The 1153433-nt window shown below is 39.4% G+C and overlaps 11 protein-coding genes and 1 pseudogene across 22 annotated transcripts; 6 read left to right on the forward strand and 6 right to left on the reverse strand.

Annotated features, from left to right (window-relative positions):
* Nucleotides 1-36419: 36419 nt before the first annotated feature.
* On the reverse strand, nt 36420-58131 carry ANAPC4 (anaphase promoting complex subunit 4). Its single transcript, XM_069856207.1, has 28 exons — nt 58013-58131; nt 56582-56687; nt 55368-55500; nt 54036-54110; nt 53884-53910; nt 53735-53779; nt 51924-52008; nt 51408-51518; nt 50753-50836; nt 50438-50524; nt 49667-49731; nt 49532-49574; nt 49350-49426; nt 48815-48915; nt 48687-48738; nt 48506-48561; nt 47319-47365; nt 46452-46508; nt 46237-46293; nt 45596-45689; nt 43827-43924; nt 43253-43314; nt 43129-43167; nt 42936-43037; nt 41614-41691; nt 40679-40849; nt 39009-39132; nt 36420-38627 (listed from the first exon to the last, which is right to left on the reverse strand). The coding sequence occupies exons 1-28, from the start codon at nt 58118-58120 to the stop codon at nt 38412-38414; spliced, it is 2400 nt and encodes a 799-aa protein (XP_069712308.1). The 5' UTR covers nt 58121-58131; the 3' UTR covers nt 36420-38411.
* Nucleotides 58132-60366: 2235 nt separating this feature from the next.
* ZCCHC4 (zinc finger CCHC-type containing 4) lies at nt 60367-74022 on the reverse strand. The gene is made up of 13 exons (XM_069856221.1): nt 73927-74022; nt 73415-73533; nt 71928-72010; nt 70948-71223; nt 70389-70469; nt 70014-70086; nt 68258-68408; nt 66890-66990; nt 65523-65644; nt 64562-64637; nt 64017-64068; nt 63171-63312; nt 60367-60621 (listed from the first exon to the last, which is right to left on the reverse strand). Exons 1-13 carry the CDS (start codon nt 73997-73999, stop codon nt 60498-60500), a joined length of 1473 nt encoding a protein of 490 aa, XP_069712322.1. The 5' UTR covers nt 74000-74022; the 3' UTR covers nt 60367-60497.
* A 356-nt stretch (nt 74023-74378) lies between these two features.
* PI4K2B (phosphatidylinositol 4-kinase type 2 beta) lies at nt 74379-93077 on the reverse strand. Its single transcript, XM_069856574.1, has 10 exons — nt 92882-93077; nt 88791-88948; nt 84053-84253; nt 83411-83542; nt 81906-82059; nt 81082-81149; nt 80485-80584; nt 79498-79631; nt 78372-78431; nt 74379-75783 (listed from the first exon to the last, which is right to left on the reverse strand). The coding sequence occupies exons 1-10, from the start codon at nt 93075-93077 to the stop codon at nt 75610-75612; spliced, it is 1377 nt and encodes a 458-aa protein (XP_069712675.1). The 3' UTR covers nt 74379-75609.
* A 7051-nt stretch (nt 93078-100128) lies between these two features.
* Nucleotides 100129-130296, forward strand: SEPSECS (Sep (O-phosphoserine) tRNA:Sec (selenocysteine) tRNA synthase). 4 transcript variants are annotated; one of them, XM_069856223.1, is made up of 13 exons: nt 100129-100251; nt 102156-102310; nt 104596-104714; nt 104800-104958; nt 106616-106769; nt 110654-110756; nt 112659-112788; nt 112914-113005; nt 120585-120678; nt 121322-121412; nt 123334-124311; nt 126341-128387; nt 129597-130296. In XM_069856223.1, the coding sequence occupies exons 1-11, from the start codon at nt 100138-100140 to the stop codon at nt 123581-123583; spliced, it is 1461 nt and encodes a 486-aa protein (XP_069712324.1). In that variant the 5' UTR covers nt 100129-100137; the 3' UTR covers nt 123584-124311; nt 126341-128387; nt 129597-130296. The 4 variants fall into 4 exon arrangements, with proteins under 4 accessions (XP_069712324.1, XP_069712325.1, XP_069712323.1 ...); XM_069856224.1 differs by having other exon boundaries at nt 123334-123636; XM_069856222.1 differs by having other exon boundaries at nt 123334-128387.
* A 20615-nt stretch (nt 130297-150911) lies between these two features.
* Nucleotides 150912-169451, forward strand: LGI2 (leucine rich repeat LGI family member 2). Its single transcript, XM_069856575.1, has 8 exons — nt 150912-151096; nt 151184-151255; nt 153733-153804; nt 157011-157082; nt 157590-157661; nt 158775-158944; nt 164065-164229; nt 165671-169451. The coding sequence occupies exons 1-8, from the start codon at nt 150912-150914 to the stop codon at nt 166486-166488; spliced, it is 1626 nt and encodes a 541-aa protein (XP_069712676.1). The 3' UTR covers nt 166489-169451.
* A 27569-nt stretch (nt 169452-197020) lies between these two features.
* CCDC149 (coiled-coil domain containing 149) lies at nt 197021-654745 on the forward strand. 5 transcript variants are annotated; one of them, XR_011337381.1, is made up of 15 exons: nt 197021-197101; nt 206713-206874; nt 207415-207453; nt 219565-219672; nt 225095-225211; nt 226661-226833; nt 228293-228365; nt 229676-229760; nt 231076-231220; nt 237515-237591; nt 238854-238886; nt 242567-242674; nt 246997-247590; nt 248169-248512; nt 654735-654745. XR_011337381.1 is itself a non-coding variant. In XM_069856213.1 (14 exons), exons 1-13 carry the CDS (start codon nt 197054-197056, stop codon nt 247587-247589), a joined length of 1758 nt encoding a protein of 585 aa, XP_069712314.1. In that variant the 5' UTR covers nt 197021-197053; the 3' UTR covers nt 247590; nt 248169-251529. The 5 variants fall into 5 exon arrangements, 4 of the variants coding, with proteins under 4 accessions (XP_069712314.1, XP_069712313.1, XP_069712315.1 ...); XM_069856213.1 differs by lacking the exon at nt 654735-654745 and having other exon boundaries at nt 247000-247590; nt 248169-251529; XM_069856212.1 differs by lacking the exon at nt 654735-654745 and having other exon boundaries at nt 248169-251528.
* Nucleotides 251921-253436, reverse strand: SOD3 (superoxide dismutase 3). 2 transcript variants are annotated; one of them, XM_069856226.1, is made up of 2 exons: nt 253292-253436; nt 251921-252838 (listed from the first exon to the last, which is right to left on the reverse strand). In XM_069856226.1, exon 2 carries the CDS (start codon nt 252820-252822, stop codon nt 252109-252111), a length of 714 nt encoding a protein of 237 aa, XP_069712327.1. In that variant the 5' UTR covers nt 252823-252838; nt 253292-253436; the 3' UTR covers nt 251921-252108. The 2 variants fall into 2 exon arrangements, with proteins under 2 accessions (XP_069712327.1, XP_069712328.1); XM_069856227.1 differs by having other exon boundaries at nt 251921-252857; nt 253292-253434.
* On the forward strand, nt 295296-340669 carry DHX15 (DEAH-box helicase 15). The gene is made up of 14 exons (XM_069856208.1): nt 295296-295411; nt 301148-301493; nt 305847-306040; nt 307156-307315; nt 307736-307954; nt 318559-318726; nt 323817-323903; nt 325421-325570; nt 325731-325839; nt 326848-327039; nt 330007-330129; nt 332308-332498; nt 339046-339215; nt 340104-340669. The coding sequence occupies exons 1-14, from the start codon at nt 295344-295346 to the stop codon at nt 340219-340221; spliced, it is 2295 nt and encodes a 764-aa protein (XP_069712309.1). The 5' UTR covers nt 295296-295343; the 3' UTR covers nt 340222-340669.
* On the forward strand, nt 355460-720704 carry PPARGC1A (PPARG coactivator 1 alpha). Of its 4 annotated transcripts, none has more exons than XM_069856202.1 (13): nt 355460-355579; nt 656540-656719; nt 688007-688201; nt 689152-689274; nt 690185-690389; nt 694414-694459; nt 694568-694641; nt 704097-705009; nt 705565-705669; nt 705806-705926; nt 714058-714179; nt 714522-714673; nt 718133-720704. In XM_069856202.1, exons 1-13 carry the CDS (start codon nt 355493-355495, stop codon nt 718234-718236), a joined length of 2427 nt encoding a protein of 808 aa, XP_069712303.1. In that variant the 5' UTR covers nt 355460-355492; the 3' UTR covers nt 718237-720704. The 4 variants fall into 4 exon arrangements, with proteins under 4 accessions (XP_069712303.1, XP_069712304.1, XP_069712305.1 ...); XM_069856203.1 differs by lacking the exon at nt 355460-355579 and adding an exon at nt 548693-548717; XM_069856204.1 differs by lacking the exon at nt 355460-355579 and adding an exon at nt 651325-651551.
* A 286076-nt stretch (nt 720705-1006780) lies between these two features.
* LOC138720394 (cytosolic beta-glucosidase-like) lies at nt 1006781-1008120 on the reverse strand (annotated as a pseudogene).
* Nucleotides 1008121-1008142: 22 nt separating this feature from the next.
* Nucleotides 1008143-1019937, reverse strand: LOC138720395 (cytosolic beta-glucosidase-like). The gene is given in 5 exon segments (XM_069856576.1): nt 1008143-1008263; nt 1008265-1008313; nt 1013267-1013494; nt 1017637-1017709; nt 1019848-1019937. Coding segments are annotated over 5 exon segments (561 nt in total).
* A 37812-nt stretch (nt 1019938-1057749) lies between these two features.
* Nucleotides 1057750-1109819, forward strand: ADGRA3 (adhesion G protein-coupled receptor A3). Its single transcript, XM_069856200.1, has 19 exons — nt 1057750-1057959; nt 1071441-1071512; nt 1076338-1076409; nt 1077737-1077808; nt 1078676-1078747; nt 1080322-1080482; nt 1081981-1082194; nt 1083119-1083283; nt 1089653-1089854; nt 1092615-1092764; nt 1095796-1095957; nt 1096241-1096444; nt 1097267-1097480; nt 1097656-1097864; nt 1102663-1102787; nt 1103318-1103441; nt 1104921-1105066; nt 1107818-1107913; nt 1108078-1109819. The coding sequence occupies exons 1-19, from the start codon at nt 1057760-1057762 to the stop codon at nt 1109318-1109320; spliced, it is 3903 nt and encodes a 1300-aa protein (XP_069712301.1). The 5' UTR covers nt 1057750-1057759; the 3' UTR covers nt 1109321-1109819.
* Nucleotides 1109820-1153433: the final 43614 nt, after the last annotated feature.

The following is a 1153433-nucleotide window of genomic DNA, read 5'->3' on the forward strand; positions in this document are numbered from 1 at the left end:
AAGGGGTAATTAGGTAAGTAATGAGACCAATATTTGCTTTTCCAAAGTAAGACTGTAATAGGCACAATGTAAATCTAAAGAGGAATCCAAGACAGAAAGAATTTCCTCACAAACCTCAGCCATAGCCAATACGCAGGCTTTTCCATGTCTGATACAATTGTTTTTATCACAGTCGTGTCTTTTTACAAGGAAAACGTGTAACAGCCTTTAGTGTTGGGGCACACAAGGCAGAACTCAAAGGTATTGTATAAATCTCTGAACTTTTGGGCTCAATACCTGCAGAAAGGGGCTTCAAGGGGGGGCTGAGGGATTTAAAAGTCAAATCACAGCAAAATATTCTCTGTCCCATTCATAAGCTGAATTCATGAAACAGGAATTTAAACATTTCTTGGAAATATAGAGCGTTTCTTCAAGGATACCTAACGCCATCCTTAGCTTTTTTTTTTCCTAAAGCAAACAGATCCCTACTTTGGCTGATACGTTAAGTCCAAAGATGTGACACCAATGCAAATACCATCTTTGTGCTGCAAAAGGTGGATGTTGTTAACCATTTCAATTATTATGAACAATTCCTCTGCACAGGAAAATATAATTTTACCTCTCTAAAGAAGATTGATTGGTAAACTTCTGGATGTACTGTTTGGCTGCTATCTAAAGCCTCTTCAAACTTATGCTTATGTATTATGATAATTGATGAACATTAATTTCCTGGCATAAAATGACCTAATTAAGCTGTTGCTTTTGAGTCTGACTAAATTTCTCTATCACTCTGTGGGAACATAGTCTTAATAGTCCGTTAATGCACTTTTATTAAAATTGCTGCAGAATCGATAAAAATTAGAATATCACAAATGAAAGACTTCAATTACTTAAACAGTGTTTATTTGTTTAAGCAGCAAGCATAAATTAGTGCAGCAAGAAAACAAGAATTGCTTCTTATTTGTACTGGAAGGACTTTTTAAAAAAACTTGAAGGTAACAAGTGTCATTTTTGCATACATTAAGATTTAAAGAGGTGTCTCGCTTACAGCTGGTGTGTAACTCAAGACTTACAGAGTTGTAAAACTGTAACTTTATGCTAATTTCAATAAATTATGTATAGCCCACTTACAAATACGTTACGTGCTGTCCTTGATCTCCACATCGTGATCGGATTGGTCTGCTCTTTATTCCTCAGCTTGAGCTCCACAGGCCACATAAACTGTTACTGGTTACAGGAAATAAGATTTGGCTTATTGGCCTTCTCCCCTGTTACTCACAGCAAGGGTTTGCACGTGCCATGTACCACTGGAGCCCTTTGTTGTGTTACTATGTGAGTTTGAAAAAAGTCCATAGATCTGCTTTATTTGAAAAATATAAATGAATAAAATAAAAGAGGATGACATATAGAGCTTGGGATATTCAGAGATATTAAAAATTGATATTTCAGAACACTAACTGTATACAAAGTCCTTGACTGGATTTAATTGCTCCATGCCTGCAGTTATTCTGCACTGAACCTTAACATCACGAATAATCATAGAATCATAGAATAACCAGGTTGGAAGAGACCCACTGGATCATCGAGTCCAACCATTCCTATCAAACACTAAACCATGCCCCTTAGCACCTCCTCTACCTGTGCCTTAAACACCTCCAGGGAAGGTGACTCAACCACCTCCCTGGGCAGCCTCTGCCAGTGCCCAATGACCCTTTCTGTGAAAATTTTTTTCCTAATGTCCAGCCTGAACTTCCCCTTGTGGAGCTTGAGGCCATTCCCTCTCAGCCCGGGTGCATTAAGGACCACAAGTGCGCCTAGGATGAGAGCCTGTCACTGCGAACTGCAGCCTGGAGAGACGAACGATGGAGGGGATGCATGGAAGGAGGAACCAGCATATGCTTGCTGCTTCTGCTCCTGCAAGGATGCTTAACTCACGCTCCAATGGCTACACCAAGGCTTGGGGCTGATGGAGCATCAGTTTCTAAATGAGGTGCCTTGGGAAACTCATGGCTATTTCTCGTGAGCGAATAAGCAGTGTGACAAAGTGCAAGCTCTAGAAAATACCAAAATGAGACTAGTGAACTGTCAAGGTTTCCAGTGCGGGTTACAGTGTGACTGCACACACCAAACAAGTGCACAAGACTCATTACAACTCTCTCCCCTTTTACTCATAGAAGCAGTCCACGTAAATGTTGTTAACAATTGCAGTTTGTCTTTCATGTCTGTGATACATCATGCACTGGCCTGCAAAGATGAAGCACTCTTACGTAGCAGGATATTACGGAGATGAAGACCACAAACCACCAGAGGAAAGGGTAGCATGAGAGGGGAAAAATAGCTTCTACAACCCTTTTATTTGTAATCAAACACATTCTTGTGTCTCTTTTACTGACTGACTGATATTTCCTCTGTAAAGTCACTGCTTCTTGGTATATTAGTCCCCCCACTTTCTGATAGGTGTAGTATTTATGATGTGGGCAGATTAAGCTACTGGTTTTGCACTCTGAAGATTAAAGGAAACCATAAGTAGTACTCATGCAAAGCCACTACAATTTGTTCAGGAGACATATAGGACAATTTCCAGCACCTTTTCTGTATTCTGTAAACAATACACGTAAGGCTAATTATGTCTGACAATAGTATAATAATATCATCTCATGTTTGTTTAGCCCATTTCACATTAAAGGGGTTTAATCTCTTACAGCGTGCTGAAGATGTAAGATTAACATAGATACAAATGGTTAAGAGCAACTCCTGGTGAAGGACAAGTTAATGGTACCTGGGGTAGATACCATACCATACAAGAAGCACCAATCTGTCTCTATTTTGCGAGCATTATTTTATACTTTCCAGATTTCAGGTGCTCCTCAGTTCAAAATTCTTTGGTGAAGGAAAGGACAATGAGAAGCCCACTCTAAACAACCATTTCTGAGAACTTTTTCTGCTTGAAAGTGGTTTCTTAAACAAAGTGATTTAGTGGCAGCTTTATTTGTGCCAGTAAGCACAGCACATTGAGGTGGCCAGTTTGAGAAAGCCGAAGAACGTTCAGCTGAGTTGTTCAAACATGCCACCTCGCAGGCAGGTGACCGCATCCTGTCACTCCTGCCCATAGCGCATTTCCCTCTATCTCCCTGTGGTCCGGGGTCACCCACTCAGGCTGCCTGCAGCACTCCAGCTTGTGCTGCTGGGGTGAACATGTAGGTTTACACAAGTTGCAAGGAGACAGTGGAAACTGTCCTAGCCACAGCCCCTGCTGGGACACTGCTTTGAGTTGGACACCCCAGACCATCATAAGAGCAGAGCACGTCCCAGGGCAGCCTGCCTGCAGCAGCCCACAGCTCTCTGATGCTGGCAGAGGAGGTGAATTCATTGCAGGCCGGAGCAGTCACAGGGCTCACACCACTTCAGCTGCAGTGGTTGCTCCAGGAGATGCAGGAGTGATTCAGCACATTGGGGATGCTCGTCCTGTGCAGCCTTCCTGGTGTAACAAGCCAGTGCCAGCAAAGGTGGATCGGCCTCTGGGAATAAACTGGGAGTTCACAGCCAGGTGACAAGGAGGAGCTGGCAGAGCTGGGGAATGGCACAGAAGTGTTACCAAGCCCTAGGAACCATGCATCTATCGGCTTGATTAGCAGTTTTCAAGGACAGGCATGGAGGGAGGGAGGGAAGGGAGATGAGTGAAGTGATCTCTGCATAGTCATTCTTGTTAATGTGTGAGCTGGTCCTTGGTCTTGGCCACCAGCAAATCCAGCGGCACAGTAATTTGTTGCCATGAGGAAACATTCAGAAGCTCTGACAAGCAGGGTGAGAAGTGCAGATCTCATTCTCCTCAAAGAGTTTACAACCAGCCAGAAGGAAAGAAAGTTTTCAGACCTGGAGGTTCAAGGCATAACATGCTGATGCTTTGCCTAGTCTGCAGATCCCAGTGATACAGTAGAACTATTCACAGATAAGAAAAAGCAGAGGTTTCTTTGTGGGCTTCAAATTGCAGGGATTGCAGGAAATATTTACAGGATACAGGTCCACCTTTATTTTTCTGCTGTGAATTAGGGCGTTCTGGATGCTAAAGCCATTTCTGCTGCAGTATTAACTCTGGCAGGCGGAACAAGCCTCAGTAAAGGAATTTTATCCTTGGCTTGCGATTCAAGAAGTTAAAATGTGGCATTAAAGGTACCTGGAGTTTATAGTGTTGGAAGGGAGTTACCCCAGTTCTACAGAACAGTAAGCCAGAACTGGCTGCATAAGCTACACTCCCTAGACTTACTTCTCCAGCTAATGCAAACAACAGCTGAGTGCTAGTATTCTTGCCATCCACCTATTTTGTATTTTATATATATTTAGACTGATCCTTGGTGTTGCAGTCCCCAGGGGGTTTTGATATGATACTTGGAACTTCTTCAATATCAATTGATTTATATGCCTCTGTTACACAGCTCTTCACCAACAATACACTTCTCATACTAATATTTCTCTTCCAGATATAGAAAGATACAGAAAGAGTATTTTTCTTTTTGCCCTATAAGATGCATTGTTGACTTCATGATCAACAGGAGACACAAATACCCACATAAACATATTTCTTTCAGTTGGAAAGAAAGGAAGAAGTGATTTGAGTAACATTTAACAAATCCATTTACCTAAAGCCGATCATGAAGCGGATCCTCCTTGTGCCAGGTGTATCAGTAAAAACAAATTATCTGCTATTTAAATACAAAACACACCGATCATTTCTACAGCCAGAAGAAGAGTTGTGCGGACGATTTTTGTTTTATACTCATGAGCCTTTTGAAAGCAATATCACTTTTCAAAATTGTCTTTATTTCAGTATGTCTTGAAGTTGTGAACTGACTTATATAGCATGTCATCACCTCAGCCGCTGTTACATCAAATAATAACGTATAAGAGCACAGTGTGTCTAGGATTGCACATGTAGCATAGGAGCTCGCTGGAAACCCTTATTCACCAAACATAATTGCATATGAAATAGTGTGTCAAAAAATGCCTGAGAAAAAAAAATGGGGATGCTTTCTGTCATTACAGTAAATACTTTCCTGTGTGACGGAAAAGAAATTTTATTCAGTGTGTCATGCAGAGCAGCTGGCATAGCCCTGGTGCAGCCTTCATCTGGTGCCAAGTCACACAGCTTGTGCCTGTGGAAGCTATCATCTGCTGAGTTCAGGACTACTGCTCACAGCCAAAGACACAAGCAAACGGAGTCAGCTCAGCGTGGCTGCTAAACTTGCAGCGTTAGGTCTCCTATGCCCGTCCTGAGATTAAAAGCCCAGGACAGAGGAAGCCTCTGAGCAGCAGGAAACCACACCATATCCCTTGACTACACAACCAGAAGCTGCAAAAGCTCACTGGAAAGTCCTCCCACCTTTCCTAGGAACCTAGTCAGGCTGCCTGGCACAAGATGAGCCTTGCCCGATACGTAAACCACCGAGTATGAGAGATCTCAGCATGACAGATCTCAGAGACCCTGGAGAAAGGAGGCTGTTCTACCACCCTTCACCTTTAAGCCCTTTCAATTACCTTTGGTTTTCTTACACTTGATTCAATACTGTTAGCATAATTTATCACTTATATTTTGTAGAAAGTCACAGTAAACACAGGCTTGTATTGAAACATAGCATACGTAAAGTTAATCAGGAACTTAGAAACAGAAATTAGATCTTTCAAGCCATTCATCACACCTTGATGGAACAACATACAACTTCAGTGTCTCACTGGCAATATATTCAGGATTTTGTCATTTGAGCACCTCAGAGAAACGGGAGCAGATCACTCAAGCTGCCTTTCTGAAGCATTGCCTAAAACCCCAAGGAGTCAGGAAAGGAGGTTAGAGTTGGAGGTATTTGGGACCTTCCACTTCTAGGGAATACAGGTTTGTCAAAACTCTTTGTGATTCATGTATTTTTTTTTTAATGCTAAAATGGCTGATGGAAAGGTTTCTTGGACTGAGAATTGGACTGTTGTTCAAACAAGAGTAAGGTTTGTGGGATGTGGACCCAGAAAGTTTAGTTCCTGAGCAACTCTGAGTAAGGCTTGACTGTGCATCCCCTTCCAACCACAGCTATGAAAATGCCTGTGGACAGGGTCATTTGAATAGCAATTGCTCATTTGCACTTGAAAAGATCAGGAATTGATAACCTAAGCAACTCAGCAGCAGAGCTAGCTTTGGAGCATATGCAGCCATCTACAGGGGTTTGAAGATACACCCCAGAAAGGGATAACTTTCCTCAGCGAAAAACCCTTCACAGGACAACTCTCTGCAAGGACAATGCTTCATGGAGAGGGTTAGGGTTTGGAGCTCCTCAGGGAAAATTTTCCCTGCAGAGAGCTGGCCATGGAGAGATGTCTCCTGGAGAGCTGGCTTTGGGGAGCTGGCTGCAGAGAGTTGTCCCACAGAAAGTTGTCTTAGACCCATAGACCTCACTTAGCTAACATGGTTGCCCATCAGACAATGAGAAGTGACTGAAAATTTCAGTTTCAGTTATATGGTAACATGACTTACTGATTGTCTGGTGAGTAAAGCTATAAAGGACACATGATGAGATCACGAATGTATATCTTACGTTCACCTAGTGGTAAAACAGAGAAAACAACAACCTTTTTGTTGTTGCCCATGTCAGATACGTATCACTCTTGAATGCAAAAAGAATTCACAGCCCATGTGTGAAATTAATTATTGCAATAACAAGTCACAGTAAAGCTCAGGAAATTTTAAAATGTCATTATAGGCAAACAAAAAATAAAAGTTATAATAAATTGAAGTCTAAAAGTTAGAAGTTCAAAGAAAGGAAGGAGGAAAGAAAAAAGATAATGGATATAGACAATAATTAAAGTATCATGTGAAGAATGTAATTAAATTAAAAGCTGCACCAAAATTGTAATATAATATGCCTTAAAAACAAAACAAACAGATGTACAAAACAGAGTTTCCAATTTTGATAATTTCCTTAAACACGTCTCATCTAATGACTCATAAGAGTAATTTGAGGACAACGCTTTTAAGAGATGCTTCCATAGAAACACCTCTCTCAAGCTGTTGCTTGACCTGTACTCCGGATAGGTAGGCAAACTATAACTCCACCTTTCTTTGAGCATCATTAATTCACATTTAAATTCCCTTTTCTCAGGGCTACTGTTTTTACATTCATTTCATTCAGGTGTTTAAATCTGATTAGATCTAACAGTGATTGGTTTTATAAGATTCCCAAGGAATATCCAAGAAGATGTAAAAAGTACTTTTGGATGTGATTAGTATCATAAAAGACCTCAGAAATATGTACAGTTTGATAGCATTTCTAGTGATACAGACTAACAAGAAAGTTCATAATCTTTGTAGTGCTGATCTTAACTTCCTCTGTTTAGGAAAATGCAACTTCTCTGTAATTCCCCTATTCCCACTGGAGCAGAAGATAAAGAAGATCTTTCTAAATCCAGTATTTACCCAAATGCTAGGCAACAAGACAAAGTAAAAACAGCTCTTGAAAATTTAAAAAATGCTAAGCTGAAGAGAGATAAAGGGCAAGCTTCCAGGCAGTCCTTTCAATACTGGAAATTGCCCTCCAGTAGCTCTTACTTCATAGAAAGGAAATAAAGAACAATGTTGGTATTACACAGAAACACATCTTGAATATCTGCTTTAAATCTAGGATTTTATTGCAAAATACAGCTACTGATCTGTAACTACTTTCCATAATTTCAGCTTGCAGTCATTATATGAAGAGGACTTAACCGCAGGGGTGGTAAGTTACATTCTTGTATTTCTTTTGAGAACTTTCCTTATAATCATAGAATTACTAGGTTGGAAACAACCTTTGAAATCATCAAGCCCTGTTTTTCCCTGGTGCAGCTTGAGGCCATTCCCTCTCATCCTATCACTTGAGTGAGGAGACCAACATCTGCCTCTCTACAACCTCCTTTCTGAGAGTTGTAGAAAGTGGTAAGGTCTCCCCTGAGCCTCCTTTTCTCTAGGCTAAACAATCCCAGCTCCCCCAGCTGTTCCTTGTAAGACTTTCTCCAGCCCTTTCAGCAGCTTCGTTGCCCTTCTTTGGACACACTCCAGGACCTCAATGTCTTTCTTATAGTGAGGGGCCCAAAACTGAACACAGTATTGAGGTGCCGCCTTACCAACGCTGAGTATGGGGCACAAACGCTTCCCTGGTCCTGCTGACCATGCTTTTTCTGATACAAGCCAAGATGCAATTGGCCTTCTTGGCCACCTGGACACACTGCTGGCTCATGTTCAGTCAGCTGTCAATCAACACTCCCAGGTCCTTCTCTGCCAGGCAGCTTTCCGGCCACTGTTTCCCAAGCCTGTAGCGCTGCACGGGGTTGTTGTGTTCCAAGTGCAGGACTTAGCACTCGGCCTTGTTAGACCTCATCCCGTTGGTTTCAGCCCATCAATCCAGCCTGTTCAGATCCCTTTGTAAAACCTCCCTAACCTCAAGCATTTCAACACTTCCTCCCAGTTTTCTGTCATCCATGAACATACTAAGGTACATTCAATCCCTTCATCCAGATCATTGACAAAGATATTGAACAGAACTGGACCCAACATCAAGCACTGGGGAACACCACTTGTGACTGGCCAGAGGGTGCAATCTGTCCAGGCCAGTGGCAGCCAGTTTCTCAAGCCGAAAACTGTGAGAAAGTGTCCAGGTACACTATACCCACAGCCTTCCCCTTGTCTATTAAGCGGATCACCTGCTCCATGACCTTCCCTGGCACCAAGGTCAGACAGACAGGCTTGTAGTTCCCTGGACCCTCCTTCTGACCCTTCTTGCAAATGGGCATAACGTTGGCCAACTTCCAGTCAACTGGAACTTCCCCAGTCAATCAGGACTGGTGGTAGATGATGGAAAGGGGTTTGGTGAGCATCCCCACCATCTCCCTTAATATCCTCGGATGGATCCCATCCAGCCCTGTATACTGTGAATGTCTAATTGGTCGGAAAGTTCTCTAACCATTTCCTCTTGGATCATGGGGGCTTTGTTCTGCTCCCCCTCCCCGTCTTCTGGCTAATGAGGCTGAGTACCCAGAGAACATGTCGCCTTACTATTAAAGACCGAGGCAAAGAAGACATTAAGTATCTCAGCCTTATCCTCATACTTTGTCACTATTGTTCCCCCTGCATCCAGTAAAGGATGGAGATTCTCCTTGGCCCTCCTTTGTTGAAGCATTTTGTATTATCTTTCACAGAATGGGCCAATCTAAGTTCTAGTTGAGCTTTAGCCCTTCTGATTTTATCTCTACATGATCTCACTTCATCCCTATAGTCTTCCCAAGGTGCCTGTGCCTTTTTCCAAAGCTTAACTTTCCTCTTTTTTCTGACATCTAATCAGATCTCTCTGCTCAGCCAAGCTGTTTTTTCTCCTCCATCAGCTCATTTTCTGGCACATGGGGGTGGCCTGTTCTCGTGCCACTGGGATTTCCTTCTTAAGGAGCATCCAGCCCTCCTGGGCTCCTTTGCCCTTTAGGACTGCCTCCCTTGGAACTTTATCAACCAGCCTCCTGAACAGTCCAAAGTCTGCCCTCTGGAAGTCCAAGGTGGCTATTCTGCTGACCACCCTCCTTACTTATCCTAGAACTAAGAATTCTATCATCTCATGATCACTGAGCCCCAGCCATCCTCCAGCAGTCACATCTCCCACAAGGCCTTCTTTGTTCACAAACAGTAGGTCCAGCAGGGCACCTTCCCTAGTCATCTCACTCACCAGCTGTGTCAGGAAGTTGTCTTCCACACACTCCAGCAACCACCTGCACTGCTGCCTCTCTACTGTATTATACTTCCAGCAGACACCTGGCAAGTTAGGGTCCCCCACAAAGACAAGGGATAGCAATCGTGAGACTTTTCCCAGTTGCTTGTAGAATATCTCATCAGCCTCTTCTTCCTGGCTGGGTGGTCTATAGCAGACTTCCACCATGATATCTGCCTTACTGTGCACTCCACTGATTTTTACCCATAGACACTCAATCCTACCATCACCATCATTAGGCTCAAGGCTATCAAAACACTCTCTAACATAGAGAGCTACCCCACTGCCTCTCCTTCCTCACCTATCCTGCCTGAAGAATTCCTAGCCAACCATAGCAGCACTCCAGCTATGCGAGTTGTCCCACCATGTTGCCATGATGGCAGTTATAGTTCTCTTGCCTTACTGTAACTTCTGTTTCCTCCTGTTTGCTTCCCATGCGACTGAGCATTGCTGCTGGCTTTGCCACATTTAAATCTCCCACTCAAGCGTTCTCTCACTTCCCCTCTTCCTTACAAGTGTAAAGGCCATCTGGCCACTGGAGCAACAGAAACACTGACATTCCTTTCCAGTCATAGGAAAAACATGGATGCCTCCTAGACTTGCTTAATTCTGCTACATAAAATATTATCTAAAATAGATTGATCTGCTTTCCATTAATTGTAAGCTGCCTGGGCCACCACTGTTCTCTTCAGAGGCTAAGCTCTATGAATACTAGCATTATAGTCGCTGTCTTGTCATAGTCTAAAAGTATAAAATAAAACCTTACAAAGTCCTGACATCTGTAATTCACTCGCCTCCACACAAGGATTCTTCTTTTCAACTTATGGATTCAAAAGATACCTCATGAGGTTCAACAAGGCCAAGTGCAAGATCCTACATCTTGGTCAGGGTTACACGTGGTTTCAATACAGGATGGGGGATGATGTGATTGAGAGCAGCCCTGCGGAGAAGGACTTGGGGGTGCTGGTCAACAAGAAGCTTGACACGAACCAGCAGTGTGCGTTCTCAGCCCAGAAGGCCAACCATATCCTGGGCTGCATCAAAAGAATTGTGGCCAGCAGGCCGAGGGAGGGGGTTCTGCCCCTCTATTCCTCTCTTGTGAGACCTCCTCTGGGGTATTGTGTCCAGTTCTGGAATCTTCAACACTAGAAGGATATAGAGCTGTTGGAACGGGTCCAGAGGAGGGACACAAAGATGATTAGAGGGCTGGAACACCTTTCATACAAGGACAGGCTGAAAGAGTTGGGGTTGTCCAGCCTGAAGAAGAGAAACCTCCGAGGAGACCTTATAGAGACCTTCCAGTACCTGAAGGGCCTACCAGAAAGCTGAGGAGCAACTGTTTACAAAGGTTTGTAGTGATAAGATGAGAGGGAATGGCTATAAACTGGAGAGAGGCAGATTTAGGCTAGACATAAGGTGGAATTTCTTCACTGTGAGGGTGGTGAGGTGCTGGCACAGGTTGCCCAGGGAAGTTGTGGCTGCCCCATCCCTGAAGGTGTCCAAGGCCAGGTTGGATGGGGCCTTGGGCAGCCTGATCTAGTGGGAGGTGTCCCTGCCCATGGCCAGGGGCTTGGAACTGTATGATCTTTAAGGTCCCTTCCAACTCAAAATATTCTATGATTCTATATAAAAGCACTAAGCAATACACAAAGGTGCAAGAAGCAATCTGTCTGCATCAGCCTTGCATCACCCTGGGTCAGTCTACCTTCAGATACTGGTATTAGGCCAGTTCTTTATATAGCTATATACATTGTATGTGCTCAAGCCAGAAGAATTACTAGTTTCGTATCGCATAGAGTTTGTGCTGACAACATATACTTTCATTGCAGAAAGTCTTGGGGATAATTTTTCAAGATGAAGCAGATAGAAAGTCACAGCAAGAAGATTTGTCATCCAGAAAGAAGAGAGAAACAATTGGGAATTGCAGAAGGGCGCATGACTGCATGTTCATGTTAAAATTATTATTAGACAAATGATGTAAAAAACCTGAGAACCAGTAACCAAGAGAGGCACTGAGACAGCTAGCTTTAACCTTGCAAGCTTACTCTTGCAACTTACCAGTCATTCACAATCAGTGCCGAGAAATCTGCTCTTTAGAAGATGTTCAGAAGGAAGCATCATAACACAGAACCCCTGCAAAACCAGCTTTTTTTCTCTGTTTGTTGAAGAGGCAGACTACAAACATTTTCTCATTTGAATTCTTTCCCTAAACTAATTTCTGAATTCAGTACACTGTGACCCCTGCTGGCTGATGGGTTATGTCAGGGGAATAACCTTGGTTAACTGTTAACTGGTTAACTCCAAGGAATAACCTTGGTTATTCCTAGGAGGCAAAGATAAGCATCTTTCCTGCCCACTAGACTAGGCTGAAGGACTTGAAAGCATTAGGCATGGCAGCATTGAGTCTTCTTGGGAAGATTTAGCTTCCTTAGCAAAGGCAGTGGGGAAAGAACACAGAAGCAGCAAAGCCCTGTGAATATTAAGGCATGGTCCCCCAAGAAGAAGAAAATAGGGGAACCCCTCCAACCACATTTCTAATTGTAATTTAGATTGGACTGCAGTCCTAGCCTACTGTTTATCAATGACCTCTGCAGAGGTATCACCAGGGTGAAGAAAGGTTGGGTGTTGACTTGAATGATACCGTTCTGGAAAGAAACGCCATGGGCTATTTAAACATACTAAATACACATGAACTCTAACTTACAACGAACTCACTAGAATTAAGTGAGTAGCAGTTTGCAAACCTAATGGTATGCAAAGCCTAACAAAAGAAAGATTCCTTGTTGCTCAACTGTTTATTGTACATACCACAAAAACCTCAACTTTGGCTCTGGTGACAAACAACATGCACAGTATGAGGAGATTAACAGCCAATTCTCTATGACTACAAGCCAAAAAAGAAGAAAGGAGAAATCTATCCTATCAATGGAAAGATACCATTCTCAGAAAAATGGTGAACTCCATAAAACATATGGTGCAGCAGCAGCAGTTAAACAATTGTTCCCCTTTTATGTAATCACAGGATTAAATCTCTGTTCGGTTAGGTACCGAAACCAAGCCAAACCTAAACAACATTGCTTGACTTCAAATAAATGAGAGCAAGACTAGTTTTAAAATAAAGACATCTTAAAATCTCTATGTCTGCCTAGCTCCATTGTTTTCACCTTCCCACAACAGTGTATATTTTTTAGGTTAAAATAGAAAATACAACAGACTAATAGCAGAACAGGCTCCTGTTCAATAGAAAGAGAAGCCCAGCTGCACCGTTCCCATTAGCTGAAGTTTCTAGATTATATTTTCTGTACTGTATGTCTGGTGTGTCTAATAGAACCTGAAAGAGGTTGCATCAGCTTTGTGCTCTAAGGAGCTCTAAGGAGCTACACCTTTTGCTCTGGATCTATGCGTATGTTACAAACTTCTTTTATGCTTATTTTAACTACTGTTAAAATTCAACACATGTTCTAAAGCAGTGCTGGTTATTCCAGAAGTAACATTAAGACTTTAAATAGACGCTTTTACCAACTTTCTACAACACAGAGCTAATTAAGAAATACTAATATACGTAGGCCTAGATGTGAGAATTTCTTGCTGTGGTACAATGGGTTTATTAAGCCCTGTGAATGGCAAAATAAGCTTGTTTTTTGCAAAAGAGAGCGGCTGGCAGAGGGAGTGGCCAGAAAACGGACAGTGCATCTAGTAATGCAGATCGATTGGGCAGTGGTCTCACACTTCTATCAGCTCAGTTGCACCTGGGGTGAGACGGAGGCCCCTCAGCCTGTTGCTGCTTCAGTTCAGAGCAGAAACACCCCCAAAAGCGCAGGAGGAGCTCCCCACCTTGAAGGTGCAGGGAACAGCCAAGTCCTCACTTCCGATGACACAAGTAACCTTACCAAGGGCCAGTCAACACACACTAACTGACTCAGTCCCACCTTGGCAAGAGGCACCAGGAAGTTTTCAGAAGTTATAGGTTTGATACCTGAAACACCTTTCTGTGGGAAAGAGAAAGAATGACCACCTTGCCTGAAGGAAGGGTTGATGGGCCTGGACCTCTTTTCCTCCACCAAGAAGAAATTTCTTGGCAGGAATCTCATCCCCAGACTCTGTCAGATGTTTGCCTGGAAAAATAACAGTTTTAACTGTTCCTTCTTTTATATCTTATTGTTAACCAGTTATAATTGTCTAAGCGCTAACACAGCAGTGAATTTATCAAGGCAGTCCTGAGTTTGTTTCAATCCGTCACTTGAATCAAACCACTCACAGACTCCAGGACTGTGAGATTGTGTCTCTGACACTCTGCTGCCGCCCCTTCCATCCCGTTTGGGCCACAAACCACATGTATGATCACTAACGGTCTTTATGTCCCCGAGTATAATTAAAAATATATAATCAAACAGTATATTTATGATATACAGCATAATAAAAGTAGTTCAATTTTTTAGTTGCTCCTCGGTTTGCTCTTGTATTTTATCATCTGTGCTAATAGCCTTGTAGCAAGCAAAGCAGATGGAGCTGAAATACCGTTCCAATAAACAAGTAGAAAAGCGATGTTAATGGATTCCCCCATTTCACAAAAAGGGAGAACATGAAAAATGTCCACTATAACATTTTTTTTTTACATGAGTTCTATTTTTCTTCTATATTGCAGTATCCGAATGACCAAATGCTACGATTTTGGGTGGCAACAACCCAGAGATGAAGACAACGAAGCTGAGAAACCTAGATTTTTTTCTGGCTCTGAAAATGTCAAATTCTGTGGGATAAACCTCTCTTGAACATTTAACATTGCTTCATTCCTGCCAATTACCATCAAAGACAGCTTTACAATACAATAAAAAAAAAAAGAAAAAGAAAAACGTTTTCTTTGAAAAGCTTGTTGGCCTTTTGGATGAAGTCAGCTTAGCTGCAAAGCTATCTATCAAAGTTCCATTTGATTACAAATAAAAAAAAAAATCTAAATAGAAAGACAGAACAAACACCAGCGAAACCTAAAGATTTATGTACTCACGTTCTCACAGTCTCTCTTCATTTTTTTTTTTTTGGCTTTATAATCATGATTATTCGTTACTATTTTTAGTCCCTACAATGTCCCTCTCTGAATATTAACAAAACAAGCAGAGTTGCATTCCTACCATGAAAAGAAAGTCAAACAGAGAGCAGAGCACCTCAGCCTACGGAAAGAGTGAGTCCAAGCAAATTGATGACACCCCCTGCGAAGTCTGCAGGTACTCTGCCATGACCAGACAAGTTCAGGCACAAGCTGGCATATAGTAAGACCCAACTATCTTGGTTCCTGGGCCAGCGATCAAAAGGCGTGTTTCTCTGTCAGCATTGCAGGTTCACCATCCACTGACTTCTCAGGGAAGAGCAAAGCTTCTATCTTTGCAACCAAACAGAAAACATCCAGTGAGATGGCTCTGGCTAAAACAAGCCTTTGCAAGAATTTACTCAGGGAACAATAACAAATGAATGTCAAGTTTTAAAGCTGCATAACCCCCAGGTATCTGCAATGCTGAGCAATTTAGCCCTGCATGGTTGGGATGCCTAGAGAATAGGTCTTATTTTGGAAAAGTGGGAAAGTTGAGAGAGCACAAACCAGTGAGCACCGGTTTGCATAACACACACCCCGCAGGTAAGAGAGGCAAGGAAAGGGCTGCATTGTCATACCTGCACTCACAGTAAGCAGCACATTCCTCACTACAGTGGGCCTATTTAAATGACCTGGCCTACAGAAAAGCTTTCTCAGCATAAGAATGAGAATCTCATGGATGTTTTTCACCTTTACAGACCTGGACCTGCTCCAGAAAGAGAAGAGGAAGGGCTCCCCTAATAATTCAGAAAGAGAGAGCAAGCAAATCAATTTAGGCGATTTGTCCCTGGTAGAGAATGCACCAGTGGAATTAGTTTATTAACAGATTGGAGCCTGCTATCTGCTCTGCTTTCTCTTCCAAGTCAGAGATTGCAGCTGCCACACTTTGTTGTTTAATTATGATGATCATTTTAATTGTTTCAGTACCTGAGAACGTGCTCTTTATCCTTGAAATACATTCTAGAAAGTGCAGAGCTCTACAAAAGCAACAACTGAGGAAAAACACTGTGTAGGTACAAGAGGGAATGTTTATTTATTCTTCTGATTTGTGCAACTGGAGTTTCTAAATTTAACCAAATGACTTTGCATCAAACGCATCATTTCAGATTAAATTGAAGCACCTAGATTACAGAAAATATGTAGTCCTGGTTTAAAGATACCAGACGATGAAAAAGCCAATATGTCCCTGAATTAACTGTTTCCAAGGTAAATGATCCCCTCAGTTAAAAACGTGAACTATATTCCAAGTCTCTCTCTGTCCATTCCTAAGATCTTGATTATTTTTCTTGATGCAAAGAAATTAAATATCTGGTACTACTCAAGTTCTAGCTTGAGCATACTTCAAATTGTATCTGCTGAACTTAGAAAAAAAAATTAATTTTAAAGGCAGAACAAGTAATTTTTTCAAGGTAATTTTTTACTTCAGAACCCAATGCTATAGTCAAATCAATGCACAAATCCATTTTTTCATTTTCTGTATTCATACTGGCATGTTTATAATTAGAAGATAAATTTAAATGGGTTTAAGACTGCAAATAGACATTGACAGATAAGAAATACAAACTACGCTATAATGTGGAAGAAAAGCCATTACAAAAATTAAAGAATAATTTCTATCTCTGTTTGTTTTGTTCCATGGTTTCTCCTACGTTATTTACCTTACATATTCCTACTCCCAGACCTTTCCCACATCAAGTAAAATTTTAATTGATCTTGGTTCTGTATTTACACTGAAAACTACGACAGTGGTGGCTGAAAATCAGTACGTGTACTAACATACTTTTTCCATAGTTGTTATGCTGCCTGTTGGTCAACGGACTCCTCTCCCAATGAGCAAACAGCAAGTCCCACATCTCTGCTCACCATCCCTCGGTTACAATGGCACCAGAGATCCACCAAAGAGTACGTTATTCCTGCCAGAGACAACAGATCACTGTGGTGGCCATGGAGATAATGCAGTTCTTCTACCTAAAAGTAGACATCTGTAAATCCACAGATGACAACTAAGCATCTATTTTTGTTCCTATATTTGCTTTTTCTATTCTTTATTCTTTGTTCTTTACAGAAAGTATTTAGAGAAAGAAAAACAAAAGGGGGTTTCATGCCAGGTTTTGTATGTGTACCCCAGAAGAGACATGTGAACGGTCCCTCAACTGCCCTCACACAGACCCATGAGTGCAGCAGCCCTGCACCTCCTGGCACAGCCCAAGGCAGGCACCCAGGCTCACCTGCACAGCACGTGCCAAGGACCATCCACCAGCAGATATTGCAGTGGGAGAGACCAAAAAATCCCACCACACACCATAGAGCAGCCGTCCACTTCTAACCCCTGCGATGGGTGAGCAGGCACAGGGTTTTGTAAGGAGGGTCCCACACCACAAGCCCAGGTTTGTGACAGGCTGGCTGCTCCAGAAGCAGGGTTTCTCAAGCTTGTTGGTGTTATGTCTATACTTACTAAACAACAGGCATTGGGTCACACCCTATCTCGTGCTAGGTGACATTCAGATATAATGCAATATTTAATTTCACAAAACCTGTCTTGCCAAATTTTGTGATGACCTCAGCCCAGGTGCTGCATTCTTATCTTCCTCTGACACAGACACTCGCACTCTTGTGCTTAGTATGTTGCCTTCCCTTTGCTTCATTGACAGCGTTTTGCAGTTTCTTTTCATTCTCTTACAGTTCTGATGAGAGGCATTTGCCTTTCTGAGTCTGCTGCCACTTTCTATTACTGTCCTATAGATTTATGACTTGGGTTTCTTTCTCTTCACCTTCAAAAATTCATCCTAGAATCACAAGTGCAAACTAGCTGTAGCTACCATTTCCGCAGCACCGAAGTGCTAAGGGTAAAGAAGGTCTTGCAATTTTTTTTTTCTTAAAAAGAAGTTAGACTAGTTAGCAAAACAGAAATAGCATCTTGAGTTAGAGCTTCTCAAATGTTTTGATGGCTGAATTTGTAACTTTGCTAAAACTTCATATACAGTATAAGAAACTAATCAAGCCAGGGCTACTACAGACCTGAATTCATTCATATTCAGTTTTACAAGATGCACTTCAATTTAGGGGAAAAAAAAGACCTGATAGCATATTATTTAAGAAATGGTAATTATGTAACAGAGACTAACAAGTAAACAAGAAGCATCACAGATTTTACACACGCGGGCTTATCTGGTCTTTGTTTTGACTTCTGAGTACTTGCTGCAGGCTTTTTCTGTTTTGAGTTAATTTATCGAGATGCGCACCCGCAAGTTACCTACAGAAACAACTGCAGCACATTACACTTTGAGTGTTAGGAGCACGAAAATAAAAAACTCTGATGGTTGTGAGACAAATCACGGCCCTACTGAAACAAGCATCGAAATGTGTACTGACAACTCTAGTGAGCCTTTTGTCGTATGTTTAAAACCAATGTAGCCTATTTTTGAAGGCAAGAAGGAAGCTTGATAGAATATGCACAGCCTGCATCAAAGCGTTACTATGCTTCCAGTAAACATAAGCACTCCCAAAAGGAGCAGAACAACACAGAAGCTTTTAAAAATACCAATAATAAAAAGAAGTAATGAATTTCATGCAGGCGGAACCAGCACAGGAGCCAGGATGGGGGAAGCCTGGTCTCCTGCGCCTGTGGTGACCTCTGTGACACTGCCCACCACCAGGGCAGGGAGTGCCGCTTCACCTGAACAAAGGTGCATAGAAAACAGATTGGGAGAGGAAACAAAGTCTGACAAGAATTTATTATCTAACATTGAGGAGTTGCAGTCATAGCTGTTCATCAGGGTTGGCTAGATAAGGAGATTAAGGTTTAGAAATTAATGAATTGTCAAGGATGAGCAAGAAGGGAGACAGAACCAAGGAGAAGTACTGGTAAGGCTGGTAAAGACTGTGAGACAGAGCCAGGAAAGAGGGAAGCTTCGAATGGAGGAGGAGATCAGGGAAAGAAATTACACTTGAAAGATGAGGGAAAAGGGCAGTTAGATGCAATATCATAGAATCATAGAATCACCAGGTTGGAAGAGACCCACCGGATCATCGAGTCCAACCATTCCTATCAAACACTAAACCATGCCCCTCAGCACCTCGTCCACCCATCCCTTAAACACCTCCAGGGAAGGTGACTCAACCACCTCCCTGGGCAGCCTCTGCCAGTGCCCAATGACCCTTTCTGTGAAAAATATTTTCCTAATGTCCAGCCTGAACCTCCCTTTGTGGAGCTTGAGGCCGTTCCCTCTTGTCCTGTCCCCCATCACTTGGGAGAAGAGGCCAGCACCCTCCTCTCTACAACCTCCTTTCAGGTAGTTGTAGAGAGCAACGAGGTCTCCCCTCAGCCTCCTCTTCTCAAGGCTAAACAACCCCAGGTCTCTCAGCCGTTCCTCATAAGGCCTGTTCTCCAGCCCCTTCACCAGCTTTGTTGCTCTTCTCTGGACTCGCTCCAGAGCCTCAACATCCTTCTTGTGGTGAGGGGCCCAGAACTGAACTCAGTATTCGAGAAGTGGTCTCACCAGTGCCGAGTACAGAGGGAGAATAACCTCCCTGGAACCAGCTAAACAGGCAAAATGGTAAAAAAGAGGTATTGGAGCACTGGCGAGAGGCAGGACAAGGACACCCCAGAAAGGAGAGTGATGTCTAGGGAGGGGGACAAGTTTAATGGTAGGGAGATCAAAGAGCTTGGGTAGTTATTTCCATAGTGAGCTCAGTGGGACATGCAAGACTGGCTGGAGCAGAGACTGGTAGAAGACAGATAAAGAGAGCACAGGAAATGGCAAAGGGACAGGGCTAGGTCAGGCTCAGGCTGGAGAGGCAAAGAGTTGTAACCAGCTGAGGAGAGGGAAGAGATGAAAAAGCAGTTGAGACTGTGCTACCAAGCACACATTTTTCTTCATCCCCTGGTATGCAATCCAGCACTTAGGAGACTTTCCAGACTTTCCCTGTGTCCAAGTTACAGGGCTACTTTCTATTTCAAACAGCAGCACACTTGCTTTGAATGGGAGTGCCTGCAGGAATTAAGAGTTCATAAGGCATTAATAACCCCCACCTGGCCCAGAAGAAGTTACTGATCAGCTACAAGAAACTTGAGGGGATTTGTACATCACTTTGATTTTAACCCAAGTATAATGCTTTTATTATACCAATGGTTATTATAGTAAGCAAGAGCACAGAACCTGAAAAAATGTAAACAAGAACCATCAATATTATTTAAGGATTCATCTAGCCTTGTTAAGGAAGCTGTATAACTCATTAAGTTTATTTTGGGAGTAGGTTTGTCATGACAGAGAATGCCTGACAGCTGGCTTCTACATAGAAGATTTTATCATCGTTATTTTAATCTTAGAAAAACATTAGAATTACAGAAAACTATTATTAATCAAATCTGTTTATAAATTTCATTAGTGTGGTGATGAATTAAATACAGTTGTTAAGGTAGGAAAGCATCTCTTCATCAACAAAGATTAAAGTTGAGCTCAGAAAAGATCACCTGAAACCAGACAATTAGATATTAGCTTGATTAATTTGTTGATTGCCTTTCTAGTCTGGCTACCAGCAACTATCAACATCTAGCTACAGGGTAAGAATACACAGCCAGTGCAGGGAGAAGAAGACAAGGCTGCAACTTAGTGAGGACCTGTTCTCAGACCCTTTTGAAAATATCAACCAACTATAGACCTGTATTGCAATAGCTCTTCCACATGAGAGTGGTTGTTACACAAAACTGTTTCATTTACAGAAGAAACCATTTACTTTGCATTTAGGAAAAATATAGTCTCTCTTAAGACGACACAATGACAATTTGAGGACCCAGCTTTCCTGCCGTTCTTGGGATATATAACATATCTGGCAGGCAAACAGGAACAGTGTTGACAGTGATTTTTATTTTTTTTTTTGGACATGAATCAAATTTTTTGCTATGTGTATGCTTATAAATACACGTGCAAGCATTATTTGTGACAAACAGATTGACAGTTGCACACCCAGATTCTTATCTTTCAGGAAGGACAAAAACCAAACTGAACCTAGAGCAACCATAAAGTATTAACTCACTAACCTGCACTGATAAGTTTATGCAGAGAAACAGATGAGGATCGAGGATCACACACTGCCCTCAAAGGTGGCATTCATTGTTTCTGGGTGCCCTATAAAATTGCAAGTTGTATTTCTTCCCTTATCTTCACGTACTTTCCCGTCCTTCCACTGCTTACCCCAGTGTTTACAATACCTTTCCTTATGCAAAGCCTATCAGGTGGTGGTTTAAGTTTTCTTCAGAACAGTGGGGAGTCGCTCTCCTGTCTGTCCCTTGCAGGAGAGGCATGGATTTTCAGTCTACCCCCATGCTGTCCATTGTGCTATGATCACTTCAGGTCTTACGTTCCCCACTCTCACCTGACCACTGCCCCTCTTACAGAGGTGCCTGAATATATCCCTTTTTTTTCCCCAAATTTGCAGCCTCAAAAGTTTGTTGGTATCACTCAGAGTCCTTGTCCCCTGCAGTGCCAAATGATGACAAAACGTTTATTTAGGAAGACTTTGGGTAAGGCTAGGAGACTGAAAACTACAGTATCACAAGTTCAGAACACAACCCAGCTGATATTTAGCTGGATACCTTCCAAGATGCTTTTGCTGCCCCTGCTTGAGAGTCACCAGACATATCCCATTAGCTGGAGCTGGGAGCACAAGTTTTACAGCACCAACGCATCAGCCAGGTGTGGGCCAAGTTCTGAAACTTTCGAAGGCAAGCTGGAGAAGGAAGGTTGGGTCCCGTCTTCCCCTCCCTCCATCCATATCACAGTTAGTATTACAAGACTGCATTTTCAGTTAGTACCTTCTCATTATAAGTGGCCTTAGTATAGCTAAAGCTTCTTGATAATTAATTCTATGTCAGCTTTCTGTGTTCCCTGTTCTGGGGGTTAGCATCTTAAAAGTAAGATAAACAAGTTGCTAGCTTTGCCTCGTGAGCAAGAAGAAACTCTCTAGCTGACAACTTATCTGTACTTTATGACTGTTAACTAATGCCTATACTTTATCTTCACACTGAATTATCTGAAGACTGAACCCTGACCTCATATAGGAGATACTGTTGGACTTAGCTTCTGTTCTGGGGCCTGATCTTCTCATTTAATGGCAGAAAATTTGGACATCCTAGGCACATGGCTTCATCATACACAGTTTGCTTATCTGACAGCAGCTACAGTTTCAAAACATCAGGAAAATTACTTGGGAATTTTTCAATGTTTAACTTAATCTCCTTCCAGTGATAAAGTTTTCAAGCCTGCATTATTTATCTATTAGACCATGATAACATTGTAAAAGCTTTCATAATAAACCATTAAAAGTAATTTTCCTTCAAGGGAAACACCTGGGTTAGGATGTGTACTTCTAGTAGCAGATTTTTTGCAAAAGCAATTAAAACAAATAGAATTTAGTAGTATGAATTCCTAATTCAGTTTCCTTCCTCCAATATCTCTCACTCCAGTTAAGTTCCTTCAGACTGAGACCTCAAAGTATGGGATAACACATAGTGGCTTCCCGCCCCCCAAAAATGCCAGCAAACGGAAGAAAAATTACTATCATTTGTTCATTCTCATGCTATTTGCAGCACTGTCTTTTTCAGAAACAAAGCTGTTCTGCCTTTTAGGGACTCAGCTCTCATCCTTCCCACACACTCGAAGGCCCTACTCTTTCTTTCGTACCTGAGCTGCTGAAATCAAATCAGGTGTAAGGAGAAGACCATGGAGCACTGGCCCAGACACAGGAATATGAACAAAGTTTTGTGCTTGGGCTGTCCAGTTAACAGGTATCAAAGGTTGTTAAAACATCCAAAGAAAGCATCCACTTCTGGATGCTATTACAGAATCTAGGGAACCAAGGACAAGACTTTGTGCTTTGAGTCCACTTTATAATTAGTAGCAACTTCTTTTCAGGATGCACCTGCACCCAAATGTGGGTGAAGCACAATCCAAAAATCAAAGCTAAAGAACAGTGTTAGCTTCGATCATGAATTCAACACTGAATGAACACTGCTTAGCAAGTCTGGAAAACCACCCCTGGAACAAATAACTCAAAGCCTGTAGTGTTTGGGGCTCCGTGTGTTGAAATATGCACAGTAAGCTACACAAAACAGGCAGAAGGGATGCAAATGCTGTGCTAACCTGTATGCTGGATATTTCAGTTTTGCCTCTACAAAACGAATTTATTTTTATCTACTTCCCCAACACAGCTAAATCACTTCCATGCACATGCTGAGTTTTGGCTCACTCTCCAGCCTTTTACTGTAGCAGCATTTGCCTCCTTCATGTCTGCACTTCAAGGGTGTTGCAGTGCTCAATAACTTAAATATTAAGAGTTACATATTTTGTGTAAATATCAAAAAATTGAGGATACTCACTCAAGAAACATTACACACCTTATTGTCTGCAGGCCCCTCTGGAGAGCAGCTGTCTTCCACCTCTTCCTCTGGGACCACTTAAGGCAGATGAATCAACTTATAACTTGACACATCTAATTATTACATACTGCTAACATTCAAGGATGCTGTCAGATAAAGAAGAGGGTGTAGCCTCCCTGTGAACGTTCTTTCCCACTCTCAAAAGAAAGGCCTTCCTTTAATTAGAGTCAACAAGTTAATTTAGGTCTAAATGAAGCTTTACAGGCAAGGACAAATACAGATGAGGCATCATAAATAAGCAATACAAATCACTTGTTCATCCTATAATTATTAGATGTTTTCAAAACAAGACTTACAAAAAGGCTGAAGTCCCCTATTGCTTCTTTCAGAAAAGAAAAAGCTTCTTTAACCAGTTTATTTCAAAATACATGGAAATGACAAAATGAATAAATACAGTAATGTAAAAAGTTTAGAAAGCAATTAAGAGAGATTTTAAAATAATTTAAAACAGCTAAAGCTATTAAAACGATGGGCAATCAGATCCTTCCCCTTGAATCAGTTCTAGCAATTAGTCTGTAATTCCTGATTAGGGAGAGGCTGCTTATATTTTTAATTTATGAATTTCTAACAGAGGGAATTATTCATTAATCCACCCCAAGCATCACATTTCACATCAGAGATTTGTACTGGATAAGTTTACATATTAAATCCAAAATTCAGTAATATTCTGGTACCGAGTGGTGTGTCAGCTATCTAAGCAATATTTAGCTACCAGTTTCCCATTTGCTTTGGTCCAAACAATATTTTGGTACAGGCTATCCACTAATCTTGCCAGGAAAGGATGATAGAATGACTTCAGTATTATTTTTCCAATCTTTCTTTTTTGAGGCAGCAAAGAGATGGAGCTGAAGGGTAATATATTCTTCCAGGTACAACAGCAACATAATGCAAACAAAATGCACAGAAAGAGCTGCATCATAGTGGGATCTTTGCAACAGGAAAATTGTCTTGTCCATCTTTCTTTGCACCCAACCAGTGCTTATTTCCAAAGCATCACTGTTCACATAGACTATGGAAACATAGCAACCGCTCTGGAAATAAAAAAGTCCTTATGCCATTGCTTAGAAGGCAAAGCCCTGTGCAAGAAAAGAAACGAGGAGTAAGGTCTCTGTTCCCATCTCTGGACTGCCACAGCCCACCAGCTCTAGTTTACCTGTGCTAGCACATAGTTCACTACTTTTCTTCAAGTTCTTTTGGGCATCTTCTGAAAAGCATCCTGAGACAGCAGCCAAACAACTGAATCGGATACAAATTCAGGAAACATAAGGCTGATGAAACATTCACAGCAACTCTATCATTTCATCTGAACACATACAGGAGTAGATGATAACGAACACAGAAGATGGTCATGAAATTTCTTCGAAAAGCAGACCAAGCAAGTTTTTAGAAAGAAGTAATATTTTGAGGTTTTTGAATCAATCATTAGCTGTAACAGACAAAATCTCAGAGACCAAAGCAGCACTTCTCTTCCTTAAGAAGAAGGAAGCTTTGTTCTTTTCCAGCTACACCTGTTGGTTTGACAAAATGTATTAATTTCTGCCTATAAATATTGGCTTTCAGAACACCACAGATGTATCAAAGCTACCTCTATAACCACTGATTGTGATAGGTTTGATACTAAAGAATCATTTTCGGACAAACTGTGAAAGCAAACGCGTATTTCTGAAGTGCCAGTAACACAGCCACAGCATCTCAGACTGTGCAAATGAAGACAGTCAGATTTAAATAGCCAAGTGAAGTTATTAGTAAACAAAGTACGTTACCTCAAAGCACGTTTAGGATGAACTCTACATGGTCAAAGCATGGGACAAGATTATTGACTCTGGCAGACCTACACACCTTTGTATGAGGAGATTCCCCAACAAAATGATCAAGACAGAGAAAGCCTAACAAGGCCTCCAGCAGGTCACTAAACAAAAGACACTGGCATGTGAAGTGCACACCTGATATCAAGAAAAACATTTCTTGAAGGGTCCCAGAAGTACATGTTTAATTAAGATGAAGACAAAGAGGAATTCAATAGTGGCTTTTACAGTCAGAGAGCAACAAATCCTGTCAATACTTTCCATTCAGTTATTGAAAACCAAATCCACCAAATCTGTGTTCTCAATTTTCTGCATTTGCTCTCTGTTGTTATTATTGAAAACAATTTGACTAGGTGGAATATTTTTAGAAACTGACTTTTAAGCAATTATTACAAGGAGATCACTTTGAACTTACAGCACTAAATATAGTCACTGAAGGGAGGCTGGACAAGCGTAGACTAAACAAGTAGGTGGGGGAAAAAAAGGCAATTTCTGTGTAGTCAAAACAGGTAAGTGATAAAAGTAATGAGTAGAGCTGGCTTCTTAAGGCCCATATTCACTCCAGCTATGTGCACCCAGGGGTAGGACCTTGCACTTGGCCTTGTAGAAGCTCGTGAGGTCCTCACAGGGCCACTTCTCCAGCTTGTTCAGGTCCCTCTAGATGACATCCTTCCCTCTGGTGTGGCAACTGCACCACTCGGCTTAGTGTTATCTGTAAACTTGCTGAGGGTGCATTCAGGCTCACAGTCTAGATCATTGAAGAAGATATTAGACAGCACTGGTCCCAGTATGGACCTCTGAGGGACACCACTTGTCATGGTTTGGCATCTTAACATCGAGCTGTTGACCACTACTCTCAGAATATGACCATCCAACCAATTTGTTATCCACCGAACATTCCACCCACCACATCCATATCTCTCCAATTTAGAGAGAAGGATGTTGTGGGGGACCACACCAAATGCTTTACAGAAGTCCAGATAGATCACATCCATTGTTTTTCCTGTGTCCACTGCTGTGGTTACCCCATCATAGAAAGCCACTAGGTTGGTCAGGCAGGACTTGCCTTTGGTGAAGCCATGCTGGCTGCCTCTAATCACCTCCCTGTCCTTCACGTGCTTTAGCACAGCTTCTAGGAGGATCTGTTCCATGATCTTCCCAGGCACAGAGGTGAGGCTAACAGGTTGGTAGTTCCCATAGTCATCTTTTCTACCCTTTATAAGAAAGTGGACAATGTTCTTCTTCCAGTCACCAGGGACTTCAGAATGCCACGCTTTTCAAATATCTTGGAGAATGATTTGGCAACCACAGCAGACAATTCCCTCAGGACCCTGGGATGCATCTCATCAGGTCCCATAGACTTATATATGTTCAGGTTGGTCAGGTGGTCATGAACCTGATCTTCCCCTACAATAGGTGAGGCTTTACACCCTGGTCTCCTTCCTGTTGTCCACTGACCCAGGAGAGGTGAGGAGAGTGGTTGTCAGTGAAGACTGAGGCAAAACCACTACTCATCTAGTGTGCAGAAACTCTCAGAGACACACAAAACATCCAGTTAATCCTGGTGAACCCAGGAACAACTAGAACCAATGTAGATTTACATCACTCAAGAAAACTCAAGCATTTGTTTTTGCACATACTCTCCATTTGCTCACTAGAACTATATTAAAAAGAAGGTTGGGGTTATCTTTTAATCAAGAACAATTCTACAGGATATAAACATGTTGAGACACGACTATCTAAACAGGTTGCTGTGAGCTAAGGAAGGTTGTGCATTTATGGCACAAAAACTGCCCTTGAGCATATGCCCTTATGACACGGTGCCAGTGAGTTGACTCCACTAGAACCACATAGTAGCCATCACACTCGTGCTATCAAATGAAAGCTGTGCATGTAGGCACTCACCAGCCAGTAGCTTCTTTTTATAAATCCTAACCCTTCCACCACTATACCATATGTTGTTTGTGGATCCATATGCAGTGGTGCAGGTATTTAAAGGAGCTTAGGCATTTAACTTGGTCATTAGGCATTTAATGTAATGGCACAACACAAGACTATGTTAAGTCACTGCAACACGGAGAACTGCCCAGATTGTATTCTTTAATTAAGAGATGCAGCACGAGGCTTTTTAAGGCACACTCCCACCTGCCTATGAGAACCTTTTGTTACCTAGAGCCAAGCTAGTAACAGCATTATTAGCGTGCAGAAACAGTACCAGCAGGTATTGGGAGACACCAAAAAGATGTCCTCTCTTTTAATGCACATTTTTCCAGATGGGTATCAAGCTTTAGTTAGATTTTTAAAAAGAGGCATTACACATTTGGTATTGAATTAGTACTTGCATTTGCCTACTCCACTTGAAAAATATACCTTTCCTTACATCCAGGCACAATCATGATTTACACATACACATCTTCAAAATTAAATACTATGTTAATTTTAAGACAAACCTGTTCTTACGTTCAGATCTGATTTACAGTTAATTTCCTTCAAATAAAAATGTATGATGCAGATTAACATTTGCTTTCTGCCAGCAACTTCTATTTTTAGATGCAGGGCAACTTTATACTCCTCTAATGCACCTACTGCTCCTATAAGGAAAATGGTGCACCTTAGTTAGGGCTGGCACATTCCACTAGATAAATAAATTCTGCAGAACTGCTGATCTAATCACATCAACATTGATAAGAACAGCAATGTGTTTGGACCTCCTACATGGAAGTCTTCTAAAGAAAATCACTTAACCTTTTTCAATTTCCTTTCCTCACAACACCTCTTTTTTATATCTGGAAAAAAAAACAGAACAAGCAGCTGCTCTCTGGATATTCTCCATAGTGGAACCAAATTGCACTGACACGAAATTTCCTCCATCTGTCAAACCAGGACTGCTCTAGAAGTCTTCACTCCCTCCCATTTCCAAGTTACACGGTCTCGTGTCATAAGTTTTGCCCAATATTGTCTCCACCTATGTCTCTCCCATTTCCTCCCACACTCACCTCCCACTCTCCATGCTCTGCCCAAATTAGTGATGACTGACCCTTCTGGATTCTTCATCCACTCCCATCTATGGATCTTCTCATATGCCACCCATGCTAGCAGAAACAACCAACTGGTAGATACTCAGCCAGTATCTACCAAACAGCTTCTCTTCACCAAGAGCACCTAGAAAATTCTTTGTTCTGAAAAACACCCCAAATGTTAAACATTATGGGGATATGCAGAAAACGTGAAATGATGCGTATCATACCTTGTGCCAGACCCATGTCTGTCAACACGCAGACAATATAGATAAAAATGTTGTTAGCTAAAGGAAAGTATTGGAATAGTTTTCTTGGTTTGCTTTTCTTTTTTACCCGAGTGACAAAGCTGGCTTTAGTTTTTCAACAAAGGTGAAAATGTGACACACATTTGATACACACTTACAGGAATCTTCTTTTCCTTTCCTTATCTCAATACAAGGTCAAAGAGAATTTTCCTGACTAGAAAAATAGTTTTTCTGTCTTTGTGGTGGCCTGTGTTTTATATTTTATGAAATGATGACAACTTCATAAATGTATATTTGAATACATAATGTGAGAGGAACAAACACTTAACTGCTCTTCCCGAAGCTAAACAGCTAACTATCCAAATGGTGGAAACACAAACATGTAGGATTTGGTTTAGTAATTTCATTCTCCAGAAGGCCTCTGCAACACAAGTAATAGTAGAGAGCAGTGAAGATTGTGCAACTCAAATACTGTGTTTCAGTGATCTGTAACTCTCTTTACTGCAAGCTTCTTGGAAAGAATCAACTATCTATGGTAAGACATTTTTCTTCTAGTAGCTAAATGATTTTGAGTTATTTGAATCTATGAATATTTGTCCAAATGTTTACACTACTGAGTAAATGTTAGTTAAATTCCATCCAAACAATGAAGCAACTTCCAGCAATGAGTAACAGAAATAGCACCTCCCTTACATATTTACTTCAGTAAATGTCTAAAAGCAATCCCATAATCAGATATTGCGATGAGAAATGAAAGATACTGGAAGATCACAACATTTGGAACAGAAACTCTTTCACCATGATGTAGATAATGCCTGCGTAGGAAGAGAGACCTTGTACTCACTTTCTTTTCTCATGTATATTCTCACTTATCTATTCTTCTCAACGCTTCCAAATTATTTCCTGCTTTGACAAAACAAAGCTATTTATAGAGAATTTCTCAACTGGGGAAAAATATTTTAAAACACCACTTGGAAAATCTGCTAGAATAAAAAGACCCCCCTACACACCCTTAGTCTAACTGGCACTATCAAATATTTCCCAATTCAAAAGACTTCCACAGAAGTCTTCATCTTTCTGATGAAGAGCAAGTCCTTTGAAAATACAAATGCAGCCTCCTTCACATTAATGACTAGCTCCTTCAAAATCATCTATTATAGAACTGCAAGTATTTAAAATTAATCATTCAGAGTTTTGTCAAGGATACAGTTCTATAAGCACGTCCTTACTATTGCATGGGTTAAAATTGAAGAACGTGAGTATGGAGGATGCAGGGAAAAAAATCAGAACAGAATTTTACCCAAACCCAAAAGTTAAACCAAGGAATGCGTTAGATTACAAAAATACTGGTTTACTTATTTTTGCCATACGATGATTTCTCCATTTTCTACAGAACTAGTGAACAAAGTTGAAATAAGAGTGTCAGCTATGCACCTTGCACAGCCACCTGCAACACTCTGAATATTTTCACTTGGCCAGTGTCTGAAATTCCTCCTGGCTGCCTATGACATTCCCTGACATCTCAAACCAGACCAGCTATCATGGAGCTACATCACCCTGCATCAGCCTCACATTTTCAGAGAGCTTCCACATATGTAGGAGGAGCACAAAGATTCTAAATGAAAGATCTTCCTTCTCTGAAACAAATAAACAAAAAAAACCACAGGCCATGATCTGAGGCATTAACAATGATTATGTGTGGTATTCACAAACATTACTGTAAGCAACTATGAAGTTTGCGTTAGGATTAGATAAGGTTATGATAGACACAGTGGAAGCAGTCTCCAAAAATTAGACCAGAGAACGGCTACCCAGTGTTTTGATTGCAGAAACTGGCACAGGAGTTCCACCACTGCTGTTTCACTATGGACGAATCCTCACCTCCTATTAAGATTTGGTTTGAAAAGACTTCCACTGTAGAAGACTGCTGTATCAAAGCAGCAGTTGGAAGAATAAAAGACAAGGATGTAATGCCTGGCATGATCCATATCCTGCCACTGTTGTTTCTCATCCTGCAGAACAGGTAATAGTACTTCCCGATCTCAACGTGTTGCAGGGTGATGGTACTTCTAGATACTGCTGGAGCACCGACACGCTAGTAACTCAAACTGAATTTGGCAAAGAGATTGAATTCAAAACAAAACTCTGTTGGGAAATGGACCTTCAGGAAACAATCCCAACTGACTTAACTTCCCACTGCTGACACCTTAATGATAAAATGCCATGATAAAGCTTTATTTTACTGTCAAGTCTGGTACCCTCTTCTCAATCTAAATTAAGCAAAGAGGTTGTCTTCTCTGCATGCTTAATATTACTCATTAAGCACAGGCAGCAGCAAAGTTCTCATGAGTAAAGACACTTGGATCCAATAATGCCAGATAGAAAATGGTACAAGCAGCACTGACTTTGCAATAGATCAGCTAAGGAACAGTCACAAAATCCATCCCAGAAGTGATGGTGACAAAAAAGAGCACAATAATGAAGAGCTTGGAAAGATAACATAGTCACCAAGGCAAACACATATCCAACCCTTAGTGAGGACTCAGGGGAAAATGCTATCTCCTAAAAACACCAGGGGTGTTCTGTGTAGCACGTAGAAGTCTCTTGTAAGACTCCTGCCCCAGTTCAGTCATACTTAATTTCTGCTGTAGTCACAGCAGTTTGCCATAAAATCCACACCAAGCCTCTTATAGGGATCAACAGAGCTTGAACTTATTCATTTCCTTTATATTAGGCTTGAAAATGAAATCAGGATGTTATGAAATCACATAAAATGACACAGAAGCTATAAATCCATAAACCTAGATTGCAAATGAAATTACAACGGCTAGCAAAAAGTGATTTGTGTTTTAAAAATCCAAAACACACACCAAAAAATCCCTTAACAAGAACCCCACACCCACATAACATTCACAGAACAGCACCATAAAGTAAAGTCACTCTCATTCTGTACTGCAAGCATCCTAAGATATTCAAAACTATATGACATCCAAAGGTAAGAAAAAATATTGCCATAATTGGCAATATTAAAATCAGGGTGTGAGTCCAGACCTTGCAGAACAGCCATCAAGTGCTAGTTTTGCAAAAGTCAAGCTGATTTGGTCTGACTCTGCACGCTCTCCTTGAAGCCCTGTGGAAGAGAAGCAAGTAGAGTTTCCAGGTTTAAACCCTTCTCTGATCCCAAAACAACGGCTTGTTTTAAAATATCATCACTTTAATATAAACTTTGGCTACCTCCCCAAGGCACAAAATGTGTAGAAAGAGAAGGATGTGTTCAGTCTTAAGTTGTGGAAGGATCCCAGCCTGAGAGAGAATTAAGAACAGTGAAGACAGGCTTCAATTAAAAGAATTTGTAGATGTGTGCAAGTGGGCTACTTCATTCACGACGAGTAACGTGCAGCTTCTCAGATGATAAATCCAATGCAGCAATAATTGAGACACATGCAGTTGTCATGAGTACATGCACATTAGCATGTCTGAGCAATGCTACGGAATAGGAAGCATATACAAACTCTAACACAAGCAGAAAAAACTAAAAGGGAAGTTTGGGTCTGTTACAGAGTCTTAAATCTCAACGTCTACTTGTAATACAGAAAAGAGAAAAAAAGTCAATCAACACTGGGGGAAAAAGGAAGGCGTGTTACCTACATTGTCACTCCTCAAATTGTAGCTGTCAGGGATGCACTTGTTTTGAAATTCTGCCTTGGTTCACTTTGAGACAGCTCAATTCCAACATGCCTATAGGGACTTCAGCACAGCTTCCCTTCACTAAGAGACAGCTTTTGCAATCAGAGTTCCTGGTGGATCTTATCCTACAATAAAGGTACTTGGTGCTTTTGTTAATGCAATTTATTTCAACAAAAATTGTAAACATTTTTCTAGTATTTGTTTTCTATTATAGTCAATAAGAGTCACAGAGGAAAGACTTGCAGACTTCTGCTTACATTAATGTTAAGTGAATCAGATGAGGATGTTCAATGAAATCTTCTAAGCTTTTCCTTCATAGCTGCTCTGCATAAAGCTAGGAAGGGGGGAGAGGAGGGAAGCATTCTCCCCTTAATGGGAGATCTCCTTCAACCAAGGACTTTAGAATCAAAGGCTGGCCCTGCATCAGCTTTGCTGTGTTAGGGACAGGGTAGCACAGGACTTTTGCAAAAGCCGAGATCATGCCAGTAAAATGTCAACATACTTGACCATGAGGGATAGGGTTGTTCATTCACTCAGTATTCAGCAATCAAGCTTTGGGTCAACGAATTACCAGTAATCTCCAAAGAGAAAATATACTGGGGAGACAAGAGGGGACATTGTCTCTTCAACCCTCCTTCAGCTGCAATTTGTTTAAAATCCCATTCACTTTGGTCATCTTGATCTATCACCTCCCTGAAGACCAACTCAAACCGACTCCAAATGTCTCATTCTGCCCGAGTGAGCCATCAAACTCCTTGATTTAAATCAGATCCTACTTTCTCTCATCCTTTAGTAACTTCAAACTTCTCCAAAATACAGGCTGCATCTTTATAAGCGACCTGATCTTCTAAAATGAACTCATTAATACATCACTGAAAATCTTTGCATTCAGTTCTTGCTCTCCCCTTCCCTTTCATGATCTCTTTGGGCTGGGTCCACGCTTTCAGTCTTTAAGAAATACCTGGTTACATCCATCTCTCCTCTCTGCCCTCTCTGCCACCTTTTCTTCTGCAACAGCAACACCGCAAACCATAAAGCCAGGCAGTACAAGAAGGGGAGCTGATTTCATATTAAAACTAAACTGATTTAATTCACTCGCACCCTCATATCCACACGTTCACAAGCACCTGGAGGTGTGCATTCAAGTAATCTGTGCAAAACTCAGATATCAAGACTGCTGACTCCAGGTCTGTCTAGAACACCACGTGACAAAGCAGAGTAAAAGGGAAACCAGCTATTGATTTCTTACCACTTTGGGCTCTGTGTGCTTGTTTTGGATAGGCCTTTTTGTACCCTTGAAGAACTATCAATAATCAGTCTGTCCATCTTGTCCTGCTTCCAGAAGGATTTGCTCATTTGCTCAAGTCCTTCCTCTCCTGACCACCAGCACATAGACACGTGCTAGGATTTTGATGACTTGCTAATCTAAGTGATTATAACACATGCCATTCTTACAGCCCTTCTGTTGCTGTTACTCCTTCTGGTACCTCTTCTCCAAGACAGTCTCATTTGTACCAATCTTAATGCGTCTATTACAATTCTCCAAAATTCCAGCAATCGCTAACCATGGAAGAGAAGTACAGAAATTGTAGCCCTCTGCAGAACAAAGCAGAGAAACTGTTTCAGTGCAGAGCAGAACTGCACAGTATTTTAAGGCAAGAAGTGAACTATGGCCTATTTGGCCACAGGTTATAAACAAGTTGTCTTTTGATATTAGTTTCTTTAACAGTCTTCTAGTCAGATGATACACAATCCCATGTTATCTCTCTCAAGGGAACATTATACACAGAAAACCTTTCAAGAAAATAAACTAAGACAAGGCTTATTTCTAGGTACAGCAAAAATACAATCTAGAACTCTCACCTGCTTTACTCACTAGTTCATCTTTCTGCCTTAATAACACCTTTTAAAAAAAGAATAGCTAGAAATTAGGGCAAATAGTATGTTGTTTTTCATGCAGCTGATAAAAATAAGATCCCCTCAAAACTAATCCACACTACCTGGAAACCACAGTGCCCTTTATGCTTTTCATCCTCCTGTATTTCAGTATTCTGAACATTAGCTAAGTAGCTGGAGCATTAAGCCTAGTATAGATTGGCTGCAAATGAGGGGACAAATAGCACACATTTCTCAAAGACCAAGCAAAATAAGAATTGCTCATTTGCTTCTAGTCTAGCAGGATTCCATTATAGAGGGAATACAGTCAGTTCAACATATGGCAAGATAAAGTTTTTGTTCTTCATATTATTGCAATGTTTGAAAGCCCCAGTCTTTGTGCTATACCCTCAGGAAACCACAGGTTACCTCAGCAGTGTAAAATAAATACGTGACCAGACGAACAAATTCCTTAACCTTTGCCCTTGTGCGTCGCACCTGTCATGGCTGTTTAAGACAATTTTCAGTGCACCTGAGAGGAAGTCTTCATCTTCATTATAGAATTTCTCTTGAGAATTACAAGGAGCAAAATCAATCTCTGAAAACTCTATTTTAGTAACTAATTTAGGAAAAAAATGTATAGGGAAAAATTATTGCACCTCTAAATCTGTAGAAGAATCACTAGGGTGAGAAAAAATAGCATGGTTTAGTGATTGATAGGAATGGTTGGACTTGATCCTGTGGATCTTTTCCAACCTAGTGATTCTGTGATTTTTACCAATCCTATTTTCTGGTCACTTTGGAAGAGTGCCCTGAACCTCACCTTCTCCAGTGGGTAGCACAGACCTTCATCTTCAGACTGTAAATGCAAATGTTTTTCAGTCAAGCAAATGAATTGGTTTGGTTAAAGCAGAACAGGTTCAACAATATACTAAGAGAACCCCAACACCAGATCCAACATGCAACAGCTCTACTGACATGGCATCCAATTCCTTTTGTATGACAGTAAGAGTATGGATTCGAAAATAGTCTTTTATTTCCTATACTAGGCCCTAAGTGGTTCTTTTATTTTTCTCTTAGTAACAGTAGGCTCACTTCATGATGCAGGGCTCCTAGTGCGAACTCTAAGAGCTAAATTTGATAGGATTTTTTACTTTATTTTCTAGGTTAGGTATGAGAACCGCATAAAGCCACCCAAGGTCTTCTGATTCACCGGGGCTGGCATGATTACACAATTTGCACAGAGGTGTAGAATTTCCACCTAGAAGTAGCCATACAATACCCCCTAGGGGAAGAATGCTGGAACATCCACACTGCCTTTATATCCCATTATAACTTAATTCAACCCTGGGCTTTGCTGGCACCAATGCTCTCCAGACTCATTTGCTAGCAGCTCTATTACTTAGCCTAGAGATATAGTTAAATGCATTTTATTCACCAATTAGCGGTGTTTCCTCTCTTCTACTTCCGCAGGCAGTGTGTTTTTTCTTAGAATTCCTCCACAGTGGCATTCTTCTTAAGAGATTAGCATGCTATTTTGTATCTCCCTCCTTGAAACTCACCCTGTAACAATTCCTTTCACCCATCTCCTCATTCTTATGCATTCTCCTCCTTACTGCTTAATACAAAATGATCCATGATGAAGTCTTCCTCCCCCTCTCCAAAATGTCCTTCTTATACTCCTACCATCGCTCCATGGCACCATGTAACTCAGCTCTTCCCCTAAAGCAGCTTGTGAAGCAAGAAATTAGAGTCACAACTCCAAGAGAAGCAGCTAGTTTAAGGCAGCAAGAGAGATCTTCTCTGATACTACCGCAGTACGCAACAAGACACACGAGCCAACCCTGACTACAAGATATTAACACAGGCCATAGAAAAGTACTAAAGAGCTTAAGTACATATGTAGATGGCTTTCCCATTCTGTCAAGGTTTACATATAGGCTTAAACCTTTTTTAAGCAGATTTTTCAAAGTCAAGCAGCATTAATACCAACTGTAGTTATTGTTACAAAAATACACATCCCTTCGCCCCTCTCCAAAACAGAAACAGTTACCTAAAGTAAGCTTTTGTTCATCATTTCTCTCTATCCACCATACGTCTTTTTGAGCAGCTGAAGTGGTAGTTTAGGAAGGCAGGTGCGAGCATGCAATGAAATCCACCTAAGTGGAAGGCAATAATATCACTGGCTGCCCAGGCAGAGAAGCAAAACGGCACCAACTGGTGAGAGACTGAAGCAGCAACTCACTAATGTGGCAAGTTTTCAAGTCCTGGTGATCAGGCAGAAAAGAGATTACACAAGGTGAACAGCAGAAAATAAAAGAAAAGCTGCCTGAGATCTTTAAAAAGCTAGAAATGCCACATACAAAACAGGCAGATATTTAAAAAGAGACAGCAATAAGTTATTCTCAGAGACCTAAAGATTAGTATTACAAGGAGTGCATCACGCGCATACATGCTGAAAATAAGAATTCTTTTGACTACAGAATATCAAGAAAGAATGAGAACTCACGGGAGAAAAAAGGCTGAACAAGTCTTCATTTAGCCAAAAAAAATATATAAAAAGATGAAAAAGATCAAAGCCACAAGCAAGATCACTTTGTCCAGACTCCTCCAAAATCCTGAAAAATGAAGTATTTCCTACCATGCTTCTGAAAACAGATGCATAAGCCCATAACTGATACATTTAATATTACACAAATTTGATAGCAAAATACAAGTTTGACAGAAGGAATGAGCAATGCATGCAGAAGCACTGACCTAAACTGGTGTGTTCACATCACATCACTGTGAAATGCAGAAAGTGCACATGTACTTATCCAAGCCAGAAACAAAACTCCCATGGACTCAAATATATCCAATACTGGACTAGAAAGATGCACAGAACAACCCCAGGGAGATTTCTGAAGGGCACGCCCCAGGGACATACAACACACCTGCTATTAACACAAATTTAGAAACAATTATGAGCAGGGCAGATCAGATTTCCATATGCCCATGGACTAAAACTACTCGGCATAAAGCACAGCAAAACAATTGTTTCCAAGCACTCTAGTGTGACAACTCTTAAAGTTAGATCAGACGCAGAAGTTTTCTGGAAGAACACAAAGCCAGGCTTAAGCTGAGAGAATTCTATTGTATCAGCAATTTCTCAGCAAGAGTAACTGCTCCACACAGAAAATCCGCAGCACTGTTTAAAGGGCATTTCTGCCCCTCCTGCCCTACAGCTTCATTGTGTCTTCAGCCATTAGCATCTGTAGATGAGAATGTTGAACAGCAAGCAGCTTTCAAGGAGGTTGGTAAGGAAAGGAATAAATAAGAAGTCTCTCTCAAAACTCAACAGCTTTGTTACAACAGTGTCTCTCCAACAGTCCAAAAACTTACAAAGTCCACTTTTAAAAATAGTTACTTCAAAACAGCATCTTTCAAAACAAGAGAAAGAGGATAAGTCTACTATTTGATTTTTGCAATGCCAAATAGCGATTTCAGAAGATTTATTTATTTTTTAAGTACAGAATGGAGCACGTGCATAAGACGTGGTCCTCTTCACAAGTACAAGGTACACTCGCTGGTGTGAGGGAAGATCATGCATTTAGCAGCATTGTTCATTGAAAAAGCTGAGTTTTAAATCAGTTAAGGCTCTGACAGCTAGTAGGGAAGAAAAAAACCCAAAGATTTCAGATTTCTAAACACTGTTTCTAGCTTCTACTGCTTAGCACTATGCCATTCCTACAGCACTATATGAATTAGCAAGAAAGGTAATTATGCTGAAGCTTTTGTACAACAGACAATGCCACATCAGAATAAAAAAAATACTCTCTGTTGTAACTTTTCATTATAAAAATATCAGATGGAAAGGACAGACTTTCAGGAACAACCTCACAGAAACTAGGCAGGCTGAGACATGCAAACATTTGACAAAACATACACACACACAAAAGTTACACCATGGACTGAATAACTGCACAGATTGAAATACTGTGTTACTGAGGTCAAATTTTATCAAAAGAGTTTTTAAGTATCTATTTAAGCAAAAATTGCTAAATTTTGTTGTCTAACAAATCTTATACTGATCCACAAGCTTGTTGTTGACCATAAACATTTTCAAATTTTGGTTCCAGAGGAAGCTTCTCTACACATTAGTAGAACACAAAGTCTGAGAAGAAAAGAAGTTTTGTTGTTTCCACATACAAGTTCATTTTATCTTCATAGAACTATTCATGACCGAACAGGTTAACTATGAAACCATCAGATGGTATTTCTTTTCCTCCTCACCTATAAAAAATTATAAATGGAAAAGCTTTCAAGGAAATTTGGTTGATACTAAACCAGGTGCCAGACAAAAAATGGTCAAATAAACCCACTCTAAATCACAGTCAAGTCTCAGCTGAGAAGCAATACAGAATTTGGACATGAAACATACTACTACAGCTGCTTGAGTAGGTACAGAATACATCATCTCAGCAGCCTGAAGTTAGAGTACAGTCCGGACCCTTTACCACTATGAAAACCTATATCAAGGCTCCAGACTCAATTCAGGTTCTTCTGTTTCATCAGGTAGTTCTTCAGCGGATGCGCCACACACGTTGTCCTCATTTTCTGCAGGCTGATTTAGCTCATTGGGTTCCTCAGCTGCAATCTGAGTTGTTTCTTCTTCCTCCTCTTCCTCAACTTCACCATCGTCCTCTACATCCATCTCAAACACCCTCACATGACGTAGATTTGAACTTAGCTATGGAGACATTAAGAAGTTTCCCTTAATAAATAAATCAAATCACCAATACCATTTTAAATGTCAGCCAATATGTCTGAAAATAGCCTTTATCTTTGAAATTGAGATATCAAGGAAATTAAGAACTTTTTTTATTGCTCTGCAGACTGAAAAGCAAAGCAAGAAGATCTATTAACTTCTGTTAAGGATCATCCATGCTTTGCTATGAAAGCTATGATTGCGTCCTGACACACTTACAACACACGAGACAATTATCTTTTCATTTAAAAAAATTCGTTTGGCTAAACCTCACTAAATTAGCAGGAACCGGTTATCACTCTCTCCAGTCACAGCATGTCTTCTTTAACAGTTTACAGGTTTGTTCACAGATACTGCGCTTACCACACAGGAAACTCTTCTGATGCCATTTACAGCAACATACTGAGCTTTCATATTCTCCAGCACTCTCCACTGATTCTCCAAGAAGACAGTATGTGTGGGTATCTCATCACTTTGCTCATCCAATCTGCACATAGCCAAGAAGAAACACACAATACTAGTACATAAGAAACACTTCCAGTACTAAGAAAAAGCTCAGTCAGTCTGATTTATGTCCAAGTTTTGTCATATCATACGCAACAAGCAGATAAACATTGGAAATCATCACAACTCTGCTACAGACACTCTAGAGCAGGGAATGCCACTGTGGACACACATCATGTAGATTACAGCAAGTGAGAAAGGAGTTGTAAAGCCTGATCTTCTCACAAGCAACAGCTACAGCAGAAGGATGAGGATGGCCTTCCATCAAACATCTGTGCAAGAAGAGGAGTGTCTGAACAAACCGCTCTCTATAACTACCTCATTGCTCTCTATAACTACCTGAAAGGAGGTTGTAGAGAGGAGGGTGCTGGCCTCTTCTCCCAAGTGACAGGGGACAGGACAAGAGGGAATGGCCTCAAGCTCCACAAGGGGAGGTTCAGGCTGGACATTAGGAAAATATTTTTCACGGGAAGGGTCACTGGGCACTGGCAGAGGCTGCCCAGGGCGGTGGTTGAGTCACCTTCCCTGGAGGTGTTTAAGGCACGGGTGGATGAGGTGCTGAGGGATATGGTTTAGTGTTTGATAGGAACGGTTGGACTCGATGATCCAGTGGGTCTCTTCCAACCTGGTTATTCTACGATTCTATGATTCTAAATGTCGTGGAGGGGATGATCGCCTCCACTCACACAGAAGTTTGGCCTCCATAACCTTCCAAAGGTCTATCACTCCAGTTCACTCCAACTCATAGGGACTGTCTGAAGAAACTCCCCACCTATTACAGTAGCCAGGATTAGTTTGAACTTGTTTTTAATATTTTCTGTTCTTTCTTCAATATACAATTTCTTTGTGGCATTAAAAAAAATATTTACAGTTCACCATGGCTCTTTACCTCTTTTTGAGGTAAAAATATATCTTAGGCACTCCACCAGAGAGGCTTAGAGAGTAAAAGAAAAAGCAAGTGAGGCATAACAACTAAAAGGCTAGATTCACAGCTTGCACCACATTAGCCTTTAGTGTGCGTTCATGTTCCCTAGATGCTCTGCTCTCCTCTCCCTCTGCCAACACAGAGAGGCACCAATTCAAGGATGAGTTCTACATACGACTACGAAGGAAAAGATGAAGAAATATCTGTGTATTTTAATTAGAAGGCAGAGGTATATCATTAAAGATGAAGAAAAATCCTTAATTCAAGTATTCTGATCGGCAAAGTTAGCATCCTGTAAAGGAAGGAAGATTTCTGGATTTGACAGGACGTTTTGAATTGGTCCTCCCATTTAGTGAGAGCCATGTACACAAGTGGTATTCAGTCTCAAAAAAAGCCAAACCAACTCAACCCCCAGGAAAACACAAACTAAACTGTTTAGGAAGCTTCTATCCCCCCATTCCACTCCCCCCAAAACAAAAAGATGTTTTGTCTTTAGAACATTCACACACACACACAAAGCATGAGTAACTGTAGACAATTAGAATATTGATTAATCTGCTACTCAGTTCTGCTATTTCAGACTTGCTAAAGGTTTTTTCAGTACCTTTTAGTAGAATCCCAGATGAATTCCCTATCTTGGTCCTTATTTGTGTATACTGAAGATAAAGGCAGCTGAGCCAAGACTCTCTCCTTCCCCTCTTGTTCCACACTCTCCTTCAGAACTACAGTTACAGTTTCGTCATCATAGAAGTGGGCATCTAAACAACTGTAGCATCTACAGGAAAAAAATTTAGAAAGCATCAAGGAATAAAAATATTTTAGTTCTTTATTTGCTTTTAAATTGCATTCATGTTAAAAAAACATTCAGTAGTTAACAGTGAGCTTTACTGTAAATGATAAAACAGGCCAGTCACGCAGCTTAGACACTAAAAGACAACCATAATCATGGCAGACTCCTGTATTATGCAAGAATAAATATTCTGAAGGAAAAACCCCACTTACTAGCAAACTTGTTTTTCTCTCATTTCAGGTAAAAATGAAAGAAGCAGTAAACACAAGCATCAAAGAAAATTTAGAAACAGCTGACGGTTCTGAAGGCAATCACATTTGGTCTTTCTACATGAAAAAGGATGAGCTTAGCCTGCATGCCTTCTAATTTGCCTTCATTCAGGCATACTGATTTCCCTGTATCTTACTAAAAAGAATATCACAGGTATAAGCAAAAGCTCTTTCCAGCTAGCTTTGTTTCTTGCAAGTGGGCTAAAGCTCTAGTTTTCAACTAGAAAACTAAAATTTACATGACCTCAAGATGAAGTGCAAAAAAAAACAGTCTACGAACCCTGCAGCTTAAGGCACTTGTGCCATTTCTTACAGATCGACTCACTCAGGGACTACAAGCTGGTCCAGCGTCTGAAGCAGTAGCTTGCAGCATAAAAGCCAAACTATAAAGCCTGAGAAATTCATGTAAAATAAGCACTAGAAAACATCATCTTCAATTTAATTATTGAAAATTCTGGAAGAAAAATCAAATACGCTGACCTTGAATCAGAGCTCTCGTTTATACTGTTGTTCAAGAAGTTTCCAAACTCTACTGCAAGAATTCCATTACTGACAGACCTAGAACAACAGAGATCATTATCTCAGTGACTAATTTCTTTTCTATTCATAGAGAATCCAAAAATCTCTAAGGCAATTGTGGTGTAAACCTGTCTATGCTTAGCACAATACACAGTTATATCCCAAAATGACGTAACTGGTGATTAGGAACCTCCTGATTTCTTCCTCCCCTCAGCAGAACATGACTAATGAAGTTGAATAGGAAACAGCGCCTGGGTTGTGGGATACAGTTGTTCTTTGCTGAACTCAATTGTCCTAGTCTCAGGTTTGTTAGGTTACTTGTTACTCAAATCTACAGAAAATGAGTTTATACTGTTTTAGATACATATGAGGGAAGGAAACAGGATAACATTCTCATCAACAGCTTTCAATAGTAAACACAAAAGACAGTTTCACTATGTGTTTTCTCCAGCAGTAAAACTATCTCAAAAAATTCCCACTCCTATCACAATTCACTACCTCCTCAAACTGAATTACATGGATTATAAAAAACCAGTATTTTACAGAGAGGAGTTTTTCTTGTTTTCTAAACCCAGGTCATTTCAACGATCCCATTGACATAACGCATCTTAAACAGTTGTCCCAGAACAACTGGGCAGTATCTTGGACACAAATTCCTGAATGGACACAAATCTACACCCTGAAGAGATGTTGTCTATTTGTTGTACTTATGAGTCCACCTTCCATTTTCCCTTAGAGTATTAAAAATTACAGACCCCAAGGGGTCAATCAAGAACATTTACAGTAAGATAAAGCAACACTGAAAGCAAGATTCCCTGTAATTTTTCACAAGTTTGCACAAGCAGTTCTGTGAGGAGCAAAACTAAAGGAGCCTGATTTTTTTCTCTCCTAAGCCTAAAACTATCTTGGGTCTTTTGGTTAGATCTTCTGAGTCTAATACAACACAGACTCATAGACTCATAGAATCATAGAATAACCAGGTTGGAAGAGACCCACCGGATCATCAAGTCCAACCATTCCTATCAAACACTAAACCATGCCCCTTAGCACCTCGTCCACCCCTGCCTTAAACACCTCCAGGGAAGGTGAATCAACCACCTCCCTGGGGAGCCTGTATGCTGCAGTTTCCTACCACGCCTCATAATGCCCTGCTCATTTTCTCTAGTATCCAAGATAAGATTTATGCTGCTCATTCCTTCTTTTACAAAGAAGATTCAAATTGTAATTGTCTCTGTATAAATGCTCCAAAGCTCACAAACCACTTTTCCCCCTCCTTGTCTTACCTGGAAGTATCAGTATTTCTCCTTAAAATGTATATTTTAGAAATAGAATTTTCTAATATGGTGAAGAGAACATAATGTATATTTGATGTTTTGTCATTCCACCTATAATGTGACAGAAGGAAATTAAAATTTAGGTCAAGTTCTAATAACCAGTAAATAACCTAGAACAAGGAATAGTAAGCAGCCTACTTACAGAAACGGTAATTTAAATAATCGAGGAGTGGAATCTTCACTGAAAACGAAAAACAACAAAACAGTTTAGAAAATGCTACTGTAGTTCTATGCAACTGAGCTTTAGAAATAATGTAAAGAAATACCTTTGAGAAATTTTGTAGAGAGACATGCAGACTGCTTGATGCACGGATTTTCCAATCACATCCTAACAAATAGAACAAAAATAGGCCAAAAAAAGCAGCAGTTATTCATAATTATATATTTTAAGACAAAAAAATCCCCAACTAACTAAAAAACAGTTGAGTACCTCTGAAAGAAAAAAATCCAACATTTATGCTGGAATAAACACCCCTAACACAAACACTACTGTCGTATGATACACATTTCATTTTTCTTCATAATATATAGACTAACATATTGCCAACTAACACAGTTACCTAGTACACAGCACATACACCACACCAATTAACATTAAAAATAGATCCCAGTAACCTGCAACCAGAAGACAGGAAACAAAAAACGCCCCGTTCCACTGTCCCCAGCCAAAGGCTTGAGAAATCCCAGCGCTGGTAAAGCTGGGCAAATGCTACCACCCAAAAGTTGGAGGGACTTGAAAGCAAAGAAAGCAAAGTCAGGCTTTACTATGCATGACAACTACTATCTTCAGCCAACGGCTACCCCTTTGAGAAAGTTATCATTTACATAAATTGAACTTACCGCTGGCTTTTGTAAACACTGATCAATGACCCCTTCCATTTGCCTTTTGACAAAATGCAGTGACTTCTCAGGATAGTAGGGAAACAGAAGTGGACTTTCTGTAAACAGATAGAGCTCGTTTTAAAAACGCCAGTGTCTCTATAAAAACATGCTACACTTATTAAAGTGACAAATGGGAATAAGCCCAGTGGAGGGTCAGTAAGATGGTTGCAGGGCTACATCATATGCTTTATGAGAAGAAATTGAGGGGGCTGGGTTTGTTCAGCCTAGTGAAATAAGGTCTAACAAAGAAGAACCTATTGGTCTCTTCAGCTGCCTAAAGAAGCAGTTACAAAAGACAGGATTTTCAAAGCTGCATACATGGACAGCAGAAGATGCAACAGAAACTCCAGCAAAGGTAATTCTAATCAGATATAAGTAAAAAGGTTTTCACAAGGACAGGTTAGTCACTGGAGCAAGGTGCCTGAAGAGGCTGCAGGCATAGCCTTGCACAAAGCCTTGAGCAACTGGGCCTGGCTTCAAGATTAGCCTTGCTTTGGTTGGATTAGGTGACTGCCTAAATTATCCCTTGATTATAAATTATAACTCAAAAAACTAATGGACTACAATATGAAATGAGATAAACGAATAAGAAATGGAGGCCTGCCTGCACCTTCAATTTTTCTTCATAGCCCACTCAGAATTTCGGAATTGTATTTACCAAGGTGCTAGAAACACAGTTGTCATAAAATATCTCATTTAAGCAAAATTATTTTCTTATTTCTTATAGTAGCTATGATTTGGCTCCAATAGGACTGAATCAGTCTTATGAGAAAAACTACTTTGTAAGAAGACATTTAGCGTTTGGGATAAGTCTTACTACACATTTTAAGTACAGAACTTATTCCTTTTCCAATGTTCAGCTGGAAAAATGATAAAAATTACACCAACTAACAAAGCAATTTGAAACCCAAAAGAAGGGTAGAAAGTGTCAATCACAGAAGCATTACTTGTCCTATAAACCTTACAGTTCTGAGAATGAATTAGACTTTTCAGTACTTGCCAAATTAATACCAACAAAAACACTTAAACATTTCTACAGTCACAAACCTTGGGTAGTTATAGAAATGAAAGGACAAGTAGCCTACACTTTTAATGTACCAAACATATTTTCAAAGTATGTCTAAAAATACATTTTCTAAATACTGCTTTTCCAAATAAAAACGCTACCACTTCCCCCTCTTTTTATTGAATTAAATAGGCAGAAAAGGGCAGCTATAGCAAATTCTATTACAAGAGAGCTTAAAGTTTTACAGTCCATGGTTTCTAAAGTTAAGCAAGAATCATTTTCACCATCAACTTGCTAGTCTCTCACTTCCTTTTCACCACTAATTAACAAATTAGCCTTGGACTCGAGTCAAAGAGAACAAGTTGGGACACTTCTCCCCTCCCAAGAACAATCTAAACATAATTATTAGTACCTTGAACTGGAATTAAGATGTCCTAAGATAGACATCTCCTGGAATTCCTTCCAGGACAACATTTCTGAGGTCAGTACATAAAAGGTGGGAAACTTCAAGTGCCTAGAAAATGGTAATTGACTGGGTAAGTAGCTACATAAAAACTGTATGAATAGCAAGGCCCGCCTATTTCATTCTGCTTAGATGTAGACCCATGACTAACACTACAGAAATAATCCATAAGCATGAAAAAACAGATTAACTCTTCTACATTTGTTACATTATACCTATGTCTGATTCACTTCCACTTTTTACTAAAGCACACGCTACCTTTAAGGTGAGTACTATTTTTAAGGAAGTTAAACCATTGATTTCCCTCTGTATTAGGTGGTGATACAAGGTCATCATCTTCATCTTTCAAGTACTAGAAAAGAAAGTGACATTTGTAATATTGCATTTTAAGAGCACAGGACGTTAGGATTCATCTCCAACATTGCCCCTCACTAGCCTGTTATGTATTTTTTCTCAATCTAACATGCCCTAGCCTTAAACCAAATATTCCACCCCTTTTAGAAACAAAAAGAAAAATCAACTATTGTCTAAGATCATATTGTCATATTTCCATAAGAAACAGATTTTTAAATCAAGTTTGAACACAAATGTTTTGAAATCAGTGAGTAATGGCATAAAGACAACAAATACATTTCAGTTTCACATTACTAAGGTTTGCTGCGAAGAAGTTTCACTTTTTTTCCTAAAAATAGAGCATGGGTAAGGTAAATCTGTAAGATGGTGTTTTTAAACACTCCTTTTCCTAATAATAGTGGAAAATTATTAAAATACTCTACCATTACCAAAATGTGCAACAGAGCAAAAGGGACAGAGAAGAAAAACAGGCATAGCTTTAAAAGCTTCTCCATTTAAGGATTTTCTCATTTATTCTTTATTCCATTTATTCCCCAGTTCTTTACCTGGCCAACTCTCTCCACATTGAAGTATTTTCCTTTACGATTGTAAAGTTCTGGTGCCTGAAAAATAATGCAAACAGAACCATTATTTAAGCCCAAATTTAATGAGTAGTGATGTACAAAAAGATGACTGAATTATTTTATCATAAGATTTTTCAGATGCAATTCTTGGAAGCAGAAATACCATCAAATGCTGTACTCAAACCAATATAACCTACCTCATTGAAGTGTTCAGTAAGAAAATCAGCCACAAATGTGATATCTTTTTGAGTCATCTAAAAGGAAAAAAAATGGTGGGAAAAGCAAAGGATAAGAAACAAGTTTCAATGACCACAGAATACATGTTCTGTAGGCTGAACAAGCACAGCTCCCTCAGCCTGCCCTCACTCAGGGCAAATGTTCCAGCCTCCGACCTGCTTGGGAGCCCTCTGCTCAACTCACTCCAGTTTATTGTGTCTTGCATATGAGGGCTCCAAACTGCAGCAAGTATTCTAGACGTGATCTGACCTCCTGGACAAGCTCCTGTTAATACAGCCCTAGTTGCTCTTGCCTTTGCTGACATCCTCAAGTCCATCTCAGCAGAGCTGCACCTCAGCCAGCTGGGGCCCCACTGCGCAATTGCAGGGGGACACTCCTCCCCAGGACAGAACCCTAGATTTGTTCTTATTGAACTTCACAAGGTCCCTATCAATCTCCCTGCAGAAGGCACCTCTGCACTAGAATGTGTTAACTGGTTCACCCAGTGTAGTGGTGCCTGCAAATCCAATGCAGGGATCCCCCGCATCTCCTCTACCAGGGCACTGGATCTTAAAATCTCATTCTAATTAACTGAGTACTTAAGGAGTGTGCTATACACAAGTCTCGCATTCACATACAGGGTACTAATAAGAGTACTATTAACAAAGAAAACAGAAAAAGTAATTCATGTAAGACAGCATATTAGTGCTGAAGGCATCAACTTTCTTAAGAAAAATGACACAGGCACTATCTTTTAAGTTTGGAACAAAAATAAATAGTTAATCTTGCCCTCTAATTCAACAAGAACACAGAGTATACCACTATTTATTAGAAGATGTTGCTACTACCTTGTTCAGCTCTGGAAGCACGTGATCTTCTGACATCCTCAACATGGCTGAGGGAAAAATTACACTCTTACTGTATTAATATTAATGTATTTTCCTAAAATTCTTAATTTCCCATGGCTATATAAGACACAGATGATAAAATAGGAAGGAATTATTTATGAGACACAAAATAGTCTGTAATGAAGAATTATGACTTGAGACTGAAATTAAGACTCTTTTGCTTCACCACCTTACATTACAAATCTTCATCAATTTTAATCTTTAATCTTTTCCAACTGCATCATAACCTGTACAAGACTGGAATAAGGTTATTATAAAAAGGGTTCATAAGAATTTATTCATGTGCATACTAAGTGTAGTAAAATAGATATATACTAAAAAAGCACATGAATATTGTCATGCTCGGAATATTGCATTTTAAGAGAATTGCATATAAGTAATTGTAAATGAGCGTGGATTAGATAAACAGTTCCCTGCTTACTTCCAACACAAGCAAACACAGTAAACATTTAAATATGAATTTTCTAACATAATGGCAGAGAACCCTGGTAGCTCTTTTCTTTCTTTTAATTTTAAAATTAAAAGTTATTGCATTCCTGCCAATAAGTGCTAACACTGCATTTCTGATGCTTTTACAGGACCTGGTAGGACTGCTTATTTTTCTGTATAGTAGTTCTAAAAAGACCAGTTAAAATTACAAACCTATTTATAATCACTTTATAAAAACAAGCAGGCTAAAACACAGCATTCTGTCCTTCCTTTTAACATTTCACCTGTGCTACCCAGCTACAATTGGCAGTGCCCATTAAGCACATCCAAACACTGAGAGACTGTTTACATCTGTGCACCACCCTATAGCTAGTGACAGAGTAATGGAGAGTTAAGACTACATTTAGTTTACAACAAATTTGAAGAAAAATCGTTGAATCTAACCCAAGTCAAGACCAGCAAATTGCTCAAGAAGCAGACAACAGTTTGAAGTAATGTTACAGGATAAGTTTATATAAGATCCACTGTAAGTACACAAAGTTTAAATCAGAACTATGCAATCTATGATCTACATGTTTAATATTATAATTATTCTTGCCTCATAAACTGTAACCCTTTAGATGTCCAGAAATCTACTGACAATTCAATGCTTACAACACAAAACAGGTACTAGATGCTTACTATGTCATCAAGCTTACCAACATACAGCCATCGAAAAAACGCTTTGAAGTTTTTCATACTACTGTCGATAACTCTGAGCAAGAAACAGGAAAAGAAATTACTAGATCTCCCAACTTCCTCCACTCCCAACCACACGCTTCCCCTTACATACAAGGCTCAACAGGAACTTTTTTTAAATTCTCTAGACTCTATACTTACTGAAGCAGCTCATTTGCTTTCAGGATGAATGAACCAACAGCAGTAATAGCCTCTGCAAAAACAACAAACTATTATTATCGATTTCACTTTGAAAGCTTAGAGTGGGTAAGTAGCAGACACTACTGTACCTTCAATTCCAGATGCATCTAATCCCAGAGACTCATATTTTTGTTTCCATAAAGCCATTCCTTTCAATTCACTCAAGTGGTACAACAGGGCCTCAGAGCCACTAGAAAGACAGAGCACAGTATAACCTTTCAGTCCCCTGTTGGAAGTCCACTGCTTCACTGAATGCCATGTTTTTTATCATATAATGTGTGAAAAGCTTTATAAAGTGGTCTGTCCTATAAAAATTAAAGCATCATTTCACAGAAAAGGAAATGCTGTCCTAACGATTTTAATCACCACACATAGTTGGTCTGAGTATTTTGCATATATCCTATAAATACTCCACGCAGTGATATACAAGCGTGTCATGGAGATCATTCAAAATACTTCAACAGTTCTCCATTACCCAAAAGTAAAATAGTACATTTTGCCATGATCGCTTCCAACACGCCAGTGTACCTACATACAAAGAACCACCAATACAGCATACTGTTTTTTAGAAAAGCATATAATATGCCATTTTACCTATAATTCATTGGACATTCTGTGACTTACCTCTGCAAATGACTTACAACCAACTTTTGTATACTGGAATAGGAAGACTCTATGGACTGACCAAGCTTTTTTAAACCCTGATGAAACAGAAATGCAAACATAAAATAATGTTCTGTTAACTTAATAGTGATTAAAAGATACTGAAATAGATTATTTTAATATGTTAAAAAATATAAACATACCTTCACTGTCAGTTGATTCATTAATAATGCCTGAAGTTCCAGACTAAAAGGGGTGGGGAGAGAACCAAATACAAGATTCATTTTGTATTTCAATACCGTATGAAAAGCATACTCACATAAAACAACAGTAATTACCTTGCTTTGCCCCATAATAACAGCTGCATAAACTCATCCTGAACAGAAGTCGTTGTATTCTTTTCCTGTCAGACAAAATGATTGAAACAGATTGGCAAAGAGATTAAATCCAGGCTACCAAATAATCTCACAAAAGCTTCAGTTAAAAGTATTTTGGAAAACACGCTCATATCCTTGAATGCTGAAATCAAACTACTGACCACTAGAAGTTTTCTAGTATTTTAAGTTATTTTCAATTGCATCACCCAGTAAAATTTCTAAGCAGTTTACCATCACCAAGAATCTACTCTAAATAAGTAAATTATTTGATTCAACTAACTCTAGCCACGGTCCATGAACACAAAACTTAAGCAAATCCAAGAGCATCTTAACCATGGCTATTCTACATGCTGTAGAACTGTATGGCTGTAAGTGCTGCTGGGCTGTTATTCAGCATTTACAGTAGTCAATCAACCACTGAAGTATTAAGAGCACAACCTTAAACAGGAAAGAAATGATCAATAGTTGTGCAAGCTGAAAACTATCACTTTTTAATAACTTAGAATAAAGAAAATAAAGTAGCATCACAATAGAGTCATGATTGATTGTATTCAGATATCTGCAGCATCAGAGGACTTCACATGCAGTAGCTTCCAGGTTACCTCTAAATTTAGAGCTTTGTTATCCAGAAGCATTATGCTTAATCAATATTAAGATATGCAGTATATTAACGTGAACAACAGAAATACTGCAAAAAATGCTTTTCCAAAAGAATGGTTTATACCACAGTACCTGTACAAACTTAGTCAGCCGTGAGTCCATCTGCATCAATATTTCTTCCCAAGCTTCACACATGCATGTCAGCGACAACTTTATATACTGTAATACAGATGCAGACATTAGTGTTACTCCTCCTCCCCTTGAAAACACATGCAAGAACCAGATGTTACAATACAAAGGGAAAATACACTATAGATATTATAAAAAATTTATCATCAAATTCCAAGTTAGAGCTGTACATTTACTGAAAACCAACTTAAGCTTCCCACTAGAAAATATTTATTTTACTTGCTGTGATATTAAAAAGACGTAGAAACACAACTGTACCTGTAATAGAGTTGAAATGTGAGTAAACTTCCGGGCCATTCGAGTTACCTCAGGTAAGTAACTTGATAACAGACTAGTGTCCAGCTATAACAAACGAAACAAGCAATAGTTAACAGATGATTTGTCTTTTTAGGAAATTTTAGATTATAGAAATGAAAATACAGATAGGGAGGACTCACAGAAAAACTGTCACTTCTCGTTTCCCTAAAGTTGATTTTAAGAAGGGATATACACTTAATTCAAAGAGGCAATAAATGTTTTTAATACATCTATAAAAACTCCTGATAAACTTCTTCATTTTGGGTTTCTAACAGTTTTAAGGATTACTGCTCCAGACAGACTCAATGAACAGCATTGTTTCTATGCTGCTGTGTGCAGAATGAAGTCAGTCTGAATAACTGTAACTTCAACTGAATAAAAGAATGTTGTCTTTAAAGTAACATTTTAAAAGAATGCCTCAGATCACCATCATCATCAACCTCAATGGTGAAATTGCATCTTAACATGATAAATCCAAATGTGAAATTGCAGTGAATTTCAGAAAGGCTGGAAATAATAGTTCGTGTTTCTTTTGCAAATAAAGGGAAAGCAATAAAGCTATCAGAAAGTAATTAAAATGTTCTTTAAAACTGCTTTTTAGAAGTATTTTACTTGCCTGAAAATATGTTACTTCTGCTTCGCTGTCTGAAGAGTCTTGTATGTCCGTAATAACTGACAGCGATTTCAAATCGCTAGACAAACACAGTCCACGGCAAGAACCTGCCACCTGAAGTATTCCGGTTTAGAAGTTAGAAGAAACGCAATATTTCATTAAGATGTATTAATTGCTCAAACACATTGGCATATAAAGAAGGCTGCATTCAACAGTATACAAAAATGAAGTGAAATTTTCAGCTACCGCTCAGGAACAAAGGCCCTCGTTTTACTGTGGATTAGTGCTGAACCTTGTTTCATTTCAAATAAAATGTTAACGGCCAGAGTTAGAATGTCTTTCCAACAACAGCCACACAACCCAATTGAGAGGAACAACTATTCCTTTCTTTAAACTTCAACAACCCAGTTTAATTTATGTGTAAGTATGCATATGTGGGTTTGGTTGTTTTTTTTACATTCAATTCAACTGTAGTTTGGTATACTATTAAGCAAAAACATGGAAAGGAACAGAACCTACCCCAGTTACTGTAGCGATCTTGAACATGCCATAAGCATAAATCTCAATAAATCCTGAGTTGCCACCAAGAACAAGAGCATTAAGCCTATAAAAATAGAAGACAATGTGTTGATGAGCATACTGAAACAAATTGTAATGCATACAAATAGAATTCTTAATATTTAAATCCCATCCCTTTGCTAAAGATCATCCAAAGAATCACCAAACAAAACCAAACGCTGTACTATTGTCTACAATGCAAGAAATTTAGAACCAAAAAAATTATTTGCTTGAGTTTCAATGATAAGACCTGCCTCTAGCACTTACAGAAAAAGCTTCGATTACTATAGTAACTGAGAGAACAGGGAAAAACATAACCCCATTAGGCACAGAACTCCTTCTTCATTAACTTTATAACTTATAGAAGGGCAAAAAGTAACAGTTTCCAGCAACAGCCTATCTACCAATACAGACTGCAAAGCATTCCTAAAAAGCTGCTTTCATAATCCCCTGAGCTTATTCTAACTACATGCAGAGTAAGCTTGTCACAGTCACTCAGTGGCACTCCTCAGCAAAGCCTCTAGGGCAACAAATGTTTGAAAGGGATGGAGCAGCAAAGAACAGCCACAAATAACAACCGCACCAGAAACAGAAACCCAGGGTCTGGGACAGGCAGGTCTGTGTTTTGTTCACTTATTAAAACCAACCTGATACAGTGACTTGGGAAGAAACTTCTGAGTGACTTCTCCCATTTTGTTGATGTTTAAAACATCAAACTTTGGACAGAGATGTTGTCTACTGCTGTCATCCACCCAAACATCTTCAAATATCCATATCTGCTCAAGTTACAGTGAGCAGTAATGCTCTCCAACAAAAAAAAATGAGAAAAAAAAAAGCTGCAACTTCTGTTTGTCATACACCTAAATGTAAGCTAAAGGAGATTTCTTCCATTAAAATCAAGACAGAACTTAACAAAACAGAATTTGAAAAACTTTTGGTTTGATTAATTGAATGGATGAAGGAGCACAGAATCCAGAAAGCCTCTACAGCACAGCCAGCCACCACCTCCCTCTTCCTAGCAAGGAAGTCCTGCTGTAAGCAGAGATATAATGTCTTTAAAAGGCATAACTGCTGATAGAGAGGCAAATTTTGAACCAAAGAGGATGATTCTCAGTGGTGAGAGTGTAAGGAACAGCAAAATAAAGCAAATGGAAAAACAAGGCAACGCAGTTAAGCACCATCTCAAACATGTACCACAAAGCCAGTCTCAGTCTGCTGAACTACGCCTCCTCCAGCTGCTCCTCATGTGTTTCCTAGTAAGTGATGTTTACTTCAACACTAACTGCAGCTGAATTCAGAGCTAATTTTAAGTTTAGCTTCATCCCTCACATACAAACCCACAGAAATTCCCCATCTATAACAAGCATTAACAAATATTTCCAACACCAATTTAAATAACACATACAACAGCCTTCAGCCACACCCAAAAATCTTCATCACAGGAAAAGAAGATATGGTACTACCAGCAGTAATAACATAAATTAATGTAATAGTTGTTAAGATAACGTAACCATTATTGAGTATAACAGCCTGATAATCCCTCTAAATTGGGAGGAAAAGGTGTAAACTGAAGGAGACTTTAAAACATATTCTTGAACTTTGTACATGGATAAAGACATATTCCATATCCTTTCCCCAGGAGCCTTAGAATTAGATTATGAATAACTTAAAGTAAATCCACTTAATGCATTATTTTATAGCTTTAAAAAAAACCAAAAAAACACAACTAAAAACCCCAACCCATAAAAAAACAACCCATTTACAGAATTTACCTTACATCACCCAGAAGCTTCATAATCTCATCTGACTTTTCTTCACTGAAAATACAAAATACATGATTTAGGTTTATGTAGCTTGTCTCAACACCAGAGAAGGAAATAAAATGGAAAAAAGAAATGGTTATAAGACGATAGTTGCTTACCTGAAAATTTTTGCAGTGGTGCTGTAACTGAAAACAAAATAATCATTCTCAGCGACAATGAGCAGCAAAGGTGTTTTGTATTAATGAATAGCCAAAACAATGACAACAAATGACAAGTAGAATGTTCCCAAGCTTACAGGTATAAGGCTTACTTTTTTGGTAACGCAGGTAATTTAGGCAAAAGGAGATTTGATTCATCCTCAGCATTGTAAAAGGACGTGAGAACACTGAAAAAGAAATAAGACCACCCTTACCATCCAAGCTATAGAAAAGCAGGGGAAGAGAATTCCTTTCTAACTTCAAAGTTACAGCACATAGTCAATGCACCATGTATATTAAGGAGTTAGAAGTATCAGAGTCTAATCCCTTATGAGGCCTTTTATAATTTATAAAAAAATCAAATTTAAAAAAAAAAAAGATTATCAAACAACTTCTATTATTTCCACCAAATGAAAACAAAGTTTGTAGCTGCTGGCCCGGTAGCTTGCCACCAAATCCCTTATCACCTGTAATGCAGTTAACTGACCGAGGCTTTCTGTTCAAAGCCTGTATCACCCTGCAGTGCTGCCTACCTACACCTCAAAAAAGCTTCACTCTAAATACATGCTACTGCGAGAATACTGAAGCGCAAGACTTTATACCATACTTCCAACACGCCAGGAGGACGAGATTCCCCATAAGGAAATAAGCCCGTCCCCATCGAGAGAAGAATGCTAACGTGATTTAAGATGCAGTTATTTTATTGCGATTTTAAGACCAGCATTTTTTGGAAGGGACTGTGGGGGGGGGGATACCCGGATACCCGAGTCTAGCTTACATCATCTCCCTTTTTTAGACAAATATTTTATCTGCTTTTTGTCTTGCACTGCAATAAGGTGCATGTTGTAGGGTTTTGTAACACCAGATAAACATGGACCTTGATGGCCTCCAGCTCGCAAGTGCTGCTGAGAATTGTCTAATGCCCCAGGGCTCATGGTCACTAGGGGCGATCTGACTTCCTGAAGCAGGTACACCCAGAACAAAATTCCCAGTAGGGTAGGATGTTAGATGCACATTATGAGAGATATAAACATCAAACAAAAGATCCTGAAAACACAAGTGAGTAAAGATGTAAATATAATGTTCACTCTGATTAACAAATTAGTTGAACATAATAACACTATTATAATTAGAATAATAAATGAATTTGTAAACTGGATAAGAAGACAGGCTAACACTCCATTAAGCAGCTCTTAAGAGTGGATGATCAAGATCATGCTGAAATGTTTGAGTATAACCTGAAGATTAAAATATCAGCACTTCAAATAAGCATGTGAAAAATGTCCATTCTAACAAAAAGGAAAATTTTAGCCAAATGGTAAAAAAAACAAAACCCAAAGCCATGTAATACTAAATTATTTGAGTGCCTGTAACAAACTAAGTACAAATTATTAGTAAGGTGGCCCTACATAGCCTGTCGTTTACTCCTAGAGTTTCAGTTTCACCTGCTTTCCTCAGTTACTTCCATCCAATGCATGTAAGTAACAGATGAATCCACGGAGAAGGAGTGCAAGCTTTCGGGTTTTTCTACATCACACAGAATAATCCGCTTGGTGTCAGTAAGGCCAAAAGCCAAAACTACAGAAAGATGAGTAAAATGTATAATTACCCAATGTGCAAAACTTTATACTTTACACTGAACTAGAAAATAATGCATCTTCAAAGCCAACCACTTAACAGAATTTTCTCTTTGTCTGCTTATGGTCCTTCCAAGTTCTCATTTGAAACCTACTCACTAAAATGAAGGTTAATACTCCTATCATATATTAGGGGATAAATTTAAGTCAAAGGCACAATGCTGTAATTATTCATCTACATGTTGAATTGAACACATTTCTAACACATCTAGTAACAGGTTTTATAAAGCAGGGGCTACCGTTCTTGCAAATTTGAGGCCAAAATTATATATAAGACAGTCCACCAGGAAGATGTGAGTTTTATTAAAATAAAATTTGACTTAAAGACTTGCTAAGGAACTTCTGCATCACATTGTTCTTTATTAATCCAGAAAAACATATGGCAAGCCAAAGTTTCTATGCTTAGTTTTATGTAACCACAGGCAACCAGCTTAAAAAGAAATTTCTTAAACTCCTCTGATTCCACCATAAAACTACACAAGTATTTTTTGCCCATATGTCAAGAAAGAAGACTTCTTGCGTTGTACAGCCTTTAATGAGTCAAAAAAATTAACTCATTTCCTGCTTATGTTTATTAAGCTACTAATTTCAACATTATTTCTGTTGATAAGAAAAACCTTTTTCTTCCTGCTCTGGTGAACCAATAGAGCAATTTCAGCCACTTAAGTTTAGCCTATGCTAACTAAGCTAAGCTCTTCAGTCAACCTTGATCAGAGAGCCTCTTCTACTCGCACATTAAATTTTGTCATTCATGTAAAATATTCTACTTAGTTAGGAACTGGAAGATTTGCTATACCATGAAAAGCAGTATTTTGGACATAGATCCGCCTGGCAAACCTGCTTGCAATGGTTTTCAGCAGAGCAAATCTATTATCTTGAATAAACGTACATAAAATTAAGCCACCCTTCCCTCCAAACACAGTTTACTTGAAAATTTCCTTTACAGGTACCATCACCACAACTCTCGCTCATTTCCAATGGGATTTTTACTGTACCATATCACCTCCTATACTCAACATTACTTTTGCCATCTGGTCTCCAAGCAAGAGCAGTCACTTCTTTTCCCGTGTTTTCATTCGGAGGCAAACTCCACACTCGTTGAAAGTTTGCAAGCCGGTGAAGTAAAACCTACAAGGATATTGAAGGCAAAAATTAAACCACATTCTCCCACCGATATCAGTTTCTCAATCAATGCAAGACACACTTTTTTTTTTTTTTACCATTATGACTCCTGCATCTTAAATACACCTTGCCCCTCTATCAGATAATTCATTTTAGGGCACAGGACACTGTTTACTATCAGGCACCACAGAGATAAGCCATGCCCTGCGTGAGCCTGGGAGTCTGCATCCCACAGGGGACGCATACTCTCCAACACAGGCGGCTGAAAGCGCAACCTCCCCATTCAGGCACGAACACACAGCAGCTCCAGGCAAACAATACCTGAAAATACATTTTATTTATAAAGAAAATTTCAGAGGATCATGGAATAGTTTGTGTTGGAAAAGGCCTTAAAGATCATCCAATTCCAGCACCCTGCCATGGACAGGGACATCCCACTAGACCAGGCAGCCCAAGCCCCATCCAACCTGGCCTTGAACATCTCCCGGGATGGGGCAGCCACAGCTTCCCTGGGCAACCTGTGCCAGTGTCTCACTGCCCTCATTGTGAAGAAATCCCTCCTTATGTCTAGTCTAAATCTGCCCCTCTCCAGTTTATACCCAGTGCCCCCCATCCTATCACTACAAGCCTTTGTAAACAGTCCCTCCCCAGCTTTCTTGTAGCCCCTTCAGGTGCTGGAAGGTTGCTGTAAGATCTCCTCAGAGCCTTCTCCTCTCCAGTTGAATCATAGAATCATAGAATCATAAGGTTGGAAAAGACCCACTGAATCATCAAGTTCAACCGTTCCTATCAAACACTAAACCGTGCCCCTCAGCATCTCGTCCACCCGCGCCTTAAACACCTCCAGGGAAGGTGAATCAACCACCTCCCTGGGCAGCCTCTGCCAGTGCCCAATGACCCTTTCTGTGAAGAATCTTTTCCTAACGTTCAGCCTAAATCCCCCCTGGCGGAGCTTGAGGCCATTCCCTCTTGTCCTGTCCCCTGTCACTTGGGAGAAGAGGCCAGCACCCTCCTCTCTACAACCTCCTTTCAGGTAGCTGTAGAGAGCAATGAGGTCACCCCTCAGCCTCCCCTTCTCCAGGCTGAACAACCCCAGCTCTCTCATCCTGTTCCCGTATGGGAGATGCTCCAGCCCTCTGACCACCTCTGTGTCCCTCCCCTGGACCCGTTCCCACAGCTCCGTCTCCCGCTTATGCTGAGGATTCCAGAGCCGGACCCAGCGCTCCCGGTGGGGTCTCCACTCCCAGACCCCAGACCCGCAGACACTGCGCCCTCCGCGAGTCCAGCCGGAGATTCGAAAGGACCAAGCGGAGGGGCCGCCGCCCGCTCACCTCCCCCGCCCTGTTGGCCAGAGCGATCAGGTCCCTCTTGGGGGACCAGGCCATGAGCAGGATCTCCTGCGGCAGCTGCTTCTCCCCGACCTGCCGGAAGGCCGGCATGGCGCCGCGGGCCTGAGGGCGGCGGGACCGCCCCCGAGGCGGGGACAGGGGAGGGACCCGAAACATCATCCAGTTCCACCCCCTGCCGTGGGCAGGGTCACCGCCCACCAGACCGCGCTGCTCAAGGACTCATCGAGGCTGGCCTTGAACGCCTCCAGGGATGGGGCAGCCACAGCTTCCCCGGGAAACCTGTGCCAGCGCCTCACCGCCCTCATCGTGAAGAAATTCTTCCTTGTATCAAGCCTAAATCTGCCCCTCTCCAGTTTATACCCGTTCCCCCTTGTCCTATTACTACAAGCCTTTATGAGAAGTCCCTCCCCTGCTTTCCTGTAGCCCCTTTCAGGTACTGGAAGGTCATTATAAAATCTCCTGAGAGCCTTCTCCTCTCCAGTTGAACAACCCCAACTCTCTCAGCCTGTCCTCATACGGAAGGTGCTCCAGCCCTCTGATCATCTTTGTAGCCTCCTCTGGACCTGTTCCAACAGCTCCATATCATTCTTATGTTGAAGATTCCAGAACTGGACACAATACTCCAGATGAGGTCTCCCAAGAGAGGAATAGAAGGGCAGAATCCCCTCCCTCGACCTGCTGGCCACAATTCTTTTGATACAGCCCAGGATACGATTGGCCTTTTGGGCTGCAAGCACACCTTGCCAGCTCATCTCAAGCTTCTCATCAGTCGGCATCCCTGAGTCCTTCTCCACAGGGCAGCTCTCAGTCACACCATCCCCCATCCCATATTGAAACCACGTGTGTGCCAGCACCTCCCTATCCTCACCGGAAATCTTTCTCATATATAATGTACATCTCCCCTCTTTCAGCTAAAACCATAAATCCTCCTCTATAACTGCACTCCCAGCTTTCCTGCAGCCCCTCCCAGTGCTGCATGGCTGCCCTAAGGTCCCCCCGGAGAGCAGCAATGAAGGAGACGCACACCTCACAAATTTCTTTAAGCGTATTCTTTTTAATCAGCATGGCATACAAGAGTCCAATTAAGAAAATACTACTACTGTTTCTCTTAGCACTTAGTAGTTAGTACTCAGTACAGGCTTCTCTCATTCAGGCGGATCTTTATGCAGTTCCTTGGTTTTCCAACCTTCAGACAAACAGGATGTTTTGGGTCTTGGTTTTTTTTTGTTTATTCCACACACTCTTGACTGTTTTCAGCCATATCTCCAATTCACTTATTCCCAGAAAGTTTTTCCCACCATGGCCTTATCATCTGTGTGTTAAGCTCAGAACATCTAGTGTTTTTAACATTTATTGTAATATGCTTGGTACCAGCTTCATGCTTTACCTTAGTCTCAATTAAACTTCCACATGCTTGGCATTGCTACACTGTAGCCTTCTCTTTTCCAGGCTGAGCAACCCCATCCTCAGGCTCTCTTCATAGAGGTGTTCCAGGCCTTTGATCATCTTCCAGGCCTCCTCTGGACTCATTCCAACAGATCCATGTTCTTCCTGCGCTGAGGACTCCAGAACTGAACACAGTGCTCCAGGTGGGGTCTCACCAGAGTAGAGGGATGGAATCACCTCTCTCGACTTGCTGGTCACACTTGTTTTGATGGAGCCGAGGACACGGTTGGCTTTCCACGCTGTGAGCTCCCATTGCCAGCTCATGCTGAGCTTCTCATCCACCAACACCCTTCACATCCTTCTCTTCGGGGTGACTCTACATCCATTCTTCACTCAGCCTGTATTTGTGCTTGGGGTTCCCTAAACCCAGGTACAGGACCTCGCACTTGGCCTTGCTGAACTTCACAAGGTTAAGCCCACGTCTGTCAGCAGTGCCACTCCACAATATTAAGGCCGTTGATTTTTTTAATATAACTCATGGAAGTAGTTTAAAAACAAATTTAAGCATACTTACAAGGTCCGTTTTTTCCACTTACTAAGCTTCTGAAGTACGTTCTTTTTTTTTTTAGTTCTTGGGCTTTTTTCCATTTAGAGAGAAAATTCAGTAAAACTTGAAAACACTCAGTGAGAGTGTTCAGAGAGAATCTAGATTTCTGAGAATCCGTGCCTTCCTGTCACCTAAGCTTCCTGCCTCCTTTGCCTCAAGTGCCCCAGTTCCTACCACAAAGCACAGTATCCTCCAGGACCTCATTCACCACGCAGCAGACTCCTCTCTTTCCTCCAGACTACTGCTAACTCAGACAAACATCTAATCCTAAACACAAAAAATGGTTACATTATTTAAACAGATAGTGTGTTTACTTAGCATTTTTTTTGTGCGAGTAACGACGTATAACAAAAGAATTGGCACTTTTAATTCAAACAGGTTTTATTTCGGACATTAATATTTACATTTTCAGAAAATGGAATCCAAGGCTAGCCATAAGAGAAAGTATTAAGGACTAAGTATCAGTAAGCAAAGTCACATCTTTTTTTTCTTATGCTTTACTTTCTTCCTGGAGAATACAGCATGTTTCATGGCTGATCTTCTACAGATCCCCATCGTTAGCCTCTTCAGAGTTTTCTGCCTTTGCTTTTTGCCAGCTCTGAAAAGCAAAAAAAGAAACCACAGGTTAGAATAAAATGGAGAATGTACTTCTACATTTGCTGGTATTTTAAATAATCTGTCCATGTAAGTGGATGAACTCAGAAGTACTGTCACAAAAAGCACAAGGAACATCTCATCTTACAATGTTATGACATTTAATTCTCCTAGATCTGTTTGTCCACTTCACTACCATTAATTATTCTTCATGTGTGTACTTATTCAGCACTTCTCTTTAAAATGGGTATAGAAAACTTAAGAAATGCCACTCCCCAAGTACAAAATGTCAGAGACAGACTCTCATGCTCAATATATAATGCATGAATATATCATACAAAGGCTTAGAAGAAAGCACATTAAGTTTGGCAACATTGCGAAGACTCCTGTAAATAATACACGGCCTAAATAAAACTAGCAAGTGGCCCATTTTCTATCTGGATGTATTTCATTGAATAATTTTAACAAACGAATATACAGATGCTTTTATTAAAAAAACACACCAAAGTTCTCTTCTGCAATAAATCAGCAAAAGAAATAACTGGTGGTGTGAAAGGACTAAACCATTCTCGTACAATGGACAGAATAATATCTTACTTGACAGAAGAAACAGATGAGTTTTCATGATTATTTTTTTAGTATCCATTTTATATTTTTTAAGGAAATAAAGAAAACATTAAAGGAGGGAATTTTTAGAAGAGATATATAAACCAAAATATTGCTACCTTTTAGCTCTAATACTCCATAACCAACACTCAGATTAATATCACAGCAGGAGACCTCTGGCATCTTGTGAATCTCTCGACACTCACCCAAGAGGTTAACAACCTACATCTCACTATGCAACAAAGTTTGTCTTTTGGAAGGGAAGATTTGCATTTCCACTGCTACAGCCATTCAAGCTGAGAATCACGAACCCCCCCAAACACTCTGGAGAGGAAGTTACAGAAGAATGGGCCAACTATCCCAAACTGAAAAGACTGAGCCAACTGCTAGATCACCTTTTAGCAAATTCCCTTTCCTCTTTTTAATTAGTTCCATCTGAAGACTATCACACAACTTCTTCCGTCTTCTGATATTTACAAGTATGTACTTGTATATGTTACAGAAGCACAATCATGGCAAAATAGAAGTACATAATGTGGTCCTCATTAACGCAGATCTGACATGATGGAAATGTAGATGGTACTACAGAGAGCAGCAGAAACACCAGAAGAAAAAATAAAGATGCCACAACAAAGCAAAAGAGACAGGAAGCAATAAAAACAGCGCAGTGACTTTTTTCTCTGCCCCTTCATAAGGAATTTGAAGGGGATAAGTGTTTCTTTACTGTAATTTTGAACTTTCTTGACAGAGCTATCCCACGCACCATTTACCACATTTGGAATCCATATATATGAGTTTTGAAAGAAAAGCCACATTTAAGGAATCGGGAGACAGAGTAAGTGACCTGCCTGGTTTTATCGTGTCCTCCTCCAGTTTATATTCCCCAGCAATACAGCAAGTGGACAACAGTGAAAGCTGACGACAGTACCCAAAGCCAAAATCAATCTCTTTCTAAATCATAGAATCACAAATGGTTTGGGTAGGAAGGGACCTTCAAAGGTCATTTATTCCAATGCGCTGGCAGTCAGCAGGGACCTCTTCCACTAGATCATGTTGCTCAGAGCCTTGTCCAACCTCACCCTGAATGTTTCCAGTGACAGGGCTTCTACCACCTCTCTGGGTAACCTGTTTCAGTGTTTCACCGCACTCATTGTAAAAAATTCCTTCCCTCTATCTAGTCTGACTCTACCTTCTTTTAGTTTAAAACCATTAGCCTTTGTCCTATTGTAACAGGCCCTTCTAAAACGTTTGCCCTCATCTTTCTTGTAGGCCCCCTCTGAGTATTAAAAAGCTGCAATAAGGTCTCACCGGAGCCTTCTTTGCTCTAGACTGAGCAAGCCCAACTCTCTCAGCCTCCTTCATCAGAGGGGTGTTCTGTCGATCCCTCTGATCATTTTCACGAACCTTGTCTGGACCTGCTCCGACAGGTGCATGTCTTTCACAGAATCACACAGAATCACAGAATAACCAGGTTGGAAGAGACCCACCGGATCATCGAGTCCAACCGTTCCTATCAAACACTAAACCATATCCCTCAGCACCTCGTCCACCCGTGCCTTAAACACCTCCAGGGAAGGTGACTCAACCACCTCCCTGGGCAGCCTGTTCCAATGCCCAATGACCCTTTCTGTAAAGAATTTTTTCCTAACGTCCAGCCTGAACCTCCCTTTGTGGAGCTTGAGGCCATTCCCTCTTGTCCTGTCCCCCATCACTTGGGAGAAGAGGCCAGCACCCTCCTCTCCACAACCACCTTTCAGGTAGTTGTAGAGAGCAATGAGGTCACCCCTCAGCCTCCTCTTCTCCAGGCTAAACAACCCCAGCTCTCCCAGCCGCTCCTCATAAGGCCTGTTCTCCAGCCCCTTCACCAGCTTCATTGCTCTTTCCACAAAAAAAGCTCTAATCTCATCTGAACACCCTCTTTTATTACACGAATGCAATCACACTTACTGGCAAATTCTGGTGTGAGAGAGACTGGGACAGGTACTGCGTTTGTGACCTGCCTTGCCACACACAAAACAGCCAGGATCAGTCTTCTCACAAGTGTGGTTCTGAAGAGCGCAGCAGTTGCAATTGTTACAGTGAAACCAAGCTACAAAACAAGTAACATGTTTTACAATCTTAAAAAGGTTTAGAATAATCATTCCATTCTGCTTTAAATATAGGCTACATTACCAAGTTTTTAATTTTGTTTTAGTTTTACAGAGATGGGTGTAGTCGGTTTCTGGTCCCTTATGACGTTTCAGAAGCCAGCCACGTGCTCCTATATTAGATAAACTGTGTAACTATTTCAATATAACTGCATTATTCTGTCATTAGAACTATAATCCTGTATGTGATCTTAACATAAAAAATAGTCCAGATGTTAAAATGGACTTACAATTTGCAATTTCTGTCTTAGTAACAAACATGACTGCTTCAGGTGTTTAAACACAGCTAGAAATACAACTGCATTCTGTACACAACATAGTTTGATCGTGCCCACACATCCTAGTACCTGCCTATTTGATAAAAAATTCTACTGAAAACATATACAAAATCAGGAAACGCTTAGATGACAATTAAAAATATTTAAGTTTTCCCTTAACAAATACAACGGGGGATTAGTTCACCACACAGTGCAAATATACCTAAGTTATCAAATGGCAAGATTTCTCCTTTATTCTCTGTATTCCAAAGGACTACATTTTATTTCTTTTACAGAACATTTTCTTTTCGGGTTTGTCATGTCAGTTTCTTCAGACTACAGCACAAATAGTAAGTGTACTTTTTATTAAGAATTTTTTTTGTACTTACAGGGTTTTACACATTTTTTGCAAAGAACACAATGTTTCCATCGTCTACCATCCTACAAAAGATAAATAAGTACATTGGTTTTTTGTTTTAAAAAACACTGATTCTATCTTGAGACTAAACTACTGATGTATGGCCCCCATTTTTTACTGAAACAGGTCCTCTGTAGCTAGGACTGGAACTTGAAAACTGCAGTACAGAAAATCTTGTGACAATTGCAGCTAAATGGCCGCATTTTGAAGCTGGCAAGTTCTACTGTTTCCGAAACGTAAGAAGAAAGGTGTCAACAGACTGCTGATGAACACAGTAGGGCAAGTAGCAAACTTTTCCTGTCTTCTTTCCAACACAAAGGAATCGCAGAAACAGAAACTAATTCTCAGAGGCTTATGAATTATGCTCTGTGTAGTCAATAATAAGGCTACCAAACTGAACTGCCTGGGGTTCCTCAAGGAAATCAATATCAGAATAGGTTTTTACCAGAGCAAAAATTACAGGAGTTATTTGACTACTGCTAAAACTTCTATCCAGAAAGAAGTAAAAATACTTACTTTTGATGTACATGAATTGCATATCTCACAGTGCTGGTTACCAGAACTCACATACCGCTGACATATAGCGCAAAACCTGGAAAAAAAAATTATAAATGCACTGGTCCACTATTTGCTCAAGAAGAAATAGAAATTAATTTTATACAAGCTCAACAATAAGTATAAGGACTGCAAAACCACTTTGCTAAATTAAAGATGTTTTTGACGCATAAAATCACTACATAGGCCCAGAGCCTCACATATAGTGATAGGACGAGTGAGAACGGCTTTAAATTAGAGGGGGAAAGATTTAGATTAGACGTTAGGAAGAAATTCTTCATGATGAGGGTGGTGAGGCACTGGAATGGGTAAGGAAATTATGGATGCCTCCTCCCTAGAGGTGTTCAAAGCCAGGTTGGATGGGGCCCTGAGCAGCCTGGCTTGGTTGAAGGTGTCCCTGCCCATGCCAGGGGGTTTGGAACTGGATAATCTTTAAGGTCCCTTCCAACCCAAACCAGTCTATGACTGTATGATAATCATTAAGACACAGTATGTCCAAACAGTAAAATTCAGATTATTGAATTGAAATTAGCAACACTATCAGCAGTAAATCAAACCAAATCCATTCCCTTGTCCTTGATGCTTCTCTTAGCGTTTTATTAACTACTGTCTCAACCAAGCTGATGATCAGGGATAGCTGTAAATCTCTGTCTCTCATAGAGGTACACAGTACTTCCCAAGAACTAGCTAGGGAATCTCATCATTCCACACCGGAATTCCTTTTTAGGTGCCCAGCTCTCCCACACATTGTTTATAGAACATTCAGCCTTAGAATGAGATGAGAAATGTGCTCCTGAGCCTAGCATCCAGAAGTTAGGCATGACAGTACTGAACAGCACCATCCCCAATTCCTTCAGAAACTTTATGCACTAATGAAGAACAAGCACACTCTTTCAGTCACTTGAGCATTAACGCATCTTACCTGTAGCCCTCTTCTACTGGAAGTACAATCTTGCTTGGAGCGAGGTTTGTGAAGATACGGACAGGGGACTGTCTACGACCTGTTTTGCCATGTTTATAAAGTGCATGATTATCATAATCTACCTAGAAAAATAAAACCACAGGATACAAATCTTAAACTGAATGCTAAGCAGAACTATTTCCCAATTATTATCTTTATAGGTGCCTTATGAAATTTTCCTTTTTATGTAAAAAACTCTGATTAAAAGTTCTACAGTGAGTATTTTGTCTCATTCATTTTTAAATTTGAGTAACCACAATATCAGGCTAGACTCAGGAAACAGCATTCCCAACACCATAATAATCCTATTTTGCTTATCTCTTTTTGCTATTTTGCTGTCTGAGATAACATCACATTTGTTTGTTCTACAAAAGTGAAACCCATTAAAAAAAGTAGAACTATACTGTTCAATCTGTCTGGGGTAGGAGAGTTGATGCGCATCTTAACCTATCTCAGATCTAATTACGAAGTTGCAAATCTAGTCAACTCTGCTTTTTCCAGCACAGCTTGCAGAGACCTGTCAAGAAAATTCTCATCTCTGAACATCAGTAGCAATGCAGAGTCCAGCCTAGAACAAGTTCCAAATTTTCTTCCAAGAATTTTCATTCTACAAGATACAAATACATTGTCTGCAACACCCACTTCAAACACTATGCAGATTTGTTATATGAGGGAAAAAAACCTTGAACATCTTGAATATCCATGACTGCTCTCTCAAAATTCACTGATGTATGCATTCTTAAACAGCTTACAAACCGAACACAATATTGGAGAAGCTGAGATTATTGTTTTATAACTGACAAATTCATTCATTACACAGTTCTGAAAAGTTCTATTACTGTAAGTCTATTCTGGTCCCAGCAATTTTGGAGATGAAAGACCTTGATTTCTGATTTTTTTTTTTGACCAGGGCTGGGCATGACCCATCAAGCTACAGACATTTCAAAATCCAGGGAAACTGAAACACTCATCTTCAAGTTACCTCTCACCTCTGCAGTACACAGCTATCAAAATTAGTGCAAATTTCGTCACACTGAAAAGTTGGCAGAAGAAATGAGTTAATGGACTTATGACTGGTGAGTTAAAGGTACGCAATAAATCGTAGGAGAGTGACAAAGTTATCAAAGTTATGACTAATACAAATACAGAAACTGAGCTTCACATGGTGAGCACCATAGAATTTCCAGTGCCTCCAATGCATTCAAAATTAAAGCTCAAGAAGGCAGCCCACCTACAGACAAGCGCTACCATTACATCTGCTTGTATTCATACTCCTGTTCACACTGCACAGGACTGAAATTTAGCAGATTGACTGGGTTCAGTTATACCTGGTAATCCATCATATTGAAGCTTGGGAAAAATTCCAGAATACGAGACTCAAAGAAGTATGGAAATATCCAGAATATGGACATCTCCTGGTTGTTGTGACCTAGCAATGAAAAGACATTGAAGAAAAACAAGGCATATTAAGCATGAAAAATTTACAGCAAATAGAGGGATCTGGACAGGCTGGATAGGTGGGCAAAGACCAACGGCATGTGATTCAAAAGGTCCAAATGCCAGGTTCTGCACTACAGTCACAACAACCCCATGCAGGGCTACAGGCTTGGGGAACAGTGGCTGGAAAGCTGCCTGGTGGAAAAGGACCTAGGGGTATTCGTTGACACGCAGCTGCAGATAAGGCAGCAGCGGGCCCAGGTGGCCAACAGCACCTGGTTTGTACCAGAAACAGCGTGACCAGCAGCAGTAAGGAAGTGATCATGCCCCTATATTCAGTGCTAGTGAGACTGAACCTCGAATACAATGTTCAGTTTTGGGCCCCTCACTACAAGACACTGAGGTGCTGGATCATGTCCAGAGAAGGGCAATGAAGCTGAGGAAGGCACAAGCCTTATGAGGAGTGGCTGAGGGAATTGTTTAGCTTGGAGGAGGCTGAGGAGAGAATTTATCACTCTCCACAACTACCTGAAAAGAGCTTGTAGTGAGGTGGGTGGTGATGTCTTCTCCCAAGCGATAGAACGAGAGGAAATGGCCTCAAGTTGTGTCAGGGGAGGCTCAGACTGGATATTAGGAAAAACTGCATTGGAACAGGCTGCCCAGGGAAGTGGTGGTGTCACCATCCCTGGAGGTGTTCAGAAAGTGTGTAGATGTGGCATTTCAGGATATGGTTTAGTAGGCATGGTGGCGTTGGGCTGACTTTATGATCTTAGAGGTATTTTTCAACTTTAATGATTCTATGATTCTATATAATACATAAATGTGTGTGGGTGCGTGTGTGTGGGTGTGTTATGTTTGGCATACCAAATAGTTCCTTTTGTTGTCAGAAAGTTCTGGTATATTTTATATATGCAAAGCAGAAAGCTCCATTTAACTAACACCTCTTGTTTCCTGCCAATGTTGGTAAGAATTGGTACTGGCTTGATAGCATATTCTTCTCTACCTTTAAAGTCCATTTTAATTGCAAAGCATATATTTAAATAATTTGCAAAAATTTTGAAGAGAGACTTGGAGAATTGGGTGTTATTAAACTAATAGTATCAGGAGACATTATTAGATATACAGTAGTTCATCTTCAGAAATTATAACATGACTGTGTTTACATTCAGCTGAGTACCCAGAATCAGGGACTTTTACATAGGTGCTTTTTCTTACAGCAATGTTACAGCTCAACTCACACATCCAGTTGTAATACACACCTTCTTTTTCTGTCTCCTTGCACATTGCCATCAGTTTTTTAAAACTAGACGCCAGTGCTTCCACTAAACCTCCAAATGGGGGATCGGTTACCATAATGACTCCTTCACCACTGTCTTGACACAAGAATTTCCTACAAGTTTCATATGCAGCCTGTAAGAAATAGAGGTTAATTTCCAGTTATACAGATTGAGGAACTGCAAAATTATTTATTTGGCAAGAAAATGATTATTTTAGAAGTTTCAACTTTAAACACATAAGTTATCACCTCTTGTGGATGTGAATTTCCTGTTGTGTATCATTTAAAAAAAACCCCACATCTAGATTTGAAGCACTGAGAACAAATGCCCTGTTCAGCTAGAGATAATGGATCAAGGGCAGATGCAGTTCAAGCTTCCTAACACAGCCTTCTTCCTAAAGGTAATAAATTAACTTGGAAAAAAGATGTTATTCATAGCAAGAATGCAAAGTTCAAGCTCAGAAATCATTTTATTCATGCCCTTTAACTTTAGTTTTAACCTGTAAAGCACTGCCAAAGTAATAGGAAAAAATTCAGTCCACTGAAAACTGATTCAATCCATATCTGTTATAAAAATCCATGGTGTTCAAATTCTAGCAGTCCCACCTGGACTTTACTATTGAAGCAAATGTAAGAAGTTATGTCTTCACTACCATCTTGCAGCATCCTCTCATTATTTACACAGATTTTATTGCATTCCAAAACCACATTTTTAAGACTAATACGCATTCAAAAGTGCTGTGATTCAGTCCTTCCATACACTGCAATACAGTGCCATTATGGGTGTCACCTTTTCACACCTTGGAAAGAACACTACAGTGTTTATAACGCAGATGAACAATCTTTTCTTTTAATCAAAAAGTGCAGTGCTCGAATAGATAATGAAAAATCAATTCAAAGGTAAGGCTTTCAGACCAGACTCTCATTCTATTCTAGAGAATTCTTTTGTATTTTCAAGATCCCCTTCAAAATTAGGCTTTGAAGTGGAAAACAATCTGAAAGCTGTATAGTGCGAAAGGTATCACAATAAACACGTTTATATGAATCAGTGGTGACTTACTAACAACGGCAAGGGATGAGCAGAGAGTGAGTGAGTACACAATTGGGATGTTTGAAGTTAATGTTTGAAATTGAATTACACTGTGATTCCCTGTATAAAGCTACAACAAATGCTCCATTGCAGCTGTGGGTTTCCTAATGAACTCAAAATTAAGCACTTAATGTGACGTTTAAAAATAAACAAGCAATTCAGCAAATTTTAAACAACGACAGTAATTCAACTTTATTCTATGACAACAAGGTTAACCTTTTGACCTTGCTTGCCTGGAATAAAGTAGGAAAACCACTTCTTCCCTCCCATCTCAAGTACCAGTGAATAAGGACCAAGGCATCCATTTGGCTTGTAAAGAACAGGAATAAAACAATTAATTCTGTTGTAGACACAAGAACAGGGCTAAAGAATATTTACGTAAGGCGACAACTCACACCAAATTGTCATTTCAATAAAAGCAGTAGTTAAGGTGTGTAAGTAACATTAGTCAGCATAAACTTAATAGGCAACTTCATCTTTGAATTAAGTGGGAGAGAATTATTCAAGAGGCACTGTTATTCTTTGGTTTCTACAACCATTTTTATCTCATGGTAGTTGTTTTCTACTAGACTGCCAACATTTTCTTACAAAATGCTGCATCAAAAACATGAACTTCTTCACAAAACACTCAAGAAATGCTTGGCCTTACCTCTCCACCAAAAAAATGATGATTAAACATGTTGTAGTGGCAGAATTCATCTTCTGTGTAAAATTGTGAATACCTGTAAAATAAGTTTCAATTAGTACAAAAGTATAAACAACTTCTTGTCTGCCCTAAGGGGCATTTACAGTGAAAACAAGGCCTTAGGAAAAACAACATCTTGGGGTTCTGACTACTGACAACACATATCAACACCGAGTATTATCAAGTATAATTATTTTTCTCATAATTTGTATGTCAGTTGTGTGTGGGTGCAGGAACAGAGACGCAGAGACAGGAAAGTGAAAACAACACAAATTAATCTTTTAAAGCACTAATAACACAAATCTTTATACATACAGATAAATGTTTCTCAAAACGTACCTGAAATCAATATCTAACAGAAGGCTTCTAACTCTGAAAACTTCTTCTTGTGAGTCTTTTGACTGGATCATTTCATGAAGCCTGAAGTATAATTGAGGCAAAGAAATATAATACATAGTCATTGGCTTCAGATATTATCTTGCAAGACAAGAATGCCTGGTACTTTACTAAACCTAAAACCAAACAGACAAAGAAAATGGAGTAATCTGAATTTGGATGATTCCATCTAGCTAATACTCAAAGTTAGCAAAATAAAAGGGGAAGAATCAGTAGAGCCTACTGGATCACCATAAGCAAAAAAAATACCCAAACACAAGCAAAGAACTCACTGTCACTTCTGTAACAAACAAAGCAAGACATTTAAAGTGTGTCTGCATGTTACAGTTTTCTGTATCTTATGAGCTCAAAGCAAGCCTCACTAGATGCCTGGATAATCCCAACCAATGAAAGCACAGTGAACCTGTTATTTTGGGAGAATCCTTCATTATTTAGATATTAGTAAGCTGCAGTTTTGAGACAGAGATATTATTTGAAAGCATAACAATTCTCACTGACGTACCTGGGTGTTCCAACGCAGAGCACTCGTCTGAATCCTAAATCAATAATAAGATCCAGTAGGAACTGGCAACTTCTGTCTGCAAATAAATACTGTGCATTTGTTTTTTTATTCTCCAGTGGATACAGAAGTCGACTGGGACTTCTTAACTGGGCAGTGGAGATATCACACAGAAACTGGTGATCTGAGTGTTTTTCCCATTCAGCTGGCAATAGCAATTGCTGGCACTCCTGGCAAAACCTCCTCTTTGATAATGGCAACAGAACAAAATCCTTGTACCTTTAAATACAAAAGACAATACAGAACAAACTTTGAAAAAACCTCTATAGAAAATGAAGGGTAGCTATGAAGGGGATTTCATATTTTGTAGGAGTTTCAATTTAAACAGGCATTGTTGTCAAAGCTGCTCTTGCAGAACTCCACTATCTAATGTGAATGAAGCAATACTTATCAAAAAGTATTTAAAGAACACTTTGAAAAAGCCTCCCTTGAAAGCCAGCACATAATATGTTCAACAAATACATTGAGAGTCCTGATAAGTAACTGGGTTACAGCACCAACATTCCATAGCAACTACCAGCAAGCAGTCCTGTGTGTTTACACAAAAAGCTCGGGCTTTATTTGTTATTCTATTATCTTTGCTTTTTTTCACAATGTTAAGCCCGTTACATTTGAACACTAATGCCAGGATCGTTTTTTTTAACCAAAACTGCTAACCTATTGTTAGTACAGTATGAGCCCCGATGTAAGAATTATACATACACACAAAAAACCCAAAACAGGATAAAGGCTCTGGACTGAAAATATCATGCTCTAATTAGATGTTTCGTGCTCTTTTCCGATGGCAGTCAAACATTTCTTATTTTTTTAAATCCCTCTGGCATGTTTTATATTATAAAGAATCCTGAAACATGATCTCTACGTTCAGAGTACGTAAACCTGCACTGCTTGATTTTTACTGAAAAAAATGCACAGAGCAATACCTTTCCACATTCTGTCCATGTGTAAAAGAAGGTTGATGATTTCTATTATATTCTTCACGTGCTGCAAGCCTGGTATCTGACACCTGCAAAATTTATGCATATTAAAATTTTAAAACTGAACAGTATGCGCCTGCGTAGTACATTAAATCACAGTATTATACAATAAGGGTGCAGTTGCCACATCAGAAGGATGGGATGTGATCCAGAGGAACCTGGACAAGCTAGAGAAGTCGGCCTGAGCGAACTTCATGAGGTTCAACAAGGCCAAGTGCAAGGTCCTACACCTGGGTCAGGGCAATCCATGTTTGCAATACAAGATGGGAGATGATGTGACTGCGAGCTGTCCTGCAGAGGACTTGGGGTGCAGATTAATGAGAAGCTCGATGTGACCTGGCAAGGTGTGCTCGCAGCCCAGAAGGCCAACAATATCCTGGGCTGCATCAAAAGAAGCGTGGCCAGCAGGTCGAGGGAGGGGATTCTGCCCCTCTATTCTTCTCTTGTGAGACCTCATCTGGGGTACTGTGTCCAGTTCTGGAATCCTCAACACCAGAAGGATATGGAACTGTTGCAACAGGTCCAGAGCAGGGACACAAAGATGATCAGAGGGCTGGAGCTCCTCCCATATGAGGACAGGCTGAGAGAGTTGGGGTTGTTCAGCCTGGAAAAGGCTCCAAAGAGACCTTATAGCGACCTCCCTCCCAGTACCTGAAAAGGCTGCAAGAAACCTGGGGAGGGGCTATTCATAAAGGCTTGTGGTGACAGGACTAGGGGCAATGGCTATAAACTGAAGAGGGGCAGATTTAGGCTTGACACAAGGAAGAATTTCTTCACAATGAGGGCAGTGAGGCACTGGCAGAGGTTTCCCAGGAAAACCGTTGCTGCCCCATCCCTGGAGGTGTTCAAGGCAAGGCTAGATGAGGCCTTGGGCAGCCTGATCTAGTGGGAGGTGTCCCTACCCATGGCAGTGGGGCTGGAACTGTATGATCTTTAAGGTCCCTTCCAAACAAAACCATTTTATGATTCTATGACTCTCTCTGACAGAAGTTTTTTACAGGAAGAGAAAATGCTGCAGATGTTACGAGCATCACACTGATACCCAGCACCTCACTACACTGTATATCCCGTTGTTTGCCTGCATCTACCAGGTTTATCTGTCTTAATCATGGAAGGTGAGGACACCTTAGGAATCAGAACTAGCCTATTTTGTTCAACATTGCTTAGTATTAGCAAACTTCATTACTTGAATATTTCAGCATTTTGGCAATACAGTAACAAACATCAGCTTTGCTCAGAACACACGCAGCCTGCCTCGAAAAGTGCTGTTCTGACAGAAATAAGTCCTCTGCTATATACAAGCTGTTACACAATGTTTATAAAACAGTAACTGCAACAAACTTCCAGACTCAAATATGCTCTTTCTCCCGCCCCATTTCCTATTAAATGGAGAGAAACCCGCAATGTTTGTCAGTCTCCAACAACACTCTTACCTTCTCATCTTCCCACTGGAAAAAATTACAATCTTTTCTGTCCCTACAAGCTGAACAAGCATAAAATCTTCTTCCCTCTGTTTTTTCTTGGCCAGTTTTTACAAACAGAAGAGCAGGACCTAAAGGACAAACGCAGTTGCACGGTGCTCTTTATAATAAGATGATTTCCTGAGTCTCTTGCGCTTTAGAAAAGAGAGAAGGTCGAGCCTTCCTCCTGCTTTGCATCAGGGTCGGCTCTGGTCAAGCTGCGGCCCTTGTGCAGGTAAAACAGGGCTGGCGCTCCCACGCCTGGACACAGGAATTTACAAAGAGATCGCAAATACCGGGGTGACGCTTTTAGCCACGCGGTTTGGTTTTAGGGAGGAGCAGGGAGCTGCGGCCCCCGCGGGTCCCTCCCGACCCGGCCGCTCGGAGGGCCCCGACGCGCGGCTCCCGAAGCCGGGAACATGGGAAACAGGTGGGGATGTCAGCCCCCTCACTGGGGGCCCTCAGCCGGGCCCCTCGTGGCTCACCGTGCGGGCACCGCGGGGCGCCGGGCGCCGCGCCGACCAGGGCCACCCCACCACGCTCCGCGCCGCCCGCCATCGCACCGCCTGCTTCCCGACAGCCCCCGCGCCGCCACCCAGGCACCGCCCACTTCCGGCATCCCCTCCCCGCCCCGCCCCTCCCCGCCCGCTTCCCGGCAGCCCCCGCGCGGCTCCGTTACCGCCGGGTGCGCCTGGGACCGTGCTCCGCGCGTGTCGAGCCGCGCCGTTTATTACCCGCTGCGACACACAAACACCGTCTCTGTCCCATTTCTTTAACAAACGGTTTGAATAAAAACAACCGCAGGAAGTCGGTAAAGGCGGGCGGCGCAGCCTGGCCGGGGAGCTCAGGCTGCAGCCAGCGCCACGGTTACGGCTCCGGCGTTTCGGTCGATGGCGAGTTCCTGACGTGCTACAGTAATAGTTACATCCAGTCCGAATTATATAAAATACAAGCATTTTATTATTTTTCGAGTTCAACACTATTGCTTAGAATTACAAAATGCAGCCGTGTCGGAAACACTGGAGTTTTCACAGAAGCAGCAATTTTTATCCCATCCCTAGCCTTAACTGTCCAGAAAATGACTAAATAAACTATGACATAAGACAGACCTAGGAATGTGACTGTCAAGTCTTAATCCATCTAACTCCAAACATAAATGCAAATGGCAAATCATGATCATGACATCATTACAGGTACATCCACATCCATAAATTTCTGTGCTCTAGATGTTACAGTATTAACCCCCCACCACCATTAAAACAACCGTGTGGTTAGAGGAAACTGAGAAGGCAGATAGAGCCGCGCTTCCATCATTAAGTCACCAAAGTGGTCCTGCACTCTAATTTATGCACCTATTGCAAAACAAACCTGCAGCAACATGGCACAAATCTTCCCATTGTGATGGATCTATAAAGAAATACCACATTATTTTTCATACATGAGCTTAAATACACAAATTCTAAAAGCTACAGGTGAAATTTTAACCTCCAAAATGCACCCACAGTCTGTACTGTCACAGGAGGAGTTGTATGTACTTCCTTGGGTTGAATTCTGCTGTAATTCAACTATTTAACTGGTCCCCATGTGCAAAAAAATACATACCAGGAGTATTTCTTCCCTTCCCCCTTTCTTTCACTTGTATGTCCAAGACACATTAATTTTATTTTTTCATTTTTTTTAGTGCATGACTTTTCAAGTAACAAGCCTATGAAAACCTATAAGCAGCTTAAAATATCAGGAAGAAATTCCAAGGAACAACATTTTCACAATCAAAGACAACATTCTGGACTTTTGGTTTTTAAAGATCATATAAAAAGAAATTGGTAGCATATAGATTCACATCTATATTAAACAAAAAATTTCCTGTTCTATTCAAAAGTATTTTCTCAGCATATGCAAACTGTGTATCGTCCCTTATTCAGAATACATCAATTTAGCCTATAAAAATACAATATGGACAAGTTCTTATTCCCTGACATAAGAATTCACAACTGAGATAAAAATTGTAAACTTTTATTACATTCAGAATACATTTAAGTCTTTAGAATTTAAGTTCTGAGGTGTCAGCAGTCAGAGCTCTTGGTACACAGCAGGAGTATGAAGAGCCTCTGCGCACAAGTAGCCTTCTGAAGTTTAGAGAAACTTACTCTTCCCACATATTTTTGTTGCTACCAGGAGGAAAAGAAAGGCTTCCTGCTATGAAAGGTCTGTGTGAATGCGTTACTCAGATGAACAATTCGGCCCTGACTTCCAGTGCTACTTCGTTCCACAATCACACGTGGCATCTGAACAAGCTGAATGGGACTTTTTTCATCCTTTAATGCCTGAGTGAGATTTAGTATCTAAAACAGCAAAAAGCAGATAAGTTGAGGGCACACTAATAAAACCATGGCTTATAAATATAGATGCAATTCTTATATCAGTTCTGTAGAGGAGTGCTCTGTCAAATGATGTTTTAAAGATACTCTACTGCAAGCAGGAATATTTTATTTATTTGGTAATGTTATGATACCCTACTGCTATCAGGCCACCCTTCTATTCTCAAGTATTTCATTAAATCCTCTCCACGTTTTTGGAAAATGTTAGAGACAAAAATTTAAGAACATTTTACATTTGGCACATCTCTTAAGAGCACTGGAGCTTTAATGAAAAAAAACCAAACCAAAAAACCTAAATAAAAACAACAAAAGAAATCAACCCCCAAAAACCTGCAAGAAAGCAATCAACATGTATTTAACACAGGAGCTCCCAGTTCAGCTACAAGTTCTTTCCATATCAGAAGATATGAAGCCATATTAACTCACACCAAAGCCAATGCCATCATCCAACTGCCAGGAGTTCCTCCTTCCGAAACTTCAGTGCTCATTAACTGCCCTGATAATTTACTCCATGTTCAATGTTATCCCACTGAAAACTGAGGCAAGTATGCAATTTCATTCCAGTGACACAACTGCATTATCCTTAACATAAAGCCTCTTCTTCCTCCTGCACAATGTCCCTTCCTTCCTTGCACAACTTACTGATCCCCTGCTCATTCCACACTTTCATGGCTGAAGAACCCTGTCAGATAGTCTTTTGCATGGTTTACTGCAATTTTGCTCTTCCAACGACTCCACCTGACATTTTCATTTTCTAAGCTCTAAGGCAATTCCTTGTAGATACGGATTACTTGGTTGCTTAGTCTCTAGATTCTTCCGAAAACAGTTTATCTTGGGTTCAAAACTCTTCCCAATATCTTCTTCCCACCCCACCCCCCACTTCACAAAACTATGCTTGTAACCACTTTTGGTACCTTAGATTTAAAGATTTCGCCTCTTACGTGCAAAATATATTTCTCTTCAGCCTCCTTGTCTTTATTACCCCGATTCTTTACTTTCTAATTCCTAAAGCTATCATTTTTAAGGATATATTTACAGACATTTTCGCTATCCTGCAAATAAATCTTAACTGAAGTAATCCTTTAGCATCTGATCTAGGTATCTAGATATCCAACTCTTCTATAATGCCCTTGTAACATACTTTGGTTTTACACCAAAAGCAAGTCTAAAATTAATGCTAAAAGTCATCATTTGTTTGTTTTCCAAATCACATCCAAGAATAACTCAGTCTGCATTTCTTCCCTAAATCCATGCCTGAAAACCTGACATCTCCCCACAGCAAAACACATTCTTGTACAGCTAGAGAGAGATCCAAAAAAAAAATAAATTAATGGGTGCGAAGAAAGGATCCAGACACAGCATTTATGGTGGAAAATTAAGACAATCTTAGCTAGATCGTCTCAATCATGTAGATCAAGTTTTTTTCCTTAAGATTTTTTTAAATGACAGATTCCCTGTAGTCAATTGTGTCATCACAAAAAAGCTAATTAACTCTGCTTAAGACAGATGAATACTTCAGAAATGACCTTCCAGTGACTCCATAAACTTATCAGAGAAGTTATTTCAGACTACCTCCTTTAGTTCAACTTAATAAATAAGGCTTGCTGGCTTTTAGCCACCATCCGTAACTAATGTTAACTGGGATTATGTTTGAGCTGCAGTCCTGTGCAAGGTACTTCTTGATATAAGAAACTCTACAGACAAAGGTCAGACAAAGCCAGTGACTGCCTGGTTTTAAACTATCCATGTTGAATTTATGAACACAAAGTCAGTTTGGATAAATTCAGGGCAAATGGGATTATTAATTTACCTTGTCCAATTCCCTTGCATGTTCACATATCACTATTCTATGTCTACAGTGAACTAAATAATTTGTTCTTAGGTAAGCCTTGTTTTCCAGTGTATCACATCAGTCTCAGACTTTAAAACAGTGAGATGGAGAAATCTTTCTCCTCTCATTTCAGTATTGAACCTCCACCCACCCCCCGCCCCCCAGCACTTAATTATCATCAAATTTCTAATCTGAAAATGTCTGGACTGATTCCAAGAATGGTTCCAACATAAACCAGGATGAAGAAAATTTTATTACCTAATATTGCTTTCTTGCGAGAGTTACCTCAATGATCAAGGTAACATTCCAAAACAAAGTCACATTTATTGCAATAACAAAATTACCCACCAAATTTTCTATCCAAGTTTATGATGCTTCTGCAGTGTTTAATTTTTAAAATACTTTATACAAATATATACACATATTAAATCCTCCCCACTCCCTGCAAAAAAAAAAAAACAAAAACGAAAACAAAACCCCCCAATTATATTATTTTAAAATATATTCTATAAAAAATAAACCGGTAAACATTTTCTACCATCTCATCTACATGCAAATAAGAAACTCCAGAAAGAAATTTAGCCTCCTCGGGTGAAAAATACCTTCAAATATCTTTCAATTCAATATGAGTCAGTTTTTGTTGCTCTAAAAAAAACCACACCCGACCGAGAAGTGATGTCAAATGGAATACATAAATAAAAATGTAAAAAAGCACTCTTACCTGCCCCCTCATAACGGACATTTGGTTTTCAAACGTAGCCTTGTCAAATCCTTTATCAGTCTTTAATAAAGAAAACAAACAGTTATTATAGGAAACGATCCATTTATTTTTAGCTATATTTGTCAATTTCAGAACACCCACAGTCATATTTACCAACATTATAACAACTTTTGGAAGCTTCAAATAGTCATAGTATGGTCCACAAAAAAGGTCTATTTAATGCAGCAAGTTCACATACGTGAAAATGAAGGATGTTCCACATCATAAAAGTAAAGTGTAGCAATGGATACCACACTGTATGGTGGTATTAAACCTACCTATACCAGCACCCTGATGTTACACCACACTCTCATCTTTACTCTCGCAAAAGAATCCTTCCTTCTTCAAATCTGTTAAATACTTCAACTTCCACTGAGTTTAACACACAACCCAGAATCATTTTGAACATAACTGAGCTGAAGATGCAAACACTGCAAATTGTGCCTCAGGATCTAGTTTTGACATTGCAGCTGCACTTTCATTAAAAGTTTAAAATTTCCATTTCTTTCCATCCTGATCATCTGGATTATTTCACTTGAACATATGACAAAATTGTTTGCAGATTGTTTCAGAGAAGGAAGCACTTCTTCACATGTCAATATTGTAACAGTTTCAGCATCTTTAAAATAAGTTTGACTTTCTTTACACACGGTCAAGATTTCAGCATTAACTTCACACCATATATGTATGGAAAATTACATATACAAAAGGTGTGCAGGTGTTTTAAGTTACATTAAATACATGGATTCTTCAGGTTGCTACAGTTTATCTCAGGGGTATATATATCACACAGATATGTTAAATTGAGTTTTTACATATATTTGTGCTATAAATGTAAACTATCTTTAACTGATTACGTGAAACATACATAAAAGGTAATTATGTTTTCAGCTAGGCCATTATCAATTAGTCACATTAGTGACCCAGCTCCCTCTTAACTAGAAAACCCTTTCCACCATGCCAGTGTAAAAGCTAAAATAGCACAGCATCATTCATGCCATACAGAAGTCAAATTCATAAAGAGAAAAACCATCTAACTGTTACAAGTATTAAATATTTCAGTAACCAATTGAAAGAATCAAATCACCTTAAATAGTTCATAAAGATCTTCACAAAGATCCTGTACAAAGTTCATATCAGAAATGCGAGGAAGTACTAAGTCTCTGGTCTCCTGAGAGAAAGGAACTTTTGCTTGAGGCAGCCAAGCCCAATGAAAGGGATCTAATGCAGAAAAACAGTACATTTACTGATTAACAGCAGGTAAATATTAAATTCTTAAGTGCTTACAGTACTGTGTTGCCTGCTAGCAGGTCTCAGTAACATACCATTTTTCACAACAGTTTTGCCCCATATACCTCTTTCAGCTACAGCTTTACAGCTAATCAGCCTTTTTTTCCAAACAGTGAAAGTACATTTTAAGTAATAAATATTTAGTGGAAGCAAGAAGTAAAAAAGGTACATAAATGTTGGAAGCAACAGGAGAGACATGCTTCTAGTTTAGTAATGCAGTTTCCTTTGGAGTAAAATAATAGTCACAATCAAAGAGATAATTTTCAGGAAAACACTCTTAACTTTTTGTTTAATTCCTATTAAACAGCTTTTTCAAGAGATACTGTAAGAGTAAATAGTATCACCAGATGTTAAACAAGACACCAAATGGTCTCAGCTGCAGGATCTAAGGAACACCACTACCAGCAGGCCACCCACTGAACTTGAATGCTGCTCCTGCTCAGTCACAGCCCTTGGAGTCTGACACAGTCTATCCAGTTTTCCATCCATCTCATAGTCTGGCCAGTTCGTAGCTCATATTTGACTACAAGAATACTATGACAGAGCACGCAAGGCCTCACAAACAAATCAAGGGTAAAAAATAAGAACAACAACTAAAATCACACACGCCTTTGCAAAAATGGCATTTGTTGCTATCTTCCTTAAGAAGAGTGCTTTATTTAAAAATTCAATACATAATTAGTGACGATTTCTTAGTTTGCTACTACAACAACACAAATAAAAAAAATACTCATTCAGAAACTCCTCTCCCAAGAGGAAGATGACTGAAGAATGTGATACTTACATGCCCTCCACTCATCAGGATGCTTAAAGGGAAATGCTAAACCATTGTCAATTGCAGCAATTTTAATAGCAGGTTCTTTAGTTGTAGCCCATTCAATATCCTACAGAAGGAACATTTTAGAAGTTAGCAATACCTATGTGCTTACGAAAATAGTGAAATACATTAAAAATACTAAATAAAATACTTCAGTTTCACTGCTTAAAGTTACCTTAACCAATATAAAGGAGTATCCACAAAAAACTTCAGCACATATAATTCGTAATCTGCCACCACTAAAAAGAAGCCTTTCCACCAAATACAAGATAAGCAGACCACATAAATAGCTGAAGAAACATGGCAGTTTTGTTATTATAGCCCAAGCTAGTAAAGAAAAAAAAATACAGAGCAAAAAAAGAAAAATAGCTTCTAGCACTGTTCTATCCAGATTAGTCTAATTCAAATAGCTTTTCCATTCATTTTGCCTGGAATGATTAGGAGTTAGGATACTTCTTGAGACCACACACCAGGGTTAGAGCCATGCACTTAAGCTGTTTCAAGACCAAGTTATAAAAACTAAACAATTTATAGAACATAAGTTTCAGGGTACAATTTTCTTACCTTATCTGATAGATCAAGTCCACCGTCTTGTTTTTCATACCTGACTAACCAGTTATCATTTCCTCTGTCTTTAAATAGGAAAATGCATGTCACGTCATTTATAAAGAATCATAATCTAAAATGTTATACAATGACTAATATTGTACATTGGGAATTTACCAAAGGAGTTGGGCAAAATGGTTCAAAACATTTTTTCCATCACAATGTGTGTTTTACCTTTACTGAAATGTTTGAGACAACCAATTTTCTGGTAAGTATTTTAAATATAAAACTGCATTTGGGTTCTGGAAGAAATAAATCACTTAAATAGCCAACAGAAGAATCCTAGCTTCTGAGTGAAATAAATAAGAATGCAGGAGAACTGAAAGATATACATCACTGTTCTCCTTCACTGCCAAATCACAATGAATATGAACTATTTTGTATTTGACGCAAAACTGTGCTGTTATCAGCTCCAGTTTAGCATAAAAGGAATGGTAGTCATGGCTTTTCTTATGATTCCTGAAACCGCACCATCCATTATCCTAATCAGGGGACATAGACAATAGCCTACTGACAGAATTAAAGCATACTGAAAGTACTCATTCCTGAATTGTTATGTTGTTTAAAAGTATCAAGTAACATCCAAAAAGGATTGTTTAGATTTGGTCATATAGCAATATTTAACGTTAGGAACCAAAGTAAATTTTTTAAAGTTTAAAATGTAACATTCAATTGTCAGAGAAGTATCCAAAACACATTAAAAGCCTTCAGCAGCAGCTTTCAGCCAGCACTGCTTACCATTTCTGTTTCACAAAAGTAGATCGATACCAAAAGACAAATACCTGTATTTCTGATGACATAATCCAAGATAACCAATCTTTCAAACTGTGCCTGAAATTCTTTCCTTGTGTTCTCAGGTAAAGGATCAGTTTCAAACTTCCTGAGCCAGTAGTCAGCTTCCTTATAACCTTCAACAAACAGCTGGAAGGAGCCAACCTGAAATATTAAGTAACTGCATTTGGAAAATGCACTTAGCTAAGTCACAAAACTGATCTTAATGTTAACATAAAAACTGATTATATAGTCTCCAAGTTTAGATAACAGGGAATATGACACTAAAAAAATAATAAATTAATAAGTATCTTCTCTTTCAATTCCTAAATTCTAAAAAAGAAAATCATGAGGACTTTTTCTATGGTTCTGGGTAGTTTGTTGGGTTGGATTTAAAAATGTTTAAGTACTCACTAAGATTAGCATGAATAAAATATAGTCAGACAGCTCAACATAAATGAACAGTTGGTATTATAAGCCATATTTGAAACGGAGAAGTAACATCTCTTCTTTTTCATTGTAAGCACTTCGTTAGATTGTTCATAGGAACCTCACTAAAAGTTACAGGAGAAATATCTTTCTCTGAAAATCTTGTACATTTCATTGATAAGAACAGCAGCATTAACTATTTTTTCGAGACACACTGTTTGCACACAAGTGCCCAAAATACATTTCCCAGAAAAGCCCAACCAAAAAAACCCCAAACCCTCAGATGGCTTTGGTTCCACGTGTAGCCAACAGGAAAGGTGCTCAAGATTAAAATTCAAAGAGAACATATATTCCAGAAGAGCAAACAGACACACGTGCAGAGACGTGGATAAGCAGATAGCATGTGGAATAACTATGCTGATACAAGCTTGCGTAACATATGTCACATGGATCAAAATTGCTGGGAGTTGACAAGTGGATTACCCAAACGGTACCTAACCTGTGTTTTAAAAGTTTAGAAGAACATTGTAGTGGTAGTTTTGGGGATACAATAAGGCTCATTAGTCAAGAAAGATGTGAGGTTTTAGCCAGTCAAGACTTCGCACAAGACAAAAAGACTGTAGGATAAACACAACAGTAGGAAACCTAAAAGAATAAAACAAACAACAGAAAGGTAAAAAAGTAAAGAATTAGGAAAAAATTAAAAACTAGATGAGTTGCAGGAGAGAAGCAATTAGCTAATATAAAAACACGACACTGAAGGAAAATGTACTAAATAGTCAAGAAAAAGAAAACAAAACCTGAGATGTAGATGCTGCCTCTCCAGCAGAAAGCTGGACTGCAGACTAATAACCTTGCCACTTTTTATATAACAGTAGTTCGAATGCAGGAATGATGTAACAGAGTGGTCAGATTTTGCGTAGAGGCTGTCATATTTATCAAGCTTCAGTCATTCAGACATAGCTTCCAACAAAAAGTAAGGTTTTTCTTCTACAGGTGAAGTTACCTACAAATATTCTTTTTTTTGTCAATTCCAAATACTGTATAAGAAGCAGAAAATGCACAAGTCACTTATTTTTCATCTTACCTTAGGAGGTAGTCCAATTCGATTAAATTTTTTAGCAACATTTGGCACTTTCTCTAAAGCATATTTTTTTCCTCTTGACTTTGCACGATCTATTGCACTGTAATTAAAGGTCTCACTGACAAGCCAGACAACCTTAAAATATGAAAGTTAAAAACAGCTCAGAATTTTTTATTATTTGAATTAAAGACTTACAGTAAATATTAATCTTAGTTGTCAAAAAAGCAAAAAGGGAGCATGAGGCATTTCCAACAAAGTTTATACAAAATGGTGACTATTTGCTGTTCTACATATCTCAGAAACGTGGCAAGAGTCCTATGTGGAAATCTTTATATGCTGCTTTTCGCAATTCTGATTCACCAAAAATCTGAGGCACAAAATTTCTAGCACTTCAGAAAGTGCTAGAAACTGAAGTGGTTCCAAAGAAGAGATTCATTTCAGATTACAAACTTTTCCTTTAAAACAAAAATCACAGCCACTATTTCTACACCAAGCCCATTGTGCCTTTGGACTTGGAATAGATTATAAATTACTTAGGGATAATACATGATATAAAAGCATGTCTCTACAACTACAGTCCAGAGACTGACACATCTGTCACTATTTAACTTTTACAGTCATTAACATATGTATTTTAGCTTTCACCTTAGTTTTAGGTACAACTCCTAGCCCCAGCTTGTCGTCCACAAGATAGGCACCGGCTTCAGAGAGGTATCCCTGATTGGGAACAAGGCAGCCTCTGCCAAAGCAGCAAGGACAACAAACTTTGTGAAAATATTTGGTCCATTTGGGATTCAGATGTCCATAAGGCTCTTCAGATTTTGGTTTGAACACTCCAATAATTCTCTAGAAAAAAAAATATAAAGTATGAATGCTTTGGGTTGCAAAAGATGAAAATTAGTTATTTGCAAGTATTGGTTAGATACGACACATTGCATTTTACAACTGTTCTTTTAAGATGATGAAATAATAAAACTAACAAAATGGTATTCCAAGTAAATTTATCACCGAATGCTTGGCTAGAAGTAGTACAGACAGAAAAACAAAAATCAGCTAACAATTACTAGTTTTCCAAAAATTAGAGGACTGCATCTTAGAATATATATTTTTTTATAAGCTAAGTTTTTTTAAAATGAGGTTTCAAAAGCATTTCTAAAAATTCATTTTCAGCCCACTAATTAAATCGTTGAGAAGATAATTCAGACAGAGACATAATGGTTTCAAGAAAGCGACAAATACACGGAATGCTAATAATCAAATGCTACCTTTTCTCTTTTACATCTATTTTATTACTTTAGGTTAGAGTGGATCAAAAAGTTCTCCACTTTAAAATTCCAAAGAGTGGTGGTGTTTACCACTGCCGTAGATTCCTCAGCTCAAAGCTGACAATGGCTCACACTATGAGCCACCATTTACATTGGAGACATGCAGTAAAGCTTAAAAGTACTTGAGTAGTGTCCAATTTTGGACACTTCAAGAAATCTGTTAAACTAGAGAAAGTTGAAAAAAACTGAGAATAAGCACAAAAAATGTGAATAATGAAAGACTGTATGAACAGAGATCATTTAGCCTAAGAGAAAACGGGGCACGATGAACTGCATAAGAAGTTGCTATTGAGAAAAAAGGAACAACACATTTACTGTTAAAAAGCCAAGAAATGTTGGGCTTAAATCCCAGCAGACAAGTTACAAAAAAAACCCCTCCCTTTTGCACCTTAAGAGCAGCTCAAGACCGGGGCAGAGTGCCAGGCTGCAGAATCTCCAAAACACAATGTTACTAACAGGTGACTTAAGTCATTCATCAGGATTTGTGTTAAGACAATCCTGCTCCACAACCTAGGCATTAAATAAGCAATCTCTCAAGTTGCCTCTGACGTGTGATTCTGTATTTGTTAACCTCAAACCACAAGATTATTACCACACTAAAATACATAACCTTCCAATTACCTGTGATAAACTTTAGCCTAGTGTATAAAGTTAACGTAATGACTCTCCTATAGCTCAGGTGGAATGCTGCAGAAAAGCTGCATCATCATTCCTTCTCACAGGACCATGGTAAGTAAATAAAATTCTTATCTAATATTTAGGAGAAGCTGTTTAAGAAGCATTTGCACATATTAATACTTTCCTGAATCTCCATCAAAACAAGGCAGCATCTCAATAAGCTAAACACTGCCTGTTGTTGCACCAACACTCAGAGCCGATGTACACTCAAGTCAGAAAAAAGTTTGCTGGCAGTCAGAAACTAGTGTCTGCTTCAGTAACTGCTGATACAGCTGGATCAGGGACAGGACCTGACTGGTTGTTCTAGTTCCTAGAAAACTTTCACCTAATTTATCCAAGACAATTTAACTAGTCAAAGATCATCCAAGACAAACTAACTACAGAGAACTTATTTCATTCAGTTCGTAAACAAACACCCAGGCTTTAGTAGCATCTATTTTGATTCACTCCCATCTGCTACCACGAGAAACAAGTTATGAGATATCATTACATGCACTCATCCTATAAAATGAAATTTCCTATCAACAGGAGCACTAAACAAATTGACGAAAATTCTGGCTTTCTATATGCCGTTATCTGTGATTCAAAGGTTACATTCAAAATCATAAGCAAGTTCTATTCAGCTGCACAGGCTTATTCAATGCAGACTTACAAATAAATTTATGTTTAGAATAAATGTTCTATGCAACGTGAGAGGCCTGGATGTTCCCTGAACACTCCATTATTTTTTTTTTAGAATGACAATACATGCTAAGCCATTAAATATCTATTTTCTGAATTACTGTTCAGAGACTATCTCCTACAAACTGTCCATTCTAAAAAGGAGTTTAGCTTATTCCGTTACTTGCCTGGACCACACTGTGTTATACTATCCAATCTAGACATGGCTTTTCAAGTTAGAACCTTGCTAAATTTTGCAAAGCCACTGCTGTTAAGGGCCAGAATGGAACAAAGGTCTATATGCAGGCAACCTACCAAGGCCAGTCTTAATTTTACGAGTAAAATATTTTTCTAGACTGACTCTGTTGGCATTACCAATTAACCAATAGCTAAGCTGTCAAAAACATGTTGCAGAACACTTCACAACAGACACAGTGTCTTTTACTGTATTCGTTACACAATGAATGACAAACGCAGAAACATTCAATGCTTCAGCAGCAGTCCAAGTACTAAACTGCTTCATATCAGTATTCAACTATGCCAACAAATGCAAAAAGTCAATTATTTTACATAGGCAATTTTAGTCGTTTCCTTCTGATGGTTCCAACTCACTGAATAAGATAACCTAATGCAAACAGGTCATTTTACCTGTAACTCTCTCTTAGTGTGGGTAAACACCTCAGAAGCTGACCAGTAAGGAGGCTTAGCACATCTTTAATTAGCTCTTTCGCAGCACAAGAAAGAGGAGATGACTCAAGAATAGGAGAAAGCAAGTCACAAAACTGGTCTGAAGCAAAATGATGCAATAGCTATTAAAGAGGATATGAAATCAATTTCACAAATGGGAGTTGCACCATTGGCAAACTGCAGCTTTATAAGACCTTTAATACGGATAACGAATTCAGATAAGCTCTAAATTTAGCGCACAGACTAAAAGCAGAATGGAAAGTCAGCTAGGAGCACAGTATCATTATTTCCTCAGTCTCACACTAGCAAATACTTCAATCTTTTACAATGAAATTTTTCTGGCCCACATAAAAAATATTGGTGGTGGTTTAGTCTCCGTTCCTCCTAAGTAATTATATTCAAATCCATGAACTGTCTGAAGCTGGAGGGCAAGTCACTACTAGGAACTTAACTAGAAACAAACCCAACACTTTTCTGCGAAACAGAAGTGAAAATAACAAGAAAAATCAACAGGTGCTGTAACCAAGACACTATGGCTACAAAAAGGACATGTAAGAACATTATCATTAGACCCAGGGCACGGTGAATCTCTCAGTCATTTGCTAGTCACCAAAAAACCTGCAAAATCAGTCTGGAGAGCCTTCAGACAAAACAGATTTGCACATACAGAAATCCAGAGGAAGCATGATTTCTTTTCTAGTAATTTGTCTACTAACTTCTTAACAATAGAAGATCTTGATTGCACAGCATTAAGAAAAACTCCTAAAAAAAATTAACCAGTTTTAAAACACTTTTAGCAGAACACTGTAGAATACTCTTTAGATACATCTCACATTAAATTTTTGATTTAAACCAGTATTTAGTTAGTTACTCTTTTTTTTCCTATTACACATTAAATAAGATACAATCCTAATCTAAAGTACCTCTTTAATAAAGAGCATAAAGTTTGACTATGTATATACAAGTATATAACCTGAAAACCTACAGAGAACTGAACTACTGAAGCAGGGAAAGGACCTCATGTTTTAAAAGTCTGCGGAAACTTTGAACAGGTTTTCATATTAACAGCATTGAACATAACAGCAAGAAACCCACAGAGTGATTAGAGAACAAATAATAGGTTTTGAAAGCCTAAGCACTTAAAGCGTTACAACTTCCATATCCAACACAACTGGGATCTTCAGGACACCTACATCCACCTAAGACCAGAAGACTGTTGACTGAGCTTAAAATAAAATCAGATATGACAATTCAACAATGATGTGAGGGGTTGGGAGTCATCTTTTTCACTAAGCAAAATATTTCTGATTTAAAGAAAACAATGCAAAAGTCCACCAGAAACACCATTTATCTTACTAAATAATGCTCCTTGAGTGTTATTTCTCAAGAAAGATATTCACATAACTGTTACTTTCTGTCTGAAAGTAACTTTAGGACACCTCTTTGATGATTACTATTCAAGGTACCATGTACTACTAACAGAGGGGAAGCCAAATCTTCATGTTAAGATTCAGCAGGTAAGTAAAAAGGTAGGCTTCTTGATAACACTTTTCTTGCCATCTACCAACCATACAGGAGGAGACATGACCTAAAAGACTATCTTAAAACAAAAGAAAACAATATAACAGGCTTGGCTAAAGAAGCCTAAACAGAATCCAAATCAGAAGCTCAGTTGTGTCAAAAATCAACTAAAACAAAGAACAAAATGTTAGATTCTGCACATGGGAATTCCTGAACTGTTTGAAGATATTTAAAGAGATCTTTTAATTTTCTCCATAATCCTTTTTTGCAGATCATTCAAAACAAACTAAAACTGCAACAGAGAAATAATAGCTATTTTGGATTAGTTTATGCTGCAAGACATAATTAGAAACCTGAGTTCTACTTGTGCTGATTTTTCCAAAGTACGTTTTTGGCATACCATAAATTATTAAATTACTTATTTAAATGAATTTTCATTTTAATAGAATTTTAAAATTTCCATTTTAAACTCACTGCTGATAGCGTCTCTGACTTTGCAGTAAAATGCTCACCCCTTTTGGATCCTTGGCAAAGTAACTCCCACTGGATCCTTGAGAGATTCTTTCTGGAAAAACTCCACACTCTATAGCTTGTTCAGCTCTCAAAATAATTTCTGCAAATTCTGGATCATCTAAAAATATATTCATATCAGCAGTGTGTCCTGTAAGCCCTGAAAAATAAGAAAACAAGCAATCTTAAGCGTAATTTGTACTACGAATTACAACATCAGTAAACACACTGAAAAGCTAACACCCTTCCCTGCTAATGCCCATACAGCTGCAGGCTGAAAAATCCAGTCCATTAAAGCAGTGCAAATTTTCTCACCGATTTACCCATGTCTAATCAACCCTTTTTTTTAAAGGAAACCAGCCGAATCTACAATTAAATTGAAACTACCACTTTCCAAGGCTTTTTTATTTACATGAGGATGCCTATAAGGAAAAATACCTTAAAAATCATATCTGTAAAAAATGCTGAAGATTTTACATGTCGCTTTAATTAAGATTTTTGTGTCCTTTTGTAGAGAAAGCTACCTGAAAATCAACTGTCCATTACCCTCTATCAGAATGGGATCCTACCATTCATTTAACAGCTTGGCTAACATGTTCACTGTCTGCTAAGATAAGATTACAATCCATTACATGTAGCACTGAGAAGTGGCATCAATATCCCGGTGGTACTGCGTGCCATCATTGTTCCAGCATTAAAACACTGTCAAATACTTGTAGAAATCATTTGCACATTGACAAAAGATCAGCTCTATGCAGGCATTTATGAAAACTCTACGCAAACGTTTAGAAAGATCGCTAGAAAAGAAGTTGACAGGATAACGCTTTGTTGCTCTTTAAACTTTTCCAAATTATTTCTCTGCAAGTCTGGAAACTCTAGATTTTTGTAACTTACTTTCAAGTCTAGGATTATGCCATACTCTTACTGACTGCATTTTAATGGGTCTGTGTGTTAGGGCTCATTTCTGCATTAAGAATCAGCTACGTTATTCTAAATTAAATATTCACAGATAAAGTTGCATTGTTCCCATTTCAGCACTTGAAGAAATACAAGATAAAACATATATATTCTTCTGGAAAGACAACTGACAGAATCCATTCAGAAAAGATACTTCTAAATAGCCTGTGGATAGCCAAATAAATAAATAATAAAAAATCACTCTTGAGACTTTGGAACACATTTTTGTAGCACAGGACACTCCTTGCAGTTTCCTAGAACCTTACCACTTGCTTGCATGAACCACTCGCAGACAATAACATGGGTTCCAAACAAAAAAGAACTAAAAAGCATAAAACACAGGAAAACCTTAGTATAAGTCGGCAACAGGAAGAGTAGCCTTAAAACTAATACCAGCTCATTCTTAAGGATCAACAATTACAACCCAGGATTACAGATCAGGATCTGTAAGACTACTTGCCCAAACTTTCTCCAATACACAGTTTCATTTTAAGACTTTTACTGGGACTGTCAGGGACAATGAATAAATTGCATTTCCTAAGATTCAGTCACCAAGAGAAAGGTAAAAGGTTCTACGATCCTACAATTTCCTTATCACACAGAACTTAAGGTAGTTAGGGAAATAAACAACAAAAAAAAGCCCCATAAAATACACTTACTATTATGGGAAAAGTCACTTCGAGTCAGTGATTCTTATTCCATATACAAGCCTCAACAATCTCTGTGTGAGAAACATCACATCACACAGCTGAGCTGTGACTCCTCTGTATTTTAGTGAAAGCAAAGTCAGGTTTGTGCACTATACTGCTCCCAAACAAAATGCAACATACATATCAAGGGGCTCTGCACAATTATCTTCCAGACGAAGAGGACCCACAGATCAACTTTCTATCACAGGGACTGAAGTTGTCTAAGCAGAAGACAACTTTCTCAGAGCTCAGTTTTTAATTTCTGTGCATTCATTCCAGAATCTAAAACCGTTAAGAAGACTGTCTCGAGGAAGTTTGTCAGCCACCTAGTTTGTAACATGAAAGGTAAGTACAGGAAAAAAATAAATTCAATTAAAAATCAAATTAAAAATAAACAAACCATATTATGCTGTAAGCTTAAGGAAGAAGAGAAAAATAATTTTTTAAACATATGATTTGTTCATTATTGCTACTCCGCTACTAGAAATCCTGCTGCTGCCACAGCAACGCAGTCATACAAAAATATATAGGTAGAAAACAAGCTAACTGGCAATTTTAAGGGTTTTTTTGGTTTATCAACACTCTCTGTATGAAAATAAGCCATTTTAGTTGAAGCTAGTGTTTGATGAATGTAAGGTTTTTGCAGTTGGTTTCCTCTTCAAAAATTACTTTAATTAAGTTTCCCAATGTGAAAGCATTTTATGGTCACAACGTACTCCCAGTATAGTCTCTACACTTACAATTATAACCAAAGTTGTTTCTTGCAACCGCTCTTGTAAATTACTCTTCTAATTAAACTCCCATTCTGGAGACCAGCGCTCACACACACACAGAGTCTAACTACCAACCTCAATAACTTTTCCAAACTGATTTGGACAAGGCCTAAGGCTGGGAAGCTGCTACACCTCAATGATGAGGACCACCAAAGAAGATAAGAACATTACCATTCACATATACTTCAACCTGTTCTTCCATCGACTTAACATGACGTAAGCTAAACTAATCCACTTTGCAACAGTAATGGGTATGAACTCCTTCATACTAAAATACTATTTTTAACACTAGCATAATTAAACAGTCACTTCAATCAGCTCCATCTTTTTCTGTAGACTCATATTCTGACCGTAACTCCATTATGACAACACTCCATGTTGAAATAACATGTATGAGTAACATCTGCTGCACTTTTGTTCCACCTGACACAAGAAATAATCCTACACTTTCAAGCATTAGCCACAGAGAAAAGGTAAAAGACAACGAAACAAGGGCAAGAGATTAGATGCTTTGATTAATCACAGTTCTGAGATTTTCCTACATACTTTTGGGGCAGATCTCAAGAAGTATTCTGCGTTCACCAACCTAATTGTCCTACTAGTGCAAGATCCAGACTCCAGCCTCCACTATGAAGCATTCACTGCCACTGCTATTTTGCTGTCTTATTAACGCACTCTCTCATTAACGCATTTTAAGCCTTGTGGAAATAAGAGAGGAGAACTCTAACACTGTAACGGCTGGTTAGAAGTACAGGTGTGGTCTATGCTTGGGACCTCTGGTTAAAAGATAATGTTTTTCTGTTTCTTATAGTTGAACAGTGCACTAGCTAAAGTTCTCTGTGGCTACTAAAATAAGGTTACTAGCATAACTTATTTTGCTCAAATTGATGAGAGTTCTATTTGGATTCTTTTCACAAGCTATTGTTACAGAAGGAATAATTTTTACCAGTCTTTGGTAAGAAACTTGATGTTACAATTACAATAGCAAACACCACTAAGTGATAGAAGTCCACAGACTTCATCAGCAAACCTCTCCTAGACCTACAAGTATTTACAAAGTTGCACAGAATCAGAAAGCTTAAAGAATCCTAGAATCATAGAATCATCAGGTTGGAAAAGACCCACCGGACCATCGAGTCCAACCATTCCCATCAATCACTTAAACGTCTAAAAGAAAAAGTAAACCATAAATATCGTGTAATTTATTATCTTGGCCCTATATTTAGCGTTTATGCTTATTTTCAAATTCATAACTAAGTTGGCACGCTTCTGAATTTGCAAGTCACGTTTCTTTCTCTCCAGATTTCAAAACTTCAAAGCACGGAAAGGCGATAAATTTTTATGGAAACCAAAACTAAGGCAGAAGAGCAGCCATCTGAAACTCTGAACCCAGGGACGGCACAAGGGAGCGAACCCGCCAGGGGAGCAAAGCACCGGAGCCGAGGGCGATCCCTCCGCAGGATGAGGAGGCGGCACGAGCAACGATTCCCGGAACAGGCGGGACAAGCGCAGAGCGCGACAGTTTGCCAAGCGCTCGGTCCAGCCAGGAAAACGCGCAGAGCCCCAAGTTCAACAAACCGCGACGCGAACGAGCGAAGCGAAGCCGGACGAGCCGGCGAGCGCGGGGCAGCGGCGGGACGGCCCCTCGCGAAGAGCGGCCCCGGCGGCCCGTACCCGCGGCTCCCGCCCGGCGCCCGCGGCCCGGCGCCCGCAGCAGCGGCTCGTCCTCCCCGTCGCCCTCGGGCGCCGAGTCCGAGTCCGAGTCGCGCTCCTCCAGCCGCACCGCCGCGCCGGGGGAGCCTCGGGCCGAGCGCGGCCCCCAGCGCGGCCCCGGAGCCGGCTCCGCGGCGGCGAGCGGCGCCTCCGCCATGGGCGCCCGCGGGCTCCGCGCGCGCGGTCACGCCCCCTCCGCCTTAAACGGGCCGAGGCCACGTCCCTCATACCTTAAAAAATATGATGGCCACGCCCCTACCACCATTTAACAGTCATGGCCCCGCCCCGACTACCTTTTAAAGGATTAGGCCACGCCCCACGCGCCTTAATAGGTAACACGACCACGCCCCTTCGCCTTTAAAGGGTCACAGTCACGCCCCCGCCCTCCCCTGTCTTAAAGGGGCCGCGTCCCCGCTGCCCACCTAGACTCACAGAAGGGTTCGGGGGGGAAGGGACCTTAGGTCGTCCAGTTCCATTGATACGGGGCGAGGTGAATTAGCAGTGGATGAACGGGATAACAATTGTTTAGCTTTTTAGCAATTAGTCAGCTCGAGATAAGCACAAAGAAAGGACTAACACTTAAGGGTAAACAGAATAGTAATAATTTAGCTGAAGCAACTGACACCTAAAGAATAGCGGAATAGAAGCTGCTCACACTGAAAGAATACACAGGATGACAGTTGTTTAGCTAAAGCAACATATTTCTATAAGCCTTTATGTAGGAAGGGGGTCTGCTGCTAGATGATTTCTGACAAGCAAGACAAGTAATCCGGAGCTGTGATAAGAGCGGAAAACAACACTGATAAGAATGGCAAGGATGCAGAGAACATGTGCACAGATTGAAGTTAAAGGAACTTAAGACAATGGGCTTTATTCCTGAGAGGACACTGCACAGGAAGAAGACTCTTCTCAAACTCATTATAATAAGAAGCGGGGAAAGGTTATGAATATGAATAGGTGTTTTTTTTTAATTTTATGAATATGTAACACTTAACTGTATAAAGCCAAGACAAGTTGCCATGATAGGCACGCACATTTTTTTTGAGAAATTATTCTCCTGTGTATCTCAAACATACCTACTTTATAAGTTCATAAGTTATGGAGTCATGATTCCGTGTGTCATCATCCCCCCAGCCCCAGGCAGGGACATGTCCCACTGGATCAGGCTGCTCAAGGCCCCATCCAACCTGGCCTTGGACACTCCCAGTGTCCACAGCTTCCCCAGGCAACCTGTGCCAGTGCCTCATTGCCCTCCGCATCCCAGGAGGGAGCAGGAAGGGCTCCAAAGCCTCCCCCAGGCCAGTACAGCGAGGAGATAGGCCGGGGGGAGTCACTGAGTTTGTACTGAAGGAAGGAAAAAAAACATTAGGAATAATAAGAATCAAATCTTGGCTAGCTTCCGGTAAGAAAGAATGTGATTTTAACAGGAGTTTAGCTTGTTTACTAGTTGAAACAAGGACAGTCCCCTAGCAGGAACAAAGGACAGACCTGAGCTCACCAAGAGGACACAATAAGGAAGGAGATAAGATAAAGAGCATCAGAGGATTCTGAAGACACAGCGGAACTGTGATGTACATTCGAGAGAGGGTGATAAGATATGATAGTGAATTCTGTGTATGTTTAACCAATATTTCCCAAATATGTTACCAGTGTTTCTTCGAATCTATATGAATACATATGTTTGACCAGTATAAAAGTCCTGTAACCAGCCTCAATGGACACACGCATTAGGTGAAATGATTCCCTGTGTGTTCAGCGTCGTATTATGTACTAAAGCAATACCTGCTTAATAATAAAATTGGCATTGATTATTAAGTTTGGCCATTTTCACTGCATCAGTACCACGACTGCCCTGCTTGTTTGCCAGCCCCTAGCTGCTCTTCCTCCCCATACTTGACATTGTTCTGCACCATCGCGGTCATTTCCAAAAGGAAACCTTAAAACAACGTGAGTATATTGTCATTAGGTCCATGTTCCCACAACCATCCTGTTAAGTGGCAGAAAAAACCACAACTGTAATGCCAACGCGCTGCATCTGACCCTGACATGGAGGTCCCCCACCTCCCTACAGAGGAAGGGGTTTCCTCTGCACCTTTCACAAAGGCTTCAGTGAAACACGGGGAAAAGACACGCGCATGAAGTACTTGTATGGAACTGGGATTCTGGATTAAACTGGGAGCAAATCAGTTCTCAGCTTAAGTAATAACCAAACATATTTATTATTCTCATAACTACTCACAACATTAGAGTGCATTCTGTACATTACCTGGATCACAGAAAGAAAATTACTTTGACTGGCTACTGACAAAAGGCAACTGTACTGAAATGTTTGTCTCGTGCTTGTTTTGTCTCGGGTTACCTGTCAGCCAGTGGACTTTGGAACTATACTGAGAGTCATTTACTTATGTAACTTTTAATATCTGGATGAAATCTGTTCACGCTTGTATTTCCCATTCCTGTCTATTAAAACTGCACATAGTCAACTGTGACTCCAGAGAAAAACCACGTTGTGCCTAGTAAACAAGTGTATGAAAGTTACAGCAACTGGGTGTAATCTTCTGTACAGAAGATTATACTGATATTAATACCCGTGTGAAGCAAAAAAAAAGAAAAAGATCAGACTACAATGGGAGAAGTCTGACATTTTGCCCAACAGCCCTTTAAGGCAAACAGCATCTCCCTTGAGCTACGTCAGTTACGAGTCAGTCGTGGCTGTTACAATACCATTCTGTCAAACAGTTTGTCCATGGTTTTCTAAAAGATTTGAAAGTTCTTTCTTTTGATTAAAGTAAACAAGATGCAACTAATTACTTACTTCTCGTGGCTTAAGGATTAATCTACACATGCTAGCATATATCTAAACACAGTAAACTTAGTTTTCATCTACTGCAATGAGAAACATGCTCACAGGTCTTTTGATACCAAAAATACCAGCAAATAAACTCTCTAAGAGTTGTTTTGGAGTTTTAGAAAGGAAGCATTCTTTATCAGGCCTGGGCGTCAGGAGGATGGATGATCTCCATCAATCATGTGCAGCAACATAAAAGGTGGTGACAGAATATATTTCCCACTTATATGTGCATATGTATAGATTTTCCCAGAAATCTTATGCCCGTTCTATTACTTTCCAAAGAATAATTTTAATGTTATTATGAACTTCACACCAGCCAAAATCTCTTGCTAATTTGGAGCTGTCTCCAGCTCCCTGCCTTACCCTGCATTTGAGACAGGCAAAGCCTGCAAACAGAGGGGATCACAGAAGAAGAGACCTCTGTTCAGCATGGATCATGCTTCACACTAGACATTATCACCTTCAAAGCATGAATAGCGTCTGGAAAACATGTTGTCAAAGGGACATTCTGTCTAACTTTCAAAAAACTACAATTACTTAGATGAAACTTAACTCTACTTTAGCTTAAATCAAAAATATTCCACTTTTTGTAACAGTAACTATTTCCTGTATCATAACAAAGTCTTTACATTGCTTCAGTCTTCAGTGCAGAGTTCAAATACTGACAGCTTATAATCAAACAAAATACAAATCACCATCATAGTTATTAACAAACTATTAATTTTAATTGTGAGTAGCTAATACTCCCAATTAGCCACCCGGATTAAAATTACTAACAATTAAATCATGCAAATAGGTTGGATCGTTTTCCTCATGCTAACACTTTTGCCTCTATTCTTCTAATCCACAGAGCACACTCTGTCATCTGTTTATAATGGATAGCTGAGCACTACATCCAAACACTGGCGTGGGAAAAAGGAGAAAAAAAAGGGAATACACGCCGAACCGTGGCCTTTTATCTTTCGATGAGCGCCCTCTTGTGACACTTTAAGATAAAGAACAAGATTAACAGCTGCTCGGTATTCCTAAAGCGACAGCAGCCCGACGCATCCTAACAATCCAGCCTCAGCAAGACTACAAGGACAGAGGGGGACGATTCAACTGATACAATATATGGAATATTTCAAAGTGAAATATTTTTATTTAAGCTAAAGTACAGTTAAGTTTTGTCTAAGCAGTTGTGGTTTTGAAAAGTTGGACAGAATGTCCTTCTGACAGTGCATTTTCTTTCTTTGATAGCATGTTTTCCTTAAAACCATATTTTTTCAGACACTGCCCTTTCTTTGAAAATGATAACGTGTTGTGTGAGGGACGATTTGGGCTGAACTGATGTGTCTTCTTCTGTAATCACCTCTGTTTGCAGCCTTTCCCTTTCTCAAATGCAAGGTCAAGCAGAGAGCTAGAGCCAGCTCCAAATTAACAAGAGTTTTGACTGTTGCAAAGTTTCATAACGTTAAAATTAGACCTTGGAAAGTAATAGAATGTGCATAAGATTTCTGAGAAAATACATATATATGCATGTAAGTGGGAAATATGTTCTGTTAAGCAGCCTTTGTCTTGCTGCACGTGATTGATGGAGATCATTCCCCATGTTGCCAAGCCTGATAAAGGATGCTTGCTTTCTAAAACTCCAAAACGAGTCTTAGAGAGTTTTATTTGCTGACATTTTCAGTATCACAACTTGCAAAGCCATTTGATGCTCAAAAGGACTAAGAAACTGCATTAACTATAGCCTGAGCCAATGACTCAAACAGGTGTGCAAGACCCCTCTGTGGGAACACCTGGAGCATCTTAATTGAACCGACAGAAACAGAATGGTCACTACGTGCTTTTCACATGTTAACTGGCTGCCTGACCTTAAAACTGTAAGGCAGAAGATTCAGATAGGGCTTAAAGGAAGGAATAAATCATTATGTTAATGGAATGAATTAGCTTAAGCAATAATAACAATAATAAGAATGAAATCTTGGCCAGCCTGCAGTTAGAAAGACTGTGATTGTAACGGTTTAGCTTCTTTACTAGTTGAAACCAGGAACAAATCAAGTATCGAAAGGACAGAGAGGAGGGTGCTGGCCTCTTTTCACAAGTGACGGGGACAGGACAAGAGGGAATGGCCTCAAGCTCCGCCAGGGGAGATTTAGGCTGGACATTAGGAAAAATTTCTTCACGGAAAGGGTCATTGGGCACTGGAACAGGCTGCCCAGGGAGGTGGTTGATTCACTTTCCCTGGAGGTGTTTAAGGCACGGGTGGGTGAGGTGCTAAGGGGCATGGTTTAGTGTTTGATAGGAACAGTTGGACTCAATGATCCGGTGGGTCTCTTCCAACCTGGTTATTCTGTGATCCTATGTTTCTATGACAGTCCCAGCAGGAACAAAGGACAGACCTGAGCTCACCAAGAGGAAGGAGATAAGATACTTAAAACCATCAGAGGCTTCTGAAGACACAAAGAAACAGGGATGTGCATACAGGAGTGGGTGAAAAACAACGGACATGTAACATGCTTCCAGGAATCTCTATAGATACCCACGTTTAACCAGTATTCCCCAGAATCTATACGAACATGTACGTTTAACCGGTATAAAAGTCCTATAACCAGTCTCGGTAGTGGACATATTGGGTGAGTGACCCCAGGTGGTCCCCACGCGCTGTTTGTTAACAGAACTCCTGCTTACTAATCAAATTGGCATTGATAATTTGGCGTTGAGTTTGGTGTTTGACGGCATCGGGCTGCATCAAGCCCATTGTGGGCTGGCTGGGAGCAAGCCGCGGGACAAACACGGTGCACTTAACCCTCCTCGTCCATGTCGCCGCTTCGCCGGCCGAAGGGGGCAACGACCACCTCAGGTTTTCCTACCGACAGGACGGGGCCTCGGGGAGAGCGGGGAGAGCAGGGAGAGAGACCGAGCCCCGCTGGGAGCGGAGCAGAGCGTGGCCCTCGCACGAGGCACTGCCAGCAGGGCCGTGCACAGGCACGTACCCTAACGCTGAGCACCTCCCCCCCTTTTCTGTCCCTTGTTGGGGGTCTCCTCCTTTTTGGGTCTCCTTTGGGTTCAAAGAAGCGGGTTGGGGCAAAAAAGCGGCTTTTTGGGTCCACCCCCCACATTTTTGTGTTCCCTTTTGGGTCCCATTTTTGGGCTTCACCCCTTTTTGGGTCCATTTTTCAGGTACCCCCCACTTTTGGGGGTTCCCTTGGGCTTCAACAGAGCAATTTTTTTGGGGAAAAAAAGGAAGTTTTAGGTCCACCCCCTTTTGGGGGGTCCCTTTTGGGCCTCCTTTTTGGGGGGTCCCTTTTGGGCCTCCTTTTTGGGCTCCTCCCTTTTTCCATCCTTTTTATGGTTCCCCCCCTTTTATGGTCCCATTTTTGAGTTCCCCTCCTTTTTTGGGTTCCCTTTCGGGTCCCATTTTTGGGGTCCCCTCGTTTTTTGGGTCCCCTTTGGGTTCAAAGAAGCCGTTTTGAGGCTGCCTTCTTTTCCCCCCTTTTGAGGTCCCTTTTCGGAAGCCTTTTTGGGGCGCCGTCTCCGTGATCTTGGGAAGGGGCACTGGGAGGGACTGGGAGGGATTCAGAAGTGATCACAGGGGACTGGAAGGTACTTGAAGGCACTGGGATGGGATTGGGGCGCTGGGAGGGGATTGCGAGGCGCTGGGAGGGGATTGGAGAGCACTGGGAGGGACCGAGAAGGGATTGGAGGGAACTGGGAGGCACTGGGATGGGATTGGAGGGGGTTGGACGCGCTGGGAGGGGATTGGGGAGGATTGGAGAGCACTGGGAGGGGATTGAGGAGGATTGGAGAGCACTGGGAGGGGATTGAGGAGGATTGGAGAGCACTGGGAGGGGATTGGAGGGGACTGTGAGGCCCTGGGGGGGGATTGGAGAGCACGGGTTGGGGGGACACTGGGAGGTGACTGGCGGGGAGGCACCGGGAGGGGATTGGGGAGCACCGGGAGGGGACTGGGGGGCACTGGAGGGCGCTCTGAGGGGATTGGGGGACTGGGAGGGGATGGGAGAGCACTGGGAGGGGACTGGGGGGCACTGGAGAGCTCTGGGACGGGACTGGGAGGGGACTGGGGGAACACTGGGAGGGACTGGGAGGGGACTAGGAGAGCACTGGGACGGGACTGGGAAAGCACTGGGAGGGGACTGGGGAGGGACTGGAGAGCACTCGGAGGGGACTGGGGGGCACTGAAGGGCACTGGGTGGCACTGGGAGAGGAACTTGGGGGGGATTGGAGAGCACGGGGAGGGTCACTGGGGGGGGTCACTGGGAGTCGCGGTGAGGGCGGGGGCGGGGCCTGGCGGCGCACGCGCGCGGCGGGGCGGGCGGTTGGAGCGGGGGGCGCCGCGCGAGGCGCCGCCGCCGCCGCCGCCATGAACGCGGAGAACGTGTCCCGCAGCGAGCGGCTCGTGCCCGCCGCCTACGCGCGGCAGGGGGTGCAGGGCCGGCGCGCGCACGAGCTGCGCGTGCGGGCGCTGCTGGAGCAGGTAACGCGGCCCCGGGGAGCGCGGGGGGCGGGACGCGGCGGGGAGGGGGAAGGGGCAGGGGGTGCTTGTGCTGGGCAGGCGCGCTCCCTCGTCTCCGAAGTGCGGGAACCGCTCTCGGATGCTTCGGTCCTCGGGCATTCTCCCCCCGCCCCGCTCCCGGCCCGAGTAGCGGAAAGGACCTTTCAACAGCATCAGTTGAAATGTCATAGAATCACCAGGCTGGACAAGACCTCTTGGGTCGTCCAGTCCCACCATTCCTGTCTGCCCCTAAACCGTGACCCTGAGCACCTCGTCTACTGGGCTGTTAAACACCCCCAGGGAAGTTCCCTCAATCCCCTCCCTGGGCAGCCTGTTCCAGCGTCCAGTGACCCTTCCCGTGATTTGTTTTCCTCCTGATGGCCAGTCTGCCCCGCCCCTGGCGGAGCTTGAGGCCATTGCCCTTTGCCCTGCCCCCTGTCACTTGGGAGAAGAGGCCAGCACCCTCCTCTCCCCAACCTCCTTTCAGGTAGTTGTAGAGAGCAATGAGGTCTCCCCTCAGCCTCCTCTTCTCCAGGCTAAACAACCCCAGCTCCTCGTAAGGCTTGTTCTCCACCCCCCTCACCAGCTTCGTTGCTGTGTTCTGGCAGTACTTCCAGGTGCAAATCACAGAAGAATTTAAAATGTTTTCACCTTAGCCAGGTGGTTTCCCCGGAGGCATTTGAGTGGGACGGCGGCGAAGACAACGCGGTACTGCTGCAGAAAGGGGAATAGTTTGATTGCAGCTAAACTTCAGTTTCATCTAAGCAATTGTATTGTTTGACGTGTTAGACAGAATGTCCCTCTGACAGTGTGTTTCCTTTTGAGCGATGTTTTTCCAGACGCTGCTCGTGCTTTGAAGATTATTATAGTGTCTTGTGTGAGAGGTCTCTTCTTCTGTGATCACCTGTCTGCAACCTTTCCCTGTCTCAAGTGCAGGGTCAGGCAGAGCTGGAGCCAGCTCCAAATTAGCAAGAGATTCAACTGTTGTGAAGTTCACAATAACATTAAAATTGATCCTTGAGAAGTAATAGAACATATATAAGATTTCTGGGAAAATGTATACATACACATGTAAGTGGGAAATCTATTCTGTCACCAGCTTTTGTCTCGCTGCGCAGGATTGATGGGGATCACTCCCTTGTGTTGCCCAGGTCTGATAAAGGATCCTTGCTTTCTAAAAGTCCAAAATGAATCTTAGAGAGTTTATTTGCTGGCATTTTTGGTGTCAATGCTGTAGTGATGCTTCATGGGTTGGTGGGTACCTATCTTCTGAGGATCTTTTCCACAGTTTGTAAGGATGAGTGCAGTTCTTGATTCAGGAAAGAGCACAGGAATGTGCAACTAGAGAACTGCTGCTTTTGACAGGTTGCATTCTGTAAGTGGCTTTGTAATAACTGGATAGGAAAATGTGCAGTTAAGAAGATGTGTTACAAGTGAAACTATATTTCCCTTCTGCTCATGATTGATATTTTTGGTTCTATAATATCCATTTTTCTCCCTTTCATCCTGTTTTACCTGTTGAATTGTATCTTTTAGAAGTAGATTCTTGTCTAGAGAATACATCAAATCTAGTCTTCTAGGGAGTAACTAACGTGTATGTGCTACAGTGGTTTTGTGTGGGCCTTAAGGAGCACTTGAAAGTGAAAAATATCCTGACTATTTTAATACCAGAATATGTTAACATATTTACACTTAATATATGGAAAAAGCTTAATTTAACTTTCCTCTGAATGCAGGCCCATAACATTAGATAATATAAAACAGCGTAAAGAAAATACGAGCTGCTGTTCAGCCTGGGAAGGAAGGGCAGCATTAATCAAACAAGTTGCATAAAGTTTTGTTTAATTTCCACATTTCGTAGTTACCTTTATATTATCATTATTAAGGGAAAATGTCCTGAAGATGGATGGGATGAAAGCACCATTGAACTGTTTCTCCATGAACTTGCTATAATGGATAGCAATAATTTTCTGGACAACTGTGGTGTGGGTGAGAGGGAAGGAAGAGTAGCATCAGGACTCGTAGCCCGAAGGCATTACAGGTACAAATTATTGGCAATTTGAATTATTTGGATTTATTATTAGTGCTTTCAGGTGTGTCATGTTGTCTGGGACCTTGGTAGCATTTGAGAAAAACAATGTAATGTGATGTTGAATTCATGCAACTTTCTGTGTTGACTTTCATTAATAACTTATTGGAAAGTCTAGAATGAAAAACAAATCTTTTGTCAGATCTGTGTCTTGTATGCTAAACTGGTAGAAGCTTAAGATGTTGAGTTGACTGTGTGCAAGGGAAGCAGACATAATTCCATATGTCTTTATTAATAGTTTGCCGCTTTTCACCTGCATATAATTAAAATCTACTGCATATTGTAATTTTGAAGTATCAAACATTCCTCATGAAAGCTATTTATATTTTGTTATATTCATTAATGTCTTTGCAACATGATTACTGGATATGCACATGAATATCCAGTCCATCTGTAATAGACTTCATGTGAAGTAAGGAGATCTATAAAGACAGGGAGAGCTTTTAATACCTTGTAGCCCTTTTCACACTTGGATGCTATAATTCTAGAGGCTCTGCTTTAATTTCTTTATGAATGTAATTTTTTTTAATTTTTTTTTTTTTCTGGAGTTGTGTGCTGAGTACCTTGCTGTGATGTTTTGTCCAACAGGAATGAAACAAAGTGAAATTTCCTGGAATGTTTCTCCTTGAAAGATTAACACAAAAGTGTATTAGAGACCAGAAATTTAGTAAGCTTTACCATATGGAAGTTGAATTACTTAGTCTTAATAGCTTTCATAAGCCCTACAGTACCATCATGAAAAACTAATGAAGAAAGCCAGTAATAGGTCAGTTTGGCTTTTGGTGGTTTGGTTTTTTTTTTCTCTTCTGTGCTGCTTTGTAGTCTGGGATGTGTGTGGTGAAGGGGAGGCAGAGGGTCTCAGTAGGGAGAACGTCCAAGGCAGCGTTGCTTTCTGACTATGGTGGATAAAGCGTGCCCAGCTTCTGGCCAGTGAGCCTCTACTGGCATTTGGCTGCTGTTGGTCTGATGCAGCTCTGTCATCTGGCATCTTGCTTTTGCCTATGAGTGTTGGCAATAGCAAGGAAAGGCGCAGAGATGTCCTCCGCTCCATTTATTTCTGCAATAAGTTTAACAGGTAGCTTTGGGAGTGGTGGAGGCAGCAAGAGATGTCAAGCTGTCTTTCCTTTCAGCTTAATAAATTCTAGGAGCCAGTCTTGGGGAGGATTACCCCTTAGGAAGGAGTGCATATCTGCAGAAAAGAAAAGGTAGTAGTACGATAAAGCTATTAAGAATATAGCAGCAGGAATGTGGGGAGAAAATATTTTTGATAGAATGAGGATTCAATGATGTGCAAGTTTCAAATAATTATCAAGCTAATGTTGATTTCAGTGTATAGCTTGAAAGGGTTAAAAATTTAAGCTGTAAAAGTATGCTCCAAGAAGTTCTGAATTCCTTACGCACATCAGACTGCATTTTACTTTGTTCCCAAGACAAAAACAGAATTAAAGCTGTAAATAGATGTGTATTGTTACTTGATTACTTGAGCAGCTGCTGCATTTCAGTCATGGGTAAAGTAGTTCTGTAATCTTATATTTTATAAATTATTTCAGGATCCTCCACTCCTGAAAGGTGCTAAATTATATCCAATATTTATAAACATAGTTAATATAAATATAATTTATAAATATAATTTATAAATATAATTTATAAACTGAATGCAGAGAGAGATGGTATTGCTTGATACATAATATTGAATAGTAGAACAGTTAGAAGAAGTGAAGATACAGAAAACGTGGGCAAAGTGATACATTAACCTAAGGGCATTTCAGGGCATTTTGTTACAGTATATGTTATTTCTTTGCCCCAGGGATGAAGTATTTTTCAGGGGAGTATCTGTATAATACCACTGTGCCTGCGGTGTGTGCCTACACTATAGGCAACTGAGTTTTGTTTTTCCTGGACTTGTGCATCTGAACATGTCAGCATTTATAATATTAGTTCAATGGACATCAAGAAATTCTGAGGTGCACTTAAAAGGAAGCCTGCCAGGTGCTAAAGGTGTTGCTACCATGGGTCTTCTCAAAGTTTTTACTTGCTTACTGTAACATTAATAATCTACTGTTAATAATCTATGAATATATGTAGTTAGTTATAGTGGAACTTATTATGGCATATATTGATGTTGCATTGGATATAGCATTTTCCACGTTTTTTTTATCAGATTATATTTTCTTCAGTCAGCAAGAATTATTGATGTGAAAAAAAAATGATGCGTGTTTTCAACTTCTTTTGTTTAGGTTGATACATGGAATTGGAAGGTCAGGTGATATTGCTGCTGTCCAGCCTAAAGCTGCAGGGTCTAGCATTTTGAACAAACTTACAAATTCAATAGTTCTGGATATTATAAAAATGGCTGGTAGGTGCAAATCTGAAAACCTCTCATTTGTGGGTTCATATCACAGGCTCCTCATGTGAATTTCTGACTTGCTTTTTGTGTGCAGGTGTCCGGACAGTAACGAATTGCTTTGTGGTTCCTATGGCAACTGGCATGAGTCTAACTCTGTGTTTTTTAACGTTGCGACACAAGAGACCGAAGGCAAAATACATAATTTGGCCACGTATAGACCAGAAATCTTGCTTTAAATCAATGATAACTGCAGGTAAGGAGGAGTGGACTGACTACACAGAGTATTCTTCTAACTTCACCTAGCAGAGTAATCAATTAATGTGGTTGCAGTAGGATCCGGAAAAGGCTTAATGCATAGTAGTTCTCAGTGCTTTATTTGTAAACTCCTGATTTATAATGTGTAATCACATATATAAGTTGTCTTCTCCGTGCCTTGTAAAATGTAGGCATATGCTGCGGTACAGACGTGTAAAGTACTCGCTAGAGAACACGGTACTGAGGAAGTTACAGGTCAGTCTCACAGTTAGATGCCTACTTTACTGTCCTGATAATTATGTAAAGCCAAGGCTCTGGTTCAAACCTCTCTTAGATTTATGCAAAGAGCAAATGTGTCCTAGGAATTGTGATCAGACAGTGACAAATTGACTGGCACATTCTTTCCTTTCAGAACATGGGAAGTGCCCTATTTGTTTTTAGTCTTGCAGTGTCACTCAGCTCACTGAGCAAATGAGTTTGGTGCATATCTTAGTTCAAACTTTAATTTCTCTCAAATAGAAATCCTTGCTTACCAGACTATAAGTAAGCTAAGGGTAGAAGTCTGTCCCTGTGTTGAAGCTGTCCCCTCCAGCAAACAGATGCGTGGGATCAAGGAAAGGGCAGGTACGGGAGACCATAGTTAGCCAACTCAGTGCACAGGCCTGCAGGTGGCAGCATAGGTTCTGGTCCTAGTTCAAAGGAGACTTTTTTTGCATGAAAGACTCGTTAGATAAAAATGACTAAACAGTTGGAAGGAGAGACTGGTTTCTGTCCGGATAGGGTGCTGAACTGTTTAAAAGGAATCAGATCAGAACAAATAGAATGTGTAAATAAGAAAAGTGGGAGTGTTTTCAGAATATTCTGCCCTATTTAGAACATCAGGCTAAGAAAGATAACATTTATAATGGAGAACATTGTAATTGGGTCTGTTAGTTTGTTGGGTTTTTTTAATAGTGTAAGATAGCTATCACATTATTAATTAAAAGAATTATCCACTAAAAATAAGAGAGAAGCAGGTATCAGATAGCTAACAACTATCTAGTAAATGTGATCTCTGTCTTCTAGATTGCTGGTTGAAAAGCAGCCAAGGGCTAGCAATGTCAATAAATCATTCTAGTCCAGGTTGTTCTCTAGAGTTTGAGCGTTACATGTCAGTGTTAAGGCATGTTGTTGAGCCATGAAGGAGAAATTCACATTGCTGCTGCTGTGTTACACTGCTTTGGACTCTTTTTGTTTCCCACAACCTCTCTGGATATCACCAGTACTGTGCTATCCTCTGAATGAAAAAAATACTTTTCTTGCTGTTTATTCAGAACCTCTCAAGCTAAAATTTGAGGTGTTGCCTCTTATTTTAATTGGGAGAGAAGAGATTAATCTGTTCTTAAAACCTGTTGCTGTTGCATGCGAAGAATCTAAGGTAAGCCTTTGTCTTGAGTCCAATATTTAATAAGAATATTACTGTAGTTTTTAGTTATATGGGCATTGTGCGATAAAACAGTTTTATGTATCCTTGTTCTTAGCCCAAGTCTGAAAGAACCTCTTAAAATAAGAGAAGCAAGAAGATTTTTGAGATTCGTACTGGAACTAAAACCCCACGATTGGTCAGAGATTTGATGATACACATTTTGATCTGGCTTTTTTTTTTTTTTGCTAAGGTTTTGAGCCTGTGGTGATAGAAAATGTGTTGGAAGGAGATGAGTTACGGACAGACGTAGAAGCAGTGGAGGCTAAAATCAAGGCTCTCGGTGCTGAAAATATTCTTTGTGTGCATTCTACGACATCTTGCTTTGCTCCAAGGGTACCTGATAGGTAAGTACTCTTTGTAAGAAGAGTGTTACTTGTTACTTTAAAAACAAAACCAAAACCCAAAACAACCATCCAAGTAAAACTTTCATGTTTTGAATGTCTTTCTTCCAAAAATTGCTTAATTACTGCCAGCAGTTAGTAAAGATACTTCAACCTCCTTGCTTAAGGAAAATGGGAGGTTGAAACAATGTTCCACTTTCAGAAAAGTGTATTAAAAATTTGGAATAATGAAAGTTTTCCTTCCGTCATATAGTTGATGTAAATGATGATCTCTTGTGGTGAAATGAATGTAATTTTGGTAGTGGTTTTCTTATATTTTCATGAAAGTAGTAAAAATAGACTTTCATAGAAATGTGGTCCAGGAAATGTAGTTCCATAGTTAATGACCCATTTTAATGTTACTGTTGCCTTTTCTACTCTTCTACTCTAGCCAATGATGAATTTTCCTAGGCTGTTAATACAGTTTAAAAAAAAAGCCACAGCTAAATTTAAAATCTTTGAGTTACTCTTTCCTGTATTATACTGATGTTTATAGGGCTAATTAAGATATACTGATAATAAGGAAACTCTTGGGAGCATCTGGGGCAGATGTGCTGAACAAATGTAATGTATGATTTGCCCTGCTGTAACTTATCTTAGTTTGAACGTTTGCTGCCTTGATTGTATGATGCTACTTCTTATTTCCAGCTGTTAAATCATCATTAAAATACATTGCATTCTTTCCGCATGTTATGTGTCCATGTACATAACTTCCGTAGTTGCTACAAAGATGTAATTCAAGCACTAGCTGAAGCAGAGATGAACATTATGGTTATGGATGGGAAATGGAGTATCTGAGACATTATTTCTATGCTTGGTTATGAAATATCTGAAAAACTTCTCAATCTGGAAATGTCATGTTGGAGTTGAGGTGGCTTAAGTGCTTGGTATGTTAAATCCTTTGTCCGAAATGAGCACCATTGATACTTGCAAGGCCTGTGCACTTTCTTTGCTTACAAAAATAAGTATCAAGAAGCAAATTCATTAGGAGTTACAATTGAACGGGTATATTTTTATGGGCTTGTATGTAGTACATCAAAGAAGTATGAGCAAGATACTGCATTTAACATGGTTTTAAATGCAGTATCTCAGTTGGTCCACTTTATTCGCTTTTAATTTATCACGGAATTGAAGCCTTATGTTTAGACTTTCTCTGCAGTGTACGCTTTTTGTTCATTATTTTGTTACCTGGAAAATTTTGTTGAAAATTTGCAAGTGTAGGAAAGAGACATTATTGGCCCTGAAACATGACGAGTAAAGATATGTTTCACTCTGTTTTCCTGCATTTAAAAAGGCCCAGTATTTATCACAGGTTAACCCAGTTGCTAGATGGAAGTTAAAACCATATCATTCTCTCAGAATACTATGAACATTGCTTGAAGTTGACTTGCAGATTTATTTGCTATCTTAAATCACAGCTATCAAAATTGAATGGTCTATTTTATAGCCTGGGTAAATGAATCTTTCCCTTATCTGCCTCCTCTTTTTGACATGCGATTGTTTTGTCCTCTGCAACTAAGAGATGAATTATTAGGTAGTGGCACTGTGTTACGATATACCACAGATATAGGAGGATTTGAACGCGCTTTCTATTTAAAGGATACTGTCAACTATTGAAAGCCATAACATTCATCTTCCTACGGGAAGGAAAATCCCATACAGCGTTTCTGGGTACTACTTTAAATGTCTGTCTTTAAATATCTTGCATTTGTAAAGCTTTATTTAGTTGTGGTTGTGGTGTTTTAAAATTCTAAGTGGCTTAGGATTATTAAAAGGTCAGGGTAAGAGTTTTATGCCTGTGTATCCATGTTTAACTTTATGGGAATAATTCACTAGTGTATAAACACCCTTCCACAGAGGAACATCAGTTCTCAGTCTTTTACCTGTTGTTGCTGGGAGTTCTCTCAAACTGACGGATTTAAAAGAGAAAAGAATTCAAAAGAAAAAGGTGTCTTTTTTAGTTAGCTTATGTACTTAGCAGAACTTTGCATCTTGTTCCTTTCATTAATATTAGAATAAAAAGCAAAGCTTTATTTTTATTAACTTTCACAAGCAAAATAATAAATTGAAAAAAATTTCCCTCAGTCCTATTTGTGACTTTTAAGAGCTTGAGTAGTAGCAAAACTTAGATTAATGCTTTATTTTTCTGATATGACTAGCAGCACTTTTAATGGTTTGTTTTAAGCCCTGGAAGCAGACAAGTGCTGGGCATAACTGTTTGCTTCCGTTGCATAATCATATTCTTTTTGAACTGTAGCTTTCTCATCCTGTATTGTAATATCGATCTAATGGTTCAATATAATATTTTTAGGAAAAATAAAGAGACTTTTCTGATTTCAGTACTTGTAGAAGCTGGCTTATTGCTCCTTTTAAGTCTCAAGAGGTGAGAAGGAGGTGACGCGCATACATAGCAGTACACCCTCTGTGTTTCCAGTTTAGTGAAATTCTCTACCTACATGTGAATAGAAGCTTGCAAGAGGGGAACTGCCTTCCTGTGAGTCTTTGTGGAACGTGAGGGATGAGTCTGACTAAGATAAGGAGATCTGAAGGCAAAAACTTTGCCCTGTGTAGTGTTATGTTTCTTGAAGTATTCTGTTAATGTTCCATAGTTCAGGATTCAGGATGTTGATAAATGTGAAAAATTATGGGACATGCGGCTCCTGTCAAATATCTTGATTGTAGAATATCAATACATACATTATACTTCTAGTGTTTCCTAATCATTAAATTCCTGTGATTTTGTTTTCTGGAGGATTGAGGTTCAAAAGATTTAATCTGAAGTTTGTGGCTGAATTTTGCGTTACAAAATGACACTAGGCAGTGTAATAGAAATAGAATGCAAAAGAATATCACCTCTTCGAAAATGTTCTCATACTCTGTCACATTTTATATGAATGTCAGTAAATTACAGTGAGAGGCTGTACAAGAGGAGATAGAATAAAAATGCATTGGAGGTTTAGAGTTTTCTGATTTTTTTAAGAATAGTATTACCTTTATCATCACTTAAAATTGTTATATATTACTGTATTTTTTCAGATATATTTATTTCTAAAATATATTCACAAGTTTGGGGAAAACAACAGTTGTTTGTTTTTTTTAAAAAGTGTGACTTAAGTCCTTAAAAAAAGGATACTGACTACATGTATGTTTAAAATGCTGAAGGCGCTTACCCAAAATAACCTGTGCACCCACATAAATATTAGTTTGACTGAGAAATCAATCCAGCCTGAGCTCATTGTGATTTCAGGGATTTCTAGAGGCAATTGAAGAGATGTATTTATTTCCAAGTAAACAGTTGAACGGAGTTTTAATTTGCTGATCTCCGCACTTGGGCATTTTAGGGCTCTCCGTTCCTTTGAAGAATATCTTTTCTCTTAATCAGTTTATCTGAAATATGCAAGTGAGATTTTAGCCAAGGGGCTCAAATATTAGTTCTTTGAAATAAACAGAAGCATGTAAAAACTTCCTGTAATATGATTGCTTTTGATTCCCAAGAAACATTGTGAAGCTTCCATTAGGCCATTTTAAGGTTGAATATTAGAAGAGAAGGAAAGAAAGTATGAATAGCTAAAGCTCTGATAAATATCATTACCAGTTTCCAGACAAAACTTTCAGTGAAGCATGAACAGTTTCAGCCCAGATCAACAATCTGTAGTATTTGTAACAGCTAACAGAATTTTCTTCTTGACCTTTATAGCTTAAGGTGATAAGTGCTGCCTTGAGGTACTAATAAAACTTTCTTTTCTCACTCTGATCTCCTTGTAGACCTTTCAGTATTTTAATTCTCTGATTTGTAACATGAGTTACTGTTATCAATGATTCTCTAACTTAAAATTTTATGCTCTTAGACTGGAGGAACTGGCTGTGATCTGTGCTAATTATGACATTCCCCATATTGTCAACAATGCATATGGAGTTCAGTCCTCGAAATGTATGCATCTTATCCAGCAGGTAGGAGCTGTGTGTTTCCAGAAATAATTATTTTTCACAAGAATAAGTAAATCTCTTGTTGTAGAGAACACTAAACAAACTTTATCAGATGTTTCACAGCTGATTAATCCTGTGTATGTCTGATATTTGAACTGTTTTCTGAGAAAGTGAGGCAGAGGGAAAAAGAGCTTAAAAATAGTATTTGTATTACGTGCTTTTAATGTAATAAACAAAACCTAAATAAATTTAGGGTTATGTTGAAGTGTCTTTCATAACAGAAAAATGTATTTAGCTTTCGTAAAATATTTCCTAAAGTTGTTGACTAGGAAATAAAATAGTGGATCATACTTGAACAGGGATTAAGCCTTCAACAGAATTAGTTACAGATTTTCAGTTGAAGGTACAAGATTCTACAGCAACGCTTTATAGATGTTGTCACTGTTAAAATATTTTTGGCACATAGAACAGCTGAGGAAACTGGGTTATGTTCAATGTTATGTTTGAAAAAGCTTAATTTCTGTTGCTGTTTAGTTTGAAGAGGAGGTTGCTTAATAGCTAAGGTCAGCAATGAATCTTAGAATTTTTGCAGTTTTGCTCCTTGCAATGTATGTGTACTATTTCTTCAATATTTCTCTTTTCACTTTGTTGCCCATATTAAAAGGACAGGAGAATATTTTTTCAACAGGATCCAAGGGATCTTGAAATATTATGAATTTAAAATATGTCCATCATTTTTGTTTAATTAAGAAGTCATTATTTTATTAACTGGGCACACAGCACATTGGTATGTAATTATGATGGGAGCATCACATTGGCATTTCTAAGTCTTCAGAGACTTGAAAGAACTTGAAGTGATATGTGAGATAGAAAATGGCATCTTCTTTATTTGTAATGTGGTTGGTGTACATTTATTGTATTTAACTTGTATGAGTTTAGTGAAATTTTGTCATGAAGGAGGCCGTGGAATTGCCAGGTTTTACTGCATGAAATGTATCTAATGATAATATTTTCACACAATAAATCTACAAATAGAGCTGTTGCTGTGGGGGTTTCTGTGTTTTTTCTTGGCTTCTTGCTAGGCTATTTCCAGATATTTTTTGTTGTTGTTGTTCTTTGGTTATATGAATGTATATATTTGAAATCTGAAATTTGAAATCAAGTTTGCATTTATTTACAAAAATGTATTTCCTGTGGTAGAAAATACACTGTTTATGAGGAAGTAGTTATTAGCAAATACTTAGGAACACGTACATGCTGAGCACAGTGTGAACAGAACTTTTGCAAGTGTATCACAGAAAAAAGCTTCTGATACCATTTGCTTTGTCACTCTTTTTTTCCTATGGTGGTCTCCTGTCAATTAAATCAAATGATAGCTGCTGGCATTCATCTTCCCATCAAAAAGCAGACAAACTCAGGAGTGCTGCTTCTTTTCTCACAGGCACTAAGCTATATAAACATAAATAATAACTATGGTTTATTTGGATTTGGTTTATACGTATATCAAGAAAAATCATCATCTTTACTAACGAAGCATTAACCTATAGTCATTTACCATCTGAATCTGTGAAATGTTTTGGTTTGTACAGTTTTAATTGTCTAATACCCATTAAAATATGAGGGTTTTCTTTTTAGTTGTTAAAAATAAGCTACGCTTAGATTTGCAGGAACTAAAATAAATATTCTAAATCACAACGAAATAGGAATTTGTAAGGTACTCTGTAAGCAGACAGTGATAATAATAGTGAGCAATGCTAAGAAAAGGTAACACTGTAACTTGTATTTTTTAATCACCAATACAACATCTGACAGAGTTTCAGGAATTATATTTATTTTGGTTACTTTGCTGTGTCATTATGATGCTATCATGTGTTTCCTTTTTCCTAATGTGTACTCCGGATTATTTTTTGTTCCTTTTTGGTGAAGGGTGCTCGAGTAGGCAGAATAGATGCTTTTGTTCAGAGCTTGGACAAAAATTTTATGGTTCCAGTAGGTGGTGCTATCATTGCTGGCTTCAATGAGTCCTTCATTCAGGAGATCAGCAAAATGTATCCAGGTAAGTAGTTCACATACTGATTTCATCTATGTGAAATAACTGTAGAAAACTTGATTATCAGCTTTCTTTCACATAAAATTTATTTTTGGCAACTTAATCTGTGTATTGGTTTGGGTTTTTTTCAGGAAGAGCATCTGCCTCTCCTTCTTTAGATGTCCTCATTACGCTTCTGTCTCTAGGTGCCAGTGGCTACAAACAGTTACTGAAAGAGAGAAAGGTAAGATTTTTGGCAAGCGTCACTTTCTTGAAGTCAGCTATTAACAAAGTCTCCTGGCAGAACTGCTTTGTGTAGTAAATACAGTTTCTGTCTAGAAAGCCATTCAATTTCTTCTGAGTTCAGAGTTCTGAATCTGGAAAGGCAATATGATATAATTACTTCTTGACCAAATGGTGTTCATTAGTAAGTGTGATTTCCATGTTGTTTTCCAAACCAGCAAGCTGAACTGAGATCCTGTACTATCTTGTACAGTATTCGTATTTGTTCTCAAGTGTGATTAATACAGTAGAAGTTTGCCCCAAAAAGCTTAATCTACTGTGCTGTGTTATCATGATCACACTGCTTCCAATTCTAAAACATGGGATCAGACACTCAGAGGTAATCCAGGGGTCTCTGCTCATCTTCATTGGGCCCTGTTGTGCCTTTGTGCTGTGATAACATTTAATTAAATGTTTATGTACTGTATTCTCTAGAGAATCACAGCTTTTGCCTGGGTTGTAAATACTGTTCATGGCCAGAAAAAGAGAAAAAATACTGTCAGTTCATGTTTTAATCTAGATACAGAGCTAGGTTTCTTTTCTGTGTCTCCATGACTATCTGTTTTGTGTCTGTTAGAACTGCATTGCACAAGCATTCAAGTTGTCTAAGGTTGAAACCTGTACATCCTGAGTTGTCCCTAATTCTGGACATAATAAAGGCCTGGCTTTGCTATCTACATATATTAACAGAGAATTCTTTTTGTAGAGTGTTTTAGTTAAGGAAATGCTGTGGGTTAAGTACTGTTAAGGTTATAGTTAATATGTTCTGTTATTTGATTTAGAAATTATGTTCCAGTTGTTTCTGGCTGACAGCTTGCTGATGCCTGTGATTACCTGGCAGGGCAATAGTGCTGGATGCTGCAATTTGTTTCTAACTGCTTGTAGAGGCATCCAGAAGTTCTGTAGTGGAACAGAGATCCCAGAGGGATAGCGAGTCCGTAGAAAACCAAACTGGCTTAATGGTCTCACAAGGAGTAAGAAGTGATCTGTGCAACTAAAGTGAAAACGTGGCTTGTGAGACACTGAAAGCAGCTGCCACTTTTGCTGCTATTGCAGTATTGTTTCTAACACTTCATTCTGGTCTTTGGCACATGTTGCCACGTGTGGTTTGTGTCTTTGTTAACAGCAAATTGTGGTTTTTTGATCCCCTTCACTCTTGTTTCCAAAAAGCTCTCAGCTGAATTTGTCATGTCTTCTGCAAAGCTGATTTCGATGTTAGATTTATACTGGTAGCAGGTACATAATGGGAGGTATAAATGTTCTCCAAGTCATAAATAATTCTTTCATAAATAAAATGTCTTAATGAATAGCTGTGTATTTTAAGTCATGATATTTTCTTGGAAGTAGAGTTCTAAAGTGAACAAAGCATTATATTTTTACAACTTAAGGTCTTTTTGTTTAAAATGTGAGTATAGTCTATAAACACAACCTTATATATGGCATAAATATGTTTCTTTTATTGGATTTGCTGTAGAAATAGAAACCTTTTTTTGCTTAAATCTGTTTGTTCCTGAATTGTAAAAATGTAATAGTGATAGTTTATTGCCTGTGCTCTGTGAAAGCAGAGGCAGAGCTATTAGGCTTCCTGCAGGAGCTATTTATAGCTTGACATTGAGTACTCCTTTCTATATCGATGCAGCTACACCTACTCACACAGAAAGTGAGCTATAAAAAACTCGAAGTTTGGTTTGTTTTTTTTTTCCCCTTTCTCTTTTTACCTTATCCTTATTCACATGGGTGTTGCTTCAGGTTATTTGAGCTCAAGTCAGAGAGACTAGAATATTACTGAGAAGAGATTAATCTGACACAACCAAGGAAAGAGTCTGCCCCATTTTTCTTTTACACAGATGAACTGTTTAAAACAGGAAAAGAAGAGATTATGAGAGAGCAAAGCACGTACATGGAGTGGGATTTTCTAACAAGCAGACAGTGGTGAAATGTGCAGTTGTCCAAGAGCGTGGGACTGTGTGATATGAGAGAGCAAAATGTTGCAATGGCCTGAAGGGCAGAAGAACAAGGGAGTGATGCACCTGTGCTGTCCAAGTGTCTGAATAAAGATGGCCATATATGTGAAAGCTTAGTAAGGAGTGGTTTTGGCCTTGGTCGTATCTGGCCTTGATGGTTCCAGAAAAAAGGGTGAAGGTGACCACCCCCTTGTTCTAAATTTCCAGTATTCCTTTTTATATGTTTATGTATGGTTTACAGCAGTGGTTTTCTGATCTCAGTAGGATATTCTAGATCCTTTTGTAATGCAGGTAATGGCAGATGGTCCATAGTCAAATTTGTTAATTTGAGTTTTTAAAGAACTCTTAATATTACTTAAAGGTTATGCTGCTGTAGTGACTTCTTTTACTTCCTCAGTACAGATTATGTTGTATCCTATATTCTGCATTGCGAACTCTTAAAGCTCTCTTATTTTCATGTACGTATTTGTCTGATCCAGGCCATGTGTAGCAAATGCAGTCGTTACACTATGTGGTGCCATAAACAACAGACCTCAAATGTCATCTCAGAACTGATGGGAGAGCAAGGACTCCACAATTCAGGACCCTATGTGTCAGTGAACTGTTTTCCAATGTGGTCCATCTAATCCATTTTACTAACTACTATACTGGTATTATTGAAGAGGAGATGGCGTCGTTTTCAGCAGTTATGGATCTCCTCATTAGACTCGCCTTAACAATCTAACCATCAAAATAATTCTGATTTTCTTAAATATACTTCTGTGTTACTTAGGTCACGATGGAGCTTTTTATATCTGTATCCGTCCATCTGTATACTTTCTGAGAGTGATTAACTGTAGTAATTTTATGTCCTTATGGATTATGTATCTAAAATATTTAAAATCACACTGAGGAGGAGGAAATTGGTTTTATAATTCAGTAAAATACTGGGTTTATGTTTCATGGTTTATCATTGATGTAATTATTCGGATATGAATAAATTATTTGTACAGTTTAGTATGAGTTTATATTGCTGCTGTGCTTATGATTGAATTTAAGAATAAGAGAAGCCATTTAATGCTGGATATTAAAAATGTAATAATCTAATAGTCTTACAACAAGACAGATGTGTTACTGTTTCGGTTTTTTTCTCCCAGTCACTTTGATGCACTGTAGTTTGGCAGAAATGTGGGGAATATTGCAGGATTTTTCTTCATGTGAAATATGTAGAACCATATTCAAATTGGAATTTGGAATTCCAGTTGGACTGGCTGGAGGCAAGATAGTTTAACTGAAGGTAATTATTATCTTAAATAGTGTTGTGTAGTTAGATGAGTGCCAAGTAGGAAGGGAAGCTTCTAAGAAGTCTACATACTCAGAGTATTTATTGGAGAGGTGTGGCCCCCAAGGAGCCTGATCTCAAGGTTTTGTGCATGCTGAAGGGAAAATGTGTTGATCGGTGTTGTTCAGAAAGACTTTTTAAAAAAATGAGTTTGGCGATTGTCAGGTTGGCAAGACTCACTGGGCAGTTTCTGTTAGATTACTTTTATATGCTATGAAGATTTAAAGGTTCTTTAATTAATATTTTTAAATCTTTCCAGTATACTATATAATCAGAACAAAGTTCTTCATCTTGGAACTCAGGAGCATTTGTATGTGAGGGTATATGGTATATGTAGGTATCACACACACAGGTACAGTTTGTCATGCACTTGGCTCCATTTCAAGAAAATGAGCCTTCTCCTGGGCCTCTCTGGAGTGTGCGCTAACAGGCCTGCATGCTCAGCACTGCAGCCTCTCTGTCTGCATGATGCACCAAGCGATCTGGTCAGATCACAGGTCAGACGCTGCTGGTCAGTCTGATATGCAGCCATCATAGCCTTTCTTCTGCTTTGCAGTATAAACAGCTGCTGTGATGTAGTTTAAGATGGGATCAGATCAGTCTCAGGTACAGCATATGAGAGTTGGCAGTCTGTATCTAGTGCAAAGAGGTTGTAAAGTTACTCTTCTGCAACATGTTCTTCAGTGCCACAACCAGCTATGTGGCGTTCTCTGAGAACAACTCATCTTTTTGTATGAGGGTGAGACAGAGAGGAGGGCAGTGTTGTGACTTGGAACATAAGCAAGCAGGGTGATGAGAACAAGCTAGGGTAGTTTAAACCGTACACGTAAAGTTTTCTGACCTCAGAATCATATAAGGTTGGAAAAGACCTCTAAGATCAAGTCCAACCATCAGCCCAATGCCATCATGCCTACTAAACCATGTCCCAGAGTACCATGTCTCCATAATTTTTGAACACTTGAGGAACAGTGACACCACTGCTTCATTGGGCAGCCTGTTCCAATGCTTCACTGCTCTTTCAGTAAAGAAATTTTTCCTAATATCAAATCTAAACCTCACCTGGTGCAACTTGGGGCCATTTCCTATCATGCTATCTCTTCTTACTTGGGAGAAGAGACCAGCACACACCTTGCTACAACCTCCTTTCAGGTAGTTGTAGAGAGCAATAGGTCACCCCTCAGCCTCCTCTTCTCCAGGCTAAACAACCCCAGCTCTCTCAGCCGCTGGACACACTCCAACATGTCTTTCATCATTTGTGCCTCAGTCACCTGATATGGGACTAACGATATATTTAGTACCCCCTTCTTCTGCTTTTCCTCTGGAGATGCTGGCTTTTTTCTTGTTCCCTTCTAGTTATTTTAGTTTGGAAGAACAGTACCTATCACCCATATCAGTGTAGATTCTATTAAAAAATAGTTATATAATGCAAATACAGTATGACTCAAATATTTTTAACAGCAGTTATAAAAATTCTTGAAAATATTTTTGTGTACATGTGTGGAAGTAGGCCATTTTCCTCAAATAATTGAGTCGTGGTACTTTTCACACACCATTGTTGATTTGGTTTTTGTATTTTTTGAGTATTTTGCTGGTTTAGGTGCTGGAAGGACCAGAAGTACAAGACATTTTCACATAGTTTAGCATTCATTTCACTTGCCTGGTGAGGTTGAGTTTAAGTTTCTAAGGGTAAAGAGGAAATTAAATAATGAAACTTACCTGGCATTTAGTGCTTTGGTTGTTTAATGCAACTTTAGCATAATAGTTAGCTTCATTGGAGAACACCTGAGTGCCTGCCTCAGAAAATCAATTATGTAAGAGCTTATTTTTATAGATTTTCTACATAAAGGAACTATTTTATAGTGGAGGTTCTTTACAGATTTGACCTCACAAAAATATTGCTTTTTTTCCTTTTTATTTATTTTTTTTTTTGAAAGGCTGTTAACCTATTTTGCAACAAATTGCTTAATTTCTGAAACTATAAAATATCTGGAAGGCTTCCAATGGAAAGATGTAAAATAGTATTGCTCATAAAAATAAGTTGTTCTGAATTTGTGTTCAGGTAGTTTCAGTCAAACTGATGAAAATACGTAGTTGAATTTTTTTGTGATTTTGCCATCTTTTCATTCTCCCTTCTTTTAACAAAATGCTATGCATGTAAGGGCTCATCTAGGAACCTAGGTATTTAATCTTAATTTAATTTAATGTATGGTGTGTAAGTGATTGACTATACCAGCTTGTAATCCTTTCAGTAATACATGCTGTAAGAGATGCAATAGAGAATTCCCTAGTTACAGCACACAAAAATTAATTACTTGGGAATTTCTTTTAGTTCCAGTACAGGTTTTTCTCAATACTAATTTCGTCAATAATATCTCCATAATAGAAAAAAATTTACCTATGCTTCTGTAGTACTTTGCTTTAGTTGTAGAAGTTAATTGCCAGCAGAGGGAGCACAAATTAATTTATTATTTGGATTCGAAAAAACCCTAATAAAATGGCTAACACATTGGTGATGCTCATTGGAGAAAGCAAATAGCATATGAGTAATATGTTTGTATTCAGTGAGGGACCAAAATAAAGGCAAAAGTGTCTGAACATTTGAAACATAAACATCTTTGAACTTCTGTTAAGTGAACTGTAAATAAACTAATGAATTGAAACCATAAAATCACTTGATTGACAAATGCCTCTGAAAAATAAGAATGATTATTCACAAATTTCAAATTCTGATAATTAGCCATAGGTGCCTCCTAAAATTTTTGTGGTTATTGCAGCATTCCAGAAGCTTTATGCTCTTGTCAATAGTTGAATCAATAGCCTAATTAATTTCAACAGTAACATGGTGCGTTTTCTTCCCCGACTGAATTCATTCTATAGTATTAGGAAGAACAGGTCAGAAGCTCTGTTCGTTTGATCACTCATGAAGTGGGATTGGGTTCGCTACAGGGGCTTGAGAAAAGCAGCTGTAACTTAGCTACCACAAAGCTCATTTGGTTTTATAATGGGAGTTTCTATTCAAAAAACATAATTTTGATCATGAGCTATAATTTGTATCTGTCAGAGTGCACAGGTCAGAACAGGATACTGCTCTACAAACAGAAGAGGCAGCTCTATTTAAAGAATGAAAAATCACTTGTCAGGTCCTGAAATTGATGAGGATGCTTAAACAGACCGTCACATTAAAGCAGATGAGCAGCACAATCTTTATGGCCAGGAGGAGGAAAAAAATGGTGTTTAGTATCTTCTAAAAAGACTACCCAGTGTCTGTCCTTTTTACTAGTTCTTTATGAGAGAATAAGAATTAAAAGGGATGGAAAAGAAGCCAAAGGATGTAATAAGTGTGTTGTTTATTCTCACTCTGTCCATAAGTGTTTTGAGGTGATATGTGAAGAGGAAGATATTAAACCGAGGAAGAGCATGAGCAATTGTCATAGATTACTACTGGGGAAGAGGGAGAAAATAAAAAATTGATGAAGTAAGAGAAGTAGCCTTTTATGTGCAGTGTGACTTGTATCTAAACCAAAGCATTTATGAATCTCGAATTTATGACACTTGCATGGTAAAGGTGCAGTCTGATTAAGCGATAGCAGAAATTCAGATATCTCCTATTTTTTAGAAGGCTTGAACAGGAGGGGTTGATCCCAGGAAGAGGGCTGGCTGCACACTAGAGCCAAGTATTCAGGAGAGCTTATATAGCGTGAAACAAAATACATTCAAATATGTGCCTGTAGCCTTCTAAATTACTGTATTGCCATTCTTATCCAGAAAAAGAAGTCTGTGCAATAGTGGTAATTGTGATTGCATGATATATGGTAACAAAATGTACTACTTTCAGTCTGGAATGTATTAGTAGAGAGAAAATAAAGTAAGGGACAGTTCACTGTGTTATGGCCATCTGTGACACAGTTCAGGAGGCTTGGGTGGGGTAACACCAGCTCTGCAGTGGGAATCTCTTCAAGATTTTACCTTCCTAGATTTCAGGGCTGCAGAAAGAATGACTGACACCCCAGGCACATATATTAGATCAGATTGAGGGTTTTGTACCAGCTTGAGGGGGAAGAATAGAGTTCAGGCAATAGAGCTGTTCCTTTATAGAATGATTGCAGGGAATTGTCTGGTCCTCTTACTTGATGCACATGAAAAGAGGATCAGCTGGGCACCTGTAGGATATAATGGATACTTAACAGTTTCATGAAATAGGTACTATTTTCTCTGTTTGATAGCTAATAACAAAAATATTACATCTTTTTGTCCAGGAGATGTTTTCCTATCTTTCAAGTGAGCTGAAGAAGCTGGCAGATAACCACAATGAAAGACTGTTAGACACACCACATAATCCCATTTCCTTAGGTAACTGTTGTTTTTATCTTTAAAAAAAAATAATTCTAATATACTGTGCATTCATAATACATTTCTACATACAGTTCCTATATTATTAGACGTTGTTCATTGCATTGCATTAAATTGTTCTTAGGCTGAGATGAAACCATTGAACGTAGCAACATAACCTGCTATAAAAGTAGAGTAGTGACCTGAGCCCGTTATTTTTTTACGAAATTGCTCCTGTCCAACACACTTATTTATTGTAATCGGGGCAGACAGAAAGCATTAGCATGTAGTAATACATTGTAAATACCTAGATTTAAAGTTAATTATGGTATAATTGTTTTACTTATCATCTTATAGTGCTGTAAAAAGAGATTATGGAGCTCCTACTCAAGGTATTTGTTCTAACCAAGAATTCTGCTGAATACCAAAGTAATATTGTCTGCCTGTACAGAATGTCTGCCTCACATGTACGGCCTAATCAAAGAAGTAATCTGTGACAGCTCGTGGGAAAATTAAAAATTGAAAATAATGAAATGTAGTATTCTTATCTCTTTGTACCCAAACACAAATATTTGGCTGTATTTTATTGTTGGAAAACAGCTTGTTCTCTGTGGTAGTTCTTTGGAGAAAATAAGCTTTGTAACCTGACGTTTTGTTACTCTAGCCATGTCACTGAAGAATCTAGATGAAAATAATGATTTTGCTGTTACCCAGCTTGGATCTATGCTTTTCACAAGACAAGTTTCTGGAGCAAGGTGAGAATGCTATGAATTTGAAAATTTTGGAGGGTTGTATTAGCATGTGCTTTATGAAATCCTGCAGTACTTGTTTTGTACTAACTGTCTCATGAATACAGTTACAGTCTGACAATAATGAGTCAGAGAGTAGTACTCCCTTCTTCATCATTATTGTCTACTAATAATGTCTACCTGCCTGAGTTAGCTACGAGGCTGTCTTTGTTGGTTTGGTAGGTAAGTAGATAATCTATGCCGATTTGATTTAGTGTCATTACTTCATAGTACCCCTCGGTTTCATTTAGTTTACAGCTGTTGTCTGATCTTATAGTTAAGTTGTAAGCTACTTGGGGAAGGTCTTAATTTTGTTTATTGCAGCACAAATGTGTTTGTGCTGGATGTCAGGGGAATAAGCTTTTAATACCCTACACAGCTTTTTATTGTATGGAAGAAAAGGCTGCTTTCCTAAACTAATTATGGTTGGAAAAAAAAAACAAATTTGAAAATTGTAAAACATCTACAATCTGAGCCAATCTGAATTGAATTTATTCTTAAACACTTTGGCACATGGAAATGCAGGCAAATAATTTTTTATTATTTTGGTTTAAACCTTCTGGGAGAAGAGAGTGATTTAAAACTTATTTTGGCAGGATTCCTTAATCTGAATATTACTGTTGCCATGCTAACTTCTGCCATAGGCTTAATACCACTTTTTTGTAGCAGAGCTAAATGTTTTCACATCTGAAGGTATGCTGCATTAGTTTGCACTTCCTGCACAGGTGACTGACAGTAAATCTATATGTATTGTAGGTTTTAATTTGCCTGTCCTAACCTTGGCTTGTCCTGCAATTTCAGCCATATTTGGCTGGAATGATTCAAAAGGTTCAGTTTTTGAAAAGTTAAAACTCTCCATTTCTTTGCCTGTAGAAAGGTTTCAGTTTTTCCCCCTTTTTGTATGTAAGTCAGTAATTCTTTTGCAGTATAAACACTGTATGACTCAGGATTTCAACAGATTTTAAGTGTTATGCTTGAGCCAAGCATCAGTGGTAAGAATAGCAAATCCCTACTTCACCAGCATACAGATTTTATGTAACCTGTGGTCTGAGCACTTGGACAGTGGAAGGAATTTTTAATCCTAGTAATGTTTGTTTGAATGCAGTTTCTTTTATGAGCTGCAGGGAATGTCTCTAATAGAGGTAGTAAATTATTATCAATCGATTGGTGTTAACTGCTTGGATAGGCTTTAACTGTAGCCACCAGGTGAGAGTTGTTCCTTCAACAGGTAAAGATCTCAATTAGGGTCTTGATTTTTTCAGGGAATGGGTGTGTCCTGAAAGTGCTGAGAAATACAATATAATAGGTAGAGGCCCTTAGTATGAGGAAGAGGTGAAAGTGGTGTCAAAAAGAATCCACTGCAGGGAGGGAATGAGTATGAGGTCACTGTCATAGGATGGGGGAAAAGGGAGATGTTGTAGAGAGGAGCGAATGGGAGGGAGGTGGGGTGCTGAGCCCTCTGAATGAATTTTGAAGCCAGGCATTTTGGACTGCAGTACACTGTGCCAAGCAGATGTCTGCACTAAGGCTGCTGCCAGTATGGTGATCCTGGAGAGGTCAGGGTCACCAGGTTGCTTAAGGAGGGGTGAGTTGACTCAGGTCAGATTGTTAGGGCTTGTTATAGAATAGGAAAATTTGCTGCTGTTGTCTTCCTCTCCTCTGCCCCCAGCACTGGGGAGTTCATGAATAGCTGTAGTAAAATCTTAATGATTTAACTGAAGAGGGGAAGGACAAATGCATGTGCCTATGTGCCCGCTTGCATTAATTTGTTTAGAGTTAGCAGATATTACATTCTATAGGAACTTGTGTAAATGTGTTCATCATAGGGTATCCCATAAAATATCCAATGCATCTTTAACTGAATTACGGTTTTGTTTGTTTGTTTCAGGGTTGTTCCCTGTGGATCTGTACAAACAGTGAATAACTACACTTTTAAAGGCTTTATGTCACATGCAAATGACTATCCCTGTGCTTACCTCAATGCTGCCTCAGCAATTGGAATTAAAAAGCAAGATGTAGATGTATTCCTGAAAAGACTTGACAAGTGTTTGAAGACTTCTAGAAAAGAAGTGAAGAAAGAAAAAAATGTAAATGAAATAAGTAATGCTAATACAGGCACAGAGCAACTTGAAGACTGAAAGATACAGGTTTAGTAGTATGGGAAGATACACTTTTTTTTGAAGTATGTCAGGTTTGTATTGGGGGGTAGCATTGTGAATCTGCAGTGCAGAAAATTTATTCCTGATCTGTAAACAATAACAAAAAATTGGATGAAATTCAGCTTTCAGGGAAGTAGGTGATACTCTCTCCAAGACAGAAGGCTGGACACAAGTGTTCTGCAGCATATAAATGTACTTAATATCTGCCGAAGTAAAGCTTTACATTCATAAAGACATTGAGCTGGCCCTTCAGTCCATGGGGGGCTATTTGGACCAGTGTTCAGCAAATCTCAGAATGCTTATTGAAATGTTTTTGATTAACAAAATTTTCTGTGGCAGTGATTGAATTCCTTTTTGGGTATAGTATAGACTGTCCAGCAAGAAATGTTTTGCTGCTCAAGATATCTCTTTTCCCATCAGTATGCTGGCCACTTCTAATTTTTTTTTTTTAAGATTTGCATAAGCATTGGGATAGCTTTTACTAAATACGGTGTTAAAACTGCTTGAGGAAATGATAGTGTTGGAGTAGCAGTGGTCTTCAGATGTTCTTACCTCTTATGAGCTGCTTGGAACAAAGTATCTCTCAGTGGCAAAGGAAAACCCAGAATAGCTCACATCTTGTCAGTACTCGGCTCTTGAAAATGTTTGCGTAGTTCAGCAACCCAAAGAATTTTAAGAATGAAAGCAAGAGGTTGTGGAGTGGAGAGGTACAGTTTTCTTTTCTTCTTCTTTTGGTTTTTTTTTTCCCCCTTAGTCCATTTCATCTTTTCTGTGATAGGGCAGTCAGGCCAAAGACCCACTGAAAAGGAGGAAAGCCTTGTGGGATTAGTGCAGCAGTTTCAAGAGCCAGTGAGACCTGAGGGTTTTTTGCATTTTCAGTTCGTTGTTGTTAAAATTTATAAGGCTTCTGTTTCTGAAGTGTCTCTTGCTGTTCGCGTTATTGCTTCTGTGACTGCGTGCAGTTGCTGATTTGAATTCATTAAGCAAACAATAGATACAGAATCTATTCTTGAAACAAAGGTTCCATGTCACCTGAGTGACAGCGCTGCACATTGCGTAACTTTGTTATTCTTAAATGCAGTTACTACATTACACTGCATTTATGTCCTTTACTGTATAAAGTGAGCTTATGTTCAAGTCATTTCCTTTGCCTGTAATGTCATAATACTTGGGACGCCACAGTTAACAAGTTCTAAATGTCAGGAATTATTCTAGTTACTTTGTTTTGTAGGATCTGAGACATGTATCTGAGTCCTCTGTAAATTACTTAATCAAAATAGCAGCGCTTCTAAAGGATCCAGCGTGTTCAAATGGATTGATACAAGAGGTGATGTTAGTATGTGGAAGTGAATGCTAATTATCACGAAGGTCCTCTCACTAAGTGAGGTCCATTGTATCTTGAGCTTCCATTGAACTGCTGCTTCTATGTTGTTATTGCTTCAGTTACAGGTTAGATTGATTAAAGCTTGTGACGATATGGCTCCCCGAACTGCAGTCACTGTTATTTGCTGTACAAACGCTTCCTAGGAGAAATGTATTACAACTTGAGCACTGTGTCCTTGTAGCTATAAGGAGATGTAAATTTATTTTCTTTCTCTTTTTTTCTTATTGAAAGTGTGCTGTACTTCAGATTTTGCAGGCAGTAAAACTCTTCCACAACCTTGGGAGCCAAAGCTCTGCAGCTCCCTGCCTCAGTACTCTCTGTATTGAAGCAGACAAGGCCTCAGTGATACCTTTTTTCCTGTATTTTTATTTTGCTGTGTCGTGCCTGAACCAGTACAAATTATTGATTTAGATGGCTTGTCACAGAATGTGAACAGTGGAACTGTTGTTACAAAGGTTTAAGAAGGTGCATGGTAGCAGCTAAATAAGCTTTTGATGAATAATATCCTGAAACTGATTAAAGGAAACAGTTGCCTTCTCTGGGAGGAAGAAACCTCTGCTTTTTATGGTCTCCTAATAAATTGTCTGCTGCAATTGTCACTTCTACTATAGATTGAGCTGCTTTCTGAGATAGTGCTTTTCCCATCTTTGAAATGTTTTCCTTTCAAAATTAAAGCTGAAATTTTCAACAAATCTCTATAAGTAAGTATCCAGGGAAAGAATTAAGTGGTTTGTTCTGCTTTTGACCCTTTAAACCCTTTTTATTTACAAAGACATATTAAGATGATAACTTTAATTGAGAAAAACCCCAAAACTTTTGTGTCAGTGAAGTTCTTCACAAATCTTAGTGATGCCACTTGAAGTCAGGAAATATAAAATATTTTTTTAAGGATAGAGCATTTTATTATGTCACTGTAAATATAATCCAAATTGAAGTAGTACAAAAGGCAATATGCTTTCAAGTAAATGGAGGAGACTTTGTTATTTATGGTGCATTTGGAAAAGGACTTTCAGAAAATGATAAAAAGTATTCTTCAAGGAAGAGTATAAATCACTTATTCTCTGTTTACTAGTATCTGTAATAGAGGAGTGAAATAATACTGAAACATGCACCCATAAGCAGAGTTTTTGTTTCCTTTGTATAACAGATCTGGGGAGATTTCATGGCTATGTCAGGTTTCACCCCCTAAAAGTAATACTGTGAGAGATGTGATACAGGTTTGTCGCACTATGCAGAGTAAAACAAATACATTAACAATTGCCTTCTATGAAGATCTTTCTAAGATTGTACAGCGAAGTAAGAAGCTTCTTAACTTAATTAACTGTGCGGCCCTTTTCCTAATCTCCACACAGGCACATTGCACTAACAACTTCCACATACCTCAAAAATCCGCAGGGTTCAGCTGGCTGTTTCCAGCATCCACATTACTAGTGACACGTCTAGGAAGACTGTGTGGGCTTCAGAACATACCTGAGGATCACACAGCCAGAACTCTTTGTAGAATCACTAAGAACAGATGCCCATTTAGTAAGGCTATCTCTCAGCTTCTATTTATATAGCTACCTATCTCTATCACCTTCTAGGTCACAGCATGTGATTACCAGTCATGAAATAGGAATGAGCAAGCGCTTGTAATATTCCAGAAGAGATGAGGTTTCAGAAAGAAGTTTAGGAGGTTACAATTCTTGCTGCCTAGTCTGCTGCTCTGCCAAAAGTGACTGCCTTGTAGTAGAGGTAGCAAAGTGATCTGTCTGCTTGCCAGCTATGACAATTCTTACAGTGTATGAACAAATACTGAAACTGAGCATTGCAAGTATGAGAAGCAGTGGCTGTAGAGCTAGCGCATTTCTCGCTTGGCTTCACCCATATTCTGTGGGTTCATGCTTACTGAAGACAACTGAGACAGAAGTGCATTGCTGCAGTATGAATCCCCAAAGTGACTTTCCTCCCTTATGGTGCCTGTAGCTGTTCAATGAGATGCTTTTCTTTCCCTCTGATATTACATCTTATGCTGTCTGGATCTATATAGGTGAAAGAAATTAAGGAGCAGATGGACGTGCCTCATTAAGATAGCACTGGGATAATATAGTGCAAGCAAACTGGTGCTGAATGACCCATCTCACAGGCCCACTCCTAGTTTACTTGTTTGGTAGTATCTGTGGTAATGAACAAAACTAAAGACTGTTTGAGTAATAATATGGCCTATTCACACTTTGTTCATAACGATTGCCTAAGATGCAAAGCAAATAAAATCTACCAGCTGCAGCAAATTCTCTTGAGCCTAAGAAAGCAAAATTGTAATGTTGCAAATGTAAATGCTGGCATTGCAGCTTAATACACATATAAACCAAGCAATCTATATTGTGCGATCATCATTTTTTAAGAAAGGCTGGAGCCCAGAGACTAGCAAATGTTCTCATCTGCAGTGTATCAGCAATTCTCAGTCTTCAGCTGCTGTCTAGATAATAATTCTAATTGAAGAATCATTACATGAATCCGTATGTGAATGATAGATGGGCTCCAGCCTTTTGTTCATGATGCTTTAAAAACTGAGTTGCTATTTTCACTTTTATGAGAGGTGATTAGATTGCTGTTTCCCCCCCTTTTTTTTTCAAATGCAACATTTTAATCAACCTGGTCTGACAGGATTTGGAATCTGAAGGAAAAACAATTTCTGGAGCTGACAGTTTTTTTAAACAATAGCTACTTTAAAGGCTTGAATTGGTTACAAAGTGACTCTCCATAGAAAGAACCTTTGTTCAAATGTTTTTAATTCAGAAACCAGTGCTTGAAAAATTGTGCTCTGTAATAACTGTTTTTCATGTATTATACTTTTTTCCCTCAATGATAACAGCATACACTTTAGTATAGTTTAATAATTCTTTTTAAAAATCATAGTTAAAAAGGCATTTGCTGTGTCACTCATCAAGCATCTGTCATATCAAAGAACTAATAATATATTTATCTTGATGGATAAGCTTCAATGTTCTGGACTGAGTTCAGTGTAACTGGACCAAGCTTTCAGTACTTCTTTGGGGATTCTAAAGTCAAGTTCACGATATAATTAAGATTGGTTTGATAATTATATCTGCTGCTGAACAAGGGTCTTTCATCATACCATATTTCAACTAAATTTTTTAATGTAGCATCAAAGCTGGTCTAGTTCAGAAGCTGAATTGCATTCTTAACATGGATGGTGAAATTTAATTTGCCTTTAGATCCTAGATTCAAATCCAGGCTGTGTCAGCTACAGCAAAATTATAACTGCCTTACTTTAACCTAATGCGAATAGAAAGAATATAGTGGTTTCAGCTGGGTGCTACCTTTCCTATTACTTGTTCTCGAAGAGCCACGGACATTAGGCTGCCATCCTAAACTTAGTGCTGGTTGGGAGCAGGGGTGGAATCATAGAATCATAGAATAACCAGGTTGGAAGAGACCCACCGGATCATCGAGTCCAACCATTCCTATCAAACACTAAACCATGACCCTTAGCACCCCGTCCACCCGTGCCTTAAACACCTCCAGGGAAGGTGACTCAACCACCTCCATGGGCAGCCTGTTCCAGTGCCCAATGACCCTTTCTGTGAAGAATTTTTTCCTAACGTCCAGCCTAAATCTCCCCTGGTGGAGCTTGAGGCCATTCCCTCTTGTCCTGTCCCCTGTCACTTGGGAGAAGAGGCCAGCACCCTCCTCTCTACAACGTCCTTTCAGGTAGTTGTAGAGAGCAATGAGGTCTCCCCTCAGCCTCCTCTTCTCCAGGCTAAACAACCCCAGCTCTCTCAGCCATTCCTCATAAGGCCTGTTCTCCAGCCCCTTCACCAGCTTTGTTGCTCTTCTCTGGACTCGCTCCAGAGTCTCAACATCCTTCTTGTGGTGAGGGGCCCAGAACTGAACACAGGATTCGAGGAGCGGTCTCACCAGTGCCGAGTACAGAGGGAGAATAACCTCCCTGGACCTGCTGGTCACACCGTTTCTGATACAAGCCAAGATGCCATTGGCCTTCTTGGCCACCTGGGCACACTGCTGGCTCATGTTCAGTCAGCTGTCAACCAACACCCCCAGGTCCCTCTCCTCCAGGCAGCTTTCTAGACAGACTTCTCCTAGTCTGTAGCACTGCACAGGGTTGTTGTGCCCCAAGTGCAGGACCCGGCACTTGGTCTTGTTAAACCTCATGCCATTGGTCTCAGCCCAGCGGTCCAGCCTGTTCAGATCCCTTTGCAGAGCCTCCTGACCCTCCAGCAGATCAACACTTCCACCCAGCTTAGTGTCGTCCGCAAACTTGCTAAGGGTGCACTCGATGCCTTCATCCAAGTTATGGATAAAGACATTGAACAGGGCTGGACCCAGCACTGAGCCCTGGGGAACCCCACTTGTCACTGGCCTCCAGCTGGATTTCACACCATTTCCCACCACTCTCTGGGCCCGGCCAGCCAACCAGTTTTCCACCCAGGAGAGTGTGCGCCTGTCCAGGCCAGAGGCTGACAGTTTCCGAAGCAGAATGCTGTGAGAAACTGTGTCAAAGGCTTTACTGAAGTCCAGGAAGACCCCATCCACAGCCTTTCCCTCATCCAGCAGCTGAGTCACTTTGTCATAGAAGGCGATCAGGTGGAAGTGGTTCGGCACAAGTAACATGACAGCAACAGTGATGTGTGCGTTATTAATCTTTCTTTAGGCACCCCAAGCAGGAACACAGCCCTTCATTGGAGATTTTAAGACAAATGTGGTGTTTCTACTGATCACTTCTCTCCAAAAGCTCCTGTTTCTCAGGTGCATTTTTTTGTATTCAAAGGGTACCAGAAGAGCACATGGTCACATTACTGAGAAAAGGAACAAGGTCTCCAACATTTTTGAAGGTTTCTAGATTGGTTATGTGTGTTTGGCTTTTGCTATGCATAAAGTTCATATTGATGTGTAAACTCTTTTAAAGAAGTGTTTGCAGCCCTGCCTTCAGTTTCACGGTGGAAACTGAAGTCAGTGCAGTGACTCCTCTGTAGGCGCTGGCGGGGTGTATGGCTCCAGCACTGCAGCTGACCCATCCCTCTAACACAGCAGCAAGGTCCCACTACAGGGGAAAGCATTCCTGCTTTGGTTTTATGCTGGACTTCCAAGCAGATCGGACAAGTAGAATGGGTTTGCCGACACCAGTACTGTTGAGCAGTTAGTTAATCCCATAACTAGTCTTTCTGGAGCCAGAGGAACTGCTGATGGAGGAGTGCTTAGTTTGACCTGTAGCATGTAAAACAAGGAATGTAGCTGCTGAGGGAAGAAAAATTTATCAAGTGTAACAAAAGAGAAAAAAACCTGCAACCCATTGTATAAACTTAATAAATACAAGTTGTCTTACTATCATTATTTTCTTCTGGTTCTCTCTGTAATGAAGCAGGTCTTGGCTTCTGATTTTATACAGTATCTATTTCAGTAGTGGTAGAGGAATAGCAAATAGCTTGGTAGGCGGAGGGGCCTGGGATACGGTTAGAAGATACATTTCTACATGGAAGATGAGGAAAGTGTCTAGGAAGTTTATAAAAATAGAAATAGTTTCCAATGCTTGCTGTGGAGCTGAGTGGGCAGTGAGTCTCCAGCAAGATCTCAGTACGCATAATAAAGTCTTGAGTTTCTGCACAGTACAAAGCATCAGAGAACACTGTCTAGTAACCTGCCCACTAATAGAATTAATTACTAGTACTCTGTTCTCTCTTCATTCTACTGAGTAATTTTGGGTGGGTTTTTTAGCAGATTCCGCTGTACTAGTACGTCAGAAAAAGGGTGGGGAGGAGGGACGGATGCCTGCCAGTGTACAGCCATCCCCACTGATGCGGAACTTCATATGCAAGAAGTTGACTGGAGCACACAAAAGCAGCAGATGCAAGTGCACATGCCACTGGCTTTTTTTCAGTGACGGATTTATAATTGGTAAATGGATTTGAATATAAAAGTGTCTTTTAATAATGGCAAACGGATGCTATTAAAACTCAAGCTCATATTCCATGCAGATGGCACAAACTGTCGCGCTCTGTTTTTCTCTTTGGTTTTGTTTCTAAACATTTCAGCTGAATGTTAAATCTATGTCTGGGCAACACTTCAGATTTAAGAAATGCTGTGCGCCATGTCTGTCTTTTAGAAATGGGTGGTCAGGTCAGGCCCCACACGGTTCCTGTCCCCTCTCTGAAGGTGTGCATAGGAATTTCAACCTCATTGTCTCCAAGGTCTTTGGAAGTCAGATATTACTCGATAACTCTGAGTTATTGAGAGTGTTCAGAGAGAATGTGCTGCGGCTGATGGAGGTCTTTGTAGGCAGCACGTACTCTTCACAGTGCCTTGTGGTGTCTTCATGCAGTGACTGTATTGGTGTGCTCTTTTACAGGTAAATAATTTTTTATTTCTTTTTACACCAAGATGATCAGAACAAATGCTTCTTTATTGCTTGTATGCTCTTATCAGCATTAAAGTTGTGGCAAGGGAAACACCACTGCTGCCTTCAGCAAGGCACATACGGATTTGCCGATGGAGAGGGAGAGTGTTCCCACTCCAGTATTAGCAGTGGGGTTTGCTTTGCCTTCCAACTAATGAAATGCCATCACATTGCCAAATGAGGCAGGGGCTGCAGTGGCCCTTCTGTGTGTGTAAGCTAGACAAAAGTGGACTGTGCAGCTGGCCTGGGGTTATTTTCTTTGCTGACCCAGAAGGGAGTAGTGTTTTCTCTTTTCTAGATGCAATGGCTCTGCAGCCACCTCAGGAAGAAGAGGCAATAACAATGTATTTTTGTCATGGAAGCAAGTAGCTGTGACTCAGGAGCCTCCTGGGGCACCATTTAGCAGAGTTAAAAGATTCTATTTTCATTTAGTTGCTATATAACTGCATTTCTGAGCCTCCCAGTTCACTTCTTTCTTGCATAAGCTCCTCTTCCTGTATTTACAGGTCTTAATTTTTTCCTGCCTTGCACTATCTGTAGGTTTTTACATCTGTGCAAGTGGTGGTAAAACTCAGCTCCTTTGATGTGATAGCATTTAGCATATATGCTGCATGTACTTGGCACAAGCATAGAAGGCCATAGCAGGGGCAAGGCAGCCGGGAATCGAGCCAGTTGTTTACATATTCCTCCAAAGGACTGGTAGGTCAAACATCCTTCTTGTCCACAATACTCTTCCATTAACAGCTGTTAGTGAATGTTAGCGCATCATATTTTTTTCCCCTCGAGGCTGAGCACATTATCTCTACAACACTCCAGCACCTTGCTGGGAACATGCCACAATTCTGTTTTCAGAGTGTTTTGTTAATGCTGGTGACCTTGGTGGTGTGACCACAACACCTGCTTTACCTGATAAGATCATTAATTTTTTTCACTGCAGCCTTTGTGTTCAGCATAAGCAAATCTTCATTTGTACCTGGAAAACATTGCCCAAACATCCGCTTACCGGAGCACTGACCTGTATCTCCCAGTATATTTTTAAAGTGTTAAGTAGGTAATTAAAAGAAATCACTTCAATAAAAGCAGAATGAACATAAGCCTCTCGTTAGCTGCAATGGAGCAAGACGGTATTGGAATCAATCGTGCAGCTTTTCAGCTGTCACTCTGCTGCAGCAGCAGCTGTCTGTCAAGGGAGGTGACAGTGGAGAGCTGATCTATACTCTTCTCTGAGCTACAGAGATAAGCTGCACATGCACAATGAACGTGTTCCCAAAATAAACACATAGGGAAGAACAGGATATTTTTTTAACAATAAATCTTCTCACTCTGCTAACAGTTCCTCCTTCCTCTTTTGTTATTTTACCAGGTTGCTGTCACCTCCTGCTTTTTTATTTGCAGTGGCTGTGTGTTCTCCTTCTGCCTCCTACCTTACAGGTGTGTTTTTCTGCGTGCCGCTGCTTTGTGTTTTTACATTTGCACCCAAGTGCTGCATCCCACCTTCTGCCGTATCCCACCTTCAGTTGAGGTGTGGGGCCCATGCATGGATGAGCCAGCGGGACTGCCGCTGCTGTTGGTGAAGTGCTCATCGAGATCCTTAGGAAAGGTTTAAATGGGTCTGGAATCAGGTGTTGAGTAGAGGAGCTGCAACTCCAGAGCTCTCTAATGGGGCTGTCCCTAATTCAAGCCTTATCCCCGTGCTTTGTGCGGGCAGGACTCCAGGGGCATTATATTTGCTTTTGCATCTGTATTAATCAGGCATGATTTTATTAAATGATAAAATGGTTTCAGCTTCCCCCTCACCCTGTTTTCTCTAGTTGTGTGCATTTACAGAGCAGTCCTGAAGCTCTTCTCTCTTCCTTACCCTTGTGTTGGATGTAGAAAAGCAGATTTCCTTGGCAGAAATCCTGTGCTGTGGGTCTTGCTATGTGGTCCCACTCACAAGTATATCCTGGTCCTATGTCTTGTGGAAAGCGCAGCTGAGGTTACTCCTGTTTCTCTGCGCTACTTTACAGTAACAGACATTTGTATTTAGCAGTCTGGGAGCCTTGGGTGACCTCATTTCCTCAGTAAAATATTGCAACATAAGCATCGTGTCAAGAAAGTGCAAGGGATGACAGTGGCTCAGAAGATTGATTGTGTCACTGGTCCGGACTAAGAGCACGGACGTCCTGAGGGACTTGCTTCAAGGCCTTCCAAAAACATCCAGTAGAAACTAGCAGCTGGCATAAAAGGGGGAAAAGCTGATCTCGGAGAAACCTTTACATGTACAAAATAACCCTAAATCTTTTCACTTAAAGAATCGATTTCATTCTTTATTTCGTGATCTTGGTTGTACAACACTTGTGTGTATTTTTTATTTAGTTTTGCCTGAGGTCTACACAGCCTGAAATGAAAAGCATGGATTTCTCCATCGTTCTGTGAGATGGAGCTAAGCGAGTTTCCTTCACATTTTGTAGGTAAGAAAGTAAAGTCAGAAGGATTGCCTCGGAGCGTGAATTGCCTTTTGTGTAGCTGTGCTGATTGATGCTGGTTATGCCCTTTGGTTTCATCTCAGAGAGCCCAAAGTAGCAGGTCAAAGTCTGATGCCCGAGACAGGTAGCTCAGGACACGTGCTGTCCCTGTCCTTGTGTCTTTCTCTTTGAGGTGCAGATTAGTTCAACTCTTCATTTTCAACTCTTTTCTACTTAAACAAGAATAAATACATTTTTGCCAGAATAAGGGTTGCGATAGGATTCACAAGACCAAATACCACATTATGGCATATATGTGGGTAAAATTGGCAGCTCCCATTTTCTAGGCTAGTGGCTTTGATTAGCTGACTCCTTTGATAATTTCAAAGAGCCTAAGATAAAAGGAGCTTAGAAAATACAAAGACCTCTGATTTCCTTCCAGAGGTACAGCAGAGGAGCAGGGAAGTGACACTGAGCCATCACTGTTTCTATAGCACTGAGTTCACTGAATATGCATGGCCAGAAAATGCCAGTTTTCAGGCCTGTCAAAAGATATTTTTCTTAAGTTTTTGAAGTACCTCAGGAATGATAGTTACACAGCATCTTGCACACTGCCAATCCTACCTTTGAAGTCTATGGTTTTAGGAAAGTTCAATACAGCTTGCTTAAATTTAAGCTAAGAACATATCCACATGCAGTGGAAGTCCGGTCGTTCTATAAAACTTTTGTTCTTTTTTGTTAAGCTATTACTTGCAGCTTTGCAGAAAACAATGTGTCAAAACTAAGATTTTGACAGCAAAAATTTCAGCACTATCATTTAGTTGGAAATGTTGATTTTTTTTTCTGGTTCTGTCTAAGAGAAGATCTCTGCTTACACAGAGTTTTGGGTTGTTTTTCCAATGAAGTTATAATTTCTGTCCAAACTTAGGGCATTGCTCAGCTGCAGTGTCAATTTTACTGTGGAGTCTAAACAATAAAATAAATAGAAGGCATACACATACACCTAAGTTTAAAGGAAAAAATAACAAAACCAGTAATTTCTGATATTTTAAATAATTATTCTTAATAATAATATTACTGTAAATCCTGATCACCTCAGTCATACTTAGTCTATACCTACACAAAACTTCCCTTATGATTTCACATCTTATATAGAATCATAGAATAACCAGGTTGGAAGAGACCCACTGGATCATCGAGTCCAACCATATGAGGGCTTTCAGAATCCAAATAACTTTCCAAAAACCTGATAAAAACCTGATATTTCTAATAGTTAATGGAAAGAACAACTCCATTCAGAAATGTTAAACTTTAAAGAATGAAGTAATGTGCACGTGTGGTAGACAGAGACTGGAAGTGTGCTCTTCGTGTTTCAGTCCAACTTATGTTTGTATGTGGCTGGATCGCTGGGCTGAGGCCAATGGGATGAGGTTTAACAAGTCCAAGTGCAGAGTCCTGCGTTTGGGACACAACGTGCAGCGCTACAGGCTTGGGGAAGAGTGGCTGGAAAGATGCCTGGCAGAGAAGGACCTGGGGGTGTTGGTTGTCAGCCAACTGAACATGAGCCTCCAGTGTGTCCCGTTGTAGAGAGGTGGGTGTTGGTCTGTGCCCAAGGGATGTGACAAGAGGGAATCAATTCCAGCTGCGCCAGGGGAGGTTCAGATTGGACATAAGGAAAATTTCTTCACTGAAGGGGTTATTGAGCACTGGAACAGACTGCCCAGGGATGTGGTTGAGTCACCATCCCTGGAGGTGTTTAAAAGGTGGGCAAATGAGGTGCTTGGGGACATGGTTTAGTGGCAGACAGGAATGGTTGGACTCAGTGATCCAAGAGATCTTTTCCAACCTTATGATTCTATGAGTTTTGGAACAGCAGTAGCTTATTGATCACTAGCTACCACACGGCTGGGCCAAGCACAGGCAGATGCCAGCAGAATCATTCACTCTTGCCTGTGCCCTTTATTTAACCAGTTGTTAAATATAAGATAGATAACCAAGGCATGAGATAAAACAATGCTATTTGAGAATGGCTTTGAACAAGTCCACTTCTGTATTAACAGAGCTTGGAGGAGCAGGGCCCGATCCTATTGGCTGTTCACAACCAGTAAATGAACTTCAGGAAAAGCTGAGGTTCTCACTGGTATTTAGCATCAGCCTGGGCAAAGACTGCCAGCTTCTGATGGACCTTAATCAAGTATCTGCATAGGCTTTTCCCACTGATGTTTAACCTGTCGAATTGCAGACCAGCCTGATTCCTCTGAGTGGAGGTTTCTAACTTACAGGCTGGTAATGAAAGAAAACCCAAAGAAGCAAACCAACAAACCCAAATGAAAGAAAAGGGCAAATAGAAGATGGGCACAGGGAGTAGACAAATTAATGCATTTAAATTGCAGGGCAGCAACTGTATTGCTCCACGTCCAAGTCATTTGCCATTATAGAAACCCTTTCATTGTTGGTAACTGCTCAGTATCTGTTCCTACAACCATGACAAGTGCTAACTAAAAGCCCCCAGAACAACCTAGGAAGTTCTAGCTTATTTCTGAACAGCTCCTAAGAGCACCTACGCTGTGATGGATGGCACTTTACTTCTAATCTCCTTTATGAAAAGCACAAGACTGCCAATATTTGTAAGCTTTACTCACACAAGTCAGCAAATATAATAGGCAAACATGCAGAGCAAAATACATTTTGATTGATTGGACAGCCTTTGGAGAGAAGACATCGAGTTCTTTATTACAGATATTTATCTTGTCTTTTCCACTCTGCCTCTTATTAGTGCAGATGGTGGAGTTTTCATGTATTTTTAAATACTAATAAGTGTGAGAGATGTGGGAAAGGCTTTTCAGTGGCTTTTCTCTTATTTTAATTGAAATGAGGTCAGATATAATGCTGGCCTAATCATATCTTGTTAAGCTCAAATATGTGTATTTTCCAAGTACTGAGGGCACTGTGGATGATCAATACAAACTCTGCCACAAGAAATGCAACTAACAATCCCATCCTTATAAATACTTTAAGTGTCTGTTATAAAAGCAAACATCATCATAGCATTGGCTTTTCTCTTTTATCTGCATAAGTGCACTTGGGAACACGCCAGCATTTTGCTATGTAGAGTGGTCACCAGTAGACGGTGCTAACTATTTCCAAATCCAATACCAGATCCTTCTCAGTTCTTCAAGCAAGTCCTCCTGTCTGCCTCATCTTCCTGGCCGATCTTTCTCAAAGCCTATTTTTGATAAATTTGCCATTCGCAACAGATTAGCCTCATCTTTTCATTTTCCTTCTTTGCAGATATGACCTTTAGTTGCTCTTGCGTGCTGGTTTTGTTGGGTTTTCCCTGTGCTCCAATTGGCTGCAGCCAACTGTCAAACAGGAACTTCTGGGAATGTAATCCCCACACCCAGAGATTTGGCTGCGCTTCCAAAGAGCTTACCTTTGTCTTTATTCACAGTTCTTTGATCTTGACTGCATTTTTCTATTCTTTCTGGAAATGAGCCTTAACATTGCTCAAAAACAAATAAATCATTTTCACTCAAACTCATCTTTAATACAACTTCTTTTAAATTCTGCTTTTGAAAGCAAAAGGGAAAATATAAAGAAAGGAGAAGGTCATATAAACATAAATCAAAGTCAGTCAAATGGTATAGAATAACTCCAGTGACTTCCGTCTTTTGCCTTAAGCAAGGAAATTCTTTAAGCTCATTGATTTAGAATTCAAACTGATAGGTGTTTCTGTTTTCAGTGGCTGTTGGGTTCAGAGCAATATCCCATTACTCCAGCTAACAGATATTGTAGTGCTAATTCTCCTGATGAAAGTCATAGTGTCAGACTTGCATTGATGGGGAGAACCAGGCTCATCACTATTCAAGTGTCAGCATTGCAGATTACATTCTCCTGAGCCCCGTGCAGGAGCTGAGAAGTGCCAGTGACTGCTAGGCCGGAGAGGGACTAAATGAGCCAAGCATCCACACCGGCGGTCGACATACCTCCTTTTGTAGCCGTGGTACTTGGGGTACATATTTGAGTTTTAACTGCTTTGCTAAGCCTCTTTTTTTTTTTTTTTTCCCTGTGCTGTCTATAAAAAGCAATAGACTCAATACTGAGGATGTGCTAACTGGGGTACTCCGGGGTTGTGTCTACAAGCCTAGGTCTGGAGTAGGACATAACCTGTAAGAGGAGGAAAGCTGCCATCTCCAGTGCCTCTGAGCTATGGTACAGCTGGTCCACATCTCTCAGCTCCCTCCTGATTCTTGCTAGAGGGTATGTCTAGGCCAGAACACTTTTGGTAAGAAACTGCCCCCTTAGAGGCTTATTTCCTAATAGTCAGAAACAAAAAAAAAGACATGGGCATATGAGGAGTTTGCTCTTTGAAGGGATCTGAACAGGCTGGACCACTGGGCTGAGTTTGTGCCTTGTTTCTGTGTTTCTTTTAATTTAAGTGTGCCTGATGTGTAGCCCTAAATCTTGGGTAGCTTTGGGCATGAACAGCTTTTGAACATAGGAGCCACCAGAGCGAGGCAACAACCAAGCTGTTCGAGAGGTGGCCACCTCATTACTGAAAACCGTGTTCTGTAGGTGACGTTCAGATTCCCAAGCTATGCAGCCTGCTTGACTTCAGATGTAATGATTCTTCTCTAAAAGGTCAAGCGATGCCTCAGTCATTTGATCTAGCACTTTTGCATCAGGTCTTCCCTTTTTTTTTTTTCTCTCCAAGCTACCCTGAGTCAGCTTTTGTTACTGATCCATCCTCCTGCCTGAAGGAAAATGCCTTGTGCTTTCCCTTATGTGGCCTTCAAGGTCCGCCTAGCATTCTGCTGAGGTTTCAGTGTTCTGCACCTAGACCTTGTACAGACAGCTATTAGCTTATTTTCCTAAGTTAACTGAAAAGTACAACTTCTAAACTGCAGCTTCTAACATGCGTGCATTCATAGAATCATAGAATAACCAGGTTGGAAGAGACCCACCGGATCATCGAGTCCAACCGTTCTTATCAAACATTAAACCATGCCCCTTAGCACCTCGTCCACCCGTGCCTTAAACACCTCCAGGGAAGGTGACTCAACCACCTCCCTGGGCAGCCTGTGCCAGTGCCCAATGACCCTTTCTGTGAAAAATTTTTTCCTAATGTCCAGCCTAAATCTCCCCTCGCGGAGCTTAAGACCATTCCCTCTTGTCCTGTCCCCTGTCACTTGGGAGAAGAGGCCAGCACCCTCCTCTCTACAACCTCCTTTCAGGTAGTTGTAGAGAGCAATGAGGTCTCCCCTCAGCCTCCTCTTCTCCAGGCTAAACAACCCCAGCTCTCTCAGCCACTCCTCATAAGGCCATTGCTCTCGATAAGATCTTGCTGACTCTGTAAAAGACTTCACAATAAAAGGAATTATTTTGTTGCATCAGAATGATTTATGAGTATTGAAATGTTGACAAGGATCCTAGTGAGGAAAATAGAAATCTGATATGAGGAAGAGGGTTTTGGTACGCGAATTGGAAATATTGATGCCCTTTTTAGAGCTTTGGAGAAACCAGATTGGGTTAACCATATAATCCAAAACATAATGGAGTGCCTGCATTAATTTTAAAGACCACAGTAAATCAGCAAGTGTCTTGAAGGGTGAAACAGATGTCCTGAGCTTGAATATTCATCTTTGTCTCCAATAGGTTTTATAATAATCTAGCTGTGTTATAGAAGTTGCTGAAGCAACCACCTTTCATTTAGTATCAGCACCAGACACAGTATCAGACACAAGTAAATTCACTGAAGAAACTGAATCATCTGCCAAAAGGAACTATTCTGATAGATGCAAGGGAAGAGAAAAACACAGAACTGAGTGGAAAATCAGACCTACCTTAAACAAGCATGACCCTGATTAAAAACCCCGAGGGGCAGGATTGAAACAGGCTGTCTGGAAGCGCTTGGTAGAAGCACAGAAACAGCCTTTGTTTTCTTAATCCCTCCAATACCCAAAGGAACAAGACTCAGAAATTTTGTAAGAAACAGCATCGTAACAATTTCTCCTAAGCAGAGTAACTTGCAAGGCCTCCACATTTTTGGGCAGGAAGCTTTGGATTTGCTGGTTTTGCAGCTGCTTTAGGGTCAGGTTTTTAAACATTTTATAACTGCATCCTTTTTCTCCCCTCCCAGTTTATTCCATTTTATCAGGCTTGTCTAGAGCTGGTACATATTGTAACTCCTCTGCCAGGTAGGAACAGGTTTGAAGCTTTGCAGGTTGCTGTCCTGTTAGACCTGTGCTGCAGGAATATATATATATTTTAATTTTTTATCTTCACCTGCACATGCTGTGTGTTTAGATATAGGCAGAAAACGGATTCAAGAAAATACCTGTTGAAGTGCGTGCAACCAGGAGCCCCACGTGGCTCCTGCCACACAGCCTCCACTGGGGACCAAGGCTACCTTCTGCTCTTTGTAAATGACTGCTGTGTACTGACCACTACATGTTCAATCTCTTATTTAACTTTGACAGAGACTGAAAAAAACAAGGATTAGAATAGAGATGTGCAAAAGATTGCTTAGTACCATTAAATTTTATGTCTCTTCTACTAATAGATAAGACAATTTCTGTCTAATATATTTTGACTCCATTGTAGGCTATGGCAGCCAAGCCCCACATTTTTATGTCTTTCTGCTGTTTCCTAGTTCTGATGTTTTCTTTTGTTCACTGTTTTATTTCTTTGCTTTGTATAAGAAGGTTTCCACATTTTGTCTTGTTTTCCTTGTTTCTCAATGTTCCTGATAAAAAAAACAGCAATAAAAGAGCAATGAAAGATAAATTCACACTTCAGCTGGGACTCTCTCATGTATTTTTCAGGCATTCTTAAATCCCCACCCCCAAAATCCACAAATAGGAAATAATGATTTAAATTTAGGCATCATAGCAGAAGGTACAGCTGATGTTATCTCCCAGCCTTTCCTCGCATCATTAGCTAAATGGGAATAATACTTGGAATTGGCTGCATAGGTGCATATTTTGCATGCTTCCTGCAAAAATTATATCTTCTGTTACTTTACTGTGGAATGACTAAATAATGTGGTTTTGCTCCAGTCCGTAATTGTTATTGCGTAGGCTTAGGGCACCCTCTTTAGAGCAGGGAGCTTGTCCCCAGGGGGCCAGGTGGGCATCGCACCTGAACCAAGCAAGGCTTTGCCATCACACGTAGCTGCGGCTAACACACACAAACACGAAGGAAGATCTGATCGGCTGCTTTTCTGATCATGAAGCCTCCACCTTGCACTTAATAGACTCCAGTTAATCAAGCTAAAGAACCCAAGGAGTTAAATGCAGATATAATTCTTTCTCTTATAGCAGGCTGGGGATCTGCGGGCAGGGTTCAGCCATGATGCTAAAATCCCATTCAAGCAGAAATGTCACGTTATTTACTTACTAAAACAATGCTCTTATTACAAAGACATGTTAGGAGTGAAAATATGACAGCATCTATTTTAGGTTGTCATTGATCTTTAATTTGCTGTGACCTGAAGGTTTTCTATGTAGTCAGTGGTTTTTGGCCAAAATATGTGACTGCAGGGAAATGACTAAATGAGTGCCAGAGATGTTCTTTTTTTCTCATGAAAAGACTGAAATTGCTTTGTGTAAATGGGTGGAAAATGCTGATATTTTGTTTCTATAAATACTTCGCCTCCTGCGTGCTGTATTTCATTTGTGCTGTTTCCTAGGAGTATTTGGCTTCTTATCACTTTTATGCAGGGTGCTGAATACAAATGAGCTGCCGTTTACCCAGCAACCAAGCTGTGGAGCATTTGAGACTGTTGTGCGTTTCCTGAGCAAGAGTAACTACTGAATGAAGTAGATTACCCTGTAGCCTTGCAAAACACTGAGTATTATAAAACATGCATTTAGTGGATAAAGTCACAGAGGAAAATGCACAGACGCTCTCTGTTTCTATATATAAGGACATGCATGTATATAAATATATCTGGGTGATATAAAAAAAAACCCTGAAATAATCCATAATTTTTAATGAGAATTTATATACAGAAAAGGCAAAAGAAAATCCAAGTAGTGGGTTTTATTCTCAGTGACACTGCCTACAACCAGGCTCCTTGTTTATGAAGTCTATAAACAAGGCTCCATTACCATAGGCTTGTGTGTTCACAGGGTTGGAAGGAACCCCAGGAGGTCACTAGTCTAATCTCTGCGCAGAGCAGGGCCAGCTTTGAGGTCAGACCAGGTTGCTCAGGGCTTGATACAATTGTTCCTTGGAACCACTAGGGATAGAAGCTGCTCAGCCTCTCAAAGCAGCCGTCCTACTGGCTGATTGTCCTCCTGGGCAAAATCTTTTTCCATATATTCAGTCTGAAACTCTCTAATTTCATCATCTGTTGTCTCTCATTCTCCTACCTCGCATCTCTGTGAGTCAAAGCCTGACCCTGCCTTCTTGACAACCTCACTATAGATGCTGGCGAGCTGCTGTTAGGTGACCCCAAAGCTGTCTCTCCTCCAGGCTGGACAAGCCCAGCTCCTTCAGTGTCTCCTCATATGGATGTGCTCCAGCCGCTGGCCAGCCTGAGGGCCCTCTACTGAACTCACCTCACCTAATCATCCTCTTTCTTTTGTTTGAGAGAGAAAAACTAGATATGGGACTGCATATCTGGCCTCACTACTGCTGAGTAAAGGATTTCAGTGGCTCCCTTGGACCTCCTGCCTGTGCTGCTGTTAGTACAGCCCTGGTTGCTCCTGGCTGCTTTGCTGCTAGGGTGCACAGCTGACTCAAGCCCAGCTCAGCCCCAGTTGCATCTGCAGGGAAACCTTTCCCAAGTGCAGGATGTGGCATTATCTTTGTTGAATTTCAAAGGATGCCTGCTGGCCTATTCCTCCCATTGGCACAGCCACAACACCACACCAGCAGGAGGTTCTTTCTTGCTCATCTGGCAGGCACAGCGATGGGGCATGGGGCTGTTAGAAAGGAGGGCGACTATTGCACGAGGTAGCTGAAACTGGGGTAGTGGGAAAGCACAGATCCTGGGTGGGTGAGGATGCAGCAGTGAAGGGGAAGTGTGGAGGGGTGCAGACGTACAGCCTTTGGAGATCACACTCCATCACTTTGCTGTTCAGTTCCTTTGCAGTTTGCTTGCAGTTCCTTTGGTGTCTTAAGCATTCACAAGAAAGACAAAGGCATGTGGATATTTATTTCTATTAAGTTTTTGTTCCATGAATGTTGCTAATATACTACTAATACCTTTCTCAAGAAAGACTTAATGTGGGGTAGGACTGTAGGTGAAGCTACATGTAAAAAACTCCAGGACATCCCAATTTATTGTGTCCATTCCTCTTTCCCATAGTAAGTCCTTCCCAGATCTGGGGGTTTGGAGCCACAATAGTTCCTTGTTTATGGAAAATAGGGAAAGGAAGGATGGTACTTATGATAAACTCCTCTTCCTCTGACATTGCATGAGTAATGACCTCCACTACACGTGCCTGCAGTGCATCTCTGGTGTAGGATACCGGGGGCCAGTGAGCAGGGTGCCACTGCAGTGGACTTCCCAGCTCTCCTGAAGAAGGATTTCATATAATTATAGAATGGTTCAGATTGGAAGGGACTGTGAAGGTCATCTAAACCAAGCCCCCTGCAGTGAGCAGGGACATCTTCAACTAGATCAGGTTGCTCAGAGCCCCATCCAACCTGAACTTGAATGTACCCAGAAATGGGGCATCTACCAACTCTCTGGGGAACCTTTCACAGTGTTTCACCACCTTCAGTGAGAAAAAAGTCTAAACTTCTCCTCTTTCAGCTTAAAACCATTAGCCCTTGTCCTATTGCTACAGGCCTAGCAAAAAAGTTTCCCCCATCTTTCTTATAAGCCTCCTTTAAGTATTGAAAGGCTGCAATAAGGTTTCCTCAGAGTCTTCTCTTCTCCAAGCTGAACAACCTCAACTCTTGCAGTCACTTTTCGTAGGAAAGGTATTCCAGGCCTTTGAACATTTTTGCGGCCCTCCTCTGGACCTGCTCCAGCAAGTCCTGTGCTGAGGTCTCCAGAGCTGGACACAGTATTCCAGGCGTGGTCCCACCAGAGCAGAGGAGAGGGGAAGAATCATGAATTCCTCATCTCTACACAACTGGACAGTGTCCCCTGCTCTTGCCAGGATACCTGACCCTGCTTCTGCTGCCTGTGCATTTTCTTTTTCCCCTTTAGTTTGAGCCACAGATCATGACTCAGACTTCTCGTAGTTGAGGATGGAGAGCTTTTGCACTCTTTGGAAAGCATCCTTAAAGATCTTCAAGCTCTGCTCTGCTCCCTCATCCCCGAGGACAGTTTCCCAGGGAGTCCTGTCAACTAACTTCTTGAAGAGCTGGAATTTTGCTTTCCTGAAATTCAGGGTCCAGACTTTACTCTTCACTTGACCCATATCCCTTAGGACCGTGAACTCCACCAGCACGTGATCGCTACATCCCAGGCAGCCTCCAGCCTTGTTTTTGATTAGCTCGGTTACTCTAGTAATCGCCAGGTCAAGTATTGCATCTCCCCAGGAAGGGGTGTCTGTTATCTGGCTTAAAAAGTTGTCTTCAGTGCATTCCAGGAGTCTCCTGGATTGGCTACAGCTCACCATGCTACTCCTCCAGCAGATGTCCAGGTGGTTGAAATTCCCCAACAGGATCAGAGGCTCCAAGAGCAATGCCTCCAGTAGCTGGATTAAGAAGACTTCATCATTTGCTTCCTCTTGACCTGGAGGGCTGCAGTAGGCTCCAGCCACTAGGGTCCCTTTGTTGCCTCAGTCTCTGACTTCTAGCCACAGGCTTTCATCTTGCTCGTGGCTACTCTTCAAAGACAGCTCTTCACTCTCTATCCATTTCTTGATGTAGAGGGCAACTCCTCCACCTCTCCTTCCTCGACTGTCTCTTCTGAACAGCCTGTAGCTATCGATAGCTGCAATCCAGTCATGGGATTCAGCCCACCAAGTTTCAGTAATGGCAGCCAGGTCATGGGATTTGACAAGCTGTACCCTTTGTCTGATTTCTGAGAATATTTTTTTTAAATAGTTTTCATAAGAGCCTATCTTACAGTGCTGCAATTCAGCAAAGAAAGCTACTTTTGTGCTTCTTTAAAGGAAAACTGCAGGAACATACCAGGTGCACTATCTGGAGCAGAAATCTTCAGAAGTCAAAAGCAAAGGACATTTAGTCCTGACCAAGCAGACTAAACATTTGGCATGAAAGCTGGAGAATGTTCAAGATAATAATAATGTACTCTGCATGTTGCAGTACCTCTCCTCTAGCAGTTGGAGTCCAAAAAGGTCACATTAACCATGACTGAAGAAAGAAAGGAAAACACTCAGCAAGATGAATATTGCTCAGAGCATTAATATTCCCATACCTTCTTCCACAGCAGGATCACAAGCAATTAACAGTCCTCATAGTGGGAACACTTCTACTGACATACTTTCCTCTCACCCACAATTTTTTTCAAATACCTTACTTTGGGCAGGTGTTCAGTTGTGACCCAACAAAACTCATTTTTATTTGCAAATTAACCTAGAAATTAAATTTTCCCAGACAAAAGGTGGAAGTGTTCTTCCTTCCTACACTTCTGATTTTGTATGGGGTGAGCTGATCGGCAGCTTTCCATCCACCACTGTTCATTTCCTTCAAGATACCTGAAAAATACCTTAGATTACATGGCATTTACATTAACATTGTACTCAATAAAGCAGAGGTTTTATAACAAAATATTTGAGAAGAAAAAAAGAGATTGTGTGAAAAATACCTCACACAATAGGGTACTTAACTTATTTTAACATACATGTGCTCCTAAATGTTCACTTGATTCCATTTCTCTTTCTGATTCAAGATAAATATTTGAGATTTTGGAAAAGAGAAAGAGTCATCATGTTAACAGGAAAGACAGTGTTAATGTAATACACCAAAGTGACAAGATGTCTGGCTGTACTCACCTGGAAATCGGAATATTTTCTATTGGACGTCCCCTTGGAGGATTACGTGCACCGCTGTATGTGTCTGTATGGGGGTTCATGCCGTGTCCCAGGGGATCCACATGCTCCCCTGCACATTTGGTTTTGGTGGCTGAAGATGTGGCATAACCTTGCACCTCCACGTTTCCTATTCAGATTTATATATGATGCCCATTCACGTCCTGTCTGAGTGCTTCTTTAATTGTGTTACCCATCTGAAATGCCAGTTTGTCTATGGGTGTCTGATAGCACAATCATTCACATGCCCTTGACTGTATTTTGGGGCATGACTGAAATGGATGCACCTGCAAATTTGCATAAAAAATTCACCTGAGCCTATGAACTAGAATTTGAGGGAAAGCAACAGAATACACATTCTTTGGTACGCTATTTCAACACTTTTTTCCCTTCTCAAAGAAGAGAGAGCATTTCCTTTTTACACAGGGCTGCTGTATGGACACAACAGGCACCGCTTTTTAAAACAAGCAGTTTCTGAAAGTTCTTTTAAGGAAATGTGTATATGTGTGTGTGTGCACATGCACACATATTCCTGCGTACATGAATATGTGTATTTCTAACACTCTCCCTTCCCCTTTTTCTGTCATTTGAATGTTCTGAAACAATCATTCATTTTTAGTTTTGGCAAGACGGGGCCGTCTGCTGCATCCTGCTGCTGCTCCAGGCTCTTAACTCAGGCTCCGACAAAGCTCTTGCTCTCTGCACCGGCTCCCTCCTGCACCTCCCTGCCCCTCCTGCGCCTGCCTCCCCTTCCAACTCCTCCTCCTCTGGCTCATGAGGAAGGCTCCTCGAGAAGAACAGGCTGTCTCAGCCTGACAGCCCCTCACTGAGTGGGGCAGGGCTGCTGCAGGTGAAGCTGCAGGAAATGCCCCAGGTGGGAAGAGTGAGAGAAAATCCTCCTTCCTCTTCCCTGAGGAGGGAGAGATGATTGCCAAATAAATTGCTGTTAAATCAGAAAACACCCTGTCTGCAAAATTAATTGTAGGCAGTGATAGCAGGCAAGTAGGCTTCCCTTCTGAAAAATGCCCCGAGATTTTTAGAGGTCTACATGAAACAGCTCAGCATGAGTAAATGTTGCAGAATCGGGATCCTAATTGGGCTTTGGCATGTATTCTTTAAAGAATCATAGAATCACCAGATTGGAAAAGACCCACCAGATCATCGAGTCCAACCATTCCTATCAAATAGTAAACCAAGAAGGTGCTTTACATAACAATATGGCATTTGCAGACATTTAAAATCTTATAGGAATACCAAACCCTCAGACCACATTTCCTGACAGTGTGTTGAGTGCCACTTGGAAATGGTGGACACACCAAAGGCGTCCTGAAGGGACACCCCTGGATGGCCACAGCAGCTGTGCTTCACGGACATGTCTTGTCTGGCTCATGGAAATATCACAACTTTGCCACTGTTTTGAGAAATTATTTCTGTGGGGTTTTTTTATTTTATAGAATCATAGAATATCTCAAGTTGGAAGGGACCCATAAGGATCACAGAGTCCAATTCTGTGCTTCTCGCAGACCTACCTAAAACCATTTAGACTGAGACAAGTACCTCCCTCAGACAGCTAGCAATGCTGTGCTTGATGCACTCCAGGACATGCCTGGCCCTTTTGGCTGCCAGGGCACACCGTTGGCTTATATTGAACTTGCCGTTGACCCAAACCCCCAGATCTCTTCCTGCAGGGCCGCTCTCCAGTCTTCTTGTCCCTCCATTTGTATGTATAAGCAGAACTGCCTCATCTCAGGTGGAGAATCCAGCACTTGCTCTTGTCAAATTTCATGCAGGTGGTGATTGCCCAGCTCTCTAGTCTATCCAGATCTCCCTGAAAGGCCTCCAGACCCTCAGGGGAACCCACAGCTCCTCTTAGTTTAGTATCATTAGCCAACTCAGTTAATGTACATTTGATTCCTGTGTCCAGATCATTTATAAAAGTATTAAAGAGCAGTGACCCTGAAATCAAGCCTGGGGGAACCCCACCGATGACTGCCTGCCAGCTTGATGTAACACTATTTATTAGAACTCTTCGAGCACGACCTGTCAGACAATTGCTTACCCAACGTATTATGGACTTATCTAGCTGTGTGCTGGGCTTTTTGTCCAGAGACGGTATCAAAAGCTTTTCATTTCTGTTATTGTTTTCATATTTATTTTGGAGAATGACAGAAAAACCCAACAGGGCTCATAATTCGCAACAATTTCTATCTGCTTGCCAACGAAATAAACATCCTGAGATTATTGTGCTTGTTGCATTAAGTTGCAGATGTGGAGTGTAATAGCTCCTGCAAAGAGGTGTATTACATGAATCATTAAAATCACTGAAAAGATAAAACCGAGCAAAGCAAACTGGGAATAACACTGACCTCAAATAATTTCTGTCTTGTTTCTACCTTATCAGATGATAAAGGAATTAACCCGATAACTCAAGTGTTGCTTTCTGAATTTTTGCCTCCCACAGGGATTATGTATGGCTGGAGATGATGAGACCTGAGTCTGCTCAGCATGAAGAAGACGGGCCTCACTCCTGTCTTCAGCTACCGCACGGGAGGTTCTGCTGAAGCCGTGCAGTGAACGGTGAGAGGCAGCTGCAGCAGACACAGGCTGCAGCAGCAGGAACTGGCCCTGCCAACTGAGGAGAGAGGCTGGCATGCAATGGATGGATTTCACAGAATCACCAGGCTGGAAAAGACCCACTGGATCATCAAATCCAACCATCCCTATCAATTACCAAACCATGCCCCTGAGCACTTCATCCATCCATCTTTTAAACAGCTCCAGGGAAGGTGACTCAACCACCTCCCTGGGCAGCCTGTTCCAGTACCCAATGGCCCTTTCCGTGAAAATTTTTTTCCTGATGCCAAGCCTGAACCTCCCCTGGCAGAGCCTGAGGCCATTCCCTCTTGTCCTATCAAATTTACAAGAGTAATGCTTTTATTCATGTGTATAAGGTGTCCTATTCAAACTGGGGCACCCTGACAGGTAGATGAAGTGCTCAGAGATATGGTTTAGTAGTGGACAGGTAGAGTTCGACTCGATGATCTCAAAGGTCTTTTCCAATCAAGCGTTTCTATGAATGTGGTTTTACATAGGATTCTTACATCTTTCAGGCATTCAGATACCTCACAATTTGATCAATCACTACTTACTATAGACACATATTACTGTCTTGCAAAGCAACTATAATTCTATGGTGACATCATTCATCTGTTTTCATCTTGATCTAGACATCCCTGGAGTTGGTCTTGCTATGGTGACTCTGATGCCAGGTGATGGGAGGCTTTCACGGAGGTGTTAGAGGGGCAGGGATGGTGGTCTTATCTCGGTAGTCTGAGTGGTATCTTTCTTATTTTTCTTCAGAGTTGAGGGCTGTCATTCTCTTCTGTGCAGTGAGCTCTGGTCGTTCAGTAAGCATGACTGTGCAGTATACAACATACACTCTACATCTTAAGAAAGTTCATGCAATTTCACACTATAAAGGCTAATAGTGATACTAAAAATGTCAGCAAATGAAACTCTTAAGACTCCTTTTGGAATTTTAGAATGCAAGCATCCTTTATCAATCAGGCCTGGACAATATGTGGGAGTGATCTCCATCAATCGCAGGTACCGAGAAAAAGGCTGGTTACAAGATGTGTTTCCCACTTCCATGCATATGTATAAATTTACCCAGAGATCTTACACACATTCTATTACTTCCCAAGGTCTACTTTGAATATTACAGAACTTTGAAACAGTCAAAACTCTTGCTAATTTGGAGCTGGCTCCAGCTCTCTCCTTGACCTTGCATTTGAGAAAGGGAAAGGCTGCAAACAGAGGTGATTACAGAAGAAGACACATCAATTCAGCACAGATCACACTGAACACAAGCCATAGGATCATGGAATCATAGAGCCATAGAATCACAGACCCATAGAATCATGGAATCATAGAGCCATAGAACCAGAGAATCATGGAATCATAGAGCCATAGGATCATGGAGTCAGAGCCATGTGATCATGGAACCATAAAGCCATAGAACCACAGAATCATAGAGCCACAGAATCATAGAATCATGGAACCATAGTGCCATGGAACCATGGAATCATAGAGCCATAAAACCATAGAATCCTGGAATCATAGAGCCATAAAACCATAGAATCCTGGAATCATAGAGCCATAGGATCATGGAGTCAGAGCCATGCGATCATGGAACCACAGAACCATAGAATCATGGAACCATGGAATCATAGAGCCATAAAACCATAGAATCCTGGAATCATAGAGCCATAGGATCATGGAGTCAGAGCCATGCGATCATGGAACCACAGAACCATAGAATCATGGAACCATGGAATCATAGAGCCATAAAACCATAGAATCCTGGAATCATAGAGCCATAGGATCATGGAATCACGTAACCATATAATCACGGAACCATAGAGCCATAGAACCATAGAATCATAGAGCCACAGAACCATAGAATCATGGAACCATAGTGCCATGGAACCATGGAATCATAGAGCCATGGAACCATGGAATCCTGGAATCATAGAGCCATAGGATCATGGAATCACATAACCATATAATCACGGAACCATAGAGCCATAGAACCACAGACCCATAGAATCATGGAACCATAATGCCACGGAACCATGGAATCATAGAGCCATACAACCATAGAATCCTGGAATCATAGAGCCATAGGATCATGGAGTCAGAGCCATGTGATCATGGAACCATAAAGCCATAGAACCATAGAATCATAGAGCCATAGAACCACAGAACCATAGAATCATGGAACCATAGTGCCATGGAACCATGGAATCATAGAGCCATAAAACCATAGAATCCTGGAATCATAGAGCCATAGGATCATGGAATCACATAACCAGATAATCATGGAACCATAGAGCCATATAACCATAGCACCATGGAGCCATGGAACCAGAGCATCACGGAAACATAGAGCCGTAAGACCACAGAATCACAGAGCCATGGAGCCGCAGCCCCGCAGCGCCACGGCCGCCCCGCCGCAGGGCTGGTCCTTCCCCGCGCAGCCCCGCGGTTCCGCCGCCCGTGAGGCGGGGCGGGGCGGTCCGGGGGGGGCGGGGCGGCGGGGATGGCGGCGCGGCGGCGGCTGCCGTGGCCGTGGCTGTGCCTGGGGCTGGGGCCCTGGCCCCCCGCGGCGGCGCGGGCGCGGCGGCCGGCCCGGTGCTCGCCGCCCTGCAGCTGCTGGCGGGGCTCGGCGCTCTGCGTGGGGGCAGCGGGGGCGCCGCGCGCGCTGCCCGCGGGGCTGGGCTCGCTGTGAGTGGGGGCACCGGGATGGCGGGGGGGGGGGGGGGGGGGGGGCGCTCACCGCCCGGCCCCCTCACCGCCGCTTCTCTCCCCCAGGAGCCTGGTGAACGGCACCTTCGCCGAGGTCAAGGACGGGATGTTCGCGCACCTGCCCTCCCTGCAGCTGCTGTGAGTACGGACGGCGGCGGGCGCTTTATCCCCCTGATTAAATCGCTCCCTAATTAGCGACCGGTGCCCTGGCGGAGCGGCAGGTCGTTGGGCTCTGGAACGGGCTGCCCAGGGACGTGGTGGAGTCACCTGCCCTGGAGGTGTTTAAGGGACGGGTGGATGAGGTGCTGAGGGCCGGGGTTTAGCGATTGGTGGGAATGGTTGGACTCGATGATCCTGTGGGTCCTTCCCAGCCTAGTGATTCTGTGATTCCCCGGTGCCCATGGAGCGGCTCTTCCCCGAGAGGGACGCGTTTTCCCTTTGCCGCTTCGTGAAGGGTGTATTTAGTTGCTGAAGGAGGACGGGGCGTTTTCCGATGCCTCCAGCACTTTTATTTGTTAACCTTTCAGCTTCTATGAGTTTAGGGCAGGTTTTTCTCCCCCGGCATCGTGCAGGTGGTGTGAGTGAAGGGGATTCAGGGCACCAAGCAGACCCAGCACGCCTCCCCCAGGAGCAGCTAACCCCCTCCAACAAAGCCACAAAAACATTTCAGAAAAAATCCGCGAGGTGTGCCAGAGACCTAGGCTAAGCGCTTGCCGTAGAGCTAGGTGTTAAAACTGGTCTTGGCAAGAGGTAGTCGTGGGAGGCATGTGGTAGGGTGAAGGCCACCCCTCTCTCCTCGGGCGCTCCCACCTCCGAGGCCTGTCTCGCTCTGTGGGGGAGCGACACCCCACGGGAAATTCCAGCGAGAAGTGAGGAAAGCAATGGGTGGAGGCTTTCACCTTCTTTAGTGTGCTGCCGGCCCCAAACCCAGGTTTTTGTGGGATGTGGAGGCCAGTAGAAGGTCGAAGAACTTTGCCTACCCATGAATGGAAGCAAAGAGCAGATCTGTGGCAGCTGGCAAGGAAAGAGGTTAATCCAAGAATGGGATGACGGAAACTGTGGGTGCAAATTTAGAGGTGAGGGGAATCTGGCTTGATGTGGGTAGTGGTACTGGGAAGAGGGAGGACAAGAAGATGAAGGTTATCCGTTTTCCTCAGCTGTAGCAGATTTCCAGGAGATGTTAGGCTGTGTGGGGTGGTGGGTGGAGGTCAGTTGTTGAGAAAGTCAGAAGTTCCCCATGTCACTTTTTGCAGTAGATCAGATGTGGGAGTGAGAGGGGTTTGTCATCACCATCACCACCTTGGGCCCTGACACATGGTGTTGGTTAGTGTAATTTGTGACTTTTCTCTTCAGACATAGGAGAAAAGAATGACTAAATGATAAAGGAGATACATGCATAATTGAGCACTTGGGTACTTCAGGACTGTGTCTTCTGTGGCAGTAGCCATGGTCAAATAGTAACACAAGGATTTCTTTTTGATAGCGGTCTGCATCTTTGTCAGATTTCTTTGGTATAGTTTAGGGAGCATTTTTCTGGTATTACCATAATAACTGAGGATCTCAGGGAAGGTTTCCATTCTATGTTCATTAGTCTTCTAAATTAATTTTAGTAAAATGCCTAAAACCATACAGAAAGAGGAGTAATAAGTTGCCCTAATAAAGCAATTAGTGCAGACGTTCACTTGTAGCAGAAAATTTTCCAAAAGTTGCTTATTTTTAATAGGGTTCAATTTTTGGACTGAATTAGAAGTTCTTAAAAGGAGACGTCTTAAAAGGAGATCACTTTGAATGTCAACTCTGGAGATCATTGTATCTTGGTACAGCAAAGCAGGAACTTGGCTGGCAAAGCCTTTCTGTAGCATCTTTCTCCCTGACCACTTTGTCCTAGCTCAGATGACAACATCTCCGGCACAGCTCTAACACTTTTAGTCCCTGAAGTTCAGACAGGAAAGTAGTGCCTAGAGCGGGCGGCACTGCCACTGTTCCTCACTGCCTGCAGACACAGGGCTTTGCTTTGCAAGCATGGCAGGATTCTGTGTCTTTGGCAGTTTGGGCAGGTCTGCATTTCCAGCTGATAAACCAGCCATGCGAACCTTGTGCTGTCCTCCCATGCCATGGGCTGCAGCTGGTCTTGCAGGTCACGCTTGGACCACCCCCCTGGAGCGCAGAATGAGTCAGTGCTGACCCACTGAGACTGTATAAATGAAAGCTGGTATTTGTATAAAAAGGTTCCCCCCTTTCTGGGAGCTTAGGAGTGGTGCTGAGATGGTATCTTGAAAATTTTCTGTGTGGCTGGAGGAGTGGTGGGTGACTGGGGTCCACTCAGCCGGCCAATCCTCTAAGGACGGCTTGTCCTACTGAGGAGAACAGAGAGTTGAGGGTCAGGTTGTATTTAACAAAGGTGAATGGCACAGTAGACATTAACTAGCTTCACATTAAGCCTTTGATTTTTTTTTTTATAGACCATTTCGCAGTGTTTTATGGGTGCCTCTCTGGTGGGGCAGTATGGGCTCGAGACAGTAAGATTAGTTTGGTCATGGGCAATAAACACAACGGGCATAATCCAATGTGTCAGGTTTTAATGTACTTTCCTAATGCCTATTCCCCATTTCCAGCTTGCTGAACTCCAACTCCTTCACCGTTATCCGAGATGATGCCTTTGCTGGTCTATTCCATCTAGAATACCTGTAAGTTTGATATTTTATGTCTTCCCCTGTCCTTTATAAATCAGGATGTTTTGATAAGTTGCCCAGACTCCTGCTGTGGAGTCTGCATCTTTACTGTGATTCCCAGGAGCAGGGAAGATGAAGGATTTATGTTCCACTCCTGTGCAAATGTCCTTTATTACAGCTCACCATTTTTCAGAGGTTGCAGAGATTTTTAAAATACGCTGTGAATGCGAAGTGGCTCCGTGCAATCACAATACACTGAAAAGGCTTTGCTGAGCAAGAACTTGTCCTGGCTTTCCACAACAGTGCCATCACTGTCAGGGGGTTTTGGACCTCAGGAAGGAGGTGGGGAAGTCTCTCCTGGCCTTCTGGCAGCCTGAAGAGGAGGTGTAGAGTATCCGTGTAATGCCCAGAACGACCAGATTACCAGACTGTTGCTTTTCCCCTAAACTTTCCTCTCTGACTCAATGTTTGCTCTGATATCCTATTGAATGCTTGTGGTATATATAGTTATATTATAAATAATTATAAATATATGAAAATATAAATGTATATATTTCATATAATATAAAACATTGTAATTATTTATATTATTTAGATTTCTTTAACTTTCCTTTTCTTTACTTAGTTCATTTCTTTGTTGATTTTTACATTACCTTTATTTCCCAATCTTTTTTTTTTTTTTAGGTCACATTTTTCTTTTTATAAAAATATTAGCCCTGGTACCAGGTTGTCCTCACTTCATACTCCAAAGGACTGCCATTTCTCTGTATGGACATGAGCTGGTATGTTGGGGACTCTGAATATGATCTGCAAAAAAAAAAAATTTCTTTTTCCACCCTCCTTCCTATGCTGAAAGGTGGCTGTGGAAAACACTTCTATCTTTTTCCAAGACCAGTGCTCATAAAACCGACTCTTGCTGAAGTCTTTCAGGCTCACAGGTATTAAGGCTGGATGTATTCAAGATTGATGCTCTGATACTTGCAGAGAAGCCAGTAATGGAATTTGCAGACCAAGAAATAGAGGGTAATGGTAAATGACATATTCTGAAATCCACCATTCGGCTACAATTGGATAGCAGGTTATCTAACATTCTCTTTTCCATGTGTCTACAGGAAAAAGTTATTTGCAGTATGTTTGTAAAAAGGAAGCAAAACATTTATATGTTTCATTAACGACTTGCTTGCAAGTGCTGATGAGGGCAACATGGAGCATGTCCCAGCAGCATATGCAGTCGTAGCTGTTGTATTTGTAACTGCAGCCAGACCCTTGTCTGAAAGAAAAACATCCTGCCCTTCCTCAGCTGCTCAGAGGGGAAATCTCTGTCCATAGTTGCCACCTGCAAACCAGGGACCACAGTGAAGACTGGTAAAGCCTTACAGTTTCAATTTGCTTTAGCAGCAGCTGAACAAGTGGTCTTGGTTAATGGTCGTCGTTGCCTTCCCTGCCAAGTCCACAGAGCTCTTTTTCTTCCCAGCAAATCACACCTCTGCCATATGGGAACTGGGTGCGAGTAGCCTTTCGTTAGGGTTTTTTTTTTGGCCATGCTGCCAGTAACCCCAAAACAACATCAGTGACCAGCAACTGGACCTTATGGAGAATAAGAAAATCTCATTTTCAAGCAAGAAGGACAAGTTTTTTTTGTGTACAAAGCCAAGTCCCTGGATGAAGAGCAGCTGGGGAGCACCAACAACAGATACATACATACGTACATCTCCCTCTCTCTCTCTTCTCCCTCTCTCTGTGTCCTGCTGTGCGTGCAGCACTGACAGTGGCATTCAGTGCACCCTTTAACTAATTGGCTCCATGTACAGAGCCTGCATAAGACAGGTCTGATAAATATGGGAGTGTTCCCAGGGGAGCATCCCTTCAAGGCCTGGTTTGGTGACTGAAGAATCCAGCTGATTATTGAGTGTCAGCATAAATGTCCATCATCTCACTGCAGTGTGCTCAGTGAAGCTGTGTTTATTTTCATGGACCAGTGAGCTGGCAGCGTGCAGGGCTGCCAGGTACTGGTGAGGGTGTCAGGAGGCAATTTTGCAGATTGAATTTATGTCCCCAGGCAGCCCTGTAACGGAGTACGGCTGACCCTCCTCTGACATCTTCCACACAGATGCAATGGTTTCTCAGCCACTCTCTTTGCCTGCAGTCAGGGTCGTGGTCACTTCATGAAGAGTTTTGGCTGTGCCTAAACTGCAGAACCAAGAGCACTTGACATCTCCTGCATCTCCATCTTGACTCTCTCTTGAAATGACCTTGGGTCATAGCATTTTTCCTCTTATTTCCCTGGAAGGCAAGCAAGGATGCATAGGAGCAAGGGAGAAACTTCTATCTCAGAAACCTTTTATAAAGTCAGCATGCAGTTGTCTTCATCCAGGTACAGCTGCACTGTGCGATATCTTGATGGCCACCTGGCTGCAATTGCTTTGCAGGGCTGACGGTGTATTTAGGGATGCATCTGTAAGCGCTCAGGGGTCAGTGTGCTCAAGTATCAGCACTTTCTTTAAATGCTGACACGCAGTCAGGAGGAGCAGCCTCCTGGAATTGATACGTGCCTGTCGTTTCCTTGGTGCATGGGGCCATGACTTGTGTGCAGCCGGGCTCCCTTCAGAGGTGGCATCCAGTCTGGAGAGAGCTGAACTGCAGCTGCAAGCAGAGAAATAAGGCAGTGGTTTTGCCATTTATGGAGGCTTTGGATGTCCACCAGAATGTAGCTGCTGTTCGCATCACGGCGGTGACGGTGGGCGAGAGCCTGCAGGCTCTGTGGGTGTGGAGGTGGCACCGTGCGTGCAGCCATGGGAGGTCGCTGTCAGAGCATTCCTGGGCAGCCCTGGTACGGGGCTGTGCTGCCCCGTGGCTTTAAAATGCAGGCAATTTGTGAGAGGAAGGTAGGGCTCTAACTTGTACGGTCCATCTTGGAAGCCTCTCCTGTGCAGGTCTCTTGCCTCACACAACACATCCCAGGAGGCTTAACCAAGAGAGCAATAATGTTTTTTGCTTTGTTAATTTTGTTCCAATTCCATGGGGTATTTGTGCTACCCAGTACCTGCATCGTTCCTTGCAGCCCATCCAAGAAAAGGGAATGTGAGCAGCTCCAGCAAGAATTCCCCACCTTTAAGTCTGAATGGGCAACCCAGGAACCTGCTGAATGTGGAGACCGTAGGTTAAAGTACCGGTGATGTTAATATTACTGCTAATTACAATATTTTAATTTTTTTTCTTAGATTCATTGAAGGAAACAAAATTGAAACCATTTCAAGAAATGCATTTCGTGGCCTTCGAGACCTGACTCACCTGTAAGTTATTTAACACTTGCTTATTTGTACTTGAACAAAACTCATCTGGGGGCTTGCTGGTTTTGCTGTCACATGGAAAGCCTCCCCTTCCCTCCTTGCATCAGTTTCCTCTCATTGTCAACAAGTGCCTTCTACAAATGAAAAAATAGTCTTTAAATAATTCCTGCCTGGGCAGCGCTGCAGCATGTTTGGCTGCCCACAGACACTCGCAGCTCATGCTGGGGTGCGGCTGTGTCCTGTGGGCGCTGCCACTGGTGCCACCATCACACGAGCTACTCATGATTAACAATCCTGTGAAACAAAAAAGTTTTATATATTTTACATCAGCGTCATCAAGCAACCACCATTCTTGAATGAGAATAATTAATATGTGCCTGTTCCTAGCAGTTATTAATAATGCGGGCAGCTGGACAGTGTCAGATAATTAACAATGAATTAGAGATCTCAGGCTCAGAGTCAGCCAGACAAGACACAGCACTGATACCAAGCTCTAACTTTATTTTCTAGTTCTTTGGCCAATAACCATCTCAAAGCTCTGCCGAGGGATGTCTTCAGTGATCTAGATTCTTTAATTGAACTGTAAGTAATGAGTATCTTGCTGTTGACTGCCCACTTCTGTCACTTGGTTACTCTTGAGTTTTAAGTTCTGGGTTTGTGTTGTGCTGTATTTGGTATCTGCACAGAAAATAAATGTGCATTCCGTTGTTCTAGCTTTTCTCATTTTAAAATTGCTTGTTTGGTAGGCTTCTCTAAATAACTGCTATTTCTCAAATTACTGTTGCTTTTCATGATGCTGCACGTAGCTTGCATTATTGTACTTCTTTCTGATGTTTCATATAATTTGTGTTTTTAGGAAAAGGGGAACAATGAATTTTAAAACTACAATTTCTCTGATAATTTTTTTCCATTGTTGTTGCATGCATTCTCTGAGATTATTCTAGTAAAAGGCATTAATTAATTAAAAAAACAACTTTTTTTTTCTTGTTTTGGTGCAGTTGTAGCACTTTGCTGACTTACTGTCAATGTTTTGTTATATAACCGAGCTGCTAGTCAACTTCCCCTATTTTTAGCCTGGCTCTCCCAAAGAGCAAAGTATAATTGCAAGCCAAAAAAGTTGCCAAGGGATTGAAGAATAACAGTGTTGAAATTGCATGTACGTTAATAGAGGGAGGTTAAATTGACTCCATATCAGCAGTGACTTTAAAATACAAGCCTTGCCTCTGTTTATTAATGTAACAGAGCAATGGTACCAGCAAGGCCTCTCTGTCAACCAGCTGTACGGGAGCAGTGAAGGAATGGGATTCATCTGTGTCAGTGGTAGGTGGCGGGAAGCAGGCTTACAGCAAACGACCAGGCTCTCGGCATTTATTACATTACAGTCCTAATCCTATGAAAACTTCTAAACATGAGTGACTTCGCACATTACAGTGAATCACAGTGCTCTATTAGTACAATTATATGTGAGCATATTTCCTAGATTGAAACAGTTTTTCTAAGGCCAGCTCTCAGTGAAGGAGAGTCCATAGCATTAGAGTCCAAATAAACCTTAAGTAACTCCTCTGTTCTCAGCTCAAAAACAGTTCAAGGCTGCTCAGGTATTTTTACATTCAGCATGTCAAGGTGATAACAGTTCTTTAGTATTCGTATTGCTATCAACTTTTTCAAATATGTTTATTTCTGTGTGTTTTTTAGAGATTTAAGGGGAAATAAGTTTGAGTGTGACTGCAAAGCCAAGTGGTTGTTTTTGTGGTTAAAGATGACAAATTCCACTGTTTCTGATGTCCTGTGTATTGGTCCAGCAGAATATCAGGATAAGAAGTTAAATGATGTGACAAGTTTTGATTATGAATGCACCACTACAGGTATTCAGAATGTATATTTCTAAGCACACTACAAATGGTTAAATATCAGAAGTTTAGACTATACCCATTCGGTTCTGTGAGCATGACCTGGGGGAGGAAGGGGTTACATGCAAAGCACTTCCGAGCACTGGAACAAGCATAAAATGGGAAGCTACAGTAAGTATTGAGTCTTTTATTTGGATTAAATGGTAATAAGAGAAGAGTTCTGACAATTCATATTCCAAAAGACTTGATTATGATTCACTTTATTACTTAATTTTCATTGTAGAATGCTTTCTGTTATCTGGAATAAGGCCATATAGTTATGGCAGATGAGCTTCCCAAAATCTTTGTGTTTCACAGAGCGATGAAAATAAGTTCAAATAATGTGGCTGTATCTGTTATCTCCATTCAATAGGCCGCGATTTAATAGCATCAAATGTGGCGGCAATACCACCAGCAGATCTTTATGGAACTCTATTAAGTTGGAGATAAATGTCCAATAGTACTCTGACTACTGCCTTGTTTAGGATCTTGATTTTTATTTTAGGTAATGCAAAGCATGCTGAAGGAAGTGAAGAGAAACTTGCATGTGGTTATGCTTATATTTTATGACTGAACAGCCGCAGTTACCTATCTCTAAATGCAGTCACATCATATAACTGAGAATATCAGCTGCTGAGCATTGTTTTTCATCTTTCATGTATATGATGTCGGCACTCTGGCTTTTTTTCTAGACAGTAATATCAGAGGCATTTGATTTCTCATCTGTCATCAAGTCAGCCATCATCATTAAGAGACAATAGAAAAGTTGATTACTAGTGAGGTAAATTAAAGTTTCAGGACAGAGTATGAAAGGTAATCCAAAGGCAATCTGTAAAGGGAAAGAGAGTGAACTCGGTATTCAAAAATATGTCAGAAGAGCAGCAGAGGTAAAGCACCATTATCTGCTACGTGAAAGGACATCAAAAGCAGGAGAGAAATGTAACTTAGAACAGCACCAAAGTTACGTTCCTGTGTCTGCAAATCCACTGAGATGCAAAAGCACAAAGTAAAAGTGGGCTTTGCTTCATTTCAGTCTGGTTTAAGCAGTTGCGCAGCACCAGCAGTCTGCAAAAACAAGCCTTATGTATCTCATCCTCAGACCCATACTGACCTACCTGCTCTCAGTCATGTCTTTGCACCAAGACGCTTAACTAAAGTTGCTGGAGGGAAAATTCACCCTTAATGTTAGTTCCTTTGTCTACGGTGAGTGAAATGACACCTAGCATAAACCTGATTTCACATGCTGTAGAGTTTGCTGGGGAGCTAAGGCGTTACGTGGTGCAATAATTGCCTAGCTTCATATTTGTTCAAATGCCATCAAAGAAGTGCTCTCGCAGCACAGCGTATAGCTGTAATATACTCTTCAGAGAGTAGAGGATGTTTTCATGCCAGTGACTCGCTGGATGCTGCGAGGGAAGCCTGTGTGCCTCACCCCTCTGGCCTGGGGACAGGCAGCGACAGGCTTCCTGGAGCTCCCGTGTGCAGTGGAGGTGAAGGGCACAGAAGATGTGGAGTTCTGGCATCCTTACAAAGTGTCTGAGTGGGACAGACTGTATGCTCAAATGACCTGTAAGAGGCAAAACGGAGAGGAGTAGAAATGCAGATCTTCAGGAATGTGTCGCCCCTGAGACAGCATCATGTCCCCTGCACTGAACGTTGCTCGAGCTGGAACCCTCTAGTGCCTTTGGCTGTCTGCAATGTCAGGCCACAGTTACTTTTTCCTTCTCTGCCATTGCCTCTCCCAGATCCAAAGGGACTGTAAATATGCCTGTATTCATTTCTCGAGGATTGATTAGTCACAGGCTCAGGCTCATGACATATTTTGAAGTAAAGCAAGACATCCTGTAGCTGTATTCTCCTTTCCCATTCAGAGATAGGCAGTGCTCTTCAAATTTCTTTTTTCACATTAGTCTTTAGTACCATATTTTCCTCCTTTACCGGGCGTGATCAGACTCTCCGTCATTTCTGGTCTCTGGTACTCTATGTGGAACATGACTGGATGCAGGATGTGGTAACAGAGCAGGGGCTTGGTAAAACCTACATCTCTGTGGCTCCATCAGTTCACTGCATCCTCTGAACAACTGCAGTGATGGTAGGAGGAGAGATGTAAAGCGGTGCTGCCATCTTAATAAAAAAAAAAAGGCCAAATAACAAAATGTTTCTAATGGTTACTCACAGAGAAAGTGATTCACAGTGTCAGTGATCAGATTTTCACTCTTTTTGTGATAGCATCTCTCTTTTCCATTCCTCACTCCTTGCAGCATGGAAGCAGGTTAAGCAGTTTCACTTCATTTCTCATCTTTCTCCCACAACAATGTGTGAGTGGCTGTGCTGTGACTGTACAGACAGCAAGGGAACATGTACTTACTTTCAGGAGACTGGGGAATGGGCCTCACACTCCCACAGTCACTGGAAGCAAGCGGTGTGTGCGCCTGGGATCTGCTTTGGTCAGACTTGCCGGCAGGGATCATCTTGCCAAGCTTTGGAAGCTCGGTTTCCTCTTTCTTTACCTGGCTGGGACTGTCTTCTGGAGGCGGTCGTCTCTTTCCCTGCTGCCTGGAAGGAGGGTAGTTTGCAAATTAAGAGTTACCTACTCTGTGCTGCCGTGGAGGGAGACAAGAAGGGACAGCTAATGCTCCCAGACAGCACCTCCAGGTGCCGAGTAGCCTCACCTGGAGTAGGAGCCTCCACCCCAGTGAAGGAGGGTCATGAACAAAGGAGGGTGCATCATAGGGTGCAGTTCAGGAGCTTCTGCCCAAGGAGGACATTGCTCCTCTTTTTCTTTAGTGTCTTCTAGTGTTCCCCACATGCTTTTCCTCTGGATCCGTGCTCCTGTGTGCTGGGATCAGCCAGAGCAGAGGCTGTCAGGAGGGAAATGAGCCCAACCACAAAGCCATTGGATCCCTCATCTGTGACAGCTTGTGCTGGTTCAACAGACAAAGGAGCAGAGGTGGAGGACGGGGAACCTCAGCCCTCAGCTGGCAGAATGCAGTGTTAAAACCACATGTCTTGAGACAGGGAAAGTGAATCTGTGAATCGGAACAAGGGGCAGAGAGTGACAGCCCATGCAGTCGGCAGCGCAGGGGAAGCCACACAGGCTGCGTCCTCTTGCCTCTGCTGTGCAAACAGATCAACTTAAGAGAGGAAAATGTTGGAAACTCCCCCTTCCAACCCTGTATTTACTGTATGAGCTCTTTCTAGCATTAAAGCAAGGCACATGGATCTACCTGAAACTAAATTAAGCTCACAAGGCCTAAACTTTTGGCAAGCCTGATGTGGCAGCATCCTCTTACTGTGTAACTCTGTTCCACATTAGCATCTGGTATTTCCATCTGGTGCTAAAAACAATGTTTATTGCTTTTCACTTATTATGACTGATTTTGTTACCCATTTTTACTCACCCAGTAACGTAAAGAGCCCAGTAACAGGTACGAGTAAAAATAGCTGTGTTAACACTGAATCTTTTCTGAATGAGCAGTGGGCTTAACACAGACTACTTTGTTTAAAGCCACAGATTCCCTCCAAGTGTTTCACAACTGTTCAGATTTCAAGATGTGTCTTTTTCAGCATTATTTTTGGGGGTTTTTTTCTGAATTTTTAAAAATTTTTGGTTTTCTATGACTGCATCCGTTATTGTTCCATCCTTACTTACTCTTCGTGATTTATCATTTAATTTTACTTCCTGCATATTTTGGTGTCAGTTTTCCCCGGTCCTTTTATTTTCCCAGTGAGAATGAAGATAACTTTTGTTTTCCTAACAGCACTTATGAACTCTATTTATAGTAGTCCCTCAAAGAATGGAGACTGTTATTTCTTTTGCAGCTGTAGAATCTGCTCTGTTTGTTTAATGGTAGTCATCTATCTTTATTCTCCAAAAGTGTAACTCCTCAAGGGCAAGGCTTTCAAGCATGCAGAGACAGAGAGTTCTTCATTTGGAAACAATTATTTCATAATGCACCAAAATGAGGGACTCGGATGAGAACTTAATTACCATTTCACCAAAATCCCTGGATGCTCAGGCCCTTGGAGCGTAGGAGTGCATGGTGAAAGCATGTAACAAATGGAGCTTGAAACAGAGTAATGTGTGGTTCTGCAGAGAAACTCCATTGTAGCAGAAGATGCATTTCCTTTTCTATGTGTCTTTATCCATAGCTATCTATAGCTTCAGCACAGACCTTCTGCTACATTCTAGACCTGACTTTTCTTTGTCAGCTCTCTATGCTGGTATCTTTTTCTAACAATAATGACCTTGCCCAACTATCAGGCCAAAACCAGAATTCAGACTGAAGTCTCCTCTTTTTGCCCCAGATTTACTCTATGTTGACTGCTGACTTAGTCCAGGGTGAATTTGAGGATAAAATCTACAAAGGCACTTAAATTTTGAGAATAAATCTTGAATTTTTGAGTTACACTCCTAGTCCTTACGGGTTGCTCCAGCTCCTCAGTCTTAGTATCTAGAATAAGTTTTCCGCTGTGTAGTAATTTGCAGGTTGGTTGTATTTTATGTCTAAACTACTTTACAATGTCCCATAAAATGTTATGTTAAGTGAGTTTTTGATTACACCGTTTTGTCTATTGTGTAGCTGAACTGGGGTTACCCCCAGGCAAACTTCAGATTATCATTTCACTTTCTGCCTGGTTTAGCATAACACAAATTGCTAGTGATTAAACTTGCATGACTTAAGAAGTTATTGGACTTCAGCTGGAAGTTGCGGTCTCTCAGCTTGAAAGTGATTCTAGCAAGGCCATTTCACTTCACAGGAAAGCAACTTCCAGCTGTGGGGAAAAAGACTTCTCTCTCAACATCCTGATTTCATTGATACCAGCCAGCCTAGCTGGAAAATCTAATTTCTGCAACTATTTGCATATTTGATCTCCTCAGCAACTGTATTTCCAGGGGACGGTTTATGAAGCCTAAAGCAGGAGGTTTACCCTGTTGCTGTATGCCTAATGTGAGCCCTGACACTTCCCTGTTATAAAAAAATCCAGAGTATTTTACTCATTTTCTGTGTATATCATTGTAATCAGCAATCAGTTACTCTTGTGTTTCCAATATGGATGTGTCCTAACTAACCGTTGTAAATGTCTGTTTCTAGATTTTATTGTTCACCAGATTTTGCCCTACCAGTCAGTTTCAGTGGATACATTCAACTCAAAGAATGATGTGTTCGTAGCCATTGCACAGCCCAGCATGGAGAACTGCATGGTGCTGGAGTGGGATCACATTGAAATGAATTTCAGGAGTTATGACAATATCACAGGTATATAACACTGGGATTCCAGTCATTGATGAACAGTTGGTGTTTCACAAGGAAGAGATCTGTAGATGGAACCAGTTGATGCTTTTTGGAGTCTGTTGAATTTGGCAGATGGAAGTTTAGACATGATTAACTTCACAGAGTAGTGCATCTTATTAATATGTGCACATTTCACCTCATCATAGCAAACAAACTAGGCTTTTTGTTTTTTTCTGATCTTGTAAATTGTTCTGAAGGCAGTAACACTTGATGTAAATGCTACGTTGTGACGCAGCTTAGACACTCACTGCCTGAATCACACTGCGAGTTAAAGTACAGGTTAAAGGAGCCCTCACTCTTGCCAAAGTGCCTGCGAAAGAGAATATAGAAATACTCTGCTGCATGTAGAAGGAAATAGGTCTGAAGAATGTGTCTAGGGTGGCTTGCCTGAAAATTATGTTTCACAGGTGAAGATGACATAGAAACATTTGAACTGTGTTTGTTACCTGAAGAGAGGTGCTGTAATGCTTTCATGTTTACTTTCCATTTACAGACATGCTAAATTAGCATCCTGGACAGATGACTCATCAAACACAAAGCCCATGTGGGCGGCAGGTGATTTCCTAATGCTAACAACCATTCTGTCCCTGACTGACACTCATGCTGCTTAGAGAGCTCAGTCACACCATGACAGCAGGGACAGAGTCCTTAGAGCTGTAATACACTGCCTGATTTCCCAGCTGCCTCAAGCTACTAGTTCTGAAGGCTCAGGAGCTAAATTTATCCACTGAGCGTCCTTTCCTCCTGCTTCTTGTTGTATGTGACAGATTATATTTTTACATTGCATTTGGGGAAACGAAGAGTATAATATGTATAGTGATTTGACGTTCTCAAAACAGACCGTGACCCGACCTGATCCAATCTGGCAACTGCAATATTCCTAAATGTTTCTAGTGTAATGTTATCTCAAGAATACTTAACAAAAGAACAGAGTTAGATTTATCTTTTTCATCCTGCTGTCAGGTGATATATCCACAAGGTGCATCAATATTTCTGTTTACAGTAGCAAAGAGGTGACTCTGGCCCCCTTGGAGAAAGAAAAATTGACTGTATTTCATTCTTCTGTTTAAGCTGGAAAGACAGATGTTCCAAGAACAAGAGATTCAGATTCCTGCTGAGTCATAGCAACTCCTTTATTTTTGAATAATAAAATTAGTCTTAAGTAATCGTTTTGGATATTAAGGGGCATGTGTTTGAACAGAGAAAGAAAAAATATTCTTGATAAAAAGGAATGAGTGTTTTCAGGTCCCTCATACTTGCACACTTGAGTATTTGAAGTCATGCTTTCAGTTACTGGGGAGAAAAAAGCATTAAAAAACCTCAGGTGCTTTGCACCTTTAAAGGTTGCTCTGAACTGTGCTAATATATGTGCTCTCTTTGTTTTATTATTTTCATTGGGTAATAGGTCAGTCCATAGTGGGATGTAAAGCCATTCTTGTCGGTGACCAAGTCTTTGTGGTGGTGGCACAGCTCTTCGGTGGTTCGCACATTTACAAGTATGATGAAAGCTGGACGAAGTTTGTCAAATTCCAGGATATTGAAGTATCTCGCATTTCCAAGCCAAATGATATAGAGCTTTTTGAGATAGACAGTGAAATGTTTTTTGTCATAGCAGATAGCTCCAAAGCAGGTTTGTCAACAGTTTACAAGTGGAATAACAAAGGATTTTACTCATACCAGTCCCTTCATGAGTGGTTCAGGGACACTGATGCCGAGTTTCTTGATATAGATGGCAAATCCCATTTAATCCTCTCTAGCCGCTCACAGGTTCCCATTATACTCCAATGGAACAAAGCTTCCAAAAAGTTCGTCCCGCACAGTGAAATCCCCAACATGGAAGATGTCTTGGCTGTGAAGAGTTTCAGGATGCAAGATAACCTGTACATCACGCTGACAAGATTCATTGGTGACTCCAGAGTTATGAAATGGAACAGCAAACAGTTTGTGGAGATACAGGCTCTTCCATCGCGAGGAGCCATGACACTACAGCCTTTCTCCTTCAAGAACAATTACTACCTGGCCTTGGGAAGTGACTATACCTTCTCCCAGATATATCAATGGGATGGTGAAAAGAAGCTTTTCATGTTGTTTAAAGAAATCTATGTGCAAGCGCCACGGTCTTTCACAGCTGTGTCAACGGATCGAAGAGATTTTTTCTTTGCCTCTAGCTTTAAAGGAAACACTCAGATATTTGAACACATCACCATTGACTTGAGTTTATGAAAATCTGCTAGAGTGAAATTCATGTGGAATGACATTTGTACACAAGGAAAACAAAGAAAGACTTTTCAAAAATCAGGGTGCACCTAAGGAGTATGATGACATTTTCTGAACTTTTCAAACTTGCATATTAATCAGGGATTGCATTTACTTGGTTACTGCATGACATGTCCATTTTATCCTTTTCCAAAGACACTTCGCAATCTGCAGTCGTTCAAGGGAGAGTGCAGTGCATTAGGATTAATCTTGACATCTAAGAGAATGATCTGAATTTTATGCAGAAAACCACCTTGAATTGACCATCTCATAAAAAATGCAAAGAATGAGCCATACAAAACGTAGAAACAACCGTGACTCTTAAACTACCGTGTTAGTAATGATTTCAAGATCAGAGCCAGGTCTTCATGGTTGCTGATGAATTCTAAAAGTGAACAGTAATGTTCCATAATACACTTTATTTTGGTATTTTGAGGTCTGTCTTCAAAATCTGTCTTTGCGGTTTATAGTAAGACTGAGGCATCATTTTAATTTATTGTAGATTAAAGAGAAAGTCAAAATCTATTGCCATTTTTCTTCTGTCGGTCAGTATTTCAGCAACAAATTTTGTGTAACAAATAGCCCAGCCCACAGTAACTGTTTAGCCAGGAAAAGAAAGGTATGTCACTTCTAGATTGTGAGATCTTAACAAGTTAACACGAGCAGATAATAACTTAGGTCTGCTTGGTGCCGTGAATGAATTGATTACAAATTCTGTCTACTTTCTGTTTTGATAGGTATTGCAGACATCCACCCCATTTTTCCTTAACTCACACTCATGTCGATGATCCCAGAAAGTTCTGGGGTGTTTCAACAAGCCAATCTGTAGTGATCTCTTATTTAAGAAGGCACAGCTTAAGTTTAGCCTGAAACACACATCTACATTAAGGTACTCTGTGCTGTAGCAATGAGATGATTTATTCTCCAGTGTTCTCCCCTCAGCACAGCTCACGAGCAATAAATTCAGGTTTTGGTCATCACAAACTGTATTTGGGGAATCCTCATTCTCGCCGAGGTCTAAATATGATTTTGATATCACTCAGTCTTGAAATCAAGGCAGCTGGTGCAGTCTCAGGCTAGAGCTAACCCTGGGTCCAAGAAGAAGGGTTTCCTCTTGCTAGTTCCAGGCTTTTGCTAGGTTGCCAAGCCATTGCAGATTGAATGTGAGGATGCAAACAGACCATTGGTGTATCCCTTATTCCTTCGTACTTGGGCCTCTCTCACCATCTCTGTGCCTAGTGAGCTTCATGATTTTGCCCTGGACATGAAAGGTGGTCTTTGTCACAAATAGAGATGTTCTCACTGGCTTTCAAGCATCCAAGATGTGAACAGTGCTGCAGAAGAGGAGTATGCACATGGACTCCTGTGAGCACTCATAACCTGCCAGTGACCTGGAATACTGCAGCCTTCCCCAACTTCTGCCTTGCTGCTATGAAATAAAATTATTAGTCAAGATACACAACTGAATTTATTCTAGTTTTAAATGACATGTTGATTTTTTCGCTATAGAGGTGCTCATTCTGGTTTTATTTTTAATTACACCTGCAACTTCATTCATCCAGCCATCTGAAGTTTGCACTGTGCCCTCCAAATCCCAGTGTGGTGTCCGTCCCATTGGTTCCATCAGGGCAGTAGATGCAAATCAACCCTCTGCAGCAGGTTTAGCAATAACTTTCCTAAGATTAAGCTGACAAATCTGACAAAATGAGATGTTTCGTATGTCTGCCAGTGAATGCAATTTCTTACATATTCCCACTTCTTACAGTGGGTATGGCCGGCAAGCAATATTCCCATAGACTGTGTTGTGGGAAGGTGTTTTTTTAGTGTTCTTCTGTCCAGCGTGCATGTTTTAAGAGAGTCAGATGTTCTGCCAAGGAGTGGCATTTCCTCAGTGCACCAGCACTTTCTTTTAGGGCTCACTGTGAGTACCATCCACTCAGTAAAGGATGTAAGTCAGAGCTAAAAGCTAGTTTAGAGAAATTGGATCTTGGCATTTTTTACTTGAAGGGAAGCAAAAGGATAGAGGAAAAGGGCTTGTGTATCCAACACCAGGAGATTGTACTGTTTTGAGAGCCAAGGGGATTTTGAGACTTGGCTATCAAGTTGAATTAAATTAAAATGGTCTCTGCAGGGACAGGCTTCATAAAGAGGATAAAGTGATCCGCAGGAGTCTAGCTCATTCACACAGGACCAGAAGAAAGTGAGGGAAATGAATCCTGCGGGCAGGCTGCCGCTTCTGCTGAGTAGCTCTGTGTGTGTGTCAGAAAGCCGAGCTCAGCACCCCTCCCGGCTTGTGGAGAAGCCTGGAGTCAGAGCTCAAAGGGGCTGACTCGCCTGTTCTGCTGAGTTAGTGCGCTGGAGGTCAAAGCAGCTAAGGGGGAGGGCAAAAAAGCACCAGTTGATAAAGAAAAGGGGTTATGGCACATTTCTCAGGATTAAACAGGGCCTGTCTCAAAGAGAACCTTGTTCTGCTCTTCCTGCTCCCAAGGAAAAGCTGCGGGATGCAGCCATAATAACAGAAATCATTAAGCATTGAAAATACTTTCTGCCTTTCCAAACGCAACAGCAGTTTTGTCTCCATAGCCTATATTCTGTAATAGAAACTGTTTGGAGTAATAAATAAACTATGCATATCCGTAATTTACTGCAACTGTTAGACCATGAGGACGATGAGGAAGGATAACAGAACGTCCCACCTGGTTATTTTTAATGTGTTCTAAAATACACAGAGCTATGTAAAGAACAGTAGTTTATATAAGCATAGATTTAATACCGTGTGCTAGCTACAGTGGGAGAATTTTAAGGCTGTATATATATATTGAGCTTTTTTTAGTAAAGAGGAGCTGATGCAATCTGTGTCACTGACATATCTATGTATTCTTTCAGTGTGCAAATAAATGCAGTTAATGAGACTAATGGGGGGGGTGTGTGTGTGTTAAAATATCCACACTGTGAAGATCCACACTGGCAGAGAGATGGGCAAGGGGGGCAAACGTGTGACTTGTCCGGTTTTGATCAGTTTTGGCTTTTGAAAATGTGGAGGAAGCCGTGCTCAGCCTAGTTAAACCCAGCTCCAGTGCTGCAGTAGCTCGGACCTCTAAGGTTTTGCTGGTCCCTGGCTTTCCCCTTCACTCTTTCCTTACACCCCATCTAGTGTTAGCAAGTATGCAATGCAGCTATTACTACGATTTTCGATTCATGTTAAACTAACCTCCCTCCCTCCCCTCCTTCCCTCCCCTCCTTCCTTCCTTCCTTCCTTCCTTCCTTCCTTCCTTCCTTCCTTCCTTCCTCCCTTCCTTCCTTCCTCCCTTCCTCCCTTCCTCCCTTCCCAATCAAGAGATCTTAATTCTCAAAGTAATTTTCAAAAGACTCTTAAGTGGGTTTCTTACATGCAGGAATGAAGGAACATAGGAATGAAGCCCTAAAATTAATCCTTAGACTTTCAGATCTTTGCTATGGTGTCTCTTAATATTTTTTAAATTTTACTTAATCACTGGCATTTACTCTGAAATTGGAAAAATAAATATAGATCTATCAACAGTAAATAGATTTTATTTAAAGCAGTCCACTGATCCTGCTAGTCACTAACACAGGGGATAATTCTTTTTGTTTCCTCTTCTTTCTTCAGAAACAAGCAATTCTTTGTAACTAATTAGCTTGTGCAATGAAAGACATGTCTGACATATCATAATGGATGCAATTGCTCTGGAATCATTGCTTTCCTTTTGGGTTTTCCACATTTTTATGAGTCAGCAGCCCTTGCGATGTGGTTCATTGAAACTCCATCAGAGCTCAAACATCAGCTTCAAATCAGCACTGGTTCTTCGCCTGCACTCCCCTGGTCTGCTTGCCCTTCCTAGGTGGACACTTTTTTCCCATCCTCAAATCTTCCTTGGAAAGCTTCTGTTCAGAGAGTCATAGAATGGTTTGGGTTGGAAGGGACCTTAAAAACCATCCAGTTCCAACTCCCCTGCCTTCCACCCGATCAGGTTGCTCATAGGCTCATCCAGCCTGGCCTTGAACACTTCCAGGGATGGGGCAGCCACTTCTTCTCTGGGCAACCTCTTCCAGTGCCTCAACACTCTCACAGCAAAAAATGTCTCCCTAATGTCTGATTAAAACTCCTCTCTTTCAGTTTAAAACCATTCCTCATCACTGCACTCCTTGCATTCCTTCTGAAAAGTTACAGCAAGATGCCAAAAGAAAAGCAAGAACAATGTGGAAATGGTCACTCCTCTGCAGATTTCAAGGGGAAGACAAAGGCTGCTTTGGGGAGTCAAAGCTGAAGGCAGATGAGTTAGAAACAGCTGTAAGAGTCCCAGTCACCCCCTCTACATCCCATTCCCTCTCATCCTAAAGACCTGAGCTACTACCACAGCTCCCTCTTGGCAGTGATGCTTGCAGCCAGGAATTACCCCATACAGTCCAGCCTCCTTTTTGAGAAACTGCAAGCTAGATGATCCTAATGGGCTTCAAAAACCGACCTTCAAAGTCTGATGAAACCAGCTGGCCACATGATGTTAGAGCCTCCACAAAATAACAGACTGATACTGTTAAAGCATTTCAAATGATAGCTATGTAAACTTAATCCACTCCCCAATTACACTTTCCTCATAAACCATTGCTGTTCTTGCCACAGATCTGCATGATGGTTTACAGAGGTGTTGTGCAAAATCTGGAATGTGAGGGAAGTTGCTAGAAGCTGACACCCATGTCATGAAGCAATAAGAAAATTTTGTTATTTTTAGGTCTGAGAAAATGTTTTGGAGCTATTCATGTACTTGGTGGAGAGCTGCATACGTTGCAGGTTGGATGTGATTCCCTGTAAGGCATGCACAGCAAAATTAAAGGCACCCTGAAGCCAAGGTCGTGACCTCAGGTGAAGAAAATGTTGAAAGGAAGCTTTTGGAATTGCACAGAGCCACCCTGGTATGATCCACAGAGGCAGGTGATGCACTTTGACAAGCGTCCCAGGTAGATTTCTTGAGAAGACTGGATGAGCAATTTCTATGAGGCATCTCCTTATTCCTTATTTTGCCATGTGAGTGAAGTACCCTGGACGGAGTTTGGTGGAAAGCAAGGAAAGCAGATGGCAGAAGTTTAATGTAAGTAACACTGAAATAGAGATTAGAAAACTAGAGGTGATGAGGCTTTAGGAAATTGTTTAGTTACCTTGAGGGAAGCAAATCACATTTTCTAAGCACAGAAGTAAATCAGTGTGAGATGAGGGAGTCAGAAGAACAAAAAATGTTTCTAAATAAAGAAAAGAAATAGGAGTGACAGCGTATGAAGTGTAAGTTTGCTTAATTGCTGTGTAGAGAAAGTATCTAAGTGCCTTTCCAAGGTCACTCAGAGAATGCAATCCACATCATTTTCCCTTCCAGAGTCACCCTAGTTTATGCTTAATTAAACTATGCAAGCTCTGCACACTCTAGAAAATGCCCTTTTTATTACATTGTAGGCAATTTGCATTTCTGAAGGGCATTTGGGAACCATGACTTCACCGGAATGAAGGGTTTCTGGTAGCGCTGCTCCCATTTTTATTCATTCACAATTGTTGACTTTTATTCCAAAGTTCATTTCTATTTCCTGCTTGGACATTAACACTGGATTGTACAAGAACGCTCATTTTCTGACTCCAGGGGCTGTTTCAGTTCTTCTGACTCAGCAGCCCCTTGGGGCTGACTCATCCTACAGCTGCACGTGTGCCCTGACAATCAATTCACCATTTTAGTCCTGTGAATGGAAGGCCAGGGGGTCAACAAAGAACTCACCACTGATGGCTGGGGGGTCAGTGTGGGCTGGCACACAGGAGGGAGCAGCACTGCTCTTTGCACGTTGGTTACTCACTGTCTTTCATTTGTACTCGGCACTGGTGAGACCGCACCTTGAATCCTGTGTTCAGTTCTGGGCCCCTCACCACAAGAAGGATGTTGAGGCTCTGGAACGAGTCCAGAGAAGAGCAACAAAGCTGGTGAAGGGGCTGGAGAACAGGCCTTATGAGGAGCGGCTGAGAGAGCTGGGGTTGTTTAGCCTGGAGAAGAGGAGGCTGAGGGGTGACCTCATTGCTCTCTACAACTACCTGAAAGGAGGTTGTAGAGAGGAGGGTGCTGGCCTCTTCTCCCAAGTGACAGGGGACAGGACAAGAGGGAATGGCCTCAAGCTCCACCAGAGAAGATTTAGGCTGGACATTAGGAAAAAAATTTTCATGGAAAGGGTCATTGGGCACTGGCAGAGGCTGCCCAGGGAGGTGGTTGATTCACTTTCCCTGGAGGTGTTTAAGGCACGGGTGGACGAGATGCTGAGGGGCATGGTTTAGTGTTTGATAGGAATGGTTGGACTCGATGATCCGGTGGGTCTTTTCCAACCTAGTGATTCTATGATTCTATGATTTCTGTATCTTTGGGTCTTACCGGTACAGTAAATGGTTTTGCCAGAGTTTTACAGAAAGCAAAGTACCAATGAGGTCAGGATGGTGTGGATTTACTTGGGAAGTTTCTGAGAGAAAGCTAGAAATAGAAAAAAAAAAGACATACAAGTTAAATCAGCAACTCTAGTTAATGCACTTGCCTCCTATTTGTTTGTAAACTCTGCAGCCATTGGGTCTCCGTGGATCCCAGCTTCTCCTGGCTCCTGCTGGTGGCATTTTCTTTGTACCATTAGTGTCTGGGGAGAAAACTGCAGGCCTTTCATTTTGGAGTAAGGCTCATTACAATTATCTGTGCCTCTGTCACCTCGGGATCTGATTATGGTGCTAGGGTTGCACCTTGAAATCGTTACAATTAAGACTTAATGAAGTGAGTAACTACAGAGTCCTGCCGTTACTCCCCACCAACTCATCACATCTGCTTCTATCGTAGGAACAGCTACCACCTGATTAGTATGATTTTTAAAAAGTGAAACCTCATATTTGGAGTCTGTCCTATAAAATCCCTCTTGATTGAGTCTCTGAGAGCCTGGGCAGCTTTCCTTCCCTTTCCACAATACAGGCTGGATGAGCTTGGAGCACGCTGCTGGCTGAAAACGGGTGCAGGTAGGAAAAAAAAACAAACCAAAACCCAAATATTTGCTTCATTTTGAGGCTGGAAAATTCAGATCCATGCTATATCCCACTCCTACACTGTGCAGCAGTGCAGGTACAGAGGTGCAGGCAGGTGATGTGCTTGAATCAGCCCCGTCTAGGGCTGTGGGAGCCCCAAGGGCTACCAAAAGAGCCTGGAAGACTGAGTCCAGCAATGCTGACTATGTCAGCATTGCTGGACTCAGTCTTCCAGGCTCTTTTGGCAGCAGAGAGCTGTGAAGAGAAATAATGGCATGGGAAGTCCCTAAGTTTTACAGGGATAAGTGGCCAGATGAGGTTTGATGGAGGCTGCCAGTGCCCGTCTGGTTTGCCCTGATGTGGCTCAAGGATGTATCTTGAGCCAAGATGATAAAGTGAAATAGGAATCTAACTGGCACTTTAATGCCTTCTTGCCACTTTGGGCTTGAAATGGAGCATGCGTGTGTGCAAACACACTTCCCAGTCCCGTGCTGCCCTATTAGTAACAGTGATTTGTCTCTTTGCTTTTCTCAGATATGAATGAAGACAGATTTGGGGGTAGAGTTTATCTCCCTTCAATTTTCTTTACTTTTACTTTGCCCTCAATTTATTTGCTTCTGTCTTCCTAATCGCTGGGAGATTATTATGTCTCAATCATAAGACTCGAAGAACTGTTAGCAATTTTCCCTTAAATGACAGCTGATACATTTATCTTTATTGTTGTAGGGAGACTCACATCGACATCTGCAGGTTAGATGAGGATATTTGCTTTTTCACTAGTTTTGAGGGACTGTCAGTGAGGGCCAACTGGTGCAAATCCTGTGGTGAGCAGAGGAGGAAAAGAAAGGTTCTTGTATTTGGGCATCAGGCAGCTCTGGGACACTTGTTCTCAGTAAACAGAGAGGATTCCCCATGGAAGATGGGGAAGATGCAGAGGGAAATGCTAGACTACATAACCATGACAGTAACGAACTAAACCCCTCTTGTAAAAACACACTGACTTCAGTGTCCTGCTCCACTCTGAAATAGTTCAGCAAATGTGACCAGGAGTTTGAACATGGTGCTGGTAGCCTCTATGCTGCTTGGTACAGGGATTGCAGGAGGTATTTCTGAAATGCCTGGAGATTTAGGATAGGCAGAGATTTAGTAGCAAGCAGCAGGAGGGGTAGGTTACTTGCTGATGTGCTAAGAGCTGTAGGGGTAGGAGACAAGAATTATCCTTTGAGTTTGGGAGCTCATGAAGATGCTGGATGCTCTAGGCTGCCAGTTGGAGCTGTACACGTCTTTGTCACCTGATGGTAGGCACTGAGCTTCTGGGGAGATCCTAGTCAGTAAGGACAGGGAGGGAAGAATCCATTTGTGGACTGTAAGGAGAGACGTGTAAGTCAAGGAGAGCTCTCTGCAGTGAGAAGGGCTGCACATTTGCTGCAGTCATCAGTAGAGGCACGATTCCTTAGGAAATACTGTAGAATTGTTCACTTTTCAGTTGTTACTCAATTTGTTATTGGTGTTGCACTTAGTATTTGCTGTCCTGAGGCTCCTTCTCCAGATTTTTTTAGGGAACTGAATATTATTTGTATTTTCTGGCTTTGTTTCTGTCCTGTCCATGTTCGTCAGGCCTGTGATAGAAAAGATCAGCAGACACAAGGCATTCAGATATCAGAAAGGCTGGTCAGTTCATGACCTGAGCCAAAACAGAAAAAGTCACAGAATCACAGAATGGTTGAGGTAGAAAGGAACCTCCAGAAGTCATCTGGTCCAACACTCAATGTTCCAGCAGGGTCACCCAGAGCCAGTTGTTCATGAACATGTTCGGGTGTTATTTTAGTACCTCCGAGGAGGCTCCTCAGGCTCTCTGGGTAACTTGTGCAAGTGCTTGGTCACCTTCATAGTGAAAATTTTTCCTTTTGTTAATTTTTTTTTCTTTATGTTAAAGTCCTCCCTGTGGAAGTGAAGCAAAAAATATGCTGCTTATAAACACTTACACAGAAAATCCAACCACTTTAAGAATATTTAATCCTCTGTTCCTCTTATCCTCATCAAAATATGTATAGATGAAATCACTTACATGTCATCTGCAGCATCAAAGTGTTCCTAAGTACAGACTTGGCTTAGTGACCTTGTAGTGAATGTCAGCAGTCAGTTAACTTGCCACTTAGCACTGACACTGAAGCTATTTAGGAAGTAATGAGTTGGCACAGCATACTAACTTCTGGAATAACTGGGAGCTTGCTAATGTTTGATGCATGTCCCACACAGTGGAATAATTTAGGGAAGAGAGCAAGTCACTCCTACTGCTCCCAACGGCAGCCCAAGGCATTAAGTTTGTCTTCACTAAAAACATCTCAGGCTCATCCATGGGTTTCTTCCCTGCTATTCTTCACCTTCATTTGGCAACACTGACAACTGGCTCAGGATCTCACCTTTTTAAGCAAGACCGGCCATCTGTAGTTATTCATTAATACTGTGACATTGAAGTAAATACAGTAAAAACTATCTGGAGTCATAAGAACAATGACAAAATAGACTCGCACGATACCTTTGACCTGAAGTAGATCATGAGTTGCTCTCAGGGTCTTCCCGTGGGTGGACTAAGGAGAATGCTTATTGGGCCATCTATTACTTGTAGGAGTTTGAGTGGCAGGGAAACTCAACCCACCCCTACCCAGTCTTCCAACGAGTTCCTCTATGAAGATACAATATACACTTGTGAGAAACACACAGATTTAGTACAAGACAGCTTCTGCGCAAGACGGACTACTTCTTTCACTGAGTTTGGTCTCTAGTGTCAACAAATCAAATCTGAATTTGCTCAGTTTAAATATATTTTTAAAAATGCACTGTTGGATACATCTTATTACACAAATGTACGAAAACCAAATTAAAAAATGAACAGTAAATGTTTCTATCTTCTTTTTTTTCACTGTTTCTTCTCTCTGAAATCTTTCATATGCAGCTGTTGATGGTTTGTCCAGCATACAAAGCACAGCTCGGTTTCTGCAGATGCAAGGTAATAGAATATCCAAGGAAATTGCAATGAGCAGAAGCAAATGAAAGATCTTTTTCAATAACATGCAAGGTTACGGAAAACAAGGATATTCATGAACCTTCTAAAACTGAATGCAAAGCGATGAGGATGTATTTACTTTAACAAGAGAGCTTTCTTTTGTCTCTCTGTATTTAACTCCAAATTATTTGCATTACCTCCCATGGCAACAAATTCAGTCCTTGGAAAATGTATTTACCTTTTGCTAGTAATATCTATTACAACAAAACATGACAGGAGATACAGATGGAAATTCAAGAAAGGCAAAAAGGAGTTATTATACCATGTGTTCAGCACACCAAGCTACTTAACCTCTTGTCTCTACTCTCTCACTCTTCAGGTCAGTAGGCATTTGAAGTGTTGCCAAGATAACATACTCCTTTTGCATGGACTAGAGATTGCTCGGTAGTGACCTCTCTGCCCAGTTAAAGGCTGGGCTGAATAAAAGACTGGGTGTCTCCAGGGATTTCTGCCTCATCCTGCTTGGCTGCATACTGAGAAAGACTGTGCAGATAGTGATTACCAGCGGATCGTTAGATGCCTTTCAAGAAACAGCATGAAAGAATGATGTCAGTTGGTGCAAGTTGTGTTTCTTTTACTTCTCAGCAGATGGCTAGGTAGGCAAGAGAAACACCAAGACCTCTGTGTTTGATCTGTGTGATCACAGCACTGCTGGGGACCAGGAGGAATGGGAGAGCAGGGATGTTTGCCCGTCCAACAGGAGGGGATGGCTAAGGCGAAGTATTGCACCAATGCAGCACTTCTGTGCTGGCAGATCCTCAGGTCTCTGCAGTACACGTGGGTTTATTGCTCCAGGCATTGTTCTGTGCACTACTGGAGGGGTGCCACTGGGCTTCAGTGGCTGTAAATTCGGTGTCCTTGCCAGGAGCTTCAAAAGAGGGGTCTCTTTTTTTGCTTCTGACTCCTTATTAGAAAGGGAAAAGGTTATTGCAAAAATCCTTCCTTGTGTAGTCCACCTATCCTGAATTCCTTTAATGACACCGGAGATTTATCATAATTGACAAGAAGTTTTGAGCAGCTCGTAGAGCAGAAAAAGGCCTGGAGAGAAAAAGTTCTGGAGAGATAGGTGGTTTCCAACCAGGATTACCACATATTGAACTGAGCACTCTCAGCTCCTCTCCTTGATGCAATCTATGGCCAGAAATTGGATGGAGAAATGACACAGACCTGTGCCTCTGCAGTGAGAGATGGTGCTGGCTGGGGAGGGCAGCAGAATGGATTGGACTTCAATGACTGCTCTTCTGTTTAACTACCTAATAAACTGCATCATTACAAGGCCAAGCAGTGACTTGGTGCCCTTGAAATGGGAAACAGACCTGCAAATACCAAAGCACTAGTGCTGCAAATTGCACATACGCAAGAGTGGATGGAAAGGCAGGGTGGCCGAAGAGCTATTATCTACCTGGGTGGGAAGGAACTTAAACCAGCTATCAAAGAGGGGGAAAGGATGTTTTGGTCTTTATTTGTACATGTTTCCTGCTGTGTTCTGAGCTTCTGACTGCGTTCGCTTCCCTCAGGCAAGACATTCTTTGTACGCAGCTTCCAGGGAAGCAGTCAGATGTACTGGACACCCATAGTGGGTGCATTCAGTCTTCTGGCCTTTCAGGATGCAGATTTAGTTAATTCTGTTGCTTATTAGATGGCTCTAAGTACTCTGAAATGTAACCATCTGATAGCATGGCAACGTATTGAAACATTCCAAAGATAGTAGTGGAATACACAATGAATTCAGTGAAAACCTCTGTGGAGTCGAGGCACCTAATATTTTCATCTGGAATTTACATCTTATCCTATTGTGTGGCAGAGGATAATGGAAATGTCAGACAATGTTTTCAGGTACTTCCCATTCTCATACTGACGTTCTGTCCTGAAAGGGTTTTTTATTTTGAACCCTGCATAATCTATGCCTCTCAGAACTGCAAGGAAAATATACTTAAGAAAACCACAAAACTTAATAAACATTGGAGATTTTTACACATGATTTTCCTGACTATCGATCTAGCCTATGCTTCCAAAGAGCACCCCTTGATCTCCTCCTGGCTGTTAAAGCTCCTTTTCTCTCCTTTCGTTTTCTTACTGCAATTTGACCCTGTGCTTGGTGTTGGTAGCAGCTAAGCTGAAAGAAAGAACAAATGAGTGGAAGATAAAAAGGTTAAAGACTTCCACCAGGAATCTCTGGCTGGTGGAAATTTGAGGTATCCCTGTGGTAAGAGGGTAGGAAGGTGTTTCTAGAGTCTTCTTGGTTTTGTCTTTATTATCTGTCATGGGTATTACTTGCAGGTCAGAGAAGCAGAACTTAAGTGTTGGTCTGAAGAATATCCTGGGACTAAATCCTTCAAACCATCATGGGGCGGTAGAATTCTAATGACTTCAACCAGCCCCTGCTCACCCCACATGCAGTCCCACTCCCAGCACCACTCTGAGCCACATTAGCATTTTTCAGCAAAGTAAACCCCACAGGCACTTCTTGGCCCTTCTCTGTTAATTTGATTAATAGGCTGGATTGAGCAGCATTTTCTCAGAGCAACCTCACGTCACTTGGAGGGTGTAATGGCTAGTTTCCAAACCACGCAGCGTGGAGCACTAGGGCTTAAGAGATGGCTTACAGAATTGTCTGGATAGGCAATGACAAAGGAAGCAGGGACATTAGTCAGGAGGAGACCAGGGCTTTGACAGTGACAGCTGATGATGTACAGCATCTGCTTTTTGTTGGTAATTAGTTCAGGCTACACTTCAGATGTTCAGGTGTCTTTTTGTTTCTTTGTGTTTGGGGGGTTTTTTTAGCATATTCAGAGAATTATGCACATTGCTTCAGTTGCTGTGTACGTGCCAGGCTGAAAAAGTGTTCTTTTTCAAATCCCTGCTGGCCTGCTAAAGCCCCAAAACAAGCAGCAAGGATTAATTCCTCCCCAGATAAGATTTTCCTAAATCCTAACAGATAATTTGTTTGAAGTTTAATTTTAGTCTGTTATTACACACACGGGCCTTATCTTCATTCAGAGTTGTTAGCAAAATTAAACAAGCCTCTTCAAACAAGAAAGGGAAGCATAGCAGGAGCCCAAGCAAATGAGTGAAATGCTGTGCTAGTGGCACTGCTGGTAGGCTTATGCAGTGCTGGCAAGCCCGAGCCCTCAAGGAACCCCCGATTTGTTATGTTCTCCTATGTTAGACCCATGTGGTAGGGGTACACCCTGCTCTCTGGGAGGGTAATCCCATGATGTTCCAGCCACCTGTGCTGTGATCCATATTAAGGTACCTATATCCTCCCTCTCCTTGTAGTTAATGGGATGCCTCGTTCCATAGTTTCCCACCTTGTAGGGTCTCTCTACATAGCAGCAGCTCTGGTTGTGTTTCCTCAGACACCAGAAGTTACAGCAGCAGCGCACAGTGGGACAAAGAAGAGAAGAACTACAAGGCCACACAGCATCTCACATCTTGTATAATCCTTTAAAATATGCACTGTACCAGTAGTACCACTGTTTGAGGTCTATGCCAATCACTTTGCGTGGTGAATCCATACCCCCACTGATGGGCTGAAGTCTTCCCCTCTAGCCAGCATGACATCAGAGCCGGGGGAGAAGGTCCTCTTCGCATCGCACCGCTCTGTAAACGGGCTTTGGGGCCTCAGTCTCAAGATGCAGAAGAATGCCTGAACATGTTCGCGTTGCAGTGTGCTCCTGGTGAGGGTGATAGTTAAAGGAACATCTAGCCAGCTGTTATTTTTATGCTATTTGACCTCAGACAACAATGTTTGGAACAGAGCTCTGCTGACCACGTTAGTATTTGATGTATAGTCTTGTCTTTATAAAATAGAAGATTCTGTTCAAACAGTGCTTCTAAAGTCTCCTTCCCCAACTGCAGTTTCTACAAAAATCCCAGATCCAGACAAGAGAAAAGAGATCAAGTTTATCAGTGATGCAAACCCTGTTGGGAAAAGAGCAACGCTGCTATTATCTGCCTTTAAATGAGCTTCTCTTCCTTAGCTCTGCTAGGACCCCATGGGCTCCCTCTAGTGAGACTAGGACAAAGTCTTCTGCATTAAAGCTGTGAAGGTTACCTGGCAATCGACTTTGGTGTACAAAACTATGTGTGACACGGTAGATAGGACATGGATTAGGCCTTTAGACTAGGACACAGAAGATCTAGGCTGCATTTTCTGTTCTTCTTCATCTGTACCTCTACAACCAAGTTATTTTCCTATGGGTATAAAAGTAATTACAATTAATACAATTCTTAATTTTAAAATCAAAGATCGTAAGTCAAACTCTCTTTTTAACTGAATTAAATAAAAAGTAAGCAAGCTAGTCTAGATTAAGGATGTAATCTCCTTTCCTCACAATCTACCTACATAGTCACTAATATAAATACATCTATAACTATTAACTAGCTGCTTCAGTGGTTACAGGTCTAGCCATGTAGGTTTTAAGGGCAAAGTAGAGGAGTGAGTGAATATCACCTCAGATTTCCCATAAACATGAAAAATCTACTGTACTTCACCATAGAAATGAAGACTTGTTAATCCTTGAGGGAGCCTTGAGGCACGGGAAATCCCAGATCTGAACATTAATGTGATGCATCAGTAAAAAACATCGAATTCAGCCATTACTTTCTGATAATGGAGAATTGACTGTATAATTTAATTTAAGTCAGCTTAAAAAAAGAAATAACCAGAAAATATCTTTATTCTGCCTGCATTGTAATATGGGTAGGTCTGTGTACAGTTAGATGGAACAGAGAACAATTTTTCTTCTTAAGTTCAAATATTGTACAGCAAAAGGAAGACAGGCAACAGACACAAGTTGCTGTAATGGACATTCTGGTTAGACAGAAGAAAAGAAATTAATCTCAATGAATGTGATCAAACACTGCACCACGTTGCCCTGGGAGGTTGTGGGATCTCCATCTTTGGACATACTCAGAACTTGACGGCACAAAGCCTTGATAACCTGATCCAACTTTCACATTTGCCCTGTTTTGAGCAAGGTGTTGGACCAAATGACCTCCAGAGGTTCCTTAAGCCTCAATTGTTCTATGATTTTTATGGCAGATACCAGAGTCCTTTTGGCACATTCATTGACAAGGGTTTTTTTAATATCACCAAGAGGGGTTAACATTTTAATTCACATACACATATACATACATTGGCTGAAAATAGGCAAGGTGAATTCTAAAGGCAGGACAAAACCCACCATATAGGCTTGAAATATCTATATATAATTCCACAACTTCAGAGAGCAGTCTCCTGTTTTGTGCTTCAAAGATGAATCTTGAGGTCTACAAGTCCGGCTGTTCCTTAGAGGTCAGACCAGATCTTTGTAAAATTGGCTCACAGACTGAGTTGTATAGGTGCAAGTGAAGTTGGAAGTAATTTGTCCTGAATGCCATTTCCAGGCTCTCTGCTTGCACTAACATGGAGCTTTTTTTTACTTTTTTTTCCTGGAAAGAATATAATACCTCGGAACAGATTAGGTAGTATTGTGTTCCTCTAAGAGGTCACTAAAGAAAGGACAGTTTTTAAGAAGTTCACAGAGCAAATTTTTAAATTTTTAAGAAACTTGAACAGCTGGTCAAATTTCAAGTTATTTCCTTCATTATATTTTCCACAAATTAATTTTGAGATTTTTTTCTTATCCTTTACAAAATTGCCCATGTTGATACAAGAACTAAAAATTGTACATATTTAAGTTTCTGTGAAAATACACCAGCAAATATACCAGCACATGTATGTTCCTCCTTATCTTGCACAGTCATGGTAGCCTATTTGCTGTAAAAAGTAAAAGTGTGTTGTTCCTTCACACCGGGAAGAGGAAAAATGTGTTTTCAACAGCAGTTTAAGTAAGATCATAAATAACGTAACATAAGCTGCAGAACAACTAAAGTAATGCTCTCTTGCTGAATAAAGCCCTCTAAAGACATATAAGCAAGGGAAGGTACCTTGCTACCAGTATGGCTAGTGCAGATAGGGGCTGAATCTGCGTTCCTCTGCTGTGGAACTATGCATCCCCTCTGAAATGCAAAGCATGCCTTTCATAGACTGAAAGCCATTCTGATTCAGACTGAACATTGTAGCTCATTCTCATTACCTAGGGAAATTACATCTCCAAAGCCAAGGTTCAAGTGACCAAACAAACATCTTCCTTCTTTTCATCACCTCCCTTTCATATCGCCTCCAAACAGTTCAGAAGAGTGAGATAGTGGCAACTCAGTGTTCAGCGACAGAGACTAAAAAGCCCTCCAATATTGTGACTCTGATGAGCAGATGACAAGGCAGCAGGTAAATTCCACATATTTGGATTGCCAATGGCATTGTGATTGCTTTTTTATAGCATTGTTTTTATTTCATTTTTTTTTTACTTCTGCACTAGTCTAAAAGCTGGCACTTTTCCCTGTATTTGGCAACTCATGCATTTTCAGAATGGAATTATGGGAAGCGTTCCCTCTTAGAGTTCAACTCTACATGTTGTTTAGGGTCTTAACTCAGCAGAGAAGTGCTATTAGTTGTTGCGGGGAATGACGGTAGCCCTTATGGTGGTAGTATTGAACAATTAACTTTGTCTTCCTGAAAATGCACTTTGTTAAGCTGCTATCCCAAAAGCTCTGAGATCAATCAAACCTTCACATTCTCTCCAAATAAAATGTATTTGCAGACCTTTCAGCTCTATGCAGTGACGGGCATAATCCAAAAGAAAAAATGTTTTCCAAACACCTCAGACATTTCCAGAGGTAAGTTCAAAACTCTCATCCTCAGATGAGAATCACCTTTAACAACTTTATTTACAGAAGTAAAATTCTCTCTGTTTGAGACCACAGTCCTGAAATCTATAATGGGATCTGATCTGTGCAGTTTGATTTCATCTGGGGTTTTAAGACTGTTGGTTCTTATTTTTTCATGTGCTATTAATCTGTGTTCTCTGACAGAATAAGCACAAGATTCATTTACATGAATAACCCCTGGGGGCTGAAATGCCCCAATACTGTAACAGAATACCTCGTTTCTATTTATTTTTTGTGACAGGTTTGGTTTGGGTTTTTTTTCCTCTACTTCTTATAACTGCTTTCATGCTAGCATTATACTAGTGTAAAACTTGGGAGCTGATTTAAATCCTTTCCTTAACAAAAAAGAAAAATGGTAGCTGTAGCAGCAAGCACGAGCCCAACAGGCAATGAAACAGGGGACTTGACTCCCACATTGCCTTTTGCTGGCACGGTACACGTGCTCCAGGTCACAGAAGCAGGTCCACAGCCCTGCTGGAAACAATATAGCTGTGGGGAAATGTCATAGGACAGCTTTTTGCCTCTTCAGTAGATAAGCCCATAGGGTAAACATTATCCTATGGACTGCTCAAATTCATGAAGGTTTTCCCTCATTTTACCATGAATCACTTTTTTTCTAGTATCATTTGCTTAATATGCTTAGTCATGGTAAAACTCAGGAAAAGGATGGTGTATGTGGAACAGACCGTTCAGCAGAGGAATGTTTTACAGAACTGCCCAGACTACTGCTGCTCACCTGAAGCCCAAAAATCATGAGTCAGACTGCAGAAAAGTCACAAAATCCTGCCAGTTTATACTTACACGTAGGATCACATAGCACTACTGATTTTCTGTGTAGTTTGCAGAGTGTGCAGCTTACTCTTCCATGCCAGGATCCCTCTGCTTGGGCTGGGAGCTGAGCAGCTTTATCACTCTCCTGAGAATCTGCCTCTCCTCAGCTTTCATGTACCACTTTCTCCTATTGCCTGGGGAGATGTTTAGTGCCTGTGCTCAGACTTGCTTTCTGGCAGGCAATGGCCTAGTGCTTTGACTCTGCTGCAGGAACACATTTTCAGACCAGCTTGGTGTTGTCCACGTTGCCCCTGTGCCCTTTGTTAGTTATTCAGGTGCTGGTTCTTCTTGTCAGTCTCTGCTTGGCAGCCTTTTAGACTTGAAAGGACAGCAGTGACAATCCACCATCACTAGCCCTCTCCCTGTGTCCTGTGCCTGTCCTCCACCCCTTGTGCTGCCTGGCGAGGAGGAATTCCCCACTGAGCTGTTCTGCATTCTGCAGCTGTTCCCCATCCCTGCCAACTGCCCTGTTCCATGCGCTCAGACATAACATGCTTCGCACCACATGCCTGGACACACCTCTTGCCGCTGTGAACAGAGGGCGGCCCAGCTCCCAGAACAAAACACCACCAGTACGCATCCTGTTGTATGAAGGCAAGAATCATATTCTGACTTTTTCCCAAGTAATAGCCACCTTTTCTTTTTTTCTCCCGTTTTCTTTCTTCTGGCTCTTGGTCCAAGTGTGCTGCTTGGTTTGCTGCTGGTACTTCCTCTAGTGGACAGACTTTATTGTTGGCTTATGCTGCTGGAGGCTCAGATAGGATGTGCTGCAGTGCTTTCTTCATGACGTTGTGCGTTTTGCAATGATTTCTGACCAAACTACTCAGTCACCTCATGCCCAAAAGTAACTGCCAGAGTTACAGCAGAGAGCAGTCCTTGCTCTGACCTTGTCTGAGAATGAGATGAGAGCCAAGGATGGACCAGTGACAGATCTGGGGATTCAGAGGTGGAACACGTCTCTGTTGTGGACTTGTAGTTATGAACCAGTCCTTCGGTCAGGCCCTGGGGTGGAGAGCATGTGGAGTTGCTTAAGGACAGATTTACAAAATAAAATCAGAGAAAAAAAGAGCCTGTCTAGAGCCAAAGCACAGAAAGAGGTAAAAAATAAAATACAAAGAGGAGGAAAAAAGAACCAATGCAACAAAACTAGGGAAACTTAGAGTAGATTTATTGTAAAGAGGGGGGAAAGGGAAAGAGAAGCTGAAAACTATAAAATTACCCAGTAGACTAATAAAGGGCAGGTAGATGCACATTCTCAGGTTCTAATTGTCCCTTCAGTAAAACTTCTATGCTTTTATTTAGAGTTAAGAGGAAGATGGTGGACCTGTTGGCAAATCATGAGCTACTATTTTAGGTCACAGTTACTATCTTAGACCTTGCAGCCCTAGGGATAATATTTTCTGTATTACTTGTGGGCTATCTCTACAGCACTCAATCCTGATGTAAGCATGGCGGAGCATGCAAAAACTTTTATAACTCCCACCTCAAAAGGAAGGATTGAAACCTTGGCCTTTCTAATGTCAATGGAAAAACTCTATTTCACTTCAGTGTGAATTCAGGATTTCATCTCAAACATAGAGTTTGTTCAATACTGAGAGCTCTGTGAACTTTAGGTCATCACCAAAGCCAAATCTTGGGACTTCAGATGTCTTTTCCCTAGAAACTAATGCAAGTTGGCAGGAGTTTCTCCCATTCCTCATAAGTGGAGAGGCTGTCCCAGGGTTAGTATAAAATAAGCTGCAATTCTTCCTACTTTGAAGAAGAATTTGTCTGTGTGATGTAGCAGGGGCAGGTTTCGCAAGTGTGATTAGAAAACAAGCATTTGCACGCAGGACTTTGAATGAGGCCAGTATCTCCTCTAATCCAAGAATTCTCTCTCTTTTTTACTGGCTTAGGGTGCACAGCGCTTTACAGGCAAACACAAAGGCAAAACCTCCATGTGCTCTGAATAACTTACATTCAAATTAGATTGACAACATAATGAAAGCTGAATAATGCTATATTTGGAAGTCATTGATAGAAATCATCCCCAGCTCATATCTTGAGAGGATAGTAGGATGAGTGGTTATCTATGTCTCTGCTGCTCTGCTTCTTCTTTCACAGTCATTTTCTTTTCTCATCTTGCTGGGCACTCTTCAAAAATAGCTTCTTTAAGATATGAAATTTATCTTTATTCTTCTAAGAAATATCCTCCTAACTTTCTGGATGGACTCTTATAACGCTCCGATTATGTTTTAGAGTCGGTGTACTCAAATCCTCACTGATTTCCAGGACGGATCTTAAATCACACATTATATACCCTTATCCTCCAATACTGTGCTTTGGATTTACAGTTCCAGTCAAAGTTACATCTGTGAAGGAAGATGACATCTTGCTGCTCCCTATCCTTTTAAAATACCAAATCGATTTAAGGGCTTAACTTATTGTTATAGTTTATCCTGAAGCTTCTGAATCAGTTCATTGAATTTTAGCTGCAGCTATATAAAATTCTATACAGTGAAATTGTTTGCCCATACTGAGAACGGCCATGCCATGATCCATCAATGCCACTAACTGCCAGCAGTAAAGAAGTCTTCCTTTATCCTCTATTAATTTCAGCGAATTTCTAAGAGTACTATTGCACACCAGGAGTATATTTTACTAGGTTTTAATTTTTTCTTCTTCTTTTAAGGAGCACATCAATGATATTTACCTGAAATGCACTTCACCGTTGAGTGGCTTCAGTAGCTGTCAAAAAGAGACGCTGGGAAGACCCATGGAAATACAGACTTGTAAGACTGACTGTAGTAGTGAGCAAGATAATGGAAACATTTATAAGGAAGAAGATTACAATTCAGTTAGAGATGTGATTTAGTACAGGGAAAGTTGAATGGTTCTGTTAAAAGAAGATCATGTATGACAAATGTATTACGGTCATTTCAATTCATTGCTGAATTGATAAAGATGAAATTGTTGACGTAATTCATCCAGATTTCAGGAAAGTATTTGTTACAGACTATACAGGAGATCAATTTACAAGGTCAGAAAGCTGAGCATAGGGGACAACTCTTGAAATGGAATACAAATTGGTTTAGGCATGAGAAACAGATGGTGTCAGTAAAATGAAACAATTCAGGGTGCGATGAAGTACGGATATGCCTGAACGCAAATACTGAATACCACATGATTCAGGTCCCAAATCCTTTGTTGCGCTAGGAATGTGGACATGGGCAGGTATTCATCGCTTTGGAATAAAAAGATTTGCAAACCTCTCTGGGGTGATTGATTGAAAACAACCATGAAAATGCAAATCATCATGGAGAAACCCATGCAGTAAATGCACTTCTAAAGTACTTTATGGACAGCAGAAAAATGCCTAAAATTCACAGGTGATTAACCACTTCTACCTGCTTTTTAACACCATCTGTGCACCTTGTTAAATACCAAATTGAAACAGATATATTTTCCTGGTGTGTCAGAATCTGCCCAATCACTAAAGCTGAGAAAAATGACATTGTGCTGTTACTGAAAACCATGAACAGGGCAGAACTAGAGGGCTGGAGAGCACAGAGTGCACTCTCCATTAGCAAAATGTCCAAGGAAGTGCCTTAAGCAGGTTTTGACTTCTTTGTTCTTACCACGTGGATTTTTTCTCTTTATTTTAAGAACAGACTGAGAAACATTCCACAAGTGAGCACAACTGTGACTAAGCACAACGAGCTCATAAGAGGGTCCTAAAAACTAGCAATACGTTCCACCAAAGTCTCATTCTTTATGTACACAAATTGGCTGCCATCCTACTTAAACATGGAAAAAACAGAGGGCCACTTTACTCAGTACACTCTGTCGGACAATAATGTTATTGCTTCTTTTAAAGCAGAAAGGCCAGGCACACTGAAGTCTGGATGGGAATTACGTTCCTTGTAGCATTTACAGTTTCATCATGGGTTTCTCCATATCTTCTAGCCCTAAAGTTGCTTAAACAATGTGATCCTCTTGGACCCTGCCTCCAGTGGTGAAAGAACTAGTCAATTTTATTTATTCCAGCCTTTAAATGTACTTATTTCTGTAAAGCAAAGATGCTTCTGCTAATTCTGTGGCAGAACAAACCCTTCATTTCTGGTAAAACCACATAGAGTTTGACATACTAGCTGAGATCTAAGCGTCTTTGACTCCTTACCTCCGGTTACAGCTAACCACACCAAAGCGCTAGTACACAGTCTCAAAACTACTTCTTGGGCTCTTGTTTGCCAGGCTTCAGGAATCTCACTTGCAAAAGAAGGCATATGTAAAACAGATGGCTAAAGAAAGTACCATAAATACACATTATATATATGAATTAATTGAAATCTATTTTCATTCATTTCAGTATGCTTGGCTTAAAATTGTGATTCAGAAGCTGTTTTATAATTTTTTATATTTTTTATTTGTGCCTACAAGCCTCTGGAGGACAAGGCAAGGGCCATGGAGAGTATCCACTTCAGCCTATGATTTCTGCCCACTGCTGAATACAAGTCAGAGCCCTCAATCTCTATCTTATCTATTTTAATAGGGTTCTGCTCGGTACTGACTGTTTGGTGCCTCTACTGCTTGTCAAGTGAATAAATAAACATACCATCCATATATGACTTCTCACCAGGACCAGGAAATTATATTTTGAATTGATTCAGTGACTAACAAGCATGAAGAAGAAGTCTTTCTTGGTGAAATGAGTTTATTTTTAAAATAAACCGTTAGGAAGCAAGAAAAAAATGAAAAAGGCAAAAATTCAAAAGCAAACCAAGCAGCAATAAATAAATTGAAGGTATAGCTCTACTTCCACTGGAATAATTATTTAAGAGGATCATAATCTCATCAGTTAAATGTATAAACCAACTTAAATTCTGGAATAACCTTACAACTTTTACATGATACCTACATCTTGTCCAGGGTAGTTTAAGGTGATCTGTATACTCAAAAAGAGCTCCTAAGCACCCTGGTAGTACTGGGTATAAGATGAAGTTTTATGACATTGGGCAATTAGAAGTAACACAGAAAATGAAGCAGGCATGAAACAGCAGGGGCAAAGAAAAGAGATGGTCACTCTAGAACAGCATCTACTCCAATGACTTCTGAGGTAACAACAGATTTCAATTTCTTTTCATCTGATTACATCCTGGAGCATAGAAACAGATCTCTCAATTTCTTCTGTTAAACCTGTTGCACTTTAATAAGTAAGTACTCTATGAAAAGAAGGAGGTTGTATATTTCCAGTTATGGTGTTATCTGGTATGTAGAAACTCAAGCTGCGGCTCCTTGATCCAACTGCTTTGACTAATGGGAGAAACTTCTAGGGAGATAGAGAATTCACTAAACTTCACTCAGAAAAGACTGAGGTTGAAGCCCCAAGTCTGCATAATTTGAGCATAAAACAGGCACACCTCAGCTCAGTGTCTCTGTACGGTGTCCTTGCCCATTTGAAGGCATGCAGTTGAGGTTTGATGAGAAAGTTCCTCACAAACACAGAAAAACTGCATACCAAAGCTGATACATTTTCTTTTTTTCAGACAGACATTTTTGAAAGGAAAATTATTTTTCTGTGATATTCTCAACGAGTTCTCTTTCTATTTAATTTTTGTGCTTTTCGTCAGTGGGTTTTCTCTCTTTATTCCTTCTAAATTAGCTAGAAAGCACAGCATCAGGCTGTCTGTCCTTTGTATTTCCCACCTTGTTCTTTCCTTACATTCTGCCAAGTATTGACGACATACGTAAAACTATGGTCTTTGTGCCTAACAGTCTGGTGTGATCACGGCAGTAAATGTCTCTGCAATGGTCAGACAGCTTTCAGGGATTTGATATACCTCACCAGCTGAAAAATGAACTTAAAAGTCTGAAAAGGCACTCATATGTCATATCTCATGACAGTATTAGGTCACTCCTCAATTTCATAGTAGCAGAAAGCAGTCCGAATTCCCCACCTAGATTTCTTAGTAAAATGATCTACTTCTTATATTTTTATAGTGCACTCAGAGGAACATAAAATGCAGTGCACGTTTCCTTACTACCCATCAGATGCGCCTGTCTGAGTTACTTGACAAAATATTTTCTCTGATCTTACATTGCATTTTTAGATACATCTATAGCACAAAATTTTAAGCAAAATAATAATAATGCAGAAGGATGGCAGTGAGAGACTTTCCAGTCTCTCTTGAGAGACTGTCTTGACAGGAGGAGTTTGATGCCTGTGGGAAAACAGAATTCATTTACACTAACTCTATATCCAATTCTAATGACAAGGCCTTAAAACAGCCTCTGAGATTTTGTACTTTTTTTCTTTACTGCTATCTTCTCGTTTCTACTGAGTCACTCGTATTTTTAGAGTGAGGGGAAGAAGAGCAATGAGTTCTGCTGGTATTCATAATTCCTGCACAGCTATCTACTACCACCAGCAGAGACAACAGTGCCAAACTTTTGCAATACCTACATCAAGCCAATTAATTTTACGGATGCTTTTAAAGAACTTGGAGCTTTCTCATCCAAGTTGGATATGAACTGCACCCAGCATCTTCCAGAGACTTGTTCATAGCCTGGTGTTCCTGGAGGACTCCACTGAAGCTCATGCTCGGTGTCGGGCTAAGTATGTCCACAAAAGGGTAGTTGAATTGAACGGTTCTGTGTAATGGGTGTTTGCTAGCAGTATCTAATGGCTGGTGACCTGCACAAACATCGCTGCCCACCATCCTACACAGTTCTTGAACATTTCAGTGACAGCAAGCTAGGAAGCATCCAACCAGCTGTTTTCCAATGAAACCTTTGCCTGAGGCTGAAGATTTCTCTAGACAGAAGCGTGCCTCAGATTTAGATGCTGCAACATCAAAGAACTTTGATGAAATCAGCCTTTAAAACAAAATGATTCAAAGCACTTGTGTATGAAGTTACACATATTCATTCTAGAAAATCTATACAAAGGAAAAGTCTTGACTTTGGATTTTCAATTGCTCAGAAAACCTCAGAGTTAGGCTAGTTCTCCTGCTTATATGTGTTCATTCATTTTCAAAATGAGTTTGTTTACAAACTTGCAGTCTCTCTACTGCCCCGCCACCTTACATCTTTCCCTTTGATTCTTTCCATGAGCATCTCACCCAGTACCTGCACTCCTTCCTCTTGGCTGCTGCTTTGCATTGTTTTCCCCTTCCCTTCTTTGGTGAGGCATCACTGCCTAGCTCCTTCCCAGAGCTGGTTTGTGCAGATGACAGTCTGTTTCTGCCTCTTCCTCTAAATTCTCTTTTTTCCACACTCTCTCTAGAGAAGAGAGCTCTGAACTCCAGTATCCAGCTGCACTAGCTAACAGTCATACAATAACTTAAAAAAAAGAAAATAAAGACTGCCTCCAAGTTTAATGTTACTTGCAGCATCTAATACACAAAGGAATAAAATATATTGAAGGTCCAAAACTGTTGAAGAGGAAAAAAGAAACACCACCATATTAAAGATCTTTGTTGTTTGCCTAAGATGTGTCCTTCACGGACTTGACTGGGCACAAAAGGATTCAACGTAAATGAATAACGGCTAAACTGCTTCTGATCTGCAGATCATATTGTCCTGCTGACAGATCATGCATGTGAAGTAGAAGAACTGATACAGGATAGTGAAACCAGCAATGAACCTGAGAAAATTGAGAAGGCGCAGCTGGAATATAAATGGACAGAAAGCAGCCTTTAGAAAGGAAAGGCAAAAGCAAAGGAAGGAAAACAAATAGGAGAATAGATAAATGGTAAAAGTAATAGTACTGCCCACAAACATAGGATACTTCCTCCAAAGTGTGTGCATGAGGGTTTGTGCATGCATTTATCTATCACCAGATTGGCAAGAACATGAAATAGAATAGAATCAGTATAAATTACCAAAAATACTGAATGGATGTTTTATCTATAATAGGTTATATCCTCCTTCACAGGTATTTAAACCCTAATTAAACAGGTCCCTGAAACATCTGTGAAGAGTCATACTGAATCATCTTTCAGGGGGCAAGCACTACAGTTTTCATTAAATTTCAATTACATAGCCTGTCCAGATCTTAAGGATTCATACTGTTTTTTTAATCATACATTTCTTTAGAGTTGGACATGGATGTAATGATCACGTTAGTGCAGTAGACAAATGTTAACAAAAATAAGCAGTGAAATCTGAAGCGATCCATTTATTGGCTTACCTATGGATCAAAACGAGTTGTTTTCTTTGTTAATGTCTGACAAAGACACTGATTTCTGAAAGCTATGGTTTAAAACTAATAATTACATCTCCTACAAGTGAAAACAGTTGGTTAAATCTCCTACATTTGTTTACCTGAGTGGTGGCATCAAAGAGCCACAGTAGCTCACGCCTGATTCTGAATGTGTGATTTACCCAGACAAAAAAAGGGTATTTTTTAAAAGTCTGGAATCTTCTTAGTGAAACATAGAAAATGCTTAAAGAAGTGGAAGGTAATCTGGTGAAAAGATAGATGAACTCAAGATACCGAGGAAAAGATTGATCACAAAGCAGAACTGCAGAGAAGGGAGATGAAATATCAGAAGCAGCTAAGTTTATCTAGTGAATGTATAGACGAAGAAAGCGGATAACAGATCTACAGACAAAGACAACGGGATGGTAGCTGAAGTGGAAGGCTGGGAGATGATTTTTTTTTTTCCTCAGACATTCAACGACAATACTGTGTTCCTCTGATGTTGGCAAGCTGACGGTGCAAAAGCAGTTACTGCAGGAAGTAGGAGAAGAACCAAGACACCTTTTTAGTTTTGCAGTTAAAACAGAAGATCTGTACTCCCGAAACCTGCTATTTTGCTTCCTGGTTGTTTCTGAAAATTTATTTTCATGGGTAAGGCAATTACTTCTCTCTTCAGTTTCCTATTTATAAACTAGCGGTGAGAGTACTTCTTTTCTATCATCTTCTTCTTGACTTGTTTGTCTGAGTTAAGGCAGGAGCTATAGCTCGATGCAGGTCTGCACAGAGGTGAGCAGAGTAACCTGGTCCTAACTGAGACAGTTAGACAGGAGTGTCACAGTAACCACTGGTAAGTAAGACAGAGAGGTTCAGGAAAGATGAAGAAGATGCCAAAAGGCTTGATATCAGACACTAAAGCTGACTGCTTGAAAATATGTATTTGGGTTCTTTTATTTCCTTTCTGATCCTATCAAGCATACTCGAGGCACATTTCAGCTTATTTTTTATTTATTCCCTTGAATCTTTATTTTACTTCAAAAGACAGTGGTTATTCTCATGAAGAGCTTGGGCTTTCTGCATAACACCAGCTCTCATCACACTTCTGATAAAATCAAAAGAGCTGGAAACACTGAGAGTTCCTTTTGTTTTAATAACTTCTCTTTAACGCATATTTACTTCTCATTTGAATAATTATCTCCAATAAAAATTAAAACCTTATGTTGTGGGGACTGCAAGCAGCTTTGGGATTAAAATGAGTGACATCCCTCAAAAATGTGGGCTATTAGAGGGTTATCTTTCTTACAAGCAGAGCTCTTCCTGCAAGAGCATTCTGAGTCTGGAGTACTACAAGACCAAGAAAAGGGAAGAGAGAAATTCTGCAAATGAGAAGCAGAACTGGAAAAAAGATGCCGTTTGGATCACCTACTCTAGCAGTCTCACAGCTTTATTAACAATACTATGAAAATTATGGAGTTTCTAACATCTTTAACGATTCTTTTAATCAGTGGTTGTAAATTATAGTTCTTGTTAATTTAATTTTCATCATTTGATATTTACCTGTGCAAACAAGATGCTGTTTTCAGCAATGGTTTGCTGAGAAGCCTGTGTGGACATGCAGGATTGTGATATATCATGCACAGCACAACATAAACCACAGAAAAATATGAACAAAGAGGAAAGACAAATGTACCCTCTAGAGCACTAAAGTTACAGAATGCCTAGAGATGAGGGACAGCTAATTTAGGAGAAAATGGGCTATGACTTGGAGATAATGTCTGTGTTTGATTTATAATTTGCAGGTGAAATGTATGCACTCTGTATTTATCAAACTGAAGTTCCATGCTAGCTGTTCTCCTGGACTTCTTTCTACATGGAGTTAAACCACAGGCATTTATTAAACTTGGTAATCTTACGCCCAAAGAGAGTTCCTGCTAGCTCTACGTTTGGCCTGTGTTCCTTCCCATCTAAGCCACTAATTAAGCACCTGAAACAGCGTCAAGGCCAAGTCATCATCTGCTTGAAGGGATGTGAAGTTGTCAAAGGAGGATCTCTTGGGCATTTTAGAGAACAGAAGGACACTGTGCCTAGATGCCAAACCACAAACAAATCTTAACAGTGGGGAAATCATGGTGAGGAAGGAGTCATGCATATTTTATTGTGTTGTCTTGCACTGTTTGTTGTGTTATTTAAAACAAAGAGTAATTGTGGGTTAAACTGCTTGAATGCTTCATGCAATTACACTGGGATTCTGTCTCAAAAACCTCAGTTCTGGAAGCACTCACCGTGTTAGGGGTGCAATATCAAAGACTGCATGTGATGCGCCTCAAGGTAGACCTGGTCTGTTTCATACAAATAGTATCTATGGTGGATGAAAAATTGAACATGCACTGTCAATGTGCGCTCACAGCCCGGAAGGCCAATTGTATCCTGGGCTGCGTCAAAAGAAGTGCGGACAGCAGGTCAAGTAAGGTGATTGGCCTTGGGAAGGCTAGTGAGGGAGTCTGGAGCCCAAGTGATTTTTTTCTTCCCCCTTTCCAGTTACGGGTGGTGACACTGTAAGGCTCAGACAGGTCCAGGCTATTAACACATGGCTCTGTGGCTGGTGTCACCGCAATAAGTTTGGCTTTCTCAACAATGGGATGGCCTACATGGCACCAGGATTACAAGTATCAGACAGGAGCCACCTTTCTCAAAGAGGGAGGAAGGTCTTTGCCCAGGAGCTTGCAGGGCACGTAGATAGGGCTTTAAACTAGATGTGAAGGAAGAGGGGGTAATATCAGGCTAACCTATGACAAGCAGTGTGAGGACAGACAAAGGTTGGAGGGATGGGGTGCTGGTATGGGCCCTCCACCTGCTGTCCAGGGGCCTGCTGGGGATGCCATGGTGTGGCTGAAGTCCTGTGGAGATGAGTGGGAGGCTCCTGAGGTAGTAGGTGTCAGGGAGGAAACTTCTCCAAAACACTTTATAGGCAATAAAGGGTCCACTAAGAAGGTGATGAGATTGGAAGCCCAGCTAAAATTCCTCTGTACAAATGCACAAAGCTTGGGTAACAAGCAACAGGAGCTGAAAGCTACTGTGCCACTAGAAAGCTATGATCTAGTTGCCATCATGGAAACTTAGTGGTATGAATCTCATAACTGGAGTGTGGCTATTGATGGCCACAGGCTGTTCTGAAGGGACAGACCGGGAAAGAGGGTGGAGGCTTTGTCCTCTTATCTCAGGAAAGGGATAGAATGTGAAGAGCTGTTGTTGAAGAGTAGTCACGAACAGGTTGAGAGCCTGTGGGTCAGAATAAAAGACAGAGGAACCAACAGGAACCTTGTGTTTGGTCTATACTACAGACCACCTGATCAAGGAGAGCCAGCTGATGAAGCCTTCTTCTTCCAGCTACAGGAGACTTCACGCTTGCAATCTCTTATCCTACTTGAGGACTTCAACCACCCTGACATATGCTGGAAAGGCAGGTCTTGCCAAACTAACCTGATCGCCTTCTATGACTGTGTTCAGTTCTGGGCCCCTCACCACAAGAAGGATGTTGAGGCTCTGGAGCGAGTCCAGAGAAGAGCAACAAAGCTGGTGAAGGGGCTGGAGAACAGGCCTTATGAGGAGCGGCTAAGAGAGCTGGGGTTATTTAGCCTGGAGAAGAGGAGGCTGAGGGGAGACCTCATTGCTCTCTACAACTACCTGAAAGGAGGTTGTGGAGGGGAGGGTGCTGGCCTCTTCTCCCAAGTGACAGGGGACAGGACAAGAGGGAATGGCCTCAAGCTCCACCAGGGGAGGTTTAGGCTGAACATTAGGAAAAAATTTTTCACAGAAAGGGTCATTGGGCACTGGAACAGGCTACCCAGGGAGGTGGTTGATTCACCTTCCCTGCAGGTGTTTATGGGATGGGTGGACGAGGTGCTGAGGGTCATGGTTTAGTGTTTGATAGGAATGGTTGGACTCGATGATCTGGTGGGTCTCTTCCAACCTGGTGATTCTGTGATTCTACGAAGTTGACCCGCCTACTGGATGAGGGAAAGGCTGTGGATGTGGTCTTCTTGGACTTCGGTAAAGCCTTTGACACAGTTTCTCACAGCATTCTGCTTGAGAAACTGTCAGCCTCAGGCTTGGACAGGTGAATGTTCTCCTGGGTGGAAAACTGGTTGGCTGGCCGGGCCCAGAGAGTGGTGGGAAATGGTGTGAAATCCAGCTGGAGGCCAGTGACAAGTGGGGTTCCCCAGGGCTCAGTGCTGGGTCCAGCCCTGTTCAATGTCTTTATCAATGACCTGGATGAAGGCATCGAGTGCACCCTGAGCAAGTTTGCGGACGACACTAAGCTGGGTGGAAGTGTGGATCTGCTGGAGGGTCGGGAGGCTCTGCAAAGGGATCTGAACAGGCTGGACCGCTGGGCTGAGACCAATGGCATGAGGTTTAACAAGGCCAAGTGCCGGGTCCTCCTTTTCTATGCGACCCCCCCCCCGCACCGGCCCCCACCGGCGGGCGCGCGCGCGGCCACCCGCGCTGTGACCCCGGCCGGGGTCACAGCGCGGGTGGCCGCGCGCGCGCCCGCCGGTGGGGGCGTCCTCGTGCGGGCGCAGGCCCCGCCCCTCCCCCGCAGGCCCCGCCCCTCCGCGCCGGGCCGCGCGCCGCCGCCGCCGCCATGGGCACCCGGCGCAGCGAGAGCGACTGGCAGGGGCTGGTGAGCGAGGTGAGGGGCGACGCTGCGCGGCGGGGCTCGGCCTGGCAGCGCCCCGCCGTGCTGAGGGTGGGTGGGTGTGCGTGGCGTGGCTGGGAGTCGTAGAATCGTAGAGTCGTAGAATGGTTTGGGTTGGAAGGGGCCTTAAAGACCATCCAGTTCCAACCCCCCTGCCGTGGCCAGGGACACCTCCCACTAGATCAGGCTGCCCAAGGCCCCATCCAACCTGGCCTTGGACTTTCAGGGTTGGGGCAGCCACAACTTCCCTGGGCAACCTGTGCCAGTGCCTCACCACTCTCATAGTGAAGAAATTCCTCCTTATGTCTACTCTAAATCTGCCCCTCTCCAGTTTAGACCCATTGCCCCTCGTCCTGTCACTACAAGCATGTATTGGAATGGACAGGAGTGGCCCCAGGGCTTTGCCCCGCTGGCCGTGCCTGGATTTATTGTGGCTCTTGGATCTCAGATTAAAGGGTTTTTAGACCTCTGCGTTCCCCGTGCTTGAGGGTGTTCAAGGCCAGGGTGGATAGGGCCTTCAACAGCCTGATCTGGTAAGAGGTGTCCCTGCTTATAGCAGGGGGATTGGAACTAAATGATCTTTAAGGTCCCCTCTGACCCAGACCATTCTGTGATTCTATTTCCTGAAGAAGAGAAGGCTCTGAGGAGACCTTATAGCAGCCTTCCAGTACCTGAAAGGGGCTTACGAGAGGGCTGAGGAGGGATTGTTCACAAAGGCTTGTAGTGATAGGACAAGAGGGAATGGGTATAAACTGGAGAGGGGCAGATTTGGACTAAACATAAAGAGGAATTTCTTCACTATGAGGGTGGTGAGGCACAGGAACAGGTTGCCCAGGGAAGCTGTGGCTGCCCTATCCCTGGAGGTGTCCAGGGTCAGGTTGGATGGGGCCTTGGGCAGCCTGATCTAGTGGGACATGTCCCTACCCATGGCATAGTGGTCAGAACTAAATGATGTTTAAGGTTCCTTCCAACCCAAACCATTCTGTGATTCTGTGGAAAGCCAAATCTGTTTGAAATGCAAACCTGTGAAGTTCGAAGCAGGTTGGTACACTGGTTTTTGCACTACATTTTGCATCACATTTAGTTTTGCAGAACTATAAAAATAGTGGGTTTATGTTTACAGCTAGCAAACAAAACTTCAGCGCAGATGGCATGGGCCCAGGTCAGCCTGACTGTGTCTGTTGACCCAGAGTACAGCTTGCACAGGTGAATTCCTCTGGTCTGAGGAGGGCTTTGCTTCTGTGTTATGGCTTAAGGCCCTCACCTGTCAGAAAGATGCATGAGTTCAGAGTCTTGAACCTGTCACTTCTGATGACTTGTAGGCTTGTAGTGACAGGACTAGGGGCAATGGGTCTAAACTGGAGAGGGGCAGATTTAGAGTAGACATAAGGAGGAATTTCTTCACTATGACAGTGGTGAGGCACTGGCACAGGTTGCCCAGGGAAGTTGTGGCTGCCCCAACCCTGAAAGTTCAAGGCCAGGTTGGATGGGGCCTTGAGCAGCTTGGTCTAGTGGGAGGTGTCCCTGCCCACTGCTGGGGGATTGGAACTGGATGATGTTTAAGGTCCCTTCCAACCCAAACCATTCTATGATTCTATGATGACTTCAGTGGGAGTTTGTGTGGGCCCAGATCTTTGCTAGTACAGTATGGCCAGAATTGGAGCCTACCTATGCACACAGTGTTTGCAAACACACAAAATGATCCAGAATAAAGTAAAAAGCATACTTTTAGTACTTTCCATATGGTGCGTCGTTGTATCTGACATCTCATTTCCCAAACGGAGTTTTATTTGGGGGCAGAGGTGGTGTCACATAGCAGGAAAGGTAAGAGATTCACAAGGTGTGTTCAAACGAGATGTCCCTATTCTTGGCTTTAAAAAGTCATTTATAATTACTTCAGAAGCTTTTTACTTTTGATAGGATTTAACCTAAAAACTCGGTCCTAAAATTGAACACTTATTTCTGGTTTAGGGGCTTCTTGATTGTATTGAAGTTCAACGACAGTGCCAAGCTACATTCTTGCAAACACTTAAGCATATGTTTAATTTCTTTTTTGTCGGGAGCAACTAGAGGCCTAGTGATTTATATTTCATTTTTCCTTCCTTCCTTGTTCTCTGTTCCCACAGCCGGCTTACAGCCTGTTTTTTTGTGTGAAGTCTGTAGCACATGCTCTCACAGTTTTGGCTTTCCTCTTTTGCCTTCCTCTTCCTTGCTATTGTGGTTAACTTTGTGTGATTTAACCATTAACTCCAGCATCCTAATGGGTCTGTGAGAAAGTGGCTTGAACTTCTCAAGTAACTAGTAATAAGTTTGTCCAGTTTACTGTATCCCTCAATGGTACAGAGTTTCTCCAGGCCTCCTAGCTTCAATGCTAGGTAATTTAAGTTTTGTTCCCTACGCATTTTGTTAACATTTTGAAGCGCTTTCAAAATGTAGGAGAACACATGCAGGTAAAGACATGGTAGCTCCAAACGAACACTCTGACATTGCTGATGCTAAACAGTTAAAATACAGAATAATGTCCAAAATTTTGGTGTAAAAGACCAGAGGCTGGTGGCTTCAGATCTGTGGTCACGTTCTTTTTCATTTCCACAAGCTCAGTTCTTCTAATTTAAAACATAGAAGCAATTGAGATACTCATCAAAGCAACTGTAATTTAATGTCTGGTATTGCAGGTGTTGAGAAAAGTGGTAGGACATATTTTTTGTCATTTAATATACATACACAAACACTTGTACACACAGCTGTATGTTTTTGTAATTTGGCAGTTTCATTTTCTTTAGCTAAAAAGAATGCTTGGGTTTTTTTTGGTGTGTTCCATTCTTTTCCTGTATTTATTCTTTTTTTTTCCCTTTTGACTTTTGTTCTTTTTCAGTGCCTTTTGCTCTGTACCCTTTCACGTATCTTTCTTTGCTTTTATTATGCTCCTCACTAACTTCTTGGTTGCTCTTTTGCTTCCATGTTTGTGTAATTTTCCACTTATTCTACAGCCATATAAATATCAGGCCTAGTGTGCAGCTGGTGCTCTGAACAATCTTTGTTCCACATGTACCTTGAACATTCTTTACACTAACTCTGAATAGAATGACGTAGGAAAGCATACTGGGACAAAGCCAACTTAGCAAATACTGAAGGAGCAGAAAGAGTCATTATTTCCATTGATTATCTCACAAACTGAGTGCCAAAAATATAACCTTCAGGAGTGGGAATCCATATAAGTTTTACTCATTCTTTAGCTGAGTTCATATATTTATGGTGGATGAATATATATAAAAGATCAAGTGCTCTGTTGAGTTACCACATAATTTTTGCTTACAGTCTGAGTTTTTGTCTAACTTATACCTCACTGAATAACCTGTGTTCAGGATATTTAAAAGCCCGTGTAAAGCTGTAGGATGAAGACATGGTCAGTAACTGCTTGTTTGACAAAAATGAAACTGAACCATAGCAAGATCTTTCTTTCTGGCTGAACTGAGATGGAAGCCTAAGTGAATTTTGTAAATCTCAAAATACTATCTCAAGAGTAGGGCCCATTCCTTAGAACACACCTTTGAATGTCTCCTTTAAAAAAAAAAAAATCCTTGATGCAAACAAAATACCTCTGCCACATGGAAGAGGATGTAAAGAGGAAAGCGTGACAGTTTTTAGCTGCTTTGCAGTGCACTGCTAGAAGGCACTCGCACAAAGATGTTTATACTGTGCTCCTTGCTGAAGAGAACAGAATTCTTGAAAATAATTTCAGTCACCAAAATCTTGGTTGCAGAGTTTTGTTTCTTTGCTTTGAAGTGTTTTTAAATGTCTGTGCTTACTTCTCAGCCTGACAGCCAGATTTACGGATATGCTGTTGATCTACACAAACTCATGTGAATCAACTCCTTAGTGGCTCAGTCTTTGTAACAGGGATGAAACATAACTAATCCCATAAATATGAATGAAAACCAAGATATATGAACTTTGGTCAGGGGTAATTGGGGGCTTCTTTTTGAATGATTGTATCAATTTCCAGATCTGTAAGTTCTGCTGTGGAGAAGGGTGCAATTTCAGTTTTTGCCTGGATCCCATGTAATCTGTCTTGCAATCATTTGGTCTAAGGATGTTGACAGAATCGGTGATGGAGAAGGGAGCAGGTAGTAGCATGCTCTTGGGGCTGTGCGATGAGTTGAACAGTACTGGGAGTTCATGTGTGGTAGGGAAAAAGCACTTTTACATCATCTGCAAGGCCACTTCTGTCCCAGTTTGGTCTCCTTTCTACTGGAGTCAGTGAGTGTGCTTCCATTCACTTTATTGAGAGCTGGATCTAGTCCTAATCTAATACTACTTGGAGAATGTGTACTTATGGTGGTGTTTTCCACTGGAAGCAAGAAAGGTTTCCTAGGAAACTTGTAAGACTAGAGTGGTTGTCTTCTGTCCTGTCTGCTAGCATCTCCCTTAGATTTGCCAGCTTCTAGAATTAAATCCAATGTCAAAATGCTTCTGTTTTCCTTGTCACCTCCCACACATTAGAGCATTTACTGTATGCTATTTACAGCTACTCATATGTGACTATGCCTTCTAAAATAAGTTTGAAGAATATGAGTCTCCATTTAATTTGTCATTCTCAAGAGGATACTTCTTGATTATTAACTGTGTATGGTCTTCAGCATCACAGAGGGAAGTGATGTGCTTGTGGTTTGAGCTCCCCTGCTTAGTAATTGCCAACTTAAAGCTTGCAGAAAGAGTTTTGGAGAATTATTTCTCAAACACACAACTACTGAGCAGTATTGAAATAGCTGAATGTTTCAGACATTAATTCTGAATACGAGTGAGAAACCTTACCTGTTTGTAATTGGCAGAGCATACCTTTCCCATTGGTTGCACAGTTATTTTATGTGGACAAGAGAGAAGGAGAAGGCAAATTAGTGAGATTTTCACATTTATAATACCTCTGCCACACTGACTTTTCAAACGGAGCAAGGAATGTAATTCAGCAAACCTATACAAGGGGACCTGACAGGCTTTAGAGCCGCTAATTTCAGAGCTTTTCTAAATGCAGGCAACTGCAAGTGGCTGTGGAAAAAAACAAAGCGGAGCGGATGGTCTGAGGTCCCTAGGTGACTGGGTTGGCATCTTAATGGCTTTGTTATTTGGAAAAGAAAGTGAGGAAGTGGAAACACTAAAAGCTGGCACAGTGACTTACTGTTCTCCTAAGTGCTGTGGGAGAGGTGTTGTGGAGGTCTGCGTGCTGGGCTTTCAGGCAACAAAACAAGTGTTGGCTTCTCATGTTTCCATGTTCTGTGTCGGACTAAGATACCCACAGGGATGCTGAGGAACAAATATGGAGAAATTAATCGTGTGATCCAATAGAAAGCAACGAAGCTTTTAACTGCAGGGCCACATCACAAAATAGTGTTATTTTGACTAATCAAATCAAATGATGGTAATTCCTAAATGACCAGTGAAGATGATGTGGTGTAACATCAAGGCAAGATGCGGTGTTACAGGGAGCTGTTTATATCATATATACCATCAGTAAATGGTATCAGCCTGCCTTGTGTTTCAGCAGTGTGTTCCAGAGTGCTGGGCAACAGGAAAAGCAGAATTGATATTGTGGGATAAAACCAAGGACAATGCATTGTTTCAGGCTTTATCAGAGATGAGAAGGGCAGGCAAATGGCCAGTAATTGTGTATTTCTCTGGGTTTGAGTGCATGACTTTTTCAGGTTAAGTCGAGCAGTTTAATCTGAAGTCAAGGGGAGCAGCATTACTGAAACACAGTCAACAAACACCCTGAGCAGTGATGCTTCAGTGCATTTTGGGACTATTTAGTTTGTCTCTTCCACAATAAAATTGTTCCAAGCATACAATGAGGAGAAGTTTGATAAAAATTCAGGCAGTTTAAGAGAGCTGGATCTCTTGTCCAAAAGATGGTGAATAGAATTCATGGTTTCTCTGAGAGCATGGCCTGTCAGCATTGGGGAGGACATGAGGTCCTGGAGTGTTGAGGGAACACAAAATATGATCCACAGTGATTCCAAAACACAGTTTGGAACTGCTGTGTCTACTTTTGCCCTCAGAAAATTAGATATTTTCCTTCTTGGCACTAATTGCCATTAGATACTCAAGTATAGGTGAGTAATTTTTACACATTTAGAAGGATTTATTTTGTGATAGACATTTGGTGTGTTTGTTTGTTTAAAAAAAGAAAGTCTAAAACCTTGACAGTGTCCCAGCTTCATCAGATTATTAGACCATGTCTGCGGTGTCGTTAATGAGATCTATCCAGATTTGTCACTAAAAATAGCAATGGACAAATAGTAAGTGTTCGATGTAGGGGGTCACCTTGGAGCAGTTACGCTGTCTTGTAATGTCAGTCTCTTTTTATACAATTTCAGTAAAGTAGTTATCTGGCTGTAAAGCAGTTCAGGCAGTAATGTAGGATGTCATATATATTCCTTTAATTATTATGATCTTCCTTGTAGCAATTATAATTTGCTTTATTACAGATAAGAGCGAATTGGTAGATAAAAAGTAGATAGATATGAAAAGTTGTACATTGTAGCTTTTAGATTGAAACTATAGCAGCTGATTCTTGCTTAACTTTGTTTTTTAAACTCAAAGATTATTTTGGAACATCAATTAAAAGAAACAAAAGACAGCAGGAATATTCTGTAGTAGCTGTTGTGCATAACAGAATTCACTTGTCTCATGGATAGACAGGATGTGAGATGTAGACTTGCCTCCAATTGCAGAGGAAGAAGTCTCCATGTGAATGCCAGAAACATCTATTGAATGCTTTTCCTCAGACTACATGAGAAAATTTTCCATATTGCTTGCATTGCTCCAAAAAAACTGTTTTGTTCCTTCTGACAGCATACCGATTTTACGGTACTGATGTGTCCATGTACGGGAAGTTGTTGTTGGGGCTCAGTTGTTTCTGAATCAAATGTATTTCTAGTTGGTTGTTTGGTTTATGGCCATTATTAGTACTCATTTTTGGGTTTTGGTTGGTTTTTTTTTTAGCATTCAGAAGCATATACATTTAATAAGCTCCTTGACATCTGTCTTTGTATAATTTGTTTTTTCTTCAAAAAACTCATAGCTCTGTCGAATAATCAGATTCCCCAGAAATGCTGTGGCTTTATTATTTCTTGTACCATAAACCCAGGAAAAAAAAATTACTGTGTATTATTACTATTATTATCCCATTTACTTGGGAAAGTCAATATATGCAAAAGGCAAAAATGGCTTAAAGTCTTCTAGGTGGTCATTTTTAGAGTAAAATCCAAACAGTACATTGATGTCAACCCCCTTCCTTCTGCATGGCACATCATCAGTATATAATTCATCAAACTGAAATATACTTTAAACAAGGAGGAGATCATTAATAGTTTTCACAACTGTCTCCACAATCTGTTTGTGGTTCATTATCCTCTACCCAATAGATAATGGAGAAATCTCTTACCCCTGCCAGGGCTGCTGTGAAAGTGGAGCCTTCTTTTATGCTTTGAGTGTGTCCTTTGTGGAGAGCTGTGACTCACTGCAGAAACAAGATTTGTTTAGCACTAGGTCTGCATTTGCTGCCTGATAACTATTATGTTTTATAGTCTTATCCACATGCTTAGCTTGTGTCTTTCTCATACACTGTTTTACATACCAGCAGCTGTGGCAAGGCTTGGAGGGACCTGCTGGTGGTGTGAGTGTCCTAAAGCGAGATTTTTAGCTTTGTTGCCCTTCACTGTGTACTTTGGGTAGGTGTAGGCACTGGCTGGATCAGCCAGCTTGATCCTTCCTCGCAGTTAAAAAAAACAGGACAGGCTGCACGGTTCAGGGGTTTGGGCTGTTGCGATTTTTAAACGGATCATGAGGTTTGCTTTTAGTCATTTTTATTTGTAATTACTGTATCAGATTGTTACTATTTAAGAACAATTTAGTGGAGGCATATTTTAGAATTGACTAAGACTTGAGATGAAACTGGGAAAAAAAGAAAAGAGATTGTCAGAGGCAAATATTTCACTGTAAGGGAAGGAATTATTTTATCAAGTTTGAAGCTGTTTACCATGTCACTGTAATCACTTGCTGACAGTATTAAAGTTTAGCTTCTGATGCCTTTCAGTGCTTTATCAGGGGACTTGACGTTTGTGTAAGGTATCAGTAAGGACATAAGTACATAGGTACAGTTGCCTTTGTTGATGCCAATGCATCATAATCCAGAAAATTTATGGCTGGATTTCAACTTCAGTATTGCCAGAAATAAAATTAATCCAAGGTGGAAGTGTCCTTTTAGAAAGTTCAGATCCCTCTTGGAATTGCTTTTCTTATTCCTTTCCTGCTTTCTTGCAAGTAAGTGTTTACCATTTTTGGAAAACGTTGACTGTAGTAATATACCAAACTCACTTTTTCCCTTCTCATTGACTTGAAATTGAGGGTAACAAAGTCAATTCCAAGCAAGTAGTACATACGAGTAATGATTTTTGTCCCAAAGAACAGCCCTGACTCTAACAGTATGGAAGTGCTGATGCTCTTACTTTGTACAAGAGCCCATAATGACAAAGTATTCTTGTCAGAGTATATAATGAAACTATAAATTGTTTTCATGACTGCTGTGATATTTGATCTCTTGCAGAGCACATTCAGAAAGTATTTAGTGCCACGTCCATGTGAGTAACACCAGAAATAGAAATATATGCTTTAGCATGAGCAGTGTCAAGTGATGGGTAAGAAGAATCTGTTCATTGAACGTCACATTAAGTGAAAAAAGTTGCCTGAAATTTCTGATAGGTAACATTCACCCACTGCAGGAAAGGATGACGTACACGTTACTCTCTCTTCCTCCCAGAGGAAAAAGGCAATGAAGCAGATCAGACTAATGCAGAAGAGCCAAGATTTTCAAGTTCTGCTTTGCTTTGTGCATGCACCTTATGCATAAGAGGTGGTGGCTGGAGGAGAGGGCTCTCCTCTGCCCTCTCTCCTCATTCAGGTGTTTGCAGTGTTCTTGCATTGTTTCCCATTCTTTTGACTCAACAAGCATGTGCGTATAGTATCACAACTGAATTATTTGTTTTTCCCTGTGCATTGTAATTGTTTCAGACTCAAGGTAAATTTTAGTTAGCACTAACGCTACCCCTTCTGCTGTAACATGGTCCAGTTTCAATGTCCAGGTGGAAGGCTGAGCCCAGAGAATGTAGCTGGTAGTGGGGAGGAGGAGGAGGGAAGGGGGAATGAGGTGGGACATGCTGGTTGCTGAGAACTGGGTGTTATGAACACAAGTAGAAAAGGGAGTTTGCAAAGGCTTCTTCCTTCTAGCAGCTTCCCCAGGGCTATGGGTCAAATTGTAAAGTTCCTGGTACTGTTGCAATAAGGAAAAAGAGGAGAAACTTGAAATGCTGATTTTTTATAACTCACCCTGGTCAGGTAAGCGTGTGGATTTACAAATTGATTTCAGGCTTCTGATATAACGTGTCTTTGCTCATGATTGTTGTTAATAAGCTGAGATGACTTGCGGCAGACTTTTATCTCATGCAGAGTCTTCCTCCATCTTTTCAGAGGAAAACATGAGCCTCTTGAATCCAGTACTGGCTGGAATAGAAATGGCTTGTTACAATTATGTTTTTTTCTCTCTTCTGCAGTATCTGGTGTGCAAAAGGAAGCTCGAAAGTAAAAAGGAGGCATTGCTAATCCTTTCCAAAGAGCTGGATACCTGTCAACAAGAAAGAGACCAGTATAAGCTTATGGCCAACCAGCTGCGGGAACGACACCAGTCTCTGAAAAAGAAGTATCGGGAGCTGATTGTAGGTTGTTCTTTATTAATTCTGTATAATTGGGGGACAAGGATGAACCTCAGAACAGTAAAGGAAAGAAGTCCTTAGTGACTGCTATCAAAATGTTTAGGTCCTTGTTTACAACAGACCTGCAATTGTACAGCCTTGATCATATTATTCCTCATTTGTTCCGCATTGATGAGGTAGTGCCTGTTATATAAGACACAGAAAGACAGTGCGTGCTCTGAGGAAATTAGTTTCAGTCATAATTCCATTTAAAAACTGACTGCAGTATTATTATTCCACAGCAACTTAATGTACCGTTATGAAAAATAATGCAACATAAATTTGTAATGACCTGCTATTCTAGAAATACAAACAAATCTTCAGCCTTAGATGATTTTTTGAGTTGAAATTAATATTACTGGTATTAATCAAGATGCAGTATTTTAGAAACAATTTTGATAACATTTTATTTAAAATACGTGGTTTAAAATTTGATCCACAAAGTTAATATAGTTGCTGGCTTCAGAAATAAGTTGCCGATAAAATATATCCATTTATTTGTAGGATGGGGATCCATCCCTTCCACCTGAAAAGAGGAAACAGGTAGGATTTATTTTTCAGTTGACATTATTTATCTGCTACAGAAGTATTTTGCAAAAGTGTGAAAATATTAACTAAGAAGTCTGGTAAAAAATAAGCACTTCTGTTTGTTGAAAAGCTCAGCCTTTAAAATGTGGCTTCTTGTGCTTTTGTCTAAACATGTTGCACTCTGAAGTATCTGAACTATCATTAATTAGAATATATGGTTATTCCTTTCACGTACACCTGAGACTGAAATTGGTCAATGAACGGAGACTTGAGATTGTTCTCCTTGTTGTTTATCCTTCTTGTACTGAGTCCTAAAATGGGTTCATGACAGTACTTCTCATACTTACTAGCAATCTGGGAACGCATTGCCTGTATTCCATAGTTGTTAATTTATTGTTGTGAGTGCTGTTTTCCATTAGGTACTCTCTCCAGTCACTTGGGCTCTATGAGTTATAAATGGGAAGTACAATGGTAATTGCCTTTTATGGTTCCCCTGAAAAACTTTTTACCTGCTCAGGTTTTTTTGTTGTTGTTGTTCTGGAGATCCACGTAGTTTGTCCCTGTTGTGGAGTGCTGACTGTCATATCTTAAAATTATGTCAATCTTTAGAGAAAAATGGCACCCAAAACACAATAAGTGAGCAGACAGAGGAGGAGAACCCAGAAGAACAAAAATTTTTACTGTAATTGCTGGTCCTGAAAGCCTTTTAACCATGTTTAAAACATGGTTATTGCATTCCCTTAATGGATCGACGTTTTACTCATTATCCTTTCCCTGGGAGTCTGCATGTAGTTCTTGCTATTTCCTTACAATTTTAGGGTCTTGGGGTTTTTTTGTTGTTTTAAACTAAACTTTCAGAGGCAATATAATTACTCCTTCGGGCACTTAAACAAATAGCTGCCAAGTCATCAGTGGCTCAGTGCAGAATCATTTAACTTCCTCATTATTTAGCATAATTTATTTGAAATTCTGTTACTTCAACAGAGTTCTAGTAACAGTTTATGACCAGATACAGATTTCTGCATTTTGACTGCTAATATTGGAGCTAAAAAAATTACAATTAAAGGGGAAAAAACCCCAATGCAGTATATGGGTTATTACAAAGATAATCGGGAAGGGAGATTTGCCATTCCATGGGTGTTGTTCTAGTTCCTCTTCCATCTTTCAAAACAAATTTGAGTCTGACACTTGTTTATAAAATACTAGCAAAATTTAGTCTAAATTCAGAAGTTGTGATTGTATTACATTTTTGGCAAATCTTATCATGATAAATGCCTGAAAAGCCATTTCATAGTCTAGGCAGGAGCCCTTTTTTTCTGAGAAAGTTATGTATTCATGCGAGGTAACAGTGAAAGAAATAAAATCTTGTTCTCAAATGAGGTCATTTATAGGTCTTCCCCAAGGAAAATGTAGACTTTAGGCTGTACTGGAGTAGGTTGTTAGTGCACTTCTTAAGGTTTCATTTTCCCGAGAATTGTATCTGTAGCATACTAGGTGGGTAATCTGGAATAGTTAGGACAGCCTTTTGAAAGAAGAATGTGGTTTTCCTTTGAGAAATGCTTCAGAGAATAATAAAATTAAGTTATGAATATTTTTCCATTACTACTGTACATACGTTTCTTAGCATTTTCTCATTTAAGAAAGAGGCAAGTTCTCTCTGCCCTTTTGCACTTTTTCTATCCCTTTTTTCTCCCAGAAACCTATTTGCCTGCTGGGAGAAGTTTGTGACCTCAGTCACCTTATAAAAACAGAGATCCTGATCCTATAATGAATTTTGTGTGGCACAGAAGTGCAAGCTGTTCTCATGCTCAGAAATGAGATGAAAACATGATATGCTGAACAATTTGCTATCTGTTATGTTTCTATACTTCAACTGATAAATTATTGTTGAAATAGCAATCTAGAACCTTAAATGTAATAGGTGGGTTAGAATTGCTACTTTCTTCTTCCTATCTTCAGTTTTCACCTTTATTCTTGATTATGTTTTGTAATCTTAAAATACCTTGTTTTCTACACTGTACCTTCTCTTCCTGATTTGCAGCACAGAATTTTCATGTTTTTATGGACATGTCATGTAACCAGACAGTCTCTATCAGCAAGCTGTTAATTCAGAATATGATTTTTGTAAAATTGGTATTACTTAAACGTATCTTAACATGCAGCACTTTGCAGCGTTTTCCCTCTCCAAGCTGTCTGTACAGTGCTGTACATCTCTGACATAATCCAAAGATTGTTCCATGTGTATCTCCTTCTGCCAACCAACAAAGGCAGAAGATGAGAAACTGTGTTACTGAAATCTCTTTTCCTGCAGTAGTTTTTTTACCGTTAGAGTCGTTATCACAGCTTGTGAGCTGTCAGTGCTTTCCTGGCCTCTCTTACCAAACATTCAAAACTAAATGCTGCAGTTGAAGCTAGTTTTATAATGTCTTGCTGTGTCAGCTATAGGGTAGTTTTTTGATAATTAATGGAGAGGTGAAATGTTTCAGGAAGATAGGAATAATGAAGAGTTGATTTTGATGTTAAAATTCATCAGAGATGGTAAACAATAGATGCTCTCCATTTTGAAGGGAGTGTGAAACATGTTGCTCTATCTACAGAGCCTCTGTTGTGCATCCTATATAAATAGAAATTCTACCATCCTGCAGTGGCATACATTATATAAATGTATACAGCATATGCTGTGATTCTGAACATTTTTATTACATTGGCAAACAAATACTGGATATTTGTTGAAAAGTGTTGCTGTGCTGAAAACCTTAACGAAAAAAACACAGATGGGACTTTTAGCTTGATTTATATTGCCTATTATTTTCATCTACATTGCTTAAGTTTTCAGTATAACTTCAGCTTGGGAGAAGCTTTGCTATTGAGATAACAGATCAGTGAATCCCATCACCTCCTATATGAAATAGAAGTTCCTTCAGTACAAATGAGATCTTTTGAATAAAGAAAGGTGAAGTAAAATGAATAGTTAGGAAGATGACTGCTGGACCACCGTCCTAAATATGCTTTGCTTAATTTGATCTCAGTGAGACCACTCAATTGGAGTTAATGGGTTTGTGTGGGGCTGTGTGTCAAGAATAAAGCTGCAATGAGTATGTTTGCTGGTGAGGGCTTATATTTGTATTTTAAATGTATGAGGAATCAAATAAATGGAGCTAAACATCGCAAGGCTACAGAATGTTTGAGATGGGAAGGCAGTGTTTCCTCTAGCAGTCATAACATGGGGCACTGGTATGCAGAAAGGCCATTGCTTATGCTTATTCCTGTAGAAACCAAGGCCGTCTTCGAGCTGGTGGAGTGTCGTGAGTCAAAGAGGCAAAAAGAGGCAGATGACCCCAAACTGACCAACAAGAGTATTCCTTCCCATATACATGATGCTGAGTATAAAAATGATAGATCATGAGGGTCTCACTCTCTTCCGTGATGGCTGATGTCCAGTGAGGACCTTGTCTATCTGTTTGCTCTTAATCCTGGATCCATGCATTCTTGAATCCACTTCCTGTGTCCAGCTCTCTCCTTCTGCTGACCCCCTCCCTGACCTGCTCTGCAGCATTTATGGTGACATATAGTCATTGAGGGGTGGAGGCATGATTTCGTATATTTGTATATATTTATTATTGTTGTTGTTATTTTATTAAAGCTGTTTTAGTTTAGTTTCCAACGTGCAAGCCTTTTTCCTGTCATTTCCTTAACCCCTTTCTGTGGTGTGGCAGGGGAAGGAAATTAGAAGCATTGATTTTAGCTGCTGAAATTAGCCGGGCTGGGGCTAAGCCGTGACACCTAGTATAGTAGTCTTTGTATAAATACAAAGTAATCTCTTTCTGCATTTCTTCACTACATTTCTTTTCTAGCATTTCTTTATTACATTCATCTGGACCTGGGGGTGTTGGTTGACAGCCAACTGAACATGAGCCAGCAGTGTGCCCAGGTGGCCAAGAAGGCCAATGGCATCTTGGCTTGGATCAGAAACGGCATGACCAGCAGGTCCAGGGAGGTTATCCTCCCTCTGTACTCGGCACTGGTGAGACCGCTCCTCGAATCCTGTGTTCAGTTCTGGGCCCCTCACCACAAGAAGGATGTTGAGGCTCTGGAGTGAGTCCAGAGAAGAGCAATGAAGCTGGTGAAGGGGCTGGAGAACAAATCTTAGGAGAAGCAGCTGAGTGAGCTGGGGTTGTTTAACCTGGAGAAGAGGAGGCTGAGGGGAGACCTTATTGCTCTCTACAGCTGCCTGAAAGGAGGTTGTAGAGAGGAGGGTGCTGGCCTCTTCTCCCAGGTGTCAGGGGACAGGACAAGAGGGAATGGCCTCGAGCTCTGCCAGGGGAGGTTCAGGCTTGGCATCAGGAAAATATTTTTCACAGAAAGGGTCATTGGGCACTGGACCAGGCTGCCCAGGGAGGTGGTTGAGTCACCTTCCCTGGAGGTGTTTAAAGGACGGGTGCATAAGGTCCTGAGGGGTATGTTTTAGTGTTTGATAGGAATGGTTGGACTCAATGATCCAGTGGGTCTTTTCCAACCTAGTGATTCTGTGATCTGCTGTCAGCAAAAACTTGATGTTTATATGAAGTATGGGAGGACTGAAGTACGTTATTGAACCTTCACAGTGAAGGAATTTCTGCCAAGTAACTTCTTTTGTTACTGGTAGTTCATATTGACACCCTCAATTGCTGCTTATGATGTATGCTAACAAGTTGCTTTGCAAAATCTGGCCTCATAAAGGAATCTGCAGTCAACGTTGACCTCATTTGGTTTGTCAGACTTTGTCAAATACTCTAGGTCTGCCTGAGTGGTGTTTGGTCACGTGCAGCACTATGTTAATTTAACACACAGAAGACTGGTTGAAAAGGAGGGGAAAAGTACTCATTTTATATGTCTGCTGCTAAAATAGCTTTCTGGTTCTATTAATCAGCTCTATAAAAAAGTTCTGATTGCTGAGTGTCTTAAAGGTATGTGAATGGAAGTGAGTCTTCAGGTTTTGACTGGTGTGCGTCTGTGGTGGTATTCCTGCATGGTTCTCAGAGCAGCAGATACTCAGGAGGGGAGGAGTTTCTTCTCTTGTTTTATGTCCAGTGACTGCTTGGCAAGGTTTTGATTTTTGCTGTTGTTTTTCTGTAGGGAAATTTGACCCATATTAAGTGTATTTTGTTTAGTATCCCCAGGACCTGTAATTTCCAAAGTCTCCTCTACGTGTTTTTTCAACTTAAAGGGAAAAATACGATATTTTTTTATTTGTATGGGAAGAAAGCTGGTGCTAGAGGAGGTTGTTAGTTCTTTTACCTTAGAGTAAACAGTGGTAGTTGTAAGCAAAGTAGGTTTTTCTGTATTAATTCAGTCATTGCAGTTATATGAGTGCACTGGAGGAGAAACTGGAATGAAATTTGCTATCAGTCACACCCATCAAGTGTGCTTCATGTTTCACCAACCTTTTTTTCCTGTTAGCGCTATAATTCAGTGTTCTTTATTTGAAGGTGTGGCTGAAAGAAACATAAAAGACTGTAAACTGCAGTATAGAAGTCCTTGTTTGTATTTAAAAATATTATTAAACTGTAGAGATATGTTGGAAGTTACTCCCTCTTTCCCCTTACCAAATTACTTTTTCAGGCAGTATCTAAAGGCAGAAAGCCTTTTTTTAATTCTTTTTTTTAATGTCGGATAAGATTTATGTGCAAGAGAATTGAGAACTATATTAAAGACTGTGTTACTATCCATCATTTTTAAAGTGGTCTGAAGAAAAATAACACTCTGTGTGCAGCTAGATTTGCAAAATTATTAAAGGAGCCAAATTGAAGTGTGATGCGTAAAATGCCAGGGATGACTATTTGGGGTTACTTACCCCCTCACCTTCCCTTCTTCTTGGGTCGTCGGTCAGTAACAATCTGTTGCTGTCTTAGAGGTATTCACTGGCTTATGTTAATAAATATTTATAGTTATTTTTGTCAGTAGTTTCAGGTGTTCACCTGTAGCTAAAAATAAGGCTCTCTTCCACCTTCTATCTCACAAATGTTGCAAATTTTAACTAAGTCTGAGTGGAATAGGGTGAGGCCTGTGATTGCACTCCATTTAATCTTTCACACTCTGGTCTGTTTTGATTTATGGTGCTTTTATTTCCCTATGTAATAAAAGTAAGCCTTTCTCACTGGGCACTCTTATATCAATCTTTTTCTTCTGCCTTCTGGTGGGATTGTTGGCTATGGTCGCTCTTTCTTTTTTTCAGAAATAAAAGGCAAGTGGGGACAATTTCTTGTGTCTAGTAGTGCAGTGAGGATTCAGGCTGTGCTCAAATCATACTTCACCGAGAGGGTGGTTGGTCACTGGAACAGGCTCTTCAGGAAAGTGGTCTCTGCACCAAGTCTGTCAGAGTTCAAGGAGCATCTGAACAATGCTTTTAGTTGTATGGTTTAGTTTTAGGTAGTCCTGCGAGGAGCAGGGAGTTGGACTCGATGGTCCTTATGGGTCCTTTCCAGCTTGACATATCCTATGATGCTTGCAAGTTTCCAGTGACAGGCAAATGTAAAACAAATAGCTTGTTGTGCTGTAGAAGCTCAAGAATACCTGCTGGTAACTGAAAGGTGAACAGACCTCTGGGAAGATTGTGTGATACTTGGCATTTAATCAGAGACTTGAATGAAGCACTATTTGTTATTTAGAATTACAAACAGTGGCATTGAGAGAGGGTAGAATACAAAATTTCCACTGCTGCAGGTTGTTGGAGAGGCAAGACAAGATGAGGCATCAGAAAGGTACAGACCTCTGCGGCTTTCCCTCCCATTACCCACGGCTCAGAAGTCTTTGTTCATCAGTGCTTTGGAGTTAGTTTTGAATAGTTTGAATGAAAGAAGTAAAATCTCTGACAGTTACACGAGTCTTTTTAAGGTTTTAGTAGAAGCAAAAGAAACTGTTGAAGAAATTGAGTCTAGGGAAGCTGATTTTGGCTAATTTTCAGAGTGTTCTGTGTTGCACAAGTAAATGATATGAGTTTTATTGTCTGCTGAAGTGACTTGTCTTGAATTTCTAAATGAATTCTGTGTTTGTTCTATGAATATAGAAAAGAAGTTGCCAGGTGGAAAAATGAATTGCCTTTTTCTTTGCATAGATTTCTCCCCTTTCCTCAAAGACTACATGCTTACAGGCTCATGAAGCCAGTCCTCCATTGTTAGTTTTATCATCTTTCAACCATATGGTGTATTTTCTTATGTATGCCAAAGAAATAATATCAAGTCCAGGTGTTGTTCAACGTATCCTCTTGGCTGGCTCTCTTTAAGCCCAGTAGACCACTTCTGAAAATCAAATATTTGAAAAATCACAGCAGTCAGGAGAAGTCCCTGGTGACTGGAAGGACAACATTGTGTTGTTTTTAAAACGGATAGAAAAGATGACCCTGGAAACTACCCACCTGTCAGCGTCACCTCTGTGCCTGGGAAGGTCATGGCAAAGATCTTCCTAGAAGCTGTGCTAAAACACAGGGAGGACATGGAGGTGATTAGAGGCAGCCAGCATGGCTTCACCAAGGGCAAGTCCTGCCTGACCAACCTAGTGGCTTTCTATGATGGGATAACCACAGCAGTGGACACGGGAAAACTGATGGATGTCATCTATCTGGACTTCTGTAAAGCCTTGACACGGTTCCCCACAACATCCTTCTCTCTAAATTGGAGAGATACGGATTTGATAGGTGGACTGTTTGGTGGATAAGAAACTGGTTGGATGGTGACATTCAGAGAGTAGTGATCAACAGTTCGATGTCCAGATGGAGATCTGTGACAAGTGGTGTCCCTCAGGGGTCCATAGTGGGACCAATGCTGTTTAATATCTTCATCAATGATCTAGACAGCAAGGTCACGTGCACCCTCACGAAGTTTGCAGATGACACCAAGCTGAGTGGTGCAGTTGTCACACCAGAGGGACAGGTGTCATCCAGAGGAACCTGAAAAAGGTGGAGAAGTGGACTTGTGTGAATTTCATGAGGTTCAACAAGGCCAAGTGCAAGGTCCTACAGCTGGGTCAGGGCAATCTGTGGTTTCAATACAGGATGGGGGATGACCTGATTGAGAGCAGCCCTGCGGAGAAGGACTTGGGGATGCTGATTGATGAGAAGCACGATGTAAGCTAGCAATGTGCACTTGCGGCTTAGGAGGCCAACCATATCCTGGGCTGCATCAAAAGATGCGTGGCCAGCAGGTCGAGGGGGGTGATTCTGCCCCCCTACTCCGCTCTTGTGAGACCTCATCTGGAGTATTGTGTCCAGCTATGGAATCCTTAACATTAGAAGGATATGTAACGGTAGGAACAGGTCCAGAGGAGGGACACAAAGATGATCAGAGGGCTGGAGCACTTCTGCTCTGAAGACAGGCTGAGAATGTTGGGGTTGTTCAGCCTGGAGAAGAGAAGGCTCTGAGGAGACCTTATAGCAGCCTTCTAGTACCTGAATGGGGCCTACAAGAAAGTTGGGGAAGGACTTTTTACAGGGGCATGTAATGATAGGACTAGGGCTATAAATTGGAAGAGGAAAGATTTAGACTGGACATTAGGAAGAAATTTTTTACAATGAGGGTGGTAAGACACTGGCACAGGTTGCCCAGGGAAGCTGTGGCTGCCCCATCCCTGGAGGTGTTCAAGGCTGGGTTGGATGGAGCCTTGAGCAGCCGGGTCTAGGGAGAGATGTCCCTGCCTACGCCAGGGGGGTTGAAGCTGGACGATCTTTAAGGTCCCTTCCAAACCAAATCATTCTGTGATTCTATTATTTCTCCTTCTATTCGCATTTAATTGAGAGCTTTACTGAGGTCTTGCCAAAACCTTTAAAACTGGGAAAAATGTAAATTATATGTTGTATGGAACTTCTAAGCCAGGGAAATGAACTGCTAGAGACTACTTCTGTGGCATAGTGTGGATGCTTTAGTTCAACACAAGTATAATAGAAGCCTTGCATTAAAGGAGCAAGTCTATACTGAGCTCATTGTAATGCTCCTAGTGTGCTTGAACGAGGCTCTTTTATTTTGGTGTCTAAAATTCTTCATTTAAAGTTTCTTCCAAAATCCCTGTCTCATGTATAAAGGTTTTTGTCACGTTAAGTCATTTATAAGACTGACAAATAAAATTCAGCATAGAATGCAATCCCAGAGAAATGGTTTTAAAGGAAATAAATCTGAGCAGGAAGATTTAGTATAGTCATGGTAATGCTTTTCCTGCATTTACTGGGAGCCAGGTTTTGACTACAGACTGCTAGAATCTTGGTGTCATGGCTGTAAACACTGATTAGTGAGATTGAGTTCTTCCCAGGTGTTGAAATTACATGTGCTATTGCAGTGTTATGAGTTGTTCAAATTCCTCATAAAGGGACTTTATAAATGGAAGTGTTTCAGAGAGGTTTGTACAAATCATGTTCCTTTTAACTAACTCAGCCTGCTGGTTGGATGGCCTTTATTGAAAATCAGCTTTCTTCAAAAAAAATAAATTGCATCTGAGCAGTAGCAGTAGATACTTCAGTTTAGATACAATTTCCTGCAGCGTTCTTTTTTTTCTTTCTTTTAAACAGCCGTTAAGAAGTACTTCTCAAAACCATTGACTGGATGTGTTCTGAAGCTCCGTGATTCATTCAGTATATGAACGACTGTTACACATTTATTTGAAGTGTAGAAAAAAAAAAATGGTTCTGCCAAGGAACTTTTTGCATTCCTTGGGTAGTTGCTGTCTTGAAAATAAAATTAGAGGCGGCTTAATTGTTGCCCTACAATTGGCTGTTTATGGGGTTGGTTTTTTTATGGGTTTTTTTGCTTTTCTGAAATTATTTACAGTCTTCAGACTTATCATTAGTTTAAAAAATGCCTTAATCTCTTCTGAACCTGTGGAAAACCTACCTTACTTTTTTTCTGAATGTATGATCTCAGAGCACCAGAAGTACAGAAGCTGTAGCAGTGAATCAGGCTTGTTGTATCAGTTTCAGAAGTTATTTTTCCTGTTCAAAAGTTTGAAGCTATTGCTATTTTAGACCAATTGGAGTTTGAGGCCAGCTTCTTCATATAGTAACATACGGAAGTTCCAGCTGATTATAGTTTAATAATCTAATGCTGCAAATGGTCAGGTGCATGCATAGCTATATTCATTTTAATAGTTCTATTAAATATACAATAGGACATGTGGAAATAGCAGTTGTTAGTAAACAAGGGGAAAGATCACAGGAATGGCTATCATACTGATAGTGCGTGAGTTTTAAAGATAAAACTTAAACAAACACCCTATGAGACAAGGGAGTAGAGCAGGACTGAAAAAGAGAAAGATCAAAATAGAGAAATTGAGGAGTTGAAAGAGGAGCACAAGAAGTAGGGAAAACCTAAAACCTCAAATACCACGACAGAATTAATAATGGTCAGTTGACATATTGGCCTCAGGCCCAAGGAGTACGTATAATTGTGCTTAGAAATATTTATTCATGCAGCTTTACCAGGTCACGCTTAGAAGAGCTTAAAATTTTTTAAAAAATTCTTTTTATACCATTCAATTTTTTGGCAATAGATGACACACCTGGCTGTCTGTAGGCCGTGTCTTTAAAGGCTGCATGCTAGCCACTATGATTGGGGCTACTGGTTGACAGCCAGCTGAACATAAACCAGCGGTGAGCCCAGGTGGCCAAGAAGGCCAGTGGCATCCTGGCTTGTATTGGAAATGGTGTGGCCAGCAGGACCGGGAAGTGGTCCTTCCCCTGTACTTGGCATTGGTGAGGCTGCATCTTGAATACTGTGTTCAATTCTGAGCCCCTCACCACAAGAAAAACGTTGAGGCTCTGGAGCGTGTCTAGACAAGGGCAGTGAAGCTGGTGAAGGGGCTGGAGAACAAGTCTTATGAGTGGCTGAGGGAACTACAATTGTTTAACTTGCAGAAGAGGAGCCTGAAGGGGAGACCTTATCACTCTCTACTACCTGAAAGGAGGTTGTAGAGAGGTGGGTGTTGGTCTCTTCTCCCAGGTAACAAGTGATAGGATGAGCGATAATAGCTTCCCGTTGTGCCAGGGGAGTTTTAGATTGGATATCAAGAAAAATTTCTTTACTGAAAGAGTTGTCAAGCACTGGAACAGGCTGTACAGGAAAGTGGTTGAGTTACCATCCCTGTAGTTATTTAAGACATGCAGATGTGGTGCTCAGGGGCATGGTTTACTGGTGACTTGGCACTGCTAGGTTAAGGGTTGGACTCGATGATCTTAAAGGTCTTTTCCAGCCTGAATGATTCTGTGATAATAACTCTCTTAGAAGAAATGGGAAATGGTATTGGTAGGCTTTTCCTGTACTGAGTCAATGTTTATGTATTCATGAGATACTGTTAGGGGAAAAATATAATAAATTTATCTGTAGCATTTGCACATTTTTCAGGTATCCTAGATAGGAAAGGAGGAGATTGCATTACTTTTTGATTAGTGATCAAGTTGATGGAATCCAATTACAGATTTATAGACCAGACAACTCACCCTGCTCAATTACTAGGATAATGTGATTTATAACTTTTGACCAGGAATATTTGGGTGGGGTGGAGCATTTTCTTTTAATCTCTAGCTTTCACCTCAGTTTACGTAGAAGTCTTTGTACTAACTAATGACACAAGCTGGTCATGTTTGAAATTTTGTGCTACTAGATATCCATGGTGAAGCTCTGTGTAAAGGCATGGAGTCTGTCTGACAACCTCTTTGCTGCCTAGGAACCTGCTTTAAACACTATTAGGGAATATAATTATGTTGTAATTGTTTCACAGCTGTACCTTTTGTCTAATTATATGCAAACTTAAAACTATTATTTTCACAACTTTGTGTAAATATTATCAGAGGACTGTGCATTTTGCTTTTCCCACCAGCCAAGATATCAGAACTAGCGTAGGTGTTTCACTTTGTCTTGTTTGGTGTTTGTGTGCTGTTCTGGGAGTTTGTATGCACACAAGCTGTATGTATTTCCTACTAATAAAGGTAAACAAACCCTGGTGACTTTTGTTGTTATCTCTCTAGTGAAGAATAAAGTCTGGGTACTGACAATAATACAAGTAAAGATTATTGTCAGATAAGGATTAAGTCTAAGATTTCATTTCAATCACAACTTACCCTTCTCTCCATAGGCACTAGTTTTTGACTGTTATTTGCTCCCTTCCTAGGCAAATCTAGCTCAACTACTGAGTGAGGCTCAAGATCGAAATAAACATCTTGGAGAAGAGATTACAGAGCTTCAGCAGAGACTGGGAGAAGTACAAGGGGACAATAAGGTATTATAAACTTCTGTTGAAAGTAAATAGCATAGAATGTGTAAACTGGACTGAAGTTTTGCATTTGCTTCTTAGGAAAACAAATAAAACAATGGGTTACGGAACCTCTAGAATATTTGAATTACAATAAATGCTCAAAACAGTAGAACAAAAGAAGCTTATAAAGGATACTTATAAATGCAGCTTATTATGTATTTTGTATGCTGCTTTTGATCTGTTATCCTTAACTGTGTATTTTGCACCTAGCTTTGCTTTAATGATCTCAGACTTCTTCTTTCTGTGTTTGTGGATTTTTTTATATATATATTATATTAGTGGTACTTCCTTTTACAAATGTGTATGGAAAAGCATTTCTTCTTAATGATGCGGTAATTTTCAATTTTTTTTCACTGAAGATGCAAAATTTAGTAGATGGTAAAACCAGGGAAGGCATAGTTTTTCCCTGCAAAAATATGGAGCAATTGATCACAAATATATATAGTGAGCTTTGTATTAAGCTCTTATCCTACTACCCTTACATAACCAATTTATTTTATTGCTAAATTTAACAAGTTGCATGGAACATTGCTCAAAATCTGCCATTTGGTATTAATCAAACTCCTGTTGTCTCTGTTAATTGAAATATTTAAACTCGAGCCAAAAGTTTGTAACATTCACAGCTGGAGCTGTATGCAAAAGGATGTTCAGAGATCAAACTAGTGAGAGGTTGAATTTGAGAGTCGAGGTGGTTAACGAAGTAAAAAATGAAACAAGTAATGAATGCTAACTTCCCTCCCTCAACTACAGTTTTAAAGTTACAGGATTTAAAACATGCAGATAAAATTGAGGCGGCTTTTAGTTATTAAGGTGGTTTTTTTCTTTCCATTTAATTTACTTTATTTTATTTTAAACGTAAGTATATTGTGATAATGTAGTTTTATTCATTGTTTATCACAAAGGATTTCCTTGAAGGTGTGCGGGGAACTGGGAAAGGGTCAAGTGTATTTTTAGTATGGGTAGCATTTGGTGTTACCTGCTCAAGTCTTCAAACACCAGTTTCCCTGGTATTTCTTTTGATTTACATGTTATTATATGAACTATACTGCAATGTGGAAGGCAGTGCCTTGCAGTTTTTGAGTCCCAGTTTAATTCCATACAGCCTTCCCAAGCCAGTCCTGAACAGATAACAAGGGTTTGTTAGTACAAACAGAACACAAAAGTAGTACAACTACAACATATTTAACTACCAAGGTTATGTTCCTGTTCTAATTCCTTATAACAATATGACCTTGGTAACACAGAACCTATTCCTTTGTGTCTTAACTGGCTTTATTTAGATTTGCCCTTGTGGGTTAACTTGGTACTAGCTGGTTATCTTTATAATATCTCAGCATGAGTTTTAATTCATAATCCTCATAAAAAATAGAAAAATACAGAGAGAGTTATTATGCTCACTGTGCCCCTCTCCAAAAGGTACAAAATAGTGCAATCACTAAATAAAGAGTGGGAGGAAAGAGCTGCATCAGATGGGGATTAATTTAGACTAGGATTTTCATTTTTGGAACACATTCTTCACTTTCCTAGTAAATGAGAAATAGAGCTTATTTTAGAGTCAGGTTGCTGTTTTTTGAAGTGCCTAAAAACGGAATTGTCATCTCTCTGAGGGATTTAACACTCCTCCTGTGTCAGTTTTTGCTCCCATCCAGCTTTGTTGGTAGAATTTTAGACTCGTTCCTGAAGCCATTCTGTTCTGCTCATCGCTTCTCCTGTACTGGCAGCTGGGTTACGTCAGGCTCCAGAGTCCAGATAATGCATGGGATACACAAAAACTAAGAACTGTAATAATTTGCTTGTTCTTATATTTTATTCCGTGCATTCTTCTCTTTGCTTTTTCCAAAGTGAGGGAGGGCATCCTGCGCAGCTGGTCTATGTCAGCCTTACTTCTGGCAAAAGATGAACAAACAGCTGCTTTTGCAGCAAGTGAAGCTGCTTATGGATAAACAATTCTGCCTGTGTCTGAGCAGGGGTGACTCATGCAGGCTTTGTCACTGAGTGGCAAGAGCTTTGTTGGACTAAAAAAGAAAAAAACTCTTTAAATATCACACATTAGCTCTATTGATACAGAATTGTTTTGATAGCTTGACTTGGTTTTGCCTGCTTTAATGTTTGTTACTAGCGGGATACAGTCACTCGGATTAGCAAGACCTTAAACTGGTGTCATTTTATTTGTTCAAATCATGTTAAGTACGTCATCAGTTAGGCAGTAACAAATTACTTGCATTTGATTTAACTGAACTATTTTTTCCTTTAATTTCAGCTAGAATTCTGTTCGCATAAATAATAAAACTTCTTCAGGCAGTCTATAGAAGGATTTATTGCTGCAGTTTCAGAAATACAGCAATAGCTAGACTGCAGCACTCCACCAACAGATATCTAAGACTATTTATTTTTATGATTGATCACAATCTCTTATCAGCTCTGGCACATGAAAACTATTCTATGTTTATGATAGTTATTTGTAAATCTTTTTCCTTCCTAACATTCTGGCAGCAATGCTTGGAGAACAATTACTGAACCTTAGAGGAGGATGGTTAAGAAATATAATTCTCTCTTGTAAATGGGTGAAAATGGAAAGAATAAAAGAAACTGGAGGCTTCTGGAAGACTAGATGACTCAGTTGCCTTCACTTGAATTCCTACCCACGCAAAGAAATGGTTTTGTATGCTGTCCTTAGGACTGTGCTAAGTGAGAGGAAGATGCATGGAAAACAATGGCTGCAGTATTACTGACAGTTTGTTATTATAAGGCAAACAATCATTCATCCAGCAGCAGTGTGAAACGTTAAATGTGGTGCATATGTTTTGGCAGAGCTGAGACGTAAAGAAGCAAATTTGCATAGTTTTGGTTTGCTTTTTAAGATTTTGTAGGCAACATGGTGAAGACAGTTGCTGTCAGTGACTGTGGCTAAACATGATGGTTTCTGCCTTCCATGAAGAATTTACAGGTTGTGCTAGTTTCCCTTTTCCTTCTGCATGTTTTTATCGATAATCAGGAATGTGAAACTTCACAGGCATTGTCTGTGGATTCCTAGCTTGCACACCAGCTATTGCTACAGAGTTACCACTTCATAAATAATTATTTTAGCTGACAATTATTAAGAAAAAGCTGTGATATTAAAAATAAAGACTGATTGCAGCAGTGGATTGTTTTGGTTAATGGTCTATGGGTTCTTGTCAAACGGGAGCTTTCTCTGGTAAGGTGCCTTCAATTTAAATCCACTCTGCTGTGGATGCTGTTCACAGAATCCTGAGGGGGAACATTAACCTAGCTGACAAATAAAGTTGATCCTCAGTGATTTCTAAATGACAGAAATAAAAGTACAGCAGCCAGAGGGCAGGTGTATAAAGTTTATAACAAAGCACTAATATACGAAATAAACCCTTAACCCTCTGGCATAACACTTAGTGTCTCTTAGGGTCACGGCGTTCTCAAGGAAGGATTTTATAGCAGGTGGTGCTGCCTCATGAGACATTCGCAATGCAGAATTAAAGGACTTGGCCTGTTCTGCCTTGTCAACTCTCTGATTGGCCAACTGTCTGGAAGAAGCACTTTGTCGTTTTATGGGTTGTTATTTTACTTTGTTTTATGTATGTTTATAATCCTGCTTTTACTGGTCAAATTAGATTTCTGAAGCATCCTTTTTGTAAGACTTCATACTTTTTTTTACACCTCAATATTAGTAGTAAATAAAGAGTTCTCCTTTTATTGGCAGACTGTTTGACCTTGCAAGTCATAATTGCTTGCATTTATAATTGCATCTTATGCCTCACCCCCTCCCGGGCTGGAGGAGAGTTGGTCATAGTGCGCGTGAGTCACTGCTCTGATCCAGTTCCCAGCCTGAAGCCAAGTGTTACACAGAAATTTTGCTCTGCTGCAGGCATTGGAGACATTGGTAAAGTGTGATTCCCCTTGCTATTTCCATTTTTTCTGAAGAAGCCTCAATATGTTCTTACTTTTGTTCCTTGCTCCCTTTCTTGCTAGTGAGAGATTCTAGAAATTAAATTCATCTCACTGAATTAAATCACTTTAGCATACCTTTTGTCCATCAGCCTTTTAACATTTAAAAAACCCAGTGTCATAGCTGTGAAGCCATTCCAGGATTTGCTAGTTGCCTTTTTGACTTAGTCTTTTGATAAAGAGATTAACAGGAATTATATCTCCTAGGATCTGTTCAGCCTTACTAACTGTGCAGTGGCTTGTACTTTTGAAGACAGGGAAATGTAGTTTGCCAAAACCAGTTTCTTTTAGGGGCACAGTGTCCCCTGAACAAATGAACCACTTATCAGAACAAGTTGTAACTCCAGTGAATTGCACTGAACAGAAGCTGAAATAAGTAGTGAAGACGATTTTGGTAGTCTGTCTTGCATCAGCAGGATTTTAATTGGCACATTGCAGCTATGGTGACTGGCATCCCATAAATAACAAAGATAGATTTTAATGTAGAATCTTCTACTTCAGAAGATTGATTTTTTTTGTAACTCTGCAATATAATGATGTATATTAATTCCTTGGTGCAGTCAAAGATACAAGGAAGGTCAGGCTGGTTATTGGGGTAGGTTTCTTTAGTTTCCGTGGAGCACCTACAAATTAAGCCATGGGGAGGTAACACTATTGCCTGGTTGTACTTAATATAAACCATTGTAAATGCTGAATACCTTATAGACTGTTACTTTATCCTACGTCATTCTTGAAAGGTAGTTGCTTTTTGCTTTGGATATTGAATATCACTTATTTCAAGTCAGACAGCTTCCAGCAGTCACAAAGATCATGAGTTCATTTGTTGTTTGAGCATTTTGGCTAAATCTTTTTCTTGTCCCGTTTTTTTTATTCATCATGACTTAACTTTTGTGAGTAGATGAACAAAGTAATGCAAGCACATGTTACGAGCTGTTAATGCAAATTCTGCACTGATGTAGCACAGTGGGATTTTAAGTGGTATCAGTAAAATGAAGCTGGGCAAGCCACTTAGTGCCTTTTTATTCTTAACTAGGAAGAATTCTTCGCTGCAGAGAATTTTAAGATTTACATATGAAAGTGGCTTTCTGAGAATTCTCTAGTTTTTGTCTGATTGGAATCGGTTCCTGTCACTGCTAAAAGCCACTGACCATGTCTTTGTTTACTTGGTCTTCTGTAGTTTATTCTGGTGGCTGCCGTTGCATGGTGTAATTCAGCTCAGGTTGATGCTTTGGGTGTTCGACTGGGACTTTTCACTGAGAAAAGATTTGAGCCCTCAGCTCAGAAAGTTCCCTCTGGTTTAAATAAAACCAGCTGTTTGGCCTGGAAGAGATGAAATCTATGACAACTTTACTCTTTCTAATGCAGATGTACTCTGATGCTATAGCCTGTGTTCTCTTGCTTACCGAATCTGGTTTTGCAATCACAGCTCCTTCGAATGACAATTGCAAAGCAAAGACTAGGAGATGATGAGGTTGGGGCTCGACACTTTGCAGCGCATGAACGGGAGGACCTTGTTCAACAATTGGAGAAGGCTCGAGAACAGGTAATAACTAAATGGGCATATACTGCCGTGTTTTACAGAGCTGGTGTACTAGCAAGTAAAGGACTGCATCTGTTGTGTTTGGAGGGCTGGTAGCTGATTAACATTGCAAATAGTCGTGAAGGTGTTGGAATTTTTACTGAAATAGTTCTTGCTGAGCACTAACTTAAACCTACATATGTGGTTAAAGTAAGTTTCTGATCTCAGGAATTCCTCCTCTAGAATTATTGATTTTCCTCTTTTTATAATGTGCAGCAACAACTTGTGACAGTAAAATATTGTCAGTGAATGTCAATGACTCCTTAGCGAAAGCTGTTACAAGTATTCCACACAATATGTGGTGGCTGATGTGTCTCCTGAGGATGTTCTTTGTATCAAATTTTCTCTGCAAGTGGTGTTAGTCTCTTCTCCTTCCCACCTCTTAGCTATTTCTTCCTTTCTTGTGAAACATTCTTGCACTACACCTCTTTTCCTTACCTCAAATCTGTACTAGCAGTATGTAGCATGCAGCATCCAGTTAATCAGACTCTTCCCCTAATACTGATGCATAGCTTTCTGGACCGTTTGAGGGGTTTGTGTTCTCTTTTGTTCCCACACTCCTTCCTACCAATGTCAGTTCCACCCCAAAAGAGTCATTCTGTGATCCAGGAGATTGTTTCTTGTTTTCCAGTCTTCCCTCAAGTGCAGTGCTACTTTAGCTTACCAGGAGAATTCTTGACTGCACTTGGCCTTCTTCCAATGTGATGCTCTCTGGTATTTCTGTTCCCAAGCTTAGGCTCTCTCTGTTCATCACCTGGTCTTCTGTTGTCCTTTCTGGCTTAACAGTGTTTTTTGAGGTGCCAGTGGAGACTTCTCAACTTGTTGCAGATTTTTCTCAAATTCTTCCTTTGCTGTTTTTGGAAGGTTGAAGCTCCTTGTCTATCTTTCATACTGGACTCCACCACACTTTTGCTTGCAGCAAACCTCATCCTCTCAGCTTCATGCTGCCTTATTTTGTGCTTCTCTCAGTTCTTCCTATTCAGTGGAATTTGATTGCTGGAAGTCCCATAGTTAGTATAAATTCTCTTTTAGGGACTTTTTCTTCATCCAGATTAGCCAGATTCTTCTTCAGTTGAGGTAGTTCCTGGAGTCCTAGATATAATATGCTAAAACCAACTTATTATGCTTGTAGCAAAATTATAATATGGATTACGGTTTTTGTTGCTGTAACATTTTAGTTGTTTTCTAGAAATGTTCTAAACCAAGTCTAACTGCTAAAGTTACTTAACTTCAAATTAAGGAAATAATTTCAAAATACAGCAAATGAGGAGGTTATGAGCTTTGGAAAGACTTTTGACTGTCCAAAATCAATCCTGTTCAGACATGCAGTGCTTGTTGCTGTTTTCAGATTGGGTGTTAAATATTTTTTTGTTTAAACTTAAAAATAGTCATACAGCTCTCGTTTTTTCTCAGATTGAGACTCTGAGATATGAGCTCCAGGCTGCACTGGATGAGTTACAGGATGTGAAAGAGGAGCGCTCTTTTTACCAAGATAAGTCAGACAGACTAAACCAAGAACTTATTCATGTCTTAGGAGGGCATGAAAACCGTATCATCGACGTTGATGCTCTGTGTATGGAGAACAGGTGAGTGCATTGCAGACCTTACTGTTTCCTTAGAATGAGCATTGTATTGCTTTAATGGGAGCCTCAGGAAGTCCATCACAACAAAACTTTAAATTTAAAGTACATCCAAAAATAAAAGTTAAGAGATTTTGGTAATTTATTTTGTCTGTTTTGTTTGTATTGAAGCTAACCATCAAATAACATTGCAAAAGTTAGGCTGCAGGAGATTACCAATGTTGTATTTGGTTACAGAGATGACAGTGATATTCCCAAACAGGGCTAAACAAGGAAGAGGAAGAGAACTATAGACCTTTTTTATTCCCATCACTGTATGGCACCAAAAGCAAGAATATTAAAAATCAGTGTTTTCAGAAACTCATAGTGAACTGTAGTGGGCTAATCTTGGATTGGGAACAGGGACTTGGAGTACCACTGAGCTAACAGTTTCGGACATAATTCTCACCACAGGGAGAGGCTGTCAACATGAAGTTATTTGCCAACAGAAGTTGCTGGTGAAATCACCTGTGTAGATATTCTTGCTACTTCCTTGGGAAAAAAAAAAAATGTTTTATAGTCTCTGCTAAGGATAACAGAGATGAATCACTGACAGAGCCATAGCAGGTACCTCCCTTAATGTCAACAATTACCTCAAAGTGAAATAGATGTTGTAAGACGCTTTCCATTTACAGAGACTTACACTTCAGGTTGGAAAGTTTAATACCAAAGGCATTACTTCCTGCCAGCAACTCTAGGGTTTTATTCTGTTTTGCATGGCCTGCAGGGTTTTGTATCAATTTAAGCCCCCTGCTCCCCTGACAGTGATACAATTTTTTTCTCTAAAATTGTTAAATTGTCACAAAACGTAATACAGCTGAAGTTCCACTACATGAAAGAGGATATTTTATAAACTCTTTATACATGAAAAATATATTTTTCGGTGTGGAAATCACTGTCTAATCCAAGTGGATAAACTTTATTAGGAAGAACTGTACTGTTTCAGTGAACTGTATACCATTTTTCAACTGTACTGTTAAATTTTTGACTTTGTGATTGCTAATGAGAAGTGCCATACGAGTGTCGAATATTACAATGCAAAAGTTCTGCATAGTTGAGTCTTTTGTTTGCATCTATACAAATCTTCTTGTGTCCATCTCACAAACCTGTAAGTACAAAGGATACGAACAAATGCTTCCCGACTATTTCCTCTAGACAGAAATATATCCTTTGAGCTTCACTCCCCGAAAACCTGAGGACTGATATAAAATGTCTGTGCAGCTTCCTTTTCTGATGCAATTTGTTTCCCTACTTAAAGTTTTATGGGGTCAAGAGCAGTAAGATGTTGTTATTTTATCCCTCACAAAACCACAGAAGGAAAAGAAAGCTCAGTAGTTCAAAGAGAGGACTTCGCAAGTAGTAAAGAGGAATGCTTGAGGCAGTACTTGAAGGTAACATGGAGTAAAGCATTACATTTCTTTTTCAGGTATCTTCAGGAGAGATTAAAACAACTTCAAGAGGAAGTCAACCTCCTGAAGTCCAATATTACTAAATATAAGGTAAGATCCTCTCAGTGTGTCATCCAAACTGTGCTTTGTTGTTCCAGGAGGTTATTGTTCATTCTCATGTTCATATGCATTTAAAGAACAAAATTGTGTCTTCAAAGAAAAATTCACTATTAACATTCTAACAGTGTTACCGTGTATATGTACTACATGCTTAGTCTTCCTTGTAGGCTTCTTAGCTGATGTAGTACAAAGGGATACCCATTAAGAGTATTTTGAAAAATGAATTAAATGCCTTTTTCTAAGTTCTGTGGAGGAACCCTCCTCTGGCTGAGAGTAATGACCAGCCTTCCAGCCCACTGGTAGGTGACAAGCAGTGGATCATGCAGCATGTGCTGCACGACTGGGACTGTGTTGCTATCACAAACAGATCTTGTCTTCTTGTTCCCTAATGGCTGCACTATTTCTTCATGTGACTTAATGACTTCGTTGTTCTACCATTCCTGGGTTAAGATATATGCTGTTTTGCACAAAACTTTTGGGACTGAATCCTGAGGGCAATATATTCCTGCTCGTCCCTGAATTCAAGCACTCTTATTTTCTTCTGCAAGTGATTTTAGGGTGTGGGAGGGAAGGGCTGCTTGTCAGGGAAGAAGGGTTGTCTTAGGACAGTCAATAGGACTTCTTAACCATTTAGGTCACTATGAAACAGTTGCAGCACTAACTGCTTCTTGTGCAAAGCTCCTTAGATTGCCAATTTCATTTTTGCATCTCTTCACACTTGTGACTTGGGTCTCTCGAAGCATGAGTCAGTTTATCAGTGAGTATCTTGGTGGGCTGGTGGGTTTCACAGAACTCTAATTGTTTTGGAAGAGCTGGGCTTGTGTAGCAGCACCGTTCTGCTGCTGATTCTGGAAAGCCAGTATTTGCTCCAAAAAGGGCTTCTAGAAACTCTGATAGAGGAGTTTTAGCTTTCTCTTTGAAGCCTATCCAAAGAAATGCTGGGGAAGATCTGATTTTGTTCCCAGCTGATATTCTCTACAGGATACTGAAGTATCGTCACCGGCACTCAGCAGATTATTAAAAAATAGGCAAGTTTTAAAAATGCATTGGGGGAAGTGGGTAGGAAGGACTACAATAAAATGGTTGCAGTGAGATAGAATGAGTCTTCATAACATTGCAAGACTCTTGGCTGGAGAATAATACTCTTGGAGAGTCACACCCCTATAGGTTACTCTGGGTATAACTTCCAGGCCCCACAGAGTTGTTCTGAGACCAAAATCCAAAGTTCCAGATTCTTTGCTCCTAATGAAAGGATTTGTTGGCTGCTGTTTTTCTAAATAAGATATTTGTTGTTTCCTTAGAATGCACTAGAGAGACGAAAAAATTTAAAGACTCATAGTAGATCCAGTAGCAGTGCTCTGACTGGAGTCCTGTCTGCAAAGCAAGGTATTACATAAATGCGGCATGGTGTTGCATATATCACTGAATTCCTTCCATCTTACCTTGTAATTTCAGTTACCCTTTCCTCACCAACCAAAATTTTTCTTCTCTTTCCTGTTTATTACGATGTACTAATTTTTGTCCTTTTCTCAGTTGTCTTGACAGTATAAAATTTAACTCTTCACTGCTTCTCCTTTTGTTACTTTTGCCATTCATTCTCTCCCCTGTCAGTTTTATCTTTTTTTTTTTTAACATCTCTAAACCCCTCTGCAGCTTTGACCCTGACAAATCACTTCTTTATTCATCTCTTTGCTCTGCTAACAATGGCAATCACACTTCATATTCCAATGAAAAATAGGATAGTTGGTAGAAGAGAGGCCCTAAGTCAGATGTTTTGCAAGAAATCATATTGTTCCATGTTTCTCCGTGGGATTGCAAATAATCTCTTTTTTTCCCCTTGAAACAAAAAATCAGGACTAGAAAAGAGAGAGAAAATTCTTTGAACCAAACAGTATTCCTTGGACTGTACTGTTTAGGCATTGAAGTATTCAAACACATGCAGGAGATCAGTATTATTTGTCATGATAAGTTGAAACTCACTTTTTCTGTTTTTGATTTCCCTTCTGTCCTCTTCTCCATGTACTTGCATACATATATGTATGTGTGTGCATAAATATATGTTTACATATTTTATGTATGTAAAATATAAATGTGGAATATGTGTAAATATATAAAAATATAAATACTATATGTATGTATAAATATATGTAAAAGAGGCAGAGCCAGATTCTAGTTACAGAAGTTAATGATATTAGTGAACTTCCTGATGTGGTTGAGAGGTATGGGCTCTAAGCTGCAGAGGAAGAGTTCATGGGTGACTGTATTTTCACATTAGTCTTGAATTACCCAAAGGATATAATAATTCTGAAAAGTAATATAAAAGCTTTCTTGTAGACTTATGTTTTAATATAAGTGGGAAAGAAATGACCAATTTTTACCTATCTGTAGGTCTGTAGAAGTATTAGTTTGTTTCCTTGTGAACATAAAGAATTTTCCAAGAGCAGAATTAAGTTAACATAAGATAGGTCTTCAGGTACTTGTTCTGGCCATTGCTTTGGGATAAGGATCAGCTTAGAAAGCTACCATCTTTATGTTGGCTAGAGATTATACTTCTGGTCTTTGTGGCTTTGCTTGTTCATTGAAGGAAAAAGTGTATGTGTTCATTTAAGTAACAAGAGTAGTTCTTTAATGCTAAGTAAATGTTTGTGTCACATCTCTGAGCATAAGAAGCCAAAATTCATTTGTGTTTTTAACATTGTAGTCCAAGAGTTGTTGTCGGAGGATCATGGATGTAGCCTACCAGCCACACCACAGTCCATTTCAGACCTCAAATCACTGGCCACTGCATTGTTGGAAACTATCCATGAAAAAAACATGGTCATACAACACCAAAGGCAAACCAACAAGTAGGTAGCATGACTTGTAAGTAAAATAGAACTTACTAAGCTATGGAATAGTTATAGTTTTGGAGGAGTTCCAGGGAAATGGGAAGGAAGGTCTGTTTTCACAGAAAATTGATTGTCATTGCTAACTGCTGGGCTCTTTAGCTTTTAAGGTCAGGTATGCGTTTAGAGAAAAATTACATTTTCAAAGTAAAGTCAGATTGACAGAGACCTGTCTGCCTCTGCTAGGCAAGGGTGTGTGTGCTACTCAGGTTTAAGGCAAACCCTGATAACACAGAGGGGACTTATACCAGGTTGTCTGTAGGGAGAGCAAGGATAAACTGCCAAGAGGAAAGACACCCTTGAACTGGATGAGAAGAGATGTGACAATTGGTTGTTAACATGGGAATTTACTAATGAACACTGGTCAGAGTAGTAAATGTTGCACCTCAGAAAAAGTCTGAAAAGATTTAGTGTAAGTTTTGTCACAGGCTAGCAGGCAATGTGTCATACAGATGAGAGCTGTTGCTCCTATAGTTACTTTGCCAAAAGTTACAGGAGATGAACAACAGTTGGATTGCTACTGTATGACTGTATACTGTCTGAACTGAACTTTCAAGGAGAATTTGTTTACTCTTAGGTGTTCTACTCATCAGTAGAATTTTGGGTCTTGCACAGCTCCTATCATGGCAGAATATAATAATTTTTGACATATTTCTGACATTTTGATATTATTGTCCTTATACAGTGTGTGAAAATCAGAGCTAGGAAGTGTTCCTTGATTCTGTGCTCAATTTCCTCCTCCCCTTTTTTTTTTTTAAGACTGAGTCACTGCTGGTAATCAGAGGTTATTCAGGCTTCTCAAAAGCACATCAGGACCAGATGCCAGAAACAGGGAGACATCTTTCATGAAAGGAAGGAGTAGTACCAAAGTAAACACTATTGCACTGGAATAGATGATTCATTTTGAAAACTGTAACTGATACTAGGCAGACTCCATTACATAATTCTCATGGATGTGGCAACAGAAGTGGAGGAGCAGTTTATAGCCCTCTTAATACTCTTGAGAAAGCAAATGCCTAATAAGCTAATGGGAGACTAAAGCTTTGAAAACGTAGCCCAGATCTAACTGACAGCGGCACTGTCAGTTCATGGCTGTGTGTCACGTAATGCCAGAGGAGTTCCTGCACTGAGCAGTGCTAATGAAGGGCTAACACCTGCTTACTGCCTTCTTACTGGTAATATAACACTAGAGGGAAAGTATCTAGAGAATAATTTTTGTTATCCCAGGTATAACCAATCTTTGCCTGTTACATCCTGATGCTGTATCATTACCTAGTCTTCTAGTTTGCACACTCTTGCCTATATCAATAGCAAACTTCTTTCTTATTTTTGCACCTGGTTTTGATTACATGTAGTCTCTTGCCTCTCTCAAATGTATCATTACGATGATGGCTTTACTTTCTGATACCACTGTCTCTGCGTTCAACTACTGAATATGTATTTTCTTGAGATAAGCCTTCACAAGGTCATAGCGATTCTTTTATCTGCGTGCCCAATGGGTCATATATAGCCATGGGAGTAGAGATTGGACATGTGCACAAACTAATATTTTGTGCCCAATAGAAGATCAGATCTTAGAGAGAGGTGGCAGTCCACATCTCTCCCAGGTCAGGAGCATGCTCAGAGCTGTAGTGTTGTATTTGTTTCAGGAAGCTTCAGGGAAAAAAGAATAAAGACAGATCCTGAGCAAGTTACATGAAGAACCTCAGCAACACTCGTATGTGGTGTGCTCATTCTTTTTGTCACCTTTGTCTTTATTTGAATTAAAGAAGCACTTAAGGAGTGAGAAGGAATGGCAACTAGTTTGAGTAGAAACACCTAGGACACAAAAGGGTTCAAGTGACAAAGGGAAATGCAGGTAGGAGATGAGAGAAAAATATCCTTTATTTGAGGTGCATTAGGTGGTTGTTGGGGGCATTTATTTGCCGTGCAAAAGATTAAGAGTAAAGATTGTTGTCTTCTGAAAATGGGGAAGAAACTGCCTGCCTGTCAGAGAAGGTTAGGGATGAGAGTGAGGTCAGTGCACAAGTAAAATGGACAGGTCTATTAAGTGGTACTAGTAGAGGATGCTTTCTTTTATTGAACGCATTTCTCCATTCAAAGTAGGAAGGTGACAAGGATGTGGGGCTAGAGAGAATTGTAATGACAAAAGGTTTTACCTAAATCAGAAGGTAGAAGTCTTCTCCTTCACCCCACTGTCCTGTTTGCCTCACTTTCCCAGCACAAGGAGCATGTTTGGAGGACGCAGTCACTCTTTCACATTCTTGTGTAAAGAAGGTGAGACTATTGGGTGAAGAACACAAGATTTTGGGGTGGTTGTTTCACTGAGGAAAGAAATTCTGCTTTTGATATTTGATAGATGATTGACCTTATAATGATTCTATTGTGAGTAAATTAGACCTCTCATACCGTATCAGCTTATTTTCCTCCAAAATGTTAACCTGCACTAAAGTAAAAACCTCTGTTGTTGCTTTCAGAATGAGATACCGCTATGTAAGTTTACAATACCACAATGGTAGATTTGCTTTCTGACTAACTAAAGCAAAAACAAGAGACTGGATTTTTTACATAGATTAAAATTTGGATATGCTGTTGAAGTTGACTTTCTGCTGTTACACTGTTATTAAAAACATTGTGCAAGTTGCACTTGGTGTGGAACAGGCACACTGTTATTATTGCTGCTTTTCTAAATATGTGGCATGATAAAAGGAGCTGTGGGAGTATGTGCCTAGGAATGAGTAGGCTAAATCCAGCCTCTATTTTTTTAGCCCCACTTCTAAGAAAAAAGGAAATTGTTTGGGAAGAAAACAGGTCATTTTCCCAGGTGATTGGTAGCTACTACTGCTAAGTTTAAGTAACGTCCTGGGTTTTCCCTTACAAGCACATTAGCTTAATTTCAAAAAGCAGTTGTAAACTAATTCTGTATGCAGTAATGTGTTGCAAGATTAAATAGTTACATAAATGCAAAAATAAGCAGTGTTAACCCTGTGGTGTAACCCAAGGGGATAAAGATATTTTTTTCTTCTGCCAGCTGTAAACCGCTTATTAGACGTTGCTTTTAGTGCAATTTGTTACTGAAATTGCCAGCATCCATGCAAGCCAGATCAGTGTAGAACCTGCTTTGCTGCTTAAACATTTTGCACTAATTTTAACATTTATAACTTGCGCAAGTTTGGTCATAACCAAAATTACAGAAAGGGTCATGTCAGTCTGTAACTGAGTAACCGTTTCCGTGTAATGTACAGAACTCAGTATGTGACCATGACAGATTCTTGGGTGATGGCATCTGTAGGGGGGTAGATGCTCCCTGTAGCAAGATCTAAATTGAAAGTGAGGTGAATGGAACTCAGGTGTAAATCAGCACAGCTCCCAACAGATTATGGCTATGTACATTGGGAAGCATGGGGAAGCCAGAAGGGAACTTTTAAATTCTGGGTTGATGGGGGGGCATATGTTGTTATGTGAACAACATATTTCTGTAGAACCTAATCCTGGAGAGAGGTTTAGACTAACTCCCTTGTCACTAGACACATGGCCAGAGGGCAACGGAAATAGCTGTCAGCACCTTTGTCCATTACGTAATCCTTCTATTTCAGTCAAAGGATCTGGTCCACTATGACTAGAGATGAAAAAATAGATTAGGGAATTTGATATTGCCAACCCATGCAGTCCCTTTAAAAATACCTACTGTTCCATGCCACCACAGTTCAGTCTTCCCACTGCACGTACAGAAGTGGAAAATAATCTGGAGGTCACAGGGGAAAGGAACGAACAGGATAAACCACACTGTGTTCAGCATTGCTTACACATTCATTTTTCAAAAAATTGTTTCTGTAAGAACTTGCAGCTTTTGTAGGGTTCATTTCTCCCTTACCTATCTTCAAATAATGGGTTTTGGAGCAAACTAGAATCGTACTTGTCACTGAATGTATTTTGCTGTCTTCTTGAATGAAAGGAGCAGTGTTAAGTATTGTCCTCTCTTTTTGCCAGCCATTGTTCAGAGCTGCCGAATGATCCTTCTGTGTGAGAACCTGCAACAAAGGTTAAAAAATATAGCTCACAGCTAATGCCTCTTGTGAGGATCCAGTAGGAATTATCAAGATATATTTGCTTCTAAAACCTTTAGAAATAGTGTGGTACCGCTGATAAATCAATTATAAAATTTAAGAGAAGCAAGAGAAAAGTGGCTTTGCTGTTATAAAAAGAGCAGTAGCAGTAACTGAACTTGATGCAGAGGGTTGAGTTCCCTTCTGTGATACAGCTAGCTGACAGGGAGGGCAGCGTCTTTTCCTCCTTTTCTGACCTGGTGAACTACTTATGAAAATAATAAGGATTTCTTTTTCTGACAGAAGTGCTAAACTTGTCATGCATTTGTGGTGACAATCATTAACCAAATCAACGTTGTTTTATTGGCTCTCTGGCTGAGCTAACATGACTCAGAAGAAGTCTTGCATCATCTCTGTCTATTCCTTTCCCATATAAGCCAGGGAAACTCTGCACCCTTTGACTAATCCTTGGTGGGGCCTTAGGCAGAGATGGGAGAGGGCTCCCTGTGGGCAAGATAGAGCTTCTTGCAAGTTGCTCTTTGCCTTTCTCCATCACCTGTTGCTTTGTACTGCAGAGCCCAGTTGCTGGATGTCAGGCTGCACATTGGTATAAGAAAATAGTTAAGGCTGAGTCTCTCATACCAGATGGAACCATTCTGAAAGTGAAAGCTAGACCTGAGCAATTTTGATTGTAATTGGAGAAGACACCATCATAGCTTTGGTAACCTATTTGATTACTGAGCTTCAACGGGGAAATAAGCATAACTGCTCCCAAATGTCTTCTCTCCTGTGCTTGTAAATGTGATAGACTGTTTGATTTTTAGTTGATATACACCCCTGTACCTCTCAGTGCTTTCTTTGATATTTATCATAAGCTTTCTCTTTTCCTTTTGCATTCTTTCTCATCTTGATATTTTTGTAATCTTTAAAATACGTACAGGCTTTTATTGTGTCATTGCATAGCCCTCACAGTAGAGATTTCAAAATTAGTCGCTGTTAATCAGTTTTTCTAGCCTCTTTGATATTTGCTGGGTTTGCTTTTCGTCACATCCTCCCCTGATTCTGCCATCTTGTCAGTAATGACATTCCCAGTATGCTCAAATGTCTGCAGCATAAAACCCTCACTGGAGAGCACGCAGTGCAGGATTACGCAGCTCTGGTGAGCATAGGAAGATACTATTGCCTTGCTGCGTTGTGATATGCCACTTCTCAGCATTCAGTTCAAATTTAACTGACTTATCTTGTTGCTGTAATTTGATGAGTAAAACTTGCTGTCCATTATCTCTGCTGTCATGTTTAGAATTGCTGCATCGTCTAGGTTTCTCACTCTATTGAGTATTGTTTGGTATTTATTTAAAGGCTTTTGACTCTAGGAGACTTGCTGTGCCTGTGAGAGAAACACTTTCAAAAATTCATTGGGAAAAAGAGCTTTCTTTGCAAGATAGAAATCTCACATTTGATCTGGGGAGAGAATTAAGACTAAAATTTAAATCCTACACAAGAGCTAAGTGCAGATAGTATTTGTGTAGAAATTGGATACAAAAGAAGAGATGAGCCAAGAAATACAGTGAAAACTAGGAGTGAGTGATAAAGGCACTAAAGAGCTTGAAGCATTTTAGTGAAGTAGATAAGAGTTCAGCACTAAAGGAACAGATGTGGCAGAAAAGCTATTCCTTGCCATTTTAAACCATCTTAGTGATAGAGAAACCTCCGTGAATTAAGGCCTAGGCCAAAATTGTGTCTTAGAACTTCGGACTCAATCTGTATGTTGTCCTGAGTTTGCCATATTTTGTCTGTATAGCTTTTACCTTCTGACTTTAGTTGTAGAGAAAGTAAAAGTGACAGGGAAGGGATATTTGCAGAAAAGGAAATAGAAATATTGTGAGTTGTTACTCTTCGTATTTACTAAAGGTTACAGGTTGAATGTCCAGTACATCCCAGATTCCTTTTTTTAAAAAAAACAAAAAAAACCAAAAAAACAAACCCATGGCATAGATTAGATAGCTCTATATCATTTTCTCTAAACTCTGGGGAAGGTTGTCCATTGCCATTAGTGAAAAAAGATGCCTGCATGCAGGTTTACTGCACTAATTAAGTTAACAGTTAGAGATTCAACTGTAGTCGTGTATGCAATTGGGCTTTGGTTACCATAGTATAGCAAGTAATCTTATCTCAGCTAAGTTTTTGTTTTTGTTTTCTTTTTCCTAAGAATTCTAGGTAATCGAGTGGCAGAACTAGAAAAGAAATTAAGAACTTTGGAAATTGCTGGCTTGTGGAGTCTCCCAGGTTAGTAAAAATTCAAGAGACTAGCTTTCATTATTTAGTTTTCAAGGATGCATTTGAATTTTAAAAAAGCTTGGCTGTAATTTTTTAAATGACAGGTATTTTCCAAATGTGCTGTTCAGCACATTTGCAGAATTCGAGACCCCTAACAAATGTTGAAACCAAAAATTAAATTGTCTGCATAGTCTGCAGGCAAAAACATAGAACTTTTGCATTTTAATAGTTGTATAAAATGATACACAGGGTATTGGTTATTATGTTTTCTAACAAATTTTATTTATTAATTTTGTACTTCCATGGATTTTAGTGCTGTATTTTTAGTATTCTTCTGTAGATTCATAAACTCTAAGAAATTGGAAATGTAAATGGTCTTAAATTTTCTAGTCCATCTCTCCAGAACAGGCTTATTCCCTGTAGCATTTTAAGCATTGTATTTGGTTTTGAATTACTGAAGTAATGGGAGATTAATCTGCTTCCTAGTAGACCTCGGTTTTAAGAAAATGTGCAATATTTAATTTACATTTACTTTTTGCTTCTTTTCTTCCCATTACACCTAATTGTGTCTTTTTTAACCACTGTAAATTATGCTACTCCATTGTTGCTGTTTGCATCATTAGGCTTTGTTGTTTACAGCTTCCTATCAGTGCTGCTGTGGGTGGGGGGTAGTGTGGTTTAGGCTTCTGGATTTTTGTCTCTGTGTTTTTTCCACCTAACCTTTCCATCTAGAAGAAAGCATGTGGCAAAGCTGAAGAGACCTTGTGACAAACATATGCTGTTCAACCATTTGGTCTGATGTGGTGTATTTCCACTTCAGCTTGCCCACTGTAGACATTCTCAAATCACTTTTCTTGAAGTGACTCTCCTATTGATGCTTTCCAGAACTGAAGGATCCGATTTTTTTTCCATGGATTACTCCTCAGTTAGTCACCTAGTGCATTTGTCATCCCCCACATTCTCCAAAAGGTGCAGGTGAAATATTTGTCCAAGACCCTGCTAATGCGGTTTTGTGCCTTAGTACAAATGTGTATCATAAACTCAACAGTTTAAGGTATTGTAGGTTTTTTGTTTGGTTTTTTTTTCAAAAGTAGTGTTCCGTGGAATTCACACACTAATAAATGCAGCGTTTCTAATTTTTGCAAAATGTATTAAAAAATGGAACAGTTGGAACTTATTGTGCCATTGTTCATTTATGTTAGGTAAGATATCAAATTAATGTTTATACAATAGTAACTGTCTCTTTCCTTCCTTTCTTTTGCTGCCTGAAGGCCTGAGCTACAATGTCTCAGTGGGATTTGGGAGTAGGTTCTGCTTGACATATATTTTTAGTAACTGATTTTAGCAGTACGTTACATATTGTCACTGCATGTAAATAAATGGAAATGTTATTTGAACTTTTTTATATCTGACAGATTAAGATGTTCAGTCAAGTCAGTTAGATGACCAAAGGAGAAATAGAGACGTCTCTACAGTTCCTTTAAATTGAAGAATATAGTAGGAATGGGTGGTCTTAAATATTTGTAAAAGAATTTAACACTGTAGTGAGAATTCTCTTGAGCTTCAAGGTTTGTTGATTTGCTGCTTGCCTGCTAAATCAAGAGGGCATTTTTGTTTTCAAGTGCATTTTTAGTCCCAAGGTGATCAGAAAGAGCCCTGCAACACCTGGTGGGTCGCCAGTTTTCTTTTCAGAGTGTGGAAAGCTTCCAGTCCATAAACAGCAGCGTATAACAAATATTGTAGGAACTAGCACAGTAAACTCTGCAGCTGAATGTTGGCTTGGGTGAGGGGCATAACATGGAGAGTATGTCATCTAGTCAGTCTTAAATCCAGAGAGAAAAAAATTGTTACTTGGTTGTGAACTTTTTGTCATTGGAAAAAATATGCAGATGAAAGCTGATGCTGAGTCTAGCACTGGAAAAAAAATGCACGTTATAAATTGCTGGTTTTTAATCTGAAGTTAATGTTCCTACTTAGGTATCATTGTCCATATAACATTTATGACATCTGCTGTCACTGTGATATTCATATCTTCCAAATGATATGAATAAATGGCGTTAATAAACTTTATCCTATTGAAGTAAGAACTTGACCGCTTCCGATCTTTTGTTAGGTGACATATTTGTCATCTGCTTTTTAAGCAATGCATGGATGAACCATGGGGATGCTAAATCAAGGAGTGCTTATTTAGTTTTTGAAATGGTGAAACTGGTAGTATAGTTAATTTTGCATAGAAGTTCACAAACTTTAGCTTCCCCTGTTTGAAAAATAGATTTTCATTAAACTAATCTCTTGTGAGGCTCATGGCTGAAAAGAAAGCAAGCTTGGATGTAGATTTGGCTCTGATTTTTGTTTGAAGAGCCTTTATGCCTTGAGAAGAAAGCAGGCAATCTGAAGTTCACAGAAGCATTTAATTCTTTGCTTTATCTTAGGAACATTGTGGTTCAAATATGTGTATTCAGTAATAGTATGTAGCGAACACCACCTTAAGCCTTTCACAATTTGATGTCACTAGACATTCAGATAAATAATTCTGTATTTTTTTTTAATATATCATTTAATATATCATTTAATATATCATATTTTTTAATATATCATATCAAATTCACAGTTTCCACTGGGAAAAAGCCTAAGAAAAGTGCCAGCCATGACTCAGCCTTTTTCTCTCTGGGATGATAAGAAACTTTCGGCACTGCCTCTTGCTCTGCAGTAATCAGTGTGGAGCAAAGGCAAAGCAGAATTAACAGGCTCAGCAGCTGCTGTGGGTATAGCCAGTTAAAGAGATGTAGGGTACAGAAGAGGTTATAAAAGGTTGCCCAACCCTGGAGAAGAAAATGAGGAATTTACTACTATTGAAAACTTATTTGTCTGCTTATTTTGAGATCTGTACACTTTTCACTAAAGTCCTTGAAAAAAATCATTAAGCAGAGGAACACAAAGCTATGTAAGTTGTTGAAATTTCCTGTGTGTAATCCAGCTTGAGATCGTGATTCACAGAATACCCTGCAGCAATACCCCCATATCCCTCCTTCATGAATAGAAGTGAGTCACTGTTAATAAATTAATGTGCATCAAACTCCTTGGGCCACATCTGTTGCTTAGATGTGTGGATACTAAGCTTAGCTCGGTTTTCTGTAACCAAGTTGGTTTTCAGAGAAAAATGTGAAAGTGAATGTGTTTACTGTGTAAATGCTGGCTGGAAGTCAAGAAGTTTCTTTTTTGAAGCTTGTCTTGGAATCTTCAGGGACTTTAGCTCAGCCTTACGTTTTTATTAAAAAAAAAATGAAATGAAAAAGACTTTGCTTTCTACTTCTAAAGCCCCTCCAACTCTTTTTTTATCATATTTTTGAATTTTACTTCCTCTGTTGGATTCTTTTGTTTATTTTTGGATATGTGGCTACTTTTGACTGTGTCGGAGTCTCTTATGGCATGTTTCCATACCCCTCACTCCCTGTATGATTTAGTTCTTCCAGCACAAAATTCCTTTACTGTTACAGGAAGGTGCATTCTTCTAGGAGCTTTTGCATTTTAAAGCAGACATTGGATTTGGCTTGACTTTTTTTTTTTTTGGTCATCTTAATTAATTTTGCCTAACACTGGGGGAGTTCTCTACTTTGCTGTTAGTTACTTTTTTGTTGCTTGCTGTGGTGAAGGCAGAATTCTGATGCATATTTGACAAGATCCATGTTTCAAAAGCACTAATTGCATTGATATTGCTGCAGTGTATACCTCAATATGTTAAGGATATAAAAGTGTCATTAATACCTTCAGGATCACGGTATTTACAGCCAGTGCTTTCAAAAGTCTTTAAGGATTGAGGTAGTCCAATTAGACCCCATGGGAACAGCTCGACTTTCATTATTTCCTAGTAGGCACCAGAACTTTTCGCAGAGCTGGATTTATTCTGGATGTCTCCTGACCTGGTGCTCTTTTGAAAGTCTTTGTCTTGGATGGGTGATTAGATTTAGGATGTTGCCTTAAGGTGAAACGTGCAAACAGATTTAGAGGGCAGAAATGGTTGTTACATAAATGTCCATTCTTATGGAGATAAATGGAGCAGTAGTTTGCTGCCTCCCCAGCCGTTACTTACTGGTTGGCAGTTGTTCTGGAGGCCACACAAACATCACGCTTAGCTGATCTTGCACATTTCCTGCCATTTCCCCACTAGGTTTAAGGTAGTGTCAGTCACTAAAAACATGAGCATCTTGAATGGTGGAGGACTTCCTAAAGGATCTGCAGGTGTTGCTTTCTGTATTGCTAATATGTGTAAACACTAGGCATCTACAGCAGAGTCCTCAGCTGAAGAGTTTCTTGCACTATTTTGTCTGCAAGAGCTGCGAAATTGCCCTTTTCCATTTGGCTTAAAATGAAAATGCTCAGAATTGTTTTTGGAATTATCAGATTAAAATCCTTCCTTGTCCCCCAGTGATGTATGTTTGTTTGCTTCCTCAGTTCTTAGTTACACTAAGCTTTTACTATTTTTTGTAAGGGGACATTGTAGGGTAATGCGAGAGTCTGTATTGTAAAACTACATATAATAATAAATTAATAATAAATATTCAGCAGGTTCATTACTTGAGGCAAAGTAGTAAAGAGTAAAGAGTCAGTGCTGAACACTTGCTGGTAATAGCATGCTAATGATCCATTATTCTTTGTAAAACTTTTCCTGTTATCTGATTATGAATATTCTGAAATGAATGTTAATTGCTAATACAATTTGCTGCATGCAGCACCTGGTCTTCTTTCAAAATCTGCCTTTACTCAGTACTGTGGGCAAAAACATAGGCCTTTTCTGTATTTTACTTGCATATTCCAGTCCCAGAATAGAGTATTTTTTGTCATGCTGTAGAAGGATCATTTGAGATGCTTTTCCCGTTCTCTGCTTTTCAATAACATTTCAAAAAAAAATCTAGGATGAGTTTATTATAGCTGGACAACAGATGTAATTGGTGAATTAATGATTCTAACACTTGGATTGTTTCAGGTGGAAAGGATACCATAACATTCAGTGACCCAACCTTGCCTGTTGTACAGCGGTCCAGGTCGCCATTGTTAGCGTTTACTGATAAGCCACAGAAAACTGAAGTACAAGGTGAGCACCTGGAACATACGGAACTTGATGAGAGCTGAGCACTCATTTCTTTCCAAATAAAAAGTAATAAGCTTCCATGCTGGGACAGCAGAAGGCGAAGTTTCAGTGGTCACAGAGATTGACTAAATCATCCACAAGTAAAATGGATAGATGGTCCCAGTACAAATAGCAAAGAAACGACTGAAAAATGACTGTTGAATAGATTGCTCAGGGCTAGGGATCAGGTCTTGCACCTCAAAGAATTTTCCTGCCAGATAACTTGATACTGTGAGAAGTTATTCATGCCATCTATGTTACAGTTAACTACCTCCTGCTCTTTTCCCCTTGGTTAAAATGCTCAGTAGGAAAGCAGTCTGTGGAACTGGCTTAGCACTTTCCTGCATTATAGCTGATATCTAGATGAAAGGCTTCCTGATTGCACATGGTAAATTGAAATACTTGAGTCATTTTCCCAGAGAAATTGACTGCTTTTTTTATAGTCTTGCATGTGTTTTGTTAAAAATCCTTCATCAACAGCAAGCTTTAAGATATCTCCAAAGTCAAGTCTAACTTTATTTGACGGTAGCATAAGGTAGTGTTTTACTGATAACCTTGAATTTGTTTTTCGTTAGTTTTTATTAATGGATGGGAGATGGATTATTATGCTTGCCTATCAGCATTTGGATAAGCTCTTTAATGGGCATAACATTTTGGTGAGTGCAGATCTTACTCGGCTAACCATGAAGCATCATAAACAATGTATTTGTTACTCCTGAAACTGTGGCTTAATTTTATTATCCATGTCATTATCTGATAAAACTTGACAGCCAGACTGATAGGTCTGACTTGATCAGCTGATATTTTTGCTAAAATAAGAAGTGAACCTATAGTGAATAGTTCTCTGGTGAGTAATAATAACTCAAAAACACTGAGGTTGGTATTACAATTTTGATTAAACCTGCCTGTCAGATCTCATCAGACCCTTTTCTGTTGCGTTGTAACACTGCCAAACATTAATTCTGGCTGAAGCTTTCCATGCTGTTTTCTACTTCAGCTGATTTTTTTTTTAATGTTGGCCAAATAACTTTTTTCATGTTCAATTCTGATGATCACATGGTCTGGGTTAGGGGGTTTTTTTTGTTTGTTTTGTTTTTAAAACATGCAAGCATTTAGTACATCTAAAATTAAAAATAATTTGAAATCTGAAGAAAAACATTTCCGCTTAGAAAACACACTGGAGTTTCTGGCCTATTCTAAACAATTCAGTTTCAAATTTCATCTGCTAAAACCAACAGCAACCAAACCAATTATTCTGTTGAGCTTGCTTCATGGTAAAAATTTGCATGCACCATTCCTGCAAAATAATGTAAATGAAGAGGGAACAATACCTGGACCAGAGAGCAAAGGAAGGCTGAGAGGGCTCTGAAGTGATGGGAAGACTAGAGTAGATGAGGGTTGATGGAGTCCAAGGAAGTCTGAGTGAGGAGGCACTTGTGTCTGGCTGAGCACAGGTCAGCACAGTAGCGAGGAGTCAAAATGCTGACAGTGAAAGCAAGGTGTGATGAAAAAGATTGGAACATGGATAAGAAATAGGCAGAGTGAGTGTAAGGGCTAGATAAACAAAGAGGCAGAGAGTAGGAGCAAAGAGCTAGGCAAGGAAGAGTAGAATAAAACAGCCTTGGTGAGGAGAAGGCAGACAAGGATTAGGCCTGTGGCAGTCATGGAAAGAATCCACTCCCAGTAGGTCATCACCCCTCTTCTGCCTCCCCATCCAGTACTATCAGAGAGCCAAGATCAATGACAGAAATGCTGTCATCAAACTGGAGTAGGTTAGGAAAATACGGTTCTCCCTGCACAAACAGCTTGCATTTTTCCTTTGCATGTGGCTCAGTGTACCTGATAAACTGCAGTGAGAACTTAGACAAAACTCACCTCTGTGACGGTTTAAATAAACTGGGGAGCTCTTCAATGGCACGAATGAGCACATGTATACAACCAGATGTGCAGGGGATGCCATAGCTTCTAGCACTAGCAAGAGCAACAAGGATTTCTTCCATTCCTCCTGATTCATTTTCTCGAGGATGTTTGGGGCTACCAATCTTCCCTTTGAAGCCTGGAAAGGAAGCAGTGTGTTTTCAGCTGTAGAGCATGCCCCTGTGCTTGGAGTCATACAGCTCCCCTGCAGTCAGCAGCTGTATGAGGGTGGTACACTGAGTCACCTTTTGTGCCGCTCTGCATAGGGAATGACTGCCTGTTGTTGAGTTTTAGGAGCTTATTGTAATTTTTCATCTATACAATGTACCCCCAAAATCTGGGGGAGCTTGGCAACTGGGAAGAACATAGGAATGTGCTTGTCTGCCTTTGTTTACCAAGCAATTATGCCATTGGCTTAAAAGTATTCCAGAAATTAAAAAAAAAATTATTTTCCTATTAGTTGAATGATCAGTTGAGTGAAAACAGTTGATAAGCAGAATAGCAATGGAATTCTCACATATCTTTAAATACTAGGCCTGATGTCATATCAGTCACTTATTGTCCTTTAAATCCATTGGTATTTGGCGCTAGTTTGGCCCAGGAAACTTTTTTAGCTTTTACACTGACATACGTTCTTTATCAGAACTTTCTATAGTATATCAAATGTTGCTCTAGCTAGATCTACAGATAATCAGAAGGCTTTTTCAAGCTTTTTAAATCTAATCTGTCTACTTATCCTGATCTCATCAAGGCCTGGTTTAGTCTGTACTTGTTATCATTGTTTCAGCTAAGCTGGATGGTAGAAGTCTTTAGGATATACTGTGCAGTTTCTGTGTGGAAATGCACAAAGACATAGTACAATCATATGAATTAAAGACTGTCTTGTGCCACCCAATCTCCTTTTATCCATTGCAGAGGAAGGAGTGTTGTGGGATAGATTGCACTTGAGCATCACAGCTGCTAATGAACAGCTATTCAGACTTTTTCCTCGTTGAGTGCATTGTTCCTACTGTATTGCCTGTGCACTATTTCAAGCATTGCCTAAAGACAAAGTACTATTTTTCTCTGAACTTTCCTCTGGTGTTCTAGTACTTTGAAACAATTTATCTTCAGAAAATTGCAGCAGGGTGATAGGATGTTGTTATCCCTCTGTAGAGGGAGGAAACTAAGGCATGTAAATACATTTTAGAGTCCCTGCTAATTTTAAGTGCCAGTTTGAGGTATGCGATTTTTGGCTCTTTTTGGAGCACTTTAAGTATGTGTGTTCAGAAATACAACATGAGCAGAGCAGTACTGCAAAACAAGCTCCTAAGTTTCTAGCTGAGCACTCAGATAACGAGGATTAGATCCAGTGGTTGATCACCTTTTGAAAGTTACTTTATCCCTGCCTTTTCCACAGACTTAAATTCCAGCCCTACAGAGTAGCATTCCTAACTTCCTTAAGAGTATGTGTTACCTTCACGCCACCCCTTGTCTCTCTCACTCACTCAGCAGCTCCCAAGTTATAAATGAGGCGGGTCTGATAGAGAGAGTGGGCTCCTGCATTGTGTAGCTGTGATCCCTTTCTGCAGTCAGGCTGTCCTGTGCAGTGTGAGGCAGGATTCCTGCATGAGAAATAAGAGTAAATGCTCTTATACTAGAAGGTAATGCATATGCAAGACAGGAGTCATTTTAAGCTGTCAGTGCAGTCGTACTTCTAGCATTTCCTAATTTTTCTTACTTGACTTCACAAGCTTATCTTGAATGATGCTTTTTGTCCTTAACTGAGATGAGGACAAACTCTCTCTTTCACAGAGCTGTTTATTTACTCATTGCTGTTTTCTCTATTCTGACACTTTGTTCACTGTTTGCCTTTTGGTATATTTAAAATTCTTCCACCGCTGCTTACCTGAATTAGAATAATCTGTGTTAGGAGAAGTGTTGGAGGACCAATAAGGTAACTTCATTACTGGATGAAAAGTGAAAAGCTCCCAATAAAAGGAGCTTATGTTAACCCCTGCAAGTGGTAGTGACATGGGGATTAACGTTAAGCTGTACCAAAAATTTCTGTAACTGAGTGCCTTGCTTAGAGTCGATTTTCCTTTGCAAAAGTTTGCCTGACCTGTTGGCTTACAGTGTGCTGTCAACTGTGGCTCTCTTAGAGCTGTCAGTTTTAAGGAAAGACAGGCTCCAAAACAGGTCCAGGTCCAGCAATAAAGTTAGTGTAGATTGCTTTTCTTCCAAGAAATGGGCCTGGAAAGCAGTCTTAGAAATTCATTATGAGGTAAACATCTCCATGGCCTGGCACTGGCAGTGACAGTCTTCAGATCTGGTGTGTAATAAATATCTGCAACTGACTTGAGTATCTTGTTTTTCCATTTCTCTTTCAGCAGAACAGAAGGGAGAACATGGTGAAACTTGTGTTGTTGTTAGTGAATCCTTGGCTCCAGAGGGAACAAACTCAAGTAACAAAAACCAAAATAAACATTTTTATCCTTCATTACCCCAGCTACTGTCTGAGGAAGAAGAAATAAACAAGCTTGGAAGTCAGATAATTAAACTGACAGAGCAGGCAGTTGCAGAACTGGAAGGGAAAAGAGCAGGCACTTCTGCAGAGGAGCAGAACATGGTGGTTGGAGGAGAGCTTAATGGTTCATCTGAGGGAGAGTTCCGACTTTCCAGCCCTGACCCATCTGACCCCACAGATCCCTCAAACTCAGAGAATGAACAAACAGCTGAGACTGAGGCTCTGAAAGACAATGACAAAGCTTCAGAGAGCGATTGTGAAATTCCAGATGAAATAGGGGATCAGAATAGCAGCACCGTGGATGTGGTGCATACTGAGGACCCTGGAAGGCATGGAAGGCTCGGTATTGCAAGTGCACACACAAATAACAGCTTTGAGGAGCTCCCTGAATCTGAAAACAAGAAACCATCTGATCCTGCTGAAAACTCTGAATATTTGGATAACAGTTTGGCTTGAGGTATGAAATCCAGGCCCTCGAGCTTCTTACTGTAATCCTTTTGCAGTGTTTGTGCTCTTGTGTATATGATTGGTGAAACAGTGTGCCGTAGGGTTTATTTTTACATCGAACCATTAATATTTATCTAATAAAGGTGTTTTTCTGTTAGTTTTGGGTACAGTGTACCAAAATTTTAAATTACCTAAAGGGAAGAGTTAGGTTTAATCATGCTATTTTTTTGAAGTTTCTACATAGGTCGCAACAAGTAATGTAAACTTACATCAAAGAGACCAATGCTAATGATTTATTGTCTTATCACTAGGCTTCTGTAACATGAATGCTCCTAATGCTGGCCTGTTATTTTAATGTTTAGAAGTGTAGGAGTGATAAATTGAGAAGCAATTTAAGTCTGCAAGCTTTTTCTTGTTTCTCAGACTATGTTCTCTTTCTCTTTACATATGGTCAGCCTAATTACATCCTTAGAATAAAGTCACTATAACCTTATAGGAAGTTTCTGAAAACCATCCCTGCATGTATATAGTTCTTTCATTACAAACCTTTATATCTTATCAACTCTATAATTTTTCCCCCCCTCCCAGCTCATCTCATGAAAATACAGGGAATTATTGCACTAGATACTGAGAATCCAGTTTAATGAAGCTCTGAAGGACACATTGTCAGAGAAGCCAGAAGTCTTTCTGTGAGAAGCGGCAATGCTGTTCCAAAGCAAGGAGAATAGCAAGAGGAGAACCAGTGATACTCTGTCCACCTGCTTGGCACTCTCAGTTACTGGAATTGCATTTCTCAACCTACAGGAGGAGGAACAGCCCTCAGGCTCAGTAACGGGTGGTAGATTTCAGCCTACTCCACCTGTGCCCTCCTTTTCAAAGGAATCAGTGTCTTTTTATCTTATGTTTTGGAACTAAAGATAACTTTCTTCCTCGTTTTGCCAGTCTGTGGTGTATTAAAAGGTTTATTTGCATTTTGTTGCCACTTTCTTAAACTTCTTCCCTTGATATTTAGTCGTAGGAAAGCTTATTCCTGTAACAACTGGGGAAAAGAGAGGCTGCTGTGTCATTCCCTACATCACTCCTGATGCTGGAGCTGTGCCACTCTGCTCCTAGGAAGGCAGCAACAAGGGGATACTTAACACTGAAGTAAGCAGCTGTTGGAGAAGGGGAGGCACGTCCTTCCTCTCCTGTTTGTAGCATAAGGAATAGACTCCGCAGCTGTGGAGCTTCTATGGGCCAGCAACCGTCAAGGCAATTTATCTGCTGGCTTGGGACCTAATTGTCTGTAAATGTTCATTTCTCACTCCTAGAACTTGAAACCAATCAGAGAGAATTAAACCAAATTTAATAAAATACTACTAATAAAAGGGAAAATCCCTCCCAGATTGAGTCCTTCTTTGACAAATAACTGCCAGCTGCAAATTTTTACAGCCCACTTGTCAGCTACTGAATAAACAGAGTTTATATTAGAGATACTGACAAACTCTTCTGTATAAGGAAGATGAGCTAGCAGGTGCTGCCATAATCAAGGTGTCAGAGTCCATGAACAGTTTGTATTCAGCAGAAGAAAGGCTGTATGTAAATGATTACACACAAATATAAGGAATGATAGTGGGAAGGTGAAAAATGTGGCTTGTCTCTGTTCTCATGTGTTTTCCCTAGCAGGTGCATTTGTGTAACTCTTTCAAGTGCCTGTCTGCAGGCAGTAAAGCCAAACTCAGTGCTCCTCAAATATGTTTCCTTTCTCTTTAAAGGTAATTTGACATCACAGCATTTCACTGATACTAAGCAGCAGCCCTTAGGAACAAAAGCCATCTGTATATTTAAGTGTGTTAGGAACATGAAGCAGTAAAGTTTTTTTTTTTCGTTATCCTGATCACCATTTAAGTTCCTCATTACCTGAAAAAAAACAGGAAGAGTTTAAGTAGGTGAAAGAATGTTATACTGTTCCCATTAATTGTAACTGACTGTGGTATTGACTCATTTATATGACAGTACTGACAAGTCAGAAGAGAAATAGCTGCAGGAACTGAAATCTCTGGGAGAATATGGCAGGATTTTTTCCTTTAATGCTTGAATGTCACATGAAGTAGCATTTTATTCAAGATGTATTCTTTTCCATCTTTCACAGACTAATCCTGTGCAGGGCTAAATATCAATGCAGACAGAACAGAGGCAAGCGAATGAGAAGGTCAAGACTTCACATAGCTGAGCTCTGAAATGTTCAGGATGTTATGTTGTTTTCCTAGCCCACAGTTGTGTGAGTATCTTGCTCCATGTCCCTTAGCAGCCAGTTAATGCTATTAATTAATGAGGAGTTGGGTGCAAAAATTCAGGCAGGTAGAAGCAATGCTAGGCCAACAGCTTTTTAGTGACTCATTCATTGATTCTTTTTGATCTGATGTTTTTGTTTTGTTTTTTTTTTCCTCAATGAGAATGTAGTGGTGTACAGCCCAACCATTACAACATCTTGGTAACTATCCTCATACTGTTCTCCCTCTTAGATGCCATTTTCACACCCTTGCAAACATTAAATTCCAGTGAGATATCTAGCTCTCTGGAAACCTCATTTGTAGTGATATGTCACTGCTGCAATCCTATCCCCCTCCGTTCTGCCCTAGTGAATGTGTATTCTAGCTATGTTTTTAGCCTTCTCCCAGGAACACAACACTTCAAAGCCAGGAGACTTGTAAAAAAACAGACATCTTTGCTGCACTGTGTGATAACCAATTGAATATTTTTGTCAGTATCTTCCTTGGATATTGCTTTATTCAATATTGTTGCACTATAAAAATGATGATCTTTTTCCCCTGGTAAATTAATTAGGGTTTTGTTGTGGAATCAACACTACTGGGGGGGGACAGGTGCTTTTTGGGGTTTTCTTTCTATACTTGATTTTCCTTTTTCTAGGACTTCAGAAATTCAGAAATAACATCCAAACATATAAGACTGTTTGGTGTTGGGTTCTGGGGAAGCAAACTGGGAAGGGAATGTTGTGAGAGGGGTATGGAAAAGATGCATTTCACAAATTGATTTTAAGGATGTTGTCTCACCTAAAAGTAGGTTCATACGTTATCTGTGAGAAGGATTTTGTTTGAAAATATGATGTTGTGGTTATTTGAAAAACAATGTTCCCTGAATTTGTAAAATAAGTGTGTGAAAATGACAGATTAAGAAGCATCTTTTAGACTGCTGCTGCTTTTTATAAGTGAGGCTATTTTAAGCATATGGGAATTTGTATAATAAAGACAGTGGAATTTTGTTAATCCATATGAGCTCAGGAATGTATTTCAAAATCTTAACTGAGATTAAGTTGAAAGTCTGTTACATTTCTAAAAGATAGGATTTTGTTTACCGGCTTCTGTTTGTAGTTTTACTTTCTAAATTATGCAGTTTAATTTATTTGCAAGCATCTTTTGTTGCTGCCTGGATTAACTACACCACATAGTTCAACTGTATTAATACATTTTGTCATCTTTAATAAAAGCATTTCCTGATAGGCTTGTTCTACCTGCTTATTTTCTTTTCTCGGCATCAGATGAATAATAGTTATGAGGTAGTGGTGTAGTGTTCTGAGTGAGTTGTATTATAATGAAAAATGTAAAGCTTTATTGAGTGAGAGTTTTAAGTTTGAAAATTATCTGACTTAAATCTTGTCACTTCTCCCAGTCTAAATTGACTGATTTACTTCCAGCATTCTTGTATGAAGAGACGCACACAGTATTTTTTGGCTTTGAAAATAATACTAATCTCTGATCTGCTAACTTTATCATCATCGTCTAAGCAGCGTTAAAACTTTTGTATGCATCCTTGTTACTAACAGGCACAAAGTAGAGGCTTTAGAGAATTTTGCTGGGGAGTGGTGGTAAACTGGAATGTTTCTTTTAAGTCTGCTTTCAGATGTGAGCAGTGACTCAGCTGTGGCCATACAGACAATTTAAGATAGTTAAGAAGCTTATACATGTTTTGAATAAAACCTGAAAATTCAAGTAGAATAACATAAAGGATCTAAAGTTTAAAACTGAAATGTCTGTTCTTTCCCTTATTTTTAAGAGAAGTCCATTATCCAGGCCTTGCAACACAACACACAAAAACATTGAAAGCATGGAGACCTTTTTACCTTTCAGACTGGCAGCCAAACACAGGATAGCATCTAATGAGATACAATTTGTTAATGATTAATATTTTTTTTTGTTTTGGTATCCAACTTACGATTCCTTAAGAGCCCCTTACAGTGCACAGACTCTACTTTATATCAGCTATATTTGTTAGCATGCTTATGTGCATTCAACTCCCAAACTGTATAAAAGGGAATCTTTTCAAGAAAATACACCACAAGGTTGAGTTGATGCTGGTTTTATTGATGGGCTTTCAGAAAGGAGGCTCTACAAAGTGATACATATTTCTTAAAGGAGCAAGCAAACAGCAATGGGAATGCTTTAGCTGTATAGCTTAGTGGCCTGTGGCATAGCCTAAGGTACTTTGTGCTGCCCAGCCTATTGCCAACTTGTTGGTCTTAAGCCTGGTTTTATGTTCGTTTGTTGATCCCTCTCTTCTTCTTGTCTGTAACCTCACTCAGTTTCTCTTCCCACAAGTTCTTGTTGCATATCCCAATCACACAGCAAGCCAGACGTTTCCCAGCATTTCCATTTTCCAAACTGGCCTTATTGTTGCCTTTGCCCATGTCGTCTTCCTGCTCATGGATCACAACAGCTCTGCCCATGATGGAATATGGACCAAACATGGTGGCTAAGAGATTTGGTTTGTATTTTCTGATTTTGCCTTCTTTAGGAAAAAAGTTGCCAAAATCCCCTGGGTGACGGGGGTGATTCACACTGAAAGGGTTATAGTGTCCTCCTGTAGAATCACAGCCGTTGCTGAGATCCCCAAGCTCGTGGATGTGTATAGCTCTACCAGATTGATTATTATCCAGTGGAAACCCTTCCAAGTGAAAAATAGCTTCTAGTCTTCCGTATGAATAATACTGTTTAAATAAGACTTGTCCAGTCACTTGTGGCTTGTCAGCATCTATTTTGGAGCTGGGCTTCATTTCACAAGTGGCGTAAATCATCTTAATCGTCTCATTACCAGGTATTACTGGATAGAGCAAATTCTGCCAGAGGTCGTTCACTTTTTTCTGTATGTCACAAACTGAGTCTTGGCTTGGATGAGTCTCTCTGTCTGTCGTGACATCAGAGGCAGACAGGGCAAGCCCAGAGACCAGAGAAAGAAGCAGAAGCATCTTCACAATTCAGAGCCTGCAAAAGGTACAAGAAGCTACAAAGAATTAAGGGCTTTTTGCAGCAGCAGGGCTGGAGAGAAAGGCAGGCAGCCTGTGGCTGTGCTGAGCAAAACAGCTGGAGCATGGTCCCAGTGGACTGCTGCTTTCTAAATCTGTCTAATGTGATGAATTGAAACTAAATGAGAATGCATATGCATGTTTAAACATGTACAACTGACACCCATGACTAAAAGGAAGTCTAGTGATTTTATATTTCACCCTAGATCTTGATCTTAAAAACTGCCTCTTTCCCTGCACGAAGCAAGTAAGCCAAAGTGTTGTTTAATCTGTTTCTGTGTTTGTACCGAGACTTCTTCTATTACAAATTCCAGCAAGAAAGTTTGCCAGGAGGCTTTTTTTTTTTTGTCCATCTATATAACCACTAGTTAGGGATTACAAACAAAAAGGAAAAATCCAACAAGCTGATTACCTTGCAGAGCTGCTGGTGAATCCCTCGGTAGTAGTAGCTCTTTGCCTCTGCTCCCCTACAACGAGATGTGCTCAGACAGAAAGCCTGAGCTGTTTGAAGTTGATGCTTACAGGAACTGCGTGTTTGTGTAAAAGTTAAGTAACACTGGCTCAGGGGAGGCGTCACCGGGAGAAACGTGGGAGGGCAGAGAGGGGAAGAAGTTTTAGGCATTTTTGTTTTAGGCAAAGTGAACACTTTGTCCTTTCTTGGTTAGTTTGTTAGTCTGGCTCTCGATCCTCACCAACATTCCAAAGAAAAGGAAAAAAGTTACCAAGCTTCTAAATTAATCTTCCTTTTGAGGACTTCATGTGCTTATCTAAAACAAGCAACCTTCAATGTGCAGTGAGGGGAGAAAAAGCAGCTTTATTAAGGCACAGTTGGGCAGTTTGCTCACTTATGTGCTGGTTGTCGTGGAGCTGGTTTGCTTTTTTAGTTCTTCATCAGTCGAAAATGGAAGGGCTGCTTGAGCAACATGAAGTGTTCCACATGGCCATATACCAAAGGTTTTGTGGTTTTAAAACCTGAATTCAAAGTGTAGAAGCTGAGGTACATTTCAGCCATGCTTCTCTGTGAATTTTTAGGGCTAGATAATGACTGCTGCTTTAATCACCAAATTATCTGCTCCACTGCAGCTGTTTTTTCTTTTTTTTTTCAGGAAACAGCAGTGATTTCTTTCCAAAGAGAGAAGTAAGTAGTACTGAGGCAGCGTGACATCAGTCTGAGGGGCAGAAAAATTGTTTCCCAGAAGCTGGCTGGAGCACGGAGAGTTCACATGTGCTTCATCATCCCGTGAACTAAGAAATGCTCTCCTCTTGGGGACATTGCCCTGCCTGCAGTGCTTCCCACTGTTGTAGCTGAAATGTGGATTCAGCCATCACCAAAGCAATTTAAAAGACTGAGATTTCTGTAGAGAAAAAAAGAGGAGCTCTTATTACTCAGGAACAATTCTCAATGCAAGAAAATTGCAAAGAAAATCCTTTTTTGCAGTTCACGTCTCCTGCCAGCTGTGTAAGGAATGTGACTGCCAGCTTCTGGAATGGTAACATTGTGTGTGTTAATCTTATTGTGTCCTATACTGCATCAGATCTGAGATACTTAGTTATCTGAGAGCTGACTTATTTTTTCCTTCTGTATAAGAGAGAGTAGAGCTAAAGAGGTGACCACTGCTTGGATCATCAGCCAGGGACTAGAAATATAGAGTTAACTTCTGCTTGGGGTATTGAACATGTTACTTTAACCCTGGGCTTTGGTTCCTACTATATGAAATACGACAACTAGTATTTCTTTTCTTCAGAGTGTTTATGAGTTCAAATTCCTGTGTGCTTGTGGGAGCCATGCCATGTTCATGCCACACTCAGTGAAAGCTGAACTCTTAAGACAGAGAGCCAGGATTGCCGGCCACCCCAAGCCTAAAGCCGCTGCCTTTGCAGTTCTTCCCAGGTTCATTCACTGGCAGCCTCTGAGCTGGGGAAATCTGTACTTGCAACATGGTAGGACTGTGAAATTGCTTGGGTTTAAAGCATTTTAAATAGGTAAAATGCTTTATAATTAGATTTTATAAATATAGGCAAAAAAATATCAGCTAACAACTACCCAAATGCAAAGGGGGTGTTTTGAATTTGTAAAACACATGAAGCAACTGTCCGTTCTAGGTACTATTAGAAAAACTATTTCTTAGCATCATAAACCATTTTTTAAGGAAACATAACAAATGGAAGGAAGAAAGGAGCATTGTCATTCATGGTTTACTCCTTGAGTCACAAAGTAGTGGACTGCAATAGAGTTTGCCACTTCCACAAGTAAAATTCTGAGCCAGCAGTCCATGCTCCAAGAAAAGAACTTTAAAGCTTTGGTTGAATTATAAGGCAATTTGAAGTAAGAAGGAGGGTCAGAATTTTAGCTAGTTTAAATACAATAATGCAGCTGACTTCAGTGAAGTTTCTGCTGGTTTACACCAGCTGGGATTCTATCCCTGAGAAAAACACCCTGAAAAGTACTTGCTGCAAAGCTCTTTTTTGATGTACTGCACATGCAGGAACGAAGCAGAAATGCAGTAAGGTGTAAAGGAGATGATCAAAGGGACAGAAAGGACTGCAGCAAAACTAAATGATCTATTTGTAGTGCTCTGCACTTCAGAGAGTGAAAAGAAATACTTGTTGTGGGCTGCTGTCAGAAAGATGTATTTTAAAAAGGAGAAGGGCTGATAACTACAAGATACGCAATTGTCAGGGTGGTTTGGCATTCAGTCTGGGTCTGAAAGATGGAAGTCACTAAGTGCTAACCAAGTGTATCCCTAAAGTCTGTTGTTACCCACTGCCTATGTTTTAGTTTTCTGGCTAAAAAAAGCGGTGCCAAAGGCTAACAGCCTTTAAAGCGGACAGCAGTTAGCACAGAGAAAGCCCGCAGTGAGCATGCACTTGTACTTGTTTTACAATCCCTGTTTAAAAAGTAGACCTCTCCTTTCGTCCCAGTTGCACAGGATCTATTGTATTCTGAATTTTATGCAATGCCCTAGAGTCTCCTGGACTACACATGGCAGAGCCATCAAAACAACTTCTGCAAGGCTCTCTAGACCACATAGAAAACCCCAAATTAGCTTTAATCACAGGCTTTATAATGGACTTTATACCAGACTCTGCTCATGAGCTCTCAATCCATGCTATGACCTTCTGGGTCAGTTGGTTGTTGGGTTTATTTTGCAGGGGCATCATCCTATTGCATCACTCTGCTATTTGATTTAACATCATTTGATTTGTCCAGCATAGAGTTAAACATGATAAAGAAATGCTGTGTAGGAGAGCATCTTTTTGTAGCAAGCAGTAGCCTTGTTTTGTGTCTCCAGCACTTGGATCTGCTCTCAGTGATTTTATGGTAGAATGATTCTCCATAAAAATGACAACCAGAGGAGGGAGGTTTTACGTCTTCTGCAGTGGGTGATGGAGGTGACTGCTTTTCTCATGTACAGCTGAGGCTGGAGCCACTAAAAGAAGGGGGCCTTTTGTGGCCCCAGGGAAGCACTTGGATCTTTGGGAACCTCGTCTGCCCCCTCTGTTCAGGGCACTTTCTGCCATTCCTGAGTCATGGTGCCAGCCTGGGAGTCAGTTAGGCTGGGGGGTCATCGAGCAGCAGCAGGGACACTCTGAATTTGCTTGTGGGTGGGAGTTAGAGATTGCAGGGCATCCACACTTCCATGCATTGAGTTTGGCGTGGTATTTCATGTGTTCCATGCAGCAATTGTCTTTGAGCACAGCACCAGCCTCACACAATGTCCGGTGTGTCCCAGCACCTGCCCGTGGGTCTGTGGGTGAGCCTGCAGTGCTGATTTTCTTCTGCAGAGCTATAAGCAGTGCTGCCGAGTTAGCCAAGATTTAGAAAGCAGAAGTGCTGTCAGGGTGCCCACAAAGGTGCAATGACTTTGGCTATTTATTGCTGTTGTGTTGTCCGACACAGCCTGTTAACGTCTGGTGGAGCTCCGGTGCTCATGAGAGCGGCTTCATCCCGGACTGCATGGCTTTAGCCTGCATAGTGAGCCCAGAGCTGGTGCTGGACTGTGAGCAGCATCTCATCCTGCAGAAATCAAGGTGGAGGAGCTCATTTGCAGTTTTTCTAAAAAGAAAAAAATAAAAGAAAAGAAAATGAAAAATCTTGCTGTAGCAAACGGAAAATCTGTCACTGGTCTAGGCTTACTCTTCCTGTTTATTCCTATTCCTTGGCTTGGTCTTTCTATTCAAAGAAATAAGGATACTTAGTGCCTGAGATAAGCATCCATTTGTAATATTCTTGCAAAAGAGCTATATGCATTTCCAACTTTTCAGAGCATTAACCATTAAAAAAAATCAAGTTAAATAAATATACAAAAGGGAAATAACACTGTTCTCTCTGGGGACTCGTTTCTCTTGAAAACAGAAGATTATGTGACTGTCAAACTACTCTACATCAGCCAATTTGAAAAATTCTTGAAACACTTCCTCTTTAATAACTTGAGAAGAAATCATACGATGAGAGTGAAGGAGAGATGAACTGTAAGTAAGCTTTTTGAAAAAGCTGCATTTAGAAACTAATTCTAGGTCTGTCAACCTAATTTAACAGAATTTCATTTTATATGTGGATATAAAATATAAATACATAATGTAAAAAGTAGGCATGGAACCCAGCTACGAGATAACTTAGATTATTATTTGTGTTTGCATTCATTCACAGATCCTTTATTAAATGTTTATACTTTCTGCTGCACAGCATTAATCTGGAGAGGGGTTTGCTGTTTGAGAGGAGACAAGAAATATACACAAGATGCTCCTCAAGCTCAGAGACCAATGACCATAAGCAAAGTTATCTTGATTTTTCTTCCTTCAAAGTGTGCATTGCACACATTTGCACAACTTCAACGCCACGTGTAGTTTAAAGTTAAAGAATTGATGATTTTGGGGAATTTCTATCCTTCTAGTTTACTGAAGAGACACAACCATTGTTAGCAGGTTAATCCCAGCATTCTATTTCTGCACCCTGTGATGCTTTTGTTATCACCATTGAAGCAGGAGATGGTTGTTGGGAGCAGTCAACTCAAGGCTTCATGGAGGAGGCAGTAGGACTTCCCAGGACCAAAAAGAGGAAGCTCAATCCTTTCCCACAGGAACAAGCCCAGTCCTGGCCCTGACTCATCTCTGTCCTCAGGAGCACGAGAGAGGGCAGGTAAGAGCTGCTGCACGTAGCAGGAATGGAAGCAGGTGGGAAAGGAAGAATTACAGATACTTCTACAGGCAGAAAGTTTAATAGTCCCCAAACTGGCCTGATCCTTCTTCATACATTCAGTTTAACTTCTGTTGTGTTTGTATGTAAAGGGCTGGTCCAGTTTCACTTCAGATTAAATTCTTTTGATTTATGTATTGCAATACAAAGACACTTTGCTTTATTGCAACAAAACATAACCTGAAGTTCTCTTTAAATAGCCTCTGGAATTTATTTGAAAGGCTATGGACTATCATGGATACCCAGTGCAGTTAAAGACCATGAGTAACACAAACTGTGCGAAGAGATACAACTTGTTTTAAAGGAAGCGGTGGTGTGTTCACTCACGTCCCTTTGTTTTGTATTTGTGCTAAGGTCTGAAAGTGGTTTAGAGACACCGTACACAGCCATAGCAATGTAAATCATGACTTAAGCTTGTCTATCCTGTTCTTAACACCTATTGTTGATGAAGAATCTATTGTCACCAATGGCTTGATTATCTCTTCTCTTACAAATTTCTCCAATCTCTAGCCTGGTACGCGCTGCGGGTTAAACCCATTGTTTTGGTTGTATCCACTGCAAACGTGGAGGACAGATTATACTCTTCCTTGCAACAGCCTTTTACAATCTTGGGAGTTTAACTCTCAACCAATGGCCCTTCCCTCTTTTGGCTAGACAGTCCAAATTCTTTTCAGCTTTCCTCCTAAATTTTGTAGCCTCCCGTGCAGAGTAGATCACCTTTTCCTGTAGCCTCTACGTCATTCTGGAGGAGAAAGGTACAGGCAGTGCATCAGCTGACCAGCATGGCAATTGTCTTGCAGACTATATTGCTCTCTAAATCATCATGTGATCCTTGCCTGATCTTTTCCTGCAGAGCTGCCGTCTATGCAATTGTTTCTATTTTATATTTCTTTAGTTCAACTATTTCTGGGATTTTACCTTTGTCTTAATTGAGTTACCTCCTTTTTTTATTTTCCCCATCCCTTATTGTTTCTCCAGCTTGTCATGAACATTTTGAATTCTAATCCTTCCCCACAGTGTATTTACAGCCCTTCCAGCTTGGTGTCAGCTGTGAATTTAATCAATTTATTTTTTGTTCAGCCGTCCAAGCCATTAAGAGAAAGACTGAATAAAAGCAAATAACAGACAAACTTCTGCACCTGAGGCAGGTTGTCCTCCCCATTGGGAATGGACTGGTTACCAGATTGGATGCAGATTTCCCATCATCTCTGTATCTGTTTTATAGGAGGGTGATCGAGATTGTTTAGTTTTTTTTTCCCCCCTGGCTTGTGTGTAAGAATGTCATGTGAGACAGTAGTTAAGATATTCAGTAAATCAAGTGAATTTAAGTTAAATATCAACTTTCTCTATATATGCAAGTCTTGTTATTCCCTCATAGGAAGGAAAAAAGAAGTTCCTGATGTCTTTTATTTATTTCCCTTAGGGGCTTTCAGGTGGATGCAAAAGGTTTGCCTCTTTTAGTTGTTTATCTGTGTCTGTGATTCCTGGATTGAGCCTCACCACTCCTCCATGAATCCTCAGGCTTCATAGGGACCGAAATCATTTATTGATCTTACCTCAGTGTAACTGCATTACCATTATTCCCTTGAAGAGACAAAGTCTCTTTCAAGTACTGCCTGACTCTAAGTGGTGCGTGAAAACTTAGGCACCCAAAACCTAATTAAAAAACACCTTTTATGTGCATATCCCCTCACTGCTGTTTCCCTTTGTCAAAACAGTCAATGCGACCCACTGTATTTTATTGTTACATCAGCTATGGAAGCAAAAATGAGGTTAATTCATGCTAACTAGACAAAGCACATTTCCAAAGATTACGGTTTCTGACCCTCATACTTCTTGCAAGCAGCAGCTGTTTGTAACAGTCTCCCAGTTTGTCCATGTTCCCCACCATCATCACTAAAATTGTCCCTGCCCGTGGCAGGGGGCTTGGAACTAGATGATCTTTAAGGTCCCTTCCAGCCCAAACTATTCTATGATTCTATGATTCTATGATTCTATGAAATTGCCGATAGAGTAAGGCACAACTCACCAAACCAGGCAAGCCACGCCCATTACTAAGTTTGTATTTTAATGCAGAATCATATGTGCACGTCTAGTTACTAGATAAAGTGAAAAATTATGAGGCTTTATTTACGACTTGGCACTCCCCTACCACAGACATGAAGCGTTAAGCTATTAGAACTGAAATTCTTGCTGGCACCTGCAGGCACCTAAGTCTTTACTTCACACGAGGGCAAGCTGGAGCTCAGCAGAAGCTGAGGGCAATCATGTTTTATGAAGACAAAAGCCCACCTGGCTGTGATAACAGGCAGCAGTTCCTGCTCTGGTAAGAGCCCCACTGCGAATATTACACGCAGAGGCAGGTATGGAAGCAGCTATGGAAGGCACCATCCCAGGGCTTTGACTGAAGTCAAAGCTCAGAAGCATCAAGGAAGCTCCTGAGGATGTTCCATGTCATCTACTGCTGTAGAGTGCAAGAAAGCAGGTTGGGCTCCTGGAGACCTTCTCAAAGCAGGCATTTCAATACGGATGATGTGTTGCTGTGAGAAAAAAGGGAAATTAAAAAGTATAGCTTACTGTTGGATACCAGTCTCCTTGGAAAATTGTGTGGAGTGGCTTAGGGTCTGAACTCGGAGTAATTTTCAAAGCAGTTTTGGTAAAATAATTGTATTTTTATCTCCCAGAACAGCAGAAAAGGAAAAAAAAAAACCCAACCACATTCATTGTTCTGTAGAGTAAAAATTGTTTTCATGGTAATGAGGCTCCCCACCTTTTTAGCCGTATTTATTCTAGTGGATTGATTTTTGTAAGCATAACTAAAGCCCTGGGAGACTAATGAAGTTTAACAGTGTGTGTTAATTATATCCACTTTTGTTGTCTCAGTGAAAACACGGCATCCTAAATCCTAATCACAATCTGAAATTTGAGAGGTTCCAGGCCCCTCAGCTGACCTTAACCTTTCTTAGGTTCCATGCAGCTTTGGTAAGCCTGTACATGTATTTAAGTTCCCCTGTGGAGAATGGTTTTGGAGATCAGATGTTTGGGGATTAGGAACACAGGAGTTTTTTTACCTTGTTTAAAATCATTTTGACATTTTAGTGTAAGTCATTAAGATTGTTTTCTTCAACTGTCAAATGGGACACAGTATGGGTGAACCATTTTTAGAAAAAATTAAAAACATTTCAATTTCTAAATTACTCACCTTTTAAGAATTTTAACATAAATACTCAGAAGTTTCTGTCTGAGGTAAATATTTTCACCTGAATTAATCTCATTGGAAGATTAATGCCCAACTAAGCTAAAAATGAAAGCTGGGGTCCATCCTGGGGGACAGCAAAAAGGAATAGTCACTCCTATCTGAAGATGCTCTCTGTATTGCTTGTATTTTCATTTGCTTTCTCCCTGCTCCTTCTAGCTGTGATGTGGAACAAAGTTTCCTGAAATTGTGTCAGGTTTTAGGATTCCACAGAGATGCAGCATGAACTCTGATTTTAGACCAGGTGAATCCCATTAGTTCCAACCTAGCACCACGAAGGATTTGAGCATCTCTGAAACTGGGTGTTTGGGTTTAGAAAAACAGAGAATAGACAGGAGCCCACACGCATGAAGAGACTATGTTTTTACAAGCTCCAATGTATTCATTAATAAGCAAGATGAAGAATGCCACCTGCTTACTGAAAGGTTTTCAGTTTGGAGGGCATGGGGTTCTTAATGGTATTCCATTAGATATAATGAGGTGTGCTGGTGCAGATTTCCCGCATGAAGTTTGCACACATTTGTAGAAAATAAGGCCCCTGCTGGGATCTCTTATGAATGTGGAGTCTTTCAGTTCCAGTTAAATAGGATAACCAGCTGTTTTTCAGGACACATGGAGAAAACCTTGGACTGGATGTTGTTGCTACTCTCAGTATTAGGATGCTTGCAAAATAAAGAATAAAACCACAAATATATTTCCCTGTGGCCTTGTTGAACAGAAAGCAGCCCTTCAAATTTATCCGAAATTGTTCTAATATGTGCAGGAAAAAAAAACAAAGATAAAAATCTGTTTTCTTTGTCCTTTTCTTTTGTTACAAACCTAACTTCCATCTTCAGCCTCCCAGTTTCCCTCCCAGTAGTTGTCATCTGTTTTGCCACTTGAAAGACTTTACTCTCAAAACCTGCAGATGTTATTAAAACTGAGGATTATAAGGTTACGTAGTACGTGATAGAAGCCAGATGCAGCCTGGGTGTTTTTATTAGAGGATTACCAAATTTTGTTAACGGGAGTGAGCCTGAGTAATTCCCCTGGAAGCTCTGCTGTGCTCATTATGAAGCGTCTGATCCTGTAGCAGATAGAGAGCTGCACCTCAGCAAGGTCCAGTTCTCTAACCACACCGGGGATGGGTCACGTTTGTGGTGTGTAGAGCTGGATCATTGCAAACAACAGAGAATGGTTTCACTGGAAGAAAAATGTAGCGGTCATAGCAGAAAATATCTCATGTAGTATTAAATGCCAAATACCCCAATCTCTTGTTGACTTTGGAATCCTTTTCCAGTGCTGGCACGTATTATGGGCAACAAAATAAAATCAATGTATGAGGTGTGTGCTTCAATGTTAGTTTTAAAGATAGGGGGAAATATCTGATACTTTTTGTAGCTCTTTATACATGTGTAACCCTACATGGTGCTAGGCCCTTAAGCGACGTTGCTGCTCCTAAGGTGTGAGATTATTTACCTTATAACTAAGTCATCTTAATGTCAGTATGTTGGTGCCTTTGTGAGTGAGTGAGGGGCTAAATCAACCTAGTGAACCTAAAGCAAGGGATCAGAGGAGAACATCCACACTAAGAGCGAGCCCTGACCTTAGAGCCCCCATTTTATCACAATGATGATCATCCAAGAGCTACTGAGGAAGTAATTTCTACAGGCTTTTCTTTTAAGAGGAGGGGAGTCAAGAAATTTCCTGAAGCTCCAATCATTTAGCATAACGACTTGTACCCTGCTGTGGTGGGTTAACACAGGCAGGCAGCTCAGACCCATTCAGCCACTTGCCCTCCCCAAGCAGGACAGGGGAGAGAACTGGGACAAGCAAAATTTTCTCAAATTTGTGAATTGAGATAAAGACAGTTCAGTCAGTGGAGGATGAAAAAACATGATGAAAAAGCAACTGCTCGCCTACAGCAGACCAGTGCCCCGCAGTCACTGAGTAACAGCAGCTTTGGAAAATCTGCCACCCCAGGTTTACTGCTGAGCCTGACATCGTGTGGTGTGAGGTATCTCTTTGGCCAGCTGTCCCAGTTTTGTCCTCTCCCAACCTCTTGCCCAGCCCCAACCTTATCTCTGGAAGGGGCACATAGGAGGTGGGAAGAGCCTTGACAAAATCTAAGCGCCAGTCAGCAATAGCTGGAGCATCCCTGCGCTGTCAACTCTGCTTTGGTCACAAATCCAAACCGCAGCACCCTCGGGGCTGCTAAGGAGAAAATGAACTTCATCCCAGGCAGCCCCAGTACACCTGCAAGGATGGATACTGGCGTGGTCCTGCACAGGGAGGGAACAGAGAAAACAGATTTGTAAATTGCAGCTAATGTGGTTTGAAATTCCAAGAGGAAAGTGAAAGGTATTGAACGAGGGCTTTGTTTTGTGCTTTCAGGTACACCTTTCCTTCTGCTCCAGGGCTGAATTACCACTGCTGTGATAATGAAGTCCACTTGGTTTGTCTGAGCAGACTCCTAATCGCTTAATAAATCACTTTAAAAGTTATTTGGTAGAGTGGCAAATTATTAACCGGCTGAAGATCCAGCAAGCAGCAGCTGTTTCAGACTAGAAACCTGACTGGGAGAACTGGCCCAAGAATACTCGGGTTCAGTGCCAGAAACATGGGTTTTTTTTCTAAGTTTTAAAGTTATTCCCCACTTGTATCCACAGGGAAAGGGAAAATTTAGAGACCATACATATAATTTTAAAATGTAATTAGTAGTAAGAATGAACGCTTGGTATTTATACTACATTTATGTATTTCCTAGCTGTGAATTAGTCATACAGATCCTGCGTAAAACTGAAGCTATTCGTCAATTTGAGTTCTTGTGGTTATTCAGTTTATTAAAATCCAGTTGTATGTTTCTGCAGGAGTATCTTTCACCTTGGTTATGGATATTTACTCATGTTTCTGACTAGATCTAAGATGGCACAGTAGGATTCTTAGTTTTGTTTTTGATTTAATAGATAATTTTGAATTTTAAGATTGCTCTCCCAGTATTCAGTGGAGTGGGGATTTTATAATGAGCTTTAGGGAAGTTGACCTAGAATTCCACTATGAAATACAGATTTCAAAAAACATTACATCAGATAGTAAGTCTCTCTATAAAGAAGAACAGGTTACATGCTATGTAATTCCATAGTTATACACTTTTCATTATAGCCATTTAGTCTTATTTTTCAGACAATAAAAGAGAATCTCTGTGTCCTGAACCACTTCTGCTGTAGTGTGACTACACAGTTTGATGATTGCTGTATGTAGCTTCATCAAAGAATATTGTCACATCACAACGGGTTATATGGGCCTAAGATTAAAGGAAGATTTGGATTCTGGATGCATTTTAGTCAGTGTCTGTCTCTTGACATGGAATAAGCCGTCTAACCTCATCCTAGCTCCAATTTGCCCTTCTTCAAAATGTTGATAACAATGACTCACTTCCTCATGGGGGTACTTTGAGGCTCAGATGAAGACTGAGAAGTTGGTTCTGACCCTGAGAAAATTGATGTCAGAAATTGCAATGTTGGAATACTAATCTTTCAAGGCTTGGATAAATAATTGTCCACAAATGAAAAGTTATTTTCTCTGCAATTTTTTGGCCCCTTCCATAATATTCCTTGAATTAGGAGAGTCCAAACTTAACACAGACAACAGAGAAGACAGTGGACAGTGCTTGCTTCAGTAAACAACAGCCAGAGCCCAAATTATTAGTAAATATCAAAGCTTCATTTAGGTTGAATAACACTGCAATCCGACAAATAAATGAGCCATCAAGTTTGAATTTATGTAGCATACGAAACACATTAAAGGCATCTGACCATGACAAAGGCCTTTTCTGCTGTGAATAATGAGGCCAACACATTATAATATCTTTTAGATGAGACATTAAACTCAAGGTCCTTTCTGTTTGTCTCTGGTGGCTGTCCAGGTGGAAGTTAAAGACTCGATGGCATTTTGCTAAAATCCTAGAAAATCTCCAGCCCCCAATGGTATTGCTTTCCCTATAAATCAATCAATCAATTAGAATAGGCAAGGCTGTGTGTCAGTTGAATATCATCAAGCAAAATGTCAGCTTTCTTATCCATAGGGACTATAAGAAAGCTTCTTTTGCTTCAGTGGGATCAAGGTCAGTGTCTCTTGTATAGATGCAGGAATTAGAAATTCCTTTGGGACCTTGACCACATAAAGTGCAGAAGAATGTTTCATTCTCATCATTATCACCTATTGTGGAAAACAAGAACAAATAAAAATAATTATGTTTGCATCTGTCTGTGTTTAGATAACTAGACATGTACTTTTATACATCTAATTTCCAAGAAGAAAGAAAATAATTATGCCAGGAAAAATTTCTTACTTTACCCTGTATGTGTGTGATTACCTTCACAAGTCCATCTCAATTTTCAGCTGCTTTTGTGTACTCCTAATGGTTTTGTATAACTTGAGATATTTCAGCTATGCCTTTAGTTTGATATGAGCCTCACTGAACATTTATTTACAAAGTGAAATCCAAGCTCTTGCTCTCTGAGATGGCATCTTAGTCACAGTTTCACACCAAAGTTTTCTTAGCATTGGACTCACATAAGGGTATGGCACAAGAGGTCATGTGAAAGGTAAATTTCAGAGCCCTCTCACAGGTGTAAATCTATTATCTTATTGTTATCATGCTGACCGAAATCCCTCCTTTGAATGTAAAGGAATTAAAGAGAGAGAAAGGAAGAAAAGGATCACACTAAGGCTGAACCCCTTCAGTGGCAGAGATGATAAAGCCTTTCATGAAGAACTGACTGATGCATCTGAGCATCTTTCAATTTTCTGAATAATGAGCCAGTTCTTCCCTCTTGCTGAGAAACATATGGGATGTGAGGAAATCAGCTGGAAACCCAGCCATGTCTATCCCATTCGCTATCCTCTCTGCTAGAGGCGAGGAAGTGGTGCCTTATGAGAAAAGATGGCTGGAGCGAAAGCTTGGTGTTCAGTTAAAACAACCTCAGTTTCTGCAAGTCTTGTGTCCCTGGATGTGTGCTCCCCTTTTATCAACAGGAATGCCATGGAAAGCTCTGGTACTTGTCCAATGGAGATTGATGCTGGGTAGACTAAGAAAGCTGCTTGTCTTCCTTTTTTAATATGTATCTGTTTGAAACTCCTAATCTAACGGAAATGTCCCACGGGCTGTATCTTTCAGGTCCTCATATACCAGAAAGGCACTTTCCAAGTGAGGAAAGGAGAGACTGGTAAGAGGAGAGATGTAAATCTCTCCTAGGTCTAAATGTCTGTGACACATCTTAATATTGATTTCATTGACTTTCATTTCATTAGTCTCTATATTAGGGATGGGAAGCTGTAGTAACGAGGATGGTGAACGCGTGCTGGCTTTGATTTTTTTCAAAAGTAGTTAAAGACCACACTTGCATGTATTTAATGACACATAGGTTCTTTGTGGGCTTTATTTTTAAAGTGCCAAGACTTTAGCAGTATAGAACAGCTCATGCAGGACGATGAAGGTTACTGAAACAGCAGAGAGAAGGCACGACACAGGACCAGTCTGAATGGTCTCCACCTCTGCAGAGCACAGATGTCTAAGCTTTCCTTGGCTTTGAGTTTCAGAGTAAGATGTGAGCTGCATCTAGGGGTGTCCAAGGCTGACACTGTAGATAACAACCGACAACGGCTCTGCCCATGGAACAAGGGTGACACCAAACACCCGATGAGGTTGCTGCTTTCATACTAGTCTGACAGTCCAGGGATACATGTACCCTGTGGCAGTTCAGCCTGGTGTAATGCACGTCGCCTGGGACATGCCAGAAGGAACGACCACAAAGTTGTGCCACCAACCTCTTCCCTAATGATATTTGCATGACTCCATTTCACCCTGTGATATGAAAGCTTCAAAAGGTTAAAACAAATTGTTTCAGATCTTCCTTTCAACAAACATTGTGTGTTACCCATGTTACTTGTTGAAATGGGAAGGACTACAAAGAGGGTATTTCAATAACAATGGCTTTTTAAATGATGCCTTTTCTTTCATGGCAATAATTAAAGATGCTGTTCTAATTGAAAGGGCCAGATTCAGCCCCTTTGCACCAGGTTACCGCAAGCCTCAGGAGTAGCACAAGTGGTCTTCAAAGCAATAAGTGAGGATTTCTTTGTTGTGGATCTCTCTTAGATGGACAGAGAAACAAATTTGTCATTTCAAGTTTAGCTCACTAACTTCTAAGAAAAAATATTTCAGTGATCTGAAAATTTTGTGTAATTTTTCATATGATCTGGTTTGATATCATTGTATACCCTTCCACAAATTACCTCTATAGTTTATTCTATATCTTAAAATATTTTCAGCATAAGATATTCAACTCAACAGGATTTTTTTAAAAGTTACTGATTCCTAACCTTCCTTTTTGCCTCTTGACCTGCTGTCCAAAAGAATGGAGCCAGGGTCTCATCTTGGGGTCTGTGCTATGTGACTGGATTGTTTGGACTCCAACCCGTGGAGAGTGGTGACAAACATCTGCCCAAAAAGCAATTAACAGCAATGTACTTGGAGAGACAAAATAATCCAGTGGTGATTTACCACCTCCTGAAAGGGGCTGTGCTAGAAACAGGGTGGTTGTTTATCGTAGATTTTTTTTTAGCTTCTTTACTCTCAATTTTCAAGAATTAAGAAAAAGGAAAAGTTGCGAAGTATTTTACCATGTTATACAGACAACAATATGTAGAAGTAATTAATACAGATACTTGAAGGGAAAAGAGGGTCGCACCATTAGCCCCTACTAAAATGCATCAGAGTTGATGAATTATTTTAATGGGACAGAATGACAAAAAAGGGAATGTTTCACCTAAGCAGGGACAGCTGGTCCCTATGACAAGGATGCATTTGCTGTCTTGTGGAGTCTGCCAGCCAGCAAGGCTGAAATAATAGCACTGAGAGAAGTATGAACGTTCCTCGTTCACCTTAATTGAGAGCTAATATGAAGTCTAATTATGAACACTCTGTATTAACTGCTTCGTGTCTGAAGGCAGACCTGATCAACAGCCCCCGGTCATGTCCTGGGAAAGCCTGCTTTGATTTTGCGGGCCATTGCACATCCCAGTGCCAGCTGTGCCAAACCACAGCCAACTAACAAGTCTCCTCAACCCTGGCTTTTGATCCTAATGCTGTTCCTGGGCAATGGGAGCTAGGGACCATATTGCATGTTTCTGCAAAGCAGAACTTTTCCTTTGCTGCAGCCTGTGGGGCCAAACAGCAGCTCTCTGGGACCTTCACGTGCTGCACCTGTACAGAAATTCACCCTCACTGCAACCTGCTGTGTGCCCAGCAGCCTGAGGAGCGGGGTTCATCCTGCTGCCTGCGGCTCCTCTCCTGCTGACGTTGTGAGAGGCAGGTGCAGGCACAGACCACACTGACCCAACCATCTGTCAGGATTCAAAGCATGACAGGTGGGATTAGAGGATTTAGGTGACTAATTGCAGAAGTTACTTTCATACAAAGTGTTTGTGTGGGGGGGAGAGAGAGGAGGATTAACTTGACTGCAAGAGATTTCTCCAGTTCTTTGAAAGCTGGTTGTAAAGTGCCTATTCAATCTTGCATCTCAGCTGCTTCAGAGAACAGAAGTACTTACATTAGAAAATGCCAGCTAGATGGGGACAGGATCGCTCAGGGGACTGAGACTAAGGCTGCTGGGGCTTCACTTTTGAGTCACATTATCAAGGTTAGTGAAGAATGCAAGGCACCCATCATTTGCTGGCTTTGGTGGACTGTTAAATCAGTTCCAAGAGAATTAAGGACCAGATCCAGCTTTCCAAGCTTGAGGTTTAAGTACCACATTGCAAATCCTCAGTGCTACTTTTAGTAACTGTCCTGGCAAATTCTCCTGGTACAAAGAAAGCCAAGGTGAGTGGGCTCTGAAGAGTGAGCCCTTGGTGTGGCCTGAAGAACCAGGCTGAGCAGCACTGACACAGCATCTCTAACCTTGTCCTGATGCTCAGATTCAAAAGAAAGAGGTGAGGAGCATCTGCCATTGTCTGTCAGCATTAAAACCCTCCGAAACCTATGTGGGAGGGAGAAGGAAAAGGAGGATGGAAAACAAGCTAAGAAAAAACATAAGAACAGACATAAACAGAAAACGCATGCCAAAAACAAAGCCTTTGGTCCCCTGATCAAAACAACTTTGATCAATGCTTCTATTCTCAGAAGCACCTTATTTTAGAAAGCAGCTAGCTTTCTAACAAATAAAGAATTGCTCTGTGGTTTCTTTCCAAAGCTTAAACTCAGCTTTCTAGGGTAAGATGAAAAGCTAATTTTCTTGAAGTTTAACATATTTGTGTAAGCATGTCAAGTGAAATAAATGACATTGATATTCAGTGTGTATATAGGTGGCACCAGCTCCCAAAACTCTATCTCTTTTTCATCTTACTGGAACATTAACTTATGCTCCTGAGGGCTACGCAGCATGCAGAGTAAGAGTGCAAACTTAAAGATAATTTATCATAGCACTCTCCTGTGTATCACTGTCTTTCCCTAAACTTTTCCATATCAGAATACAGAACAGAGGGAGTTTATTTTTGCCTTAACTGCCTCTAACTGCACCCACGCCGAGCCTTATTCAAAAGAAATGTTTGCATTCTGCAGATCGACTTCTCAGGGATGTTCCCCTGGTAAATAAATGTGTGGGCATCTTACCATAATAACTGGGTCACAGGACCACTAAGAATTGGTCTGTTAGATAACCACAGTAACAGTAAAATATACCAAGAGCTGCAGTAAAGGCAGAAGCCCTCTAAGGAAGGAGGAAAGAAATTTCATGGGGAAGCCTGTTGTTCAGACCAGTAGGAGCTGGTGATGGAGAGGAGCCAGGAACACTGCTCTTTATTCCTTGCTCCAACAGACTTTGAGAAACAGCTCTGGAAAGGCTTGGATTCTTTTTGTTGTGCATTTATATACTGACAGGTGTGACAGAGGTTGTGTTTTACTAATGGTGTTATCTGAATAAGCACAACAATTAGCAAGAGAATAGAAACATAATTTTAATAACAATGTAGATTATGTAGTGCTGGCACCCGATTTCTCTATCTTATGTTAATATAAATAAATTACTCTGCATTAATTACTTAAATAAACTTATAATTTACCTTTCAAGTAGAGCTCAGTTTTTCAATTCATGTTCAGCAGAATGGGGAACTGAGGCACACATAGGTTACATCAATTTTTCTTCCTGATCTACTGTGAGTTTAAAAAAAATCTGCTGATTTCTGAACAACAAAACTTAGCTGCTTTTCTGGGGGTTTTTTTGCATAGGAATACCAATGTGTTAGCTAATGGTTAATGTTGCTGATAGGCATCAGCATTAGAGACGTCTGGAGATGGCAGATTGCACAGCTGTACTTAAAAAGTAAAGTATTCTGAGATGCAGTATATCTTCCTGAATTTTATTTTTCTGTTCTTGTTTATTTGCACATGATGTTAAAGGCAGGAGCAGGAGTAGCTGCAGAATCAGTCGAAAGTGATGAGTGAGAGGATGCATGGCCCTTGAAGAGATGTGATTCAGAGTGTAGCAATTCCCCTGAAGTATCAAGATCCAGAGTTATTGTCTATTTGTCTTTATCTGTGTCTATAAGAAAAGAAAGGCAGAGCTTGGCATACGAGCACACCTTGTAAATTTGCTTCCAAGGCCTTTACTTCCATCCATCAGAGAGACAAACCATAGAAAAATAGACTTTTGAAGAAGCCAGCAGAAAATGTCATCAGCCCAGCTGCGTGTTTTGAAAAGAAATCTGACTGCCACAGTAGATCATGGTATTAGACAGTCTTGAACCCATAGAAACATACAGTACCTGGGCAAAAATAAGCACATCAAAGAAAAGTCTATTAAATTTAAACTCTATGACTATGCAAGAAGCTGAATGATTCTGTGCAGACTCGGGGCATACACAGTGCTAAGCAATGTGCTTCCATACATAGCCATGCCTGTAAGAAAAAAAGCCATTTCACAGAAGGCTGCTGGTAAGGGAAATTGCATAGTAGAAACCCAAACTCCACATAGCCTGGAGAGTGTAGGATGCACAAAGACAAGGTGCTGCCAGCTACGTGAGATTGTATCAGATTATGCTGTGAATATGGTTCCAATGGTGTGTGATAAAATAAAATGCGGGGAATGCAAGCTCTATGGTTGTCTCAGGAAAAAGGCTGTTGATTGCAGAAGGCTCCAAGAGCATTCTCAGAAATGTTTAATGGTGTATTTGTCCTGTTCTTGCAGTTTCTCCTCACTCATATGCTGCTGGCCACCATCATCAGGGGATGCTGACTAGTTTGAGTTGTAATCTGGCTCAGTGCAGCCTTTCCTGTGCACCAGGGTTCAGAAGCAGGTTTTCAGCCTTTAAGAAAGGGTGGCCAGGCACTGCAGAAGCCACAATGTAATGAGAGTTTCCAAAATTAACACCGGCCTTTGATACTGGTGGTTTTATATAACATATACAACACCCCTGTAATAATCTCGTTGGAGTTTTGTTGGGATAGAATGCAATGATTGTTCCTAAATCCTTGAAACAAGAAGTGTTACACCTGCCATATAGGATACCTTGACACAGAAAAATCCAGACAATGGGTCAGACAGTGTTATGCAGGGACCTAAATGGACCTAAGTAGAGAAAAAAAATTTATGTAAACAGATTTTTTTTGGAAAAAAAAAAAATCAAAAATAGGTGGATCAAAAATCTGGGAGGACAATTCCAGAAATTTTAAGACCGCAGTCTAAGGCTGACACAGATTTGTTTCTTTGCACTGCAGACAAATATGTATTGGTTTTAGATTATTAACATCATTGGCCAGAGTTGCATTGTATGTGAAGGCAGTTAGAAAATAGGTAATCTCACTTGTGCAGCCAGGAACCACTTGTAGTAAGAAATGCTGAGCTGTAACTTGATAGTTATGTGTTTAAACATTTACCAGAAGAACATGATAACAAGCCCTCTCGCCTGAGACTAGAATAGCCAATGGTCCTGTTGAATATAACATTAACCCGGTTAAAATAATATTTTAAATAAAAACCTATGGAATGTTATATTCCTGCATGCAGAGTTGTCACCTGCAGGAAGTGTTGTTCAACACATAGGTTATAACCAAACTGTTTAAGCATGAAAATTAAAAATGGGGAGTTGCAGAGTCTTTTAGACACTAGAACCAAGCACACAGAAAACATAAAAATCATGGAGTATAATCTGCAGTCTACGCTATGGCAGAGTAGTATGCATATTAACATGAGGAGTAAATACAGGTTAAAAAAAAAAAGCCTCTTTTGCTTTTTTAATTTTTTTTTTGTTTTATTTTTAAATAAGAACAGACTAAGAAAATGAAATGCCTTGAGAAGAGAAAAGGGATTTGGATGCTAAATCCAGAATCTGTTGGTCATGGAAGAGCCTGACATCTTTAGAAGGACAGATTGAGAAGAACAGTGCAAAAACTAAACAAAGCAACTCCCAGACTGAGAATGTAAGGTATGGCATCTCATAGTCCATACTTTGTCCTTTCCCCTTGGAAAAGGGAGATATAAAAATGAACAGCTCTTCACTGGTTGGTACTGAGCTATATAAAGGTGCCTGGTAAAATATCCTGGCACAGACTAGCTGTTCGGAGTCAGTATTAGCAGCCTGATGGACTCAGAAATCCCTCTTCTTCTCTCATAAGCTCCTTCCACATCAGGAATCATTCATTACATTGGTCAAACACTGGAAGAACGAGAAAAGTAATGTCCCTCTCTCTGTCCAGAGAACAGGGATGGCAAAGAAGGCAATAGCTGCTCAGCTCCATGGTTGCTCTGAGCCAGTAGATGAGGCTATTGCCATTCTACCAAGAATCCATTAGACTTGTTGGCTTGCTAGGTCAATCAGTACTAAGTACTGCTTATGTATCATTAAGATGGGAATTACATAGGAATTGTAACAGGAATATTCATGTATGCGTTTTTTTTCCTTCTTTGTTCCCGCTATACTTCCCATTGCATCAACATTGTGTTAACAAGGATGAGGTTGGAGCTTTTATAGATTGCTCTCTGAGGAGCAGTATTCTCAATGCTTTGAAGACTTGCCAGAATAATAACCAACAATCTTAGAAAGTAAACCCCAAGTCTTGGAATTTGAATGTATTCGTCAGCATGCGCTCTTGTGCTAATGGTAACAAGAGAGTTATACACCTATATATAAAGAGTTCGATTTGAGAACTACCTTGGGACAAGTTAAGTTCACATCAGTTACTTCTTAAAGTAAAAGAGTTCAATATATTATCAAGGTGTAACAAAGATAGCATTGTATGTGATGTATGTGTGCACCTTCAAAGCATCCTTGCTATAGATGCTCCTCTCTTCTAGGCATTTGAACTCCAGGGTGACAACAATCCACAGACAATTAGAAATCTGACTTAGATTTTCTAAATGCAGGTGGCAGTTCAAAACTCCGTGGAGATTGTCTATATGAAGATGTGGTATTGCATACGTTAGCCAGCTGGCTCCAGGGGTAGATTTTATGCAAAGTAAGAGGTCAAGCGCAATCTTTTCTCCCTTCAAAGCAAAGTAGGTTTGTCTCTGAGATTTCCAACCTCTACGGCTGTCCCTAAAATTGACAGCATTTTACCTGTGCCTGTGTATAGCATGAAATCTTGTAGGTAGAAGCCAAGTCACTTCCTGGCTGGAAGCTACATAAAGATGTGCAAAGAGTCAGCATGAAATTCAATGATGAGCTGACCAAAGAGACAATCACTGATTCCTTCTTATGTTCAAAGGCTTCCAATCCTCCAGTCCTGCTCAGTTTTTCTGTGGTAACTAAAAGATTATCACTCTACGGTGTCTTCTGAACTGTTATCATTTTGCATGGATATGACAGAATAAGTAACGCATTTTCTCCTTAGCTCCCATAGCTAGAGCGCAGTACAAAACAGTAATCTACAGCATGAACTAAAGGAGTAGTTTGTGGACTGACGTATTAACTTCAGCCACCAGCGCATACAGCTAAGGGACAGAACAGTTGTACCAGACATTTTCCACAGCCCAGAGTGCAGTCGATAGTCACTCACTCCCTTTCATCCACAGACACCTTGAAAGAGGATAGATGCACAATAACCATGTGTCACTGAAGGAGGACAGCAAGGCAGCCCCACCAGAATGCCCTCCAGAGTGACCCTATATTTGGCTGGATCTCGGTAAACTTGCCTCTGTGCCTCCCCTTTCCTTCCGCAGGACTTCCACTCGCAGGTCAGCCTGGATACTGCAGCGCAAGGGTGACCTGCTCACAGTGGCAAAACCAGCTGGAAGGGCAGGTAGGTCCCACATTTCCAGCAGGAGGCAAGGAGAGCTTTGTCTTTACTTTGGCAAGGTCCCCCAAAGTTGGAGACAGCTGGCAAGAGGGTTCACATCAGTGACACAGTCATTTCTGCATATGAGAGAAATGCAGCTACTGGTTCTCTGTTCCACACATCAGGATTCTTTTTCCCTCAGGCATAACGTGAAGTACTCATGGTTATTTTAGCCAAGTGGCTTTCAGAAGACAGCAAAAATTCTGAGAAGACCACCAGCTGCAGATGTCAAAACAGTTTTTATAATTTTTTTTTATAATCTCAAATGAACTGGATAAGGACAGAGACTGTATAGACAAAGCATCATTTGCAGTAACATTAGCACTGTGCTCATTCTTAGGCTTCAGATAGGCTTATTCTGTTAATCTGAACAAAGCAGGAGATGGTCTCTTGACTGACCTACACTGTATAAAATAAAACATAGTTGCTAAAGTGGGATGGCTGACTTTGCTATAAAGGTCCAAGTTTTTCTTCTCCCTTGTTTGATAAATGAGTGTCATCAGAATTACTGTGCTCTCCTGAAGCAATTAGTCATTATTGGATGATCAAAAGTATTTATCAAAACTTCAGGTGCAGTGCGATTGATCTTCATTTGGGTTGGAAGAGTTTCCTTGCTAGATTTTGGAAAAGGAATTTATCAGTGGCACAGCCATCAAGCAGAAGGCAGCAGGTATATCCTTGTCAGAGAGATATATGACTATGCGGAAATTCAAAAAGGAGCCAAGAAATGCAGGTCAGTAGCAGAGGTGGTTACTGTCCCCTGGCAAAGCCGTTGAGTTGGAGAAAGAAAGAACACCATAGCCTACCTTAAAACATGCACAGAGGGATTTTAATGAAAGGATTTATACAGCTGTGGAATCCTGAAATCCCCCGAGCAATGTGCAAAGGACTGAGACCTCCCTGGGAATGGCTTTTCAGTATTTGCAGCCTTAGAAACCTACAGAGGAGCTATTCCAACTTGATGTGTTTGGTCCACCTTATTTGGAAATCCTAGCTTCAAGGTGTACAGCTTCAATCAAAGCATTTTATGTCATTATAGCCGTTACAGCATCAAGTTCTTAAGCAACAGATGTTTTTGAGAGGACATCTCGATGTCATATCTTAATCTTGTAAAATGCCTCTAGTGCCAGTGAAAGGTTATTTGGTTTCAGAATACTCAAAGGTTTTCTGGTAATCTGAATGGTTTGCAACTGGATATAGTCCAGAAACTCTCTTTGTATGTTAACTACGGCTCCCGTGTGTGATAAAGGTTAATGCTTACTCAGTAAAGGCAGCCTTGCTCCTTAAGACACCAGATTCCTCTTGCTATTCAATAATTCAAATACAAATGAATTAAATCTCCAGCTGAACTGGAAATACAGAACTATCAGTGGGAATTGAATTTGCAATCACCTTCCTTCCTGGGGCAAATATTGCAGCAACAAAACACTATGTACCAACTCGCTTTGACCATTCAAAGGCAGATTTTTCTTCTAATTAGTCTGTTTCTTTTCTTTCTTCCCTGCCACTCCCCTTCACTATTTATTTAAGCTAAAAGGAAGCAAATTTTTGACTGGTTTTATAAAAACAGGTATAAATTCAGACTAATCTACTGAATACAGTTGGGTTACTCTAGATTAACAGTAGTATAAATAACAGCCGAACTAGGCACAATTAATAAACCTAACTGGTTTTCAACTAGTGAAATGGCTTAAATACTATCAAACAAATTTTGCTTTTAATGTGTGAAAGAAAAATGTGTTTGCTTGACCTGCGAAGCAAGCTATGCCAAATTTGATCATGAAACAATATTTATGACTAATTTTTAATGCACTGAAAACAACTGAAGTGGGAAATGCTGACACACTAGTGTAACTATGATTGGGGAAATGGAACTAATGCAATAAATAAAATGAATGGGTGTAATGAAAGAAGGAATTCGCGGAGGTTGGTAATACCTTAAAACGATGTGATTTTGAACCTGGGGGGGGGGAAATAAAAAAAAAATCAGCAGCTACAGCACATGGCAGCAGTCTTTGCTGACATTTGCAGAGCATTGTGTTGTGCCAGCACTGTTGTAAGAAGTGTCTGAGAGCAAGAATATGGCAAAGTAATGAACTCTGAAGCACAGTGGAAAAGAATTACACGTGTGTGGACATTAATGTGGTCAAGCCCAGCACATTTCTATTGAAATCATCAGAACAGTTGATTTAAAAAATAGGTTCAGAACCTTGTCTCGGTAACATATTATCCCTTCCCATCTGCTGCACTTGAAAAAGAAAAAAAATCAGTTGCGGACATACATTTTTGACAGACAGCACATGTGATGGAGTGCTGACTCTGAGTATCTCTGAAAATGAAAGTAATTGTGCTGCCAAGTAAAATTGGATAAATGCAGAGAGAAATTACTTCCACTGAGAGCGTTGTTTTATTCTGTTTTGAAAGTATCCTTCTAATGTTGCTAATAGATCTTCTTAAAAATAAATTATTTAAGGAGGCTTATCTTTAAATACTACTAGAATTATGACTAGAAAACATATGAATCATTGCTGTTCTGTAGGACAATTAATTTTCATTGCTATGTTTGTGACCTACTTACACAGACTGCAAACACTAATCTGACTGGATAATTAAAAGAGTGTAAATATCATTTGTCCAGTCCCCGATGGTTTGTTATAGAAATCCAATGAGCTCTCTACAGTAAACCTGCAGATAAGAAATCCTCAGTTACATATAGACTTTAATTATCACATACCACTAATAATTCTTAATACTTGGTTTCATATTTTACACTTAGAAAGATACAAAATGTATTTAACATGCAATTAAGTATTTCAATCCATATATTTATTTCTCTAATGTAGTATTGTGGTGCAATAGGATGTGCACACATAGTACAAAACAGGCAAATATATTTGCCTTATATTTAGTCTTAGGTAAAATATTTGTAATATTTTTGTTGATGTAAATTAGGTTTTCTTTAGAAGTTACTCCTGACCTTTCAAATACCGGCGTATGCTTCAGGTATAGATGAAATAAATTGATTTTACAATCAAGGATGTATTTAGCTAAAAGCCAGACTGATTCAGTGATAACATAAAATTAGCAATTAGAAATCATAGATGTTAGTTACATGTAAAATAAATTACATTTGGAGTCATAACAAATGGGAAGTGATGAAACAGGTAGTAATATAAATAGATTGAATGCTACAAGCACAGGAAATTGATAAGAGAGGCAAAAGCCAAGAAAAAGATCCATGACAGTGAATGATAACTTTATAAAGAATAGCAGAATGGCAGAAATCCCAGCAATGCACTGAGCTTGTAACTAGCTAAAGAGAGTAAACTTGTTAATAGTGATGAAGAAAGAGAAAGCATTGTTTAATTTTGGGGGCTTCCATTGTAAAGAAACTGGATGACATACTTGTATTACATGAAACACTTTCAAACCAAGTGGCAAAATGTGAATAAGCATAACCATACTTACATGGGATATCTGTGTTAAATGGATAAAGACATCATCTGTCCTTAAAAATACCTTTTAAAAATATTCCAAAGACAGACCTTGATTCCAAACATCAGAGCTCTATAGTAGTAGTGCTAAAATTGTGGGGAAGCCAATAAATTCCAGGAAATACAAAGTTAGAAGTGAAGCATGCAGCGGCCTTCAATATGAGAACTCAACAGGTCATGTTAAGACAGTTGTTTGTACTTTACAATGCTGTTACCAGAAGGACACATGGTGTGCTTCATCCTTAACTGTTTCTTATCTTTGTCTCCTCATAATGATGAGTTCAAGGACCAAGCAATCGCCATGTGAGTAACTCTTATACTTTACCACGCATCAGTGCTTGTTCTTTGAATATCTGTAATCCAGATCTGCTTTCAATGTGAAATAAAACACTATTTAACTCCACCTATTTAACAGCTACCTTGTTATTTAGCACAACTGAAAAACGCCCAGACCTTCAGCACAGACTGCTGAGAGGAAGTACTTGCATCTCCTTCTCCATTGTGTATCATTTACTCCCCCAGTTCATACTAGGTTTCTGGTCCTCCCCAGCTCTTTTTATTCATAGATTAGCGGTGAGTGTTTGGAAGCAAAAGTTAGCCAGCCAGGTCTGGGGACACATGCTGAGGGCGGTGTGATGTTTTGGACACTGAGCTTTCCATGTATAGGTCACCAGCTAAAACCAGATCAATTGAACAATGATTAAAATTTTATCCCTAAGAGCTTCTGTGCAAAGGAACCAATGTAGGACTCATTACACTGAGCACACTAGAAGCACATTAAACTAAGAACTGGAAAATGAGTTGCTTCGGTTACAGCTGGTGTTTTTACAATAGGAATTATTGTGAAAGAGCTGTTCCTTCTTTACGCTTGTACCTTAACTTCTTCTGGAGTAATGTTTTTGTGTACACAAGCCATTAGACCCATGTATGAAACACTGTATTTGAAAAATTTCTGTTCTTAAATGTTAATATTATACTATGGAATAATTTGCAGGTTAATCAAAGAGACTGCAAATTGCATGAATGTTATCCTCGGGAGATACATCCTTTTCAGACTGAGGTGGGATCATACAGTCATAGTTGTATCTGCAGGAAGCCTTTATTGTAGATAAACACGGGATTTAATGTAAAAAAAAAAAAGCTATTATCTAATACTTTTAATTGATAGTAATTTATTTTTTAAACTAATGTTTGTAATTATTCTTCTACATGCAAAACAGCCTATTTGCATAACATACACACAGAGCTACACAAATCACAGCAGCCTTCTTTCCCTGACCCATTTTGTCATCTTTATTGTTTCTGTTGTCTCTTCTTGCCCTTCTCCATCCTCTTTTTTACCCTTGATAGAAAAATCCTTCTCCCTTTTCATTCTTTCCTTACTGTTTCTATTTTCTTTCTTGGTTTTCTTATTCCATTTTTGGTCTACATCTACCTACTCATTTCTCCATTTTTCCAAAGTCCATTCTCTTCCATGTGGTAAAGTTAACCAGCAGCTGTCTTAGAATTCTGTCTGGCCTATCTGCTAGTCGGTAGTTGATTTCATACAAGGACTGGGTGAAATTCCTACTGTATGTGATCCCACAGAAGAGTATTTATTCTGCAGTGGTTATAGGAGAAGTCACCAGATGCTCATAGTATGAAAAGGAACCACGTTTTGGAAGTAAACGTAATAAATCTTGCCATAGTAGGCTCTTCAGGTCCTCGGTTTTTCTTTTCTAAGACTGATGGAAATAGTATACTGGCCTAGAAACTATTAATAACAATTGCAATTAAAATGTTAAGTGACTAGGTTTCATCCTATCTCCACAGTGCATCACTTTTGGGGTTTCTCATCTCCAGGACATCTGTTCCCAGCCACTCCTATAAATGTCCCTGTCATCCTTGGCTTTCTGTCCATCACTAGTGGTGATGTTTAGTCTCATTTACACTGCCCTGTCATGTTCAGGCCATCAGCAGCTACTGCTCCCCATCCTTTGTCTGTCTCTTGGTCCTTCACCCCAAGCGTCAAGCTGGCCACACCCTGTGACCCTGCAGAACTCAGTCTCTTCCCAGTCCCATTTGCCCTCAACCTTTCCCTTCTTTGAAGGCAACAGTGCTCCTACTAGCTAAATGCACAAGTACGTATGAGTACAACAATGACAGGAGTCAGTAAAATGTTATGAAAATGCCATGAACTCTCTATTTCACTTGACCAATTATAAAAGACACAGTGTAGTTATGTGAATTACTAGTTTCTTGCATGACTGTCATGATCCAACTTTTACAGGGGGATTTACTCAGCATTAGACCTTCATCTCTCTCTACAGGAAAAACTTATGCTGGCTTTCTAATAGGAACAAACAGGCAGACCTTGCAAAGGTATTGAAGTTTTTTCATACCCTAAGCTGAAGTGAACGTTACTCACTGTAAGAATGATACCTGGTCACCACTTGCTGTTGTCATACCTCTAACAAGAGTAAAGATGTGAACACTGAGCTGAGATAAAAATAGCCAACATGTAGGAATTACCATCAGAGACTGTTCTGAGAGAAAAAACCGCAAGCAACACAGAGAAATCTGAAAAGGGGTTGCATTCAATGAAATTAGTCTTCAGCCGTGACATTTAGCACCCCTAAAGTGGGGGAAAAAAGATTTCTATTTCTGTACAATTGTCTCCTACATTTGAAGAATTATTTTAGCAACTGAAAAATAATTCCTTACCACCTAGATGACTCAAAACTTGCTAAGCAGGTTTAGTTTGAACTTCCTAATTAAATTAGTTTTGGGCAGAATTCAAGCACAATAAATCCCAGCTCTAAAGGTCATATTTTGGAAACATTATAAGCCACTTAACAACAGAAGCTTAGAAGGAGAATGCTTTCTCAGCCTTTATGTCTGCCTTGCAACACTGTAATAGCACTGGGACAGCAGTATTACTGTAATTAAATATCCTTTGCAACAGCCTGGAGAAGCAGAAACACTCTGGTCATCTAAGATGTGTAGTAGTGCAACACCCCTGGGACTGAGATGTGTATAAGGGTTAACTCTTTCTTGGTCATTGCAATGTGAGAGCATCGGTTCCCACACGGATAGCTCAGCCAATAAGCTTGTATTAATATAATGATTAAATATGTATATTTTGTTGATCAAAACGTTTGTACTTATGGAAGAGGGAATTCTTAAAGCTGTCCATTTTGGGATTCAGGAGACTTAGTTTTAGCCAATTAAGACTGTTCCCCTACTAACCCTTCTGTGGTTACACTTTCAACAGCAGAGAGAGCAGGATGGGATGTGTGTCTGTGCCACAGTTGAAATGGCAGACAGATTTCCAGTTACAACACACATGGGTGGAAAAGTGGCAGGGCCACATGGACATAAGCAGCTTCCCAGACATACCGGAGCTGGCAGACCAGGAACACCCTAAACTCTCTGAGCTGCATCCTCCTGAGCCTGTGTGTAGGGTCTCACCACAACAGCTGTTTCACGTTACAGAAAGCATTTACTCACTACTGCTCTCTGTCTTATTAGCTATAGGCTCTTAAGCATGAACACAAGAGCTCACACCATTAAGTGATATTTTATCCTACAGGAATAAACCTGTATAGAGTTACACAGTCATTATTATTAAAAATATAAAAATAATATTGTTTCTACAGCATAAAAAAGAAAAGCTGAAGGATAAATTATGGGCGTAAACTAGATACTTTTCTGTCCTTCAGGTTTGCCTGGATGTCATCACTGATCCAAGACTCTCGTACTACAGATGATGTACCTGAGAGCATCTGGGGCAGTTTTTCTATATCTTCGTCAAATAACCATGATTTTGGCTGACAGCAAATTTGGTTCTCAACGAAAACTGGAAAAAACTGCATATGAACTCTGCACAATGAACTATGAAAGTCAAAGGTATGAGAATATTATGCTCTCTGTAGAGAGAACATAGGAACACATTTAGAAAAGTGGCTTTCATATTTCCTTGATATCTGGAAGTTCATTCTACGTATCCCTATCCCACAGCTTCTTGAATCTTCTTGGAACATTTGTCTCTGTGGTATCTCCGTTCTTGACCTACACTGGAGGTTTTCACTGTTGCAAACACAAGTTTTTAAAACCTAAGCTTACAAGTGAGGCTAAAGCCTTAGCTGGGAGCTACAACAATCATCCTCACTGGTTTGGGCATAGATGATATTGTACAATTCATACTGTCCAGTGAGTAATGCCTGTACCGACTTGCTACACTGCATTTTATGGTTTGTCTTACATTCTCGTTTCAAATATAAATCACAAAGCGTGGAATTATACTAATGCAGTGAGTTAGTTTCTACATGTTTTAAAAATTAGCATTTCTTGGATTGTTTATGGCTTACTTGTGCATTTAATGTACTGAACAGTCACATATTGAACTACAATTTCTATAGGCTATAGAAGTGCAGAAAATTTCCTCATGCCTTCCCCCCACTACATATTCATACTTCTTATGTCTGCCAGATGGTGTGGAGAAAATTATTCTAGCACTCAGACCATGTGAATTTTAAGTAGATGAATATAACAGTCTGCACAGCATTTTGCCTTCTTTTATCATTGACTGTGGTGCTGGCCTGTTTGATCACACCCCAGAACAAACAAATCTCATTAATCAGTGTTTCCCTCCAACCCCCCCATCCCCCTGACAGGTTTTTCCTTTCCACTCACTATTGGAGAATTGCTTAGGGAAGCCTTGTTTTTAGAGGGAGGTGAATTTTTCAGTCTGTTTGGTGCTTTTACTTAAAAGCGAATTTAGCTTTAAGAAAAAATGCCAGCTTGATAAAACGGAGAAATAGTGCAGTTCATGTATAAATGAAACTTGGCCTGGATGTCTATGATGTCAGTTATCCACTAGTATTCCACAGAAATTTACATCTCTGTAGTTGAAAGGGTAATGTGATTTAAAATCCATGTACCTTACATTACTAGGGCTTTTCCTGACGACTCTGAATTATGCAGGTTGAATATAGTCCCTTCACCTTAAATGTCAGCAACATCAGCCAAGTAATAATTTGATGATGTTGCTTAATTCACTCTGCCACGACTGAACTGGTCTTGAAGCAGTCCTGACTTGTTTTTTACTTTCAGTTCACAGAGTTGTAAAAATATTGGTCAGAAGGGACCTTTGGAGATCATCTGGTCTAACCTCCCATATGACTTGGGACTTTTGCCAGTCTTAGATCAGGTCTGCCATGGCTTTACTCACGTGAGTCTTGAAAAGCCCCAAGGATTGAGATTTCACTGTCTCCCTGGGGAAGCAATGGTATGAACCTGCTCCAGTGTTGCACTGTCCTCCTAGTGAGTCCAAACCTCCCTAATTGAAATTTGGGCCCGTTGCCCATTGTTCCATTGCCTCTTACTACTGAGAAGAGTTTTGTTCCATCACCTTTGTGACTCCCCTTCAAGTATTGGAGGCAACTGATAAGATTGCACACTGGTGGCCAATGAACAACCACTCCTCCTTTACGCCCCAACTGTCTTGGTGGCCCTCAGATGGACCCTCTCCAGTTTCTCCACATCCCCTTCAAAGCTGAACATTGATTCCAGATATGCCCTTGCCAGTGTAACTCACTGACAGCATCTGAATGAATTGCCACACTTAAAAAAATAGGTACTATTTAATACAGTAGGCTACAGGGATCTTGCAGCAGTTTTCCTGTATTAGGACTTTGAACCATAAAGACCTATGGTTCTTAGAGAACTCTTGTGGAATACACGCCTTTTGGTACATTCTCAGCTTTGCTTCTTGACTGCACTGGGGTTGCTTAGAGATTTTAGGAAGATAATTCCTGTAGGAAGTTTACCTGGCAACATGCATATTTTGTCTCTACTCCTCCTCCAGACTAAGAAAAGGAGGAAAAAAAGCCAATTTGCAGTTCCATGGCGCCATCACTTAAGCAAATTAAAAAAAAATTAGAGCAAAACCACAATCTTTTGCTCTGTTGTTTTCCCTATTAAGCACTGTGATTGGGATTAGAAAGAGATGGAGGTTTGAGGAATAGCAGGAGCATATTGTAATGCTAGTTTCAAGCACTGAATTTAATTTTGTGGCATTTTTTTGCCACATAGTAAAATGTATATATTTCTGTCAGTGAAGACCTACTAAGAAATAATGTCCACAATGGGAGAGAGTCTTAATGTTGAAGACACAAGAAAATTGTAATCCGTGATAAAGAATCCCCTACTTATCTCCTCTTCAAAATTAGAAGCCTCTGTTACTATTCCGGGACAGACCTGGTTTACAGAGCTGCTGGCAATAGCAACACATCTATTTGAATCAGAATGAAAGCTGATGGAGAAATGAGAAATATCATGCAGCAGCCCAGTGCTGGTATCTGTCTGTGTTACACTACATTGAGAAACGGGCAGAAAAGAACAGTCACTAAAAGTGGTATCAGTGACACTGGGATGAATTGTATCATGAGTGTTTTGAAAGAAAATACAATGAAAGTCAGAAAGCTGCATTCACTGAAGTAAGGAAGGTCAGAATTTAGGCTAATGCTTAGTTCTGATCTTGACTCAGCATAGGGTAATTAGACATGTGGAACTGTCTACACTGGAATTTTCCCCTTCCTGTCTCTTCTTTCTGATTCTCACCTGCCTCAATGACAAAATCACAGTTGCATTCTACATAGCATCTGGGCTCATCTCCTGGGAGATCTGTGACATTGTACCTAGAGCATATGGCCACTTCGCACTTTCCCTGACCAAAGTTTCAACTGCAGCATTTTCTCTTTGTTTGATTTATTCCTTCCTCTCTTTCTGCATTTTTGCTTTTCTTCCAGTAAGATATTAGCTCTGCTTCTCTCTTCTTTGTGATTTAGGGTTGACTTCTCACCGTTGATAACTTGCAAATCATTTTTAATTGAAAGTAAACATTGGTATGTGCGAGTACATACATAGCCTATCCAAGCCTATGAATGTGTATAGGACAGGAATACTGCTGAGGAGAGGCAGAGCTGCGTAGCCACAAGCTGCATGTATTTTAGAACATTAGAATAATGGGGAAACAATGGGTAAGAAATAGGATAATTTATTCTGAGGTTTGCAATTTCATAGCGATGTGCTGGTGAAGAGACACAAGCTTGCACGTTAGATGTTTGGCAGGGGCCTTAAGCCAAAAGAAGGTGGTAGCCTTCCTTTCCTTTAAGTGATTTGTCTTCCAGTTTTACTTCCTCTGACTCTTCCATTTTCACTTCGAAACTTTAGAAAGTCTGAGAAGAGGCTCTATTCAGAAGGCTGAATTTTTCTTCATCTTTCTTCTGTTTCTGCTTCTCTATCTCTTGTAACGATCAGGTCATACGCTCCCTTTACCACTACTGTTCTTTTCCCTTGGCATTCTCATCTATTGCACACACCGCACTCTTTCCACACCACCCCCCCGCCACTCCCCCAGGGAAACACAGTGTTGGGGTTTAGATAATATAAAGAAAAACTATTCCTCCAGGAAGCATCCAGACGATAGGCATGAGCAGAACTGGATGATTTTGTGAATCCAGGGTGCAATAGGACAAACCACATCTCAAAAACCTCATGATGAAATAAGTTATCATGTTTCACACTGACCCTCTGAAACAGCGCAATCTTCACATCAAGTCAGCAGATGTTTTTGAAAGCACTGACACCAGTCTCTACCTTAACTATTGTGGAATTGGTATAGAAAAGTGATTTGTTGTTGGCAAAGCAGATCATGAATGCCTCTTGGCTATTTTATAGTATTAATTACTGAGAATATTTCAATTCAATATTATTAATCACTATGGCATTAGCCAAGTGTGGCATTTACTCTCAACCAGAATAGAGATGGGAGATGCTGTGATTGTAAATAAAGCTACCATAGACCACCTCCAAAATCTGTACCAGTTGTTGTTCAGTAGTATTCTTAAAGGACAAAGCAGCAAACCTCTCCTAGATCCGTCCTGGGGATTACAAGACATTACTACCCTCAGCTTCCTATCAATCTCCCTCTGCTGGACTGTTAATACGTTCCTGTTACCCTAATATTCCAAGAAAGCAATTTATATAAGTGCTCCCTAGCTCATTTCTGTCCAAATGAGAAAGGTTAATTTAAACGAACCCAAAAACCAGTTCTTTATTAGTGCAGCTTATTTAACAAAAGTAGACCAGAAAGCTTACAAAAACTACACCTATGGGAGAACTTGAGAGTTAAAAAATGGTGTAGGAAGGATATTAGAGCTTTCTGTTGTATGAATGTCTATCTGTAGACAGGCAACAGAGGGGCTCAATTCTTGTTCTGGTAACTTTAGATTTACTTTTAAGTGTCTGAATATATGCACTGTTAAAAAGATGAGCACAAAAGGAGCCTCATTTGATTAAACATCTGTCCACAGTGTTTCACATATGTCTTGGAGGACCTGAAATTATTTTGCCTACAATACTGTTCCCATAGGCCAACATGCTTCACTGTAGGATACTGAGTGTTTTTCATAGAACATGAACGCTTTTCAGCAAATAGTTGTACTGAAGATTCAGCCCTTACCTCATCACTCTCCCACACAGGGTGCTAAGCAGCACTGCCTTCTTCTAAAGGAAAGAAAATTCTCTGGGATTCTCCACTATAACTTTGCTTCAAGGTATTAATGAATTAATGTCCACTGGAATCTATGGAAAAATGAAGCTAGTGTCAAATATCTTAATATTTCTAAGAAAATGCTGAATAAATATTTTTCTAAGAACAGCTAATATTAGTCATGTAAATGTATCCAAACCAATCACGATGTTACTTTAATGTAGGACCAGTCATGTGGTATAGTAAAACACATATTAAAAATATCTTTTACAAGGAAATACATGATTCTTTGGTCCCAGTCCTCCAAAGACACATTCAAGTACTTAACTTTATCCACTATGAGCGGTGAGAGGCTGTTATGCCATGCATTTTTTTCAGGCAAACTGGCAGCCGACAGTGTCCTGTCTCTGGTTGCTTGTCTGTGTCTCTATGCTACTCCATCTGTTGTCCTTTTTGGGAAACTAAACAGACTAAGAAAGTGCTTTTTTTGTTGTTGTTGCTAGGCTATTTTTTTTTAGCCATATCGGTTCCACAGCCTGATGCACTGCATGACTACCCAAAGAACCGTGCCACAGCAAGCGAGTGGGTACTGCAGAGATGGGACTGAGCAGCCAGGTCAGGGACTGCTTAGGAGTGGTGCAGTACAACCTTGAAAACCCACGTTTACTCCCATGGAACTATCTGCTGCATGTTAAGCATAACATAAGACTAGGCTGTGTGTTACTTATTTCACATACTATCGTGTAGACAGAAGGTACTGCAAAAAATATTAAAATTGCAGATGAAAGCACTTCTTTATTTGTTATAGCCTTTCCTCTGCCTCCCTTCTTATTATGGTGGGATTACAGTAATAGTACAGTACTGGCACAATAGTACTGTTACACGTTTATATAGTGCATCTATCAAGCACAGATGAGTCCCAGCCATTCCTTTTTCTGGATGCATCTCCTACAACAAGAAAACATTCACTGCCATAATGCAAGATAGGGCCCAAGAAAATGAAGACTGGAAGCAAATGGCTTCCTTCAGAACATGTTATCTGCTTTGCAATCCAGGTCCTAAGGTTCTGAGGAAGACTATGGCAACAGTATGCTCCTCACAATCCTCCTTCCCAGTACTTTCCAGACCTGGGCAAAAAGCAGCACTTACATAATAAATCCAACCCACCCGTGTACAGATCAGTCACCCTACGTGCCTAGGGCAGGGCCAGTTATAAGACAGGAAAAGGGCCACACATGAGGCTCACCTTTGCAAAAGCAGAATCGTGTAGAAAATGAAATCACTACTCTAAATACAAAAGCAAGCCTAAGGGCACATGAGACAGTTCTTTATATTAACCTAGATATGACTGTTATAATCTAAAATAATGCTGCACGTATGGTGTTCTCCTTGTTTACAGCTGAGAGACAAGTTGCTCTATCTCTACAAAGACGGTCACTCATCACAGTATTGTAGCAGCTGTTTTGGTTTTACAATAAGGAGCCACTCTAGCAGCACCCTCTCTTTTCCCTTTGGGAATAGTCTGGCTCATTAGAGAGAAGGATACTATTACAGGGTAATATCACAATGCATTAACCCCTCCCCCCAGCCTAACCAATGCCATCTTTCAGCTCCTTTAGGACTCTCATACAGGTTTTCAGATTACACTAAGGATGTTATTCCCAGCCCTAAGCTGGATGTAGAATGCCACCCACTAACAAATAACCTCACATCTACAAGGCCGGGGCTTTATGGTAGTAAGTTGTCAAGAGAAAGCTTACACAGCTGCTGAAGTTTAAATCCACTTCCAGTGTTTCATTGGCTGCTGCAGATTTTTCTGCAAGTGGTCTTTTAACACAGCTGGGAGAAAAAGTCTTGATCATCCAGAGAGAATAAAGATGGCCATTTGTTAAATAACTGACCCCTCCCTGGGCAAGGTATGATTGCTGATGTTTATTGTTTGTTACAAACTATTTCTAGGATATGATGGATTTTTAATCGGTATAATTTTCAACTGCTATTATTTTGTTATGTAGTCTGGAAATTGTTATGAAGATAGGGATTAGCATTTACCACTTTACATGCAAGTAGCCCGTGAAGTAGAGGTTATTAGATAGCCTGTTTCACTCTTCACTAGCTTTTTTTTTTTGTAATCTTAGCTTGTTGAAACTGGGTATGCTTTATGTAGATAGCAGAAACTAAGCAAATAAATTTCCAGTGCTTAAGCAGATACTCGGAGTGCAGATGTACCACTGGTAGATCCAGCAGGCCTAATCTTAGGTATGAATAGGAATGTTTTACAGATTGTATTAGAGAGAGCACTTTAAAAAAAGCTAGGAGCTAATGCAATAGTGAGTAAGAGATGATTGTAATTAATACAAAAGGTATGAAAAATATATACCAATGTATATATCTATATACTCCCAAAACCATCTTACATTTAGGGAGCTTCTCCCAAGATTTCAGAAAAGTAGTCACATTGTAAGGAGCTCATAAGACAAACCGCCTCCACGTGCAACATACTAGCTTATACTTTCAGATGTTTCTGAACAATGCCACTTTAACCACAAAGATCTGGAAGTTACCAGAATAATGTGTCAATTCGGCATATAGTAACTGTAAAAAATTATATAACCTAATTTACTCAGGGGTGATTTTTTTTGTACTCACACTGTTTCTTCAGCTTATATTCAAAGCACGTGATAAATATCTGCTCTTGCAAGGTTTCTCAGACGGGACTGAAGGTGACCACAAGGCCTTAGCAGGTGACTGAGAGTCTTAGAATAGCAGCTGGCTGTGCAGAACAATGTATTTCCTTCTGGAGTATGGGGTTTATTTTAAAAAGAATTTGTCACTCTGGTTAATGTTCTAGTAGATACAACTGCAATCTCTCTTTCCTCTCTCTCTCTAATTTTTTTTTTGTTGTTGTTATGAAACTTTACCAAAATAATTCAGACCTTCTTGCAGGCTCAGTTACAATGGTGTGTTCTGTATGGCATAATGTTTAATAAGCATTCACAAAATTCAGAGAGCGTGTGCATGGCTGTGCTGTAATGGCAAGACTGCTGTTGCCATGCTGGCTTCCTATAGCATACTTCCCAGAGCAATTCAAAATGTTGATTTTTATATATTTGAAGTGTTGCAAAGTTTAGTTTCTGTAATTACAGAGAAGCTGCCTCTTTTCTCCGCTGCAGAAATTGAGATCAATTCATATATTCATCTTCATATTTTTAAATTTGAAAAGCGTGGAAGTCTGACATTTTTAAATGTGCTCTGATTGTGGGTTCTTGTCTCAAGCATTTTTTCTCTGATGATATGATAGAACATGAGGATAAGATCCATTTATTCATATGGGATTGGTAGGAGAGGACAGAATGAGAGCTTGTCTGTAATAAGCATTTGCATTTAAGGCTCCTGCATAGTTTTTGAAGGGTAATACCCATATATATGTTTTTTTCTTTTAAAACAGGGATTGCAATGATAATTATCAGAAATACTTCCAGCTTCAATATTTTTAAATTACTCAGCAGGAAATTATTGAATAGTATGTTTTGTAGATTTATAGAAAATAGGAGTTAGAGTTGTTTTTAAAAAGCAAGCTATTAAAAAAATATATTGGCAGTGCAGGTCTGGCCATAGCATTGGGTGAATATAGACTGTAGCTTAGGGTCTGCCACAAGCCAGTCAGCTATAAAAGAAACATGTACTAGATAGGTTTTAGGGCTCTAACACACAAACTTTAGCAGATTTAACCTCTCCTAGCTGTCTGTCTTGTAACTCTGCTCATTATTATGGCTTCCATTGCACCAGTGGTTTGTGGTTTCACATCACCATCCCCTGCTTTAGCTTATGCCAGTGAGGAAGGTGTGTTTCAACTAAGATGTTAGACTGGACAGATCTCATCTTTCTGCCCTTTAGGGACTAGGTAATCTCTAGCAAATAGGTGAAGCAATTAGTTACAGGCAATAATATCCTAAACTGTAACACTAGGCTACTTTATCAGAATTCTCACCTGATCCAGGATAGGTCTTTGAATTACAGCTTGTCTGAGACCCATGTTTATTCTTTTGGGGAGAAGATAATGAACAATCAGGAAAAATCTTCATGTTTTAGAGATGATGTTATTCTCCTAAGCCATTGTTTCAGTTTTAAATGTTAATGTTTCTTTCAACCCAAATAGCATAGAATGTATTATGCCCACACAAAAAGCAAATATTCACTGGAAATTGTGTAAAAGAATTTTGATACCAGTGGGTATACTTTTTAAAGCTAGGGTAAGAAATGGAGAACAGAAGAATAGATAGTCAAACGGAACTCACATAAATGTCTCCTGTTTCAGTAATCTAAGATTTTAATTTTTATAGATGGATTTAAAAGACTTGGGGGTAGGAATATAAAAACCTCTTTAACAAACGCCTTTGAAAAGGCAGAAAATATGCTTAAATATGCCCTATATTACATATTCCTTTCATCCTTTAGGCTTTTGACATAATGCTTATCACTTTGTCGTTATGTCAATTTGTGCTTACCAATCTTTTTTTCTCTTGTCTCATCTTATTTTTAGGCTATGATCCTGTGAGCACTTACCTACATGCTTAGTTTTTGCTGCCCTTAGTAATCCCTTTGAAGTTAAAAAGATTATTTGCATTAGTAAAATAAGGCATGTATGTGCTTGCAGGATGAAGGCCTTACATTATAAATTCTTTGGGATGGGACCAGGTCATTATCATGCAGTCATATAGCTCAGAGCAGGGTTGGGTGGAGGAGGAGTCAGGCGTTTGCAAAGTATGGTTAACAGAATGAATTAGTACAGAAAAGATCAGTCTGGAGCATAGCACTCAAGTAGCTGCTCACCCCAACCGACATCCAATCTTTTTCCCTGCTTTTTTTGCATTTGCTGCCAACACATAGCATAAGATCATATATCTGCTGTGATACCTGCTCCTTTTTCCCATCTCCGAATTCCCTGGTGTTGGCTATGTGGTACCTTGGAGCAAGATTATATGTAGCTTTATGCTGCTGTGCAGAGGGAGGAGCAACCCAGATCCAGAGTGTATAATTGCAGAGCTTTCTGGGCTCTTGTTGTCGGATGGTTGCTGGCCTCCAAGAACTGCACAGCAGTAGCTACTCATCCTAACTAATGCATGTAATAGATTTATCTTCTCCCTGTATTTTCTTACTTTCCAGGGAGACCTAGCCACTCTGGGCTTTTTATCCTTTCCCTAAGAAGCTGCATGTGTGCTATTCAAATACTCCATTTCAATAATAATTTGCTTTTGTTTAAGACAGAGATCATTTAAAATCTACTTGCAGAGATGTGCAGAAAGTCTTCCCTTAGTTGCATTCTGAGAACGTGGCTCTCTATACTACAACAGCATCACAAAAAAATAAGCTTGATATTTGTGATAGAGAGAGACATCCTTTAACACTTATCCTCTGGTAACTTCTAACATAGACATTCCAGAGTTTTTTGTAATATAACTTGAAAAGTTACTTTCAGTTTTGCATGGAAAGCTCAAAATCCAGAAAATCCAGTTCTCCAGGAATATTTATTTAATTTGATGACCCTAACAAACAAAATTCATTTTTACAGTAACATTTAGACCTCCACAGTTGAACTGTGAGTGCTATTTTGTTATATTATCTAAAATTAGGGACAGGAATACTTTTCTATTAAAGAACATTGGGATTTGTCTCCATTAAATGTTTTATAGCTATACTGATGTAATCCCAGAAAAATCTGTGGAACATGAAGCTATGGACAAACACCCACTTGCTGAGCTGGGTGTACTTGTGGAACAGGTCACTTTGCTAGATGATCTTTCCTGACTGCTTTTTTATTTGTTAGATGAGCCTTTTACGTGAACGCTCCTTTGCTTTCATAGTCAGATAGAGTTTACAAGAAAATATTATTTAAAACATCTGACCAAACCCAATTTCTCTGACCAAAATGCTTTGGGAGCAAGTGCTCATACAAGTAGCTGAGCAAAGTTTGTGGTCATCTCTGGTAGAAGGGCTATGAAGAGCGATGGGGAACAAGCCTTGCTTAGTGCATGTTTTACAGCAACTGTAGCTAGATGAAAAGAGATACCGATATAAGAATAGGCCTAGGTTTTGCTTCACCCATTTTGTATAAGAAGAATGACATGTACTTTTTGAGGAGCAAACAACTCCCTAAGAGGAAAAAGACTAAGACTTAGACTCCTGATAGGGTAAGCCAACCGATAGGAATAGTTGGACTCGATAATCCTGTGGGTCTTTTCCAACCTAGTGCTTCCCTGACTGGAGAAGAATGTGAACCCCAAGGCTAAAAACCCCCCACCTGCTTGTAACGGGTGTGCCCCTTTGTTGGGATGCACCCAACTCAGCTGACTGGTATTTTGCAATAAAGCCTTAATCTTTTGGTGCTATACCTTTCTTTCAAAGACTTTGTCCTTCCTAATCTTAATTCCTAAAAGGTGTTTCTTACACTGATATGATTAATTTCTATCTTAAAATTACCTGTCTATGGTAGTAATTTAAATCACTGCACTGGTGCTGAAGGAAATAGACTGGGAATGGAGCAAGGAGGAATCAAGAACAGAACGTGCAGTGGCTGATATTCTCCAAATAGCTGTCAGAAGTATCAAGAACAGCGCCTCTTGCCTTTCCAGAAGCTCTTAGAGACTGGCTTTTATGATCTGTGCTGAAGTATCAAGTGACTGCACTGGAAGGCGAGGCAGCTGCTGAGAGGGAGTGCTGGGAGAGAGCAGAAAAGGCTGAAGGAAATTGTGTGAGAGCAGAAGGTAGTCACTTGAGCACTAAGTGTGCTTCTGACCTGAAGACATGGTCATTAGAGACATCTCATTGCCCGATTTCATTTTTTCTTGCTCAGGCTCCTCTGTGCCTTCAATTAGAGGACAAATGATGTTTTGTGTGGATGGTTAACCCAATTCTCAAAAGCTGCTGGGTGTGATATGAGATGGGGAAGAGTGCAGGGGCACAACAAACCATGCTGAAGATCTACCCTTCTGGACCAGATTTAAGCCTGCAGACTTCTGCTGACAGTAATGCAGGCTGGAAGTCTGAAAAACAACTAATTGCAGCTGTAATTGTATACACACAACCCAAGTGTAGTAAGGAAACAGCACTTAAACTCGTGCATCTTGTTTCACTTCAGGAATTGTTACCAAATGCCATTGTAGCCGTGCTCATACTTAGAAGACTTCAATGTGGTAGAACTGAATACGTCTCCTGACCAGCTTCACGCTGGTCAGCATACATAGAAACAGTGGGCAAGCAACAACTGAAAGCAGCAAAAAAAATAGTGTTTCCAAGTCTTTGAAAGGCAGTTAAATTTCCTTCTCATGAAATACACTGCCATGAGCATTTACTGTTGATAAACGAGCTCTTAAGGCTGTGTGCACCTTTACAGTAAGCAGTCTCGCATCCTTGGTTTTCCAAGACTCCTGCTGCTGCAGAGGGTTTGTGAGATCACCCTTTTCCACATAGAAGGCTGTGGTGGCCTAAAATGGAGCTTTGCCAAGGGAGTCATCTTGCTTTAAACTGTGTGCAAGTGCCCACTCCACTGCACGCATTCCCTGGGGAGCAGAATGATTTGAGGCTCTGGAGCGAGTCCAGAGAAGAGCAACAAAGCTGGTGAAGTGGCTGGAGAACAGGTCTTATGAGGAGCGGCTGAGAGAGCTGGGGTTGTTTAGCCTGGAGAAGAGGAGGCTGAGGGGAGACCTCATTGCTCTCTACAACTACCTGAAAGGAGGTTGTGGAGAGCAGGGAGCTGGCCTCTTCTCCCAAGTGACAGGGGACAGGACAAGAGGGAATGGCCTCAAGCTCCGCCAGGGGAGGTTCAGGCTGGACATCAGAAAAAAAATTTTCACAGAAAGGGTCATTGGGCTCTGGCAGAGGCTGCCCAGGGAGGTGGTTGAATCAGATTCCATGGAGGTGTTTAAAAGACAGGTGGATGAGGTGCTAAGGGGCATGGTGTAGCAATTAACAGGAATGGTTGGATTCGATGATCCTTTGAGTCTTTTCCAACCTGGTGATTCTGTGATTCTGTAAATGGCTTTTATTTTTCCTCTCATAGTGCGTCTCAGCCTGGAGAAGGCTTCAACAAGATCTTACAGCAACCTTCCAGTACCTGAAGGGGCTACAAGAAAGCTGGGGAGGGGCTGTTTACCAAGGCTTGTAGTAATAGGACTGGGGGCAGTGGGTATAAAGTGAAGAGGGGCAGATTTAGACTATACACTTGGCAGAAATTCTTCACTCTGAGGGTGGTGAAGCACAGGAATAGGTTGCCCAGGGAAGCTGTGGCTGCCCCATCCCTGGAGGTGTCCACGGCCAGGCTGGATGGGGCCTTGAGCAGCCTGATCTAGTGGGAGGTGTCCCTGCCCACGGCAGGGAGGGTTGGAACTGGATGTTCTTCAAGGTCCCTTCCAACCCAAACCTTCCCCTATCCGAGACCCCCATCCCGCCACCATCACTGGGCGCGCGCCGAGGCCCCGCCTCCCGCTCCCTCCCCCGCCGTCTCCCCGCGCGCGCCAGCGCCTCGCGCAGCCCCGGCGCTTCCTTCCGGCCGCCATTTTAGCGGCTGTGCCTGGCCTCGCGGCGCCGCGGCTGCCGCTGCTCGGGGAGCGGAGAGCGCGCCCGCCCGCCCGGTCCCCCACACCCACCTACCCACCCACCCGCCCGCCACCATGTCCAAGCGCCACCGCCTCGACTTGGGGGACGATTACAGCTCCAGCAAGAAACGCACTAGCGATGGGTGAGGCGCAGCGCGGCCCGGGCAGCGCGGCCTGTGGCGTGGGGGGGGAAGCCTCGCATCGGCTCCCGAGCGATCCGGTCCCCGTCCTCGCCCCCTGGAGCGTCGGGCCGGGGACCGGCCTCGCTGCGGCGGGGAGAGGGGGAGAAGCCGCCGGGCCAGCGGGGCTTGGCTCCCGTCGCGGCGGAGCTGGGGGCGGCCTGCGGCTCGGGCCGAGTCCCCGCGCCGCTTTGTCCGCCGCTCCCGGCCTTCTTTATCGCTTTACCCGCCCATCTTCTTGGTTGTTTTGTTTTGGTTTTCTGTTCTTTTTTCTTCTTTCTCTCCTTTTTCCTCCCCTGTGGCTTGAGGGGTCTGGCGAATACGTTTCTAGAGGTCAGCACGAGGTTTGTTCCGCCTGTATGATTGGCGCCTGGGCTGTAAGGAACGTTAGCCCTTTGTTAACGTCTTTCACTCAGTCATCGGCAGGGATATACTTGAGTTTAAGTAAGAATCTGTGTTGGAGTGGGTTTTGGGGTGGGGGCCGAAGGAGGGTTTATTACGTTTTTCGTAGTTTCATAAGAGTTAAAAGCCCTAGGGCTGTGCTGCACAAGCTTTAGCATGTTGTAACGTTGAGGTTAATGAAATTGCATTAAGGAACATAGACAATACCCTGGTGCTGTCCTTTTTACGTAGTAGCTTAGGGCCTTCTCTGTATAATCTCTTATCCTCTCATTGGAGGGGAGGGAGTGGCTCTTTCAAGTAAATTTCTGAAGTATAAATGAATATAAATAGATACTGTATTGATGTAGTCTGTCCCTCTTGATGGAGTGCAGTAGACTTCTGTGAATTAATCACTTTCTAAAGTTCAACAGCATTGTTTTGATCCAGAGCGTTCATCTGAGAAAAATGCTTAATCTTGCTTTGGAAGCTTGCAGGAACTAGAAGTCCACTGTAGCAGTTAGTGTTCATTGATAAACAGTCTTTGTGAAATGTGCCGTTTTTTAAAGGTGAGCTTGTATAGTTTCATTTTTTAGCTCCTAAAGTTTAATGCATTTTTCTCTGGTAAACAAAAGTGAATGTTTATCATTCAAAATATATTTCTTGTGTGTGGCATCACCATAATCTTATTTTTTTTTAATAAACATGTTTAGTTGTTTAACTCCTTTAATGCATTTTTTGCGTGGCTTGCTATAAGTTGAAATGATTCTTCTATGGAAAAGTAGTACATATGCAGCTTTTTTTTACATAGAGATGTTTGTAAAATTTTCAACTGGTTATGCCAACACTGGGCATCATTTAAATGTGGTACAACTGTCATGGTTGGCTGTAAAGATAATCACAGGTCAGTATTTCCTTGTCTGTATGTTGTTGAGTTTTGTAGTTTTGGTATGGTTTTATTATTTGGCATTGTTCTTACTGATTATCTGTTGTCCTCTTGAACTCATAGTCTTACCATTTTGTATATGCTGTAATCGATGTGTACATGTCCCCCCAGGTAAAACTTTTAACCAGAAGTCTGACCTTTATGGCACCTAAAAACTATACAAGTGCCGGTCTTGTCCCCATTCTTTGTTTCCTCTTCCTTTGCCAAAAATAGCATTAAGTCTCATAGGGCTGAGAACAAGTCACTATAAGCATAATTGAGTGTTATGCTTTCTAATGTTACTTAAAAACCTTAATTCATGTAGCACAAACCATGCTAATGTTAAGTTGCCTTGATTTATTTTAGGTCAGATTGGCTCACAGCTTTTGGAGGGCTGTGAGGAGGATGCGCAGAGTAATTCATGTTAATAGCGTGCATGTACATGTCATGCCCTTTGTCTTTTTTGCAATTTTGTTGGATTTGGAGCTGAATTAAGCTGAATTCACTCCCTGCATGGTTACCTCTTCATATGCGGAATAGTAGTTTATCTTGCATTCACACTGGACCATGTGACTAAATAACAAGTTTATATTTTTAGTTCCTTTTTAAGTGAGGTCTGTATTCGCATGTGTGGCTTTACATGGCAACCATGCCAGGCCAACAGACTTGTACTTGTTGGTGTAACCTTAAACATTGGCGCAGCATCTTGTTTTCTTCCAGCCTTGAAGACCAGCCCTAACTTATATCTATGAAGTAAACAACTTTTTGGAAAAAGTGGCATTTTATGGAAAACTTTCGGTTACAGTGTTTGTGTGAATTGCATGCATACTATCTAAAATCTGTTCATTTTTTTCCTAACATAATTAACTTCAGTTGTGTAACATCACAGTTACTGTGTTTGTGGGATGTATCATTTTCACTAATGGTACTTTGGGGAACTTTTTTAATGTATAGAACAGAAGTTCTCCTTTAGCTGTTCTGGCCTTTTTTGCATCAGCTATTGCCACGTCTAGTAATGGATAAAACCACTGATGTTCTATTAGATGTGCTTAGACTTTCACTATGATAATCAGGGGTTTTACCTTATGACCTTTGTTTATATTTTCATTTTTTGCAGCGTTTTTTCTCCACTTGTGTGTATATTATGTATGTGTGGACATAAGGAGGTGAAAGTACATAGGAGACCAGACTACTTCACTTAAACAGGAGGAGAGTGGGTTTTTTGCTTTATGATGGCTGTTACAGGACTTGGGCGAAAGACAAATATGGTTAAATTATGATTCTTTTACTGGTCACTTCTGGGTTGGGAGTCAGTCTTCTCTGCAATAATGATAAGTAACTTACATGTGACACTTTATAACTGAAGAACTGCCAAGTTGCATGTTTAGAAAGTGTAGTAAATGCATATGGCAGCTTAACTCTCATTCCTCTTTTCTCTTGTTGACCAAGGGAATCTGGATGTGTCTGCTAAGTTTCAGCAATAATAGGAGACTGGGAGACATTGTTAGGGGGAAAAGTATTGCTATAAGAAGATACGTGTTGGAGAGTAAGTTTAAGGGCATGTTATGTTGTGTTTTTTCTGTGCTGATTACCCCCACTACTATTTCTTATTTTAAATGTAGAGAGACAACTCTCTGGATTAACCTGTAAGTAGTTTTTTACTTTTGAAAGGTAGGTAGAACTGGATGGGTTTGTTTTCTTATTTGTATGATTAAATGGTTGTAAGAGTTCAATGGAGAAACTGAGAGATGGTGGATTCCATTCTGGATTGTATCTGTAGTCCATTTAATCCATTGTCTTTTTCTGAGGTTGTATTTTTATCTGTGCTTAAAGCCAGCACAAATTGCTACCAGCACAGAAGACAATAGTGTTGCCCTCTCCCTCGTGCTACAAGTGTGTGTTAGGCTAGATCAGAGTACCCATCCTAGTTAGAATTAACAGTGGTGAAGGGCTTGTTCTTCACGAGGGCATTGAAGTGCTTAAAACAGCACCTGGGAAGCGTTGGCAACAGCATGAGTATGTTGATTCTAGCAGTAGTGCTGGTTTCTGTGAGGTAGAAGGATGCCTGAAGATAAACTTGATGGTCTGCAATATAGAAGCTTTTGACATCTTACTGTTTAAACAAACGGTTATGGAGTAGTTTGTCTTGTTGGTGTTGGGTTTTTTTAACACTATCAATGAAAATAGATATCCTTCAGAAGTGTGCAAATGCACAACAAACCAAACCAAAGCCTCCCAATTATTAGTGTGTCGTATTCTTACCATCAGTGAAGTGTGTGCTCTTACCATGTTTTTGCATTTTACCCTGGCTTTACCATTCTTAAATTGCTTTTATTTATTTCCTTTTCTTATTAATGATGTTACTGTCTGACCATGAACTTGTTTGTCCCAATACTTGTAGATACTTAAAAATCTTATTTTGAATACCTCATTGACTACAAGTCCAAAGCTTCATTATTGTCTGATAAATGCTATTAGACTCTGCTACAATTAAGTGTAGCATAATGGACACAAGTTCCTTCAGTTTGTAACAGAAGTAACTTTTGCACAGGGAAATTGTGAATCTGATGGGTTCTGCAATATTAGCCTGCCATTTTACAATGAGAAGAGATTTCTAGCTTTTAGAATACTGGATTGTGTTAGAAGTAATGTTGAAGCTATCGTATCTCGGATCTAAGAAAATGATCTAAAAGAGCCTTAATTTTCAGCCAATTCAGCATCCACAGCTTTAGGAAAATCTGTATAAAAGTGAGTTAGTTAAGTGATAGTAACTTGTGTTTTGTAAACTTCCTTTACTTTCAGTAGATGTGTGATAAAACAAGCGCATCTTAAAACTTACTGCAGCAATCTCTGAAACTGTAACATATTGAAGTATTGAGGGGAAAAAAATGCAGCCCGCATAGATGGCGTTCATTTATACAGGAATAAGAATGGTAGTTATTACCAATGTGCAGCACACTTTGAATTGAAATTTATAGAATAAATACTAATACAGTCTTGATGACTTCATCTTCCCTTTAGGTAGAAACTTACTTATTACTTCACCAGTTACTTTTGAATGCCAGCTGCAAGTTAAAAAAAGAAAGGTGTGGAGAGAAGTGTTGGGCAACAGTTTTCCCTCAGCAGAAATGCTGTGTACTTTCAGGTGTGCCTGAGTGCTGCTAAAGAAGGGGGGAAGGTTTTGTTTTTCCTTAATGAACGTTCCTAAAAAGGTTTTTATCTGTGTTTACTATGAAGCTGTTGTTGACTTAGCCTGTTGGTTTTCCTTTTTGATGAGATTCCAGTTAACATAATGCACAAAAGAAGCTGGAGGTGAGGATATCCTCATTTTTGCAGGCAATGATGCCACTAACCTTTTGATTTAGACTAGTTTAAAACGTGATGTAGTGTTTTGGGTTTTTTTTTAAAGCAGGGCCTGGCTGTATTAGGGTAAGTTTGGGATTTTTACACAGCATGTAGCTATAGTTCTTTGGGTCAAACTGTGGATTTATTTGCAGGTGTTTCAGTGTTTGCAGGGAAGTGAGATTATATGCAAGAATAAGTACGTGGATTTGCAAAATTGGAAATTGCCCCAAAGACTGAGGCCAGGGATTGAAATTGAAGTGCATAACCAGTGAAAATAAACTTTTTTTTTTTTTTTTTTTTTGCAAGTGACATGAGCTTCTTTTGGCTTAATGTTTGGAACAAGTTGAATGCCAGTGAATATGGTACAACTTTGTAATGTTGGGTTAATGGTTGCACTTGATGATCTTGGGGGTGTTTTCCAACCTGAATGAGTCTCTGAACTCTAGTGGCTGACTTTAAGTCCAGGTTTCCAATTTAACAATCTCTATATCAAAGTTGATTGTTTGGAAGACTTTGAACAAAAAAAGCCACGAAGTAATTGTGGGGTATTAAATTCAAACTACTCTTCAGGGCTCACTTATCTTGAGTTAGTTTGTTGTGGGTTAGCACAGTTTGCTTTGTAGATAGGCAAGAAGACTGGTTTTCTGCAGCAGCAGCACTAAGTAGGCATGGGAAGAATTGTGAGAACAGTCTAGAATGTTCAGATGGTTCTTTATAACCATTAAACGAAGCGAGTTAAGATGGTGCTCTCCATGTGGTAGCTTTCTTCAGTCTTGCTTGTAGTGAGGGGAACCGTGGCAGTGCTTGTATATGATGAATGTAATTGTGTATTTAATGTTCAGTATGTATCATACACTGTTAGTCTTTGATGCTTATCTTTCCAGGTAGCTGTTTGCAAGGCTTTTTAAAATATTTGGTTTATATCTACTTTATACTTTTAAATTTGCTTTGTGTTTAAATTCCTACGCTGCGTTTAAGTATTTAAATATTTCAAATGAATATTTAAATATTCAAACATATCATTTTATGATGTGTCTCTTCAATCTTTATAGGAAGGACCGAGACCGGGACAGGGACCGTGATGACCGTAAAGATCGCGACAGGGATCGTGACAGAGATAGAGATCGTGACAGAGAAAGGGACAAGGAAAAAGATTTGCGACCCACGTCTAACTCTTCCTATTATGGGGCTGCTGGGTTACCAACTATAAAACCAGCTATGATTCCACACAGTATTAACCCTTTCACAAATCTACCACATACACCACGATATTATGACATCCTGAAAAAAAGGCTACAACTTCCTGTCTGGGAATATAAAGAAAGATTTACGGATATTTTGATTAGACATCAGTCATTTGTGCTGGTTGGAGAGACTGGGTCTGGTAAAACAACACAGGTGAGTTCTTATCCGTATGATACTGCAGGTTTTGTTAGGTTTGAGACTGTTGCTAGGTGTGCGGGAGGGTAAAACTTTGGTTTCTTGAAATTCCTTGGGTAAGATGATCTCACAAACTGTGAGCAAAACTGATTTGATGAATGTTTTATTTGCTTATTGAATGTGATAGTGAAAAGAAACTTTCAGCGTCTTCCCTTTTCACAATCCAGACCTGTTCTTTGGCCCCTGCTTCTGTTAGGCTTTATGATTTGTAGTTATCTTTTTGGTAAAAGAAGGCAAGAGATTTTAATGACATGACAGATGTGTACTAATCCACAAACTGAGGTGGTCCCAAACTTAGATCTGTAGTTTATTTAGCTGTTTTTATAGGTAGCAGCTAGAAAGTAGGAAAAAAATACAGACATGGAGACTTGTTAATGTTTTATGAAATTTAAGTGCTATGAACTTGAGGAGAACTGAAATGTCAAATACAGTTTTGACATGTTCTGATTAGATCATTTGTTTTGGTGATACTCAAACTTAAGAGGAAATGACTTGTGTTTCCTTGGTATTGAAGCTTTTCAGAGGTCATACAGCTTTCCAGTGCTGCAGTTAACATCATGTTTACTTGTAGATTCATGGTTTTTAAAAAACTTCTTCAGCACCAAAACTGGTGATAACATGCAGAGCCTCCTTAGCTCTAAAGAAGAATTTTGGGGACCAGTAAACAGGGAATATGTAAGCTATAAGGAACACCACTTTTATAGCAGAAGTTTATAGCAGGAAAACTTGCTCAAGACTTCAATCTGTCCTCTGGTTTGCTGGTTAAAATATATGTGGAAGACTGATGTAAAAAAGTTCTTTATTCTGTAACCTGATAGATTCCTTTTATCTAGGCAGAAAATAAAAATCAAAGGATATTTTATAAAATATCTTTATAAAATGGATTGTAGCTAACTTACTCTGAAGTCTTACAGAAATAAATTTTTAGTAATAAAATTAAATTGGGATCTCTAGAAATGTGAAGGACATAGTACACTGGGTACCTTTTATAGCTGTACCTGAAATATTTGAAGTTATATGGCCTTTGTGCTGCAAATTGTAGGAATTCTTCAGAAAAGTTTGATTAGATAGTTACTTAGAGATATATGGTCTTGCATGATTTGAATTTTGAAAGATCTAAAGGATGTGTGTTCTTAATATCTATGACTTAAACTTCAAATACATCTTACTATCATGTCATTCCTCAGGATCAAAGCTTTTCGTGAATTGTCCTACTACTTTACCGTTATATTTTGGAAGGACTTAAGAAACCTAAGGTACCTTTTCTTAAAAATGAGATTCAAGCTACTGAAAGCAAATAAAGCATCTTGGAAGCTTCACTGCTTCCTCTGAATTATCTCACTTTCTGAGATTATGGATGCATTTTGAAGCAATTTAGTGTATCTATGTAGGAACATATCATTGAAAATGATCCTTATGCCACTTAGTGAAAACCTTGTTTTCAATGCGATAGTGTCATGTTCTTTTCGTGATCAAATGCTGTTTCAAAACCAGTTGAGGGATGGTTGTTTTTATTCTCCTTGCATTCATGGATCAGAGCAAGATATGTAATTATCTGTGCCTAAGGAATCCTCTAATGCTCAGACTGAAGGTGTGTGCTAACTATTTATACTTGTATTGGTATGAAGTTGGCATTATTTGAAATATATAATGAATTGTTCTTCCAGAATTATCTTCCCTTTCTTGGTGATAGTAGAAAACTATATATTAGTAGACAATCTTATCGAGAGTGAACTTCTGCAAGTCAAGTATCTTCTATTATTACAGTTTGCACATTTTCCCTTTAGTCTTGTAGAGCACTCAGGTTTGGGAATACTTAGCTTTGACAGTGGAAGCAACAGGAGATAAAACTTTTCTGAAGGTTTTGTTCCACATAGACTAAACCTCTGCAGCATTGAATAAGTATATTGGAAGGCAGGACTATTAATTTTCACATCTTCAGTGTTTGCAATGGCTTGATTTGTAGTGTAGACAATGTTTTAAGTTAACAATTTCTTAAAATGCTCTCAGAAAATGCTTAGTAGTGGAACAAGTGTGCTGAATTTCTGTTAGAAAGATGTAAAGTACTTGATGTAATTACATGTGCTTCCTCTTAAACATGGGCTTGTATGTAGTGCTGGTATAATAATTTAAATATCTTCTATAAATGAATTGATAGAGTAGCATCTGCTTTTACTTGAGAGCCTTGACTATTAAGGGTAGGACATTTGTTGAGATAATGTAAGGGATGCCACTTTGTCAACAATTTTGCTTGTCAGATAAAGTTCAAAAGTAAGGCGATTCTTGATCTCCTGCTGTCCTTGGAGATTTAAGATGAGTAAAAAGCCTGACACCTTTTCAGTTAATGAAAACGCTACCATATGACTTTCAACTGAGAAAGTTCACTAAAGTGGCTCAGAAGAGCCAGGAGCACAACCAGCTCTTCCTTCTCCTACCTTCGTTCCTTTAAAAACATGACTTTCAAATAGTCTTAAACAGCCCTCAGTGCATTTATTTTTGACCCTAGAGGTCATTGTATATGTAGTCCCTATCTCATCATCTTTGTGGATGTTATGTTTGAAAACCTCTCCTCATTGAGCAAGTCCTTGAGGGTAAGGGGTGCTAACTAAAATTATTTCTCATGCTTTGATATTGATAAAATGGCTATTTTTTAAGGAAAGCCAAAGCTTTTGGTGATTTGTAGGTGTTTTGTCAGTGTAGTTGATTAACTGTTAGATTTTTACAAGGAACACTTGATAGGAAGTGTTCAGTATATTTCCAGTCATGACTGAAGTAGAAAATGTAGTATGGCACAGTCCTTTTTCCTGTCATTTATGTTTCTTTAAAGATGGATATCAGAAGTATTCTGGTAGTCATCTAAATTAGTTTAACACATCAAAGTCTTATGTAACCCTTTTCTTTCATTTAGCACCAGTGCTGAAGATTTCGCTGTTTATTGGGAAACTACTTCTCAATTAAGTTTTATATTATGTTACTGTGGCCAAACAGACCTGCTGTTTTCAAGGGTTTTTTTTTTTGAGACTTACTCTGTTTAAAGTCAAAAAGCTTCACCTAATATGCTTAGAGTTGAGTCCTTATTAGTGATTGGGAAGCAAATTCCTGTCTCTACACTGTAGGTGTGTGTTACAGGGTAAGGTTTCAGGCTTATGCTCTCAGTATTCAAGGGCTGCTATTATTTTTAGTTTTGAATAGGATTTCCTGAAATTTGAGTTCTTTTCTCAGCAGTCTGTCTCCTGTCATATTTTGATAGTCTTTGCTTACTTCTGTTTAAAAAAAAAAGTTCTCCATTAAAAAACCTAAGGTTTTCATTACAGTCTACACTTGCCTACTTGAATGTGTTTTAGTGCTCAGTTATTGTCCATTTTACTCTGGAAATATGGTATTTTTAGAGCAGAAATGTTCCTGGTTTAAATTATACTACTTTTCCTGTTAATCTGCATTGGTATAATGTTTAATTGTGTGTTTTTCCTGTGTAAGTGTGAGTTTTTAAGAAAAGCAATTACAGAGGAGTGATGGATTTTATTTGATCTGTAGTCTTGGAACTAGTTATGCCTGGAGATTTCCCTCATAAAATGTTACACTGAGAACTTGTTAAGAATAATCAATCTTCATCAAACTATTACTGACCATGGAAATTCTTCTGAATAAAGCATATTATTTTGAATAGTTGTTACTGTTCCCGTATTCCTAATAAGAGCAGAAAACTGCTGACTGACAAATAAAATGAGGGCTAACAGGAAGGAAAACAAGGAGGTTTCATACTTGATTAATAAAATTTCAAAAGAACAGTAATTAACCAAATCAACATAACTGTTAATTTTATTTGTTGTGATTTGTGGCTACAATGATTTTTAAAATACTTGTTTTTGCCTAATGTATTAATAAATGTTACTTTTTAAAGGCACAGTGTGTTATTTGCTTGCGGTAAAACTTAAGAGTAAATTGTATGGATCTCAAAAATTAAGTGCTAAATTTAATTTTGGTTGCTTTGACTGCATGTTTAGCAGCGTGTTTACTGCTGCTAAATATCTGTATTGGGTACTGATCTGGCAGTGCTTAAAGGTACTATGAACCTACGTATTTCACTGATGACTAGGAAGATTGCTATGTACATGCTTAATGTGAGTGTGCTTTATTTAGTGGCATTGGGTCCAACCAACGAGTCATTCTGCTCTCATGCTTTGGAGAATTTGATGCATGCAGTTAGTTACAGTTCTGTGGAGATGCTAACTTTATTTGATGCAATACAAAGGTTACAGATAACATCTGGCCATTCGAAGTGTGTTTAAAACTGAATTTTGTTCTTGACAGATCCCTCAGTGGTGTGTTGACTACATGCGCTCGTTACCTGGACCAAAGCGGGGAGTAGCATGTACCCAGCCTAGGAGAGTTGCTGCAATGAGTGTGGCACAGCGGGTTGCTGATGAGATGGATGTCATGCTGGGCCAGGAGGTTGGCTATTCTATTCGATTTGAAGACTGTAGTAGTGCAAAAACCATTTTGAAGTAAGTATGGCAACTGTCAGGTAAAGGTATAACAGCTTACTTGGAGGTGGGGGGACGCAGAGGGTGTGGGCAGAGTTACGAAAGGAGTCATGAGGAGGCATGGAATCTATGGACAGGCACTTCCTGTGTCTGAGTGGAGAAGACGCAGAAGCCATAGCATGCGCTGAGAGAAACTTGGGGTGTGGGGCTTGAGTAAAATTGAAAATTGAGTCACCCTATAGAAATTAATTCTAAGTGATCGATAGAGAAGAGGGAGATCAAAAGGTATTTTTATAATTAAGGTGCTATTCAGATGACAAAGCCTTTCAGCATTCAGTTTATCTTTATTCTGTGCATTCAGGTGACGTTTGTCTGTGGTGTCTTCCTGTTCAGGGTAATTCTGATGAAGTTGACTAGCCTACTGCAGTAAGGAGAACTTCCACTGAGCTTCAAAACTGTCCTATACCTTACTCTGGGACACAATCCATAGCATTTTAGTTGTCAGCTGTTGTGGATTCCTGTGCTGTAAAGGTGGAAGCAGGTCTGCCTAATACGTCATTCACAGATGACGTTCAGAATGCTTAGTTACAAAGGGCTCTGCATAGTGTGGTTCAAGGAATAGTTTTTCTATCAAAAATGTCTTCTCTTTTGCTCACACAAGTAATTGAAGGCTAGTAATAAAGTTAATGTGTAGAACCACATTTAACTGAGATGGGGAAGCAAAAGGTGTACGGATTCGCAAACAGAAAATGGGACAAAATTGTATAAGTAATATTTCTAGGATTTAGGAGGGGGTTTTCCCTTTATTTTCCTGTCTCTACTTGCAGACCTGGAAGTCTACTGCTGGTAGTGTACAAACTAGTAATGAATGTCACTTAACCTTGTTTCTCCTTCTATTTTAATTCTTCTGATCTTCCCATGGTACTCTGATTTCACTTACGCTCTTCAAGTTTTCAAATAGAAATTACTGTAATTAACTTATTAATTTATTGGAAATAGTTTACTGATGTTACTGTTTTAAGAAAAAAAGTTGATTAAAAGATTAGTTCAAGCAACCTAGTGAGTGATTCAGCAGAGGTTGCTGTATTGGACTTGGGAAGTAAAATTTGTTTAAATTTGGTTTTGTTTGTGTTCAGATATATGACTGATGGTATGTTACTTCGTGAAGCAATGAATGATCCTTTGCTGGAGCGCTATGGTGTTATAATTCTTGATGAGGCCCATGAGAGAACACTGGCTACTGATATTTTGATGGGAGTTTTGAAGGAAGTTGTAAGACAAAGATCTGATTTGAAGGTCAGTAGTGATGAAACCAAATAGCATCTCCTTCCTAGTTACAGGCATACCAAATAAGGCATATTATTGTGTATCTTATATATGTGCTTACTATTAGCTGATTTTTATAATCAACTAAAGTACGTCAACTTTCTCTTGATCTAAGGATAATACATATTGGAAAGATCACCCTAGGAAATTCTGTATGCAGTTTGTATTAAGGAAGATACTGCAAAGAATGTAATTGTAGCTTAACCTTTCCATGTTCAACTAGGAAAATTTTTAGACTTTTGTAACAAAGGTACTGTATTCAGATGATAAAAGCATGCTTAAATCAGTCCACAGTTTATTTTTGAGTTTCTTACTATTACATATAGTGTATGGAACACTTAATAAATTCTTGTTAACCCTTGGAGTAACTTTTTGTCTCCAAACCTGCAGGTTATAGTTATGAGCGCTACTTTAGATGCTGGCAAGTTTCAGATCTATTTTGACAACTGCCCTCTTCTAACTATCCCGGGTCGCACCCATCCTGTGGAGATCTTCTATACTCCAGAACCAGAAAGGGACTACCTTGAGGCTGCCATTCGAACAGTGATTCAAATTCACATGTGTGAAGAGGAGGAAGGAGATCTCTTACTCTTTCTTACTGGACAAGAGGTACTTATTCCTTTTTTTTTTTTGGTCCATTTTTCCATACAGAAAGTGTTTTAAGCGGCTTGTGTAGGCTGAAAGGTTTAGTTTCCTTTTCTAGTTTATCGTTTGAATGACCTGAGGTTTTCTACCTGCCATACCGTTCAGGTCCTTAGTTGTATGTCTGTAAGATGCATGTGCTGTGTAAGCCCTTTCTAGAATGAAAGTTCTCTATCTTACTCATGTACTTCTAAAATAGAAATCTGGAGTATGAACCTTTAGGTTTGTACTGATGTGAACTTAAGAGTTCTGAGTACCTGGTAGTGTCCGTGTGCTTACTGAAAATGTAGTCTGTGCGCTTCTGGATGTATGTTGTACAACTTACCTGAGGAATAACAGTTTCGTTCTGCTACTTCACTATCGGTAGTAGTTCTAGTAAACATGTTTGGGTTTTGATTTTTTTGAATAACTGAGTATTAGGTCGTAGTCTTTCTTTACCTTGTGCTGGGAGTTCTGTCTCAGAAATAGACTCTGCCTTGCAAAAGAGGACTGTACAAAAGCACTTAAGCTAGCCTGCATCAGGAAACAAGGATTCTCTGGTAACTTAAATCCGTTACTTCAAATAAACAATCTTTTTCTAGTCCGTATCTGTTGCTTTGAAGCTCTTTTGAGTGTCCATGTTAGACTGAAAATGGAGAAAAGGTAAAAAAATCTCATTGGCGTTGTGAAAGTTTACTTGGCTGAGTCAAAATTAGAATCATAGAACAACCACGTTGGAAGAGACCCACTGTATCACCGAGTCCAACCATTAGTATCTTTAGTAGGGGGTGAAACACAACTAGCAAAGATGTTATTGACTTATTCTTCTTGCAGTCATCCCTCTTGAAGAAGTACCCTTCAAAGTACGTGGAACAATTCAGTATATTTAGTCTAAGTGTACACAGTCTTAACTGTGCCAAGGGGGGAAAAATGTTAGAAAGAACTTGTAATGCTGAAAGTACACAAGATTTTTAAGCAGATTTGTCAGTCATAAAATGTGTTGCCTCTTCAATTAGTCTTACAAGGCATGCAATTAAAACGTCTTCTGGCACGTCATCTCCTCATGTAGAAAACTGAAAGAACGAGTCATTGTAAAAGCAGTGTCACTGGCCTTTGTATTCATCCTACTTCGGAGTTTTGCTGTGAGTTAAAGTACAAGTAGGAAGATTCTGTGAAATGTGGCTTTGAAGTCTTCCTGTTCAGGTTTAGTTAGAAGTTCTAGTCCAGGCTGGTCTGGCAGGTAAATGTGAGAATTGGTGAAATACTGTGGAAGGCAAGTGGTGGCAACAGAAAGGGATACTGCTGTCCAGCTTTTTTTAGCTGCTTTTGTTCTCTTAGCAGGATGCTAAATCAGGCTGGTCTTTAACCTTTCATGAAGAACAAATACTTGCACTTCTAATTGTCAATTATAAAGGATGTTCTTGCTTTGTCAGTTGATATGTATTGCTCTTAATATTGTTGCAACAAGTTGTTAGGGGGGTGACAGATGACTGCCTTCAGACATTACCTGCTCTGAGCACTACTCATGATTGGCCAATGGCTCTGGACCCAACTGGTCTAGTACCAGCTGGGTCTGCAGAGGTACTCTGTTCTATTGTATCAACAAGTTCTTTGATTTCCCCTTGGGTTAATCTACAGAACGTAATGTGTTATAAACAGATTTTTAATAAAATCATGCACATGATACATGTTTGTGTGTACAGATGTTGTTAAATACATTCATGCATAGTTATATCTCTGTATTGCCTTACGGAATCACTTAGAACTTGGCAAGGCACTATTGTCACCTTGTCTGCATTTCTCCAGTCCACATATCCATGGATGGTAACTTCAGGAGCGCTGCGGTGTCTCTGCTTGGAGCTCCTTGTAGTCCTCCTCTGGACCCATTCCAACAGTTCCATATCCTCCTTATGTTGGGGATTCCAAAACTGGACATAGCCCTTCAGGTAGGGTCTCAGGAGAGTGGAGTAGTGGGGGAGAATCATCTCCCTCGACCTGGCGGCCACATATTTGAAGCAAATCTGTGTAAAAGAAAACTGTTACTTCTTTGAAAAAAAATAAATTAGTGTAAAATAAATAAATAAAAATAAATTAGCTAGTAAATGTGAAGTTGAAGCCTTGTTTAGCTTCTGTAGAGAAGCTTTGAAGTGGTGTATCCATTCTGATCTGTGATGTTTTGGAGCTTCTAAGGCCTCTAAAGAGGGTGCAGGATGATTTGGTTTTCTTGTCAGAAAGATGCATTTATGAAGCCAAATGAAATTACATAAAAGGAAAATGTTTTGGGCAGAACCATGCAAGTGTGAGCTGTTTAAAGTTGAAGAGGCTTCAGATGGGGAGTAACTGCACTGGTCTAAGGCAGAATAAGGATCCTTACTGGCTACTGCCTTCTCTTCCCACTGAATCTGAAGTAATTTTATATGGGCAATCAGATGGATAGCAGTTATCAGCACAGATTAATTAAGACAAAGTTGATTGCGGTGCTTGGAGATACTAGGGAAGATTCTGTGTTGTCAGGCCCCAAAATAAAAACAAGTTTAAATACATTAGGAAACCAAAGGAATCCTAATTGTATAAGTGTGTTACTGGGTGAAGATAAAATTATTGTTACTGGTGCAATAATAAATGTTGAATAAAAATTTCCTTTCTGAATCCTGGAAGGAGCAAAAGTATATGATTATGTTGCATGAACTACTCTTCAGTCCATTAGTAACAAAAGAGGATGTTTTAGAAACATTAGGAGAAAAACCATTTTGAAATGGGACTTGTTTCACAGTCCTTTTAAGGAGGAGATCTCATCTGTTGATTTTAAAACCAAACTAACCTGGTGTATTGAGGAGATTACAGAAGACGGAAATAATCTTTGGGTGTTGTGCCAGTATTCAAAACAGCTGGAACTTGGATAACTGTGAACCAGGTTGCCTGGTATCAGTCATAGACAAAGTTGGAAACTAACAGGGAATTCTCTTTGCAAAGATGTAGTGTAATTATTCTTCAGTCAACATGTCTGTCTTAGAACAAGTTTGGCAAAAGCTATTGTCTAAGTCACTGAGATTATAAACTTGGTAGTCTAGTTGTATAGACATACATCGGCTAAACTTCACTTTAAATGCCTTGACGGGCACACCAGCAAATCTCAGAGGTAGCTGGTTTATTTTCTACTGGAGTTCTGCTAAAACAGTATTAGATTTCACACTCCCATCAGGTCGGTAGTCTGAGAGTAAATATAAAATCCTTGCAGATGAAACTTGTGGAGTAAAGGAGGCAGCAATAATGCTACAGAAACTGTTTAGGTGTGTCTTGCATATCTTAGTAACCTAGGCACTTAACGAATGCCAGATGTGTTCCCTGCCACACCAATATCCTTTTCTCTATAAAGCCAAGTGCATCATTACACTCTTGGGAGGAAGAATCCAGGCAGCATCTAGAGATTTGAAGTACAGATCAGGACCGTTTTTAATTGTGAATAAATAAACTGAAAAATATTGCTGTGAAGTTTTGTTGTCAAGTGTTCCAGAAAGGTTTAAAGTGATGTTGGTAAAAATGATGTTTGTGTAGAACAGAGTTGCAAAAATATTTGTGAGCATTCTTTTCAGAATATTTTGTAAATAAGGATTTATTTTCATCACATTGAGGCTGGTTAAGACCTGCAACTGTGAAAGAAATTAGCAGATACTTATGAGGAAATTGAAGTAAGAATTGACAAATTCTTTCATTTTTGGTAGTGGCTGAGTGAGGTCAAGGCCCTAAGTTTGCTGGGCTACAGTGAACACAAGTTGTGTCTTGTTTAGCCTAGCCTCATGAAAGTATTGAGGTATTGGGGAACATGAACTGAAAGAAGAATAATATTGATTTTTGTCTGAGTGCTAAAGGAAGGAAGGTTTGTTTTTCATCTTTATCTCAGATGATGTCAGTGTTAAATATTTGAAATAGAGTAGGTCAAAAATATCTTGATTATAGGCATCATGTGGAACTGGTTGAGTTCTCAGTTATGGTCATATATTTACTTTTTCTGTGGACAACTTTTTTTGCCAAAATATATCATTTTACAAAATTTTGTTTCTGAATTTGTATTCAAAGCATCTCCTGAAATGGTACATATCTTGGGACCAGTTCTGTTCACTGCTGTTTCCTCATTTTAGGTTGTAGCAGTTTGCTTTTGTTCCTAGAGGAAGAAAGGGAAATTAGTGAAGTCCATGCAGATTTAAGCTCCAAGACAGATTTCTAGGTTTGTCATCAAACCCAGATGTGGCTGGTGGTGCCCCATCTGTGATAGGAACTAAAAAAAACTTCGGCCAGATATCTGTTGTTTGGGAAATACTTCTTACTTATGCTTTTTTTTTCCCACATGCACTCATTTTACACAAGGTAAAATTGCCTTATATTACTTTTTGGCATTCGTTTCTTTCTGTGTTATATCTACTTTATATTTACAGAGTTATATCTACTTATTTATCCAAGGTGAAGCTAAATCTAACTGTATAGTGTAACAGCTGATCTGCTGTAGATAAGACTTTTATCTCCTGTTTAGGGGAGTTTAAACTGTGTTCTGACTGGAGCAGTCTTGAAGTTCTGCTCACCTCATGAGATTCTTTAAGTGCCTCTTTGTAGTGACCCTGTGTGGGTTAACTAAAGAAAACATTTCTGAAATAATGTTCCTGAGGACAGTGTCTACGAAATAATAGAATTCTGTTTTGTGTGCCAAGTGCTCCATTTGTTCTATTAAATGTGCTTAAAATGACATCACTAGTCACCATCTCTTTGTAGAAACAGTTTTTTTGAAGATAATGAGATACAGTTTAGATCTTAAGATTGAGTGGAGCCTGACCAGTAAGGTAAATGGATGGTTACGTATTCCAGTTTGGCTGTCAGCCAAAATGAACGCCAGTATGTGATGTATTTTGGTGGCTTTAGGGTAATTTGCAGTTCATCCTTTGGTAACTGCTGTTTAGTATTAGTAATTTCAAGCTTTGTCCATGGCAACACAGATGGGTCCTGCACACGAACAAAAGAGAAGGAAATTCAGATTATTGGATAGTTAGCTTGGCTCAGTAACTTAGGACCACAAAGATGATCAAAGGACTGGGGAGCCTGCCATGTGAGGAAAGGCTGAGAGGGCCGAGTTTGTTCAACCTTGAGAAAAGAAGGCTTAGAGGAGACCTTATCACCGTGTGCCAGTATTTAAAGGATGGCTACAAAGAAGATGGAGACTCTTAACAAGAAGTCATACAGAAAAAAACAAGAAGTAAGGGATACAAGTTACTTCTGGGGAGATTCCAATTGGATGCAGGTGAAAAATTTTTCATAATGGGAACAACCAGCCATTGGAATAACCTCCTCAGGGAAGTGGTAGATTCTCCAACATTGGACACACTTTAAGTGGCTGGTCAGGGTGCTGGGCCGTCTTGTCTAGACTGTGCTTTTGCCATAAAAGGTTGGACTAGGTGATCCTTGAGGTCCCTTCCAATCTGGTGTTGTGTGGACTTCATCACTGCTAGTTTTCCCGGGTTTATTTTTATGCTTGGGTGTTTTGACTACCATTCAGTGGAACTTCTTTATGTAACCATCTTGACAGTATTTGTTCAGCACAAACTTTCTTCTTAAACATATGGTGCGCTAGCTCAATAACATAAGTAACTGTTCCTGTAATCCTTTTTTCTTTCTGTTCTTGCTAATAGTGAGCTTTCAGTATAAACACCTTACTTTGTGCTGCAGAAATACCATCAGGGAAAGAAAGAAAAGTGATTTTTTTACTGAGTATTCAGTTTGAATAGTGTGATAATGACTTTATTTTCAACAGCAGAAAAAAAAAAAAATGTGTGCATGATAAGAGGCAAGATTAGTGTCTTATGTGGTTAATTTTATACTGCTCTGTTTAGATGAACTGCTAATGATATGTTCAAATCCTTAGTTTTTGATGCAGAGCTAGAGAATATTAAGTGTTGGAGTAGTGAGATGGTAAGCTTAAGCAGTGGAGGTGTGGTATTGGAGGCAGCTGGTCAGATATTGGTTTATGGTTCATTTATTTGAGTCTCTCCTTACTGTGTTCTGACACAAAGCCTGAAGAACCAGCGTGTTTCTAAATTAGATGGGCATAGACCAACTTCAGAAGTCATACCTAAAGATTTGCTGTGATTAGGCTTTCAAAAGTGAGTTATTTTAGGGAAAAAAGAATATTGATAAGTATTACTTAGTAATATTGAGTCCTGTTCACGTTTTCAGTCTTGTTAGGATCTACCAAATCAAAGGGGCAAGATTGGGTAGGAGTTAAGCATTAGTCTTATAAATGGTACTGTTGAAGATAAACTATAGGAAAACCATCAGCTCTGTCCCTCTTGGTTTCAAATACTGACAGATTTTCATCTTGTCTTCCCAGATCATTGCAGTCAGGTTACAGAAACAGGCTTCTTGGGAAGCCTTCCTATTGTCCGCTTCCCATGCTGTACTTTGAGCAGTGTGGAAGGTTTTTTTATCTCCTTTTCTGTAGGGAGGGGTAAAAAGCACTATTGCAGTGATAGAAGAAAAAAGGATTTAGTTTTACAAATAAGGCAGATATTCAGCTCTACCTTTTGTGTCTTGTAGTAGGTGAAGTAGTTCTTCTGCTTGTTCTGGGATGATGGATACAAGTAGTACTGGGCAGCATGAGAGATGGAAAACAAAGGGGCAGGATGTGAAAAGACAATCTTGAGCTCTAAAGAAGCTAACCTGCAGCTAGTGCTTTCTGTGGTTGGCTTAATTGTTACAAAGGAATAAAAGGCTGTTGACCAGAGAGCAACATTGAATACTCCTTGTACAAAGAGTGAATGCAGCCAGGTCTGTTTCCACGGTTACAGTCCAGCAGTTTTAGCTGTGATATTATCTCCAGGTGGCATTGAATATGTTTATCTTACTGAATGGTTAAAAGTGATTTGGAGTACTTAATTTTAACTGCAATTTGAAGCATTAAATATACCTCCTTTATGCCTGAAAAGTGCCCATAGCTCTTTTGGGCCTTTTTTGATACTGTAGCATGCGTAACCTTTTCTAAAGTGTGTGCATATTTTGTGTACTGTTACTATAGTATTTAGTGCTGTGCATGAGGGAATGTGTGTGGTTCAGGACTGCTTTTGACTACTTGCATGTATAGTGCTGCTTCTTCAGGCTTAGATGAAGTTTTTTTATTGTATTTCACTGGAGCAAAAAATCTGTTCTGTGTCAGCTTGAATCATTTAATATAACCAGTTATTTAACTTCTAGATGTATTGATCTTCCTTGAGAAGGGGAAAACAAATAAAGCACTGTGCTTTTAATTTCTTGAGCTTGGTATGAATAGTCGGCATTGCTCTCCCCAGGCAGAGGATGCTAAAATGGAAAATAAGCAGCAATCCCTGCATTCTGAGAACTGGGGACTCCTTTTATCAACAGGCTTCAAACTCGGAGTTTCCCTCTGGTCTGGTGGATCTTTGGATTTCTAGCTGCACAGAAGCACAGCTTCAAATGAGGGGAATAAAAAATTACTGTATCCAGGGTTTTTTTTCTAGGCAATAGTCATCAGCCTGCCTTTTCTTTGGAAAAGTGGGTTAAGATGGAGTAAAAATCGTGTCGGATTCCAGAGGCATAAGTAACCTACTTACTGTTAAGTGAAAATATAGATGGCTGTGCTACTGTTTCTAAAGAATTGGAGGGGGAACTGTGCACCAAACAAGATGCTGCTAAGCATTGGTTCTCACACAGACTTGGGTCTTGATCAAGTTTGTGGCACAATGGAAGTTCCCGTCAAAATCCTGAAGCCTTTTGGCGTCTCATGATACTTAAGCTCCTGAATGAAATCCACCTAATTAGACAGATATTCTAATTATTGACTGTTCAAGTTTACCAGTCATTTGAAAACCACACAGTCTGTGCAGGACTTTGTGTGGAACCAGCCATAATCACAAAACCCCAAAAAAATCTTAGAATATCATTTAAAGTCGCTTAACTTGATATAATGATTATCTTTATTATCTTCCTGATTACTGCTTTTTCTTTCCTTTTGTAAACTATATTTAGCTATAGGTACAGTGTATTAGTTAGACTCTATCACTTGTAATGGATCTGGAGTGGGTGGCATGCAGTATTGAAGTGTGTGTGTGTTTTTTCTAAGAAATTTTTGAAACTAGTCAATTAGACTTGCAGAATTCAGAGGATTAAAGTTAGGATTGCACCTTGAACTACTCTTGTATCTCCAAATTTAAATGCTTTCATGTGATACAAATGAGCCTTTAACACTTACATGAATACTTAATAATTTCAGACTATTCTTGCTACACGTGTGCCTCCTAAATTGTGTGCTTTGGGATGTTGGTTTGTCTGCTGGTGTTGGAGGGTGGTTGCCTTTAGATAAGGGGCAGTGGGTCTTGATGATTTGCATCGTTCTTTAAGGAGCTTCCCGCCCATAGTTACCTCTGAAAGTCTGCAAAGTAATGGTTACATTTGCACTTGTCATCTCTGTGTTGAATTATTTTAATGACTCCTGATTAGAGGTACTTTGAAACTACATTTAGAAGCTCTAGAGAGAAACAATATATCTATCCTTTCTGAAAGGTGGCTGTGAACATGTGGCCTAAAGAGTGTAGTGCTTTCATTTATCATGGCTGGCTTGTATGTTACTATAAGTATAAAACTTTCCAAGAATCTCTGGTCTCTAATGTTGAAGATGAAGTATCCTATCCAGCATCAGAGCTTTCGCTGCTTGGATTCTGTGAAACGTTGTAGTGACCTTCAGACCAGGGGCTAATGTCTGTGCTGGATTTTTGTTTCAGCATTTGGCCTGTGTGGGTTTTTTTGAAAGATAAAATACAGGACATTACAAAATTGGATTCTAACAGGCTCAAGTATCAGCTTGTCAAGACTTTGAATGGATGCAAGTTTAAGAGGGACTGTTGCTGCCTAGTTAGTCAACTGTTTGCTTCTAACATAAGCACCATTGTTAAAGCATTAATGTCCTGGACTACTGTATATGATCTGTCAATTAAGTTAGGTCTTTCCTTTTCATTAGAAGGCTGTTACAAAACTTAAAGGGGTTTGTCAGCAAAACACCGGATACTGACATCTGTGTGAAGAAATTAAATCTTTATTAATAAACCAGTAGGGGGCATTCCAGCTCAGTTTCTTATATGCCTCTTACATTTTATGAAGGCTGTATTGGATTTGTTGGCAAAGTTTACCTTTGTTTAAAAGGGTTTTTGTAAATATCTGTAGTTCATTCATGTTGGCAAGATAACGCCAGAAAGCATTACTATTAAAGGCCTTTTTGACATCAAAGGAAGAGCCTTCATTTTGTCATGCTTACATTAATTATGTATTCTGGTCAATACAGAACATGATTATTGTATTGTCTTGCGCATTTTTTTAAAAAGATACTCAATACATTTGTGCTGAAAACTTAAGAACAGATTTTAAGAACCCATTTTTTTCCCAGAATATATTTGAATTTAGTTTCCTGCTTTTACTTTTTTGAGTACAGTTTAAAGCAGTAATTTAACAGAGCCTTTGGTTTTAAACTGTTCGGCGTATTTACTTGAGGGTCTTAAGTGTCACTTCAGCTTCAGGATGGTAAATTGCTTGTGATAAGGGAGAGATGGCCTTTCTTGGATTATGTTGTAGCCATTTTTCGCTCTTGACTACTGTTGCTTCTTGTGATAACTTCATTCTCCCTTCAGTGGTTAACCTGTTAATATCAGCAGTTGGTGAGCATGCATATTGGTTATACCAGCAGAAAGTGTTGCGATTTTTAAGTTGAAGTTAATGAATTGTTATTCTTTGACCTAAATTTCTGTGCACTTTAGTTTTCATTAGATCTTGTCAGAACTATAGGTCACCTTGCTCACTTAACTGTGGTTGTTTTAAAATGAAACAGAATTATAAACGTTTGAGCTGTTGTGAACTTTTTTGCATGGTACGCAGAGTCAGAAAATAGGCTAGCAAATATTGTAGAAAATACTCAGGTAAAAAAAGGCATGAGAAATCTTTCTCATTTTCAGAGCATTTCACTGACTTTACTTCAGCTTAATTTGGATTTCAGTTAATTTTAAAATAAAATCTGAAAGACTGGATTGAGAGGTTTGGTTTTGAGCATCCATGTTTATACTGTAAAGGTGTTTGTTCTCATTAGGTACAATGAAGCAAATCTTCCATATAATTGCATTAGTGATACGTGACATTAAAGCTTAATTGGCTTATTTAAAATATCTTGCACATCAATTTCTTCTAGATTGTGAAAATTGAAAAGGTCATGGGTGCAGTTTAATATTCCAGGGTGAGAGATTTCAATTTTAGTACAATTTGTAGAGAATTAATTAGGAAACATGACTAAAAGAAAAAGGATGTTGAATGCAAATTAGGCTGTTCATTAGGGTATAGAAGGTGAAGCATCTTGAAGTATTATGGAAATTCAATTGCAAATTCAGCAAGCGCCTTGCTTTTTTTATATATATTGTTTTTATTTTTTAAAGTAGAAGTTATTGTAATTGTTCTTCAGGGTGTGGACTTAGTATAATTGTCTTAAGATACTGTAAAATGAAACGTGCTTTCTTTTTCATGGAGTTGTCTTTTAATGAATGCTTTTTGTTTTGCAGGAGATTGATGAAGCCTGCAAGAGGATAAAACGTGAAATTGATGATTTAGGCCCTGAAGTTGGTGACATCAAAATCATTCCATTGTATTCCACCCTTCCCCCGCAGCAACAGCAAAGGATTTTTGAGCCTCCCCCACCAAAAAAACAAAACGGAGCCATAGGAAGGAAGGTAACTAGTATGCTGTTTTAGTATGCTGCTCAGTAATGAGTTACTCAGTTTTGTGGGCAATTAAATATGAGCTTCAACTGTTTTAAGTGTATTTGAACAGCAGCAGGTAGAAGGGTTATTTGCTGAAGCCTTTAATAATTCAATATTTTATCACATGAAAACTTTTAGGTAACTCTGAGTTTGTTTCTAAGTGAAATTCAAATTCTAGTTTCCATCTATAAGGCCAGAATGTTCTAGTAACTGTTTGATTTGGCTGAATGGGAGTGGTATTCATAAAAGTTTATCTTATGAGAAATAGGATAAGTCAGATTAAATACTGAATTTGATGTCCACATGATTTACGTGGTGGTATGGAATATTTTTTTTCCCATAAGTTATTATTCTGAGATGTGCTTTGTGGAAACAAAATGGACTATCTCTTCAAGGGACGTTTATCAGGCAGGTTTTTTTTTGTTTCTCAATGTTTATGAGAAGGGGCAAGTTATAAGAAGTACATTGAAGTTAGAGGTTTATTTTCTGTAGTAGTAAGCACGCAATTAATGTTCTTCCATTGGGCAAAATGGATTGAGGTTACACTAGTAGGTGTTCTTCATAAAATGAATAGTTCAGTTCGTGAATACTCACATAAGCCACGCTAAAAACAGCGTGGTTATTTCTCTAACACTGATTATTTGGAAGGAGTCTTAAAAGATCTTGCTCAGGTTAAACTACTGCTATATGAAAATAACAGTCACAGTCACAAAGTTAAGGTTTTGAAGGTCGAAGCAGAATCATACTGTCTGCTCTAGGCAGGTTTTGTTCCTTGATTTTTTTTTTTTTTTATAGTATGGTGCATATAGTATACCAGGGACAACTTTATAATGTTCTGAAAGAATAAATCACTGAATTTAGTGACATGATTGTCTTTTTCCTATTGAAGTTGGTTGCAGAAAGCATTTAATCTGAAATCGTGAAACTAATGCTGCAAGAAGATTATATTAGCAAATTACTTAAATGAATGGAATTGCTTTACAGTGATGAACGAGTGGTAGCTGTGTATTTCGTTACATTTTCATTCATATTTAAAACTGTGCACTTCAAAATAGGCAGATTCCGGTTTTCTTGATAAGAGGATAACAGATGTAGTGTGTAGCTTTCATTATGTCGAACTGACAAAGCCAATACCCTGTGTCTAAGGGGAAGATGCTTGCAGTGTAGCAACCATTTTACAAGAAAAATTCCCATGCTGGAAGGATATCAACTGTGGACTAAAGCAGGCACAAAATATGTACGCAACAGATTCAGACCTCTGAAGCTGCTGGTTTTTGGTGGGGTTTTTTTTGTTTGGTTGGTTTTTTTTTAAAAAAAGGCTACTTTTTCTCTTTGCCTGCTTTGGCTTCAATATTTGGCTTTTTATGTCCGTAAATCTGGCAATGAGAGAAAGTGCGTCTGTGTGCATTGTAAATTTTGTTTAACTGTTGTTTTGGTTTCAGTTAGTCTTAAGGATTAAGGTGTGTAAAGCAGGACCATGTGTTGCTGTGCCTGTGCTGTCTTACAAAATGTCTGCTTTCACACAATCTCCTGTGGGAGTTGAGCCTAGTTTTTAGAACTGCGGAGAAGAGAGAGCTAGTGGGAGGTCTGAGTCATTTCACAGGCTCTAATGGTCATAAAACCCAAGAGAATCTCCTGAGGTTTAACTTTGTCAAAGAAAAGTAAGATACTGGAAGCTGTGTGGCATCTTACAGTAGTAGTGATGGTAATAGCCAGTACTGATAAAGCTTGATAACTTTGTGCTTTTTTTTTTTGTCTTCTAAGATGTACTAGGCAAGGTCAGCTATTACTGCAAGAAAGCAAGCTTAAGATTAAGAAAATACTTCTATTAGTTACAGTTAATCAGTTACTTTTATACTGTGGAAGAAGATGACTTAACAGGGGGCCTTTCTAATCCCCTTTCCTATCTTATTCCTTCTTTCCAAATTGTGTTGTATTTTCTGTTTCAGAAGTCTTAAGCATTACTAGTTAATACATTTGCAATATTGGTATATTTGTATATGGAGATATGTATATTTTTATATTTAAAGTAATTTGTTTAAATTAATCTCTTAAACAGTTGGGTGTATCAAACTGTTAATTTGATATTTTAAAACTTTTTTTGACGTTTATTTTATATAGTTATAATTTCATTTGCTTGATTTCCAAGTAACTTTGTACTTAGATTTAGACTTGAAAGATGTGGCACAGCTTCTCCTTAAATTCCTTGGGTTTACATTCATTACTTAGGTGATTTAAGCAGTGTGATATTAACAGATGAGATCTGTATGCACAACAGAATCTGCTGTGTCAATAACTTTTCTTTCTACGTTTGGAAAGGTCTTTACAGTTCAAGTCCAAGTCAAGTAAATTCAAGTACAGGTTAAATTGCTGGACTTTTGTGGAGTAAGCATACTAACAGTATTGGTATTAAGTGTCCTAATAGAAATTGATGATTAAAAACAGGACCAAAACCTTTCAGCACTGCTCTGTAATCAGTATCTGAAGATTCTGGGTCTGAATGCTTCTACTAGACATTAGGAGAGAAAACTGGGACTTCTGAAATAAAGTGTTGCAAATGAGTTTTAAAGATAAACCTTATATTTAAGTAAAAGTGTGACGTAATAGTTTAATAAGGTCATGCTGATACTGTGTGGAGAAAATATATGAAGGAAGATTGGCTTATATGCATTTATAGCTGAAGAAATGTGTGTTTATAGCCAAAGGATTATATGTGCACACCTGATGCCCTATGAGACTTAGCTAAGATTTCGAAGTTTCATACTGATTATCCCTAATTCGCCTACATTCATGTTTGGGCTTCTGGTGTGAGTTTGCTCTGGAGTACAAATCCGAGGCTTTGTGAAGCAGGGTGTCAGGCATTAAATTTTACAGAATAGTTTAATAGAGGGATATAGCAATATGGCTGGCTCCAGGGAGAGGAATTGAATCTGCAGAGAGGGGGGCTGACATGAAGTCCCTGGATGATTGTACTCCTACAGATTATTTACCTTCTCCTCATGCAGTGGTTCAGTCTAGTAGTAATTTTTGGGGTCTGAGGTCTTCTCGTTCCCCTGTTGGATTCCTTTGCTCTCTTTCAGACAGGTTCTTGTCTTGGTTCGGCTGGTGCTGGTCTGTGTCACTGAAGCCTCTATTTTCATGTTTCTCATTTATTCTGGAGGCCTTGTTTTGACTGAACAGATTGTGTGTGCTGGCAAAGTTATTAACTGGAAATTCTCAGTTTGTGGCCTAGTGCTTCAGAGCAAGTCTTGCTACTAAGAAAGCAAAGCAAAGAGCATACTAAATCACACAATATTGTAACTTAAAATGATTTATTCCATTTAAAATGTTACTTATTTAGGCTAAACAACTGGTCCTTGTTAAAGAGGAGAGTTGCCTGGTCATGTAATCCAAGTGCTGTCCAGGAAAGATTCAGATGGGGCTCACCAGCGATCTGTTGTTGTTAAAAGATCTCATTGCATCAAGGAGCACCCTTGAGAGGTGTCCCAGCGCAAGGGGAGGTAATTGCCATGCAGCCACAATTCCCAGCAGGGACCGCTCAAAGAAGGCTCACTTAGGCTGTCATGTTTGTGGGTTGAAAGTGGTTGACTTGAAGTCAAACTGCATGTAATAGAGCTATGCACAAGGGTCCTTGATTGGTGTTTGCTGTGTTGCACTGCTCCTTGTGGGTTTCTTGGAGGAGTTCTTGGCCTGGCCATGGGCAGGTCTTTATCTCCTCTGGAGCCTGAACCAAATAGCTGCTGGTTTGGTTAAAGGGGATGGCAGGTAGAGCAGGTCTGTCACAATAACGTATGCTCTGTAGCAGCAAGCTGAGTGTGCATTGACCAGCCTTTTAACGTGGGAGGGCTAGTTTAATTTGCATATTTAATGATGTTCATTTTTTTTGTTGAAAAAACTACTGTGCTTTTCAATATAATTATCTCTGACTAATCTCTGCAGTTTACCTGTGAATGAAAGGTATGCAGGATTTTTTTGTGTGTTTGAGGCGTTCTAAGTAGTGCATCATTTGATGATAAGTATTGCTTTCAAGAAATGGTAGTATTTGGGCAAGCATAGACCTTAAGTGTACTTAAGAGACAAGCTGAGAGTAATAAGTAGCTGAGTGGGGAAATGATCAGCCAGGAGGAAGAGAAATCAGCAGGATTATCAGTCTAGTCCAGTCACTGGCTTCATTGTAATTCTGAACAAATTGTTAAGGGTCTCAAATTCTAATTGCTAAAATAAAATGGTGACAGAAAGCTCTGAAATTAAGCGGTGAAAGGTAAGTGGTTTTGATGAAGTGCTGAACAGATTTTGGTTTTTTTCTGAGGTAGCTGATTAAACTTGCAAACAACCTGTGTTTTAATGTACTCACTATTAGACTGTTACATCCCATCTATGGACATAAAATTTAGATGGTGATGAATCAAGCCTCAGAACTTGGATGTCACCTTTGCTTTAACTTTTGCTTGAGACTTAACCCTCAGCAAGTTTATAGAAAATTAAGAACATAACCATACAAATATGTAAAGATGTTTGAATATTTGGCAGTTTGAAGAGATTTTTGGCAACTTAAAGTTGATTTTTCAGGATTTCAACTGGAATGCATTGATAACTGCTTTATTCCAAACAAAGTAAAAGAATGTACGATGCTAGTACAGTTATGTAACCTTTGGTTTAATATTGTTTAACTAGTTTGTCCTGCTTAGGCTTCTCAAAAAGAGTTATAAAGCTGAAATAAACAATGTTAAAGGGATCCAGTGTAACTTGTCGTTTTGTACCAAAGAAGAATTTTGAATAGTGGTTGTGTAAGTAAAATACTGTCTCTTAGGTTTCTTCTTCCGGACTGCCATGTAGTATATTGTTAATAGAGAGATAGGGGAGCAGAAGCAGTGGACAAAAATCACTGCAATTTCAATAGCAGTTCATCTGGTTGATTTTTGGATTGTCCTGGGGAAGTGTTGGAACACAGCTCTAGTAGTTGCTGATTAAGTGAGGGAAAATTCTTGGTGCACTGACACAATTGGAGTTCTTCATCTTCAGAACAAAGTAATTAATGTTTACCGTTTTGTTTTTCACAGGTTGTTGTGTCCACAAATATTGCTGAGACATCATTAACAATAGATGGTGTTGTGTTTGTGATTGATCCTGGCTTTGCAAAACAGAAGGTAAATAATATTTTGTTTTGTCTTAAGATCTTTTAAGATACCAGAATCTGGTTTGCTTGGGTTAACTCTTCCTTCTGTAGACAGGAATAGGTCTTTTTCCAATTGAAATACTGACCTTGATTGTTTTGGTTTTAAGTTATGGTAGCTTTGCATTTAATCTGCCAATTTTAGATATTTAGAGCAGTCCAAAACAGAACAGTGCAGAAGAATTTTGTTTTCAGAAAACAGAAATGTGAGGATTTTGAAAATTAGAATTGGAATATGGATTTCCTAGATAGTTCAGGAAGGGTGGTTTTGTACTGTGTGTCTGTGCTTGAGGATGCTCAAGTGAAACCAAGAATTGTATGAAAGTAAACAAAAATGGTGCTAGAAGCCGCCTGTTCTTTTAAGTCATGTTAGCATAGAGAACCCCAGCGCTAAACTGAGAAGAGAGAAGTGATACCTGGGGTAGTACTGCTGCTTGTATTTGCCTTGTACGGTTGCAGCCCCTGTCATAGAGCCTGTATTGTGCTTCCTGGAACAGCATGGGAATGGTAGCTTGTGTAGAGTCAACCCAGTAACTAAAGAGATAATAAAAACCAAATCTCTTGAGTCTTCGCTTAACATTTTTTAACTATAACTGGTTTTATAACTTAGACTTTTCCTTTAATGCTTATACCTATTGTCAACCTTTTAAACTTTGGCATAATAAGAGATACAACAGAACGTGAGTACAGTCAGCGCATCTTCATACACAAATTGCAGTTGCCGTTTAGGCTGAGATTTTTTTCACTCTTATGCTAGTAGAATGCCTTCTGCAATAGGAAGTATTTTTTGATGTTTCAATACCTATTCGCACCATAAGGGTGTTGAAACATGGACCAAAGAACATTAAGTGAAACTACTGTCTGACTGTTGTGAAGGTGTTCTATGGTATATTCTTTTCCATTAATGCTCTTGAGTTGGCAAGGCCACTGTTTATGTATGACTGCAATGCAAATTGTACAGTTAATTCCAGCACGTGTTTTTGTACTGCGACAGTCTGAATGAAACTTTGAAATACAGTCTTGCTTTGTCACTGGTCTGATTTTTACAGTTGCATTCAACCTTAGTGTTAGATTTTTCTGATATCTGGAACATGATTATTCAACCTTATAATTGCATCAAGAAAACTTTTTTTATGAAATTATTTGAGCACCAAGTGTGTTTAGCATGCTGTAGAACAAGTTGGACACATTCCTCCTGCCATGAAAATCTTATCTAAAAATACACGCATTTAAGGAGGACTGGGAGCCTGGCAGGAGTTGTTAAGTGAATAAAAAGTAAATGCTGCTCTCTAGGCAGTTGTATTTGAAGCTTTCTGTCACTGATCCAGAGGCTTTTGTAGCCAATTTTTCTCTCCTTTCCATTACATAGAACTTGTGAATTCCTAGTCAGAAGCTGTTTGAAAATAAAACAGTGTTTTTTTTCAGATAGTTGTCTTATCCATGAGTGGTGTTCATTCTGTTCCTTCCTGTTCTGATTCCACTTTCAAATAGGTGTACAATCCTCGTATCAGAGTGGAGTCTCTCTTGGTGACCGCGATTAGTAAAGCGTCTGCTCAGCAGCGAGCTGGCCGTGCTGGTCGTACTAGGCCAGGCAAGTGCTTCAGGCTTTACACAGAGAAGGCTTACAAAACTGAAATGCAGGTAAGAACTTTCTTTTATGTGTATGTAAGAACATCTGATTGATACAGGTAGGCGAGTGCCATGCTATCAAGCAAAATCAGTATTTGAATGCTTCTGTAGTTTGAAGTGTTTTGAAGAACAAGTGTTTTGAATTTCCATGTTTTCCCTCCCCACCTCCCAGGACAACACATACCCTGAAATTTTGAGGTCTAACTTGGGATCTGTAGTATTGCAGCTCAAGAAGCTTGGTATAGATGATTTGGTGCACTTTGATTTTATGGATCCTCCAGGTATTTATTTCTATTTTTATTTTATTCATGTCTAATGTAAGTGTTATGTTTTGACTTCTGAAATATTTGGTGATTTTTTTTATATAATAGCAATGTGGGATAAATTCTTTTATGACTGTTTTTATTGTAATCCATGAGGAATGTCTTTTGTTTATCCTGAGATGTAGTGCTCTCTTATCAAAGCAAGATTTTTTTTCTGTCCACGCAACAGCTCTTAATGGAACTAAGGAGTATTCAGTATACTCCTTAATCTGCAAAGGATAAGACAAGTTATGGTCATTATAAAATCTGTTACTTGATGAAGTTTTTTTTTATTTATCACCTTGATTACACATTCTAATTGTGCATCAGTTAACATCTGTACATAAATAAAATTGACTAGCATACATCAAAGATGGTTGGGTTTTCCCCCCTTAAATAAAAATATAATTTATAATCTCTACACCTTTAAATAGCTCTACAGAACAATTGCATTTTTTGTGCTATGCAGCACTTAAAATACCTTAACAGGAAGGCATTTGGATTTCGTTCTGTTTTTCTTTATGGGTGTAATATACACTGGCTATGAGGAATGCAGGCTTAACAGAACATTCTAACAGGCTCAGATTTGTGAAGGACTATACGTATCTGAAGTTGACATGACTGAGATTTTGGAATTCTGTTGATCTTATTTTGGGGAAATGCATCCATGCATATTGAAGGCGGAATGATACTGCTATAATACTGAATGTTTCACGGTGCCATTGATGTTGCGTTTTGAAAAGCTATAGTCTTCAAATATTCAAGGCTTTTGATCCAGTTAAGAGCTCTTCTAAATAAGTGATTCTTCTTTTCCCCGCGTTCATTCATGTCTGGATGTATATAACTAAATTTGGTAGTAATTTTGTGTTCAGAAGTCAGTTGAATAGAGAACAAAAAATAAGATGGCTTAGAATAGTCCATCCTTCATTTTTTGCTTATTCAGGGAAGTTGGATTAATGTGCCTACCTAAATTTTTTTTTTTTTCAGCTCCTGAAACTCTGATGAGAGCCTTAGAGCTTTTGAATTATCTGGCTGCTTTAAATGATGATGGAGACTTGACTGAGTTGGGATCCATGATGGCTGAATTTCCATTGGACCCACAACTGGCTAAAATGGTTATTGCAAGTTGTGACTATAACTGCTCTAATGAGGTCCTGTCTATCACTGCCATGTTGTCAGGTAATAGCAGGGAAAGAGATACTAAACAAAACAGAGATCTTCAGTTGGGGGAAAAATTGAGTTTTCCACATCAAAACCATTAACAATATAAATATATTTCTAAGAAAATTGGAATTGTTTCTCAGAACTTCATGTAGGGGTTTAATCAATGATTAGGGGTTTTCCAAGTCATTATGGGTTTATGTAGAGACCTTGAAGCTAATTAATAGTAAAAGTAAGAGTTTAATGTGCATAAAATGGTCAAACAGTTTTCTCCCTAAAGTTAGGAGCAGTGTCTATATTTGAGTTGATGAGGGTGGGGGGGAAAATCAGGCTAGTTAAACAAGAATTTTTTTTAGCCTCTCACCCACCCATTTTTTAAAGCAAATTCTGTTTTGTATTGTGCATTCTTCTGTGCTTTGATAAATCCCAGCATTTCCAGAAGGATTACGGAGTAATTTATATTAAACCATAAGCTTGTGCATGAAATGATGATACATTTTTCAGTCATCCAGTGGCAAAGCTGAAGAACAGTCATTACTTTCAAGGGGAAGAAGCAAGTTGGGGGGAGGGGGGTATATTTATAAGAATTAATTTGTGTGCACAGCTGTACTTTGCTGCGTTATGTGAATAGCGCTGCGTCAGAGCAGAGCTGCTTGTCAAGGGAGCTTGATGAGAGAAGTGGTATGAAGCAAGCCTTCTATTTTTTATGTAGACCTGACTTTGTCTTGTTGTTAGTCGTCATAGGACAAGTAGCAACATTTAGTCAATTACAAAGATGAAGATGTTCTTACTTACAACTACTCTTTTGTCTTTTCAGTCTGTTATTTTATCAGGCTATTCACAGTGCAAGAATACTGGTTACATACTTAACTTGGTTGAATATAGGGGGGAAAAGAATGCTTTGGCTAATTGTAAAATCTTTCAGTTTAGTCTTATAGTATGTTTATATGAAAGTTTTTAAGAACAAGCTAAAATGTTTTTGCAGAGTTATGATTGTTCAGACTCAGAGCAGATGGGCAGGGCAGAATTGTAATAATTTTTTTAATTAAATGGTAGGCTTAATTGCGGAGGTGGTGGTAGGTTGGTGCCTGTCTTTCTCTTCCCTTCTCCCTCTCCACCCAGTTTCTACTACAGAACAGTAAATTCTGTTATTTTTGTTTGGTCTCCAACCAATTTGTTTATAACTTCTTCTATTTACCTTTTACTAGGCAGTGATACTTTTTTTCCCCTTTCTTTCTTTTAAGGCACAACTAATCTCATGATAAGTTGTTTTAAAAAAATGCATTGAAGCTGGTTAATAAAATTCTGCTCTTGGCGACCCGTAGTCCTAGTATTAGTGAGGACTATTTTCCAAAGTAAACACTTTTTGAAACCAGCGGCATGGCTATATGTAATGGTGCCTTAAGTTCACACCAAGATTGTCAGGCTCCATATATTAATAGTTTGGACTGAATGGAAAACTAGATAGTAGAAAAAAGCAGAGCATAGCGTTGAATAAATGAGCAGATTAAATGACTGTGCTTCATTCTGTAAGAGCTGTAGTGTCTTGCTGCAGGTAGACTATGCTGTTATTACTTATTCAAAATGATGAGTTAAGCCAGTGATAAAATAATTTAGAATTTGCTTTTATTTGAGTTTGAAATTAAAATATACTTTATATTACCTCTTCGAATGCAGGATCCAAAATAAAGGATGTTTTATTTTGCACCTGCATTTCTATTTTCTTTAGTCCTTTGGTCTTTCTGAGATGTTACCATAGGATTCACTGTTGCAGTATGGGTGGGTTTTTCCGTCACGTTTGATTGATTTTTAAAATGTAGTGTTTTGGGGGCTTTTATAGGAATTTGAGAACAAAATTAAGTAAAACCACATAACGCTCCACAAAAAAGGCCCTCATCTGTTAGGGACAGAGGAGATGCAAAGAGATATTCTCAGCAGATTGATGGGCTTCGCTTAGGAGAAGTCTGATGTAGTCCTCAGCATATGGAAAGAGATAAAGTATTTGTAGCATCTTACTTAGCATTTATTTTATTGAAATTTAACCTCTTAAAAATTATATCTACCTAAAACCAAACTGATTTTGTTTTCCTGTAGATCTCTGTGAAGTGAAGACCTCTTAACTACTTTCAATGCCTTGTGAATTAATATCAATACTACAAATCTATAAGGATGTTGGCAGACCATGAATTAAGTTGGCTGCAATAGTATTTGTTGTCTTTGGTAGCCTGTATTTGGAAAGGGAATGTTGAAACACTATTTTTGGATTCAAGTCAAACTGAGTCAGATTTTTGTAGGAGAATGTAATCATAGAGAAAGCTCATCACATTGCAAGTTTTTTAATTTTTTTTTTCAAGTAGTGCCAAAGGACAGTTTAACCTTCCACCACTACCGCTACCATCACAATCTTTAGACTTATTAATACTTTCATTCACATGTTTCTGTATACCAGTGCTGATAACAATACCATCTGGGGGAAAGGCCTTTACTGGTGTGTTCTTTCTGGTGGCAGACTAGTGATAAAACTCATGTTTGTTTAGACTGTGCTAGTGCAGTACAGTTTCAGAACTATGTTCTTCACTCTGTCCATAGAGGCTTTCTGAGAAAGCAGATCTGCAATTAAAAGTGTTTTTCACATGGGGTACTAGCTCCTGGTAGAGCTATCAGCACTGGGTTGTGACGATCTGTTTAGCTTTCTAGTATTCACAGCCAATCTTGATGGCCTTCAGACTAGAGATTTTGATGCCTACATAGAGTTCTATTAAAATAATCAGGTACTCTGTAGCTTTGAAACCCTCTTGTCTTACAGATGTGGTTAGGTGTTGATGTACCAAATCAAGGTAGTAAACAGTCCAAGATGCAGTCGGAGGCCATCCTGCCCTGCCCTATGCTCTGTGAACTGACCTAGCTAGGCCTTGTTCCTCTATCTGTGAATGCGTGACTCATCGATATGGGCGTTTGTGTTGGGCCCATACCAACCTTGTTTAGTCCCACAGTGTTTTGTTCGCCCCACGGAAGCAAAGAAAGCAGCAGATGAAGCCAAGATGAGGTTTGCCCACATAGATGGAGATCATTTGACGTTGCTGAATGTCTACCATGCTTTCAAACAGAGTAAGTGTGCACCTGTTTCAACAAAATTATTTTATGGAATCATAGAATTACTAATTCTTTGTGCTGCCAGCTTTCATTCCTGGGTTCCAAGGATAGTTAAAAGGCTTAGGCTGTTTTTTTGATCAGTTCTATTGTAATCTTAAATCCATTTTTTAAGTATGTAAAATAGCTGCTAAGTGCTGCTTCACTTTGAGGGGGAAACAGTATCAAAAAAATAGCCACGAGATCATGTAATAAATTGAGTATGGAGACAAGCCAGGCTTTTAAATCAATGCTGGATGTATTGGAAGTAAGTGTTCCTCTGATTAAGAAATATTGGAAGTTTGCTATCTGACATTAATTACAGAAAAATCTGCATAATTGCTTAGTAATTTTTTGGAGAGAGCAGTGCAGGAAATACTCTGAAATTAGAGAAGGGCATGTTCCTAAAACCAAATCCTTTTGAATCCTAACTTTTTAACAGTTATGAACAGTGTAGTAAGTCCTTGCATGGATTGAGAGGCAAAGGGGCAAGATGTATCAATAAGTAACTTAGAGCCATGCGATAAATCTATTTCACTTACTGAATTTCTGTGTATGGATTTTAGGGACAGTGTATGGTCCTCCTTAGCATAGCTGAAGTATATTTTAGCAGCTTGAAAAAGATGGGAATGAACAGGAAGCTAGGGAGTTCTCTTGAAAAATGACTGCGTAAGTGGCATACTCTTTTTTAACTGTGACTTATCCTGGTGGTAAGTAAAAAGATTACTTGTAGCTGCCAGCTAGGTTAAAGTTGATGCTCCAGTTGCACTTTGCTGTAAGCAAACAAAAAAGCAACAGTCTTTGGGTAAAAAAAAAAAAAATCCACCACAGCTTAGCGCCCCTTCCTGTTACAGCATTGATCTAGAAATTTTGCATTGAAACGCTTTAACACGGTATCATTGTGTCAGTCAAAAATAAGGTTATCTCCAGAGTAAAGTCCAAACAAAAGCATTCAAAACTGCTTAAAACAATAGCTGAGAAACCTCCACTAAACACCTGGGAATTTGAGACATCCTTTGCTTGTTTTTTCTACTGGCTTTTTGGTTAACAGGCTCCAGTGTGTCTTGTAGACACTTTGTGTTTTTGGATGCCACTGCTTTCATGTTCAGGTTACTGAAGGAGGGGTGGATTTTATGAAGTGTAATGAATATAAACCAGTTGTGAGTTTGCTGAAATGCACTGTTCAGATGGCACAGAAAGTGACGTGCAATGGTACTTCAGTTATTCTACTATATGCTGTACAAGAGCATCAGTGTTTATACTTCATTTTAAATATGCTTTTTAAGATAAAGAACAGAAACCACTTAAACTTTCCACAAATTATGTAACCTTTCCAGTGCAAATTAAGAGAGATATTTTAAGTTTTAAATGTTAAGGCTGTTTTTGTTGGGTTATTAAACTGACAGATTAGAAGAGCATCATTTGAGAAGGAATAAAACTGGTAGGGAGAACCAAGTTTCTTGTGAAAAATACAGGTCTATCTTGACAGAATAGTTTAGGCTTACTGTCTTAATGGATTTCTGACTAGAGCTATCAGCAGTGGAAACAGTAAGTTAAGAGTACAGGATTCTGTTACTGATGCTGTATTACATACATCCGTTTAAGCTGTTATGAGGTGTGTCTCACTTAATATTAATTAGTCTGTATAGCCCTTAGCTGTTATTTGAATGCTTAATTTAAGGAAGGTTTCATTTTTCAAATACATTATTACGTACAATCTTCTTGTGTGTTCACTGCGTGCTACAGTTAAAGATTGTGCAGTGTTACTTGCATTTGGTTAGGTTTTACGCTGTGGCTTTGGAAGATGATTTTTCTAGTTGCAGGATGTGAATTTTGAAATGCACAGAATTTACTTGTGTGCTATTTCAGCAAAACATCAGTGACTATATATTGTGTTGGTGAGGGGGGAAAAAAGCTGATTTTTAATTTATTTATTCCTCTTGCCTGACCACATTGCTTCTAGTAGAAAAACAGTTTGGGCAAGTGATCTAATGCAAGAAATTGACTGAATAAACTAAGAGCTGTTGTAATTTATAAAAGTTTATGGATGGTTTTTTTTATGGTTCATCTGACTGATCAATCAGTTAGTTGCTGTTTTATTTACTTGTTCTAATTGGATGAAATACTCATTTTTTATTCATTTTTTTAATGTTGCAGATCATGAGTCAGTTCAGTGGTGTTATGACAACTTCATTAACTACAGGTCCCTGATGTCTGCAGACAATGTACGCCAACAGCTGTCACGAATCATGGATAGATTTAATTTGCCTCGTAGAAGCACAGACTTTACCAGCAGAGACTATTACATCAACATAAGAAAGGCATTAGTTACTGGGTATTTCATGCAGGTATGTGTGTGTTCTTCAAAGGTGCATTAGTTCATTGTTTACGTGGCTCCTAATGTTACGTATGGTTATTACATTTAATCAAAGCTTTGTGATTGTTAGTTAATATATGGCTAACTGTATTACCACTTAGCCTTTGTCAGGTTGATTAGTTATCACTCAACTAGACTTTCTTAATTGAAAAAGAAGTCATATACAATCTTACTAGTATCAAAATACTGTTTCTGGCATGACCGATCAGGAATTGACCACTAACTTCTGAATAGCTAAGGAAGTAACCTCGTCAAATCTTTTGAAGTCACTGCATAAGATGTAGTTTTTAAATTATTGATAATCTGATACAAGTAGGGGATGTATAGTTGCCTATAAATATTAATTATATGTAATCCTTCAAGGAGAGTATTTTCTTTTGCATGCTTTTTCATTTTATATTTCTCTTGTAAATTACATGAGTCACAAGTACTGGAGCAGATCTGTAATCCTGAGGTATATCTTGTTTGTAACTCATTTGCCTGTTGAACTGGGGTGGTATGAAAGCCAATCTCCACTGCTACCTCCTGAATGTTCTGCATTTCCTGTCAAGCATGCCTTCAAGCTAGAATCCAGGCCAGTTTTGCTTAGATAGGAGAGATTTTTGAATTTGTGGTTTGGTGTAGTGGAATATGGGCATAGTCCCTTCCTGTGGTGTTTTTAACTCTTGCATTCATGCGCTGGGCTAGGAGAGTCACATTGACTCTTGCAGACCCAAGGGTGTAAAACCTTTAATAGTAATGAGTCTTCATCTTCGTTGACTCTGCGCTATTGTTGTGGTGATGTTTTACGCAGCAAATACGCATTCTGATGCTGGTTGGCAATGTCTTTGATGGATGGAGTCTGCCTCACTTCCAGAGGGGACAACCTTGTTACCCTGAAGAGGCTGAACAGTGTCCATGGCATTTCCTGATTTATTCCTCCCCTCTTACCCTTCCCCTCCCCCCCAGCTCTGCTGTAGTGGTTGGTATTTTGAGCACAAGAGCTTTCCCAGTCAGAAAGGAAACCAACCATTGGTCACTGCTGTGCAGTTAGTGGCAGCAGCTTGACAGGCACGCTCTTCCCACATCCTCACTGGGACAGATTTGCATGCCATGTATGTTTAAACCCCATTCCAAGGGGACGTTGCCTTCTCCAGGGCTGGGCAAGCCAGTCTGTAGCAGAAACACGTTTTGAGTTTTCAGAATATAGGAATATCAATGCTAGCATTCACTGCATTTCAATGTAATGCAACTAGGAGGTTAAGGCTGTTAGCTGCTTTTAGATATTAAAATAGTTCTAAAGACTGACTTGCTCTAACCCTTCGGACAAGCAGGCTAGTTGCTGTCTTCAGTCCTTGCTTTTGGGAAATGTTTTCTTCATGTTTCTTGGTGGGCACTTTAATATATACACGCACGTGAGCTGGTTGAGGCAGGTCTGGTTGCCACAGTTGCAGTTCAGTTTGGCAAAGTGACCTATGGCTTCCTTCGTTTGCTTGGACCTATAGGCTGTCATGCCCTTGGAGAATGATGCATTGTCCATTTGCTCAGTGAAACTCTTCCTCTAATGGGATGATTTCCCACCATTGATATGGAACTACACCGTTGGTGCGGGTAGCTTTTTGGGGTCTTCTGCTTGGGTGTTAGAGATCTGAATTTATATTTTTGGTGTGAATAGAGTAATAGGCTCATGTAAGTGAAAGTTTAAACCTTGCCAGAAGGTCTATGGGCAACACATGGCAGAAGTTGATTCTTGAAACTCTTGAGTTTAAGCACGCAGTGTGAAGTTAAAAGGACCAGTAGCAGCCATTGTTCTGAGATAGTTCTCACTGACTACATTGTTTTCTATGTTGGTAATTGCCCACTGTCCTAAAGTTAATCATAAAATTTCACTCTAGGAATTTCTGTGCTGATCAAGACCCTGTGGTTGATCTCAGACTGTGAAATAGTACTAATTGTACAGTATTTATCACTAATTTTATATATATTTATTTGCCTGCCTGCCTTCAGTTGTGTGTCAGTGGTTGATAAATGTGGAATTTTTGTTGGTGATGAATCATTGTTTTACCCTTCGTATTTAAATACAAACTTGAATCCCAGTAAATCTGCTATAGCCAAGCAGAGGGGATAGTAAAATAGTTTTAAGCTGCCAGCAGTTCTGTGTGGAAAAACTTTTGGAAGTATAGATATTGGCAAGAAGTTTAGTATCTTATATAACTTTCATGCTATGTCCCTAATTTCTTCTAGTTTTTATAATGGAGAACTTACTGGCTTTTTTCAGTTTCTGTATCACATCTTAGAATACACAAATTATATAGAAAATAGAGAAGTGATGCTTGCAAAATCACTTCAACTGCTCATTGAAAATAAAATATATCAGAGCAATACTGCCTTCTCAGTACATTAACGCTAGACATACCCTGTGTCAAGAAGGGAGAAGGACTGGCAAGTCATACAGCTTTAACACATTTGTAATGTAACAATAAAACTCAGGAGCTAGGTACAGATATTTATTTAATCAACAGAAGTAGAAAAACTTAAGCTTATAATTTTTGAAGCGTTATTAGACATGTAGCTGAAGTAACCATGTAAGGACTAAGCAAAAAATATAATTATACTGCAGGAAGTAAGTGAGGGAAATTTAGAATTTAATTGAAAAGGCAGGCAAATGCCAGAGTATCTTAAAGATGGGTCATCTTACTCGTAGTGATTTTTGCTGCTGCTCAGTCTTTGGTGCTGTTTTGTATATAGATTGATGCGCATTTTGCAGTCTCTATGGATCAGGCTTCTGCAATAATAGAATGGTAATAAAGTAAACTTATGACACGAAGGTGGTCACCAGTGCATTTAATGATATTCATTTTGCTATTTAAGAATGCAGAAGAACAATTTAAAACATTTAAATAGCTTCAGAAACAGGGTTGCGTGCTCTGCAAGCAGAAATTGCAGAAATCCAAGCAACTGACACTGCTCCTTTGGTGCATGTTGGCATTCTCTTTTGATAAAGACGGGCGAGAAACAATCATATCTCTAAACTGTTTGTCAGGATGAGCCTGACTAAATTTGTAGCCTTAAATCTAAAGCAGGTTGAATCTTGTGATGCTCGTTCCGCTTTTGCCCTGTTAAATACATTTGGATTTACAGTGTTTGACATTTTTAACAGAAGACGGCTGCTTGGCCCTTTGATGTTCAGTGACATGGTAGATAATAAATAAGCACAAGCACATGGAAAATTTCAGAGGAGGGTGTATCACTTTTTGTGACATCCTTAAACCTCTGTTATGAGAACTTGAACCAAAACCTTTTCCTGTGGTGGCAAATGTTTCCATGTGGGTTTGTCATGTTGATAAAAGCATTGTAATTGTCTCTAGATCATTAGCAGGTGGGGATTTCTCTGCAGAGTAACCTGTTGCAGAGATGACTTTGGCTGGCTTGGCTCTATATGGTCCTTTAGTTGTGTTTGTGTAGCTCTATACATTCTATAGTCAGTAGTGTTAATAGCTTTTCCCTCCATTTACAATCCCACTCTCATTCAGGTAGCTCAATTCACACATTCTGTACTAATACATGAAAAATCCCTGGATGATCTCAGGGTTCAAGTGTATTCCCTAGTATTTTGCTTACTGCCACTGCTTATTGATAAATGAGTCCACTTCCTAGACATGTGTTGTGTGGTTTTTGTGTAAACTTGTGCTTTTTTAAATACTCTGAAGAACATAACAGAGTAGCTGAGGTTGGAAGGTGGCTACGGACAACTGGCCCAACCCCCACTACATTGTGTTTTAGAGGCACTGGAACTGGTTGCGTGCCAGGGCTTGAAAGTAGCATGTGTATATACCAACTTCCATGTGTCCTTGTATGCTCCCTTATATCAGCTGTGGGATAGCCTGGGCCCATGCTAAGTTCTTTTAGCAGAGTGATCTGGTGAGTCACTTACACCTTCAGAGAAGCAGCAGAATTGGCTCTGTCAGCTGTGCTGAAGCAGCTCAGGTCAGGAGGGAGCAGGAAAATGTAGTAGCTGGCAGTTACACCATCATTGCTTGCTGTGGAGTTACGGCTTCACTGGCACAGATTTCATGAGGATTGCCATTACTGAATGTGGAGTTCTTTACTAATCTGTGTGCTCACAATCACATTTAATAGAAGCCTTTAAATAGGATAAATACTGTAGTTCAATGTTAGCTCAGGATCAAAATAGGTCACTGTAGTATGTAATCACTTAATGGTGACTTATCCCTAACATCAATCTTCTAAGGAAACTTTATTTCTTAATTGTGGTTATTCCAGTCCCTGTCCTTCCCTAGAAATGTAAGAGCTAAATGTACTTTTCTGTAGCACTTCTTTATCTTTGAGTATGCCTGATTAGTTGTTTCAGGGTGTTTTTACATAGTTAAGAATTATGCAAAGTAAACAAGAAATAGAACTCTCTACTGTGATTATAAATGACATGGAAAAGGAAGTTGTATGTAAAGCTGTATGATAAAACTTGACTGATTTTAATATCTCAGAGAGACTGAGGTGCTAAAGGTAAACTGTTTTGATTTAAATTTGACCATATACTCTGTTCTAGAACGAAACCTAAATAAATTAATTGTTCGTTCCTTATATAGGATGAACAGAAACAGGTAAAGCAGCCAAATATTTTTATATGCGAGCTTTAGTTCTGATCTGAAAAATTATTTTGAAAAAGAACGTATCCTTTAAAAAAGCATAATCCCAAAGCAACATGTGCTGTGATTGTGCTAGGTCTGTGACAGATGAGTTGTTAGTCTAGCATGGTTTGCAGCTATACTGCTGTTTAATTTTGCAAACATTGGATTGAGTTAGATGAAATTAAGCTTAAATAGTTATGGACAGTGCACTGTTAATCTCCATTTAAGTGTCTCTGTTGGCTCCCCAGACCTGAAATAAAGTAGCACTGTAATCTCTAAAATCTCAGGTGAAAAGATTTGCAGACTATTTAAATACTTTGTTCCACGCCTAAAACATGTTCTGGATATTAATATCATAAAATGAGAGAAGCACACTTTAAGTAATTTTTTACTAAGGAAATATTCTGACTGAAAACTTGAGGTAGCTATTGCTTTAGAAATCCTGGGATTTTAATCTAGTAGGTAGAATTTACCTTTGACTAGGCAAAAAAAGAAGTTGAGATATACCTAGGAAGGGGCTGGAGAACAGGCCTTCTGAGGAACGGCTGAGAGAGCTGGGGTTGTTTAGCCTGGAGAAGAGGAGGCTGAGGGGAGACCTCATTGCTCTCTACAACTACCTGAAAGGAGGTTGTAGAGAGGAGGGTGCTGGCCTCTTCTCCCAAGTGACAGGGGACAGGACAAGAGGGAATGGCCTCAAGCTCCACCAGGGGAGATTTAGGCTGGACATTAGGAAAAGATTTTTCACAGAAGCGGTTATTGGGCACTGGAACAGGCTACCCAGGGAGGTGGTTGAGTCACCTTCCCTGGAGGTGTTTAAGGCACAGGTGGATGAGGCATGGTTTAGTGTTTGATAGGAATGGTTGGACTTGATGATCCGGTGGGTCTCTTCCAACCTGGTTATTCTATGCTAGAAAACAAGGAAGTACGCAATTTGTATTAAAGGGAAGCAAGTAACAGTGTTCTGATTAAAAATGTCTTTCAGGCAGCTTTCAGTCACTGTCCATCTTGGTTAATCTTTTCACAGTGTTTTTGTGTGTGTTTATGTTATGAAGTAAGTACTGAGGCCACCGAGTCACTGGTATCGAAAGGTTAATTTTAGTTGCCTGTTCTGTTAGATTAACTGTTCTTACAGGGGTAGTCTTCTAAGGATAACTGTCTGCGTCACTAAATCTTAATGAACTAGGTATCGGAGCATCTCAGCGAGGTAGGTATTATTCCCTTTCACAGAGCGAGAAGCTTGGTCAGAGAGAGGTTAATTGATTTTCACCAAGGTCACAGCAGAAGTGTGATGCTGAACCTACATTTTCCAGCTCTGAAGCTCATGCTGTAACAAGACTGTTGTTATTTCTGACACCCTGATTGTCCCATTCTTACTGGACTGACGTTTTTTTGGGCCCAGGGTGTCAAGAGCACTTTCAGAACAATACATACGTCAGTAAAATCACTGAAATATTGCACTAATAAAATCTGGATAATGCTGTAGCGTACAGATCCCACAGTAGCTACTGCAGTGTAACACTTGAAGCAGGAGTCTGTACTAGACCACAGTTGACTTTGTGATGTTACAGACCTGTCTGATAGATATTCTCTTTCAATGCTTGTGTTTGCGTTGCTGTTGTAATGCTTCTTCTCTTTGGGTGATAACTATTTTCGTATGTTGTTTGAATTGTTTATTATTGTATACACTCACCATGGCAATTAGCAAAAAACATCTGGCATCTTGATTGTGTCTATTGAGAAACCTGAGTAGTTGAAGTGGTCAAGTAATCAAATTTAGCTGAGGTTTGAAACTTGGGATGGTGTATTTTGTATAGAACACTTAACAGTCAGCTTGAAATGTCTTGATTTAAAAATTGCCTGTGGTAATGAAAAAATGTCTTTTTTACTTAGGTGGCGCATTTGGAGCGAACAGGGCATTACTTAACAGTAAAGGATAACCAGGTGGTGCAGCTGCATCCCTCCACTGTTCTTGATCACAAACCAGAATGGGTGCTCTATAATGAGTTTGTCCTTACAACAAAGAATTACATCCGGACATGTACAGACATCAAGCCAGAATGGTAAGCCAGAAGTCTTAATGCAGCCATGACTTACTGTAAAGCTCTTGTTCCTTTTTCCTTTTTAAACTGAGGTAATTCCTTTCCCTTTCTTGAAACTAATATTATTAAAATGCTTTGGGGAATGGCAATAGCATGGACTCAATCTTGTAGATGACTAAAGGTTTTCCTTGTGGGTACTGTTTCTGTTTGTGGGAGTTGTGTGTAAAGCTTGGATGTCAGGCTCTATGCAGTGCGCAGAGATGCTTGATTTGAAACCAGTTACTTCAGTAAGCCTGCTGGGAAGGAGCTGTTTTTAAGACCTTTCTCGGCAGTGGATGTCTAACTTCTCTGAAAGGACTTGATCAGGATTCAGTGCTTTCTTACAGTTTGAAGGAACAGTAGTAACCAGTACAGCCTGCCTTGTCATAATATTGATTAGTCAACAAAGTACCTCAAGGAAATTAGAGGCCTGATCCTTTGCAGATGAGCAGAGATCTGAATAGCCTTGCCAGTCTTTAAGGTTGTACTTAAACTGCCAAGTTATAAGCTCTGGGGACATGGGAGGCCTTTCAGCTGTTGTTGAAATTGTGCTGTTGTGCAGCTACATCTGTGGCTGGAGGACTGACGTTAGGCAGCAGGTCTGACTGGGCTGCCATGGCATGTGCTAAAGCAGCTGTCTGGGTCTGGAAAGGCCGAACAGGGGTGTCTCACTAGACCTGAGTGCATGCTTTTTGCTTTGGACTTGGGCACTTGCACAGGATGGGACTGAGATGTCAGTGTGGGTGCATGCTTGTAAACTTTGATTAATCTGAAAATAACAGATAATGTTTGTTTCCCTCAGTTGCAGAATTTCTGTAGGACGCATTTTAAAGTTGGAGCATGAGTAACAAACTTTTCCTTTTTTGACAGGCTTGTGAAAATTGCCCCTCAATATTATGACATGAGCAATTTTCCACAGTGTGAAGCAAAGAGACAGTTGGATCGCATCATTGCCAAACTTCAGTCCAAGGAATACTCGCAGTACTGAATTTATGCTTTGAACTGAAGTTATTCAGAGGACAGCTTTAAGAGATGAAAGGATTCAAAGTTCAAGTTGTGCTCTTCACTTTGGTTCTATAATGGCCTTTATTTGAAAGCTTTTTAATTTTTCTTTACAGTAAATATTCCATTCTGATTTCATAAATTAAACATTTATGCCTCCCTTTTGTGTTGACACTGTAGCTCATACTGGAAAAGCTGATCAATGTTTTGCAGTTTATTGAAAGTAGTTCTATATATAACAATGTTATAAGCATTTCTTTAGAAATGGTTGAAAATGCTTCTAAAAATGTGATTATCGACCATGGTATGCATGATCGTTGTAATTGTTGACATTCCTTTTAGAAGTTGTGAAATGTTACAACTTGTGCTTCTGTAGACACAATCTTCAGCTTCGGTACAGAGGTACTGACTTCAATAAAGTCTATTTATACTAATTTTTTGCCACAGTATGTCAGTATTTCTGTTGTTTTGATCAAAACATGAGAAGCCATGTAGCCTCCCATTAAACTGTTGCTTTATTGACATGTCAGTAGGTTAATATTTTACTATTAAAATAAGTGTGGATGCTTAAACCATCACAGTTCTGGTGACATCAGTATAATGCATACAATGTCGATCCCTTGCAGACTTGTTTAAATTATGTAGGAGATCCATTTTAAAAATGAAATGCATGCAGATTTTTTTTTTTTTGAGATTGCCTTCTTCGGACTTACTCCTAGATATTTCTTGGACAGAACTGTAGTAATATGTCCTGTACAGTGAAGTGTCTGTGGCCAGTTAGAAATTACCCTGCTGGGCAATGTTCAGGTATAGCGTTTAAGATCGGCAGAAATAATACTTAAGTGACCCTGTAGGTCAAATTACAGTGCGCCTTTGTAATTTTGTTGTGATTTTCATTGAAATATGACTTGACAGCATTTTCAGTTTGGGAAGACTAATCCTGTCTGGAATTTATAGTTAGATTTGATTAGAGGGCTGGAATATCTCTCCTGTGAAGACAGGCCGAGAGAATTGGGGTTCTTCAGCCTACAGAAAGCTCCAGGGAGACCTTCTATCAGCCTTCCAGTACTTAAAGGGGGCCTACAGGAAAGCTGGGGTGGGACTTTTTACCATGGAATGTAGTTACAGGATGAGGGACAGTGGTTTTAAAGTGGCAGAAGATAGGTTTAGATTGGACATAAGGAAGAAATTGTTCACTGCCAGGGAAGTTGAGGCATTAGAACAGATTGCACGTAAAGCTGTGGATGCCCCATCCCTGGAGGTGTTCAGTGCCAGGCTAGATGGGGCTTTGAGCAACCTTTATGTCCTTGCCTGTGGCTGGGAGGCTGGATCTGTATGATCTTTAAAGGTCCCTTCCAACCCATTTTGGGGTTCTGTGATGTAACATTAGGTCAGATTTCAGTTTTTCCTCTCCCTGAAATAGGCTGAGATTTGGTCCTTCTAGCAAAGAGGAGCTGGAGCAGCTCTTGCTGGAACAGGTTCCCCTAGAAGGGATGCCATGTACTGTCATACTGGAAGGCTGAGCCAAAAATAGGTTATGTTTGGAGAGCTGGCAACTAACCACAGTTGTAAGGCTAGTTTTAAGCACCAGTATTGGGGTATCCTATATAAATAGTAGCAGTTGGCTACAAGAATTACATGGAATTAAGTAACTTGAGGATTCTTTTCCAATTCCAACTTTTTTACTAAAATGCCATTTATGTGAGGGTGAGTGGAGAAGTTCTGAAAACTTTTTTGTTAGCAATGGAAACAATATTGTGGGAGAAAATGGGTCTGATGCTGAAAATGTGAGTGAGTTTACAATGCACAGTGGGACTGTGAGCCTGTGTCAAGTTTGATAAGCTAGTGAGGGTGTGTGGGATCTCCCCCACTTCAGACACTGTGGGATGGTCTGGACTTCCCTGCCCTATGAAAGAATTTCCAGTAGGAAGGAGGGAGGCTGACTCTTCATAACATGTTAAACTAAATCATGTTTTCTGACCACAGTTACAAGCATTTTTATTTGAAACATGGGGATCTTGAACTTCTAAAGCAGTTTGATTTTAAACTAGTATTTCTAAACATGCAAGTGTTTGTTTTATGAATTCCTGCTCTAGGATAGCTCCAGTTTGCTCCATGGGGTTTCATGGTGGCTTGTGTCTCCTCCTCTGAGGGGGCAGAGGGGGCTGCTTTGTGCAGTGCTGAAAAATGGCCGCTCGCAGGTAAGAGTTTCTCCAGTAATGGTGTGCAGCCTGCAGCTAAATGGTGTGGAACCACCTTCTGTACGACTTTTCCTGGGTATGGGAAGGTCCACGAACACAGCCAGTTCTCAGCAGGAAATCCCCTGAGGACCCCAGAACCAGCTGGCATAAACTGCAGTAGCTGTGGTACTTGGGAATGGGGGAGCAGATGGCTGTGGCTGTGAGTGGGACTTGACATAGTGGGAGAGGCTTTGGCTTTGATTTCTTTTTTTTTTTTTTTTTCCCCTCCTATTTTTAATTGTCATACCTACAAACTCAGCTTGGGTTGTGACAGCTAGCCGGGATCGTTCACTCTCTTTACTACCAGGAATGCAAATCCTACTGGTCAGATCAGTGTCCTGACAGCTGTGCAGCCCTGCCACCTCGCAATTAAGGCAGTGACACCTGTGCAGCTCACCTAATGGCACTGGGGTGCTGCTGTGTCACTGCCCTAATTGGAAGGCTGTCGGCTGTCCCAGCTGTCAATGGGGGCAGAGCAGGCCCAGGCTCCCTGGCAACAGGAGCACAAGCTCTGGGAAGCAGCTTGGCTCTTAGGATCCCTCTGGGGGCTGATACTTTGAGATGATACTGAAGCTCAAGCATCTTGGGAGCCTAGTGGGTTTGATACTTGTGTGACATTTGTGTCACGATTCCCTGGAAAGCGCTTTTTTCCTTCCAAAGAGTGGACAAGCAAAGCACTTGAAATACTTCAAGATGAAAATACTTTTTTGTACTGGACTGTGTGTGCTAAATACACAGTCGTTCCTTCACCAACAATCCCCTAGCGGAGAGTGGCCCTGAGGTCGGAACAGGGAAACTCAGTGTCTTTGTGCAGGCGTTGTGCAATTGCAGAGCTACTGCACAATACTGGTTTCTCAATGAAAGCATGTGAGGCTTTGGGGCTCTCAGAAATCACTGTGGGCACCTTAGACTGATCACAAATTTCACTGTTTAACATGCACTTTTAGAGCCGTGTGGCAGTGTGAAGGGAGTAAGTTACCTAAGACATGACCGGCCCCCTTTGAAAAAAATGAAAGGGACAGCATGGGTGCTTAGAGAAAGATATTTTATAGGTCCTAAAGGGAAACTGTATCAGAAACCTTAATTACAGTTACCTTGGGGATACAATATCCACACAGAATAACCTGGTTTTGAGAACAGCCCTGGGTTGTCGTAGGTGTTGAAAGGTAAAACTTCTTTCTTATTTTTCTCCTGGAAAAAACAGTCAAAAAGGTTGCCCAAAGAAACAAAGGTGATCAAGAAGGAAGTGTAGGAATGAGGCCACTTTACCTGTGAGTGGATGAAGGTCAGTGCCTCCCTCTTGGAACAGTTAAAACCACCTGCAGTCCTGCTCATCATCAGAGCTTTGGTTTTGGCTGCTTGTGCTACAGACTGCAGTAAATGGGGGTGAAGTTGGAAACAGCAAAACATACAGGAGTTTGTTAATGTCAAATAGAAATGCAGCTTCCCCTGCCTTTTGTTCCATGAAATGCCACAGCTGACTAAAAGACCCCGTGTGTCTCTGCTGGCCTGTGGACCAAAGGATCCTGAAAAAAAGCACATCAGCTGCCCTGACCAACTTCAGCTCTTTTCTGCTGCGTTTCCTGCCTTACTAATGTTGCTTCAGAGCATTCAGACTACTAGCTAGGGTGTATACATGTTTGTTTTGGAGTACTGAGGAATTGCTCCCTTAGGATTAGTTGGTTATCTGCTTTGGAACAGTCTAAAAGGAAAACCAATGCTTTGTTTACTTACAGTCTTTTTTTTTTTTTTTTTTTACCAGAAGAGTTCTGATGGTTTTTGAAAATACGTGGTTTGTATAAAGTATTTATAGTGCGGGATTTCTGAAAGTATAGAATGGATTAGATAATAGGAAAATAGTACTAAGTGCAAGGAGTATATTTTTTGAAGAGAGGATTCTTCCATCTTAATTGTGTTAGTGTAATACCTCAAAGCAGTAAAGGGCTAACACTGATGTGAGGTTGTAACTGTTTAGGTTTGTTAGGTACAGAGGTAGTTTTATAGGTAATAATGACTGAGTACATAAAGTTATGTTTAAGTGCACAGCTACTAACATTATGGAGACACAAAGAAGCTAACAGTCATACTGTGGTTTTGGATGTGTAGGAATCTTCTAGCATTTAGGAGTTTTGTCAGAGAATAAAGTGGTGACTTCCTGCTTCACTAGGTCTCTAAAAAAAAACCTGCACTGCTTTTGGGGGAATTTGTATATGTACCACTGGAAAAGACAGGCATATAAGATCCTTTTGGGATTATGTATCCATTTGTTGTACCTGTATTCATCTGCTGAAGCTGAAGCACTGTTGACAAGGGCCAGTTTGTGGTAGTTTGTTCTGTATCCATTTGGTCAGCTTCACTTGGCAGAGCAATAGCGCAATTTCCAATCACCTTCTACATTTTTGGATCAGGGCTTGTGAATCGCCATTAGTTTGTGATGTGTAGCCCTCAGCCTGCGCTGCTACACAACGCATATTGGAAACTGCTAATTATTTGCCATAAGAAATGAAGCATAAAGAAAAAGTGCTGAGATTAGCTTTCAATATGTCAGTTAAAAAGATAACAAAAGTCAAAGGACAAATATTTTTCCTTCCATCCAATCAGCCTGCAGTTATTAATTTGTAAGCAGATTGCTATAGTTTTATTCATTTTCTCACAATTTAGCATTAAAAAGCCATACCACACCATGATGCTAGGAAGCAGAGTTGTATTCTAAAGTACCTGAATTTATTCACTTAGTGTAATTTGTGAGGAATATCCATATATCTTGCTTCTAGAACAGCTGGAGGTTTTAATAATAAACATCTTTTATTATTAGAGGTATAATCTTGTACTTTGACATTTTAAAACTATTTAACTTCAAGATCTACATATGTGAAGCAGAGAGAGAAAAATGACCTACTAGGACAGCCTAGTTCATTTTCTACTAATACATCTTACACTCATAGCTTTCTTTTGTGGCGTGTGTCCTAGAACTGTTCTGATACAAAACTGGGCATTGGCCCCAGCAATACAAGGGTCAGATATTTTTGAGCTTTAAAACCAGGATGATACCATTGTATGAGAGTGTTTGCCTCTCTTCACTTTTCCTTTCTCAAAGGACAAGCTTGGGCTAATTTGCACTGATGCGCATGAGATAAGTGGCTGGCATCAAGGAGATCCCAGCTTCCAGTATCAAGGGATTAAACTAAATATGGTAACAGCAGTAAAATAACATTCCTGTCGCAGTGGTAATCAACTGATTCTGCTGATTGAAGGTGTTCTGGTTTTGCAGCTTCAGCTCAGATCTGGTAGTTTCTCAGGAACACTGAATGTATGTTGGACAGACGATAAAATAATTTTCCCTTTGTGTACATCTTGGCTCTGAGTGGTTCTTTAAGCTTTTTTTCCAGCTGTGAAAGCTATGCAGTAGTTATGTTGTACAGAAAAATAAAACATAACACAAATTAATGTTGATAATAAATATTTCCTGTGGCTCTAAACACTTACTATTTTGGGTTGGTCTTATTCTTTTAGCTAATGTAGGCTCTTGCCTTCTATTTGGATTCACATTTTATTTTATAAGCATATCACATTACTGTTCCCAGCCTCATTGCTTCCAGCAGCATAAACAATAAACACTTAAAGCATCGAGCGCTTATTGGGCTCCATACAAGTGGAAGGCTGCTGGTGTGGACCTATTTTCTGACTGCTTTGTACATCCAGCCATGTAATGAAACCACTTCTGCTTGTATTCATAACCCGTTTTATCCTCAAAAATATCAACCTTTTCAGCTTTATGAGTTCCTAGTGTTTACTGTGTCATTTTAGAGTCACAAACTGAACTTGACCTTTCAAACCTTTGAATGGTATCTTTGAGGTTGTTTCATTTTTGCATCTCAAACAATGAGTGGCTGATAAGCCTGTTACTGACACAGGGCGAGCATCTTCCTTTTAAAATATTTCATGCCCTGTGAACCTTTCCTGAAAGGCTCACAACTTGTATAGCAGCAGCAGGTTAAAAGCAGAGTGATTCACAGAATGTTCTTTTGAGCTGTCCAAGAGGATATTGATGCCTTTGTTCCAATGAGTTACTGGTTTACAAAATATAATGGAAGTTAAATGAAATTACTGCTTCTTTTGCCCACCTGGGAAAATAATTTGGTTAAGAGCAGAAATCAAAGATGAGAACCGGCAAGAATTTAAAATTCTTGTCTTTATGTTCAAAATTATGTTCCCTGTTTGTTGAAAACAGTCATTTCATTTTCGGTAAATTTATGGACGATGAACAGCCTCTCCCTGTAAGGAAACCAGCAGTGAAGAAAAAATCCATATAGAAATGGAACCAAGAACATCAGAATATTTATTTCATTTTGGATGTTGGAGCAGGGCTGTGCTTTTCATGTTTTTGCTCTGAAGCTCCTTGTTGGACTCACTGCTACTTAAATCCAAACACACCAACCAAAGGTTTGTTCTCCACATTCTCCAGCACTGACCAACGGTAATGGGTGGTAGATTTTGCTGCAGCCTAGAGAAATCCTGTTTATTTATGGAGGAGAATTATGGAAGGAAAAATTAATAGGAAAATATTCACTTGTATGAATGGCAGTTGCCTACTTCATGATCTCCTTTGTATCATACTTGTTCTTCACACAATAATTGCCTGCAGTGAATATTATCTTTGCCAGTAAAGCTTAAGAATCCAACGGTTTGTAGTCTACTGGCTGGATGGGAGACTAATGGTTAGAGCTCTCATTAGGTACAGCGAGGTTGCAGAAATTAATTTGCTTTTTTTAGCAGTCTCTTGATCAAACTAATCTGATTATAAAAACAACTTTATCAATGCTGGACTGTCTAGACTCAGAAGAGAGCTTCCTAAATTAGCAACAAAGCAGCAAATCTTTGTTCTTACTGCTTCCAAACTTAGACGTTAAAAAAGTAAAAATTTGCAGGGAAGTCTAATTGCCTTTCATTGGATTCACTTTAACCTGCTTTAAGAAAAAATACTGTTCTTTCCCTTGATTTGGGGCACGACATAGCAGAAAGGACAACCTACGCTACCATGTCTGCTACAAGCGCCTGCCTGCGTTTTCTCCTAGTCCGTTTGTTTTTATTAATTGGATCAAATAGGATGATGTCACTAAAGAAATCCAAAGTTAATGATCTGTCAAAGCCTTTGAAATATCAATTATTTCTGAGGGTTTGCTGCCTCTTTGTGGTACTTCTTGTGTAAAAATGGAGTTCTTTATCAATCAAAGCTTTTCTTGTGATTTTGTAAAAGACTGCTAAACGCAATATCCCCAAGTTCTGCAGCGTGTGACTGGGAGCGTCTTCCTCTCCTCCCCACACAACTCAGCGTACAGTGCCAAAAGAATAGCCAAATATTTATTTTTTTAATATCTGTTAATATACTTTGTGATAATGAACTCCTACTGCTTTATCAATAAGCTTTGAATAATGTGCTGAGCGGCAAAGCTACATTTTCATTATCTGAGCGATGACAAGAGATCTCATCATACCTTTCAGTAGAATCATTCTTACACGACATCTTTACCATGATTGATAAAATAGTGGTGAATCTGCATTGTTTATACCACTCAGTATTTGCTAATGAAGCAAGCAGAGTAGCTGTGGGGTTTATTTCTCAGATATAAAGATATTTGCACTAGAGGCAGAGATGCGCGACAGGCCAACCATCTTGATTCCTGCTGATTTGGGTTATTCTGTGAAAATCTCCCTTCCCCCCTCTTTGATACAGTTACTTCACAACTATAATCACAGAAACGCAATCATAGAATTGTTATTTTGGGAAACTATAATCTGATAGGGCTTTAGTAATATATTTACATTGTTAATTGGTGGTGAGACTATAGAAGTTATGAACTACCTCATAAGTTCATGCCTGCCTACATTTGAATGGCCCACATTCACTAGCTGTTATTTATAATTTTGGGGGTATTGAACTGCTGGAGATTACTCATGTTGAAAAGCTTCTGGAAGGCCTGAACTAGGAATTAAATTATCATAGTGGCTTCATTTTGTTAACAGTCTCATTGAAAATATCTTGCTTGCAGGACAATCAAACCCATCAGTGTTCTGCTCTTCCACTTCAGCAGACAAAGTTTTAATCAGTGACACACTTGATCTTACAGAACTTAAGGAAAATAATTTCTTGCATTTTTGAGATGAGCAAAAATTCATGTAATCTAGCTTTTAAACTCCTGGCAGTTTTTTCCCCTTTCTTCTTGAATAATCAGCTTTACTTCATTCAGTTGCCTATTTCATGTAACTTCAATTATCGAGATGACCTAGTGCTTGGATGGGATTAGCTCATGGATGAAGAACAAGCAACTGAATTTGAACTTGAGCAAGGCAAATAGTAGACTGATGGTGATACCAAAGCATTTTGGAAAAGGTATTATTTTCTCTGACGTTGTATATTTGCTGTTGGTCTTTGCATTTAGATAGCTTTAAAGAACTTTGTTATTAATTGCTGATTGTCTCGCATAGCAGCATTTACAAAAACTCTTCTACTGTCCTCTTATTCTTGTAACTGCCATCCTATCCCAGAGATCAGTCATCTAGCTTCCATTATCTTTTTACCTTTTGAATGAAGCACAACAGTGCTGGATGGCGAAAACTACATACAAATTTATAAAAATTAATTATATTTGAGGTCTTTTTTTTTTTCCTTCAAGACTCTTTACAGCCTGGACTCGGCTCTGGGATGAAGACCCTTGAGTGCCAAAGCCAGTGCCAGTTATTTCTTTGGTGTAACTGAACTTTCTGAAACAAGGGTAAAACTAGTCTGTGCAGTAAGCACGGAGAAACCGTAAGTACAGTCTGGCATAACAAATTTCAACGGTAACTAATAATTGCCTAGGAGCTCACTATCTTCTGCTTTAGTCGCAAGGACTGTTTCGTCTGTCACTGTACACAGCCGAGACTCCACCACTATACGTCCACCTTTTTGATGAGGGGAATAACAAGCAGGTGTTAGTCACCTAGCTTAATATGCTCCTTGAAAATATTCAGTTTTTACAGCGATATATACAATCATGAGTAGTATATTTGACATAACAGAACTTCAGAAGACCTAACTCTGATAAATTCTATACCGCCACCATTCAGTGGATGGGAAGTATCCATTTTCCTTATTCTGATCAACGACATTCAGTTTTCAAAATGGAATTTTCTTTCAGCAGTACCCTGTATTTTTTGAACAGTGGCAATTGGATCTTGGGAGTGTTATTCTGGGATACTTTAGAAGAGCTGTATTTTGATTAATCTCGATCTGTTAGGCTAACACTGAAAAATCTGCACATGCAGCAGTTGTGGTTGAAGCTAATGAATCCAATGTATGGAAGCTGTTCTGGGAACTCCAGGTCTCTCAGGTAGCTTGGAACTGGGCTGTCTGTAAAAAAAAAAAAGAAGGTGGAAAAAAGCCCTCTGATTTTAGCTAGAGGACAGAAAGAAGCCAGTGAAAAGCAGAGCACTGAAATGTATTTTTGCAGGTGACAGTGGTTGCCGTGTTCTCATCCACTGGTGGTTTCATTCTCAATTATGCTTAATCTTACATTTTTGAATTATAGACACGAATTATCTTGAAAGTTAAATAGAAACACAAACACTCTGGAATCTCCACTTATTTCTGCTATAAGTAGGTTTTTGCTCCTGTGGGGCTAATTGCTTTTACAAACATTGTCTAACAATGTTGCTTGACTTCTCGAATGGTCTGGTACTTAAGCTGTTGATCTCCTCAAATATTAGAAGGATGTGATACTTAGCTCCAGAGGTGTTCATAAAGCAAAATGAAATCATTTGATGGAAGGTGCTAAGGAAGCTTTGAAGTATTAGCCTAATAGAAAACCTATCAGTGGACTTTTAAAGCTTTTCCACTTCAGCTTTTATGGACTGTCTTAATTGACTTTAAAAGGCTTTTATGCACTTATGAATAGACTAAGTAGAAACAGAGGTGGTGGGTTTTTTCACCTGCAAATAAAATACAGGGACAGCTTTTGACTTTATTTCAGAATATGTAGTATTTAGGCTTTTGCCCTGTGAGAAGGGATTTTCGACTAATGAAGTCCAGTAAAGTCAGGAATAAATGAAGTTACATGTATCTGCTAATACTGAACCCTGGAGAAGAAAAGTTACAATAGTGGATAAAATATAGTAGCCATAAAACATTTTGAGGTGTTTATGATTACAAGCTTTAAAACTGGTGGGGACGACAGCACTCAGTTTAAACACTGCACCGATTATTAAAGGGACACTAAACTGCCTAAACAAAACGTACAGCCACAGAGCATCACTTTGTGTTGCAGAACCTTAATTTAGAGGCTACAGGTGAGTTGAATCTTGATCTCCTTTGGACTGTTCTGATACCCATCTGTCTGCTTACATGGAACACCTAAGTTGAAGATGAATGTTATCTCAAATTTTCTGTGTGCTTCTCACAAAACCCAGAAAACTCTGGAAGCCTTGATTTTCAGGGAATTTCTCAAGAGATCACTCTGCATAAAGAAAAGAAAGGTTTATTCATGATGTTCTTGCTTTTGCCTACAGCAACGGGGGACGTTTACTTTTTGAGTTGCCTCTACCAAAACTTGGCATTTCGTGATACCAGATGTATTATTGGCTCAAACAGCAGTCCCTGCCCTTAGTCTTGTCTCTGTGCACCAGCCTCAGGAGAATGAGAATGTGCTGTCTGTGAGAAGACGGGACGAGCCTCAGTTTGAAAGCTTCACCCTGATTTGCATTATTCTCATACCAGACAGGCTTTACGGATAAAAAACCCTCAACCCCTACACCCACCCCACCGCCCCAAAGAAAACATTTTCTAATTTATTTAATAGACTTTGAATAATCTTTAAGCTGAAAACATGAAAGCAAAGAGCAAAACAAAATAAATTCTTGACTGTGTTTTTCAAGATGCCTTTCTAGCTGCTTCGTTATCCTTTACCTATTTACTCTGGCACATCCTAACAGCAAGTTTCACAGTGCTAAGCTGTGTGTATCTCTGAAGAGATTGAGTAATTGTCCTTCACCTGCACCAGGCCTCTTTCAGCACTGATAAAGTATTAGTGGTTATCCGAGGTTACTTTTGTTATTCAAACATTTCCTGGATTTTGCTACTTCCTCTACCACTCCTCAATCCACTTGTTCCAATTTCCTTACAGGAATTTTTATTCTATCTCCACTTCACTCCTTCCAGCCCACAGGACTGAATACACTTCATCTTCTCTATGGAGCTGTTGGAACACTGGGGTGGGATATTAGATGATGGTTATTTGTGGCTTTTATTATGTTTGGTTACACATAGTAATAGAATATTGCTCTCTATAACTACCTGAAAGGAGGTTGTGGAGAGGAGGGTGCTGGCCTCTTCTCCCAGGTGACAGAGGACAGGACAAGAGGGAATGGCCTCAAGCTCCACCAGGGGAGGTTTAGGCTGGACATTAGGAAAAAATTTTTCACAGAAAGGGTCATTGGGCACTGGCAGAGGCTGCCCAGGGAGGTGGTTGATTCACCTTCCCTGGAGGTGTTTAAGGGATGGGTGGATGAGGTGCTAGGGGGCATGGTTTAGTGTTTGATAGGAATGGTTGGACTTGATGATCCTGTGGGTCTTTTCCAACCTGGTGATTCTATAAGTAACATACAAAGTTTTTTGCTTCATCACCAGCATCACAGTAACAATGATGCTAGCGTGCTAAATCATGTGATAGACAAATAGATTATTAACCATTTCAGTAATAGCTGGTTGACTAAAAACATTTACAAATGGTCTAGAGGAGCAATACATAATGCTTGTTTTGCTGCCAGCATAAGCGTGCTCTGCAGAGGTCCTGAATAGGTTCTGAGCAGTTCACAGCTATAATAAAAGGCTACAGCTGGATCTCGAGTAGTAACTGATCACTGCACAATTAAGCCCAACCTCCTGCCAGTGATGCTCCCCCAGGGGCAGCTCTCTGAACTTCAGATGAAGAGATTTTGAGCTAAAGCAAATGGTTAACAGCAGGACAAGGAATAATGTTTGAAGAAAAAAGATAAGAAAGCCCCCAAATATTTAAGAACCTATAATCTGTTTGGAAAATTTTAAGGAACATTGCCTTGGAGGGGCAGGTACTGTGTCCATTGCTAGGGGAAATACCATCTACTGTAGTGTATAAATACATCAGGTATTGGGGATGAGGAAAAGAAAAGAGAAACCAAGAAAAAAAAAGAAAAGACAAACCAAGAAAAAAAAAAAAGAAAAGAAATAGAAGAGAATCCAAACTTTGGGATTTTCAGGCAGAAATGAACTTGGTTTCAAACCATAGAATTTAAGTGCAAACTTGATCTGAACAGCATAAATAGCTCAGAGGTCAGGCTATGCCGGAGTACAGATTTGGGATGGAATACACTAAGACTTAATATGAAGGTGAAACATGCAATGTCTGTTTGCTTAAAGTTTTAGAAGAGAGACGCTTTGAATGCTGAGCTCCTCAGAAGGAAGAGAAGAAAACAATCCAAGAAGCATGGTGAAGTAGAAGGGGATTTTATGCTTTAATTGCTGCTGTCTGAAAAGTTGAAATAAATTCTTAAACCATATGAAGTTTTGTGGGCCATTGATGAACAGCCTTGACAGGCTGAAGTCTCTGAAGGGACATACTTAAGCAATTTGAGAAACAAATCATTGTGGACATAGTAGACACCTTGTTTCTGACATAGTTTCCATAGTCTCTTTCTGGGAACCTTCCTACTGTATTTTTAGCTGGTTTAAGGTAGGATGAAAGGCTCTGTGGCCGCGTATGAAACAAAGCTGCTTGTCACAAAGGTTCTTCTGGACGATGAATTCAGATATTCTTGGCCAGCCTTCCTTCAGACAAAGCCAACTAGCATAAAAAAAAAGCTGAGTTCCCACTACACTTGGGTGTGTTTCATGGTATTCCATGCTCACATCACAGTTGGAGACTGAAGAAAATAAGATATCTTCAACAAATAGAACAGGCAAAGGATTCCATGGGTATTACTAGATGGCAGTTTCTTCCTTAAAATGTTGGGTGAGTGAGGAGTTTCAGTGGACTTTTGATCAGAGTTGTGGCAGAAAACCTTCTCGGGTCTTTCCCACTGGTGGCTCTGGGCTGTTACATGTGTGCTAGGTGCTGCTCAATCAACCACTGGCCCACCTGGTTATGATTTGGAAGTGAAAGGTAGTATTTGCCTTTAAATAAAATACATGTAATTTGCTCTTAGAGAACAATCATTCTGAAAGAAATTACCACCTATGTTACTTGCCTTCCTTTTATAATTATCTGAGTTTTGTGATACCAATGTTTGCTGATGAGGAAAATGTTCCCCTTGTAGAGGATGGTGCTTGAGGTGCGGGCCACGCGAATGGGATAAGGAACGCTCAAGGAACACCGTCAGCCTAATCTAGCCTATTTCTGCTAATTGCTTGGCAAACACTTTAAAATCATTACATGCGGCGTGACTTCACTGTGTCCGATGAACAATCCGACGACAGCTTCTGGCCCACCAGTTTGGTTTTCCCTTAGCCCGAGAGGGCTCCCTGCTGCTCCGGGCTCCGCTGTCACCGCGGCCGCGGCAGGAGAAGGGCTGGATGTGGGGAGGCACAAACTGGTGCCACTTCTGAGTCAGTTCTGAGCAGTTCACAGCTCTAAGGAAAGACTGTTGTTGGGGGAGAGTGGGGGAGGAAAAAAGGAAGGAAAGGGGATGAGCAGAAGAGAAGGGGAGGAGGAAGGAGAGGGGGAGAGGAAGGAGGGGGAAGAGGAAGGAGGGGGGAAGAGGAAAAGAGATAGAGGAGGAAGGCAAAGGGAAGAGAATGGGAAGAGGAAAGAGAAAGGAGAAGAAGGAAGGGAAGGGGAAAAGAGAAAGGAGGGGAGGAAGGAAGGGAAGAGGAAAAGAGAAAGGAGAAGAGGAAGGAAGGGAAGAAGAGAAAGGAAAGGAGAAGGAGGAAGGGAAGGGAAGAGGAAAAGAGAAAGGAGAAGAGGAAGGAAGGGAAGGAGAAGAAGGAAGGGAAGGGAAGAGGAAAAGAGGAAGAAGGAGGAAGGGAAGAGGAAAAGAGAAAGGAGAAGAGGAAGGAAGGGAAGGAGAAGAAGGAAGGGAAGGGAAGAGGAAAAGAGGAAGGAGGAGGAAGGGAAGGGGAAAAGAGAAAGGAGAAGAAGGAAGGGAAGGGAAGAGGAAAAGAGGAAGAAGGAGGAAGGAAGAGGAAGGAAGAAGAGAAAGGAAAGGAGAAGAAGGAAGGGAAGGGAAGAGGAAAAGAGGAAGGAGGAAGGGAAGGGGAAAGAGAAAGGAGAAGAAGGAAGGGAAGGGAAGAGGAAAAGAGGAAGAAGAGGGAAGGAAGAGGAAAAGAGAAAGGATAAGAGGAAGGAAGGGAAGAGGAAAAGAGAAAGGATAAGAGGAAGGGGAAAAGAGAAAGGAGAAGAAGGAGAAGAAAGAAGGGAGGGAAGGGGAAAAGAGCAAGAAGAAGAAGGAAGGGAGGCGGAAGGCGAGGGGAAGAGGATGAGAAGACGAAGAGGAGAAAGGACGGGAAGAGGAAAAGAGGTAGAAGAGGAAGGAAGAGGAAGGAGAGGAAGGGGAAGAGGAAAACATAAAGGAGGAAGGGAAGGCGGAGAGGAAGGGGGAAGAAAAGAGTCCAAACTGCAGGACCGGCTAGACTTAGGGCAGAACCCCCCGATGAGGGAAGGAGGCGGCTGCGGGGCCAAGTTCAACCGGGGGAGGGACCGGCCCGCGCCCCCCCCCCCCCCCCACGCCGAGACCTTCGGTCTCGGCGTGGGGGGGGGGGGGGGGGGCGCAGGGGCCGGTCCCTCCCCCGGTCGCTGTGGGCTTGGGGGGCGGCCCGGTCGCTCGGAGCCGCGGTTGGCGGCGCTGCCCGCGCACGTGACGGCGGCCCCGGCGCCCCCCTCGCCGCCCCCCTCGCCGCCGTCCCGCCTCCCGCCCGCCCGTGGCGGCCGCTCCGGCGGCGATCGCGCAAGAAGGCGGGAGGCGGCGGAGGCTGCCGAGCGCCTTCCCCGAGCGGTGCCGGCGCTCCGGAGGATGGCCGGCTGCGGGCTGTCGGAAGACGCTTGCTTCTCGTCCTTCTTTTCCAACTACACCTCCTCCTGGGAGACCTCCTACAACCAGGTGAGGGGCGGCGCGGGAAGGGGCTGCGAGCGCTCCCGGACGAGGGAAGAAACCGGAGAAAAGAGCCTTAATTTTATCCCCCCCCCCATTTCTTCCTCCCGGCCCCCCTCACCGCGGTTCTCAGGGCGAGGCGAGCCCACAGGCAGAGACTCCCCCCCCCCAACCCCTCAAGCCGGGCGCCCCGTCCCCTCTCTCCTCCCGAAATGGCCGCACACGCCTTCAAACCTCCTAATTTCGCCCCGGCGGGAGCACTGGGGTTCGCCCTTCTCCCCCATCCCCGTAGTTAACTTTGCTGAGGGCGCCGGCGGGGCCGGTCCCAGCCCCGGGTACTCGGGGGCAGCCGGCGGGGGGACCCGGGGTGGGGGGTGGGGGGGCGGTGTGTGTGCGGGAGAAGCCAGAAATCGCGCCCCAGAGGTTCAGAGCTATTCCGGGAGACTCCGAAACGTCTTTAATTAAATAACTGTTGTAGTCTGCTGCCCCCGCTGCTTGTTCGGTGGAAGTCTGCGGGCAACTGTCATCCGTATAAACTACATCGAGTGCGTGCGGAGGGAAAAGGGGGCTCCGGGGCTGCCCTGACGGGAAAAGTTGAGCTGCGGGGGGGGAAAGAGAGAAGGGAGAGGGGAGATGGGAGAGGGGAGAAGAGAGAGAAGCGCCCCAAGCTGCGGGGGGAAAGGGGGAAAGGCATCCCGGGCAGGGGGGAAAGGGAGAGGGGAGAAGGGAGAGGGGCAGCCCCGGGCTGCGGGGAGAAAGGGGGAAAGGCATCCCGGGCTGCGGGTCCGCGGAGCCGGCCGGGCTCGCCCGCAGCCCCCGTTTGCGGGATGCTGGAACGCTGGAAGCGGCGCTCGGCAGCCTAAGGTCGCGGCTCGGAGCGAGGGACGGAGCGGGCGCCGGTCCCCGCCGCCCGGAGCGAGCGGCACCGAGCCGGGTCGGGAGCCGAGCGGCTCGTCAGCGGGAAGGCGCGGGGCCCCCGGGGCTCGGGGAGGCGGCCCGGCTCGTTCCCGGCCGCGCTCTGTCCCGGCGGAGCCGCCGCCGCCCCGGCTCCCGGCGCTTCCCCGCTCGGGGAAGGCTCCTGCCCCGCAGCCGGGGCGGGCGGCCCTGCGGGGCTCCTCCGAGCCCTCCTCGGGGGATGAAACCGGCCCGGAACGCGGGCGGTGAAACGGGGTTTAAGCCGATCCCTCCCTCTAAAGTTAGTTTCGTTCCGTAGCGAAGCAGTTCGGTGGGAGGATGGCACCGGGAACGGTCTCTCGCCCGCATGGCGATGGGAGCGGGATCCGGAGTCGGGCTGCTCCAAATACCGGTGCTGAACCGTGTCTGAGGGAGAACGGGGGAGATAATTCAGGATGCGGAGTGTCTATTTATAGAAGGACTACATAAGCTGTAGGATAGATACACAAAGTTGAATTAAATATGCATGATTAGGAAGGGAGTTTAGGAGAAGGTGTAATCGTTCTGTAGCGTTACAGCGGGAACAGATGAGCTTGCAAGACTTCCAGGGTGAAGATGAGAAGAATTTTTAAGATACGTATTCTTTCTGGTGCTCAAGGCTCCTTTCTATTTTCATCTTCTGCGTATTACGTTAGCATTTACATCAGTCAAATTCACCAGCTGAGGATTAGCAGTAGATGTTAGTCTGAATAAAATGAAATTCAAAATGAATGTGGGATTTTGCTGCAAACAGATTTATCTTACAAGTTTTAACACTTTAAAAGGCAGAATTAGCTTGAATTTGACAGTCAGCCATATTTGTGTGTGTTTGTTTTTATACCTGAATTGCATCCAAAAAAAAAAAAGCAAAAAAAAAGAAAGCTTGCAAACCATTTCTTCTTGCTAAATATAGCAAGGTAGCTGAAAGAGAATTTGTTTTGTATACTCTGTTTAAAACAGAACAGCAAACAAAAAAAAACTTTAAAACAAAGTGCTGAGGTGAGAAGATGGGTTGACTACTGGAAAAATAGTTTTTATTCCTAGATCAATATGATGCACTCTCAACATCTAGTTCAAGGTAAAAGGATCCCGTGTATAATATCAATAGTGGTTCAGCCATAGCTTACTAGAAGAGTCTTTTCCCGGCATCTGAAGACTTTAATGAGAGTATAAGTAATCAAAATAAGACTTAATCATGGAACCAGTCAGGTTAAAGAGAAAAGCGATTTCTTCAAGAAGCATAATACGCTATCTGACAGCTTTGATAGAGATAGGACATTTGCTTTGTGATTCAGCAAGTTTGAGATGTGGCAATTCAACTTTTATATTTTTTATATATTATTGCAGCTCACTTTTAAGCACAAGATTATACACGTTATTTGTTGATAATACTCTTGAAAGAAACCTCTCCCATTGCATATTAAATTCCAGAGTGCATCACAGAAAAGCTAATATTGGAAAAATTAAGTCTGGAAACTTTATGAAACCTGTTTTGAACCCATTCCTGAGACAGTCTTCCAGAAAAGAAGACACTGTAATAGTTGCAAATAAGGCTTTGCATTACCAAAGGGAACTCGAAGGAGATCGTCTTTTCTCCTGAATTTTGCTGTCTTTTTTTACAGTTATTTTAGTACAGGGACTTAACCATTATGCTAAATTCTAGACTAGACAAACTTGTAGACTTAAATCCTGGGAACTGTGAATTGCTGTTGCATAGACTTAGCTGCGTTGTGTTGCCAATGTATCTAAACCTGAGGTGAAGGAATATCCAGCAGATTTCCTCTTGATTCATTTTGTAGTCTGCATTTTTAGATCATCAATAAACATTTTACTCATAGTTCTTTATTTTGTGAATATGTGTTTGCTGGAAGCTTCCTGAGTGTATCTTCTGGCTTACTGAAATACTCTTTACATCTGTTTCTTAATTAGTAGTCATGAGGAAAAAACAGCTATTTCTAAGTACTGCAAAGGGGGTATTCAGCCTTGTGAGAGCAGTAATATTCTTGAGCATAACCTGTCCATGCTGAACTGGCAGCATTATTTGTATTAATTATTTTTCACTCTCCAGTCCAGAACTGGATACGTTGTTGTGTTACTAATCTGTATCCTTTGGAAGTGCTTGGAAATTATTTGAAATGTAGTTCGTGAATGAAATCTTATGACTAAGCTATAAATCTGGATACTTATTTTAATTCAACCTCAAGAAAATCCCTGCAGTATAGAAATAATATGTAAGTATGCTGCCTCATTGCTGCCATTATTTCAGAGATTTCTCCCTGCAACACTCAACCGAGGGCCTGCAGCCTGGCACCATCTCTTTGTCCGGCTTGTTCAAACATGGCAGTAGTTTATACAATATACTTTCGCAGGATGTATTCTATGGATATGTCAGTCAGTGAAAAATTAAGCTAAGACCCAACTTTGTGGCTTGGCTCTTTTTCTTCATATATGCAGTCAGAGCTTTCTGCTAGTATTTTTGGGGGGCTGGACTGAATGTAGCATATTATTTTTGTACATCATCTTCTTTTAACTAGAGCAGGGACCACTGGTCATTTCTGTTTTGGTCCACAGCCAGCAAGATTTTTTGACTTTTTTTTTTTGTTCAAATAGTAGAACTCGGAGTCTAGACAGGTTTAGAAATATGTTAGATGAGTTACTGCAAATGCACTACATATGTGTAGCGTATACTAAGCATGTATGTATATGAGGATGTTCAATGAGTGATGCTAATCAATCTCTGCACAAAATCGGGCAGTGCACTTTATGATTTTTGTAGACCGTTTTCTTCAATGGAAAAAGACTCAGTCAATAGTTCTGTGTTATTTGGCTGTGAAAACCAATGGAATAAACCCATCATTTGACCTCAGTTATGTTTTAGCAAAGCCTATAACATCTCTGCAAATTAAAAGGACACTGTCAAAACTAAATTAGCTAAGGAAAAGCAGCAGCCCTTGTTTAGTATTAACAAAAAGCCTTGCTGATTAGTAAAAAACCCAAAAAGTTTAATCTTGAATTTGAAGTTTTCCCAACTTTTCTATATCCAGGGAGTGTTGTATACTGGCGCACAAAGCTGGGAAAATGGAACATTATAAAAATAAAAGTGAAACTGAAGAAACCTTTTTTCTTTGCATCCCAGCAAAAGATAAGTAGTAGGATGATGAGGAATACGTAGTTTAATAAGACAGGTAATGGACTTGAAGAAGTCTTTCTTAAACATGATTCTTTTTCTTTCAGAGACTAATTTCTTAACTGGTCATTCAACATAATAATTTCAGAAAGTTTCAGTGGCCAGCAGTGACCCTTTCTTTTCAGGGGTTATCAGTGCCGTTGCCTAGCGTTTAGAGAGTAGATTTCAAAACATACACTTTCTGTGTTGTTATTCTGGTTGTTTTTTAATAAACCTATCCACAGTCTGGATGAAAAAGAATGTATTCTGATGGCAATCTCATGTGGCAGAAAAAGCACAATGTAAACTGGGTACAAACCATTTCTTTGTGCCCCAGAGCAAAACAGCTAAATACTGGTACAGCAGAGCACAGTAACGGGAGCTGAAAACATGTGCAGGAAATGGGCAAGATGCTATTTTCATATCTCGGTTTAGAAGAAAAGCTTATGTGCAAGTTGTGAGTTACAGTTACGGCTGTGGTAAAGCAGTAAAATGCATTGGCTCATATGTAAGATGGGATTTTTAAAAATACAGTTGTATTCAGGAAAAAATGTCCGTAGTTCTAGCAATGTGTTCTGTAGGAAGAGGGCAGGGAGTTCTTAGCTGGTCAAATGTTCATGTGGTCTAAGCAGAAATGTAAAAGTGCAGGGTTTGCATTGGAATGAGAATGGGGTCATCCACCCTTTGTACTCATCATCAGGGAAGCAGAACCTTCTTCCAGAGAGACCATAGGAAATCAATGAGTACACTTTGCTAGTGTAGAGATAAATGTGTACTGCAGAAGGGTATTAAATATAAAAGGGCAGCGGCAAAATGATTTACTACATGAAGCAGTGGAACTTTCTTTTGGTCACCTAAAAGGCAATTTTCAATTTTTGATAACATAATTGTATTTTTTTAATACTAGTAACTAAAAAAACCCTGGCAAATTAACTATTCCACAGGCATTTGAGGTACATAATGGTAGCTAGGGAGACTTTTTAACGAATGGCAGCTTATTTACAAATACATACATGCTTTTGAACATATTATCTGGTGTTTATCATTTAGCTTATAATATCTGATCTGAATTACCAGAAGTTAATGAGTTTTTAAATGTTTTTTTTCCTGAGGCAGTGTGGATGCTTGTGATCCAGTTTGTCTCGCCGTGACCAGAAGGTATCACTGAGGGATACCAGCACAACGGATGCACATAGGAGAGAACCTGACGTACATTTAGGTGTAGAGGCTTAATGAAATGTGGAAGAGCAGGTGCACAGTCCTAATGCGTCGGTGCTTTTTTATTTCCTCTGATGTATCTGTTTGCTGCGTGAGCAAATCTCTTTGTACCTTTAAAACCTTTAGGACTGTAAAATTGCCAAAAAGGATGGAAATGCAGTACTTTTATGATTCCTTTTTTTGTCTTAGGCTCTGTTTTCTACAAGTGGCAATTGAGATGTCCCTTCTGCTAAGTAGCTGCGTGTTATTATTTCTACTCTAAAGGTAGAGAGATAATAGCAGGGTGACCCTTGCACTGGGTATAGCACTTGTGACACTGTGGTCCTAATTTTGGAAGGAGAAATTGGGCACTCTTAGTTCCAGATGAACTCACTGGGACCTGAAATGACAAGAGGTATGTCTATACTAGAACTTTTCTTGAGAGCAGGAGTGTGCTGCATTCATCCCGACTCTGCTGTGGTTTGGTTACTGTTGTAGCTTGGACTTGTTGCAAATGAACGGAATTCCTTTTGGATAGAAGTGAACTGGGAGATGTACTACAGAAGTACCTCTAGTGCATTTGAGCTACAAATTGACGTTCAGCTAAGGAGATGAGGGCAAAGGTGGAAGGAGCCACACCCTGAAGAGGGTGTGTGAAGCATATAGTGTAGATAACAGAGCCTCAGCACCACCTGTCTGGTTCTCCCAGTCTTACAGTTCTATATTGCTTGCTTGTGTAGAAAGCCTCTGCAGATAGCTCAGTTTAGCTAGCAGAGAGCACATGAAAGCCTGTATTTGGGAAGCTGATTGGAGACGCATGGCTAGAATGGTCACCTGACATGCATCCTTACGTTGCAATCATAAGACCATTATTCTTTCCCTCAAAAAGGGGTAGTTTGTGTTGGCACGAAGAGAAAAGGTTCGTTTGATCACTTGTAATATAACACATGAGCGAGTAAGAGGCACTGATACTTTGCCTCACAAAAGCCCTCCACATTTTTAACCCATTTTATTATTTGCAAGAACAATTTAGTTCCTAATGTTAACAATGAGCGATTATGATTCTGTACTTCCGTTTACAGCATAAATTAGCATTTTGTTTTCCATTACAGCTTTTGAATGAGGAATTATAATGTATAATTTGCTGCAAATAGATGTTATCATCTCTTTGGTTGTGAACAACTATATAAACTTGAGCAAATGATAAAAATGGAATCAATTACTTCTCAAATGACAGTAGTTTACAAACCGTCACATGCAAAATGGCAGTAGTAGCTGGTTATTGTAACAAATAATTAGGTTTTTTTTAAACAACATTTATTGAATTCCATTGACAATTCAGTAATTGTTTATAGAATATTTAACCACCCCCTCACAAAATACATGCCACATAAAGTATGCATTTTCTAAACTGCAGACTGCCTCTGTAGTCCTTGTGTGAAGCTTTAGTCATGTATATATTCACCTGTACAAGTGTTCCAGAAAGGGAAGCACTAAGCCACATTCACACTGATGATGATTAGAGAGCTTCACAGTATTCTGGAATTACTAGATCAGGATTGAAATTGTAGAGGAGAGAGGAATGAAGAGTATATGTTGTAGGCCGTATCCAAAGCCTGCTGAAGGTCACGTGAATTTTTCTGCCACTTTTGAACTTAAGATCTAGGTTCTGGTTATTAGAAGGATAAAGAAGAGGAAGAGATGTTATTATAGTCGCTTGAGTGAGTGAATGCTGTAAGTCTCTGCTGGAGGGAGAAGGTAATATCTTGTACTTTAATGAATTTACTAGTCTGAATTTCACAAAATAAGTTTTCACTGTCAGTTGCTATGATATGATTCTGTATTATACAAAGTTATTTGTGCCTGGAAAAATACCAGTCCACAGTCAAAATGAATATGAGAAACAGTCCGGAATCCCACTCATTCTCCTCCCCTTGTAGAGACTTGCTTCATATCACTAAAGGACATAATCCAAACATCATTTCCAACCCATTCCTTTCAAGGAGGCTCTCTAAATTCTGATGATTTTATACGTACTAGTTTGCACGTATGTTTATTTCTGATCCTCTAAAGCTCTGACTATAAAGCGACTACCTACATCACCTCCTGTCACCAGACTCTTTCTCAGTCTTCCCTGCTCACCCCATAGCATCCTTCCACTGTGTATGCAAAATAAGCCCTGGATGAACGTACTGTCTTGATATCACCCAACTTCTGTCTTTCTCTTACTTAAAAATACAAATCAAAGTCCATACTTTGCCTTGTTTCGTGCTTTAGATTTTGGATGACTTCTTGTTCTTTTAAAGCCTTTGTATGATTTGGCTTTTCCCTGTTTATTGTTACCAGCACCTCCTGTTAATGACTGATGATAGATTTGATGCTTGCTGTGGTGCTACTCCGACCCAGCACTTTTTTTTGCTATCCCCACACTTTCCCCTTTTACTTAATGAAGTCAAAAGCCCATTGGGGAAGATCATGTAAACCTGGTCTCTCGAATGCCCTTGTTGCCTGGTTATTAAAAATGGATAAACTTAGTTTGTGCTTGAAAACTGACCAAAACCCAGTCATCACCCCGATTGCTGCTGCATTTCACTGTTTTCATCCATTGCTTGTTTCCTTAGGTTGGTATTTGGTGCCATACTTTGATCAGTTGGTAGATCAGATAAACAATACATTTTTATTCTTCCAGTAATTAAAAAAGAAGACTTTTCTCATTTATTCCACTCTAACAAACATTTCAAGTGAAGTAATTCAGGGAGAGAAAAAAGAAATGATAAAATGGGAATAGCACAACTTACAATTCTCGGGGCTATATTCAGTTTTGGGGGTCATTCAGTCTTTTGAGGCCATGGACCTGATTACGTAGGATGGAGCTTTCTTGAATTTTATTTTTGAGGCAGCTGTTGGTTGTGAAAACTGACTTGTTTTCTCGTTTTGACTAAAAGTCTGGGTTTTTTTTCTTGCTTAACTTTCTGAACAAACTGTTTGTGGCTGTGGCAGGAGGTGAATACTGTGACATTGCTTATTTGCAGAGATACTTTTTGAAGCCTATTATGATCACTTGTTGTAGTAGTGATTCCTGATGGGCTGCTGGAACTTGGTTTTAGAAATGTATGCATGGTTTCATTAAATCTACCCACAGTCTTCATGGGGTCTCTGGACAGTTATGATGTCAGAGGTGTATTGGGTTGTAAGAACTCACTCCAACAAGATAACTCAATTTGTTTTAATGTTTTTTCCTGAGTCAGGCAACACATTGTGACTTGATGTATCTGCTAACTTTTGACATGTTATTCATGAAGCTTCTTGTTTTATCTGTCTGCTACCTCTATATGCTTATAGTTTGCTTAGGCCTTGATCCAGCAGACCACTTAATTGCTCCACTGTAAACGCTTGAAGTACAGAGAACTGATTACAGGTTTAAAACGATTGGATTGGGACCTTAGACAGCTGTGTCTTCAGGACAGAGAACTTCGCTTCCTTCTTATTTGTCAAGTTCTTCCCAGACTTCCAGTATGTTGCAAGTATTGATGGTAATTATGGCAGGAGAAGCAAGAAAGCAATGAGAAGATCAAGAAAAACCTGGTGGTGTTTACAGTATTGTTTGCTCATTGGCAGTTCAATCTTTCTTTGTTAAATGGATTTGCAAATAAAAGATGATTCCTCTCCCAAGCAAAAAAAACTTGTGATGAAATGAATAGGTAGTGCATTAAAATGCAAAATTATGTGCAGTGACAGGAAGCCATGCATGAAAGATACTTAAGGACAGGGAACTCCTTTTGGATTGTGAGCAAGGTTTAAAAAAAGAAAAAAAAAAGATGGCTGAAAACATGTAATGTTAAAAAAAGAAGATTGTAAGTAGGACATGCACACACTTAAATATTTAAGCCATGTGAAACAATGAGTAAATGAACTACTGACCAAATAAATTAGAAAAACAAGAGTATGGTTGCACTTCTAGCCTTTTAAACTTTCATCCAAAAGACTGCTAATTGCTGAAGGATTAAAATAATTCATATTCAAGGATAGAAAGTGATAACAGTGTGCAGAAGCTTGACTGCTTCAGCTGTATGAGAAACAGTGAAAGGAATACTCCTCTCTTTGTGTGATGTCTAAGCCAAAATGAAGGAGGGGAGGAAAGAGTGGGGGTTGTGACTCTTTGATGTCACTTTCAGAATAAAAATAATGCTGTAAAAGAAATAGCATAATCTTTTTCTATTTATCTAAGGCCTTTTTTTTCCTAAAGAGTTAGGGCAGCATTGTTAATTGATTTTTCTGACACTCATAACAACAGTTGTATTAAAAATAATTTACAAAGTTTTTTTTCATTTTTTTTTCCCAGAAGCTGAGCCCTGCAGAATCTGTTGTAGAAAAGTGGATAGAGGGTAGATTATCGTCCATCACTGTTCTCACATAATCTGCTTGGTTGGTAAAATGCATCTTGTGCGTTTGCATTGACCATTTTCAACCAGTGGTGCCTTTCCAATAATATTTGCTGGTTTAGTAGTAATAGCATCAGGGTATCTCATGCCCTTTCACTATAAATAAAGGTTGTCCTAACAGCTGCTCGCATTGCGCTGGCATGGTAGCTGCCTTTGCTGGAGTGCCAGTTTTTGGCTAGAGTATTTTAACACACTGGAGCTTTTCTCCGGCTACCAATGGTTGAATCATTTCCAGCTGTGAAAACAGATGTGTGGCTTTTTTGGGAAGTGAAGTTAGTTGTGGAGGTTTCTGAATTAGTTCTTTTTTTAATTTTTCTTTTTTAATATGGGGTTAGAATATGCCTTTAGAAACAAAATAGTTTTTTGTGAGCATGAAGTTGGGCAGATTATCAACACACGCAACGTTATAAAGAAAATTTTGGCCATTTCCACGACAAAAAGAGCCTACCCGTTGCCTCATTACCTCCTAAAACGTGTTAAAAAGTAGAAGAAATACTTATTATTTAAATTGATGACCATTAAAGTTGAAACAAACTGGCAACTAAAAGTGACTGGTTCATCATTGTGCATATCTTGTATTAATATTTCTGTTTCAACATTTTGTAAAGCATCTCACAGTTTTTTCAGATCTTTATGGGCCGACGCTTCACACACATCTTGGTTTTTTTGTTTTCTTCATCTTTGGCTTTTGTCTTTGTAAGGAATTCTCTAGGTGAAAACTCTGGAAAATATTTACTGCATTTCAGATGTTCATTTCCCTTTGTGTTTAGTTCAGTGATTTGTACCTTTAGTATTGATATCTTGTCTATTTTTAAGTCTGCTGCTAGGCACAACACAGTTATGCAAAAGAGAACTTTGTGAAAAAAACCTGTTAGTTTTGTGATTTCATTTTGAATCTTTTTTTTTTCTTTGTTTTTATATGAAGTAAATGGTAAAGGATTAAAAAAACCAACAGCAGCAACTTGTTTAATTTTTGTTACTTGTTGCAAGTAAGTGTCATATGATATGGAAAGCTACTGGTTAGAATATCCTGGAACAAGGATGTTGTTCTTGGTGCACACTGTGCTTATGCTATTGCATGCTGAAACCCCAAACCTTCATGTCTAAATGAACTATAAACTCACTGAGTAGCGTTCAGTTTTCTTGAGACTACTGCAACTGTAAGCTAGCAATGCAAACAGAAAGTTTACACTTGTAATTTGCTTTTCTTCCATGGGAAAAAAATGAGTATGTAGAAGGAAAATAGGAGACTATTATAAAAAAAAATACTTCTGGAGTTCACAAACATGTGCATTTATGAAACCTCTGAACTTTTCTTCTTTGAGTAGATCGAACTTTTAACATCATGAGGGTCTCGCTTTTTTCTGCAATGGCCAGTGTCCAGTGAGGACCTCATCTATCTGAGTAGTCCTGATCCCTGATGCGTGCATTCCTGAATCCAGTGCCTGAGCTCAGCTCCCTTAGCAAGTTAGATTCCTATTTTTTGATGTAATTTTGCCATTTATTAAGTTTATTATCTGTCTTTTGCCCTAGCTGTATGTCTCAAGCTAGGTGTTTTTTTTTAATGTGGGTATCAGTAGATGTGATTCTGCTGTCTCCAAGAATGTTATTAGATTAAAAAACTTGTAAAATTTCATACTATGATGTATAATTAAATCTTGTCACCAGAGAAGGCAGTATAAAGTATAGAACCATTTTTTTAAATAGAAGATCTGTGGGTTGTGTTTTTCTTTTTTTTTTTGTCAAGAATTGTTAAGCATAAGACAAAAAGCAAACGAGAAAAAGGGCTGGCGTATTGAGAAATATAGAAATATTTTATAGAAACATTAATTCTTTTGTAGTTTAGAAGATTTAAAGCAAAGTGGCAGCAAAAGTCAGAGCTGTATTTGATTAGAAATCAAAAGGTTATTAATAGTGCTGATTACTTCAGCTTAGTTATGTCTGCTCTAGTATTACTCTTATTTGTTTGCAACACTAATCAAGCTCACTGTAAGCCCTTATCTTCGACCAGCCAGAAGAAATCATAAAAGGAAATAATTGTTTAGTGAGAAAGACTTTGATAACAGCATGACTCTTGTGTGGGAGACAAGGAGATAACACTGAATGAAATGATATAAGCAAGGTAGCTAAGGTGATAAATTCTTTAGTTGTCTTGTCCTCAGCAGTAAAATATACAGCAAATTAAAGATGTCTTTTCAAGAATCATCTTATGAACCAATGGTGTTTGTAATTTGTGTGTTTCACATTTACGCGTGTAGAGGAAAGAGAGGAGATTTGATGTTGAGAGTAATAGGGTTTTGTGAAGCCACAGATTTACCCACTGAGTTTGGCCAGGCGATTCAGCCATTACTTATTATCCACTTGTCTCTTGATTGAATTGAAAACTGTGGTTAATATTTTACTAAAATATTTCTCTAAATTTAAATATTTATCTGAAGGAAGGCATCAAGTATTCAGTAAGGCTTTTGATGCTTACTGTACTGGTTAATCATTATGAATTGCTTTCTTTAGAAAGCCTTGTTTTTCGTTAGAATTGTTCAGAATTACATTCCTAGGCAGAGGGTCTCCTTATGACTTGACATGGTAGGTCGGGAAGCCCTTTAGTGTCTTTTTCTCTTCATATAAAAACTACTTTTATTCAAGACATCACCATGTCTTCTTTCATAGAATTGTAGAATCATAGAATCATTAAGGTTGCAAAAGACCTCTAAGATCAAGGCCAACCATCAGCCCAACACTACTAAACCAAGTCACAAAGTGCCACGTCTACGTGTTTTCTGAGTACCTTCAGGGGTGGAGACTCCACCACTTCCCTGGGCAGCCTGTTCCAATGCTTTGCCACTCTTTCAGTAAATACTTTTTTTCATAATATCCAATCTAAACCTTCCCTGATGCAACTTAAGGCTGTTTCCCCTCATCCTATCACTTGTTACGTAGGAGAAGAGACCGACAGCTGCCTAACTACAGCCTTCTTCCAGGTAGTTGTAAAGAGGCATTAGGTCTTCCCTCAGCCTCCTTTTTCTCCAGACTAAACAATCCCAGTTCCTTCAGCTGCTCCTCATAACACTTGCGCTCCAGACCCTTCACCAGCTTTGTTGCCCATCTCTGGACATGCTCCAGCAAATTAGTGTCTTTCTCGTGCTGAGGGGCTCTTTGTGTTAAGCTTATCAGAGTGACCTCTTTCAGACTCTTAGTAGAGGATGTTTTTTGTAGACTTGCTGTGATTTGAACTAAATTAGAGTCAGTTTCTGTGACTTACTTGTTCTAAGTAACTTCATTCTCTGAAAAAAACCCTGCATGTTTTTGCGATGGTGTTCCTCTCCCAAACTGGTAACTCTAGGGCATTGGTATGCATAACGGTCAATGCTTATACTGAACCAAGCCTATCCTCAAGCTGGTGGAAAAGGAGCCGTACCTATGAGGAGGGGCAAATAGGGTGGGTGACCCTAGACTGACCAACACAGTATTCCATCCTATATACATCATACTGAGTATAAAACTGAAACATCATGAGGGTCTGGCTTTCTTCTGCAATGACCGATGTCCAGTGAGAACCTCATCTATCTGAGTACTCCTGATCCCTGATCTGTGCATTCCTGAGCTCAGTTCCCTCCTAGCTGTGGACCCATTCTCTTGTGCCTGCTCTACAGTATTTGTGGTGATATATATATGTCATTCAGAGGTGGGGTGGTGTCACGATCTTATAGATTTGTTGTATTTTATTACTTTCTTCTTATTATTGTCATTTCATTAAAGCTCTAGTTTTAGTTTTCAACCCACAAGTCTTTTTTTCCTCTCATTTTCTTTTCCCCTTTTGCTGGGGAGTAAGGGAAGGGAGTTGAAAGCCCAGCTGCATGGTTTTAGCTGCTGAAATTTAGACAGGCCAGGGGTAAAACTGTGACAAGGCTTCAAGGATATTTGCATGGTGTTACTGTTTTCCTTTCATTTTTTTGATTTTTCCCTTGGGAAAATCAGATGCCAGAAGCATGTGACAGTATTCCAGTATTGGTCTCTCCATTGCTTTCAGTACTATACAGAAGAATTCACTTACCTGCTTCTCTTCATTCAAAGGTTCAAATTAATTATTTTTGCTGCAATATCACAATGAGTGTTCACTCTGAGTAACTTGTGCACTTCCATACAGGCTGCCCTGACTGAGTCAGATTATCCAGGATATAGTCTGCCATTTGAAATGTATATTATGTTTTTGGTTTGTTAGTGCACCTTAGTACTTTGCTTTATTCAAACATACTTTAAATAGTGTAAACATAAGTTAAATGAGCCCCTTTTCATCTTTGTGACTTTTTACCAATCTTATTTCTTTTTTTACTGTCATTTTATCTCATGAAATGTTGACTAGTGTGAAGCCTGGCATCAGTCCTTGATGAAACACGGGAGAAACACCTGTACTAGTTCCTCACTGTATTTTAAAATATCTCTCTTAGCTCCTTTTAATACACTTGATATACTCTTACATAGGAGCATCTTAATTTTTGAATCTTGGGATCATGTTGTAGCAAATCAGTTGCCTTTCAGAAAGTCCTCCACAGATACATAGTTACTGAACAAGTGGTGTCATCAAATATTTGAGTTAAAAATTACTGGTTATTTTAGGGATTAGTTGCCAGTTCTCCATGTATGTAGAAATATGTTATTTAATACACCTTTCCTGGGAGAAGCAGGAACTTTCACATTCATAGTGTGTAAATGAGCATTTTTTAATAACTTTGGATCTAAAGAGACTGTACCTGAATTTTCACAGTTACACTTGCAGCGCCTGCACCAAAGAGACAGGGATAAAAGCATCACGTGGGTGTAAGAATTTGTGATGCGTAATATCAGTGTGTTGGTTTCTCAGCATGTGTGTGTCCTGGGTAGCTTTAAAATACTTCCAACTTTTTCTAGATGCAACTTGAAGAAATAGAAAGGTACTTGGAATTGGTCTAGAGTGGGGACGCCCTCCAACCCTGCCACAAAATAAAGCTTTAGGATATTTTTGGCTTCTTAGTTTAGTGTGGGGGGGAAAAAAAAAATATGCTAACTCCTGATCCAATTTTGTGGAAGTCAGGTTGTGTCAGGGCTGAATTTATCACTGTATATCTGAAAATGAGCTGAATATGTTACTTCTCTGATACGCTGTAGTTCATTCTCTTTTAAAGTCCTTCAGCCAGGAGTGCTTCTGAAAGAGATTGTCTTATCTTCCATCTTCCCTCCTGCGTTCACGCTCCTGCAAGTCTTCCATGTTCAAGTTCATTCACCTCTTGCACATGGCTCACTTTATAGTTAAGAAATGTTGCCCGTGGTACGGAGGAGGAGCAGCACAGTCTCAAGAGCAGACAAGCGATGAAAAGGCAAATCCATGTATTTTAATGTCAGTGATGGCCCATTGCAGTTTCATTGTGGCGTAAGGCTGCAGCCAGTTGGACTAAGGGAATGACCATGCCAGTTGTTCACATTTACTGCCCCATTGTGTTCATGTGGCTTTCGTGACAGAGCCCCCCATCCAAATTTGCAAGCTTAACTGCACACACAATTGCTCCCTAACCTGGGTCTCTCAAAGTTACCTAAATTAATATAAAAATGGAAGAACTTCTACTCTTACAAATCTTAACAATCACAAGGTTTTGCGTTTATTTTGAAAGGGTTTGAGTTCGGTGCAGTTCTGGTGTGCTGTTGTGCTGGGTGATCCTTGGGAAGCATGGATGAGCAACTGGAGGTCTGTAGGGGTGATAGCCTGGGTTAGCTGCAGCCTCAAGAGACACTGAATTCCACCTGCATTTGCTGTAAAAATCCTAAACAGGGAGAAGTACTAAGTAAGAAAGAATGAAATGCCTTTTCTAGGAAAGATTCAAGGTGAAAACAGTGGGAGCTTCTTGTTTTTAATAGATCTGGATTTCTTCCTCGCTGAAGAGCTATAGGAAAATGAATGCACTCTTCTCTAGGTGTGTATCAAGCATGGGATTTTTCATTTTTTTCCCCCCACACCTCTTTCAAGAAAGTAATGATTTTGAGTGTCTGGGTTGTTGAAGGTTCAGCTTCAGACATCTTAAATAGGGCTGGCATTCAGCAGCTAGTTGTTTAGCATTTACTGACTTCTTGGCTTTTTAAGCAACCAAATCTTAAACAAGAAGAATCAATGTCTCTTGACATGCGTGTCTCTAGTATTTAATGCGTGAAGACAGCTTGCAGCCACATTGCAGGGAAAGCTGTATAGAAACCTTGCTAGGCTGGATTATGCAGAGAATTACCAATAGTCACAGAAATTGATTACTGTAACTGATGTCTCTCTTTTTATTAATGTATTCTTATGATGTTTGTTAATCACAGGCGGGACTTTGAAGGCCTGCTGTATAAGTTTTTAAAAATGAGCCTAGCAAGCTCAGTCTTTTATGTAGTTTCCCATTGCAGGGCTCTGAAGTTCGTGCAAGCTTTTGAGCCTTAACACCCATGTGTTCTCCTGGAAAATTAGATTTGATGATGTATATTCTGCTTGTAGATTTTTATAAGCTGAAATTGAAGACTGGAAAAGGCCTGTTCTGATATCTGTGCCAAACTTATGTGAGATAAAACATGGTCTGAAATAATTCCCTGTAAATGTCAGTGACCAGAGAGTTTTGACTTGGCAGTGATGACTGTTTTAAAGCTGAGTCCATGGGACTTAGGGTGACATTTGTCAAAGGTGCTGAGTCTTATTTTCTGAAGGCACATGGTTGTGAGAAGCAAGGTGCCTTTCAGTAAGACTTTTGGCAAAATCTCCTAAAATACATAGTGCGGTATATTAATATTTGAGATAGTTTAAAATTAACAAGCTTAGATAACAAAGACAACAGAGTTAGATGGCACTTCAGGCTCCTAGTGGATGAATTATCACAGGTAGGCAAGCGTGTCAGTGTATCTTTGCTACTCATATGGAAGGCTGTTCAGCACTTCTCTTCCTATGTAGTGTGTGTGTGCTTTTAAACTGATGTTAAGTAGTGACTGAACGTGAAATGAGGGGAATTCTGAAAATTTTATTGTTAGAAGAAAACATAAGAAAGCTTTGTCAAGACAGGCTTAATAGATGATACCTAAAGTTCAGGTTGAAAAGTTCAGGACTTACATTACCTGAAGGTTGAAAAAGGCTTGTTCACAGGTTTTTATTGAATTTTTTTTTTTTAAATCTAACTTAAACCCAAAATAAAAGTATACATCGCAATACCTAACTTTCTCTTGATTAATATATATATATATCTGTCTGAAACTCTAAGTACTATACTGTCAAACAGTAAGAATTTAATCCACATAATGTTTTTCAAAAATAAGTTTTATGTTTATATGTTTTTCTGGTGTGAAGTACTGGTCTCAAATGAGCAAAAAGCACTTATTACTCTGAAGAGTACAGAAGAGATATGCATTGTAAAAACATCCAAGTCAAAGTTAACTTAGAGTATGGCAGAACTGAGACATGTATAGGCAGTTGTGTGGCACGAGCGAAAGTGTAGAAATATCCATTTTTACAAATGAAACTAATGAAAGTTTTATGCATTGTCCTACTGTTTCTGTATTTAATGTTCTCCCCACCATAGAATAGCGCAATATGTAGCATTTAGTAAGTGTTTAATCTCTCTTTTGTTTTTAAACAGGTCATCTTCAGCTGGTAGCGACTTTTAAGAATTATGTGAGTAGAACTGTAGAATGAAAAGCAAGTGAGGAAAGACAATATAATGGTGCTTTATACTTATATGTTGGTTTTCTCGTTTGGAAACTCAAGGGCTGTTGCTTTTGCTTGCCAAATGTTAGGCTGATTGCTTTCAAGGTGAAGCTATACTATGCTGCTTTGAACTGATACTGCATGATTAAGGTAATAAGTAAGTGCCACTTAATTGGAACAGGCCTGATCAGAAGACATTCCAGGTAACTGATTTAAGCCAAACAATACTTAATTGCAATGACTGTTGCTTAATGAGAATGGTAATTATGTGCATTGGGAATACCGTCAAATGATTCATTGGTGGTTGGGTCTTTTGTGTCTCCCTTGCTGTTGGCTCTTTTTCCGGTTATTCAAAACAGCTTTCAGTGTCTTCATAAATAGCAATGATCCATTTAGAAAGCGGATAAGACATTGCTGATGGTTGGCTTCTAATAATTCTATGTCAGAACTTTGAAATCAACTTGCTTAAAATCATGATGCCTCTAATGATTTTTCAGGACCTTTTTATTTGCTTTCAGGTTTTTTAACTGGTTTGCCTTTTCACTTCTCTGTGTGATCAGGAATGTTAGAAATTAAAATAAGAAAATCAAGTCGCGTAATTCCTTGGCATCTGGATCAGGGCAGGCTCTAACATCATGAGACTTACTAAATCATAGAAGTTGATATGTTTTCTGCCCTTGGCAAATCATTGACTTGGTTTAGTTCTGTCGTATTTTCTTTGCCAGGATTGCCTGTTTTCTTCTGTGTGTATTCACCTAATCTGTTGCAAAATACACTTTACACCTGAGGAACCCCCTTTTGTAGTTAAGGCTAAAGATAAAACTGGGTCCTCTTCCCACTTTTTCCTCAAATTTTGGCCTGCAAATGCATGTTCGCATCTTCATAATTTAGCCTTGTTCTGCCTGTCCTCTCTGCTGCTTTATTACATTATCAGTATGGGATGGTAATGTTTTCAGCCTCAGTTGCCTTATGTCTCTCTACTTTTCCATAGGCATTTTCATGCTTTAGCAATATATCTTTTGGGGCAGTCCTCCTTTTAAATAAGTCTAGATGTCTAGCATTTTAGAAAGATGCAGTGCTTTCTGAGTTAACCTGGTAGGCAGGAGTTTACTCCTGATGCTAATATTACAATTAGTTTTCAATTCCGGAAATCTTATGCTTTGATAATGTTCGGTTTTCTGTCTTATTTACAGAGTGAACGTGTTGGATTAACATATGTAATTGCATTTTAATCTAAAAGACGTAGATTCTTTCCATTTGTTATTTCTAGAATAGCTAGTGCTTTTGTGTCCTCTTTTTTCCCTCTTGTTACATCTAGCACTTGACATGTGGGTAGATTTTGACAATGGCTCCTGCAAGAAGTGATTTTCAATGACAGGAACATGTTTAAGACATTTGCATTATTTAAAAACCAGACGTGTTTCTCTGTCAGCAAATCCACTGCAAATACGAAAGCAGGACAGTCTCACGAACCTTGGAACCAGACTGTATTACCTTTTTCAAAAATGAAAGGGCACTTCAATATTTGTGGGATTACGCTTCTTTCCGCTCCTCTATTTCTTATTATCTCTTCTCTCTAGGAATATTTAAGAAAAGTTCAGTGACACATGCAAAAGGTGGCACTGGAGATTTTGTTGGCAAAAACCAGATCTAAACATCTCCAGAGTGACAGAGTTGTCTCTGACTCCAGCTGCAAGCAGTCTACGTATTGTATAATATCTCTTTATTGAAATAGATTGAGAGTATTTAACCCTATTTACTTAGTATGAGAAAATATTAGAAATATGAAGCATTACCTTTATCTGCATTTTCCATTTAGATGTTTATAGGGAAGTTGAGAACCTCTCAGGTATTTTCTGGACTACCTTATTCATTAGGCAGTGTTTCACAGAAGGGATAGTTAATAACTGGTTTTTTGTGATTTTTTTTCTTTTTTTTTTTCTTTTTTTTTTTTCTCTCTGCACCTTTAAAATGGTGGGCGTAATTTTCAAAATGTCTTTCAGTTTTGGTGCCTTTATTTTGCTTCCACCATACCTTGAGATTCACTGAGGGGGATCATTTGCAGTGGGCAGAGACGTACTACTATCAGAAAATCTAGGCTTCTTTAAGGTGTCTCAAGGTTGGTTCTGTTTACCTGTAGGTATTAAAAATTAAACCAAAATTCTTTAAAATACACTTGCAAGCCTACTTAGCCCAATAAATTTGATGTTTTTAAAGCATGTTAGTGAGATCTAGACCTCTGTTTTGCTAAGCATTGTACTTACTAATATAATCTCTTTTAAGTCAAGGACTTATGTTTTAAGAAAACAAACAAGTAAATTAATAAATAAGAAAATCATAAATCTAGCATCACCCATTTAATAGCCAATTATTCCAGTTCTCTGATGTATAAAGAAATACTCATTTTTATCACAGCTTGACTTACACTTCAGAGCAGCATAAATGCAATTCTTTCATCAGTAATTTCCACATACATACACAAATTTCGAAGCGAAAACAACTATAAAGTGTAGCTGAGTTAAATCTGTTGACCAGTCTATAGAACATAAAACTTCTTTTGAGTAGATGGTTTTATTGCTTTTCCATTTAGTGATTTATTAAATATTGTTTTTAAGGAGAGCAGTAATTGTAAATACTTTGCATAAAATTACGAACAATTACAATGTTTCTCATTCAGTAACATCTTTTAAAATAAAGATCATCATTATTAGAGAGGTAAAAAGTGAAATACTTGGTTTCGAGCTAGCAAGACTAGTAGATAGGTTGTAATGTATTTCAAATTTGATGAATAGGCCAGGGTATAGTCAATGAAGATGGCGATGGCAGACTTCTTCTGAGGACCTACCCCACAGTGTGTTCTGAAAATAAGAGTTCCTTCACTTGTGGGTGCATAGTGGAGCTATTTGAATGAAAGAAATACTATGGGTTTTTAAATGCTTTTAAACTGTAAAGCAAAGTTCTGTCTCTTGTTGGTTGGAGTATCTGTTGGGATTGGAAGTTGTCTAGTTCAACCTCATGGATGTGCCTTCTTGTGTAAGGACAAAAGAGGGAAAAGACATACGGGTGCGTGCAGTTGCACAAAATAGCGTTACGAGATGTGGTCTTGTAGGAAATGCTTTCTTTGCCTAGCTGTCTCTATTTGTGAAGTGTTGTCTTGCCTCTCACCAAAAGGAAGGTGTTCCACTTCCAGCTTCTTATCTTCCTTCTACACCTGGAGATTTGATTACTGAAGTGGTGATTTGGGGGAATGACCGCAGCCGTGGCTACTGGTCACTGAGGCTGGAGCAGAGGTGCCGTTTGATCACCATGCTCTATCTCTTGTCTTAAGATGCAGACAAGAGTATGGAGTGGTTCTCGCTTGTGCTGTTGCTGATGAGGTTGTTCTGGGATCTGAAGCCTTTCATTTTTTAATAGCCTTCATAACCTTTCTTTTTTATCCTGCCTTGGAATCTCTCAGTCTCAGAGTTCAGAAAGGAAGAGTTGGAGCCCAGAGGCCCTTGCAGCATGACTGATAAGTGCGTGATTTGAGTAGGATACTGCAGAGCGAGGAGGTGGAGAAAGAGAGCAAGTTACCATGACTTGCTCAGTTGAGAACCTTTACTCAGAGGAGAGGTAACTGCATATCTTTATGGGGGGCGGGTGGAGGAGGAGCAGACAATTTAATAGGCTTTCTAGATTGGTTCAGATTGTTTACTGTTGAAATTGTAGCTGAAGAGAGTCTTTCAAAAGCTGTGTTACATGAGAGAAGATAAGTGCTCTCATGAAACACAAGTAAGGATGTAAGAAAAGACATGGAGAGCCATGTGGAAAAAACAGACAAATGGGCCATCTGTAATATTAGAGATGCTACTACTGGATGCTGGTAGTGCTTCTAAAGTCATAAATTGATAATGCTATTAGTGTTAGATGCCAGAACTGCTGCTGGTGTCCAACAACAGGAATGATTTTCCCACTGGGAGAGTGAGTCATGCTGTACCTGTGGAGAGAAGTGTATTAAAAATATGGAAACTGGTGAATTATGTTATTTTTTGGAAAATACTGAAATATATCTTATCCAATGCCTGCCTTGTTGCATTTCAATTAGCTTCAGATATGTAACCTACAGCAAAATAGGAGAGCGTATGGGACTGCTTTGAGCTAGACACTGAGATGGTATATAGAAGGGTGTAAGAAGGAAGGGAAACGATGCAGGCGAAGGATTTAAGGTGGAGATAGAGAAAGGATGAAATAGAGCTGACTTTCCATCAATGATGTCACGCCTGAAATAGTAGAAGGCAAGAAGTGTTGTCTTCTTCAAAGAAGAACACAATTCTGCTTAGCAGTATTCCTTTCTTTATAGTTGCAGAAACAGGCCCAGTCATACACGGACACCCTGTCACAACAGGCTGTGTACAAATGCCAAATGAAAGATAGTACCTGCCTGCAAATAGCAGGTAGGATAGGTGAGTGCAGGCAGGTGAGGAGGTGCAGGGAGACATTGAAACAGTTGTCTCTAATCTCTGTATGTACCAATGTAATGACCCTATTATGAAAACAGATAGGGCAGAGACCTTTTTCTCCTGAGGACCTGGTGCTTCTTACAGCAGTTGTTTTCTCTTTGGCATAACTGGGGTTGCTTGGGGAACGTGTCATAGCTGCACAAGCCTTTTTTAGTAGAGACACCTGATAAAGACGGTTGTGAGAGTGCCATGTGACTAAGTCAGTGCCTACTTGTACCAATAGTGTGACTAAGACTTGTATCACTATAATGAACACCTCAGGGAAGCGGAGTTGGAGAGATGTCATAGGACCGCAGGTGGAATAACTGCTTGAGGTCTTCGGGCTTCCAGAAAAGTATTACTTCAGTGACCACAATAATAATGTGTTTGTAGTTCTGCAACATCTTGAGAGTGATGAGTTGGAGCATTCTACAAACAGTGTGACTTTTATGTAATGTATCCCTTTGCAACTTCAACTTATATTTGCATGTTCTTTTAAAACAACGTGTCTAGCTTTACAGAAGTGCCTTAAATATGCAAACGGTTATGTATTAGAAGAAATTTTGCCTGACTCCCAAGAAAGCAGTCTCTATTACATCAGACACCAGAAAGTCAGCTTGGGTCGGTCTGTGTCACAAAATATAAAATCATTCTGACTTTTCCAGAAGTTTTGTATACAAACAAGTAACAAGGAAGGAATCCAACCTGATAATATACAAAACACCTGGCAGCATACATCTCTTCCCCCCACCCACCCACCTGATTAGGAACAGAGGTCTTGATTTTGTTCACATTTATATCAGGTAAACACTCTGCATTATGAACCTTACACAAAGAACTAAGTTCATTTTGGGACGTTCTGATACTAAAATGAGTGAAAATACTGTGTGTTTGACAGCAGATAATTTGGTGACATTTGGGTAACTTTTTTTACACCTCAGGAGGTCAGTGCAGACAGTTAAACAGTTGGTTACATGTACAAACAAGTAGATCCTGTGTGGCTTAATGACAGTGATGGAGCTTTGCAGATTGGACTTAGTTTTTTATTTTCTGCTTTTAGAATGGTTGTATTCCAATCTTTTAGATTTTGATGTATGACAACTCATACGTTTGGAAGTTGTAACAGTGAACATTCGTGAAAATTAGTATGAGCAAATCAAGTGGAGAAGATTTGGAAAATGTAAAGTGATTGTTATTTATCTGCTTTTATTTATCTTATTTATCAGAATTTATCAGCTTTTGGGAAAATATTTTACTCCCAAGAATAAGCATTAGATTATGTCCAAGAAACATCACTTGTGGCAGGGAATGGGGGAGCCAGGGGGAGAAGAATAGTTTTATCTGAATAAAAGTTCTGTGTAAATGCTGAAGAAGAACAGGAATGACATTGCGTGGCAGAATTCATCTGTTCCAGCAGGTATGTACACTGTAGATGGAGTAGCAGCTGAATTGCTATAGAAATTAATTTGCCCCGCACTGAATAAGTTGAATAATTTACTAAAATAAATATGATGGGAAGCCATCTATTCAATGTGTCTGTACGGAGACAAAAAATGAAAGTAGTCTTTTAACTTGCTCTTTGCAAGCAGAGAGGGAAGACATGAAAAGATTTCTCAGGCTGTACGTGTGACAGGATGGAGAAGCAGGATGGAGAGAAGCCACTCTGCACTCTGCCATCTTGTTGAGCAGATACGAATACTGAGAAAAATGGAATCGCCAGCTTTTACACCCAACAATACAAAGGGGAGGTCTTCAGTGTTACTTCTTGTATCAATACATGTTTCTTTGCTCTGGAGGAAGGAAGAACAGGAATCTTAAGAAATATACAGCTGTGTACCATTCCTTACACAGGAGCTGTGACAGTTGAATCTGGTTTCTATATGGTGACCACAAAGCTTGTATGGTTATGGCCAATAATACAGCAGTAGAGTATGATGATAAATCAGTTAGAATAATTTACAAAGTAAAAAAGGTATGGTCTGATTTTATTTTACTTCACGGGAAAGTAATAGGATGGCCCAGGTCTCCCAGCAGGAGAAACCTGACAGAGGGGGAGTGAATTCCTTCTGTAGGAACGTGATCTGTGAAATTAGGCCTTCTACCTGCCATCCTGATGAGAGCAGCATATGGTATAGCCAGTGTGTTCACAGCCAGTGAGCACCGGCATCAGCTTGCTGGAGAGCAGTGAGTGGGTTAGCACTCTCAAGAGGCTTCCATTGGAAGGCAAGCCGCAGGCTTCCTTGTGATGGTTGTGGAGTGTCTTGTGCTTATATCTGATGTTTAAGAGTCATACAAGGAGAGATGCAAAGCTTCGACAATTAAACAAGGTGCTCATCAAAATAGGCAAAATATGTTCAAATAAAATATTTTTTTGTGAGCAGCTGGGAATTGCCAACCCTAGTGCTAAATCTGAATTTTTGTTGCCTAATGAAAACTTAATCAGAAGGAAACTATTTAATCTTCCTTCCTACATGAGAAAGAAGCAAAAAAGTTGTAAACCCACTATGTACTTTTGCACATCCACCATAGTTTCTGACTTCTCTTGGCTTTGTCTGGAGGAGAAGAAAAATGTAGTGATTTTGTTCATTTGGTCTGTATCAGAAGAGTCTTGTTTTTCACATAATATTGAATGGTTAATTTCTGTTGAGAACAATTCAATTAGTACCTTGTTCAGGAGATTTCTGACTTCCTTTACCACAGCCTCATGTCACATCAATAAGCATATGTGCAGCTGTCCCCCGTTTTCCCCAAAACATTATGAAAGTGTTAAGTTGGCTCTGGCTGTGCACGTAAAACATACCCTGATGATAAAAAGTTTTTGTGTTCCTGTTGGAGAGCTTTTCAGGCAGCCAAATTGGGTGACCTCTATGTACTTGCATTTTAAGCAGTGTTAACCAGTAGTCTGTACAGAGTTATTTGAGCTCCCTTAGTAGCCTAAGAAGAAAGAAATGTGTCCATAGGGTGATTGACCCTCAGCCAGTGGTTGAATTTTAATGCACTTGTTTAAATGCATTACTTCTAGATGGCTGAAGGTGACGTAAAATTTGTCTTTACTGGTGTGATAGCAAATGGCTGGATCACAGTGAGTAGCTGAACTGGGAACTGCTGTGGCAGGTAAGCATGTTTGCTCTAAGACAGAGTACCACTGGCAGATTAGAGATAACGGCTGATTGTCACCACTATCTGACTGTATGCTCGGAATGTTGGCAGAAACATTCTCTGAAGTTACAGAAGGGTCTTTGTTAATGATCACAGTCTGTTTTTCTGACTTCATAATATTTCCCGTTGTACAGTCTTTTGGAATATGTGCTTGCATATGGGCAGGTGAAGTAGTTTGTTGCAGGTTGGCAAAAGGGATACTCTGGTATCCAGGTCTTCTGATGTTTGATTTCAGTAATCCAGTAGTAGCTGTGTGCCATTCTCCTGCTTGTTCTGCTACTGAAAGAGGAACAGCCAGATTTTTTTCTGGTGCTGATGCCTATAAAATTTTGACTTGCAGAACTGCTTCTCTAACCACTGCTGGGAAATGAGTTCAGTGGGGTGGTTGATGGAGCAGCTGCTCCCTGTGCCTTGCCCAGCTGAGAAGATTATTCTGCTGTCAGTTGATTTGCCTTTCCTGCCTACCTGAACTTCTTCCACCGTCCTCACACGGATCATCTTCTGGTGAATTTGTGAAGCCTTATACCTTGGATCCATTAGTGAAGCAGACTTCCTTGTGCACGCTTAATTCATTGTGCTCTCATGAGAACAGTTTCATGCTACCCAAGGCTTATGATTAGTCTGGCTTTCGAAGGCTGATTCAGCAGACATATCTCCTATAGCAGTCTCAAGTGCAGCAAGTTTTATGCATATCTGCTGTATCAAATTCCATGGAGCTTGTGGGTGGTTTGGAAATAATGTAAGCTAAGCAGTTTTTGAGCACAGCTTGTTTCTGTAGATGAAGGCACTATAGCTTCTACAAAGTGCAGCTTTTTAACTTTTTTTTTTTTCTTACATAGACTAAACGGTAGCACTCTGTTTATGATTGGGGTGATGTAGGAGGACACAATTTGTAGTGTCCAGGAATTTCTGGGAAACATGTAAGTAGAAGATTTTGGAAGTTTTAAAGGCAGAGATGTGTGGCAAGCTTTGTTAATTCTACATCTGTGTGGATCTACACCTGTGTAGTGTTTCCTCTCTCTTACAGAGGGATGTTGCACATGAGAGACTTGATTCAGATTGGACTCCTAAGGTTTGTCTCTGGTTATATTAACTTCTCAAAAAAGAGCTAGCAGCTCTGGACATTGAAGAAACACTTGCAAATGATTTTTCTATTTCAGTATGAGGAATGATGGCATATTATTTTGGTTTTGGTGAAATCAGTGGCTCTACAAAAGAGTACTTGCATTTTTGTCCTAGGTGTGTGGTATACCACTCTTAATGGATGCAGGCTGACTTTCTTTTTTAAGGTCAGGCTACTGTTGCTGTTCAGCTCAGTTCTCACTGCTAGTATTTACTGGTGGAGGTTTGCTCTTTATCATTTCCTTCTCTGTCCTTATCCTTTTGAAAAGAGAAAGCTTCATGGGCAGATAGCATGTTGTCCTCTTCTATAGGGGAGGGAGTAGATATATAAAGTAGCCCTTCATGTGAAACCTATGAACAAATACTATCATCAGCAGGAAGGGCACAACTCACAATAGTGTGACAGGGACTTGTTCTACAGCTTGTTCCCTCTGATGTGAGTGCAATAAACAATACAGGGAAATGTAGCACGGGTAGTGAATCTTTGTAATTTTCCTTACCTTACCGAGTCCATTAGCTCCATAGCTACTGGATCCAAGGTATCCTTTTGCAGGAGGAGCTGAATGTGTAGCATAGCCTGGTTAATCTTCCTGAAGGTGGAGGCACTCTGCCAGTGCTCAGTTCTTTGCAGATATTTTTGTTGCTGTGTTGTTAAAAGCACTAGTTTACATGGACCACTTTGTGCTCCTTCAGAGTATCTGCACTTAAGAATTCTTCTTCAAAATTCCCTGTTACCTGTGCATCCAGCTGAAGGTGCGTCAGCCTTTCTGCTCAAAACCACAGAATCTGGAGGTAGTAGAGGGCAGAATTGCAAGCTGGTTTGTTTTATAATCCAGTTGGTTAATAATGTTTCTCTGTAGCTGATACTTCTTTGAAAAACAGTGTTTGACTGGTGTTTGATTTTTCTGCTTTTGCTGATCATGACATCTGACACTACTAGTGTCCTTGTTTCCTGATTGCGTGCCTTTGATGCTCTTAGAAAAATCACGGAGTTGCTTCTTATATGCACCATTTTTTGTGAATCTGACCTCTCTTTTTTTTCCTCAGATACGGTGGAGTTGTGAGAAGAGCACAGGGGATGCAAGTTCAGAGGAATGCCCATTATGGTGGTATTGTAAATGTGTCAATGAGCAGTTCATAGGAGCAGCAGGGCAGTAACTCTCCAGTAGAACAATGGTGATAAAGCACATTTAAAGAGGAAGAAAACTTGGCCTCCTAAACTGAGAAAAACAGAATTTTCCCATATTTGAGGGATCAGATTTGTAGTCTGTCAGTGCCAAATATTGTTTTACCAGCATGGCTAGTATAACATAGGATCAGCAGTATGCCCTCTAACCATGTGCCCTGATCCTAAAATCAGTTGCCTCTTTGAATGCCAAAGGAGAGTGCACTGGCAGAAGGATTATTTCAGTATATATAACAAAGACACCTGGGTACTGTTATGAACAGTATTATTTGATGCGCAAGGTGACTGGACCAGCAGAGCAGCAGCTGAGACAGGAAAACCCGTGTCTGAAGGAGAGACAAGTACTATGTTGCAGTGAAAACGGCTCAACCTATTCCTAGGCATTCGATATAAAAAAAATGTAGGCAGAGATCACTTATCTGAGCAAACAAGTGCTTGGAAGTAGCTTTATATGAGCATAAACAAGTCTTTTTAGTGGTGTTAGCACTATACTATGATAGATGCTTCTGAATGTGTTCTGTGTTTTGTTTGCTTTCTATTTTGTTAAAAAAAGATCTCTCCACTTAAGTTTCTTGAGGGTCTCTTTGTAGAGTAAGTTCATCCTGGCCTAAGCAAAGTCTGTTGGTAATGCCTAATTGCTGTATTAGTTTGGAGGTGGTGGTTATTTCCATATTTTGATGAGTCAGACCTTGGTGATCTGAATCAATGTAGCCCAGATGCCTCACTCATCCAAATGTCAGAGCTAATCACCAAGGTTTGATGTGAAAGTAAGTCTTCAAGCATTGGTGTACTGATTTTGCTCTTAGCACATAAATCTTTCTCTGCATTGGCAGATAAATGAACTTGGTGACCTGCTAGGTTTTTTCCATCTCTCTCTTGCATGATTGTCCGTGTTGAAGCCCTAGAGCATCACTGTTGTTGCCTCCTTCTGAGCCAGCTGGCCTCAGGGAAAGAATCTGTCTGTCAGTGACTAGGAGAGCTTGCCAACTGGCTGTGAGTTGTGTGCTGGCTCAGGAGACCCCTCCTTCATACTTTTATAGCCTGCAGAAACGGGCCTCTCTATTTTCTGAACCTGTGATTGTTTGGAGATTGCTGGGCTTTGCAACGACCTAGGAATAATAGCCTTGTGCTTTATAGTGTTCTGCTGCCCTTTAAATTTGAAGTGTAGTGAGAGCAAAGTGTGGCAGTTCTTGAAATAGCATGGAACTGGAGCCAGCCTGGGGGCTCTATGGAGATCTGCAGCAGGAGGGGTGCAGCCAGCATAGTTACCACACTGCTGCACCAGTGTATCCCTTTGCAGCCTCTGCCTCCAAGTTCTTCACAGTAACCTGAATATGCCCTGTCCTACTGCAGTGAAAGGGGAAAGGTAACCGTGGCTTTACAACTGGTGTTTTGTCTGTGAGATGGATCCCGTGTGTGGCATGAGGCTTTCAGGCAGTGGAAGAACACCTCCCTGTCTCATCAGTGCACTGAGATTAAAATAGTGTGTAACTCGTGAGCTGAGAGTGTGAATTACCAACTGTATGTGTCTTTCTCCTTCACTCCTCCAGGCCCAACATAACAATGGCTTCAGAACGTTGCTGTAGTGGAGGAAGAAGCCTTTGAGTCCAAAATATCATCTTTTCTTTTTGGTATGAACACAGGCTTCCAGGTGTTACAGAAGAAAGGGTAAATGTGTGAAGAGTTGAGTCTTCTTTAAAAGGAAGAAGAGAAGATATAATTAGGTTGATTAAACAAGAGGATAGCAGAATTAGGAGAACAAACAGGTGAAAAATGTATGAAAACGGTGAAGAGAGAAACTTGTATCTAGAGAAATGGCCATATTCTCAAAAATATCTAGGAGTTTTGAGACTCCTCGTTCTCACTTTATTTTTCATAAGAGTTAAGCTTCTGGGAACCTAAGCTGCTACTGGAAAGGCCTTTTAGATTCCTGAATCACTTCTAATGGTTTTCAAAAGTTTCTCCCAATGGAGAGCTTCTCTTTGTCACTTTAACTGTGCAATATTGGGAAATACAGGAGGTAGTTGTGAAGGTTTCCTGTACGCTACTTATATAGGATAGCTAAGGAAAGTGAGATGAAGTTGCACTGACAGTTAAAGCCAGGTGGGATGTGATGTCCTTTATCACTTCCAGATCACAGGAGGAGTAGTGTTGAATTTTGGAGTGTCTGGTCACAAAGGCATAACAGATAAGTAGCTGTGCAGAGTCAGAGTAAAGGTTGATGCAGCCTTTTATAAAGATCTTGGAATTTAATTTATATATTATTATTACAAATATATATTTATTTCTCCCCTCTTCCAGTGGTCAGTGTAAGACTTCTGTCAACAGGTGCTCTGAGAATACGCTTCTGTGTTTCATGAGCAACAAAAGTCTGTCTTATATAATGTCTAGACTCACAGTGATATAAAGCACCTTTGGATGTTCAGTTCATATTCAAGGAAAACCACAAAGTCAGCCTACATCAGGGTATGTTAATCTAATTCTATGCACCACACTGTGCACTTCCCTGATATCTAGTGATTAAATAGCATTCTTCAAAGTGGCACTAATATTGTGCATCTTCTGGCAGAAGTTCTTAAAATCTGCACTGATTGTAGTTGTTCTGGAGAAAGGTATGTATGCCCCTTAGGAGAGCTGCAAGGGACAACAGCTTATCTGCACGCACCTGAAACTGGAAGAGACAATTCACTGGAACCTAATTTGCTGCGTGCTGGAAAGACTAATGATGATTCTGCATTCCATTGGCAAAGAAATGAGGTAGATGGCAAAAAAAGCGCTCTTATTATAGTGCCTGAGTAGTAGAAATTTATAAGAAGCCTGTTCTGCTTTTGTAACCTGTGATGTCATTTCAAAATCTTGCCATAAGGATTTTGGGGGAGAAAGGAGCTAAACGGTAATATAAAGAAAAACAGCACCTGCACCAAATCTAACAATAACTTAATTTCTGTCATGTCACATCCTAACTACTGCAAATGTACTGTTGCTGAAGAAGAGTAATTTAATCTTATTCACAGTGTTTTCATAGTAAAAGGGTGTAGAGTAGGAAAAAGAAGGAAGACCTCTATGAAATACAGCTATTTAATTTTGTGCTAATTTAACACCGATGGTGAGAAAAGAATGAAAGGACTTCTATCATGTCTCTATTTTTTCTTCCAGCAGCAATTCGTGTTCTGTGGAACTTAGCTATAATGTTGATCAGAGGATGACGTTGCTAGAGTAGGTATGGTACTGACATGTCTGATGGGATGCTAGCTGAATTGCAAGAATTTGGAAGAGACTGTCCATTTCTATAGAACATACACCTTCAGTGAGGGACATAGGGAAGACCATAAAGGCTTCAGCTAGAGCTTTTTGTAGCCAGTATCTTGTTTCATAGCCAACAGCAGTGGTCAGTGGTGAAAGGAGTGTAAGAACTGGGAAACCCGTTCTGGTACTTCATGTGTGTATTCTGATTTCCAGTTGTCTGGAATGTCCTTAGACGTAGGTTTTTAAATTGGGTGGTTCTGCGTGCTATTTCTTCTTTTTAATTTTTTTTCTACTTCTGTGTGTTGGTCCAATTGAACTTCTAACCCATGATCACATTTGGCATAAACCTCATCCTCTGGCTGTGGGTGACACAGCTTGGCTATGTTTGTAGGACTGCCCCCACCCTTCATTTCTGAGCCTTCCACCTTCTAGTTTCGGTGACCTGTGTTTCTTTTGGAGGAAATGCTGAAAAATCTTCATTTGCTTCCTTCACTGGTGATCTCATAGACACCTGCGACATCTGTCATGAACTCCTGGCTTAGTGTTTTGCCAGGCTGAGGATACCATTTTAGTTATTTCTTACATGGCAGCTGTTCCATGCTTTTCATCCAGCTGATTGTCCATCCTTCTTTTCTGGTTCTGTTGTCTTTTCTGAGAAGAGGCAGCTGTACCTGTGTACAGTGTTCAAGATGCAGATGAACCACTCATTAATGTTGTAGCATAATGTTCACATGTTTGACTAGTGCTGAGCACAGCTTGGATTTCATTAAGGTTTCTACTATAACCCTAAAATTCATCATCCATGGTGTCAGCTATTTCAAATCCCATCTGCATGTATGTCACCTAGAATTGCTTTAAGCAATTGTTGAGAATGGATTTCATCTGTCCTTTTGTCGTGATATTCTTAGTCATTTGTAACTGTTATCAAATAATTTTTGTTTTTAATTATTTGAATAACTTGGCGACATCTACAAACCTTGATGGTTCACTTCAAAATCAGGGTAATTTCACCCTTTTCGCATATCATTTGGTAATATGTTTGACAGCAAGAGCTATGGAGCTAGAATAGGTCACAGAACCACAGAATAGTTGAGGTTGGAAATGACCTCTGGAGATCATCCAGTCCAACTTATCCTGCTAAAGCAGGTTCATCTACAGCATATTGCACAGGAATACATTCAGGCAGCTTTTGAATATCTCCAGAGGAGGAGGTTCTACAATCTCCCTGAGCAGCCTGTTCCAGTGCGCTGTTATCCTCATGGTGAGAAAGCATTTTCTCATGTTGAAGTGGAAATTCGTGTGTTCCACTTTGTACCTGTTCTCTCTTGTCCACTGGGCACCATTGAGAGGAATCTGGCCCGATCCTTTTGACACCTGCCTCTTAGATATTTATAAGTGTTGATGAGATTCCCTCTCAGTCTTCCCATTTTAAGGCTAAACAGGCTGAGCTCACTCAACCTCTCCTTCTAAGAAAGATGGTCCAGTCCCCTAACCACTTTTGTGGTCTTCTGCTGCACTTTCTTCAGTAGTTCCTTGACCTGGGAAACCCAGAACCGGACACAATGCTCCAGATGTGGCCTCATGAGGGCAGAGTAGAGGGGGAGCATAACCTTCCTTGACCTACTACCCATGCTCTTCTTGATGCACTTGAGGATACTGTTGGCCTTGGCCATGAGGTCATACTGCTGGCTCATCATCAACTTGCTGTTTGCCAGGAGTCCCAGGCAACTCTGCAGAGTTGCTTTCCTGCTGGTCAACCTGTAACCTGTACTGGTTCAGGGGTTTATTCCACCTGAGGTGCAGAACCCTACGCTTGCTTTTGTTGAACTTCATTAAGTTCCTGTCTTCCCAACTTTCCAGCCTGTCCAGGTCTCACTGAATGGCAGTGCAGCCTTCTCATGCATCAGCCACTCCTTCCAGTTTTGTATCATTAGAAACTTCTCCCTGCAGGACTTTCTGAATCCCTCCTTTGAAAAAACTAAGCTCTTGATTTTCTTCTGCATGATTTTTTGTTTTCTTTCCCTGCCCATCAGGTTACTTCCAGTCTTCACCAGTAGCAGTGCTGAGGGAATTTTCTTGAATTCTAGTAGACTTTATCACAATGATCTCTTGTGCCTGTGTGCTCAGTGGTTTCTTCAGCGGGCTCTAATGTACGAGAGGCACATTTCCTTCTACAAAAGCTATGTCAATCTTTCTGTGAAAAGAGACGTCATTAGATTGTTGGCAGTAACGGTCATTCAAAAGCTGAAAATTTAGTGGCGGTTGAAAACTAAGGCTAAATAAAACCTAGCTATGAAACTGAAATTTTGACCTTTTTTTTTGTCACAAAGCTATGGCTTTAAGAAACACACCAAATACTGGGGCATTGGCTGAGCTGATGACAGGGACTCTCAGTTAATTTCGAGTGCTTATTTTAAAATGGTTTGGTTTGTGAGTTAGTGGAAGGCATGCTTCTCATGCATGCCAAGTCCATTATTCTAGCACCAAGCTGTTTTCTAGTGGTTCAGCCTTCCGGCAGAAGCACTGGCTACATTAGTTTACACTTTCACAACTTCCATGTATCTGAGAGGATTTTTGCCAAAAGACTGCATTGCCATCAAAGCGCTATACAAGGGGGCAGAAGCAGCATAGAGCTTTCTAAATCTGTTACAGCAGATGATTATATATCATTGTCGTCATCGATATATACTTTGGTTTTTTTCCTCCCTTAATTTTTCAACTATAAGAGCTGCATGGGATTACTTATAAAGCCTGTGTCAATTCAGCAGCTGTTAGGGAGGTAGCATTGTAGTTTCTCCGTGTTAGGTTTTTTGGTTTTTTTTTAAGTTTTTCTAGTTCTCGGGGGAACTGTTGTGAGAAACAAGAGACTTTATTCAATCCATAGGTTTTGTTTCAAATGCCGGGAGGCACATCTCTCAAATGCTGATGACATCTTACAAAAAAAAAAAAACAAACTGAAATGTAGATTATATCTACTTAAAGATGATTTTTAGATTCATGCTCCTGTTTGTTGAACTGACCTGGAAGTTGAATACCTCTGTAGTCTTTTCAGCTGTCTGTCCTGTGTGGATGGAACAACTGGTATTGGTAGCAGTGACTGGTGTAGGGCATAACGTTTTGATGAGAAACTACTGTACGGTGAAAAACAGTCCTGTGGAAATGCATTCCATGGTAGCAGAGTAGCAGAACAGTCCTGTCTCTCACCACTGGGACATGACTAATAGTTAGGTTTATACCAAACTTCTAATACTAATGCAAGAGCCTGAGGTTCAGATGAGCTTTCTCAAGAAATTAAACTTTTTTTTATGTAGGAAGCTGTTGTAATTATTTCTGTAGCTGGAATCATACGCAATTCCATGAGGTTACTGTGACAATTGTAGTGGAGATGGACCCAGCGTTTCTGGCGTTCTGAGGTATTGACGTGTGACTGGCCATGCTGTGCATCAAGGCAGTGCTGGAGGATAGGTGGCTGACTGGGTGGGTTGAGAGTCATTATGCAAGCTAACTTGCTTCTGTGTCATTTTGTCAATAGTGGTGTTATAAAAATCAGTAGTAAGCTATTTGAGAACTGGGACTTTGCCAGATGAAAAGAATTAACAGCTTCTTGAATATCAGCAATAGAAATTGGGTCATTTGAGGAGTTGGCTATGTGCTCAGAAATAGATGGTAGTTGTAGTTTATTTAATAAGATAGTCTTAAGATCATTGTGAAGAAGACTGTGAATGTACTTCTTTGCAAATACAGAAAAATGTATATTTCTTAGGGAACAAATTGCCTGCCTGCTCCATTTTAGGCATAGAAATGGGTTTTTTACCACCTGAGTCATTCTCCGTTCTAGCTTCCTTATTTTATACAACACAGTTTTTCAATGACTTATCTCCTTCTTTGGCTACGTCTGAAGTACCCCACTGACTTGCTAGGCTCTTGAAGAGATATATTATCCTGCCTGGTGAAATTACTTCTGGTTTAAAAAGTAGAGTAGTTTTACATTCCAAATCATGCTGAAGCTTGGTATCTTGTTTAAAAAAATAAAATTAGAAATTCATTGATTGTTCCTTAGAGACTCATCTTCTAGGAATCATCCAGAACAAGAAAAAAAACTGTGTTTTCCCATAACAGTAGGAGAAAAAACTGATAAGGGATATGAGTTGCGGTTTGAGGTACTGATGCTTTATATTGGATGGAAACTGTGACAGAAAAGTAAATTTTATGTATACAGGAGTTTTGGAGAAACTATTGAGTACACTGAGTTCTGTTTGTCAGCGGTCAAGAGCCTTTTTAATGGCTACATTTTCAGAGAGATGGGCTGTGTGGTCCATTCATAGAGCAATGAGTCTGATTTTGCTTGTATTTTTCACCACCAAGACATTCTGGCTTTCTCTGTATTTCCTTGTTTATCTGTTATCATGTTTACCATTGCGAACTAGTTTGTGATAGCGGGTGTAGAAAAAATGTTTAAAGCATCACTTTTGTGGAATGCCTGAGGGATGTAAAAAGCTGCAGAAACATGCAAGAGAAACGATAGAGAAGTATTAATGCAAATGTGGATTGTATATTTGTACTTTGTAGACTCTCTGTCCCATTCTCTTTCATTGTTTGAATAGGTAATTCTGTAATTCTTGTAAAGAGGTAGTTAGAAGTATCGATGTGAGCTTTGGAAATGTTCATGACCTGTAATCACAGATGGTGAGAAAGGGTTTTTACTCATAAATTCATAGTCATGCAGAAGCCAGACCTTCCCTTCTGGAAGAAAGGATGAACTTTACACAGCTTCAGTGTATTTCTTTCTTTCAAGAATGTATTTGGGCAGGTTTTAAAAGAGCTCTTATCCCATTTGGGCACCTAAGTTAAATGGCTGGATTTGCAAAAGTGTTTAGCATCCAGCAACTACCTTTATTCCCACATACGTACTCAAAGAAGGGATGAGTTGTTTTTACAGAGTGGCCCACTATTTGGCAAGTTGGTTGTGATAAAGACTCAGCAATTCTGGGAGCATTCTGTTAAAATGCTCGTGGAATAGACAATCTTATCGGGCCATTTATAAAGCCATACTGCTTGCCCAATAGAAATGAAATTCTGAAGTTGTGCAACCACATCTCATTAATAAAAATGGAGACCATAAATGGCTGGTGGTTGTTACTTTCCCTTGTTCAGATAACGCAGCTGAAAATGAAGGCAAATTCAGGCTGTTGCATCCTCAAGGAAGAAAAGATTGAGCATTCGCAGAAGCAGTAACCATTAAGGTGTGCAGAATTTTCAGTCTGTGTTAGGTAAACAGGGAGTATAAATGCAAGGAGTATCTTTTTGGGGCAGGCACAATTGAACAACATACATCTAAGATACTTATCTTGGCATCTTGAGAGGTGAATAATCATAGAATTCAGAAACTGAAGCCTCTTAAATATGAAATAAGAATTTGTAGGGTAAGAGAGGAGAGTTACTGGAAGTTGGATCACTCCATGGCTATTGATTGGCATTATGGCTGGTATTTTTTTTCACTTTGAGTTTTCATTTTTTTTTAAAAAAAATGACCAGTCATTTATCCCTGTCACTTTGAAAAGCTGTCTGTATGAAGAACGACATGAACATCATTTTGTTCTCACTTTATGCTCAAACTACATATTTCCTGCTTTCCTCAGCATGTATTGAAGCCCTAGAGGAGCATCACGCTTCTTGTCGGAGCCTAGAAGTGGGGAGGCAGTGGCTGGTTTCAGGATTGGGCTGCTACCGAAACGCTAACATTCTGTACCAGGAGCCATATTGGTAGCATGTGGAGGTCATGCTGCTTGGCGCCTGATGACAAGAACATCTGTTGTCTGAGGAGAAGAGTGGAATGATAGATTACAATTTAAATAATCTGAAACATTCTTCTTCCTTGTTGCCTTAATGCTTGGCCTCTGTTCCTCAGCATCATGTTTTAGGCTTCAAAGTGAAAGGAGAGCTTTCTTTTTACAGTGGCTGTATCGGTTTAGCAGACTTGGAAATGTGCTGTTGTCTGTTTGAGTTCTTGAAGATGCTGAAGATACCCTTCATTCAAGAAAATGCAAAATGGTCATAATATGGACCCTTATGTCTTGGTTTTACAGCTGTAAACAAAAATGTCAGATGTATATTGCTTCTCAGTGAACGTTTCTTCCTTACCACTAAAGTTGTTCAGATGTGATGCCTGGAGATGGAGGACACCTACTGTAGTTGGTGGGGTCTCCTCTGTTGTGTGTCACCTTTTTTCTTCTTGCTCAGGATTCAGAGATTCTGGCTTCATGGTTAACACGTGCCCTTACTTACTTAAAACCTGTTGTGATGATTGCAAAAGATTTCTCTCCTGTTTGGCTGAACTGCTGTCCCCTAATTTGTATCATTAGAACTAAAGGTCTTATGGATTTAACTAATTCCAGATCTTACAGGAATTTTTTTATCGGTCTGACTGTGTAAAAATCTACCTGAGTCCCTTTCCTGCTGTCTTTGCACTGTTAATGAGGCATAACTGCATTGCAAGCACTAAAAGTTAGTTTTAGACAAGTCTTTGGCTTTTAGGAACTCACAGCAGGGTGGCCTAGGTGGCCAGCTATCAGAATAAATAATTAGTTTGGAGGTGAACCCTCTGTCTAAAGGTAAAAAAGAGAGCTGAGCCTTTTGTTTTCCTTCACTAACCATTATGTGGGGTTAGTGGGTTTATAAGGAAGATCTAGAAATGTTCCGAATCCCCGAGGTAGGAATGCGTTTTCAGTAAGCTGAATACTGATGTTCTGACTTTTAAATTGGCAAAATTGGGGTTTGTTGCTTAAGTCCAGCCTGTGCTTAGAGCTCCTGTGAATCTGTGCTCCGAGCAATTTGTTTGTCTAGGAATTCACATTTATTGTGTGTTAACTCAAATTTTATGCCACTGATCTTACGTAGGTATTTTAAAACCATAGGTGAGGTCCTCCCAGATGCCAATGCATGCGTATTTTTGATGTGTCTGTTTTATTGGTGTGGGCACAGTAGATTAATGTTGTGTGTTGGATGTGTCTGTGTGGCACAGTGAATGCTCAAACGTGGCTGAGATGGTGCTCACTTGTGGAGGCAGTTTAATTACATCAACATACTGGTTGCACCACAGGGATATATGGGACTTTACAGTTCAGAATTAGTGTGATTGTCTCTGCAGAGGGTGGCATGGTGCTGTAGACATAGCACTAAGTCTGGCATAGATAGGAATTCAATCTGAGTCTCTTGGATTTCAGGCCAGTGTCCAAATTAGCGTCTTCTTTAATTGTTGTTTATTTAACTCTTTTTGGCACACTCTTGTGATAGCCGTGAGGAGATTTCATTCATGATCAGAGTTCATCCAATTAGGGCCCTTACAGGCACTTCAGTGTTGATCTATTAACCTTTGCAGTCCGTAGAAAGACTCAGAGTCTCAAATCTTTTATTAGAAGTGGATCAGATCCTTGCTGAGATAAAGCACTCTTTCTGAGAGGTTGCAGTTACGGATTGTGGTAGAGTTAGTTGAAGCAGTAGTGAGGAATTCAGGAGAGTGGCTAAATAGTAAAATATGTTAAAGAGTGTGTGCAGTATCTAAGGGGCTGTAATTCTCTCTTGAGGGAGTATGGGAAGTGAGTATGCCAACATCCGTACAACATGTGTTGTCTTAAAATTGTTTTGACTTAGTGGACTTGATATTTTCTCTTTCAGTGCGGCAGTGCTAGTCAAGGTATGTATTTTTTAGATCATTATAAAGCTGCCTGGTGGGATAACGTTGGAGAGGGAGAAATCCATGTGTGCAAGCTAGCTTTGTAACAGTGTGAGTGTTTATGACAAGATTGCTTTGCCTACTTCCTAGCTATGGAACTGCTGTGAGCATCATACCATACCTAAGCTATAATATGTAGTTTAAAGTCACTACTGGTCATTATCTGATAGTTAATGCCTGAGGAAACTATACCTTATTGCTATTATGAATTGGTTTTTTACTGTTTTCAGTTTCCCACTTTGCTGAATAGCTGCTGACAACACCTTCAGAGTCTTTCCAAGCTGGATTACAGTGGTTGACACAGGAAAATGTTATGGCTTTGTTGTATGTGTGTATCTTTTAGGAGAATGTATGTGTATCTACTGCTTTATTTATTTGTGTATTGCAGAAAAGTTTAAGCATAATGGGAGATTTTGCATTATGTTACAAACTTAACTACTGATGCGCATTTTGGAAGTATCTTAAGATAGAAAAAAATGATTTAAACTCATGTTTTGAATTGTTTTTTAGCAATCAGTTATTTGTGACTTCCAGTGATAGTCATGAAATATGCATAGTATCAAAAGCTCTATAGGAAAATAAAGCATTTTAAGCTGTGTTTCCATTTTTTATGGTTCTATAACTTTTTCTTTAAATAACGTACATTTAGTTTATCAGATTTTCACTTTTTTTTTCTAGAAGTTACTTATCTCTGTTCTACAGTTTTAAAACTGCAAGCAGTATCATGTGTTGAAATTTGGCTGTTTATTATATATTCTAATTTTCTCTGTGAAAAGATTACTCACAAAATAGAGATAAGGGAAAAATGGAAGAACATAATGATTTTTTTCCAGATATGAATTCTTTTTCCCCTCGAGGTATAGGCATGGAATGACAGATACTCAGCTGAACAGTGGATAAAAAGGTCTTAATATTAAAAGCAAAATGTGACAGGAAATATACCTTACAAGCATAATCTCTTGGATACTCCTCCTCACTTTCATTTGCCACCTTGAATTAATATTTTAACTTAATAAGATCTGCAAGAGTTGAGTAGTGATTTTCATTTGTCTTCATGTACTGCAGTGCTGCTCTATAGAAAGCTATATTAACGTTCATAACAGGCAATTTTGACACCAACTACGGTATAATATAAATCTGCATTAATTATTGCCCTTGTTAAAAGTGTGACAAGTAAACCCCCCTAACTCTCTCTCTCTCTGCTTGTTTATATATATCTCTTGGAGAACTGGTAACTATGGCCGGGTTGTTCTGTGTCCGAATTAAAAAAACAAAGTCCAAGCACTCAGCTGTGTTATTAAGTAATGGACAGCGGGTAACTTAGATGACCTATGGCATATAAAAGGCTTTGCTCCCACTACAAAAGAAGAGCAATTTCAGAATGTTTATCGGTGTGGTCCAGCTATTGCATAATAGCCCCAGCTAGCCGTAGCAGACATAATTATGATATATCTTTCGTAATATCTATTTTCATAATACATTTTCCTTCCACAAGGGAAATTAGATGCATAGTGCTCTGTGGCTCACGATCTTGCCATCTTGAAGAGATGCTTAGTATTTGAGTGATAGTTGATTCACCTATTTTATACTTAAGTGCATAATCCCAAGAAGGTTTAAATCAATGTGTTAATTGGTAAGTGATACTGTAATTATATGTATAATCATGGAAATTTTGAATCCAGATTATTTACTTGCTCTCAGGAAATTAATCTACAGAGGTCATATATTAGATTGCTTGTTTATTAAGTGGAACCCCTGTAGTTACAAAGTACTGATTGGCTATAAGCTGAATGAAGCATTCTTATAGCTGTATCCAGCAGGTGTCAACAGTTCAAATCTTTGAGTGTGTATTGATCCAGATTCAAACAGTTCATTAATCTAAGCACACATTATATAGATTTTTCAATACAATTTTGAAAGAGTTGAAAAATTGTATTGAATGATGAGAGATGATACTCGAAATTATGTTTTTATGGCTAATCTCCCTTGCGCTTGTGACATACTCAGATGGAGCTGGGTGCTAAAACTGATACCGTTTCTTGATTTTTATTTTCAGATGTACTTTTCTGGCTTAAAGTGGGTGAAGTAGGCTTTTTGTGCTGGCAACTCAAACCATCCGTTTTTCTAGAATCAGGTTTGTCACGTAAAACCCAGCTTTCTTTTCATGTGCCTGCATGAAACAGTGTTGGTACCACTTAAGAATCCCAGAGGCATCTGGGTATGCCTTGCTTTATTTCTTCTCCTTGGTCTTGATCCTGGAATCTTCTGCCTAGGCCATTCAGCACTGATTTAAATGAGATGGTTCTAATGAAATAATCTGAAGTGCTTGAACCTTTAAATCCAAAGCATGCGCTTAGGGTCTTTGTTTCATGGGGAAAAATTGTGAGGAGAGCCTGCTGGGAGAAGCAGTCAAAGGTATATGGCTGGATTTTTCCCTCATCCACACTGGTGTACCTAGGAACAGAAATTGGCTGGTCATTCCGCTCACTTCTCAAGTACTTTATTTTCACATATGAGGTTAATAAGAGAAGTAGTGTTTCTCTTCTGTGATGAATTCTGACAGAGCTCTATCAGTTGGTGCATCTATAGGCTTTTAGTTTTACTTCCTTTCTCTGCTAATTGCAAGTATCTTTGTTGAAGTAGAGAACAAAGAAAAGAAAGGGAAAGATGTTTCTGCTGTTATTAGTGAGACAAAAAAAGAGGGGGGAAATTGTTCATTTTTAAGGGGAAAAATGCAGTATGTAGAAACAGATCAAGGTTTTCAGTAGCTATTGTATTTTTCCCTTACTGTAACAATCAAACTAAAGATACGCTTCAATCCTGCTGACCAGTTTTGATTAGATTGCTGTAATACCTAACACCATGTATTAGGATAGCAGGGATGCCTACTTAATCATTTATGAATGATAAGGAATTTTTATCCTTCTTGCAGTTCTCAGAGTATTTTCTGACAATACTACAGAAGTTATGATACCTCTCTGAGACACTTGCCATTTATATACTAAGAGTTGCAAAGCTGCAAAGGAGGTAACAATTGTGCAGTAGTGTGATGTAGATCTGATGCAATAAAGATACTATACAAAGTCTGACCCAATTAGAATCATAGAATCATAGAATAACCAGGTTGGAAGAGACCCACCGGATCATTGAGTCCAACCATAATTATCTTACAGATAAATTATCTTACAGATCATGCTCCTTCTATAGTGACAGTGCTATTGTTATCTCCTAGTACTAATAACTAATTTTATATTATGTTTAATTTCATAAAGTACAACTTGTATTGTACAGCTTGTGTATCTAATAAAAAAATTCAAGATTGCAACAAAGCTTATGAAATAATGGCTAGGAATTTTTCAGAAGAGTTGATGTGCCTGTCAAGATAATGCTGATAGAATTTCATACATCTATGGTAGGACACAAAATTAATTACCAAAGAATCTGACATTGTTAGTCCTTTTTATTCAGTTATATGATAGCTTCAGTGCTCTGGAAAAAAAAATAATCAGAGGAGAATTTAAAACTGTTCTCAGAATGGCAGGTTTTCATCTAGAAATGTTAATGTATGTTAAACTTTAATTAAAAAGAATGCATATCGTATCTTAACCTTTTTTGATATAGCATAACTATCTGTAGTACAGATCCTATTCAAAGGTATCTTATTTTATCCAAAGATTCTATTTTCATGTAAAGGATTTGTGATTTTCTGCCAATTATTGTCATCTTGTAATTCTGAATTGCTGAGCATACACACAATGGTGCAATTGGCAGTCTTCCGTAAAGTCTAAGGGTGTAATTCAGTCACAAAGATTGATGACATTTCCAACACGAAATATAGATTGAACACTTCATACAAATATAAAATAGCGAGGTTCCTTTGTAACCTTTATGTTTTTAAAGATCTTTCATTCAGATATCGCTACTTTGTTGGATCATGGTTGTGTGTAAATTGCCAAGCTCAAAAACCCGTTCTTGCATGCAGGCTACTTTTTCTGTGCTACTCCTGATTTTTTTTTGGATGTTTTTACAGAGATAATGTGTCCTTTCTTCTTTCATCCCGAGCACGAGCCATCCAGGATGCCACAAGCAGAAGAGCCTTAGAGCAGAAGTGCTGCGTTGGAGGCCAGGTGGTGGGTGCCCAGATGTGCTGTCCCCCCGTGCAGCTGTTGTGCGGAGGCTGTGGGCGCTAGGTGTCACTGCTCGTCCACGCGGGAACCCCTGCCTGGGCACGATTTGGGCTGTGAGAGTAAAGTCGCTGTAGGTGGCAAAGGTTTGTAAATTTAGTGCGTGTAGTGTCAGGTGAGATCATATAGTCATGAATTTTGAGACAAACAGCAGCTGGATTACTCGGTGTTTTCTCATTTAATTTAAACATTAAGCATATAGTTGAGAGAGAGGCTTCAGCAAGCTGTTTTTAGCAGGATTGGTGTGAGCCAACTGTGATGTGCTATTTTTGAACCACTGAAACCTTCACACACAGGGAATGGAGATGTTGATCTCCATTTTATTTATCAGGAAAGGGGTGCCTTTATTTTGTAGCCACTAGCTGGAATAACTGGATGAAGACTTTACTAGAACTTCATAGATGAGGTTGGTTAGGTACCGTATGCCATTGTTTCTGTTTTCAGTAACTCACTGAAACCCTCTCTCTTTTCTTTTAAAATAACTATATACAAGTTTAACTTGTTTAGGCTGAAACTAACCACCAAAGGTAAGAGAGAAAGGTGAGAACACAGGGCCAGTACTGGCGATATGTTTTTATGCTTTCATTTAGACAACAATTTATTGAGGAGAAGTACCAGTGACAAAAGTGAGTACAGAAGTTGGCCATTGATACTGCATATATTAAAAGTTTAGGAATAGCCTCAATAACCTACAGAATCTGTTTTGGTGTAAAGGTGTCTTCCTCTGTATATCTAGAAGCTACCTGCCTCATGTCTGTCCTTTCATCTATCAGAGGGAGATGTCTACTAGGAGGGAGTTCTTCAGCCTGGAAATAAATATGAAGCTCTTAAAATTCAGTGGATAGTAGCTGAAGTTAGAAAATTGTAATTAGTTGTGCCATATTTTTACATACAAATTTGTCAACAAATCTAATTACTTCATCACATAGTGACTCCTGTGTCAGCTGACACCTTTAAATCAAGACAAAATGTTTTTCTAACATACTCTGCAAGTAACTTAGAACGTACGGGCTTATGCAGGAATTAGTAGAGAGTTTTTATGGAATCTCTAATACATGAAACCTAAGACTTTGAATTGGCCTCACAACTCTACATCCAGATGATTTTAGTTGAATGTGCTGGTGTGTGACCTCTGTACTTGTTCTTCCGAGTAGAAAATCTCAATGTATCCTGGAGGGACAGAAAAGCCTGAAAATTATTCAAACAATGGGGCTAAAATTTCAATCATTTTATGGTGTTTGTTTTTAGGAGAGTAATACTTCATAAATCTAGTTTCTTTTTTTATTGCCCCAGTGAGTTGTGTACAACAGGTGCTTTGTTTAAAAGAATATATTTTTAATGTTGAATTTGGCAGGTGGGCTTGTTTTTTTTTAACATTTCTTCCCAGTTAGTAAGGTTGTTGAACAGACAAATCTGTTCAACCCATTGTGGGCTTGCATAGAGGTAAGTGATACTGACTTAGGCAATTCTCGTTATGACCTGAAAGTTGAAATGAATTGAATTCACTCAGCTAAGTAAGGTTTTCAGAACTCAGAGGAGCAAAAGGCAGGTAAAAATATTTTATCATTGGCATCACAGGCAGGACTGGATAATAACAGTTTATATAATTGTGGTAATGTAATTTGTGTGTACAAGTACATCTCCAAGCACTTAAGGATGTAGGTGACAAAACTTAAGTAATTAAGCGTACGGGTTGTTCAGCTCAGCAGGTCTTTGTTTGACAGTTAATAGATTGCTCCAGGGATCCTGTTATAAACTAAGAGGGGAGCTATGTTCCCTGTAGACATTTTTAGAAATAAAAGTACTATGTTTTATACAATTAAATCAGATCAATAGGCGCTCTCTAAGTTTAGTCTTTCTATCTAATGTTACAAATTGTATCTATAGAGATGATCCATTCATCGCTGAATTTTGTCCCACTGGAGGTTGGAATGGTCCATCCTCCATGTTTCTATCACTGTTAGAGGAAGAATGAATCTGACATGAAAACTAAATGCTGCAATGACAGAAGCTGGAAATTGGCTTAGACCACCTCTCAGAGGAGGTACAGAGAAACTTTTCCTGTTGTAGATATGTAGCTGAAATTCAAAGGTCATTGTGGGGCGGTCACCTGTGCCACTGTTTTGATAAAGCCAGGTGCCCAGTCTGTGAGCTGCATTACAAAAATCTTCATATGGCTGAGGTCCATAAGATGCCTGTTACTGGAAGCAATAGAACTGGCCCCATCAGTCTTGCCCAGCCTAATTTCCTCCCACAGCCAGGGATGTTGGTTCTTGAAGCAGCACAGATCCACATCAAAGTCACAAGTAAAATGCTTATGATGCTTGTGGCTTGGAGGCCACAGATAAGCTGCTACTATTGCACAATCGTGCTTTATCTGGAGAGGGCATCATCTGTATCCTTTTGCAAGATGTTGCAGTTTAGTGACCTGGATTGTCTTTCATCCCTCCGTAGAGAACTGTAGGTTTGGTCCAATATTAGAAGCAAGAAATAAGCTTCTAAGAGTGTGCCTTGGACCTCAGTTTTGGGCCCAAACTTCCAAGCCGAAGAAGGAGCAGACTTTGACTTAATAGGGTCAAAGGTGTTAGAAATTTCTGCCCTGTCTCTGTAAATAGAAAAATTTTGTTGTGATAATTCTCAGTGATGTAAGTCAGGGTTGGGTTGTTAAAGAAGCATGGATCTTCCAGAAGATTTTCTTTTCTTTTGTGGGTGGACTTTGAAAAAAGTAGAAGGGAACATCTATGTAGATTCCTCCAGCCTGCAGTGGATCCTTTGGGATCAGCAAATTCTAGGTTCGGAATCTCTCACTTCTTCCACACAAGCAAGTCCCGCTCCGTGCTTCCTGACTGACCTGAGGTTAGTTCAGGTGATACATGGCACTTACACAGTCATTTTTTTTTCCCATTTAGGGAAGGTCGGAAGGAAGGAGGAATGTAGCGTTCCAAGCATGGGGATTAAAATACTGCTGCTACTATGTGTGGCAAGAGGGGCTAGGAACCACTGAACTGTGAGATAACAATCCAGGGATCAACTCCACTCAAACGCTTGCATTTTATTTAACATTTATTTAAATAGTGAAACTCTTTTATTGTTAAATTAACATTAAAGCAGGCTGGAAACTGGTTTACAGTCTCTGGAAAGCAGCCATACATTGTCAGTGTCATAAATTACATCCTTTTTTACCATGATATTGACTGCCAGCTGAAAGGTTAGAAATAACTTATTTTATTTTCAAGTGCAATTTGCAGTTTATCCACGGAGAGAAAAGAGCAAAATGGATGCAGCTGTCTTTTATATTAACCCCATAGCGTCATCAAGCTTGGAGTTTCCTGAGAAGTGCAGTATATTCGGTGTTATCCCCACAAAACACAACAGGAACCCCTACTTCTTTGTGGCATCTGAGAGTTACAGATGCCAGTATGTATGTGCCTGTATTGGCAGAAAATTCAGGTTGTCGTAATGACAAACCCCAGACGAACACAATGGAATCGCTCTCAGGACACCAGTTCAACAATAGAATGATGTATTTAGGTGATGCAAACAGAATTTGATGATGTAAGGGAGGGTGGGCATGATTAAAACCTTTTTTAATGCTAATGAACAACATAAAATTTTATTTCTCTGGTTAAGGTGTGCTACCTTACTTCAGTCTTTGAGAAAATGTCATCGTTTAAAAAAAAGCACCTTCTGTTTTGGAAACTGTTGTGCCTTCTGCAAATGCTAGGGATACAAGTACCTGAAGAACTCCCGTGAATTTGAGAGTTATGGCAATTTTTTCAATTTCTTTTGTATTTTTTCTTTTCAGTGTAGTTTGCACATTTCTGCGAGTCAGTTTGTCAGGGAAGACTGTAACACAGAAGAGTAAATCTTAAATTAATAGATCCAGTGGCTTAGCATTCATGTCAGGTTACCTAAAGTTATTTTAAAATGATATATAAAATGATTTTTAAAAACAGTGAGCCCCCTAGGTTGTTTAATTTTCAAATCCATCACTCAAGCCGAGACGGTTTACAGTGCATGTGACATAGCAGAAGAAGAATTACTGTACGTGTGAAGCATGAGGACAAAGATTACTGAGGAAACACTAGAGTCAGATGTTGCTGGAAATCGTTGTTTTGTGCATGGGAGGTGTTATTTATTTACAATATAACTTCCTTTGATTTGACAATGAGACTGGGTCCTACACTGAGCGTGCAAGTTGACTCTGAAATACAGCCTGCATGACATGCTTGTTGGGTTTTTTTTTTTTGTCACACAGCTGCATCATTAGTAACAGTGACATTTCATGTGTAGAAGTGCAGCAGTTGCTTACTACCTAAAGTACTTTCCTGTAGCATGTGCCTTTTTAATTTTTAAAGAAAATTCATGCAATATCTGCTATTGTGATATCTTATGACCTGGGAACGGAGCTTATTGTATAAAAACAGCAAGCATAAAGTGGAGCCTTGCAGTGAGAATGTGCAGTTAATTTCAAGTCCAGTTGGTGAATCCTTCTTCAATTTTTTTTTTTATAAGGTCATTTATTGCTGCAGATTTAAAGGGAAAATACAAAATTGTACACTCGTTCCTGAAACAATTTCCTTGCATGTTAGTTGTATGTTCCTTCTGCCCAGGAAATCAATGGCAGTGATGTAATGGGAATTTCTACATCATACTGGTATGTCATTCACACGGAGAGAGCATCGTGGGAGCTGGTGAGATTGATGTCCTCTCTAAGAATAGCACTGATTATAGAACAGATTTTCCCATATACAGAGCCATTTTTAATTCACTGCCTACTGCAGCTGCCAGCCTGCGGAGATAATTCCTTCTAGCAGAATAGCTCTAGATTATTATAGGGAAATCAAATTTGCATAAAAGCATTTTATCTCTCCCCTTTTTTCATGTCAAAGTTACCAAACATTGACTGTCAGTTACTTTTTTTGTGTGTAGGAAGAGCTTTGTTAGAATTACATCTCAAGTAAATTTTGTTAAGATCTTTCCAACTCTTTGTTGCTTATTCATTTTAAAATACATAACTAAACAACTAATAATAATTATTGATAGGGAACAAGTAAGCTTTTTAAAAAAGAAAACTGAAAACTAAGAGATTTCTTTGCACACCTGGAGGAGCTCATGTAGCTCCGTTCATATCTACTTAATTACATGGTCCCAGTTACCTGAGCAAATATTGCAGGATGAGTTTGTATGGTTTGAAAGTGCATTATAGCCACCCATTGATCCAAGTGCTGTGCAAATCTAAGTAGGTATTGTCATTTACTGATGAGGAAACTGAGGCATAGGTAAGGTAAATGACTCGCTTAGGTTCACAAATCCATGAAGGGATAGACTGTCAGTCTCCTGAATTGTAGGTGGTTCCCCACTTGGTTAGGCTGCTCTCCACATCACTATATTCTCTTTCAAACAGATTTTTGAGATTCAACAGCCAAAGTAATTTTGTTTTTCAGGGTGATACTTCTAATTCACTTTTAGACTTCAACATAGCTAAGTGCAGTACTTGAATCTGTTTGTAAGCTGCTTTTTGAAATGTCAAGGAAAATACTGTAGTGAGGTCTTAGGGCAGAGAAAGAAATTTTCTTCCTATTTTGAAATCTGGGTTGAAATTTTTCTTAATTTGTCTTTGCTTTAGCCTTGTTCCTAGCTCAGCGGAGGACCCATTTAAAAGTATTAATGAAATTTGTCTCCTCCTCTGGTAAGATCTCTAGTGTGACTTGCAGAATTCTAGAACTGTACTGCAAAGCTAAATATTTAAAGAAACGCAAAGTCATCATTCAGTTGCCTGAACTGAGGTGGCTGATGCTATTTGTTACGTGCTAGGACAGTCTCTACTTGCTAGTCCAGAAGGATGCAGGCATCCCATAAGTAGTGTGTTGGATCCAGCCTCGTGTAGATGCTACCAGATGCCTTTGATGAGGTAACTGAATTGACATACCAGATTGACTGCAGAGCCAAATATTCTTTGAAAAGCAAATGTAACAGCAAGGACATGGCCTAGCACAATGACCAAGAAGTTAAGATCATTGTTAGTCTCTGTGTGAAAGCAGTCAGGGGACCATTCACTTCGTTAGACTAGCTTCAGATTGAGAATTTGCTGAATGCTTTGAGAAGTCCTCTGTGATCTTCTAGCACATGCTGTATAGGAGGTCTCAGTGGTTTGGGTTGGAGTGGCCAGGAGCGAGATGAATGTTTATGTTGGCAGTTCTGAGATCATGATCTGTTCCATAGAAACAATTAATTAGTGACCTCCGTGCCTCTTCTGGCTTCATTGATTTCAGTAGATGGGGCTTGTAGAGGTCTTGGCCACTCTGTGCACCATCAGCAGGAGAAATTACGGTTTCCCCTAACAGTGTGGAGAGTTCTGTTTTCCCCAGGAACTGTGATAGCCTGCTTAAGTACTGTGTTCCCTCTGCTATCAGCTGCTAACGCAGAGTTTATGGTTGTAACAGGCGAAATGACTTTGGAGGATTGTGCTGTAACCTGATAGTTTTTCCCCTACCCTCAGCGTTATAACATGATTTGGTCTTGCCTGTAGACAGAAGTAAATCATATTTTATACTCACTGCTAAATTGTATTATGGCCCTGACCTTTATAGGTGAGACAAAACTGCATTATAGTGTGGTTATAGGACTACTGTGTTATACAGGGAAAATGTGGTTATCTGAGGTTCTCATGGGGGTGTCCTAAATCAGAAGATAATCATGATTTTGGATAATCGGGAATTTCAGACTCACAGATCTGTTAAGCTAAATCAAAGCTCCACTGCTGAAGCTGGGGAACAAACGTGAGTCTAGTAAGTATACATTAAAATGTAACGTAACATTCATTGTAATGAAATGGAGTGGAGCAGGCCCTCAGCTGCTGTGAGTTGTTATGACACTGAAGTGAAGCTATGACAACTAACACCATCTGGGATCTTCTTGTCTTCCCAGACTGGCCCTCCAGTGTGTTTTTTTCTGGTATGATTCCTTCTAAAAATAGAAAAATTAGAAGAGAGAAGTCAAGCCAGCAGGCAGTACAGGTTCCTGTTAGACAGGAAAGTGGAGGTTAAAAAAATCCTGCTATGAACGGCTGGGCTGGTGTGTGATTGCAGTATGCAAGTTGAAATGCTGCGTTTGTATGTCATGATTTCAAGCAATGCAGTAGAAAACTCCTTTGAGAAGAAGAATACACTAGAAAATACTCAGCACTGCAAATTGAGGGCGAGAGTTAAAAGGCTGTCACCGGTTTTCCCTGTAGATCACAGCTGGCTTGTGGTACTTGCTCTGAATGACCCGTTCTGTCAGTTCAGTCTGAAAGGCGGGTGGGTACGTGTGCCTCACAGAGACTGCAGGCGAGCTGCGCTCATGCCTCCGTATTAGAGTGCTGTGTGCAGGTACTTTTCTGGGCAGCATTGGTGACCTCTGGTCATAAGAAACACAGTAGGAGGTAGCATGGAGGCTGGACTGGGAACACAGGTCTATTCTATCCCATTTCTCTGATTTTTCTCGTAAGTCAGTGAAACCTTAAATCTGCGGCTCCAGACCCTGATAATCCACAGTTCAAGATCTGTTTACCTTGAGTGTTTCTTACACCTCATATCTATACAGAGCTGTGTGAAGCACTCCGCAGGATGTTACAGTGATTGCTTACCTAATGTATTCAAGTTATTAAATGAAGTCTAAAATTAATTGGAATGCTCATGGCATCTTCAGGGATAAGAGGTTAAGAGTGTGCAGACCTTAAACTGTTTGCACAGTTGTGCCTTATGGAAAGGGTGTGTAACGTTAGCAAGTGTCTTCACATTCCCATTTACAGACGGCTTTCATCTTCCTGCAGCATGAGCCTGACAATGGAGACCGCTGTCCTTCAGCCTGCCAGGGATTGCACTTCACTGTGTGTATATACAAGTGTATGTTTATCTGTGTGAGTTTGGGTTTATATGTATGTAAAGAGAGAATATTTTTTGTGTTTGTACATATAATATTATTTACATAGTAAAATTGCATTTCAGATTTTGGTTTAAAAAGAGAAAAGTAATTCTTTATGCCAAGGAGTTCTCTTGCCCAGCCCTCGCCACTATGACAATTTCTACTTAGATGGTTTTCCCATTCATTGAGTATACAAGTGGAGGGAAAAGGTGGTTCACAGGCCCATAAATAAATTGTCTTTCATTTTTAGTTTATGCTAAGGATTGGACATCAATATCCAGTTCTGGCTTTCTCCTTCATAACAAAGAGGGTTGGAGGCGTTGTGCTGACACTGATGTTTAGTTTCTAGGGAGCCTTGGTAGTGTACGAGGAGACTGGCCATCAGATTTTTGGGCGCTATTTTTTGTTGATGTGAATGAGGCTACCCGGGATTACAAAGGAATTGCCTCTGTAAATCCTTCAAACTTAGTTTGCTACCTCAAATTATTTCTATCTCTTCATCTCATAAGTCATAAGAAATACAACTATGACCCCCTCCCTCCAACATTTGAAGCCCAAAATATAAACTCATCTATCACTCAGCAGCTATACCAGGCGGGTGACCATGTGATGGAACTGCAAAACATCATGTAATCAGAATAAATTACTTATGGACCAGTCAGCCCCACCATCATATTGTCTAACATAATAGAACCTACAGTCGTATGCCTACAATTTTGGTATGATTCCAGCAGACATCAAAGTTTATTATGTCAGAGTTGTTAAAAGAAAAAATGCTGTAAGGAAATGTAATTACTGACTGCCTTTCTGTGGGCTATATTAGCTAGGGTATGATCATTAGCTGTAAACAAATAAACAGGTTTGGATAGATTTTCATTAAAGAAAGACTGAATTCCATTTGGGCTTCTACTGTCTTGTGTACATGACAATCTTGACAACTGTGTACCAATCATTACATTCTTGTGACAATCAGATAAGAGACTGATCAATGGAACGCATGATAAATTAAGGGTATGATAATGTTTCTTGTCAATGTTTTGCTAACTAAATGAGGCCTGGCTTGCAATTTATCTGGTATATTTATATTAAGTGGGAATTACGCTTAGATATTTGTGTATTTGACTTACTTTGCAGGTTTTTTTTAAAAAAACAGATTACTTCAAAATTATGCATTATTTTCCGTAAATAACAATGATAAGTTTGGTTCAAGCGTAGGATGAGAGAACCAACAAACTGGAACAAGAACCCTGTCAGATGAGCAGCACCGTCATCCTTTATGGTTTACATTGGCAGTTAAATTAAAAGTTTTTCTGCTCCCAAAAGGGAGTTGTTCTCTGAGTTTCCAGTAGAGAGGTGGTATGTTCTTAGTGATGTAAGTTTGCCATTATCAGCAGTTTACTGAAGCAGCTGTACAACACACGATGTTCTTCTGCATAAGCATTTTGCAGGGAAGGTTACAGAAACATCCAGAGCCACTCATGAGGAACCTAACCTTAGGCTACAGCACAAGAAGGGCAAAAGTGTTTTTTTATTGATGATGCAGTAATCTATTGGGTTTAGAACTGTGCCTTCTGGTTGACTACTTGCTTTATTTGAAGCCCAGAAGGCAAAACTCACTGACCAAACATAATGGTAATCTAGCAGTGAGAAAGATGAATAAAATACCTGGAGTTTTTATCCTTCACACTTCCGTTGTTGGAGTTTTAGCTAAGGAGCTTTGCACAATCTGAATAGATGTTGGTGTTGGAAGAAAGTATGTGGAATTAGAACAGCGGATGTGGGGTTTTTGGAGAGAAGTCCGCTTCTGTTGCAGGTGTAAGTTTTGAAAAATATAAACAAGAAGCAGACTCCATGTAACTATACCGTCAATTAAGTTGGTTTAATAGCATTTCAACTTGTTGTTAATCAAGCAAACATTTACTAATCTTATCTCTTGTAAGCAGGAAGGAAGTTAAAGTGCACAGTAATGCACATTGCTGTCAGGAGAAGTGGTTTATAATATCATATGATATAATTTGCAGTGAAGCAAAACCGGCAAATGGCTATGTGGGAGCACTCTTTATCCTCTTGATTTAACTTCTTCTCCTCCCTTCCCTGTTGATAGCTTTGTTTTTGTTGTTCATTTCCCTAGTTTTGTGCATCCTTGGCATTTCCTGCTGTAATCTGCTTGGATATCAACAGCCTGTCTGTACAAAGATCATGCTACTGGAGAAAGAGTGAGGGGCAAATAGTGTGAAATATCCTTCCCTTGGGCTTTATTTTTTTTGCCTTCTCCCTGGATTGAGATACTTTGAGGAGCAATCAGTGTGGTCATTTAATTTTAGTCCAAGGAATGCTCTGGGATCATCAAGACTGACAAATGATGGTCTGAGGAGTGAGGGCACTGGCTGAAAAATCTAATTTGTCTGTCATATTTAAAAGTTGAGTATTACTGATGGATAATGAATTAAATATTTATTTTCCTGTATCATGTGGCTGATTGTTCCCCTTTTGCCCTCAAATCTTTTTTGTAACATTCTTGGTACTACTCAGTGAGAGGAGGGTTCTTCTTTGCTTTTAAGAGTAGTGTAAATCTTGACTAAATATAGGTTCTTAAGACAGTGTTGAGCTTCCTAAATAAGCAAACTTCCTGGAGCCCAGCACTTCACAAGTCAGCCTGCTGATATTTAAATGTTCCTAAGTTTTTGGAAAACTGTTAAAAAGTAATAGCCAAGAGTGCGTGGGAGGAGTTTGGAGTGCTGGAGTTGCAGTTGCTGCAGTGTCCCACTGCTGTTGTATTGAAGAGAATAAATTGCTGATTAATTCTATAGTTTTGCATGCAATACTGGATTTTTGAAAATACTCCCCTCCTCCTTTGTCTGGAAACGATCCCATAGTCTGCTGACATTTGAAAGAATATACAGCTTATCTGTTGTGAAGTCCACTGAAAAATAATTTACTATTCACATGTTAAGTATAGGGGCAGTTGGTCTTTTTATACTGCTGCAATAATTCTGTGAGGAAGATTTCAATGATGAAAATGAAAAAAAAAGTTAAAATAGTCATAATTTAGTGCTTTAGTGTGCAGGGCAGCTGTTTTCTGCCTCTATCTGTATTCTAATAAGTCTTTTAAATGAAGAGATTTACGAGATTATTTTAATTGTGATGTCTTTTTAATGCTTCATGCATTTTAAATACAACCTTTTAATAGTTTTTTTGAGATTGAAGAATATAATTTTATATTATACTGCAGAAATAAATGTATTCTCAGGAGACTGCACCATTATTACAGTTTGTTGGGTTTTTTTTTTAAATCCAGCATATCTGACATATACAGCTTTAGTACCAACCAGCAATGCTATCCTTAGCATCAAATGCAAGACATCATTATTTTGACAATCTAGCTAGTAAGGATACTTAAAAGTAAAACTGACAAAATTGTGCTTGTTGTGGGCAATAACCTTCTGTTCATGGAGTTGCACAGAAAACTTGTGTTATAAAGGTAAACTTCAGAATATTCTGAATGCAGGAAAATAGGCGTGGTTCTGTTTTGTGCAGTATCTCAGCATCCTTTCTGTCTGCTTCTGCAGCGAGTGTGTTGAAAAGCCCCAGAGCATAGTGCCTGAGTCCGTCCTGTAGCAGCCCCAGCCAGCTGCCCGGTGTGATCTCAAGTGTATGGCTGCACGGAAGTATGGTTCGTCCTTAACTCATACAAAACTCTCTCTGCAGAATCTTGGTGCTTGTGCTTATGCTTTGGTTGCAAGTTATTAATTGCAGGCATGTATTTTATGTAGGAGCAGAAGAGAATGGACAAAAGGCTTTAAGGAAGTAGGAGTAGCATGCTCACCTAATTTTAGCCTTCTGAAAATGAAGTATTTAGCTAGTTGTAGACCTTTTCAAAGCTTAGGTAATGGGCCTTGTTTGGAAAGGCATGGTGCATGTTTAAAATGTGGCTGGGAAATGTAAAGCTGACGAAGACTGGCAGCAAGAAGAGGATGGAAGGTAACAAAAGAGGCTGACAAGGCATGCAAGCAGTGCAGTTTTCAGTGGCAGATTTGAGCTGCTGATCCTATCTCTGCATTGGTAAAAGCAGTAGCAGGAGTGGACCTTTGCAGCTTGAACCTGTTCTAGCAGTCCTGAGTGTTATGGTGGCTGGTATGTCTAATTATTACATATTAAAACCTGACTTCGTAACAGTGCTTGGCAAGATGTGAACTGTGCTCTTCAGGGTCAGTCAGTTCTGTTTGCTGTATATGGGACCTTGCTAAGCTCCACGCTGGTGCCATGCTTAGCTGACCTCTTTGCAAGTACCTGGCAAACGTGAGTGCAGTGCTTGGAGCTACTGTTGCTGTATTAACTCACAGGAATGCCCTTAGGTCAGCCATAAGCATTGCTCTCTAGTCCTCCCAAAATACTTTCATTGAGATTAATCAAAGTCCAAGCTGTTAGGCACATGAGGGATCAGAGGAGAACCCTAAATACATTGAGAGAACAACTTCCAAATTGTACTTTGCCTTTCAGCTAAGCTTGAAATGGTCTTAAAGAAGTGATTGAGATGTTCACAAACAGAGTGAGAATATCGTCAGCTTTTAAAATGGTGAGACTGCACATGGACTAATGTGTCTGGTTCTGGGCTCTCCAGTAGAAGAGAAACCTGGACATAATGGAGAGAATCCAGTGAAAAGCCACAAAGAGGGCAGTGGAGCGTGTCTGCTGTGAGGAAAGGCTGAGAGAACTGGGACTGTTCAACCTGGAGGAGAAAAGGCTTAGGGAGAACTTTGTCAGTGCCTATCAATCCCTGAAGGGAGACATGGAGCCAGGCTCTTTTCAGTGGTGCCTAGTGACAGGACCAGAGTCAGCAAGCACAAACTGAAACACAGGAGTTTTTTTCTGAGTATCAAGAAACACTTTTACACTGTGAGAGTCACCAAGTATTGATACAGGTTACCCAGGGAGGTTGTGGAGTCTTCATCCTTGAAGATACTCCCAAGCCATCTGGATGTGGTCCTGGGCAACTGGCTTAAAGTGCCACTGCTTGAGCAGGGGGAGGTTGGACCAGATGACCTCCAGGGGTCCCTTCAAACCTCAACCATTCTGTGAATTTTTACTCTTAACTGTGATCTGTGTAAGAGACATTTTACAGAGAGAGTTAAGAAGGAAATATTAATTGAGTTACTAACATGAACTTAAGGGATTAAAATATTTTAGGAGGAAGCACAAACACTAGGATTGGAATGTAAAGTCAAAAAAGATAGAGTGAGTAAAGAAAAGAAGGTATTGTTCAAGGAGGTGATTGCACGAGGACTGAGGAGACCTGTTGGGGTTTAATAAATAAAGCAAATTCCCTCAACTGCAAATGGTTAGAAACTCTCAGAAGAAGGGAGGAAAGGCTGTGTGTTCTTCCAAAGGGAACCCACATCTGGCCACTGTTGGAAATAAGATTAGATAGATACTTGGCCTGAAATAATGGACTAGTCCATGGTATTCTTAGAAGTAGTCCCATCACTGTAAGATGGCTATTAGGTCATTATGTCAATGCTGTACAAGGTAAGAAGAGTAAAGATCAGCAATGGGAACTCATATTTGGATGAATAAAATCTGAGAGAAGGATATTTTTACTCTGTGGTCACGTTACAGATATGGAAATTTTGCATGACTGAGAGCTAACAGAACCTGTATGTATGGCTTCCCGTGCATCTGCGCTATGACAGCAGTTACCTGCATCAGTTCATGACAACACATATATTTTTATCATGAAATGCAATACTTAGTCAACTGAATGTCCCTGTTTTGGTACCAGTTCCTCTGTTGTTAGGATTCCAGACCTCTGAGCTTTCTGGAAGGTTAAAATATAAGGCTTAGGAAAAGTAATCTGCGAACTATCAGAGAAGGATTAAAAACAGGAAGTGAGTAAAGGCAGGCGAGAGCCAGTATCTGTCTTTACAGCTGGTTCTACTTATTTTGAGCATTTCTGCCTTGATCTGCCTTGTGTTAGTCAGGCTAAAGCAGCAATATTTGCTGTGCATGCATGTGAGATTCCACCTAACACACTTTAGGTTTGTAATTAAGAAATTAATTAAAATACTATACAGTTTACTGCACAGTCTATCAAGAGAAGGGCAGTTTACAAGATTTTCCATGTGTGTGCTATAAATTCACTGCTACAGATATACAGAATCATATTCAAACTGACATTAAAAGTTATCCTCCTCCTGCAGAGGAGTATCACAAAAAATTATTGTGAAGAACTGGTAATAAAGTAATTGTCTCAGCAGAAGCCTAACCTGCAAAAATGAAAATTTTAACACTGAAAGACTGACATGGAATCTGAAATGAGAGGAGGAAAGAGAGAGCCATAATGAAACCCAAACCAAACAAAAAACTTCCCAGGCTTCTGGACTTGCCTGCAGTTTTCTGAGGTTACTGATAAGCTGCTGTCAACCTTCTATTGATGCCCCTTTAAGAGCTATATATCAGAATTCAAAAGTATTACACAACTTGAAAGTGGTAACTCAAGTTTTGTACCTTTACCAGATCCAGTGATACCATCACCAGTTACAAGAAGTAACTCCAGCAATTTCACTATCCACAGAGCTGAGCTTAACTCTGGCTAAAAATGCTGAAAAAACACCTTTTTGCAGATTCTAGGTTGAGTCTGATTTCACTTTCAGTAAAATTGTGAAGTTCTTCCTTTCATGTATTACCAGGAAAGTCAAGGAGAAATACTTGAGGTAGTACTGCTATTTAAAAAAGTACCTCATGATGTTTAAGGTGAATTTTTTGAAAGCAGTGTACATGAAAATATTGACATAAAACTCTTCACATCTTTCCAGTGATGACAGTAAGAAATAAAGGAGAAAAAAGGAGATTTGCTTAATAAATCTAGTACAGAATGATGTTAGCAAATCTTTTCTTTCGTTTACCCTATTAAAATGGGAAGTGTTTTGGGCCTTGAGAGGTATTGCCAGAAGTGATGCAGCAAAGGACATAGGAAAAATGAAAGAAGGTGTTAATGGTAGGAAGATTTAAAAACAGAAAATGTGGCAGACAAAATCAAACATTATTCTCCTGTATCTTCTTGTTATCAACAGGAACTGAATTAAATTCTGGAGCATAGCAAATTATTGATTTTTTTTCAAGGTAGTTTCATCAAAGTGTTGAATCTTTTGCACATTTCCCAAGAAATGCTAAGCCTGTGCACTGTATCTCAGTAGCAGCAGTGTGAAGTTCACCAATGCCAGTCAGTATTCATTTCCCTGGAGAGTGCACTGGAGGGAGCTGATAGGTTGTCCTAGGCAGGGCATTGGTGTTAAACTGCAGTCTGCCATCTATGTGCACAATCAGTTAATGTTAACGCTTTATTTTTTGTGAATTACAGTGTGGTGTACAATGGGGCGAATTTTTACCTTCTGAGTGACACTATGTTGCAACAAAAAGCCCTCTCTGACTCCCTGAAAACACCCCCTAGACTGTTTGGAAATTGTGCTACTGCTGGTACGTTGCATAAAACATCCCAAAATCGGTTGGTCAGCTTGCAGCACCTTAGTGGGGGATTCTGTGCCTGCAAGCACATGTAAACTAGTTTGCTGAAGTGACATTGATATATAACTTGTATAAGAGGGGAATTGAGAATTCCTGCTATGAGGACATTCCAGTAGATACTAAGGCACAGCCAGATGCCAGAGTTGGTTGTTCTATTTGGTTGTTCTTTACTTCTATGTGAATATTGAGCTTTTATTGTTCCAGAACCTATATACTTGCTAGTTCCCTTCCCTGTACCACCGGGATTTCTGCTAACGTTAAGGTATACATATAAAGGAAAGAAACAATAAAATATAAGATGGGATGCATTAGCTTAGACTGCATAGAGAGTTAGGGGAAAACAGGAATTGTGTGAAATGCCCTATTTTTGGGTCCAGAACTATTGTTCCATCTCTCATAGGGGTAGACATGGAAGAGGTGGCTTGTGGTCAGGATCTTGTTTCCTTTCCTTAAATGCTAGGAAATGCAAACTGGCTCTAGTATCTCCATCAGCCCTTAGAACCTGAGGGGAAGGAAGGACATGGTGGCTCACACAGCTTCTGATGCATGGTTCTTACTGGGACAAGGCCTTGATTGCGTAAGACTACTTATGATTTATTGTTTGTTATATTCATGTATGAAATGCATAATGCAGAAAATGGTAGCGTATTGTGTGTTGTCTACAACTTGGAAAGCCCTAAGTGGCTTAGCACCTGCCTGCTTCAAGAAACTGCCCTTCCTCCTCTGTCTCTCTAGCATTTTGGATGAGTAGGACCTTTGGCTTGCCGTGAAGGGAGGAAAGGTCCAAATGACAGTGATTGCTTCAAATTTCTCTTTATTTTGGAATATTTTTGCCTTCCTCCAGGGCTTGTACTGGCTCTGGTGGTTGCTAATTAAGTGGCAAAAGAGATGGAAGTTGTCAGGGCCCATCCATTCACTGTGTATCTCCTACCACAAATGTGATTCAAAGTCTCCCCTTTGGGTTTGATGAACTTCTTTTTGGAGCTTTTGTAAGGCTAAAATACTCCCAAGCAAATTAAATTCCATCCTAGATGATGAAATATAAATGAACACATTGAGCCTCAGAAACTTAATAGCTATTTATGAAACAGTTGAGGAGCCTTTGTTAAGTACTACACTCTCCAGTACATTATGAGATGTATTTATTTCACGTGCATTTAATAATACAGTACAGATGATGCCTGAAACACTGAAGTACAATGAGGAATTACTAGTTTTCTGCAAGCAAGGTAAAACCACTATGTATGATTGCCTCAGAAGATATGCAAGGTATAGAAAATTAAATAATAAAAAGTGGCAGATGACTGGTTTCTAGATATTGCTAGGTGAATTTATTAATTACTAATAGAGCAGCAAGCCATGAATTACTCGGTCATTGCCATTGTTTCAATTTTATGACTTTCCTCTTAAATACGATTTGTTAGGAAAGAATCAAATGTCACCGGGCAGTGAATTATACAGAAACAAATTTATGCTTGTGAATGCTGATTTCCCATAATAAGTTACGACTTTAATAGGACAGCGTTAAAGTATTTTTCATAGTTTCAGCATGACTTTTCTTTGCTGATGTCTATGTTAACCCTTTGTGCTCTGGATAAAGAAAGTTGTCAGATACATTTCTTTTTTTTGTTTGGTCATGTGTGAAAGAAGTTTATCATTGTAGGTTTTCATACCTATATTTCAGTAAAATGGCTTTAAAATATTTTGCCTTAAAACATTTATGTTAGAACTTAACATACTGTCTTTGAGCAGGGTTTACTTTGGAAACTTCAGCATGTCTGTTGGTCTTAAACACCATCCTGTTATAACCGTGGACTTGACTAGATCATGCCTGGCCTGTCAAAATGAGTTTCACGCTCTGATGGGCTTTGTGAAGTGTTTCTGGTGGTTGTGGGTTCTTACCTTGTATTCCATGTTTGATCACTAAAACATAGTTTATAATGGTTTAATCATAAACTAATGAAAAACCAAGAAACAGCAGAAATGGCTTGTAGTTTTAAGAAGTGACATGTATGTGAAAATACCTCTAGCTCCTTTGGTTTCACGTGAAAGGTCACTCTTACTTTACTATGTTGGGAATAAAATAAAGCTAAGAGTCTAAAATAAATTTTTCAGGTTAGTCTTGGCAGCTTTTTCAAGCAATAAATGACTGTATCTCCATGAGGCCAAGCATGATAAAACTGGGAATTAGGTACCTTTCAAATTTTACGTTAATATTTGTTTTTTTAGAACTGTGTGCAGAAGAAAATGTTATAGATCTTGGTGTGCTGCTGTGTATGTCTCTAATTTGGGCTTTCATTTGAGCATGATACTATGCTAGTTGCTTAATATGCAATGTCATAAAATGCAAGATTTTCATTTTGATGTTGTTTTTCATGCTGTGATCAGGAGCTTCAAATGTAAAGCATTTGTAAATGCAAAGAAAGGAATGTCTACTTCATTCTTTCTGTTTCCAGTAGGTTTGGTTTTGAGCAGGATCACATTTCTTGAATATTGCTATTTATGCTTCTTATATGTTTGTAGACATTTTAACACCCTTCATAATACCTACACCAGTCCTTGCCTAGCTGAAATATATGTAACCAACTCTCGTATTTTCCTGTTACGTTTCGTATCGTAATGCCAAAATAAGGCTAGTGTGTGTTCCTTTCTACCCTCTCCTGGTGGGGTTGGAAAAACTGCCTCCCCTATCAGCCTCTTCCCTTCCTGCAGCAAAGCGTGTTACAAGTCCTGACCTTATTTCTGCTGGACTGTACCTGAGTAACCACTGGGCGCCTCACTGAGCTGATAAACTGTCGGTTGTTGACAAGAAGCCCAGTGCATCTCTGGAAACAGGTGGATATTAAAGGCCAAAACTGTATAGATGCGAGGCACCTATGAGTGGTTCTAGATACCTCACAGGAATTGAGAGAAAAAACTTATAGATCCTAAGGAACTTAGATAGTGCCTGTCTGTACAGTGCTGTCTCTGTAGCTTTCATGGCCCAAGTCAGAGCCAGGTACGTGACAGAGAGCCAGAGTAGTGCGCCTCTCCCTAGTGTCTGCTTGAAACTGGAGTGTTGTGGGATTCAGTCCTTTGATAGAACTCACATGTTGTTACAAACTTGTGTGTTGAATGAATGAATACATAGCCTCAATTTTGGGGTCCCAGTTGTGCAGGGATCATGAGGAGCCTGGGAATTAATAGGTCTGAACTTTTGAGAAATGTAACTAGTCAGCAAAGTTTTATATGTGGGAGATGTAAAGCACCAGGTGGGGTCCATTACATTCGGGGTTTTGCTGACCGCTTTACCTTTTGCCACTGTTTCCTTGGATCTATTTGAGTGGACTGAATTCAGTATTACTTGGTATGCCATTCTGGTCAAAGCAAGCTGCTTTTCAGCAGTCGCATATGGCATTTCTCCAAGCTAATTTTGGGATGGAGAAATTCCTTTTTCAGCAGTCTGTTCTTTTTCCATAATCAGCTAAAAAGCTTGTTGAGAAAGGGAGAGCCGGTAGGTATGGAAAGTAGGCAGTGGCACCATCTATATAGAACACAGGAGGAACAAACTAACATGCAGCTCCCAGAGAATGATTTGCTAAACATTAGGGTTTTTTATAAGACAAATACGCTTCAGCTAGAGCAAGTCTTCAGAATGTGACCTAGCCTCTTCTAAAGCCAAAAAACCGCCTCCAGACTAAACACTGTCTGCCAGGGACTAGTAGATTGCTACAGGCAGATCACAAAGGTGCAGAGACAGATCAAGTGCCCGTGTAAACTCAGGTGGTGTGCAATGGAGAGTCTGCTCCACAGACTATGTTGTCTGTGTTAGAAATAGTCTGCCAGTCTCTCCATTGCACACCACCTGAGTTTACACGGGCACTTGATCTGTCTCTGCACTTTGTGAATCTGCTGTAGACAATCTACCTAGTGCCCTGGAGACGTGTTTAGTCTGGAGGGGGTTTTTGGGTTTAGAAGAGGTAGGTACATTCTGAAGACTTTGCTCTGTGAAGCGTTGTCTTATAAAAAACCATAATGTTTAGCCAAATCAGTTTTCTAAATCACTGTGTTAGTTATCCTGATGATTATATAGGGAACCATGTAGGAGCATTTCACATACTATCAGTGCTTGGCACTGGAATAACGGTGAGGGTGAAGTACTAAACACTGTGTACTCTTAAAACCAAACATGGCTCATTGTTACAGAGAGATCATGTCAGTATTTGCTGTTGAATATATCTTTACATTAATTCAGCTCATTTCAGAGACAACGCACTGGAAGAAAACATAATTTGAATTAATTATTTGCACATATGGCATATGCCTGATGTCAGCAAATGCTGCATTAAGGATAGACATGCTGGGCACACATTAAATAATAGAGTAAATATTTGTATTGTTTATGATAAACTAGTTCCTTCTGTGGATGTTCTTTGTGCCTCAGTAAACATTCCCATTGGGCTTGTTTACTGTGATTCATATAGTGCAATATGTTAAGTGTTATAAAAAGCATGTGTTTAAATTGAAATTCTTCTGCAAGGCCTCACTGTGTTTTCAGATCAATTGATGGTTTAGTAACACTTTAAAATAACAGTGAAATCATTATGGCACCTTATTATTATATGGTGTGTTTTGTTAGCATTAATCACAGAGGTTCATTTTGTGTCTGCAATGCTTCTGTAGAAGTTCCATTGTAATCTAACTGTAATGAAACATATATTTATCTCAACATGTTTTGAAATATTTACATCCTATTGTTTTAGAAGAGGATATTAGATGCCCTAAAGTTGTGCAGCGGTTGAAGAAAGAAGGATTGTAAGCAAAAACCCCCAAAAAACCCAACTACTAAGAAACACTCAAACCCAACAAAAAAGCCTAAAAAAAGAGAAATGCTAAGACCAAGGACCTTCCCTAAGAAATCCAGGTATGAACCCTTACCTTAGTGAATATAAAAATATATAAAAACAAATTGTCTAGTTTTAGAGGATGGGAGAAAGCAAGAGTAGAAGAAATCAAAAAAGTCAGTTAAATATAGGGAGAAATCTTATGCTGAGCTTTGTTTTCCACTGCTGTTGAGTTCTGAAGGAGATCAAATATCAGAATGGAGAGACTTGAATCACATAGGTTGGCATGTGGTGTTTACACTTTGTCTTTCCCAGCTGATGGAGTAGGTTGGTAGGGATGATGTGCACTTTCTGATCTGCCTTTCCAAGTGTTCTTCCTCAGCTCAGTAAACGTGTACAGCAGAGTGCCAGCATACCGGCATCTGTTGTCTTTCTTGAGAATAGCTCTTGAGGAAATAAGCAGAGGACTCTGGGAGAGCCCTGTAGTTTTCAGGGAAAGGGGGATCAAATCTTTGACTACAAGATAAGTAGGTGGATGCATTGACACCTCTTGTCCTGCTAAAGATCACGATATCAAGTGAGTGAATGTTAATGTATGTGTAAACTCAGGTATAATCATGCCTTCATTAATCCCTCATATTTTCAAATGTGTACCACTTTGAAATATGTTTATCAGAAAATGCCACCTGGCAGAACACGTGTCTGCATGTGTCTAGGTACTGAAACTAAATAACAAGAATGACAATTCCCGATTTCTAGATGGCTGTTGAAACAGAACAGAAATAAATCCCCCAGTATCATTTACATATTAAGAAAAGAATAGGCACTACAAAAAAGCTTTAAAGTAGGAGGAGTGCTATGATAAGCCTGACTGCAGACTCTACAGTCCAGCCTTGTAAGTTGTTTTTAGAGGCGATGTAACTGTTGAGAGAATGCCTGACGGAACTGAAGGCTTAAAATGTATAGATGAATTCAGGCTCCCCTTTTTCCATTGTTGGGACCCGCTTTTGTCCTACTGATGCTCTTAGTATATTAAAATCAGTATCATCATGTGTGCTTAATGTCTCCCACATGCTCATTAGACTTCCAGTTATTACAGATAACAAAAGGTCCCTGACGAGTAGTTTGGTTTTCATTTTGGAGGCAGAAGGAGGAGAGGTGTAAGGAGAGGTTAGTGATGCTTACTGCTCTTCAGATATGCTGCAGAGAGAAAGAGTTCTGCATTTGGGAGAGAATTAAATGACAATGGCCAGGTGGACTGTTCTTAATTGTCCCACCTTCCCAAGAGGTTTTGACACCATGCTCAAGGCAGATGTAGCTCTAAACCACCTTTGCACTCTGAATTGTGGAAGGGGGGATCACTGTTGCAGTCTGAAGCTGTCTCCAGAAGGCTACGTCGGATGGCTCTTCTGAATCTGCTGCTGCCAGAAGTAGAGGAGCAGGGAAAAGCAACTCATCTGTGGATGAGGGTAAGGAGTTTGAGGTATGGAAGACTGGCCACGAGTGCCAGATGATCATTCAGATCTAGGGTAAGTGAAGAATGGCATGTAGAAAAAAAACTCTCTCTGTTTCTGTACTTGGTCTGATCATTTTCCAGAGGTTGATTATTTTCCAGTTTTTGATATTTGGCTGTGGCTGGTGTAAGCCTGACAATTTTATTGCCTTCCATAATTTGTCAATTATTTTGAAAATGCGGTGCATTTTTTTCCCCCTGTAGGTTTTACTCAGAACATTGCTAAAAATCACAAAGGAAGTTTGGAAATATGTGTCCTTATTTTAACAATGCATAAAAAAATTAGAGTGGAGTCCTACAGTACAATGCTGATAGACAGTTTTGTACATGGAAGCATTAAATGTAGAGCAGTATGTGTGATGGACCTGAACAGGCGTGGACTTGGAGAGCCCCTGCTTTCAGTCAGGCACTGTAACTCCTCGTGCCCATTTGCTTGTCTTGCTTACTAATCAGCTGCAGTGTGTGGCCTGCAGAATAGGCACCTCAAGGGTTTGTAAAGGAATCAGGAACTTGTTACTTAGGGGAAAATGAGGATTAAAATAAAAAAGATTGATTTTTTTTTTTTTAAAGTGTCATTTGGGACTGGCTTATAATAAGATCCTGCTGCATTAGGCAGTCTTTGCTTCGATTCTTGGCAGCACTGGTTGGATTAGGAGTGTCTAGCATGCAGCTGAAATCCAGAGATTGTGTGCCAGGTATTATAAATAGTAGTGAAAAGTGGGAAGGCTCTTTCTAATAAATTACTTTTCTTAAAATGCAGGAATATGTTTTGTTGACTGAGGTCTAGATTTGTTAATGTATTTTCAGTTGAGATTAAACAATTTCATAAAATAATTCTAACATCAGAAATATAGGCAAATAATTTGTATTAAAATGTCACAAATTAAGGCTCTTAATATTATAAACTAGCCACCCTTGGAATGTTTTCAACTGGTTCTTGAATTACAAAAAATTCCTTCTGAGTTATTCTTGATGGGATTGTCTTGATTGGATAGTCTTGCTTGGGATGTACAACTCCCCAGACACATATTTGTATCTACTAGGAGCTGTGATACACTATGTGCCGTTACTCATTTTCGTCTAGATTGTCATGGATTAATAAAATCTAGTGATTTTTCTCCTTTCTGCAATTCTGAACTCTCTTCAAGTGCACATCCAAAATGTTGCCCCCTGGTTTGTGTAATGGCGAGCAGCTAAGTGCAGCAGCAGAACTGGTGATGCACAGCAGAGATGTTGATGTGCCAGTTCTGTGACCTGGCTGGTGACGGATTTGGCCTCTCGGATAATTTTGTGAGAATGCAGGTTGTCTTCAATTAATTCCTGCTCTAATGACCTTGTACGGGTGCTTTCTGCCAACCCACATTTACAAGAGAGTGACTGACTAGCTGTTCCTGCTTTTCAACCAAGATCCAAGTGGAGGGCTGCTCTGGTCTTATATCCAGTGGCATCCCCTCAATAAGCTGCAGGCATCTGAACCAAGCAAGTGGGCTGAGAAATGCAATAGCAGACTCTCCAGGGAGTGTAATGGTTTTTAAGACAATCAGAAGTATCTGTTTCAAAGCCAACCCTTATGGAAAAAAATATTTGTAACTATTTTTCAGAACAGAGGCCAAAGCAGTGAGTATAACACAGTGAAAAAGAATGGAAGTAAGAGGTTGTGGACATCTTTCCTGCAGAACAAATACACGTTTGATGACCACAGAGCTCTTTGTGTGAAGCAGTAACGTGCAGGAGGATGATTTCTGAATTTTGGAAGAAAAGGCGAAATGTAATCTTGTTGAAGTTTGCAGTTACATACCCTAGTTAATTAATCATATAATTAAGTAAAATGAGACCGTATTTCTTGAAATGTGTCAGATAATTATGATACATTTTGGTAATTATGTGTAATAAAATTAATTAAAGATATAATTCAAAGAATCAGGAAAATTATTACTTGAAGTTATTTATCCCATCTGTAGGCCAGACAGATTTGTTTTATTTTTCTTGTGCTCAGTCATAACCTTAAAATCCAGTCTTTCCTGTTTTGTAGACACTGCAGATTTCCAGCATCAGGGTTTTTTTGCCTTAATATTCGTTCTTGCCTGAATTTTTCTTGAGATTCTTTAATCTTTATAATAGTATTGGTCACCCAGTATGAAAATCCTTAGATCTCTCTTGTTAGATCATTACTCAGAAAACAGACGTGACTGTTATATTGTACTGATTCTTGCTTCATTGCAGTGAAGTCATGCAGACTATTTTAAAAGCAAGGAAAGGAAAAGGAAATGAGAGGGAAACAAATATTACCCAAGTGTAAACTGGTGTGCTCAGAGCTCGGAGGTGTTTTAACATGTTTTATTGGCATTTACCTGAAGCATCAAGCACACAAATACTCTCCCTTGGTATGGAGGGCTAAACTGACCTCCCTTTCAAGTTGCAGCATTTTTTATAGTTAGTTCTCATTTTCATTACTGCTGAGAGGAAATTCTGCTGCCACTGCAGATGAGATATTCTAAGAAGGGGAAGCAGTATAAGAAAACCCTATAAAATCATGCTTATGATATTAATTTTCTCACCTCAGGCTTAATAATCATTTTATGGTCATTTTTGAGAAGTTTTTTAGCCATAATGTTTTATCTATCTTTATGGTCCCCTACGCTGTATTTAATCAGTGTAATTATAGAAGGATAATTAAATATAATGCTACTTAGTTCTTAAGATTTTAGCACTGTTACTATTAATGTAACTAAAAAAAATCCTTGTAAATCTTGGTGTCTACACAAAGCAAAATATTGTTGTAGTATATTTGATATGCCATTAAAAAGGAAATGTTGGTGTGTTTTTGTTGGTATGGCAGCACGCATCCTATTTCATTAGTTCACTGCTGGTTGAAGAGACTTTTCAGCAGCATGGAATCAACTAAAACGGAAGAAGCTTATTCTTTTTAGGATATATCAAGAGTTTTAACAAACAGCAGAGCCCCCAGATGAGAAACCTACTTGAGCATATGATTAAACCCGCCTTTAGTAAGTAGGATTCTTGAGTGCTTGTGTTTATGTTACAGGTTAATGTGGCCAAAAGGACTGGCTTGGCTGGTTTAGTTTTTGTATTTTTTCTCCTATCTTTTGGAAAGCAAGCCTCTCATCTGGTGCAAATTGAGGTCTTTGAGTCAGTGAAAACTTACTGGACATACTTTCTTTTGCAATTACGTTGATGATAAAAGGGTGGTGTATAAAGGGCCTTGTAAAAAGCCATGCAGCGTCTTCCACAGTTGAAAAAGCCCCATCTTAGAGCTTGCCCAAACTAATTTGATTGCTTATTTCATGTTGAGTGAAGTCTGATCATCTGATTTCTATACTGGAGCACAGAGGTCAGGGCACACCTTTCTTACTTTCAGACAGACTTTTGTATAACTGGTATGATCCAGGTTAATCTTGTTTAAATGGAGATGAAAGAATCCTATATAGGAAGAGAGGCTGGGGTCAACAGGTCAGTTTTGGGCGATGTTGTAGTGCTGCTCAAATCTCCTTGTGATGCTTTTGTGAGCAGGATGCAGGACTGAATATACAGATTTTGCTCTAAATATATTCCTTTGTCCATTAAAGCTTATGTTCTTTACTTTCCTCCAGGGTGACAACTTTTAGACTGAAAAATTAGGTACTGCTCTACTATAATAAGCATCACAGCTTTCTCCATCCACTTTCAAATAGATAAAAGCTAGTACTAGGATATTTTAGAGTGTCCTGTAAGTATCAATAGTGTATTCAATTTTATGCCAGTACAAAATCTTTTCACTAAATGCACACTAATTAATGCACACTAATTGTCAAGCTTGTTAGTTTACTGAGAAGACAGCCAAGACTCAAAGCATGAACTCCACTCTTACCCTGTCTGACTTGGAGCTGAAGCACATCGGCAAGGCTGAGTGAAGAGGATGCCTTGATTTTGTCATGCAGCACCGCTTGTCTCTACTCCTCCACAATATCTGTCAATTAGACACCTCCACAATCACAGTCTTTGGCACTTCCCTGGGGAACTCTGAGACCAGATTTTTTTATTATAATGGTGTTAGACACACTCATGCCAAAAATTGCTTTCTAATGGTGGATGGTTCCATGTTTTGCACACGCAGGTGTCAAACATGCAGGTTTGGAACTTAGATTGGCACTGGGTTGTGTGCTTTGGGATAAAGTGGGATAATAATCTTCACTCATGCTGTCTTGCTAGCACTAAGTTGTATTTACACTTCCAGTAGCCAATGAAACAGTGATTCAGAATTGATCTGTCATGCAAACACAAAAATTAAAGAAGTAAAACCATGTCATGTGTTAATAGCCTGGCAGTGATACCAGATGATTTTGTGCCATTTTGAGAAAAATGGAGAAAATATATGCTAGAAAAGTCTATAAATTAGATGACTTTTCACTGTGAATTTCAGGTATGAGGAGCTATTACTAGCACAAGTATGGTGCTGTATTCGGGCTACTTCAGGAAATTTCCAGAACCTGCATCCCAAGGAAGGGCCATGACTCTGCCAGGGGAGTTGAGGGGTCTAAGCTTATTCTGGGTTGGCAAGTTGCAGACTGACTTGTAAATGAAATGTAAAACTTCTCTCCCGTCTTCTTGCTCATCACAGGATTCATGTTACAGACTAAAACTATTTTAATTTTCCAGACAGAAATGTGTCTTCTGTCGGGGAAATGCAAGGAATCTAAGCACAGCCTGTGTGTAGCCTGAATGCTGCCTCTGCCCTGTTTCGTGTGGCAGTGATAAGATACTTTGTGAGGTTTTCATAATACTGACAATAAGTAAGGTATCATGGTAGCACGTAGTATGAGAGTGGTAGTACATTGATTTGAAAAGTATTGCAAAACAGTATACAGGGTGGGAATGCTCAGGGTTTTGTGTAACTCATCATGTTGATTGCCTTTTGTTCTGCTTATCCTTGTGGGAGGAGAAGGGCCTGTCCTAAGTGATTTTCAAGCAGATGAGCATCTGTTGCTCTCCTTTCACTTCCAAGAAGACTCCTAGCACCCTTTCCCATGCCCCATTGCAACTGCTCTCTCTCTCTTGTTGTATTGCCATGGATTAAGTTGGACATAGGAGCATCAGTAGTCTTGGGAGAAGTGTACAAGGTCTGAATAGTATACAGTAATACTCAGTGGTGGCTTTTAAGGAGCAAGGCAGCTGCCAAAAGTGTAGAAGTATCAATATATAATACCGTTACCATGTGTTAAAATAGTCATTTACTATTGATAGCATCAAGTACACAATACTGTACCACCTTGGAGCGGGATGTACATGTTGCAACTTCCTTGTAACAGGGCTCTGCACGAAAGTAAATTGCGTTTGATACCTCCCTTTCAATGGGGTTAAGTCATAGTTTATGGGGGTGTATATTGATAACTCCTTGGATTTACACGCAGGGTTCCTTGGCTAATATCCCAAGCTGTTGTATTAAAAAAAAAAAAAAAGAAACTGTTGGTTTGTATGAATGTCCCTCTGGGTACTGCTGTGGTATGTGTGCAACTTAAGTACTGCTGCTTCTCTTCATGATTCAATGAAATACAAGAGGGCAGCTTATCATAGATTGCTGCTCTTGGAATAAAATATCTGCGACCTCTCTTGTTGCTTAGAAAGGCAGTGGTGCGGAACATTTTGTTGATGGATTAATCAAGAAGACATAGTATGTCTTTCTATGGTATTAGAACTTTAATGAGTGGAAAACGTTAAAAACTATTTCACATTTAGGATATGAACAGAGGCTGTTAGGTTGCTTCTTCTCTCCCCTTCAAGTAATTAGTTCCTTAGAATATAAAGGATTCTTTGGCTTAAATGAGTTTCTCTTTACAGCACATAAGGGAATTTCTTCAAACAACTACAACAAAACCAGGCTGGCTAATGAAAGAAGTGATTTTTAAAATGCCGTGTAGTTCTTGGAAAGTTGAGTTACTACCATGCTTAGTAAAGGTGTAATAAGGAAACTGCTTTAGATTATAAATGAAAGGATTGGTAAGCAAGACAAAATTCTGCTGAGCGGAGAGCTTAGCTTTGCTTTGACTTTCAGCAGAACCCTGTAGCCCCTTCTCATTTTTACTGATGTGGTTCATTTTAACAATATGCTTTGTTTTTCAGTGGGTGAACAGAAGGAGCTTTAAGAAAGCTGTAGCAATTAATTAAGACAAGTATGCATTTTGGGAACTGTTGGGTAGTGAAGTCCATTAAAAAACAATTAATATCCAATGAAATGCAATAAGTTTGTTCTCCAGGGGCATCATGTGAAGAGAACTGCTCCTGCAAGTTAGTGGTGGTGTTCTAAGGGCACTAGAACCCTTGAAGCTACTAGTTTTTCTCTTCACGTATCTGGATGTCCCTGTCCGAGGAAGCTTCTTAGCCAGTCGGTTAAATGTATTTCAGAATACATAGGTTTGTGTTGTATCTCTTCTCTGAAAATTCCTTCTCAGAGAGCAAAGAATTGCAACTCATGACACTGATTGAAGAAAGGAAAGTAGCTGTCCTTGCAGACTGGAGAGACTTTTCTGGATAACTCTGTAATCTGTGTGGATTTTACAACCTCATATCTATCACAATTTCCCTTGCCCCCAAGTGTTTAAGGCAAATCTGTTTTAAAGGTATCTGTCTTCTTAGGATACTGCCGTTCTCTTCTGCAGCTTCAGGCTCATCATTCCTTCTCCTTATGATCAGGACTGGAGAAGATACAATAGATGTTACTATGGGATTCTTCCATGCTGCTTGTGGTCTCATCCTTTTCAAATGGGCAGTATTAATTTACCAGTCTTCTTGGGCAAAATGTTAGCTCCCAATTTTTTGTGCTAGAATTTCCCCTCTTTTCTTGCCCAACCATTCAGAAATGTACTTTTCCTGCTGCTTTTTAGAAGGAGCTCATCTGCCTTTCCAGTTCGAGCTAACTGCTGCTCAAAACGTGTTGGTACAGTGATCCAGACGTTGCCTGTAAACGTCAATTCCTTCGAGTGCTACTAAGTGACATTTATTTTCCTTTTTCCCACCAGGCTGTCTTTTCTTACATTCTGTCTGGCTCTTTGCTCTCCCTGGACACCATTCTTAGGGCTGGCTTGTTGCCCCAGCGTGGCTATCAAAACGTGGTTGCTGTTCTGTAGTTTCTTACCCTGCCGCTTTACCTTCTTGGTAAATTTCCCACTTGGCTGCTTGCCTCTCCAAAATTTGCTGCATTCAGCCGAGGCACTGACTTGCATACAAAGGATGGTTCCTTGAATGATGTGGCCTTCATAACAATCTTGGAAGGTGAAAGGTTGTGATAGATGGCGTAGTGAAAAAAGATATTTTTTTTCAAAAAGCAGGAACATGTTTTTACTGTGCTGTCTCTACTGGTCCATTTACCACTGAGAGAAAGAAAGAACTGGAGATTAGACGCTGTTCTGGTAAATTAACCCTAGCTGGTCTCAGGTGATTAGTCACTAATACATTTTTGCATGAACACCTTGGGTTGACAAATTCTGACTCCTAGCACCAGGTGGCTAAGAGCTTTGCTACAGAAATACGTGAGTATAAAGTAATATCTTCTGGTGAATTCTTTTTTTAGTTAATGGGAACTGGCATCTACTGCCATCAACTGTAATTCAAGTAAATGATACTCTTTGTGACAGAAGAAATTAAGGTATACTGTACAGCACATGGCCCCAACACAAATTCATGTTTTTTAGCATCCTAAATTATATAAGCAATGTCTTCACAGTCCATTTTTTAAGGCAGATTAATTGTCCATGTCAGTGCATATTTTCTGAGATCTTTGTGCATTCTTTCCTCAACAGCATCACTTAGGGCATTTTCTCATACAGACAGGGGGAGAGAAGTTCTGAGTTTCTTATTTGGTGTTTCATTTGGATAACTCCCGCATACTTGGCATTTTGGAAAGTCAGGTGTCTCAGTAAGGAATTAGAGGACTATTTTTAGATAACCGTGTTTTGGAAATCTTGCTTGTAATTTCTTTTTATAATAAAATGTGGTCAATTTAATCCGTTCTGCATAATTTCCAATCATGGCATTACCCTGTGTGCTTAAATAATTAATTAGCATGTCTAGGTCATTTTTATCTTTCGGTATACAAAACAAATGACGTAATGACCACTACTCAGAATTAGGGATGTGGTGGTATTAAAATTTTAATATTCCTGTATTTCAGTAGCTGACTTAAACCAACATACCAAAATTGGTTTGCTAACCCACAGAGACAACTTCAGGTGTTGAAAATAATGCCAGCCAGAGTTGTGCAGCAGTCTAAAACCTCTGCCCAGAAGGTGCTCTGTTAACCAGTCACTGGAACAGGCCGCTTTAATGAAACCCTTTGGCAGTCTAGGCCTTTATTTCTTTTGTTACTCTTTTTCTCCCTGCAGAACGGGACAACCAGTATTTATCTGCTTGACAGGGATGCTGTGGAGAGTAAGGAATGCCTGTGAAGCGCTTTGAAGTTGTGATGCACAGCAGAGTAACACTTCTATGAATAATATTTTCTGCTCCGTATTTCATGATAGCCAATTAATGTATCAAAAAGAATATAACTTTCAGGATCACAGTGGTTGACAGAAATGCAAAGGATGTTTATCTTTAAATTGTAATAAAGAAAAGTAACTGATGAATATGGCAAAAATCACTTGGAAGAGAGGTGTGTGAGTGAGTGTTCATTTTCCTAAATTAATCAGCATCCTCCTTAAGATGGAATATTTGACTATTTCAGGTTCACTTGTCATGACTAAGATATCAGCAAGGCTTCAATATCTGGAAGTGTTTTTTAATTAATTTTCTCCTACACTTTGAACTGGAAGGGAATATATTACTTTGTGGGATTAGCAGTATGTAAAACCTCTCCTATATCTATCAGTTACAAGACTTAACGAATGCAGCATGTGGGCATTTAGATGGATCATGTTTCTTCTTTTACTTTATTTGGGTTGGTAGAACTGAACCAGAGTTTTTGTTGTTATTCTCATGATCAGTACGCATAAATGTGTATGTATGTGTATATCTATAATCTTTGAGTGCTTGTGCTTATAATTTATTTATCCAACAGTGGTTCAGTTTCTACTGGGATTGTTAAGAGCTTCAAACTTGGTATGTTTTTTGTTCAGTAATTTGAACATAAATTATTCCTAGGTTGAAATTAGCTCTAGATTTCCATTGGGAAAGGAATAATATCACCCATTTAGAAAATTAGTCTGGGATATACATACCAGTGAAGTCCATCTGTTGAGGGAGGAATGTCTGTGTTCACCCCTGCAGAGTGATACTTTATATTGGGCAACAGGTTCAAAAAGAGCAATAATTTGGCAAATCAGGTTGAATCAGAGTGGCTTTTTTTGTGCTGTAAGCTTCAACGTACTTAGTATCTTTGGTGATATTAGTTTGATTACGTTGGTTCCCAGTTTTGTACTGGTTTTGGTCTTTCTTGCTCTGATGTTGTCAGTAGTGGCATTTTACTGATTGTCAGCTGAGAATGTCCTTTCCTTCCAATATATATTCTTATAATTTAGAAGTTTAACATCATTAGTGTCAAATCTTGGTTCCCAAGTTAGACTCATCTGCAGAGAGAACTCTGTGTTCCTTGTAATATTTCTCAGTATCTAATTTAATATAAAAAAAACCTGATGACAAACACAAAGTTTTTGGATGTCATGCCAGTTGAGAAAACCTTCATTAAGTGAACCAATTGCACTGTAGTAGAATTTTACCTGCCAGGATACGTGGGACATTAATTCTAGAAACAAATGATAATTGTTTGTGTGCCAGTATTAATGATGTTATTTATTACCTGTGTTTTTTAGGAAATAAAAGTCAGAAAAGTATTTAAAATGAGAATCAGAAATAAAAAGTCGAAGGGAAGAAAGAATGAGCAACAAAACCTAGAGAAGAAAATAAACAAAAAAGAAAAAAGAGAAAAGTTAGCAAGTAAGTTCATCCTTCCAAAATGGAGAACATTTTCTTAAAAGATGTTGCAGCAGCAGTGTGGGTGAGGACAGGACAGGTTGCGCAGCAAGGGCAGGCAGCAGAAGCATTCAGGGATAAAAATGGAGAAGTTCTAAAGATTTTGAAAATAAGGCTTGTGCGTAAGAGCCTGCTTTAGATGTGCTCAGAGGGTTTGGGACTCCACCTCAAATCACTCATTGTATAGGTGTGTAAGAATTGCCCTGATAAGGGAGGAGAGGTAGAGAAGACAGTGGGTGACCAAAGACAACTTCATGCCAATGAAAAGTTGTTTAGTAGGAAACAAAACACTTGTACAGCACTTCATCAGTGCTGGGTCACTACTTCTGCACATCAGAGCAAATCCACATTTATCATAGATTTTAACTGTCCAGAATTTGTTTGAGATAGGTGGAAACTTTTAGAGTTTTGCATCTAGCTGAATTGTGGGAATGAAGGTAAAATAGGGGTAAGATGTTTACTACTCGGAGAACTTCTGTGGAACGGTGTTTCTTTTCTGTGTCATTGTCATGATGTGTCTGATGAATCTTGAAAACCATTAAAATGCTGGGAAAATTAAAAACTAAAGATGACATCACAGTGGAAAAAAATAAGAAAAATGAATAAAATTTTCAGTTTCTAGATTTAGTAAGTTTTCTATCATGGGTCTTGTAATCTAGAGCATTATTGGAATATACGTCAAAATTTCCAGTTTATGAATGAGCCTGTGTTTTGAATATGTACAAGGTACCAGCATTTGACAATGCAAAACTTAATGATCCACAGCAAGAAAAGTTAGGGAAAGCAAACAATAGCACATGGAAGAGAATTTACTGATTTCTTTGTTGTAATGATGATCGTGGCTCTGAGATGTGGTAAAACAGGATGATGCTCTGGTTAGTGGGAGCCATATAAAACTGAAGTAGATGGAAGAGAAAAGATGGAAACTTGAGAAAGGGGAACAGCCTGTCTAGAATTCTATCTGCTGCTGCCATTTCAAATCCTAGAGTACAGTGGTATATAGAAGTGTCATTTCCTTGGGTTTCCAGGCACTTGGGTGCAATAAATGTACTCCTTCACCACACTGTAATTATGAAGGAAAAATAAAATGACCTATAGGATAGCTGCATCTAGAAGGATCTTCAGGAGGCCTCCAACCTCACACAGCATGGCCAGGTCAGACCAGGTTGCTCAGGGATTTATCCAGTTTGATCTTCAAACAGTCCAAGGACTGAGACTGATCAGCCTTTCAGGGCAGCCTGTTCCACTGCTGGACTGTTCTTACGAGGAAATGTTTCTAAGGTTTACCCAGACTGAACCTTTCCTATTTCACCTTAGGCACATTGTCTTTTGTCCCATCATGCTCTGCTGTGAAGACTCTGGCTTCATCTCCTCCGTGGCCCTCCCCGTAAAGGCCAGGGGTCTCTTATTAGATGTCCCCAAAACCATCTCTTCTCCAGGCTGAACATCCTTACTTGCTTCAGCCTCTCCTCACAGGGCAGGTGCTCCATAGCCCAACACATTTGGGGACCCTCTGCTCTAATTTCCCCAGCTTCTTGATATGTTTCCTTTATTTGGAGATGGAGGAGTAAAACTGGTCATGGTATTTTGCATGGAGTCTGTTGAGTGCTGTGCGGAGGGATATGGTCATCCATTCTCTCTGTCTGCTGGCTATACTTCTGTTCACACAGAGAAAACTGTTGGCCTTCCTTGCTTCCAAGGCGTGCTACTGTCTCATGTTCAGCTTGCTGTACACAAAGCGTATTTCCACTGCACTGCTTCCAAGCCTGCATTGTGTATTTCTTCTCAAGTACAGGATGGGGCATTTGTCCTTGTTGCACCTGAAGGCAGGTGCAGGATACACCTACCTCCACTTCTTGGGGACCTCTCCTGCTCACCAAGACCCTTCAAAGGTTTCAGAGTGCCCTTGCAAGGGCAGCAGCCAGTGCTGTGAGCAGCCTTAGATCCAGCCCATTAGATTCCATGGGCACCTACGGGGTAAGTACTTTTGAAATCCCTGACTCAGTCCTCACCTACTGCTCATCATGTCCTCTTCCAACCGTGTCTCTCGGTGCTGAGGCCTGGGGAAAATTGTTGGTAAAGACTGGGGCTAAGAAGGCATGAAATAGCTTGTCCTTGCCTGTATCCGTGGTCACTAAATCACCTGCCTCTGTTGTTGTTTTCTCTGAAAAGCAGATAATTAGTTTTAAGCATTCTAATTAAAAGCATGACCACTGTCCTGTGAACAGAGGCTGAGGTCTTCCTGGCCTGGTATGTTGTCTCTGTTCTCGGGTATTCCATGCTACTCCAGAGGATGCAGGTTGGCATGAATGATGATGGAATGATCTGTCCACGAGGAAACTTTCTTTTTTAACTACTTCAGTTAGGGACTTCTTTCTCCTGTGAAGCAGCAAAATTTTTATCCTTGATATCCTTTGGACTATTTTTTCATGTCCTTCTTGACAGAGGTAATGTATTCAAGGGGAGTGTATGCCATTAATTTACAGACATGGCAATATAAATGGCAGTATATTAAGATTTTTCATATTCTATATTCCCTTCTCAATATATTGTAACATCTAGTTCACTTTTTTTGACCCTGCATGTGTATTGAGCAAATGTCTTCATTGAAGTGCCCATGATGAATCTTGCATCTTTTTTCCTGAGAGGTTATAACTAATTCAGAACCCATCAGTATGTACAAGTGGCTTTAAATTTGTTCCTTCTAGTGTACCCTACTCTGCACTTTTTCACAGTGAATTTCATCTGCTGTCAGGTTGTCCAATTACCTGTTTTTTTAAAGGTCCTCCTGGAGTTTCTCGCAATACTTTGTAGTCTTGACTACCCTAAATAGTTCTCTGTAGTCAGCAAATATCACTTTCTTATTACTTATAGCTTGTCAGCTTTCAGTTATTAGTAAATATGAATAACTGTGCCATTCATAGTATTGACCCTTTGGACATACTTTCCTCCTGCACTAGTTATTTTTTCCTCCTCGTTACTATATCCAGTCTATTAGTTAGTCTTTTAGTGTTTAGCAGGAATGCACCTGTAAAGGTGTGGGTCACACTCTGTGAATACTCAGAGGCTCCCACTAATTATCATGGCTGGTCTCCAAGGTGCTCTATACAGTCAATGAAGTGAAGGAGCCTTTGAGATCAGAATGTAGTTTTAAGTTCTCTGAATTCTTTTGCAGGCCTTCCTTAAGAATATTTGGGCTTCATGACAGTATGTCCCAAGTTTTCTAAGTAAGTTCATACCAAGAAGCTTCTAGACAGTCTGCATAGTGTTCCTTTGGTCTGTCTTTTCTTGGCTGAGATGGTTACAGATGGGTTCTGGGGGCACACCCAGCAGAATGAGGCCACCCTTCTTCTCCCCAAGAATTCTGTTACTCTCCATATGTGTTATGTTGCCTCCTGGCTTCTGTTGTAGGTAATAACAATGCTCTTTCTGGTTAAAGAGTAAAAATTATGTGTCTCTAATTGTGAGGATTGTGCACAACTTCTCACCTTTAACCTTGAGGCTGGAAATACAATAATGTGTTTGCATTAGTAGCTCAGTTCTTTTGATCCTTGCTTCTTTTAGATGTTGGATCAGTGTTTCACAGCCTGCCTTTTGGGCTGGAAACTGCTAAGCTCAAGATACTGTTTGGGAAACATCATGAAAACTTGACAGAAGAGATTTTGTATACAATAAGTTTACATTGGTTCAAGGTTATACTAAGCAAGTAGTTGGAAGAGAGGGAGGTTGTGGAGTTGTCTTCTCTGGAGATATCCAAAACCTGCCTGGACACGTTCGTGTGCAGCCTCCCATAGGTGAACCTGCTTTAGCAGGGGGATTGGTCTGTATAATCTCCAGAGGTCCCTTCTACCCCAACCATTCTGTGATTCTGTGATCTGTTGAGAGTAACAAAACAGGCAAACAGCATCAAGAATAGGAAATGCCATCAACTGGAAATAGCCAAGGTCTGGAGAGGACTTTGGAGGAGAGAAGTACCATATATTCGTGCCCTGTTCTGCCTTCTCTAGAGGCTGAATGCCAAGGATGCAGTTTAAGACAGGTAAGAGCTTATGCAGGTTCTAAACCAGCTAGCTATTGTTACATTCTTAGAGTTTAGAAAACTATAAACCCAAACTTTATGCAGTATATAGAGCTTACAATATTATAACATTCAAAACAGGATCTGTTTCTTCTAGTTGACATTCAAATGCTGTCACTGCTTCTGCTGTGAGAGTTCTATGATGACTCATGTCCTATAAGGGGTGTCAAATTTGCAAAAGGTTCTGAGACTGAGGAAAGCTCCTGGTCCTGAAAGGAGTAGACAGTTGAATTTGTCAAATTTCACCCTCTTTAATCATCCTGTCTCTGACACCACCAGTGTGATGGAGAATTTTCCATCCTAAGTATTATTAATTGTGGTGGATAATTATTCCAAAAATATTTTATCTTCCAGGTCCTCTGTTAAGTTTAATTTGACTGTTGGTATCTGAGTGGCCTAATAGGTGCACAGTTCATGCTGGAAGCTGTACTTAACAGAACCTCTTACTCTGATGGTGTATTTAGCTGGTTGGGGCTTTTTCTTCACCTTGTAATATCTTATATTACACTTTGTATGATGAAGTTTCTTTTTGCCTATTGGCTTCTCATGGTTTATGTTTTTTTGTGCTTTGTTACTTAGCCATACTATTTTGTTCTCTACTTTTCACTGCCTTTATTTTTGTTTTGGGATATATAAGCCTGCTGTGACTCTAATAAGGTATTTTTAGTAGATTTCCATGGATTTTAATAGCTTAACTCTCCCCTTTAGGCTCTATAACTAATTTCCTCATCTACAAAAATAAGCCCCTCTTCTGCTTCGAGTTTAATGTCATAGCACTGCTTCTTGATGTGATGACCCCTAGAGGGGATCCAATTTAATTACACTGTGACCGCTGCTACCTAATGGCTGAATTTTACTTACTTCCCGAACCAATTCTTCTGTGTTACAAGAAACACATATTTTGTGACTTTTCTGTGCTCTGTAGTGAGTTTCCATAGAAGGAAATAAGTTTGTGTTATCGTGAGTGTTTTCATTCACTCTCTAACCTAATGTGTCAGTCAGCCAGCTGGCAGTCAGGTAGCTGAGGATGTCTGTTCTCTCTATTGTAATTAATACTGTTTGTGGATGCATACAGCTGCCAAATACATTTGTGTTCCAATTCTGGCTTCCCCTCCCAATTGAAGGGATGCGCAGGGGCAAGATCTTCTCATATCAGGCCATTGGTGGCTTTTGTGTTTCTTGTCACTTACATGGGGAGTACAAGGTGTGAAGCTGGTGCCTCAGCACTTGTTTTTTATATCAAACTATTTTCCTTTGCCTCTTGTACTTTAGAAAAAAGCGAAGGGCACATCTCCCTTCTGCTTTGCATCAGGGTTGGCTTCGGTCAGGCTGGGGCTCTTGTGTAACTAGAACAGGACTGTTATTTCCAAAACTTGATACAGAAATTTACAAAGGGATCTCAAATATTTGGGTGATGCTTTTAGTCATATGGTTAAGTTTTGGGTGGTCCTGTGAGGAGCAGAGAGTAGGACTTCGTGATCCTTATGGGTCCCTTCCAACTTGAGATGGTCTGTGATTCTATGAAATATAGATCCCACTTTCAGGTTTCTTCATTTCCCGTCATTGCTCTGGTGGTCTACTTAATGAGAAGATCCTCTTGAATCCAAAATAAAATTCTGTATTTCTGTAGACTGTTTCACCCAGCCTCTGTGTGTCCATGTCTGAGAAGATACTGGGTTTCTTTCTTTCTAAGGAGTTTCCTTATTATTTTCTTGAAGTATAATCACCTTGATAAAACACATTGCTTTTTACATTGCCTGTTACATTGTGCTGAACTCTCGATTGTTGCAGTAGTTGTGTATGCTTACTTGCATTTCTGATCTTCTGATACCATAAAAAGACTAGAAAAGGTGATGGTCCATAGGCCAGTTCTGCAGGGTGAGCCTTTGGTGCAAAACCAGTGCAGTGTATCAGGAGGTGAATTTTATAACTCCACTCCTTTCCTTGCTTCTTTTTCCTAAACCTTGGTGCTATACAACAGTATTTATTAGGTAAGATGATGTACTTAGCTCCAAAACATTCATATGGAAAAAATGAACAATTGTGATTAAAATTGATTTTTTCCCTTTGGGAAGTTAGAATCAAAAATGGTTACCTGTTCATTTATGAAACAGATTTATTCTGTTGACATGGAGGCTTGTTTGAAATGTAATTGAATTTTTGTTACCTAATGGAAAGTGACAGTTAACAGTATTTATTTTCCATTTGTGTCTCAGTAGATAACATAACACAATTTTGATTTGTAGTTAGCTTTGGAATCTGAGATTGTTCTATCTCTGTAATTGAAAAGATGGGAGCGTGGTGGCCTAATACAATCCTGTTTTTGTTTATTTTACACCAGTAAAAGCAACATTAATACAGTAAACAGCATCTATTTTGGCTTAATAGTTACACTGAGATGTTATTTTTGCATCTTGCCTTTCTCATTAGAAACTGCCACATCATGATTTGGATTGATAATTTTTCCATTTAGACACTCTCTGCAGCAGCTAATTTCTATGAGCAATGCCTCCTTTTGCTTGCCCACCTCAAAATAATTTCTTTATCTTGCAGCTTGAACACCTTTCTTAGTCAGAAAATTACATTTACATCTCTCATAATTTTTTTTCACGATGTATTTTCACAACATGTATCGTTCTCATTTTGTGTGGAAAGCCATCAATTCATCGTTAATGTTAAAACCAACGGATAACAACTCGGTTCTTAAATTGTTACATGCCTTACACTGCAATTCCCCTGCTGCTTTTTAGAATTCTGCCTACTCAAAATGATTATCTCCAGACAGCTTCTTTCCACAAAGGAAGTTATGTATTTTCGAAGCCAAACTCTACCCATTCCTCCTTGTGCCTGTAGGTCTGGCGGCACTGAAGGAGAAACACTTTTTGGACAGGCAGTGGAACTTCTGCTACATTGTCTAAAGCCTGGCCACCAGTTACTTACTTTGTAAATAATTGCATCAATGAAAAAAATCTTCAGTGCTTATATTAACAGGCTAAGTTGTTAATGCACCAGGACCAGATGTTGTGGAGGAGCTGGTTTTCTCCTAATTGCGTAAAAAGAATAATCAAACAGAATACTTCTTTAATCTTAGATAGTATAAAATGGTGCTTCTTCAGAACAAGTTGATGACTGTCACAGTACAGCCTCCATTTGTCCAACCAGCTATCCAGATGGGCTAGAAGCAGGACACTAACCACCCATACTAGTTTACAAGCTTCCACTGCCAGTTCTGCCGCACTATTTTCAGCTAGTAGTTTGTAAACTAGTAGTTGTGTAGTGTCCTGTTACAAAATTTAGGAAAAAATGTTGTTCAGAACATATTTTGGGTATACTCAAGCATTGCATACTCATCAAGTCAAGCTTTTTATAGTGTATCAGACATCACAACTATTAATTATTCTACCACCAGATTTTTTACTTCATGCTGATGAATAAATTAAGAAGTCATTTTCTTATGAGCTACCTGGACTCTTAAGTTGATTCAGGAACAGAAAATAGAAACAAGGTACTGTAGTTTCTAAAATGGAAACTAAGAAGAGTTTCTATGCATCAATAGCACACTGTCACAAAGGATTGTTTCCTTGGGATTATTTTAAGGGATTGTGTGTGCGTGGAAACCAGATAAAATGGATACAGGTTTTTTAAATCTTAGAAATAGTTCCTGAAACATAAATAACGTGTTTTATAGCTTCTGCCTTTGATTTTGGGGTTTTAATTCATGCAAAAATCTGCATATTTTCAAACTGCACTTCATTAAAACCTCAGTGATTTCTGATATGAGCTTCATAGAAGTTGAATTTATCTATTCAATCACTAGATGAAATCATAAATAGTAACAATGTGTAAGATACCATAAATTGACAAAAACCCCAAACTAATTTGAGCAGGAGACTTGCTGCCTTGAATATGGACAACAAGTATTACGACAAGAAGGATAAAATGTTTCATATTCTCAAAGCAGCCTTGAGCTGCTCTGCAGTATTCACAGACCACAGATTTAATCCTTGTCCCTTGGTTGGTCTAAAATATTCATAATTTTAGACTTCCTCTAACTTAAGACCTACTAATGAACAATTATTTCATGAACCATTTTTAATTGTACTGCTGAATGTGTAAATGTGCAGTTTCAAGTGATGGATATCCAAGCCTGTAATGACTAAATATTTCAATACATTTAGTCCCTTAGTTCAGGATTTGTACTTAGCCTGTATATAAAAACAGAGGTGGAAAGGCTCATTTTGACTAAGCAGTTGGTGGGGCTTGTGTACATTTTTCCTTCTAGCAGGTATGTGGAAACTGGCATTTTGGACACAAACGCCTTGTGTAGAGAGGCAAGAATGTTCACCCTCAGTTCCTTTCTCTTCTGTCCTTAACAGCCTTCTCAGTGATAGCTTTCTTTAAAGTCAGAAGAACTGGGCTGGGGATGAGCTTATTTGGAGATGATGCCGAGCCCCCAGCCTAGGGATACGTTATGTCTGGCTGCTGGGAAGTGCAGCTCTCCTCATCCTAACATGCCTTCTCATTTGTTGCCTTCTGTGCCGTTTCTCTCTCCTGACCAACCTCACACATCACTTACGGCAGACTGAAATGAGAGGAATAAATTCAGAGAGTAGAATGGATTTGATGCCATCTTCCCAGTCAAAGGTTAGTACTGCTTTTCAGAGAAATGCAACTATTGTTGTATCTTCTTATTTAGTCCAGCATCCAAAAGCTGTCCTTTTGTGTTGCCCTAAACGTGCCTCAGCTTGCATCCTTGAAAAAATTCACCATCGGGATCCTTGTCTGAGATCTTGCCTATTAAAACATCTGCTCTTCTGTTGTAAACAGAATATGCATGAGCTGAAGGAAAATTTCTGGAAAAGTTTACTAAAGGCATTGTAAATATTAAGTGCTTGTACAGGTAAGTGCATTTTATTGCAGAGATTTCAGTGAATACTGTATACAAATAGGGCTTTGAAGCACACTGGTAAGCCATGTTTTGCAGGGCCTGAAGTTTCTGCACACATCACATTTGTTCTCTGAAACATGCTGAGCAGCAGTAGTGGTGGATTCCAGCTTCACCTTTGATGTGCTGCCCTGAACTGAAAAGAGGTTTGTAGGTGGAAACTCTAATGTATTCAGACTGGAAAGCAAAACTGGTGCTCCTCCAAGTGTCAGATCCAGATCAGTGAAAGTTTCAGTGGAGAAATGAGGAACTAAGAGGTGGAAGACTCCTTCAAAAAAACCCAATCCAAATAGAAAGCCTCTTTTGGACATAGAATCATAGAATGGTTTGCACTGGAAGAGACCTTAAAGATCATCTAGTTCCAGCCCTCCGCCAGGGGCAGGACACCTCCCACCAGGTCAGGCTGCTCAAGGCTCCATCCAACCTGGCCTTGAACATCTCCAGGGATGGGGCTGCCACAGTTTCCTGGGCAACCTGTGCCAGTGTCTCACCACCCTCATGGTGAAGCATTTCCTCCTAATATCTAGTCTAAATCTTCCCCTCTCCAATTTGTAGCCATTCCCCCCAGTCCTATCACTACAAGCCTATGTAAAAGGTCCCTCCCCAGTTTTCTCATAGCCCCCTTCAGATACTGGAAGGTCACTGTAAGGTCTCCTCAAAGTGTTCTCTTCTCCAGGCTGAACAACCCCAACTCTCTCAGCCTGTCCTCATATGGGGTGCGCTCAAGCCCTCTGATAATATTTGTAGCCCTGCTCTGGACCCGTTCCAACAGTTCCATAGCCTTCTGATGTTGAGGATTCCAGAACTGGACACAATACTCCAGGTGGGGTCTCACAAGAGAGGAATAGAGGGGCAGAATCCCCTCCCTCAACCTGCTGGCCACACTTCTTTTGATGCAGCCCAGGATACGGTTGGCATCACATCACTGTGAATACTCCAGGAAACTGAAGAGTCTGTCCAGAGGAATGGAAGTAAATGGGAGGAAGTATTAGGAGCGATAATATAATTGCAGGGAATTTGAAGTAGCTGCGTTCAAACTCTTTCTTTAGTGTCTCTCATTTCAGTCAACTTTCTGATGGTTTTATGACAAAACCAAATCATGAGTATGTGATCCGAAACAGCCCTATTTTAACATGACTGCAATGCTTTTGAAATTTTTTCTTGCCATTTCCTGTATTGAATATCTATGCTAAAATGTCCTTAATTTTCTACTGAAATCATTAATAGCTATTAACCATAAAAAATGCATCTGGGATTCACAGACATTTCAGATTTTTTGTATTAAAGGTTTACTTACTATAAACTTAATACTGGCTCTGTGAGGCACAACATTGAGTCTATTGGCCCAGCAAAGCTTGATAGAGCAGGGACAGTGGCTTAGTCTAATATTTTTTATGTTTTAAAAAAATCTGTTTATATTTTTGAAGTGGCTCGCGTGCATTTGTTATACATGCGGGAAGGACTCTGATAAGTAAAGTACAGGGAAGTTCATGTATATAAAAATTTTGATTATAACAGCATGTAATATTGTTTGCCAGACTTCACCTATAGCTACAATGACAGGTCTTGGTATGACAAAATCTGTCAGCATTGCCAGCAATCGCTTTTCTTTCAGTTGAGAAAGCTAAGATTTGGTTTTAGGTATGTATTTTTGTTCAAGAACACTGATGCTTCAAACCATGAAAATGGTGAAACATTTCTGGAAGCTTTTTTTACTATAGAATTTACTTTATAATTTACTATATAGCTATTTTTCAATACAGGAATAAAAGTGAAAAAGAAAGAATACTGGGAAAAATAAAAAGCATCCTAGAATAATGTGATTTAAACCTGTGACAGTGTACCATTATATGCAGCTGATAATGAAAAATTTTGAGACACTAGCCTGCCTACAGAGTGATAGAAAATGAGAATGAATATGTGCTTCCTGCTAATTGCGGTGCTTGTAATTCTGTGATTCCATACAGCAGGAGAGAGTACCCTGCATGTCATTCACCAGCTGCTTTTAAAAGCATATAAGAGCAATTTTCAATTGCTTTACTATTCTTTGTGAAGGGCAGCCTATATCAGAGAGTTGAGGACAGCTCTGTAGGTTGTAAATGCCGCCTGATCTAGTGGGAGGTGTCCCTGCCCATGGCAGGGAGGTTGGAATTAGATGGTCCTTTCCAACTCAAACCATTCTATGATTCCATGAACGGTTATTTGAAAACACATCTCAGCAAAACATAATTGTGAAAAGGGATTTAATTCATTAGTGTACAAGAGTGAGCTCTCAAATACCTGTCTCACATTTTGATTCTGGCAAACAGAACTACCTTAAGTTGATTCGGTAACTTCTTCTGAAAATATGTGAATTCTTCCTAGACATTATTAATAGTGAAGTTTGACAGAAGTCTTCATTTGTTTCAATGAAAAAAAAGCTTTGTGCTGACAGTTTCAGTAGCTGTGTTTGTACTTGAAGACTCGATATGAAGGAATGGTTAAATATTCAGTCTTCAGTTCCTGTTTCTCTCAGATTCTTACAATTTACAGAGATTATTGTGTCAGGAAATACTTTGGTGAATAATATATATCCTGTGCCTAGGTAGACTTGAACAGATAGCAGAATGATAAATACTCTTCTCAAGTAAGAGCTACCTTCAGATTAAAATATTTGTACTTATGAAGGGATTTATGAATTGACCAAAATAAAAGCGATACATGGAAGTTTATACTAGTTGGTGTGTGAAAGAATAATTTGAAGATTATTAGAATTGAATTGTTCATTTGAGAGTAGTGGATAGTGATCTCAAAGTGGCTGTATCCGTCAGTGTGGCTGGAATAAGCCTGGTAATGTGGGATAGGTGGCAATAATCACTGGGAAACTCTTTCCCAGCCTTGACAGCTGTGTGCTGCAGGGGCTCTTTTCCCTGTTCCATAGTCCGAGCTGAAGTTACAGTTTTAGTCATAGTGGCTGGTTGAGATTAGCATGGAATGAGTACTTGCTCTGGATGGATGTAAAATAATCTGAAACAATGCTGAATCTGTAGTGTTCCTCACTGAGTAAAATGAGATTTGTATGACTATAGGAAGTGAGTTTGTTGAGTGAGGGGTCGGTAGGCTAGGAGGTTCAGATTCTTCTATTCATTTTCTCTGTCTTCTGCTTGCTGACAAATGGGACGTGGCCTTTCCAGCTTTGCGTTAACTATGATACGTAAGCATTATTTGTTATAACTGCCCTTTTTATTTAGGGAGGCAGGCGAAAAATGTGCCTGTGGATAGGCCGATGAACTACATTTCTACCAGCAGTAGACCTGGTCTGCCTTGTTCCTCTGTAGGTAGCACCTGACAGACAGTTCCCACTGACTCTCTCATTTCATTCCGTGCTGCATCCCTCATCTTTCTATAACTGTATAGGGAGCCGAAAGCCAGATCTGGGTTTGGAAGAGTCCCAGTGGAGGTCAGGCACCAATGGTTGAATGCTACCTGCACTCTTTGGTTCTGTCTTTGTTACTTGTGCATTCTTCAGGTAGCCCTACAGGTGCATAACCAGTAAGGAGAACTTATGGGAAACTGCTGTAAATGGTCTAGCGGTTGGCAGAAGGATCACTGGCTGTTGTAAAATCTCTGATTTTCATGAACCCTGTCTCCTCTCATGCTCTTTATTGTCCAGATTGCTAAGGTGTAGGTAGGATGCTATTTTGATAGAAGTTCCAAAATGTTTTTTTTTTCCAACTGAAAAGTAAAGTCAGAACCAGAAAGATTTGCTGCTTTCAGAAGCCGTATTTAAAAAGGAAGAAACAAAAAATAAAAAAAAAAAGTTGAGAATCTGGTTTGGCTGCACAGAAGAACTATCTGTTCCCCCCTGTAGGGGGGATTATCTTTCAATTTTGACTTGCTCTATATATGTATGAGTATGTGTTCCTGTACGTGTAGTTTAAGGTATCCAGATATCCAAAATAAAAAAAGGACTAGGATCCTTAAACAAACTATTTCTCATTCTGAAAAGGGCCCACCTTTTTTTCCTTTAGGGAAAATATAACTTTCTTATTTTAAGCAAACTGTATTGGCTCATTTGTATGTCTGCTCCAAAACTGTTGACCGTCAGCTGTGGTGTCCTGAAATTCAGGACAACCTGCAGTACTCATGAAGAAAAACCTTGGAAAATGTTCAAACAGTGAGAACATATAAATTAAGCGTACTGCAAGGAGTTTAAAGGTGGCATTTTATGTCTTTGAACGTATTGATTGTTCACAAGTTAGGTGTCATTAAGGCTTCATAAGTCAGTGTAATTTTGGTTTTATTTTGAACTTACGTTGAGAAAGAAAGAGTAGATGGTGTAGCTGTTGGTTTATTTCCTAGCCAGATGGACTTGGTCGTGTGAGATACTTAGTACCTACCCATCCCATTGATCTTGTAGGTAACATGCATGTTTTGTGGCATCATTAGCAACCAAGCAGATACATTATATTCTTGGAGTTACTTAAGCTGAAGTGAATGGGATCTTCCAAGTGCTCAGTACTTTTCAAAACCAGATCACATCTTTAGATTTCTAAATGATATTCAAAAGGACCTTGGCTCCAAGACTCTGTCAGGGCAGAGCCTGAATCTGTTACTCCTTTCTCAGCAGTTTGGAGGATCCTTTCATTTTTTATTTTTTTTTTTCATAACTTGCTTCCCTCAGTTTCTGGTGAGATCAACCAATCATCAGTCATCAATGGATGAAAGATGTAAGGATCCGTTCACCCCTTATATTACAGTGCCTCTCAGTTTTGTATTTCCTTGCTCTTTCATTTCACTTTTCATATTTGCCGTGTACGGCAATCTTACTTGTCACTGCATATTCATAAAATGCTCAATGGACTGCTTAAATTACCCTCTGTTAGGATCTAATTCTCAAATACTAAAAATACTCATTTTCGAGACTGTTTTCAGGTAAGATGTCGTATAAATGGCAGTGCTGTTAATATAGCAGATGGATACAGATTGATTAGAATCTCCTTGCCATACATTGTTCCTACCTCTTTTGAAAGTCTGTGTCATTTTTGTTTTGGCTAACTGCTTTGAACTCCAGCTGAACAGCACTACCTAGCTGAATAACGTAAATGAAAATCTTTTCCTTGCAATCAGGATGTAAAATTCCACAAGTGAGAGTGAAGGTAAACAGGTTTGAAGATAAATCTGTGCCACAGTATCATAAGAGTTGTGAAATACTAATTATCTCTATGTCTGCATGTGCAGGTCAGATATCTGTGTGTGCACATCTGGTATTTGCATGCATAAGTTAGGCTTGCCAAATTGCACATGCCTGACTTGGAAAATCTGCCCTGTAGTTATTAGAAGAAGTCATATATTTTTCTGGCATGTTATGAAATGCAGGGAATGAACTCTTCCCCTCCAAGACACAAGCACAGACACACACACGCTCCAGAGGCTTGTGTCCACCAAAGAGGAGGGCTTTATTTTCTTTGTAAGTGTTTGCTGTTTGGAGAGGGAAGAGGCTTGAGAGCAGGTGTGAGAAATCAGGTAGGTTTTGGCTCCCTTTGCCACAGACAGAAGAAACAGATGGCTTAGGTCAGTGCTTGCTGAACATATGGAGTGAACATACTAGTTACCAACCTAGAACCTCAGCTGCAGTAGCCAGTGCTTTCTGCTTGCCATTTAGCTGTGAATGCTTATTGCCTATTTAGAATATCCCATCCTTTTTTTAATTTGTATTCTTCATAAATGCCCTTTTCCATTTGATTATCTTTCCCCTCTATCTTACACTCTTCTTTGCTGCAATCTCTTTCATTGTTTTGCTCCTCATCTAAATGGGTACTTAATTTTTGACTGTAGGGATCGTGTGGCCAGGTTGCTATCAAAAAGGAGTGTACCTCACATTGGCATTCATGCCTGATTCTAAGGCAAAAGGGAGAAAAAAACCCCCAAGAAATAAGAAGTGCAATAGGCATACCTGCTAGTACTTGGAGCTTAGATGCAGGTGTAGCATGGTACAGTAGATAGAATCATAAGTCTTCCTCTTAAATTAAAAACTTCATATCACTTTAATCAGCCACTGGTGGAGTATAAAAGTAAAAGGAGTGAAAACATTCATAAAACAAGTAGGAAAAAAGTGATTGAGCTGTGAACTCAAACTCATTGACTGAAATCTTTTATAAGTCCCCATCAAAAAATCTAAAGATGTGATAGGATTTTGAGACAATCTGTTAGCCTCAGTGGGAGTTTCCTGGCCATCATCACCACTTCCTATAGATCAGTCTGATTGATTGGCTTCTGAACCATGAGTATAGGTGCGTAAGGCACAGATTGATGAAAAATCTGGACTCGGTTATTACTGGCTATTTCTCTGTTGAAATAATGCTGTGATTGGTATGTTGGTGCAAGGGATTGGGGAAGATGTTCTCCTGAGGTCCCTGCCTTTCTGCAATCTTTAAATATTTGAGAGAGATGAGAGAGAGTTGGAGATAGTGGCCTCAGGCCGTGGTGTAGCACTTTATGGGATGCATTTGGCCCTTGGGCCATATTCTCTGTTTGTTTTTACTTAAAAGAAAAAACCCTAGCAAATCTAGCTTTTAATGAATGTCTTAAAAGCAAATGAAAAAAACCTGGCAAGGATATGGTAAAGCAGGGAAGGTTTTAAGCAGTGCTCTTCTCCAGCAGTTCTAAATTCTGGAGTGTTTCTGACAGGGCTGATGAGGATGTAGGAGCTGAGCTCATTGAGGGCTGGCTTTGTGGGTGCAGAACTGCACACCTTCAACTCTTTCATCACCGTTTGCTCCTTGGAGGGCTGGCTTGTGTGTACAGCTTTAGCTTTCTGACCGTTAGAGAGGCCCTGTGTACTGTGCACATATGCTGGAGACCTGATTTATAATTAAGAGCAGCTGGCCATGCTGCTGTCCAAAATAATTTCCCCTAGTGAAGGATCAGTGGAGGAAAATGCAGACAATTTTTAGCCTTTTGCTGAAGTAAAGAAGAGGAACCTTCATGCTGCGCACGGCCGGAGGAAGTTTATTGCTTGCCTGAAGAAACAAGAGCTGGGGATCTTCCATTTTATGGGTCCCTCTTGTGCTGTACCTGTGGTGAAAAAAAGAAGTTAAAGTTACCTAAAGGCAGCTTATGGGGATTTCTCGTATAGCTTATTTAAGATATGCTGGGAACCGCTTCTGACTCTCATAGTCTTCAAAAATGCACACAGCAGAAAGATAGTAAAGAAACCCAAACCAGAGAAACAAAAAGCTTCCCCCTTACCCCCGCCTTTACCCCATTTCCTCAGATGTGCTTGGCACTTTTCTAGTATATCTAATAACTTAATAACATGAGGGTTATTTTTATAGTGCTTGGGGAAAATGGTTTTACATTGAGTCTGGTATGGCTAACTGGACTTATGGAATCCATGCACAATGTTAGTTTTTAATAAGTATCAGAGAAGTTAATCTCATTGTGAGTAACTTATGGTAACTCTTATGACCTTTTCCCCTCAAGTATGCATTTTTAGAGTGAGTAAAGCACTTAAAATAGTGAGAAGTCTAGAGACATTTTTGGGTAGTCCACCTGGAATGGCTCCCATTGCAACATTGCATCTCTGAGGAATGATGGGGGTGCAGAGCCCTTTCTTGTCAGTGCTCTGCTGCTTTCCTAGTTGCATTTAGACAAGCTTCTCTTTTCTGCCTTACTGTCTCTGAAGCAGCATAGAAGATGGAGAAGAGTATGAGGCTGGCAGGGTCCAAGTCTTCCAGAGGACGAGCCTTTTTCTGGGGTAATAAGAGAAGAACAGCAGTGCTGGTGGTGGTTGCACTCTTTGCACTCTTGCCCATGTCTTTCTGGCATGATTGCCATGATCCTGGAGGTCACACTTTTTGGCCTCTTGTTTCTTTTCTTACTTAGCACAAAATGTGCTTTAGGATGTACAAGCACAGGAGCGGCAGAAGAGAGCTCTTGCTGCCACAGGGCTGGTTACCTCCTGGCTTAAGGGAGGCAGCAGCACAGGGCCTATGGCCTTCAGGGGCTTGGGGAGGATGTGAGGGAACATCATAGCAGGGTGAGTACTTGACAAGCCTTTGACCTCCTGAAGAAGATAATGACAAGCTGTTTTTTTAAAAGAAACCTTAGGGACATATTTATAGAGCTGAAGGCAGCATCTCTCTAATCAGCGATTTTGTGGAGTGTGTGTTTCTGTATAAGGAACTGTAGACTTTTTGAGAAAATGTAGGAGGAGGAATTCTCTAATTGTCACACTCTGGCTTGTCTTGAACAGCAGCCGTTCCTCTTCTTTTGAGAGGTTTTACCATGAGTAAATACTATTGCAAATGAGGTGTGATGGTTAAACTCAACCAGGCATATCCTGTGCCCTCAACCAGCATGACACCGTCAAGGGTAGCAGAGTTGACCAGCTTCTGCCTTTGTGGCCCTGATTTCCAAACAGGGGAGTTTCACCCGCTCTGTAGCTGGGTGCGCCTCAGCACACACCACAACAAATCAGCTGAATGAGGTAATAACATTTTCATAGCAGCTTCAGTACAACTTTTCACCCAGAGTGAATTGTGTGTCTAAGTGAAGGACTTTGCTTAACGAGGTTAAACCGATATATAAGTATACTGGGTTTTATACATATATATTTCGTTGTTGTTGTTGGGTGTGCCATTGACGCTATTTAAGTGACCTTTGGCAGTCACCAGTGCATGATGGTCAGTGGTTGCTTCTGGTCTGCTGAATGCCAAATGGAGACTGAAAGCTTGGGCTGCAGCACGACTCAAGTCAAGCAATAAGGGTATGCATTTACTGTAACGTGATTTATGTGGCCTCCACAGTGGGTGTTAAGTTAGCTAAAAACGGATGCTGTCCTTTTTCTGGGCATTCAGCTCTGCCATATAAATATGCTATTCAGGTCTACTGAGTTTTTATAAAATGCTGTTTCTGCCAGAATAGCTAACAGGGCTTATCCAGCAGTGACACTTCAATTGCAAAATCTTTTGTGAATGATTTTAGCCTATTTGTTTTTCTCTCCTGCTGTGATCCTAAATATTTTTAGGAAACTATGTTTGGGAGATGTATTCACTTGCGAGGGCTTAAGAAAAGCAAATTAAGAGGTAAATTTGATATTCTCTGAAGTAGTCTATTTTCATTAACTTGAAAGTTAGGATGCTTGTATGACTCCGTTTATATTGAAATCACATGTTCACAGACATTGCTCAATTGTTCAGTCCAGTTAAAAGAAGGAGTTGTTAAAGGTGGCTGATGAGGAGGCAGCAGCTTGTCCACCAGTTATATGCTCCTGTACTGTGGAGCTAATAGCGCAAAGAAAAGGAACATTTTTAGCTTGTAGATCTGATGTAAAATATTAGATTTGTCAATAATTGAATTCTGAAACAAACAGTCCAATTACTGAGGCGCTATAGCTTTTGTTCATGTGACGGGCAGGCAACAGTTCTTGCTTGTACCTGTCCATACCAATTATTATTATGCGTACTTAAAGTTCCTCTTTATTTTTCCCATTTTCATAACAACTGCATTATAATGTGACATATCTTTTCCAGATATTTTGCCTGAATAAATAAGTAGGATATTAAATTCAACTAGGGTATTAGATTATAAATTAGTTCTGTAACAGGCATCATAATGTTATTTAGATTTTCAGTTTACACAGACCTTGTAGCAACTCCCAAGAGCTGTGCCACAGAATTAGGGGAAGATGTGAGTTGATGCAAGAAAATTGGTTTTGGTAATATGCTGATGTCAGTAGAGTTTTGCTGTGTGGAAAGATATTTAAATTAACATTTTTACTTACTCCATTGTACAAACTAAAGATTGGTAATGATTTCAAATTACCAATGTGTTGCCGTTTGGACTATGCAAGCATGACCATAAATGTCTTTTCCCTAGTAGGGCAATATTTATACTGTGAACTTGTGTATAGGTTTTATTTTTTAAGAAACAGAGTAACGTATTCCAGTCTTCCATGTAGAATAAGCATTTCATTTCATGTCAGAAGAATGAAAAAATTTAAGAGCATTTTTAGAGGAGAAACCTCAGGCTGGCTAACAGGTGCAAAGCTCTCTCTGTCAAGGAAGAAAGTACAGAGTTATAGTGCCAGTCCTGAATAATTGCATCATCATTAGCAAGCACAGTGACACCATATCGGTGAGAGAAATCTGAAAACACAAACATTTATAAGTACATTTATTAGTCAGATGGATGGTAATGGTAACCCGAAGAGAGAGCTTCTAAGTAAAAAGATTTATAGCTGCTTACATAGGTATTCTGTAAATATGGGAATCCATTCCCACTGTGATGTTTTATATATTCAGTGCAAGAGTAAAGGTGAAAAATAACTGCAAAAGGAAGTAGATGTCCTCCTGAGCCATGTTCTGAGATAATGGACAGCAGTGTTGGTAGGGGTCTTAATTAAAATCAAACCAAACAAAGACCACCCTGGTTGCTTTTCATAATGAGGAGTACCAGAGTAAGGGAACAGCTTATCTCCTTCTCCAGAGAAAATTGGCAGATGGAGAAAATGTATGTGCAGATATTAGCAAGATTGCCTGGAAAATCCCTCTGCTGCCTGTCACTGAGGTGCTATTTCAGCGTCTTCTACTGGGGCTGCCATGAGGCAATTCATAACCAGGGCTGAAGGTGGATTTTGTACCCCTTCTCTCATTCCCTTTTGACTTCTCCCAACCCCTGCTGCAGCAGCCCAAAGTGGAAGTCCATGCCGAGTGGGATATTGTTCAGAAAACCTCTCTGTTACACCTATTTTAACTGCAGATAATAGTAACCAAGGTTTTGTTTCCTGCAAAATATCGTCAGGAAGAGGAGATGGTACTGGAGCCACTCCTAGCTGTAGTTGGCGCATATACCTCCCTTGGGAGCTGTCATCCCCAGCCTACTGCATTCCCAAGCTGGGCATGGGATGCTGAACAACAGAATTAGTCTATTTGGGAGTAATTCTGGTGTGAAAGAACTTAGGGAGTTTTGAAGTGGGAATGAGGGTAGACTCAGGCTTGAGGTTTTACTGTACGGGTTCTTTGTATTTCATTTGCCCACCGCCTCATGTTGTGGGATCTTACAGGTACCCCTTCTCTTGCAGCTCTTAACTTGCTTTTTGGTGTTGATCTTCCTTCACCAGGAAACAATTTCCTCTTGTTGGCTGTGATTATATAAATGAATGCAAAAGCTTAACTCCTGCTCACATATGGTAAATGTGGTCTTTCTTTGCTTTGATACCAGCTAAAACTTCACTCTATACACACACAAATAGTAACATTAATGGTTGCTGCCAGCTATGTGGCCTTTAGTGACTGGGCTCTTATTTAAGTGTCTTAAATCTCAACTTGGGAACCAAAAATAAGTTAAAAAAAAAAAGTTGGAGGCATATCCTAATGCCACGTGTAAGTTGATAGTGTAGGTATACTCCTTTATAGTGCTTCTGTGCAAATTCATGAGTCTGGGAATGCTTTTATATGCAAAACATGTCTGGAGCCCGTATTCCTCATTGCATCATGGACATGCAATGTACACCCACTATTTAGAATGTGATTTGTCATCTAAATGTAGCTGGTGTTAGAGTATGAATGTCTTGTTATTGTGAAACATTTTGCTGCTTTTAAAGCAACTTGAACAAAGAGAGCACTTCATACTGCACTTTGATGTGTGTCTTATTGAAAAAGCTCCTCTCCATTGCCGAGGCACTGAAGCATTTGCATTAAGTGATACAGGAGATGCCATAGCAATTTCATGAGAATTACCCTTTGCAATGAATGTTAGATTAAACACCTAAGTGAAATCCCTTGAAAGTGGCCAGAAGATAAATTAGAGCAGAGCTGTACCTAGGTACAATTAAATTATGTACCTTCTTTCAAAGATTGTTTTTAATTGATTTGGTGCATACTCTTTAGTTAGTTAATAATGAGTGTTGTACCTATGGCTATACGATCACTCATGTGAGTTAGATTTACAACACTAAGAAACTCCCTTTATCAAAGAAAACAATTTCATAAAGGGGCTGTCCCTTCTCCCTGCTCTATTGCTGATAATGTGTCTGGACTGTTTTCTGATTAGTCCTCCAGTCTTACACTAATATTGAAGATGTTCTTTAGCAGATAAATGTAGGGTTGTCACATCACTTTAACCACCTAATTTGTTCCTTCCTTGCACTCTGCAGTAACTTTCATGCTTCAGACCCCTCCTCTGCTTTACAGCTCTGCAGAAATGAAGCGAGGAGGGAGCTTAGCATTGGAGAAAAAGAGGACAAAGATACAATATACAAAAATGTGGAGGAAGGGGTTACAAGTGGCTGGATTTTTCCCAGGACAGAGGTTCCTCCTACGTTACATCTAAGGAAGCTTGAATCTAAATGGTGTTTATAACTTCCAGTGTAGCTGATAAGATTACAGATCTTCAGTATCCATCACTATTGGATATTAATGTCATCATTTGAAGGTTGTGCTAGGTGATCATTTTTTAATTTTGGCTCAACCTCTGTATATTCCTTTCCTGTTTTCACTTACTAACATTTCACCAAACCTACATCTAAAATAAGAATTTTCAAAGCCCTGTACCCAAAGTTAGACAACCTTATCTGGAAATGCCGGGATGATCAACAGAGAAAGGTCTTTCCTTAGCAAGGGACGCATAGAGATGAAAAGGAAGAGAGGTGCAGGACCTGGGAAGGCAGAAAACTCTGAAATGGACACCCATCATTCCTCACAGAAGTTCTGCTACAGGAAAAGGATGAAACAAGCCCACAAGAAGCCAGCTGCAGCCTGTAGTGGCCATTATGGAGTCCATTCCAAGTATTTTTCTCCACAACAGTTCTAAGAGGTCACAGTGGCAAGAAGGTGTCTTTGAGGTTTCTGTGGTCACTAGTTGGGATAACTAACTCTGGCTACAAGCTACTGAGCTATAATCCTGCAGATTTGGCAAGGGGGATGATTCCTCCTTGTTTGGGGAAATCTTAAAGGTTTTTCTCTTCATAGCTCTGCTTGGGTAGCCGTGTATATGAGCATTGCCTCAAATCCCCATTTGGGATCAATAAGAACTCGTTTCTTGTTGTCATTCCCTCTTGGATTAAAAAAAAAAATCTCTTTGAGTTACACATTTAATGATTTTTGGATAATGATCTCAACCTTTAAAAGGAGAATCTAAATGAAAAAAAATCCACCTAACAATTAGGTAGCTAATGTTTGCATAATTTTAATTATCACACACTGCAATTATTTCTAATTCATTTCAGTATACAAATCACTATTTTATATATGGCATGTTGTTAATGTTTACTACTATAATTACTAATTTGCAATATAAGGCAGCAATTTTGTAGTTATTCAGTTATGTGTAATTATTATGTCAAATAGAAGATGGCAATTAACACTGAAATGTATTAGAAATGATTGTACTAAAATCAGTCTAAGAATATTTGACACATACTTGTCATGTAGTGGAAGATGGCCTGCTTTTTCCTACTCTTTTTTCCCGCCAACCATGCATTCAGACAATATTTATTTGAGATCCCAAAGGATTTAATTTGCAGAAATTCCTATTTCACGATCGCATTGACTGCAGAGTTAGAGCTAACGAGCAAAATCTGAGGAGGCATCTGTAGCTAAGTCTTGTGTGAGGATTCATGGCTTATGTGCCTTGTTCTGCATAAGCATTTCAGACAATCCCTGCTTCAGTGGCCATTTAAAAAGATGTTTCAGTCCTGCTGCTGCCCGTACCTCCAAGTCTTTTAAAAGAGATGTTCAGAGAGGGTTTTGAGCTGTAATGCTGGCAGTGCCTTAGCAGGAAGGTGCCAAACGAGCCATGAGGCTGCAGCTGGCACCGAGCAGCTGGGGAGGTGCCCCTGTGTGATGGCAGAAAGAGTCAGGGTGAAGAAGAGAGAGCTGCTCCCAGTGACCTGGAACACAACTCATACATTCTCTGAGATCACCCAAAGCACCATGCATTACATCTTGTAAACTATAGTGGTACTGTTGTGTGAAAATTTAACTAGAAGGTGGGAAAGCTGAGGTCTGGGTTCCTCTTCTGGAAGGAGGGAATTGGAGCAGTATCTCCTGTCCTGTGGGAATAAACCCCAGTGGAGGCGCTAGTTAGAAGTCGCCTTACCTTTGTTGAAGCTGGGCTGCTGTGCTGTTGAGTTTGGGTGTTGGGAATCAGGAGTAAGTAGGCATTTGAGAGGTTGTGGCACTTCTAGGGTGAGAGAAACTTGACCCAGGATGGGTTTGGGAGCTCCTCACTGCACAGATAGACCCACTGCTGTGCAAAAGGTATAAAAGCTCTTCTGAATATATAAAAAATGACAGCCTTAAATCATACAGGGAATCCTTAAAGAGGGGAAAAATCCTAATTCATAGAGAATCTAAATTAGCACTATCACTTGAACAAAAACTATCACTTTGTAGCAAAATAGTTCTCTGTGATAATTCCTTTTTTGTTGCCAGGGATTTAAAATCTAGGCAGCTCTAAGCCTTGCTAAACAAAATTCATGGCTGTACATCTTAATAAAGCAAAGAAGAGCACATAGCATGTCAAACAAATTCACCTCCTCCTTTGGTTGAAGTGTAAGGCTGGTGTAACAACACGTGGCAGGGGGAGATCCAAATAGGGCCCTCAGTGTGTTAACAGAGCATATTGACTTATATCAGTCCTTTTGCCCGGTTTAAAATTGATCCCCTTAGAAAAGTTAAATATCACCTATGTTTGTAGATTGCTAGACAGCTAGTAAGATAATGCTTTTATAAATACAGATGGTGCCCTTATCAAAATTACATGGCAGTAAATAGATGCCAGTAGAAATAATATGACACTTTGATTAGCTAATAAAATGAAGCGCAAATAGAATGGGGATGCTAAGTTGCTCTGACAGTTTTCATACTGTCTTATTTATTGCTTATTTAGCTTTGATAACTTTCTATTACAGTTTTTGCTTCTTAAGCAATTTCTTTCAACTTCTAATTTTTAAACAGTAATCTGTATTTTATTGACTTGGGTGGAAAATCCTCATTGTCAATAAGCTCTTCATCATGATTGTAAATGTTATAATTCTTTTTAATGCAAATTGATAGGCCAAATTGCACACTGTAAGTCATGGAGATAAAAGTGGCAAAGGGTGCCAATTAATGTGTTACATGAAAATTATTGATTAGAGCAAATTATTGTTGGATGTTTGTCAAGCAATATTGGTTCGCTGATGTGACGGCTTTTTACGCCACAGGAGATAACAGTGAAAGTCTTGTATCAGTACATTGAATGATGACAGGAATATTGTGCAGGAGGAGTACTCCACTTTGGGGTTGGAGTTATGCTATACTTAAGTATTTAAGGCTTAGTGACTCAGTTGTTCAGAACTGGTGTAACTCCATCAGCTTCAGCGGGATTGAGAAATGGTTTGGTCACTTTCAAATCTGCTGATAATAGATATGAGGGAAATACTGCCTGGCATTTAAGCCGTGTCAGAAAAACGTGCTTATTGATGCAGTCGTTCTTGTTCTTGTTCAGTGAGAACGAAGAGGCAGAGGCAGCAGGTGAGAAGAGTACAAATACGATGTAAGTCCTTAACATGGTTTCACCAGCGTAGTGCTGACCAATACTTCTGCCTTTTTGGTACCTAACAAACCTGTTTTAGTAACTTGAAAGCAGAAAACGATTATAACCTGCCACAGATTTTAAAAACTTCTCAGAAACTTTTGGCTGCCCCTCCTCTCTCAGAGAGTACAAAATTCAGTTTTGGTCTTTTGTTGCATCCTGTCACTGATAATGAGGTTGTGGTGCAGCAGTGCTCCTGGTAAAAGTGGTGAGCTAGGTTTCCTCTCCCACCTACAGAGAAAGAAAGGTCTATGTGCCCATGGTGCCGTGTGCAGTGCTTTCCTCTACAACTTGTGAAGCAGCAGTGCTGTGGCTAAATGGCTAAATGTGATACTTGTTTCTCAATCTTACTCAGTAATTACTGCTCTGACATGATCACTTTGCCTGCAGCCAGCAGTTTGGCACAATCTCCAGGGGATCAACCAGGTGGAAAGAAGGGTGCAAGCACCTTAGCTGCCATGCTCTTCTGGCGCGACACTGAGCACCTGAGTTCAGATTTCCATAGCCCAACTATGGCTTCACGGCCCTTAAGCACAATAGCATTTTCTTTCTGTCTGTAGTGGCTCTGCCTGGGCTGGACTGAGGGACAAAAATGTTACTTCTTACATTTAGACAGTTGGTGTGAGGATGCACAACTTATGTAAAGACTGAGGGCTGCATGGGAAGTTTCTACCTGTTGCATCCTCAGTGGAAATGTTAGTGGAAAAGGCAAAGCTATCTTTTATGTTATTTCTCTTAGGTGCCCTGCAGTCAAGGTTCTTTGCAAATGGGGGTTGGTTTGTGGCTATGAGAACATTTTAGTTCTGATTAATCCTATAGGTTTAGTCCAGATCTTGCAAATGGCTCATTGTCAGAGAGCAAATAGGACACGTGTCTAGTTGCCAGATGGAAAAATCCTTTTAGGTGTCCGGGCCCTGGCAGTGCAGGCATAATGGAATCATATTGCTGTTTGTGCTTTTACCTTTTGTTATAAAAATTTAAAAACCTATTTTCCAAATAAATAAATTTAAGAAATCCCAAACCATAACAAAAACCCCCTTCAGATTTCACATCTTTATGGCTATATTGTCAACTTGATGCATGAGGTTTTAGCTGTGCAAATCCCTTTAATGCAAGTGGGAGTTGTGCAGCTGAAGATTTACGCGTTGACTTTAGAATAATATTCCTTCATCTCTCTCTCTTTTTTTTCCCCCTTTCCCTCTGTAGATTCTCTCCCCAGATTTTCCCTTCTGCTCTTTAATAAAAGCCATAGGCTAATTCAGTGCTTCTCTTTCTGTAGTGAGAGGCCAGCATGATGATCCCTTCCTACTCGCTGAACAGGCGTTGAGTCCAAGGGAGTGAAATGCAAGGATAGTGACAATATGTGATTATTAAGGTAATAGTGGAAATCCTTTATCTCACCAGTGATTCCCACCCCACAAACCAGTGTGAAACAGTGAATACTTCAAAACCCCATCCCAGTAAAAAAACTTTTTTTTGAAAAAGAGTTTTTTTCAGCATGACTGTGTCAGCCTTTCTGGCTAAAATTTCCTTCGCTGCTTAAAAGTAATGTGGTTGACACAAACAGATGTACGTAAATCTAACATTTCAAGGAAGATCATGCCATATCCTATCTATATGACAGGGCAGAATTTGAACAGTCTTGTGCTAGCCTGTGGGCATAATGCAAATTCCTTGTGCTGGAGAGACTTATGTTTGCTCCAGAATTTCAATTGGTTGTTGCCTCATTTTATGTAGACTGAGCACATTTTTTCAGCTGGGTTGTAGAGGTTTCCTTTCTTGTATTAGGAAGGGATGGTTGATCTACGCATTGAATCCTCTGGAACTGTGAACAATAAAACCCCCTTTGTCCCCAATTTATACTAGAAAGTGCGTTCTCTCCATCTTCTTTTGTCCAGAGAATTTACATTGCTTCCTGGTACACAGCTTGGGAACAGTTTATTGTCTGACTAGCAGGAGATGCAGTTTGGTGTTTTCTTTTTCAATCCAAGGGAAAAGGCAGGAATTGTCACTCTTCTGGGTGGGGTGATAATCCTACACAGCTCCAATCCCTGTCAAAGCGAGAACACAGTCCAGGTGGAATTTAGAATACTTTAAGGAAGGCATTTTGCCAAAATGTTTGTCTACAGAATGGCAGCGATTAAAACCCTTCTAGCTCTGATTGGATTACCACGGACCAGAGGCACTTTAATCTCTACCACTGTGGCTTTGGGGGAAGCCAGTGATTGAGACGTGTGGCGGGACCATGTGGAAGAAGCGGATGACTGCACTTAGCTCTTTAATCTTTTAGTGCTGTGGCTGTAGTAGAAAATGTTTAACTGTTGCAGCAGAGAGAGAGAAATGAGAGAGTAGGTATTTTACCTTTTACCATGTGAAGAAAATACAAATTGCACTTTCTCCCCTCCAGAGTTGTGGAAGCAGGTGGTGTGCGATAGCCTGACTCAAAGCAGCCTGAGCCCCAGCTCAAAACACGATATTGGGTAAGCTGGTGGTTGAGATTAATGTAAGCATATAATAGCCAATACAGCAAATCAGAGGTCTCTATAACCTAGTACCATGTTTTAGACCAGCAGCAGATGCCAGTGGAAGGGTATTAAAGCAGTGTATATTTACAGTGACTTTTCTTTTCCCCAAGGCTCTGAATAGCTGGTATTTTCTGGACACTTCTTGAATAATTTATGTTTAAATGCTATATTTTTGTGCATAAGAGTGGCTGCAAACAGACCTATTCAAGAATCATTCCAAGTAAAGGAATACCCTTTTGGAGAAGGGAGGAACGCAGAAGTGTGAAATACTAAACCCCAACTTTGGATGATATGCAGGTCAGTAAAGAGACAGGAATAACCTTGAAAAATAAATGAGGTTCTGAGCAATTTCTCTTGCTCAAGTCTCAGTGAAGAAACAACATGTTTAGTAAAGAAAAAAAAAAGATAGTGTGAGGTGGTGAAAACTGTCATGGGAGATATGAAATGTCCATGTAGTGCCTGACCTAGAACATGCTGACTAGTGGGATGCAGGACGCTGCGGGAACCAAAAGGTGTTCTTTTTGCTTACCTAAGGGTCCCCAACACAAGTTCAGCTTTTTGCACTTGCCTAAGTTTATTTGGTGTTTCTACAGCAGATTATACCAGTCACCCAAACCAGAAGCTGGGGGATACTGTAAGACTGACGTAGTCTCCAAAGCCTGCCAGTAAGATTAGGCATTTATTAATCAGCAAATGACTGCACAGAAAGAAAGAACTGTCCTGGCTGCAGTTTCTTGAGCTTCAGCAAGAGTGAAAGCCTTGCCTTTCTTGTCCAGCTGATACTGGGGTGGCAGAGCTGGAGGGGAAGCAGGGGTATTTGCCCATGTTGAATGGAGATCTCTCAGCAAGGCTGAGGCTGTCTGTGTTCAAACAGGCAGGAAAGCCATGGGGCTCTTAGCTTCAGTGGAGTCTAAGTCACTAGAAAAACACTACTCCCAAAAGCAAAAGAAGTCTTAATTCTTGTTTTCATTTAGCATTAGGACTCTGGACCTGCAGTGAACTGGCTGCATGTTCAGCCTTTGTACAAATATGGACAAGTTCAGTTGGAAGCGTGTCTAATGCCATGTAGATGTCTTTAATTTTTAAATGATCCTTCAGACTAGGAGGGTAAAACTAAGTAATCCTTATGTTTTATATGCTATTGTGCCAGCCTTTCATGGTAAGAAGCTAAATATTTTTGTCATTTTAGTTAGTTTATATATGCTGTTCTTGGTTTGCTGGCAAAGTGAAATGTCTAATGTGTCCCACCCTGATGTCTGCATTTGGATGCAAGATGAGGTGAAATGAACCCTATAAGCCAAACAGTGAGTTCCTTTCCGTGCTTTTATTAGCTTTTACTTGGCAAATTCTAGTGGCTTTGTATAGGGAACATAACATTGTAAAAACCGTGGATGTTTATGAAAGGCACAGCATAACCTAATAAATACAGTATGCATGTTAGGAGAATGGATGCTCTTTCACTAAGTACAGAAGCTACATATGGTGCTGATAGCAAGTACCATATGTTTGTAGAAGAGGCCACATTTGTACAGTGCCTTTTTCTGAGACCTACTAATCTGTGAAAAATAACAATTCTGTTGAATACTGCTGTTTGTGACCCCTTAGTTTAGTCTTTTAACTTCTATGAAATCTACCCAATCAGAATTGACTTGGGTATGTACATCTGCACTCTTCAAGACCATTTAATCCTAACAGTGCCCATCTGGAAGATCCAACATGCTCCTTGCCCTAATAATGGTGCTACAATATTATACTGTTGCTGATATTACTCTTCCTAGTGCTCCAAATCCTGAGTGCCTAGCTCTTCAGTGACATAACTTTCAAAGGCAATTGCTCCTCACCAGTATCACATATGGCCCGCTGGCAGTGATGCTCTCATAGGAGATAAGCTTAAATGTGGTCTCTCAGTCTGGGAAGAGGTGGGAATGCAGGTGTCCCACCATTCTGTTGCCCTAACCACCAGTGTGTCGTGTAACAGGTTCTGACAACATCTCCACTAGTTGATGCTGTGGGGAGCTGCGGCTGCTTTAAAGAACAGAAGTAGGCAGTTATGCTCAGGGTAGGGTTCTGGACTGTGGATGGAGACAACCACCTTGTCTCAGGAAAGTTTGGAAGGGGTAAGACTTTGAGTATAGTCAGCAATAAACTTTCTTCTGACTACATGGCCATGTGCTCAATGAGTCTTCTAAGGTTTCTAACCCTCCATTGCACACCTCAGGTTGACTGTTGAATACTGTCAAGGCCTATGCGTCTACCCCTGCATTTGAGATTCCATTTTGGGACCTATTTTGTAAAAATTTATGCCCTGAAATGCCTAACTTGGAGGTGCCCAAGCCCTTTATAGGATCCAACCTGCAGCCTAAAGATGCTTCGTAATGGGCGTGATTAATAGCAACCATTCCTTGTATGGTCACCGCTTCCAGAAACATCCTTGGCTTTTTAATCTAAAGATGTTTGGTTTAACTAGATCTCTTTCTGAATGTACTGTGCATAAATAATACACAGCTACTAGCAATTCTTGGCATTTTAAAATTATTTTTTTATTTGATCATTGAAGAAAAACATTTTAAAACAGTTGTGTAAGTAACTGAGCAGGCTTTTTAGCAATAGGCAGTAGAGAGTTAATTCTGAGTGTTGTCTGCTGCTTTCAGTTTTGAACATGCTTTGGATACAGAAGACAGCCATATAGAAAAGAACGTTATGTTAATGTGACAGCAATCACAGATACTGCCATTGAAAACTCACTGTTGCTCTCCCCTCCAAAATTAACATCATAACCTTATGTCAGTGACTCACTATTATCCTAATACCTGTTTTTGGATTCTGTCCAGTCCCATTAGATATCCCCGTGTTGATTGCTCTGTTACTGGTGAATGTTAATTGCCTCCAAATCTCAGCGGAGTTCAAAAGCTTGGGGAAAAAGTACTGACTGGTAAAGCTGCTAGTTTTATTAACAGGCAAGTAAATAATAAATCTGTTCAGAGATTTGAGTGAAGTGCCTGAGACATGAGATATAAACAGCTGATCTCACATCTTTCTTTGCATGTCTATCATACGTTAGTAATGAGAGAGCAGAATAAACCATACTGACTTTGACCATTTAAATGGTATCAGTACTGCCTGTCCACAATCAATGTACTTTTAAGAGGCCGTCAGGCTCTGAGTATCCCCGTTCAGATTCTCATCTGCTTGACATTAAATGATGCCCTTTATTGCCTTTTAAGATGCTTTTTAGAGTTAGTGGGACTATTTAATTGAAACGATTATGTCAAAATATAGTATAGTAGGGCTTGTCATATGTCATGTAATGTTTTTCCTCCTAGTAAAAGCATATTTATGATTTTTTTTATAGAGAAAAAGCTTTTTTTCTTTGCTTTAAAGGAGAGCTGAGATTTTCGTTCCTTGTCTGCTTTTTTTCTGCTTGTTTTAATCACAGAATTTTAAACAAAATCCCTGCCTGCTCTCCCTTTTCAAACCCAGAAATCTCCAGATGGAAAATCTCCAGTATAATCCCTTTGTGAGTTTGCTTCTTGTAACATATTTTCTGGTTTAGGTACCTCTTTTAGTAGTTTTTAGTTTGTAAAAACATTGGTAGCACTTACAGAGCTGAAGTAAGTGATGTGAAGAATGCACAGTAATCACACACTGCAGAATAATTACATATTTTATATCACTGGTTTTCAGTTGGTAGATAATCTCCTAGTAGAGATCTGTAATGACTCATTTCAGGCACTGACCCTCTAACTTCATTTCAGGAATGGAATATTTCCTAATCCAGTAATGTCTGTCTACACCATCGTGTCATGTAGATAAAGAAAAGCAACTCCAGGCACCCACTGCTAGATTCCTTAACAAAAATAAATGTCAGCAGGTGAATTGCTTGCTGAATGCTAGGCTGAAGTCAGATGTGAGCTGGACATATGTTATGGCTGTATCAAATCTATATTTGAGCAGGTGAAGTGAGGTTGCTGGTTTTGCTATTTTAAGTTATCATTAAGCTGATATAATTAAAAGCATGCCCAATATTAACTTGAATTACATTGATCAGATAGGCATATCATGTCCAGATTAACATGGCTTTTTTAAGCAGTGTAAAAGTGGTTCAGTAACCATGCTGGTGCTGAAAATGTGAACAGAAGCCAAGAATTTCATTGAGGCTTACTCCAGAGAAACCAAACCAGAACAAAGAAGGTGTGAGAAAGAAGGAGAAAAATTGGAAGCAATTTTATTTTTGTGGAAATGAGTTTGATTGATAGGCAAGTAGCGTTTATTATAAAAATACTTGGTAATTTCTGAAACTTGTCCATGTTTTCAGTGGTTGTAGTAAAAAGTACGCATAGAAAATGAGCACAGTGCCAAGCACTGTGTGCTTGGGAGGTTTCGAAAGTAAAGATGGTGGGTGATTGAAATGAGCTTTTTTAGTCACACTGAAACACTGCCAGTATTTCACAGCTTCTGAGCATTAAGAATGCCCCACTCGTTTCCTTGCTGACAGTGTTGGTCATGATCTTCTCTAGCTAGTCAGTGTCTCTCACTGTGAAGATATGCTTCTCTCATCAAGCCCTGTTTCACTGCATCCCTCCAGTTCTGTTCACGTTTATGAAGAATTTCAGCAAAAGGAAGGACTCTGCATGTTATATTTTATAAACAGTTTTGCGTTTCCTTTTTCATTTTTAGAGTCTGCAGTAGCACTGACTGTATGCCAAGGCATGAAAGAAGAGAATGAATAAAAGATTTTTTTTTTTTTGTTTTACCAATTTAGTATTTTGCTTTGTACATATCTAAATGTATTCATGTTTATTATTAAATCATATTTCTGTAGTTGTCCTGTAACCCTGAAGCATGTGCTTGTCCCTGAAGTTAGCAAAGTTTTATTTCTGTAAGTAGCATAGAGTGGAGCTGCGTATGTTTACTCTAGGTTTTGTGTCACAGTTCCCTCCTGGGTTCAAACAGCCCTGACATTGCTGCCTTTCCTTTTGCCCTGCTCCTGAAACATTCCTGGCTGAAAGGAATTTCCCATTTCTGCTGTGGCCAGGCTGGCTGAAGGAGAAAGCGATTTGTCTCTGTGTGCAGCAGGTAAAGTAACAGGGAAATACTGCCCATCTCTGCCTGCGTTCCCTTGTCGTCTCTGCTGGTAGGAGTTAGCTCAAGCCAGGCAATAGAAAAGCCTGCCTCAGGGTGAAAGAGTGGAAGGTGACATATGCTCCTTGACTGCCACTGGGACATAGAGATGTAACACTGGTTTGTTTAGTAGGAATTTGTCTTTGATGCTTAGAAATTTTATACTTTCTGCTGAGTGCAAGCACTCTGCAGTGCTCTGAATGTTTGACTCAGCTCTAAAACTGAAACAAAACCCCATTTGTGGTAGTTTGGTGTGGGTCAAATTCATCTTGGGTGTAAACATCAGCCTGCATTTGCATACATTATAAAAGTTTATGCTAGGGATTAATTTGGCCCAGTGACTCTGCTAAGATGAAATTCTTTGTGTGCTTGTGGATTATAGTGTCAAGAGAGGGGATCACTGCTGCTGGAGAGTGTCTACAAGAAATAGGCCAAAAATAGAATAATTTCCATAGCTCAGGAAAAACTCCATAGAATCATAAAAAGTAATCAGCTGTTGGAAAGAATGAATTTTGTGCTCCTAATTTGCAGAAATCCCAGCAGTTGCTACTGTGCCCAACTACTCACTAATACAATAAAATATAATTACATAATTAAATACAATATAGGATTTTCATAATAGGAAACTTTATTTCCTTGTCACAATATGCAAGTTGCTGCAGTTGGAGCTCATAGTTCAGTACTGTAACTATTTTTAGATGCTAACATATCACATCCTAGGTAGGATTCTCCTATGAGGGTACTTCCCAGTCTGAGCAGAAATTCTTTGTGGTAGAGCATAGAAGCTTTATAGGAGGTTGCCTAAGATGCATCTTTTGGACAGAGAAGTATCTTATTAACTGTGTTTTGTTTTATTAACTGTCTTCCATTGCTGTTTGTTCAGACTGATGCAATCTGTTTCCAGTTTTGGGGCTTGCTGGAAGCTCAAATTTAGGTGAATGAGTTACTTGCTGGTGTAGAAATTTTCTCAGAACCTGATTCCCCGTCGCTGCTGCAAGGGAAACTTGAATAACTAGAATTATAGAAACAGACTCTTAAACTTAGGTACAGTAGGGTCTCTGCGTAGGATGTCTTGTCATATGGAAGGTTTAATCCTAGTTTTATTGTCATATTTCCATTTGGACAGTCATTGGTGTGAAATTCTGCAGTGTATGAGATTGGTTTGTAGCAGAAATAGTAGGAAAAAAATGGATTCAGTGCTGAGCAATGTTAGCAGGAAAGATAATCATGGAGATGGGATTCTTGAAGCTTACAGAACTTAAGTGGGTGAAGCATTTTTGTTATTTATACATTTGAGGTCAGGGGAATTACCTGCCCTTTAGGAATTTTGTTGTACAAGATGCATACATAAGGAGAAGAAAGAAACTGGAAATTAGATTTCAGAGAGAAGAAAGGAAGCCACGTGAGATGTAATACAATGTCTCCAAATAATCAGGTATGTAGCATCACCTTGAAAATATTGGTCTTTTTGTGTTCAACCAGATATATGAGAAGACAAATGTGAAGAGCTAACTTGAGATAAAAGGACAGGTTTGCTTATCTTCAGGGCAGCCACTGGTGATAGTAATGGTTGCTTCTGATTTTGCTCTCAATTTTTCTTCCAATAACTTGGCTCTGTGCAAGCTTCTCTTTGCCCCATTTCCACTCAGATCTGCTTGCCTTCATTTGTTGCATTTCACCAGTACCCTAGTCCTCATCTCATTAAAATCAATGGCAAAGCTATTACTGACCTCAGTGATGCAGGAGAAATCCCAGGTCTACAATTCCTTGCTCGTCCTAATCAGTCAGACCATCATCATTAATGTAAAGTAACTTAAAATCCATCAAAACACAGCATACTTATAGTTCACCTGCTAACACACGAAGTGCATAACCCTGAGCCTTCAAGCAGAAGCTTGCATGATGAGTTTCTCTTTAGCTGAGCAGTCAACTTGCTTGTATTTTAGATTTTCTGAACATAAGAGTTTGAAAAACTGTGAAGACTTTAGGGTCAGTGTGTTCTGTTTGTAGGCTATGGAATCTACTGACTTTTGAACAGTCTCTGTAGATGTGCTTTTAGAGTACTTTCACAGCTGTAATCTTGAATAGTTCAAATTTAATTATGATGAGAGATTCTATATTTCATTTATATGTAAAATTAAAAGAAAACATGCAGCAGCTAATCCTATTCTGAGACTGACTCCAAATATTTCTCAGCTAAAATATTTTTAACATAGAAATCTTATTAAAATTCCTATTTCTACTTATTTTAGTAGTAATTCAGTTTAAAAATTGCAAGACTGTAGTTTTATTTGACTGAGAGAAGAATTATGAAACTGTAGACAGACTAACTGCAGTTTTAACAATGCTAAAATCCATTATAAATCAGAAAAGGAGGGGGAAAAGTATACATGCCATAATAATAATTTATTTGATAGTACTATTGAATATACATACAGCTCACAGATTATGTGTTTCTAGTACACTAAAAAGAAGGTGGCTAAGCACAGGAACATTATTTTTTAATATGAGGATGCAGTGCTAAAGAGGAGAGAAGTTTTTTGAATAATAATCAGGCTACTAGAGCACCGTGTTACACTGGCTTCTGGTTACACAGCCTCTTGCTCCAGCTGTAAAAAAAAACTCCAAAAGACACAAAAAAGTGAAGAAGGCAATACAATTTTCATCTGCACAAACTTTTGTTTTTTTCATATTCTTATTAGTGAGATTCCACCCAATTTACAGAAGAGTTTATTGAGCTATAGCTTTCCAAAGTCCAGTGTCAGAAATGCTAAGCTCCAGTATGGACTGGACAATGTGTAGTGGTTTGGCTGTGTCCTGCTCGTATGCTTTCATGGGGCTGAGGGGTGAGTGTATGGTTGCTGCTTGTCAAATCTGAAGAGCGAAAATCTGGCTGTTACCCTGTCCCCTGTATTCCCCAAAGGTCACTTAACTCCTGGTGGTTACTACTGGGATTTATTTTGGGAAGTAGACTTTGCAGTCTTAGAAATAAGGCTGTGATGCTCAGTCCATATAGCTAAGCCTATATGTATTTCAGATTTATGGGAACATGAGTTTGGCCTTTTTGGTGTCCTTATGAAATAAATTTACAAGATACGTTTGAGCTTTCCTTTTGGCTGGCAGTGATGGCGTACATCTACCAAGAGTGATTTTTGCCTTTTTCAAGCAGAAGTCTCATTCTGAAATATAAATTTTAGCAATATAGCACTTATGGAGTATGATGGGGTTTTCTCTGAATGAGCTGCTCAGGGCAACGCACAACGTCGATTCAAGGTACAGGTTTAGGTGGCTTCTTTATCTGTATTTACAAATGCTGTTTAATAGGAGCAATAATAAATAGCAACCTAAAGATAATTGTGCTCAAGGTTCAGTTGAAATTGGTTGTCCTGGAGGACCATGGGGCTGTGCTCTAACTGCTCAGAAATGCATGGTTGTGTTATTGCCTAATTGGTGAACTGTAATTGCCTATATTGAGAACTGATCTTAAAAGTTAATCTATGCTGGAGTCAGGAAGATTAATTGGGGCAATCACCATCCCATAGATTTCTAGTAAAGTGACACACCCTTAAAATGGTTTTCTGTGTGCGCAAAGTCGTCCAAATGAAAGATGGCCAGCACATGCCCTCCGAGGGTGCTTTCTCTTGTCCGAAAGCTCATTTGTAGCTCAGCACACCTTCACTGAGTACTCGGGACACAAGACTTTAGAGGGATTGTGGCTGTGAAAAGGCACAGAAGATTTGAATTACAATGTTTTAGGCAAAATCTGTGATTGCATTGATGGGGTGCTGTGGCTTGTGTCCCTTTAAGATTAGCTTTAACCATGCGTTTTGATTCAAGGGTGGTTCTTTTGCCTGTTTTACAGCACACGGGACCAAGTCACAGCCACGCTTCCAGTTAGCCGTGTGCCTGAAGTGTCTGTCCCAGTGGCAAAGTGCTGAGCACCTGGGGCTAACTGGCCAGGCAGTGCCCGGTGCACGTCAAGCTGACAAGCGCTGCCCCTCAAATACCTCTTTTAAATGTCTTTTGATGCTCTGAAATTAGCTGAATAAATCTCTCCAGATGCCTCATGGCTTGCCTGCATGAACTGAGTAGTGCAAGTGGTGTGGGTATCAGCGCAACCTACTCTCACACAGTGCCACAACTAGATGACGTTACACCACTAGAATAGGAAAGTCATAGTAAAAACTTGGATGTCAAGCAGAGTTTGTAAGGATGCACTGAAAATTTTACATACATGGGAGGCCGCCTTTATGTAATTTGAAATCCAGCTCTGCTGTGCAGTTCCACTACAGCAGCTGAACCGTGGAGGTGTTGGATCATGTGGCATCAGGAGGAGATGGACTCAGTGTACTGTACTGAAATGTCACATTCCAGGAGGTCTTGAAATTAATAGTCTCCATGCCACAGCACACTACATTCTCTGTTCACAGGATTCAAGTCCTGTTTATGTGATCTATCCCGAAGTAAGAAAGCCGTTTGCTTTATTTATGAGGATTGTGCTGCCATAGCAATGTGGAGCGGAACATCATTTGATCACCTCGGTGTGCATTCACTACCTACTCCTCAGCAGAGTAAAAACCTTTACCTGACGGAGCTGACCATGGGCACTGAGCATTGAGCAGCCTGTTGTGCCAGCTTGGAGGCTGCTTAACATGTAACATGATCCAGCTGCTGAACTTTATAAAGTTTCTATTTCTATCTTTAACTGGTTTCTATTCTTCAGGAGAACGTTGGCCTCGCTTCAGAGGCAACAGGATGTTACTGAATATCAGGAAATGAGGCGCAGTCTGGGCCTGGCTGTGGAAAGTTAGAGGCATGGGGATGGCTGGCAGAGAGGCAGAGAGGCTGCTCAGTGTTACAGGAGCATTTAGCATTCGCTGTGCTGCATCTTAGTGCATGAGACCCAGGGGAATTTCTTCTTGCACAAGAATTCAGAGAAGGACAAGAGCAAAATCCACATTTGATAAAATGCTATGCGTTTCTGGCACTGTCTTCTTTTTATTGAGGATCTGATTCTTGCTCTCCTTACGTGGATGAGCAACTGGGACTTAAGGCAGAGGAAAGTTTGCATGTAGTCCATGATGGTAATGCTCAGAAGTACCACTGGGGTCCTCTGGTTTAATCCATAATGTACACATGCTACTTGTGCTCACCAGAACTTGTGCTCATTGTTGCACAAGAACCTCACTCTCTTAGGGCAAATGTCTGATGCTTAAACTGCTCGTGACAGGCAGTGTAGCCCATGGTTGCCACCCCAGCAGCGAATTAGCCACAATATCTAGTCTGATTTTGTGTGGCTTCAATCTCCTGCCGTTAGAGCTTCCTTTTATTTTACTTGCAAAGATAGGCTTTGTATCCCAGCTAGAGAGTACTGCTCGACAAAGCCACCGTGTATGCTGCGGGCATTGGGAGGGAGGGGGACAGCAATGCAGATGACCAGGGTGTGGGTGGAAATGAGCCTGGCCTGAACTAAGGAGACAAAATTCTTTGTCTGCAGAAAAGCCAGTAAGTGAGCAAAAAGAAAGAAGAACAGTGTAGTCCTTGCAGCCCACTGCCATCTAAGGCACGAGGAGGTAATGGAGATTCTCCTGTGCAACAGATTTATGACTTTCTAAGCAGCTACCACTGCTCTGAGTGTTGGTTCACTTGATTCAGCTCTTAAAATGTAAGGACTAAGTGAGCAAACTTCAACTTCCCTGCCAGACTTAAGTCTGATAGACAAATAGTTCTGTCCAGACTAGAAAGGAAAATGATACAATTAAGTAACTGTAGAAAGGCTGAGCCATGGGTTACGGACTGCATCAGTAAGAAAACTTTATGGTCAAGGGTCTACACTTAAGAAGCCTTCCCTGGGCCCAATTCATTTTGTTCATCCAAGAGAAAACAAGGGCACTCCAACTGCTCTCAATTGCTATATGGAATATTGTAGGGTGAAAGACAATCTTGAGAGTGGCTTGCTGCTAGGTTATTAAGGATATTGTCTCTAATGAGACCTTGTACTTGCAAGACCTTGAAATGCACCAGTGCCTTGCTTGCTGCCTGCCAATGTGGGGAGGTCTGCATTCTCCCTGTTTTCATTTTTCACTTTGATTCTTGTTACAAAGCCACCGAAAGGAGAGCTTTGTGTATCCAGCTCATTTTTTTTTAGGCCAAGTAAGTTTAATCAGTTCTGTGGGCTTCCATAAACATGTAAGGTTGTGGTACAAGTTGCATAATCAACCATGACAAGATTATCACTTGTCTTGAGGTGTATTTAGATTGACTTTTTAGGTGACTCGGATGTTGAGTATTGAGTTTTTTCTGAGTTGTATTGTCAGGAGAAAAATTTATCTTGAACAGCTGGTTGAAATGGAACTGTATCATCCATTAAAATTAAAATGAACATTTCTGAATAAAAGTGACTTTTAAGCTTTCTCCTGGCACCGTAGTAAGAGATCAGTTTATTTCTCTCATGAACAGCACTTTTCCATTAGGTTGCTATGCAATATAATGTACTGTTAACTCTTTATATACCCTTCCTAGTGTCTCACAGCTCATATAATGCTATTATCATAACTGGCATAAAATGTTTTGATCTGGATACATAAAGGACTGCATATTTGCTGGTATCCTAAAACTGATGGAATGCCATCAGTTCGAAGTCTTATAATGGATGAATACAAAATTGTGTTTTTTACCAGGTTTTGATGATACTAGCAAATATATGTAAATAGAGTAAAAATTAGGTAAAATTAATCAGCTGCTGGTGAGTAAAAAAGCATCTTGTTTGCCTCAGCCTTGTAGCTGCTTTGCCCTCCTACAGGGTCTATTTTAATTAGCAGCATGAATTTTGGATAGTTTAATTTATTTTGTCATTGTGTAAAAATACGCTTTTGTACAGATTTATTTATAAACTGCCCAGATACTTAGTGATAGCATTTAAGCAATGTGCGTAAAGGCAGGGTGTTTCACACAGGTTTTTGCTCTTCTCTAGCTTTGCCAATAGGATAGTTACTGGGCTGTCTTATTTCCTTGCTGCTCTTTGTTACTGACAGCAGAGTGAAACAAAGTGAGGATCAGATAATTAAATGAAAAAATAAACATTTACTTAGTTGTCTTCTCTGAGGGATTCTTCTGTGGAAAACACTAATAATCATGCCATATGTTTCAGTGATGACTTCTAATCTAGCAGACCATTGTAGACTTTACAGACTTTAGGATCCATTCATCTGCTCATTGGATTCACTCCTCTGCTGATTAAAATCATGATAGAGTTTCAGCACTCATATAAGAGTGATAAATGCCACACAGCTGTAGTTTTGGACCATTTCATGTTAACGCTGTTGTTCTGCAGAGCTGGTAACATGTAATATCATACAGAGTCAAGTCTAGGTAACCTCAGGCTTTACACATTTGCATAATCCATGTACTTCCAGTGAAAATCTTGCAAGAGAAATGTGAGCAAGGGTTTCAGTATTTAGACTGACAGACATTATTTTGTCAGTAACTGAACAAAGTCCCTTTTGTTATTTGAAATATCACCTGTGCCGTGTACTAGTCACTGGGTTTAAACTGTGTAATTAAGCTAGGAAATTCATGAAAAATTTCCCCGTGGTCTAGTTATACCATGCACAAATACATTTAACTCATAAAGTTTATTTAGCTTTGTTTATACAGTGGGTAGAAAGAACATTATATATGGATGGGGCTCTGTTTAAAGTGTTCATAGAGTCACAAATGCGGAAAGCAGATGGAGTAGGTAGTTAGACTCATATAGTACATGTAAGTCCATATTTCAGAGCTCTTGCTTATGCAAAGCTTTCATTGATCTATGTGAAACTTCTTGAGGAAAGACTAGGTAAATGTGTTGAAAATCTTCAGGAAACGGGAGCACCTACAAAGTACAGAGCTTTGTCTAGTGAATACCAGCATTCCCAGTGCAGAAGGACGCCTGAACAGGGAATATTTTGTAGATTTCTGGAAAGTAAGATTTCTGGGTTTGAGAATGTTCTCTACAAGACCACGTGGAAAGTTTTGTGAACTGGTACAACCATTCAGCAATTAGACTAATCAAGTGTTCCATTGCTGTAATTTCCTGACAGAACATTCTGTACATACAGTGACCCTTTCAAAAGGACAGATCAAAAAGTTCCCAAGCATAAGAAATTACCTTTCAATTCTATAATTTTCAAAGTAGCATTTAGCAATGTGTTCTACAAAGATGGAATCCCCCAATTGGGTGTGATCCCAGTATATAAACAACCTTTTCTGGATGGGGTTTTATAGTCAATATGCTGTAATGGAAAAATTATGTCACTTATCCTCAGTTTCTATCTACCTTGCTCTTCCTAGAAGTTAGAACTACGGTTTATTAATAAATGAGGTATTTGGATGTTTATTTAAACACTGAAGTCTCTCTTAAAAAACAGACTATTTTTCTCATAAAAATGACATAGCATGGACAATGCTGTGGTTCCCGCTGTTAGAAAAGAGTAATTACTTACAGCCACTCTTATAATATGCTTGCTTGCTAAATGCATAAATCTAATAATGCAACAATACAATGCTACAATGAGCTTCATGAATTGGAAGAAGATAGAATTTAAATGCTTTTGGCACCTGACATACATTTATCACAGAAAGTCTATAATTTTCTGTATTAGAGCTAGATGTATCCTTTAATGAATGCAGCTGGAAAGAAGAGCAAAGGATGTTTTGAAATTCATGTATTTGGTACTTAGTCTACTAGGTACCATTTTGCTTGTTGCATTTGATTTTAAAGCTATCAGCCTTATTTGAACAGTTCATCCTTTTTGTGAGGAGAAAATGGAAGGAAAGGATGGCAAATTGTGTTTGGAAATTAAGACTCAATAATACGAGGTTAAAATTACTGTCCCTATCCATTGTTGTTGGAAGTGTATTTCAATGCCTCAGTTATCATTTATATGCATTTTGAGTCTGTGTTTGTAAATGTTAATATGTGCTTGCCTGACTCACTGTGCATTTGCAACAAGAGCAATAGATTATATTGTAGCTTGCTGTGGTTTCTTTGACCTAAGCATCATCTATGGAAGTTTAATGTAATCTTCTCTAGCGTACCCAGCAGTCATACAGCTGTAAGCATGAGTTGTTGTTTCCATAAGGAGCTACATCCACTGATGCTGGACTCTCTTATTCCAGACATAGGATTGGTTTACAGAAGCAGTATCAATGGTAAAATAGGAGCACAATATCCTCATCAAAACCACCGAAACAATTTTAGAGACCACTGGAAAAATGCAGCATTTAAAAACTAAATCTGATGCCAAAGCTGGCCATACAGTGAAAGTCAGAGACTATGGTTCTGAGGATGGGAATAGAATACTCGGAGAACAAATTCAGCCATTTTGGAAATGCATTTTGCTGAATTGGCCTTTTTTAAGGTTGTGCTTGTGATAAGAGGAAGTTATCTAGTTCTCTGCTAGACAACATTGTGATCTGTACAATTTTCTTGCTCCCCAGAGGATCTCCAGCACATGGGCTGTGCCCTTCTGACCTGAGCTGAACACACTGCTGTCGAAATGGTGCTCTTGCTTATTCCACGATTCTTATTGCCAAAGGGAAGCTAGCGGAGAGCAAGTAAGAGGAGCTGGCTGCTGACGGAGCTGAGGCTTGACAAGGCAGAAATGTTTAGTTAGATGTATCAAAGGAATGCATGTGACTTCTTTTTTGAGAAAATTGCTGTGTTTCACATATCTGTATTTCATAGCCTTCTGCAATTTGAGTCCTCCCTAAATAATTTTGAATCGCTGTTCCTGAAATGTTTGAGTTGTGTTGAAAAGCTTTTCAGGAAAGTCATCATAGTCTTAAGAGTTAAACCTCGTTTCCTTCTGACGTTGCCTGTCCTTCAGGTGTGGAGGTCACATCAGTATCCTTTGGCCCAATCAAGAGGTATTACTTCCATATTTTACGAGCTGAGTACCTTTTTGTGTTGACCAGTTCCATGCAAGCTATCAAATGATTTTGCCTCACTTTTGCCCTTAGTCTCATTTAATTAGGTACAAGTCTACGTACTATTCAGTCCAGCTAGACTCTCAATGTAAGTTGTGGTTTCTCTTTTTTGGCTTACTCTCTACTTCTTCTGTGATTGAAGCTGTGGAGTCTTGTAATTCATTTTGTTCTACCATTATTGATTTGGTGGCAACAGTCCAAATGTTGAAAAATATTTTCGAGGTTGTTGTTGCCCTTGATTTCCAAAGACATTCCATACAATGGAGCATGTGGATCAGGAATTGACGTATCCATAGTGTCACCAGGCTTTGAGGATGCATTTTCAATTGTAAAAGCAGTTTATTGTTAATTAGAGGGACTTCCAAGGGCATCATGATCTCCTGATAGTCTGTGAAGAGTACCTTTGGTAGGCTGTACCCTGGGAGAGTTTGCCAAGACCACTGCTTGCATAAATCCTGAATTGATTCCATGCTGAAGAAAAGCCATTAGAGTATCCAAATTACACCTATGAATAAGATTAATATTAAATTTTAAATTTTACTCTTTTATTGGTGGTTTTTATTTTGTTGTAAAAGAAAATATCCAAACCCAAGTGCTTCACCGAATCTTAACAGATTCATGTGCCAGTCCCTTGTAGGAACTGTCTGTACAATGAAAGTAGCTGTGTTTCAGTGACAACCCACAATTTGAGCATTTTTCCTTAGCTAATTTGACTCTTACAGTGTTAGCCTTCGTCTGAGAAATGGTTGGATGGCATGCAATATGACTAACTAATGAAAGGTGAGGGCATTGGATCCCATTGTGCATCTTCTCCTACTTTAATACCTGCAGTCTTATTAACATGTTAAAAGGTTGTGACTGGGAAACCCAGTGACTTATGTTTACAGCCAAATACTTCATCTCTCAGTCTACCATTAGATGTCTGCAGGTGTTCCCAGAGAATGACTTTCTGGGGGCCTTCCACTGGGTTACATGAGAATGCAATGGTGTGGAGAAGAGTCTCATTTTCTTCAGTGTCTGGATTGTTTCTGCAGTGCATGCTCTGATGACCAATTTGAATTAGTGTAAAATTGCACAGTTCTCCTTTTTAGATGTCTGATTTTTCTTTCATTTGTAGCACCTCCTTCCTTTATTAAGAAATGTGTTTGTATTTGCCTGTCTATGCTTGCATGTAAAAAATGATCTTTATAAAGATGAAATCTGTTTCTTGTGTTTCTGCCAGTGCTGCTTTGATATAATGGAATGATGAACTGTAAATAGAATTGACTTAGAGGCTGAATCAGGTGTTGGTATTTTGTTAATAATAATATGAACTGCCCCCCATCAGGCAGTATGAATATAAATTCTGAGTTGTTATGAATGTCAAATAACTTTGTGAAGATTACTAACTCAATTCATCAAATCTCTTTTGTCATACATCAGTCATTTTGACCTGCTATATGATGAGATGTATTTTTATTAACTAACCTTGCTGTCTGTTCCACAGTCTTGAATGTCTTTTTAAAATCAAGACAAGCTCTGGACAGCTTGCATCTGCATTGTGCCTGCAGATGCTTGTCGTAAGCTTCATGTTGTAAGCTAGTGAATGCTCTCTGTAGTTCTCCTATGTTTTATTTTTTTATGATTATCTTAGAGTATGTATAGCTTAGCAGAGAATTACATACCTGAGGTGCTAACCTGTACTAGGTTTGTGCAGAACATACTCCTCTGCTTCTTCTGCCATTACATTGCCCTTTAATTATGTGCTGGACAGTTTTAAATCCTGGCATTCATTGGATTATATGGCCCACCTCTTTCCTGCCTTTCTGAATTACCAAACTGTTAAATTCTGAAGATCCACCATTCCTATGTCAGGCCACATTTTGGTCTGTCCTGAGAGTCTTGGTTATATCTGTGTGAATTGTACTCCTGATTGTATCCCCGTAGTTTTGAAATGCTCTCCCTGTTGAGATATTTGACTGAAAAGAAAAAAATGAAAAGAAGTTGGGGATTATGAATCCCTTTCTTTTGGGAGGAGTTAGGGCTTATTTGTTTTGTTCTGTTTTGGTTTGCCTGGAGAGAATTGAAAGGGTAAGTTTACAGATCTGAATGGAGGCAGAAACATTTTTGTTCTGTTTTGTCAGAGCAGACCTTTCTCTCCAAAGCTAACAGTGGTGAAATAAATTGTGATATTGTCTTTCCTACTAGTTGCAACTGGCACACTTTGCTCCCCACAGTCCTACACATGGTCTTGGCAAGCTTGAGCAGGGGTGATGGGGCATGCTTGGGTGTGGGCATCTTGTAACTCTTCATGCCAAGAGGCAGAGGTGTGCTCCTAGTTTGGGAATAGCTTGGTGTCGAAGGGCATGAGCCACTGCTAGCCCCCGTTCAGGGCAGGAGCACTGTGAAGATGTGGTAGATGCTGGGAGAGACTAAGTCATTGGATGATTGTTCAGGCTTTTAATTGTAGCTTGGTGAAGGTGCTCTGAAATGATGGATCTTTATGATTCTGTGAAACACCTGTGGTTTGGAAAGGAGAAAATGTGTAGAGTGATGGACAGCACGAGAAGGAAAGTCTGATCTCTTATGCTTTTATAATGATACATTCATTTCTGTGGTGGTCTAAAATGGGAACTATCAGGCCCTAGTGGGTAACTTAGTTTTTATGCACACTGGAAACCGATAGTTAACATTCTTCATGTCTCTGTAGTTTCTCTTTCCCGTTCTCATATCTTGGTGGCTCACAAGACCCCGTATTACAACTTTAAAGAGGCTGATCTGTTGTCTCCTTTCTCGCTGCTAAAAAGGCTGAGGATTTGTTAGGTCCCCATCTCCACTGGGAGCATTAAGCAACAGCGTCCTTAAGCTTTGTTTGTTATCAGACACACTGAAAAGAGCAGCAAGGCTTTGAAGGAAAAGCTGGTTTCGAGACCATGCATGGACTGACTTTAGTTGGTCTGGTTGGCTGTGAAAGCACATTTTTCATTAAAACTTAAAAGCTGTCACACTTAGACCACCAACTGGCAGTAAGTACGTGAGGGTTTTGTTTGTTTAAAAGAGATGAGACATACTATTTTTACCCAGATTGGACCAAGATGTTAACATGAAGTAATAACATGTGACTCTCATTTTGCATCTGTCTTAAGAAATAACACTTCCTTCTCTTAATTAATGAAAGTGGATTTGATGAATGGCCTGCTTATTGATTACAGCCGTTACTGAATTTTTATGTGCTGGATCTGCATGTTCTTATTTGGGTTATCAAATATTCAAAGACCATTTGATCAATTATTTTTTTTTCCAAAAGGCAAAGTATTTCTGTCTCTCATTGGAGTGACTGATGCTGTCTTAAGATAAGGCACTGTGGGGCAGAGGGGAAGGCTAGGTACATATTTGTAATGAGGTCGTGGAATTAAGGGTGTATTAGTTTACAGTACAGTAATGGGACTAGTCTCTGCTTGGTTCATCGTGAGCTCTACTGAGATCATTTGAGTGTATGGAGGAACATAGGTACTGCAGTTCCAGCTGGTCAATAAACTTGTGAGCGCTTGGGACCACTGTAAGCTTTTTTCTTCAATTTTTTAGGCCAGTTAAAAGGTTGCAGTGATCATGCCAGCACTGGGGGCCCTGGAAAGGTGCAGTCTTTTCTTCTGTAGTGTGCAGTTTTTGTTTGGATTTTCTTCTAAAAGGAAGAAGGAGAATGATGGAGATGGCAAGAACTGAGCTAATGGTGGGAGGCAGACCTTAGCTGACACTTAACAAATTTAGAAAAATCTGTTTTGCTGTATTTCAGGTGCTGGCTAAAACCTCTGCCTTATGACTTGGAGTAAGGGTTGTCTTTGTTCTCTCATGTTGTACATGAAATGCCTAATGGAGTGATGGAGTCTGATTGATGCTGGGATACATTATTGCTCCCTTTCCAGAGTTCACAGAAGTTCTGGACTGTGATTTCTCAGATTTTGCAATTGTATGGTAGAAACTACCTTTTTTTTTATTTTCAGTAGTGTTTTTCTTACTCTGTCTTTTGCTAATAAGCACTGCTGTCATGAGTCTTTATAGTACTTTGCAGATGCAACTACTTGGAACATTTTCTTTGCCTTTTTGTGTTGTACTGTAGAGCAGAATATGAAACTCCTAAATAATCACTTCCCTGTTTTCAAGGTTGATTATATTGTTTTATGGCTATGATGTCTCAAAATAACTTACAACAGCATTCCCTTTAAAAGAAATCCAAGTAGCTGGGTGCTGATATATCCAAAAAAGGAGGGCATTATTTTCAGCATTTTGGCATTGTTCTTTTGTGCTTTTCAGTTTGTTTTAATTCTGCCATGCTTCCTTTCTAATGTTATATACTAATTTAAATAATAGAACTCGTACATAAATATACAGTCATGCAAGAATGACTAAGGATGATAAAATTGGAACTGTGATGCTAAGTGCAGCATTGCAATCAATAGGACTGCAATGGTAATAACACCAATACGTCTAGTTAAAGAGATGTAAATTGCTCTTAATCTGAAAGAAGGTTAGAACCACAGTGGAGCAAGGAAATGAGTAAGCTGCACTGTGAGAGCTAGCAAAGATATCTCTGCCCACTCAAAATATGTCTTACTTCACAAAGAGCAACCTCAGGAGGCCTTCAGGGGATTGCTATAAAGGGAGCAGAAGCTCTAGATAACAGAGGAGATGTCCCATGCAGCAGAAAAGCCCTACTACTAGCAAAGAAATATTAGAGAAAACTGTTAGGAGGGTTTTTCAAGACTGATTCAAGTTAAGCTTGGAAACGGTATGCCTCTTTCTGCCACCTGAACTCCTCCTGTGAGCTCAGTGTGGCAAATCACAAAGCACAGTGGTGCTTTGTGCAAGCAAAAGATGTGGAAATATGCACAGGATGGAGCAGTCAAGACAGACCAGACAATTTGCCATCTTCTTAGGTCCTTCTGAGGCCTGTTTCCCACGGTGTTCCCACCACAGACTATTACATTCCTGTGCAAACTTAACCCTACACAAGCAAGGGGTCTGAAAGATAAATGTTAAGTGGTCAAACCCCCAGGTGTTTTGAGCTTAAGCTGCCCTTGCAGCTTTAATTTGCTTTATTGTGTCCACTCAAGGTATTTCAGTTCACCTGATATGCAGAAGCACTCGTTGTTCAAAGATCTCTGCAGATGACTAGGCACCGTGAAGGTGCATTAAGGTTAGAACATTTATCTTAGCTCTGAATTCCTCTGCTGGGTCGGTGTCAGATCTCCAGTGTTGTTCTCATATTTCTCCCCATTTTTTGTGCTTGTTTATTTTTAGTGGTGCTTTGGAAATAATAAGAAAATGGGGCCACCCTTTCCTTTCTGTCCATTGCCCATGTAAGTTGAAAATTTCAATTAGCATTTGGGAGGTTGTATTGCTGAGAACCATATTTAGAACCGTATTAGAACCATTATGAAATGACCTGTTTCCTATGAATAAATACATCTGAAAAAGGATCACCAACTTTGTATGAAGTTTTGACTCCCTAGGGAGGTGTTTTCTAACTGCTGTGCTACTCTGTGTAGGAGAAAGAAGGTCAAGAATTGGTCCCTGGCATGCAGAGCTGTTTAATGCCTCAGTGCAGCACTAAGTAGAGGATAAGTGAGGATGTAATGAGCAATAAATTTCATTTAGGATAAGAAAATGGAAGGTTGTGGTGCACAATAGTTAGGAAAAACATATTTAATGCAAGAAATGGAGAGTTCATTGAAGTTGCTGATTCTCATGTAATGAGCTGAAGATTCATTTCATATGTAAGTGGGACATAAGCTGTGAGTTAAACCTCGCACAGAAGTCTTTATCTTACAAATGTTGTTATCCAGCAGTCTGTGCTCAAAACTTACAACTTTAGTATCGGCAATACGTGAAAAACAGTTCATGGTCCTTATAGTAATTGATTTCTACTGACATACAAGCACTCGAAAACACTGACGATCTAACTCCCTGTCACCTTATCCTGTAGAGTGCAATCCAGTCCCCAAAAACCAGCCACATTTTATATGCTATAGTGAACATAGACTCTAAATATCCTATTTTGCTAAAGAAAAAAATCTTTACTACATTTTTCTTTGCAGACGGAAACTTTTGAGCCATTTATTCACTGCTTTAACAAAAATTTTGCTTTAGCTGATGCTCACAAATACCTGCGATCTACAGAAGGGCTACATGCTTTGTTAAGAGACAAGGAGGTTTGGTCCTAAAGGTGTTTCTCATATCATTGGAAGTACCTACCCTTCTGTGAGGATAATGAAATGCTTATATTTTGTAAGTATGTCTGTAAAATAATGTAAAAATTCAAAAGGTTTAAATGGAGATTCACACCAATTTTCTGGCCTGTTTTATTAGGTTTAATGAAATGTTAAAGGTAGAGGTGAAGAATCATACACAAAGTTCCCATTCGTTATGAATGGACAGGCACACGTGAAATACTGTTTTATTGCAATTATGATGAAGTGTCTACTGGTGCAGCTGAGTATCTGTAACCCTTAAGAAAAGGTTCATCATGCGCAAAAGTAGCAGTTAGTAGTAGCTGTTCAGACTTGATGATAGGTGACAACTCTGTTGCTCAATTGAACAGCGGTGAGAAAGAAGAGAAACTATCTTAGTTACTGAGCTTTACCAGCCGAGTTGTTTGTGTGATGCTTGGATTCTTGAGTGGCTTTCTGTTCAAGGACTTCAATTTTTCAAAAACCATAAACTTATATTACTATGAACTGTTATTTAATAAAGTTACATCTGGGTCCTTGAATAGTGTACAGCCAAAGGAACATAAAATAGATCCATATTTCTAAAGTCAAAAAGTATGATTTTTGCTTGAGGAGCTGATTCTATGCATACTGAAGCAATACACAGAAGTTATCACACCAAAGAAATTAATTTAATTTTTCTCCCCAAACAATATACTTTCTTTTTACTTTTAACCTTGATTGTTGCATTAATAGATGAGAGAGGCACTGATGGGAAAAGCATAAGGAAAGTGCTGACATGCTGGAATACAGTGATCTGAGGACACTTTTATCACAGAGCAGATAACCTGTGTGCTTTTATTCGTGAGCTTTCAACCATGAATGTAGAAATGGCACTCCACGATTATCGATCAGCTTACCCCACTGTCTGCCATTAGACCTACTGCCAAACAAAGGACATAGCAAACAGATGCCATGGGAAACATGCCTTACATATTGCTTGCTCACTGAGCTAGAATATTGTATTAACTTTTCAGGGCTTCTAATATTTCAAGAATTACAAGTTAAGTGATTTTCAAAATCTCTCACTCAACAGCATTATCATGGAAGGGCTATTTATGGTATCTGCATGAGTAAACTGATAGCAGCCTGGTTGCTTATTTTGGTCCTCCAAATTCATTTTCCTAATAGCTTATTGGAAACTTTGTTGGGGACAGTGCTTTTGTGTGGTGTCTCATAATTCCTCATAGAACCAGCTTTCAAATAATTAAAGCTACTTCATTCTATCAGAAGGTGCAGCTCAACCTGGTAATTTACAGTCATTAGGCAGCTTTCAGTTGTCTACAAGACAAGTATGTGACTGTGATTCAGAGGAGTAAATCCTGCACTGGCCTTGTATTGTAGATCTCAGTTTAGACATCATAAGATGATGTCCACTCCTGGATTGTGTAAAATTACACTGGGGTACACAGGGCTAGGAATCCCCTGCTGAAGAAGGAAAGCAATGAGTTAGAAGCTAGTAGTAAGGTATACAAGCTGGGCAAAATTTGCAAAAGTACTGCAGAAAGGGAAGAGATCAAGGACAGAAAGGCTAGAGTAGCCTGGATTAAAACAAGATGCTAAGGCATAGAGAGCAAAGTCCTAGAGAAACTTGTATTGAGTGGACCAACGAGAAGGTCACAAATAGGTGTGCATCTTACAGTGCAACTTACCTGCTCCTGAAGACCAGTCAATCATTTATGAACCCACAAATTGATGGTAGATGTAGATAGAATCAATGTTTTTAAGCTGAATGTAGACCTTCCTTTGCCCTGTTCGCAGCTTTGGCTGTAGCTGATATTTCCCACCCCGTAGGAAAATAATTTGAAATAATGCTGTTGTTTTCAGACAAGCATGTCATTTGTTTTACCGGTCTGTAGTTGATTAATTTGCAAATGATATTCCCAATAAAGTGCTTAGAAGTAGATAATTACAACTATATTAACAGTTACCGGGGAAGCAGATGGTATTCTGAGGAGCTGCCATGTAGAATTAGTGCTGATGCTCTACTGTAATGTACCATATACCCCAGCAACCCACAAACAACAAACTAAAATCCTGCTGATATTCCAGATTGTAAGTAAATTGTGCTATTGCTTCGCATTTGGTTCTTATCTGAATTTTTATGTGTGTTTTCTAGATAGCTACAGTGTTCAGTGAGCTGCTCCTTTTTATGATCAGTCACATAACTCTCCATGTCTGTATTTTGTATTTTCTTGGTATTAAATCCACTAAAATGGAGTTCCTAGGCTGTATGTTGGCGTTTTCTCCATCCTGCTACTAGATACTCTGAAGCACAGGTTAACTCTGTACAAAGAGGGAAATTTAATTTAATAAATTGTTCAAACCAATATTCCCTGTGAAATACTAAGTGAAGGAAGCTTGGAAGCAAACTGGTGCCATTCCCTGCACCTTCCCACACTCTTGTCTCCCCTCCTTTTGTTAACCGTATGACTTCATTGTGCTGCCTAATAAAACACAACCCCTTTTATGCTTCTAGAGATCAAGGAAAAGGCCACAATGTCAGTGCAGTTCTTCCTGCACCTCTAACCCTCGACAGCTTTTGTTTTAAGCAGGCTGGAGTTATGCAGACAGTAACAACGCAAACCTGGGCTGGAGGTTGCAGTCAAGTAGAGGTTCCTGCCCTGGGCTGGCTGAATGCTGCCAGCCTCCAAATGGCTGGGAGCCTGTTCAGAGCACGCTTCTGTTTCTTTATTTGGTGTATTTGTCATCTACATGTTTCAATAGATCTGAGCTCTAAAAGAAGCACTTAGCAGCATGTCTGTGGTGTAACTATATGTATGTACAACATAGGCACATTTTGGGTAGAGGATCAAACCAGAAACTTGTGAAATTTCAGGTAAATCACATTGCTTATTGCCTAGGTGGAAATACCTTGGTTCTGTATGGCTGAACGTGGCCCAGGCTGATGTTATTTTAAGACAGGCTTATGATGAAACCTGGAGGAAGCTGGCAGATGTGGTGCCCATTTTTCTCAGCCAAGGAGAAGAAATTTTTCAGAAAGTCCTTAGCAAAGTCTGAGTCAGAACCTCCTTAAAAAATACAGAGTGTTTTGCAGTGAAGTGCAGATTGAAATGGCTGCGTGTTGCTTGCAGGTTTGGTTTTACAGAAGTGCACATTTGTGTGTGTGTGTGCTCACAAGTGCACGAGTCAACATAAGCAGAAGCAGCTCAGGCATAACGAAAGACAGTGGTGGAAAGGCAGAGCAGCCAGAGCAGCATTTGAAATGTAATTATGAGGGAAAGCTTAAAAAAAGCTCCAGCTCACAGAAATGAAACACTTTAGTAAGAGCGAAGGCCCAGAGGAAGGTCTGGGGCTACAGAAGTAGCAAAATGTTTCATTCTCATTGGTTGTTAGTAGGAAGCCTCTTGTACTGTACCCTTGGTTAAACAGGATTGCCTTCAAGCTGTACCTGATTCCCTGAGCGATATATTTTTTCAATGAAAACTGCAGCCGTATCCTGAATATTAGTTAATTGCTTCAGTCAAAACAGCACATGCTGCTGCCTGCCGTCCCGCGTCTTTAGGTAAAATGAGCAGAATTAGCGTGGCTGACTTTCAGGGCATCTTCAGGAAAACAGGAGAAGAAGGACTTTGTCCAACGTCTCCTGACCCTGGAATACTCTTTCCCAAGTTTGCCTCAAAGTATATCTTTGGCTTCTTTCCCAGCTTTCCTTCTCTTGGTTGAAATGAGAAGTTATTGGATTTATTAAATGGAGGTTGAGGGTGTGACACAACGGGTTGTTTCTAAGGCTGTGTCATGTGTCCTTTTAAAGGATCCCCTTTCCCCTGCTTGAAACTTCAACCATTTTTTGTAAAAACTTTCCAGCAGAATTTCCTTGCAAATACCATATAAAGTTAGCAACTTTCTGAAAATGAAGTGCTGAAAAACATGCTGTTCTGCTCTTTTTAAGAAACACTTCAGACTTCTTGAACAGCTTGTGCTTTGGAGCAGTGGTTTGATAGCTGAGAAGGAGGTAGTCTCCTTTGTCAAGGATGCTCCTTTTGCACTCATGAATACAAGCCCCATTTTGAGCAGTTTATGAATCTTAAAGGAGAAGAAGACTGGGATGTGTCCTTTGAAGATTTTTATTAGTTGTTTTTTTTTTTTTTTGTTACAGTTTCATATCTCTGCCTGTGCTTGGGCTTGGTATAAGCCATAGTGTCTGCACCAGTTGTTGCAAGTATATAACTGGTAGAAGGCAAATGAGCCTCAGATGGACCTTATCGATTTGGGCTGCACCAAACCTGGCTGGTCTGGGGTCTTGGGGCTGAGAAGAGACAATTTGGCTATGTGAGGGAGTGCAAAAAAAAAAAAAAAAAAACAACCAAAAAACTGATGGAAGTACAAAAGAGGGAAAAGCTAGATGGAGGTAAATGGATGGAGGAAGATATGGGAAGTTAGGGTAACTGGCCAGGGACCTGGGAAGAATGGAAGCGGAATGCAAAAGAGTAATATGAAAATGAAAAATAAAGTAAAATAAAATAAAATAAAATTTAAAATGTAATAAAGAGTTGGAGGATGATGCTGGGACTGACTTGCTGAAGAGCCTGAAAAATCCTGAAGGGGTAGAGACTAATACATGGAGATGTCGGGTGGCAACAGGGAATTCTGTATCCAAAGGAGGAGTTATACGGGAAACTGAAACTGGGAGGCTGGTAGGGTTTTGCAGGTAACTGGGGAAGTACCTTTTCTCTTAGAGGAACATGGGGGACTACAGCTGTCTGGAAAATTAAACTGGAGGATGAGAAGAGATCATTTAGACAAGGGCCTGGTGCGAGGAGGGAGATTGGAGAAGGACCTGTGAGAAACTGGAACAGGGAGATTCTGAGACTGGGGTAGGTATTAAAAGGGAGAGAAGAAAGAGATCACACAGTGGTTTGGGAGGACATAACAGGGTCTGATCAGGTAAAACAGATGAATCTGGGAAGGGTGAAGGGAAAAAAAGGGATAATTGGATGCGAAAAGACTGTGATTTGGAGAGTGAGGAGAAAGAGAATGGCTAGTCCTAGCGAGGAAACTGAGATCACTTTGAGAATCCTAAGGAGTGGTCGTACTCATTTGTCTTCTGCTGTTACCAAATACCTCTAAATTCTCCTGGTAAGAGTATTTGTCATCCATTTTCAAGAGTTTGTCCACATCGGTGAGGATAATATATTAATACTGTCAGTTAGTCTACAAGCTGCAGAAGTCAATGTAATATAACTTAACATTTAAAACTCCTGTTGAGTAAGTGGGAGGGTGGCCGCATGATACTACAGTTCTTGTGGTTTATGCTTTTTCTTGGGAAAAATAAGAAAAATGCATGTAAAAATCTGCAATGAAGCACTAAGCTTTTGAGTTATTAAGAAGTAGGGGAGTCAAAGTTACTCAAGCAATACTAATTTGTCCCTTACATTGTAGTAGCTTTGCACCTATGATGCCACATTGTTCCCCTGGGATTTAAGCCTCACTGATTGTGCAGGGCAGATGTTGGTAGATAGACAAGCTGGGAGTGTTGTCAACAGGATCGTGCTACTGTTGGAAGAGGAGGAAGAAGATGGTGAGTGGCAGTCATGGTGGGGAGCAGGCAAGCTGCCTGGTTAGTTACCAGACTCCTGAAATTGGGTTCTGTTTCTCATTCTGTCACAGATTTCTCCATGATGCTAAGTCCCTTAAATCAGACATTTTAAAGACAATCACTAATTGCATGTTTCACGTTTTTCTGGATGTCCAACCTCAGCCCTAAGGCCTATTTTGCAGAAGAGCATAGCTGTGACTGAAATCAGTGAAACTCATGGTTTGAAGGTACAAAGCACTGCATGATGTTAAAGACACTGAAAATATCATATCCTGGGCATCTTAAGGCAGGCTTTTCTGAAATAGTGGGTACTTTTGGCTTTAAGTTATCTGTGCCTAAGCTCCCCACATATAAAACAGAATAATACTTCTCCCAACTCACAGGGGTTTGGTGAAGATTAGTGAAGAGTCTGTGAAGCCCTCACTTATTTTAGTGATGAGTGCTATAGAAAAGCCTATAAGGAAATTAATAATTTTGTCTTCAGAGCACTATTTGAATAGTTAGCAGGAAACAAGCTGTAAGGCCGTACCTTGAACAATGATAAGACAAAATATTGAATAGTTACTTTATTAATTCAACACCATCCATCCTGTGCCGTGAAGGAGAACTGCACTTAAAAAAAAGTTAAAAAAATTAGACTGTATAATAATGTATTAGCAAGGATACCAAATTAAGTTTGCATCAGCAACCATAATTCTTTCATTGCGTAATGTTGGAGGCTTGATTTTGTAGCCTGAAGAGTGTTCTTTTTAACAGAGAGTGATTTTTGTGTGTGTGATGCAGTATTTTAATGGAAATGTGACTTTTAGATATTTTTGAGAATTGTTTTACTCAGTGCATAATTCCATTTTAAAATATTTTTCGCTTCTTTAAGATATGCGGAATTTCTAGCATTGACATCTGTTATTCTTTTCCTCATCTGCTAAAGGTCCTTCCATGTAGCATTTATTCATGGCCAGTTGCATTGGCCAGTAGCACAGAGGAGAGTAGAGGGAATGCCTGAATGAGGAAGGATGGCAGAATCATGCCCTCCATTTTTCATGCAATTATGAGGAGATCTTTTACAACCCATATTGACTTTTCCAAAGATCAGAAAGCTCTTTGCAGGGGTGGGAGTGAAAAGCATAGAGGGTGAATTCAGCCGCAACAAGGTTAAAGTACTTACACAAAATTATAAAGGAAACCATGAGAGAGCCAAGAATAGTAGCACCCACAAACCCCGCCGAGGAGGTTGATCTCGTGAAGTGATGCCCTTCTTGCAAGGTGCCGATCCTCTGGAAGTTGTTAAGTTTTAGAGGGCACTTAGCCCCCAGCTGGATTAGTCTCTTGCTTCCTGCTGTATGTATCTGAGTCTTGATCTTGCCCGATTTTACACTTGTAACGTTGTCTGAATGCCATTTTGGGAGCCAGCCTCACAATTTCCCAGGGATTTTCCCTGACCCTGGGACTCTCTTTTTTTAATGTTCATCAGTTCCAGACAGCAAATGTCCATGAGGGTCTGTCTAAAAGGTTAGTGGAAGCCCTGCCTGTCCTGTGGCAATGCCATTTGGACCCAGGAAGGGAACAGCTCACTGCTGCCAGGGCACCTTTTCGGGGTGATTTAGTTGGTTTCTTTTATTAGCTGCAGATTACTGATGAATGAATTGGTAATAAATTGCTTTTATTTCATTATACAAGAAATACTTGAAATTTGTAAGTACGGTATTAGTATCTGTGTGGTTGTCGCTGTCTTTGTCTGAAATGTCAGTAGCCATCATTAGAAATATTCATAAAAATTCAAAGGGAGGTGTTAGCCTGCCCCTCTTTCCATTTCTATCTCAAAATACTTGTTTTTCTATGGATGAATGTATCTCACTTGCTGAGAAGAATTCTCCGTAAAGACCACAGAAGTTAAAGGATGTGGAATAAAGTGTCTATTTACTTCTTTTCATGGGTGCAGGAAGCTAAATTTGCAACCTCTCTGTTCAGAAATATTTTTTTAATATCCGTATCAGGAGGTTTTGATCTAGTCTGTATTTGGAAAATCCTGATATAAGCAAGGCTGTAGTCTGTTGCTGAAGTGCTTAGCCACAAATTGTTCCAGCTGTTCTGTGATGATAGCAGACTTCTGATGGATCATACAATATGGAGATCACTGCTAATTTTGTCTTCGTGTGCTTCATTGTGGTTGGACTGTAGGGCTGTATAAGGCAGGTGACAGGATGAGTCTGCATGGGACAGGTGTTCCACCTGTTGAATGCAGCTTTTTAGATCTGTGGAGCTGCTATTAGTAAAGTTTGCAGTATAGCACATATCTAGAATGCATTTTTAAATAAAGACCTCAAAACGTGGGACCAGTTAGAGTGGAACAGCCTCTTGCCTTCTCTGCAATGGTAGATTTTAACCAGTGATGGTCAAGGCCAGGAGGTTTGTAATTCTCCAGTCTTTCTTCCTTTCAGACGCAAAACAACTCTTAAGATTTTTATGTGCCATCTGTGATGCTCTCAAATCAATCTGTACTGAAATACATCAGTTCTGAATCTTAGTAATATTTTTGCCTGAGCAAGATCCTGCGCCATCCAGTTCTGTGGATGAATTAAAGGCGGTACAGACACTTTTTATTCTTTCTGTGTCAGACAATGCCTGAAATCCTCATCCATATATCCGCACAGCTATACGGTCTCTTTAGTATGACCTGTCTCTGGCAGAAACATGAGAAAATGGCTGAGAAGCTGGCTGCCTTGCATTACTGGGTCCAGGAGTAGGAGGAGGTGAAGCGGCAAGCTGGCTGCCCTCTATTCTGCCCTTTTCCATGTGGAAAGCAGCCTTGGAGCTCTGTCTCCATTAGGAGCAGGTTGCTGATGCAGCTATACCCACACTCTGCAACAGCAAAGCAGTCCTGGGTGGACTGCTGGAAATAGCTTGTCCTGGCAGAACTGCACTTTTTGACAAGATAGCTTGTTACAGGAGCGCCCCCCCCCCGCCCCCCTCTTCCCCAGCAGAAGCAGCAGCACCAGCAGCGCAGCTCTGGCAGTGGGGCTGCCTTTGCCCCACTGCCCTCACCCACACGGCCCTGTTGGTTGGGTATTGTTTGTGTGGTAGAAATGGGGTGAGACCCCGTGTGCCTCAGCGGGGACCTTGTTCCTGCTTCATTGCCAGCACCGTGGGACCTTCACTGGCAGTAAAAGCGTGGTCAGAGCACAGTTGAGTCACCCACCCTTATTAGATTGACTCATCTCCTTTCCTATATGCTGCCTCTTAATTTCTTCATTTTTCCCCCTCCTTCTTTTGCAGTGTATGGTGTTCTTTCCCTTTCTATTTCCAAAGGAATGAGTGCTTGCTGGCAGAATACCACAGCGGGGGTAACCCAACAGACCTCACCACAGAGGTGTCAGCGCAGTGGCAGACAAGGGCTTGGCCCTGGTCCTTGCCTGGATGCTCCCCTCCCTCTCTCCAGCAGTCCTGATGCCTTCACCTAGGCGGGGACTGTTCCACTTGCTTAGTTCATCTTCTGTTTCAATATGGCTCTATTTTTAATTTGGTTGGTTTTTCATCTGAATGATTGCAGTGTACGATCTCTCTAGAAAACAATTACATTTTGAACATCAGGCTGCAGACTGGAATATGTGACTGTAAGATATTCCTGTGGGCATACTGTTTGGGTTAGAACACCCAATGGGAATTTCTCTGGGGAGGTTTACATTCTGTATAGGTACACAAGAAATCCTCTGCAAGGTCAGGCTTGTGCATTGCCTAGCTCAGTAGTCTGCCTTTGACAGTGTCAAAAGGAGGGGCTGCAAGGATTTGGAGAGGAGCCTGGCTGACCATTCCCCCCATGTCTATCTGCCCCAGCTCCTGGGCATCCTCTGGACAGAGAGTTAATAGGAATGTGCCAGGAGTGTGCCTGGGAAGCACACAGGCTGTGATATTTTTTGGCAAATAAGTGGAGGGCAGTATGTGTACCCAAGGGAAAGAGTTCTAACTGCTGTCTAAAATGTAAAATTTTCTGACTTGCCTTGCCTCCTTTGGGGTGTGAGAGGAGAGGAATTACTTCAGATCAATGGGTGTGTAAACAGCTGTGTGATGCATTGCTGCAACAGCACATGGAGGAATAGGCCAACCGCAAGGACTTGTTAAAACACTATTTACAGGAGTTTTTACCTCCCTCCCAGAATAACCCCATTTCTCTGCAGTAGCAGGAAAGGATATTTTATGTTGTGCTTTTTCCATGGATGGCAGGTCAGACTTTTTTCCCTTGATATGTTTGCTTGTCACAGAACTGGTATCCAGCTTTCTCTCTTTTTCCAGATTCTGAGATTCAAAGGTAGTGTTTGTCAGTCCATTGGGATAAAAGTAGCATACCTTTATCACCATCATCATCACCAATTATAGGAAACGCTAAGGCATCTGTCACTGTGGTAGAGAGGTACTACAATATGCCTGTAAAGCATCTGGTTCCTTCAAGAGAAAGAACTAGTTCTAATTCCCTCTGCTTCAGTTATACATCTTTTGCTTATGGGTACTTGAATTCATGTAGTTTAATTCAGGATTACACTCCTGGGGCCATTCCACTGTTCAGCACTTTGTAATGTGGAAGATCCACTGCCAGCTTTCAATTGCAGTCTGATAGTTTTAGTATTTGTGCTCAACCTCATCTCCTCACTGAGAGTGATTTCCAGAGTAGGAGACTATTGGAAACACAAGATCTCTGGCCCAGTGTGTTCAGATGTGGTTTCCATCGGGTTTTTATGACCCTGTTGTATGTAGCTACTCCTTCTCTGGTGCAGAGAAATAGGTGGAGCTGTGCAGAGTTTCAACTGGGTTTTGGGAGTCTGTTGTATATCTGTTCTCCCTGTATTTCAGATGCACACATGGTGCATGCTGTTTGCCTCACTGGAAATCGTAAATACTGGAAGTTATAATAAAATTAGGAGCACAGATGTTCCTCTTACAACCAGTGCACCCTGTATACAATAATAATAATGAAATATATCCATTGCTGTTCTCTACGGTACTAAATTTTCTCCAGTGAGGCATCTTGCTTTAATAATAAAACCACATTTTCTTAAACAAGGGAATATCAGATTTACATTGGCAGTAAGTCACTATTTTAAAATAGCATCAAGAGAGATATCCAAGACAACCGTAAGACTGTCTAGGACAGCTGACTGTGCATGGAAACTGCAGCCAGGTGGAGTGGTCCACCAGGTCCACCATTACCCTTCGTTTCTTTACTTCACCAAAGCAATTAAGGGAAGAGGACTGTCGGCCTAAAGGCTTGCTCTCTGCTGCCAAAGAGGAACTGCCTTTGTTGGAAGGCTAGTCAAGGTTTAAAATGATCTGTTGCAAACCAGTGAAGTTTTTATTTTCCAGCTGTGGTTGTAGCCAAAGTTTCTGGCCAGGGACCTTTCCTCTACTAACCTGTAATGGAAAGCAGGTTGCTCTGAAAAGGTTGGAGTCCAAGCCCTGACGCTGTTTGTGAGTGAAGCTGTGGGCTCTGTGTGAGCTTACGAGATTGTCATTGGTGGGTGCAACTTTGCATATATTTTGTTTTCATGTTTTCCCTCCAGAAGTGTGTAAATAATACGAGTGTGGTGCTGCTTCACCCTCACCCTCTCTTACTCCATGGAATTAGTCCTTTGGAATCCTTTGGTTGAGAATAGGGCTCCTGCTGCTCTGCACTCCATTATCCAGGAGGAAAGAAGTGCTTGCGGTGATGAGGGCATGGCTACAGTAAATGTTATCCTTCCAGGTGGAAAAAGGGTCAGACTGGTGAAAGAGGAAGAAAAAGATAGGAAATGGGTGACAAAGAACTGTAGGGAAGAAATAGAATGAAAAATGCAGGGGCAAAACCTGCACCACTAATAATTCTTGCCAATTCGACTTTTCTGTAGTAGTGTACCATTCATTTATACTGTCTGCATTAAATTTATCGTCTCCGGGCTAGCTGGAAAATGGAGGTCAAATTTCATTTTGGCCTGCAACTTGATAAAAATGACCTGCGAAAGGTAGATGACAGGCTGTTATTTTATGCACTGGAAAATAGCAAAGATCAGATCCTGTCTCCTGAGTGTCTGCTTTTCCCTGCATGTCTGATGTTAACACCTATCCATAATGTATCACCAGCAAATGCCCTGTTTTGTTGGGTGGCTGGTCAAGGTTTAAAACAGGAATGATCTCTTTGGAACTGGCAGTCTCAGTCAGTGTGGGTTGACAAGGCACCTTTTGCCATCTGAAATCTCCTCTGAGTCACTAACAAGTCATAAAAATACCAAGTGCATTGATGTGACAGTCAAATAAACTGCTCGTTTTAATTCATTTCATCTCCAAATCTGTCTATTAATAGTAATTAATGATTCCTTAGCAGTTGCATTCACCGTGTCTCACCAACTTTCATGAGGAAGGAAAAATCCTGTCAAAAAGACTGTGCCAGTGGAGCTGGTGGATAGCAGGAGGGTGTAAAAGTTAAACTCTATGCAGGAGGGAAAAAAAAAAACCCAAAGAAGCGTTTCTGTAGCACTTGGAGTATTTTGGGATCTACACCAAATAGAGACTGTAAAGGATTAGTCTGGGATTAAGAATCCTTTAAACTTACGAAGTACTTAACCTTCACTGTGTCTGCTTCTTACGCTGTTTGCAATATTGCTCTGCCACTTTTGCAGGGGAACTGGTAGCAGAGCGGGAGTGCTGCAATGCAGCCTTCTCCACGTTGGGTCTTTTATGATTCAGTACTACTTTTGGTTTGCTTTGTAAAGATCATTGCAAGGGCTTATCTCATGTAATTGTTTTACTGCCATCTGCATTACAGTATAATTACCTTTCAAAAAATGGTAGATCTCTTTTGCTAATGTTTAAAGGCAAATAATAGGCAACTAAATTGCAAGGTCTTGGGATGTAGCAGCACATAGGTGGTAATAAAATGTATGCTATATTTACAGCATGTACTTCTGTCTCTCTCGTTCGTTCTGCTTTTCTTTTTTTTCTTTGTTTTTTTTTCACCTCCCCCTCCCCTGCCCCAGGAATGGTGGATGGTGATTATGGTTTTCACTTCCTCATATTTTATCCCCTTGCCTGTCCTCTTTTTACATAGAGTTAATCATAACTCGTGAGGGATTTTTTTAGAATTTGTTCTGATCCTTATCTGATAGCTGTCCTACAGTTTGGGAAGGATGGATATTCTGGTATTTTCCTCAACTATAATGACAAACAGAAATATGGAAAATAAATCCAAGACAGATTGAACTAAGAAAAATACATTGTCTTTTTTTTTTCTAAGACGAGATGTAGCTATTCCTTATAAATAATCACTATAAGCTCTTTAAGTTTTTAAGATGTATAAATACAATTTTAAATCTGTCTGTCAGTCTATCTATTTTCTGATTTCAGCCTATAAATGCCCTTAGGTTCATATGATAAACTACTTGTCTGATAATATCTCTAAGTTTTCTCTTGCCTCCAATTATGTACCAGGAATTACAGGAGTTGGCTTTAGTTACATGTGAATGCCTGTTCCCTGCCTGCTGCTGTAAATCCTGTATTACCTGAAAGATTGAAATATGGAGGTGAGGACATTAAAAATGCGTCCAGAAAATGTAGATGACAGGAAAAAAAGAAAATATAGTGACAGAGGGGAAATACCATAGATAAAATGATAAGGCAGAGAAATAAAGCATGACAAAACCATGATAGTTTGCATAAGTAATGAGAATTGAATACGTGGTTTTTAAATTGCTGTTTAAATTCCTATTTGCATGTTTATAGGAAATCTCCTTTGCTTAAGTAAAACTGGCCTATATGCATTTTTAAAATCTGTGTATAGCTCTGAGTTTAACAAAGGACCTCGATCCAGTTAGCAGATGCATGTGCATGATTCTGTTTTGCACAGGGCCATGGCAGCTCTTCAGGATGGGCTCCATGAGGGACCAGTCCCTGCTTTCACCATAGTCAACAGGGAAACGTGTTGTCTTTGTTAAAAGCAGGATCAAGTCCTGTGTGACTTGTAGAGAAGTCCAGGGAAAAGCCCACATGGCCTTGAGGCTCCTGAAGATTTTTAGTCAACCGTCACTTGTGAATGGGGAGGGAAAGCCCTTTCTGCAGGAATCTGGGCACCTTTTTTCAGGGTTTGGTGGTCTCAGTTCCCACGTCAAAGGTCCTTAGAGGACTAAGTTCTGGTTTTGTGTCTTTCACACTGCTGATCCTCTCTGGTCACCTGTGATTAATTGTGCCAGCTGCTGAATGCTCCTGATTCCTCAGATAAATATAAGTACAAGAACATAATTTTGATACTTCTCTGGAAGCTGGCCTGGACATGGTGGGATTGAGCATCATCCCAAGAGACAATGGATGCTTCAGAGGTTCCTGGTCACTGATAGGTCAGCAGCACTTTCAGGAGATGGAGAAGCTCTCCAATGAACAGGAGACAATGAATATGCTTCCAAATAGTTTCTCTGGCACACAGAAACCCAGAGCAGGAAAGGGCAGCCCTTCCCTTTTCTTCTGGAGCAGTACTTAGAAAGGTCTCCTGCTGGACTTTACAGTCCTTTGAAGGCTACAGTAGCTTGTGGAAATGGAGCTACTGCAGATTGGAGTTATGTGCCTGCTCCTTATATGCATTCTTATGGCATCTCTGAAACAGATGCAAATTGAATTTCAAACAAAAGATATCAGTGTGGCTGCTACAGTGGTGAATGACCTAGTCTTTGAAAACTGACACTGCCATGCGCATTTGCAGGTGAACATCCTGCACTGATAGGCTTTGGGTGCGATGCAGAATTCCTAGCAGAAAAATAATCATTGAGAAGCTGCTGTTGAAACATAAAGAACTTTTTATTTTTTTTCTCTTTCTCAAGATGTGCATATACATTTTTTTTGTCGATATGCATTTTTGGTTATAGAATCATACTTGCTTTTTTCACATATGCAACCTCTTTAATTAGTCTATATATCTCTCCTGAATTTCTGTTTTCTCATATACTGGTACTATGGAAAAGTCATATCTCTAATTTACATGTCCAAATTAGTTTCAACTTAGTTATACCAAATGATAATAGATTTCTTTTTCATATAATTAATGTTGTCTGCAAATGTAACGTGGCTTAAATTTATCATTGTAAAGATCTTAAGATTTTAATATTTTTGCAGAGGCATAAATACAGTGTAGCTATAATTATTTCATTATGTATGTATAAAAATAGGATATGGGGAAAAGTGCATGCTTTCCTTCACTGATTACTCTTAATGTCTCCCAAATTTCCTGATTTACAATATTCTCCAAGGATGTAGATTTTTCTAATTGAAGTACAGTAATTTGCATATTTTTAGACCTTGTGACACAGTTAATTGATAATGTCATTACTTATACGGCACTGAATATATTTTACACATTTGCTACAGAGCAGGCTTAACTTGAGATGCAGTGGCACTTTGCAAAGAATTCAAAACTATTACATTTGGTTTAATCTTTTCCTTTCTTTCCTCACTTTTCTTTGTAAAGGCTAAGCAAAAATGGATGATGTAGTAATTGGTGTAGTTCCTGTTCAAATGTACTCGTTAAAATAATGTTACTGTGTAAATGACAGGACGAGAAAAGTAAGAGCAAGTAAACAAAGAAAGGAAGAATAATGGGAGCGACAAGGACAAAGAAGATAAGGTTAAGGCTGAGGGGGAGCTAAATGTCAATAGTATCAGTGCTGGGTGTTTGAAAACCAAATTGTTCTGTTTTCTTTTACGCTATTTAGTATAAACTTGTTAAATGTTCACTGTGTCTAGGAATATTTTAAATGGGTCTTTTAAATTTAGGAGCACTATATTTATCATGGGTTATAGCAGTGTGCCTAATAGCACTCCAGTGTTCAATAAGGGGCAGAGTTTCTCTAGTGGCAACGTATTTATTTCTCTTAGTATATACCCCTGCAGAGTGGAATGCTTTTGATTTTTATTTGCTAACCAGGAAGGTGACTCAGCTGTGTAAAAAGGACTGAAGGGATTATAAGTTTATTTTTCCAAGATTCTGGAGAAGATGTATGGCTCATTGATAATGGCATCCTCATCTCTGATGGATTTATTATTAATATTTAACATTACTTACACAGAGGTTAGGGTGAATGTGGGAGGCTTACGCAGGTTAAGAAGATACAATTCTGCTCTTTGCCACATTAAGAAGATGGACGGAATTACAGAGGGCAAAGGTGAACAGCAGTGAAGATGTGGGAAAAACTGGGTTGTAGTGGGTTGGGTCACAGGTATGACTCAGGAATGAAGCTGATGTTTCTCTAGATCATCTTCAGAGAGTGGGGCTTGCACATTGTGGGTGGCAAGATGGTGCAAGTTCAGGTAGTGGCTGTGGTGAATTCCTGCACACTTGCCTGTGCCTAAGGTGAATCACTATTCGTGCTGGCCCAGTAATGTATGTGGTGCCCAAAATATTTGACTTGTGCCTGTGTTTATGCTGTCTGGATTTTACCCCATTGGATTTGCACCATGAGTTGCTTCTGATCTTAGTTAGTTAACAAATGTCTTATGTGCTTTTTTTCTCTTTTATGTTTTGGGAGGATGAGGTTGGGTTTGAGAGCAGATGTCATCACTGGAGTGAGAGTTACTAAGGGAAGCAATTGCATTTTCTTAAAAATTGTGATATCTTGGCAGGAGTTTCTTCTAAGGCAGCAATGAAAAATAAATATAAAACCACTGAGCACATCTTTTAAAACACTTGTACACTAGAGGCTTCTTGCTTCAAGATACTTATTGTTGAATCAAGCTTGGGAGACAAATATGAATTTGGAATCCTGGCTAAAAAATAGAATTCACTCCTATATCAACTTGCTTTCTTTTTTCTTTTCCCCCCAAGGGAAGGGATGTGAAAAGGAGAAAAATGCCCAAAGGTAGTCCTGTCTTTCCCTCTGAATTTTGGATTTCTACTCTCATCTCAGACCAGAACACTCAAGCAGCTGCAGAAGATGAAAATGATGGTACAGCAGCAACTCAGAAACTTACATAGGGGGCTTTGCCCAAGTTAGAATTTTATTTGCATCTGATTTTACTCCAGCCTCAAACCTGGCCGAACTCTCTCTCAACCCAAACAGGAGGCGGACCATTATCCTGTCATACAGTTTACTGCTCCCTGTTAAAGACACTTTTAAGGGAACTGTGGAAACCAAAGCTGTTGAAATTGAGGGAATTTTCATTTGACATATTGTGTGGTTTCTTTGTTTTGTTTTTTTTTTCCTTAATTTAAGCAAAAGTGGTGGACTTCCCCAGGTAACAGTCATTAAATAGTAAAACCCCTTTATTCTTTCAGAATCATAGCATGGCAAGAGGGTTTAGTTTTTCAAGATTGTATTACTTGACATACCTTTAACCATCTATGAGACACCTATTAACAGTAAGCAAACTCCATGGGCCGTATGTCATTGGGGAGGGACAGAGGGGGGCTTCAGGACATAATATCTGCCACCAGTCTTTGATGCCAGACTGAGCATGTGACAAATAAAATATGTGAACAAAAGAATTCAGGAGATTTTGCTGTGCTACAAGAGTAGCTTTCTCTGAAGATGCAGTTTCAGGATGACCTGAACATAGGTAGCTAGAAGTGATTTCATTATTTTTTTAAATATAGATTTAATACCAAGTGTAAAATAAAAATACACAATATTGTCAATTTTTATTTAAGCCCCTTTTAAAAGGGTCCTATTTCCTGCTTGAACTTTTTAGTAGCAGTCCAGCCAAGAAGTTTAGCATTTGCTACTACTAAAATATAGTCTGCTCTGTGTAATTTATAATAATTAATAAAGACATTGCTTGATGATTGTATTAAATGAGGTGATTGATTTTGCACTGGAGAGTATTTTTCCTTATAGGATACTTCTAATTTTAACTACCCTGAGAAAAGATGTTTAAAATTAAAATATTCAGCATTTAAATATTTTATCATTTCAAACCAGTTCTAAGCATCAATAAATTTATACTATAAACCACTAATCCTTAAGAAGCAACGCAAAGTCTTTGGATGTTTTTACATCACCATGTTACTCACTTTGCCAGTCATGCAGCTCTCGGGTTTTACTGCCCTTGAAAACTGAACTGCACTTACGCATCGATTGTGTACATACAGAGTGCTGTAATTTCATAGACAAGTACATAAGGTGCTGCTGTGATACAGCTGAGCAACGCGTGTGCGAGTGATGCTAATCTTCTGTGTGTTGGGAAGATCTCTGAAGGTTATTGTGCGAATACTAACAACCTGTAGGCTTTAGCTTCATTAATGGGGAGGGGAACCTGTAAATACTGAAAGAACTTATATTTTTCTTTTCCATATTTTGTTGTAATGTTTGCAGATCTCTTGTTAACTTTACTGCAGTTTCATTTTCAAGAGCATTGCTGCAGGTTCTTCTGTCTCTGAGCGAACATTTCATCCCGCTGAGACCGGAGTGCCTCACAGCCTGCTCAGGGCGAGATCCCTTGTAGGTCGCTGAGGTGCTGCTGCTTCTGGGACAGTCCCTTGTAGCTTCACATCTTTGCCGGTCCATCAGGAAGGGATATGGAGGTTAACTTCTCCAAGCGAAACTTCAAAGGAATTTTAAGAGGGGAGAACATAATTACCTGAGCTGAAAATTTGCCAAAACACAGGCTGAAATTCCCACTCTTGCATGTTTTCTATCGAGACTAGTAGCCTGGATAAAATCCTGGCCTTTGAGAAGTCAGTGGTAGTTGTCCCCTGGATTTTGTCCTGTGAGTCACCTTCAGCCTCATCTAAGTCACCTCTGGACTTGCAGTCGTTGACTGTGAAAAGCTGCTGGTGTCTTCACGGTGAGCTGTGTATAAATTTGAGGTATGTGCATGTAATTCATCTCCAAGTAAGGATGAAGAAGAGCTCATGTATAGCTGGAAAAAGGATGGGGAAACATGCACTGGAAATTCATGCCAGCTGGAAATCGGGGCGGGTGGAGGGGGAGAAGGAAGCAGCTTTCTGATCTGGCTGGCAAAACCATGAAGAAATCCAGTGGTTGGAATTTAAAGTTTGACAGGTTCAGTCTTGAGGTAGCATTTATTGTGAGCGATGAGAGTAGTTAAATGCTATGTTTGCTGTGAGGCGTTGTGGGACTTGCCATGGCTTGTGCTTTTTGAGATAAAGTTGAATGTCCTTTTGGAAGTTACTTTCACCTGTAGCAGAGTTTCTGTGGCCTTTTGGAGTCATGGTGAGGTACCAGTGTGTGTTTTCCTTCGGCTCTGTGCTCAGGGCACGTCTTACCCCTTTTTTTTTTGCATGCTGAGGGCAGAACTGGGTTGGCTTCACTGCTTTCAGCTCATCCGTCACCCTTAAAGTCCTACCTCACAGAAATGATTATGGTAAAGTCTTGTGTGTAAGGACTCAGCAAATCACCTGCAAGAAGCAGGATATTCCCCCCCCCCCCCATTTATTGGATATATTCTTTGTTTAATAACTGTTTACCTCAAAAGCCTGATGAATTCCACACTTGGAAGTGGGGCTGTGAAACGGGCTTACCAGAGCTTACCTCTGAACTGCATTGTTTGTGTTTGACTGACATGGACACAGTCTTGTTGGTCATCACGTGGAGATGGGAGGAAATCTGTCAGGCCAGACAGATGTGAATGAATCTTTCCTGGATTGATTTTTTGCTGCCAGTATCTTACCTGACCTACTCCTGTTTGCAGAGTCTCTGGTATATGATGGAGCTTTAGTTTCTCTTTATTGACTGCTTAAGTCTGGTCATCTGAAAGCTGAACTATTGTAATTCAGCTAAAATTTTGGTTTGACTGTAGAGTATCTATGTGAGACGTGATAGCACACAAGCACACTGCATGGGCATGATCCTTGTTAACAGAGAAGTAAATGAAAAGGCCAGGAGAGCTTGTCAAGTGAGTGTAGAGGACTTCAGGAGAAGAAATGGGCAGTACCTACTGGTACTGCATTATGTTTACAAATGGGAGTGATCAGTGGAGATCCTTGCTCCATAAAGGCAAAAATTTCCTTCTTTTGAGTTCTCCCACTAGGTTTTTAATGTTGTCTTTTAAAGGTTAAAAAATAAAGTTCAAACCTTAAACACTAGGAGGAGAGTATTTGTTATTAGGGCAGGTCCCTCACTAGGTTTTATCTATCTTTTGAGTTGCTAACCAATGTTCTGTCTATCCTACTGGATGAAATAATGAAATCTTTGGTTATTCTCATACATATAAAAATTCTAGTATACATTAGTTATCCTGAAAGCCAATATTCCTGATACTTATTTCCATACTATTAGAACTGCAGAAAATCTGAAAGTAATGTATGTCAATTAGTGTAAAATGTACAAGCAAGTCTTTATTGAAAACTGTATTTTTCTAATTTCTCATTTGTGTTTAAAAGCATTTATTTTTATTAACAAACAAACTTGCTTTGTTGGGCAGTTCATTAGCTGTAGAAAGATTTTATTATTTGCACCAAAAGTCTGTAATAAAATTCCAGTGGTATCATTTAGAGCTGATTTTTTCATAAAGCATTATGCATCAGGTAAACAGCCTGCATGTAAATGTCTATTTTAGGCAGGGTTCATTAACAGGTAGAAAAGATGCAATTTTTACTAGAATTGAAAATAAAACAATGAACTACTTTGTGACATAAAAATAACCTCCTATCTCAAACTGACTTGTACCAAACCCTTCAGACAGTTAAATTTTAGATGTAGCTACTATTATTTTTACCCTACAGTGGACCAGTTCAAGCCAGAGTGTAGTTTGCAATATTCAATATTATACAAGCATACAGTGCTGAACAGTAGATCTTACTCAGCCATAAACCCAAAATACTTGCTGATTTTAACATCTGCACTGTGAAATGGCAGCAGATGAGGGCTCTTTCTCTAGTGAATATGTGTATAAACTGGGACTCAGTTAATTCACTGTGTAGATTGTCTCATAAGTTTTCATGGTAGAGATCAGGTACTGACAGCTACCAAGATGAGACCATTGATCCATTTCTACCCTGTGCTCAAATAATTGTTATTAATAGCAATTATATCTTACATTTACATGCAGGTACATATTCATGAGTTTCCTAAATTGTGTAGCAAGCAAAAGAAAACATCCTGTCCTTAACTGATCTCCAAGTAGAACCGTGGACTCAGGGGGCATCTCATATCCATGACACATATACAATATATTTTTATGCCTAGGTTTTGTTGTTGATTTTTTTTACAAGGAGCAACTTAGCCATTATTTTAAACTCAGAGAAATCTTTGATTCAGCATGAAATGCCTTTGAATCATCTACTATCATGGCAAATGCAGCCAAAGTCCAGAGATGACATTTACATGAGATTTCCAGCACGTGGCTGCCAGAGTAAAATAGGTGTTTTTCTTCTGTATTCTGCTACATAGGAGTAGTTGGACATCCCAGAAGGTGGAGTAATTTGTTCTGTGTTCTTAGTTTCCTTCTTTACACGATTAAAGCTTACCTCCTGTGTTGTGGGTGGCGGACGGTTATCCTTGAAACTGGTAAGTAGTATTACCCTCCTTTTGCACATGGGGAGTCTTTGGCACCTCAGGTGGCTTTCAGAAAACCATCAAGTGCTAGCACCATGTTAATCCTAGGACCAGGAGAGGTGAGAAAGGCATCTAGGAATTCTGACCCTTAAGCCTCTGCTGAGCTCTGATGCTTCTTTCTCCATGAACTGCATGTGTCTCTATAAAATACAAAGTGCCTCAGAGGAGGACTGAAAACCTTGCTGATACTCCCATTCAAAACCCGTTGAGACCAAGGATTTGAAAAGTCCTTGCAAAATTTGCTTCGTGCTGCAACCTGAGCATATGTTCAGCTTGCCTGTTGGGAAAGAATTTTTTCAAGAAATTCAGAAACTTTGATTACTTGTTCTCTGAGTTGAAGAGGTGTCAAAGAAAGAAGTGGACCAGAATTAGAATTTGTCCTTCATCCTGTGGTTTAAGCCTCGTCCTACACCCAGGTGCATTTAAATCCCCATTCTCAGCATGTCACTGCATTAGGTGAACTTGCCTGCTCTAACCAGGGAAAAGCAGCAGGAAAATAACCTTTACAGCCTCCAGTGTACAAATCCAGCAACTTTTATCACTGAGAGTGCTAACCCTTTTGTTAGGGTTGCCATGCGTGGACCAACACGACTCCCAAGGAGATAGTCTGTTTTCTGTGTGAAAGAACACATTTCCCTTCACCCTTCTTCTTATCATTACTTCATAGAACAAAAGACATGTCTGGGATCTGCTCCAGTTTGTTGGGTAAAAGGTATGTTTCCTGATTTTCTTGCAACTCAGTAGTGAAGCTTGTGAAATAATACATATATATACTGAAGGCTCTGTAGGGGACTGCGGTGAAGCAGTAGTTATTTCTCATGAAGTTTTTTAATAGGACGTGAGCTCCAGGATTTAAGGGAGAGAACGTTAATGTCCTTTTCCGGACGTTGTGGAAAATAAATAATTCTCAGCACCAATCTCTTGGCAGTTTCAAAGAATGTCTAAAGAGGATCATTATGAGACCATTTATTATGGGAACATGACTCCATTGCAAGTCTTTGGAGTCTCTGCTGGGATGTTGTTCCTACTACTTGAGATTAGGAGAGGAAAGCAATTTCAATAGAAGTCTATGGAGACTGTATGGCAATTACATTGCTTACAATATCAGTATGATTTTAGTGTGAGTCCCTGGAGACTGCAACTTCTCAGTGAAGTGAAATGCATCATGCCCATACAAATTATATTATTGTTTGAAATAAACCACAATAAGTTAAAGCTAAACAAATACTGGAATAATTAGAGTATTCAAATTGATAATCCTTGTGGCAATTTAGACAAGAAATGCTCCCTACAGCCTTGCTCTGGCCCACTGCCATGGTCCTTCACCCCTGCATGCCTGGGGCGGTGTGTGGGTGATGATTTCTCTGGAGATCTCAAATGGAAAGACTGGCTTGTTTAGATATTTGAACAGCTGATGGCCAGTTTAGAGAGGGAATTGTATGACTGGGTTGTTTTACTGAGCTCTTGCTCTGCCAGTAGTGATCTGTAGGGTCTGGAAATTGTAAAAGGTGAAGCTGTTAGAGGCAGCAGTCTGTCAAAAAGAGACTAAGGAAGGAGGCGGTGTTATAAATGTTGTGATGAATGAGTATGGCTTTTGGCCTCATGGCAGTAGTGAAATGATGTCTTCTTGAAACCATCTGGCTTGGACAGTGGTTGAAGTCTGCCAAGCTCAGGGAAACAGTTTCCAGGCTTTGCTTTTCTGAAAGTACACCAAGACGACCCTTGCTCTTGCAGGTGTTTTGCAAGGTCTGCTCCCTGGGAGGGTATTGCAGTGCATTGCTAGTTCCTGCAGCAGTAGAGTACCAGGCAAAAAAGGTGCATTGGCTGCTGCTGACGGGGAGCTGAGCAAGCCCCTATGCTTTTCCTGCCCATTGGTCACCCAGGATCTTTCTTCTCCTCTTTCCTTGAGCTGCGTTACGTAGGCTGTGAAGGGCGAGCTGCAGCATTTCCAGGGCTAGAGGAAGGCAGTCTGAAGCAGCCAGGATAAAGTGCAGTGTTTGCATTTTATTGATTCTTATCTATTGATTCCAATGGGATGAAGTGTCTGTGAAAAAGAAGTGAGACTGGCAGGCAGACATGTGCTCCGGCATAAGAGGCAGGCTGCCCTCGCCTGACAAGAGCAAAATTATATAAACAAACACCACAGATATTTCCTAGGATGAATCTGAGAAGAACCAAAGAGAAGGAGTGCTATTCCTAAGGAAGGGTGAGATTTACAAAAAGAAGTGTAGTTTGCATTTGATCATCCCTGCAGATAAAATGGAGCAAGGCAAATATGGGAGCATTTCATGACAGGTCATCTTGGCCACCTACATTTACAGTGCCATTTCATGTAAGCTGTAGGGTGACAAAATGTAAACGTACATCTCCTCACACAGGAGGTGATTCTTGTCGGATGACTCAGATGTGGGAACGAAGAGATACACCATAGCCTGACCTGCGAGGAAGGAGGAAGATGTCTGAAGGGGTACTGAATATCCAAAATATGTATTGAGTGCATGGAGTCTGTGCTTTACTCAATGTGCTTTATATAAATCATTTTATTGGAAAGGCTAAGCACATACTGAGGAAAATGTGCTCAATAAGAGTATTGATTTTATTAAGGGTTTCTCTGCAGTTATATATATATATAATCTCAAACAAAGCTGCTCTTCTGATTGTGGACAGTTTATTACTAACTCGTTAAAAAATGTTTATTCCATGCTCCGTCTCTTGTATGCAGTTTGTAGAGGAAAGTTGCACTGAATCATCTTGGAACCTCTGCATCCTGGGGGTCAGAAACATCCTGATGTAACTTGCAGTCTGAGGGGCTCACTGGAATCCCAGCAGCTATCCCCGTGCAGCATCTGCTGGCAACTGCCAGACGTGGTGGTCAGAGTGATGAGCACCTTCCTCTCTGCCCAGCAGCAGCTGTCAGTGGTGGTCCCATTGTCACTTTGTACCAAGCTCCGGCTCTGTCCATTGCTTCTTCCTTGTGAATAATAACCCAGCAGTGCCACCAGTGCCTTTTTTCCCACTTTTGCTCCTCATCTCCCAGCACAGATTTCCCACCACTCTTTTTCTGACTGCCACATACATCTTTTTATATGTTTCAAGGGACAGAGCTGTTCCTCCTCCCTATTCCCACTTCTCCTCTGCAAATTCATCTCTCCTGTCTCTTAAACAACCTGCAATTTCAGACATGATGGAATTTGAACATGGAAGTGGATATGATTGTAAACAAAAGGATAACTAATTTGATTGCTTCAAAAAGAAATGCAGAGTATTATAAAAAGATGGAAGAGGGAACAGGAAGATGGACTTTTTTCTTCCGATTGAAGTGATGTTTATCAAAGGTACGAATAACAGAAGAAATTGATTAATTTAAATATTATGTTTCTTCCATCCTACCAAGTCTTGTAAGGTTAAATTTAAGGATCTATTAAATTTCATTAGATACTAACACATACTCTGTATCAGGAGACTTGCTTGAACACTGCTTTTTAATTTCTTAATTAATTTTTTTAAACTCTTAAATTCCCCTGCTTATGGGTTTCTGTTGCTTACTGGTTTTGCTGCTGTGCACTCCAGTGTCTCTAGCAGCCAGAGCAGACCTGGGGGTCTGCCTGCATGTTTCCATTATCCCAGGACGTGGACATATTAGCATGGGGTGGCTCTACCTCCTGTCTCTCTACCCAGCTCTGTGTTCCCCTCTCTGCCTCCGCTCAGGGGATACCCCATGCATGTCAGGTTCCATCCAGTCTCTCTGCACCCTAGAAATGCCAGTTAGCATCTGTCCCAGCCTTGCCTCCTGTCCTGACTGGTGGTGCTACTGAATGGCTACCACCAATGAATGGGATGAGTTGTGTCTTCCATGTTGTACTGAAAGAATCATGCTTACCACTCTCCTTGGCTTTAACCAGCATAAGGTTTCCCAGAGTCACTGATCTGCTCTATTTTCAGCTATAAACCTCAGAAGCCCTGCTCCTTCTAAGACCACATGTGACTCGGCATCCAGGGGTGAGATCCTGCCTACTCAGTAAGACACTGGGTTTAAGGATATGTAATTTAAAAATGCTGTTGCCTCTTATTTTGTCTTTATTGTTATGCTGCATTCACTTTAAATGTTCTTAGATTGTTGTGGCTTTTTGCTTAACCTATTGAAAGAAAACAATAGGCCTATCATTAAGTTTAAATGCAAGATACAATTAAAAGCTCAGATCTCTGATGTGGCACTTTAAAAATCCCTCAGTAGATGGAAGGAGTTTTCTTTTCCATTGGGACCTCTGCATTATTTAGTAGATTTGCCTTGCAGGACAGATAATTTCAAGGCTTTATGATTATATAGAGGATCAGACAATTCTGTGGCCTGAATTAAAGCAAAATAATCACCAGATCCATTAAACTGTGGCTTCCTGGACAGGCTTTCTTGTTCCTGAGGAGATACTTTTTCCTAAACCCTCTTCATTTGACATATTTTTCTGTTTCTGGACTGCATCTTTGGTCTGGTTCCCTAGTGAAGCAGCTCAGGCAGCTCAAAGAAAACGAGTTTCACTCAGCTGTTCCACTGCTTCCTGTCGTAAGCACCCAGGCGCCTGCGTCCCTAAACCCTGGCTCCCAAAAACCAGAGAACCTCTTCCTTTTATTCAAATAAGAAAACCAGTTAATTTCACCCTGTGCTGTTTGTATTTTTTGGCTGCTCATTAATGTCTTGCTCTGTAAATGTAGAATTTTTCTGCTTTTGTAGTTTATTTTTTTTCTGCTGGCCTCTTGGCTCACCAGCTGAGCAGCACTTCTCTAATACTTCTTCAGTATTCTTGAAAGGATACAAGCACTGTACTCTTCAGTGCTTGTATTGGTCCCCAAGGAGAAGTGGTACGGCTGAAACAGGCATTTAAAAAAGGAGTTATTTTTGGGGGAGCATTTTACATCTCCTTTAACAGTTTGGCATATGCTGGACTGCTGATTTGAAAGAGAATAGTCACACGAAACAAAAAGGTTTCATTTCTGCAGTGACCGAGGCTTTCCAAAAGTGGTGGTTCTATGTAAAGTACTTCCCCCCAGTTTTTTTTCAGTGAAATTTTGAATCCTGGCTGCCAAGTGCAGTTTCTGATGGTTGGATGATGCTGCCTGAGCCGGGGCGGGCTCGGTGGCAGCCTCACATCCACAAGCCGTAAATGATGTATGAAATGCAAAAACCTCACTTGCCCCGCGTGTGGGGAGGTAGGAGATGATGCTTTGCTGCCACTGGTTCTCTGTTCTCATAGCTAAAACTCCTCAGCGGGGAATCATTAAAAAATAAATACAACAATAAAGAAGAAGAAATGACAGCTGGAAGACATTGCAAAACTGCAGAACAAACAAACGGGGGAGCCAGTTAAGGCCACCTACCACTGCCCGTGGCTGGATACACAAAATGACTGCCAGGCACGCCCCCTTCTTCTCTGACTTGATTCTTTTTATTTTACTGAGGAACTGTGCTTCATATCAGCTATAGCACCTGGTTGAATCTGTCAATATATCTTTTCTTTTAATTAAGAAATAATGTCAGTGGGATGAAAATAAAACCTGACAGGATGAAGATCTCCTACTGTATTATAAAAACAACGTGAAGGTGAAACTGAGATGTTTGTTTTTGAAAGCAAGAAATCATCTTCTTGTGGCAAGATCCTATTACTGGGAGCTTATTGTTGTTATATTAATGAATGAAAAATACATAAGAGGAAGTGAACAATGGGAGATCTGACCAGACAACCAGAAACTAAGCTCCTTACACAGGCAATGGTGCAACTGAGGCTAGTGGGTGAGTGCTATTTTTGGACGGCCTTTCCCGGCTGGCTCAGAGAGGATTTTGTTCTGAGTTAACTGGCCTGAAGAATTGCCAGAGACCCCTGGTAAGTGATGGGGGTGTCAGGTCCTTAATGCTCTTAACTCCTATTGACTTTAGCAGAGCTGACAATGGATAAGAAGGTAGCATGGACATCTCTAAGGCCTCTGGAGTTGAAGCTAGAATTGTCTGTCACACGTGCAGACTTCTGAGATGTTGCCTGTCGAAAGCTGGTTGCTTGTCAGTGGGAACCAAAACCTGCCAGCCTCCAGACAAGAAACACATCTGCATACTCAACTGCTTACTGCAATAAGACATGCAGAGGAAAAGACTTTTTTCCTTAATTTTGTCCTTAGAGCTATTTACTGATAGCTACAGGGAAGCGTCGTGATCCCCTCAAGGTGTGCAGCCTTTTACTCTCTGCTCAAAACAGGCACTCACACTTTTTCTTGGACAAATTGCCCAGGACTGGCTTTTTTTTTTTCATTTATAGGGTAGCTGAAAAAAAAAATCTCTCCTTCTCTCCTTCTGCAGTGTAGCTTGACTTGTCAGAAGGTTTGACAATAATGCGATATTTGAGGGTTTGGGTTGTCTTTTTTTTTTTTCTTGTGGCATTTCCCATGACTAATCCCAACCTCAGAAGCATGGATGTGGCAGCGGGCTCCAAGCAGGTCCCAGGGGGCAGGTGGACAGTGAGCAGGAGATCTTCCACACTCTTCTCACCCCTTCTGAGCTGAAGGGCTGCCCAGAACTTCACTAGAGCTGGGCAGCCAGCCAGCAGGGCATAAAGATGGGTGGCAATTAGAGCAGCTAGGTAGGGAACCATGTGCTCTTGCTCATAGGAATATGTCTGTATTTCTAATTTAAATCACTCTTTGATACAATGAAGAATAAAGCATTTTGATCAGAGTTAGTGATGACCTATTTAACATTTAAACTGGTTGGCACTTATTTCAGCTCATTTATGAGTCCTTAATGAGTTTAATGAGTTCCCTGGGATGTCAGCATTTACTGCAAGTGTAGCTTTATGTCCCTGGATTCAGGAGGTGTGAGTGGCTGGTTCTGTGACCTTGGGCAATGCCCATAATGTGATGGTGCCTCAGTTTCCCATATAAAGGTTGATGCAGGACACCTTTCATGGTTGCTTGCACTGTGAACTATTTGAGACAGTTATTTTATTACATTTTGTTTGTGTAATACCCAGTATAATGGGTGCTTGGCTTTCTGTAGGGCCTGTAGGTGATGCTATTTTAAAAATGAAAGGTGATAGTTCAGAAATGCAGCATAGTATGACAGGGATGCACATACATATATACAGTCTTGTCTTAAAGAAGACAGAAAAATAGCAGTGTCTATTAGTCAAAGTCATGCAGTCCCAGGACACCACAGCAATTATTTCATTTGTATTATTCTCTGCCCGTGTGAGAATACGTACCTGGTTTCCAGATTTTCAAACAGATAAGCAATTTTTTAATTGATGCTTAGGCTGAATATATCTAATGTCAGCCAACTGTTGTTAATAGGAGCTATTATTGTATAAAAGTGCTGATATTTTAAATGCACTTGGTCAATCCCAGCAGGGCTATACATTCAGGCCTCTTCTACAAGGTTGTATTAGTCATTTGACACTGGTTCTGAATTTATGTTGTCAGATCCATGCCAGCTATTGAAACTTGACAACTAATTCTGGATGAGACTGATTGGAATTGATAAACCCTCTTTTATTTTGGGGCGAAAATTGGAAGTGGCTGCTAGTCCAAATAGAATCTCTTATCTAGTATGGTGCGGTGGCATTTAATGAAAAACATTCAAACAAATCTACTCTTGGATTGCCCTGAAGATAGAGAGTTGCAGAGTTGGATGCAATTCAAATCAGCAGTTCTTCATTTTGCATAACTTCCAGGCATGCCGAGAAGTTTCTTCAGTACCTGATGTCATTAACTCTGGCAGCCACCACCTAAATGTCCTGTTCTTCATGTGTATGAAACATTATATTATTAGAGGAATGCTTGAAAGATAAGGAAATATGTTTATTTGTTTGCTATTATTTGCATGTGCTAATGATGACACCTAAAGTTATTAGGACTACAGTATGTTTCAGATTTGAATGTAGTCTTGCCCTTTTATGTATAAGAAGCATTACCTTGGGCTTGCAGCATGACAGAGATTTTGAGGTTGAAAAGTTGTTTATTTTTAAACACTGGCTGCAGCCCAGCTCCTCATTTTTTTCATGCAATACCCCAAAACAAGCCAAAAAGCTGCATAGAAGCTGGTGCACAATGTCTGACCAGCTTCTCATGCTGTAGCACCACTTGTTGCCCTGGAGCTGCAATACCATTTCACCACTGGGTTATGGCCACGTTAAGAATCCATCATGAAAATTAGTTTGAGCCTAACACTGCGACAACACGTCTAGATGATTGTGGTACTGAGTTTTGTGTGTGCCTTGCTGCTGATGTGTATGTCCCTGATGTGTGGATGGTTCCCAGGGAGCATGGAATACCAGAGATCAGAAGCCAACTTGAGCTTTTGTGGCAGTTTTAAAAATAGGTGGGATGTTAGCAAGGCTTGATAGTGTCACCCTCAGCCTCCTCATGACTGTGCAGCACTACTGTACATGAGATGTTGTGGGACTGTGTTGTATTTTCTGAGCAGCCCTCCCGTTCTGAGGACTGTCTGCCCAACTTTGCAGAGGGAATGAGCTTTTACAGGAATGGCTTCTTTTGATTTGGCTTTCCTGTGTCATTTCCATCACTCTTCAATGTTGCAGTATGTTCTGATATATTTGAGGCAATATTTCCTCCTTGTAAATATGGATAATTGCCTTGAGTGCTGTCACGTGGTGAACACTCAGTGGACTGACTTCCCACTGGTTGTGAGTCTGCTCTCCCAGCCATGCCTGTGTTGTTCTGGTAGCAGCAAACTTAAATAGAAGTTATTTTAATTTGCACGTAAGCACTAAGCTATAGAGAGAAACTAAGGTTTTATCAGGTGATAAAACACATACTCAAATTCATGTCTACTGCTTCCAAGCAGGGTGTCTTTGAAAACACCTCAGCAGGAATAGAGAGAACCACAGTAAGGTTTAAGTGTGAAGGCAGCCAGTAGGAAACAACTGGACTGGAATATAGGGAGGATTTAGGTAGGCTGAGTTTAAGCTTAGGAAGGTAACTCAGCATCTGTCATGGCCTTCGGATAGGGGAATCACCTGGGGCTGAGCAGCACGTTGCATCTTCAAGCCTGCCTCATCCTTCGCTCTTTGAGACCTCCCTCACTCATAGTGACAGTTTGGCTACTGTCCCATTTCCCCAGACCTTGGCAGTGAAGCTGCTTCTCTGAGAAATCGTAGTTGAGCTATAATGTCCCTCAGCCTGGCCCCCACCCTCTCTTTTGCTTACCAGAGTGCAAGGGAGAAAAGCTTGACAAATTGTTGTCCACTCAAAGGTTTCCAACATCTTTTACTAGCTTCTATTTTTAGACTTATTCTCTTTGCTTTTTTTCATTGTGCTACTTTTTGCCAGATTTCTGCCCAGAGGAAATTTTTATAGCTCAATTTTAAAGCCTTTGCAATTGAGGATTTATCCTGGGAATGACACAATCCAACTGGAGTAGCACAAATGGCACAGTACTGAAATAAAAGGTTATCAAGACTGTAATTTATTTGTTTAGGCCACTCAAGGTACAAAAATGCCTCTTTATTTCTTCAGCTACCTGAATGGGTTGCAGCACAGTGGATGCTTTCAGACTGTCTTGCTTTCTCTGTCAGTCATTTTCTCTACAGCAGCATTTCGCAGGAAGCTCAATTAAAAAGCTGTTTCCCGATATGGTCTCCCCCTGCCTCCATCTCTTCCCTTCCACATCAAAATCCCAGCTCGGACACAGGTTGTTTCCTCCTTTCTCATCCAGGTGACTCAGGGGTGACAAAGGGTAATGAACTCTCTTCATGTCTTGTTACATGGCAAAGGACTGAAATAGCAAAGTGGCAGACTTGATCTCCAGCAGTTAGGGTGAAAAAGAGAGGCAGGATGTGAAAGCCCCTTAAAATATGTTTCACGTTCTAATATACATTTTGAATTTATAGAGAATTGACTTGTGCCATTTGTTCAAAGCCAGAAAATGCAAGTGATCTGCAGTTGAACTCATCGCACTATAATAATATGCCAGATAGTTTTCAGGAGTAATAGATACTGTTTTTCATTAAGTCCTTTCTACTGAATTGATTCAAGGCCAGCCACAATAAAACTGGTGATAGTCATTAGCAGTGCCCCCTGCAAAGCTATTCAGTTAGGAGCTCACGGGTTGAGGTAGACGGTCTTTTTGTGACCCTTCCTTGCTGGCAGCTCATTGGACTTAACCACAGAAGAAGGTGGCGTGCCCGTGGGGTGTAAAACAGGGGAGGGAATGATTAGTCTCTAAGTGGAAGGCAACTGAAGGGCTGTAGGGAGTGACAAAGAATAACGATAGCTCCTTGCAAAGCTTAAGGAAGTTGTAGTGTGTTCCAGGCAGATAACCCATCTCCCCAGTGCACATGGCACATGCCGGTGCCATAAAGAACTTCTGAGGAATACCTCGTTTCCTCGCAGCAGGAAACAACATGTGTTGGTCGGGCGGAGGAGCAGGCAGCCTGAAGTGGTGCCTAGACAGGGGCAGATGTGCTGCATGTTTGGGCAACAGAATGGCTGAGTGGCCTGGAGGTGGAGGCGCGGGGGAGAGTGGGTTTCTAGGGGAGCATGCTTCAGCAGTGAAGTTTTACCTCCTCTTGGCTCTGTCTGCAGCAAACATAAGTTTGCTGGTGCCATGTGTGCTACGAACTGAAGAGGCAAACACTGCAAAAGCAAGCCTGACCTGGTGCTGTGCCTGCACAGCTGAACACAGGCTGGTATGGGGCCCGTTGTCTAGGACGTACTGAGGAGTCAGTTCCTGAGTGCTGGTGGGTTTGTGATGGAGAGCCTTCCCTGCTTAATCACTGGGACATTGCTCAGAGAGTGGAGGATAGGAAGGGTCTTCAGAGGACAAGAAATCCAGGGTTTGCCTTGGACAAGGAGCGTGGTGATTAATGTGCCAATTTTGGCAAATGGGTATTTGGAAGAACTGTAAACGAATGAGTCAGGGACCCTTCACCTCTGCCAATATGGGTTGTCAGTGGCTGGGAGGACACCCAAAGGAGCTTAATCTTCTGCTTACAGCTCTCAGCCCATGCTGCAGCTGGCTAAAGGCAGAAGATCTAGATCCCCAGTGTTTCCGATTTTGCCTGAAAAATAGATGATATGTGGCTCTTTGGACTTCTGTTTTCATCTTCTTGAATCAGGCTGGAAGAGTTGAGGGGGCTCTTGTGGACCAGGCAGCTCTGGTTGAGCTCTGTGGTCTAGGCTTTTGTGTTGACCACCATATGCGGATGCATAAGGGGTGTATCTTTCTCCTATAAGCATTTGTGAAAATTCTTTCCTGCTCTCTGCCACTCTTAGAATAGGCTTATATTTTGTGATGTCTAATATTTGTAAAATTTTTTCACATAGCCTCCTGGCATTTTTCTTTCCTCTGATGTAAATTTATAACCAAAACCCTAGTCCAATTCATCAAACATAGAAATACACAAACTATTTTTTTTTATTTGTCTGTTGTTCTGTATATGCTAATGAATAGTCCAAATCAGAAATTCCCACTGAAAAATGCTTTATTCCACAAGCAGCCCCCTTCTCACTCCTCTGCCTACTGCATGAGTCGTTATGAGGGAAGGTGTAAGAGTCTATTTCAGTAAGGTTGTAGGCAGCCACCACTACCGTGCTTGCATAGACTGCTTGTTTGCTCTGTGTCAGATGAAGCGGCGCTTCTCACAGACTGTTGCATCAGTGTCAGGCTTTTCCCATGTGAGCAGGTAGCACCACCACCACCATCTGGGTAGGTCCTAACCATGTAGGATGAGCGCCTGGAGGATCCAGAATATCGAAGGGATACCTCTGGGGAATTTCCTTCTCTCTGCTGCTCACAAATTAGATTTCACAGCCACAGTGCTTATACAGGCACGTCCAGTAGCCAACTGTATAAGGTACTTGGGAAACACCACATTTATCAGCCTAGAGTTTGGCCCTTACGGCCACTGATCTTATTCCCTTAACAAGAGGCAGAACACCTCTATAGACACCTGGAGGCACAGCAAATAAATAATAAAAGGGGTCTTAAGCTGCCCTGCATTTTTAAGAAGCAATGGTAGCTGAAGTCTGTGAGAATATGATAAGTATCAAACACTTATTTTTCCAACAGAATGACAAATGCATCTGGTTAAAAAAGGGTAATTGGGTAATGTGGAGTACAATAATATCTCAGCGGTCTCCCATTTCTTTTTAAAGAAAAGTACGACTCGTAATGCATGCAAGCTAACATACAGCAGGAAAATGACTTTTTCTCAAAACATATGCTGGCTCCTAACTAGTGTCTGGTAGAAATATTTAGGCAACTAGAAAGCAAATGCAAAATCTTGACTTGGTTGTTTTGATAAGCACATCAATCATTTTACATTGTTCCAAATTTTAAAGAGTTTGAGATTTTTCACTACTTCTAGGATGCTGTGCAGATTATAGAATGGTAGCCTGAATGTACGAATCATAGAATATCAGGTTGGAAGGGACCTCAAGGATCATGTGGTCCAACCTTTCTTGGCAAGAGCCCAGTCTAGAGAAGATAATACAGTAATTTGAAAATAGGTACTAAAGACAAAAATGCTGTAATTATTTATTCCACTGAAATTGCTGATCCATCTCCATCCCAGTGCTGGGGGATGTTTGCTGGCTGGGTAGAGGGGTTTCTAAGTCTCCAAATGTGAGTATTGTATACTCCAGAAGAGTGATTGAAATATTGCAGCAGAAAGAAGCTTGGATTCCCACGTACAGTAAAGTAGTGCTGTCTGCTTATCACAGGACAGGACTGTGAACGTGGTGTACTGTACCTGCCTAAGGACTATGCCTGCATTTTTATGTCTTTCCCTCAAACTTAAATTTTTATGTGGATATCATACAACAAAGGTTCTGAATTTTGTGGTGACAGATTTGGCTACAAATAGATTTTCCTTTGGTATATTTTTGGGTTGTGTTTTTCATGCTATAAAGACAGGGATCCGAATTTGCCCTAGTTTTGTGTATTATTTCTTGGATAGAGGTATGGGCACAGGGCTACACGGGTGGTCTGCATGTGCTCTGAAGCCATTTGCTTGGGACTTCCTGATGTCTGCTTCTGTGGCTGTAGAGATTTGTACAACCGAGGCATCTGGCCATTTCTTCACCTGGAAATAAACTTTCAAGTGGAAAAAGAGGTCTTGCCTGGGGAAGCTGAGACATATGGCAGCCCTAGATGAAGGTTAAATTGTGTGATTTGAAAAAAAAAGCATCCTAATGCTTGCAGAAGTGCTACTTAAATCCCACTGCATAAAAATGTGTCTGTATGCTTTTTGGAGGTAGTGCTCATGACAGCTGACATTTCACACCCATTCTGCACTTTGTTTGCTGTGACGTTTCCCATAGCCTGTATACATACTCATTCATTTGGTCAATGTTCCTGCTTGCGTCTGGGGTCTTACCAGCACTGTCATGGATACTGGTAAACATGAGCTGGGAGAGAGATACCAGTGGTTGGTTAATAGTGTGACCCAGGCCATCCAAAGGACTCTGTCCTTGCACCTTACTTTTCCTGCCTCTCTATTCCTGTGTATCCAATACCAGTAATAAATACAGAACAGAAAACTCCTGTTCACTGCAGGTTTCAAGGGGGGCTCCATGTGTGCAAAAGTAACACTTCTGAGATCCTTCTGCAAAGAATACTGTACAAAAGCAAGGGGTTGTATGGTATCTGACAATCTGGCAATGTCAAAGGCAATCAGAGCTCATAGAGTTCCAAGTATAAATATCAGGGACAAAAATATTCTATATGATGTCTCTGCAGCCACTCACCCTGTACCAATGCATATAGATAGAAATGTTTCTCCTTTCTATCAAATGCTTTCAGATACTGAAAAAATAAAGGCTATGCAATTGCCTGAGTAAAACTATGTGTCAAGATTCATCCTCTTGCTTTGCAAGTGGGAGATTTTTCCTTTTTCTGTACAATGGTGAAAGTCTTTACTTCTACTACACCTCGACATTTGGTTTGGGTTCTGTCACCTGAATCCAGTATCGTTTTTGCTGACATTGCGGTTTGAAAATATTTTTCTAAGCTATTTTAAATGTAAAAGAGCATATTGATTTTTAAAGCATTATATTGTCGTTTTTCTGCTTTATTAAAAAACAAAACCAGCTTAACATATTTCACAGCTTGCATCCTGAGCTTGAAAGCTCTGCAGATGCAAACATGATCACAAAGGAGAGAAATAAAAGTATTGAAATGCAAAGGATTGGCATTACTAGATGAGTAGAAAATTAGCATGGTAGCTATTTTACTGCTAAAACTAACTTGTCCAGTAGATTTCTCACTCTCTGATTGAAGATGAAACTAAGTTCTCTCTTCTTGTTTGTGTGGCTGATTTGTTGGATATTTATCGATTTACTGATCATAATGCACAATTTTTTTCCCATCTGAAGTTAAGAATATTCTGTATCTGTCTTGCTTTCCATGAGTAACTGTTTTTCTGTGATTTGTAAATCTTGTTTGTACCAATAGTCGCTAGTCATCAGTGTTTCCAAGAGGTTTCTTGAAAGATATTCATTCAATTTGCTAGGTACCAATAAATTACAACTGAGTGCTAATATTGTACCACCAGATTTTCTGCAAAACATAGAATCATAGAATGGTTTGTGTTGAAAGGGGCCTTAGAGATCATCGAGTTCCAACACCCTCCCCTAGATTAGGTTTCTCAAAGCCTCATCCAGCCTGATCTTGAACACTTCCAGGGATGGGGCATCTGTGACTCCTCTGGGCAACCTGTTCCAGTGCCTCACCACCCTAACAGTAAAAAATTTCTTCCTGAGATCTTATATAAATCTCCTCTGTTTCAGCTGAAAACCATTTCCCCTCATCTTATCACTATATGCCTTGATAAAAAGCCCCTCCCCAGTTTTCTTGTAGCCCCCCCTTTAACTACTGGAAGGCTGCTAGAAGGTCTCCCCAGCGCCTTCTCCAGGCTGAACAACCCCAACTCTCTCAGCCTCTCCTTGTATCAGAGGTGCTCCAACCCTCTGATCATTTTTGTGGCCGTCCTCTAGACTCATTCCAACAGATCTGTGTCTTTCCTGTGCTGAGGACTCCAGAATTGAGCTCTGTACTCAAGGTGAGGTCTCACAAGAGCAAAGTAGAAGGGCAGAATTACCTCCCTTGGCCTGTTAGTTACACTTCTTCTGATGCAGCCATGGGTGTGGTTGGCTTTCTGGGCTGCATGCGCATACTGCTGGCTGAGGTTGAGCTTCTCATCCACCAGGACACCCAACATGAAGGAGTAAAATAGATCTAAAATAGATCTAGATGCAAGTAAGTTTCTATTGAACACATAAACAGCCTTTATATCTATTATATGAGTTACCTGTATTTCCTGGAAAAGTGGAAATACTAGATACTATGGGAAAAGAATGAGGTATTCACCGTCCTGTTTAGCTTTTGTACTGTTGAGAGCAGTAACGTCACTGGGGTCATTTGCACCCTACTGTTTGGAGATGGAACAGTTCTTGATGGTCTGACAGTGTTCAAGAGGACCTAGGATCAAAGTGGTACTAGGATCAAAGTGGTACTGGGCAACATAATCCGTCCAGACAACAGAGTTTTAACACAGCAGGACTATAGGTTGTGGCTGCAACTTCACTACTTGGTTTATCCATCCCTTTTTATGCAAAGAGAGACAGCAACAAATGTGGCCCTAAGTCGTTTCTGATTTATTTGGGTGGTTCTTGCTCTTGCTCAGAGGCTGAGCTCTTCATATGATCTGAATTTTGCTTGATCCCTGACCTTAAGAACTGTTGGTAGGAAATGCACAGAGCAGAGCATCATCCTTACCTTCATGTATTTAATATGCTGGGAGAACAGAGGTAGTTGCAGCTATTTATTGCCTGAGAAATCCTGTTACACAGGAAATATCCTTGAGGTTGAGGTCTGTCTTTAAGCCTCTTTGTGCTACAAGAGCAACAGAAAAAGCCTTAGGGCATCAGAGAAAATTTGATCCACTCTGTTTAGAAGAGTTGCTGTACAGCATCTTAGTAGCCACAGTTAAAAGTCTTTGCCAAAGATTCCTAATGATCTTCTATCAGTGATGCTATTGAGAGCTCAATTAAGTGTTGCACCAATCTGTTTCAGTTTATCTTCAAACAATGCTAAATCTGTGGAAAAGATGCTGACACTTACTGTGGTGTAATTTGTAACTAAAATTTTGATGATTTTTATGACCTGACAAGACTATGGTTTTTAATTTAGCTGAAGAAGACACCTATGGCTACGAGTGCGGGGTGTTCATCCTAAATGACTTTTCTTTAATAGGTTTTCTAAGTGTGAGTGCAGAAATACAGATTTCTTGTAGAAGCTTACAAGGTGCAGTAAACTCAGCAAAATGATATTAATGCCAGATTCCAGCCTCTGCATTTGTGTGACTTCAGTTCCACATGTCCCTTTAAAATTCCCTTAATAATAGCAGAATATTTCTCTAAGTGAGTGAGTAAGAAGCATTATTGTCAAATGCCTTCTTGCAATATTCTTCTAATGGAATTTTTCATCCTGTACAATGGTCATTTCAGGAAAGTACTAAACTGAATCATTCATTTCTTCTTTGAAGTGTTTCAGGTCTGGCCGGAGCATTTGCTTTTTTTTGTATATTCTTTTGGAAGATAGCGTAGTGATTAATTACTAGTGAGATGTTTAAATTCCTAAACCCCTTAGAGCTCAAAACTCCCTTTTCCCATTACCTTGCACATGATGAGTTTCAGTTCAAAGGACCAAATCCTGGCAGGCACTGAGCTCAGTACCCCACAGCAGGAGGTCATCCTGTATCTTTACAAGGTGTTAACTGATTAGATAAAGATTAGGTCTACAGGTGTTTCAGGTTTATTTATCTGGATTTTTGTCTTTTCCTGGGTTGTCGTAAAAAAGCTTTGCAATTCGTTTTGTTGAAGGATTTTGAGGAGGAGTGTGGTGCATGAGGAGGGAAGGTGTGCTGCTCATGAAGGAAGGGAAGAAGGTGCAACAGGGAATCATGAAGGGACATTAATAGAGAATATGGGTTAGGTAAAGCAGCAGGAAGACCTACCAGCAACCAAAACAGAAATGCACAGGCAAGGGCAGAACTGCACAGCCTTTGAAGCAAAGTTGAATTACTTGAACGTAACGTGAAAGGGAAACAAGAGAGGAGATCTCAGTAAGAGAGGGGTGTCAGGGATATTAGAAATGGTTTTTGTTTTGTTCCGCTAGATGACTTCACTTCTTATCCCTTTTTAATTATTTCAGGTAATTGGCCATCAAATGATCTCTTCGGTTTTGGTGTAGTCTAATTGGTTATGACAGCTGTGAGGCCTGTGTGATTCACCTCCATTTTAAAGCTTTGGAAATGTTCATGTACTTCAGTTTTGTGTTTGCTTGTAACTGGCTTTGTTGAAATAGGAGCTCGGGATTCAGATTAATCAGTCCATCTACTCCTCTGTCATACACATCTACACATCGGGTCTTGCCCTGGTACTCCCTGGACGGCATCCACACAAATTCTCCCTATACAAAAGACTTGTATTAATTTAAAATACTTTGAAAGGAAATGATCCCCTTTTATAGGCTGTCTTGCTGGTGTAACGTTGATGTTGCAGGCAACAGGAACAATGTATATTCTTTCTGTCAGATTTCTCTGGTTCTTTTAACATCTTTTCCCTCTTGAACTGTCTAATAGCTTACAGGCTCAGAATCTTCTAGTGTCTGTAATGGCACATCCAAAGGAAAACCAGCAGCCTGTTGCCCTGTTTATAGATTATAGATTATAGAAAGCAATGTTTAGCAGCAGCTTGCTTTCTTTCCAGAAGATTGCATTAGTCACCAGGTGATTCTTGCCACAGTTGTTAGAAGAATCAATGTATCAATGACCAGGGATGTATGAATTCCATGGGTCACATTTTCATTCTTGCATTGTGTAAAACGGATAAAATATACCATTAATCAGCGAGTTTTATAGAGTGGCCTGGGTTTTGGTACAGCTTTTTGCTAGAGCCTGATTCTGGCAATTTCTTCCAGAATTTAAGGCCATTTTTTGGGATTGTTAACCTGCTCTATGGGTATCTTCCTGATAGATTCCTGTCTCCTTTCCAATTATTTTTATTAAGTAATGCATCTTAGAAAAGTAAAATTTGTAGAGTTCGTACTAGTGTGGGCCATGGGAGAGAGGGAATTGACATGGCTTCTCTTTGCCTGAGCTTCGTAAGGGTGTCCAGGTTTCTCATCCCTTTTTAACCAAGAGAATGCTGTATTCTGTTCCCAGAATTTGTGGACTCCTGATGAGGTGACACAAAGTATTGTGTCGGTAGATCGAAAGTAAATCTGTTGAAGAAAATGAATTAAATAGTGTAAAGGAATAAGAGGCAAAGGCAAAAGATAGTCTAAATATTTTCAAACCTAGTCTTTTGTTTTAGTAAGGCTGAAAGATATCAGTGTCTGTGAGGTTAAATGGCATATGGGTTACCACTGAGGACTGAATTTTTTTTTCAGAATTTTTCCCACTTTTCCTCTGGAAATCAAGGTACTGAGAAAATGACCTGGAGTACCTGGCAGCTGCAGAAACCGTTTTGATTCCTTTTTTCATACAGAGAAATAGGATGCAGTAGTTGAAAGTCTCTCCACTATCATGCATTTGCTAGGTTATATTATCATTCAAACAGTGTATCTTTTGTTATTTTACGCAACATAACTAATTGGTAATAAAAGAATATTGGAATGTGGAAATTGGCAGTGAGTTCATTAGACAGTAGGTTAGAACATTAAAAGAAAGCCTTGTAGCCTGTTGTAAAAAATGTACTGTTAGTCTGCTTTTATTTTTTTTTTTTTACATTTATCTCCTACTTTTCCAGAAGAATAGAATTTCTCCAAGGCAAAACTGTTACTCCCTAACACTTGCCAGCAAAACTTAGGCAAGTGACAGATTTCCCTCAGCAGATTTGCATGTACCTCCAGAACATAAAAACAGTTGAGAGGTGCTGGACAGAGGCCATGTAGTACCTTGTAGGTTAAAAGAGCAATTTCAGAATCAATACTATTGTTTTAACTGGCAACCAACGTAGTAGTTTTAGACTGAGTGAAATATGTGAAGAGCAAACCCTATTCATGGGGAGCATTTTCAGGTTATCTTCACTGTAGTGCTCTGCAAGGTTGTGTTGGACATGCATGACGCCTGGGAATTGCAAATAAACTTGTCTTGATGTGTCAAAATCACGCATAATTATTCTGAAACCCGAGGGAGGTTGAAATGGCCCCAACTTGATGATGTCCCGCCAGTGATAGACAGGCAGCTGCAGAATTTATAATGGCTCATTTTCCTAGAAGATGAGAAGGAAACTTAAAATAACCTCTTCTGCTGCAGCTCTCATACGCTTGCACTTCTAATTGAGATACTTGAATGGGACAGAGCAACAGCAAGACCCTCTATGCAGCAGGCAGGCACTACGCATACCCAGGTTTTGCTCTTCCTTGGGTTGTTTGTACTGGCCTCCTCTCTGGTAGGATCATAGCACGCATCTGTGAAAGTGTAGGAGTTACCAGGAGGAAAGGGTAAGCCTCCTATGAGGTTTGCAAGTCTTCATTGTCCTGCTATTGTTTTTATAAATAAGATTACTAGAAGAAACCACAAGTCCTTCAGGGTACAGTTGTCAACAACTCCAATCAAATGGCTGACAACCAGCTCTGAAATAGTGTAATGTTTTGAGGAGGACTGATTCCCACCCTAGCTCCCTGATCCTTAGGAAAATCTCTTTCCTCCTCTCTGTAGTTCTCTAAATTTTTAATAGCTAGAAAAAGAATCCAGTTACACCCTGCTAATGATATACAACACCAAAAAAAAATAAATCAATGTATTGATCTCCTTAACGTGTACCGAATTCAAAGTGATCAATCAAAACACAGGAGATAAATCAGCTAGCTCTGGTTCCAATTTGTTTGCTTTAGACGGAACTAGATATTTTGCAATCTTATAACGGGAGACTTTGCTTTTCTTTTTATTACTTGAGGCAACAAGTAGGCAAAATCTTCATAACAATTCTTATGTAGGAAAGTGAGAAAGCAAAAAATGTGACACTTGGGGCCAGGAAGCAGCAAAATTAATATAAATCCAAAGCAGGATTTTGTGGTTTTAATCATATATATCAGAAAAGATTAACGACCAAGCAAGAAGAAACAAAAATCCTTAATTGTTGTGTGATACTAAACATAAAGCAAAAGGTTGCAGATTATCTTCAGCCAAGGCAAAGTCTGCTGCCTGGTATATACCATGAGTGTGGTTATTGTCTGATGTGAACTGAGTTTACTTCAGAGATCCTGTTGTTTTCGCAACTGAGGCTCTGTCTGCTCCATTTGGCTGTTGAGGTTCCAGGTACTGCTGCCTTCTCCCCTCACGCCTGAGGGCTGTTTGTTTATTTGCAGGCAATGCGCTTGTTCCATTGCATGGCTGGAAATAATTTCAATGCAGAGGAACTGGATGTCTAAGTGAGCAGGCAGGGCAGGAAAAAACATATTTATTCTTGTTTGAAGTGGGAAAATTGTGGAGGAAGGGAGAGAGGAAGGAAGGAAGCTCCATAGATAAATAGTTCCTGGAAATGGTAAAAATGTTTCTGTTGAAAGAAGAACAGAGAAATAATAGCAAGTGTTTTAAAAGGCATCACGGTTGTGGTGCTTGGTAACCTAAGACAAAACGTTCAATTTTCTGAAAATTGGTTTGGCTCAGCTCAGCTCCCCAGGTCCCCGAAATCAGAACTGCTCAAAGCACTCGCTGCTCTTGAAAACCTAGCCCTTTTTATTTAGGTGGCATTAAAAGAAGTGAAGTGGAGGAACATAAAAAAGTATGGTAACATGCAGAAAAACATCAGACTGAAAAATAAAAGCGGAACAACAAAAAATCAAAATGTATCTGCCTGACATACTAAAATAGTTCTGTTTTCTTGAAAATGTTTATTGGAAAACGCATTACAAAGCCTTGTAACATCTGGAATATGGTGATCTAATTGCTGTTTCAATAGCACTGTGAACATGCAAACATATTTCCTATGCAAAATGTCAAAAAGACAGCAATCAAAGTGAGGCTTTAAGCTTCAAAACAAAGACACAATGAGCTGATTTGTAAACATTTATTTCTAAGGTTACATTTAAAACCAAAATAGAACAGCATAGGTTTGGAGACAGTGCAACAAATCTTTTTACAAAACACAAGATCTGGAGAGAAGAGAGGTTTACTGGCTGAAGAATACTTGGGTTGCATCAAGATTTCATTCCCAGGGGTGCTGCAGCTCCCATGTATTTCTTCTAATTCAAACAAGGATCAAATCTTTGGGAAAGGTTTACCTCTAGAAGGATGCAGAGAGGTGTGGAGATCCTTCCGGTGCAGAACAGTGGTCACCCCTTACCTTCATTTGCACTACTATGCCCTTTCCATGGACATTGTTCACTTGCCAGGTGACTTGGGTCAGTGGTGATGTTGACTTTTACTACAGGTGTTGAGTGAGACAGGTTTGGAGTCAATGCTGAGGGTAGTTGTAGGGTTTGGCATGACCTGGCGGTCCTGTACTGCTCCTGGGATTAATTGGTTCGGGGGCTAGTGTTCACTCGCTTTGTTTTCTGGCAGGACAGATGGTTACTTCAAGGTACATTGTGATTTGGTTGTAGCTGTAGCAACCAAATATAGCCAGTGACTGCAGTATAATACAAATAACGAAGTCCAAGGATAGTGTGCAGGATACCATGTATAACCTGGGATGCTGTACGCAACGGTCCTTCTTGCCAGAAAAGCACTGTGGATTTTCCCATGACTTATACCAGAGTGGTTGGCCTAACACCACAATCACGGCTTGACTTAAATGAGTGTGAAATCAGAACCAGTGAAGATGAATGCACCGACTGTGCACCAAACTCTGCCAGCAGCATACAATGAAAATCCTCTTAAATATATACTTGATAAAGAAGTAAATCAGTTTGAGGAGTAAATTTACTTTTCACTGAGGCCATCCATTTGTAAGATTCTTACTGTATTGTGCTTGCAAGTAACATTTATTTCTGTAGTGTAAATATGCAAGAGTTCATTTTAATAAAAAGTAAGCCCTAAAATAAGATAAACCCCATGACTAGAGTTGCATTGAAGATTTAAAGTGCATTCATCTGCTGTTTTTCTATATAAATATTCATTGGTTTAGTGCTCTCAGGTGTTGGAACTTTTAATCTGCATTCAGATGGAGGTACTTTAATCAGAGAGTTCATAAAAGTCTCTAACTTTTTTTTCATAAAAATACAGTAGTAGATATAACAGAGGGTTGCAAAAGCTTAAAAAAAGCTAAACTGCAGCTCTAGGAGGAAAAAAAAATAAACACCAAATGGCATTTTGTACTGTAATATCAATATTCTATTAAAAATAAATCTCTCACTGTTAGACTGAAGAGTCTCAAACAACCTGTCACTTTACTGCAGTCTTCAGAGATGACTGATAATGGGTAAAAAATCCCATAGCATCTGTTTACCATGTACTCACACAAACTGTTAGGAATGTTTTTAAATGTCAGCAGTAATGTATGCATGTATTAGCTATCAGAGAGCAACAGCTCAACAGAGACAGCATCACTGCCACGCTGGGGGCTCGCACTCTAAATTAGGGAGGTCAAGTGGCGGAGATACAACCCGAGTGCATTTGAAACCATATTGTTTGCCGTCTGAAAACAGGGAGGAATTGTGCAGTCAGCTGCAGTAACAGTGCCGACGTACGGAGTTTGTACACTTTGAAAATAGCTAAGTGGGATTATGTTAAATCTTTCAATTGCAAGAAGGTTAATCGTGAAAGGCACCAGATTTAAGGTTGTCAGGATGCGCGTGGGGGGTAACGTGGTTTAGGCTGTCTTTTGCATTAACAAGGTATCACATTTCATTTGGAAACCTAAGCATTCATCAAGTGTGGAATGTCATATAGGTGTAGTTGCTGACTAAACAGTGCTTGTGTGACTGTTGTTAGCGGCGCTGTATTACTTGACGATCCTGCACTACTTAAATATGGAGATATGCTACAGTGTATGTTGTCCTGGCAAAGTCATCGTGCTATAAGCTGCTTCTCAGGCTGAATTCATAAATCGTATTTTTTCCCCCCTGTTACTCCTTAACAGAACTCTCTTGCTCTCTTTTCTTTTTCATGTGTGCAGGAATTTTTCTTGTTTGCCTGTAAAAGTGTATGTTGTTAAAGGCTGGTTCTGCAGTCAGAATGTGAGAAAAGGGTTTTGTTAAAAGATTGAGCAAATACATTGTTGTCCCAAAATGCAGTAAGCCTGGCCTTGTCTTGGAAGTTGTGTGGGGTGTTGGTTATTAAGAAAAGTGACAGTCAAAGCAATGGCAGAGATAAATTAATTCATCCTGCTGCCTTTTTCAGATCCCTCCCTGGTAAGTAGCTGGTTCAGCAGATACCGATGTTGACACATGCACCCGCCAAATTCAGTGAGAATCCATGGAGACCCCGTTGGGTCTGAGTGCATAGCCGGGCCCCCCTCCATGGTGTGTGGAGCCAGTGGGAGCATGCTGCAGATATGACAATGCATCCAGGGGGAGCAGGGCTGAAAGATGGGCTGTGTGAGTGCAGAGCTCGCTTTCCGCATTGCTATGTCCCCATCCCGTAGAGGGCATTTTGGAGCTGCCCATAAATGTGTGCCCTATATAGTATATGGCCTTCTGTGAGTGAAGGGGGCTCTACTGAGCATTCGTTAGTCTCCTGTCCTGACATTTCTTTTATGTAGGTATGGTTCATGATCGCTGGTAGGCAGTTTCTGTAGAGTTGTAGTGGCCTTTAAATCTGGCAGTTTAAAAAAAAAAAAAAGCCAAAAAAGAGCAGAGATAGATCAAGGACATAATGTTCTTGATGAAACAGACTGAAATCCCTGAACAACAAAGAGAAGGTTTTTTTTCTTTAATTATCTAGATCATTTGGCCAGCTGTGAGCCATGAACCCAGCTGGTCAGCTGTGGGTGTGAAAGGGAGGTCCGCTGGGTTGTTTTGTTAGTGTAACTCTTTAAACCACATTAAAAACTAAACATAAATATTTCCTTTGTTGCAAAAATGATTGCTTAGGCTGGAATGCACATGCGAAGGACTCCATTAGGAGATAGTCTCACTGCATGGATCAGCAAGGTCTTGATTCACCTTAGCGAGCAAAGCGGCTCTGGGGGCTGGCCAGCTTCTTGGTTGGGTGGTTTAGTTGGATCTTAGCAGAGCTGCGATCCAATTCTCTAACTTCCGCAGTGGGTAATTGCAGTTGAATTAGGGCCTCGAGAAAGTAATTATGAGAGGCATTGTGGAACACCCTGCTAACCCAGCAGTAAATTAAACCACAGACTGGGAACAACTGGAGATAGTGAGATTAGAGCTTGCTTTTGGAATTTTTTTTCACTTCTGGCTTCTACAGGTATGCCAGTCAGAAAAGGAAGGTTAAAGAGAGCGTACCTCCACTGATGGATGAAAATGGTGACCTCGTATCAACAGAGGAGGAGAAGGCTGAGGAACTCAACAACTTTTTTTGCCTCAGTCTTCAATGACAACCGCTTTCCTTGCCCCTCCTGGGTCAAGGGACAAAAAGATGGGGACTAGGGGGATAAAGCCCCTCCCACTGTATGGTAGGATCAGGCTCGTGACCAACTGAGGAACCTGAACATATATAAATCTATGGGCCCTGATGTGATGCATCTCAGTGTACTGAGGGAATTGGCCAATGTGGTTGCCAAGCCACTCTCCATGATATTTGAAAAGTCATGGCAGTCAGAAATCCCTGATGACTAGAAGGAGGGTAACATTGTCCCCATTTTTAAAAAGGGTAGAGAAGGGTAGAAAAGGCAACCCTGGGAACTACCGACCCATCAGCCTCACCTCTGTGCCTGGAAAGATCATGGAACAGACCCTCCTAGAACCTATGCCAAAGCACATGGAGGACAGGGAGGTGAGTCAAGACAGCCAGCACGCCTTCACCAAGGGCTAGTACTGTCTGGCCAATGTAGTGGCTTTCTGTGATGGAGTAACCACACCAGTGGACAGTAATCTATCTGGACTGCTGTAAAGCCTTTGACACAGTCCCCCACAACATCCTTCTCTCTAAATTGGAGAGATATAGATTTGATGGGTGGATTGCTCGATGGATAAGGAATTGGTTGGATGGTCATATTAGAGAGTAGTAGTCAATGGCTTGATGTCCAGATGGGGATCTGTGACAAGTGGTGTACTTCAGGGATCCATATTGGGACCAGTACTGCTTAACATCTTCACGGGGATTGTAATGATAGGACTAGGGGAAATGGTTACAAAATTGGAGAGGGGAAGATTTATATTGGACATGATGAGGAAGTTCTTCGCCATGAGAGTGGTGAGGCACTGGACCAGGTTACCCAGGGAAGTTGTGGATGCCCCATCCCTGGAAGTGTTCAAGGCCAGGTCGGATGGGACCTTAAGCAGTCTGGTCTGGTGGGAGCTGTCCCTGCCCATGGCAGGGGGGTTGGAACTGGGTGATCTTTAAGGTCCCTTCCAACTCAAACCATTCTGTGATTCTGTGATTCTATGTCGTTCTTTTTTTTCTGCTTCTAAGGCTGAATGTTGGGCGTTGGAGCAGTGGGCTAGAGTCACTCTGATGATCAGCTGGGAAGAGACAATCTGTAATTGGAAAAAGGTTCTAAAACTAGACAGGAGAAAATGCCTTGGTTTTAGAGCTAGAGAAAAGTCCCATACAGCTGAAAGGAGAGACCTGAAGTTGAACACCCACTGAGAGTTGGTTTGGAAAACTCTGCAAAGTCTTTGTCTGTCTTATTTCACACCTATGTATAAAATTATTTCATGTTAAAGACACTAAAGAGTAAATACTTAAAGTTAGAATGTTGCCAGACAGAAGAACCTAATTTCAGAGAAACTGCTTTAAATTAATTGCTTATGCAGAAACAGTGGAAAACAGTGAAACACTTAATAGTGGGAGTAAACAGCAATTTCAGAGGGCCAATTTCTGTAACTTTTGTTCGTGTATCTGGTTCAGAAAGTATTGACAGGCTTCTTCATTTTTTATTGCTAAGTATTCAGTTCACAACCAGCTCAAAGGTACATTTTTTAGGCATCAAAGAAGATACCACTGCAAAATTATGGTTGAGTTATTTCCTGAAATTATGCATAATTTTTGAATATTGTGCAAAATATATTCGAAGGAGCAAAGAGCTGTCTTTTGACCTTTTAGAATACTATAATTTTTGTATGCCTTTCTTTATTAATGGCCTAATAAAATACAGAATACACTCTTTTTTTTAATTAATTTTAACCCATGCCATGCTTGGATTTTACACTGATGCACTGAATTTCCTCAGTGGAGGATCTGATCCAGCTGAGGCAGCTCTTTTAGGCAATTGTGCCATTTATGAAATCATTCCTAATTTGAATTCTCAGCTGTAATTTCAGAATAGGGAGTTGTCCACATTTGGCAGTTAAAAAGTCCCTGATAAAGCCCAAGCAGGAACATGGTGCATCAGTGAGCAAAGCATAAAATGTGGCTTCTCCTTGCTTCTTGGGATTAGAATAGCATCCCTGAAACAGCAGAAGTCTGTTGGGATATCAGAGCAATTTACATGTCCTTTCAGCTTTACTGCAGGCTCTTCATGGCTGGCCAGTCCTTCATTTTGAGCCCCTTGAGTTTGGAAAGTCCCTCAGACCAAATCAGAAATAACTGCTGCTAATATAGATGTTCCTATATTTGGGTTTTCAGTACAGCTCTCTTCTCAGGGCATGTCTGCACAGCAGTGATAAATCGTAGACAGCCTCCTTTCCCACATCACACTCTTCTTTCGTGCTTGCATTAATGTATTTGCAGCTGAACAGAAGTCTGGAATGCGTAAGTAGTGATAACTCTTTATGTTCCTTTGAAACATTTTCCTTGGCCTCTCATCTGGATATTCGAGATGGTCGTAACTCTCATTCCAGAAAGAGATGAGAGTAGCCAAATGCTCAGAGGCAAAACATATTTTTTTGCTGGTTTCCCTAGCACTTACCTGCTCTGTGAAAGTCTGTGCGAGAGGCAGCAGGGAAGGGATGCTGTGTCCCCTGCAAATTATCCTTGTCTCATTTTTGGCTCACATAAACTGAGTGCAGGACCTTAAATATAGTTCATATGCATGCATGCGTATGTGTGTATAGGTACCAGATGAGTTTATGACCTGGGAAGAATCTGTGACGCAGCCTGGGATTGCTGATACTGTCATTGGGCTGGAATTTGGGGTACTTGTTAATCCCCACAGAGAGTGCTTGGTTTTGCCTCTCAGTGTTTTGTAACAACTCCTGATGTGTGCTTGACATGACTGTTGTCCCTTAACATTAGTTTCCAGTCAGTGGAACGAATGCATAAGCAGCTCTGTTCCTTCACTTACCCTTTGCTTTGTGAGATTTCTGTGTAGTTCTCCAATGTCCTCCACCCAAGGTTCTTTACAGGCAGGAATGAATTAAACATCTCAACGGCCATGGAGTGGTATCCTGGTTTTCCACAGGGATAGGAAGACTGGGGCAGAAGAAGCTAAGTCACGCAGGCAATTGCAAGAGCTTTTCTCCATGTATTAGCCCAAAGGTAAACAAAACGCTTGCTGAAAATTGGATTTGTTTTTGGAAACTCGAAGTATGAAAACATTGTTTTGTATGAGTTTCCCACAGTCGCTATAAATACTGAGTATTTTTCAATGGGAAGCGTAGCACCAGGACTGTATTATCTCACTGCTGATAACACACTGAGAGCCTCTGTTTCATAATTCCTAGTTGCATGTTCAACTGATTTTCTTATTCCTCTCCTACAAAAGCAGACATTTCACAAGTATCTTGGATTTTATATGCTGTTTGAATAGTTCCAAGAGGAGTGCTTAAATCACCCCCAATATTTGGCCAAAGCTTTGTACAGCATGATACAATTCCACAAAAGCTGCCTGTAAGTGGTACTTCACATAAATTTTCAAAAGGAAATGCAACTTACTTTGGAAAGCAGACATTCAGAGAGGTACGTAAAAAGTGTAACAATGAAAATAATGGCAATCCTCTAGAATTAGGCATGGGAAGAGGCCTTCTCTGAATACGTGAGACATCACCATCTTGAAAATACGTGTCTACAAGTTAGTTTTCTATGTTTTGCCTTTGGCCTGTGTTTTGCCTTGGGCCTAGTAAGTGGCAAGTTGCATAGCCCTGTAGAGTTTGCCAGCTTACATTTCTGTACCACCATTTCCTGATCAGACACCATTACCTACCCCTATCTTGTGACTCCTGTGAGGTTGCATTGTAGGGATGATGCAAAATTCTGATCTCTGCTAAGCTGTTATAAGTCCACGGTGCTTTGTCTGACACCTTGGGGTCATTTAGTTATTGATATACTTCTAGTTTTCCTGAGCAGCAGTCTGTTTTGACTTAGATCTTGCTTTCTTCTGTGCTTTTATTTCAAATGTAGGACACGAACCCCGGTTCACTGGGAGTGCCATCCCTAGCTTTCTGGAGGCAAATTTCTATATCTCCAATCTATCAACATTTCTCTCTATTGCCGTGTAACATATGGTGCTGATTTTTGTTAAACAGCAGTGATTTACAGTTTGTAAGTGACTAACTTTTACTTCTACATAATTTAGAAATCAATATTTAATTTGAATTTATTATATTTCTACCCACTTAGGGTTGTTTGAAGGTTTGTTTGTTTGGTTTTTTTTTAAGAAAAAGGCTGATGCTGTCCCTGGGAGATGATGATCAAATTTCTCCACTAAAAATCATTGGAAGTCTTCCTTTAGTTGTCCACATGCAATGATATCCCTATTCTAAAATGCTTGGGCTTCATCATTATTAGAATAAAACACTGTGGTTTTGATATTGCTGGCGGTGATTTGACTGATGCTATGCTAATGACTCCAATGGATATACTTCTGATTTGCATTGAGATTGCAGAAAAGCAGGACTGGTCCCAGATGGAGGAAAATTAAAAGTCTGGAGCTCAGTTCTTGCCTGCTTTGCATAATGTATGGTCACTTGCAGGATAGGTACAAAACTTAAGATTCCAGAGAGTGGGCAGTCAGATTTTTGTGGGTTTTAAAAGTGAGATGGTGGATGGGTGAGGAGTAGCTACTTGAACTCCATACACTGCTTTGCCTGTGGTGTCCTTGGAGACTATGGCATTTTCATTCCCATTCTGCAAAATAGGGTAAATAATACAATATGCTTAAATAAAAGTGTTGTTGAAAATATTAATTATTTCTAAGTACAGTTAGCCTAATTGCAAGCGTTAATAACGAGAATTTGTAAAAAGTTAGTTTTAGAGCCCTATGGATGTCCAGTTGATTGATTGGCACTCAACAGACAGGTATTTAGAGATATGGAAGTTCTTCCTTGTTAAGATAACAATCATTGTCATGAAGGAGGAAAGAAACTTGGTGTCATCAATTGCAAAGGAAAATGTAATGATGCAGTTAAATTAGAGGAAGGATTTCTTACTTTCAGGGTAGGAATGTAAAGAATTTATTTAAAGTAATTGTAAGAACTAAGTCAGTTTTAATGTTTGCTGTTTTGTACGCTTCTTTGTCATTGTGGTGTCTAGCGCAAGGTCTTTTGTGTCCTAGACTAAGGTTGCTGGTGCCCGTCTTACGCAAAAGAGCTCTTGTAATCTGGGTACCCAGCACCACATCTTCAAAGCTCTGCCAACTTCAGATGTGGAGTGATGGTTCCCTTCATGTACCACGTGAGCAAAACCAAAAGGAAAAATAGATTTAGGCAAGCAATTTCTTACCCAGCATGTTCCAGTGTTGCAGAATCCTATCAGGTTTCAGACCTCTGGCTTCCTTTTCTTTCCTTTTGGGAGTGCAGAGTTCACGTCCTCTGATTAGAAGCCTTTGTCATCTCTTCAGCCTGGTTCTCATCTGCAGATTTTTCATCTTCTTTTGCCTTTGGTAAAAGAAAAATCCGAAGTATTATTGCTGCCTGTTGGTTTCTGAATGGAGAACCATTAAGAGGTAGTGGAGCCATTTGCCAGAGCACAGAAGAAAATCCAGAATTTGTGATTTCTCTGTTGTTATCTGTAGCAAGCAGAAATGTGCTCATACAAAATGGGGGTTCTACTTCACAGAGCAGGCTCTGATCCAGCATGATAAAATACATGTTGTCTATGAGATAACAAACATTTTACATTCAGATAAGTGCATGTTTGTGTTGTGTCACAAGCGCAGATAAGTAAAATACTAGAGATGCACTGACTTAAATTTTCTTAAACATGTGGACACCAGATGTGGTTCAAAAACTGGACTGTCTCTTGAAAACTCTGTTCTCAGTTTAGGGGCTTATGTACATACTATACTTAAACGAAACAGCTGAAGTGAGACATGGACACTTAAAATCTTTCGTCTCTATAATGGTAATGCTGTGAGAGTTGAGGAGCAACTAAAGGTTGTATCGATAACCTCACCTTATACTTTTTCTGGAACCATTGGTGGAGAGGAAGAAATTATATGAATGAAAAATTAAGAATACTTCAATATAAATACTTGATGCTGGGACCTTTCTAATATTTTCTTTCAAAGTTCTAAAACGCTTGGGTTTGTTCTCTCCCTGCCCCTTTCCTGCAGCTTTATTTACCAGCATTTCTGTTGTTCCTTTTTTGTTGTTCTGTTGTTGGAATACTGAATACCTCAAAAGAGACTTATTTGTGGTATTTCCAAGAAAAACGGCAGCTGAAAATAAAAGAAGCATCACAAGAAAGCCCATTCTCACAAGATTTCCCCTAAGTTTGTGTGGATTCAAAGGATTTAATCTGTCCCAATGGCATTTGCATTCTTTGGTGTCTGGTGATCACCCCAAAGCTCAGTGCCAGAGCTCTGGAGCTGCTCTTCTCTCCTCAGCACTTTTCTCAGTGTTGTTGTTTCACCTCCAACTTCCTAGAATATTTTATTTTGAGGATGCAAGTAATTTTAGATCTGCATGTTTGTCTGAAATAGCAGACACTTTAGTGCAAAGGAGAAGAATAAACCTGTTGCTGAAATTCTGGAAGGACACCACTGTCCGTTCTTCCTTCAATGAATCCACAGGACTCCTCCTAAATTTAACCAGAATCTGGCACGAAGAACTTTGTATGTTATCACAGTCATCTGTACATTAAATTCAGTGGCATAGATAACATCTCATTTGTAACGAAAACATGAGGACAGATTTCTGTGCTGAACTATGGGGTGTGGTGAGCTTCTCAATTTTTAAAAATATTTTGGTACAGATTTTCCTCCAGGAAAGGGAATATCCAATGGCCAAACACATGGGGAGGACACGTTCACAGATACTTCTACAGGAATAAATCTACTGTAACCTTTCCTGAAGAAAGTGTTATCTAATGATCCTGTTATTAAACTAAAACCAACATGAACGATTTTATGACAAAGTTACAGCCATATTAAATTAAAATATGTACTGTATGCATCTCTTTATGTTAAAGCAGCATGCGATGAAACCCTTCATAAATGAATACCTGATAAAGGTATACATTGACTCTAAGAAGGTTATACTCTTGATAGGTCATAACTGCTCGCTGCTGCTACACAAGATGCATCTTCTAGCAAAGGCAGGGTAAGAACGGCAGAAGAAGGATGACTCTCCTGTTCAATTTGGATATTTTTACCCCCAATGACCATTTCCGATGTTAGGAGCCAGTATTCCTAGCATGTTGGGAAACTGAACTGGGTGAAAACATACTATGTTGACATGACTTCTGTTTAATCTGCTGTGTGAAAGTGTGTGTGTGTGTTTGTAGGGGCAGAGTTCCACCACCTCATATTTGTCAATGGTTGCTGAAGCAGCATCAACCTCTAAATTGAAAAAGAGATTTTTGTCATTTTTTTTGTGTAAGTAAGTGGTATGTCTAGGGACAGTGTTCAAGACAGGACAAACTCCAGGGCACGCCAAGGGAGGTGCAGGTTTACAAGAGCCACAACCTAGTTTGTGTTATTAGCATCTTGTTAAATGCATGTGTGCCGTGTGGAGGCTAATTTCTTCAAGTCTGCTGGTGTTATTGGGGTGCCCTGTGTCTAACAAGACCTTAGCAGGAGCAACCCAGTTCCAGCAAAGTGAAGACTCATGAAGTAAGACTCATTAATCTCTTTTCAGTGGTTATTGGGTCTTTGAAAGACAGCAGTGGTGCAAGAATAAAAAATAGCTCAAAGACAATATCTTATGGGGAGAAAAAAGAAGTGCGTCATAAATAACCTCAGTGAAATATAAGGACCATTAACCTGAGTCAGATTCTATCTGGAAGTGAGTCAAAACAGTGTGACAAAATGCAACTGCATCTATAAGCAGGGAAGTTCAGGGATGTTTCTGTCAGATTTGTGGCCCAATGTATTTCTAGGCATGCCTCAAAGATGATACTTTGAGAATGAGATAGTAATGCTGATTGTCTGGATATGAAATGACAATATTTGACATCACTTCTGCTAATACTGCCTGCCAGAAGGGGACTTTGGGGAATGATCTCTCTATCTATCTAGAGCTAGAATCAAAATCCTAACACTGATTGTGTTCCTCTTCTCTTTTCTTTTAGCTGGCCTTAGAGTTTACTTCTCCCTCACACTTGATTTCATAGGTTGCTATTTGATATTATGTGTTAAATTTAGCATTTTACTGTGACTTTGTAATCACAGAGTCCCTCTTACTATGCTGGGAGCACCCGAAGGCACCAGGCTATGGAGTCTTGAAAAAATATTGTTAACATCTCTTGCGTAATTTTGTCTGCTGGTAGTCTACTTCTTTAAAGAGGAAAAAAGTTAATTTAAGAGAAGCATGGCTTTATTTTGACCCACATTTTGCAATTTTGTGGGATTTTTCTAATAGCCTGATTCATGCCTATACCTGCAGGATTAAATTGCAGTGTTGGGCAAGTATTCATGAGGATCTGGTTTCGTTAGGAGTTGTTGTCCTTCTCCAGCAAAACACATGGGACTTGCACAATTACCTGTCAAGGCAGTTAGGTCATAACTAAGTAATCTGAATTTAGTCACTGAAGAAGTTTAAAAAGAAACATAAAAAAACCCCTCAGGGCCTGGGGTCTCCATATTTTGTTGTGATTTCATAAAACTTCCTGAATTTTGGGGAGGTATGCAAAAAGCAAGGGTTTGTGGGGATTTTTAATGCCTAACTATCAAATAGGTGACATAAGTTTGCCATAAACAGTTAATTTTTTAAATTTTCCTTTTTTAACTGGAAAACTGGGGAAGAAAACAAAAAATGAGGTAATATTTGTATGGAGGGTTATAATTTTTTTATTAGAGCAATGAATATAGAGAAAAAGCAGAAAAGCTCTCTTGGGTATAAAGAACAATCAGCACACATAAAATGTGTCTCAGTTTAACTTCTGAAAATTTCCTTACTTTGGGGAAAATGCACAATTTGTCTGAAAGAGGATATAAGTGATGGAGTAGTGATAGTCATTTGCCCAACTTAAAACAGGAATATAGAGGTGAATGCTGAATCCAGTACACTGCTATTTCTGGAACGGGCTTTGTATGGTTTCTTCCATAATGCTGATCAAAATCCATGGTAAAACCAGTTAAATTTTCACCCATGTTATTTTTTGTTGGAGGTTCATTCTAGAATGCTGTATTCTCATGTTTACAAAACTTCCTGTTTGCAGTCTAAATAATAGTTCACTATGTTATAATATATCCATTTGCTGTGTATTAAGGTTGTTATGATCAAGAGTAGATTTTCTCCTTTCTGATGTGTGATGTTTGTTTGAAAGCCGTCTTTTCTTTTGCTAAACCAAGTAGAGCAAACTCTTCAAGTCCTCTTGGTAGAATATGTTTCCCATTCCCATCCTCGTCCTAGCAATCCTCTCCTGCACCTACAGAGGTTTGTATCTGTCTCAGGAGCTGAAGCCATTCTTGGGATGCCAGAGAAAGTTTCACCAGAGCCATATGGGAGCCTTCTTGCTCTTCCCTTTGATTGGCTTCTTGCTTCCTTTGTGGTTATTCTCTTGAAACCATCTTCTCCATGTCAACTAAGGATTTCCCATCTAGATAATACTTTGCAAAGGTCTAGAAAGAAGAGGTTGCTATATTGTCTTGCAAATTAGTTACAGTACTAAAGGAAGCTATGACTTTGTTTTGGTCTGCTCTTAATAAATCCATGTTGCTTTTCATGCCATTTTCCATTTGTGTACACCTCTTATAGGTATTTCCTCATGGAAGATTTGTTCTAAAGACTTAGAGGCTAGTAAGATCAGATGGATAGGCTCATATTTGCGTGAATCACTTTCCCCTTCCCGAAGTATGTAAGTAATTTTATCTGATAATCTTCAGCCATATAGTTCCACCCTGGCTTATTCATTTGTTCGGATGCCCAACCTATAATTTGGTGTGCCAGTTCTTTCAGAAGTCGGAAGCTGTGATCATCTTGTTCTCATGACTTAAAGGAATTGTGGAAATGCAGTTTTGCTTCCCCTTCCCCTTGATTATTTTCATTTTTATACCCATAGCTGCTTTTGCCTGTATCACCATCAGCGCTAACATCTTTATTGTAATTTAATTTCTGTGGTGGAGTTTGCTATTCTTTCATCTCCCCCCATTGTCACTGTGTCGCTGCCTAGCCTAGTCCTGGATGTTTCCTGTATTGTACCATAGAGGTTGAATCCTAAAAAAGAGGTACTAGTTAACCCATTTTCATGAAAATCAGTGGTAGAACCCTCCACTTGCTCCCACTGAAATATTGCATAACCCTTATATTGCTTTCTGAGGGACAAAAGGTGGCACAGGTCATAGGCATAACATTTCAATTGATCTTTAAAAATACAGTACACCTCAAATTTATATTGCCTCAAATAATTATATTTTTTTTTCTGGAAAAAAAAATTGTCTTCTTTTTTTCTTTCTTGAGAGGGAAAAAACCGCGAGCTGGTATTTTTAGGGGAAAAAAATTCCACCCAGATGACATTGGCCTGCTTGTAGAGTGATAGGAACTGCAGATTGCATGCATACATACTGCTTGTCAGCCTGGAGATTGTTTCACTGTAAACTGTTTCACTGCTTAAATGACTGCATTTTGCAGATGATATTTAAAGTATATACATTTTGAGGCTGGAAGTGTGCATTTAGACTATTAGCTGTATAAAAAAAGCAGAGTCTTACATCCCTTACCTGGGACTGCATGCATAACACCTGGAGGACTGGTCCCTCGTGCTTCCAGCTCTCTGTTTGTCAGCAAACACTGAATTTACCTGGCAATAAAAGGTATCTTTGTAACGTGTATAGTCACAATAATGTTTATTTAAATATTACCTGATTTCCTCAACACTTTTATTATTTACCAGTAGAAAAGAATGACACCATTACTTTTCTTCTGAATTTTTAAAAATTACAGTAGTGCAATTAAATTTTTGAATTAATTTATATTTAATTGTACTTTTGGTTTTAATGTGCTGTGGAGGACATTTCTTTCTGTGACTGTTAGTTTTCCATGCAACATAAGAAAATCTAAAGCTATATTAAGGAAATATATTACATGGGCAAGACAAAGTCTCATTAGTGTTATTTATGGCATGCTGAAACCTCATTAGGAGAAGGTATGCTGGATTCAAAAATGCATTACTGAGAATGGGTTTTTGAGGGGGTTAGGAGAGAAATTGCTTTTGTTGTGTTTCTTTATCACATACAGAGTGGTTAGTGGACATGTTGGTTTCCTAAAAGCGTAAAACAAATTAAGATAGAAGAAAAAGAGTAATTAATCTAAGAGTAAGTATAACCTTATTACAGATTGGGAATAGCCTGCACATGGTCACAGGGAGTTTCTGTTTACTGTTCACCTTGGTTTCAACTAACCATTAATTTTTAACTTCTTTCACTGGAGGTAAAAAGTGATATTTTTCAGCACAGTAGTTTGCATCTTAAGCAGTAATAATGTGCATTTAGTGCACTTCAGACCAGGGATGAGTGAAACTTGAGGTGCAGAGTCACAAATAGCCCAATTTAGGTAGTAGTATTTGCTCTAATGAGAGCTATTTATCCAGTGCTGCGTAAATATTGTTTGGTAGGCATACAAGGAAACCATTATTTGCAAGTAAATGAGAACAAAAGGAGAGTCCCTGAATTGTCAGTCTCAGATAGGAGGGTCATTCTGCAGCAGTATCCTTCTCCAGGTTGGCACTGCTGCTGGTATGTCCCTGGGAGTTGAGCAGCCCCGAAATGCAATCCCTCCATCCCTGCAGCCCTCCAGCCCTGCTGCCGCTGGCACAGACCAGATGCGAGGAGTTAGTTCCCCTCTTTTTCTGCTCCCTCTTGTCACTGGTCACTGTCACCACTGCTGCACAGCTGACAAAGTCCCTTATGCTGGTGCTTTGCGAGGCTGCCTCTTGACAGCCACATTACCTGCTAAACACGCACATTGTTTTGGCTTCTTACTTCAAATCCACTTAATGCTAATACTGCACACATGCTAATACTGCACACAACTGGTCTGTTGGCTGTGGGTATTCAGGCTCCCTACACTGTGCCTGTTGCTAAAACGTGAGTACTCTGTGGGGCTTTTTAATAATAAAACATCTGTTCTTCTAGTACTATTTCTTCTTTCAGCCATTCCACACGTGCTGTCCATGGTGGCATCTGTAAAATTTGTGAGTGGGGTTTATGTGGTTTGTGATAAAAATTGGGGATACATGCTAGTTTACCACCGAGGCTGGATCAGCTCAGTGAACCCAGAAATGCTGCGCACCACCTCTCCCTGGAAGTTTTTTCCTCAGTATGCCAATTTCGGATTCCTCAGAGCACCTTAGATGTTAAGGCATAACTTTGTGATAGAGACATATAAGAATTACAAGAATAGCTGTTAATCAAGTGGCAGGTGACTAAGCCAAATCTTTACTTTCAAAAGATTTATGAAGACCTCGTAGTAGTTGAACTAGATGATATCCCTTTTCCCCATCTTTCTCCATGTAGTCACTATAGCCGTGCCTTCTTGTCATCTTCTTATGGTTACACAAAGCTTCTCAGTATCACATTACTGCAGCACCTGCAAACTACATCTGAAATGATGACCTTACTGAATTATTCCCTGTAGTAGTAGGAAGTTGTAAGTAATCTGCTTGAAAGTGATCTATTTATATAGACGAAGCAGATTGGGAGCAGGTGGAAGAAAAACATGTAGGCAAAACAAATAAAGTGATGCTTTTTACAAAGTGTATGAAAAATACCTTCTTCTTATGTTAATTTTCTTCTTTTAAAAGGTTTTTGGGAGAAGATGAAGGAGGAAGGGTATCTTATTATAAAGAGACATGAGGAGGTTGGAAGGGACACGGGAAGAAATAAAAGAAACTATGAAGAAAATGCATTTAAGGGAATGGTTCAGCATGTTTGTGGTCAGCAGCAGGGGATGCCTGCAGTAAGGCCACGGAGGGTGTCTGGTTATGTCTAATACTGTCATTGAGCCAAGAGTCTGGCTGCAGCTAGTGTGCTCTTCCTGGAGGAGCATCAGAAATTGCTGCCCATCAAAATAAGGACACTTAGCTGTCAACATGCCTGTGTGTGATCTCAGCTCACCCTGGGTCCTTGCTGTAAGTCTGCTGCCTTTGGAGGTAAAGGTACAAAAAAGAAGACTAAAGGAAGAGGCTTAGACGGTAAGGACAAGTTGAATTCACCCAGGAAAAAAAACACAGTATTTCAAGTAAAAAAAGAAATGAGAGGAGTAGGTAAAAGTGAGGAACTCATGAGTATCCCCGGGCTTTTTTTCAGGCGTGTCTTTCTGTCCAGATTCACATAGATGAAGGAGAACAAGGAAGATGATGTTGTACTTATGCCTTAGGGAGATTGAAGCTGTGGGTCTGAGGATTGCTGGAACATGTAGAATAAACAATTTCAGTCTTCTTCCATCTGTAACGTGGCTATCTTATGGTGTGAGAAGAGGAAGCTATGACAAGGTCTCACCCTCCCTCTTCCATCCCTACCCTGCATGCTGTCTCCATATCGCGGTGGTGATGACAAATACAGATAAGTATTTCTCTTTTGCCACCTAGCTCTGTGCTTTGGCTTACCGTGTAATAAATTAACCAGCGCTGCCCTTCTGTGACAAAACAAAGTGAAGAACCCTTACTAAAGACACAGGTACCCTATATACAAGATGTACTTATGTTCACACCCATGTTCTAATGGATTCCCAGCACTCCTGAGGCCACACAGGGGGGTGAGCGTCTCCAGAAGATGCACAGACTAATTCGAAAAACCTGGCAATATTCCTATATAACAAATTCAGGCACAGCCCTGAAAATGATTGCAGCGTGAGGGTTTCATATCTGTAGAGCACCTTCATAGAGCAGAGCTGTATGTTAGGCAGAGGGTCTGAGCCACCCCTGACATCTAAGCTGGAAGACGGTTTGTGTTTTTGGCAACCAGTTGCAAGGTGTAAGAGAAGGCCTGATTGCTGTGGGAGAGGACAGGGTGGCACGCACATCAGCATTACATCCAGCTGTAAGTAAGTCACACGTGTGGTTGAGGCAAATAACTTAAGAAATCAAAGCGATCTAACTCAAATTCATGTAGATCTTGGGGATTTGATTTCATAGTTTTTGAGAGTTCTATTTGTCCTCTGTCCTTTGCAATGACTCTGTTAAGTTCCTCGGCATGAGGAATGTTAGTCCTTCCTTCTTTCGTGTTTGTGATACGTGGAGTTACCTTTATAATCATAACTTTAAAACATGCCTTTAATAGTAGCCCTTAGTAGCACTGCAATGTAAGGGTAGTGCATGCTACAGATGATAAAAAACTCCAGGTATGTTTGCGATGAGCCTAGGCAAGCTTTGCGTGATTAGGAGAAATACTTCTGTTTGACCAGTTTTTTCTACATTTCTTACTGTGAAAGCGGTAAGCAAAGAAACTATGCAGGCTAGTCAGAGTGCTGTCAATGCTAGCTGGATTTCCCTTTGAGTGGGAAAAGGGACAAGCCAAGATTCCTTTTCCATTCATTTTTGGAGCATTGCATCGTCAATTAAGTGAAAAAGGGGTAGTTTTCAAATGCAGCCAAATTCCTGGCAGACTCTGACATTTCCACAATAATCGTCATGTTGAGGGCTGGTGTCACATGGAGATTTACTGGCAATACTTAGGCAAAGGCCTACTTTGGAAAAAAAAAGCAGGCACATTTCATTCCAGTTCCACTCTAAAGAGGGCATGAGAGGAAAATGACAATGAATTTGATTTTTGCTTTCTTCATTTGTCACAAAATGAGGGTGTGTGATGCAGGAGTACACAAAGACTGCAACAACTTGCGTATGTCGCTAGGAAACCTGCCTTGAGATTTGATGCAATATATTACTTGAAAGGTTTGTACCATTTTCCCTTCATCTGTTCTGTACTTTAGTGTTACTAATCTTCTATTATCAGGAGTTGAGCAGGCTATTTGTTGCTCAAGTGTCCGTGATGATACGTGAGAAATTAATCTGAAGACACTTGGAAGTTCTCCACCGCGTCAGCATTGATCGGCTAGAGAAACTGAAGATTATTAGTTTGCAGGAAAGCCTGGTTTTGTCATAATACCTAAATCAAAGCAGCATAGTAAATGAGAGAGAGCAAGGGAATGTGCGAAAGTCAAGGCTCTGTGTTGAACACAGCCCAGCAGCCATTGCCCTTTTATGAATAAGAAATGAAAAATAGCCATTTGGTGACTTTACTGAGCGCTGCATGCTTTGCTAAACAGAAAGTGGTTGTGTTGGAGGGAAGCATCACTCTCCCTAACTATAATTTTTATTTTAAAAAATAATTTTTGAAGAATTCAAGAGCAGTCTAGGCTTAGCCAAGAACTTGGGAAAAGAAGAGGTCAGTAACACTGCCATGCTGTGACATCTGTGAAGCACTGTGCTCTCCTGGGAGGAAGCCGGTGAATGGTGAAACTACCCAGAGAAGGAAGCAGGATAGGCTGATCTGATCGAATAAAGTTGGAGTACTTGGCAAATCGTGCTAAATTGATATTTGCCCCAGGAAAATGTAGCTCTTATGGATCAAAGACCATTTTTTTTTCCAGAACCTAGCTGTTTTCAATGTGGATCCTATGGCAGTTGCAGGATGAGTGAAGAGGGCTTGTTTTCCTTCGAAAGGTTTGGGTTTACTTGTTGCCCTTGGAGTCTTAGTGCTAGGAGACGCCAAGACCAGCAGTCTGTAGGTCCCAGTGGACCAGCACTGATCATCTCTTCCACTGACCACCAAGCACACAAACCTATGCTACTCTTCACCACGGCCAGTAATTATTTTACTGTTAAATCCAGGCAGCATGCTATTCACCTCTACATGCTATTCACCTGAGCAGTGGCTACATAAGAAGGATTTAGAGAGGCTTTTTTTGGTAATTAATGGTTCACCACAGCATTTTTCAGCTTATTTTCTCCAGTTTCAGTAGCTATATGGCCTGAAATTACAGATCATTTCACTCAGGTCTTTTAATTGTATAGAATCATAAAAATTAGAAACGAGAGAGATCTATTGGTCCGTCTAATCTGTCTTCTTCTAGTGAAGGATTGTTCTTTCCTTATACACATCATTCTTTTTGTAGCCTAATTTTATACAGCTCAGTCTATAAGACAAAGAATATTCAACAGGATATTGTTACTAATACGTAATTGTAGAGGTGAGCATATAGATGGTCGCAAGTTCAAAGCTGGTGTCATTCATTGGTCTTCCAAAGGTCCCAGTGCCAGCACTCTTCATTTAAATTCCAAACTGGGTCTGAGTATGAAGCATTTAGTTGCTCTTAATGCATTTAGAAGGAATTTTGTGCTGGTTTTGAAAGGGACTTAGTGAGATAGAGATCTCTGGACCCTCACCACACCTGCAGCTGGTCCTTAATGCTGTGAATGTTTCAGGTCGGTGACTGCAACAGAGAAGCTCCTTTTAGCACATATTATTTAGTAATGTAATATCCTATACAAAGGCTAGTTATTCAAGCTGTAAATGGAAGAGCCAAATTGCCCCATAAATTTGAGGCTTATTGATGTGAGTTGCTTCTAATATTTCTATAGGGAAAAACCCTCTTATTGATCACTTGGGGCACGGTCTTACTTCTGACATTAATTTAGTTGTAGATTAGGTTGGAATGTATTACTTTCATAAGGATCCTGAGTGCTTGGAGTCACGCAGTGAAACCAAAGCACAAATACCAGCAGACTGTGTAGCTCGTGACACGGACTGAAATAGCAAGCAGCAGCAGTGAACTGGCACGCTTTCAGTTTGCTTCCTCTCAGAAGGCTTATTACAATAACAAACAACAGGTGGGGCTTTAATGAAATAGATCTCTTAGTCGAGCTGCTCAGGGATCATCCTCAAAAGTCTCCCTCTAGGTGCTTTAGGATGAGTAAGGAGGCTTCAGCAAAGGATTTGGGCTAGTTTATGTCCAGCACTGGAATAGATGTCACAAGGGATTAACAGAGCAAGTGTGTGAAGCCAACTATAATCTTGGTGGGAAGTATTAGCATTGCCCAGAAATGGTATCAGTGGCAGGACAAATCTCCTGAGAGAGGTCAGGAAAGGGCAGAATGAGATTAAGGCCATCTCACTGCAGTAGCTGCAAACTGTGTCTGTGCTGGGGTGGCAGGAATGGGGAGTGGGGTGCTCCTGCATTTGTTCAGCCTCTCCTAAATCTTCGTGACAGATGTGCTTTACTAGAGTCCTATGAGAAATACGAATGAGTATTCTCAGTGTAGCACTGGGTGCCAGCATCCTCTTTTGTATTCCCTATGCTGGTTCTGGTATACTGAGAAATGAGGGAGTATCTTGTGCTTGATCCATCCTTCCCACAGGAGGGAAGGACAGATGTCCCTGAATTCACTGCAGTGTGATGAATGGTATGTATTCCTGTTGCCCTCTTGTGCACAGGGTCCTTCTCCTCACAAACAGAAGGGGAAACCTTCTGCTTTCTGGAGCGGGAGAGTCGATCCCACAAACTGCTGTTTCTGACAGAAAGCAAGTCCTGACCAAGTCCTGCCAGAGCATCATCATAGACCTGAAGGAAATTGTGTGGGTTTGTGTTCAGCCTCTTTTGGCAGTACCTGAGATTTTGGGATCATAGAATCACTAGGTTGGAAAGGACCCACTGTGTCATTGAGTCCAACCACTCCTATCATATAGGATATGTCTTGCTTGCAGATTGGAAAGATGTAACTGGCAGAAAATACATGGAGATAATACATGGAGATGCAGTTTAAGTGAAAAGATGCAAACAAAAACCTAAGATTAATTTCTGATGTTTACTTTTTGGTCTGCGTGCACAGAGGATTATAAATGCAATCAACCTGTAACTGTGGTAAACCCTGAGAATGCTCTGACTCTGAACTGACATCTTTTCTCCAATACAGCTAACATCAAGGACAACAGCTAAAGCACTAGGGCCCAGTGATGATCTTCAAGGCCATGGGAATTGCTGCGCCTTTTCAGCTCGTTACTGTGTCTAGGCCAGATGGAGCTTGGTTTGTGAAAGTGGCCAGCACCAGACCTTTCCAACAAAGGGTAGTGAAGGGTTTGGTGTCAGAGCAGTCAGACATGCCAGTCCTGTATTATGCCTGACATGAATCCCTCCCTCTACAGGCCTGCATATTCTGTGAAGCACAAATCTTTGTTAATAGAATCTGCTTTAAACTTGGATTTCTTACTGTTACAGCTGCATTAACAGTTGTAGAAAGTTGATGCATTCTTCCCTCAGGCACTTATATCAGCACCAAGTTCCACTCTCTAATTACACATTTTACAAAAAAAGTATTTGATTTTGTTGGTTTGTATCTGCCACCTTTAGCTCTCATTGTATGCCCCTTCCTTGTTGTTTTGAGAGGCAGAAAAAGTGGACCCACACTGCTGTTTTACCATACCCACCTTTAGAAAATTGTGTCCTGTGCTACTGATTTTGATCCTTAAATAAAAAAAAATAAAATTAAAAAATCCCATTTTTTTTCCTGTCACTTTACATAGGAGGGATTTTCCATGTTCTATTTTTGTTGCCCTTCTTTGTCCTGCTTCTTCAAAGGAGAGTGAGGAATACTGTATACAGTTTTCAGCCAGAGGCTGGAAGATATATATCACTGTATTTCCATTATATGTGATCTCTGATTTCTTCTGTATGCATTTTAGCTTGTACGGGTTTCTTTCATCATTAAAAGGAAGAGAAAATCCATACATGGCAGGAATTGTGTGGCTGTGTGTTACGGAGGGACTTCTATAGGCAGGGGCTCATTAAAAGCAGAAATATGCAATTTAATGAAGTGATACACTTCATTAAGGGCATTGCATACAGCTCTTACTGAACTTTGAGTGTGAACTCAAGTCTTCTGTTTTCTGTTCTGCCATTGTGACTGTATAGTTATGTTCCTGTGGAGTGCCTGGCCTAGCGTTCTTGGGTTTAGTAATGGTATTATTATTACTATCTAGGCATCCAGATCAGTATCAGATCATGGTTCAAATGGGTTACAGAAAAGTAGCCAGTGCCTTTTTTGACTCAAGCCCAGAAAATGAAGGGAATTCAGAATGAAGAGGAACATGTTCGAGTTAATATTTCATCCTCAAATTGTGTCAAACCAATCTCGTTGTTCTCTTCCTCCTTCTCCTTTCTGTCTCCCGCTTCCTCAGTGGTGCTGTTTAAGGACAGAGCTTCCAGCCTTAACCCTGAATTACCCTCCTTTGGGGTTTCAAGTAAGAGGCTGGATATTGCTTTTATGTACGGGGTTTTATAGTTTAATTTATTTCAGTTGGTAAAGAATATTCATCACTCATTTAATTCAGAAGGTATCTATTGATTCCTTTCTCCTCATTTGGTATTTTCTGACATTTTATAGCACTTGCTATTGATTTATACAAAATCCGTAGTCTGAACGTCCCAAGAAGTGCTTTATTCACTTGTCATTTGCTGTTTTTCTTAACTAATAAATTTAACAGCCATGTACATCCAGTCTGTTAAGATCTCATGGCTCTACTTTCATAGAGATGACAGTTTGGCAGTAACAAATGAGTAATTCTTTCAGGCAGGAGCTTAGAAGTTGCAAGATAGGCAAGACAGAGAAACAAACTCCTCCTTGACTGGTTAGCAAGACCAAGCAAGCTCCTCTACTCAAAGGACAATTAGGTTAAGGTAGGCAAAATACAGCTCTGTTTCAGCTTGTGGAATGTCACATGTGGTGCTCTAATGGCAGCTTTATTTATAGCGTGTCAATAGATAATCAGTTTAAGAAGCACATGCAGCAATACATATGAGAGCAGGTATGTCTAAACTGTGCTGATCTGCCACACTGTCAGCTTGTCAGGTGCTATAGTTAGTTCTGCAGGTCTGCAGCAGAGTACAGGGATTCCATTAGCAGGGTGGTGCCTTCAGCAACCGGCATCAGGAATCTTCAGTGGAGATAATAGTCTAAACCATATTTCCGTGAGTGATCAGGGGATTGAATGAGCCTGAGTCTCACTGAAGGTCAATGGGATTAGCTCTCCCTCATCACTGGTACCTTCTAAACTATCTTCTAAGCTTGGGTTTGGGAAACAAGGTATGAGATTTATATGACCTCAGATATATGGGAGAAGATGCTGGAATCCTTTGGAGCAGGAGGAAGCAGGATCTGCAGAACTCTGAGTGCTTAGGAGGTGCCCAAACACGTTCTTACTTGAACTGTGGATGGTCCTCTCTCAGCCATATGTACTGCACTGCACAGTATATGGGGATGGCGTTTAGAAAGACAAGGTAGGTGGCTGTAAGCTCCGTCCAGGAGGACGTTGACTTTGCCTGGAGCTAGAGGAAGGGGAGTCCTCTGCACCAGCTTGGCCACTTAGGCATTAGGTGTGTAAATCTGAGAGTCACCCTCAGTTCCTCCCACTGTCATGCCCACTGGGTGGTGGTTTGTTTCAGCCTAAGGTGAGTACATGGACTAAAATCAGACGACCTGCCCTGTGCAAGTGCTGCCTTCTTTCTCCTTTCTAAAAGGACCTGACTCAGGTATGGAGAGGTGACATTCAGGTTCCATAAAGCAGGTGAGATGAGTGTCACATCCAGAAACTGCCCTTACCTCTCCGTGTTTAGGACGTATCCTGAGTACAGCAAGTTTGACACAGTTCCTTGTGGACTTCTTTTTCCTGTCTCTGGCCCATTGCTGTAGGCTCCTAAAAAGGAGCCTGGTTGATGAATAAGAAGCACTGTATGAATAACTTTAACATAGACAATATAAGAAATAATGTAGCTACGGCTTGGATTTAGTTCAGGAGCATCTTAAATTTTACCTTCAGTAACCACTGTAGAGTTAAAAGTTGAGGTACTTCAAAAAATTTCCCTTTCATGTACTGTCATGCAGTGCTCCTTGATCTGGGTTGTACTTGAAGACATTTATAAGCTCTTCCTCTTCAGTCACTTAGAAAGTACTAGAGGGACCTTTTTTGGTATAAATCTCATGCCTCCACGAGTTAAGGTGCCAGCTGTGAGTCTGGCACTGAAAACACACTGTGTGCTGAAGACTTGCCATCCAAGAGGCAGAACTGCATAACAATGTTCTTCACTGAGAGATCCCAAGGATCCCTTAGTAAGTTTAGTAGTTCACACCATCATCCTCTGATGAGAAAACTCAGAAATGAAGATTACTGTGAGGCTGAAATGGGTACTCATGGCAAGAAAATAAAACCATAGCAGGAATTTGATGCATACCAGGTACTAGACTTCAGTGGTGAATTCATGTGGAACTGGTAGCAGATCAGAGTACAACGTCTGGTTAGGGAGAAGGAAATGAAGGACGGGAATATATAAGAATGTTAGGAGAACACAAAGCTTTGAAAGAAATAATTTTTAATAAATAATAAACTTTTAATAAATAAATAAATAATAAAAATATTAATAAATAAATGATGGGCCCATGCTGTGCTTTGTCCAAGCTGACCTCACTATAGCTTTTGAAGAAGATGCTGCAAATTGCTTGTATTTATCCTTGTATCTCTCCAACAACCGTATCAGTTAGTCTGCTGGTATCCAGCATCATGCTGAGTCTCCTCAGAGTGGTGTTCAGTGCTCCGATAAAGATCCTTCCCAGCACAAAGGTCACTGGGAGGCTTCTGAACCCTTTCCTGCTTCATTGTCATTCCTGTTCGTGCTACTGAAGGGCTGTTGACTGACTAGGAGCTTCAGGCAACCTTGCTGAGGTGGAGATGTGTCCTCCTGACCATATCCAACATAGGTAATGTCACTGTGCTTGGGTGGATTGGCACGTAAGGGCTGTGGGAGTGTGAGAAGCCAGTCTTTTCCCAGAAGTAGCACCCATTTCACAGTTCAAGCGGTTTGAAAAATCAGGATCTGCTCAGGTAGCAACTCAGTATTTAAAAAAACCCTCATGTTTTTCTCAATTTGTTTCTTCACACTGATGGCAACTATATGGTGGTATCACAGTAATAAGCTGTGTATATATTTATTTTAAAAAATAGCCTCTGGTTACAGTCAAATCCAGTCCAGATAAGACTTCTGGTGGATTCTTGTTACCTTGTGCCTATAAACCCGTTCTCACACTAGCACTTTTCTCACTATTGGAATTGCAATGAAAGCCTTTTAGACTCAGAGCTGTAATATCCAGAGATGTTTTGTTTAGAGTAGTGTAAAATCAAGCATGTTGAATGAACTTCAAGCAAGGTACATTTGATCTGAGTACTGGATTATGGAGTATGATATATGGAGCTTCTTTAACTGTGTGGAGTTAGATTGATTCTTAGCAAATAGGTGACAGATTCATATGTAGGGGAAAATTGAAGTTCTCATCTATATATTGTTTTTATTATGTTTTCTTTGCTTCAGGCTCTAACATATCAAAGACACTGTGGGTGAAAGAAGTAGTTTCATTTCCATCAATAAATGTCTTCATATTCTTGCAGCTCATACACAATTTGGGTTGTTTCATGGTGGTGAAAAAGACAAGGGAAAGTCACAAAATAATTCATTGCAATCCAGAGCAGCTTAGATTGGAATCAGTGCTAATATTTACAATTATTGCCAAGCTCTTTCCCTGCGCTATCCGTCTTACATTTAGAATTATGCTTCTGGCCCAGTAAGAGTCTGTCGGTATGTTGGTTTGCATCTGTCTTTGCCATATGCAGAGCAAGACAAGAATTTTGCCTGCTTTGTTTTTAGATTTTTTTATTGTACCCCTCCAAAATCAGACCAGCTGTTGCCTAGATGCTGCCTTTTGCAAATGACAGCACTCTTAAAAAGCGAGTTTATCTCATCTTGAGGATTTGTCATCGACTTCGTTATATTTTGTTGTCATCTGGGAGGCAGGATTCAGTAGCAGCAGCGTTGGTGGCCTTTTGTCACCCTGCTAACGTGGCTCAGGCACACCTTTGCTGCTGGCCAGTGGGTGAGTAGCGTTAGAGACGGGGTGTATTCCACTGAGGCCACATCAGTGGGTTTGGGTTACTTTTGCCTGGTGCCTCTGTTTAAGTAAAAATTATATCTTTTTTTTTCCTCTCAGAAAGCAGAATTCTAGTAAGTAATTTCTGAATGAAAAGTCCCTTTGCATCTCTTTTGTTGCCAGCCTGATGCACCCCTCTGTGTCTGTGCAAGCATCTGCCTCCTTCCGACATTTGTGCTGCTTTACCTTGTGCTCCCTGGCTCTAAAAATAAAATATCCATATGTGTTAAAGAAGCCTGTGTTCACGCACGCTCCCGGTATGTAACACAAGTCCTAAAGTCACACTGAAAGCAGCAGAGAGCCACACTGCCTAAGCTCATCTGATTATTTAACTAAAAGGAGAAAGGAGAGGGAAAAAAAAAACCCACGGAGGAGAAATTGGGAGCTGCAGGAGGGAGGCTCACGACATAGCCACAATGTGGAGCAGCTTATGCTTAATACCTCCTGGCACGTTTAGTTTTATGGTGAGGACATTGTCAAGCTGTGGAAGGCCCAAAATTTGTGACAATAGACATTAGTGAAACCTGAGGAAAATAAACATGTTTTCCAGCAGGCTAGAAGAAAGGTGCAAAGGAAAGGGGCTTTTGTTTGCATCTCAGCAGCCCTGTGCAGAGCTCTCAGACTGGGGAGCATGACTGGGGTCTGCAAATGAAAATCCCCAGGTGAAAAAATGAACCTAAAAATTAATCAGATTTTTTTTGTCTCCTTATTAAATAAGCAGTGTGGATTGCGAATAGTCAACACCTTATAAAAACCAGGATCTCATCCTAAGAATGATACACTTTATGAATTTTAAATATACCACAATATATATATTTTTTTGAAAGAGTTGTTTCATGTAGAAGCATGCTTAAAAACTAATTTTTGGTTTCTACTGAAGCAGTACTCCCAAGAAAACAGTGTTTGATTTTTTTGTTCCTTGCCTGAAGCCTTGATTTCCTAAATGCAATGAGTTCAGCGTCCTCAGCTAGTCTGTGGTAAATGCTGTAATGGAGCAGCAGGGCAGACTCCCTGTTTTGTTCTTTTTTTATACAGTTTGGTAAAAAAAATGGGGAGTCTAAGCTATCTCTCGTTGGGATGAAAGATGATGGTGCTAGGTTAAAGACTGATGAAGAGCATCATAAAGAAAGCCTGGCCATGCTCAGGGTATGCAGCTGGCATCTTGAGGTGCGATGTACAGAGAGCAAGCTCAAGCAATTTTTTTCTTCAAATGTCTTACATTGGGACTATTTTTTTCTGGTTTGGGGTGGAAATACTTGTGTCCTGCTGAACCCATTTCTGCATTGCTGAACCTGAGCTCTGAAAGAGCTCAGCAGCCAATATGGAAATGAGTCCATTTCTATCAAAATGGCCTGTATTATTATTCATGTTTATTGGCTGCAGAGCGGTTCAGGAAGCACTTTTCAAATATGCTGAAATATTTTCCTTTAAACAGACCCAGCAGCTATTTGTATTTTCTTTGCTTGAATCCATACCCCTGACGCAGTCTTAATTATAATGACAGCAAATAAGACAATTATTGCAATATGTGAAAAAACACTTTTGGGAAAGGCGTATGAGAATACTTTGGGTAGTATTAGCAGTTCTGCTATACTTTACATCTAATTAGGACTGTTCCACAGTGTCACCAACCCTCTGTCATTACCCTGTGAACTCCCTGGCTGCAGCGATGCATTTGCTGGACCAGCAGGAACGTGTCAGACCGCAGTCGCACTTCTCCAAATCTTTTCACGTGTGGATCTTTTGTGTCGACCCGTTCCTTCTCCTCCCTTCCCCTTTCCCCTCTCGCCTCCCCCCCTTCCCCCTCCTCGTGGTGTGACATTTTCTTCATGACAGCCTGTCTCCGAACTGCACTTGCTGCTGCCTTGGTAAAGGCTTACAAAGAGAGTGTAACAGCCAGTGGCCAATCGAGTTTGTGCAAGCTCCATCAGCTATGGATGAAACATCCACGAGAGAGAATAAGGACTTAGAAGAAAACTGGATAAAAGGGCTGCGACGAGAAGCTAGCTGGCAGGTTAGTGATACAAAGACGTATGCTTGCAAGCGAATTAAATCTCAGCACTAAAAATCTCTGAACTTTTTAACCTAAGCATAGATGAAACATGTATGTTTATTTGTAGCAATGCCTGAAAGCATATTCCTGGGAGAGCAGGAAGAATAGTTGTGAGATTCCAAAGCCATGTATTCCAAATTGTAGAATGAGTAAATAGTTTTATAAATCTGCAGATAGTACTAAATGCACACTTGCTTAATGAAGGTCCTTGCAATAACAAGTTGCAGGTGCATGCTGTAATATCAAAGGAATTACATGGCTCTTGTCTGTATATATGCAAGTTTATTCCATTTAAAAAAAAATACCACCTGTCACCCTCTTACTTAATTGTGTCATAGTAACTGTAACAAGGGGTTTCTTTTAGCCTCTTTTAATGAGTCATTTTAAATGCACAATGTTTATTTTCTTTATTTTACTGGACTCGCAATAGATGTGTATGCAGTTCAATTCAAAGGCAGGCAATTTTCATTAAAGTGTGCAGAGCAATAGTGTTTACATTATGCAGTACCTTTCTGGAGTTAGCAGAATTAGAAACCATTTCAGACCTGCTAAGCCCCACTGAGTGGTTGTGATTGCTCTTTACATTACATCCTAAGCATTGTCTATGCACTTTTTTCTGCTCTATTGCATTTTAATTAGTCAATCAACAATATTCAAGAGATGTGTCACAAAGTTATTTCTTTTTTTTCCCCCTTGCTGCTTCTTACAAGGGATTTTAGAAGATTATTATTATTATTATTTTGGTGATGCCATTATACAAAATTCAGATGAAGTGGTGATTTGATTTGTTCCTATCAGGTGAAGCTTTGCAAGAGTCCCAGCTTGATAAGAGTTACTGCAGCAGTTTAAATGCTACAAGGCATGCTCTCTTCCTCCAGAAGAATAGCTGGTTTTGTTTGGTCCCCTCCTCACAACTTTGCTCTAGAAAAGGCAATACAAGTCTCTCTTCAGAGGAGCGTGATGCTTGGTGTAATGCTGCTTGTGGCTTTTGTTGTGGCAGGTTTCTGATCATCTGTCTGTATCACTGACAAACTGAAGTATAAAATTGGGATGCCATGAATGCAGAAGCCAAATGATCCATCCTCTCTGTGTCGCTGTGGAAGCAGGTGTGTGGAGGTGATGGAGAGGAGGTGATCACTGTGCAGACACAGTGTGGGAGACCACCACTGCCCCAGAGAACCGGACTCCACAAACGGGTGATCTGAAGAGGGGAAGACCTGGAGGAGATGAGGGAAAGGCAGGAAGAAAGCCAGGGCTGTGGAGGTGTCTGTAGCTAGTCTGTACACCCATTAACTGACCTGGAAATCTCTTCTTCTGCTTCCCTGGTTTGCTATTTCTGCCAGGTCTGATGAGTGAAGAGTGAGTTGGGAAAACATGGAAGCAATTTTCCTGTAGTACCTAGCTGGAAAATAAGTATACTGTGGCAAAAATTAATTTCCAGTTGGCAGCGTCTGCCTCCTTTTCGTGTGAGGGGGTGTTGCACCATTACAGCAGTGGTGGCATGGCGAGGGAAGAAGTCTCACATTCTGTAGGTGCCATACCTGCAGCCCTGAGATGGATAAAGGTGGGACCTTATCTCTGAGGAGGCAGTGTGCCCTGGTACCCCTGCATGTGTCCGCTACTGTTCTGCTCCCTCCCAGGCAGGAGTGGTATCTCCATCAAAAGGAGAACAAGGATGGCAGTTATAGATGTTTTGCTCTGAGACTGCAACTCTCATGCATGCGAGTGAGATTTTCAGAGAAGCCCCTGGGAAAGGGTTATCCAATTCTCACTTGGGTTCTAACTCATCCCTTATTTCTTCACTCTGCAAGGTCTTCAGAAATCCCAGGGTAGGGCAGAGCATCAGTCCTGAAAGGAGCTGATTTAGAGTGAGTGCTGCAGAGCCAGAGCTCCTCTTCAGTCCTGTCTGCTGGGGAGCTCCAAGGTGATGGCGTACATCCTTTCTTCTTAAATGGGCCAAGTTTTTTTAGCACTAGGCCCTTATATCCATATTTAGTCTCCTAAATAAGTGTCCTCATTTTCTGAAGTGCTGAGTATCCTGGGAAGCCAACAGACATTTCAGTTTTTGTGGGCTTCGATGTGCAAGATCTGTGCTTCAGGCTGCGTGGTGGTGGGTACCTGTGATGTGGTCCTGGGGTAGGAGGCAAGCTGTAGTGCTCAGCTGGAGGTTTTGATGACTGTGAGCTGCCTTTGAGAACTAATTAGTGGACCTTGGAGCTGCTGAGCGGTCCTAGCTTCAGCTGTATGTGTTGGTGGGTTGGACAACCCGCCAGCCCATGGTGGCATGGACAGGGGGCCACAAAGCAGGAGAGCAATCGTGGCACCGTGTGGCAAACCTGGCGGAGTGGCCAGTCACACGAGTCTCCTTCTTGTAGTGATAGACTTGGCAATTCTGACTTCACACTTACTAAAACTGGTCTCCTTATTCAGCAGGCTAAATATAGGTTAAGCAGCCAAGCTTGAGCATCCTGCTTTAAAAATTCTGGCGATAGTCATCTCCTATCCTCCCTATCAGCCAGCGCACTCGTCATGCTGTGAGAGGTCTGTGCGATAGCCCCATGCACATGAATAAACATCAGCTTGCAAGTAAAAGAAGAAAGGAGCTTACAGTATTTCTTTCAAGGGGATATACAGTTGGAAAATGGATTGCATTCTGTCTCCAAACAGACTTAGTTTTTTATTAAGCAACAAAAACCCCACAATGCTAAAATTATAATTCTGTTTTTATCACTTAGCTTCAACTTTTTATCTTGTATTGTTCTCATCATCTCTGACTTTGTTGTAGTGGTCTATATCTATTTTTGATTTTTCATGGAGAAAGGTGGGCTTTCTTGCTTCTCTTAGCAGACCTTCAGAGCAGGTTTTCAAAACCTCCTATAATCCCTTTTCCTGATGTTTCCTGGGGAACAGCTTCTGACATCTGACAGATCTATAGCTGTCACAAAGCTGGCACAGTTTTACCACAGACCAGGCACATATTTGGGCGACTGCAACTGTGTGGATAGACTAAAGGTTAAGAAATCTATGAGGGTGTGGATGTCAATATTTAAAGGAAAAAGTCCTGCATATTTATAGAGGCAAATGGATTTTCCTTCGCGTTTACCTATCCAGGGAAGTTTGTGCTCTTGGAGATGCCAGGGTAACTCCAGTTGATTTAAAGGGAATTATTCTTCTGCAAAAGGGAGCAAACAGTAATCCAAAATCTCCTAACAAGGGAGCAGTGCACTGATTCTAGCAACTTGTTGGAGCCATGAATCCCTCTGCTGACATAATGAGATCTTGAAAGCCACAATTTTCTTTCTAATTGGTGTCTCAATCAGAGTATGGCCTCTGCCTCAAATTTACTTTAAGCTTTGTCCTTGATATGCTGTGTTACTGTACAGCCTAAAATACACTGCCTGTATTGCAGAGGGAGAGGTACAGGGCAAGATGTGTTGAGTAATTCTGGAATCATTTGGGATCTTTCATCAAGATAGGCATGCAGTTGATGAAAAATAGACATTTTGTCAGAGCCTTCAGCAGTTCGGTGATTGTTTCCTACAAAATAATAAAAGCAGACATGTCTTGCCATTTCCATTTAATTTTTAAGCCTCCTATACATTTGTGGGGAGAGGGAGTGATTTGGCTTAAATGAGAACTTATTAGGCTTCAGTAAAGCTGGGAACACAGCAAGACACTGTATAAAGTACAAGATACACAATAACCTATCTCCTCCTCTCCAGTATGGTCCCATTGAGTTAATAGTAATTGGGAAAGAACACTGGATAGTCACTACATGTGTGCGGATTGCATGTGCAGACGTGTATCTATCCATCTGTGTGGATATGTGCATACAGTGGGTTCATATCTTCAAGGTGTGGTAGTGCTGAGAACTGAATGTTTTGAAAAGGAAGATTTAGAAATCCTTGCCTGAAGTAATATGTAATGATTTTTTCTTATTTCCTCTTCTGTCTAGAGTAGCCATTCTTAAACCTTGCAAACTTTCCAATTCCTAATTTAATAATCATTTGATTGCAAAATTTCCAATTCCTGATTTAATAATGTAATGAATATTTAAAATTTTCAGGTGTCAAAATTTTGGGGGGTTGTTTCTTCCTCTTTTCACAAGGACATGATTGCTCTTCTGTGATGATGGAAACAAGTGAATGACCCTGCAGATTCTTTTTTTGTTGGTTTTTAAGTATTTGTTTGACTGATCATGGTGCTGATGACCCTTTCCTTCCGTGTTGGTGATAGCCGAAACACCTGGTGATAGAGGCATGGAATATAATCATCTTTTTGTATTATTCCCCAAGTTTTCCCTGTCTTCCTCCACAATACGGATGTGAAAATACTGGAAATTTTGACTTTGTTGCTCAAAGTGTGCAAGACTCAGGTGTAGTATATCCAATAGCCCTGTTGTACTGCATTTGCTCTGAACACTGAATTCCTTCAAAAGTGAAGCTGATGAAGTTTTATTTTTTTTCTCTTCTATTTTTTTTGCGTAAGAGAGGAACAGTCACAATTCAGTTATCCTGGACTGGTAGCTTTTGAAACTGTTTATTCTTTTGTTCCCTTAAGTATTCTATTTTCAAGACAATGACCATAAAAAGATCTACTGCTGGATTGATTTTAACCTGACAATCATATTTTGTTGCTGGTTTCAGTATTTCTGGTATGGAGTGAGGTCCATGGCTGCAGGGCTTTGTGGCTAGGCAGTGAGTTCACCAGGTGCGGGTGGACTGGCTGGACCTCCATCCTCTGGGTTACCATAAGTGCCCTCGAAGGAGATTCTGAAGGCTTCACAAAATGATCAGCAGTCACATAGAAGCCTATTGGAATGGGAAGTTCTTTATCAGTTCTGCCTACAGTTGATGTTTTGATTTTTGTGGGTTTTCTATATATTTTGTATACTTAACACTTACGCATGGTGCTTCGAAGTGTGATACTAACATAGGAAACTGTTACCTAGGAGTGCCTGGGAAAAAATACAGCTTATTTGTAGAGTAGAGGCTATTAATGAGTGGCGGTGCAGTTATGTATTGAGGTTGTTAGACTCCGGCATTGGTGTTTGGTCATCTGTGATGTTATCTGGGCACTTTCTGACTTTGCTCAACTTGCCATGTTAGATGGAGTGGCATTAGGCACTGGTATTTGGGAAGGATGGATATGTTATTCCCTCTTCAGAGTGCTTGCAATGATTAGTCCATCAAGTTTGGGGGGTAGACCCTGTACCACAAAGACAAAATCATTTGCCTTATTTTCATCATGCCTGATGAAATGTTCTCTCCCTGATGCTCCTCATCAAGTGCAGCAGAAAGGGAATATTCCCTTGCCAGGCGAGATGCTGTCAGTCCTTCTGAAAGCTGGGATCAGGCATGTAGCAGCGAGAAAAGAGACATAGATGCACTGGGATAGTATGAGGTGTCTTTTTGATAACAAAATACCTAATTAGCGTAAAAAGAAGTAGGACCGATGTGTGATATTGTATGGACTGTAGTCTTAGAAATCAAACGCCTTAAGTCTAAAACAAGGGAGAGGTTCTACCAACCTCAGTTATTTAATGCTCTGTGAAATGCACTGTGCATGCTGTGCTTAGCTTGCTGCTGCTCAGTACTTTAAGCCTGTTCATAACTGTTCACAGCACTTAAGATCTAAAGATACACTCATCCTTTGATAGGACAAGGTCAGTTATTCTCAATTTATTGCCAGTACCAAAGTGTTTATGCTGTTTTATTTCTAAGCTGGGTTTATGTTTTTTCTAACATTAAAGACATTTGTTAGACAGGGCATTTAATTTGAAGATTACTTGTTCTGTGACATATTAAAAATGTGCATGTGTGTATTCATAGGAATGATACCAAACCAATCTTTTGATTTCCCCAGTACATCTCAGCTTCTTTTTAACCTGATAAATGAATTTTGTGCTGTTCTGAGTTACATATGTGAAGTTTACCAATGTGCAGGTGTCTGGGTCTAAGAACAACATTATTTACCTAACTGCCTTTTCTCACCAGGTGATTGGTTTTGGTCTTGCAGCTGTTCCAGCTTTGTGTTTGTCCACTACACTACTAGTACAAGCACCTGAAGCCGCCTTTAATGCTTTCATCCTTTTAATACCAGTACTGTACCACTACTGTCTGCAGAAGGGCAACTGTTTCTGCAAAGCCTGTGGAGACATGAGTACATCCATCCCTGTGTAATGAAGCACTTAAGCCTGTGCTTAAGAGAAGCCTGTGTTAAATATCTGGCGTGATGAAAATGAGCTACAGGTTTGCTGATGGAAACCTGTGGGCTCTCTGGCTTGCGCTTTGCTGGAGGTTTTGTTCTGTACATACTCAGCTCTTCTAAAACTTTTTATTTTTGCCAAAGAGTTTATTTGACAGCTAACAAAAATAATCAAATCACATTTTTTACTCTGCTTTTTGAGACATTTCTCCTCTTCTCTTTCAAAATCTTTAAGGAAACATCTAGACAAAGAAGGTATTTGTCAGATCTAAATGTTTTACCTTTAAACTGTATTTACTAACTCATATGAAGGGCTAGTTGCTATCACATGCCCACCTTTCTGGTGTTACCACAGTTAAAATGTTCCCTGGAGGCTTCACATTATGACTGGTCTGCTTTGAGTCAGACACAGGGCAATTATATTCCAGCTCTAGAGGCAGATAGTTGGCTCCTTAAAAGAAATGTTCACCTCCCTCTTCTCAGGTTATTCCAGGCAGAGTTCAGCCTGTTTACATCTCTTTGCTAATGTAGCACCTTATAGAAAATTACTTCCAGACATGCTTTAAAGAGGTGGACAAATTATTTCCAAATGAAAAAACCAATATTTTCCCTTGTGTGGCTGGTCTTTAAAATATGTTCCAGCATATTTCAGATGGGCATGTGTGGCAAACATGCAGCTCAGAGTGCATGAAATTTCTGGAATTCATGCATGTTCTTACAAAAAAGTGCTCTTTTTAATAAAGAAAATACTTCTGACTGATGAATCATATGTCTGTCTTGATCCTGTTTCCCACAACTGTATGGCACAGAATTCACCACTCATCTGCTGTGGCTGTTGGCTCATGCTTTTTGTTTTGCTGGGGAATTGTCACAAGCCCTTAATCTCACTCTGAGCTGGGAAAGGGGAGTAGTTTGTCATCAAGGCACCATTGACATCTGCTTGTCCTCCTGGCAGATCCTGTGTGCTGCCACCAGCAACACCCCTAGCCCTCTTCCACTCCCAGGGCTGTGGCTCTGAGAGAGTGATGTCACCTGGCATGACTCGGCCACCACCGAAGTCACAAGTAGCTAGGGGCCCCTCCAGATGCGTCCAGTTCATCCTTTCTTCTTCCCACCCACCTTTTATCAGATGCTGGAAAACTGTTAAGCTTGGCTTTTGTACTTCTCAGAAAAATCCCCTTCTGCATTACTACTTGAATTGGGGATAGTCACCGACTGACACCACAAATGACACAAATAAGCACTCATGTTCTACTCAACCCTTGGTCTTCTTCTCATATGCAAGCTGTTGTAGACTTCCTTGATAACTTTAATTGTTGTACAAAAGACCTTCAACGTATGAAATAGCCAACAGAAGGGCCTGTGATATGTCAATCCCATCTCTAGGACTCAAACAGTGCTCTACTTTTGATCTTTTACCATGTTGTCCTCTCTGCTTTGTCCTAAGCTGTTTTTTTCTGCAGAATGAGCTAGGTTTTGCTTCTTGGCAAAATAACGGTAGAAAGCTGGAAAATCCAAATGAACTGATGCATGTTTTATTAGAGCTATTTTATTACTGAGCAGGTTTGTTTTTTTTCAGGGACACTCGTAATGTAGGCACAGTTGTATATAGTATCTGCTTGATTTTTATGGTCCAGTCATCAAATAGTCAGTATTTTTATATCCTGATTTGGAATTTACTCCACAATAACATAGTGAAGAAGATGATACCTCATATTCCACGTTTTGATTTTTTAATAGGAAATCTAAAATATTTGGGAAATTGATTTTTCAAGTAGTAACGTGAATTATAGGAGCTGATAAATGTGAGATTAATAGCTAAGAAAGCAGTCATTTCAGATGGATAATTTAGATTTTTATCATTTATTAATCATAAAAAGTAAACCTGCTGTATAACTAATTTTAGTTTTATCAAGAAGATGAATTGTTCCAGCTAATGAATGTATAGATATTCTATGCCAAAGGCATTCGTAGGAATCTGTTAATCATTTAACTGTGTCATGGCATATGCTTTGTCTTCATAAACCAATTAAAACACATAACTTACTCCACTGAAATGCGTGTTGGTCTTCAGTGCCTACAGCAAATTAGAACAGCATTTGTCTTAAAATACGATTCAGTATTGCAGATAGAAAAATTTTATGGGGATAGTGTCTCCAGGTAGGGAATGTTGCTGTACTGTCTGTACCTTGCCTGTCTCATGTATGTAGGACAATCTCTTTTCCATTTAAAATCTTGGAGAGGGAGACTATTTGTTATGTTAGACTTGTGTAAGAAATTACGTCACTTGGACTTGGTCTTGGCAAAGGTTTAGAGATGCTGCTGTAATACAAATAACAGCACTGATTGCTGCTGGAGATTTTCCTAGGGATGGCATATGCATTTGAACCAAAGCTAGAGGTTAGAGGCTAGTAATTGCACTCATGGTTATTTTTAGTCCATCCTAGTAGAGAGAGAGAGAATTTTTTAAAATGGATTTTTGTATTTAAGGAAATTACAGCTTTCTGGAAAAACTTAAAAGCTGTAACAAAAACATGAGAGGCGAGAGTGTATTTAAATTTGGGTGCTGGATTTCTACGTTCTGGTCATTCAGAGCTGTTTGTTTCATCTCCTTTCTTCCTCCCAGTGAGGTGAATAAAAGAAAAGTGTGAACGTGTTTAGCTTTTGTTCACATCATTGTTGTAATGTCAAAGCAAATACAGAAAGGAGACAGACAGGATGCCGAGGATGGAGAAATCAAAAGACAGCAGACACTCAAATAACCACTTCTAACTAATCCAACTCTAAAGCACATTTTGTTTGGCTGGTTAACAACTCATATGTTGCTGTAGCACCTATACTGTGTTACTTTATTTATATCTTTAATACGCTATCTGTAGGCGACATTATGGGTGAAGCACTGTTGCTAAAAGAGAAGGAAAAAATATAGTTATTGCTATAATAAACAGCTTGAGAATATCTTTTTAAGAAGATTGCAGTAATACAAAAGGAAATAGCATTAGATTGCAACATCAATTATTTAGAACAACGTCGTTATATTCATTTTTTTACCCTGTTTCTCAGAGATAAAATTCAGTCTTTTCAGCATCAGTTTTTTTGAGCCACAAAATGCCTGCCTGGGCCAAAAGACCATAGCTTTCTGATCAACCAGCTCTTGAGACTAAGTGGGACCATGTCCTGGTATGGACGAGGCGGAGGTTCTTCAAAGGTGGAGGTGCGTGGCTCACACAGCTATAGCTCTGCTGTAAGAGAGAGGTGCCAGTGGCCTTAGGTTTTCTGGGACTTTCAGGAAAATAGTAATTTTAGGCCATCTTGCCCTAGTTTTAGCAGGCTTCTGGGAATAAGAAAAGGAAAATGGATCTTTGTAAAGACTTAAAGAATGTTGCTGAGAGGGAGGGGGTGAAATCAGGTCCTTATGGAGCACTGAACCTGGTTTATAAATGGAGTGAGGAAATGTAAGTCATTGTGCACTTCTAAATTTGGGGCTTTTGTATGGATATTACTTACTTAACTGAAGACAGAAATCTTTCCTGAAAAAGAAAACATAATTGTGCCAGGCAGGCAGGGTCACGTGGGCTTCATTAGAAATGAAGGCAAAGGCAAGAAGTAAGCAAAAGAATAAAAACATTTTCTTTTTCTTTCTTCCCCCCCCCCCTTCTTTTTTATTCTCTCCACGTGTATGAATTACTTCATGAAATAAAGTAATGACAAACTAGAAAGCATGTGGGTTGAGAACTTCACTGTTCTTGGTTTTATTCATGTTGGAAACAATGCTATGAACAACGTACTCAACAATAGTTTTCTCAGTGCAAGTAAAAACTTCAGCGGCACAAACCTCATAAAAGTAAATGATATTTTATATAAATGCCGAGTGAATACACATAAGCTGTGAGTACAGTTAGGATAGGTGCCACTGCTTAAAGGTCAGTAAAGCATAGCATTAAATGGCACATTTTGTGCTTCCAGACACGTAACCCATGATAAATTTTATGCAGTACATTTCTGAAATATCCACAGACATGTATTCTTCAATAATTCACAATCCTTTAAAAGCTTTTTTTTCCTTTTGACAATCAATAGCAGGAGGTAGCGTCTTTAAAAGCTGCTGGTACTGGACTTCCATGGTCAGTTTAATTGGAGGACAGATGATGTTAAACTCCCGTAGCAGCTGAACTATCTCCAAGGCCTTCCTTCCAGCTAAACTCATGACGTGGAAGCCTGGTCCACAGAGTACATTCTGGACCTTCAGTCTAGTGCTCAGATCATTTTGTCTGAGGGAGGTTTTTACTTCTATTTTTTGTCTCCTTTTGCAAGGTGATGAGTTTCTAAAGCAAGCGTAGGAGGGCTCAGAATGCGTATTAGTACAAGATATTTAGTGGGAAATGTCATCCCTACAACACGACTTTTTCCTGCTTCTGTTTGCTAGTGTAAAGTCAGCAGAAGTAAATTAGCTGGCAGATTTCAATGGAGACTGTTACTGGCATCCTCTGCCAGATAGCGTGTGGAGTGCCAAATTAGAATTGATTTCTCAATAAAATTGAGTTCAGCCTCCTCAACATAATCTAAGACAGAATGACAAAATCTCTCTTGTTCACTTTTTAATTTTATTATTTTCGGTCAGTTTTGTTCTTGGATATTTTTGCTGCCCTAATTGCTTGTTATTATCTTCTTCCTCGAATCTTTTCCCTTGTCCAGGAAAGCAAAATCTCATCTGCTTCTCTAAGCAATTCAGGAGTAAAGTAGAAAGGAAAGGACGTCTTTGCAATCACCTCCCTCACCCCTTCTCGCATTCTTAAGGCTCTTCTGGCAGCAGAGCCAGGAGCACAAGTTCCCTCTCTATGCTGTGACTGAGAGGCTGAGAGCACAACAAGCTGTTTACAGTCCCATCCTCATTTCTCCTTCCCACTCACAGCATGTTGCTTTGGGAACCACCAACCAACCTAATTAAAACAAATTTTTCCTATTGCGGGAGCAATTCCCCAAATGCTCTGCCTCGCCAGGATCGTGCTGTGTCTGCTCAGTTTGTTACCTCCATCCAGCTCCAGAAGAGGCTCATCTTACTGTGCAGAAAATCAATGCCTTCTAATGTGGCTTTAATTCTTAAATTCAGTGCATTTATCGTGCATACTTCTAGGGAACCTCCTGTAATATATGGACGTGAAAAAAAATCTTGTTTTTAGAAGACGTGTAGTAAGTGACTTCTGAAACATTAGCAAAGCCTGTTACATGACCTGGTGTGAGAGCTATTCAGAGTTAAAGAAAGCTGGATGGCAAGTGGGGAGGTACAGGTAGAAACACAAGATGGCAGCACTAGAAGCATTGCAAAAGGTCTGCAAGTGTAACCACCACCTGGAATTTGCTGATTTGATTTCTGCTGCAGGCAAAACATTACACCCAGTCGTTATGCCTAGCCCAACCATATTGGCTTGCAAGGACAGCAAGATTTCACGTCATCATAATTACTGTCCTCTTTCTCCAATGACTGGGACCCATCTCTCACCCCATGTGAACTCCATCAGTAGAGGTCGTGTGGTTTGACGGCTCCAACTGTTCGTATCAGTTTTCCAGAGCACTGAAATATTCCATCCCTCAGCTCATTCTCCGGAAATAGAACTATAACATGGCTTCTGAAAGCACCTCTAATGCTATTGGAAATACCTATGGTTGAAAGTGTTCATTTGGTGTCATTTGGGTCCCTGCAGTTTCTAGGGTTAAAAGGCATATTATTATGCCAACACTGTTTTGGCAAAGGCAGAGTTTCTGAGGAATGCTGAGCAACATGGTAGGTCTGTGGCATTCCTTTTTTTTTTTTCTTGACTTCTAGTTCTGCCACTTTCTAGCTTTCTCCTTCCATCTGAATGCTTGGATCAGCTGCCTTTACGTGCTCTCCTTTGCCTATTTCTGGAGAGCGTCGTCTACATTCTCCCTGGCTGCAGGAGTAACAACATGACTCCAGACCCTGCTTGTTTGGATTTTTTTTTTTTTGCATTTGAGATTGGTAGCTTTTGGAATATTCAGAGTCTTTTCCCTTCCTTTAATTCTCCAGACTAGTTCACCTGTACTGGCCACTTGTATTCTGCTTATTTCCCTTTCTGTATAACCGCACCTAGAGCATAAATCCTGCTTTACAAATCTTTATTCTAAGTCTCTGAAAGAACTGGAAATGCTCAAACTGCAGTTTTACTTGTTTGTGAAACTGAGGTTTTTCTAGTATAAGCCAGAGATGAACTCCATTAATATCACGTGGTGCAACGTACATATCAAGCCACCAAGTGGTTGCCAAAACCTATGGAGAGAGTAAATGCTCTGGCTATGAGCTTTCAGGCATCTGAGAGCACTGGCTCTGTTCCAGTAAAACACTGGACCATATGCTTAATTTTAAGCATGTAAGCAGTCTGGTGGAAATGAATCGGACTAGTAATGTACTTAATCTTCAGTGTATTCTTAGCTCCCCATAGGTTCATGGAGCATCAAAATTTCCTGCACTCCCAATCCAATGGAGTAGGAAGTGGGATAACTGAAATATTGACTAAATGAAAGACTTTCATTGGAGAGTAGGACTGCTGTTCCCAGCTTGTCCAGCTGCAGAATGTGGAAGTGAGAATTTCATTCAAAGGAGTAGTTGTCTCTTCTGAGTGCACATACAGACTGGCTGGTGGATCATGAGGATGACGGCTGTGCTTATGGTTGGTGCTGGTCATGAGTTAGATGATCACTTCAGGTGGAAGGGCTGGGAAGTGAGAGTGCTCATCCACCTCTGAAAGATTCCGTAGCAGGTATTTTTATGCACCCAAGCTCCTGTCACTTACCTTTTGTCCAAGATCTCGCTTAACTGCTTTAATCAAAGGCTAAAAAGGACCATGTGTTGGTATCCATTAGCAGGCTTAGAGGTCTCCTCATCCCTGTGGATTTGGTCCTGAGATCTCTCCCAAATACCACACAGGTTTGAGACTTGCCCTGCTTTCATTCTTGCCTCTTTGGAAAGAGACAATAAATGGATTAACTAACCACTGTTGAGAGAAGTCTTCCTGGTAGTTTTTGAGTCTCAAAATGTTGGTTCTCAAGGCTGTCTTCCCAAGGGAGTTAGTCCTATCTTTTGCCATCAGGTTGAAATTACCCTCTATATTTATTGTGTAAAAAAAAAAAGAGTGGAAGAAAAAGAACAAAAATTATCAGGAGAATAGGGATTTGTAAAGGTGGGGTTTAGTGGCTGAGAGCTTCTCTCATGGAGAGTATATAGTGGGATGTGTAGGGTATTGCAGCAGGGAAAACGAATAGTGCTAGGTCATCCTGTCCTCCTCTCAGACACACGCATATCCCCTTGGTAGCACAGGTTTATTTGCAGGAATGCTTTGTCCCTGAGTCATGCTGGTTGGGGAGAGGCTGTTATATATGCAAGAAGAAAATGAAAATACACTTGGGTGCTTTGTCTTCTTGAATTTTCTGTTTCCCCAAACTAGCTATTTTTGGTGAGTAGTTTGAACATGTCAAGCAGTAAATACACCATGTGCTGAGCATTATTATTATTTAGTATTTTACTTACTATTAATATATTTTTAGTAAGCATTGGGACTTTCAGCCCTTCTTTTGGGAATCTATTGTACATTCTCATAGATTTCACTGTCACAGTTTTTACTGATAGCTTATATTTTCCTTTCCTTAATTGCTGCCTGTTACTTCTTCTTGTGTCCTCTTGTACCTAATTATAAATGTTACAACATCAATTTAGGAAAAATATCAGGGGAGGTTTCAGAAGGGTCAGTGCTGATCACAATATTGTTTAATACTTTCCTAAACAATATATACAGAGCAATACAATTTGCAGATGTTGCCAAATTAAGAGGGATCATAAACACAGTGGAAGGCAGAGAGAGAGAGATAACAAAAGGATGTTGAGAGTTTAAAGAACTGTGCAAAAATTAACAAGATGAGATTTAATTTAGATAAAATACAAGGTCATACACTACGGGAGAAAAATACCAACTACAAAATGGAAGATGCTGGTTAGAAAACAGCAATAATGGTGATATATTTTACATTTATGTAGCTTCTTTCATCTTAGAGAATCCTAAAGAGCTTTACAAATTAAATAAATTAATATAGAAACTACACACAAGGATTATTTTCCACAGAGACACCTTCTGTATTGGTGCAGAGTAGGGTAGCTACTCAGCTGAACTCTGCAGTGGTATGCAACAGTTCAGGACAAAATAATACAGGTCCCCTTGAAATGGCAGTAAAAGTTAACAGAAGCCAGCATTTGTGCGGAAGGGCACTGCTTAAAACTGTTCCTGTGATGAAAACTGCTAGAGCTTTTTTTTTTTTTTTTTTAACTGCAGATGATCAAGATCTCAGTTTTACATCTGTTTTTACTTTTACTGCAATAGTGCAGAGATAAGGCCACTGAGTCAGGGTGGACACCAACTGCATGAGAGCTCTTTGTGTGAGACAGTTGGGAAAAGAGCTCTGCTGGTTTTCTTTTACTGGAATAGACAAAGATATATGACCTATTTATTAAAAAGTATAGAACGTTATCTGTACTAGTTGAGGGCTATTCATTTTTACATGTGTCTTTTACAACATGGACAGGGAGGTTTAACTGGAGGGTGTGTAAAATTGGTGATAGAAAGTGAAGGCGCGCGGTGCTGAATTGATGGTTGACGGAAAGGGTGAGATGAAGAAGGTGGAAGTCATAAATGAAGATGCAGCAGAAAGACAAGATGGGTCAGGATGAGGCAGGAAAGGCAATGACAGGAAAGGCTAAGGGTAGTTTCCTTAACATCTTTCATGTTACCCATCGTGACCGCATTCTTCAGTGAATTTTCTTTAAATGGTGGCACTTCAGAAGGATACAGGAGATTAAAGGGAGAATACTGCTTTAGTTGCTTCCCCTGTCCTTTTAACTCTAGGCAACATTATGAGGGTGGCCACAGGCTTTGAATTTACTCATATATATGTGTGTATATATATATGATGATGGAGGCACATCACAGGTTGTGTGTGGGGTCATCTAAGGTAGCTCTTTAGAAGCCAATATAATATTGTTTTCTGAAGGTCCTGACTCATCATGGAGCAGCCAGCTGCATAGTGCACCTGATGTGATGGAGAGGTCTGCACACTCGGTGTGTGCCAGCCCGAAGAGTTTCCCCAGAGGAACAGATACTAAGGAGCGTGTGACTTGGAGGTGGCTGGTGCATGCAGTGCACTCATCCTGCTTTTTGGGGAACTGGAATTTTTATTCATATCCAGGTCTGATACCTCTAATGCAAACTGCATTAACTCAAGTCATTCCCCAGGTGTCAACAGGTCACATGTATCTTACCAAACAGATGTGTCTCTAATTAGGAATAATGCAGAGCCATTTCGGGCATCACTTTGAAGCATCATTTGGCCTACCAGGAGGGCTTTTCTGTTAACAATGGTCTGCATGTGTGTGTGCTTGTGTGTCCCTCTGAATATAGGTTAGTGCTTTCACCTGCTGGGCCAAATTGAGAGTTAATTTGTCAGATTTCCCTCTGCTTTATTTTTCTCTGCAATGGCACATGGTTACATGGAGCTAAAATCTGGAGGAATTAGAAAGGGCAGTTTTCTCAGAAGATTTTTGCAGTACCTGTTTGAACCCATGCTTCTTGAATCTGCTGTTTTTTGATGTTTCTTCTCTGTTCAGAAATTAAAATAGAAGTAGAATTCGTTCTTTTCCTCCTCACCGCCCCCCCCCCAACTATTTCCTGTGCTGTATTAGTGAGGGGAAGTTCCTATCTTCATTTGACTATTTTGAGGTTCAGCTAAATGCTTGGATATGTAACTGTCTGTCCCATGTAACCACGCAAAATGAATTTAGGTTGACACCTCCATATTGGAGGTTTTTTAAAATTTGGATTCCAGCAGTTGCTTGATATTTTTTGGTAAGCATCACCAATGTGGCCTGTTCCACAGGTGCCAGCTGCTACCGCAGACTTACCTAGAGGGGGGAATTCAGTGCGCCTGATTTTCCACCAACCTGCTCCTTGTGTCACTATTCACAGATGTGCAAAATGCCACTGTTGTTCTTCAGCAGCGGTTTCACATCTATTTTGCGCAGGGATGAGTGACTATAGAGGATGCAAGCCAGTGGAAAATTCACCTTGTGTTCTGTGCTCCATCTTAACTGAGCTACGAACCAGCATGCTCATGGTCTGTTGACTGTAAATCTCTTACTTTTAGATGAGCTAAGAAGGAGCCTTCCCGTGGCTAAGCTAGTGTGAATCACACTAAGCTTACTTCAGCTAAAATAACCTCCTTTTTTCCTTTTGAATACAGCCCCTCTCCTTCTGTGTGGCTGGGTGTGTGGCTGTGTGCAGTCTCACAGCATCCCTATGCTGCCAGACTCCACAAGTCTGGGAAAGATTGTGCTTTGGGGTTAACTCTCCCAGCCACCACAGGGATGCTGGCTTTGGGCAAAAAGAATTCAAAATGGTGTATTTTAGCTAAGTGATCTTGGGAGGAAGGGGCTGGGTACTGGTCTGTTATGCTTTTAAAGTATATTAGCTCTGTATTGAAAATCTTTATGGCTATGCTCATGTGTGTAATAGCTTATGGTTTGTTCAGTTTTGGGGGGAGCAAGCACTGCCTTTAAAAACTAAAACCTTCTCTTAAAGATCTTTTGAGGGAGCAATCAAACCAGTACCTCATTTGCTTTTTTTTTTTTTATTATGACTGAGCAGTAGTTAAAACTGGATAGGGAATAAACCAGGCAGTGGAAGGACAGACTTCCTTTCCTTTGGTGCAATAGAATCATCTACTTCAGTCTGCTGCCATTTTGCTTGAGAGAGCTGGAGCACTTGAGTTATGGTGACATCTATTAGAATTCAATTAGTGGTAGTTCACTGACCCAAATTAACATTCTTTGTTAAACTCAAGTCGGTGTGTATGTATGCTATTTCCAGTCCAAACGGACCTGCATAGAAAAGAGGCTCCAAATCTCTGAGCTTGTTGGCAGTGTCTTAGTAACTGGATTCTGAGCACAAGCTTATCTAATGCCAGCGCTTTAGGCTGGTTAATAGAATTGCACATGTCTGTGGTTTGTAATTAAACTGTGGGGAGCTCTGACTCGAGGTGAGCAGCAAGAAGGACAATGGACGAGATCCCGGGGGCCACCCTGCAACCCATCGGCTCCTCTCCTCCATCCTGGGACAGGAGCTGTTGGAGGTCATGGATCTCCACTGGGAAAGGCATCCTGACGTGCACGCTGGGTTAGAATGTTTCAGTCTCTCTTTGCTTCTTATTTCAAGCCTTTCACATGCTCCTGATAGCATCAAAACCACACAGGTTCCACATTGGACATCATTGGCTTTGTTGTTGGGGCTACATGAACCCATCCCTCTAATCCCCTAAAATTTTCAGTGCCCAATTCCTGAACTGCTGGGTTTCTCTGAGTGACTGCACCAGTGCCTTGCATGGTCAGGCATGACTGTCACAGAAATAATACCACTGCAGTCAGTGATGCCATTCAACATCAGGAGGGGTAACTGAAGGAAATTCCCATTGTTTTTTTTACCGTGGTCTGTCTGTTCGGTGACTTGAAATACTCTAGAGCTGTCCATGTAGTTGTGGTTTCTCTACCATTTTTTTTTTTTTTTTTAAAACCCACTCCATGGTATTTTACCTAAGTCTGCAATTAGAGGTTTTTTTTCCAACATGCTTGTGTGGCTTTATCCCTCTTAGGTATGAGTCAGTTGCTGGCTATGACCAACTATGGCTTCATTTGAAAAGAAAACGTAACTTATTAGCAAGCAATTGTTAATGATTGATTTTTAAAGAGGGGAAAAAAAAATCTGTTTAAGATATTTTTTCAGACTCTTATTTCAACAATGACATTTACACTAAGATGGTGAGCAGACACATGTTAGTCTGGATCTGTTCCCATGTGTCACTTTGACTAGTTTAAACTGTCATCGAGCATCTTAGAATAGTCAACTTCATGTGTCTTGTGGGTATCAGTCATTATATTTCACATTTTAATTTTAATGTCTACTGATGTAGATGTCAAAAAGTGTTGAGGCATTTGGGCATTGAACTTATGGTTATTTTTCCTTATTAAATATTGTTTTATCTCAAGAGACAGTTAACTATTATAAGACTAAATTAACTCCTGGTGCAAGTGAGTGTTTACTCTCTGTGTGGATTTGAATTTGACCCATAGAGAGCGAGTGCTTTTTGCGATGCAGTGATTCACCTTCATCAACTGTGCTTGTTTGCTGTTAGGTAACTCAGATGTACACATTTTAAACTTAAATACACCTGTGAAAAACACAGCTAAATACATGTCATTTTCCATAGAGAACATCCTTCTGATGCTGACTGCACGCGGTACAAGGTAAAACTTTAGAAAATCTGCTTCTAGTAGACTTGAAGGCATTTACTTATCAGCAGCACAGATGGCACTTGAAATGCTGAGTAATAATGGTTAAGATCAAGGTAAATGATGGCGCAGGTGTAAAAGTGGACACAGGAATTCGAGTCTGTGCGAATTGCACCTCTTGCATAGGCAGGTGATAAAATTTGCATGTGCAAACTTTGCTTTACTACTGAAATGACAGTCAATGCACTTATTTGCCTATGCAGGTACTGGTAGGAGAGAGTAGGGCAGCAGGTTGCAGAGGTGAGGATTGAAGTGTCCAGGTCATACCATAAATTCAAATTTCTACTGGCTGTGCTTGGAGGTGACAAGTGAGGGAATATGCTTCACAGCTGTGGATGCTCCACTAAAATGTGACTACGTTTTGGTTGCCACAAGCAAATGTTTTGGTTGCCACAAGCAACCTTTTGGACTGCAAAATCACTGTCCTCCTCACAACAGATTCTGGTGGCACGTTGTGGTTGATAGGAATGGTTGGACCCAATGATCCTGTGGGTCTTTTCCAACCTAGTGATTCTGTGTGTGTGTGTGACTGCAGTTTGGGGATGCCTTTGAGGGGGAAAAAAATACCCAGCCCCAATCAATATGGAATTCAGCATCAGCTTAAATGACCATCCTGACTATCCCCCTGTTTGTGCTTCTTGCTTATGTATGTGGATACTTCAGTAAAACCTCTGCATCTGATTTCTCACAAAGCCACTCCTGAAATGTGGAAAAGCTGCAAGTTTTGCAGGTGCTGTGGTGTAGCAATCAAGGAGACTTGCTGCAGCAGGTGGCAGTGGCTCTGTGGGACTCAGTGCTGGGTAGAGGGGCTGCAGGATATCTGCCCACCTGCTCAGTCTCTTTGAGCTCTTATTGGAAATTTGGGCTGTGGTCATAGTGAGGCACATCAGGGACCGAATGCGTCTGTGGGCCTTGCTGAATGCCCATAGACCCCGCAGGCAGACTTTGCTCCAGGTGCCAAGAGGAGACAAGAAGCGGAGAGAAGGAAATGGAAGTATGAGGAAGCTGTAAACATGCGGGTAAGCAATAAATGTGTTGGAAAGCATGATGCATGGCAGAATGAGTTCACTAGCAGCTGAACCCTTGCTGTTTCTTTTCTGAACATCATAGAAAAGGAGGGTTTTAAGTGGTAATATTGTGCTGGCAGTCATCACAGACTGAATTTCCACCAATACTGTACACTGCGTCAACACAGAAAGTCTTTGCTGGAACCTTAAATCTGCAAAATCCCACAATGTTAATGATGAGCAATCTTTTTTTCTTTTTTTTTTTTCTGGTGTCAAATGGTCATATTTCTTGCCAACTTTGTAGGATTAGAGTAAGAATAGGTCTTGCTGTAAAGACAGCATCATTCAAAGACTGTGCACTCAGCAGCACCACATTAGCTCTCCCTTTGCATCTCTGTTTCTTCTAAGTTTGACCACTCCACCTCAAAAGCAGTGAAAACCTCCCATTTCAGCTCCTTCTAACTGTTCATTTCTTTACTGCTGACACATGGTTTGGGACCCCTTTCATCTGCAGATTCCTCGTCTCGCTCCTCATCAGCTCTAGCAGCCAAAATTCAAGTCTGCGGTTAGAGATTTTATTCCTCTTGCTGTCCTCCCTCCTCTTCTGAGATGAGGAGGGATGGTACCCGGTAATGCATTCTGCCATAGATTTCTCTTGCTTGACCTACATGTAGGTCTTTGACTTGACTGTGGTGGGGTAACAGAACTTGACTATAAGATGAAGGCGTTTGAAAAGTCTTGAAAAATCTTGAAAAATGTTTCTTTTAAAGAGTTTATTTGCAAAGATTTTGGGGTTTGAGTTATGGTTGGATTAGGGATGAAGCCTTTTTTTACTTCATGAATTAAACATCTCTAATAGGCTTTTGTCTTCATTTTTCATACCTATGCATATTCCCATTAATAGAGAAGAGGGTAGAAATTTGAATTAGTGGAATTAATGCTGTTTGAAAGACATTTCTGCTCCTACAGGCCAGTTTGGAATATGCAGTAATAAAGCAAATGAACATTCTGTGACAGACTATCGTTTTTGGGGTTTCTTTGTGGGATTTACATGTGATATTAAAAAAATCAGTGTCCATGGAATAGATGAAATATCATTTTAGTACTCTGTTGGTTGCATTCTCTTCAGGAGTCGATACAGAGTGGCATTTGCTCTGTGATGCAGAAAATAATCTGTTAAAGATAAAAGATACACGTAGCTGTAACCTACACTTAAAAAAAAAAAGCCTTTAGACTAGCAAAGAACAGTAGTATGGATGTGACATTGAGACTGGAGAGGAGTTAATAAAATGTTGAGAAAGTTTTAAATGAAAAATAAAAGAAGGGGAAAGCAGTCAGCTTCCTTTATCATCAAAAAACCCATCAATAATGAAATAGTTTATGCATTTCGTTGCTTTCAGAAGTTGTTTTTGCACCAAAATTCAACAGCTTTGAGAGTGTATTAATACCTTGTGTTAGAGTAATTAGTCTGCATTTTAAGTTTATTAGTGTAAGAGTAATGTACTCTTAAAAGGCTTTATTTGGAAAAAAGTCAATATACGAAGCCAATAGAGCTCTTGAGAGTTTGTGCCACATACACGTTCACACATAGAAAATCATGTTATCAATTTTCATTTGACTTCTAATCAATTACAGTGGCAAAGAGATGATTTGAAGTCAATTTTCTGTTGGTGCTAAATTAGTGTTTGATCACACATGTTTACTCTGGTGACTGCTTTCTTTTTCAGAAAGCCTTGTAGAACTAGGCTGCAGAGACTGATGCTTCTCATTTTCAGGTGATTAGCAGATCTTTCTCTATTTTGCTGCTTTTAGCAGCATGAAGGAAGCTGTGCTGCTGGGATATGACTGTGTGGGAACCTCTTAAGATAAACATGGAATTTAGTAACTAAGCCTGGCTTTGACTTAGAAGTGCGGCTCTTTGAATGGAGATGCTCCTTCTATGTGATCCAGTGCTAAATTAGTTCTCAGAATGACAGACTCCTCTATCCCATCTGTTAAGATTTGTAAAATACTTGCTAACAATAGCTTTTGACCAAAACAACATTTTGATTCCCGATTACTTTTGAGGAACCAAAGAACATTTTGTTTCCTACAAAAGAAGAAAAAGCTATAAAAATAAATGTGAAAAATAAGATGCAAGAATGTTTTGGAAGACGGTCAGAGAATCAATTCTGAAAAGATTTTTTTTTTAATGCCTCTTCCTTATTTATTAGCTGTTTAAAATAGATAGGTCAAGAATTTTCGTTCTCTATTCATAGGAGAGCAGTTCCTGAGACCACATAGCAGGCATGTGTGGAAAACTACTCTGTCTTCTTTTGGATTCCCGAGTTGGGATTCAGAATGATGTTTTGATGTTTAAAATCACATAAACCCAAGCTTAAGACCAGATTTTGAAGTGGTCAGTGTCCTCAAATGCAGCCAGATTTTCTAACAGTGCAATTCTTATTTAAATTCAAGTATGGGTTGCCAGAGAGCAGGTGCTAAATGCTGGGATTTTTCATTTTTTGAAATCTGTGTGTCGTGCTAAGAGATGCAGAACACTGAACATTGCTGAGAATCCAGCCATAGAAAAATACTGCATAAAATGCAAACCATAACACGCACAACCCAAACCCATCATATAAATCAGCCTAAATCATCAAAGCGATAGATCAAACAAATGCCTCAAAATTCAATTCTCTCTCTCCTGTCATTCTCCCCAAATGCTTTGCATAATACCCTGAAGATCAGCAAACAGATTTTGCCTGGTATGCAGTAAAGTGAGGAATGCATTTTATAGAGGGACCATAGAATAAAGGGACCCACCAGGAGCCTTGTCTGTGCTGAACTGAGATTGTGAAACAGCGGCATTGCAAAGAGAAAAAAACAGGGATGGGGGTGGTCAGTTAGATTTTGGTCACTTATTGTTAATTGTACTGAAGGTTCACTGATTTAACACAGCCTTTTCCATGGATAATCCCTGAATCATGACTGTATAGGTTGAAAAACACAGGTTATATTTGGAGTCTAGAGCTGCCTGAAAATTGATAAATAGTCCTGATAAGTCAATTTGTAATATCTCATAGCAAAATTTCTAGTTTATGAAAACATCGAAGGGTTAAGTCCAATGAATTTCCAGCCTCAAAGAAAGTATATCAGCTTGTATTTTTTGGGGATTTGCCTTCTTTTCCCCTCTCATCATCAAAAAGGTACTGGAGAAACCAGAAGAGCAGAAAACATGGCAGGAGAAGGGACAATTTGCTCATTTCTTGATGAAAAGTCAGAAAAATTCTACACAACTGATAATTACTTGCTTTCTTCTGTTAAGGCAACAACCTTTTGCCAATATATACCAGAAATTTTCCATCACTAATACTAGGATTTAGTATCAGATAAAGGCTGTGTGTTTCTGATGAGGTACTCGGATGTCAAGGTAGTGAACTATCTGGTTGGTATATTCAGATGTGTCCCGTCTCCTGCACCAGGTTTTCGGAGAAGAGATGGAGTACCGCAGGGAGTTAAGAAAAGTGACGGGACTCAGCTGTTCGCCTTCCTGTGTGTAAGAGGTTGGCAGACTCTGAGCTGAACAGCAGTGGGAAGGTTAATCTCTGTTAAGCCAAGTTTTTCCTCAGCTGCACTGGAGGAGCATGATCCCCGGGGGTGGCACAGTGGAGGCGGTTGGTCTTCGTGAAGGAGGTGGTTAGTCTCAGTAGTGGAGGCTTTGCAGCCCACAGGGCTGCACACCGGCACTTGCAGGAAGCAGCTCTGTCTAATTTAAAACACCTAATTTCAGAAAAATTGGATTTTGATCTCTGCATGCTACACGATGAAAGGATGAAGGAGGGATTTAGCAGGCAGTCTATGGGGGCAGGAGCCCCCTTTCTCTGTTGCTAGCAGTAGGTTTGGTGCTTGTGCTGATGTGCCTCAGCGTGCCCATGGCATCAGCTCTCCCAAGGGGCTGAGGCTTCATCCAGCATGAAGCGCTTTCTGCAAATAAACTACTTTAGCTCCATTATGAGGAGAAATGTTGTGACTCTTAATAATGAGGCCACATCTACAGCTAGAGCACAGATGTTTGTACCCTGACTAGTGCATAGACCCTTCTCTGAAATTTCTCCCCATGACCTCTAAATTTGGTGCATTAGCATATGCAAATTATCAAGTTGCATACAATCTGCTTTTTTAGTCATTCATAAAAAGTCGTTTCAGTGAGCGATGATAGCAAAGTCCTATATTTAAATGAAAATGTCTTCAGACTACAAGAGGGAAAAACATTGACTTGGCCATCCCTGTGACTTTATTATCTAAGAATAGAAACTGGAGAGCTAATCAGATCTTTGTGCAATGCTGGTTTTATTTTACAAACCTCTCTTTCAATGCAAGCCCAACATGCTGTACTTTCTCCTCTTCTATTACACTGTTTTCTTACAGCCTTTTACTGATTTTTTGCATTTAATGGAGTAATTTGAGGATCTGATTCACTTCCCGCATGACATGAATACCTCTCTCTGATTTTTAATCTTACTCTCTAGTAAAGTAAATGAGAATTATTTGTATCTCAGGAGAAGAATCTGAACCTGGATTATTGGGGTTTTTTTTTTGGCTACAGTTCTGTTTGACAAGTTAATATATCTTTTTAGAAATATCCTATGTGATGACTCTGTCTCCAGTAATTGTTCAGTAGAAGACAGTTCTTCTAGTACTAAATTGCTGTCTGCTTTTGGGCTGAGATTTTTCTGCAAGAGTGGAGGAAAACTGCTTGCCGTGTCTCTCTTTCTTTCTTCTTCTTTACTATAGGAGGGTGTGCTCCCAGTGATGTCCAGAGGGGCTCTTTTTCACCATCCTTTCTTCTGTTTTCCATTTGTCAGTTTTGGACTAGAACAGGACTAGAATTAGGCAGTCGAGGTGAATCTGCTCTATTGGGAAGGGCCTGGTTAAGTCTAGAGATAATGAAGGGTTTTGTAAAATTTGAAAAAAAAATGTCATCCTGCATTCACCTGTAGATCTGTAAGTATCAAGTGAGCTTTACATATAGTATCACTTAGCAGAAGAAAGGACTTTTAAATACTGTCAAAAATTAGTGATGGGGAATGCCTGGAAAGCTTCACGACAGAAAGGTATTGCATTCTTAGCTGCTTTACTTTTGTATTGAACTAAGTATTCAAATTAAGTTTAGCTGGTGTGATTTGGAGGCAGTTTGTCTTCAACATTTCCAGTTGGCATTGTTGCTGGCTTTGTTAGTGAAATGATGAGCCACTTGTTCCATGCAGGAAGCCAGCCGGGGCAGAGGGACAGAAGGACAACACATAGAAAGGGGCTGCTGGTCCCGGGAGTGAACAGGAGTGGCCCAGAGCTCCTCTGCAGCACAGCTCTGGATGCTCATGCTTCCTCTGCAGCTTGAATGAATTCTCACCTGCCTTTCCAGTGGGCAGCAGTGGACCCTTTGTGGCAGTTGGATTTGTGATGAGGCTTCCATCTGCCTTCTCCTCTTAGCTTTCTGGCACTTAAGAAGAGGATATTTAACTTGAAGAATGGTTTATTTTATATAAGTTTCAACCAGTGTAATGTTCATTAAAACAGTCATAAAATTCCATGCATATGACATGAAATTAATCTTGATAATGATTGTGCTGCTACTGTGATTTTGTAAGTGCACAACAGCTGATTTAACAAAGAAATAAATTTAAATTACATGTACCTGACCTGCAGCTGGGCAAGAAACATGGGTTGTGAAAGCTAGTGCTGGAATCAGTTCAGGGATCAGCAACGGGCTGCACAAACTTTCAGCTTGAGCTTCCTTATCTGAATTCAAGCTGAATCAATTACCATGATCTGAATGCTTTGTAGCAGTTTGGATAAAATGAAATGATGGTCTTAAGTCCATTTCCTCCTGTACCCATGTGACAGCCTTTCGGGGGAGCCTCCAAAGGGAAGTTTAGCGTGGAATGGGGACACACCTGAACTTCCCCCTCTTGCAGCAAGTTCATTGTAACCAGCCTCAGGGATAGACTTTTGATAAGGGCTGCATAGGTTCCCTGGGTACGTTTGGGATGTGAATTCTAGGGCTGCCATTCCAACAGGGAGCCAGAAAGCTGGGAGCCTGTGTGGGAAGGCTTGAAATGGCAGTGGGGATGATTACCAGTGAATTTTCAAAACAGTGGGTGGTACAGCTAGTGATTGAGATCAGAGATATTAAATGCTTTAAAAATTACCATTTCACATTTTTTAGTGCCATTTTATTGTGTTTCCATTAGAAAAATAAAAGGTCAGTATCCTGGCAGGACATTATATTGTCAGTCCAAGGCTCCTCAGGGCTCCATCTATAGCTATTTATTGCTTTCAGTTTTATCTCCTGCTGATATTCATGTGAGAGAGAGCAAATAGACACATCCTGGGTAAAAGTTAGATGTAGCACACGCTGGAGTGAATGGATACCTTTTAATTTTGGAGATTACATCAATCACACAAGTGTGATTTGGATTAGCATGTGTGTTTGGAGCAAGCAGGCCATGAGTGTTTAAAAGAACAGACCACAGATCAGAAGTCTTCATGAGGCTGACAGTCTCTAACAGGTTTTTGCACGTACCACGACATTTCCATAGAAGCAGTGCAAATGAACAAGCAGTCACCCTCAAAAGTCAAATTAGTTCTGTTAGATTAGTTGTGCGCAACTACTTTGCAGCCTGTGGTTCTTCAGTTTATCAATACTCAGCTCTGTTAATCCTCACTCCTATTCTGCTTTAAAACCTGCTCTCTTTCTACCCACACAGGAGGAAGTCTGCCCAGGTGCAAACATGGGGTAAACAGGTGTCTGAGGGTTAAGTTCAGGGCAGAAGCTGCCTTCTTGGCCTTGCAGGGGCTAATATACCCTGAGGAACAGCAGCTCTACTGCCACCATTTTCCTGGGGGACACACAAGTTCCTTTGTGGTTTACAGACTCATCTGGGAGAAAGTCTTACTGTGTCTTGGCACAAAAATCAATGAGATGTGCTTCCACATAGCCTTAAGGTTTGGAGCATCAATGTACAGCAAAATAGCTCTGAGCATGCAGCTGGAGAACTCATACCAGAGCCATGCTACGAAGCTCAGACCTGGTTGACAATTGCCCAGGTTGACCTCAATGTATAGATTTAACTATGATAGCTGTTCTGCCAAATCTTTGCTTGAACCAGTGGTATGAGCTCTCCTCAAGTACAAGATAGTGCTTTCTTTTTGTCTATGTCACTTTAAGCATCCTTGTCCCAAGACTTTCTTGCTTTCCTCCTTTTTTTTTTTTTTTAAAGCGTATTTGTGACTAGTGGGTTTTGCTCTCCTTCATTTTTGCTGAACCACTGCTTCAACTGCTACTTCATCCTGTACCATCTGCACTGTATTTTTCTTAGCTGCTTTGCCTGTAACTATGCGCAGGAGAAAATATCCATCTGTTAAAGGCTGAGGTATTAGACAGAGGGAGAGACAATTTTAAATAGGTATTACAGCCACATCAAACTAAGTTAAATGGAGAAGATTAGACAAAAGACATCCCAGGAAAATCTGAGTGGCATTTTATTCTCATCAAAACATGAAAAATAATAAGAAGAGGGGTAGAAGGAAAAGGCTGTTTAATCTGAGCATCTCCCATTCTAGTTTCATTTCTGTTGTACTCCCAAAATATGACAATCTAACCATAACATGAAGATGATGATCTGCAGTCGACTGTATCAACAGTTTTGCAGATGTTTATTTGAAGTTTAATGTTAATGAAATGCAGAGATATGCCTTGTACATTCTTTTTTTTCTTTTTTTTTTCTCTCCTCAAGCCCCAGTTTTCACATATGGTTGTTCTAATGGAGAAATTAATTTATCTTGTTTAGCACCTGAAGAACAACAATCTTCAGAAAGTGATTTCAGGAATGACTGCGGTAGGAGTCCCGCGCTTAAGAGGGACCAAGGCGGAACAAGTGGAGAGGTTAAACATGATTGAGCCTGTAGGACAAAAGATCTCTATTGGGGTCTATTGGAAAATCTTACGCTGCAGCTCATGGCCTGACAGATTTAAACTCCCTTGTCACCAGGACTGAATTTATCTTTCTTAAAAGTATTAAGTAACATGTCATTGCCTTTGTAGCTGTGAGAGATAATTGCAGGCTCCATGCTTTAAGGAAACAAACTGAGGAAAATATTATTTACATACACTAGGAACATGCACAGATTAGCTTCAGCTGGCCTGTTTATACTGTCAGCCTGTATTATAGTGGAGATTGGATAAATGTACATAAATGTTAGGCATAACAAATATTTGGCAGTGTTTCTCTGTCCTTGCATTATGCTCCATGTAGCCCATTACAGGACTTGCCCGAGACGGCTGAGGACACAAAGATGTTTAACTCCTTTGGGTCACCTGGGGTAAGAGACTGCCGAAGTAAAACCGTTTCTTAATAAGCCACAATTTTTTATGTATTTTTTCCATCTGAATATTCAAGTTGGAAACTGCTGCAGCTTAACAACTGTGAATCAGGAGGAAGCATTAGCAGGATATTACTCTGTTATTGCTGTTGTTTTATTTGTAGTTACCAGTTTGCTTTGCCAACTTAAGACCATTTGGTTACTTGTCTTTTGCAAGTAACCAATCCATTTACACTGTGAACTGGGAGTAACAAAACCATAAAGATCTTAGTGGTCAGCACTGTCTATTTAAATATTTAGCATTATATTTTGTAATTTCCTTCTCTGCATTTTTGTATTTAATTGTATTGATTTTTCTTTCTTTTTTTTTTATGACATCAGAAGAAAAAAAAGATATAAAAATACAATGTATGCTTGTCTCAGTGGCTAAGTATGAGAGCTGGGAAGCCTTGGAGGCAGCAGGGACAAATTCTTCTGTCTCTCTCTGAGAGTTTGAGTGTCTCCTGCTCAGAAGGAGCATCCTCATGGACTTGGTGCAGTTAGACACTGGTGAGCTAGAATGGAGCTAGGAGTTCAGGGCGTATTTTCCCAATTTTTTTTTGTCTCCTATATAAGATGATGATGATAGGTTATCATGAAATACATTGTTTAAAATTGGTATATGCCTGTTTTCCCATCTATAGATTTCAAGGCAGACAACTGAGTGTATGTATTATTAGCTCATGTAAACCAGTGCACAGAAAGCTAGACTTTGTTCTTTAAAAACTGGCCTGTATTTTTGGCCATCTAATGGTAGGCGTCTGTTGCAACTTTTTCAGAAGCCTGAATGTGCTTCAACTGCTATTGTTTCAACATTCAACACTTACAGTAATAAATGGATTTTTATTACTCCAATACTTCATTTGGCATCTGACCCAGCAAATGAATCGTGGGCTCTCAGAGTCAGTGCCTTGAAATTCATAGAATCATAGAATCGTAGAATAACCGGGTTAGAAGAGACCCACCGGATCATCGAGTCCAACCATTCCTATCAAACACTAAACCATGCCCCTTAGCACCTCGATTCCTGTGATCTGTGGGAGCACCCAACTTCACAGGCACAGTTGCAGCGTGATGGCCTGGAGAAGGGGGGGAAATACACCTCATGAAGAAAGAAAGGCAAGAAATTATTAAGAAAATAAGATTCCAGAGAAGTCAGAATATAGTTTCATGTGACGGGTTTGGGCAGACATGTTTGAGTGTTTGTAAGTTTAAATGAATGAGTAAACAAATTGTGACTTTTAGAGCTTGATAGTCTTCAGCTGTCATTGATATAAAGACCTGTGAAATATTCCTACTGGATATATTAACCTCTGTATAGAAAGCTTAAGCCCAGAACTAGTAGTCTCACTTTGGTACTAATCATTCCTAAACTCCTTAGAAATGGAGACTTAGAGGGATCTGTGGACCGCAGACTGGAAAACACTGTTTCAAGCTCTCTCGCTAATTATGGAACTCACAACTGCTGAATTGCTAGACATATTTCTAATTGGGAAACTTCCTATTGCCTAAATAAACAATAAATGCATCTGAGCTGCGTGAGGCTTTTCTTATGGGAGCTATGGGACCACCCTTGGTGCCTTATAGTTTGAAAAGCTCAGTGGCTTTTTATTTACTTACCTGGAAAGAGAACTGATTTGAAGTTGAAGTGAAACCTCCTCTGAGGTCCTGCTGTCGGGATATGGCCATTATCTGGCTGGTTGTTCTCCCTTGCTGGACCATTTGTTACGTATCCCTCATCCATTCAGTTCCTCCCTTTGCTTCCTTTTTTGTCTGTCTCCTTTCCTGACTCTAACTGTACCTAATAACTGAGAAAAACGAGAGAAAAGAAAAAGTGGTATGATGTTCCACGATGTAAATCGGTGCTTGTAATGTAATTTCCCTGCTGAGGCTTCTTTTGTCTGTGTACTTGCACTGTGTCTGTTTTGAGCATGTTCTTTCTCTGGAGATCAACCAAGTAGATTTTTTTTCCTGTCTATTTATTAGAGTTTTGCTGTATGTTTTTATATATATTTCAAAGTGCAAACCACACAGCGTGCAGAGCTTTGACTGGGATTGTTTTGTCAATAGCCAGTTCTGAACCTTCAGAAATGGGATGTTTTGTCATGTCATGTTAGCAGCTTGTTGCTGCAGATAGGGAGGTTGACCCTTGCTGTTATCACCGGCAAGAGATAACGGAAGGATCTTCGGAAGTTGATGTCAATATTTCTGATGTTATTTTCATAGGGATTCCAAAGTGGACAGTGTGATGCATTTCTCTGAATACAATTACACTTACACTCGCCTCGTATGAGGCAGAGAAATGTAGGCCCAAGCTTATGTGTGCTCACCTACTGTTTCAAAGGGAGTAGGACGAGGCAACTAGTGACAGTGAAAAATTCAGTTACTGAGGCATGAAAGGAAAGTCTGAAAGTAAATGCTGTCAGTGCACAGAGCAGGCTTTTGGGAATCATGACATCAGGGTCTGTTTTGACTGCATCATGAACCCACCGGAAAGACAGCTTGAAATGCAAGCGTCTGACATGTTTTTGTAGTATCGAGGGATATGCTGAACCTGCTGAGTGGGATTTTGGGGGGCAGAGAGCACAGAATATTAAAATATCAGGTAAATAACAGCTTCTACAGGTGTTTCTGCTTGCACTGTACCTGTGAAGTCTAAAAGCTCCTACTGACTGAAAAATTAATAATAACCAAAGTCAATGCTAAATGGCCTCAGGAAAAAAAGCACAAAAATCTTATAAAAAGTCAGGATCGATAGGATACCTCTTGCAGTACAATATTGAGCCTTCTTTCCCCTTCCCCCAAAATAACATTGTCAGTTATACAGCAAACCTTTTACTTACTTCTGCTAATGGAAAAACTGTGATAACGATCTTTGAATAATAGGAGTTTAGAAATAGCAGCTCCTGGGCCCTTCTACCAGCTTTACCAGTCAATACTGTAGTTTTCTTTTTGAGAGGCAGCAGTCCTGGAGGCTGGGAAGGAGTCAGTGCCACCCAATGTATCTCAAAAGATTTTCTTTTTTTTTTTTTTTTTGCATCTCAGATGAATTATTAAATGCAAATTCAGCAATGCAAGGGAGGAAAATACAGATTATTTTCCTTTTGAGTTTGCTGATTAGTCAATTGCTTAGTTCATGGAGGATGCCACTTGTGTCAAGTTTCTGTATACTTTCGTAGAACTGGAGCATGATACTTACTGTATCTCAAGTGAATGATTTTTCAATTAGCTTGCAGTTCCTTGGCTGTATTCCCTTTGCAGTCCTACATGGGTGATATAGAGCAAAGGTTTAAGAGGTTTTGGACAATTTATGATGTTTGGAGAGGCCGTTTGTCAAGAAACAATATCTGCAACAACTTTTATGTTCAATTTTAGTCCTGGGTCTTTTGTTTATTTTTATGGCACTGTTTTCTGAGGTGTTAAAGCTAACTTGAAGGTATTGTTTAAAAGGGGGAGGAGGGTGTCAGGGAATAGAAAGAGGAAAAAAGGCCAGTGTTAAAAGATCGAGATATCACGGGCACACGACTGTTTTTATGATGCAGCTGCAGATAGGAGTGCACTGTGAATTGGTTTACTCTGCCAGCGGAACCGGGAAAGAAAGGAAAGATCAGAAACATTTGAAAATGAGATCATACGGCTTGTGAACTATACAGACATCTCGCCCATGTTTTTTTTATGAGAAGTCTTACTGACATTTGAAAAGTAGGGACCTGTTCCCTAGTCTTAAGGTTGACTGACATTTAAGGGCAACACAAGGCATGATTTCCTTCCCCTCTCTTTAAATTGAAGTTTCCATAAATCAGAGTGAGTGAGAAGTCTAGTTACATCTTGCAAAGCATTAAGATCTGTGTAGAAATATGAAAAAAGTAACCCGTGGCATTTTAAACACTTCACTGAGTCTTGTTTTGTTCTGCATCTATGGAGGCACGGAGCTGCACCACAGTGGGGAGGGAGAGAGCCCAAAAATCGTTTAATTTCGAGTTTTTATCACAGCAGCTGAAGCACAATTGCACAGAATTGTCAAAATCAGGGAAATGTGGGGCAGTTTAAAAATATTGCTGAAGAAGCTGCTACTCTGTAAGACCAGGGCAGCATATTTTATCTTTGTCCCAGATGCAGGCAGTCAGCAAGGCTTGCACCAGGGGTAGATTCAGGTATGGCTGCACTTACTGGAGTGGGTGGGCAATACCAGCACCAGCAAAGGGCACTTGGTGAGTACCACTGAGATCCAGAGGGCAAGTGCCTTCCTTTAGTCACTGAGCCATATCATCACTTAGAAAACATTCACCTTCCTCTGTTTTTTTTTGCTTATGTATTTCTCTGCTCTAAGAGTCTTGGGACATTTCCCCTGAATGGAAAGTACCCTGGCGTAACTTATGAAGTTACCCCTATTTCCTAGTGTCTCTACTGAGCCTGAACATCAGTCACAAAAAGCTTAAGCAGCTTCAACATACTTGAAGTAAAGTCTATATATAGACTTTACCCCTCAGCTGCATTTCTTCCTTCCAGCAAAGTCTGAGCTGTGGTTTCAGGATACTCTTAATTACGGAAACCAAACCTGCTTCCTTGTGAGGTTTTAAAGCCATTCTTTAAGAGTCTTCTTTCTTTGACCCCCAAGCCAACTTAAAGCGGCCACATAAGAGCTTGACTGAGGGCTTGATCCAGACATCCCTGGTAATCCAAAAGGGCAAGTTTCTGTAGAGTTGCGTAGGCTGGAAACTGGAAAAATGTTGCGTGGTGGTTTGAAATCAGTTTCTGGGAGAGCAGCATCACTCCACAGCTGGTCCTGCTTTTGTGGGTGATGACAGCCAGATGCTGCAGTCAGGCACTGAAGATGGTTTAGGACAATTGCTTTAGAAAGGGTAATAAACAGCATCAATGGAGGACATTAATATTTAGGTGGGCTCCCGCTAAAACTATCTAAAGAGGAGTGATATAAAGTGACATAAAAATTCCTGTATTGTAATTTGAGTAGCATAGAAGAGTAACTAATGAACTACATTGCTTTCAAGCTAAATAGGCTGAGAATAAGACTGGTTCTAATATATCCTCAGTGCACAACTATCATGGGAGGAATTTATATCACTTTTTGTATTTCATTTGCAGTATCGTATATTGCACGCATGTGTGTGTGAATACTGGCTACTTGTGTGCTAAGGAACAAAAGCAAAGCAGTTAGTTTAATATTAATTGTGTCTATTTATCTCTTCCTAATCTAGACATCTCTCTATATTTATGTTTAAAACTCACCTGTTAACAACTTAGTAAGACTTTTATCACCAACAAAAATGGTCTGTGTATTTCTGTCACTATTAACTTTTAAAACTAAGCATGAGAAATAAGATTCTCAGATTCTCTACTACTCCAGCATTAGCTGGCATGGAGTGGGAGGACCATCAGGGAGCTATTTATGACACCCTGCTTTTAAGGAATTACTGCTCTGGACATCAGATAATGATAGTAGCTTCAGGGTTTCTCTAATGGAAGAGCAGCCAGCCAGCTGAGGTCCCAGTGGAGACTGTCAGTTTGCAAAACCCAGGGATGCCCTTTGGCTCTCTCGCCCCTGTGCTTTCCCTCTCCTTACTGCTCCCAGCTTTCATTCATCTTTTCATCATGTAGAAGTTTCCTTCTTTCCTTTCAAGTAGCTGAGGTTCATTTAAAGACATATTAACCTAATATTGACTCCGTTCACTGCATCTCCCATGTGCTTATTCTGAGGCATATTGCTGCCTTTAATAACTTCATGGAGGATGCTCACAGCAGCACCCACAGTGAGCAGGAGTAAGTCCTGACACAGCGTGACTGAGCTGGAAGGCGGGTGTCCTCAGGGTGTATTGGCTGGCCAGCTGCCATATCTCCCAGGGCAGTGATGAAGCCAGAGGATGTGGTAGCTCGCTCTTTTCTCTAAGTAATTTTTTGAGCATAGTGTAAGAGTTGGAGTTCCAGTCTGGAAGTGTTTTCCAGGTTTCCAGTGGGTGTTTAATGATGTTTGACTGTATGCAGCAGGACTGGTAAGGGTCCTGAGAGCAAGAAATCTCCAAAGCCTTAGGGCCTGTGTTCAAAACCCTACAAGCAGAGAAGAATATTCTGGATCTCCCACTTTTTAGTGAGTGCTTTAAACCTTAAGCCCTTGACCTTGTCTCTTTCTTGAAGTTTTGTGACCCATCATTTCCTCCAGACAATCCCTTTTTCCCCTTTTCTTGTGCCTGGGTTATAGGACTCCAAAATAACTGCTTTGCTTGTAGAAGGCTGCTTAGAAAGAGCAGCCTGCTCTCCCGTGGAAATACAGCAACAGTGACATGCAAATCTCTTAAGCTTTTGCTAGACAAAAAGGACAGTGGGTAATCCACTAATGGTGTGAAAGAGATTTATTCTGGAACAAACTCACTTTGCAGAAGAAAGCATCCAGCTTCCTCCATCTACCATGAGTTATGCAGATGTAAAATGAAGGGAGGGTTGAGCTCAGGGTGTCCATTCTTGTTGCCTGAGCATCACTCTCTAGCTTGCCATGCTCCCACGGGGCCACCACAGCACTATGAAAGCTGGAGAGGAAAGTCTATTGCAGTGGAGAGGTGAATACCACCTCCGGTATTCATCTGTCTCTTCCTCTGAAGTAGTAACTAATATAGTTATTTTCTTGCTTTAATGTGCGTGATGACTGGAGTACAACCCTTACCTCCAAGTTTGAATGGGAAATTGAGAAAATTGGGTCCATCCTAGCATGGAGCCTTTGGCTCCCTGAGTAGTCAGTGGACAGAAGGTCTTTAGGTCTTGAGTTGGAAAAGAATCACAGTGTGCAGTTGGCTATTTCTCTCCTTGGCTTAGTGGGAGCCCCCAGCTGTTCTCATCCTGACTCAGGCAGATCAGCCGAGTCCTTGGGTTAGAGGATGAGGTGACGCCTCAGAGACAGGAATGAGATACTGAGGTAAAAAGCAAGTGAATCGGCAAAGCTTTCCGTGAAACTTCTACCACACTTACTTCCACTCTTCTTTTCTTTACTAAGGTTTGGGCTTGTTTCTTCAACTCTGTTATGCTGGTGATACTGAGGCATGATGAGAAAATGCTTGGTCCATCACCAAGCTTTAATTTTCAGATAATTTATACTTGGCATCAGAGTAATGCTTAACAACCATGACTGGAAGATGACTGATGTAAAGTCCAGGCATGGCATCATCTAATTATTGCTTCTTTTGAATGTGCCAAGACTTAATAATTTGCTATTTTTTCTAGGGAAAGGGGAAGTGATTACAAGTTTTTTATGGGAAGCAGAGGTACCACTGGGCTACCATTAGCAGTGTCATGGGTATAAAGGGTAAATTAAGCTTGGTGATCCTGCCAGGCTTATGTTCACCGAAGCCAGGGTCAGGATTCGTAAATGTTATTCTCTGGTGGCAGACATAAGTGGCACTCAACAACAAGCCTCTCTGTATTTTCTGCTTATCTGTCCAGTTCTCTTACTAGTTTTGCCAGGACATTCTGGTAGCTCCTTCCCAGTTGTACTCATCGAGTCTATTACTTCCTTAATTGATTTTCACCTTTCTTGCTCTGTTACCAAGAAGGAGAATACTGCTGACCAGGTGGGTTATCCCACCGCTCTAAATTTGATCCAGGTTTTTAATATAAATGAGCTCCCTGGATGGCTGGGGAGAACAGAACACGTGCAACCGTGTGGCTCAATCACTGGCAATCTCACCCCTGGGCCAGAAGGTTGCGTCTTCATTAGTCCCAAACCAGGATGTGGCTCATCCCCAGTGCTGCAGCTGGATGTTGTGCTACTTGAGGCGCTTCACTTTGGATGAAATGCTGCGTTGAATCGCCGAGTTCTGGTGACTGGTGGCCAGGTGGAAGTGGAAATACTCCTCTTTCACTGGAGCAAGTACAGAGGTCTACGTGTAAGAGCCATGAGTAAGCACATAATGACTTCTCTGTTCAGGCAGTCACTATGCTGACAGTTTAGTAAAAGGTATTTCTAGTTCCACATATCTGAGAGGCAGATTATAAAACCAGGCTGTATTCTCAGATATAAGAAAGCATAGAAACAAAAAGCCAAGTGCTGCGTTTCATACTGGATAGCTCATTAACTTAAAAAGAGTACGAATGTAAATTTATAACCCTTGTTATTACTCATAACTACAGTTCAGACCATAACTTGGCAGTTTGCCCACAACTCTTTTATAAACCAGTAACCTCCGGAATAAATTATGCATCATGCATAATACATAATTGTCCCTAAAAAGGCAATAATTGTTCTAAAAGGTACAGTTTGCAGCGTGTCTCACATTAAATGTATGCCACAAAGCAAGCCTGGTTGCTCATGTTCCAGGTTCCTGGATAACTTGTGTGCTCAGTGGTAACTGTAGTTTCAAGTTATTGCCCCAAACTTCTGGTTTCCCTGTACTGGACTATTTCACAAACGCAACATGTGTCTTTTTCATAGAATCACAGAATCATAGAATAACCAGGTTGGAAGAGACCCACCGGATCATCGAGTCCAACCATTTTTCTTGCATTCTCCTCTGCCAGGGGTTTCTGGGCTTCCTCCAGCTTGGGCTATGGCAGATGCTGTAAATGTTTTATTCTTGATGAGTCCTGATGGGTACAGCATGTGTCATCCTGGAAGGGCTGATGTCCTGGGGTAATCACTGGATTTAAAATAGTCTCAGTTCTGTGCAGTCATACTAAATCCTTTGTACTCTCAGGACAGGCCACTTATACTCAGTTGTGATCTGAAAGGGACATCAGCACAAACCCAAGAGCAGAAATACACACCACGAAAAGCATCCTCTCCCCAATTTCAACACCACTTCATGTACACAAGATTCTTTGTACTCTTTCTATTCTTACTATGGCATTCTGGTGAAGAAGTAATACACCAAGAGTACCATATTAGGAGGAGTTTTGGTGCTTGTGGTGCTAATGGCCTGATTATCTGTTCAGAGCTACTTCTTGTTTTTATAGAGAATCTTATTATCTTGGTGCCAGTCAAATGTTTTAAATAATACATATTTAACAAAAAACTAACTTATAGCATTCTATGCCCTCTCACACCCTACCGCAAATGCTTTTTGAAAAACATGCTTCATCGTGGGTTTTGCTTGAGTTTTTTTTTTGTTTTGCAGTTTTATAATGTGTTGGGTTGTCAGCACAAGGCTTTCTTTCTGTGATCAGCCTTCCAATTAATTGTTTTTGCTTGTAGGTATTTTTGTAAGATACACAGCAAGAAGGTTATGTGTACTTTGTCCTTCCCCCACCTCCCGGTGTTTATTTGTCTGCACAAGGCACATTACAGGAAACCTCTCACATGGGACTTGCTGTGTTGCTATAATAATTGATACCAGGAAGTTATGTGAAGATCTTATTGTGCTGAATAAACTAGCTTTTTCTCAGAATGAAAAGATAAACGGTGAGACCTAAAAAAGAAAACCCTTTAAAAAGGAGCTACAGTATAAGATATATAAACTACAGGAAAAGTACCCACATATTTTATAATTGGAAAGAAAGATTGCTATTTTTCTGCCACAGTTACAGAATAATAATACGTTCAGTTAGCAAAATCTCATACAAGCGAATGTTAAGATGCTAATAGATGTTGCAAGCCAGAACTTGAACAGAGAATTCTGCTTTCCTGATGTGGGTTTGCTGCCCTTCAAATGATTAGATTCTGTCAATCAAAGACTGTTTTCATATATAAAGCTATTATAGCCTGATCTTCCTCATTTTTGAAGGGCGACCAAACTTCAATGTTCTTGGTGATAAAATACTGGTCGCTTTATGCCCTGATTTTATAGATGGGTGTTAAAACAAATTTAGTCTTAAACTTTCTGTGGAAATAACTTGAAATGCAATTTGCTATGCATGTATTCATCATCTTTCCTCTTGTTCTTCAGATTTTTGCACTGATATATTGATCATAGTGGATAAAAAAGGTTATCTCACACCATTTTCCACCATGGCCAATCTCACCATCCAGTCTTGCAGCTGAGTTTACTCTAAGCTCTCTAAATGTAGACTGTGCTAGAAAACACATCTTTGCTCCTGAGCTAGCAGCCTAAATTTAGTGTAGGTAGTGCTGCACTGCACTGTTCACTCATGTTGAGTCTGTTGTCCATGAAAACCCCTGCGTCCTTCTTCTTATTAGCTGTGGTGGTGCAACACTAGGTTGTCTCACCTTTTGGGGTAGGACACTATTTTGAGGTAGAAATAACAGTTACCTGATGAGGTTATTGTAGTGTTTACATCTGAAGCAATACAAATATGATAGACTACTGCACTCTAGTCACCTAGAACTCATTTTTTTTAAAACTTGTCTGTCAAACTTGCCTGCTAAAATATTTCTGAAAAGGTAAGAGAAAAGGTTGCAGACATGACAGACAAAGTCTCTTCCTTCCTCAAAGATAATAATTATGGCGTTTAGCTATGGTACTTGGTCTAAATAGCCTGCTTTTGTCAACAGTGGGTATCTGGGACCACCTATCATACCAGGTTGGTGACTGGGAGGCTAGATTCATCTTCTGGCAGGCTGGACGCAGGGCAGCCTACCAGCCTACCCAGGACCTTACTCTGAATTTACCCAAGTGATAGAAAATTGGGCAAAACTTTCCTGCTGGATGTGTCCTGCTCCTGCCCAGCATAAGCCAATCCTGGCTGGTGTGCTCCCAGCAGAGGCATCTCACCCCTCCCAGTCCCACAGTGGTTGGTTTCCCTTGCGGTGCCTTTTGTCTCAGCCCCTGTATCTCAGCTACGATACGTGGCTCCAGACAACTGCCTTTTTGATTTGCTCTCAAAGTTTTATCTTCTGTCTTCCCTGTCTTCTTCATGTCTCTTTTGCAGAAAACCATGCGTATTAAGGCTTCTTAATATACAGTGTGGCAGGATGCTTAACTGCCTACTCTCATGCTGTTCCCTTCCCAGAGGTACATCAGCAAGTGCCAGTTTTCATGTCCTTGTCAACTGGAGGATGTCAAATAATAACTAGCTTTCACCTGTGCAGTATGGTGCTTCCCAGACAGCATGGGATGAGTAATTAGAAAGGCTTTTCCTTGCTTTGGCTGTGAGGAAAGCCCCCAGTTAGCCCATGATTTTAAGTTTGCTCTGTGTTTTGGCAGACCATCCTTACCAATGGTATTGCTTGTGTCAGGCTGTTAAAGTTATGATTTCTCCTCTCCTTGCTTGGAGTGTTTCATGTTTGTGTGCAGCATGCTTATTAAAGGCTGATACCCAGTAAGAGTGGTTTACATTTCTTTAATGGCTTTTATGGTGGTTTTGCATGGAGTTAGGGCTGTTTGAAGACAGCCAGAGTTTAGAGCAGTTAAAGCTTTTGAAGGAGATTACCGTAATTAGAAGTGATCAACATTCAGTGCTTTCGCCTTCCACCCTCCCTCCCTGTTCAGCTGTTCCCCTACACAGCTTTATTGCAGGGCAGGCTGCAGAGAGGCAGTTCAGGGAAAGTGGCTTTACGGTGACAGTCACATATGGACACAGTGTGCAAAGGGTGATGTCACTGCCTACCTACAAGACCCTCAGCTTTAGATTGTTGCTGTATTTCCACCAAAGGCAACTGAATTGGCATTGTGCTTAGTAGTGATGTTAATACTCCTTACCTTCATCTGTTCATTTGCAAGTTAATCATGACCTCATTATTAAACATAATTGTAATTCTTGTTTTTATCCCATGATATTGCCTAAGAGCATACCTAGAGTCATAGAAAGTCTCTAGTTGGAAGGGACCCATAAGGATCATCGAGTCCACCTCCCTGCTCTTTGCAGGGCTACCCAAAACTAAGCCATTTGAGTAAAACATCATCCAGGTGCTCCTTGAACTCTGACAGGAAGAAATCTTCTTAGCAATCTTCCCTCAATCACATTTCTTCTTTGCTAATCTTTTGAGCTAGTAGCCAAAAGTCACAGTAGTGGGAAAAAAAAAAAGGGTTAAAGGCAAGAAATACCAGTACATCCTGGATAGATGAATCCATTTTTCCACTAATTAATAGCATACTTCTAACAATGGAAAGCTATTAAAACATGAAGCTATGTTTTGTGAATCACATTTATCAACCACTATACATGCTGAAGTTCCATTATTTATTCTGTATTTTTAACACAGTGTATGGATTTTTTCGTTCAAATGTAGAAAGTAGCAACAAAACATTTTTTTTGCCTCGATTTAAGTATATATTCATGCAAAACTGCAAATGTAATAACAGTACATTTTTATGTCAACAGTAACCTTTATATGCTGTTCTTTAGATAAAACTGTGAATATTGGAAAAGGAAAGAGAAAGATAAATGGTTCTTGTATTCATCTTAGTCCAAAATCTGTTTTACCCACTGCTGGTTGCTGGCATTGTTTGATGATATGACACAGTAATGGAGTATCAGCTTATCAGAAAAGGAGATTCCCAATTTAATAGTTACTTGCAGAAATCAAAGTATTTTTTCCTTTATCTCAACATCTCAAAAGTAAGTAACTGTTAAACTTCAAATTGTATAGTCTTCCTGATTTATCATCATACCATGGATGCACTTGGCTGTCTAACATCGGGGAATCCAATAAGTCTCGTCACATAAGAAGTAATGAGAAAATCCTATTGGCTAACCGTTTGCATTCTTCCCTACAGTGATTTATTTCTGTCACAAGACTTAATTTTATCATGAGGCAGATGCTTCACCTATATCAATGCAATATATTCCTGCATTCATTTGTTTCACGCCAAAATTGTACCTGATCTATTTTCCAATGCATTTTGGCTTATTTAGTACACGGAGTGCTTAGATGGTGTTTAATCACATGTGTAATTTCCAGTTTTCATAATTCTCAAGCATAATAAAGCAAAGCCCATGTGAAGAAGCATAATATTAAATTAAATTGCAGAGAGTAGCAGTTAGAGATGCAGGTGGTGTTAATGTTTCGATCTCCAGCTTGTCACGGCAGAGCATGTCAAGTGGAATAAGCCGAGCTTACTCTGGTGATCAGCTGATCAGCCCAAGGAGAGTGTGCCAAACTTTGCCTTGCATTAATTCCACCCAGTCTATAATGAGAAAGAAATAGTCATCACACCTTCTCTTTGAAATCTGCAGCTTCTCCAGGTGGAGAAAGCCTAGCCACTATGTTTTATGAGAAATGTGTGTCCTATCAACCCTTACCCCTACCTCCACCCCTGGTCTGCCACTTAATACAGATTATACTCTCCTAAATAATCATCTTTATTCAGCAGGGCAGCTGAGGTCCACAGGTTGGGATCCTCTGCCAAGTGTCATTACACCGTGGGAGTGGGCTTGCAACTGTTTAGCTGCCCTTATCTGCGCCATGGTGGCTGAGAGAGCCGAGCCACCTCCTTGGGACACTGAGCGGTCCCAGGGAAAGGCTGTCAGACTGCTGAAACTCTCAGTCAGCTCAGGATATATGTGATTCCCATTTTGACATTCTGCCTGGAGGACCATCTATCGTCAGCTGCCATTGACAAGTGACAGCAGAGCTGTGACTTCTAGGAAGTTTATTTTCTTCTTCTTTCTCCTTCCTATGCATCCCTTCTCTTTTTGTAAATAAGCCTTGACCAGCTGCCCCTTCCTTCGGTATGGAGCATGGACAAGTGAAGGTAGGAGCAATGGAAAGGTTCCCAAATTTATTATTTAGTGGTAGCACTGCAAGGGAATGAATAGATGGGGAAAGAGACTGAGTTAATGACAATTCTCTAAACAGCTGTTGTACAATTCAGCTTCACTACTTCAGTTAATTAATCAGCACCTTGCTGGCAACTCTAGGGGAGATACTCGTTAGATAGTGGTTGCAAACAGACAATGCTTTCATATCAAATATGTTCAACAACATCTAATACAGCGATAACTTCCACAAAAGAGGGCAAGGGAATACAGAGGCTTGTAAAGGCACACATGAAGCAGCATTTAATATTCCGGTACACATGCATGTGCTACGTATGCTGCTTACTTTGTTATTGCTCTCTGGCTTTGAACACTGTGGACTTAACAACTTCAGACTTTCATGTGTTCGTTAGAGGTCTTTCTTTAAGATAATATTCCTATACATATGTTTATGTAAGTACCATGTACGAGTGTGTACCGTATATTGCTGCATTTGTGTGTGATTTCAGAACAGACCATACGTTCTAAATGAAACTACTGTGTATTTTCCCATGGGATGAAGAATGGCCAAGTTTAAATCCTTTATGCAAATACATATTGTAGAAAGTAAAAATGTGATTAATATCAAAAAACTCAGTCAGGAGAGTGCTGAGTCTACACATTAGGTTGGAAAATGGCTGTTGTCTCAGAGATTTCCCTCTTTCCTCTTCAGCTTTAAAAAGGAGATACTTTGCATCCTACCTACTGAGTCGATGACAGCATTCATATTTTATGAGGAATAATGCATAGAAACCTTAAACCAATGAAATTACATCTCTGCATTTGTAGTATACTTTATATTTTAGTATGGCCCTAAAATTGCGATTAATGAATGTTAGCTTCAAGTTCAAGACAAAACTGGCTTTAAAAAAATGTTACAGCCCTGTTATGACAGAAATTTCCTTCTGCCATGCGGATTTACTGATAAATTGCAATTCAATGCGCTGTAGTTATTTTTCTGAGACCTCCTCTCTTGCTTTGTTCACTTTTCTGATTTAACCCTCTTGTAGGGTAGGCAGTAAATTGCAATGAGAATGACAGTGCTTAAGAGACTGAAATATATTTGCTGTCAAATGTTCATACATGCTCAGTTTAATTCTTTAGTTGACTTTATTGATTTATTAAGAATGATAATAGCCTGGATATAATTTCATATACATAATTGTCACATAAATCTTCAATATTACTGGCATGTAATCATGTCCACCATGGAACGTAGCGAACAGGTTTAAATGTTTAATGTGGTGGTGTTTGTGGAGTTCAGCACCAGGTGGTTTTATAGGGTTTGGGGTTGTTCTGGGGCCATCCTGTGGAGCTGCAGGTAGCGGCATAACCTCAGGTAAGACTCACTGATGTGGTTGTAGGAGTTGCCGGTGCTCTAGAACAGGGCTTGGAGACGTATTAAGCAATTTATGTGGACGATTTATCCAGTCTGCCACTACGTACTGATGTAGACAATTATAGCTCCAGCTCTTTAATGAAACGTACATTATGGTAGAAAGAATATCATAGCTTCTATTATACTCAGGGGAACTATAAAGAGAAATGTCCTTTTTTAAATTAGCTTTACGGCACTGAAGCTTTTATGTATTTACATGCAAGTACACTATTAACCCAGGCTACTTGTTTTGAACTCTCTCTGTTGTCAGCTCTTGGGAAGTGACACAGGCTGGTAGAAGAACTTCTTTTGTGCCTACCTTTAAACATTGCGGGCCTTTCATGTTAATGGGGAGCCTGCTAAAACTTCCACTTTGCTGCAGTCATTCACGCAACAGTGAGAGCAGGATGCTTTCTTAATCCTCCCTAATCTGTAGCAAAAACCTGAGATAAAAAAGGATTTTTGTCTAATCTGTCTTCTCAGGTATGGTTTACTTTAGACTTGAGCTATAAATATCTTTCTTTTCTTTGTTCTTCTGAGAAGAAAACTGTTGAAAATGGGGTGCGGATTTGTTCTTCAGTTGTCCGTTTAAGAAAGAGAGAAAGACCATTTCAAATTTGGAAAAGAGAAAACTAGAGGGGAGTCTTTTGGTGTGTGTCTTCCATTTGGTGAATACGCTTGGGACTGAACCATGTCGCAGAGCTGCCTTGTTGCCTTATTAACCCCCAGGCAGCCAGGGGCACGGGGTGCCCAGTGCTGAATTCTGTCAAGCATTAGGAAGGTTCATACTGTGTTTTCAGTGGCTGAAGACAGGTCTGCTTGTACCTGAAGGACTTGTGTCCATAAACCTTGGTTTTAACATTTAAAAAATATATCATTGCATTCACACTTATTCATTCTTTTATGCTAAAAATAAAAATTGCACTGTGAAATGGAGAGATGGCGTGGAGGGCAGACTGTATGCTCGAGTTGAAATAAAATTAACAGTTTTGCCATCGACTTCTGTCAACTCAATATTTCATCTGCGTTTTCTCTATTTATGTATTCCACATGTCTCAGATATCCTTAAATCACAGTTGTTTTTCAGTGGCAGGCCAATCCAAACAGAAGAGAAGTCAACAGACTGTTTTCCTTTGTTGCCTGTAATGAAGCTAGCTGAAATACTCACTTCAATGCAGTCCAGTTTCTTGAGTACTGTTTCTTATCTGAGGATGAAATTTGGAAAGGGGGAATAGTTAAAAAATGAAATAAATGCCTGAGAAATGAATTGGAATGACTTGGTATAAGGGGTATAAAATTAATGGACTGTCTGAAAGCTTTATTCCTGTTTTCAATTGCAAACTTTGGGTGGGGGGTATAAATACATTACTTATTATAGAAAATTGCTGCTGACAATTTACTTGAGATCCAAAATAAGGCTTTAACAGGACTTTTCATAAATCATTATTCCCTGGTAAAAGTGTTATGATCCAAGAGGTCTTTTCCAACCTGATGATTCTGTGATCTCCTTATCTAGATGGGGGCATCTGTTTAAGGTTGTCAGTGAGCTAAAAAGTAAGTACATTTATGTCATCTACCTTGATATGGGTTTTGCACATCATTTTCCACACAGCCTCAAATCTTCATCATAGCAATCCCTGCATATCTTTGTCCAGTCTGAATCAATTTTCTTTTCCTTTGCTTTGAAAATCTACTGAAAAAAACCCTTCCTTTAGAGACAAAAAAATGTGTCAGTGCCCTTCAAATAGGATAATTCTGAAATCCATAATGTTTTCCATGTACTTAATGCAGCAGAAAGGTAAAGGGTGGATTTTATAATCCCTTGCAACCATGTATGTATATCATAGATATAAAATGTAGATAAAATCAGAGAGAAAAGGTTGAATTTGGATCTATAGTCATTCAGAGTCAAAGATTAATGATGACAATGTCATCTGGTAATGAGGGGCTAATGGGGCTAAACTTCATCAATTAAATCCTTTCTGTTTTATAGATTCATAGATTATAATGCCAGAAGGGAATACTGTGATAATCTAGTCTGACCTCGTCTTATAACATATACTATCAAACTTCCCTGAAATATTTCTTGTTTGAAAAAGAGCATTTCTTTCAATCTTGATTTAAAATTGCTGTGGTTGGAAATGCCTGAGAAACCTTGATAAATTGTTGGAATGGTTAATTATACCTCTCTTTTTAAAGGGATACACCCTCCATCTCCCGATTTTTTTTCTCTCTTTAGGGGGACCTGGAGAAGCAGGGATTTTGTGTGCTGTGGATGTGGTGTGGCGTAGGTTGCCTGGGGGTTTCTCATCCTGAAACAAGTTCGAGTGTGAGACAGAGCCCGCTAAGTAGGGTATGGGTGTATGCCTGCCTGCGCATCCTGCAGATGGAGTCAGCAGGAGCAGGCTTGGTCAGCACAGGGGCACTCCCTGTCGGCCTCCTTGCAGCGCTCTGCGGTGCTTGGGATGCAGGAACTCCCCGTAGATGTCCTTGCAGTGCTCTGCGGTGCTCGGGATGAAGGCAATCCCCGTGGGCAACCCCTCAGTGCTCTCAGCGATGGGGCTGTGGGCACTCCCCTTGGGCATCCCTGTAGGGCTCCACAGTGCTCAGGATGCAGGCACTCCATGTGGGCATCCCTGCAGTGCTCTGCAGCACTTGAGATGCGAGCACTCCCCAAGGACATCCTTGCAGTGCTCTACAGCACAAGAAATGTGGGCTTTCCCTGTCAGCTGTCTGGAGCAGGGAGCAGTATGTGTCCTGTATGGTTTTTACATCCTGAGCCTCCCAATGTCTTGGTAGGGAGATACTCTGGTTCAAACACACCTTTTATTTGCTGACATTGGCTGTTCCTGAATATCAGATGTATTGCTATCAACTAAGTACCGACCAGAGAGTAGTTCCTTGGTGTAAAGGACACAGTTGGCATCCTGGGACTTAATTATGCTTTATGGGCTTGCCAGTGTTAGTTATAGAGGCAAAACTCTCTTGAAACAGATACTGTTCGGAGTTATTTTACTTGTCTGTCTTTATTTCTCCTGCCGTGCTGCCTGTCTCTGCTACTCTCTGCTTTGTTTGAAACCCAGTTTTACACTGGAGATAGAGCAGTGCCCATTTAAGAAGTGCTCACTAGAAAATGGAAGTATAAAGATTTTCTGAGACTCAGAAGAAAAATTATTTTAGCTAGTAATTAATGGTATTTGTAAATGTCTAGTGTTTTAATATCATGCAAGGTTTTGCATACACTGGAAAGTCCTATGCTACAGATTTGGATGTCTTGCAAATGATGGACATAAAAATAACATGACTGATATTTAGGAATGTGGCATGCTGAGATGGAGAACCTGGCTGTCCAGGTAAAGAGGCCTATTTCTTACTAATATTGCCTTCCTAGGTTTTTAGGTAGCTTATCCCAATGTCTCTCCACATTTTGCACACTTACTGCAAGAAGAAAATCTTTTGTATCGAGCAGAGTATTTTTCCTGTAAAATTTTGTGGAAAATAATTGTTATGTTTTCGATCAGGGAAACTTCAGAAATATACTTAATTAACAGGCTGATAGCATTGTGAATGTGCTCCCTGTATGATTAAGATTCTCCATTTAATGCACTGAGAAATAAAGACCCCCTATTTGGCGGCCGAAGACTCTTAGCTCAGTCCCTCAAGGGCTGGCGCATCAGACAACAATCTGCCATTGTATTTTTCCTGAGAGCAGGAATACTGAGGCAGTAAGGATTGCTTCTGGGCAAGAGTTAGGGCAGCCTTCAGAGCTGGTCAAATGAAGATTTTCAGTTAACATTTTAAGCCAAATGAATAATTGTGACTTTTTTCTGTAAGCTGAAAGGTCCTAAGTATCTCAGGAGGAGTTTATAGCCTTTCATCATCTTCATTGATCAGTATCAGCGTTAATCAGGTAAACTAATCAGAAAAAGCTTTTGCCTCACCATCACAAAGCAAAGCTCCACCTGTTTTGCCTGCCAGCATTTTTATTACATCTTTTTTTGGCTGAGAAAAGGTTAGAGAACCCAAAATTGCCAGCATCCACAGCTCCTAGGTGAGACTGCTCCTGCAGCAAACATTTTCCAAATAGCTTCCCATGTTGGTGGTACCTACGCAGCTCCAAAGAGTCAGTGTCACCAAAACACTAGCTCGTGAAACTGCTGTTTCTGAAACATTTAGTGCTGCTCCTTAGCAGGAGCTCCATCTCCAGAGAGGCCAGCTGTGCTCCTGCTGCTTTGAAATGGCAGGTAAATGGGGTTCTTGAAGGCAGATGGCAGTTTCTTAAGGATAATGTAGTATTACAATAATTACTGTAGCAAAATGATCTAATGTATATTAGTTCTGCTTACTATAATCTAAAATGTATTAATATTGTGGTAGTACTATTCTGTTTAATGGTTGCATTAATACATACACTGTGGATATTATGGTACACTTGCATTTATATCACATACTTCACTGTGGTATTTACAATAGTATTGCTTTCAAAATTACGGACAAAGTCTCCTGATTTCATGGGTGGGTCCTACCACAAACAGTATGTTTTGTGGCTTGTTACAGATTATTAGGAAAGTCATATGAGGGAATCATTTATATAGCTTAACTAGTTATCAATACAAATTTTATGAACAATAAAAGTAAACACCAGTTTTCCAACAGTAAAGCTATTAGGATATGTATTAAAACATTTGTATAGTGGTTTCTGACCACTTTCTTGTTCCTAGGTATTGAGTGCAGTTGACTGTGAGACCGCTCAGATGCTCAAAGCTGGACTGGGCAGTATACATTTCATGACGACCGGGGCAGGATTGCACAAGTACCTTCTTGCCAATAAAAATAGAATAAAACATGAAAGAAAATAGCCCTTTTAAGTTACATCCAAAAATAGCACTGAACAGATAATACAACCCATAGTTAGTGCGTTGTTCTTCCATATGCTGTAGGTATAGCATGTTGTTACAGCTCTGCCAAACCTCAGGGAAACAAAACAGTGCCAGGCCTCTCAAATATTAGGATCTTTGGCTTGATTTGTCATGTGCCTGTAAGTGTTTGATTTCCAGTTCTTTAGCCATAAAGATACCTGTTACACAGACTCCTGTGAGTCCTTCCCCACTAGCAGCCTCTCCAGTTATGAGAGGTACTAAAGCCACCATCCAGCCTACGATAAGAAAAGGTCTCCATTTTGCTTACTCGCAATTTCAAAGGCATAAAATGAACTGCACTGGGAGGAAACAAATCCATCTATAATTCTTACTGCCGTTTTTTGATCTCTCAGTTTATTTTTCTGTTATCTAGAATTATATTGCATATTTTCAACTGTAACATTGGCAAGATCTTTTTAAAGACAATTAAAATGCAGAATTTAAGGTTGCATGGGCATATCATTTTACGTGATTTACTGTCTGGCTTTTGCCAAGTACTGCACTATCACCAGCATAATATTTGGTAACTGTTACAAATTTGAGGATTGCGCTAGCCACAAGGTATTATCCGCACCAATCTTTTTTTTTTTTCTTTATCTGCTTTGAACAAGCCTTTTTATATATTGGAAATTTGCTAACGAGCAGAATAAGGCTTATACAAAAGGACTTAGCATTTAACATTTTCACACTCTGTTGAAATGTTAAATTTCAAAGATTTTTTCTTCTGATTGCTAAGCCTTAATTAAAGCAGATTGCAAAATATTAAGTCTACAGTCAGTGATTTGCGGGAGATATTTGGAATTGTAACATCTCAGAGATTGTTTAGTTATATTTCCCTCTGACCTCTGAGCACAGAAGTTACCCTAGCTAAGGCTCCAAGAGTAAATCCTGGCAACGTTAAATCCAGTAGCAAATTCGCTCAATCTCTGGAAAAATAGACCCTACAATTACAGACTTAAGGAGCTCAATCTACTTACTTTGTCCAAGAGGAGGGTGTGAGATGATGGGATGATGGTCTACAAGGTATTACCTGAAGACGATACCTTTGATAGCAGATAGCTCTTTAATCTAGGCGAAAAAGGCGAGCTGAGAGGCCAGGGTTAAAAGATGATCTGAACAAACTCAGAGGACCACAGGAATTGGATCACAAGCCTTTGCAAGAAGTTCTTTGGGAGCAGGATCTGTTCCCTGCTGGGAGCTTTTAAGTCAGATTACAATTTCAGAGCAGCAGGGGTGGGGTGTTGGGGGTGGAGGACACTGCTGGGACCCCTGGCGTCAGGACCTGTGGAAAGTCTCACTGCATCAAGGGCAATCAGAAGTTTTGCTACCAAAGCACTCTATCAGTTTTGGTGTTGCACCTTACAGACTCTTAGGTGTTAAGCCTGACTTGGGCAGTGCTGTTCCCATCAGCTGCACCATGGATGTGTGGGTACACGTCCCACACGCTAGCGACAAGAGAAGTGAGAGGGAAGACCTGGAGAATCAAATTTAAAAGGCATGTGGGTGATACCAATGTATCCTAGGCTACCAAAAGCTCAATGGTCCCAGGAAGTTCCTGTTGTAGAGTTACCAAGGGCCAGCAGACAGCACATATCATTTTTGCTGAATGGCACATGGTTTCTGCAAGAAAATGGGAATTTCCTTCAACATTAGAATTTCCTCCCCAAAGCTTTCTTGGAGGTTTTGTGGGTTACTGCTTTCCATCTAGCCTCTCACCATCTTTCCCCGCTGAGAAACATGCTGTCCACCCCATGCCCACCTGGGAACGTGAAGGCCAGGCTCCCTATGCTGTTATTGCTGTGTTGTCTAGGACGTAGCATGGTTCACCAGGACTGCAGCAGGAATGGGCTGAGGAGAAGTTAGCCTGGCGTGTGACCTCATTTGCAATAATAAAGGGTTTTCTGCAATGACACGGGTTATTATTCAGAAGATAAAATGGGAGGAGGATTATGATTTCTTTCAACTGTGTGGTTGGAATTGTGTGTGATGTACATGGAAGGATGATGTACCTAAATTACATATCCTTAAAGTTTCCCTGACAAATACTTCTTGAGAGCCTTGAAGAAGAAAAAAGCAACTCCAAACCAGGGTCTTCTAAAGCTGCCATTAAAAGACTAATCCCATACATGCTATTTTGTTAAAAGTAGTTCCGGAGTATTTAATTGAGCTGTGTTTTCTCACACTTTAGGGTTCTTTTCAACAGGCTGTAATTCTGAGAACATAAGTGAAAGGTTCACATGGCTGAACATGAGCTAGCAGCATGCCCAGGTGGCCAAGAAGGTCAAGAAGGATGAGAGGAAATGGCCTCAATTTGTGCCAGGGGAGGTTTAGGTTGGATCTTAGAAAAAATTTCTTTACCGAAAGAGTGGTCAAGCACTGGAACAGGCTGCCCAGGGAAGTGGTGGAGTCGCCATCCCTGGAGGTGTTGAAAACATGTAGACATGACACTTCAGGACATGGTTTAATAGACATGGTGGTGTTGGGCTGATGCTTGGACTTGATCTTAAAGGTATTTTCCAACCTTAATGATTCTGTGATTCTAAAACATTTTGTATTTAAAGATGTGAATAGCTATAAGCAAAACCATTGTGAATACCCCTTTTGTTTTGTTACTCAAGCTCTATTCATCTCATATAAATGTTTTACAAGCATTTTTACTCTGCCTTAAGGCATTTCAATTAACGCTCAGATACATGCTGGTAAGAGCTTTACTTTGTGGTTGTTTACATTGAATTCCCTAGTATTCAGCATCAGGTTTAGGACATCAGTAGGGAGCAATGACTAACATGAAAAAGTGAATTAAATATTTTTCTCTTGAGAGACTTAACATTTTCTGTGTTGTTTTAGGAAGACTCTTCTCTCTCCTTGCTGGCAGAAATAGATCTCTCGTAGAGGGGTTCAACATGGTTTCCCACGATAGTATTACCATGCCTATAGCTTGAGAGTGGGCATGCCCAAGCCAAAATCTACATTTTAATTACGTCATGGTTATCATAAACTGGGGAGAATGCCATTCTTAATTAATCCTGATGCACCAAAGCATTGAAGAAATCTTTATGGTATGCAGAAGCATTTAAAAAGTGCATATCATCTCCAACAGACCTGTCACCAAGTCAGGCCATCATACTCATGCTTATTCATGAGTGCGGCTGTGATATCCCATGAGTGGCGTTTGCATCTGGGAGTGCTGACCTGCTAGACGTAAAGCTCTGGGTTAAGATAGTTTCAATAGACTCTTACTTATTGCAATTATTCAGTACTAAAATATACAATTAATTTTAAATCCCTTGGATTCCTCCCTTCCTTCTCGAACAGGGAACAAGAAAAAACACTTTTCTTGGCTTTGTAAGTTTCTGCTGTTTATTTTAACAAATACAAGATCACTTTATAATGATACGACATGCATTGATGGCTTTCATGTGACATGAAAAGTTGGTTTTATCATGTATTCCTTTTAATATGTTAAGAGTATTATTTATCCAGTTTGCATTGTAGATCCAAGTATGTTCTAGCTGATCTGAGAAGAGGCTTTGGATATGCAGCCCTGTGGTGTTTAAATGATGTGTTTACGGGCAGGGTGAGAATTTTCTGTAATACTTCAGTAAAATTGCAGTATTACTGTAACAATGCTACTGTATATTTTTGAAATACTGATATTTTCAGATAGATTCTTCCAATAATACGGGGGTTGGCCTTCCCCACAAGCAATCCAGTAGACTGACTATCACTTCTAAGCACGGGACAAGCGGAAAAGGTTGGTGGTATTTAAAAGTAGATAAAGGAGTGTAAGAAAAACCTGAAGCCCAAATAAACATAGTTTAATGATTTTCTGCAGTGGTTTCACAGTCTCTTCATGTTCTCCAGTTGCCTTTTTTCTGCTTGCTAGTCTAGTGTGCTACTTCTTGGCTAAAGTAGATGTTATTGATTTACATGTGGTATCATTTTATTAGAAGAATAATAGTATACATGTATATATTATATTGCTGAGCAGGATCCTAATCTGGAAAGAGAGGAATCAAAATTCATCATGAAATCTGTGATGGAGTATGTTATGTGAACCTAAGGAAAATACCTAGATTGTATCTCACTCTCCTGATGTAGGTATATAGTGAACTGCTCCTCCTGAAGTAAATAGCTACATTATGAATAGAGAGAGAGCCACATAATTTAGGTTCCTAATCCCTAATTAATTAGATTCCTAATCCAGATCTCCCTCTCTGCAGGCTTTCAAAGGCACCTACTTCTCTTTGTTGATTACAGAGGAAATTTCCACCCTCATCTCCATAAATACAGCAGAGTAGGTTGAGCAATAGTGACCAGGAAAGCCTGGAAACTGGAGTGACTGGGTGCAATAGGATGGAATGCAACTTAAAATATGGCGCATGGCGAACTGTGCAAAGTGCACAAATCCAGAAGTGGATTTCTGAAGGAAAGGGAAGACCTTTTGGAAGCTGCAGGAAGAAGAAAGGGGGCATTTCTACACGTGGATTGCACGAGGCTGTTCATAACCTTCATTCATTCAGCACTCACTTCAGTGGAGCTAATTCTTCATAATTCTATTGCGATGACTATTTTCAGTGAAAATTCTAAAACCTAATCAGTGTTCCTGGGTCACTGTAAGTTCAAAGGCAGAAAACTTTCAGTCAAAGTTTTCTATACTAAAACTGAGTTCTGCAGAACAGCAGTGGCTTTAAACCTTAACTTCTTGCTCCTGTATGGACTCCCAGTTTGCTGGGAATCCAGTTAGCTAATAAAAAATATGCAACATTTTCTTTTGCCTAAGTTGCAATAGCTATGTAAATAACAAACTGTTATTCTGGGTAGTCAAACAATAGGAAAGTTGTTAGTGTCTACCGCATTATTGTTAATTTATTTACATCCAGAAGTACTTCAAATGTATATGCAAACATACATTAATTACGTTTTAAAGGCAAATGTGGGAAGAACAAAGCTTATGGGAGTAGCCATATATATGTAGAAACTGTTAATGTTTCTAATACCCCGTGGTAGGAAGAAATATATTAAAAATTGATTTTTGGTTTCTGCCTTTTTCTTGGTAACATTTACAATAAAGGATATAGCTGAAAGTAGCCTTTAAATTGATATTTCAAAGCTTTTCATGGTTGGGATATGTTTTTCTGTATTGTTAATGGGTTTATATAGCAGAGTAAAAAGGTCAGCTTCTGAATATGATGGTTTTATTCATCTGCTATAAAAAAGGAAGGGTTTAGCATTCATGAATTATTTAAATATCAACCAAAATATTTGGCACACTGCTACAGTAAGCGATATTCTTAAAACAAGGCTCAGAGAAGCATGCCGTCCTTTGGATGTAACATGAATGCAGTGCAAGAGGTGTATAGCGTTAACTCTCTCTCAGCTTGTAGCAAGGTGTTGCTGCTGTATCTGCACACTGCGTGCAGTGACTGATGAGACGTGTGTTTATGGTACTTTCACCGCCGTGATTCAGTCGTCACCCAGTTACACTTCTATAATTGAAGAGCCTCTCTTCATCCAAGAAAAGCGAACTACAATGCGTATCGTAGCTTCTCCTAGTTCATAGCCACACTGTTTTGAGCAAGCAGCCCTGTCAGATTGTTTTCTTTTAATAAGAGGCTTTGGAAAATAGCAGTCCTTCCAGGCTTTAAGGTGCATCTGAAATGTGACTCTGAGGAACCGCAGCAGTATGGAGTAGCTTGAGACACAGTCTCATTAATCAAATGCTGGCTCTAATACTTTTTTCTTTAACTTTTGCAAATAACATGCATTTTTTAATAATTTTATAAAAGTAGTGTTGTCAGGTGGTAAGATTGACAAAGTTTTGTTCTAATTCAGCAAAACTCTTCAGGGATATGGTTCTGTATTTTTTTTACAACTATTGTTTAAACCTTCATTACAGTCATAATGTTTTAAAGTGCTAATTGCCAAACCTCCTAAAGTGCATAAAGAATGACATTTCATGCAGCATCATTGATCATATTTTTAGGGAGTCCATTGATAGATTAATAAACCATTGTAACCTTCTGTGCAAAAAAAAAAAAAGTTGATAATAGAGGGACTATTATCTAAAAAGCCTATTGCTAAATAAATTGAAGTTGCAGCAGTAACTGAAAAACTGAGTAATTATAATATCATGGTAATGAAATCCTAATGTGGAAGTTCAGTTTCCCAGTTAAGTCTCCACAAAGACGTGCTCATGGAGATCAGGAGCACATTGTCCTCTAGCCTTCCCCACTGTTTGGCTTGCCAGTGTGGCAGTCAAGGTGAGTGGTGGTGGGTCTGGGCAGCCCACCCGACCTGGAAAGAGCCTTTCTACAAATATTTACTGAAAATGTGGTAACTCTGATGCCATTCAATGCGCTGTTGTAAAATGTTTAATGCCTTTTTAATGTCAGTGTAGCAGCTGTAATACACGAAAAGTGAAAATTCACACAGTAGATGAAATAATATATAGAGTAATAAGTAATTTGAAGTCAGACATTGAACGTAAAGGTGTCATTTAGCACTGTTTTATATTTTTACAAACTTAGAGTCTTGTTCCTTGAAGTCTGATTACCACAAAACCAGATGGATACAGTTTAACATATTTAATTGTGATGAAATAACTCATTCTTATTTGCACTTATATTTAATTAATATAAGTCAGATAGAAGGTTGAAGACAGAGAGAGGATTATGATACAGGCTTTTAATGCACGCAGGCTAGGGTTGGATCACCTTGCTTTTCAAGCCATAACCCACTTTTACCTCCTATCTCATGTCTCATCAGCCTTGCAAGGTGTATTTTTGGAAGAGGTTTTGAGCCATTGTCCTCCCACAGGACATACATGGCCTCGTTGGTTGTCTGTGAAATGCTATATCCCCATATTAAATAACTCAAACACCCAGCCTTCCCTCGATAGTTCTGCATCTGCCTTATTTTCATGTTTTTAAGAAATGACATTATGTTGTAAAGTGGTATTGCTAATGGAATTCAGTGTCAGCACATATTGCAGAATCGCCAAAATAACTGCCTAGACTCCTTATGTGTATACATATATGTGTACTCATGTACACACTCATGCATATATATGTATGTACTTCAAGGTTTTGCATTCTGCTCCCACCCGGTAGTACAATCAGACAGACGTACCCACCATACCCACATCAGTCCTTTTTTACCATGTTGTGCTGTGAGAAAGGATCAGATCCTGCCATTACCATTCTTCTACTCCACTACTCTCCATTGCACTGCTCTCCTCCATCCTGCCAGGGAGGATTTTGGACTGGCTGGGCTGAAGATGGGTCGGTGGGATACAGCCTGCAGGTGACCCTCTCACGGGTGATGATACTGACCTGATCATGAACGTATGTAGCAACTGCAGATAGAAAGCGGCCTTTTTCAAGCTGGAACTTCCCTGTGAAAGGCAGGACACCAGGAAAACCGTGATTTTTACACCCATTCTTCTGTTGTAATTGATGTTTCCATCTTATTCTTCTGTTCCTCTAAGTTATGACATTGTGTCCAAAACGACATTATGATAGTCTGTCAAAATGTCATGGCATGAATGAGTAATTTCTGGTGAGTGAATCCCCAAAGGGACAATTTGAACTCTCTTTGCTCCTGCTATTGAATCCCATTCAATTAAATGTGGAAATCCACAGTCAGTTAAATGTGGAAGAGGAAAGCTTCACGGGATCTTCCCTGAAAGGCAGTTGTTAGCAGTAGGAGAACATTGAAGTCAGCACTCTTTAGTGGTGTGTCTTTTATGAGACATACATTAAAAGAGCTGAAATCTCTTGAGATGCTTCTGATAAGCACTGATATTAAATGCCACAGTCCTATCACGCTTCTTCAAAAGTAAGCATTATAAATAGAGCGCTGTATCTTTCCATTGTGCTTCAGCTGTCTTAATTCTTTGGGTTCTCTTGGTTGCTTTGCCAACTGCTGTGTCCAATGAACCTGTTTTCTGAAATCAGAGTAGCTATCTTTTGATGGAGGAGTAGCTCTCCCCTTAGCTCTCCCTTCCTTCACTTAAAAAGAAAACAACTCTCCTACCTATGCTTTATATGACTGTAGTTTACAGTAGTATCTATTCTGTATTAAAAATTAATTCAGTATTGTTATTGTTTATTATTATCATCATTGCCATCATAGTCATTATCATGGTCATCATCCTGGGACCTACTGGTGTCTGGCTATTCTGCAAGTCCTTTACCTTAGAAATTTTCTGGAAGGTATCTGTATTTTGCTGTTCTGTGGCTGAAGCCCATACATCTTTTCTAAGCCGTGCTTCATCTCTGTCAAAGCTGGCCTAATCCCAGCCAGCCTCCACAATGAGCTTTCATACGATCGTTTAAACAATCCTCATTTTCAGACCCTCAGCACTCTAAATAGGGAATTTTTTGGTGTTTTTTTCTGTGTTACTTCCTCTACATCTCTGTTCTGACCACTGCTGTTCTCTGTGCTGTACAGCAATCACTTCCATGTAAGCCTTGCAAAGAGCAGGTAAAGGCTTGGTTGAGCACTTTACTCAAGAGATTAAAATGCGGTTGATGGGAGTTATTGGTTCATTGTTCAGCATTTCCACATGCAATCAATAATAGCTCCTGTTTTCAAACAAAACTGCAAAGTAATGCTGTCTTTCTCTCATTTATAGTAGGCTGTGGAAAATTTGTAGTGAATTCCATTTCAGCTGAAAAATGGAGATTATTAAAAGAAGAGTATGCTTGGTGGCCTACCAGTGCTAGTCACCAGCTTGTGTTTAGACATGAATGCTTGAATCTTTGATGTATTCTGTTCCTGTAAATCATTCCCTGGTTTCTGTATCAAGTAGATAAGTGCCGGTATTACCATTTTGATAAATTATAATTCATCAAAAGCTTTGGCTGAGAGAGACTATCAAACTTAGATTTCAGTTTCCCAAGAGCAGACTGAAGTGAGGGCCAATGTTTCAGTTATTCAACTAAACCATCCTTTCTTACCATGGTAGCAAATTAAGCAGCGGTGCTTTATGTCAATGGAATACGCACTTTCTTTCACCTGAGAGAATGTATGTTGGGGAAGGTTGTATTTACATTCAATTAAGGCAGAAATGTTTCATGCTTACAGGTGGATATTTTCATCTGGGTGGAGTTTAATGAGTTATTAAAATGTATATGATTTTTTACTGTGTAGTTAGTGAGAATGCAGTTCCGTTCAACCCAAGAATAGGGTGCATGAAATTTTAGTGTAGACTGTTGGCTTTATCTTTAAGGAACATTAAAATGGACATCAAAAATTATAGTAACATAGCGGGTTTATAAAATAAAACAGCAGGGAGAAGCATGCGAATTTGTGTGACAACCAATTTCATAGCAAAAACTTCGCAAGAAAAATTATGTATGTCCAATACTGATAAGACATTGGGAGTGTACATTTTCAGATGCAGTTCTCTTAGTATTCCACCCATCCACGACAGCACTCCAAATATAGTAAGCACAGTCTCCAGCCTTCTCTCCATGAAAGGGGAATATATATAGGACATGAAACAAAACTTTGGTATATAGAACTTCCACTGCAAAGTTAAGGACCTGACATTGAAAGGAATTTGTAAAATTCCCTTCCCTGGCTCATCTCTCCACCGACAAGCTTGGTCCTGCTGTGTGCCATTTCAGTTTTCAGGGGGGTTTGTAGTTACTGTCTCTTCTTTTTCAATGCTGCCAGACCTGAATGCACAACCTGGTGAGCAGTGAGTAAAAATATATCTATCTAAACCAGCCACTGACACCTACTCATCTTAAATCAGTTTGTTGGGTACGGTGTATTTAAATTTTCGCAAAGGTGCTTTTTATCACAGAGCCTTGAGTTCCCTGCCTGAGATGCCACTGTTGGCAAGGGGCAGCAGAAATACAAGTCAGGCACATAGTCGGTGGCATGAAAAGGAGAGGAGCTGGGCCTTGGATTTATTTCTGATGGCAGCACGTCCTGAGCAGCTGCAGTGTGTTTCAGCCGAGCTGTGGCCTGCCGTTATTCAGGGCTTCTTCCAACAGCACCAGTCTGGGAGAAGTCACAGCAAAATATTATTACTCTGTGTAGTTGCTGGGTTTTCCCCTGAAATAACACTCTAGCCTCATTCTTGCAAAAGTTATTTCTCACATCTTTTAAAGAACAGCCCTTAATTACATGCATTTGCATGGAGGTAGACAGGGTGATTTCAAGAAGGGTTTTCCCGAGCGTTTATTTTAGACACAGGCTTAGTGATGACATTCTCATGTGACATTCCTGGAGGCTTGATATTTGTGATCTTCACATAATAATAACATTCACTGTGGTAGGTAAAAATGTAGCTATGATAATTATGCCTTACTCATGTTTGATGACAGGATGTTGTTTCTTTTTGTTTCCAAATAAAATCATGAGGAAAGAAAAGAAGAGCCTGCTGCCAGAGAGGGAAGGAGCGCCTTGGCATCACCCAGACTGGCTGTGGCAAAGAGGCCAGCCCACGGCTGCTGCTTCTTTCCTGAAAATGGGATTTTTGTGCTGAATGTGCTGTCAAGAGCTTGCAGAAAAAACATTGGAGTCCCTGTTTCTGTGGCAGTGGCCCTATATCTATAAAGCATGCAATATGCTGCAGATGTGGGGATCGGTGACAGCATTATTCTTTTTATGGTCTTCATACGTGTAGAAAAAGGCAGGGCAGAAAACTAATTACTTTTCATTTAATGGCTTCTTGATGTCAGGGACTTCTAGGATCATAGAAGCAAAAAAGTCCCATGGACTGAAACCATCACTTCTTTATGTCCTGCTCTGTCATACTAATCCCAGTGTATCTATTCAGAGCCACCCTTCCCATTCCCTCATGCAAATGACATTTCATTCTATTGAGATTTAGATAAATGTGCAGGTGGAGAGTATTCTGTTTTTTCAAGCCCTCCCTTAATACTACTAAATAATGGTGTAATTAAAGGCTCCAGCAATTTGCCGTCTCTTTTCACATAGAATTACTTCAGATGTCTGGCATACACACTCACCCTGTTGTTCAAAGCCATTACAGTCCATACAGTCAATAATCTGCAAATTAAAAATTCAATAAGTAGACGCATTAAAAATTGCATAGTTCCAATTCAGTCCATACTGCCGATTCAGGCTGCTTTGGGCTGGAAGCAGTAGATGGTGCCACCATTGCAGGATGCCTCAGCCCGTTCTCAGCTCATGCCTAACCAGGCATGGGCTTGCTCGCAGGCTGTAGTGAATCTATAGCTATAATGTGAATAGCAGACATAGTAAGTGGGCATATGTGGTGTTTTCTGTCCTAAAACCAAGCCTGGCATGCTGGTCCATGCATACACCTAAGGGGAAGTGCATGTCTTATTATCAACAGCCCAACCTGGGTGTGCTTGAAACAGGCTTCCCCACTAAGGCTGCTCTACGCCAGCCGCCCTCAGTCTCAGCTGGGAAGTGGTGTGGCTGAAAGCCATCCATTCTGAGAATCGTTTGATGAGGATCATTGAAGAAGGCTGAATTTAAATCTCCATAGACTCTTCCATTTGCTTGTTTGTTTGTTTCTTTTAATTCAGCCTGTTATTATGGGTTGAAGGTAGAGTGGCAGGAAGGTTGCAAACCGTCATCTTTAGTGTTCTTTCTTCCAGACGTTTTTGCTGGTATTTCAAGACTTGATTTCTAGTGGGGGGATTTGTGTATGAAAGCCCAAACCATCAGTCTTGCAAATGTTGCTTTTCAGTAAGTAGTCCCCAGTAGTGAGAAGTCACTGTAACTCTGGATTTTCATTTTAAAAACATCTCGGAGCTTACTCCTGGTGGGCAAAGCTTGTTACCTTTGCAGGGGAGGGCTTGTTAACACTGAGCACAGTGAAGGTACTTTTCCATTCAAACAATGACAAGGAACTAGTTAATAAGCCTTAGCCACATACTGGGGGCTCCATGTTGTGTACAGTATTTGGGAGCAGTTCTGTAGGCACAAGTTGCTTGCCCCCTTTTAAAGGTCATTTAAAGCTGGCAAAATGATTGCTCCTCAAAAGCAGAAGACCCTCTTTGCGAAGGGCCTTCTGTCTCCACTGGGGTTCCTGTTCTGCCCACCAGAAATGTTATTTTCCACAGCTTTCTCCATCTCCACCATTTTCCCTGATATGAAAGGAGCTCTTTCACTGCAGCAGTTGTGTCGCTCTTGAATCCCTGTCAGTCTCTGCCTTTTACGCAAGAGATGCCATCAGACTGCACAGCATGCTTGGGAAGATGTAAAGCCCCAGATGGCTCTGCCCAGCACAGGCTTGACTTGACAGCAAAGGTAAAAAAACCAAACCCAACACCACAGCTACCAGATGACATTGGTTTTAATATGAATGATCAATGTAAAAATATTTTAGACCTTTACTCACACATTATATTAAGGGCAATTTTGTCTCTAATTCTGATTGATCAGTGTAGTGTTATACAAATGTTTCATGTATCTCTTTCTTTTACCTCTGGTGAAACATTTGACAACGATTTTTTTTTTTCCCTCTTTTTCCATTGTGGTGAAAGGCAAAAAGACCACAAATGAGGAAATTGCTTCTGGTGCTGGAGTGTAGGGGTCAATGCAGTCACAAGACTGGTGACAGAGGGGTCTGTGGATGCTGTGCTTGGAGGGGCAGGGACCCTCACCAGGTGTAGGATCAGAGGCTCTGTGTGCCATACCTGTGTGCCATGTTTCTGTCTGAGCTGTAGAGAATGATGAGGAGGTTTGAGGATATCAGGAAAAAAAAAGTATTAGTTTACTACACTTAATATGCACTAAAATGGGAGCAGAATTTTTATTCAGGGTTGGGGAAGGGATAGGGATGATGAATTTTAGCTCCAGTTGGTTTGAACCTGGGCAAACCTGATCATTTGAAGGCTAAGAGACGTCAGATCTGATAAGGACGAGCAATAGCATAAGCACACTGGTGATCCTGGGTTCCTCTCCCAAGTGCATTTAGCCAAGCAGAACAAACCTGTTTATCCTGATAATTAGAATCTAGTTTTCTGTTTAATATTTACTAATAACACCATGCACTTACAGAGCCTTCCATCCAAGCACTTGACAGACCTTAATGGAATAAGCCTCATAGCACTCTGGGGAAGGAAGTGAATACCATTTTGTTTATCATGCTGAAATAGTAAAATGATGTAATTGTACCTTCCTGGGTTTATTTATTTCTTTTCTCCCATTATTTGTCTGATAAAACCCACTAACTAGCAAAAAAAAAATCTATTGTTTTAGAAATCCTTCTGGTAGTTAAACTATAATGTAAGATTAGTAACCAATTTAGACAGGAGTGTAAATGTTAGCATAAATGTTTCCAGTAACTCCCTCTGATGAATGCCACTGCATTTGGATATTCACTTATAGGACACGAAGCTGAATAATAGAGTTTTCTCTACATAGAGTGTGTGAGCCAACCAGCTATTGGTGAGCAGAGGCAGAGCCACATCAAGCATAGGTTGAGTGGGACACTAAGAGTGCCCAAGGCAATGTCGTAGTGCCCAGGGAGATGTGCAGCTGAGGGCACCAAAATGTCACGCTGTGGTTGTGATGGGAAGGATAAGGAGAGTCATGGGAAGTTTATACATGCAGTTGCAATGGGGGGATCTCTACAAGGTACTCCTCATGTAGTCAGCTTTAAGCCAGACAGTTGCTAAAAGATGGCAGGAAACTACTTGTATGGGTAGCGCATACTTTTGATGTGAGTTGGGGCAGACAAAGACAAACTGAAAGCTTTTCTCTAGTATTGATCCATGCTGAGCTTTAGTTAGAGGTTGGAAGTACTTACCATACCCACAAAGTCTGTCATCTGCCTGTGGCACTGACCATGGAATTGCTAGGACTAACACTGTGCTTTATGCAATTAAAAGAGTACTTGTTACTTTATATCAAGCTGAGACAGGAATTTATTAGTCCTAATTTGAAGGTAATGCACTAATGACAGAATTTGTCAGATGGGGTCTTTTTCAGTGTGAAAGCTGGTAGGAACTGTGGGAAAACAATGCAGGATGATGATTTGGGCTTGTTTTCATGTGCAGCCTGGAGTGCCTTCTGATACAGCACAACGGCTGAAATGTATAAGGGAAACACATTTTACCATTTAAATCCTGGTGCATTTTAAATAACCAGGTGTCCACTCAGTTGCCTGCCTTGTTTTTATCAAAAAAAAGGAGATTCTCACTTGCTATGGAGTTCATTCTGAGTGACTACATGGTGCATCATACCTCCCTTTCAATCAGTGTGATGGCATTTACATTTCTTCTCTGATCAGACAGTGGAGGAAGGCTTGTTCATAGTGCAAAGGATGTTGGTTTTTCCTTCCATTCACTCTGCTCAACAGATACTGCCAACATTGGGCCATGTGGTACAGCAGTTTGGGGTTTGAGACAAATCTCTGCAACAGACTGGTTAGGTATCTTCTCATTAGAACTCCTGAGATTTCTGCACATCCCCTGAACATCGAGACAAAAATACCCTCAGGTTTATGTTTCAACAAAAATTAGACTATATTTTAATACATATAAATATCCACATATGAACGAAAGTGTTGCAGTAAAACATTACATCAGATAGAAAAATGTATTTTCACCATCCTCGTCTTTCTCTCTCTCTTGTAAATGACTATCTGCTTCAGAGGAGAAGGCCTAGCCAGCATGCTGGACTGCCTATTAATTATAGGGATTATCTTTAGACTGCTGCATTCAAGATATAATTCTGAACTAGAAATGCATATATATTTTCATACGATAGAAATATTTCAGTATTCTTAAAAATACCACTATAGAATTTAAACTAAACCACCTTGATCTTTTGGTTCATTCTTAATAGTGTATATGAACTGTTTGTTGAGACCCCTTTACCTTTAGTATACATTGGTTCTGACCCTAATTGAAGCAGCTTTAAGGATTTCTGCTTTTTTTGCACTACTTTTTACATTATAATAATAACAATGGTAGCGATTATTATAAGAATGGTAGTAATAACAATTGTTAATCTATGATATGCTTTAAAACACCTCCTGTGGACATTAAAAAATGTTCAGTATATTTTACCTCGATATTTTTATGTCATGATATGTAAATTTTATTAATTGTAAACACATATCTAGTGGTGTAAATCAGTTTCTTTTAGGATTCACTGCAGATAAAAACATGTATTTCCAAAGATTTTTGGGTGCAAAAAAATGAGCAATTCATAATAGAAACATAACTGCTATCTAGTGATTTTGATACAATTAGAAAGTATCAGCAAAACCCCTAGCCTTGGATTTGTTTCCCATTTCAGATAATATATTACAAGCACTCAGTAATAAATTTAGCAGTTGGAAATTGATTTATGCTGAACCTTTGTGGTATTAAGATTCTTGTTTTATAATTATGAGCAAAAAGAACCATAACCTTTTCCTAATATATGGAAAAGAGAGATGTGATGTTTCAGGAAAAATCATATGTCACTGTTTTTACTCTCCTCTCTCTCCTTAGCCATGCTCTCGGTTCTTCAGCTAACACTGATGCACAGTGACACATAGTGAAAGTACCAAGACTGCAGCAAAACTATATGCTTCTGTCTCATTGTTGGGCGTATAATACATGGTCTCGTAGCACTCTCCCTAAATACTGAAAGTGGCGTACAGATCCTTGCAGGCTTCTGGGATCTTTATTAGCACAAAAATAACAAAACCCTTCATACCCTTCTGCTTTAAAATGTTGGCACAGATGATTTAAACTACTTTGAGTCACATTGGTCTTTCTTCGTGTCTCAGGACCATTTTCAACATGATCATTCTCATTATGAAAAATTAGATATATTAAGATGAAGCGTTTTTAAACTGCATTATACCTATGAAAGCTACAGAGTACATGCTATTGCTCTGCATTGTTCGAGATGCTGAAGAAATGTCAGATCGTTTTTTTTCTCTGTATCAGTGATATCTCTTTACACCCTAAATTCCCATAAATATTGTTATGGGGATTGACACTTAAATACCTGAACAACCTACAGGCAGTTGTAGAGGCAGCTCCTCTCCCCAGCTTCATCCAGCCTGCCTGAGCCACCGAGGTCTGCACAAGTGGAGCTACATATCAGAGTGCTGTGTGGGACCAGGAAAGAAAAGCTGGTCAGGAAGTTTAGAGTTGTACTTCTCTCTTAAGAAAAAAACCCGCAAACAAACCCAAAACCAAAAGAACCACCACCACCAAAAAACCCCAACTTTTCTTTAATACTCCCAAGTGCTGAAAATCAGAGTGTGGGCAAGATTTTCCTCTTAACAGCAGATGGGCTTTTTTTTGCTTTTCTTGGCAAAGTAACACTTCTCCATCCTCAAATTATTGAAAAGTATCAGGTACCAAACAATGAAGCGAGGAGCTTTTGGAGAGTAACGGTTTCTTTTTTTTTTTTTTTCCCTTGGTTAAAATATGAGTTGAAAAGAGAGATTTCTGATCAGTAAGTCTGTCTGTTTCTAAAAATGGATGACTTTCTATCAATACATTTTTTAACAGGCTTTAAGAAAAAAACCCTGGTTCTTTAAGAAACACCCATCTCAATAACAGAAGGCAGCTGCTGCTTCCAATTGATGATAAAAGAGATCTTTTCTTTATCTCACCTGAGTGCTGTATAAGGTCTTGGAAACACATACAGGTGCCTCACCCTCCTCTCCCACCTTCCCTCTGCAGTTTGGGAGCCCCTGCAGAGACAGACTGTGCCGTGCATAAAGGTTCAAATCCAGAAGAGCATTTAATTCAAGTGTGTGAATAATCCTATTGAAGTAATTTAAAGTAATCATATGCTTAAAGTTAAGTGTGTGCTTAGAGGCTTTGCTAGGCTGGGGCATGGCCTGCCCCCCTCCCCTAAACACCACACAAATTTAGTTCTGTGGCAGAGGGATCTACTGCATCAAGCAGGAATGCCTCTCATGTCTTTTGAACTTGGATTTCGTCAGCAAATTTATACTATAGTTACTGGTATTTCCAGCTGCATGAAATGCCTCACATTATTGAAGAGAAAGTTCTCAAGAGGTCAAAAAATATAAAATGTGGAAGACATAGTGAAAATTGCAAATATGACACAATTGCTAGAAAAGTAATTAAAGAAATTATTAATGTTAAAACCAAATATGTTTTGTGTTATACAAGCATATGCCTGGGACTTGCCTATTAACAAAACTGCAATACAGAGAAACAGTGAAAATCCCTGTACATTACTAAACTGCTAGAGTGGAAAAATTAAACATGCCTTTTTTTTTCTTTTTTTTTTTTTTTCTGTCCACATTCAGTATAGTCAGTTGGTTCTAAAAACCATCCCTTTTTTTTGTTATAGTGTCCCATGTTCATGTGGCTTGTTTTTTGATTGTGATCTTTGAGAAAATAAATGTCCCGGATACAGTTTGACAGAGGCTATTATCACATAGATAATAAATGTCATATTTAGAGGCTGATAAAATGCATTTGGATTTCCCTTACTCTGATTCAGTGTTGATGATGCTTTAGAAAATGTAACTAAAGGCACTTACTATCCTTTGATAATTTTATATGTTTAAGACTGCTGTTGAAACTTGGTTTTGAATGAATGTATAGTTGTTAGGAACATGCATGATAGTAACTCCTCTCTCTTCCCTGCACTGCAAGAGAAATAGGCTGTGTTCTTAGAAATAAGCTGTAGACTTCCACAGTCTGTGAAGTATAGTTTTTATTTTTGAAATGCTATTATTTGACTGGTTAATTCAGTTTTAACTGTCCATTCAATTTCAAGCTATAAGTGAGTTTTGTTTACCCAATTTCTTACTGGGTGGATGTTGTGGTATATGCTCAGTATATTTATGATATAAAAGAATGATGATTCAGCAATCTTACTGCATAATAATCCTTACTTCATTGTTATACTGTAAGTGGTTAAAGCCGAGTGTACATGAATATATAATGTGTTCCTCCAGTTTTGTATCACAGTAATACATTATACTGGTGAGCTACTGAGACATTTATTCCAAAGAAAACGCAGACAGTGATTTAGAAATGCCAATAACAATAATGCAATTACAGTTGCAAAACATCTTAGTTGACCAAACAAATCTTTTCTAAATGCACCTAGAATATTTCTTTAGCACATTTAATTAAGTATATATTCAGTATATATAGTTTAGGACCCAATTAAGCACCAAAAGCATAGAGGTATAAAATACGACACTTGCTTTCCAGGCGTTCCTGCTTCAATTCAGCAACAGTTGCATTTGGGATGTAATACTGCTGCAAAGATGGGAAAGACAATACAAGCACAAGAGGCCATATTGCAAACTGGCACTGGTATCTACAGTAATTATAGCAATCACTCAGATGTTCTAGCAGTCGATACAGCCGAACTTTAGACAAGTTGCAGCTCTTAATTTATTAATGCAATATTTTTTCTTTATGAATTTCTCAAGTCAATCTCTCCTTGTATGTAGGCAATTAGTTGTGTTAGATTCTCTTCAACTTTGTAGGAATGGATCCTAGTGTGGTATTTACAACCATCTTTGAATCTCTGGTTTGTATATCAAGGTGTCAAGACGTCTCAGAGGCAAAGAGCAGAACACATGCAGCGAAAGTGACAGTGACATGAAGTTACATTGCTCCAAACAGTAAATCACAGTGCTGAGGAAGCTGAAGACGTTGACAATAAGGTCTAAACAGAAGGACATTTTGACCTACAGCATAACACCAGATTAATGACTAGCTGATACTAACTGGCCCTACTTCCAGAGGATGATAAAAAGCTGCTGTTGATGTTTGTCCAGCTCCTACCCTGTGCACTCTGGGTTGCAGGCAGGATGAGGACAGGAGCAGAGCTCAATGTGCCTGCCAGGCGGCACAGACTCTCACACAGGTGGACAAAGGGGAACCATCCAGCTCCCCTTCCAGCAGAGGTCCCTTGCTCATGTGCTTTGCCAGCTACCAGGTATCGTTCATATGTTCCTACTGGTACCTTCCTAGGCATTTGCACATATACCTGGAAATCACTTGTCTCCTCCCATAAAGAAAAGCAGCACTGCCTGTACCTGGCTCTGTGCTTCAGTCTGGCTGCCCTCACTCAGGGTCCACTAGTGCAGCTCCTGTGTAGGGATTTTCACAACTTCATCTTCCCCTTGCATAGCTGTGACAAGTAAAGCTATCACTTTTATCATGCTGTCCTTGATCTGGTGTAAAGCTTTCTGTCAGGTTAGAGAAGCAAGGTGACTTTGAGGCTGCTGGTGCCTGTGGAAGTGAGCACCTTCTAGTATTTATGGGAGGGCTATCACTCAAGTTTGCTAGGGGGTGCAAACACTGGGCATGGTGTAACTCAGTGATGGCTCTGCCATAGAAACAGATCCTGTGATGATACCTTGCACGAGTACCATAATTTGTGTGTTTTTTCAGGATGAGCATATTGTGCATCTCTCTGAGCTGCTTGTCATCACTGACTGATGGTTCCTGTTACAGTAGCATGTCCTTAAACTCCGGTTTATGCTTGAGATTTAGGTTAGACAAACAATGGAAAAATGCTAAAAGGAAAAACCTCTGAATGTCTCATAAAGGATTTCTTGCCCTTGAAAAACTGATAGACTGTCATTTAACCTTGTGGCACCTCTTCAAGCTGTCAATCAGATGCTGAACATTTGAGACTTGTGAAGTATGATACGGAGTAACAAAATGGTATCTGCTTGTTCAAAATGTTGAGTATTGGCTTAATCTCTTGAAGTATGTTGGTAACAGATGGAATAAAAGATCAAATGGCACAGCTCACATAGGCTCAGGTTAACCCAATGTCCTGATCAGTGTCCCTTTTCTCATTTAATACCACTGCTAATTAACTGGCACGAGTGTTTGCAGCCATAGGCAGGATGTTACTGAAAGCTTGCTGACTTTTGGCGTACTTCAATGCAGGCTCTACCTATATGGCACTGCTTGGTTTAGTTTAGTTTAGGTTTTGGTTTAGTTTTGTGCTGAGGCCCGGTAGTGATGGGGAGGGGTACTGCTAATGCAGCTAATTCCCAGTGCTGCAAATGCTCATGTATTTATCCATTTCCAATGCATCTGCTTGCAAATGGGGAGGTTCAGTTGCCTCATCAGAAAGTTAGTGAGCTGCTCTGCCTTTGATCTCTGTGTCTGCTTCTCTTGTCAGCAGCAGAACTGGTCAGATCAAACTGGAAAGATACAGCAGTTAACATGGAGATGTTGGTCTTGTCTGCAAGTTTGCTTTTACATTTTACATTTTGGGCAGGTATTTATCATAGCTTGAAAGAAAAACTGCACTACCGGGACCTTCCTTTGTTATGAACAGGCGGGTAGTATTTCGTGGGAGCACAGTTGCAGTTTAAGTTCAGCGGGCTGCATAGGAAACCTTTTCCTCTAAAGTTTGGTTCAGAGTAAAATGATTTTTTTTTCCTTGCTAAGCAAAGGAAAAGCATCCTGTCTTTGTTGTCTAAATACTTACATCTTAATATATTTATATTTATGTCAGTGTTTTGAGTAAGTAAGGGTCAAGTACAGTTATGATTCTATGCGTATCCAAGAGTAACAGCAGCATCTTCTAGATTATATCCCATATCTCTTTTTATGCTATTTCCATGGCATATTTGGTGATGTGACCCCATCAAATATTCTGTGTACAATGCAGATCATCTGTGTGCACAAATGATAAATACAGTTTAGAATGGGCACTGAGAACATCAGAGGAATGGAGAGCCTCTCTTGTGAAAGATGTAAAGAGCTTGGCTGGAGTAGCCTAGCAAAACAAAGACCGAGAGAGAGGATCTGATTGCTTACTATAAACACTTCAGAGGGATAAACACCAGGGAGGGAAAGAACTGTTCAAGCTACAAGACAGTGTTGCCACAAGAATAAATAGGTATACACTAGCCATGAGTAAAGGTGGCCTGAAAATTAGAGGAAGAAGTTCAGATTATGGGTGAGGTTCTGGAAGAGCCTGCAGTGAGGGTAGTGGGGCAGATCCCTTATGGGGGCTGGCAATGACTTTGCAAGAGGAACTGCACCATATTGTAGCCTGTGACACCAGGGGCCTGGATTTGACAACTGAGAAGATCATTTCCATTCCTGAGTCCCTGCGGCCCTATTTAGTGCAAGGTTTGTCTTGTACAGATATGCTGGCAGGGCTCCTTTCTCCTTCTTCCATCTAAGAGGGGTAGATACCAGGCTGTGACTTGCTTTTCTTTCTTAGCATCATGCTGCTGAGATTAGAATCAGGACTTAAAAGAAGATAGAAGAATAAGTAACGCTGTGATCTTTCAGAGGATGTTTCATTTTCATCTCTTTTTTCCTTCCTCATATGTGTATGATGCAGGGAGATTTTGCTCCTTTGAACATCAATGTTATTTTTCTGTCAGCTTTTTGGCATGCAAAATTAGGAAAGAAATTGTCCTAGCACTAAACTAGAGATCCAGGACTGGGAAATACTCCCGCTCTCTACGTGTAGCTGTACAAGGCTATTCTTCAACCTGAAGGGGCTGTGGAAGGCAACACATTATGTTGGCAATTGTTGCAGTGAACACTGCATCGTCTGGCAAGAGGCTCAGCTTGATGTGGACAAAAAGTGAATTTCTCCTTTGTGCCTAACATCCTTAGCTCCCTCGTGATGAAAATAGAACGTGCTTTAATCTTCCCGAGGCTGACGGAAAGATATCTTGCAGACTGCAAGTCAGCAGTTGCCCACACAATTGTTTGGCAAAATCTATTTTTAAAAGTCCATAAATTCCCCAACTAGACAAACTGGGATCTAACAAAAAAATATCGTCACTAATGTACCGTCCTTTTAAAGAAAGACAATACTCTCCCCTCTCTTCCTTCTCTCTTTTGGAAAAACTGCCTATTTTAAAATATGAATGCAAAGTGCTTCTAAAGAGTCATGGCAGGCCAGATGCTGCCCCTCCACTCTTGCTTCAGTAACGCTTTGCAGACCCCGGTGATGGCCGTGGGATTGAGATGCTCCCTCCTGCCAGGAAGGGTGTGAGAGCAGGGTGGTGGGGGACTGCTGACGCCGGAGACCCTGGGGTGACACCTCGGCAGATCGCAGGCGAGTGACTTTCTTGGGCGTGCGTCAGCAGGGCTGGGAATACAAACTAGGAAATCAGGTTAAGCCTCTTCTCGATTGTTGTTCCCCTGCACATACTCTTCTTTCCTGCTCACCAAGGTGTGCTACATGGGAAGCTTTTTCCACTTATTGAAGTTACAGGCGCAGAATGAGTTAAAATTGCCTGTCTCTACCACTGTTCAGAAAACCTGGAAGATGTAAGAGCGTAACTGTGCACATGAGTCACCAACTAAATACCCTTTGAAAATATGGCCCTGGGCTTTGATGTACAGGTTTGTCTTATTTTTCCTATAGTTTAAATCATTCATAAGTGGTTTTCAGGCTGACCTGCTGGTCTTTTATGCAGAAAATTGTACATATTACCTGAAGTGAATCTGTAGTGCACAAGTTTATTTAACTCTCTAGCTTTACACATAAGAATTTTGTGTATGAAAGGGTTATTGTGCATGAATAAGCTCGCACTCCAAACATAAAGTGTTTATGTAAATACCCAAATCTTACTGTAAATCAGTAATAAATAGAAATAAATACAGTAAGGAAGCTGCCTTTCTAAATTAACACCTTCTTCCCCCCACCCCCCCGAAAAAAAACCCCTAAAATGAACAACCCAAAAGGAGAAGTGATTATGATAGAATTATGGTTTTCAACATGTATTATTATATGTGCCTACATTTAGATTCCCAAAGGGACCAATTTACTAATATTAAGTATTCTTGCAATAAATGGGATGTGGTAAAGAGAGCGCTGCATATATCTTTTTTTTTTCTTTTTATTTTTAAAAAACTTAAGAGTTGAATTTCAAATGAATAGGAGTGGCACTGGAGTTCCAAAGGAGTGGAACTTTTTCCTAAACGTCTTATTAATTAGGAATTATCATAAGGCAAAATATCTGCATTAATTTGCCAAAGGGAGAGTAAAGATTGGTGTATTGCAGTGCTCACAAACTTATTCTAGTGGTGCTGCAATGCACAAAACTTCTAATAAATTGGGGAAAATGATGAATTTGACAACAGGCAATTAATGCTAATCTTTCCCTTTGCAGGGGTACATTTTATGCTGGTGTTGTAAGACCAGAATTATTAGCTCTTCTACTTTGCTTTCAGCCATACTTTATGCAGCATTCTGCAGTATGTTGTAGTAGTCTGTAAAATGCCTCCTCCAAACAATGCTTGTGGCTCACAAGCTGCAAGAAGCTGAATTTGGAGATGATCCTGTAGGCAGCAGACAGGATGAGACTCCTTGGCTACTTCTGCCATCTCCTTTGTAAACTCCTTGTCTTCAGCAATGAGCAAGATGCTTTCAGAACAGGTTTCATTGTATCCTTGAGCAGCTCATTGTTGTGAGCCTGAAATTTGGATGGATGTGATTCATTTACTTTGAAAAAGAGCTAAACACTTACTGAAGCAAATAGCAGTTTTTTATAAAGCTAATTATTCAAGTTTTTCTTCTTATATAATTAAACTCATGTTAAACTATTGTAGAGAAAAACCCCAACCCTATAATTTCTTGTGGTTGTAATGGTGTTTGGTTAGCTAACTCTTCTGAATATCCAGTATATGTAATAAAGATGGGACACATTCAGAGTATTTGTGAAAATTTCTCAATGTAGAGATGACACGTACTGTAAAAATAAATAACTCAATGTGTCCGTATACATTGTGAGTGAGGATTTCATTTTTTAAAGTCCCTATTGTTCTTATTTTTAATTTCTGAGCTGTTTTGTATTGGAATAGACCCAGGGACATGGGAATTGAATATCTGCAACTTTGATTTAATTTCTATTGCCAGTTCATTTCAGTTGGCAGAGAAAAGATATGCACATGTAAATATCAGATTTTCTCTTTCTTTTTCTTTTTCTTGTGCTTTTCCTTTTCTTTTTCCTTTTCCTTTTTCTCTCCATCTCCCTTTCTCTCTATCTCTCTCTGCTCCCTAGGATTTAATTGTTTGAGGTACAAAGTATTTGGTAAACAAATACTATTTTTGTCTTTGTGTGTATGTAGGTACAAGGTGTAAACATCTATAACTCCATGTGACTTAACACATCAGTGCTGAGTGACAACACCTAGTGCTTCCTGACCTGTGAGACACGGGATTACCAGAAGAGAATAGCCACACTGTTAAGGAGCTGGTTTAGCATTATTGTCATGCTCTATCTTGAAATTAATTTCAAAACTAATTACAGTGCTTGCTTCTACTATTCCTTTTCTTATTTGTGAATCTAGCTGCATCTCTTCTGTGTCTTTATGGCTATGTATAAATTGATATATCCATTTTTTCTTCTCGTGTCCCATCAAACACTTCCACAAAAGCCAAGTCCCCCTTCACTAGATAAAGTGTCAATATGCCAAAGGTCAATAATTGTGTATTACTTTCGTCTCTGGTTTCAGTAGCAGAAAGAATAGCCATCCACATTTGTTTGTGTACCTTTATAGGCCACTGTAAAGCAGTTGCTTGTGTTGTGTTGTATGTCTGACATGGAATGAGTCAAGTATTGTTCTACTCCCATCACCCAGTGGGCACTGTACCATCCAGTGGGCACAGCAAATCGTGCTGCTGGTCTAGCCCAAATAGCTGAGCTGAGTCCAGGGGATCTTGGGTCAGACAGTGAGAAAAGGAAATTGCCTGTGGCAGGCTGTAGAGAAAGAAAAGGTCTAGAGGTTTCAGATGCTGCTGCTTGGTTTCTGGAGTGCTTGCGGGTGCTTCTGAGTATATACAAGCAAACATAAAAGTTCTCATGTGCCTACGTGTGCACACGAATGCCCTGTGGCATGTGTAGGTAATTTCGACCACATTGAAGACATTGGGGTTTATCCACAGGTCTCAGACATCATCCTGTTGGATTCTGATGTGTAAAGTGCAGTGGCGAGCTCCATATATACGTCGTCCGTGCCAGTTTATACTTGGACAATGGGAAGCCAGAAGCGGTCCTTAAAAAGGAACCTTCTGTAAGCCTAAGTAGTCCCTTATACCACAAGCTTCTTGGAGCAATATTCTGGGCAAGAGCTTTTCAGTGAAGGAATAGGAAGATTTTAAAGGTGTAAGAGGCAGACACAGCCCATTAGGTCTCCCTAGATGAGTAGCTCTCCTCACAATACACTGAAGTGACTGAGGGAGGAGAGTGGAGATTTCTGTAGCAAATCAGAGAGTTTCTCTGCCAGCAGTTAAATCCCATATGGGAGCATCAGCTGCACTTCCAGACAGGAGTGGAGTCCTGTGGCTGCTGGAGAGATAGTGTTAGTTCCAGCCATAAGATTGCTGAAACTCCCCACAGGGCTTTCCAACCAAGAATAAATCTGTTATTCCCTGACACAAACTGCTGAAGCTGGGTCTTCCCCATCTGCACAGTGCCCCTTTTTCCTCTGAACAGAAATAAGGCTTTTCTTGCTTTCCAGAGCTCCTATGGTTCAAACAGGAACTGGTATTTTCCACTGGGTTAGGTGCTGTGATCTTCACATATTCTTTTTACTATATTTTGCTCTGCAGAACTTCTCAAGAGATGGAGGACATACCTTCCACCTGGACTTTGTCTGCGTATAGTAGGGTCCAAGACTGCTTGTTGAGTTTTCAACTGCAACGTTACTTCACATTTGTTAGCACTCTATCATTTGTGCTGCATCTTAAAAATCACTGCAGTGCTTGCTGTGAAGGTGCCCCATAGACGTTGATACTGCAGTTTTTAAGGAGCAAAGATCATTACATTTTTAAATGTTCATTTAGGAATCTAATTTAAAGCCAGAATTAAAACCTAAAAGAATCTTAAGTTAAAGCAGGAATAGCTCTATGCTAGAATAGCTGCAAATGGTAAATCATACACTTAGTTACATTTGATTGAGAGAATTTATTGCTCACGTGAGCAAAATGCCTAGCCCCAGGCACTGGGTGGGTAGTTACTGCATAAGCATACCACCTGCAGCCATGCCAGAATACCCAAACCCCCTGATACCACAGCATTCGCTATCCTGAATAGGAATTGGAGGTCATGCCAGATTGCATTGCGGTGCAGTGAAGTGGACTAGAAAGAGGCCACCCACCTCATTTGCACTTGTGCCTTACAGTAATCGGTGCTTGAATGTCAATGGGTGGTGATAAAAGGCTAAATTACTAACCCTCGGTGCTGTGTGCACCCCCTTCTGCACGTGTAGTGGAGATCATAAAGTCTGCAAGACTGCCCACTGTACTGAGGCCTCCACATTATTTTTACATCTTTAACTTAATCTTGTATGCTCCAGTTGAGCTATGTTAATGGATTAGAATATAGCGTGATCTTAGGAGAATTCCACTACAATAGAAAGATAGTTGGGTGGACGGACAGACAGATGCAAGTTTAAAGCACAAGAGGATTTGCATATTTAGTTCTGCTTTACAGCCTCCTTTAGAGAGTGGGATTAATGATCTGCTAAATTATCACAGTTGAGAGTCTTCAGCATTAGCGTGAATGCCTATCCTGCTAGAGCTAGTTTTACAACTTTTCCAGAGACATTTACAAATCTTACTGGGGGCAAGGCGGGGAGGGGAGGGATATCTGGTTGTTGATAAAGCAGCTGGTGACTAAAGGAGAAAGGAGAAAAATCAGAAAATCTTCCCTTTCCTCCTTTTCTTGGCAAATCTTAAGAGCCTTTCCATCACCCGCTGCATGCATTTACAGCGAGAGAAGGAAGAGTGTTCTCCAAGGACTGTTTGCTTTTTGAGTACCTGAGATGCTATGTTAAGCACTTACTGCAAGTTGGCTTAGAGAAATGTCTTCCAAAAACACTCTTTGGAAAGGAGAAAAAAACTCGTGAAAGCAAGTGAACTTAAGATGCCTAGCACACCTTTTGGTCCCTGATTGTAAAGATTTTAAAACAGCCTGCTTGAGCAAGGTGTGCTGCAGAGGATCTGGGGCAAATGCCACTACTGACTGAGCCAGCACCAGCCTCATAAACTTCCCTTTGATCTAGCCATTAAAGAAAAGAACATTACTTGGCATATTTCTTGGTTACACATACTGAATTCCTTGGTCCCATTAAATAATAATGAATAATAAATGGCATAGTTTGGAACAAAATTCTGCACAGCTCAGTAAGAGACGAGGGCTAACATACCTTCTGCCTCTCATGGAGGGAGAGTTGAGTGCATCCTAGAGCCCTGCCTAGGGTTAGAGGTCTTAAAAAAGCAGGGAGCCATTTCTAGCCGTTTCACTGTTGTATAACACTGGTTTTGACGTGTGTCAGTAGAAAAGAAAATTGACTCAGGCTACAGTTAAGTAGGAAAAAAAGGGTGCTGGCTCCTGAGTTGACACCAGGTAGTCTCCCCACATAATCTGGACTATATCCTAGAGCTGACTCTTCACAAGAACTATGCAGGAAATAGGGTCACCTAATATAAACAAATTTATGCTTTTAGATGTATCCCACTCAAATTAAGCACTAAGAGCATGACTGTTTTCGATTCTCAGTCCAGTGAAGAGAATGAGACAGAGAGGCCCAGAAAGTGATTCAGGTTTCAACTGAGACAAGAGGTGCCTGTTTATGTCCACTGATTATACGCAACCGAGCCTAGGTATGTAAACTGTAACGTGCCTTTCCTCTCTTCCTTCAATGTAATAACTGAGACCCACAGGTGCAAGAGAAGGAGTGTCTTTCTGTTGTGCAGTTTTTTCTCGTTTAGCTGAGGGTGTCTTGCTGAGTAAGTGAGAGACAGATCATGATTCTTGGCAAGCAGGGGCCTGATCCAGCCATCTCTTTCCATTGTCTTCAGGACAAGGTCTAGGTGAGGAGCCTCTGCAGCCAGCCCGAGCTGGCTGCTGGCAGATGGGTACCAAACACTTGCCCTTTTCTCCCTTTGATTTTGAATGCCGTGGCTTCACTGAGCTTGTTTGACACCATTCTTTTTGGCTTAATAGGGGGGAGGGCTAATATGGGGTGCTGAGTGGCAGTTTAATGTTATAGAGATTAAGCTTTGCCAAACTATTATCAGTATGACTCAAAAGTCCAGATCTCTGCCTCAGGGGGCAAAACCTGCTGTTTTAGGAGGTACAGATGGGATGTGCTGCATTTTATAAGGACAGAGATAATCATGAAAATAAAGAAAAATATGTTTTGTCATTTTCTATTAATTCATCTCTAATGCTATATTTCTTATTCATATTTTTTGCTTTTTGTTTCATTAATTTTCCTTTGTTCCTTGAATTTCCTTCCTTCACACAACAATCCCTATCTCCATTTCCTTTTCCTTCCCTTGCCCTCTCCCTAAGCTGACACTCTGCACTAGCCTTGCACATCTAATTTCTTGGAGGTCCAGCTGTCCCCCTTGCCTTCTCTGGAAAGCTGTTCCAGGAGAAAGCTGCTGAAGCTTTGCTGTATTACTGAGGCACACCCTGGTAGAGCCCAAGAACAGAGCCGTGGGACATAAGCAGTCTTGTACCACTGCAGCTCTGGCAGGCTAACATCATACTTGTCAAGAAGGATGTCTTCACATTTCTTGTAGCTCTGCAACAGATTTCACTTCACCTCCTGTTTGAACAGGGTATTTCTACCATTTCCCTATTTGCTCAGCACCACCTCATAGCCTGCTGCTGGACTGGGCTCGGTGTTATTCATTATTTGTATTTATTTAGCATCCTGGAACGGCAAGGCATCATTGTGCAGGGAATTTTACACCTACAAACAAAAAAGGCAGCTCCCTCACCTAAAAAAATGAAAGAAGTATAAACCAGCAGACAGCTATGTGGGTCGATCACATTAACTCCCCCTAAGCTGACCTGGCCTCTAGGCGGTGGGTACGAGTTGTGGTTCATAGGGTACAGCAGAAGTTAGTCCCTGTCACTGGCCATGGGCACCTTGTGAGTGGTTTCAGAGTAGCCTAGGCATTTGTAGCTGGGGCTGTTAACTCTTCTTACATTTTTATTGGTTTTGGCATCTCTCAAGGCCTGCAACAAACAGTTCTGTCTAGTTTTTTTTAGCTCTATTTCTTGCACCAGTTTCCTTGTTTCTCATATTTCCTTTCCTTCTTTTGACCACTCCAATTTGCCCCTTTTTATCCTGCTTGCCACAGATCCCTTTCCCTGTGGCAGCTGTTCCCCTCCATGTACCTCTCCCCTGCCCTCACTCTTCTCCTGCTCCCCAGCAAGGAGCTCTCCTCCTCCTGCCTTGCCTCTCCCCTGTCTCTCTGCCTCTCTCTTTGGCCCAGGGCAGCTCAGCCTCCCTGTAAAGCCGAAGGCAGGGGAGAGGCAGGAAGCACTGGTCAAAAAAGGAAAAGTCACCCAGTGTTCTCCCTGCCAGAAGTGATTCCCTCACCCTGGAGTCGGCTTATAAAAAATGGAAGGGGTGTCCAGAGGGTGCCCCTTGCAGTCAATCCTTCCCTCTGCAGACAATGGGCTGTGAGGTGCTAAGAGGGCAGAAGGTTTTCCAGCACAGGTGGAGGGAAGCAACCTGGAATGCCAGTGCACCTTGTGCTGGTGTAAAACTATCTAAGCCAAAGTTCACGTGAAGGGCAGCCATGTAACCAGAAAGTCATGTGGCTCTCATGTTGGTTAGTATGTCACTTTGAACAGCTCTTATCTGATATTATTATGACTAACCCGGTGCTGACAGCATGGAACAGATTACAGGAGCCATGTGATGATTATTTAAGGCATCACTGAGTGTAACACGTGGCTAATGTTAACCCATTCTTCCCAGGGCAGCTGCGTCTCTGTGAGTGGCACCCACAGCGGGTGTCTCCAAACTTACCTGGGGTGCCGTCTTGCAGACCATGCTGTTTTTTAATCTCTGTTTTAATCATTACTCTCTTACAGTTTGGAGCAGTTCTACAGGGTACGATTGCTTTTTTAAATTTTGTCTGATTTCTTTTTCCTCCTTTTTTCTTCAAAAAGCACAAAGGCTCGGTTGTGACAGGTGCCTGTATTTCATATTTCTTGTGGCAGCACGTGCCAATAAAATTGAGAAGCCTTTTTGTTTTGTTGTGGTTGATCTTTGAAAGTTATTGAGAATGGCGCTGAAGTCATAGCTGGCAAAATAGACCTCACTGTTCTACATAAATGTCAGCAGCGCCGAGGCGATACTTTCCGAGAGGTAAAGATTCGTGTGCTGACGGGGAAGGCGAGGCGAGCACACACATATCGTACCCTTTAAACAGGCTGACACCCGCGCGGGGTATTTCAAAAACAATGCCAAAAATGCGGCATTGTATAAAGCGCGACAGTGGCCCTGACTGTTAAACCACTTTGTCAGATGCGTTAAATGCTGTGTACGAGGATACCGGGTGAAATAGCTCGGGCTCACAGTGAAGTGCGGCGTGCCAGCCCCGGGGCTGCGGGCTGCAGGCAGGCTGAGGGGGCTGATGCCACAGCGTCTCTCCCTCACGAGGTAACATCAACAGTGTGAAGAATTTGCACGCTACGCCTGGAAACTCTGGTAACATGAGTAGTGTTACTCGTGTGATAACGCGGATGGTAGTGTTACACAAGGGTTGGCTGGAGCGAAAAGGGAAACGCTGGTGTGATGGGGGCCGTGGCTTGGGGCTGGGGGGGCTGCCTGCAGCCTACCCTGTGCCCACCAGCAGCAGAGAGGGTTAGGGTGCTGCCATAGCCAGGGAGTAAGGGAATGGGAAGGTTATAGGCATGGCCGATCAGCTCCCCTTCATGCAGTAAGGAAACAGGGGAGTGTGAAGGCAGTATTATCTGGAGTGAGAAAGCCTTCCCCTGGGTTGCAAAGCCAGGGGAGTTTGGTCAAAAGATACATGGAGCACTCATTCCCCTCGCTGGACCTACACACATGGTTATATTCCTCTTCCTCTCATGGCTGCAAAACCCTAGCCTCAGAAAAAAATGAGATGAGGGAGAAAAGTTAAGTGTGGAGCAGGTTGGTACCAACCCTTCCCTCCATTTTAAACTTGGGGCCAAACACGCCTGTGATCACAAGGATTAAGGGCTACAAAACATGTTTGAGACTAATTACAAGTGAAACTCGAAAAGCCCAGAAGCTTTTGGAAAAGGGCTAAAAAAATCACTCAGATGGGGCCCTGGGCACTCTTTGTTTAAATTTAAAAAAAAAAAATAGGGGGGGGGGCGGTGGAACAAAAGAGAAAGAAGAAGTCCCTTGGTTCTACTGACAGCACATGCTCAAGTGAGATGTTGGCAAAGAGCAGCCATGGGGGATTTGTATTGCTTTGGGGGATGAAACTGCAAAAGCACAAGGATGCCCATGCTGGTGTGGGGCTTTCCTTCCTCTTCCAGAGACACTGCGAAAGGTAGAGCCACTGGGGTAGGAAACAAGAGAACAACCAATTATACTGTGTAATAGTAATGGTTGTAGTAACGATGATAGTATTAATTCCCTGTGAGGTTTGGTCAGTACTTAAGCCCAGCTCTCAACATGCTCAGGCACGCTGGTCAGTTCACCCTGCCTACATGTATCGTAGCTGCTCCCTCTGTAAAACATGACTGATAAATTGATAACACACAGATTTGTGATGAACTCAGATCATTAATATTTTGCATTTTTTGGAGAGTCTTGATTAGAAAGTGCATGGAAGGCTAAACCATTACTTCCTTCTTTTCTTGAGCTGAACTACTCACATTCAGAAAAAAACTATTTTCTGCAGAGGCTCTATGATGTGTTTGTCCTCATGCTCATTTATCCTGAGTGGCACTGATGGAACGGGTGCTGGTGAGAAGCAGATGTATCTGTGTAATAGTTTACTTTGATGGCTCCTTTAAGAGGCTTCATAATCTTTATATTTTACCATTGGGTTTGGAATTTTATGCTCCTTTAACAGGTGTATTACCTTGATCAGATGTTTTCATTTTAAACTATTGACTTACGAGCACATGGCCTGCAGGGACTGATGTGCAGCAAATTGATTTATTTTAAAAGATTTATTCTTATATTCTCTTTTTGTTTAGTATAGGAGTTCACTAGAAAACATAAATGATTGATAATGACAGTTCATGAGTAAAAATCAAAGTGTCCTGCAATTAAAACCTTTGTTTCTCTTAGTTTAAAAGCACATCTGTAGAAAGAAATCAGTAAGGATGGGAACACACATAGAAAATTCCAGTCTAAAATCAGACAGAGTTTAGTTTTCTGGATTAACATTTAATGAAAATAGCTTTTTAAACATTTCTTCTCCATTCACAGCCACTATTGTTTTTGTGCTCTTTTATCATTCAGAGTTCAAGCTATTTGAAAAGGAGGTGTACAAAGATTACCTTAAAATGACTCATTGTAAAAGCTCCCTAACTGATGAATTTGTCCAGTTGGAACCAACATCCATTTTAACAGAATCCACTAAAAAACCTCAATCTGTTCAGCCTATGAGATGGAATGCAGCAGCAGAGTCCTGCCATGAAAATAGCTTGTGTAATCAGTGGAATATAAATGGCAACAGCACCTTGTACTCCCTTTTATGATGGTGGAAAGAGAAGGAATTCAGTGGGCAGCCGTATGACCAGGTCCTGCATGACTGAGAAGCTCACATTTTTGCATTGCTCTATGGCACAGGATCTCATGTGTTCAAGAGGAGGTAAATTGTTCCCGTGCCTTGTGACCAGATTCTGTGTCTGGAGGAAGAATAAAGGACCATTATTTTAGCAGAGGCATTAGAAATCTGTGCAACTGCTGGAAGCATTAATTAAGAAAATATTTCCTCATAATGGCTAGTATCCTTCTGAAAATAAGAGTGGAGAAGCTGCTTGAAATAAAAACCTGCATATATGTCTGGGCAGCTAATAGTTTTAAAGCGCTGCCTATGCTGACAGAAGAGGCAAGAATGTGGCAGTTACTGAATCTGTAATACAAGGATAAATTTAAAGCAACTTTTTTCTGTGTGTGAGCCTGCTACATGAATGCATGATTTGTGTTGATGCCAATGTGGGTGGCATTTGTTAGACTCTGGTTGGAGTCCAGTCTATGTTGCTGCCTGAAACGAGTGTGATGGGGTCAGGTCAGTCCTCTCTCAATGATAATCCACATCATAAAGCTACTGTAAATGATTCAGCAGGGTTCAGTATTATTTTCAGCCAGTGCCCAGGAGAGGCCAGGACTGAGCTAGCATTAAGAATAAATTGTCTATGCTTCCCACTCTTATATAACTGTGGGTTCAGGTCACAGGGAAGTACAGCAGGAAAACGGGCACAGCCTCCTTCTGCAATGTAGATTACTTGCCTTCCTTAAGCAAAGGTTGTGAACCAGGGGGGAGGGATTGGACATGGGCTACAAATGTGTTTGGTTTTCAGAAAGAACCTTGGAGCTTCCCAGAGAAATTGAGTTGTGATTCTGCAAGATCCTAGGACATTTAGGAAAGGTGCTGAATGCCTTTTACTTCCACAGTGACCAGAGACATTTCCCCCAGTTTTGTAAGCAGGTGGCATGTCGGAGTTTGCACCTTTAATTTTTAATTTGATATAGTGTGAACATTTCAGTTTCAGACAGACTATTGCTGTAATTGGTGGCCATTGTGATTTTTTTACTGTTTGGTTCTTTGTTCTCCTAAGGCATCTTTGCAACATTAATTTGATTGAATGGTTGGTTGAGGTCTGACCAAATTGCCATTTTCTTCTACTGTGATCCTCAAAAGGGTCTGAATAAGTTACTAATGTAGATACCTATGTAGTTTTTTAAGTGCTTATAGAAGGCTACAGAAAGGCAGACTGGGATGCAAGCCTTCAGAAAGGGACAGACCAAAAGGAAAGGAAAAATTCACAAAGAGCAGAAACAGTAATTCCTAACTGTCTAAATTTTGCTCTGTAGCAGCTACATTTAGGCTGCACTGGACTGATGGCATCTGATTGCTCCATTTCATTCAGTAAAAACATGAATATTGTGGAGCTTTACTTATGTAGCATGAAAAAAAATGTAAAGCAGAGTTCTGTGTGCTTCAGACTCGGCTAGCGAGTCCGGATGAGAACAGATGGAAACTCTGCCAAGCCCTTTTTCACTGAAGAGTTTTCTTGAAGCTTTAAGAGGGGCACTGCGGACAAAATTGCTGATTCCTTCTCAGGGCATTGCTCTCTTCCCTGCACTTAGGACTGTCCTGCAAAGGTGGGCTGGGCGAACCTAGGCTGAGTTCAGTAGCTGTGTTTGTGACTGCTGCCCAGACACCAGGGCCATTTGACTTAGGACTGAGATTAAGCACAATCAACTGATTTTGTTGATGCGTTTTTAGGAGTTTTGAAACCTTGGTGTTTTTTCTTGCTGCAAATGGATGGTTTCAGCTGGTCCCTGGGCAGTAGAAGGCTCCGTTGTGTTCAGATGATGGAGCTTATGTTATCATCTATAAAGTCGTACTAGTCCAGGCCCTGCACTTGGGCTCTTCTTGCCTCATAGAAATGTCAGTTATCTTTTTCTTTCCTAGTTCTTCAGCAGTTGCATTGTCCTTCCAAGTATGAATGCGCTCCTTTACTTACAGATTTTTCTTTCCTTTCGGACTGTACAATAACATTATTTCAGAAGGGATAGTGTGCTAAAAGAGTACAAAAAATGTTTATTTCTCATTTGGGTCCTTTTCCACTCATATATAAAGAAATGCTCTGAGAAACCCATGGAGATGGAGTTCATTATGTTAATCCTATCTCTGAAAACGCTGCCATGCTGTGGGCCTTTCTTGTCAATAAAATGTCAAGCAATGGCATGTACAACATGTTGTGCAGACTTCAAAATGTTGCAGCTCTAGGACTGTGCTATGTTTTCTACACAAGAACTGAGAAATATGGGAAGGATTAATAACAGGTGCAAACTCAAGTGTTAATGCTGAAAACCAAAGCAGAAAAAAAACCTTACAAAGACTTTTCTTCAGCATATTTGTAAAAATGGGTTGTCATTCTTCGTACTTTGAAAGACATCTGTTCACATTTCATAGTTTACCCCTAGTTTATCCAGGAAAGCTGGTATACTCGTTTGCTTTTTCAAATGGGACAATATTTTTCCAAATGTTAATGCCAGTGTGCAGCCTAGTACTTTCAAAGAAGGGCAAAATCTAAAAAATTGAGACCTTTTGGTGCTATAACATCATTATAGCCATTAATTTATCACACTTGTGATAATACGGGGCCAGGTAAAATACCAGAAAGCAATACCAAGAAAGGAGATTTTCTTCACCTGTTTTATGTTATAAAAGACCTAATGCACAACTGTGACCAGTTTGGAGAGCTCCCCTTCTGTTGCAGGCATGGCTGGCTCCAGGAAGGTGAGCCAAATACATTAATAGTATGACCCTCACCGGCAGAATGCTGGAGAAGTGTTTTTATAGGTATTGTACAGAGACTAAGGGACAGCATCACTTTTCATTCTTCTAAACCCTAAGCCAGGAAACTTTGCCAGAGTCCGGGTGTGGGGTAAGGACGGTAATAACAGTGAGTAAATAATTTACTCGTACCCTAACTCTGAAATAAGTATCACAATTTGTTTCTCGGGTGTAGTCTTCTGAAAAATTTCCTGTTATATTGCAGGGGTATCACCATCTTTTCTTTTCACACGGGAGTGACACAGTTCTAGGCACTGGTGTGCATTAATACCTGGTCTACGTTATGGACACAGTTGCTACTGATTTTCAGGAAAAAAATTAAGTATATTAGAATGAACACTGGTGATACTATGCCACTAAACCAAGGCCAGTGATTTAGTTTAGGACATAAGAGGGATGAGGGTTATCATGTCAAAGTAAGAGGGATGAGGGATGATGGCTGTAATTTCAGGTCATGTAATAATCACAGATTATTTTGGGTTGGAAGGGACGTCAACGATCATCCAGTTTGAACCCCCTGCCATGGCCAGGGACACCTTCCACTAGAGCAGGTTGCTCAAAGCCCCATCCAACCTGGCCTTCTAGGAATGGGGCATCCACAACTTCTCAGGGCAACCTGTTTCAGTGCCTCACCACCCTCATAGTGAAGAATTACTTCCTTATATATAATTTACCCTCTTCTAATTTAAATCCATTCCCACTCATCCTACATACCTTTGTAAAAAGTGCCCCCCTCAGCCTTTATGTAAGGCCCCCTTTAGGTACTGGAAGACTGTTACAAGGTTACTCTTCTTCTGATGCCGCCCAGGTTGGTCCTCTGGGCTCCAAGCATCAATTGCTGGCTCATGTTAAGCTTCTCATCAACAACACCCACGACTTCTTCTCCTTAGAGCTGCTCTCAACCTATTCTCCATCTGGTCTGTAATTGTGCTGGAGATTGCACCGTCCCAGGTATAGGACGTTGAATTTCATAAGGTTCACACAGACCCACCTCTCAAGACCATCAGGGTCTCTCTGGATGGTTTCTCTTTGACCATACCACACAGCTTGATATTGCTAGCAGAGCTGGTGTGGGTGCATTCACTCCCACTGTCCATGTCTCCGACAAAGACGTTAAACACCAGTCCCAATACTGACCCTTGAGGAATGCCATTTGTCACTGATCTCTGCTTGAACATCAAGCCATTGACTGCAACTCTTTGTGACCATCCAGACCATTCCTTATCCACCGAGTGGTCCATTTGTCAAATCCATGTCAAATTCAAATTTAGAGACAAGAATGTTTTGCTGGACAGTGCCAAATGCTTTGTACAAGTCCAGGTAGATGACATCAGTTGCTCTTCACTTATCCACCAATGCTGTTGTAGGAGGCCACCAAATTTGTCAGGTGTGATTTGCCCTTAGTGAAGCCAGGTTGGCTGTAACCAACGATCTCCTTATTTTCCAAGTGCCTTAGCATAGTTTCCAGGAGGTTCTGCGGTGTGATCTTGCGGACACAGAGGTGACTGATTGGCCTGTAGTTCCCTAAGTCTTCCTTAGGAAGAGCTTTCCTAGGAAGTTCTAGCCATTTCCATCACACTTTCACGCTGCTTTCAGTTATTGGATATCAGAATGAAGAGACTTATTACTGTTATTATTTGATATGTGTGAGCCCCTGTGGCCTTCCCACTGTTCTCACCCGAATCAAGCTTCACTTTTTTCATGAGGGGCCAGGCAGTTTGCTGTGCAACTCCATCCACCTCTCCCTGGAGCAGCTTTGTTAGGTTTCCCATAATTATGGTTGATGTCTTTCAAAAAATATTGCATGTTAAGTTTTATGTTCCTTTTTGACACCTTGCGATAGGGTTTCTTTCAGCAAATCACTATGTGCAAAATGTGGAAAGACTGCAGCTGTAAAATTAATTTCATTTGTATTTAGCCAGGTGTGGGTATTAAGAGACAACCAAAAGCTGGCATCATAAATCCTCTTCCAAGAAAGGAAAAAAAAAAAAAGTTAGTATCTGCATTCTGTATTTCTCTAGTCTTTCAGGCTCTTCTTTGTTGTTTCAGTGCTGCCAGGTTCCTCATTTTGTCTGCTGCTGGTTTGCGTGCTGATTTAGTAGCTACAATGGTGTACCCTCCCTCCTTTCCTCCTTCCCTTCCTTCTTCTCCTTCTCCAATATAGGAGCAGACAACCTGAAAAATACTTTTATCAATACGTATTTTTACACTTGCAACCTGCTCTGCATCTGGTGATTCCATGACAATTGTTGTATCCAACCACATTTTTTTCAGCATGGGGTACCTCTTTTTCTGTGTAATATCAACAGAGATGCTTTCTTTATATACAGTTTTGGGTTTTTAGAGATAGCTCCAAAATAACCTGCATGTCCCAAAAAGTCATACTCTACTTGGAGGAGGATCTGGGTTTAGCACAGGGAGCTGGTGCTGCTGTCAGGGCTTTTGTGGGTGGTGTGGTATGCTGGGCTAAGTTAGGCACCAGCATGGGTCTGAGAGTAGGTATGAGGATGAAGAGGTGCTACTTTTGCACAGAGCCCTTGTGACTCCACTGACATTTCTACTTGGAAGATTCCCCTTTTTAAGGGTGAGAAATAGTTCAGTTTGTCTGCTTGGCCCTCTGTGATATATTCCTACCTCATACTAATGCCAGTGGTATCAGATTGTTCTAATTATAAATGTGACAGCTCTGAGAATTTGGATTTTAAAATCTTGGGTTTTTTTCATGTGACATTTTGCAACTCCATATCAGGAAAAGTTATTAGTTCACTTAACCAGGTTAGAAGGCAGTGCATTAGCCACAGAAGAACCTGGTCTGCACCTGGATTTGAGCCAGAGAGTACATCTGCTATATATCTCGGAGAGAAAAACAACAGTATCCTATGCTGTGAGATTGGTATCAGCAGGGTCCCCTGTTTCCAACCATGCACATTTGCTCTAAGTCATGAAATTAATTAATGGAGAAAATTTCTTGTAAAATAGAGCAGCAGTTCTGATTTACATGACTTCTGTGCGTTTGCAAGTATTTTTCCCCCTATGGCTAGAGCTATATTAACAGACTTTGTTCCAATAAATGAGTGAACTTAGACGCATGTATTAGACTAAGATTTCAGGGATCTAGTCTCTGCAACAACTTTGGCATTCCCTCCCATTTATTTATTTTCACTGATCCCCCTCTTTGTGCCGATTCTCTCCCGTCCAGCTTAGCTACTAAGCAACCTCTTCAGTCGCTGCAGTGAATCAGCATTTCTGGCAGGCTCCTTGCTCCTGTGTGCTGCCTCCAAGCACGACGCCGGTGCGGTGCTCAGACCCCTCTTGGTCTTGTTCACTGCTGAAGGAGCAGTGCTTGGCCCTTAAGGCAGAAGTTTTCTTGCAGTTTTACAAAATAGCAAATACTAGATCAAAAAGTCATGCTGGCTTTCAATTCCTTTTAGAAGAAGATTTTTGTTATCAGTGATCCAGAGGATATTTGCAGCTTCGTTTAAGCACTGTGTGGGCATTTGGATGGTTTGTAGTAAGTGTAATAAATATACTAAGAAAATAAATTGAAAGCAGACACATTGTGCTTGGAATAGATAGACCTTGTAAGATTCACAAATTTTGAGAAACTCTCTGAAATAACTGCAAAATAATAAAGAAAAATCGCATAAACACCTGAGCTGTCTCCCCTCCCCAAGCTTGTTTTCAAATCCTTTTGTCAGTTGTGTTCCCTATAAAAGAGAGGAAGAGATGTGAGTTCTTGTATTTATTTCATTACAAGGAAGATTTTCAAGCCCAGGAAGGTCTCTCACTGCAGGTAACCCCACCACCACCTCCCCCCAAAGATGCTAGACTTCCATGTGGACCTTTGGAAATCTTCCCCAAATTATTCACATCTTCTTTGGTCTGGCAATATAGAGAAAGAGGACATTTGTAGATCCTTTGCTTGGAATGAATAATGCTTGTAACCACAGCTAATCTCACCGAGCTAGTTGGCAAATAAAGGTGTTATTGAATTAAAGGCTCAGAGCATGGCCTGCAAGAAAGGATAAATCCTGCTTTGCTGGAATATGTGGTAAGGCTGTTGTTGACGGGGTTTCAGAAGGGCAGGATCAAACTCTGTGTTTTGCTTTGAATGCATTTTTCTTAAATTGTACAGAAAATTAAAATAATTTGCTTCCAGAAGAAGTTCCTCATAACCAGGGCAGCAGCAATAAACAGCAGGATTCACAAGTCCTGAGCTGTATTATTGTTGTTTACCATTGAATAATTCTTTCTCCTCTTACCTTTAAATCTGAAGTCAAATCTCACCTCAAATCCTTTGTATGTGTTTTCATGAGTGGTTCTGTAGGCATTATTTTCCTTTACTTTCATTGATGCAAATAGTTAAATGACTGAGGGAGCTGGAACCAACTAGTATTACTGTTCTTCATCAGATAATTGTCGCTTTGCAGGCCTAATATGCAATGTGTTGATTTGTGCTTTTGTTATATTAAGGAGTTTATACCTTATACTAAACCTACTGTAGATGAGTCTCTTGTATGCAGTTCACTGGATGTCTTGGATGAGGTTTTCAAAGCGATATCAACCTTGCTCTGCCTGGGGACTCAGTCCTGCAGAAAATCACGATACAATATACGCATGTAATGCCTGTCATCTCAAGTGAGACACTAGGTACCTCCAGAGTGAAACCATGAGCTCCTGGTGTTGGCTCTGAAGTACCAAAGCTCCTTAGAGATTGCTGCACAACATACGTTGTTCAGTAGAGCACTACACATCTCAGATGGCAGTCAGATGTGTCTCTTTCGTACCTTATATGCTGGAATGTTCTCACCTCTGCTGTGCAGTAAGTTGTATGAAAGACTGTATGCAGGTGTTGGCCCACAAAGGGATGTGTGAATACAAATGGAGCCTGTATTTTCAAAAGTAGCCCATTGTCTTGGGGATTAATGGAAAACTTGATCATCCAGTTATTGTCTGCAACTGCCTATCCTGTGAATACACCAAGTATTCTATGCCTAGTGGTGTGGGTTTGTGTTTTTTAAGGTGATGGTTGTGGAGAGGATTATCTTTTTTTCTTTATTTTGCTAAGCCAATTAGAAATGTTTAAGACTAGGAGGTGTTTTTCTAGGTCTTATGATCCCTTTATTTAAACAACAGAGGGATGAATTAAGAAAGAAAACAGACTACAGAATAAGCTGTGTAAATAAAATGCAATAACTAACTTTTGGTGTGGTAGCATCTTGCTGAGCAGTCTGATTATTGACTACCTAGCCAGTTCTGCTGATACGACCAACATAAATTAATCTTTGCTGCTGTTTTTTACCAATGCTAATGCCATAGAATCAGAGGAGCTCTAGGAAAGGAGAGTTGGATTCAATTCTGGTTCATGAATCACATATTGAATTGTCAGGAAAGGAACAAATTCTGCCCCAATTGCCACTATAACAATGATAGGTTGTACTCATGTGTCTCAGGGCAGAATATGGTCTGAAATGAAATAGATGAGGTCAAAGTCTGTTTTCATTGATCACAGAGGAGGCAGTGAAGCTGTAGAGGCAAATGTGACAGCAAAATATTGTCAGCAAGGCTATTCCTCTTGCCAGTGATGCATCATGGCAAAAAGAAGGCTGTTTGATTTTCAACTTCCATGATGTGTTGGTTGGGTTGATAAAAAAAAAATAACCTTTCTGTAAGCAAGCAGATTGAACTGAAAGTAAAACACAGTGATTGACACTGAGTTGCAAGATGCTATTTATATGCAGCCTTTTTGCATGGAAAAAAGGGCCATTTTGTTTTTGCTGGGGAAAGTATTTTTTTTTTTAACTTGTACTTTTAGGATCTTGCAAAAGGGAGATCAGGAATGTGATTCCAGGAATAATCATCTTTTATTCCTACATATATTCTGCAGCCCATTCCATAAAGATAGCAATAATAAAAAAGCAAGGGATGCAATATGAGAAATAACTTACTTTCTGTTAGGGCGGATGGCTTTATAGAACAGATACTGAAGCAGTGAAGAACTGAAAGTGGTTTCTGAGAAGTGTTGACCTCCTTTCGTGCCACTTACTGTGAATTAAAGCTGTGAGTGAGAACTAGTTTAGGCATGTGGTACAGCACTTACAGCAGCTGCTGCCAAGGAACAAGATTTGTGTTTCTAAGGAAAAGCAACAAAAGAAAATGGTTTAAGAGGCAGTGGCTGTCACTGTGTAAAAAAAAAGTATGTATGTACAGATAGGAAAGAAAGGCTGAATTGGGTTATTCTGTACGCAGGTTAGTGTATGTGTGAATTCTTGTAATGTGAGATTCCAAATCAAACAACGGTGGATTGTGCAGGGTTTAGCATATCTTACACTGTTAGTTTATGAAGTCAAGCTAGCTAAAAGCAGTTGTGACCTCCTCTAAGCCCGTGATTGACTGTTGTTTGTCATTCTTACCGGCATTATTAGTAACAGTGACCTGCTATAGGAAAGGATACATTTAGAGCTAGGAAACTGGGGTTTTGTGGCTTCTTGGAAATCCTTTCTTAGCAAACTAAAAAGCAAAAATCTTCAGCACTTCTAAACCAAAGCTGCCAAGCAGTATCACTTACCACTACCTTTAGGGTTATAAATATCTCAGGACGTGACATCCACTTACTGATTTGTAGCAAAGATGTTATGAGAATTGTTCATGGACTGAAGTTTCATTAAGGGATGAAAACCGTAGCAAAACACTGAGGAAAAAATATTGCTATATTTACATAGTGTCTTAGCTCCTTTCCTCCCCCTCCCCAGGTTGGAAAGGGAACCACCCTGGAGACATGGTGCTATTGGAAAGCACGTGATACTGTACATATTTACGCAAAGCCCGTATCTGATTGAGATTGGGCTATGAGACCCGTGAGTTCACAAGTTTCTTCATCATACTCTCATGCATTAAACATGTGTTTGAACTCTGGCTTGAAAGCTGTGTGATCTTATGATAGACATATTTATGTAATAGTTAAATGAATGATCATGCACTCTCCAACTCCTTTTCCATGCAAATGCAGAGGAAATTGAATATTATAATATTTCAGTGAGATGTCCTCAATAACAAATTACTGTTTAAAATAACCAATATTTGTGTGTATATCAATTGCCTAGCAGTTATTTTTGTCTGCTATTTGCATGATATGGAAAAGACTTTTTCTAGCAAATGTTTTAAGCTACTTGGTGTTGCTTTCCTTTTGGAATGATCACAAGGGTGCGCATTTAGGGACGTATTTTCCATCTGGTTTTTTGAAGCTGGCAAAGCACATAAATTGGAATAGAAAAGAAGAAGTCTGAAAGTACCCAGATTTGAACTGGTATGTGTTTGAACCATTCTAGGATTTCTTCTTCTGTAGCAGTTGGTAAAAGTGAAGGACTATATTGTGCCCTTGGATGCAGTATACAGGCAGGCAATGCTCAAGGCCAGTGGGAGCCCTGTGTGAATGCCTAGAGGCACGCGGGGGGGCTCCAAGAGCTTTACAGTTACCAAGACAGAACCCGGTTTGATGCAGTCTTGGGCTGTGCAGGCTTATTTGATGTGCATCACCCTCAGGGCCCTTTTGCAAATTCCTGGGCTTCTGCATTTCTTCGTAGAGCCTTGAGCAGTGCACCTGCCTGAGCGACTTGCTGAGTCTTTTGTGTCCTGCAGTGGTGGGCACGGGGCTGCCAGCACAACTGGGCTGTGTGGACTTGCCTGAACATCCCTGTGACTTTTGCCAGAGCATCAGAACTTTGCAGGCCGAAGTCAAGCTTCATTGCAGCTGTAGGCTACATGGTTGGGGTCTGAACTTCCACACAGAGCAGCACTGGCATAACTGTGCTTCTTTTCAAAGCTCGGATCATCACCTGGTCATCTGTGGGTTTCCCCACACTCCCTCTGCTCATCCAGAAGAACTGCCTTAACTCCGCACACCAGCTCATGGTTTAGATGTGACTGGTTGCTGCACATGGTGAATAAGGACGACAGAATCTGGCCATATTGCTCTGGCATGGGCCTGGTTTACTGCCATAATTTCTCCCAGGTGGGAATTTTGAAAGTACCAAAATGCTTGGGGATAGGGAGTCAATGCGACTGCAAGCAACTGGGGAAAAAAAGGCTCTAAGAAATGTGAACTTCTTCTGAACCTTGCTGGAAATCCTCTCTAACTGGGGACTAGAGCAGATTCTGAAACTTGTTTAGTAGTGTCCCTGATGTCTAATTCAGGCTCGAGAAAAGAACTGCATTTCTTTTTGTCACAGTCTCAAGTAGGATAGCCACACTGTGGCTGCTGAGCTGCTTATGTCCTCTGAGCGGTTCAAGTGTAATTTCTGAGAATTTTTTCTGAGAACAACTGGAAATTTTTTTGCTAATGGCTAATAGATTCTAGTGGGCAAAAAACCCATACCAGTGGGTGTTGCTGAACACAGCACTGCTGGGTCACTGTAGGCTCTAGCTAATTTCCAGCAGTGCGCAGCTCATAGTACAGAGGGAGCCACCAGTATCTCGTGCTTCAAGATCTCCTTCATTTTGATTCTTTAGGGTATATGATATATTTAGGGACATTTTTGGCCTTATGTCATACATTTTTTTAAATGGACTGCCCATCACTACCCTAGAAACAGAAAAGTAACAGCTAGAAAAGAATTCTTGGGTTATCTGTTTGATCTTCATGTGCTAGCACCATTTTTTTTCCTGTAAACCACACAATGCTGTAATATATGATTGATATTAATTAGGTTTCTGCAAAGTACTGCCCTCCTCAACTTGAACTGAACCAGAAATAAATATATTGCCATATATTAACATTTTATTAGTTGAGAAGAAGAATAGGATGAAGGCACCTATGTGAAATCCAAAGTATGAGCTTCAGATTGAATTAATGCCAGCAGTGCCTTGAGATTAATTTGGTTACTATGGGTACAGAATAAGAAATAGTATACCATAATGTAACTATGTTTACTGATTCATTTCTGGCATTAAAAACTAAAACCACATTATATATGCAACCATAGTCTTTTCTTCCTTGGAAGAAGAAGGTGGGTACATTTTAGTAATTAAAGTGAATGTTGCCCTCTGAAAAGTGCCAGTAGTTTGGAAGAAGAGCTGCTCTTCTTTTATAAGATCTGCCCATCACAAGCGGCAGAGCTGCAGTATACTAACAGAGACCTAAAAAGCAGACAAAATACTACCACCTCAGGAAGCTTCTGGTCTTCTACAGCTTCTTGTTAAATATCTCTTATAAGACCAGAACATCTGTTCCCATTCAACTGTGTTGGTCAAATATCAGTTTTCTAACTTCTGTCACTTCGTATCTTATCGGTATGTAGGAGAGGGAACAATTTTTGCACCTTAAGATGCTGAAAGCTGGGTAATAATAGAATAATGCAAAAAGAAATATATATATACATATATTCAGAAAGCAATTATTTCAAGGGGTTTCAGTTTTGACATGGCTAGATTAAGTATGAAGCTTTTTGCTTTTTATAGTTGCTGTCAAGAATGTTGTTAAATACTGATACCACCTCCTAAGAGAACAACTTTTAAATACCAAAATGAAAAGGATAAGCATTAAATATTTTGGTAGATATATTGTGCCATAATGTCTACTGCCTTGTTCTTAATACAAAGCACAGTAGGGCTTAATTAAAAAGTGATTGTACGATCTATCACAAACCTGCATTAGGGATATGGATGCCAAGAAAATTAAGTTGAATAGGTGGTGATAATGAAATCAATATTTTATTGAATAGTTTTTATTCCTATGCCTTTGTTTGCTAGTCTTGCCTCCCTGTCAGCAGGTAAGACATTTGCCATCCAAAATTCTTTGAAAGAATTCATTTAGTCTGATTCTGCTTTGTTTCACTGTTCAGTCAGTGTAAGTTATTTTGTTTATTTTTTGACAGAGTAAAATGCCTTGATAAACTTTTGACTCTGTTGGACTAGGGCATGACGGTAAACAAAGAAAAGCAAGTCCTTTCAAGCTCCCTCCTGCTAGGAGTAGGTAGCTAATAACTGGTACAAGGGTGATTTTCTGTTTCATGTAAGCAAAAGTCACAGTCACTCCGAGCCTCCAGGGCAGCCCAGCAACCTGCTTCAGTACAGATTTCTCCTGTTCCAGATCCTGCTGAAGCTTCAGGACCTGCTAAGCAGAGTGTTTAGCAGTAGAGAACATGAAAATATATTCACTGAACCATAATACCCAGTGAAGAATGTATACAATAAAAGTAAGTGTTTGTACAGCCTGGGCCAAAATCACCCTTGTTATAACTTCATCACCTTAAATGCTATTGATTTTTCAGGTACCACTGACCTGAAGTTGCTAGGATGAATTTGACCTATACTGTTAAGGCCAAGCAGAATCACAATTTAGAAAGTGCAATGCAAAGAAATAGTTACCGTGTATTCTGCTGTCTTGTAATTCTACACCAGCTGCTCAGAGTTCAGTGCACTGTTGGAGAGTCTCATCTTTAAACGGGTGGAAGTGTTTCTGCAAGCACTGTAGCAAACAACAAGACAAAAGATCTTATTGTTCCCCCTCATAGTTTTGAGTGGTATGCTGCAAACCAGACTGCTTGCTTTTTCTGAGCGCAGCTTCATTTTCACATCCACACGTAATAGGTTCAATGTTGACAGCGTCCTTTTTGTGACAAACTCAAACAGATAAAAGGGAAGGCAGTTTCTGATGATCTTGCTGCATGTCCCGAATGAAGATGTATCACGTACTGCAACGCCCTGCACATGGCAACTTGCAGCTTGTCTCGTGCCCGGGCGAGATATGCAACATGGGATAATGTGTTAGAGGAGAAGACAGGCACAGCATAAGGCTCTGAAAGCCATGAGAGGCACTGAAAGCTTGTGTTTCTGGTATGCAGCAGTATAGATATTTGAAAGGTTAGATTCAGTCTATTTTTAGGTAGCCTTCACATTGGGACTGATCTAAAAATGAAGGTGATATAAAAATTGCACGTTTCTCTAATGATTTGTCAGAGATTTTGACAAAATGCATAAGAAAGGCTGTTCTATGAAATGGAGAGGTTGGTTGTTTTTTTTTTTCTGAAGTATAGCTGTGGCTCTTATTTAGAAGAGGAGTCTTTATATTCTTGATTAAAATGCCAGTACCGTCTATTTCACTCCAAGATCAGCATTTTCAGAATTTAGTGAAGTTAAAGAAATATGACTTTCCCACTTATTGTTTGGGAAGATTTATTCACTTGTGTAAATGAATTTTAAAAAATTGGCAAGGCTTTTTATCTCTTATAAAATAAATCTGAAGATAAATTATCTTTTCCGCTAACATCACCTATCATTAAAGTGGCTAAATGAAAATCAAAATGTGTTGCTATTTAGTGCCTGCTTGCCTTTTTACGGGAGATGAAATTGAGCATGTTTACTGGGCAGGAATTGTCATCAATGCCTGGATTTATGGCATTGTCCAGGGTGCAAATTAACAACTGCGTTGTGTTTCCTGCACTCTTCCTGGAAGATGGTAGCCCTGTCTCCCCAAAGTGTACGTCTCCAGCTTGCTGTGCATGCTCCTACCCTGCCTTAAAGAAAACCTGCAAACAATGTAAATTGTACTGCACTGCACTGAAGTGCAAACATTTTTCCATGTCTTTGTAAACAGGAGTGCGTGTGAGCATGAAACAGCTGGAGGTCTACCTCCAGAAAACCCCCAGGGATGTGTCACACTCATTTCTCCAGTCTATGCAATCTCAGTTTAATAAATTGGTTATAATATTATGATGAAGTGCTCTTTGGTGTTCGGTTGCTGTTTTTTCAGAGGGCTTTTTGCATAGCAACTGGCAACATAAATTAAAATAATCTTCTGTTCAGACAGTTTCCTATTTTTATTTGGTTCTTTGTTCCTCAGAAAGGAAGGGAAAGCCTGCAGTGGGCAAAAGGAGAAGGTGCTCTCCAGTAAAGTCTTTCTTCCAGTGGAAATTCTACACTCTCCATTCAATGCTTTTGGTTAAATGCATTGTGGTTAAATGCATTGTCCTGGCGTGCTGTTCTGCATGTGGTGTTATAGAGAACAGACGCAACAAATAAAGTTTAAATGTGTCAGACTGTCAGGAATTTTATGATGGTAGAGATCCATTAGGGACAAACATGAAAGTAGCAAACTTGTCTTATCTGTTGCTTGGTATGAAATATTGTCTTTTGGGGAGGAGGTATGAATCTTCGCTAATAGCCCTTTATAAGTAATTGTGAAACTAACCAGTGCCCCAGGCCAAAGGATGTTCAGCAAGTACTAAATTTCTCAGGAACAAAGATATCCAAAATGGTCATACCTGATGCAATCCCTGTTCCATTCACTGGGGAAAGTTGGGGAAACCTAAGTAGTATGAAAATTTTAAGAAAGGTGGAAACGTGTGGAGGACTTTCTGCTTTGAAATGTCTTTGTCCCACCTTCGGTGATAAGGTCTGATTCAAAGACTGACTAAATCCATTAAAAAATTCCCATTCCATTCCAAAGGACTTAGAGCCATCATCCCTTCCAGCCCCTTTAACACCCCTTTTACTTTACTACATTTTCTTATATAGATATGCAGGCAAGTGATTTGGATAGAATAAAATTAAAACTAAATTAAACTAAACTGAACTAAACTAAACTAAAATGAAATAAAATAAAACAAAACATTAACTCAGCCCAAACCTTTCTATGGCTAGCAGTACTAGTTTATTTGGCCTTGAGTCAAAGGTGGAAGTACTGACAAATTTCTCGTCAAAAGCATCGCTGGAGGACGGTCAGCCCCCAAAGATTTACAGCTGCATTTGGTACAGCTAATAACCTCTGGGCTAAATGCTTATCTCCCTTTATTTCAGTTATCTGAATTGGGGATGGAGGGAGGATGACATCTCTTGCCATTTGTGCAACTTTTTTAGATTAATATTGCAGCTTCAAGAAAAATGAATAATTGGACTTCTGAGCAGAGAGTGGAACCACAAAACCCATAGGGATTCCTCTAGCACTAGTCACTAGTTTGCATATTGCAAGTTAACTGCAATCCATGAAGGGTTCTGGCTAAAATTAACTTCAGGGCTCGATTTTGGCTGGCAGGAACTACTAGTTAAGAGGTCAGGCAAAGCTGATCCTTCAGGAGGCTTGTCTGTGGGAGATGGTGTTGGCTGTTGCAGTGAGGTTACTCCGTTTCCTCTTGGCCTGGTCTTCAGCTGGCACAGGAAAATGGGGTGCTGGGGCTGTGGGCAGCTGGGGGAGGGGACATTTGCAGTGGTCCAGGATCATCAGAGGCCAAGCAGGGTGTGCTGGCTGCTGCACGTGTGAAGCTCTGCTGCCCACCAACAGCAGTCTCTGCAGGAGCTCATTCTCCTCCACAACCAGGCATAACACTATAAAGGGTGACCTGGTGCATAAGCAGATTTAAAAAAACAAACAAACAACTCGGGTTCTTTTGTGTTATATATTCATTTTATTTTGTTTGCCTAAAATTGTAGCAGAGCAAATGTGTGGCCCGCGTTGCTAAAATCCGATCAGATGACTACAGTTCAGAATTATTTCACATTATGCTTTGTTTCAATATGAAAAATGCCAAGAGCTAGGCCCAAGAAAAAAAGGCTGACTCAGTTCCACTGAGCTCTGTCTGAAGAAAGTCTTATTTGAAGATGAGATGTGTTGGTAAGGCTGTCTGTCATCTCTAGTTTATTAAAAAAAAATTGCTAGGAGGCACTAAAGCTGTCCACTGCCTTTCCCTCTGTTCCTTCATTCAAAGGTGGTTCGTTCACATCGACTTTACCATAGCAGTTTTGTGTAAAACAAGATTTGATATTAGAGTATTTAAAGGTTACTGTTCTCTCCAGTGCTGTGCTGCAGACTTGTGTGTGCTCCACGGCAATCGCCTTCCTAGCCATTTTAGGCTATGTTATGGAAATCTGGGATTTTTTCCTTTCAGTAACCACCACAAGTCTTGGTGTGGAGCTAGCAGGGAGAGGGGAGAGTGCTCTGCTGTGCTGCTGTGGCAGCCCAGGCATCACAGCTTCCCTCCAAGCTGGGAGATCCTGGATTGGTGGCTAAATGGCTAGGTAGCGGAGCAAGCCCTGAACAGCCAGGTGGCAGCCTCTGCGAGGGATGGTAGCTTTGGAACAGCCTTGGCCCCCACCAAATTGCTTTCCGTTGCATCATGGAATGTTTTCTGTACCCTAAGGTATCAAATCCATGGCGGTTGTTCCTGGGATCATCCTTTTCAGACAGCAGACTCAGAAAAAGTTAGTGAAAACTAGACTGGAACTAATGATGAATAAGTCAGGAAGCAAGAAGTCCAGGGTAATGCTCCAGGTGCCACAGGGAAGATGGTCCAAGGTGGATGTTAATTAGGGTAATGAGAAGGATCTGGGTAGGGGTTTTCCAGGGCCCTGCAGAGAGTTACAAATACAAGGTGTATGCCTGAAGTTTCCTCAGGTTCTACTGCTATGTGTCTGGAGATGAAGGCGATGATTGCCCATCCCCAGAAGGGGTTGTCTGAGCATCCTAGCAAGGCTGGAAGGGAAAGAGAAGGGGTACAACTTCTGAGTGTGGGGGTATGCTCCCAGCCACTGAACAGGAATGCCAGAAGTCATTTCCCTGGGTCTGATAATATCAGATATGAACAGATTTTGGTCTCTTCACTTAAGGGCATAAAAGGAAAAGAGAGGGGAGAAGAACTTCATGATTTCTTTTGTTCCAAGGAAATACCAGTGGTGAGGTGAGTAAAGGAGAGATGATGAAGGTCTGATGTGGTCCTGCCTGCTCTGCCAATGTGCAAGTCACAAAACAGGAGTATGTTTCCTTGGCTTGCCTGGGTGTCTGTGCTCAAACAGCACCAGAACCTCCCCAAGAAACTGATGTGTTTACATTGTTCTCTTTTTCAAACATATAGGGGCAATAAATTTAAATATAGATGCTCTTTTACAGATTAGTCTCTCTGTGAAAGAGTAACACCTGAGTAAAAGACATTGTTCATGTTGCTTTTAACAGGCCTGACAAGCTGGATTTTCCTGCAAATCATAGGAAATGAGGGTCCTGGAGCACATACGCTCCAAGTGTTCGGGGGAACAAGTGACAAATATATTTTTTATGTAATCAGCTGGAGTGGCTTTGCTTTTCTTGTTTTAATAATGACTAAGTGAATTATGCTTGTGAAGAGAGAGATGCTCATGGAAGTATGAGAAAATGTAGGAAGACTTCTGCCTTTGCTTTGCTCAGGCAGTCCTGGAAGGATTTACAAAAGCATCAATTTATTAAGAACTGCACGTCTCTCAACCTGGTTAACACTGAATATTGGTTATTCTGCACTAATAGTGAATATTTAGAGTTAGGTCTCTTTACGTTTGAAGAAGCAAGTGACTTCCCATGGCATTCAGTGCTGTTTATTTGAACCTTCAGTCTCTGGAGGCATATGTGGCAAAATTCAGCCTGGTGTCAGTAACTTGAGTAACACATTGCTGTTCGGAGAAAGTTATTTTGGACTCTAATATACAACTGCTTAGACAGTAGCCTGTGTCCCAAAGCTGGGCCAGGAATTAGTTTGGCACATATCTCTTGAGTTTTTGAGAGAGATGGTACCAGAGCACCGTTGTAGTCTTCATCTGTGTAAAACAAAACCTAAAACAATCAGTTCATAGCTGCCCTTACAAAATCGGAGAGGGCACACTGCTTTATTCCACTGTAGAATTACTGTCCCAATGGATGGATAAGTTCAAGAAGTTTAGCTCACGGGTTTATGCTGTTCAGGGTGTATTATAGGTATGATAAACTGGATAAATAAGGAAAAGAAGCTGAGAAGGAAAAAAAGAGCAAACAAATAAGGTAGAAGTGGAACAGAGAATAGAGTGGAAAATAAATACAGGATTGTGCAAAAAGATGAGTAAAGGTGCACAGAAGGAAGATTTCTAATAAGAAATTAATAGCGTACGTATACTTTATATGGAACACTATTCAAGCTAGCACACCTTTGGACTGCAATTTGCTCTTTTATATACAGCATTGGCTGATCTATTGTAAGGCCATTCACTCTTGGAGGGTCAAGTGAAAGGAGTTGAACTGGTATGAAACTGGTTTGCAAACCTCACATTGCTGAAACTCCAGCACTTTCTGAAAATCAGCAAGTACCATAGTCTTGGGGGGGCAAGGAAATAAATTCTTTCTGCCTCAGTGCCATGGTGAGTGAAGGGACTAAATTTCGGATTTCAAAATCATGAGGGCTCTGAAATCAGTAGGTTGTTTGAGAAATCTAAATTACAGAGAATAAAAACATATGCATAGTTAGAAAATGTGGGTGAAAGAAGAGGAGAAAGAGATAAAATGAATGCTGAATCCAGGAAAAATAATCAAGGACAGAGGGCTTGAAGGGCTTGAATTCTGGAATTCTGTTCCCTGTTGTTGCAGGCAGCAACAGTCCTGGTAAAAAAAAAAATAAAAAAATCAGGATTTGGGAATTTGTGCCCAAATGCTGTTGGAAGGCTTGCCAGAGCTTTCCTGAATTATGGCCATTGAAGAAGTAAGGCAAAATTTGGGAATCGCTGACAATAGGTACAGAGTAACCTGAAAACAGGGACAGTGCAGTGATTGAGTAGTTGGTCTGATGGCAGGTATTTCAACAGGGCAGACTGAGCCAAGCGGATCCACAGACTTCACCAGCTGAAAGAAGGTTTTCTTTATATGTGCGTGTTATGGAACCAAGTACTGTCTGCATGCTCAGCTATTGCCCCGGGGAAGATATTTGTGCAATTCTTCAATGTTGTCAAAACACAAGGGGAGAGCATTCCTAAAGTTACTAGGGAACATTCAGAAGACAAGGTTTCCTTTGAGGAGAGCAGCTTAGGTGCTGGCTGAGTTCACAGCCTTCATTTACACATGCTGAGGCTGCACCGTTTCCAAACTACATTGTCAGTGCAATTGCCTTCATTGCTTTTCTCCTCTTACAGATGCTGTGCTCTAAAAAAAGTGCATTAAGAAATGTGGGAATAAAGATCCTACTGAGTAAATTCATACTACGGTTTGGGTTGGACACTTCTATTTAAAAAAAAAAAATAAAATGTTCTTCCCAAGCAATGGGGAAGCCTTGTTGAAGCCTAGCAGTCTTTTGGAACCATGCTTGGCATCCGTTCTAAGTAATGCTGGAAGCACCAGCAAAGTTAAAGCTGTAATATGGACAGGGCCATAGGAAAGCTCTAGGGGAATCTGATATTATTACCTATTGCTGTCTGCCGTGCAGTAGGAAAGTTCTCCAATCTCTGAAGCTTGTATGGTTAGAGCACCGCTAAGGTCACAGTTTATATTTATCAGTTAACTTGCTAATTTGAAGGGAAAGCAATGAAGTGGAAATGTAGAAAATAGAAACAACATGAGCAGGTCAAAATATCCAAAACAGCAATATGAAATGTTCCAGTGTAAATACATTTCTATAAAAGGTGTGAATGAAACTTCAAAAAAAACAGATGATGGATTCGGCACAGTCAATGAACACAATTATAAGTAGGTATTGAAGGAGAATATTCCACCAAGCATGGATCCACAGATAATAATTAATAAGAACTGACTCCACTCCAGGCAGGCAGGTGCGTAGCATTATTTCACAGTTGACTGTTCAGGGGGTAGAGGTACTCACCTTTGCCCCAGATCTTAATAATTTACTGCAGTTTTATCATTAAATCAGCATATAATTGGGAAGGAAATGAGGTTTTTTTCATTGTGAGAGCAAAGCAATACCGTTAATTTAATCATTTGTAGGAAAGGCTTTCTGTAGTCATTCGGTATTTTGTTGTGTTTTTTTTAATTAAGTAAAGTAAAAACAATGCCATTTTTGTCATCTGTGCTTGGTGAAAATACAACAGTGTGATGTGATTTGCAACTTAAGCACAGGCTGGGAAAACCGTACATTTTATCAGGACTGGCAATAATGAATTACAAGCGAACACAAATAAGCTAAGAATATATCTGAGACCTCCTACCATTTCTAAAGTTTCCAGTGTCTGCTGGAAAAAGGCTATTTCAAGAATTGTAGTTCTTTTTACTTATTTTTTCTCAGCAAAATCACCGTAGCCTTGTATAATAATTGAATTCATTTAGCCTTTAGAATAGTCAAGTTTGCAAATAACAATGAAAATGAATATTTCATGACAAGGAGGATGATCAATTATAGTTTTGTGACTTTGACTGGTAGCCCAGCACGACGGAGCCAGCGCTTACATTTCATGAGAATTTTTTGCACCCAGCTAATTAAAAAATGTGCAACTTATGACAACAAGCAGGCAGGTGGGGGATACTTAAACAAAACCTTTGTTTCCCCTGTTGTGGGCAACGTTTTGCAGTTTGATTTGGTCCCTGGAGTTTGTTGTGTTTGCAGTGCAAAGGGGCATCATAAACCAGTTGCACCTGCAGAAGTCCCTGTGATCTGGAAAAGGCTCTCATGAGGAGTCACTTCTGTTAGAAGAATTTCTGGATTTTCACATGGCACAAGGGTTTGATGGGGTTTTTTTGTTTTTTTTCTTTGATTGTCAATGAGAAAACGCTGAGGCCAGGTGAGAGGGGGCCGATGTGTGGTTTTTATACCGAAATGCACGCCGAGGCAGCGGTGCTGATAGGAAAAAGCAGTCACGGGTGTGAGCAGTTACGGGCAGTTCCTTGTAGCACCCTGGTTTCTGAGGGGGTAGACTGAGACGCAGAAATTATTGCAGAGCAGCTGAGGATCTAGTGATCTAGCGGGGAACAGGGCTCCCTCCTTGTAGCAGGTGAGGTAACTATGAATGTCTTTTTACAGAGACTTACACCATTCCTCGGAAACGCTGGGAGGGAGTAGAACTTGACTTGAAGGGTCATTGGGCACTGGTACAGGCTGCCCAGGGGGGTGGTGAAGGCACCATACCTGGAGGTGTGGAGAAGACGGATGGATGAGGCGCTGAGGGACATGGGTTAGTGGCTGATAGGAATGGTTGGACTCGATGATTCTGGAGGTCTTTCCCAAGCAAGTGGTTCTGTAATTTTGCTGATGCGTTTGGTGTGGACGAACTTATCTCGGTGAGAAACCATTAAGCTAAGCAAAATACTTCAAAGTGCAAAATCCCCGAGCGAAAAAAGAAGAAAACAAACCAAAGGGTACGAAGCTTTTGTAACTTTAGCTGAACTCTGGGACGGCCCCTCCGAGGGAAGCGGTGCCGGGGACTCGGCGGGTGCGCTTGGGCTATTCGGAGCACTTATGTTTTTCTTAAGGAAGGAAAGAAAGCGAGCCAGACTATAAAAAAAAAAAGAAATAAATCTGTGTATGGCGGCGGTGCGGGGGGGCGCGGGGCGTGAGGCGAGGGGCCGCGCGGGGCCGCGGGCGCCGCTTCCCTCGCTCGGGGCTGGGTCGGCCCCCGCGTGACGTCACGGGCCGGAGCGGCGGCACCGGCGGGCTGGGTGAGTGACAGCCCAGCCTACTTTTTAATAGCTTTGTCATGTGACGGGGAACAGTAGTAAGACAGGTGCCTCGGGTTCACTCTCAGAGAGGGTCTCGCCGCCTGCATGAGTGCCGGGTGCCTGCCTGCCGGGCTCTGCTCCGCGCTTCGCCAGCTCTCCTGCCGTCGCCCCGCAGCTGGATGGCGTGGGACATGTGCAACCAGGACTCTCTATGGAGCGACCTCGAGGTGAGGGGGGGTGGGTAGGTGGGGGGGCTCCTCGGGCACCGCCGACTTCGCGAACAAGTCCGAATCTTATCTCAACTCCGCTAAGTTTGCTATTTTAGGGTTACTCCGCGATGCCTTGAGCAAATCAAAGCCGAGCTCCTGTCATCGGTATCTCCTGCAGTTGGAAACTATTTCCATGTGCCTCTGGCTTGCTCTCCCGTCATATGCGATATTTGTGCTCTAAGATAGTGATATGAATCGGTGTCTGAAGTCTTTCCAGTGGCGTTTAGTGGCCTGGTTGGAAAAATGCCATGTTTATTTAGAACAAGATTAACAATTCTTTTTTTTCAAAGAAAAAAAAAAAAAGATAAAATTAACCGACGGCGTCGTATTTTAATTGCACGTTTCGTACTGCTCTGTCAAAGGTTTTCTCCTTGTTTATCAGCTGCAGAATTCAAACATGCACGCAAGAATGAATATCCTGTTGTTTGGCTTTAGATGCTTTTAAAAGAGATTTCTGGAAGGAGACGTTTCTCTGCTTCTTGCGATCCTGGAATAATGACGCTGTAGCTAATGTCCCGTAGAACAGGGTTTGCAGTCGATCCAAATAGTCCAGCAAATGGTTAAATCCCACTGTACAAGGGAGACAACAGGATGAACCATGAGAATAGAGTTTATGCAGGACTGTGTGAACTGCTGCTGCTGCCGTTGCTGCTGCTGCTTGTGTAAAAATAGACGGCAATACATCAAATCCACAGCTTCTGCTGGCTACAATTCATAGAGGGGAAAAAAAAAAAAAGGCAAAGCAAGCAGCTCCCTGGTAATCTCTGGAGTGAGGTTTAAGGGTTTCTGCATGTTTGCATTCGGCAAAATGGAGCGTTACCTGAAAGTTTGGGCAACTTGCAAAGCGAGGGAAACTTTCTTTGGACCCCATGGAGAGGAATCCCAAATACAGACCTGCTCAAAGGAGCTAACCCTCTGGCTGTGAGCTTGAAATAAGTGCTTAAAATGCTTCCCTCGGGCAATGGTGAGGGAAAAACAGGTTGCAGGCAATGCTTTTTAAGTAAGATGTTCATTGCTGTAGAGAGCTACACGTCTAAAGTAAAAATGTGCCATGTTCTCCGGTATACTTTTCCTATCTAGTGGAGCATGCATGCAGATTCTCAAGTCTTTTTGTCGTGTTTTAAATATTTGCAGCTTGCCATTGTATCCGCTGATTTCTGTTTGCATATTGTAATTGCTCTTATCTTGTTTTGATTTCTTGGTAAAGTGGAATAGATATGGATAATTCATATGTCCTGTAGCTATTATGAGTCAAGGCTGTAAGTGGATGACTTTCTGGCTCCAAAGTCCTAATTGTTTCTGAGTAGCTGGAGTATCCTGTGGGTTGTTGCCTGGCTTGTAGCATGGGTCTCAGCTGCTGTAGCTTCATTTTTCCATCATGTATTATTCCTAATGCTGCTAGGAGCTGATTGAGGAACCAGCTTGTATGGAAATACTGAAGATTTATTCTAATCACTAGAGTTCCTGCCGTAATTTCAAGCTAGTAACAGAACAGATAATTTATGTCAATGACTTTTTCATAGTGTGAAGGAAAAAAAAAAGAAAAAAAAAAGGTTTGATCTTAATTGTGTGGTGGATGGATTAACTGTGGGTAGGATTTTACCAAAATGCTCCTGTGCTTCCTATAGCAATACAGTAGTGTCTGTGTGCTGCTTTGGCACGGGAGATCACCTTTAGTGATCTAAAATATCACAGACGGCAGGTACTAGAGGCAGCTTTCATTTTTTGAATCATTAATATTTGCTATCAACTTAAAATGTATTATATTCTTGCTCACATAATGACAAGACGGCGTGTTGCTTAATAAAGGCCTGCATCACTGTAGCTGATCAGCGTCCCCAGTGCTTCACAGCTTAATGAAGGTGATGTACAGTAAGGTTGCGAAGATTGATAGAGAGAATCTACACGACACGCATTCTGTCAAGTCTCTTATTCTTTCCTGGGTTCATCCCCTTGGCTGTTAGATAAACTTGTTAAAAATAAAACAGAGATTATTTTTTCATTAATATAATTAATATGGCACAAGTCCAGTCTTCCTTTCTTTCTTTTTTTTTTTTTTAATTTACCTTCAAAGGCATGAAAACGTCCAAAAGGTTAATGGAGAATTATACTTAATGATAATGATTCATTATCGTCAGTGCAGTTAAGCTAATTTATTGTTTGTGCCTGAACTAAGAGAAAAAAAAGTCTATTGGAGTGAAATAACGCTCAGTAATTAGCCTTTTGTGTTTAGTGACTGCTTTATTCTCCTAAATGTTACTATAAAATTAAAGCTGTAGTTATGGAATGACCATCATATCAAATAACGATGGGAGGACAGTAAAATGTATGGTAACAATGCAGGTGCACCTGTTACAGATGTGTAGGCAAACAGTAAATATCAATGTGTCAGGTGAGGACAGTTTTAGGACTTGGAGTGTTAAATCTGGCATCATCCAAAGGCCAAATATAAATTAATAACAGGAACGCTTGCTGCTAACGCGTCTCAGATTAGAAGCATAATGTCATATTCAGAAACATTGATTTTATTGTCATGTCAACATTGGCGAGAGTATATATACTTCATTTCGGCAATTACGGTTTTTTAGGTGACATTGCAGTCATTCTAGGTAAATGAAAGCTGTGATGAGCAGGATTTTTTTTTAATTCCATTCTTTATGTACCTTCAAAAGCCCACTGTAGGCACTTAAAAATGCAGATTACCAGGAGTAAACATGTTTAAGAAAGTGGTTCACAAAGTGAAGCTATTTTTACAAACAAAAGCAGTGACAGATCAGCAGGATACTTTAGAAGTCTACGACATCAGTTATAGGCTACTGACCTCCGTAATACCAACCTGAGAAAGATGCTGAGAATCTACCTTTTCAGTCAAAAACTAGATTATCCTTTAATGAAATCAGAGATTTCGGCCAAGCATCAAAAAAGGTCATCTCTGCATTATAAGATTGCTGCCAGAAGGTTGTATCTTGCACTAAAGAAGAGAGAACTCTTTAATTTTTTTTCTTTTCTTTTTTTCCCCCGCTATGACCAAAATAATGATAAGAAATTGTGTGCAGTGAAAATTACTTAAGTGGAGGTTTGACTTCTGGAAGTTCTGCAGCCCCTTAAATAATAGGAAGAAAAGCAACTGCTATTTCAGAGCCTCATTTTGCAGCCTCTCAGCTCCCTTGCCCCTTGGCCTATTCCATGATTATCTCATAGTGTCCTGGTAGACGTAGAAGTTGTCTGGTAAATTATAGCTCGCACCAGCTGCACTGAGTCTGTGCCAACAGACAAAATCTTTGCTTACAGCTGCGCTGCTGCATCCAGCCCGCACACTGCAGACACACCAAGATTCCCAGGGACAAAAACCTCAATGAAATGCACCTTCAGCAGCTCTCACTTGCGTTATTGTAAAAGGCGGTCCTTGTAACAGTGACATAACCGGTATTGAGCAATTCACATCCGTGGACGCTGTGTTAGTGCCCTACAGACATCTGTCTTCAGAAAGTGGCACTTCTGAGTTGACTTCAGTCCAAACAGAAGTTGGGAAATCATTCAAACCACATGGTCAACTGACTGGAGTTCAGGAGGACCTGCTGTTGGCCATCCATAATACAACATTAGAAGTAATCATGGTGGAAGCCCTTAGACTCAACTGACTTTAAGTGGCTTTTAACCATTCAGTGCCTGGTGCCTTTGAAGCTTTGCATGCATTTTGTACTCTCCTCCTATCTATGTAGATGTTCGGAGCTGAGTTACAAGGGTATGTGATACAGTGCAGGAAGAACATCTTCATTAAGCAGCATTGACTTATGGGACTCTGCTGTTTGCCAAGCTGTTACTACACGTCTTCCATAATTAGGAAATGGTTTTGGTGGATACTCTTAATGTTTCAATTGCTGTGCTAAAGTGAATGTGTGTTATTTATTTTTTCTTGCCTAGTAGGTCAGTCAATACCTTATCTAGCTTCCTGCTAGTATATAAAAGGACAGGTATTCCAGGTTTATTTCTGTTTATCACTATTGTCTTCTTAAGTCAAAACTTTTGGAGCCAAAATCATTTTGCACTGCTAAAGAGGATCCATGCATAGTAAACTTCGTTTACTACCTCAACCAACATGTTTCATAGACCCTCTGTGTTAGGATTATTGAGTCAGAGGCTGCCAGAGAAGGAAAACCCATTTGGTTCCCTCACTGCAGCCGCAGTCTGGGGATGCTTAGGAAGCTGGCTGGGACAATATATGTATTCGCACCAAGCAGGTGAAAAACTGTCCGAGCTAACTGTGCCTGCCACCCAAAGGTGAATGTAGGGATATTTCAGAACCTTTTGGTTGCCAGGACCCTGACTAGGTGGCTGTGGTCTGTGCATTGAGTACACTGGGAGAAGAGAACAGCAGCGTCACTGACCTGTACTTTTCTATGCCCACATGGTAGCTACCATCATGACTGATCTCAAAGGTTAGAGTGAGGATCTGTAGAAGTGAAAGTGTAATGATATCCCTCTTGAGCTCGCCTCTAGAGCTGAAGGCTGTAACAGGCTGTGCCTGAATGCATCAGGAAATGTGTGACAAACCTTGCCCAGAGGTATTCATCTGTAAGTTCTACCCGCACTTGTTCGCTCTGAAGTAGGAGAACAAGACTGCGCTTTGGCCTCTGCTGTTGGATTCAATAAAGCTTTGAACACAATTGTTATTAAAGAGCATAGGAAGAAGGAAAGTCATTGCCCTTGGACAGAGATGTGATAGAAAAGGCAGCTCATGCCCTCCTATTCACCTCTCCCCTTTGCTTACCTGTATAGACCTAACAGTGATCTAATACTTAGTACACTTTTTTTCCAGGAAACAAGATCAATTCTAGAGTTCCTGTGTCATAGATTAATAGAGACTTAATACTTATCACATGATATTAAAGTTAATAGATTCCTGGTAATTAATGAAACTGTTTCTGTACTGCTGTGTCCTGTAGTGTGCTGCTCTGGTTGGTGAAGACCAGCCTCTTTGCCCAGATCTCCCAGAACTCGACCTCTCCGAACTAGATGTGAATGACCTGGACGCGGACAGCTTTCTGGGGGGACTCAAGTGGTACAGTGACCAGTCAGAGATCATCTCCAATCAGTACAGCAATGAACCCGCCAATATATTTGAGGTAAGTCAAGGCGATGCAAGTGCATGTTGCGATGTCCTTGCTTGCTTTTTCTTTCTTATTTTTTTTAGGCTGGTGGACAACAGTTTTTACTGTTTTTTCCCCCATTCAGTGGCAACAAATGTGGTGATGTGTGTGAAGGGTTCTAACTGGTGTCCTCAATCCTTATGATTAAAACCAGGCCTGTGTCCTGGAGAGAGAAGTAGAAAAAAGCCTTGAAAGAAGTTATATGGAACTTTGGATTTTTGAAAGGAAATGGCTAAAGAGTGCTGAAGCGCACTGCCCTGTGCCATCACAGTGAGGAGTTGCGCAGTTGTCAGCTACAAAGGAAAAAAAAAGTTAAAACATGTTTGTTGTCTTCCACTTGCATTCCCCAGCAAGACATGGAGCGCAGCACCGCAGCTAGCTGATGAGTAGATGGAGTGTTTCTAGTAAAAGCTTTTACCACTCAGAGCATTGCAGTGCGAGGCACTTGCATGTGAACTGAGGAGTCCTGTAGTTGATGTATAGGGGAGAAAAGGGATGGATGTGTCAGTGAAGGTAGTGAGGGATGTCAGTAGCTCAGGAATTAGCACATTGTTCAGGATGTTTCGTAGATATCCTGGTGGAGAGCAGTCTTAAAGTAAAAGTTGAAGGGTGGTAGAAGAGATTTAAATATTTTTCTTAAAATTCTGCCTTGAGGATCAGGGTGTACAAGAGGATGGTTATGGTCTCTCTATATATGTCTCCAGCCATCTTTCTTCCGTTGTGTAAAGTTTTTATGATTCTCCACTTCATGGCTATGGGGCAGCTGTGTCCCTCCTGAACCCTAACCTCCTTCCCTCCTTGGTGACAGAAGATGTCCTAGGTCATCCACTGACTGGGAAATGGGGCAATGAATTGGTTAGCTTGCAGCAAGACGTTGTGCAACAGTAAGCCATGGGTACTACCTTTCACATGGCAGGTACCGCAGCTCCAGGATGTACAACTGGCTTGCTGGCCTGGGGAAGCCCCAAATTATCATCATGGAGTTTAAAGGATGGAAAAGATTAACTGAAATAGTATAGAAAAACGCTTACCTAAGGTGCCCTGAATAAAATTCTTGACTTTTTTGTATATAGCTCTAAACCCACAGTGATCTCCTTGATGCAGATGAAGTTACTCTGGATTTATACCAGTGTAATGGATAGCAGAAACTAGTCCTCTCCTTTCAGTTTTTATCATTTAAACCCAAGTAATTTAGAATTAATTTTATTCAAATCAAAATCAAATTATCCCCGTGCTTAGGTATTCTTTTTTTCATTAGTTGTATAATGTTCCGTGCCTTGCTTTACAAAGTTTCCGAACCCTGTCTTGTTCTCCAATTGCAGTTGTACTGCCTTGGGCAGGGTATGGTGTGTTGGTGTGCAGGGTGTGATGTGTTGGTGTGCTGGTCTGAATGGTCAGTGACGTGGGACACATTTGCAGGTAGCATGAGAGAGAGTGGTTTTACCTTTAGTATAAACGAGATGTATTTTTTCTCATTCATCTTAAGCCATATGCAGAGACATTTATGTTTTGGAGGAGTCAGTTGAAGATACGGACTTTGAAAATGTAAGTTCCTGAAAAGTAACATAATTAAGCATCTTCCAACTTTAAGCATGTTGTTCCAGTAAAACCAGTGGAACCTGACCACAGGTTCATTGCTTGCCCTCTGCATAACTGCCTGGCTGCACTGGAGGCCACAGCAACTCAGTACAAAAATCTCGTGTAGGTAGTGAGGATTCCCTTATATGCCATGTATAGGAATTGTCATTTCCTACATGAGGCAGTTCCCATTTTGAAAATCAAAGCAAGTTGCAAACAGTGAGGCAAACAGAGAAGCTTATACGTAACCTTGTTCGGAGATGGTGATACGAGGTATTTACTGGTCATTATGTGTAGCCTCTCATGGATCCATTCGAGTGTGTCTGAGGATAAGCACTCCCGGTGTGAAGAAACAGGTGGTATGAAACTGAGTGATACATCAAGGCAGCAACTATTAGGTCAGAAATAATAGTTTGGAATTGATATATGTTGCTTTCCTAATGGGCAAATTCTGTTGTCCTCTTTGTAAACGCCTGAATTTCCTCGCACTTACCAGCTTCAGTTGCAGGCTGCATCACTTGTTTCTGACAGCATCATTTGGCCCACGCTTACCTGTAAAGACAAGTTGTGCCCTAATAGCATTTTGCAATACTGCAGTGAAAATTAAGACTATTTTCAGCTTTGTAGTGTGTTGTATTTACCTTTCTTGGTTGTTTGGCCTAGGAAGGTGGGAACGAAACAGTTATTTTCTCCTCCTATACATTAACCCTGTCCCCATTCTCCATCATGCAGCTGGATACCTTGCACTGTTTCTTGCCTCTGCTGCTCTGTAATGTGACGACTGGGGGTGCTCAAGAACAGAAGAAGATGTCTTCTTCCTCTAGAGACTATCTAACATGCTCTTCGAGGAACTATTTGTTTTAGCTGAGAGAATGGAAGTTTTGTGCAGTTTCTCATTTGGTAATCTCTAGGTTTTTCCATATTGATCTGCATTGGCTTTTATTTTTAAAGAAAATCACTTTTTTTTTTAACCTTTTTTTCTTTTTCCTCTCTCATAGCATCGTGGGTGTAGTATGTTTTATCTAACTTAAGCTTCCAGATGAGGCTTTGTCATACAAAAATAGAAGTAAAATCTATATGAGGTGGAAAGAAAAGAACCAGAATGGCAAACAAATATTAGAAGTACAAGTGCAGCGTTAATTGCCCAAGCTATACAGTGTTAATTGCCAAACCTAACCTAGAATGAAGGACACTTGCCTTTGATGTATTAATGCTGTACATGTGGCATTGTCTAGGTGAGGGATGATGTTCAAAAGCCCTTTACAAAGTTCCTGGATGTCTCAAGCTGATGCACATTTTTTTAAGAAAGGCTTGTATTTCAGAAAGTGAATTTTCAGATTTCCTGCGAATTGTGATCCTAAAATCTTGCTTGAGCCAAGCACCCACTGGTTTAGGCACTCCTAGTAGCGCTGGGAGCTGCACAGGCCAGAAATTATTAATAGCTATGGTAGCAACTATATGGAGCCAAGTGAGATAAAGGTCCAATTAGTCTAGATAGTATGTAACTGTTGAGAATGAATCCCTGCTCTCATGTGTTTAGGTGTGATGAGATACTGGCCTTCACCCTAGTATTTAAAACACACCAGTATCTTCTAGATGCGCCTAATTCATCACTGCGTTATTCTACTTGCATACCAACATAACCGATACTAGTCCTGAAACAAGCCTGTATGATCTGCCCCATTGCAGAAGCTCTTCTTGTGAATGTGTGAACATATGCATATTATGAATTAGTTGGATTTCTTTCTGTTCACAGCGTGATCACTTCTTTTTTTCACTTGGTTTTCTTTGCCTGTTGTTCTGACTTCTGGAAAGATAAAATGAAGGTGTTCTTACCCCTCAGGGCACTGTCTATTGACACAAGTTCATGCAAGTAAATAGTTAACAAGTCACCCAAGACCAGTTATTTAGATGGTTCACTGCATCGTTCACTTGCATTATTTGCTTCTGCGAAGAACTAGTTTAAAAAAGTGTATTCGTAAAAAATTGATTTGGCTACTTTTAGAAAATCAGAACAGTTAGGTTTTCGTTCTCAAAGCCAATGCAATGTGGAAATGTGAATAACCATACAACTTAATGTGGCACAAGTGAATAGGCTTTTTGTTTGTAAAATCTTCCCCTGAGGGTTCTTCAAATATACCATACCCTATCATGTAAGGTTAGTCATATTTAAAATAATTTATGACCCATGTCTAGCATTATGAAGAGAGACAATATCTCTGGTGGATATATCTCTGTTGGCATTGCTTACAAATAACTCAACTGATGTTAAGAGAAAATACAGCCCTTACTGTTAAATGAACTTGTGTAAAATCGTGAAGATTTAAGTGCAGTATTCTCATACTTGGCAGCATGCATTTTTTAGCCTTTAAAAAGACTTCAGAAAACCCACGTTGCTTGCTCTTGCATGGATTTCATTTATTTACATAATTCTGTATTCCAGAGAGATGCTGAATGTATTTGATGACTTTATTTTTAATTGTTTTGCATAGGTGTAGGCCAGGTTACTTTTCAAGACCATGCTACGTGCCATGTGTTTGGAAAGCCTAAGTAGGCTACTGTGTTTTATTATAGGCTGCCAAAAAATGCTGTATTGCAAGCAATGAGAATGCGGGGAGGGAGATGCACAATGAAATACATACTGTCTTGCCTCTGGCAGCAGGGAAATTCATGGAGATAAATGACTTCTTACTTTTTGGAAGGGTTTGCATCAGGAAGATGATGAGGGTAGAGGGGAGCCTTAAACATCCCCAGAGTAATTTGCATTGGTTCAGACTGCAAACTCCCTGATGTTCTGTGAGTCTGCCAGTCTCTTTCACTATTTCAGGTTATTCATTCAAGGTTTGCAGCCAGATTGATTAATGAATTACCAGATCTTGCGTAAAATGACTTGGCCTGACTTTTAAACAACCACCAATGTTTTCTTTGCCAGTCTTGTGACTGGTGTTAATGGGTTTCCAGAGAACTGAGCCTATATAGGCTTTCTGTATACTGGCTTCCCGTAGCATTTTTTCCACTTCTTCATTTTCTCCAGAACTAGTAGCCCAGGGCAGGCAGTTCAAGGAGATATAATCTCAGGGAAAAAAAGACGTAGTAGTCAAATCCTTGATGGCTGATGCCCTTCAGTGCCAAATCAGCATGATTTATCATAGCCATCTATTCAGCACAACAGAGGCTGGAGGTGAGCTGCATAGTGTACCTCTCACAATATGCATAACTAGAGCTCTGAACTTTGAAGGAAAGCCTCAGAGCTATTTGCAAAGTGCTGGTGCTTAGTGAATACTAAATTACATTTAGGAAATAGTCTACTGCTACCAGTTATACTTCATTTTTATTCTTGACACAGACACCTAAATCAGAGAACAGTAACATTTCAGAGATTATGGTAGCAGTTTGGGTATGTTCCAACACTATAATAGGATCAGAATTTTAAGGCCTTTTTTATTATTACCAATAGTCACTTAGTTTCTACTGCAGCGTACTTTGTAGGGAATTACAGCTTTTACTAAAAAGATTAAAATGCTATTATGCAAATGATTGCAGTATGTTATTATGTTTACAAATTAACATCCATGGCTCAACACACAAATTAACTAACTATTCCATCTATATTATTAAGGATTTAATAAAGTAACTGTTGATAAAAATGAGGAACTTGGAACAGTTAATAGGAACTGATTGTGATTTAACATAGAACTTAAACATTGTGTTTAATGTTCTAGATGGCATAATGGCAGAATAAAGCTTATCAAAGTGCTTCAGAGAACTGAGATTATGTGAATGGCACAGCAGCATGTCTGAGGCCTCACAGAGCACAAACTAAATAGCTCTGGGCAGTAACGTAGACCAGGCAGCAGATCAGTGAATCTCAAGGTAGCACAGGACCATCTCGTATCAACATGTAGTTTCCTGCTCCAATAAGTGAGATTTTTAAAATTCAGATGTACTCACATTGAATTTTTTACATGATAAGTACGCATAGGGTGCTTGGGAACTTGTGTCCCTCTGAAATGCATCCTGTAATGAGATGCTTATATGTCAAATGGGTTTTCACTGCAGAGTGTTGCTGTATGACAAAAAAGAGGAAGGCTGAGTTCAGGCTGAAATGACTTTACAAACAGCGCTGCAAATTGCTATTCCTAGCAGTTCATAAGAGATCATAAAAGCAAACAGATAAGAGCTACTGAGGTCCTAGAGAAATGAATGTACAGTATATGGTTACAGGATAGATTTAGTAGGGAAACAGACAGCATTGTAGGTTTAATATAACAATAAACATAAAAGGCAAAAGATGCAGATTTGGGATAGGAAACTTCATAAGAACAGTAAAAGGTAACATGTATCATAAAAACCTCTTGTGAGACTAGGAGAAAGACCCTTAATTCCAGGGCAAGAAAATAGATGCTGGTTGAAAATTGCAGAATTTTTTTATTCCCAATAGAGCAATGTCATGGTTCCTGCGTGTTCAGATGTGTTACCTTTTCCAACGTCTCTGGCCTGACTCACGTTTCTGCATGTATTGTACAATAGTCCAGCACAATAATATTACATCTCTGCCATGATGTATGTAAACTATAACCTCTGACTAGCTATGCTGACATTTAAAAGGGCTCAAGCAGTAAGTGGAATTTGAATCAGCTGCTATGTAATTGGGAAGAATTTATGCAAATGCTCTGTATCTAGTGTTAGCAAGGTGTGCTGCAGCTCTGTTTTCTTTCCTGTTTGGACAAACTACAAACTGTCTAAATGCATCTCTGTTTTAATGCAAGACGCTTGCATGTTGTTTGAAACCTTCAGGCAGGAAAGAAGTCCCAAATGAGCAAAAACCAATTGCTTTGAGAGCTTATTGTTTGATGTATGAGGCCACCAAGACCGTTCCCCAGGCATATGATCAAGAAAATTCAACCGATCCCCTTCATAGACCCATTAAGGAGGTATTTCAGTTGGAGCAGCCGTGGCTTTAGATACTCGCCGTGTCTCTGCTCAGCTGAGCACCTGCCCTTTTCACAAGAGGGAAGACTAACACTCACCAGAACAGTAGTGAGCTAATTAGGTCATTAGACAAATGTCTTGGCCCATGTTAAAACTAGCCCTTGAGGACACCATGTTACGCTGTGTTCCCATTGGCTACGGATCTAAATACAAACTGGTGTCAGCTGCCATACAGACAAAAATGTAACAGCCTCCTTTCACAGAGGTCATCTTAAATCCACTTTGGTCACAGTCATACTCCACATCTGTTTTAGTGAGATGCAGCTTCTTAAGGTGGCATTTGGACTTCATAAGCACACAAACAACCGAGCTATAAATCGTTACTGCTGGAGTTATTTTGGATAAGTGTATACTGTTTCATATTTATAATGGTGAGGCTTCATAATATTCACAGTGTATATATAACACAGATCAGTTCAACAAGCATGAAATTGTATGTTGTCAACTTGTCACATAAATAGAGCCATATTCTAGCTTACGATAATGTTGGACTAAATATTTTCTCCCTAGAACTGCAGAAAGGGTTGCAAGAAATTGGAATGGGCTCTAGGTTTTGTTAGAAAAAAACTCAGAGACATTGCTAGTGGAAAGTAGATGCTTCTGATAAGATTTTTCAGATTTTTTTCTTCCCTGTTTGCTTAATAACAGCAAAAGAAAGTTTCCATTTCTTAGACAAACACTAATTGTCTGAACTGTAAATTTATTTCCCCTAGTGGTTTTATTTCTAGTGTAACCTATTTCCTTTTTTTTGTCGTTGTTGCTATTTTCGTACTGCGCATCATTGCTAATTGCTACTAAATGCTCTATCTTAACCCTGGCATGCTCTTTCCCTGCTGCCCCATCCCACTTAACGTTAACTTAGGCTCATACCATTACAGGAGGATAAAAGCATAGCGAGGCTTAATTTTGGATTCTTTTTTACTTAGTGCCGCTGACTTACTGTGCATATGCAGGTCAGGAGGAGGAAATTGCACAAAGCAAATCTGTTGCAGGAAAAACCGTTATGGTATTGGATCATGTCGAACTTCTTCCCCCCATGAGCACAAAAAAAGTTAAATAAGAGTGTGTACGTGTCTCTGTGTGTCTGTTAAAACTTATCCACTTGTAGCTTTTGTTGTATGTACTACAGTGGTTAATACTCAGAAACACTGCAAATTTACAGCCTTCCTGGAGGAGTGCCCTCTGCCAGCTTTTTGGGCCTTTTTTTCTCCAGTGTCTAGGTTTTATTTTGATAGCTTTGTGCAGGTGCATTTGGGATCCTAAGACCTGTGTTTGCAAGTGGCAGACTGCAGCGTTGGCATGCGTGGGCATCTCACTGTGTGTGCACATGCATTCAGCCATGGAGGCTGTTTTCGGGTCTTGGTGGAAATCAGCCCTGTGGCATCATGAAACTGGTGGCTTTTGCTGAGTTTTCTGTTCTGACACAACAGAGCAGCAGCCTTGCTTCATAACGATTGAGAAATTAGTTAGCATTCGGTAGAGTTTATGGGTCTGAAGGGCCGTGATTGGAGTTTGCTTTTTACCACATGCAGTCATCACTGGGTTTTGTTAATGAAAGCACAAAACCTGTTGAGATTTTGGTGTTGTTATGAAGCCTGAGCTATGTGATGCACTGGAGTAATACATCCATTTCCTCATGCACATCTGTGCTTTTGTGCTTTACTGTGGGTGACACAATGGAGTGATGGTCCACAATGGCTACTTTTAGAACAACCTATTTTCTGTGAGAAGCCACAGTGGCAAACTTGGGCAAGTGTTGTTGACAGCTTTGCATTGCCTGAACTGCTCACAGCCCACCTAGCTCATCACATGAAGTTCAGGAGGATCAGCCCTTCCAAGCACATTACAGGGCTAGAGATGTCAGGCAGGTAAAGAGAACCGCACCTCTACGCTTCTGTCTGCTGCCACATCTGCTCTTTGAGGGCTCAGTGATATTAAATCTTTCCAGGGATTTGGAGTGGTATGGTGGACTGCAGATCTCTCCTAAAGGAGATAACGCTTGCCTGAGAATAGAGAAATTGGGTGGAAACTTGTTTCTCACCCAAGAGACTGCTTGCAAGGAGGTGGCGATGACAATAATCTGGAGGACTGGTTTGGTCAAAGAAACATTCTGCTTCCATGTGAGCTGCCAGAAGAAACGATGGGAGTGTTCTGCTGGAATGGTAGTTTCTGCTGTAGGGAGCTCAGTATTGTTTCTGAAAGTAACCCTTAAACCTTTGTGAAAGAAGACTTGCTGTTCTCCCAAGTTGCTGTTTGAGCAGTGATGCAATGATTCAGGGACTTCATTGGAGAGGGTGGATAATAATCATAGAAGTGAGACATCTCATGGGGATTTTGACTTTGGTGAGAATGCTGCGGGCTTACGTGTTTCCACAGAGCAGTAAGTGTCCCTAAGTGAAAAGCAGGTATGATGAGAGTTTTAAAAGTCTTAGTATTCAGGATTTTTTTTTAAATATGCATCGATTGACTAGCTGCTTCTAGTTGTAATGTGCTACACTCTCCTAGGCTCTTTGGGTTGAGACTGAGTGAATTGGACCTTGGATCTACAGTCTCCACTTCAGGAGGACTTATTGCTGAGGTAGGTGCAGCCAGGTAGTGCAGGTGACAGTGTGGCTGGTAAAGCATGAAGAACAAACTTGGAGTAGGGGAAGGATTTGCAGAATCGCAGAATGGTTGAAGAGGAAAGGGACCTCAGGAGGTCATTTGGACCAACCCCATCTATTCAGGCAGGGCCACCCAGATCAGGGAGTTAAGGAATTATTTCTGTATTTCCCCCCCACCTTAAAATGACACTTTGTTAGTTCTTGACCCTGTTTGGAAAGTCTTGAGCAACTATGGGTTCTCCAGGAGGCAGGTCTGCATATAGCAAGAAGCCTATCGTGACCAAACCATAGTCTTCAGAGGAAGAACTGAGTGTTCTCAGTCAGGCCTCAGTTTTCATGTCAAATTTTCACATAAGGAAACCTGCCTCTTGGGCTAGTCTTTGCTTCTAGGGGTCCTTAGCTTGTCCATTTTCACAGCCTTGTAGTTGAACTAATGAAATCTTAAAGTTGTCAGGTAAAAAAGGTTGCATGTGCAATTATTTTAATGTAATTTTAATAAACGAAAACTTAATTGCATGCTTATTGACATCTATTTGGATGTGTCCTTTAAGGCATTTGACTCTCTTGGTGTGTACAGAAGGAACAATAGGCTTTTGTTTCTACCTGTGTAGGGAAAACTTACGCGTATTTGAAATTCTTCTGTTTGCTTCGCTGTTCCCTGCCCTCCTCTCCGACCCTGCCCCCCGTCCCCCTCCAGACTGATGTAGATTTTCTTAGCTGTATTGAATATCCTTAAAAGTCCAACAAGAACTCTTCACACTAGTACAAAGCTATCAGGCAAAACATTAACAATTGTCACCTCAACTGCTTCTGGAGAAAAGGCAGAAAACTTGTAGGGTTTTGTTTCTAAAACATAAGAAAATATCGCACTGTCCGTAACACTATGTAGACAATCCATTTCCGGTGAAAGGGTGTCAAACTGCTTCTGCTTGTATGTGATGGGAGTGTTGCCATCTCTTGTCATTTTCTTTGTCATTGATAGCCCTCTCATGTAGAAAGGGTCAGGTCAAATGCCTCTATGGAGACTAAGTCTCCCATTTGCAGCAGGAAATCTTTTGGGTGGGGAGGATAATGTTACAAAACAGAGGCTAACATTACAAAACAGCTCTGCTGCCTCTGGCACAGTCTAGAGCATCACAGACCAATAACTGCTATCATGTTGCTCTTGCAGCACCTTCTTGTCTATGTTTTTCTGTAAATCCAATCCAAGACTGTCATTACCAGTTTCAGGTAGGTGAACACCATCTGAGTGAAATAGCTATGTTCCAGTGATGGGCTGGAGGGGGCTCTTGTTAGTTAATCATCCCTACCTTCCCTTTGTGATGACTTAATTTGTCTGTTGAGCCATGGAGGAGCCCCGAAGTGCTCCCAGGAGCCCCTTGTTAAAATTCTGCAGTCAAAAGGGAAGATAGGCATGATTTCACTCTTTTTGCTGGAACCTGTGCTATCTATGATATTGCTAAATCATCCATAATGCATTACTTTCTATGCGGTCTTTTTGTTAGTTCTAGTGGCATGTTGCTTCTTTGTGCATTTATTTTTTAAACATTGTCAGTGGATACATAACCCTCCTAAAAATGACATCTCATGAATTAAGGTTAGTTGCAGTACTTCCATGCCTTTTAGTAGCTGGAATACTAGGTTCCTTGGCTGCGATGCCAGACTATACTCATGTTTTCCTTTTTTTCTTTTTTTTTTAAATTTCCCCCCGTTCCTAACACAATCTTTAATACTGGTTTCATGGTAATGCCTAAAAATCCTATAGTAGGGGGACAGACTCTGTATGTACTACTGACCAGCCCATCCTTGTTTTATGGTGTATGCTTTGAAGTCCTTGGAAGGAGCAAAGGTAGTGAAAGAAGAAAAGAGCTGGTCCTTGGGGCTTGTGAGTGAAGATAAACTCAGGTTATTCTTCCTTTAGAGGCCTGGAAGCAGTGCTGTGTGTCTGAGCGAAGCAGTGCTGTGTGTCTGAGCGAAGCAGTGCTGTGTGTCTGAGCGAAGCAGTGCTGTGTGTCTGAGCGAAGCAGTGCTGTGTGACTGGGCTCTTCTTCCTCCCAGACAGCAGGAGGCATTAAAACAACCTGCCTCCCAGCCTAGGAAATAAAGTTCTAACGTTCAGCAAAGCTAGGGGATGCTAGCTTGAAGCTGGAGTTACATCAACATGATTAGGGGCTACCAAACCTGGGCAGAAGCTGCCTTAAGTAAGTACATCCATTTTGGTGGAGACTTGTTTATCCCCAGACCTAAGAAGAAGAAGAATTAAATTTAAAAAACTGAAAAACCAACCAAACAAAACCACCCTAAAAGACCAGGAAGCTGAAAGAAATGCTGTCATCTGGAAGATGCTTTGCTCCCGTTTGACTAGTCTAGCAGGGCTTGTTAGCTCTAATACAGTGCTCTTACATACAGATCAGGGCCAACTCTTGCAAGGCCTCTGCATATGCCTCTGCACAGTGCTGATTGGTGGATTTATTGCCTTTTGCTCAATGTTGATGTTTCTTCTAGCCTCTTTTCTGAGAAAGCACAAATCTCACCTGCAGGAATACAGGGAAAGTGATGGAGTGAGTCTGAAAGAGTCAGTTGGGATCCTCCTGGGCTATGAGCTCTGGCTAGAGGCAACCACAGCGTACCAAGCAGATTTCTGCAGTGTTAGTCAGAATCTGTGTATTGTGCTTCCAGAACTGAGTTAGAAATGATTTTTTGACTGTGTCCGGTACAGACCCAGATGGTGTCCAAGAATCTGTTCTCTGCTGCACCTTCCCAAGGAGCTTCTCTGGAGTGCCAGGGAGCAAGAATTATGTCAAGGTCTCCACAGGGAGTCAGGTCAGGGCCAGTATGGTCAGAGCTAACAGGCCATGGAGGGATAATTCTCCACTGGACCATCAGCATTGCCTTGTGTCTGCTCCCAGCACTTGCAGCTCTGTGAACACAGTCCAGGTGCACTTGAACTGCATCTCTGTGGACCCCATCCGGACTCAAGAGGGTTTGTTAGGGGTATCCCTGTGCTGCTGTCTTTCTCTTTCTGGATCTCTCACAAGATTAGACTTGTGGAACTTCAGCTTTCGGTCTAAAATTCAAAAGAGACCTATTACTAAACTTCAACCCGTAATAGTTCCTATTTCCTCATATGTGTTTTTGAAAATTGTGTGAATATGTTCTTAAAGATGTGCCTTGGCCCGGCAGGCATGTCCAAAACTTTTTAGAAAATAGCTTTTGTGAGTACTGGGTTTTTCTCTCAGTCCAGATTTGGAATGCTGCCTTCTCAACCCATTACTCCCAAGTTGCATGCACCATGCATGTGGCAGAAACCTGAAACTGCATCCTTCCACTTATCTCTGATTATTCCCTCCTACACAATCACTTCAACTTACCCTCCATTGCTAGAACACTAGCTGTTTGCCACAGCTTCCATCAGCTTGCTTTTTATCCCAACCCAAATTCACAGGGATGAAGGAAAAAAATCCAGTCATGTCTCTTGTCCTTCCCTACACCAGCTTCTGGGAGTGCAATGACAGATACTAGTTTTATTGTGTGCCAGTGTTACCACTCTGTTTACAGCAGATTTAAGAGTTTACATTAGGCCACAGTGTTATCTACCAGTTTTCCTAATTCTATCTGCTGGCAATCCCAGCTATGCGGTTGGGGTGGCTGCCCCTGTCCTAAAGGAATTTGTGTCAATTTCTGTGGGGACAAATCCTCCCTGCGCTAAACCGCTTTGCAGTATTTGCTCAAACTGAAATTTTGACAAAGACGTTCTGTCCACATCCACCAAAAGAGATTGCCTTTTTTTTCAGATGCACTTGGAGGTAGATGCATTGGAAGCTGCCTGTACCTGGCTGATAACTGAGACTGAGCATCTTTGTAGCATGATCCATGCCCTTTTCTAATTTGTCTTTGAATGACAAATGTGTCTTCACTGAGTCAGCAAAAGGAGAGATCCTACAGTAGAATTCATTGCCCTTCTATCCCTTTTAACAGGGCAGCTAGGTTGTTGCCAGTTCCTCTCCAAAATCAGTCCCTTTAAAAGAGCTCTTACAAAGAAGTTCCTCAAATGTATTGTCCAGAACTGCATTATATTCTCTAGTAATTTCCAACTAAGACTCATTATGTGCTACTTGTTATTTCTTTAGAATCCCTCCCTAACCATACTGGTATATTCCCAATGGAAAAAAAGAATTCAAATCCTTGTGAAAATCAAAATTACTGGGACTTGGAGGTAGTCCATGTTGGCCCTTATCACTAATGCTCCCACAGAGTCAAATGTAAGAGTTGAGTGTGAATGACCTCAAAAAAGAAAAGCAGTTTTCATTGCAAACTTCTGCCTTTCATGCAGAAGCCATGCACAAGTTAGCCAAGGTTCACTTGAGAGATTTTAAGACGAAAAATCGGTCGAATTTTGCATGGCTTCAGTTTTCCTTGCAAGTGCCCTCTTCAGTTCTAAAGTGGTATCTTTTTTAGCTTTGAAACAGCTAACTGGTAAGCCAGCCCTTTCTTATGGGAGAGGTCATAGCAAAATAACTGCGTGTGTGAAGATGATGGCAGGACAATAGTGTGGCATAATAACATGCTTGTTTTCGATAACAAGGGAGTCAAAATGCTCATAGACTTGGAATGAAAACCTACAAAACATTGCTGACTGCTATTTAAATGTTTGAATCCATCTGAGTTGTTTCTGTGCAAAGAAAACGTATCTCTCAGTGCCACATTTGTATACACCAACATTCCTGGAGATGACTACCTCCTGTTTCTTGAATACTTGTACCTTTGGATATGCATGGAGGTCCTTTGTGGTCCTGAATGGTACTCAGCTAACGAAGGATCTGGACCACTTCACCTGATGCTCTTCATCTCTAGAATCCATAGTTGTTTTGCATTGGGGTGTAATTGTACCTGTAGATACTAGGTGGACCGGGTAATTCAGACTCTCTGACTCTTGAGTATCTTGCCAAATTGCATTCCCTGATTTGGTTGGATAATATCTTATCTCTAACCTTCTTGCTTCAATGAACACAATATCTAGTCTATCTTCTCCCACCTTACACACAAGGAAAATCATCTGGACTTAATCAGTTGTTGGCATTAATGGCATGATTCCTCATCCTAATTTCAATTCATTCTGCCTGACATCCCAGAAATGACTTTGAGAAAGTATTTTATTCCTAATCTTGTGCCAAAGACACTTTCTGTATCGCTGCTGTCTGACTTCCGATGAACTTTCTTACAAAATTTGCAGGCTGTGGTGAATGACACAGTCTTACGTATGGAAGTCCACAAATAAGTGCCACGTATCAGGCCGTCACTTCAGCTCAGAAAGTTGCCAACAGCTCTACGTCCCTATTCTTGAGCTATTACTATAGCCAAAATGTGTAGTCCTCGCTTGCAAAGAAAAGAATGGGAAATGCATACAGTAAAATGGAGGGCAGGAACACAACAGCTTCTTTCCTCTCTGTTTCTGTCTGAAAGGTGGTTGGACGTTGCAAACACTTTGTGCACTGCCCTCCCTTGGGCTCTGCTCCTTAGGGCCCACATGCAATAAAGCTGCCATCAGGGCAGCCTGATTTGGACAAACAGGGGTTGGTGTTGTGGATATTTTTATTTTTAAGTGCCATCCAAGTTAAAAAGTAAATGTTTTCCTACTTGGCTTATAGTAACTTGGGAACCTTTGAGAGGCTGCTCTGCTGAACCCTCAGTTCACTTTCTCCTGCTTATCTTTTCTTGGGGCAAATGTAACTGTGTGACTCTGTACAGCTACTGACTTACCCAACCGGTTTTGGATGTTTTCTGAGTTTTATCTTCTGAAAAAAAGTTATGCAAAGAGGAGACCCCACTCAAACAATATGTTTTGTGGTCCCTTTGTTTTTCTAAGACACTTGCTGAGTTGCTTTTATATTATAGCCTTTTCCCCCTGCATTCTGGGGAGGGGGTGGCTCAGCTTTTCGTATTAAGCTAGATGGTCTCCATGCACACTTTTGAACTAGATAATGACTGTGTTCTTTCACAGTGTTCTAAACTTAACTGTTTTGCTGTAGCACGCTGATGTTCTCTGCTGTGTCATACAGGTATCCTGTGGCTTTCTGGTTTGGGGGTACATCTCACATACTGTCTTTGTTCTGTTGTGGCTGTTCACTACAACTGTCTCTGTGTTACCTTATCAGGAAAACTTCATTCTGGAATGCCAATAGTAAGTGAGCAAATATGATGGGGACTTTCTCTGTACAAAAAAAATGGCAAAATCACCAAGTTCCACAAATTAGATTCCCCTTAGTTATGTTGCTGTGACCTGTAACACTGTTGAAAATAGTTTTTCAGTCATCTTCAGTCAACTCAAAGCTCAGCTGCAAGTGCTTTGGGACAGGGACTGTCTGCACTGTTGGCGTCTGTGAAATATCTGCTGCTTGGAAGTGGAGGTTGGTGTTGCTGGTTGGAGCCCTGCCCTCCACCATGCCTGTGGGCGCTCTCTGGCCTGGAGAAGTTGATTAATCTCTGTACATCAAATATCCTGCTATAAAGCAAGAATTAAAATCCTCTTTTCTTGGTCTTGTCTATTTCAACTGTGAGTACTTGATAGGAATGGTTGGACTCAATGATCCGGTGGGTCTCTTCCAACCTGGTTATTCTATGATTCTATGATTCTACTTCCTGCTGATACTTTCCTTTTTGGTGTGACTGGAGATCATAGAATAACCAGGTTGGAAGAGACCCACCGGATCATCGAGTCCAACCATTCCTATCAAACACTAAACCATGCCCCTTAGCGCCTCATCCACCCGTGCCTTAAACACCTCCAGGGAAGGTGAATAAACCACCTCCCTGGGTAGCCTGTTGATGGTTCAGTGCAGTAGGGCTATTGTCTTGATAGTCCTACAACACCACTTAACCAGGAGAAATTTAAACTGTAGGAGATGGATAGTAATTTTAATCATTGTAATGAAGATGGAGCGTTATTTTTGCTGCATGATTGTGAAAGGAAAGGTTGAGAAATAAATGGCTAAAATCACTGAGTGCATGTTTTCAAAGACAGGGCTTGCTCAGCAGCCAGGTGACAACAGCAGTGTTGTTTATTTGACAGAGAGGCTGTGAACTTAACTCCTGACTCAAAAAGGAGACTTACTTCCCAATTGAAGACATATAGAGGGTTTTAATGGCAGTTGCAAGATGTGGCTAGATTATGCCACTACATGTGAGCTTATAAACGCACTGGGTTTAGGGAAGCTGTGAATTCCACCACTGTTTAAGAATGAAAACATTTCTCATCCTGAAAAGAGAGTTAAAGAAAAATTTTGTCTGAGAGAGAGGACAAGCTCTGCCAGCTCCACAGCAGTCAGATGCGGCACCTGCCCAATAAGGGAAAGAACTTGGGTTCAGCTGCATGATTGGGTTTTAGCTTGACCTTGCCCAGCGTTCGGACCTGGAATTTTGCCTTACTCAGTATGGGAGTTTTTAAATTATAATAAAAATTACTCAAACAAAATGGTTGCAGTAAAACCAGGGAAAGAAAAAATACTGGAAAACGTGCTCAAATTGGTACTCTTGTTTCGGCAGTTATCCAGGTGCCAAGTGTGGTGTAGTGCCTGGAACATTGTGTGGAAGGCAGTGGGCAGGAGTCAGTGTGTGTTGGCACTTGCTGTTTCAGTGCTGTGATGTTCTCAATCTGAGCTCATACAGCAAGTACCCACAATGGTGTTATCTGCAGAAGGACAGAGAGTGGAGGTAACAGCAGCCGGAGGGATGCTGCACCACATGACTGATTTCTGCAGTGATGTCGTTCGGACTGGCTGTAGCATGAATACAATGTATGTGAGGGCAGGGAACATTTGTGCTTTGTTTTGGTATAATTTCATGGTTTTCAGTGAGGAGAGATGAACAGGTCTCCTGCGTAAGACTACTTAAAGAGAACTGCTTGTAGCCTCAATAAAAACCATTAAAGCTCATCATATGTTTTAAAGATGAGATGGCTTCATAAATACTCCAGGGTCTTTCTTGCAGTTTAACCCCAAAGAAAACACCGATACCTCCACGGTTCAGCTGGCGGAGAACTGTGTCAGGCTGTGGAGTCTTGCCCATATGTGCGAGTCCTTTTACAGTACCAAAAATCATTTAGTTTTCTTCTAGCATCCCAGGCAGTGAGCTAAAAATGTCTCATTAAGATATGCATTTTGGAGCTTCAGAATTAAATGTAATAAAACAGATTTTTATTTTTACTCTCTTTTGATGAGACATGCAGTGAGAGAGAGAGGATGCTGCCTTAGAGTATCTTTTGATTTGCTATTTGCTATATGTTAAACATTTATATTTCAAAGAAGCATTTGTACCTATACCGAGCGTTTGGCAAATCCAACAGCTCATTAGATGTTAACAATAGCAACGCTGCTAAATACAAAGGATTCATAGGCAAAGTACCCCTCAGGCTATATCTCTGAGAGAAAAAGTGGCAAATAGAATCAGAAACTAATTAAATAGTCCGCTAAAGCGAGCATAACTTTAAAAAGCTCTAAAACTACCAAAAATGGAAACATATTACAGTTATCTGCATTCACAGTGCAGAACAAGTTTGGTAGTATTTAAGATAATTCTCTAGTGCCTGCTATTTTTAGTCCAAGGGTAAGCTTCTGTAAGAGCCTTTCAGTGTTGCATCCCTTTAACCTGGCCTAACGAGCTAAGCCAGTAAGCTGTCTGCTTTCCGTCTTACAGAAGGCAGAGAGATAGCTAAAACAAACCATTTGTGGTGAAAATGCTTACCCTATCTTGTCTTAAGAGCTTTCTTCATATAGATTATTTACTTTTTTTAAACAACCCACTGTTAAGTATTGCTTGTCAGAGACTAAAATGTGAGGCTTTGCTGTTTTGAAATCGCAGAAGCACAGGAATAAAAGGAGGATTTTATAGACCCAGCCTAATGAAAATAAACATCTCTGCACTGCCACCAGTGAAACCGAGTCGGATCAGGTCAGGCTATTGGTATCAATGTGTCTGACAAAGAAGGAACTTATTTAGACTTTGGGGAAGGAAGGGCAAACATAAAGGGACTGATCTGCTTCTCATTTACACTTAATCTGTGCGGGTTTAACTCCATTGACTTTGCTGGGTGATGCTTAGTTTGTGCTGCTCTAGTCCAAGGGAAGTCAAGCTGGGGTCAGTGGTACATGCACTGTGCTGCTAGCACTCAGGTTTGGGATGCTCTTTGCTGTTAAAACAGGGGACAAGGCCATATGAAGCTGTAAAACACCATGGTGCTTATTGCGTGCTGGTGGTGTGGAGTGCTTCAGGTGGATAAAACTTGGCAATATTATTCACTTACAGATAGCTCTTTTTTACTGGAAATAGTATGTGGATTCCCCCTCCCTCTGGTTCAGAGGATCAACTGCAACCGTTTTCACTCTTTTTTCTCTTTCCCCTTCTTCTTTCTCTTTTCTTTTTTTTTCCTCTCTCTCTCTGAAGGTGTGTGACCCTTATGCATGTTTACTAAACAGCATTTTATTGCTACCTAAACATGAGTACTCCCATTCACTCCACTCAGCCACCTGCACAAGACCTAAGCGCAGTTTCTTGTCCTCTCTCTTAGTTAGGAACAGAGATTGTGCTGCCTGGATTAACGATAGTAGCTCCAGCCTTCTGACTCTGGGAATGTCACTCAAACAGGATTTCCCTTCCCAAGACACAGGATCAGGAATTGCAGCTCTTTCATCTTGGTGTGTTTCCACTCCACAGCTCCCTTTTCATTTTTCTTCCTCCTTGTATTGAGTGCTGATAGAGCTGGGCCAAGTGTCTCAGTACAATGAGAAGCCATCTGAGGAGAGAAAACAAAAAACCACCTCTGGTTTAATATTCAAGTGACTGTGATTTACCTATGATTGTTGGGGTTAGGCACATGCTGTGGAGTTTGGGCTGTACCATCTAGCGGCTGCACAGGCTTGAAATATAACTTGTGATAAATTTAATAGGGATAACTTTTAAACTGAAGATGCGCTTGACATGAACAAATACAAATTTCCAATAGGAAATAGCATTTGTGAGCACAGTGTCTACCACATTGTAGGTAAGATGCAGTCAACCCATTTTAACTCAATCTGCTTCATCACAGCAATGTAGTGCTCAGCTGCAGATCTCACTTGTTGTGTAGGATGAATTAGCCCTTACTGGTTGGCTGGTTAGTCCTGGGGTTGGCTGGTTAGTAGGCTGGTTAGTCCTGGGCCAGGCTGGTACAAGTATGGTACACAGGAGCTGCTACTCTCAGCTTCAGCATCAACATACCGATGAGCAGAGGATGAGGTCCCCAGCCAGGGTAAATCTGCATAGCTCTGTTAAAACCTGTGGAGAGGCCCGAATTTACAGCAGCTGAATATCTGAGCCCAAGTTATTTTTCTTTTGGTTACTAGCAGAATTAAATAGAAGTACACAAAATTATTTATTATAGGTGCTGTGGCAGCATCTTAAAGCCCATTTGTAAATCAGGACACCATTGTGAAAGGGGTTGTGTGAACACATAACAAAAAGGCAGTCCCTGCCTAGAGGAACTTACAGCCTAATTAATAATGGAAGTTAGTGCATTAAAGTACAGCTAGACTTGACTGCCTGTTATGGGTCATTTTTAAAGATGCAGGGCAAAAAAAAAAATAATGCCCAGGTTAATTTTCACCATTTCTGATGAAAAAGGAAATGGTCAGTGCTGCACAAATTAAAATAGTCTTTTACATCATACAGATGGATGGCTGTTGACTAAGAACATTCACTTTTGAAAGACTAGCAGAGAATGAGCAATATATTCTGTTTTGGCTAAGAATTAAATACAAAAAAGGCAACTGCAGTGGCAATTGTAGCGTGCACCATAGTATGCATCTGCTGTGTAACTCTGCTTAAGCTGATTGAGGGTAAATGAACAAGGTAACTCTAGTGTTAACTTGCAAGTAAGTTTTACATTTTGGTGTCAACTCCATTTTATTAACATTAACTGAAGACTACTAAGTTCCAGGAAACTTAAAAATGAGCCAACAGCTGATGTGCTCTAGGGGAGGCTTTGCAACAGAGAGCTCTTCTGTGATCTTTATATTTTCTAAGGTTTTCTGTTTTAGAATCACTCTCTAGTTTACGATTCTATTTACATACATAAAATTGCATTGAAAGAACATTAAAGTCTTGGCACTTAGTGACAAATCAAGGAAATACATAGTTAAGGATATTATGAGACATCTAAACGAATCCGAATGCTTAACTGGCAGAAAATTCAGACACATCTACTCATCCTGAAGAGTGTCCTTGGTGGTTGCAGGGGTTTTCCAGGATGCACTGTTCAGTCTCTGTTTTTTGGGATGAGGGCTTATTCGCCTGCTGGGACAAGCTTGCATTTTGTTTTCATGGGACTGTAAAAGCAAACTGAAAAGCCTGGAAAAATGCACCTGTGATCTGTGCTGTGTTAAACCCTGTACCTGTTAGTGCCTTCCTTACGGTGGCATCTCCACATTCTCACTTGGTGGTTCATTATAAAGGACCCTTTTATTGCTTTCAGCCTAGGGCACTCATAGTTCGGGTATCTGCAGTGCTCTTTGAGCTGAGCATCTCCTTAGGTACTGGAAAGCCACTGAGTTCTTTTGAAACTTTTTTAGCCTAGTAAGTGTAGAGCACGCATATCTAAAGATAATTTTTTTTCTCATTGTGGTGATTTCCTCAGGGGTTTTAGGGCTAATGTCTGCTATCTTTGTTTATTTTATCAAGCTAAGCCACTTCTCTAAAAGTTATATCTGTCAGTTAACACGTCTGCTGTTGGAGAGGAGGATGTTGGAGCCATTGCTGTGACACTGAAAGACAGTATTATAGCTGTGTAGGTAAATCATATAGAGTAAATGCATCTTTAGCTGTATAAACAAGTTTTTGTGTTGTGTCTGAATAAACTCTTCTGGCCAGATCAAACCAGGTGGCAGTCGTCCAGTTAGACCACAGTAAAAACTAATGGGAAGCCTAGAATGTTTTAATGGTGTACTGATCCTTTCAAGCTGCAGGTCTAAGGAAAACCAGTGTTTTTCTTCCTGCAAGACATGACTTGTATTAGCTGTACCTGTTCAACAGACATGGTGGATAGGTTTGATGAAGCTGAACATGCTGAAAAATTAAAACATCATAAAAAGCATTTAATGAAGTTGATATTTTACAAATGCTAATTCCTGGCCAAATTAAATTCCAATTTTCTATCAGTAAAAGCACCAGATATAAGTACCTTATTTTGTGGTTTCAAAAGGAATTTTTGAGTATGTGTTCTGTTCACACAAATACAGTCTCCACAAATACAGACTCCACTCAGTCTTTAATTGTAAAGAAAGTCGTTCTGTCTGTGTACAAACCCAGGAGCTAGAGGAGCAAAATGAGGCTCCCATGATCCAAGAGGAGGTGGTCAGAGCCTTGCTAGTCCGACTAGACACCCACAAGTCTATGGGGCTGGATGGGATTCACCCAAGGGTGTTGAAGGAGCTGGCGGATGTGCTGGCCAAACCCCTTTCCATCATCTTCCAACAGTCCTGGAAGACTTGGGAAGTTCCACTGGACTGGAGGCTGGCTGATGTTGTGCCCATCTACAAGAAGGGTTGCAGGGAGGATCCAGGGAACTACAGGCCTGTCAGTCTGACCTCAGTGCCAGGGAAAGTCAAGGAACAGGTGATCTTGAGTGCTATCATGAAGCACATGCAAGAGAACCGGGTGATCAGGTCCAGTCAACATGAGTTCACAAAAGGCAGGTCTTGCCAAACTAACCTGATTGCCTTCTATGACAAAGTGACTCGGCTGCTGGATGAGGGAAAGGCTGTGGATGTGGTCTTCCTGGACTTCAGCAAAGCCTTTGACACAGTTTCTCACAGCATTCTGCTTAGGAAACTGTCAGCCTCTGGCCTGGACAGGCGCACACTCTCCTGGGTGGAAAACTGGTTGGCTGGCCGGGCCCAGAGAGTGGTGGGAAATGGTGTGAAACCCAGCTGGAGGCCAGTGACAAGTGGGGTTCCCCAGGGCTCAGGGCTGGGTCCAGCCCTGTTCAGTGTCTTTATCCATAACTTGGATGAAGGCATCGAGTGCACCCTTAGCAAGTTTGCGGACAACACTAAGCTGGGTGGAAGTGTGGATCTGCTGGAGGGTAGGGAGGCTCTGAAAAGGGATCTGAACAGGCTGGACCGCTGGGCAGAGTCCAATGGCATGAGGTTTAACAAGGCCAAAGGCCGGGTCCTGCACTTGGGGCAGAACAACCCTATGCAGTGCTACAGACTGGGAGAAGTCTGTCTAGAAAGCTGCCTGGAGGAGAGGGACCTGGGGGTGTTGGTTGACAGCCGACTGAACATGAGCCAGCAGTGTGCCCAGGTGGCCAAGAAGGCCAATGGCATCTTGGCTTGTATCAGAAATGGCGTGACCAGCAGGTCCAGGGAGGTTATTCTCCCTCTGTACTCGGCACTGGTGAGACTGCTCCTCAAATCCTGTGTTCACTTCTGGGCCCCTCACCACAAGAAGGATGTTGAGGCTCTGGAGCGAGTCCAGAGAAGAGCAACGAAGCTGGTGAAGGGGCTGGAGAACAGGCCTTATGAGGAGCGGCTGGGAGAGCTGGGGTTGTTTAGCCTGGAGAAGAGGAGGCTGAGGGGAGACCTCGTTGCTCTCTATAACTACCTGAAAGGAGGTTGTGGAGGGGAGGGTGCTGGCCTCTTCTCCCAAGTGACAGGGGACAGGACAAGAGGGAATGGCCTCAAGCTCCGCCAGGGGAGGTTTAGGCTGGACATTAGGAAAAAATTCTTCACAGAAAGGGTCATTGGGCACTGGAACAGGCTGCCCAGGGAGGTGGTTGATTCACCTTCCCTGGAGGTGTTTAAGGCACGGGTGGACGAGGTGCTAAGGGGCACGGTTTAGTGTTTGATAGGAATGGTTGGACTGGATGATCCAGTGGGTCTCTTCCAACCTGGTTATTCTATGATTCTATGATAATTGAACAAAATTTAAAAATATATGTAATACCTTCTCTGCTATATTGTATATAATTTTACCCTGAAATTTTATGTTTGTGCGGAGTCATAAATCTCTAGAAAGAACTTGGGATTATGATAGACATCCTGACACATCCACTCTAATTAAAACTAAAGCAAATGCAACACCAAATAGAGAATGAATAAAAGTGACAAGATTATTCTTCATAGTTTGAAAAGGAAGGGTCCATACTACCACTCAAGTGCATTTTTAGAGATGTCTGTCATTTTCAAGAGGAGAAAGAAGTTTTTACAGCAATTGCATCTATGAAATAATCATGGCAAAATATACGTAGTTTTTTTTTTACTGAACATGCCATGCTGCCTAACAAAGGTATATGAATGTTGAAAAATTTTATGTCGATGCATAGAGAGATTAGTGTGGGCAGGTACCATAAATCAAGTGAATAAATAAATCTGAGTAAGCAGCGTTTGAATATTTGGACTGAAATACTGCTGACACTGTCACTGAAAGCTCTGCAACAGGGAGAGTCCCAAACATCTCCCTTACCTTATGCTGTAGCCCCTCACCTTTCCCTCTTTCTGCAGTACCCATTCCCTGGTAGACCTTGTCTGAATTGGGGCCCTTATTCAGGAGCTGTGAATCTCTACCCTCCTATATATTTTAGGTGCGTAATAATAATTAAAAATCTCTGTCTGGGTTGTTGCTCAGGACCTTATCATGTGCATGAACGATTGCATGTAAAAGGGGAAGGCAGGAAAGGTAAGAGGCTCTGTGTGCTGCTGCAGGGGTGAAAGACGCTGGTGGTAGGCTTAGAGGGCAGGCTGCATATCCTTTTTTACTCCATGCAGTGAACTACTTGTGTGGGTAGGGCTGCCCACCCCGCTTCCCTCACTCCCTGGTGGCAGCTCACTCGCCCCTCAGTTCAGCTCTGCTTCCCCACCAGTGCTAGCAGCCAGCAAGCTTCACTTCCCCCTTTTCTTCTCTGGTCAGTATGCACAGCAAAGGAAAACTCTCAGCCTTTTTTAGTTTTCTGTGGCTCTTCATCAGACTCTTCCTCCTCTGTGCACTTCTGCCCTTTCCCTGCCTTTGCTTTTCTCCACCAAAGAAGCAGGTACAATTTTGTGCTCCAGTGTGAGGCTCTGCCCAAACCTAGCCCACTGTGGGCTGGACAAGATATGCCACATCTTCTCCTTCTCCTCCAGTCCCCCATCTGTGAAGACCAAGTTATCTTCTTTGGCACTGGGCAAGGCAGCAGGATGGTATGTCTGTGATGTGCCTTGGTGTTGCAGAAATGCAGTTCCTGGTAAGAGGTTTGGTAATGTTTTTACAGTGTCAAGTCCTGTACAAGCTTGGTGAGCTAACCCAGTCCAACACAGCTAATGCATTTATTTAGTAATCAGCAAATTAGCCGATGTAGTTTGTAAATGTTGAGGGCCAAACTGCTGATAAGATGATTTGCTTTCAGGTGTTTTCTCAATATAGTGCTCAGCATCAAATATAAATTGAATAGAGTGATCTTTTGATACTGAGTCAAACTGACTGTGCTTCCAAAGATTCTGTGGTTTCAATTGCCATACATTTTTGATATTGGGTCTACCCAATACACTGATTCCAGCACAGCAATAGCTTATCATTGGTCCCCTTAACATGGTCAACAGCACAATAGGTTGTTCACAGAAGACTTTTTGTTTTGTCTTTTCCCCGGAACCAAAGATTACTATCATAGAGGGGAAGGATACAGTTTACACAAATTAAATTGAAGTGGCTTGCAAAACATGAATGGATTTTGGTCAGTAGATGTAAAATGGGTTATAGGTTGGTAGCTGGATGTGCAGATCATGAGATGGATAAGTCAATTAGTATCTCTTCAGTTTGTTAGAAACTTAATTGCCAGGCTGTAATGGAAACTTCTGAACTGCAACGACTGGTTAGAAGCAATTAAGAAAGTGACTTTATTGTGGAAGAATATGTAGTAGGCTCTTTTAACTGGCAAGTTTAGCTTGTAGCAGAAAGGTTAGATTTTTCACCGGCAAAAATAGTCCCTCACTAAAGAGCTATGGTGGCATTACTCTGTGTGATCAAGGGCATGGTCTTGAAGAAAACCCTATTTGCAAATGGCCTGTACACTGGTTTTGTGTTGTGATGCTTTATGTCCAGATACTTGACAGATGTTCTGTGAAGTCATGTGAGCGTGTCTCTTTTTAAGAAAGTAACCTGAGCTTAGATACCAAGAATAACGACAAAAACTTTTTGAGACTTGAAAAACACACCATGTTGAGTATATGAATAATAGTAAATATTGTTACTTTTATGTTGTTATATTGTGGAGAAGGGAGGGTTGATGCTACAGGTTCTTCCATCTCCTTCAGCCTGCAGACTTCGTGCAGATCCTTCTTGCGGTGCTGTAGTATCCATATGAGCGATGCTGGTTGTTCAGTCCACTGCAGGGACCCGCTCTTGAAGTTAAGCATTGCAGTACCTGTATCGTGGATAATTACACTGTTTATTTAATATGGTTTTAGGGGAGAGTGGGACGGCAGAGCATATTGCTTCAGGTCTCCAGAAATCCACTTGGAGTGAAGCTGTTGCAAGTATGGGGATGTGTTTGATCCTACAGATGAGATACTTAAGACAGTCCGTATGTTTGGTAATGGAACTCCCAAAACTGGAATGCAAGCTCTGGATTCAGTGGTCTTTGCCTACAGGTGCATTTGAGAACTATGACTGTAGCTGTCTCCTTCAAGAAGAAGATAAGTTCTCTTGTTTCCTTCCCATACCCTAAAGGCATTTGTACAGGGGTGGTGATAATTAATCCCCACATTTCTACTATGTATAAAGAAACCTGGCTGTAATTTTCTCCTAGTGGGACTCCATTTTGTTTTTAAAGATAATTGATAGCTCTGGACTTAAGCATTTCAATTATGGGAATGTCTCTTGGGGACCAGACCAACAGACCTTGGAAAAATGTTCTAATGCAAATGCATCATGTGAATTTTTACTGTAAGACTGCAGGATGCCTAAGGATTTGTAAAGCAGTTGAACATAAAATAAAAGCTGAACTACTTCTCAAAATGCATAGTGGCATGGGACTGGTTGTGAGCAGGAAGAGTGGGAAAAGTGGTTCTCTTCTTGGACCACCAATTCCTCTTTGATCATGGGAGAAAATACTGCCAGGTACAGCCAGCTCTAAGCTGAGGAGAAGGAGGCACTTGCCTTGGACAGAACATTGAGAAGGCAGCAAAATCACCACTGTGTGTGCTGGTACTGTGGCAGGTTGGCTCCCTCCATTCCAGAAGAGGGAAAGCTTGGGCTGTTATTATTTGCTTTTACCATCCCTGACCTCAGCACTCATTTTTCACTGGCAGGAGTAGGAAGACCAGCTGGCACCCTAATTCCTTCCCTCCTTCTACCTTCCCCATGCTTCTGCTCAGGCTGTGATTCCTTATCCTTGGGTGACAAACCTTGGTTTGCAGGGCCAGGGCTGAGATCCCATCTGCCCCTGCTCCTGCATGGCTGTTGACAGGAGGTGTTCAGGGCTGGAGTGGTGTTGGCAAGATTTTCAATGCCTCTGCATCTCTGTGTGCAAAAAGGAGTGAATCTGTACCCCTCATTTCTCCTAGTAGTGTGAATCTTAAGGACGTTCTTATTCCAAATGTGTCATTAAGGAATTAAATCCTGTTGGGACTCCCAGATGTGTTCACAAGTCATTTTTGTGCTTTTGAAAGTAGTGCCATAATGTATTTGTATTTTTAGATCACTTGGATATTTTCAGCTGCAGGAAAATCTTTTGTTTTCTTTGTTAATGGTACTATGAATAGATCTTAGGCTACTGAGGAAAAATGAGTCAATTTGTTGAAATGGCAATCCCTTGTGAATTTAGGTGTACACCTGGCTGCTCTGAATTGCTTACTGAGCTGGGCTGCTTGAGTGGTGACAGCTTCTACCAGCTACAGTTTTGTCCCAGAGATTCTTGGGCTTTTTAAGAAGACTTGGCGAGCTGCCACTGCTCCCAGGTCCTTGGGGCTGTGGATTAATGCTGCAGTTTAGACACTGATCTTTCAGTATGAATCAAGATGGGCCCCATGCACCATTCAGGTTATCCGTAAAGAAACTTTAAGGCGTCGTCATCATTCATTAGCTGATTTCACTACTTGAGATGCAGTACACAAAAGCTGTGTATATAATAATTGCAAATGAAAAGTGCAGGCCGTCAACAAGAGCAAAAATGTTGGAAGGTACCATTAACATTTGGGAAAGATTTTCTAGTGATGGGATTGACCCATTTCTGGAGTGAATTAGCCGTACCCAAGTTGTCTACGAGACAGCTACAATGGAGTCCTGTGTCTGGACCTTTACACACTAGCTTCAAGGTTTTCAAGAAGGGATCAGCACATGTGAAAGACAAAGTGGCCAGGTCTCCATTACAGCTGAGTCTTAGGCATCTGCAGTGGGGTTGCTGGCAAGTAACATGTATTACTGATGCAAAAGACTAGCCATGAGGTGAACTCCATCAAAAGGCAGAATAATCAAAGAAGAAAGAATTATCAGGGGTAGAGGATTTAAATACCTTTGTGTGAGTAAACTATCAACTAATTTCTTATAGCTTTTCACTGGTCAGAGAGAAGATACCTCTGGGGACATTTTACTGAAGGCAGAAACCCAATTAGAATAAGGTTGTTACACGTAATAATGTGTTTTCAGACAGGGAATTATTTTTAGTGCTGTAGAAATATTAAAGCATTGGAGCAAAACATGTAAAGGCAGAGAAGAGCAGAGTTAGAAATCTTTCATGGTCTTTCACCTCCTAGATCAGTTGATTTTTAGGATCAGTTGGTGTTCTGGCAGTTTGCAGCACTAGCAGGCTTTCCCTGTTGTGTTTGCCCATGCACAGTGGCACTGATGCCAAATCTTATTTCTTTTCAAAGCTAATGCCATTCTGGATATACTAGAAACTTTTGCTGTCAGAAACGTGGAAGCACGTGAGTTCAGTGTCATACTCTGGTTCCTTGCCTCAGCTAGGTGAAAATTTGCAGGGGTCAAAGAAACTCTGGCCCTAATGTCTTTATGTTAAACTAGCAACCAACGATGTTAGGAAATTCATGTGGTCTGGCTGGGAAGTGGTGCGTAACTGCTTCTGAATTAAAAAGACCCATTAGTTAGCAGGATACAGTCATTTTGAATTGTTTTGTGTTTAATAATTGCATATATGTGTGGCTTTACATTTAGGATTATCTTCGACCCGTTTTCTAATACACTGTAGATCATTTAGGTGGTCTATATACTTAGGATGTCCTCCTTTAGATGGAAGCAAACCCTTTCAGTGTGACCCTGCTTGGAAGTCAGGGACATGGTGGACTAGTTCCTGAGAACACATAGCATTTCTGTGACCTCGGCAGAGACTGAAGGTGCTCAGCTCTCCTGATTCACCAAGCCTGTGTGATGAGCAGGTTGGATGCCAGTCTGAAACATGAACTTCTGTGGTGACAGGGCTGAAACCGTGAAAGAGCCCACATTTGGCCATGGTGTTGCTTCTCCCCAGTGCTGTCAACACCAAGACTCAGGTTGCAATAGCAAAGCAGAGAGCTGCTGCTTCAGTGATCATTGCTTAGACACTGATGTACCTCACCATCTCTCCCTCTGCATCTCCCCTCAGTACCATTTCTGCTGTATCTAATAATTGTGTTTCTTTATAAGCAGTAATTTAGGACAATTGGGAACAATAGCATAGTTAAGCCTTTAAAAGGTTATCTCACAATGTCGTTTTCTTGACTAATGTGTTCCTGCTGCCATGTCGTTTGTGAATAGACATGTGTTAGCCAGCTAGTGTGCTTCATCTGTGGTGACTTTGATTTATTTGCTCTGTAAATTGGGACTGAAGCAATAATGGAAAGTGACATTAATTGTTTAACAGAGTCCTCTTTGTCACATCCTCTGCTTTCTCTGGGGTGTTTGAATGTTGAAACTTGTACAAAACTAATTGAAATTGCTGTGATGAGGACCAGTGTCCACTCAACTTTCTGTTCTTGAATGTCAGTGCACTTGAATGTCTGTTCAAAGCACAAGAGCTGAGCAGCTAACAGCAAATATCAGGGTTTCTTCTGGCATGCTGTTATTAAAGAAGGCATTCCCCATTAGAAATACTAACACTTCTAGCTTTGTTGTCGGCTTTCTAAGCTGCAGGCCTTGGTGGCAGGGGCAGTGCTCCCCACCAACTGGGCTTGCTGGAGAGGTTCCCAGTGTGGGGCTGGGGGTCAGGCACCAGACCTTCCCAGCCACCATGCAGCTGAGGGCTGGCTCTCGCCACCAGTTGCCCCACCACCTCTGAGGGGATCGAAATGCCACTGGGGAAAAGCCAGTGCTTTTTATATTGCAAAGTTATTTTTGCCTAATAATGCCTTTTTGCTCTTTCTAGAAATGACTCTGTAATTTTCCTTTTTTCCTCTCTCAAAAAGTGACTGTGAAAAGCTGCATTTGGAGTGTGGTTTCATTCACAAGGTGGTTTCCCTCTGCTTATTTCCATACCCTGCTCACTGAATTATCATGATACTGTGCATGGGTCTGCTTAGTATAGTGAAAATCACCAGATGGTGGGACTTAGACTCTTTTCCTCAGTGGCCAAGGCCCTCCTGGCCTTTTAAGTAAATACTTAAAAGCTTTGCCTGAGTGTTTATTTGTTTCTTTGGAATGATGGTGTAAGCACCAGAATAGTCTGTGCTCTGCCATAGCTTTCTAGTTGGAAGGTAGAGCTTTTCTGTAAGAAGCCATGAGGTGTGATTTGGGAGAGACCTCTGGCAGGAGGGATTCTCTGTGTGGTTTATGAGCGTCTCTGTTCAGAGTCTGGTAGATACTGAAAAAAAAATCATGCTAAGGGGATACACAGATTCACTTGATTTTTTTTTTTCCTCTTCTGAGTTGTGACTGGTGATGTTTTGTTATTGACTCTTTGAACTTTCTTTTTTTCCCCAAAAGGAGATGTTTTGTTTGTCTTACTGTTATATTCCTTGCTACTTCACTTTTAAATATGAGATCTGAACTTGGCTGAAATCCCTTTGCAGTGTGAACCTGAAACGTGATGAGCCACTCTGAAGCTGCTGGAAATACTCCCAAATTGATATCCCTAGAATCAGTGAAAGTATTTTCATTTATTTTAATAGCACTAGGATCAGCCTAGGAATTCTAGGTAATTGCTCTGTCAAGATGAACTTCCAGTCTTTCTGAGAAATAAATATAATGATTTTTACACAATTGTATTCCTCAGAACCCCAGAAATCTGTACCTTAATATACAATAGGGACTATATTTAATTAAAAAACTAGAAAACATTTAAGTTTATTCACATTGACAAAAAGAAGTCTTGTTGCTGAAATAAGATATGTAATGTAAATTAACATTTTGGCCACTTCTGATTAGGAATTAATCTACTTTTTATAATTGCAGTCTGAATTAGATAAATGCATACAGTAGTCACATTGAGTACTCAAACAACATAACTCAAAGGGATGACTTCAAAGGCAACCTGCCTAATACACTTCTTTAATAGAAAACCAAAGCACCTGTCGTTTACAATATGAGTGCTGATGGCTAGTCTTATGCCAGAATGCTTAGGAATTAGTAGTTGTCCATTGGGTTTGGGGCAAGGATTTCCAGAATATGGAAGGAAAACCCTTTCTCTTACTCTACACTGCATGTTTTCTGAATTTCACTGGTGATTCATTTTGATTATCTGAGTAGCTGTCTTATTCTCTGCTTGTAATTTTGTCAGGTCAATTAGCTGGTGTTCAGCGTTGAAAAGAGAAAGGAAGAGACAGCCTGGGCTGACACCATCATTAGGTGTCAGCAGCTTAGGCGCTTCCTGTAATACAATCCCTGGGTGATTACTTACTGTTGTTAACACCTGATAAAAAAAAAAGGAATTGTGGAAGAAAAGTAAACTAGAGCAATATGCTGTGAGTGCAAAGAGATTTCTCTTGAGTGCAGAGATGGATCATTCTATTGCACTTAATTACATCTTCCTAGGCACTGTTGCAGGCTGCTGTTTCAGGGGCTGTCTTAGTTGTGTTTTGACTGCTTTTTCACATACAAAGGTGTAGTTTTGTTCCTTGTCTCTTCTCACCTGTTCTTTTTGTTTTGTCCCCTCCCCCAGAAGATAGATGAAGAGAGCGAGGCAAACTTGCTAGCTGTTCTTACTGAAACACTGGACAACATCCCTGTGGATGAGGATGGATTGCCTTCATTTGATGCACTTACAGATGGAGATGTGACCAACGAAAATGCCACTAACCCTTCCCCAATGCCTGACGGCACCCCTCCAACTCAGGAGGCAGAAGAGCCGTCTCTAGTAAGAACCCTTCCTACTGTTTAACAGGAATTGGATGTGCCTCTGGCTACCCACTGCATGGGTATGATGTAGTCACAGTAAGGTCTGGACTTTTCATTTAGAATGAGAAGGAAAATCAAGTAAAGAACTGAAAATTAGCAGGGGAGAAACCCCACCAAAATAGCTGAAGGATGACTAATAAGGCAATCTATTAAAAAGTGTGTTGAAGAGATTGGTTTTGATATTCTTGTCCTAATGGCTGACACTTTTCATTCTGTTCATATAAGTCAGGATAGTGTTTTTTAATTCATATTTCATTTATTGGTGCTCTTTTTATATGTATGTTTTAACGTCACTTTTGGTGATTTGTCAAGGCAGGCCTGTTGACTCTGGTGGGATGTGGGGCTAATTTTGTCTCTTTAGCATTGATTCGACCAGTAAGCGCAAGCTTAGTAGTAATCAGAGCAAACCTGAAACTTTGGTGAATATTTGGATGAAACCTGATATGCCTTTTGCTTAGATAAAACCAGTCTGAGATGTAATTCTGTTTCTGCTGAAAGCCCACCAGCTTCTACAGAAGCAGAGACAGATATGTGCCTCTTGATGCCACGTCCATTAGTCTGTTTAAGTTAATGTCTCTGTTTAGATCAGAGGCCTCTTCTGTCAGACAGATTGCCAAGAATTTCATTTTGCCATGGATTCAGAAATCCAGGGCCCCTGTCATTTCTGCTTGCCCCACAGTATACTGCAGTATAGGGAGCAGAAATATGCTGCCAAGCCAGAAGAAATTGAAAGCTGTTTGCTCTGGGGAATATTGACCTCTTCTTTCTGATTTATTGTAATTCGCTTGCTGAAATTGATATAGCTAATTTTAAGTAACTAGACAAAAAAATGTAGATAAGTCATTATAATCCATAAAGATGCATAACTTTACTTTTTTCCTTCTACCTCCCTTTCCCTGATGTTTGTAGCTTAAGAAGCTCTTGCTGGCTCCAGCCAACACTCAGCTAAATTACAATGAATGCAGTGGTCTCAGCGCACAAAACCATGCAAACACTAATCACAGGATCAGAACAAGCCCTGTGGTTGTTAAGGTACAAATTTAATCTTAATAATAAGGTAAAAAAAGAGAAAAGAAAACCAACAAAGAAAAAGTGTAACAAGGTCTTTTATGCTTTCAGCAACTAAGCAAGCAGTAGATCTGTATGTATTGTATTAATCTGCCTGCTATCTTGCAACTGCTTTAAAAAAAAAAAAGGGGGAACAGATTATAGACTGGGTTCCAGAAAATCACCTGAGCTCCTTTATGCTCTGAATATTTCATTTATGCTTTTTCTCTTGGCAGAGTTCTGTTGTAGTCCCACCGTCTGTTACTCTTGCCTACTTTATTGATACAAAGAGTAGTAGGGGGCATGGTAAAATTTGCTGATGGGCTGGTGTTGTTTATGAGTGACTCCAGGATGCAGGGCTACTATTTTACCAGCTGTCTGAGCTAAGAAAAATGATACTGTATTCTTGGCAAAAGATGTATATCAACCATTAATTGGATAGAGTGGGGATTCTGACATAATTCTGTTAGCAGGCAATATTAAACAATGTTTGTCTTGCTGTTCACCGTAACTGAAAACGGAGCATTTAGGGGTACTTAAGAGAGTTGCGAATAGTGGGCTCAAGCAACCAGCAGCAAATTAAGGTTTAAACCAGCTTATTTCTTTGTTCACAGTAAAGGGCTGTAGGGTCTTGTTAGTTACATGTTGCTGGGTAGGAACATTGAAACGTAAGAGAAATGAAATAAAAAGCTGCATAAATGTCATTTAGGAATTTTAAATGTAATTTTCTTTCCTTGTTCTGCAAACAATTATTCACAGCTCATAGATCTAGTACACTTAGACTGAACACTTCATTGAAAATCTCATCTCTTCAGAAAACCTATATCCATTCTGATAAGGTTCAGCTCACTAATTTTTGCTTTTTTATTTTATTTTATTATGCCCTGTTTTTAAGACTGAGAATTCATGGAGCAATAAAGCGAAAAGCATTTGTCAACAGCACAAGCCTCAAAGACGTCCCTGCTCTGAACTTCTCAAATATCTGACTACAAATGATGACCCTCCTCAGACCAAACCAGCAGAGAATAGGAACAGCAGCAGAGACAAATGCACCTCCAAAAGGAAGCCTCATCTGCAGTCCCAGACAAATCATCTGCAAGGTAGGTGTGGGACCACAGAACGCAGTTTTGGTACCAGTGGTAACGCAGGGAGGCTGAAATACTGTATTTGTGAATACTCTTGATACCTATTCTATTCTTTGGATTAGTATTGTTAACTCCAGAATCTCTTCTTTGTAGGGGGAATTTTAAAACAGTATAATGAAGTTAGAATTAGTTAGCTAGATTTAGCTTTTAAACAGTTCTAATCCTGTCTCTGTCCCCTTTAACCTCAGAACAGGTATCTCGGGGAAAAAAAAAGTTGTAACAAATACCACATGATAATATACCAAGCTAGCTGGAGATATTTATTCACAGAGTACTGTACTGCTAAGAAATCATTATACCCCTAAACAAGCTGGGCAGGCCAGTTCATTAGTGAGCTTCTTTCTTTTTTGCTGGTGTAAAACTGAAGGCATTGTTAACCTGCCACATAGTCCTTAAGAGACAGTAAATAGTACTCTCACTGCTACAGAAAAAGCAATAAATGTGTCATTCCTGTTAAAGCTGGAATGCTGGTTTGTAATTTTATTTTGTAAATAGTTGAAAGTTTAGCTGCCATCCTGATCTTTCTCTCTCTCTTTTTAGATTCTTTATGGTCAAAACTAAACACTTGTGTTCACTTTTAGTATCCCCCAATGCATAAAGAACTGGTCTATACTGCAAGTACTTTATGTGACAGAGATGCAAGAACTTAAGCCCCTCTCTTGTTTTCTCTTCCCCTGCCTGTTTTCCCAAGGTAATGGAAGGCTGTAAAAGCTTATGAGCCCCAAGGGATCTTTTTTAGAAGTTCCTGTTTCTTTAAAATACATATGCGTATATATATTGGCCTAGCATCTAGAAGGCCAGGTGTCTGTCTCAGTCACATCAGTGCAAATCCTGGATGACAACGCTGAAGTTGTGGCAACACATATGAGGGTATGACCCTAAACGTGTTGTTCTGGTATTTTTAAAGCAGCAGTTGTAAACTGTGTGTGTTTTTCCTTCTTCTCTCCCCATCCCTGTGCTTTTTCAGCCCCCATCAAATGTGATTTTTTACTCCTCCTGTAGAAGTATATGCAAACTTAATAAAAACAGTCTTCTCTTCCCAACGATAAATACCCTTTTCCCAGCTGTATGTTCTGACATCCTGAGTATACTTTTCCCCATTATGGTCTCAAATTCTCTGAACAATGTTTCTTTTAAGAAAGAAATCCAACTGCCCCTAGAGCTTCTTAGATGCCAACTGCCACTCCTTCTGGACGGCTTCAGCAGTCTGCTTCACGGCAAAATCCAAACTGAACTGTATGTGTGAAGCTTGGGTCTCTTACTGCGATGGAACTGAAACACAGAGCTGCTAGAAGTTACAGGGAGCTTTATTAACACTGTTGGGTGTTAAGGTGATACATGATGAAGCATATCATGTGTAACATGCTCTGTGCATGTGTATGTGGTACACATACATAGACATATGTGCACACACACATGAGTACGGATCATGAAATCTTTCTGTTCAGATCAGAGGTGCATTTTTTCCCCAGCTGAGGCAATTGTGTACATTCAGTGTAGAGAAGCAAGGCACACTGGGTTGTGGAAACATCGTGGATGAAGAGATTAGGAAGTTCCAAAGGGACATATAGTGAACTTAGCAGCATTTAACAGATGACTGTGACTTTGATGGTATTGTGAGTGAAGTTGCAGACAAAGAGGTGTTACTATCCTCTTTGATTCCTGGCTTCCAAAATGTTTTTTCATCAAATTTGCCTCATACACTAGTAGATGACTTCAATATCAATGAATTTGCATATAGTACAAATACAAGAATATGATGTTTTCGGCTTGGGCAGTCAATTCAAGCAGAATCAAACTTGCAAATTTAACTGGTATTCACAGACCTGCAGTCATTTGCTCATATGTTTAATCAAAAGTATGAGAAAATTGGCTCCTTCTGTTTTAAAAAATAATCAAGATCTGATTTTTTTCTTCCAAAGTTAGGGAAAGCTCACAAAGGACAAGTCAAACCATATTTTCCTTTAGATTTACTGTTGCAAACATATTGCAAACCCAGGGGAATGTCCACAAACCCATTCATGCCAAAGATCATCTGCAGTTTTGCATTGAAATTTGCCCATGAGGAAACTTAGTTTTTTTGAACCTGAATGTTTTCAATTTACAGGGACAAGCAGCTTCATGTGAACCCTTTTTAATATAAAAAAACCCAGACCACAGTAGACCTTGACACTCTAATAAACAGGCACCATGGAAAATGATAGTGTCTTGGCTAAATATTTACACTATCAATAGGTGTATGTGAGGACCAATCTTTTGCAGGAATACTGTTTGGTCAAGACCTTGCCTAGCAATAAGAAAACTGATGGGTGTTTTGGTATGCAAGTGGCTCAGTGGGAGAGCTCAGTGGTATCTCCCTAAGATGAATAGATATGAGTGTGAGATGACACCTTGGTTCTGTGCCCATCTCTGGCAGATTTGCACTGTGCCTCAGTGCTTCAGATTTTATATATATATATATTCTCATGTGGACTATTCTGTGGGACTAATGAAAGCTAGAATGAGACTTTTTAGAGGCTTAAATAGCCTTTACCCATTCAGCTTCTTTAGAAAACCAAAATTGGGTAAATGGAAGCTTTTGTATCAAACTTTATTCCAGAGCCTTACTGTAAGATTTGATTTTTTTAAGTCAGTTTTACCTCTAGATAGCTACTGGCAAACATTAGTATCCCTAGATATATATAAAACGCGCACAAAAATGTGTTGGGTTACAGTCAGTGTTACAGCACCTGGTTTTATGCACAAATCAGCAGCAGTGCTGGATGAGACAACTCGTTGAGGTGCAACTCCTCACTCTGGCAGTGACTTCTGAGGAAGGTGAACCCGAGGTGAACACCTGAGCTTCCATTTCTAACTTTCATATGGGGAGGAGGAGAAACAATATGCAGCTCTAGAGAATTGAGTTAATTTTTTTAAAAATGTAATATTACTTCAGAAATACTCTCGAGCTTATAAAAGTAATCAATTTGCATATAAAATCCCTTTAATGTCAATGGGAGCTCTAAGCCTGGAATGAATACCTAATATGCAATAGTGACACTCTGGACAAAAGATCTGCAGTGCAGGAGTGTTCAAGGGGAACATTTTGTCTTAAGTAATTAATTTGCAGAAAAGATCCCCTGCTGTTGTTCTTGGTATAATGCTCTCTGTGTTAAAACATCCATCTAACTTCTGAAAAGTAAAATTTGCAAGTAATATTCCTTTTAATTTTTAAACATTTTGCTGGCAATTAAAGGAATATTAGTTGTATTACAGTATCCTAGTTCTTGGCTTGCTTTGGGAAAATGCAAGTTTGCATGAGTAAAAGCTACAAAGACTTGTATTTTTATAGCTACAGCTTTGTTTTGCGTATGTTGAGATTGTAGTGCTGAGAGCTTCAACCCCATTTTTAACCATCTGTGACTGTGTCCGTGACTTGTCATAGTTTGCAGAATAATTTGCAGAAATTTGGACTATTAACTGATTGGACTCTGGCCTTATAGAAACAACCTATTCTCAGTGCTATATATAAAATTGTATATTGTAGGAGTAAAATTAGCTGAATATTCATAACGTTCTGTTACTTTGTAGTTATTCTGCTGCTTCTGTTTCCAAATAAAACGTGAACTGTAGTCTAAATTATCTCTAAGAGAAATAACATTTTCAGAGTGTATCCTGTACATTTCTTCATTGATTTTTAACATGTACTACTCTTCTTTGGAAAGGTCCTTGGCATTTGGGTTGTGTACTGTATTTGAAATGTTCAGTAATTGGTATAAGTCATTGTTGAAATTTAGGTGCCCTTTTGATACCAGTAATAAGGAGTCAGGATGAGTCTCCTTATTTATCTATCTAAGATACACTAAAACGGCTGTAGAACTACGGGAGCTCAGCCCTGACAGAGTAATGTGCAATTCCAGCACCAAAATAAATCTTTTTAGTTTAGTATACTTTATGGAGTGTTCAAAAATTCCATAATTGTTTTCTTTTTTCTCTTTAGCCAAACCAACAAGTTTATCACTTCCATTGACGCCCGAGTCACCAAAGTAAGTACTAAAAAGTGCAAACATTAATAAAAGGGAGGGGGATTCAGTAGATTTTGGCTACAGCAACTCCATTTCAGCTTGTTTTTATAAATGTGCCCTGTCTTCCAGTGATTCCAAGGGTTCCCCATTTGAGAACAAGACTATCGAACAAACCTTAAGTGTGGAACTCTCTGGAACTGCAGGTGAGCAATGAGGAGTACTGGTGTCTCCTTTAAGCATGACTTGTATTTGTATTTATTCATTTTGAAATACCACGTGTACACCAAGATGTCACAGAGGTCTCCAGCAGATTAACTTCAGGCCAGTTTAGCATTGACTTCTTATCCAGTTACCTGAGAGGGAATGTGTTTGAACATACAGCTCCAAACCTGCACAAGAGAGCATAATTTCTGTGAAAATATGAATGCAACCATTTATCTGTTACACTTCCCCATATCCCGATAGATTTGTGTACTGCTGAGTGCCATCTCTCAAGGAAAAGCCCCACAGCACAGTGTATTAGATGTTGCAGATGGAAAAGTTATGTCATCCAGAGTGTCTCCAGGCCGGTCTAGGGCTTTACGTGACTGCATGTTTCAGTACTTTGTCAATTCTAGATTAATATGTCACAAATAACAGCTTTCTTCTTTGCCGATGAAAAACTATTCCATAGCTTAGAGGTAAATTTTAAATTGATACTAGTTTTATATTCTTGCTTTCTCTTTATTTCTTCCATTAGCACACTTCACACAAACTCCCTTTATCCTTCTTTTGCTTTCAGATCCCTGGTGTTTGTACCTTTGAAAAATTTGTAGATGTTTTTGTCATGTGCTGATTTTGTTCATGTGACACCCGTTTCACTCCTTTAATTCATCTGCCCTTTCTGCTAAAGTCAATCCCTTTGGACCTCAGATCTTTTTTATTGCTTTTCTCTGAACTCTGTTCTGCCTCAGTTTTCCAGAATTCAGCACAAGAGCACATGTTGAGTTCCACTTGAGCTATTGTTAAGACTGTTTACTTTCTCAGTTCTGTAATATCAAAAAATAAGAATTGTGAATGCTTGGCATGCATTTCTCTCAGGAGCATCCGTAAGGAGTAACAGTGGATTGTAAATTATGTGATCGTTAGCATTTTGGGGACCATTCAAACCATGTCTTAAGGTACCATAAATCAGCTTGACGCCCCTGAATTCAGTGGCAGCTTTACACAAGAGCAGGTCCAAGCACTGGGTTTGCACATGTACTTCAGGCTTTGACCTCCTTACAACCATAATTTCACTTTTTCAGAAACTCCTTCATTTGTTCAGCTTTGGAATCATAGAATCATTTGGTTGGAAAAGACTCTTGAGATCATTGAGTCCAACTGTACCTGTCCACTGCTAAACCATATTCCTGTGCACCTCATCTACCTGTCTTTTAAACACCTCCTGGTATGACAACTCAACCACCTCCCCGGGCAGCCTGTTCCAGTGCCTGATAACCCTTTTGTTGAAAAAAAAATTTCCTGTTATCTAATCTGAACCTCCCCTGGTGCAACTTGAGGCCATAAATACGCACACTTTCCTCTCACATGTCCTAAAAAACTGAAGTCTTAATCAAGCATCCATGCAATGCAGTTTCTTTTTGTAAAACCAACACAAACATGGCAAAATTCACTGTATATACCAGAATAATCCAGTTCAATGCCAGCAGGCCTCAAACATGTAGAAGCTTCTTTTATCATTACTGGAGTGCAAATCTGCACAAGAGCGCGCATTTGTAAGCACACTGGTAAGTCAGTGCTTAGTGCTGCCAACTGAAAGGGGCAGATGAGGTGACTACAGCAGAACGATACAAGCAGGCATTGAAATCACTAAAGGGAGCAGTGTTTTCTCTCAGCCAGAAAGTCATAAGCCTGCTCTTCGCATCAGCTGACTAGACAGAAATTGGGAGGCAGTCTGACCCCTGGATAGTCCTCTGCTATTGCCTCCATAAGGCAGTCTGACCGCTGGATAGTCCTCTACTATTGCCTCTAAAATGGCAATGGGAATGGTGTTGGTATTACTGAACTCATTCCGCTCCATCAGCTGTGCACAGAGTACAACAAAATAGCTCAGTAGTTGTCTTAGACAATATAACCAGGGGAACTAGCACACTAAAAAAATGCTCCAGAAGCTGTGCAACACCACAACTGGATGAGTATGTGAACAGAAATGTTGTCCTATGAAACTATGAATATATCCCCCCCCCGCCCCCAGATGTAAATACAGTCTAGCTAGAACATAAACTGATAGTGAAGGAGAACAAGAATTGGTGGAGTCTGTGTGGCCAGGGATTTGGGGCAGTGTTCCCAAGCTCTGTCTACCAGCAGTCCTGGCTCACTGGGGAAGTTGAACTTGACTGAAGGCTGACAAATGTTGTGTCCATTTACAAGAAAGGTCAGAGGGAGGATCCAGGGAACTACAAGCCTGTCAGACTGAACTCAGTGCCGGGGAAGGCCTTGGAGCAGGTCATCTTCAGTGCCCAGTCATGGGTTTATGAAAGGCAGGTCCTGCCAAACTAACCTGATCTTTTTCTATGACAAGGCAACGTGCTTAATGGATGAGGGAAAGGCTGTGAGTATAGTGTACCTGGACTTCAATAAAGCCTTTGACACTGTTTCTTATGGTATTCTGCTTGAGAAACTGGCTGACGCTGACCTGGACAGGCACACCCTCTGCTGGGTTAAAAACTGGCTGGATGACCAGGCCCAAAGAGTGGTGGTAAATGGATTTAAATCCAGTTGGAGGCCAGTCACAAGTGGTGTTCCCCAGGGCTCAGTGCTGGGTCCAGTTCTGTTCAATATCTTTATCGATGATCTGGATGTACCCTTAGTAAGTTTGTGGATGATAGTAATCTGGGAGGAGGTGTTGATCTGCTTGAGGGTAGGGAGGCTCTACAAAGGGATCTGAACAGGCTGGATCAATGGGCTTGAGACCAATGGCATGAGGTTCAACAAGGCCGAGTGCCGAGTGCTGCAGTTGGGACACAACAACCCCATGCAGCGCTACAGGCTTAGTGAAGAGTGGCTAGAAAGCTGCCTGGCAGAGAAGGAGCTGGGGGTGCTGGTTGTCAGCTGACTGAGTATGAGCCAACAGTGTGCCTGGGTGACCAAAAGGCAAACAGGATCTTGGCCTGTAGCACAGAGTGGCCAGCAGGACCAAGGAAGTGATTGTGCCCCTGTACTCAGCACTGGTGAGGCTGCACTTTGAATCCTGTGCCAGTTTTGGACCCCTCACTACAAGAAAGACATTGAGGTTCTGGAGTGTTGTCCAGAGAAGAGCGATGAAATTGGAGAAGTAGCTGGAGAGCAAGTCTTATGAGGAGCAGCTGAGGGAACTGGGGTGGTTTAGTCTAGAGAAGAGGATGCTGAGGGGAGACTTTACCACTCTCTACAACTACCTGAAAGAGGGTTGCCAAGAGGTGAGTGTTGGTCTTTTCTCTCAGGCGACAGATGAAAGGATGAGAGGAAGTGGCCTCAGGTTGCACCAGGGGAGGTTCAGATTAGGCATCAGGAAAAAGTTCTTCACTAAAAGCGTTATTGGGTTTTGGAAGAGGCTGCCCAAGGAGGTGGTTGAGTCACCATCCCTGGCAGTGTTTGAAGGTGGGTAGATGAAATGCTCAGGAATATGGTTTAGTAGTGGACAGGTACAGTTGGACTTCATGATCTCAAAGGTGTTTTCTAACCAGGCAACTCTGTGATCCTATGATTCAAGCAATGATGGTGGCTCTTGGACTTCATGTAACACTTGCTCTGGTCTTCAGAATGCCTGTTGAGGTTTCAGGAGACTGCATTTCATCACTTGGTAACTGTATTAATCTCTGCCTTCATACACACATAGATTTTATTTTTATATTCATATATGTATATAAATCTATAAAAATATAAGTGTTTGTGCATGTCTTCCCTTTTAACTCATTTATATTGCCATAGTATTTTGTGTCATGTGTCTGCTTGTGCTGGAAGGCAACAGGTACATAACAGAAACAAGCTCTAGTGCTGAAGAGCTTACAGTGTATATGAGTAAATCATGGCAGAACTGGAACCCACTTCAGTAAAAAAACAACCCCCAAAAAGGGGAAAAAATAGCAGCAGTAGTGATTAATAATACCTTGAAGTTCTTTAGTGAGACCCTGATAACCACGTTGCTCATTGTCCTTCTATAGGGCAACTTTCACTCTACAAGCACTATTTATTATAATTTAAATAGGAGTTGCCTTGATCTTGCTGCCGAATTGAAAAGACTATTAGCAGTGCTGCTTGTGCTATCGAAGCACAAAGTATTTTAATATAAATAGCAGCTCCCTTGATCTCTCTTCTGAGAACAACATTGGTTCCCTCACTGATGAATTAACTATGGAGTGGAAAAATAAATAAATAAAAGCATTTCCCACATGAGCCATCAATCTTTGCCTCACACACTCATTTTGGATTCACGTATCTAAAGTTAAAATGAAACCATTCTCTTCCCAATGCTATATCTTCTTTAGGATGGCTTTGTTAGTAGTCATGAATGTAACTGTTCTCCCTAAAACTGTCGAAACATTGATTTGTCAAGTTACAAGGAACAAATAATTTCTTAAACACAAAAATTCTTTGAGTGCATATTAAATGAGTATCCTGCAGTAGAGCAGGAAGTCCATTGCTATGTAAATTACAAACTCCTACAGCTTATTTCTGCTGTTATTATAAGGAAAATTAACCAGAACATCATGATATGGAGGAAGTTCTAGGTGACGATAATGTGGTAGATGAGCTTTCTGTATAAGGTGAGTCTCATTCTGGGTAAGAGGTTCTCAAGAAGTTTTTCTTCCTTTGTAATCACAGCTACCTATATTGCTAAAACCTTGCTAAGGGGCTATGGGCTGGAACCTCTCTTAACATCTTCCAGGAACAAGGGATGTTTCTATATCCCTGGAGGACCTCTTTCCTCTGCTACCCATCAGGCTGAGGGGACACCTGCAGACACAGGGACTAGAAGGACTCGCCCTCTGGAGGTGGCTTTGTTTCTCTTGATCATCAAGAGCTCCTCAATGATAGACTTTCTGCTGAACTTCTGAATGCTGCAAGTTAGATTGCATGGCTCCTCAATGTTTGAAATTCAGTGTTCTCTGTTCTCTTAGTGTCTTTTTAAACCTTCACTTCTAAATACTCAAACCTACCACGTAAGTGCCTGACGTGAGTTTACATGCTTACAGCCCTACTACCATAAAAGTAGCAATCAGTAACTGGAAGGCTGTTTCCACCCTCTTATGTAAAACAGGTGGCCTGATGGAAGTCTCTCATTTGCACAGGGATCCTTTTAATTTACTGGAGCATAAAACTCCTCACCTGTCTTTCTTGGGTGCAAAATTTGATCTCTCTAAAAATCAGTTAGAAAAGACTGTAAGAACTCAATGAGCTTGAATAGTGGTTTGGAATTCATCAGCATCCTTGGGGATACTTACACCCTGCTCTTTGCCCACCTCTAGATCTGTATTACCTCTTAGTTATCAAAACAAATACTTAAAATCATATAAAAACTTATCTGACCTCAGAATAATTTCTGATAAAATGAAATAAGAAGTGCAGAGAGTTGACCAAAGGGAATAAAATCTGGTAAATTATTTGATATTTTCAGGCATCTGTCTTCATTTTCTGCAACACTGACAATGGCATTAATCTGAATACTCAACAAGCATGTAGTTTTTTATTATATGATGGCTATTTCATTTTATTAAGTTTTCCTGGCTTCTGCAGTCTTGTGCAACACAAAACCTTCTGATTCTTTTACTGAATTGAGCTGTTATCTTATGTTCAGTGTTTTAAGTGGCCTTAAATGTTGCCCTTGACAATCCATTTTCAGACTTGAAAGGTATGAAAAAATTTGGTTTTGGGGCCTCTCAAAAGCCCAGTTTACACATAGAAAGGTTTCAGGGCTGCATTCTCCAACAGACAGTAATCCTCAGCCCCCTTAAAGCACAACAAATGTCATCAAGCATTTAAAAGCTAACAGTTACAGTAGAGTTTTATGAAGATCAGCGTCTATGTAAAACAGCATTGCAAATCAGTCCTAAACAGTCAAGATGTCATGTTTTATGCAAAGGCAGTCCTCTAATTTCTGCTTATCAACCTAGCTGAGCTAAATGAGTTACTAAGGATTTGGGATTTTTAGTGGAGTTTTGGAATGTATGAAAAGTAGTTTCACTCTTCCAGAGACTTTCTTGAAAGAGGTTGCTCAGCCAGTGTGGCAGAGATACAGGGAGAATGGTGCTGCTACGAGAGCAATGCTGGCAAATTGATGTATGCTACCAAGTGAGTTCGTGGTATATACACAGAGCAAGGGAAGGTGCAAACATACCGTTTATGGAATCCATTCAATTAAAGAGAAATTCCACCAAAGAAAATGATTTTACAGCATGTCATGAAAAAATACTTACCTTTTACTTTAAAAAGAAAAAAGACTGTTTAAGGGGAATGATTGTAGAGTATGCACCACTTCTAACATATTTGCTGTGCAGAAGTACGTAAGTGTGAGTGATGTAGAGGTACTTGTTTATTATAGAGCACATTTCAATGCAGTAATCATAAATATTGCTAAGGTTGTGCTCTGTTGAAATATGACCTACATACTCTTGATTGTTTGTGTTACGTGATTTGTCTGACACCCATTACATTCTGGGTAATGGCAGCCATTTGTTGCTGTGCACAGCAGGCTCTTTTGACAAAAGAAAATAGGCAGCAATAAAAAAGCTATAGTCTGAATTACATTCTGCACAGCGCTGCACTGCTGAGAGTTTGTGCAAGTGTGTTAACAATGCTCTGAACTGCCTCTTGTCAGCCTTCAGCCCATAATGGCCATCTGTCCTTCCATAAATCTGTCAAAACCTGCTAAGTTCAGGAGAGAGCACAGAGTATACCTTGTATTGTCAATGCTAAAATGTACACATTGGTGGAGAAATTGACGTGTATAAAATAATCCAATGGTTATAGAATATTGTAATGCCACTGATGTGGGATCATGGCCCTTGGTGAACATTACAAGGGGTTAGTGTGAAGATGAGCAAGTGTGCAGCCAGCTGGTTTTCTCAAAGTTCACACTTTGGACACTGGTCATGGGATGTGCAGAAGGTGGACTCTGTAGCAGTGACGTGAATTCAAAACTTCACTCCTCCCTTCATCCCCCAATGGAGACTTGTTCAAAGGTTAGATGAACTTTTTCCAACATTTATCCATTTCTACTTGCCTGTGCACTTCCTGCTTCTGCTGAAAAACAGGAAAAAAGCCAAAATGCCACGAGGAAACCCTTTCTTAGTCTGTCCTCAGCACAATTCTGCCAGCAAGAGAAGTGCCAGTAAATTTAGCTCAGTCTGTACTTTTGCAAGGGCTTTTTGATGGAGTTTTCTTTTCCCCTTCCTCTAAAGATTGTTGGGCTCCTTGTCAGGTTTCTGGACATCTCTCTGTTCTGTGTTTAGCATATTTCCTGCCAGGGCTAGCTTTACAATGAAGTGGGAATGGAAAAATATTTTGGTTTTGATACTGAATTATCGCTGGGGTTTCTTTGCCTGAAATTCTTAAATATGCATGTTCATTGTGGACTAGTTGTTGGAAGTAACACAGAGGGACTGGAATTAATATTCTCCTGCTTCACTTTTTCTTTGAAACTACATTTGAAAATTCAGCAACTGATGCCAGAGCTTCTCAGGGGCTATATAATTTCGTGAATAAGAGTGACGCATCTAAATTTTTTATCTAGAAAACAGTCGTTGCTTACTCAAATCTTTGTTGAATCTGAGCCTGATTTTTTTTAACCCAGAAATCATTACTGTGGAGTTTTGAAGAGGACTCTTCCCTTCATTTTGCCAAAAACTCATTTAGTAGTCAAACATATTTGTTAGTGAGCAGATGGATAAGGTGTGAAATGTGTACTGCTGAATCTAGTGAATTTTTGGGAAGGAAAAAAAAACAACTGAGGGCTCAAATTAGATGAAATAGCTTAACAGTAATAACTTTGCACAAGACTTCTTCATTTTTAAAATCAGTTTTAGGGTACCTGGAGTTTTGGATGTCAGCATCTTTGCCTCAGTTTCCCCGACTTTGGTGATATTAGACAAAGTCTTCACATAGCCATGGGTACCTGATAATCCTTTTTTCCAAACATTCAGGCAAAATCAAGCTTCAGTCTCACATCAGGTATTCAAGCCTTGGTACTCCTGTCTTTTTTTTTTTTTCTGGAACAAATTCATTGCAGCTAATGTGATGGGACTCCCAGTCTCCATTTATGTTCCTAAGGGAGCACTACGCGTTGATGGACGCTTTTCCTTCTTTACAGCAAAACACTATAAAGCATGTTCCATTTGCATTGATCTGCTGATCTGTGGTGCATGGTTAAAAATACAAAACAAAACTCTATAACCATATTTGAAATACACATTTCCTGTAAATGTGCCCGTGCTCTCTTTTCATTCTTGCTAAAGAAATAATGGATTGCTCATTGCTTGGGCTAGAACAAGTCTTGGGACATCATCGACCTGTGGAGTGCTCAAGGATGGTCTAGATTATCTAGAACTCCCTAATCTCAGTCTAATTAAGGACAACACTTATGTATTTGTTTGGTCTTAACCATATATACCTATAAATTGCATTAGAGTCAATCTAACAGAAGCAAATTTTTTAAAACCTAACATACTAACTACTTTTCTGAAGAGCAGTGGCCGCAGTCTGCTGTTACACTGCACTGGTGTCCTGTGTTTTCCTTTTATATAATCTGAAGAAATTCTATAATTTCTACAGAAAATGTAGCTACTTAATTCTACCCTTATAAAAATAAATGGGAAGGTGCTGCTTTGGTTCTTGGGTTTTACTAGAATGATCTGTAGTCCTCCCTGCAATTTTGTCTCACCATAGTGATATAGTCTATTATAGTTATCTGAAAGATCATGGTAGTTAATGGTGTCTTTAGTCTTTGAATACTTACCTGTTTCATTTTGGCTCTCTACTTCATGATGCTCGCTAATCTTTAGTTCTGAATGCAGTGGTTCATTACAGTTGCAGTGGTCGATTGTTCACTTGGGTTTCAGTTGCAGAACCACATTTCAGGCAAAATGTATTAGTTATGCTTACAAGAATGATTATACATACATTTGCGATGGTTTACTAAGTTAATGAACTGTGAAGACAAGGAGTCATTGCAGTTGACTTGTAGAGTTGCTGTACTTCCTTGTATTCGAGCTCTGCATCCTACCCAGGTTCCTTTGATAGCACTCATTTATTTTTCTCTGGCTTGCTTTTATTCAGGTTTTTATCTGCTAATTTCTTTAGGTTTTTGACAGGGCTATTCTTTTGACTTTTGATTTTATATCAGAATCTTTTTGATTTTTAACAAAAAAGCCTTTTGTTTTTTATCTGTCTTTTCTATCAAAATCTACAGAGGGAAAGGCGGAGAAAGGGGAGGTGCAGAAATTATGCTGACTGTCGCTATTGTTGTTACCAGACCTTTGGTGTCTCACACCCTAAGTACGCTTATTCCCAGTATTAGCAGTGTTAAAGTGACATAGAATTGATCTTGTGTTGTCTCTGTTTTAAAGAAGCACATGAGCCGCCTTTATAAACATAGTTTATGTGCTTAAAAATATTCTGTTCCTCCTTTTTTTCCCCTTAGGCCTAACTCCACCTACGACCCCTCCTCATAAAGCCAACCAGGATAATCCTTTTAGGACTTCACCTAAGCCGAAGTCATCATGCAAGACTGTTGTACCACCTTCCAAAAAGCCCCGCTTTAGTGAGTCTCCCGGTTCTCAAGGAAATAACTCAATCAAGAAGGGTCCAGAACAGTCTGAGCTGTATGCACAGCTTAGCAAGACTACAGTACTGTCCAATGGACATGAGGAGAGAAAGACAAAACGGCCCAGTTTGCGGCTGTTTGGTGACCATGACTACTGTCAATCTATGAATTCAAAATCGGAAATACACATTAAAATATCCCAGGAACTTCAGGACTCCAGACAACTAGAATTTAAGGATTCTTCACCTGGGTGGCAGTGTCAGATTTGTTCTTCTTTAGAACAAGACGAGTATTTCAAGAAAGAGACTTTACAGACAAGTAAGCAGGGATCCCACGGTAATAATAGAAAACAGCTCCAAGACCAGGAAATTCGGGCTGAACTGAATAAACATTTTGGTCACCCCAGCCAAGCTGTTTTTGATGAAGAAGCAGATAAGACCAGAGAACTAAGGGACAGTGATTACAGTAATGAACAATTCTCCAAACTACCTATGTTTATAAATTCAGGACTAGAAATGGACGGTCTCTTTGATGACAGTGAAGATGAAAGTGATAAACTATGCTACCCTTGGGATGGGACACAAGCCTATTCATTATTTGATGTATCACCTTCTTGCTCTTCTTTTAACTCTCCATGCAGAGATTCAGTGTCTCCACCCAAATCCTTATTTTCTCAAAGATCCCAAAGGACACGCTCTAGATCAAGGTCCTTTCCTCAACGCAGGTCTTGTTCCCGTTCTCCATATTCCCGATCGAGGTCAAGGTCACCCTGTAGTAGATCCTCTTCAAGGTATAGTACATCAAATTCATGTATTTTCATTGTAGTTATAAGAAAGAAACCAGCAAAAAATATGAAGCAAGGAAAGGAAGGAATAAAGAAAGAAGGAATGATCTAGTGCAACTTGCTCTATTGCTCCTGAGCTGATCAACTCTGAAGGTTACGGGGTTGCTACAGAAACACTTGTTGCCATTATCTTTTATATTTGCCAAGTTTACACTTTCTGAGTGGAGCCAGTCAGGTCAGCAGCAGAGCAATTGGTGAGAGATGTACACTACTAACCTTTCCCATTATCTGCGAGCTGCCAGGTGCCAGTCTAGCTGCAGTCCCTATCAGATGAAGCTGACAGTGTCTGACTCTGTGCTCTGTGTTAGCCTCAATAAGGAACGTTACAAGAGGGCGGTGGGGGGAAATCACTTGAAGCCCTTTAGTTCACTAGAGGATCGCAAACTCACTGGAAAATCTCACTAGTAGCTTAGAAGAAATTGTAAGTTCAGGAAAGAGGTAGAAAAATGGTGTCAATAGATTCAAAGTGAATGACAGAGGTCAATGTGTTTCTTCCTGCAGATCTTGTTGCTGTTATGAGTCCAGCCAATGTAGACACCAAGCATACAGAAGTTCTCCCGTACGTGCAAGGTCCCGATCCAGATCACCGTACAGTCGCAGACCCAGGTAGTGAATTTTGTGTGCATTTGGTTTACTTTGCAGCTGGTTCTCAAGAGATAATGAAGCTTTCCAGAAACTGTATTGCTAATTTTACATTCACAAATGCAGGTGCTTGATTTAATGACTAAGTTATGTTTCCTAGATATGACAGCTATGAGGAATATCAGCATGAAAGGCTGAAGAGGGAAGAATACCGCAAAGAGTATGAAAAACGGGAATCTGAAAGGGCCAAACAAAGGGAGAGACAGAGGCAGAAAGCAATTGTAAGCACTGTGAAGATAACTTTCATTTTGAAATAGACTTCTTTTTCTTTTCATAGATTTCTAAAGCTAGAACTCAGACTTTATTTTCTTTTTTTATAAAAAAATCCCTCAAAATACAAAAATCTGCTTACGTGCATTTCTTAATATTTTGAATTTTAGACAAATATGTGCTTTCGTAACAATTTATGTTCTGATGTTAAAATAATAATTTTTTCAGGTTCTATAAATTGCAACTCTTCAAGTTTTTCACAGTTAACAAATACAAAGGCCTTACTAGAGAGAAATTTCATCCAAGACAACAGACAATTAAAAATGAAGTGGTCTGATTTTTATACAGATCTATCAGTTGGACTTGCATTCTATACTATATATTACCTACCAGGGTGCCAATAACCAGTGTATTTTCTGTATGTCCGGGTTTTTTTACAGAAGCAATATAAGGAGTCAGCTTACACACCGATAGATGGACTTAGTAGTTGCTGTAATTGTCTGTACAGAGGGTGTAGATAACAGAATTCAAAACTGGGTTGCAAATGCATGAGTTTAATGCCTTTTAAAAATGAGGGGGTTTTTTTCTGACTATGACTCAGTTAATTTTTAAGTTATTTTTAGCAGAATAAATAGTCTGAAGACACGATGCAATTTAAAATGTCACTTGACACTGGGCCTTTTCATAATGAATAGTATTATTTAATTATTTTGTTCATTGCTGTTCTGTGTGAAACAACTGAAATACCTGAGGCAATAGAAATACCCATGTGGAGATGAGCAGCTCTTGCCTCTCGTAGCAGTAGGACTGAAGAATGGCTGCTAAATGGACAGGTGGCTCTTGCCCCTTTTTAGTTCCCCCTTGGCAACTACGTGATGGTTTTGATAGATTAAATCGGGAACTGCTGTAAATCTGGACTCTTCTTGTAGCTGTTAAGCCCATTTGATGGTTTGCCTTAACAATTTACAGTTGGTTTTCTCTGTCCTGCTCTCCCCATTCCACTGTACGTTTAGTGCTGCTTTGGCCGTGTGCTGGCTCTTGCATGAACTGGTGCAGTCCGAGACATTTCATCTCTGTTCCCAGATTTTCCCTTAGTGCTCCGTCCAAGTCTCACTGAAATGAACACGTCTTTCTTCTAGTGCCTTTAGTGGACTTTGTAGTAAAAGGTGATTTGTCACACACTTGACAGCATTTTTTCTAAAACACATACTTACAGAGCTGGGTGTGTGTAGAGATTGACATGTACTGGTGTAGTCTGTGGCAATGAGAAGTTCTGGGAGGGAATAGACACCTTTATTTTATGCTTTTTTTTCCTCTGCTACTGTTGTTCCTAGTGAGCTTCATCAAACCATTTCACTTTTCTCTGCTTCAGGTGCTCCGTCTACAAAGTGTGGGTGATCATGTGTATTTTGTAAAGCATAAGATTTAGAGCTATAATGTGCTCTGGTGTACTTATCTGCAACTCATTGAAGGCAGTGGAATGATTCTGCTTGGCTATATTTAAGTCAGTTGTTGCAGTTAGTTTTAAAATACCTGCCTTCCATCTGCTTAGAGATGAACACTACCTTCCAGCAATAGCAACTTACACTGACTGTTCTGTCTTAGATGTAACACAAATTAGAGATTCAAGTAGATCTCTGTCATGGGTGTATCTTACTGCTTCTCAATTATGGTACCTTACCGGTATAAATAAACCTTAATCCACCTGAGGAGGTAGAGAAATTGATTTAGTTTAAAACAAACAAGTATTTGACAATTAGCTAATCAAGAGAAAGGGAAAAATAAAGAAAAGAAACTTGGAAAACTCCACATGTGCTGCACCAAAACTTCCTGTTTTAATTTTAGACTTTTCCAAACCAAGATGGGATTTATTTTCTTTCTAAAGTGAACATTGTCGTGATGAAGTGAACTTCATTAATGAAATGACTTACTAATAAGCATAAATAAATTAGAACTAAAAAATAAATATCAATAAATAGAACACTGCAAAAACTTAAAATCCAGTCACCTGTATAAGAGCTGCAGTAGATACAGATGAAATCCTACGAACTCCTTTCTCCAATGTCTATCAGCACTTTTACTTTAAAAATCTGTATTGAGTCATGCCAGTTTATTCCCAATGTAGATAATAAGGATTAGAGGACAGCAGGGTAAGGTAGCCCTGATTCCATGAAGTCAGTAACAAAATTTGTATCCTTTCTAGCATTCTCTTCTCCTTTTCTTACTCTTTTTTGGCTTATGGGTCTCTTCTGTGTCACTTTTCTTTCTTGGAGGACTCAACTCATTTATTGTTCAGCCACAAGAACTTCTTCTGTCTTTCCTTGAACTCTTCCTACATCCCCATAAATTTAGATTTCTTTGCTCTCTGCATTGGGGAATTTTTAATTTTCATTCTAGGCCATTCTTGTGCTGCAAGAATTGATTCATGGTCACATACCTCAGGTAGCATTAAAAGAGTGGCCCAGAATTGGGCAGTAGTAATGCCTTGGTTGTTATACAAGTCAGGACCATTTTCTTCATGAGAAACACTGTGCTAAGGTCTCAGGAGTTAGTTATACAAAGGGTGCACGGTGGAAGGGGAACAGAAATTATGACTGAGCTAAAATCCATCAAGTATTATTGGTTCAATAACTCAAATTAGTCTCCTTGTGACAAGTAGAGTGGGAAACATAGGAAAAAGAAATGAAGAAATTGTCACGTATTTTAATCTGTCAAAACTGTATGTGCAGCAGTGCCCACTGATTGTGCAGGCAGCTTGTGCTTTGGCAGATGTGAAGGCATATCGGCAGAGTGCTGAGGAGGCTTGTTTTAGAGGCTGAATTCATGCTATGTAGCAGGCATGTGTTTAAGTGGCTGCCTCTTCAGCCTTGTACACATCTTGAATATAGTAGCTTAAGGTCAGCTGGAAGCCTGGGCTAGCATTTCCCTTTATGGATTCCTGAATTCCTATCTAGACTTGCAGCTATATACAGGTGGCTTGACTTCAAAAGGCACTGTGATATTATTTTTCTCTTTCTTTTCTTCTTCTCTATTCTCCCTGCTCCAGTTACTGGAGATTGTCTTTTTTTGTGCATTGTGGTCTTAAGTTAGAGCAGTCTTGCTTCAAAAATATGGACTGAGCCCACAAGACATTTTAGGGGCGATGGGTGTAAACTGGAGAGGGGCAGATTTAGGCTAGACGTAAGGAAGAATTTTGTCACCATGAGAGCGGTGAGGCACTGCCACAGGTTGCCCAGGGAAGCTGTGGATGCCCCATCCCTGGAGGTGTTCAAGGCCAGGTTGGATGGGGTCTTGGGCAGCCTGATCTGGTGGGAGGTGTCCCTGCCTGTGGCAGGGGGGTTGGAACTCGATGATCTTCAAGGTTCCTTCCAACCCAAACGCTTTTATGATTTTCCAGGTAGATAGAAAGAAAAATATTTTTGTCATTCATTCATCCATTTAGTTATACCGTTGATGGTGATGCCTTTGCTAACTGAATCAAATTTTAGCACAGTTCAGTTTGATCTTGGCTTTACTTATTTCACTGGGTCCACGTTTTGTTTTGGAATGGGTCCTCATTGAACTCAAGGCCAGTCTACCACTAAAACTTAATTAACTTTATAATGCTGACCAGATCATAGTGGAGACACATTCAGCATGAAACTTGAGGAACAACAGCAGTAAAAGACAGTCTGCTTAGAGCTTTATAGGAGCTGCGATTGGGTCCCTAACCCAGGCAGATCACAGTGATTTGCCAAGACTGAAGACTGCTTTTTTCTTCTAATACGTGCCAGGAAATGTCAAAGTTACGTGGGTTTTTACTCCAGCAGCTCATTAGACCGCACAAGGCATGGTGTCAGAAATGCAGTTAGCACATTTCAATTCTAGAGCCACCAGACTGTTTTCCTATTGACGTGGTGCACCAGGGCTGGAACTTAAAACTGGCTGATGTGCAGCCTGGTGTTCTGCATCTCTGCTGCTCAGTCACTCTGGCCACGATGCTAACTTACTGTCACATCCTCCCTGTAGCCCATTTACTGTATGTGCTGGCTCCTGCCAGGAGGTTTATCAAAATCTGCTTTTCTACTTGAGTAGAAAATTCCTGTTACCATTACTACTTTTCATTTTTAAGTGCTGACAGCCTCCATGAGACAAGTATCAAGAGTCCCCGTCCCAAAGAGCTTACAGACATAAGAAGATAAATGCGCTGTGAGGCCACTGCAGCAGAAAGAAGCACGTGGTTTCAAAGAAAATAAATTACATTGCAACAGGAAGGCAGGAGAGAGGTGGTTTTATAAATGAGTGCTTAGCTTCTCTAAAGTCTAAAACTAGAGTCATCTTATAATGGTGTGCATTCCCACTAATGGAGGATCCATTGTACATTGTATATTTAGTTTGGATTTTTTTGTCATTGCTCATCTTGATGGCCCTGATTCCAGGCACTCTGCCTTTGCTGTAGGAGTTGCAGAAAATGTATCAAATGGATTACCTAAATCCTGAGGTTCACTGGTCCACCGTTATTTTTCTAGCAGTCACCATGAGTGTGGCTGCACTATTGCAGCCCTCAGTTAGCCACACAACAGCGCTTAAAAATTTTGTGCAATGTTCTTTCTTTCTTTTCTAATTTTTGTGGGTCTTTGTACTTGGGCCATTCGTACTTGCCCATGGGTCATGTTTAGTCCACAATTCTTCTTCTAATACAGAATATAAAGCAAAAATTTCTTCTTATTATTTCATCAAAATCTTAGGCTTTACTGGAATGATAATGCCTTAAGTATTTTTATTTGAGACTTGGAGTACTACTTTCCAGTCCGAGATTTGCCTATTGAAATGTTTTTGTTGTAAGGAAGAAAGAGCAACATTAAGAATAAGAAGCTTTAGATAAACTGAAAGAAGACAGACTTGTTGGGCCCAAGGGAGTTAGCTGAACTTTTCTTTCTTCCTTTATTTACCTGGCAAAGCAGTGAATTACATGTAACGGTTATGATGTGAAATAAATCATCTGCACTTTTGGGAGGGAATTATGAACAGTATCTTCTGGAGATCCCTGCATGTTCCCTCTGCCCACGTTAAGCTGAAAACAAAAGCTTTTCTTTGCAGTTCTCTAGGTTCCCAAGTCATATATCATCTCCTCTAACAAGTGCAGGCAAAAGCATACTTAATATGCACATATGGACTTAACACATGTAACTTACTATGAAATAAAGGTCTTTAACATTTAGAGGTATGTTGTAATCTTGTTAGGCTTGGATAGCTCTTATTATTAATGGGAATAAAAGGCAGGTGTCTCTATGAATACAAACAAAGTACTTCATAATTGTTTTGAATAAGCCCAAGTTAGCCAAGGGAAAGACAGTGCTGTGTGAGTCCTGTGTTCTCTGGTATCTTATGCCATCATGGCACTCTGCTTGAAAAAAATACTTGAAAGAACATCTCCGCATGTGTGTGCGCTAGAGGACATATGGTTCATTTCAACCTTAAATTTGAATTTCCTTAGTATTGCAGGTTTAACTTATTCCCTTAGTGATAGCTTAACAAGCTTTTCTTTACTGGTTCTGTTATGTTTTATTTCAGTTATCTTAAAGTGAAATTAAAAATATAAAGTTTATTAGAGGAACGGAAGAAGGAAATATTGCACAGGCATGCACACAGACTTATGGAAGAGCGTGCAATACTTATTTCCATCACACTGTAATATAACAATGTCCATGTCAATAAGTAAGACATTGTGGTTTTTTCAGTTGAGATGTATTATCTCATCTAAAGTATATTAGACAGTCTGCAATGTTATGTTCTGCTCCATCTGGTCAGTCATTTAGGTTCAATAGCAAGTATCAATGGAATTGTTTCTTATCAAGTGTTTCAGTGTGGTTAAAATCCTGATTTGGTAAAATGGTCTGAAAAAGTAATTACTGTGCATATGCAGCGTTTTCTGGTTTTGAAGTTTATGGCGTCCAACCATACTGCAAGTAAGTAGAATTAGAATGGGGAAAACGGAAGAAATGCAGATTTCTGTTGCTTGCATTCTGCAGTCCCTAGTTCACAGAAGCCCTGACCAACTCAGGATGGTTGTGGCTCTTGACTGGGACGCAGCAGAGACAGAGCTCAAAAAGCAGCAGTTGTCTGTAAAGTTACCTCTCTTCCCTAAACTTTTGGCCCCCCATGAGCACACTTGTCCTTTTAGCCGTGCTAGTTTCTCCAGACTGCATTGCTATGGCAGAAAACAAGGGAAGCTTTGGGGCCAAGTGCTTTGGAAGGCATAACATTTAAAAATGGAGGTGTTGGTCCCAGCAAGGTTATAGAGGACTACCTCTACAAAGTCACCTTTGTTTCTTATATAATCAAAAGAGGCAGTAGCTTCAAGCATCCAAGTGAGATACTTAACTGATCCAATTGATTAAGGAGAGCATATACATACTTTGGCGGAGCAACCAGGGATTCTACTGGGCTGACCAGGGAGCTATAAAGGACCCAGTGGTTCTAGTGGTCAATCCTTGTGAATATCTTAGTGGGTAGGACTTTGTGTAGGAGTGTTTGATTCTTGGATCTCTGTTTTCTGGAGCATTAAACTCACGTTCCTTTCTTAGGAGCTTAGATTAATGGGATCTGATTCTCTGAGCCTTTTCAGGCCAGGAAAAGAGTGAAAATAGTTGACTAAGTGTGCTAGTGAGAAAGAGTTTCTGTTGAGAGGCAAGTCTATTATTTTCAGCTTCCTGCTGCAGGAATTGTTTATCTGTTTTGCATTAAACAGTTCCTCTCCTGGGAACGGGGAGTCAAGATTTTGGGCCCTATAACTAAGAGTTTTGATGGTCCCTTTATCTCAAGTGACTGCTCAAGCAAGTAAAGAAGAGGCATCAGGATAATTTCTACCTGTGTTTTGGTCTGATCTCAGTCCTCTTGTCTGTGGTCCAAGAATGACTAGTGCTGTATGCCTCTATGGGGGCTCATGGAAAAGATGCATTTCATGCTATATCTGAATTGTAACTCTGTAAGGGATCTGTGTCTTTAGGCTAGGATGTTTCTGAGCAGATATGCAAGTCTATATTTAGGTCCCTAGAGCCTTTTGCTTTGCACAGTTGAGGTACCATTAGCCTTTAGGCACCTCCAGGTTACGATAGTCACGAATTCTCAGCAGTCAGTATAGCTCCTTTGGCATTTGGCACCTAAATTCTGCAGAAGTCTCAGGTGCCAGAGCTGATGGTTTAAACTGACATTGCTTCACTGACTGACAGATTTACGCCAGCTGAGAATGAAGTGGTGGTTCGATTTAAGGGACAAATGTGCGGGTGGGTAATGGATGAGCAGTGGGTCTGGTGGTGCTAGGGTTCTTCAGGCCAGAGGCAATCTGAGACAGGAAGGCTGAGCACCCAAGCCATATGTAGCTGGTGATTCTTTGCCCTGATTACCTTAAGGTCAGTGTTTTGAAGATCTCTTTTTCCCTTTTACTTCGTTTGCAGCTCACTAAATGGCTCTATCCTCAGTAAAGTGTGCAACAAAAAATTTGTAATGACTCTCACACGGTTTTCTAGTCCTGTTGTCATTCTGCTGAGCATTTCCACTCAGGAAGGAGAGATGTGACCATGACTCGATTGTTTTAAAAGTATCTTTTATACTTTGCTCCAAGCATTGAAGGAACATGCAAATGACACCCTAGCCTGTGAAAATCAGAGAATTCAGTTAGGTTCTTTTCCCCTAAGAATCGAAAAGGTACATTTCTGCAATTATAGTGTCGCTTTATACTACTCCACAACTAAGATGGGTTTTGCCCAGTATTGTATAGATGACAAGAAAAAGGTAGCTTCTTACTTGGAAAAGTTTATAGTCCTGGAGGGGAAATGGTAGAAAGGGTGGAAGGGAAGAATGTGCAGTAGAATACGAAGAAAGTTGTCTGTCAGTGCGTAGCAGTAAGGTGGCAGCAACCAGTGAAACCTTTTAGGAGTGCCCAACATTACAAATATAGTGTCTTTCAAATATTGTAGATGACTTCCAAGACAGGACTACTTCACTTAATTAGCAGGAAGCAGTAGGTCTTCCACAAGACACTATTACTATAATTATGCATCCTCAGCTCATCCATGTGTGTATTTGCATGCGTATATGTAGAGGTTAATCTCTATTACATTTTGTTAAAAATACGTCTTCCCTGCTGCTGTTTCTCAACAGGAAGAACGTCGTGTGATATATCTGGAGAAAATCAGACCTGACACAACCCGAACAGAACTGAGGGACCGGTTTGAAGTTTTTGGTGAAATTGAGGAGTGCACAATAAATTTGCGGGATGATGGGTAAGAACTTTAGAGATTACTTCTTGTTTGGGAGCTGCCATATGTAAAAAATTATGGAAGTAAGATTACTGGTATGAGTTACCAGTGTAAATGCAGTGACAGATGACATGCTGAGTTCAAAATGTTATTTGTTTTCTTTCATCCTTATATATTAATCTTGCTAGTTGAGATTCCCTGTCCCAGAAATAAGTATTTAGCTGTATGACAGGACAATCATGCTGATAAATGGATGCAGTACTTCTAGCATTTCCGCTGCTGGATCTTCTGCTTTCAGGAAAGGGTTACACTAATGTGCATTAACTCTTTTTAGCTTTTGTTCACAACTGTATTTTTCAATTGCAGAGACAGCTATGGTTTCATCACCTACCGCTATACTTGTGACGCCTTTGCTGCTCTTGAAAATGGATACACTTTACGCAGGTCAAATGAACCTGACTTTGAGCTGTACTTTTGTGGACGCAAGCAATTTTGCAAGTCTAACTATGCAGACCTAGGTACGTATTTTGCTCTGTGTGAATTAAGATACATAACTGGAACCTCATAACTCAGGAGAATTTAGGGTTTGCCTCTTTTTTGTTTGCTGTTTAAATTATTTAAATGATTGGGAGAGGTTAAAGGAAGTTGGTTTCACTTACTGCAAGAAGTGTAAAAGCTCTGATAATCTGAGCTGGCTTCATTAACGTATTTCAGACAGCAAAAATTCTTCTAAAGCCCATTTTCATCATTACCAAAAAGAAGTGCCCGATATTCAATTATATATTTCTGTATTGAAATAATAGCACCACAGAAAGGTCCTGCATGCCTTACCGTTGATTGCTATGCTGTGACTGCTAGGTTTTAATCCCTGATTTATTTATATGATTTATTTATTTCAACAGAGAACAAAGTAGATGTCTCACCCCCCAAAATTCATTATGATTCTTAATTTGCCATGAGTTTTGCTGTAGATGTGTAAAACTTGCCAAAGAAACTCCCTAAATGTAATTCATAGTTTCTCAGGTGTGAAAGTTAGAACCGCTTGTGGTCAAATCTTAGTATAGCAAGGGCCACAGATCTCAACCGGTAGTTATAGAATCATAATCATAGAATCATTAAGGAAAAAGACCTCTAAGATAATCAGCTCCAACTGTCAGGCAGACTATGCTTACTAAACCATGTCCCAAAGTGCCATGTCTGTACACTTTTTTAACATGTCCAGGGATGGTGACTCCACCGCTCCCCTGGGCAGCCTGTTCCAATCCTTGACCACTCTTTCAGTAAGGAAGTTTCACCTAATATCTTATCCTAACCTCCTCTGGTGCAATTTGAGCCCATTTCCTTTTGTCCTATCACTAGTTACTAGGAAGAAGAGGCCAGCACCCACCTCACTACAACTTCCTTTCAGTTGTAGAAGGCAATATGGTCTCATCCTTGGCCTTCTCTTCTCCAGATTAAACAGTCCCAGTTCTCTGTGCTGCTCCTCATAAGATGTGTGCTCCAGAACGATGTGGCTTGGTTCCCACATTGTGCATAACCATCCGTGTATGCAAGTGTCTCCTTGTAGGGGCTTCCAGTCATCATGTAAGAGGCTTCGGCCTATGGTGACCATAGCAAATCACTTGGCATTAGCTGGACCGCTGATGTGGGGCAGAACGCATACCAGTATCCAGACCCCAGAATGCTGTGATAACTCCAGTACCAAGCGTGCATACTGCCTGCAATAGCACAGCTGGGTCTGTCCTAGTCCTGGGCAAAAATGTATGGGTTTGTCTTATGCTTTGGGTCAGCATGTGATGCTTCCCCTTAGAATCATAGAATTATAGAATTGTTTGGTTGGAAAAGATCTTTGAGATCATCAAGTCCATCTGTATCTGTCCACTACTTGCAAGGATGTTTGGAGATGTTCAAACTCCTACAGCAGGAATGCTGCTATTACGTATATGCATAAAAAGCATGCAGACTGCCAAAACATTGTCTGTAATGTTATAATGTATTATAGACTCACCTCTTATTTAATTACCTTTTAAGATGTAAAGTATTCACTAAATGTTAAACCTTTACCGATACCTGTATAATAGACTAGAGGTATGTGAGATATTCTTTTCTGAATAAAACAGAAAGGGGCATTTTGCCATTCAATATATGTTAATCAGATATTGTGGGTTTTAATGAATAAATGGCCACAGCCATTAAAATATCTCGTAACCCTCTAACAGAGGACTAATGAAATCTTGTATATGCTGCCCTCAGCTTTGTACAATGCAGGAAGTGAGTGCAGATATATTTTTTTCTAACCAATTGATGTACTCTCAAAATAAATGATAAAGATGATACACATTGTTCACTCTGAATATGCTATAATTCACTTTGGTGGCTAAACAGAGAATGTAAAGCTAAGAAAAGGCAATTGACTGCTGAAGAGCTATAGACCTGATGTTGAAAATATAAAAGGTAGCAAGGCATTTGTCGAAATGTAGGCTGATAAAAACAGTAAAACCAGATTGAAATCTTGACTTGATTTGACTTATTTTCAGCAGAGGAAGCCAGGGTTGTCTCTGTTATCTCAGAAAATCTGGGGTTTAAAATAAGTTGTCTGAAGGAAACCCTCTTGAACATTCTTCATCACTGGGAGTATTCCCTGGCAGGTCTCTTCATACTGAGTGGGATTCCCTGAGTATCTATGAACAGACTATTTTCACTTTGTCCTGCTGACAGCATGAGCTTCTCTACTTCAGACTGCTTTCCCTGTGTTTTGCAGAGTATCTAATAGAGCTACATGAGGAAATGGCAGGGTGAACTTTAAAATTCATGAGCTAGTACAAGGACAGAGAGAATTAATCAGCCTTGGGTTGAGTACAGAAGAAAGAAAACACTTGAAAATAGTAGTCAGAAGTTTAACAACTCTCCTCTGTGAGCAGATATTGTCTTAACAGAACTTATAATGAACATTTAATGCACAGTGTGTCTTATAGCAGTAGATGGGAGTTCTGATTAGTTCAACACAAGGATCAGCAAGAAAAGGGCACTCTCATAGAGGAGCTGTGACACAAGAATTGAGGAGAGTCAGTGTTGAGCAGGGATGACTCGAAAAGGAACTTTGGTGCTTGCAACCATGTCAATAATTGCCATAGAGGAGCATAGAGGCCACAAATGTACAGTCGCTCCTCTGCACTAGGAGCAGACTAATGTCTATGTCTGAACAACTAGCAAAGTTGAAGTAGGTGTTGCAGGTCACAGGAGCTGCACCGTTACTGCTGCTGTGATTTATCAAGTACGCTGCAAGAAGCTGAGGAACCCACCTGAGATTGCTTGTGTGGTGGTGCAGGGGTCCCGCCATGAATTGCTCACACTTTGAATGAGCAAACCCCAAAAAAATCAGATTGGAAGCACAGAAAGATTCAGGGAGGTATAGCAACTTGCATGAGACCCTAAGGCAGGGTGAACAGAAGCTGCAGTGTCCACTGTGCACACTACTCACAGGCTGTCCTGCCTTTTTGCTGGACCAAACCCTGTTGCCTTTCTCAGGAGAAGCTTGAATATTGTGTGTTGCAAAACCGCAGCTGCAAAGCAATGGTGGAGTTTTGGGTAAAGCATCTATCTGTCTGGACCACTTTGAGATCTATACATAGCCATATGTCTGTGCTCAAGTCCATGGAGAAACAGGTCTGAGTTTACCTGCTCTGTTAAGTGCATGGTATTTATGGTATACCCACCACCACCACCACCCTCCATACCCTGATGATGTGTATCACTTTTGTTTAGTCTGCTTCTTACCAGAAAGCTCTGTCCATGCTTAAAGCTTCTCTGATGGACATTTCTGGTCTTCTATCATACCATTCCTTTAAGGCTATGGTCGCAGGTGGATAGTTTCTGCAGTGCTTTTGGGGTTTTTTTTCTGTTGTAGAGAGAAAATATTGAAGTACTCGCTAGCTGTTCTTGCCTCTGAACTGAATTTGCTTCTCTTTGGGTTTCAGATTCAAACTCAGATGATTTTGATCCTGCTTCCACTAAAAGCAAGTATGACTCCATGGATTTTGATAGTTTACTTAAAGAGGCACAGTGGAGCCTGCGTAGGTAACATGCATCACATCTGAGGAAAACGGAGGGATGGCGAATACCTCACGGACATCATGTCCTTCAATAATGGACAATTAAAAAGTCATACTTAGGAAGTTATCCTACTTTACACTCTCTGTTCAAAACCATGGTTTACATGAACACAGCTGCTTGACGAGTGGAGAGGCAGGGTGGCTGTCCAGTAAGCACACGTATGTCCATGGGTGTCAGCTTTGCTTTCACGGGTGATCAGTGGTGGGGGAGCTGAGCATTCCTCGCAAGTTCGATGCAAACCACGAGACATGGCAGCAGTTCCACAGAGATACACGTACAATGATGAACTGCAAAATCTGTACATATTGCATTTTAACAAAAAAAAAAAAAAGAACAAAAACAAACAAAAAAACCCCAAATTTGAGAACTACAGCTGCTGATGTCTGGGAATCAGACACTGCATTGGTTTTTTTTTAATGAAGCTTCTCACAACACAGTGATAATACGACAATCCAGAAGAAACCACAGGTCCCAGAAGCCTACAATCTGTTTTAGGTTTGGTTTTGGGAGTTAGTTTGCGTTTTTTGGTTTTTTTTTAGTCCTTGCAGAAGAGAAAATGAAAGGCTCAAGCTTCCCTAACATTTTGAAGTTTCATCTTTTAATTCTGGCACCCATGTAAATGTCTACAACGTTGATCTTCCACAGCAGAATTTTCAAAGCCTTGTTAATGGTCAAATGTGCAGCTTGTTCAGCGATTTATTCTAATGAGCGGACGTGGTGTTACATTATTAATGAGAGTTGGTTATAACTATCTGGGTGTGTGCACAGATAGTTTATTATTTGCTACATTCTCTAAAGTAGTTGAGTATTTACATATGTTAAATGGAGTATTTTTATTTATGTACATACTGTATGACGTTCTTTTTTGTTACAGCTATGCACTGTAAATGCAGCCTTCTTTACAGAATCTGCTGAATTTTTCTTAATCAAGAATACTCAAATGTAATTATATGAGGTGAAACAATTATTGTACACTAACAAATGTAGAAAGCTGAACTTACGCTTATATATATTTGATTGTAAAAAAAAGGGAAAAACGTGTGGGTGAGGGTGTGCGTGTGTATGTGTGTGCACGTGTGTCTGGGTGCAAAAACGCTTTACACACATTCATCCCTTCTTTGGTGAGCTTATATAAGAATTTTGTCAAGAACTATCCTAGCCCAAAAGGTACTCTGCAGTATTTTTCCACATTTTTGTCATTGCTTGATTTTCTTTTGCAGTTTTATACACTGAATTTGTTAAGGGAATGAAATTTTCTCATCTAAATTTTTCTAGGAGATACCATAATTTTATGTAAAGTCTCTCAAATGAGTAATCATTAAGAAATGTTTTTATTTTATGTATCAACAGTAATTTTGGAACTAGAGGTCAAAAATCTTTTTAAAATGCTATTTTGTTTTAATTTTTGTGATTTTAATTTGATAAAAATATGCCGAGGTACTAAGTAAAGTATGGTTTTTACAGTAATTCTGTGTCTAAACACTGTTCTTGAAGCCAGTAATCTTTTCATTGGCGGAGTTTAATGATGGTATTTATCTATATTTTTTACAGTTATGCATCCTGTATAAATACTGATCCTTCATTCCTTTGTTTACTAAAGAGACATATTTATCAGTTACAATTATCCTATTTATTATAAATTATGTGATGACTAAAATAATAAAAAGGCCAGTGGAAATTTTATACCTAGGATGCATGGCGGTTGTCCGTTTGGAGTGCGTGCTTCGTTTGGAAATTCAGCTTTTACAGAAGCAGTGGGTTGGGTTTTTTTTCTTATTTTTTACTATGCACTAGCATGGCCTCAGATGTGCCCATGACATTGTTGCTGATGACATTGCTTCTGCTAAATTAAATAGAAACTTCAGGAAAGAAAAAAAAAAAACCACAAGAGTAAACTACTGCTATTCTGAGCATCAGAATTTCATCTGAACTAGCCTGAATCAGCAAAGTTTGGAATTTGCTTGCGAATGTATAGATTTGGTATTCTATTACTGTTTGGCATTCATGACTCCTCTTAAAGGTATGGCACACCTAACTATTTAATCTCCTTTCCCACTTCCAATCTTAGAAGACTGATTCCACCCCCATGCCAGTGCAGTTGATTTTGATGGCTGCATTCGTTTTATCACCAGCATATTGTGTTCTGAGAGATTCCACTGTCTGTCCTGTCGGATGCTTGCTTGATTTTTTGGCTTCTTATTTCTCAGTAGATAGATAGCAATAAAAAAAAAAAAAAGAAGAACTTTTTAGGAGGTTACCACTGTAACATTCTTTAATCTGTCGAATTCTTGTTGTGGCTCTGTAGGTTAAAAATGCAGGTATTTTAACTTTGTGTGAATGCCAAACTAAAAGTTTACAGTTTTCCTTTCTGGATTTTAAGTATCTTCTGTTGTAAAGAAAAATATTAAAAGCAATAAATTATTTTTAAGAAATCAATATTTAGTATATCATATTATGTGTTCAAGGACCAGATGCATTACCTATTTTGCCTTTAAATTTCTGTTACTACATTTTAAATACATTCTCTTCTGCCCTGTGTTGCTGACATGAATAAATTGGTTTGGGTTTGGGGGAGGGATTCTTTATTTTTTTCACCAAGCAGGCATAATGACATGAGTAGATTTTTTTTTTTTTTTTTTTTTATTTCACTGGCCTGGCAAAGATTCTCATCTTGAAGATGGCTTTCCTCTGTGGATTTACAAATTACATATGAAATTAATAGATCTAAGACTGTTGAATAAAGCTATTTGTATCCTTTGTAGACACTGTAGTAGGTAACCCATCCAACTTTAAACTTGGTGTTTCCTTTTCTTTTTTTCTCCCCCAAGAACATTTCAAATTAGCACATGTACCACATTGTCACCAGAGGCAAATTGCAGCGTAGCTCTGTGTATCTTTTAGATGAAGATTGTACTGTTGTTTTCATGCTGTGGTAAGTACCACATCTGCAATACAGGTAACAGAACTTGTACTTAGAAACTATGGTGTTTCCTAGAGCTGTAAGAAAGTAATTCCTACAGAATGTAAAATGATCCAAATCCAAACAGAGGGAGCCTAAGATAGAAGAAAAATATCTATATGGAACACCTCTGAAAAGCAGTTGGGGTGCCAGCACCAGGAGCAGCACTGAGAAGAAAGTGTGCCTCTGGGATAAAATACCTGGGTCAGTTGAAAAAAAAAACCACCACCACACCTTCTCATCCTTTTAGATGTAAGCTTACAGTAGGTAATGATTATGTGTCCTTTTTGATGGCTGTAATGAGAACTTCAATTACTGTAGTGTAAGATCTGATCTATAAATGACCTAGAATAGCCATGTAATATAATGTGATGATTCTAAATTTGTACCTATGTGACAGACATTTTCAATGATGTGAACAACTGACCTGATGGAGCTACTATAAGATTTGTACAGTAGGTGAACTTGTAAAGCTATTGGTTGGACTATGCTGAACAGGGAAAGCGAGATATTAGTTAAGCCCAAGCTGGGCTATTTTCCACCTGCCAATTCTACATGTACTTTTGTGGTTTAATTCATTGTATGAAAATTCCTGTGATTTTTCTTTTTTTTTTTTTTTTAAATGTGCAGTACACATCAGGATCACTGAGCAAATAAAGGGAAACGAATGTTCCAAATCCATTTCTGTTTCTCTTTTTTTGTCACAAGAGACAGGTATTTCCTCCCCACCCCTGCAACTGGTTATGTACTGGGTTTTCTAGTACTCTTTCTAATGGTCATAGTTGATTTCAGGTAGTAGTCCAGATTGCACCTGCACTACTGCACTTTGGGCAGAGGACAGAACCACTAGTTTCAATAAATTTAATGGTAGAAAACTGCCTTTCTTTAATCGACCTTTCTTCCATGACTACCCAAGGCTGTGCGTGGACCAATAGAAACTTGTGGGAAAGCTTCTGAAAAATGTTTAGTAGGTTTTTAAGAGTTGCTGGCTTGAGTTACAAGACAGTGGGGAATGTAACATTTTTCTGCGTGGCTATTGTTGGATCCAAGTTGGGCAGGTAGTAGGGACTGAATGGTGTCTTCCATCTTGAGATGATCAATACCTGTACTAAGAAGAAGCACCACCACGACAGATGTTCACCAACCTCTCTGTCTCAGCAGACAGGCTAAGACCTGACAGGTAGGTGGATGGGCAGGCCTGTGTTTTCTGAATCCTTCCTGGACAGTAAACGGTGCATCATGGTGGGCTTCCCACACCAAGGTTGCCATTGGTCAGGTAACAGCTAGTCAAGGGATTGGTAAGTGGCATTCACAGCCCTCATTTAGATGCAAATAAAAAGGAAAATAATTGATTTTCTTTGTTTTCTCCACGGTTTGTCCACCAGTAGCCAACCAGTGCCTTATTCCTGTTGTCTTGGTAACCTTCTCTGGGGCTTAGTGACACAACACCGCGTGACTGAGTATACGTCAGAAGGTACCCGAGGTGTGACATGAGGTGCAGCGGTAGGCAGGCTGTTTGTTGTATTTTGGTGGAGAGGACCACTGAAATAGTTTAAAAAAATTGTCTATCTCAAGACTATAGCCTCCACCTCATCTCTGTTCTGAACATTGCTGTTTATTTTATACTCTGTAACAATATGTTTTTTCTTGCAAAAATATTTAGATTTTTATTTTTACCATTTACTAATCCACACTGTTGTGCTTGGTTCTCACAACGGTTGCAGAGCGAAGTTTTTCACTGCATGGGATTCGTGTTTTTGACTCGCTGCTCCTGATCAAATTACTGCTCAAAACTTAGTGGGCCAAATATATCCCTGAGGTACTTCATCAGAATTGCTGCTGTTCCACAAGGCATGAATTTAGCCCAATATTTCTCCAGTTACTAGGCTTTTTAATTTGATTTGTTTATTCATTTCATACTTTTGCATAACACTTTGATGCTTGCAAAAAAGCGCTCTATTAGATTTCCAGGAAAGTATTGCTTTTTGCCTCCTATCCCCTCATTTTGTGTTATTAAGGTTTATTGCATAAAATCAGGATCTCATTTATTAAGAAATCATCCCTTCCATTGCCTGTTCTCCTGGGTTACCATTTTCTCCCATGGTGAATGCTGCAAAATAAGCACCTGAAATCAAATTCAGGTGCCTCAATTGAGTGGCCTGATTTTCAGAAATGCTGAGCATCTCGCAGTTCCCATTGACTTCAATTAGATCTACTCACTCTCAGCACTTTTAAAATCAAGCCACATATTTAGAGCCCCAATTCAGCACAGCATTTACATTTGTGCTTAAGTCCGTCCTGATTCAGCAAAGCACTTAAGCATGAGTGTTTTTAGATCCATTGAAGTCAAGTGCTCGGCTGCTTTGAATAAAAATAGACTCCTGGATTGGGGCCTAAGAATCCAAATACAGACACCAACACCTAATTTTAGGCTCCATTTGGAAAACTTCAGCCTTTCCTACTACCTTTAACCTTTAATGCTTAGAGGAAACTCAAAAACACTCATCAGGTCACATGGGGAAGAGGAGGGGGTTTAGGAAAGAGAAATGGAAGCAATAGACAAAATTATTCCTTGCGGAAGATATTTCGAAAACTTTAAATCCAGCTCTAGCAAGATGCCTTGCTTCATCGACATTTTTTTCACATTACACTTCTAGAATGTCATTCAAGATTATTATCTATTGCCCTTCACCATTAACTAATAAGCTGCTATATTAAACTTTCACCAATGCCAACTTCACCTGCTTTTCCACCATCACACTCTCACCATTGATATTCCATGTTCACAAGCAAACTAAACTATAAATCAATTTTTCCTACAAATCAATTCTTCCTATCAAACAGCAGAAAGTAATAAAGAAGGTCACAAATAGTACAGTAGTTCCTTGGAGGTTTGTAACATCATAATTTAAAGCTCAGAAAGATTGAATCAAAAGTTGAATTAATCCCTAAGGGAAAAGATTCTATATAGATTCTATTGATAGACACAGGGCAGCCTGTCTTCATTGGGAGCAGGTATATTTGTTAATACTTAGGGACAAAGGATACTAGTCTTCTCAGTAAAGAAGAAAATGAAAACCTTCGTGAGAGGAAGTGAATTTATCCTCTGTGCTTCCCATTGCTGTGCTCTCCTTACACCGTTCTGCTGAGAAAAAGAGAAAGCAAACTCATCTTTTGCTACATGATGTGCTCCGCTGAATGGCTGGTGTCTGCAATGCAATTACGGAAACTGCAGCTGGGTGGAACACATATAGGGATTGTAAAAGTTGCACTTCATTGGTGTTTATTCCTTGACTAATGCTTTTTAAGTTAAACTTTTAAGTTAAGCTACAACCCAAAATCTTAGCAGTCATGAATCCAAAGCAAAATGACAACTTCCAGTTTGTTTTCCAGTGACAAGTTTTGGTGGTTACAAATATTTCTTCTGCAGCTGGAAACATATTTCTCAAAACATATTTAGCTTTTGGGGTTCCTTTGAATTATTGCAACTTCCTTTCAACATGCTTCTGAAATCATCGCTACCCAAAGGCGTTTCTGATTTTTTTTATAAAAAGTATGATAACTGTAATGACAGGCTGGACCTGGATGAACTAAGCTCTTCTTCCAATCCTAATGGAATTCATGGGTAAAAAACAAGGCCTCCATGTAAAGAAAAACAATTAAAAATAAAATCCACTAATGGGCTCAGTTGGAAAAGTTAAATACACATGGTAAATGGTGAGATTTGAGATTAAATAACTCTTTTTGTAGTGCATACATGGTGAAGTGCAAGATAATAGAAGAGTTTGCATACTGTCTATTTTGTTATGGTATTTACTAGCAGAGAGGAACTGAGCTGCTTTGAAACAAAGGCAGTTGAACAGAAAACAGGTACAGTTCCAGTCTTTCCAAAATCAGTTACTAAACTCCAACTCTCACCAGCCTTTTGAATTAACCCCAGCTTGTGTAAATAGTGAACAGTGATCAAATGTAAATAATCTCATGGACCTTATTTGCGTCATGATAGATTGGCAGCCAGATGTAGTGTAAATGAAAGTCAAAGCTAAATATGAAGAAAAGCATGTCCTAAAGAGCACAGTATGTAAATTACTGTTAGGACTTTTAATTGAATAAAATATTTGCTACGATATGTTTTTGACAGCATGCATTCAACTCTCTATTAAATTAGTGCTTTATAAAGTAATAAAATTACTACAGCCGTAAAGTTACTACCCTATACCTTCAAGGCAAGGCATTCAAGAGAACATCTTGTCCTCGGATTATTGACTTTGGCATTATGAAAAACTCACATTGGTACCTTACACTAATTCTTTCCTACTATGTTTGCAACTCAGGCCTATGCTTATTCATGCAATATATATTGGCAGTAAATTTATATTAAAAGAAAAATCAGACACACACTCAAAAATGACCCAAGTGCTTTCTCATTTTAACCATTTATTGGAACAATACTATGAGTAACTATAGTTTTCTGTTGCATGAATAATGTATTGTCAGAGCTAGGTAACCCCTCGGTTATACACTCCTGCCAGCAAGTAGTGGAGTGGTGAGGCTGTTGCTGAATAATGATTAATTACTCGCCCTTCTGAAGGAGCCTGGTTTTGTAAACTGGTCACACAGTGTGTTACGTGGATTGTCTGCTACACAAAAGGTTACTTGCGATCACATAATGAGGCATAATGATGCACATCACAACAATTCTTCAGTACAAATCGGTACACAATGGAATTTAGATAGAAACCCATTTATTTACGTATCTTGTTTGCCAGAGGGTTCTAAACTTCAACTGCATTGGTGCAGTGCTGCCATTGCTCCTTCTGCAATGCTGACGTTTTGAGGTGAAAACAGTGTGATGGCTTCTTCCTGCCGCAGCTTTGCAGAATTGTCGTCTGAGAGCCTGCCGGCAAACTCTGGGAAGGACTTGGCTCCCACTGTGTGATGGCTACGTGGGTGGGATGCTTTGCTGAAGCATGTCAAACTCTTGGTAGGAGGCTGAGATGCAGTTCCTCCCTGTAAGGTGAGGAGCTTACCTGCAGTGTGGGGTGAGCATGCCTGTCTGGCTGGGGACGGGCAAGCAGAGAATCCAATTGTTACAATTTATTATACTTCTTCACGCAGGCAAAGCGAGAAAGGCATTCAGAAGTGCCACTCTAAAACCTAAAGCCATAGGTTTTCTGAACCCCAGGGGGGGAAATCTAGCTGTTCTTGGCTCTTGCTCTCTGGAAAAAAACAAGACCTTGGCCAGGGCTGTCTCAGGGTTGCTGGGGCTACTGCTGGCAGTGTTGGTGGCAGAGCACTAATGTCTAGTCCTGCCTATTCTCAGCAGGAGACATTTGACTGTCCAGGCTGGATCTAAGTGCTACTTCGTCGTTGCTTGTGTGCCCTGTTGGTCAAGCTCATCAAAGAAGCCGCAGAAGTTTGGGCTGCTAGAAATGTATCATGGGACTTGATAGGCCCTGGGCCTTCTCTTGCTTTGAAGAGAATGAGAAGGGCTGGATGAACATCTGCATCCCACAACAACCCAGCAAAGGTGACTGCAGCACCCATCTTCTCTCCTTGTGCAGTGACCCGGATTACCCAGCAGCCCCACAAAAGCACTGTCCTGATCCTTCTCTCTTTCCCATAAATTAAGCGGACTTACATGGTACTAGTTTCTACTCCATATATGTGGCAGTGCCCCATATAACCAGATCATCAGCAGTCTCGTGTTTACAGAGAGCTAGAGAAGGTTGGTGGTGGTAAGACCAGCCAATGGCACCACGCTACGACCGATGAGACACATATTTCTCCTGACATTTTCCGCAGCTTTGCCCGCTAGCAATGTCATGGCCTCAGCCATCACTTTGCCCTCCGATACATGACAGTTATGCAAACCACGACAGAGCATTACGTGCCCTTTCAGTGAGCACAAGGTGACCATGACACACGTTGTGGGGTGCCAGGGGCCTGTCAGAGTGCGCCGGCGCGCTGGCAGGAGGGTGGCCATCGCACCATGGGGGGATGCCGTTTGTGTAACAGCTGTCATACACCGAGCCAGCAGCTGGCATAATTCTGCAGCTAACAAATATAATTCTTCTTTCACAAATAGTTCCTTGAGTGCTAGATCATGCATGGGCTGATTTAGTGCAATGCACTCCTGTGTGAATTCTTTGATTTGCAATAATCTTGCCAAGGCAACCTTGCAGCCTTTCCTTCCTCAGCAACAGTATCGGAGAGTGTCTCTGCTTCTTCCCCTGGTTTCATGAAATACAACAAGATACGCTAGATTGCACTACGCTGAAAGCTTCTACCCTGCTACCAAATATTACTGAAATGGACCAACATGATCAGAAGCTGCTGGGGAATGGAGCTAGGAAGAAATAATAGAGGGCAGGAGGGGCATGGAAACATGGTGGAAACAAAACGGGCAGGAGGCAGCCTTTCCTGAGTCTCTTCGCCTCAAGAAATGAGGGGAAAAAAACCCAGTGGAATTCTCCGCTTTGATGGCTCAATAGTATTGGTATTACTTCCTAGCTACACAGACTTTATCCATCTAACAAGACATCAGTAGTTTCAGATTCGGACCTTTGCATATTTACAGCTGGACAACTATAGTGAGTTTTTTGTGGAAACCTTAATGAGAGTGGGCAGGGAATGGACAGGAAGCATCAAGCATGAAGCCTCATCGCTCCAAAGCTGCATGGAGAGGCTTATCAGACATTTATCACAATCCTGCCAGCTCTTCCTTGTGTTGTTACTGAACTGTTGATATTGTATGAAGGTGGATATATAATTGAAGAACTTACGCATTAATTTAACAATGGAAAAGGCATAGCAATAACAACACTGCTCCATTGTAAGCCTCCTAGGATTCTACTTTATAGCAGAAGAATCCTTGCAGGTATCTATTTATGCTCTTACTCCAGATCTCATGGCACTGGTCTTGCTCTACAGTGTTAGGTCTGATGAGATTGGATGAGGTTAAGCTGCCATGAATAGCTGCTGACTGGCAGTTTATTCCCTCACTTGCTCAACAATGCCAGACTCACTACATGTCTGCAAGGCAAAGAATACAGTTAGACTAGACAAATGGAATAGGAACCAACAACAAAGTGAATCCTGCCCTGTCATATACATTTTTTACTCACATTGCACATAAATCTCATCCAAGCTCATGGGAGGACTTTAGCATCCCCTTAAACTCCCATTTATCCTCCATCCTTCTCAGTCTTCACACTATTATGAAGCATATTTATTTTCTGAAAACTACTCTTAATCATTGTGCAAATAGCAATGGAACATTTATACTTAATGTAATAAATAGATGATTTGCATCTTAATACAAGACTGGAGATTATCCTGACATATTTGAGTTTATTGCATATAACACAGTGATGCTATTCTTGTTCTCTAATAGAAATGTTAATTACAGGATTTCATTATTCTTATTTATATTTATGCTATTTTTTTCTGTGTCACAATATGCATGAGAGAGTTCTACAAGACATGAAGTTAAGATGTTCAGAGCTCCAAAATGTTAAAGATAGAGAAAAAGAAAATTAGGTTAGACTGGACAGGGTGATAATCTGAAGATCTGTGTGAAATCCAGAGTAACAGAGAGCATGAAGATCCATCTGTTATTATGCTGGTTAGTAGTGAATCTCTAGAGGTATCAGTCATAACCTTCAACAATAATGAGAACATAGTAAAGTGGGGATATAATCAGCTCCTGAGTTTATGTCCTTTACTCCAGAACTAATATTGTCAAGTCAAGTGCCTCCAAATATGGGAAAATGGATTGTCAAGTCCTGTTAGAATGGCTCTTCTTGGATGAATAGGAAATGTTTTCTCTTTCTCCTGGTCATGTCTGGCCTTATTACTTTATACTGCCAAGGGCAGTATCTGACCCTTGCGACTATTTATTTCTTGAGTGCAGAAAGAAACATACTGCAATATTTTCACTGCTCCATTTTGCTTACACGGGTGCAGGTAGTACCAGGGAAACTATTCCTTCAGTCAAATTGGAAATCATATGGATCTTTGGTTCCGTTACTAAGGCTGTGAGACCTGTATGATGTTTAAACTTCTGAGGTATGTTTAATCTTCAGTAACCTGCTGGCATGCCTGCTCTTCAGCCAACATATATACATATATATCTATATCAGATAAGCATATTTATATGTACGTATGTATATAAGCATATATAAATATCAGTAAATTATATAGAATCATAGAATCATAGAATCATCAGGTTGGAAAAGATCCATAGGATCATCAAGTCCAAACATTCCTATGAAATACAAAACCATGCCCCTCAGCACCTTGTCCAACCATCCCTTAAACACCTCCAGGGAAGGTGACTCAACCACCTCCCTGGGCAGCCTGTTCCAGTGCCCAATGACCCTTTCTATGAAAAATTTTTATTATATTTTTATTATATTAATTTTTATATTAATTTTTATTATATAGAAGACATATATGTCCATGTACACTCATCATTTGGGGTTTGTCACTGAGAAACTAATCTTTTGCAATGAAATATAAACTCCAATAATAGTTTTGTCTCCAAACAAGGCTGTAGGCTATATCAACACCCCGTTATGTCATGGAAGAATTACCACCTGCAGCGCAGCAAGAAGCTCTGATTCCACTTGCGTCCTGGATGATGTTGTTACAGTCTTCCTGACTGGGTCACCATCATGAATGGGGTCAAAGGGAATATCTTCTACCCTGTGGGTATGACATCCTGCCAGCATTCATGGCTTAGTTTGTAAACTAGTCAGGAGTTATGCGGTACCCATTAACCAGTAGTAATATCAGTACTTCTCATCTTTTGTCTCAAGACTGTTTTCTTTTTTTGCAGTCATAGTAACTGAATTCAGAGCTACTTAAAAAAGGAATAATTGTTCCTTACGCTTTTATTTAGAAACAGATTTTGGTGTTCTACAAGCTGTTGATAATGGGCATACTCAAACCCTCTGAGTTTAACCTAATAAGCCCAGGAAGAGTTAAAAGATGAAAAGCAGCAGTACTTGTTTTTCACTTACACTGAACTAGCATCTATTGAAATTGCTCTGCAGGTACCCTGTGTCCCCAAAATTGTGGAGTCCAAAGTGCTTCCACACCACCTTGGCTCCTTCCCAGGAATGGAAACTGGCCTAGGGGTCCCAGGCTTGGCAACATGCAGGTACAATCAGAGACATCGTCAGCTTAAAGGAAATTGTCTTTTCCTTAAATCTAGTGTGGTGTATTATCCAGTCCAAAATATGTAAACTGGAAATAGATACTTTTAGCTAATTAACTCCTACGAACCCCTTCTTCCATTTCTACAGGGCCATATCTGGCAACTGAACAGGGGTTTGATTTTTTTTCCCCCATTTAAATGTTTGTTCTATGATTAAATTCATAGCTGGATGCAGTATTTTAAATGTAATTTCCAATCCTTGCTCATAGACCAGGAACAGTCTCCCTCAGCTCATTCAATTCACTGTGATGACACTGTAAGCATTTGTTCCAGCTCCTGTATTTAAGAATGCATTTATTTATTTGTTTGTTTATTTATTCCATCGCACATTAGTACTTTTCAATAGCATCTCTAAATTGAAATAGATAATGTTGGATGGAAAAATACCAGGTGGCTTCTCAGCAGAGCTTTCCTAGATCACCTCAAATCACTACAGCTTTGCAGAAAATGATGGGAGCATGTTGGCTTCTGCAGGAGCGACCAGGATATCCACACCAACTGTTACCCTAAAGTCTGACTTTTGCAGTGTGTCTCATACAGGCTCAGCATGCAAAAAGCCCTCTATTTTTAAGTGTTACTACTATAACTTTTCAGGGGTAAGTAGCAAGTGTAATTTCTTTTGATTATATCTGACTTTGTATTTACAGCATGTCTCGCTATCCAATTTATTTAATAAGAACTATCTAGCTTTATTTAAGAAATCTTTCTATTCAGATCTATAAAGGGAAATAATCGCTTAGTTGTACCGAATGTCTGTTATTAAGGGAAAAATTGTTTAAAATTTGAAGATACCCCTGTGGAACCCTTCAATGGCTTTACAATCTCTTCCTTGTGTTTTTATCATTTCAGCATTGCTTTAGCTTTCGTGTAGCTTTTGATGAAATCACCTCCTTGATGAAATCACTGGAAAAAAAGGCCCTGGGAAAGTGCTTTATCTGAGATCCCGAAGGCAAGTTTGTTCCAAAGATGTTCATGTTCTACTGTCTTCTTATTCAGACCTTGCTGGTGATACTGCAAGATCTTTATAAATCCTCACATTGTTTCTTCAGGCTTTGGGTTACTTTGCTAGGGAGAGGTTCCTTTATGAATGAAGTGCTCTTTGAGGATAACATGTTCATCAGAAGTCTTCAGAGTCACAATATAATAATTTTCATCATATTACTTTGAAAAGAAATAATTTGTATATTTTTTTAAACTATTTTGCTAAGGTGTAGGTAACAAAGGGCTTTTCCTGCCTCCTGGTTGAACTTTGTAGCAATCACCTAATGGGGCAGAGCAGAACCTCTTGCCAGTCCATTTGGCTGGATATTTGAAATTAAAAACCTCTTGTGGATTAATTTTTGGCATCATTTTGTGGTCATACATTGGAGGTTTTTTTCCCTCTCTTTGTACATCTTATTATGCGGTGCTCCCTTTCAACAATTTGTAGCTAAAATACAGATATACAAATGGAGGTAACTAACAAAATAATTAAAAATCAAGCGACCTATGTCTACTGGTATATATTAAAGTACACACATACATATACATTTGTATATCTAAACATGTGCATATGTGTGCATATGTGTGTATCTATATTTGTACACTGAAAATATTCCCAGCCTGACTAGGGAGAACAAATTCTGCAAGGAACTGCATATTATCTTTCACAGGAACAACCCCAGTTGACCCTCGAGGATGGTCTGATAGATACGAATTGCTACTGACATTATGCTATTGCAGAAACACAGCTACTTTGCCAAAAAATGAATCCATTTAGTCATAAACACTACAGCAAAGTTGATTCAGGGTTTATCTTAAAAAGCCCAGCAGGTTTGGTGTAAAATGAAAGGCAGAATGTTAATTTGGATGGCAATTGTTTTTCAATAATGCTAATTTGCACTAAACATCCTGATTTACATAAGCAACCAAAGTCCAAATATTAGACCAAGGAGCACAATTGAAACTTGAGTTCAGACTCAAAACAGACTGCTTGAAACACAATTGACTAAACCCAGCTTTTTCAACTTCTGCCAACTTTCAATCCCTAAACATTTTCCAATGGAGATGTGGACACCTCTTTCATTAAACTTAAGCCAGTACATTTATACTTTATACTTTCTTTAATTGTCCCTCATAGATCCATTGAAAGTAACCTGAGCAGTTCCTGGACCACAGGCTGAAAAACCCTACAGTGGTCCCTCTGCTTGCTTCTCCCCTACTTTCTCCTTGGTTCTGCTGTTTCCCATATAACAACTATCTCCATTTTTGGGGTCGTAAGAGCTTCTTATTCACCCTGGTAATGGCCTAGATCTACCTACAGGTACTTCACTGCTTCGTTTAATGCTCCTCTTTTGATTCGCCTTGCAACACATCCCTTGGTGGAGTAGTTGGGGATATTTATCCTGAAAAACAGGCAGATTTCACAGTCTGGTCTAACTTAGGTCATTGCTCTTGGATCAGATTTCTGGACTAGTTTTGTATCTTAAGCCAAGAACCAAATTGATACCACTGATGGATAAAAATTTCCACTACAAGCTTTCACGTTTGGGTATATCCACGTTAGTAGTTAGGCAAAGGTATCCCCAACAGAAATGCCAACCATCACTGATGGACTTGTAGGGCTCTGCTCCTCTCCAGCCCTGCAGCTCCAGTTACCACAAGCCTTGCTTCTCTTGGTTTCATGGTCAAAATGTATGACTAAAGGTAGACCATCAGCTCGTTTCTCAAATTTGCCTCCTCTCAGTGGAAAAATTGAAACTTCCATTTAAGAAATCAGCTTCTCCCCTCTGTTGTGGTAAAACTGAAAATCTGAAGGAGGCAAACTGAAAATCAGCCATTATCTAAGTGAAAAATTTTTCTTTAATGAATGAAAAGTGTAATATTTTTTGAAACCATGTTTAAAATTATGTTACTGCTATTTCAGTTAAGTTCATCAAAATGCAACTTACAGCTAATACCTATCTATGAGGAAGTTCCTTAAATCAATTTCTTGAATTATGCATCTGTAATTCCCATATATCAAATTTATTGTTCTTGGCAGTGAGTTAAGGATGTATATGATATAATCCTGATTTTTCCAAGCATCTTTTCTAGAAATCTGAATTTACCTTGCATCATTTATTTTCATCCACTACGCCATTGCAAAACTATAGCATTGTTGTCTATTAACAAACTTTCTGAAAGCTTAGGGTTTACAGAAATACTAAGTATGATAACAATATTGGTTCTTTTTTTAATCAAAACTTACTTTCTGATTTGGATGAATGAATAGCTATATGCTCCAAGAGGATATAACCTATACACAGGCTGTATTTTTCACATGGCCTTAGCTGTACAAGAATCAGTTAGCGTAGTGGGAAACATAGACTTACCCCTAGTCAGTGGACTTTTTATGCCATTTCCCAACCCTTGTACACCTTGTACAGTTGTTAGGAGGGAATGGTTGCCACTTTCTCTTCATTATCTATGTAGGAAACGGACTGATTTAGAGACTTAAAATTTGGATGGATGAAATCAGAAGTAATGAGACCTGCTCCTGGGGTCTACCATACCTCAGCCCCCAGCAGTAGGTGTGTTTGTCATCACCTGAAGCGAAGAACATATGCTCATTTATTTTATAAACATATGTATGAGTCTTCTGTGTGCTGAATAAACTGCACTTAATGGCTTGCCCATTCTTGAAGAGGCAAAGGCAGTCTAGTTTTGATAAGCAAAGACCCAGTGGAGGCGCTACTTGTTTTCTTAAAATTTCCTTCCCAGTATCTCAGAGGGGAATGACATCACTTCTTCCTTGAACCTTCTGCATTAAGCCATGTAGGCACCGGGTCAGTGCTTTGAGCAAACTGCAGCTGGATCACTGCAGCAAAAATTCTTGTGGCTGAAAGAGTTCAAAATACATAAATGCAGTCCCAAGTCCTCTCTTCTGCCCTGAATCTGGCACAAGCTTTAGTTTTTTCATTGCACTGGTCTATGATGCAGATTTGTGAGAGAAAGCAACATAAAATGTAAAAATCTCACCAAAATCCCAGGCACTCCTTTGCAGTCCTATAGAGGTGCAGAAGTCCATGAAAGCTTTTCCTTATTTATCTGTGACAGAACAGAATTAATTTACGTGATTATTTACTATATCTGAAAAGAAATATACTTTGTATCTTTTAAACTCAAGCAAAAAAAGGTTTAAAGTGCAAACTCTTTTAAATAATAGATTTCTGGCCTCAGAAAAAAAAACTTTCAGAGGAAAAGCAGATGTTTCCTTATACTAATTAGATAAATACTGCCACCATTGGCACATGTTAACATCCTATAAATCACACTTTTATATTGTTTTACCTTATCTTTGTGCTTATCACTCAGATAAAGGTTTAAATACCTATATTATACAATGAACCATCAGGATTGTCTAACTTTGTTGTGCTGTATCGTTCTTGCTTATTGAACTGTAATAAAATTAGTCAAAGGGAACCTAAGGTTATACTAGTAACTTTGTCAGAGAAAAGCAGTTGACGTGCAGTCCATTTCTTGCTTAGGCTACTTTTCCCACTGGCAATCATACACTACACTGTGACCCCAAAGGCTGTTTGTTATTTCTTTTTCACACACGTCTATGCAGGATCATGGATTCTCTAGAGTGGGCTTTAGTTTGCCCCTGGCCTTTTAGGCATTCTTTCAAAACCTGTTCTTGCAATAGTAGCCAATTAAACTAGTTACTAAGAAAGAAGCATGTTTCAGCACTTAAGTTAATTGAACTGTTACAAACTAAATATGATTCCAAATTGTTTCTGTATACCAAATCACTTCATGCATGCAGATAAAATGAAAAAATTACTAAATCGTTTTGAAATGTGCAAATCAGGCATACAATACTGACATTTAGATCTGTGACCTGATCACAATGTAGTAAGTACCTTTGAAAACTTTGTGGATTTTAAAGCTGTCATATGAAACCCTTGAACCACTACTTGATGTGATATTCAATAAGTGGAAGTCAGGCTGCAATCAAATCGTGGAACTGTCTACATCAGGGTTTTACTACCAATTTACCCAGAAAATAATCTTTCCCTGATTCATTTCACGGGCCAAGTAAGAAAGGAGGAATGACTTAAAAACACCGTGCTTTATTCTTTGGGACCTTGGTCTGAGTTCAATTTGTGGTCCTAACTAAAATGAGCAGCTCAATTCCTGATGAACAGTAGTCCATATCCTTGAACTACCACACACAATTAGGCACAATTGACTGTCTCTTCTTAGAAGAAGTTGAAGACTGATTTAGCATGGAGACTAAATCACTTCTTTCAGCTGTAAAGTGGAGTGGCCATTTCTGGAAGCCCAGGAAAAAAAACCCAACCCTAAGCTATATTGTTTCTTTATTTCAGCATTTCTTTAACACAAGAAAAACAAGGGATAGGAAAAGCCTTATTCTCTTATAATAAAAGCCACATGGCAGCCCTAATTTGCAGCTATTCCCTTATTAAGAAGCTAGTAACTGCCATAACTGGCGGAGTGATGGTGAAAACACTGGTGCACGGAACACATAGACACTGCTAAATAGAGAAACAGAAAAAAAGATGATGAAGAAGAAAAGCAATGATGCTGGAAGCTGGTAAAATCTTTCCTCTCTGAATCTCAGAGCAGGAGGAATGCTTGCTGGGTAATACATCTATCTAGTTACATGTCATACATGACCACAGTATTGAAGGGTTTAGCTGTCCTGGGATTTAAACATGTTGCTACTAGGATAAGCTGCACTTGTACAAAACAGAGTAATGTAGACTGTTATACCAGTGGTATGAGTGGTGAAGCTCTGTCAGTGAAGCAATTTGAAAATATCAAGGCTTGCACTGTAGCACCAGGAGGAGAGGGCTGTGAACGGGCTGTGTGAGCAGCAGAGAGAGCTCAGCGAGGGTTGAGGGGAGCTGCAGAGCTGCTAAGCGGGGGATTATAGGGAAGCTGAAGGAAAAAAGGAGCCTACATCAGTGTGGTGTAAAGAGAGAATTAAATTATGTCACTGGATCTATTTCACAATACAGCAGCAGAGAATATTGGAAAAGAGAGATTTAGCACCCATACCTGCAGCCTTCCTAAAATGTAAGGGTCAGAGTATGTCTCTACTATATTATTAGGTATAAACAGACACTGTCAAATCCTGAAAGTTTGTTGGTGTGGTGCTCTGCTTTGAAAAAAGGGTCACAGTAACTTGGCAGTGGGATGCACGGGCATGGCTGCACGGCTTGTAGTACCCATGCTGGTGCAACCAGGGTTACCTCCTGAGCTCCAGCTGCTTGGGGCATCCTCAGGTAGCACTTCACCGTAACATGCAGACGAGAGGCATAGCTGGAAAAAGCTATCAGCCTTTACACTGCAAACTTTTGTTTAACTCTGTGTACTAACATTAGACCTCAGAGGAAATTCACAAGCTTTTATTTTTAACAGTGTTTTTTTAGCTGTTCTCAGGGATTCCATTAATTTTCATTATGAACTATACTTGCCTCTTTCATCTCAGCAAGAAAAGACTGTGACTAGAGGTACAGGGCAACTTTCCCTTTTTAGCTGCTAGAAATAAGTTAATAAATGGAGCCGCAATACAGGGTTCCATCCTCATTCCTTATTGATACCAACTATACTCTAACAATGAATTTCAAAGTGCTGCTGATATAAACTCTACCTGAAGCCTGTTTGATCTCAGATAAGCATCTTCATCCCATTCTTCATTTCAAGAAAAGAAAATCTTACAGCACAGCAACATATTCATCTGCTTTGTGTTCAGTTCAAGATAAGCCGTGCTTTGGAGAAAACCTAATTAATATCAATCACAAGGAAAACAGAAACTGGAAGGAAATGTTCTTTCATTTCTTGATAAACAGATCACCCATGATACATACTCAAATGGACATAGCAATTTGCTTTATTATGGGAGTACCAGAAAAGAAACGATCCCTGTAGGGAGGATTTTAAAAATAAGAATGGGGTAGTTGCACTCTTACTCTGGTGTAAAGAGTAACTTCATTTTGTTAAATGGAAGTTGAATGTTATAAGACAGACCAGAATTACATCATGCAGTGGTAGAGTAACTGACATTTAAATGAGTGTTTACTCTCAACACTCAGAATAATAATTATTAACGATAGCTCACAGATATATTTTTAGAAGCTCCTATAACGTATTTCATGCACTTCTTTGCTCCTTTCTCCTCCCTGCTGCCAGAAGGAAAGCCATGGCTCATGACCTAAGAGACCTTATGGACTCAGAATAGAACTTCAGGAATAAATATTTATATATGGATAAAATCTTGAAAAATCAGAGGAGATAGCTTCCGTCACAAGTCCATTTCACACACTAACTTTTCAGCTGACCTTTGAGGAACTTTGCTGTTGATCAGCACACTTTCCCACCCATGGATTAGACTTGGGGTTGGCTGTATGGCACTCAATGTAGCTACTTCCAAATAGTGTAGGACTTGCTTTGAATGTGATTCACAAAATTTGCTTGCGCAAAGCAGAATTCTACTCTTATCAGTGCTCTTGTTCTTGTTAGGAAAGAGAAAGTTTGGAGGAAATGTCACTAATCTATACAGAAGTCCCTGCCTTGGCCATCCATCTAGCTTTGAAGTCATTGATGTCCACATTTCAAGTGACAGCATGGTGTATACCAGGCTTGGGAAGAAACACAAGCATCAGATGTTTTGTCTTATTAAGGCATTGACTCAAGAAAGAATTTATCTGTGTAAAATATCATTCAAATATCATTTGGCCCCAAGCGAATATACAAAAAGAAATGTTCCATTTTATTATTTCTTTTGAGCTTGCAAATGCAACCTGCTCCAGGTGAATCTGCTTTAGAAGGATGGTTGTACAAGATGATCTCCAGAGCTCCCTTCAACCCTGACCATTCTGTAATTCTGTGATTCTGTGGGCTTATTGGGAAGTTTCTGACGTAATGAGTCACTTCAAGGACACAGAAATCTGCTGCCCATGCTGAAAGGACTGATATTTCCATTGCAAGAAGGAAAAGTAAGAGGAAATATAAGAGCTGGAAAAGCTGCCTTTAGCAGCTTTGAAGGAGATGCAAATTCTAGAAATGGAAAATATTGGCTAAATATGCGGCTTCAGACCTTATGCTAGTTCCTGATTCCAAATAAGTTACTAGCATATTGTTATTTAGCCACTGGGCCATAAGTTGTTGTTGGTTCATACAAGTAATTCCAGTCATTTTTTTATTGATAGATGTCATTAGCAGATTGCAGGCCGGTCCTTAGGGGTTTCTGAAAATCAATGGAAAAATCTCCAATGGAAAAAGAAAAAATTACCACACTAGTTTATCTTGCTTTCTTCGCATTTTTCTTTCATTTCTTACTATTTTTCTTGACTAGCACTAAGATATGACCTACCCAGTCTATCTTTAACTGCAGTCTGTCTAGAAGTATAGCTGCAGTCTAGTTGTATCAATGCCAGCTTACTGACAAAATACATTCCCAGATTCTCTGTTTCCTTGAACCTTTGCACACATATTTTCTGCAGAGGCTTCCCTAGCTGAAAGACAGCTAGGACATGTCTGTATAGTTTGTCTGTAGTAATAAACTTTAGCTGCAGTATGGACCTACTTGACAGAATGCACTTGGGTATTGTATTAAGCTGTAAATAATATGGGAAGTATGCAGATGGATGGATTTATATTGCTATTTTTCAAGTAATAATGGCTTTGAGGCATAGCGCATGTATCTGTCAAAATAATACATACAGCTCTGCAGTTAACTATTTACAAAGGATTAAAGTTTAGCTCCTAATAAGATCTTCTCTCTGATTCTTTTGTATTTGCTACCTAATACCATGAGAAAAGTCTGTACAAATTATTGAAGAGAATGTAGCAGTTCATGCAGATCTGAAATATTTTGTTCAAATGTGGATATCTGGGAGAGAAAAAACAGTCCAGACAAAAGCATTTCTTGCACATTGTGAAAAGTAAAACCGAAGAAAACCTTTACTGAAGTTCAGGAGGGATTTAGACACTTGTTTATTGTAGCTGGGCTTCTGTAAGGCAAGAGTAGCATAAAGCTGTAATAGTACAGCTCATGCTTCTCGCAGCACTTTAGAAGAAACACTCTTGCTCCACCAATAAAACCATGACCCATCTAAGGATGAAGGTCTATTGGAAAGATTTGGACTTTATAAAAGCTACAAGGAATTTGTATGATGTTTACAAGGAAAAATTACCTATTTGGTTTTTTATTATTATTATTTTTCTCTCCACCACTATCAATGTTTTTTCTCATTTTGGCAGCATATGATTCTTTGAATGAGAGAAAGCAGAGACTACAAGGCTACTCCTCTGCAGCTATGTTTCTAAGTTAGCTGTTGTTTATTTTCTAATTGGGAACCATGGTGGGCTCATCTTTGGTTAAGCCATATTGTCATTCTGCATGTATCCACTGAATAACTGGGATTTTGGAAGCAGTAGAAGATCACAGGTTTCAGGATGATATGCCCTTTCAGCTGAAATAGTAGAGATGCTTATCCTCAAAGACAGAATATATTAGAAGCTGACATACCTTAAACTAGCTAATAATAAGGACAGTGTGAGCAAGTTAGTTCCTATTTCAGCAGAACCCAGAAAAGTCGCAATTGGATTGGACTAGGGACTAATACCTCTTTAAAAATTCTAGTAGTCTGAAAAATAGAAAGCCAGGAGTATGTGGCTATAGACAAGGACCTGGCATATCAAAACCTTGGTATGATTATCCGTTAGAATCATAGAATCATTTAGGTTGTACAAGACATTTAAGATCTTTGAGTCTGACTGTAGACCTAACACCGAAGTCAAACTAAGCCATTGTCCTAAGTGCCACCTCTACACATCTTTTAAATACCGCCAGAGATGGTGACTCAACCACTACCCTCGGCAGCCTGTTCCAGTGCTTGACAACCCCTTTGGTGAAGAAGTTTTTCCTGATACCCAATCTAAACCTTCCCTACTGACTTATCTGCACTGTTGCTGTAAGTACTTAGTAGGCTGATTTTATAGTTACACTTATTTATATCAAATTAGTGCACATTTGGTGGTTTTGTTGAGGCTCCACTCATAGCTGAAAATCAGCATTTTATTTCTTGTTAATCTACAATGCAGTCTCTTAAGTAAATGTCATTTCACTCCTTCTTGTTTCTCCTGTAAAGTGTTCTTGCCTTATTTCTCCCTAAAAAATCACTGTTTTAGGAACTTAGAGAATCATTAGTTTCTATGCTTAAACATGGAATATGACGTATAAGAACTAAGCTTTATTATTCTTAATGTTTTCATATGCTTGTAGGGAACTGAAAGTCCACAGGGGACAGAAATAAAAATGAAAATATAGTAACATTTTACTAATATAGGAGTGGCTGTGAGGAAATGAATTTTATGCTCCTGAGCTCAGGGAATTCTCATGCAGAGAAAGACTGACTCACCTGAAATAAGAAACCAGAGAGAGCCTGCATACACTGGTTTGACATGCAGGAAAATGCTGGACTCCCTCATTATGCCTTCTTATATTTCTAAACTTGAATTCATGGACATGAGACTGCCTATTTGATAATGCAAAACATGAACTTAGATTTATCAGCCTATATCATAGAATCATTAAGTTGGAAAAGACCTTGGAGATCATCAACTCCAACCGTACCTGTCCACTACTAAATCATATCCCCAAGCACTTCATCTACCTGCCTTTCAAACAGCTCCAGGGACGGTGAATTCACCACCTCCCTGGGCAGCCTGTTTCAGTGCTTGATAAAACCCCTTCAGTGAAGAAATCTTTTCTGATGTCCTGTCTGAACCTCCCCTGCCACAACTTGAGGCCATTCCATCTCTTCCTATCACCTATTACTTGGGCCAAAGAGACCAACACCCACCTTGCTGCAACCTCCTTTCAGGTAGTTGTAGAGAGTGATATGGCTTCCCCTCAGCCTCCTCTTTAGGCTAAACAACCTCAGTTCCCACAGCCACTCCTTGTAAGACTTCATTCTCCAGCTCCTTCACCAATTTCATCGCTCTTCTCTGGACAACACTCCAGGACCTCAATGTCTTTCTTGTAGTGAGGGGCCCAAAACTGACACAGGATTCAAAGTGCAGCCTCAGCAGTGCAGAGTACAGGGGCACAATCACTTCCCTGGTCCTGCAGGCCATGTTATTTCTTGTACAAGCCAAAATGTCATTGGCCTTCTTGGCCACTTGGGCACACTGCTGGCTCTTTTTCAGCTGGCTGTAAATCAACACCCCCAGGTCTTTCTCTGCTGAGCAGCTTTCTAGCTGTTCTTCCCCAAGCCTATAGCGCTGCACAGGGTTGTTATGTCCCAAATGCAGAACTCAGCACTCGGCTTTATCATACCTCATCCTGCTCAATGGGGTCTCAGCCCATCAAACCAGCCTGTTCAGAGGCTCTATAGAACCTCCCTACATTCAAGCAGATCAACACCTCCTCCCAACTTACTGTAATCTGTGAACTCACTAAGGGTACATTCCATCTCTTCATCCATGTCATTGATAAAGATATTGAACAGAACTGGACCCAGCACTGAGCCTTGGGGAACACCACTTTTGACCAGCATCCAGCTGGATTTAACTCCATTTACCACCACTCTTTGGGTCCGTTCATCCAGACAGTTTTTAACCCAGCAGAGTGCGCGCCTGTCCAGGTCAGTGTCAGCCAGTTTCTCAAGCAGAATACCAGAAGAAATCATGTCAAAGGCTTTACTGAAATCCAAGTACACTATACCCATAGTCTTTCCCTCATCTATTAATCAGGTCACCTTGTCATAGAGGGAGATCAGGTTAGTTTGGCAGGACCTGCCTTTCATAAACCCATGCTGACTGGGCCTGATCACCCAGTCGTCTTGTGTGTGGTATGAGATAGAACTCAAGATCACCTTTTCCATGACTTTCCCCCTCTGACCAAGGTCAGACTGACAGTCCTGTAGTTTCCCAGATCCTCCCTCTGATCCCTCTTGTAAACAAGTGTAACATCTCCCAGCTTCCAGTCAAGTGGAACCTCCCCAGTCAGACAGGACTGCTAGTAGACAATGGAAAGGGGTTTGGCAAGCACCTCTCCAAGCTCCCTTAATACCCTTGGGTGGATCCCATCTGGCCCCATAGACTTGTGAATGTCTAATTGGCTGAGCAGCACTCTAACCACCTCCTCTTGGATCATGGGAGCTTGCTCATGAGGCTGAGTACCTAGGGAACATCTCACCTATTAACAACTGAGACAAAGAATGCATTAAGTATCTCAGCCTTATCCTCATCCTTTTTCACTAATGTCTCCTTGCATCTAGTAAAGGATGGAGATTCTCCTTGGCCCTCCTTTTGTTTTTGATATATTTGTAGAAAGATTGTTTATCTTTCATGGAATTGACCAATTTAAGTTCTAGCCGGGCTTTAGCCCTGATGATTTTCTCTCTCTGTGATCTCACATCATCCTTGTAGTCCTGCCAAGATGCCTGCCCCTTCTTCCAAAGCTCAAATGCAATCCTCTTTTTTTTCTGATATCCACCCAGATCTCTCTGCTCAGCCAGGCTGATTTTCTTTCCCACCAGCTTATTTTCTGGCACATGGGGACACCCTGCTCTTACACTACTGGGATTTCCTTCGTGAAGAGCATCCAGCCCTCTTGGGCTCCTTTGCTCATAAGGACTGTCTCCTTTATTAACCTTTATTAGCCTTCTGAAGAGTTCGAAGTCTGCTCTCTGGAAGTCCAAGGTGGCCTTTCTACTGACCCTCCTCATTATTTCGCTTAGAACTGAGAGTTCTATCATCTCATGGTCACTATGCCCCAAGCGTCCTCCAGCCATGACATCTCCCACAACATTGCAACACTAGAAGGGTGCACATTCATCCATGGTCATGTTGGTCAGTGACTGTTGCTCCAGTGGGCTCAGGGTCAACCTGCTATTCCTCCCTTTTCTGCCGGAATGGGCTGCTAGTCTTGTCCTCCAGACTGAATGCAATGACATGGTGACATCCGTGTAGATTTTTATATATTTTTTTATATATATATATATACATGAGTTTCTGAATCTAAGCTGTAGGTATCAGGCTGTTGTACTTTGCATTTCCTCTGGGCTTGATGCAAGAAAGTATTAAAATGACTGATAAATTTTCTGTGTTAACAGTTTTTAAGGAAAAGTTAGATATTCTGGGTCACTGTGTGGTGAGTTTATTTACTTCAGTAATTTAAAATCTAATAACTTTCATGGTTAATCCTGTTTCCTTTGCTGCTGCTTTATCTCTTTTGATAATGATGTAAACTTGAATATGTGTGAAGGGCATAAGTTTATACCTGGAAAATCACTGAGGTCCTCTATTTGATCATGCAGATCTGTCTCACAAAGACCCAAAACCTTGAGAGGGACTATGCACTACATTTATTCCAGTAACAACATCCATTTCTTTCCTGATGCTCTCATTGCAAATGAAAATTGTCTGCTTCCTAGTCCTAGAAATGCATAATTTCCTGTATATTTCTTCCCTCTACTTATTTCAATCTCTTCTTCTAATCTAGCTCAGTGTTAAATGTATCAGCACTGGTGAGAATTCAAGGAAGTGAATTTAGAGTGGTTCACTTCATTGAGGGCCTGGCTCCTTTGCTGTTGACATCAGAGGCAAAATTAAATTATTTTATTAGTACATAGAATCTGCTATAAATAACTAAAATCAGAATACAGAGAATAGGAATGGCCAAACTATCAGAAGAAATGGATGAAGATGCCTGAACACAAATTTAAAGAAAGTCCCACAAGGAACAGAAAACTCTGAAGAAAACTGAAGATCTTCTTTGTAGGTACATACTGATTTCTCAGGAAGTGTTCCCAGTAAAACCTTTGTAGGATAAAGATTTTCCATATTTTTCTATTCTCTTTGGCTTATGAATGTTAAGGAGAGTTTGTGTTTCTTTTTGGCAATGAGATGTCCTCAGAAGTAGTTGAGCCACATGACACAGCCATGACTCATTTCTTGACTCATCTGGGTACAGAAGGAAAAATGGAGGAGGCTAGATAAAGCTAGGGTACAAAATAGATCACCATTTCAGTCAGTTTGTTTGCTTTCTAAATGAAGTGGGCAAAATTCAGAATCTCAGAGAAAAAGTAGATTATGGTGACAACTTACACAAATACTGCAAAATCAAAATTTCTGTATAAAGCTGTAAATTAAAGGAAAAAAAGAATATTTTTAACCCATTTAATAGCCTGTATGTAAATGAATAGGATTCAATTTTTTTGTATTGTATTGCTTCCCTATTGAATTAAGTCTTTGTCCCATTTAAAATCCCCATCTCATTCTGTCAATCTCTGAAGCAGCTATTCAGCAGCCAACCAACACAATGTTCTTTTTCATTTTTTTCATTTTTGCATTGTGTCCTCGTCTCTTAGTATAATGGTGTTGCCAGCAGAACTATAGACTAGCATGTCAATATTTCTATGCCCAACCCTGTTTTACTAGTAGATGTTTGTAACAAGACCATTCTAATTTGTATAATCAAGATGAAGCGGAATACAATTATTCTCCATCCTGACACTGATTTCCTCTAAAAATATGCTTTATTTTCTCAATCACTTCTAAAAGATGGGCAATGAAAAGCTAAAAAATTGCTGAGGTGGTAAAACTCCATGTTGCTGGCTACTTCTTCTCAGGTAGAAGAGGACAAGGAAAAGCGTAAGAGACCTTGTAGGTATTTAATTCAAGTATTTTGATACAAAACAGTGGAGGCCAGGGAACTCCTTGTCATGGTTGAAAGAACTTTTTGTCCTCAGAATGTTTATTTTGACCTTGCTCTGCAAAGTAAGAGACTATCTGTGGCTGCAGATGTATTTTGTCTTCCATTTAAATAGTTTTGTATGCGATTTGTATTTTACATTGTACACCATTTTCAGTTTTGGGTTTTGGGTTTTTTTTCATTTTTCCTCCTCGTGAGTATGGAGAATATAAATGATGGTTGTGTCTATGCCATGTCTATTTTCAGGAAAAGTGTTTTCTACTCATCATGGCTAAGACGGTGAAGGGAAAAGATAAGCTTGTAGAAAGTATGGCCTCATTTGCATACTATTTTTAGTAAAGACCGATTCTTTCATCTTTGTAATGACTTCACTTCTAGCACAAGGTGAACTAAAAATAGAATTTGTTTCTCCCTTGGTAGTATCCGGCAATGAACTGTACTGCAGCTGTCCAGCTTTCAGATTTGCAGAGTTTTGAAGTTCAGAGCTTGTGACATTTGCAGACCTTGCAGGCTATCTTAAAATAATCCTGAAAGTTCAACCAATGACCAAAAGATTGCTTGAATTCCACCTAAAATCATGGTAGATTTCCACAGAATCGGTAATTTCTTTCAATGCTGATATTAATAGTTTAAAGGTATATCATTAATATGGCTTTATCTCACAGTGATGCCTTTGAATGTGAGCCTAACATCTCAGTGCTACAAAAAAGCTCCCTGCAATCCTCTCTTGTGTCTCCTTTTCTCTCTTCATCTGCATTTGTCCTTCCCTCTTCCTTGCACTGGTTCTGATGGCTTTTGGCCTTTCCTGTGATCTGATTTATCCACCAACTAAACAAGCAGCTAACCACGTTTTTGCTGACTTAGTTTTCTCTTAAGCCAGTGAGACGAGTCGGTTTAGATGAGCTCTGATGGTAAATGGTGGGAACACACAGCTAGGAGCATTGAGACAGAAGAAGGCAGGGGGAAGGGAATGTTTAGGGAGGAGGGGAACTTCCCCTTTCTGCTGATGGTGGATTGTGAGGTTGTCTCACCCTATTTTGATGAGCTGCATCCTATGTAATCTGCAATACAGCAAACGTGTAACCATTGCCATTTTCCCTACATACCAGGCCAGAATTGAGGTTCAGTGATCTTTCTGGTAACAGTATTTGAAATATTTTCTTGCTTGACATCATTGCTCAAGTTCATAGCCTGCTTGTGAAAGTGGCTTGCTGGAACTGCCTCTCAGGGGAGCACTGGGGCAATCGGATTATCACCACACCATGCAACCTGGATGATGCAGCTGGTGCTGCTCCTGGACCTGTACAGCTTAGCATCACATGCCATGATCACTTATAAGCAGTTTGTTACAAAAAACTCAAATAGCTGCTCAAATCATTGAGCACATTAGATCTGCCAGACTAAAACTTCACTGTTTTTATTTTTCAGTGTGCAGAAGAGAAGGGGGCTTACGCATGAAATTTCACCCCTGGATAAATGCACACCAGGTTAAATTTGCATTTATTCATGTTTTTTAATCTGAATTTTGCACTAAAAATCCCCAAATGAATATGAATATTGGCCTCTGTTTGCAGGCTTGCTCTTTATGCTTTCCCATGGTAGTAAATTTGACTCCTGCCAGGGGCAGGTGAAACTGATCTTCATTAAATAAGAAACTGCTTAAAATCTTTAACTCTTTTCTTCATGGATTGGTGCAGTCATTTGTGAATACATGTGTTTGAAGTTCCATTTACATATTTAATTAATAAGTCTGTGTGAGTTTTTACTATATGCTATTGCTTTTCCACAAACAAATAAAGCCCTCAGTTTGGTAGGCGGATGAGGATGAACCCTCTCAGTCTTATCCATTCCCTGACAATGCCAGTGACTCTTTTCTACACCTGTTGTTTTATGACTTCATTTTCTTGGCTGTGGATGTATAGAAATGTATCTAACTTCCTGGATGACAATTTTCCAGAATTACAATTTAGATAAAATTAGGGAACAACTTCAAAGCATGAAAGCTTTCCAGTTTCTGACTCTATTTCTTTGGTTATGTCATAGAAACCCATATTTAGATATTAGCTCTGAAACACATCTCGTTGTTAGCTCATGAAGACAGATATTCAGCAATATGGATACATTTTCTTCCCTTTTTTGTTCCTTTTATTTCCAAGGGACAACTTTGGAGTTTATGCATGTGTTCATGCAGTAAAACATTGCTCTGTAGTAGTCTGTGATTTCTGCTGGTTTATTCTGCTCAGAGCCCACCATTCTGTGTCTGAGTTCATGTTGCTTAGTGAGGATATCATATTCTGGCCTTTCCTAAGAAGAGTGATTAAAGGTACAGAATGAAGTACATTTAGTGTGTCTGGAGGTCCTTGATGTTCATAATATGCTTGACAGTGCAAAATGTTACCAAAATACCAAATGGAATCAATAGCATATTTAATGTATGTTTATTTTGTGTTTATCAATATTTCCACTTGTGTCACACAATCTTTTCTTATGCTTAATATCTCAGTAAACATGATTTTCTTTCAAGGAGTTATGGTCCTCTCTTTTAAGCAAACATTCAGTGCTATATTTTACTAAGTGTTCATTGCCACTTGGCAATTCCAGTCAATCAAGCAAGGTCTCTCTGTTCTTTTGCTGTTCTTTCTACCACTGGAAAAGTTTAAGTAGAAATTGTTAATTGATTGACATGGTAGAATGCTCCATAATAGAAGAGTTTTGCCCAGGAAAAGCATTGTTAATCCTAAAATCACAAAATACGTACATTTTCAAAAAAAAAAACAAAACAAGTAAAGGAATTAAGTTAATTATCACACAATTACAGTAATGGAAAGAAAAAACCTAATCAGACATGAACAGCTTGTATAACCATTAACCAGGCTATTGTAAACCATTACTTAACTCTGACTTAAGAGATCCATCATGGGATTCATGGCAGCCAGTTAACTAATGCTTGAACAATTCCACAGTAATTTAAAGCTGTGGTAAAAGGCATTGTTCAGCCAAGCAGTCACTCTCAGTCTCAACAGTTATTTTTAACTGGTATGAAGTTATGCTAACTCCCTCCTCCCCTTCCCTGCCTAACCTGCAAATGCTAACAAGTTGACTAGCTGTGAGACACAGTATGAAGTCCTTTACTGAAGTTCAGGCAGATGACATTCTCTGTTTGTTTTTTTCCTAAAAAAATTTAAAAAAACTCTTCATCACAGAGTCATGTCAAACGAACCTTTCACAATCTCCCTTGGCTGAAACTGCATTTAATCTCTTTACAACGACATAAATCTTTATATTCATTTTATAATCTTTCATGATATTTTACTTTAAAAGTTGTTCAAAAATTTTATGTTATTAACTCAATCTAACAGCTGGTAGCTATACAACTAATTTTTTCTGCATTCTCACTGACTAATAGTCAAACACGGAGAGGGAGGTGAGTTGCATGAGGAGGGTAAAAATTTTACTGAAGTGGACATGACTGGTGAGTGTTGGAAAGATAGCAGTGACAGGAGTAAGGTTACTGCTGGAATGTTACAGGGTCTGAAAAATGGCTCTGTATCTAGTGTTTTTGCTTCTAATCTGAGGATCAAAAGTGAGAGTGAACTGATAAATTATGATAGTGACACAAAGCTGGGTGGCATTGCCTTTGCAAAGGAGGATCAAAATATCATGCAGGAACAGCTGGATCACTGAGGTTAGAAGTAAAAATGTAACATGAAATTTAATAGCACAAAGTTCAAGGTCATGCAGTCACAGTGCAAAAAAAATTTCTGCCAAGAGCTGGTAGCCTATATTTTGGAAACAGCTGAAGAGAAGGAAAAGACTTGAGGCTGCTGTCTGGTTAAAGATGAGTAGGAAAATGAAATTCCTTCTTTGTTTTATTCATCAGCAAAAAAACTTTCTGTGTCTCTCTTCCCACGTCTCATAAGGCATGCATTCCTGTCCCTGTGCCACAGATCACCGCCTTCTTACTGGTGCCAATGCAACAGGATCACTCTGTAAAGTAGATGATGGGAAAAAAAGAAGTTGGAAGCTGTTTCGGGTGAAGTAATTTCAAAATGTCCAGTGCTTAAATGGAGGCCATGTCATGGAGAGCACTGCAGGCTGCCTTTGTCAAACATGCACACGAAAGATTAATGCAAAGTGGAAGAAGCACACAGGGAGACTACAAGGTGTATTTTGGGATACAGAGCTCTTGTCTTAGTAGAATATACAAAAACTTCCTGGCTATTTTTGCTTAGCAAAATGTAAATGTCCTCTGTCAGAGGACAGAAGCTAGATAAAAGGGAGAGAAAAAGTATTTTTGAACTGTTGGAAAAATTTACATATAAAATAATTTGTTTAGCACAGGTCTATTTTGCTCTGTGAATCAGAATGGGGTTCCTAACCACCAGCTCAGTAAACAGGGGAACTCTGGTCCAGAACCATCTGCTTGGCAGAACAAAAATCTATTATTGTCAGACTGCAGATTGATTTGTTATGAAATATTATTTTATATAGATTCTGCGATAGCAGGGGCACGAACTGTGTCTCAGGAGACTTCCAGTCCTATATTCCTGGGCAGTAAAAAGTGTTTGATGTAGGCAATATGCAGAGGATTGATCTGTAACGAGTACCTGACAAGAGCTTTTGTGCTTTAAAATTTAAAAGTTCAGAATTGGTTTTTGCTTTCAAAAACACATATTTTTTTTGCAGACGTTGTTTTATGAGGACCAGAACTGATTCTGTAAGAACCAGGTGAAATGTTTAATATATGGCTGAATATCAGTGATATCAGTAAATAATGACACAATAATTTTCTGTAGTCTATTAATCTTCCCACCCTTCAAACATCAGGCATTTAGAGGATCAGGAAAAGCAGACAATTTAAACAAACGCTCTTCTACAACCAGCAAGGCAAAAGAGCATAGAAGAAGAAAACGAGACCTCTTGCACCAATTCTGACATTGTGCTGCCTACATCCCAGCCCCAACTAGTGACCAGTGTCAGTTTTATTGGGGGGAAGACGGAGCCAAGCCTCTCTTTTAGCTGCTCTTTCTTCTTGTAGCACTGCTGAGATCTCCTCAGAGTGCATGTCTGAATAAGCAAGCTGTTAGTACGGAAGAATCCTCCTCAGCTAGCAATTCCAAGGATTGCATTGTTCCTTCTCTTGGAAACTGGTGCTCCTGCTAATAAGGAAAAGAAGTGATAGATTTGGCTCTGCTGCAATGTGGAAAAGGGGAGGGCTGGGATGAGAGAGAAATGGAGAGGTAGATGACAGTCTGGTATTATTCCAGGCAGTGTGTTAAGGGTCAGCATGTATAATTGTCTTGTTACATCTCAAGATTAAAGCATCTGAAAATTAGTTTAAGATCAGTTATTGAATAGAAAAGGCTGCAAGGGAAAGAGCGCCATTCTTCATTACATAGGCTTGAGGTGAGATACAAATCAGACCTGCCACATATATTCTCTCAGCTGCAGATGCTTGTAGCCAGAAGAATGACAGCTTGATACCTACCTACATGTCAGTCACTCTCTTTACCCCAGATAAACTTTTGCTCCTGTGGTATCCTTTGCTTCAAAGCAATGCTGACAAGGATTTATTGAATTAACCTAAATGGCTTTAAGCCCCAATTCATGCTGGTGCAATGTGCCTCTATCAGGGGCTTGCACTGGTATAACTAATTGATTTAGTTACAGATGGGAAAATTTTCTTAACAAGAGAAGGCCTAAACTGCTGGCCAGGCTGCCTTTGTTGTTTGCAAGTAATCTCCCTCAGCCTGTTGTCAGCATAAATCTGTTCTATTTTGGATTCCCTTGCAACTAATTTGCACAGGAATCACACAATGTCATGGTTTACATTTCTAACTCCTTTTCAAAATGGGACTGCAGGCTTTTAAGAAAAAGGCTTTTCATGAGTTGTCTATATTTCAGTAAATATTTCATTGCCTCCATCTCAGTCCTCATGTATAGTGTGGAAGAGCAATTCATTGATGAATGAGCTTTTTATAGTCAGGTGCAGAGCAGTTCTGCTCCTGGAGTGGCTGAACTGGATGGCACAGCACCCTTTGAATCGCATTTCTGATACAAACTGTTACATTAACAAATCTGACATCTGCTTCCCTTGGCTATCCTGTAAAATTTGGTATGAATTTTCTCTTGTTGATCTCAATGCTCAGCTTATCCGCTACTGTATCCACTTGAGCTCAGCCGAAAACCTGTTGCACACGTGTGAAACTGGCATGATGAAACCCAAGTTCACGTTCACAGAAAATATATATGTTCTCACCCAAATTACATTAAACGTAAATTCAAAACAACTTTTTTTTTTGGGGGGGGTGGTATTAGATGTGAGGCCTAGATTCAGGTAAACCCAGTTTGGAGGCTTGTAGAGCCTGGGACAGCTGTACCTTCACTCTGTTTATTTCACACACACCTTTGTAACCATAATGAGTTACTGAAAGCTTTCCAATTTATTTTAAAAGACACTGAATTTTTTTTTTTTTTTGTCTGTTTATGCACTTTCATGTCTAGTATTCTTATGAGGAGTAGAGTGCTGAAATCTGGAGACAGTCATACAAACTCCAGTAACCTCCAACAATCACTATCGCTCCTCAAAATGAACAGTGGTTCAGGAAACTTTTTATATAGGATAGCAATGAGCAGTAACAGTTCATTTGGCTCTTTTTGCTAACCCCAACAAAAGTTTTCTGTCAGTATCAGTTTGGTTCCTCTTCAGTTCTAGACTGTTGTATCGTTCCTGTAATTATGAAGTAACGGTAACACAACTGAATGGGCCCAAATGATTCATATTGATGTGGGGAGTATATAAGCATTGGAATCTTTGCTGCAGCAGGAACTGAATTTTCCTTGACATCATTTATGCTCTTTGTATATTTGCACAACATGCACTTTGCAGTCCAATCCTAGAAATAAATGGTCAAAACGTGGGGCATTATAGAAGCTGATGTAGGTGAACACATCGTAGTAATATTTTATTTGCTTAAATCATTAACCTATGTGTCTAAAATAGTTTTAAACTGTTCATAGAATTGAAGAATAAAGGGTTTTCAAAACCAAATAAACAGGAAAGGAAACTTTTTACCATGCTAAGTAGTCTCATTGCTGCTTGTTTTGCTCAAAACAATTCAAAAGAAAACAGTGTTTCTGCATTAGGAGCAAATAATTCCATTCTCTAAAGTATATTTTTATGGCTATATTTTTTTCTTATATATTATAAAAAGATAGACATGAATAAGTAATGTGATTTTCAAGATGTTGCTGCAGCCCAGAAATGTGAACTTTTATCATACAACTTTGTATTTTGCAAAGACTTTTAAATATTAGCTAAAGGAATGGTTGATAGTTGGAGATGGAATTGGGATGTATCTTGACTCACTTTCTAGATTGTGAATAGAAGAGTGCGTGTACCCTTTTCAAACATAGATTTCACACTGTTGTTCAAATCTTACACTGCTTTTCCAAAATGAATGGTAAAAATTGTTTCTAAGTAAACTATACAGCAACTTCAAAATTTATCAATTTACCAATTAAAAACTTTATATAAACAGAGCTCAGAATTAAATTCTCTCTGCAAAGTCCATCAAAAATAACAGAAACTAATTCCTTACATGATCTAGATATAAATATAGATTTTTATTGCAGAAAATGTCCTGTCATTTCTAACAATGCTGATAATTTTTCAATGCTTGTATGGTTTCTAAACCAGTTGTTTCTCTGTATTTATGAGGGCCTCTGGATACTTGACAAAGTGCAAGACTTAGTTGTGCAACAGTCAGAAGTTAGGCAGAGCTTGAAGGAACAGAATTCATAGTAATAGGCATCAATGTTCCTTATACATTAAATGATGCAGTTAGGTTCCAAGGATGGGATTTAAAACAACCACCATGGTGTGGTATGAAGATTTAAGCCAGGCAACAGCACAAGATGTTCTCCTTACATCTTTTATGATACCAGGTCTTTTGCAGTTTTTCTGTGTCTCAGCTATTTCAGTTTGCTCTCACTTTCTTCATTTTTCCTGATCTTGACACTATTTTTTTTCCCCTGACTCCTCTGTTTTATGTACTCAGTGCTGAATAACACCATGAGGAGACCTTCTTCCTATACTTCTCCCAGTCTTTCCCTAAGCACCTCACGTTACTTTACATAGCAGTGGAGTCTCATGTGAGTGGAAGGCCAACAATCTCATGGACTTAATGAGAAGTGCTGCAGAGAAACTCCTGACATATCTTTATCTACAGGAGCACTAAGGTTTAATAAAGCAGGCACTAGAAAGCACTTTAGGAGAAAGTTTGTGCTGGGGTGCTTGCTATCCCTTGATGTCCGGCAGCCTCTCTGTCTTTGAAATAGATTCTAGCCTCTGAGAATGTGCACAAAAATGAAAATGGGACTCAAGAGGAGAAGGCTTAAAGAAGCAGGAGTGAGAGGAGGTCTTCCCTTTTTCTGGTGGAATACTTAAAGATGAGTTTCACACTTCCTTTGTGCTGGGGAAGCAGAGAAGAGCTTCACTGATTTGTCAAGTCACCGAGGACATTTGTGCTAGGATCTAATAAGTCCAAAGGATCTAATAATTCCGAAGCCCCACTGTAGTGTCTGCTCCAATTCATCATGTTTTCACATCTTTTCAGAGCAAAATAGACCCTCATTCCTAGCCTATAGGCTATAGATGTTCTAAGCTATACGTCTCTGTGCAGCCATAGAATTGCTAAGTAAATGAACAATAGTCATCATTACAATAACAGTAACATTGGATGACTACAGGAGTCAGATATATGCTGTGGAGGTGAGTTTACCAAGGAGGCTGTTGTGACCCATCCTGGACAGTCCAGGGGTCACTGGAGTAAGACCCTGCATCTCCCCATAAAATTTATGGGTTCGGTACCCTATAGGCTAAATGAAGGCAAACCCAGGCTAAATGATTGGTCCGAAAAGGAATTTGTTTGTACAGGCATTCTTAGGGATAAGATTGTCATTAGCTTGCTAAATCTGTGTTAAGGTTAAAGAAAGAAAGAGGGAAAGGGAGAGAGAGAGAAGTGCAAGGACATCACCTGGGATCCAATCCTCCTCTTCTTTCTCCCAGGGTGGCAGGAACACTGCTGCAAATGCCCCATCTTCCAGAGTATTATTTATAGGTTTTGGTGGGCCTGTGCAGTGCGTCTTCTAGGAAAGTTCTGGAACTGAGATTGAGGCGGGGGGGCCAGGGGGTTCTGGGGCCCAAGGTGAGTCCAAGGTATTGTTCTGCCCCTGCTCTCCCTACCATCCAGACTGCAGCATGACTGCTCCGGGCAGCAAGTGCAGCTGGGCTGCTTGCACGAGCAGTTTAAGGTTGAAGGACACTGCTTCAGCTGCAGTCGAAAACGACGCTTCAAGGCAGGTAAAAAGAATCCATCTCTTACAGAGGCGATTGGTAGTTCGTGTTCTGACATGCAGACCTCACATCTAAATTGCACTGGCTCTAGCTACTATACTGATACACACCATATATTTTAATACACATTATATCTTCTACAATAACATATTGATGTGAAATATATTACATATTACATAGATTCTGTGAAACATAATGTGAACATTTTTTTCAACAAATGAGGTAAAATGACACTAAAAGAAAAATAAAGAATTTATACTTGTTTAAACTTCATATAATGGCTATGTCCTTGAGGAACCAATACTGATTATATTGAAAAAAGATTAATCCATAAATAAAATAAAAGTAATCCAGATTTATAAAGCACAGAGGATAGATAATGGTTACTGGAGTCTAAACTCAGCTGCCCCTGTCTTACTTGTGATCTCAGTTAACACGGGTAAATTAGGTTGCTGCTTTTTCATAATCTGTTTTCAGGCCAGTGTCAAGCACTATTAATAATCTCTCAGAATACCTTTTAGAGTAGAAATATCTGACCAATGTGAGAATGAAAAAGGACCCTCTTGGCACTTTGGGCAGACATAGAGGAAGGGCACAAGATTTTACAGAGAGATCTAAGCAATCCAGCTGGAGAGTAAGAGGCTGGCTCAACAGATGATGTGAGAAGAAGACATCACAGGAGCAAGTATGAGTCCTGAATGCCTATGGAATGAGATAAGGAAATAATTTTCTTCATATAGATACTCTCAGCCTATGAAGACTCATTTATGTATTAATTTCATGTCTATGAGTACCTCTACTGACTTCATTAGGACTACTTAGGTGTTTAAGATTAATCACTTGCTTATGTTTTCCCCTGCTAAAGATAAATCTTCAGGAAAACTGTTCTTAGAGCATTTTTCACTTTACATTAATGTACTACCTCAGATCTGAGGCCTGTAATATTGCTTAAAGTGTAAACTCTGGCCACCCCCAAATAGCACCACAAGCCAGCCTGCACAGGACCTGCTTTGTAGGAACCTAGGTCAATACTGTGGCCTGCAGCCTTTATCTGAAGATGGAGCAGGACACACTGGAGCTAGGGAACTGCAGAGGCAAAGGTGACAATCGCAGGACACTGACAAAAGATCAAAGTGATGTCACTTAGAAGAGCTCCTGTGGGCCAACGAGCTTAGAAAGAGTGGAGAAATATAGCAAGGCAGAGGCATGCTGGATTTAATATCAACATTTTCAACAGGTAAAAATTATCACTGATTTCATATTGGAGTCCTGCTATATTTGTTTCTATTGCATTAAAATACCAAATATCTAATGTACAGTGTGGTAAAATAGAACCCTTTGTACAGAAAAGAATATTCGGTTGCTTGAATTTTTTGGGGTTTTTTTCAGTAATATAAATACCTACAGGTGCTAGCAGTCTAATTTCTGTGTGCCTGACTTCTGACTAGAACATAACTCCTCCTCCTGAGGACCTACATACCCTGTTCTCCAACACATCAAGCTGCAGTGAGTAAGAGGTGACATGCGGGAGAGTGATCCCTTCCCTCCTCTGGTACTCAACTGCTTCACTCCTAGTGATGTACAAGTGCCTTCTTCCACTGGGGATCATATACCTGGAATCCTCTCCTGACAGCAGTCTTATGTAACAATTTCTTTAAGGAATTTAACCAGCTCTCTTCTCTTTTAATGTTCAGGCAGGGAGAGGTGGTTTCCTCAGTTCCTACTAGAGATCACACTGGTCACTAAAGGAGTGAGATGATGTGGACTGTGTCCCTGGCTGACCACTCTAACTAGCAGACTGTTTAGCAAATAGGACTTTCTTACGAGATGTGGGTGTAGCCAGGGCTTTGGATTTTGGTGGAGCATTTGCTGGCAGATAAGCATTCATTGCCCCAGGACAAACATTTACAAGCATATTGGGGAAAATAAATGTCCGGAGAACTTGCAGATGAACTAAGATGAAGTTTTTCAACAGACCTTTGGTGGGTTTAGAGACCCTAACTTAGAGACGTTATTGGATTCAATTTTCCCAACACAAAGTTCAGATGGTCAGAAAAAGTGACAAAATGTATTTAAATGAAAAACTTAAATGAAAATGTTTTTAATTAATTCCCTCCTCTTCTCCTTCATTCCTTTTTATTTCCTCATATGAATTTGAACTCTTTCTCAGAATTTGTCTCTGGAGGGCTTATCTATCTCACTCCTTAGGTTACTCAGATTTAGAGACAAATATAAAGACTATTTTTACTTCTACACTGGGATTAATAGAATCCAGCCTATCTAGCCACAGGGTAAATCAGCACAATTTCCCTCTATGCCAAACACCAGTAGTCTGTCATAGATGTGCTTAAGTCCCATCATTAAATGTGGCTTGCAGTACATGCTGTGTATGAGTAGTGGTTAGCTAAGGGCAGAAAGATACAGGTGATGACTAGAAGGGTAAGTAAGACCCACTTTCAAACATCCTGTGACCATATCCCCAAACTGAGAACAGATCTGCTTTGCTGATCATAAATGTTGTATTATTTTAATGGACTTTTTAAACCCTTCCATTTTTGGCATTTAAAAATAAAAGGATAAACAAAAACACATCTGGTCTGCAAATGTGCATGCCACGTTTGAGCTTGATGTAATTTTGAATTAGTTGTTAAACATTGAAAATCAAGGTTCATAAGGGAAATGCCTACTCAGCTGATTGTAGTGCAACTGGTGCAGCTGTAATAGACGCCAGACACTCCTGGAATAGCAGATAACTGTGTATGGCTACACAGGCATAGATAGAAAGAAAAGCCAGATGGTGTACTTATCTGCACTTAAAATCTGATTGTGTGTGTCAATAATGAATGCCCAAATCGGATTCCACCATAAAAAAAACCCCAACTATATATGCATACTACTAGAACAAATGCAGCCCTATAGAAAAAAATGTGTGGATTCCAGCACTGCAGTGACAGTTACGATGATGGTCAGTTATTTTGTATTTGCAGTAGGTTTTTAAAGTCTTAAACATTAAATATGTTACAACACAGTGACAGAAATAAGTAAATCATAGGAGAAATTCTGACAAATAGAAAACTATTATTTACAGCTGGTTTTCTTAAAAACACGAATGATGTCTGCTGCTCAGACTGCTGGCAATGTTACTGTGTGCAACAGTCTTAAAATACCTCCCTGCTTTGGATATCAGAATGAAATCCTGATTGGATCAGCTGAGCCCTTCATCGTTTCAAGGTAGACTAAATTATTATGTTCGAAAGTTGGACCTGGTACTAATCGATGGTGGTAAACTTTACTGTAAACCACAGCATCATACCTATAAATAGATATTTCATTTAAGACTTTAAATTAAAGATTTTTAATTTTTCTGTATGGAAATTATGGTTTCCACAGCTATTCAGCCTAAGAAAAAGAATTTGTTTGGCTGAATTAAATAGGAACAATTAGAGAATATAATTCCCTGTAATTCCTGCATGTGCTTGCTCCCTCTCTCTCTCTCTCCCTTCCTCTCTAATGGAGAGATTCTAAACCACTTACACTGAGAGTATTCACTGTTAGCAGGTCCACTAGTTTCAGCAGGAAAGCTTTTGGAGTAGGATGCTAATCAGTTTGCGTAAAGTTAGCAAAATCTGGCTATAAATAAGCAGCAAACTCTGTCCAACTCAATCATATTGATCATGTTTTTCTCAATATTTTGTTTGTCTATGCTCAGATGGCACAGTCTAAAGCTATGCAATTTAGTAAGCGTTTCCCCTCATACGGTTTTCTCTGTGCATGGGGTGCCATGTGGACATATCATCCTAATGCTTCCACTTCTGGAACTAGCAGAGTTTCCTCTAGTTGGAGTAATAGCAGCTTAGGTTGTGATGACACTCACAGAGTTTAGGCTCTCAAATCTCTAAAGTACTTTTGAAAATTATATGCAATATTTATTACCCCTTCAAATTGCAATTCAGTGGAGTAGCAGAAGAGAATCAAACTGCCCTTCATTACAGTTTCCTGACCTTTTATCTAATGTAAAAACGTATTTTTAATTGCTGGTATCTTTGCCAAACCTTAAGAATTGCCTTGTATGGCCTTAAATGAGCCCCAGTGGGTGTGAGCATTATGACATTGTCTAATTACACGGTCACATTGGAATTTTGTTCTAAACTATCTGTGCTTCAGTCTGTGCACAGGACAGAAGGAGCTTAGCTCAAAAGCAAATATTCAATTTTAGTTCTCTTCCCATTGTTCAATATGTCCCACATGTCTTATTTACTGCATAGTATCCAAACCCTGCTATGAAGATAATTACTATGTCCCTTCCAGGTTTTAATATGATGCCTGTTGCTATAGTACCTGAACATTTTACAAAATTTAATGAATTTATATGCACAAAATCCCTCTGAGGTGAGGAGTAGTATTATTCAATTTTGCAGATGCTGAACTGGAACACAGGGAGCTGAAAATAAAAAATTTCCCAGCCCTCTAATATGTCAGATTTGAGGTGATGAAGTCTGAATTTTTGGTATGTTGCTTTATACATTCAAAATTTCACTGCACTATTTGTATACCAGAGGTTTCAAATCAGTCATTCAGAAAATCAGGTGTGAACAAATACTGCAAACCGAATAAATTAACTTAAAGAAATCAGTCTTAGTACATATGGTAGTGCCACAAATCCAGCCTTCAAGACCATTGTTTCAATGTCTTAACCTGAAAATATCATTCTCTTCTTAAGATCCTTGCCCACTCACCAAGAGGCGTGGGTCCTATAGGCAACATGCTTTACTATACAGCAAGACAGATTTAAATTCTTCTCCCAACAGAGCAGAAGGAAACACTGCCAGCTCTGCAGATCAGCTGGTCATGGGGTTATTTGAGAACTCAGCAAGGTCAAGTCTGTGGTGGAGATGGTAAGTGTTTCGCTGTGATGCTTACTTTAGGGACACTGGAGGAGCCCCAAACCCTTTGAGAGGACTCAGCATGGGATTGTCTGAAACAGAAGAAATCATGGAAGAATTAACTAAATAAAGAGATAGGATAAACACTAAGAAATAATTGGGACTGTATGATATTCACCCAAGAATTAAAGGATTAAGTGGTTCAATTATTGATGGTGGCATGTAACCTCTCTCTTAAAATTTCACTCATTCCTGAGGAAGGGAGAATGATGAATGTGGTGCAAGCTTTTAAAGGAGTTTCTAGGGAAGATTTCAAAGCCTGTGAGCCGTATGTTTGCACTTTGTAAATTAATAGAAGCCATGACAAAAGATGGAATTTGTGGAAATCAGGATAAATCTGACTTACTGGAAAGATAAAACAGAGTTTCTATCAAGGCTAGTCCTGACCTTGAAATGCAATGGAAGTCTCTGGAGGGGACAACAAAAAAGTCATTAAAAATGACCCTGTTGCTATAATTGGCTGGGTTTCCAGAAGACTTTTGACAAAAAGTCCCTCACTATGGGATTTTAAGGAATGATTTTAAGGAAATGAAACTTCCACAGCGTAAGAGCTTGATCCTAGCTTGGATAAAAAATTGGGTCAGAAACATAAACAGGAAGTTTGACTAAATGTTTGTTTTTCAAAATGAAAGGAGAAGTCCAAAGTTCTTCTAGAACTTGTGCTATGCAATGTGTCTATAAGTGATGTGGAAAGTACAGCAAACAGCAAAGTGACAAAAGTGGCTGAGCTGGAGGAGTCAGGCCTTAAGCTGGCTGCAAAAAATTGCAGAATGTGATTATGAGACTAGGAAGCAAAAGGGCAGGTAAAATTCCATATAAATAAAGTTATACAGATGGGAAATAATAATCCAAAATTTACATACCAAACAGTTCCCTCTGACCCACCTATTACATCTCAGGAATGAGACTTCAGGTCTTATCCTAGAGAACTTGAAAAAAACGATTACCTCAGTGCTCAGCAGCTATCAGAAAAATACATCTGATTTTAGGGGAAAATTAGGAAAGGAATGGAAAGTAAAACAAGAAAACAGCTTTACAGCTTGGCAGATATGGTCTGACTGCACCCCAAATACTGTGTATAGTTCTTGTCTCCTTGCTCCAGAAGCATATGATAGGACAGACAGAAATCTGAAGAACGGAATCAGCAGTGATCAATCACATAACAGTTTCTGTGCCAATGGTGAAATCAGATGGGTTTCTTCTGACTGGAAAAGACTTGAGTGTAGGGGAAGAGATCTTTGGAGTCATGAACACTGTAGGAAAGGTGCTACTGGGAATTGACTGCTCACTGTTTCTTCCAGTACAGGAATCAAGGAACAATGACATGTCTTTACCGACAGTAATAGACCTGTAAAGCTCCTTGCTAAAGGATGTGGTGTGCCTAAGAAGCTTCAAGAGGAGATTGAGGAAGCAGTTGGAAGAGTGAATGAGTTGAGGATGACGAAACAGAGAAACTGCAGCAGGCACAGGATTCCCTCAGCTGAAAAGTGCCACAGCTGAGAGGTTGCTGGAGGAGAGGCTGATTGGGCTCCCTGGCACAGTACCCAGCCTGGAGTGTCTCACTATGGCACTGCTGGAGGCAGAATACTAACCTGGCAGGACCCTGCTCTGGAGCTACACGACTGCTCTAGTCTTTTATCCTGCTGTGAAGAAGGCAACAGTCTCAGGTATGTGGTCAGGTCTCATAATGTGTAATGCATAATGCATAATGCAAAGAAGCTGAATGAGGTCATATCCTCTCCTCTGATTAGAGGATAGAAGGATGTCTGATTACAGCATCTTGGGAATGCTACAAAACAGGCTTGAAAAATCAATGCATTGTTATATTTTGAAAATGAACTGAAACTGCAAACTGAAACTCACACATGTAATGGTGCTGCTGATGAGAACATTTTCAGTTTGTCCGTAAGAAATAAATAAAATGAAAGCTGGGGATCTGTTTAGGGATGCTACTGCATATGAGAAATCCTCACATCCACACTGCACACAGGGTGTCATGGGAACAGCCAAGGAGTAATCCAAAGCTGAGTTTCAAGTCAAGAGAGAAAGTAGACATCAATCAGTAGCTGTTGGTAAATTGGACCTGGCACCTTAAGTGCCTTAAATGATAGAAGTTAAACCTGAAATGGTACCCTGATTCTTAAAGGAAGGTAGTAAATTACTTGCTGAACAAATGGGTGACATAATCAAAACGAATAATGTTGCCAAATTCTGAAGAGAGCATGGAATCGGGGAGCAAGGATTTAGGAGACTGGGCAGGAGCGGATTGCCAGTTTCCCGGTAAACGTCACACAGAACACAGGCCTTGTAAGAGCCACAGTTGTAAAGAAGACAGTCTTTATTTTGGGACAGTTTTAACTGAGCATAGTAAGTGAAATCACAATGCTCTGGCAACCCACCTTACATAGATTTTGCTGTTATCATCAGTGTATGAAACAAAAACCATGAACCCAAATAACTAATAAAATAGAAAAATTCTCCCTCCTAAAATTGAGATGAAATTAAACTAGGTATACTTTCCTCTAAAAGAATCTCTCATTGCTATCTTCAGGGTGTTTTTCTGATAGTGAAATGAGCAATAGATGAAAAGGAAAGACTTTTAATTTACTAAGGCAAAACCCCAGAAGGCTACTGTGACTGGCAATATTAAAACTTACTTTTCTGTAATTGACTTGTGTTTAATCTAACTTATTTTCTCAGCATTAATGTTGGTCATGACGGTGAAAAAATATTACTCACTCCAAGAAATATCAAAGAATTGTGGGGTTTTTTTTCAGAAAATGAACTGGATGGCTAGAAGGCAGAGATCCCACCACTGGCAACAAAAAAGCATGGGTATTTTAGTCACTCTTGGGACTGACCTCAGATTGTCCACAGGAGAGCAATTGATTTCATTTTTGGAGATTGACCTCAGGCTGCCCTCTTGCTCTCTATAGCAGTGTAGGGCTGCATCAAACCAATTAATTTGCAATGCAGAGGACTTACAAGGACTGGTCTGCAGATACATCTCTCCTTCTGGGCTTTACTCTCCTTGTTGCACTAAAAAAGAGAGAAGAAAAAGAAAACAGTGGCCCAATGACATGAGGATTTTGGCACAGGTGCTGGCAGATGTCATAGGACATCTGCCTGAAAACTTATATGAATTTGAAGTACCTGAAGTTGAAACAGCTCTGACCTTGCACCTGAGGTAAGTTCCTTGTTGCTCACCAGGAAACAGAGAAGGATTTGTGGATAACTCGCTTTCGTAGAGTTTGAAGAAGTTCTAAGATGGAGTTAAGAGGCATAATCTAATGATATCTCGCAGCTGCTAGTGATTTTTCTAGTGATTTTAGAGAAAATCCCTGTATCACAAATATCCTTCCTCACCACAGTGGGGGCAGCTATAGGACATGGCTGAGCTTGATTTCACCAGCTGAGCAGCCTGTGAGCGTGACTGCAGGGCTCCTCTGAATGACTGCCTTCTTCATACACCCTCTAGCCCGCTTAGGCCTTTGGTGGGGAAGTGGTGAAAGTCTGGTGTGCAAAATGGGACCCATGCACAGCCACACGGGCATATCCAGGACAGCACTAGAGGAAATGGAGGGCTGAGGTCACGATCCATCAAATAAGTTGACTACAGTACGCTTTTTCTCACATCCATCATTGTGATATTCAGTCAGGTCTGCTGAAATTACATTTCTTGTCGTATCGATTTATTTTGCATTCATCAACAGACACTAAGATTTTTAAATGCCTAAAGTTGGAAATATATTTTAATTTCACACTCAGGCATCAGTTACATCTTTTGTGAAGCTGAAATTTTGATAGCAGTGATTTTCCAGCTTCCCACTGGCAGTATCTTTAGATCATATTAATATTTTCTCCTCTCAGTCAGGAATATGTATACCAAGCACTGTGGTTCACATTGCTTGACAATGTGGATAAACAAAAGCAGAACTGTAAACAGAACATCAGTTCTCATTGCAGTGGCTTTTGATTCAGGGCTGTGTGAAAGTTCTCCAAGTATTTCTGGTTTTCATATCTGTGGCACTTATGAAAATAATATCCACTTGCAGCAGTTTTCATATATTTTTTATTATTTCTTCTTGCCACTGTTATCCTCTGTCAAGATTATGACAAGTAGTCCCTTTGTCGAATGTTGTAAAATCAAGTACAAAATTTACGCATTACATATTTATGCAAAGTGAAAGCTAATTTGGTCTAACACGCTGCAAAGTATTATCCTCAAAACTTCACTTTAATTTCTCTAGTCCATTTATTCTGTTTTTAGGAAGGATTTACAAACCCCAGGTATTTTAATTAAGTATTGTATCTCTTTATTATAGTAATAACTTTCCTATTTTTCTTATTTGGTAGAGCTCTTTTATTCTTTTATTTTTCTGGCCTAAAATAATATATCTTCAGGATCAGAAGTTCTTACTCATTAATTAGCCTGTTTCAGAGCTTGTATGGAAACCTTCAAGTACCACTAAGATGTTGCAGCCATGACTGTGGCTTTTATTTAATCAATGAATGGGCCTTATTCAACTTCTACACAATACTTTTGCAAGACACTATGTTTTTTTGTAGAGGACAGCCCTTAAAACCAAGATCTTAATAGACTTTGGCAAAACTCAGAGTTTCCACTGCATAGAAATATCAACAAATGGAACAGTATCATAGTTCCAGTTTAGAGTGAACATTTGAGTTTGACAAAACGGATTTTTCTGATGTGAGGCTATCTTGAAAATCTTGTGTTTTTCTTCTCTGCCTGGCTAGACCACCTTGATAATCTTCATTTCTGTTTCTAATTGTTGTAATTGCACTTTCATTTATCTGCCATCCGCTAGCTCAGTGAGAGAAAGTAAGTGAGGAAACTGTGAGTTTGCCTCTTGGCAGTAGTGGTGGCATTGGAAAATGGTTAGTGTATATTTGCAGAAGGAACTGGATATTTATTTCTAAGAAAGATCCTGGATCTGAAGGTCAGAAGCAGAGATAATCACCTCCCATCATCCCAGGATTAGATACCAGACTAGGCTTGCAGCTAGACTTTAACTTGTTCTTCCACCTTCACATAAACTGTGGCTTAGAGAGCTTGTTGGCATTAAGAAGCCCAGTGCAACATTTATGACTTTACATTTTACAGGGAGCCTAGAGGTTACAAATGAAAACTAAACATTACGACACCTGCTACAGAAAAAGCCCTGCATAATTTTAGAGCTTGTTACAACTTCTAACGTAACTTGGGCAACATAAGTAAGATTTTTAAAGGCATTTAAGTGTTGAAAAAGTCAAAGTCTTTTGATATCTAAGCATTTAAAAATTATTCTAAGTCCCCTTCTGTAACTTTAGCAATGTAAACAACTTTAAATCTAGCATTAAGAACCTTAAAGATATAATTAGCTTGCACAGCAGGTAGGTGGTCTTTGACCAAGAACTTAATTCACTCTAAAAGTAGTCCCAAGTTTACTAATTCACTCACTTTTGAAATGTGATATTTTTTCTTTCCAACTGTTCCTCGTACTTCCCATGCTCTATGTATAAACTTAAAAAAGAAACAATTTATAACACAGTTATAGCAGAAGTCCATCTTGTTTGATTTCTAGTCTGCATGTAAAAGCTGAGTAACATTTCTAGCATTTTGAGGTTGGAATATAGTGATCATATTGTATTTATCCATGTGTGCTTTTCCAAGACAAGCTATTCCACTTTATTAAAATACATAATCTTAGTATGCCAGACATCGGTGCTATGAAATGTCATCTGTGCTCATTTCCTTATGCTATAAATCCTTCTACATTGAAAAATCAGTTAGATTAAAAAGTATAAGCAGTTAAAAGACAATGAAGAAATTGTAAATTATATATGTATCCATATATGTGGGCCTGATCCTTGTTCGTACATCAGTGTGTTCATACTGGCAGAAAAGCGAGGCTCTCAACCAGGTGCAAGAGCATTTCGCAAGAAATCCTGCTTCACTGTAAACGTAAACTAGCCTGGCTCCACACTGACTACCAGCCATGAGCTTTTTATCAGTGCTATTATTTACATTAGCATAACAATTCCTGTCAGTTGCTTACATGAATATAAGAGAGATTTAAATCTATGAAGCTCCCTCCCCAATAGACAAAGTGACTTGATACTTATATCAAAAGTTTGTCGTCAAGCAAGAACTCTTTCATATTTTGTTTGTTTTGTTCTTCCTTCAAACTGTCTGGGACTAGTGAGAACTTGATTTGTGCAATATGAGGAATCAGTTACCTACCTATATTCAGAAGTATGTTGTATAAACTTAGGCTTGGTGATTTCCTAGCGATAGTTACTGCACAGACCAGCTGAAATCACTCACAGTTCCAGGTAAAATACTTCATGCACACACTAGGAGTAAATAAGATTCATGACTTATATGCACAGTAGCCTGCTCTATTCACTTTTTATAGACCTGTCTTTGATATGAATTACTGAGTTTAATTGCATTACATGGGTACAAGCTTTGTGTGAACAGATAAACTGGGCCCTATGTGTTTAAAGTAGCATATTTAGCTTGTTCATTAATTGAACACAAAGCAAATGCCATCACATTGCAATGGGAGGTGGATGAGTTGTTTATGTTATGACTTCACCTGGCCCTGTACCTGTTTAATTAGGAGGCTCCTATAAACTCTTTTAAGGCATAGTCATCTCATATTGACATCCTCCCTTTCCATATGTTTTTAGACACTGCAATATGAATTATGCTTATTATGGAAATGACAGCCAAATCTATTTTGCTCCTACAAGTGATGTGCCAAGACAGCTTCTGTTCTGTCAGCAAGCATTGCCAAAGTACAAATGCATATGGCAGAAAACCTTTTTCAAGTTAAAACAGAATTGCTGAAAACTGACTTCACTAATTTATCAAAACTGCTTCCTGGCTCTCCCGAGATTTCTTCTGGCGGCTACAAGACATTCTTCTCCAGTGCAACTGGAAACTTTTTGGAGCTAAGTCAATATTTCCATTCACAAATCATGTTAACAGTGGACCTGAACATTGCAAGGTGCTGAAGTTGTTGACAGGAAAGCAACCTGCACTTTTCAACAAAGAAATCATCGTATTATGTAAGTAGTTGACTGCTATTGCATTGGACTTTGTGAAATTACTTCTAGTTGCAAAAATTTATTTGAATTACTACTAACTAAATATCTGCATTTTGTCTTCATTCTTCCCTCTCATTGCAAATAAATGCACCTGTGAAATCAGGATGAAGAAAAGTACATCCCAACTCCTTTTTCTTCCACAGAATTTAAAGTCTTAATACTAGAAATGGTGAGAATACAGCTTTTCTCTCTGGCCTTCCTGTAGAAGCCCAGGTGTTTGGTAGTCCTTTGGTGGTTTCTGTAGGCTTGGGGCATGGTTCACGAGGCCAGAGACCTGCTTTATTCCTTTTCTCTTCCACACACACATCTATTCTTCTATTTCTTCTAAGGACTGGAAAGCCCCATGCCATTGTCCTTTAACCAGTGCAGAAACAGTCAACAGTTCCATGTTTTATGAGCCTGACTTGGAAATAAAGCTGCATGCTCACGTCTTCAAGAACTATTTACAATGTTGTTTCTTAACTGAATTCACTGATAAAGCTCTTCAGTGCCTTAGACATTTATGAATGCTGCTGTCATGTTTCTTACCTTCACTAGCTCTACACAATATACAAAAGACCCCTGTTTATAATTGCATTGGTTATTGTGTATAGCAAATCAATTAGTTAAACACACTTTCATTTTGTGTAATGTACGCATCCTGTTGGGAAAGGCCTGTTTTTGAAGGTGAATAGATCCTGAATTTCTTCAGCAGAGCAGAAGAGACACCTCTGACAGATGACGACACTGTAGTTTCATGTAAGGGATATTGTAATTGAGATTTCAGTTAGTCTCTCCCTACTCTAAAGTTTCTTGCACAAGAATGGAAAAGCCACTTCAGCCACTCAAAATAGTAAATCTTTGTTTAGCATTTTTAGAAAGAGTGCCTTTTAGGTGCAACTGATCATAACCCAAATCCTTATCTAGTAGAAATCTTTATACATCTTATTGGCATCAAGGATGATATTGATTTATGTTAAGTATACAGACAGAACCTGTAAGGCATAGCCATTAGGAAGGAGCAAATTTCCATGGGGTTTGTTCATTTGGGTCATGAACTGCTAGCATTTTTTGTGAGTCACCTGAAAATAGCTTTCTGAGGTCTAGCCGTTAGCAGAATTGGTCATGTTGGAATGTGGTATAGGAATTCCTTCAGAGAGTGGCCAATCCCACCTATTTTTTATCTCCTAAGGAATTTGATGTTACATACCTAATGATTTGAAGTGGCTTATGTGTGGTTTTGCAGGTTGGTACTTTTATATATAACAAGATTATGGACCTTGAGTGAGAAGAGAACATTTTTTGTTGTCCCTCAGAAAACCCACCCTTGAATCTTTTTTCCTCATATGTTAAACTTCAATTGTGTCCCCTCTGAAATTCGTGTCAAAAATCTCCATAGCATCAAGCAAAAACAGAGCTGAGTCAGCTGACTGCTCTATTTAGAGCTGCTCCTGCAGTAATGTTAAAGATGAATACACATGGAGTTGTATCACTAGGCTGGAGAGCCCCTAAATTGGATAGGTCTGCCCCTGTGTCTGGACATCACTTGGCAGATGTAACAGGGCTAAGTTTAGCTTTGTATCGATTGCAATTTGCTGTGGGATGTTGGGTAAAGAGGAAGATCTAGAAATGGAAGATTATAATGTATTATTGCATTTACAGCATTGATATTATTGCAAATCGTTCCCTAATTTCTACAGGAATATTTCAGGCACAGCCACATGAAAACACTATAAATAACAGCCTTGTTCCATCATTTGGAGAAGCAGAAAATTGTTAGATTGTGTTCTGAGTAACAGAGTTAGTTCCTTTCATAAGCTGGAAATCATTTAAGATCTGTCTGAACTGAACTTTTTTACTAACTACATTTTAGATTAACCAAAGTCTACAGATTTGCAATAACAGATTTGGAAAGTGGCTCTTGAGAATAAATGAAGAGTTACAATGTGTCCACTTGAATGAAAATCTGAAAAAGCCAAAGTACTTAACTTTCATCAATCAAAGAAGTTTCCAAAGTCTACAGGAAAACAACCACATGTTTCCAGGCTTCCCAGCAACTCTGCTGTTGTATATCTGCACAGAGCATTTAATCCCAACAGCAGGCCTGGAGGGGCACAGGTTTACCAATAAGGTATGAATGAGGAATTAGAGGTACCTATGGCATATGAATCAGCTGAAGTTACCCAGGCTGAAAAGGAAGGCTGCAAAGGAAGACTTTTCAAGGGAAGGAACAACTAGCTCAGCCTTTTCCTTTTAGTATGAGTGTAAAGGTCTGGCTTTAGTCTGAGGACCACCACCAGATGGTAAGTCTTGGGTTAATGGCTTCCATCTTCTTTGCAGAACAATTAATCCAGGTGTGAATATGAAGCCTATTGCTTACATTTGAAAATGTATGACGATGCAACTGAAAACCGTATTGAATGTAGAGGGACATGTCCCTCTGAACTCTGAAGAGCTTAGATGTTGCTTCTTTGCCTGGACACATCACATCACAAAACCTGGAATAAATTTACCAGTGATGTAGAACAACTTTACAATTCCTTTTGAAAAAAAATATAAGAAGCAAAACTAAGCACAATCAAATACCAGCCCCATTTTAAACCATTTTCAAAAACATTTTATGGAGTTTTCCAGAGAAGTAAGCATTTCCTCCTTCTTGCCCTTGTGAAAGACACGTGGTGTTTGCCTTATTCCAGACATCAGGAACTTCCTATGAGTGCTACAACCTTTTGAAGATGGTAAAGAGTGACCTTGCAATTACATTGGTCACTTCCTACGACACCGCTGGTACCCACAGCACGGCTGGTACCCACAGCATCCCATCCTATAAATGTCCAATTTACTAAAGTGGTTGCTAAGACTGTCTTTCTCTGTTCATGTAATACTTCACTCCTGCAGTCTCTCACAAGACTTAAAAAGCCAAGAGATGTATGTGCAGACTTTATCAGTAAAAGCTGAGGCAGAGAAAGCATTGAGTATCTCATCCTTTTTGCTGTCACTATGGCCTCAGCCCCACAGCATGCTCATGTTTTTCCTTGCTTTACTTTTTCTGATAATATGCTCTAGAAGCTTTTCTTCTTGTCTTTCATATCACTTACTAGTTTCAACTTCAGCTGAGCTTTGTCCTTCCTAATTGCATCCCTGCCGGCTTGGGCAATGCCTTGGTGCTCCACATGGCTTGCTTGCTTCTGCTTCCATGTGATGTAGATCCTAGGACTTGTATAGCTAATGAAATTTAATACTGTGCACTGCAAAACTCCTTTTCCTCCTAATACCATCAAGTCCAGTCATCTGTGGTCACCCTGTAAATAGATTTAGTTGCTGCCATCTTGTGATCACTGCCACCTTGTGACCAGCCTCTACAGTATACCAACTTTTAACCTTTTATGGTAGCCTAGAAACCAAGAGGTGGAGCCAAATTTTTGTGTTCCTTGTGATAAACAGAAAATGGCTAATTAGAAAATAATTGATTTCTAGGATGTCTGTACTGTGTGAATGTTTGTTTTTCTCTATGTGAGCTGTGGATATTTTATTCAACCAGTTCTTTGCAGATGCTTGGCTCAAATGATGCTTAGTTCTTCAGTTATAAGAAGGATAAGCTGGCACTCCCAAGAAAGGAAAGATAAAGCTGTACATCTAGCACGTTTACTAGGATTATATAGAATAGAATGACACTGGCACAACATACAGCTTTCGCCCTCCAGATGTTAATCATAGTAATGCATTATACATATTAAATGCTTTCCTACCTCGTAACAGTATTCAAGAAAAAATAAGGAATCTTAAGTGCTTACAAGCTGCAATAATGGAAGCCCACTGTGTTATTCCAGAAGGATATATAGACCAAGGTGCCTGTATATGAAGGCGAGAAAGAAGAAACCTTCAGAGATATAAATTAAAAGATCTTGGTTAAACATCATTTTGAAACAAAGCATTTCCAGCCTCCTCCATCTTTTTACAGGGTCTTTCTACTCAGATAACATAGATGCTTAAGGTATGATTATAACGTCTTTAGAAGATTGTTAGATTATATGAAAGAGGAAATAATAATATGAGTACAGAGGGATACTGAGAAAGAGGGTATATGGTTTGAGTCAGAAATCCTCTGATCTCAATAGAAGCAGATGATACAGATAAAAGGCAGGGTTCACTGGTGCAGCTAGCAGGAAACTTTTATGTGTATATAAAGCAATTATAAAAGGTGTTTGATTTTGCATTAAAGTAGTCAATTAGTTCCTTTTTTGACTAAAAATATATATTTCTACTTGTTGTATTTTCAGCAGACAACAAACCAAAATGAACCTTGGTAGAAGTCATTGACTAGAAAAAGCTTTTCATATATTTTAGTGCAGAAATTCTGATGGGAAAAGTTACCCCACATCAAGACTCCTTTCTTGCTGTCTCACAAGATATATGCAGAAGCTTTCCAACAAAACTGGTGGTTTCAGGAAGATACCTTTGCTTCTGGGAACACTGGCAGAGCTGAGGTACTGTTTGCTGGGCAGCCCACATGAATGACACGTAGGCTGCAGCTGCGGTGAACCCTTGCTGCAGGGTTATTCTATGTAGGTTGGTTTGTTGGTTTTGTAAGCATATTTGTCTTGAAAGCAGGAAGAGGTCAAGAAATTCTGGGAACGAGTAACTGACCGTAAGACAGAACAGAGAGCATCGAGTCTTTGATACACAGGAGAGTGTTGGAGTCTTGGTCTGTTTTTCACTGTTGCAATTGCACTGTTGTATTACACAACATATTTAGATTTTGCCTTCATGTGGGAGCAGCTTTCAGGAAGGTTTCTGCAGCATAATAACTTCCCATGAGGAATGATTACAAAGGGCAACTCAGAGATATAGATGTAACACAGCTGCAGATTTTAACACATTTTCGTAGCAATTTTTCCAGCATAACCATGTTTTACAGTATTAACATTCATTTATTAGAGGATATTTACTTTCATGTAAACAATTCAACCTGTGTAATATTTCTCCATTTCTTGCAGCCTCTCAAAAAAAATCACTGTTATTTCCAGACATTATTTAAATGTTTTTAAATAAAAATTATTAATATTGATAAAGCACAATGGTTGAGACAAGATTAAATTGACTGATGAGGATGCTGAAAACTTACATATAAAATGTATTGGAGGATCTTTTACGAGACCTGAGGATCATGGTTGCTATCCTGGCACAGCATGAAAGGAACGTGCCCTATCGCAGGTATGTTTGGCAGCATTTTAAGGATTTGAGAAGGATTTGAGAATGCTTCTTTCATATTCACAGGAGTACTGAAGTAGGTCAATCACCACTATGACTATATGTCATGCTCATGGAATATACTTTTCAGCTATTGTGAATCCGTCCACATTCACTAAGTAAGGGAGATGTCCCAAGGCTCTCTTCACTTTCCAGTGCAAAGCAATGACAGCTCTAAGATCTTGAATGAATGAAACTAACACTAAGATTTTAAGCCTCATGTGAACATCTTCAATGGGCTTTGGTGAGGCTTTCCTGAATCTTACATAATGCATTTGGAACTATTATATGTGGTTATTTTCTTGGGCAAGCTCCAGAAATCAAAGGACAACGTGACATATTCTCCTGACCAACCTTGGTTATTACCAAGGGAAGAACTAATTTATTCTGAGCGCCAGGCATGCCTTTCTTACACTTTAATGGTGCATTCTTCTGAAGATAGCAGATGATGGGGCAGGACACAAGCAATGCTCTGGTTCGTAATACATACCTTGCCTTTTCAGTGCTGAACATATGCTGCTGAAATGAATACATCTCTTGCAGGTATCCATTTAAGAATTTTTATGTGTGCTGTTAACATGAACAACCTTGATAGCTTATTACTCCACTGTTTTTTAGAATTTCAGGTAGAAACAGCTCTATAAAAAATATTTGGTGTGATAAATTCAGAAGGCTTTCACTGCAGGCCACACTGTAAAAAGCTATTTCAAAAATAACTTTCTCCCAGAACTCTTAACTAAAATATACCTTTATTCTTGGCAGAGAGCGCTGCAGTTAGATGTTTGGTAGCATTTGGCACCTCTCTCTCTTCTGTCTCTTTCCGTTTCTTTTCTTCGTTGTCACAGATGACTCTTTCTATCCAAATAAGAAATTATATCCTGTACAAACAGAAAAGATCGGCTTCTTTAGATAGACAGCAAGGAAAACATATCCAAAGAAACATTGTCTATTGAAAAACACACTGAGAAACTCTCCAAAATCATGATAAAGTTTTAAGGTGGATTCCTTTGTACAAGAACAAGAAGGTCAGTTCTGAGCCATCCAGCTCCTGTACTCTGAACTTATGGACTTTTCTTCCTACTAAAAGCAAGCAGAAAAAAGCTGTATAAAAGCCATTGTGGACTTTGGGATGTTATTGGGCAGATGCTGTAGTTAAGGAGGGTTTTGCTTATGCAAATCATGCCTCTCTATGATACAGAACAAATAACACTGTAATCAGAAGCATATTTTTAGTATCAGTCTACTAGACAAAAGAAAGAGGACCCTTATCTGCTGTTATGAAATCATGAAATTCAGTTGCTCAGATTATGATCTGTCAGATGTACCAAGTGGGTAGTATACCACGATGTTGTTGCTAACTGGCTTCCCAGCTGAAGTGCCGTATGCAGTGGCTAATCACCTGCTTCTGAGAAGGAGGAGGTACGAGGAGAGTGTTTTTCCTATAAATTGATCTCTGATCCTTTCATTCCTCAGTATAGCTGTCCTTGTTTAGTCTACTGAGGCCTCTTAGGGCTAACACATAATGAAGTACAATGGCATAAGGGTGTTCATAGCCACAGCAGTGCTGTTATCTATGCTCTTTAAAGGATTTGGATAAAACCTCATTCAGCAAATAGCATGTTGAAAACAAACATTCTCTTTGTTGTCTTAAGATATACTGTCCCCATTGCTGTACTGCACTTGTTCTCACAAACAGACCCCCACACAGCTGCATTTTGATCTTTGAACTTTGGGCTGACCGGTTGTCAGATATGGATGCCTCCGTGTGAACTTTAGCACAGAAACAGATCACTGGATCTGAAATAGCAAGAGAATGTGTGCTGTCCTGGTGGGCAAGCCATGTGACAGCTTTCTAATTTATTCATAATTTTACTAAACCCAGAAGTTGTATCAAAAGGTAATTTAAGTAAATACCCAGCTGAATGCAATCTGTCTGAGCTGCTCCATGCTGTGCAGCCAACCGTGAGGGGGAAAAACACAACCTCAGGCCAGTAAAGGCTGTGAGTCCAAAAGCTGAAGGGGCGACCAAAGAACCCAACACATTCTTGGGCATTTTATAAAGATGCTAAAAAACGTTAAATCCATTCCACTGCTTCTCACCAGATACCACTGCAGAAATGAATTTATTGCACACAGTGAGCCAAATGGTGTTCCCGTTTCTTACGCAGGGCTGCACCTTGGTTTGGACTGTGCAAGAGGACAGTGCAGGTCTTCATCTCTTGTAGACCATCTTTGAGCATTAAGACTTTGACACCAAGGGCTGTAACCTGAAAGGTAACTAATTCCTCATTGAAGTCAATGACAAATGTGAAATTTGTCTTTTCCCTGAGATACATTTAGGAGTAAGTCAGATTCAACTTTCTTTCCCACCTGGAAGAGGGGAAAGAGCAGGACATTGTTTTCATCCTTCTCTTTGCTGGCTGAAGCAGCGTGGCCAATGCTGGCATTTAGAAATTACTCTCTCCTAAAAGGTGGGATTCACACTGCTCCCCATGCCACTGGTGGGACAGCCCAGGCCAGACAGCACTGTTAGCTCAGGGCTGTGCCCGAAGCCACAGGTTCACCACCAGGCATCTCCCAGAGGCTCTTGACCAGTGTGTTTGCTTCCCTGGTCAGCAAACAGCTTTGGGAAGGGGCTGCAAGGGCATACTTTTATTCAACAGGTGCGCTCTTGGTGTACCCAGTCACAGTGTGAAAAGGCGTGATGGTGTAAATGAGAGATTGAATATTTTGCCAAAATGTCAAAGCTTAAAATGCCTGCTGGAGCAGTGGAAATGCCCATGTGAAACTGAAGTGAAAACACAAACCACTGTAAAATGCTTCGAGTGTCAATAGCAATGTGTTTTTAGAGTAGTTATGCACTGTAGATATAGTGGTATGCAGGCTGCAGGTTTTTAGTTCTGTGGCTTTTTGCTGACTTTACAGTAAAATGATCTCCCTTTCTCAGATTTTAATGTGCTATGTCAGGAGTAAATTATATAATGGATGCCTGGGACTTTCTGTCTTTTGGACTGACTCTATAGCAAATTTCACCCTTCTTTTCCTTAGAGAGGGTAATTAATGGAGTGTACTATGATTTCCATATGAGATAATCTTCAGAGAACTTTTTTTAGTTGTGTACATATAGACTTGCAAATCACTTGGCTTTAAAAGAAAATGCATTGTGCAAAGCTTAAGCAGCACCAATGATCCATTTTTCTGCAGGGGACCTCATTAATATATTCAGATTTCTGTTTCTTACTGAGGTAAAGACTTGTATGTTTTTAGCATTTATCTAGCTGTATAGAGAAGTGCACAGCCCTTGGGAGTAAAAATGGTTTAGTATTTATGTAGGTTCAATGAACTAAGGACCTCTCCCATAAGTAGGAGTCATAGGAGCAGGTTAGTTAACTACTAAGTGGTGCATACTTCAGTTTCAGAATGCAAATCAGAAAGGCAGGTGTCTGTAAAGCAAGAGCCTTATTGTTACACTGAAGAAATTATGATGATGCTAAACAAATTGAGAAATTGAACTGACTCGCACTAATACTGAAGTTTTGTCCTTTTTTTGACGAGAAAGACAGCATGAAGAATAGATTCGAGAAAAGGGAAAACACTAAAAAAGAGGAATGAGAATTCTCTGGCTTTTTTTGTCTTTGTTCATCTGCAGTAGTAAAAGTTGCCTATCTGAGTACATGATAAAATAATCATTTGTCAAAGAGGTAAACTTATTGTACACCGATGTTCTGTATTTAAAAGATCCCTAGTGTACTATGAACTATATAGTGTTCATAAAAAGTCATACTCAGGAGTCAAATATTCTTCCTTCTTCAATTACTGTAGTTTTCCACTGTCTCTAAGGATGGGCCATTAAACACTCAATGTCATGGCACACTACACTCTACTTGTATGCTATATGATAGGTCACTCTTTGTTTTGATTTCTGATTATATGTATGTGTGGTTATCATGAACTCCAAGAAAAAAAGCGAAAAAAAAAAAATAAAAAGGAGCAGTCCCCAAAAAGCCAGGCAGTATGTAGAGTCATTCTGAGGATACTGTGCTTTAGTCCATGAAAGCCTAAAGTCATTTTTGCTTGGACATTGCAGAGTGTGCCTGCCAGATTCAATATATATAATCCAGTGCCAACTGACTGAAATTAGGGTTTTACTGTTTAATCTTTCAGGCAAGTAAGCAAATTGTCACTTTCATTTCTCAATAATTGCCAGGATAACAGGTCTGGCTGTTATTTTCTTCCAATCTACACTATTAACCAAGGTATGGAGGAAAGAGTCTGATCAAAGGTGATTAACAATTCTGAACAAGATTTCATTGGGGTATTGGATCACATTTCCTTTACACATGTCAAGGGGAGTGTATCTGAAAAAAAGGACAAGACTGGTTAAATGGAAATGAAGCTTGCAGAGGAAGTTATGTTCCTTTAGAGGTAATGTGCTAAAAGGCTGAGATTGCAGAGCTATTGCTGAAGGAGCAGCATGCTCTAACACTCTGCTAAGTGCCCTCAAGATGACATCATCATTAGTTATTTATAGCACACTAATATCTGAAGATCCTAGTCAGAAGTTAGGCCTCCTGATGTCAACCTCAATCCAAACCAGAGGAATGTCCTCTGTCCTAAAAAGCTCACAATGTCAAATAATCTCATTGGTGTTAAAGGCAATCAGAACATTTATTGGGGCCTTCAAACTCATACGGACAAAAGGTCTTTGCAGGAACAGCATCTCAGAAAAACCTTTCTTGGTGGGTAGAGTAATAAATACTTATTTAAATATTCTAATTAATTTGACTGACATAGGCAAGTACTATGAATACATTGGAATGTAAGTCAAAATGATCATATACCACCCTTTTTCAAACTAGCATAAATTAAAACATAAGGGAAAAATGTTTTTAAAGATTTTTTAAAATATAATCTCTTTTATGATCTCACATTATACACAGACACATAGTCAAGAAAAGAAGTAAGATACAAGAACATATATATTTGTGTGTTGCAGTTTTTGTCAAGTGGCTGACAGTGGAGTGAGTAATTTGAGAATTGAGAGTAGTGGCTGTACTCAAAATTGGAGGTTGTGATAAAACGTTTTTGAAGGTTGTCTATTTTACACAGCATTTACGTCAATAAGACTGCTGTGCCTGCCTTACAAGAAATCCATCATTTCTTACCAGAGAGTGAAGAAGTTCTGTTTTTCTATTATTTAGAAAGAACTTTTTCAAATCTTACTAATCTGTATTCTGTAAAACCACCACTAATGGCAGGTTTGTTGGAGTGTAAAGCATTCTCTGCTTTGCCTTGGGCTTTCTGGTTTGTTCAAGTTACCCTGGAACAGAAATAGCTCTAGTTTGGCAGTATGAGGCCTGCTTTACTATAGGGAATACATCACTGTTTATCAGTGAGCATTTCCAAATGCAAATGACCCTGCAAATTAGGGATGTCCTGCCTCTTAGAACCGCGACTAAACGCCCACCTGCATGTGTTCATATTCAAAGCTGGTCTACTCACCCCATATGTATCTCCTCCAGTGTTTTATTTGACAATCTGTTTCAGCTTTGCAAGGGAGCTAGCAAATTATGTATTGCTCATTTTGTCAAAGTCATCATTGATGACAATTCCGGCATCAAGAGGCTCATTTTGTTCTGCAGATGTGTTTTTTTTTCTTTTTCTTTTTTTTTTTTTTTTTCCCAAATAGAAGATAAATCGTAGATTCAATCTTTTTCTCATTCTTTCTTTCGTTCTGAGAGTGAGGATACATGCTGTGCTGCTAGGGATAGGGGTGGGAACATATAAAAAATGAATAAATACAAAAAATATTGAACCTCAAGAGGAAATACACTGCACGCCCACAAAGCCCACAAGTATGTTATATTTAGTACCAGCATAATGGACAGGAAAAAATACCAAGTAGTTTATATAAAAAGAATGGGCTCGTTCCTATTGGGTAACACCCCAAATTCCAAACCATGATTTAGAGTCTCTGGCCAACTCACAGCTATTTTCATAGAATCATAGAATCATAGAATAACCAGGTTGGAAGAGACCCACCGGATCATCGAGTCCAACCATTCCTATCAAACCGTTACCGTCCCAAGAGCGGGATGGTGCGAGGTTGGCTGTAGGGAACCAACGCTGCAGGCTCATTTTGTGACACAGGATTTCCCAAGCTTGTAGGGTGTCATCTTCAGATGAAAAGAACAAGTAACCTCAGAGGTAAGATGCTGTAAGAGGCTCTTTACACTCTTTAGAAGTGTAGCTTGTCCAAGGGTTGTACTTTACACTGTGAAAAGAACACACATTGGTGCCAGTATCTTGAAGTTGGCAGTTAGTGTTCCTGATTTCAGGGCAGCGCATTCACAAATTCAGTTTTTCAAGGGCCCTTAGCTTTCATTGACAAAGAAAATACACCTCTCCATGCTCTGATTATTTTTATTAGAAACTGTGAAATTCCCTGAACCCTACCGGAAGACACACTGTCCTCTACAGAATGTCTTTGCTTTTTTTGGTGGCCAGCTCTCTCAAAGAATTTAGAGACACTTTTTCATTGTTTTGTAAAGAAATCATGGTATTCCTCCTCCATAATTGGAACTGACATGTCATGGGAGTGTCAAGGGCTGACAAAAAAACTAGACTTAAAATGGCCACTTAAGTCTCACAGAAAAGGATAGATATGTAGCCCTTGAGGGAGTTGACTACAGAGGTTTATAAACACATTCTTTAAGTTTACAGGGATGGCATTAGAAAAGCCCTCTCCGAGCTGAATCTGACAAGGGGTATGAAGGGAAACAAGAAAGGTTTATACAGGTATATCAGCTGCAAAAGGAGTGTGAGACAATATGTGGGCTCACTGCTGAGTAGGACAGTGGACAGGTGACAGGGGACACAGAGGAATATGAAGTACTCAGTGCCTTCTTTCCCTCTGTCTTTACTGGGGGGACTGGCCTTCAGCAATCTCAAGTCCCTGAGAGAACATCTGGAGCAAGGAAAATGTACCCCTAGTGGACAAAGATCAGTTTAGAGAACATTTAAACAAACTGTACATACACAGCATCCATGGGTCCTGATGGGTCCAAAGAAACAAAAGAAGACGACTTACAAGGGTGGTCAAACACTGGAAGAAGTTGCCCAGAGAGGCTGTGAGTCTATGTTCCTGGAAATATTCAAAATTCAACTAGGCACAGCCCTGATAAGCCTGTTCCACCTGACCCTGGTCTAAGCAGAGAATTGAACTAGATGATTTCCAGAGGTGCCTTCCTGCCTGAACCATTCTGAGATACTGTGTGATTCTGTGTGACCTCGTGAGACAGAAATAGGTGTGATTTAAGCAACACTTAAATTCTTTCATTACTGCAGGGATTGTATAAATTTTTAGCAATACAACATTTCAAATACAAGTGACACTACCACAGAAAAAAAAAGGTTTAGCCAAAAGCAACATTTACCTATAAAACCCACGTGTCAGATAGCTGTTTTTATTTAACCAGGTTTAATATTGAACACTTCTGGAAAATGTAACCATTCCATTTAGATCTTTGCTCCCACTTTTTAAAAAATCTGTCTTTAAAAAGCCCTAAGAAGCAATACTATCTGTTAATTTAAGTACACACAGGATATTTAAAAAAAATCAAAGCATTCTGGTAAAAACTGTCAACATCTAAACTTGTGACAGTTACATAAAATAGCAGATCCATGCAAATGTATCTGATCTGAAAAAGAATTACTTCCAATGGCTTTTAAATGGGGAAACTGTTAATCTGTTTTTCAAAGCTAGGAAACTCATGTAGAAAATGCCCATTGCACAGCATTCTACACAATTCTGCTAATAGATTGGAAACATCTCTGGTGCTTGCTGTTGAAGCTTCAGTGTTATAGTTTAGATTAAAACTATGAGAAAATGATCAATATATAGTTAGTAGATTTTCCATCCAGAACAGACTTACAGGACAGTGAACATGAGACTCTTGACCTCGTAGCAATTCAGAAGTGACAGCTGGCATCAACCAGGTTTCCTCTATGCTAGTTTAAGAGCAGGGGCTAAAAAGAACCTGTGATGAAATATTAAACAACTTGTAAGAAATTCACGAACACTAATGCTTATGTACATCCTTTTGGAAGGACAGTCCATTTGCCTCTGAAGAACTCTGTAATTAATTTGTTGAAGACACCAGATAATGCCACACGCAAAGGCAGTCATGTCATATTTTCAGACTGTCAAGAGCTGGAATGCTATGAAACTATTATGGAACAAGCAAAGGCAGTTTGACAGTGGCAAAGTCTGAGTAACTCACTGTTGACATCGCTAAGATTTTAGTAAAGAAAGTAGAAGAAACAAAGAAATTATTCTTCAGTGGAGAAACAGTTCCATGGAGTCTAAATCTTAATCTCAATAACACCCATGTATTTTGGCACGTTTAGCAAGTGAAGGACTAAGTCATGCAGTGGTTGAAACAAAAGCTGGACAAAAACCTGACACCTTTATCCAAGCACTTCCTCATTATTGCAAACAAGCCAGATTTCCTCACACACTTTCTCATCACAAGATGTGTACATGAAAACGTCACCTGTGCTCAACTGATGCATCTCATTAAAAAAATAGAGAGTGAATAGACTGATATTTCATACAACCCACTACTGCATTTACTCATTATGAGTGCAACACAACAGATACGGACATACAGGATGATGAAATATCTGTTCCATTGAGGTTTGATGAAGAAGACTTGAAAAGAACAAAATTTGACAAGCGGCTGAGTTATGTGGGAATGGTTAATTAAAACAACTTATCTTCAAAATAACCTGAGCTCAAGGCAGGCGTCTCAAACTGAAGTGTCACTAGAGTCCTCTTTCTTCCATAGAAGTCAGGAAATATACTCACTTCATCTAAATATTCAAGGGAGAAATAGCACTTTATTTCCCAATAATTTGCTTAGGAAGGCTTGATAAAATCAAAATACATTGCTAAAACTTGGGCTACTACTCTAGCTTTTATACATGGATTTTAAAAATTACTTTACTTTTATGTGAGTCATTGTAAAGGTTTAAGCAGAAAGAGATAAAAAAATCAAATAAGGGTTTAATAAGCTCTCACCAGATTGATATAAAGAGATGGAAACCCAAAAATGTGAAAACAACAAGAAAATAACAAGCTACAGACTTGTCAGCAAATAGAATATTCCAACAGATCTGAATTATGAACATTTTTAAAAAACTCATTTCAGTTAAGTTTTATTTTAATAATTTTATTTCTTCCTATTTGGAAGTCAGTTAAGTTTTATTATTCTCCTATGGCCTTTTGTCGTATTTTTGTGTGGCCCTCTTTTATTCCCTTTTCTTACAATGTATTTTACATACTGATTTTCAGGCACAGTTTACTGTCCCATGCAAAGAGCAGAACCAGCAGCTAGAGTTATTGTTAGCACACAAATAGACTAAGACAGATCGTAAAGTCCCTGGTGATCCAGGAACTATATAATGCTGACTAGCTCCAGCAGCGCCAGCAGAAATTTCATAAGCTGCTGCTTAGATTTCAGCAAGTTCATTCTGTCAGTACTTTCCACCTGAGAACTGGCTAAACCTGATGTTATCACAGCCATAAGCACCACACTCTTCTTAACCTGGAAGGAATGTTTGGGTGGTTAGTGTCAATTCATTTCTCTGCAAATACCACTCAGATTCCTGGCTGGGGTGGTGTTGGGCTGAGCACCTCCAAACACTTCAAACTGCGTCCAAGGCATTTGCTCCTGGGGCACTCACCACTTGGGTGGCTCAGGCTTCAGATGGGTAAGAGACACTGTGGCATTCTTGAGAAACAGCATTGGAGGTTGTTTAATCTGCAGTGGAAAAATGTTACTGAGTAAGAGGGGTTACATGAGCAGTTATTCCAAATACTTCACATTCCTCTTCAACTTTACCCTGGGCAGAGCTCACAAGCGTAGACAAGCCCTTATACCCAAGGCATAAAAGGTAACAGGGCTACTGCTATGCAGTGCTGAGTATTTCCAAGTGTTAAATATGCTTAGTAACAGAAATGTGGGAAACAAAGTCACCTTCTTATTTTTCTGAATAACTGTACATAGCAATTAAGTGTAAAAGTGATTTGGCTCTATCTTGCTGCTAATATTCTTGGCTATCAGTGCATAATATATGCATTTTCCAGACAGACCAATGCTGTGCTGTGCCGTATCTGGCTTCTTTTCCATTCCCATGGATTGAGCCTGGAAATTAGGCAACAGCTTCCTTTGCATTTAAGAAAGAGGTATTTCCTGAATTAAATAAGAACATTAATAATAACCTCAGGACAGAGGACCCTGGTTTTTACCTATTTTACTATGAAATTTAATTTATTATGTGTTTTTCCCCACATGTTTGGTCTTAGTCTTCATTGTGTTATAGATTCCTGTCCCTGTAGAAAACTATTGCATTGTAGATGCTGTAGATAGGAATGAACTGGTGGGTCTGGGATACTCAGCTGTTTGGGAAAAGACAGATTTGGGTCTTAATCCGTTAGTAAGCTTTTTATTCAAAGTGGTCAGCAGTGAAATAGTTAATGAAACTGAAGTGTAAGCTATGCATAAGGCTTCTGAGTTAACATCGATTGGGATGAACAGAATAGTTCACACCTCTCAGAACTAATCTCTCAACCTGAAAGTTTTGTTCACTGTTCTGGAAGGTCACTTAATTACCATGAGAAGTACAGACATAATCATATGATGAAGATTAAGCTCCTGTATGTTATTCTGAGGCAAGGAACAGAAAATCAAAGCAGATTCAGCAGCTATACAGGAATGAAATATATGGTCTGCGCTTGTAGCTGTTTTGACCAAGTCTTGTTCTTCAAAATAGACATTAGGAATCCCATCACTAAATACTCTTTGAGGTACTAGGACAAGGTTTTTGTATTAAATACATGATTTTATATGAGAATTCTTATCCACTGTAAATAGTAGTAGGAAAGTAGCCTAGAGAAGGGCATCATGTTAAAAGATGAGTGAAGTTACATTGACATTAAGTATGGTTTAACAGCCTTAGTAGATATAAAGTCTTTGCCATGAAGAAAAACCCTTTGATTTTGTGTCAGTTACCTACAGTCAACGGGAATAGGAGTATAAGAACACTGGAAGAGTTACCTGTGTCACTTCACCTAATCTCTGTTAGGCAACCAGACAACATGAATCTTTTTTCATATGCTCTAAGGTGAACTGAAGACTGCTGACATAATACAGCAGTCCTTCAGTTGCATCAGCAATTAGATTTTACATGCCCTGCTGATGGCAGTTGTCTATTCTACACCACTAGTAGCTGTGTATGATGACTAATATATTAACTTATCCAAGTAGTCCTCAACTTACTCATGTAGATAAACGTGAGTGCACTGTAATAAAGAGGACAATATTCAAAATATATTCCTGAGAGTTCTGGAACTAAAGAAACCCATTTTCTTAGCAATTTTTGTCTTGCCTTAATCATACATATAAAAAAATCTTTATGGTTTATAAACTGTACCTTGCATGTAGATTTGTTAGTGTCTAAGGCATATAAAGGACATACATGCTCACGTGGCAGTTTTTCTTTCTTATGTGGGGAACATTTGAATAGATTTTTTTCTTTATGTGTTTATGTAATTTCCATAAAACTTACAAATTTATTATTTCATTAAATATCACCTAATTCTATTAATTAATTATTAATAAAATGCAGATTTAATTATTTTAGAGAATGAAGGGTAAAGGTACCCTTCAGTCAAATTTAGCTGAGATCTGCTAATGAGGTCAGAAGTTATTAATAGAGAGATACAAACTAATAGACACAAATATACACACACTGTGACCTCCTTGGGAGTATGACTAAAATAAGTCATTTTTCATCTCCATTTATAGAACCCAAAATTGTAAAGGAGTTTTCCACTCTTTCCACTCTGGTACTTGCTGGATCTATTTGGCCAGATAGCTCTGTATTACTCAACTCCCAATTCAGGTAACTATATTTGGAATAGCATTGCAGTCAAATCTACTTGTCAGCATCTGCTTGTGGTAAATCTGAAGGTTCTGGGAGGAAAGACTTAAAGCATCTGGTGTGAGGAATTGTGGGGGTGTCAGAGGGAAGCCCAGCCTTAGGCACTGGTTGTATTTGCAAGCATCTCTGTGGACATGACTTATCATGGCAAGACAGGAAAGCTTTAAAACATGGAGACCTCTCATGTTTTGACTCAGCAGGCAGTACGAGAGACATATTGGGAACAGTCAGGCCACTGAGTCTTGCAGAGAGAAACTGTCTGGTTTGCCAGCAAGCATCAGCTAAAAGCAAACCAAAGTCACAGCTTGAAAGTAGTAGTAGAAATGTCCTCCCATAAAATCACTGCCTTCTACAAAATGTTTTGCACAAGAATGAAACTATTGGAAATGAGAATTGAGCCTCTACCCAGAGGTCAGCATATTGCAATAGTACTGTCTCATCGGGAAAATACATTAAAAGTAAATCAGTGGTAAATTTTGGTAGGTACTATATGGAGTGACATCATAGAAGAAGTTATTTTTTCACCTGAATCCAAGAAACCTCAAGGAAGACAAACATTATATAGCAGAGCTAGGAACTCTGGTTTTGTGGCTGAGAGCTACTCATGTCTTTGGAGGAAAACCAGATCCTCCTGTTGCAGGCTGAGCCCTTGGGAGACAATGGTGGGAGAATAAGACCTGAAACCTAGAGGTCTTTCTTTAAAGAGCATGGTCTGCTGAAATGGTCAGCATCAAGAGTAACAGTTGGTTGCACAGAACAAGCATATTGGTCTGAATAACGTTAAAAGCAAGTGGAGAAAGGATGTAGGGTGCAAGGGTCTAAAAGCAGCATAAATTGTCTGTAAAGAAACTCAAAATAGACATAAAAATTCTCATCCTGATAAGCAGTCATTCAATAGAAGTTAATAAAACAAACAACAGGTTATGTCCTAATCTCACTGTTACTGGAGAAAATAAAAGTGGCAGTACACACAGTGACTGAGAACAAAGATTTCCAATACAGAGAAAGCTGTCTACAAAGTGCCTTTGGCAAATTCAAAGATATGTGCTAATACAAATACATAAATACACTGCAGAAGAAAGCTACCAACTGGAAGCTACCTTAACTGGTTGAGGTACTAAATAATCACAAACCTACTGCTCCATATAGTCCAGCTGAATTGTGGAGCCAACTTCAGCACAGCCCAACACCACATCAGATATGTGCTAATACCAAACTTCGGAAATGTGACAAAGGACTGATGAAATTCAGCAAAATCTTCCGATGGCCAGTGGAGACACGCAGGCTGTCAATAAGAAAACTCTTGAAATGGAGTGAAATATCCTGAAATGATATTGCCTGGCACACGTAGCTGTTGACTTAAAGAGGTGTCAGTGACTGCCGAGCAACAAGGCAGAACAAGTCACAGAGCTCATCACAGGACAGACTTACAACATCCAAGGGAAAGCAAAGCATTCATCTGTGAAGAATTTAGACCTAAGAATGTATTTAAGGACTGGACACCCCAAGGGCAAAGTCAAAGTAGAAATGCATGCCGTTTTCAAGCTGGGGAAATCACTGAAATGCAAAATACCATTAGCTGTGATGAGGCTTCTGAAGGAAGAACTGACAAGGCTGCAAACAAGAGGTATTATTATGCTCATTGAAACTAGCACAGAGTGAATCAGTGGATGAAAAGTAGTTACAAATTCTTCAGGTAAACCAAGGATCTACTCTAAGCCAAAACCACTGAGCAGAGTGCTCGGGAGAAGTCAGTATCCATTGCACTGACTGGAAACATACTACTGTGATTTATTCATGGCTGAACTGCTTGCGACATCAAGAACAGATTTTGGCATGTTAAGCTAATGAGCCATCTATCTTCTTGACAACCTTTTCTATAGCTATTGGCAGGTGTTTGGGGCATACAGGCATCAAGCTAGGCCTGACATAGACAAACCCCAGACTTCTAGATGTAAAGAGTATAGCCATGATTGCTATAGAAGAAGGGGTTATTGAGGTAATCTGAGTCCATGAAGTTAAACTGAAGCAATTTCTTAGCAAATGCTGACAACAGAATATTAAACTATAAGCAGACAAACTAAGGAGAGAAGAGCTTCTTGTCTTTTGCCACATGTTTTCTAATGTTCTTTTCCAGGGCTGTGAGACCTGTGAAACTAAGAAAATATGCAGGCTGGTGGACACAATGAAGAAATTCTATAATTTGCAGTAAGTTTTCACAATTTGTACTTGCCTTTCAGACACTTCTGAACCTTTAATAAAGACCACAATGACACAGCATGGGACTTGTAGGAGAAGCTGAAGAGGATACTTGAAAAAATAAAACTAAAAGCAAGCACCGGCTTTAAGATGCTGAGGTATTTATGCAACAGCTGGAGCTACAACATGATACCTCAGGAGGAGGTAAAGTGGCCTTTGGCCACTGACAGACACAGGGAGTGATACATCAGATTTAGAAGGAAGTGCTGGCTCTACTTCTTGTAGTAAAATATTTCTTTTGAGTACAAGTTAGACTTCTGCCTAGACATGACAGAACACCAAATAAAGGCAATGCTGAAGGTAGCCAGGCAACAGAAGCACATCCCTGACACTCCACAGGCAAAAGATGAAGAAGGAATTATGCCCAGAAAAGCAATTTTAGGAGGCAGGTAAATTGACCCAAGAACACATTTTAAACCAACTTAACAGAAAGATTTTCCGGATAAACCTGAAGTCATGGTTGTTGTCTTTATTTTTTTTATTATTATTTTTTTCCCTGAACAGAATCCAAAGGAGTTCTACGTTGTATACAGCATTGGACAAAACAGTCTCACTCAATCTCTAATCAATCTCTTATAAGTGCATGATCAATCTTAACAGCTACTTACCTGTATTGGTAACAATTTTCTTTTATGTTCCTTCAATCATTATAAATAAGACAATTTTTAGAATGGCTGAAAAAATTACACTGTGCAAGATCTAAACTCAATTTATAGACTTATAAATATTACCATTTCATAAATATTTCTAGGCATTCCTAGACTGAATCGTTCTTAAGAAGGCTACAGCTCCACTAGAGACCCAGGAGAGATAGTTTCGCTTCACTGCTCCATTACAGACTTCCTGTTCCTAACACTGTGCATTGTTCCCAATTTCTAAAGTGTGTTTACATATCTGTATAATTGCACTTACCTAACCCAGGGCTGTCTGATGCACTCTGTTGACTGAAGAACTCTCTGAAATGTGTCAAGGTTGGACGTACATACACTTATATATGCCTGTAGATATTTATTTTTCTTTGTGAACATGTCTAGACATTCATGATTGAACAGAATCCAATTAAATACATAATACTATTTACATTAACGAAGTTTAATCTCATTCTTGTTAGCAGCTTATTATAATCATTACTCATTATTTACATACAAGCCAGATGCATTAGCATTTTATGTGTATTGCGAATATGACCATATATGCATCTACTACCTACCTGCCCTTTTACATTACAAACAGCTAAGAAATTTATTAATCATTAGACCTTTTCTGCAAATTTCTGTATAAAGTCCATTAATAACACATCTGTTCACTTTAAGTGTATTTTAGATGATTTTGGTAGCACTCCATTGGGAGAAACCAAAGATATATCCTCTTGAGATACTTTCATAAAATATCACAGTTAAAGATCCTTCTGTTTCATACAACAGAAACATGTACTTCTCACATCTCATTTGTTAGAAGTAATAATAGCACTGATTTGCTTACTTTTTTACAATACTTACTAATAAATTGTTAATATTGCTGCAAAAGAAAAACATGCTTCTTAATATACTTTAGGCTTCATTCCTGCCAGAGAAGATAATGTGAGACTAGAATGAACCAGAAGCAGGAGATTTCAACTATAATCCTGAGAAAGTTGATTAATTATTTGTGAGGAGTTGAACAAAATGCACAGCAAATAAAAAAATAAATTCCCTATTTTAATTGAACAGCACCATACAAATCTACAGGTGCTGTTACTGAAGTAGTTAAGTCATGTCAAGACAAAAGTGTCAAGATCAAGCAGGACACTTGTTCTGGCTTCATCCTATGCATTTAGTGCACCAACCTCAAGTGACCACAGCTCTCATTCATTACTTGTAACTTTGCCTCTTCTGTCAGAAGCTGTTTCCTTGGAAAACAAAGACGACGAGAACAGTACTGCTGCCAGCCAGACTTTCTTTTCAAGACCACAGCAGAAAAAACTAGGCCACACTATGGAAAGAGAAAAAAGACCATCATTTTTGTACGGTGCTCCCTAAAGTCCCAGGAGAGTCACACATGCCAGGCTTTTTTTTGTCTGTCTGAGAACAGAGGATTGTTTTCCATATGTACCTACTGTTTTTCTATTCTTCTCTAAAGTAACAGTGGAGATAGGTAGACAAAGTATTTGACACCAGTTTCCTACTGATTTTTAACACGGAAGTCTCAGGACCCATACAACTCTGATACATTTCTCTTCAGATGTTACTCCTTTATGGAGGACTAGACTGCAATGAAAAACTTTTAACCTGACAAACATCAACATGCAACAACAGAAAAAGGAATCTGCTGGTGACCTAGGGGGTTTGGTTGGCGAAAAAGTTCAGATTTTCTTCAATTAAAAAGCAAACAAGAAGCACTTGAGAGAAAGAATGATTGCACTGATCAGATAATATCAAACCAAATTTTCTCCTTTGAGCATGGGGTGGGAAAGCATAATGCATCCTTTCAGTTTCTTGATATTTAGTGTTAAACCCATTGCAAATTAATTTGATTGCCTAGGGAATATAGCTACTGCTTATAGCTCACGAGAGGCACAAGGTAGTGTAATGATCTGTGACTGCATACTGTACGTGTAGACTATAGCCATCAGTCAAGCACATAATCTTCAGCATCAAGATTCATTAAAGTCAGTGGGAGTCATGTTATTAAAATGCTGTATGCAATTCAGGAACTGTAGGGGTTAATACTATAGGATCAAGAAACTGGGTTAAAAAAGAGTGGGGAAAAAAAGCTGGTAGAGCAGAAGTGGATGCAGCCAGTGTAATGCTTGTGGCTATAGATTACTCTTAGATTTTTGCAACATAAACATTTTGAAAAGAGAATAAATAACAATCTATCATGTCTTAGGAGGTGGCATTCTTTTCCTTTTTTGTTATACTCATGAAAATCACGGTTTCCATTTATTAAGAAATAGTATGTTTTTCAAAATTCTTGCATACTTAGAATCATAGAATCATAGAATAACCAGGTGGGAAGAGACCCACCGGATCATCAAGTCCAACCATTCCTATCAAACACTAAACCATGCCCCTTAGCACCTCGTCCACCCGTGCCTTAAACACCTCCAGGGAAGGTGAATCAACGACCTCCCTGGGCAGCCTGTTCCAGTGCCCAATGACCCTTTCTGTGAAAAATTTTTTCCTAATGTTCAGCCTAAACCTCCCCTGCTGGAGCTTGAGGCCATTCCCTCTTGTTCTGTCCCCTGTCACTTGGGAGAAGAGGCCAGCACCCTCCTCTCTACAACCTCCTTTCAGGTAGTTATAGAGAGCAATGAGCATATGAGCTTCTGAGCATATGTCACTGCACCCTCACATAACTAACTGTAATAAAGTAGGTTTTTGGGATCTGAAAGTGTTAAAAAGAAAGTTAAATCTTAATTATGGGCTGTAAGCTGCTAAAGGGAGAATACTAGAGTGTAGCAACGACATCTACACCAGTACTAACACACATAAGGCATTTCTGTGACTGACAACGCACTGGGTTACATTTAATTCACAATCATCAGTCATATCTTCTTTTCTAAGCAAAAATAGAAACTACACCAACATCAGTAGCAGAAAGCATACCTTCAGAGGATGGATTCTTCCATGTGCCATGACTCAAGTGGATGACCTTACAGATGCAAATGGAATGGACAAATAAATGTGCTTTCTATGTAAAATGCCATAGCTTGGATTTAGCAAAGCAAAATGTGAGCAGCACTCATTGGCCAAGGTGAAGTGTTATCTTCTTCAAAATCTGAGAACCTGAAATGGTTACAAGATCAGCCCAGAGGCTGTCTGTGCCTTTACTCTGCACGGCTGCATATTTGTCTGTGGAATATGGAGAGCTGGAATAAGCAGCACTAAAAAGAAATCAGGCTGAGTAAGAGAAAGAAATATCAGCTTCATAAACATTTCAAGCAGAGAGGAGGCTACAATGCAAGACTTAAGATAGTGGGCTTGTGCCCAAGTTTAAACAGCAACCTGCAGGTGTCTAGAAATGTTTCTCTTAAAACATGAAACTGGTATGTTGGGTCCACAAGAGAAATACATATGGACATGTCCAATTTTCACTTAACTCAGTGCAGGCAAAAAAACCCAAGAGAAACTATGGTAAAGGCAAACCTCTTTGATCCCAGACTAAATGACAATTTTAGCAGTAACACTTGTCCGGATGCTTTTGCTATAGATCAGAAAACCTGTTTGGCAAGCTTTCACTCATTTGCCTATAAGTATTTCAGTTGCCCTCCCACTAGATGTAGTCTCACCACATAAGCCATGTTTCAAGACAGAGAGAACAGATGAGCTTGTCTTACTTGATCACTAATATTGATTCACATGCTCACACAAAAGAAAATGCAACTTTGAATTGTCTTGGCAGAGCATACACCTTACACATGCACAATTAAAGATTAAAGAATTAGCAGGTGCCCTAATTGAAACCCTTCAGGGTGGATTCTACGACTTGACCACATTTCATTGTATTTGTCCTCTTCTTGCTGTGAAATGACCTCTGACTGGGTGCGCATTTTGCTGTGGTTTATGACAATTATGCTTCTTGTTCATGGTGGATTGACTAGAATCTCTTCGGACTATCTAGTGCATAATCTTTCTTATGTATTTCTACTGTACTACCATATGCATTAGTACTGGCCTATTGGGTATCATTTTATTTCAGCTTTTATGTATGCATTCTAATTCTTTTACTTCTCTGCTGCCATTGGAGCCTACTTTTGAAAATAGAATCTACCTTTCACTGGGTTCACCACAAAATTACAACTTCTGACACCTTAGGTTAGCTTTCACTAATAAATATGAAATAATAGGGCACTTTGTAGCATGCTGAATACTAAATTAACAAGTTAGAATCACATAAAATGTATGCTCTTCTGAAATAACTACATATTAGAAGTCCCAGTCATAATCGCATCATGTGTTTAAAACTAACATTTTATGGCATGATGAGTTCTATGGTAAGCTATTATTTCTAGTTACTGTTTGCATTATGGTAGTTCCTAAAGGTTTGGGTCCAGCTATGCTAGACACTGAATAACACTTTTACCTATATTTACATTCTTCCTCCCCTGTGTAATCTCTAGTCTTCCTCTGCTTTGTCAATTGTCAGAAACCTTCTTCTAAACAAACTTAAAACTGTGCTGCTTCCAAATGTTCCACTACCAGCCTGACCCCGGAAGTGATCCTAAAATCTTTTTTCAACCCTTTCTTAATCTTACTTTCCTTTAATGTCAAAAGAAGTGTCTGAATACTGCACCCGCTAGTTCAAATATCTGATCATTCCTGCTCCCCCCAGCCCTTCCTCCACTATATCGGTCCCAACAGCCAATGTCCTTGGTGTCCTTTTCCAACATTCACTAGGCCTAAAGGAAAATGAGTGTTGAAGCTGCTAAGTGACTCTTTTCCCCTTTGTCCCCACAGCAGTCTTGGCCGGTCAAAACTCTCCAGATGTACTGGCTCCTCAATCAACAGTTCCAGAGTTTGTTCCCTTGTGCAATGTGTTATCATTTGTAACTGTGTAAAATGGCAACTAATTCACTCCTTCCTGCCACATCATTCACAGAAATTGATAGGGGATTATATTTCAAGGAGACCTTTTAGAAGCATACATCTAACATTACATTTTGAGGTAACAGTTGCCTTCAAACTGGGCAGTAGATTCTTTCCTGTTCTTGCTAGCGTGTTGGTCATTCAGTCCTTGTTTCATATAGCACACATGTAGAGGCTTTTAATGAGAAAGCGATGTACTCATATCACCAATCCATAGTCAATAATTTATATGCATGGTTGGGAAGAGCTGTTAATTCAAGAAAAAGATAAATAATAAAAACCAAATATAACTAATTGCTAAGGAACTTCACCAACAACCTGTTGCTTTTTAGAGTGGCTTTTTTATGTTCTTGTATTCAGTATACTCCCAGGCAAATTAGAGGGGTACATTTTATCCTGAGATTTGTGGCAGATCTCTTTTAGTATTCATAGGTGTGCCGGCACAATACAATTCATTTAGGAATATGACATATCTGTGTAATTTGTAAGTGTTGACTGTCTAACCTTCAGACAACTTGATGGAAAAAAATAATTCATCCATAACAGAGACCTTTATTTTTCAATCCATAACATTCTATTTAATGTATTAGAAGTACATGAAAAGAATAGAAAACCAGATAAAGTAAAACAGGAAGAGAAAGAAATGCCTTACTGTACAATATTCCAACAAATTATGTATAGATGGATTATTCCATACTTCCAAATCCTTGATGGTGAAAGTTCTGTCAGTCTTTCTACAGGTCTATCTTACTTATCTTAGTGATCAAGTAAGAGAAAAGCCATTGCAGTCCTATATAGATATGACATTTATTTTTCCAGCAATTCAGACAACACAAATATGAAAATACTGAAAAATATGTTATGAATATTTCATTCATGATTAGAATCATCTTCAAATATCATGCTCTAAATTCAAATGCCTTAGCTGTGGTGTGACTTGAACAGTTGTATAATATATTTACATCACAATCATTTTTATCAAAATAAGTTACAGATATTCATGGAAGGACAATAAAAAAGACAGATAGCCTGCTCCTGAAATTTTATGTCTTCCCTTTAAAAAAACCTATTTAATTGCAAGAGCGTAAGTTTTGATTACTCTGAATAATAAGACCTTTCACTTAAAAAAGCGTTGTGTCTTCTGGGGCATTTTGCCACCCAGAAGCAGCAGCGCACCAAGCTGCTGTTATCAGCATCATATGAACTAGTTCCCAACTGTCTCAGGGCTAGTAGTTTTGCATTTCAAGAAATGCAATTTATAGTTATATTACAGTTTTCATCTGCACTAAGTGTATCTCCTAGGCATCCTTTGTAGATGATGGTCCCCCCTGGATCAAGGTGGTCACAAGCCTGGGTTTTCTTAGTGCTCCTCTCCCTCTCCCTCTCCCTCTCCCTCTCCCTCTCCCTCTCCCTCTCCCTCTCCCTCTCCCTCTCCCTCTCCCTCTCCCTCTCCCTTTTTCTTTCCCTTTCTCTTTTCCTTTCTCTATTCCTTTCTCTTTTCCTCTTCCTCTTCCTCTTCCTTTTCTTTTAATTTTTCTTTTAATTTTTCTTTAATTTTTTTAAATTTTCTAGTACATGCAGAGTATGCAATTTGTCTTCGCTTTGCTCTGTGAAAGAATAGTTTTTTGAAAGAGTTTTGGGTTAGAAAATACTGTCCAGCTATTTTAAGGAGCCTGCTGTGTCTGACTCCTCCAGCAAAGCCAGAGCTGTAGTTTCTTCACCCAGAGCTTTGTTCCAGTTTCCAGCCCCGCTGCTCCTGACTTCTTTGACGTGGCCTTCCTCAAGGCCTCAAACTTCCTTCCCTTCTGCTATGAGCTGCCATTCTTCTCTACTGGAGGGCTCAGATAATCGTATCGGGTACAAAAGTGCTTTTAGTGGTTAGTAATTTGGAGTTAATAAACCTCTTTAGTAGCAGGGGTTATTACTGAGTGAAACTATGCCTGGCTCCATTTCTAGGCTACTTCCCAACTCCATGCTTCTCTTTGCAGGAGGGACAGTAGAGCCTAGGCATTTGCCGGCTATGCAGTCGACAACAGCAATCGCTCCAGATAAAAAGAGCTACATCATCACTACCACGAAGGAGGAATGAGTCTAACAAAACACATTGCAGGAACAATTGGGTAATTGGATCCCTACTGGAAATGCAGCCTGAGTAATAATTTCAGCTGGTGTTATAACAGAAATTATGCCTCTGTTACCACATTCCAATGGATCCACTTCTAAACACAGGCAAATTTTTTATGGCCACTGCTAGATCTGTGCATACCTGAACTTCTCAAGGAAGGCTAATCCACTTTGAAATTCATGCCAAATTCGCAAAATATTCAATTCCTTCTGAACTCAGACTCGTTAGTTCAGGCACATGGGGAATGTGAGAAAATGACCTCTTTCTAAAATGCACAAAAGAAGGAAAAACCTTCTCTACCATCCAGCATATTGTACATCTCTTGGCTGGATGAGTGTGAAACATATTCTGGAGTGTGATAGCGTGCACGGATGTGGTGTTCTACTTTATTTTCAGTAATGAATTTTATGCCTGCCTGTTTCTGTTCCTTTGTCTATTTTTAATTCAAATATGTAAAAGCTTTTCTTAATACAGGCTCCCAGGTGTCAGTTGCTGCCTGGAGTCCCTTTTCTTTCCTCTATTGTTCTGTTAATTGTTACTTCAAAACAATTAGCTGGGCATTCATATGCAAATGAATGCAAATATACAGGGGATTGAGTGTGAGAGAATACCACCACTCGTTAATTTCCACTTCAAGGTCTGCTGGTAGGAACAACAAAATTGCTTAACAACGTTTTTTTTCCTGGGCCATAAAGGGTGAACTAGGGATGATTCCAGCCGTCCTGCTGGCTTGGCCATTGTTAAGATTCTGCTGTTTCTCAATCAGATTATCTATCTATCTATCTATCTATCTATCTATCTATCTATCTATCTATCTATCTATCTATCTATCTAATTTATAAAAGAACATACTTCATCACATTTAAGCCTTAGAAGAAAGATACAATGACTGGGGATGAATCCCAGAGACTTTGCCCATCACTACAGTGAATCTCAAATGTTTTGGAAGAGTTGTATTTATCATAAAAATCTACATTCTCTTTCAGGCTGTATAGTAAAACTCCTTATGAAAAACAGTTGATTATTCGGAACTGCTTTACAAAGATAAATACCTTAGCTTTTCAGATCCAATTAATATACAAAAACCAATTAAAAGATCAAATCCTGTAATCAATAGGCAGGAAAAATTCAAGACCACAGCCTATACTGAGCAGGAATACTCACAGCACTACAGGAAAACTCCACGGCTCATATGTGGCTCTCCCACCAGAATGTGCACCAGGGGAAAGGTTTCCTTTACAAGACATAACTTCAGAAAGGTATTTCTGAGACTATGGGAAGAAGTGATTAACCTCTAACTCCATAATTAATTTTTTTTTTCTTTTTTACAGTACATTAGTGTTCTTCCACTTTCATCTCCGAAAACAATCTACACACAAATAAGGGACCACAATATTTACCCTTCAGGGCAGCTAGTGTCTTTGTTATGCATTATGGTTCCAGTGTTTTGCCAGATACATTCCTCATGGAAAAGGAAGAGAGCTGCAGAGTCCTGAGAGCTGGCTTGCATACCCTGCTCCATAACTCACCAAGGGGTGGTGGACCCACTCTTTAGGCCTGGAGACTCAGTTCTGTTTAGATGTCTAATTGCTACTGAAATCAGTGGAAGTCTGATGTTTGCATGTCTTTATCAAGACCTTACTTGTCCTGTGTCCTGGGATTCCAACTCTAAGAGGGGGTAATAGCACTGCCCTTCAAATCCTGTTGTGAAAATAAATATATTTAAGACTGGGAGGAACATGGGCTGAGTAATGATAGAGACCATATAAATGCCTCAGGCAAAGAGGCACTAACATTTATACTACAATATAAATAAACAGTGACAAAGTAGCTATGACTAATCTGGGGAATTTGATCTCGGGACTTTGGTCCTGTGAGTGGCATAAGGCCATATTCAAATTGCTGCTAGCAATGCAAATCAGAAGAGGAGACCCATGCAGAGGTGGCAATGAGAAAGGGGGAGACCCCTCTGTCACTCCCCACTTCCTCTCTATAGATGAGTGGACAACTGTCAGCAGAAATTTGGATGGTCACCCCCAAGACTTCACAATGTGTTGTACTTCAGGGGAAAGAGGTACAATGTGTCTTCTTACCTTCATGCCTGCCCTTCCTCTCTGTGTCCTATTTAAATGTTTCTCACCTCCCCCACACTTCATGGGCATATCCATTTATGATTATTTAGCTCTAAGCAAAGACTTAGGAGTTTTGTCCAAAACTAATACAGAAACTGTCTTTAACCATAATACGCCTATTTTTCCCTCCTTAAAACTTGGAGAAATTGAAATATCTGTCTTCATTACGACATAAACACCCGTGGAAACTTGGAAGGTACTGGATATATCCCCTTATGGGAGAATAAATGTTTCATTGCAGCAGACTGTGCTCTCTCTGTAGCCTGTTCATACCTCACCAATCAATATGTTTTATCTTCATATATGGTTGAAGTAGGGCAGATTTCTGGGACTTAAACAGGCAAATAAAACACATCCATCTTCCTATAAGCATGCAGGAAGTTATTATTAGCCAGTGGGCTAATAGTAAAACACACTGAAATACAAGAAAAGGATGATTTGAAGAGGTGAGGCTTTAAAGCATGTTTTACCCTGAAGTTTGCAGTAAAGTTTTGTTCTTAACAAGTTATCTGAGACCTTTGCCTTTTGCTTTATGAGGCTGACAGTTGCAACTTGAAAGTCCAAGGAATATTTTTAGTAGAAACAAGAGGTGGATGTTGGCAGGGTGTTTTAACAATGGCCTGTTTGTTTTAGTAACAAGCTTCAAAGACTGCATTATTTATAATGGCCTGATGTGCACAAATGGCTCTAGTTGCATGTAGCAATATAATAACAGAAGTTGTTTCTTATAACCTGTCTGCTTGGCACTTCCAAATGTCTGTTGCTCCTGGGGCTGGAATTTCACATAGTTTGAACCAGCAAAGCTGGCAGAAGAAGTACCTCTCTGGACTACTCATTCCCACCCCATGACCTCTTTCCCCTCTGCTGTCAGCACAAGTGCTTATGGTAGGTTTTGAACCAAATCAAGAAATCAACCCAGGTTAAAACTTACAGGGAAAAACCCTCCCAAGTTTATCTGCTTATATCCTTGTGCTTCTGATACTATGGCCTGAGGGTCTCTCATACTATGTGTTCCTTTAGGGCACTTTGTAGTTATCCTTTCTTTGTGTATTCCTTTGGTCTAAAAATAAAACAAGACCCTCCCCACACTCTCTCTAATAATACTACCATTCTTGGTCTTTACACACACCAATGTTATTCTCTCTCTCTATTTTAATACATATACATACATGTGAGTAGTAGTATTATGCTATACATTATATTTATAGCATATATTAAATCAAATATGTTGTATGTTCTATACAGTAATATATAGAAGGATATAAACACAGATATATAATGACATGTTCTGTGTTATTCTATGTAACAACATGTACTATGTACTAAGATCAGAAGCACTTTTGTGATTGTTGCATGTAGCACAAATGTCAGTGTGCACTAATGGAAATACAATGGAATGGTGTTTTGGAGTTTTTGATCCTTTTGCTCTCTGATCTCACAAGCTGAGCAACTCTTGATGGACTTTGAACGAAGAAAATACCCACTATTTTATCTCTTTCCTTCTGTACTCTGTCTGCACTTTTGGAATTGATCAGATAGGGCCAGATTCAAATGTTGTAAATTCCAGCAAACTCCAAACACCGAGTATTTTCCACTAGACAGTAGAATCCTTAGGTCTCTAGAAACATCTATACAGTAGAAAATACTACCTCTAAGTTTCCTGAAAAAAGCTCAGAAACTGACTGAGCTCGTGATCTGCTTTATAGACGGTTGATCCATCAACACTTGCTGCAGTAGCCCAGGGCTTTCATTACTAGCCAGCAACTCAGCCTGCCTGCTTGCTCAGCACCTTTCACAACTGAGAAAGGAAGCCTGGACCAGTCTCTTCCCACTCCTGTACTTGGCTCTTCTGACAGGGTCTAAAACAATGTTTCTTTCGGTCTTTGCTCTTTTCAACAAACTATCCCCAGGTGCTCACAGGCAGATGACCCACTTTAGCCTGGGACATCAATATAAAGCATAAAGATGTTTTGCATAAATCTGGCCTCCTAGAGGCAGGTAGCTGTGATCAGGCTTCTGATGAGTAAAAAGGAATGGTAATAATTTAAATGGAGAAGTAGTCCTGTATATCAAAGCCTTGGATGTAGCATAATATATATCTAACACAGTTTTATGCAGTATAGATAAATAGACAGAACACAAATAGTGTAATCCCATTCCCAACATCAAAGCATGCAGATTTCAGAAGGGGAAAGTATGATTAGAATGTGATTCAAGATATAAAGCTTTTCATATCTCTGCAAAATGCATATATTTGTGTATATATATGTTTATACTTAAGTATATATTAATGAATTCTTTTGTGTAGTACAGTTTGTAAAGCTCAGATCTCTTGCCTTTAGTGTGGCCTAGTATCCTTTCTTTTAGGTCTGATTCTCCCCATTAAGAATATAATTCTTTTTCTTTTTAGCAGAAAAAATCCCCTACTAGCCTTTCTCCTTGATAATCTTTTTACATTTTTCCTTATCTCTTCCTTTGTGTCTGTTGTCTGATTGTACCTCTTATACAGGCCTTCACTCAAGGTTAGTGAAATTAAGCATTAGCTGGCTTAATAGGTTGCTAGTAACAGTAGTTTATCTACCAAGATAAGCTTCCCCATTTTGGATGTCTCAAATTTCTTCTTTTCCTCTTTCATTATTTTAAGACATCATTATTTAAGGAGTCCACGACCCATCTCCTTGAATGTTGCTTACAAGGAGTTTCCCTGTGTAAGACCCTGTGGTAATTTCTTCTCTGGTCAGTTGCAGGTAAGAGTTTCCATACATCACCTTCTGGAGCAAAAGGCTATGGGTATTTCAGAATGTTTCATATTCTCTAACTTCTAATAGCTTACACATACTGAAGATGCCATGTTCATCTCATGTGGTTCAAGGTACTTCCATTCTGAAATGTACCCGAAGGATCATAGCAGCAGGGAAATTGGGAACAGTACTGTAGGCTTCACTCTGTTATCAAGGTAGAGGAGAAAAAATTGGGTTTGCCATGTATCTTCATAAAGATAGCAAAAGCAGAAGATTATTAGGACATTCAGAGCTAAAGCATTATAAATGGAAGAACAGAAGTGAAGCCTCATGGATTCATAGAGTAAACCTACAAATATATCTGTGTTATTCCAGTAGCCTGCGTGCTATATGAAAGGGAGGATCAGACCATGGTTACTTCCCTTCCACATGGCAGTCTGAAGGGTAAGACATGGGAGTTCTGTAGGATGTAGCCTTCTGGGCTAGTTATTACAAAGCAAATTTACATTCATAGAATCATTAGGTTGGAACAGACCTTTGAAATCAACAATTCCAACCGAACCTGTCCACTACTAAATCATATCCCTAAGCACTTATTCTACCTGTCTTTTCAATACCTCCAGGGATGGTGACTCAATCACCTCCCTGGGCAGCCTGTTACAGGTTTCCTGTGAAGAAATTTTTCCTGATGTCCAATTTACACTTCCCCTGATGCAGCTTGAGGCCATTCCAGGCAAATTAGAAATTTGTAATATTTCCACATAGAGCAGGGTCTCAAAGAGCCGGTGGCTGGACTTGTGCCTCATGATTTGTCTGAAACTCTCCTTTTGTGGTATATTAGCTCAACTAGAGATTCACCAAGTTGAAAAGTCTGATGAGGATCTGCAGCTATGATCCAGGGCTTCCAGATCTTGGAAGTCAAAGAAAAGACATAGACATAACACCCTGGTCTCTTCCAACCTGGTTATTCTATGATTCTATGAAATACAGGTAAACACAGTCTTCTTCAAAACAGCAATCTTCTGCTACAATTAACTGAAGTTTGTTTAAACTCTGTTTAAGTAGACTCAATCCAGAGTGCTTGGGATAAAGTCTCCTTGTCTGAAACAGTCTTTTCACTTGTGCACAGTCAATAAGATCTGCAGACATTATTAGGACATTAGACATCTCTGATGAAATGTGACTGGTTACATTGTGTGAAGCAGACAGTCATGACTGCCTTTTTCAGAAAGACTTTTCACGGCTCTGCGTGACTGACCCATGGTGCCAGCAGCTCACAGCCAGCCTTCTGCAGCACAGCAATCCAATAAACAAATCTGCCTCCCACTTCCCAGCTCTTGTGGCTTGTAACCCAATAAAAGGGTGGCTGGGGAATACTAGAACTGTCATGTCATGGGACATTGGCTTCTGTGACTGACTAATGATCTTTTCTGTACAGCAGTCAGTGCTTTGCTTTGACATACTTTGTAATTATTCTCTTTAAACCTTTCCTGTCTGTTGCCGCTTAGCCACTCTGGGTGAATGTACCAATAGCTTAGGAATGTTTTTTTGGATACTTCTTCACCTTTTCGTATTTCCTAGGTTCTGGTAGCTAGTCCAGGTGTTACTAAAAGTTTGTTTGAATGCATTCGACTGTGGGCTTTCTGTACTGTCCTGTGGGTTTTAATAACTGAAGCTGCCACCTCTTTTTCCCCACCAACACAGGTGTAATGGTCTCAGGTGATGCTAGCTTCTCATCCAAATGGTTTCCTGTGGTTTAATTCATTGGGTCAGAGCAATCCTCGATTTCAATACAAGATGGGGGATGATGGGATTGAGAACTGCCTTGAAGAGAAGGGCTTGGGGGTGCTGGTTAATAACAAGCTTGACATGAGCCAGCAATGTGTACTCACAGTCCGGAAGGCCAACCGTGTCTTGGGCTGCATCAAAAGAAGCATGGCCAGCAAGTTGAGGGAAGTGATTCTGTTCCTCTCTTGTGAGACCTCGTCTGGAGTACTGTGTCCAGTTCTGGAATTCTCAACATAAGAAGGCTATGGAACTGTTGGAACAGGTCCAGAGGAGGGCTACAAAGATGATCAGAGGGCTGAAGCACCTCCCATATGAGGACAGTTGGGGTTATTCAGCCTGAAGAACAGAAGGCTCTGAGGAGACCTGATAGCAACCTCCCAGTACCTGGAAGGGGCTACAAGAAGCTGGGGAGGGGCTGTTCACAAAGGCTTGTAGTGGCAGGACTAGGGACACTGGGTATAAACTGGAGAGGGGCAGATTTAGACTAGACATAAGGAAGAATTTCTTCACCATGAGAGTGATGAGGCACTGGCACAGGTTGCCCAGGGAAGCTGTGGCTGCCCCATTCCTGGAGGTGTTCAAGGCCAGGTTGGATGGGGCCTTGGGCAGCCTGATCTAGTGTGAGGTGTCCCTGCCCATGGCAGGGTGGTTGGAACTCAATGATCTTCAAGGTCCCTTCCAACCCAAACTATTCTATGATTCTATGATTCAATGATTTTATGATTCTATGACTCTATGCATAACCTGAATTCAGCAGCTGAACTATTCCCGCATTTGAGGTAACCTTTTCCAATGTTATTTAACAGGCTGTTGTCAATCAATTCTAATTTAGTACTTTTTTCAGTACTTTTCTTCTCATCTAGGTCGAATTTTCACCATCCGTCTCCTTTCTCTTCAGTTGCTCTATAATGTACCTCATCAGCTATAATCTTCTTCAATATCTTACCAATTTTGAGGCCTTCTCCAATCATTGTTCCTTATTCTACTCTTTTCCTGTCAGAATCCATTTTATGAACCTTTTATTCCTCCTTAACACCCCAGCCCTGAATCACTAACCTTTTTACAGTGACATCTGATATATGTTTCAGTTTGATGCATATTTTTTGCTAAAAACAGAACTGTTTCTGCAGCCTGTAAACCCTCTAAGAAATTAGCTGCTCTTTATGCTGCCCTGTTACACAGTATACCCAGCTGAAGTTTCTAAGAGCAGAGGAAAGAAAGCTGGGCAAAGATAAAGCAGGGCCTTTGTTAAACAGAGTGTTTCTGCATCCATCTTATTCTAGGCAAAAACTCTGATAATCCACAATACTATAGCTTTCATGTGCTGGGGCACAGTGCCAGTGCTGCAAATGCTGCAGAAGGTAAGAATAAAAAGGGAAGATAAGGAGTTCTGCTGTAGAGGGGAGGGCAGGAGTGGGGGAAAAAAAAATCTTTTGCATTCCTGGAATGATTGTGACACAATCATAATAATTCGGAAATAATTATATTTGTTATCAGTCAACATAATTTCCTGCAGTTCTACACACAACGTCATTTTCCTTTTCCAGCAGTCAGGCTGAACAAACGGTTCTGTTCTTGTTATTATTTTAGTATGAAGCAGAGTAATGTTGGCTGAACTAATAGTATAAACACAAGGATATCACTTAGAAATGTCTGAAGATTGGCATTTATCCTATTGTTTCCCAACATGATGTAGCCACATTTGTTCATGATCACTGTTTTTCTCATGTTTTGCTGTAAAATGCCATGATGCTGTTGTATTGTAAGGAGAAACACTGCAATATGGTTAAAGACTAGCTTTTTCAGTTCAAGTTATTATCCAGAGCTTATTACTGTAGTATCTGAATGCATAAGAGAGACTATTTAGTAGGCAAAAGAAAAATAATACAAAACTAGCATCATGCTGTTTATTCAAATGCTGTAGGCTAGAACTCTGTGTATGACACATTTAAAATGACTGATAGATTTTAACATATAATTTAGGAAAGAGGATGCAGACCCCCCTGCTGGGTATGACTTTCTTCCACCAAACTGATCCAGGGCTCACCAGAGGGGCTAGTACATCCTTGGAGAGGCAGGTCACGTTGCCTTCAATTTTCCTTAGAGATTCTGTTGGAGAGGGAGGGCAGCTTTAGCTTGGGCTATTCAGTTCCCGGAAGTTTTGCCACAGGAGATGGAACCTGTTCCCTGCCTTCAGCAGGCACTCTTCAAATGAGATTTTTGAGGTGCTGCCAGCTTTCTGGCATTATTTTCTACTGTTAGGTGTCTTGCACTTATATTTGTGGGCAGTCACACAAACGAAGAGAAAACTTCACACTGCTTGTTTTCTTGCTAAATTCTCTAGGCCGTATGCCAAGCTAAAGGGAGTCCTGTTGGACAGGAGTACACAGCTCATTAATATAACTGGGTCAGAATTTGGTCCTGTATGCTTACTATAGTTTCATTACAATCTGATTTTATTGTTCCTCAGATACTTCCCATTGTTATTTAAAATAATAAATGTATAAACACGAGAGAAAGAAAAACAGAGACTGAAGGATCACCAGGGAGTTTACTGGAAAATGAGGACTGAGAAACACACATAAATAAGAACAGGCTTATTTGTAACTGCCAGAAAAAAGAGGGAAACCAGTTCTAGATGTTTTGTTCCTTCCCTCCCTAACATAGGTCGGTCAGGGTATTTACTTATATGCATCTCCAATTCTGTTTTCCATACACAGTAGAGGAAAGCCTGCAGCATTTTTCTGAGACATTATGAAAGATACTGGTATGAGAGTTTACAAGAAGCATGATACAAGGATCTTCGTCAGATATAGACCCATACAACATTTTTATTAAAGATGTAGGAGCAGAAAAATTCCTATTTGAATTCACAGGTTTTATTAAATTAGGAGACACAATGAATACCAGTGCAGATGATTATATAATAGATTCTTGAGGGGTTATAAAGTGGCAAACTAAGGCTCAGCTTGGCTATAATCATATTGGATAAGCTTAATAAAAGGACTACTTTAAGGTAAAACCCATCATATAGTTTTAATGAGTTTGGGGGCGAAAATGTTTTTAAGGTGTGATTTTTAATTTTTTGGTATTTTGAACACCCAACATCTATTCAAAGTCATTCAGCTACACTGTTGACACCTACTCCTGGAGTCATCTTTAAAAAATTCTTCGATGAAGACTAGGAGTAGTGTGCAAGAAAGGTTTCCATGTCAGCCAGCTTCTTTCCCTTTAGTCTCATTTCAAAGTCACATTGACAAGAACAAAGGAAGTTTCTCAAGCAAGGAGAACTAAGAACAAGCTAATGAGAAGGAGTTCTCTATTAACCAAATTGGCAGGGATACAGCTGAAATAGACTCCGTAGTATCCACTGCTAGATATTATTTCTCTAATAGTTGTCATTATCCAAACATAGATGCATAAATAGAAAGTGCAACAAACATATAAGGGTGTCTAGCTCTGCATAGTTATGGATAAACTCTAAAAGTTCATATTATTTGACTGGAAGAACTGCAGCACTTTCTAAAATTTATGCACTAATTACAGGCTTTTAATATTTTATTGAGCAATGGACATTACACTTGGCTACTGATTTATAGATAGGCTTAGAACACTGTAGCTCCAACTAAACACAGTAGAACCTGGAGATTTCCACAAATCAGAAACCTTTGTCTTCTGATTTGTAAATAACTGAGCACCAAATGAGTAACAATGTCAGGAAACTCGGGCAGAAGGAGAGGAAGCACTTTTATGCAGTGTGTAACCACCCAGTGGTGTAATTACTGCCATGGAAATTGCTGAAGGAAGCCCTTTGGTAAGATTAAAATCAGATTAGGTATCTCTATGAACAGGAACAATATTTTAAGTTTTGTAGCCTTACTACCAAAGAGTTACGAGGGTAATGAAGCCTCATGCCTCAGAGCTTAAGTTGTTGGTCTGTGGGGGTCAGTATAGATTGTCATCTGTCTTAAAACCACTCAGCAGTTGAGCTAGGACATCACTACTTTTTGTGTTAACATCCTTGCATTTATAAGAAGCAGATCATTGAAGAGCATGAAGCAATGCTTACGCGTAGTGTATGTAACAAGACATGTTTCTGTGAATGCAGATTTGTTCTTCTTTCTGTGATGCTCTTGGAATAAGTTTTTATGGAGAGGACAGAGAACGGAGTGGTCATATGCAGAGGAAGAAGAGTATGATCTCTTAAGTTGCTCAGTACTACTTGAAATGAAACCGTTTGTTACTGAGTAGTAAACCACATTTTACATAGTAATAAATACCAAACGATATACCCCTGCAGTCACCCCTGTATCTTTCTCTGCAATACTTCCCTCAGTATTTATACTAAACCTGGAGAGGTGGAATAATTGCTTGAATGGAGATAGCAAGACCCTGCAGAGAGAGATGGGTAGGTCTGTTGTACTTTAAAGCAGTAATTTAGAGTGAAATTCTCCTTTTAGCTCAGAATACTTTGGAAGGATGTGATACAGTACACCTGTAGCTTTGCGATAGATGCAGGAAAATTTAAAACTTGCTAAGAAAGAGGTTATTGACAGTTTGCTGGAGAAACAGTAATGGCTAAGCCTCTAGAAACCTGAAGGGATGCCACTGCAATTGGATTTTAGGAAAAAAAGGAAGAATTGCTAAAGCAATCTTAGTAAGAATCAAGGAGCACTCTCACTAAAGGCTTGCTTTTGATATATAGACATTGTCTCCTAAAAATTCCCTTTCATATCTTGATAATTTAAGTTCTTTTTTTAATGAACCTTATTGTAGTATGCAAATGATGCAGTTTCCATGTAATTGTACTGTACAACAAAGCAAAGACCCTCTGACCTCTTTATTAATTAATGCATGGTATTGAGTCAGGTACCTAATCACTCATTTTAGTCTTATTTACTGAAGCGATTGTGTTCTTGTTGTACATTACTGAAAAAAATAAAGCAGATACAACATGCCTCTGAATACTGTGATATGTAGGCTCACTTTAGGAAGCACTACATCATTCTTATTCTTAAAAACACAATAGCACCGTTAGACTTGCATATTAAAATACCCCCTTCTCCTCCCAAACTTGAACACACCCATATGATGCCCTATGAAGTGGGAAGTGGTACATTACTTTCCCATGTAAAAAAGCTGTTAAGAGAACAAGAGAAATCAGTTTCAGCTGCCTACAATTGTTTTAAAAAATATCAAAATACCTTTTACTGGAAGAATTTCAAAAATAAGTCTGCGAAGAGGACTGATTAATTTTGTATATATCACTGCTCTATCTTCATTTGGAAACAAACTATCACATTATACTCTTTGCTCTCCCACTCCATATTAAGTTGTCATTCAACAACTCATAAAGATGCAATCTGTGATAGTCCCTAAGAACAAATAGTGCAGCTATTCTGTGTTTAAAAAAATGTGGTTACATATATGTACGGTTCAGGGATTTCTCCCCTCTACTGCTCTTTGTACCTGACTACATATTGGCAAGATTCTTGTAATTTCTTTCCCTACCAGCTGGACACCATTAAAATCCTATTGATAGTAAATACAATTATTTTTCCAGAAAAAAAATATATAAAAATATCTATTTTTTAAGAGTTTACTTACTTAAAAAAAATGTTTCTTTTTTGGCAAGAAAATTTTCACTTGAATTATTTTTTTGGAATAAGGTGATTTCCAGAAAAAACAAAGAAACAAACAAGAATATGGCTTTTCCAAATTGGTATACAGAGAGAATTTCGAAAGCCCTTTCATGTATTCCATTTTTACATCACTAATCCCTCATACTTCAAGTCCAAACTAATATTTTCAAAATAATTATATTATGCTTATTTTGCATTATTGTACTTTTAGTGAAATTTTATTTGTAAAACTTTCAGCTGGGAATCTGCGTGAAAACTATCTAGAAGTCTCTAAGGAACTCTGCTCTGGGTATTTCTATATGCACATTTGGCAATGACCTCCTGAATTGCAGGTTTTTTTCAATATAAGAAGTTCTTATTAACTTCCAATGGAATTTATTTTTCATTGAGCAGACTGAAGAAACAAAATCTTCACCAATACTGTGAGTTAAACCTTTCTCCAAAGCTTCTGCTCTCTTTCAAGTTCTCTCAAGACAAATTTTTCAAACTAGTGGAAATCAGCAAATCCAAGTACAGATGTGTTACAGTCTCATGCTTCGCCTGAATTAACTAAGTTTTTGAAACTGAAGTAGGTATAAAGGAACATAACTCACTCGTGATGCTGGTGCAAGATCAAAGGCTGTGGTCTTGCTTCATTACTGCTTGGTGACTACAGGACCTGAGGCTTGCAGTGCTGACTGCATGAAACAGGTAAAAGCATAGGCAAAAGTGAGACAGTATTTCTATACTCAGCAAATGAGTGTATTTTACGAATGATTTAAAGCATATTAAATCCACAGAGTTTGAATGATAGCGCCTCACAGTTTCTTTTCAGATTCTTTCTAGTCTTTTATCTACAGTGACAGAGAGAAAAGCACCTGGGACTTGGATGGTCTGCTGTTACTCTTCATATCAGTTATTAGTGCTGTGCTATGTCTTCCACAGCTGAGTAGATAGACAAATGTGCCTGATCAGCTGTCTCTTAAACAGGTGCTGTTTTCTTCCATGAAGACATCAGATAGGACCTGAATTTTGGCTGTCTGATTAATAATTTGTTTTTCTGTCTGTTATTCTGGTTTTCCTGCAGCCTATTTATTTACCATAGTACCTGTCTCACAAGTATACACCTCTTCTCCCTCAGCTCATATTTGCACAATCAAACATTTTTGTAGGTGTTTTTCCAGCTTGGACTGGACACAAATGCCTCACACTAGAAATTCTGACTCTGGCAAAGCTATTCTTCAAAAAAAAACAACCAAACCTGTTGGGCGAAAGTGATCAACCCTTTACTCTGTATTACACAGGGCTAGATAGAGGCTTGTACAGCATGCCACTTAGAAATCCCTTTTTCCTCAGCTGCAATAGCTAGTGGGAAAAACTGCCCGATTACAGCCAATGCTTTCTCTGCAGGCTAACAGAGAGACAAAGAGAGGATGGAAAACATGCAGGCTTGTTTTCATCTTGCTGAGACAAGGCTCTGGTCAGCAGTGATGGCATTCCTGGCAGGTGCTGGGCAGGTGCAGACTGTGGCTCTCCCTCACTGCAGACACTCCTGGACTGCTCCCAGGACAGTATATTGAACACCTTGCTTCAAAATCATGACTTAATGGCAAAGCCATTGAGGACCCTACGTCTTGTACTGTTTTCCTTGGAGTTGCTTAGAGGTTTAAAGTCCTTAGCCATAGATGAAAAATAGCATATGCGGTTGCATCATTTTTAATTCCTGTTCCTAGAGGAACGTAGGATAAAAAAAGCTGTATTCAATGAACCAGTACTGGTGTCCAGGACCAGCAGATAGCAGATAGATGAGCACATCTTTTTTTTAAAGCTCTAGGCTTACTCTAGAAGAGTATTTAGATTTATATTTATTGAAAAGGTAGATTATGTGGGTATCTTACATGTCAACAGTAATAACCTCATGCCAATATGCAGTAGAGTCTTTCACAGGATGAAGTCCGACCCGATCGAATCTGAACATAGTAGTCCGACTACCCATGGAACTTTTCATACACGTGATCAGGAACTTTGTAACTATTTAACAGGCAGGAAAACTGAGAGGTAGGGAAACAGCATATCTTTAAAAAAGCAGATAAAGGAGCCAACATCTCAGGCAACTGTTTGAGTGTCGAGTTCCCCATGTGTATTTTCTGACACCTGAGGAGGACTAAATTCTGTCTGACTTAAAAAAAAAATCAGTCAGAGTCTAGAATGTTATTCAAAAGCCTAATCAAACTATGCAGCCTTTTCTCCTGCAAAAACTCAGCAAAGCTGTCTTTCTTTTTTTTTTTTTTGTGTTTCACAATACACAAATTAAAATGACAGAGGGTATCTGTTCATGGACTGCTCTGCAACAGGCCTGATTAAGTGCTAGAACAATCAAGTCTGCAGTGTAATATGATAGAGAAATTGTTCCACAAGGTCTTGACTCTGACCTTATGTTACCTGTATCAAAGCAGTGCAAAGAAGGAGAGAGAAGAAACCAGCCAAGTTCCCTCTAAATTTATCACTGGCACCAGACACATAGTATATTTCTATAAATAGAACTTGGAGGAGTTTTGGAAGATTTGCAGATCCTGTAATTTTGTAGCTGAAGCTGAGGACTGGCAGCCGACTGTGGCTCTAGTGGCTGAGGAGCAAGCGGGATGATTCTAAGCTGTCCAAGGGAGATCTACCAGCACGTTGCGAGGTACTTCAATCCTTGGAAGCTGCCTAGCTTTCAAAACCTTTTTGTTATATCAAAATAAATGTCATGGAATAGAAGAGTGGCAACATTTTCCAGTTTATCAAAAGAAACCTCTGAAGAGTCTTTTGAGCCTCTGCTTGCCAGTTGCACAGATCATCAGCCAGCTCTTGGATGTGCTTAAAGCCTTCGTGGGTATTATGTATTAGAAAGTATCTGAGGGGTAAGGACCCACAAGTTATTTTTTCTACTGCAGCACCGAAGGACAATAAATAGGAATTAGAATACAAGGTGTTGAACAAGGCATTTAAGCATGTAGCAAAGAAGTTCTGGCAAACTGCAGTCTGAAGTAGACATCAGTGAGTGTGTATCAGAGAAGAAGGGAGAAAAGGAATGAAAGTAGGGTAAAAAGTGGTCAGAGGTTAAAGACTAGCACTTTGATGAAGAAGCGCTTATCAAGCGCAATGTCAAATGCACATTATACATATTGGTTGAAAGCTTATGTCAAAGGCAAAAAATATATGTGCTGATAATTAGACTGTGTTTTAGGTGTGGAGGTTGGGTTTCCCTATGCAGTGGCGTTACAGATGTCTAGAAATTGTGCCTTATATCTAAGTTGTTTATAATGTGATTGCAAACAGCGAGAGTATTGTTTCAACATGGTTAATGTTTATGAGCTGCATTTCAGTTTATAGGTGCACACAGATTGCCTGGAAAAGTACCAGGCCATTGTTTTTTTAAGTTAGAGATGAGGAAAGTGCAAGTCTATATACTCCCTTCCAGTATCAAATCACACGGAGGGAGCAAAATGAATCCAAGTAGTTCACAATTGTTTGGGTCTTAAGTTTGTAGAAATTACCTCATGCCTTCTTTACATCTGTGAGACTATCTTAGATACCTAATATGGCTATTTCAGGCCAAGAAAGAAAAAAAATTAAAAACCGGGAATCCACAAGAAATCAAGACTGCAATGCTGTAGATTCTCAGCATAGACAGGCAAAGTCTTTTGAAAAAGATTTTCCTCTGGCCACCACCATAACCATCAACAAGGTCCAGCTGGTTGCTGTACTGCTTTTGGCTCCATGACCTATGCGTGCACTCTGGGAAGACGGGGTTCATGCAGAGTAAATGGATTTAATGATGCTTCAAGCCACATTAACTGTACTCAACATTTACAGCATATGGTTCTCATGTTTCCTTATGGAAAATATCATTCAGTCCCGCTGCTCCCTAGCTCTCTGTACATCCTCTAATACGCCTCCTATTTCCCTACGACCTAAAAACCACTTGAAGGTATCAGAAGAGAAGAACATGCAGAGGGGAGCAGTAACATCAAATATTGCTTTTTTGACTTTGTTTCCCCCAATCTCATTAGAAAAAGTGTGAAGCAGAAAAATGGACACGCTAAGTGTAAAGATATCAGACAGTAAATACCCTGTGTTTTATGTTAGAAAATAGAAAAGGATGCAATTAGAACTTACTTATAAACATAATGATAATTTATTTTTCTTATTCTTTACTTGTAGTTTTTCTCCTCTCTCTGCAAACTGCCTCTCTGGAAATTAATGCAGAAATATACAGGTAAGCAGCAGTGCAGAGGTAGAACAGGGATGCATAGTTTACTAGCATTATGTGTTCACAGAAGAAGAGAGCAGTCACCAAAAAGACCTCTGACATAAGCCTCCAGATCCCTCCAACTCCCTCAGCAGTGATGGGATGTGTGATGTTAGGTATTCTGTGCATAACTCTCCCTAAAGAGTGAGGGTTGCATTGCTTAAGCTGCCAAGTAAATGATATATTTTTTTCTTGCTCAGTTATAAGAGTTAAAAGGCTTGCCAGGGATGGCACAGACAGGAGGTGTGCTGAGGCAAGTTTAGGACACCCTTGTTAAAAGCTGCTGTGCATGTAATTCTCATGCAAGGTTGTTTTCTCTCGTTTTCCTGTTCTTCAGCACTTAACGATTTTTCTGTCATCAATAGAGTTTTAATTGAGTGGGATTAGGGGTGGATTAAAGGATCTCATCAGAGCTCATACTCCCTGCATCTACTTCCTGTTGAGTCCTCTCAACAGAAGAGCTTTTGACATTAGAAAAGTGAAAAATACTTAAGACTGTGACACAGTGAGGAGAACTCAGTTGAAATGTAACGAAGGAGTTACAAGTGTAAAGGCAAGCATATCATAAAATCTTGGAGATCAAAGAAGGACATGGTTTATGTCACTTTGCCCACTCCTGGATTTCACCTGACTGTATATAAGAAGGGTTTAAACTTTAGCAGACACAAAGACATCACCTTAACCCCTTCCTCAATTGCTTATGGATTTTTTAATGAAAGACACTTTCCAGCATATAACTGAATCAATATTAAAAAAGTAAAATTCACAACATGAAAAGCCAATGGATTTGCATTTCATTCTGTATTTACACAGGATTTAGAATCAAAACTACAGTAGGAGCATAAACCCTTTCTTTCTCCTTTTAAGCCAGGGAGGAGTAGGAGATAGAAATTATGCATTTATTTGGGTTAGTTCTCTTTTTACTTTTTTTTTCTCGAAAATACTTTATCTTATCTAACCAGGAGAAAAGAGAGGGGGAATACAGTCTCTGAAAATGAATTTATTGAGTGCTTAGCTAGACACGGGAGAAAATCCTGACCCAGGAAAGAAAAGAATATACTCTCTGTGATTTCAGTGTGCATGGTTTCACATATTGCTTCCCTCACAGTGTAAAAGCTTAGTTCTGCCCTTCATGTCTTGCTTTAATCATCAGGAGTTACACATGCAAATCCACAGCAGAATTGTAACTAGAACATTCAAGACTACTCTTATAGCTCCCAGAACAATGACCAAATATCATCAAAAGAGTTCTTTATCTTTTAAACACTATGAGATCGCCAGTAACAAAAATTTCCTCTCAGATATGCACAGCAGGTCTCAACTCTGGTATGCTGCTGATGTTATTGTGATACATGTATACTGTACACATATACACATACGCAAGTCGAACTTTACCGTGAGGTTCTGCGAGGACAACACTAGTGATGTTTTCTCTTCCACTTGTACTTGAAAGAAGTAGTGACATTTTAGTTTCTTGAAGGATGCTTTAGATATGGTTCTAGATATGTTTCTCAGTTAAGTCCTTCAAAGTTACACCTCTCTGCCGGGGGTGCAAAATGCTCTAGGCTAGAAGAGTTTTAGGACTGACTTTCTTGGAAAATGTGCTGTCTGTAGGTCCTCTATTAATTATGTCTTGGCGGGGTGACTTTCCTTCCTCTAGGTTGTTCCACCTCCCTGTTAGCTTACTTAACTGCAAGTGACTGAATGTATCAGTACTTTGCCTAGGGGTTACTGTTTTATTTGTTATTAATTACTTAATCAGGGTTACCATATGACTGGGATATATCCTCTTCCAGAATACAACCTGTCTGGAAAGATTGAGAAGAATCATGGTGACTAGTGGAGTCAACAGCCCTGGTGGTGTTCAGAAACCAGGTAGATGTGGTGCTTCAGGACATGTTTCAGTAGGCATGTTGGTGTTGTGTTGGTGGTTGGACTTGATTTTAGAGGTCTTTTCCAACCTTAATGATTCTATTCTATGATTCTAAGATGTTCTTCATTTTTACAGAATAATTTTTACACATGATACTATTTTATCACTGTAAATTTGTTTCCTACTAAACATACATAGTAAAATAAATCTGGCTGTTGAATGCCTGTAGCTCCTTATCAATCAGTATGCAGTGAATGTCTGGGATTTGTTGATGTCTAGTAGCCTGGATAGCTAGGCACAGTAGCATGCAACCTTATAGGGTTACTAGGTGCCTGCAAATTTGCAGAGAGGCTTCTGAGTGACCAACAGAGTTCGCACTGCACAGCTGTTGCAATGAAGGAAATCCAGTCGGTCTGCAAAACATCAGAGTTACCTTAGAATGGGACCAGACTTACTTCACCGCACGTGTAAAAGTACTTCTCACCAGGAAATCCCAAACAAAGGTTGGTAGATCTGTACTCAGCAGACTGGATTTCAGGCAGAGACTTAAGATTTGTCAAATATTGCTGTAATGATTCAAACTTGTTGCTAATAATTCACATGAAAACACTTCAGAGAAAAAAAACAGAGTTCCAGGTCCTCACCTATTTGCAGCTGAAATGTTATGGACTCAGCCTAAGTGGAGCACATCTGCAGGGAGGACGGAAATTACTGTTGAAGGACAAAAGCCAATGAAACTAACCACAAATAGAAATTAACTTAAAATACAACTAGGAAGGGAAACTGAAATTTACAGAAGCTTTTTCAAATTTGTACAAGTATAAAATACAGTTATTCACTCTGAATTATTGTTCCCAGCATTCAGAAAAAAAATATTAATGGAGAATACAGCTGCTAAAATACATTCTTATATGTTACTCTTTATTGACTGAACATAGCATATCACAGATACTTGACTATAATGCATTTCTTAGTCAAGCATGTGTATTTTTGAAAAGACATGATTTTAAGCATGTGACTTTAAGCCCAGGGTGTTTAAAACCAAATAATACTGTGTAAATTATGTTAAACTGTAAAAAAGATTATTAGACTAAGTCAAGAATCAAATTCAGACACCTATTATGTGCTGCTGAACTTCAGGTATAATTGTGTCTGTCTCAGGTTGATGCTAAAAATAGGAATATTATAAATGAAGTGGAAGAAAAATTATGACACAGTGTCCCATGAGTTAAAGACTTCAGAGCATCAGTCTAGTGGTCAGACATAATCTAACATGGCCAATAGATTCTCCTGAAGTGCTCCTTGCCATTACGAGACAATTCTTCCACAAAAGCAGACAAATGAGAAAACTAAAACTCATGAGATGGTTTGTAGTTGTGAGATCAACTCTAAGAGTGATTGAGAACTGTTAGTGCTTGTGCTATCAGTCATTTGTCTTTGAAAAAGAAAGCTATAAGGCTGGCCAGTCCTTTAGGATGCTGGGAACAAGCTGTTATTGTGTTGAATCATCTGCTGGTGAGAAATAAGACAAGGAGATTCCTCCTTCACAGTTTTTTCCTTTAACATTTTCAGTATGCTAGTTGTATTGAAGTTTCACAGTTACAAACTCAAATCTTGGGCTTCTTATTAACTACTGCTCACAAATACTAAGTTTACATTTATATTTCAGGCAGTAAGAAGAGATCACAGAAAAGCACATCTCCTTTCGGTTACATTTATTTTCTTATTTGCAATCATTGTTCATATTTCCTGGAAACTATTTTTTTTTACTTAAATTAACAGTAGAATTGATTCCTGTCCTAGGGTAGCTATTTCAAGAATACTGGCCATTTTTAGGTCTTTTACTAGCTCAGTTAAAATGCTTCTAGCTCATTTCACAGTAAGAATTCAAGTTAAGCATATAAAACTGCCAGTGGGAGCAGAAGGAAATTGCCTTCTTCTATTTCCCTATGATAATAGTGAGCTGCATGATTTAAAAGTGTGATAGGACATTTATAGGTGAATCTGACCACTGAAAGAGTAGAATAACAAGTCAGCTGGAGAAGAACAGTTTTCATATCTTCAGGTAGATACGATATTTTCATAAAATTACCAAGTTTGTACAACTTGTTGAAATGCTGTAAGAGACTAAAAAGCACAGTCAGAACTTCGAATAAATTAGAAGCTATGATTTAGATGTGTTGCAAAAAACATCAAAAATCTGTATACAAAGAGGCTTTGCGGATCAAGGCTTGAAATAAGCTGGATTTGTAATAACAAGGTTTCATAAAGCATCCAGTCTAGAGGAATGTACACCTGAAATATTTCAAGGCTGAAGTTTTCCACAATAACAGAGTAAAGAAGCATTTCCACATTTGAATCATATTTAACTCTGTGCCCAAGGACATCACATTGGCCAAAGCTCTCCTTAGATATAGGGAATTTGACATGATGACCTAACCCTCAGACTTCTGATAAAGTTTATTTTTCTCAGAGAACTTACAGGATGTATGCCATCTTTATATGCACATTAATGAGTTTCTGGCACAAAGCTAGAGGGAATGCTGTTTGTGCTTACCAGATAGAAAGTTTTCTATATTCAGATCCTGTGAGGCAACCAGGTCTTGGCATATAGTTCCTTGTTGTCCCTTTCTAAGGAGAATATTAGAAAAGTAGGTCAACCTTCTTGGTCTACTATCATCTTTTGTTTGGATAAAACATGCAACTTTGGTTGGGGAAATACAATGGGGAAGGAGCAACATATGGTACAAAGTCACAGCCTGAACACATATTTTTACTAACTTTGAATTCCCAGGGAATTCATTAGGATCTGTGTTAATCTAAACTAGAAAGAGTTACTATAGTTACTAACACAATAGTTACTAAATATAGTTCTCACTATATAAAGTACACATTCTAAGATCCTATAAGTTGAAAAGATAAAAGATCTTTAATTATGTTTGCCATGATAATAAATGATTGTCTTTCTTTTATATAATTCGACTGTAGACAGAATATGTGAATAATACTTTGAATGTTTTCAACAACTCAGCGTCAGCCAGCACTATCAGAGTTCTTGCTCCCTCTCTTTTTTTTATTTAAAGGTTGTCAGTAATTTTTCATGTCAAAGTCATGATTGATGCAGGTTAAGTTTCACTAAAAATCTTCTGAAACATTTTGAGTAATGTTAAAAATTAAGGCATGTAATACATCAAAATATTTTCCTAGGCTTCCTGCATAAGTAAATAAACACTAGGGAAATGTAGAAGGCATTCACAGTATTTCGTAAGCAAGTTTCAAACTGCAGGTTGCAGATTTATATGCTTCATAGCTTACACTGTGATGCATGTTGCATTTCATTAAAATACACGGTGAGAGGGGAATAAATGGTGATCTACTACATTTGTGTCTTTGCTCATGTCAATTTGAAATGGAGATCAATTCACTAAGAAATGTATCCAAGCATGGATTATGTAGTCTGCCCATCAAGTGTCAGTTTCCTGAGGAAATACTAATAGCAAATCCTCAATCTCAGGCCAAATGTCAAGACTGTAACATCCAGCACTCTGAGTATGGAATGTGGGATTACAAAAACATCTGCGATCGACAGGCAAATGTTAAAACCACTGATCTTCAGCAGTCAAGATCTGAATAGCACAGAAAATCCCTCCAAGAAATAATGCTTAAAGATAAGTAAAGTAAAACAAGATGAAGAACAGGTGAAGCAGCAACGTATTTTCTTCAGAGAAAAAGAAGATACATGTCTACTGTCACTCAGTAATGTAGGTTTTAAAAAAAGGTAGACAGGTCAAAGACGTGTGCAGTGTGCAGCTCTTTTTTTTTTCACAGTCAGCATCTTCTTACTAACCCTCAGAACCACCACCTAGGAGTTCCGAGGGGCAGACTTTGAACCATTTAGAAGGCTGGTTGATAAACTTCTTTGGGAGGCAGTCTTAAAAGGCAAAGGAACCCAAGAAGGCTGGATGCTCTTCAAGAAGGAAATCCTGCTGATGCAAGAGCAATCCATCCCCATGTGCTGAAAAATGAGATGTTGGGGAAGAAACCTGGCTTCGCTGAGCAAAGAGCTTTGGGTGCATCTCAAGAACATGAGGAAAGTATATGAACTTTATAAGAAGAGGCAGGTATCTCAGAAGAACTACAAAGATGAAGAGAGATCATGCAGAGAGAAAATCAGAAGGGCTAAAGCCCAAATAGAACTTAAAGCCAATTCTGTGAAAGTTAATAAAAAATGTTTCTACAAATATATTAACAATAAAAGGCGGACCAAGGAGAATCTCTGTCCTTCACTGTAGGCAGGGGGAACAATAGTGACAAAGGATGAGGATAAGGCTGAGGTACTTAATGCCTTCTTTACCTCAGTCTTTAATAATAAAGTAAAACATTCGCTCTGTGCTCAGTCTCCTGAGCCAGAAGACAGGGAGTGACAGCAGAACAAAACTCCCTTGATTCAAGAGGAAAAGGTTAGAGACCTGCTCGGCCAATGAGACATTCACAGGTCTATGGGGCCTGATTGGATCCACCCAAGGGTATTAAGGGAGCTGGGGGGAGGTGCTTGCCAAACTCTTTTCCATCATTTACCAGCAGTCCTGGCTGACTGGGGAAGTCACACTGGAGGTTGGAAGATGTTACACCCATTTACAAGAACGGTCAGAGGGAGGATTTTGGGGAGCTACAGTCCTGTCAGTCTGACCTTAGTTATGGGGAAGATCATGGAGCAAGTTGTCTTGAGTGCTATCACACAGCACACACAAGACAACTGGGTGATTTGGCCCAGTTAGCATGGATTTATAAAAGGCAAGTCCTGCCAAACTAACCTGATCTCCTTCTATGACAAGGTGACTGCTTGATGGAGGAGAGTAAGGCTGTGGATATAGTGTACCTGGACACTTTTTCTCACAGTATTCTGCTTGAGAAACTGGCTGCCACTGGCCTGGACAGATGCACTCTCTGCTGGGTTAGAAAGTGGCTAGATGGACAGGCCCAAAGAGTGGTGGTAAATGGTGACCACCAGGGATCAGTGCTGGGTCCAGTTCTGTTCAATATCTTCATTGATGATCTGGATGAGAGGAATTAATGTACCCTTTGCAGGCTTGTGGATGACAGTACGCTGGGTGGAAGAGGGATTTGAACAGGCTGGTTTGATGTGCTGAGACCAATGGTATGAGGTTAAACAAGGCCGAGATCCAAGTCCTGCACTTAGGACATGACAACTCTGTGTGGCACTACAGGCTTGGGGAAGAGTGGCCAGAAAGCTTCCTGGCACACAAGGACCTGGGGGTGTTGATTAACAGCTGGCTGAACATGAGTCAACAGTCTCTCCAAGTGGCCAAGAATGCCAACGGCATCTTGTCCTGGATCAGAAACAGTGTGACCAGAAGGATCAGAAAAGTGATTTTGCCCCTGTACTCAGCACTGGTGTTCAGTCTTGCCTGCCTTCTTTCACATTAGTTATCTCAGGGAGGTGCTCATGAGGGACGTCTAGAATCCCTTCATTTATTCCATTCATAATAGCTCAGACCACTCATCTGAGGAGTCTACCTTCCTATTTTGATGTATCAAGAGCACAGGTCCCTAGGCAAGTCACTGAGTTTAGAAACTTGTGACTGCAGCCTGTTCTGCAAGAAAATAAGCTCTTGCTTTGAGTGAAGTGAGATTCTGAGAAGACCACAACATGGCAGAGGAAAAGGTTCAGCAATGCTGTAAAACTATCACAAATCAGTATTAGGAAATGTTAGAGCATCACACCAATACAATCTTGACTCCGTCATATTTTTCTTTCCACTTCAAACCCATCCCATATACTATCTAAGCATGAAGGATGAACTGTTCTTTGAAAGCATTTGTCTGCTGAGATGCTTGCTTTAGAGAACAAGTTTACAAAAGACATTATATTATTTTATACTGCTCACCTTAGGTGAGATGAGTCCCACATCTAATACATGTAGATAAATGCAAGTTGTTAACAAACATTTTAAGATCCTTTCAAATAGTGACCAGGAGGTGGCCATCTTGGGAGGATGTACCTCAATATTTCAATGTGTTCAAAATTTTCTAAGTGAACTATGCCTTGGAAAGCTGTATGGCATTGGGAAGGTGACAGAAAATGACTGAGAGTGTTTGAAATGCTGCATTTAATACCATATATATCATACTCTGTTGATGTGCACAGTGAAGGAGCTAGACAATTAGCTCTCAGCGAGTATTTAATCTTCTTTGCCTAAAATGTAGTGACATATACCATAACTGTAAAAGTTCAGACTATGCCATTTCAGTATAAATTTTACTTTTCCAAATATTTCTAATGTATTTTCACTGCTGTCTTGAAATTAATTGAATAAAAATTGGCTTATTTAACTTTAACTCTGTAGTAACCAACAACTACAAGAAACTTCTCTGTATTTCCGCGGCTTAAAACAGCAATGGCCACAGAAAAAAAGGCATGTCCACTCAACCAAGACTTCAATTGTTCCCTAAACTGGAAGAAGACCAATATACTGCTGGCAATTTATGAACCTTTTGTCCTACCAAGATATGACTGTGCATAAATCTTGGAAAACTCTGTTATTTAGGGTTGTTGCAGCTCTGTAAAAGAGTATGAATAATACAATATGCATCTCTGATACTTTTCTTGCAGTCACATTGTGTTTTCTATTCCTATATTTCTTGGCAATAAGGAAAGTTTCAAGAGTTTGTTCTTAGAACCTAGGCTAGAAATTATTTTTATGATGTGCTCCATTTGCATGCTGTCTCACATCTGACAGTCCACTACGAGCAACTGAGAAACAACTTCTGCATAAATTACAGTAAACCTTATAGAAGTTGTTGCTATCTTTACTCATCCATGCAAAACTATTTCTTCTCTCACTCCAGAAAGTGCAAAGCTTCTTCTTTTTAGGGTGTTGTTGACTGTATTAAAATTTTTAGCAAGATAGCTGCGCAAGTAGAAGTTAACTAGGCCCCTGAGAGGCCTGGTTAATTAAAAGTTTTGCTACATGGCAGAAGTAAATGAATTGTGGGTAAAATAGTACATCTAATTTTTACCCAGAAAGAGCATTTTTACTTTACAATAATTAGGGAGCAGCCTGTAAAAATAAGGCTATCTATTACAGTGGAGCATAAGAAAGCCAAGCTCCAGAGTTGTTTTGGTACTGGACATTTTGTTAAGATATCTGCAAGGTTAGACTATTAATAACAAATCATTTTAAAAAATGTGAAGTGAGCCAATAAAATGAGGGGCACATGTTCAGGCAGTTTAGCAGAATGAAGGTGTGAAGTAAATGAACTGGGAAGCATAAAGACATGTTTAAAAGATAAACTTTTTGGTCTGCTTTTTGAAGATACCATCTTCAGTTCTTCTTATTTATCTTGTCCTGCCAAGTTGAAAGTTTTGTGATACCAACCTGTTAAGAGGTTTTGCTTGTTTGTCTGTTTCTGTTGGTTTAGAAATGAAAAAGCTATCTTAGGTCTTGTTTGACTTCTGCTGTGCACTGCTACAAAATGGGAGGAATAATGTTTTTCTAATAATGTCTTCAGAGACATGAAATGAATAAGCGAGCTGGTTGCCCTATCTTTATGAGACAGCTAGCAGGTTGTATCTTGATTTGTTGAAGGACTGTTCTCTCAGTATTGCTGTCATGGTCGTAAGCTGTGTACTGGGCTGTAATTCAGTCAATTAAAACCACATAAATAACGTTTAAATACTACTCAAGACCATGCATACTGTCTGCTCTGTAACCTATATGGAGCAGGCCAGTAGACACTAAATATCCATATAGTCAGTATTCAGCCTATGATAAATCCATGGTACAAAATCATCCTTAGATACCAAATAGCTGACTGTGCAGGATGCCAGCTGCTGTTCTGGAAACGTTTCTCAAAACTGTCTTCTTCCATTTTGGTAACAGCTGACAGCCTATCAATACAATTTCTGCAAACAGAAAAAAAAAATAAAAATCTTTTAGTGTCTTCTGCATTTAAAGGTGCTGCATAACTGCTCCTACTTGGGCTCACTGGACTCTCTCATAAATGCTTCAGCTTCACAGAACTGATCACTGTCACATCGAAACTAAGGCTCTTCAAAGATGACCCACCATCCCAAACTATGCAACACATCAGCCAGTGACCCAGCGAATGGACAGGAGGTGACTGCAGACACTTTTCTTGCATGCTCCCCTACAGACAGACCTCTGCTGAAACGGAGAAGGAATTGTAGAACCTGTGAGCTCCAAGGAGGGCTTCGTATTTTGGTGGTTCATTTCTTCAGGGCAGCTCAGAAAGACAAATATTGTCATCTTTATATTCTGATTTATATTGTTGAAAAGCTCTTTTTCAGACTGAATTATTGCAATGAAAGTAAGCAACATTTGCAAAGTTTTGATTTATTTGAAATGTTATATTCCTACTACAACTGAGTAAATTAGCGGATATCTCTTAAAACAAGTGATAAATAATAACCAGGGAGCATAAATTACAGTAACGAGAGATGCTTGCTTAAAGTAAGAGATAGAGGATTACCCTAATTTCTTTTGTTCATCAGCTAAAAGTGATGAGACTTTATGCTTGTCATTCACTGAGGTTTGATACAGTTAGCCTTGGAAACCTGACCCCTTCATTCTGAAAGCTTAGCTTTTGCACTTGTGGGTCGTGAATGTTATGAATGAAAAGAGACAGTTGTAATGAGATGTCTGGTCATTGTTTTTTTGTCCCTTTCAATTCTTATCTAACAGAAGAAAAGAAGTAATCCTCACATTTTCATGAGCAATATTATAATTTTATTAACATGGCAGTAATGTGTGAATTGGTATTGTGTGTACCCAGTGAATGTACTATGAGCATGTGCAGTCAGGCAGTATGTAATTTAGGAGTTAAGGCTCTGATCTGAAATGTACTTATACTTGATTAATGTGTTTATGTCCTGTTGAAGACAACGGGTTATAAGTATATGCCTGCCTGATTTTCTATGGGAGAGTATTGTAGATGAATGGAATTAAATTTGAAATTTCTTTTCATTGACCTGTATTTTTTAGTACCCAGCCTGAAAACCATGTGGCCTGATTTTCTAAGACATGGAGCAACTCCAAGTTGAATCTTGAAGTTCTAAGTAGTGCTTTGTTATATGGCCTTACGTGTGAAGTATTACGTACCTTTGCCAGGGAGGCACAGAAGGAATTGATTGTATATTTGTCATAAACTCCAAGATACACAAGTAAAAGCATTCTCATAAGAATAATGACTGTTTATTGATGACTGCTCCAAACTGAAATTATCGCATCTTATATTTTCAGTAAGCAGCAGATCTGCTTAATACAGAAAATTTTATGAAAATATAAGATATGCAAAAGTCTTGAGTGCTTAAGACTAATCTGTTTTTTTAAAAGGATTTTAAAACTATATTAAAAAGGATTTGTGAAGGATTTTTTAGGAATATATATAGGGTATTTAGTAAATGTAAGTGTTCAATAAGATGGAAGAAGGTACAACTAAGTGTAACAGGGAGAAGCTATGAAGGGAAAAACTTAAACTGAACAAGCAGAACAAGTGTGTTAATGATAAAGCTCAGTAAATAATTAGGAAACTTCCTAAGGAACATTGTTCCATTATTAAATGTGCAGAAAAATGCTTGGTAGTAGTGCTCCCCTGTTAGAGGCTAATTTAGCTAATATAATAGATTTATTTAGTCCTAGTGCGTTTTTTCAAATGAAGAAAATATTAGTAAAATCCTCTGATTTCTTTGAATTCCTCTGCACAAAATGCAGATGATGTTAAGAGGGACACAAGGTGAATGCTGTGTTTTTTAAAAATGATCTGTACTGCTTAGTTTATAGTTTGGGGCACTCTGTCTGGGTAAGCAGATATTTACCAGCAATCCAAAATCTTCCAGAATATTGCTTCAGCCATGATTCAGCTTGTAACAGGTCAAAGCCACTGGATCACAATGGAGATTAGATCTAACGTTGAAAATACAGGTCCTAAAATATTGACGATAATTAGGAATTTATGAATTCTTCCATCAATGAAATAACTCAAATGCCTAAAAGACAGCTATCAGACTCATCTGTGGGCAATCTTCTGTTCCTTTTGGAATTGGACAGCTCAGAGAATCAAAGATCAGGCCTGAATTAGGACATATTCAATTTCCATTCAAGGCACTGAATATACTTCGAACCATATTTATTTTGGTTTATGTGCTTGATTTTCTGGGGAATATTACTAACCAAGGCCTTAAATCTTTCTGATACAAACTGCAGGTTTTAAATAAATAATTGGCCATTAGCTCTGCAAGTACCAAACAAAATTCTCCCTCTGCCTCGAAGAATACAGTGCAGGTCTGCATAGGCTATTTTCTCTCTTCTGATTTTTAAGAGGATAGGTAGCATAGAAGCAGTACATATTCAGAAATGCTAATGTTAAAAGTTCTAGGCCCCCAAAGGACCTGATGAAGTACTTTCTAGCATCAATTATTTTATTTATCATTATCGGAAACGCTTAACTAATCTTAGGAAGCATATTTTATAAAGCCACAAGGTCCAAAGAACACCTAATTTTCAAATATATCAATATCACAACTATATTAATATTATTATAGTGACAGCACCAAAATTTACTGACAGCTAAATGGACCCAAACCAGATTTTTTTTTCACTTATTGAGGAACTGATATTGAGATTGAGATATTTCCTGTCCAGAAGCTAATTCATCTTCTAAACTAGATTAAAACAGTGCATTTAAAAGCTAAAAATATAATGTAAAGTAAAACTTGTGCTCTACAGTAGAAAACCAAACCCTGTTTTCAATACTCTTTTAAGTTCCAACAAAATCTAACCAAACCCTGGGGACAGAATCAAGTAAGTAAATTGATTATTTTTACCAAAAGGTATAAAGTGGTAAACTGCAGAGCTCTTCAGCAACATAATAAATATATGTTCAGTTATATGCACACTATAACTAACAAATGATTATTAATAAACTTTAATTTATCTAGATGCTTCTACAGGAATTTATCCTGCATGCAGCTGTAGCAATTTTATTAAAACAAAATACTGGTGTAGCAGGAGTTACATCATTAATTACCATGTGGACTTCCAACTTCAATAACAGTAGAAGTGCTAGCACCATCAGTAGCAGGCTCCTGTATGTGATACATGTGATGCCATCACATTTAGCAAATGATACTTAGGAAACTGCATAATGGATTAATACACTTTTGCCTAGGTCTTCACATACTGTAAACTGACCTTCCCTGCAGAGAGTGCAGAGGGTAAGACCCAGCAGAGATTGACAACTGCCAGTGCTGTCAGATGTTTCAAGTCAGAATATCCATCACGAGGCTGATGGGAGCATATGTGCGAAATGCTGGGGCCAGCTAAATATGCCGCCTAAGCTGGGCAGAAGGGTGCCCTGACACCCCCTCAAAGGGTTTATAATTCATATTTCACTGGCTTAGGGAACGTCCCCTACTCCCTCCTCTTTAGCTTTTAAAAACAAGTTGTGTTATGTCTATGAGACCTTCTGGGTGACCCTTGGTACTCATTGGAGAAAGGCTGGCACACCTTGAGGCAGAGTCTGCCCAAGTCCATTTTATCCTGCAATTCCAAGACCATTGCATGACAATGTGCCTCCTTTTTGGACACCAGAAGCTGACAGAAAACACATATCTTTTTATTCACAGTAGCAACTAGTGAAATCTGGACATCTCACTCATCCATCCAAGAGTGGAGGCGGTTGAGTCACCACCCCTGGAGGTATTTAAAATATGGGTGGATGAGGTGCATGGTTTAGTGGTTGATAGGAATGGTTGGACTCGATGATCCTGGAGGTCTTTTCCAACCTAGTGTTTCTGTGATTCTGTGATCTTTCCTCATCAGCAAGAACAAATATCATAGCCTGCCTATTAACACATCCCCTTGGTACAATCTCGGTGCAAATCTCCAATTATGATGTATTAATTTACTGAAATGCAATGTTGCAGTCATTTAAACCAATGCTTTTGTGTTTTGTTGCAGAACCTGTATGTTTATATTTACTGATCTCTTACAGGTGGTATTCCAGTTATTTGTTACTTAATATCAAACCTGATGGAAGTGTGTAATTTTTTCTCTCATATGTGCATACAAGCGTTTCTCGACTAGTCTTTGAAGTCCAAGCAAGAAATCCTGTTTGAATCTTTGCAAACCAGAGTGCCACGTTATGACACAAAGTAAAAGATTTGATGCTACTTCCCCATCTTTTCTTTCCCATTATCTCTGTCTCTATGCACGATGAAGTTGATAACCCATAGCAATATATATAAGCTGAAGTAATGCAAGAAGCAGAAGTTTCTCCATCATGCATTATGTTCATTGTAGTGCAGGAAGTTCAGGATGGCCAACCCAAGCTATCAAAAAAATATAAAAAAATCTCAAGCGTTGTGAAATAGATGAAAAATAAGGTACCTGTGTGTGAAATTAGAATTGCATACACCCACATTTCAAATTATATAATATATATATATATACTGGGGTGAACCTTTAGTAAATAATTCAGCATTTCTTAATGCTCTGTTGTTGAACAGCTACAGATCTGTGGAGGAAAATGTATTCTATGTGTAAGGCACTAGACATCTATAGATTTTCAAGCTTTGGAGAGTTTAAGCTGGTGTACAAAAAATATCAGGCAGAAAATGTTAATAACCAAAATCCAAAACTCAAGAAATACTTACTTTGTTACTGCTATTTGTCTAGATCTGTCCGGTACTATATTAGTATGAAAAAGTATTCTTTTCCAGGGAGAAAACCCATTAATATTTGTGAAATGCTTAGATATTGCGATGAGAAGGATCCTGTTAGTACTAAGACAGATGTATCTGCAACATCTGGCAGTAGATTTCACAGCCCAGTCAGAGGTCTGGCCTTGATGACTCTGTTTAATTATCTCTTGGCTAAGGAATGTATATCTTTTCCCCTTATCTCTCATAATCCTACTGAGATCCTGTCTGGGAAAAATATTGGGTAAGTGAAAATGTAGCCCAGGGAGTTGATGAGATGAGGTGAATCTCAAGCTGCCATATTCATGAATAGTCAAAGTTTTAGCACATTTTTACAAGCTTTGGCAGAAGGACATCATTAAAGTTTTAGAAGTTCTCCTGATCTCTCTTTATTGCTCTTTGGCCAAGGTCCCTGTAGTTTCCCAATGTAGCATCTTTTTATTGCTGGAAGGAAGACAATACCTCTTGTTAGTAGGGCACTCCTTCTTTCATGAGTTGCAAAATAAAGCAGGATATAACTGCATAGGTAGCCTTAAACTTAGACATCAAAATAGTACAACAATCAATCCTAGTAGTTGTTCAGCTCTCTCGAGCATTAACTTTATCATATTTCTAAATGTTCTGCTTTACTAATAGAGCATTTGTTGCTATTAACTGTAGGTAGAATATTATACTTCAGCTTAACCTGTCAAGGAGTAGCACTTAGGTTCTGACACATGAGAGTCCTGAAGAAAGTTAAGTACCATGACTCATTTCTTCCTAATTTCTACTGGTTTGGTAATTCTCTCTAGAATGTTATTTTTTACAATCGAGAAAATATCTCTCCAAGAAACTCTCACCTAATCTAACTAGGGCATTTGATTCCACTGAGAAGCATGCAAACTATAGAAAGATATTCCACAAAATAGCATTGTGTTAGATAAAACGTGTTTTTAAACCAAACTGGAAGTAAATTTCTGCACTTAAGGGACATAGTTGATCTAACCAATGTTTTATATAAGAAGTTTTCTAACACGGGTATGTTTTTGCACAATTATCTTCCCTATGACTTCTTGCTATTTGCTTTGATCACCTGGTATTCATTTCTAGCCTTACAAAATTTTAAAGGTGAAATGTTTTGTCAATTTTTTGTTAAGAGACAAGAGCATTGAAATTGACCATTACTTTTGGCAAATGGAAAACAGTACCTTGCATTTTCAAGGCAAATGATCCAATCCAATATGACAGACTTGACCTTTGTTCCAAGGGTAATGTCTTAGTGGATTTTATTAATACCATATTGATAATCCAAAATAATGATTCTTGCTTGATTATATTATTTGTGTGCAGCATTTAAGCACAGAAATTTGAAAAGTTACTTAAAGGAATTTTGTAAAATATATTCTTTAGATTTCTCTAAAGGAAAATAAAGTACAAATATGTCTATATACGTCCTTTTATGACTGCCAGCACTTTTAAAATGGACAGTGTCAACAGAAGCTGGGGTATAAAAATGGAGATAAAACAGGATTCTACTTAGACAGAAAAGACTTCATTTTAATTTAAGATGGGCTGCCACCTATGATTTCATGCGGTGCATATTGCAGTTGAAGAACCACCCATGTCAAAGTGCTTCCTCTTGTGTAGAGCACCAGTAGTCAGGACACTAGGAAAAATCAAGCCCTTAAAGTGAATGAAAAACTTCTTAATGATCTGCTAGATCAGTGACTATAGAAATGACATAATGTCTCTTTTACTATATGGATTTGGGAAGGCACAGGAGATCCCGTACCATAGTAAATCAAACCAAGAAATATTTAAATACTGTTTAGCTCACAGATCAGTGATCTGGTAAACTGTAATGGAGATTTCTGAGCTATTATGGTCTAATGGAAAAAATGCAAGCTATGTTTTGTTCATCTATTAGGAAACAAGAACCACAGTGAAGCTGCAATGGTCTACTGTGTCGAAGCCTGTGTGGAGCATTTTTAATTAACTATTCATCTGCTCATTAGTCAGGATTAATTCTGAAGGATCTATTAAGATCTGCTGTCTCAAAGACTATGTCATGCCAGGAGTCTGTAAAGCCTGAAGATATATTACCCAGTCACAGTACCACATTATAGACTGACAGAAAAATTGCATCCTTAAAAAATAAAGCTGGCTCTGAGTAATGATTGTGCAAGCAAATATCTTAAATCTTTTTTAAACTGCTATTTTTCCAAGTTCTGCAATTAATCAGTAGAGTATAATCTAAGGTTTTTTTCCCCAAGTCTCTTAACACAATCATGTTCATCAGTCTCTGTAAAATCATTTTAAAATCCCAGTTATGCCATCCTGAAATAATACTTTATCATATTTTGTCCTCATAACCCTGAAAAGAAGAGTTCTAAAGTCAAATTATTCAGGGCACTGAGTTTTTTTGATACAAACTCTGGGAAACTTGTTCAGCCTTAAGAAGACAAGGCGAAGGGGAAACCTTACTGCTGGTTTCAGCCATCCATAATGGGAAGTGGAGAGAAGATGGAGCTGGACTCCTTGTAGGTGTGCTATGGCACAAGAGACACAAGCATCAATAAGGTAAATTGCAAGTAAATATAAGGGATTTTTTTTGCGTGAGTCATCAGCTATTGGAGAAATTTGCCCAGAGACATTGAGGACTCTCCATCCTTGAAGCTGAAAGCTCAACGAGACATGACCATGAGCAACTAGATCTAGCTGGACCTGCTATGAGCCAGTGGTGGTGTTGTATGGCCTTCAGAGGCACCTTCCAACCTCTGTACTGTGATTACTTGACTCCACAATCAGAAATCTGGACAATCTCTACCTTGAAGTTTTCAACATTCATATTAATGTAAAACTTGACTAAAATCTTAAACAGACAAAGTATAAATATTTGGAAGTATTTGCAAGAGGACATTTCCAACTAAAAGCTCTTTGCTTAGGAACTGAGGTTTCATTTCTTAAATATATCTTTTTTCTTTAACTACTGTATAATAATACATAAGTATTGAGTATATCTCCTTCAGAGAGCCTTGAAACTATACTACTTTATTTTCTGGTCTCAGCTATTCCATAAAATGTAACAATTTTCCTAAGAGAAGGCCTATGCATGTGTTCTATCTGATGAACTTTTCTAAAGAAAAAGGTTGTGTGACATGAAAAAAATCTATTTGAGTGCTCTGTGATAATCTATGACACATGGACTGTCTCAGAAGAAGCTTACATGTTTTCCCCATGTTTTCCACATGTTTTCATTTTGGGACAAACTGAGAAGAATTACATGTTAAGATAAGTCAGCAAGTTCCAATTATACATTAGTGTGACAAAAAGGCATGGCTGGGTTTTTATTCGTTTTGCAAAAGGCAAAAAAATGTATTAATGTGTTACAGGAGGGAGGAGATAGAGAAGAATCATATTAAAATTGAAATGTCATTGTCTATAGTGTGGTTTTGGTCAATTCATGATTACTTGCATTTGGAGAACTTGATTCAAAACTTCAGTCATCATTTGATAATCTCAGCAGATTTTGGACCAAGTCATTCTTAATGGAGTAATAATCAAGAGGCAGTTAAGTTATTTGCACACTCTTTTTGAAGAAAGATTGAAAAATTAGAAACAGTATATGTAAGTAGTAAGAAAAGAAAGTTATGGCATTTCAGTATGTTGCCTGTCCAGATTTATGAACCATTGATTATATAACTGCAGACTTTGAATACTCTACTCAATATTCTGCTGAATCATGCAGAAGAATACATATTGCAATACAGATATGTCATTACGTATTTACAAATGTTCTTGCTATACCTGGAAATGATATCTAGGTAAGTAGCATGATAAGGCACGTGAATTAAAGACTTGATAAGTTATCTCACACCTTTAAACATAATAGAACAGGTTCTACTTCTCTCACACTGTTGAATGGCCTTACTTGTGATATTAGGAAGCAGAAAGTGCTTCTCCTTTCTTTTTAACCCAGGACACATATCAGCTTTCTCTTTTAGATCTGACTTTATAATCATTTTTAAATTGAATATTTTCTCACATTTAAATAAAATACCCCAGATTTGATATCTGATACTAGTTCAAAGGGAGGCAATCAGCTAAGAATAACTGAAAATAATTGCTCAAAGGGAAAGGAAAAAAATCAATAATATGACAAATCAGATTGATATTTGTTCTGAAAAGAGCAACTGATCAAATCTTGCAATCAATATTTTGATTATTTTTTCCTCACACTGCAGATATTATTATAAAGCTCATACCACAGTTATGTTTCACCTGCAATCTCAGCCTCACTTGCAGACCTCTAAGTACATATACCTTCATGTTTGTAAAGATTCAATGAAATAAAGAGGTTTTCAGGAGGATAGCTAATAAGTTGTGGTGTGGGAACTGTGCCTAAAGCTTGCTATTTGTGTTGTCCAGTGAGGAGGTATGACAAAAAAACAGGCCTTCGTACTTCTCCATTGTCCACAGAAGGTGCAACCCCTAATGTGGCAAGGTGTTCCCAGTACAATAAGCCACATTTTTTTCCTACTGAGATTAGTAAAATGGGTAACAGATAGTTGTAGTCAGCATTTCAGAGGAAGCACACTCACTTTTTCAAAGCGATTAGGTACAATGGTCAAGACTTCATAGGACAAAGATATTTTTATTAGCTAAACCATTAGCATTTAGTAGTTCATGTTAACTAAGGGATAGTATAATTCTCATGCAGATGAGACTCTGTTTTTAATATATTTTAGCCAAGTATGACAAGCTGTAGCAATTGTAATGTGGCAGGATAGTTATGATCCCATCATTGAGCTTTAACTCTTGTTTCTCAGACGTGCTGTCCAACCTTTGGTACGTTCATCCACTGCACAGAGCCCTGCTTCTCCACCTTTAAACAGGGATGTAGCAGTGCAATTCTCCCATTTGGTATCCACTTTATTTTGTTTTAAGCCATACTTGGGCAGATAGACATTGTCTTTTGTCGTGTATTTGCATGGCACTGAGCGTCATGGTGTGGCTGAGACATTCTGAAATGTTAATAAGACATAAATTCATGAGTCTGAGTCACAGTTTCAGACCAAATGATAGTGTGGTGACTACTCAGTTACAAAAATACCTCAATGACAGGTACAGGCAATCAATGACTTAGATGACCTCTCTGCTCCCTGTGAGAATCATGGAATCATAGAACAGCCCAAGTTGGAATGGACTTTGAAAGATCATCTGGTCCACCCTTTTGTGGGAAAGGGAGCCAAGAAGAGCTTATCTAGCATCCCTGTCCAATTGCATCTTGAAAGCCTCCTGTTATAGGGACTCTACTGCACCCCTGGGGAGGTTGTTCCAGTGAACAATAGTACTTACTGTAAAAATTTTCATTCTTACGTTGAGATGAATCTTCTCCTGGTTTTTCTTTGTGAAAAGAAAGCCTCTGACCTCTTTGTAGCCAGCCTTGAAGTACTTGAATACTGTGATGAGACTCCTCCTGTGCCTTCTGCTCTCCAGGGAGAAAAGACCTGTCTCCTTCAGTCTTTCTTCATCAGGCAGGTTCTCCAGCCTCTTGATTATCTTTGTGGCCCTGAGGTAGTCTGGGAAGAAAGTGGGTGATAGCTGAGACCATGTGGTGAATGTTCCAAGGGCCAGGGTGGGGGATCCCTAGGCTCTCCACCTGTCATTGGATAGGGTAAAGAATACCCTCTTCCTGGTGGGCTTTTTTAAAATTCCTGCTACACCTGATGGCTGGCTGCCACCATTGCTTTTCGTAGAATAACCATAGAATAACCAGGTTGGAAGAGACCCACCGGATCATCGAGTCCAACCATGCTCACCATCTACTCCTCTCAATGGTGCTGTCATTGCTTTCACAGTGTTTGGTGGGTTGTTTACACTTAAGGTACTCTGTTCTTGCAACTAAGCTATGGCAGTATCCTGAAGGGCTAGCTGAAGCTTAAATGGTCAACTGGGCTAATCTGTGGTGACTTCTAGGCCCTCCTTTAAAGGTGGCTTCATAATCTCTTAGCACCCTTTATGTACAAGGAGTTTCAGATCTTGACCTTCTTACCCACTGCCTATCAGGACAGGGCTAGATGTGGCCACCTCAAAGAGCAAAACCAACACAAAGGCCTGAGAAAAAAGCCAAGGGGAAGCCAGGAAGCTTCATGGTTAGAGGCAAAGCTGACACCCTAACATCAGAGCCAACTATAAAAGAAAAGAAAATTTTGTTTTCTCTAAAACAAGACTGTAAAGTACTTACACAGCTCTGGGCTCATGAAGAGGAAGAGATTGTCCAAAAGGCAGGCAGAACGTTTCACATAAAACGGTCTCACTACTAAGGAAATGAGAGGCGAGAGAAATTATTTTGAAAGGAGAGAAAAAAGCTAGACATTTATTCTCTTCATCAAAGGGAAAGAAGAAGCAAATGAATCAGAAATCAAAGATTGAATATCATTGGTCTTGCTGACAAAGCAATCAGCAATCCCCTCACAGAAGTACAGGGGTTTGTTGAACAAAGCGAAGGAATGTAAGAGTCTTGAACAAAATAAGGTCTTTCCATTTATAAAAGGAGACATAATTTTAGCAGAGTTTTGATTTAGGAGCTGTAAAGAAATTCTATATTAAAAATATATAAATCCCTATGTTGTGATGTACAATTAATAATGACTTTGTCCAAACCCTCTCCAGCCTCCTTTGTAATTCTTTTAAGAAAGCTTTAAATGAGGGCATTTTCACTTTAGTTGAAAATCAATGATATTTCAATGGAGCATGTATTTCCAAAATATTATGCAACTGAGAGGCGTGCAGTTCTGCAGCTAAGTCAAGAGACCAGGACATCCTAAGTAATATTACTGATTTAGTAGCATAAATCTCGGGACAAAAATCACAATCAACAGCTGCAGCATTTGTAGGTGACATTGTTAGTCTCCTGGAATTCTCAGTGTAAACCCCCTGGGGTTCCTTACTTCAAACTGAGTAATGCAATGCTCAGTAAATACGAAATAAGGTAGAATGTTATTTAAGATTTATTTTCCTGGGGTATTTCTTGTGGTGTTCTGTTTTTCCAGCTTTTTTTATGTAGACAGGAGGAAAGAGAGCAAGTGGTCTATGCAGAGAAGAAGCAAAATCCAGAGCTTTGTATCTGACCATCCCTCTGGGTGACCATAGAAGCGCAGCCTGGCACTTCCATCTCGTGGAAACACCCTGCTCCCTTAATCTCTCTATATCTTTAGCATCTGTTTGCAACACCATTAGGGACAGCTAAAATCATATTCAGCTGGGGTGTTAGAAATAGTGAATAGAGTTATACCTGTACCGGACAAAAAGAGATGCGAAAGGGGAAGGAAAGGTAATATAAATATCAGAGTCAGCAACTGCTGAACACGTCACTTCCATCATAGGTAAGAAAGAACCAGAAACTGAAAAAAATAGAATCCAAAAATTTGTGTTCCATGATACCACAAAAGGGATATTCAGATCTGTTGGCACCAGTCCTTTTCTCTTCCAGCTCTTCCTTGCTGTCCACCAGCTCTGTCCTATGGAAGCATATGTACTAATCTACTACTTCTACTACTCTGGCTGCAGTTATGAAAAAAACAAAGATGAATAATAAGCTGAGTCTTCTTCCATGAAGTGGCAAAATATCTAATGGCTAAAGCCAAGTTTCTGTTAAACATCTTATGTTATCTTAGCTACCAGTTATATAATCTGTTATGAGCAAAACCTTCTGTATGTATGTGAGTGTGCAATTGCATGTATATGTGTTTAGTAAAAAGAAACACATTAAAAAAGAGAAAAAGAAATTTCTGATGAGAAAGGATGTGCATAATTTTGGAGAAATTAACTGCTCTAGTGAATTGCAAAGATAAAGCAGAAGAAATTATCCAATAATTTGTCTTTTGTAATTAGAGATGGGCCTTAGCTGCTAAATTCTTAGCCAGATCCAAATTATAGGGGCATCTGGAACCAGGGCTATAGTTATGGCTCATAGACTTTCAGTAAGGCTAATGTGAAGAGCATATAAAAGCTGAGGGACCTGGTCCCTTGCCACAGTACAAAAACAATTGTCATGGACTTTAAAGGCAGTTAGTCAAATCCTATGGCAGTAGATTAGGAGCCAATTACTGCAAGTTAGTGCATCCTGTTCGAGATAGTTTCCCTTTGGTTGTAACATTGCAAACTATCCTATGGCACTGAGACAACAGTAATCAATTACTTGCCTCCCGCAGTTAAAAAGCTGAGACCCACACTTTTTCAAAGCTAGATTTTAATGGACACCTGAAAAGCTTTCCATTTTCAGTAAAACGAAGCTTTCATTCCCAAACTTTACATTTTACAACTTTTCTTTACCTACCACAAATTGGTGGTGATGTTCAGAGTAAGGGAGAGAAGAGGTAGTGCAATACTCAATTAGTGAATCCTCCTAACCAGTTGGAAACGTATTTAGCAGTCTAAAGAAGTGTCTAAAGAACAAGACTAAATTACTGAAGATCAAAGCATGGTATGTAAGTGTATGGACACCTTGTATGTCGGAGCCTGAATACTGTATTTCCGGTCCAGAAAGTATAACCACCTGTATCTGCCAAGCAAGGCCACGTACTAACCCTGCCGACCAGGAAGCCCATGGGAGCATACCACACATCCCCTTCCAGCTTACATGCTCCATTTCAGATGAAAGCAGGGCTTTCTGAAACTTCCTTCCCCAGATCCCTCATCAATGTGCTGTGATGATGTAGCCAAAGTAAATTGCAGCGCAGGTGCAGTAGCTTATGACTAAGCTTGAATTTCTACCTGAACAGACCATAAAAAATTATCATAGAATCATAGAATCATAGAATGACCAGGTTGGAAGAGACCCACCAGATCATCGAGTCCAACCGTTCCTATCAAACACTAAACCATGCCCCTTAGCACCTCGTCCACCCGTGCCTTAAACACTTCCAGGGAAGGTGACCCAACCACCTCCATGGGCAGCCTGTTCCAGTGCCCAATGACCCTTTCTGTGAAGATTTTTTTCCTCATGTCCAGCCTAAATCTCCCCTGGCGGAGCTTGAGGCCATTCCCTCTTGTCCTGTCCCCCGTCACTTGGGAGAAGAGGCCAGCACCCTCCTCTCTACAACCTCCTTTCAGGTAGTTGTAGAGAGCAATGAGGTCTCCCCTCAGCCTCCTCTTCTCCAGGCTAAACAACCCCAGCTCTCGCAGCCGTTCCTCATAAGGCCTGTTCTCCAGCACCTTCACCAGCTTCATTGCTCTTCTCTGGACTTGCTCCAGAGCCTCAACATCCTTCTTATGGTGAGGGGCCCAGAACTGAACACAGGATTTGAGGAGCGGTCTCACCAGTGCCGAGTACAGAGGGAGAATAACCTCCCTGGACCTGCTGGTCACACCATTTCTGATACAAGCCAAGATGCCATTGGCCTTCTTGGCCACCTGGGCACACTGCTGGCTCATGTTCAGTCGGTTGTCAACCAACACACCCAGGTCCCTCTCCTCCAGGCAGCTTTCCAGCCAGACTTCTCCTAGTCTGTAGCACTGCATAGGGTTGTTGTGCCCCGAGTGCAGGACCCGGCATTTGGCCTTGTTAAACCTCATGCCATTGGTCTCAGCCCAGCGGTCCAGCCTGTTCAGATCCCTTTGGAGCCTCCCTACCCTCCAGCAGATCAACACTTCCACCCAGCTTAGTGTCATCCGCAAACTTGCTAATGGTGCACTCAATGCCTTCATCCAGGTCATTGATAAAGACATTGAACATTATCTGTAAGTTCTGCTTAGTCACAGCTGTGAAAAGAGCTGACCAGGTACAGTGGTCCAAGTAATCTTCTCCTGGTGTTTGCCATTATTAGTAAAGCAAGAAATGGAAGGCACAATAAAACAGAAGATGTTACATGCAGACCACATGTTAGAAAAGCAAAACACAGCAGCAGTGAAGACGATGGCTGAGATGAGCCTATGTGTATCCGAGGAGGAGCCTAGGAAGCAAAAATCCACAGCAGTGTTCAGGTAGCGATTTGATGGAGAGTGTCAAGGGAATGGAAATATTCATGTGAGAGGTACACCTTGCTCTAGCAGCAAACAGAAGTGATGTTGACAAAGACATTTTTTAAGGTGGAAAGTTATTAACAGGTCAGCAATACCAGTCCAGCAGTGCCAGCAAATTGATACTGACCTTCCAGGAAAGTTGCTGTCACCATCAAAGCATCTGGCCCAAACCAGTCCCGCGCAGACAACAGGAAGTATAATTGCATTGCTGATTCTTGTTACCACAAGTTCAAAAAGAGTGAATAAAGCACACTATAAACATGAACATATTCCTGCTAATTAAGTAAAAACTAAAACAAAAAACCTAAAACAATTATCAAGCAAATGAAGGAAGCTAAAATCAGCCCAAAACCTATAAAATCTGCAGAAAAAAAAGCAGCTAAAACCATGACTAAAGCAGACCTCAAAGCACAGCAGCCATCTGTGCCAGCCAGGATCTGGTAATAATGAAACTCCTAATAGCAACATGAATAATAAAAGTAAAACTCTCATGAGTTGCTACAGTTTTTTTCAGCAACAGCAATAGATTTTTCTCTGTGCTCTTTGCTCTTTATGTACAGAGCATTATAACTGTGCTTAACGTTCACAAGGAGGATACTCCTTTTTAGATGTAACTTGCATCCAGTGGGTTAAGTTCAGCTCTGGGAGCACAATGCTGTGCTCCAAGGATTTCCAGGAAATATTCCTCCCCCTGCAGCCACGGAGCACAAACTTCCACTGTTGTACCTTCTCTGTCAGGGATTCATATCACAGCTGTTTCTAAGATGATATTAAGCTAAGAGATGGTATGGGTACATGGCTTCTTTGTTCCATCAAAGGAAGAACTTCTTCCTTCTTCGCATTCTTGAATGATCCAGAGATCCTCTTACTCTTTTTTTTTTTTTTTGATGAACCGAGAAGTTCAAGAAATTGCAGTGGAAGCAGCAGGACAGCTCTTTCTTGACAGGGGAGTTTCAGTGGCTTCTGGCCTTATTGATAGTAGTTGGAGCAAGAGTTGCAAAATGGAAAGGCTGTCTCAGCTGGAGTCTTGTGAGAAGTTTGGGTTTTCAGAAGGATGATAAAAATTAGGTGAGGATTCAGAAAGGGTGCTACAGAAAATGCTTCAGAGCATGAAAAATACTGCGTACTTTGAGAGAGTCACAGTATTCATTTTATGCATCTTGGAAAAGAAGAAGCCAAAGGACAAGTTGATAAGCAATGCCTGGAGAAGTTACAGGTTACAGGAAGATCTTTCAAATGTAGAGTTAAAAGTACAGAAAAAACTAGTCTCAGGCGGTAGAAGTTGGCAGCAGTTAAGACATCTCTATGTTGTCTTTGCATTATCAGCCCCATAGAAACCAGTAAAAGTGGAAAGAGGAGATTCTGTAGACAGGTTTTGATAATGGTAAAGGCTGACCAAGTCTAGTAGAGCTTAAACAGCAGTTTAAAATACCCCAACCATGACAATAATACAATCAGAGCTTTGTAAGATACACATGACACTTATTCCAGGTCTTAATGAAGGAAGTGCTGCCTGAGACTGACTACTTAAACAGAAAGGTCTTTTCTACCATTTTCCTTTCAACCCTGTGAAAGTGATCTGTCATAGCACTGGTTTTCCTACATATCTGTGACAAGGAGGGAAAGGATGATAGAAAATGTATATTTCCAGGACAGGACAAATAGGAACATTCAGCAAGGACATACAGTGGAAGAGGGTTGACTTTTTTTGTATGTTTATTTTAAGTAATGTCCTGTGCACTCTTTTTTTCTGCAGACAGAAACTCCATTAAACAAATCTCACATTTGACATCCATAATATGTTTTAACTTCTGTGTCTTTTGAGAATGCAGATGTCTGGGCCTGCTTGGTGCAGAAGAGAGCTGCTCTTCTGCATGCAATTTCTACCTAGACCCCGCTGTGGGAGAAATACTGTTAATTTGAGGGAACAGCTTCCCAACAGGGATTGCCCAAGAATGAATTCCTTGTGCCCCCATTATGTCTGTTCCCAGCTGGAGAGTCTTTTAGCAGATAGACTGTGCCTTCACAATTCTCTGCTAGGTGAATTTTCTGCCACCATGTTAAGCACGTGCAATGTCCCCTGTGTAACATTGACTGAAATGTAGAAACGACCAAGTCATCTGAAAGGATATGGGGAGGTTTAATTTCCTGAAATAGACCTGCTGTTCAAGCAGTATTGCCTACTCTATAATAGGAAGTTCAGGAATATCAATTTCTAAATTTGTCTATTCAAATTAGTCCATTACCGTTAATGCCAACTCCATTGAAAAAATGTGAATCAGCCCCCCTCACTCCTCACTGCCCCTCCACCAAAACCATGAGAATTTAATGGTGTAGAAACATTGTCTCTTTCTCTTTGTTATCTGATTTTTTAAGCCAATTGGAGGCAGGTTTTCAAGTTCTTCACAAAGGCAAAATCAGAAATTTACTGTTTTTCACTCTCCATGAGGAGAAAGCTTTTCTTAGTATTGTGTATGTTCAAGAGCTGAGCCAATGCAGAAACTGCAGCAGCTGAGATCACCTGATGTTTTTTTCAAGTGCTTCTGTCACTAAGAGATGCTGCATACCATCATGACGAAGTTAATTGGTTAGACCTGTCCAAGTGTCTGTGAACAGATGCTTAAGTGTGCAGCCATGTCATATAAAAATAGAGCTGGAAAGAACTTCCTCTGGTCCACTTCTTTGGATACAGGTGAGATCTGCTAAATTTGTTCCATTCTTGCTTAGTTGGTTCTTAAAGATCTTTGACAGTAGAAGATCAATCATCTCCTTACTGCCTCGTGTTTAGAAAATAATTCCCAAACTGTGACTTGAGTCTTTGGTGTTGTAATTTGAGATCACCTCTTCTTAGCCTGTGAGATATCATGGAGAATTTATTGTTCCATTGCACTGTGCAACAGTCTTGTCAGATCTCCTGACAATTTTTATCTTAAGCTTAACATCTCAATCTTTCAATGTTTTCTTTTAGACTGTATTCGCTGTTAGATTGTATTCGCTCATTCTGATTGCTCTACTCTGGAAGTCTCTCCAGGTGATTCACTTCTTGCTGGAGAGCAGCACTTAAATCTGGATGTATTATTTAAACTAAGCCTAACTAGGACTAAATAGCCAGGAAGGACCATTCCACATAGCTTGCTGTTCAACTTCTGTTTACGCATCCTAACGTGGTATTAATCTTTTTCATATCAGCTTGGTATTGCTGCTCATGTTCTGCTTGTAGCTTCCTATGCCTGTTTGAACAATTCCTGAACTGATCAGCTGCTGATTCTTGCATTATGCAGTTGCTCATTCCTACCTATCATTAATTTTCACACTTCCTATATAGCACCATATGTTTTTCAGACTATTTCTTCAATTTGCGAAAACCATCTTGATTTCTAATTCTGTCCCTAAATGTGTGTGCAAGCTCCCAGATTCGCATCAGCTGCAAATTTAACAAGCATATTCTCTGTTCCATTGTCTGAATTGTTTGTGGCTGAATAGAATGAAAACCCATCAGACTGTTGTAGAACCTCATCTCTTAACTGCTTCCTGGATAAAGTTCCCTAACCGAAGATTTCACCCATGACATCACAGTTTTATTTAAACTGTGTGTCTTAGCAAAGCAACAACAAAAGCCTATCTGAATAAAAACCTGCCACTCCTATTTTGTCCATATGCACCAGAAAAAGCACTTTTAAGGATTAATGAACTAATCCTGTTTTAAGAATGTAGGTCACTACCATATTCAGTTTCAAAATTTAATAAATATTTATGGCCACCTGTAATTACTTTCAGAAGATTTCTGTATATTTCCACAAAAAAATGCCTTTGCTGCATCCCAAATACCCATACCTAGCTATCACTGCTGCCAGTCCTGTCTCTTGGCATCTTATTCTGAGACAACCTCAGGAAATAACATCAACTATTTGAGCCTTTTCTCTCTTTAGGCTCCTACCAGCATCTCTACAGGTAAGTGTGTAGCTGTATAAAGGAGGTAAGCAAGTCTAACCCTGGAACACAGTATTACACAACTAGATCAGAGCAGATCAACATATTCAGAAGAGCAAACTGGCACTTGAACATGATTCTCAAACAATGTTAAATAATTAAAAGCAATGATTATACTTAAGAGGCTGTTGTTACTTTAAAGGATACCCTTGTTAATTTATTCTTCTTGAATGTTCGTTGAGCTTCATTTGTACAATATTGCATAGAAAGTCTCACGTTTCTTGACATGCACAGATCTGATCCATGATTTCACATATGATCTCTATGCCCTGAAGCAGGCTTTTTGCAGAAGTCAGGAATGTCATGAGGCTCCATGCAAATATTAAGTCCTGGCTGCCTGTCTCAGCATAGGTTCAGGGATTCTGTTTATAACCCCTGGTGTAATTTACTTGTGGATCTGATCTTGGGAATGATCTGTAGTCTATCACTTGTGTAGACTGTTCATTTTGTGGGAACCATGTTGAAGCAGTCCAACAGAAAATTATGTTAAAGACATTCCTTAGTGAGGGCTTGTAATTTGTATAGAAGTCTGGGGAAGAGCACTGAATCAAGAAAACTTAATTTTGACAGTCCTGATATATAGTCTATTTTGGTTAACCAAAAGGAACACATACATTTTCTACATTAGAGAAATTTCCATTATTTTTCTCTCAGCCATGAAAATCGATTTTGATGTGATTAAACTCAGAGGCTGCTTGATGTGCGTCTGACAGTACAAAATGGATAGAAACGGTGAGTTGTGTTGAATTGAGGATACTGTGGTTAGCTGAACTCTGTCACAAACTGAAAATGGTAAGATTAAAGCACACACCATTAATGTATTGAGCAGGAAAGTGAGCCTTAGGAAAAACAGTGGTTACGATATTTTGATGTTGAAGGTTGCAAAAGATTCAAAGAGCTTTCATCATCTGCTGTTTACTGTAATCACTGACATTTGTTGGACTGGAAAGCTGTCACAAAAACTCATAAGATTGAAGCAGCCCTTAGTGTTAAGCAACAGGGTTATGCCTAAGCATAGGTGGACATACGTAAAAAGAGGAGCCACAGTATCTGGAACTGTACAAAACAATAAAGGTTTCATTCTGTTCACAATGATTACATTGGGTTCATAAGTGGCTTCATGGACACTACTTCCCTTTTTGAAATCAGAAATTGACCCTATATTTCCATATTGCAGATAAAGTGCCATTTTTTATGAGATGCTTTTCTCTAGCAGAGCTAAGGGTCTGTTGCTATATACTTTAGTGGACACTTTGCTTATAGGTAGGTAAAGACAAAGGAAATAAACACATTATATTTTCAATGACATAACAAAACCAGGTTGTTATCCCAGTCACATAGGAAACTTACACCATCTGAAAGATGTTTTAACAGTTTCTATGTTGTCTTGGGAGCAGACTATTTGGAAAATGTCATTCATTAAACTTCCCTAACTTCTTGATATGTCACTCTTTCTGTCTAGTGTGGCAACAGGTAAATACGGCTCTATTAGAAAGTGTATGTTTAAGTCTTTATCTCTCATTTTACAAGGGACAAAAATATTCTATTTTGGTGTGGGTTTTAAATATAAGACCAAGCTGGTTCTTAATTCATTCATCCTAAATAACATTCTAATGGAGTTAAATAAAGATGCAATCAATACGGCTATATACATAATAAATCAGGTCCTATTCAAATGCTTTAAGATATACCCAATTAAATAGCAATTTATATCTATCTTAGTTATTAGATACTTTAAAGAATTGAAAAGAATATTATCTGGATTGAGCAGAGCTCTAAGCATGTGTTAAGTTTACAGTTCCCATTGACAGTCAAGTCTAGCTCACTAATAAATTTTTTTCTGATTGAAATCTTTAATCTTTCTGAATATCAGTTTTCACCATACAAATAATAGTTCTTTATTTCAGAATACTGCTGTGCAGATATACCTGTTAATTTTGCAAAAACATTCAGATTTAACAGTTATGGAAGCAATAGATGCACACACAAATATTTCTCTCTGCCAGTAGCAATATATTTCCTTTACGCATCTCTCCATACTTAAACAGCTGTTTGGCATTCTGTCTTTCATCACCTGCCTGCTCCAGTTCATAGTAGGTATTTCTCAAATATTCATGAATATGCATTTGAAACTAAGGTCTCAAAGAGACTGTCTTCAAAGGAAAGTGATCAGTCCTTCTCGTGGCTCAGACTAGAGGAAATAGAGTGTACTTTTTCTATAGAGTAATAATCACATATATATGATCACTATAATTGGTCAAACTGAGTGTTTTTTAACATAAAACAATGAAAAGTGAGGACTTGGTTTTCTCTCCCAAACATGTCCCAGTCCTCATGCTCATTTAACAGTTTTTCTAAACAGTATGAATTACATAATCTAAAACAACTAGATGGTTTTGGAGAACTAATGTCCTATCCAAAGGTGCTTAAGGGCCAAATACACTTATAATCTTGAAATAATTGTTAGCATAGAGATTTTGAAAACTACACTGTGAGCTGAGGATCATCTAACTTCATTTCAGCTCTGTAAAGGTCTGAGTCTGCCATGTGTATGACTTAAATTTAATGAAGAGACATTCATAAATGGTGTCACAACCCACCTACTCTAGTCTCCTCTTTTACAATGGATGAACTGTTTGTTGGAGGTATTTATCGCTCTTCACTGACTGCAGAGGAAAACTAGACAGTTAGTTAAGGCTAGATTAAATGACAAGATTAAACTGTCCTTTAAAGATCAAAAGTAAGAGATGAATGCCACTTCTATACTCTTGAAAACAAATTCGGCTTTGAATGCCTTGATTGTATCTGAAAGCGTGATATCATTCCTTTTGAAATTGTTATTCTCTCTATGCTTTTACAGTGTGAAAGTATTAGACAGTAGTTATATCTTAATAAAAAGTGCTTAACAAGCAAGAAGTATTTATATAGTCTCCTATTAATCTAAATTAAACTCAGTTAAGTCCTTCTGGGACACTTACACGGTATATTCATATCATTAATGTGTTCACAATTCTCACTTTACTGTTAGACTGAAGTATGTGCATGAATCAAGAGGAAGTTTCTTCCATGGGATTTCATTTTAAAACTGGACATGCAAATCCTATTTTTAGGTGAAGTTTTGAAGTCCTTAAAAAGTATTTTCTCAGTCATCACTTCGTCAAGATTTCCACAGGCCACTTTTTGCTTTTAGTGGTTTGATCAGCTGTTACTGTAAGTTTCACATCTGATTTTCCTGGTATGCAAATGTATCTCTTAACACAAAGTTTTCTTTGTGATGGAATTTAGACTGGTTAGGAGGATTTTAGTTTTGGTTTATTTGGTATTTTCTGTTTCTGTTTTGTAAAGGGTGCAGTTAGAGATGTGGAGGTTGTGAGGCCCCTTCTCAGACCTTTCCTCTTTCTATATACGCCCTCCCTACCTGTCTCACAGCATTGACTTTTGTTCTTTCATATTATAATGAAGTTGACACAGTCGATCTGTAATTACTGTGAGCCTTTCTCTCCTCCACCATCTCTCTAGTGACCCTAATAGCTGAGAAATGGAAAGTGGTTTTCTGTGAAAAATGGGGAGTGCAGCTCAATCTCTGCTATCTTTAAATTTCTGGCAGTATATTCAATAGAGTTTATCTGAGAGGTACTATCCTGACTGTTTTTTTCTAAAGAAGCCAGCCTATCCTTAGGTATTCTATCTTTTCTTTCACTTCCAAATGTTGTGTTTTATTGCATGCCACCTTACTGTTCACTGTCTTTACTTCCAGCATTGCGAATGCCAGAATATATAATGAAGAAATTCAAGCTATTGACCTGAACCTCCAAAGACCCTGACAATGTTGCCTTATCTCACATCTCTATTTTTATTTTCCATGCATCTTTTGCTCTCTATCATTCACTTACTATTTTCACTTTAATGCTCCCTTTGTCTCCTTTACTTCTCTTATTGCTTCTGTCATGATTTATTCATTTGCTTTTTGGTGTTTCTTCCAATCCCCCTTTAAAATACACTTCTCTGAACAGTCCTTGCTGTCTTATCCCACGTAGTTACTAATTCCCATAATAGTGATCCAGTATACCTGACGCAGCAGGATTTGAAGTGCTGAAAAGCCAACGTAGGGACCACTAGCCTCCTCCTTGCCTCTCTTAGTGAGCCTGTGACGTGTCCTTCAATATCACAATGTGAGGCAGAATGACTATTACTTCTTTAATTTAGATTAGCCCATTGGCTAATCTCACTTATGCTATGGACAGACACAGGTGAAGAAAGATTAAATTTATTCTGAAATTATAAAGACCTGGCAGTTAGGTTCTCACCCTCCATCCAGTTTCTCTGCAGTCCCACTGGAGAACACACATGACCCAAACAGGAACAGAATTGAGAAAAGTCATGCTAAAAAAATAGAAAACTCAGTCTGTATGTTAGCCCCCATGGAGGAGGTACTTGGTATAAGATATTTTTTATGCCATGGTTTAAAACACTGAGTATGTTTGTGGTTCTGTTTGTGAATCCATTTTGATACTGGATTTTTATTCATTTAATCAGAACTATTATTTTGGGCAAAATTTCAGAGACCTGACTTGAAGTCAATAAGAGGTCAATTTAAGTACAGACCAAATTTGAAAAAATTGAGAAGGTGTTTATCTTTTGGCACAGTGATAGCACCTTGCCTGGAATTCTGACCTTGAAATGTTTAAGATATACAGCTCTGAAATAGCATCCAAGAGGAGATTTGGTCAAGACATAAGTGAAAGCAGATGGCATATATAACAGAAATCATTGAAAACTAAAAACCCTGCTGAGAGCAATATCTGGCATTCTAAAGGAAATCTGCTTTAGACACATTGTACTATCATTTAAAAAACTTAAGATCTCTTTTATGAATCGGAAAAAAACACACTCCAGTTCCTGCTGGTCTCGCCTCTGCATTTACATTGAAGGATAAAGTATGAGCTATGCTGCCAGCTTCTGTAAATAACACATCTTCTCATAAGTTCACCTCATTCTATTACGGTTGCAGGAAGGGGTTAAGCAGTTCCTGTTTGGAAAAGAAGGTCCACAAGGAAAGGCAGATGAAGCAGAAGAATGTGGTGCTTGAAACATATACTTGTGGCCCTTTCTCTTGCTTGTAAGGGTTAGACCAACTGCTGAGCCTGATATGTAATCTAACCAATAGGACACTGCGTACCTTTCTTCCTCCATGGGTAGAAGATTTTCCCTTCCCCAGTCATGTAAATGCTGAATTATCACTCAGTCTTGACTAGACCTAGAAACTACATAAAAGAATGAGAAACCTGGCCTTGTCTTCAACAATCTGAAACAAAGTCCCTCAATTGCTTATTATTTTTTTTTGCCTGTTCATGTAGCATTGTGAAATGGTGTTTTAATATTGATTTAATAATTATGTCTGGAATCTATGTAAACTAACATATTTAAGTGATGTACAGTATGCAATGATTTTTTTTTGCAAGACAAATCATATTTATGAATGCAGATCTGTGAAGAGAAAAAATTCAAAGAGCGTTTGTTAGTTACTCAGATGTAAATATTAAGCTACGATATCTGCATGAAGCTAATCAACCTAAGCATTCTGTCAAAGCCCATATGGCAGGCTCGCTCATCCTTGACAGCCTAATTGACACTATTAATCTCATGAGGAGAGTAACTTTCACAATAATGTACAGTACATACAAATGCAAAGAATTTATATACACCAGTTACCTTTCACTGAGTAGTTTCAGAAATAACATTTAGCCTGTGTAACAATGTTTTGCATAATCTTATATTTGTGGGCAGCCACAGTGATGCATACTGCGCTTCCATCCTGCAAAGCGGTTGTCCTGTGGAAATAAAGAGATCGGAAACTAATTAAAAGTTCTAGTAAAATGCACATGCCCAAGAGGGTTGAGTTGAAGTTGCAGGCCTAACTGTGACATGTCCTAATTTAGGGAGATCTGACTTTGCAATCTCAGTAATGCTCTTTCTCCACTAATTTAGTTAACATCCGTATTCGGTAGCACATTTGTCAAGCAAATATGCAACAAAACTCTGCAGTCCATTTTGAAGTTTACTTTAAAACAGTAAAAGTTGAAAGTGTCATGCTAAAGTTTTTTTAATATTGAACACTTCCTTGTCCATGTTGTGGTGGACAGAGCATAGGATCTGTATTAGCAGTAACAGAGAAGAACAGAGTGTAGTACAGCTTTAACCTTTCCTGAAGATGACTTCTCAATGTTGATAAGCTTTCTGTTTTTATGTAATTGGCCAAATAATCATAAGGATAGCTGCTTTTATGACCTTTTGCATTAGTCTGTAGAGAAATTAATTATTTTTTTCCCAGTTGGAATCTGTACGTTTCGTATGTGTTCATGACTAATGTGAATTTTGGAAAAATCTGTAGAGACAGAAGATAACATTTCCTTTGATAGTGTTCATAACATTTTTTTTATTTATGTGGAATCCCCTCGAACTATCAAAAACAGACTGCGTGTTATAAAGTCTGTTAATATTATGGGCTCTGTGTAGAATTACCTGCAACTTAGGTATGCTTCTACAGTACTGGAGTATTACATCTCCATGTAAAACATGGATTCCTTGAGCAGGAACTGTTATTATATGCTTCTTTGCAAGAAATCATAAATATGTCCACTGCAAATTCAGACTTCTTTCTTCAATACAAGCATAAATAATAATGGCAACATGCAATTTAACCTCATTTATCTGATCTTTGCATATTAGAATCTCACATTCTAACCAGGGCATATGAAAAAACAGGATATAGAAAGCTGGGATCTACCTAGATTATTTTGTGGGGTTTGGGTGTTCGGTTTTTTTCTGTTATGTTGCTTGACAAAGAAATAGATCAAAACTTTTTGCTTATAAGACTACTTAAGAAAGTCAAAATATTAGCTTGGATAAAGAAAATCCCAGCAATCACTTAAAACCACTCAGCTGGTGCATAGCTGTGTAGGAGCAATGCACGGGTTTGCAGTCCCGTGAGCAAAAGCCATTAAAATGTGCCTCTAGCCTCATATTCCCATCTGTACTGGCACCAGCTGATACCACAGTGAGGTGGGTCAGAATGTGATGCCAGCTGAAAACTAACCCAGCAAAAAGTTTCTGCTAGTTCAGCTGCCTGAACCAACTTGGCATAGGATCACACAGGTGCCAGGGTTGATGCAAAGGGTCAGGAAACTATGAGCTGGGAATGAGGGAAGACTGAAGGAACATCAACTTAGTTTGACTAATGTTATGTTCTTGCACTTCAACTTGTAAATTAAAATAGAGATCAGTTTTCTGTTTTCAGCAGCAAAGGGCTTTCTGTGACCACAGGAAAAGCACCAAATCAGAGTCCTCTATGGTCAAGAGCAACATGCCAAGTTTAGGTATTATCAAGGAATGGGGGGAAAGTTTCTCTATTATTCTTAATGTCTTTTTCTAGCTGTAGTGTATGTGCTGGCAAACTAATTATCCTTAGTTTTGAGAATGAACACTGAACTGCATCAGTGATCACTAGGACATTCCATGCATGGAAAATCTGCCCATGAGGCTGCCAGCTGGCAGGGGCGCTTAGGGGCTGCGTCTTCACCAGAAAGCTGACTCTGTTACAGGTGTCTCTTTGCCTCTCTCCCCTGCTAGGAAAAGAAGTGGAGCCTCAGCCCTGTTAATTACAAAGGAACTACTGGAAGACTACAGAAGGATCTCAAAAGTTATAAACCTGGTCTTCCTAATTAAAAACTTTTACACCCTTTAGAGAACAACAAGTAAATATGGCATGCAACGAACCTTCCTTCTTAAAGGGAGTGTTGGAGGTCTGTTATATTTCATTCACTCTTTCTCTCTCACATTAAAACCTTTCCATTTCTATTTTGATTTTACTCTCTCCTTCGCTTTCCATTTCTTCTGTCATTTCTTAAAAATATGGAATAAACGTCCAGTCTTTAATGGTGACTTCAAGCAGTCAAATAGACTGTGCAATGTTAGGAAAATATAACCTTCTATCACATTAATTTTAATTATTGGCAACAGAAATATTTGTTTTCAACAAAACGCTCTGACTTATGAAAAATAAATGAAGAAATCTAACATTGCAGGCAGAAATACATCTGTATGGTGTTGGTTTCAATGTAAGTCACCACTACTGTTTTTATTTAATAGTACACTTTCATAGTTAAGCATTATTTCCTGTATTTCTGAGGTACCGGTAAATCTAGATGGTTTTCTGTATATAGAGTAGAATGATATATCTGTGTTGATTTCAACTGAGTCCTTTTTTCCTTTTGCATGCTTACACAAGGTGCATAGCAATGGGTATTTTTTTCATTACCAAACAGCTGCATTTGTGTTCATTTGGTTGCAAAGCTGTTTACTTTTGAAATTACTTTATTAATTGAAAAACTTGTAAATATTAGTAATGTCTCCTCCTACTGTAATTGCTACCACACTTTTATCCATATTTTCCTTACATTTGCTGCATATCAAGCCAGTTCAAATACTTCAATAAGAGGGAATAAGGTATGATAAAGAGGAAATAAGATAATAAAACAGTAATAGTTAGCCTCATCTAATCCTTGGATCTCAAATGCTGATATAAATATTAATGAACTGAGACCCTGACGATGTTTTCAGATAGGACTGCTTTACTCACATGGGGACGCCCAGATCTAGAGAAGTTGCACCATGGATCTGATTTAAATAGGCTTCACCTGACAAATCCTATCTGGATCCTATCACTGTAACAGAAATAAAATAAAATGCAAGGCACTTGCTTCCTAACAATGTTCTTTAGTTTGTTGATCTGTACACTGCACTTCCCACTAACCCCAAAAGTGAAACTCCTATATTTTTCTGTTTGGAAACTAAGAGATGTTCCTGACATACGAGGCACGTTTTTTTTTCTCTGTTATTCAGTGGGAGAAACACATCTGAAATCCAGAATAAAGTACAGATCCCATTCTGTAAGGCCTGAATTCTTACTGGGAGCTCTGTTTGGAGGGTTTGCAGGATCGGTTCAGAGAATTCGTGAAGAAGATAAGACAGAAAAAAAGTGGAGAGAAAGAGAGAGAGATTGAAAGGGATTTTGTGGAGACAGAGATATATTAAACCAGACTATGCTTTCTATTTTTGGTAGTCTAAGGAAAGTTCAGTTCTGACTTCAGAAAAAGGATTCAACAGAAAACATGCAGCCAGGATTAGTGTTTGCTAGCACACTTCACTATTAAATCCAGTTAATGTGCTGTTTCAAAAGCCAGGTCAGAGAGGACTTTCTGGAATAAAAGATCATGCCTTATTTCTTCCTTTCTCCCTCCCTCTCCTCTTTCACACAAATATACACAGGGACATTCACAGAGCCCACCAGATTTCTCAGTGTTGAGACAACATACAATATTATCCACAAAACCTTTTGGTCAGCCTAATGAGTCTGTTTTCTCTTAAACATGACTAAGCTGACTAGTAACCTTTTAAAATCCAAACTTCTTTGTAAAGCAGAAAAAGAAACAAAACAAACAGTCTTTATAAATAAATTAAAATTCTAACTAAAAAGCTAATTATAAGGGTATTTATTTTGTTTGAGGTAAGGCACATCTATTATCATAAAGATAATTAACTCAGTCTGACAGATCTAATAAAAGGACAAGTTTAGCATTGGCTTAGCCAGAAGCCCAAGGCAAGCAATTTTTATAATTACTAGTTATTGTAACTGGGCTCGGAGAAAATGGTCTGTGATATTTAAACAGTAATGTTAATTTGCATTTAGACCCATTTTTTTCCTCTTTCCCAGGCAAGATCTATTTAGCTGGAATGAGTAAAAGAAACTGGAATAACTGAAAAACAAAAAAAAAAAGAGTGGCTCTCTCTTTACAGAAAAACTTGGTCTCTTTATGCCTGGATAATTAATACCCTCACAAGGTAAGTGCTCTGGTAATCACAAAACAATTAAATAGCTTAACACAGTTTTAACACACAGAAAATGTTGAATTTTCAGCCTGAAATGTTGTCTGTAGTCTGTATTTATTTGGGGCAACTGTATCTATTAATGCACAGATCTGCTCTGTGTATCTCCACTGCCCATGCCCTCAGCGTGCCCTGCTGTAGAGCAGGTGAAGAAAAGGCTGGAGAGGCGGGAGGAAAGCACTCAGCTGCTGCAAAGAAGTGGGTCCCATTCACAAAGAGAAAAGGAACAGAATAATGTTCAGGAATATATGCATAAGAAGTAAATTGCTCCTGTTGGCTTGGTGTAGTAGCCCTTTAACTAATGCTTACCTCGACATTTTGCAGCACATTCTCTGAAAGAAAAACAAATCAACATTTTAAAAAGGAGAAAGTTATTTTCTAACTGCTTCTGTAATAAAGGTTTTAGAAATAAGTAATAAATAGAGTGGTGATATACTACGAAAAAGCACTTAAACTATTTGCCATTCAAGTATGAATTTCATTATGTTCTATGTGCAGATAATGCTAACCCAGTGCATTTTGCCTGTGTGGGACCAGATTTGGAAAACAGTTTAAGGTCATAAAGGCCTAAGCTCCCCAATTTTTGGAGTGCTATGGGGCTGATACAGAGATGCTGTAAGCTGCTGTAAAACCTTTGAAGACAGCTGGAGTCCTACAACACCGCATGAGTCTCCCATGAAAAAGGGAGTAAAGGGAGCATGAAGACTTTGCTCACAAGATGGTGGAAAAGACAAATCTGAAACACTCATGAATCAAACGGACCAGACGGATGCATGTTGAAGCACAGAAAGAAGCTGCCCTTGTTTGCTTCCTCCCTTGCTGCTCTCCCTCAGTCCCAGACTGACAGCAAGATACACACAGGCTGCAGAGCTAGGATGCACTTCCCCACCCATTAGTTCACAGCCAGATCTCCAGTTTTAGGCGCCAAGAATTTGTGTTATTATTTATCCATTCCACATTATATCAAGTATGTTAATTTGCTGTTAGCCCTGCTAGATTTGCTGGTTAGCTTTTTTTGGTTGTTGTTATATCTGGTGAGAATGGCCATTGACATGCTATCCATGTAACGGTACAAGTGGAAGTACTGCTCGTTAGCCCTTTTGCTGTGTAGTTATCTAAGACTGAAGAAGCTGCCCTAGCTTTTTGTGCTCCCCTCTTAATGGGTTTGATGTGTTTTTAAACAGCTTGGCCAAGATATATTTTTTAAATGGGAGGCTAAATTTAGGATCATAAATGCCTATTTGAACTCTGAAATTAGCATATATTCTGTCTTATGTTTGGCTGTTGGCTGTATATTAATAATTCAGTTTTTGTCTTCAATAAAATGTTTTCACTAGATAAGAAAAATGAGATTTTTATCTATTTTGACTGAAGAATTTGATGATTTTTAAAAAAATTTGGTTTTTTCAGCCTTCTTGTGCTTTGTGGATTTATGAAATTATTTATTCAGAAGGTCTCCTGCCCACTAAAATCCCAATGTGTCTTTGTATTTCTGAGTAGTTCTACCTACATCATTAATATTACTTACCATCTGAATAGCTATATGTACGCTTTGCTGGATGAGAACTCAAGGGTCTGAATGTTGATGATTTCAAGCACTGCCTGGGCTACTGACTAAACAACACCTGCAAGGATTTGGCCTTTTTCAGAGTCATGGCTCAAGAAGACAAGCGAATATACATCTCCAGTAATGTGGAGGAGAGAAGTTTAAAGGCTGAGGATTGATTCCACTACTTCTAGCCTAAGATGTAATTTCTGAGTTCCTGAATGCTCATGAACATCAATATTAACTCATCAGTTCCACAAAAATGTTACCATCTCTTTTTGACAGAAACAGAAAGAAAGAAATTTATTGTATTGGTCTGTATTTATGGTCTTTAAAGCCATAAGAGTAACAGAACCTTACTCAGGATTTTGAAATTTGAATGGGAAAAAAAATCCTTCCTTTTCTGAATTATCGTATGCATAAAAAACCCAGCATCATGATACTTTGCAGTTCCTATCCCCCTTAATTTTACAAATTTTAAGCTGGTTTCTCTAGAGCCTTAGGATTTCAGAGTCCTGTACTGCTGAACTTCTACCACTGTTTATAGGTGATCCTAACACTAACATTCAGTTTTCTTGGTGGAAGAAATGTTTTGTGGCAACTCTAAGGTTTTAATTTGCTTCTATAATTTTTTTTTAAACGTTGGGGGCATTGCTTATCATATTTTAAGAATTTAAAGTGGGTCAGCTTTTGGCCTAAATGGACTGATGGAGCCTTTAAATAGGCTCTTGCTATAGCATGTTATTAATCACTGTAGCAGACAAAATATACACTATTTCCTTGCTGAGAATAGCATGTTTTCCTTTGTTTATGAATTGATCCCTGAAAGGTTCCTACTGGGAATATGTTTGTTCTTTCTTTCTTTTATTTTTTCTTTCCTTCTAAGGTAAAATGCCTTTAAACTACAGATGTGCTAATCTGTAGGAGACTCCAGAACTCATTGATCTGTGGGCAGTGTACATATTAATCTAACAGGGTTGAGAGCCTAAAAGAATCAACGATTAATTAAATAGCCTTGAGGTTATTTTTCAAAACGGCATTGTACGCAGAGATGGGCAAGCCTCAAAAGGTTTTTATACTGGGTTCAGTTCAGATCAACTCCCTACATTTCACAGACTGATCTGATCACTACAAGCATACATAAGAGGGAAAAATACTTTGAGGTAATATTTTAAGTTAGACCAATCAGCCCAGTGGGGAAAAAAGAGAAAATGTTTAGAAAATGCATTTTAATCCTAGGCCTAGAGTCAATACGCTTTCTAAATACATTTAAATGAATCTATAATAGAAAGCATGGGCATTTAGCCAGTTTTCAAAAAACTATTCAGAGGAAAATGTAGAATTTATTATTACATTTTAGTGTTTCCAAAATGACTTAGTGTTTTGCAAAATTAGTGATAACAATTTCAACACAGTACAGTTTATTCTTTTCATAGATTTTATTTCTTGTTGCTCCCACTGAATGAAAAGATCTTCCTAATGTGACATGCAAGATGAGGCGTGTTTTTACTGCCTCTGTGACACCACTGAAATAAAAGCATGGAGAGCTGTTCGAGTATGGATTTTGTACATCAACCACCATGAAAGTGCATAAATTGACCCATAAACTGTATACATACATGTATCTCTCCCTCCTTGCTCTTTATTCTTTGCTTATTGTATATTCTGTCAATGTAGTAAACTGCTGGATAATGCAAAATTATTCCATGAGGCTTTAAGATGAGCTAGAACAGAGTAAAACCATGATGAAATGCAGAGCTCTATTTAATTTATGTTGCCTCTAACCAAGGCTTGGCACTCTGTTAACAGTAACTGTCTACCTATTTCATTGCTTTTGGTCATTTCAAAGGGCAGGAAGGACCAAGGAAATGCAAAAAAAATTGTCTTTTCTGGCATATCATGGAGACATAAACTCAGATTTAAAGCTGCTTGGGGCTGCATATCATCACACCATCAAACGATGGAGCTCCTGCCTGAATAGTGTGTCTGGATGTGATGGATCTAGAAATAATGTGACATTACTGGAGTAAATGGTTGGATAAACCATTGCAATGATTTCTATCAGTTTTAAAGAGGGCCTGTATTCACTTCTGTCATGCAATTTCTGCTGCAGCTTGGCAATGTTCTAGCTCTAACATTAATAGATCCCTCTTAGATCTAACAGCCAGATGGTCGGCAGTTGTGAACTACTTACTGAACCACTCTTGAAGTTATGCCACGATATCTGGATGTGCATATTCTTTCTGCAAGCCAGTGCTATAAGGTCACAGGAAGAACAAGGTCAGAAGTGATTTGTCTCATGTTTTTTTGGGAGTGTGTGTTGGCTTGAGTGGCCACACACATTTGCTGAGCTGCAAACAGAAGAGGCAGAGATAGTAATTCATAACAAGTCAGTAATTCATTGAATTTTTGAATCTTCTTATGTTTGCAAATTGGCCACAAACAGACCCTCATTTTCCTGAATGCATTTGTTACTCAGAGTTATTTGCTGACACAGGAAACAGAAACCACAGAAGTGCTGGCTGGGGCTTACCCTTCTTTCTTAAAGGCTGAGCAGAACAGCCATCAACTAGGCACTTATCAGGAGGGCCAGTGAAAGAAAAATGGAGCATAAAGTCAAAATATGGGAAGCTGAGAGACAGAGATAACCATCATAAAAGAGTTTGCAGCCTCTTGACCTCAGTGATATTACCAGCTATAGGCCATAACTTGCTCTTTGGCATTAAATACACTGCTGAGTAGGTGTTTGCTTTGTTACTCTCCTCCTGGCTGATTTTTTTTCCAGCAGGAAGAAACTCTTAACTCTTGGGCTGCTGTTATGCTCCTCCTGCCTTACCTTTTCATCTCTTCCTCTTGACTCATCCCTCCAACTCTTCAAGTTTTGGTTACAAATCCCCCTGAAACAATGCTCAGAGTTCCTTCCCAGACATTTTATGAGCAATTTAGAGGTAAAAATATACTTGTAAGTGTATTTGCTCAACCATTTCGATCGATTCTTTTCAGTTACACTATAATTTTTGCCTACCTCTGCTGCTTTTATCTGGAAATGTACATATGTACAGTTGTGCCCTGAAGCATTTACAGTCTGAAGACAGAAGAGGATGGAAAACAATAAGAAACAAATTCTGTCCTTTTTTTTGGCATATCTGCAGTTCACCCAAGAACTTTAAGCCTTTTCCTTAAACCTGGAACATCTTGGATGGCCTCAGATGCCTTTTGAAGACAGTTTGTTAAGTATCTGCAATGATCCCTCTACCTCAGTGGAATACATAGGACTGTGCTACTCTAGAATTTTCTGCTCATTAGAGAGTTGTCATTGCCATAGTTACAAATTCAAAACTCTCTCAATTTTTATTTCTTGCTCCTTTTTTTCATAGCTGAGAACAGTCACAATTTTCACTCACTTTTCACATTTTTTTTTAATGTTGAACTGAAAATTGTTTTGCGCAGCTCCATTCCAGCACATACTCCTGGCCTAGCATAAAACTAATGAAAAGCCCATTTGTGAGAAATGTTGGCAGAAGGATTGTGCTTTCAGGCAAGTTTGACTGTGAACTGAAAAAAAATGTTCACAGAGAGCATTTTGCAGTGTTTGGTCACACTGTCTAGTGTTCAACTGATGGGACTAAGCATCTCTAGTTGAATACAATATCTGTCAGGATTTTGCCTCAACCTGACTTATTTCAGCAGCTAAAATCATGCAATTGGACTCCCTTCTTCCCCCCACCATGAGAAGGGAAAGGAAAATGAGAGGAAAAAGACTTATGGGTTGAGAAATAAGACTATAGCTTTAATGAAACTATAATAATAATGATGATGAAAATCATTAGAGAATAATAAAATATACAAATATATGAGACTCCACCCCCTGCCCCTCCTCTCGATGACTATATATCACCACAAATACTATAGAGAAGACATGAGGGAATGGGATCAGGAGCAACAGGCACATGATGTCCTCCCTAGATGTCATCCATCACAGAAAAGGGACGAAAACCTCATGGTCTCTCATTTTATACCTAGTATGGCATATGTGGGATGGAATAATCTGTTGGTCAGTTTAGGGTCACCTGTCTTGTTTGCCTCTCCTTGCAGGTGCAGATCTTTTCCTGCCAGCTCGAAGGTGTCCCTGGTTCCTATAGCTACAATGTTGCTGTGTTATGAAGATGTAAGAGTATCACACCAAGATAATCATCACAGAACAGTTGAATTTCACTCTTAGAAAAAGTCTTTTAAGTAGGGCTGTTTTTTATATTGGGGCTGGGATTTACATAGTAAAAGCATGATTCCACTTCCTTACTTCAATTACAGAGAGGCTTCCTTGAAGCATTTACTGCCTCCTGGTCACTTCTACCTGGTTGATGGGAGTGAGCAGAGAGGGGCAGGAAGACCAAATATGTACTAATATCCTCTTCTAGCAAGCCTTCAGGACTTTTCCTGTTCTCAGTGTGGGGTTAGTGAATCCATCATAGGCATATTGCTATTTGATGCTCGATACTAATTAAGACAAAGGTTTTATTTCTTTTCCTTTGCCTGGCAATGAGTCTACCATGGTGAAGAAATCTGTAAAAAGGCCACGGAAGTAATGGAAGTAAGTTCTTGTGTTTAGGAGAGTGTGTGGCAGCAGCCATAGGCAGTATGAGGTCTGACACCAAAAAACCCACGACTGTGCCTCTTTTTATTTAACAGATTAAGAAAATCAACTACAATCAACTTCAAAATAATTCCAGGTTGACACACAGCTGCATATGATGCTGCCAATGTTCAAAGCAACTCTGCAGCTTTTTCTTAAAGGCTGTTGAGGATCTCCATAATTTTTCTTTCACATCTTCTACTGACAAATAATGGGTTCCTTTGAGCACTGATTGGATATTTGGGAAGGGGGAGCCAGGTCTGGTGAATAGGGTAAGATTTCAAGCAAAGTGATATTGTTATATCTGTACACAGACAATGCATTTTGGGCTGGTGCACACCAACATTTTTCAACTGAGTGTAAGAAAACGTTTGTATTTGAACATGTGCCTGCTCTTACTGAGTGACATGATCGACTTGAGCCTTGTCTCACTGTGACAGGTTAGAACATGTTCTATAGCCAGCTCTTCGTCTCTCCTCTCTCACTCTTTGTTCCCAAGCTATAGGGTTAGTCTCCTTTTTATTTTTGTATCTGTCCTCATATACTGTAGCCATCTGCCTTTGCTTCTTCTATGCTTTTGAAAAAGAGCTAGACTCATCCTCATGACAGCTACTAAAGTTCTCTAATGGCAGAGCCAGTGGAGTGAGACACGCTGCTCCTGTGCTTCAAGTTATCTTATCAGCTTCCACTCCTGATCCCTGGGATGCAAGGGAATTCCTAGCATAAACCTTAAGCACTCCCACAAGCCACCAAGTCAGCTTAAATGCAGAAATTATTAAGCTTCTTAATTTAGAAACTTTATTTCTTAAGCCTGAATCTCTCCCCAGAAAGTGGGGTAGAAAAGTCAAACATTTATAAGACTAGTCACTTATCTGACTGAGTTCAGCTTCACTGTAAATAACTTTTCTCATTTCTCCTGAGTGTTTGCCCACCCTTTGGTCTCTTCATCTTTGGAAAAACTTTCCTGGCATTTGAAGTTTTTAGGAAAGAGAAAAGAATGTGTGCAACTGAGTAGTCTGGCATTCTGGTAAAAGACATTTCTTTCATGAGCACAAAAAATACAGTCCCAGGGTTGCTTTACCTTGAAGGACTCCTGTGCCCTTACCTTGGCTCAGTAAATGTGACATTTGGTTACTCTACATCTCCTCAGCCTGTTAGGAAAAACACAATATGTGAAATACCTGGGGTGGTGTCACAGTATATGGTATTGCTGGTCTGAAACTGACATAGGGGCCATCGAAGTGTTATTACTGTGAACAATAAAAATATAAATATATTACCGTTTTCACAACAAAAATATTTCTATTACCTCCTGGGATCCTTTCCTTGCATTTATGCTCATGCATGTAGTACTGCATATTGAACTTCCAGCAGCTCTGTGCCATATTTTGCTGCTTAGGTCTAGTATAATATTTTGTTTGCCTTGCTCTTTCACCTTATCTTTACTGATTCCTTTCTTTCTTATTTGTTGCACTTATTGTTCTTCATTTAATCCTTACCTGCTTAGATAGTCATCTGACCTAGTTCTTTGATGTGGATTAAAGTAAATCCTATGATGTAAGTATTCATGCTTTTCTGTATTCTGCCCTGTCATCTGTGTTTTGCTGGGATTTTGGTTACAGGGGCTGGCTTTAGCTAAGGTAGCTTCTGTGTGTGTGAGACTTACCCCCTAAGTGACTGAGATCATGCTGTAAGCAGCTTTGTTCTCTGAGATCTCGGGTACTCATTATCTCATTGCTTCAAATAAGACTTAATTCTTCAACCTCTGAAGATAAATTTGTCTTTAATTATTCAGTTAGAAACTCCCACTGAGGTGAATGGTGGGTAGGTGGGGGAAAAGTCCCTGGATGTTTTGAATCAGAAATGCCTGTTTAGTTGATAGGATTTTGGTTTTGCAATGTTAACTTCCTCCGGGTAAATACATAGTTTGGATGGGAAAGAAGCAATCATCTCCTAACATTCCTGGGTTGAAAAGCCAGCAGAGATTTGTTCTGGTGCTGTAATCCCTCTGCCAGTTTAGCAAACTGGCAATATGTAAGAACATTAATAAATAAAAGAAAACATGAACATCAAGGAAGACAATTGATCCTCCCTTCTCTTTTCCACTCTGTGCTGGTTCCTTCAAATTAAAGCTGAAGGAAGTCAACAAAGAGTTGTGTTAACGTCCCAGCCCTAGAAAAGGTGTTAGATTGTAGGGTGCCTGGGGTCAGCCTTTTATCTGTGCTTTTCATTGTTTATGAAGCTCACAGCTTCACAGCTTACTTTTACATACATAATCAAGTACTACATATGATACTGACTGCTCAGTGCTGTGGCTGATTTCCTTGCCCTATCTTGCCCCAAGACTTGCTCACTGATCCATAAATTCCTATGTAGGAATGCACCTGGGTTTCATCTCTCATTTTCACACTTGCATAGTTTCTCCTTTTGGATGATAATGGCTTTTATAATTGCTAAGTGACAAACAGTCTGAAGGTCTGTGCCAATGTGAAAGTTCATACACATCACCTTTTCAGGTATGAATTTCTATTTCTTCTATGTAAGGGCATAGTAGTGGGGTGTGACTATTGTTACAGTAGGATTTAAACAAAACTTTGTAGAAGCCAGTAAGTAGGAGTTCTTCATTTAAAAGAAATGCAAAGTCACATCTTCATGGAAACAGCTAGCTGAAACCATGGGAACCTCTGCCCAAAGCATAGTGATCTGTCCATGTGATCCATGGGGCAAAAGAGGATTTTTTCACATATCTAATTAACAATAGAAAAGATTAAGAAAATGAGAATAGTAACTGTATTTGTCTGTTACAAGGAAAGGAAACAGCAAACCCAAGGACTATATACATATATCTGGTAGACCAAATGGCAGCTTGAAACAGGCAATATCTGAAAGGAAAGAGCTGCTTGATAAAGAACTGGCTGAAAGTAGAACCATAATCAAATACATTCCCTGTGGTTGCTTAAAATCTACTGTGTCCAGAGAAGGGACTTTGTACATTCTCCGTGCCTAGGATCATATGGAAATGTTGCTCCTTCATTTATTTCTTCTCTACTGGAAATTATCTGTGGCTAAATGTAAAAATTGAATATCTGCCCAGGTCATTAACAGGATAGATTCAGGTATGCAGCACTGTCATTAATCACAAAATGATCATGAGACCTCAGGGTCTGGGGTGTTTTTTTAAAGTCACAGACCTTGGAAACATGAAGATCTTAACCTTACCTACAAAAACCCAACGAGGTAAGGGTAGTTTAAAAGCTGAGGATTCAGAAACTGTAGAAAAGAAAGTTCCCATTAGTTTTCTTTTCTATTTCCTCCCTCGAGACTTTCAAAAGTTGGGGTGTGTAATTCTACATGTTTCCATAAACAAGCTATAATTTTAGTCATTGCTTTTTTCTTCTTTAATTTGGAATTCAATACCTGTCTATGGGTAGTATAATTGCTGTGCATTTTTGACAGTCAGGGGGACATTTCTGTTATAAGATGCAGGGATGGGGCTTTGTGAATCATACTAAAGATAATGAAGGTTGCATGTTTCCCATACATTGCACTGAAGATGCGCCCCTAAATGTTCTGTGTGTACATATTTGTTCCTCTGGGACTCCCCAAAATGTGTGGCGCTTGCCTGCCTGAACAGTGATTCCCAAAATGCTGCACCACTGTTTTGTGCTGTTATGGCACTGGCTACCCCACTTGCTATCCAGGAACTGCCTTACTGCTGTGCTGGCGCATTTAATTGTCAGTCTCCTGATGCTTGTGAAGGGAGCGTATATACAGATGCACTGTCACAACCAATGCAGTTCTACCACATAAAATATGCCATTGTAACACAGGACAGGTGGCAGGTACAAAACCCTATGAATGTAAGATTTCTTCTCTGTGCACAACCACACGCAAGAAAAGAGGGAGACTGGGCAACACCTTTCCCCAGACAATCCTGTGAGAATAAAATCACTTATATTCTATCCAGGGATCACTTGTTTTCTGAACTGAACACATGAGATTAAAACAAACAACATGTGTCTAAAATAAACAGGACAAATGGACATCAGGCATGTCTTTGAAGAACAAAAGTACAACTATATTCCATATTTCCCAAGTTTTTTGATCAGAACCCTAAAGCTGAATCACTCCATGACTGTAAGAAAACCACTGTGGGATGGATTCAACCTTCTGTTTGGCTGGTCATGTCGGAGTCATCATCTGGGTGCAAGTGCAGGTAGCTGAGGACAGAGTCAGGCAGGCAATTCCATCTTTTATCAGAAACTGAGGGTACTCTGCTGCTTGCACATCAGAGTCCCAAGGGGTTCCAGTCTTTATAGAACTAATAAAAGGTTGGTGTATCAGCCTTGTTGCTTGCATGCTTTTTATTTCTATATATATATTTTTGATGCTTTGAATTAAAATTAAACCCATGAATAATATACATATGGTACTTCAAAATAGCTGCATATCCAAACCTTCATCTGTGTTGTCCTGCTATCTAAGGCTACCAAGGTTATTTTATCATTCAAAAAATTCATTCCAAAAGATATCAGGAAATCCTAGCTTTGTGGTTAAAGAAGAAATCATTTCCATTGGAAAGCCTAATTACTCTCATAGAGGGCCAGAAATGCCAGCATTTTCAAGTTGCCTGAGTGCTTAAGATTTCAAAAACAATTTTACCTCAATTAATATGCATGCTAGTCTCAATATTACTGTAATCAGCTTTTTTTAATTTCAGAATGGATATTTTAATTTATGTTTAAAGAAATCTATTGATACCTAAACAGTTCTACAAATACTAGAAGAGTCCCCGACCTAAAATACATGTCTAAATACTCATACAATTTTTGCTTAAGTAAATACTTTTTTCACAGTCAGGCAACACTTAATCTAACCAACATTTACTCAGATCAATATATTTTAATTGAAACTAATGGCAGAGAGCTTAAACCAACAGATTTTTCACTGAACTAAGTACATTAAATCAATAAATTGCTAAAAGTTGCTATATCTTGTATAAAGGTATTTTTATTCTTAGCTAAATTCATTTTATTGAAACATACACGTATCAAGAATAATCAAAATACTGATATTTAGACAATTCTGATGGCATCAGACTGTTGTTGAGAAGTCCATCAGTCTAAGAGGATTAAGTACCTTGATATCCATGGAAATGAGAACACCTCTTATCTATTCGTAGCTCAGGTGTGTAACAACACATCACAACTAGGCCACAGTCACCATCATTACAATAGTAAGCTCCTTGTAAATATAGAATTGGAGGAACTGGTGGCTTGAGTGAGAAACCGATGGCATTTACCCTTCCGGTATTTTCTTATTTTCAGCAGGAGACACGACTGTGCATAGGAGTTACAGCACAGAGACAAGTGGGTGGGGAGAAGGCTGGCACATGGTCATCTGTTTTGGTATTCAGTTACAATTACAGCATAATTACCCCACTAATAGCATGCCTAAGTTTAGTTGATGAATTTGTATGTGTAATTATGGCTTATTGAAATGCTCTGTCTTAGCAATTCTTGCCTCTGTTTCCATGTGAGAAAGAAATTTTCTTTTTCCACTCCCCTTGTGTTGATTTGTACATGCGAGAAATGTAAAAGATCACCATAACCCATAAAGGCAAGTATGTCAGACCATTGCAAAAGTAGCAGCCAGACTGTAACCATCAGTCCTGGCCTTGGACATAGCTCTGATGGCTTCAGTGAAATCTGTGTAGAGCTAAGGGCCACCATTGCTTACAGAATCACATTGTAGGATGGAGACCTGCTGTTAATGCATCCACCTGTTGGAAATAGCCTTTCAAAAAGCAGCCTCCTTCTTCTGCAAAGACATTTTCCAGTTCCAGATAAAGAAACTTCTGCAACTGCCCAATAACTTTGCAAAACAATTCCCTGATCTTTTTCACATGAAGAGAGTTAGCAGAAGCCACGAAGACAATGCCATTTCTTAAGCAGGAGCAATGTCTTTCTTATAATTTACAGAGACGATGCTTCTTCCTTTTCTTCCAGTTAATTTTGCAGTATCCAGTTTATGCAGTACCCAGCTGAGAAGCAGGGGCTAAGCACTAAGAAAAGGATTTATCCTTTAAGAAGAATCCCAGATAATGGTTTTAAAAATGTAAAGTTTATTTTTATTTGATAAACACTCTATAAAAAAATGCTCTTTCAGATTCTGAAGTGGTTGCCAGGACTTTCTGTCCCATGAGAAGGTAAGATGGCAGCCACATGGCATATGGGCAGGATTTTATGAATCCTTCAAGAGGTTAGAGAGGCTGTCTCACTTTCAGAAAGATGCCACTGTATTTATAAGATGGTCTGTACCAAGGGAGAATCAAACTGAAACACGCAGACTTTACATTCTGTAATAGTTTGCTTTAATTAAAATTAGACAAGTTCCTAAGCAGAACTCCAGATCAGAACATGCTCTTTCTAAACTTCAGGGAAAGGAAGATAATGCAGTGTTTGTTTGCCATTATTGTTGTTTTGTTTATTTGCTTTTTTCCCCCCTATCTTCCTTTAAAATTAAAAAAAAACTTACTGGGCAAAAGGTTTGTGCTGACAACTGGAGAGCTATAGACTCAAAGTTCCTAGAAAACTAAATAGATCGACCATACTATTTCATTTTCCGTGTATCTATTCCCCATGATTTATGATTCCTACGGACTGAGATCTGAAAATTCAGGCCAAAATGCTTAAGTGAAGACCAGAGGAAGTAAATATCACTGACATTTCAGAGCAAAACCCTTTCAAACTCAGTTATTCCTGTTAAGGAAGCTACTGATGTAAGGAAAATTTTGGAACAGAAGAAGAAACAAAACTGTACCTTGTGGAGGAGCATGAAACTGATGATTCTTTTGAGAAATATGTTTGATATCTCAGCTCTGTTTGTGGCTCAGCAGAGATTTGAAAGGTTATTAAGTGGAGGAAGGGAAGAAGAAAAAAAACCACCAAAACACACACCTAAACCAAACAAATCTCTAGTGAAATGTGGCTAGCTTCTCCCCTGCCTTTCTGTAGCCAGTACAGCTTCAAATCTGAGAAAACGTCTTCTCATTCAAATACTGTGAAACACATGAAAGTACCTGAGCCAGGAGGTAGGGCAGTCTTTTGTTCTCCTGTTATCCTGTACAGATTTCTGCACACTTTGGAGTTCTCATTATTTACCCAGACCTCAGAGTGTATCCTTTAAATAAGTAGCAATATCCATTTAACAAACAGGTTCCTGCACAACTGAACAGTCAAGTGCCATTACCTCTTTAACAAGTAAATTAATTGAGATGTTGCACACAGCACAATCCCCTTGTATATTCAATTAATTCCTCACAACTGGTCCAGACGTGCTGCCCTTCAAATACTTGTGTAGAGATTTAGAAAAGGTACTATATTTAGCAAGAAGATGAAAGGCAGGGAGAGGTGACTAGTCTCCTTCTAGACAGATTTTATAAAATGCTGATGAGCATTTTACACTGGACAATCTTATGCATTATATCAGGTAGAATACACTGTCAGTCTGAGCATGTGGGTATCTCATTCATGCACATGCAATTTGTAATCGTGTCGGTGTAGTAGTTAATTACAGCAGTATCATGTGGATATTTGCACAAAGCCTTGAGATATAAAATATAATTTCAGAGTTTATTAAATATTGCAAGTAGATTAGGAATGCTCTGGTTGATCTGATTTTATGGAGTTTTATGGTGTCTTTTATTTTTAAGGCAGCCTCTAGGATACAAACTCAAAACTCTGCATGTAACGTATTCTGTCTTGTTGGTTAGTCCTAAACAAGGGTTGAAAAGAGAAAAGTCTTGGTAGCGCAGAACATCAGCACTTTTTAATTACACTATTTTGTGGTGCAAGGTGGGCTGGCGAGATGACCTACAGGAGGAAGTCAGCACTTTTTAAGTGAGTACCAGCATATTTTTACATTTGCTCCCTTCAGCTTTCTATTGTCTTTCAAACGGATCGAGTTCCCTTTCTTTGGATCTTTAGCTTTGTCCATTAGTACATCCCCAAAGAGTATTTTGTCAAGCAAAGCAAAACACTTTGAAGACGATTTTAAGTTCTTTTGAGAGTTATAGCCAATACTTTGCTTATGTACAGTGATTATTTACAGAGTTAGCACTCCCAAAAGGCAAATCTGGGTAGATACCAGAAAAATGCTTTAGATAATTGCTACTTGGTTTGATCTCCTGATATTTTGTGGTATTTTATGCTGCCTTAATAGCATCACCTGAGATTCTTTGAGCACAAAAATGTTTTAAACCATGGTTCTTAATAAAGTGTAAGGGAGTGATTTTCAAATTCCCATAGTAAGATCTGTTGAAAATGTTCTCATGTCCAGGTTGTTGTTCTTGACAACATAATAACAAATAGTTTTACAAATCTTAGAGCCTTAAGAAAGACTGAGGAAAGAGATCATGATTATTGTAAGCCTAAATCCTGCAATGAACACATTTCCATTTAATCTTTCCCACATAATACATTTTGAAAATTAAAAGATTATTTGCCATTTGATGCTTAGAAATATTTTCTTTGTTTATGTTCTCAGATATGTGCTAAGAATCACTTCCCTCTCTCTCTAAATATCACTACCTTTAAGAACCTGGAGAACTCTCAGTTACTCTTCTTTGGTGCCTCTATTTGAAGTACATCTTTTAAAGGTTATTTGTTGATAAAACTCTTCAATTTTTTTTTTCTAGGATTTGTAAGATGTTGATGAGGATAAAACCACATTGAAAAGCTAAAAGATCCAATAACAACTTATTCACTTTACTTATGAGCGGATAAAAATCAACCAAGAGAACATCAAGAGCCACAACTTTAATAATTTAAAAAATTATGGTTTTCCTGTGTCCATGACATGAAAATACTGTTAGGACCTGAGAGAGTCACGAAAACTGTAGGATATTTTGAGATCTGATGGCCAAAGAAGGCTAACTACTCTTCTGAATTGTTTTAATAACAATGATGGGATAGTGTAGTTGACTATTTAGACACGAGACTGGTATTATAAATGATTTTTCATTGTTCCGTGCTCTACACATTTCTTGGAACCAATGATAACCACACAGCTTGTTATAATTGAGGGGCTCACTTCTATTTTTGCTCAATGTTTTCCCTGCTGCTTCAATGGTAATACATACAATAGATTGATATAATAATGTAAAACCTATATTACTTTCAAAAACATCCTTTGCTCTCTAAATCCATTATACTGCTTGTATACTAGTTAGTTAATTATTCAAACAATATCTAAAAACTATCAACTCCCAGAAAAATTGGCATTATTTATATTGGTAGAGAGTGGATTATAGAAAACAGTCTCAAATTATTGCTTTTCAGTAGTGGATAATTCATGCGTGGGTTGCATGAAATGACTGAAATGCTTTACAGATAGCCATTGCACTCCTTACCCTCTCTTTATCTTGTCCTTTACCTGCCAGTTTCAAGCACAGTATTTGCATTAGTAAGACCTGGGTATCCTTGCAAGATCTCTTTCGTCTTTCATTGCAGATAGGATCTGGCAAAGAAGGAGTACCACATTATTTTAACACAAAGACAACTGTCACATTATTTCCCCAGTGGCCAATCACCCTGCAGGGGACAACTTCATCTATATTGTACCTGTTTAACATACTTCATTAACTCTGTCAATTACTAGCTACCTCAGCACCTTTTCTATTGGTGTTACACAATATATTCTTCCCTTGTTCCAAACAGTATCATCTTAGGAGCCCCATTCTTCATGTAAGTAAGGAGATATTAATCTTAAAAATGTATATTAGGAACAATTAAAATAGATTTTCAAGATGGTTTATGGCTTGTTTTTCAATGGTGTTCAGAACCTACTACTGTCGTTTGATCTTGGATATATGGGAGATCTCCTTCTTAAAAGCAGACATATGTCTGTTAGAGGTGACTATATTTTTCTTTGACAGAGACTTTCCAGAGAATTTCTCACTGCCAACTGTAGCTGCTAACTTTTCTTGTTTAACATACTTTCTTGAACTAAACTTTAAAGTTGAATAAACAGAGTGTTAATTTCAGTCATTGCATTGAGGCTTGCTAGGATAGGAGTTAAGGAGGATATTTACCCTGGGCTCCTTCTACAGAAAATGGAGAAAGTCTTTCTGTTCCAAAGGGAAATTTAGACTGACTGTGTGAGAGACTGGTTCTCTCACCACAGAGCCTCAGTTAAGTGGCTTTTCATTAAATGCAGCACCAAGAATAACCTTGTGAGAAGCAGGACTTTTGGTGTTATGGAGAGAGCTCAAGAGAGGAGAGTTTCACATGGCTGCAATGGACAGCATAAAGTGGGGTTGGTTGAGGAGCTGAAATTTTGGGGTGAAATGGTGACATTAAGGTTGGGTCACTAAACCCAGGAACAGATACAGTACAAGGGAAAGAGGACTTGAGAGTCCCAGGGCAGCAAATGTATGAGGAAGCTCCGGAGAGGAAGTGTAAAACTAGAAAGAAGGTTGGTTGAGCTGGTACTTGTCAGTGCATGTAATCCTCTACTTGAAAACTAAGATTTGTTTATGCTAATTAGCCTCAGTTACTGAGCCCACATCTCAGGAGAAAGGAACCTGGTGGGGGGAAATGATGGGTACAAAGGGGCCCCCACACAAATGTGCACAATTCCTACCATTGCAGTTGGGAAAAACCAGATTTACTAGATTGCCCCCTGCCTCCCTTACTGGTCTTCTCTCTTTCTTTTTTTTTTTTTTTTCATGCCTGTGATATGACAAGTTTCTTCAAAGGACACTTTTGAAACTAAGAAAACCTGTATTTTCACTGAAAAAATCAAACAGTAAATGACCTAATGCCTGTTACAAAGACACCTGATTAAAGCAAATTCAACATGCAGTTTAGAACAGACTAGCATCAAACGTTCTGAAAGGGAACAGATGAACCAAGAAAATTGAAAGTCAATGGGAATCATAAATACCTCCTGATTACTTGGAGTTTTCTGAGTCACTTTTCAAAAGGAGCAGAGAACTTCTGATCTCTTTGCCCCTGTTCTAATTATGTTGAAAGACAAATCCTTCAAAAAACGGAGGCACAGCTTGAGATTACCAGTTGCAGTTGTATAGTCTGTTGTGAAGTTACAGGTTTCTGCATGCTTCAGCTTTCCAAATTAGTGTTTCTTCCAACTGAATGTTTCACTGCTTCTCCTTTTCTCTTCATGAGTGTTTTCTTTTTTTCCTCCCTGAATCAGTATATTTCCTCTGACTATACCTACTCGGTACTTCTGTATTGATCAAGACAGTCTTTCTGACCAGTTGGAGGGCAAATAACATTACCTGTAAACTCCTGCCGTGACACGGCATTGTAAAATATGAGGTTTCAGTACATTAATTAGCTTCAAAACACCGTGACTATATGTTAAGAAACAGCAGATATCTATTGCCATATACTACATTTATACCTTCATTACCATTCAGGACACCCCCAGGGGCATTACAGTTTTCCAAGTAGAGTTGGAATGTGAGTATATCCTAAATATATGAGGAAGAGGACCATCTCTGCAATAAATGAACACTTTTTATTTTTTTTTAACATATCCTTACTTAGTACTTCTGTCTGGGCTAGGATTCCTTTTACTATCAGTTGAACAATCACTTAAAGTGAACTGTCTAATTGCAGTGAAAATAAAAGCTTGTGATTCTTTGATGTGCCCATAAGCTGAATTTTGAATTAATGCAGGGGGAGCTTAAGGAGATGCAATACACCAAACTACTTCAACTTCTGGAAAAGCTGTTTGTTCACAGCCAGGTGTAGTAGTATGTCTTTTTTCTTCCTTCTTTTTTTCCTCTTAAATAAAATGAGCACTGTGCAAATACTGGGTGACTCCTTTTTAATCTGTCAGCACATTCTTTACATCTGTGCATGAATGTTATTATCACAAATTCAGAGTGTTGCTTCAAAAATTAACAGAGTCTTCAAAATGTACTCTCTGCAGCTTCCATTGAAATACAACTTTAATGTGTTAATGTGAAAACAAGCAAGCTTTAGGAGGAAAAAAACAGGCTTTTCATTTCCACAAAAGGTTAGCCAGGCTTTCCTTGTCTATCATGTGTATTTATGGCGTAAATATTTTGTATTTAGCACAGCATTATCTTCTGACATATAGTTGGTCTTGATAATGTTTCCTATTGTATTCACTTATAACATTAACCATTGATGAAAAGACATGGTCTGAGGGAGAAGGATACAGGATATGACGTATTTCCAGAGATTTTTAAAGATTACCTATTACCTTTTGAGAAAGTAAGCTCTAGATGAGCATTTGTGTGTTTGTTTGCAGGAGAAAAATAGTTACCTTTATCATGCTTATAGAGATGACCTTTTATGTTATAGTACAATGCTTTGAAGCACAGTAATTTTTAATTGCTTTATATACCTATTGAGACCATTCTGCTTGTCACTTTGTTATATGCAACACAGAGTCACATATGTTTGGTCAATGAATCTTTTGTTGCCTTCATATTTATGTTGAAGTCTGAGTGGGAGTTGTGGAAACATTGTGTTTTGGGTTTAGCTGTTGGTGGGCTTTTGTTATTTGAGTGTTTTTACTGTCATTCTAGCTATATACCTAATGAGGTGACAGAAAGAATTAAAAATGACAGATTGTTTTGGCTGCAGTGGGTCTACGTGAGCTATATTTTCATGTAATACAGCTCAATAAACCCAGCTTGTGGAAAGCCCTCTGCAGGTGATTCATTGCTGCAGCAATGAGTGAGTTTAAGGGTGAGTGGGCGGTGGGCAGGGAGCAGGGGCTGCTGTCAGCCAGTGGCACAGGGACTGTGTGCTAGCACTGAACCAGTGATGCACACAGCTGGCCTGTCCACACAGTGCTGCCCCTGAAAACATCTAATTAGAAGTTGCGCACATTGGCACAACTATTTCTGTCCAAACACCTTGTAAAACTGTAGCTGCCAGTCCATAATACTTTGATAAGTATGGCAGCACCTTCTGTGGGTAGCCCCTTTGAGCGCAGGGGCAGTGGAGGCACAGTGGTGTAAAACAGGATTCAAGGTAGCCTCTTCCTCTGCAGTAATAAACGTCTTAGGGTCCACGTGACATTCTGCTGCTGCATGTCTGGTGGAACAATAAAATGTATCAGAAGGGATTCCTCAGGACAGAATGGTTAAGTACAGGTGTTAGACTGATAGCTGGTATAATTAAGAAAAAAGATCTGTCATTTCACAGGCTGTGCAGAATAAATTCCAGATATCCGTGCGAAATCTTTCAAAGTGCCTTTATCTCCAGAGCTAGCAAGGGTGACCACAGAATACCCTGAACCCAATTATGTACTTTCTCATTATCATATTTTTATTTCTCAAGACACAGGGCTAATAAGAAAGATCAAAAAATGTTTGAACCAGAGTAATTTCAAATGTCAAGAACTAGTTATTCTTACAACAAGCTCCCAGGTCTTGACAATGTAAGCTGTTCTGTGTTTGGTTTGATTCCCCTTGGGGAGTGGAAACAAGGGACTAGGGGATTTAAAGTGACTTTGTACTGTGGAATCAACACATGCTTTTGAGACCTGCATTTGACACTGACTTTGAAGTGGTTTGTTTCTTCTTTTTTTTTTTTTTAATTTTTGGATTATGACGGGGGGTGTTTTGTGTTGGTTTTAAGAAAGCAGCAGAGGAATTGCAGCCTATCTGCATCAGGGAGGTCCTATTCAGATCTTTAAATTAGAGAATTGAATCAGGTGAGACTGTGTGGGAAGGAAGAATCCAAAAGACAAAATCCACATCAGAAATTTATTTTAGGAGGAAAAGTAATTTTGTCAACAATATAAGCAATAAAAAGGGGAGGGCAAAGAGGTGGATTCCTCTGAAGCAGGAAGTAAAATAAATTTCTGTTTTCCGAATGACTATTTGAAAAAGGATTCAGAGAGCACCTGTTTTTATTTTCTTTACATTACCTCATGTTCAAGGAATAGTACCCGTATGGATGTTAAGGAAAAACTTACGGCTCCCCTGAGATGTTCTGCACGTATAATTTCTTACAGGGGAAGAAACAACTTGAGCTTGAACGTCTCTAGTTTTTGACTACAAAGCATAAAGTTTCCTGTTGTGGTCTGCTTTCTTGTGATGCTGAGCAGCCATAAATACAGATGAAGCTGGGGAGCCATAGGTACTAATGTTACGTTTTCACAGAGGGAGGTGGTTCAGTTCTTCATTCTCCAACTGACTTACCAAGGTAGGAACCAGAAAGGTGCTGAGTGCTCCACCCTCAGGGGCAAAGTAGAGCCCATGTCAGCAAGAGGAAGGAGATAATTAGAAGTAAAAACTCTGTAATGAGAAAGGTAGCCATGCTCCCACTAGGATCTGGGTGAAAGAGAGAAAGTGAGAATAATTCCATTTGTATCTTATCCCTAGGCTTGCAATTGCTCTTGTGAGATATTTTGGTCTTGGATAAACTCACTAATTCTGAAAAGTAAAAATGAAGATGGAAAAATACTGCAAGTAATCATGCAAAGTAGAACTCTGAGGGTAGTTTCAAGAGAACAAAACAAAAGTGTTTTTGCTAAGATCAATCATGTTAGTTTTCTGTCTTTTTTTTTTTTTTAGTCCTAATTATCAGTGCCAAGCAGGAATCACAGATTAGACTCTATTGAAGCTATTTTTAAGTTTAGCCTATTGAAACCTGTTCTTTTCAATGAAGCGTCTCAGAACAAACTTAGCTTTTACATTCTCTGGTATATTGCTCGTAGTATCCTGAAAGGACAGAAACAGATGTGAATCCTTTCTCTCGGGACCAAGAACATTGCAAGGAGCTCAGAGATTCACGTGCACACAGTAAATTAATCAAACATTTGAAGGTGGGGTGGAGGGGATCTCTTTCTTTATTATGCAAAAAATTTGCTGCTCAGGGTTTTTTCCCTAAACCCTTTGGATTTGGGAGTCCTTTTCTCATTGTGAGGGGATGACAGGCTAAAAGCCCCTTCTACAGTACCGTCATTTGAAACTGGGTATGATTTTAGGGAACTACATCCCTAGGCATTTAGATTAAAGTTTCATCAAGATTGGCAAATGCTGCACCAGGGTGAGGAGGGATTTTGGGCTCTGCCTCCTGGCAAGGTGGCATCCCAGGTAAAATTTTTCATGACAGCTGACCATGGTCTGTCTGTCAGGCAGTTTGTGTGGGAAGCAAAAGCAGAAGGATCAGAAAAAGAGGGACACATTTTGTGAAGCTTATTTGTTTTAATCTCAATTTAGCCCACTCTAGGTTTAATAAGAAGGGCCTGAGAAAGAAAAGTTGTTAGAAGAAAAGAGGAAACAGGCAGAGATAAAAATCTGCTGAGACATGTAGGGGAAGAGCAGAAAATATGAGGTTGGCAACTAGACCCAATCCAAAACAAAAAGCAAGCATAGCAGGTTGTGGAGTGGTACAAAGCAGAATACAGGGAGGGCAGATAGAAAAAAAATCCGAATAACCAGAAGTTTTATATGCTTGTACGCACATCTATGTGTGTGTGTGTTTAATCTCTTCACATCCATAAAAGACCCTCATTTATCTAAAAAATTAAAATATACACTTACAAGAAGCTACAGTAAATTAAACATTAACCTTCACCAGTGCTTGTGCTCTGAAAGAACAAATCTTTGTATTAGCAATTATGATGGACAAATAAAAGTAGAGCTGTAGAGTGAACCAGTGTGTATTAAAGACCCACTGACAGCATTATAGGCACTTCAGGTGGTTCTGCTCGGGAGAAGTTGTTGTTCAGCCCTGCAGGCTGAATGCTCATTCCTTGCTGGAGCACAAGATGCATGCTTAACTAGTGTATCCCCCTCTTTATCTTGTTATGAAACACACTTTGTGTGAACAAAGTGTGTTCCATATTGTAAACCAATAAGGCACAGTAAGTGGGGAAGCCAATGCAGACTTTCTGTGAGAAGTTAAACAATCATTCTGTATCCTTTCCATGGTGCAGCTTGTACAGCTGTCAGTAAATTCCAAATCTGATGGGATTTTACAAAGCCACTTTGTGTACAAACAGGTCACATCTTGAAACTTATTCAAGATCCAGATTATGCTTGTACAGCAAACTATGACTCTGAAAGGTTTGTGCATTATTAATGAGATAGTGAAAGTGCTCTAGAATCAGCTTTCATCTAAATAAAGGTGGTGATGTTTATCTGTACCCTTTGTATTCATTGTTGTCTTGAGTGCACGATGCTTCCTGTTGGTATGTATGTTATTGATTTGCTGACTGATCTTTTTATCTGATCAGTATTGACTATAACTCTCAGTCTATAACCTTTAAACACAGTGTTATTGTAGCTAAATAAAACAGAGGTATAAAATAATTAACAAGTTCTGACACTGGTATTTCCTTTCAAACAAATAGTTTAAGCAAATCTCATATTTGACAACTAGAAGGAATATTTTTAGAGAAAAGTGTAAATAGAAGATGAATATATGGTCTTCAGTTCTTTAACATGACTCAAGAAGAAATACTAACTTACCTTGGGGAAATTGGCAGCTTCTTCAGTTGGATTGCTTCTGTCACTGCATGGACACAGTCTTGTTTGATGTCCTCCTACTATTTGTCTTGTATGGAGTCTTTTATCTAAATCCAAAGCAATGCAGTCATCAGTGCTGAAATTCAATAATGGCTCCACAGGAGCTGTCATCCACACTTTGCTATTCATCTTGTAAAGCTTTTGAGTTTTCAAAGGACCTACTAAGGTTGGTATTTCAATGCTGTGGACAGATCACTTAAGGTTCTTTTGTATTTTCAAAACAGGTTTAAATTGAGGGTGAGCAGATATTGAAATGCCCAGCATATTGTGCCTTCATGCCAAAGAAGATGGTTGAAGTGTCAAAAGGTAATTAGATAATTAGAACTACCTCCCAGCTGAAAATGTGTTTCTTTGTGAGCTTGAATGACACTTCGACTCAACACTGACATTGCCTATGGGGAGTGAGCCCCTTGGAAAAAAGGGAAAAAAGACAAATAATCAGAAAAAAAAATGGAATTAGCCAGTAGCAAGCCCAGGAAGTAAAAAATTATTGTGTGATAACAATATGAAGCATAAGGCACTTACACCATTCTTTCTCAAATATAAAATGCTCTTTATTCTTTTTGACACAGACTTAGAAAGCAGGGGTCATTTTGGACTTGAATGTTAGTGTTAGTGGCAACTAACACTGAAGGAACTCATAGTTATCATGAGTCAAGAGCTTGGATGTAGGCAGGTGTTTAACAAGCTGCTGAGATTACTGTGGGATTTTGATGGGTTGGCTTTGTTTGGTTGTTTTTTCAGATGCTATTTTACCTGGTCCAATCTGAACATGTATTTTGGCTGTTTGCCTTTTGTGGGTTTTTTTGTTGTTTTTTTAAGCAAAAGCATAGCCATCTTTGGACACTAATCTGGGATAATTTACTACAGAAGGAGATTGACTGTATTCATTGAGAGTCATCTTGGGTAAGGAAGCTGTATTCTTACCCGAGCTCAGCTTTGGCCAGGTTGTTAAATTTATATATATAGCCTTTTCTTATGAGAAGTACCATGGTTTCCTTGGTTTACTCTACATAGATTGGAGTTTTGCCTGAAGAAAATAGTCTCTGTGGGAATATTTCACATCAAAGGTACTGAAGGAAGAAAGTTTCCTCTGTCAGAACCAATGTCACTTCCACTGACAGCAAATTCATCTTTATTGAAAAGCAAAGAAAAATATTTCACTTCTCCTATATCCAATCCTATGAATTTATGCGATTGCCTTAGATTCAGAGCTCTTTGGCACAACGACTGTATGTGTCTTCCCCTGTTGCCTTTTTGGGAAGAACAAATATATATTGCTTACTGAGTGGCTTCTCAGGTACTTACTGCCATGAAGTAGTCTGCATGAGTATGTAAACATGGTTGTACAGAACAGTTTACCCTCTCTCTGCTGTCTTATGTAGAAAAGGAGTAGATGGATGACTTGAAGGCAGTGACCCGAGCTACTGACCAATTCTGCCCTTGACAGTCCTGGTGCTGCCACAGAAATCTGCATGCTGGTGCCAGCATCCTGTATTGATCTGCAGAGGTTCTGGGAGGCTTGATAGATGCAGCTCTGAGCAGGGATTTTGTCACACGATCGAGATACAGCCATGCTGTGTCTCTGTATTTTGCTGTCTCCCTTCCCTGAGCTAAATCGTACTAATTTCCCTGCCCAGAGCTCATTGCAGCAGCAGAGCTATGACTCACCTGGTAGTTTCTGAGACAGCTAGGCATTCCCCTCTAAATCTCTTCATCCTCTTCAGTCTATTTTTAAACACTTGGCCTCTGTTCTTAAGTGCTGGTATTGAACGAAATGTAAATATAGAGCAACCTCCAGTTTTAACCTTGGCCTTGATCTTCCTCTTATTCTAGTCAAATGTAATAAAAAAGAAAGGTAACACGAAGATGTATATTCTTTTTGTAAAATATGTTTATAATTCTTTAAAATGCATGAGTCAGCTAAGCATTTAAAAGTAAAATATAGATATAAAATTATTCAGATAGGGTGATATAATATAGAATTTAAATTGAGCATATTTTAGCAGCACTGGGAAACCTTACCCCAGAGCTAATAATGTAATAGATCTATCTCACCAACAACTTGGAACTTGCAACAGAGTTTTATCCACAAAGGAGAGTTCTCTGGCCTACTTTATTAAATACCTTAGAGGACTTTGCCTGTAAGATTACATTTGAACAATGCAATTTATTAAAATCTCTATTCTTATTTTTTCCTGCTGAAATTTTAGCCATTTTCTATCAAAAAAATATATATAAACAGATCTAATGAGCTAAATAAATATAATTCAACAAATGCTTCATAAAACATATATACAAGGAAAATATCCTACAGTTTATTTTTTAGCATCACTTGTATACTCATATTGATGTGTCTGCCTCGTTTGCTATGGTGCATCATGCAAGTTATGTTCTTGATCTTGATTTTTTTTCAAATCTGAAGCAAAGCTGGTAATGTAATAGAAAAATTACATGTTAAAGGCAGTCCTAATAAATAAAAAAGAAGCAAATTGAAACGCTGTTGTTATTTCTTATAAATGGAAATAATTTCATTTTTGTTTAACAAATCTTAATATGTTGAGTGCGATTACAAATTATTACAAAAGGATAAAAAGGATGAAGCTACATCACCTTACATTCACTTGGAATGGACATGCTTATTTTGGTGACAGTTATTTAGCAATTTTTTATATTAATATACAGCAGTTGAAGGTGAAAGTATTTAAATCTCTTCACTAAGTAGGATTTTACATGAAGTTATAATAAAAAACTCACTATAGTGATGCTAATTAATATGTATATCTGAGATTTCTGCTTAGAGTCAGTTATACATTCTAGCATTTACCTTGGAGTTTTTATGTTATTCTGTTTGATGTGAGAATTTAAGTTCATTCCATTCACTGGGAGATGTTAGATATTCAACAATAATAATTACTGTTTTTAAATTAGGCCGTTTATGTAAGTAGTAGGGTGCAGAGCTAGCAAGTAACTCTAGGCAGCCATTTTTGCAAAGGATTGTTAAAAATATCACAAACCCACTTTATTTCCAGACACTTGCCCTTCTCCTGTGCTGCCTGCTTGCCAAGTTCAAGAAAAGGAAGTTGACACATGAAAAATATGCAAATATGGATAAGAAAAGGAGGAAATTCATACCACCTATTAGGTGATGCCAAAATCTAGATGCTGACAACTAAACTGTCACAATAAAAATATCTAGTCAACTTGTAACTCATTCCCTGTGTATGGAGAGGTCCTAATACAATAAAGGACTCTAGCATGAAAAAGAAATGAACCAGATGAAATTTCTATGAGTCTGCTATCATAGGCAATCCAATTTAGAGAAAAGAAGATATTTTATCTGACATTAAAAACATTTATTTGCCAGTAGCTGATGGGAGAAAAAAACCCCAAACAAACACAAAACCAAAAAAAGCAAAGAAAACTATCTAGAAACTCAAGACACGAAGAAATTATTGAAAGTTAAGGATGTGTGTTTGCATGCATGTGTGCAGGCAGAGGGTTCAGAGAGATGGAATTAATTATGAAGTGGGAAGACATAGAAAGTGAGTGTAGCTTAGAATCCTGCATAAATGGCTATCCCAAAGAAAGCCAGGCAAGAATACTTAACCTGGAAGTAATTAAAAAATGTTGGAATTCCTTGGATGTTTTAGACGGTAAACATAATTAAGAATATAAGGTTATAAAGCTCTATAAAGGAATACTATCAAGTGAGAAACTATAGAGGAGGTAGAGAATTAAATACAAAATATAAAGACTTTTCACTCTGATTGGGAAACTTCTGAGTCTGGTCAGCACTAGAAACATTGAAGAAGAAAAGGTCAACAGGGACAGATTGGAGTGTACCTAGGTGTTTAACTAAAATCTTGAAGAAGGCTGTTGATGTGACAACTCACATGACCAAACACTGTTGGGGTGTGCTCGCAGGAGGAATCTGCCCTCTAGGGTGGAAGGGATGGCCAAGGAGATGTTATGGGCAGCTACTTCAGTTTAGGAAAGAATCATACTACAGTCCAGGGGCTTTGGAAGGAAAAATGTGAATTCCCTGAGGAGTAACTCATAGTACTTCACAAGAATAATCTCTAGGCAAAAGGAAGGTATTTAAGAAATAAAAATCAGTTTGGATACTTTACATTAAGTTTGGAATCAATTTTTTTTAAACACATTTTTACAGCAGAAAAGCTTTAGCATTATTTATATTTTCTGTGGTTAATGTCTTCCTTGCCTTTATTTGGTTGTTAGAGACATAGAATTTAAAATTGGAACAAGGCAGTGTTTAAAATAAGATTGCAGTGTAATGAAGTCAGGTGGTTTAATAGCCTACAGTATAACATGGAACTTGTACACACATAAACACATGTATACAAAATCAATGCACCTGCAACCATAATTATTTTGTAACCATGTTTTGCTCTCTCTGGCCCAAACCAGGGACATCCCTGCCTCCTTCAGAAATATTTCTAATTTATAGCTCAGGTTTCATATTCTCATACATTCCAAAGCTAGAGTGTACTTTTGGTTTTGACACTACCTTTACAGCGTCTATTGAAATAACCGGGACTCCTGAAGTCAACAGCATCATCAGGTCCTGGGGTGACCCATTCAGTTGCTCCTTTCTGTATCTTTCTCTGTATTATAAGCAGTACAACACCACCATCCCTCTTGCTCCCAGTGCTGTAGGCAAAAAAAATCAGATGTACTTAATATTTTGGGTCTTAAATTAAGAGAATCATATCTCTGCACCGCACCAAGGAAATAGTACCTCTTAACTGGGACGCAGGCCAAACGCAGTCCCTTCATAAGGTATGTTCCTCTGCTACAGTGTTTTTGCTATCTGACTTTTTGTTTCTGGACGTTTTTCCCTGCATCCTAGGGCTGCCTGCAAGAAAAATGTATCTGGAAAGCAGATTGTGGGACTTTGTCATTGCTTTCTGAAACTACACAAACACCAAGAAAAATATTCATAAAAATAAGTTTTATTGTTTGTTTATATTGTATGCATCTCATTGTCTGTCAGTGGTCATTAGCAGAGGTTGGAAAACAGAAATGAAATAAAGACAGCTTGACTGGGACGGTTAATCTCCTGATGTTACATCTCCAAATACTGATAAAACATGGGAGTGCAAAAAAATGCCTTGTTTATGAAACAGCACTTGCTTCATAAAAATTAAACATAATCCAAAGATTCTGTGATGCACAGTGCCACAGAAGCAGAAAAGCCCAAGAGTTACTGATTTTTTAGCAAAAGCAATAGAGGCAAGATTTCAGATAGCTTCCTCACACCCTTAAATGCCTGTGACATCACTGGTAACACTTGCAGTTTCCCATTGCCCTTGTCTGGGGATTCTGCTGCCTGTATAGATGCACACATCCAAGCTGATGCTCTGGCTTTGTCATTGCATACAATACACACACATTCCATCTCATCCCCAGCTGTAATATTTACACAACAGATTGGATTAGAATGTTTGCAGGGAGCCTGTTATGAACACCTCTTCTGATAATTTTAGTGGAAAAACTTTTGTTTGCTGATTAGCTAGATAATAGCCTTCAGTTCAGTATTTTTGGGTAAGGTTATTCTGAGACTGAAAAGGTAGGGGGAAATTGATATATCTATACAAGGCGCGTACCTGGTGGAATATTCCTTCCACTCTCCAAAGTGCCAAGGCAGAAGTCAGCTCCGGGGCAGGAGCTGCATAACTCTGCTGGCACGGCGCTGAACTTGAGACAAAAAGTCCTGCTAAGGATGTTGTAAGGTAATGAATGCAGACTTTATCCTTCTGGATTTAAAACACAATTTTTTGAATAATACAAGCCAAAGTAGAAAGTGAAAATGATAGACCTGCCCTTCAGTCATGTTGTAAATTTTATACATGACTGAACTTGGAGTGCTCCTTGCAGTTCCTTATATCTATTGCCGGTGTTGTTTCTTGCCTCTTAAAAGTCTGCTTCTAGTCTCAGGTCTCACATTTAATTGTTTGTAATTATAATTAGAATGTAAGATTCTCATCTTCCTGTGTGTTCATGAAGCCAGGAACACCTCCAATCACAGCAAACTCCTACAAAAGAATAATTATGTCTTAAAGGAAGCAGTTAAAAGAAAAAAAAAAACCCTACTCCCTGGATGGAAAAAAAAAAAATAAAAAAATCTTTATCTGGGACAATGATCCTGATTTGTTGCAAGGGTGAAATTCACCTCTGCAGAGGGTCATACCCAAAGCCTCTGCAAATCCCTTATTTCAAAAGCTTAAGCAGGATCCAAGCAGTGCCCAATTTTTATGTTGTTCTTATGCACATGTGGAGATTTCATGTCTGTGAGAAAATGATGGAGGCTTGTGATTGGCTTCAGTGGTAGAACAATGACTATTTTAAACAGATTTTTTCCCTTTAAAATGTAATAACTGGTTCAAATAATCTTCCTTTTTCTGTCCTCATACAGATTGTGCAAGGGAATCATACTGAGAATTGTATTTCCAGCAGACAGAAAATTAAAAAATACTTGAGGCGATTCCTGGCAATTTATTCTGGTTATCAGGCAGCTTTAGGTTATTTGATCAACTACACCTGAATCTTGTCTTGATATGAAAATTTAAACAAATATTTTTGTCAGCAGAGAAGAGTGCCTCCAGTAACAAAAGGCCTGTTTGATGTATGCTTCTGACTCTTTTCCTCTATGCTCCAATTTTTTGTGTCAGATTCACACAACTAGAAGATCTGGATATCCTTTCTTCAGATGTTCAGCTAGCTGCAGTGTGTAAAATAATGCTATACCAAGATTATCTCTCCTGAAGACATGGTATGATGAAAGCTGGTTCTGTAAAAAGATCTCTTAGGAAATGGCACTCTGCAAACTTTAACAGATCTCCAGAATAGTCTGTGTCAAACACAGTGTGCTGAGTTTTAGTCCGCCCTCCTGTAATGTTGCTAATGTTAACTATCTGACTGTTAATTTTAGTTTTATTTTCTTCTCTTTCATCATCTGAATGTCAAGATGATGTCTATATTTCACGCACATAAAGTAAATGGAGAAAGTTTCTCTGTGGATGTCTTTCCTGCTTTTTAATAAATTCTTTCTTTTGCCTGAAGAGAATTAGAAGCTGCCTTTTGACCTCCATTAATTTTTTTAATTTAATAGTTCTCTGCATGCATTAATAAATACTATTAGCACACTTTGTACTGTAGCGTTTCCTTTTCCTCTTCCTCCACTGCTTTCTCATTTGCTGCAGCAGATGTCTAGGTGAGAATAGATTAGAAATTGCAGAAGGAATAAATAGAGGAAATATGGGCCCATATCCCACCTCTTCCTCGAAAAGAAGGACAAGGAGTCTTGGCATGGTTCTGTCTACCAGGCTGCTTTATAACTGACTGCTTCGCAAGGCAAAGCAATAATTAAAAAGGAATATTTGACAGTTTTCTGAAGGCAAATGACACCACGTAAAGGCCCATATGTTAAGAAGTTTTCTGACTGGGAAGCTATTGCATGTGCCGATTTTCAGCCAGACCGTACTCATTTTATTCATCTTGATTTATATGGGGCTGCTTCTAGAGCCAGGTAAATCCACTTTAGAGTAACATCCTTCCAATTTTGCCTTTAATATCACAAATCTTCCAGCAGATCTCCCAATTTACTCCAATAATAAGCAATTAATCTCCAAAGGAGGAAGAGACTCAAAAAGTCTGAACTCAGGCTGTAGTTGCCACCTCCAAATGGTTGCAAAAGCCACCAGGCTTTGAATGTTCCAATGGGCTTTAGAAAACAAGCAGTGTATGCAAGTCCAGTAGCTGTCTCTTCGTTTGATAGTAAGGCAAATAATACTTCGTTTGGTTGTTGTAGACCAGAAAAGTGACACCTTTCAGGTAAGGTTAAGAGGCTATCCACTTTCCAGTCCTCTGGCTAAGCACTTATCATGCAGGAACAATTGACCCCTCTAGTGGAACCAACACTGAACTGCAATTGTGTGTTCATGGATATGCGCAATTAGCAAGGAAAACTGACCCACAGGTTTTTTTTGCAAGACCCTTAACATGGTGACTTCTTCGCACATGAAGCAACCTTTTCTAAAATGCTTTATTGTGAATCTCCAAAATGAAGGCCTCCTTTTTTGATGATGTCCAGAAGAGAAAAAAACAAGAGAAAAAAATTGAAAACCTCCTACTTATAACTTCTTTTGTGGTTCTTAAGGTACAGTGCTATTTTGCAACTGTCTCCTTTTCAATGCCTGTTCTTTACTCTAGAGGCTGTATGAATATTGTGCAATGCCAAGTACAGGTACTGGCACTTCACAAAGAACCTGGAATAATTAATAAAAATATATGATCCTAAACATGCAAAGAAGAGTAGTGATTCTTCTGGTATCATGTACATCAACGATTTTCATCTTTTTTTTCTGCATACAGATATCTAAATATTTTCAAGTTGAGGTCACTGTATGACAAATTTGAACCCTTTGGGAAGAAGCTTGCCTTTTTTAGTTAGCCTTTCTGAGCACCTTAGAAGCAGCCTGTTAGTATTTTACCACACAGATTGTTTGAATCCAGATAATTAATGACTGAGAAACAATTTAAAAGTATTTAATGGAATTTAATAACAATAAAGGATGATTTTGCATGGAAGTTTTTACAGAGTTCATTGTCTAAGACAATTGATTCGGAGTACTTTTCCATAGAAGAAATGGAAAATATAGAAACAAATAGAATGAAGTGAGTAAGAGTAAATCATACATGGAGTGCACACACATCCTTGCCTGTTTTTCAGAAAGCTCTTTCATTCAGTTCCTTCCTGGAACTCCTCCTTTGTTTGTCTGTCACTACTGGCTTTGCCCACATCCTTCAGCATCTGCTGCCTCGTGCTTTTTATTGTGTCTTCTTGCAACATCTCCTTTGGCAGTTGTAAAGGTAGAGACACTAACAGCACTAAGCAAAAAAGTTAAAGGTAAGAAAAAGAGGAGCTGACTTTGGTCACGCATCAGTGCAAGCAAGTACATCCTTCTGCAAAATGCAAAGCCTTGTTTTTACTGACCAATAAAATATTCTGTTGGTTTCCAAGGCAGTTTTGTTGGCTAGGCAAGAAGTACATCTTGATCAGGCATTCACACTTTTTTTGGTCCTATTGGTGCTCCTTAAGGCTGTAACATCTTTTAAAGAATAAGAGATATGTCGAAAAAAGGGCAGTGAACCTACTCTTATGACAAAGTTTAGCTTTAACAAACCATTCCCTAAGAGTGCCTACCAAAGTCAGTTTAATGCTCCAGAAAACACAAAATGAAGGCAGTCAATGCTCATTAAAGTGGCTGTCTCAGCCTTGTAAAACACAGTTTGTGCATAATAGTTTGTTTCCCTGTGCTGAACTGAGTCCCTCCACTGGACGTGGTGAAACTGGAAACACCAGTGGCCCACGTAATGCTTAATTTTTATAGGCTTCTATAAACATAAAATAATCAACTAATTCACTAATTACTCCCAGATACATACAATCTTGTAGCATGCATGCTACTGGAGCGCCTCCTTAAGAGCAAGAGCAATGGTGTAGGTGGCTCTCTACACAGGAGCCATATCTAAAAAGCTGGAAAAAAGGAATACTAAACACAGTTACTTGCCAAATTACCATTAGAAACTTTAGGTTGCAATGACAATGAATGTAAAATAAAAATAAAGAGAATTTTCAAGTGGCTTGAATACAGAAAAGGATGTGATTTGATGGAACGATGAGTAAATATACTCAACAAGGGAATGGCACAAGTTCAGGTCTGGTTCAACTTAGGTTTATATCTTCATCCACTTAACCATTTATACTTGCATATCTTATTTAGTCCTTAAGATTTTTATGTAACAGAATATACACATGAAAGATCTGTGATTTTCCCATTGACACTAAGGTCATTATGATCTCCACAGAAATGTCCATCACACACTATTTTGCTACAAATCACAACATGATAGACTGTAATGATGCCTTTTTAGGTGGCATGGTACGAGTTGTTAGCAAGTATTTTGGAAAATGTAAATGGCAGTGTCATTAGCAGGATACCCCAGAAAGCAGCCTCAACCTTACAGCCTTATACTGTCAGAGATCTTCCTTCCTTCCTTCCTTCCTTCCTTCCTTCCTTCCTTCCTTCCTTCCTTCCTTCCTTCCTTCCTTCCTTCCTTCCTTCCTTCCTTCCTTCCTTCCTTCCTTCCTTCCTTCCTTCCTTCCTTCCTTCCTTCCTTCCTTCCTTCCTTCCTTCCTTCCTTCCTTCCTTCCTCCCTCCCTCCCTCCCTCCCTCCCTCCCTCCCCTCCCCTCTCTGATAGAGAACCCTTTAAGGGAAGATCTGCAAGTCTGGGGCAAACTGTATCATTTGGAAGAAAAATAGAAATAAATAGAAAAAGAGACGGTTTAAAATACATTTGTCTGATACTGGCTACATTATGGAATCCAGCCAGATGATGAATTTTCTCTATTTTTGGTTCTGCAATTCCCACAATTGCTTCAAATATCTGAACACTACTGCATTCTGGTTTTATACACATAAAAGTACTTGTCTCTCTAAGGAATGCTTTTGTTTCAAAAAGATCACACTAAAATGTAATATTAGTAGTTATTGAAACACCCCTGAGTCCAGTCAAATCACAAAGCTAGAGAACTCAATGACTTATCTGTAAGTGATACCTCTGAACTGTAAGCACTATATACTACAGCTTTCAAGAAAACATTCAACATCAGCCCAAGATCAAATTAGAGATAACGTTAAATCTGCATCATAAAATAAAAGAAATACAAATGTTCAGAGTACAGGTGTAAATTGTATAAGCCCAAATCCTATAAGGCTAAGAGAATGCAAGAGGTATACAAAGACAAAACCCAAAATTTAGGGTTCTGTATATCAGAAAACTATTACATATGTCATAACTACATGTCATGCAATATTAGGTAGAAAGATTTGACTTCAGGATGTAGTCAATGAGTTGATGTATTTAAAAGGAGAAACAAGAAATTCAAGTATAACACTAAATCAAACTCACAATAGTAAGAATATAGAAATTATAAGTAGGGCAAGGTACTATTGTAAATCACACATGTGAAAATGAAACTAAGAAACCTATCTGTTGTGGACAAATCAAAGCCAATGTTTGGCATCACATGCAGCTGTAAATTTTAGGCATGTGTGTCTTCAATAGTGTGGTAGTGTGTTTAGAAGCAGCAAATTCATTTATAAAATGGAACAGGAGGCTAGAGAAGCCAGAAGGATAGAAACCTAAAACTCAGAATAAAAATAAATCAGTTTTGTTAGCCTCTAAAAGATTAAAATCCTGGCAGAGTAGAAGAAATGTGAGGAGCCTGCAGTGAGACTGAAGCAGGCTCCGTAGATATCTGATGAAGGTAAATATTAGTATACTAATGAACCATTTGTGCCTGATGTTGGAGAAGTTAAAGTTGCTATTTAGCAGAACTCTATAAAACCTGAAAGGATTCTGCTGGCAGAAGAAGCCAGCATTTTCCCTTCATTTATGTATTCATAATTCCATGGTTAAAACTAAAACATACTGGAAAAAGACTTCATGAGACTATTTTGCAACTGAACGGAGAATCAGAGGTACCTATTTGTTGTTTTGGGCAGATGTTAGTCTAATCTGTTCAACTGGCATCTCTAACAACCCGATTTTCCATGCTGGAAGTCCTTCCCTGACTTGGTGCCACATAAATATAATATTTTTTCTAGACTTCCAGTCCCTAGTGATAGAAGTATTGAGTGGTACTGGACTGAGGACAAACCCTTGTGGAAGTATAACAGAAGTATGGCAATTAAGCTATTGAGATTTCCTTGAAAATATTCATCTCATCTAGATTCCATGAATACCTTAATCTTTGCAAATAACTTGAAGACCCAATTGATAAAACTGAAAAACTGTTTTAAATCTGCTGTCTTCTTACTGTGTCTTTTTTGTCTTCTTACTATGCCTTACTGTGTCTTTTTTTGGAAATGCATCTCTTTTACTTATGCTATCCGACCTGAAGCGTTCTAAAATCTACCATTCCATGATAATTATGATCTTTTAATTCTCTTGTTTGGAAGCATTTTCAGAAAGCTCATCCATCCCATTTTTTTTCCTATTTTTCAGTGTAAAAATATGTCTCACTGTTGCATTAATGGACTTGCTGGACAGCTTGTGTTCTGGCATGCTACTTTTGCAACAGATACTTGGGGTAGTTAAATCACTTACAGCTTGCATGTTAATGTGTAATCAAACAGAACTCTTCTACCTATTGGCCTGCATAAGAAGCAGCAATCCTTGTTTTTTGGGAGCACATACAGTCATTCAAAAGGAAAAAGAGGAAAATTATTTTTGATTGATGTTAGTAGGGAAAATCAGTAAGGGCTTGCCTTTTACAGCAAATACAGTCTAATAATATCCATGTCCAATTTGGCTTGAATCTCTTAATTTTGTAACATTGATTTAAAAATGATCATTGTGGCTTCTGTATTCTTGGACAGTGATTAAGCCTGCAAGCAGAAGGAACCTAAATTCTAACAATGTTTGCCATTTATTAAAAGCCAAAGATATTTCTGAAGTGCTGACATTTGTGATCCTTCAGTCTCTAAATTGCTAAAAATCACTCTACTAAGATTCATGACTTACTCCAGTCTTATAATTATTGGTGCTAATTTTCCTCAGACCTGCTATTGACAAAGTATATGGACCAAATTAACCTCTGCAATCAGTTAAATTCTCTCAGTCTGCTTCTCTAAAGATAGATGTGAACCGCTGTGTAAAGTAACTCATAAAAGGGCACCCACTTAAGGTAGAGCTCACAATTTAGCCAACATATGACAGTTTCAAACTTGCAGAAACTGAAGTACATTCAAGGATTCTGTTTAACTTTTTAAAGTGACAGTAATTGAGGATCATAATTGCAGCATTAAGTACACAGAGAAGAATAAAAGCATATGTGCACAGAAACAGAACAGTTGTTCTTGAAGGCTTATATCTGCCAAAGCAGTTGCCTTGAACAGAAGTTCTATCTATAGCTAGTAAGGTATTTTACAACCTTTACCTCCTTCACTTAGTCCTCACTAGAGACTGGGAGAAGATACTAACTGATATTATACCTAGGTGGAAAAAAAATATCAGGTAGAATAAATGGCAGAAAATCTTCTCTTATTTTGACCCAATATGCAACATATCCAGATAAACTCAGAAGTGTGGGGTTTTTTTGCAAAGCTAGAGAATGTAAGGAAGGTTCCCAATGCAATCCCACAAAGGAAAACATCTTTTTTAATCCTACACACTTCTTCCTACATTATCCTTAAGAAATTCAATCACCCCAAAGATGAATGTGCCTGAAGAACAGGCACTTAAAATTTATCTTTTAATCTTTTCCTGGACAGATATATGTTTTTGTGATACATTCACTAGTATCAATATATTACACTTATGCAATATCTCTGTTGTCTTGGTCAATCCATGATACATTCCTCAGTTATTTCACAACAGTTTTTACCTCAGAGGTTCTGCTCTAATATTAGTAGCAAGTTTAGAAAGATTTACTTCTTTATAAGAAGTTTACGTGCAGGAACCTTTTCTTAGATTTCCCCAGGACAGTATATATTCTAAATTCATTAAGAAATAGAAACACAATAAACACTATGCACAACCTCTTTTGCACAGCTAGCAGCAATGAGCTACTTAACTATAACTTTGGTAAGTGCTTCTCCTGCAACTGTGCTTCAATCTACCTTTAAATTGTTAATGCAAGAATGCATATATTTGCTTTTAAAGACAGTATTAGAAATGGAATTCATAAACTTCCTTTTAACAGAGAATTTGCCACAAGGTTCTTAAGCTTTCATTGGCTATTTTGTAAGTTCAAGCAGCTTGCGAAGAGTGGCAGAAAAATCCCTTCAAAAACATTTTCCTAACTCCAACCCAATTGTTTAATGCCAAAAGCAGTTCTAATCAACTTCCTTTTTTACCCCTTTTTTATACCTGAAGTCCAAAGAAAATGAGGATAACAGTAGAAAGAATTCATTATATACATATTAGTGTTCTGAAGTCAGGAAACAGGATTAATCATACCCAAAATACCCAGAAGAAAGTGTATTTATAATCCCTGTACATTCTCATTAGCCACTTGAAACCAGTCTGTGGAAATCCCTAATTGGGGAAGAAATTCTATACAAAATCTTTGCCCCAGAATTGACTGAATCGGGGCTCAAGGGGAAAACCAGCATGATTAGCTTTGGCAGTTAGGCTCAGCTGAAAGTCCGAATAAGAAAACAGATTCTCTTAAAGAATATTGCAGCTGTTGACCTAACTCAGAGCACACCTCTACCTGTGGTATGGGTGTCCTTACAGAAATCAGTGAATCTTTCACAGTGTAAGTATGAAGCCCAGGGAAAAAGCTTAGAGGTTATTTTTTACCTTTCTCTTCCTATGGAGGTTACAGCAGTAATCATGGTCACCTATTAAAAACTTTCTCCTCATTTTAGCATAGACTGCGCATGAGATAGACTTCAGATATCTAAATCCTGACCTTTTTTCTGAGTTTATTTTTAAGAAGGAGCCTTCCTGTATTTTTTCCCCCTTTAATATGCTAGTACTCATGGTTGCTTCTCTTGAAGCAATCTCTTCATATGACCAGACTGTAACTAGGAAATTTAATAGATGAAAACTACACCCAGTGTATTTGGCTACATATCTAGACTTGGAAGCTCTATCTTCATTCTCCAGCATCTCTCTGATAGGTTCTGTAGCTTTTGCACTCAGCACAATAAACCTGGGATGGTAGCTGAATATCATTAAGCGCACTGTTGGTGATAGCTGTGTTAGAGGGGAGATCTGTTATGATGAAGGACAAAGTTGGGAGACTCTGCCATGAGCTAGCATTGGAAATGCTTCAAATAGATTAATAATGGTGAAATAAGACAATTTTTAAAGGATCTTGCTGGGATAAGAAAGTTGTGTATAGAGTCAGAGTAAGTATAAAAATTGAAAAAGTGTTATCTCTGGTCATGGTTGAGCAGAAGCAAAGGTGGGGCACAGAGACAACTTGGAAAGTTTATGAGTAAAACAGATGCCTGAAAGATTAAAAAAAAAAAGTGAAAGGCACACCAAAGGAACAGAGAATACTTCCATTAGCCCTCTTATGATGTGGAAATGTGAATTGCTATATTTTCTGGCCAGGCATGTGTATGCAAATATATGTAAATTTTATGCAGATTGTATCTTCAGTTTTTTTGATGCCCAATGTAGTCAGGTCTATAATATAGTTATCCAGAAAGAATCAGTGAATTCTTGCTGGCGAGGCAGAAGCATTTGGGTATGGATGGAGATCAAGTAGTTTTTCTTCCAGTTCTACTTTAATGACTGAAGCAGAATGTATAACTCTCTGAATTAGGCCTTGTGCTAACCAGAAGTCATCTGTAAAGAGGATCAGAGGAGCTATGTATCTCTGCATTGAAATAAAGCTATATACGTCTTCTACTGGGAATTCCAAACTCTGAGACCATTGTTATAAGTCATGCTTCAATTTTTGTGATTCATATAGAGTCACTGGGAATGTACTTTGGAGAAAATCCATCCAGCGTCATATATCTATAGCCTGCAAAAGTTAGCTAAGAGATATTTTACATTCTTTTAAAACATTATTTTATAAGCAGATAGTATATGCAGGATAATGTAAACCATTATTCTATACATTACACTGGATGGTACTGGAGACAGAGAATCCTAAACTAAAATTTTCTATTTAAATATTATAACCTGAAGTTTAACATTGGGTATAGCTGTTTGACAAGTCCTGAAAAGATGACTTACTGCCAGCATCTGTCCTTTAACAGACAAAGAGGCTCAAAGACCAGAGAGGGAAAACGATAACAGTGACTACTGTTTGGTGGAACATTTCCAATAAGTTTTTTTGCAAATAGTGGCTCAAATGCATGAGCGATAATTAACTATTCACATCCTTTCTGTGTTTGCTTTCTACAAATATTCCATCGTATCAGTTTCTTGGCAGGAATCATCAATGCAGCAATGACTTTGCATTTGTAATTATTATTATTTTTATCAGCAGGCAGATTCTGGGAGATAGGCTCAGTCAATTAGAAAAAGCATGTGAGTTATATGTCCAATCAAAGGAGTAACTTCGGATTCTCTAATATAAGATACTTTGATTAAACTGCCTTCCAATAACCCACATAAGAAAAATATTTATAGAGATTATTCAACAAAAAAAATCAAATATTTGTATGTGAAAATGACAAATAGAAAATGAAGCAAAAGCACCTCATCACAAATGAATCCAGCTGTGTTGCTGATACATGACTTTCTCCAGTATTTCAGCTATATAGTCAAGTTTTTTAGAAACCTGAACTGCCCCACAAATGGGTGACTGGAGGTAATTCAATGACTGTATTTAATCACTGCATCCAGAAAGTAAAGTGCAACCAACAGTCAAGTTCAGCCCTGATGGTATCAGAGAAGTCTGAATTAAGCTGTAACATGCTGTTTCACCTTGGCTCAATCTTCATCATCTTATCTTTATCCAACAGGTCCACCACCAACTGACAGAAGTTAAGATGCTGCACTGAGAAGCAGTGGCCCCATGTGTGAAACAAGCTTTGCATTGCTGAATTTATAAAAACAGAAAACATTCAGTTTTCTGTTCTTCTTACAGAGTAGAGTCTCAGAGGGGAACAAATGCAGTGCCCCAGTTTGGGGTGTCCATTCTCCTAACATTTGCACATTTTGCAGTTTCCTTCTGGAGACACAGCGCATTGCAGGAGCAGCTCCCTCTGCTAGCCACATTACAGACTCTGTTCAAGAACACAAAGAAAATTTCAATTAAACTCTGTAAGTGCTGGATTTTTTTAAAAGATTTGGTTCACCCTCTCTTATTATCAAATCTGTAGCCCTCTCAGGCAGCTTTGTCAAGTCTATCTTCTCTTTATTATGGAACAGCCATATTCTCCCTATTGTTAAGGTTGCAACTGGATTTTAAAGTCCTATATTTGCCCTTAACTTTGGCTTGGAAATTGGTTTGGCCTAGAAATTTCCATGCTTTGAAGGAAAAGAAGGATAATTAATTTTCTTCAAACAGTGTATAATCAAACTGGTTTTGATTTCGAGGTCATTTAAAAATTACCCTGATTGGAAATTCACTTTTTTAATATTTTGCTGCCTCTCACTCAAAAGCTGCTTAGTATAACCTCTTCAACCTTTTTCTGTACTTTTATAATTCTCTGCCTTCTTACCTAAAAATAATAATAAAAACCCCTCAAACCTGCAGTTTTGAAAAAGTATTAGATTTTTCATGCAGATTGTACCTTTATGTCAGCAGATGTTTCTATGTGTTGTTCAATTGAAAAAGTGAGGGCTCATAGCTTCATTCTGCAAGAATAGACACGGCTCTTGAGAAGAAATAGTAAGCTATCTTCACCACATGTGCGGTTAAAGAAAAGCATAAATTCCTTTTTTTCTTTTTTTTTTTGTGTAGTTATTTGCTATATGAGAATCAGGAAGATCCTGTAAAAATCCACTCAAGATTTTGTTTATTACGAGGTGCATCTACATATAGCTCAGGTCAGTAATGTTCTTCTGGAGTGGACCTTTTGATGGTCCCTATTCCCTAAACTTAGCTATGTCCCATTCAGTCCATTCTAGGTCTGCTTGAGCTGCATCGCTTTATTTGTTCCCATTGATGTTACCAGAAGACTACAGAACTCTTTATAAATATAATGAAGGAAAGTATTTCATTACAAGAAAGGTGAAAGCAACTCCACAAGAGCAGTAAGGCATGCAGAAGACGGGGAACGCAGGCAACCTCCTTGTGTTGAGCCCAAGCCAGCAGTCAGAAAAAGCATGCAATTAACAAAGCAAGCTAAAAGGCATGTGAAAAGAACTTCTGACTGATAGGATTGAGAAGGAATGTTTTAACTAAATCAGAAACAAATGAAATCCTACAAATGGCATAGATCCAGATCTTGACCAGGATAGCAAAATTGTCAATCGCTATGCAGGAAAAACAGAAGTATTCATCATTAGCATGATGTATTCATCTCTTACAGTGACTAATTAAATACTTTCTATTCCATTAGTAACTGAGAAGGATGTGAAACAAAAAACATTAAGCATTTTAGAATCTACTGTGCCCAATAACTTGCACCCAGTAATACTAAAGAATTGGCTTAGGGGCTTTCTAAATATTAAAGCTGATTTTGAACCAATCTTGATCTGGGGGAAAGAAGCTCCAGAGGACTATCAGAGAGTGCTGATGTTTTTAAAAGAGTGAAATGAGATGATGTGAGGAGCTACAGGCCACTTAGTCTGATATCAGCTTCTCTTAAAGCCATGGAAGGGCTTGTATAAGACACAGTCAGTGAAAAAATTAAGATTTTAGCATAAATAATGCCAGTTAATGTGATTTTATGGAAAACAGGTCTTATCAAGAAAATTTGTTCTCATGTTTTCATAAGATCATCTAATTCTCAGTGATAAAGATTAAAGTGTTGACATAATATACTTATATTTCTGTGATTAATTTTACCGCTTTTACCTTACATTACATTTTAACAAACTAACAGTGTACAGACTTAGTGCAGACCAGTGTAAAACACTAATGAAATAAGTTGAAAATCTGCTAATGAGTAAAGCACAATTAGGATTTGCAAGTGGTATCCAACACAAAAAGGCATTAGTAACTCAATCATAGGAATTGTAGGAACTATCTCAAATCAGTCTTATTTAATATTTTGTCTTCTACACCACTTAGGATGATCAGAGGAAGCTGCTCAGAGAAACCTAAGTGTAGATTGGGATAATTTGTGGCACAGTAGCCCTCCCTAACTCAGTTTGGCTCTAATCAGATCTGGTTTTATCAGTCGTAAGCCCTGAAAATTCTGGGTACCCCTATGTCTGTCTAGCAGTCCTTTTGTGAAACCCTTCAATTCTTAGCCCAAATAATTTCCTCAGTTCAAAATCTATCTGAAAATTACATGAAAAAGTATTTCTTTTTTCATTTTACTCTTTCTAATTGCTTTGACCTTCCTTTCACTTTAGACTTCATTACGGTTTGTAAATTTGACATCCCGTTTTCATGGTCAACAGCCCCAATGTCTTAGATCTTTTTTCATAAGAGAACTTCTTAATGCTCTTGATCATTCCCATTGTCCTTCACTGAACCCTCTCTAAATCAGCATTATTGTTTATAAGATGGAGTCACTGGTACTGCACACAGTATTTCAGATCAGGCTATAGCATTGGCAGTTTAATCCTTTCTCTATTAGTTCCCATTCTTAATGCATCTTAATATGTTTGCTTATCTGGTACAGCTGCGCATTAAGCAGGAGTCTTTACTGAAGTAATTTACAAGGATAACTAAGTCCCTTTCTAAAGTTGGTACGCTAATTTAGAGCTCTGTGAGGTGTTGAGTAATTCATATTTTTTCCACCTGGTATACCTTTCCTTGCTTTTGTTGTTAATTCATTTGCAGAGTGAGTAGGTCATACAGTTTTGTTTGTTGCAGAAGTTGCACACAATCATCTCTGAACTTATGCTGAACTATTTTTTATCCCTTGCAAATTTTGCTGCCTTACAGCAATTCCTGTTTCCCAGATGATTAATAAATAAGTAGACGAGCAGGAACCTTGGGGTCCACAGCTGTTATCCTTTGACATGATGAAATTGACCATTTAATCCTGCCCTTCACCTCCTTTCCCTCCATCACTTCTTGATCCATCACTACTTAGCTTCCTTCATAGCTTCTTGCAAAGAATTTTGTCAGTGGCCCAGAGAGGTTAGAATAAATTATGTCAGCTGCTTTTCTTTATTAACATATTCAAGGAATTCTAGGAGATTAACACAACAATGTTTGCCTCTGCAGGAACCATGCTGATTGGCCCCTATTTGGCCATGGTTTCCCAAGTGTTTTACTACTTTGTTTTAAATTATAGTTTCAACTAGTTCATTACATTCATCCATAAAGCTTCCTGGTCTGGTCTTCCTCCCAAACACCAGGTATTTAAAGACACGTGTATTTTATAGCCATTCCCATATTAGTTCCAGTACTCTTCTGTATATTCATCAATTACCTGCAGCTAACAATGTATCTTTACAGCTAGTGTTCTGGTGGTGAGAGTAAAACTGATGTCTTGAGATGCAAGCACCTAAGAATGTGGGGTTTAGGTACATGAGCAGGGTAAAGGCAGCTTGGAATACAAAGTATCATTGCTAGTAATGACACTCATCCTGTCACTGTGACTACTTTGGTGCCTGGACCGAAACTCAGAAAGAATAAAGAGGCTGAGATAGAGACTGGTACACTAGATAGGGTTCAGGAAAACCCTACTCAAAGATTTGAAATTTAAAATATCTAGCAGAGCATTAAGGAAGCTTTGTCCACTTCCTATATTCAGCTCAACAGGGGACTTAATAGTGTCCCACAAATATTTAAAAGGAGAAGAGTTTTTTTGCTCTTTGGAAAAGGAGCAGCAATTGTCATGCAAAGAGACAGTGGTTATGACTGGTAGCAAAAAGGATTTCTAACCACAAGGCTTATTGGGCTGTGGAATAATTTGCCATTCGTGGAATTTCTTTCTCTTGAAGTCTTAAAGACAAGAGTAAATTTCCTGTAAAAGATATGTTGAAAAAGTAGTTACAGGTTCCACACAGGAGTTATCAAGCAAAATTGTTCACATGCCTGCCTATTTATTATCACAAATTATTAGTTACTACTTATTATATTCAATGTACAGCTGATTGGTTCTGTTAGTGGTCTAATCTGTCACTGGCTTGCTTTTTCCAAGCAGTTCGGCAACTCATTTTGATTCCTTTAAATAGCTCAACAAATCATTCACGTGCACTCAGGTAAACCAGCACAGCAAACTCTACTTACATAATATCCTATAATATATATAAAACTATAATATTCTATTTTTTTATATATACATATATAAATAATATAATGCTCTGAATAGTCCTAAGAAATGCCTTCCCCGCTCCATGCTTCTTCATGAGGCATGGTTTAATGAGACCTTCCCCAGCACCTTCCTAGCATGGTCAGAAAACATAGATAGGTCAAGTGGGAGCTTCTGGCTATAGACTGAAAGGTGATGAAAGAGTAGAGATTTGTTTTGTTAGCATAGCTGGGAAGATTGTAGCTTGTATACTCACTTGGTTTGCCAGGTAGCTGAAGAGACGAGTTATGCTGAGAAAGTGCAACCTGTCTTGAGGCTTCATTTTATCTATGTCAGATCATCAGGATTTTGAGGAAGTCCCTGGGTATGCAGCCAGAGGAGAGACTTTCAGGCACTGAGTGGTGACAGTGGGACCAAGCACCTTGCTCTGAAGGGGTGGTCCTCACTAAACCTGTGTGAGAAGGATCATGATCAACTTGGAATGTGGCTGTGTATCTGCTGCTATGGTTTATTCTATTTGACCATCCCACATCTTCATCACTTCTGAAAGCAGAATAGATTACAATGAGGAAGAAAGAGCTGCTGAGCTCATCACAGGGTGTCCCACCCCTAGTATATCATTTCACTGTTAAGGCATGCCTGCCCTGTTGAGAATGCCTGTATTAGATACAACGGTCTCCAAACACCTTCAGGTTGACTCAGTAGAGATTACACAGTACACGCACTCTCCCACTTTTCTAAAGGCTTTGGCAATCTAAACCTTGAGAACTTGCCAGAAATAACAATAGAAATCTGTAAAGATATTGCAAACTGGGTCCTGATTACTGAGGCAGCATTTGGGAAGGTGTTGGTTAGCCAAAAGAGATGCACAGATATCACAAAACACAAGGTAACAAATTCTCAAAATTTGCTGACCTTAAAAAGAAACTTGACTCAACTCAACCCCCAGCTTCTCATTTCCACAAATATTCTAATAAAGAGGTTCTCTGGCATGAAACAGAGAAATTGTGAATTCTTACCCTCACTGTTGTACTGAAGAACAAAAACATGGCATATGATTAAGGTTACCAGCGATGCAAGACTGCTTGGGTAATTGACACAAACTGTTAACCTGAGAGCTACAGATTAATAAGCATTCTCAGTTTATAAATGAATTTTGAGTTTAGATTTACTGAGTAGAATTGGAATTATTTATCCAGATCTCAGCTGTGTGATTCAAAATAGTCTGCAGAACTAATTATGACTAATTTTATTCTTTGTTTGCACCTGCCATTTGTTTCTAAAACCATAAGGAAAGGAAAAATTTGTTTCAATAAATAATGATGTCCTCAGGCTAGTCCACTTATGTCTGATTTTTCACTTATGCGAGTACTTTTACTGGCAGTATTTATTGATTTATGTTATGCTTAAAATACAGATTTTTTAGGTACTCTGGCTATAGCTGGGTAAAATTCTCCAACACTTTGTGATGGTAATGAAAGCACTTGTGTTGATATATTCTTAGAGTGACTAACTGGCAATGTAAGATTAGACTGGTAGTTCATTTTCCCCTCCATTGCCCTTTAAAGTCAGGACCTGTAATGGCAGCTTGAGGCACACAGAACAAACGCTTAACTCCATCACAGGCTTCCTGTTTCAACTGTGAAAAAAAAAAATCACTTTTTGATAGTATTTCTTTCAGAAACTGAACTTTAAGCGTATCTTGACATGGGACAAATCATCACGAAGGTTCAAAATCTTCCTCAAATTATGTTAGCATGGAAAGATGGCAGTGCAATTACTCCAGAGTTAACCTGTTTTCTTTGTCTTGGTTCATCTCCTCTTCAGATATACAGAATAAGAAAAGAAAAAGAAGAATGGCGAAGATTCTTTCAAGCACCTGTCGTCCATGAAAAATAGAAGTGTGACTGTTATTTTCAGTCTTTTACATGAGTACAGTGTGCTCATATAATGTTTTGGTTCAGGTCTCAAGATTTAGCTAGATTTGGGATTGCGAAGCATCACATGAAACTCCAGGATCTTGATCTTGAACATTGACCCAGTATTTCCAATAAAATACAGGACAAGCATAAAACCAATTTTCAGCTAGCTAATGGCTCTGAGTCATATTTTGCAGTCTGAGAGTAGGTTAACTTGTCCACTGCTTCAGACAAGTTAGTAAAACTAATATCCTTATGTGGATTTAGGTCTTCATTGAGAATGATAGAAATAAAGTGTCTTAATACCTGCAGTGCAGCTACACTCTCAAATAACTTGGCTTTCCATTTCACCTGCAGATCCTGGTCCACTGTACGTGTGTGTAATTTTGCCCTTGAATTACTCCTTGGGACTAGTTCAATTTGCTCTTTCCAATATCTAATTTGGGTGAAATTTGGGAGAGCTTCCCTCAATTGGCTGTTCACTGCAGGCAGCATAGACAAGAGTACCAGTTCTGCCTCGTCCTGTTCTAAAAAATCCTTCAAATATATCTAAAATATCCAAAGCAATAAACCTATGGCAATCCTAAACTCTTATTTTATGCCAGAGAATAGAACCCTCGGGGACACCCCAAAACTTCACTTTAGTGAGCTGTGATGTTTCTCAGATTTAGGCACTTTTAAGTGCAAAACACAGACACAAGAGATGTGTGCATTAAGGCCACCACTTGCAACCAAAAGGACATACAATGTCATTGGTTAGCCAGTATGGATGCATTCACAATGTCGTAGAGAGAGATAAATCTGTGCAGCATGAAATGTATGGTCAGTCTTCCACTTGGTCTATGACCAAGGGACCTCTGGCCAAGACAGTTGACGTTAACAGGGTAGGTGTAATCTTTGAGAGAGTGCACCCTTGCCTTGGATCATTATCTCTGAAACTGGATCGTGACACTTCCCAAACTCACAGGAAAGTGAAAATGGCAACACTGTGAAATAGCATGTGAATCTAATAATTCATAGGACAAAGGTGGAGTGAAAAATGTGAGATTTGTCCCTCTCTGGACAATCATCTCCAATTTACCAACTGAACTTCTGCAGCCAGGCTGTATTGCTATGGCACAGAGAGCTCTTGGGTCAGGTTCTACCTTCCCTACTGCAGAGTGACATTTGCACTGGCACATACGCTGCTGTAGTCCTGCCACAGCATGGGAAATCAGTCAGCAGCACCTGCTGATACCAGAAGCGGATGACTCTGTTTGAAGGGGAGCAGGCAGCACACAGTCAGAAATCAGATGTGGGAGGGTAGGTGTTGTGGGGCTGCTGGAGAAATGCTCTCACACGTGGCATGTGACTACTGAGATGGGCATAGAGCGAGAGCCAAAGGGGAGCCAGACTGGGGTGTCAGAATACTTCTGCAAGTGCAGATGGTAGGGGAGTCACTCCTTCCTGTGAGAATGCTGGCAGCCTAAGTCAAAGGTCATGGAGTAAAGGGCACTGTTGTAGATTCTCAGTGGAAAAGAAATTAAACTACCCTGGAGATCTTAGGAGTGAAAGACTTAATTTCCTAGAAAAACTGATTTAAAACTGCTTATCCTACCTATCTGTCCATCTATCATAGGTAATTCCAGGTGCCTATCACTGTCACTAACATTCCTGTACTGGAAATCTCTTTATATCAACTCATTTCAAATGATATTATCAAAGGGTTCATCTAAACCAGATCCTAGGAGAAAAAAGAGCTCCTTCAGCTCTGCAGTTACCTCTGATTTTAGCCAGATTAAAATTGTAGGGAAGACTTGAACTTTTATTCTCTTGAAATTCTGACCTAAAGGCCTAATTACGATGTTTTAATTTTGAATGCATTTCATAAACAGGTGATATGAAAAAATTCCTGAACAGAGGGTTCTTTAGAGGAGCAAACCATGGTAGTTTTAGCACTCTAAACGTATTGATTGAGTGAGGCTTCACAGGCACATGACTTGTACTTTACAGCTGTCATGTTGGACACTTTTTGATTACATATTTTATCTTAAGTATATTGCCATGAGCAAACAGGAAAAGACAATTCATAAGGAATATATGAAGGAAAACCTTCTTTTTGATCAAAATCCAGTACTTTAAAAAATTTTGCTAGGAATTGTTATTAGGTGTTTTGTCAGTTGTTACTGTCTTAATGATGAAGCCGGCTGAATATACATTCAAGTAATCAAGTAGTACACTGTATCTTCTAATATCTAGGTAGTACCCTGGTAATCTGAGAGATCTTACGGAAAACTAGAATTTCATAAATTGCAAAGAAAATGAAGACAGGTTATGTTCTAGAGAAGCAAAGGAGGGAGAAAGAAAGGAGGAAGAAGGTCTTATGAAACAAAACTAGGAAGCAAAGGGGACACTAATAAGATAATAAGAGGGCATAGATATGGGAAAGAGAAAATTTTAAGAAAATGAGATAAAAAATGTAAGAAAATTTTTTTTTACTATGAGAGCGGTTGCCCAGAGAAGTTGTGGATGCCACATCCCTGGTGGTATTCAAGGCAGGATTGAATGAAGCTTTGAGCAGCCTGATATAGGGAAAAGTGTCTCTGCCTGTATCCAGAGGGTTGGAATCAGATGATCTTTAAGGTCCCTTCCAACTCAAACTATTCTATGTTTCTCTGATTCTAACACTCTAATATTGCAATGCTTCTATTTTTTCTATTCCTAAAAAAAAAATAAAATATGGGTGAGAGAGACAGAGAGAGAATGGCAGAACTTATATTTCCACTAATTCAGTCTTTAAAGAAAATGAAATTTCAAACTTTGGCCCACTGTAACCAGCCTCCTGGTATTGCAATACTTTGTTCATGATGCAAGAATGTTGTGAGTAAACCAGAGAATCATCTCACAGCCTCCACCTGCCTGGCATTAGACCCAGGCAAAATCCTGCAATATGTTTGCTCATCTTTTGGCACTAGAAAACACAAAAAACTGAAATATAACTTCTCTGGATAAATGTTTTCATTTCTCATCACCCTCTGCAAAAGCATATTTTGCATGGCTAGCAAATCTGCCAGTGTCCCAGTTACGTTCCTGTTCTTTCTAGAAAGAGTCTACTTTGGAGTGCAGCAGTAAAAGCCCTGAAGATCAGGTCAGGTTTTGTCTGCACCAAAGACCTGGTCTGTTTGTAACTCCATCAGTGGCAAGAAAGCAGTTTAGAAATAAATGGGTCAGGCTTTAGTCAGCTGCTTGCTGAAAAAGAACTGTCAGGCCATTTAAAATGTCATCTCCTGTTAATACATATCTACAGGAGAATACAACCCCCATAACAGAGACAGCAGACATGGCTGCATGTGCATTTCTTGTGTGCTCCAGTACAAAGTCAATCTGTTTGGCTCAATGTCTTTTTCTTGGCAAGGTGCACCAGTAATATGCATAAACCCCCTTCTCTCCAGTGTACTCTGAGTATAGTGGACTTTCTCCCAGAGCACCAAGAGCAGGCAGCTGAGGAAAGAGGGCAGTGAAGACAGCAGATAAAGCTACCTTGTCTTCTTCCACAGTGGGCACCACCTGCTCTCATAGTGTGTTCCTACCCCACAATAGGGCCTTTCCAGAATTATCTGATATCAAAACTAGGGGTATTGTTCATTGCTACAGCATCCTCTAGCACCGATTCTACATTTTTTACCTCAGCCCCCAGCAGAGTGGACTCTGAGGACTGGATAGATGTTGCTGTCCAGCTGCAGCTGTCCCAATGTGACCGATTCCATTCTTCAAGGTCTTTACAGCTGCTCACTACCGACCTTGTCTTATTTCTCCTCCTTCCTCCCTGCCAACTCATCCTCATACCTCCTAACTCCATTGCTCTTATAATCATTCCCTAACATGTTTCTGTGAAGATGAGCCAGCTTGGCTCACACTATTTAAATCACAGGGCTTGCTTATCTGAATTGCTGTAACTAAAATGGGTGAAGGAGAACACCATGAGCAGTGGATCCAAGGGGAATATTTTCTGGCAGAACAGTTGTGATGGACAATCTGTGATCACTAAAAGCCTTTCCATGGCAGATATTTTACAGAAGGTGCCTTTGCCTACCTATTTTAGAGATATCATCAGGTGCAGACTGAAGATCCAGAAACCTAGATAAACCTGAAGAATGAGCTATTCTGCACTCCCTGAACAGGGATTTACTGAGGTTGAAGTATTTAGCCCCCCAGATGGACAGGCTGCTCCAAAGAGCACTTAGACTCACATAAACCATCTAGAACACTTAACACAGTCTGGAGTTATTGTACACTAATTTGAAAAGTAGAGTGCAGGAAGAGGAGATTTTATATTTATTTTTAAAATTTAGGCATTTAGTCAAAAATTTATTTTTGGACAGTGAAAGACATTTTGAGAGCTGCTGCCATCAGTAATTAGAAACTCAGATTTTTGTATTTGTTTAAAAGATGAAGAATATTTCTTGGTAGGAGAAGGAACTAAAGAAGCCCCAAGGTATAGCCATCCCTCTACTTTCTTCTTGTAGTTCTGAAACAGTGAGCTGAATATCATATATTTACTTTTCCTAAAGGAAGGTAGCATGATGCAACACTGGAAGTAAAAAAATAGTGCTAGAGCCTAAGGTAAGCCCCAGAAGTTCTGACTAGCCATGACACCATATATTTTGATGGGTGAAATGCACACTGGTCAGAACTGGCAGCTGGAGACTTGAGTATTTATTTATCAGAGCCTGCCTGACCTAAACCGTAAATTAGCATCAAAATCCCTTAGTTAGAAATTTCACTCCACCACACACCTTATTGCCATTAATTTGGCCCTTAACTAGAGCATTTAAGTGCATTAGAGTATCATAATTCAGTCTTGAAATACAGCTAAGCAGCAGAGGGATACTCTCATCCCAGTTTTCTTATTAGATATGTAGGTACACATGGCACAGTATAGAAGACATGTAGCTACACAATCATGATACTCTAAATTCTATTCCAACCATTTATGACTGAGGACATCTTATTTTCTTCACATCGACCACCCAGGAGAATAATAGCAAGAGGCAACCTGAAGAATTCCTGTCTTCATAAATTTAGAAAACCATATTCTAATTCATTGATGCATGGTCTTACTTTGGTCATGATCTCTCACCAAAAGAGACACAGAATTTAAACATTGTGTGTCACTCTTTAGCATTAAAATGGAATTGTTCAAGGGGGACGAAGTACATCATGATTACCTTCACAGAAGCCATTTTTCACCCCGGATTGCAACAATTTAGCTAGTCACCTGCCAGTAGGCTTAGGAGAATCTAAGATGAATGCTCTTTTTTTAAAGAAAATCTAGAGACTCGCCAGTTTTTGAAGCAATACGTTTGTCACAGAGCCTATCATTTGCTGTTATACGAAGTATAACTTTCCTGTATGATGTTCTTGGATGTCATCTGTGTAAGTAATGAAGTCCAGCAACCAGGTTACTATTTTGCTTTTTCAAATGTCTGCTTGTTTCTCCTTCAGCTTAGGGAAGACAATGAAATATGGTTGGAACTGTTTTGGTTTCTCTTTAACCTGGGAAGTTCTACTTTCATGACTTAAAGATATTCTCCTATGGACTTGGAAAGAGAAGATTTAAGCCAACACTACTGCCCCTGTTAGTCAAGGATCAAAATAACTATTTGGTGAAGTAGTCTCAGACTTTATTTTGCAAATACACTTCACTTAAATGAGAGGAGATACAGTACTGAGAGAAGAACAAGAAGCAATCGTAGCAATCAAGCCTACTTGAAACATTATCTCAAATAACACAGTGAGACTGGCAATACTATGAAGGATTTATTGCAAAACTTTTCTCAGTATTATGGAAGGAGTGTTAGAATACAAAACCAGAGTTGTAAAAACTATGAATATTTGCTCTCACGTTTTCTTGGTTTTGAACTTTTTTGCACATGATTTGAAAGGTAGTGGACACAAAGACTATGATGAACACAGCTGTTAGCTCAGTTCCAAGTTGCTACAATGCCATGTTATGAACTCTGCATATGCCCTTGATGAGCTATCACTCAGTCCCCTCAAAAGGGAAACTCACACAAATGCTAGCTGTTCACCACTGAACATCAAACTATGTCTCTATTTGGTTGACTGATGTAAAAGACATTAGTTTTTTTCCTCCTTTTAAACTCCTTTTTATTATAACAAATACATCAGAGTGCCTCAGGTGATAATATTAAGGACAGCAGAATGCAGATCAGTTTGTTTTTACAAATCTCCCTTTGCTCTCCGAGTTTCCTCCATAGCTGATCTGTTGCTGTCAAGGTTGGAGTGCCACAGTAGACAACTTTGTAATGATCTGAGGCGTATTGCCAAGTAGTTCCTTTTTGATTTCCATCCAAAGCAAAAAAATAGTATTAAATTTACCAACTCTTGTGTCATGCTGCTGACATATCTGGAGGGTGATTAATTGCACCCCTGGGTCTATGTAATGTTCTATTCTGGACAAAAAGAGCTTTAAAAACCTATCTAAGAACTATGATTATGAGTTAGGACAGAGACCCATAACCGTAAACGGGTTTTCTGTGTTTCTTATTTAAGTACCTGCCAACAACTAAAAGATGGAAAGCTGAGGAGCATTTTGTACCAGCAAGCAGAATGCAGCAATTTTTCAGGATAAATTCTATCTGCTCTGAACAGTTTTGTCTAGTAAGAACCAATGAATCTATTAATCTGTTCTGCAAGACAACAGATAGCAATGACCTGTCAGCTTTATGAGATACATCAACGTCCTTCCATATCTTTCTGAAGAAGGCCTGTATGCCCTCTGTAGAGTCTTTACGGTGCAGTAACACCGTTAACACTGTCATTGCTGCTGTAACAAAGCTTCCTTTCCTTAAGTTTCTAATAGAATTTTTTCATTAAGACATGTCATATAGGGTTAAAATTTTGCAGATACATTCTTTTTCTCTCAATGACTGATTTTGAATTTATATTTTCTTTTTAAGCTGAAATTGAAATAGACCCAGAAAAGTAATTCTGAATTTGAATTTATATAGTTATAAAAAATGAACAATGTACATATATTCATATTCCAAGCTTTAAAGGGAAAAGTATATAAAACAAAACACAACAGTGGCAGAGCTATTGATAGCTTGACACTGATACATTCCTTGTGTTGCATCTATATTGATTTAAAGAATGAGAAAAGAGACATAAATTTATGGGGACATTTTGGATCAAATTTTGCATTCATTTATTAAACTAAATTTATGGAGTACTAAACCATTGACCCTATCATTTGGTTTTACAGATTTATGGCTGAATCCCAAGCCTACTGAAGTCAATAAAGTTTTTTTCAATAGTAGACTTCAAATCAGGATACTGCTTCTCTCACATTAAGCAACGTTATAGAAACCACTGACGTTATATCACTGTAAAGCTACACAGAAAGCAAATCTATTCCCAGTTTTCAGACAAAAAAAAGTGCATTTAGTGATTTAAAATATATGTAGCTGTGGGGATGTATGTTCCAGACTTCACTTTGATTCTAGCATAAAGGGTTCAGAAAGGAGAAAATGAAAGGAGGGTTAAAAGATTATAAGAGGAGTAATAAAGAACCTGGCTAACTGCCCATGAGATTTAACATGGGAATAATGAAAGCTAATATACCTCAGGAAAAAATAATCTGCAGCTCAAATATTTAAGAGAAGGGAAAACTTGGAAGTTTTTAGGTTTGAAAAAATCTGAGTGATTAAAGGAACCAAAGAAGCTCATCTTAAACAGCAAGTTTTCTCACTTTAAAAGAGATATATTTAAAGTTATGCAGTCTTCTTTGAGCACTCATGATTATATAGATAGAAAAATACTATATAACGGTACAGACATTCCACACAGGAATGAAGTTAACCAATCTGTGTCTAAACTAAATCTATACTTGTATCTTCACATTCAGGTGTACACCATTTTTAAATAACAAGATCATCATCCAAATTGTGGCAACATAATTTTCAAGTCTAGACCTGACTTGGAGATACAAGCCTGCAGTATATGTCGGTGAAAAGGCAAATGCAACTGTAGTCTTTTTGAGCTGTATTCTGATACAATAGCCCTGATATATGAAATTTATCTCTAAGCACTGCATTATAAAAATTATGTCAATAAATTGCTGGGAGTTCAGAGATAAGTAGCAAGATACCGGTAACACGGATGGGCTAACTTGTGAAGAAAGAACTAAGTAGGTACGGTAATGGTATTTTACTCCACAGAAAATGGGGTTTGCAAGTTGGTGTATTGGTGTGGTGTGAAAGAGGTAGGTTGAATGGAAACTGAAACAAAAAAATTTCTTCTTTTTGCCACTTCCGCAGGAAGAAGATAAAAATGTGTGAGTATTGCAGCTGCAAAGTTACATTGGGTATATTTTGAACACTCAAGTACAGCAGTAAAGTGTACAGAAGAGTAGACATGTTGATATTCTGCCAATATTTGAAGAACGTTGATAGAAGAAAAGGTTGAAAGATTTATTTTAAGTGTTAGACTCTGTAGTTATCATTTTTTACAAGATGATTCAGGCAAATTATTCACCTCAGTTTAAGGCAACATTCCTGACAATGAGCCTCCACAAGAAATTATAAAAACATCCATGATTTGTCTTTAAAATTAAGCTTAATCTGGAACTTTAATGTAATTGTGAGTTGTAAGGATGAGGAAAACATGACAAAACCTGTTTTTTTTCATCACATATCTCAGTCAAGGCTATGAGAGTGCAAAGTAATTGGTCTTTCCCACCCTTATGCCAAATTTTGTTGGATCTATACTGACAAAGAGGCTTTACAAATGCCAATGGACACTAGCCACAGGAAGGAAATCTTGATACTGTCTTGTGCTGAAACATCAAGTTATGTCAAGTTTGAGTGTAAATTTTGAAGATTTCTGGGTGTTCTGAGGGACTGAAGTAAGGTGTCAAGTCATGTTCATTGTAGGAGCCTGTTGTGGAAGCTGATAGCTCCCACAGCGCTTCACTCCAGCTGCCTTTCCCTGTAGGCTCTGCAGAGACTTGGTACAACTAGGCTCAACTAGATGGCCCAGATAGGTGTTGAAAAGTAATATGAGTTCAGGCCAAAGTATATCTACTGTGCTGGAGTGGTATCCTTCTCTCTCTTTTATCTTGCTCTTTGTTGTGATCCTTCGTTACATCTTTTCTTAAATTAAATGTGCAACCACAATTATAACCGCCTGTCCTGATAACCTTCTGTTGTTCTTTGTTTTCTGTTGAGCTGTCAAGGACTGTGCTTGTATAGCATTCAGGATAATAGGAATTCACCTGACTGGGTGCCATGGGCTTTATGTTCATATAAATAATTACTAGTACCATTAGGATAAATGATCTTTTAGACACCTGAGAAAATTATTTCCAAAGAATGGAAAAAAAAAAGAAAAATAGAAAACAAGTACTATAATATTAAACTCATCTGACCAAGATAAGTAAAATAAAGGAAATTAAAACAGGATGGAGGGTGGGGAAAATTATGAGAAAATGAAAAGTAAAACACAAAACTCACTTTCAAAGAGGAAGAGATATGGAGGGAGTAGGAATATGCTTTTAAAATTTAGTGGTCGCAGGAGAAGGAACATCACAATGTGTCACATTAATAAGCATTGTAAAAAGGGGTGTTGATTAACTCAGGAATGACATATAATATAAATGACAGGACATAATAGAACTGAAGCGACAAGGTATGCAATGTGTATTAGAGAAATTAAAATGAAAACTAAATTCCTGTGGGACGAGTAAATCTTTAGAAAAGTTTGTAACATGTTTCTTAAAAAATAGGTTCGGAAGCTTGCAGCTTATGAGGAGCAAGGAAACAGAACAGAATTTGGACAGAAAGCAAGATGATTGTTATGCTACAACTGAGCCTAGAAAAAAGTACAAAACATAAGCTATTAAAACAAAAGGAAACAACAGCATGGAGGAATGTGTATATTACCTGAAGGAAGAGAGAAAGCCCCCATTCTTACTTTATGTAACACCACACCTCAATTGAATGGCAGTACTCAGCTAATAACCAAGCCTCTGTAAATCTAAATCACACAGCAGGATTATAAATGATACATTCTTAAGATCATGAAAATGTACACACTTTCCTATCACTGAAAAAAAAGGTAATTTTATCCAAATGTACTGAAATACACATAATTTGATAAATGTTTTAAAAAAGGCTACTAGAAATGCTCTCTGTGAAATTAGGGAAGTCTTTGTACGCCACAATAATCACAACCACAAAACACATTCTACTGAAAAATGCCTGCCTCTGTTAAGGTAGTGAAGAGGAATTTGTTTTAGCATGAATATGCATCTTTTGCCTCTTTCTGTAAAATTACTGGTTTTGATTAAAATACAAAATAACCAAAAGTTGTATATTCTTTAAGATTGTAGTTTCTGCAAATATAAAATTACTAGGATTACATAGACAATCATAACTTCAGAAAAAATATCAAGAAGGCTAACAAAAACAAGTGCATTTGCATGCTACTGGAAAACAAGTCAGGTCAGAAGTATATATACACATTACAAGATATACTATGCCTCATGAAATGAGCATAAATGAAGTGGGACCGGGAGAAGAAAATGATGAAATGGTGGAACAGAGGAGGTGTATTCAGACAGAAGAGTGACTGCAAATGAAGCTGCAAACCCAGAGCTCAGCAGTGTGATATGTATGTGTAGGTTAAATCATTTTGTTGGCAAGACCCTGAAATCTAAGAGCAGACATTTTGAATCTGGCACATGCAAGACTTTGGGTATTATAAAAACTGAGTATCATTGAGGTGGACTATAAAGAAGGCAATAAAGAAGAAAATATGCCGTGAATATCAGCTAGAAAGATTAATAACATAATTCAACCAATAAGAAAGCTGTTTTATGCTAGATACCACAGTATTACTATTTTCCTTAACTTTATGCTTTTGGACTATGGATGCTAGGTGTTTGAAATGCTTGTTTACATACTATGTTGTGTGAGCAGATTACAGAATGCTTCAATGGGCATTTATGACACATGGCTCACCATTTTTAGTCAGTGAGAATTAGAAGATATTTGTACTGATTGAATTTTGTAACTATTTTTAGTAAAAGGAGAGACTCTGTTAGAACACTCTGATACATTTTTGACACCACAAAAATGCTGCCGTGGCTAGCCAGGCAGTCAAGGGAAGTTTTTGAGCACAAGCGTAGCATTTATACAGTTAATGCAAGACACTCAGAATGTGGTACTAAAATATTAAATCCAAAAAACAATCACTTTAGTATATTATAAAGGTGTGTTACATTAGCAGCAGGAGCTGGCCCAGCTACATAATTGTTCTTTTAAGAAGCATGATTGGGACAAAAGTGCAAAAAACATTAAGACCAAGAGATGATTCAGAAATCAGAGAGACGGCACATCAGAGAGGAAACTGCAGCTCAAAAGAGAAAATGAAAATCCTGAGCTATCACTAATGAGGGCAAACATAAATGCAGCAAAAATAAATTTATACCCATTATTTTAAAGTAGTCAGTACCTGGTAATTCTGAGAAGTCTTTCAGCTGACTTCCATAAAGCTTATAAGAAGTTCATTCAATGCCAAGGGTCTTAATAATAAAAAGGACAGAAAAAACCTAAAATCTGAAATAAAAAGAGGAGGATTGAAGAGAGTAATATGAGGGAAATTGTACATTGTAGATGAAAATAATTATCCGAAGTCACAAGAATTTTAATATGTTGCTCACTCCAAGTGCTTAAAAGTTCTAAGCATATAGTTTGTGCTTGAGAATTAGCATAAAAATACTTGACAAAGTATTTCTATGTTATGACTAGGGGAAGAATTAATTTAAGGAAAACATAGCAGTTTCAAAGAATTTCAGTTGTGATATAAGAAAACGTGTGTGGTCTAAAAGAAAGGAAAAAATACTATTGCTTCTTGCTTTGTACTAGTGTCCTATGGCAGGAGGAGCTATTGATTGGTTCACATAGCTGATGTCTTCTCTGTGATGTCTGCTCTGGAAACTGGAAGCTGAACATTAAAAGGTTAATGAAGGGTTAATAAAGGTAAGTTGACACACAGACGACTTGTGAACCTTATCTGAGTGGAGTTGCTGTGTAGCTGATACTCAATGATTCATATATCCTATAGACAAAGTGGGGCATTACACTAACTAAATATTCTTCTGCTTATATAAGGAAAAAGAATTTTAGAAGTTTAATTAATTAGAAACAGTATTTGCCTGACAACTAGAAGCACCTTTCGCAGTGAGTTTGAAGATAAGTCAGGATATAGACTGAAAGCTGAAAGTAAAATTTGAAGTGGTTTTCCAAGGACTCAGATAGCAAACTTCAATTAACATTAACAAGACCTGTGTCATTAAACCAAATGCAGTTTTAAGAGGTGAATTTTAAATCCTGACACAGGCTTCTGCAACTGAACAAACTAGGAGTATAAAGAATAATCAGTTTAAGTGAGTAACTGAGGTGTTAAGTTTGGAGGGAATGAGCTCTTGTGAAGCTCCAGCTCTCTTTCTGTTGGGGTCACAGACAAATGGGGAATTTCCCATCCACACAGACACCTCCAAGTCAATTACCTTTTCTAAACTTGAAAATAGCCACAATAAATATTTTTCAAGCACAGCATACAAATGTTCGACAAATATGTATCCCCTCTCCTTGTCCTCCAGGTAAACACTTTGCAAAGAATCCACATCCATAGAGCTTAACTCATCTCCTAACTGAAATCAACAGGTAATTTTCTCTTTATTTGATTAGGCAAGAGACATTTACGTAGTCTGCTATATCTGAAGGAATAAGATTTATCATCCCTATTAATATCCTTCACTCTCTTATGCCTTCCCCTTTGATCCAGCGATTTCCACTATCAAAAGTCCTTCATGCATCACTATTTCTTTTTTCTGTACATTCGAAATTCTTTCCTTCCCCGGGTTTTTCTCTACCCATTTCTATCCCCTCTAGCCTCCAATTTTATTCTCTTAACTTCTCTTTTCTTTCTGTTCAAATAGCTTTGCTTGGTCCTAGAAAGTCATCAATTCCTACTTCACTCAGATTATACTTCTTTCCTCCTATTCAGCATTTTCTGGCTTTCATTTTAATCCTTCTGACACCCCTGTGAGTCATGTACCCTACCTTCATGTGAACATGCCTCCTAGCTTTTCTTTTGCCCTACCATCTCACCGCCATTCATCCACTTCTGTAGCTTTGTCTTACAGGACTCTGAAGGTCTTCCTCTCTCCTCTTTGGGAAGTTCCCTCTTTCTCTTCCTAATTATTAGCCCCACTCTTTCTCCTAAAGTAGGACATGCCTGTCTGTAATCTCTTGCTCAGTGTATCAAGATGTATCAGCCATCCCTCTTCTTGTTTCATTTTCTCTACCCCCAAGAGGCGCTTCATCTGTGCTGTTTTTCACTGCCCCTCATGCTCCCTGGGATCCCCAGGAACTCTCATGTATGATGGACAACGAGGAGCTGCTTCTGCATGACAGCATCTTTTGAGTTCCCATCAACTCAACACCCTACCTTCTAGGCCTGGCTGCTCTCATTTTATGCTGTGGTGGGAAAACTACTCATCGTGGCTCAGAGTTATGAGTTTTCATGATGAAATATCATCATGAAAAAAGGAAAATAGTGACTCATATATGTAAGTGGTATAAAATATGTATTTTGCTTAACTATTATTTTCTCTGATACTGCATATATTTTGACACAACAGAAACTGTTACAGATAATACTTCATTGTATTTGGAATTGCTTCAGTTCTTCATATCTTTGAATACAAGAATTTACCTTTTTTTTCTAGTCTGAGGTAGATTAGAGCATACTTCTGTTTCTGAACTGTGCAGTTTGATAAGTGGCCCCAACCCATTGATTAACAAGTCAAATAAAAAAGTAGATTTATCCTAGTAACTTCACCATAATGTAAAAGATCTTGAAAGACAGTTCACTGAACTCAACCACAATGGAAGGTCTTTATTACCCTTGGGCTTATAGGGCTGGTAAAACATCTTGAGCACCATAAAAAAATTAAATGCATGGACACTTAATTATGCTGCTGAACAGAATTATTAATGATACTGTTACAGTGATGATTTCTGTGTATATTTCTTCCCAACAGGAGGACTTAAGAAACTATACTGCAGTGGGTTGACCTTGGCCAGATACCAGGTATACACCAAACTTCTATCACTGTTCTCTTCAGAAGGACAAGGAGGGAAAAAGTAAGATGGAAAAAAAGTTGTGGGACAAGATAAAGGCAGGTCAATGAAAGCAAAAGCAAAGGTGACACAGCAAAGCAAAGCAAAACAAAAGATTTATTCTCTATTTCGCATTAGCAAGTGATGTCCAGGAAGTAAGGCTTCAATATGTGTAAAGGTTGCTCCAGAAGACAAACACCATAATAATGAATGTCCTCTCTCCTCTTCTTCCTTTCTTTTAGTTTTTATTGCTCATTAGATATTATACAGAGTGGAATATCCTTTTGGTCAGTTTGGGTTAACTGTTCCCTCCTAAGATCTTGCCCACACTCAGCCTGCTGGTGAGGGAGGAATGTTGGAGAGAGAGCCCTGATGCTGTGCTAGAATTGCTCGGCAGCAGCCAAAACACTGGTGTGTTATTAACACATTTCTACCTAGAATACAAACCACAGTACATAAAGGCTGTTATAGGGAAAATTAACTCCACTTCAGTCAAACCCAATACAAACGTTCATATCTTCCCTCTCAAAAGAGTTCAGTGGGCTGATTCTTTCTGTAAGTTGCTCCCAGTTTTATCAGCTGCCTGAGCCATGCTTGTTGTGGCAGGCACTCTACACCTGCCAGACATGTCTACCTTCTTTTTTGCCCAGCCTATGCAAATCTCATCATTTGTTATGAATTCATTTTATTGAATGAATTGTTCACATCTTTGTTCTACCTCTCCTGTAGTTTTCCCTGGTCGTATCTTTTATTCTGCTTAATATAACTCTCCATAAGACTTCTCCTGTTGTTGAAAGACATAATACCTCAGCAGCCACTGCCACTGCAGCCAGGCTTTCACCTTTTTCTGAATTTTCTTCTAGTTCCTTACCTTACTGAAAATGTGGGGAGTTTTGTTGGGAGACTCATCATAACGAGTTTTCAGCACTGATGACTCAGTCTTCGCCTGCTGCTTTCCAAGGCTTTAACTTGATGATAAAATGTCTAGTTCTGAGTATCTGATTTCTTTGTCAATGTCAATTGTTTCTTGAAGTGATGGTCCATTTAACATCTCTAACAACTACTCTGCCCATCAATGCCTTGAGCCTTTTCCATTTTAAAAACTTTGAATGTTAGTGCTTAAAACAATACATGGCAAGGTAAATACCCTCAAGTTTGGATGAATATTTTTCAGTTCCATATTCAAAATCTAAACTTCTGTAGAGAAGTTAGATATATATTTTTAATTTGTCATGCTCTGAAGTTACATGTGTATTTTCATTTGTCACACTTGAATCACCCCCAAGTTGTGAAATCATATCTATTTTCCACAAGAAGCAGTGAAGTTTTATTTTTGGAAGAATTAGAGTCCTACTCTTAGCTCTTCCAAACTGATGAAAGATCTGGCAGGTTATTTTGTGTTCTTAAGTTAATCCTGAGGAAAAATGAACCTGCGTCCATCTCCTCTGTCAATAACAAGAACAAACCTGTTTTCTAAGCAAAGTTTAAGAGCAGCTGTAGCAGATCTTTAGAATGAGAACTACTTTAACCAGATAATGATAATTACTGTATTTTACCATGTTAGATACATAGATATGTATGTATAAATGTCATACAAATCACATTGCCTACCTCTGTGGCACTAAAATTGGACTTTGCTTGCCTGTGCGCATGAAGAGAGGACAATTTTCAGTGCTGTCAGTACTATCAGAATGAAATTTACTATGGGTACGATCAATACCGTAAAGTAGATGCTTAAAAGTAAGGATTATGTAATATTTGTATACACTATAGACTAAAAATACTTTAAATAGAAATAGACTAATTTCATTGATGATGTCAAAGAAATAGATGTCTTTCTTGATGAAAAATCTGAATAGAGCCCAGGAAACAGTCAGTAGCGTATTCTGACATTTAATATGTCAAGCAGAAATCTGTGCTACATTTTTGTAGAAATTTTAAAGTATTAGCTAGATCTCTCGACATAGTCTATGCATGAATCACAACTATGAAGTTGATTTTAATAAAATGCAGTCAGTTATTGACATCAGCATTTTAAAATCTAGAAATATAGATGTAAACTTGAGAATGCTTCTAAGTAATGCTATCATGACTCTTTCTCTCCTGCATGTTTCTACAAAGGGCTGCTCCAGACTTGATCTAGAATTTTTTTCTGTTTCTTAGTCTAAAGCAGATCCTTATTGTCACTTCTGTGTTCACTGGATCTAAACAAGTGTGGTAAGTATGACCTGAAGGACAATAATCCATCTTAGCACACATACGATTGGCTGACCTAAAATAGTTGGAAGGTAAGACTCCTGAAACTTGAATAACGCTAGTTCAGGTTAGACTGGACTTTCAGCAGAATGTGTAAGACATGGTCTCTATTAATTTCTTTACCTATATAATGACAATATACTCTGTTACTCCCTTAACAGGTTAAAGTAAAGTTCGATCTTTACTGGAGACAAAACCAGTGGGAAAAAAGGTCACCTTAGGTACACAACTTATGGAAACAGAAAACCCAGACACCTCACTTCAACAGTACAATTAAAGTACACTTGTCTTTACAATAACAATATCTACTGTGTTCTAGTAGAAAAATAAATGTCAGCAAATAATCTAAAAGCAATAAACAATAAATTTATATTACAGTAGAAGTCAATTATTATGCCAATTAGTCTACATTGCAAGTAACTTATGCAAAAAATTCTTATTTTTCACTGTCATACAAGGTGTCAAGGAGTGAACTTTGTCATTTAGGATTCACTAATAATTATAAAGGGGAGTTTGACAGATTATGATGTGACTCCATAAAGTAGTAATGCAAAATATCTACTCACCAAATGGTAAAAGCTTTTACACTTCAGCAGCTTTTAAAAAGATACACATGGTAATGGAAACTCACTTTGCAAAAAGACAAATAAATCTGGGGATGCATATGCTTTGTGTCAGTTTCATGTGGTTCCTAAACAAGATTTTTACTGAAAATGTTCTCAGTGCAAAAAGAGGAGAATAACACATTCATCAAGTACAATACAAACAAAACCCACAACCTTACTTTATTCTTTTGGGAAAGACAAAAACAACCCAAACAAACAAAAAAATTCTGTTCATAGCTATGGAGTTGACTAGCCAAGAATGCAAAAGGTACTGTAAAAGCAAAGGCTACATTATGCAAATACCTCAAGCATGAGGAGGCCATACAACTCAATTCACAGTAGAAGATAAACAGCTTTTTCATTTGAGGTTAGCTTCAAAACAGAAGCATCTAGCTTATAAAAGAACTGAACATTCAAAATTTCAGCCTACATGTTTGTTTCCATTTCTTTCTTCCAACCCTTGGCTGTAATTTGTCAGGCTAGCACATGGGTAGATTGAAATCTACTGCTTATGCTTGGCAGTATTCTTCATTTGGCATTTTTCTTGTAAAAAAACTTAAGTAGTGTTTGTGGTAGCTTTGTGAAAGCATCTAATTATTTATCTCCATGTAATGGTAGTACAAATTTTTATTACTTACAAACTACTTTGGCTTAGATAAGCAGGAACTTCTGTGGTCCCCAACAGCCGATTTTACCAAACAAGCCTCAAGAAGCCCAGTTCTGGCTGAAAAGATTAGGGCTACATTTCTGTGTCTGGAAATTTATTTTATTCAAAGCAAAAATCACATCTGACCCTCACAAACAATTAGCCTAGCTTCCATGAGTCCGGCACAAGGCCTGATCTTTCTTCCTGCTCTGTGATTTGGTACATTTACCTTCTTTACTTTAGCACCTCCATGAATTTATACCCTTTTCCTGTAATCATATTGATGATTTTTTAAAATGTTATTTGTAGTAAATAATTCTTTGCTTTTCATCGTGGAATATGATAAAGAAAACTACAAATACAGTAGTGAATAAGAAAGCAGAAAGAAGATCAATGAAAATAAGGACATTTATCTAGGTGACTAAAGAATCCCAGAAAAATGTCAGGAGTTCTAGAAAATGTTTGGCCTCGAAAGAACTAATTAATGACTGACACATCTGGAAAAATATATCCTTCTCCCACACATTTCTTTAAATTTTCCCTTGGAAATAACGACCACCTGGTTCCATGATGCATTCATGAGCTTGGATTGTTCTGAGGATGCAGTAAATATATACGTTTTTATTGCTTTATTTGAAGTATATGACATGTCTCTGAACCACATTTATGAGAGCTGGCTTTCAAAACACACGATGTAGCTGAGAGACCTCAAATATAACCCATACCCCAAGAATTTGCTTCTCTCACAACCCCTATGACTGAGAAAGAGCAGAAAGCCAGTGTGGTGCTTGGTCATGATATCCTTTGGGCTTTTGGTATATTCAGTATTTCATTTGGATGAATGACGAGTTTAAACTAGACAAACAAGTCATCATCAAAAGCTAATGGTCCCCGTGGTTCTGTTGGAAAAGGAGGTGGGGGAAAAAGGTCCACATTTCTCACAGTTAATTCAGTGGTGTGGATGTTTTAATTGTAAAGAAGGCATCTTTAAGAAGAAGTTGTGTGAATGCTTGTTGCAGCTTTCCCCTTCCAAAGCTTTCAGCAATGCTTGAAAAGAGTGAAGCTAAAAAAACATCCAACCCTCCCCTCCATGTGAGTGCTCAATACTTCTTTATTACATAAGACCACCATAGCTGGGGAGTCATTTTTTTTTCGCATTCACTGCATGCCTGCTACCAAATCAGGAGTGTTTTTTCAGACATGCTGATGTAAACTTGAGTTTACCCTCAAGCTCATCTGATTGAAGTGCTTGGGAACACCTCAAGGACTGCCTCATAGTCACTATATACAAGGACTCAGGGAAGAGTCTGGAAAGGATATCTACAAGAAAAGATGCCTTACGATGATAGTACTGACTTTGGGAGTCCCTACAGAACTACTGCAGGGATAACTATAGCCAGATGGAGTACCAGCCCTGCAGAAGAAATATGCTCTGATAAGGAATATGTTACTATATTATCAGTGTTTAGTTGCACGAAATAATATTTGCTGCCAAAGGTTGTCGAATTATTTTCCCGGTGCACATTTTGCAACGCATTTCTAATGCGATCACTTATTATTTAGCTCTCTTTCTATTTGATGAAAGCATAAATTAAGATAAAGTGCATCAAGGTTACTGATGCTTTCTGATAATAAACTAAAACTGTTGATTAAGCAGATTACGAGTTTAAGTCAACATCCTTTGTATTAAAATGCTTGATGTAGATTTATGGACTAACCTCACAGAAGTTTCACAAGCATAAAAGAAATGTTAAATAATGATAAAGAATATTTTACTTTAGCATAATTTAATGTCTACAGTTTTAATACAGAAAGTCATTTAAGAAAGGACATAATTAAGCCCTATCAATGTACTGAGCTGTTTATTTTCCAGATTAAAACATCAGAAGTATTCTTGTTCTTTCATCTTGATTAGTCAATGTATTTGTTTTGGATTTCCAAGGATATTTAATGAATGTTATCTGTTTGAGTGATTTTTTTTTTTAAAGAACAATCTGAGAACTAAGTTTTCCCATTTCTGTGGCACTTACAGGTACAAACTCAGCAACAGCTGTACTAGGCTCCTGTTCTCCCCTTCCTGGGACATGAAATGGGAGTATTTTTTTCCTAAGGAAGCAGTTATTTTGTAGTTCTTTTGGTAGTTCGTATCTTCCTTAATCAAAATTTTTTCTACCATCTTTATTCCAAGCTGCTCTTTAGGCCAGATGAGATACTTCTCTGTGCTGCTCACTTACAGAAATGTCCTTCAGTTCAGTGCATTGGAAGATTTAATGCAATTTGCCTGGTACTCCTTCAAGTGAATCATCTTCATTTTGGATCATCACCATTTCAGAGCACAAAAGGTTTACGGACATCCATGGGTTCAGGCTACTATCATGCGTCATCTCCAGCTGTGCTATTATCTCTTCTGGTGACAGAGCCTGAAGAGTCTATTCTAGATTGTCCTTGGTGTAGCCTGATATAAAACCCACCACCCCTCTGTTCTAACTCAGACCGAATTCAAGTGCTTAAAGGGCATTATGTGAATGAAAAACACTGGCCTTGGGTTTCACCACAGAGCCTTTCTAGGATGGGCTTCTCAAATAATTGTCTACAAGGCAGCATCCCTGCTGGTCCAGTATCCTTTTAATTTCCATTTTGTTCTGAGAAGAACATCCAATTTAACAGTGTTTGAAAGGGACTTTCAAGTTACGGATTTCATTCAACTCCAAATTAAGAAACATCAACTGTGAATATTGGTCTTTTTCTTTTCATGGACCTTCCTCCTCATACTTTGTATTCAGCCCTTAGTGTAGACTGATTAGCTCATTACAGCCAAAAGCACAAGAAAAGGAAATAGAAATAATTTGAATGTATCCCCAATACGTTTAATATTCTCACCGGTTTCCAAAATGACATTAAAAAGAATAGCATGCTTTCCATCATAACAAAATCTAAGGTTATTCTGTATTGTTTGAAATACAAATAACAGAATTATTTTACTATTAAACTGAAAAGTTTGCATCTCACAGTGCATTTTTGTGGAGTTATTGTCTTAAGATCCTGTAAATCTACTTGTAATGCTGGATAAGAATGATGCAAGGATTAAAAATCAGTGAGGAGCTTTACGGAACACAGCAAATAAAACACCATAGCAAACTTATACTTCAGATTCAGGGTGAGTATAATCTCCACAGCAGACAAGATGGGCAAGATCTACATGGGCTAAGAGAAATTAATCAAACTGTGTTGCAAAGCTTGACCTGAAATCCAGAAATGCTTTGAAAAGTCAATAAAGGAAGCCTTATCCCGATTAGGAGTTAATCCATCAGATAAAATCATCACAGCTTTGTCCACTTACATCAGTTGAAGATCTGACCCAGTGTTTGTAAAATTAATGGAGTAAACTATATTGCTTTAATTTTTATGCTGGTAGGCGGGAAAGGTAATTAGTACACAGCTGCATCCCAAAAAATATTGTATAATAGAATTGGATTTTGCCTTGCATTGATGTGTGAAAACATACAGAGAGAAGTTAAGAGCCAGAGGGCTTGATTCTCTACAGCCTCACAGGTTGTATTCATGTACACCAGGGCCAAATAAGTATAAACTACTGCTTCCCCGGTTTGGTACACATTGTTGAGTGAATCAATCCAGAAAACTAAAATGAAAGCAAACACAGAAGATGCTAAAGAATAAGGAAAGATGTAGTTCTCCTTTACACAAGAATTGATATTTCTTAAATTTTTTAAACAACACAACAAAAAAATTGCTTACCTGATAAATCGTAAAAGTGAAGGATTCAAAGAGGAAAATACAGCAAATGCTACACTAAACAAATAAACAGATCTCAGGGATAGAAAAATCATGGACATACTACATAATGCTGAAGGGTTTGGGGTTTGTTTTAGTTCAATATAGTTCGTGTTTATTTCATTTTAGTTTTTCCAAGGCACTTAAATGCACTAAAATGAGGAATTAATAAGGGAAGTCTAATGTGAGAAAAACTGAAATAAACAACTCCAACTTACTTGAGAGGTAAGCAATTCCTATCAAAGTAGGAAACGGTGAGTCCTTAAAGTGCTTCAGTAGTAAATGCCAAGGGAACAGCCCAAACAAAGTAGTATAGCTGTTAGTTAATGAAAGTAAAATGAAAAATGATATGAGCGCACTGTATATTGTATATATCAGTACAGAAAGTAACTTCACATATTCAGTCTACTTTTGACTCACTGATCAGCTGGATTGGGTGTGTTTACAACACCAAAAATCAAGCTTTTTGAAATTAAAAGTGTGGAACATAGACTGGTGTCTTCTTAGTGATACTGATATTATGTAGAACCAGTGTTCTACCTTAATATGAAATTACGAATGGGATTTTCAGGGAGCCTAAGGGAATTATGGTTTCCAACTCCTGTTGAATTTTATTTGGATTTAGGAGTATAATTCCCTCATGCTTTTTCGACAATCTCAGACTAAATATTTACCTCCTCTCTGCATCTTATGCCCTTTCTGCATTATTTACAACATTCTGAGATACCACTGCTCTCTGGAGCATACTGTGATTGTGTAGTGTGTTCTCAACCATTTTATCTGCTTATGCCCAGAATAGTTAGTCTAAATTTAAGGGTGTGTGAACTGTTTGTATTAGAAGAAATGAAATTGGATTGAAGAAATAGGGCTTTTAAAAAATTGATCCTGTTATTTACAAGTAATGTATGTTTCTTGATTTCCCTAAAGGCAACAAGAATGAAGAAAAGCTGTTTCATTAGGATTCTCCAGATCACTTGACAGCAGAATTCTGTCAGGAGGGTTGACTCACACTTCATGGCTTCTCATTCTTCTGTCTCTAGAACTTTCTTCTGACATCTACAGCTGCAGTCAGGTGCTGTCACATATTGGCTACGAAATGCAAAATAAAACTTCACCTTATTGTGTGTTCAAGCAACATTTCTTTCCTCGTTGCTCAGCTTCCAGCTTCGTATAAGATCTGTGCTCTAGGTGTTGGCTACTACACAAATGATATTAACTGCTTTTTGAATTTATTGCAAACAAATAGTATCTCCTATGCCCTTCAGTTTTAGTTAGAATCTATCCAACTAACAGCACAACGAGGCAATCTTCACCTATGATCTGTTTTCCAGATAGTTTCTTCTGCTGAGTAATTTCACATAATCTTTCCAGAGAATGGAATTGCATCTAGACCAAATGATTTATTATTCCTCCAAATGTATCTACTTATTAAATGATCAACCATTTTATATCTTATCCTGTTTCGTGGGGGTTTTACTCCACTTTTCAGGAGTAGCAGCAACTTCTTGGGCATCACACTCATCAAAACCACAAACAGAAAAAGCTACGGGCTCATACTCTCTGCACACTATAGATGCAAGAGGAAGGCCTTGTCTAAGTGATTCTAGGCAAAAAGAATAAATACAATCCACAACCTGCATTAGGAAAACAAAACGATATAACCCTATAGACTGAATGCATTTGGCCTCGGGTATTGGAACACCTAATGTCAGTAATAATTACATCACATTTTCTACAAGTTTCTAGGTGCTTACTTTTACACAGTTTAAGGAGATGTGGTCCTCAAATGCCACTGGGACCTGGTTACTTACCTTCTGTGCACGTTTTTGAAAATGAAAATTCCTTTCCTGTGTGTTACTATCCAAGCATGCAGCTGGCATTGTTCCAAACAGTAGCAATGCATGCTATTAGTAAAATCTTAAAATAGCAGAATGACTGTTTTCCCAGGTAACAAGTGATGGGATGAGAGGAAATAGCTTCAGGTTGCACCAAGGGAGGTTTAGACTGGATACTAGGAAAAATTTCTCCTGAAAGCGTTGCCAGGCATTGGAACAGGCTGTTGAGAGAGGTGGTTGAGTCACCATCCCTAGAGGTATTTAAAAGACACGTAGAACTTAAAAGACATGTAGACTTCAGAAGTCCCTGGTGACTGGAAGAAGGGTAATGTTGTGCCCATTTTTGAAAAGGGTAGAAAAGATGACCCTGAGATCTACCGACCTGTCAGACTCACCTCTGTGCCTGGGAAGATCATGGAAAAGATCCTCCTAGGAGCTATGCTAAAACACATGGAGGACAAGGAGGTGATTAATGGCAGCCAGCACGGCTTCACCAGGGGCAAATCCTGTATGACCAATTTAGTGGCTTTCTGCAATGGGGTAACCGCAGCAGTGGACACGGGTAAACCGACGGATGTGATCTATCTAGACTTCTGTAAAGCCTTAGACACGAGCCTCCATATCTTTCTCTCTAAATTGGAAAGATATGGATTTCATGGGTGGACAGAGTGGTGGATAAGAAACTGGTTGGATGGTCATATTCAAAGAGTAGTGGTCAATGGGTAAGAGTCCAGGTGGAGATCTGTGACTAGTGGTGTCCCTCAGGGGTCCGTACTGGGACTGCTGCTGTTTAATATCTTCATCACTGATATCGAGCAGTCCCTATAACCAATCATGGCTGCATTCAGTGTTGACTTGAACATAAGTCAAGCCCAAACATATTGCCAAGAAGCTCTGTTGGTGAAGATGTGTGTGTAGGTATCAAGGACTTCAAGTCTATCCAGATAGTCCCAGTGTAAAGATGATTCACGCCGTTGTATTTCTTCCTTTCAACCAGCCTGTCTTCATGAATGTCCTCTTAAATGTCTTCATTTTGGCCAAAGTATTTCTGTGTAAGAGGTGTCAAACACTGGAACACGACTGAGTGCACCTTCAGGAAGTTTGCAGATGACACCAAGCTGAGTGGTGTAGTTGCCATATCGGAAGGATAGGATGTCATCCAGAGGGACCTGGACAGGTAGGAGAAGTGGGCCTGTGAGAACCTCATGAGATTCAACAAAGCCAAGAGCAAGGTCAGGGCAATCCCCATTTTCGGTACACTGTGGGGAATGATGTGTTTGAGAGCTGCCCTGCAGAGAAGGACTTGGGGATGCTGATTGTTGAGAAGCTCAACATGAGCCAGCAATGCGTGCTCACAGCCCAGAAGGCCAACCGTATCCTGGGCTGCATCAAAAGAAGCGTGGCCAGCAGGTCGAAGGAAATGATTCTGCCCCTCTATTCCTCTCTATTGAGATGTCATCTGGAGTATTGTGTCCAGTTCTGGAATCCTCAACGTAAGAATGGTACGGAGCTGTTAGAACGGGTCCAGAGGAGGACTACAAAGATGATCAGAGGGCTGGAGCACCTTCCATATGAGGACAGGCTGAGAGAGTCAGGCTTGTTCAGCCTGGAGAAGAGAAGGCTCCAAGGAGATCTTATAGTGACCTTCCGCTACCTGAAAAGAGCCTACAAGAAAGCAGGAGAGGGACTATTTGTAAGGGCTTGTGGTGACAGGACAAGGGGGAATGGGTATAAACTGGAGAGGGGCAGATTTAGACTAGGTATTAGGAAGAATTTCTTCACCATGAGAGCGGTAAGACATTGGAACAGGTTGCCCAAGAAAGTTGTGGATGCCCCATCCCTGGAGGTGTTCACTGCCAAGCTGGATGGGACCTTGGGTAACCTGGTCTAGCAGGACGTCCCTGCCTATGGCAGGGGGTTGTAATTAGGTAATCTTTAAGGTCCCTTCCAACCCTATCTATTCTGTGATTCTATGATTCTATGTGGCACTTGGGACATGGCTTAGTGGTATATTTGGCAGTACTGGATTTACGATTGGACTTTATGATCTTAAAGATCTTTCCAACCTAAATTATACTATCACTGTCTATGGCATACTCTGATAATTCTAAACCCCTTGATCTCTATTTATAAGCAAAAAAGCACAGAAAGTATATTGACATTTTAAATTCTGCATCACAGCACATACCTGCCTGTTGGGATTGCATATTAGCTATCAACAGATACAGGAATAAAACTAAAAAATGAAAAGTTGAGTTAAATCTGCTTTTTAGAATACCCCATTTAAATTCAACATAATCCTTTTCTTTCTTTCCTTCTTAATAATTGCTTTTACTATAGGGCATGGAATTGATATCAACAGCTGATTTCTAGGACCTTAATAGGTTTCTGTCCTGTTAGTTCCCTTGGTTAGAAGCCAGCTTTTCTGTGGCACTGTTTTCCTTTAAGGAGCAGCTGGGAACTGATATCAAATCATCTCACTTGTTGTCATTTTTCTGTTAAAGACCTGGAGCTGTGGTCATTTTATAAGCAAAATCCACATTTGTTTCAATGGGCCCTAGATGAAATCTGATTTGAATTTCTTTCCTCAAAGAGACATCATACAGTTATCTAACTGTTATAGTTCACAAAATTTAATGTTGCGTGGTTTGTATCTGATACACTAGAGGCAACTTTTCAAGTTCCTGCAGCTGTGCAGCCTAAATCTTGGCACAATCTACTAATATATCTTAGACAGAAATATGACCCCATAAAAGTAGAGTATTCTGAGCACTAAAACTCTGTTATATCTCAGTCAAAATATCAGGGTTTTTTACTGTAATATTCTACTCAGTATTCATGGAATAGAGTGTGATTAAGAAACAACTTTTACTCTTGGTGTGCTAATTCAATAATTATTTTGTTTGTTTTTCTTAAGATATGTGCAAAGTCTTATCCCACACAAAACATGATATCGTAAAACTATAATAACAGGAGAATAAGACATCTTTCACAATGGTAGTAACAAAGGCTAGGTGTTTTTTCTATGTTTATGAACATCAACACTGTATTCAAAAACTTATCTCAACATTCTAGAAATTTATCCCTTCTACATTAAAACAGAACAAAAAATCTGTTGGAAATACTAAGGTAGAGCAGGATAAAGAGAAGGCAAATGTGGCTTTTAATCACCTCTGTGCATGGAGACCTAAAGAGACAGAAGAACATAAAATGTCTTCTGTAATTTTTGAAGAAAAAGGAGCACTTCTAAATTGCTCTAGTGGCTCCTGGGCTCCTTACAGTCCACCTAGAGCTCTTTGGAGACCTAGAGCTCTCCCACTATCTCATCCTTAACTTCTTGATTTGTCATACATAGTACTTACGTATTCCCTGTACCGGGGCATTCTAGTATCTACATATGACAGCTTATTCAGGGGTTACATCAAAGATTCTTCCACTCAATGGGAGAGTCCTCACTCTGTAACAGAAATCCTATGTGAAGATGCCTCAGCAGATGCATACTCCTACTTCAGTCCTGCTTTGGGCTGTGTAACACCCAGGGCGACATTTTGAAAAAATGCACTATGGTAACAATGGAGATGAGTGTCAAAAGGAATTTAAATGGCAAGTGACTAAAAAGTTTATCTGTTAAATTTAATTTTTAAAAGGTTAATTTAAAAGAATAAGAACTCAGAACGTTTTAAGATAATAATTTTTTCCTGTAACACTACTTCATAAACATGGAAAATTAAAATCTAATGTAGTAAGTAATTTCTTCATAGATTATCAGAAGCTTTTTGGCTAAAATCATTAACCACATTGCAGAAGAAAAAGTGCCCTCTGATTTCAGCATGTTGAGGTTCTGATCCAGGAAGTCCAGCAGAGCCTGAACGAATGGTCTCTCCAGTTGCTTACCCTTTATTCCTTCTTTCTCAGAGTGTACTTCATGAGGGTAGGAGATCCCTGCAATGATCTGACTCTTCTGGGGTGTTCTATCAATTGCTGTTCTCAGTACAGACCCTTTTCTGCTCCGGATGGTCATGAAGTCTGAGGCACACTAGGAATACCTTGTTAAAATTAAACCATACTAAACAGTACGCACAGCAGTTACGTGATATAGAAGCTCCACACTATCTAAGTATAGGAAAGGCAAAGGAAGGATTTGTTTAGTTGGTGTTTTTTTTGGTTTTGTTTGATTCTTTTTCTGTAAATCATGTAAGGTTAAGGATTCATGAGATACAATGTAAAGTTTTTATTACATATACATTTATCACACATACTGCATTCTCTTTCATCACTAATTTTCTTTTATTAAAAAAGCCAATTGACTGTGTCTAGCAAGACTGCTTGTATTGATTTACAACTAATAATGAAATACAAATTACAGCATTTTCTGAGTTAATTGCACCTTTGGCCCCATTTCTGACTGCAGTAAGGGTTTTCCAATCAGTCTTAGAGACTTGGTCATCAACCTTTCGGGACCAGCACTCTTACCCCAGACATTTCTAGTCTCCTCTCTGTAGACTAGTGACAAAAATTGCTAAGTACTTGGGATCTTTCTACTCAGTTTGAAAATTCGTCAGCTCTGGTGTCACCTACACTCCTTCAGGAAATGACAGCATAAACCAGTTATCTCCAAAACATTCTGATTTAGAAAACTTACAGAGAAAGCTGATATTAAGAAAATAAACACATTTAAAGATGTCCCCTTTGTCTGGGAGCTGACAAAAAAAACAAGATGCAGAACTTGAGAAGGTTAAGGCCAACCCCATAAAAGGATTTATATGTCTGGATTCTCTTCACTAGACTCCATTTCATGAGGGAGAGAGTCAGCTCTTGACACAAACTCCTTGTTTAGATTCCCAGATAATCATATCCCTACACTGGGATTCAAAGACCACTGGTCTTTCCTGAATGAAATCACAAGAACTGGTTTTGACAGAGAAATATTATTCCTGTCCCCTCTCCACAATCTAATAAATCAAGAGGATTTTTAAAAAGAGGGGAGAGATGTAAGGAAACAGGATCTACAGGCTTAAATTTCTCTTGTATTCACTAGTTCAGTAATTTTCCATTAGTTTTTGATTTGTTTCTGTTCCACTGAAGTGGCAAAATTGTTGTTGAGAAGTCATAAGTAGTCCTTATTTCCTTCATTCCTTCATTCCTTCATCCCTGATGGATACTCTACAATATGATAAAATGCCATTTAAGGCCATTGCATTTGCACCTGTTTGTTTAGTAGCTAGCCAATACACAAGTTAATACTTGTAAATTTGGGCTTCTCCCAGAACAAGCAAAATCACGAGTGTGTGCCTGCTCTTTGCTGCAACTCTGCTTGAAGACCCAACATCCTGCAGGAGATACAAGACATACTGCTTCACATGAGGGCTTTGTTTATCTCTGAGTAGACTACCTGTTCCCAAGGAGAGAGGTTTTGCCGGTTACCATGTAGAGGTTCTAAAAAAAGACTACTATGTGTATGAATCCTAAGCAAATGCCAGGTTAATGCTACACCAGCTGGACACTCACAAGACTATGGGCCTGGATCAGATCCACCCAAGGGTAATGAGGGAGCTGGTGGAAGAGCTTGCCAAACCACTCTCCATCATTTATCATCAGTCCTGATTAACAGGGGAGGTCCCAGACAACTTGAGGTTTGCCAAAGTGAAGTTCACGTACAAGAAGGGCCAGAAAGAGGATCTGGGGAACTCCAAGCCTCTCAGCCTTACCTTGGTAGCAGGAAAGAGAATGGAGTGATTCATCTTGGATGCGCTTACCAGGCAAGTGCAAGTCAGCCAAGGGATCAGGCCTAGCCAGCATGGGTTTACGAAAGGCAGGTCTTGCTTGACCAACCATGGTCCCCCACAACATACACCTCTCCATCCTCCTCATCCATCCTCCAGGATGGATGGGGCCTTGGGTAAGCTGATCTCGTGGGATGTCTCTGCCCATGGCAGGGCGGTTGTAATTTGATGATCTTTAAGGTCCCTTCCAGCCCTAACTATTCTATGATTCTAACTTAGACCTGGTTAACTTCAGAATTTCTAATTTTGATTACTAACAAAACCCACTCATTAAATATACATCATATATATCGACATTTATCATCTGCATTGGTGATATTACAATTAAATCTTAACGTTGTAAATCTTCACCTTAACCTATTCCTATACATACCCACAATTCAGTTATGTACTAACAAAACTTCTTATACCTCCATTTTCAGTTTTCAGCTTTCTCAAAGTTAGACTAAGGACAGAAAGCAAGGTGATTTCATGTCATATATAAATACTAAAATAAGATTGCATGATGGTATTGAATTTTTTACTCTTAGAGAAAAAAGTCATTTGAAGAGTTTGGAAGTGGATGGAGAAGAAAATTCCAGATGAAGTTTCCAGCTAAGGATAGGAACCTTTTGTGTTATAATAGCTCTTAGAAAGACCTTGGGATTTCAAAGACGCAATCTATTTCCACATAGTACTGATGGATAGAAAAGAATGAGATGGATGACCACTGCACAATGACTGACAGATTTTTCCTTTAGAAGTGTGTCTTCCCTTTCAGCACATTTCCCACCTCTGGCTGAAGTGCACTGGACTTGCAGTGAGCATGCAAATCCCAATGCCCATTCCAATGCTTCACTGTCACATGTAAGGGAGAAAATTTGTGACATTGTGCTGATTCAAAAGATGTGGCATGAGAAATAAATATATAAGTGGACTGGCAAATAAATGCAAAAGGCATAACTGCAAGCTCTATTCTCTCTGTCCTGATTAATTCTCTTTGAGACTTTAATATTAGTGGTATGCAGCAAGCTCCCCAATTGCTCTAAATTAAGCTATTCCTAGAACAAAATCTGTGACATTTGCTCTCTCTGTTGTTTACAAGCAAGCCTAAGGATGGAGAATTTCTTTTCTCATAATTGGTTCAAGGATTGAATGAACATTTAAGGGAACACTAGAGAGAATTTCAAAAATAGATTGAGGGCAGGATGCTCTCCAGTCCCAAATGAATATTGTCATCACTGACCTACAGAAACAGGTTGTCTCTTATGTTTAATCTTTTCTTATGCTTACTTCCTGAACTAGTCACTAGATTGGCTTGAACAAGAGGCACAGAAACTGTCAGTCCTGACAGTAGCCTGAAGATTGTTGCTTTTTCCTAAGAAATTATAGAAATTGTCTGAAAAGTACTCCAGCTGACTATGATACTGAATGCTAGACTAAGTGAAACTAAGCATGTCACACAATATTTTTACTAAACTATACTGCATTTAGAAGTGGGACAGCTAGCAATACCCAAAATAAGCTTTGACTATTTCTACAGCTAAATTAGATTATATTTGGATACAGGAACTCCTTCACAGAGGAATAGCAGTGGAAAAGAACTGAATTATTGTGATTCTGCATTATGCTTTTTATCCTGGCTTAGTGCTAGAGTACGGGTAGGAATGCACAACCAAACAGGCTGTCAAAACTTCAAAAAACAGGATACAAATGTGAGTAGGTAAGAAACTCCATGAACAGCGAGGACCCTAAGACTGGAACTGGTTGAAGGATGCCTTTTATATTAGAAAGGAAAGATTCTGGCTGGATAATTCAGCTTAATTTTCAATGAGTATTTGAAAGAAGTGAATAAATTGGCTTCTTTAGATCTCAGAACTGCTTTTCAATGTCATTAAATATTCTTAGTAATCAGTTGGTATATGTGATTGCATCTTGCCCTCAGTTACGTGACAACAACTTCCCCTTTAATTAAATGGGTTTGCACCTGTGTAAGTAATGATACAATTGGGCCTATAATATATAATAAATACTCAATATCTTTGCCAAAAAATAATTTAGTTGCATAATTCACTGAATGTTAAATAATTATTAGGAACATATTTACTGAAATTCAGTTGTTCAACATCTATCTTCATGCAAATTATTGTTACACTTCAATAAATATTCATAGTAATCAGTGTGTATTTAATTAACATACAATAACTTTCTCATTAAGTCTGAGTTAAATCCTTTTAAAGGGGGAGCATTTCATTTACAGTGTAACTGGAAATCTCTCTTTGGAAGATTACATAATTAATCTTATTTTTGGTTCCTGACCAAAAAAAGGGGCAGTTGATGGCTGTGAGGGATTGTCTATTCAAAGGATATGATCCTGTCCTTTGATGAAAATCCAGGCAAAACATTTGAGCATAAAGCAAGAAAGAATCAATAAATATATTATTGAACATACCTGTGATTTAAATTATTTCAAAATAATTTATTTGGAAGTCATAAAAGCTTTGAAATTAAATGACAGAACTGTAGAATTTACAGTAAGAAACCAAGTTACAAAAAAAAATTAAATTACACTAAGTAGAAAATCAGACTGAGGACAAAAATTGATTCCATCCTTAGAAAACATGCAATTCAGTCAGTCTCCACTTTTCATTCAATTTTCTCCTTGTTTTTCTGTTTAATGCTTTGCTCGATCAGGTCTATTAGTAAAATGGGTTACTTTCTCTTGGTTTATGTACAAAGTAGATCTTCAACAGTTTAAAATTATTTGGCTTTCACATTTTAAGTAAATTATGTGGGATTCCATTTTACTGTTTTCCTTACTCTTGTTTTGTTCTAGGCAGAACTCTGTAAATTCTTTTGTGGATTAAACTGAAGTTTTTAGTACATGTGTGAAAGATAATAATTTTCATTTATACTGGTAATTTGAGATTTATTTTTCCTCCAAAAATCAATAAGAATTAAAAAATAGTCAAATTCTCTATTCAGATAAAACAAAGACATTTCAAATGTCTTTCAAAATTTCGAAGACCAAGGTGCTCTGGAATAACCTGCTGCATCACACATGGGACTTCTCAGTTTCAGTTAATTCTCCAGTCCTCCTGATCTGGAACAGGAAGTTTAATTTGCCTCAGACCCAGTGTTGCAGAATCAAACCTAAAGGCAATCCTTCCTTTACAATGAAAACTCAATCAGTCATATCAAGTGAAACAATGCCAGCTGGAAGAAGCTGAAAATACCAGCATCAGAAGAAATACTAGGTTCATGGTTAAGGTACTTTCCTGGGTATAGTAGTGCAGAGATTCCAGTCCATCTGCAATTAATACAAATTATGTCTCCACTAAGTAATGATCTATTCTAGTACACCTTAGCTCACACCAGAAATTGTGTCTGAGGAAATCTTTCACAAAGAATGCTTCACTGAAACCCAGACATTCACGCAAAAGTTGCATTTTTACTGATATAGACTATACTTACATAAAATATTAATCAGATTTACAAGGAGGTGGTACAAGCACCTTTTAAAATTGCTTCTGCCTGTACTGGCTTCACCTCCTAGTGACGCGGTGACTGCGTGGGCTGTAGCAGTAGGAAAGTTGTAACCAGGGGAAGCAGATCTAGAGAGAAAAGCTGAAGTTCTGTGGGTGAGGATGTTGCTTCTGGGACTTCTGTGTTTTGCAGTGACATGTGCTTTGCACTAGCAGGAAGGACTTTGCTTGCCTCCCTCATCCTGGGGCCCTGAGACACCCTCTCCCTGCTCTCTCTTAACATAAAAGTACGAATCTCAAAGTTTCTGTTTGCAGAGTGAGTCTCCTATTCCAAATATGTTATGGTCTGAAAATGAGAAGTCCCCCTCTAAAAAGTAAGAGCTAAACTTCAACCCCCTAGGGGCATTTGAGCTTTCAGATTTCCTTGGTAAATGTCAAAACCACTCAATCAATCTACATGAAAGTGTTAACACCAGGATCTTCCTCAATGAATAAAAAAAACAGTGAATCCCGATCAACTTGGACACTTTTGAAAAAAAGGTTTTATCTCCTAAATTAAATTAATTCAGAATTAAAACTTGCCCAGACTTGTCACTGGTGAAACTTTTCTCACATCTAACAAGCACTGTTTCTACACAGAAAATGTGTTGCCTGCTTACATCGAGCTTCAAGGTAGATGCTTACATCCAGCTTCAAGGTAGATCAATTTTTCCATGTATGTAACTCTCCTGCTCCATATGTATGACTATATAAATACTACATCCCAATACATAAGCCTTATCTAGGCTCTTGCTTGGCTTTTTATTTTTTTTATGACTCACCAATCTTTCTTTGAAAGAGACTGTCTTTGGAGACCTAGCTCTCAAACATGCCTTATTTGATTTTCAGTCTCCGCATCTGTACTCCACAACTATAGGATATCCTGACCTTTTTAATGGGGTGTTTAAATTGACAATAACAATTGATGCATGTGAGGCTTTAGACTTATTTTTACTAAAAGAAGGAAACTCAAAGCATTTTAAATTTTTTGCATGAAGAATTTTTGTGGCTCTCATCTGAGTAGTGTAACTTGTTGCATCTTGTGTTTAGGTCTGGCAAAACTGAGAGTCATGTTCAAACTGTTATCTGCGGTTCTTCTAATTTTCTTTTCTTTATTGGTCACTTTATTCCTGTAGCATAAGAGCATTTCACTGATTTTGAAATCGAAGGGAACAACCTCAGTTGAATAGGACAAGGCTTTTTAAAAGCATCTCGCTACAGTATTTCTGATAAATTTCCCTTCCAGACCTGATTCCATGGACTATACAGATCAAATAGACTTTGTGGTTTACACTGTATTTTACAGATGATGTAATTGAAGAAAATTCAATAAGAACATAAAATAAGACTAATTTAAATTATATAACACATATAAAAGGCATGTTTAAAATGCCTGTGATACTTAGAAAATTAGCTTTATAGCTCATTGGAGACTTTCCTGCTTTTGTGTTACTTTTTATCTTTTGTAAACTGATGGTGGCCTTCCCCTTTACATTCACTATAGTCTTCTTTTGTGTGGGAGAGTATATATGCAAAAGGACACAGATTTGTAAGTGTGCTTCTATATTTATGTATTAGAACAGCAAATACATACTACCACTTCTTTGTCCTTCTTGAATCAGTGTGTTAACGCTTCACCAGACTAACAAATTAAAAACAATTTCCAATTTCTTTCACAAACACCTAGTGGTTAAACATTATTAATGCATTTGTCGGACTGGCATAAATTCAAAAACTGCTCAGTTAGGGAAGAAGAATATAAAGCATCGATTGTTTACAATCAGTTTTTGTAATCTATATTTTCCTCATTGAGGTGAAACTTTATCTCCTTGTACAACAGTGGTTATAATTTCTCCACAACTATTCATCAAAACTGGTATTTTGGAGCTGCAAATCATCGTTTTCTGAGGCTACAATGTAAGCAAGCTGTTGGCTTTTCCTTTAATATCCTCCTTTAAGAAAATAGCTGCCAGCAAGTTATGAGTTTATCTCACATATGTGAGAGTATTCCAATAAATCACTTGTGCTTGCAGCAATCATAGATTACGAGCTTTTATAATCATGAAATAAGCCAAATAGCCAACTGTTATTCTCAGAAGATTGAAAATCACTGTGTATTATTATTTTTGTGTGGATGTATGAACCCGCTGTTTCTCAGTGTTCTCATCTTTAGGGTTACATGTAGCCATGCTGCTGGGATGTGCCTTGTATACCAGAATGTTTCCTACAAGCTGGGTAACATTTGGGTGTTTTGTCAATTTCTGACAATTTTCTATGAAAGAACTTCAGGTGTTTTAACTCCCTAAAATAATTCTTTTTGTTCTCCAATCTTTTTCCCCAGGTACAAGATAATCTTCTACAAAACAGTGTTTTAAAATACTTTGACACTGCAAGCAGTACATGAAAGCCATTGGTAGAAAATCTATGAAGAAGGTTTATCTTAATTCTCTCTTGGAACAATTATGGCAATTAGATGCACTGATACTTTTGTATGCTTAGAAACACACTATTTGAGAGCAATGATTAGAAGGAATTTATTACTGGAAACAGATCTAAAACTAAGTTTCTGATGACATTCTTAGCAAAACATTTGTGATATAAACAAGATAATGATGACAGATATCAAGGTCAGTGTAATTACTTTCTCTGTTTGGTTTAGTGTTACCCTGGGTGTTATACACAAATTATCTACAAGTGTAAATCTATTGCTGTCCTTCCTCAGTTACAGAATTTTCACTTTTACATTATGAACTTTAATGCATGTGCCAAAATAAGAAATTAAAAAAAAAAGTTTTGTTTTATTTTTTTAAATCCAAAAGATGCAGTATAAAAGATAAAGAAAAAAGCAGAACAAAATTGTCTTTAAAGTTGCAAATACATGAATTCAGAAATGTAGATTGCAAAAATGTATTTTATCCAAAGAAAGAACTGGATGGCAGAAACTAGCTAGCATTAAAAAAAGAATTGGTGTGTCAGGTTCTTATTTACATTTCTAATACTCCTGAAATTAATAGATAGCTGTTTGCTTTAATCCTTACATATCAGCCACAAACTGCTTGTATATGTTGTACCATAATAATTTTGATAGGAATTGAATTTTATTCTAGTGGTATTCAGTTTCTATTTTTCAAGTCCAAGTTGTTGGATGGTAGCTGTGCTTGAGGGTGATATAAGAACCTTACGTAAACAGTGCTTCAGAACTATACATACATCTTGACTGGACTAAATCAACAGAGGTAGTAGTATGCTGATTCAAAGGCACACATAAATGAAAAATGTTTCAAAGACAAATCAAAGCAATCCTATGAGCTGTGAGTTAAATTTAATGCAATAACAAAAGACAAGGTCAGTAAAGTGAGCCTTACTCCTTCAGATTCTTTGTCTTAATGCTATTAAGTATCTGGACACAGTAAACTCAGAGCTCCCACCCCCAACACATCTCCTTCTGGATTATTTGTCTTTAAAACTACTCATTTTTTCTCCAGCTGTGCTGCAACTTTCAGCTGAGGCTATAAATAAACAGCTCTTTCAAATGCCATTGGCTAATGTCATCCTATGCATTGATCATGGAATAGCACTTCCAAGTTTCTATTGCATTGTGAACTGGGTGTTCCTGGCTTAAAAATCTATGTAGCTTGTGGTAATTCAGTGTGAACACTCTTGAGTCCTTCAAGTTTCACAGCTTCTGCAGCATCAGCTGCAAATTTAAATCTTCTGCCATTTTCATGCAATAAAGTCATGATGAAATGATTCTTAAGCTACAAAGTGAAGGAAGAAAATGCTCTTTTCTTCAGTGGTGACAGCTTGCCTCTCTCTATTTTTCATCCAAACAAGTAGAACACTGTAAATCCTGTCCAGAAGACACAGACTGGAAGAATTAATCAAAGGTTTGTTATGAGGTGTTTGGAATAGATTAAATGTTGTGTTGACAGCACAGTTTACAAATTATCTATCAGCATGAACAGCAGCATAGCACCTGATCCCGATGTCAAGGAGAGCAGATCCAAGCCCTGACCAAAGAGCTAAGCCAATATGGTAACCTCCAAAACAGAGTCTTGGAGTAGTCATTGACATCTGGTCCTTGCACTCAAGCCTGTGCGCTATCACGCAAAAATTTCACTGCAGATGAGAAATGCTCACTGTGGAACTACTGAGCATATATGTTCAACTGGATCAGTTCAAGCAATGGGAGAGTTTCTCACGATCTAGAGAAAAACATATGCCCTGCAACCCTCCAGCTCCCATTGTGTAGTATTTGTCATCTTATGTATGGGTAGAGGCTGAAAGAGCCTGCATGGCTGAACCTTGAGAAGGACGGCTCAGGGACATCTTGTCAATATTTATAAATACGTGGTAGGAAGGAGACCAAAGAAGGCAGAGGCAGATTCTTAGTGGTTTGCAGTGAAGGGTCAAGAGGAAATGGGCACAAACTTAAATAGAGGAAATCTTATTTAAACATAAAACCTTTTTTTACAGTGATTGTAGTCTGACACTGGAACAGGTTGCCCAGAGAAATTGTGAACTCATCCTTGAAGACATTTAAAACCCAACTAGACATAGTCCTGAGCAACCTTCTCTAGGTGACCCGGCTTGCAGCAGGAGAGTAGGACTAAATGATCTCCAGAGCTGCCTGCCAGCCTCAGCAGTTCTGTCATTCTGTGCATCTTTCTTGGTCTTTCCTGTATTTTCCATTAACTAAATGCAAACTCTTGGCTTTCCCATAGGAAATAGATCACTAGGAATAACATACATTCGTTACTGATACTTGACTATAATACTGATCAAAAACTTTTCCTGTTAGCAGGCCTTCATCCACATTCTACCTCTCCCTCCCCACAAGTTTCCCTCTGAATCTTTTGTGGTTTGATTACATAGTTACAATGCTAAACAAAATGGAAATCCAAGTCATAAATATAGACTATAGATTTTACCACAAGAGCAATGAAGAATGACAATGACAACTAAAAGAAGAGGTAAAACTCTGGGCAGAAAATATCCTATACATATTTATTTATTTTTCTGTTAATTCATACTATAACATTATAACACTATTCCGTAGTGGATCCAATGTAAATTAGTACCACATGTCACAATCCTGTGTTTTCAGTACTGTCCTTGATTAAGCCAGTAACAAAAAATTTCTAAGCAATTGCTGAGTCAAAAAAATCTTGGATGACCATACTACAGGTAACTATGAAATTAAAAAAACTTTGAGACATATGTTTCTCCATGGCCAAAGTGTTATCCCAGTCCTTTAAGTTTCTCTACGTGAAATGCTCACCAAGCTACCCAGGTAGAACACTGGTGCCGGGTGTTTCTTCCAGAGACATTCCAGTGGAGTTATTAAAGACCTACTGCCCTACTTCAGTACCAAAGAATCTAGCCATGTCTTTGTAAAAAATGAAACTATAGGCTTTCCCAGGTTTTAAATGGACATCCATCTTACCAGTTTTATTTACATATTATATATGTGCAGATATACATATATGTTTACATAGAAATCCTTATGATACCTATAGATTTTGAAGGAGATGGAATCTTCATTTTTTTCTGGCAGTACAAAGGATTTATTTGTAGGATTTCACTCCGTTAGATAAGATTAAGGCAGGACTTAGATGAGGTGCTGAGGGATATGGTTTAGTGTTTGATGGGAACAGTTGGACTCGATGATCCAGTGGGTCTCTTCCAACCTGGTTATTCTGTGATTCTGTGATTCTGTGACTTGATTTCTTTCAAAATCAAGACCTGTACTTGGAGTGACTGGTGATGACTCACTGGTTGATGAGTGCAGATAGAAGCTGGGTTTTTTGAATAACAGTGAGATCAGATGGAAAGAAGCAATAACATTTTTAAGGGTCTTGGGCTATAGAAGAAGATGCAAAAATATGACTACGTGATTCTCAGTCAGATATCATTAACTGCTGAATATGGGGATCCAGGAACTGACTTTCTGGAATAAATCAAATGGTTGTACCTTCCATTAACCCTAACACTTTCAAAAGACTCCAGAAGATGGTTTCTGAAACCACACATTCCACCTCTATTTTTTTTCCAGATACACATTTTTAATTGCTGGATCTGAGATCCTATTGCTTTTTAACATGTCATTTTACTTCAACATCTGATCACAAATTGTTTTCCATGTCTGATAGTTTCTTATCAATTTTTATTCTGATATTGTTATCTTGATTGTGATTAAATAATTTATTTTAAAATACTTTTAAATAGTTAAAGTAGCAGGACATTAAATGAAAGAGTGGGTTGGATAGCAGTAACATGTGCCTATGGTAAATTGGAAAGTAGGATAGATCTATGCAAGTCTGCAGAAGAACATTAGGACATTAGGAAATTTTTTTTCACAGAAAGGGTCATTGGGCACTGGAACAGGCTGCCCAGGGAGGTGGTTGATTCACCTTCCCTGGAGGTGTTTAAGGCACGGGTGGACGAGGTGCTAAGGGGCATGATTTAGTGTTTGATAGGAATGGTTGGAGTCAATGATCCGGTGGGTCTCTTCCAACCTGGTTATTCTATGATTCTATGATTCTATAACTGTGCACTAACCACATCTAGTCAGCAAATGGCCACAGTTGTCTGTGATGGAAGTTTAGATTATAGGGACTGTGGACTTTTCAGGTTGAGGAGTGAGGACAGGAGCAGAGTCAACAGGTCTGCATTAGATTCAACAGATATTTGTGAGTGTCTGGATTATTCAAAACCATCACATTTCTAAAACTGTGTTAAAGGTGATGGACTGGATTTTCAAAATTTCAGGGTTTGGTTGACAATAAGTACTGAGTATTTCTTAAAGGGTGGGGAGAGAAAGGAAAAGAATGCAATAAGGATTTGTTTGCTTCATCTTCTAGACATTCCTATACAAACAACGTGAGACTTATTAAAAATACTAGCACTTGAGAATTTTGCAATACACTGAAAATTGATTCATTCAAATGCTGTACATCTCATTGTCTGAATGATTTCATTTGCAGGAGGTGCAGTATTTCTCATTGTTTAAAGCAATTAATTTGCATTGGCAGAGTACTCCTATGCTACAAGATGCTTAAACTGTGAAAAATAAGTTCTTTCTTCACGTTACTGGCAATGTACTGAAAACAACATACGAAACAAGTCATGATGCAAATGATTTCATTAGGTTATCAGATTCTTAGAGATTAATATTAAAAACTGACAGCACCTCATGTAACAATGGGAGCTTTTTTTTGCAACAGCTAGTTTTAAAATGGAGTGTTGTTGTCCTTCTTATCATTTAGTACCAGATGAGAGGAATAAGAAAAGCACATCCTCTATCCAGCAGCTGGGAACCCCAGCTTCGTAGATAAGAAAGGTTGTGTTAGTTCTGACAAAAAATGAAACGTCCTGAAAAAATGTCTAGGAATAATGGGATCTATATAGAAATGCAAAGGACAAATTGACAGATTTGTATAGCCATTAATCTTCTGTTTTAAGCTCATCTTGGAAAATGTGGACCTAAATCAAGCTTGCTATAACTTACTCTTTCTTTTAGATTTCTGAATAATCATATATAGATATTCTTTGGCTATAGGAAAAAAATATATTCAGTGATCAAAACACCAAAATAATTGGTCTGAGCTGAAGTTTTCAGTCGAATATATTGGCATTTTAGGATGCGGTATTGAATGTGTGAAACTTAAATGCAAACATTTTTAGTACGGGTAAGTGGAAAAGAGCATCTAGTGTACATTTTAAGACCTCTCTCAGTTTATTTTTGGAACAGGTACAACATACTCATCCTTTACTATAATTTGTAAAGTTTTAGAGAATAATTGCTGGGCACTGCAACCTAAAGTCCTTGAAAATGTAACTACATCCACTGTGAATGAATATATGCTCAGCTGCCTCCATCACTTTCCCTTCCTGGTTGAGGGACCCTGAAAAATGCCATAAAACTTCTTAGCCCTCAGGCCACTTTGGTCTAGCTTCAGCAACACATTTTTCCCTCTCAGAAACTTCACAAATTGTTTCTGAAGTTGGACTAATAAGGCCTAAGAAAATAAGTCATTCTAATTACATAGCTTTTCTTAGTCCTCTGCAGTAATATTTTGAAGAATTGCTAGTATAAAAAAATACAGGTAAACGCAGCCAACTATGTGGTACCTTGAGATGGTTACTGGAAAGGTATTTATGCTGAATTTATTAAACCTCAGTTGCTCTGCACACTACTGACTACAAGATGAATTTCTTGTAGCGCAGTGGTGGAACAGCACTTTGTGACCAATGGTCATCTGAATTAACTTTTTTTTTAAAATATTTTCTTGATAATCTTCAATAGCTGCCTCTTGAGGTCTTGTAGCAACTGAAATCTGCCAGAGGAATAAAAAACGCTGTGAGAAAGGGTAACATTTTCCTAAAGGCTGTGCTTTGCTTCTGTCAGTGGTGTGATGTGAAGATTACACAGCGCAGTTATGAATAAGGCGAGAGTGATGTGCACTAAAAAGTAGGAAACTGAAAATTGCATTAGGAAAATAGAGCATTTTCACCCATACAGAACCCATTTTAGTATCTGTAAAGAAAGGTTAGTATGTCACTTTGCATTTTGCATTTTGGAAAAATATGTGGCTTAGAGAAAAACAGCTAGAGCAAGTCCTGAATTATGATTGCAGCTGGAAATAAAACCGACTGTTTTTCTCTTAATATATAAATCAGCAAGCTTCCAGAATTCATGTGTTAGTAGATGGATGCCGTGATTATGTTGTGAAACACAAAACTAAAGGTTAAGTATCTTCAAATAGCTAAGAAACGTGAATTGCCTACATTTTTACAAATCCTTATGTGACTGCTTATTAAGGTTACTACAAAAACTCAGTGTTGAGAAAAGCATTTCTTGTGTTGCAAAGTCCAATAACTTTGAAAGATAATAGTATCTCATATTTATATTACTCACATTTTTATTATAACATTTTTGATAAGAACAAGAAGAAGAAGGAAGAAGAAGAAGAAGAAGAAGAAGAAGAAGAAGAAGAAGAAGAAGAAGAAGAAGAAGAAGAAGAAGAAGAAGAAGAAGAAGCAGCTTTCTTAAGAAAGCTACTACTTGTGTTGTTCATAGCAAGTATTCAAAATACAGTTCTTGAGCTGTGGAATTACCTTGTCTTTGTCTCTTAAAATTCCATTCAGGTTTAGCTCAAGTATCAATTTCTATTTTCTCATCACTTGTTTTTTAAGGAAAAACTTAGCATTTTCCAAAGTGCCATTTGATCATGAACATTTTAAAGGTCTAGATCGTGAGTTACCAACAACTGTAGGTGAAACAGAAAGTGTGGTAATTAAAATTCTTAGGAATGAGTGGAATGCATGGGAAATTTGGCTAAGGTCTGATCTGATGTCTTGCTTTATCTGACACCATTTCGCAGGTAGCTGATTGACTTAATACCAATATACTAGCTCCCATACTTCAAATCTGTGTTGCAATGGTCAAGGTTGTATGGGGAATACACTATGATTGTACCTCATGAAAATAATTTAAAAAAAAACCCTTTACCAATCTAATGAAAAACTTACAGAATCACAGAATCACAGAATAACCAGGTTGGAAGAGACCCACCGGATCATCGAGTCCAACCGTTCCTATCAAACACTAAACCATATCCCTCAGCACCTCATCCACCCGTGCCTTAAACACCTCCAGGGAAGGTGAATCAACCACCTCCCTGGGCAGCCTGTTCCAGTGCCCGATGACCCTTTCTGTAAAGAATTTTTTCCTAACGTCTAGCCTAAACCTCCCCTGGCGGAGCTTGAGGCCATTCCCTCTTGTCCTGTCCCCTGTCACTTGGAAGAAGAGGCCATCACCCTCCTCTCTACAACCTCCTTTCAGGTAGTTGTAGAGAGCAATGAGGTCATCCCTCAGCCTCCTCTTCTCCAGGCTAAACAACCCCAGCTCTCTCAGCCGCTCCTCATAAGGCCTGTTCTCCAGCCCCTTCACCAGCTTTGTTGCTCTTCTCTGGACTCGTTCCAGAGCCTCAACATCCTTCTTATGGTAAGGGGCCCAGAACTGAACACAGGATTCGAGGAGCAGTCTCACCAGTGCCGAGTACAGAGGGAGGATAACCTCCCTGGACCTGCAGGTCACGCCGTTTCTGATACAAGCCAAGATGCCATTGGCCTTCTTGGCCACCTGGGCACACTGCTGGCTCATGTTCAGTCAGCTGCCAACCAACACCCCCAAGTCCCTCTCCTCCAGGCAGCTTTCTAGACAGACTTCTCCTAGTCTGTAGCACTGCATAGGGTTGTTGTGCCCCAAGTGCAGGACCCGGCATTTGGCCTTGTTAAACCTCAGGCCATTGGACTCTGCCCAGCGGTCCAGCCTGTACAGATCCCTTTGCAGAGCCTCCCTACCCTCCAGCAGATCGACACTTCCACCCAGCTTAGTGTCGTCCGCAAACTTGCTAAGGGTGCGCTCAATGCCTTCATCCAGGTCATTGATGAAGACATTGAACAGGGCTGGACCCAGCACTGAGCCCTGGGGAACCCCACTTGTCACTGGCCTCCAGCTGGATTTCACACCATTTACCACCACTCTCTGGGCCCGGCCATCCAACCAGTTTTCCACCCAGGAGAGGGTGCGCTTGTCCAGGCCAGAGGCTGACAGTTTCCTAAGCAGAATGCTCTGTGAGAAACTGTGTCAAAGGCTTTACTGAAGTCCAGGAAGACCACATCCACAGCCTTTCCCTCGTCCAGCAGCCGAGTCACTTTGTCATAGAAGGCGATCAGGTTAGTCTGGCAAGACCTGCCTTTTGTGAACCCATGTTGACTGGGCCTGATCACCCGGTTCTCTTGCATGTGCTTCATGATAGCACTCAAGATCACCTGCTCCATGACTTTCCCTGGCACTGAGGTCAGACTGACAGGCCTGGAGTTTCCTGGGTCCTCCCTGCGACCCTTCTTGTAGATGGGCACATCAGCCAGCCTCCAGTCCAGTGGGACTTCCCCAGTCTTCCAGGACTGTTGGAAGATGATGGAAAGGGGTTTGGCCAGCACATCCGCCAGCTCCTTCAGTACCCTAGGGTGAATCCCATCCGGCCCCATAGACTTGTGGGTGTCCAGTCGGGCTAGCAAGGCTCTGACCACCTCCTCTTGGATCATGGGAGCCTCATTATGCTCCTCTAGCTCCTGGGTTTGTACACAGACGGAACGACCCTCCTTACAACTAAAGACTGAGGCAAAGAAGGCATTAAGTACCTCAGCCTTTTCCTCATCCCCTGTCACTGTTGTTCCTTCTGCGTCCAACAGGGACTGTATGGTCTCCCTAGTCCTCCTTTTATTATTTATATATTTGTAGAAAGATTTTTTGTTATCTTTCACTGACTTGGCCAATCCAATTTCTAGCTGAGCCTTAGCCCTTCTGATTTTTTCCCTACACAATCTCACTTCCCTCCTGTAGTCCACCCAAGAGGCCTGTCCCTTCTTCCAGAGCCCATAAACATTTCTCTTCTTCTTGATATCCCTCAAGATCTCTCTGTTCAACCAAGCTGGCTTTCTCCCCTGCCGGCTTTTTTTCCGGAACATGGGGATGGCTTTCTCCTGAGCTGCTAGGACCACCCTTTTGAAGAGCTCCCAGCCCTCCTGGGCTCCCTTGCCCTTGAGTACTGTCTCCCATGAGACTTCGCCAACCAGCCTTCTGAAGAGATCAAAGTCTGCCCTCTGGAAATTTAATGCTACACGTTAAAAGACTGCTAGTTGCTTATAGAAGTCAAGCCCTAGAAGGGTTATGGCAAAGGGAATGGCAAATTTATGGTAGTCAAGTGTCCTTGATGAAGGATTCATGCACGTGCTGTGAAGTGCAAAACTATAGACACAGTACTGCCTTTTTCAGCCCTGTGAATGCACAGAGGTGAGTAGAATTAAGATCTTATGAATGATGTCTAGCATCGTCTGACTGCTTCATTTTGCACCACAGGTAACTTCTTCTTAAATGTAAGCTTTTTGTGGTAATTATAATAATTACAACCAGGTGGTTGCATGTTTATGCATTTATCAAATATTTGAAGATATTTATCATCTGTCTTGCTTTTCATAGCGTAGTGATGAATTGTAGAGCATGGCTACACTGTAAAATTTTCCCTATTTATGTTCTCTGTCTCCCCAGTCACCTTCACTCAAAAAAAAAATGGCCTGCAGAAGTGTTTCCTTATTCCTGCAATGTGTTTCAAAAGAGCTCCACTTAGGGACAAAGATCTTACCACGAAGAGCAACTTGCAGGATAGATGCTTTTGATTGTGCATTTTATAGAGAGGATATTTCCTCCATAGCACTTTGATAACAGTCTAGCTCACTTCAAATGCTATGGCTATATAAATGAGGAAAATAAATCAAAGGCATTTTGGGATACTCAATTCTTTTGCCATAAATTTTGCCGCATGAAACTAAAATGGATGCCAGAAGAAGTGTGGTTCCACAGGAAGTATTCAATATTTAAATTGTTCACTGCACACCGCAATTAGTTAAATGTTTTTTAACCATTACACACAGTGTAAAATAATCTTTAGTAACCTCTATGGTAATAAATAATTTCCAGTGTAATACATGCCTTTTAAGCAAGTTCTCCAAAAATACTCATAAAGTGCATTACGGCTCATTTATGAAGAGATGAGGAAGTGCTTTGTACACTAAGGAGTTTGTTTGGTCTATATACAAAGTATATCAACATAACTTGGAACTATGTAGATATATTCAGAGAAAAAGATTATTCATTATTTCGAAGTTCAGATGACATTATTTCTTTTTTAATAACATCCATCAGGCTTTTCCTTTCTGCTGCTAAACCTATGGTGCTTCACAAACTACAGATACAAAAGAAAAAAAACATTCAGACTTCATATTGGGTTACACACTATGCATTTAGAGGGAGAGTATTCTTTTTTTCCTAGAGCACATATTATTTAATGGTTATCAGAATAAAGGTGTGTTAGTGTACTATGTATAGCATACTGAACTCCAAACTACTTGAGGAATCTTCTAGGTGAAAAAAATTAGCTTGCTTATGGTCCACCGGCAGCTCATAAAAAAGTAGCGTCTTAAAGATATGGATAATATTACCCACCTGTCCAAACTGTTTCACCTGAGCTGGTTCACCCTGCTGCAGGGCTGCTGTCCTCCCACACAGGCTAAAGCAGTCAGCCAACAAGGGAATCACTTTAACTTCAGAAGCTGATCTCCTCTGCATCATTTTTACATCATCAGTCAAGTGGCAGTGTTCAAGATTAAATCCACATTTCTAATAAAATGTAAGCTAATAACACAGAGCAGCCTGTATGTTATATGTTTCTATGAAGTGAAGCACTACTTTCTTCACAGACTGTAAATCACAAGCCTATAACTCACAGTGCTCAAGTCCCCTACTTAAAAGGCTCAGATCTTTCATATTTTCCTTTAAAAACAAAGTTTAAAAAGTACCTCAATTTTCAGTTATTGAACCGTTAATCTCCATTTCTTTCTTCCACGTATTGTATTATCTAAGGTCCTTGAACAAGATGTTGCTGTTTACAAACACATAGTATGGTTTTGCCTATGAAAGATCAATCATTCTGAGATATTCAATGATTTTACTGACTACGTTGCAGATCTTACTGTGTATACCTTGGGATAATATTTACATTTTTAAAATCTATTTATTCTCTGCATTACAGATGTTTTAAAGCAAATTATCAGAGTTAATACTAAAAAGGTGACAATCTCATTGCTTACCTTCTGTGTATAGGTTTTCTTTCATTTTTGCAAATAATGATTTATGTAAAGTCACCAAGAGACCTATTGCTTCCATTGCAGAGTTTATTATCTCCAAGATGAGCAGACAAATCATTAAGCTCTCATAGAAGGATTAGTGTACAGAAAGATGAGCACATTGTGATGTGCTGGTTATATGTTTAATACAATGATCATTTACAGAAGTAAAAGCGAATTTTAACACTGTCTTTATAGAACACTATGTCATCAATAGGCAGTTTTAAATACTATCTCCAATAAATATTACTTCTTGATAAAGGGGTCTTTCTATCATGTACCAATGGGACCACTAATACATGGAAATGGTTTGTGATTAATGGTTTTAGGATTTATTTATGTTACCTAAAAATATCTTTTCAATTACATCTTTAAATCTAAAACTCCTGTAATGAGACAAAACTTCACTTGAAGTTTCTTTTCATGTCCATGTACTCTTTCACTTAACATATGAATTTTCAAGAATAGCAAGCCTAATTAAGTATGGGATGCTGAGTACTTTGCTCCAGCCTTAATTCAAAATAGACCTTGCACTTTACACAGAAGATGTCCTCTCTAGCATAACATGCAATAAATTACTTGTGTCCATTGCAAAACTGAAATATAATGTTTAGAAATTTCCCATTTTATAATGAGAGTAAAATAGATGAAAGAAAACATCTTGAACAGGGTTTTATGACCAACTTGGTATAAGAGCATTCAAAACATTGCTCTGCACTGCAAAGCATTCAGGGAAGGATGCCCATCTGATCACAAGTTTCAGCAATTAGAAAAACCTGTATTACCCAGAACCATTTTTTTTGCCCAATGGAAAAGATTTCACTAACTTGCGGACTAACATGTCACATGGCACTTTGATAACTCTGAAACATGTGACTCACAGTGATCAAAGCAGAGGGATAAAATAAATAAAGTGTAGTTATTCCTGAGTTGAGGATAAAATGGGGAGGGAGGGTTAAAGCCTTCTGTTCAAAGTACTGAACTGTAGAAGTACAACACAGCTTTCTGCAAAATAGTTAAGATGTCAGGGCTTCGCCAAGGACATCTATGAAATCTGACAGAACATGACACATTCAGATTTAGGATGTGAAAATGGGTATATTCTTTTTGGTGAAGAGCTCACCTTCTCTGCAGGCACAAGTGGTATGTACTCAGGTAATGCTCTGCGAGAAAAGCCAAATTGTGTTGGACAAGCAGCTGAGAGAAAGTTGTAGAACCCATGCACAGGAACTCCTAAAGATATAACCAGAGACAATCTATCAGGCCGGAGGGCAGGAAAAATCAAGACATTAAGAAGTAGATACGGATAGAAACGGTCAATAAACTAAAGGAGCATGTCTCTGAAATGTAGAAAGCTCTTTCTGTTCTTCTTGTTTCCCATTCCATAGCTAATGATGAGGCTTGCCTCCAAGACTTAATTCAATTCTAATTCATACATCCAATAAGAAGCATAGCTAGAATTGCTTTAAGCACATGGAATAAGAGAACCCAAAGTTCACTCAAGTCTTTCAGCTCTGACTACAGAAATGCACCCTTACACATAATTTAAGCTCTACAATTAGGTAGCAAGATACAAATATTCAAATCCATCTGTTCTAGACCTGAAAAAATAAATTAGACATGCTGCTGCTGTTCTGTGAAAGGAGTCTTTGATGAGACATTTTTGACCCATGGTAAATTTATTGACTTTCAGGAGAGTGTGCCACAGCTAATTTAGTCAGCGGGAAGTAATTTATCACTAGCCAGTTCACCAGTATCCAGTGGCCTAGAATGATGGAGTTCTAATTAAATATTAGAAATTAACAGAGAAAAGCTGTATTTAATAAAACTTCCCTCCACAGTAGGCCAAAATGCATGAATTAATAGATTCCAAGCCCAGGAGGGGCTATTATGATAATCTAGTCTGACTTTGTAGGTAACACAGGCTAAAGAGCATCAGAATTCCTGCATTTAGTCAGCAACTGTTTTGACTGCAGGAGGTATTTTAGTACTGACTCAAAAGCTTCGAGAGTGTAGAATATACTACATCTTTTAGCAATTTCTTGCAGTAGTTTCTTATTCTTATTCCTAAGAAAGTGTGCCAGACTTACTTTTGTCAATATTCAGCTTCCACCCATTTAAATGTTTTATGCCTTTGTCTGCTAGATTAAAGTGCTATCTCCTATCAAAATGGTCTGCCTCATGTAGGTACTTGATTAAGTCACCTCTTAAACAACTGAAGAGATGAGTTTTAAACAGACAATTTGAAGTCATTGAGTAATAAGTTGAAAGTTCTATGCAAAGTTATTCTCTTGATAGTGTTGTTTCAAGCCAGAAAAGTTAAACACGTCATAAAAAACAGCTGTACGTGTCATACCAACATTAATTCAAAAGTGGCCTGAACTTTGCTACAACTTTTTCCACATAATATGTTCTTTTCTCTCCTTCTATATTAAGCCTGTAACTGTTTTCACCAAAATGTTATTCAGCAAAGTATAAGCAGTTAATGTTTTAAATTCATTATTCTACACTCATTTAAAACTTTTTATTTTTTATATTTTCAATAAAACTATGCTCTTATGAGTCAGAATTTTAAGACCATATTATTGCAAAGGATACATTTTATAGGTATGTAGGCTGTACTGGATCTTCTAAGAGTTCAGCATAGTGTTTACCATGGAAACATACTGATTTTCAAAGTGGGGTTCATTATGATGCTGGAAATATTTGGAAGACTTGAGAAAAGTTGGGTTTTTTTAAATGCTTGATTATCAGTGGGAACAGGTCTAACATGTGCTAAAAATTAACTGAAGGTTATTTCAGGCCCAAAGTAATTCTTCTGGGCTTTTAAGGTATACTGAGCTTGGTGAATATTCAACGCTAAATATTCTGCAGCAGTGCTTCTAGTGTATAATGAATAACACTCAGCAGTGATAGCACAGCATCATCCTTATTCCTTCAGTGCAAGTTTTTCTCAATTAACTCATAATTTCTTCCAGCTTTTTTACATTACTCCATAAAATCACCACGCTCTATATTCAACAAAAGTGTTATAAAACCCAGAGATATCTTGAATGTTAAATTTGTTTAGTAAGTATCATAGGCCTATGAATATGGAGTACACGAGTGTATAGAATCATAGAATCATTAAGGTTCAAAAGACCTCTAAGATCATCAAGTCCAGCCACCAGCCTAACACCAATATGCCTATTAAACCATGTCCTGAATTGCCACCTCTACATGTCTTTAGAACACCTCTAGGGATGGAGACTCCACTGCTTCCCTGGGCAGCCTGTTCCAATGCTTCACCACTCTTCAGTAAAGAAATTTTTCCTACTATCCAATCTAAACCTCCCCTGATGCAACATTTCCTTCCATTCTGTGGCTAGATGCTTGAGAGAACAGACTAAACATGCATCTCAGTACAACCTTCTTTCAGGTAGTTGTAGAGGGCAATAAGGTGTCCCCTCAGCTGTTTTTAATACAGATGTTTAATATCAGTTCTGAAGATTATTTGCCAGTAAAATTATTTGTCTGTTTCAATTTTTGGTTATAGAAATCTTGCCTGTCTGATATTGTCTAAATTGAACCTGAGCAGGAGACTAACAGTTACAGATTGTGTCCCTCAGATATTTATACTGGCAAATGGCTTTTAAATCTTCGTTGAAACAAGGGAAATTTTAAGGTAAATGGGTAAATTTGAGGTCTTAACTACAGATGATAAATACAATAAAAACAGCAGAAAAAAATCTTATTGAAAGTATAAAGCAGTGGAGCTGGCAAACAGCATTAAATCAGTTATCCAATAGAAGATTAAAGAGTGAATTGAGATAAAGTGAAAACGTCTAACCGCTCAAGTACCAAGAAATATAAAATTCAAAGTTAATACAGTTTGTCTTGCAGCTGTAGAGTAGCCTACTAGTCAGTGAAAAGGATCATTAATTCTTGTGTAATAATTATAATTAAATATAATTAATAGAACACCCTAGAAGTGTGTGTTCCTGAGAGATAATGTCAGCCCTTGGGTGCGACCTACCACAGTGATGTTATCTCAGCATGGTGCAAATTCCATACTCCTCCTGAGCTAATAAAATTAAGTTTTCCTTCTAAAAACTACTTTGGTGACTTTGGTTATTGACTTTCATCCCCATGGTCTGCAACATTAGTAACACAGTCAGTACAAATATGAAGAACACATACAAAATACTGGTCACCAACTAAGTTAGCAGTAGAGGGAGAAAGCACAGCAGTGAAACCATGGAGAGGGTATGCCAGCACACAACCAGAGCTTCAGAGAAACATCTGAAAAAAACCCCTAAACAAACAAAAAAGAGGGTTAGTAAGCCAGTTAGTAAAACTATATGATACATCTATCACAGTTAATCAAAGACTGGAGCAAGTATCACCTGAAATCATTGTTGTCTTGACAACACAGGCATGCCTAATTATATATTAACAAAATTTGAATCCTTACTAAGAACTGAAGGCTTACACAAAGCATGCTGCTGTGGAAAACTTTCTGAGCTCTCTGCAGTTAAGGATCCCTTATATTATGCTTTACAGATGCTAAAGAAATAGAGAGATGTCTGGAGATTGTGATGAATGAGCTGGATGCTGGTTTGAGTACTACAAAAAGGGTGGAGGAAAGGAGAGAATGATGCTAGGAACTGCTAAGATGACAAAGGAAGGTTCTCTGGGCATCTGGGTATATCATCTGGGTATATCATCTGGGTGTATTTGCTGCAGTACTGCACTGGATGTAGAAGTTGGCAAAGGAGGCAAGGTATCATGGAAACTACTGCTGTTTCATTGGCAAGTTGTAAAATGGTCTTGGTCTCTCTGGAGCAACAAACATGATCGAGGAACCATAGGGCTGGTCATTTAAAAAGTTCAGTAACATTTATAGTCAACCGAATCTGAGGTGACCTCACTAAAACAGAACTTCAGAGGCCTCTGACTTAACATTAAGGAGCTTGTTAAGCAATTGTGCCATGTAGTGCTGAAACTGTGAAACTATGTGGATCATCCCCCTAGCAGACGAGCTTTTGGTGATGCAGGGATGAGGGATTACATTGCTTCTGATGTCACCATGGAAATGCTTAAAAATTACCTAAATTTGGAATCTTCATCAACAGTAATAAAACCAGCTCAAAACAACATGATTTTAATGACAAGTTGCTTTTCCTGAATGTATACGTTCCCTTTTTTTTAACACTTAAAATGTAAAAGAATCTTCTCTTCCTGTACACTGAAACTCAGAAAGAGTTCATCTTTCAAGTATCTCTAATACATCTGAATCTTGTTAACTGTGATATATTTGATTGTAATGACATTCTCCTTCAGAGTTTATATGGTGATGTTTCATGTTCTCATCATTAACATATCTCTGCCTTATTATGTATGGCCTATCCAAAGGATTTCCTCTCTGCCTGTGAAGCACTCCATTCCAGCAGACTATAAAATAAACCTCTTATGGAGGATTTTGAACAGGTTACGTAGTTAAATGGGAAGCAGATCATGTTAATGTTGGAGAGTTTCAGTATAACTGTATTTATTATGATGCTAGTTATACAAATGTGCTTACATCCTTAGGCATAGGAATCTCTTCTTATCATGAATTTAACAAATACAATCATTGTGTGTGGCTTAAAAATTCAAATTTCATAACTGTAAAAAGGGATCTAGATCAACTTTTAACAAAAAGAATCTCTGTTTTCTTTTCATTGTAAAGAAATTACTGGAAAGGATCAAATTCCCTGTATCTAAAGATATCATACTCTGAAAATATTCTTTTGGTAATAAATGAGGTGACCAGATGTCCCAGTTTTTCTAGCAGAGATACAGTGTCCCTATTTTCTTTCTTTCTATATGGGTCATTTTAGCCCAGGTTTCAAATTCTTGTGGAATAACGCAGAAATGGAAACTCAATCATTTTATCCTTCAAAACTGTGCAAGAAAAGAAATTTTCCTGAAAGAGGCAGGTTCAGGTTTCAAAATCTTTATAACAGCGTTTCAGCTTCATACAAACTATGTCTGTTGGGTAAAACCAATGACAAACCCTCAAAACAAAGGAAGGTTTAAAAAAGCAAATTAAATTAGAAGTCTGCTATGGTCTCCACTGCATATCTCTGCTCAGGCTGCCTGCCAAGAATATTTTAATATAGTAGTCATTCACCCATAGACCTACAACCGTTATATGCAGTGACATAATGCTTCCAGTGACTCTTGTTTGTGGCTTATCTAATCGCTATAGCTTGTGGTGGTGAAAAGATGTTCCATATTGACACTTCATGTTGAAAAAGGAGAAGACTGGTCCAGAGCTGCTTTAAAACTGCAGTCAAACAAAGGTGAGGAAGATTTCTGACTGTACCAAAATCAAATAGGGGCCTTGATTAATGGAGATTAAGAGAAAGATGAAACAGGGTAGGTATTGTTTGCATATCTAATATTTGAAAATTTTGCCTTTTCACTAACAGTTAGGCTTGAAGCTTGCAGTTGACTGTTTTGTCATGATAAAGCAACTGCAGCTGATGTGCTTACTAGAAAAGCAGCTTATAAGGAGTCAGTAAATATGAGCAGGTGAATGAGGAAGTAGCCAACACAGTATAAGTTTGCTAGAGGTCTACTTCTAAAACACATTGGTATTGGGAAACTAAAATGTGCACGAGGCAATTACTGACTCATTGTTATTACTTCCCTAATTATAAGCAATAACATCTCCTTTGATGCTCATCCTGACTTTTCAAATTTATTTGGGATAAGCACAGATTATAATCTTTAGGAGGGCAATGGGGAGGGGATAACATGCTTGCTTCTTGTGAGAGCATGTATTACCTGCAAGGATATACAGAGTTTTATTTCACTTCTGTGGAGTTCTAAGTGGGAGCTTGGATTATGTGAAACATTAAATAAACTCTGTTTATTTAAGGGTTAATTTTATATATTCCAGCCCTTATCCTCAGATCACAGGTATCCACAGCCCAAGTAACCCTTCTGGCAGCAGCATTTGAGCGCCTTATTTCAATTATTAACAGTTTTAGGAGTTTTATGGCCTTTTTAGAATTTTCAAGAGCTAAATAAAATTTGAATGGGACAAAGGTCAAAGCAAAAGTCAGTATCTGATTTGATTTGTTTGCTTCTCTCTTTAACACAGTTCATTCATGTATAAAACTAAATTACTATTTCATGAAGAAGTAGCATGCTGATAAAAAAGAGATCTTGGAAAGGTACAATTGATGAATATATTACATTTGAGAGATAAACGCTCAAAGAAGATTTAAACACGAGTCTGGCTGTGGGAGTTTTGACTGCCCACCAGCTATCAGGGATGCATAATACCAACTTCCATCACCAAAGAAGAGGTAACAGCTTCTTTGAAGATCCTCAAATCCTCTCCCCACTTCCCAAATGACTAGGTATCTCCTTTGAATGACAATGTAGTGCTCTGTGGCTGGGTGAACTGGGAAGCACAGGTAAAATTTACTTTGGTTTTAAATAGATTGCCCTTTCTTCCCTCGATGGAGTGTAAAAAAATAGTGATAGAAATGCTTTGTTCATTCAAATGGAGGTTTGTATATTAAGAAGAAAATGCCAATTGCTGGTACTTGCTTTTGCTTTTCTCTGTCAGGGTGTTTATTTTCTAAGGTTTCCAGAATTGCAGGTTTTAGCTCAACCCAAAAAGTACATATCTTCTGAAAACCAAAAGATCTTCCAGAATGTAACACTTTTGACTGAATTGCTCTCGCAATTCAAGTAACACTCTAGAGTGACTCCTGTTGCATAAAGAAGTTACTCTAAGCTTTGTCCAGGACCAAGCACCCTTTTTTGCCTATGATTATTTATAATACTAAAAAGCTGTCTCCTTTAAGCTGTTTCTAGCTCAGCATTATATATATATATATATTTTTTCAGGAAGAAAAGTGCACCAGGTTCTTGTTCTACCTTCTGAAGACAAATCATAGTCTCTTTCTCAGTAACCACGTTCCCTGGCACTCACAATATGCTCCCACAGCTGGGCAACAAGCAAGATGAAACCACTGTCTGATGAGCAAACTGTGACTGTCTCAGGATTTACCTGTCCACCTTCTGTCTCTATTTATCAGTTGTGCTTGAAGCCCTCAGGCAGAGACAGAAAAACTGGATGCACACAAAGTATCTCTTCAGCATGACCAATGAAAATAATTATGTTTGGGTTCTCTGGGAAGTGGAAGATAGATGCACTATTCAGCTAACCCCCACCAAGGCCCCCATGCATGGGAAGAATGGAAATGCTCCTCAGGTGCAGAAGAAGGAAAAGCTAGAGAATCCATACTCCAAGCCCCTCTGACTCCCTCTTTTGTGTTCCTGACAAGCTCTGTAGAACTGTATTTCAGAGTCTTTGGCATGGACAGACTGACAAACACCAGGTCTGCTATTTATTGCATCAGCTACCAAATGGGCTTGAATGCACATTTCTTTCAGCATGCTTTCCTCTCAGCCTCAAATATGGAGCTGCTGCAAAGTTTGGTACATTTAAGACGACTAGAGATAGTGAGGAAGGGTAGAATTTGTTACAGATGATGACATTCATTTTGAGAAAATAAGTTTATCGTGTTTGGCATAGCAGTAAGAAAGCTTGGCTAGCTGGCCAGTCAGCCCTAAGAAAAAGTGAGCAGCATTTGTTTAAGTCTATGAAGTAACACAATCCATGCATGGCATTAAGTTATATTGCATCATTTAACACAACGTAAACCTCACTCACCTTTTCCTCCCTTTTATTGCTACTTTTTTCCAGTTTCCTCTTCACTCTAACTGGCTGCAAAAGTAGTTAAGTGCCTTTGCTGTTTTAAAATTTCTGCTTTTTTTTCCCCTCTAACTTCTTCAGCTCATGTCATTTTCTTCCTTATGCTGCCTTTCTGGGAATCACTGAATCCACAACCAAGAAGCATTATCTCTCCCTTCTATGTCTCATCGTAAGACATTTTCTGATTTTTTTTGACCAAGGTGTTATACAATACTAAATTGTATTGTTATGCCTGAGACATTCTCATACAGAAAGAAGCACAAATCATATTTAATCAAATTTAATGAAAGATTGCCATCAGGTGTCTAAATGTCTCAGTTGCCTGTTTAGTTGAGTTATGGCAAACAATGGCACCCAGAAACTTAACGTATGTAATAATTCAACATTTTTTTATTATGTGGACCTACTTTGTGCCAGCTCTATTGAACTAATTCATAATAACAGAACTGAAAACACCCTAATTCAAACACAAAATAGAAAGCAATATTTCTTTAGTTTTCTTGTTTCAGAATGATTGCTTCATTTAGAAATATTAATAAGCTGATAACTGAGTCTCTTCATTATAATGTAATGCTCAGTTGCATAGGGAGCTATTCTTTATTCAGTGGGTTACACTCTAGTGTACCATGGGGAGAGGAGATATATTAGCCTGTATTCAGAGCTTGTATAAGGAAATAGAACTGCAAGGTAATAGAATTGAATCTTTTATACTAGTGCAGCTATTTGAAAACAGAAAGACAAGTTTTAAACAGGAAATTCTAAGCAGTATCTGCTAGAAAATTCATGACTACATTTGCCCGTGTGTCTGTCTGCCTGGCTATACAGTTGGGGCATGACAGCTAAACAGTTCTTAATATCATTTATTCAAAACAGAAGGGCCATTGGAAATTTTGTTTGTCTGTGTAGTTATATGGCTTCTGTCACACGTTTCTGACACCCGACATATTTTTATTACTTTTACAGGAAGAAACTGTGCTGCTAAACAGTTTTTTGGTAGTATAGTATGTATGACGAACAAAGACGGAGATAAAAATATGAAAGGTATGAACCAAGAAAAGACCAGTCGGGCAATTATAGGAGTTATGCCCAACCACATATTATGTTTTCAGAGTGTAAGGAAGATCTGCACTGAGGAATGCTGCATCCAGAGGTCTACGCAGTAGAGTCATAGCTACGCAGATATTTCAGAGGTGCATGGCAGGAATAGTAGCTGCACATGAGAAGCAGCCACTCACTACTCTTCCAGAGTTAATTAGCTCTTCTCTTCAAATGAGCTAATTAGCCAGAGCACAGCCCTGCACTGACACAACTGTACCAGTCCTGGAGCTGACTCATTAGCTGACTTGATATCCTTTTTATTCAGTAATGTGGATACTCAAACAACTCTGAAAAGTATGTCCTGGTAGTTAGGTACTAGCTTCTGCACTAATTAGTAGCTTAACATTTTACAAAATGTGGAACAATTTCAAGAGGGGGAAAAAAAAAAATCAATGTCCCAAAGCTTTGTGGTTAGAGCACTCATTTAGAATGAGGGAGGAAAGAAGGCCCTATTCTTGTTTTCAGAAACACATGTGGGTAACACTCTCCTGATTTTAAGTTAATTTTTTCACAGTTATCAAGAATGTTCTCAAAAGCTATCTTTTATAGAACCTAAAATGAAGAGAGCTGTTGGTTATTTATTTTTCTTTAAAATTCTTCATTCTTCCACCTAACCTAAATTCAATTACCAGCAGAACCCTAATAGCAAATACAGATTATTGACTGCATTTGAGGCCAACCACAATGAACTACTGCCTGAGGGTTAAAGCCATTCCTAAGATAAGGCAGTATTGCCCGAAGCCAATTGAAAGGAGCACCATAATATTTTGGGTAATAGTTTACTGCAATTTCCCTCAGACCCACTCAGTGATTAATTAGCCTTTTAGAATTTGAGGGGTTAATGGAAAGTTTGCTCTTAAAACCTCCACAGATTGAAATATGAACTGAGATCATCATCAGCAACAACAGAATATACATGATATTGGTAGATGAAGCACTGTTTTCAGTGGTTGTTAGGCTGCTGTTTCAGCTGCAGGGCAGTAATATACCCTATTTATAGGCAAATGATTTTACATGAAGTTATCTCAACTACTAAGAAAGGGTTTTGCATGTATAAAATAACCACAGTTTATCTTATAACTGAAAATTATCTAAAACCCATTGAGCTCAAATTCTATGTGTTTTCAATCAACATGGGTATAAAAGGGTTGGGAAATTGCTATATGAGTGATACATAAAGCAACAACAAAGAGATCAAGTGAAGAAACTATGATCCATAATCCTACTTACTTCAGACATTGTGGATATCAGGTTTGGATGTCAGCTGTGTTCAGTTAAAGATGTTTGTTTGACTACTTACTTGCCTACCTAATCCTAGGTTTGTCTGTATAGATAAGGTTTTGGGGTAAGACCAAACTCCAAGCATGTATTGGAAAAGTAATTGCACTGTTTAATAAAAGCATCCTTAAAAGATTATTGGCTCAACAAGTGTCAAGAATAAGTAAAATAACACAGTCCTTCCAGATTCCTACTAACTGTCAGTAGCATGCTTATTGAAGTTTTCAGCAACCCTGAGTTGTGAAACTGCTGTAAATTAAGAGACTGTATTAAACGCAGGTCACTTAAGAATCTTTAAAGCCAGCACTGCTGCAAGGCATTTAAATGATGACACAATGAGTTACAGTCTGCCAGCTTGGCACAGATTCAAAGTGGCAGCAGCTGAGGTGTGCTTTAAAAATAGGGATTTTTTAAATTGGATTAAAAATCAATTAAAATCCCATTAGAAACATAATTGTAGTGATACAAATCATAAAATAATATCTTTTACAATAAACTATAAAACTGAGGAAGCTTACATAATTAATACTATCTAGTGCACAGATAGACCCATACCTTTCAATCACCTACAACCTACATGTCAAGAGAATAACTTTGAAAAGTAGAAAGTGCAATTTCAATAGGAGGTCAACACGTATGGCACAGGATTGAGAGTGTGTTTCTTTAGGTAACTTTGATTTCCCTCCCCTATGCAAAGCCCCCGACCATACATTGCTTTTGGAGATTAAAGGCCTGCAAATCTAGATTGTAAAACAATGAGACATGCAACACGATGATAGCAATCAATTCAGTAAAACAGCTAGTGGCTACCCATCACATTTTTTGATTCCTGGGTGAGAGAATAATGAGCCAATTTTCTGCTGGTGTAAAGTCAGTGCATGTCACAGGCAATGAAAACATGTCCCTTTATATTGAGAATGGATGTGGTTTAATTGCTTTTTGATGGGAAAATAAGGGTGCAAGTAAAAATTGCCAACATCATTTATGCCAAATAGCAAGACTTTTAGTTTATTTTATCATTAATTCCAGTTTTCCTGAGCTGTCAGATTTGCTTGGCTTCTTCTAGTAAAGCCATTCCTATAGTTTCAGGTTCTGGCACTCAATTCTTACACAGCATGTTCTAGGCAAGGTTGGATTATTATCTGTTTGCTCTTGTGGGCTTATAGTGCTTTATGCTGGTGTTTGTACTATGGTAGGTAAAATGAACGACATGATCATTTTTCAAAGATATAAAAAGAGAAAGATACCTTTAAAAACAACTCTTCAGATTTATAGTAAACTTTCCTTTTCAGTTTCCTTCTCACTAATCTTGTTTTACATAGCATTTTTAAAACAATATTGCATTACTAAAAGATGCCAGTCACAATAAATTATCAATTTTTCTTTTTTATTATTTTGCAATGATGCTTTAAATGCACACTCCTGTAAAGATTAAGTGTATAATTTAATTGTCCTTGTATCAGATGAAAAAACCATGATTCCCCACAGCAGCCTATTGACTCCTTCAACCTTGCCTCTTGAAACCTTCCTGAACGCAGAAGCTGATACTGCAGGTTTTATATTTATAATGATTAATTAATTCTGCACTAAGCAATGTTCCTGACTGCAAGAACAAAATCCACTTTAGAAAACATAAATGACAGCTTGCCTAAAATAATTAATGCCAGTGCTGATAGAATTGGGATGTTCTTCCTCGCTTTACACTAGCGTATTTGAGAGAATTTAATTACTAATATTTCTGACAAGCAGAAGAATTGCATTAAAGGAGCAATTGATGTGGCAGTATTGAAAACTCATATAAAATATGTTACAAAAATGTAATGTAGGTGGATAAACCCTGGTTAAAAATTAAGATAAAATTAACCCACAGTTAAGCATATAAGAGTATTTCAATTTTTACAAGGAAACCAGATCACCCTCCTCCATGCAGAATAAGTCTGATAAGGTCTGTTCTGGTAACAGGAAGGTCTCACCACTAAGTGAAGTGCAAGTGTTTCATAGCCTGGAAATGGCCATCCTGCCTCCATAGCTGCAGTAAGACCTCTCTGCTTGCTATTCATTAGGGATGGAATTTGGCCCTTAGCGTGCTGAATAATGTAAATCTACATGTTAGTTTACATGAGGCCTTGAAACAGGACAACTCTTCCCTGGAAGGGGACAGTGAGTATTTTCTGGGGGTAAGATTGCCTTATCTGCCAATTCTAGCATCGTATAACTGCTTACAGAATTTATTAACTTCAAACTGAAAGCTTAGGTGACTGGTTCCTGAGATATAAATAAATGTGGCAGGAGCACATAAGACTCTGCTGTATTTTCCTTTGAATTGCTGGGAAGATTACATAAAATTATGGTAAAAATGCAGACTCTTGGCCAGAGAAAAATAACATGGAGTTACTGTCACACTGTCTGGAAGTGGATACAATGATAGATAGTACCATCATGGCTTTCTTCTTGTTAATCCTTATCATCCCACAACCTCCCTATTTTACATGTCTCCCAGTCCATGGCAGGGCAGTTGGAACTAGATGATCTTTAAGGTCTCTTCCAACCGAAGCCATTCTATGATTCTATGACTCTATGATTCTATGATGTGTACGGTTTAAAAATTGGAGTATTGGCAATGAAATTCCTGTGAGCCCATCTTAATCCTTTCCTGCAAAAGCATATGAGTGCTTGTTAAGCAGGACTGACGTACGTTTCCACACTACCTGAAACAGCTCCTACTTGTTCCCTGGATGGAATTCAGGAACTTGACTATCACTCAGAGGTGCAAGTCTACAAATGTGCAAATATCTACAGTACACCCACTTCTTTTTCTTGGATGTTTTTGTTTCACATTACATGAAGGACCTGAGAACTGAATAAATCAGGTATCGTAGAGTGTTTTTCCCATCACTGGCAAATTTTCAGCACAGAAGTTACCCATTCTTCTTTCATTCATTCGGGCTAATACAAAAAATCTCAACATTATCAAGGCCCCAATTCTGGAAGGGAGAAAGTCCATAAAGGTAAAATGAAGAACCATCTGGCCTATTTTCCAACAAGTTCCATTTTCTCTAGTGGCTTATGGGCATATGTTTTGCCTAGACATAGCCTTGCTTAAAGGTGCAATTCTGCATCGCCTGTAAATCCGTCCTTCTCACTTGTGAGTGGAAAAGGGAGAACCAGAAGGCTCGATTTACTGAAACAAATGGAGGCAGACGTAAATTGTCTTCATAAGGCAGTGCATTCTCTTCACCCTAGGTGGGTTTCCTCCTAATAAGTCATAGGGATAGGGAAAGGCATGAGAAAGCAATCTGTAACCTCTATTTAGGTCCTCCTGCTTAAAACTAATTTTTACTTAATAATGCAGAGCATATATATTTCTTTGTAAATGTTAAAAGTGCTGTAAAAGCATTAACTGGTTAATTCTCAGGACACCCTTTAGAGGTGGGCATATGAGTATTATCTTGATTCCATACTTCTTTCCATAATAAGGGAACAATTAAAATTAATTGATCAGTTAACTTTATAGAGACCCTAATTCCTACAAATAGGAAATAATAGGTCTAAATGAGTATAATTCTGGGTGTTTAAAGGCAGTATTCATCAGCTGGATTACAGCTGATTTTTCAGTGGAATTAACTTTGTATCCAAAAATCAACTTTATTGGTTCACTTCTAGTATATTAAGCACAATAGGAGGGATGCCCCATTTTCTCTGGCAATAATCAGGTTCTCTTCAGCCTTGTAATTGATTCAATCAGGAACCATATTATTGTCTAGTAGAACAGAGCATCCCTCCTATTATCGCTTAAGTAGCAGTCAGTCTAGGAAGAAAACAGTTACAATGATATATGAAGTTAAGACAGATGCCAACTAAATAGATATCTGAGTAAGCTAGAAAGAATTAAATAGTTCGAAGAATCAATAAAGGTACTACTTCAGATAACCATTGTGCAACTCATCAACTAATCTTTCACTATTATTGGTCATATCCTGAATGACCCAATACTTTTACACACTGCACAGACACATAGCAACTCCAAGAGGCCTTACAATATCATTTGTCAGCTTTCATTTCTTTCCTACTGTTTGTGTATCCTCTCTACTGAAGCATTCCATCTCCCAGTATTTTGATATCTCTACATTATTATGCAGATGTCTTTCATTGCCAGACAACCAGAAGATGGAGAAGGACTGATCCCATTGCCCCTTCTGTTACAAAGGGTCAAGCACAGTGTTCTGGGGCAAACTCAGCTCAGTCAGTTTCATTTACATTTATTTGTTTTTTATTCAAATTTTGAGTACAGGATGAGGAAGAAAAAAATTCTGTAACTCTGTTGGAAAATAAGCATAAAGAAAGCAGTACACTTCTCTGAGGTTGCTCTGGTTTTGGCTGGGATAGAGTTCTTTTTCTTCCTGGTAGCTACTGCTTTTTTTGATTTACAATGAGTATAACATTGATAACATATATTGGTTTAGTTATTGCCAGGTAATTCCTATGCTCAGCTGAGATAGAATTATTTTTCTTCCTAACAGCTGTTGGTTTTATATTTAGTATCAGAAGAATGTAAAAAATATATTGATGGTTTTAGTTGTTGCTAAGAAATCAAAGAATGGGGTTTTTTTAGCTTTCCACATCTTACTAGTGTAGAGGGGCACAGCCAGGATGGCTAACCTTAACTTACCAACAGAATATGATAACATCATGCTCAGCATAAAAATGGAAATTTGGCCAGGAGGCAGGTGACAAGTGATCTGTGTTCTGTATCCTGTTCTCCATTTTCTGTTACATTGTGCTTGTTACAATATCTGCACTTGTTGCTATCACTGTGCTTGCTGAAATTGCTGCTCAGGATGGGTTAACCAGCAGCTGTATTTTAATATATTATTATTATTAGATTGTTTATTATTCTAGTAAAACTGCCTTTATCTCAACCCACGAGCTTTCCTTTCTTTTTCTTTTCCAGTTCTTCTCCGTATCCCACTGGGTGGGAAGGGGTGAAAGAGTGGCTGCATACTGTTCAGCAGCCAGTGAAGGGTTAAACTCTGACACAGATGAAGGGATCTCTGAAGAATGGTGAGTGTTCCGGTTGGCCAATGGGGCTTAGATACAGTAAGAGGAATGTGGAAAATACGTCTCTCCTGACAGAGAAGCTGGAATCTGAGAAGTGGTTCGCTTTCAGTGTCTCAAATGGAGTCTGTGAGAACTGGATCCACTGTAGTGAATGACTCGTCCAAGGACTTCCAGTCTAGGCTAGAATTGACAGTGGAAAGTAAGGATCCAACAAGTACCATTTTGCCATAATATGACCATGCCTGTTCCTTAATACTGGAATGAGCTTCACTGAAATAAGGAGACACAGTGCATGTTTACATTTTTGGATTCGTACCTGATCAGCTTTGGACACAATTCAGAGAAAAGGTAGGTGACTTGGCTGAGTGGCTTTTGAGGGGGACCATGATACTGGTCAGCAAAGAAATCTGAGCTGCATATTCTGAGGCTGATCTTAGCCTCGAATTGGTCACATCTTCACACAGTGGAAGTCATAAACCTAGGTTATGCCTTCACTAGATGTATTGACTAATTAGGTCCCTGTGGCTCATAGGCTAAAGAAATTCTATCTTTCTGGAGAAAGTAGAGACTCAGGTGAACACCTGTCTATGGGATGTGGCTACAAGATTCTCTTATGCTGTGCTTTAAAGAGAAATAAAGCACATGAGCCCACTCGAGCCTTTTGTCAACTCATGCGACTAAATGTGAAGAGAGGGCATCCCACTGAGACCACTCACTACTTGCATGACTGCTTCTCCCCTGGCTGGCTCTACTGGATAGGAGCTGGGGAAAATAATCCCATAACACCAGCCAGTTTCAGACATGAAACTGTGATTCTCCTCCTCACTCCTTGTGCAAAGGCAGGCAAATTAGGATAAGCCAGTTGTCCCATTTGACTGCGTATTGGAAAAGCAGGGGAAAGTCTCATGTGGCAGACACTGCCCTCAACTGGGAAACAATTGCTTTCCTCGCTGATCTAAGGGGTGTGAATGCCTCTAATTTGGATATAGTAGGAGGCTCACAGTGCCAAAGCCCATGACTCAGACCCAGTTACACACAAGGTGTAGATAGACTTACTGCTACTTCTAGTGGAGAAGAGGGAGAAAATTGTTCCTGTTTCTGTGTTGCCCCCCACAATCCCCTCATTGAAGGAAAAATCTATCATCTGTTTATTCTCAAAACAGACTTAAGAGACATTATGGGTGGGAACCAGGTGATAAGTATGCCAGAGCAGCTATTTTATTTTGCCAGATCTTAAATAAGAGCATGTCATGTAGAAGGTGGGAGAGGGAGGTTTCCTGTTGCTTTCTTGCAGCTAGAGGTGTTCCAATTGACCTTTCTAGGTGCCATCACTATTTGACAGAGTTGCACATTCAGAAGGACATTTGAAATATTTACAGACTTCCCTTCCACTCCTTCCAGGCCATCAGCTTGTCAGCAAACCATCAGAGGGAGGAGTTTAAACACAAGTGATTAATAACAGTTCAGTTCAGCACTGATCTGTGTTTGTGTAGTTCAGTCATGTCCAACTACCTCAATCCCTGTTGGTTTCACCTTTCAGACGTGTGATGGCTACAGTTATGCACACTTCCCTAACTTTTCCATGAGAACATGAATAGCATGTTCATTCCATTTGTCAAAAAGCTGTATTTAGGATAATCTAGCCCCAAAAGTTCAGATCAGACAGATGCAGACAGTAGGATTGCAAGCCTCAAGCCAAAAGACTATTCTTGAAGTAACATCAGATATTATTATGGTTACTACAGTTAAAGTTCCCTTATTCCTTGACATTATAGGCATAACAAATGCTTCCCAGAAGGTTCATTGAACAGGGCAGAACATCAAGAACAGTATCTCAGTCTCACACCACAATTTAACGATAAAGAACATTTTATTTTACCTTCCATCTTCTCTGTAAAAAGGCCAATTTCTTTCCCATTTAATTTCAGAAATAGGAACTCCTTTCCACCCCTAGTCTGAGATGTTTCTTATAACATTGATTATGATTGTAAGCATCACCCTTTTATGGTAGTTTTAAGAAATTATCTTAATGGTTGTACCAAATCCCTTCATGGACTCTGTTTTTGGAAGGTTTGGGGTTGTGGTGTTACTCCTAATAAAGATGGATGTAAATAAAAATAAAACAAGCATTATTAATCTCTCAGAGTTTTAATTTCATTATTAAAAAGTTACATTTTCTACTCAGGTTTCTTTGATTCTGCATTGCCTAGATTTTTCCAGACTAGTGAATAATGTTAATTCAAGGATGGAGAAATTATTACTTGCATGTACCAGTGGAAAGATGGTTGGTTAAAGAAGTAGAAGTCAAACGCTTTTCTATTAGACTGCACAGTTCTCCTAGACTGGTCTGTGAAGTGTCTAGCTCTGTGTGAAGAGTTACAAGGAGCATAACAACTGTGCTGTTTCTTCATTTTATCTGTACAAAAAGTTGAGCCAAGAAATTGGACCAGAAATGCAGTCAGTATCAATGAGATAGATCTGCTTCCCAAAGACTGATAGGATTTAGATGTAGGAGGGCATTTAGTTAAATATCATTGTCTGCATCTCCCAAACCCTTTTGATGTAGAAAAACAGAAAGCTTTCCTGTGCTTAATTCCCTACATTACTTTCTGGATCTTCCTTTAATAGTCAATATCTAAATGAGTTCTTTCTTTGGTGTTTTCAAAAGTAAAATTTTCTTGTTACCATGCTTGTAACAGGTCTGTGACAATTCTCTGCCTCCTACCGTCTGCAGGACATCTCTCCATGGCCAGGTCTCCACAGGGACAAATTATGCTGGGAGCCCCAAACCCTAACCCTATAACCCTGCAGCTGTCCTGCAGAGTGTTGTCCTGCAGAGACATGTCAGCTGCAGAGTCTTGGCTGTCGAGGGTTTTGCCTTTCCACTTGTAACTTACAACACCATTTAAAGAGAGGAGATGATAGTAATTTCATGTATTCAGATGCTTTCCTTGTCTGAAGGATCTGGGGATGCCAGATCAGATGAGGTCCTCTACTGTATACTACTGATGGCTCGACTGTGATTTCTTTTTTTTTCCTTCTGGAGGGAAGCTATCTGGAATTTTTTTAAGGCATATTTTTCAGTTTCAGTGGATATCAAAATGGATACTACTTTCTCAGTCACAATAGATAAAAAATACTTTCCCTTACACAGTTCATCTTTACTACTTTTAATTGTGATTTCATCAATACCTTCCCTCCTAACCACAGAGGGAACAGTCAACCTGCTTTATAAATAAAGTCATTGTACTAGTGACTGAAAGTGGTGTGCATCCCAGTAGCTCAAATAAAGCTACAAAGGTCTGTCCTAGAAGAAAAGGAAGGGACCTGGAAACCAAGTTGAGCCTTTTTCTAGTAAAAACCTAAGAAGAAATGTTGTTAGCTGGAAGAAAACGGACTGAGCTTGTTGGGTACAAAGCAATGCATAGCCATAGGCTTTTGATCAAGGAAACTTCTTGCAGTTTCTATCCTTTCCATTCTTGGAAAAAAGGTGGGATGTTCATGAGGCTAAATAAACCAAATTCTACAAAGAATATGCTTGAGTTCCAGCACTGATTTCCTAGCACTGCAAAAATAAAACAGACAACCACGAATTCCAAGACTCTGGAAACTGGTAGAAAGGAGAATAAATATTAGAAACATTATTTTACAGTAACCTATAATACTGCCTTTTGTCTTTTCACTGATATAGCCAGGACTTAGCAAGCCTCAAACTCCACTTTACTATAAGCCACAATAGTGATACAGTATAGTAAAAATAAATGGAATGCAGAATAAATTTAAGTAAAATGAGGCTGTTGTTGTTTTCTTGTCATTGGTGCATAATGATCTTAACGTAAAAGACTTAAGTTTTGAAAGAGTCAGGAGAATACTTAGATTTGTATCAGAGGATATCTCGACTCTCCTTTACTCTAGGTCTCAGAATTAATGGTGAAGGTGGTTAAATGCAGAGAAGCTCATTAATCTGTCTGTGTCTGGAGAGTTTTACACAGATACCATGCAAATCAATGTCTACAAGGTAGTTAGCAATGTGCTTTGGTAAGCAGGACTATACAGGCACAAAATCTACTGTTCTTTAGCTGCACAATGTTTGAACTAACATTTCTTTAATTCTGTTTAAGAATGTCAGTAGGCAGTTGGAAACTGTTAGCATTTTTTCTGAAGGAGCTGAGCGAATTGAAAACAGAGATTAGCCCTGCTAGATGAGATATTTTTCTCTGAATATTTCTCATTCTGAATGGAGTTTAATTTCTAAAAAATATGTATGCCAAAAATGATTATTTCACTTTTTCTTTATTTCTCTGTGGCTAGTGGAAACACATGTGCAGGAGGCAAACTCTTACCATCACTCTTAATATGATTAAATGTTTCCTAGTCTTCCAGTTTACAAGGCAGGAAAATGTTAGTGGACTTTTCTATGGCATCAAATAAATTTAATTAGTGATGTGTATCAGTGTTGAGGCTAATACAGACTTAAATAAAAGCTATGAATACTGTTGCTCACTCAGTATAAAGCAGAGTGTAGATGTAAAGATTAATAAACAAAGGAAATCAAAAAGTTTCTGTTGAGTGCCACGAATAGATACACTGAGAACAGCTAGTCTTTCTCTGAGGCATTAAGCTCAAAGCCTTACAAACATGTCAAAAAATGAAAGATTTTTATACAGAACTAAATATTGTTCAGTGATAAAAATAGCTTTCTTCATTCTTGGTTAAACAGAAGAGCAGAACCCCAAGGGTAGTAGAGAGCCTTATCAGCAGAGAACAATAAAAAACTGATGGAGTAATCTTTCTCATCTCAGAGGGACTACTGTAGTCGTTACATTATACTTGTTGCAGTTTATCTATATGCAAGGCGCCACACTATCTTTCAGATTAATTTAGCAACTTAGGAATCCATTATATCTTTTGGGGAAGTGACTCAATTTGGCAATTCCTAGTGGGTGTAAATGAAGGCAGTAGCTTTCATTTCAGAACAGCCTGCATGCAGTAAACGTTTGAATGTTGTGGTGCAGTTTGGAGGCTTTTAAAAATATTGCATCACAGCAGTTGTATAAATCTCCAGCATGATTTTGATAAAAAATACTAAAAACATAAAAGGGTTGAATTTCATATTTGGGGAAGTGAAGGACTGAGAATATCTTCCTGCTTACTAGAAGGTGTTTACGTCACCTGTCACCACAGCCTCAGGCATACAGAGCTCCCTTTGCACCTCAGATAGAGTTCAGTCCATCACCACTGAAGTCCACGGAGCAGGCTGCACTGATTATATTAGGTCAGGATGAGGCAGCATCTCCTGAGAGGCTTTGCCCACAAGGAGCAAATCTTTCCTGCACCAGAGCTGTGTTCTTCTGTGTCAGGGCCCTTGGCACATTCCTGAACACAACCATAAGAGTTCATCTTTCACACGACTAACATCACGTCCACACTCCAATTCAGAATAAGTCCTTTTAGGACATTGTGTGCTGCTTTTTGTTGCTTATCAAACTTCATAGTTCATTTGAAACACAGAAGTACACCATAAAGTTATCTCTTTATAACTCTCTTTAAGAAATTTCTGAGATTAATTTTACCATGTTTGCTCTTAGCCCAAGACTTGATTTCCCTAGAAGTTTAAATAGAAGCCATTCATCAGGTGTGAGTTTGATGATGGTAAGAATAACATTTTTATTGTGCTGTAGGCAGTCTCTAGGACACCTTTGCTATAAATACTGCAAAATGAAAGATATGTGACATTTATAAATGTAATCCCCCCCAGCAGATAAACCTCACTGAGAAAGAGATCTAGACTAAATGTACTACAACAATTATTAAGATAAATAATCTGAACGATTATCAGATAGAGTTAGTTTGACTGTGTGACAATGCAGATGCTTTACTTGAACAGCGCACAGTGATTTGCCTAAGATTTAGCCCTACAGTCTGATATCAGACTGATTAGCAATAATTTAAATACAGAAGCCAGACATTGCTATAGATTGTGAGAAATAATTCCCTACCTAAAGGAAGAAAGGCATTCAGGGAGTCATTTTAAGAGCCAATGCTATCAGTCATAAACAGGCACGCAAACTATGGCACTTCCCTGGTAATAATAAAAGCACTTACCTCCTTTTCAACTGCATGGACTTATCTTTGCTCTAGACCCATGCTTCTCTGGAGAAGATAAGTTCACATGTAATGTATTGCTGGTTTTCAATTTCATTGTGATGAACCCAAAGGGTGGATAACGTAGTCCATCCTGTGTTTTACAGAAGAGCTAAATCACACTGTGCCTTCTATGTGGCCCAGGGGTTATTGACTAGATCACTTCAGAGTTCCAGGAAGGAAAAAGAAAATGTACTGAGTTTCTTCATCTACATATTTTCTTTTCCTCTTCCTCTGCCAATAATCTTCTCATCTTCCTATTTTCTGCCAATAATTAGTTTGCAGAAGTTAACAAGATGTTATTTTCTTGCTTGAAATACCACACTTGCATTTTTATAAAAGACTTTGGGATATCTGGGAGTGCACTCTTCACATAGAAACAAAAAGTCTTTGGGAACTCTTGTTCCTTATTCTTTTGTTTATTTGAATAACAGATATCACCTTAATGCCTGCTTGCTTGCAATTTGAACTCACACAATTAGACCACAGAGAGACTCCAATTTTACAGGGCAAGCTAGAGTGAGAAATACTTAATGTCATTCCAGAAATTCACTGGCAAAAAGCTGGAAATGAAAATTATTACAATGAATATAAAATTATTATAAAAGATGTCACATTTCTAATATTTCATACCACTTCTGACCATAAGCTCCACAGCTACAAAAGCAATATCTTTAATCTTCAATGTTCACAGATGATGGTTTGCATTCTTCAGGGCTTATCATGCTAAAATACCTTTAATTATGTCCCAAATAGCTGTTCAAAATGCACTCTTAAACCTCTTTAAGGTCAAAACCTTCCTTCTTGCCAATCCTCAGATCATCATTCTGATTTCAGTTTCACTGACATAGTATCTCTATTATTCTTGGGTACCACTATGCTGCTGTGTAGGCCACACCGGCAGATAATTACACCAACTGTCCCTGAAGGTGCAGATGCTGTTTGCTGATGTCTGTTTCTCCTTTACTAATCCTTAAAGGTCAGATAGATTGAAAACTAATGCATGTACTCACCACGTATTTGAAAAAGGTAGTGGTATAGGTTACTGGTTCTTTTTTTCCTCTGCAGCTGGGAATAAGAATATCGAATAGAAAGTAAACAGAAGCATCTTACAAAATTTCTGATGATATATTGTAAGGAAAATGAGAAAGAAATGATTGGTTGCCAAGCACAACCATAACTAGGTACCTTGAGAACCCCAGTCTGTGTATAGTTTGTATTGAATTAAAATGATTGCTAGCTATATAGCACACAGTAATAGACTCTACTCCCAAACCATTAATTTAAACTCAAACACAAAAACTCAAAGAAGAATCTTCTTCATGGATCACTGCCCTTGTTAACAAGTATCAAATAGTATATTATAACACTGCCCACTAGCTCTGCTATATTTAAATCTTTCAGTGTTTCTATTATTACTACACTCCTTTCTAAGAGAATGATAACATCTACCAGTTAAAAGAAAACTGATACAAATTAAAATTTTGCCTTTTAGTACACACACTGCTCATAAAATATTCGGGACAGCGTATAAGATAGGAACATTAAAGAAGCAAACTTCCAAACTTCCCCAGTCTTTATGACCTCTCATGCAGAGCCCTTCTCAAATACACACAAACACAACAGGCTCATTGTGCATAAATTACTACAAATATGCTTCAGTTCATTAAATAAATCCATAATACTATGTATACTAAGTGCAACCTACTGTATACAGTAGGATAAACAAATATATTAACACTGTTATATATAAAATTAAGGACTATCTTCAAACCCAATCTGCGCATATTTCTATACTTCATTTACATAACTATGAATCAGAAAAGGAGCAGTCCTTTTGAAATTAATTAAAATTAGCATAACAATGAAATAAAATGCAACTGTCAGAAAAAATTACCTTAACTTTCATTTAAGACAATAGCTAAGTTTAAAAAACTTCGCAGTCCAAACAAACTTTCCAGTATTGATCTCTTATTCATATAAATAACCAGCCATGTCTTACTAAACCCATATTATCAAGTCTTTATAACATTATTTAAAAAGAAAGTTAATATTTTATTCTTCTGATCACTTACAGGATAGTTTTGCTTACCAGGGATTTAAACAGTCCAGTAAATCTTGGATAGAAACTGGGAAGAAATAATATCTATGAAATAATAGTATCTAGTATTAAATTGAATTAAAAATTTCCTTTTTGGTAATATAGTCCATGCTACTAAAAACTGAATGCTCTGTAAAATACAATGTCAATTTAAGTGTTACTTTAGCAAACAGATCTTGTCCACAAAGAAAAATATAAGAACTTTGCAAGATGCAATGTCAAGAAGAAAGCATAATGGGTTACGCTGGATAGTATAATAAATCAATACTGAATTGGTATATACGGGTGGACACACATACATTGACTCGATGTACATGCAAACTACTCTCTTCCTGATTTGACTGTGACTTGCCTTGAATATAGCTTGTATTTTTGTAGATGTTTTCTTTTGAAACCTTCATGGTCAGGAGTGAGTAAATCAGTGGCCCCCATTTCTTAACCCGTTCTAGGAATAAATCTACAAAATCGATGAGTAAGATTTTTAAAACTCGGATGATAGGGGTTTGGTGTTTTACTTTTTGAGATGTCAAGTTGAAAGGGACAGATTTTTACATAGCACTTGTGCCATTGATTATGCAAAATAGTCTATTTTTATGAGAATCCAGCCTTCTCTTCCTGACTCTTGCACTCTTAGCTAAATTGGAGTCAGTTTTATGACTGAGTTGCTGTATGTAACTTCATTTCTCTGAATACTAACTTCAAGTTTTTGAGACAGTGCTCTTCTCTAAAGTGATAACAGGGGACACAGGTATGCAAAAAAGCCGATGCTTATACTTCACCAAGGCCACCCTCAAGCTGGCGGAAATAGAGCCACACCTGCTAGGAGGGGCAGACTGGACAGGTGACCCTAAACTGACCAACACAGTATTCCATCCTATACATGCCATACTTGGTATAAAATTGAGAGGTCATGAGGGTCTCATCTCTCTTCTGTGATGGCCAACATCCAGTGAGGACCTCATCTGTCTGGTTGCTCCGGATCCCAGATCTGTGCATTCCTGAATTCAGTTCCTGAGTCCAGCTCCCTCCTAGCAATGGGCCCATTTCCTTGTGTCTGCTCTGCAGCATTTGTGGTGACATATAGTCATCAAGGGGTGGGGACACAATCTCGTATGTTTATTTATATTTTATTACTTTCTAATTATTTTCATCGTTACCATTATCATTTCATTAAAGCTGTAATTCTTGTTTCCAGCCCATAAAATTTTCTCCTCTCATTTCCCTCTCTCCTTTCCCTGCAGGGTGTGTGTGTGTGTGTGTGTGTGGAAAGGAATTTTGGAGGCTCAGCTGCATGGTTTTAGCTGTAAAGTTTGGCCAGGTGGGGCTAAACTGTGACACTGACCAGTGGTGATATTAGCTAATTAGACTTCAAATGCTCTTTGTGCTATGTATTTCTATATGATATGGTGCCCTTTAAAACCAAATATTATTTATAGCATAAAAAGCACAATGATTCCTGACCCAGGACTGTATCAATAAAGGAGCCTGAAAGAAGCTACTCTATCAAAGTGTACGATATTAAACTGGCTTGTTTGTCTAGCAAATGCATAATCAGCCCTTCAAACTTTTGTTGTGTTACCTGTAATTAATACTAATTAAGGCTGAGGCTCTCAAATATGCAGTGGTTGAGAAAATCTGCAGGGTTTGGTTTCCAATTTGTCAACTTTTATTTGAAAACAGCAGGTAAACTTCTGATCCGAGGGATGTTTAGCCTCAAACTATCATGCAGATTGTTTTGCATCCATGTAATTGCCAAAGGATGCCTTGGTCAAAACTCCTGAACACTTTTTATTGCTAATTTTGGCAATAAACCTGTTAATTAGTTAATTGTAATGCGTTAGTGAATCAAGTAAAAAGGATCCATCTGCTTATAAAATACAATTTCTTCTGGGCATCAGAAGTGATAGACATGGTACCACCTATTTATTGACAAATTCACCTTTTAGATCTGAAACATGACTTTGAAGGAGATTTATAACATACCACGCACAGTTAACACCATCACAGTTTTAATATGATCAGGGGGCTTGAGAGAACAGCAAAGAGCTCTGCCAGCTCTGCCCCCTCCTTTCTCTGTGTCACTGATATGAATCTGGCATACAATGATAGCAGCCAGACATGTGGCCGTATGAAAGGTGTTCAGTTCTCAGAGTAAATTCACAGTATCTCCAGTTGGAGATGAATTTTAAGAAAACAGCACATCTACTATTGCCATAAAGATTACTTCTATGGGCAGACTTGGGGCCCAAATGAAGTACCAGGTTTGAGGGAATATTACCATTGACTTGAATGGGAGAAGAATCATAGATTTTTCCAGGTGAATGCATAAGCAGTCTAGGAAGCTTACACTGCTGCTACTTATCTTTTCCATGGCCAATTAAATAGGCTTCTTTTCTCAGAGCTGTCAATGTGGCAGCTTTCATGAGCACTAAATTCATCCTTTAAGGAGAAAACATGTTAAAAAAGATGTAATGTCTTTTCTGATCTAAAGATACTGTAAAAAAAGACCTCCCTTCAATACAGAAAACAAATCTCTTGTATATTCATGGGGATTGCAGAGTAGTTTCCATACTAAAATATTACATTTCTTTTATCAGAGCGAAGTAAAGATGATTCAATATTCTTGTCTGAGATTAAAAAATATATAAGAATGGAATATTGATAGCAACATACAATATAAAGTAAAGGAGGATTGGATGATGTACTATGGGAGCTGATAAGAATTATATGGCTTCTAGCAGAGAAATAAAATGACATAAAAAGATAGAGACTGACGGCAATAGGAAATGCATCTATAAAGGAGATCACAGGAGTAAGCAGGAAATAACTTTGGAAAACACCAGACAGGTATTTAAGGGATAATGCTAATTGAATCATGCATTGTAACCAGACAGAGTAGACTGAGGTTTCTGAATACTGAAGAAAAGCTGGGGCATCTTGGCCTGTGATGGTAGCCTCCACTGCCCCAGTCTTTTCCCAAGAGTTCAAAAACTGCATAAAATGAGTTGTTAACAGCTGTTTATTGGGACCTGTTTATTTCACTTTGAATGCAAGAGAGTTGCAAAAGGATCTCTAAAACTATGTGGAGTTAGACCTAGTTCAGGGTGGGAAATCATATGAGACTGACTCTAGAAGCAGTGAAGAGAACCACCACACAAGGAGAGAGAAAACGTCTTTTCCAAGTGTATGACTCATCTAAATCTCATTGTCTAAAATCAGGCACCTAATCAATGCTATTCAGCTTTACTCCCTCTAAGGTTAAAGGAGAGGTCTGAGGACACTGCCAAAGTATTATTTAGCCTTTCCCTCTTTCATTTCTGTCTTGGGATGGATACAATCTGGAGGCTGCTATTAATGTTGAGGTAGAAACCAAGCACCACATCAGTGGATAAACCAGGGACAACACTTAAGAAATGACTGGCGTGCTTTGAAATTAAGAAGAGGGTCCTTCTATAACTGCATCCCAGGCCTCTAACTCAGGCAGCTCACCCACGGTGGCTGCAGCTCTGTCCTGGCAAGTGGTTAGAGTGGGATAGCAGGTGCATCTCATGTTTGCCTCTCCTCCTGTAGGCCAGCAATTAACACTGACTGAAGAGGTAGCTGACAATTAAGGTGCTTACAATTGGGAGGTCTGAATACTTGCCATGATGCCTGCTTTCCAGATATCTGACCTCTGCAGTTGTATTCAGAGCCTGGAGCAAGGCGCCTGTCTTACCCTGCACAGAATCCATAGAAAGTCAGAGTGCTTAGAGCTTGCCTCCACCTGTAATTCTTCATAGCAGGTCCTATTGCATGAATTAAGCCTTTGAAGGTGCATGAGGGACGTGTTTTCCTGTTGAGAAGCAGGATTAGTGGTACATTTCTGCAGATCCTGAAGGAAGTGGAGGTGATGAGACCAACCAGCAAGCACACCAAGTTGTGCACAGTTCTGAAGCGAGAACTGCAGCTAGACCTTAAGGCCACTAACAAAATACAGCAAGACCAGGCTGGCACTGAATTAATCCACAGTCTAAGGGGTGGACACCTTCTCAGCAGAAGTTTCTTTACAAACATTTAATCATCTACACTGCTAGCCAGGTACAACCAATCTTTGTCTGAACTTGGATGTCAAACCCACTGTCATGAGGTATCTGATGAGGATTAATGATGAAATAAATTATTTGTTAGAAGGGATAAGGAAAAACTCACAGCAGTAACCTGCAGTTGGAAAAATGCCCTTTTCACAGTGTCAAAATTTTAAATGGGGAAATATTAATTTGATGTTAAAATGCTGATACACTTTTGACACAGCCTGAGAAAGGCTGAAGAAAACTGCTGGAGCTACATTGCTAAGGATTGTATGAGAAGTAAGGACACAGACATATCTACAGAAAATATGGGTGGTAGGATGAAATGAAGATGCTAATTCTTAAAACACTGAGAATCCATAGTAAGGAATACTCTTCACTGATATTTGAAGCTTGGCTTCCTTAAGCAATAGTTCTCAGTCCAGATTTTGTAACGGGGCGGGGGGGCAGCATGTTGCTTTATTGCAGCTTCCTGGAATGGAAACTGTTGTTTAAAAATGAAAGACACAATACCTCACTCAAAACACACAGATAAAATCCCACTACATTATAGACTTATTTCAGAGTGGAAGATCAAATCATTCTGCATTGATCAGAAAAACTGATTTTGTGATTTTAGAAGTCACCTTAGGCACCTTAATTTGGAAGAACAGTGAGTAATATTTTTCAAAATATTGTTGTTGTTTGTAAGCTTGAAATGCAAATTTTTTTGTTAGCTACTTTTCCTCCAAAACCTGTCACGCTACTTTCTTGTTATATAGTTTTGTATAAATGTTGATCACTGAGAATCTTAATTTTAAGTGTAAGCATCAATTAGAATATTTATTTTAAAATATATTGCCTGTACTTCTTTAAACTTGTTAGCAATATTTTAGGACAGGTTGGGAAGGTACCATCCTCAATAGGACTAGTTTAATACTGATCCTAACATTGGTAACAGGGTAAAAAGAAGGCAATTACAGAAGGAAATCCACCAATGAGAGCTTTAGCCTCTTCAGAACAGTACTAATATAATAGACTGAACAAATAACTATAAATTTCCATCTATGTAGAGTACCCATACAAGGTCTCATGCATCAACTGAACTTAAATGAGGTCCTTGTACAGAGCCTGTGAACAGGAGTGAATTTCACCCTCAACAGCTGAAAAACCATCTTACATTCTGATTGCATTAGAAAATTAATTTCTTCCATGCTCCAGCAAAACTGAAACAGATTCAGTCATCAACACAGTATTTTGAATAACACAGTTTATACTACATTCACAAATAATCTGGTTTCAGGATATGTAGAGGATTTTTGTTGTTTCCTTAGTGAAAACTGGTTAATAAAAATATTGACATGTGCAGTGTATCAACTGTTGTAAGCAGGGGTTATATAATGAAATAAGACCTTGACAATAACATTGTTGAGGCAAATGAAGACATACAAGTACAGAAGAAAATGAAGAAAAATATCAGGAAAATTACTGAAACCAAGAAAGCAGATCTTCAGTAAAAGGCTGAAGATCAGGAAGGGAGATTGAAAGAATATGGAAAATGTAGCAGGTTTGGAGTTTCTTTTTTCAGGAGGAACTGGAAAAAAATGGCTAATACAAGGATATTTAGGTTACAGATAAACTGCACCAGATCACCAAAAAGAAAAACAAATAAAGAAGCAGAGGAGAGCGGTAGTAAAGCATTATTTTTGAAAAGTACTTTTGAAGAATATCAAGTACCATATCGTTAGCAAGCCAGCTCATGATGGGGCTTGGAGTCCCATTCCTCTTTTTAAATAACTTCCAACAAAGGGCTTGTATACTCCAGCCTCCTGCAGGAGGGTTGATTTCACTCAATATGCGTATCTCATCCTCCTAATTATCCATCTCTTTGTATTAATGATGAAATAATACAATCTTCTATTTTCTCTAATTAAGTTTATTATGGAGACATTTTTATGTGCCTATTTTTGAAAAATGAAATTTCATTAAAAGTCAGTGTATCAGATCTTATTAATTCTATTACATTACAACATGAAACATTTCATCAGGAAAAAAAAGACTGAATCAAAACCAATCCTAGACTTTGATAATACAGATGAAAAAATTCCAATATATTCACTTTTCATTCTCATTTTAAACACTGCAAAACTTTCCTTATGTGAAGTTCTTAAATCAATAGAGAATGACTTATCACACTCTCCTGCAGAAACATATTTTGTCTACTTTGCTGGGGATTCTTTTCCCCTGAAAACACTATGAAATGCCAGTGCATCTTGCGAAGCCATTTTTTCTTCTTGTTGTAATTAGGAAAAACTAGATAAATAAATTGATATCAATTACCTTTGGGAAAACTAGGTTGGTCTTAAAGACCTTTTAATAATTGGAATTGCAGTGCACTTTGCATGATGTCAGTGCTCAGTGACAATTGCTACAAGACAATTGCTTCACAGTGATGTTTTCTTTGTCATTGCTGGACAGTAGGGACTTTAGTGCCAACGATTTTCTGCCATCATCCGAAAGTGATAGAGGCCTATGAATGGTTGTAGCAAGATAAAGCATCCCTTGGTATCACGTAGAGGAATTGCAATCTTTTGCTGTTCTCTCAACATATTCCACAGCTGTGACTCCAGGGCATGTACAGCTGAATGGTTTTGCTGAGGTTTGGAGTCTTCTGCTTCTCTTGAAGTTGCTGCTCAGCATCACTGGTGCACTGCTTGCACTAAGGGCAGATCACATGGGGTGGCGGACAGCAGCAGAAATACTGGGCTGCTGCCTGGGACTGAGCGATTCTCATTTTTCTGTTTCAGAAAAGAAAGTCATAACCCGTTTAAATAGTTGTAGCAGAATATATAGACTGTGTCAGGAGACTAAAAATTTCACTTGTAAAACACACAGTAGAATGACTTTTAGCACATACCTAATTGACTCAAATTGTTTATTTTGGTTTTCTGTAAACCACAAATTTCTGTCATATCATTTCATCTGTGTCATGGTTTGAGCTAAATTAGAGTCAGTTTTCTGACTAACCCAGTTGCTCTAAGTAACTTCATTCTCTGAAAACTAACTGCATGTTTTTGAGACAGTGTTTCTCTCTAAAAGTAACAATACAGGATATTGGTATGTAAAAAGGCCAAAGCTTATTCTTATCCCTACAGTAACAAAGAACACTCTGGAGCTGGCAGAAATGCAGCTGCACCTGCTAGGAGGGGCAGACTAGACAGGTGACTCGAAAATGACCAACAGAGCATTCCATCCCATATGTGTCATATTCAGCATAAAACTGAGAGACACAAGGGTCTCATCTCTCTTCTGTCATGGCTGGTTGCTCCTGATCCTCGATCCATACATTCCTGAACTGAATTCCTGAGTCTAGATCCCTCCTAGCTGTGGACCCATTCCCTCTTGTCTGCTCTACAGTATTTGTGGTGATGTATAGTCATTGAGGGGTGGGGAACAATCTCATAGATTTGTATATTTTTTTTACATTATTATTATTATTATCATCATTATTATTATTTCATTAAAGCTGTAGTTTTAGTTTCCCACCTGCTAGTCTTTTGTTTTTTCCTTTCATTTGCCTTTCCCTGGGGATGGGGTGGAGGGCATTTGAGATTTCAACTGCATGATTTATCTGCTGAAATTAGCCAGGCCAGGGCTAAACCCTGACAATCTGTTTTCCTTGTATAGCAGTTTGTCATTCCAGGAGGAAGCACAGTCCCTGGAATTGTATATATAAAATTTTTTTCAGCCTTATTTCTAGTGCTAGAATGACTGAGATACAGTTTTTAATGTTTACGGAGAACAAAGGACTGTTTCTGATGAAGCTTGATCCCGCCTATCCATTATCTTCACATTGTTAAACACTGCAGCTGGGGGCCATTTATTCTCCCAGGACAACTTCACTCACCAAAAGTCTATCCCCAAAGGTTCTCGTTATCTTGAAGGTAACTCTGTGTTGTGAGCTGGCAAATTGTCTGGCATTGAGAGAAGTTTGTTCAGGAGCCTCATGTCCCCATGCCTCTTGCATTTGGTCTTGTAGATGAGGAGAGAGCAGTGGATGTTGCTCTTTCCTCAACAGAGCATGGGTATACTGGAGACCATCCAGTGAGGAGCCACAAAGATGATGAAGGAACTGCAGCATCACCTCTGTGAGGAGAGGCTAAGAGAGCTTGTCTTTGGCCTGCAGAAGAGAAGGCTTCAGGGTGAGTAGAGGGGTCTTGTATTAATGTGTATAAAAACCTGAAGAGAGAGTGCAAAGACAACAGAGCCAGGCTCTTTTCACTGGTGCAAAACAAGACACAGTGGGCACAAACTCAAACACAGGAAATTCCATTTAAATATAAGAAAAAGCTTTTTCATTGTGACAGTGACTGAGCATGAGTACAGGTTCCCCAGGGAGACAGTGAAGTCTCCATCTTTGGCAATTTTCAAAACCCATCTGGATGTGATCCTAGGTAGCCTCTAGATGGCCCTGCTTGAGGCAGGGTTGGACCAGATGACCTTTGAACATCCCTTCCAGCTTCATTGTGTGATTCTGTGAATTCTGTGCGCACAAAGACTGAGTGGATAAATGCGTTCTGTTTATGTAAATTCATCATCATTTATGGGACTCTAGTGCTTCTTGGGAGCCGGAGTTTCATTGCAAATAAGGCCAGGAGTGCATGAATTTTGATAGGAATGGTTGGACTCGATGATCCGGTGGGTCTCTTCCAACCTGGTTATTCTATGATTCTATGAGTCTATGAATTTATTGCATGGTACTTTGATGCAGCTAAGGCACTGGACATGTTGTTTGGAAACAGGACAGTGAGCAAGGAGGAACGTTCCAGGACATAGCTTCCCCTGGGGCTGGAACAAGTGTATGCAGCTTGCCAAGCTGAAAAGGTCTAGAGCTATACCTGACATTTGTCACTGCGGCTGGGATCAGGCCGGTAGGCCCACCCTTTCTCCAATCTGACCTTTTGAAGAAATCAATCCATCTTGCCACCTCCTCTCCCACCTTTCCAAAGTCCATAGTAATAAGGAAAACTACGGGCAAGAGACTAGCAGCATGCCAAAAAGAAATGCAAACTTGGTTGATAGATGGAGTTTTCAGCAGAATTTCCCAAAGAAATGAAAATGAAAAATTAGCAATATTTGGGAGGGGGAACCAAATAGACAGCCATGATTTTTTTCCTTTGCCTTGCCAGTTCCAATGGGGATGCTGCATCAATGATGGCAGTCACACTCACAATAACTGCTCAAAACAGCAGGTATGTCTCATGTACAGTCCTGCTTGCAAAAGATGCATATGGATATTTCTGTCCACTTACTGTGGAAACTTTGATTCAGCAAATAATTCAACAAGTGAAAATAAACAATATCCATAATAAAATAAACAAACCAAATCCAGTAACAAATCAAATCCAGGCTAGTAATCCAGTCTGTAACATAACAAATCCAGGCTAGTGGACAAAGCACTAGAAGAATAATTATGCCTATACATACCTGAGTGTGCTGGTTCTTCTTAGATTTCACTCTTCACATGCACAGCTAGCCTGCATGCTGTAAATATTTGGTTTTGTGGAAGACAACATCAAAATCCATCTAAGGCTCCTCTTTGCCACCAGGCTCTTCCATATAACTGATGCTGGTCAAGCAGCAACCTCCACAAGGAAGAAATACAAGAGTATTGCTGAACTAGGTGCAATGTGCAGGGAGATTATGGCTCCTCAACCAAAACTAGAGGTACATTTAAAGGTAACTCTCAATCCCCTTCCTGAAGTTTATCAGTTGGTTTGCTCTAATTTTGTTCCATAGTGCCCTCCAGAGGCTAAACAGTACTGTGAAACTGCTCTTAAAATACAGGTTTGAGGTGGGCAAGAACCTCCCACTCTCCTCCTGGGAACCCAGGAGATGTAGAATCTTTCAAGACTATCTCCTCTTCCAAACACCAAGTCCCTGGATCTCTGGAAGGTCAGACTGCGTCTTTCTCCATTACTGCTTTCTCTTTGTTGTTTAAACACACAACAAAGCCCGGAAAGACTCCCAGAGAAATTCAGCAGCTTTAACACTGTGGCACTGAGGTGATGTAGAGCATTCCAGTCTTCTGCATGAGGCTGGCAAAAATGATAGAGGATCTGTGAAAGATCTGTGCCTTTCTAGAGTGACAGTTGGAGTCTTGGTGGGATATCCTATAACCTTTAAAATGCCACCGAGCATTTGTATTCATACATCTGAATTGTTCCCTTGCCTGCCCCATTTATGAGGAAGGATGGAATGCAAATATATGCAAGTTATGTTGCTTGATGCATCGCTATTCACACACAATGACACTATGATATGAAATATTACTCTTTTAATTATTCCATGTCTTAGGACTTCCCAGACAATTTGGTGAAAGATGGCTTAAGAATTCTAGCTGAATTTTTGGTTTAGCCATTTGAACACAAGCTGCACTGTGTGGCTCACATATGGATCAAATTGGATTTTATTTTTTTACTAGGAAAGAACTCTGCTAAAAAAGCTTTCAGTATTATTTACAACAATAAAACCAGGATAGAATGCCTGCTGTCTTAAAGATTGATAATAGTATAGAGATTACAAACTGCGGTTTCAATAGAGTTGTCTCTGTTTGTCTGCTTGAGAAGTAGCCTTTTTACACTATAGGGAAGCTAACCATTTCAGCTATTTCATAATATCAGCAATGAAAGAATTGCTTTTCCATTATAACCCCATTTTTATGTGTAAAGCACAAAGCAGAGCCTCTGTTTCATTACTGCTTAATTCCACAACAAATGTTATCCTCCTCCTTTCAGAGAATTATAAACTGTGTCTTTATTTACTTGCATGGCACAATTTTCACACATTTGACAGACCATTGCTCATGTTCTTCATTGTCATGGTATTAGTGAAATGTAGCATAAGCTCTAAATTTGCAACTGCTGTCCAATCAATAAGAAGATCACACCATCCGAATAATGCTATGATATGTGACATTATCTATTCAACTGTTCTGTTTCTTGAGACCTGTGAATACTGTCACATTGAAAATGAACACCATTTGCACTGACAGATTTTTCCTCCATTCAACACTTTTAATGAATATATTTCAGATGAGGTACCAGATTAAATAAATTTCACGTCATATCAAAACAGAGATATTAACATTATTTGTAGCGGAAAAGTTCCAAGTAAATTACATTGAACTTATATATGAAATGCATTTAGAAAGAATAGGGTTTTCAAATAGCATAAATCTTGTTGGATGTCAACATGCCACAGTAGTAGCATGTAGACCTTATTCCCCATATTTTTATGACAAGAACAAAAGTGCACCTTCACATAGTTTTCTAATACAGCAAATTACTATCCAACCCAAAATTATGCATTCTTGCAATACAAAATTATATATAGATATTTTTCCTGCAGCCATGATATTTTAATTTGTGCACTTGATCCAACAGTCTTTTTCCCTTCATGACATATCCTTTCTATCAGAAACATGCCATTTCTGGAGGGATGGCTCATGGATAGGTTCTTATTAGACTCATCAAGTCTCATCCTACACAATACAGAACACACTTAGAGTGCAACAGGAATTGCTTGTACAGAACAAACCATTACTGCCAGCCAGGTCCCACATAGCATGATAATATTGCACTTTTCACACACTTCTTGTGTGAAAAAGCTTAGAAATTCATTCACATTTTGCTGAGCATTATATCTTGGGGTGTGAAGGCTTTCAATGTCTTCACATAAGGGCATCTTTGTCTTTCAATAAAGGCAGTCCTAACAGGGTTAAATGAAATTTATGGGCAATAGGGTAAAGGTTGACATTAGGAAGGATTATAGAAGAATGGTTTATCAAAACTTGTATGAGTGTGGAGTGTTTCAATAACCTATTGCATTGTAAAAAAATGAAATTACAAGAAACATGTCATTCTCAGAGATGTGCTCTTACTATTTCTATAGTGCAAGCAAATCAATTCACATTCCATTAAAGCAATAAGTACTGTATATTGTAAAAATACACTTACAAGAAAACTGGAAATATAACACAGAGTTGCCATCACAGTTCCATTTATTTCTAGTGTAGTAGTAAAAAAAAAATATTTTAAGTTCTGTCTGACAATAACTTGCTACACAAAGGCATGTAAAACCTGCCGCATGAAAAGACCTGAGACTGAATTCCTAGAGTGAGCTCCTAGCTCATAACCCTGCTAGCGATAATATTCAGCAGAGATCTTCCTCATGTCTGACTCTCCATATCTACAGTAGAACTTGTAAGATGGTCATTCTTTAGAACAGCATCCTTCCAGTTGGCTAGGCCAAATCTGGAAGTTAATAGCCTCTCAACAGAGAAATGCTATGCTGTTTAAATGCTGGTAGAGAAAAAAAACGAGCAAAATTCTCCTACAGGAAAGGTCTCACTTGTGTTTCATTTGTAAAAGAAGTGAGAGTGCCTTCTTTCTTTGGCATCTTCCTTCCAGAGTTTCACAGAAAATGAGTTAAACTTATTTTCTTTGATTCATTGTCATCCTTTCTGAAAAGGAAAAAAAATAATGTATAGACTTATTGGGATCACTGTACTTAGTGGGGCACCCAACAAAGAGAAGATCACCCCTTTCTTACTAGCCAAAAAGAAGTAGATGTCTGCAAAAATTAAGGCTGCATACATATTAAAATTTCAGTCATCAGGAAGCTTATCACAGCGTTAACTGCTGGACCATCTTTTCCTTAGCATTGCTTTTTGAAAGCCCTTTAGAAATTAATAGTTAAGTCTAGCCTGAGGAAGTATTTTCATGTTCTTAATTTTAATGAAGAGAAAACAGAAGAATGTTTAGCATAACCTCCTCTCTCTCATTTTGTACACTTGTAAAACAATAAGTTTGTACTTATGTATTAAGCGAAGGCCATAGAGAAATAGATCTTCACAGCACATAGAAGCAGGCAGACATTTTCCCACTACAAAAATGGATAAAATAAGTCACAGACGTTAACTGACTCTCCTCACTGACACAATGAATAAGAAAATAATATCAAACCCTCAAGAGGTACTCTTTGAGAAAAATTATTAAAAACTAAGTAATATGTGCCTTTTGTAAAGTATTCAGGAGCTTGGTGTCTCCAACTCTATTTTAAGACCATTGCAAATTTGCAGAATTTTTCAAATATAGATTGTTCTAAGCTTATATAAATGACAGGTTAAGAAGAAACAGGTTGTGTACACTTAGAACTGTTTTATATAAAAGTAAAGCTTTGCTATTTCTTCCTATTCAAATAAAAACCATGTCACAATATTTACAGCATAGTCAAACTAAAGACACCGTAATGTGAATTATTTTTTAAAAAAGAAACTAGTTCTTTAAGTAGATTTAGTATCATATTCCAAGAAAGTCACAGCCTGTAGGAAAAAAAAAACTTAAAACATTTTAAGGCTGCTTTTGCTTTTCATACATCAGCAGTATGTGTTTGCACCAGTCACACATTTCAATGTATTATGACTTACTGAACATGTTGTGTGCTATGATTTCCTTGAACCTCAAGACTTTTATTCAGACATTAAAGTGCTTCTTTTATTCTTTCTCTTTCCAGTGTTTTTCTCTGAGGTTTATTGTTCTTCAGGCTCTGTATTATAAGCCACAAAGGGCAATTATATCCTAAAATATAGTGCTCACTACTGAATATGATACTCCAGGTGAAGTATATAACTAGTAATTAGGCACTATTAAATTTATTCAGTTTGATTTATCATCTGTTTCTCCAGGAGTTAAATACAATGTTCTATTTGACATGTGTACTGCAGTTAGGAACTCAACAGCATTTTAGAAGTTACTGGTGTGATAATTCCTTGTTGGTCACTACATTGCAGATTTTTTTAAAAAATATTAACTGTGAATAAACAATTTGCCCACTTACATATACATAAATATTTATAACTGAAACTTTTGACCTTGACAAACACTGATCACTAGTACTTGAGCTGTCTTGAATCACTTCATTTGCTATATTCTCATTAGATAGTCAAATTAGCTCTAAAATATACCTTCTAATTGCCTCTAAAAAAATCCAGGTCCTCTGATGAGTTGACATACTGTTTTGACACACGTAGATGAAAATTTTTTGTATGAAAGCTTTTTCAGCTGAGAAATCTTTTCCCAAAATTCAAGTTTTCAGTTAAAATGTGGTTTTGTTTTACTTTCCTAACAATGAAAAGCATCAAATTTCATTTTTATTTATCTTATCTCATTTTGAAATTTAATTTCAGTTCATCTTAATCTCCCTTTCCTTTGTGTCCCTCACTTTTTACTATCATCTCATTAGAAGATGTAAAGCAGTAAGAAGCCAGGCAGCAATTTGCTCAGATTAAAATTATTTTATAATAGCTAGTATATAGCATCATAGAACGGTCCAGTACAGCATCCTCTTGGATAGGGGTATCTATTTCCTAGGTTATCTTCAATGCCTTCCAAGAGCCTCCTGGATTGCCTACAGCTTGCCGTGCTACTTTTCCAGCAGATGTCAGGGTGATTGAAGTCCCCCAGTATGATGAGAGCTTGCAAGCATGAAGCCTCCTGTAGCTGGGGGAAGAAGGTTTCACTGTTAGGCTTCCCTTGATCAGGTGGCCTGTAGCAGACACCAGCCACAAGGTTCCCTTTGTTGCCTCGGGCTCTAATTCTCACCCATAAGCTTTTGACCTGTTCATGACTATTCTTCAGGGGCAGCTCTTCACACTCTAACCATTTCTTGGTCGTAGCTTTCTAGCAGCATGGTTGATGACTACTTAAAATCTGCAGAAACTTAATGCAGCAGAGGGACCAAGGTCAGAGCACCAAGTTCCACTTCCTTTAAAAGCAAAAGATGAAATAGTATTCCTGCTATATCCACAGTATGATAATTCCAGTCCTCCATCCATGATAATCTGGGTGAAAAATAATTGGGGGGGGAAGAAAAGTTTTCTTAGTTGCATTAGTTCCATAAACCTATTCAATAAAGTAGGTGCCCAAAGAGTCAAGTAAGTGGTGGGGACAAGGCACTGAGGACAGGGCACTTGCTTAGACCTGCCCAGTTGCCAACAAAACAGATGTGCAACTACAGGCTCTGATCCACTTTTCAGTGAAGGCTCCAGTTCAGCAAAGCACTCAAGCACTTAAACTCAAGTCATTAAGAAAGCAAACCTATGTGTGCACTTGATGAAGTGCTAACAGTGTGCATCAACCAATATTCTACCCCAATGACTACAGAGGACTTAAGCAAGTGCTTAGAGGCAACATCCAAAAATGATTTAGTTTGAAAAGATATCTCCCTTTCTTCCAAATCCCATCAGAACTCAGGAATTACAAAACTAAGTAAGGCTAAAGAGTTAGGTTTAGTGGATCAGTCATGTTTTGTTGCAAAACAGCAGACCTTTGGTGACATAGAAGAAAAAGCATCTATCATTTCCTCCATTCTCTCTTGTTAATGGTCTGGTCATTAATATATATCTGTGTGAAATGGGTGATGTATTTAATTTCTTTCAAGTGAAGGAGTGACGTGAATCCAGGTGTTCTGCTTCCCACATTACTCTCTAACATGGGTCTATTGAATAATGGAAAAAAATGCTGATGCTGGTTCTTTCTTTCAAACAATGACTGCACATGTATTCTGAAAAGATTATCAGTCAGTGGCTACCTCATTGGACACAAGTACCTCTGTTAGCTTCCTGGCTTTTCTGTATCCCATTCTGAGGTCTCTAACTCTACTGCAGGTAGTGTCTGAACCCAGGCATGAAGAAGCACAAGTCTTGTCCCAGATCTAGCCTTCAAGTATAAGCAAACAGTCATTCTTTATTGAATTGGTGTCTACAGTGGAAAGCTCATGGTAGCCACAGGAGAAATTTCAGTTCTTGCAGCTTTAATCATAAATTGAGAACTAACTAATCACTTTAAAGTTAAACAACTTCTAAAATTCCATTCTATAAACAGATGCACTATTAAAGCTATTTTGTTTTTAGAGTGATTTTGAAGATGTTAAATTGCGTGATCAATTAGTAAAGAGCATAAGAAATACATGTGGCTCTATGCAAACATTTCTAATTTTTGTTTAAAGAAAACAGGAATTAAACATACCCTCTTTAGTACGCAGATGACCTTCCAGATTTTCGTGTACAGTATCTATGGATTTTTCAGTATAATTAACAATTTCCATTTCAGTATTTAAGAGCTTCAAGTTCTGTTTCTTTGACAGTCAAAAGCTAATCAATCTTGTTCTCCAATGCTAATACAAGCAATTAAAAATAACATTAATTGAAATACTGCAGAGGCTGTTAGTTGGGGTTTTTTTTAACCTCATGGCAACATTAATTTACAATACTAATTAGTGAATTGCCCTTTGTATTATAAATCTTTAGAGGAGAGTACTGGCCTTTAAAGCCCAACAGAGAGATGCAGATGGTCACTGTACTTTCAGTAAGCTTTCATGCTAACTATCAGGAAATTCACTTCACCATGTAGACCAAACACAATGGATTATTATTGTTTACAATGAAGACTATTAATTTCTGTGAAGAAAAATGCATTGTCCATTTGTCCTGCTGTAAAACATGCAAATATCCTTTTTAGGATGAATGATATTCAACCAAGTTGCCCTAATTAGAAGAGGGAGTGTAACTGCCTCATATGAAACACAGGAGGGAAAGGTAAATCCACAATATGCTATAAAACTGAACAAGAGAACCTATGAACACAGGTAAAAATATTTAAAACATTTTTTTAAAACAAGCATAATTTAAAACCTTTGATGGGAAATTAAAAAAAAATTAAAGAACAATAACTAAAATTAAAACCTATTAAGCAAGAATTAAAGCAATATAACTGTTTGCCTTAACCATTTTTTTTCCAAAAGATCCAGTTTAACATATTGATGCATCCATTCCTCTTCTCTAAATTAAGACACATAGTTTCTTTGCCAGATGATTACCAAGGGCTCAAGGTGACTTTGATGTAAGAGCAAGATTGTGAGTCTTTACTGATCACGCTACAATCTATACAATTAAGAAACTCAATTCTGCTTTGTAGTATCATTATAGAATCATTATAACATATAAACACAAAAGTACATTTAGTTCCCTCTGTAGTCAAGGAGGCTGATTTTTCACGAAGTGTTACTGCTGTGGGTTTTGGAAATCTGATAAGAACTTTCAGCTTTTTAGTAACAAGGTAGTGGATGTACATCACATCGCATTTTACAGGGAAATAATCCTCTGTACAAGCAGAATACATCCTAATATGCTACATATATACGCTGGACTGTAACAGTGGGATGGTGTGAAAAGGTATTGTTTGAGACAGTAAGATGAGAGGTCAGGTGAAGGTAGATCACAATAGTAAGGTGCTATAAGTGTAGTCATTACCAAGGATTTGTGCATCATACGCATGGGTTGCTTTTGAAGTTCTGCCCTTCCAGAAATGCAAATACTCTTCTTAGAATAGAAAACCATGTTGGGTCCTAATTGCTACTAGAAGTAATTGATATGATTTGCTTCCTGCCAGTGATGTCATATCCTTCACAAGAAGGGTTCATACATACTGGGAGCCCCCCATTTAAAACATATTACATACTTAGAGCTTTGGATATGTATCTACCAATAAAGCAGTCAGCCTTAGAAAAATAATTTTAAAGTATTTTTTAGGCCCTTAAGGGAATTTCTCTGTTTAAGCAATAGGAAAATAGGGCTGCAAAGACAGATTAGGTAATGACTAGTTACTATTAAATGTTCATTCAGGTAACCTTTCTTTTAATTGTTTTGATCCTGTTTCTGAAGAACAGTAATTTTTAGGATACCCTTCTGCCCAGCTTTGTTCAAGTAAAACTTGTGTGTAGATAACCACAATGAAAGTCTGATGTTGGCTTCAAGTTTACGATCTGATCTTTTCACTGAAGCTGAAGTACTCAGAGAATAACACAGTGGAGCTTCTCCAAAGTGCATCACATTGGTGATACTGGCTATATCCATATTAACAGGGATTGTGCTTTTAGCATACACTCAGCCTCCTGTACAGAAGGCAATAACATTACTGGCATGGGCTACATTTCCAGTGTAGGTCTTTTAATGCTAAAATCACCAAGGGATACAAACTTAAACAATGGAATAAAATTAAACATAAAAGTCTTGGAAGTGATGTGCCTTAAAAAAGGGTATGGGAGGTGGGCAAACAAAGAACAAGACAAAAATGTAGCAGAAAAAGAGAAGATTTTACAGTGATAAGAGGAAAACACAATTTTTTAGTCTCATCTTGATCTCAGCACTACTCTAAAGTAATTGCTGCAAATGAACCTCAAGCTGTAGGTGGTAAAATCAACTCTGCCATCAGTTGTATCAAAGGTCAGGAAGCTAACTATATGACAGAGGCTGGTCAAATATTGAAATATTGTTGCAGCATATAGCTCATTTGATTCCTAGATCCTGAGAAACTGAACTGCATAGAGGCAATGTGCCAGCTACTGGAAAAGAAAGAGCAACTGTTAAGATTAATCATCAGTGTAAGATCTAAATGTAGAGCGCTTATTTTTCATCTAGCTTCTTCTCCATCTGTAAAATGTGGGATACTTAGCACTCTGAGTCTTAGAAAAGCACTTTTCAGATGAAGCATGAAAAATTCTTTTCAAAGTAAAACCAAAATATTATTACTTTTTCCTTTTCCCCTCCTTCTCAAATCCCCAAAGGAGAAAAATAAAATCTTCATTCAAGGAGAGAACCTTGACGTAATGCTGGAATAGATAAAGCACACCTGTCCTTTACAAGAAAAGAATGGAACAAAGCCAACAACCTTACTTGCTTATATATTAAGTCTTCTGGTCTTTTGTGAACAGCTGCAGATTGCAAGCATTGTGTGTAAGGGTAAACCAACTTTTTTTTTAATCTAAGCATCAGAGCTGTGTGATTTTTTTTTTCCTAGGAAGTCACAGTCTTTCACATCACTTACTATTGTAAATAATTTTCATTAAAAAAAGGCTCAACTATTTTTCTCTCCATTGTCAAGTCAGAAGCTGCCCAGCTAATGCAATGAACCTCTTACTGTAACAGTGTGCTAAAACAAGGGATCACTAACAGAAAATTGGTATCAATATGAATACATTCTAGAAGGATGGAACATTAACATTTTCTGCCTTGCTTCTATCTGAAAACTTTTTTGCCTACTCCAGCTTAGATTGTGCCTTTCTAAATTAGACTTAATTTGGACTGTCCCTAAGCTAGGCTGGTGCCCCATGAAAGCAAATGCTCTCAAAATATTCATATGAGAGAGATTTCCTTTGTTTCTTCCTTCTTCTTCTAAGATGGTTTGGAGTCAGGAAAGTGACTTGAAGAGGTGGGTTTTGTTCCAGTTTTCTGTTGCTCTTTGACAGAGAGTTTCTCTGAGGCAGGGGAACCACGTTACCAAAGTTACCAGGGGGATGACAGAAAACGTACTGTAAGTTGGGCAACATCAAAAGAAATGGCTGGAATTAAAATACAAAACATATTTGCAAATGTGGAGTGTATATGGGTTCACATTTTTATATTCTAGTTTTAAAGGAGTCATTTCCTCAAATGCAGCACTTTCTACTTACAATTTTCACAATCTTTTTTGTGAATGTAATCCAGAGGATTAGACTTTCCCTGCTATTCATAAAGAAGCCTTGGCATTAAGGATGGCAGACCTAAATATAACATTGTTTTACTCATGGAGGTTGCTTAACTCTCCCCTTCTCTATGCTTACACAAGCTCTAGTGTAGAGTGGTTTGAAGAATATCAAACTGGGAAGGGTATTAAACTTCTCCCCCTTTCCTTCAACTTTGTCTGTTAAAACCAATCTATACATCATCCTTCTACTTCTGTCCTGTAAGCTAATGAGTACAAGACCATGTTTCCTCCTCAGCTACATTTTTCCAAGGAAGTGTTGGTTTTTGAACCTAATTTGTGTGATAGTTTAGTGTTGTGAAATTCAAGGTGAGTAAAGCATGTAATTTCAGGGTTTTTTAATGGAAATTTTTGCAACTTCCTCTCAACATGACAGTTTTTATGGGATCCCTGTCAGAAGTGCACTGTGTGTGTATTAAGGACAAGACTACACACCAATTCCTAGATATATTCTGCAGCACAGTAGACAAGCAGGCAAGCCTCACGCATTATTTAGCTGCTATACAACCTCTTACTAGCAAACTGCTGCGTAATACACATATGCCATGAAGCAAATCATTATAACCTTGATATTGCTTGACTTCTTTATGCTTACATATGTTTTGGTGCAGATTTTATTACATAACTAAGTCAGGATTGAAAGAGCTTCTAGGTATATCTATGTTCTTCATAAATACAAGAATGTATTGCATCCCCCTGTATCACATGTCAGAGGGTTGGCTGTATCTGTATTTGTCTGTTTATATAAATATGAGGGTAGACATGAGACAAGGATAACAAAAATGATCAAGTAATAATTGCCTGGATAGCTGTTTGGAGATTTACTTTGAAAAAAGTATCAAGAGAAACTGCATGAAATTTTACAATGCTCCTATGACTTGGATAATCAAAACTAGGCAAAAAGTAAGGGAAGACAACCTGGATTCCTGGATTCCTGGATTCTTTTGACAAGGTTTAACAAAGAAGATAAAACAAACCAAATCCTCTTCTCTCTCCCATAGTCCTAGAAACATAATCATGAATATCATTCCTTATATATACACATATTTTTTAACAAAATAACACCTCTCAAAAATAAAGGACATTGCTACCACAATGCAAAGAGAGAAACAGAGAAAAAATAGTCCATAAAAGCATTACTGGATCCACGGCTGCTGCAATTATGTGGATTTAGTAGTGGAATTATGGCTCTGCTTTTGTGATGGGAAAATATTGCCTGGTAAAACCCACAAAAAGCCTGCTATAATATGTGAACTGCACATACTCTTCTGTCTCTGTCCAATAGACTAAATAGGGAAATACGTCCCATCATGTGACTTGCCTGTTTGGTTGCAATGTGCCTAGACCTTGGAGGAAAAAACTTCTGTGTATCCAACCTCTGTTCAAAACAGTGTTGCATGGAAAGGCAACTGAGACTGACAGGAATGTCTGTTGGTCCAAGGAAGCTGTATGAGATGTAATAAGCACTATTCTTCCCTTGTTCCTACTTCTTTTGAGTTAAAACTATTAAAAGGGAGGGGCAAAAGCAAATCTAATTCAAAGATGAGACACAAAAATAATATCCACAATGAACTTTTGATACACTCCCGCCTTGGTAATAGGATGGTTTCCAAATACAGTGAATTTCACACTGATACTTTGATTAGAAAAACACATTAGGAGCTCATTATTTCTAAGCCCTAAGCAAAATTTTCTAACACTGCCAGTTAAATTGTGCCCCAGCTCTTGTCTGCATAGGCTAGTCAAGACTTTTTTTTTCTTCAGGAAGAGAGTCACCATTACAAAATTCTATAAAAGCTGTTTTTATTACAGCTTCAAAGCACGAATATTTTCTATTCCCAAATATGTACACAGTGCATCACTGCAGAGAGCACGTCCCTGCTTTTGTCACACTTGAAAAAATCTTGCTTATTTGAGATATCCTTTTATACCAAACACACCTAACCAAAGCTGAAGAAAATATTCCACTACAGGATTGTGACTATCTTTCTTTAACTGGCTGCTGCAATATCTGGACACTATAATGACAAGCACTTTATAAATAGGCATAGATCTCCCTGCCTCTATCATGCTATTTATCACCATGTTTGGAAGATCTTCTAATTACTCTGCCAATGTAGGTGGTCACAGTAGCTGAAGGAGTTGCTTTAGATATACTGCCAAGTATCTCATTTGTCTTGTCATCCTTCACATTAAGTGCCTATTTCTTGTAGGGTCATTCTTCTGTTCTCATTCTTTCTTGATAGCTCTGTTACCTTTGACACCATAGGCCACTTACTGCTCCACAAGAAACTCCCACCTTTACATTTATGTGACACCAACTTATTGTTTCTTCATCTGGCTGACAGCATTAGAGAGTTAGTGCTGATGAATCATGCATTTCTTCCCCATCTCTGCTGGCACCTCTCAAGGCTCTGCCATCATTCCTTTTTCCCTCTCCGTAGTCACTGCCTGGGTGTCTTTGTCAGATGTCCTGGACCCACTTATTTCCCAACATTAATGACTCTTAAATCTGTTCTGCTGCCTGTCCTACCTTGTTTCTGTGGAATCACACTGGACTCCCCACAGCTTCCTCAGATGTTGCATACCTAAGGATGAATTTGCAGCTTTATCCATGGTAGCTCTTCTCCTTATCACCAGTTTATGCATGTGTCTTATGCTTATTTTGACTATTCTTTCAGTTCTTTTTGCAACTATTTTCTTCTAACATATTTTTGCCTCCCATCACTGTTCTTCCACTTCCTTTGCCTAAATTTCCCTGAAGATCTTTCTCAAAGGACTGAACTGAACGTTTTCTGACCTTTATTATCCTTTGGCATTGCATACAGCTCTATTCGTTATAAAACATGTTCATCAAGGCTATCCCCTACCACCTTTCAAAATCAGCAAATTTAGCATACGTGTGCACCACTGTTTTTTGAGACTAAAGCTGAAAATATAGAACACGTGATTTGTTCAAAATAAAGTATATTTTTAAGCCACTTTGGTCAAAATATGTGATACAACGAATGCTTGTAACACTGACTGAAGGAAGCTGAAGGAGGCCCTCCTGTTGAGTCATGAGGTCCAGCATGGACCCCTTTGTTTTCTAAGCTCCTCCTCAGACTGAAGCTTAGGTATGCGTGGATGTGCCCTTAGTCCCAGACTTAGTCAAGAGTTTATTTCGAAAGGATACTGCAGTTTTCCCTGCTCTCTCTTTAGGAGAGCACTAGGTGAAGATCTGTAGTTAGCCACCAGTCAGAGTTAGTGTTAGCTGTGCGAGTCCCCTCATGGACTTGTCACCCACAGGTCTGCCTGTCAGAACCACATCATGGGCTTTTCACCAACAGATTAATATTTGCTGCCACAGTGCATCATGGGCTGTCACTGGAGCAGTTAAACAGTTTCACAATGCCTGTCAGAGTCCTCCCAAGGACTCTCACTGAGACAATTTTGCAATGCCAAAATAATAACTAATTTATTTGAAGTGACATACAAAATAAGTTTGGAAGTGCCACTGGTAAGTTCACTTGCTGTGCTAGCGCTAGATGATTACAACTGGTTTACAATGATCATATACACACACACATATACAAAATGTAACAATTAAAGCTCAAGTTAGTAATTATCTTCCTGGGGAGAATCTGAAAAAGTCACAGACACCACTTCAACAAAAAAGGTGTCCATTCTTGTGGGGCCCATCAACCCATCTGTATCATCCTCAAAAAGGGTTTTCAGTTGCCAATTTTATACTTTTGAAAACTCTTAGGTGCCTCTTAGTGAAGTGAATAAGTCAATCACCCTGTGTCGATTGGCTCTTGGCAAGGCTTGCTGTGTTGTCAGAACTCAGTGGTTCATCACTCCCTCGGGGAGGGGAGCTCAGTACGTGCTTTCAGCGTTTTTTCTGTTCTTAACTGAAGCAACATCTGGATGTGAGGTCTTTGCCTCACTTTAGTTGTTATTCAGCTGATTTGACCATTAGATCCAATCCATTTGTATTACAAGATAAATCTGTTCAAGTTGAACCACTACCCTTCGCAAACTCATGGTGACTTTGGGGTTTGACAACTACGAGTCCAAGTAAGTCCTCTTAGATCAGCCTTAACAAGTCCAGGCAAACATGTACTTTATGCCACGGTGGTAGACTGTGTCTCCGTGATAGCACTATTCATATCTTCATGAATATGGTGTGTTTTTCTCCTGCAATGTGTTTTACAGTAATTTCTAATTCTTTCCACCTGGAACTTAAACTCTAGCAACCAATAACTTGGAAACATTATCTTCCAGCCTGACAGTTTCTCTATCTAGTCCTCCAAAACTAATAAGAAACAGAGATGAATTTGGAATCCGAGTGTTGCATATTCTAAGCAAACACTCACAGGCCACTTCTGACTACTCTTCCAGCTTCTGCAGTGGTAGATATAGGGAAACAATTTATTTTGCAAATGGCAACAATTATGGCATAATATAGGTTTCTCTTTAACTCCTCTCTTTAAATCTCCTCTTATGCAATTATATAGCTGCACAGAAATGGAATTAGTTGATGAAACAACTTACCTGACAGTCAACAAAGGCATCTAGACAGGTAACAGGGAGTTTTGTAATTGGTGATGCTGAGTGAATGTTAGGCCTCTCTGAGCACATTGAGTTAGATTTGAATCATCATCTTAGAGTTCATTCAGCAATCAGAGAATCTGCTTAGCAGGTAAGAGATCTTGAAAGTCTACTGGTGACCATTCAGAGATTTTAAACAGTGGTACTGCTAAGTATTTTCCACTTTTCTTTAATTTCCCCTTCCTATTACAAGCTACACTGCAAAGTTAAAGACCAAAGATCAGCCAAAGATGGCAATGAGAAATAGCGAAAATTTCCTGAGCACAGCATTTTCAAGATGTTGTGAGAGTCACAACTTTATAGTACCTAATGTCTGCAGGACAAGCAGATTTGTAAGTATCAAAGCAAACATTATCAATGAACCACTTGGCATATAGATAAAGGAAAGAATAGGGAGAAACCCTGGATGTAATGTAATAAACCTGTTTATTACAACTCAGCAACTTTTATCTTCTTAGAGTCTTAAATGGAAAAGTGCTCCAAGTATGGCCAGGACCATGAATATTCAGAACAAATGTACAGCAGTCCCTTATCCAGACATGGATAGAGAGACTGACATCAAGCCCTGACTGTGCAGGAATCTACACAAGCAAAAAAAAACCAACGTGAAATTTTAGTCAGTGAGTATCAGCATGGAGGGTTACTTCATGGTTGAAGGGGTAAGCATGCTCAGAGTAAAACTGTGCCCCACAATGACAACCTGACGGCTATTTTTCTGTATAAAGCACCTTCTTTTCTCCCATATGCTTCCAGCTTTTTAAGATGCTATTGTTAAAAAATATTGTACTGAGCCCAATTTGAGCTCATCTGCATTAAAGATTTAATCTGAGAGACAGTTATATCTCACTAGCTTACTTTCCTTTCAATATACTAATCAAAATGGTAGATGTAATATTTGCTATGAGAATACTTGGTCACTACTAATCTCTTCTTGTCCCTTTGAGCTCCTTTTAAAGAGGAATTGGTTGTTCTTTTCCAATAAAGCTGGCAATACTGTATTATTTCACCCAAATCCGTGAGAACTAGAAACCCACAGACAGTGTCCAATACTTAAAATGAATTGTCGAATTTTGGTTTTCACACTGATTTTACCGAAGTCAGTGCACACCAATACTTGCACTTAGGTAATTATACAGTGACTACAATTACTAACTTGCAGGTATCAAGGTACTTTTTTTCTATTGGATTGCCATGAATGCTTTTGTTCATCATGACATAAACTCTTTTTTTTTTTCTGAACATAAGGAAAGATTGTACATTTGTACTATGTAATCAAAATGTATTCAAAAAAATAAGATTCTTCATAGACCAGAAAGTGAAAACTATGAAATACAGTTAAAACTGTATTTTCTGAAAACTTCTGTAACCGGCATATTACAGTACACAGAATCTGTCTTACTACCCAAAAGAATTCAATCATGCAAATTAAATGTACATGCAAGTAATACATATGGATTTAAATAGATATTTAGCAATCAAGAAAAGAAAAAAGAATGTTAATTTAATACTATGTCCATTATAACTCCTCATACCTGAAAGGAGATAGAAAATTTGACACAAACATTAAGGGGAAAAATTGACCTGAACAATGGAATGAGATGAAAGTGGGGTGTAGATTTCAACAGCATAAACCGAAAAAGCACAAGAGAAATAGCAAAAATGAAATAAAAATTCCAGTAATATAAGTGACAATCTGGGTTTCTAACACAGAAGTATGACATAGAGACAGCCATACATCACAATTGTCACAAATTACAAAAGTCAAAATATTTTTATTATGTTTCTCTGTATGGAAATGTGGGAAACCTCGGCTGGTCCGAGGAGTTAGAGTGTGTGAACTTAAACATTGGCCTTGAATAGATGCCCGTGTATCCTTGGAGAAGCTGGAAGGCACCAAGAAGAGCCGAGTAAACAAGATTAGGAAGCTGCCAGGCCGCAGGCAGCCAATTATGAAGTTACAACTGAGAAGGAGTCATCCAATTATGAACTGTCGGTCTTTAGCTAAACCAATCATACATGGATGCACAGCTCGGGAAGGGATATAAAAAGTCTTGTAAAATCAATAAAGATGGTCTTTTGGCCCACAACTTCTACGTGTTGTGGATTGCCCCAACCGTGACATGGAAATATGCAGAAAGAATCAGGATATACTGTCAAAAATTACCTAAAGAAGATTTAAAAATCTGTGCATCCACTGAGATTCAAAATGTATTCGTTCCCTTTTGTGAATGATGAAGGAACTTAGGACCTCCTGCTGAATGGAGTGTATATTCATGTATAATTTCATTTTGGTTATGCTGAGTTAATGGCAAACCCTCCACTGACTCCGGAATCTTGAATTTCACCTGTGTGGCATGTGCAGACACCTTCAGAACACAATTCATGCCTAACAATACCATTAAAAAAATGATCACTACACACTCAGGTAAATTACAAAATTTTGACCTAGCTATACAGATACCATCCCAATGGAGACTTTGAGGTTGTATTGGTGGAACAGGACAGATTTACCATACCAAGCCTAACCAACATTGCATAAATCACAGTCTAATCAAATATGTCTGAACTGACACAAAAGCTGGGTTTCAGTTCTGATTTCCAATTTCTCACTGTAAAAGAAACAATTTAAATTTCAGTGTGATTTTTCCTTGTCGTTTATCAAATGTATACTTTTTCTTTCTGAAAGCACAGTAGGGGCAGGATGAGGAGAAGCAATATTAAAAGTCCAGCAAAACTCAAGCGTCCCCAAAATAGATGGATGAAGACAAGAAGAAAAACATTTTTGGTACAGAAACAGATTTGTATTTAAAGCCTCTAAGGAATTATTAAAACTCTAATGAATGTTTTTAATTAACATTCACAGTGTCCTTTTAAGTGAAATCATTTAGAAGTCGCAGTGGAAACCTGTTAAACAAATTGCTAGTTGGGAAAAAAAGTCCAACTCTGCCTGTTAATAGCTCTTCTGTTTCAAATGGCTCCATGCAAACCACTCAGCATATCTGGGAACTGACAGTGGAAGATTTAACCACTATTTGCGTATTTTTAAAAAGGAGATCTGGGCAATATTTACCCCTAGATGGTTCAAACTGGTGCCTGCAGTGCAGATATGCAGGGCTACACTAGCAAGTAAAAGTCTCTACGTACCCTGGACTAGTAAAAGCGAATAGATACTTTAAACAGACAATTTTCTTTAGCAGATAAATATTCAATTGTTTTACAGATTCAGGTACATTCAGTGGTTTGGCTGGTAAAAAAAATCAGTCCACAGATACAATATAATTTTTGCAGCTGGGATCAGTGCAGGGGAGCAGGATGCAGCAGCAGAGTCTCTCCTTCACCTCACCCCCAGCCAGTCCTGCACTCCTCTAAAATCTCCCACAATTTATCAAATTCTACGGGACCAGCAAAGTGTTCATTGCTCCACAAAGTGAACTGCTTGTCACCTCCTGGAAGAAAAATAGGTCACCTCTGGTGCAGGACTGTGTTTATAACTAGTAGGGGGCTAAAACAAAGGTTTGATTTCACAGTGTTTAGCTTGCCTTTTTTCCCCCAAAAATCTTTTGAGTAACTGTTGCAACTGTGAAGCACGTTCATACTTCCAGCTACCCATAACAAAGTGGGATGCCTCCCGTGTTAGAACACAGTTTGCCTTTGTTGCACACAGAACTGATGTTATTCTACAGTATGTTTTGTTTGTAATTTATAAACATTACTTATACATTTATAAAACTAAAGTTCTGGAAAAGCTTTTTGTTTAAGTAAAGACATTTTTCACATCATATTAATCTTCTCTATTACAGCTTTCAAACAGGTGCATACACTTTGCTTATTTAAAAGCAATAGATTAAGACTGAGAGAATTAAAATGGACTTTCCATGAGTAGAACTGACTATGGAAAGGATGTAGCAGAACACTGCCACCTCCAGTTACAGATCATGTATGGAATATACTGTCTATATTATTCAGACACTTAGTCAGAATAAATGAAAAGCAGGCACAAGCTCTGGCACCAGGCTCAGACTGGCTGCCAGCAAAGAGGCACATACACACTTGAGTCTTTGATCACAGCTGACTTAAGAAAATAGTAACAAAACCTGATACCACAAAAACAAATAAACCATCACTCCCCACATACTAGTAACAGCATGTTGTCATGTTAGTGAAGTTCTTATGACTAAGGCCTGTTCAATTAAGGACTCTAATCTCTAACATCAATACTTTCCACCCTCAGCTTACATTTGTCATATGGAGCAAATCCACCTTCCCTTTTCCAGACGTCATTGCTGTCTAGCTATCTGGGATGAACTTAAATATTTATAAAATTCTGAGGGTAGCTGATGACATGGGAAAATGCACAGAGGGAAGGAACTTCCAGGTCAAACCATGAGGGTCTGAGACCCACAGGAAATAGAGGTGGTGGTTCAGACTGAAAGACTGCAATGATGTGGAGCTTCTTTTTGCCAATGTGAAGAGAGTAGAGTTATCCAAATACATGCAATACAAGGAGGAGAAAGTTGTAGCTGGTGAGATAAAGAGGATGACTATGGCATCTAGGATTGCTATTTTTATATGGGTGATGAAATGAGAAAAAATAATACCAGTACATGTGGAGAAGTGTGAGAATTCATCTGACATCAAGATGGCTAAAACCTCATAAAATTGCTGTACCTATTATTTCATTATGGCTAGAATAGAGCTTCCAGCTTTTATGTAATCAAGGTTCATTGCTGCCACACTCTCCTCCCTTTTACTTCCCCTTTCTGTCTAACCTGCCTTGACCACGCTCCAGAGATCTTTGTCTTCCTGCTTCATCCACTAAGTCGTGCTTCATACAGCTCTGCTTTTCACATCAGGTTGATATTTTTTCATCTGTCCCTTCCCCAGCCTTAGGCCTGAGACTGCTCCTTGTCTTTTCTGCAGCTGAAATTCCACTGGAGTTTCCTTGAAACATGTGTTGCGTCTCTGATCAGCAATCACAACCATGCAACACTTTATTAGTACAGTCTCATGTTCTGTGTATGGTTTGTTTTGAGAGACAGTAGAAATTGAATGATGTTGAAAGAAGAACAAGAGATCAAGAGGTAAAAAAAATTAATTATGAGTTAAGACCAAGAGAAATTATAAACATGTACACCCTGGCTAAGCGATGGCTGTGGCTGGAGAAGAGGAAACACAGTTACTGAAAGCTGTATGAATAAACACAACAGAAAGAGAGGAACTACACAGCACAGGACTTGGAAACAGTAGCAATAACGGGAAGAAAAGAAAGAAGCATACTGAGATCAAATGACGTATATTAGACAAGGGAATTGCTTTCCAAGTCTGCGCTTAAAATAATATTAACATTCTACTTTTAAAACAATTTGTGGAATATAATTAACCTTTTAAAAATCTTTATCTTTAAAGATAAAGCCATTACCATTTCACACCTATGTATGATTACACTATTTAAAAACCTATCACCGCCTGTGTAAATGATAATGATTCTCAGAGAGGAGAACAAGTGAGAACAACCAATAAGATCAGTATGGAACATGTTTCCCTGTTTTTCTGGACAAACCTCGGGTGGGTTTCTTAGGGAAAATAAGCATACTGTAAATGCAATTATGATGTCAAATGAGCAGCATTCTTTCAGCTCAAAAAAAAAAAAAGCAATGCAAAAATTTTGAGAAAGTATAAATATTCAAATAAAAAATCTCCCCAAAGAAATGGCCTGACTTTTATCTACCAAATGAGGTATACACTTTCAAATTGTCCTGACTTAAAAAAATTATAATAATTGAAAATAATCTAAATATTAAAATTACATACACTGGACCACTTCTGATGGTTTACCTCGAGACGGCAGCTAAGTATTACATAGCTGCTCACTCACTCCCCACTCCTGCCCCCTGTGGGATGGGGAGGAAGATTGGAAAAGAAAAGGAAAATAGGCGGACTGTGATAAAGGGAGTTTTAATAGAACAATAAAATAAATAGTAATAATAATAGCAACAACAAATACAAGAATATATTAAAATACAAGCACTCACTACTCAATGATTACCACATTCCAAGCAGTGATTTCAGTAAGTGCAGTGATAGCAGCAAGCACAGAGATCACAGCAAGCACAGTGGTAGCAGATCATGGAGAACAGAACATAGAATCTGGATTGTCTGCCACCTGCCATCCAGCCAAATTCCTGTTTTTATGCTGAGCAGATGTTATGGTATGGAATATTACACTGACCAGTTTGGGTTAGCTGTCCTGGCTCTGTACCTGTATGCTAGTACCACATAGGAAATTGTAAAATCCTTGACTTCTTAGCAAGAGCTAAAAAACCCATCAGTGTATTTTCCACATTATTCTGATACTAAATGGGCTGGAGAACAGGCCTTATGAGGAGCGGCTGAGAGAGCTGGGGTTGTTTAGCCTGGAGAAGAGGAGGCTGAGGGGAGACCTCATTGCTCTCTACAACTACCTGAAAGGACGTTGTAGAGAGGAGGGTGCTGGCCTCTTCTCCCAAGTGACAGGGGACAGGACAAGAGGGAATGGCCTCAAGCTCCGCCAGGGGAGGTTTAGGCTAGACGTTAGGCACTTTTAATATTATAGATTTAAAACCCAAAGGATCATAAGATCCTCTAGTTTGACCCTCAGTGAGCCACAGACTCTTAGATTTCACTACTTTTCCTGGAATGTATCTGAAACTTGTGTTTTGCTAAGGCATTATCTTCCAAACTACACTCGCCACTGCTGCGGAAGCAAGAGGTGCAGAATCCAGTCCTTCTGATAACTTATGCCAATGTTTAATTGGTTCCACCATTAAAAAATGTGTCTAGTTTCTCATCTGAATCTTTCTGGTGTCCAGTTGTTGGTTCTTCTTATGATTATCTCCATGAGACTAAGGAACCCTTTAGTACCTAGTACATTTTCCCCATGAAGGTACCTGTACACTATAATCAAGTCACCTCTCAATCTTCTTTTTGATCAGATAGACAAATCGAGCTCTTTCAGAGTCCCACAGGAAGATATTTTCTCCAGCCTTCAAGCATTTTTTGTGGCTCCTTCCTAAACTCTCTGCCATTTTTCACTATCATTTTAAAAAACTGGACGCTAGCACTAATGAAATATTCCAGTAGCTGTCTCACCAGTTCCTTATGCTCTTTGCTGTACTTATTCATGCTCTGAAGAAAAGCAGAGCTAGTCAGAAGGCACCATCTGGTGAGGAAGTCTGACTGGTAGGGGGCAGATTTAAATACTTAAAGAGTAGCAGAGGGGAGGGTGGAATGGGCAAAGGACACTTAAAGACTGACTTACTAGACTATGATCATTTTTAGTTTCCCCAGGAGGTTAGTGAATTCTTCTCCCTTGGACTCCTATTGCCTGTGTTTAGAAAGGTGAATAGCAGCAGACTACAAAACATGGAAAATGAAAATTTCATTGGGATTACACATGGATGAGGAGAACGGCATCTGCCTGCTGGAAAACACAGGACTAGTTGGGGTAAGGCAAGCAGGGAGTAAAAAAGAAAAGAAACCACACAATAGCCAAATAAGAGCAGAAAAATTCTGCAACAGTCAAAAGATACAAATAGAAATGGGATTTCATTATCCTAATTGGTGTTGCAACCTATATTTAAAAAGCACTGTGTTACTGATGTCTCAGGATGCAGGTCCAGTATTGAAGCCAAGGCTCATGCTCCAGAGTCAACACCTGAGAGAATAGACTAATGATTTTGTCCCACTCTGGCTCCACAAATTGCATTTTGGTGAAAGACTCCTTTTAGATAATGATAAAGACGCTGAGTAAAGGGCAGGATGTAGAACCTGGGAACTGTTTACTTATGCACCCAGCTGATCATAACTGCTGGGGTAGCTCATGAAAAAAAGACTGCCAGACAAGCATAAAGCTGGTTGCTGAGATCAGAGACGACAGTCTGAGTTGCAGATATAAAAGGCATCCAAGTCCAAGAGAGCTTTCAAATGACTTTCAGAAGCTGCAGAGGCTGAAAGCACTCTCTTCCCCTTTTCTGCAAGGACTAAAGCAGTTGTCTCTGGCTCTGCATTGAGCCATGCTTATTCACTCCTTTATGATACTTAGATTGGATTTCTACACTGCATGGTGACTGAGGAATAAACTTGAAAAGTGCATGGCAGCTTCAGTTATTACAGCGGGAGGCTACTTACTACCTAGTGAAGGTATTAGCCTAGGCAGAAAATATACTACATGAGCCCTTCACTGTGAGTGCTGACCCTGTATTCACAGTAGCACAAGCACTGCTTTGCCCTTTTTTTAAAAAAAATCATTGAAGTAATAAGTAAGAATTCATTATAAAGGACACATGCTGTTTCAAAACACGTAATTTTGAACACTTTTTGTAAATTTATGTTTCATATAATTTTTTACACTTCCAAGAAAGAAAAGTGCAAAGTACTGTGTTGGTTTTTCCTATCTGACTTTTTTTTAAAAAAACATTCAAATACCTAAGGCACATATATAGACTACAGTTAACCCTTTCTGAAATAGCAAAGTTTTTCTATTTTGCTTGAGCCCTTTACTAAATCTCTGATGGCCTCTGCTAATATCCACATAAATTTCATAATTCCATACCAGCATTGCTTTAATTCCAACAAAATTGGCAACACAAAGAACATGAACACTAAAAATTACACATTAGATGAGGATAAAGTCAGTGTTTATAGGACTTCAAAAGTGTGCTATGCCTGACATATCAGTGGAATACAAACAAAGAAATACTAACATAGAAGTAACTTAAAGGCTTATTAATAAGAGAAACACAGGCAAGATATGGTGTGGGAAGCAGGAGAGAGAACCTTTCCAGACATCATTCCCTTGTTTTGCAAATAAGCATTGAGGGAATTTTCTTCTATCCTTTCAATTGCAATGATAACCCTTTGAGCCCAACACTAGCGAATACTTGTCATACAAGACTCCAGATTTTATCTCCCACGCAAGATGGTAAAAAAGCCCTACATTCTGATGCTTCCAAGTCACTTTTACACTACGTAAATGTCTCACGATACACAATTTGAGAGTAGAACACAGAATGGCTGTGAATACTGAGGGGGCCTTTTTTTTCAGGTGTTACTTTTCCAAGATAAAATGGTGACACCAACAGAGGATTCCTCCTCTCAGGGAATAGCAAGAAAAATAAATGTAACTAACTGTTACATTATTGTAAGAAAATTAAATGTGAAAGTAAATTCTTTCCAAGCATTCATGAACATGATAAAATTAATTCTCCTTTTGAGAACTGCATTTTCTTCTTTCTGAAGGTAGATTGTTAGGGAAGTCTAGAAAGCATCATGTAGCTGGTCTTTTGTTACCCTAGCATGAAGTCTTTTGTTACCCTCACATGAAGAAATTAAAGACATGGGTTTTTTTCCCAATTTAAAGATTCTAAATTGTGTTGTATCCAGATAGATGCAGCATTCTTATAGAGGGATAATGTCTTGTACTTATTTTACTATTTGATGGTTTGATTTTTCATTTTCCAGAAGCATAATCGTCCACTTTTTTCCTTGGCAAATTATTCCACCATATAATAGAATTATTAACTCCTCAAAAATCTTCTGTTCAAACATCAGACTTGCCTCACTAAGGCTAAGAGTCTTTAATATATTTGAAAGAGTAACATTTTGTATTTAATTTTCAGCTACTATACGAGTTCTTTCTATGACTTTCCCATTAGTGTTTTTGATAGATGTATACTGTTCATTCGTGTAGATCTTCATATTCTCTGATATGAATGTTGATTTCAAACTGTGTTGGTTAGCAGCAGAAATGTGACACTGCACACACAGAATCAGAATAGGGGAGCAGAAAAAATCCAGGTACTATTCCTGTTATTACCCCAGCTGATTTTTGACCTTAGGTAAATTACACTGAACTTGTGCTACCTCAATTTCTATAGTTTAAAATCAAGATCAAGATACTTTACTCCCTGTGTAATGAAACTAAGTATTTCTTTACATAAAAATGGGAGATTCTTTAGCAAAATTGATTCAATGCAAATAAACTAATGCAATGTTGTGGTTTAGAATCTGAATTGAGAGCTATCAAAAAATGCAAAGGCAAACTCCCACAGCAATTATAAAGTAGGTCATATTGAATATATGTGTTCATGCACTGAAAGAACATATACTTGCTCAGTAAAAATTGCAGTGGCTTTAAACACTCAGACATATATGAGTACAAATTCAAAGCACTGTTATAGCCTTAAAGTTGCATTTTCATTTAATAAGACTTCATAATAGATAGTGCATTGTTTGCATTTTAACCAATCACTTCTGATACTCTGATCAATATGATTTATTTCTTTTTATCCTGACACTGTAGCAGTGTATACATAGAACTGCAATGACACTGCTGCATTTGACATTGTAATATTCCCCATACAGCTGCATTTACATGATTTTCAGCCCTTTAGAATGACAATAACTCCCATGAAATCAAATGATGAGCTATTATTATCACAGAAACGCCCCCAAAAATAGCTAGCTTGAAAGCTGGATGGCAATATATTAGCTATCCAAGCACTTCAAAACAAAGATTTATTTTTTTTTTAAATATAGTACACCCTAACTAAAGTTCTTTTCTCATTCATTCTCCTGTTGGCACTGCTGAAAATGTGTTTTGGAAAAGATTCATTCTTCAGTAGCTGTCAAATGAACATAAGGACAATCATATCACAGGTCCATCTTCCCAAATGATCAACAGCAGATATTTAGACAAAATGTTGAGAAATGGCATGAATACTTCTAATGTAAAATACTCAGGAAACATTGTTTAGGAACACCTTGAGATAAAGCTTGTAGCAGCACTTCTATATTTAATAACTTTCTCACTAATTATCTAATATCTTTTGAATATTATTTTCACAATATTTTTGATGATGAGCTGTGCCCCGAGAAGAAATGTTTTTCCTGTTGTATATTAAAGGCCAAAGCTCATTTTCTGGAATAGATATCTGTGACTAGGAAGTGATAGGTATCTAAATAGAGATGTTTGTTCTAATACACTAAGCTTGTCTCCCAACTCCAGGAAAGAGGTATGCCTATATGGAAAAGCTTAGCCAAACTGTATTATATATTAACTTAGCCTCTGCTTTGAGCGATCTTGTATATAATCTTAGAAAAGGCATTTAGAATGCACAAAATAGGTCTCAGTTATTTAAAACTTAATTATATTGAAAAGGGGGAGATTTGAATTAAAACCAGTATTTTTTTGTGATGTGCCTGTATGGATTCAGTACAGGTAACTCCCAATGAAACATGGCTTAGAACTGAAATCAAACCCAATGAAGTTATGTGCAACCTACATCTGACAAATTTAAACACAATATCTTGAAAAATTCGGTTTATTCATCATAAGGGCCAAAATCACTGTTTCACTTGTGAGGTTTTTTTTAGTGCAGTTGCCATTTTCTGTCATCTTGTACAATAAAAAAAGCAGAATAAAAAAAAATCAGTAGCTACTTCTGATGTGGGGATTATGTTTTACATGTACAAATAATTCCCTAAGGGAAATATCTGATGTGCAGGTGAGTAATAGTTGCCACTAAGTTTCTGGCCACACAGATGTGATTTGAAGATTAGAGACTGGCTAGTCGTTGAGATCTCCAGTCTGTGCTTGCATAATTGAGGCAATTATCAGTGAAGGTGAAGGCTCCTGAAGTTTGCTTCAACAATGCAGCAGCACTTCTGTCTAAGTATAGTGAATCCTTTGCCTGTATCAAAAGTAATATCCTAAAGAGGATTCTTTTAAGGACTTAATTGTCAGCTATCCAGTAGCAGTACAATGTCCACAGTGCCTAAACATTCAGGTTGTCCCCTCTGAGATAACTAGTAGTAACAAAACCTCCCACACCGTATCTCTCCTCCACAGAGCTGGAACTATTCCTGTGCTGCAGTCACTAACACTTTTCACTGGGGTTGGGGTCTGGCGACTTTTGAATCAAAGCACATCTCAGGTATTGTGTATGTGAAATTCTGGTTAAATCCAGATTCCCTACAACTTGATCAAACTGCTGCAACACTCTGGCTGGCATTAGAAACACTCTTCCTAACACTGCGCACAGAAGTTCCATGTCCTCTACAGCCTTTTACCTGGGGACCATCTGATTGGCCCATACGCATCTAGTGGTCATTGCATGTTTTAATTTAATCTTTTTAATCAAAATCAAGACACTGGCAAGCAATAAACCCACTCACACACCTTTGTTTCAGAGGAATGATCCTCTTCTGTTGGTCTAATGACCAGGCTCTTATTACCCTGGTTCCAACTTAAGAGAGATTTTACCTAACAAGGGTGTTTTGTTATCTTCTCTTAAGATATGTTTGAAGCCAGATTAAAGAGCATTCTGAAGAAAGAAAATGTTTCTTCATAATTTTTTATTGGAAAACTGTTGATTAGGAGTTGAAAAACAGAAGACCTTATTTTTGCAGGTTAAAATATTCAGATTACGGGATTAAAGTGAAAAAAATAGGCATAAACCTTCAGTAACAAGAAAATAGTGCTATGAAGTGGTCATTTCTATTTTTGAGAAGTGACAGACATATCTACTAAGAAATTATGTCTACTTGTGATTGTAATAAATGCGAAGTTATAAAACTGACATTTAACTGGAACTTTATAGAATCATACCTACATATCCTGGACCCTTTTGAACTTTATTAAAAATCTGATAATGCCATTCTTCTATGCTAGCTATATCTTATGATTTTAGGGCTTGGGAGGTGGGTTTGTTTGTTTGGGATTTTTTTTGTTTTATTTGGCTTGGGTTTTTTTGAACCTTTTAATCCTTTATAGAATTCACAATGAATTCAACTTGGTTTTAATGCTTCTGCAGCGACTATGGCAAAGCTTCTTAACTTTTACACTATAATGCAGTCAATGTATTTATAGTTCTTGAAAATGTCACATGGAAATGTTATGCCAGGGACAGCACTTCTCAGAGACTCCTTAAGATGTCTGCATTGTTGTACTCTATTTGTAGAGGCATTTTTGTCAGCAACAATGAAGAGAACTCCTGCTGCAGCTCTTTCAATAACATCCAAGCTTATATTTGACCCGAGGGGATCACATTATGACATCCATATTTAATTTAACAATAAATCATATTTTCACAGACTACAATATTGCATTATAACCTCACTGTTTTATGTGTATGGGAATGCAGCAAAAACAGGCTTGTACGTATCTATAACACAGACTAAATGGTTAGTTCATAACAGCAAGGTCAAAGTGTACAGTGATGACAACATATAAAAGGTTCTATAATGACTCTTAGAAGTCTGAGGGAAAAAGGGACAAAAAATTCTGTCCAGAAGGAACTGCATTTAAAGTAATGTGCATTTTTTTAAATCCTCTTACCTGCACCACCTTGCTTACTGTCAGTTTTAGTTCTGCTCTGCACTTCCCGTTGCAGTCAGCATTCTCTGTATCTCATTTTCTCTTCTGCTTCATTCAAGCATATTTAAGGAGAAAATTAACACCATCTGAATCTTAAGCTTTACCCATCACTTTCTCCTGGCAATAATTTCTCCTATTTGCCCTCCATTTTTCACTGTTGACCTTCTAGCTGCCTTCAAATTAAATGTTCGTATGTTTTCTATTTACTCCCAAATCTAGTCCTGCTTGTTCACATTTATTCTTGCTCATGTCCCTCTTATTTGCCTCTGCCTGTATCACATCACATCACATCACATCACATCATACCCAACAGCTTTACTTTCTCTTACTACTAACTTCAATTCTCTTCCCAATGCTTACTTCTTCCAGCCCTCTGCAACCTAAAATTCATTTAATTCATTCTTTCCTCTGCATCAGCATTATTAATAATTTTCTGTCAGCCAGATTACAGAATAACTTCATTGCTCTTCTTCATTAGCTGCCTCTGACAATAGTTTACCTGTTACTTGCACTGCTCTCCTCCATAGACTTTACAAAACTCTATTATCTCTTTTAGAAGGTTCCACTTTTCAAAATTAGGTAGTTCCAATTAGCTTTTCATTGGCAACCTTGATCTTTGGTCTAGATGTCATCCTTAACTTACATTACATAACATTAAGGAAGAACGACTGTAGTAAAAGGGCATTTCACTTCTCTGATCTATGTTCTCGTCTTACCCTTCACCCAGCTTTCTGTTTGTCATCTCTTCATGCATTGTATCTAAATTAGATTTCCAGTTCCTTGGGGTAAGAAGACAACATTTTCATTTATCTGTAAAGCACTACGCATGTTTCTGGCTCTGTAAAAATGCTAAATATGTATATCCACATTTATTACAATATTGGTGCTTTTATCTATTCATATAGTGCATAAGCAACATGGCAGCAGTTGTACACATTTAAAAACTATTTTCCACCTTTAATAGCTGTAATGTGATATATTTATAGTAGCTGCGTGCTGTTGACTCTCTGTTTCCTAGTTCATATTTACGTTGCTCTTTCTGGTCTTATTAACTAACACAGCTCAAACAATAAAAAGCTCAATTTTCTCTGACTGTACCAAAATATTTTTCTAAAAATAAAGCACAGTGGTAACATACAGCGGTCTTATTACTTACCCTTACTGCATGATCAAAATTTTAGTGGGTGAAGGTTGCTGTACCAACTCAGGTCTGCTTCAGTCCTCCAAAATCTTGTCATTTAAATAGTCCTGATGACAGTAAAAATTTCAGGAATTTTGGACATCAGGATTCTTGCTACGTAGCTTGAAAAACATTGAAGTATCTGATTTCCAAAATAATTGAGCATAGCTCTTTCTAAAACACAAGGTCTTGAATAGGGAAACTCATTATTTTGAAAATTTTGGCTGACAAAATTAACATGATTAGTGAAAGCATTTATTCTAAAAGCTAGGTGGGTTTTTAATGTAAAAAGATAAAATTAGGAAGCTATCATAGGATGAGGGGTAACAGTTTTAAGCTGGAAAGGGGTAGATTTAGATTAGATATTAGGAAGATTTTTTTTACTGTAAGGGTGATGAGACACTGGAACAGGTTGTGCAGAGAAGTCAGATGCCCCATCTCTGGAGGTGTTCAAGGCCAGGTTGGATGAGACTTTGAGCAATTTGATCTAGTGGAAGGTGTCTCTGCCCATGGCAGGGAGCTTGGAACTGGGCAATCTTTAAAGTCTTTTCCAACCCAAAGCATTCTATGATTCTATGATTAATCCAATTATAACATATTAAAATATTTCTATTAACAAGTGCAGTAACAAGCTGTAGATAGATTTTCCTTTGTAGTCAAGCATATTTATTTCTTAGTTAGACAAGAAAAATAAGTAGACATGCCCAAATCCCACAGCAGAATCCACACAGGCCCCTGTCATGACCCAGAGCTCATTGCATGAATAAGCCTGTATTAATCATTGCAAAAGTTAGCTCAAAAGATAAGGTATTATTGTAGTGTAGACACTGCATGCAGAGCAATTAAACTGTTCTGCTTCACATAACACTTAATAAATGGTTAAGCATTTAAGCACTGAATAAAGTGAACATCTCTAAATATCCTGCTTTGCAGTATAACCGAGCTGAAAACTTGAAATGGGTTGCTCATTTGTGGGTCAGTACATATGGAGTGGCCTTAACAAACTGTTTACTCAGAGTCACAGGAGAGAAGTTACATGGGGATAATATTACTGGCATTTCTTCATAGAGTGCCTTGCAGCTGATGGCTTTAGTATTTTATATTATCTTTGCATTCACGCACCTGTTTCAACCATTGTTCCACCACCCTTTTTTACTGAATAAAATGATAAACATCAATCCAGCTTAATGTCAAGCTGCATATATAACTAAACCCATGCAAGATTGCACTGATTACAGTCAGACTGCATATACGTTTAAAAGCTTTTTTGGACTGAACAAATGGCAAAGGTTTATTTTACCCAACTTTTGATGTCTTCCATACAGGCATTTACCTCAGTCCCCGTCTTTTCCTTACTATGCCTGAAGAGAACTGTGTCAATGAAAGCACTAAGGTGTGATTCATCAGACCTACTGTAAATGTTTACTTCAGGATACACCATTTTACATCGCAAAACAACTAGTTATAATAAATAAATCCCATTTCATCAAACAGTAAAGATCATAAGTCAAATACAGATATCCTGCCTACAACCTTATAAGCAAACAAAAGACCTTGACAAAACTGCTGTCTGATGCCAACTATTACTCTCCAGACATGGCTGGGGGCCAGACGTGGCACAGCCCAGGAGTGCTCTCCAAAGGTAGCTAGAAGATAGTCTGCCTTCTTCAGATAGACACAAGACCCACCAGTTGGTTTCAGTGCCAGAAAATGGCCCCTTGCATTTTCTACTTAGTTTAAGAACAAAAGTCAATTGGCATGGATGACAAGTCTAAATTGCAACTTCAAATGAAAAGGAAGAAGATAGAAAGGTTTATTTTAAACAAACATTTTAAAGAAAGTAAGGATCAAATAAAGAGTATAAACATAGCGAAAGCAAAAAAGGAGCATGAAGATGTAAGAGTGACTACAAAAAAACTATCAAATAATGATATAATATTCATGACTGTGACCAAAATGTAACAGGGAGTTTAGCTGTTATCTAAATAAACCGTCATTTTAAAATACAGTTCATTTGATACACAGTGAGAAAATCTACTCCCTGTAAATTACCTCAGAGAATACTAACAACAGAAGGAAGGCAGGGAAAGAATTTCCAGAAGACCAGGAACTGTACCAATTTTGTTTCTATCAAAACTAATGGTAAAGCATCTTTTTAAATAAAGAGCTTCACCAATGCTGAACGCTTTCGGCCATCTTGACATAAAGGCATAAGATGAGCCATAATGTCTTGATGGCCCCATATAGGAATGGATTATTACATGGACCTCATTGTGTATGGAAGGTTGTACTCTGCAAGAATATTACGAGATATAATGGTCAGGTTTTCAGGTGCACTCAACATTACATCCTTCATGATGAGAAGTATGAATGATGAGCACTTTTGAAGATCAACACAGCTGCTTTGCTCAACAAAGACCTATGGCCCTACAGTAATGAATTTAGAAATAATGTATGAATGGAGCACTTTTTCATCAGTTTCCACCCCAGGAGAGGGGAGCAGGATTAAAACTACCTGCTTTCCTTTCAGCTAAGCATTCTATTCTCTAATCATATCACTTTAGTCCAATTTACATGAGTTTTAGCTTCAAGAATCATTGATCATTGCTGAATGCAAATAAGCACAAAGTAAAATTATATTAAGTTTGCACAATTGATCTTTCATCATTTTAAATGGTACCTTTTAAAATTTCCTGTAAAATCAGTCTGAAATACTCCCAACGTTGACTGTCATCAAGTAAAGCAGGGTCACTTTGGGAAAAGTGATTCTCAGAGATGTAAATTATAAGGTTATTATATGTATCCTAGAACAAGGGAACAGAAGTTTTATTCAGAACAGATGTAAGAAAGCCCATAAAATCAGATGCATTACCCTCTATCTTTTCTAAGCTAGAAACTAAAACTAGTTTTCATTAAATTGCACTGACCCTATTAACTTAATTTTCCATGAGCTGACCTTTTATGACTAACAATGGAAAAGCAAAACTGTGCAAATATCCATGAAGACAGTGAAATGACTTATTTTAATGAGAAGACTAAAATATCTTCCTTGCATTAGCATCTGCTTATTGTCACTGCTCCTTAACCCACCGGTACTAGCAGTCACCACACATCCCATTGCCAGGAGTAGCTGCATGCCAGGAAAGCTTTACTGCTGGAATCAGAAAGATAATTTCTGGAGTTCAAAAGATGATATAACACTGGTGTGTCATTTTAAACTGTAAAGTAGCTATCAAGTACAAAGGCAATAGGAAAACACTAAGGCTTCTACTCTTTATAACAAGCATACAAAAATTAAACTAAAAATCCCAAGGTGACTTGTTTATTTATGTCTTGTACAATGTCTTACACCATCCAGATTGGCTCCTTAAAAAAAACCCAAATCACCAGTACTCATTGGATTCTCAGGTCCCCTTATTGGCCAGATAACAGTGGCAAAATGTTCCTGTGAGTCTTTGTTTTTTTCTTAATTTAACATAGAAGTCATTGCAAACACCATGGTACTACAGCCAGCCATAAACTTCCAGTTGCAACAGGCCAGGAAGGATCCATTATTTGCTCAGCTTCACAGTTTCTTGAAACACTTAGCCTTATGTCTTCTTCTTCTTCTTGGTTTTAAGTTTAACATTTCAAAGCAAATAAGCCAGCAGTACCCAGTACCATCATTTTCCCCTCTCTAGTGAATTCCAGAAGCCTCAATGATAAAGTAAGCCTGCTTTGAATCCATTGCAAAAACCTGGGACTTTGTGATGTCTAGATATTCCCCATCGGTAAACAGTGTCCTGAAAAACTCATCTAAGGTAAAGGACAGGTACCCTTTAGCTGCTTTTTGCTCTGCTACTGAATTCACAGAAGTTCTACCAATCCAAGTTCAGAGTTACAGACACAAGTTCATATTGTTTTCTCCAAATATCACAACAGAGTTTTTATCACATTCTAAGCTGCCTTGTAAACTCTGGTACCAATCCTGGGGCTGTATCTTTTTCACAACCACAAATAGCAACAACATAAAGCCTGTTAATACTAAATCCTTAGTGTCCAAATGTTCTGAAGCAATACTTTTCATGAATATTAAAGGTCTCAATGATCTTTTCAGATCTTCAGACACCTTCATCTCCTAAAGAATGAGGTAAGCCAAAGTGATACAAGGAGCAGGGTAGCATTTGCCAGGTTACTAATGATTTTGCTGTAATTACCCACTCCTGAAAATATTAGAAGAAACAAAAAAGGGTTAACTTAATAACTTTATTACACTTTTAACACATGAAGAAACCTTACTGCACATTTACTCTGTTATGAGATGCAAATATTTCCTCTCAACGGTATGCTGACTACTGTTACAAGACCCCCGAGTTGGCAAAAATGTTCAGCAAACAAAATTTTCCAACCAGGCACATAAAATGAATTGAGGATGCAAATCTTCAAAATAGATCAGTGGGCAGCAACTCCCCAAGAGAAACATAATTCTGATGGGTGCTGGTCACATGAAAATATAATCCTTTCATTTAAATGCCTGAATGGCAGCCTGGCTGCATGTATAAGATGAAAGTGTGTTAGAGAAGTCCTGACACTTGAGAGCCTGACAGGCAGATTTGCTCTAATGGGAGCATTTCTCTCCTTGAGAATTATATCTTTTAAAAATTTTAGTGCCGCACTCAGCAAGGTAACTAAACTGATCTTTTGTCATTTGAACTTGGTTAGATGGGTGAGCTGTTTCCTCTAGATTGTCCTGTTCTCCACCACTGTCTGTGCCAGCATCAAGGCAAAGAAAGTGCTGTCAACACATTCAGTATTTTGCAATAGTGTGAATTCAAAGGTTTTCTCATTAGCTGAGGTGTCTTACCAGATCTATATGACATTTAAGGCTGTTGATTGGGCTCAACAAAATTTTAAATAGAGTTTAGGGCATTGGTCTCTTTAGCCACCAACTTGGATAGCTTGGCAATAGTTTATCCAAAGAACTGGTTCTATTCCTTTTACACTACCACTACTGCTGACTGCTCAGTCCCTCTAACTGCAAGAATTAACTCACTTCTCTAAGAGCTCATGACTTCTAGCCTTTCTTATACCCCTTTATAAGACAGAGATCAACTTTAATTTCCTGGGTGTGTTGTTAAAGCTGGCCAGCACTGGGGATGTATTTCTAGAAGATTAAGAGGAATTCACCTTCTGTTCAGATTTAGCTGTGGCTGACATGAATATGTTTCCTAAAGGACTATTTTTATGCTGCTGAGAGGTCACTGTCAGTTTAAATATCAAGATACCTTAAGCTGTTATGGAGACAATTTTAATTTTGCTTACATACAAACACAACTACATTGCTTTTAAGCCTTCTGAAAACACTAGATATTGCAAAACATATCATAAGCTCTTGTTCAAAGAGTGTCAATTAGCTTGCTTCTCTACTTTAACTATCTGGTTTAGTGAGGGAGTTGGAAAAGGCCAACAGTGGTTTTGAATTATTACTTGTTAAGCTAAGAGGCTCCAGCTAAGAATAGGTCTCCATCATGCTAGTGAAATGTAGAAATTAGCCTTTGTTTCAGAGACTTGGGCTCAATTAACCAAATCTAAAATTCTTAAAAATTTTGTGGGTCTTAGGCTACCACATATCCTAAGACACAGGTGCTTATGAAATGTCCCAAGGCCTTGCTGTATTGAAACCCAAAACTGAGAAAGTTCTAAAGAAGTTGAGAACACAACAGAAAGGAGGAGAAGGAAGACTAAGTGGCAAAGGTTAACAAAATATACATGTAGGAGGTTATGTATGGTTTAGATTATTATTCTTAACAGTTTCTGAACCAGAGATTTTGTTTAATCCAAAGCAGAAAACTTGTTCATTAGTAAATAAGTCTGTAAATAAGTTCATTAGTAAATAAGTCAACATAGAACCCTATGCTACCTTCTTAAAAAGACAGTATTAAACTTCGAATTATCCTAACTTCAAATGACTGATTGTAAGGATTTCTGTCAAATGGCTTTTTAAAGACATCATTTACTGCAGCAATCAATTATGAACCCCAGATTTAGATAGTGCCTTCTTGTAAACAAACAGGTGCATACACATCCTTTAGCACAGCAAGACTCAATAAGTTTGTTTACAAAGTAATTCACAGTAAATCTCACAGGTAGTTTGTGTTTCCTTCTGGATGCAGTACCAGAAAAACACATTAAATGCTGAGGAGATACATGCCTGTGCCTGAGAATGCACCCATGTAAAAGAGGAGGGAATATACCAGATTTCTTTTTTTTTAAAAAGCAAAATCTTGCAATTTGCAAGAACAATTAGGAGCAAATACAGTTTGTTACTGTTACTTTTGAACAGGGGTCTATTTGACTTCAGTGGGACTGGGTATATGTTAACTGTTCGCTGTTGGGACTGCAAGGTTTGCTGTATAAGCTTAAATTGGGGAAAAGGATTTCCTTTGTTGGTACAGGATTCTGTTCTACCTTATTGAGAATAGTGCTTGACTAGAAGACAATAGCATTTCTTATTCTATTTTTCAGATTATAAATTACTTAGAACAATTTATAACACTTGAGTCTAACCAGCTATCATTCATTTTTTACATCTCAATTAAACACCAATATTGGATAAGATTTATGCTTTGTGTTAGGAAATTAAGAGAAATAGAACTCCATCCCTGAAAAATGTAGATGTCAAGTCTAATTTCCAGATTTTCTCATACCTTCCAGAGTAGCTGGATCTAGTTTCTACGGCTATATCTGTGGGTCAGCTGGAAGCAGAAATATAGAGCAAAATGTTCCTCTGAGAAAGTGTGTATTTAAGTGTTTTGTGGAAACACCTCAAAATTTTGGGATTACGGACATTATGGAACATTTTGTGACTGGAAAGTGAAGGATTGTTCTTTTCTCGTTTCTGTCGTCTTCCCTCCCCATACTAATTTCCTACCTTAATGTTGAAGTGAGGCACATCAGACTCTCCCAGGCCAAATATCCCATGTGTTCCACTTCTGTCTCCCTCCACATTGACGTTTAGTGTTTAGCAGCTAACCTGTGTGGAGCTGGGCACCCAGGATAAAAATAATTGTACATAAATACTTTAAAAACAAACTTGGTATGAGTTATAACCTAAAACCTGCCAAATCTTAGAAACAATACACCTACAGTATCACTGCTTTAAAAGATCCTACCCCCACTGAGTTCGAAACAGAATGGGTTTAAAGGTTTTCAAATGTCCTGCATCTTAGGTGTGAAATTGGTAGTGAATCAGTTGGTGTGAATGATTTTATTTGAAAGGACATTGCTCTAAGCTTTCTAATTCTTCACATGCTCTTTGTAAAAATGTTTATATAGAAGATGATGGCCTTTCCATGCTATGCAGTTACAATTGCTTCAACAGATCACTGCACAAGAGAAGTGAACTCCTGCCTAATGAAAGCTGGCCTACTTGGAGTTCCTCCAATGCCCTTTTGCTAAATGTAAAGTTCATAATATTAATCAGACCACTACTTTACTAGGGATCAAGTGAACACTTTCTGAAATTACAGCTGAGTTTTGTGAAAATGTTAGCTTTCTGTACCAAGCGCATTCAGCATGTCTGCTTGCCACTTCCCATTCTGACATCTAAATAACAAAGCCCGTTCAGTAGGCAGCTCTGTGATGTTGTACGGTGCCGGCAGCCCCAGCTAAAGGAATATCAGTACAGGAAAGAATCATAAGGACTCAGTCAGTTTTAAATTCAACACAGCACAAAAAAACATTCCTAGGGAAAGGCAAGCTGTGCCTGTGAAAGTGGGCTGTATTTTGTAAAATTGGGTGGCAAAAGAAAGGCTTCCATTCAAGCCTTTCTGGGTTGCTGGCATGGTTTTTGCAGTCATGTTCTGCAGAGGGAAAATGGCTGGTTGGTCTGTTTACAGCAGATCTACCAGCTTCCCCTTTCTGAATTCTTGAAACAAAGGCTCCTTCCACTCTCTGGTGAAAACTGTAATCTGCAGGATGCAGAAGACGGGCTGCTGTCTATTGAACAGTCAAACTCTACATGACAAAAATTCTGCAGAGAAATATTGCTTCTGCTGGTATCTTCCTAGTACAGATCAGGATAACTTGAAGAGCATTTTCTGAGAAATCCTTTCCCTTTGTAGCCATCCATCTTTGCAATCTTCAAAACAATGGAAGAAAACATTTGCCAAGGCAAACACTGTCCCAGAAGTACAATGATATAGATCTTCTTCACGGAACTGAGATTTCAAGAGTAGAGTAGGAGACTGCATCAACATTCAGAAGCTCATCCAAATCGACTTTGCTTTTTCCTACTTGGAACATTATTCACCCAGCATACAAGAGACCTCAGCCAACTACTTTGATTTTCCCATCCTTTCTGGTTCAGCTTCAGTTGCTTTTATTCTTCACAGTTCTCTTTATATCTTCTTTCTTCCATCCCCTACATTCTGCAGGCAAAGCTGCTATTTGCTATCTTTTCCTAGTATGTCACCTTCAGCTTTCCCCCAGCCCACACCAATGGAATTAAAATAAACAAATCAGAAGTGTAACAAATTTTATATCTGACTTCTAGCAGTTTAATCAGTTTGTTTATGTGCTGTATCCTCTTTTACTTTTTCACTGCCTGCTGAGATTGTGAAAACGCTTCTTCTCAGAGCAGGGACTGTCTTTTGTTTGTCAGAGAACTAAGCACAGTTCCTAGCTAAGTGTGAAGAAACCTCTCTAATTCGCTAAAGAAAACACCTAGGAAAAATGTGTCCCTCAAAGTAAAATAGTCAATGGGAAGTTCAGTACATTAGAGTATACTGATAAACTATCTAAATGCACTTGCTAAATAAGAGACGTGTCTATTGTAAGCCATCCAAAAATATCCTTAAGGTTAGGATCCTTGTAAGTATAAAGATTCTGATGAAGCAGAATGATTTAGAGTTACAATTAAAAAAAATAGAGTAAGCAAAAAGATACATAGGTAACATAATACTAATTCTATCCCAAAAGATTGTGCTATCCAAGGGGATCTGGAGTATTAATTAGGAAGTTGTTGCAAACCTATAAAAAATCATCCCATAATTACTCTGAAAAAAAGTTGCAATTTCAAAGCTACACTGCAGAATAGCATACTGGATTAATTATGCCAGACTGCAGCAATAACCTTGAATTAAAGCTGCAACCTTCTATTTTTAAGAAACAATTGCCTTTCTGGTTGATGAAACCTGTCGTCCCATCAGGTAACAGACGTGACCAGGAAAGAGAAAAGCGATAATGAGTCAATCCAAGCTGTTTGATACATTTCAAATCTTCCTCCCACAGAGTGTAGCTGCCACAAGCTACATCACCAGTCTGGTTCTTGAAAACTCGATCTCCTCCCTGATGGGTGAATGTGTCCCAGCCATTAGGGCCCCTTCCATCTGCATTCTAGCCTTCTGCTTGAAAAACAAAACTTTGTAGTTACACTTTTGACATCAAAAGGCATATGTTGAATGTAAATATTTATGACAAAATAGGCGCAACCCCCTCAAAATCCTAGCAAAATGAGCAGTATTCCCTCCCTCTTACATTACTTAAAGTAACTAGGACCTTTCAAGCATTAGTATACATTTGCATTAGGTTTGGCATGTATTTGTACTTTTGCTTGCTGCTCATTATTTGAAAATCCTGTTTTAAAAAGCATTCAGAGTTCTGACACTTTTCATACTTCCTCAGTCAAAAACCAGACGTTTGCAACTCTTGAGATACTACAGGTTTTCACAAAGGACATTTTCTAACACAACTTCCATCCATAAATGTAAAAGATCAGTCTATACAAAAGAAAGCCTTTAGGGTATGAGAAATACATCCAACAAATAGGCACTTATGGCGTTCTGGATGTCCTTTGAAAATCCTGACAGTCTGTTAAAAAGAAAGGAATGCCATTATGAGCCATGGCCCTAGGCATATACAAGCTGAATTAATAGCACAGCTCTGCAAAACTTCAGCTTTGTGCTTAGCCAAACGTTCACAGAAATGAATTTTGAATGCTCAAAATCCCTGCACCATTTTCTTGACTTTCATAGTTTGGGGAAATTTCTTTGCAATCCAAAATTGAGATAGACTAATTACCTCTAAAATATTCAAAATTTAACTGTTATTTGAGTTACACAGTACTAACGTTACATAGTATTTAAATCAAAGAAATGCACCTTTGTTCATGACAAGTTTCTTTGTCTTTACAGAGCAATACTGTAACTAGAGAAAACATTTCATTTTCAACATGGAGCACTTTGTAAACTTACACCTCTGAAAAGCGTGATTTTATCATAAAATTCCAAATAACCCCAAAATTGCTGACCTCGTTTAGCAGCAAGATGTTTCAGAGCCTCAGTGAATGCACTGTTCCAGGGTTACTCTTTAGAAACTAAAATGACATTGTGTGTTAAAGTCATGTATAAATTAAATATCAGTTGAGCTGTAAGATTAATAACTATATAATAGCTACATATCAATCCTCAATAAAAGTGTTTTAATAATCAATTAGTATCATAGAAATTAGAGATGGAGGAGAACTATTAGGAGGTCATTGAGTCCATCCCCTGCCAACACAAGATTGCTCCCTTAAGTATATTCAGTACTTAATACACATCTGTCTTATTAAATCTAAGTTTAATGCAAGGTTAAGCATATTGAAGACACTCAATTTAAAGCATTACTAAAATTTGTAATATCACTTCTATAACCTAGCTTTTCAAAGATCATTGTCACATTTCATGTTCTTTACAGAATTTTATTGCAGCACACGAACACCAATACATCTACATTTGGTTGGTCAGTAAATTAAATTCTTATATGTCACAACCTTCAAAGTAGGTCAAATTTTAGATCCAGACAGTTTAAGCTACTCTTAACCTCAGATTTTATCACAGACTCTGTGCTCTCTCTGTATACTCATTGGAAAAATGCAGTACTAAAAGTTTTCTGTATCCTGCTTCTGATTTCAAATATGCCTGCTGAAATAAATAGTCATTTTAGAGGAATGGAAGAAATAACAAATAACAGTAATTCTTTGGTGGTACCTGGAATTTAGAAGCCTTTGAAGCCAGACTTCCTGCACCATATCGATATGATGTAGCTCCTTTTTCACTATGGTGCGAGTGAAGGGAAGTTAAAAGATGCCATAATGGGCAGCTAACAGACCTTCATTGAAGAATCAGCAGCAAGAGCAGATGTTGAATGATTTCTTTTTTGTCTGCCTTTCTCCAGCAAAGGAGGTGGATGGGAGTGAGTGAAGCATTTGATTTTTAGCAGAGTATGACAGTGCTACTCCAGTGATCATTAACCACTATAAAGCCCTGATGGTGGCTGTAGCAAACAGACCCACTTCCAAGCGTTGCATACGCTGTTGGAAGAGCCTCTCAGTACAGTGTAGAGTATCTGAGCTAGCTAAATGAAGTGTAGGAAGCAACATAGCCAAAGCAACAAAAAGCTCCACGTTCATGAATGTACCCTGCTGAGCCACAATTAGCCTGCACAGAACTCTAATCTGCTTCAGTGAACAGAGCTTGCACCTCTAAGCTTGCTCAGAAGCCTCCACCATACGCAGCAGTTCACAGTGAAGACATACCCTGAGTTTTAGCAAGCTTCAGGGCCAGAAAAAAACAGTGATGAGGAACTGATTTTACATTTCAAATGCATAGGTGGAATTTAGCCACCAAATCGTCATATAACGTGTCATGAAATGATTAATATAAATTATCATGAAATGTGATGCATGTTCCCTATTCTCTGCATTTATTGCAATGGAGTAAGATAGAATGGGTTTGTATTTAAATGAAGCTAGTGAAGCAGAAACATTACCAATCAAAAGTATTTAAGTTTTCATGTATTATTCCGAGTTCGCTTTTCTTCTAATGCAGTTGTGCTTCTACCTTTTAGAGTGAAACTTTCTTGGCCTAGTATCTGCCCAAATGGTGAAATTTTGTTTGAATTAATGTAGTTTAACTATTTGGCATATGAAAGAGTAGAAGAAAAGTACTTTTACCATTTATAAGAATTTTTGCAACTTTCCTATCTCTCAAAAAAAAAAATCAAGCAGAGAGTTGAAATTTAGCATAGAAATGGCCCTCAGTAAGAAGTGCTTTTGAGTGTTCTGGTGCAAATTGATTTTCATTTGACTGAGTCATGAACCTTTGAAATCTGCACTTTGAGCATGCAGAGTACAATTGGTATGATTTTTTAGCACTTTGAAATATACAGAGTGAAGAAGGTTGTGCTATGCATAAATACATAGCTGACTGTAAAAAATAAAGTAGCCTGTCAGCCCTTGCCTCATCCACTACGTATCTTGTCATATGTGCAGCAACTGAGTTGGGACTCTACAAGAACTACTGCTTCAATCATGATGTCTGTAAGTCATAAGCTGCACAGAGCAGTTTCCAAAGCTTTCAGGAGGAGGAATTCCCTGTTGAGTTTCTTACTTCAGTGGGAAAAGGGTCATTTGAGTAGTGTCTAGACTAGATTATGGATTTTTTTTTACATTTCTCCCACTCAGAAGTCTTAGGAAAACTCATTAAAAATACATTGAGAGAACATTAAAGCTGCACATCTAGACACACAAAAGGCAGGAAATTATAATGTCATCCTATATACACAGACAATTCACATTTTAAAAATTAGTAGAGCTATGCACATTGCAGGACTCGAGTTAAAATCTGACCAGGAATATTGATTTCCCAAGAACAGTGAGCTGTTCAGTCTATTAGGTGAAGCTAACTGAGCTTGTTAAAACATACTAAGCATGGGCAAGTACTCTTGCTTTCAGCAATAACCAAGAAGCGAAGGCTACATCCTCAAAGGCAATTTTAGATCTACAACTCTTATTTAGGTGCTAAAATCAATGGTAGCTAAGTGTCTGTATGCTGCAGGGTGTAATATAAGAAAATTAGATCTATATGTATTTTAAAGGTCTCTAAACACACATTTATGAAGGGATAAAGTTTGAAGGGATTATGGTTGTCAGTGTCCCTGTACCTTATGGATTTATATTCCCTGATCTGCCACATGTTTTCGTATCATACTGGGTAAATCACATTATCAGCACCTCCATTCAGTTGGGAACATGATACATACACCCTGGAGGGGGGGCCTCCACAAGTCCATCTGCTAACCTCTCAGTTCATGTTTTTCATATTCTTTGAAGATTAATTCCTAACCAAGGAACCCCTGTAAGTACCAATAGCTGACGTGGTAGTTCTTCCATCCAGTTTTGGAATAACTGATAGTAATCTACTTATTTTAGGTCTAGAGAAAGGAAACACTCAAAAACTAGTTGGAAAATTACTTTTATCTGTTTTCCTCCCTCCCACCTCAACAGCTTGTGAAAGATTTCCACTACCTAGCCATATTTCTGAGATTTGAAACATGTTTTCCCCTTTTCTTACTGCTCACACCAGAAGTGTTTAAACAGAATTTTAGATTTGCATTGGAGGTAGCATCTACTTAACAAGGCAAGGATCAAACACTCTCCTTCCTGGATCTAGGCTTTTCATTCACTTAAAACTTCCTTAGCACTTCAGCAGCTAAAAATTGACACCTTCAATTTGATATGCCACTGTAGCTGCACTCCAAGCAAATCCAACTGGAAAAGCAATATCCTCCAGCACATGCTGCAGAGGACAGGCGAATACACAGCATTATGCGATGCTATGGAGATGTGGGTTTCATTTGCAGACAACGGTTTCTGGTTCAATCATTCTTCCACTTGTTACAAGCTGATTCTATACTGAAGACAAAAACAAACCTTGTGATGCTTCGCACACTGAAGGGCAAGTCATGCACTTTGCATATCTCCAGATTAAAGCAGAGAGGTTCAGTCAGCTAGCAGTGAACGTGGAAAAGTCAGCAGTGGAAGAGCCTAGTGTGCTCACGGTAAAAGGGCTCCACCTAGTACAAAGCATTAGTACACAAAACAGATCCCTGTTTCCCTTCACTTCCTTCTAAACTCCCAACTCCCACCCACAGGACTTTGTGGACCCTCTACTTAACATAAATCCTTTAGCCACTAGGCAAAAGGTCATTTCCACCCCTTTCAGTAAGCTTTAAAAAACAGCTCTTCTTTCCTAGTATCAAATTTGTTTTTACTTTCCCAGCAGCAAAACAACTGGCCTGCAGTGGGTGAGAAATCTTGTCACTTGATTTGAGTGGAAACCAATGAGTAGGAGAGGAAGATTTGTATAGGAGTACAGACAGAACAGCTACCTTCCTCCTTCTTTAAAATCCCATGGACGATCTTTTTTTTCTAGAGCAGAAATGACAAAGTTGTGACATATGTGCCAGAGTCAGCATCTGCAAAACAGCCCTCAGGTCTCTTCCTCTACCTTCTGTCAGTGCTGTTAGTGCTCTTTTGTCAGCAGGCTGGAAGGGAGCAGCAGCAGGCAGAGAGTCTGGGCACAGCTGTAACAAGTGGCATAGGCTGAAAGTAGTTTACTGTCCCTACCCAGAAAACCACAACATCCTGGTATATTCGACAGCATTACTGAGATTTTTTTTTTTTGGACTTGCAGGAGGTTTTTTCTCCCATTTATTATAATACTATATTTACACTGCTTTTGCCTTAGGTCAGTATCTGCATTTACTGGACTGCTAAAGCAATAATGCATGATCACTACTATTTTTTCTACTTCTTTACTTTTCTTGTACCTTTTTGATTTTGAAAACTTTCGAGGTGAGGACATACACCCACAAAGCATTATACACATAATTGGTATTTTCTTTGATAATGAAAGTAAGACAAACCTTAACATACACAGAAAAGCCACTAATACAGTTAATGCACATCGTTTTGGCAGAAATACACACAATGCAAAAGTCAACTTCTTAGGAAAAAAAAATCCTTTGCGGAGATGCAGGGAAGCTGATTTAATTTCAAAGCGCACATTGCAAAACCAGACGCTGCAGATGCAATGCAAAATAAATCAGGCTTTCACAGCAGGCATGCATTTCCTCAAGTGTCTTTCACCAGAAAGGTAAAAGCCCCTTGAATACAAAGGAACAAAGGGGGAAATGAAGCACAACATACCAACTTGCTCCCAAAACACATGCTGACACATGGTCTAGGCAAACACCAAACCTATCCTTTATGTGTTTTATATAGATGACTAAAAACTGGTGCAATGAACGAGTTAATGTTCTCTGGCTGAAGAAGCCTCCTCAGGCTTTCATTTGCTAGAAGTCAAGCATTGGATAGTTAACAGCAAAACTCATCAGGGATACCTTAAATCATGATTTATGGGTATTAATGAACTGGAGTAATTATGCATATTTTTTACATCATTAAATGTCATTGGTAGGTACCTTTGAAAACGTAAGTGACACTAAATCTTTTCTCAGAAAATCATACAATTCAATTTCACAAGAGATATAATAAATATGTAACTCAATAATACTTGGAGAGAGGCAGACAGAAGATAGTAGCAATAAAAACCCAATAAAAAGTTTTAGAAAAATGCTTAACCATAAAAACAAGGCGAAAAAGTGTCACTGCTGATTCTCTAGTAGGAATCAACAGAGACAGAGATGGGTTTTAGTAGAGACTGAGTGGGAGGAAAATATTCCATAAGCAGTCTGGGGAAGAGTGAAAAAACTTGCCTTAGAGGTTAAGGCAGATTCACAGTAATGAGATAGTAGTCCACATCAGATAAGCAGATACTGAATGATGCAGAGCTTAAAATTTCAGAGAAGTTGACTTTATAGCAGCTAATCTCAAACTCTCCTGGCAACCCAATTTCTAGTTCTGTGATCCTACTTCTGCTTGTATTTCTGGACTCACGAACCCACTCATTGTTGCAGTACCGGGACTTGAAATTGTATTTCCATGAGGCCCACTGCATGTCATGGCCCTTAGGATGCACTTGCCTTCTTACTCTGATAGTTTTCCCGACATCTAACAAATAACCTGGCTCCAACTCCAATTTCAATATTTCACTATCCTATTGTTCTGTTCAACACATATAAGTACAAAACTATAAGAGATCTCAGTTCTACCTGGAGGCAATTTTTTTCCGACTAGGTTTAGGAGTTTTATATTTGCACTGACACAGACTATACATGACTAAATGAGCTCAAGCCAAGTATTACTAGGAAAAGATCAAGCAGCTCTTCGATATCCAAATGTATTTGGACAAGGATGTAAAGATATTTTTGGCAAGCCAATAAAGACCAACAGTAATTGGCCCTGATGCTAAGGGTTAACTGCCTGACTTTATAAAATGTTAGGTATTATATTAAGCTGAAAGATGATCAGGCTTTGTTGTTGGGCACTTAAGTCGTGTGGGATTAATTATTATCAGAAGAAGTGTATCTTGTCAAAAGGAGTTTTTCCTGACTGAATCAATGTTTCCTAATTACTTATTATGAATATGTTTAATAGTATTAACTACAGGATTTAGAAATTAAACTTTGAATGAGTTGTGAAAATTAAAATCTCTTTCCTGAAATTTTACATTGTGCAGGAACAGAAGAAGGATATAGCTACTTTGGAAGCAAGACCCTACATCTCTGAAACAGCCAAAGACAGAAGTTCACATATTCTATGAGTTGTCTTTGAAATTGCTACTCATAAATTTATTTTCCCTCCCTGGCAACATAATGGAACAGATATTGAGAAAACAAATTTACTAAACCACTTTGAAGTCTGCCAGACAAACTTGATTTTTCAATCGTAATACAAAATTAATGAATAGAGAGCAGAAGCTACACTGCCACTTGTCTGAATTTTGGCAGTAAGGGGCTTTTAAAGAATATTTTTGCATTGAGCTTGAGGTGTTCTCAATTAAGTTATGGAGACAATTTCCACCTTACACTGTAGCTGCGGTAGAGTACTCCTAACTTTGATCCTCTAAATTGAGCCTTAATTAGAAGCCTCTGCTGGATTGTTGATTAGCCTTTCTTTTCCCATCTCTAATGTTTCAAAATTCTGCTCCCAAACTTAAATCAAACTGGAAATGAACTATCATGTTGACTGAAATGAAGGATGATGACAAACAATGAAGGGTAATGATAAACAATAACTTTGAAGGGAGGCATTTAGTGCAGTACACAAAGATTAGTATTGCTTCTGATCTCATTTAATAGCTTCAATAATGAGCTAGAAGAGGGAGTAAATGGTACATTAATGAAATCTGCAGATCTATTAAACTAGGAGGAGCTGAGCACACTGCTGAAAATAGAGAAATAATACCAAGGGTCATGGGAAGAATAGAAATACAGGCAGGATATTGTTATGAGATTCAGTTTAGAAAACGGATAATATTTGGGTAAAAAAAATTGACAGATGGCCACAGGTAAAAATCTGGAGAGCTGTAATGCTGGAAGAGATTTAAAAATAACATCAGGAAAACCAGGCAAGAATCTGTAACTGAGCAGCAGAGAAGATCAGTGAAATTTGGGCAAATCTATTCAAGAATAAGTGAAGAAGTGATTCATCTTAAAGCAGCTCTACAACCATCAGCTCTCTTGTGCATTTAGTCTAGGCACTAGAAAAACAGACTAACAGTCAGATGGTTAGAGATTTTGTGGCTATGGCATTTTTTTCCTGGAAGAAATCTTAAAAGTAAGCCATCCATTTAACAAATTGTTGTCCCTTGTGAAGTGAATGACATAGCAACGAGCCACTGGCCAAAAGACCATAAAAAAGCACGAGACTGAAGAAATAAAATATTCTCCCACTGCTTCTAATAATTGCATCACGTAGCTTGAAATTTTTGACATTGCTGAGGAAACCACCAATGCAAAGCCCACTGTTATGAGCTTTCCAACAGCAGATATGTTTGTACAATATCTTGGAGAGCTTAAGCCAGTTGTAAGCAAGTTTATTCCAGCTAAGGAGTTCACATAAATGAATCTTTCTGGGAATAACTGCACGCAAGCTACAGAAGAGCACCAAACTAACATTACATCACTCCTTGTACCAGAGGCAGTTTTGGAATTCTGTGCAGCACAGCATTAGGATGTATAGTAGGTACGTAAAGTGTTATTCCATATTGGTCATCAGTCTTTAAAAGTCCTTGGTAGCTCTTGGCTGTTGAAGGCATCGTCCTTTTTTGCTGAGTGCCTCCATACAATATTTTTAAGTGGGCTTGGTTGCTCAGGAGTTTGTCACTGTCACTACATTGTGACCTAACACTGGGTGTGCAGAGCATTGATCCACAGCTTTAAAATTGCACACTTCAGTAGAAAACCTGGCAAAAGCGCTTTCATGTAAAACCATGCTCTGTTCTTCTATATCTCAGCATGTCCTGCCATTCCACACTTCTGGACTGTTTGCCTTCTAAGTGAACAAGCTCGAAAACAATGAGCCATCATGCAAAAAATTCAGGGTAAAAAAAAGGAGTGTGTATGTATATATGTATATACATATGTATATATACATGAAAAACATCATAAAGAACACCAGAGGCATAGACAGACCCCCTGGTCCCTTGTGAATTTAACTTCTTTTTCTGAGACAGTGCCCCTTCACTGATGTTTCAGGGAGAGAGCCCTACATTTTCCAGAAACTGAATTTCAAGACATTTGTGGAAACTACTTGCTGGCAAACTTGCCTGATATGATTTTATTGGAAAAGTATCTGCTGTACCTAATCAAATTGGCTGCAACTGCTTAGAATGGCACATCTGAATGATTTTAAACTAAACTTGTTAACATTTTTAAAATAGAAAGCAAAGAAGTCTTATGCATGCATGAAAACAGTATAGTTACCCTGTTTGTGTCATGAATTTAAAGGCCAGAAGAGACTGACATGAGAATACTGAAGTAACTGGCAAAAGTACTCACCATCACTTTCCATCACTTATCAGCAGTCCTGGCTAACTGAGGAGGTCCCAGCTGACTGGCAATTAGGAAATGTGATGCCCATCTACAAGAAGGGCTGGAAGGAAGATCCAGGGAACTAGAGGCCTGTCACGTCCCAGTGCTGGGGAAGTTTATGGAGTAGATCATCTTACGTGCCATCACGTGGCATGTACAGGACAACCAAGTGATCAGGCCCAATCAGCATGGGTTTAGGAAAGGCAGGTCCTGTTTGATCAACCTGATCTCCTTCCATGAAAAAATGACCTGCTTACTGGAAGAGGGAAAACCTCTGGATGTCATCTACCTAGACTTTAGTAAAGCCTTTGGCACTGTTTCCCATAGCAATCTCCTAGAAAACTGGCTACTCATGGTGTGGACAGGTGTACTCTTGCTGGGTGGCTGGGCCCAGGGAGTTGTGGTGAATGGAGTTAATTATAGTTGGTGGCTGGTCACAAACGGTGCTCCCCAGGGCTCAGTGCTGGGGCTGATTCTGTTTAATATTATCATCAATGATCCAGAGGAGGAAATCAAGTGCAGCCGCACAAAGGTTGCAGATTGTGATACAACAGGTTTATTAGGCCCTGTGAATGGCAAAATAAGCTTGATTTTTGCAAAAGAGAGCAGAGCAGTTGGCAAAGGAAGCAGCCAGCAACAGACAATGCATCTGGTAAAGCATAGATTGGGAGGTGGCTTGATATTCATATCAGCTCAGTGGCACCTGGGGTGGGGCAAAGGCTTCACAGACTGGTGTTACTTCAGCTAAAAAAAACAGACCTCCCCAAAAGCACGGACTGATCTCCCCACCTCGAAGGAGTGGGGCATAGTTGAGTCCTTGCTTCTGACAACACAAGCGACCTTGCCAAGGGTCAGTCAACACCTACTAATTGACTCAGTCCCTGCCTCACTAAGTGCCAAAAGGGTTTCAAAAGCTATAAAATTGTTACCTGAAAACCCTTTACTTTGGAGAACAAAAAATTACCACCTTGCCTGAAGGATGGGTTAATGGGCCTGGACCTCTCTTCCTCCACCAAAAAGAAGTGTCTTGGTAGGAATCATGCCCCTGACTCTGTCAGATGTTTACCCAGCAAAATAACTACTGACTCCAGTTTTCACTGTTTCTTGCTTTCTCTCTCTTGTTAACTGGTTATAAGTGTCCAAGCGCTAACACAGCAGTGAATTTATCAAGGCAATCCCGAATTTGTTTCAATCTGTCACTTGAATCAAACCACTTACAGCCTCCAGGACTGTGGGATTGTGTCTCTGATGGATCTGCTGCTGCACCTTCCGGCCCATTAGGGCCACAAACCACATGTATGAACCCTGTGAGTCACTAAGGAGACCCTCAAAGGTAACTGGATTCTGACTTCCGTCAAAAACACATATAAGCACACACACACACGATCCTTAGACATAAACTGTCAATCAAGTCTAAGATTTTCAATCTTGTGACTCGACAGGAGGGTCTCCTTAGCCACCTGTCATAATCTCACCTGTTTAATGTGACACAGATGAGACCACGCTGGGTGTGAGTGTTGTTTTGCTTGAGGGAAGGAAAGCTCTTTGGTGGGATCTGGACAGATTGGATCAACAGGCTGAGGACAAGTGCATGGGGTTCAACAAGTCCAAGTGTCTGGTCCTGTACTTGGGTCACAACAACCCCATGCAATGCTACAGGCTTGAGGAAGTGTGGCTGGAAATCTGCTTGGTGGGAAAGGACCTGTGGACCTGTTTGCCTACAGCTGGCTGAACATGAGCCAGCAGTGAGCCCAGGTGGCCAAGAAAGCCAACAGCATCCTGGCTTGTATCAGAAACTGTGTGGCCAGCAGGACTAGCAAAGTGATTGTGCTCCTGCACTTGACACTGGTGAAATCACACTTTGAATACTGTGTTCAGTTTTGAGCCCCTCACTACAAGAAAGACATTGAGTCACTGAGGCACATAAAAAGAAGGGCTGGTGAACTGCCTAGAGCACAAGTCTTATGATGAGGGAGATGGGGTTCTTTAGTTTGGAGAAGAGAAGCCTGACAGAAGACCTTATTACTCTCTACAACTACCTGAAAGGAGGTTGTAGTGAGGCAATCGTTGTTCTGTTCTCCAGAGTAACAAGCAATAGGATGAGACAAAATGGCCTCAAGTTGCATCAAGGGAGGTATAATGTACATACAATGTTTGCTGCACATAACAAGTTCTCCTTTAAAACCATTATGCCTTGTTTTTTTACAGTATGTACACTTTATTATCCCAGCACCTTATTCACGACTTACATATTCAAAGCACAGCACTGATATTTTTTGCTTGCTTCTCACCCCATGCACCATCAACAAGAAGAAGCCAAAGCTGTGTAGAGCTTGCTAAGACTGTAGCCCCTACCCCATGCACACATCCACCTGTAGTCCCTGCTGCCATTGCATTCCCAGGAGGAAGAGGTCTGTCTTCCTACCACATTACACAGTAGGTGAAATAGTTGCTAAGAAATCTAAATGCTTACAGGGATAGTGAAGCTTTGTCCTCACATGTATCAACCCTCCACTGACATCAGTGGAAACCATTAGCCAGCACCAATCAAATTCGACAGAAAACTAACATTGTGAAAATACATGGCTGAATGAATGGATAGACTGATATGGGTGTTGCAAGTGATGAAAAGCCTGAAAAGTAGGTGCAAATACAATATTAGGGAAGAGACAATACACTCAAGAAACACATTACAGATACTGATACTATGGGAAATGCTTGAAGCAAGATGCATGAAACTACCAAAAAAGAAAAAATCAAACCTGTCAGATAAACCTTGTTTTAATACTGGATGTTCACAGAAATAAATTTAAAAAAAAAAAAAAAATTAAATCCTGTGCAGATTTTCTCAACAAAACACTAATAGCCTAGAAAAATTCTTAACACATTTTACTGGGTTTTTTTACCCTTACAAGGTTTTTTAATTATTTATTTTAACACATATTAGGAAAGGATTCTGCTCAGACCAGTATTATACTGGGGAAATATTGACTAAAGCAAATGTTTTCAACATTTATGGTATGTCCAGTAAAGTCCCACATTTTGTTCTTGGAATTAGCTAGATATAGTGTGACTAGTTTTTATAGCAGTGAAACTGTATCTTTCATTTTCTTTTCTTACAGAAATGCTGTTGCTAATGTCACTAAGACTAATGACATTGACTATGACTTCAGCAAATATGCTTGAAAAGCTTCTTCCACCAGTCAGGATTAAGAAATTCCATTATATTAGTGCATTTACATAAAATTCACTTCCTTATATCAGCAATATGGAACTATCTACTATTAAGCAGCAGCACACTATGAGACACAGTAGTTGATACTACTGTTCAAAAGATTTGTGCTATGCCATTATGCTGTAAATATTTTTTCCCTTTGCAAGAATTACTATCCATTTTACTCTTCATTTTTATCCAGCAAAATATTACTGAGCACTACTGCTTGCACCTGGAAATGAAGATAAGTAGTAAAGCAGTACTTTAATTTGTCAAAGTAATCCTAAAACCTATTTGGAATTCACTAAATACAGGTGATTTTTCAAACAACTTGTGCTTTATATACATATATATATTATACATACATATATATATAACATATATATTATAGATATATTCAGTCTTCCAAACAGTATAACAGATCTGCAGTGATGTCTCAGGATTATGTTATTCTGGGAATATCACAAAACATGTACCGGACCCTTAAGCTAAATTACTAGAACCAAGGAGAAAAAATCAATACAAATGTTTAACATACTGCTCTCTTCCCTGATTTAAACACAAAAATAAAATAAAAAAAATTAAAGAATATGATAGGCATAATGTGCAGCATCGATATTTTTATTGTCACAGAGGTTGTCTACTTAACTAAGAATCACACAGATGAATACAGTATCTGATTCAATTTAAGTTCTTTAGATCTTTCCTCATGTTTTAGCTCAGCACAGAGAAAACTGAACAGTTGCAGTGTAGATGAAAGCATGCACATTTTTCCCTTCTAATGAAATACTAAAGAATTTTATGAGCACACAACAACAACAAAAAAGTGGAGTTTTTTTGGGTAAGCACACCTATTTTTGTATCCAACTTCTTTGTATTTCTCTCAACTCTCTCTTTCAAACTAGTCAGTGAACAGACCTAGTAATGGTTGTTGTATTGAAGCTATTGGCTGTTGAGTGATCAATATCCAGTAGGAGGCAAAAGCTAAAGAAGTGAGGATGTGAAGGCTGGGTGAACATACAAACTGCCTCTCAGGAAGGTTTGTGGTTTCTTACTTTCCCATGGAAAACTGTAGTAAAATAGTGGGTGTTTATGTAGTTAAAAGACTACAGCATGATCTATGATATAAATTGGGGGCACAAAGGCAACCTTTTATTTTCTAGACTTCGAAAAGAAGATTTTGTAAATTAACTATTTTAGCAGAATACATACAGCAGTTTATTAAATATTAGGTTGATGCAGAAATAATTGCCATTTTTGTCATTGTAAACTGTGATGCTTATTTTATATTATTATTTAACCATGTTCATGTAGTAGACCATTTTAGAGCATGAAATTCACCTTATTTATGTAGGTGAATGATTTATTTTTCATTGTTTATTCTTTTTAATATTAAAATCAAAATGTGGAAAATTAAAATTAAATACTGAGAAAAAGTAAATTCGAGTGATTTCATTGTATGAATTTGAAAGGGGGTGTAAAGCAGTGGAAACTACCAGAAATATCAATCAAGCATTTGGCCAGGGGATAGTCAATTAATGTACTGCTCGATACTTGTTCCAAAAATTTCACAATAGAAACGACAGCCTTGAAGGGTCACAGGTATCCTTCTGCGATAAATGAATAACAATTGGGGGTAATAATTGAAGTGGAACCATGCAAACCAACTTGAGAGGTTGCAGAAGAACTAAATGTTGACCATTCAACAGTTGTTTGACATTTGCACAGAACTGAAAATGAAAATTTTAAAAATTGTCTTTACGAAGTCTGCCCCCAACCTAAATTATACATTTAAGAACTGTCCATTGGTGGTGCTGCTACCCACATCACTTTCCTCTCACTCTGAGTCAAGGCAAGAAGTTGTAGCAATAGGAAGCTGTTACCTTATATGTTGACTATTACTACAGCTCGTAATTGGTTTCAGTTATTTGTTTCCTTGTCAAAGACTGAGTAACATTATATTGAGATCCAGGTTCTAGAGTGGATTGTGCTCTACTGATTATGAATTATTTTTACACTCTGCTTCAGGCCAGCATTCACTAACTTAGTGTCTCAGGGTTTTTTTCAAATAAACAACCTTTGCAGCAGTAGGAAAATGGCAGGGAAAGTTTTGTTTGGCCCCTTACCTTTCACCAAAATAAACCAATTAATCAATCTGAATAACAAGAGAAAAAAAGCACAACACACAGATAGTACCAAAATTTTTTCCTCCAACAAAATGTCTTTATTTATATAACTGTAACTAATATTCTAAAAGCTATTTTCTCAGTCTTCATTCATAGAATCATAGAATCATAGAATCATAGAACCATAGAATAACCAGGTTGGAAGAGACCCACCAGATCATAGAGTCCAACCGTTCTTATCAAACACTAAACCATGCCCCTAAGCACCTCGTCCACCCGTGCCTTAAACACCTCCAGGGAGGGTGAATCAACCACCTCCCTGGGCAGCCTGTTCCAGTGCCCAATGACCCTTTCTGTGAAAAATTTTTTCCTAATGTCCAGCCTAAATCTCCCCTGGCGGAGCTTGAGGCCATTCCCTCTTGTCCTGTCCCCCATCACTTGGGAGAAGAAGCCAGCACCCTCCTCTCCACAACCTCCTTTCAGGTAGTTATAGAGAGCAATGAGGTCTCCCCTCAGCCTCCTCTTCTCCAGGCTAAACAACCCCAGCTCTCTCAGCCACTCCTTGTAAGACTTGTTCTCCAGCCCCCTCACCAGCTTTGTTGCTCTTCTCTGGACTCGTTCCAGAGCCTCAACATCCTTCTTGTGGTGAGGGGCCCAGAACTGAACACAGGATTCGGGGAGCGGTCTCACCAGTGCCGAGTACAGAGGGAGAATAACCTCCCTGGACCTGCTGGTCACACCATTTCTGATACAAGCCAAGATGCCATTGGCCTTCTTGGCCACCTGGGCACACTGCTGGCTCATGTTCAGTCGGCCGTCAACCAACACCCCCAGGTTCCTCTCCTCCAGGCAGCTTTCTAGACAGACTTCTCCTAGTCTGTAGCACTGCATAGGGTTGTTGTGCCCCAAGTGCAGGACCCGGCATTTGGCCTTGTTAAACCTCAGGCCATTGGACTCTGCCCAGAGGTCCAGCCTGTTCAGATCCCTTTGCAGAGCCTCCCTACCCTCCAGCAGATCAACACTTCCACCCAGCTTAGTGTCGTCCGCAAACTTGCTAAGGGTGCACTCGATGCCTTCATCCAGGTCATTGATAAAGACATTGAACAGGGCTGGACCCAGCACTGAGCCCTGGGGAACCCCACTTGTCACTGGCCTCCAGCTGGATTTCACACCATTTCCCACCACTCTCTGGGCCCGGCCATCCAACCAGTTTTCCACCCAGGAGAGGGTGCGCCTGTCCAGGCCAGAGGCTGACAGTTTCCTAAGCAGAATGCTGTGAGAAACTGTGTCAAAGGCTTTTCTGAAGTCCAGGAAGACCACATCCACAGCCTTTCCCTCATCCAGCAGCCGAGTCACTTTGTCATAGAAGGCGATCAGGTTAGTCTGGCAAGACCTGCCTTTTGTGAACCCATGTTGACTGGGCCTGATCACCTGGTTCTCTTGCATGTGCTTCATGATAGCACTCAAGATCACCTGCTCCATGACTTTCCCTGGCACTGAGGTCAGACTGACAGGCCTGGAGTTTCCTGGGTCCTCCCTGAGACCCTTCTTGTAGATGGGCACAACATCAGCCAGCCTCCAGTCCAGTGGGACTTCCCCAGTCTTCCAGGACTGTTGGAAGATGATGGAAAGGGGTTTGGCCAGCACATCTGCCAGCTCCTTCAATACCCTTGGGTGAATCCCATCTGGCCCCATAGACTTGTGGGTGTCTAGTCGGGCTAGCAAGGCTCTGACCACCTCCTCTTGGATCACAGGAGCCTCATTTTGCTCCTCTAGCTCCTGGGTTTGTACACAGACGGAACAACTTTCTTTACAACTAAAGGCTGAAGTTCAGCATGGCTGAACTTCCACTGTGGCAATGGATAAATGGTGGCAGAAGGAACTGGGATTTTTTCTTACACTCCTCTCTTGCAATTGCATGAAGCCAGCTTTTCATTAACATAAGCTATATATAAGGTTTCTAAGGGTTTTCTAAAGACTGCAGGTTCTGTATTTGTCTTGCAGTTACAGCACGGAGTCTTGGACTGATGCCTAGAACAGACCCAAGATGTGTATCTCAGCATGCTCTGTCATGTGCTATTGGTTATAAAGGTTACAATTGTTATACAGCTGGATTAGTGCCTTAAGCATACCTTTGCCTGGGAGAAGGTTTAAACATAACAAAACCTTTGTTCTCCTAGGAAAGTTTGGTGACAATGTCAGCATGACAAAACAAGCTGAGAATATTTTCTTAAGAGAAGATCTTGTGATTGATACAACTTTAGTTTCCTGCAATATCTTGTTATTTGCAAGGAATAGTTTACAGTTTCTAATTTCTCTAGGCATTAGTTTACTCTCTACTCTTTAAAAAAAGGTGATGCTTATTTTTTTAACTTTGTAATTTTTTTTCCCTTGAATGTGCTGAGTTTTCACATAAGAAGAGTTTATAGAAGGAACAATGGAAAGAGGACACAATAAGCAGGAAATAACAATGTCAAAAGACAAAAAATCCTTAAAAAATTGACTCATACAAATTGTTGCTTGCGTTCTATGATGGGATAACCACAGCAGTGGACAAGGGAAAACCAACGCCTATGATCTATCTGGACTTCAGTAAAGCCTTTCACATGGTCCCCACAACATCTTTCTCTCTAACTTGGAGAGATAGGGATTTGGTGGGTGGACTGCTCGCTGGATAAGGAATTGATCCGGATGGTCAGAGAGTAATGGTCAACAGCTTGATGTCCAGATGGAGATCCATGACAAGTGGTGTCCCTCAGGGGTTCGTACTGGGACCAGTGTTGTTTAATATCTTCATCAATGATATAGACAGTGAGATTGACTGCACCCTCAGCAAGTTTTCAGATGACACCAAGCAGTTGCCACACCAGAAAGACAAGATGTCATCCAGAGGGACCTGGACAAGCTGGAGAAGTGGGCCTGTGAGAACCTCATGGGGTTCAACAAGGCCAAGTACAAGGTCCTACACCTGGGCCAGGGCAATCCATGGGATGATGTGATTGAGAGCAGCCCAGCGGAGAAGGACTTGGAGATGCTGATTGATGAGAACCTCAACATGAGCCAGCAATGTGCACTTGCAGCCCAGAAGACCAACCATATCTTGGGCTGCATCAAAAGAAGCATGGCCAGCAGGCCGAGGGAGGTGATTCTGCCCCTCTATTCCTCTCTTGTGAGACCCCACCTGGAGTACTGTGTCCAGTTCTGGAATCCTCAACATAACAAGGATATGATACTGTTGGAACAGGTCCAGAGGAGGGCCAAGATGATCAGAGGGCTGAAGCATACAAGGACAGGCTGAGAGCATTGGGATTGTCCAGCCTGGAGAAGGCTCCAAGAAGACATAATAGCAGCCTTCCAGTACCTGATGGGGCTACAAGAAAGCTGGGGAAGGACTATTTACAAAGTCATGTAGTGATAGGACTAGGGGCTATGGCTATTAACTGGAGAAGGGAAGATTTAGACTAGACATAAGGAGGAAATTCTTCACGATGAGGGTGGTGAGACACAGGAAAAGGTTGCCCCAGGAAGTTGTGGATGTCCCCTCCCTGGAGATGTTCAAGGCCAGATTGGATGGGGACTTGGGCCTCCTGATCTAGTAAGAGGTGTCCCTCCCTACTGCAGGGAGGGTGGAACTAGATGATCTTTAAGGTCCCTTCCAACCCAAGCTATTCTATGATTCCATGATTCTATGATTCCATGATTCTATGATACTGTATGCATTCCAGTGCAAAAATATTCCAGTGCTGTTATGCACAGATCTTCTTTCTCTGACCCTGAAAAGACATTACACAGAAGAACAGAGACCCTAGAGAAAAGAAAAATGATTTCTCAAAAGCCATAAAAAAGATCAGTATCAGGATTAGGAAAATATTTAGATATTTCACCAGACAAATATCTTTTCAGGGGACAATACCTATCTGTACTTTCTCATATTTACTGTAGAATTATCTGGCACTGAGTACATTTTTGAAGAGTTTGGAAAATGTGTAGGTAGATGCTTTATTTTAAAATATGGAATTACAAAAATGGAAAGCTATAAGGTTTTTTATTAGCTTTAATTGTCTTTATATTTATGTACATATCAAAAGTAAGTTTACAGTGCTGCTTTGTTCTGGAAAGCATGTATGTAGAAAGGCTCAACAGAATATGAAAATTCATACTTTCTTTCAAAAACTGACAGTAATGGAGCTTTATAACTCAAATGATAAAATGTCAGAAAGAAGACCTGAAACTTAAAATTATATATTCCAGCTCTGCCCTTCTGAATATTTTGTACGCAGCAACCTGTACATACTGTGGAGTGGCTGCTGAAATGTATCTTTTCATCCATAACTTCACAATAACAAGTTTCCTGTAATAAATTTACTTTCTAGTTTAAAAGTTTAAAAGTTAAATGACTGCCTATTGAAGTCAATTCTACAGAATCTCAGCTCCTACGGAGAGGGAAATCTTAAACGCTTGTATTCAGTATACAACCAAATCAAACACGAACACTGTAATAACATTAGAGATTACCTTTTTGTCATTCAAATTTCTCCTGTGAAACTGTAAGGAAAAGAGGTGATTTTATAAAAGACATAATTATAACTGCTTTGAAGTGAGTTGTGACCACAATCTACTAGGAGGGTGGATAAGTATTTGACTGTAGGACTAGAATTTTAACAGATGTTGCAAATCTATCTGCAAACAATAGCTTTTTCGTTGGACAGCACCAAAAACCTTCTACACTTCTTCATTGTGGTTTATCCCTGTGCCCACCTCGCACTTTAAAATTCATCCTCTTAACTTGAATATGAACTCTTCTTAAACTATGTTTCTGTATATATAGTGTAGATGCTAATCACTATGATAAATGAAGGAAAGATTCTTTGAAAGATGGAAATATCAAAAAAGCTCTGGATATTTGAGCCTAATCCAGGGAAATCTACAAAGTAATGCCATTATCCCACTCACAGCCTCTGATAGCCAAAACCTGTCATGAGTTCACTCATCCTGCTCACTTCTTCAGGCATTATGTCTCTTTATGATTCTCCGACTATTACAGAGTCTCTCCTAGGTGCTAATTTCCTACTGCATCATTTAGTAAGATAAATATTTGTGTCCACTTATTCTGAGACAGGAACTTTATCAAGAGGAGAGGAAATAATTCAAATTTCCAAACATTTGCCATCTCATAATTTCATTTGTTTCTTAAATTTCAATTTCTTTCCAAACATAGCCCATACAATTGAAAAAGAAACATAGCTCGGATAATCTGTATAGCTCTAACAAATAGGAATATACTGGTAAAAAAAGCCTTGAAAAGAACATGTCTAATAAGTGTTCTCTGTGCTAAATTTCATAGCCTTCAGGTGTGAGTGTTGCTTAAAGCTCTGTAAGAAAGAAATCACAGCTGTTCATGTAACAAGAAGCAAACCGTTGCATCACTTAAGATCACAAAGTTGCATGAAATCTTTGGTTTGTGTTTTTTTTCTAAAACTTAATAAGTTATCTAGGATAAAAACTGACCTTGGGTCAATGATCATATCTGAGAAATTTCAGCTACAAAGGGGAAAGTTTGACAAAGCCATTGATAACTGAAAGGATGGAAAGAAAACATTAAGAAAACTATAAACGTCACTATGCTCTTGATCTGGAATACCGTTGCTGGTACTTTTACGGTGCAGTATAGATAGCAGAATAAGGTGATCTATGGAAGAATAATATGTCATTAATAGAGAGGAAAAACACCATGATGACCGGAGGTTATGGATCATCCAAGACCACTTACAGAAGAAAAAGACAAAGAGGAAAAGAAAGTCTGTTCAAGCCAGCTTCAGTTTCGTACTAGATTGACCCTTGAACCACGAAGTCATCAGTTTCCAAATATCCAGTTTTACTGGCCAATTACTCAGCAGAAGATGACATGATCAATGATCTGAAAGTTTTTAGCTGGTTCTATTGATCAGTTGCATAAACAAAACACAACTGTCAGCTGCTCTGAGTTTACTGCTGATGAAGTGATGTTTAAAACAACTAATGAATTAATGCTTCAAAACAGAAGAAAAAAGCGTGACTGATATAAAAGACTAAAAATGTTGAGTGCTCAATTAATTAATAATTTGCCTTATAATTGATTTTTTTTAATTGTTTGACTGGCCAAACAGAGATGTGAACTATAACTACCAGCTACCTATAATAGATAATTTTTTTGATTTCTGTTAATTATTTCTAATGTGAAGAAAGTACCATCACTGAGGCCACCAAACTCTTTTTGAATTATTGGTGCTAAAAAAAAAATAAATATCAGAAAATGCCAATTATTACAAAATGTGAAGCTTGATTACTTTTTGTAAGAAACGGCAGATGAACAAATGCTACGAAATGCTGAGGCAGGACTGGGGCACACAAAGGAATTACAGTAAATTAATAAGCTTCCAGGTGTCAGCTGAGCTTGGGTAACTAAAAATATTTGCAATCTTAGCCTCAAGCAAATCTGAAGGAAAATGTATTAGGCAAACCTTCAGGGACAGCACCCTCTGGCAGCAGGATCAGCCTTAAACAAGAGCCAAGTTTAAAATGACACACCATTTCATGAAGAACAACGTATTTCATTCCTCCTTGTCCTGATATGAGAATAGGAATGATTTCAGCTTTTAAAGGTGGAAACTTAATTTTCCTCTGAGAGCATTAGAATGATCTAAGACTCAGTACTATCTCACCTTTTCAGAGGAAGTACCTATAAAACAGTGGCCGCTTTCAAAACGAGACTTGGAGTCAAATTCCATATTGACCTCACTGGAAAGTGTAATTTATGCCTTGCTTAGCCAGGTAAGAGGGGAGGCAATCTAGCTGTTAGAAAATAAGGATCTGAGTCAAAGAAAATGGAACAGGAGAGAATTAAGCATGAAAAGAACACTATTTAAAGAAAAGGTGAAAACCAATAGATTAATTTACTATTAGTTCCATTTTATCTCTTGTAAGTACATTTTCTAATTCTTTAAATCAAAGTTCTCCTGCTCTATGCATGTTGCCATTATTTCCCTGGAATTTAAAATGTCTGTTTTGTTCAGCAAGTGCATGTTAGAAATCTTGGGCTATTAAAAGATGGTGCCAATGTTAACTATTATACAAAGGATTAAATCTTAACTAAGTAGCATTAAAAAGTGACTCTCTAAAGCTTTAGGTTATTGGTTCTTCAAGATTTTTCAAAGAAAAGAAGACCAATATGAAGGATTAATAGTTGAGGTTATGCAAAATCCACCTAATCAGCATGGCTAATTTTAGCTTTAACTAAAGCTGCTGGCAACTATGTGCATTTTGCTTTGGGGCTTTACTTTTGAAGAGAGTGATGAATACATTTTTGAGGTAAATTTATCTTAACTGAGAGTCTACCTAATGCTCTTTAATTGCTGAAAAAGTGATTCTAATAGCATTTGCATTTAGGAGAGGAAGGATGTCTTCAGCTGTGCATCTTTAAGACCCTAAAATAAGCATTTTATTTTCACATTTATAAAATATACTGCTTGACTATAAAACAGATGAGTTTTATAAACAGTACAGTCATCAACACAGGCATTGTTCATGAAGAAAAAATTGTTCTCCTGGCAGTACATACCCTATTCAGGAAAGAGCCTAGGAAAATTGGAGCATAGTCTGAAGATATGAATACAATGACTTGCCAGACTATTTGGGGTACAAATGCTAAGGATGAGGGTCTTTCATTGACAAATGCTGTCTAAGGAAGGCAGATATACTGACAGCCAGCTCAAGCATGCCAGGCACTTTAAGCCAGAAATATAACCTTGCTAATACTTAGAGCTCTTTTACCCAGCTCCAAAATCACAAAGGACTAGATCATTCAACAGGAAGTGGATTAGATATGGTTACGCTCTTAGTTAAAACAAAATGATATCGGCACTGAGTCTCCTGCCTGGTAAGAGTTGATTAAAATCTGACTGCACCTCAGACTGGTGGGGTAAGGTGTAGAGAAAGCAAGCTGATGGGCATTGGGTGAACTCACTTCTCTCAAGATTGAGAAAACATTGTGGGAGGAGCTGCCTTCATATTACAAAACTAAGGGCCATGATTGTCATTCCATAGTAAGTTACAAAGGCCTTTTTCTGGTGTGAAAAGTGGGGAAGCCTGGCAAAATTAGACCACTGAGTTACAATGATATCATTGCATTTGGAGGCCTGAGTGAAATTCAGTTGAGTATACCTATATTAGTGCACTGCTGGCTTATGCAAAGAAGGCAACACTATCTTAAAATGTATGCCTAGATCCTGGCATACTAGTATTAGACAATTTCAGTTTTTATAAGGTGAAGTCTGTTCAGGCACTTTCATGTGACAGATGCACTCAACCACCCTTAACCAAACCAGGAGCAGTTTGGCACAGACTCCAAAGGAGGTAAAGACTTGAGCCAAGAACTCTTCTAGGAAACACAGAGAGAACAGAGCAACATAATGAACACTGATAAGTTGTGGGTACAAGGAGCCCCAGCATACCTCGCCTTTTGTATGCAATCTGACTATGGGCCAACCACTTTTATCCCATAAATATGAAAGCCTAAATGAGGCTTCTTTGAGCTCTCTCTGTTGAGGAATGTGGCTGCATCCCTCATGCTGGCATGCCTCTCAAGGGTACTCCTCGAGGCAATGAGATCTGTAATCAATGACAGACTCATTGGTGAGCTGCATTTGAATCCTCCCTGAATGGCAGCTGGACTGCAGGATCTGGCAGTTCTTCTCTTTAACAAGGATTAGTTGTTTAGCCTAAATAAGTAACATTTGAAATAGAATAAATCGCTTAGAGGTATAATGTTGTGTGATTTAGTATGCTGTTTGCTTAACTTTGCTTATTTAGCATGAATAGCTAGACTTGCTGAAGCACTAGGTCACAAGCTGTAAGTTTCCACTTAAAACTTTCTCAAGATGTACAGCCTGCTTAGTCAAAACCAAGCCTCCAGAATCATTAAAAACCAGAAGATACAGAGGCATCAAGGATACAGATCATCAACACCAGCTGCACTATGACAAAAATCACTCCCTGTCTGGAAGACAGGGAAGGAACCCAATGAGGAACAAGAAGAGACTGGACCCAGATATTACTACAGGAACTGACCATTGTTTGAGGGACAGCTAAATAATCTGAAGGGGTATAATTACCCAGGGATTTCTTTGCTTCTTTCATTCCGTCTCTCTGGAGCTGGCCATGCTGCTCTGTCACTCTACTAAATTACTTATTTTATAAAATCCAATGCCTGAGACCCTTCATGAAACCTCAGATTCCAACTTCAGAGTGAATGCTAGATGTCCAGATGCAAAGTAAGCTAACTGGGGATAAGCATGATGAAACCTTAACCCAAGTTACATAGAGGATTGAGTATAGACATATAATCCTTTAGTTAAACACACATATAATCCTTCACATATAAACACATATAATTTGATTTTCCCTTCATATGTTTCCTCCATGTAGTAAATAGCAGTGTGATTGACATCAAAATGTTAAGTCACACTTTTATCTAAATATGAATTTTATCAAAAAACCTCATGTGCAACACTTCACTACTCTTCTTTTTTTCCTGCCTCACGAATAAACTGACTGTAATTCATGCAGCTTTGCCTCCCTACGCCTGCTGCCATGGCCTGAGAAGATCATCTCAACTCCTCATTTCTCTTAGGTTTTTCACCACTATTACTTTTTCAGTGGGGCCTATTTATGAGCTAGGACCATAAGCAGTGACATACTGCATTGAATCTAGCAGATTTGCCTAGATGAGTTTTCCGTGTGTAGCAGTGATCAGCCAAGATGCATCAGAAGAAGGCATATGAAGCCCCAGTGAGCAAATGAACCTTTTCTTAGTCTAAACTAATGGTTGGATATGGCTTAGGTCCTGTGGACAAAAGCTGAAAATTTAATGTAATTAAATCTGTTCACACCGTGCAAAATTAGGCAAAGACAGTAACTGAACAATCTCATGAGGTTCAATAAGGCCAAGTGCAAGTTCCTACACAGGGGCTGGGGCAATCTACAGTTTCAATACAGGATGAGGGATGATGTGATTGAGAACAGCCCTGAGGAGAAGGACTTGGGGGTGCTGGTTGATGAAAACCTCAACATGAGCCAGCAATATGCGCTTGCAGCCCAGAAGGCCAACCATATCTTGGGCTGCATCAAAAGAAGCGTGGCCAGCAGGCCGAGGGAGGTGATTCTGCCCCTCTAATCCACTCTTGTGAGACCCCACCTGGAGTACTGTGTCCAGTTCTGGAATCCTCAACACAAGAAGTATACAGAGCTGTTGGAAAGTATCCAGAGGATGATTGGAAAGCTGGAGCACCTCTCATACAAGGACAGGCTGAGAGAGTTGGGATTCTTTAGCCTGGAGAAGAGAAGGCTCCAAGAAGACATAATAGCAGCCTTCCAGTACCTGAAGGGGCTACAAGAAAGCTGGGGAGGGACTATTTACAAAGGCATGTAATGATAAGACTAGGGGCAATGGCTATTAACTGGAGAGAGGCAGTTTTAGACTAGACATGAGGAAATTCTTCACACTGAGGGTGGTGAGGCACTGGAACAGGTTGTCCCGGAAAGTTGTGGATGTCCCCTCCCTGGAGATGTTCAAGGCCAGGTTGGATGGGGCCTTGGGCAGCTTGATCTTGTAGAAGGTGTCCCTGCCTATGGCGGGGAGGATGGAATTAGATGATCTTTAAGGTCCCTTCCAACTCAAACCATTCTATGATTCTATGCTTCTATAACAAGAAGCCATTGCAAGGAAACAGGGAGTCTCAATAGCAAGTCAGGAGTGATGCTCTTCCTTCTGGCAGTAAATTTATGCTACAGTGAAGGCTGTGATTATCTCTGTGCATTTACAGAGGTTAGAGTTTCAGCTAACCAGTTTAAGTGCTGTTAGTGGTGTTATGCTAGCTATTGTGCTTAACAATCTACTGAAGATTCATATAAATGTTTTCTGTGAAAAAAAATATTGCTGATAGTGGTTTGTTAGAAGTGTCTCTCTGAAAGTAAATTATGCCGACAGTTCACTTTAAATAATCTTCCAAATTTTGGCCTTTCTGTTTCTCATTGTAGACTGGCACTTGGAGAATAGTAATTATGAACAATAAGTATCTGGGCCTGAAATTTCATATACTGCTGTAATTAAAATTTCTTCAACTTCAGGGTATCACACAACCCCCATCAACTTATGCGGACATTTTGCTTGGGTTTTTTTTTTTTTTGAACAGGAGGCATTCAGAGAAGACATGCATAATTATCTTAACAGTCGTTATCTTGTTTCCTTTTCTTACTTATGTTCACATGCACAAATCTATTTCTATGAGATGTATCTGAAAAACACTGTGAAACACTCTTAAGGAACTACTTATCTGTGTATGTTTGTACATACATGCTTATACTGCAACTTCTCAGTTAAAAAAAGAAAAAACACCTTCCTTATATTTTGAACTATAAGGTCTGACCAGACCTTCCTAAATTAGATGCTGTAGGGTTATTTTAAGACAAAATATTGTACTGTCACTTATGAACAAATCTCTTTAGGTATGCTATAACAAATGGGTTTAGTTCATGAGTAGAAACTTAAGTATTTAAATTCATTATAATTTACACAGAAGAATGGTAAGCTTTAGAGCTTCAGCCTGTTTGTGGCTTCAAAACATCAGTGTCTCAAACAGGCTGCCAAGTAGTTGTAATGTAGAAACTGGGACATTAGCAGGGCTGTACCCTTCCCAGGATTTTTTGTAGAAAGTGCCTGGCACATTAATTCCTCAGAATGAGATACTGGTACATGTGGGCTTCCTAAGTCACAGAGTATTCAGAAATCATGGTAGCTTCTGAATTGGAAGTTCAAGTTTTACACTACCCTTAACTGCCTGGTGAGACTAATCTAACATATTCCATGTCTTCTGTTTTGACATTGCAGCATCAACTCTAACCACATGGGTTTCTAGGAACAGCAACTTCACAGTCATTCTTCTTTACTATCTGGTCTGCTCATTGCAAACAAAATTTCCCCTTTGTAATTTGCCTGTATTCTTCATATTGTTCTTAGCAAGCAGTATTTGCAATCTAATATACATTTGGTTTCATAGGCTATTAAATGTTGCTTTCATTTTTTTTCTGTGAAGTGAACATGGCTACCTAGAAACTGAGTTTTAAGGGAAAAAAAACCTATTCAATTTTATTATGTTTTGAATTCTTATATTTATCTTAAGAGAATATTGGGATTGCACTAGTACACATATTTGAGGTAGCATTCATTAAGGAGGAGAACAGAGTTACTTTAGCCTTTGCATCTTGCACCTTTACATGTGACACTTCCACTGAAAAAAACCTCAGTGTAGTATTTTTCTGTTCTTTTAAATATAAGCTCCCAATTTTGTAACCCAAATCTATCTAATGATATTTTACCCTTGACCTTTTTAAAATTAATTATTCAAGTCATGTGGTACTTTGCTGAAATTAGAAGGCACACTGCTTATGAGTGCAAAGCCATTTCTGGTGAAGTCAGAAGCTATTTTGCATTTATTTCAACTTTAATGCAATCTGGACTATAATAAGGGTGCAGAAATGACTGTGGCAAAAGTTTTACTGGCTAGGATTTTATTTGCTGCCCATATCTTACCAGTTCTATTCATTATACTTGAAAATAAACACTACTGCAATCTATTTGGGCAGACAAAACCAACTGTTTAACAATAAATCGTATTAGCTTTTTCTTGTGTACAACACATTTTTACTTGCATCTGCTTATCCTTTGCACACCACCTTTCAATCTCTTTGTACAACTGATGTCTCTTTTCAACACTATATTTTTATTCTAATATCTGAAATACATTTGTTATATTTTATGGTCAGATTTGATCAGCTCACTGTATGTTCAGGTATGAGCTACCCTTCTAACTTGGAAAGGCTGTCTTATAAGAATCTGCAAAACTAGCCTGATAATCCTCCTTTAAGACTCTAAAAAACATTCCTTTCCTCTAATAGTTACGAAAAATCTTGAAAATGATGAGGCAGCTTATACTAATAGCATGCCTATGTGCTGTGGTAAAAACAAATAAGTAATTAAAAGAATCTTTATTAGCTTTTATAAAGAAAACAGAGCAAAAGTTCCCAGAGACATGTGATGCTACTAGACATCTTTTTTTACTCAGTCACAACAAAAAACATTTCACGAATCATGCGATTTTTAGATGAATGGACAGAAATATCCGTCAACAGAAGCAATGTCAATAAATAAATTCGAGATACTCCTGCAGTAATCAAAGCTCTATTTAGATATGCTCTGGAGTATTTAACATGTCTAAATAAAGAAACTCAGCTGTGTAGCAGAAAAACAATGCTGATGTAAGCTATTCTGGTGCTGGCACAGAACCAAAATTGCTGGCATTTTCGCTGGTATGCTCAGTTTCTTTATTTAGGTATTTCTTACACTAGATGCTGTTTTCTGAGTTTTGAGCGGTCTTCTATAAAAAAAGCAAACAAACTGTCTTCATGTCTAAATTGAGATATGTTAGATATTTGTTCATCTAAAGTGGTTTTGATCTCCTCCCAGTTTCCAGCTGAGCTGTTCATAACATTTCTGCTTGATTTATTTACCTATGTATTCATTTTATGCTGGTTCCATCTAATCCAACTTTACTATCTTCTTTCTGAAACTGCCATGTGCAACTAGTACCAATGTCTTACTAATATTAAGAAATTCTGTTTCTACCACTTTTCCTTTACACATTCATCATTCCATCAAAGAAATCAATTAGCTTGGTTTCACTTGATTTGTGCATTTTACAAATGTGTTACTGATTAATCACTGCACTTTTTTTCAAGCTGTTTACATACTGATTTCTCTTGCTTTACTAATTGTTCTAGTTATTTGTCAGGTACTGAAGTTAAATTTAGTGGCCGATAATTATTCTTCATCTTTCCTCAACCCTCACTTATTCTCTTCTTTTAAATTGTAATATAATTATAGCCTCCCCTTGGTTTCCAGATGCAAAGGAATTGGAGAAGGATATTAAACTAAGCAATAAACACTTGACTAATAAAATCTAGTTCAATTAACAGATGACTTTTGTGGGCAAAGGAGAAAGTTCTGCTTAAAGTGTACTAGAGAAGTGTCTTCAATCTTTGGTTCACAAGACCAAACCCTCTCTTGTTGCCTGCACTTCTTACTTCCCACCTATGCGTATTTCTTCAGGGTGAAAGGATCAGTAAGGTAAAATTCTAGCACTGTTGTTTGTTTAGTAATTTTGGATCATGAATCAACTGACATCAAAAATCATTGCTCCAGCCAAACTACAGCTAGAGCTACAACATCAGTGTTATAGCAGTACAGTAAGAAATAAATGGCAGGAACCAGAAATTATGTAATCTCTGGCTTTATATGAGGAACAAAAATTGAGTTCTATGAAGACAAAAGGCACTGTTTGAGAATTGTAGGAAAAAAACATAAAGTATCTAATTCTTAAGTAGCAGACGACTAATCCATGTAGAAATTTATTACTTAAATCTCATAAAATTTTTGGATCTCAATGGTCAGCCACAAACAGCTAAAAAAGGACAGTAAATCTGTCCATATTACTTCTTCAGCTAATACAATTTAATTCTTTTTAAACACTTTCTATTTTCTCAAACTGGAAAAGATCATTAGGTTTGCAGTCTTTCATGGCAGTGACTACCATCAGATCCCTCAATAGTCAATGTGCATGGGAGAGAGGGCACAGGACGATCAAGAACCCATAAGGAGTTGTGGAAGAGTCCTCATCAACACTGTTTTATCTATGTAGAAAACACAGACTCAAATTCTAATAGGATTTTATGCAACAAATGTGAAGCTAGTCAAAGAGCCTCAATGCAAACCTGCACTTCAGGAATGCGATTTTAACAGCAATCCTTTGATTGCTCACCTGATATGGCATATCATGGAATCATAAAACCATTAAGATTGGAAAAGACCTCCAAGATTACCAAGTCCAACTGTCAGCCCAACACCACCATGCCTACTAATCCATATCCCAAAGTGCCAGCTCCACAGATGGTGACTCCACCACTTCCCTGGGCAGTCTGTTCCAGTGCTTCACCACTCTTTCAGAAAAGAATTTTTTTCCTACTATCCAATCTAAATCTCCCCTGAAACAACGTGAGGCGATTATGTTTCGTCCTATCGCTAGTCACTTGGGAGAAGAGACCAACACCCACCTTACTACAGCCTCCTTTCAGGAAGCTGTAGAGAGCGATAAGGTCTCCCAGGTCTTCCTTCAGCCTCCTCTTCTCCAGTCTAAATATTCCCAGTTCCCTCAGCTGCTCCTCATAAGACTTGTTCTCCAGATCCTTCATCAGCTTCATTGCCCTTCACTGGACGTGCTCTAGCACCTTAATGTCTTTCTGGCAGTGAGAGGCCCAAAAGCGTTCAAGGTGCAGCCTCACCAGCACCGAATATAGGAGCACAATCACTTCTCTACTCCTGCTGGCCACACCATTTCTGATACAAGCCAGGGCGCTGTTGGCCTTCTTGGTCACTTGGATACACTTCTGGCTCAGCTGGCTGTTAATCAACACACCCAGGTCCTTTTCTGCTGTGCAGCTTCCCAGCCACTTGTCCCCAGGCCTGTAACATCGCATGGGGTTGTTGTGTGCTGTTAGTAATAGGATATATGTTCTTCAGGTTAAGCCTTAAATAAATAATACATGTAAAGATTCCTTATACTGAGATGTTTCTGGTGTGTCTCATGAGGATCTCTGTTTTGGTGTTATTCAACATTTTAATTTCAATTGTAGCATGGCAATGTGCATGGAACTTGCACAGAACTCGGTAAGGCACAGTGCAACCTGATCTAACATAGAAGTTGGCTCTGCTTGAGCTGAACCAAATCATGTAAATACATTCCTTTCAATCTAAATTACAGCATGATCCTAATTTGAAAATTGAAGGTTTCAAGGAGAATGGTTTTGGGAATAACAGCCAGAACACTGTTCTGCTGTGCTTGTGGTTTGGATGTTAGATGTTATTATAGCATCAATGTAATAGGTCTATCAGTGGAACATCAGAAGTTTGATTTTAGAAACACGGAGTCTTTCATGCAAAACTAACATGGAATACTTGGAGAAGCCTCCTGTACTGCTTGTATTTAAAAATTTTATATGCATTTTCATATCGCCCCATATACAGGCATAGAACAAAGAACTCAGGATAGATTACAAACCAACAGGCTGCTCCATGGGCTCCTGAGCACTGATTCTCAATGTGCAATAGCTGAAAAACAAAGCATAATCAATGGAAATAAAAAAGTTATATGTCCCTGATGAGACTAGTATTGGAATACTGGATACAGTTTTGTTGACTGTTTATTAGGGCTATTGAGAAACTGGAAGTGCAGTAAAGATCCACAGAAGGACTGGAAAGACTTCCATGTGACAGAGACTGTTTGGCTTTGAAAAGACTGAGAGGTGATACAACTAGGGTATACGGATACAATCATGAGAATTAGATACAGGATACTGAATAATGCTTTGACATTAGCTTTTAAAAAATAACATAACTGAAGGCAGAAAAGTTCAAACTGGTGTGTTTATTTTTAAAACAAAAGGTGAACAGTAATTGGAAATAGATTATTAAAAGAAATAATGAATGATCTAGTTTTGAATGTTCATAGAAGTATCTTTCTAGAGAGTTTGAATGAGACACAATTTTCAGAGTCAATACAGGCTTTTGATGGTGGCTTACAGTTATGTTAGATTACATGATTCAACAGATTCTTCTGGCTTTAATTTCAAGGAAACCTGTTCCTTTCTCCAGTGAAACATCTCAGTTGTCAGATGATGTCAGTTATTGCTCACGGCTGTGTAGTCTTTATCAAATAAGAGAATTCAAGTTCTAAATCCAGTATTACTGCAGCTTCTCACACTTGTTGCGCAGAGGACTGCAAGGGATACAGTAATTTTTAATTCTTTGCTGTTCCAGATTCATTTAAAGAAGAAAAATATTTCAAAAATTTCCAATCTTATGTCCCGTCTTGAGAATCAGTCATTTTGTAAACTCAGAATATGTAAATCCCACAGCCAAACCTTGACTCACAGATTTTAATGAACCAATGAATGTCAGTTCCTTTAGTCAATAATGGTTGCTTTTCTTAAACAAATATGTGATCCTTTACTATCTCCAGGTAATGCTAATCACTCTGGAAGAAAATGTTAGAGAATCCTTAATATTGCCATTAGCAGATAAGCTTCACAGAATGCAACTCACAGGTATTCAGAGCACCTAGTCACTACTTTCTAAATGAAACAAATTTACTCTGTCTTTAACACTAATATCAATAGAAAAATATGAAACAAAGATCAGATCTGCTAGGAAAATGGGTAACCTTTTAAATTAATGTTCCCGGAGCCACAATTAATTTAGATTTAATAGAACAGTGAATGTATTTTATTTGAATACTGACTATTAAACATTCACCAAGGATTAAAAGTTATGTAATCGGTTGATAATTGTGAAATTGATATGGACCTATTGCATGGCCATAATACTCTGCAAATATGTTTTAGTATGTAGCTGCTATTTGTTTAATATATATTAGCTGCTTAATGAAGTCTAAATTAAATGCTTAAATCTCAATTGAAATAATGTCTGGGAAGTACAAACCACAATGTGGAATACATTTACTGTGCAGTGTTTATCAAGCTAAAACCCCGTTGTTGTTAAAACAACAGAAAAAAGTAATGAGTAGCCTGTGAGGTCTGCTTGAACAAAAAGCTTCCCCTGGATAGTTTCACTGCCCAAACTTCAGTGAAAGTGCCTCAATGTCAGGATGATTAAGCACTCAGAAAACAGGATCCAGAAATTTTGCTGATGTTGACATCAAAATGCATTGTTTTCCCCATTTCCTTCCGCCTTGAGATGCAAATCTATAATGATGTATTAATTGCTATTTATTATTATGCTTCCTATTGCTTCATTTTTTATGGCCTGTGGATGTTTACCAGACCTAAAAGTAATCCTAGGGATACAGTGTACTGCGAGAAAACACCACTACAAGTCTTACTACAGATTGTTTGTACCAGGGTTTTACTGAGTAATTGAGGGTGCCACAAAGATCACTTCTCTAATGACAGGAGCGCTAGCTCTGCAACCAGACAGGGATGCTATAACCTACTGCTGTGGCTCCACCTGCTGAAAGGTATGGATTTAAGTTAGGAAGGAGCACCACCGGAAGACACATTTCTTTTCCTATCCACTTACTTATCCTTTTCCAACTCTGCATACTATTAGCTGTGCCTTGTGTCTTCGTGCTATACAGGGTGTAGATGTATCTTGGTTGCTTAACAGCAAGGACTCCAGCTTCTGTCTCAAGGGAAACTTGTTAAATGTTGTCATAGAATAGAATCATAGAATCATAGAATAACCAGGTTGGAAGAGACCCACCGGATCATCGAGTCCAACCGTTCTTATCAAACACTAAACCATGCCCCTTAGCACCTCGTCCACCCGTGCCTTAAACACCTCCAGGGAGGGTGACTCAACCACCTCCCTGGGCAGCCTGTTCCAGTGCCCAATGACCCTGTCTGTGAAAAATTTTTTCCTAATGTCCAGCCTAAATCTCCCCCGGCAGAGCTTGAGGCCATTCCCTCTTGTCCTGTCCCCCGTCACTTGGGAGAAGAGGCCAGCACCCTCCTCTCTACACCCTCCTTTCAGGTAGTTGTAGAGAGCAATGAGGTCACCCCTCAGCCTCCTCCAGGCTAAACAACCCCAGCTCTCTCAGCCGCTCCTTGTAAGACTTGTTCTCCAGCCCCCTCACCAGCTTTGTTGCTCTTCTCTGGACTCGCTCCAGAGCCTCAACATTCTTCTTGTGGTGAGGGGCCCAGATTTGAACACAGGATTCGAGGAGCAGTCTCACCAGTGCCGAGTACAGTGGGAGAATAACCTCCCTGGAACTGCTGGTCACGCCGTTTCTGATACAAGCCAAGATGCCATTGGCCTTCTTGGCCACCTGGGCACACTGCTGGCTCATGTTCAGTTGGCTGTCAACCAACACCCCCAGGTTCCTCTCCTCCAGGCAGCTTTCTAGACAGACTTCTCCTAGTCTGTAGCACTGCATAGGGTTGTTGTGCCCCAAGTGCAGGACCCGGCATTTGGCCTTGTTAAACCTCAGGCCATTGGACTCTGCCCAGCGGTCCAGCCTGTTCAGATCCCTTTGCAGAGCCTCCCTACCCTCCAGCAGATCAACACTTCCACCCAGCTTAGTGTCGTCCGCAAACTTGCTAAGGGTGCACTCGATGCCTTCATCCAGGTCATTGATAAAGACATTGAACAGGGCTGGACCCAGCACTGAGCCCTGGGGAACCCCACTTGTCACTGGCCTCCAGCTGGATTTCACACCATTTCCCACCACTCTCTGGGCCCGGCCATCCAACCAGTTTTCCACCCAGGAGAGGGTGCACTTGTCCAGGCCAGAGGCTGACAGTTTCCTAAGCAGAATGCTGTGAGAAACTGTGTCAAAGGCTTTGCTGAAGTCCAGGAAGACCACATCCACAGCCTTTCCCTCGTCCAGCAGCCGAGTCACTTTGTCATAGAAGGCGATCAGGTTAGTCTGGCAAGACCTGCCTTTTGTGAACCCATGTTGACTGGGCCTGATCACCCGGTTCTCTTGCATGTGCTTCATGATAGCACTCAAGATCACCTGCTCCATGACTTTCCCTGGCACTGAGGTCAGACTGACAGGCCTGTAGTTTCCTGGGTCCTCCCTGCGACCCTTCTTGTAGATGGGCACATCAGCCAGCCTCCAGTCCAGTGGGACTTCCCAAGTCTTCCAGGACTGTTGGAAGATGATGGAAAGGGGTTTGGCCAGCACATCGGCCAGCTCCTTCAATACCCTTGGGTGAATCCCATCTGGCCCCATAGACTTGTAGGTGTCCAGTCGGGCTAGCAAGGCTCTGACCACCTCCTCATGGATCATGGGAGCCTCATTTTGCTCCTCTAGCTCCTGGGTTCGTACACAGACGGAACGACTTTCTTTACAATTAAAGACTGAGGCAAAGAAGGCATTAAGTACCTCAGCCTTTTCCTCATCCCCTGTCACTGTTGTTCCTTCTGCGTCCAATAGGGACTGTATGGTCTCCCTAGTCCTCCTTTTATTATTTATATATTTATAGAAGGATTTTTTGTTATCTTTCACAGACTTTGCCAATCTGATTTCTAGTTGAGCCTTAGCCCTTGTGATTTTTTCTCTGCACAATCTCACTTCCCTCCTGTAGTCCACCCAAGAGGCCTGTCCCCTCTTCCAGAGCCCATAAACATTTCTCTTCTTGTTGATATCACTCAAGATCTCTCTGTTCAACCAAGCTGGTTTTTCCCCTGCCGGCTTTTTTCCAGAACATGGGGATGGCTTTCTCTTGAGCTGCTAGGATTTCCTTTTTGAAGAGCTCCCAGCCCTCATGGGCTCCCTTGCCCTTAAGTACTGTCTCCCATGAGACTTTGCCAACCAGCCTTCTGAAGAGTTCAAAGTCTTCCCTCTGGAAATTTAATGCTACTGTCCTGCTAACCACCCTCTTCACTTCACCTAGAACAGAAAACCCTATCATCTCATGATCGCTTTGTCCTAGGCGTCCACCTACTGCCACAGCCCCCACAAGGCCCTCTCTGTTCACAAACAGCAGGTCCAGGAGGGCACCCTCCCTTGTTGGTTCATTCACCAGCTGTGCGAGGAAGTTGTCTTCCACGCACTCCAGGAACCTCCTAGACTGCTTCCTTTCTGCTGTATTGTACACCCAGCAGATATCAGGCAGATTGAAGTCTCTCACAAGAACAAGAGGCATTGATCTAGAGATTAACCCCAGCTGTTTATAGAAGAGCTCATCAGCTGCTTCTCCTTGGCTGGGTGGTCTGTAACAGACTCCCATCATAAAATCTACCTTCTTATGGGCTCCTCTGATTTTAACCCACAGGCACTCAATCTCCTCATCGCCACAATCCATCTCAATGGAGTCCAAGTCCTCCCTTATGAAGAGGGCTACCCCGCCTCCTCTCCTACCCTTCCTATCCCGCCTGAAGAGCTTGTACCCCACCACAGCTGCGCTCCAGTTATATGAGTCATCTCACCACGTTTCCGTGATGGCAATGACATTGTTGGCTCCTTGCCCTACGACAGCTTCCAGCTCTTCCTTCTTATTCCCCATGCTGTGTGCATTGGTGTAAATGCACTTCAGCTGAACTGCCGAGCCTTCAGCCCTCTTAGAGGGAACAGAGTTTGTTCCCAATTGCCTGGTAACTGGAGTAGCTAGCACCACAGTGCCCGTATCTTCCTTAGCACCCCCAGGTGTGTTCACTCCCACTTTCTGTGTGGTGATGTACTGGTGGTCCTCACCAGCACACCCTCTCCGAATCACCAGTGCCCCACATCCAGGCTCGCTCCTGTCTAGCCTGGTCTCAACCCCCTCCCTCTTCACATCTAGTTTAAAGCTCGGTTTATGAGCTTAGCTAGGTTTTTAGCAAGGGCTTTAGCCCCCCTAGGAGACACACGTGTCCCATCCTTAGTAACAAAGCCTGGGGGTGCGTGAGCCACCCCATGATCAAAGAAGCCGAAGCCCCTCTCCTCACACCAGGCTCGGAGCCAGGCATTAATCGAATTCTTCTTCCCGACTTCCAGCTCCTCTCTGTTTAGCCTTGGGATGGAGCAGAATACTATCTGAGCCCCAGAGCCCTCCATCATTTTCCAAATGGCCCTTAAGTCTTTCTTGATGGCTTTGTTCTTTCTGTTTACTAGATCATCATTACCAGTTTGGACTGCTATCAGAGGATAGTAGTCTGTCTCATGGACCAGGGAAGGAAGTTTTCTAGCTACCTCCTTCACTGATGCCCCCAGTAAGCAGCAGACCTCTCTGTGGAGCGGGTCCGGTCTGCAAATGGGTCCCTCCGTTCCTTTTAGGAGGGAGTCCCCTACAACAATCACCCTCCTCTTCTTCTTAATGGAGGATGTTTTTATCTTTTTCTGAGGACGGTGCGGCCTAGGGAAAGATTCTAGGCTGTGGGAGCCATGATCCTCATCTGCAGGATTGGATTCCACCTGCAGCACCTGGTACTTGTTCACCAGGGGGATCTGGGGCTTTGCTGTCTGGTTGAGGGGAGCAGGTTTCCTTCGTCTGGCAGGAACTTGCTGCCATTCCCCATCTCTTGTAACCCCAACCTTGCAGTTTGCAGGTGGATGGTGTTTGGACATACCAGCTCCAGCAGGCTGCTGAGTTAGTGAGAGGGCACTACTCCACTGGTCTATCTCCCTCTCACATTCCCTGATGGTCCTCAGCCTCTTTACCTCCTCCCTTAACTCCTCCACCATACGAAGGAGTTCCCCCACTCGAGCACAGCTTTCACAAGTGGAGCCAGTAACAGAGGCACGAGCCGGTGTGGGAGGGGGGCACCGCCTGCAGCCCAGAGTCTGGGTAGCTGCATGCACCCACTGTGGCTCTGTCTGGGTGGCAGCATCCATCCTGCCTGCTGCAGCACATGGAGCAGCTTTAATCTTCTGCCGGGTGGCCACCATGGTCTTCGGTGTCCTCTGTCTAGTCTCTAGGTCCTCTCTGCGCCCTGCCTTCTCGCCCTGCCCGCTCAAACTGCCGCTCGAACCACCACTCAAACTGCCCTGCACCTCTTTGCCATGCTCCTCTTCGCTGTGCTCCAGGACATCAACTTGTCTCTAATTCCTGCTCCATCAGCTGGATGTAGGTAGACCTTTTGAGCTCAGATGTGCTTCTTATTATTCTCCCCTCTTGTTCTACTATTTCCCAGGCCTGGCTCTATCCTGTAGGGTACTGTCTGAGCTACACGCAGTGTGGGACTCAGTTGCCGCTTGCCTCTGGCCAGTATAGCCTTTTTTATTTTCTCTTACTATCACATTAGCCTTTTCCCTTCTGTTTTTCTTTCTGAATTTTCTGCCATAGATCGACGTACTGTGCAGGGAAGACAAAAAGAATATCTGGCTTCAGATGCCATTACACAGCCAATAAAATTGGGACTTTTCTAGAGTTAATGTTCTGTAAAATATAGGGTTATAAGATTGGGGAGTGAAGGAAATTCTTCAAAGTATTCATGTTAAGGAAGTTTAACTTCTGAACCACTTGAATTGTTTAAGCGTCAGATAGCTTTTCTTTCACATGCATTGTTCACACAACAGTGCCAATCCCCATCTATCTACCTAGACATAATCACTACCATCTTTGAATACCATTGCCTCCTTTTCAGCTATAAGCAGTGATGGGTTAGGAAAGAAGCGGTTCAGCTTTTGTTTTCCCTATCAAATTTTCCCCACAACTCTATGTTTGGATCCTACTTACATTATAACATATATTAAAGTATTTAACAAAGTGTAACAAGGAGTAGAAGGAAAACTACTTTATTTCCATTTTTATTAGTAGATTATTGCTTGGAAGCCTGTAAGCTTATTAACGCTGAGTAATGCGCCTGACTGATGACAATCTTTTTGAAAGGGGATGAAACGACAGTTACATATTTTAGCAAAATTTTTATGCAAGGTTGTATGAAAACTATATTTATCTCTTCCTCTTCTATGCAAATACATATTTCTATAGCTTTTATTTTTATTTTATAGAAAATTCACATCAGATATAGGGAAAGCCAAGAGCCTTCAAAATCACATGAAATGACTATTTGGAGGCCAAACACTGAAAAACTGGTGATGGAATCGCAACTCAAAAAGAAACCTTGCACAACCTATTTTACACATTTTTGATCTGTGTACACTTCTTTCTAAAATTTAGCAATGAGACTGTATTTCAAACTCGGTGTTCCATCTACAATTATAGAGTAGAACAGCAGAAGGTGAGCGAGACCCCTGTATGAGTCTGCTGAAACCACACAGTAAGTATTTTTTCCCTTTCACCCATAATGAAGATAATGAAAGTAACGCACGAAAATCTTCGTGGCCTGACTGTTCTTTCTGCAGAAGTGCATCTGGTGATATTTCAAGTTCTAATATACAGCATTTGAGTGCCCAATTCTGGCTCAAGTTGGGATTTATTGATAACCAAACCTTCTAAATAAACAACTTTGAGAGCATTCTTCTTTTAAGCATTCTCAAAAGGTTTTCCATAAGAAGTATAAAAACTATGCCAAGTAATGTTTGGTATACAGCCAAAGCATTCTTGAAATATGTCTTCTTAAAGGAACAACCACATAAATGGAAACTGTTTCTATTCAGACTCCCAACTCCCAGTTACACTACTGACACGGAAGATCTCTGATCCTTGACTGCAGTAGACTGGGGAGGGGGGCTTGTAGAGAATATCTCTGTGTCTGAGAACAAATGGAGGATGTCTGATATGACAAACATCAGCAAAGCACCTGGCAATACCTGTGTGTGTTACAAGCAACAGCAAAGTTTGGGGTGACTCAATGAATTCCCTGACAGAGGCAGGGATGTAACACAACAACCTGCAGCTGTGTAAGAAGCAGTTGTTGTAGAAAGATGACTCCGTGAGTGCTTGGATTTAGCGGTTACCAAGAACAAGCCAGCATGTGCCAGCAGTTATCATCACCTCCCTGTACTTGGAATAGCAAATAACTACAGTGTTGCAGACATAGCTGAGTGCAACCGAATGCCTCCTCTTCCTTCACAACTGCTGTAGCAAACAAAACATAATTGATGATGTCCCAATCCATTAAGGGAAGAGATGAAATGTGGTAGGTAGAAGATTCCATGGCAGTGAGAAAAAAACAAAGAGAAGATATGAGGGTAGTGGCAGCACGTGAGTCTCTTGAGAAGAGACTTAGGGAGCAATCAGAAAAATATGCAGGGATGTGAAACTTGAACTGATAAAAGCAAAGGACAGGAATAAGCACAGAAAAGAATCGGATTGAAAGACAGACAAAAAAAAAAACCCAACTCACTTAGAAGTTCCTATTTATCTCTCTGTCCTGATGATATATCAAGGATTTGAAGTGCTGCCAAAGCCACCTTTATTTACACATAAATACTGATAAGAATTTCTTTGTGTTTCCCTCTTAGACACACCTTTCTTTTTAACACCTTGAATACAAGAAGTTAGTAATTAGTAGACTAGAAAGAAGAGAGGAGAAATTAATTTTCAAAATTGAATGTACTAGTGGCAAATTTTATGAAAGGAAGGGAAACAACAGTAAAGGACAAAGTATACTTGTTTGCAATCTGGAAGCAAGCACATTCAAAAAAGTTCAAGTTTCATCCCTCATCTCCAACAAGATTACCAATACTGACAAAGAACAAGGAAATTGAGGGAAAGAAATGTTGGTTTTTTTTTCAATTCAGAAAAAGAAACAAAAATTGCAGAAAGAGATAATAATTTAGAGTAGCTGTTGCCCCAGTGAGAGCCAATAAGTTTTAGTAATAGCTTGCTTCCTTTTTTGCAGCTATATCAGGTACTATAATAAAAGATATTGCTTCCCCTTACAAACCTTGTCTTTCTTGAAGTTATGTAGGATGGCTTACTTTGCTGCCCAGATGGGAAGTTTTTTCCTCCAGCTCTTGGGCTCTTTTAACCCTTCCCTGAATTGATTCAACCCAATCACCTGGCAGAAAACTAAACTCAAAAAAGGTTAGTGTACTTGTTGAGTTGAATCTGTTTACTGGACAATCAGACAACTACCACAGGAGGAGCAAGAGTCAGGGCACATAATCTAAAAGCAGGGGGGTTGTTGGAAAGCTGAGAGGAACAGGACTTCCTGGTTTTTAAAGCAGAACATTGTGACTTTATGTTTATATCCTTAGACCACTACAACTACAATAAAGCTAGTGATCTAATAAACTTGACAAAGGCATATTGCAGTTCAAAAAACCAACACACCAACATGAAATTTGTTATGTGACTCCTATGGGACATATGTTTTGGATTAAGAGCTTTCCTGACTCAGTGTGAGAAAACACATTTTCAAACCTTCGGCATGGAAGTTGCACTAAGCAGCATGAAAGAGGAAAGATGTCTGAAGTGTAAAAGCACAAGTCTTCATGAAGAACCTTTAGCTTGAAGCCTTCAAGCAGATGAGGAACAATAGGCCCAGGAATTAGATTCACTGCAGAAGCAGACAAACTGAGAAAACATAAACCAACAGAAAATAACACTGCAAGGTTTCAATAGTAGCAGTTTAAACCAAGGTATCATTTAAAACTGTAGAAGCTTTGCAGCTGGGACCCATACTTAGACACTGGTAGGGGTGGTCTCGGTGGAGTGGAAAAAACCAGAGCAGAAAGTTCAGAAACATCAAGGTCAAGTAACATACTTGAATTTATAATTCAGAAGAAAAAGAATTACACGTGACATTAAGACGAAAAGCAGTGGCATGAAATCTGTCTTCAGGATTATGGGAAAATTGAGAGTTAAGATGGTCTATGATCACAGTCACCAGAAGCAACAGTTCACCACTTCCATCATCATATTCAGACTGTGTAACCAGGTGGATCATGTATCTGATACAACTAGAGACTAATGGGATCAAAATGTATGCACTGCCATGAATGCAAGACAAAGGAGAGGAGCTAGTAGTTTCAGAAAATACGGGAATGACCCCTTCAGTAACACTCAACTGCATTCTTGATTAGCTACGCTGAAACTTGGTGACGCAAAGCCAAAATTCTGGTGGGATCAATGGTTTAAACTGGCATAAACTGTCTCCGCTGCCAGAAGACACTACAGTATGCTGTATCTCCACATCGATCCTTAACCCAGCACCAACTTTTTATGTAGCTGTGCAGTGAATCAGATGATGTTACTGATGTAATTGAAGGTTATGGAAAGAAAATATCAAAACAGAAGAACTGTTTAACCCAGCATTACTTGTAGAAGTATCTTGGGCCACAATTTGATAGTCAATCTAGCTTTGAAACTCTTGGTGCCAGATCAAAAATTATGGGGCTTCATGATACAAAGCACTGATATAATACCAATTCACTCTGCAGTTTGAATTTGTTTAGAACAAAGCCCAAAATTCAAATATTAACATCACATTGGTAAGCTGTATGCTAATTAGATCTCTCTTCTCTTATGGTTGGCACAAGAGCAACATAAGATCACAGATGCATTGTCAACTTGGTATTTTGTGTACGGACCTAATTTAGTAGAAGATTAATAGTGGCCTCACATTTCATGCAGATCAGGTTGGTCCTGCTGAGTAACTCAGAGATGCAAACCTACTATTAAAGTTCAAGGACCTGTGTCCTCTTTGCACTCTAGTCAACAACTTCAGTACATGGTACAGGTTCCATCTTCATTTGTAAAAGACCACCCAACTGAGGAGAGAAAACACTATGGGGAGTAAAGAGTATCTACAGCACGCCCAGCTAATTGTGTCGTTCTTACTGTAACCTTGTTCCACTTGCCCCAGTCCACAATTCCTATTATTTGCCATTATCTTTCATTAGGTCACATTTAAAACAGGGTCACAACCTGAGTGTTCAACATTATTCAGAGACATTTGAGGTTAAAGACTTTTTAAGACTCACTTTGGCAACTGTTATTGCCAATGTGTAACATTGCGTTTCTGTATGATAACAGGTATTTTGCAGGGTTGCTAGTGCTCTTCTGTAAGGGTGAAGCATAGTGAATGTTTGGTTAGGGACCAGAACTTCCTGTGGGTTCTGCGAAGTTTCTCTTAAAAATTTTAAAGTATGTGCTGCCAGTTCTTGTAATATGATTGCAAGTTAGGTCACAGTTATCTTATTATCCTCACACCTATCAGAGGCAAAGAATGTACTGAGAATTTCAGCTGTCATTGGCACAAAGGCATTTGTGCCTAGGTGTCCTGGCTGCAGAGAAATGTGAGAACATGACCTAACTACACCCAGAGAAGCAGTCCCAAGTGCGCAATGAAAAGACACATTGTAGGTAGTTGATTTATTTAAAATTGGAGATGGATGTTACTGAAGTAACTTTTTTCCACCTTCTGGCTCTTTTGGCTGTCAAATGACAATCACAGAGTTACTTAATTTTACAGTGATGACTTGAGGACAAATGTCTTACGAGTAAAAGATACTTGGCATTAAGAATACTAAAAGACATTTAGCACCTAGGCAGGTGATTATCCCCTCTCCACGAAGCATGAATGGCAACAGTCCCTCCTGCAGATCCAAGGATTTGGACCTAGGGGCAAGAGGCAAAGCATGGAAGCATAGGACAGGGAAACAGGATAAGAAACTGGCTGAATGGTTGCATTCAGAGAGTAGCGGTCAATGGCTCGATGTCCAGATGGAGATCCCTTACAAGCAGTGTTCCTCAGGGGTCTGTACTGGGACCAGTGCTGTTCAATATCTTCATCAATGATATTGACAGCGAGATTGAGTGCGCCCTCAGCAAGCTTGCAGATGGCACCAAGCTGAGTGGTACAGGTCTCACACCGGAAGGGCAGAATGCCATCCAGAGGGACCTGGACAAGCTGGAGAAGTGGGCCTGTGTGAACCTCATGAGGTTCAGCAAGGCCAAGTGCAAGGTCCCACACTAGGGCTGGGGCAATCTGCAGTTTCAATACAGGATGGGGGATGATGTGATTGAGAGCAGCCCTGCAGAGAACTTGGGGGTGCTGGTTGATGAGAAGCTCGGCACAAGCTCACATTGCGCACTCACAGCACAGGCAGCCAACCATATCTTGGGCTGCATCAAAAGAAGCGTGGCCAGCAGGCCATGAGAGGTGATTCTGACCCTCTACTCCTCTCTGTGAGACTTCATCTGGAGTACTGTGTTCAGTTCTGGAATCCTCAACATAAGAAGGATATGGAGCTGTTGGTATGGGTCCAGAGGAGGGACACAAAGATGACCAGAGGGCTGGAGCACCTCCCATACGAGGCCTGGGAGAGTTGGGGTTGTTCGGCCTGGAGAAGAGAAGGCTCTGAGGAGACCTTATAGCGACCTTTCAGTACCTGAAAGGGGCCTACAAGAAGTCTGGGAAGGGACTGTTTACAAAGGCTTGTAGTGATAGGACGAGGGGGAATGGCTATAAACTGGAGAGGGGCAGATTTAGGCTTGATATAAGGAAGAATTTCTTCACCATGAGAGTGGTGAGGCACTGGCACAGGTTGCCCAGGGAAGTTGTGGACGTCCCCATGCCTGGAGATGTTCAAGGCCAGGTTGGATGGGCCCTTGATCTAGTGGGAGGTGTCCATGCCCACGGCAGGAAGGGTGGGACTGGATGAGCTTTAAGAGCTTCTCCAATCCAAACCACGCCACCACTAGGTCGAACCACCGACTCCAACCACCCCCATGTGCCCCTCTCCCCGCGCAGGCGCGGATGCGCGCTCCCCCTGCCTCTCGCCGCGCATGCGCGGAGCGGCCGAGGCCCGGCGGGCGCGCTCGCTCAGCGCCGCGGGGCTCGGACACCGGCGGGGGGCGGCGCTGCTGCCGACCGCCCCGACACAAAGGCGAGGGAGGGAGGGAGGGAGCGCGGCTGCCGCGGCTCCCGCTCCCCCGCCCGCATGGCGGCAGCGCCGCGGGCGCGCCTGGCGCCGGTCGCGCGGAGCTAGGCCCTCCTGCGCCCCGCCATGCGGCCCCTGCTGCTGCTGCTCCTCGCGGCGCTGGGCGGCGGCGCCGCGCTGCCCCCGGGCTGCAAGTACGACGGTCGCCCCCGGAGCGGCGGCAGAGCGGCGGCGGGCGGCCCCGTGGAGGGCAGGGTGGTGTGCAGCAACCTGGAGCTCGACCGCGTCCTGCCCCCCGAGGCGCTGCCCAACAGGACGGTCACCCTGTGAGTACCCGAGGGAGGGGGCGCCGAGGTACCGGCAGCTGAAAAAGCGGCGTGGGTTTGGCTTGAGCTGAAGTGGCGCTTTCATCGGAGTGTTTGTATTGTTTTGAAAGTTGGACAGAGCGTCTCTCTGTCGGCGTGTTTTCTTTCAAGCAGTGCTTCTCCGAACGCGGTTCGTTCTTCGGAGATGATAGCGTCTTGTGTTCGGTCTGATCCGTGCTGACCTGTTCTGGGATTCAGTGAGCAGGGGTCTCTCCTGCCCTCCCCCCCCGGTCTGCAGCCCTTCCCTGCCTCAGATGCTGGGTCAGACGGAGCTGGGGCCACCTCCCAGTCAGCAACTTTTCTCTGTTGTGAAGTTCATAATAACATTAAAATTAGTCCTTGAGAAGTAATAGAACACGCGTAAGATTTCTGGTGAAATTTATACGTGCGCCTGTAAGTGGGGGATGTGTTCGGTCCCCAGCTCTTGTCTGGCTGCACGCGATTGATGGAGATGGCTCCCTCGCGTCTCTCACGCCCGATAAAGGATGCGCGGTTTATAAAACTCCAGAACGACTCTTAGAAAGTTTACTTGCCGGCATTTTCGGTGTCGGGCAGGGGGGCGGCCTTGGTGCGACGCTGGCGGCCGAGCGCCCTCCTGAAGTAAAATGGGGTCAGGCGGGGAATGGGGTGGGGGGAGAGATCCCCTCTGCTGCCACGGAAAGCCCCTGGAGATTTTTTTTTTTTCTTTTTTGACTGTGCTTTCCATGTTTCCCCTTAGCTTCCCGGGGTGATGATTTGGAGTCAGTGGGAGCGTCCAGTTATTCACCACCGCCTGCTCCGCGAGCATCTCCACACGTCCCCATTGCCCTTTCTTTCCTCTTGGGACCCATCGAAGGGTTCTGGAAAGCTTAGGTGTTTCTTAATTACAAGTAATGCCACAATTTTACTTTTTTTTAAAAAAAAACTTTTTTTTTTTTTTTTGCACTGCAGGAGAAACTCAGCTACTCAGTACAGTACTTTGAGGTAGTTTTAACAACCGAGCAATAATAGAGAGCACGAGCCGCTCAGTGTGCGGTAGGCTGGGTGGGCCTGAAGTTTTACAGTAGCAAAGGGCAACTTGCTTATTGTAGCTCTCCATAAAACTAGCCAAAGGGATTTATTTTGTTTCTCCTTTGGAAAATAAAAGGCTAGTTTACTTCCACCTAGCAGTAGGTGTGCTCCCTTTATGTGGAGGCCATCCTAGCTCATCCGTTTGAATAACAAGTTTCAAACAGGATGTGCAACGTATTCCAAAGTAAGACATAAGTTACTATTTACTTAGACATGAGTGTGCACATGTTAAGAGGGGATTTGCAAGTTGTTTTTCTTTTGGAGGCTTTTAACTGGTCACTCTAGCAAAATAGTTCATAGTATTGTAGACTGGTTTTGATTGGAAGGGGCCCTTGACGATCACGGAGCCCACAGGCAGGGACATCAGCAGCACTAGATTTCATCGGTGGAGGGCTCTAAAAGGCCCTACTGAGGACCCTGTCCGTGCTTTAGAGAGCTTTAAAGTGCATGTGGTGTTCAAGTGCAACCAAGTAGTATGCAAGAAAATAAGTTGAAAGAAACTGAATTGTGGGATCTGGCTGAAGGTACATATCTACTTAAGTGGAAATCACAGATTTGAATGATTGACCAATAAGACAAATTTAATAAGCATAAAATGTATGTAGTTCTGTCATGAGAGCAGTAGTCTGATTGCTGATTTTGTGAACTTCAGTGGCACTGAAACACCGAGGAAGACTTCTTACGGGAAGTCTCGGTGAGGTGTGGGCCCAGTCAGTGGCAGATGTGTGGATCTGGACATATGAGAAAAGGGAAAGCTAAAAAAAGGGAAGTGATTAAGGCTAAGCTAGTTGTCCTTGCCTTACAATCTGTTAAAGTTCAAAGAATGTTTCTAAATGACCTGTGAGAAGTAATCAAAAATATTCCTATGTGAAGTTTCTGAAGTAGAAAAGAAGGCAAAAAGTAGGTGATAGCTGTTTAATCAATAAATTCATTGTAGTCTCTCTTAGTCTCAAATGCTTTGCTGCTGGTTAACTATTAAAAATATAGTATTATCCGTGAAAATTTTGATAGAAGTAATGTTAGTATGGTTGATATGCTGAAATTGACTGTGGGGGTCTTTTGGTTCAGAAAACTCAGAATCACAGTTCTGATTGCTGTGAAAGATGAGCAGCTATCAAACACAGTAGCCTTGCTGTGAGTGGACCTTTGTTCATAATTGTAGTGACAGAAGAATTTGGAAGAGTAATTCATCTTTCATCTTGATTTTCATACTCCTTCATTATCTAGTATGTATTTAGACCATATATACATACCCTAATTAGTTGCTTTGAGTTTTAAGTGGCCCTTAAAGTTCATGATAACTTCCAAAACATTTATTTTTTCCTTTAAAACCTTTTTGTAGACATAGCAAGAAACAATGATTTTTTTAGTTATTTGTAGTAAGTATCATAACTATGTTGATACAATTAATATGAAAACACACTTTGAAATTTTACTTAAATATACGGCAAAGATTATTAAACAAGTCCTCCTGATTTTTCTAAGAGAGTGGACACAATAATTGTTGTGGTTCAGTACCTTTCAAATCTGTTGACTCTTGAAGCATAACTTCCCATATCTCTGAGAGATTGACTTTTTTTTTTTTTACTGAATCCATATTAACCTAGCTAGAAAGTTTTGGTGATTTATGAGGTGTGTTGCCATATGCCATTTCACTAATGTGTTGATTAGTAGTGGCTGGGTTAATTGTTATCTAATCTTTTGCCAAAAATTACTTTTTTTTCTAAGCTGATACATAGAATTACAGCAGTCGGATAGTGGAAGGTTGTCTGATTAGAGTCAAACTGCCCTGAGTTATCTTCAATCTTGATTCTTGTGGGATTCTTCTATTAAGATAAGTACTAGTTCTATTATAGCTTTTTGGATTAGTGGATCACTGCAGAGATAAGTAGCTGAAAATAGATCACTGTTGTGTAGATCAGCTGCATTTTAATTCAGTTAATTTTCTTTCATGTTGGCTTTTACTTTGCACAAACCAATTTTAAATATGAGAACCTGTATAATTTTATGTAACTTTCTGGTTTTTGAGTGAGCTGAGAATGACTCAAATGAAGTGATTGTACTCATTCTGGAAATCCTGATTCTATCCTCATCATTCAAGTCTTAGACTTTCAGTAGATGAGCTGCTGTGTATTTTTTTTTCCAGTGAAATATTTTGGGGGACAAAGGTCTCTAAAAGATGAAATAACAGAAACAGTGGAAATGAGGATAAATGAGTAGCAACATTTGAGCATGCTGGTCAGGTTCTTTCATTCTTGCACAGCACTGTGTTTAGTGGTTAACAATGATAATGGTGACTTGGGCAAAGTCACGTTACAAAATGCTTTGACATTTGTTTGCCACGAAATATTATACTGTCCTAGTAATCTTCTAACATTATTAGAATCTTTAGTTACGATTCAGAAAAGCAAACACTGATAAGAGAGTGTTAAAGTATAGAGAGGTGTCAGGTGGAGAATAAGGAACATTTGGTATTTCTGGCAGTACTATAAATTGAAATTCCTTTTAGAATCCAGCTAGAATTAGCTGGTGCTTTACCGAGCAGTTAGGTCAAATTCCAAGGTAGATTCAAGTTTAGTTATAGCTAAGTAAGGGATTTTTCCATAGCCTTATATAATAAAAACTGATTGGGATGCAAATGAAGGGTGTATCTACTTGAACACTGTAGATTCCTTTGACCTGTGTAGTTGAACGAGACAGACGTGCTTTTGGTGCGAAGATAACAAAACTGGCTGAATGTAATTCAGTGCTTTTCTGCTCTGTTCTGTATTTCAGTAGGTACTGGAGCCATTGCTGTGATTCACATTTAAGTAAGGAATGCACTGTACTCTTGTAGTAGAATTCTGAGATAAGGTATCTGTTGCTGTCGTGTTGTTTAATGCAAGCTAAGATGATGATGATGTCATAACTTGTTGGATATTAGCTAGTACTTTCTGCTTCAGAAGAGAATGTGTGAACCTGCTGAAGACAAGCCCCTGAATTTGTAATCCTTGTTCTTTGTTGAGAATTTTAGTTACTTGTTAAAGGTAGATTATTCTGTGGGTATAGGAATCTAAATAAACAGAGGAGAAGCATATATATTCAGTGAAGAATTGTGTTTCTGATTCAGGAGCCTTATTGGTCTTCACACAACTTTGCTTACCCATACAGCCTGATAGGAACATATGACGTGTTAGAATTTACAAGCCGAAGCATTAGCCTGGATTTGCGTTCAAAACCATTCGAAGATATGCTTAATTGAGTTGCTGTTGAACAGCATCTTAAAATGTCACAGATTTTGTCCAGCTCCTAAGTATAATCATGCTAAGCTACATGCATTAAGCAGCTGAAATGTGTTTGGAAAGAAGTATTCTTTACTGAAACATGGACAGGAAATTTAGGCATAGTAAATTTTTCTGTGGAACTTTGCCTCTTCTTTTAAAGTACATTTCCATTATGAACTTGAAGGTATTCTTGACAGCCAATTCCATTAAAATAGTTAAAACAGTCCATCTTAGACTGTTGTAAGTGCTCAATACTAATAACATGGGCAGTGGTAACATTTTTTTTTTGAACACACAAATTACTAATAACTCCCATTAAAACTTATCTTAAAATTTTCTTCAGTCAGTTGATACGTGGGCTATTCAAAATATATTTTACTTGTGCACAAGTGTCAGTACAGAGACAGTACTTGTCATATCCACAACTTAGCAATTCAAGACTACTTTGTGCATGCCTTTTTACCAGTGGCATCCGGCTCCTGAAAATCATTAGTGATGTTTCATTTTCTGTTAGGCTTGTGTTCTGGTAGACTGATAGATATATATCTATCAGACTTTTTATGTAGTTAACCTTGTTGGGAAAATAGCAATCCACCTTCAAAATCAGATTCATGCTTTGCTGTATGCCCTGTTCCGACACTGATTTGTTGTTGTAGGGTTACTTAGGGTGTTCTTTTATGATTAAGTATGTTTTTGTGTATATTTGAGTATTGCAGGGAAATTGAGGTTACAATTTGAACAGCATTTTATTCTAAATGACAGTATTTTTTTCTACCTGAAAAACTCTTCAGTTTCAGAAGGCTTCATGTCATGTTGTTGATACATATCCACTAGTACACCCAGTCCAAGTTGAAGAGTGTTCTCTTGTTTCTTTGTGTTGCATGAATGGCTTTAACGTAAGAGATGGGTTGTAATTGGTAGTAGTCTTCATGCAGTAATGATTGTATCAATGCGTACTGATCTTTTAAAGCTTATTCTTATATAAGCATTCTTAAATTGTTTTATGTGCCTTTCACAGCGAGGTCATTATGCTTTTGATTTAATATATGAAGTAATTAGAAATATGGCTTCTGAGCCATAGATACAACTGTTGCAGTTGTTGCAAGCCTGGGGCTCAGATTTTTGAATGAGCGCTATGTATTGATTACTGCTGAGCTGAAAATAAGAGTGAAGGATAGAAGTTCTGCAAAATCTAATTTTTTTGTCATGAGGGCAAATTAATTTTTTTAGTTCTTTGAGCCAGAATATTAGTGTAGAATTGCTCAGTACTTTTACTCCCATGAAGATCTCCATATAAACAGTGCCGTTTATGTGCTCATTAGCCCTTAAGCGAGTATTAAACGTTTAATGCATTATGCTGTATCTGGCCTCAGAGATATTGTCATCTTCAGAACTAATATTTTTTCCTTTTATTGTTCAGTATTACTACTATTTTATTGCAGTTCGGCAACACTGCAAAATATTGAAATTTGAAATTAATGTCAGGAATTAAAGAAATAGAATTAGGATTTGTTCTGCAGTAATGAAGAATGGACAATGACGCGCCTCGTTCATTTTTGTTTGCTGACACAGGTAGTTAGCCCATATTACAGAATACCTTGAGACTTAGTATCAGGAATTTAAACCCATTCTCGAAAATTGTGTTGATTGGCTCATTAGTGGGTTTCACTGAGCTGACCTGACAGGTCTGTGCCGGAGAAAGGGTGGAAAGAGACCTCCCTTCTTCCTTCATCTTACACAAAGATGATCAGGAGCAAAGGTAGGGGAAAGGAGATCTCTCCCTCTCAGTGTGGAAAGTTACATCAGCATCCAGCTGCCTATAAAACTGTAGCCTGAACTAGAGCTGGCACATTTGTATCTTCACCTCCCAGTCTCTCGCTGTGTGGGTGTTTTATCTTTTCCCCTCCCTTGGCTGTCTGGCTCCACGCCTAGTCACTTCAGGAAGCTAAACTGTCCAAAAACCTATTTACTTCTGTAGGATTAGGATATATATATATTTTTTTTTTGTGAAAGTGTGTCTTCGTGTGCCAGCAGTTGATAGGAAATGATTGCTGACGTGTCTAGACAAAGTACTTTCTAGAGAGCACATATACCTGACAGGAAATGTAAATACATGTGAGACTGGGCGTGACAGCATATTTTATAATTAATACTGCTGTAGTATGATACATATAATGTATTTTCCATAATAGCTTTAATCAGGAGGGTCTGGCTAGTCATCTACGTGTGTGTGGTGTTTCCTGCAAAGCAAGTTAGCTGTCTTGCATATGGGTTTGGGGGATGGAGGTGCAGAGTAAACATGCACTGAACTGCAAGTCAGAGAGAATCCCAGAACGTGTACATCTACTGGATAACTACTGAGAAACTTGGGAGGGAGCAGAAGGGAAAGGAGTAAGAAAAGAGGGTTACTGCAGAAAAAGTCAATCATCATCTCTTACGCTGATAAATATGCTTGAGATAAGAAGAGGAGGGAGAGAGAACTTGGAGGAAGCTTGCTAAAAGGTGATGATCACAAAGTTTAAGTTACCAGTGCCTTGGACAACTCGGAGTTAGTGTTGGAAGAAATTGAATGCTGCTGTGTCCTCTTAATATTCTCTTGGGAAGGCTTTCCAACCTGGGACAAGTACTAGAAAGAGGTTTGGTTGCTACGGTTGTAATTTCACCAGAATTTCTTTTGATAGTAGTATCTTTTTTGGTGACACTGCTACTCATTCTTACATTCTGTTGTGCCTGCCCGTTCTGTCCGTTTTCTAAGATGATTTTTGTTTAGTACTTTTACACAGATAATTCACTGAGGTACTCCAGTGGTTGGCACTGTTTCACTGGAAATAAAGAATTCTGTCCTTAAATAATGGTTTGTCCTTAAAGAAAGACAATAAATAAAGCATGTGGCTGCATACTGAGTATCACAAAAAATGTATCTTGAGTAGCAAGTGCACAAAGTGAGCATTATTACTAGAATGATGCAGGAATTGCATAGGGAAAAAGGATCCATCACTACATCATATAAAGTTAGCACAATCCCAGATAAAATTGGAGTGATATAAATAGACACAGTTTTCATTCTGTAATTTCTGAGTTTGTTTACAATCTTACTATTGTTTAATGTGCATAATAATGAAATAGCCTAGGAAATCTTTTATCTGCTGCAAACTTCTGTTTTGCAAGTTTTTCATTACTGAGCTTCCTCAGTTGTAATGCTTTTGTTAAATTGGAAAATACTGTCTCCTTTTGTTAGGAGCTTTGGCAAGATGTGTAATTCTGTATCTGTATGTAGCCTGTGGAGTGTTTTGCTTTCAGGGTTTTTACTACTTTCAAGTAGTAAAATGTAGTGTTCATGTTCTGCTCATTACTTACGTTTCTTTACCTTTGACACTAGTAACTCACTAGAAGGCAAAATAGTAACTTCTGAAAAATGTTTGGTTTATATCCCTGTTAAATCACAGCTTCTACAAGATAAACTTAAAAAATATTTCTTTTTGCATGTTCATGGATTTCAGCAGAAAGCATTTTTCCTGGTTGTACAGATGGTTATTTTAGTTCAATTTTTGCTGGTGGCCGCTTTCCCAGTCCTTTGTGTATACAGTCATCATCATTAAATGATCTGATTTATTTTCTATTTCCTAGCTCTCCATTTGAATCTCTTAAAATGTGTTCTGAAAGCTGCTTCAGCATTCAGACGTAAGTTACACTTTCTCCCAGTCTTCCTACAGACTTCTTGGAGGCCTTTTAGACTATTTTATAATAGTATTAGTGTGTGCGTCTATTTTAATAACATCTCATGAACAGATGCATTTGTCAAATTTGGAGATGCATTTTAAATTCCTGTCAGTTGAGTGCTGTCTTAGTAATGGTTGGTTTATATTTGGCAAGCCAAAATTATGTCCTAGGATAAATTTTTTTTTCACTTAGTGCTTATTACCATATTCTAATGTTAAAAACAAATCAAGTCTTGATTTTCTTTTTCTGCTGTATGAAAAAGGAAAGGATGATTATATCATTTTTAGTATCTGTGGTTAAAACTCTTTGTAGTACAAAGGACAGACTTTGATGGGTTTGACTGTACTTATATTTTGTATGCTAGCAATGGCGCATCTATTGCTGAAGGTGTCACCACTAAATTAGAGCCGGAGTAGAGTTTCTTTGCAGGGTTTTGCCAAATTCTTCTGCCTTTTTATAATGGAAACAGAACTTTTAGATCCAAGTTGTATTCAATAAGGAAGCATTTGAGCAATTTTCTTGGAATGGATGAAAAGCTGGGGCAGGATTTTTGAGGGGAATGGCATGGAGTAGTTGCTGTTTTTTTCCTTGAGGTGCGTTTTCAGATCACCTCTTTGTCTCTGCAACCATTCTGCTCAGTCAGAGGAGAGTGGAATGTGTTGCTTTAGGTTGACTTCAGACATTGTCCATAATTTTTTCTAGAGCCTATTTTTCAGCTGCGTTTTCTTCCAAGTTTATGTTAATTCCCATAGCTGTGAGTGTGTTTGCATACAGTAGTTCCACCATTTATTTCTGTTATGTAAGATTTAGGTAAGCCAAATCCCTTTGTTCCAGGCAGGTATTGTTGAATTTTTTTATTTTTTTTTCTTCCCCAAGTCTGATCTGGAGCTTCTAAGCTTGGAGCAAGTGATGACATTGCGCTATGGAAACCCCTCTATGAAGTTTTCAGATGCATCATTTATGTCGCAAAGTCATCTGTTAAAAATGTGTTGAACAAGATGGGGATGAGTGGAGATCTGTATCTCTGCAATTTTCCCTTTAAACTTCTTAATGATGAAAAAGTTTGCGTATTTTCAGAACTACTTGCCTCATAGGAAAAATTAAGGTCTTAAACTGGTAACTTAGAATTATTATTGATCACAAATAATTTTCTGTGTCTAAGTGGTACATAATAGTCCATCATTACACCGAACATTAATGCATAGAAATTGTGAAAGTGACTATAAAACTTGTGCTTTGAGGTGAATGCTTTACCGTGTTTTTTTGGGCTATGCCACATCCTTAACACTTCAAATAACATATAGACTAAATATATTAATAGCAAGTTTTAAACTGCATTTTTTTAAAGATTACACTTACAACATTTTTAAGTGTGATGAAATGTCTTAGGTTATATGAAGTGTTGTAAAATTTATCATTTATTGTACTAAACCTTTATGGTTGAGCAACTAACAGCCTCTGCAGAGAAAATACTAAATCAGGCTGACTATAATTTGTACATCACACTCTAGAGAGAAATTTACCTAGTGCACAGATATTCAAAGGCTTCTACTTTAGGTCTATTATTTTATATGCAATGTCAGAAAACTACTTTTTTTTTACAGAACTATAATTTTTATTTAGTCTAAATTTAGTTTGGTCAGTTATAGCTACTTCTGAAATGGATTCTGCTCCTTTTAGAATAGCTCCTTTTTCTGGAGAAAACACAAGTAAAATCAATAAATCTTAAGGTCAAGCCAATTATAACTAAACCAGAAATGATGTCTGTGCTACCAAAGATTATAGTTTGCTTGCTTGTTTTTGTTGACTTGGATATTTTCTGAACCTTATGGGTTTTTTTTATCAATAAGTCTGAAATTGGTCTGGTTTTTTTCTTTCTGCTGCTGTTATGCCTTATGTTCAGTTTGCATTAACTATTAATGAGGTTTTTTATAAATTCCTTCATTCGTTTATTTATTAATTATTATTGTTATTCCCCTGTATGTTTCCAAAACCAGAAAGGATGTTGAAATAAACGTGTACTTTGTTCCTAATAGATTTGATTTACAGAATGAATCTTGTACCTAACATTACTACAAACATTATTTAGGTTGAAACCTTTTTCTCTTTGAGTGGAAGTGAAAGTAGTTTCAAAGACTTTAGGATGAGTGGGTTTAATACTTCGGTTAAAATTTCCTAGTTTTGTAGACATTCCAAGCTGTTTACTATTAGACTGGTTACCAAACTTGCAGCCTTGCAAATGTGCATTCTGTTTTTCTGTTACATGTTGGGCCTTCCTTGATGCAAGGATTCCTTGAAATAATGTCAATTTCTGAAGAGTACCTAGGCTTCCTTTTTATGTCCATCTATTTTTAAAAGTACTCAGTTTTCTTTGTTCTGTCATCTAGGTTATCACAGCTTTAGCCAAGCAGCAAGTTTCATTCTTTCCTTCTTGTAAGATAGTTTAAAGTATTTGACTTCAGAACAGTATTTTCACAAGAGCAAACTTTCTTATTGCTGACACTCTAGTGGATGTTACAGGCGCTATAGGCACATACAACAGCAAATTCTCAGTATACTTTTAAGTATTTATTTCTTATCCTTTCCAATATTCCTGTGAACAGTCTTCACCTGGGTTTTACTGACTGGGTAGTGTACTATGGTGATCACACTTTTGTGGTTGATGTGTAAATCTCGTGGAAGGTGCATTGGGTAAGTGTGTTATTTAGTGTTTTTTGTTTGTGGTGCAGTGGGCACCAGGGGTGGCTTAATGAGTTGCAGAAATACATGATATGACTACAAGGGGAGGAGAAGGAATGGGATCTCCTTTTAGTGTCAGAACTGTAACCTTGGCTGAATGATTTAATCTTAACTTTAAGAATTTTCAAACCTTCTGCTTGTCATAGTGGAGGGGGAAGGATTTTCAGAAAAAGGGTTTAGCTGTCTTCATTCTGTGTGAGTTTGAGAGGGGTTAACTCAAAGCCAGAGCTCTGAGACAAAAAAAAATCGCCTGCCCTCTGTTTGTCTAAGTCACGGAGGCTTGAGGCACTTTCTGAGAAACCTAGAGAAGAAAATGACTTGGCATAATATATGATTGTGTCAAAATTATGCTGTTTTCATAGGTGTTTCTGTATTTTAATCTTATTGATGACTTGTTTTGAAGATCTAATCCTTGTCATTAGATAATAAATTTTACACATCAGAGCAAAGAGGGTAGCGTGTGTTTGTGTACTTGGTTTATGGCTATTTTAAAGGATATCTGGAAAGAAACCTCCTAATGGCAGTTGTTAAATGTGGAAGTAGTTATGCACACTGAAGATGTAATTGGTATAAGTAAGCAGACGTGTCGGATCTGCAGGATGCATTTGATAGAGGACCTGTCTGAAATTGGAGTGACTGTAACAGAAGTTATAGAACAAGCTAACAGAGGGAATAAATTTCCTGGACAAGATGGTGTCCACCAGAGAGTTTTTAGAAGAACTCAGGAATTAAAATGTCAAATGATGGATGACCAAAGTCTTGCTTAGAATTAACTTTATTTTTGAGCCCCTGAGGGGTGGCAAATACTGATATTTATAAAAAGTGCGTTAGGAGTTTAGAGGAACTTTGATTCCAAGTCTGATGAGTTGTTTTGAAAAAATCAAATTTTATTATAAATATATTAGATATCTGGGTAAAAAGAGAGATGTGATTCAGAACAAGTACATCACCTGTAATGGCAAGCGCTTCCCCACAAACTTCTGGGATTCTTTAGAATCAGCCAAAAGTCATCTTTCACTCCCTCGCCAAAGTGATACCATATTTGATAAGTAGAGTATGTCAGCCTAAGATGGAAAATCATTGTATGAATAGCTTAGTTGCTGTAGGATAATAAAGGGTTGTGGAAGTAAATGTTTCGCCCTCTCGGTGGACTGGAGTCTTAGAGACCTGTAATGCACAATGTATTATTTCTTAATGACCTGTAAAACAGTATGAGTAGGGAGCTGACAGAGTTTGAGTGGCTTGATATAGTAAAGGTGAGGGTAATGTGAGGAATTCTGGAAGAAGATTATGAAAATAGTAACTGGGCAATTAAATGGCAGAAGCAGCACATTGTAGAAAAATGAAAATTATATTTGTGATGACAACAATTTTGTCTTCATATATGATGATGATGAGCACTGAGCTGACCAGACATCTTCAAGTCTTAAGAACAAGTAGTAAAGGGAGATCAAATATTAGAAATTGCTGCGAAAACAGTAGGAGACAAAATGGAACATGGTTGTCCCAATATGTAGATTTGTGACTTATCTGTGTGTTGAATACTATTTCATTTTTGGTGGTCGTACCACAGAACTTTTTGAGTGTAATAAAGCTAGAATGTGCTCAGAAATTAAGGTTGCACAAAATGACTTTTATGTTAAGAGTGATGAAGTAAAATATGAGTATTCCTTCTGGCAAGAGACCATTTAGGTTTCTACATACTTGCAAGTAGTAAGGGGAGGGTAGGTGGGGATTGGTCACTGCTTGTTTCAGTATAGGAAATGGAAGCATCAAATGAAGCTAGCAGAACCTGTCTTCAAAATGAATGAGATGAGAGGTTTATTATGGAATGGAGCTTTGTACTGGAAACCTTTCGTAAGGAGTGTTGTGGATGCCAAAATTTTACGTGGTTCAGAAGGAAAATAGGCATTTTTTTGTGATGGAAATATGTAACTGCATGGAGAGCAGGTCCTTCCAAGTAAAGAATCATCCAGCTATATAAAGGTTTTTTGTAACTCAAGGATACTTTGCGTCTGCAGATGGCATTGACTGGAGGATAGAGTACTTAACTAGATGGGACTAATCCAGTTATTTCTGTGAAAGCGAGAACTTGCAGTTGTGTGGTCCTTTAAGAGAAGGAAGAATAGATAAACATAAAGGACTGCTTGCTGAGCTTATTTGCAGATGTCTTAAAAAGGTTGCATTGAGGAGAAGGATGAATGTGTGAAGGATGGCTGGGAAAGGTGGCACAACATGGCAGAAGTGAGCATGTGCAATTGCTGAGAGTGACAGCAGAGGAAATGGGAAACTAGTGATACTGTGTGGATTTGAAATCCAAAATGGGTAAGGAAGAACAGAATGTTCAATGTGTTGATTGATTGTTTAATATGTTTTCTATTATACCAATTCTGGTGATTTATTATGATAATCCTATATGGGTGCACTTTCTTTCATATGTTAATTATGTATGCTTGTATGGTATTTAGGGCACACAAACATAGAAAATCCTCATTTTTCCTTGTTTAAATATTTAAGCAATTCTGTTATAGATACCTCAGACAATGAACTAGGTATTGTAGTTTGATATCAAGGCTGCTAAACAAAGATTTAGACCAGAAGTGCAAAATGCAGCAAATAATTTTGCTACCAAATGTATAATATAATGTTCTTCTCTGTTTTTGTTTGCAGGATTCTGAGTAACAATAAAATAACGGAGTTGAAGAATGGTTCCTTTTCTGGATTAAACCTTCTTGAAAGATTGTAAGCACTTCTTAAAAGCTTCTTTCACTTTAAAAATTGGTATATTGTTATGTTTCGTTAATAATTCTAAGAACAATATATCTTATTTAAGGAATATGTTCTTATGTTTTTTTGATTTTTTTTTTTTGTGTGGTTGAAGAGTTAATATGCTTAAGCATTCTCCTCATGAATGAGTGTTGTTCAGCATAAAGAGATAATCTCACCTGAGGGTGAGAGTAGGGCATTTCCAGTGGGAAATTTACTGGAATGATGTGATGACTGCATTTGCTTTGTTGTTGGTCTTGTAATATCAAAATTTATTTTGTAAAGAAAATTTATTTCTTTAATTTCTTTTCTTGTCAAGTGTCAAACCCTGTGTCAAACAATTGTAAAGCATATTTGTAGAGGAAGCAGATGTATTAGAGCCTCTGAAAGAGGCTAGATGCATTGCGACTCTCTTGTTGACTTTTATTTTAATAATTTTGCTGCTTACTTTGCAACTTCGGTATATAGCAAATGGGGGTTAAAAATGGGACTGAGTCTGATGGGAATAACTTTTTTTGACACCTTTTGCTTCAGGTTTTCACTTTCCCTTTCAGATGTTCTATCCCCTATGGGATAAGAAGCAGCATTATAGCTTCTGTTACAGTCAGCTTTTTTCCAGCTGGTAGAAGGTCGAGATTGGCAGGTTGATCTACCTGGGAGCAAGCAGAAACTTTAGAGATAAGGATTTTTCTAGACCATTTGACTGGGAAAGTAGCCAGATTCATAATCATCTTGCAACATCTAGGAAGAGTTCCAAGGGACTTCTGGCTTCAGGAGATTAAAAGTATTTTATTCTTCCTTAAAACTTGAAGGCTGCAGTCCTGGTCACCTGGTCTAAATAAAGTCAAATGATTCCAACATTCACCCTCCACATGCCAGAAGAAAGATTTGTCTTCTGTACTGGTAGATGAGCTTTATTGTAGAAGTAAGACCTTGTGCCAAAGCAGCAAGGTTACCAGCAGTGATAGCATTCTAGATCTTTACACAGTATTTTGGCATCCTTCTCGAGGTAATAAAGGCATCTGCTGACAGATGTTATTTGTTGTAACTCCTTACAATTTTCAGACAGGAAGTACTTGAAATTCTGATTAGTTTGAGATGATAATTTACATTTGCTTTATGAATACAAGTCATTTCATTTTGCTCAAATGCTTTATCTCTTGACCTCGTCCCCATCTGACATTCTTAACTTTCAACGGTAACAATAAGAGATTGTTTTATTTGTTGCTTGTATAGCCCCAAACTATGGGGATATACATTAAAAATGCTGTTCCCAAGTAGCAATTTCAAATCTGTTTGTTAATTATTTTGTGCAGATACATTAATTTATGAAAATGTAGAATTTGGTAATGCATTATTTTGTAAACAGGGTGATTAGATTACCAAAATGAGAGTTTTGTTTTACTGGAGGGTGAACTGTTTGTTAATTACAGTGCTGTGTACACATCTACTCTTACAGGATAAAAGAAATGCAGGTAATAACTGAATAACAGTAAGCAGATCAAATATTTTTACTGCCATGAGTGGTAATTAAAGTATCTGTACAATAAGATGTTCAATATCTCCACTGACTTTGTTAATGCTACATTTTGCTATGAATTTCCTGCAGTTTGAATTTTGAAGTAACTTCTTGCACAACTAATTTGTGACGGGTAATTTTTCATCTAGTAGGTACTTGACTTTATATGGTGTTATTCAAACTCCAGCAACTTAGAAGAAAACTGCTGTCTTCCGTCTGAAAGCTAGCGAGTGCTGCCTGTTGATTTTTGCAAGGATAAGGAAGATTGCTTTATACATTTATGAAGTACTATTTTTCATTGTACATAGGGGAGAGAGGAGGAAGAGACAGGCATGGAATTAAAGAAGATATTTAGATAGCAAAAGAAGGGTTTGTTATTTATTGAACTATAAATAATGACAAGGGTTTACCAGTGTATTTTCAGGACGTGCTAATATACCTTTGAAAAGGGAAGATATGCAGTGTGAAGGGAGTATTATTTGTAGGCAGCCTCATTTTTTTTTCTCCTGTTTTTACTGCACCAATCTACAGATATATGGATGCATTAAATAAAAATAGGAGCGTCTAATACTTTTTCAATTTCTGATTTTAATTCTTTTTGTGATAGTGCAGCAGAGCATGTGAAAAGATTGACCTGAGTTCTCCTAGTGGAGTTATCTGAACTTCTGTTTTTCCAGAAGTCTTTAGAAGTGATTGGAACATGTCAGCATTTCTTATTTGAATATTACTGAGCAGAGAAACAGTTTTATCCATATTAAGGAACTTGTTTTCTACTCTAGCTTTAGTTCTGATTTTGGTTCTGGAAACTCTATCTCTGTTAGCTGTGACTCTTTTAAGAGAAGATTGAGAGTGTCAGGCTAACAAAATATTTTTTTTCCCTCATCCTAGCCTGCTTTTTGCATAATTTCTGAAAAATGAGTGCTGGAGGGGGCAATATTTTTCTAGTCTATGCTGAAAAATCTGTGCTCTGAAATTGAATGTTTTGGAGTATTCTGAACTATTGGAAATATAAAACTTATGTGAAGGAAACAAAGATTTTTCTGTTCTAGGTTCTAGTTTTTGCTTAGCTTACGGAAGCATGGTAGTCTCAAGCATATTTTAACTTTTATGTATTACATCTTCACAAAATCTTGATCGTTGTAATTCATCAATGCACGTCAAAGATTGTGGTGTGACGAGGCAAGCAGAACAGCAAAGCACTGTGATCCAAGCTGCTGCCAATTTCTTTAGATGCAAGGGGATGTCAAAATCATGTGTAAGAACTTTCCAAAAAAATTGAGAGATGATATTTACTAACAGCTTCTTAATTGGCAGGCTTTTACAAATATTTTTGCTTGTTGGTAAGTTGGAACCCTCAAACAGCAATTCCCCAACTGTTGTAGTTGCAGGAAAACGCTAACACTTTGGGCATTCAGGTTGTTGTTTAAAAGTTACATTGTTATGGTAATTCATTAATGCTTTGCTGTCTTATTTACAAAATGGAGAATATACATTGAATGAGCTTTATAAAAATATGAAAGTTGTTGTTGTTGTCTTTTTAAAAAGAATGTAATTCCAGGTTAATTATCCTTCTGGAGCTGGTATAGAGTCCTGTTGACAGGAAGGAAAAAAGGCAGAAAATTACGCAAATAATAGACTAGTCAGTTTCTGTCGACTAATCTTACAAAATGTATAGGCAGGTTATGGAAATCATAAAACTTTTTGCTTTTAATTTTAATACTATATTGTTTTTCCCACTGAAGCAATGAGTTTAAGAAAGAAGTGTGTGATGGAATATGCTTTGAATTTAATGAAATTAAAGGTTCACTGATATTCTCGACCAGTGGATTTCTAAGGTTTTACTTCCTGGGTGTTTTCTGCAGTGAGATTTTAAGTTTAAGGGAGAGTTACATGATTTTAAATTGTAATTTAACAGTATCACTTTTCTTTCTTGTCTTAAAGACTGATGATATTATAAATAACTGATGTTTAACATTTAGTATTTTCCCTTTTGTCATGGGTTTGTAAGCCTGCTGAAAGAGGCTTAAAAATATTAGAGTTCTTGAGGCCCCTGATACTGCTTTGGAAGTACTTGGCAGCCCCTGCCCTGTACAGTGGCAAGAAAATGGAGGTAGAAGAAGTGTGTATATATGTCATAGTTGTATTGAAAATTAATTTACTGTAGCTCAACATAAATTAAAAGTATTTCAAGTATTTAAAATGTTTATTAGGTATGCCATTGAAGCATTATCTGTGTGCCATGACAATTGTGTATTGTACCATGATTTGTTAATCTGCTTGCAGGAAATGTTATTGTGAAACATTGAGATGAATTTATATTTTCTATCATGTATGTCTTGTAGATGGTAGATGTAATCCTCTTGTATTGTTCTCTTTTGGGCAGTGTTATTAGCGTTGTGGTAGATTTAAGGGATGTTTTTTTCTATCCTTGCTTACTAGAATATTGCTTTTAATTGAAATTACTAATTTTCTTTTCAAATGCCAAACATTGACATATTACCAAGGAATGAGAAGTTTTCCTCATACTAATAAATGCCTGCGAAGCTTCAGATAATAACGTAGTAAAAATCTTGGATGAACAAGGAGGTAGAAATAATTTTAGCATTCATGCAGTGATAGTTTGTTCAAAACCGTGTAGATGCTGGCAGATGCTTTCTGTGACCTTTCAAATTAAGCTGTATCTGCAGAATGTTTTGAGTTAAACCTCCCATATCACTTGCACAATTAATAAAGCAGTTTAAGGACATAGTTACTTTACATTTCTCCTATCAATCTCTTGTTCAAGAAGCTTAAGATTTAAAAGGCTGTTTGGAGTTTTTTCACTGGCTTTATTTGGGATTCTCAGCCAGGACTTCACCTTTGTGCCAGTAACATTACTGGAAAATTTCAGTGTCACGTCTTTAGTGTATTTTTAGGATCTTGCTTCTTTTGGTAGATGTTGGGCCCTAGTAAAGTATTTAAAACTGGTTTCTCCAAAGAAGACAGCACTGTGTTGAACAGTATTGTACTGTGTAATGAGCAAATGTTACACCCTGAGCAGCTGTAATTTACTTGGACACTGTGGCAAAGTATCTTTGACTTTATACCGTTTCATATGATAGGTACTGATGGAGTATTTAAAGGAATACACATGCTGTTTACATTCCTTTTTCTAATTACAGTACAGATTTTCAAAATTTGAAAGATACTATGTCAGAGAAAGTAGAAATGTATCTTCACACATGTCTAACTGCTTTAAAGGGTAGTTTGTGATAAATATAATGTATTCGTTTTTCTCCACAGGGACCTTAAGAACAATCTTATTAGTACTATAGATCCAGGAGCTTTTCTGGGACTTTCATCTCTGAAGAGACTGTAAGTAGTATATCTAGCTAGTGAGTTTAAATAAAACAAAAAAAGCCCTCTGAGTTTTAGGTTCTGGATTTTAGACAGCAAAGCTATTATATATTAAAAGTTGAATATGTATATGCTGTCTAAATTTATATACACAGACATATGTGCATGCCTAAAACAAAGTCTGCTTTCAGTCTTATGACTGAAGAACATCCACTGCTTGTGGCTTGGCAGTCTCACTTCTTCTTACTGACAGTCACTTGTATTATTCCTCCCTTTTTGCATTTCGGTAATTTGAAACATCAGTAAGGGAACATTAATTCAGAGCTTTGATGCCATCAAGTCTTCCTTTGTTAAAAGTTAAACTCCTCCTGATTTTTTTCTCATTCAAAGGTCGTAGTGGAACACTTAGTCCCTTGCTATTAATACTACACTGAAGTTACAGTACTGTTAATGCTGCTTTATTGAAGGTTGTGCCAACATTCCCATTAATGCATGTTTTTGGGATTTATACCTTGGCTGTAAAAATTCTATCCCAGATGAGACTTGAAAAATAAGACCTCAGCATTATGGCTTCTCTTTTTTTTTTTTTCTTTTTTCCCCATTTTTAAAAAATACTTCAGATTTTTTTAATACCTGGGACAGCTTTCGAGTCTCAGTGATTTTGCACGCACACGCACCCATGCATCCCCCTCCCTGCATTTAGTCACCTTACAGTTTTCCTTCTTAAATTTTTGCAGTAAATATTTATCACTGATCAGATGATGTGGCTCACTTAAAAGAAAATTTTGTTGGTAATTGCATGTTTGAAAACCTTAAAATAAAGCTGAAGGACCAATTCTTGACCATTACTACATGTAATCTTAATTTTTATTCCTTTAAGAATTTTTGATTAAAGACCTGCATTGTACAATAATAAATAAATGTTTTTTTAAGTATAAATATAGAAGTGGTCCTATTTGTGTACAATAAATGTGCTAGAACAGGTCTCTGGAATGTAGACAAATTAAGTAATGTAGCACATGCTGAATATACTGTACAAATACGAAGATTTACTTTGTAGTGATATAAGCCAAGCCTCTTCTAAAGGGATTTGCTGGAAAGGCTTATTTAACTAGGCTTATTTAACTGTATGTGGGCAAATCATTATTACTTTAGAAATGGAATAAGACCTCTGTGTGCATGTGTGTATACCCATACTGCAGTACATCTTCTTGCTGAAAAAGACTAAATTTATGTATGGTGTAATCTGTTACTTCTGAATTTTAGTTGAAATACTACTGTTTGCAGACTGTATGTAATTTGGAAATGAAAGTTTATTCCAAGTTTTGCTTTTTCCTATTTATAGGGACTTAACTAATAACAGAATAGGCTGCCTGAATGCAGATATATTTAGAGGACTTGTAAATCTTATTAGATTGTAAGTATAATTTTATTGTATATGACTTAATTTCTTAAGTTTTAGTCATATGTAAGTTAAAATTCTTTGTTTCAGTGAGAGTAGTGTGATTGAAAGACATGCAGTTTGACTATGATTATGATTTGTTACTCAGTAGCAAGCTTAAAAAACCTGACATTTGTGGGCAACCAAAACTGTATTACTCAGTGCTCTGTCTGCTTTGCAACTGTTTTCCAATTTCTTAGAGGGTATAGTGCGATGAGAGCAGATAGGAATGGTTGGACTTCATGATCCAAGAGGTCTTTTCCAACCTGGTGATTCTATGAGAGAGAATAGCAGACTGTACAAAATGTTTTCCCTAGAGAACTATTTTGGAGTTATAGAATCTTTTGATGTCTGTGCCTTCCACTATGGCATCATTATGGTTGTGGTTTTCTGCCTTTCATCCATGTTTTGCAGTTCTTCATTGCCCTGGTTGTTAGCTTCTTACACAGTGCTTTTGCTCATCTAGAGATGTATATTTTTTACAAATATTCTACTATATCAAACAAGCTTCGATTCACTGAACAATGAAGTTAATTCTAAACCTGAAATGTATTCTCACTATGTGCTAATTGTTGCCTTAAATAAAAATAAAGCATTTGCTTTCAGTACTTGTTCCCATCTTAAGATTCTTCAGCTAAAAAAAACTATCAGGGAACAGTTTATTTGGGGATTTTTGCTAGTCTATCAGACCTGATTTTTATTCTTGCAGTAGTCTGAACTATGACAGTGTGTCATAACAGTATTTTATAGGTTTTAAAATAATGTTATCTTGAAGAGGTTCCTTTTTATTTCAATATCTGTTGCCCGAGCGTGAGTTCAGATTATGATACTTATATTTCTTAGGAATCTTTCTGGAAATCTGTTTTCTACGCTTACACAGGGAACGTTTGATCATCTTGGTTCACTAAAGTCTCTGTAAGTACTTATTACATCTAATCTTAATTTGCATGATCATTTGTGTTCTTAGTAAAAAACATTTCATGTATGCTTGTCTAGTCTAGTTTTGCATTTTTACTTTTAAACTCTGTAACAGTGGTTTACTTATCTGAATAAGTGCATGGGAAATGTACATACAGATATTTGGGTGTTTATAACTTCCTTCCTTCAAACCCAAACCATTCTATGATTATACCATTCTATGACTTGTTATGTAGTTCTGAGAGAACAAAGCTATACCAGCATCTGGGGTTCTGAAAATGTTATTCTTTATGCATTATTTATTACTTTTATACTAAATAAATAGCATTTTACACCTTTTGTTAACAAATGGAAAAAGTACTTCTAAGGAAGATCTTAGTCCTTGAAGAACAGTATGGTTTTGTTATCTCCCTCTGCTTTAATTTCATGAGAGTTGTAACCTTGTGTAAGGAAGAAAGTAAATGAAAAAAAGATTATCAGTGCTGATTGTATTTTCCCCTGGTAGTCATGACAGTTGGCTCACTGTACTGAGATGTTCTGACTTGTGGATTTGACACCAAGTTAAATTCTTGTTTATAAAGGCAAATGTTCCTTTCCTGCCTATCTTCTTTTAATTGTTCATAAGTTATCATCCTGGTATTTTAATTGTGTACATAAAGGTTTCTGTCCAAGAACATCATAGGTTTGACTAGAACCTGAATATAGCTGTTACTATTATAAATGTGTGTGTCTGGAGGAAATCTTGTGAACAAAGACCAAATGGAGTTTCACAGGAACGTCAGTTTAGAGTTTGAAATTCTGCCTATGATCTTGTGTTATCCTCTAGATGTTTGCAAAAAGGGAAATAAGTTGTGTTTTCACTAGAGGTAGAAAAGAGTGTAGACACAGCAATGTGTTTTGATACATTTTTAACTGTTTCTAAACAGATAAAATATTTGTTCTCTTTTAATTTAGCTGACTACAACAGACAACTATGGGGGGATTTGGTATGTCTTTTTGGTAGAAAGTATTATACAGAAAAGAGTTTATGAATCAATGAAAAATCTTAAAGGATTTTCATATAAAGTAGTATAAAACTATCATTAAAATTGTATGAACAGTGGTTCTGACAAGAGAAATGGAGGAATTGAAAAAGAGGAGAGGTTATTTTTGTATTTCTGTTGATTTTACTGTTAAAGCATTTCATTGCTAAAATGAAGCAATGAAGTGTGTTTTTAAGTTATGGTGATGCATATTTGAGCAAGTCCTTGTTATTTCACACTTAAATAAGATAAAATCCTTCTGTGAAAGAAATTGCTAAAATTTTTTTCATGTGCAGGCAGTAAATCTTCCTCTTATTTATGGAGAGGATTCCTGTTCTCAAGGACTGTGTTTTCAGACCACAGCACTCAGAAGATTAGAGTATCTTCCAATAATACATGGTGGTGGGCAACTCCACTGTATTCTGGGATTTGACTGCTTGTTGTCTGTATGTGTGTGACAACGAGGGGCACTGTACAGCTGTTGATGTCAAACTTTCAGACCTTTGAGTGTTGCATTTTGTCACTGTGAATATTGATTTTGTATTGCAGAGAATTTCAGACTGATTATCTTCTTTGCGATTGCAACATACTATGGATGCATCAGTGGTTAAAAGAAAGAAATATAACTGTACGTGAAACTAAATGTGCCTATCCCAAGTCGCTTCAGTCACAAACAGTAACTGGCGTAAAGCAAGAGCTTCTGACCTGCGGTAAGCACTCCTAACAAGTGATACTTATTCTCTAACACATTTCATATTCTGTTAATATCTGTGAACAGACTGTTTTTTGCTTTGTTTTAGTTCCCTGAAATGCAGCGCTTATGATAGTGATAATAGTAATTCTTTTTCAAAGGCTAATCTTTAGTCATGATTCAATATTTTTGCTCTTGGAAATAAATAATACAGCATAGGAAATTGGGAGGAGTAGCTGATACGCTAGAAGCCTGTGCTGCCATTCAGCGGGGCCTGGACAGCCTGAAGAGTTGGGTGGAGAGGAATGTAATGAAGTTCAAAGGGAAGTGTAGGATTTTGCACCTGGGAAGGAATAACCCCCTCCACCAGTACAGGTTTAGGGGTTGACCTGCTGGAAGGCAGCTCTGTGGAGAAGGACCTGGCCGTCCTGGTAGATAAGAAGTTGACAACAAGCCAGCAATGTGTCCTCCTGGCCAAGAAGGCCAGTGGCATCCTGTGGTGCATTAAGAGGAGTGTGGCTAGCAGGTTTGAGGGAGGTTTTCCTCAGTGAGGCTGCATCTGTAGTATTGTGTTAAGTTCTGGGCTCCCCAGTTCAAGAAAGACAAGGAACTACTGGAGAGAGCCCAATGGAGGGCAACAAAGTTGTTTAGGGGAATGGAGCATCTGAACAGGGTGCCCAGAGAGGTGTGGAATCTCCTCTGGGATATTAGGAACTCACCTGGACACATTTCCTGTGCAACCTGCTGTAGGTGAACCTGCTTTAGCCATGGGGGTTGGGGTGTGTGATCTCCAGAGGTCCCTTCCAACCCTTACCATTCTGTGATTGTGTTAAGTTGGTGATTGTGGATGTTACTCTGTAGAAACTAAGGATGAGTAACACTGTGAAGATAAGCTACGTTTTCCTGCTAATCCATGTTTTTTCAGGGATTTTTACTGGGACTTCACGAGTGGAATCAGAAATTGATAATTTTTTTTTTTCAAAATCCAGCTATCTGACTTAAGATATGTAAACCATTCCAAGCCCAAATTTCTGAAGCTAAAACATCTTCATTTTATGACTTACTTTCGTACATGGTGGTTCTGTTGTTGATGTGATTTCCTGTTGTGATAAAGCCATGACCAACTTGCTTAACTTTTGTCGTTATTAGTGTTATTCTGTCTGTCAAAATAGTAAAACACATCTCTGATGTTGAGATACTAAAGGTGATAAATTCTGAAGAAATAAAATACATAAATATATATTTTAATTCAAGTTTATGTGTTTCCCTTTTGGATGTGGATTAGCAAAATATTTTTGAAGTGTATTGCATCTAAGAAATACACATTTTGCAGAAAAATATGGTGAGAATTTGTATTTCTCAATATCTAAAGCATCAAATGTAGTTTTATCTGAATCTTGCAGCTTGTAAGGAGGTTATATCAATAATTGATATTCAGTTAGTGCATTTTTATCTTTTGAAAATTATGTATATAACAGGTTCTTGCTGTTAATTGTGCTTTTTCTCTTGAATTCTAGAACCACCACTTGAATTACCATCTTTTTATATGACTCCATCTCACCGCCAGGTTGTCTTTGAAGGAGATAGTCTACCCTTTCAATGTATGGCTTCGTATATTGATCAAGACATGCAAGTCTTGTGGTATCAGGACGGAAAGATAGTGGAAACCGATGAGTCCCAGGGTATTTTTGTTGAGAAAAACATGATTCATAACTGCTCACTCATTGCAAGGTGAATCCATGAAGAGAAAACATATTTCCCACTCCTTATTTTTGGCTCCGATTTAGTGACTATTTCCATAACCAGTAAGGTTATGGAAATAACAGCGTATTTTTGCTGAGTGAACATCTGTAGACAGAAATTTCCCAAGTAGGGAAGCAGTCTGTAACTTCACATATCTCTTAAATTACCTCGGTTTGGTCACTGTTGTTATCTATCAGGTTTGAGAGCAGTCTAGAGATTCGGCTATTCAAATCTAGCTGCTTAAAACAGGATTAGCGAGAACAGGTTGCCCAGGACTTTTGTAGCTGAGTTTTAATTATCTCCAAGGATTACCCAATGCAGTTTGTGTGAAATATGTTTGTGGGAGGATACATTTGTTCTCTTGGAACATTAAAATTATGAAGGCTAGGCATTTAAGTGAAGTCCTCATTGATTCTTTCCTCTTCCTTCTGAGCACACCACAGTTGGTAATATTGAAGTTCTCCAGCAGAGATCTATAAGTATAATTTATTCTGCCTGCAGCAGATTTTTGACTCATTCTGCATCTACAGAATGGTTGTATAACCTATAATTGTATTAGTAAATTAGGACTTCTAACTTCATCACAAATTATGCCATTGGGAAGGTTTTTTTTAATTAGTCTTTCTGGAACAACAACTATATAAGTTTTATGTTGAAGAGCTGTGATAACACTTGAGGAATTTGGACTTCTCAGGTCTTCTTTCTGAATTCAAGGAACTTTTTCCCATGGCTGTTCCGAGAACTAGAGAAATACTAAATATTTCTCTGCTTGTTATGGCACATTGGTTCATAGATAGCTCTGGTTTTGTAAGATCACACGGTTGTATGTAATTGGTTGTCCCATTGTCTTTCTGAACTTTATTCATGTTTTTGTAAAAGTTTATATGAATTTTCTTTATTTTGTCTTCCCAGTGCACTGACAATCTCAAACATTCAGGCTGGCTCTACAGGAAACTGGGGCTGCCATGTGCAAACCAGACGTGGGAATAACACAAGGACAGTAGACATTGTAGTGTTAGAAAGTTCTGCGCAGTACTGCCCTCCAGAGAGAGTTGTGAACAATAAAGGGGACTTCAGGTTGGTATCCTCAGTTTGGGTTTGGGGGCGGGGTGGGGGGGGGTGGTGTGTTTGTTTGGTTTTTTTGGTTTTGGGTTTTTTTTAGAGAAAAGAAAAATGCATTTAATTTCACTATTAACTAAGGTATTATGCTTTAAAGGCACCTATGTGGATTTTCATTTGTAAGCGGTGTGGAATAGTTATTTAACTGTTCTAATTAGTATATGTTGGAAGAAGTGCACACAACTACACCATGAAATGTTAAACTTTGAACCTGTTAACTCACAGCTTTGGAAAAGATGAAAAAGTAAACTGTGATATTTGAAATATTTAAATGGGTTTATTGGAATAGATAAAACTTTTTAGGTAATCTTTAGAGTGGACTGTTTACTGATAGAGTGGGGAGGGGGACATTCCACCAGATTATCATTCTGTTTTTAAAACCCTCCTGCTCGTGTACAACAAAATAACTACAGAAGAAACGTAATGTAGAGGTTTTTTTCCTCTCTGTGAGTATTAGAGTAAATAATATCAATAGTGCTTTCTTTTAATGATTTTTGGGACTATAGTGGTAGCTTTGACATTCCATTTTGTAGGATATTGCAGTCTAGTTTATCTTTTGTTCTTATCTCTTCACCTGTTTTCCCTTTTCTGATCTTTCTGCTTCTGGTCACTCTAACACCATGTTACTTCTGGAGGTGCCAGCTGTAACAGGTACCTTCTATATAGATTCTTTTTGTGTAAGGTAATTCCCTTTGTAACTACTCTGTTGTATCTCCCTGTGGTAGCTCCTATTGAGCATTAGTGTATGTCATTAGCATATGTTCTCACTACAGTTTATAGGGTTTCTTAATGTTGTAATACCTGCTTTTACCCACTCATCTATTTTCACTTCTCTTATGCTGCTTGGCTATGCTGATCTTCTGTTTGACCTTTTGTTTATTTATTAACTTCTATTCCTTTCTCTGTCTACATTAAAGTTCCTTAAAGTTGTCTTTTTCTGTACAGCTAATCTAATATCCAAAGTCACTTATTTTAAGAGATGAAAAGTTAAAGCATGATGCTAGTATATAGTTTTTTGGGAGGGGAGAAGACAACCTTTCAAGTGCAGAAGGCCACCTGCAGTTGTAGCAGTAATTCAGTTGAAGTCCTGGTTGAGAGCATTTGTTTGGAGTTAACCTTCATGTTAATCAGCTGGACTCTTGAGTATAGGGAAGTAGTGGTAAGATTACTGCTGCACGGAGGCAATTTGGAACTACCAATGAGCTTCACTTTCACATTGTAACAAATTATTTATACAAAAAGCCGTCTGCATATCCACTTCTTACACTGTGGTGGTTTCAACTGCAGGGATGAGCTTTACATTAGAAAATGAGAACTTCTTGCTTAAGATAAAAGGTGGAAAAAACCTGATGCATGCTGTATTCATCAAAGAGCACATCTATTTAAATCACTTATGCATTTTTTTTTTTTAATGATACAAGTGTGAATTGTTCTTTGATTTGCCATTAGAGGTGAAAACAGATGGTAAGGCCTTATTTCAAAGTGTTTTCCGTTAAATTAACCTGTGCTGTTCAGTGGCTATTCAGTGTAATAGGATTTTACCCCCTCTGGAATTCAGTAGGAAGAAATAAGATTTAGGAAATGTTCAGCTTATCAAAAAGTTCACTCCGTCTGGGTCTACTATAACAGACTTCCATTTGTTGTTTAGGTAGAGTAATAATAAAGAGTAATTTTTCACCTTTGAGACCATATGGAAATAAGGCTTTGACTAGTGAGAAAATAGTTCTGAGCAGATGGCTCTAAATGATCCTAGGTGAATTTGATTTTATAGTTTTTTATTTGGAACTGGTTAGTCATTTCAGCTTGGAAGCTGTTTCAAAACTGGCATCTAGATTTTTATCCTCTCAGAGATGAGATAGCAAGGCTTAGCAAAGGAGGATGTTTGTCTTCAGTGTCTTTGGCTCAGTCATAGTAATTTATCATGAATTTATACAGATAGGCAAAAATGTCTTTTTCAAGGACTTTTTTTAATTTAGATATTATTTTAAGTTTTACTTAGATAATCTCACTGAATGCTATAGTCCATGATTAAACTGAAAACACAGTGTGAATGTTAAAATGTAACCTAATGCGTCTGCTTCAGTAAGTTCTTCAGCTGATGTGTTTAGAATAATTTTATGCTAGTAGCTGATAGAATTTTCTTGTTAAATGTAAGAATTATCCTTTTGAAAACTCTTACTCACTGGGAGTAATTAATCTTAAAACTGTAATTGTTATGCTGAATTTGAAGAGTTACTAAGATGTAATAGGGAACAATATTGGAGCTACCTGTGAGCTAATGAAATTATGATATAAAAACTCATTGTAACTGAAAGTAACTGTTGGTTTTAAGACATGAATGCTTTCAAAACAGAATTAATATGCATGAAGGAAAGGATTCTTTCGTAATCTTATGGTCTGGCATTTTTTTTTCCTGAAATGAAATTACAGTACTTAAATGTAAATGAACCATCGTTTCCCTCACAGCTGTCTACTCTCATGCATGTGTGATAAATTCTGAGCACCTAATTATAAACAGTGATGCAATAAGAGTGTTAATACAGTCCAAATTTGCACTTCTCCCAGCAGTTGGGTAAACTGTGAAAGATATTTAAGCTCAGGCTCAGAAGAAATTATGAATGCAGCCAAAGTTATGTAGCCTTTGATCTTATGGTGCGAGTTTCTTGTCATTAGTCACCTTTGGAGGGATGTCCTCTCCAGCTTCATGGAAAGTGGAGTGTCTTATCAGCTCATCTCATGCAGGTTCCAGGAGGAAGCGATTCACAGCCCAGAACTGTCCAGGTTAACAGTCACTTAGTCAAAATAGGGAATAAGAGATGTGTAGCTACAGCTGGAATCAGTTCCCTTATCTTATTCACCACTGGGCTGTAAAGGAACTTGTACTGGTGCAAGGGGTGTTACGAATGGGAGAGGAAATAGGAAAAGAGACACTGTTGCCCACAAAGTGCTTGTCTTAGAGACACTGTGTGTTTGTGTTGATTTTGTGTATGTGAAATTATGACAGAAAGCTAGGAGTTTTAAATTGCCCACCTTTTATGTGCAGTTTAGTGGAAAGCTTTTCTAAACCATTAGATGAATAAAATATTAGTTTTATTAGTAAAATGTTTCTGTAGATATCTAACTGTGTTTTAAAGGTAGCATGCGCTATGTGACTGTCTGGCATCGCTGGTGTTCTTTTGAAATAAAAAGATGATAAAATGGTGTGTAGGGAGATGAAGGAAAAGTAAATGCAGTAGGAATAAAAGGACAGTAACAAAAGGGAGAGACGAATAAAAAGATAGGAGAAGTAGAGAGAAGGCAAATAAACTTGTGATAGCCTAATAATCTTTGAAATAATGTTTAACGCTGAAACTCTCACTTTTTTTCCATTTGCTGGTTCCAGAAGTTCCAGAAGAGAGAAATATATATACATATATAGAGAGCGAGCTTAGAAATTATACTTGTTTAAAAACATAGTCATTAAAGCTCTCATGTGAGTCCTAATGTTTTGCTGTGGTTTCTCTTTCTAGTTCTTTAGATGTAAATAGCTAGGAAAGAAATGGCATATGCCATTTTACAGTCAAAATATTTGTCTTGGAGATGTGTCATACAACATCTGTCAGGACTGCAGAGTTTAAATTTTCCTAAGGCCATGTGGCACTCAGCCTGTAAGGCAATACATTCAGTCAAAACTGAGCTGACCAAACTTTAACTTAAAATGCTTTGGAAGAACCTAACTCCTAGAAAATTATGTAAAGACAGAGACATGTATCCCTTTCAGAGTGTCATCTTTGATGTAGAAACTCAATAAAAAAATGCCAGTATTGATAAAATTGTTTTGGAAATGATGTTCTGACACTCCAGTTGTCAGCATTTCTGGAAACCTGACTCTGCATTCTGGAAGCTGAGGTATGGGTGTGTTATGCGAGGTATTTGTGGGCCTGCATGTCTTCTAACAGCTGTGCCAGCTGATTTATTAGTTGTCCTCATCTGCCTGTTTTCCTTTTGGCTTCATTCTCTGAAGGCTCATTATATATCTGTAAGAAGTGGGAGGATAGAAGTAGCTCATCTTTGTACTTGTTTTTTTGTCAGTCTGTGTTGGTCAGAGTTTAATTTGTCCATATAGAAATTTCAGAGGCTTAGGTAAGTTTATACGTGTTACATCTCCTTATACATTCCTCCCTTCCTAACAGGTCCATAACTTACACTGTCCATGATCACAGTTGGCCAGGCATAATCCAAAGTGGTGTTTTAGTTAGCTAGCAAGGCTGCATGTAGTTTTGCACTAGGGTCCCTGCTGGGACTGCAGTAATTCACAAAGGCTATTGTGATTTTTCTAACAAAGACTTTTGTCCTTTCTGCTGGCTTTGGTAAATGCTTTACATTACCATTGCAGAATCTGTGCCTGCTCTTTGAATTAATTTTCTCTAAAATTAATTAATATTCTCTAAAATACCTGTATATAATTCCTGGGATTGGGAAAAACTATGCTGATTTTTTTTTCTTTTAATCACCTCCATCGCCATCAGCTCTAGTATAACCTTTCCTTTCTGATAAAGGTTGAATGGTGACACTTCTGTTACTGTCTCAAAGTGGCTGCTGAGGCTCTGAATATAAGTATATACATGTTTGCTGGGCTGGATGATACATGTATGATACCCAAATAATAACACATCTCCATTTAACTAAATGATGTCACAAAAATATGGAGAACTGATTTGTAATGCCAAATCTGTTAGAAAAGGTAGTAAAATATAAGCCTTTGTTTTCTAGTTTGATTTATTGCAATTACTGTCAAGTCTTCTCCATTAGATTTCTTACTGACTTTGAATTCTTTTATGGCCGTTGCCATGACTTGTGCATTTTAGATATCTCCCAGTAGCTAGCTTTGAGTTGCTTGTTGCCCAGACCTAAGTAGTCTTTGCCAAAATAGTGTGAAGTAAAAGTCTGTGTTCAGTTACTAAACATACTGAAATTCTTATGTTGGAGCCAGTTAGGAATAAATAGGAATTTGAGATAGCAAAGACTTTCGTTATACTTCAAAAGGTTAATCTCTTGCATTGTTTAATATAGTTGAGAAGTGTAGCCTTTTACCTTGGTTCATTTCTGCAGTTATTCTCTTCTTTGAGAAAGAAATGTGATAAATCCCAGCATCTTCAGTAAGAGAAGTTACTTTTTTTTTTTTCCAAATATAAACATGTTCTGAGCATCTCTTATTTTAGATGCTAGTGGTGACTAAATGGACAGTCTAGTTATGAAAGCAAACTTTAAATCACAGTGTAACATAACAGAACTTTTTGTTTGATTTCAATTTTTGGAGACAACTGCTTTGTGCAAGGCCCATTGGAATACTTAAAACTGAGAATAAGAATGTTAGCTCTTCAGGCTGTTGACAAAGCTTGACCTAATTACAGTACAGAAAGCCTGGGCTAAGCAAATAAAGCTCTCTTGCTTTCTGTTTCAGTTAAACCTTGTCTTGGGTTGTTGGATTTGAAATACTTACCATTCTGTAATTTGGGAATGTATGCTTCTTTTGCTTTTAAACTTTTAAGGATTAGTGTTCTGAATGATAAAGTACTGCTAATGCACATCTTAACAGGGAGAGGGCCAGAAGCAGGGGAAGGCATACTCGTTGACATTCCCTGTCCCTGTCCTCCTCTCTTCTCAGCATTGTAGTTTAATTCAGTCACAGTTTTGTTCTTTTCTTGCATTTCCTTTGAATCAGTTCAGATCTTGTGAATCAGTGCACTAAAGGTGTATTGCAGTTTAATTTTCTGTATTAATACTTTATTTCATTTTTCTCTGTTTATACATATAAAAAAATACACTAAAATTACGGAGGAGGAAGTTAAGAGATTGCCAGAAGTTTTCTTAGGAAGTGCTTAGCTCCACCTACCTTATTCATATCTTCAGCTTAGTCTTGATATGCATGCAGTCATTTGAAAATTACATTGGTGCATGTGAACAGGATGAGTTGAAAGCTTGCCTGTCTTTCTACTATGTGTTTAACTGTGTTCCATAGTGTTAATACGAAACCTTTTGTTAAGTAGGCAAGGGGGTTTTTTTAATAAAAAATTTGTTAACTACTTATAGTAGTTGTATAAGCACCTTTTTCTCTCCACCTGCAACTCGTGAAAGAAATAAAAAAAATGCTAGCATTAGAACTCGTTCTGTTAATAGTATACAAATACGAACAGCTTGAAAACACTGAAGATGTGCCAAGGTGGCCCTTTAAATAGTTTAGAGATGCTTAGTTTTGAGTGTCTCTTTATTTCATGTTGTAGTGCTTAATCCTTTTATTTACTTGTCATGTAAATTTGTCTTTTTTTTTTGCTTTTGACTCCCCAGGTGGCCTAGAACATTGGCAGGCATCACAGCTTACCTGCTGTGTACACGTTATTCTGCTGGCAGTGGGATATATCCTGGCAACTCGCAAGATGAGAGAAGAGCCTGGCGCAGATGTGACAGGGGAGGGTACTGGGCAGAAGAGGACTACTCCAGGTGCCAATATGCAAATGATGTGACTAGAGTTCTTTATATGTTCAATCAGGTAATTTGGGCATGTCTATTAAATCATATTCTTTAATGAAAATCAAAACTTGGAAGTCTGTTGATAAATTTATTTTAAGCTGGTAATACTGGTGGCCTAGATGAATTATGATGAACACATGCCTCGAAGCACAATGTGAAACTTAGAAGTCTACGTGAAGAGTTTAGTTTAATATCTGTTTTGAGTACTCCCAGACCGACAGTGCAAGCAAGATTGTATTCTTTGGTGTACTTGTGTAAAGCATAAGAGAATTGTACTTGTCATGATTGATTTTGTCGTCTGGATGTCCTGTCCATATGCTATAAAGAAACAAGTGGGCTGAGGCTGTAATAGAAAACAGCTATTTTCATTATCGTAATGGAGAGCAGTCAAATTCTGCTTTGCTTCTGTGGCTGTAAACCTTTTAATGGACTCAGTGTGGCTGGTGAGAGTTAATTACTGAAAGTAATAAGTAGTAACTAGACTTCTCTAATCTGCTAGTGCACACCAGGATACAAAAATATTCTGTATTATAAAAGTGAGTATGAAAATTTTTCAGTTCCAAACTCTGTACTCTCAGATGTCAAGCATCAGTTCAACAAGTGAAACTATGGAGATCTGAGGATGTGGTAGGGGTTTTGTGTATTTTGTTTGCTTGTTTTAACGATACAGCTGTACCATTTGAGTTCATGTTGGTAGCTCAGCCTGTTTAACATGAGCTGTGGTGCTTGTCTGACCCCAGGGGAGAATTACTGCATGTAGCTTGTGTTGAGTGTGTTTCAGTGTGTGAGCTCACTCCCTGAAAGAGAGTGAACTTCACAATGGTGTCAGAAGCACCACAGCCCCTAGCTGGGAAAATTGGACTCTAAAGTGATAGCTTCCCTTTGGATGTCTGTGATTTATGCACGTGGTGAAGGCTTGACATCCAGTGGCTTGGCCTAAATCTAGTTTGAGGTGAAAGCATTGAACACATTATGTAGGTGGGTTGTTGCTCACTTGCTCCTTCTGTGTTCCATTACTTACTAATGCAGACATATTCTGAGGAGGGTCGTACTTTGACTGGTTAGCAGATAAGAGATGATGCTGGGGATCCCTTCATTGTCCTTCTGAGAGACACAACAAGGTTGAGTGCTTGTTGAGAGTTTTGATTGTTTGTCCTTTGCCTGGGAATTCACATTTTCCTGCAAGGCCTGTAACAGCTCGATGCTACTGCTGCATATGTATAGTCCAGCTTTAAAGTTGCAGCTGCTCAGGAGCCTAGATGATTTCAACCTGTTGGAACTGCTTTTGGTTAGCCAACTTTTATCAGAACATTGCCAACTTCACGGTAATAAGTTGAAAATATGCAGGTCAGATTTGTATCTTCAGAAAAGCAGAAGTATAATTTCTATGTGTAAAGTAGATAGCTTCCTGTTACCTGCTTAAAACTACATGCACACAGGCATGCGAACTGAAACAGAGGTTTCAAATTTATTCTTTTTTTTTTTAGGAGAAATGGCATGCTTGGGATTTGGGAGTTAGTTTTACTCATTAGAGTCATCCTTTTTTTTATGCATGGTAGATTTGGAATCTTTAGCAGTGTTCTACACAGGAATTTATTGTCTTGGCAACTAATACTAAATGCAATATTCTAAGCATCTTTAGAGTCTTTGAACGCTATGGTTGTTGAGCCATTTTGAACATTAGAACTCTGCCAAGCAATTTAAATCAAGTAGACGTTTAAGTTTAAAATGGGATGAAAATTTTATAATATTTATACAAGAACATTTATATTTTACTGGTTTTATTTGTGTGTCATATGGGTATAGTTTTAGGTGAAAATAAATTAATCTTTAAAGAAAAAGTTCAAAGAAATTATACAGAATATCTGAATTTGAGTGTTGACTTTATTCAGTATATGTTATGACTTTGAACTGAATTTATACTTTAAATGCGTGACTGTCAATGTTTTGGAAAAAAAATTACCTTCCGTTAACTGCATGTGGATCTATGTACCAGTGCTAAGACCAGCGGGGACGTATATATACACTGTTGTGATTGTGGCACGTTGAGTAATGCAAACTAGATATCTGTACACCAGAAAAAAAGGAGAGATGGAACATCTCTGGTTTGGGTTATCGTGGATAAACAGTGTCTGAACATGAACTGATAGCATTTGCACAGCTTTCCACTCTACTAGATGAAATTTCCTGGTTTTGGTCCCTGCTAGCACAGGCATGTTGATGTTGCATACTATTTACCAGAGAATTTTCCAGCATGATCCTTGTTTCAGGAATGAAATCATGAGCTTTGTTGTAGAGATGCTCTGTCTTGGGGTTTTTTGTGTGTTCTATTCCAAATGCTTTCTGTAATTAGAGTCAAGAGTGAATGCTCCAGCAGTGGTGCGTTTAAATTTCTTTTGGCCTCTTTTTCTATAAAATGCTGTATTTTTTAGGCTTTGGGTTATCATGTGTAGGCTCTGGTGAAAAGAACAGTATTGCCTGTTTTGTTTTTTTGTTTTGTTTCTTTTTTTTTCTTTGTCATGCAACATCTCTCTCCATTCTAGGACAACAGGACAAAATCTGGTTTCTGGCTGCAAGTACAAATGCTGATTCTCTTTCTTGTAGGAAATGTTTTTGCTAACAGATAAGGTGATAGTCCCTAGCTACTTAAAACACTGTGGTCCTTGTGTAGGGGTTGCTATCCTTTTAGGGAAAATGCTTGTTTATTAATTGCTGAAGTGTTGCCTCTGTCTTGTACTTTATTTGCTCTCCAAAATGGTGACGTATGTTCTCTGTGTAGATGCCGCTGAACCTTACTAATGCAGTGGCAACAGCAAGACAGCTCTTGGCTTACACCGTGGAAGCAGCAAATTTTTCTGATAAGGTGGATGTTATTTTTGTGGCTGAAATGATTGAGAAATTCGGAAGATTTGCTGAAAAATATAAAGAGGTAACTGGATAATTTGCCATCACTTAATCGAAGTGTTTGTCCTTAAATATTCTCAGCAGTGAAACCTTCTCAATAGTAGATGCAGGCACCGAGTTAGTGGATTATCAGATTCTCTTCCATGTTTTTGTTTGTTTAGTAGGTGCCTGAAGTTGCTGACCCATGGTCACAGACTTCGCATTCGCGCTGAGATGATCCAGCATTCACTGGACCTGTAATGTGAGTAACACCTCTGGTCAGCACTGGAGCAGGGAGATAGGTACAGTAAGTCTGTTTTTATTTAATATGGAGTGGGTCACGCAGGTTTTCATTTATGTGTTCTTACCTAAAAATACAAATAATGAAAGCCTCAGAGATCCTCTCAATAATGAATAAAACAAGACTTATCTTCTCCCCTCCCAGCACGGTAGGCTGTCTTTATTCAGTATTGAGCGGCATCTCTAAGGTTTTCAGTATTCCTATATCTTGCAGGATATAAGAAATTAAATTAGAATCTTAGAGAACGCTCATGATGGGGAGAAAAATTAGTCCCACCAGTGGGTAGGAACTCTCTGTTTCACTGCTGAACAGAGGTTATATTGATCTCACCGTACAGTGCATGTTGGGAATTTGGAGACCACAATGGCTCAATTTTAAACGTGTGCAAAAAAAGTGCCAAATTTCTCCATCTACCCTCAGCAAACCATAAATACTGGTTGTAAATTCTTTGCAGAACTCCTTGGAGAATTTTCAGGCTAAACTTCGTTTTTACAATTATAGCTTGGATTTTTTTTTTTATTTTGGAATTACATAAGCAGTTCATTGAATGGATTATTTTGTACCCATCTGAAAATAGAAGTATGTTTTGAATTGCTGCATGATTTATTACATTGTAAGGATATTCTTTTTTCAGCTGTGATTTATTGTCTGTAGAGTGACACAATCTGGCATTACTTTGCGATGTTTGAAAGTAATAAATGATATGAAGAAATCTAATTTAAATTTATAGGTAGTTTTGGTGTTAGGTGATGTATTTTTTTTATCGTCATTGGTTTGATTTGAAGTCAACCTTTGATTTGCTGATATTTTCAAGGAACATGAGTGCAATTTCATTTCATATTCTTATTAGTAGCTACTAATAAGAGTTATTTCTTATTAGGATATTGCTCTACAAACTTTTTCTTGACACTGTATTCACTTATACCATCTTGTTGTTAGTGTTTGTTTGTGTTGCACTGGCTGTTCTGAAAAATAAATACCATAAAATACAAAAAGCTTCAAATAATAGTTTCTTTGTGACAAGAAACAAACTGAAGACAAATATTCAGAAAGGTTTTAGATTGTCTTGTTAGAATGCAGTTAGAAAACCTTGTGCATACCTTGTTAAGCAGGGGAAAAAATAATATCTAATATTTTTTAAAATATTAAATATGAAGCAACCTAAGTCCTGTCACTTCAGGATCTTAATACTGATAATATATTGTAAAACTAAGATTTCTTCACGTGTAAGACATGGTACTAGTTTTCAAGTGGTAAAAAGTCATAATAAGCATCTTCAATTAAAGGTCTACAGACTGCAAATGCTGCTATAGGCTCTGTGTTAGCTCTTGAGAAGCTTTGCTGCTTGTAGCTTCTGTCCCTAAAAGAGAGAGTTCTTAAAGAAGTACATGTTTTTTCATTCCTATTCTTGGCTGTATTTTTAAAGATTTTTTAAAAAAGAACAACAAACTACTGTGTTCTTTCCTTATTAGTAATACTCTGAAAACAAATGGGGAAGCCCGGATAGTAAAGGATATGTCCTTCCCCACCTTGTTTCTCTTGGCACAGAAAATTCCAGCCTCTAAATTTAGGCACTGAATGTTGCATTTCACTCAATTTGACTAGAAAATACATATACCTTCACTTCTGGTCCAGTTTTTGTCACCGTCTCTTAAATGCTGTGAAACTTAACATGTTGTAATTGGTGGTTTGAAAGCAGCTCTGGTACCTGTGAGTATTTCTCTCTCGTGTAACCTGCAACCTAAAACAGTGCATGCAAAGTTCAGCGTGGGTGAGGAAGGGATCAAAGAAAAAGTAGGCATGGCAGAAAGAGAAGCAGAAGAGTTGTATGCTAGTTTTTGCCTGTATTACTCTTTTTCTTATTATCTTCTCCCGCATATGCAGAGTTATACTGTGTTCAGTTCTGGGTCCCTCACCACAAGAAGGATTTTGAGGCTCTGGAACGAGTCCAGAGAAGAGCAACAAAGCTGGTGAAGGGGCTGGAGAGCAGGTCTTATGAGGAGTGGCTGAGAGAGCTGGGGTTGTTTAGCCTGGAGAAGAGGAGGCTGAGGGGAGACCTCATTGCTCTCTACAACTACCTGAAAGGAGGTTGTAGAGAGGAGGGTGCTGGCTTCTTCTCCCAAGTGACGGGAGACAGGACAAGAGGGAATGGCCTCAAGCTCCGCCAGGGGAGGTTTAGGCTGGACATGAGGAAAAAATTTTTCACAGAAAGGGTCATTGGGCACTGGCAGAGGCTGCCCAGGGAGGTGGTTGAGTCACCTTCCCTGGAGGTGTTTAAGGCACGGGTGGACGAGGTGCTAAGGGGAATGGTTTAGTGTTTGATAAGAACGGTTGGGCTCGATGATCTGGTAGGTCTCTTCCAACCTGGTGATTCTATGATTCTATGATTATTGCTGATTTTTATATGTATAGTTTATTCTGGTTTTATTTATTATAGATTTAAAGTTGACTGCAAACAGTCCTTTTAAATACTACAGTAAAACATCGAGTATGATGCTCTTTGCTTTTAATGAAATATCTGTGTTTCTTATGTTTTTATTTTCTAAGTATAATATAAAAAGCCAAATTACATTGACATAGCAGTTTTCTTGGATGGAAATAAATATCCAAGTCAAAGTGTCTCAGTATCTCAACTTGACAAGTGATGATTGAGATAAAAACAACTGATTTCCTTTCGGGTTTTGTGCTGACGAGTCACTTTGTATTTTCTGATAATGATCCTACTTGATGAACGTTTTCAAAGATGTAAAATAGTTTTGTTTCTCTTCCCTATTAGCTTGGTGATGTGATGGTGGACATAGCAAGTAACATCATGTTAGCTGATGAGCGTGTTCTATGGATGGCACAAAGGGAAGCCAAAGCTTGCACTAGAATTGTACAGTGTTTACAGAAAATTGCTATGTATCGGCTTGCAAATGGAGCTCAAGTTTATTCTACTGTAAGTATAAATTTATTTATTTATAAAGACATTTTGCTGGCTCTTGAGTTTCGATAGCTTTTTATTTTTCTTAATAGATGTTGGCATTACCTGAAATGCCTACTATTTCTGTAGGGAGAAGAGAAATAATCAGAATGGATTTATCCCTGCCATATAAACAGAAACATTTTTCTAGGTGTGTTTTTGTGTTGTGGTAGAGAATCCGTTTAAGATTATTTGTTATTCTTCCTGTGGTGTGTAAAATTATTTAATGTTTGATTTTTTTTTTTTTTTTTTGTCACAGTATTCTCCAAATATTGCCCTGGAGGCTTATGTAATAAAGGCTGCTGGTTTCACTGGCATGACATGCACCGTATTTCAGAAAGTGGCTGCATCAGACCGTACGGGACTCGGTGATTACGGGAGAAGAGATCCAGATGGAAATCTAGATAAACAATTAAGTTTTAAGTGCAACGTTTCAAATACACTGTCAAGTCTGGCTTTAAAGGTCAGATACTCATTGTTTCCTTGCTGACTTCATAATAATACCTTAAATATGAATTATTTGGAAAGCAAGCTTGTATTATTATTAATTCCAGATTTTGAAGTAGCGTTTTTACGTAATGCAGAATGACTGTGATTAGATAATTAAAGTGACAAAGGGTAATAAATATGATTATAGAATAGTTTTTTAATGAGTAGATGTGGTTTTCTTTATAAAAACATCTTAAGTTGAACGATACTTTCAGACCTTTTCACAGCAATGGAAATTGAAATGCTCTCTAGTTCATAATAATACTTGGTTTTATTTTGCTTCATTTTCACCTTCATTACATATTAAATCAGATCTTGCGAGTCTCCTTAAATATCTGAAATATTCTGTTCAGTGATGCTGTAACTAAGCATGAAGTAGAAAATGAACCCGAAATGTTCATTTTCTGTGCATGCATGTACAGTGAGGTTTTTTTTTTGAATGGTACAAATGCACAATTACAGCATTTCTCTTTGTCTGCTTGTCTTGGTTGCTGCTTTTAGTTGCCAGTGGTCTATTCTGGAAAACTCTTGAAGTTGCTATCAGTAACTATTACAACTTCAGTCTATCAAGTAAGATAACTATGGAATATTAAGGTTTTTTTTTCTTTTTGAAGAAGTGTTAAGAATTTAATACCCTGATTCAACAATTTTATCATTGATTACTTGGAAACACTGTCAAACAGGTTTGTCACAATATATAGTCTACTAAATGCATTCATCTCTGACACTGGTCAGTTTTATCTCTGTAAAGAATGTAATTTTCTCTGTAAAACTGTAAAAATCTGTTTATTTCTAGAACACAATCGTAGAGGCATCTATCCAGTTGCCAGCCTCCCTTTTCACCCAAAAGCAAAAAAGAGAAATCAGATCAGCAGACGAATCTGTCTACAAGCTTCAGCTTATTGCATTTCGCAATGGAAAGCTTTTTCCAGCAACAGGAAATTCAACAAATCTGGCTGATGATGGGAAACGTCGTACAGTTGTAACACCAGTTATTCTTACCAAGATAGGTTTGTTTTTCATTATTACTTTTTTTATGAATATATGATATTTATCTTATGAAATAAGAAACATTTTTGGCTCTTTTGTTTTGGCTACTGTGTATATATGTGTCTAATGTGTCTAAAGTGTCTAACATTATACGTTATGAAAAATTCATGTGCAAATACATTTCTTTTGTAACAGATGGTTTAAACCTAGCCAGTCACCACATTCCTATAAATGTGACACTGCGGCGCATTGCACATGGAGCAGATGCTGTTGCAGCTCAGTGGGACTTTGATCTACTGAATGGACAAGGAGGCTGGAAATCTGATGGTTGTCGCATTCTTCTGTCCGATGAAAATATTACTACCATTCAGTGCTACTCCCTCAGCAACTATGCTGTGTTAATGGTATGACAATTATAATCCCACATCTCTTCCTGGAATTTAAAAATATTCAAAATGCAGTTCTGCATGTGAAGGGATGTTTGTGTAAAGAAAATGAGTATTCCCCCATTCCACTTCACATAAAACTAGACATAATAAATATTCAAGGGGGTTTTTGTGTTGATATAAATGTTGATGGAAGATGAGGTTTAAGTGGAAGTCTGTCAAAATCGGATTGCTGAATATACTAGACAGGAAAGAATTTTCATATGTAAAGTACTGTACTATAGGAAGCCATTTTAATGAACTAATTAATCAAATGACATTTTATAAACTTCAGTCTAATAAAGATAGTTTAAAATAAAAGTGACCGTCAACCCTCCCTCAGTTTTTTCCATGGTAGATTAAATTCGTTAGTTTTGTCTGATAGGAGTGTTTCCCCCCGCCCCATGATCTGTAAGCAGAAACAGCTTTTTCACTGCAAATTATCTGTTCATTCAGTAGTATGTAGGTCTTTTCATAGAAGACATTGATTGAAAAAGGGGGGGAAAAGAAATCAAACCAGTTACTACCCAAAATATTTTTAACTGTTGCTTTCAAAAATAGTCTTAGCATATTGACGTCAAGGTAATTGTTAACCAGTTCTAAAGTGTAGTGATAGTTAAAGAAGGGAGTGAAACAACTTCTTTTAGTGCTCTTCAGTTACAAAGTAGGATTTCTTCTTTGTCTATTCCCAGAGTTCTTAAGTTCAGAATTTGGCCTAGGAAGCCTCCCTTTTTACAGATGGTGCTCATCAGTCATCACCACAGATACTAAATGATAAAATGTGATACATAAAAGCGGTAGGTAGTCGGAAGCTGAGTGAGATAGTAAAGAGACTTAGGAAATAATGTTAACTGAAGTATTAATCTGGGATGGGTTTTGTTACAGTTGATTTGCTCTGTATTGAATTGAGCATATGTTTTTATGTTATCATACAAGGAAGAAAAAGGATTCCTTTACGATGATCAGTGTATGAGAAGTTGCTGTGTTTGTTTTGCAACTCAGATTTTCAAAAATCTTCCTCTTCAGTGAATTTAATGGTAACACCAGGAAGCTAAACATAGATAAAATTAAGATATGCCTGTCAGGCTTTTTAAAAGAGCTTAGCGAGCAACTTTTCACTTCACTTTTGAATGTATGGTTTTAATATTTCAAACTTAGAATCCTATGGTTCCCTTCTTTGATATTTTTTTAATATATAATCCTTTCCTAAACCATAACCGTACTTCAAAATGGAGTTAAACTTCATTTGTATGTGTAGTATGCATGTCAAGAGAGAGATGCTTTAAATTGGTCACATTCCTGCCATCTGCAGGAAGAAAAATGAAGAGCGTATTCAATCTGCTGCTTTAAATGGGTATTTCTCAGTTTAATGTATGGTAAGGTTATAATCAATATCTTATTGTCAGTTGTATAGAGAACTGTTGACAAGCAGGAATCAAAAGTTAGAGGAAGAGGCAGCTTTTTGTTCCTTTTCTGCCAGTGGCTTTTACTGTATGCTTGCTCAAAACTGGTATTCCTTAAATATTTAGTTATTTCGCAAAATGTTAGTGTGCAGGGACTGGAAAGGAGAGTAGGTAGCGGTGAATGAAATAGTATTCATCTGTTAGACGTTCCTTGCACAGAGTTAATACTTTGTAAAAGGTCTGTATGTCTGACTGGCAGCCAAAAAAAGATTTTCATAATGCCTTTTCTCCATATATTAACTAAAATAGCCATAATAGTCTATTTTATTTCTAGACTGCCATAGCATTTGGAAATCCTGGGTTCTGGTCCCTGGTTCATAGGAAATCCTTTTGGGTTTGCTTTTAGAAGTTTGGCTTTTAATTCAGTAGTTATTATTGACATCAAATACATGAACAATAGTGGCAGGAGGGACCTGAACACGATATTCCATCATCCTGACTGGACAGCAAATGACTTGAGCAGAGTTATTTTACTCTTTTAAGTCTACTTTGCGTTGCTAGATATATGTGTAGAAGAAAGGAGGTATTAATGTACTAACCTGTATTTATACATTTCAGAATGTAATGTAAAGTCCTTTTGAACAGGAAGCTCATAGCTGTGAGTGTCTGGTTTTATAGTCTGCTGATTTAGGAAGGTATAGTTATAAAATTTTATATTTATTTGGAAATCATTTTAGACACTGATTAATAATGGAAGAGAGAACCTGGAGGCTCCGCTGAAATGTTATTATTATAGGCCTACAGTAAAAGGAAAAAACCAGCAATGGTAGTTGAGAAGAAACGCAGTTCTGCTTGTTGGCTATAAACACCCCACTGTTCTTAATATCATCTCTACTGTTATTTTTCTGTCATTCTTTTTTATTGAATTATTATTTAGGATCAGTTTAGCTCAGAAATAACTATTACCACTCCTCACTCTTAGCAGGTCTGATTTAAAAAGTGCAGTCAATAAGAATTTCATTGACTTAGTGGGTGTTGGATCAAGGCCTTTGCTAGCTAGGCAAGACATACTGAGTTTTCTTGGGTGTTTTAGAAGATCATTGCAAATCCTGTGGTTCTGTATCTCTTGTTCTTTAAATTCACTCCAATGCCTGTGTGGTATCTTGTTACCTGTCACCAATCTGGAAGCAGAAACTCGAATTCTCCTACAGTGTCTGTTCTCCGATACTCACTAGCTGTGTGTGACAATACATTTGCTTAGGCTTTTAACAGTTGTGAGTTCCTAGGGGTCTCCAGCTGGATGTCAACCAGGCCACAGATAGCATTGAAATCAAATGACACTGACAGCCTGAGGGATAATACCTTCTGATCTTTCCCAAAGTGTGTTCTCCAGGTGCCAAGGAAAACTAAATACATAAAAATCAAACTGATGATCTGATTAAATAAGCTCAAAATGAGGTTAGTGAGTTAGTTAGGAATAGCAAATTTATATTCTGATGAAAGAACAATTGAAGGAGTGGTGAAGAGGCTGCTGACTCTTAATTTAATTGTAAGCCTCAATTCAAGAACTCTTCTCCTGTCCATGAAATCAAATTACCCATCTTAACCTTAAAAACACTGTGATTTTTTTCTCAAAACAAACTGAAGCTTCCTCCTAATGTTCTACTCTTCTTTGTGAATGTCAGGTTTATTCTCCTTTCCCCTAGCACACTTTTGAACTTTGCCAGCTCTAGAGGTTTGAATGACTCAATTATAGGTGAGGTAGGTTTCTGCATCCTGTCTATTTTGAAAAATTATTTTTAATAGATTTTTTTCCCACTGATCTTAGTTAAGTGAATTTGGTTTATTTTGTGCTGGAAGAGACAGAAGGGGTTTTTTTTCAGTGTTTATTAGCATTGTGGAAATGGAACCATAGCAACTTATAACTGCACCCAAACAGAATTATTTCTTCTCACTTTTCTTGCTAGTAAATAAAAATGCTTCTCCTTAGATGTTGTTTGAAGTACTGCTATGCTTTAACAGTCCAGGTTTCCATTTCATGCTTATTCCTTGATTAATATTTTGATGGGCAGGTTCAGAAAACTTGAACAGCGATAAAGAGCTGTTGAGCTCTATTTGAGTTATGAACTGTATTCCAGTCAAGCAGTAATCATAGAATAACATTCTGGTGGGTGTCATTTGGGTGTCAACATGTCGGTGTCATTTGGTCCAGTTACCTACTCAAAGGTTGACCAGCCTCAAAGTCAGATGATGTTCTTCAGGTCATGTTCAGTCAAACTTGGAGTATTTCCAAACTCTTATTACGCAATCTGTCTGGGCAGTATGTGACTGCATTCATCAGATTTTTTTTCCTGTACCTAATTAGAATTTCCATATTGCTGATCATGTCCAGCATCTCTCATCATTTCATGGTTTAGCTTTAAGAAGGGTTTAACTTGGTCTTCTTTATGCTGTCCAAGTAGATAGTTGAATATAATGATGAGATCTCCCATCTTTTGTTTTTTTCTTCAAGGTGAACAACCCCATCTTTTTTATCCTCAGTCACTGTGTGCTTCAGCCTGCTTGTCATCCCAGTGATACATTAGACTTGCTCCATCCAGTTTGTCAATGCCTTTCTTGTACTGGGGAGCATCAAATGGTTCTGCAGAGGTAGTCTCACAGTGCTGTACAAGTGGAATGATTAACTGACCCACTTGCTGTGGTTCTGCTAGTTAGTAAAGTGAAATGTGGCCTTGGGCTGCAGGCTAAACTGCTGACTTGTGGTTGGCTTTTGTCTACTAGTACTCTCAAATGGTTCTTTTGGCTTTCTACTCAGTCCAGTTTCCAGCCTGTGTTGTTGCACGCATAGGGTTATGCCATCCTAGATGCAGATGTTTTCACATTTTCCTTTGCTAAAATTTATGATATTTTGTTAGCCTGTTTGGCTCACCAGTATCCCTCTAAGTATCCTCCAATCAGTTTCCCCACTCTATAGCATCATCTGCAAACTTGCTGAGGGCACTTTCTGTAACATTCTTCAGTTTGTTGCAAATGATCATAATCATAACTGAAACACTCAGTTCTATATGCTATGCGTGTAAGTATTTTAAAAAGAGGAAAATGGTGTGTGACTATGAGCTGCTAACTTCCGTGTATATTCAAGTGTATATGATGTGTAAGTGTTTTATAAGATGTGTGACTGCATTTATAGAGATCAGCTAGAATAGCAGGTAATCTTGGAAGAAAGCCAGGAACACCAAGTAATAAATAACTGGAGGGTCAGGAGAAGGGGTTTTGTCTAGAAGGTTCCTGTTACTACTTCATTGTTTACTCTGCTCTCACTAAAAGAAGAGGAAGAGAAGGTGGACTAATGTTAATTTTGGTTTTGTTGTCAGGACTTGACAGGAGCCGAATTATATACACAGCCAGCTGATCTTTTGCATCCAGTAATTTATGCTACTGCCATGGTTTTGCTAATGTGCCTCTTGATGATTATAGTCAGTTATGTATACCATCACAGGTAAGAATCAAAGAAGACTAAAAAAATTAGTTTTATAGTGCTTAAGAGTTGTTTTCTTTTTTGATAGGAACACAATATAATAATCTTCATTTGGTTTTTGTTGAATTTTTTGTTGATGCAAACTAACAGTTAAGCTAGTAGCTATTTCATCTTAAGTATGACAATTTAGCTCTCATAACTGTGTATCTCTTCAGTTCTTCACTTTTGTTTCATGATGAAAGAAGATACCACTCAAGATTGATGGCAGAATTTAACAAACTGTTCAGCCTTTCACATTGCTGTTCATAATGAAAGCTTGAAGCCTTCAATTTTTTAATCAAGCCCCAAATATTTGTATAAAGCCAGTTAATAGCAGGGTGTTTTAATTTCTTGTGATGAAGACCAGAGATTATATTTGATTACAAAGGACATGGTAGTCAAACAATCATTAACAGTAATTCTGTCTCATTTATCATAAATGTATCTCCTACTTTCTAAAAGACAATAAATGCAGCTGTGTTTTATGTTGTCTAATTTTTTTCTTTTAACAGTGTTATCAGGATCAGTGTAAAAAGCTGGCATATGCTAGTTAACCTGAGCTTTCATATTTTCCTGACATGTGTGATGTTTATTGGAGGCGTAACTCAGACCAGGAATGCCAGCATTTGTCAAGCAGTAAGTAAACATGCAAACACTTGAAAAAATCAGTTACTAGTTTCATAGTCTTATATACATGTACACCCACCTTGCCTCCTATGGAATAGTAGTAGTGTACAGGCATTTTCATAAAAATGTAGAATTTAGGCCCCCCCCCCCCCGAATTATTATTTTTTAAGATATTTCTGGATATCTTGTTAAGGATATTTCTTGATGATAAAGATACCGCTTTTCATCCAGCTATGAAGTTAAAACTAATTCATTACTTGAAAATTGGAAAATTATTTCAGAAGTGCAACAGAAATTTTTTTTGCCCAAAGTGCTATGACAAAAAAGGTTTTTACCTGTTAGTTTTATTTTTGAGACTTGCTTATAAAACTGTTTTGTAGGCCTGTATGTACCCTTTAAAGTCCATGTGGAAACGATTTCCACAGCTATTAAAGTATTTATTTCCGTTTGCTCAGTGTAACCTACAGGGAGGGAGAGAGAAGTTTTTCAAGTCAAAGACCAATGCTTTCTCAAAATAAACATAATTATTTTATTAAGGCTTCTCTTTTATAATGATTTGTTCTTTTAAGATTTGGCCATTTTAATTAATTTGCAGTGTTTCAGTATTTTAACAGTTGCCACTTTGGAACGATACCAGTAACTTTTTTAACGTTTTTCTTTTTTTCCATCTAGTGATTTCTAAAAGTTTCCAATTCCTCACCATAATGTTCTGTAATGCTTTTTGTTTGAATTTACTGTAGTTATTAGGTTGATGATTCATAGTGTTGCATAAGTCCCTGATCTTTCTCCTACAAATATAAAGAAAATAGTAGTCTGCGCATGCATATGTGTGCACACTTAATATGTGTATATGTGGAGATATAGAAAGGGTTAACAGTAATTAACATTACTAATGCTATTAGTATTTAACAGTTAGTGTCCAATCAATCTGTGAGCATGACTTTGCTTTAATGTTTGGGCTCATTAAATATTTAAAGCATAATAGTTTCTTTTTTTTTTTTTGCATTATGTTAGAATCTTTGAGTTTGTTAGCCATCTGTATTTTGCTGCCTGCTACATAGTTACCACAGTATTATTAGCTTATTTTGATTTGAATAACGTGTAGTACAAAATATTTTAAAGTTGTTTTCCACAAAATAAAGTTTCTACAGGGCATGATTGATAAGTAACATTAACAATGTCAGCCAGCAGAATTCTTGCCACTATAAGTTTTCCTTCCACTAGAAGCAACTGCAGCTATGTAGCCTTTCCAGACTCAACTGATATGAAGATGGGTTTGTATAACAAATTTTGCTTTTTATTGAAAACCACAGTGACTTGGCATTTAGAACAGTCATAGTAAAATAAGGGGTTTTTTTCTTCTCTTTGAACTGTGCTTTTGAAAGTTCTGGGCTTTATACGCGTTGCATGTTAAAAGATCAATTTTTTTTTTTAACTTGGTAGAAAGGGAATGTTTGGGGATTCATTTTTATTTTTATTTTTTTTAAGGTTGGAATAATTCTGCATTATTCTACTCTTGCGACAGTATTGTGGCTGGGAGTGACATCTCGTAATATTTACAAGCAAGTAACCAAAAAAGCAAAGAGATGTCAAGATCCTGATGAGCCACCTCCTCCACCCAGACCAATGCTGAGGTGAGCCTGTTCGTGTCTGCAGGTCATTATTTTCTAGGATTTTCCAGGTTACTACACTCATATTTTGACAAGAGTGTGTAACAGGTCACTACTGGTTTTTCACAAGTGCCTTTCATAGATGACTTTCTTTCCAGGTCTGCAAAGTCTCTTCCAGATAGTTTTGTTCGTCAGCATTAAGTGAAGGAGGATCAGTCTTAGCATGCTACTGTTTTGACGCTATGTTCCTGATTTGTAAATAAAGAAATTGGTAGCATTTCAGCATCACCACTAGGAGTTTGATTAGGACTTTAGATAATAACAGTTCACTTTAGTTTATCATGGAAGAAAGAACATGGAGAATTATTATCACACAATTACCAAACACTGCAATTTCAGCAAAGTTTAGTATGTTTTCAAAAGATAATTTGAAAAATAGGTATCAGTCATTATCTAATGAAAATAGTGTTCTTAGTGAATTATTCTGCTTAGAATTTTTATTTCTGAAATCCCTGAAATGGAACAAACTAATCATCTGTGAAATTCACCTTATGTGAAATATTTTGGTAGGATACATTAACATCCTTTGTTCATACAGCTTATTGAGCACCTGGATATTAATTAAAAACTGCTAAGCTGAAATTCTCCACAAGGTGGCAGGAGTTGATTAACTTTGATTAGTTATAGACAACTATTTAGAAAACTTTTTTAAAGCACAGACTGCAGAAAATCAGAAATGGTTTTCTGAATATAAACTGAAATTTGCAGTACTGTATAAAAGCATATAGAAATATTTAATTGATGAATTGGAAGGTAGAAGGTGAATATGCCACTGAAGCACTGTTTTTGCTCTCCTTGACATTTTAAGAAAAAGTAAATTTGTATTCACTGTAGGCTATCGTGCCCATCACCCACTGCGGGCCTTCCAGCAGGGTGCTTAGTAAACTTTTAAACATCTGTTGTGATTTTATTTTTTTTTTTTTGCATCTTTTACTATTTGTCATGGAGTTTTGCCTTGGAAAGTGTTACAGTAAAATTACCAGCTCACAGGCTCAGTTCTGCATAGGCATAGGCACGTACATACCACTTCACATCTGGGCATCTCATCTGCAACAGTGGCAGTAACTGTGGAAACAAGTATCAGAACAGAGCAAACAAGCTTTGTGGTTTTCAGATTTCAGTAGTTTCCAGCTGCTTGCAGATCAGGGATTTTCTCAGTCCACTATGTAATGTTTTTGCATGGAACAGTCATAGAAGGATTTCCTTCCTGCCCCTGCCATTCACTTGTCTCTTAAATTTGTGTTCAGAACAAAACTGCCAATACGAGGTACCCTTTCACATAGGGCAAAGGGCTTCTTGCTTGTTTGGAACCTGTCATCTATGGTTATTGGGCCCCCTGTCTCCATGCTGTTTCTGACTTTATTCTGTTTTGTGTTCTTTGGGTCTAAAGAAGTCCACCTTGCAGGTGATGGTAGATGTGATGTTTACACTGATCTCAATTTATGTAGGTATTTTCTGAGGATGGACTTCATACCTTGTAAGCTTCCTTTCCTTGTAGCATAGATCAGCTTTGGTTTTTATTTTGAGAAATTCATTGCATGTAAGTCAATTTTGTTGGTGATGATATTCATTCAGTGTTTAAGAGACTTTTTCACAGATCATGATCAAGGTGGAAAAACACTCTGAAGTGGGGATAGTGTTTTGCACAAAGACACTGTAGACAGCAGAGAAGAGATTTGCTGTGGTTTACTCTAGCCATGTTGAGAAGGTGTTGCAACACTTGGCGCTTGTTTTTAATTCCTTGACTGTCAAAAACTTTATGCCCAGTACATTGCATTGCCATGGCAGGCAAAAGGGTGTAAAAATAACTGAGGTCCTCTGCTGCCAGTCGCAAAAAGGAAATGGATTTTTTCATGCAGAGACCCACTCAAGGGAGACATCAGTGACTTCTGGTGAATAACACAAGATGCAGAGGAAAGGTCCAGGACCATCGAAATAGATGTCTCTTGTTGACAAAACAGACTACTTATCTGTATATCACAGTAGTAGTTTTTACTGTGTTTTGATCTGAATTTTGACTGGATTAACATGAGATGCAGGACAATATGTTGTTAATTTGGATGATAGTGGCAGATCAATAATTACTGACTAATGAATTCAATGTGAATTCACAGAGATCGGAATGAAAAGCTAGAGACTCTAACAACATATGCCCTCATCCTTGTGAAACCATACAGTTTTTAACACCACCACAGGGAAGAAAGAGGTTTATACTATGAAATTACAGAGTACATTAAAAATAAACATATAAAACCAACCCCCTCAGCCCCTTCATACAAAGGAAAAAAACCCTAAGCAACAAGAATTCTTGTGGCTTATATTCTGAACATAGCATCCATGATATTAGGCAAGTTCATCTCTAGAACGAGAGACATAGCACTGTTTTCATTCCAGGTTTCCATAGTCTCGTCCAGCTGTTTACAACTTTCTGACTGCCAGCTTTTGCTTCTTCCTTCTAGTTGTATATGTCTTTGTTCAGTGCCTGTGAAGGTGGTAAGCAGCTATGAGAGAGAGAGGTGGTTTGCGATAGGAGGACAAAATTATAGTGAGGAAACCTTAGGAAAAAAAGTGTTATTGGCAAAGCCCAAAGCTGATTCACCCTGTTTTTCTTAAAGAACTTGTGTATTTCAGAATCCTGGAAAGCCCTCCTTCAGGGTGACTGAAAAAGGTCCATTGCCATCAAGCAGCCACTAATATACTGGCTTTACTTTTCAGGTTCTACCTTATTGGTGGAGGGATCCCTATCATAGTTTGTGGAATAACAGCAGCAGCAAACATCCGAAATTACGGCAGCAGACCTAATGCTCCTTAGTAAGTACCGTGCCACCGGGAGCTCTGTCATAAGATTTCATTGATTTACTTTCTAAGTACTCATTGCAATCATTTCAAAGTATGAAACTGATTATGAACTGAATAACCACAAGTGACTTGTGAGAAGATGTTATTTTTAATTCTTTGATTTCTTTCTTTTCCAGTTGCTGGATGACTTGGGAACCTAGCTTAGGAGCGTTTTATGGACCAGCTAGCTTTATAATTTTCATAAACTGTATGTATTTTCTCAGCATATTCATACAGCTAAAACGTCACCCTGAACGTAAATATGAACTTAAGGAACCCATTGAGGAGCAGCAGCGTCTGGCCGCCAATGAACACGGGGAACTGGCACATCAGGATTCATTGTCGTTGTCGTTAGTATCCACATCTGCTTTGGAGAATGAGCACAGCTTTCAAGCACAGCTGCTGGGAGTGGGCCTTACTTTGCTTTTGTATGTTGCGCTGTGGATCTTTGGAGCTCTGTCAGTTTCCCTGTATTATCCCATGGATGTGATCTTCAGCTGTTTTTTTGGGGCAACATGTTTGAGCCTCGGTGCCTTTCTTCTGGTTCACCATTGCATTAACAGGGAAGATGTCAAGCATGCTTGGATAATGACTTGCTGTCCTGGAAGGAGTACATATTCAGTGCAAGTAAATGTTCAACCTTCCAGTTCCAGTGGAACAAATGGGGAGACCCCTAAGTGCACCAACAGTAGCGCAGAATCTTCATGTACAAATAAAAGTGCATCAAGCCTAAAAAATTCTTCTCAAGGTTGTAAACTAACTAACTTACAAGCTGCAGCAGCTCAGTGCCACCCTACTTCTCTGCCGTTGAACACAGGTCCGCAGCTTGATAACAGTCTCACTGAGCATTCAGTGGATAATGATATCAAAATGCATGTAGCTCCCTTAGAGGTGCAGTTTCGGACGAACGGACATCCAAGTCGTCATCATAAGAATAGAAGCAAGGGACATCGTGCTAGCAGGCTTGCAGTATTGAGGGAATATGCATATGACGTTCCCACAAGTGTGGAAGGAAGTGTGCAAAATGGCTTACCTAAAAGCCGACAAAGCAACAGCGAAGGGCATTCAAGGAGCCGAAGAGCCTATTTGGCATACAGAGAGCGTCAGTATAACCAGTCCCAACAAGACAGCAGTGATGCTTGCAGTACGCTTCCAAAAAGTAGCAGAAATACTGAAAAAACAATAACTACCAACAACAAAAAGGATATTCTAAGGAAACCAATAGCGGTTGAACTTGAAAACCAACAGAAATCTTATGGCTTAAATTTAGCCATTCAGAATGGATCACTTAAAAGCAGTGGACAGGATGGACCCTTGCTCACTGCAGACAGTACTGGTAATATTAGAACTGGGTTGTGGAAACACGAAACTACCGTGTAGCATTATAATTCATTGGGAGACGAATCCATATGAACTGTGATTATACATTCCTTAAAGCTATTAACATTTTTAAAGGCGGTTTACAAACTCTAGGTACTTTATGCAGGGAGAGAACAAAGATAATCTACCGAGCTAAGATTGTATGTGTTGTTATCCTTGCTGTTCTTACACGGATGAACGTTTGGTATTTTGTGAAATTTTTTTGAAGCATCAATCTTGAGAGATGCAAAGCATAACTTTTACATTTTTATATTTTACCTGTAACTCTGCAGATGTGTCCACAACACATTTCAAATTTGTATTTAAATGTATAATAAATAGTATTTTCCCCAGCAGCCTGATGTTGCACTTATTTGTTGGCTTTTTTTAAAGATTATTGCACTGAGTTTCATCTTAATTTTACTGCTTTAGTATCTGAAACTTATGAGTTTGGTGTCTGAAATAGACAGTGCTCAATTGCATAAGGCTTAGAATTTGTTTGAAATGAAGAAGCTAAATTTTAAAGATAATTTTAGTATACAGGCAATTTGTTTGCTGCAAAATCATTGTCTTGTGCATGTTCCAGAAGTTTCTTGTATTTTTAGGTGGCTGGGACACAGTTTTAGATTCCTTGGTAATACTTTTGGATAGTGCTCTATTTTGCCCTCATAATTATTGGAGATGGGGATTTTTTCATTTTTTAATCATCTGTAATTGAGAAGATTTTGAATGTTCACAGGCAGTAGGGGCTAATTTGCTAAGTTCATCAGTACATACCAATGAAAATTCCTTCAGTTGTAATAGTGTGGAAGATTAATAGCACAGGTGTTTTGAGAGGTGGTAAAGGGATATCTGTTCAGCATTTGATTAGAAGGAAGAGTCAGGGTCTTTGGGTTCAGTGTCACTGTACCAGTTGACTTTGAGAGAGCATTTTGAGTTGCAAGTTCACTTTTACTCACCTGTATGTGGCTATTAGCAGAATAACCTTTTCCAGTACTATACAGCACCTGTGCTTAAAAGAATAGTTTCAGTAACAGAGCTATATGAAGATTGCCAGTTTTAAAATGTAAATTCTTGCAGTAGAAAGATAAACCATGCAATCTTTTAAAATAATGTAAATCCTGAATAATGAAAGTTTCATATAAATGTTTAATAATAAAAGTTGTAGTTAAATTAAACTCAAATTTAAATATAACTGCAGTGTAATTACAAAAATTAGTGTCCAGGTCAAAATACTTTGTGAAGTGCAATCTATAGCATAGATTGAGCTAATGAACAACTTAACTATAGAAAGCTATATTCATAATTGACAGTGTTAACAGGATCATATCTTGTGTCATCCTGCTGCTGTGATGCATTTAAGATAGTTGCAGAGTAATGCCTGGGGTTATACCCATTTCCAGTACTGATACCTGTTCTACTAAAACCATGTGTATTAAATAGCAAAAAATGATTTCTATAATCTATTACTGATATCACCACTCAACTTCTAAGAAACAACTAGAATTGGATTCTGTATATGCTTGACTACTTTGTTACCTAATTTGGACTTTTCACTAACACCCACCAGTGAGTGACATCTACCTGTCTGAATACAGAAACAAGTCTGTTCTAATGTTCTCAGTGCTCAAATGTTGTGTTAAATTATTTATAAGGTGAGGACTCATTTGTACACGTTTAATATTGCTTGCCTGTTTTACTGCACCCTATACTAATTGCTCTGAACTAATCTTGGTTTCATTGTGTAAACCTCTTCAGTAGGATAGGGTTGTTAGAATTTGGGTTCTCTTTTTGCTTCTTGTGAATAGCTGCTTTTTAAGAATTCTTAGAGCAACGTTTTGACATGGGTATGACTCAGTTTTGATTGCTATTCTATTTTACTAGCTTCAAGAGAGGTAGCTTTTAGCTTGTAACCAAGCTTACAGCTACCATATGGATAAGCACTTGCAAAAATTAATTTACAGGTATTACTAAAGGAAAGAATTTAAACTCTGTGTCCAAATATATGTAATGCATTTTAAGTTATAAGTGCCAGAAAAGCTGTTTGTGGGTTCTTTGGTGTAGGGAGTGTTCCTTTTGGTTGCAGAAATGTATTTTGGACCTGGAGGTCAAAACCAGTTACTTGATCCAAGGTCTGTCTCTCTTGATTTAGTGATGGATTGAATGAAAACTGCATCGCAGACAGTAAGCGTAAGGGCACTTATCTCTGAGCTGAATTTGTATATTGCACATCTAGTAGAAATATAATAATTGGAGTTGCTTCACAGTGTTTGTAACCCTAAACCTAGATACTTTTAAATTATATTTAATCATGAACATATACTGTTCTGGTGTTTTTATAGTAACAGATGTATGTACTAAAGCAAAAGATTTAAACCTCATTTGTGTTTTCTTTAAAATTGTAGATGTAGAAAAATATATTTCATATATAAGATGGAAAAATGTCAAAACTGCCTGAAGATTATTTCTCATTACCTGAGCAAGGTATGATGGAGGCTTAGGATAAGATCAGTTATCCTTTAAAATCTGCTTGCCCTTCACTTTTAGTACTTGACACCTTTTTTGCAGCTTTGGATTTGAGCATCAGTTTAGTCTTTCTTGAAGCAGATCTTAAATGCCTTTAAAATAAATTACGTATGTAATACTTCTGTATAGCTTAATAGCTTGCCTTAAGTTTTGATGAGATAAAAAAAATAAACTCTTTATGAAATACCTAATAAATTAAGGATAGCCTTGGTACGTATAGGGATTGTTAATGTAAAAATATTTCTCAAGTCACCACATTAATAAACACACTTCATTTAGAGCTGTGCACATAGCTACACTTGCTTTTAACCTAAAAAGTGCTTTTGCTTAGATGATGACATTACAAGCAAGAATGATTTAGTCTTGACAAATACTGAAGAATACTCATCTCTTGTGTTTCTCATGAAGAATCTTAATTGGAATAATTTATGTAACTAAAAGTTGGAAGGCAGGTTATTAGACTCTGAAAACATGGAGTTAAGTATAGAATCTTTTGGGGAAATTGGAAACAGAAGATCTTCAGGCTTTTTCATATTCTTTCCTAATAGTGCAAGCTTGTATTCAGAGTTGTAATTAAATTTTCATGGAAGCCACCTAAATCACTCCAATGGAAAAAAACACCACAAAAACCATATTTTTGCCTGTTTGTGGAACAATGAGAAAGTTGCTACCATCATTAATTAGATATATAAAGGGGATTAGATAATACAAGCTGAGGTGTGAACAGCTTTTTTGTGGTAACTTTGCTTTCTCCCCCCAGGAAAGGCAGAGATGAGGAGGAGCAGTAGTTAGTGCTGGTTGTCACTATGATAAATGTAAGTATATTTGCCCATTCATAATAGTGAATAAAAACTATTTTAAAAAAGCAAGTGTTGCAGCTTGGATGAAGCAGGCTATAGGTAGGCCCTGATTTATGGCTAAAAATGTTTTGGTGGTGATACCAGGGATAGGAGTGGGGAAAAAACCTGTGTGTGTTAATAAGAAAAATGAGTTGATTGAAATGAGGTATATGTGGAAAAAAATCATCTGAGTCTTCCAGCCAGCTTGACGGTTCTCAGGTTGAGAGCTAGAACCAGCATTTGAACTGGAACAGATGAGAAAAATATCTCCAGCAACTCTGGTGCCCTCGTGGTGAGTAATAGAAGTGACACCAGCATATACGGGGCAGCAGAAAGGTGTTTTGTCAGAGTGCTGTTTAATGCAATCTCAAGGAATTAAAAACTTGGAAAATAAGTCACTTTTGATTAGACAGACATCTTTGAAGAAAGTGTCTTTCATAACCAAAAGATAAGTTTCCAAAAGGGATTTTTTCATTGGTTCAACAAACATCTGCCTACAAAATTAACACATGGATACAATTGTTGCTTGAATGTATAATTAAGACATAAAGGAGCAAATATTTTCCCTTTTACAGAGTGAGGTGCTTCCTGTAATGCTATTTGCTCATGAGTAATTGTTATCAGAACACCTTAAAAGCTAATTGTTTAAAATTCTTTAAGAAATACACCTGAAGTATGGGAGGAAGAAACAACTATTTTTCATTAAGTTCTTTTATTTTTGCTTTACTCTGTTTCGACCAGTTCTTTCTTACAGCTTCAGCAATCGGTACAGTTTTGTCTTATGTATTACATTGGTGCTTTTCCAGATCCCTGAGCATACTGAAGGATCAGTTTTGTTGGGTGTTTTTTGGTTGCATTATTTGGGTCACAGTTTCTAGATCTTAATAGCATAGACATCTGTGAGAGATCCTATTGTCCTTATAATTCCAGATTAACAGATAAAACATGATGGAAGCTCCTAATTTAAACAAATACCCTGTGAATTTTTAATCTCTGCTTTCAAAAATAGGGAGACCTGCTGTGTTGAGGGAGTTTGGTTTTATCTTAAATTAGGTATATATATGTTCTCTGGTTGCAAGATTGGTTGAGTATGGACAGTTGGGGAGGTGGTGGAGGAAAGGAGGTGGTGGTATCTTTGAATACAGGTGTTTGGGGTTTTTTTTATATATGGAAGACAGCTTTTGAAAACTATTAGTTTAGCAAGATTGTAGGTATGACAAAATTTCATCTCTGTAATACTAGCCCACCAACACCACCTTGCATCTGAAACTCGTCTCCATGCAGGCAGGTAGAAAATGGCAGTACTAGGGTTCAGAGATGAGGAAAGCAGCCATGTGCCTGGTATTTACCAACATGGCCACTTCTTAAAGCCCTTGCAGAAGTTTTGCTGCTGACCGGGCTTTTCTGCTGATTGCAGTTGTGGTTCGTCAATGTATCATAGACCAAGTCTTGAGTCAAGTGGCAGATGGCTCCACACAGGGGAAAGGTAGAAGCAAAAAGGTCAGTGCAGAGATTGGGCTTGTTAACTTTCTGAAAGTGCTTCACAGCTGGTTGAGTACATACCTCTAATGTCACTTAAATAGTGTTTAAAAAAACCCAAATGGCCTTCAATCACTGCCGCAATTTGTGATGAGAGTGGAACTCCTTGAAAATTAATCAGAATTAAATCCCAAAATACACAATTCGAGTGTACAAATGAAGTGCTTAGCAGAATGTAGCATTTTCTCCGAAGTCAGTATTTGCTCAGAATGGTAGCACTTGTAAGTCTTATATTCTTCAAGCTCTGTAGTGAAATAAGTGAGGCAAAATTTAAGGTATTAGTGAGATAAAATGGAGGGGAAGTATCCTTGAAATTTTGCACTTCATACTTAAGTAGGAATTTCATACACCTCTTCCAAAGGGACATCACTGAAAAGTCTCACATCCAATAGGTAACATGCATGAATGAAAGAGAATACTAAATGTTAACATAACAGATTTGTTTTTAACTACCTAGAGATTGTTTCACAGAACATAATTTTCATAAAATGAGTAAAAATATAGAAGACAAACATACAAAAGAGAATCCTAAATGTAAATTTTAGGTTTTGCGAGGAGGAGGACTCCAGCCCACATGCAAAGCCCAAGGGCCTGTTGTGTAGAATCACTAAGTAATGTCTTGTCTTGTATGAAACAGGTCATCGCATCATACCTGCCATTTTCACTTTGTCCACTTCAAGTGCTATTTGCTGACTATGATTATTTTGTTTCAATGCCAAGTGTTCCCCCTGCACCTTTTTTCCTAATCTCCACTCAGCACTAGGTTAATATGATGGTAGACTACTGTCTGCAGTCTCCCTTCTACACTTTTAAGCTGTAGAGCAGCTTCCTGAATTTTGTAGCAATTTCCCTTTAAATCATAAATGAGTAAGTTCTTACCAGAGTCCAAATCTGAGCTGCAGAAAGGTGGGGTATGAGACTTCATCTGTCATGTGATGATGTTTCTATTGGATGCAAGTTTTGAAATAGAAACTTGTAGGAGGGACTGGTTTCCTGCTGGGGGCTGAGGCATCCCTGGTACTGTCCGGAGCTCTTGAGCAAGGTATTTAAAATTAGGATTAGTACTTAAATGCATTATTAACAGGTTTATCTCGAAAGATGATAGACATGCAGCTTCTACAAGCTCTCATAGGAGCTGTCATACATGTCAGTTATCTTGATACAGAACACTTAACCAGACTGGACCACAATTTAAGCTTCAACTCTGATGGGCTGAAGATTAACTACTATTACAAATTTTCAAGTAAAACTGTGCATGAGTTTAATCGCGGCTTGATAAATACGAGGCAGTTTGCAAGGGAGAAGAGCTTGATGTAAAACAAAAGAGTAGTTGAAAGGCCATCCTTATTAAATGCAGTTGTAGATGTAAAAATACCTATTCTCAGGCCATTACAGTCTCAGGATTTGATAAACAAAAATGGGTGCAATCACCAGTGCCTCGTTCTTTCAACATGAGGATAACAAGCTAACAGATTGCCCTAAAATGCTGCCATGGTGGAGTGATGTACAGAGTTGGTCAATACTTCTGAACTGGAAGATGATCTAGGTGTGGGAGCCATCACCAGTACCAGCCATCCCTTATAATAGCTTACATTATGCTATCCTGTGTAGTTAGAGCGTCTGGTTATCCCATGGCAGAAGTTTTCTCTGAACATTGTGGGCATACTTACTGCAGAATTAGAGTTTTTAAGTTATTTTTGAAGTTATCTGTTTAAGAGAAGTGCATCTTTCCATGTAAAAGGTAGTCAGGTGCACAAAGATGGCACATGTGGAGTAAATAGTGTCACTTGCACACTCCAGTGCATGGCTCAGTGCTTTCCTATCACCTTCAGTAGCCAACAAAGCAGTGAACCCTTGTCTCCACTTTTTTTAGCCAAAAGTGTTTTATCCTTCATGAGATTTTTCTTATCTTTGTTATGTAAGCTGCTTTCATCAAATGTTTCAACATTCCTACCTGGCAAGTTCCATTCATTAAAGATACCAGCTCAACCAGCATGAATTCCCCTTCCTATTTATTTTTGCCACGGTATATTTAGTGTTCCTAGATTCAAGAGCAGGAAAGAAAGACAGCTTATGCCTTCATCATTAGTTTTGTAATGAACTACTAGGTAACTTCACGTAAAGGAAAACTTGTTGAATCTGAGGAGAATTTCCCAATCCTCTCAGATATTTCTTATAAAGGAGATGAGAAGAGTTTTAATCCAATGGTTGGAAAAAAAATAAATAAAAAATCCCCAAGTTTACAAACAACTAAAAAGCCCTCCTGTGTAGGAATCCAGTTTTCTCATGTAGATCCCAAAACAAACGAAAGCAAGATTTTAATACTGCTTAACAGGTAAAAATGTGTTCACTGTGGCAAAGATGAAACTGCTGCTTACGGTGAGGTTCCCTTAGTGTGCCCAGTGTCTAGACATGGTGATAATGCTAGGGTTTAATTGCTGAGATCTGCTGGTGCTAATTCAGCCCTTAACCAGCCTCTTTTGAAGCTTTCATTTGAAAAGAGGCAGGCAAGTCCAGGAGTGTTACAAAAAAATTACTTGGAGTGAGGTTACATGCTAGAAACACCACATGTTCAAAGCCATCCGAGGGGTGTTCTGTGTTCCCAAAACATATTGTTTTAGAACAGTGTAATTACCACAGTCCTGGGACCACAGTAAAGTTATTTCCTCCCTGCTGTCAAACACCTTATACTTGACTTAAATATGCACCTGGTTCTGGTTGTATTTCTTCCCCCCTATGAAGTTAGCAGGTAACAGCTGTTATCTCAGCAAGTTGGTAGTTCAGCTTGTTCAACACATATGCTAAATAGCTTGTCTCATAACAGGATCCATCTAATACTCTCATTTCCCAAAAATGTGGGTTTTTTCCTTAAGATGTGCACTGTAATGAGCACGAAAGCCCTCCCTGTGCCCCCTGCACACCCCTCCCCTAGGAACACTGGCTTCTGCTGCAGGGTGGCTTTATTCAAGTAGGAAGCATTTCTTAATGTTGAATAAAACTCTGCAGAAATTTATGGTCTGTTTTAATTTCGATAAGGCCATGTGATTTCCTCTATGAGGCAACAACTGGTCACCTATGTAAAGATGATGGGTTGTGTGCTAGCATGATATCAGACATGTGAAAGATTGCCTGGAGTTGTTTCTAAGAGCTGCCATATTATTCCTGTTGATTTCCTTAGGGTTTCTGTCTTTCAACAAGTTATCACCTTAGCCTTGTTTTCTAAAAAGAATACTGTATCATCATTCTTTAAGCACAGGAGAATGCTTAAGAAATGAAAAAGCCCAGCCCTTTTGTTTTTGAAAGCACATAACAGATTCTAAATTTATGCCTACTTGCCAATGTAACTTTAAAAAGGCTGTGTAATATAGGTGCATTGAAAGAAAAAAAAAAAAAGGACACATGTAAACTTCCTTAAGGAAATTACTTTTTCTTTTCAAACTGTGCCTGCTGAAAATATCCAGATTACTGGTACGATGTATTTTTACTTTAAGACAAGTTTTTCAGTTACAGAATAGGTATGCAAAACCACAAAGCTATAGTAAATGCCTATTAATGCTCACGTCATCCCTCCTGCTCTGCCATTTCCATTGCATGTTCTATACATACAAAGTCAAAGCTGAGGTGCTGTCAGGCAGGGTTTTTTTTAGAGGAGCTGCCAGTACTGTCTGCCTTCTGATAATGAGGCCCCAACTCTTGTTTCTCTGGACGTTCAGTCTCAGTGAATTGATGCTTTCCTCACAGCCATGATCAAATCCAGCCTTGGCAGTCAAAGCTACCTCCTAACTGTCAGTTAATGCTCTCCCAGAACACTATACTATGTAAAAATTCAACAGGAAGGAAATGAATGCTCCTTTCCAAAACTGAACCTCCACAACTGTCCCCCATAGAAGAGTTGCAAGCAGCAAGCCTGTTTTTTCACTCTGGAAAAGCCATCTCTCTAAGCACATCACCTGACAGCTTTCAGCCCATGGAGAAATTAAAGGCAGGCTTTGTTTGAAATTATTTGACCTGTGGGCAATAAACATAAGGAAAGAGAAACTCTGCATTTTGGATATCAACCAAATGACTTATCAGATTTCCACTTGCTATAAATAACGAAATTGTTAAACCACTTTCTTATACTATTAGCATAAGATGCAGAGTGCTGTACTCTCTTTCAACTCACCTCTTTTTATCCAAAAGTATAAGCTTCAATGGCTGTGTGCAAACAAAGCAACAGCTTGTACCTGGTGATGTAGAATGCAGTAATACTGACTTCTTTTCACAAATTTCTGTGGGCCTTAAATGACAACAGCTGGTCTCTGACCTAAGAGTGCAACTGAAAAACATGGAAATTTAGAAGAGCTAATAGATATCTTACTTTTGAAGAGCAAACAATTAAACCAAGAGTACTGTGGCAATGTTTAGTTCTTTGTTTTAAGGAAGCTTGTGGGAACATTTTACAGAGAAGAAGGCCTGGATGCTGTGGGACTGATTGATACTGAGCAATTCTAACAAAGCCTTGGAACAGAGAGCTGAAAGATAAACAAAGGCCAGCTGAAAGGAATACAAGAGCTAGTTCATTGGGAACAAGCACCAGCTGAAAGAAAAACATTGAAAGAGAACTATCAACATAGTTAATTTTAGTGTAACTTGGTTTCTTAGCATGTGCAGTAGTTTAGCCAATAATATGTTAGGAATAGCTTTATGGACAGCTACCTTTAACCAATAATACACTGTAGATACCCTCATGGGCACCCAGTAATGTAACCAAAAAGGGTTTATAAAGAAACAGCTAAGCTCAATAAAAGGAACATTCGCTGATCATAGTGATCTCTGCGTTTGATTCTGTGATGCTCCTGTCAACAGAAGCTTGCTATTAAAAACAGCCTTTAATCATGCAAATAATCCCCTCTTCACTTCAAGGACAAAAGTAGATGTGTTTCAAGTTACAAGTTTTGCAATGCTTCTTATGTTCACATTTAAATGAAGTGTACGTTTTTCATCAGCATTACAACCACTTCTACTTGTTAGTGGAGGAGACAAAACTTCTTCAGAACTGTGCCCCACTTACTAATGCCAAAGTGAGCAAGAGGTAAAGGAATTTAAAAGGGTAGATGACATAAGAATGGAAATGCTAATGGAAGAAGAAAATGTGAAACAAAAGGCAGTTTGTAGGCAGATTTTACATTTATACCAGTCTACCTGAGCTGGAGCTGTGAGGGCTGGTTGGTTCCAGGGGGCTCCACTGCTGCTTCTGCCTCCCAATGCCTCCAAATAGGTTATGGCTGCAGAAATAACTTCAAGAGCTGAAAAGAGCCCTGGAATGTTTGAGATATAAGAATAGAGGAGAAAAAATTGTTAAGGTAAAGCTATAAATACATTGTAATGCTGCTAGTGACATGCCACTTGTACCAGCCAGGGGCAAAATAAAGGAATGGGAACTCATCACAAGTAAATGGAAGGCACATAATACTACGTAATAAATAAATAATCTGTAGGAATAGTCTGAGTAATAGCAGAATGGTAAGGAGACAGTACAAGCCTGTCACAACAGATGGCTTTAGTCGCAGAGAGGGAGTGTTGTCATGGATTTCAGTCAGGAGCAGACGTTCAAAGTTACCTGCAGCCACATTAAAATGGAAAAAGTTCCTAAATGAGGGCACACTCCAGATCATCTCCAGAAATGAAAGCCTACTTCAGTTGTAGTGGTGGCAGAGAAAACAAAGAGCACAATGCAGCTGTGATAAGAAACAGAAAACGCAGAAAACTTAACAGGTTTCTATACTGCTTTCATAAATAAATTTTTATTATGTTTACTTTTTCCAATGTGCATTAGAAGCGTATAATTGTTTTCTGGTCCTTAGATTGTTATTAGCTCTTCTAAGTCCTGTACTACCAATACCTGAACACCTATTCTATACCTGATAACTATAGCATAAAAAAAGGCTCCAAAAAAGCCCAATATCCCCTGCTCAAAACCCTGAAGACTTTGCTTTTGGGTTCTTACAGAAATCCTATTAGAACAACAATGTACATGTATTCCCAAAGCAGTAATTGCACTATTTGGTAGGTAATCTATTAAATTACTCTGGTGCTTTCATTGATCTCCAATGAAATGAGTGAACACTAAAGGCCAAATATTTAAATGGCCTGGTTATAAAACCCAGATGCAGAAAACAACCTTGCTTGCCCAGCCCAGGCTCATAATACCATTGCATTAAGGAACGTGATTTATGGAAAGTGATCTCTGGCTTTTGTGTTTGTATCTTATGTGTTATGAATAGAGCCAGGGATTAAATTAAGGTGATTCATAATCAATAAAAATCAGCATTTCCTAAACATATACAGAAACACTGAAGTTAAAGCAGGAGGGAAACAGATAACAGCTGGCCTCGGTATTAAAGCTTAAATTTGGTTCTAATGTTAATACCAGCAAAATGCAGAATTACCCTTCATGTTATTCTTGTGTTGTCAGATAGTAAGAGGAAAATCAAAGCTTTCACTCAAAGTCACAGTGCACATAACATCCTTTTCGTATAATGCTCCTGTATTAAGGAGTTATTCTAACACTCACTGCATTGCATGGGAAGTTTAATCTAAGAACAGCAGGCTCTGCTGTCTGTTCAACAATGCATTTTGACTCTTACAGGTAAATGGATTTGTAAGGTGTAGTAGAAGTTATTGTATGAAGTGATCCTTCTGAAGGGTTTATGTGCCCATTTATTCTAAGCTGCAAATTGCTTTTGAAGATGAAAGGCATTCTTTTGTGTTATTAACTATAGCATGATGACACTGATTCTGAAATAGTTGCAGAGCCAGGGTCAGGAATATGCTCATCTCAGTGCAACACGGAACTCCTGAAAGAGTACAGTAGTGAAATATTCACCTTTCAATCCCAGAAGATAAATATGTGGACACAACAATAACAAAACCCTTGCCGTGATATCCATGCAGTAACAAATTTGGTCATTTGGATTTGTCATGGTCATTTTTACGTAACGAGCATTCCTTCAGACTGTCTAAAATGACAGAGCAATGGTCATAAAGGTACCAAAAAAGTTTTCATAGACAATACCAGGAAGCCAGTGGAATTTAACATCTTTGCATACATCTTGTGGGAGCTAGAAGAGGCAATTTTAAATTCTGCTTATTAATCTCCTAGGTCTTGAGTCATCCTGCCAATTTCATGGGATTATTTGTTGATGAAGCTACTCATTAAACTGAGTAATGCAATCTCTGAACCTATGCAGTCAGACAATTACTGCAATTTTTACCACATAAGCTTCTTTCACTATCAAGATACAATAAATATATCATTAACTGATATTAACTTGTCTAAAGCATGAAAACAGACATTCCAAGTACTCATTACATGAATAACATCAAACAGCAATTTTGCAGCATTAGCTTATGAATGCGAGTCACACATATGTTCACCATACCCATCTTAGGTGAGTTTTGACAGACTTGGGCATGTGATGGACTCCAGGGTTCCTGAGGTCTGACAATAGTGGTGAAAGCTTATTCAGCTCTACTTAAAAGCCACTGAAACTTAAGACAAAAAACAAGCAAGGAAGCAGAGCTAGGAGCAAAAGTAGAACAGCTGTCTATCAGGGCAATGTCTGCTGGTTTTGTTTGCTGGAGGCACAGAACAAAGAACAGAAATTTAGGTTCAGCCTGACAGATATTTGCTGATACCAGAACTGAATCCAAATTGTCTGGGTAATTTTACTCATTCTAGATTTGTTGCTGATCAAAACAGGGATTGTTTCTGTGCATGTACATTGGTGGGCTTTAACCTCTTCCAGATATCTCCTGGTAGCTAATTAAAGAATGTACATTTTCCTGTAGATATTTCCCAGAAGATCCCGGGAGATTTTGGAACTAATAAATTACTTATACAAAGGCTACAGCCATCTTTGCTTCTGACTGAAAACATACATGTAAAATCCCATCTTCCATTCTTTTCAAATTCTGTGTTTCTAAGTTTTTAAACTCATCATCACGGTTTTGTGTGCTGCCGCTACTTTTTTATTTTTTATAAAATATAATTTACTACATTGGCAAATGTCCATTTTTTTCCCCAGAAGATGTCTCTGAAGGCTAGATTGCAAGGTGCACATTTTTCTGTGCTACAGAGTAAAAATCCTTTCACACATGATATATTGCAGGCAGCTGAGCCAGAGGAATTCACAGCCAATATGCAAATATTTCCTAGACTACAGTTCTTTATCTTCCCCCAGTACCCTTGATGCAGAAAATGCAGTCAATGAATCTTTGCATAACTTATGAGCAATCTCGGTGGCAATGGGAGCTCAGCTCACCTCAAATCGCTTAGCTTGTCTTTCCACCACTGGTGGTATAAAACAGGAATTCTCTCTCTCCCAAGTCAGCACTAATCTTTAAAAATACTGTAAAGCCTCAGATTAGTCTTGATGACAGAAAGGATAAGTTCCATCCAAAATTAGATTCTTTGTTAAATTAAAATCTTTTTATACTTCTCATCTGTAAACAATTAACAAAATGCAATTCTTATTATTTGCATAAGCAAAAGTAGCAGTAAAAAGGAGAGAAACTTTATTAACTTCGGCAAAACTGAATTTTCTCTCACCTCTGACCCAAGCCCAAGAAGACAAAAAAAGACAAAATGCTTCAGTTGTCTCAAATTGAATTGCTCCAAGAAAAGAACTGGCACTGAGCAAGCTGTACCACAATACTATGTAAGAGAGTATATGAATTTAAGCAAAAAAAGCAACAGTTAACACACCATTTCCAAAATTTTGCTTCCATTGTTTTTTGTTTCATAATGGGTTTGGGGGTTTCCTTTTAATTTCCTGCTCATTTTGATTTTCCTAACAACAATGGATGAAGGCATTGAGCGCACCCTTAGCAAGTTTGCAGACAACACTAAGCTGTGTGGAAGTGTCGATCTGCTGGAGGGTAGGGAGGCTCTGCAAAGGGATCTGAACAGGCTGGACCGCTGGGCTGAGACCAATGGCATGAGGTTTAACAAGGCCAAATGCCGGGTCCTGCACTTGGGGCACAACAACCCTATGCAGCGCTACAGACTAGGAGAAGTCTGGCTAGAAAGCTGCCTGGAGGAGAGGGACATGGGGGTGTTGGTTGACAGCGACTGAACATGAGCCAGCAGTGTGCCCAGGTGGCCAAGAAGGCCAATGGCATCTTGGCTTGTATCAGAAACGGCGTGACCAGCAGGTCCAGGGAGGTTATTCTCCCTCTGTACTCGGCACTGGTGAGACCGCTCCTCGAATCCTGTGTTCAGTTCTGGGCCCCTCACCACAAGAAGGATGTTGAGGCTCTGGAGCGAGTCCAGAGAAGAGCAACAAAGCTGGTGAAGGGGCTAGAGAACAAGTCTTACAAGGAATGGCTGAGAGAGCTGGGGCTGTTTAGCCTGGAGAAGAGGAGGCTGAGGGGAGACCTCATTGCTCTCTACAACTACCTGAAAGGAGATTGTAGAGAGGAGGGTGCTGGCCTCTTCTCCCAAGTGACAGGGGACAGGACAAGAGGGAACAGCCTCAAGCTCCACCAGGGGAGGTTCAGGCTAGACATTAGGAAAAAAAAAACCTGCATGGAAAGGGTCATTGGGCACTGGCAGAGGCTGCCCAGGAAGGAGGTTGAGTCACCTTCACTGGAAGTGTTTAAAGGATGGGTGGATGAGATGCTGAGGGGAATGGTTTAGTGATTAATAGGAATGGTTGGACTCGATGATCCTGTGGGTCTCTTCCAACCTGGTTATTCTATGATTATGGCAATTCTAGAATTTATTACTAGTATAAAAATTATTTTGAAAGAAACTGTGTGATGGATTAATTCATTAAAACTGCTGCAGTTCTACTTTGTATTGTGAAGTCAGGGTGGTAACGCAAATTATTAGGTAACATGAAATTCCTTAAATACCAATCTGTGCCTCATTGCACTGCAACAATAATGATAATGATAATTAAAAAAGTGAGCACCTAGGCTAATGATTAGACTATTCTCCAAGCAAATTAATATCATCCTCCTTCAGTTTGAGGAAGGAGCTCTTAGAACTCAACATAGACATCTTCACCAACTTGCAGCTCTAAATCCCTCTTTATTATCTGTAATGCATATGGCATTGGGCTCTTGGCTTACCATCTTGCTTAGTCAGCACACTTCCATAGAACCAGATACACCTTTAGAGATTTTCCCTGTCATCTGTTGCAATGAGGATGTTATGGTTGTGCCTCTCCCTAGACAGCTAGTGCTCAATTCAGTATATCATCCCATTAGAGAGTGGCGACCGAAACATTCTCATCAGATTGAGGTTGGGACTTGCTTTTTGGAACAGACCGACAACCACTATTCTCTGCAGGAATTCAGCAAGACTTTTGTACAGTTAATATCACCACCTCATAAAAATCAAGTTTCCTCTCCACAAGAGAGGAAATGAAGGAAAAAGACTTTGAGTTGGAAATTAAATTAAAACAGCTTTAATGAAACAATAATAAGGAAAACAATATGTACAAATATATGAAATTGCCCCCACATACACACCCTTTCACTGACTGTCACAACAGATGCTGCAGAGCAGGTCCTCAGCTGGACTCAAGAACTGCATTCAGGAATGCATGGCTGGGATCAGGGCAAAAAGACAAGACGATGTCCTCACTGGACACTGGCCAACAAAGAAGAGAGACTGACCCTTGTGATCCCTCAGTTTTATTCCAAATATGACTTATGTGGGCTGGAATACTCTGCTAATCAGTTTTGGCTCACCTGTCCCTTCTGCTCCTCCCTTTTTCACCTCTTTGACCTACATACAACACTCCACCAGCTCGAGGACGGCCTTGTTTTCTGGAACAAGTACAAGCTATGGCCTTAGTGTACTAATGCCCCATGTTATCATTCCTAAAGAGAAACATGGCCTGAAAAACATGCAGTTAACTTTCAGAAAACTAAGTTATTCAGATGAAGCTTAGATGAAATTACAAAATGGATTCTACTTTAGCTCAAACCAGAATACATGTTCAGAGAGGTTTCCAGGTCACAGCAGGCACAAAAAAAAGTGTATTTGCAACCAGTGGAACCATCAAACTTCAGTCATGGGTACGGCAAAACGTCTCTGCTTTTTTCCTTGTCCTGCAAAAGATGCCTGACAAGCCCAGAGAAGAGCCCTAATGCATTTAACTGAGCATGTTTGCAATAAGCAGGTAACATCAAGGACAGCACTCTCCTTTCTGGAGGTGTGGAAGTGGATCAAAGGTGATGACCTATGGATGTTCTGCAAGCTTTTCTATCAGGCACATTGCATGCAGGCATCCAAAGTAATTTTTCACTTAAGAGGAGTAAAGAAAGCCTGTCTTATTCTTTCTACCTGTTAAACTCCCCTTATAGTTTTCTGTATCATAAACCTCCATTCTTTTTAGTAAAGCAGAAGGAAAAAATCCATTTGAGACCCATTACTTTCAGATAAATATCTACCTTCCCCTGTTTCAGTTTGTATGGAATATTCTTTACTTACCCTGGTAGTTTCAGGTTTTCAGACACAAGTGCTTGCTAGACAAGTTTATCTTATACTCAGGGAAGTTTATATTCAAAACACCCACACATTTTTAGCAGACAATAATTCCCTAGGTTGTACTAATTATCTCCTCTTTGCAGTCTGCACTATTATATGAGCCAACTGAGCAATTATTCCTTTTGCATCACAGAACATAGACAAGTAGGAGGTCAGTGCATTGAATTTAATGACACTAATATTTGCCTTCTTGTTTTTCCATACACATTTATGTGAGCAGATAAACAAATGATCACAAATGTAACTTTCATGCCTATGTATGTCTAAATAGCCGGCTGGATGAATTAGACTTAAGCTGTTTCCCAGGGTGATCAAAAAGAAGGAGCTATTCCCACCAACATACAACTACAGGGGGTGAGACAGAGGAAAGGACTGAAACCTCGATACTGGCTTTGAAGAGGTTTGGATTCTATTTTTATTCTCCTTACACAAAAGAGAGAGGCAAAATAAACTCTGCTGTTGTTTGTCATATGCATTTGGGGAGGGGGGCAGAAAAAAAATTCATAGGAGATAATTAATTTTTCTCCGTAAGAGAGAAAAAAAAAATTGGGGGTTTATTTTCTTTTGGCCTTTAAATATAGTTATGTTCCATTACATTGATTTAATTCACCCTTCTCAATCACTTTATGTATATTGTGAGACACTTAAGTAACTTAAAAAATAGGAGATTTAAATTCTATAATCAGTAAGCTAGAATATCCATAGGCTACTGTCCATCAGAAAAATTTAATAATGAACTGAAAAACACTCAGAAAAGAAATGAACAGATGCACAATGACTTCGAAACCTCCCACACAGATGTAGTGGTTGACACCAGGGTTTCAGTAACCCTAATGAATTTTAGCAGTGTACATTGAAACACTTTGAGGCAACAGTGCTGCAGTTCAGTAGAAGCAGATTTGTGGCACTTGAAAAACAACTGCAGACTACACTTTAACATAAATTTCCAGAACGAACAGCAAGCATTATCAAGAGAGAATAGAGCTAGGCAAGGTATTCACAGCAAAACAGAAATTGAGCAGAAGCTCTTGAAATTCTTATTGTTATGTATTTGGAGACATCAGGCTAGGCTTGTTGAAAATGTTTGTGGGTCTTCCAGATAAGCCTGACCTCAATTCAGAATGAAATTAGGTTGACAGGTAAACCAGACTAAGCAACAGAAAAACCAAAGGAATCGTTAGCCTTGTTTCTTTGGTCAATGTGTCTTGTACAAGCATGTGGTCTTTTTCTCCTTTCCAAAAATTCTGCCCTTTCAGCTCCACTTAAAAAGGGATAAATATCTCAGGAGACAGTAATTTTTTGTTTTGTGTGAGTATAGGCAAAATCAGCCAACTTAAGGCAGATACTAAAGACAGATTATCACTCTAGCTAAACTTACAAATATCCCCAGAACCTGAAAACCTCTTCAGAACTTCCATTTTGTAATTGAACTAAAACATGTCCAATCAGACACAAAGCCTCTATAACAGTTTAACCTTTGCTGCTAGAGGACTATCTAGGTTTCAGAATTACAGCAAAACCTCTGTACACTTATTTTTATGAACTGGCAGACGTCCATCAAGACCAACAGGTTGATGGGGGTGCTATTCTTGAAGATATGGTAAACACATCAAGTCACATCAGCTGAGTGAAAAAAATTCTGTTCCAAGCAAAGTTAAACAAAACTTCCAAAACTCCACCTCCCCCATACACCCTTAAAAAATACCACAGCTTACCATCTGTGCCAGCAAATGTTTCTGCACAATCCAGTGAGACTTGAAACACTCACCTTTGTCTAATTTAAATGTATATGAAATCACAGGGAAGAGGAAAAGATGTCTATAGCTAACATAATGGCAAGAAGTGGAGAGAGGGAGAATGAAGTCATGAATTTGCCACTTCGGGGAGAGCAGTTCCACTGAGACACACCGAAGCAGATGTTCCCCTGGGCTGGCAGGCATGAAACTGCAGAGCTGGAGAGAGCAATTACAGCATCAAATGAGTACTCTTGCTCTTCCTCTGAGCCTCCAAAACAGATCACAAGCATTGTCCTCAATTGTTGCAGTGGAAGTTGACTTTAAATCATTCTCTGAAATTATTTCAATTGCTTATTCATAGATATTGTGAACTAAAATATTCTATTTCCCAATTCAGTGTAGGTTTTTTTCTTGGTCTTTTCCTAATCTCTGTGTCAGTATGCAGAGTTCTCCAAATCTAAATTTTCAGGATGCACTTTTAGGCAAAAAAGATGTTTCAATATTGAAATCCCTTTCTTATAATTTAGGCTCTAGACAGACTTAAGTAAAACTCTGTTGTGCAATTCACTTCAACAGTTCTTAAGTCAATTTTGTTGAATTCAGACATTTGCCATGGTGATGAACCACTGAGTAATAGTTAAATCTGCAGTCTCCAGCTGCTAATTTCGAAAAAAATTGCAGAAAATATAATGTCAAAAATACAGAAAAAGATCTAGAATGAGTGCTCGTTCTGTTCATTACATTCACATGACTCCCATGCAACAATTTCTTGGTAAAGCCATCTTTAGCATATGCTATTCAGTAGCCTTTAAGAACTCCCTCATAATCCATAACTAGAGAGACTAAAAGCTAATGCCATCTCTTCTAGTACAGCAGATTTCTAGCAGCCTGATTTAAGATGGGATTAACAGAAACTACCATGGCCAGAGGAATTGGACAGGACCAGACCAGGTGCATTAGTCATAATTATAGTTGAAGAACAGTGACAGCACTCTACTCATCTCACAACACATGAATCCTGCAGGAGGTATGAAGATAACCTTCCACTACTAAGACCAACAGTGTAACACCACAGAGAATGGCCAATGGAAATCAATTAAACAAACAAACAAACCTGCAGCTAATACCAAGGCAAGGAGAGAGAAGTAGAAAAAACTTTCATTCTACACTCAGAAAGACAGCAACAGTCACCAGCACCTGAGGAAACTGTGGTGGTGTGACTCATATTTCCATCCACAACAGCAACACACGGGGCACTTGGTTTTTTAAGTGCTCTAAAAGTTGATGTTAACCTGCTTGTAATATCTTCAACAAGGATAATTTACTCTTTTGGAATCTTGTTTATTACCAAAATGAAATTGGGATTATTTAATCAAGAGATTATTTAAATCAAGTAAAATTGAATAGGTATGTGGGAACAGAGGGGAATAAGAAGGAAACCATGAACCTATAAACTTTGGTAAATTTGAATTACTATCATACTAAGATGTCTTTTATATAAAAATATCATTTGCTTTCACATTTGCAGAGATTTAGAGGGCCAGAAGAGCAACAAAGTCTGAATAAAATTGGACTTAGTGCTGTGGAACACAAAAGGCAGAATTTAAGTCACTAATGGATTAGCTGGACAGGAGTGCTTTTCTGCTAAGAAATAAAGATTTAGATTTTTTTTTTCCAACCTCCCAACTGAACGTTGATAATGGCTCTATGAATTGCACAAAGGTATTTAACTTAATCTCTGAAAAACAAGTGAGAGTCTCAATGCACATTTTCCTAAGTAACTATCAGAAAAGAACTGAACTGAGGATGACTGCTAGTCTGGGTCCTGCTCTCATAAACCCTTGAGGTAAGCGTTCATTAACTCAATCAATTTCCTTTTCTCTGACACTATGAGAGAGTGCAAGTCACTATTAATAATTCCTCAAGTTAATTCTGATCAGAGCATCTTTTTTCCTTCAGAGAGTAAACTAGGTAGTCATACACAAGAGGATGTGTCCCAAAGGCCCTATACCACTCATATGGAAAAAAAAAAAAATCCCCTCTCCCTTCCCCACCCCATAATTGATTTTCTATCCTTATAATGTCTGATGGTTTTGGTACACATAAGTTCTTGTTCCATCTTCTGCTTCTCTGATCCTCTTCTTTTTCACTACTTCAGTAACAAAACGCACTACTTGAAAGTTATTTGCTTTGCTGTTATACCAGTCCTTATATAAGACTCATTAAGATACAAATAGTTGGCGGGTATGTGCTGGGGTGTCAAATAGTATGTCTTCTCAGACTATGCACAATATTTATGGAGAAGACAGGTCATACACAGAAAACAGTACTGGCAGTCATATTTGGAACAGAAACAGCAATGTTCTGTGTAAAAGCAGAGTATAAACCTGCTGCTACCAGAGTATAAACCACAGCTGCTACCTTCAGCCCATACTCTCAAGCTGAGGAGTTTAAATCCATGACACTTGGCAGACAGTGCCTGTAGGAAAAGGGAACCCAAGATCAATCAAGCACAACTGAGCAGGTGAGCAAATGCACAAGGGAGTACAATACAACAGAAAGCATTTGAAATTGCAATGCTGGTTTGAAGAGGAGTCATCCAGGGTTCTGCTATCATCACTGCTTCCAGGACCTCTGTACAGGTCAGGTGCATAAAAGAGTTTTCACTGATGTGTTCACCCTTGCTCCATGAGCATGCTCTGAGCAGCGAGAGGAGGGTCTCTGTGCTTCACCTCACACATTCTGACAGACTGTGGGAATCCACAGTGATATAAGAGAGGTGGAGCACGGCTCACACTCAAAGCTTGGCATTTCTAGCACTGTTCAAGGAGAAGAACAGAAGTCTGCTTCCCTCAAGCAGACCTGGAAAATAAACCCGTGCCTCCCAACCAGATTAAGTACTTGGGAAACTCTTTCAAGAAATAATAAAAGAAGAAAACACTCCTTTCTGCTGTACTTTCCTTGCCTCCATACACTCCTAGAAAGGCCTTTTGAGATAAGCAAGCATCTACTTATATCTAGAAGCATCAATTTCTAAGGACAGAGCTCTACCCCAGAACACCCATGTCTAGCACCTCAGCTCTGAGAAAAGAAGGCATTTTAGCCATCACTGTGTTCATGTTTCCTGTTTTGAAAGTTCTAGAAGCTGACTGTTTTGGATCTTATTGCAAGGTTTCTTTCACTGCTTCTGGAATTTTCACAAGGCCCAGATGTTCAGGTTCAAGCATTTGTTGTATTCGTGGGTGTGAACATTCTCAGCTCTGGCTGTAGAAGCTTTGCAGTGCAGAGGAGGAACACAGCTAGGTGGTGTGTCCGTGGCTGTCATCACACATTCTGGCCTTCACTAGTAAGGGGAAGGGAAGAGTTGAGGGGTTTTTTTCTTGTATTTTTTTTATCGATCAAGTCTAGGGGGAAGCATGTGCGTGGGCAGGGAGTGTGAAGAAGGGGAAATAGTCTAAGGAATTTTATTGAGCTGGGGTAGCGCTGAGAGCACATGTGGGAACAAGGCTAGCACAGATACCGGTAACAGCAGACTAATGCCCCTAATTTAACTCAAAGATCCTTGTTTTTTTTCTCTCACAGAGCTGAAGAAGCCAGTTTCAGAAAACTTCAGCATCCAAGAGCAGATTTGATGCTAAAGAAGTAAAATACAAATCCTTAATTTATAATAAGAATATTAACAATAAACACAAGTATTATCTAAAGTATGTTGGCCTTCTTTGGTTAATACAGGAACATATTGAATTGCAGAAAAGGTATTGAAGCAGTATTAGCCTGGTGCATGGCTCATTCTTATAAAATTGTTAATGTTGGAATTTTAGTTAGATGAACACAGCTCACTCCCAGATACATTGAGTATTTTATTGACTGGGATATATCTAAAACAGAAAAATCTGTCAGAGCTTTATTTTTCTTTGATTTTTTCCTTGCCAAGAACTGGCAACTAGAGTGTTAACAGGCAAGGTATATCCTAGCATGTAAGATGGATGTAAACAAAAAAAGTCATCAGATTTGTCTGGCTTTCAAAGTGCATGCTGCATAATGAACACATTTGAAATGAAACCCATTATTGCTTCAGAAGCAGAGATTATTACATCTACCTGATTGTTTCAAGCATCACAAAGTACACAAGACAATCACATGTAAGTGATATAAATTGAACATCCTGAGCAGCCTGAACTATAAAACGTTAATGTTTCCTTGAATAAAATGCTGAATTTATATTGTATACATCAGTTTTAATTCCAAAATTTATGAAAACTTTGTCTCCTGCTGGCTGACACATACTGTTATCCCACCTCCAAACACATACAGCGTGACTTCAGGTTTGCTTTCAAAATTTCGTTGTCTATTCATACAGGATTAAATGTATCCCTTTTTGGGGGGGTGGTTGGTCGTTATTTATAGCTTTAGTGTCTATGTGATTCTCAGTCAGTCCTAACCTGGCTAGGAAAGGCATCTTTCCTTTTTAATATATATTCTGGAATATCAGAAGGAATACTGAGCACTTTCTTGAGTACAAGTTGGGGAACTCTTTCAAATTGTTGAAATGACATTGTCAACAAAATGTTGAATGACATTGTCATTTCCTGCATTAAATGGGCACAGAAATTCATTACTGACAGGACAACGATTTTTGGATTTCTGTTCTCAGCAACAAGGAACTTGATTAACAAATCACACACTGTAATTTTAAAAAAGTCTCAAAGGAAAGTCAAGAGATTTCTGCACTGGAACCTATCAAACATCATTTCATTTTTATCAATCCAAATACTATTTAGAGATCATGTATAAGAAAATTAGTTACAGTTGTAAAATGATAAGATTGTTTTACAACATTATTTTTTGTTAGCCATTAAAATTTATTAAAGATACAAATTGCAAATGAAGAAGGAATAATGTAAACGGGGTACCAGCAGAATACACTAAAGCGTGAAACGTTATTTAAAGTTAGCTAGCTATAAATGGATAAAGTCCATGTAAAAATGAGTACTAATCCTGCTTACTGCTTAAAATGCCTCTCAACACATCTATAGGGGCAGTATTTGATAATAATTGATAATAATAATAAGGCTGGTTTCTCACTATGGAGGTTTCTGAACAAATAGAAAGCTCAGACTTTCCCTGGACTCATGAGGTGCAAACCTCATGAGGAACACTTCTCTTGTTCACACAGATATGGCAATCAACGCTTTATCTAGCCCTGCTTTTTCAATTGTCTCCTGTAACATCTGTCATTGTCAAACAGTCCCATATATGAAGACCACCATTCTTTAAGACCATCCCTCTTACTCTCCTCAGTTTAGTTCTCACTATGCATTCTCTGCACAGCTTAGGCTGGGATCAAAATTGCTTACTTTAGCTTTAGAAGGCAATTATTTCAGTGTATACATTGCACATGAGGAAACACTTGATTAACAGAGACCGTCATCTGGGAAAAGTAATTGATTTGAGGGTAGAGACACAAGGTTCAGGGAGCAGACACACAACTTGGTTTTGACACTAGCTTTTTCCTATTAATTTCCCAGCTTGCTACTTCCAGAAGAGAATAGAGTAGATAAGAGAATATATGGTGTTAAAATTATTTAAGCAAGATTTGCAATAGGATTTGTCAGTCTTATAAAGACAGCAATTCTCTTTTGCATTAAGTAGCAGAAACAAAAGAAAAAAAACCATATTTTCACTTGCTATGATGATGATGATATTTGCATTAACCCCTATCATATAATACTAGAAGAAGGAGAAAGTCAGACTATGTCATTATAAACTGGTGCAAAGCTATTATCTTTCCAGAATTTTTGGACAAAATATTTACAGTGTTGGCATATTAAAGAAATATCGAATTATTAATAACAATGATTTGAAAAGAACAGTTTCACTCTACATATATAATACAGACATTCAATGAAACAAAGATGATGTAACTTCCTAAAAGGAAGGTGCACAAGACAAAGAACTGATCATTATTTGAATTTAACACCACCAAGGGTTATGCATTAGTTGATGAGCTGTTTGCAATATCAGCACCTGTATTTGAGGAAGTTACATGAAACATCTGATGCCAGCTTCCTCTGGTGAAGCTGGGAGCAAAGCCCTGGAGGAACAACTCCAAGGACTTCAGCTCCAGAACACGAACTATCTGAAAGTTTAAGTGAGGTTATATCAGGTGTCCCGTTCTGAGCTTGAAAGCTTAAACTGTGAAAGGTGGAAAGAGGGGCAAAGAAACAAAAGTATTCTGTCTAAAGATGATTCTTGCTGGGCTACTCAGCTCCTGCACTTGTATGTCACAAGTGGCAAAGCTAAGGATCACATGAACACTGAAACCTTGCAGGCAAGATTCTGTCAAAAACAGTGATAAGCTGAACCAGAGATATGCCTACATTTCAGGTTCCATACATCATAAGTTACCACAAATTCCTTAATTTACTGCTTGAAGCTTGCTCTTGACTATATTTTATGCTTATATTCTGCCCAACTACATGGCAATTGTCTGTTATCACTCATCTGGTTTTGTGGCAAGCTCTCTGGGAGGAGGGATTTGTGCACAGGTAAATTTGTTATTGCTGTAGTGACCAAAATCATTCCTTCAATATGCTTTACTATCATAAGTCCTTTTGACAAAGGTGCTTAACTAGCCTGAGAAGAGAGAGACACAGGGCACAGTGACAGTTTACTACTATAATTAGGACTAATTAAAATTTAGAAGAACAATAGCTCATCAAAAGGACCAGTTTGTTACATTCAGCCAGTTTCTGAACTTTTTCTAGAAAGGTTACAGTAATGGAGGATTTTTTTTTTTAATATAACAAAACTCATACTAGAATGGATTACTGTAATGTAAAGTCTTTCTCATTGGGACTTTCATAAAGTTGTAGGGTTTTTTATTTTAATTCCCAAACTCCTTTAGCATGGAAAAAATATGCACACAAGGAATGCTTAAATGAACAGAACAGGATTCAGAAGCAACATGCAAAGTTTCTTACTCCTATACTTGTTTTTCTAATCTTTTCTCCAAAATCTCTCCTGTTTTCTCTCCTCCACACCCAGAAAAAAATGCAAATGATTTAGAAACAGGTAAAGAAGGCCAATAGATCTGCAAACAAGCAAAATCTAGATGAGGGATCAGGGTGGACTGTAAGATAAAAGTCAAAGTTAGCTGAGTATTCTTGGCTGCGCATTTAATTTGCTTGTTTCTTAAAGAAATGCCAATGAGTCCAGCCACAGAATTCCCTTACCATGTCCATTGTTGGGAAGGTCAGCAGTGATACTCAAGAGTATAGCCAGTTATTAGAACTTTGAGAAATGCCCCCTGACAAGGAATTTGCTTTACAACGGTCTACTCTCATGTAGGTTCCATTATGTCATTACCTTATTTCTTGACTGCTAAGTTTACCTGGAATATACTGTATGTTGGAAACAATTGCTTAATTTGGATCCATTTTTTGTATGTGTTGATTCAGGATTTGGTTAGTCAGAGGGAGGCACAAATTGAGTATCTGTGATAACATATAGGAAGAATACTATGTACCTGGTCAAACTTTCTAGAATAAGCCTTCAGAACACTTCTGGTAGTAATGAAGTAGAAGGAAGATCAGAATTATGGAAGTTAACCCAGGTATCCGCAGACAAAAGGGGCATTTTCAGACTAAGATAGTAATCACATCTATTGATTTTTCAGATTTCCATGTTTATAACCCCTCAGAAAAGTGATGGCATCAAAAGCAAGATGTAGCACTCCAAACTCCAGTTTACGTAACAAAGAATTTACTTGATTTTCATTGCCCTTCCTGGATCATTAAAAAGCTGTATTTTCTTCCTTATATACTTTCTCAATTAAACAAAAAACAAAACACCAGAAAAAAAAATGGTTAAATCCACAATTCATGCTGGGTAAGTCTACAGCTAGTGGAGATATGTTGGAATAGGCATGTGTCCACTCAAATAAACGAGGCAAGCCTGACAAATTTTGGATGTCATCATGTCCTTCTCAGAAAAATGTTTCAACACATTTCAAAATAAAAAATCTCAGCCAAAACTGTAAGTACCCATCTGGTATTTATCTGCAATTCTGCAGAAGAACCACTTGCCACAGGAACAAGTTATGTTCTGCCTGACCAAAAGCACGTAACAACCCCAGCAAAGGTTTACATCCCTCCTTATCACTCTCCCTACTCAATTAGACATCTATGGTAACAAAGTACATAAAGATAAAAGAGAGGTAAAAGCAACGTTTGTAAACAGTCCAGAGCACACAGTTCTCACAAAGAGTTTAAAGGTTCTCTGTAACCAACCAGATTTGCCAAAAGAGCTTACCGTTTGTGCCTGCAAAAAAATCACATCTCCCAGCACACAGTCAGTTTATTATATCAAATAGGCTATTCGACTGAACTTTAAATCTGCATTTCCATCAACAGTAAGCATACATACCTGCTTGCCTGATTCAACCCTGCATCTCTTGTGCTGCGGGACCTTCTTTTTCTCTCCAGAACTCCATCTGTCCCTTCACACAGGACTTTGATTTTCCATCTGTTGGGTTATTACATCAAAGAAGGCAACGCATGCTGCTCTTCATTGAAACGACTCTTAGCAGAGACACTGCAGCTAACACTGGAAACACTTCCAAGGCATGCTAGTGCCTCTTCCAACCTGTGCTTTCTCACTAAAATTCCATTTCACAGCTCTAATACCCAAAATAGTCCTGACTCTAGCCATCCAGAAATTCTCATCCTATTACTAAATACCTGCTGAATTAGAATATCACAGTAATCTCTGTATTTCATTCCTTCGTGACTCAACTGAAAATTGGGGTGCAGCTATTGCCTCATCTTGAGCCAATAACAGACACTGCTCTGAACAACTAAACTGTGAGTAAGCAAAGAGCAACCTGCAGCAGAAAGCAGAACCAGTATGGGTGGTATAGGGATGCATTTTTTCAGTCTTCACAAAGCTAGCTGAGGTTTTCTGAAACTCTAAGCAATACATCTAACCAGCTTGCTATGTGAAGTGAGTCTCTACAGTGCAAAAAGGAAAGAAGCACCTCCAAAAAAATCAAGGTAGCCAACCTCCCAACTCAACTTTGGAAGTACACAACTAAGAGGCAGCCTGAAGAAGAGAAGCCTCAGGGAAGACCTTCTAGCAGCCTTCCAGTACCTAAAGAGGGCCTGCAAGAAAGCTGGGGAGGGACTGTTTACAAGGGCATGTAGCAATAGGAAGAGGGGGAATGGCTTTAAATTGGAAGGGGGAAGATTGAGATTACACACTAGGAAGAAATACTTTACAATGAGGGTGGCGAAGCACTGGACAGGTTGCCCAGGGAAGTTGTGGATTCCTAGAAGTATTCAGAAGGCCAGGTTGGATGCGGCCTTGAGCAGCCTCATCTAGTGGGAGGTGTCCCTGCCTATGGCAGAAGGGTTGGAACTAGATGATCTTTAAGGTTCCTTCCAACCCAAACCATTTTATGATTCTATGCGTCTTCGTAACTTCTAATAAGCTACAGATCCTACACTTTAACAAACAAACCATTCATTTACTGACCTTTAAGTCTACTTCAAAATTGCATCATTGTGTGAAAATTTATACTGGTCCAGGGAGGTTATTCTCCCTCTGTACTCGGCACTGGTGAGACCGCTCCTCAAATACTGTGTTCAGTTCTGGGCCCCTCACCACAAGAAGGATGTTGAGACTCTGGAATGAGTCCAGAGAAGAGCAACAAAGCTGAAGGGTGGAGGGGCTGGAGAACAAGTCTTACGAGGAGCAGCTGAGAGAGCTGGGTCTGTTTAGCCTGGAGAAGAGGAGGCTGAGGGGAGACATTATTGCTCTCTACAACAACCTGAAAGGAGGTTGTGGAGAGGAGGGAGCTGGCCTCTTCTCCCAAGTGACAGAGGACAGGACAAGGGGAAATGGCCTCAAGCTCTGCCAGTGGAGGATCAGACTGGATATCAGGAAAAAATTTTTCACAGAAAGGGTCATTGGGCACTGGAACAGGCTGCCCAGGGAGGTGGTTGAGTCACCATCCCTGGAGTTATTTAAAAGACAGGTGGATGAGGCGCTCAGGGACATGGTTTAGTGGCAGAATTGTTGGACTCTGTGATCCAAGAGGTCTTTTCCAACCTGGTGATTCTATGATAAAAATAAACATTGATGCACAAAGCAATGAAAAATGAAAACTTTTATGTATGTGATCTATTATATCCCATCTTCAGCATATCTTCCAAAAGGCAGGTTATCATCTTATTTTAACAGATACCAAACCAGAACAGCTACGTAAGATGGATATAAATATAGAAGAAAATAGGATGAACCAGAGTAAGAAGCAAAGAGATATGGATGAATTAAGTTAGTGCACTTTGAGATTTATAAACTGATAGTACATTTCATACGTAGCCATCCCTAAACAGAGACTGTAATTTAGATCTCATGTCAACACGTTCAGGCACCACAAGGAAATGAGAACAGTGCCTCATGTCTAATTTGAAATATTTACAGTACCTGCCATCTACTTTGGCCGATGAGATCTAAAAGTTCATCTACTGTACATCCTGTAATTACATGCAAGCATTTAAATAATGGAGTCAGAGTATATTTTCAGGGCAGGAATTTGTCTCTCTCTCTAATTTGTCTCTCTCCATGGGCTTCTGTACTCCTCCTGTAATGGATCTACCATTTGCTGCTTTATTGGGAAATATACAAAGAATTAAGTAAAAATATTATTTCTGGCTCACATTTCATTCTGCAAACTATGCATATTCAATAATGCATTCACTGCCAGAGCCTGCAATAATGACAGAAGGCACATGAAAAGCTTTTGACCTTTCTGATTAAAAAACTCCAATGACAGATAGCTGTTGATTAAGTGAAAAATGTCATAAAATCGTAAGTTATATGTTTAAGGGCAGGAAGTTCCCTGCATCAACAGAAAAATTCTTCTAGTTAAGGCTCAGAGTCAGGAGGCTGTTGCTCAGTGTACACTACTAGAACAGTACTCCTATTTGATCATTGTTTGATCCCAAGACACTTGGGATAATTCTCAGAAATAATTAGCCTCTGCAGCATCTGGGGTCATACATCGGTTTCAAGTTTAGAATTGAGATGTCATGCTCAATCCACAACCTGAGTAAGATGTCAAAGGAGAGGATATTCATCAACAGAGAGGAGTAAGGACTTGAGCTGTTGGTAGGTATGTCAATAGGGTGTCTTCACTGTCATCTATGAAAGGTAGCTTAGCTGCAAGAAAAGCAGATGATGATCATCAAGCTAACTGTTTAGTTATGTGATGCTGGAGCCATTTATTTCAGATATGTGCATTCATTATATGTGAGCACCTGCAGTTCAAACCTTTTGTTTTGCTCCTGGTTTAAGGAGTCAGTAACATGCAAAAAGTTATTATGGATACTCTCAGGGCTGGTTCAAAACATCATAAAGTTATCATAAAGTCCACAGACTTCAATTAACATTTGATCACTAACTTAATCTTCAAGAGCATCAAGTCCTTTTAAATGCTTTTTATTGAACTAATACTTCCCAAAGGCTGTCAAGAAAAGTGGAGGTGTCCACATCTGAATATATTCAGTAACTTTAAAAATGCCACATAGGTCACAATCATTTAACTACTGTGAGTGAGGAACAAGATGGGGATCCCTGGCCCTGGAGCCTTTTTGAGAGACTCCAGTGAATTTCAGTCGATTGGCAGGACCAGAAGCAGGAATAGCATACCTAAGCTGTTCTGTCCATGCAAGAGAACTTTTCCTAATGATAACAAACAACAACAAAATAGGTTTTCTTGAAAAACAGACATGATTTTCCTTCTCACTATTCAGTATTTGGAGAATTTCTTGTTATTTATCACCCTCTAGGTACATTCATTTACACACTATACAAGGAGCCATAACCAGCTGAACTCTAGTAGAACGCTTATTCATGCATTTGTTGAGATAAAAACGTTACTGATTCCCATGCTAGCTGTTATCTCTCAACTGCACAGCTACTTGTTTTCTAGTGGAAAGAAAATATTCTAATGCGCTGCTTATGAATACACAGGCATTAGTTCTAAGTTTTAAAAACTGTTGAACTGTTTTTCTTTAGAAGTTGTCTAGTGAGTATTCAACTTGAAGTGTCAAATCCTGCTGTTCTATATAATCTTTCTCCCATTACTTAGTATTAAACGTTATTTTGAATGGAACTTTACAAAGCAGTACTTTTGTACGTAACAAACCACTTGGTGTAGTAATTTTTTTTCTTTGACATTTTAAACAACCATTTTTCCTATTGAAGCCATTGTAGTCAAAAAAGTGCAAGCTGAAGACAAGTTCTTTTGTAATGATCAATCTTGTTGAAACACTTTGCAGATATATTTTTTAAGTTGTCCTCAGGCATAGTTATTTGTAAGGTCATTTTGCCTTCCAGACTTTGTGCTGGCTGATAAAGAAGAAGGGAGGGGAAGACAAAGTCACAGTGTGACTGCCATGTCACAGACCGAGTTTGCAGATTGGCAGTTACAGAACATCCTACCTCTAAATGTGGGCTGAAATTCATAAAGCAACAATAAGCATGGAACTCACAAAAATAATTTAGTCAAAATAAATAAATTACCTTACTCTAAATGCTAGCTGTTTATTCACTCACCGCATTGATGACTCCAAGGTAGAGCACTACAAATCAAATACTACCTAGATATGTAGGGGTGTAACAGGAAATGGGAAAACTTCTACATGAGGCATAAAAGAAGTAGTCAGGTAAAACGGGTAACTTCAACTCATCGGCAGAGGTTCGTTCCACAGCTGCTTTATCCACAGAACTCAGGATATTTAACACTCATCAAATGCCATTAGTCATCCTCTATATGTCAGTGAAATACTAGCCCTTTTCTTCTATGTCTAGCTACATTACTACTACTAGATCTCAGCCAGAGATCTGGCTCTGAAAAGCCACTAATTTTAGATATAGATTTTTAATATCTTTTTTTTTTCTTAAGCATAAAAGTGAACTTCAGTATCTTCCTCACATTCTCCAAAACCTTTGCATTTCCTCCTTCCTTTTCAATATGAAGCATGTTATTAACAAAATCTCACAAACAATTCAGCTCACCTATTGAGCTCTTCCAAAATGCATAGATTTTTCAGAAGAACGGTTATCAAAACAAATATGAAGGTTAGCTTTTTGTTTTCTGCATAACTGTCCAGAAAAAGTATGTTTTCTTCAAGGAAAAAAACACTCTTGAGTTCTCCTGACCAGTACAGTCTCCTTCCCACCTGGTAGTTACAACATTATAGTTTACTGCCCTGCAAATGTGCCTCCCTTCCTCATTTGTGTTTGAATAACTTCATCCACGTGCTTGTAATTACTCTCAGCCTCATCCTTCTAGCTTCTACTCATCCATCCTTTTGCAGGTAGCTGCTCTCACCTGTGGTTTTCAATCTCTCTCATTATCTATGTATGTGATAGCAAAGACCTGGCTTTTCTCTGTTTCTGTCTTTGTCAACTTTCAGGCAAACACTTTTTAAATTACCCGTCTTATTCACCATTTTTCTCTTCCTAGCAGCATGCTACTTGGAAACAAAACAAGCTGTTACTGTAAAGACTTAATATTTGCATAATACCAGTTCACTGAAACAGATACATTCATGATTGCTTCTACAGAGGCACCTCAAGAACTAACTAAGCTCACATACCTGTAAAGGTAGCAAGCAACATATACATATTTACATCATATCCTGGAGAACTCCAGTGTTAATTTCAGTTTTAAGCTCAAAACAAAACCAGCTGTGTCTTGTTTTTTCTCCAGGCCTAAGTTTCTGTTCAATAAATCTCCACAGGAAAGGATCAATCAGGATACTTTGTTGCTACATCACAAAAGTTCTTTCAAATGCTGGGGTCAACAGGTGGTTAAGTCAAAAGTCAAGAGACATTTGCCAGAGGCTATTTCATCTTTTACAACTTCAGTAGTTTTTAAAAAATGTTGACTTGCCTTCAGAATTAGAACAACTAAGGAGTTGTAAAATATATTTTGCCATTAATGTAATTACTTTTCTGCCGTATTTCTTGGACATTTTATATTTGACAGAAAGAAGGAAACTCATTTCATGTGAGCAGTGAACTTTATGAACTCAGTCAATTTCATGATAGCCTTGATCTATTTGTACCAGAGGAAAAATTAATCACAAGTTTTTACGTAGAATGAATTATCAGAGGAAAAAGATAAGATATTGACATTAATCTTCATCACAGTAAATACTGTAGCCATTATTTTCTGCTGTTAGATTGTGCTTGAGGTTATAAAGGCATACACTGAGACATTGTTCACTACAAATTACTTAAAATGGGGGGTGTTTTTCAATTTTTTCATTGCGTAGTGCAGCCACATCTCTCAGAACACCATAAGGCAGCAATATACCTCAGAAACTCATGGCATATGATGAGTTTCAGACAGATTGTATGCAAAATGTGCCTAGTGATTTCATCCTCCTCCTCCAACCACCCACAAGCCATTTACTGCCTGGCTTTCTCCTCTCTCAAGTTCACCACAGTAGTGAAATAGCACTATTAACTGAATAGCTAATCTTGAGACCTCACAACCCACAGAAAATCTAACTAGTTATTATGCACATCCCTCTTAGAGTCTTTTTCAAAACCAATCCAAGTCCTGTGACTCAAAACACTTTTGCTCCCTCATTCTTTGCCAAGTGGTTTTCAGCCCCCTCAGCTGCTCCCTTATTTGTCCTCTGTCTCTCAGAGTTCATCTCACACATAGCTAACTAGAGTCATAGTTTAGTAAGTCACCTATCAATGTACTCACTTGGCATAGTGAGACTAATTCTAGCTAGCACCTTATTTTTGAGTCTCCCTTCAGTTCTTAGCTACAACAGCCAGTTCTACCTCATGCTCATTAATTACAGAAGAAACCTCTCAAGTTCTTTCTGTAGTTAAACAAATTGGCACTCATGTAAGGTATCTTTACAAATTCAGAGCCCATTTTCCTTGCCACTTCTAGACTCACACTGTTTTTTTTCCTCCTTTGCTGTTAAGTATTTTCTGTCACACTGCACAATAGTCTGCTTTCAAAACAAACTTCAATGAAGGGAGAGTTTATTACTCCTCTCTTTCATCTTTGTTTCATTTTCTCTATGTGCTAATTTAGAAGTGGTCAGACATCTTCCCAGTTCAGCTTTCTACCCTGCTCCGAGTTCTGTCCTGCCTTTTGCCACCCTCCAAGCAGCTTTTAGCACTTTCCCAGCATGGAAGGCACTGACGTTATGACTGGTTTTACGATTTCTGCATTCCATAAGGTTCCTGCCTGGTCATTATTCTTATCAGTCTGATGCATTTTCTTGCATAGTATCACAATGTTCACACTCCCTTTTACAGCCATTTCCTGATACAGATTCCATATAGCACATTTCTTTCTGTTTCTTAAAGATCTCTTCACAAAGTTTGCCTTCATAGATGCCACCTTTCCCTGGCCCACTAGCATCCAAAAACCCAAGCTTATTTTAAGAAGTTAAGACCAAAACCTTTTTCAGCAACTTACCACTCATTTCCTCATTGCATTCATTACAACTGACTCAACTCCATCTTCAAACCATAGTCTCCTAGCCCTTATTTCACCTGGTTTCTTATAGGAGCAAACTACCAACTTCCTCTTAAATCATGTAGTGATTAGATGAGCACCTGAACAGGGTTCTTAAATCATGCACTGATTAGATGGGCATCTGAACAGGGCTGATTAACCTAGAGCTTTTGGACCTTATAAGGCAGACCACCCTGCTTCAGACAGGTTGACTGTAGTTTGGTCAAGAGGAGAATTATTAGAGAATAAGCACATTTCTGGTGTTTGCATCTAAGGAATAGAATTGGCATACATTAGAATCCCTTTTAATTCTGTCCCTGTTTTCTCTAAAACTTTACTCATACAAAGAACCCTTCTGTTGGGATATGCAAAGAAATGTTTTGGCTTTGGCCCCTGCTCAAAAGCAGAACTAAATATGGCTTTTTTTTTTTTTTTTAATCTAACCTAAGATTTAAAGCACCATATCACTAATATAAATTTTAGCTTAGCTTTGAGTGACCTTTCCTACATTTGCATGCTTTATGTACTCATAACTCACAATTCCACCAAAGCATAGACAGTATACCCTGAAAAAGCATGAAAGACAGTTTAATTCCAACCTGTTTATAGCCCTTTATTCTGTGCAATAGGGCACAATAAAACAGAACTATGGTGTCTTGCCAAATCTTTCTTAACTCTAGATTTTGTTACTGAACTACCAGATTTATTTATTTTTTTAAAAATCTGCCAGTAAATACATTTTAATTTATTCTTTCTTCAGGATATTTCTTTCTACTAGCCATTAGGAAACTCCATTCCTTATCCAGATAGTGTGTAGTACTCCAGTAGCCTATAGTAAACTAACTTTTGTGGAAGGAGGGTAGCTGCAAGCAGCCATTATGTTCACATAGTAGACATTGTTGTCAATGGTGAAATGAGATCTAGCCAGACACAGCTGAAGAACATTGATCTTTAAGTGTGTCCATGGTGTGTATTACAGGCAACAAATCCAGGTTCTTGTGCTTAAACTGTGCAAGAAGGTATATACATATATTACAAGCACAACTATTCCTCTAACCAGAACTTTATTTTCTTCTCTGGCTTAATGTCATCTGGAAAGGCATTCATAGACATTTTTGTCACCCAATGTATGTTTAAAAAACTATCATCATCAACGTTTTTGCTTTGGAAAGATATTATTCTCAGTAACATTGATGCTCTTGTGACCTGAGGTTGTTAACGATATTGGTTTATCTTCTTGAAAAAGAAAAGAAACTAAAAGCCCCTCAAAATTTAATGTGAGCTTGTTAAAAACTAATTTAGTTTTGAGCTCATTCTCCTACAAGGCACTTCACACCCACAGTATTTTGGACAGAGTTAATACTGGACAACTTGCTTGTACAGAAAATGGCTTAGTTAGCTTGAATACCCTGTATCCTATTGGTTATACCTAGAAAAATCCTTTAATTATAGAATCACTTGGTTGGAAAATACCCACAGGATCATCGAGTCCAACTATTCCTATTAATCACTAAACCATTCCCCTCAGCACCTCATCCACCCATCCTTTAAACACTTCCAGTGAAGGTGACTCAACCTCCGTCCTGGGCAGCCTCTGCAGTGCCCAATGACCCTTTCCATGCAGGTTTTTTTTTCCTAATGTCTAGCCTGAACCTCCCCTGGTGGAGCTTGAGGCCATTCCCCCTTGTCCTGTCCCCTGTCACTTGGGAGAAGAGGCCAGCACCCTCCTCTCAACAACCTCCTTTCAGGTAGTTGTAGAGAGCAATGAGGTCTCCCCTCAGCCTCCTCTTCTCCAGGCTAAACAACCGAAGCTCTCTCAGCCGTTCCTCATAAGGCCTGTTCTCCAGCCCCCTCAACAGAAGGATGTTGAGGCTCTGGAGCAAGTCCGGAGAAAAGCGACAAAGCTGTTGAGCTGTTTTGTAATGTGGCTACAAAATAGAATTTTGCAACAGACTTCCTTTTGCAGTTCTTGCATGACAATTGTTAATTAGTTCGAGTATCTCTGTTTGAGCATCTCTGTTTGAGCTGTTACATTAATGTTTCACCAAGCAATACTGTCAATATTTTAAAAGTTTGTGCCATGTTCAGATGGATAGAAAATGACCTCATTCTCCTAACTATTTTGATGGGAGCTAGAGGTAAAACAGGTCTCTTTTATTTTCTTTTTTCACTAAACAGGAGCACAAGCAGAGGAAAGTCTTGGTAAAAATCTGAAAGCTGTGTATTCATGTCATAGGTTATTTTCTTTTTAAGCAATTCCTTTAATAAGACGAAATGTCACTATCTTAGAACTAAATGTGACACAAAGTTTTTAAGATCTTGCAAGATTTATATTTGACCTTTCAAAGAACAGAAGACTTCCAAAAAATGATGTCTCTCAGGGTCAATCCTTTGGGTGTTCTCAGCAATAAAATCATTACAGCCATTTTTAACTCTGCTTTTGTTACAGACGAAAAAATTTTGCCCTACAGCTTAATTAAACAGATCTATCTACTACTAAGCATAGAACACATAATACCAACAGTAGGTCCTGATGTACAGTGCTTATAGTCACTACGTTTGAAGCTTCTCATGAGGCAAAGTTTATGTAACCTTAAGATTTTATCAATAGACATCTCATACTTATTATGCCCATCTGCCTTATCTCCATGCTTTTTTTTTTCCTTTTCATAGAAGTTTTAAATGCTGTACAACACATTTTTACCTTTCTGATGGCCTGCTGGTGCTCTTGCAATAAAATATGGATTTATTCATGTTGTGAGAGCATTTCACAAAGTGTAATCAAAGCCTGAGATGCCATTTTGCTAGCTGATGGATAAAGCAAATAGAACATACTGAAGTTTTTCATTTTGGACACCTTCAGGGATGGGGCATCCACAGCTTCCCTGGGCAACCTGTTCCAGTGCCTCACAACTCTCATCGTGAAGTTCTTCCTAACGCCTAGACTAAATCTGCCCCTCTCTAGTTTATATGCATTGCCCCTCGTCTTATCACTACAAGCCTTTGTAAACAGTCCCTCCTCAGGTTTCTTGTAGCCCCTTCAAGTACTGGAATGCCTGATCTGTCATGCGAAGACAGCTTGCACCATCTGAAGAAGTGGTCCTGTTTTTAAAAATTCTGTACTGACACTCAGGATATTTAATTTTATTTTAAATGAAAGGAAAAAGCCAAAAATCTTACCTTATTAACTGTGCTATTCATATGTGGACAGATCACTGAGGTTGGCCAGCTAGTTGCATTTGTTCCAAAATACGTTGTATACTTCTAGCTCCCAATGACAAACTCTGTGGCCAAAGAACAATCTATGAATTTAGAAATACTGAAGAGTTGCTCATGGAAATGCTACTACAGTTTAATAGACATGTTGATCAGCATTATAAACAGATAGTAATTGTTTTTTGCTTGTCTGGATTTTTTTTGCTAACCTGCTCCACAACACATTTTAATAAGTGAGGAATTAATTGATAATTTGGCATTGAAATAAGTTGCTGCTTTAGTCAGTTAATTCATTAATTTTGATGTTTTATTTCTTGCCTTACATTCCAAGAAAAAATCTTTCTCTTCCATTTGATAATTAAAGCAGCTTAAGACATTTCAGGACTAAAGGCATGCATTTTTTAATTATAAAAGCTGCTGGAGCCCATAAAAAAGGATGAGAACAGCTTACTACCTATGGGTAACCAAAGGGAGCACTGGAAAATGAAGAGAAGATAGTACAACTGCTGTAATACAGAAGCAATTAAGAGGTAAATCAGAACAAGATAGACTTCTTAGTCTAACACAGATCTCAGAAAATTTCCTTTCCTATCTCTCTAGTCTCCAAAGTGAAATTAACCGTATATAGAGACACTCTTAGAGGAGCATGGATAAAAATATAACAATATCATCAGCCTCCAACCCGAAAAACATCTTTGTTAACAAAATCCAGGCATCATGTGATGGGCCTCTCTTAATTCTTAGTGCTGAAACACATACTAATGGTTCCATAGATGCGCCTGCAGCAACATCTAGCATTCAAATCTTCCATTGTCACCTTCTCATAGTTATATTATTGTAACTGTCTTTTCTGCTTAAAATACAGTAATGAAACACAGTTTAATAAAGCATCTCCCAGCCAAACCTTTTCTTAGCCTGAAAACTGCCATTTGCCTGGTATATAGAGTAATATGCAGCTCTGCAATTTACTTGTTAAGACCCAGGTATATACAAAACATCAATATTTAATCACAGCACAGAGTAGCTTACAAAATAACATGCTTAAATTTTCCAGATAGTAGTTTTCAAGTGTTTATATCAGACTAACACATTGCTCAGGTTCACAGAACAGGTAGTATTCCAGGAGTCATTTCTTTGTCCATGAATATCACTCATGCTTTTTCAACACTTGCTGAAGGCAACTTTTAATTTTTCTCATACTCAGAGAAGAAAGTGTGCTAAAGGCCTATAGATACATATAGACATAAAAATTTACCTACTGCTAATTGAACTGTGCTTTTGTATGTCGTAAAATAAAAATATTGAATGCAGTCTTTATAATCTAATATTTGCATTTTCTTATGTGCAATAAAACAGTTATACTTAGGAAGCGATGTTTTCCTTTCATCAGAACATTAAGGAGAAAAAATATTTTGAAACCTTTGTCTCTGTTTTTCTTTCAGAAATGTTCCTAGGAATGCATGGATATCTTTGTAAATACAGTCACAACAACAGTAAGCAAAAATTTTGGATAGTTGACCAAGAACTGACCCATTGCTTGTTCTTTACAAATGTTCCCCTTCAAGTTCAGTATTTGCATAATATGCGCACTTCCCTGAAGATGTGCAGTAAAGAAAAATACTGTCTTTCAATGGTCCAGAACTTGTATCATAGCCATAATTCATTGATTTTGGCATTTTATAGTACCCACTTTACATCTAGAAGCATGACCTAATTTAATATTTGATGATCCAGTATTTCTAACAATACAGCATTTCTTTGATTGAAATGACACACAAGTGTAAAGAATGAATATATAGCGTATACCTCAAGGTTTTACTATACTAAAATTAATCTTCTGGATCAAAAAATCCATTAACATTATTTAATAGCAAGAAGACATAAAGAAACACGCTATCATACTTAGTATTAAGAAATCGAAGAGTTGAGAAAATGGGAAATTAGATTAGATAACTGAAAAGAAAGGAAATTCACTGCTAAAATAATCTAATACATAACCCAGTAACATTTCATAAGTAAATTCTCCACCGAAGCTGAAGCCTGTGTCTTGCTAAATCCTATCAAAACTGGCTATTATCTTAATACATTTTAGATTATATATTAAAACAGGGATTTGAGGTTCTTTGACTAAAGACTTAAATTGCAAGCTTAACAAAATAAAACTTCTCTGGGGATTATGTCTTTCTACTTTTTCTGTGGGAAGTTGCATAATGCAGGTGGCTTTATCCCTCCTAGTGTATTTTTTACCAGTTGCTATGAATTTATGATACTACTTTTCTTGCTATTTAAGTTGTTAATCGTTTTAACCAAAGAATCACAGAATGTTTGAAGCTTGAAGGGACTTCTTGAGTTCATCTTGTCCAACACTGAATAATGCTTCATAAACTTCTAGGATCAGTGATATTCTGGCAGTAAGTTCCACAGGGCAGTTCTACTTCACACTTTAAAAGCATTTCCATTTATCAAGCTTAAAAGCATTTTTTGTTTTATTTTCTTTCATTTCATGGTACAGTCCATTATTCACTGTTGAGAAAAGGCAAGATGGATGCCATTCTCAGAAGGCATCAATTGAACTCTACCTGTGCAGCAAACTTGCCAAATTAACTTTTTTTTCCTTTCCCATAGCTGTAATGCTCACAAGATGAAAGGGAAAGGCTTCTTTCACCAAGATATTTGAATTTATAAAATATGAATATTTTAATTCAATAAAAAATTGGTCAGTAAAATCCTGTATCATATTCAGGCTATAGATTTCATTTAATCATTTAGATTACCACATTCATATTACTAAAAGGTGGCATAAATATTAGTGAATCTGGCTTTTATAATACATGTTAGAATGACATTTCACTATTAATATAGAAGAATGTATATACTGCAAATTATATACTACATAATTATAGAGGGTATAATTATGTAGTATCAATATAGTATAATTATATAGTATACTTATGCTATATTATATACTATTTACTGCACAGTATGTTATTTATACATCATTGTTGCGGAAATTTAACCTTTGAGCTTGAGTATTAATTGTGTCGTATTCATTTTTCATACTACCAACAGTTGTAATGATACTTCAGACCCATAGATTCAGCATCATTTATAAGGCATTTGTTTTTTTAGTAGCACAGCATTTTTCAGATCAATAAAAGCTGAAGATAAATTGTGATAAATTAACAGATTTTAGATTCTCTTTAAATCTAGCTTTATTACCACACATACCTGTTGTGCTAGTTCTTCAGAGCATGGAGGCTTTGTCTTTCATGTCTAATGGCATGACTATATTCCTTTGCAGTACAAACACTCTAATATCGGATTTCTTATCACTGAAGCAGAGACATTGTGTTGTCTGGCAAATGAATGATAGTCTTAAAAATGAGAAGTATTATTCCTACTACTAGAGAAAATATCTAATCCATGTTTTCTGCCAATAAATGGGGCGATCATTTCACTTCTTACAGAGAGGTACAAAGCTTAACCAATGCGTACAGTATTCTGCTGGTGTTAGTCCTTTCTTGAATCAGTAAAGCCCTACCAGTTCTTCTAAAACCTGTAATTTAGACTTGAGTTCTGAAATGATATGGAAAAAAATACATTTCAGCTATCCATTTATAACCCATCATTTTTATGTTAGATCTTTTTCACTCTAAGGGAAAGTAGCCTCAGCTGTTTCGAAGTTAGAGAATTAGATACTAATGGCTGTCTAAATATCTTCTAATATTAACCTCTGCACTGTCAATAAGATGGTATGGGGGAAGATCAGTTCTTACACTTAATTATCTTTTTATTTCATTGAAGTTTTGTCTTTTTTTCTGCTTTTGCACCTCATTAGTCATGATCAAAGTGTATTCCTCTTAATAGTGCTTTAATGTGATGCTTTGATCACATTTTCTGACTAATTTGAAAGTCCGTTAACTGAATTACAACAGAGCCTGGTGCATTTGAAGTTTTTTGGAACCATTTTCCTGAGGCCATTTTACTCTGACAAATTTTAGATATTTAATTGAGGTTCTCAGGAGCCTAATTTCTCTGGATTTCTTCTATAATTGACAGAGTAAGACACTTCCAGTGAAAAGTGATTCGAGTATCTCCAGAAGATGATTTGGCCTTTCTGTGGGTCAATTTTTTCCAAGATGGTTTCCATGGACTGTAAAAGGAGACTCTGTCAACCAGGATCTGAACTTAAGAAACCTCTTAGCGTTCCTAGAAATAGTTAGGATAACTTCAGTCTGTGCTATATGAATTTAACTATGAACCCTGTCCCTGTTTTATTCATGAAGAGTGATTTTAATGATTCTCAGTTATAAGCACTAACCAAAAAGGAAGTATGTGCATCCATGTCTTATAGGAAAATCTGCCCATGGGCTCCAGTACAAACGCCTTAAGCATAAGTCATTGTTTTATACACCTGACACTTCCATACATAGTATATCCTTCTAATTTCAATAACTATATGCTTTCTTTCTTGGAGGCCACTTCAAACTTATCTTAAACCTTGGCAGAAATCTTTTATCCAAAGGAGTGGATGCACTCCAAAATTCATCCTCAAAAATATAGCCAGAGCAGTAGTACTCCGTTTAAGTAGTTCCATTGCCAATTTTTTCTGCCTTTGAAAATTGTTTGATGAGGGATCATTCACATAGTCATAGGGAATAGATGCAGCAAGGCCACATGATTGAGTATCACATGTTCAGAAATCGGTAGCTGCTTCAGGCAACAGAATAAAAAATGTTTGGTAGGTAATTAGGAAGTGCTGCAGGAAGAACCATGTCAAAACCCTCATTAGTTAGAGATTGGCTTATGTCCTCCCTCTGTAATAACTCAGTGGAAAATAATTCCTAAGAAATTTTGCATGATTCTTCACTATCCTTGAGCCATATTTCAAGAGATGCCTTTCATAACATTGTTATCAATAGTAAAGATACTTGCTACCAAGTGCATTAAGACACAGTAATCATTAGTTTACAAAAAGGTAAAGGTAAGATTCTATGTACTATATCAGATTAACCTCTGCGTTATAAAATGGTGTGCAGTCAGTTCAAGTTAAATCTTGTGACACTGCTTCATGCAAAGCCAGTGTATGAGAGGCAGGGAATATATCCTTTGAATCAGCATTTTTATGTACCCAGGCACGAATTTCTTGGACATTCCCTGATTACCTCATCTTAGAGGCACCTGTGGCTGAACATGTCTAGAATTAGGGTTACTAACCTTGCTGAGAAGCTGTAAGAGCACGGATGCAGAAGTGAGCTGGTGGTAGCACTGTGTCTTCTTATGCAATGGGATCACTCAAAACAAACCTAGAGACATGACAGGCTGTAAAAGTTACATCCACACAATGATCACTTTTGCATAACTGTAGATAGGGCTTAAAAAATTAGTAAGCCACCAAAATGAAAACCAGCTAAATTATGACGCTCAAACATAAAGTTCAGCGATGGATTTCTAGAGTTCTACTCTACTGGTGCTTAAGCAAGCTTTTACCTCTGACTCTTGGAACATGCTGTCTAATCTGCTGTTTTGTACTGTGCAATGAGACTTCATTCTCCTATCAGGACAGTCTTTGTATTTCTTTGCTATTCAGTGAACATAAATTTATTATTAATTTGTGCAGCTACCCAGACACTCACAATTAGCACTGTCATTTTCTGCCAGTCGTTTAGTCACATCTAATCATTGTGAAAGGTACAGAAAATCTTATTTAAAAATCATTGAGTTTTCAAAAATGCATTTTGACAATATTGTTTGGCCTTGTAATTTATTGTGTTTATTTTCCTACCCTTGGCAATGAATTCTAACTCTTACAACCATACAAACCCCTGCTGATATAAGCTCCATATAGAGAAACCACCAGGTTTGTAACACCTTACAAAGGCAAATGGTGGCATTTGCTAGAGTGTTAGGACTTGGGTTAACTCCATCAGTGGAAATAAAATTCTGCATGGGTGAAATCTTCCATTCCAAACACTGAGTCTAGCTCCTGACTATAGATTATTTAAATCTCATTCCTAACCAAAGATCCAAACTTAGTTCTAAAAATCCATTTGTAGTTTGTTAACCATTTAGGGAAAAAATTAATTCCAAAATGCCTTAGCTTTTTTTTAGTTAGTGTGACTTAACATGTATCAGGAAGAACTAAGATGTGCTATGGGTTTAAATGCAGGAGGCAAAATAGCCAGTTGAGGGATTACTACAATGGCTTACTTGATTATATTGGATGAAAGAAAGGAATCATCTCCAAAACTAGATTTTAGTAAATCAATTTTCTTTCTCCTGACCTAGCTAGGATGTACAAGCAGATGTTTTCCCCTTTCTTGGCAGATCATCTTTGGCAGGCTGTAACACTTTACTCTGAGAAGGCAGGAATCAGAGAAAGGGCAAATGGTTAGAAAGCAGAATATTTGAAGAAGTTTTACAGCAGAGAAACAGGAGGACTGCTGCAACATGCTGGGTGAAGTGTAGGCTAGCTGGAATGGAGTTCAGAGCAGGATGTAGAGAAGCTGTGAGCTGTAGGAACCATGCAGGAGGAATCAAGAACTGCTTACAATATGCTGTAGCTGGATGCTGGCAGTTTCCCTTCTACAGAAAGAAGTTGAAGTAAGATAGAGGAAAGCTTCAAAGCTTGTGGGACACAAAGCTTGGAACTTGCCCAGGCTTTTATAGAAATAATAAAAATAATGCTTTGGGCAGTGAGTTAGCCCAGATCAAGAAATGATATTGCTCTCCTACAACCCTTTATATTTAGATCAGCAGAAGTTCAAACATCTTTTATGAAATTCTGCCACAGGAACCTATACATATGTTTACATGTGTGCACATCATGTGTGTACATGCAATCAACCAAGACAAAACAGAGGCTGATCCTGAAAATCAGACCTTTAAAAGGAGCAACAGGCCTTACTCTCAAACTGCTTTTACCCTGTACTAAGTTTTTCCCTAAGAACATGAGACACGTATTTTACTCCAAGCTATCATGGAGCCTCTGTGTGCAGCTACCTACCCTGTCTTGTATCCAAGTCACCTTCCAACAGAAAGGAGCAGCTGAAGCTATTCAGTGCCTTCCTGCGCTACCAAGTACCTCAAATATCTCAGGCTATGCCATAAGGAAGCTGTTGTCTAGTTCAAGTCATTCTCTCAGGCCTAAATCTTGCCCAGTATGGACAGC

The sequence above is a fragment of the Phaenicophaeus curvirostris genome, chromosome 4 (genome assembly GCF_032191515.1).
Source record: "Phaenicophaeus curvirostris isolate KB17595 chromosome 4, BPBGC_Pcur_1.0, whole genome shotgun sequence".
Lineage (NCBI taxonomy): Eukaryota > Metazoa > Chordata > Aves > Cuculiformes > Cuculidae > Phaenicophaeus > Phaenicophaeus curvirostris.

Bases quoted from the DNA above. Each gene is read 5' to 3' on its own strand.
- ZCCHC4 (XM_069856221.1), bottom strand. From the start codon at position 73,999: ATGGCGGGCGGCGCGGAGCGTGGTGGGGTGGCCCTGGTCGGCGCGGCG. The intron at 72,011-73,414 runs GTAAGAGTGTTG...TAAATTTTGCAG, and splicing joins TCCAGTGGGAAGATGAGAAG to GTGTCAGATACCAGGCTTGC. The intron at 65,645-66,889 runs GTATAACTGAAC...TTATTTTTCTAG, and splicing joins TCAATATGATGGATTACCAG to GTAGATTATGATAATCATGC.
- DHX15 (XM_069856208.1), top strand. From the start codon at position 295,344: ATGTCCAAGCGCCACCGCCTCGACTTGGGGGACGATTACAGCTCCAGC. The intron at 295,412-301,147 runs GTGAGGCGCAGC...CAATCTTTATAG, and splicing joins AAGAAACGCACTAGCGATGG to GAAGGACCGAGACCGGGACA. The intron at 318,727-323,816 runs GTAACTAGTATG...TGTTTTTCACAG, and splicing joins ACGGAGCCATAGGAAGGAAG to GTTGTTGTGTCCACAAATAT.
- LGI2 (XM_069856575.1), top strand. From the start codon at position 150,912: ATGGCGGCGCGGCGGCGGCTGCCGTGGCCGTGGCTGTGCCTGGGGCTG. The intron at 157,083-157,589 runs GTAAGTTATTTA...TTTATTTTCTAG, and splicing joins CTTCGAGACCTGACTCACCT to TTCTTTGGCCAATAACCATC. The intron at 157,662-158,774 runs GTAAGTAATGAG...TGTGTTTTTTAG, and splicing joins CTAGATTCTTTAATTGAACT to AGATTTAAGGGGAAATAAGT.
- PI4K2B (XM_069856574.1), bottom strand. From the start codon at position 93,077: ATGGCGGAGGCGCCGCTCGCCGCCGCGGAGCCGGCTCCGGGGCCGCGC. The intron at 84,254-88,790 runs GTGAGCATTTTA...TTTTTTTTCTAG, and splicing joins TTGCCAAGGATCCAAAAGGG to AGAATTATTGGAGTGTTCAA. The intron at 79,632-80,484 runs GTAAGTATCACA...TTTCTGCATTAG, and splicing joins TCCTGATGAGTGGAGGGCAT to ATCCCTTTCATTGGGCTTGG.
- CCDC149 (XM_069856212.1), top strand. From the start codon at position 197,054: ATGGGCACCCGGCGCAGCGAGAGCGACTGGCAGGGGCTGGTGAGCGAG. The intron at 207,454-219,564 runs GTAGGATTTATT...CTCCCTTCCTAG, and splicing joins CACCTGAAAAGAGGAAACAG to GCAAATCTAGCTCAACTACT. The intron at 225,212-226,660 runs GTAATAACTAAA...GTTTTTTCTCAG, and splicing joins TGGAGAAGGCTCGAGAACAG to ATTGAGACTCTGAGATATGA.
- ADGRA3 (XM_069856200.1), top strand. From the start codon at position 1,057,760: ATGCGGCCCCTGCTGCTGCTGCTCCTCGCGGCGCTGGGCGGCGGCGCC. The intron at 1,083,284-1,089,652 runs GTTGGTATCCTC...TTGACTCCCCAG, and splicing joins AACAATAAAGGGGACTTCAG to GTGGCCTAGAACATTGGCAG. The intron at 1,096,445-1,097,266 runs GTCAGATACTCA...GTTTATTTCTAG, and splicing joins TGTCAAGTCTGGCTTTAAAG to AACACAATCGTAGAGGCATC.
- SOD3 (XM_069856226.1), bottom strand. From the start codon at position 252,822: ATGCTTCTGCTTCTTTCTCTGGTCTCTGGGCTTGCCCTGTCTGCCTCT.
- ANAPC4 (XM_069856207.1), bottom strand. From the start codon at position 58,120: ATGCCGGCCTTCCGGCAGGTCGGGGAGAAGCAGCTGCCGCAGGAGATC. The intron at 53,780-53,883 runs GTAAGCAACTAT...TTGTATTTTCAG, and splicing joins ACCACTGCAAAAATTTTCAG to TGAAGAAAAGTCAGATGAGA. The intron at 43,315-43,826 runs GTAAGTTCAATT...TCTATTTGTTAG, and splicing joins AGTGTTTACAAAAGCCAGCG to GATGTGATTGGAAAATCCGT.
- SEPSECS (XM_069856222.1), top strand. From the start codon at position 100,138: ATGAACGCGGAGAACGTGTCCCGCAGCGAGCGGCTCGTGCCCGCCGCC. The intron at 106,770-110,653 runs GTAAGTACTCTT...TTATGCTCTTAG, and splicing joins GCTCCAAGGGTACCTGATAG to ACTGGAGGAACTGGCTGTGA. The intron at 113,006-120,584 runs GTAAGATTTTTG...CTTTTTGTCCAG, and splicing joins AGTTACTGAAAGAGAGAAAG to GAGATGTTTTCCTATCTTTC.
- PPARGC1A (XM_069856202.1), top strand. From the start codon at position 355,493: ATGGCCGGCTGCGGGCTGTCGGAAGACGCTTGCTTCTCGTCCTTCTTT. The intron at 688,202-689,151 runs GTAAGAACCCTT...TGATGTTTGTAG, and splicing joins AGGCAGAAGAGCCGTCTCTA to CTTAAGAAGCTCTTGCTGGC. The intron at 694,460-694,567 runs GTAAGTACTAAA...CCTGTCTTCCAG, and splicing joins TTGACGCCCGAGTCACCAAA to TGATTCCAAGGGTTCCCCAT.